This window comes from Anopheles maculipalpis, chromosome 3RL, assembly GCF_943734695.1.
Source record: "Anopheles maculipalpis chromosome 3RL, idAnoMacuDA_375_x, whole genome shotgun sequence".
In the NCBI taxonomy this organism is placed as follows: Eukaryota; Metazoa; Arthropoda; class Insecta; order Diptera; family Culicidae; genus Anopheles; species Anopheles maculipalpis.
This window is the reverse complement of record NC_064872.1, coordinates 65557663-66561918: the sequence shown is the minus strand read 5'-3', so window position 1 is coordinate 66561918 and position 1004256 is coordinate 65557663. Positions and strand designations below refer to the sequence as shown.

Below are 1004256 nucleotides of genomic sequence, written 5' to 3'. Positions count from 1 at the left end.
CGGCGAGGCGAATGATTGCAAGTGCAAGCGAACACACCACTTACAACCAACTGAAATCAGGATGCTAAACAGAAATAATCGGAACATTTTACACCAGATTTTGCTTCTTTTTTTCCCCCCCCTGTTACAAAACCACTTGTCACCGTGCGGTAGTTGGAACGGAATGACAGTTTTGTTTGAGCCATGGTTTTATTGCCTCTTGTTGCAAATATTAAATTTGCAAAAGCAAAACAAAAAATTAGCAAACAATGCCGGTGTTTGGTGGCCAAACAAGTAAGCAGAAACGAAATGGCCGTAGAGGAAACATTCGCAAAAGAAAAATATAAAATTTTATCACTTTTAATCATCGCTCGTTACTTTTTAACTGTTTCTTTTTCGTTTCACTGTTTCCTGTTTCCTTTTGCAACACGGAAAGAGGGTGAACAAAGTAAAGGTAAAATAATATATACAAGGAGGGAAGGGGGAAAAAGAGAGGAACACAATTTTTCGGCATCGTATCGCTGAACAACACTGAGAGAAACAGAAGAACATACACAGATAAGAAGCAACACTCTCTCAGTACACTTAACAACAGCAAAAAAAGCAAACAAAAATATTATAGTAATTGATAAAACTTTTTCCATCCCTCCCCCAAAAAAAAAAAAAATAAAAATAAAACAAGTCGAAAAAGATTGATGTTTGTATGAAATAGATATGGAGAAAAATATTAAGCAAAAGCCCTTGGAAAATATGGCGAAGGTGAAAACGCAATAATTGTTATATTAGTACGAGGAAGGAAGGAAGCATCATTACAAAGGGGCAAACAAAAGAAGCAAAGTAAACAAAGCGGGAGCAGCATTATTGCAGTCCATTGTGGGTTGCCTTGCCCCTTAAAAGCTAATTCAAAACTAAACGTATATAAAAGTGACAGTCCTTACGCAGCTACATTACATTCGATGGTAGCAACTCCCTCGGCACTGGTACCGAACCATTTCCCCTTAACACATCCCACACACCCGCTCATGCTCACTGTGCACGTGCTGGGTGTAATGAAGCAAATAAATAAATCAATTCACACACAGCACTGCATACGGTGCAGGCCAGGAGTTCAAGATTCATATACAATAACAACTTTAAAATAACATCCACATCAGTCACGATCGTTTTTTTTTTTTCAATTTTGAGCAGACGGGTGAGTGTCAGTAAAGAATCTCGCTCGCTCACAAAAGCACAACAGCAAGAACAGGTAACGAATGAATGCATTAGATCCAGACAGAAAACAAACAAAAAAGCACGCAAGCGTTTGGAAACAACTTTACACACTTCTCACCGGGTAATCGGGGTTGAAGCCTACACCCAGAGTATGCACACAAAATCATCCACTGTCACACATTGTCACACACTCAACTATAATAAAGGAAAAATGCAAACCTTCACATTATTTTAAGCGAATCTAAGCGATACCACAAACGATTCAACCCATGCAAACGCAACCAAATTAAGGAAACATACGAAGGAAGCAAAACGGGAAAAGAAAAGTAAAAACAAACCCATTTAGCATACATTCGAGCAGGAAGCAAGCAAACAAACAAACAAACCAAAAATAAAACAAACAAAAACAACAAATCACACTTGTAAAATATTATAAATATATAAACTATGAAAAAGTGAGCAAACGGTAGGAGCAAACAGTGGAAGAATAACCATGCAAACAAGCAAAGAGCAAAAAAAAAAAGGGAAAACGTAGAACAAAGCAGAACCAGTTGCGACGAAACAGTTTAGGTGAATAAGTGTGGAAGGATCGTGTGTGGAAGTGGATAAATAATAGGATAAACGTGGCAGGAGCAATTGCCGGTTTGCTGCAATGCAAAACAAATAAAGTCGAACAAGCGCGACGATTAACAAAACAGTAAACCAAAAGCAAACGATGTGGAAGTGGGAATGGTAACGGAAAACGGTAAGAATATCGGATGCGAAAGTAAGGATAAAAAGAGAGAATATTCCCAAGAAGAAGAGGAAGAAACCCACATACACAAACACACACAAAAGCAAACGCGATGGATGGAGCGAACCGGTGGGAGAAAGAAACAAATCTTAGTTAAATATAAATTATATTAAAATTTAAATTAAATAATTGAAGGAAACAAAAAAAAAGTAAAACAAATATTTAAAAATACTATGATAATAAATTACAATTATTATAAATTAATTTTTATCATAACTGAACAAACTGGCACGTGCAGTTAGAATGGGCCACCAAAAAAGAAGCAAAGAGAGAGAAACAAACACAAAGAAAGGAAAATCCATGCAGGTCATAGACGCGCGCTTGTGAGAGAAAAAAAAAATTGGTCCGCGGGCGTGTTGAAAACTTGCGGTCTAGGAAAAAAAAAAAAAACACAGCTCTAGGGTAACGTTTGCCAAGTCGGTCGGCCTCCCCTTTGTGTGTGCCGGACACACTCACCCCCGCACGTGAGCCTTGTTTGATTCGGATGCAGCGCCACCGTAGCGAAATCATCATTTGCCTGGTCAAACCTACCTTTTTAGAGCTACCACGGTATCCCGGGAAAGGTATCATAGAAGGTACGTGGGGACACACACATACACACATACAGACATACACACATACACGGACACAATACATCAAACACAAGACACCACGTTAAGCATAATTAAGTAAGCACCAAGAAAACCTGTGACCGTGTCGTGCGATCGGACAATGCGAACGCATTTGTGGGCGTATTAAGTAATCTGTTTCTTTCTCTCCCATCTGATAAACGATTGTAAGAAACACATACACACAGACAACACAGTCACTGCAAACTGCAAAAAAAAACAGACAGCAAGAAGAAGTATAAGGATATAAAGAAAACAACATGCAACAACGTAAGAAACAAACCATTTTCTCTAACTCTATGCTAACGTAACGTAAAGTTTAAAAAAAACCACATCCCAGCAAAAGCAAAAAACCAAACAAAAAAAAAAAAAGAACCCCAAAACAAAACACAAAAAAGGTAACCAAATGGTAAACCATACCGCGTATAAAACAGCGAAAAAAAAAACAACACTTCTATACTGCAAAACAAATGCCTGATATATTGTGAGCCGAAAGTGCGAAACAAGTGAAAATAATTGCAAAACACACAAACACACTCTGAAAACGAATGAATAAAACAAATGCTAAAACAAACCCACATTTTTCTTCAAAACAATAACTTACAAGAGGAAATCTAACTGAAATAAAAACAAAGCAAAACACACATACATACACTTATACAGCAATCCTCACCAACAGATATACTGAATGAAGAAAAAACAAACAAACAAACAAAAATAACAAAATGAACAAATACAATTAACAATTGTGAATTATGATGATTATTACAATTATTGCTAGCTAGTAAAAGCAGAAAGAAACCAAAATACCGCTCTTAGTGGTAAACCCAAGGAAACGGTACCATGGAAATCATGGAAATAAGTAAAAACATAAGGACGAATGAACAAAATGATAAGGAGAAAAGGATGAAAAAATACACATACACACAAAAAAAAAACACAATTCGATACATGGAGGGAAAACATTTACGGAAGCGCATCGCACACACTTTAAGAAGAAGAAAGAAAGAAAAGAAAAAAAGCAAACAACATATTCTACTTTTATTAAGCAAACAAAAACAAACAAAAAAGAAGGTAAGCAAGTCCCCACCAACCAATACAACTTAAAAACGCAAGCAAAACGATATGGAAAAAAAATGAAAGAAAATGCAACTGTAAAGCAAAACAAAGAAAAGACAACAAAACAGCATAGCAAAGCTCGCACTCACTCGGTCACTCCGGGCAAATTAGGGGTGTAAGAAGGTAATGAGGGCGAGTAAAGAGTATAGTGCAGTTAAAAAAAGGGTGCGACCGTGGTCTAGCCTCCGGCACCAGAACAGACGACCAGTGAAAATCTACACACACAGCACACCACTCACAGACGTTTGCGAGCGAGTGCGAGCCCCCCACGGGGCACTAGCAACAACAAAAAAATAACCGTGGGGTCCCTGCCAAAGCAAAGCAAAAACACAACCACACACACACGAACACAAACGATGATGGAGGCGCACAGGCACGAACTGCGGAAACCAGAAATCGAAGTTACAAAGTCGTAAGAGTCGTACACTTTTTGCGGGATTAGTGGTGGGCGAATGTGGTGGCATCACAAGGTGAAAAACAAAAAAGAGCGAATAATAATCAATTTCACACACATCAAAGACAAAAAAAAACCAAAAAAACAAATCCCCCCTCGGTGGAGGTGTTTTGTTTTTTTTTTTTTATTATCTTGAGTTTAGAGTTGAGTAACGAAAGAAAACTCTGTTTGGGCTGTTGTCGATCTGTTCGACTTTTCACAATCTACAAATACTTCACAGGATGCTCGTCAACGTTGAAGTTCAAATGATGCAAAAGAGTCATAAATTCGTAGCAGATCTTCTCCTTCAATTCAGGCCTCATCTTGTCGGTTCCTCTCCGGAAAGCATCTTCAGCAATCAAGGCAAAGTGCTTCATCATATCCGTCCTCATCATGGTGGCATCACATTTCTGTCGAATTTTGTCGCCTCAGTTTAAACTATCCGCAAGAGACAGGGTTGGGTTGAACAGGTCGTGATGACATTTACCTTCTAGGAAACTTGATCCAGATCTGCAGTCCTCCATTTCCAGCTGCATCCGATATTCGCCTTTCGTGCCAAAAGGATCGCTGATCAGTACCTTCCCGTTGCGGGTTCCTGGATGCGGTTCAGCGTTCAAAAACCTCTGTCAGAATACTGCAGGACTCGCACTCGTAAATTACTACCGGACGTATCAGTGTGTTTTTAAGTCGAAGTACTGCTACTGTAGTACAATAATGACTTCAAACAACGTAAGTAGTGAAATCCAAAGCGATCCATAAGACTCCATCTTCACGTTTAATACTCGAATGCGAATACTCGTTATAGAGTGCGAATACTCATTATTTCGCACACAGATACGCCCGGTAGACCCTCCAAAGGTTCGAGTTCTACTAGTGAAAGACACCGTTGTGCCCGCCATTTTCAAACGGCGTAACACCTAGCACCTTAACACCTAAGGACGATCTTTGTCTTTTTGCTGAGTCGTTTGGCCATGCAGGTATTCTTAAGCCGTAGTCAAAGCCTGCAGGGCACGATGGACACGTCCCACCAGAAAGGTGATCGTTAGCCACAAGTTGGTCACTAGGCGTAGAGAAGCTCAGTGAGCTCGTTGGCAAGATCAGACGAATACAAACCTGTCGAAGATCGGATGCTCAAAGAAAACAGGTGTTTTGAGAAGCAATACATTATCGTATATAATACCAGCTACAAAGCCGTCAACTAGCCATGGAATAAAAGTAAAAATAATTGAAAAACATTCAAAAAAAACCTCAAGACCAAGCTTGATATTTCTGGGACACATTCAAACAACCATGGGAAAATGTCGCACAGCTAAAGAATCTCCAGTATCTTCCCTAATCATGGCAATTTAAACATTTTCCACCTTCACAATCACTTGATGACAATTGTATTCACTAAAGGTAAGCTTACATTCCATTTAATATATTAATTATTGTGTTAAAGCTGGTTAGTTAATTCTGTATTTATATTTAAGTATGACGGCTCTACGCCGTATTGTCAAAACGAGATCTTTCTGCCACTTTTTTGTTGATAAAATTTTGATTTAAATTTCACCGAACATTTCGGTAATTGATTCCGCTGTGTTTACCGTTTTATTTTAAGCATGATTTAAGCTACTCAAAACAGATCGTGCTTAATTCGCGTGAAAAAAAAACTGTTTATACTAGGCTAATGTACAAAATCACTTCATTACGCTCATTCCATCATTATCTAGGCTGTGTTGGAGCAACTAAGCGTGGTGCAATGAACGTTGCTGTTTTTTTTGTTGTTGAGCAAATGCTAATGCTGTGTACTAGAAATGATAAAATTCACCAATGTTCAATTACCATAACGGTGGTACACGTACTACTGCTCCATCGGACCGACTGCTGCCTGAAGGCCGGTAAGGCTACAAAAAAAAACCCCCAAACTTCACTGTCAATAGAAATAGAAAAGTACATATAGATGCACCTAAGGGGATGAAGGGACGGCTGGGGTTCGGTGGAAGCGAAAAAAAAAACAGGGAAGTGGGACAGAGGATGAAAACAATCTATCCCACCATGAAATTAAATTATCCAATCCAATTAGTTCGATAGGTAATTGAAATTAAAATTCTTCCCTAACCCGGGGAACGTGAAAGGCACGTGAAACGAGATCGGCTCACACAAACACACACACACACACACACAGAAAAATGGCAAAATAAACAAAAAACCTCAACTACACGTACAGTGGTCATACATACACAGCACCATACAGGCGGGTCCAATCATTTCAAAACGGTGGAATGATAAAGACCATATGGCTTTCACCGTTGAAGCCGACAGGGCATTTCGGTGCCATTTCGGGAAGGACACATCATCATGATCGAAAAATTCTGCCCATTGAATTCGCACACACACACCCACACCCACAGAAGCACACACATTGGTATGGATTCACCATCAAAATGGCCATTCGGATTGGGGGTGGGATAAGCCTATCGGGAGGATTGGGCAGACAAAACAACAGCAACGAAAAGTGAAACAGATTCATCGCTCCGACACGAGCCTCACCGGCGTGTCATTGATTGACAGAAATGGTAGTGATGCTTCTCCTTTTTTTTTTTTTTTTAGAAACGAATGCAACCAGAATCCAGAAACCAGGTCATGTGCGGGAGAGGAAATTGAGATGTATTGGGAAATAAAAACGAGCAATACGTTCTACATCTAACAGTACGAAAAAAAATCCCTCCATTTTGTACGCTTCGAAAGCCGAATCCCTCCCAGGATGGACTCTCTCGGGGGGAATGTGTTTGAATTGGAAATTAGAAGCTATCCCACATGGCGTGCGTTGGGAAGCTGGTAAATGAGAATGGGGAAATTTAACAGCAACAAAAAAAAAAAACCAATCACTCCCTTCCCACCTGCATTTGTAAAAATTAACATAATCGCAATATGCGCTCACCGAATCGGGCTCACTATCAGGATTGGATTTCATCGATAATGGGTGGTGAGTTTTGAACTAATGCAAACGCGCCACTGCAATAAACCTGCCATAATTATTTTTGAATCTATAACACAGTCTAGCCAAGAGTTAAATGGGGCTGCCCGGTCTCAATCCTACCCGGACTGGAGCTCAAATCTCATCCGAATCGTTCCCACCTTCGCTGACGTGCGTGGCCTTATGAAGGTCGTTAAGCCAAAGAGAAGCCAGCTCAAAGTCTCGCCCAACAAGCCAAGTACTATAATAATAAGATTACCCTTTCTTTAACCAGAAATATTTGAAATATTTGTTTCTAAAACACATACATAAATTGCCTATTTTAACTTTTCAATTACTTTCTATTATCTTCACCTAGAAAAAGGAAGGGTAAATCATACAACACCGTGAACCAATTAACAAAACAATACCACAGCAAATTCCGTGTGTGCAAATTCATTCGATTTCTACACCTCACGCAAACCGCGCCCCCGAGCCATCATCTGCGCACGCCGAGATCTTTAGCAATTTCCATTGCAAATGCACCAAATGAATGCTTCGCAAAGGCACGAAAATCGGATCGAAGATCGACAGGAAAAATGTGTCGATTTGGTAGCTCGTTTGCAGCCCCCCCCCCTTCTTTTTTTTTACTTGAAAATGAATAAAACACACAGAAAGCACACACACACATACAAATTGGGGTTGAACAAAAGCGCTCTGACCGGAACGGAACAATTGGAGCAATTTTATTTTTTAATTAAATTTGCTTACTTCTTCGTTTGGTGTGTCTTTTTCGGTCCTTTTTTTTTTGTTTCCCTAGCGTTTTTCCTAGGTTGGAGATGCAATTTGAGAAAGAAAAAACTTGAACATTATCAGTTAATTTTTGCTCGTTTTTCTCATTTATAAAAAATCACACAAACGAAGCGTAAGCTAAGGAACAAAAACTCAATGTGAGAGGAAGGTGATTTTTTCCTAAGTTTGATTTTTTTAAATTCTACATAAAGGAATACGTTTGAAGCGTTTGCAATGCCCTTTGCTTGCACTCACAGCGAGCGAAAAGTCGTTGACATTAGACGAACTAACTTACCACGTTTTTTTTTTCTTTCTTGGAGCACGTTTCGTAAAGGTGTTACTAATAATGGCAACATTTCCCTTTGATTTTTATCAAATATTGGATCTATAACTTTGAATATTGAGCTTTGAATGTTTAATTCGATTGTGAAAATGTACTCTATCAAGCAATGGAGCTACCGAGCAGGGCTTATGAAACATTTTTTTTTTACACTGCTGGCTCGTTTTTAGTACAGATGTGTCCACTTTTTTTTATATAAGTCCGATAATCGAGTCTTCACACAGTAAAACGTGCTATCAAATCCTTCCCGGAATGCCACCCGAAGCGTCAGACTGACTTTTTTTCCTTTTTTATCCTGTTTTTAAAACATCATAATGACGGTCGTATTCCTTAAAGTCTAACCTTATCTAACCGTAGTTTAAGCGCACGTTATCTTGAGTGAGATCGATTATGGATGTTTTTGGTGCCATGTATCCTCCTGTTATTGTTGTCCTCCAGGGGGTTCCAAGGGATTAGCATCTCTTAGAGGCATCACACTTTGACAGCTTGGCACTGGCATTCCAGTTTATGGCCAGAATTTTGATGTTGTAGCTGGCGGCTGGGGCGACCAACGGCAGAACGCAGGAGTCAGAAAGTCACTACTACTTTGTGAAGCTCCAGTAGCATCTAACTCACGCATTCCGCCAACAGTAAAGCCTCCAGTCACAACTTCACATCGTCCAAACCTTATTGAATCGGTTCAGTGATCTAATGTTGTTGTTGGCGACCCTGACGCCAGCAAAACACAAGAAGCCGACAGCCACAATAGCCTTGTAAGGTTACTGCAGAATCAAACCCAGACTTCCCGCCAACGACAAGGTCCTAGATCGTCCGCTACAATCCTAGATCTCTTAAACCAATTTTTATCGCTAAACAAGAAGAAGAATAAGAAGTAGTTCGACAAAGAAGACTTTGAGAAAACATTTAAAAATCCCTCTGGACAAAAACATAATGAGAAACCATAAAAAAGCTCCAAAACATACAATTTATCCTGTATTTAAAGTCCACATAACAGCGAATTCTAGATCAAGCAGTATTAGCACATTAACTTAATCCAAAGCGATCATTTTAATCATTCTGTTTATTAGATTTTTTTGTAGCTTTCGTCATATTATTTTCTACAAACAACCTCATCAATGAGTCGTGCAAAAACGAAGCTACAATACTCCATCAACACTGTGCCTTTCGCTAATGCTTTATAGCGAAATTGGATTGGAACCACTTGAACCGGGACAACATTACACAAATTCTCTTCTTCATTCACCCTTCTTTTAAAAAAAAAATAGCTGCCTGGCAAAGATTTCTTCCTAAATTTTCTAATCAAATCACTGTCCCTACTTTGCAGCTTCTCAAACATTTGATTCACTGCCCTGGAAGAACAATTCTCTGCCAGATCCGGCCAACCAAATCACTTAGAACGCGTGTGCGTCACCGAACAGATAGAAGAAAAAAAAGAGTTAAGCTGTCCAATACTCGCCGAGTTAAATCGGAACGGTACGAAAGCCTTCAATTCGATTTAGAGCACCCACCCCGTGGACCCGGAAACCTGGGAACTTCAGACCAGAACTCACAAATCAAATCAAACGCACACTTACGAGGACCTCAAATGGAGAACTTTTGTTCCCAACTCCAACCATGTGTGTGTGTGTGTGTGTGTGCCTGTGGTAAGATGAGAGAACCCCTGCAGTGTGGTGAAGGGGGAAAAGTTTGAAACGGCCTACCCAGGAAACTCTTTCCCCGATGGAAGGTGTCTGTGTGACTGTCTGCATAATATGATTGCCACTGACCATTCGATGTCGGGAGGGCCGTGCGAAGCAGGGGATGGGGAGTTGAGGGGCAGGTTAAGAGGTGTTTCAAAAAGGGAGTTTTGTGGAAATTAATTGGAGATCCGGTATCAGAAATTGGATTGATGTCTGATTTTTCCGACCACCTTTCGGCCGATCTCACCCCAAAACGAATCTTCATCAAAGTGAACCATCAGTCACATTCACACACACACGGTCTTGCGGCCCATCCAAAAGGCCCCCCTTTTTCCCATTAGTCTAAAAGAGGGAGTTCTTTGCTGTTCACACGTTCTCTTTGATATTTTGACCACCTCCGTTCGGTGTGGGGCGGTCTGGCAAAGAAAGTCGATACCTACCGTTTCTCACTGCAGCCTGTCTCTGCTGCTGCTGCTGCTGCGTGTTATTAAATTTATCGATCCTTTTGTGTCCCTGCTGGCTGGAGCATCCTTCGATAGAGATGGCGTCATGCTTCTTACAGGTTCGATTAAGTTCACACACACACACACACACACGCACATACGGTAAAAGTTTTATTGAATTTCTTGACGCTCTAATCTCTCGGCAAAAACGCCTCCACAACAACACAACGTCAGCGTTTCTGCTGGTGTTTCGCATCAGACTAGGATTGGAAAATGACTAAAAATCAACCCCTCCGACCCACAAATTTCTCCGTCTCCAAAGTGCTGTAAACGAAGTGCTGCTAACAACAACAACAAAAAAACGGCAGTTGATTTGGAGCCTGTGAACTTTGTTTTCCTTACATTTGCTTGTGCGTTTGCGGCAAAATTGCCCGCATAAACGTATCGATTTGGCCCGGGCGGCTCTTTCGCTTGTTTTCTTTTCCACGATCGGGAGGTTGTTGAGGTACAATAGCAGGAGAAAAACGAAAAGAATGCACACACAAACAATGATGACTTTGCGATTGATATCGAAATAGATAAGGAAGGAAAAATCAGACCACCGTGAGTCTACGAACAAAACAGAAAACACGTCTTTTCCCACGCTCATAAACATGCGTTCCGCCGGGGAGTAAAATGTGCGATGGGCACATCATTGCCGAATGATTGATGGTAAAACGATATCCACCGAGGCGCACTATTCGCGAGGAAGGAGGCCGGACAGCAAGGCAAAAGTGGAGCAAACCTTCGTGAAGAAAACAAGCTGCAATAGAACGGAAAATCGCGACTACAACCACAGTGACGTGTTTGGAAAAAAAACTTTTTCCCAAAGCGATGTAAGCCAAAGCTCGAAAAAGACGAGGAAAAGTAATTTGTGAGCTTGTTTGCCTACCAATAAGGTAAGTTTTTGAGAGTGAAGTTTACATTTAGAGAAGAAAATTGAACAGAGCAAACAGGCACATCTCTAATGCGATCGTTGATGTAAGAGAGGAATGAAATCTAATGACTGAAAGTCGTTAAAAATAAAGCCAATCAACTAATCAAGCAGATAATCGATGTGAAATTTATTTATTTCGCTGCACAATTTGTCTGCCCAAGGCTACACAAATTTTCTTCAAAAACTAACATTTTCTTAACTTAAAACTAAAGTTAAGGGAAAACAGGCCAAGGGGAGTCAGGTAGACTAAAGGAGAAGGGAGTCAGGACGAGCACGGAAAGTGGCTGGGGAGAGGGGAAAAGTCAAAAAGGTCTGAGGAAGAATTAAAACACGAAAAGCGCGCAGCAAAGGATCATTCGCACCTGTCGCTGTGCGCCTTGTAGCGACGGCCAGCAAAGGACGAGGACGCAGACGATAGACAGGAATATAAAAATTGACAGAGGATAACAATGAAGGATCGTCGACGGAGTAGAGGAGAAAAGAGGGAATGCAGCTGGTCTGGGCATGAGACCACGTGAAGGTCCTCTGGACCCGCTCAACTCTAGAAGCAGCTGTGACAGGAGTAGGCGACCAAATTACAGAGACGCAGCATTCTGAGAGTTTTAGCTAGCGAACGTTAGCCTCAAGTCGACAAAAACACTCAGATCCTTGACACAGTCAGAACGGGTTAATGGAGAGCCACAGAGAGAAAGAGAGAGATAGTAATTGAACATAAAAGGATTTAGAGGACAGGAAAAAGAGATAATTTGACATTTATTTGGACATAGAAAAAGAGAGTTGGACAATCACCAAGAAGAGAAGACGAGGAGACGGTTTTGGAGGGAGACACAATCATTAAGAATTTTGATGGAAAGGAAAATTTCCATTGCTAGTACTTCCGCATTCGATTACTGAATTGATGGGAATGTCACACGTCAAAATTATTTCAAAATAAACTAATAAAAAACTTCAAAATCCTGTGAGACCGCAAAACGCGTTCGCAAAAAAATCGCTTTAACGTCACCGAAAACTTGCGATTCGATTAACTGTTGGATAATTTTCCCGTTTGATTGCGTTGATCAGCTCACACAATCGAGCACCCACAGTATCAGCACTTCAATATCACCCACAGCCCGCTTCAACAGCGCTAATCCGCTTCGTAGGTAACAAGCAGCAGCACACACAACAACAAAAAAAGAAACCCCTCTTCCCACGAATCCCGCAATAACGCAACAATAAGCAAATGAAGATGAAAATCACTAATCGCCGCTAGCCGCCACAACAAGAGCCAGATTAACGCACCCCATTCATTCGCCGAACCATGCCACGCTTCTTGCTGGCAGCTTAATTCCCACAGAAGTAGCAGCAGCAGCTACAGCCACAGTCTCATGGCTGGCATGCAAGAGATCCTAACAAAAACACACGCACACACATACACATACACACTACAAGCTGCGGAAATGCAATGGCCGTTCATTGGGAGCAGGATTAATCGAAACAAAAACTATTGCTCAAGCTAAAGCCCTTCACAATCACGCTTGCCCCAGGGTGCAGTCTCGGTGGGAGGGAAGGCAGTGAAGGCATCCAAATGCAATCCAATTTCCATCAATTTGTCACTCAAATGCACTTCATTTCGATTGAGCAAGTAATGATTCGGTGGGATTGGGATCGGAAGTAGAAAAAAAAATCGATTTTGATTCATAACTTTTTTGTGTGTCCGTGGTTTTTTTATGTTGCTTAATTACTATGTTGATTGTTTGTGTGATAGTTAAAGAAGCAGTAAAGAAAATATTTATGTAAAAAAAATTTTTACATACATTTAACTACCGGATCGGACGAGGAAGGGTCCACAGCTACGAGATCTTGTGGTGGAAGTAGCTCTTTTCTTGATCGATGTGCCCTGGACGAAGAGATCCTTTCGACTTCAAGTACTTTTACTACACGAAACCCTTTAGACACTGAGTTGTCTAGTCAGGCTTCTTAGAAGAAAAGGTCTTTTGGAAAACAAGGATCCTGATGCGGGAAGACATCCGAGGTTTCGTTGGGTAATTTATTCTTAGAATTGAGATTGAGCTCCTTCCATAGTATTCTTATCTTCTAGCCTCTAAGTGGAATGGGAATTGCCCTCTATTACATTGAATCTAAATTCGGTGAGTGTTCGATTCTTGCTACCAATGTGATATAATGTAATTGTACTTAATACTAATTTCCTGAATAAAACAAAAACTGCAAAGAAATTCGGTCGCCATATGTCCAGCCGCACACCCCGATCGGACGCAATGCGCGACCTAAAGATGCATTCAACGGTATGCAGAACACCCTGAACGGTAAAAAAACTGGGCGAGTTTCGTCGATTTTTTCACAGGGCGAGGGAGTCCTAGAAACTCTCGGTCCCGCCAAGTTATTGAGGAAAAACGTTTTTCTCCCTTAGTCTCCAAAACGACTCCAATGGCAAGCAGCATGTCCCGATCGGACCGAAAATAAGCCAGTTCCGCAGAAAAAAACCCATTATCATAGAATACTGGAAGGAGAGGTGGAGAGATCAGGGTGTGGTGTTCGACAAAAAGTTGCGCGACTTAAAGACACATCCAGTGATATGCGGTTCGTCTCGATAGGACAAGGAATGGATGAGTTATCGGTGATTTTCCACGGGAATGCTCCTTTTTCAGGGCAGGGGGTGAAGGAATCGGAGTGAAGTGTTCGGCAAAAAGTTGCGCGGCTCAAAGACGCATCCAGTGATATGCGGTTTGTCTCGATCGAACCAATACTGAACGAGCTATCACCAATTTTCCACTAAAAAGCTCATTTTACAGGGCAGGGGGTGGAGGAATCGGAGTAAGGTGTTGGGCAAAAAGTTGCGCGGCTCAAAGACGCATCCAACGATATGTAGACCGCTTGGATCGGACCAAAACTGAACGAGTTATCGGCGATTCTCCACGGGAATCCTTTTTTTTCAGGGCAGGGGGTGGAGGGATCGGGATGTGGTGTTCGGCAAAAAGTTGCGCGGCTCAAAGACGCATCCAACGGTATTCGGAAAGTCCCGATCGGACAAGGAATGGATGAGCTATCGGCGATTTTCCACGGGAATGCTGCTGGTGGAATTTCCCGGCAGTTTTTGGGAAATCTCCCTTAGTTTCCTTTAAAATTAAAAAATACGTTGTAAAGGTCTTTTTGAAACTTTTTTGAAAAAAGTAATAAAAACGAAAGGACAAAACATAAAACTGAAAAGCAAACTTAAAATGGATCGGAAAAATATTTGTCTCGACGGAAAGAAAATAATTTTCGGGCCACTTTTAAAATTTCCATTTGCTACCTCTTCGCCTAGTATGCTCTCCTGTTACTCCTGGTCGAATTTTGCCGCATGAAAATCCGACCTTTTTTGGCATAAAAATCCGGCCAGAACCGACTGATAGTAACAGGAGAACATGAATTCGAAGAGGTAGCTCGAGCTGGCCAAAAAATTCCAAAATCATTTTTAAAATCCAAAGTCAGTTTTAAAATCCCGAGGCAAAATTTAAAGTTGAATTCCAAACATAAAATTTCCAACCCAACTTTAATTTGGATTTCGAAAATTAAAACTGATTTTGGAATTTTTTGGCCAGCTCGAGCTACCTCTTTGAATTCATGTTCTCCTGTTACTATCAGTCGGTTCTGGCCGGATTTTTATGCCAAAAAAGGTCGGATTTTCATGCGGCAAAATTCGACCAGGAGTAACAGGAGAGCATACTAGGCGAAGAGGTAGCAAATGGAAATTTTAAAAGTGGCCCGAAAATCATTTTCTTTCCGAAAAGACAAATATTTTTCCGTGACATTTTATGTTTGCTTTTCAGTTTTATGTTTTGTCCTTTCGTTTTTGTTACATTCTTCAAATAAGTTTCAAAAAGACCTTTACAACGTATTTTTTAATTTTAAAGGAAACTAAGGGGGATTTCCTAAAAACTGCCGGGAAAATCCACCAGCAGCATTCCCGTGGAAAATCGCCGATAACTCGGCCATTCCTTGTCCGATCGAGACAAACCGTATATCACTGGATGCGTCTTTGAGTCGCGCAACTTTTTGCCCAACACCTCACTCCGATCCCTCCACCCCCTGCCATGTAAAATGAGTTTTTTAGTGGAAAATCGGTGATAGCTCGTTCAGTATTGGTTCGATCGAAACAAACTGCATATCACTGGATGCGTCTTTGAGCCGCGCAACTTTTTGCCGAACACCACACCCCGATCCCTCCACCCCCTGCTCTGAAAAAGGAGCATTCCCATGGAAAATCGCCGATAACTCGTTCAGTTTTGGTCCGATCCAAGCGGTCTACATATCGTTGGATGCGTCTTTGAGCCGCGCAACTTTTTGCCCAACACCTTACTCCAATTCCTCCACCCCCTGCCCTGTAAAATGAGCTTTTTAGTGGAAAATTGGTGATATCTCGTTCAGTATTGATTCGATCGAGACAAAACGCATACCATTGGATGCGTCTTTAAGCCGCGCAACTTTTTGCCGAACATCACATCCCGATCCCTCCACCCCCTGCCCTGAAAAAAAAGCATTCCCGTGGAAAATCGCCGATATCTCAGCCATGCTTGGTCCGATTGGCATGTTCCGAATAACGTTGGATGCGTCTTTGAGCCGCGTAACTTCTTGCCGAACACCTCACTCCGATTTCTCTACTACCCGTCGTGTTATTTCGAGGAGTCTACTGCTATCGTGCTGACATTTTTTAAATCAATTTTAAATTCAAATTTGTGAGTTGAATTTTAAATTTTAAAATTCAAATTCAAATTTAATTTTCGAACTTCGAATTCGATCTTCAGCGAGCCATAATTTCTAAGCATTTTTGCGCCGCTTAGTATGCAATGCGCAAAGCACTTTGCGGTGTTTTTTCTTGCACCAGTTTACTATAATGCGATGTTTTTATTCGGAAAAATGCTGCTTTCTGCAACAGTATGTTCTGCTGTTACTGGAAATCAATTTTTGGTGCAAAATTACGTAGCGCTTTCCGATACAAAGAAGATGAGAAATTATTCGTTTTTTTAAGGTAAAGGAAATGTTTTTCTGCCAAACTAAATGAAAATTGTAACGAAATTTTGTTCCCTCATTTTTTAAAGTATTAAATCCAACTTGTATTGTTTTTCTTCGCTCTTTGTAAATAGTCATAAAAGTAAAGACGATAATGCTAGAATGTGGTTGACCGCCAGCTTCGATTAAGGTGCTACGATTACTCCTGTTTACGCACGTATTTTTCAAGGCATTTCCTCCATGTTTCTTCCATGAACCAAGCCTCCTGTAGAGGATGGATGTTTGGTGAGATTTACCTATCTAAGACGAAAGGGGTTCTCTAGTCCCAAGTTTTGAACCGATTTAACAGTTTGGAATCGATGAACAGCTTGACTGGCTCGCAACTTAACAAAACAGATTCCAATGAATCTAACACTAGTAGAACTAAATGGCTCAAATATTACTAAAATACATAAATGAAATCAAATATTAATTAGTCAGAATCTCGTCATAAAGACCTAAAATACAGCCAGAAGTAGAATTTACCTTTGAAAAAGTGACTTAACTAAAAAACCACCTATGACCTGAAAGATATGTAAAACATATGAAAGCTCTACAGCTACCTAAAGCTACGCGAAGCTTGAAACAATCAATAAAAGTGATTGGCACTTCAGTCCGAAAGTATTACAAGAAGTCAAACGTAGTCTAACCAGCAAAGCATCGGTTAAACAGGATGCTGTCAAATTGAATTGCACCGGGCGAGTGGATTGTAAAACAACAGCCTCGGAGCGCGTACCTGGACCTAGCAAGCTGAAAATAAAAAGAAGCTCCAAATGAAACGAAAATAATACACAAAACACAAAAATGTAACAACAACAGTAACATGCGCGAGCCCCCAAATCACTCGCCACACAGAAAACAACCAAATGAAACGAGCCGAAAATGTTGTGCGAAATAGTTGACCCCTTGGCTCAAGTCAACACGCATCCCTGCGCTTTCCCATCCCATCGGTGTCGACTCACCCAACCATCTCCACACAAACACACATTGCACATTCCATTATCAATGCCATTACGCTTCATTTTCCATTCCAGTATTGCACTTTTTTTTGCTCCCAAAACACACGCACACCACGCTGACTGCTGCTGTTGGCGTTTGTTGGTAATATTTGCACAAACCCATCCACTACCCACCTCTTCTACCTTTATCGCCAAAACTCAAAACGCATCCCATGTTGACCGAAAAAGTGACGCCGTAATTAATTCCCTTTGACGCTACATAACTTCAATTAATCGCAAAGCGCGCCATGAAGCACACACACACACACATACTCATCCCCCGGACGGCCGTATCAGTGGACAACGACGTGAAAAGCTCTCGCGAAAAACACAATGGCCGCACAATGTTTTGTCCACCCATTTATGTCTTGTTTTTTGTGTTTTGTGTTCGCATCGACAGCATAATCATGCTCGCGATGGCCGAAAGCTATTGCAATTGTTACCAGCATAGTTGGCGGAACGGTTTTTGTACGCGTTCGTGTCTTTATTTGTGCTCCCACGTGATATAGTTTAAAAACAATGCAATCTAGTTTAAGTTTTGCATATGCAGTGTTTTTTAAGCTATTACCCAATGTGTGGATCACCAGAGGTAAAGGTATTGATTCACGAAATTCAGCTGATTTGAACGCTAACTGAAGTCACACAGGCGTAAGTTATAGTACTGCTACTGCTAAAAGCGAAAGGAAGTAGATGTAAGGGGAGGAACGTTTTAAGTGGAAATAGGAATTACAAAAGAACGAAGAAGGTTAAGAGAAAGTATTTTGATAATTTATAGATGAAGATAGAAGGGGACGAAGAGATGTCAAAGTAAAAATGGTCAGAAAAAGCTTTGAAATGCCGGAAACTAGCCTTTTGTAGAATCGTTAGGGGTGGAGTCACTGCCACCACGGCCACCGAACCAGCTCAACGAAGATTCTTCATCTGGTTACAGATTTGATGAGGTCCTGATGAGATTTGACGTGACATATGAAGACCGAAAACGCCTTCACATCGGCCACCGGGCAAGCCCACATGGATGTAAGCCGTCTTATTAATAACGCCTTAGAAGGGGGCTTCTTATATCGGGTTTAGACCATCTCAGACATTTTGTTTTAACTCTTAAAGGTTTTAATCTAATGAATACAAAAATCAATTTGAAAGAATCCTCCAGTCGACAACTCAACGCCCTAATGTTATTGTCTCTTTCAAGAAGGCCTCCTGATTCTTCCCATGGGCGTATTAGTTCGCGCTCCCTCCTCTGCCATCTTCGCTAGATCTACTCTACCTCAAACAGAGGTGTCTAGTTGCCTGCGACAGATTCTGGAAATTGGTAAAGCGTTCCAAAGCGAATAGATCCGGTCCTCGAGGCTGTCCTCTTCATCCAGCGTCTTCCATAGGTCTAATGAAGCAGGATTTACCCTTCAAGTTCATAATAGCCTCATCTCCCTCTCACATATTGCACAATCACCGACCGCGGACCTTCCTATGACCGTAATAAGCGAGCGCGTCATCTCGAAACGGGCCCCAAGCTAAAGCCTAAAATGGAGTGTTGTAAATGCTGGCGGATGTGATAGATAGGGCTCCAAATGTTGACTCGAAAGAAGCTGTTGTCTTTCATGTGTTGTATTAATTCATGTTCACGATTTACTGACCACAATGATACCGTACATCAAACTTGTGATCTCCATGGTAAAACCACATAGAGTAAACTGTTTAGCAGATATGCCACCATCAGAAAAAAACTTTTAAAAAATATTATTTAAGCAATTTAACTAAATTTGAAAGCAAAATGCTTCTATTGGTTAATAGAACTGTAGACCAACGACAGCATCTGATTTCAACCAAATCAACCGTCAGATCAGCTCCGTTTGAAAACATTAAATGAAGACACGCCCTCTCGTGGCAAGTAGCACAAGCTGGCGAATAACGCTATTCGCAAATGATCGCGTCGTCGCGTTTTAGTTTGCTATAAAGCCATAAGCCATAAAGAAATTAATAAATAACGTTGAAGGCTCTTCAGCAACGGTTTTATTTTTTATCTGAAAGACGTGCAACTTTGTATTTACTGGAAGTAAAATTCTGAAAATCGCACGTTTGAATAATTTGATTATATTGGATGATTTTTTATGTTAGGAATCACAGATAATATTATATTAATCATTTGAAAACGAATAAGAGTATGTGTTACGTATGTATGTACATCAAAAGAAAGAAAAAGGTTAGTAAGAACACAACACCATCCAGACGACATCAGTAAAGAATGCAACACCATTCAAAGGACATCAGCAGCTTGCAAATGCGCATTGGCCACGAGCAGACGAAAGACGACACCGGCCACGCGCAGACAAGCCAGAACCTGCAGCACCGTGGGAACTGCATCACGCACCGGACGATGCAGCAACCAGACACCAACGTGAGGTTCCCAAAACAGTCTATAGAAAAAAATAGGGACTGATCAGGGAAGAAAGTAGAGACAGCTTCAATTTAAACATCAAGTGAAGAGTTACAGTGAATAGGACACGTTAGAAATAAAGCGTTCTGGACTTAGATCCAGTTTAGATTTATATAAATAATTTTATTGCCCTAATGGAATTGAAAAATACTCGCAGGTTATTTTAATTTTCATTCCCCTAGAGCATCGCAATTGGATTAAGTATTTCAGAAGATATAAGCATCCAAAGTCACTGGGCAGCCAGATTCAACCAAATTAGAAAAATTGAAGAAAAATGGCTGTAATTTGCTCACATAAAACCATTTAAAGTTAATCGAATCCTTAGTACAGGAGAAAAAAAGGGAAATAAAAACCGGTCTTGCTACACAGGAGGCCGATTGCCTTGCGTAGGCTTAACAATTCTTCCATTTTACACCAGCAATGGATACGTTTCTATCCCAGTGCACACAATTTGATGTATACCCGTTGCACTACTCACCAAATTCAGTTTTTGTTGCACTTCCGTGTACAATTCCTTCCAACACGCACCCAACACGATCAAGGTTTCACGATCAACTAAACCCCTAACATCAACGGCCAAGCGCACACACAAGCCCTGAGTGCACTTAAATGGGTTCAAAATGATGGAAAACTGTTAGTTGCGATTATTCATCACAGAATAAAAAGTGACACTTTTCAGCATTTTCCTAGCCATTCCAACGGTTTGTACTGTGCACCACATGAGCGTAAAAAAATCCGGCCTACAGCGTTTTTTTTGTTAAGCGTTCACTTCCGTCCGGTCCAATGAAAGGCATTAACCGGTAGCGATAGATGCAACAAAAAATCCGCCTGGTCCGCGCGAGTGTGCGGGTCGAGCATTTCCCTCCCGATGGAGCCTGGTGTAGGAAATTGAAATAATAATTGAAATGAATTTAAGCACACAGATGGATTAATTGCTGCCGCACTGGTCCACTGGAATGTGGATGTGAAAGAAGCAAAAAGCTTATTCCACCATTACACACACACACACACACACCCGGGTGAACCAGGATTTGCTAATACATGAACAAAAAGCAAACCAGCAAATGACACGCCCGGAGAGAAAATGTGGCTGAAAAAAAAACGAAGCAAATTCTACTGCCACCTTCGGACGAGATTTGATTTTGCGCCCGTTTGCACACAAAAGCTCAACATTTCTCTCACATCAAGCGATGGAACGAAGGTTGAGAAAGAACACATAAAAAACGCACCATTTTACGCTAAGCCTGTCCGACTTCGATCGCGACAAATGATGGTCATTACACGGAACTGCTTTTATGCAGTTCCGGTGTGCGAGAAATTCATTTAGCAGCAGCAAAAAGGGACCGAAACCATCATCGCCTTCCACCGCCCGGTTGGTTCCACACGGTTGTGAATGTTAATCGAACTCGGCATGGACATGGTGGCCAACTGGCAACAACGCACCCCCGACGACGACGAGGAAGCGAACGGAAATGGAACAAATTTTTGAACTGTTTCCGGTTTTGTATCCGGTCACTCTCCGCCAACGCACGCGTTGATGGGCGCTATAGCCGTGCGCCATGACATTTCTGACCGATTGGTAGAAAGGAAATGAAAAATCCCTTCCACACCGATCCATCACACTTGGAGGCCTTTCTCGTTTTCGGCAATTGTACATTTCTCCCATCCCGGTGGAAGGAGAGAAAATTTGAAACCATCAGCAGCAGCAGCAGCAGCAGTAGCAGCACCCAGAAATAGTCGCCCGTATATAGGCGGACAGAAATCACCGAATCAATCAAATGGGTAACGCGTTTCGGAACGTTTTTCGGGAGACGTGATTCGATTTCGAGCGCGCGCGCGTACGCTTTTTCACTTCGGCACCTTCGAAATTGGTTTAGGCGTTCAACGGTAAATCGTTCAGTAAATGCCAACTTGCCCGAGGTACACGGGGAAAAACAAACACGTGTATAGTGGAACTATTTTGGTAAAAGTGCGAACCATTTTCCTGAATTAGGCCGTAATGGTGAGGATAAAACTACTATTTTTACAGTTTGTACAAGTCAACTAAAATAAATAAATGGCAAAGTGATAAATTTAACGTTTTACGTCGGTTGCACCTCTTTAAAATACAGGAACACTATATTTAGTGATATTGATTAACATAAATTAAATCATTTGATACACAAACGTCATTCTTCAGCCTCAAATTAAATCTCTTTTTCTGCTTCTTCTTACTGGCTTTGCGTGCTGGGGTTCAGGTGGTCAACTTAGGGGCGAGCACCCATCGTTCGAAAATGGCGAATACAATGTCTTCCTCCGTCAGTATAGTCCAGATCCCGTACCTGTAGAGGACTACTGGACGAATCAGTGAGCTAAATATCGAGCAATTCACTTGTTTCCATGTCCAATGTGCCCTCAAATTGCACTGCTTAAGTTGTTGTCCGAAGCTACTTACCAAGGATGCAGAACGCCTGTACCACCTCATAGCTGTCTATAACTCTGTCACGCTCAGAGCACCAGAGAAGTACATACTTTGCCTTCGTTGCATTGATCTTCATTCCAATCGTATCCGCCTCGATTAGCAGTCAGATGTCGCATCCTCGCAGCCTACCGATGTCAGATGTCCTTTCATTAATGTCAGTGTAATCTACGATGTGAGAAATTTGATCTAAGAATCTACGATATCAAGGCATCTGGCAAAAATTCTGTCACTTTTAGCTAGGACTGTGCCCCATCCATATTGCCCTTCAACAACCGGCCCAGCTTAACAGGGAAGTCGTGATCATAGTGAGATTAACTGGCACAATAGCTACTCCACAGGTAATCTTTCATACTGCTGGAGCACGTTGGCCCTAAGGGCAACCGACTGATGCACTTGCTAAAACAACTAGCTGTAACTAGCTAAAGTAACACTGATTTGGCTTAATAGATTTGCTGATACCACGTATCCAACTACGTCAGTCCTCACTGCGAAGGGACGGTCCGGATGAGAAGTGCACCCCGGTCCTGCCGTTTTTGAAGGCCGCTGTGCCGCTGCCGCCTACACCACCGGATCGCACATATTTTTCGCCTCTTTCTTATGTATGTCCAATGAATTCAACGCTGCTTGCGATCGTCACCAAACGAACCGGACACGTGAGTTCTACTCTATGATAACTTACTACGTCCGGTTCGGTTCATTCCGTTTGAAATACATGTATTGTGCACCTCTTTTTCGTTATCCCGCTTCAAGAGGGCCTCACGTGGTCCGATGAATTTAATCAAATAAATAAAACTAATAAATACGGAGACCAAAAATTCTACTGATAATCTTCTTCTGGGACTCGGCAAGGAGGTGCTCGTCTTTTTGCTAATAGAATCCATATTTTAAATGCGCTTGACAGTACTGAGATTATATAGGTTCTAAACAGGCTGTACTTCGTTCGTTGCAGTCAGTTCTTTGAAGTTGAGAAGTTAATCTCAGATTGTAATGTCGCATCCTTGCTCGTATCTCAACATCTTATGCTGTTGAAGGTTTTGACTTTTCATTCAAAATGCAGTTGTTGAAGGAATCAAATATCTTCAAACAATCAGCTATTCGTATCGTTGAATCATACTCTCTTTCTCAATCTCTTGGCTTTGCAACCTATAATGATATTGGGTTTGCCCATTGCTGGTTTAGTTCCTTGGACTAAGGCTTAGCTAAAGGCTATCCTAGTATAATCCCAATTCTATTAGTATTCTCTCTTCTTTCCCTCAGCGTGTTTTCTTTCTTGAAACTTATTCAATTTCATCAGATCAAATACTAGGATGCTCGATCGGTTTTGTTACTGATCTGTATTTCAGTGACTCAGGAAAGGTGATCGAATATCCCATCTCTTATTATGGAGTAAGATTATTTGTCACCTAAACTACCTTATTCATCAACATAACGGAATCTATTCATCATCTCTTCCTAATCAAATTACGCACAAAACAAGCACCAAAAACCATGCAACAAGACATGAAAAATAAGCTTTCCCATCACAAAAACAAACCACTCCCCATGCAACACTGCATCACTATTTTTGCTTAATGCCAAGGCACATTCACCATGAGCTAAAATGTAATTTACTTCGTTATATTATTTCACACACGTGATGTATCTTACCTTTCCCATTCTTCAGCACGTGTGTTTCCACATTTGTTTCATCACCGTTCAACCCCACTTTGCTGATAAAAGAAGCTTCGAGTGGTGGACAAAGCAGCTGCCACCGACTGGCACCGAAAGACACAAAGAACAGGATGTGCGCCCGTTGTGGTGACAATGTAATCAGCACACTTCTGCCTGATTAAACCTTTTCAATAGCGGTGACGAATGTAAAAGTGGTACGGTCCGGTAGCCTGATAGAACGCTGATGCGAGAGTGAAATTTTATGATGAATTTAAATATGACCGAACGTTGGCAACTGGAGAAAAGCAGTGCTTTAGAGTACCATTGAAGAGAGATAAATCAAATAACGTTGGTGGTAGTAGTGTTAATGAATATAGATTCTTGTTTTTTCTAGGAATAAGGGATTGTTTTAGAGCAGTTAAAAAACACAACAAGGACAAGTATGAATATCTTCCAAAACTCGAACTAAAATGTGAAAAACTAACAGTGTTCCACAAATGTTGCACCTGTCGCGACAAATGAAGGTCCTTTCCGATGCAAGCGATTCCCATCATTCCCAACCAATGGTGACGTTGTTGTGTCTGATTCTAAATCAAACACACACACACACACACGAAGCATAGCAAGCTTAACCGAGGTGGAAAATGGAAAAAGTTTTATTCGCCCACCAACACACGCGCGGTGCCCATCTGTCCAGCTATCCGGAGTCCAGCGGAGCATACGAGTTTCGCAAATCAACCTTATAAAAATCGAGTAAAACGTGTCTGTGTAGTGAAATACGGGGTTTTTTTTTGTTGTTGGTCCACTCAGCTTCAACTATAAATTGGAAAGCCAAAAACTACAGGTGCTGGCCCTGTACTATGGCTGACTGAATGTGTGATTGTGTACCGAAAGATGATGGTGGATACTGATGAGTTGGGCGGACGTCAAAATTTCGACACATATTAGACAGTTAAGTGGTGCTATTTTGGAACTCACCTCTACTAAATGCACTACGACAACAAACAAACCGAAAACACAACCAAACATTCACAAACAGCACCCTTGTGCAGGTCTGTTTAGTGAGTTAATTTAGTGGCAGAGATGAACAAAACTATAGCCAACGGCCGAGACAAGACAAGAAATGAGTTTTTTTTTATCCTCATCCCCCACGCGAATTAAATCCGTTAATGATCCGCAAGCTTCGGGCACGTTGCGAAATGAGAAAAAGGCAGATGTTTGGTTCAGAAATTGGGAATCAAGATGAGTTAGGGAAACAGACAATCAAAACAAAAGGAAAAAAAAGCCCCACGAAAGCAATGCTCCCTTCTCCAAGTTCTACCTGAAGGAGGGAAACAATTCTGATCGTCTGCCAAATTCTGCCACGGGACACAGCGGGACAGGTGGCGGAGCTGTCCGGCAAGCAGTCCAGGCAGAATGGCCATCCAACGACCCACCACGGGCTCACACTGGACTGGTAAAACTAGCGTCAAAAGTTTTAATTAAAAACATATTTCCATACGAATAGTGATTCCTGTCGTTTCGGGAACTTTATTATATTTTTCTCCCCTTTTTTATTTTCTCCGCCACTGCTGAAGGTGACGGAAGCAAACAAAAAAAAAAAAAACAAACTCCCGGGACAGATGTTTGGTCATGCGGGGATAAAAAACAATTGAGTGTGGGTTTTTTTTTTGCTCCCTCTTTCACCCTTCATCTGCTACTGTCTGTGGATGTTTGTTTGTGTGTGAAAGGAAATTGAAGAAAAAAGCAAGTGGTCCAAGTTGACTGGCTGCAGAAGAAGTATCGAGCAACTATCGCTAGTGGAGCGAGCACGACTGTATCAGGTGTGTGATTGTGCTTTAGACTTCGTGGACACAATTGTTGGTGCATCGTTTGTGGAAACAAATGTCTGTGTAAAACAAAGGAAAACTAGTCTCCGTTTCTAGAATCTAGTGGAAAATTACAATATGTTACTGTGACACTTTCCTTTGGTGGGATAGTTTGGGGTGTTCTATTCTTTTTTTTGTGAGTTTTCAAGTGCTGTTTGCAGATAAAGACAGTTTCTAGTGAAAGAGAGCAATAAAAAGGCTGTAGTTTCAGAAAAGAATATTTGATTAAGACAGGTTTTACTCTAACGTTCGCGTTACAGTTGCCAAACGGAAACTCGATTTTGAGAAACATTTTTTTATCTAAGCTCAGTCATCTAAGTCACGGAAAAAAAAGTCGAATACGTTCTTTCAATGATTTTTTTTTTTCATTTTATATGGATTTTAGGGTTTTTTCTTTGAATATGAAATATTTATTAGTAACATTTGTGCTTTAAAAAAACTATATGATTTTACAAAATTGAGGAAAACATTATGATAAGAATTGTATTTTTTCCGTAAACGGGAGGCAGGCGTTTCCTACAGTACAGTGTTCTACTAACCAGCCCAGCTTTGACACAACGTTGACGTTGGGTTCGGAAGTGTTTGGCGGGTTCAATCTCGAGAGTAGTGACGTCGTTCGTGCTGCTGCCGGATAGAACTTGCCGTTTTTTTTATTTGATGCTGACCGAATCTTGGAATGTCACTACTGGACTGCACTGGAGAACACCGTACGAAGACAAATAAACATTTGTGCTCCTTCAACAATATTTTTGTTTTGTTGCAGTCCAGATTGTAGCATAATGGCCGACGATAGAGGTATAAATCGTATAACAGGGAGGAAATACCTTGTTAATATATTGTATGCTACATGTAGTCACTACAAGCGGTGGAGACAATACGGCGGAAAGCCATAATAATATAATATAAATAAAAATAAAAACAAACTGTATTTTTCATTATTATTCCCAGAAATTAACAAAAAAACAGGTGTTTAGGAAGCAACGAATTTTTCCATTAATGAACTTTCCCTTTACCATAGTTAAATTCAGGAATCTGTACGGTGATTAGGAGTGAGATTTTTTGTCATAATCATCCACATTGTTATTAAAACTATGATTAGTTTACAGTAGTTAACTGGAGACAACAGTGCCGGTCTTCACATGACAGGACCAGGATTCAAATCTCATCTGGATTTACTCTGCCGCAGTAAGGAGTGACACTGCCGCTGCATGGTAACTCGAAAGCCATTTAACGGCTGGTGTCAGTTAGTAGGTCGTTAAGCCAAAAAGCAGAAGAAGAAGAAGATTAGAATTCTAACGACCATGAAAAAGAATAAGAGTTAAGGGAAGTCGGTCCAACGAATCCATCCGACATGAGGTGGAACAATATTCTTTTTGCTGTTGGCAGTTTTGATGTAGCTATTTTTAAATATTTATTCGAAATATTTCATAATTATACATCAAATTGGCTGTGGCTGCAATGACTTTTGTTTGAAACTCTGTTGAAGTGTTTAGCTCAAACAGTAAATGAAAACCGATCACATATTAAGAAAAACACTACAAAGCTGTTAAATATATATTGTAAACAGCACAAAAACATGCTTCTTCTTCTTGGCTTAACTACGTCTGAGTCTGAGAGCCAGCCATCGAATAGCTTGCGAATGCTCAGGTTAAGCTTTACCTTTATTACAATAATTCCGATCCTACCCTTCTCACACTATGATCTGGTCATAAGGATATTACTTCAACAAAGCTCCCATACTTAATTGTTAATAATTTACAAGCAAATGTTTACTCTAAATTTAGTTGACAAACATCTACCTTCGTTATTATTTAACTCTACTCTTTTAGGAATGTAAAATTTACATAATTTTCTAAAATATTTCATTTTGCTTTAAAGGTTTCCTTTAAAACTATATTTTAAAAAAAATTTCACCGATTTCGTTTTTCTACTCAATTCATTTGACATCTCACGGCAAGCCCAATTGAAGCTTGTGATTTTTTTAATGTAAGTCCAACAGTGAAGGTATTCTACAAACATCATTCTAACGCAACTCTTTGAATTCACCAAACCCATACACACTCACACACCGAAAAAAGAAAAAAAGGAAAACTCCACATGGGTGGTTAATGGGCTCGATTTAGGATGGAATACCACAGAATACGTACGTCCAGGAAGGAGCACCCACGGTACATAGCGCAAAGAACAAAGCGAAACTGTCCGGAAAAGTGCATCGAAGTTGGCCCGATGGTCAAAAACTTGAACCGGATGAAAAATGAGCGAAAACCACCAACTGATTTCTTTCTCGTCCGTGTCCAGGAGCTTTTTTTCTCTCCTCATACGACAGCCGTCCAGATTTTGATGACGTTTTTCATTCTGCAGAAATTTCTTCCATTCATTTTTGTACTCCCCCCCCCCCCCCCCTCCCAACGTTTTCATCCTCTTGTTGGGACCAACTCGCATCATCGTCACACAATTTTCACGTGTTTGCTTTTGTCATCCGGGTGCTTTTGTTTGACCGCTCGCCGACCAGCAGTGCCGGCCGGCCAGCGTTCCGAAAAAAGGATTGCAAGGTTTCGCCGGAAAGGGAGAAAAAAATAGCAAGTCAACGAATGAAAAGCTGTAGCTTAAAAGGGGTTGGTAAATGGCACTCACCAAAAAAAAGAAAGAGTAAAAAGCAAAACTACCCACAACCTCTAAGTAGCGACGTACCGAGTGAAAGAAAAGACGATAAAGAATGGACCCGCCAACGTTTCGACCGGCCGGGTTGGTCTTTGTCGATTTTTGCTCCTTTGCCGAATCATTGCAGTTCAACGGGGTGGCAAGAACAGCAAGAAAAAAAAAACAACCAAGCGCGGTGGCTATGGTGCACTGAAAAATGTCAACCGATAGCAAACTTCAACCTTCCTCCCAAATGATAAATAGTGTCTATTTGTTAAGATCAAGATTTTTATCCTGGCCATTTTTAGCGTTTTTGCTTGCTTACTTGTGGCGTTTGGCGCGCAGAAAGGAAGAAAGAAAAGTTTAAATTAGTGTGAGTGTATGTACTTTTCCCCTACATCAAAGTACCTATTTGTGGTAATGAGTAACGCTCGTGCGCGAGTGCACACTTCCCAGCCAAGTGGCCTGCATATGACACGACCAGCTCTTGATGCCACCATCACCACAAACCGGAGTAATCTCGATGAGAAGCTCCTTAAAAGATAAACCTCAAGCTTAATGTTTCGTCTATAAAGTTCACTTTATGTGCTACCAATGAACCTGTGCAGTTTAGCCCGAAAAACCGAATTATTATACTTCAGCTCTGCAATTCCCGCCGGAACCACATCGAGCTTCAATTGTTCTATTCGTTGCTGCCTCGTTGGATAGAGATACCGAGGCAACACTGCATCGATAAGGTATCACAAAACAACAACCCACACAAAGCAACAACAAAAAAAAGGAAGGAAAACTTATCTCTCGCTCCTCCTTCCCGTTGCACCTTCCCTCCCACACTCCTTCCACCAGCACTTCACCACCCATTAATAGAGCATCCCCAATCAATCAGACGAGGCATCGATCGTTTGATGCGCTCCCTTCTGCTAACGAATCAAATTTCTGCTCAGACTTTAGCCCACTCGTATTAGTGTTGCTTGCGGCATTCCTTACGCCCCAGCATCACCTGCATAAAACATGCCGGCACAAACCCCCGGCCAGCAGAGAACGGTTGGTTGGTGGAAAAAGTTTCGCTAATTAACTTCATTAGAACTTTGCCCTAGCACATCGGTCGGTATTGCCACGTTGGAGGCACGCTAAAGATGAGCGCATATGCCATCTATATACATATAAGGAGAATGGGCAAATGGTAGTAACGTTATTTTACCGTGGGCTTTAATGCACAGAGCGATGCCGCCTCATAAACATGTAATTATGCTTCTTTCCACCGAAAGACACACATCGAGCTGTTGGTTTTGTTGCTAGGAGTTGCAGTGTGGTTCTTGTGCAGCGTAGTTGAAAGGAAACATCTATTCTTAGGGCTTTTATGGTTGGGTGCATTGCTGTTTGTAGAATAGTACCAATACCAGCGGAACGAAACTATAAATGTCAACTATAACAATATTTGCTCTTATTTCAATCCCATCGTTGCGATGTATTAAAATAAAATAAAATGGGGCAGGGAGCTAAGAATAAATATGGAAGAAAAAAAAAAAATACTTCGATTGTATTACCTCAGGACCAGTATAGCCAGGGTACAACTTTGCGGCACAATGAATCCCTGGTTCTGGCATACGCTATTGATATAGACATCATTGCTTTGGGTCTCTCCTGTCTAGTACCAAGTTATTGAGCAGTCGAAAGTATACCTCGGGCTGGAGATTAAAGATACAGGTAAGTGAACGCACATTTGAAGTCTTCCAAAACTTCACCTATCACCAGTAGCGGATGTAGCGGTGGATGGACTAGGCGGCCGCCTGGGGCCCCGGCAACTACTTGATAAAAGGGACCAAGTAAAATTTAGCCCCGGGCTAGCAGCTTTGCAATAGTTTCACAGTAAGGGCCTCGTATTGGAGCCTTGCGTACGGAGCTAAGGACGGAGTCCTACTTGTTACGGGCCTCCTCAAAAGAAAAAAGCATTCGCGAAAAGGCGCCGCTGCCGCCTACTCCATCCGGTTCGCCGCCAAATGCTGTCCATCAACCGGTCATACTAAAGACAAAGGCCAACTGCTTCACTCAAAAGACCTATGAAGGTGGACAAACATGGGACTAAATAAAGCCTTGATAGACCCCACCATATTATACTCAACGCAAGCGGTGTTGACAATACGGCACTGGACCGTCATAATTAATTATAAATAAATAAATAACACCCCACCATATGTGTGGAGTGATAATCGTCTCTTCGTTCTTCGCTCAAAAATAAATTTTATAGCAAAAAAAATCCTGAAGTCTGATGGCCATAGGTGCTCCAAATCAATTGATGCTGACGACGAAAATGTAGCGAGACTTTGACTGTCAAATCAAAATAAGCTTCTTCCTCTTCCTCTTTCATATTCGACTCTAAAACCTCTCCAGATCCTTTGACAAGAAGCTTTCCTGGTTTAGCTTACTAAAAGGCTAGTAAGACTTGCGTGTGTGGAATCAATCCTGAAGGGATTTTGTAGGTCCTGCATGAAGGAGACAGGTATGCAAATATGTACTTTGTGTTCAGCAAACGGACTACGTGCCTGCAGTCCAGTCATGCTTATTAAGCATAAAATAAAAATTAAACTCAGCGCTATTTTGAACCACTCCGTTAATGGGAGCCATATGACCTCTCATTGTAATTATATGCAGTTAATTTAAATTTGGCTATAAAATTCTCACGTTTCTCTGGTCCATTTTTTTTTTGTTTTCATCAATAAAATCATTCACTAAATAAACCTGAAATACAAATAAAAAAAAGAACAGCACGATCACGATACAAAAACGCGTTGACGATCGGGCATACGTGCCTACAATAATAAAACTATCACAACTGGTGCGAAAAGTGCGCAATAATATTCACGGCTCCGTGCCGTAAAGTGCCCATAAACAGCAGCAAGCTATTAAAATGAGAGTCTGGGGAGGGGGAGGGGGGGAGAAAGCAACTGCAAAAACCAGCAGGCAGTACAAAATCATGATCATTTTGGTGAACGTTTTAATCAGTAAAAAGGTAGCAAAAGCAGCACAAAAAATCACTACGAACGGTATATCGTTTTGTAAAGAGTAGTATATGTATCTGTGTCTGTGTGAGTCGGTGTGGTTGGATGGCCGAAATTAAATCACCTTCTCCCGGCACCCGAGGACCATTTTCCTCATTAACCAAAGTCGGTGTGCCTGGTGTTGTTGCGTTAATCCGCGTGGCAGCCAGAAAACCATCGATTAACCTGCACCAAAGCTCCTATTTAATGTTCTTTTTTTTTGCTTTTGTTTTGCCTGCTTCGGTTTCTGGCTCGTTCAGTTCGCTCATTCGCCTGCCACTGTCCTCTGTTTGGCTATTTGGCTCTCTTTGATGGCAATTTCCATCAATCGCTACCGATGCTGCTATTATTTAAACTGTTTTGTTGCATGCGATGCATCTGCATGTGTGTGCGTGCACGCAAATTAATCCATTGTGCAGCAAAAAGGATGCATTTCCAGTACCGTGATTGGCCGCCCATGGGTCAGTGGCCAACAAATGAGTAACATCGCTTCCGAGCTTTATGTCTCCCATCACGTCACATCACGTTGACGATTTAAACGCGGCATGGGGTGAACGTACGGGGTGCATGGGCGAGAAAAACAAATTAACTTCCTCTCTCGTCGACCATCGCACCACCACCACCCAACCCAAAACAGGGTGCTTTTACGGAAATTTTTGATCCACCACAGGCATCCGTGCACGTGGTTACGCGAATGTACAGGATATCATTAACAAAATGATGAAACAATGATCAGATTCGGGATGGGCTCAGGTATGTGGCCAGGTGGCCACACAGCCAGGAAGTGAACATGGTGGTTTTAACTAAGCATACATACACATTCACACAAACAGCCGGTCGAGTGTCACTGCATCACATCAGGCTCTGGGTACGTCGCGGGCGGGTCGAATTGGGGAATCGAAACCAACTAACGCTTCTATCAATTGGACTTACCGCCATTTTTAATTGCGATGGTAAATTTTTCATTATTTTCATCGCACACAAATCCTTCATCCACTCGCTCATTGATGAATCTGACCACATTATCATTTGCGGTACGGATTTTGTGTTTCGTTTTATTTATTTATTTTTTACAGACCGTGTCGTGTGAGTTACTCCGAGTTCGGTTCACGGTGTATGATGTTTTCTTGATGTTGTTTACTGGTATACTGAGTGCATGTGTCCGTGAGCGGAAACCGTTGGTGAATTATCATTTCTATGTCCCCCACTCCAACCCGGGAAGCTCTCATGCAAAAGGGACTTACGAGTTATCTCGTCTAATATGAAGTAAGATGCGCAAATTCTATCTTTTTCGCTCTCGTCACTGCGAACTGCGAAAGAAGAACTAGCGAAACCAGAAAACCTACCCCGATAAGCAGTAATGAGCTTCCCCTTTTTTTCTCTCCCCTCTTGCAGGTTTAGCTGGATCCTCGTGGGGGATTGTTGTTGTGTAGTAGGATAATCGGGATAATAGATATTATTATAAGGGAACAACGATGTGCTACAGCCGCTATCCACACTCATCTCACTCGGCGAAGCGTAAGCTTTCCGCTCGAGTGCTACCATCGAAAGCGGTCTCGAGGTCCTCTCCGGGACGAGTTCAAGGACTCCCTGGAGAACAAGGATGAAAACAGAAAATTGGACAAAGGAGCAGGCAGTGGGCAGAGCGAGAGCACCGAACCACCGAAATTGGGCTAGATCACCAATATTTACCTTGTTCCATACTTCATCTGACCAGTCCCTACATATGCTCGTGCTCGTGCTAGTATCGGGAAAGGAGAACAAAAGTAATCACTATCCTTTTATCAGGGCATCTTATTTCCTTTCCGATTGCGTACGGCGTGCCATTCCAAACACTCCCAACCCTGCCAAAACACGTGCCCACGTCTTTGTGCAGGTTTTGTTGCTGGACGTTTCGTTTCGATGGCTACGTTCGGGATGCGCAAAATGATTCGGTGAATGGTGTTCCATTTCTTGATAATGGGAAGATTTATCGGATGAAGAGGGTGAAGAAAAAAATATCGAAGATGAGTCTCCGCTTTGGTATGGCCAAAAAAAGCCATACTGCTTGGGAGAGATTTTGTGGCAATGTCAAATAGATAGAAAATGTGTATGAAATACTACAAGAAAAATGGGTTTCTTTCAATTTTGTCTACCACCATTGGTATGTAAGCTAAATTTGGTAATTAGTAATCGAAATAGACATGCAATTTTAGATCAAAAGGACGAGACTGCATGAAGCATAATTACTTCATAAATACTTCATGCTCGCCGTTTGAAGAGACTGACTAAATAGTTGTTTCTTTAAAAAAGCTTTGCCTGCGTCCAACTTCATAGGATTGCTTTCGTAAGCACGACAATCACAATAACGAGCAATAATTTGCATTTGCTCTCTACATAGCTCAACATACAGCTTCATCTAAAAACTGCTCATTCTGATTTAAACATTAAAAATGTCTTCTACATCGCTGTTCCTTAATGTCAGCAAAGTTAAGCGAAGCAAGTGTAAGTGTGTCGAATCCAGAAGAAAGGTTTGTTGGAGATTGTCTGCTACTACAAACAGTTATTCTTATTAGAATGTCTTCAAGTGAAGATGATTCCATGGTAGAGATGACTGTGGTAGCAGTCTTCATACGGCAAGGCCGACGTTCAATTCCCATTTGAATAGTTCTTCAGTAGTGAGGGCTTGCCTATCCAACTACGTGATATTAGCATGTATAGAAAGCCAAGTATAGTAGGGGCGGCCTGGTGGTAAAGGCGACAGCGGTGCCGGTAGTGAGGATTGACTTGACTATCCATCTACGTGGTATCGACAAGTGTAGTAAGCCATTCGACGTTAAGGTTGTTAAGCAATGAAGAAGTAAACCATTTGATGGATGTCGTGATCTAATAGGTCGTTGAGGAAATAAAAAATACGAAGGAATATCCACAATTTTGCATTAATTTCTAAGCATTCCTCAATGAACTACAAAGTTCATAAAAGCTTAAAGAGCTAAGAACGCCAAAAAAAATCCATGATTTGTATTTGAATGCTTTAAAGATTCACCGGACGATTTTTACATAGAACTGTTTCAAACTATGATATATTTATTCCCTTTGAGATTTTATTTCGAGTTTATTTTATAGAGACCTTGCGTCTTTAAGACCTCATTTCTCTCTTTTTTTGCGTTCGAGGAGAAAAAGATTTCGTTTAATGTATTTGTAGCCAATTTTTGTTTATCAAAGTATTCAAATATTTCCAATATAGTTGCTGCCTGTTTGATAGCAATGAAACTTGAAATCATAAAGTGGATGATGTCATTGGTGACCAATCAAACAAACTACTTTGCGCTCTTTATTTATTTTGCTAAGCTTTATTTCATCCTGCTGCTCCACATGACGCTCTACAAGGGTAACGATTGTGAAGCACCCACAAACCTGGTAAAACATACACTCCCCTTAACGCACACAGAAATGGCAGCAGAGCTGGTGAGTTTATTTAAATTATCTAACTAGATTCATTCACTTATTTATTGTTTACCACATGTGTCACCATATTGCACTAGAACGTACAGATGGGAAGCATACTTCACTCTCGATAAACTGGCTGATCAGAATGATCGCATTTCCCAAGCATTCAACGGGGGGAGCTCTGCATGATGTGGACGAAGGTTTGCAAACGAATGGAATGATTTATTTGTTTACTTCATACCCTACATACTAGACACACTTATGCAACTGCACACAACCATCAACTGTGGGTGAGGTTTTCGCATTGGCCACCCGCAAGGAGACGAGATAAATCCGTTCGGATAAATATAATTCTAAACATTGGAAATTTGTCGCCCACATTTGCACAAACTGTTGCATCTTCATACTCGGATGGATCGGGATGGATGAAAACAACCGGTTGAATGGTTGCTTCTTTCGAGGAGAGCTGCTAGAGGAAATCCCAACATCTGAACGGGAGGGACAACACGAAAAAAAAATACGAGAATGTTCCTGAGAAAATATCGGACACTTCATCGTCCATCGTCGTTCCGTACGCTAGATGTTCGGAATAGCTAAGCTTGACAGAATGACATTATGCAATGCAGGTTTATTAATAATGCATTATCAAACAACACTTGCGATGCACAGTTGGATCGGCTGGTGGGAAAGGTGAACAGAGGGGCTAGGGGGGAGACGAAAGCTTTCGAACTTGAATTAACCTTTCCCCGAGCGCCCAACAAATCCTTCCCGGTAACAGGCTCCCATTCCACATCGGACACATGGATATTCTCCCGCATACGATCATCGGATCGGATTCAACTTCACTCGCCAGATTTTCGCAATGAAAATTCATCACTTTCAATTCTTCTCCGCTTCCTCCGGCCTCAAAAACACGATACCCTGCACCGGTGCAAGACTGATGACGCTCGAAGCATTTCGTACCAGCTTTCACACCGGCGGGCCTGGCGGTGTGCAAGCAAAATCCGATATTATTTCACATAAAGCGGCAAATAAATCATTTATGATTGCATAATCTCTGGCTCGGCTTCTGGGTTCGACCAAAAACCCTTAAAACTGCACCACCTGACCGGGGTTGTGCCTAGTGTACGGTAGCAATACCATTTCCTGTGCCCTGTTACCTGGTTAAGTCTCGCCGTTTCTCCGCCATCATCCTCACAGAATCGTCTAAGCTTCTGTTGTTGTTGCTCCTACAAACAAGAAGCTTCATGCGTTTATGTGTGTGAATGTGTGTGTGGGCGGAGAGTCTGGTCACTTCCTGCCAGGGATAACAAACACTAACGCTTTCCCCCCTCTTAAATACTGGCCCACATACACACTCCGAAATCCACATGATAACTCCATAACGCCATCATCTTTACACCCGTATTGGTAGCTGAGCGTCCCCATTTTGCAACAAGGATGGTCGATCCCTTGAGGGCCGGACTCTGATAGTGGTGTAAATAAATTCATTGGCCCCATCCCATACTCCCAGCGGCGAGCGTTTCCTACGAGCCGGACGGGAATCTCTGGTGGTCGTAAATACGCGCGCGCGACCGGGAGGTACCTAGCGTGGTTCATTCCAAACGTGGTGATGGAGTTTATTTTTCCAGCTTCCCTAACTTTTCTTCTTTTTTTCCATTTTGGCCCTATTTTTGTAACGATATCTATGGATGTTTTCCATAGCACCGATTTTCTGCTCTTAAAAATAGTTCCAAGTTGCTAGTGGGAGCCCGATGATGCACCATGTATGGGAAATGGGACATAATACCTCTTACGTCTTGCGTTGTTTGTGCTAATGAAAAACAAATGAATTATAACGTTTCCTGGTTAAACATGAAAGGAAAATTTTAAAAATATATTCATTACTTTTGCAAAACTGAAGTATGAAAATAATTCAAAAATATCAATTAAAACTGATGTCACAAACTATCCTCAAAAATAAAAAAAGGCTAAGGCATGTCAAGTAAAGATTCAACAACAAAAAAATCTATTATCAGCAAAGCAAAAGGCATCAAAAACAATTTAAAAAAGGGCTAATTGAACGATAAAATTAACTCTCATAATAACAGAAAAAAAATAATTCTGCAAAAAAAATGAAAATAACTTGTCATCAAACTACAAAGTAGTTATCAGTATCGGACTTTCATCTTGATTATTGATAATTGAACGTTTGATTTCATTATTCTATACCTACAACTCTCCACCGTCCAGCAACGTGGCACAAAATGGCCGCAAGGAAAAGGCACATTTATATTTCCTTTTCTATTTTCCGTTAGTCATTCCATCATTACACCGCGCCTTTGTGTGTGTGTAGGTGTGTGGGGTGGCGAATCGACGAAGATCGAGATTGTTTTGTCGGAGGGTTGAGTTGTGGCCAAAGATTTTCGTTGCCCATTTTCGCTCTAGTTTTTGAGCCTTTTTTTCCTCTCACATACATCCATACAAGCACCATATCGGTGGAGAAAACATAAACATACTATCGTTATTATTTCCACACTCATTGATAACAACCGGCCAGGTAAACGAAGCTGAAGCACGTGGAAATCTATCCTCGCCCCTGTTTGGGCCGGGGTGTAGTGTAGTACGTGCCCACAGCCCAAAACAAAACCAACGAAAAAATACAGCAATCCTTCGTTAGGACAACGTTGTCCTATGGTTCGCACAAGTGCTCGACACCCACACCCTCGCAGGTGGAGGAAGGAAAAATGCGGAACCGACGGTGAGAGCGGCGAGAAAATATCTTTATTTGTTCATTTGCCGTATTTACGGGTTTTCACGCTCTACATCAACTCGGTCGAAAAATGGTTTCGGGTACCACGATATTCGCTGGAAATGGTTCCCTCCCTGTGAGTTCATCGGTTTACCGGAGGAAGTAAGATAAACAACCGGAATGCACAGAGCACATCCCCACAGTGGCGGGTTCGAGGTGCTTTTTTCGATTTGATTCATTCTTTATTTGTGGCTTCATAGCCTCCAGGATCTTCGCGAACGTTTTCTGGTACGTTTTGATTTGGAGCTTTTTGCAAAGATAGCAACAAAAAATGCTGGGAAAAAAGTGCCCAGATAACCAGCACGTGTAGAACCAGATAAGGGGATTGCCGAACCGATGTGAGATGAACCCCAACGAGCGTACACATCACATAACCACCGATGAATGGTTAATAATGGCTACGGTACGTCGAGTGCCATCTTTGAAGCCACAAAACGCATGTTTGAAGTCAATTGAGGTTTGCTTGGTTGATTGAGAACAGCTTCATTGGGAGATTCGTTTATTTTGCTAACATGCGTAAATTAGTAAAGTAAGCATAAGGAAAGGAATTGGCCGGAAGCAACCGTACCGTGTGAGTTGATTGATTTAGCAAAGGGTTTATTATGAGCACCAAAGCATATAAATGACGAATGATTGGTATTTAGGACCACAATTTACGAATAAGATTCTGTATATAAAATGAGGTGAACTTTTACTCCCATAAGTCTTTTATTAAAACTTGTTGACCTCATGACATTTTTTTACCTCTTGAACCGTATAAGCTCAACTAATTTAATTTCGTATCTCTTAAGCAAAATTGGAATAAAACTTAGACATGAACCTTATGAAGTACAATTTACTAATTTTTAAGATCATCAGTTAACATTCACCAACAGAACTCTTATCTAGAAGCCAAAAGGATACATCAAAACATCTTGCTCTACTTGTTCTGCGCTTGTTTTCTTACGCATAACCATTCATGATTACAACAGTGACCAAAATAATGACCCACAGCTCTTGAAATTTAATCAACCTCCAACAAAACGAATGCTCAGCAGCTCCATAATGGCTGGTTGTACATCACCTTAAGCTAGTCATTTTTCCTCCAACCTTGGTGATGAAAATTGCACTTGCTTTGCCTTTTCTATTTCTGCGCCAAAAACAGGCCCAACTCAAGCTTCTGCTCCATTGTCTTGAATGTATTATTTTCTTCATTTATTTCCTTCCTTTCTTAGACTGTTCTATGTTTACGAAATTTCCTTAGTTTTTTTTTTTTCGGTGTCCAATGCAAATGTCAGTTTACACCATGCCATCCCACGGTCTGCTCACCATCAATCTTCCAACGATGGATGAAACTAATCGGTGAGTGATTTTAATTAAAATATAATTAATTACAGTCATTCAACACACTGCGGCAAACGTTCTGTCAAGGAAATGATTCTGCCCTTGTGCCTCCCGCCCCACTCACGGGCGTAAAGAACTCTTTACCAGAGTAGTAAAGAAAAATCCCTTTCTGTGTGAAGGTCCCACACCTTGCTCCACTCGACCTCGGGGATCAGGTGAAATTTGCAAATAATTCTCACCACACAAAAACTCCAAGGCAAGCCAAGCGTTAACACGTGAGTTACAATTCGCACCTTCAAAACGCTTCCATGGGTTTCGGTTCAGCTGAGTGAAGAATTTTGATGAGCTTTCGTACGTAACGCGGAAGCTCACATTCGCTGTACAACGCATTCATGCCTGCCAAAGCCAGCAAGCAGTTTCCTAGACCGTGAGCTTTTCTCGTGCTTTTATTTGTGTGCTACCAGTTTTTTTTTTGTCTTGCAACCATACAAGCTAACACCAAATAAGTGAGTGACAGGGAAAAAATGAGTTGCGAAAATTGAAAACATCCTCAGCGGGATTTTGCTTTCCCTTTGCTGAGCCAATGTAAAAAGCCTAAAGGCCGGGCTACATTGATCGTACTCGCAAGCGTAATTTTTATATTCACTAGCGCATCTGGCGGCGACCAGCGCAAGCTAGATGTGGGTATAATTTAAGTGCCAAAATTATTCATGCTTGGTGTCTCATCAATTTTCGACCAGGCTGTCTGTATGCCGTAACACGTGCTATTTTTATATTAAATGTATACAAATAGGCCGGTAAATTTTGCTTACAATTTTATAAAAAAAAAAGTTCTACCAAGCAATATGACAAAGCCGTTCCTCATGAATAAAAAAACTCGCTCTATACTAAAAACCGCTACAATACCAAAACGAACAACCAGTTTCACACACTCTGCAATGTAGTTTAAATGATGAAATAGATGGACAAACCCTACAACAAATTATTTAAGCACTTGTGAAACCTACAAACACTACATTTTTCAATAAAATGTTCAGCTCAATTGCGGCCCCGAGCCGAGCCGGCGATTCACAGACAACAGTTCACACACACACACACACAATTTTCGTTAAAAACAGTTGTACTTACTATTTTTTCATTGCGTCCACTGCTTCCTGCTTGTTCCATGGCTAGAAATACAATATGTATGTTAAATTACCACATATTTTCAAAAAAACATACACGACAAAATATCGAACATACTCACCGAGCTGTTTGTTTACTGGTTTGTGATCAAAATTATAGGCTCCTCGACCCAAAACGCTTTTTGACAGATAAATTATACCAGCCTCTAGCTTCGACCCGCCGCCGCTAGATGGCGTATGCGTTCACAAAAATTACACTCAGGAGTACGATCAATGTAGCCCGGCCTTAACACCCTACAAGGGCAGGATGGATCAGGATCCATGTTGTCTGATCTCCGTTGAGCCGTTACGCCGGCTTACGTGCGTGGTTCTAGGGGTTTGTGCTTCACTCGTTCTTTCTCGAGCGCTCGATCTCTATTTACTGTCCGTTTTTTAAATATTACACTTCAGCGAGACTCAATGGCGTACAGTGTTGTACGGTAAAACGGGTAACGATAGTATGGTAGTAGGATAAAGAAGAATTCTCTACCAGGTACAAGGCACAAGCACACCCCACACACACCAACCACTGGATTTATTTTAATCTAAAGACTCTCCTCGGGTTAGTGAGAATTGCTAGCCGTCCAGTAGCGCTCGCTCTTTTACTATTTTAACTGACCTTAGTAGAAAAATGGATAAACCTCACGTACAAACACACAAAATTAAGAGATGAAAAGAGATAGCCGCTCGGAAAGGGAGAACAAGCTTTACCAAAGAAGATGACCAGCGTTCCAACTAACAGGTACCAGAGCAACAAAACAACGAAAAAATGTACCGTTCACCCTTCGCCCTATGGTTGACTCCGGGTTTTAAACTATACCTTGACCACATCAGTTCACTTCCAGCCGAAGGTACCGGGGAGGTTTTTCAGTCAGTACATTTCCCTTGCCAATGCCAGCAACTGCTACCATGCAGCCCATGAAGCCCAGTCGTACGGTATGTAATTTCATTTTTGTAAAAATAATTGGATTTTACCCAGGATTTTGATACTGATACTTTGTGGGCTGCTGCCCCTCACCCGCGTTATGGATGGACACGAACGGTGAGCGGGGATATGGATTTTTTTCTCCCCCACGTTGTACTTGTTATTACACTTTAGATGCATGTAATTTCCACCTTCTCAAGAGCCACATTCAATGAAGCCAATGAAATCGGGCACAGATCCCTGCTGTCCATCTTTGGTACGTGAGATTGTGCCCGATAGTGGGGAAGAAAAAGCAACCAACGACCGACAGACAGAGAGAGATAATGACAGAGAGTCAAAGAGGCGAATCAAGCGTTCGTTTTCCCACTTTTCAAACAGCACCACTAGTCTAATTTTATCCACTCGGTTTGCTGCCTGTCGCTTAAATCTAACAAACTGATTCTAATTTTTCTCATTTCCTTTGTCTTCTCTGCCGAATCAGTCGATCCATCCCGATGGATCTTGCCTGTTTGGTGCCCAGGTGGGAAGGATCAGCGTGAGTTGGGTGTGGAAAACGGATTAATTAAAAAATACCTTTCGAAGAATAAACCGTACCAAAACACGGCAAATGGAACGTTTGAAGCATGAGCGAACGAATGGTCAAGGATCAAATAACCTGCGAGCTCGAACCGGTGAACAGAAGAGTTGTGGCTTTCGTTGCGCATATGTGTTTGTTTGGCGATAGGTGATTTTTGTAGTTCAAAAAGGTCAATAGAAAGATGTTACTTCAAGTTTTTATAATTAGTTGTTAAACCTCTCAATCTATGACAAAAGCCACTTGATAGCTCTGATTGAAGAAAGTTAGTGTAATTCGAGAAAAGGTTCCACGAAATGGTCAGGATTCACAAAATTGAGAAACTATTTAAGTCCTATTTAAAACAGATCATGAATCTGAAAGTACCCGATGAACTGAATGTAACAATCATGTTCATATCTGCTATAATGGACGCCGAACATCTGAAGTATTTTTTAAATATTTAAATACTAAAGTCTTAGCATTGGTAGGATTAAAATATATACAAGCATATGTGACACATGACCCCTGCCGTGCCATGTACCATGCCAAGCTGATACAATGATATGGTTTGTACACGGTCCCTATCATCCATATCTTATCAGCAAACTATACACATCTCCACACATCTTCACACATCTCATCTTCAAAATCATACTAAGCTTAACATCACTAAAACGGTCTAGTGAGTTACAAATTTAAAACCGACGCTCAAATTTGATGATTGCGTCTGCGGTATACAATACAATTGCAAACGGTACACCGATTACCGTGTATCTCTGCAACATATTTGTGGTTTTCCAAGGATTTCTATCGGCCCACCACTTCCACTGAAAAGGATCACAATCGGAATACGTAATGTACTGAAACCATTTCAGTGATGCTTCCGGTAAATAAACTTAACCCACATCATACGATCATTTTATTAATGTCACAAAGCTCGAAAACTTTACAGTAATAACCTTATTTTGGCACCATTATACCGAAAAAGATACCCCATATTGATGAAAACCGCGAACGATCGTCATCTTCATTACATCGCCTATCAACGAGATCTTAATTTTGTTGACCCATCCCGTGCTCTTTCTCTAGCAGCCCAACATATTACTTTCTATTGAAATAAAAATGTCGTTCCCTTTTTCCCTCGGCATCCGCAACCACCAAAATCGATCCAGCACCGGGCAACACTTATTTCGATCCTCTCGTTCAACTGGCATAATTTTCCAATTAACCAAAAAGCTTCCCCCTTTACGACTACAGCGCATTTGGATAAAAGAAACGACTCGATGGAACTAAGGCAGCCCTTAGTTCCTTCCAAGTTTTTTTTTTGTTTCTTTTTTTTGTAAATCTCTATCTGGTTTCCCCACACGCACACGTACGTTCTCCTACTTTCCGTCCGAAAAGATATCAATTTCATTGGTGCAGAAGGAAAAAGTGTAGCAGGCAAAGAAAAACACACGTAGAAGATTTTAAGAGGTTTATTTAATTATTTCGATTTCGGACACTTTATCTCGAGGACAAAACCGAAACCGAAGCCCATCCGACTCGACCTCTGCAGACGACCTGCAGTCACCAAGTTTAAATTTGGGTTTGATTTTGCTAGGGTGAGGAGCAGCGAGGAGATACGGTAAGGAGCGGCTGGATGTTTGGAAGCCCTTTTTTGGTACCTTTTTTTCCCCTATCAGTTCTGCCTTTTCTAAGGCTTTTGTGCTTTGTTTTAAATGAAATTATCCTTTGGTTTTTTTTTGTTGCTTGTTTCTTTTTTGTTTTTAATTCTTCCTTAACAAAAGCAAAATTAGCAAAAATGGAAGAGATTTATAAAAAAGGATGCAACGAATTCAATGTAAAAAAAGGAAACAGAAAAAAACACCAATTCACACAGTTTACGCGTAAGTTGTCCCAAATTGTAACCAAGGAAAGCCCATGAATTTCCAACTTTTCTAACCGGGCAACACATTCCGATGACCCTTCGGGAACTTTTTCTTCCAATTTTCGATCGAATAAGCGCAAAAAAAAGGACACTGCCAAACAAAAAACGGCGAGTTAGACTGAGTGTATTGATTTTCTACCGCACATACACTCACACACACGTTTTTCCAAATTTCTCGAACATTATAAACCTGAATCTCAACTGGCAAACAAAACTCAGTAAAAACAAAATAAACAAAACAGAAAAAAAACACAATGTAAAAAGATCAACAAAACAACCAGCAACATCATCTCTAATCTCTAATGAAACGCAATTTTCCTCCGCACCGTTTTGCTCACGGTCCGGACCGGAATTTCCGAAGGAGGCGAGCACGCGCACGCCCTCCTAAAATGCGTCACACGCCATAATGTCCAAGCGACCCAAAGCCCGAAACCTGTAGCGTCTGTTTCAACGCAGCAAAACAAATACAAAAAAAAAAACAGATTTCCCTCGATTTTCACCGCCCGCGAACCTTTCGATAAATTTACAATATTTATTCCACTCAGCTTCGGCACCGGACCGGTGCCGGAAGCCCCCGCCTCGGTCCGATTTATTCGCTGTGGACCGTGTTGAAAAGTTGAAGCTCACTTGCAACCATTTCAGTGTCAGTCTCGGCCATTTCTCTGGCACGAGGTTAGTCCGCGTTTGGAGCTGATAAAAAAAAACCAACAACCTTACGGGATTGGGTGACGATGGATTTGGACGACGGGGATCAAGGCCGTTGGCCGTTGCTTGTGCCAGTTTTTGGTGAATCTTCCTTGCGTTTGGGAGGGACCACCAGTGCCACCACCAAGAAAATGGAAAAGAAACATTCGATTTCCACTCCATGCACGTACTTACATCCTTTTTTTTTGCCCGCTTCTTCGAGGAGTTGCTTTCTTTATGTTGAGGTTACCTTCTTCCGTAACTTTCTGTTCGTTGGCAAGCAAACAGATACACGAGTTCTGCTGGACTTTGCCCAGTAGGTAAACCAACCAACCTTCCCATTCTCGCGCAAGAACCTTTGCGCGGTAGTGCGAGAAGGATCGTGACAGCTCGGAACATTATCGAAAGCCTACCAACCTGCCAAGACTCTAGTTCCGGGAAAGAAAACCGGTCGTGAACTGTAAAATTATTATTATGTGAAAAAGGTCAACCAACCTCACACGCACCCGTCACAAGAAAAAGAAAACAACAACAAATGGGATGCCGAAAGCGGACGATAATATCAATTCGTTTCGAATTTTGTTACCGGTTTCGTTTCAATTCGTTTCGCGAAAAAAAAAGGAGAGCCCTTACCATTAGAAGATGATATTGGACAGGATCTCCTTTTGCTTTTGAGGGGCGAACATGTGCAGCGTACTTTATGTGCGCTTCTGTCGACAGATTTTCTTCGCAGTTCCTAGAAAACTACATCATCTAGAAAAGGTAGAAAACTACCTTTTCCTCAAGCGATCCGGATTTGGTTGGTGGTTTGCGTAAATTTACGACATCATAATTGAAAACTCCTGGATTCCGTCCCATTCCATCCCAACGGATGGTGGGCTTGGAATTGAGACCAAAACGTATAAAACTGTCAAAGCCAGAAATATCGTAGCAATCTTCACGCAAACACCGCCCGCAACATAAGGGGTGGCGAAAGTAGGTAATTAAATAATTATTTATGCATCTTGCCTTTTAGGAAGCCACCTGCGTAAGCGACATTCAACCATTCGGAATCCTTCCATCGTCGGCAGGACACGTCATGTACGGAAAAAGATTTCTACCAACGACCACAACCACCGTTTGGTTCGCATTTGGCAAAAGGAAATAATTATGCAAACAACTGTTTTTAATTAAACTTTGCAATAAAACCGAAAGCAGGCGACACAGACATGCTAAGCCTGTTTCTGCCGTGTGCCGTTTTGCGCGACTTCGAATTTTCTTCGACCACCAACCAATCCTTCTCTATCTCTCTTTCTCTGGCTTAATTTGGGGATCATACCATGAGAGGTTTGTGCGTGTGGTGCGTATGGTAATAACTTCTACCCCGCAAAATGAAGGTACAGCTTTTGGAAAGTTTTCCAATCGTAACCATCATCGTCATCAGCATCAGAATCATCCGTGTGAGGGCATCGCAGCGGTAACGTTAAAAAAGAAACGAAATGTAAGGAACGATTTGACTTCTAAATTGATATTAAAACACTGTACACGATTACCGTTGCGTGCGTACGTACGAAGTTCGGTTCACACGTACAGTGATTTTCCCTTTTTCATCGCAAAACGCACACACACATACACGCAAACATCCACTTTTGTAAAAGAAAGGGTTCAAAATCAGGGTCCGGGATAGTCTCTTTGGTCAATCATCTTATTTTGTCGTATGCTCTAACCACGCGACATACGCATTACTGGCAAGTACACAACTGGCAGCGAGCAGTCCCTTTGCTCCGGATGTAATCATACAAATGGATTTCGGTTGAAAGTTTTTGGTGAGCAGTCCCACGGCAGCCGTATCGTGTGGTCCCGGGTGAGTTTGTTCGGGTCATCGATTTTGATCTTTTATGACACATGTTTGGTAAGTGAAATTATGGCTCATGATTGTAACGGTACGACAAAAGGATCGATACATTTATTCCATTTTACATGCACGGCTAACGTTAGTACTAGATTCATTTTATTTCACTTTATTTGTTTAATGGGATGAACGTTTGACCATTGGGATGAAATCATTTCAATTCTGTTTAAAATTTCATAACGCTCTATTGAACCTTTGGTACCTCTAACGTACCTCTAACGTCGCTTCAATTTGTTGGCTTCGCGGATGACATTGACATCGTTGGCAAGACAACAGCGAAGGTGTGTGAGGCGTACACCCTACTGAAACGAGAAGCAGCATGAATTGGATTGATGATCAATGCGACGAAGATGTAATACCTGCTTGCCGGAGGCACTGATCGCGATAGAGCCCGAGTGGGAAGCAGCGTGTTAGTTGACGTCGACCACCTCGAGGTGGTAGAGGAGTTCTGACATCTTAGGACTGTCGTAAGTTCGGATAACGATCTCAGCAGCGAAATCCGGAGACGCATTGTTCAGGGGAATCGTGCCTACTACGGCCTTCACCGTCTGCTGAGATCCAGAAGACTTCGAGACCGCAATAAAAGTGAGATATATCGCACACTGATTTTCCCGGTGATCCTATATGGCCACGAGTCTTGTACCATCCGAGCGGAGGATGCAAACGCTCTTGGCGTGTTTGAGCGTCGCATCCTCCAGACCATCTTTGGCGGTGTGTTCGAGCATGGAGTGTGGAGGAGAAGGATGGACCAGGAGCTTGCTGAGCTTCACAGAGAACTGGACATCCTGATGGTGGCGCAGACCGGCAGGATACGATAGCTGGGGCATGTTATGAGGATGCCGGACTCAAGCCCCAACCAAGAAGGTGCTTGTCAGCAAGCCGTTCGGCACGAGCCTTCGGGGAGCACAGCGAGTTCGTGGCTGGATCAGGTGAAGGGTGACCTGTCGGTGATCGGGTGCCTACATGGAAAGGAAGCTGCAGTCAGGGATCGAGTTTCTTGGAGATCTATTGTTGACCGGGCCATGTCACGTCGACGTGCTCTTTAAAAGAACAGGTCAACATGAGAGAGCGAGGGAGAGACCTCTAACGTATGCTACGGCTCAGTGGTGGAGGTGATAGCAGCACTAGTTTCCACACGGCATGACCGAGCTAAACATCCTTTCCGGACGGTTTCCCCGTAGTAAGGACTGACTATCGTGATATCTGCCTCGAACACGTGATATAAGCTATTTCATTAAGCCAAGTTTAGATGGCATGCAGGACTAAGTAGGTCGTTAAACCAAGAAAAATCCGATATCGTTCAGGAAGAAGCCTTTCAAGACTGACAGGAAGTAGCAATAATCATTTACTTCAAAGTAACGAAGGATTCAGCGCAGAATTCGTATCTTAGACAACTCGAAATTCAGGAGAAATTTTAGTTGATGATGGGACATTGTTTCCTTGCAAGGATACCTGGTGCCGACGAACCGATTTTAGCAGAGGAACTGAGAATGTAATTTTTGAAGAGGTTGGAGAAGAGAAGACCGTTGCAACCAACATAGGCTTGATGTACGCCAGTAGCTATTGTTTTCCTGCCGATGATAAGAACAATCTTTACTACCTGGGTCGAGTTGAAAACTGAAAAAAACCTGATCATCCGTTTGGTGACCAGCAGTGACTGTTAATGGACTATGGACATTAGCTGATCTAACGGTAAGTACGCAGTTGGAGATCGCCTAGGACCACGGAAGCTGCTTGGTACAAGGAGTCTAATATAAAGGGCCCGCGTTAGCGATAGCAACTTTGTAGTAAGGGCCTCGTACGTATAGAGTGGTCCACAGCGTCTCTCCTCCGTCCATCCCTTGACGGTTAGCATTTTTGCTTTGATATAGGATATGATATGGGCCCCAACGTCATTGCCGTTCAACTAATAATGTGTGACGGAAGACCAGAGCAGGTTTTAGCCAGTAAGAATACAACAGCACCCAACAGGTTGATCCATAGGTTTCTATAAAGATGTAATTAAAGATATGTAAGATCACCTAAAAGCATCGGAAACCAAAACTATTGATTACACTTGTCAAGCAATCTGAATATGTTGCCTAAAAATACATAATTCTAAATCAAATTTTGACACATAAAAAACTGGCACGTTATTTATTCTAAATCAAGCTTAAAACGCTCTATTGCTCTTCAAATAAACCACGGTCCCCATCGAAGAGTATTAATTCCAACGACAACTGTCCACATATCAACTTTCATTTCAATTGCAGTTTGTCATGACTCTAATCCCATCGAACTGATCTCGTCCCGAAGTGCTTTCCACTCCCAGTGGAGAGATTGTGGTTTTGCCAGTGAACATGAATTCAATTAGAATGATCGAGAATTACCGAACGGAACATTTCGAACGAAGTAATCGATTGCCACTGTCACGTCCCACACTCGCAACAAACCAACCATCAACATTCTTTTAAGTGAGCTGTGTTTGTGCGTGTATGTATGGCTGTACTGTTATGGACATTTTTTATCCAATTCATCTCATAATCGCTAAGCCTAAACCACTCACAGGAGCATTAGCAAACACCACACACATACACACGCTCGCAAGATCGGAGTAAGTGATGCACCCGATGAACTTGTTTTGTGGTCAGCCTACCCTTCAGCCTACAGGTTCGGTTCCCCTCACATTTGCAGCATCCCAGCCGATGTGTCAACTCGTCGCTAACATGCGCCCCTAGTCTCACATCTCACAAATGGCGGGCGGAAACAACAACGAAAAATGCACCGTGCGGTTAACTCTGAAAGCGAACGCCAAGGTGCGGAAGCGAAATACACCAGGTGCTGGCGCACATTCAACACATCCGCCGTTGTGCGCTTCCAAAACAAGGCCACACAAACTTCCGGAACCACGGGTACGGTGCAAAGGACACACGAACTAATTTTCGGACCCTCGACTCCGTCGTTCATCTCCTTCAGCTCACCGGGAAGAGAAATGGTTCCAGTTGCTATGAATTAATGAATAAAATAATTCATTAAACAGTTTGCACCAACCCAAACCATCCCAACCTGCCTGCCAGCCCACCAACGAACGGCCGTGAGCTCGCACTCCTGTGCTGCTACCGGGGCGAACACTGTTGGGCTGTTTGGAAAGTACCTGGGTCTCCGGTACCTGAGCATCTCCCGAGAGGCACCACCGACGATGCGGTGGAGCTGTGGCCAGTTACCGCAATTTGCTCTAGAACGGTTGTCCGCCACCATCACTAGCGAGGGGACACCGTGATGGGAAACAGGGTACGACACGACAACGCTTCCGCTGTTATATTTCGATGACCGGCCACGTTCCCGCTCGCCCGGCTCAGAGCAGCGATAATGAATCAATGACGCCCAAGCTCAAATAGCACTAATTCAAAACCCGAAAACCATTCCCCAACGCAACCCCGATGTCACGCTCGTCGGACCCCGTGTTCCGTTTGGCACTTTCGCGAATGTTGTTGCGGCCGGCATGACATCCATCTAGTACCGCCTTGTTCACCACCCATGCCGCTGCTGTAACCGGGGAAAAGCTCACCCAGTGCTGGGGTTCCAAAACTTGAGCCGTTATTTAAATGGTCCATCATTAGCTGCAACTGCTTTAATTAGAAATTAAACTATTCATTCACCAGCATCCGTGCGCCATTTCGCGTTGGAAGCTGTATGGAACCTGCCTGCGGAGGGCTCATTTATTTACCGTAGTTTTTTTCATTCTCACTTCTCCCGAAAACATGCGACGGTATGTATGTGACCAGTGAGAATTCTGCAGGGAGTGGATCGTTTCCGTTCTGCTACACTATGGGATGAAGATGGTCGAAAATAGAAAAAAGAAAACCGTGCAGAATTTTATATCAAATTTATTAATTTAAAGTCAACCAAATTTCTTATTAACTTGCAATGAATTGTTTTGAGTATATTATTATTCTATCCATTCCATTTCTCTCCAAAACTCAAACGATCAAACGAAGACTCATGCCAGAAAGCTCCATATAGAGAGAACCAACCAGAAAATTTGATTTTTGCACTACAAGTGTCTATTCTAGATTTCTTGGTAAAGTGCATTTGTTTTGCACTTGAATAAATGCAATCTTTAAATGACAATTATGATTCAAAGCCTCTGTAAATAAAGAATTAAAACATTATTTTTCTTACATGAGTTACACAAATGGAGACGCCCAGTATTTCACGAAAATGAGCTTTATTGATAATTTTTATTTATTTATTTATAATTAATAATGACGGTCCAGTGCCGTATTGTCAACACCGCTTGTGTTGAAAAAAAAAACAAAATTACAATCATATTGATAAGGCATTTCCTCCCTATTATTTGCCTTATCCCGGGCATACTCGGTTGTGGATGGTTGTGGTGATGGTGTTGATGATGCTGATGATGATGATGATGATGATGATGATGATGATGATGATGATGATGATGTATTCGTGGATGATGGTCCGGTTCTATTGCGGTGGCTATTGTAATGATGGTGGTTGGTTGCATCCGAATTCCGGCTATAGTGGTGATGTGGCTGTTCTATTGTTGACATTTGATGTTTGGTCTCGACTGTAACAAACAAATAAACATTGTTAAGACAGCACGAACATTTATTTGTCTGCATACAGTGTTCTCCAGTGCAGTCCAGCCATGACATTCCAAGCTCAATCTAGTCAACGTCCAATCAAAGGATGATCGACAAGCTCTATCCCGCAGCAGCGAAAGCGACTTCACTACTCCCGAGACTGAGCCCGCCAAACACCCCGAACCCGACGCCAACGCTGTCAAACTCAATGTGCCAAAACTGGACTGGAGTGGAGAACACTGCACTTTCAACAACGCCTGCCTCCCTTTTACGGCAGTGTTGGAATCGCCCTCGAGTGCTGCTGCCCAGTCATCGGATTACCCGTGGCACTACAAAAAATACACTTAAAACATAGACAACACAACATTTAACAAAAAAGGAATGGGGAAATACGAATATGGATTGGAAGGATACTTGGGATGTGGAATCATAGGACAAGACCGTTGTCTCTGGCGAATCGGTGAATGATCCTCATGTAGGAAAGGTCCTTGGTAGCCAACACTTCTCTAATTTCTGTACCCGTTCGTCTGCCGATATTCTCGACTGCGCTCAACAAGGAGGGTCTTGCGGTTTCAAACTCCACGCAAGACCACAGAAGGTGATCCACATCGTGGAATCCGTCACCGCAGCCACATACTTTTGTCTGAGCCAGAGTTATACGCTGTAGATGAGCATTCAACGCAAAATGATTCGACATCAGTCGAGACATCATCCGTATGAACGCCCGGTCCACAGAGAGCCCATCGAACCAAGGCCGCAGGGACACTTGCGGAGAGATCGAGAAGAGAAAACGCCCAAGTTCATCCGCCTCCCACATGCTCTGCCAGCGAGACAGGAAAAGTTGCTGTGGGAAACGAAGGAACTCCTGGGCCGAGATAGGTCGGTCGTAAAAAGCGCCTTCTTGGACGCCTGTTTTGGCCAGTGAGTCTGCCTTCTCATTGCCGGGAATTCCACAATGAGAAGGGACCCAAATTAGCGAGATCCTATACGCCTTATCGAACATTGAGCCAAGCAGTTCAATGATTTTGATGGTGAGGAAATCCTGACTCTTAACAGCCTTCGGAGATCTCAGAGCTTCAATGGCACTAAGGCTATCAGTGAAGATGAAGTACTGGTCCGAAGGTCTCGCTGCTATCATCGATAGTGCGTAAAATATTGCGGCTAGCTCTGCGGTGTAAACACTACATGGCTGCCTCAATTTGAAAGAAGCTTCGGTGAACTCGCTAAAAACACCGAAGCCAGTGCCCTCCTCAGAGGATGATCCATCAGTGTAGTACTGGCTTATTTGGTCTAAATGACCATACTTATTCATGAAAATACCCGGAACTACCCTCGGGCGAAGATCATTAGGTATGGTCTTAATTTCCTCGTGCAATGAGGAATCTGTTATTAAAATGGAACTGTAGTTCTCAGGGAGGGCAGCACGATTTAATGCCTGTGGAGCGCTAGGATGCACTTGTAGGACAACAAAATCTTCATAAATCTTGAGGATTTTGCTCTTAGAACCTGTCTCTAGAAGCGCTTCAAAATTTTCTATTATCAAGGGATTTGATACTGAACAACGGACTAGAAGGCGAAGCGACAGCATTTCAAAACGTAGTTTGAGCGGCATCACTCCGGTCATCACTTCTAGGGACATGTTGTGTGTAGATTTCATGCTCCCTAGTGCGAGTCTAAGACAGCGGTACTGTAGCCTTTCGAGCTTGAGTATCAACGTATTGGATGCCCAATGGAAGCATATGCTTCCATATTCCAATACGGATAGTACCGTTGTCTTATACAGTCTCAGGACGTCTGATGGATGTGCGCCCCACCAGAATCCTGTGACTGTCCTTAGAAAGTTGATTCTTTTACTGCATTTTTGCACCAGACGGGTGAAGTGAGTACTCCAGTTTAGCCTAGAATTGAACCATACACCAAGGTATCGAAAATTGTCGGTAATTGATATCTTTTCACCATACAGAAAGACATCAATTTTCGGGTCATATAGCCTTTTCTCCCTGTTTTTTCCCGTATCGCTAAAAGGAGAAAAGACTACCATCTCAGTTTTCGTTGCAGAGAACTTGATACCAAGGTTTTCAGACCACTCGGAAAGATTGTCCAGAGTGGTTTGTAAAGCCAGTTGTATTTCATCGGCGTCTCTGCTTGCAACAGATATAACGCCGTCGTCTGCCAATTGTCTAAGACTGCAGTTTGGCGCTAGACATGAGTCTATCTCACTAACATAAAAGTTATATAACAGTGGGCTCAAGCAGGACCCTTGTGCTAGTCCATGGAAACTGGTCCGTTTTAACTGCACGTGACCATTGTTGAAATTCATAGCTTTTTCCGACAAAAGGTTGAATAACAAGTTATTCAACTTTGGTCCCAGGCCCGCATTTTCTAACTTTTGGCTCAGTTTGTATGGAGAAACTGAGTCAAATGCCCCCTGTATGTCAAGGAAGATAGACCCCATGTTCTGCTTGCGTGCACGGGCAAGCTCTATTTCTGTCACCAAAAGCGCTAAACAGTCATTAGTACCCCTGGCTTTACGAAAACCAAACTGAGTACTTGAGAGAAGGTTGTTGGTTTCCAACCATTCTTCTAACCGTAAAAGAATCATCCTTTCAAGGAGTTTCCTCAGACACGAAAGTAATGATATCGGCCGATATGAATCGTGTCTTGATGGCGGTTTGCCAGGCTTCAAAATAGTGACAACTTTCACTTCCCTCCATTCTTGCGGGACGCTGTTGAACTCCAACATATCGTTGAAGATTCTTAACAGACGTTTCTTGCCCATGTCGGGAAGATTTTGCAGCAGTTTGCTGTTGATCTGATCCAGGCCTGGGGAAGAATTTTTGCTTGAAAGGAGAGCAAGCGATAGCTCAACCATAGTGAACGGTGAGTCCATGATAGGGTCACTGCCAGGCGCATTTTGATGAAAGTTCTGCGCAGGAACGAAATCAGGGCAAAGCTTGTGGGCAAATTCATTTAGCCACTCGCCAGAAAAGCTTTCGCTCTCGTTGATGTTGTTGCTGTTTCGCATCCTTCTAGCCATCCTCCAAAGCGAATTAAGTGATGCGGAAGGGTCTAGGTTATTGACGTATCTACGCCAATAACCCTTTTTCTTCGCCTTCAACAGGTTTTTACACGATCTCTCCAGTCCTTTATATTTTTCATATAAAGACCTTGAGCCCGTGTCCCGGAATGCTTTAAACGCCTCCCGCTTCTTGTTAAAAGCCGCTTGACAATCCTTGTCCCACCAAGGAGTGGGAGGTTTTTTGAATGTCCTTGCTTGGTGGGAGCGCCTTGTTTGGGCTTCAAGAGCGCACTTGTTTATAATTGAAACAAGTTTTTCGTACTCCTGTACTGGAGACAAATCTTCCAAGTCAAGAGAAAGCGAAGCGGCTACTAATTCACCGTATCTCGTCCAGTCGATGTTCCTCGTTAAGTCACATTTAACGGGGATTCCACCTCCTGGACATCCTCCCTTGATGTAGGAAATTTCTATCGGCAAGTGATCACTGCCGATAGGGTCCTGGATCACCTTCCAACTAAAATCCAGGGCCATCGCTGATGGACATAGAGACAGGTCCAGTGCACTCGCCCTACTCTTCGGTGTGTGCATCCTAGTTGCCTCTCCTGAGTTGAGGATTGAAAGCCCAAATCTGTCGCAGATGTCTCGGATAATTGGAGCGCGAATGTCATCCTTATCGCAACCCCAGTCGATTCCATGGGAGTTGAAATCTCCCAGGATCAAAAGTGGTCCAGGCAAGACCGCTGCTAAATTTCCAAGATCCTCTTTGATCTTTTCAATTTTTTCTTTTTCATTGTTGGCTATCGGGGGGATATAAATAGATGCAATTGTCACGTGAAGATCGCTAATTTTTGCCTTGACTGCGACAGTTTCGATCATTTCTTGCCTAGGGGTAGGTATTCTGTTGAAAGCGTGACTCTTTCGAACACCAATTAGTACTCCCCCACCCCTTGTAATGCGATCTTCACGGATTATATTATATCCAGGGAAGGTAAGATTGATTTCTTCCGATAGCCAAGTTTCACAGAGGGCGAACACATCGCAGTTGTGCTCGCCCACTAATGCTTTAAAGGAGTCTAGCTTGCCAAGCAAACTCCTACAGTTCCACTGTAAGATGGTAGCCTTTGGAGGAATTAATCGTCCAATCGGACCATCATGCTCAAGCATGGCCATTGGGCCAGCCACTGTTTGATCATCCCCTTCAGGAAAGGAAGGGCCCAAGTAGCGATCATGTGCAGGTGCTGCGGGAGGTTGAGGGTCATGAGGAGGGACTCTAGGATCTCGGAAAGGGACGGGGTAGGGGTTTTCGGAGAACCCCCGATTGGAAAAGCCAAGCTTTCCAGAGGGGCTACGGTCCGGGGGGATCGCTTTTTCTTGGGCTCCTTCCTGGCAGTTTGGGGAGCGGGAATGGGTTGTTCAGCATCTCGTTTTTGGACTGGGGTGGAAGCGTTAGCTTTGGCGAGACGCTGTTGTGCCAAGGATTTAGTTTTTGTCCTTAGGACTTTCCTTTGTACCTTTTTATAAGGTACTCTCTTCACCGGTCTCAATGGCACCTGTTCGAGTGCAGTCGGGCTGGACTTGCCATTTGCATCTGTACCCAAAACAGCAAAAGGGTTTGATGCGTTTGCTCCCTTTAGAGCATCGCTGTACGATCCGCGTGCCCTTTCGGATATTGTTTTCGTCTGCTCCTTTTGGAGTTTTCGGTACACGGGGCACAAAGCTACCTCGTGCCACTCGTCCCGGCAATGCGAACATTTTTGGGAGGGAGCTTTGCACTCCTCGGTGGCATGTGCCCCTCTACATTTACCACAGCATGTTTTACGGGTGCAAAACGGTTCAGCGTGTCCAATCTGACTGCACTTGGAACAGGTTGCCACCCTTGGTACGTACGGCCGGTTAATGGGTATCCGGAGGCCTTCTAGAATGAGGGCCTGCGGGAGTACCGTACCCTCAAACGTAACCCGGATTGAGGAGGTCGGGACATATTTTTTTTCTGGCTTGCTTGAAGCATCAAGCTTGAAGAGCTTTTTTGCTTCAAGCACTTTTATCTTGGGCGAGTTTGGGGTTTGAAAAACCCCAAAGCCCAATTGCACCACTTCCTCCTCAGGGTAATCGAAATCCTCGATTACGCCGGAAACCTCAACCAGGCTACCGGGAATATAAACTCGGTAGTGCTCCGTATATTCTGGGTCAGCCGCAATGACGTTGGCTTGAGCCCGGTCCTTTGCGGTAACCCTGATCTTGTTTGGGCGCATCCGAAAAACATCGGCAACGCCCGGGTACTTTTTGAATAACGATGCCGCGATCGTCCTTACATCGAGTTGTTTAACTCGCGGCATAAAATATACTATTGGCTTACCCTCCCACGACGGCGGGTAAGCACGCGCTCGGTGTTCTGATAGCGGCTCGTTAGTTGCTACCAGCGGGGCACTCTTTGTAAGCGGGGCACTTTTTGTCACCTGGGCACTCTTTGCCAAAGTGACACTACTACAAGTGGCCTTCGATGTCGAAGGCCTTTCGTCCAAGGCAATTTTTTTTGCCGCTGGTGCAGCCTTGGGACGCCCTGGCTTTCTTTTCACTTCTTTCGAGTGATCATTCTCCCGATCAGAATCGGAAGCATCCTGCTCTACCGCCATGGTAGGGCCGGAGACAACGGAACGGGTAAAGAAAAAGGGTAACACTTACCGTATCACACGATGCACAAATAAACACACACCGACACACACACACACTAACTTGTAGCAGCGCCGATCAAAGCGATAGCGTTGCGTTGATACGCTTGCTTATCGCTACGATCAGCAGACACACACACTAACACCACAGGAGCACACGTCGATCGCCAGTCGATCTATAGGGATAACGGGACACTCTCCGCACGAATATCGGAGTAAGACGGAGACACCGATAGGTGCGTTACGGGTAATCGCGTTGACTACGCATTCGCACTCGAGAACAATAGCCACTCTCTGCCGTATGCAAAATCGACAATGACGCTTCCGAGCGGAATACGTCCTCTCACTACGGAAGCTGGAGGCAGACTGATTTTATTGATAATTGTGTAAACATTTTATTGGCTGAGAAAATATTTTGTTAACGTAAAACAAAGACTGTATAAACATTGTCTAGGTTTTTTGTATAAAAACAAATTATAATAATTAAACAAAAAACATACATCAATATTTTTTCTAAGAATTTCAGAGGGTTTACTTATTGCCCGCTACAAAATCAACACACGAGCCTTTATTGTCCGAAACACACCATAATCCACACAGTTGTGGCACTCGCTGATGGCAGTAAATTCTTGATACCGTACATTCACCGCACAAAATGTGGCCCGTTCAATTAGGCAAGGTTAGATTCTGCTCGCGGATGATGAAGCGGATGAATTTGAACGCCCAAAATGCGCAGTAAAGACATTTTTTCTTGCTCCCATGCGTGCTTCTTCTTCTTCTTGGGCCGCTAAGTATCGTGCTGGCACCATAGAAACGACGACAACGACCACGACGACGAATGACGGTCTGGTAATGGATGGCCATTTCATCGCTACGATTGCGCTGCACAAATGCAGTCACCGAAATCCTCTGCCTCGTGGAAATGGTGGTCGTAATGGACGGTGGCGTCTACCACGCTGGGTAAGTAGTAGTTTCCATCAGTAGCAACGCAGCAGTAAAAGCTGTAGGCGGACGAGACAGAAATCATATCCATTTATCAAGCACAATTTGCAAGTTTAATGAGTTGAAATTATTCTCCACCCTGGCCACAGGGAACCTGTGCATGTACGGGTGTGCCCGTACACCGTTGAAGTTTCACATTCGTTTCTATCCGGTGAACGGACGGGCAGGACAGGCGCTGATCTGTGAAGGTCGGGATTACGGACACATGAGCGAAATAGAGTTAGGATCAGTTTTCTCGGTCTCCTAATCCTTTGGCCATTGCCCACGAAAGCCAGCCACTGCAAGACACCTTGCGCCCTGGGTAAAGGCGAAGCTTCAAAAGTGTTCGCCAACCGAACTTAGTTCCTTCTTGCCGGCCCATGCATGGTTTGCCGAGGACGTAGAAGATTTAATTTATAGTTTTCTCCAGTTTCCAGTTCTTTGGGAGTGAGAGAGAGAAAGAGAGATTGAGAGAGATAGGGAAAGAGCAGAGCGATGTATTGAAGCATGATAGAAAGGGATAAGAAGGCACCTAGTGAGCCACTCTGAGGATCAAAAGATGGTCCGAAGAATAGGACGCATCCTGTGTGTCTGTGTATTTCCCAGGTGTCTGACTAGAGCCGACTTTGATGAAAGTGTGTTCACCGGCTCTAAACCCGAATACGTACGAATAGATCCCTTGCAAATGCAAACGTTTTCCTGCTGCTGGTTGTTAATGGGCAACCAGTGAAGTGGTGCGGTACCCACTAACTGATCCAACCAAGGAGGATACTCTCCGGCGGCAAGTTTTGGAGCGAGAAACAAACGAGAACAAAGAAGTTTACGGGTCAAACACGAAATTATCTCACTCTGATTCGCTTTTCTGCCTGCCAGAATCGGAGGTTGAGGATAGACTGATTTACCGACTCCTCCTGGCGGTGCCGGATGTCGCCGGGAAAAGACTTCATCTTCGTCGTCGTCGTCGTCGTCGTCTCCTGTGACTGTGTGTTCCGATAATCCGTCAAGACGGTGAGGCCGATCCAGCAAGCACCACCCGGATGACAAAGAAGAGGATGGAGTTGGAAACCGAGAACTCAACCTGTGACCTACCCTTTCGCCGCACCGTTCTTCCGCATCGAACCGTGTTGATTGTGCAGCGGAGTGGAAAATGATAACGATGAAAAGGAAACGACGATTCCCCTCGTACAACTGGCAGCTGGATGGTATAGGGTCTTGATGGATCATCAACATCGTAACGCGTTTGTTGGCCAGCCACCGGGTCGGAACGGTTATGGCACGTTTCTGTTGGCATCCGGTTTCTTCAGCAACCCCAAAACAGCAACATACAATCGCTAGGTGGTGGGATAGGAGGAACGCCGGGTTGGCCGGGGTCAGACAAACCAGACCCAGATCGTTCGAGTGCAGCATTATTCGACCGACCAGCAACGACTGCTATCATCATGCATCGGTGATAATTTAAGGACGAAAGCGTTTGCTTGATGCGCTCTGTACGGTGGTGCTTAGGGAAGAAAGGACGGAACTGGGAAAGAACGATGCGACGCAGAGGGTTGCATATTGCGAAATGAGGTCTTTGGAGGATTCGGATTTACGATGGGGCTTGAAGTGTACAGCAGACATCTTGTTTGGTGTGCATTTCTTTTTTTTTCTTTTTTTTTCTTTTGGCTCTTAGCTTAACAGCACCTGCCATGCGGAGATGGTTCTGAAGGACATTGACAGCGACCGTCCAATTCCCTACCTTGAAGCGTATGCCCGTCCCGTTGAGGATGTTCTTACTTTTGAGCTTTCAATTTTTAGATCTTCCACTGCAATTAAATTAACAGTTTTCCACCAGGGTGAAAGCAGTGCTGCCATCTTGTCTAGCGTTCGCTGCCGAAAAAGAGATACAAACAAATCTGCCTTGTGTTTGATTTTTGGTTTGTTTTGTTGTTGAACGAAAAACACAGAAGAGAAATGCCGAAAAATATGTAACATCTGTAGACAAATATACTTTTTTCAAGAAACCATATTTAAGGGCCGTAAAGTGGAATGTAACAAGAGAAATCGGCCACATTGATTTCCCATAAACAAATAAATGATCATGATAAGATACTGAAGCAATATCCAACAATCATTTCTCAGTTTAGCAATTGTACTCTCGGTTACGAAGATTAATCCATAAATCGTCAATCAGCTTATAAGAGCTGAGGAAGATGAGATACGCTAAAAATGGCCTCTATAATGCATGGATCTCCAATCGGAACGCTTGTGAATGTTCCCAATACTCTACTGGTTTGTGACATTGCACTAGAAAACCTCCTGCCTTTTTCAACCAATTTCCTTCACAAGATGATGGAAAGGCAATGTAGCAATGGAAAATGTGGATCCATTTTTTTCCAATCCGTAAAATTGTGGCTTCGGACTGTGGTGTACGATAGTCAGCACAACTAGAACGTATTAAGTTTCACACGGAGCTTCCAACCCAACAGGACAACCATCCCACCAAGAACAAACGTTGCAAGGTTGAATACACAGAGCGAATGAAAGATCCTCGATGCTCTTAACATGAAAATAGGATCAGTTTTAAAATTTATCATTTATTTCGTCACCATCCATCCATCCATACCATTTGTCCGGCTCGTTCTCATGCAGGTGAATGAAATCCCTGTACTCCACTGCAACACCTGAACCTTCTACGTAACCCATCTTCACGGTTTGATTCTGCAGTGTGTTCTCAAACAGTAGTGTTCTTCGGCATCTTCTAGCTTCAATACTATACCCCAAAAACATCTCAAAAGCAGACTGAAACTATGGCAAAACGATTGATTAGGCTTTGTATTGGCCTCTGTACATCAGCTACAGTAAGATGGATAGCGTATCGTCTACAATTTCCAATCAATTCAATAGCAAAACGATATTGCCTGTGGATTGTCCTCTGCTTCAATGTATTGCCTTTTGAAATGGAATTTATCTGCAAAGCTTTGTTTCACGTTCGACAGGAAATTATGTTTGCGTTGTTTTAATATGAAATAAACGGTTCGAGGTAGAAAATATCTTACAACCAAAACTGAAGGTGTATTGTTTGTAAAATACGTTATAACCAGCAACGCGATCAAATAATAAACGCTTAGTCGCTCATTATCCATAAAAGGCTTCTTAAACTATGTTAGTAAATTAAAGTTGATCTGCTATAATTACGTTTGCAATTCGACACCTCCCAAGAACCCTTATTAGGTACAATTCAGCTGTTGATTTCAATGGACTCACATTACATGGCATTAATAACCACACAGTGAACTATGACTCCCAATAATGCTCGGGATTTGTCAATACAGAAGGAAAAATGTTGTGACGATGCACCCTAACCGTCAGTTCAAAGAAAGATCAAACACTAAAATTGTATTCATTAACCTTTGTCGTTGGTTTCATCAGCTCAGCTTATTTCAAGGTTTTTTTTTTCTCCATTTACACTGTTTTCTTAGCATTTTTCTGATAATCTGAGTGAATCTAAATGAACCAAACGAGTGAAAACTCAGCACCATTTTATCATTTCTTACCCTTTATCAAACGTTTTTATTCATTAAAAGAAACTTTGATTCCCGTGCAAAACTTCCGAAATAATGCTCGGCGGAGCATCAAGTGCATTCACATTTGGCTTTGATTTTGGCAAACAACAACTAAACCCAGTTTTTCATGCAATATTCAGCACCGGGAAAGGAAAACACTAAACAAAACACAACCATCCAAATCCCTCAACAGCTTGACTTGCGGCTCACGTTGCCACAGTCACTCTATCGCTTAGCCATAGAAGAGGGGATTTAAGTGCGAGCAAGTTTAAATACGCTTACGAAGAAAGCTGTAAGTAAGCACTACCACCGCACAGTGTGAGCTGAAAACGTGCAGCGAAACTTTTCTGCCCAGCTTCCATTTTATGCATTCACTTCCGCTAGCTGCGGGCGCAGTAAGTAGCTAAAATCAAACGTACGGGAAAAGCACACAAGAAATAGGCGAACAATTCTCCACCGAATCCATGTCCAGTGTGTGTGTGTGAATGGTCTGCGGTTTGCTTGCAAACTGACACATACTACACGGGCAGTGCAGTTTTTCCCGTCCAAAGCTCCAAGTTAAGGAAAATCCTTTAAAAGCAACCACTGAACCTGATCAAAGCAACTGAAGCTAGCGCGCGCGTGTGTAGGTGTGCCTGCAGTAAGTCTAGCTACACATGATCGAGGTCAACAAGCGGGCAATTGTGGGATAAAAAGGCGATTGAGCTGTTACATGATACGACACGAAGGCGAAGAAAACAAACACATAAAACCGTCATATCACAGCGGAACAGCGGAATTGTTCCAACCGAAAACCGATCAACCACTTGGTTTGGTCCTAAAAATCCTACCGGCCGTTTTCCAACGAGCAGCTTTATGTCAGCGGCCACCCACCACCGGGCAGCATTTATTACTCGAATATGATTTATTGGATTAAAAAGAAATAAATTATAAAATAGAATTCGATTTGATGCTGGGATTGTGGGTGCGCCGTGCTGGCCGTGCTCGTGTGCTATTGGTCTGCCGAATCGACCACGAGCACAGTTATTGCCGTTAGAGTGTGTTGATCGATAATCCTCAACCGCAGCCCGCAATAACAAAAAGCGTTATTAAATCCGTATCATTTCAAAATTATCTTCGACGTTTGCATAAATTCAAACAAATTCATTAAATCGGGTAAGCTTTTCTTTTTTGCTGTTCCTAGATGGTTTTGATTTATGATACGTTAATCTCTAGCCAGACTAGTATTCCTGCCGTGTATTTGTTCCCTCTGTGTAGTGACACTTGAAAGCAACAAGTGTAGCATCGTATCAAAAGGGACAAAAAAGTGTCCCTTTTGCGTGTAGGTGAGCCATATAGTATTTTTATCATTTTCTATTTTAGCTTTTTTTTTCTATCCTAGGCTCCCCAAGTGATTGAGCTTAAGCTAGAAGCTAGCTAGAAGGCAGGTTGCACACAATGATCGTAAAACAAAACAAACAAAAAACGCGGTACGATTTGAACAGGAACCGAAAGGATTATTTTTTTCACCACCAACACCGAAACGGTCGAACCGCAACAGGGTCAACAGCAAATCGATACCGAGCACGAGCTACCGCACCAGCCCAAACTAAGCGTGTCTACAAGCGGGAATTGGGAAATATTATTACGTACATGTGCGCGCGCCCATTGCATTTCGCACCATAACATGACTTTTATGATGTTTTGAAAAATTGCACGCTTCTCTAGTGCTCTTCTTGTGGCCGGTTCTCACTGTGCAGAATGTGCTGCATTGCCCGGGATTTGATAGTAATTCGTTTCTCTGGGTTCGGACAGTTTTTGTACATTTATTTTCCATTTTATTTTCCACCATATTTCGGATATTAGAATATTTTTAATTCGATTCCGTTGCACTGGTGCATGCAACAAATCGTGAGGGAACCGATTTTTTCGGTTCGATTTCTATCAATTCTGGAGGTGTTGCATTTTACAGCTACTGGAACTGAACTGAAAACGGACGACTAAAAAACGAGAAAAGCTAAAATAAAACTTGGATGATGTACCGCAAAAAGAGGGGAAAAATATTGGATTTATATTTGCTTAAAATTCTACACATTTATCCATTGCGTCCAATATCCGTTGCAACATCTTAGTTTATTTGTAAACTAAAATTAAATTACGTCCCATAGCGGGACACTGGCTGAATGCTGAATGCTACCGAATGAGGTGGTTCGACCCTTTCGACACGCTACTTTACTTGTGTAGGAATCATCAAAACCCCAAACTTCGCCTTCGAACTCCCATCCATGGAATCGATCTTAGCAATAGGTTTGTTTTACAGTATAATAATAATAGTAAAGTGTACATGTATACATGTATAAATATACGTTTATAAAATCCTTTTCCTCTTGAGACGGAAAGGAGCGAATGAAAACAAAAAAATACTACCTCCTACATTGCATTATTTTCGCTTATTGCTCATTACGGAAACGTTTCAGCTCTTGCATGATATTTTGCAGCAACGGAGCCGTTGACAGTTCCGTCGATTGAAGAACACTTTGTGGTGCGGTAATACGCGTCACCTCCATACCGCCGACTGGTCCCGATGGGGTGTGAAACGGCCCCGCACTCATCGGTCGTACCATTGGTGAGTGAGTGCCACTACTCCAAGCACCGCCACGCGTTCCACCAGGTGCCGGAGAGGATGGATTTCCCAACCCATGTGTACCGTCGGCTTGCTTACGGATCGGTGCGGCCGTTACGGGGCGTATGGTGGCTGACGAAGAGCGGGACGTTTCTCTAAAGTGTGACGAACGGTGTACAAAGAAAAAAATGCAAGTGTTGAGTAAAAAAATGCACCATGAAAAAAAATTACGAACGAATTTCGGTCCTGGTACCGAATCTACCTTACAACGACAGCTGATTTTCCACGATTTTCCACCGGTCGTATAACACCGGGCAGTGGGATCGAGTTTTTTTGCTCTTCCTCCCGCTCGGGACCATCGGTGTACAGCTGGATGGCTCCCTCGAGCAGTCCCTCAAACCGATTCCTCGTTACCACTGGATCACGCATTGGACTTGCTATCTCTAGAAGATTCGGTATTCGGTAAAATGTTTGGATTATACTAGACGTTTACAGCAAACCATCCCTACCATCCATTTCCTTCTTGTGCATCTGCCATACGATCGGCCCAACGACGCCCGGATCAGCGCCATCGCTCTGCGTTCTTGCCAGGTGCACCTCCGTGTCCGTATTGTACTGACTAGTGGCGGCCGTGTCGGGTCCTGTAGACTTCATACCCTCCATGTACGCATCCGACTGATCAAGATGCGTCATGGTGACCGGTTCCAGCACCCGGCTCAGCGGTTCCGGCACAAAGCATCTACAAGGGAAAGAAATCCTCTTTTAACCACCGAATATCTTCAACTCCACAATGGTTCTTTGTAGCTCACCTTGGGAAACTCTTCACCGACGCCATGCTCAGGTACGATCCAATGCTACCGGAATCCACCGACACGCCACCACCGCCCCCGCCGCACTGCTCCAGTACGCGGATCTTGTCCCGATTCAGTGCTTCCACCGGTAGCCCATGGCCATGGTCACCATAACCTACCAACGGTTTACGCTTCAGATAGTGCTTCAGGATCACATCCGTGTTGAAGGTTTCGCTGTGCCCGTACGGGCCCGGCACCAACTTTGGCTCGCGATCATCGTACGAACGATCGCTTGGACTAGCGCTGCTGGCGGTGGTCGTCGTCAGTGGACTTCTGGGCGGTCCACCCGGCCCCATCGCTCCGCCACCCTCGAACGATCCGACCCGATTCTCGCCCAAATACTTCCGGCGCCGTTTGTTTTCCTTCTTCGGCTTCTGGACCGAGGCGTACACGTTCTCCTGCCCCCCGTGCACGGTGAGTAGCGACTGTAGGTGGAACTGTTTCTGTAGCTTGTTGCTCAGATTGACCGACTTCTCATCCAGAAGCTCGTGTTGCTGCTGCTGATGCGTATGATGTTGATGATGATGGTGATGGTGATGTTTCTGCTTTCGCTTCGGATAGTACACGGACGAGTCGGACGAATAGCTCGAGGACGAGGAGGTTGGCCGCGTCATCGGTGGCAGTGGGAAATGGATCGTTGGGGACGGTTTTTGTGCGATCAGGCTCACACTGGCCGAAGGATCTCGGGTGTAAGGTGACGGGTGTCTGCTGCTACCGCTCTCACCCGTTTTCAGCGCATTAAGCTCTTCGCTTATCGTACCCGGCATTACAAGGGCTTGCGTTGACTCCAGCCTACAACAACAGAAGAAAAAACGGGACAAACGAATGTGTACATCCAAGCTCCCAAAATTCTAAAACCCACAAAACAGTCCCACACTCACTTCTTCATCTCGCCGATGTGCTTCCGTTTGCCGCGTGCCAGCAGGAACAGGCCAATGCACAGTACCGCTAGCAGCAGTGCCGCAACGCACGACACCACAAACAGGCTTGGGTTCTGGCCGATCAACGCTATCACGTTACCGCTACCGTTCTGTGTCGACGGAATCAACGGTGTCGCCTGCGGTTCCTTCAGATACGCTGGAAAAAAAAGGTGAAAAACGATACACAAAGTTCAGTGTACCGCTGCGACTCGACTCGGGAAAAACGCCCCGTGGAAAAACCACGACAAACGAGTTCAAGTTCTGCGGTTTTCAGATGGCGAGCTTCTCTTTTGGGCGTTTTAGGGGGTTTTTTCGACCATTAGCGAGCCCAGTTCCGAAACCAGTGGTTTTGGGCCAGGCGCAACTACGCATACGTACGGTCAGCTTTGAGGTAAACCATCGTTTCCAGCACGTGCTCCATCTCGTCCTGCGACATCAGCTTCATATCCTCAGCGGCTGTTGTTGCCAGCACCGGTAAGCCTCCAACAAACACGGAGTAGATTATTTCGGTTTGATTCAGCGTGTGACTGGGGGAGAGAGTGCGAAGAGCGAAATAGTCCAATAAAAGTTACATCTACTGGGAAACCAGTGTTTGGTGAAGTTAGTAATGTAGAGACCACAATTCAAAACTCGGTTGTTTTTAATACCCTGGACTTCTAACCAAACGGCTTGCTCGGTAGCGAAAATGAGCTTAATCTTGCTGCTAACTAAGTCCATCGGTGACTTTGAAGTGAAGAACAATTAAATAAAATTCTTTTAAATAAAAATTGCTCCACGACGCAACACTGCGCCTATGCAAATCAATGTAAAGAAATATAATTTACCAAACCTATTCCATGGCCATGCACTGGAACGGAACTGAGTACAAAACACTTCAGCCGCACAACGACGCTGAGACGACAAAAACAAAACCCTCCAACTAGGATCAAAAGCATATTTTTCGGTTTTGCCTACCCTTGCCGAGTGTCTACCGAGTGGATACTCTAGCTGATTCCTATTAGCGTTGTTACTCTGCCGCTGAAGCTACGTCGGCCACTCCGAAGCACCACAAGTACGCACTTACCTCGCCGTGTCCGCCGCCGATGCGCTACCGCCGCCCCGATTGCTCTTCGACCGATTGTTTTCCATCCGACCATCGCCATCATCCATTGACAATCGATCCTCCTCCCGCAAGTGGGTGGTATTGTGTATCAGGATCCGCACCTTCCGCCGGCCAGTCGAGTATGCATCCTTGTCGTGATTGCGCCTAACCACCGTCCGGTCTGGGCCCGGGACTTCATCGAGCACGGTACCGTGCAGCGTTCTGAAACGATTACCCAAACACATAGGCATATACCCACACATACACACACACACACTACAATGCTGCACATGTACACATGAAAGAGCAACGGAAACCATTTGTTCAAATATCGAGCAAATCGTTCGAGAGGATGCGCTCCAAGTAGGTTAGGTTAGGTTTGAGTGCGTTTTTTGTCTTTCTTTTCCCTGTTTTGCCCTCGGTACTGCCATTCATTCGAAATGGAGGCTTGTTTGGAATTTGCCAACCATCCCGATCAGCGGAATGGCACTGGGACGTCGCGTAGGAAGCGGCATAACAAAAAAACAACAACAAAAGAAAACAGGACATATGGCAAACAATAGGCATGGGAAGCCGAAGCCTCGACACAAGTACTTGGACTTTCTGGATCTGGGGAAACTGTTTGGATGGTTTGGGGCTTTGCGCTATGCTCAACAGCAGCAACATACCGTAAATGTTCGTCGGATTCTTCACCATTTCCACTACCACCGCTACCGCTACCAACCCGTTCTTGTGTATCGTGTCCTCCGATGACTTCCACTACCGGCGGTACCGGTAGCACATCACTACTGCTCCCGCTCGTCTGTTCCAACTCGTGCACCAGTTGGACCACATCGGCCGTATCTCTTTTGTGAAGCGCTTTCCGTCCCCGACGTTTGCGCCGCTGTTCGTACGCAATGACGGCTCCATTCAGCAGCACCCGGGGCATAGCTGGGTGGGGGTATGGCCGGCCGGAAGATGGTTCAGGTTTCTGTACAGCCTTTTGTTGTTGCGCTGCTAAGCCTTCTTCGCCGTGGCGAGGATTTCCGTTCGTCGTCGGCGGCACACGACGCTTCGACCGGTGCACCGGTGGTTCGCGCTCGCCGCCCATCGACTGTTGCTCGAGTGTATTGTTGTTGTGATGCTGTTGGTTGTTGGTGCTTCCGTTGATGCCGAGATGTAATGCCTGTTGCCTGTTGTTACGGGGAGGAAATCTGCGTCAGTTGATCTTATTCTTCCCGATTGGGGCAAACAGAACACACTCTGCCTTTTGCCAGTGGGTCTTACCTAGCGAATGCAACCCGATACAGCTTTGCCAATTTGCCCTCCAGTGCCGGATAGTCCTGCCGTCCGTACAGTCCACCGATGACGGTCATCAGCCAGAAGCGTCGGTCCGTGGGCGTAACGTTATCGACGGTGTGCCCGTAGTCGTCCTCGTCCACCGGTAACCGGTCCGTATCGTCATCGCCTCGAACGCCCGGCCCGGACGGACAGTCGAAGATGCACAGATCATCGTACCCGTCCGGACCACCGTTGCGATCGATATACACGGTGGCAACAACTGTGGCCGTCTTGATGATGGCATCCTCGCTGATTGGGAACCGTTCGAAGGGATTCAGTGCCGAGCTGGGCCCATCGCCGGAACCGGTCCAGAAGAAGTCCCGGATGTCCTGATCCGTAGCCTGCAGATAATTGCCAATGATGTAGCCATCTAGCGGACGGGCGTGAAAGAAAAAAACTCGTTCAATTAACCAATGTTTAATGTGATTAGTGAATTTGGGGTTGCTGGTGTAAGCGGCTTTACCGTACGAACACTTTGAAGGCACGTTGTTTTGGATGCCGAAACAACGAGCAAACAAACAAACTCATAAAATCCCCATTTACATCCCACATTTCCTTGCTGTCCCTGGGACATCCCCACTGGGACAGCGAAAGCACATCACGTCAAAGCGCTCTCGTGAGCACACTCACAGTAAAACGTGCCCATGATTTATTGCTTCCGAACAATTGGAAATCGAATCAAAACAATATTAATGCATGAAGACATGAACAACAGTTTTGTAGCGGGAATTCGGGTAAGATTTATGCGATTGTGCATAGTCTTAGACGGTTTCGTTGTGGAGTTCCGGGTTTTCTGCTCAGAGAGCATCCCCCGTGTCCCGTGTCGAATAAATGGCAGGTTTCACCCGGGCAGGAAACATATTGCTTACAACAGCAGTACCAAAGTACACCAGCAACAATCATCACGGCACGGTCGGTAGCGATGGAGTTTATGGGAAAGTTTTCCGCTTATTTGCAGTCAAAAAAAAAAGGAGCAAAACACCCTCGCCTCATACCTCTCAGGAATCGCTGAACCAGCGGGAAAAAAACTCCCGACCCGATTTGGGTCGTGGTTGAGAGAGCGTAGATATTTTCTGATCCACATCCGGACAACCGGCAGCTGCTTCGTCGGTTCCTTTGCCGTCGACAGTCGGAGACTTTTGCCGGAAATTGAACGTACGGGAAATCGGGCCGGGTTACACCGCGGGAAACCGAAAAGTTTACCGTACGCGCAAGCAACTTATGAGAAATTGTTTCGGTTTTTGGAGGGGGGGGGGGGGGGCTCTTTGAAGGGTAGAAACTGTTGTTGTGAAACTTCCTCCCACCCTGGCGCTAGATGGTAGACCGACACGCACGCACGCTAGTAGTGGTAGTATCAATTTACTTCCGCATTTACACGGTTATCGATTCAACAAACAGCATAACCCGATCGACGGCCGGACGCACAATACTGCGTTCGACAGCCGAACGTAACAAACTGTCGGTTACGTTAGCAACGTTGACTAATCGCGTACGTCCCCTCTGCATGAGGATGAGTCCTACTGAGGAACGAGGCTTCATAATGTATCGTCTGTTTATGTTAATCGAGTTAGGAACCAATAAACATAAGCAACAACTAGTTTGAACAATCGATCGAACGATTAAGATACAAGCAATCGGTCAATGAGTTATCAGAAATCTTGATTACCTTAAAATGGGCTCTCATTATCAATCTTTTCATCAAATACGGCAAAGAACGATCAACCTTCTGGAGCTTTATAGCTATTAGGCGAAATATTATGTCCAGGAATACAAACTTTAGTAGATTTTTTTGTTTTTTTGATAATTTATTCATATATGAATTCTCGTTACAATTTCTACCTTTTGGTCAGCAAGCATCGAAACTAAATTTTATCCGAAACAACTTTAATATAATAAAACATATTTCTAGGAAAGAGCGAATGTCAAAGTTGTCCTAGATCCGTCGTAGATTCGAAGAACGAACCACTTTGAGTCGCCAAAAAATATGCCACTCATTCGCTTTCGCCTACTTCAAGGATGCCGTAAACGTGTTCCTTACAAACCTGTTCCCGGAAAACTCGAACCTCTCCCAATCTCCGACAAAAAAAAAAAACCCCAAAAGGCGGATGTTTTAGTGACTACCGAATGTGATGAAGTTTATCGCGAGGAAACATTTTTGACAGTAACAAGCCGTCGATACAAATCGTAGATGCTCACAGCATAAATGCGGTCATCCCTTCCGGGGGCAATCAATCATCATGGCTGCGTACACATACAAACACCCATGTCGAACCTCTCGCCCTGGAGGAATAGCAATTTTCAACCAGAAAGCATGATGATCGCGGTATTTGTGCCCACGGAGAGCATGCACCACCAGTTCCACTACATTTGGGTACTTTATTTCTGCGAAACAGGAATCTATCCACCTCCGTCGGGCACCATCCCAAGAGAAGTTTCCGCATAATGTCTTTGGCCGTTTGGATTCAATATCCGATTATATTTTATTCTTACCCTTAGTTCGTTTGGTTCGCTCCCTTCGAATCCACATCATCAATCGGACGATGAAAATTCTATTGGCGATATATTTATTTCACCTAAAGACGCACACGCATACGCTGCAACTGTTTTGCTAGGGACTGCCTTCGTTTTCCGTCCGTTCCGACTGATTGCGTTCAATCCAGGGTAAATATTTCACTAAACGTAATACACACACACACACAAGATGATGAGTTGGTAGCCATCATGCAGAAAAAAGGCTTATTCCATTACAAAAAAGCAAACCGGAACCTGTCAGATATTTGGCTTGCAAAATGTTTACTTTATTTCCGGTAAATTAATAATTCTCATTTCCAGAAAATCAATCGTTCGCCGCGCAAAAAGGCGGAGTAGCTCAGCACCCAGTGGCCAGGTAGTAGGCAAAACTCGTTCCCGGACAAAGTATACTTAAAATTTATCATCACCAGCTCTCGGAAGATCCCGGACCAACGTATGATAAATTGTCCGCAACAACCGATTGAGCGTCACCGCCCATGCGTAAATGATGATGGACTTCCCAAGCGTAGCCACTCTAAGCACGCAATCTATTTCCCCTGGGTCGTTTCATCCTAGATCTCAACATGCGTCCTATCGATAGCCACCACCCGAAAACAGTCCGTCAGCTCAGTAATAAAACACTTATCTTGGATTAAAATCTGACGACCGATTGAATTTGCACTGTTTCCACTGTTGACTACGGGAACGGAAGCCGGAATCTATTTGAAAGGATGCATCGCACGCACGAGCACCAAATTAACTTCCATCACAATTTCCATCAATCGTTTGCTCGCTGTTCAGAGTATCACATCACACCCAGTCCACCGGATCATCATCCGTTCCACCCAAAAAAAAACTGCGAATTTCCTAGCCAGTGTCTCATAATTCTTTGCTCGCGAAAATTCAATCGCTTTCAAATAATCTCATCCCATGCCACACCGATGCCACAGATCAACCGTTTCATCAGCAACGGTTCATGGGAACCAAACCCCTCCCCCCCTGCCTCCCCCCCTCCACCCAAAAAAACATCCGATCGAGTGATCAACGGCACACGGAAAGAGTCGATAAATTTAACGATGATTGTGTGGGGTACGGCTTCCACGGTTTTATCCACGCTGGCCATGCCAGAGTCAAAAAATGATTTTCGCTACTTTTTTTTCGCGTGACAACCACTCACCCGCACACGCACACACATACACACATGTGCCAGGAGGCAAAAATATTTGGCACGATGCCAGAAAAGGAAATCCACTGCTCTGCCAAGGGAAAATTCGTCCCGAGAGATCCAATTCATCCTAGCAGGTAAGTGTGATTTAAGTGTCGCCCAATAAAATCCATCATCCGGGAGCATTCGGAATATCCACCTCTCACACTCCCCCCCCCCCCCCCACCTCCCTGTCTCTCCTACCAACTTGATGTCGCTAAATGTCAGTCCGTCAGGAAGTCCGCGGACGCGAAATCGATCCCGCCTAGGTGGTGTATCGCTCGGTATCGATATCAAATCGGTATCACTCATCACCTGGTGACGCGGTTACTCGCTCTGACCAGTACCGTTGACAGTATCGGAGTCTGCTTAATGGTAAGGTGCTCTCACGGCCAGCTGCTACCAAATCGTGGCTAGCTAGGCCTTTGTGATGAAAGGTACGCTTTACAGGGTAAGGATAGATCCTACGACGACGACGGTGTGGTTTGGTTTTTGGTCATATCGTTCCAAATGGTGCCATTGATGCTACGCGCACCGCGCCATACATGCAATCCTTCGATGTGGCTTCGGTGTGTGTCTCACACCAAGCGGATTAATATCCGTTGCCAGGGCATCAAAATTAGATCAGCGCTCGTTGAATCGAAATTTGTCAATAGACTCGACGGCAACAGTTGCCCCATTTTCGTCTCCTCGGTAGTATATCCCAACCCCGTTAGCCCCGCAGCTCATATCCCTGGTTTTGTTTGGAGAGCAGTCTCGTAGCGGTCGCACCCAAAGCTGCAAACACGCAGCCTGCAGCAAGTGACTGCAGGAAGTGACTAAAATGCCACCTTCCCTAACGCTAGCGGGAGGTTGTGCTTGAGGGTGACTTCACAAACAGCTGTTCGTACGCTGCCATGACACAGCGCACAGCCTGTGGTACACATTTCGCGTCCACGTGTTCCATAAAAGCAGATCGCTTTTTAATGGTTCATAATAATCGCTCGAGTGTATTTTGATCCGTGCATGGTGCAGCAGCTGAACCAATAGCAAGTGGCCAGATGATTCGGGCCCCCTATCGGCAACTAGCCAAGCTGCAGTAGAGAACGAGAACCATTTACGGTACCAGTGACTTCAGCCGTCAAGGGCAGCTATTCAATCATAATCGGACAACGTAGTGAATATGTTTTGGTTCATTGTCAGAAAAGTTATAAAAAGGCTTTTATTTCAACTAATGCCGCATTGGAACTAATAATAAAATCCATTCTTTTCAAAGAAATTTAATTTTCAAATGTACGTACTTTAACCCATCAAATACATAGAATCCAAGTGTGAAGCAAGTAATACAAACCATTTGAATAGTATATAAACTAAATTATTGCTAAACATTGTAGTTTTTGGCTAAGGCCATTAGCTTTTCAGCTGGCTTAACGACCTTCTAAATTACTCCTGCCATCTAAACTTACTGATACCGCGTAGTTGAATGGAATTTAAACCCCTGTTCAGCTTTCTATAACAGGCGCCATTGTCGCTATACCACCGGGTCGCATCTTGAGCATAATTTAACGATGCAATCTGCACAAGTAAAGCGTGATTTGTTCCGAAAAATCAAAGCTGGATAAAACCGCCAACTTCGTGGCCAGATGAAACCTACCGACCGATGGACAATCGTTCTTCCTACGTATTACCAGCGATCAAGCAGATCAGTATATCGATTTTTTTGCTCTAAAATGCACAATATGACCGTTGTCAGTCTACAATCGAAAAGGAAAACTTCAACATTGTTCCAACGGAGAATTTCCGTCGTAGCAACAAAACAAACGTGTCGTTTCGACTTACCCCTCATGTTCATGCATCACTTTAAATAATACGAGGCATTAATGTTTATGACAGCAAAAAGAAAAAAAAAAACACCGAAGTATAAAGTAAATCACCGAAAGCAGGGATAGGATCATACTTAGCTCAATGGCTGTGGATAAGCAAGATCCGAAGTTAGATTTTTTTCTCATTACTCATGAAGCGATCATAACAACTTTCATTACTTGTGTCGCAGTTACAGTGTAGACCCTAACTACTGGAGAACTGGTTCAGATAGAAATACGCACTGGATTAGTACAAGCGATAGCTCACTCGAAATACAGACAATACACTATTTCTACAAAATTTTGCTTGACAAACGACTTCATATTCCCCTAACAATAAATTGATTCTAAGAACAGCACAAACTCAAGGTACCAAGCAGCAAATAAGTAAATCCATATTTTAAAGCTCAAGAACTCAATGGTGGAACTTAATCCATTTATTTCGATTTCTTTTAACAATGCATTACCCTATCACATTTCTAGGGTCCAATAACGATAAACAATCGATTGACAATCTTAATATTCGCCCGGAGTCAACCTCCGGCCGAATGTATAGTACACCTTAACTCCTGGATCGCCTAATTCGACCTTAAATCTCTCAAGCGTCCCGTTTGGTATGCAAACCAGTGGATTTTTATACATTTTCAATAGGCGTAACTTACGCGGATACAGGCTCTCATTTAACGGAATCGATACAATTTTGTTGTACGACAGATCAATCTCTTCCAAGTTTGGTAAATTTTCAAAATCTTCCACATCAAAACGATCGATTCGATTAAATAGTATCGACAATAGCCGAACTCTTTGAGCAATAATTTTGTACAGACAACGAGGGACGCGAGTAAAATTGTTGAAGGATATATCCACATTTCCAAGTTTGCCACCCTCCCATGTACAAAAATCTAGCGCTTTTAAACGGTTTTCTGCTAGTATTAAAAGTCCTAACCTAGTATTAAACAGCGTACCTGTAAGCCGCTCAATCTTATTACCACGCAAATCGATTACGTACAGATTCACATAAGATTTAAACATACTCAAATTGATCTCCTGCAGTGCGTTGTGATCTAAATGTATCACACCTAGGACAGGGTTGCACACAACATTCGATTGCGGGACAAGGCGCGTAATTTGGTTCCGACCGAATTCTAAAATATCCAACAACCGTAACGGACAGAACAAATTCATGTTTAGCATTTTAATTTTCGTTAATCGGATGATGATCTTTCGCACATCGAGTAAGTTACTCAACGTGGGAGGAACAATACGCAGCGGACTGTTTTCGATTATTATGGATACAATTAAGCTGGTTTTTTCGAAGTTAATCCGTGAAATCGATGTCTTGTGAATGTCAACCTCAGTTACATTACAACTTGCTAAAACCGAAACCACCCTTAGCATTGGAGATTCATAAATGTTTAGTGAATCGTATTCTTTTCCCAACTCGTTGCAAAATCGCCCTTCAAGTGTTTGTGCTTGCAGGTTGTTCAAGTGAATGACAGCACGGTTTGTCGGTACATATTTTAGCATAAAATATCCTTCCCGGGATGGATTCCAGTCACTGAGATTACACATTCTATAATCAGTGCAATTCATCGTGAAGCTCGAAGCATCGTCTAGCAGAACAGCAATGAAAACGATACTGAAATGTTACACACCATAAATTAATACAAAAATTCACTACCAATCACACCGCTACACTTTTAATACCAGGTCACACGCAAATACACGCAACATTGCATCTTTCGGCCCGAATGCTTAGCGACAACTTATTTATACCTGCAAAAAATAAATGGCAGATGTCATTATCGACACGTGGTTGCAAAACGAAATAAAATAACGAACATTTCGACATTTTAAAGTGGCGTAAAGTATCTGGCGAATGTGCAAAGAAGATTTAAAAAAAAGTGGTCCTCATTAAGTGTCGTTAGATGACGTTCAATTCTACCAGGATGGACAACATTTTGGTTTGCTTTACAATTTATTTCAGCAAACTTTGCTTTCGGTGCTTCAGAATCAATCTTTTAATTCAAATGGTAAATGCAATGAGTCTTCAAAAGATATCTCAATTCTCTTAAATGTTCCGTTTGGTACACTCAGTGAATTATTGTACAAGATCAATGTTTGTAAGCTTTGCGGATATAAGCTTTCGTTCATAGGAATCGATGTAATTTTGTTGTGCGACATACTTATTTCTTCTAAGTTCGGTAAGTTTATTACATCCTCTATTTCAAAGCGACTAATTTGATTTGAAGAAAGCGATATCCTACGAACATTCGGGGATAAAATCTTATACAAACAACGAGGAACCTGAGACAGATTATTGTGGGATAGGTGTAAACCCGAAACTTTGCTACCGGTCCATTTACAGAAATCTAACACCTTTAAACGATTACGATTGAGGATGATAACTAAATGCTCCTCATTGATTAGTTGCCCTGAAAGCGCTTCAAGCTTATTTGCCCGTAAATCGATTTGTGTAAGATTTGTAAAACTATTAAAAATATCTAAATTTATCTCCTTTAGCTCGTTGTAATCCAAACGAAATATATGCAAGCTAGAACTACAGCTGGCGTTAGCTGCCGGTACAATGTGCGTTATCTTGTTCCTACCCAAATCTAAATGCTCCAAACTACTCATTGAGCAAAATAAATTTAAATTCACACTGGTTATCATCAATAAGCGTAAAACAATGCCTCCCACATTCAGTAAGTTTTTCACGGTCGGTGGAATGGTTCGCATTGGACTGTTTTTGAGCTTCAAATAACCGACGTGAATGTTTCGTTCAAATCTTAGCAAATGTATCGGTGTGTTTACAATTTTTACAAAAGTGAGACGGCATGCTGCCGTTAATGAAGCCATCCTTAGCATTGGAGATTCTTCAATGTGCAAAATACTGAACACACTTCCAATCTCTCTAAAAAATCGCCCTCCAACTGTTGACGCTTGCAAGTTTCTCACGTAAAGGTCAGAACGATTCATCGGTGCATACGGTAAAGCGAAGTATCCTTCCTCTGATGGGTTCCAGTTGCTTAGCACACAGTCGTAATTATGTCTACAATCGAATCTGAAGCCCCAACCGTGTGCAAGTAGAAACGCGACGATCAAAACACTGCAATGTTCCACATTTTAAATTATCACAAATGTTACACTCAACATCTTTTTGCTCGAAAGATACCATGATCGAAACGTTTGGAGAAACATGTTTCCGTCGAGAATGCACAACGTTCACTAAAATGGTAGCGTAATAGGTTTTGAGCAGAGTCGATTATTTTTATACATGAATTTTGAATCATTGGCACTATTATCTTTAATAGATTTCTTCAATTATTTTGTTCTTGTTAAAAAGTCATTTGGAAGATTATTTTTAACGCTTAATAACAATAAACCATTTTTTAAATGCTATTGCATTTTCGATTCAATTTCCTCCTAACCATTTTGTCAAAGTCTACCAGTCTTCCAGTATGGTGTATAGTCTTCTGTCAAATGAATGAAAGATTACTAAAACAACTTGTGTCTATAGTTTCTGATTCGCTTATTTGGTAGTAAATGATAACAGATATTGAGCACCAGCGCTCACGATGGACTCGCACATTCAAATCCCAACTCCGGGCGACATTGGTGGAATCTGTCATTCGCTACGCAGCTCCCATTTAGCTAGACGGACTTGAGCGCCAGGAGTGCCGAAGGTTGCTGCCAAATGTGCAACGGAGACGGTCTTTTGGCTCTCGAGAAGCTTCCACACCACCCGATACGAGATGGCAACGCTGCTGACCGTTCTGGTGCCGATCTTTCCTCTTGCCGACGTGGATAGTCGAGTGAACCAGAGGGATCTTCAAGGGGGCCGATCGGGCGGACTCACTCATGCAGGATGTCACTCTCGAGCTTTGGCAGCAACAGTGGGATGCGAATGCCACCAGCGAAAGGGCTAACTCCTTCAAACGGTGAGCCCAAGCGCATTCTCTTCTTCCCGAGGTGAAGACGTGGCCGTTGCGGATGCATCGAAACGTGGCGTTCCAACTGTCACAAGTGATCTCCAGTCACGATTAATTTTTATTTTTTGCTATTACCTGTTCAATGAAGGGACATCTGCGAGGCCGCATCACCGACGAGCTTCAACAGGCATGGAATGCGGGACGGGAGACACTGGCCGTGCAAGACAATTTTTAAATTCCTGCTTTAGCAGGATTATCCGGCCGGTCGCATTCCAGCGAGTTCGTGCCGAACGGAGTAACGTGGCCCGGCGCTCACAACAGCCTGCAGCGAGAGTAGTCCTTAACATCAAAAACAGCCATCTCCGGCGACGGCTGAACGACGGACAACTGATCGAGAGCGTGTTGCTCCGCTGGCACGATCGTCAAAGGTGTGCGGCCGGCATTCGTCATCTCTCTGATGGAGAGTCAAAAAAAGTCAGTTTCCGGTTCCAAAACAAAAAGGACACTTAACCAATATCAAGGGGGCGTTGGTCTCATGCAGACAACCAGATCAGAAAGCTCTGTGTAATTTAAAAAGAAAAAATAAATAGGAATGTGTCTAAGGCACGCTCACGGTCGCTGCAAGGCAGCATCCCCTAATCAAAGAACTTTCGTGGATCAAACGCCAGGGGAAGAGAGAGTGTCGAAATAAAACATGTCAACAATATGGTGAACAAAGACCCGGAGCAATGTACGAATGAATCCAATGAACGATCCGCTATTTTCAAGCATTTTTCCGTTTTTTATTTGACATCGCAACCCTAAGAGATTTAAGGATGCAAATTATTAATCGGGCAACATAAATTAAAATTATTTTGATTTAGAAATAGGTCTGAAAACTTCTGAACCACCACGAATGCCAAGTGATGACTACCTAAAATAACAAAACACTTCAAATCAGCGAGAAAATTGAGCATCACCACAAAAAAGATCATTATTGATTAAAACAATTACACACATGCCTGCGTGCACATGCACGCATGCACTTGTACATCAAACTGCTACAGAAGGACACAAAAAACCAAAATTATTTCCAACCCACAAAATGACTACTTACTGTCCATCACGATATTTTGCCGAACCGCATGCTAGCTTGTTACATTCAATTGCAAACTATAAAGTGTGCAAACGACCCATCAAAAGCTGGATGAGTCCGGCTTCCTTTCCCGGTAGAAACAAAAATTAGATCCACCGTAACGTAACCACATTTTGTGCTCTTTGACACTCTGCACATTCGGTAAGTGCAGTCAAACAAAAATTGTTAAACTAGCAACAAACCAACAGCTAACAGCTTGATGGAAATGGGAACATTTCGGTGCAAACCAAAACACATTGTTCGATTATTGTTCCAAACCCGTCCCCCAGTGCCGACCCGTACAATCCGACGGGATGGGTGGCAAACGAAGAATGGCACGCGAAACGCGAAATCTGCTGCTAAAAATCAGACCACTAAAAAGTCACATGAGCATCATTAGCCGTTAGCAGTAATGGGGACAACAATCATCCATCGGAACGCCACCGAGGGAAGCCCACCATCCTCCCTGGAGACCGATCATCATCCGCTGCATCCGTGGTGGTGGTAGTAGAAGCAGCAGCAGCAGCAGCAGCAGCAACAGTAACAAAACAGCATCAATGACATCGACCAACAACGTCCAAGCCACAATTCAATTCCCGTATCATAATAATGCTCTCCATCCTACTTCACATTCAAACGAAACACACCGGGAGAGCGATCTACGAAAGATACGGGGAAACTCCCTTCCTCTAGCTCTTTCTCTGTCTCTCGAACGCATTGTAGCGACACCCTGTACCGACACTAATGCTAACCCTGGCGTGACATCAACCGTGAACTACATCCACCAGCGTCAGCGAATTCGTGGCCCACTCTGGCCCATCATTTTTCGGCGGAAAATAGATTTGCTGTTAATTTATTTCTCATGACCATCGGTGGCTGTGAGTGTGTTCTGCATTGCCTCTTCTTTCATTTGTTTTTTGTTTTTCCTCCCCCGAGCGCTGCGAGTGCCCAGCGCAACATTTAATGCGGTTGTGTATCGGTAACGGCTGTCGCAGCTCGTCGCACGCCGGAGACGCTTTTTATGTGCGGAAAATTATTACTTTATTCCCCGTTGGGCGTCGTGCATTAAGTGAAGAGGTTGTAGCTGGAGTGGGAGGGCGGTATGTTGGAGAAGGAAAGCAAATTCAACAAATCTGTGAGTTTTGTGAAGGAGTGCCTTTCCTGGACCGAAATGATAAGCGATTTGATGAGTTCCTGGGGAGACAACTGTTGAGCAGGGTTTGTTTTGCCGGCTGACCATTTGAGCATTGGTTTTTCAACTAATTTATATTAAGTTTTTTTTTCAGTTAAAGAACAAAGTACCAATTCTATTAGTTATGTTTTACGTGCAACAAGGGCACATCCTTTTTTGCGAGAAATTTCGTATTATACGAGTATTAGAAACCAAAATAATAGCCTTTTTTATTCCTATAGAATGCCCTAGCCGTATTGGCAAAAATTAACATTTATGAAGTAATATTTCAATTCGCTCTTACAGCACTTTGCTTTTTGTTAGAGACAATGTTTATTTTTCCATGTGTCATGAATACAAGACCTGTTGGATATAGAAGCATCTAGTATTCAACGAAGCCAAAAGAGTTTATATGATTAACATAGTAAGCTCATAAAATCAGAATAAATCAGAACTTTGTATTGACTACACGTATCTTTTCACGCCTCAAACTACTCTGTTCTAACAGGTTATGGGCCCAGGGCATTTTTCGGAAGAAAAGTGAATATTTATCTCGTTACGTTCGTAAAATCGTTGTTCCAGAATGGATGGCCGATTTAGTATGGTGAAACTGAACAACAGTAACTACAACAGCTGGCGCTTCAAAGTGGAATTGCTGTTGGTCCGTGAGGATCTTTGGTGCTACGTGGAACCAGGAGTGAAGCCGGAAGCAGTGTCGCAAGATGTTTGGGATGCCGGTGTAGCCAGGGCCAGAGCGACAATAGGCCTACTCATTGAAGACAACCAACACGGATTGATTCGTTCGTCGAAGACAGCACGCGAGGCGTGGTTATCGTTGCAGAACCATCATAGGAAAACGACACTTACATCGAAGGTGTCATTGCTGAAAAGGGTTTGCGATAAACGTTTTTCGGAAGGCGATGACATGGTCGAGCACTTATTCGAGATGGAAGAACTGTACGAGCAGCTCCAAAATGCCGGACAAGAACTTGCTGAAAATCTCAAAGTCGCGATGATTTTGAGAAGCCTACCAAGTTCGTTTGACACTTTTACCACCGCATTAGAGACTCGATCTGATGAGGATCTTACAATGGAGTTGGTGAAAAGGAAGCTGATCGATGAGATCGAAAAGCATCCTGGAGCGTCAATGGATTCGGTGTTGAAAGTTGGTGCTGGAAAACGTCGGGAGAGGCAGCAGAAACCTCTGATGTGTTACCAGTGCAACAAGACGGGTCACAAGAAGCTGGATTGTCCGGAATTGACTCGTGCTCCGGAAAGCAGCAGCAGACGTGGCAAGATACATCGAAAGAAGGACGATACAGTTACTTTTGCGTTTGCCGGGGTAAGTGAAAGATACAGCGATTCAAAGTTATGGGTTGTAGATTCTGGGGCATCTAGCCATATCGTCGCAGACCGGAAATATTTTAGTGAATTACGAAGCAGCGATGTGAAATGGGTGAAATTGGCCGATGGAAAACGAGCTCCAGTTGACGGAATAGGTACCGTGAATATTACGTTGTGTGACGAAAACGGAGTATCGAGGGAGGCCAAGTTGAGCGATGTGTTGTTTACGCCAAGTTTAACCATGAATTTGCTGTCGGTGTCGCAGATAACTAATAAAGGTGCAAGAGTGGAGTTCGACGATCATGTTGGATGTCGAATTATGTACGGTAAAGCGACAGTGGCGTGTGCACATTCTGTCAATGGATTGTACGTTTTGGAGCAGCCGGACAAGATCGTGTTGGCAGCTAGAAGTAACCACAATCAGGAATGCGAGCACATATGGCATAAAAGGTTCGGGCATCGTGACATGAGAGCTATAAATCGAATGAACAAAGAGAAGCTAGTGACTGGATGTAATATGAATAAGTGCGGCATTGAGGAACCTTGTGATTGTTGTTTGAAGAACAAGAGTGTAAGAATTCCATTCCCGAAACAATCGATATCATCCACGAAGGCGACGATGGATCTCGTTCATACCGACGTTTGTGGACCATTGGAGACAGCTTCCGTTACCGGTTATCGTTATTTCATGACGGTAATCGACGATCACTCAAGGTACTGCGTTCTGTATTTGCTTAGGCAGAAGTCGGAAGTAGCTCTTAAGATCGAGGAGTACGTGACAATGGCGAGGAATATGTTCGGGCGCAATCCGAAGATAATTCGTTCGGATCAAGGAGGAGAATATCGCGGGAAAAAGTTAAGGGAATTCTACAAACGACAAGGCATTCAAGCGCAGTTTACGGCAGGATACAGTCCTCAGCAGAATGGAGTGGCAGAGCGAAAGAATCGATATCTTTTGGAGATGGTTCGATGCATGCTTGCCGACTCAAACATGCAGCAATGTTATTGGGCTGAAGCGTTGAACACAGCAGTTTACTTGCAGAACATCTTGCCTACAACATCAGTTGCAGTTTCACCATTCGAGTTGTGGTACGGAGTAAAGCCTGACGTCAAACATTTGAAGGTTTTTGGTTGCAGTGCGTGGGTACATATCCCAAAGGAAAAGCGAGGGAAGCTTTCAGCTACTGCAAAACGGCTCACTTTCGTAGGTTATTCGTCGGAGCACAAGGCATATAGATTGCTTGACGAAGATACACGAAAGATAATTGTTAGTAGAGACGTTCGGTTTGATGAGAACACTAAGCGTTTAACAAACGAACGTACTAGTAAAGCCGATCATAATGTGGAAATAGAGTTTCAGACAGCTACTAAGAAATCTGAATTGTTTCATCAAGAAAGTGATAGCGAAGATGAAACGTTTGATACGGCCACTAGTGATATCATTGAAGAAAATGAAGATCATGTCCCTGCAAATGATTCTAACGAATGTGAAGACATCGAATGTGTACCAAGAAGGTCAAATCGAACAACGAAAGGAGTACCAGCGAAGCGGTATCCAGAAGTAACCGGTGTTACGAAACAAGACACTTGCGAACCAAGAAGCTACTTGGAGGCGATGCAGAGTGTCGATAAAACGGCTTGGATATCTGCTATGGAGGAGGAGATAGCCTCTTTGATCGAAAATCAGACCTGGGAGCTAGTACCGTTGCCAGCAGGAAAGAAAGTTGTCGGATGTAAGTGGACATACAAGATGAAAGAAAATGAGAACGGCGAGGTAGTACGCTATAAGGCGAGATTGGTCGCGCAAGGATTTTCTCAACAGTTTGGCACGGATTATGATGAAGTCTTTGCCCCAGTAGCGAAACAAACCACTCTTCGTACCTTGCTGTCGATAGCTGCTAAGAAGAATTTGGTGGTAAAGCACTTGGACATCAAATGCGCTTATCTGTATGGCTACTTATCTGATGAAGTTTATATGAAGCAGCCTCCAGGATTTCAGTCGGGAGAAAATCTGGTGTGTCGGCTCAAGCGGAGCATATATGGTCTGAAACAGTCAGCACGTGTATGGAACAAACGGATTGATCATACATTTAGAAACATGGGTTTTCAATCCGGGAAAGCAGACTCGTGCCTGTATATAAGAAACAAGAATGGTAAGCGTTGCTTTATTCTTATCTACGTGGATGATATGCTCATATTTTGTGATTCGGAGGATGAATACAACAGCATACAATCTACACTTGAAAAGGAATTCAAGGTGTCAAAGCTTGGTGATATACGGCAGTTCCTGGGCATACATGTTGAAAAAGTCATTATACATTATACGCTTGACCAGAAGAATTACATCGAGAAAGTCATTGCTCGGTTTGGTCATGAAAATTCAAAACCATCGAAGATACCCATCGATCCCGCGTATATAAAGCAAAAGGAGGAGAAATTACTGGAAACGAATGAATCGTATCGATCGTTAGTGGGGAGTTTGCTGTATGTTGCGGTGAATACACGACCCGATATTTGTATCAGTACGTCATTACTGTGCAGGAAGGTATCGAATCCGACTAATCGAGATTGGACTGAAGCAAAACGTGTCCTACGTTATCTGTCGGGAACTAAGGATCTGCGTTTACACTTAGGCGATGGTAATGGAAAACTCGAAGGTTTCGCTGATGCTGATTGGGCCGGTAATGAAGATGATAGGAAGTCGAATTCCGGGTTCCTGATCAAATATTGCGGAGGACTCATAAGTTGGGGAACCAGAAAACAAACGTTTGTTTCGCTTTCGTCAACAGAAGCTGAGTTCGTGTCATTGTCCGTCTGTTGTCAAGAACTAATGTGGATCAAACGACTGTTAGGTGATGATCTTGGTGAAGAAGAAACGAATCCAATCGTCGTGTGGGAAGACAATCAGTCTTGTATCAAAATGGTAGAATCAGATCGTATTGATAGTCGTACCAAACATATTGATACCAAACATGCCTTCACTAAAGATTTGCGCCAGAAAGGAATCATCGAGCTACGTTACTTATCAACGGATCAAATGGAAGCGGACATTATGACGAAGCCACTTGAACGAATCAAGTTGGAACGACATCGAACGGCAATCGGTGTTAAAGGATGAAGATGTCTTCGTTGAGGAGGAGTGTTGGATATAGAAGCATCTAGTATTCAACGAAGCCAAAAGAGTTTATATGATTAACATAGTAAGCTCATAAAATCAGAATAAATCAGAACTTTGTATTGACTACACGTATCTTTTCACGCCTCAAACTACTCTGTTCTAACAAGACCACCAACGAAAAAGAATAATTTTGTAGAGACATGTATTAATTTAACTAGAAACTTGAAATAACATTTAATAATAAGAGCTTTCCAGTAGTCTAGGCGACAACGGCCCCGGTCTTTAAACGGCAGGACCGGGGTTCAACAATGCCCATTCGGACCGTTGGCCCGTAGTGAGGACTGACAAACTCACTGTACAAGAAAAATTTGTGAAAATCAACATTATTCTAATTCTTTTTATCTGTTGCTTTGTAGCTTTGGAGCGGATTGTAGTGGCTCAGTAGATTGGGGAGCAATCTGAACTGACAATCTTGCGATTTTTATTTCACACAAATCAATAAAACATATAAAAATATTAATGTTTCAATGAAAACTAATCACACCCATTTTTAGCTGACTCTTTCCCCTTATGAAATAAATCAATTATTTCTTTCTCTTTAGACTTCAAAACCCACTAAATCACAAATCTCAAACCAAAACCCCGGACAATTCACACACACGAAAAGCTTGCTAATTATCTGTTCTAAATCATCCAGCCACAGGAAACGGAATAGCTACGATGGCTAAATTATGAAACATTAAATGTTGATATTTTACATCCCATTTCTACACGCTACTACGCTACTACGGGTAGAGCCGGGATGTTCTGTTTTGAAATCACAATTTCGTCCTTCAACAACAATGTCCAGCCCCAAGCTGCCACATAAAATACACGCACACATACACAATCTATGTTTGTCCTAGAGCCTAGTTGTCTGGTTCAGTAAAATAATTGAATTCCTCCCTTGAACAGTTCCACCAAAAATACACACACACGCTCAGCCTCAGGGCGCCAACTGGACCTCTGTCTTCATTCCCTCCCCCCCCCCCCTCACCCCTCACCCCTACTGTGCCACCACACAGTAGTATCACAATAATTCCGCTACATCAACGAGCAAACGATTAATTTCCAATCATTGGCAGTTAAGCATGCCAGCATCTATAACGCTCATTTTCAAACTCCGAAATCATGACAACGCACGGTGGGACGCTTACTGCCTCGTTCGTCGTACACAGTTGCCACGAAATGGTGCAAATAGATCACCGCAAATGTCGCAGCATCGCCACACGCTCGCACCATCCGCTCGTCCCGTGTGTGATTATGGGTTTTCGGTCGGCCGAACCGACCAGCACAAACAATTCCATTCGTTCCAGTCGGCTGCCCTTGGGTAGCACATCACGGCCGGCCGTAACTTGCCTGGCTGGCCAGTTACGGCCTAGTGTGGGGGCCACCATTTGGCCATTCCCGGGTACGCGTGTGGATTAATCGTAACTGTCGTTCGCGAACGACCCGAATCGGGTGGCCAAGTAATCAAGGCTACACTGGCTGAATGCATCGAGCATGCGGACCAAAACGGACGGCCATATTTGCATATATTCAATATATCACCCAACGCGACTTGTTGGCTTGGAAATGAAATTAGAGGATGAGCCACAGAGACGACCGACGTACCAACACAGAAGGTGCGCACCGACGACGCTAATACGCTACGCAGACACACATTATTTCGGTTTGGGACACAACACGGTCACAGGCGTAACGGAACACGATCCACGGGGAAACTTTTGATTTAAGAAGAGCCATCCCCAAAACTCTCCAGGGACACGCACCTCCTGATACTTGACAAAAACTTGATCCGATTCCGATCCAAACTGGTTGCCGGTGCCGCATCCCGTTCGCGACCTTTTCACCTTTTTGTTCCCATCTTTAGTGTGTGTGTGTGTGGGGGGGTTTTGGGTGAGTCGTCCGGGTGGAAATGTGTCGCCATTTGCGCACGAACGCAATCCATTACCGGTGTTTTTGTTTTTCTATTTCTTCGAAACAGACAAATGGAGAGAAAAAGAGAGAGAGAGGGGGGGGGCATCGAAAACCCTTCCCAGATATCATGGCAGAAGACAAGAAGTCCCGAAAATCTATTTTCCCTACCATTGATTCATTTGCAAACCGATTCCGATTCCACCACAATGGAAAACCCCAACTGGCACAGGGTAGTGGAAATTTGAGGAAAAAAAACATATTTCTTACCCATCGGATTGAAACTGTTCGGTGCAAACGATGGCTAAGCACATTCGAACAAACCGACCCGAGTTTTATTCGACAACCTTGCGCACATTTATGTCGGCTTATTTATGGCTGCGCTGTAACAAAAAGTCATTTTTATACGGGCTCATCCGCCTTGGCTTTCCGCGCCTTGCCTTCACCGTGCGCGCGTAAACGGATCCAAATGGTTCCCGGGGGAATCGAAACGGAGTTCGATGCTTTGATATTTGAAATCGAAGTTTTCCCCCAGTGTTACGAACTGGTTCTATCTATTTTTTCGTCGCGCCGTGTGCTTTGTTTGGTAGGGTAATTTGGTTTCTCGGCAGGAAAACAAAATAATGTCCTGGTTGCGAGCGCTTCGGTACCTGTCGCACCGATCCACCCCCTAAGCTTTGTCCAAGTGCTGTCATCCATTTATTCTAGTTCATGGCTGAGGAGGCTTTTAAAGGTGGGTAGAGGACATCAGGCATCCCAAACCTTAGGATTACTTCTTGGGCAACAAATCGAATGACTAATGCTTCTTGGCCGGGTGGTCTATGAAAAGTTGCGGCAATCTGTTATGGTTGAAAAGGTATACGTTGGAAAGTTCTCATAATGCAGCGAGAACTTAATGTGGGCATACTGTAGCTGATAAACAGTTTGATTGAAACAAGCTTTCGGTAAAAGAAACGGTTCTTTCTTTTTTTGAAATATAAAAGAAATATCTGTTATCTACACTGATTAGATTTTATTTTCGATGAAAGAAGTTTGAAGATAAGTTTATCGTACTGTAAATAAAAGGATAATCAAATAAAGATTGAGTATTGTGGTTAAAGTACGTAGGCTGATATTTATATTTCTGGCCGGAAAATGGAATGGAAATGCATTTATTTACTATCAAAAATTGTTTTATTCTTGAGATTCTTCTCTGATTGAGATACCTCCAAAACGTGGTTTTTGAACGCTTCAACCGTATCTTCTGGGGACAAAAATCGTTGACCACGCATTTTTTTTCTTGATGTCCTTGGGTGCCAAGTCAGGGCTGTAGGACGGATGATCCATCAATTCGACGTTTTGATCGGTCAAATAAGCGATGGTTTTCGCCGATATGTGAGAGCCCGCATTGTCATGGTGAAGAATGATCCGTCTTCTGTTTTTCGTTTTTCAAATTTCTCCGAAAACTTCTGGCAAACAAATTGTGGTGTACCATTCAGAAATGATCGTTCTACGTTCTTCAAGTGGAAGAGTCGCCACATCATCTGTTTTGCTGAAGAAACAGGCGACCATTTGCTTCGAAGTGCTTTTTCCACGGATAACTTTCGTTGGGTTTGGCTCTAGGTTGAAGACTCATACGGTCGATTGTTGTTTTGTTTCGGGCTCATACGCATAGATCCATGATTCCTCACCTATGACGATCTTATTAAAACCTTTTGAAGCACATTTGATCGTATTTTTTCAACATTTCCTTGCACCAATCGATGCGAGCCTTTTTATTTTTGAGCGATTGTCAACATGTAGGGGATCCAACGTCAGCAAAAAAATTTAAGGCCAGGTGTTTGTGCAATATAGTGTTTATGCTGGTGGAAGAAATGCCCAAAGATGCCTTTATCTCCCAGACTGTCACATAACAATCTTGTACAATTAGATCTCGAACGGCATCAATGTTCTCAAGCACAATGGCCGTTTTTGGACGTCCTTTTCGAAATTCGTGATTGATTGAGCGTCGGACAGGATAGTGCTTCATCGCCATACAAAAATTTGAATTCTTCAAAGCAGTCTTGTCTTGATAGTCCACGTCAAAAGTTGTGGAAAACGGTCGCACGAAAATTTTCACGCGTCAATTTCATTGTTTTGGCAAAAAAAAAAATTAGCGAAAAAAAACCAGACAATTTTATTTGTATATTTTAAGCGAAACCTCTGTAAGCATTTTAGCAAGTCAATGCAAGCGTCTTTAGAATAAGTTTTTCCTACCAATACAATACTCCATCTTACGATCAGTATTATTGGCAGTAGAGATTTAAATCTAATGTTTAGTTGTTTGAAAACCACTCTAAAAAACTGATTTCTTCCACCATATGAGCAGCAGGACCTTCTTGTTGGTTGGATCCGAAGGTGGGATAACACTCTTTGATCTTGGCTACAGTCAATATCCGTCCATGGGTTAGTGGAGGGCTTTAAACGTTGTAGAGAACGGATCTGGCGTTGGAGCCACATACTATTTGTGATCCAAGGTTCTTAGCTTCATTCCCCTCGGTTCCAACGTGATTTGGAAGGGAATGGCAGGGAAATAAACAAGATCAGGGAATGGGACAATGTCTTCGAGGTGTGTTTTGAATTTTTGGAGGATCCTTGTCTGGAGATCCTTCTAGTGAGAAGTCATGGATAGATCACCCGTTGAATGTTTGTTTTTTCTCCGTAACACTAGATCGCCGTTGATGACTGCTGTTACATACACCAAATAAAGTTGTAATTTAAAGACAAAACTTTTCGTAAAGATAAACTAATCTACTGTATGTCAAAGTAGAAGAAACTGAACATTAAGATTCACAGTACAACGGATGGTTTTGAAATAGTGAAGTCATTTTAATTTGAAATATTATTGAATCTAATGTAGCATTTATTTTGTGGTCTTCTAAAAAGGATTGGAAAATGGAGAAGGTCATATATCTGCATGTAAATATTCTGTATCAAGGATCGAAAGCATTAATAAATTTTGTAACATTCATATTTCTGCATGAAAAGCAGTCGTTCAACGTCTAGTAATATCAAACGCTTTATTTCTGTTTTTTGCTCAATCTCAAATGAAACAAATTAAGACAAAAACACACCACGGTCACCCAGAGCGAAAGAAATAGATTCATTTCTCCCATAACGACATGCTCCAAGATTTAATTCCAAAACATTTGTCACAATCGTACAGCATCACAAACCCCAATTAGTCCTTAGCGCAGCTGCATTCCCAAAAATATTACGCTCCATTTTGTTTCCACAGCGTGTTCACATCATGCCCAATTGCTTTCGCCCAGTTACTTTAGAAGAAGGTATCCAAATCCAAATAGAAATTTACCAAGGGAAGCAAACTTTTCGCCTCGGTACGATAGGATCGTCCGGTGGCAAAACGCACCGTCACAATTCGTTAATAGAAGCGCCCAAAACCCCGGCTAGAAAAACAAAGCATCAAAACTCATTTTTCCCAACCCACCTCGCACTAACTAATGCGCTGACTGTCACTATTGCAGCTGCTGCTGCTGGTACTACTACTACAGTTGGACTGATTTGCTGCATGCTGCATCAGTACAGGACAAAAACCCCATGACACGGCAACTCGGTTCGCGCGCGCCGGACAACGCTTAATTCAATTAAGTTGTTGTTTTGCAAGCGTAATTAAGTTGTTTTGCTTCGCGCGAGCGCCCGTAGTCCACCGCTGTACTACACCCGGCACATTCTTCTACATCCCATCTTGGGGTTCCCGACCTTCGCTCATTCTTCCCGCGAGAGACACTAACAGGGGGCAGTCTCTTTCCTTACCAGGAAAACCCAACGCTGCTAGTGTCATCCACACTGTCATCCGTTTTGTTTGCCTGCGAAGGATGCTGCAACAAAAGGTACCGGGCGTGGAAGCGACAAAAAATAAAAGGAAAATGTCGTTAGTCACTGACTGTGTTAGGTAGCAGCTTTCGAGGTACGTATTTCCCGAACTGGACGCCAATAATGTACCTTGAGGTCCTGGGTTCGCTCAAGCATTTCAATTATCTTTGTCAATCAATCAGGCGTCCGTATTTCCGGGGACGGAAGGGGTTGGGAAACAACACCCCTGTACACAAAAAACACCTCGAATTGGACGATCCAGACGATGCTCAGCTCCGAATGTAACGCAAGAAGTTTTTGGAGGATGCAATCGATAGGCTACATTCACGTGGATGCTCGCACGGATGCAGCTCAGTGCATCTGATCAAACATCACAAACAAGCAGTGTCACAAAAACAGCAACAACATTACCATCTCGAAAGGAAGTGACCGTAAAATTGCATTCCTTGCATCCTTGCTGCAGTGTGAGCTAAGTAGAGTTTGGAAAGGATGGAAAATCCCATCCTCGTATCATCCTTTTTTCCACTATTTTCACTACTGTCCCTAGAATCAAAAGAAGACTTCACTTTTTCCGACACCCAGGCTGGCGCTACCTTGTTGCTAAAACGAAAGAAATCCGACCAGGTCGAGCAAAAAAAAAAAACCAGTTGCGGGAAAAATTACCTCTATTCTCGAACAGATGCGGATCACTGCTATATCCTTGCGCTACCGGAACCACCGGCACCAGACAGCTTAGCACTACCAGCCTTAGCGTCAGGTAACGAAAATTGCACTTCATTATTTCTGTTTGCTTTCCTCATCAATTCCAGCCAGGCAGCGAGAGCCAGCACATTGACTCGCGGCAATATCTTTGCCTGTTTGATCGGTTGCAACGATTTGCCGGTGGCGTTTGCATGCGCATATCCTAACGCTAACCGTCCGCGCTGTTAATCGTTACCCGCGGGATCGGTTGGCTTGAGTAACGACAAGCGTCATTGGCAATCTTTTCTTCCACTCAATCACTGCAAGCACTGGGAGACTGCACTTTTCTCTAGCCGGATTTCTTGCTTGCTTCACAAGTTTTGCTGCACTCTTGGGCGACCAATATCCACTGCGAGGATGCTTGGAAAAGCGTCAAAAGCAACGCGTGTCCGATAATCACACCTCCACACACACACACAAACACTCCAAAACAAGCAGACACCAACAAGCGCGAGTTGGCAGTATTCGTTTCTGCTCACATTTGTTTACACTTTTCCATTTCCTTTGGCTCACTTCAAGGGAAAAACAGAGCCCAGTTTACCGTATCACTTTTACTTCAAACGAATGCCTCTTCTCTTGTGATTTCGGGAAGCACAAAAATGGTGAATCTAATCAGCAGGACACACTTTTGCTCACTTGACGTTTCGCACAGAACACAACGCACACAAGCACACACACACGGAAACCCAAAACAACGCACTAACAAACTGTCAACCTTAGTAGTATCTTCGATGTCATCAAAGTAGACGTTTGCTTCGTTCGTAGTTCGTCAGCATTTAATCATCCACTAACGAACAGCAAACTATTGCCGATGGTTTGATCTCGCTTTACACGGGTTTTATAGCACTCGCAAGCACATTACAACACACGCTTTATGCTTTAAATGACGAATAATTTTACATCGTTAGAGGCATCTACTGCTCTGTTTACAGAAGAATAGCCTAAACCCGAATTTCAAAAATCCTCTTCCGTTCCACCGCCGTCAGTGGATTGTCGAACACATTTGATGACGGAAACTATTTCACGGCGTGATACACATTGGCCACAATTAAGCTACCGAATCCGATTCACCTCGTCGTAATTGAACCGTACCGGAGAGCGCTCCCAACGAGACTGCGTTTTTTTGTTTGTTTGGTTCTTTACCAATGTGCCCAACTTCACCTGTTTTTTTTCCCCCTGTTTGAAGGCACCCACACAAACACTTTTAGTTTTCGGTAGCTTTTCTTTAGATTTCCCAGCCCTCTCACACACATAGTTCCAATAAACTTGCGTGTATGTGAGTGTGTACGATTTTTTAGTCAACTCTTCATTGACTTGTGTTGTTTAATTCCATTGTTGTCATGGAAACCGCGCCCGCCCTTTTAAGCACACCTTCTGGACTTTTAGCGGGGATATGGGGCGAGTAATATTTTCCCTCTTTGTGTGGACCGTAGAGTTTAATGGACCTCACAACGGCGCCGACAAACAACCACCCATTCCCCGCCCCGTTTGTACCGACAAAAAAGCGTTCAATTGACCCTCCCGGAGGGGCAATTGGTTGGGTGGTTACTATTGTTATGTTAAGCCGTGTGTGTGTGTGTGCGTATGTACGTTACTTAGGTGTGTTGCCAATGTTGTCAAGGGAACAAACAAAACGATAGTGTACGCCTGTAGCATACATGGGCAGTAGGCAGGCGACACATGTAAACATGCCTACCGATACAATTCGGTACCGCACTGTACACGCACACACACACACGGTTGTGTTGGATTCATCGGAATGAAAATGTACCGGAAGGTTGATGGAAGCGTCGGAACTGCAATGACGCCATTCTAACATTTCCCGGGCAGGTTGTACGTGGGCACGTGTGAGCAACGGAAAACATCGCCTCCCCCCCACGGTTCGATGTTCCGTTTTAGTACAGCATTGGTAGAAACAATTTAGCACAGCAGCTTTCCACCACCACAAAATTATAATTTAAATTGCATCATTCTTGTTTTTGCTTTCCACTATCTATCCACTGCCTATCCGATTAAATAAGCACACATTTTCCCTATTTATTACGCGGTGCAGTGAATTAGTCCGCAATATTAAATTCAACGAATTAAATCATCTGATTATGCTGGTTCGATTGGTTGTAAAAATTACACCGCATGATAGTAGTACTACCGATTGAAGGGAAATAAAAAAAAGCAGGAAAAGTATACAGAAAAATAGACACAATTCTATGGGAAAACAATTTGCAACACATTATGCCTTTTGCCCTTCCTACACACAGCTACACACACACACACACCTTCCCACGGGCAGATATACAGTAGACACGGGACTAATTCCATTTCACTAATTACGTTGCTACCGGTTCATTCGGTGAGCTTTCTAACCTCACCGTGCTGTAATTTTTAAACCGATACAGGCTACACTATCACTTCCGCTGACCGATGATTTCATTTCAATGATTAAATTATTATTTATCAGCAAAGGGATGCCCGCCTGTAGGGATAATTTTCCACTGCTCACCGTGGTACGTTATTCGTTCGTCAGCATGAATTTTCGGAGAACCAGAACCAGTGCATGGGCACTGTAAGGCGAGCCGTACGTGTAAGCTATACGCACACAATTGAGTTGATTAATAATTTAATTTAAATATGGCGAGAAAAATTCCAAAAAAAAGCTCTCATTTTATGGTTATTTTGTGTTTTTTTTTTTTTATTTATTTTTACATTAAACCTATTTCCATTTTCCATTTATATGATCTACTCTGATCGTATCGTGCTTCCGCTGTATGCGTCAGGTCACCATTCCAAGCCTGACCCGATTCAATCCCAATCTAAACTTCTCAATTCGGCGAACGAAACGTGGCCCGCTGCTCGGCGTGTCTGTCAGCGTGGTGTGGAAAATCGGTGTCACCTACATACGCGAAACTGAAAAATGGCGAGCCTCCCCCCCCCCCCCCTCCCTCCATTTTTCCCTCTTCCCACCGAACAGCAAACAAATGCAGTTGCAGTATGCACCGAGCACACAATCAGTTGTCTTTCGTCTATACCGACGCTTTACGGTTTGTAATGCGAATGCGATCGATTTGTGAATGGACGGACTTGGGTTGAAAATTTGAATAGTGCATCGGAATGTTTGCCTTTTTTTTTTCTTCTGTGTGTCATCGTCCTTTTCTTTCCACCTGCTTCGGTTCGTTTCAACGAAACTACGGAACCGCGACGCGATAAAGCAACCTTTGCATAGTTTTGCATATTTTCCAGCAAACGAGAATGATTTCTGTGCGGCTTCATTCACGAAGCGAGTGCGTAGAGTGGCACGAGAAGTTGGTGTGCTGGTCTACTACGGTAACGATGATGGTAGAATTTCATTCATCGCTAGAACAATTGCTTTGTGGGCGATGCTAGCAACATTGTGGTACTATCAATCGGATACATCCTCACCGAAATGCAAATAATCCGGATGGCCAACTTTTCGGAGCTCATTAATCGATGCTTAACGGTGGACCGGGTGGATACGCCCGACAATTGCCATCGTTTATTAACCTCTAATTAAAGTGAATAAACGCTACAATCAACCCATCGCTTCTAGCCGTCATTTAATAGCGATTGCTTTGGCCAAAATTTAAAGTTACCACCATGCGCCGCCAATCAATCATCGCCGTCGACCGCGTGGTTGGCAATCGCACACACACTCGCCAGCCTCGCGCCCATGGGTAGCCCAAGAATTAGAATGCAAATTAATATTATAAACCACCGTCACTGAAATGAAGTGACTCAATTATAATGCTCATTTACCATTGAGCCCGTGGTTCATAATTGTTTTTCCCGGTCCCCCAAACTCCTGGTCCAGGGCAGATCGAATCGGGGATAGATAATTATCATCCGCCGTTGCCATTGGCCAGTCCAAAATTTCGTTCCTCACCTGGACAATACTCCGAAGAGGGTTTAATGTTAAACCACAAAGTCCAACCCAAGTTCGTGTCATGTTGAGCGCCACGTCTACTTATAAGCTTCAACTGTATCAACACACTAAGCGATGGTTGCTAAGCGGCCTTGCGGTGCGTGAAGTTTTTCAATATGAAACCACATTACATCCAATTCTCGACTTGCCACGAAGATAAAGCGAAGATGAGGTACTAATTCATCTCCGGAGGTAGCTTCGTGACATCATTATCGTGACAAGCAATACACTACCAGGGAAGAAAACACTGGACTAATCATTTTTCTGTGCCGGTGGAAACTGTCACACCCGTCGCACCCGCACGTGTTGATAATAAATTCAAATCACAAAAACCACCGCAAACGACGCCTTGGAAGAAAGTGGAAACCCACGAAGCACTCACGCCCTCTCTCACTCTCTCTCTCTCTCTCTCTCTCTCTCTATCTCTCTCTCTCTCTCTCTCTCTCTATGGTCAAAATTTCATTATCATCAACAACCGCCAATCCATCGCTTGTTCGTACGCTCGGATCATCATTCGTATGCAAAAAAAGGCCTATTTTGGTTTTTGGTCACCGATTCGCACCACCCTCCCAGCACGGCGAACCCTTCCCGACCTGACCGGCCAGAAGTTTATCATAATCGGGAAACTTAATTCCAAATTAATTTGATAAATTATTTATCAACCGGCGCTCATCTTTCGTTACATCTTAATGCTTCGGCAATTATAGTCAGTCATCCAAGCAACCGGGTTCCAAGCTTTTTGGCGAATCCTTCGTCACCTTGCCGAAACGTTGGGTGATTCACCGCTAGAGGGCCAACGGGCTGGGGGGGAAAATCCACTCAAAACCCCTACCCATTGCCGGTGATCCGCTTTCTTTGCGCTGTTGTATGCTTTCTTTCGATTGCGGGCGAACACTTTACTGTTTTTTTGTCTCTGTTGCCATCTTATCTAGCCGTCTCACTCGCCAAACCAGCACCACAGCCGATTGTTGTTTTGGTCCATTGCAATCCATTTGATTTGTTGATGATTCAGCGAAGCAGATGAGAGTTTTCCCCCCACGCTCACACTGCCTCACTCTATATTGGTTTCAGTTCCATTATTGAGTCGCATCGTGGAAACCTGTTGTAGCCGGAGAGGTGCAAGGAGGGGGCTAATATTAAAGCTAAGCGAGAAGTATTTTGCTTGCGACCGTGTTTATCATCAACCACCATCAGTACAACAAAATCAGTCCTCCGTCCAGTGGTACACGCTGAAGAATGCTGGATACCTTTCCGACATTGCGAGCAGGACGCAATCGTATGACGGTAGCAGTGGCGCCATCTATGGGCTGCTTCAGGAAACATTAGCCGTTAGTGATGAAGGGAGCCCCTGAAGGCTTGAAAACTTCATCGAACGATGGAACGGCAAAAGCCGTTCGTTGTTTATTTGTTTTTTAGCCCCACAACACTCAGCCACACTCTGGCCAAAGCGCACCGAAGTTGGTCACGATACTCGCTCGGCGCTCGCGGTTACTAGCTTTGCGTCTGCCCGCCACTAGGTGCGGGGGAGGGGGCACTTTGTTTTCCCATCACCAACACCCAAAACCCTGGCGGTATGCGGTATTACTACTCTGGATACTAGAGATTGTGCCCGGTTGGAAAGACGAATGCAGTGACACTCGCCCTTTTCTCCCTCATTCCTGCCCAATTCATCCCCGGGCTATGTCCCGTGTGGTGTAACAGCGAGTGCTTGCCACCCTTCTTGATCAGGGTACAATTTTACAGCTTTCCAAGTACTGACAAAACACTGGCACACGGAATCGAATGGCAAAGCAAATCGGTGCTTGTTTTTCCAATCCCGCAGGCGGTTTGGTTTTGTCACTGTGAAGTGAAGAAAACTGTGGCAAAAACTCAACACCTTCCTTCCTTCTGAGTGTGTGTGTGTATGTATGTGTGTGTGCACTTCCCCCCGCGATTGCTCCCCTCCCATTTTCTAACCCGTTGCAACCAGAATCACACTTGCTAGGCGTCTGAAAATCTTAATTTGTCGATAGCTCCCCAACACCAACACAGCTCGAGTCGAGCCAATCTATTCTTAAATATTTACGAGCGTATATTTATTTCCAATTCCGCACTCGAGCAAGGATCTCGCCAGAGAAAATCTGCTCCGTCGCAGACAGTTTTTCTACGCCTCTTCAAATCTCCCTCGGTTCCCTTTCCTTTACGCCGCCCAGCCCCATTCCAGGGGACCTGTTTCGCTTCCCTGTTTTCTATTCTCTATTCCCAGCCCATGCACACTACTTGCTGTCACGTCAACGATCCAAGACGATAGGATTACTTCGTTCGATTGGCTTCCGATGCCGCGATGCTTCAAGGACCAGCCCAGGCACTCTGAAGGAAGGTTCCTCCGTTCTTGGAGCAGAGGAAAGATTTATTGCTTTTCAGCTACGTTGATTATTTTCCCACCCATCCCCGCCACCAAGCCACCCACTCTCACGCCCACCCAACGGTGAAAGCCCCATTCTAGAAAGCTTCTTTACTCCACTCGACTCGGTGGATGAGGAATTGGCAGAAGGATGGAAGGATTTGCGTGGTGGTGATGGTGGACGGATCTATTATTGCTTCATCTATTTAGGAGCAAGATTTGGTGCTGGAAATTTTAATTCCCGCTCGTAATCTTTGCTGTCTCAGCTCCTCGAGGCTTGTTTTCGTTCGTGTGGAATGGGCGATGAAGATCTACTGCCACTCTCGATGGTTGCGGAACTCATCATTTCCTAAATAAATCGGTATGCAATAACAAAAACAGCTCTTTTTCTCCCATCTTCTCAGGATCGTTGGCCACCGACCGGTAGCTTATTGCTGAGTGGTTACTTTGTATAATGATGCTAGAAATTAAATTTAGTAATGATATAATTAAACAAAATATTCCATTCCATTACCGGGCGCTTCCATTTTTATTTTGATCGGAAGCGTTTGTGTGCTAAATATCGAACGAATTTCTTTCCTTTTTCGATAGGCAGCTCACCTCAGGACCAAAGTAAATACCACAGACCGATATATTTTATTAGAAGATACTGTTACCGCTCACTGCGCCGTTGTGAGGCTGATGGGTAAGTTGCTTCAGATTTTCAATTTTACTCATTTACGGACCAGCGTCTTAAGCTATTGTTGCCACACCTGAATATTTCGTCCTAATTAATACTATCTAATCCCTTAACCTAGCTTCTAATTAGGTGCGGAATGTTTTAAATGTTCACCGTTCAAGAAGTAAAGCACATCACCGCAGTACCAAAGCTTTCCCGAATTTCACATTCAATCAAAAAAGGGGAATTCTTTTTTTTGAAACGACAAAGGACTAAAAGGAAATATTTTCATTTCATCCCGGCAATCGGCACCACGACCGGGAATGGGGAGCGAAATAAATAAAATGTACATTAGCATAAACAAACCGGCACAGCTCGTCCGTGTGCGATTGTCAAAGATTATCGTGATTATTGAAGAAGGTAATTAGATTTTGAACGATATCGTGTCAGCAGGGAGGCCCTCGAGGGCCCATCTTCCTTAACACATACACACGCGCGCACATACCGGCCTGTGCAGGAGCGTTCCAAAACAAGTTTAATTAATTTCTGTACGATCGATTTCTCGTCGTCTAGGTCGGAAGAGCGCTCTCCCACACCCATGTCCGCTGGATGAGATTTGGCTGATGGAGTGATGGAGCACCGTACCGGGGAACCTAATAATCGTGAAGTTAATTTTAATTAAATGGTTTTGCAAAGGGCACGCGAAAGCCTCGGCTTCATTAGGCCGCTTCCGAGAAACGATTTGGAGTATGTTTTTGGTCCTTCTTGGTTTTGGTGTGTATGTGTGTTTTTTGGAAGTAGACAGATGGAAAACAGATGAGACGGTCACAATCACCGTCACGCATACACAGAGCCCAGCCGAAGTAAAGTAGCGTAATGTCCGATTTTTTGCTGGGACTGCTACGAATTTTGGGCAAAGAAATCCCTACCATCCATGGTATGGTAATGGCGCACGCTTTATGCAATGGAGATAATCTAGGGGAGAGCATTTGAACAGAGAGAAGAAAAAAAACAACACCATTCCCACCTTACCCTCCCCATAAACGTTGCTCGAAATCTATTTACGCCCATTTGCCATACGCACACACCAGAAGGCAAAAACAACCGAAGGACCAGTACAGAGCATTGGATGCTGCACCGGGAAGCCTTACACTTTCATTTGACTTTCAGCTTCTTCAGACCGTGCGACTGGCAGTAATCCAGATACCAACGCTCGTACCACAGCGCACTGTTCGTGATGGCTTTCTCCTCGCTGTAGATCGGCTCGTAGTCCAGGTAGATCGATGCGCGGATCCGATTGAACAGCATAATCGACGACATGTACGACAGCATCCCGCACGGCGGTACCGGGAGCTTGATTTTCGTAAACGGATGCAACGCCTTCACCAGCAGCTCGAGCAGAAACGCCAGAAAGTAGGACACGAACAGCGGCAGCTGGTAGCTGGACGGGCGCAGCTTGAGCGTATCGTTGGCGCGCGAGATACGCTGACAGAAGCGCGTCGTATCCTCGATGCCGGACTCGTCCGTCACGAACACCGGGTAGCCGGCAATGTTTTTGGCATTCTCGACCAGTGCGTCCTTCGCGCGCACCAAGCACCAGGCCGCATTGCCGGCGTAGATGATCTGCTGCTTGCCACCGGGGCCGGCCAGCTTCGGGATGCTGCCGTTAAACTTTAGCGCTACCTTCGTGATGGACGGTACGAACCGTTCGTCACACTCGCCGAACATTGCCGGTGGACGGATTGCGATGGTTTTCAGCTTCTCTGTTGGGATGGATGGAAAATGCAAACGCGCAAACACGAGAGATACGAGCATTAGTAAAGATCTTGTAGCGGTTGAGATGGTTGAAGAGTTGTTTATAGCACGCGAGAAGCGGAAGTTTATGTGCGAGATGCTAGGGGGAAAGATTATGTTTAGCCGATTGGAAGTGTTTGTGAACTGTTTTTGTACAAATTGGAGTGCATTTTTCATAGCGTTTTTCGTAATTCATTTGAAGAAAAAATACATATTTAAAACAAATCATAAACCGGTTAAATAATCATATTTTTAATTAAACCTTTTAAAGTTATATTTACATGCATACTTTCAATAAAAACCACCTTTTAGTTGTTACCAATCCGACTACAAACTAGGCTATTTTAGTAGTCATATAATTTATTTGATTCATGTACCATGGTTTGAGTGCAAACTGCAACTTTTATCTTGCTATAATTATATCTGATTCAAGTATTACTTAACAGCATCGTGCACTAAAAACATAAAAAGTCATGTTAAATACCTTTAACCTTAAATGCATGCACAAAAAATTCCTTCACCGACATTGCAAGCATTAATTATCATTTTTCGCCATTGACTCCTGCTCCTGTTTCATAAATAACACACTTTATAGCACAGCAAATGACACGGTAATGAAGCAGCATGAAAGCGCATGATGCAAGTGAAAGGTAATCATAAGCATCTGCCCACAGCGAACCTTACTTAACCTTCCCACGCCCAGAACGATCTGCTACTTACCACCGTTCGCGAGCGCTGTGTCGTTGGCCTCAATTACAAGACACTCTGCCCGCCACTTGGACGCCGGATAGCCCGGTATCTGGAAGTCGCTCTCCTTCGCCGGGACCTTCGTCTTCGGTTCCGTCTGATTGCAGATGATGGTAAAGTTGGCCTTGCCGAGGTACGGTGTCATGTGGATGAGACAGTCGCTGCTAAAGACGAGCCGGGGCACACTGTACCGGCGGCACAGTTCGATCACCTGCGCCGTACCGTCCACGTTGATCCGCTGCAGCTCGCCGTAGTTGGGCGGAAAGTCGAAGTTCATGTACGCGGCCAAATGAAACACGCAGTCAACGTGCTCGAATGCGTGCTCGATCGCTTTCGCGTCACAAATGTCGCCGACGTACGAGACCACTTTCTTGCTCTCGGTGTGACCTTTGTTTGCGGAAAGGGGAGATAAGATAAGAGCAGCAAGGGGGAGGTTGAGTGGCGGAAAATGGGTAAGGTTACGAGCGGTGAATTACATACCGAGCCGGTTCTCGTAGGGGTTAAGGTCGACCACTCGTATTTCGCCCACCTTGCTGTCCCGCTCCTGCAGGACTCTGATCAAGTGTTGTCCGTAGAATCCGGAACCGCCTGTAAGGAAACGATGAATGAGTTGCAGAAAAAAGTGACAATTAAGATATGCATCAACCTTCGGAAGACGGAAAAGACAGTAACGATCATTTATAGTCGAGCAAAAATGCTGTAAGTTGTCAACTTATCAAAAGGGCTGTTCATCTGTACATTAACTGCCATAATTGACATACATCGGGTAATTAAAATTGTTCCTACCTTAAAAAGCATTCCGAACAAATATCTTATTTTACCCTCAGCGCAAGCCCTCCTTAACCTTGCTCCCAAGTCCTTTTTCTGCACTGCTGATTGGCGATTCCATGATCCCTTGCATTAGCTTGCGACCCATGCCTGATGGCCTAAATTTAGGCTCCCCAAAAATCATTGACCGGCAATCAACTGTCAACGCGCTCGGCGTCTTTTGAAGCACCACGTTCGGAGCGAAACCATGACGAATAATAATCCACGCCATCCCCCCCCCCCCCCCCAAGCCCAACGACTGTGCCCCAAACAAACAAACAGACAAACAAACACCAACCGATATGAAATACGTCTCCAACGGGGTCAGCAAACTCTTTCTTAGGCATCCGAAGGGGAGCGTAAGGGCGAATGCATCACCCCGGGAATCGGGTCGAGGAGAGAACCGAAAATTGCTTCTGCCACCCTCGATTCCTGGGCCACGGTTTTCCAACCGAAAAATTGCTGACTGCAGGGAAATTTATCTAGCAACAAGCAAGCATCACTGACGATGTCCGGACAGAGAGCACAAAAGAAAGGGGAGGGTAACTCGGGATGTGGGTTGTTTGTCGTCTGTAAACAATTTTAACGTAACGCAGTGCTTCCTCTGCTCTCTGTCCCGTGCTTAAGGCTTCCCGATGGGCGCAAGGAAAATTTATTCGAGAGGCAAAAAAAAGAAACACTCACAGACATACACACACACACGTCCCAAAAATGTTTGTTACTCGCACGCAGGCGACAGCCAATGAATGGATGGAAACAGAGTCGTATAATTTTTGCTTTGCCAATAAACTTGCTTACCACTCCACGAAAGTGGAAAAGGATCGGTTGGTTGTGTACGAAACGGCAAAAAAGTATCTAACCAACGACTTTGTCCTCAAAGTAGCATTTGGACGAGTTTTATAGTAGGTTGAGGGCACAGGTTTGTAAGGTGACATTAATGCGTTGCGAAGGAAGGTAAGGCATTCGAATTTGGGACATGTTTTTAAAATAAAAATCGAGGATTAATGTTATTTATTTTAACTAACTTAATTAAGGAAAGCTATATTACTTATCTGAATATCTTAAATGATAATTTCTCGGTTCTGTAGTGCACAGGAGCCGTCACTAGAGCACACTAAATCATTTATTTGCATGTTAGTGTCATGTTTTACACCGTTTTGGAATATAAAACAGAACATGCAAAACCTAAAACAAAAAAAAACAAATCCCAAAAAATCTTGCTGTCTGAGACTTTCAAGTACTTTGAAGGAGTTTTTCGTGCCTCTACTAACAAATATTGCTGCAAGAACACTTGGGATCTCTTGGATCCGCAACAAGGATCTCATGAATGCTCAGAAATACTATTTTGAAGACCATTCGACGTTGTATGATTGTGAAACTGAGGTACTGAAGATCAGGTTGACTGTGACGCCTGTCTTCAATCGTCAGACTAAGTCGTCTGACTAAAGTCTGACTATTCAACTACGTGGTATCAGCAATTCCAGTAAGCCATTCGATGCCCAACGCGATCTAGTAAAGAAGGTCGTTAATCCATGAAGAGAGACTGACAAAACTGGATAACTGCAGCAACTACCTTCAAACATCCAGGTATTAACGGCACCAACCCGTTCGGACTCATATCCTATTGACGTCGGTAAGTCAAAATACTCCAAATTTGTAAAAGACTGCCAGAAGTTGGACTTTCACTTCAGCGCCTACAGGCAAAGTTTAATGCAATTTAGCTAAATTTTTCCATGAAAATATTATTCCTATACCCGTCAACGATGTGGAATAACGTTTGCTTTCCTAAAATATGATTAGAAACCATTTCGAAAGCATAATTGTGAAGTTAGGAAAAAAAACATATTCCACATATTTATTATCAAATTTCCCAATACATACTCTAGATAACTCCAGGCGCATGATCGAGTCGCGACTTGGAACGATCACTCATCACAACCGTCATCATTTCATGCAGCTGAACACCGAAAATTTTACTTGTACGGAATCTCTCGATTCCGCCGTGAAACCGACAAGCATGCTTACATCAATCACTTTTACCGACTATGATACGACTATTCTTGGCACACAGTATGTATATCTTTTAGACGAAAAACGACGAAAAACGACGAAAAAAAGATATTCTTATCTACCTCGCATTCTGAGCGAAGAAAAAAAAACTCAAATCCCTGCTTAATGCATCGACGAGAAGTACGAACATGGCGCGTACGCGATGACGCGCTGTTGGTGATGAATTTGTGCGAATTAAAATGAAACCCTTTTTATTCGACGGTGAGTTTCCCCGTTTGTAAAGTAGAAATAGTGAAGTGCAGTAGGGGTACAGAGAGAACAAAATCCCAAATCATCATAATCCAACCCGGCATGGATGGTATCAGTAATTCAATTTGAAGCTTATACTCGAGAATCCGTATATCAGGTGGCACACCTGCGGTAACAAAAAAAGCTTGGACTCGACTATATACATGGATGTGACAATGCTCGAGAAGTGGATCAAATGTAACTGTATGAATGTTGCACACTAAGCTACAATTGGCATTTTGATGATTTTTTAACGATGCTTAAAACGGGTAAGAAACTGGAGGGTTGTAGCAAGGAGTCTGTCATTCAATTAACTCTTAATATTGAATATATAACTTTGCATGATATTTATTTATGTAATTAAATGAATCGAAAAGTATCATAAAAAATTGGAACATAAATTCTGACAAAAACGAACACAGCCTTCGCCAGTAAACAAGCTCACTAATTTTGTAAATCATTGCCCAATTTACCGCTCACACTGAAATGGTTTAATTAACCAACGCCACAACCAACCATTCCGTTCCGTTCCACCGTGTGCACATCGGCGTACAAATGCACTGCCCGAAGTTTACCCTTTGAAGGACATTACACAACTAATAAATGTGTTTCACCCAATATTGGTAAATAAAATGAGTTCAGAGAACTGAGGTTCGGCCGAAAGCGCATCCAGTTCCGCAGCGGCAGTGGCCAAACCCAGCCGCACACGCTTAAACCGAAACTCGACCACCCGCACCCGGAAGGATGGAGTGTGACGAATCCGATTTTATTCACCTAACTTTTTATTCGGAATGCTTCCAGCCCTACGTCCAGCCACGTGCTCCTGTGCCTAGTTCCCTGCTGCTTGAGTGTTGCAAGTACAAACAGCAGCCATCAGTTTATCTGTGAAAGTAAACAGCAGTAAAGCACCAGCAGTTCGCAGAATCTGCACCCGACCTCTCTCGTAAGCGAGCGTAAGAGAATTTACAGAGGCGCATCAAACCGGCAAAGTATACAAACACAAGCGCCAAAGCGTAGTGAAAATGCGTTCACTTTTCCCTCCCATCGTGCGGCAAAAACGGGAAACGATGTTTCAACGTGCTGTGAGCGTGCCAGGGACACGAGGGTGAGTGATACGAGAGAAAGGGGAGGGGGAGAAGCAGTCCTCGAAGAGCGTACTTCCACTTCCAGTCGCCCAACTGGCGCGTCACCAATATTACAGATTCATTATGTTGATAGAATCATCATCATCGTTTTGATTTTGTATTTACACATAATTTGAATTTTAAATAAACCCGCTCAGCCCAGAAGCGGCGCGAACGCTTTCCAAGCGCACACGGGATACCCTCTCCGGTCCGATACACTCAGTTTCCAGTGCGTCGTCTGTGTCTGGCTCGGCTCGGATGAAGCCCATAAGCCTGTTTCTCTGTTCTGGGTAGTGCTCCGGCCGCTGCCAAATGTTTCTTGCCAGCAAACGGTTTCACCCTAAAACCGTTTCGTTTGTCACACCGGAAATCTATCAACTCAAATCAACCCCACAGGTTACAGGTTGGCAGGCCACTTCTGCTAGCCAGCTAGCGTCCAGACCGACATCAGGTTCCGCTCTTTCGAACGATCCCGACCGAATCACATCGTACCGAAACTTTAATCCTTCCACCTTACCCACCGAAAACCGAGCGTGGGCTGATGCTTTGACAGCGGTTAAATGAGAAACTACGAAACTGAATCGATGTGTTTCTAAGAACGGTAGCGGGTTTTCGGTGGAATCGGTATGCTAATTCACATCGTTCGTTCGCACTTCATAGTGCAAAAGGAATGCTATTGTTTTGTCGACTGATCATGGCGGTACGGGTGGTTTGTGATTTATCTACTCACTAAACACAGTGGATGAGTTTCGGGATGGAAACGCCATCTATCTTCTATTAGAATTCAAACCGTATGACAGTGAGCTAGGGACAGTGAGAGGCAAATAATATCATCCTATTACTACCACGCGCTTGCCACGAGTAGCTTTCGATAGCTTACCGGTCTGAGCTCGTACTGCAGGTTTCATCACTTTAAACATATTTTAGTATTACAGTAAATTCCAAAGATAACTCAAGGCTTCATCATTAATTTTGTTCAAATTATGTGTAGTTCAGCCAACAGAAGTCTAAAAAAAACTGTGGATAGATAGAGCTTAGATTTCTTTCTACTTCTTCTGTGCGGCTCTTCAATCTACTGCTGATAATGCCAGACAACAAATGGCTTACTAGACTTTGCAAGCAAAAAAGCGAAACCCCTTTTTTGTGCCCTCTAAACTACTGCTCAAAAGTAGGGTTTTGACAGATTTTATGTAGGAGCTGTGGTTCATTTGAGCTGTAATTTAGGGGGCTCAATAGTGCATTTTTGCTAGTACGAAAATTATTGATACTATGTAGTTGGATAGTCAGTCCTCACTACTGGAAAATAGTCTGGATGGGATTTGAACTCACTCACGTGTGAAGTTTAGCATCTCTGCTCCTGCTTCTTCTTTTTGGCTGAAGCACCTGTTGCTGATCATGCCAGACAACTAATGGCCCTTTTTGACCTTGCAAGCAAACAAGCGAAACCCATTTTTTGAACCTTATTAAACACCACGCAAAAGAAGATTTTTGGCAGATATCATGTAGGAACTTTGTTTCCTATGAACAGTAGTTTAGAGGGCTCAAAAGAAATTTGTTTTTTTTTTTTGACATAATCAGTCCTTACTACGGGGGAACAGTCTCTTTGGGATATAAACCTCGTTCCTAACGTGTGAAGACTGTGTGTGACTGTAATAGTTTTGCCTACATAATTCATAACTAAAAATTGTGGATAGACAGAGCTTCCTATATTCATCTTGGATTCACGATCTTTGGACGCAAACAGTAAAGTTAGGATCTTGTGAAAGCCCAAATTACTGATGCGTAGTGATATCGTATGGATGGCTTCCAAAACTTGTGAAAAACTAGACTGCAATAGGCATCTAAGAATCCGATCTGCATTCTGCTGGATTTTCCACAATACGGACTGACAATTTTCATAGTAATTCATTAGCTTACCTACACGGTTTAGCATGTCTTTAGACTCCAAAAAGTCTCTCACAATCCATCGTAAGATGACGATGCCCACGGTGAGGTATCATTTCACTAACATTTAATGATCATCGAAACATGAGGTACATACTGACCAGAAATTATCATAGTAGGATATGAGTAAAAATTGTTCTGTGGATAAGAGTGGCGCGGACAAGTAGTAGATGCGACAACGGCGCCAGTCTTTACATGGCATTGGGGCACACCGGGGTTCAAATCCCATCCGGACCGTCCCCCTAAAGATAGGATTGACTATCCAACTACATGATATCGATTAGTCTAGTAAGCCATTTGACGACCGGCATGACTTGGAAGGTCGTTAAGCCAAGAAGAAGAAGTAAAACAAGAGAAACACTTTAAGCTCAATAACAGTGATCCGTAGGATGTCTTCGAAATTGTGCAGCGAACTAAGCTAAATTTTATCCAAATAGCTAATCCTGCCAATAGTATGATTCTGGATAAAGCTCGTAAGGTGTTTTGGTTTTAAAGTTTTAGATCAGAAAAGCGATGAAAAAGTTCCGATTTATAACGCTTATAAAGAAATCTGACTTCTTCTTAAAAAAACGTTTTCTTCCCAACTAAAACCATTATTTCATCACAAACCAAATGAAAAACTAATGATTTAACAATTATCTCAAATATAACTTTACTTTGTTGACACCTCGTTGAGAGAGCAAACCAAGTCTATCCCCGGTAGTCTTCGCAGGACAGCAATTCCCAGCATTTTTATGGAAAAGTATGGCCATTGTAACAGCAACCATTTTTATACTGACGGATCCTCATCAGAGCAGGGCATCGTTTTTGGCGTATATAACGTTGTATTCGAAGCATATTTCCAACTACGCCAGCCATGCTCGATATATGTAACGGAGCTCGCCGCAATCTTTTACGCCTTGTTGATTATACATAAGTGCTTGTCCTCCAGACGAATATTTTATATTCTCCGACAGTTTATGCGCTGTCGAAGCATTAAAATCTGTGAAGGCTATTAAGAGCCCGGACTACTTCGTAAAAGAAATATTACAGGTCTTAAGCTCATTGTTTGAGAAATCATTCCGGATATCTCTTGTTTGGCTGCCTGCACATTGCGGCATCTTCAGCAATGAAAAGGCAGACCAATTGGCCAAAAAGGGTGCTTCGGAAGGGTCTTTTTTCGACAGGCTTATCTTACCTCACGAGTACATGCATGCCCCACAGTCTCTCTGCATGGCTCGATGGCAGAGTTTGTGGGACACCGATGAGCTCGGGAAGTTTATATATTCGATCACTCCCCAAGTGTCCTTGAAGCCTTGGTTCCACGGCATCTCAGGTGATCGTGCGTTCATTCGAACGATGTCTAGGCTTAGGTCTAATAATTTTGCTTTGGGCGCGCATCTCCAGCGTATAGGACAGGTCGACTCCAAAATATGTGATTGTGGCCTCGGATACCACGACATAGATCATCTACTATGGTCTTGTGTGGAATACGAGGCTGCTCGACCCGCCTTGTTAGACGCAGTCCAGGGCATTGGTAAGTTGTCAAACACTCCAATTCAGGACCTGCTGGGAGACTGCGACGAGGTCTACCTGAGAGTAATCTTTCTCTTTTGCCTTGCTAACGGAATATTAGTGTGATCCCCTTCCCCCCACTACTCCCACTGTTTGTCTGTCTTATAGGTGCACCGGCCGATGCTATGGATGGACATACCAGCGAAAGGGAGAGGAAGACTTCAAGATTCGACACAGTCAGGAACCTTCGAAATGGAAAACGATCAAGACCCCCGCTACCATCTGGACCACGAGCATGGAAACGCCTAACATACCCCGGGATAAGGAGCTCGCTAGGAACACGACTTTGGCCTTGGATGACGGAACATACGCAACGGAACAACCGAGCACACCCGGGATATGGTGCCCTTTCACAGCTCGGAGAAGGAAATGTCTCCCAATATACTCCCCAAAGATGAAAGGAGTATATTACTTTTAAGCTTATTGTAAGCAATACAGCCTGGCCGTACTTTATGAATAAAAAAACTTTACTTTGTTGCTCGTCCATCTTTTGGATCACACTTTAAGCGTCGTACTGTAAGTCAAACTCAATAGAAAAGCACTTCTTTCCGATTTCTGTCACCTATAACTATTTATCAACTACAAAGAGTGTCGGATAGTGATTGTTTGCGAAATGATCGAATTGAAATATGCATAGCACTACGGTAAGGCAAAAAGAAAAATTATACATTTTTTTAAACCAGACCATGATGTCCCTTCCGAAAACTCATTCCAATTGCACATTTATCAACTCAAAGACGATTAACAGCGGTGACAACACGCTTAATCCCATGCTGATCGATTTTTTTTTGTAGCTCTTCTTTCGCACCAGTTTTTCGCCACCCCCCAAAAACTCAATATCGCGAACGAAAAGCCGTGTGGAAAAATGCAAATTTTCTCCCGATCACCGAAGCTCAAACCACGGCACGGTACAGCAATCCGTTCGCGGTACCGTTCCTGCTGGATTCGTTTCATCCTTTCATCAACATCCACCATTCGACAGAAACAACAACAGCACACAAACGCACAAATCCTTAGAGAGCTCAGGGTGGAAAAGAAGGGAAAAAAACCGGGCGCCTGCTAAAGTCGGTCGGCCAGTGTTTATCTTGCAGGAATAGGATTTTCGCTGAATATTGAATTCAAGCTAAACGGTGCTTCGCTTGCTTCTGTTTTTCTGGCTGAAGATAGTACGATGTTTTCGGCTACACAGCGGACACACACAAACTCAGACCCAGGAAAAGTCAATCAAAAAAGCACACCACCAAAAATAGCTTCCACACGCGCAAAAGGGTTTGTGGCGAAAAAGGAATTAAAAGGACGGACCGAAGGGAAGGTATTAGAGTGATCGGCAGGCGTTACTTTCCACGCTGTACACCCAGGTGTAGAGCACTGTTTGATGGAAAGTGGCGTCACTTAACGGTTCAGCAGCAGCTTACGGGTGGCGAAAGTGAATAACTTTTCTTTGCAGAGTGTACGTTTTTTTTATTATTTCCTCCCATCTCAAGCGACAATACCGAAGCTTTTCCGTTGAATCACTCTATTTATCTACCTCAAACAATCTATCTCATTGCTCACGTGTAGGAACACATTATTCCAGCGCGTACGTACGAGATGAGTAATGAATGTTACCATCAGCAGGAATTGGGGGATACCAAAACAAGAAGAAAAAAAAACGCTCCTCCACGTGCTTCATGCCACCGCCATACTGTTATCCTGAGAAAAGCTGTTAAAAATTGTAACACAATGCCGGCCCCCAGCCTTCCTTCAAACGGTAGTTGGAGTGAAAAATTAGGAATTTCGTTATTAAATTTCCACCCAGTCACGTTTTCGACTTATCAGATTTGTTCGACGACAGCGCGTTGCCCACCAGCCCTGGGAAGGTGTTAAATGTTCCAACCGTCTGATGGCATTCTCTGGGGCAGGTGAACCGTACACAACAAACACAACACATGTTTCGCACACAGACACACACAGGCGCCCAATTTTTCTACGCATGTTGACAAAATTATACCACAACTTGGCGAATTTTTAGCAATTTAATTCAAACTCCTGTCAGGCGGCCTCCTATCGGCGGACCATTTTTTTTTTTTTTTTGAGACGCTTTTACGTGACTCTCGAAATTTGATCCGGCACATAATCAATCAATAATCTGTGGAGGGTGTGCTTGAAATTTTTGCGTGAGCGTGAGTTTGTATCAATAACAATGAAAAATGATTAGAATTCCTTTTTGGTTGAAGACTGGTTTGGGTACCCGTTTGGTAAAAAACGTTTGGCACTGTTGGCATGTTTTTTCCCAATTTATCTTGAATTATAAGCAATATTAAAGGTACAGTGCACCAAAGGTTGATGAATTATGTTTTCTGATACCTTTGATAAAACAAGTGTTTCAGCAAAGGTTGGCTTAGTTTACAGATTAAGTCAGTTTACACTGGAATGATTATTTTGGGTAAAAAAAAGGACATCTTAGGAGTAATCTTCGTTGGTCCTTAAGTTAATAAAAGATAAGCAAAATAAAGATAACGACCAAGTACATTTGACCATGTGCACATCTTTGGCAGATTGGATGTAGCAAAAGAATTAATAAATCTGGATTGATTGATCTTCACACTGCCAGACAGATTGAACTGCCAGTCCAGGGATTTGGGGACTGACTATTAAACTACGTGGTATTAATAATTCTAGCCGTGAGCCATTATGAGGGCCGGGATGAGCTTAGCAGAACATTCAATCAACACCAACCTTCACCGACCATTTCGAGTCCTTCATATCGAAAGCCTTCAAGATGATCGGTCTCATTCAGAGACTTGGAGAGGTGTATGTAGTCTTAGAGTCCCAAAGCCTACATGAATATACAAACGAAACAATCGGAGACTTGCATCTGATTTTGCATATTCCTCCTGTTTGTGAGCCCTGTATTGCGGCATGTTACAGCATTGTGTGTGCCTGATGCGCCTGGATCCAGACGCTTCTATCGTTAATGCTTCAACAGTGTTTTCACATCCCTTTTCCTCACCTTAATCCCTATTCAATTCCTCATCTTTTTGCGCCTTCTTAGTGCCGTAAACGTTAGTAGTTGAGTTAGTTAAGTTGATTGATTTAAAATTGCCATACTTCAGAAATACTTTCCAATGGTTTTAAACATTCAGCGGTGAGATGAGGATTGATTTGAAACCGTTTTGATTTACAACAATATTATGAATATTATTAATAACTCCATGGAATGCACGCCAGTTGCATCATACGCGTTATTGCGGTATCAACACACTGGAGCAATACTGGAGAAGGAATTAGTTATTCCGATCAAGTGAGCATCAACTGACAACGTGGATGAATCATAACCAGAGATGAACAGACAAAGACACTAAACAATGCTAAGAAAAGATTAATACAGCAGTCAAAAACCAGTTCCGTAAGAAACATGCAAGAGCTGACCTTCACCTTTTAATATTTTTGCAGAATTCTCGGAATATTGTAGTCGTCAGCAGAAAAGGCGCATCTTTGTTTTTAAGCGTCCATAAATCCGCTTGTATTGCATGCAAATATCGTGAAATATGATCACAAACGATACAGTGTCCAGGAGGAAACGAAAATTAATCCAGTTTTGATTATTCGGTGCATGAGATCATCAACGTTGAGATTTATTAAATCCTGTTAGAACCAACATTTCTCCACAAACACAATTCGAAAGCTGCTCAACGGCGTACTGCCTCTTATTACATCTGTCAAGCTTAGTTGCGATTATTACACAAGACCTCACCCGAGCACGCCTTTTTAATATGCAACTGTACACGTCACAATATGCGAATTTTTTAAACAACCAATTCTGTTTCTTCTAATCTTTCGTCTCTCACCCAAATTTTACGTAACTTTGACGGTGACTTTTAACGAATACGGTCATCAAATCATTCACACGAATATCGCGTCCACGGAGCAGCCAAACTTTTTGAAAAAAAAAATAAAACGAAAACGCTCGCTATCTCGCATTAGCGCTCAGTGTTTCGTAAACAGATTCATCTCGCTCGCAACGCATTGTTGTGGATTTAGTAACAGCGTTTTACAAAACCAGCGACCGAAGGAAGGAAAAAAAGGAACAAGAAACAAGAAACCAACAGCAACAACCAGTCTGTCCTAAGGTGGGTTTTAGGCTTAGCATCACTGTCTCGAAGCTGCTCGAAGCGGCTACCAATGCGTTGCGGCAGAAGAAGTGAAAGAAGCACGATACGATGAAGAAATATACCCGAAACTTCGATTCGAATGACCAGATCCGATGCTGTTATAAAACACACGTACACAAACTCAACCGAAAGACGAAATAGGTTTCTTTGTGCAACCCGCACGCCTTAACAAGCTTCAGCATACTGCTGGCGGAAGTAGGTATCGCCACGTGTTGGTGATGGTGACGCCGAACATAAGCGAACCGGGCACAAGATAGTGAAGCATAAGATTTAAACAAAACCTCCGCGACGTCGAAACAGTGAGACAATTGGCTTGTGAAAAATTTGGATCATCCCTTCCATGCTGAAAGCTCCCAAACAACAGGTGATAGTGGCCGTGGGTCACCAATTCTCTCTTTAGGTTTTAAAAATAACCTTCGCGCTTGACGGCTGAAACGTTCGTCACACAAGAAGGGGCCCTTTCGCCCTGCGATCTACCGCTCGCAGGGAAGCTCGAACGCGCGGTGAACGATGGCGTGGGGAAATTGGGGAAAAACAAAACAATCAAAATTTTATTTCAACTCGCTCAGGCGTAATAACTTCCCAAGGTCACAACCGTGACTTGGAGCCTATTTTTAAGATTGGCAATTCACGCGGTTTGGAGGTTTTCCGAACTAATTTTACGAAAGGCCCTAGAAGGTAAAGAGTGTTGGGGAAGCAAGAAGATTCAAGCTTAATCTCGAACACGATCCACGAAATGGATGGTACGGATACGTATGTGAGGTCGGCTACAAGAAGCCATTAATCATTCGCTTTAAGCTGCCGTTTAAATAACAAAAGTGAAAGATTTTGGCATAGGTCGGTGCTGTTGCATAAGCGTGGCGGCTCACCACGTGGATCACTGATACTGTTCGAACACATTTAGCAGCAATCTTCAATTTAAAGATTAAGTTTTGGTAAAGTTTAGGCTATTTATGCTATTTAAAAGAGATCACACTGATCACTACATACCCGTAACAAGCACTATTTCTTTCTTATCCATTTTTCACAAGCTTCAGGTGACGTTATTTCTTGACTCGATTCTATTATCACTTGCACAAACACGCTCACTGTTATCGCACTTCACTTAGACGAGTCTCCGAGCGATCCTCTCGCAACGAAAATCGCCCAAATCTGATGAAGCCTCAACGGGGTTGTTTATTATTGCGGGTGGGTTACTCCGTGACCCAAACCATCGACGATCGACAACCTGATCAGATCACATAACTCGTTGACACGTCTTCCACAGCGAAGGCTTTTCGCAGGGTGGGCACAATAAGGTTACACAATCCCAACCGCCCCAAACTCCGTGTGAGGTTTGTGTGAAGCGAAACGAAACCACTATCAACGCGCTATCAGTGACCAGCACTGATCTAGCAAAGCGGGCGAGTGTGGGAAATTTCGCTTGCACAACACTTCCAAAACACACAAACATCCACCGTAATTGTGATGAATTTGCAAACTGGATCAAAATTGTTTGGACACACTAAAAACTTGCACGAGCTTTAATTTGAAGAAAAACAATCGGACACAGGCGCGCGCTCGCACTTCACTCGCATTCACCGATCCAATGTTGTTTTTATGCTGATGGGGTTGGAATATCCACTGCTCGCTGGCCACCGCTATCTGTTACCGTACGAAACGCGTCCAAGCTACGGGCCGTCAACCGGTCAACTGATCGAGCGCGAACCACCCCACACCTGCGATCCTATGCAGAGGGTGATCGCGAAGAAGTTATACATATTATTTCGTATCCGTCTCCTTTGTCTGGTTCGTGCGATATTATCGAAGTTTCATTTTTTTTATTTGGCCAGGGAGAGAGGGTGGTGACCGAACACTAGCCCGCTCAGAGCCATACGCACACACATGGACGGTTTCTGTCACACCGAATGGGTCAGATCGCTTCCTACCGAATGTGACGACTTCTTGTGATGCTTCTCGTGCACGCACGTTATCATCGCCCAATACCAGCGCGGCGAAGGGTGAGAAGAAATGAAGAGCTTTCAAGGTGAGAAATGGTGCTTTTTGGTTTTCTGTTTTCACCGCATCTTCTCTTTAAAGCTCTGCAACCCCTTAGTGCTAGCCGTTGGTGGCATTGGACGCCTATGCACGTGGTCGTCCGGTCGAACCACAATAATTATGCAACGGTTGAGTCGTCGAATTTTTGTTGACGAGCCTCGATCGATGGTCGCCTATCGGAAGCGTTGGGGTTGCAGTTTTTGGGGGGCACCTTTTTTGTCTGCTTTTCTTTAGCACGTTGTTTGCATGATATACTTTTCTTAATGGATTTCCCACATTGTAGCGCTTCTCGCTCTCTTCTCTTCATTTTCTGTTCAAGGCGGATGTTCTGTTGCAATGATTTGTTTTTGTTTGTCGCTTTTTCATTGTTAAGTGAGATGAATTTGTTTTGTTCGTGTGATGTTTTTGCTTGTGACTGCAGTGAGAAGATTGGTTTACTTTTATCTTCTTTTGCATGGCCTTTACCTTCATTCTCCTTTGCCTCTGTTAATATTTACCTTCGGTATTTCATTTGGCTATCTGACATTTCATCAAAAAGTAATTTGTTTCTTGAGAGTGAATGAAACATGTAAGATAATCAAAGCTGTTTATAGTTAAATTGCTAAGGAATGCATTAAAATTGCAATTGCCAGGCCGACCTTCTCGAAATAAAAATTGATTATTTCGTATGACAAAATCCTTAGTTATATACCTTCATTGTATATCTTGCTTACTACACTTATCATTTACTGTTAATACATTACTACTTTCCATAGCAAATTTTAGGTTTTTTATACAATTCTTAGTGTAGAAATATTTTTTTTACATTTACTTTTTATCTTTAATTGCATAGTTATTTTTATCTTCTTTTATTTCTAACATAATTTTCTCAAATTAATGCAGCTCCAACCTACATATTTTGTAATAACTTTTCAACTTGCATGCAAAAATAATTAAATCTGATAAAATTTTTGAGAATTATATATTTAAAAAATTATTACCAAAAATTATACTAAAATATGTAAGTATTATTTTTGGTATTAATTATCAATATGATTGTAATTTTGTTTTTTTTTTCAACACAAGCGGTGTTGACAATACGGCACTGGACCGTCATTATCAATTATAAATAAAAATAAATAAAAATAAATATGTAAGTATTATAGTTTTGAAGTAAACTGTAGTAAAAATACTAAAAAAAATAATATAATTAAAACAATTTAGCGAATTTGCCCGGAATAAGGCAAAATCCAAGGTGGAAATGCCATGTGTTGCTGACGGGAACATACCGGATGTGCAGCAACTGCGGTTAGTTAGACCGATCACGCGAAGGATTGACCGGATCTGAAACTCTCGAAAAGTCTCTTGTGCATTGCCAGATATACTTGGATCATAGTTCTTCTTTTTCTTCTTCTTCTTCTTCTTCTTCTTCTTCTTCGTGGCCTGCTCAGGATTGAGCACGTCGCGTCAACATGGCCAGGTCTTAATCAGTTTCCAGGATTAAGACCTGGAAACCAGGTCATGTTGGAAACAGGATTAAGACCTGGAAACCATGGCCAGGTCTTAATCAGTTTCCAACATGGCCTTCCGTTGGGTGTACGCCTCGTACCGTCCGATGATGTCGATGTCATCCGCGATGCCAAGTACTTGGATCAGACGGATAGGCTTATTTCCTGGATCGACCAGGACCAGTTCCTAGCAGTGGATCCACATATCTGCTGACTACGCTGACAGCTTTCCTAAGGCGAAGCAGATTAACCTTTTTTTTTCCTGGACTTACCAGGAGAAGTATACAACCGAGTCACCAAAGTTCGGCTAGCGACGATTTTCCGGATTTCAGGCCATTTGGGCGACACCAACATTGCCAAGTCCGGCGAGTTAACCTTTTTTCCTGCCCTTGCCGGGAGAAGTTTTTTAATCGCGGACAAAAGCACAGCCTCATTCTTCCGACGGAGTGGGGGGGGGGGGCTCTGCTGGAGTGCGGGACCAACATCCGGAAGGAAGGCGGAGGGGAAACTTACCCAAACCGGAAAGTATACGATGAAGAGCCCTCATCAAGGAATTAAATAAAAAAAGAATAAATAATGCAAGAAAACAGAGACAAATAATGCAAATCTAAAAACGTCAAAAACCTGATAAAATTGTATAAACCAAACAACAAATTTTGGATTTTGGCTTATGCATTATTGACAAAACAGCAACATTTTTGGGTAAAACAATAGATAAGAAAAATGTAACAACAAACAAAATTCGAATAAAACTAAAAATGAACGATCATTCAGCAAAAATAGCTTCAACAAGACCAAAACAATTTTCTCTTTATTATCTTCTTTCTTTCTCGTTTACGTTGCTCTTGCACTGTAAAACACATATATTATCACAATAACATGTCCACCAACAACCAATCATTATGTTGCTAGTTTGCGTGACTGCACCAGTTCCTCCCTAAACTACGGCAAACAGGATAAAATATTACCCACCAGCATTTGAACTGCAAGGTTAACCGGTCGTGCAACCGGTAGCAAACCGCTGTTAATTACTCAAATAATACAGATCGATACCAAAAACGCTTCAGTGACCTGTATTGCACACCGCGAGAAACTTTCTATCCCTCCAAAAACATTCATCTATGGCAAATGCAACCCCCGGCACGATTAGCAGCAGCACTTCTGTGTACCGCACCTAATCCCAATCAATTTCACACACTAAATGATCAGAGTTAATCATCCTACTGCTAGCAGCAGCAACACAAATCGACACAACCGAGCCACGCACACGAGCAGGCACCACAATTTGTTAAGCGCATATGCATACAAACACTCGCATTAGCATTTTCCAGTTTCGGATGCTTTAATTTTATCACGAAATAAATCACCACCCCACCAGGCCGGCTGCGGCCTGGATGGTCTTGCTTGCTGCCGAAAATTCGCCCACTAATTCCAAATTTTGCATCATATTTTCCGAAAATTTGCATTCACGCACCCACGCAAACCACCCAAACCCGGAAATGCAGTAAAATTGATTCATTTTCCAAATTTTTGCTAACCTATTTTTGGGACGGAGGCGGGGATCGATGCGAGATGATGGTCCAACTTCCGGTCATAAAACCGATGCAAAATAGTGATGAATTGATGAATCTACTGCGGGTACAATTCTGCTGGGCAGCCCGCCCGGCAGCACCAAAAATGGACAACAAACAGTTTATTGCTGGCTGTTGGCTTACCACGCCCCATCGAATAAGAACTACTCGGGCGCGGGGCACGCTTCTATTGAACTCAATCAGCGAACTCAATCGCGAACATGTTAATGCTGACAATAATTTTCCAAATGAAATCAATTAACACTAATTTTAATTAATTTTATCATATTTCATCGTAATTATTTATGCTCAACCGACTGCGCCGTATCACTCTCTATCTCTCTCTCTCTCTCTTCCAGCATCCCCAAGAGCCGGCTCACTGTTTCGTTTAAATTTTAGTCGCACATCCAACGTGCTCCTATCAGCCGTTGGCGAAGCAGTGCAGCACACACACACACCGCATATGTTTATTGTCCATTTTGTGCCGCTGAAATCGCTTCAGCAGCATCTCGCTTGCTTTATTTATGCTTTATATTACTATTTTGCAGAGTCGGTTTTTTCCATCGTTCTTTTTCAATAAACATTCTACCCCTTTTCTACAATGCATCATCGTCGATCCAAAAAATGCACTGAACTGGATGAGTCCTGCATTTTTTGCTCTCTCCCTCTTCTCTCTCTCTCTCTTTCTCTCTCTGCTCATTGTTCGACGCTTTGTTTGCTATCTATCAGCATTTTATTCGACTGAACGCATCCCACTGCTGGCTGCATCCGAACTGATATCCGTGCGGTATTGATTCCCGGGACCAATATTGATAAAGCAATCTGTCAGGTGCAAATGCTGACGCTCATGGTCGATGGACATTTAATGCGTACCCGGCTAGGTGAATGTTACACAACCTCAATGGCAACCGAAAGGCAACGTTGACCTCAACGTTTAATAACTTTATTAGGATAGGATACCGTTAATCGTTGGCGTAATTGAGGCTGAAGCGTCAAAAAGAGTAATATGAGAGGTGTAATCAACGGCTAGTGGGAAAGGCAAGGTTAAATATTGTTTAACGAAGGACTTGGATACAAAATTTAATGGCTTCAAAGAGTTTGGGGTGAAAATAGACACAAATATCCTCTATTGTTGTGAGTGGTTTAAATTGACGTGTCCTGATCAGTACTCGATATCCTAAATTTAATACGAATTGTTAATTTAAAGGCGTACTTCAATTTTGAAGAACACGATGACCAATTTTGGTGCATCTAGGAACAATTTTGGTCTTCATGACCCAAGACAGCCTATGTTAGAATATGTCATTAATTTCTCCTAGCATAAATAAGCTTATTATCCTTTGATTACCTACTATCCCTAGCAATCGGATTCTGGTAGCGCATGGTGATCAAGCATGTTAAGAAACAAATATGTTGGAAACACATTTAATGATCTATTTGGCTTAACGACCTTTTACTTACTACTAGACTTACAGATACCACGTAGTTGGAAAGTCGCCAGTCCTCACAGTCCAGATGGGCATGCAACCGCTGTCGCCTACATCACCTAGCCGCCCCAAACACTTTATGATATTAGGAGAAATTAACATCGTTCAACATCACTCTGGAAGGACGTGATTACGTGAAGTGGAGGCCTTGAAAACAGGGACATAACTTTCATCCGATCTCTCCTTTTTTTTGACTTTCCGGATGACATCGACATCATTGAATGACAACTGAAACGTGAAGTCTATAGGATTGGATTGACGATCAAGTTGACGGGTACGAACTCGATATGGTATAGAAGACCTGCTTCGGGCAACAACGTAAGGAGCGAAATTCGAAGGAAATTCAGGTAAAACGCACCTGATACGTGTTCTGCAAAGTCCTGCAATCCTGAATAATTCAGCAACACACGAAATGCACGATCTATCGCACACTGATACGCTCGGTAGTCCACTACGGATCCTCAACTATATTGACTGGGCAAGTCAATGCACTCTTCATTTTCGAACAACGGGTACTAAGGACTATTTTTGGCGTTTGAAGAAAGAAAATGGACCACGAACTAGCTGAGTTGTTTGAGTGGTAGTCAAAGCCGGAAGGGAACGATGATTGCGGCACGTGCTGAGGATGCTGGGGTCATGGAAACTGCTCGTCATTGGCCCGTTGGGCACGAGATGCAGATCAATCCTGGCAGAGATCAGATGCAGTTTCCTAAGTTTCCTAGAAACGAATTAGCGAACTTGGCCATGTCATCCCGACAAGACTAACATCTTCAAACTCAGGGTTACATTCTCTAATTAATTACTGAATCTGTTGATGTACTAAGCTCACACAAGTGATCCAATGAGCTAGAGTATCCGTGATTAATCTTTTGATGTACGAAATGTTGAAAACGACCATTTCCAAAAACATTAAATCGACCGACGAAAATGTTAAGGAACGAATAGAGAAATGTGAAATATGTTGACTCAATCAATACGTTCGAATGCTCTCCTATGGTTGACCCTGATAATTGATAATTATAAAGGAGACGGTCTTCAACGTTTCACTGCACTTCTTTTTCTTTAGTCTGATTTCGCCTGGAAGTCTGTTTACACAAACTGTAACTCTACAAGCGAAACAAACAAATACTTGTCTCCATTTCTTCCAGGCGAAGTATTAACCATTCGTTGTGAATTCTGCCTATTGGACTTCAAGGATTTGATACAGTCAAAAGCCCATAATCATGGTCTATTCGTCACGATTTGTTCCTTCAGCTTCAGCTACCGATTGAACCAAGTAATCATCGCTTACTTTTTGGTTGAAACATTGAATAACTTACTTCCAATGAACAATTCCACCAATTAAACGTCCATTGTTGTCATTCATATTTTGATATCACAAATAAAATAAAAACTTTTATGCGAAATGAATTCAAACCACCCAGAGAATGGGTCGACTCGGTTTTTACTATTTCCATACATTGCAGCTGCAGTGCATTATCGTCATATCCGACAATGTGAGAGAAGAAATTAAAAACAAAACCCAATTGCGAACAGAAATATCTTCTTCACATTCTACCATTTCACTATTTGCCAAAATGCTTATCCCGTTACCTCTTCCATCTTTAATCGTTCGAAAACAATCGCACAAACTCACAACCTGTTAAGCACACAACATTCCACGTTCGCCGAATTAACGCAGCCAATTCCGGGATGTACTTGGGGTTTTTTTGTTGTTGCGTGTGGCTTCCACTGGTTCCCATTTTGTTCTGTGTCTATATTATAAATTGCATTTTAATTATCGACACGCATTAAACCCTTGGCGCCATTATGCGTTGCCGCTTGCTGAGCAATTTAAGCTTTAGTTGTACCAGCTTTCCCATGTTGTACCGGCGTTGGTAAAGAGCAAATGCGTCGGGACGATTTCCTGCGTGCTTTTCTTCGCACAACGGTTCGGTCAGTCTTTGCCGTTTTGAGACCCGAAAGTGGATTTCTTTGCTGATTTTTGTGGCATTTGATCACTCCTTTGTACGGTTGGGTAGACGGCATGGAAAGGGGGTAGTTTCGCAGTCCAGTCCAATTCTACCGGTAGTGTAACGGAACAGCCCTACAAGAAAAAAAAAACATCCTCCAACCTTCACGGTACTTGAGCACATATACACAGGCACATTTGGGGATGATGGGTGGTTGGCCGGTGTTGGTTTTCATTAACACCTGTGCCGGCATACACGCGGCCAACGCATCATTATTATTATAATTACAGTGCGATTTTCGGTGTATCTTTAAAATCCCATTCAATCTGTGTGTTTGTAAAACAGGCCCCCCTGGCCTCTCGGTTCGGAACCGGTGCACCACACCCCGGTGCCCCATTACACGCATTATGCTGTGTCGATATTTTACATAATAACAAAAAAAACGGACCAAACAAAGAGAAAAAATCTGCACCGCACATCATTACAAGCCCTTTTTTTGTGTCTCAAAAGGGAAAATTGGATGGCTTATGGGAAAAACTTGTAAAGAAAAAAACAGCAAATCGAAAGCCACATAATATTTAAAACACACAACGGTTTTGTTGAATGCTCACTTGCTGATATCATCATCATCATCATTACTATTGATTGTATTGTGCCGATTGTACACTCAGTTATAATTCCATTGTTTCGCAATTTTCAAATAATAACTGACTTTCTGTTTAATATTTAACAACAATAGTAAAGTTTAATTTGCATATTTAAAGCAAAACCATTAAGCTATTAAACTATTAAGTATTATTACAAAAAGGAAATTTTAGTACAACATTTTGCGAAACATAATTAAATATATAATAAAAATCATACAACCAAAAAGTAAAGCAAGTCTAATGATGCATAAATGAAGACTGAGATAATTTATATTTTTTACAACCTGTAATTAAAATACCAATACAATTATCAAATTATAAAAATGAATTGAAAAATTAAGAAAGATTAATAAGACTTGAGAAAAATAAACGAGTCAGAAATAAACTCTTCTTTCGCTCCAAAGAGATGTATTTTTAGAAGGATGCAATCAGACTGATCTGTAAAAAAAACGAAAATAGGTCATTATTCCGTAAAAGCTTTGATTCTAGCAGTCGTTTTCGAAGGTGGTGGGCGCCGGCAATCTTCACACGGCAGGACCGGGTTCAAATTCCATCCGGATGGTCCGTAGTGAGGACTGACTGACCATTCGTTGGCTGGCGTGACCTTAGAAGCGTTCTTAAGCCAAGAAGAAATCAACCATTTTTTCTGTAATCGTCTTTAAGATTTTCAACAAAGTCTTCTAGAACATTTTTACAGTTAAATAAAAAATTACATCTTTACATTACAACTTACCTTAATTAATCTAAAAATGAACAGCAATAATATGAAACCACTTTTTTGTCGGCTTTTCAAAATGCTCTACTCGATTCAACTTTACCAAATTTTGGAAAAAGATCATCAGTACCTGAGCTTTCTACCGCCTTTTTAGTTTAGGTCCAAAAGTTCATCAATATTTATTTTATTTTTATTTACAATTGATTATTGCGGTCCAGTGCCGTATTGTCAACATCGCTTTTGTTGAATAGATTTTCAAAGATTTATAAGGTATTTACTCCTTATTCTTTGCCTTATAAAGTTCATCAATAATTGTGCAATAATTTTAAAAACCCTGAAGAAGGTTTTATATTTTTTCAACCAAAAAAAAAACTTTTAACATTTTTATGAGAAAAATGTTAAAATCTTAAAAAAAATTTGTGTTAGAATTTTAAAATTGATGAATGGTTATACCATAAAGGTTTCAAGTTTTTGAGCCATATTTTCATCAGGATTGAAAAAATCAACTAATAGTCGATTTTAATGATTCATCCAACAACAGCAAAGCGTTTCCCAAATGATCAACTAAATTTTACAATAAAAAATATATACATTTATTAGCAGATTTGTTGGAAGAAATGTTCTCTAAAATCTCATTTTTGCGTCATATACAATAGCTGCTAGTCTTATGTTATTAGCGGCTACAGTATAATACAAACCAAGTCAAGCAACCGGCCCAGTTCATTAAAAGAATGGACAGGTTTCTATTAACAATAGAGGATGATAAGAGTCTAGAGCGCCAGCCCAAACCTTCCAGAATCAGCAATATTACTAGCTGCTACAAAAAATCCTCTAAACTACTACTTCTCTTTGAAAACGAAAGAAAACATACTTCAAAGAAGGTAGGTAGGCGTACAGTAGCACCTTTATCTTCATACTTGAGTCCGAAGTGGCATTATCTCAATCGAACGCGATAGCTTATCAAGAGATGCACAACCAGCTTGACTATTGAAGCTAAACACAACAAAACAAAATCACTATCATGCACATAATTATCTTCCATACTCGATGCTAACAATCCGCTCGATGCTCACGCGTAATCCGATCATAATGATAGCTCACCAACAGCAGCCATATTCACTTTCGCCTATCAAAAAGAAGTAAGCACCTCCCCAAATCATCATCACACCAATTCCAAAGATCATAATGACAGCCAGCAAAAGTGAACGGCGGCGGCGATTGATGGATAATTGCACGGCCTCTGTTCCTCCGAAAAGCCAAACTACCGTCCACTGCGTTTCGGATGAATATTCTACGCACAACACATGATATCGCTTACTTTCGTAGCGGTCATTCATTGCTAATCACGTACGAAACAAACAGCAACACATTTTCGTATCGGTTTTTATCAATTTTATTATCTTTTTTACTGTTTCCATTTCTGCACCCTGTTGTTATTTCAATTAATAATTATTTTTGTTATCATGATCGTGATGCTATTGCCATTGCTAGATCGGCAGCCATTATAACACTGCCGCCACGTATTCCTGACTTGAACGTATTTCATATTACATTGTAGGAGTATGTTTCGAATTTGGGAAATATGTCTCGTTTTATCGACTGGTCGAGTGGATAAGGACGATCGATAAGGTGGCTTTTTTGTTAACAATTTCGATCTTACGCCATCTTTACGCATCTACCAGCCTAAACACTAGTTTCCTTACATGTTTAAGGTTGTTTCTTGCACGTGATACGTTTGTTCTACCACCACATTACCGTCAGCAGTTTGTTATTATTGTCCTTACATGTGTTCGCACATTCTGCACGCTGGCTCTGTGAAAAGCTCTGTTGCCCGTGAACGTTTTTTTCCGGTTCCGCTAATCAGAACAGTCACACACTATTGCTCTATATTGCGAGAGAAACCTATAGACGGGTATGTTTTGCCTTCTATCCGGAACAAATAAGGGAATTTTATTGTTCCTTGCTAAAAAACTAAAAACTTCTATATTGAAATTTATGCGTATACAGAAGGAGCTTTGGGGCTTCATTTATGATTGGACACACAGTTACATTCCGACCTTTCTCGCTCTATCTAGCTACATCGTCCTTTACTATAGATTTTACCATCAACCAGCAATATTTTTCCTCAATGTTTTGTCTCTTGTTTACTACTACACGTTTATCATTACTTTGCATTAATTTGTATGTTGTATTTTTCCTTTATTCCTTTTTCGGGATTTATTTTACTTTTAAATTTTGCGAAAAAAAGTTCAGAACCAGAAACATTGTTGAATTAATTTTAGAAGTTGATGTACTCGATAGTGTTGCGAATAATATATACGTAACGCAGTTTCTTTGCAGTGTGATTTTTTCCAACTTTAACAAACTAGTGAGGCAAACTTTCAGTTTAAGATTAACAGGATTTAGGGATTAAAATTCTCTAACGCAATTGACTTCGACATCTTGCATCGTACTGTTTTTTTTTTTCTTTTAAAACTAATCTTTCACCACCATTTTACCATGTTTTCCACTTAATTTTTGCCTTAATACCGTGGCTTAACGTTGACTAGATTTAATCGTTTTGTATTTATTTCGAACAGGATAGTTTAATTTTGTTTCTTTGTGTATATTTTATAGATGTAATGAGATCTTTACTCTTACTTGCTTTATTTATCAACAGGCACAAAAAACCCTTTTCCTACAAAGCACAATGAAAAAGAAGCCACAAAATTAGAAGCAAAAACTCACCAGCAAAGCCGTGGGCGGTTAAGAAGGATAATGTTTATTACAACAGAAAACAAATACCAACATAAATGTTTCCCTCTTTCCTTCCTCAAGAGTTGTCTGCTCTCTTTTTGATACATTTTTAAATGCTACACCATCTACATTTCTATCTAAATAATAGATATTTAAAAAAAAAACAGAACATCAAAGCTTTTAATTCTTTATGTATCTGGTAAAACATTAGTTAAACAAACAAACCCTGAAAACACTACCACAATCATTATACAAACCCATTTTGCACTCAGTATTACTTACCAAGCGAATGACTGAGAATTTTAACTACAAAACGAAAACCAAATCCACACAAAAAACCAAAACAAAAAATCTCTCCAATGTTTATCTTCTAGCTAGCTAAATGTTTAGCCACACGCTTCCATTTCCTGATTTATCCCGTAAAAGCCTTAATACGATAAGCAATAATAATACACCACTCGTGTTTTAATTTCTTTTCTCCCATTCCTTGTTCTGTTTTTGTTTGTAAACCATTTTTTTGAGATTCAGCTAGTCCAATGAAGGAAACACATCAGTCATATTAGAAACCGGTGCATCTATATACCAGCTGCACCTTATTGTAGGCTTTCATGTATAACTACCATTTTGTTTCCTTTCCTTTTACGTTGCTTTTGCTTTACACTTTTAGCAGCATTTGTTCGGGCTCGTTTGGCATTATCACATGTTCAGTGTTGTATAATTACATCATTTACCGAACGACGCCTTCCGCTAGCGGACGCTGATCGTTCGAGAGATAGCCTTCTGTTCTCACAATCCCTATTTTTTTTTTTAAATAATTTCTCCTGATTGAAGTGCTTGGTTTATGCTGCATTTTGTAAAGTTGGTTTCTTATTTGGCAAACTACTATTTTCAGCTAGAATTTTGTATTTCGATCCACACATATCCTATCCTGCCGATACACGTAAATTATTGATTACATCTTCTAAAAGAGCGAGTAATGCTGGGAATGCTTTTTTTCGTGTGGGTTTTGCTGTGTTTGCTAACAAGTCGCGATAGCCAATCACATAATTTCCGTTAAAGAATCTTTCAAAACTTCCTCAAAACCGTTCTTCCGTATCCTTCGCACAAACTCATGGCACAAGGAATCGCATTCCGAAGGAGACAGGAGTGAGACAGTTCAATCCGACCGGGGTATTTCATGACAGTGATTACACACCAATATACACAGCCCCACGATTGCGCCGCTCAGGGGTGGGGAGGTCTTAATCTGCTTAGCCTAATGCAATAACAACGGGGATAGCACTTTAAATATAACAAACATCAATGTATGTAGTACGACGCATTAACAACTGCAATGTAACTGCAGCAAGTAACCGGTTCGACCTAGGGTGTCGTGGTTGCGGGGCGAATAGTTTCCGCGAGTCTTTAAGAAGAAGAACCATTCATTTACTGCCTCCGAACCTGCTTGTTTTCCTTTTAACACACATCATGAACACGACCAAACGGGACGGTAATGCTAGCGTCTACGATGGACACGGTATGCAACCGGTAGTTGAATGGACGCGGCATCAGTAGGACAGGGCAGACGGTGAACGGGAACCAACGGTAAAGTCCTTGTACTGCGAGAATACTGATATCTAAAAAGAGAGTAAAAATAGCCATTACAACGCAAGAAGGAAGGGTATCGCAAAAAAAAGGCTTCCCACAATAAATCAATCATTAGATAAGAAAACAACCACTATCAGATGTACAGCCACAGATCGCACCGGTAGCTTATCAGTCTATCTAACATTGAATTAAGCTTCCATTATGAATCACTGCCACACACTGAAATATCAAATGAATCATCCCAAGGTCTGCGAAGCGCCAACGAAACAACCTTCAAATTGACTGCTTTTTCTGACCCCGTAGCAAATCATATTTGCATCCCGTGCAAATTGGTCTAATTGACCGTAACGCGCTTATTAGCGTGCCGATGACGGTGCGCAACCAGAGCGTGAAATGAATTACGTTTTCTCCTTCATCCGTGCTTACCTTATCCTTCAACTGCTGGCACAACTGCAACGCCACGGTAAACAGTACCAGCACCTCGTTCAGCCACGGTACGGAACATTCTGCCTGGCACGAATCGAACTTCATCGTGCCCTGAAAGTTTGTCAGCTGGTACGCCACGAAGATAAGCTTGTGGCTCTGGATGTAGAAGCTGATCGCCAAATCTTCCGGCAGGTTCGGCGATAGTGCCTTCATGTTGCGGCTTTTCATCAGCTCATCGATTGGCTTCTTGCGTGGCACTACGAGCGATGTTCGGCCCCGTTGCAGCGCACCCAAAATGTTTCCCAGTATGTGCAGTACCTCGTCGGACGTTTTGAAATGGTACGCACTGTCCACGTTGTCGATGTGGTTGATCGCTTGCTGCAGATGGTTAGCAGCATCCTGCACCTGCTGTATCTTCCACGGATAGTCCTGGGTGATGGAGGTGCGCTGGATCTGTTGCTGTTGGCGCTGCACCTTGAAGTTGATGTCCTTTTGGTTTTATTTTTGGAGAAGACAATCGAGAGAAGATGGTAATTAAATTTCTCAATCGTATTTATATGAAACATTTTTATTGTAGCTTACCGCATGCGTTATACTGTCCCCGGTAAGCGTTACGATACACTTCAACTGTTCCGGTGCGGCTGTAAGCACAAACTTGTCCTGCTTCTTGCCCTCGTTACCGTACAGCGGAACCGGAAATCGGTGGGCACACTCCACCAGGATGACGTGCAGCTGTTTCAGCACCGAATGTACCTCCTCGTGCAGTACCCACTCGAATTCCACCTGCTGTGCCGTTCACGATTACCAGTCGGGTAAGGGTGGGCAAGGGCAAAACCAAGTAAGTGAAGCGCGGAAAAGAGAAAAAGGAGCAAAATGTTTCTGTCAATATTACATCGCTTTTCAATTACATTAATGTGCCGCTTCCATTAGTGTGTACACGCGATCTTTGCGGGGAAAAAAAAGGTTGTCTACCGATACCGTGAACCCATCAACTAACCCTTGTATGTTAATCCTCCAAGCACAACCACCCATCCGACTTGTAGGAAAACATCTCTAAAAGTGTTTTCGCCAACCGGATAAGCCACATTGTCGCGAGACGAGAGTGTAATAACATTGCGAGGTATAATTTTAGAACACTCGAGTCTCGACAGCGTTGCCCGAGGGTTTGCGTCTTGGAGGAAACAGGGTTGGTGTCACCCCTCTACCATTAATCGATAGTCGGTACACGGTTGAGCACCTTTTCCGCCAATGTTAGCGATTATGCATAATCACCGACACAGCACGGTAAACGGAACATTATTGGCATATCATTGACCAACTCTCGCCAAGGCGACGCCGCCCCCCCTCTTATAAACATCCCACACTACTCGGACGCGCTCTTACGCGCATACTGATAGTGTCTGTCCACAACACTACTACCACTCCACCTCCTTCACTACCATTTCGCCAACCTCCCAAACCACTTTGTTTGCTTGCTTACCAGATTTAGGGCTTCCTCCTTCTCGCAGTCGGCCATCTTCTGTCCTACTTTACGCTGGGGCGGCGCTCGTCTATTGTACGGCCCACTGCCAACCGATCCGTAGCTTGTGTTGCTCTGCCGGAAACTACTGCCTCGATCAAACTCGGACGTTGCAGATCGATTCCCTGTTGCGGTGTTTGAACTAGCAGGTACAAAGATTTGCTCCAGATAGCGCCACCGATGCTGGGCGGACACGGAGGGGCTCGGTGTGGTCGGAACGCTGCTACCACTACCGGAACTGGCCGTATCGAGCTGGTCCGAGAAGGTTACCTTCACTTTTTTCCCACTCTTTCGCCGGGAGTGTGGTTTGGTGAACCAATTCGATCCGCTGCTGTTGTACGTGCGGATAAAGCAAAGAGAAACGTTTGGAACCGAAATCCAAAATCAGTGAAATTTGACTTTTACACTCGATATCATCTTTCAGCCCACACTGCCCACACTACTGTTGCAGCAGCAGCGCATCAAACTTTGATTACTTTTGTTTAACATACAAGTATTATTGTACATCCACTACGAGCCTGATAAGCGACGATGGTGCCCGCGCTACGAGCCACCACTAGGGGAAACTAATGGCCGGATACAGATAATGATGGCAAAAGGGTTCCACACTGACCAAACACACCGTTGTATCGAAACGTAACCCTTATTAGCCTTGGCTTATGATTCCTGTGTGGCACACGAAGAAACCCCCAATTCACAGAGAGAAAGGTCGTTCTTGTGGGGCGATTTTGAATGATGAATTTCACAAAAACAACCCCCTAACCTACCGTTTTGCCTTTCACTTTCACACGTAATGATAGTTTAATTCGCTTTTACCCTATCTTAACTTTTTTTTTCCTGTAGCTTCTGAACGTCGTTGTGCAAGCACTTTTTCGTAAACAACTTTATTTTGACAGTGCCGTCGTAAACAGTCAACCACGGAAGGTGACGTTTACAGTGGCGAGCTGAACGCTTCACGTGTGACACGTTTGCCCGCGCATTAGCGCACGTGGTGAACTGGTTGCTTAGGTCACGTTCTCTCTTTCGGTGATTGTAACGATCAAATTTTTAAATAATCATTTTTTATTTTACATCGTTGGTTATGCATTTAGGAGCAAATAATAAAAGTTTTGACAGGAAAAAAGGCTTTATCTTCATGCCTCTTTTTTGTGGGTTTACTACTAAGCGGAGGTTAGGTTTGAATTCTTGTAGCGCTGTAACTCTCGTTCTCGCTACTTTTCAAATATTTTTGAGATTCAATTTCAAATTTCTTAAGACTTAAATTTCAAAAATCCATTTCAAATAAGCTTTGATCTTTCAATACTGCTCCCACCAACTACAGAACGTTATCAACCAAAAGGTTTAAACTGTACGATATACTCGTATAAGCATCCCTCTATCGTGTTGCGTTAAATCACATATCGCTCCATTTTATCGTTTCATCTTCTAACTTTAATAGCACGAGATAAAATCCCATCCCACTTCGAAACCGTATCATTTGATTACCACCATTCTACGTCTCGTTCCTCGTTGGATCTGGTGCACAGAGGAAATATGTTGCAACACTTTGAACCCATATCGCTCCCGCCGAGGTTTAACGGAAATCACACACACACGCACCAACTTTATATTAGAGAACAATGGGTTTCCACTTGAGCAACCCCACTTGAAACGGACGAGAGTGAAAGTTCCACAATGTGTCCCACCGCTGAACGATGTCCAACAAGTACTACTTCTGAACGCTCGGCCACGGGTAGCCCACGGTCGCTAATATGCAGGGTAGAAATAGTTTAGCAAAGCTTGATTGGAAATACTTACAATCGCAACATTTGTGTGTTTTTGTTTTCCGTACGCTGGTGGTAGTAGTTGCCTAGCCGCAAAGGGGTGGCTTTCCTCTCGTCCAATCACGTGGAATGCTTTCCCGTGACTATCTGACCACACCACCGATCGGTAATCTTTGTCAATTTGCAACACACAAATCTTGTCGTGAAATTCCAATATACCGGTTGAAGAACTAGCACAACAAACTGCCCATCCAACACCACTCGACGGAGATCGTCCACTGAGGTTGAGGCCGTTGCCCGCGTGATCAATTTGTTTTTCGCCGTTTTTTTTTTCTTTCTTGCTCACTGACTACGCGCGTCAAATTTGGTTCGATAATTATCAAAATCAACAGCACGATAAACAACAGAGCACATTGGAACGTGGGGCAGTGAATGTTCGAAACCGTCCCTAGACGCAATGATAACCGGACTCGGCCGACCGGCGACGTTTGGGATGGTCTCGCTACACGACACACTTTATTTGGTACAAAACACAAACGCTTTGACCACCTCGAAATGTGACAATTGATTTGAACCGCAGAACTACACACGATCCTCCGTTCGATCTCTGGAGCATACGCACAGCGTTGTCCCGTTTCACTGGTGTGTTTCTCAGTCCGGTTTCACTGATTGACTAGTAAAGCATGGTTTCGGTTTTATTCATTTCCATTCCCTTCCCTGTCTCCCATCCCCCGCGGGAATACCGTCTGTCCGCCATCCATCTAAGATAACGTGGCTGGAGGGGAAAGCGCCGACGGGGTCGGTTGTACAGCGCAAAAGCCTTCATCGGAACGTCTTCTCCACTGTAGCTTATACCGGCATCTTTATCATCAGCTGTTGAGCTCCCCGCGACATGACTATCTTCCAGGGTGCTTGTTTTTTATTCTTTCTTTCTTTTTTTTTTTTGTTGATAAGCCAAATGCTCTTTATTCGGTTTCAATGTATGGCTGTGGTTGTTATGCTTCACGTTGTCCGGAACCCTGCTGAACCATGTGATGAACATGAACGCCAGTCGACCTTCACCGACAGTGACTAGCGGAAAGTGCACGCAGGTGAGGTGGGAAGTAGCTGGTGCTGAGAAGTTTGATCGCATCGAGAGACATGTGTGACGCATCGGTATTGTTCCGGTTGTCAGTTTAATTTAAAATTGTTTATATAATCGTTAGACCGTGTTATGAGGCGTTCTTAAGCCACTGGGAAGCATTGTTAGTTACCAGCGAATCATTTTCGAGAGCACGATAATGATCCCGATCTTACAGCTAATACGTTATTAAATATCGTGAAACGTACCATTTTACCAAGCGAAACAGATCAAAGTTCAGACTCTCAGTTCAAGGTGTTTTAAACATATAAGTTTTAACAGTTGTCGTCACGCATCATATTATACATATATAAGATATTAAAATGCTTTTCATAAAGTCGTTTGAGTTGAACCACTTGACAAGCTTGATAAAAGGTCAACCAAATCAATTAACGGAAAAATTAACCAAAGAGAAAACCATCATCTACAAAAGGTTGGTTGGCTTCTTCAAGTTACTGAAGGTTATGTAGATTTAAGAAACAAAAGCGATTTCCTGTTTCAACATGTAATATCAGATAAAAAAGTGAAAAATAAAATAAAGAAATAATAAATAAACTAAAAATAATTCAAACACAAACAATATTTCTCCAGAACAATGCCCCTCACACGTGGTATTCTGGAAAAAATTACCAAGTACTGGGCGCCTCCAGCGATCTTGCGCTTTTTGATAGTACATTTGACTGTCATTCATTTTACTAGCAATTACGCTACTTGGATGTGATATTTCTTTACGATCATTTGTCAAACAAAAATCAGCAAAACTGATGAAAACAAAACACCGTTTCCTTTTTATAACATACTATTTTTTGTATTAATAGTTCTTTTTGTCTCTCTCGCACGCACTCTCTCTCGCTCTCTTCTTCTGATCATTTTTCCCCAATTTCCAGCATATGGTGTTCGTTTGCTTGCACATAATTTATATCCTCTCACGCCTATCCACACACACATACACACACACACTCTCACTCACACACGACGCAAACACACGCATGCACACCATTCACATTCTATTTTTGCTCTATACTGGGGGTGCGTTTTACTACTTCTTCACCATTCTCTACTATGACTCTTGCTAATCCTTTTTTTTTTATCTTCTCGCAACCACAAATGAACTTTTGCCTGCCGCTTCTTGCACAAACGCCACCACCACCACCACCGTTTTGAATGCATTTTCCATTTTCACAACAGAAATGAAGGTTTCCTCGAACAAACACTAAATGGACGCTGCTGCTTAAGAAGAGTTTAGTTCTTTTTTTAACCAATGTTTGGTTCTTTCCTTTTTTTTTTTTTTTTGTTTGTATGTTGATTTTTTCCTTGAAATAATTGTTTGCTATGTCATATTTACTGGGGAAAAGAAACGAAACTTTTATCCAGCGGGCATGTGTGTGTTATTGTGAGGTTCTTTTGCTTAATTATTTTCGTTAGTTATACACTAGTGTTGTGTGTTTCTGTGTACTGTTTGTTTTCAATAATATTTTCCAGTGTTTCTTTTTTTTTGTTGTTGCAGTTCTGTTACATTTCTTGTCTATCTTTCGTTCATTTTCATCTAACCTAATAGTGCTAATGACGTTTGTTCGTTTCACCTTCATTTTCTTGACTTGTTTTTTTAAACATCCTTTTTTCTCTCTCTCTCTCTCTCTCTCTCTCTCTCTCTCTCTCTCTCTCTTCCTCGCTCTTTCGATTTGTTACCAAAGCCATAACTATTTTTGTTGTTCTGTTTTTTTCTCCTTTTTTTCTGTTTTTACTTTGTATAATGGTGTATATATATATAATATACCGATTTGCTCCTTCATTTCCCATTATGCTTCTTTTGCTCACATCATCCTCATTCGGTTGTCATTCGTTTCTATAACTGGGGTAGCATTTTAACCAGACATTATTTGCAAATATACTTTTTGCAATTAGTTTTGTTTTTATTTAGCTCTTGTCTAGCGGGATGTTTTTTTTTTATAAATTATACACAGTTTTCGTTATTGATCTTTTTTTTTTCTTGTTTATTCTGCTATGTGCATTTAATTATTTTTTGTTTTGCTTTTTGCTTACTTATTCCTCTTTGCTCACGCAACTTACTCCGCCTTTACGTCTTTCTTATCTCACACTTTATAGTGTTTCTTTTTTTTATTCGTTCTCTCCTAAAGTTTGTTCCTGACTTTGATTTTGACCTAAGCATTTTGTTGTTCTGAATTCCCTTTTTTCTCTATTATTACGCTATTACGGCTGCGGAGATGCGGAGATTCATAACGTATTTCTCCTAACACTTTTTTGTTTTCTTTATTTTCTTTGTGTGTGCTTCAGTTCGTGTTATACAAAAGATTGATCCGATCTTATCCGATTTGGAACGCTTGACGATCATTCGGTTGTTGAAGGAGGAAAAGATATATCAAAAAAATTGCAATGCGAACTGCAGTTTCTACGATCAACCGTTCGCGCGTCTGCTTTTAAGAACACTAAAACAAAAACAGGTTATGTTAAAAATAATTGAAAAACGAAAATCATATTTCCTTATTTCCTTCCCTTTGGAATAATCCTTCTCCCATCTCCCGCCAATCCTTATCACACGGTGTGGATTTAACGGATTTTCTTATGAAGCTTTATGCTTTTATTTGTGTCTCCTTTACCTCGTAGTTTAACATTCCCGCCAGCTCGTTACATTTACCATCTGGTGCCGTTAAAAGGTTTGGTAGAAAGGGCGGGAGTTTAACTCTCAGTCCTTCTCTCGGTCCTGAGCTTATGCTACAGTTTTGTCAGCTGTCGGACAGTTTTAACAGTGCCGCGGGGCGTCTTAGTTCGCTATTAATTCACACACAAAATGGTAAAATTTTTCGCCCGGCTTTGTGAGCAGCAGTACCTTCACAAAAAAAGCACCATCCCCCACACTGTAACCGCAGATTTGCATCTGTCACACAAAACACAAACGTATCCCTTACTAGCTAGAGTTAGATGATACATGGAACAAAACAAAATGATTCACAAATCAAAAAACAAAAAGAGGAAACAATTAAACATAATACATAAATAATAGTTAAAGATATGATGGATAGTGAAAACCCTACATTCAATGCATCACTGCAGAAAGAATGCCACGCAAATCAACACTATCTGCAATTGTGTCTCTCGGTTGGATGTGTGTTTATCGAACAGCGCGTATCGTTTACGGAACATGAACCCAAACGATGTAGCAACGAAGAGGAGCTAATTGATCGATTGGGACACTTGAGCGATTTGAATTCAAACTATTGCGCCGTCACTCGTAATGCCTGAGTTTTGAAGAAACACGAAGAAACACTAACAAACATGCACATAATTCACACAATCTACAGCGTCTATGTTTGTTGTCGTTTCGTGTTTATTTTTCCCTTTGTTATGCCTAAAACTATATACAAACAATCCCATTAAAAACAACAAGATTAGATAAAAGAAAGGGATCAAACGGATAATGAAAAAAAAAACAACATTAGATTGAAAAAACAAGCTAATGATTGGTAAATAGTTTAGCCTTAGCTTAGTTTAGCCTTTAGCCAGTACTTGTCACTAGTACCGAATTATAGGAAATTGTTGCCTAAAGAGCCAGCAAACTATTTTTTTTTTTCTTGAACGTCCCATCAACAGTTTTCCTAATTTTATCAACCAAATTTTAAAGAAAAACCCCAAGAAGCTCCCCTATTGAACCCCAAGAAGACACGTTCATTCCTAATTTTGCCCCATTCATACAGCAGTGCACACTACTAATGCTATCCCTCTGTCAACAAAATAAGAGGGATACTTTCTGCAGAGTCTGCTACTTGTTAGCATACCTGCACATCTACCACACACGATAATCGTTATCATCAATAATCGATAATCGTTGCTTTATCACGGAAAATAAAGAAAACTAAACAAAAACAAAAACAACTGATCGTCAGTCCTTTCTTTGCCTTGGTTTTGTTACGATCCTACAACAACGATGGTTCACAGACAGATGGTGTCTTCTTCTCATTTACCTTCCGTAATTCTTTTTTACGTTTTTTTTTTTACGATTAATAAGTGCACTTATCTAAAATTTATATATATTATATATGTAGATTTTTGTTTTATATATATTATCGCGAACGCACACCCACATACACAATTTTGTGGTTGTAAGTGATGTGCTTATATCGTTTGGTTCGTGCTTTCGACATACACACGCACATATATAAGACAAGATCTTCTCTCAACACGCATGTTATGTGTGTCTGTATGTATGCTAGTTGTGTACACGAGTAGAAGCGGTATAGTAGAGGCCTAATTTCTGCACAAGGGGCGCGCGTTCCCGTTTTTTTCTGGTAGGACAGGTGTGTTTTATTATCAGTGCCGATTCCCTGTGTTTCTTTTGTTCTGGACACGCAACGCAATTTCACATTGCTCGAATTCTCTCTTTTGCTGTACACGAAACGACACTACACTACTAGTAATCTTGCGTTTACGTTTGCTTCAATCGTGCTGCTAACATTACATGCCCGTATGGAAGCGGCTCAATATACTACTACTATAGGACCAGAGTCGATTTTTCACTTTAGTGCTGTGTGATTGTTTACGTTCTGCTATGTTCACGACACACGCACGCACACATCCCATCAACTGTACTGTGTGAGGTAGCAGCAGTCTCTGGCACATGTCAACTATTCCCGATTCCTGAACGATGATATTCTATTCCTCCTCCTCATATTTGGCTAGTATACTGTGGAGTTTAGTTATACCCTGCATCACATTCAATTTTTTCGCTTGCACACCACTTTTACTTCCCTCTACAAGAAGCCTTTTTTAATGCGCCAAGAACGCACTGTGTTTCAGTACGGATGGATCGATGAAATTATGTCGATCGTGCGCAATATAATAGTTTACTAGACTTTGATTTGATTTTTTTTTTCCATTACTCGAGTTTAGGGGGTTGATTTAAAAAAAATCGTTAACAAGCTGCTTTTCAAAACCCCCATACAGCACACAAGTTAGTGAGTATTGGGGAAAGGTGTTTGTGTGTACGCGGTGTAATGCTGACTTGGTTTTTTTTGGAGTGTGTTTTCAACACACAAAACTGTAATGGGGATGTTTTTTTTTTATTTTGCTTTAAAGCACTCATCAAAAACGTTACTACTGTTTTCCATGCATTGCTAAAGTGTGGGACATTGTTGTGGTTCGTGGTACTAGATATTCCTTCTCTTCGCAGCTTGTCTACACACTACTGTTTTCTCTTTGAGGATTTTAATGCACGCTCTTAGCTGGAAGTTGATCTGTCACTACGGTACATGTGTATAAAATCCTTCTCTCGGGCGCATTTATAGAATCGAAGAATGAAGGCTCGCCAAATACTCAACTTAATATGTTTGTGTGATTCATTTATGAAAATGACTATCATTACACACACTGTGACGACAGCGCAGCAAAATATATGACTAGCCCTTAAAAGTAAACCTGACCTGCATGCATCACTGCACCGACGGAACAATGCCTACGAGCCTAAACATTATTTGCATTATTTCCTTCCTCACTTAAAAGTTTGATGTATTTAGTGTGTGGTGTGGATCTGTTTTTCTTTTTTTTTATCTGGCTCTTCTATCTGCTTTACAAAATACGATCCGTGTTACCGTAATGATTAACTTTATACACAGCCCTCTTTCTATTTATAAGCGTTTGCTTACGACGTTCGCTCCGCTGCAACATATCTCTGATTCCTAGCTACATATGCTGTACGTGCATATGTATTTGGTTAGATAACATGTGACTCGTGTGACTTTACTTCAACTACACACACGCATATTGCTATTAACCCTAAACCATAGTTTCTTCCTTCGTTTGCATGAAATTTTGCCACCACTTTCAATTTAAAAAAAAAATTATATCATATGAAGTGTGTACGTGTGTGTGGGGTTTTTCGTATTATTATGCATCAATACCAGTTACATCGCCATTGACACACAGTCGCAAACATCGCTGTAGTAGTGTGCGGGTCTGAGAATCGATGCATTCTTAAGTTCGTTAAAATATAAAGTTGTTACTTTTACTGAAATTAATCCTGACCCTGGATCGCAAAATGACCACCAAAAATGAAAATCAAGCGGGTAAATTATCATGCGAGAAAAAAAAAACAATTGGATTTAATATTGTTTTTTTACAGCACTTAATCGAAAACAGCACTTAATCGAATTTTTTACAGCACTTAATCGCATTGTCAAGTGAATAACAGAGCTTGCAGTTATCTTATTATCCTTTCGTTTTGTGTATTTTTTTTTTTTTTTGTATGTTATCATACTTGCCAAAATAACATAAATTTAATTTCAGTTTACATCCTATACACTATACAGATGCATGCGTAATCTATGTACACTGGATTTGATAGGACTATTAAAGGTGAGAAATACGGATGTGTTACACATTGTATGTTCATTCATTGCCTTGGATAATTTTGTTGGTTTATACAGAGCTGCAGTAGCAGTTATTTACATATTATACCTTTTGTTACGCTCACATCAATGTCAGTCAGCTTCTAAATACCGACTATTTAGAAGCCCTCAGGCAGATGATTTTTTTATGAAAATATATTTATGATAACATTGTTAACATTACTACTACATAAGCGTTGCTTTCTATAACACACCTAAGCAACACAAACACGATACAAAAATAGGATTGAAAAGAGGAGGCCGCGCAATCTTCCTTTTTTTCAGAATTAAAACATATATGTAATGTCGTTCGTTTTTTCTTTTCGTTCTGTTTTGCTAGCTTTTTTATGCGGGTGTTTGGGGGAATTTTTTAACTGAATATCAACGAGTATGTAACAATGTTTGGCGCGATCAGAAGTTTTCCACTGTGTGGGGGGTGGTGTACGCGTTTGTTTTCTCCTTTACTCGTAAACGTGTATATTTACCTCATTTTACTTGTCTGTTTTGTGTGTTTGTATAAATATTTTGCATTTCTGATAGTTTTGGGAGGAAGCAGCTCGAGATGAATTTTGGCAGCATACAGTTCAAATCATGCTACCTCCTCCCAAACGAACAGTTGCTACTAGTTGAGTGTGTGTTAGTAACATCATTACGCTGCCTGTAACAACTACATCCTAACATATATACAGCATCGGTAGTGACTTGGCACGACTCGTTCGCAATAACATCATGTACTACCGGCACTTTGCTACACCTCATACATCCGATAGCTAGGGCAAATGGTTCTTCTATCACCTCAAACATTTTATAGTTTTGGGTTGTATTTGCATCTTCTATGTGGTTTTAAATTGTTAGCAATTTTTGTTGTGTTTTGTATTTGTTTTTCCAAGGTGAATTCATTTGCCAATTCCGCCACTATTGAAGTCCATCCGTGTATTACCTAACATGTGTTTTATGCACCTTCAAGCACGTGCTCCCCGTTCTTTCTAACCAGGTTTTAATTGGGAGACAACATTACTTATTGACTATTACCCTAAGCTACACCATTACAGGTAAACAAATATGGATGAAAACAAAATAGAAACAAACCCTATCCTTTCTAAATTCCTGCACTACAATGTTTTACAACGGTACAGTTTTGTTTGTTTGTTTTTTTTTTCTTTAGATAATTCGATTTTACGCCTTACCTAGGCGACTTGGCTTTTTTGCATTTGTTTCAATTCATTTCTTCGACACTTACCATTTTCCTCTACGAAGCCACTCCACACAATTTTCGCATCTAGCTGGATAGAGAGCGTGGCAGTAATATTCGATCGTAATACGATGTATTTTGGAACTCTTGGTAAACAGCATCCCATCCCTTGTGTCATCGTATCCTAGGCAGATGATAAAAGATGAAGTTCGTTTCGAAGGACCGGACGCAACAGGATGCAACAGCAGCTTCTTGGGGTACTTTCTTCCATACGACTTTCACTGGCCACTGAACTAGAGATCCGTTACACCAACCATATGCACACACATACACGGCACTATGGGCGAATTGGGCAGCAAACACACTGTGTCAAATGTTTAAAACGTTCTATTATATCGTTTGCCAGTACACACGGTTTGCAACATCGGCTTACAGCCAAACTTACGCACAGAACTTATTTGGCGCGTGATGATTAGTATCGCATCATTTGCAAGCGTTGTTCTTCGTACTAGTTTCTTCGCGCTTCGTTGTTAATTGTTTCTTTAAGTTCTCTCTCTATCTCTCTCGTTTTACTTCGAGTTGTTGTAATGGCCACTGTTACCCTGTCCCCCTCCACTACCGTAATGACTACCACCACTGTTACCGTGACCACCACTTCCGTAACCACCATTACCACCGTAACTACCACCACTCGTTCCGCGACCATGATGATGATCGTTGCCGTGATGATGGTGATGATGATGATGATGTTGCACATTTTGACGATCATTTCTTTCGGAAGCGTTCGAATGGGATGAACCTCCACGACCGCCGCCACCACCAGCACCGCCGCCACCTGCTCCACCACCCCCAATACCATCACCTCCACCACCACCACGGTGGTGATGCTCACTGTTTGAGCCATGGCTCTGGGTATCCATTCGACGGTAGTACAACAGATACGGCACCCGGGGAGCACGCGGACGCAACACGTTATACTCCGGGACCGGCTTAACGATACTGTCATCATACCGAATCCAGCTACCGTACCCGGAATGATACACGTCGGTGATGTAGTGGCCCTTGGACGCTTCCTTGCCATCGTGATAAACCACCGCAAACAGTTTGTACTGCTTCTGCTTGGCCGAATAGCTTTTACCCTTTGAGGACATTAGTTCTGCAAAAGGAAACGCCAAACGAATTAGATAAATTATAGGAAATAAAACTTGTCGTAATCATCGCACAACAATCGGTTTGCTTACTTGAATCGATCTTCAATTCAATCGGGAAGTCCAGCGTTTTCAGAATTTTGGTACAGCCGTCCATTTTGTAATCGAAACACTTCAGATGAAGAATAAGTACTACGGGAAGTTCCTCCAGCGTTACTTGCTGCCACGCAGCTACCTCCTGCTTCGTTTTTGAGCACGTTACACCTTCCAGCTCATCACGGCCAACCAGTTGTTCTAGGGCTTCTTTCACGGATGCAGCTTTCTGCGGAAGAAGAGTCAATTATATTATAATTACACGTTTGGACAAATATACATATATTTTTTTGACATATGATTGCCAGCAAGTAGTCTACTTGGCAGACCAAAAATACTATTAAACTGAGATATTTACTGAATTGTGCAGGATGGCGTAGTGGATGTAATACACTTTATTTGTGTTATAAAATTGATTTCCAAAGGCGTCTCCGGATCGTTACCAAGAGCATAGGGTAAGAAATTGAAACAAAACTTAGTGAAACGCAAGTGTACTACCAATAGATGTTATTTAAATCGATTCCAAAAACAATTCTATCCTGGTTTTAATTTTTTTATTGCGTTAGAATGATCGGACCGTATTGCTCAGGTTTCAATTTTATTACAAAAACAAAGTGTATCACTTATACGATGTCACCCTTTAGAAATTATGCTCATTTTAGACTAAACTACAAAAAAATAATTATGATAAAACTTATTTCAATATAACAAAATGCAATCACAATTATGGCCTGACAAAATATGTACATTTCCCACATTGTGTTCATCTTCTGTTCTCTAAAATGAATACGATAGATTCTATTTTTAAAACACACGTGTTCGGATGAACCTCCTTCCCATGATTCATGAACACACCCCACTAACTGATGAATTCACTCGTTACGTACCTCAATATCGAGGGGAAGCGTGAAAAATGGCTGAATGTTGTAGGTCGGCGGTACGCCATCGCGTTGCACCCGGGAGCGTAATTTACCACGGAAAATATCGCTAATCGGTGACCGTCCGAAATCGGTGGTCCGTGTTACCGTACCCTTGTTACGATTGCCACAAATAACCTATAGGAATGAAGAGAATAGTGTATAAAAATTAAAAATTAAGTATTGCAGCTGGGGTTGCAAAAATAAATGTGTAACAAACAACAGAAATTAAGTAAAATAAATATATGTCCAACAGTACAATTCCTTGAAATATTTCTCAAGTGTGGAGATAGATATTTCTACACAATTGTTGGTGACATTTAATTTCCCCACTATTTTACCATTAGAGATCAGAGAGAGAATCTGACACTCTAAATAAGTGGCTATAGCGGAGTGAAAGGAAAATCCTGTAAATATTTTTTCTCTTCGAGCAAGCAAGCAGAAAGAAAGAGAAAATTAATTTCATTTCCCTACACACTTATTATTACACGAGAATCGAACTCGAGCTTCCTCGTTCGCAATAATGCCATAAACCGAAATGACGCACATTGCCACACGGCTATCGGATCGCAGTCACCCTCTCTCAACGTTACAGACCAACTTATACTAACTTACCATCCAATCATCAGCGTCCTCCTCGCCGTGCACCTCTCCGTTGGATGATTCTTCACCGTTCACATTACCTTGTTCAGTTTTGTTGAATTTCATAAACTGTTAATATAAATTCAAAAAAAGCTTATAAATTTTCAATCATGGCCATATGGAAATTAACTATAATATTGAAATTAAATTAAATTTAAAAAATACACATAAGATAATAAGGTCAACCGTCATACCTCTGAACAGGTAAATAAAATTTTAAAAAATTAATACAGCAAAACATCTCCACAGACAATACGGCATTGGACCGTCATAATCAATTGTAAATAAATAAAAACATCTCCACAGGAAATTAGGATTTTTTTTCATAATGTTTAAAAAAAAAAGAAATAAGTGGTTAAACAGATAACTTGCCTCTATCATCTCATCGTTAAGTCGATTCAACACACAACCTAGGAATTCTTCCGCGTCTTCCTGCCGGCCCTCGATCTGGAATATGTCCGAGCGTATGCCATTCAGCATCTTGTAGATGACGGTCGGTTCGAACGGTGTATCAACTTGTATTTCCGGTATATCATCTTTCTTGCCCTTCTCACCGCGCTGGGTTTTCGATCGTATCGGAAGCTGCGAGAATTCGCTCACCAACGAGCACCTGGTGGGGAGGGAGGGGGGGGGACGAGAGGGACGACGAGTGATTAAGTAGAACGTTAAAAGTTTGTTATCCGTTATTCGTGATCGTCATACAAAATAACTACCACTTACATGGCATCAATGAATGGTTTTGGATGCTTAGAATTTTTCGCCGCCGGAAGGTTGCGAATCGTGCGCATCAGGTGATAAAACGGTGGACAAGCCACCAGCGCCTGCAGGATCGTGTTAATGTAGCAGTAGTTGGACCGATTGATTAAACCGCGTGGAGTTATGCTGATGCTGCTGTTATCAATGCTGTATCCGCTGAGGAAATCTGCAAAGAAACGAATGGAAAACCGTTTAACTAGGGGTTCTTCATTCCATTGGTTCCAGTTTTCCAATAAGAACGAGCAGAAAAAAGAATGTTTGTTTCAACAACTAATGCCACCTTCCATCGAGAAAATCAATTCTCTGTCGAAAGGACAAACTCTCCGAGAAACGGGGTAGGTCGACCGTTAGCAAGTAAAGTCACAAACCAATCAGAACGATTGGTCGGCGTAACCCACTCAGGAAACGTAACCTGTAAATATTCTCTACCATTTGTGTAACGCGTATAAATACTCCACAAATTGACAGAGTATTTCGCTGACTTCCAAATGGAAAAACACATCCTTCTTCTCTTTATCTTTATAGTAACTGATATACAAATTAGATTTTTTCAATAACCGAGATTCGAACCCATAACCTTTCTGGAGGTAGAGGATCTCTCTCTTGAGAAGCAATCTAGGATCCACGCATTAGCACATCATGCTATCGTGCATGTTACACCACTCACCTCCAAACTTTAACGAAAAATCATCCTTCACATCTCCGATGACCGGTCCGAAACCTGCCGCTGTCGCGTTCGCATCAGCTGTCGATGTCTTCTTCGATGCAGCCGTTTGCGTACCCTTTCCTTTGCCGGCGGTGATGTTCATCTGATTAGCGGAACTTCCTGTTCCACTGGACGGTGTGGAAGCCGCTGCAGATGAATACGACATGGGAGCACTCGGTGCAGGCACCGGCTGCGAATGATTTCTTTCGTACGGTTGCACCTTAGCTACCGGTTTTTTGGCGCCCGCTGAGGAACCAGCATCGGCACTGGACGATGTACTTGCCGACGATGGCGACGCAGAGGACGCAGTGGTAGTAACTGGCGGTCCCCGGTTAGCGGAGGCCGCGTAAGTCACTCCCGACGATGCCGGTGTGTGGTGGTGCTGCTGGGAAGAAGAAGAAGACAACGCGCCAGCTCCAGTAGTGGTGGTGCTCGGTGCTGCTGCTGTAGGTCCATTCGCTCCCGTCGAAGACGCTGCAGAAACGGTCACTGCCGATGTCGGTCCACCTAATGATGTTGCTGCTGCTACCGGAGCCGCTGGAACCATGGACGCAGTAGACGACAACATCGATGCCGCAGACGACGACGGCGACGACGATGAAGACGTTTGGAACAGGCTCGCCCAGGTTTTGTTGGGTTGCGGCGGCGCTCCACCGGGTGGTATCTGTGGCGGGGGCACAATGATGGGTGGTGGAATGTTTAATGGGTGATCGGGTGGCGGTATGTTTAGTGGGTGGTTAATTACAACCGGTGCTTTGGTCGCAGACTTTACCGTGTTAGTGTTAGTAGCTATGGAGTTTGAAGTGGTAGTAGCGGTTGTAGTGGGCCTAGGTACAATTACCACATCTTGGTGGTGCTGCTGCTGCTTCGTAGCGTCTGTAGCTCCGACCGAGCTCGTTGTCACAGGCGCTAATGCTGCTGCTGAAATCGTACGCTGAGGAATTGCTTCCACCTTCTTCGATTCCATCTGTGGAGGAACGACTGTAGTCGGACCGCTGCTGGGAACTCCTCCTACCCCACTGTTGATTGTCCCGCTAGCTGCCGAGGAACTGCTGGTGTTAACCCCGCTCGACGGACGCTGGTTGTGATCCGGAAAGGGTTTCTGCTGCTGCTGCTTGCTGGAAGATACTGATGTCGAACTGACCGACGACGATGGTACCGTCGCTACAGTTCCAACTAACGTTGTGAACGGTACCGGCGATGTGTTGCTCTTGTTCTGTTGACCACCGGACGCACCGGGCGGAAATTCTTTGTTCGGTATCGCTGAAACTGAAACCGACGCGGTTCCCTTTTTCGGTCCGACGCCGCTATTATTAACCCACCCACTTTCGGCGTTCGAATGTCGACCGGTCGACGACGGCGCGGCACTGCTCCGTTGAGGATTCACTCCACCACCAACCACAGAGGAAGCTGATGCAGTCACCGTAGTCCGCCTTTGATCCTGATCTTTTAACGAAAGTTTCTCCATCCTTTCATGCGTACCCTTGACCGCTGATTCAAGCTGTTCTGGCCGGGTAGTGCGTGGCGGGACTTGTGATGCGACAGCTGCAGCGTAACCAAGTATTGGTGGTTGCTGCTGCTGCTGTTGCTGTTGGAATCCCTGCTGGTTTGGCACATTGGACACGTTCGACTGTTTGCTGGCAACACTGCCGTCTGACCCTCGCTGATGCGTCGTCATCGCTGGCGACGTTCGCTCATTTTGCTGGGGAGATGATGTAGTGGTGCTACTAACATTGGACGGCAGTGGCGATGTGTGGTGGTTTGTCATCACAACGGCATCAACGTGCTTCGGTGAGGTAATTATGTCGGCTTTACGATTATCGGCGCTGCTGTTGTTGTTGGTATCGTTACCATTCGCATCAAGCGCACTGCTGGCAACAATTCCGGTTGTTGTCACCGTGTGTTGCGTCGCTTGGAAGGATTGATTGGTGGTTGATGGTGGAGAGTCCGTCACTGTGCGAATAAGATAAGGAGAATAGATATCATTTGTTTAGCTATCACTGCCGGGAATATACTAAGTGATTTTTGTTTCAGTATATTAGTATACTTCAAGTATATTACACTATATACTGATATATGTACTTACAGGTAATAGCGCCTCCTTGTGGCTGCGTTGGAACAGGTTGATATTGTTGTTGCGGCTGTTGCTGCAATTGTTGCTGCTGTAGCGTCGATGGCGGTGGAGGATGCGATTGATAGAATTGTGGATCAACAAGGAAATTGTTGTTTATCGGCTGTGCGCCGTCCATAACACCGGTTCCTCCTGTTGGTGCCTGACCCGGATGCGGTTGATGTTCCGCAGGCACCATCAAGACTTCCGTCGATCCTTCCATCGTCGTCATCGATTGTGGTGGATGAGGTCCCGGACCAACCAGATACCCACCGCTCACCATTATATCCTCCGGTTGCGGAACTCCCGCCACAATGTTGTGCTGTGCAACGGAGGTAACTACGATTGGAGAGTGCATCGCTGACGCTGATGCATTCGAGCTCACTGGAATTTGTCCGTTACCATTATAATCTTCAACTTGTGGCTGCGATCCAGCCCCAACAAGCTGCTGCTGTTGTGGTTGCTGTTGATGATACTCTTCCGGAGGTTGTTGCTGCATCGGAACGATCGGAGCCGGTGCTAACTGCATCGTAAAACCAGGCACATTTGGATCCAGCACGTGGTGACCCATCGTTTGTGGTGGTGGACCCTGTGGTAACATCCCTGCCGCTGCACCACTTCCATCATCTTCGTGCACCGGCAAATATTCACCCGTTTCGGGATGATAATCAAGCGTCAGGTGCTGAGGCGGCTGGGGCCACATCGCTGCACCTGGGTGAACACCCGGATCATCATGTCCCTGGCCACCGTGCGGCGGTCCACCGTCATCACCTTTCGGATCGTCGTACAGTTGATAGTCCGACGGGATGTACGGATACACCAGGTTCGGATAACCGTGCAGAGGAGCATTGTAGTACATCTGCATCTGGGGCGCAGCCATGAACAGTGGCGTACCGGAGGCGTGTTGAGGCATATGCGGTAGCAGATAGAACCCACCATGCAGATTCCCGTACTGAGCACCGGCGGCACTCATCATCGGTGGACCTTCGATGTGCATCAACTCGGGTGTATGTTGCTGGGGTGGATGTTGAAGTTGCTGCTGGGACTGTTGGCCACCTCCACTGACAGATGTGGGAGGAGTCTGTTGCTGCTGACCTCCGCCAACACCTCCTTGACCACCCTGTTGCGACTGTTGCTGCTGCACCTGATGTTGCTGCATCTGCGGTTGCCCTCCCTGATGGTGCATTACGCCCTGCTGTTGCTGCTGCGCGAGACTCTGATGATAGCTCTGGGCATGCTGCTGTTGATGGTGATAGGATTGCTGTTGTTGTTGCTGCTGCTGCTGTTGAATGTAGTGCGGCACATATCCTCCCCGGGAGCGGGAATTATTTCCACCCCGATTGTTCCGTCCACCACGGCGCATCGTACCCCGTCCCGACATCGTTACCGGTGCCTGCGGTATCAGCTGCATCTCGGGACCGGCTCCAACGTCCGCCTGCATGTATGCGCCCGGTGGGGTGGCAGTCGTCGCCAGGTACGGTGATATCGCTGGATATCCGTGAACACTGACGTTCGCCGTTAAATTGCTCACGAACACGTTGTTCGGTACCTGGGCTGCGGTCGGTGGCAACATCTGCACCGGATACATCCCGTGCGGTGCCGGTGGGATGTAAGCGGAGGCCGGTATTGGGGTGTACATGTGGGGCAGCATCTGCTGCTGGTGCGGGTTCGAAACGGAAACGGCTTGCTGCTGCTGCATTTGCTGATTGCCATTTTCCCGATCGGCATTTCGTCCACCGGTGTCCCCGCCAGAAGTGACACCACCACCAGCTCCATTACCACCTCCTCCGCCGCTTCTTCCACCAACATTGTGGGGCTGTGTTTGGGGTGGGCCTTGGCCGGGTTGCTGCTGTCCACCTGTTTGCTGTTGCTGATTGTTAGCTCCCGAACCTAGCTGCTGCTGCTGATGTTGTTGCTGCTGCTGCTGCTGAAGGTGATGCGGATTGTTGGTGTGTGGAGGCATAGTCGCAGCCGTTACTATGGAAGTCCGTGCTATGACTTCTCCACCTCCTCCTCCTCCTCCTCCTGCTGCGACGCTCGTGGCCGTCGTCTGGACCGAAAAACCGATCCACTGTTCTCCACTGCCGAGCACCTTCTCCGTATCGATGACGTACGAACTACTGTTGCCTTCGTTCACTGCAAGAGAAGTATAAAATAGAGAAGAATATTTTAATTTAAAAAACAAACACATTAAAAACTATTTATTGGGGTGCGTGAGGGGCGGGCCAAAGGAGCCAAAAGGAAGACACACACACCGAAGGAGGAAAGAGAGATACACGTACAAAAGTAAATTAAACGAAAATGGTAAAAGAAAACAACTCGCGTACAAAGCTAATCGAAGGTAGTACAACAAATGAGCGCACAACAACCTTAAACAAATTGTATATGTGCCAATAATAATACGGACGGAAAGTATCCAACAGATAGAAGTACAATAGAATAGAAATGAAAAGATACAAATTAATTTTAGAAAATTCTTAAACCGCTCATAAACGAATGCAACTTTCACTCAATGTTAACTGTCAAATCGCATTTCAGCTGTGTGAAACTGCACTAAAGCCCATGGCACAAGTTCCATCGTTCCGATTTTTTCGCATATTGAAAGGTTTTGCCATCTGTCGGGATGGGGCCACAGGTGGGAAAATATTCCGATATTGGAAGGAAATATTAACAACGCTCGCTCGTAAATATTTCTGTGCAGCTTTGCTGTCAATTTGGAAGCCACTTGAAGGAATTATTTCAATTTTAATCAGTTTCAGTTTGTGTGACCAGAAATTTCGCTTTTATTATTTTTCGATTATTAAACATTTCTTACTAAATTATTGTAGTATTGATTTTTCCACACGTCTACAAATAAACATTTGACAGTTCTTAACAACTAGTGAAAAACCACGGGATCAGAAGCTTTCAGTCGACTGATATAAAAGATACAAGTGAGTGAAACTTGTGAAAAATCATTTACAAGCGCTTTAAAGTAGTCCTAAACCAGTTTTTCCTTGTTTTATTTCGGTTCTTTTTTCCCCTCATCCTAGAAATTGTTTTACCGGTAAGCAATGTCCAAATAGTTTAGTATTTTTATAACATTTTTTTTTCATTCAACAGAAAAAAAATCAGCTTGATTAATTTGTAAAATTAACATATATTTTTCATATTTTCTTTTTTCTACCTAAGTCTCATAACAACATATGGCCAATCGTATGTTTAGTTATATAAAATTAAATTAAAAAGAAAAAGGATCATAACAGACACATTTCAATCGTATTCCAACGAAACAGACAGCCATAATTTAGTTATATGTTTATTAATCGTATAAGCACAAGCATTTCCAAACAAAACAACAAATCGTGCAAAAAGGAAGTCAAGAAGGGTCGTTTTGTAAAAATAAATATAATACGAGCAATAAATGCAACAAGCTGGTGCAGTTGAACTAAAACAAACTATAATATTTGTGTATGTGTGTGCGCGTTTTTCTTAATTAATTTGTGCATATAAAAGAACAGTTTATATGATATTGGTATATTGTGGGAATGTGTAGAAAGAACAAAATAAACTTAAACTAAATCAAAGAAGCCAGGCGTAAACAGTCGCAAAAGAAACGAACAATCAATCTTAAAATAAATTCAACAAAAAAAGCAATCGCCAAATTAATCATATGAAGAACAACAACAACAAAACGGTAAGTTATATTATTCGATTCGAATATTTTGGTCTGTTTGGTTTTTAAGCAACAACGCTTACCGAAATTCGGCAGCGGTGGTGCTGATGCTGACGCTGAAACGATCGATGCAGTACGAAGCAAACCTCCGCCTACTCCTGCTGACGACAGCAGGGCAGAAGATCTGGCAGCAATCCCCACATTACCAGCGATCGAAGCAGTGGACACCGGTGGCGTTGATTGTGCAAGAAGCGGAGTTGAAACTAGCGAATGTTTGCGCACAGGAACGATCACCATACCACCACCACCAGGTCCTGGTGTTACGTGCTCTGATTCCGGTGGATAGTCTTTACCGAACGGTGTACGGGAGACTTTAGTGCCTACACCAGCAATTGCCATCGGTCTGGGCAAAAAAACGATCGGAACTGGATCGAACGCACGCGCATGAGGATTTAAGCCGTTCAACTGTGACAACTCTTGCGGAAGCACAACCTGGAAGTGATCTTTTGCATGTGCCGGCTGTTGCTGCTGTTCAACCTCCTTCGGTCGAGACATCGAAGGACCGGATGCTAAGCGTGGTGTGTGACCGTGGGCAGAATTTTGCTGACAGACAGAAGATGGTGGCTCTTGTGCAACGGAAGAAGCGTCAGACGAAGGGTATAAAATTCCCATCAGTGCGGACGCCTCATTCTGGCCGGCATCGGTAAGGTCTAGAAACTGATAGCTGCTACCGTCACGTGTGTCGTCCTCGGTACGCTTCATCATCCGTCCCGGGGATGATGGTTCGGTGGCTGCTGCTGGGTGCTGGCTGCTACCGCTCCGATTTCACACCCTTCCCGACGACCACCACGGTAAGAACGGCGATCGACACGACGCGCTCGACGGTGACGATGGTGGCTACTGTTGGCGGTGTTACGTTCCGGCGGTGACAGATTCCAGCGAATGTTCATCTTCCCGATACCCTTCCGTTGGATGGCACCGGGGTCCCGAAAGCCGGTCCCGATCGCTTGGCGTGATAGCGTGATAATCCTTTGGCTCTTTACGACCTTCCCCCGCTACATCGAGAGACCGCGCGACCGGTGGTTTGTGGTGGTCTAGATACGGTGGACATCATCCACCTTATGCACTCGCTGTATTATGCAGTAATGTTCCTCTTTAAACATTCGTTTCATGCCAGAGCTTGTTCGCTATCCACTGTCACACATCGGTTCACACATATACATTGAAACACATCCAAAAAAGCAACCAAAAAAAAACTACACAATCTCTATCTTTCAAAACACTCGTCCTGCCGACAATCACCGCTTACAAGTGTGCTTTGTGTGAAGCGACACAGCCTACAAAACGATCAGCAACCGCATCGGCTGTGTCGAATAAAAAATAAGTAAATAAAAACATCGAAATATTCCATCATCAGTACAAGATTCGCGCGCGGATGCACATAACTTTGCTAAGCATGCAGAGGGTAGCAGTAGTAGTAGTTGTTGTAGTAGTAGCAGTAGTAGTAGTATTGTTGAAGAAGTTGTGCCACACTATGTATCTCTAAAGGACACTAGCTGATGCAGCTATGTAGCTAGGAAATAATATAAAACAGGGGGAACTCTAATTTGCTTGCATCAACTATTCTGGCAAATGACACGACGAGAGAGAGAGAGAAAGAGAGAAAAAGAGAGAGAAACGGTAGTTGGAAGGAAAGAAAAGAAAAGAATACAAAATTACATTACACACAACAAGAATTACATGAAGAACAACTGGTAAGAAGGAAAAATAAAATATGTGAAGCTTCTCAACTACGACATACAATTTTGACAATTTGCTTCCAATTATGATCATATCTCGCAAACAAATAATTTTTCATTCTGTAAATCAATGCACACGTTTCTTAGTCGGAAGCCCACACATACAGCTAATTATTGAAAACCAAGCCCGCAGCGAAAACGAAACTTAAATTAAAACTAAGCTTGCTCATGTGACTTTTGCCATATTACTATTTAAATGATTGAAATAATGAAATTTGACAAAAGAAAAAGTTAAAAACAACTGCGATGATAAGTCTTCGTCGTTCTACATAGAGGATTTATCAGTAATATTTAATCAAAGCTAAGGACACGTGAATAAATTTGACAGCTTTCAGACGATTAGTGCATGAGCAACTATACTTCGTGCTGATCACCTGTTATTACGAGGGCCCATGAAGCTGGGACTCGCCAGAGCAGAAGCCAATCTTTAAATCTGATGTCAAAAATCTTATCACAAAAAGGGTATCGCTTAAACGCTCTCGAAGGCAACAAATTAAGGGCAAAACGATTGAATTTGGCAGAGCGATTTAAAAGTGTTTGGGTAAGTTAGTTTCAGCGAAGAAATTTGTCCAAGTTTTGTTTAAATTTTAACTCAGAGCGAAAAGGATGAGAGAATGCAGTCGTTACCTCCAGAAGCGCTTTAATATTCAAGTGTCAAGATTAGCGGGAACTGAGCCAAGCATTATTCTGTTTTACGTTTTCCTTGTAGGGTATTTAGCTAGTTTTTCTGCCCATAACTGGCCTAACAACAAACTTAGTAACGACTCCCAAGTGCATAGAACAAAAATTCAGACTCCAAAAATTGCGTCTATTCTATTTCTCGGCTTAACCGATCGACTTTGCTATGCCCGGTCATCTAACTCGGGCTTACTAGATCCCTACTATTGATACCAACTATGAGGGAAAGATTCGGATGAGCTTTGATACACAGTCCTGACTACCATTTGATGATCGGAATACTTCGCTGTTTCATCCGCCACCAGAACCGCTCAAAATGGGCTGTCGAAATATCGCTCTCGAAGTCAACTAATTAAGAGCAATACGTTTGAAGTTTAGCAAAAACAAGTTTTTAATCTTTGGGAGGGTTAGAGATCATTTTGGTCCGAGTTAGAGAAATATGTGCTCAATGAAAAAAGGAACATCCAGAAGACATTGTGGAACAACCAATTGATTTGTAATAAGTAATTATAATAAGCGTTTACATTTTACTGTAAGCGTAATTGACTTACAATAAAATGTGTTCAAGCGAACGTTCAGCAATAGCAAGAAATGGAGATGATTTGCAATAAGGAAATCGTGATGCCATGCCAACACCGAACAGATTTCTTATTGCTGTCCGTTTGTGCAGTTTTACTGCCCGCAACAATCACACCAACTAGTAAGATACAGCTAAACTAACCATACGGATGTTCCTGGGGCTGTGACGGTTAAAAGGTAAGCGATATATAGTCATTAAGCTGCACACTTCACACAATTCACCAAAGTGTTGGAGGGGAATTGAAAGAACAGCTAAAGGGCAACCCCCCTAGATGCACTTATCTATATTTGGCATACGGGTGTATTGAGGTCATCCCGTTCGTAGGAGGGTGCATATGTCGATAAAAATGCAAAGTAAATCTAGAAGGAGCAGCAAAAAGAAAGGAAAGGTATAATGCACTGCAGTACACAGCGATGATGTGTCGTCGTTATTAGCATATTTTGGTTGCTTGAAAACCGTGCAAGTAACCATCTCGGGAACAAAGATGTCCAAAGTATCTGCAAATTGCACACCATCGGATGGACACGTCGTCCTGCAGGCAATATCGGTTTTATACAGCGCTACAAGGAAATTATCTGAATTTTAGTGAGTACAATTTGCTGCATGAAAATGATGTAATTGAACATGGATATAAAACTCTTAATTGAAACGGTGCTTGTAGATTGTTTTTCCACTATCCTATTTATGTCCTCAAACGAAGGACGGAGAGATTGTAAAACAAGGAATTCTTGTCCAAGTATGGGCATTTTAATGTTTAAACAACATACGAACAATATAGCTCATTATCCATGGCTGTAAAAACAAAAACATTCTCCGAACAATTGCCTTAATTGATTATCGTTAATACATTTTACACTGCTTCTCGAAAAACATACGACAGCGCGCGAACAAGAGACACCTAAGATAATTAGAATTGTATCTGAAGAAATCAAGAAGCGGAATGTTTAGGTTTCAACTAATGATACAAGAAAAGTTCTACACTAATGAAAACATTGAAATCAATTACCTTATAGCTAAATCGTTCAAGGAACTTAGAGACTCGGAGGTGGAAGCCATCGAGGACCATCGTCTATAAGTCTATAAGTGCCTGGCAAACACTGATGACATAGAAATAATTGATTTCAAGCTCTCCTATATAGTAAAAGCTTACCAAAGAATTGGGTAAGCAGCATTAAACCTCAGGTGGGGAATTATCGAATTATGTGGATGATGTACAGATATCTAGGAAGGTATTTGGAACGTTTATAGAATATTTATAGTTCGAGGACTTTCACATAACCTTCTGAGACATGGACTCTGTTCAAAACTGCCGAATACCTCTTAGCGTTGACGCGTCTATAACAGAATGGCCGATGGATAAAGTGGCAGACGACAGCGCCAGCCCAAGAATTGTTTTTGCAGTAACAGGCTTTATAAGTAGTTATCTAAGTTAATTTCAGATAAGTGACTTTTGTCCATATTTTGTCGAGAATTTAACGCAGGACATAAGCTGGAACTGTACGAAAGATAAAATTATTATAATTTTTCTTGAAGGGCAGTTTTCTAGGTAGCTGCAACTTAATTTCTTCCCATAACTGGCCTAACAACAAACTTAGTAACGACCCTCAGTGCATAGGATAAAATCCAGGCTCCAAAAATGCAGTACCATCTTTTTATTGGCTCAACGATCGGCTTAGTCAATACTTTACTATTGATACCACGTAGCTAGATAGTCAGGTCTCACTATGAGGGAAAGATTCGAATGAAGTCTAATCCATGGTCCTAGCTGTCATTTCCTTGGTCACCGGAACCGCCCTAAATTTGCCTTTGTCTCTTCTGTATATTTCCAGATTTGATTTCGCTCAAAAAATATAACTCCCCGTTTTCAGACATGTTATGGGTACAACTTTACATTCAAAAATCATGCCCTTCTCCCAAACGAGGACCACCAACGGACGAAGAGGAAGCACTTTTAGGAGGCATTCTCTTCAAAAAATCGTTAAAACCCTTTTTTTTGCTTCTTTCGCGACATTCTTTCCTTCGCGCTGTAATACGCTGGCGAGAAAGAGTGAGTCAAACAACGCCTAATGCAAACCATGAACGTGTGTATATGCGAGACGTCATAAAATCCATCTTTCCGTCCGTTTCCGAAGCGAATCTTTTTCTGTAGCAGGCCACACTTTTCTGTTGTATAGCTGATAAAACGCATCGACGTATGTGTACCGCAAACGCACATGCAATGCTCAAGACGACACAAACCCGGAAAAAAGACCGAAGACGGTTGACGTCGTTCGAATGCTGTGGGATTTTCATTTCATGCTGCGGCATCTGGTTTCGCCATCACGGAAAGAAAACAAAACGCGCGGTTCCACGTTTCGTCATTGCCGTGTCGGTGAACGCGGCCTGACACAACACGATGAACCGGGCCCGGGCGGCTTGTGGTGCCGAAAATGGTGGTAGCTGATGCCAAAAAAGGGAATCGCCCAAGGGGCCTTAGACACATAAGAACAACGGTGACATACTGGGACCCTGGTTTTGGTGGTAGTAGTAGCAGCAGTAGTATGTATCGCAATATGAACCGCGGGCCGTACAGTGTGCTGCTGTCATTTTCCGTCAATCTGTGATTGTCACCAGGCCTGTCGCCATGATGACGTTCCGAATTCCTTTGACGAAGGTATACTTTTTTTCGTTATTTTGTGTTACTGTTATTCATGGCTATCCTTTCCGGTCCGATGAGCAGAGTCTCGTGTATGCATGTATTAGTAGCAGGTTTAGCGGATTGCACAAAAGAAAGAAAAAAGAATGATCCAAAAACCAGTCAAAGGGCCGGCACAGCATCCCCATCCATTTCCAGTCTCCCCCACGTCGATTTATGACCGAAAGCAGCTAATATTTGCGAGGAGGAAAAGAAAAACAAAGTAGCCATCTACTGACAGCAACACCGGCAAAAGACGAACGTTTATAGCTCTGAGAAGCCGGTTTTCGCATTTTGCTTACACGCACACACACACACACTAGTACAGTCAAATGGATGTGGTTTTGCAGTAGCGGAAACGAAAAAAGAGTTAAATAGAGAAATGAAGAACAATTTTAGAAATTGGAAAACGGACATGTAAAAAAGCCAGTATAATTACAACTAAGCAAAATATAAAATATTACTACTTTAAAACCTCATACATCGCGTATCATATAATTGTTGCTTATTGCAAAAAACACACTAAACAATGGACATTTTCTCTAGAGAACCCAAAAAATTGCCCTCCAACAACGAACACATCCTCGCGCCATTATGAGCTACCTTCGATCGTTTGACACCCGTCTACTATCCTCTCCACAGTCGGCGCTACTTTAGGACCTACAACAACAACAAAAAAAACATAACCAAACACACTTCTGCCTGGATGCGGACTTACCGTTTCAAGCTGCTGCTCCATCGCACGGAGACGGAAGGAAACAGTACATCCGCCGTCCGTACGGCCGATGCAGGGCGCTGCTGCTGTTGTTGTTGACGATGGGGCGAGGGTTAGAACGATTTGCTGTAAACGATGACGAAGACATTCGTCATCACCGCGAATGTTGCCCGGGATGCTAGTTTTCTCACTTTCGACTGAGGTTTGCAAATCGAAATAGCCACCATATATGTATTACTTGGCACTCTTCAACGTCATATTTACACTGGCCTTATTTATACCGGGGCCGTCGTACTGCTTAAGAGATGTGCTTCCTCAAGGATCCTCCAGATACTGACTGTGAAGGCCCCCGATCTGTTTGCCACTATCTCTGCCTATTGCGTGCGAAATGTATCAATCAGCTCCGGGGTCTAACTACGACCATCTAACTGATCTAAGGTGCCATCTAACTCTGTTGATGGCAGTACGAGACGATTCCCACCGTCCACTTCACCTTGTAGGGGGACTGTATGTGTGTGTGTGAGGTTTTGAATAGGGAAACCGAAAATGTTTCCTCGCCAATTGTTTCCTTCGTTTTTTTCCCCCCGCTTAACAGATTCGATCCGAAGGTTCGATCTGGTTACACGTCGAACACAAAAGCGCACTGGGTGGAAAAACTTGCCTTCTTTCTGTTTTCAATTTCTTCTTCACTACGCACACATACTCTTCACACTATCGGCAACACGTACGCAACACGGATACACAGATGCACACCTAAACAAAACGGCGATTTTTCCTTACACCATATGCGAAAGTTTTCGTTTGGGACACGCACACACACACCACCTCTCCTTCCGGAATTTTCCCGAAATGAAGAGGAAGAAAAACACAACAGATAATAATATAGCAACAGAAAAGAAACGTCACTCGTCTCCACACACACCAAGCACTAGCAGCGACGAATTTGGTCGAATGTTTCACACCGTTTACAGGATGGCGCTCCTCTTCCACTGCCGGCTTGTCAATACACCTTTTACTGCAAGTCGAACGATCTCGTTTCTTCTTGTGCCACCGAATGTTTCAAACGGATTACTGCGATTGGCAAATATTTCCGCCAGCTATGGAAGGCTATTTAATACCCACACACCATACACCACCGGGACCTGTGAAAAGAGACAGATTTCGAACATTAGTGAGTGAGGGGACACAGCCAGAACGGTGGTGGTGGTGAGTACACCGACTACCGGTTGTACTTCCGGCGGGAACGATCATATTCGTGCTGAAACAGAAATTTCGGCGCACATGGGCACTAGGATGGGAGTAAGTGCTCCATTTTGCCCCCTATTATGATATCTTTTCCTGTTGTAGTCCAAGAAGTACGTGTAAAGTATATTTGAAAAAGAATCTCTAGCCAGCTTCTTGAAAAATCGGAATTAAGAGAAGAATTCGCAGAGAGATCTGAATGAACGTATTCCTTCTGCTCACTCTACCCATCGACTTGCTATTTGAAAACTCACACACATCCACGCACGCACTCACACATATTGCATGATTTCACGGGTTGCTTAGGATAGAAAATAGGAAACCAATTCTGCCTATTTCAGCGTACTGGAAAAGGCTGCTGGCAACCACAGCTGGATGAATTGAAGCAATCCTGGCTGTTTCCTACACACTTTCAACAAGGCACGTAATCTCTGGCACTCGGAAAAAGAGGGCCACTATCGCTATTTGACAGCTATGTCTTTGCCATGGCTATCTAATTAGAAGCAAATAAATGTTCCCGTTCCGTCACTTTCGCAATGCGTGTGTGGCTCTGTATGTGTGTGTCGACTTCTCGCTGTGGGGTCCTCCTATGCAGAAGCCGAAATATGAAACCCCCCCCCCCCCCCTCGAAATTCGCAGTAATGCTGCGGCTTACACGGCGGGGGCATTACAGGAAACACACCGGGAGTGTCACCGGAACGCAGACATACTGCAAAGAAGAAGAAAATCGGTTCAACTCTCTTCGCTTGTTCCCTTTTTTCATCCACCCCGAAAAAAAAGACCTGTCCCTCCTCTCCGACAAACCTTTCTCTCCGCACTCCTTTTCAAGGAAAGATCTTTTCCGATTAGGCAACGTTGGCGTAAAGGTCGAACGCAGCAAAGTAGGCTCCCATGTTCTTTTTCTACCCCCTTTTTGGCTTTTCACACACACACGCGCACATACACATTTGCAGAGACACACGCACCCGGCACATCGGCAACGGTCCACGGTGCTGGCCACAATCACCGTCGAACACCGTCGAGAAGCCGAGAACAAAAAAAAAAATTGGGTGGCGCACTTCTTTTCTTCTTACTTCGATCTACCTTCGGACACACTCACACTCGCTTGCTACTTCTTGACTGTGGCACGAAAAGCTGTAGTCGGCTTCCTCTTTTATTCTGCCCGTACATACACGGCTGCCACCGGATCTCTGGCGTTAGCGGAACCGCCCGGGTAGAGATTGCGACACACAGTTTTTCTTTCGGAACAGTTTCCAACCCCGGTGGGGCTGTCACGGATGTTGGGCTGGTTGCGAACGGGTTGCAATCTACGGCTAGTGGCAAAAAAATCTGCTTTTCCTCGCACTTCGACGAGCCGACGTCGTACCGGATGTGAAAGAGTTTGTAAAATCGATTAACGAGCTGCTGTCAAACGGCGAGCTAGCGTCAATTTAGGCTGACGTTCGTCGAGAACACAGTCGAGCAAAGGCGATGCATCGATTCGTTTCGTCGAGTGTGATCAAGTAAATTCAACGTGGTCGTGCTTGGAGGACAAAATGTGCCAAAAAATGTTTTCTATTTAAAGTTTTACTACGAAATTCTCTTATTAAAAATATTTATAAAACTATTAAATTATAGTAAGGTTTTTTATAAAAACAAAAGCTTCAGAATTTCTACATAAAAAACATTTCAACCTTAGTCTCCAAAAAAACATAATGTTCTTCGACCGCCTACCCGGCTAGGCCATACATTTTTTAAAAGAGTTATGTTTCTGAATTGTAAAGCTAATATCTTTTGATCTGCTCGTCGGATTTGCATGAAACTTTCAAAAAAGGTGAGCCTTTTTGTTTTCTAACCTATAGCGTGTAGTTGAGAATGTTAAAATTCGACTTCTATGTATTTTTTGCTTCCAAAGCAACCAATAAAAATGTAGAGGAATCAGATCCAAATAATACAAACGGAAGGCTTATAACTCAGTTATGAACAATAGAAGCAATTGCACAAGCACACGCAAGTGAAAACCGACGAAATATGTGTTTGTTCGTATCAGTACGCCCATCGTGCATCAAATCTATTCTAAATTAGTGATGCTAGATTGGTGATGTTTTCTATTTCTCATTTGAAGGTGATTCGTGAGAAAACAAATAGCCTTTCTCGACATTTTCAAGCAAATACTACGAGTAGATCAAACGATACAAGCTTTGCGAGTTCCTATACAAAACGTACGGTTTCTACCCGGGGAGGCGGTCGTAGATGTCCCTTTACATTTATTCAACCGATCGGTATCAATCGAAAAAAAATTAAAAATCAATTTAAAAATTTTCTTTTTGCACGAAAAGGTGAAGAACAAATTGATCTAGACATTCTATAAAGTATCAGTCTGTACGACTTTCCTCTCAAAATATATTAAAGAATTAAAGTGCTAAACTTACCGGTGAGCGAAGCGGTAATGACAATAGGGTTAAATAACAAAAATCTTTGCCTGGAATCAAAGGATTAATTTACACAATTTCTCCGTTCCTTTTATCTTTAAATTACATTACACTAAACAACATAAATATCATCACTTCTTCAGCATCCCGGTTCATCTATCTTGTCAATAGTAGTTCAACATAAGCTTCCAGGTCCTTTCTGCAACAACAAACGCTATTGACCCTTGTCCATCGCTGTCCAACAACCCCCAGCTCCATCATAAAGTCAACAGGTCGTTATCGTTTCTTCACCGTTATCAGCGTGAGTTGTGCTTTTACCATACCTTCCTACGATACAATACCACAGATCGTTTAGCATTGCGCAAAAGAGCACCTTACGCACCGCAGAAGTGAATGGCCATGGCCAGCGCAACACAACCGGCACATCTGAAGCTGGAACGATTCGGAACCGTCCTGCGAGTAACTATCAACAATCCGCGCAAAAAGAATGCACTCAACAAGCAGACGTACCAGGACCTGGGAGATACGCTAAACGCCGCAAACAAGGACGATGGTATTAATGTGGTAGTAATAACCGGGACCGGTGATTTCTACAGCTCCGGCAACGATATGGTATCGGCGGTGGCGGACGAAGGATCGGTCGAAGAAAAGCTTGCCCGTGGAAATGCTATTTTGCGCGAAATGGTTCAGGCATTTATTTCGTTCGACAAGCTACTGATTGCCATCATCAACGGACCGGCAATTGGAATTGCAGCCACCACCGCACTTTTGTGCGATGTAGTGTATATGGTTGATACGGCCTATTTCTACACCCCGTTCACAAAGTTGGGCCTATGTGCGGAAGGATGCTCGTCGTACACGTTCCCACTGCTGATGGGTCGCAGCAAGGCGTCGGAAATGTTGCTGCTCAACCATCGGATGTCTGCACAGGAAGCGCTACAGTTCAACGTTGTCGGAAACGTATTGAAGCGGGATGAAATCGAGAGCAAACTGTGGCCTCAGATACTGGAGTACGGACGGCTGCCGATCGGTTCGATCAAGGCGGGCAAGATGCTGATCAATCGCTTCCAGCGCGAGAAGCTGTACGAAGCAAACGATCGTGAAACGGAAGCGCTAATGGATCGCTACCAGACGGAGGAATCGATGAATGCGGTTATGGAGTTTATGATGCGGAAAAGCAAAATGTAACGAACGCGTCATCTTGAAATGCAAATACAGTCGTGTCGGCTTAGGTTGGTTGTGGTTCGTAATATTTTCTACCGCTTATATACTTTACTGATGTCACTATTGCGATAAGCCTACTAGAGCGGAATTTCGGAAGTGCCTCGTGATTGCTGTGCTCGGACTGCGGGAGAAGAAATCAGACCAAGAAGCTGACAATCGGCTTCCAGCAGTGTAAGATCTTTGTTGGATCCTAAAAAGCGTGTCGATAGTTCGAGATCCTTCACCCGTAGCCGTACCCGAGCACCTCGCACGTAATCTCTGCGAAAAGGAAAAGAAACGCGAATTAGAACAGAGCAAGACAAGATTCCGAGTTGCCTTTTTCCTTACTCGCCATTCTTTGTGGGCCGTGTGCAAACGCAGTGAAACTTCCATCCAAAATCAATGTAAAGGTCGTTTTCTACTATGTGGAATATTTTCCCGGTTACTACCTTTCCTTCCGGATCACCAAGCTGTAAAGGAAAGGGGGAAATACAGATGTGATGAGCATTTTTATCGAGCAATAAAGATTATTTTTACTCACATCAACAAATTTAGAATTCCTCAACAAAGCAGCGAACGTCTTTGGTGGTTCGATGGGCCGATCCGTACTGAGTGTTTCGCTGTGTTTTTGGTAAGCTTTTGCAAATCCACCAACTTTTGGGTTGCTTTCAACCGGCGTCTGACCATCGGAAGGGGCTGATGTTGCTGTTGGGATGCCTTCCGTACTGAATCTACTTCCGGGACCGATTCGAACCGGTTGCAGGAAAGCTCCACACACTGACCGCTGGCTAGCAAATCGAAGTAACTGAGCCATTGTGAAACTTATGCACTATTTTTCCTAAAATACCGGCACTGTTAGAAAATCTTCGCAAGAAAGGTGCAAAAATAATTACACGAGCACGCAATGTTTTGCTCGCGCAACGACCCGTTCCCCCCGACTTGACAGCTGTGACAGCACCAGCAGCAGAATCTGACATGTTGCGCGCTGTCAGACAACAATAACAAAAAGCATCGCCTTTTCCGCAGCCTCCAGAGCCTCGATGCGAATACGTGTGCGGGAAAAGTTGAAAAGAACAAACCGATTTCTTGGCTGGTACGGTGCACGGATATCGTAACAGCCCTGGCGGTCATCGGCCGCGAGTGTAGTGTCGCGGCCGGCCAGATGGATAAGCCCAAGTCCACCGCGCAACGCGCCACCGTATCCGGCGGTGGAGGTCGCGACAAACCGGACAAACAGCCACGCAAGGACAGGAAGGATAAGGGCAAGTCGAGCGGTTCGGGAAAGCGCAACAAAAAGAACAAGAAGGATGCCCCGCCACCGATGACCCGGGTGGTTGTTCGCCGGCTGCCACCGACCATGACGGAGGCGGCATTTTGCGAGCAAATATCGACGGACGGTCAGATGCCGAACAATGACGAGTTTTACTATGTGGGACCGGACTGGACGCTGGGACAGAATGCATCCTGCCGGGCGTACATAAACTTTACCAATCCGGAAGATGTCTTCCGGTTTACGGATAGCTACGATGGTTACACGTTTGTCGACAGCAAGGGTATGGAATATCAGGCCGTGGTGGAGTATGCACCGTTCCAGAAGCTGCCGAAAACACGGTCCCGCAAGAAGGATCCGAAATGTAATACGATCGAAACCGATACCCACTTCCTGGCGTTTAAGGAAGCGTTAGAAGCGGAAGAGCAGGAAGCGTTGCATGGTCGGGGAACGCAAGAGTTCAGCTTTAAGATAGAGAAAGGTAAGAGCGTTGCGAAGAAAATCGGGTACGAAGTATCGTCAATTAATTCCTCCCATTTGGGTTTGCTTTACAGGGGAGAAAACCACGACAACACCTTTGCTAGAATTCCTCGCACAACGGAGGCAAGAGAAGCGCGACGAAAAGCGTCGCAAGCAGGAGGAAAAACGTCGTATGCGTGACGAGGAACGGCACATGCGAAAGACGCAGATAGCTAGGTCCATACCGGACGCTATCCGCGAAGAGGTGATTACGGAAATTATGGAACGAGCCGTGTTGCCACGTTTAAATTCGGCTCAAAATGTGTCCAAACCGATGGGAACTTTCGCCGGTAAAACTGATGGTGGAGCGGATGGAGGAAAGTTGAAGGACGAGAAGGATAAAAAGTCAAAGAATAAGAAGGATAAGGAGCGTAATCGCGATAGGAAGGGTGAGGAGGCGAAAGTGCCGCCGGAAAGTGGAAAAGTGGATGGAGGCGATAAAAATGGCGGCAATCGAAAACAAGATCGTGATAAGGCGGCTAAAAAGGGGAAAGACAAACAGGGTAAAGATGATCCCCGTTTCCGAGAACAGAACCAACAGCAACAACAGAAAGGCGAACGGAATGAAAAGTCGAAAAAGGACAAACCACCGGCATCAGGTCACCCGTCCGGTGGCACCAGTGATGCCACCCAACCATCAACGTCCTCCACCAAGAAGGAGGTAAAGAAGTACAGTGAGCGACGCAAGGAAACGCGTGCCCGGGCGGAAACTCGGTTCGCCGAGCAGGACACCCGGAACGAGCCCGATTCGAAGGACACCTGTCCACCAGCTACCGATAAGGTGGTGGAAGTGAAGAAAAGCATACTGACCGCCAACGTACCTCCTTTCGTATCGAAGGAGAAAACGACCATCCTGCTGGCTGGGCACGCGTCAACGGTAACCAACATTCCCGTCGATCACAGTCTGATTGAAAAGATGGCAAAAATTACCATTGAAAAGCGACCAACCGAAACGCCAGCAGACAATGGTAAAGCGTCACCCTCACCGGAGGACGGTGCAGCACCGGGGCCAAAGCAAAAACTGTCCGAAAAGCAACGTGAAATGCGTGAGGCACGGAAAATTCGCAACAAAGATCGTCCATCGATCGAGATCTATCAACCGCGCAAGCGGATAGTGTCCGGTACGGGCAAAAGTGAGGACGATCGTGGCCGGAGCGATTCCGACCGTCCGTCGGACAATGTGTCCGCTTCGGCTTCGGCTGGCCCGGTGGTTGAGGATGAAGCGAAGGAGCGGCGCCATAAGCTTACGAAGAAAGCATCCGACCGGCAGCAGCGTGAACGCAAGAATGGAAGAAAGAACTCGATCGAGGCGGAGCCGACGGTTGGCGGAGTTCTGTAGTGAGTTTGGTAACGGTTGAAGGCTACCGTTTTCCTTACGCTTACGATGCGATCGAATCCACGACACGGCAGCTGTAAATGTTGGGGGTTTCGATAGCGAAAGATATGGCGAAATCCCTTACGCGCTGAACTGCGTCCACTGTCGATGGAAGGCGATAGAAAGGAAATAAAACGGAACGCAAAATCCGTGTTCTGAGTTGTGTTCTCGCGTTTAAATACTGTATGTATGTGTTCCTGTTTGGGAAGTAGTTGTTTTCCGGGTCGAACAAGCTTTGGTCAATAGCCCAGAATACTAACCCAAGGTGCCAGGTAACTGTTCCGTAACGGAAGACTGCAACCGTATGAAACGTTTTTCAAAAGCAAATAAAGCCTGCGGAAATATTTCGAGTTTTTTCCATTAAACAAAAAGCTTTGATGATTTCAAGGTATATCAGAGATGTTTGACACTTTCCTATGGTTTGTTATCGCATGCCCAAATATGTTTGTTCCTCTCCCACAATTAGTAAAATTATATGAAAATTCATTTATTTATGCACCATGGTAAATTGATATAATCAAACAAGTTATATTTACAGCTATAAAGAGTTCCTCATAGTGCTCGCACTTTTATACGAGAAATTTACTCAAGTTCAAGTTCTAGCATACCAAAACGAAGTAAAAATTTAGTAGTAGAATCAAAAATATATGGGAATCTGTCAACAACTGTGAGGAATGTTTCAACAATGCGTCAAAAAATCCCAGGATACCCTGTAAATAATTTATTTTCTTTATTAATATAGGAGTATGTAGGCTTTGTTCATATAATTAGTTCATTAGTATCGCAGTTAACAATAATCATCCTTCTCGTTTAAACTTCTATCCTCCTGTCAAACAAATCCTCATACTTTTGCTCGAACAAAAATGAAACGCCTCACCCTGTGAAACCCACCGATTTAACTCTGTCTTTCGGCCAACTGCTTCAATTGCCTCAACACCGTCTCCAGCAGCTTCTTCTTGTCCCGCTCCGACTTAGATTTCATCAGCGACAGCATCGATTTCTTATCCGCTTCACGCAACTTTTCCAACACCACAATGATCGTGGACGGATGTACCAACGAGTACCGGTTCTCGTCCTTCCCAAAGTCATGCAGGTAAGCACTCCAATCTTCCGAAATAAGCAAATCAAGCAGCTGGCGAATTTCGGCAAAATACTTCGATAGATCACCTTCGCGCAATCCCGGCACCGGATCGGATGAAGCAAACAGCTCGAACTGCATCAGATCGAGATTAATCTGATCAAGCGCACCGCCCGAAATTTGTCGTATGTCTTCCGAGAGAATTAACTTCGATATGGTAGTGGCGATGTGTTCGCACGCTTTCTTACAGGCGGCCTGTGCCACACCGGGCAGGATATACGAGAAGCTTTGGAATGTGCTCTGCAGGAAGGCAACCATGTCCGTTACGAAGGGTGATGCGTGACCGTACGATTCCGGCAAAATCCAATCGTAGTTTTCAAGCTCTTCGAAAAACTCATCCAACTTACAGCACAGTTTGGTCGATACCTGCTGTTCCGCTTCCGAGCGTGCCACGTGAAACATGGCGGATGGTGTCTGTGTGACACTCTGTACCGTACCGGTCATTTTGCACACGAACGAATCCAGGAATGGGCCCGCCTTCTCCAGATACTGCGTGTCTATGATGATCTGGATAACTTGCATCAGTGCCAAACTGGGACTACGGAAGACGGCCGACAGACATCCGCTGAAGCTGCGCGTCAACAGCAAATTGGCCGCCTTCCGAACCATCGCAGCGATTTCGTTTGGTGACAGTGTTAGCTCTTCGGAAAACTTCATACACGCGTACATAAACTCCATCGCCTGGTGGTACACCTCCGGAACCATGCGCGAGAAGGGAAATTTCTTCGGGAAGGGTTGGGCCTCTAGCTGTTCCGAATGGAACGGGAAACGTTCCAGGACCGCATCGTACTCTTCCTGATTGTGAGCCTCCAGCGGAAGGAAATCACTCTTGTCCAGAATATCGCGGAATTCATTCACCCAACGCTGCAGTAAGACCTCGTTGTAGTGATCACGCATCTCGAGCAGAAGATCCCACAGTTGCGTCACCGTGTATCCGTAGTTTTTCAGCGTCGTTATGCTGAGCATGATCAAATTCTTGATGCGCAACAGTACGTTCGGATCGGTACAGGAAGAGGAGGACATGCTGAGCACATTGACTGCACGCGATAGCGATGAAGACCAAAGATCATCCAGGTACGTTTGTGTTACGATATCTCCGCCGGTGTTCATGACATGATCTTCCACCACAAAGAATCCTACGATCGAGTAAATGTACGTTTTGTAAGCCTCCAAATTATCGTGCATGGTTTGTGGTGCTTGAAGGACCAGCTTCGCCTGATCTCGACGCTGTTTACGGTAGTCTTTCTCAAAGTACTCCTTATCATTGAGCACCGTGTAGATGTGCAAACATCGATAAATGGGTGAAAAATCAATCAAATCTTGTGCGTTAACATCCTCATCATCATCACCAAAGTCCGAACTCGCCGGTCCACCCTGCTCTGCCAGCGCTTTATATTCTGCAATGATCGTCTCCAGATCGCGCTTCTGCAGCTCCTTCGTGTGCTTCATAGCGATCTCCCCAATCTTGGGTGAAAATTTGCGTATATTCTCCAGAAACTCGCGAAAATCTTCCTCCGACGATTTCTTAATGTTTTCCTTCAGCTTCGGAATGGTGTCTCGCATCTGCTGCGAAAATCGATACCCTGCCACCTTCGGCAGATACTCACTTTCCAGCACTTCGAGCGTTTTCAGTGCCGGATAGTAGCGCTTTTCGCGCACCTGCTTCAACAGCTTGCTGTAACATTCCAGTACCGGCAAACAGCTGGACAGTCCCTCGATCGCACCCGCAATGTTTCCCTCCACCTTGCGTGCCTTGACCAGCTCGTTCCCCTTTGCGATTACACCGGCTGATGCTTTACCCAGCCCATCGTTTAGCGTAAGCACTTCCTGGTTTAGTCCTTGGGCTTGTGATTTTACCAGCAACAGTTCGCGAATCGAATCGATGAATCCTTGATAGTACAGATTGCAGATACGCTCGATGTCCTTATCGTGGGAACGGATGCGTGATTCCAGCTGGTCGGAGATTTGTTCCTGTGCATTTCCTTCCAGGATGGTGCGAAACGTTGGCCCCCAGTAGTCGTCCACTGCCTCAATGTCCTGCATGGATATGTTGGCCATTTTCACTGTTTAAATTCCACGCCACACAACGTCGTTCGATTTTCTTGGGCGTAAAACAGAAAAATTGCGTGTGTGTACGATGAGTTGTTTGTTGACAATCATTGATGAACACACGAACTCCACTCGGTCATGCAGCAAAACGTAAAATTGTAATTCGGTTTGTAAATAACTTATTTTTATTTATTTTTCACACTAAAAACATCTCAAATCTCTTTTATATTGAGCATAATTTATTATTTGAAATTTGATTCATATTTAACGTCGAAAAAGGTTTCCATTTTAATTTTTATGCACAAAAACTGATTATTTTAAAAACACCCACTGTGCAATGATGATGCTGGTTGATGATGATTTCTACTCACAGTAGGTTATGTCCATTCCATAAGCGATCATAGCGTCAGGGTTGTAGATTTGGGTGTCCGAAGAGCTAAATCCGTTACTTCCTCTATTTGGATTATATTTCGTTTTATAATATTCTGTTGCTACACCAGAGTTATAAATTTCCAGATTTCCATTATTCCAGAAATTTTAATTGTTGTCTTTGAAAAAAATATCGATTCTTATTTGTCTTTCGAATGTAACGGAAATCTCCTAAAACATGTTTTAGTAAGTTTAGGATTTTTATTTTCATATCGCACGCTTTTCCACCATGCAGTTTGCAGCTACATTTTCGTCTATCTATGTGCACTATCAATGTAGTCAATTAACGATATCAAATAACTAACGATATCTAAGTTCTTAAGTTAATTCATGGCAACGTGTATCGTTCAATCGGTGTACAATTTGTTTCTAAACAATGCTTAACGGCGCGGCTATGTACAGTTCGTCTTACCGTCTAGTTCTTATACGCTATTCCATGCTGTTAGTCTTACGAAATGGCTTCAGCAACAAAAAACAAAAAAAAAAACAGGTGCGTTTCACTCTAATCACAATCGCTCAACAGTTTATCACACTTCACGGCAGTTTCCGTAGGCGCTTCTTCGTGAGCACCGGGCGTCTGTGGCACCATAACACGGTTAATGTTCTTCAGTGGTGCTTTCTGTTGGTTTCGTTTCAGCTTCGCCTTCAGCTTCCGCTCGTTCCTTCGATGCAGGTAGAAGAGTACGATGGCAAGCAGTAATATACAGCCGGCAACCGCTCCAACGATTTTGGTCCACGTCGATTTGGCTTCCGTGTCGAGCTGGCGGGATTTTTGGATCTCCATACACTGGTGAAAATCGGCCACCTGTTCCGGCTGGATCTCCTGTCCCGCTTCTGCTTGGCAGAGGTTTTGCTCTGGTACGATAAAAGGAAAAACGAAGAGCGTCAGGTAAATAATTGAATTCCATTTTTCGGAAATTCTAACTCACCTGACGATGTAAGCGGTATACAGTATAGTGGTGGATACATGATTTTGGTTCGCCGTAGAACGAGTTCCGCCGTAAGCACCTGACAAGCGCAGATGGGAACCTGTGTGTTGTTGAGATCGACCGTTTTCAGATTGCACATGGGCGAAAACTGACCCAGGGTGAGTTCTTTCATCGGGTTGGACGAAATGTTTAGCTGCCAAAGGTCGGGCAGGACGCCAAAGTCTGGCAAACGCTGCAAGCGACAGTCGGCTAGGCCGAGCACTTGCAGCGGAGCTTTGATGGGTTTTTCGAGCAGGGCCAGTGAGCTGTCCAGCTCGTACAGTGCATTGTGGCTGACGTACAGATTGCGCAGGACGGGTAGCTGGAACAGCTCGAGCGGTATACTCTTTAGTGCGTTGTACGAAAGATCGATGGCCTGCGATATTGGTACGAGAAAGCGCAAACGTAAACAGGTCAGTTCTGATCACGCTGAGAAGTAATCTTCTGCTGGACCTACCTCTAGGTTCGTCAGCAAGCTGAACGTATCATCGTCAATGTTGTGGAGCATATTCTCGAACAGATACAGATACTTGACCGAGGTGTAGCGGGCAAAGGATTGAGCATTTAAATCACGGATCCGATTGAAGCTCAGATCGAATATCTGGAATGAAATTGGGAGAGAGAGAGAGAGAGAGAGAGAGAGAGAGAGAAAGAGAGAGAGAGGATTTAGAGAATCGTACGATGAGTAACATTTCGAATAGAATATCCAACCGCATGAGTAACCAGAATCTTTTTTCCTGCTACCAGGAACTAACAAACCAAGCGAGTAAGCTAAGCAAGCACCACGAAGAAATACGAGATCTCACTCTCCCTTTTCTTGATCGCGAGCTCACGAACCATCGCTATTGGGTTAATTGATTTAAATTGGTTTGTTAGTCTGTTCCCGTTTTTGCTGCAGTAAGACTAGTATGGTCGAGGATTTTGAAGAACTAAACTGAAAAAGCAACGGAATGCAGAACGTAACTGGACAGTCTTCTACATCAGACAATTTCAACAACGAAACAGAGTCAGAGAGTGTGTGAGTTGAAGATCAACATCAATATTGGGCAAAATTTACGACCATTACGATCATCATTTAGAAAGGAAAATCGGAAAATCGATTTATTTTACACTTGATGTGTGCGTGTGTTTGTGTGTGTGCTGATGATGCCGGATCACGTTTTCTGATGCAGAGGTGGTAGAATGTTTACGATGAATTCGAAACGAAATACACCAAAAACCGTGGCCTTGAGATTTTAGGCAAACCAGACGCAGGAATGTTAATTCTTGTGTGTGGATTGTTGAAGGTTTCACTGTCTTTTCTTAAACAATTACGACACCAGGCCAGTGGTAAGTCAATTGACCTTGCGAAGGATTACCAATTGACCAGAATTATAGACACGCCAAGCACTAGGCGGCACCAGCCAATATCTTACCTCTAGACTTGACTTGAGCGTTTGCGGTATCTCCTTCAGATTTAAATTCGCACAATTGTAGCCAACCATTTTGTACGTACGCTCGAGCTGGCAGCGCTGCGGTCGATCCAATTCCGTCGGTAACGTTGCAAACCCGTTAGCATAGCTAAGCGTTAGCATAAAGATGGCCGTCAGGGTCAGGGTTTGCGTGGTGACAGATGATGATACGCCGGTTTTTTTGCTTATGATCGGATGCATTTTGTGTTGCATTTGTGTTGCCGTGGTTTAAAGCTGTATGGAAGACAATAGAAGGGTTGAAAAACAAAACGGGAGGGCTTAATTAAAGGGTGGCCATATTGTATGGGACTAATACACATTGATCGAGCAATACTCAGATGATGATTTGTCATTTATTGTAGTAAAAAATAACTGTTTGTCAGAAACCTAGGGGACGATCTGAAAAGGTTGCAAGATCATGCCTTTGTAATCATAATTAGATAACTTTTGATTAGATCATGGTGTCAGTTGACAGAGTTGTGAGCGGTTGTACTACATACTATTTAGTGCTCACAGTGGAATTGAACGATGAGATTGATAGCAATTGGCTATGTTTGCAAACATTTTATTGGAAAAAGGGGGCCTGATACGATTGCTATGCTTACCCAGCACAAGTCAATATATTATCACAGAAAAAAAAACAACACTTCCACCGGCAATCTGAATCATTCAAACACTTCCAGCACACTAGTGCTTCTCTAAAACTTTAGACGAACATTTTTCCCGTTCTAGTTACAGTTCTAGATCAGTCTCACCGGGCTCTCGCTTACCGCTTGGTGATCGGTCTATTTGGGTGTGGTTATCACCGTCCCCAATAAGCCGGCGTTCTGGATAGTTGATTTCAAACGATGAATTGTACCGTCAATCATCCCGCACAAACACAATCGGCTCACGATCAATCGATCCGATCGTTCGAGCGAAGCAAAAAAAAAATCATTACCTAGAAAATGGAAGTTTTTGGTCACAAAACCTTTAAAAATGGTAATAGCTCTGGAACGAATTCGCATCAAATTTAATTAAATTTATTAGGTCACACACAATTAGGCGACACTAGGTGAACAATGAGCAGAGGAGCCGTTTATTGTGTGTTTATTGACTGTTGATGCTGTTCGGAAGTTTTGCGTGAGGCACCAGGGGACTCCATTGCGGTTGTCCGTTAATGGCATTGGAATGATTTTTTTTACGTAACTTTACGTTTTCTTCTCTATTTATGCTACCTCACTGCACTTCAACTGAATCAACTTTATCACATTTGTTTCACTATCAAGAATTACTGTTAAATGGAAGTATCACACGCGCTCTCCATTCTATTTGTTCTACTGATGCGATTTGATTAGTTACCGGAGGGCGGGCGTTACTATCAGATGAATTACCTCGCATGCGAATGCAGTCAAGTATTACCCACCGGATGCATTGTATGGATTACATTTTACAGCTCTGATTACACTGAACTAATTAAGTCACTCCAAACTAATTTGTACCGCTGACAATCAAACATATACTTTTATTTTCACAGATTTGTTTTGTCAATGTTACCGCCATTCATCAAAACTTCCCTTCTCAGTTCTATTCTACCGCTATAGAAATGCATGCGTTTTGTGCAATGAAGCGCGTAAAATAACGTAACACTTTGGAAACTAAAACACACAAGAACAACACGTACGAATGGTGATTTGACATTCGCGATCCTGTTAAATGCGCCGGAAACGCCAATTGGCTGTCGGTCGTAACGTTTCTCAGCTCTGCGCCACGGTCAAAAACACAATAAACATAGCAAAACTCCCGAAACCCGTCAGCGGCTGGTCAATTAGTGCGCGTGGTTGATCGGGCCCGGTTGGAGGAAAGTTTTGGACATTTTGGATGAGCAGCAAGCTCCCCATGCTTAGAATGATCCAACTTTGGAGCACTGTTGGTTCGAAGGTCAGGAAAAACTAGACACGCTCCTGTTCCTCCGATACATTTCTCACCACACAACCCAGACGCCCTCGGTGTCAGACACGTCAGAAGATCAATATTTGCTTCTCACCACCGCTCACGGTTTGCGTAAACTGCAACCGTTTTTTTTTTCGAACATGAAAAGGGGAGCATCTTCGCAAGTGTGAGACTTTCCAATGGAGCAACCAGTTAATTGACTTAATTCCGTTTAATTGAGTCAAATACGAGAGTCGATTGTTTGCGTTGGTGTTTGGCGTGTGTTGCAGGCACGCACGCAGGAACACGAGAGTGCGTCTCACGAGATTAGTGACGACGACGATGATGACTGCGACCCTACTATCACATCACAGTGGAGCATTGCTATTGTTTTTTTTCGTAGCGGACGCGACTAGACACCCTCCGGTTCGTGAGTTAACCTTCGTCGGTAAAGTGTAGCAAAATTATGATCGACAGATGGTCGTACATCAATCAGAGTACGGCGAACGATCGGATGTAGCACATTTGTAGGAAATATGATGCAGTTTTGAGTTGTCGTCTAACGATTTACAGATTGTTCTGTGAAGGATTTCCCGGCAAGACCTGGAAGCTGGGGAACGTGACAAACGTTCCGCAGTGACATTCGTCAACGGGGACGGGTACGTGCTGTTTTTTGTTGTTACGAGTACGACATAGCTGATGATGGAATAATGCATCAAAAAAAAAAATCGTTTACTATCAGAAAGATTATTTGAGGCGTAAATCGATCCATCACTGACCGGTTGATAACGTGACTTAAGCGGCTTAAGAACGGGGCTTCTTCAATCGTAGTTGTCGTCGTTTAAATCGTCGTAGACGATCATAAACTAATCTCAAACGTTCGAAACATTCAGATGGTATTGAAAAAGAATGTAGTAAAGTTTTAGATCACTTGTAACGAAGGATTCGGATGAAGATCCCTGTTGAAATTCCACCAAGACTCTTCTTATCACTCAACAAACATACATCCGTACCTCTTGAAGTGAAGATGACGCACACGGAAACACTTGACACAATGTTTGTGGGGATGAAATCGTTTATACACAACCACTTTTACAACGAATATCAACCATAACAGTTCATGTTTGGTTAACTACTATTTCTTAAGCAATTGCGCAACACAGTTGCAAGTCCTGCCGTCATGGCTGCTCATCAAGGCTCGTCTTCAGTTGATTTAACGGTAAAGAATTTGACTTAAGAACGTTCCTTCCAGAACTATCCAACACACGCCACTCTAGTCACTACTCTACTGAAAGATCTGCACCTGCTACTACACCCCACAAAAACAGACGCATCTTATCGTAGCATTCCGAGCACGATACTGGGTATCTATCATTTGTCACTCATAATTACTCACACTGTTTCGGTTCTTCCGTTACGATAGCTTTTTTCTCCCCCAAAACTTTAGGTGTTCGGGAAGACACGATAAAGCACCTTGCACCTTGCCGAAAATAAGACCCAGCTGGACGGTCGTTTTTTTTGTCTCTGGAGCATATCTTTCACGATTAAATCCGACTCGGTTCCGATACGGTCCAACACACACACACACACCCGTATCACCTTAAGACATCGGACGTATGGTCTGCGGGTCTTATCATTATCGGGTGTTAGAAAAATGGTCCGTAAAACCCCGAAGAAGGGCTTTAGATAGGACACACAGATACACACTCCAGAAGCGCACTTCACTCAAAGGTCTCCTTACTGGCTGATGGGGCTTCTGTTTGCTGCCCTCACTTACATTACATGTGGACTTTTAAATCTCGGCCATCACTGACGAATTGATGTTAATTAAACAGCCATTTAGCGGCTTGACACCAGGCAGGGTAGTGAACACACGCACACGCAAGACAAACCGTTTCTACCCCGAACCTACGGCGGTGTTGTGACCGTTCCGGACGCACTTCCAACAGACACTAAATCAGTAACGGACCAATTCAAAATCACTCCCCGCTTGGGACGGGCATTTACTCCGAAGCACGCAGTGCAGTGTGTGCGCATACATCTGTTACCTCGTGTGCTCTCGTGCTGCTACGGTGTATGTTTAGTGGAGGTCTAGTGATGAGTTTCGTTTACGGGTGCACACACATCTTGCATCTTCTGGTGAGGGTTATCAGTCATAAAAGGAGGCTGATGATCAGGATTATCTAAGGTTCAATGTGATAGTGGCACAGGAACAGAATGCGCACACAAACGAACATGATAAGATTTGTTTCGCTACTGATGATGTTGGTTTGTTTCGGAGCGTTTCAAGTTTGTCAGAGGTGTCAAATCTACCTGAGCCAGAAAGTTGGATACCTGTTACCGAACAGGTAGAAGTTGCAGAGCTGTAACATTCTTTGTGGCATCTTACCTGTTCCGTTTAAATTGCTTAAATACAATTTATTTCGTTTTGAAATTATTTCTCAAAAGGCTATAGGATTGTAGGCAATAAATAGGTCACTGCAGGTGATGTAACTTTAGCAGAAGAAGTTTTACCTCAGTTTTTTATTCTATTTGGAGAGAAAATGTTTCATATTTATCCCAGAAATGGCAGAAAACTCGCATGTAATGCTTTGTCATAAAATCCAATACGTTTGCCTATAATTTGCTGCAGAAATTACTGAACGCCTTATTGATGTTTAGTTTTGTTTCATTTGTCCTATCTGTCTGCTTTCTCCATACGCGTTGAGTCCCGCAGAAACTTGTTGTTATGACGAGGTACCTGTGCGTTCTCAGACTATCGCTAGTGTGTGAAAGAGAGTAAGAAAACCGCACAAAATTCTTGCCACGCTATCCCCCGACCGAGGCAGAAACCAGGCAATTGTAAATCTTTCAAATCGCTAAGAGCATCCTTAAGTAAACAACAGCAGCGCAGCATCATACCCGCCAGGAAAGCAGGGTGAAGAAAAGTGTGATCATTAGCCTGATGTATGTATCATCATTACCCGCGAACTGATGCCTCGATGCCGATCGCGGTATGACGCGAGCGCATTTTCACGTAAACATTACGCACTGAGCACGCAGAAATCATTCATGGTGTCTCTAGGGCGTGTAACTGTACCCAGCTTCAAACGGCGATTGACTGCCGTGAACCAGCACCAGTTTTGCACCCTGGGATAAGAAATATGAACTCGTGACACCGTTTCCACCCGTTAAGACGACCTTCAATTTCCTGCACGCTAGTACACGGTAAGCGACTGCTCAAACAGACCGGCCAGATCCTCCTCCGATTGACCGCGGGGAGCTAGTTTTGTTATACGCTCCTGGGGTAGCGTTCCTTTGACGAGGGCCGGGATATCGGAGTAATCGAATCCGAGCGCTGATAGACCGTTTTCGATGTTTAGATCTTGCATGTACTGACGTACGATGTCGGAAAGGATTGCTCCCGCATCCTTGCGGTGGCTCTATGAGAACCGGGGGAGAAAAAGGATTTTAATTATGTCTCTTCACGGGTACCGCACGTAATGACCCAGTAAGCACAAACCTTGGATATATCTGCTCCCAAAATACTGGCCGCTTCCAAATGCCGATCTGGACAGCTTGCTCCCGTAAATTGAAACACAGCCGGTGCTGTCATCACTACCGACAGCCCGTGTGGAATGATTGGATGGTGGCCGGTGTAACCTTGCGGGATGAATTTCTTTACCAGCCCCGCTATCGGATACGACAGCCCATGACACAGGTGTACACCGGCATTTCCAAACCCAACGCCCGCCATAGTCGATGCCAGGTGCATCTGGGACCGTGCCTCAAGATCGTCCGCGTGAAACACGGCACGCCGAAAGTGTTTGCTAATAGTTTGCAACGCAAAGCGAGCCCAAACGTCCGATATGGGATTGCTTCCCTGGTACGGTGGTCTTAACTTTGGATTAGCCGGTGCCGGACCACGCTCGGTGTACGGAATGGCGGTAAAACTTTCCAGCGCGTGACAAAACACATCGAACCCACAGTACGCGGCTACCTTTTCCGGCTGGGACAGTGTGTGTAGTGGATCGACGAGCCCTAGGATGGGTCGTAGAGCTTTGCTGGAAATTCCTGTCTTTGCGTGCAGTGGTTTATGGTCGAAGATGGCCACGCCGGTTGTTTCTGAACCAGTTCCAGCGGTCGTCGGTACAGCAATCAAAGGTTTCAGTGGGACGCTTACCTCTTTTGCCTTGCCGATCGGTGCATTTACGTAGTCGAGAAATTCCGCATCGCGGTCGGCACTGTACAGGTTCGCTACCTTGCAGGTATCGATCACGGAGCCACCACCGATCGCAACGTACGCATCGAATTGATGCGATCGTGCGAAATCGATCACTGTCTGGAGGCTTTCGTTGGTCGGTTCCACCCGTACCTGGTCGAACAGCACCGTCTCAATGCCGGCACGGGTCAACGAATCTAGTCCCACCTTTACGGAAGCCAACTGTAGCACATTCGGGTCGCTTACTACGCAAACATGTTTCGCGTTAAGATTTTGCAAATCATGCCCTAGCTCGCGGGTTACCCCTGGTCCATAGCGTATTGTGGACGAGGACATCTAGCAGTGGAGAAGAGCAAACAAAACATTGTTATCGAAAGAAAATTCACCTGATTTCATTACTCACTTCAAACGCGGTATCATTCTTGGCAGATGCTGCCTGCTGGTTGATGGCGACAGGTCGCGAATGTGCGGGACAGCTACAACTACAGCAGAAGACTTTGATTTAGTTGGGTTTAATAAATTAATACACTTTTAGCTTACCTGCCATTTGACACAGTTCGCATTAGGTTGACAATTCGGCCACGGTTCCACATTTTCGTTGCGCTATCAAACGAAGATTAAATGTCTCTCGCAACCCTATCGCGTACAATAACAAAAACACCGTTCATCAACACAGCTGTTGAACGATCGGTTGAATGTAGATGTGAGATCACTGAGGGTGGGCAATAAACATTCGAGCTAAGGGGGTGGTCACTAGGGCGATTCATGCTAATATGTTGGTAGTATTTCTGAGTAAATAAGGAATGATTATAGAAATATTTTTAAAATAAACTTAGTTGGACGTAATGTGTTTATATTTTCAAATTATTTATTTACAATTAATTATGACGGTACCTTATTGCCTTATTGTCCCACATATTTTCAGATTATTATTCAAATATTTAATTTTCAACTAATTTTTTAACTTAAATTTTAAACCAACCATAAACCATTGGGCAACCTTTGTTAACATTTACTCAATTTTACGGTTTAATAGGTATGCTAAGAAAAAAAAAGTATTTCAGGTTTTTTGATAATACTCAATCATAAACGAATTTTTGGACAAAAACAAAGCTGCTATAGGTAGTTAAGTTGCTGATGATCATTCTATCAAAATTTGGTTAAGTTATACGGGGTATAAGTATTGAAATCAGCTTTTTGAAAAGCGGAAATGAATGGGGTGTTATATTATTGGCCCACAGTTTCGTTTTGGTTGTTTCATGGCTATAACACTTGTAATGGATTTTTTTCTCAATTCTTTCGTCATTTTAGAGATGGATTATTAATTATGACGGTACAATGCCGTATTGTCAGTTTAGCCCTCCTAAATGATACTTGTTTTCATTATCTTACCTTTAAGTCTTGAATTCGGATAAAAAGCGAATAAAAAACCAAACCCGTCGTTTCCGGTTTGATAAAACGGATATTTTATCAAATCCTTTTATTAGTTTTATTTTGGTATACACCTCAATAATTTAAAAAAAGAGCAGAATTTTTAAAAAATACTCATTTACGGCGGATTTTGGACAATCGTGTGTTTTTCTCTGAAATGCAGCCGGATATAATATTTACTGCGATACTGATCGTTTTTCTCTGCGTATGTACTTAAGTATTGCGCGATTCTCTGGGGATTGTTTTGAAAGGGTTTGTGTTTCTTTTCTTGTTTTTCATGAAGGATTGTTATTGATGTTTGCGCACCGGCATTTAAGTAGAATACTTCCGGTGATCGAAGATGGTTATTCTCGACTGTAATCGGTGCATGTTTTTTTTACATTATTCCCGATGTGTTTCGAAAACCAAAATGGCACTAAACCGAAGCCTGTTTTATGGTGCACGTTCGTATATTGCCGATTCACATGATTTTTCTGTTGTACGTGCAGTCCATAAATTTGTGTTTTCTTGCGAACGGAGCTAGGAATGTTGTTCAGACGGTGAACCAAAAGCTTCTAAAACACATGATCACTAAACAAAACTAACGACCGCCGGCGGAGTATACACGCACGACGTAGTGTACCAAATTAAAGGCTCCTCTTGAGCGGATTGATATAGGGTTACGGAGAACCATCCGGGACGATGCACTTAATACTAGAGCTGGAAGCCCATCGTGTCCCCTGGAGGTACGGTTGGATTGGAATCGCAATCAAAGTTACACCCTCGGCGAGTCTGCAAAAGCAAGATGGATCTTCACATCTTGAGGATCACCGCAAAAGGGGAAAGGAAGTATTTGAAATCAATGCTGCTGCTTCGATGGTTAGAATGTAAGACCTTAATAAATAGAAAAATTAAAAAAAAATATCTGCATCGTTAGAGCTGCCCGATCTGGTGTTATTTGCTTACTGTTCGATAAGTACATCATAACTGTTTCCCGACATAAAAACAGACACACACACACACTCATTCTGTTGCCCATGTAATTGCTGACCATTCAGATCGGGGGAAGCTCGATGATCTTGCGTTCTGTTTTAAGTATGCATTTTGTTTTGTTTGCTACTGCTATATAACAGACTGCTGTAATTACTGCTGTATTTATACGAAATCTAAGAACACACCACCTACTCCTGTTGACTTTGTGCGTGGTGTGTGCGTGTGCTTGGACGTGTGCGTTTGCAAGGAAACGCCACGTTCTACTTTCACCCCTTTCCCTTGCTCACGTTTACACCTGATTGATCGGTTCGTACCGATGGACCTTCGGCGTCTTCGATGGAACAATATCTTCCGTCAGCTTTTGATAGACGAACGAGTTCTTCGATGCAAGCAGTGCCTGGCGGTAACGTTCGCCGCGTCGCTTGAAGATCAGTGCAACGATCTTCGCAACCAGCAGCACCATGATCAAGCTGCCAATCACGATACAGCCAACCATCAGCGCAACGGTAGACAGAGCAAACATAGACGCGTTCTCCAGTATGACGACATCGTCCACGTTCGTGCCCTCGCTATCATCCTCGTATTCGTCTTCATCCTCATCATTGTCACCGTTGTTACCGTGCTTGCCGGTAAGGATATCCTGTTCAATCTGCTGGATACCATTGGCAGCATCAAGGATGTTCTCACGTTCCTGCACTTCATCGTCCTCTTCCTCATCCTCCTCCTCCTCCTCATCATCATCATCGCTGTCCTCGTCATCATCATCGTCGTCACTATCCGCATCACCGTTATCATTGTCATCGCTATCACTATCGGCCGATTCATCCGAGTATTCATCCAGCTCGTTCTTGCTGTCCACAATCTTGTTAGACTTGGCATTCGCCTCTGCCAGCACATCAGCATCAGCGTCCTCAGAATCATCGTCATCCTCATTATCTTCTTCCGTTTCGCTGTATGACAGTGTGCTATCGCCCTGGCAAATTTCCCATGCAAACTGTCCCCACTGCTTCAGCGATGCCGAGTTGTCCGTGCGCAGTACATTAATTTCAGCATGTGTCACGTGATCGTGCGAGCTATCGGCCATCGAGATCTAAAACGTATCAATAGTGTTATCAGTCTTAGATGATCGATATTTCTTCAAATCGTAATGATCTATCTTACCTGCTTCTGCTGCAGGAAATCGATCAGCGTTGGCAAACGTTCGTTGCAGCTAAGCGAGTTGTTGCGGATGTCCAGTACGCGCAGTTTGCCCATCGATACCAAATCCGACACAAATACCTCCGAAATCACGTTGTACGACGCATTCAGACGCTTCAGGTTCGGAAGTACTTCCTCCCGTTTCGCCTTGACCGCCGAATCCTCCCAGATGGTGCGCAGATCGCAATCGCTAATATCCAATTCGCTTAGATACTGCAGCGGGTGGAAGATCTTGCTAGCCAGGCTAGAGATTTGATTACCGGACAAATTCAACTGTAAATAAAAAAAGAACCAAAATTAGTTCTCTTTGAAGATCTTTCCATCCCTATAAGCACGCCAAATACTTACGGAGTTTAGATTGCGATTGTTCTGGAACGTCTTCTCATCCAGCTCCGTGATCATGTTGTTCCTCAGGTCCAAATCCATCAGCTTGCTCAAATGTGCCATAAGTGCTGGACGAACTGTTTGCAGATTGTTCCACGCCAAGTTAAGTCGAGTCAGCTGTGGCATCGTCTTGAACGTGTTGTCCGCCAGCTCCGAAATGTCGCAGTTCGAGATGTCCATGAAGTACACATTGAACGTACCGTTGTACGAACTTTCGAAACCTTCGTTCGGCAGATGCTTTAGCCGTGGGTTATTGTTCATACGGATGATATCCAGCATCTTGTTGCCGATGAACGTTTGGGCAGATATTTGTTCCAGATTGTTGTACGACAGATCGATCTGACGCAAGCTGCTCAGCGAGATGAACGCCATCGGTTTGATCTTCTCGATGTGGTTACCCTTCAGGATGAGGTTGGTGAGTCCTTCCATGCCCTTGAACATTTGGTTGTTGATGGTGCGTATCTGGCAGAAGCTTACATCAAGCTTCTGCAGATCCGCCGTCACAAAGTCGACGTTGTTGCTGATCTTGTTGTGCTTCAGATGCAGGATCGCAAGCGACGTTTTGGTGAAGATGTTCTTCGGCAGCTCCGCAATGTTGTTCATCGAAAGGTCAAGCTCTTCGATGGTTTCCACATTGTCGAAAATACCCTCCGGCAGATTGCTCAGGTTGTTCTCGGACAGATTGATGTAGATAATGTTTTTCAGTTCGTTGAACGCGTTCGGTTGCAGTTCCTGCAGCTTGCAGCGTGAAATGTCCAGCTCCTCCACGGTCGGTGCCTTCAGCATGTAGTCCATGTACGGGGTGTTGTGGTTTACGCTTTGCATTGCGCTCAAATCGTTACCCGAAAGGGTCAGCAAGCGTAGCTTGGTGTTGTTAGCGAATGTATCCGGATGAATCATGTCGATGCCCGAGTTGGTCAGGTTGACCGAGTACAGCTCGTCCAGACCGGCAAACGCTTGCGGGCTAATGTACACGATCGTGCAGTTGGTGATCTTGATCGAGACGACGTGGCTGAGACCAATCTTTTTGAAGAATTCCGGTCCCAGCTCGATCGGGTACTTGGGTCCAACGTCCAGCACCTGCAGATCGGTGATGTGGGAGGTGAACTTTTGCGTTTCCAAATCCAGACGACTGCAGGTGGCAACCATGTAAGCGTGCATGTTACGCTCGCAGATGCATCCTCGTGGACAGTAGGTATTGTTAGACGACTCAACATTATAGTCTTCATCGTCATCATCATCGTCGTAGTAGTAATATTCATCGGTCTGAAAGGGGGAGAACGGGTTGTAGTGCGTGATGAAGGAGAATCTACTGCATTAACTTAACCGCAGTACACTTACACCCTTGGCAGCAGTTTTGTTCTGATCCTTGGTCTTCTTGACAGGCTTGGTTTGCTTCTTGGCTTCGGTGTTTACGTTCTTACCAGCCTTCTGAGGAGGCAACTCTTCCGCATCCTCATCCTCATCATCGTCATCGTCATCATCGTCGTCATCGTTGTCCTCATCATCATCATAGTTGTACTGATAGTCCATATCGGCATCATCATCATACTGGTCAAGAATTTCCACATTCTGTTTGCCAGTGGTGGTACTCTTCGGTTTCTGGGTAGTGCTTGATGGCGACGGTTTGACCGACTTCTCAGCTGGTACCGGTTTCTTGAGTAGATAAAAGAAGGAAATATTTTGTTAATCTACGTATACCTTTGCTGGGACACACAATTGAGGAGCTGTTTGACAACAGGATAGCAAGTCCTTGCTCTAGTTCATTCTCTTTCACTTACAAGTGGTTGAGCCAGAACTTTGTCTACACCGGAGAAATCGATCTTTTCGTCCGATTCATCATCGTACTCATCGTCTTCGTCTTCCGTTTTGGCGGTGGGCTTGGAGGTGGTAAGTTTGGAAGGTTTCTACAGAAGTGGTAACCAACGGGGGGAGTATTGGTAGCGATAGTAGCAGCAGTAGTAGCAGGAGAAGAAAACAGTACAGAAGGATATTTAGAAATAAAAATCTAATTTAAGGGTCGGAGTCATGATGAAGATAAGGATGGGGATGTAGATCAGACAATCAGACAATCAGAACAGAAAGACATTGACGGCACACACATACATGCACTTTACGTCACAGTACAAATTGAACACGACATCAACGGAAGAGTGTGACTTACATCCTCATCAAAGGTAAGAACCTCACTGCTCAGATCCTCCACTTGATACGAATCATCAATGTCCTTCGTCCATGATGAAATAGTTTACGTTTGTTTTCCATTAACTCACTGTTTACTACCTTATCGCAACAATTCATTTACTTACCACGCTCTTGCCGTTACCCTTCAGCAGTACCTCCTCGTAACTATCGATATCGTCGTTGATTTTTACCTTGTTGATAGCTACCGAACCTGCCGATAAAAGCATCATTGATAAGCAGCGTGATAATCATTAACATTCCGATTTTCGTGCCTACTTACCAACGGTGGACACTTCCGGCTTAACCGGTTGCTGCTTGCCTCGTTGCGCGTACATGGGATTCAAATCGGCTGCCTTTTTCGGCAGAATGTCATCGGTCTCCTCCGTGTCATCGTCCTCATCATCTTCGCTGATGTCGGAGTCGATCAGATTTTCCTCGGGCTGGGGCAACATCTTATTGTAGCGTGGATCGTGCGCATCCATGACCGGGCGCGTAGTTTCGGCGAGCATTTTATTGAACAGTAGATCCTGTGCCTTCGGTAGGTCCGGCTTGACGGCCGGACTGGAGCTCACGGCGAGCGCACAGAGCGCTACCGCGAGCACCAGTAGATACTGGCATCTCATTGTGTGAATCGCTAACCCTGTTGGATAAATAGAAATGCGGAAAGTGCGGTGCAAGTTTAGTGGGATGGCTTTGTTAGAACAAATATTGCATCTAGTGGCGTTTGTAGTTGGTGGGCGAAAAGCTGGGGAACGTTTCGTGATTGCACTTTACATTCTTAGACAGCATCGTAATCGATTCTGTAGAATTCTGAGAGAATAATTTACGTCAATCCACACACTGGATGCACCTTTGTTTATTTTCCGACGGTTAACGACTAAGTATTTAGTGCTCAGTACAAAAGCGGATAGTTTGAAGACATAATAAATCTTAAAAATATATCCATAACGTCAGGGCACCGTACACCACATTAAACGGCAATTTATGTTCTTACCACTGCCAACTCGACCAGAACGTCTGGTCAAGGGTGGATCCAACAATTTTTGATTATATTACCCCCGCACGCTACCCACACACGAGTCGGCGATCCGAAATGTTGATTATTTTTCACACATCAAAACTGAACGCACTCCAGCCTGCGAGCGGACTGGCCCCGGCCATGAAGTGTTTACATGACCGCGGTAGCAAACCGTCCGTAGACAGAGACACGAGCACATCGTTGTACTGCTGTTGTTTCAGCTTCCGATTCAAAAACACCGAAAAAAGCATCGTTTATTTTGGGGCACTTTTATACGGTTCTCTGGCGCCTTCCGAGCTATTCCACACGTCCGTACCGTGCGCCGGAATGGAGTAGTGTCGATGTAAATTAACGCTCTTAAACAGCTTATTGGTATGCTACAGCTCAATCTGGCACCCAGGAGTAGTGGTTTCTTTGTGCAACCCAAATTTGATTATTTTAACGTTCTTACCCACCGTCTGCCAAATAAATTGATGGAAAACTTCGCTGTACTTTCAGCTCGTATCGACTAAAGAGGCAAACGATAAACACGTCTTCGGTTGGCTATTACCCAGGTGTCAGCGCATCGTTGTTGCCGTGTTGCCTGCACAGATCAAACAGCTCTTGGACCGAACGAATCGTCCAAACGAGAACGATCACGGCGACAAACGACGACGAAATAGATAAGGGTGCCGTCGCGCTGAAAATGGTGGCGATAACATGGCAGGCAAACAACTGGCGCGATAGTCATGGGTCGCTATCTCAGTCGGAATGCTACAACACACACACTCACACAAACACGACTCATCCTCTCAGTCCTACTGGGGTTGGTGTAGAATTACGCCACGCACTGAAAGTGTCCGAAGTGTGACATTTCGCAAAAAAAAAAAGAAAGAAAAATGCCCGTGGACAGATGGTTTAAGTGAAAACGAAGGGGCGTTCTAGTACATCTCACCATTTTTCTTTTTCGTTTAGAGATCTATCCTATAAGATACCTTCCAAAGAGACCGCGAAGATCGCCGAGCGCAAGAGAGATGTGAAAACCTTTCACGTGTCCATTGTTAGTTTTTGGACAGCTAATGACACCACCATAAGTGCATCGTCCCAAACAAAGAGGTAACAATTTCATTGTGTTTCACCATACTTAGATTATGACGCACGTGTTCCGGCACACCAACTATTGGCGTTCCACTTCTACTGGAAATTTGCCAACCAAGTACCACGCTATTAACTTGGCTAATTTGCACTCTTGGACTATAGAGGCCTTTTTTGTTGCTTTACACAATGTGATTCACTTTCAATCGTAGAAAGAACTATTGATTAGCTTATTAGCCTCCAAAAATCCACCAACAAAACCGGTTTGCTTCAGCGTTTTGCATCTGCAGCTGTCATTTGAATATGATCCTCCCATGTCATGGGCGGGAACGGTGAGATGATGCATCAGTGAGTAGTTACGCAATCGTGGCTCTGAGCTCACAGACGAGCAGGGAATGCAAGATCGCTTCGTTTCGGGATTGTTTTTCACACTTAAACAGTCAACTGAGCGTTACGATCAATTAACATGACATCTAGAGTATGGATGTAATGGATCACAATCCATCAACGCACATTTTACATTGGGAAAGGAAATGGATAGTTTGATCCATTTGTGTGTGCAGTATGTCATTGGATGGGAAAATTTTATGGAAAATCGATTTCCTGCTCCATTGCTGCGTCTTACAAGGGCGAACTAAATTTGAGTGTCTACTCTTGTTTTCCTACTCTCCAATCACACACGATCAAGAGCTCTTACATAAAATCAGGATTTGATCTACAGCGACGAAACGACGAGAAAATCCCAATTTCTTGTCCATCAGTCCTACAGTCTCATTTTCTAAGGAACGGCATTTCTTCCTAATGGAGATCATTTTTACGACTTCGAGTAGAAACTGCTTAAAGATGTGAAGGTTTCGGTACGGTTAGCCGTTCGCCAGTAAAGCGAAAGTTGCTAAACGATCCGGCACTGTACACTTCAGCCCTGGGGGACCGGAGTGTTTTTTCGATAAATATTTTCCACTTTCTGTTGGTGCATCGAAAGGGTGTGACCTGAACTCCTGTACCCTTCTAGCACCCTGAAACGATTGAAGGTTATTTTGTACACCAGCAGGAAAACCAGTGTGGACCTACTAGGGCACTCCATAAACCACACCATAAACAGTGTGAATGAATCATTACAGAGATACCACTAATTGATCAATACACCGAACGTTTGCACCAGCATTTGCATAGAATCTAAATCCTGCATATACTTGGTGAAGCTGCACCAGTAAACTGCATCGAACCGAACACAATCGGACGTTAACTTCCTACTTTGCCCAGGCTGAGAAGTTCGTGTGTGAGTTAGCTCGAGTTTCCTAATATGGCGCCAAACACGATTCTAGGATGATGGCGTACGATCATGCATGGGGTGTTGCATGGTGCAGTAAAAAAGTAGACGAAGGGTGTGTGTGTGTGTGAGTGTATTTTTCCTGAATATTAAATTACCACACCACTACTGCTCACCTTTCCGTGTAAGACCTCATTTCGATCAGCAAACCAATGGCACTAAATGCAGAGCAAGGGTTGGAAGAAGCGACCGTCAGAGGCTGGTACCGGCCAATGTATTGCCGCGTACTTGCTTTTAACTTCAAAGACAACGTCCGAGCGATGGTTGTGCGGCAAAGTTAATCTTCCGCCGCTGCATTCGAACGGTTAAACTAATTGAGCTGAGTAATTGCATTTTAATATTCGTCTGCCGGGATGGGATGGGGTAGAAATGCAAATACGCAGAATCAATTACGGTCAAGCGCGTGAGCTTTCAGATTGCTGCGGGGGATGCATGCAAGGGGGTGGTCTTAAAGTGGTGGGTTAATGTGTAGCTAGATCAGTGGCAGCGATGGTAATTAGTAGAATTTATTTCCGAATGATTAAGATAAACTAATAAACTTAATAACATAATTTTATTTTGTGAGATACAAACGCAACATATTATCTGGCGTATTACAATGTAAGAGAACCACGTTTCAGGAGCACATAGATCTCTAAATAATGTATGATTAATAAAGCCTATAGAAAAACGGTTCCATAAGGATTTTGCTAGTTGGATTTGAACTCACGATCTTTGACTTACCATTAGCAAACATTGGCACTGTACTATGTCATCAACAGAAATGTAAGTGGATAAACAAGCATCACGTGCTAATTGCTACCTCCTGTGTGAAACAACTACCAAAGCAAACGTTCTTTAATTTCACTTAATGTTTAATTGGACTTGATCTGCCAACATATGTACCACAAGTAGCAGACACAAAACTGGAATGCAATTAATAATTCGTTATGTCTTTTTAATATCCCATCCAACAGTTGGCGCTGCTTCCGTTCTATCTGATGTTCCCTGCTCTTTTTATTAAACGATCGATAATGATCGCCAATTGTGCGCGAGCGTTTTTGAAAGGCACGGCACTGTTCACCGAACCGGTGGCGTCAGAAGTGTTAGACCCATTAATTAGTGTTGTCGCAAATGGGACGTGATAGTACAATTTCATACAAGGGAGTTCGCCATCACGATCGCGACCGTGGAAACTAGTTGGTGCGTTCGCTTGTTTTCTTTTTCCCTGTTTTCTCTTCTCTGACCAATAGTTATGACACATTAGTGTTAAACACAAGTGATTGAATTATTAACTCAGATTTGATGGACTTCTTTAATGGGCTGAATGGTTCTCCCCTCCACATGTCTTTGGGGTTTAAGATTCTTTCCCTCGGTTTTCTCCCTGATATTTTGCTGGAAGGGAAACGTTCTTCAGAGTATAGAGTTGGTGCCAGCTTCTGAGTTTGAGCTCGAACTCCCCGCAAGGTACCACGGTACCTCTTTCATAAATAAACTGTCCGATGAAAGATGCTGCTGATACGGGATCTAGGAATGCTTAATGGAGAGGAACCCCGTCAGCACCTGTGGTGGTTCGCTTTTAGATAATTATTCTTATCGCACGGTCAGGGTTTATGTTGTGCTTCGGAGCTCTCTTTGTGCGCAGATGGTTTACACGAAAGCAAGAAGAACACAAACACACTCACAGACAGTCTGGTCGCGAGCTAAGACGTTACAAGTACGAGCAATTACGGCGGCTCGCTTCTTCAGCTACGGGTGCGTTTCTCACTATCTTTCGTTTATCCGATCGCCGGAACGGTTGGTTAACCTCTAGCCGTATTGCCATATAACCGCTATCCGCTGCGGTGTTCGGTTCCGAGGCCATTTCCGACTCGCACACTGGGTCTGCACACACGCCACGGTACGAGCGCACGGAGCGTTCTGGAAGTAGAAAAACGCCTTCAATGGCGGTGTGTAGTTGTTTGCGTAAGCTTCGAACGCATGCGGGTACAGACACTGATGCACTTTTGTGGTGGTGCATAACCATACATGCACACGCACACACTGCTGCATATTAGCGAGATGGGGTGGCGTTCAAAAGCGTACGCACCTTCCCGCTGGGGAGGCGTAGTTCTACAACACCCCCACCCTCCCAACAAATCTTTTCCACCTTGGAAGCCAGATCATGCTGTTTAATTGCATTGGCGTGTTTTCTTCTGACCGCGAAACCTTCCCTCGGAAGACCGACTTTCGACCGCTTCTCTTTCAAACGTCATCTCATATCATCTTCATCACATCGATCTCTCCACATCGTTCGTTACATGACTCCGTTCGACTTCTGTATTCATGCGAGTTTAAAAGGTTACTTCGGAACGGTGAAGTTTATGCTGCTCGCTTGCCGTAGCGATATCTGTGATCACATGACAACGCGCTTGGTAGCCGGATAATTTTTGTGCGCGAAGAAACATATATATTTCGTTCCATCTTCTGTTTTTCGTGGAGTTTTTGGAGATCTCCATGGTATGGTCCATCCATTAATAAATTTATCCAGGTCCCTTGTGTGCGATGCAGCCGCAAGTTAAGATCTTAAAGGAAACACATCTCGTGCGCTGTGGAAACCGGAAACGAGACGCTCAAAAAGAACATAAGGGACAGAAATGGACAAAACCACAAAACTTAACTTTCTGAAGTTCGCAGTCAGTTGGAAGCTGTGCCCAAAGATGATAATGATGATGATGATGGAAAGCTGGCAACCGGAATGAGGTTAGTGACCCTTACAGAACTAAGTACGGGCAGAAGTTGCAACCTGCCAAACAGGCTGGTAACCGCAGCAGCTGGTGATTGATTTTGCTGATGGCACACTGGACCACAATCGGTCCGGGTGAAGCGATTTGACGCAAGAAAATAAGGAAGTTTTGCTGTCGTAATAAGAGATAATTTGATTGTTGCTTAATTATTTGTTTTAGTGTTTCGTTGTGGAAGGACATCTTTGTTAGGTCCAGGATTTGTGCGTCCTGTATTTACGAGATATCAATTACGAATAGAGAGCTACGAGAGCTATTAAACAAGCCAAATTTGTATGGTGAAATGTCTGGTCTATCCTTCCATTTTGACTCTATGGAGGAATGTTTTATACCAGTATTGTACCAGGCACTGGCTTGCTGATGGTTTCTTTTGATCATATTTGTTTCACAACCAAAAGTGCTCAGGGTTTCTCTTGCATATCTGTTTACGTTTTTAATGTCGAAACCAGTAATTAACAATTCTCCTAATTCTCCAAAGAGTAACAATAAATTAGTGTATTGAATTAGTAGTAAAACATTCCTCAAATTGACAGAACCTCATTAAACACATCACACGAGTGAAAGATATTTCAACACCTTTACACGTCCGCTTTACCGGTTCCCTAGAACTTGGTATTCATCAAATCATCTTTTGTTAATGGCCTCCAGACCACACCACACATGAAACATAGCAAAACCCATCCTCTAAATTATGATGATTCCTTCAGCAGGAAAAAAAAAACAAATCTGAAAAATAATTGTAAACGCACCAGCAAACGGCAGCTCTAACATTAAATTCTACCGGTTCCCATCCGTCATGCGCTCATCAGCCATCGATCAATCCTCGACCCCAGACACATCAACGGTTTGGAGAGGCCCAGTTCACTGTACGCGGCGATGAACGTGATCCTCGTCGATAGTTTCTGACTGGGTAATAAATTTTTCAGTCCCTGGGTAAACATTCGTACGTAGTTAAAATCCGCGTTTGGAGAACTGTTTCGGTTTTGCCACCGCACGGTCTGGCACGTTTCTTGGTGGAATGCATCCAAAAAATCTAAACATAACGTATAACAACTTCGCCGAATGGATGTTCTGGTGTTTCTCACCCCTACGGAACGGTTCCGTTCCGTGTCGTATTGTGCTAAATGTGTCGTAAGCGTTCGAATGTCCAGCTTTGTTGGACATTCAATAGGCAATAAGTGAAGTCCCAGTTAGCTACCGATAAGCCACCAGCACCCATTCTAGGCGACGGTCAAAAGCCAACGATCTATCGTATCCACATGTGCCGTTTTTGTCACGAGTGAACAATATATCTTAGTAGCCAAGTGCAAACCAGACGCTTCTCGACAGAGACGTTGAGAAGAGGCGCCTCGGGAGCTTTAAACGCCCGCCGATTGGATCAGAATGACAGGCTACAAAATGATCTTTGATAAAAAATAGACATTCGATACACCACGCGCTCGTAGCACATTCTCGATCGGCTCATCGTCATGGCAACGGTGGTTGACACTTGCGAGCTGAGGCAAAATATATCAATCAACCGACAGTCTCGCGCCCACTGGAGTTGACTGGCGTGAAAGGTATAGGAGATGACAAAATTCCAACTATCATAAGGCTCGCGCACAGGCACGTCGCGACGTGAGATCTGTAACGACACCAAGTCACCGATAGAAAACGTGGATTCCATTACATTAGGAGGCACGAAAGGGAAGCCTGATTAGGGCTAGTCTCGCCGTTATTGCATGAGAGCAGTACACCCGGCCGTGGGACACCGAATGAAGTCTAATTTGTGGAGCCGATAGTTGTTCGATTCTTCTGAGCTGTATCGAGACTTGCGTGAGCGGAGGGATCGTGTCGGGGATTCGTTGTAACTATGCGATTACAGTGTGTAGTAGTAGTACTGGCGTGGTGAAGCAGTTGGGCAGTATAGTGGGTAATACCGGCACGCAAACTTCTGCTGTGTGGCATTGCGTCGCAATGCTGAAGGTTTAATTAGAATGCGATGCATGCGGGCACGGTGACGCAGAGATTGCTTTGTACCGACCGTTGGCGACACCGTTGGCAATAAATTGTACGAGCAGCACGGTAACAGCACTCTTTCTCCCCCCTCCTGACGTGTGGCATCGAGCGGAAACCGTGATGTCGCTGGAAAGAATCGGTGATCGACGGTCGTCTAATCGATCGTCGCCACCATTCGCTAGCCGGAGTAGGAATACGGATAATATTTTACGATCGTAAATTAGTTTGTGAAACTATTTCCAAACAGTAGAATCGACTGGTGGATCGGAAAGGCTTCTGCAGCCCACTGGGGAAGATGTTGCTTAGAAGTCGTCCGAAGGAAACGATGATTTACCGTTTATCTCCTTTGCGGAATGATGATGATCGAACCGTACCGAAATTGGGGATCGAAAGTCTTGCCGGGCGGTTCCCCAGGCACTGTGCCGTCTTCCAAAGCGCTGCACACTATCAGAAAAAGTTCGTATTGATTTTAGACACACCAACATACATACGGACACAGACGATTTGGAATCCATAATTTATGAGCGTGAAGTGGGAAATAAATTTGATCATCGTGTGTCGCGTTCTTTGGACTCACCACACTATCCAACTTAGAGGCAAGCGCTCTGTTGTTGATTTTGAACTGAGTTGTGAACTAAAGAAACCAATAAAATGATAGTACGATAAGCACATAAAGTTTTGTTCCAATTCCTAAGCCGGCGTGTGCTTTTTTTGGGATTGTTTTCTGATTTGAATCCACCTTTAAGTATTCCCACAGTTGTTTACGATCAACCTCTGTTATGTTTTGCTTCGCTAGAGGATTCACAAGGAAAATGATTGCTACAAATTGGTTGAATGCATGTTAAACAACGGTGAAAAAACACCCCCATCGAAGCCGAGATTCTTTATTTGTAAAGTGTTCCAAACAAAATCAGGCGCTTTGTCGGACGATGTATGAGTGTTGGAAAATCCGTTACACTCCTGCCAAGATCGTAGCAGAAGTGTTGTGGTTCGTATTTGATAGGTGTTGATCGTAGCACGTGCGTGCGCGATTTTCCCTTGTTGGCAAATGAGCAATTAGCTGACATTTAATATATATCAGGGAGAGTTCATAGAATGAATTTGCTCCGGTTTCTCAACCCATCATCAGCAACTCGCCTGTGTTCGCGTCGTGAGAGAACATGATTCCACAATAACGGGGTGGAAAATCCGGCTCGTTCGATTCTCTCCCATGTTGCTACTGTACCGCGTAACAAGTGTACAAGTAATTAACACTGACAGCTTTACAACATGGAGTAGCGTGTGATTTGCTACTAGTGTTAGGGTTTGCGATATATTTCTACTAGTATCAAACAGAGAGAAAAGTCCATCTTCTCTAGCATTCATCTACATCGAATCCCAGGCTGCTGTCTTTCTGTCTGTCTGTCTGTCTGTAGTTCGACCAGATTACCGGAAAAAGGGCAAATAGTTTCCACAGTCTCCGCGCTCTGTGCTGTCTTAGTTCGGAAGAAATGTGATGAGGAACTAGTGGTGGTATTGGTGGTGTTCGCAAGGCCACACGGATCTTAATTCCAACGAAGCAAACTTCTAAAATCTTTAAGTCCTACGCATACACAAAACATCAACCACTAATCTCAAGTGAGCATGGTAGGGTGAGGTCCACCGGAGGCTAGAAAGAAGAATGCTTGCCTGTACAGACGTCTACCGTAACGGTGTGCACGTACGATGATCTTGAAGAACTCATCCCTCGCCATTAAACTTCACGAGCAGCGCAGTGCTACCACGAGCGTGGTTGTTGTCGATCGTGACGGCTTGCAATCAAGTGTCGCATTTTTATGTAAATTCTATTTACAAGGCACAATGCCGTTTGGGGTGCAAAGCTTATTTGCATGATCAACAATAAGCTGTTGGAGTGGTACCAATCTGCACCGGTTGATAGGCGAATGGAATTATGGTTGAGTCTTGTTTAATTGGCTTGAAGGAATCACATGCAGCATTAAAAGGGTCCTTAACTTTCATGAGAATTACATATAGTACTGGAAATAAGTGTAAACAATAGACTTGATCAATTTGTGCTTTTATTCTTACCCGTATTAAACCATTAGTATGGTTGCATATATTAGGGTGATGAAGGTCTCATATTAAATGGCAACCTAAAAATGAGGTGTACATATGCAGAAAAGGCGCGTTGTCGTCAATATTGTAGCTATAAGAGCTAGTAAAGGAATGAAATTGATCGGTTGATAAGCAAAGGGAAATATTAGAAGATTGGTCTTCTTGTTAGCTCTACCACGATATATTTTCTAGGTTACGCCGGTCATCATATGGCTTACTAGACTTGCTGATACCACGTAGTTGGATAGTCAGTCCTCACTGCGGGGGAATGGTCCGGAACATTGGCCTGTTTTTCCATTAATTCTAACCTTAAGAATCTTCAAGCAGTGATATCCAAGAAGGCGATTCTCTGAAGCCTGCAAAAATAGCTAAGAAACATAAAAACCTAACGAGGTTTTCTTTTTTCCTTATTTAATTAGTAAATAATCTTGTGTAGCACGTTATAAACAATACAATCAGCATTATTGCACTGTTTTTGTGTCGCGAAGTAACTGCAGCAACAACATCCCAGAGTTCCAGTGCCATTCTGTCCCAAAATGGATGCAACAACAACATTTTCCTGGAACATATCAAAACTGTTGAAAAAAAACCCCATCAGCTGTACAGCTGGTGGCAGGTGAACACGAACACCGGCACGCATACTCGGTAGAGCTTTCAAGTCGTCTGGAAAATCGACTCAAGTTTTTGCGTCAATTTCAGCTGCATGTTAATTGTAGCTACAAATAATGGGCTCATAATATTTGCCAAAGTGTGTAACTGTGAAATACTGAGAAGGGATCAACAGATCCTCAACAATGCCAAGTTGATCTTCTCAGAAAGATATGAAGTTTCGATGGGATAGCTTTGAAGAGCTGTCTCTCGTTGTAATGAATCACAGGAAACGTCACAACGGTGGTGTCATTTGCTGTAGAGGGTTGGACATTTATTAGCCGCCAAAGTGGTTTCAACCTCATAAACTGTGAGCGTATGTAAACCGATTGAGTGGCTTCGATAAAGTGTGCATTTACTGTTGTTTAAATACCGAAGCTAGGAGGCTTAACTGTAACAACTTAGGGTAATGAAGTTTGTCAGCGTGATAGTAAATCGCCGATCTACACAATTCTAAACAAAACCCATAGCGTCCTCGACCAAACGCTTCCGGTAATGATCAAAGTAAGACGGCGGCGGTTGAGAAGAATAAGAATTTGCTTTGCTTAGGCTTCTTACATTCAAATTGAATGATGCATTATTATTTCTCAAGCGGACCCACCCAGCATTAGACCGACAGAAATGGAGCGGAAGGCAAATGGACCACAAATAATTCATTGCATCTCCCATGGTAGGTCCCCATGGGATACACGTGTGGTCTTTCGATCACTGTCGTCGCCGCAGTTCCGCACTGCTGTTCCCAGACACCTCCTTAATCCATCCTCCCATCCATGGGATAGGTCTAGGTGTTTCGTATTCATACCGCTAAGTACACGGCGCATGAAAAGTCGACGTCTGTAGTGACGGGTCGACATTCCTCCTACTGGAAGGTGTACGTGGTGTGTGAGATGCAGTTTCACCTTTTCTGAAAAGCCGCCGTGCTGTGGTTTTGGAGCCACATTTCAGCGTTTCGCCGGGGGTTTGATTATTTGCATTTTTATTTACTTCGGCCCCTCCACGTGGCGGTAGCATCGGTGGGGTGGGGCCTGAGGATTGCTGAAGGCCCACCTCCTCAGCCTCTCCGCACGGGAAAGCGTTTTTGTGCTCTAGACAAATTAAGGAGCGGACGACCATTATTAACGCGGGGAAACGGACCGCTCCATTGGAACGGACGGTTCGTTGGAGGGTTTATGTGATCTTTGACATATTTATGCCGGTGCAAGCTGTTTTACGAGGCGAAACTGCACCGTGGCGAAAGTGGGACCGAGCCCTGAACGAACGGGGCGAGAAGTTGATGGAAATTTGAGATGATGTATTGTGCTTTTTTTTTTGTTTCGCTTTTTCTACGTTTGGTACGGGTGGTTCGAGCGTGTGTTGGAATCTCCATTTGTGCAATGTGCATTTTGTGCATTCTGAAACCATACCGGAGAGCTATGACGTTTTCCGACCGATCCGCTAAAGGGTTAAGAAAAGGGTAGCTGCGAAGCGTAAGGAAAGGATTTTTGTTTCATTTGCAAATGGCAACGATTTATGACTGTGGTGGATATAAATTAATTCTCCTGCTGCTCTGTGCTGTCTGTTTGTGTGAGTGTTCTTTGACAGCTCAATAATAGTAAACACAGTACAGAGTGTACTAGCAGCAATAACATTTGGAATGGAGCAAAAGTGAATAATTCCCTTTTCTGTAACCTCAGCTACGGACCCTTATACGCAAACACTTATATCCAAATCACGTGTCAGTGCCTAGAATTATCGTCGAGATCTTTCAACTTCCGAGCTGCGATCGTGCTGATCCTAAACCGAAATAACCAAACTCCAAAACTTATCGCCCTTTTGGGGAGTGGTTGTCATGATCGGAATTTCATTAGCATTTAGAAGCGTAGTAACGATGAGCAATGCATATCAAATCACATTCAAATATTCCCTTTTCTAAACCACTTGCATGATAAGCGGTGGGGCATGCATTATGGAACCGCCGAAGCATGCTGGACCAACACCGACAACCATTCATCCCTACTGACACGCGTCGGGGCGAAGAGGCAGACCAAGGAGCGACGAAAAAAAGACAGCAAAATAACAAAATTTACTGAAACAAAGAACAAAATGAATCCCCGCCGTCATGAATATTGATGAGAAATGGTTTGGAAATGAATCTCGCTGACGGTGGAGAAGGAGACTGTTTAGAAGGTGGTAAGAAGTTTGGTAGTGTGTATGCATGATCAGTTTCTTTGCGATGGAGAATGTTCTCGCGACGGTTTCTATGACTCTGTTTTTTTTTTTAAAGTTTTGTTTCTAATCAAGGCTTTTTTGCGATTTGCAAACATAGATCATAACCTCCATATTTAAGTCTGTTTGCTAGCAGCTAGTACCGTACGTGATTTGATGCATTTTAATGAAAGCGTGGCGCAACCCAAACAAAGAAGTTCTTTGCAGCGTAGCGCAAAATAAGGTCATTTCCAGTCTTTGTCTGGATTCTTTCTCCAGCTTGAGTGATGTTGTGCCGTTCATTCGATGAGCCATGGATGTGCTTTGGCTTTCGCGAGACTGTACCGCAAATAAATCCATAAACTGCATCGCTTCGTAGCAAACAGGAACGAATTCCATTGCAGTGCTGTAAATTATTACCACCACCGGCACACGACCGGTGGAAGGTCTTGCTGGCGAAAAACTTCATTAGCCAACCTACTCCCAGAAGCCAGAGGAAAATGTCTGGAATATCACTATATACATATGCATACCTACCTACCCTGTGTTCGTAAGCGTCTCAACTCCTCATACACCCATGCAACAGCAGACCCGGCTGAGCCTCTTAATCCACCCTCCCGGTTCCGAGCGATCTCACTGGAATCATGGCGTTGGATCACACTCGGAGGTCAACCCACGCATCCGAAACTGAATCTGCCACTCTCGGCAGCAGTCAGTAGGTACCGGCGCGGCTGTCTCTTTTCTATCGCTTTTGTGTCATTTCTTGTTTCGCGCCGCTTTGTCCACCTCCAAGATCTTGCTGACTGTAGTGGTGGTAGTAGTAGAAGTAGTAGAAATATCGCGCTGCTGTAGTAATACTGCAGAGGGGTATGTTGATTTGTGCCACGGTGTATTCTTCGATCACCTCCATCCGCGGGGTAGTTTCACAGTTTTTAGCATAGGAAACGAGCGGTCGCACCAGATCTCGCAAAGCTCCACAGCAATGCTACATGACCTAAGCCCTTTTCAGTCTCGCTTATGGCGCATGCCCCAGCGTTGCCCCGTTTGGGGTTAGGGTTGGAAGTTATGCCGTTGCAGAAAACCGGTTTCTACAAGCGCTTTGCTCCCACATTGTCATAGTGGTACGTCAGCCGTTTGGTGATGTTTGTAGAGGAAAAAAGCCTCCCCAAACCAAAAAGCATAAGAAAAGATGGATCCGGATCTGTTTGGTGGAGCTTTTTGAGTTCGCACTTTTGTCTCGCATGGTACCATATGGCACCCAAGAGAGCGCACAGGGATCGTGGATTATTTATTTCAACATCGTCTGAAGGTGTTTTGGCGTTGGGGAATTGTTTGACGGAAGAATTCGTACGCAGCGATCGTTGATGTGCTTCTCAGAGCACATTACTCGAAGTTACCTTCACGCCATCGTACAACTTAATCAGAAACTTCCCGACAAGCATTAATTATGAAAACAGAAACAATTGGAGGGAAATTCTTGATCATGTGGGAGGCACAACATGACACAATAATGTTTCTTGATTCTCGTTTCTGTCGCACATGGTTGCGCTAAAGCAATCACGCTCTTGTGCTGTCGAGGTGTCGGGCGCCAATAGCTAATGTTCCTTGGCTGCAAAGCTTCTAGTTACTATCCGTGCACGTAACAGTCTTACCGGGGTTCGCTTACCAGGAAGTCGTCAGACTTATCTAGGCGAATGTCGCGCTTTCTAAACCAACAAGCACGCGCTAGTCCATTTGTCTGCTCTGGGTGACACCTACTGCTTACAATTGTTTACTCTGGTACAAATTCTGTACTGTGGAACCTGGATGTCTCGCTACCATTACTGGTTGTGTATATATGAACAAATACGCTAATTAACATAACTTTCTACCGTGTGCACCATGTTTTGTTGTAGTCAACCGTAGGTACAGTTTTTATCAGCTAGCCCTAGCGCTGGACAGCATTCATTCTATTCTATTGCTGATAGTGTATAATGTGAGGATTTAATCATCTGTACACTGGAGCGTTGGATGATGAATAGAGCAATGGAGCACTCTTCACCGTTTTTGCTTGAATTGGAATAATAAGTCAACAAGAGACAGAAGCGTACTCAATTGTACGATATCAGTAAGATCCAGAATTCGTGATCATATCGGTTGAATTTAATTTCAAACCATACAATCATCACCTCACCTGATTGTGTTTGGCCAGTCTGCGTCAGGACATTACGGATAGGGGTGAATTTCTGAAGACGCTCTACACCAGACCAGTTTGATGCATCAGACACGATGCACGTTCCCTGATAAATGACGCCAGCAATGTGACCCTTTTTGTCATTGGAATGGTGGTGATGGCGGTTGCATGCGGTAGGTAAACAATTATCAACAATCACAATCAAAATTCCTCTCACGTCTACCAACGCTTCCCACTCTTGAGGTGTGCTAAGTGGTGCTAGGAAGAGGGGTACATCAGGGATCAGCAAGGGAAATGACCGAAGATCCCGACCAAAGCTGTAGTTGCACTCGTTTTCCCCTTTCCAGTAGACTATTTTCTTTGTTCGTAGGAAGAACGGTGGCATGGTTTGTCGAGCAATCTTTTATCAGGTTACGTGTTATTAAGCTTGTTGCTTTACAGTTGGTCCTCCTAACACCATTTATTCTTATCGTTGATAATACGGCGTTGCACAGGGTTTCTATCCCACGTCTTGAACGACTATAAAGAAATGGTTTTAAAAACCATTTCACGCGATAGGGAAGCATGTTGGGAGGTTCGAGTACGGGAAGCGTACAAATTCATGTGATCGTAAACCATATATCTAATGATGGTTGGAGATTTGAAACTGCATGAGGCAATTATTTTCGCTTCGACGATTCCAACATCGATAATTTGCTACGTGTGATAAGCAGCCACACAGCGTCGTCATGAAAACTTGTGGAAATGCACCTAGAATATGGCCAAGATCATCTCGAAGATAGATAGACCTGCATGGGGTGACTGAAATGACACTGTCTTGTAGAAAAAATATCCCTCTAAACGTAATGAAAGTTGTATTATCTAAAAACGCACTGTAAAATACTCATTAAAACGTTCAAGTACAGCTCCGGAACGTTCGCTTTGGACCGATGACAATCGGTTCCATTAAACCACACGTTCACCAGCTGTTTCGGGACCCAGCGTGTACCAAACCACAAAAAGACCGTATGTTGTGAAATAGCGCCGCCACGATTAAAACAAAACACAAAACATGCTGCCATTGCGAAATGTCTTCCCTGGCAGACCGTGTCATTGCGTGGTTTCGGAACTGACGATCAACGTTAACTCGTTTCTTCATTCTTGCGTACCGAGGTAAGAGTTTTTCCTTTTGGTTTGCCCTAAAGCCGGTACACTGTGTCAGATGTTGCCTACCGGATGCCCGCTCTCTGACGTGCCGAGCCATCCAGTTTTGGGGTAAACGTACGATTAAGATCGTGAAAGGGAGGCGGCGCACAGGGATTGTTCAATCGTCGACAAACGACCATCTCGATCGAGATCACGGGTCGTCTTTTCCCGCCCCGGTTGCTCATTCGCAAGGAAACCGAACGGTGGTGCGATGGGAATGGGTGAAAGTTTCACTAACATCAAAGAATCGGCACCAGCAGAGTGTGCCGGTTTTCAATCCCCATTTCGCATTTTTTCATTTCTTCATCCAGTTTTTCGCAAACATACGCCAGTGAAGCATTCCGAGCTTTTCCTGCGTGTGCCGTGCAGAAGAAAAGCACGCGTGACTTTTTCTTTGGACAAGATCAGCGGCGCCATCTTTACGTGCTCACGTGAGTGTGTTTGTGTCTGTGTTATTTGTCGTAGTCTTCCTTATCCGTCGATGGCCCGATGGATGACTCTGAAAATGGCGCACGGTGATGTCGGCCGGGCGATAATACCTAGTTCACCTTGAATCATCATCATCCAATGGTGGCAGCAACAGCATCGTTTCACGCACGCCATGGCTAGTGGTGAAGTCACCGGGTACCGTCGCGTACAGAAATCGTCAGCAGGTGACAAATATTGGTTCTGCATTCGGAATGCCGTGGAAGGCCATCACGCTTCCTCGCGTATCGTATTTCTAGACATTCGTTCCAATGAGTGTGTCTGTGTGTCTGCAGTTCTTGTCAACCACAGCCACACAACTTGAAGAAATGGTGAGCATCTTTAATCGATCTTTACAGGTGGGGATTCGCTGAGGACACTACGGACATCTTCAGCCCACATTAAGTTGACAGTTAATGAAGTCAACTCACCGATTGGACTAAGGTGGGGTTTCTCACCCATACGAAAGGGTGTTCAAGTTCCGATCATAAAATGGGTAGGTACCGTTAACTACCGTCTGGTATACTAGTAGAATTGATGAGAACTAGTACTAAACTCAATCTTCCTTTATTCAAAGAAATGATTCCCGAGTCGCGTTCACACGTTCCAGCACGCCCTCTTGAGGCCTCATGATCTCGAGTACTTTTCAATTGAAAAAAAATGCATCATTCACGGATATGCAATTTGAAGCTGAGATCGCAAGTCGGAGTCTTGCCCGAGTCTTGCCGCACACGATCTACAATCGTGGAGCGTAATAACGCCGATCATAACGATTATGGTGATGACGATCATGCGTTGTGTCTGCACACTTATGGGAGCCATATTTTATTTTAATATGGCTCAACAAGTGCAGTTCATGCATTCATGTATAAACAGTAAACACATTGAAGTCGAAAGTACGGTGTGATTGTGTTTTAACGGGCATCTTGCAATGGGCAGAAGATCACCAATGCCAGACGATTTTAATCGTCGTTCACTTGAGTGGAAAATTTATGAAACTTTTGAACTGCGGGGATTGCTTTCCGCTTCGTGAAGATGCGAGTTGCTTGTGTTGATATTTCCCATTTAAGGGGTTTTGTTCTAAAAAAAGGTTGAAAAACAGAAGACTATTTCTTTGATGTCCTGGTGTTAATAAAGAACTTCAGCTTATATAGCAGCTCCATTCACACGAAACAGAATAGATTGCGTTCTCTGTTTCTGGTGTAAGACGAACCTGATACCTGCATGAGAGGAAAAATCAATAAAACAACTCCAAAAAAACTACATCCTGATCCTTTTCTAAACATCCTATTCAATGCTGATATACTGCGTGAAATTGGCAGGTTCACGCTGAAGAAATGTGTAATTTTAGGACCTACTCTTGGTAAGCCATAATAACCGCCTGAGCAATCCATTTTTACGGATCTTCACCTTGTCGCTTTTGTTTGCAATATCGAATGTAATGTGAGTCAGATTCGTTTCAGCATAAGTTGAACAAAGACGACCCCAAGAAAAGGTACAAATGTGCATCACAAAAATGAGGTCAGCGTCCGAACAGCTAGCCAAATGTGATTCCCTTTTGACTGTTTTCACACTCACTGCAGCATACTGTCACCCTATCAGACCGGTCCTTAAGGATGTGCAGGTTGTCGCAAAGAGAAGGGACATTTGTTTGTCTACCTGTCCCGAATGGCAAGGGCAGAGGAAGGCTCGGGCAAAATAAGACTCTTCTACAAGATGTCCCAAAAGAATCGTCTCAAGCTGTCGTTCGTATAAGACAGCATAAAATTTGCTACCTAGAAGCCATTCTTCATTTCCTCTTCGTCCTCGGTCTGTACACATATCCACACAAACACACACACATAGCGAGAAAGGGAAGGAGAAGCCTCGAAGACAAAATTAACAGAAATAAAAACCGATCCCTTCGTTTAGTGTTTTTGCTTCTCAAGAAACGGAAAGCGGTATTTTGGGCAGCGGAGGATCATGGCCGGAAAGAGAGAAAGAGAGAGAGAGCACACGAAGCAGGGTGTGCAACAGCATTTACTTCTGCGAAGCGGAAAGAAAACTATGCTGTGCGTCAAGCGTCCAAGCAACGGGATGGTCGGCTTATGCTTTATGCTTATGCTACGGACGGTGGCTTTACACCACTACCATCACACGCGGCGTAAGCGCATCGCAGCAGCAGCCTGGTCCGTTGTTAAGCTGAGCCTGAGATCGCTTGGTGTTGGTGCAATCACCGCATCTAAGAAGATCTTTCTTTTTTTCCTCCGGGGTTGGTCGGCCTACACCTTTTTATTCTGTTTCGCTGCGCCGTGCAGTGTTCGGCGCTGTGCGGCTTGAAGAAAACAACAATAAAAAGGGCCGCCTTTGGCGAAAACGGAAACCTTTTTCATTCCTCCGGTTGTTTGTGTGTGTGTCTGGCCGGGTGGGTGGGATGGGTGCTGTGGTGGGGTGTGTCGGACAGACGAACGACCACAAAACAACACGCAACATGGCCGCAGTGACGGCGGCGACAATGGCACACCAAGCACGTTGCACTGAAGAGTGCATCGGTGGCAGATGCATCGCGGTGTAGGACACCCGTGGCATAGAATTACTGTTTGTCTTATTTAGCTTACAATTCGCGGAAGTAGAAACAATTGTTTATAAAAAAAACCTGAAACGTCTTATTTCAGGCCAGTTACAATAAATCGTTGCGTGTATCCGTAGACTTATTGCCGAATCAGTTTGATATTTTGAGCAGTTTGACTTTTGGATAAGATGTTGTTTATGAACGAGAGAAGTATCTTTTAGCACAATCTAAAGATCGTTATTTTAATGGGCAACTTGGAATACTGTAAGTAGCATCTCTGCCTCAAAAATCTTCAAAATCCTCTGAACTTTTTTCATACTCCGAATGTCGACTGTCATGTGACACCATTTCAGATATTTTAAGTTCAAATTCTTGACTTTGGATTGTTTGAGAGCTAATACATATCGGTATGGACTGAACTGTCACAAGAAAATCTCGAACTGTCTCGATGGCTGTCTGAGGTGGTATAAACTAAATTTCATCATGTAGTGTTCAAATTTGATTATTTTTTTAAATTTCAACAGGCACTGAGGCATCAAAGCCATTACTTCATACCAACTTGAGCCTGTGGACTGCCTATACAGTTTTCTGGGTTGGGCTGGTTCGTCCGGTGTCATGCTCCTGACGTGCCCACCCCTTCTTCTTATTGAGTTGACGGCCGACTAGGTCACACCGACCATCCAAGGGTCTTAGTTATCGAAGGGACTAGACTTAGTAGATAATCAGTCCTAACTACGGCGGAACGGTCCGGACGGGATGTGATGCCCGGTCCTGCTGTATGAAGACCGGCGCCGCAATGACATTATACGAAGACACCGTTCATCTGTACTGAGGATTGATTTAACTACTTGATATTAATACGTTTAGTAAGCCATTCCCCAAGATGGCCGGCAGCCAAGCCTTCGATCTATTGAATTTGTAGATGAATACAACTCAAATTTTGCTTGCTCAAATGTGCTTCCAGAAGTGAGTTAGCATGAATGTCTTTAAATTAATTTTCATTCTGTGTCCCCGCAGTTGTATTTGCAATGGTTTTTTTCCTTCCCCATGGTCACCCACCTCACCCCAACAATGACGGGATCGTACCGATAAGCGATTTACCGTGTTGCTTCTAACTGCTCTACGCTATAAGTGGTATTGTGCTGATTACGCCCTCTGCTGAAGATGGGATTGTACTTCACTAGATCTTTTCCTCTATCAGCAGAAGCTTACAGGGGGTTTATTTTGTCACTAGTTATGATACGTTTTATGGCATCTTGCTTGAAAATGGGAGACTAGATATTAGCTACTTTTTACTCTTGAAGTTTGTGGATTTTATGGTCAGCGTGTAAGGCTGTATGGGTGTTTTGTTTTTCTTCCATTTGCTTTGAAGCCCTAATAGCACCCGTCATAAAATCAGCGTGTTCCGCATGGTGTAGGAATGGTAGAAAGTGAGTTTGTTACTTATCATCAGCATTAGGCAGACCGCGGTGTAGATTAGTTTAGTCTCTGTGCTGTGGCGAAACATCCAGACGAGAGTTTTGGTTTTATTTGTCAAATTCAAACAGTCAGACCATCCAGTCTCGTGACTCCTCCGGTCCCATTGTTGTTGAACCGTACATGATCGGATGGTAATGTTCGATCGCCGCCCCGAAACCCTTTCAATGCTCCGCGGAACATACCGCCCGGATAATTATGACCGTGCACGAAGGTTGGTGTGTGCGTTCGATTGTAGGCTCCAGCGCAATAGCACCACCACCAACAGTACACGTGCGCGCGCACGCACACCTGCACGGTTTACCTGGCCAAATAAGTTGCTTGCGCAGCGCAATCATGGTCCGCGGACCGACTTGTTGAATGCGTGCCACGGGTTCCGCGTGTGTGTCAGTGTACGGGGGCGCAGATATATGAGTGATGACATATTGGGTCACTGTTTACTCACCTTTCTGGGGAGCTCAACTCCTCCAGCTGCAGTGCAGTCGAATGGGAGGGGGTTTTCTTTTTCGATACGGCGCAACTTTCCACACTACACACACGCCACAGGACACCGCCGCAGACACTTACACGTGTTGCTTTGTCACACTAACTGCTTGCCACAAACACACAGCCGCTGACTGACGGACTTGCACTCCGGAAATTACTGGTCGTCGATCACTCGTTGCTTATCTTTATCGGTGGATGGGGAACTTTTGGTCGACCTCTATCTCTGTTGATGATTTTTTTTCCTGCTTGACACTGTAGGGTTTTTTAAAACTCTTTTAACAAAACCGAACCGAATCGGAAGCTAGACCGCATGGGGAAGGTGTTCGAAAAAGGGGTGGATTAGAGATTGCGGGGCAAAACGAAACGAAAAATAAAACCTGCTTTGAAATTGAAAATCAAACAATCGGAAACAGTTTCACACACTCGCACACGCACGCACACACACACACACACGTCCAATCTACGCACACTCTGAGCCGCAACACACAAGCATTCACTTTCCAGATCAATCTTGCACTTGAAAATTCACGATCACTATGCCGTAAGCGCTACTATTGAGAATGTTACCACAATGCGCAGTAGTAGCTTTTCGGACAATACTTTTGTACTAGATAAATACTAACTTTTCCAATCGGTGCGAAGAAACTATGCTGTCGATGAAGGAACGCGCGGTGCGCGCGTGCGTTCGCTTTGAAAGGTATGAGAGAACTGACTTTTTCTCTACGCATCTAGCTCAGTATACCATCTTGAGCCTTTTCCCGCATCGATGCTGCTGCTTGAGTGTGCTTCAAGAGAGCAGGAGAGCGAGAGAGAAATCTGCTGGCTTCAAATTTAAGTGAACAGTGTCTGTCAAAAGGGTGCACGAGGAGCTTAATGTTTTCTCAAATGCATAATAGGGTGAGGTAGTGTTTTCCTCAAGTTTTCCTCAACATAAAAAATATGTCGCTGTCAATATTTGCAAAACGTTGTTGAAGAAATCATTGTTGATACTTATTATATTTTATTATTATTTTGGTGCCTTGTATCGTTAAGGTAACAAATGCTTAGAGTATGATTTCTGTTCAAAAGGCTTCTGATGTTAATATTGTGAACCAAAAAATATGTTTTGCCCCATTGAGTTTCGCTCATTCCTTTAAGTATGGAAAAGGCGTACTTTTCAGACTTTTTTTTAGATTTATGTTGCTGTTTGACAAACACTGGCTATGTTTGAAAGATTTAACTTCAAAAGCGAAGGGCTTTTATGTTGCGTGCTGAAGCTTGGTTGAAACGTTTCACATATACATGAAACATTTCACAGTATGTTTGAAAAAATGGCAATGCTGCGAGTACGAACGTTTTTAACGGTTTAAGAACGCTACCAATTGATAAAACAAAATAATAAAAAAAATGAAAGAAAAAAGAAATTAATTTATTTTTCACCTCATCTCATTGCTCTCACTTTTTCTTTCTCGCAGTGAAGCAATAAGTGTCAAAATCGCATAAAGACGATCCTCTGAGGAACCTAAAAATGGTAACAACTTGTCATCATTATTCAGTTAACAAAGAAAAAAAAGCCCATCAACACACTCAGACTATTTCTGTTTGCAAGAATTGTTTTCTTTTACATCGATAGCGTTGAAATCTACTCGGTTTTTGTTGCATTTCCATTTCTGGACTGTGCACACCTCCGGCAAAACCTTGCTTGATCGTACCGCGAACCTCGGTGGCAATCGTGGTGCATCAAGACGGGCATGGACAGCTGCTGTTTGCAGAATCGCTACGAGGTGGCCACGACAATGCGACAAGCCGCAATGTCCATTTATGGTTGAACAATGTGCAACCAGAATTTACGTTGACAGATCGTTCGATACCTTTAGGGCGTGTTCTGAGTGTCGAAAATCGAAAGTTTCGTACCGAGGCAGAAGTTGACTTGTAAGAAGGAAAATCATTGCAGCTAAGTTCATGCTGCAAATGTGCAAATTAACTCTGTAGAACGCGTTGTGGTTTGGTGAGTTGTGTGCATGTGTATTTGTTTTTTTTCTTCATATCCTAAATGATCAAACGGGTGACGCAAAATACGCTTAAGTTCTATTACAACATACCGAAACGGACATACTGTTGCAGTGGAGCCGCGTCGGTATGCAAATCGGATTTGATTTGCTGATGATTCCCGAACGCATTTGTCAACGCTTCACGTGGATTGCACTCTACTGGGAGTTTTTGTTTTGCTTTGCATATGCGATCGAATTTGGTGGGGCTGGGCTCTAGGCTGATTAGTTGGTCGAATTATACAATCATTGGCGTATTAGAAATGAGCAAGGCATCAGCTATTCGCCAGCGAAAGCCGGTGACCGTTGATGCACAGTTCAACATTTCTCTTTCCAATGGAAACAATCTCTATCTACTCTATATATTCTATTTAAATGAATTGTGAACGCTGAATCTGGGTACGTACTAGTAAAATAACATCGTAATTGATTTACACTTAAAAGACAACCTTTAACCTTCAAGTAGGCAACCGGATACCTGGGCATTTTTCAACTTTAAACTTCAATAACTTTTGATTCATTGCTTATATTTTCAGCAGCCTCCCAACATTTTATTGCCGATATTTTGGTGCACATATTGTAATTTTCATCAAGCAATAAGTATTTTGTTTTGATTTATTTTAAACTTTACCACATAAGTTGGCAACCAACATACCCAGAAATTCCAAACGTTTTGTATGGAGAATGAAGTTTTTCTCATTTTTCCTTTTCGTATTGTACTTATTTTCGAATCAAATTCAATCGATTGAAAATTTAAAATAGATTGTTAGTTTTATATGGCATGATAAAAACAATAAAAAACATAATAAATGGATGAAACAGATTTTAGATGTACAAAAGCAATGAAAAGTCAATAAAAAGTAAATAAAGACAAATAAATAAATTATAAATAAGATTATTAGATAAAAATGAAAATATATAGAGAATGATTTTGTAGAATATAGCGAAATTCTAGACAAAAAATTGTAATGCAATGCTTTTTTTATTACCTGTTTTTGATATTATAATATGTGTGAGATGTGTTAAAAAAATAATTTTGCATCATAGATAATTTAACATTCTGATTTACAAAGATTTGCCACAATACAAACAGAAAGCATTGTTCACCTACGAAAACCGTTAATTGTATACGTCAAAACGTATGGAATACCCCGGGTATGCCGGTTGCCAACTTACGTGTGTAAATTTAGTTGCCAACTGTACGGTTAATCCAACCCCCAATAAATCCATAACATAATTCAAAAGCATTTCTTAACCTAATCAGTTAGCTCCATGATTCCTAATAAAGCATTTGTGAGTGCTTTCTGCAATTTCAAGCAAATCTATCTGATTATTCGCATAATTTCTTCAGAACGCAACCAGAAGTCGCGCCCCTAACTAGTCCAATCGTAGTACAGCGCATTCCTACCTTCATTATGTGTCAGAGAATCGCTAACCTAACCATCAGCTGGTTAGTATTACACATCACTATCTTTACAAAGTTGTGTGGAACGGCTCAGTGGCAAAAAGGGGCAACGTGAGCCACCCGTTTCGATGGTATTTTATGATGTACCCTTTAACCCGCTGCTTGGCTCAATTTTCCAATTTTCCACCCCATCCACGTGTTACCGGGTTGCATCAAAATTGGAAAACAACTACAAAATCAATAAAACTATTTCCCATTGGTTTGGTCGTTTTCCTCTGTTTATTTTTTGTTTTGCTTGTGTTTTGCGGATGCACTTTATACATGGACAAACGGCTTATGCAATTCCTGCGCAGTCCTTTTGGTGTTTTGTTTAGGTGGGTGTGTGTGTGAGCTGAAGTGTATTTTTTGTCCACGCGTGTTGATGGTTTTGGTTTTGCTGTTGTTGTTCGCATTCGGTGCCTAGTTTCGGAAATCCGATACGCAGAATTCGATTATGAAAGACTGGTCGAGTCCGATTTTTCCGGTCGAGATTTTCACACTACCCCACGGCGGACACTACAACGCTACGTGTGCTCGTTTACGTGGAAACAAATCGTTCAAGGTTCGAAACGCTACCGAACCCACACGCACTGCCACTGCCAAAACGGACAAGCTGGTGGAATGTTCATGCGCTAATTGCATTTAAGAATCCCAACACTGCACCCTACGGTAGCCTGACCAGTCTCAAGGTCTCGGGGGAGTGTGCTTGTGTGCGAGTGTGTTTGTGGGCGCAGGTGAGTTTTGGTGCATTACAGGTAGCTCCAGCCTGATAGCATAAATGAGCCCCTTTAAGCCCTTCTGGTGGTGTAGATAATCCTGCTCCTGATGCGGGTTTTTGATGATTCTGATTAAAAATAAATCACACAGCTCATCGAGGGTGAGCTAAACAGTATTGATGGAGGTATAAAAATATAACAGACAAATACACAAACAACTCGAGGAAGAAGAACAAAGCTCACAGACCATCTACGAAACCTCCTGGATTAAGCAATTGCAAACAAAACAAATTGTGCAATACTTGCACGTTTTTCTTCGGTCCGTTCTTTTGGAGTTTAACACATTTTTTTTTCGTTGTTGGTGACGTTTTAGTTTTGTGTCTGTCGATGGGTTGGTGTGGATATTCTTCGACAAGTTTTTTTTGTGCACAGGAAGTTAAAGACGATTATTATTCACGCGCTTGTGTCCTCCTTACGTCACCCTGGCTATGGTCTTCTAGCCGTGGACGCCAGCGCCACCAGCAAACCAGAGCACCCAAAAATGGGCTGACTGGCGTTTGAATTTCCGTTTCTTCCGATTCCGTTTTCGAGGCCACCACCCGCACAGCGAACGGTGAGGTATGAGGATATTAATATTTCAACACCCGAATGCATTCGATTTCTTCGGGCGCTGGGGTTTGGTTGCAATCCCCGGCAAATGGCATACAGACGACGAGCGTTGCACTGGTTTATTTTTGGGGACGCGCATCGAATGATTTAAACTGGTGATTGAAACACTCCAGTCGGTAGGTTAAAATTTCAATTGCATTGCACAAATGGAAACGAAACCGGGGGCTGAAGTAATCGATGAGAATGATCGTAAAAATTATAACAATCGTGAGGCGGCCGGCTGGCCTGATCTAATTGCTGAACGGTAAGGAACGAGAAATGACTTCCCCAAGGTATTAGACGGACAGGTTCATTCTATAGATTTCTTGCTATGGCAGCAGAATTATGAATGCTCCACTATTCCACCCAAGAAGCACCACAACAAGAAGATTTTCAGTGCGATAGGTTTTGGAAGTCCCGAAACTGGTGGTAAGCTCTTCATACAGCAGAGAACAACAAAATCCGAAAACGAAATGGAATGGTAATTATAAATGATGCGTGCAAAGTGATCTATTTCTATCATTCCATATTTCTCCCTGGCTTTTTTGCTTTTGACCAAGCGCAACACAGGACCTACCGCAGGTTTTGGATGGAACGTTTGTGTATGGAGTAAAAGAAAATGGAAGTTGAAAGCTTTTGAATGCGGAGCTTAAAGACGAGTAATTAAGGGCACGTGCTGTCTGGAAATATGTTGTAAATATTACAATAAACAAAACTTACACAGCGAAGAAGGAATGCGGCACATGAAGCCATAACAAGCGTTGTATTTTTGAAAGCTTTTCTTCTTTAATTTTATTTGTAAATTGATTGATTTTTGAACATTTACTATCATATTTGAGTTGCGTCCAGTGTTTTGCTACATTATTTGATGGTTCTGTTTTTTTCTGGTGCGGGTTTCTTTTATTTATTGACTTATCTTTCTTATGCTTTTTCCACTCAGGTTGATAAACTAAATTTAATGTAATATATTGTTAATTTTTAAATCTAAAACTTTCCATGCATTTCAATTCTTTTAATTAATTGTTTTGTAATAGGCATTACTATAATAGGTTTTTATTGTTTAAAACTCATTTGTTTTTTTTTTTAATTTTTCTAATTGTTTTAATTGTGTTTTAATTGTTTTAATCTAAAATTTTAACTTTTCCATTCTCTTTTTTATCATTTTTTTACATATTTTTTTTATTGATTTCATCAAATAAATTTTATTTACGTTGCTTAAATCAGAGTTATTTGTTAAAAAAAAAAAAATTGTTTTTTTTAAAACAATGAAACCAACATAAATACAAAGCAACGAACTTTTCTTACCCATAAAAAATCCTGGTTTTTTAGTTTTTTATCGAGTTATTTTTTCTTTCGAAATAATTGTTTAATTAAAGTTTTCTTCAAACTGTGAATCTTACGAGCCAATCAGCAAAAAAAAGCTCTTACAGTATACCACAAGTTCATTCAACTCTTATAACTTGATATATCGACATCGACCCGGCCATCATCCCATCGCTCCTCTCTCCCTTCCCTCTTGGCCATCGCTTCCCATTCAAAGCATATCTGATTAGTCATTCTAGTAGCGTTTAATGTTTGGCGCGACCAGCCACCGGTCGGGAAGCTTTGCGCGGAAATGATGTGTTCCTTGTATGTGTGGACGCTTTCCCGAGCATAGATTTATGGCCTTTGATAGCTGGGTCGGAATGGACGATACGGTCGGTGGCCAGGTGAACCTATCAGCTGATACTTTTCTATTTCGGCTTTCCTATTCTGTGAGCCCTCAAAAAAGTGAATCCATCCAACTAAGGAGGCAAACGAGTACATGAAAAGGGAGTTCCGGGGCTACACACTTGAAGATTCGTTATCGAGCAACGCGTGCATTACGTGTGTAAGAAGTTCGTTTTAGCATAAGAATGAAGTATGGATTCCGTTTTAAAATTTAACGACGGGTTCTGTTCCCAGAAACGGCAGGAAGGACGCGGTGGAATGGTACCGCGCGCTTATGTTCTCGTCTAATCTAAAACGAAACATTTCTCATCGAGATTGTCACACCGGCCGGAGTCCGAATTGAAAGCCGAACCGTTTAACAAATAATCATACTAAACTCCTTCACTTCTTCTCACCGTCGAGGCGAATGGGTTAATATATTTTTCTCTTCATGCATTTTGGGGGTCCTTTTTGGCTTGTGTTCTCCAGTAACTCACTGCACGGTGACGTGTGAGAAAAGTTCACGACAGCAAATAAAAGGGTTGTTATTTCATTTTCTTGCGCACACCTCAGCAAAACGATCAATCAATCGGTTGGTAAAATTGTTCCTTCTGCCTTTAGCCTGCAAACCCGTTAAATAGGGGAACAACAGCAAAAAAAAGCCTCGAGAAGCATTATTGCGGCAAAACGAGAACAATGCTGCTACCCTTCCGAACTTTACTTTAAGGCATCTGAGTTGATGTACGCGTGTAGTTCTCGTGAGTTTGTTGCTTCGTTCTGTACGCGCCATGAAATCCTGTAACAGGTCAGCAGGGTATGCCCTTTTTTCCCTGTCAGACTCAAGATACTGGCAAATGAAAATGGAATGACACTCTCGATGTTGAAGCAAACGAAACGGCAAGGCAAGGTGAACTCTTCAACATTCAAACAATAAACATTCCACCCCGTTTTGGATGCGAATGCAAGAATCTCTACGCAGCAGAGAGAAACAGAGCGCAGCAAGAAAGGGGTACGGATACCATAGATACTACTGGCTTCGAAAAACAGGTTGATTGGAACTCGTCCAATGTTTGCATCACATTTACACCTGTGCATAATATGCGGGACATTTGTTTTATTTACTGTAATGAAGCTCAGCGCAAGAGTCCACGACCGAACACTGGAGCATACAAAATTTTGGCACTAAATGTCTGTTTTCTGGATGCTCTTAAATGGCCAAAAACATGACTGCAGCATGTCCTGATGCGTGATGCGTTTGCTGGCCAGGTTTGCTTAGACTTAGAGGCACAGAGCAAAGAGTACAATTGTTTTTTCCTGGAAAATACTGTTGAGCTTAGGATGTACCGAATGATCCGACGACGAACAGCAGGGTAGCGCCAGGGGGAGATGAGTGTGTGTGCGTGTTATTATGTCGCGGGCACTTCGTAATGAGTTTGTGTGGAAGGCCTTAAACATGCAAAGGTTTTTTGCTGTTGTGTTTGTTGTCGTTGTGTTTTGTTTGGAAATGACAAATTAATGTTTTATTAGATACCTTTCTCGGGAGGTTTTGCTGTGTTTCTTCTATTACCCCCTTTTTTTCTTGTCAGCTCACATACATGTTGCAAAGGGCTCACAAGGTTAGACGATAATTGTACTTTAGTCTTTTTTTTTGCTATTCCTGTGTGAGACAGAAAAGAGGAGCTTTTTTGCAGTACATGTCAATTTAAATAACAGCAATAATTTTAGTGTTAAAGATGGCACAAATAGTATTTAAAACTTTCACTGCAAAAACAAAACATTATCTCAACGTCTTTGCAAAACCGCCTAAAGTTAGGCAATCAACATTTGACTATTTTGTAGCCAAACTTATTCCGCGTACTCTAATGTGCCTGTCTTGTTGGCTTTCTCTGATGGCCCGTAAAAATCGTCCGGTAAACTTACCCCAGGCTGTGGTAGACAGTCGTTTAGCTTTAACATGCCCCACTAGCAAAACTAGTAACTTCGCATAGTAAAGCAGAGGGTGCACGATAGACGAAAAAGTTCATTCGAGCGCAATGGCACCTACTGCAGGTGTTTCGGTAGGTCGTGGCTTCTTGCTAGCGTGTATTTTTTTTGCCACCGAATAGATCACTGCTGTGTGGTGGTAGGATATACAGCGCTGTATCCTTTTTTGGTCCTTTTTATTATTGTTTCGATGCACTTTTTTGTAGTCTACTCTTGTGCACTTCTTTATGCGCTTCACCACACACTACTGCCCTATTGTAGGCTCGTTTCAGTTTTGTTGTTGTTATGTTTAACCGTTCCTTTTTTTTCTTTCTCGAACAGTTCTGTCATCCTGTGACCCACTAATGCACGTTTCGTGGGTTACTGGTTTTTGTTTTGCGAGCGTAACATTCTGCACCGTTTTGTTGATTTTTCTTCCAACCCTCGCGGCACACAAACACACCCGTTTTTTCCACCCCCGTTGGCGAAGATTGCATGCGAGAAGGATTGCATATGTGTGGTTGCTCTCATTTTGGGTGGAGAAGGCCTCACGGTAGACTAAACTAGGTGGGATGAAAGGGAAAAAAAGGGCTGCCCCTACCGTGGGCACTGCGACAGCGGGGGCTGCAGGGCGCCAATCAAATAGACGCTCCCCCGGTACAGACTGCAGAGGAGGACACGTACACGCGAAGGCCTTCCGAAAAAGATAGCGTGATGATGGCGAGGATGATGATGATGTGAAAAACCCACTAGGGTTCCCCGGTGCATGGTGAGTTCTTTTGCAGCCTTCAGTCCTGTGTTTGGTGTCCGTGGGGAGGCAGAAATGGGACCACTGAATTAACGAAAAAGAAAAAAAATGGAGGCGAATGTCCCAATAAAAAAGTGCCCCCGTGTGTGAGTCAATCGAGATTTCCTCACAGCAACCGATGAACTCATACCCGACTCTACGATCTTTGCCAAAACCGCGAAACCTGCTTGTCTGGTAGAGTTAGCGCTGACCACTCTCCGTACACAGTTTGTTCCCGGTCAAGGGAGCATCAACTTGCGAAAGAAAAGGGTCATAAAGAGAAGAATTACAACAACGAACGTCCAACGAACAGGAGCAATTCTACCCTTTATGTTCTTTGAGGGAGAAGCATTAGCGGGGGGAATTGGGGCTAAGAGAAAACGAAAGCAAAGCAAGGAAAGGTGAACAAACGAAAACAAAAAAAAAAAGCGACAAGGGCCCTAAATGAAGAACGTTCACCACGTATTGGGCCAGCGTGGTAGGTAAGAAAGAAAGCAGCCGCAGTGAAACATAACTATCTCCAATTGGGCTAGAATGACAGCGATGATGCCCTTACAAAAGGGATGCAAACCACCGCCATACCCTCCCCAGCAGCCTTCTCCCACTATTTGGGGTGGGGAGGAGGGGGTGGGAGTTCCTGCTGTTTTGAGTCTGGCCGTCTGGCACGTTGGCTGGCTGCGGCTGGCAGGCTAGAGCTGGTTGCATCGGTTGCGAACGTGTTCGGAGTCAGCCGAACATACGAAACGAACCGGTCGCTCTCCTGTAAGCTCTAGAAAATGAGAGAGTTGAGAGAGAAAGAGAGAATTGATGTGGGGTGTATCAATAAGTTTGTAGGAAAATGCCAGAAAAATGTGTTGATCAGAATTTTGTGTGCTTTTTCAGGTTACAAAGCTTCTTACTCTAGTAAAGTTTTAGGGATTGAATGTTTTATTTTGGCCTTTGCAAATGATGATAAAATTATTTTTATTTAAACAGTTATCTGTTTATTCTTCTATGCTTATTGAGCTAGTAACGCCGATCATCGATTGGTTTACTAGACTTACTGATACCATGTAGTTGGATAACGGTCAGTCCTACCGTGTGAAGATCTGTCGATGTTACACCAATGCTAACAATATCAGGCCTATTCGTCTTACAACTTTATTGAAGCTCTAAGACTGCCGGGGACATTAACTCATAGCGAACCATCATTTTCTTCTTTTTGGCTTAACGACCTCTAAGGTCACGCCGGTCATCGAATGGCTTACTAGACTTGCCGATACCACGTAGTTGTCAGATAGTCAGTCCTCAATACGAGGGGACGGTCCGGCTGGGACTTGAACCCTGGTCCTGTCGTTCGAAGACCGGCGCCACTGTCGCCCCAAAAACTCCTAGAGAACTAGTTCAATTTGGTGTTTAGGTACACTTCTCATGTACAATTTAGTGTCTAGGAACCGTTTTAAACAATAATTGACCATATTTTGTTCCGATCTTTGTTTGAGTGGATTTGACTGTTGGGAGCGCCTTGCAAACAAATTGTTCCCCTCGAACAATTGGTTTATTCATTAAATCAAATTCAATTGCAATACGGTCTGGCCGTCCTGTATGAAAAAAATCAATGGAAAGAAAAGAAAAAAAATCTGTGGAAAAAATAGAATTTCTTCTCTTACAAGAATTAATTGCTCTTAATTTATCTAAATTTATCTAAATCAATTTATTTAAAAATAAGCTTAAACAATGTATGAGTATTTACGATTCAAGACAAAATAAGGAAATAATAGAAAAAAAACGTGTTCAATACGCATCTTACTAGATTAAGTGAGAAGCAACAAAACTTTTAGTTTCACCTTCAATCTGGCCTAGCGCGATCACGAAAGCTTCCGCGCGCGTAGCAGAAACACAGTCAGCAGCAGCGGCACCCGTAGCAAAAAAGCAGTGTGCATGTAGACGGCGAACGAAGCGGTTGTTGCTTTTGCTGTTGCTGTTGGCGCCATTCGTTACGCGTTGCTGGAAGGGCAACAACTTGTTGTTGGTTTCGAGTGTTTTGTGCCACCCCCCCCACTAGGGAGGGAAACTCCAACGAAAGCAAACTCATCCCTCTTAACACACACGACACCCTGTGCGGGATGGTTTCGTAGGGTAATACGGTAGTTTTTTGCGTAAATAATTAAACGAGAAAATACGGTGCAGTAGTGTGGTTGTTTTCTGTTGTTTTCTTTTCTTTTGCGTCTATTTGTGTGTTGTGTGTTACTCAATTGGACATGTTTGTTTGAGTATTCGGGTGATGTGTACAAAACCTAAAATATTATCCTACCATATGAGCCAAAAGGGGCGACCATAGTGGACGAAAAATGGGTGGAAAATAAACCCCGGTGTACGTGTTGATGGTCTATTGTTTTGGTGTCTGTGGATGGTTTTTGTTTTATTATAAATTAAATTTTCCCATCCTTAAGATACGGTTTGGCATTGAACTGCTAGGATCGTGCGTGTGACAAAACAAGAGCGGCAACCCCAACCGGAAGCAGTGAACCTTCAAAAAACCTTACCAACGACGTGCCTTTGATCGTGAATTTTTCATTGTGCGTACCAAATGTTTGAGGACCGTTTGTGAACTACTCAGGGAGAACGTCCCCCGTTGGTCGATGTAATGCGCCGCATGGCATCGACATGAATAAATCTTTTCCGCGTCGCGATTTCGCGTGCGATGCTCTTTTTGTTCTCATTTCCATTTCGTTAATGATCGTGACCTTCGTCGGTGACGATCGTCGAGTGTCCGAAATAGAGGACGGGGTGACATTTTTGTGCTCTTGCCTCGCGCTGGCTACGGCGCGAGATTTGAGGCGGTGTGTAAATATCACTTTTCTTTTCAACGGTTTGGCGTTTGCCAACAACCTACGATCTTTGATGGGAAGAACGTGTCCACTAGACGATCAGGTTCTTTTCGAACGATTCAAGCTTTGTTTTGGCAAAATGAATGTTGATTGGAAATACATTTGATGGAAGTTTTTCTTTTTCAAAAATAATAATTTAAAATTCATTTCACATCATACATTGAATCGTTGAAAAAAATATTTTTGTAACTAAATTCCCGTTGGTGTAGACAAAAAACGATACAAAAATTGTGCACGAAATCCCACCGATTGCGAAAAATTGAATGCGCCGGGTTTCATTACCTCCTGTGAAAAGCAGTTTCCATCCAAACGTTCACCTTGCGCGAAACGGAGGTTTTGGAAAATGAATTTCCCAGCATTAAATTTAACTCCGTCAGCGTTCTCGGGTCAGTACGGTGTGGATTAATATGATAAACAAAAGAGTAAAGTGTGGCGAATTCGTAGGCTATTGGAAGTGAATGTTTTTTTGCGGTTCTTCGATGCAGCTTCTCGGCAAACCGGGATGTGGTTCGAGCCAAGCATTTTTTTTTTGGGTGGCTATCGTGTGTTTATTCTAGTTTTGAAGAGTAGGTGTATGATGGGTTTTTTTGTTATGTTGGTGGGGTTCGTGTGTGTCTGACGTCAAAAAAAAAAAAACAAAAAAAACAGACAAACCGCCAGACAGTGATGCGAAAATTCAAATGAAAAAGTAAACAAAAAACGTGCAAAATTCACCCCTACCGGAGACTGTGGAGAAGGGTAAGATCGAAATAGAGGGAGAGGTAAAGAGTGTGTGAGTGGAAAACAAACATTTTCGGGAAGTTAGCGAATGAGTTTCTCAAATCTCTCGTTGCAATTTTTGGCATAACAAAAAAAAAAATGAAGACGTAAATAATCGAAAAAATCACAAAACACACGCATCATCCAAACGGCCACCGCAGGAAACATCCAAGGAATGTGTGTGTGTGTGTGAGATTCGCGAAAATTGGGCAGTTGAAAACCCGCCACCAAGTGGTGGTAAAAATAGTGGCCACAACAAACAGCACGGGTGAATTATGGTTAGGTGAAGCGCTTTTTTCCCCTTCTCGTTTGGAGTTGGTGTTGCAGTGGGAAAAAGCCGCGGGTGGAAAGCGTGTGAAAAATTGACCGGAAAAATTGGGAAAACATAAATTGACTTCTGCTCAGTGGTGAACTACGGCCAAACACCACCGTCGGGAAATTTCTCAATTTAACTAAAGCCCACCGAAAAGCCAGCGGTGGCCAACCTTCGCGGTGGAGAACGGTTCCCTCGTACACGAGTTCCAAGCGCCAGAACGCTTCGTTGACAAATTGAGAGCGAGGAAGATGAAATTGTGCGTGTGCTTGTGTCTGTAACAGGGAAATATGGTGACCGAACCGGATGCCGGTGTGTTGTTTCTGTTCGGTTTGGCCCTTTTTTTTGCTCTGAACCTCTCTCTCTCTCTCTGCCCGCCTAACGGAAGCAAGTACCGTAGAAGTGTGACGGATAAGCTAGTGCCCAGCGTACTAGGTGTTGGGCCAGACAACAAGCGCCTAGCCGCGGAACGGAACCCCCAATCGGTACCGCGCAACGATGGAACCACGATCGGCCAACTGAAGGCATAGGTGAATATTTAATTATAGTTGTTTATTTTTACCAGGTCTCGCGTTTTCCGTGCAACCGAGCGTGACGCTCTAGGCGGGTGCGAATGGCGGGTCGGGAAAGGAATGGACACGCACGATGAAAGTTGGTGGGGTCGGTTTGTAGTTTGGGTATAGAACCTCGTACACAGCTTCTCATAAGGTTGGTGTTCCTTGTGCCCAGACGGGAAGGAATGTTCGAATGTCGCGCAACTGGGAAACCCTTCTTTGAAGGCCGCCTTTTACAGAACCAATAGAGGAGTATGTAAAAATTCCGCGGATTTCATTGTTGCTATAAAAGTGGAGCACCGTGTAGGTTTTTTTTTCTTTCTGTTTTAATATGTGAGGATGGACGTGGTTTGGTTGTGATTATTATCATGAAATCGATGTCCTATTTGCAGTGAATAAATAATTACTGTTTGGGTATCATTTGACTACAACATAATTACGAAAATGATTAAAATGTTTCATATTAAGTTACTGCCGCAGGATGAAGCACCATTTTAATTAACTGTGTCATACTTAGCAGCCATTTTTACGTTATTAGTTTGAAATCCATATTCTATTTTGTATTTAAACAAGCGTCAAACACTCCAATAACTGTGCTTATGCGGTCACTTATGGGACATCTCTAGGATATTTGTAGGTTCTTTTTGTTTGGAGAAGTGTGAAATATCTTCTTTCTTACAAAACTGCAGATTCTATAGAGCTGTTTATGACATGGGGCTTGGATTTGTATCAATAATTTAGTTATCTGTGATTTGCATTGCTCACAATTGTTTTTCAAATTTCCGGTACATCGCACATTTGGAAATAGATTAATAGCTGATTGGTTAGTTGAGCATTTCCAACTACAATATCTCGTCTGTCGTCCTGGTATCAGGATTAATAATTTGGAATGCTTCTTGTTGTAGAATTTATAAATTCTCGTTGAGACTTCTGGACCTCCAAATATCTGATTGATGTATGATTTAATATCAATCAAAGTTATGTCTAAATGGAGATGAATGCGAAAGCATCATTTTTTTCTTGCAAATATCTATAGCTGAAAAGCATTATTCCTTCCCATGCTTATTGAGTTTTTCGAGTATCACATAAAACAATAGCTGCATGCTATTGTGCGGATGTTTAACTTTGATAAATCGCTCTCCAATGCGGCTTCATAGGCATTCCATTCCCGAATGTGCATAGAGTTCATGTACTCCTATTTGAACAAGGTCAATAAGAAGGAGAAAAAAAGGTTTTGCGTCATCGTCCGTAGTTAATAATATTTGAACATCCGTGCCGCAGGTTTGCCTTGACCGTAAACCTTGAGAAAACAATACAGCAGGGTTTACTAATCTACCGTGCGAATTCGAGGAGGAATATTCGTTTCGGAACGTAGGTTTGCAAGAAGGGTATATTCGCGCCGCATGTCGCAACGCCTAAAATTGCCCCCCCCACCCCCCCCCCCCCCCCCCCCACCTTACTAAAAGGATCGAGCAACCTGTTTCACATCCGTGTGGCGTTCCGGGAAAAAGGAGAACCCTCGGCTTAGTTCCGCAGGCCAGTTTACCAAAATGGCAAAGTGGCGGAGCTAGTTGGGTGCGGCAAAAGTGCTCAAAATTAGAGACCTCGCGATCTTTTCGGATCCTTCGTATGGCTGGAAGATGGTGTGTGTGTGTGTGTGTGGCTCCGGCTTCAATTAGTTTTGTGACCCATCCGTGCAGCAGGTCGTCGTGCAGCGCGACAACGACGAAGGCGGCCCACCGCGAAGGCGAACGTGGGGAGGTTTTTGGGCGATGCGTGATAATTTGTGTTTCGGATTTGGTTTTTTGTTGCTCACGTCGCCGCTTCATCTTGTTCTTGTGGGTGATTTTGTTTTGGTTGCTGCTTCTTTTGCTAGCCGATCACGGTTAGTGGTCGGATAGCAACGGCCGTTCCAATTATAGCGTGTCTATCGAGCAGCGTGTGCGCGACTTGCCAAAAACGAACCGAATCTGACCGGCGGCCAGTCGGTGGCTCAGGGTGCGTCGATCAAAGGGTGAACCAATTTATCGTTGATCAGTTTTTGGTAGGCTCTTTTGGGGTGGGGAGGTCCGTGGTTGGGGTTGTTGGGTTGTGTAATTAGCAAACGCCAGAAGGCGCCTAGTTTGCCGCCATTCTAATCGCACATACCCACACACGCCTGGTGGTCTCGTTTTCAGTAGAGGCTCCCGACAGGTAGGATTGGTAGTGTCTGAGAAGTCCTCTTCGTTTTGAAAATTATCGGGCGATTTGTCTAGGATCGCGTGACGATGATATACAGTTCGTGAGGAGCTAAATAGTTCAACCAGATTTATTGAAGACAGACACCATGCGGAGTAGTACAAAGTGGTGATGAAGATTCTTCTTCTACCAAAATTGAATTCGTAGCTTTAAAGGCTCTTGAAACATAACTTGATGTTAAAAAGAACGAAAATCAATAGCAGTTGAGTGGTTCTACAACTTAAGGTGATGTTTTGATGTGTTTCAGTCTCTGTGACAGGAATGAAAGAACTTTTAGTGAGAAATCCTGCTCTTGTTTTATTGATTCACGAAAAGCAGCCATAAAGGCACTACTTCATATTTCCTAAGTAACTTTTTCGTGGAACAAGAACGCATTTAGCTCATGCTTCGTGAATGGTAGAATTGAAGATTCATTCCATGCTTAAAAATTGTTTACGACGACTGGTTGGTCCCGTTGCATCCTCTATCAGGGGAAATAGCATCAGTGCATCAGCGATGGATGATAACACGAACTGTTTGCTAACATTGCATCACCACACAAATAATACTGATAAGACAAACCCCAAGAACCCATTTAGCGTTATGCTATCATCGTTTGCACCCGATGGGTATTTCTAGTTGAGTAAGAATTATTGATTGGACTTTATTTGCCCTACGGTTTAAGTAACAACAAATATTCTGGACGCTGTTGTGTGTCGCCGTCATGACGCTTACCTTCAGCTGATTTCACACCGTACACTTAATTACTGACCACCGTGTTGACCCGTCGGGTGAGCTAACTGTGGCAGTAGAGTTTCCGCGCTTTTTAATTCACTACTGGTTATTCGTCTAACGCTTGAAATGACTCCTAAAGTCAAAAGCCGTAGAATCTTTCCTCATCTCGCTGCGTCATTGTGCGTCACTGTTGTCCGTAGCCGTTCGTCACTCACTCGGAAGGTAATATTTCAACTCTTGCAACACCTGTGACGCGAGGGACGCGAGGAAATCGTGTGCTGGTGGGTGTTTACGTCATCGTCATAGCTTCGAGGTGCCTGACATTTGGACCTCGAGATTTACGAGAAGTAGTAGCAAAACCGCAAAAAAATTGTAGAGGGATTTTACGTCGATCTTACCGGGACGACTGATTGTGGACCATTACCCCAAGACCGCCACCAATTAACCGTCAGTGGTATGCAATTTTCATTCCCTGCGGATATTCCCGCGGGAGCTTCCCCGAAAGGTTCGTTTGGAAGTTTTCAGCACGTTGTGTGGAGGGAGAAGAATGCTAAATTTTGCAGATTTATCTTCCAACGTAGGTCTGGCGTCGTAGAATTGGTGCCTGGTAGTCAAAGTGATGAAGGCTTTGGTGCAAACCTGTGGATGGATCCCATGAACGTACGAAGGAAGAGGTAAACTGTGAAGGCTAAGATTGTGAGCGATGGAATGGCAAGATCGCACTAACTTCCATGCCTTAATCCACGAAGCTCGGCCACTGTACCAGCTGGCAGTAATGCGAATTGGCCCAAACGCAAATTGCGAATAAATGAAAATAAATCAAAACAATTCCGTTTACTTCAAATTCATTCTTCTCCGTTTTGCTGTCCAAATGGCATTGGATGTTCTGGATCTATTCGAAGCATTACTTATTGATCAGAAATTGCGGAACGGAACGTATGTTACGATTCGACCTTACACATTTTGCTGGAAAGATCTCCGTTCGATAGTTTGCAAGAATTCAATTTAAATTAGGTAATGTTTTCAATCACGGTTCTAGTCGTCCGAAGAAGCTTCGGAGCATAGTACACTGGCGAAAGAACACAGCACCTACTCTGCTTCATTTATCACCGTAATAGCATCGTCACACCGGGCATGTGAACTGATTAGCGTGAACAGTTCGCGCGCGATCATTCACGGTACAAGGGCGGTTGCTCGAGTGGACACGGGTGGGATATAGTAGAGAACCTCGGTACCTTCGGTACGACTCCACCGTCACCATGCCTTGTTTAGACTTAAAATGCGCGATCGTACGGTCGTCCGATCATCGTCGGGTTTCGTCAGCGTACCCCTTACGCAGCGCATTTAACTTTTTTATTGCTGTTTTGTATTTGTGGCCTAAGCCAAGGGTTATGGCTGAGCTACGTTCGGTGAGGTCCGTTGGCGGAAATCGACAATTAATTTGTTGCACAGGTTTGCGCAAATGTGTCCGCAGCACTAGTCTCGTGTGTTCCGAAGAGGTACTGGATATCGGGTCCACATGGTAAGGCTTCGAAGGCAATTGCCATTAGAACAGAAGTGTGTAACCGTACAGAGTGAGTAAAGCAGAGCCCGGAGACACCCCATCGTGAGTATGGTTGTGATCTTTGAAAGCACCATGTTCGAGTTACGTCCCATTTCGGGTGTCAAAAGATAACATCAAAGACATGGAAATTGAGGATCGTGTGAGCTACCAAACTTTCGGACGGCATGGTAGAACCCGGGTGTCTGATTTCGGCTCCTCCAACGTATTTGCCGAGAGAGAGAGAGAGAGAGAAAGAGAGAGAGAGAGAGAGAGAGAGAGAGAGAGAGAGAAAGTGACAGCTTGTCTACCAGCGTTCGGTACAATTAAAAACTAGCCCTAGATGAATGAAACTCCAACATTACCAGTTACCCTCGGGCGCGCGTTGTTTAGTGATTCACGTTCCAGAGCTTCCAAGCTCGTTAACTTTATGGCGTTGACATAAAAATCTATTTTCTCCCTTAACTGTTTCTGCGTTCTGGAAGAGAAGGGGGGTTGTAGGCTTATTTCGAAACAACCTGATGCCAACGATACCAGGTCAAAATCAGCTTCCGATGCGAGTTTTCTAGGGTACGCACGGCTTTGCTTTAATTTATGATCAGCGTCTAAAGCGGATCGGACTCACTTTTCTTGTCACCTTTACCAAAAACCGGCGCGAGATTATGCTTTGTGTTGCACTAAGCCGCACCAAACCATTGTCATCAAAACATATGCATGCGCTTACGTATATAGAGTGATCAATTTTCTCCCTTTACCGTGTCGATGCACCGAACCGTGGATTATTGTGTTGACATATTTCAATTCTTTCGTTCAAAAGAAAGCCAGTAAAATCGGGTAGTCGTCCCCATTCGCCCAGAGGAATCAGTAGGAAGGATCTGAGAGCGAAACTACTGTTTTGTTACTTTACGGCACGGCAGTTAGTGTGGTGGAAACATAATACGTGGTGCGAATGAATGTTGGGCTTGGTAACGAGTCGAGCGAGGGGGAGCATAAGTGATCTCTTATTTAGAGAAAACAAAGGGGGGATGAAAACATATCGCATTCAAATGACGTGGGTGATGTAGAACCCAGGATGGGGAGCTGTAGTGGGGAATGTGTTGCTGCAACCAGAAAAAAATGATTAATGTTACCGGAGAAACCCTTCATCGGTTTAAAAATACCTTCGGAGAAATTTTGGAAAAAATAAAAGTTCTTACCGGGAAAGCACTACGGGAATGGGATTGAATTTTAAATGTCCACACATTTGGCCGCCTTATGCACATATTATGCTGGCGGAAAATGGGTAGCGAATGTTTGCTGATGTAGTGCCAAGTGAGATGGATTGGGTGGAATTTAGAAGCTACGAAATTCACGACCTTCAGACTAGTGGTGATTGATTGGAGGGTGAATTAAGTGAGGTTTACTAGCACGAAATAAAGTAATCAATTTCGGGACGCTAGTTGATCCTAAAAAGTTTCAGCTAGAGTTAAGTTCAGCCAGACTGCGATTTAAGGTCACCTTTTGCCTATGATACAGTCATTCACAAGCTAGAGTAGCAAATTCTATCTATATTCCTTATAATACCTGTTGCATGCTCCAACAAAAGATAGCTGTCTCCCGTACTTCCTATATTTGACTTCCCGTCTGGTTTCGGGAAGACAAAACGAGGCAATGAAATTGTTTTATTATCACCAAACACATGTTCCTCCGGTGCTGATACTTTATGCTTCCAAAGGTGTGCACGTGCGGTCCTGTGTTTATGTCTAACGCTCTGCGACAACTGACAACTACCGGAGAAGCAGAGGTCTCATCGCATTTTCGTCGCCTGTTTAGTTACGCTACCGTAGATAGACAATTTCCAATTGACTTCCAACAATGGAGTGTTGTCTTGTCGTTTCTAGTGTTTTTTTTTCTCAAGCCGCTTCCAAGTATCTCCCTCCCTTCCGTTCAAGCGGTTGTTGTTATGCGCGAGGTGTAGCATGTAATAAAACATTGAACCAACAAAAAAATCCCCAACATCGTCGACCCCAGGAACCACACCTTAGCTTCCGATGGCTATAAACGAAACGACATCCATTTCTATATCAGCACTTCGGCACAGCGTTCGAAGAAGTGCACTTTCGATACGGTACGCGTTTACTGTGAGGGTAAGAAAAACTTCAAGAAACTCGTCATTGATTGAGGAGAGTGGTGATGGTGAATAAAAAGAAGGAAAAAAACATACGATGCCAACGGAAATGGAGCATAAAACTATTCCGGATTGGTTGAAGGTAAACGAGAGCAGTGTGCTCCGAAACCCCTTTGATAGATTGACGACCGACGCCGAAGAATGGAATGGTAACGATCGAACCCATTTTCAACCATTTGTTTGTGTGTATGTACTTTCATCATTTTTTCTCATCATCATTGGGACATCCCAGAGGGTGATTCTAGTGGAGGTGAAAAATAAATACTAGAGGCGATAATCGGTTTTAGGGTTGTTTTTGTACGCCATTCTTCCCACCACTTCCCATTATTGGACATGCGGCGACCTCGAAAGAAGATCAATGCTGTACATTTGCCCGGGTACATTAGTATGGAACTGGGGCCGCCAACGCGGAGAGCATGATCTTTGATCGGATAGTGGACATTTCGGTTCCTTTTGAGCTAGGTTGCATCGGGTGCCCATCATCATCATCGTCGTCGTCGTCGTCGTTATGATAAATCATCACAAAGGTTGATGTTGTTGGTGGGCCTTGACGTCTCAATTATGCCCTTGTATTGGTTTGACTTGTTCCGACACTATGTCCATTGGACGCTAAGGTACATGAGGATCTCCCGGATCTCTCCGAACGAGAAGACCACCTGACTTGAGATTTCTCCTTTCCTTTATCAAGATGCAATGGAAAGACTCGAAAAGATCCCAGGAGACTTGTGCGGAATATTTAACCGGCGGTGTAAGGTACTCGTGTACACTGCCGGTCACTGTATGCAACACTTCAAACATCAAAACACACGATCAGACCATTGGAGTAAACTTAAATAAAGTTGTCGTCCCATAAGTCATCGTGTTTTGGGCTGTTTTCTGGGATCCCGAACATAGGAAGAGCGTTTTGTGATCAAGGTGTTGACATCGATATGTTTGCGGTTTCCCTACACACAGAGCTAACTGTCATTTAGCGACAGTCGGGTGTAGTGATGTATCTCTCACTCGCTGTGGTACATCAGTGGAGGGAGCCTTTCTTGTACAATTGTTTATCTTGTCCACTGTGGCATAGACATCTCAAGGGAGATTGTGGAGTAGAGCTCTTTTGGTAATTTTTTTTTTCGCTTGTGGGTTGAGTGAATACCATGATCGATTGAGTGTAGCGTAAAGTGTGTGCGTGTGCTTGAAAGAAAAAAAAAAGATTAGATAAATTGTTCGGAACGGGAATGAACTGGAACTGGTCGCATGCCTTGAATAAATGCTTTACTCTGTGGGAACTTTCTACACAAGGTGTAGTGCAAACTTTGACAATTTGTACTACCTTCACACAATACGAAACGATGCGTTAGCGACACTTCGGTGACCTTTTACGTTGCATTCCATGCGTTGACAATGTTTCTAACTTGTGTGAGAAAGTTTGGTAACTACACGCGTACAGCACATTCCACACTAAACCGATACATGGTTGAGCACGTGGTACACACCTTGACATTTGCGAAATTTGCGCTTGCCATTAACGTTGCGCTAGGTTATTGAATGTACCGTAGCACTTCCACGTGAGTTACCGCGCTTCATAATGATGCAGAAGCATAAAAAAAACATGGACAAGAATTTGAAGTCGAAACATGCAAATGAATGCAGGAACAATGCAGTATCGGTGGCATACTACACACACCTGGCACCGGCAATGGGTGATGTATGTGAAAAGTGAGACGAGAGCATCATGAAGATGTAAATGAGATGAAATTTCTATCGACTTAATATGATGGGGCTGCAGATGAGCTATGCTTTGTGCGGAGCGAGGGCTTATGGTTTAGAAAATTGTACAATGACTGAGAAAATCCTTCTATTTTAAAAAAATATTGATGGTTTAAAATTTTTTCAATTTTTTTATTTGAAAACCCTGTCAAAACACTATAGCCTATTATCAAGCTTTTATTTGGAGCATCTGCTTTCATATGGCAGGACCGGGGATGAAATCCCATTCGGACCGTTCCTCGGTAGTGACGATAGACTATACAACTACGTGTTAACGATTCGTCTAGTAAATAAATCGATGCTCAGACGAACCCTGAAGTCAGTCAGTCAGTAGTCAGTCCTCACTACGGGACTCACTAGGGTCCGGATGGGATTTGAACCCCAGTTCGGCCGTTCGAAGACCTCCGCTGCTGTCGCATATACCACCGTGCCTCCGTGATATTCCAAATAAGGTCATAACACCAGAGAGTTATTATTTACTTGCTCAGAATGACAATTTACTCCTTTTTTTCGTACTCAAGGCCTCTACAGTCAGCGCTTTAAAGCGCTAGAGAGAGAGATCTAAAACTACCGTCTGACTGACAGCTCAATGTAAAATTGGTACAGAATCCGGAAATGACACTTTTCGCAGTAACAAACTAAGCGCCGATTGTTTAGTTAGTTGGTTAAAACCTCGTTAAAAATCCCTCGGTCGAAATCTTAATCTGAACGAACTCACTTAAAATACATTCTCCTACGACAATCACTATACTGCCACCGTTGTTAGTAGTGTTAAGTTTCGCTACGAAACGCTTTAATTAAACATCTCTTGTTGCACGCTAGAGTGGGCACTATTGCAACATGCAACACTTGCACACGCGGTATTGCAACTCCAAAGGGTCCGTTGGAGTGGACGCGCGTACCCTCTCGAATGCTCTTGCTCTCCGGTGCACACGGGAAGCTGCCATCTTGCCTGGGCCGTGGATTATCTGTAATGGCGCCTTGCGAGGTGTAGCAAATCGTTACTGTCAGGCACGTTCGCACACCTGATTAGCTTATGCAACGCGTCGAGAGGGAAAACTTTGGCTGCCTTATGCAGTTGTGCAGCAACGGTAATCGAGCGATCGGTAAGCGGTGACCTCGGGAGCGGAAAAAGCTAAGGGTAATCCCTCTCGTTAACACTTAACTGCACGCGACGTTGCGCCTGTTTATCTTGCCGGTGTCCAAGATGTGAGTTTCCCGAGCGATGGGTATGTTTAGTGCATTACGCGCCGGGTGCTTTTGTAGTTGATCAAACCATTATAGCTTTGTGTATTAGCTACCTCAAACCCAACTGGCTGAATGGGTGGAGTTTTTTTTTATTTTTGTTCTTGCTGTGTGGGTGAATCCGGAACAACGACTTCACACTTTCGCCATGGTCATGGTCAAGGTCAGACACGAAGCAACTAACGAACTACGTGTTATCCCGCCTTTTGAAACCTTTGATATTTCTTCCTATCTTCTATCAACCTTCATCTTCTATCAACAGAAACTTCGAAGGTAGCTCGTAATTTTGCTGTGTAGTGGTGTGATCTTTTAGCTTACGATCATCATCAATGGTTTGAAGATCTTAGCACAGGGGTTGGGACTTAAACGAGTCCCAACCCCTGTGCCCCCCTGTTTGGGAGATTAAACGAAAAGCAAGACAAAAAAAGACCTATACCAGGTGCGTCTTCAGCAACTCAAAAGCAAATATCCCTGTTTCAAGCCAAGCAAAACTGATGAATCATGGCTTGCCGATCGCGCATAACCGGTTGATGATCCAGTGGGACGGTTCGGTGCTTCGCAATCGTCTGATGTTCGCGCCACGGTTCATCTTACCAGTTGGGAGCCGAAGAAGGCTATCGACAGCTGATGAAAACCGGCACCAGTCTGATTCTGCGTGGAGTTATACCAAATTCGGATACATTGAGGGTGATTCATTTGTGGAATATCCATACACAAAATATGAGGTGATCGGTTATTAGGTGAATCATAGCAAATGTTAAAATTATTTTCGAATGCGATTGCTTTCCGCGAACTTTTCAAACCCACCTTGTCGATCCCGATCAAGCACACAACAGAGTTCACCAAGGCATCATCGGTCACGCAATGCGTACCTTGGCAGTGGAACGAAACACGCCTTTCACGATTACATCCACATGCCGGACGGAAAGATCGTACGATCGCTCACCTGATGTCATTCGGCTAACCAAGACGGTTCTCCCTCCACCAAGTAACCACCAAAGTTCAGCTTCGGGAAAACCCCTTCAACCGACGGTGTGTCTAGGGTTCATTAAAGAAGGGAAAAAAAAGTTTGTAAATCCCACTGCCTGCAGTCAGTGTGATTGTGGCAGAGCAAAACCTCGCCAGATACGTTGCATCGAGCGTAATGTGCTGGGCTGCATCGGTTGCATAAAAACCGAACCGAATGCCGCAACAATGTTCAAGGTAGTGCTCTTTTTAGCTCTCCGCCACGAACACTTTCCCTCGATCGATGGTGGAAAGCGAGGAATAAGGAGACAGAGAGAAAGAAATAGATAAAAACCGGACCAAATTAAAAAATTAAACTAAACTGTACACCGAGGCCTCCATTAACGGGGCGGGAGTCGTAATGTGCAGTTGTCGAGTGCAGGCCAATTTTGGAGTAGATTGCAATGAACCGAGCAAGGGTTACCTTCGTAAGTGCTGGGGCGTGTCTTAAGGTCAGTGTGGCTGCTACTCTTTGGCAGGGTGACCATTATGAAGGATTAGTGTGTCCTGTCCTGTTTAATTTATGTCCCGTGCTATAAGTATCTTAAGCTGAACCATTTTGAAGCGTTCCACCCGGAGTTTCTGCTTTTTTTTGTGGAGAGAGAAAATCCCTGACAGGTTATTAGTCTATTTTTTGACTGGAAATGGAGACGATTCCGGAAGTAAAGATTAGGCAATTTCTAATCCAATGGCATGGCACATATAGAGGGAGAAGATTAAGCCATCATTCTACGATTTGACTGGTGTGTGAGAGATCTTTGAATAGAGATCGGAGATCGGTTTCGTCAAGATGACACTGGATGGCATCGTCAGACCGACCAGAAGTACCGTTAGGAGGGTACGCACGCTAAGCCGGAAGATGCAAATTTTACCGTGACGAGTTTCGGAGTCTCATGTCTAATTTATAGTCTCTCGCCGGAGAGCAAAAGTTATGGCCACAATCGCAATCACACCATCACATCGCCCGCTTTGCCCCGAGTTCGTCATCCACTGTTGGGCTGAACTTTTCGGTGCGGATGGTTTCTGGTGGTGGGTATTCTGGATGGAATCAATTTATGCTTGCCTTGTCCCCGTTGTGTTCCGCCGTCAGGCTACATGCTCGAGCGACCGTGACCCGGCAATCTGTCGCTGAACGCTAGAACGATTTGTTTTAAGAAAACGATTGCGCTTGCCTCCTTATCGTTCCAGTGGGTTGAATAAATCCTGTGGGTTTCGAATGCAATCTGCAGCGTTTTGTGTGTGTGTGTGTGTGTGTGTGTGTGTGTGTGTGTGTGTGTGTGTGTGTGTGTGTGTGTGTGTGTGTGTGTGTGTGTGTGTGTGTGTGTGTGTGTGTGTGTGTGTGTGTGTGTGTGTGTGTGTGTGTGTGTGTGTGTGTGTGTGTGTGTGTGTGTGTGTGTGTGGATGCGTCCGTGCGCATATGTGTGCAATGGGGAAAGAATGGTAATGATGATGATAAGTTTATGCTAACACTCTCTGCACAGGCCGCACTTGGGTAACATGTTGCGCTACTGGGAACACTTTTTTGTTTTTGGGAAAGGCTGTGCAACATGTGGCCACTTATGGCACTGGCAGCAGTACAGGCAACGGCTTTGGGAACCAGCAAGTCGGAAGGGCTTTGAGGTTTTGTTTTCTCTACCCATTTTTGCTTCCCGAAACCCCGATACATAAACTCCCAATGACCGGCTAGAAGAGCTAAAAGTAGAACTGTGGATAAGGATAAGATCCGGGAAAGGACGATGACGGTGTCGGTGGGACGCACAGCAAAAAAAAAAGGGATGCTTTATCTGTGGGAGGTTTCTTTTTTTTCCTTCCTTCCTTCTGGGAAGAATGCCCCATGGGATGAACTTGTTGACGTTCCGGATGGGTCGAATGCAGTGCTATCGGATATTTATTTTAAAACTGAATACGCAACACGAGACGCGTCCAGCTCGGGCGAGAATAGGAATTTCTTGACTGTTTTCACATATCGCTCGAGCATGCGGCCCGGATCGCTTGAATACACACATTGTGTAGAGTCATTCGAAACTCGTATCGCTTCCGATAGGTGGAACGGGTATGATTAAACGATTCCTAGAACTTTGAGCTACCTCCCGGTGCCTGTGTGTAACGGAGGGGCAAGGGTTAAACACGTGAACCTGCACCCAAAGCTCCACAAAATGCAAGGCAACTAGTGATTGAATTAATTATCGACCGGATTAAAACATGAAACAGTGAGTGCCGCCCGATCCAGCTCTGAACTGATCCGTTAGAATCGAACACAACGGTTGCGCGCTTTCGAGTGTGAGCGGCTTGAAAAAAGGCTCGCGCTGATATGTTGACGATGGTTCGTAAAATTGTGTGATAACCTCACTTCCAATGTCGGTGCAGGTCCTCCCCCCTGAACGGGTTTCATATGTCAGCAGGAGCCGGGAATTTTGTGTGATTTAGGGCGATTAAAATTAGTCACTCGATTGGGATTGGATTATATTATAAGTTTTTGGATGCATTTTGTTGGACACTTGAGCGCTAGGGTTTCGTCGCCACAGCAGACTTCCCATTTCGGTAAAATATTCAGAGAAATTCAAAACATGCAATCGTTGACTTTAGTTTAGCTTCCAATGTAGAAGCATTGGTGAGAGATTCTGTTATTTTCGGCCTTTTATGAGATGGTAGATAAGAGCATGTGAGGAAAATGGCTTACGACTATCAAAACAAATCATTCTCAATCGTTGCGTTCAGTGCTAAAGTGTTATGGGAAAATTATGCAGCTAGTTGTGAAGCTGAGAATTTCTAGTGGCGGACGTTTGGTGCCATTTTGAGGTATGTTGCCTAATAATTACTTAAGTAATGTTTCCTAAATCCTACCCAATCTAAAGCATGACAGTGAGAATTAATCTGCTTTGGGTGGTGTTTTTCGCTGTTTAATGCGAATTTCGGTCACAAGGGTTATGAAGAAACTTCACTTACTGCTAATGCTTTTAAAATGGTTTCAATCGGTGTTGGTTAGATGCAGAATAAAACACCGCTTTACTGGTTAATGGAGAGAGTTGCCAACAACGTCTGCCCAACGCGCAGGATGGGTTTGGGGATGTATTTTCACATTCAAAATATCTCAAGCAACGGTTGGCCACTTCACGCTTGGCACGGATAGTACCCTGGCTGTTAGTATCCCAAAACCGTGAACAACACAGCCTTACAGCGAACAGGGAAACCACCAGGAGAAGGGGTGGGAGGGGGATAATGTTTGCTGCCCGCGACACGATGCAAACCAAGACAGCGGACATGGAATCCCCATTTGGAGCAAACTACCCAGCTGCCTCCCTCCCGGGCTAAATGGTGGGAAAGTGATTGACCAGACTCCATTACACTGCTGCCAAGTAACAGTTGGATGCGGTTTTTGAGGATGGCGCACACCCGAATGCTTGCTCTATAAAAGTGATGCCGTGAGAGTGGGTTTTTGGAGTGGAGTGAGCAGCAGCCCAAGTGCCTCAAGATATTGTCCAAAGCGTGCGTGCGTGAGAGAAATTTACCCCCGCAAGTGAGTAAGATCGATGAGGCGGAAAATCACATCTCCAAATTGCTAACGAGACCAAGATCGATGTCCGATTCGGGTGTTCGGTGTGAACACAAGACGTTCTAATTGCCGTATTTCTCGTTGGGTGTGGGGTATTAAGATGATTGTGTTTCGCTAATTGGATGACAATGCTAGGCGCAACACGTGCAAACGCGCCATTGAGTGATTGGGGTGGCCCTTTGCGTTTGCCAGGCAGCCGGAAGCTAGGTGTCGGAAGATGTTACTCATGGACGACATGTCACAATGCAGCGTTAGATCGAGAGCCCTGGTACAGTGAGTGGGCTGTGTTTGTTTAATGGTAGACGGCTATTGCGGCAAAAGTCACTCAACTAAAATGACTCTCAAGATTCTTCGCGAGCAATAGAAAAAGACTTTGAAGATTTAGCCGTTACCCAATAAATTCTCGGAAGTCCACATCCATCAGAAGTTGTTCGAATGCGTGCCTCCATTACTCAAGTGTAGTCGAACAACCAAGATCACTTAAAGAATAAAGCCCAAACTGCGCAATTGCCTTACAAAGCATCGCAAACTGGTGCCGAAAATAAAAGCGAAATGGAAAATGGAGAGCAAACCAAAAGCATAAAAAAGCGCACTGTTTTCCAAAACATTGCCAGCTCATAAAACAGAACCGGTACGTTCGAACGCTTCCGAATCGTACCATTTTTGGCCTCAATCTGGCTACCGCTCGCTGTAACACGCCCTCCGTTGTGCTTTTCCCCCCCCACTGGTCTTCGGTAACGTCGGTCAAAGCCCCGAATAATTTTCCTCGTTGCCTGCTGTCGACACACGTTTGCTTCGAAAATGATGGCAGTACGGCTAAAGTAGAAGAAATGGAAAAGACAACGGCATACAAAAAACGCACCTATATCAAAAACCTACGGGCAGCCAGTGAGGCACCAAAACTTTTTTTTTGGCGTATTGTGGCGTTCGCTACAATCACGATCACGCGATGACGCTTCTTACCGTTTGTGTGCTGATTGTTTCGGTATTGTTTTTATAAGCAATGTTGATGGAAGGCAGTCAATTTTTGTTTTACTATCGATTTACTGAACGTTGCAAAAGTTGACTACCTCAAAGTGTAGTAAGCCGTTGACGTTTCCTGTCGTTGCCTTTGGGGTAATGAGCATAATCAGTACTGCACATTGTGCACTGCTGTCATCACCTTTCGGTGTGCCATACCGTGCTGTTATCGTCCCCGAGTGCTGACTGACTGACTAACCTACAGTTACGTGCGGGTCCGTTTGCACGACAGCTCAGACGAATGGGGCGATTTTGATTTTAATTCCTCCATCGTTCACTCGTCCACTGCTGGATCGTCTGTACGCTCGGTTTTGCTCGGAAGAGGGAGCGTTGGTAAGCGCATCATAATGATGCGTGCCCGATCGGCACGCAACCAAATCAGCACACAGCGCAGGACAGAGCTCATTGATTGGATCGATCGGATGGTGACGATCGCTGCAACCCAGTTAGTGGCAGTTTTGTGCCGTAAATAATTGCTCCAATTACGGTGTGCAGCGAACAGCGCCATCTAGTGCGTGGGACAAAACAACGCGACAATGGAATCGATTGATTGAGTTAGGGTTGGAAATTGTTTCGTCTCGAATTCCTCGACCTCATCCGGACTATTTCCGGGCATCGATCACGCATGATCGATTACCGATGTGAGCGGTTGGACTCGTTTAATCAAATCGTCACGCGCACTTGTACGCGGTGGGAGGGCTGCGAGGGCGACGTGAAACGTGCTGCATTGATCTGTCAAAATATCTATCAAAGGATCCGACTCGGATCTGCTATATTTTTTGGTTTTGCGTGGCTGCCACGATCATGCCGTTTTCGGAAGTGATTATCATGTGTGACTGGAGCTGTATTGTAAAGGAGGGTTTGCTATGGTTCCGTTTGTTATCAACCTGCTTACATCATGTTTGTTCTAGACAAACAGAGCTGCACGGCAGGAATGACGTCATTTGCGTTCTTTCTGTGTGGAATTTTGTATTATTATGAGTTTGTATACTTTGTGGAGAAAAAGTTTTTTTAAAGCAGTGGCGGTAAGCTTGACGATCATCTTTAATCTTGCTCAAGTTTACCTTTAGAAGGTGTTAAAAATGGCGGGAGTGGACTAATTAATTTTGCCACGAGTGTTTGCGAAAGTTCGAGCTGCTTTCGAGCGGTGAACCAACAAGTTCTCGATGGCGATAATTAGCACAGTGTAATCAGTGCTAAAGAACATACAGTGGTGATCATTGAAATAGGATCATCTGTATCAACGCATTTTCGTATTAAATATGATTAAAAAGGTCTGAATTAGAATATGATCAAAAATAAAGCGATACAATTCAGGTCCCATGCTTTAAAAAGAACACCGCCATAGACACTCTGTCAGCACCAGCAGTAATTTTTTCTTATTTTAAAATAGCCACAATGATGTTGATGTCATCTTGCCATTGCTTACGATCGGCAATCCTATCGCGCTTATCTTCTTCCGTTCGATCGAGTGCATTTTTGCGCATTCCTCACCCTGCAAGACATCTCCCAACGGGGCTTAAATCAAATTTGCGACGGTCAATAATCGAGCATTTGTAAATGTCAGGCTCTCGGCAGCAAATGGAGCTTGAAGATCGTCACTTCAGCACGGTAGCGGCAGTACGAAAAAGCGGATCATCGCATGCTCGCCGGCGACACACTGTTAGTATGAATTTATTTAGCTCTTGAGATGCTCTCCCGGTGGCAAAATGTTCGTCCCGTCCCGCAATCCGTATGTATATTGACTGTCAATTGGTGAATTGAACTGTCTGTCCTCGCGGTTTCGCAATATTCACTTATTTACATAGTACGTAGTACGCGTGTGTGTGTATGTGAATTGTACCACTTTAGCGCTTGTTTGTCCTGATCTTGAATAAGTGTGACCATGAGTCAGGCAAATCCCTACCATCACTGTGATTGTCATCAGGGAGAATGGTTTCTTCTTTAGCATGCTTGGTGTGTAGTTCAAGGGCAGTGTTTGCACGTGAACCCAGCCGTAGTTCGGATTGGATATGCAGTTTTCGGACATTGCAAGGATAACGCCCTCTCCCGTGGCATATTCTATCTCCTTTTGGTGCGCCGCCTTGATTGTACGACCTCCAATAGTGTCTAGCTTTCTGGTGCGGAGGCGTTTCAGAATGTACGGCGTGGGTTTATGGTGACGAGAAATCCTAGGGATAGCTGAACAGGCAGAGCGTTGCAGCAGCAAGTTGAGTCAATTTATTTGTCTCGCACACCGCGAACGAGAAATCGGACAAGTATTATTAAACAATTTAGCTGTCAGCAGCCATCGCAGCCAGGCAATTCCCGCAGGCCCAGGGGGTTGACAGTGAGAGACAAACGTGTGTCTTGCCGTTTCGGGTACGGGCTGTCGTTTTGCATATTTATGGGATATTCACTCTTTTCCCCTGTGCGGAGTTTTCATTTACATTTGAAGTTCGCGAAATGCATCCCCAATCGACTGTGGAGCTCTGACGAGCAGAATGAGAAGAAAGAATGATAGCAAATTATTCAATTATTGGACGCTTTGCCACGCTTCCAAATAATAATTGTTGCGAATAAATGTTGATCCGTTTTAATGAATCAGTGCCGTCAGTCCGTTGGTAGATATTCTTGGAACATTATTCCGTCATTGGTTTTGGTGCTTTTTTTTTTGGGGGGAAGTTTGGGGGGCAGTGCAGTCAAAATCATTATCAGCAGCATGTCATATGTACATTCACGCGCCTGTACACATCGATAGTCGCGGTCTGCACCTCGTCCACAGTTATCAGCGATACTGGTGTGTGCCATTATGTAAACATTGGCGCGTTTATTCTCGCACCAGTCGGCTGGGCAGTGGTGTAGTTTTCGCTGATCGAAATGGAGGGGTGAAAACACGATGTCCCACTGTGTTTGTTTTTGGGTATCTTGATAGCACGTAACACCGGTTGTTTACTGCTGGGCCGGGCTGGACTAAGTAACGTTTCGTTACGGGTTACGAGTTCCAAGAAATGTGCCACCCTCGATGACACTCGGCAAACTTCCGGCGACCGAAATGGCCAAGCTATGTAGGAGATTGTTTGCGATTTTGTGGGACAACGCCTGTGGTGAAAATTGTTACGAAATGTTGCGTCTGATTCAATCAAACAATCAGTTATCATCGTTAGGCTGCAAAGCTGCAAGCCCCTATCTGAACGGAACTCGAGGCGATATTTGATGAATGTTAACTATCAGTTCGGTTGGAGGCTAGGCTATCGTGAGAAGATCTTTGCGGGTGGGTTGGAATTTTCTCAATCTGTGCGAATCTATAAGTCTCCATCCCCTCCCCTCCGAGATCAGTTACTCTTCGCAGATGTTTGGAGGAGATTCAGAAAATCCTATCCATCCAATTAGGAGTTCCTATCTACGGAGGTTTACATAGCAGACGCAGCCCTCTTAGATTAGATAGCCCCGCTGATCTACTAATCGGTACCACATTCGCGAGCAATTTACTAATTGAATTCCTTTTTCTTGTTGCTTTCTTTCTTTCCCTTCTCACAGATGAGATGCAATTCCATCGTCGGCCGTATCTCGGTGCTGGGATCTACAGACGCACGGATCGTACACTCGACGTGGCCCGAACGCCACACTCGTGCTAATCATGCTGGTCGTGCCAGGGTAGTTGCTGCGAACGGTGAAATCCGCAAACGACGAACGATCGTAATTAAAAGGTTAAAAGATGGACGTCGTCTGTAACGGAGGTGGCTACTGCTGGCAGCAGCTTCTGTGTGTCGAGCCCGATCATCTGTCTGCTGATGGATTGGATTTAGACAAGACAAGGGATGAAATGTAGGGGATGATTAGAGGAGGGGAGGATGCTGGTGCTGAAGTTTGTGAAAATTTACACTCACACTCGATGTCACACGCGTTCGCGTATCTTATCGTACTATCGCCATAGGCGATGTGTTTTAGTGAGCTCCGATTTCTGACAACTACGCGCAGGAGACACACCCTGTGGATGTGGTAGACGTGTGTATTAGTACCAGACCGCAGTACCTAGCGCGCTATCGCTATCGCAAAAGTAGCGTTGACGTGATAACGAAACCCTCCGAAATAACACACATGCCGTCGTCCATCTTTGTTTTCCGTTTCGGTAAGGGCGGACGATCCTCGGAAGGGTGCGGTTTTAGTTGGAACTAAAATTATTCTGTGGCTTGGCCAAGAGGGGTTCGATAGTATATCTGGACCCGGAAGTAGAACTAGCCGTTTGCTATCAGCTGCCGCCACCAATTTCTTTGGTGAGCGCATTTTTAACACTTTCTTATCTCGCGCTCGTAGTTTATGGACTGTTGCAAAGGGTGACGAAAGAACACCTTCTAGACCGGGCAGTAAATATCAGTTTAGGAGGAAATTATTTGTAAATTACTATTCCTCACATTTTTCAAATGTTTATTGTCAGGAAAGGCCAAAGAGCCGTTGCTTATCAGTGAGCCACACAGTAGCACAGGAGGGTTGTTCGTGTTGGCGCTTGGCATGGCCTTGATGATGAACTTTCGGCCACTCTAGCGCAAGCACGAAAGGTCCAGAATAAAAAAAAAGCGCGGTCTTCTCCTGCTAAAACTTGGTTGTGCCAACTTTCGGCATGAATGAAGCGGCCGGGTATGATGAAGGATTGGTTCAGCGTTACTGTGGGTCACCGGTTTCGTAATGAGCGCACCGAGAGCGCACCGTACAAGTAGTGTAATCGCACACACCAATACCTGCACCCCGTCGAACCCCTGGTAATGTAAGGGGTGCAATAAAGAAGGAAAACAATCGGCGAACCTCTTAACGCCTCAGCAGCGAATCGCGCAAAACGACGACGGTGTGCGTTGCGGTTTGTGCGCAAGACCTTACGAAAATGTAAAGAAACACACTCATATGAGCTTACCGGGCGTGTGTGTGTGTGTGTATAGGCTCTCCTCAATTCGGGGGGTTGGAAGCGTGATAGATGCGTATGCGAGGGTTGGGTATATTTAATCACACCGCATCATCATACTGTCGCACCGATGGGGTGGGGAGTGAGAGAGAGAGAGAGGGTGATGGTAGGTCGAATCACATTTACTTGTGCGGTGAACGAATGTGGCAGGGTTAAACGCCATGCCGGTGCACGATCGCGCAGTGTAGTTCCGACGATTGGCGCAACGCGACGCGCGTAACGTTAACGGCCGTGTTTTCCCTTATCGCCGCTACGCATTGCGCTTTTCGAATACGAAGCCGAAATTTTTACGAATCCTTTTGGCTCTATCCAAGGGGGAGGATGGGTGTGCGTGTTATCCTTACGAGCAGCACCGTGGGGATGTGGATGTAAGCCGCAATAAAGGCACTCAGCAGTGAAATCGTGTGAGGATGATCTTATGTTTAGGCTAGTGCAGAGTGATCAGAACAGAAAAAAAACGAACGCATGATCACAAACTTTATACGACCCCTTTAATCCAACCGGGGGGGAGGGGTGGGGGGTAGTTTTTTGAGCGTGTGTGTATCTGTTTTAGTGTACCCGTCTGCTGATAGCAATGAAGGGGGGTGTTGCTGTCGTGTGTATCTATTAGTAATCTCCCCATCCCCATCCAGCGCGGGCTGGAATTTGTGATGAGTTAGTTTTGTGCGTGGTTTCGTTATCATCAACACCCTTAGCTATCTTGATGAGCGGTGGTGTATATCAACCCGAAAACCCGGAGGTCACCACCTTTCACAACTCTTCGTGTTTACTAGCAGCATTTTTCAGCTCCACTTTGATAAATGTGCTTCACCTTGTTGATAGATATATTGGCCGCTGCGCCGTGTGGGCTGATAAAAAAAAGCTGTACCGAGTGTACCCAAAGCAATTTGTATCATCCAATTAACTGTAGTTTTCGCTTTGTTTATGTGTCTCTTCGTTAATGCCAAACGCTCGAGCTACTCACCGTTGGCACGGCAGCTCGGAAAACTGCTCTCCACAACGGTTCGGTTCTTATTTTCTTCTTTAACGCAATCGAACAAATGTTCACCATTTAAGGTTTTTGCTTCTTTTTGTTTGCATTTGCGGATGATGTGTTTTCTTGTTTCAATTTTCTTTTCATTGCACCGTATTTTTGTTGTTTATAACCACCTGCTTTAGCTACTTTTACGCTTTACTTACATATGTTTTGTTTTTATTTTTCTTCCACCCCGTTTGGGGATTACTTCTGTACAGAGAGTTATAGCAGTGCTAGATGAAGTATTTTTCTTTCCTTCATACACACCGAGAAGTTGTATGAAACCACAGAAAAAAAAGAAAGAATATAACGTACACATACACAACCAAAAACCAACCCAGTCGCTGCTAAATGAAGGCATAACAACACTCACCGGAGAAACAAAAAAATAAAACTCAACGAATAAAGTAAGAAAAATTTTACCGTCCCACAAAATTCGAAATACAGTGTGTCCAAAACGGGACAAAGAAAAGAAGACACAGTGTGTACAAAAAAAAAAGTGTGGAAAGTGAACACGAAACCGTGGTGTGTGGAAAACGCAAGCCAAAACAGATAGGAAGAAAAATCGTGGCACCCACCACCATCACACCAAACTAGGCCACGGTGGAAGTGACGTTGCAGTTGAAACATCACCCCGTCGTTCAATTAGACCGCGGGGCGGGGTGTGCAGAGTGGCTGGCAGTGGCGCGCACGGAACCCAGTGGAACGAAAGTGATCAAGAAATCAATCTTTCCGATTGCACAATCGGCCCGTGACACGTCGAACACATCTTTTGGCTTCGGTTTTTCGGTGCAGAACGGAAGCGTGGATCTGCTGCCGGTGTGTGCTTTTTGGGGTGAAAAATCTGTTTCGAGGTGTTTGTGTGTGTGTCTGTGATTAAGTGCAGTACGAATAGTGACACAAGGGATCGTGAGTGCTTAAAAAGCAAGAGGATCACTTATTAGGGGTGCTTCTAAAGGTGCATTAATCCCAGACAACCGAACGTCAGGTGAACCATTTCCAGCATTGCACTTGTCAAGATGTACAGCGGCCGGATCGTTTACAGCTGGAACGGGATCGTACCATAGCCGGTGTGGCTGCTGACATGACTCATTGGAAGTGTGATCGGCAAGTGGGCTAACTCGCAACTGTGTTGGATGTCATTTGTGAAGCGTCAGTAGTGAAGTTGTTCTCGATCAATTGCAAACGGTTGTTGCGAACGTGCTGTTTTAGTCTGTGTGTGTTTGTGCGGTGATTTTATTTTTCCCCAACCTACTTGATTAAGTTTCCGTACGGTGTTATTCTGTGTTTTTCCTGGCGTTTGTGTGTGTTTTTCGCCCCCAAAATAAAATAAACACACCGTCAGTGGCCTTCATACATTGAAGGGCTGTTCAACTCTGGTGCGCGGAGGACGACGAGGAAGACATTTCTTGTGTTTTTTTTGGGGATTCTTCCCGGGGCTGTCGAGAGAAGGACATCAAAACCAAAGACACCATTGGATTGTGTGACACGTGACTACAGCAACAGTTTTCCTTTTTTTAAACCTCGAAGAAGATCATCAATCGTCGGGTGTTGGTGCCGGGCCGAAGGAATCTGCCTGATCTTCGATTTCCGCTAGAGTGCACCGTGAGGTGCACTATCATCGCTGCAGCATCTACTGACAGGCAGAGAGAGCGAGACTGATTGAGAGGATCTTCTAAGTTTGTGGTATTCGAAGGTAAGTTGAAAACGGCTGTCATGTTTGAGTTGGGAAATGCTTGAAATTAGCATCGAAAGCATACTTTTCGTTTAATTTATGATGTGCGATAAATCTTAGTACTCCAACGCGACCGAAGGAAAGAGATTTGTATGTTAGTAAAACACGACAAATAATGTTTGTAACTAGCTGCTTTCATTGATGTATGGCTGTTTCTATTTCTGGAGCGACAAACCAAAGACCCAGAGTGTCCACTGTTTCCCGACGTGTGGCATCGATCGTTTTCGCTTGGCAACACATCCACCTCTCGAGTGCATCACCAATCTCCGCTTGGGAAGTTGTTTGAAAATTTCAATGCTGTCCCGGTCGTCGTCGTCGACTTACCGAACCGCAATATACCGATAACAGCTTATCAGCTATCAATTAGGTACCGGAGGGAGTGCGCGGGAAGTTGTTTTTCAATTTGAAAATTGTGTCTCCCTTTGGCGGTGTTCCGGGCAAACTGTCCAGCGCCAGTAGGATGCGGCGATTGCCCCGTGCACCGATGGCCACCGTTCCACTAATGGGGTGGGCTGATTGCTAGGGTCACGGTGTACAGTAAAACCATCATCAAAAGCGGCTTCTATTTCAATGTCCGGTTGCATCTTCTACAAGAAAAAAAAAACTCCATCCATCAATCCACAATCAATCCATCGACGTGACGACGCCACATTTGCTGGGCCGCTGTCGTTTGCTCACCCCATTAACACGTCATACATTTAGTGTTTAGCGGGGGTTGGGTATGGGTGACGGGACTTTGTAACGCCCAATAGTTTGCAGACTACACCAGCGCACTCGTCTAATCGTTTGATCGGAGCTATGGTGCTAAGGAATGTAAAGATCTTCGGAAACTAGCAGTGAGCAAAGTCCTTTACTCGCGTCATCTTATCGACAGGAAAGTCCGCATCAAGTTCCTGGTAGAGTTCTGTCGGGAAGTGATGACTTAACTAATCGATTTCCATTACGTCTATTCGATTGACACAATAACAGAACGATGACGGGTCCGTTTCCCGTGAGTCACAGTTGCAACCTGGTGACCCAAGTCTAAGATGTTGCTGTCAACTCTGGCACAAAAAGGGGACTTTTAGTCATTATCAGATCACTTTTAAAGATGGGTGCAGAAAGTGACAGTACGCATTGTAAAAGAAGTTGATAATAGAGTTCCTTGATCACGTTAATCAAGTACAACAAAAAAAAGCTTTCAGCAAAGTAATACTTTCTTTGTTGCAGGTTCTTTTGCTGGAGAGTACTTAACAAAGGCTAATAGCGATTTATCGGTGCGGACAACATGCATCGTAAAGTCGCATGAATCAAGTGCTCTTGAGTAGTGGTTAAAAGTTCAGTGTTAAGCTGCTTACCTAGCACATTGAGTAGCGCTGTCTGCGAAGCTTAACACTTTAATGGAATTGCTATGGTAGCTTTGGAACGGAACAAAGCCTCTCAATGACGGTACCAGCGTAGAGTTGTCCCAAAATGTAAACAATAATAAGGAAGATTTCCTGGACTTCCCCACCGATATTTGCCACGAAGGTCGCCAAGTTCAGATTGTCGTTGATCTTCACAATTCATAAAGCGATCGAGACAACAAAATCCTCCTACCGTAACTACTGCGGCAGTTTTGTAAGGTTGGATGATTTTTTACTTCAACCTTGAGCGTTTATCTCACGATCACCTTAGTAGTAGCTGGTGTCGAAAGTACGGTAACATATGCACAATGAGCACAACATCTGATTCATCGTGGGTCAGTTAGGCAGCACTGAAACAGGGTGGGTCCATAAACATTCGTAGGTTATAACCCTTTTACCCAACGCCGATATGGAGTTTTACCAGGCGGTTGCATGTGAACATCGGTTGCAAACAAACGAATTATAGCACCCATAATTTCACATCGACCTTAGAGCGTCTTTAGGGAGAATTGTGGTGGTAAGTTAAGGTCAACCAACACCAGGTTTCACGGTGTACTCTTCTTTTGACCATGGGCTGGGCAATAATCGATACACTGTGACGTAATAAAGACATAAAGACCGATGATCATATGGTGTCTAGGCTGCCTGGAGAACAGGTCTTTAACTCCACAACAGCTAGGAAACTAAGTTGAAGCGAAAAAGTACAGCAAATCGTTAGAAATGGTTTTGGAAACATAGCTCTTACATATCGCAAACACTTAATCAGTATTTTATCTCGGTTTAACACATGTTTCATCCCCAAATGTGGTTAGTCGTTATCAGCTGACAGTTTTTCCACTAAAAAGAAACGCTTCAAAATACGAAAGCCACAGTTGATGTTGATAACACACAGACACACGCAACACAGCGCACAATATCATTAACGTTGTTTCAAACTTCGCACAAGATGCAGGAAGGGCCCTCTGAGGGTTTGAGGGTCAGACGAGTAATTAGCAATACGATATGGCAATGGTCAGTTTTCTCATCTCGTGTAACAGAAACGAGAAAAAAGGACATGATGTGGATGGGACGTTACAGCAAAAAAAAAAAAAAAAAACGCTCATGGGAATGACGTTCAGCCCTAGCGAACGTGAGTGATGATGGATGGACAAAATATTCGCAGCCCCATATAGGTGATGCACGGCCGACCTACGGCGATGATGACGATCAATGACCTTGATAAGCTCTATGCGTTACCGCGCACTGAGGTGTAACGCTGGCCGGGTTGGATGGATTCATTTTTGGTCATTGCATTGATCGATGCTGGGAAGCTTATCGGCATCGGGCTCGTGGTCAATGGCACCAGCCGAACCGATGTACGTACGTAAGCCTGATCGCCCTTCTGCGGGACGAGAATGGGAATGGTGCGGCGAAGCACAAACTTGTCATTCGCATTTCCTGGGAAAGCGTCTTGGACGCTGATGAAAGTTGTCGATTAATCAGCAAACAGGAATGTACATCGGACAGTTGAATTGTTTGTCGGTGTGTGGGGTAGAGATTTGTAGAAAGTACGCTACGTTGGCGAAGCTGTCGACTATTTCCTGCCCATTTATGAAGAAAGAGCGAAGAAAAATCACCCACTGGGGGATGGTGGCGGCTTACAGCTTACAGCGAGGAAAAATGGCTGACCTATTGCGCTTAAGCTGGCAGGAATTAGGAATAAAGCACCGATAGATGTCTTTAAAATGTCTTGGACATAGGTTTAATAGTAATAGTTTGTTCAATCCCTGCGCTTATCAAACGAGATTCTAATGCAAAACAGAGAGAGAGAGCAAGGAATAAAAAGCAAGAATGATTCTGTCTTATGTTCTGCTTGGTTCTTGATTGGTTTCCTCGTTCTCGGTCATCAAGCCGACACTTTGACATGTAAATTATCAGACACATACTTAGCATACACTCATGAGAGACTTCCGCTGCCATCGACGAAACCACAAACCACTGTGCACACATTAACCACAGGCAACGGTCAACTTGACTGTAGGAGTGCTGGTTTGTGATTGATAAACAGCAAGATTCGTGGTTACAGTAATCTGATACACAGTTGCAATATTGCATGAAACCGTATCTGATCTCTACTTTGTTGGTTGGATAGCTAAAATCTACGTCCAAAGTGGGTAGAAGATCTTTCATTGATGCAATTATACTGCCGAAGGATTGCATTACGGATAAGAAATGAAAGATATCCTGAGACATGCAAAGGCGCTATTAGAGATGAAGTGACAGAAATAGAGCGAAAATTTGATAATTTTGGTAAGAAAACGTCAGGCTACGTTAACTTAAAAATCACAGCGAGGTGCTAAGAAGTGTCATCTACGAGGATTTCTGTAGCTCTACCTTCAGAAAATAATTTGTAAATATTCTGTAAAGATCATGTAATTTCAAACAGATTTTCTTGAAGAAAGATCTAAGGCAACGGGTAACGAAGGCTCATTAGTGCCTCACTGTGTTAGTTTCCAAGTTATTCCTTTTTTCACCTGTGTGTGTTCAACTCAGAAATTCAACTTGGTAGCTTATTTGTCCCCGAACGACTACCCCCTGTTGATTGGCGATCAGACGGGAGCAGTTAAACGTGAGTAAATGGATTTTGTAATTTTCAATTACAAGACATTTTGTATCCACGTCTACCGGCAGATCAAAGAGCAACGTGCTGACTGCAACAAAAAAAAAAAAAAAGGAATACATTTCCTGCCAAGATCGATTCTGGCTGATTAATGTTGCGAGAACCACGTGCCAAAAAGGTTTTCAACTAGCAGTTTTTATGTCTGTATTTTTCTTCTTCTCTCCAATCCACCCAGGGTGCTGCAATCATAATTTGTAATGCACCTGGTGATTATTATTATGCATGCCTGGCACATGCATACAACCCTGCGACACGGTACGATCCCGCAACACCGCGACGAATGGTTCGGTGTAAGAGATCACTATCGTCAGTGGTGGTCAGAAGCAATGGGTCTCTACCGCGTGGCATGAATGAAACCGATGTTATGCCGCATGAGGAGAGATTTGCGGCAGCATAATCATTCCATTATGCTTTGTTTTCATTCGTGTACATTATGTGGTCAGCAATCGGGCCCACCGTTCGCTGCCAGGAACCATTTCTGCCGCAGATGCATCTGAGTGGAACCGTACGGTAGAACGGTTTGTTGGAGTTTTGCAGGCGTGTTTGTTTGTTTAAGCGTTTGAAGGTCAACAGAGTAGGAGAAGGTGTGCGTGCTATGATTACAAGCTGATTTGTGTTTAGGCTCAGGTGGTGCAGCATAAAACAAAACACTTCAACGCGCATAGTGTGACGAATGGATTGAGTGAAGGAATGAGAGAGACCAGTTTGTGGTTTCTGCTATGCCTTGTATGTAGGCAGCAATAAGAATCTTGATCAAAAACGGACAGAATGGGATATTGCCGAAGGAATGTTGATTGCTAAATAAATGAGAACGATACAAAAATTCTAGCATAACTACACCGGTGTATGGTGAAGAGCTTTTTTTGATTATTTGTGGTTATGTTGCCCAATGTGGTAAAACAAGTTCAAATGCTGAAAATGAAATCGGAATTTATTAACTGTCTTACTTCTGAAATATAATAAATAAATATTACCATGTTAAGCAGCCCGAATTGCGGTTTATATGCTGCCAATCATTTCAAACGGAAGAAGTTTGAACATCAAAGATTCAAACCTAGCAACAACCGCAAAAAGTTTTTTGTGGGTTTCCAAGCTGTCATTGAAATTTGAAACTGATCCGTTAGAAGTTTGGCCGTTGACGGACCTGTTGACGTGAGTGTGGCGCGATTGGATGTCTTCGGCCCCCATCGGGCTGTAGGATGCACGCCCAAAACCGACTTACACCTTTCACTCACCAAGTTTCGTGTGTAGGAAGTGGTGCTAAATGATCTATCCTAACTGGTAACCGCGTGTGCGAAGGTGCATATATCACGCCATCGTTGGAAATTGGAGAACGCGGCAGTTGAGCGGCGATACCTTCCCGATACCCTCTAACAATCGCGTGGCGTTGACGCTCTTCTTTGCACTTAAAGAACGATTGCAACGGTGTGCCAGTTAATTAGGGTCATTAGCAATTCCGTAGGGTAGCCGGAAATTGAATGCTCGGGCAAAATGCTCAAGTTCCAACCGGACACCGGGCTATACAGACACACTTAAACGTTCACTGGAACGTTGGTTGGTTTGTCGTCAGCAGTAGTGAATCGGTTGGAGATCACATGGGTGCTCAATGAGAGAAGCACGTGGCAGTGTGTGGTGGGCAAAAAAAAAGCTTTGCGAGATGTTTTGACGAGGTTCTAATTATGGGACAAGGTGAATCCCTTTCTGGTATGCCCATCCGAAGGGAGATTTTGAATCCGTTTTTGAATGCAGAATGTTTTGCATGTTTGATATGACTTGACAGTTCGTGATGTTCCAAACGATTGGACAAGATAATAATTACGCTGTACTCTGAGCAACGCTAGTACGGCAGTGACGAAGGAGAAGTGTCTTGCGGGTATCTTGCAGCCCCGAAATATCAGTCTTATAGGTTTAATGTACACGCACGTGAACGTAATGCCCTTCAGGTAAAGGTGATTGCGGGGGATTAAAAGATACCGCCGTACGGACTTTCAAGTTAATGTTTGGCATAACATTTCGGGTTTTAATTAGAATCTTTCAAATTTATCCAGTAATTGTGAAAGGTAAGCGATCGTAGGTGATATTAAAAGTTAGTTTTAATGATAGGGATGATTGTTCTAGAATAATCGGCAAAACTGCCAGACTATTCTTTCAGAATAAAATAAAATAAAATGAGATCGACGTAAGGGCACGCCACGTGCTTTAGTGTTAGAATTGGGTTTATCTCACATGGCGGTTATTGGTTCCTAATAAGCTACCTACCAGTGTTCACACACATGTTGCACCATAAGTTCAAGATATTGTCGAATTAAAATTAAATTAAAACACGCCTCTCACCATTATCGGTCCTACTAATCTGACCTTGCATTAGCGTACAGCATGTATTGCTCAAGAACGCCGCTTTTTTCCACAAGCTAAACTTACACGACCAGTAATTCGTTACTGCAGATAGGCAGTACAGTTTTATTTGTTAAAGGTTGCCACAAAATTATGCCTAACAATATTGCTCTATTAAACAGTTACCTTTCGGTCACGAGCGACAATCTTGTGAACAACATTCCCCGTATCACTGCGCTTGTCTTCAGATCGTTGCCGGATGACAAATTGCTCGTTACCGAGAGTGACTTTAAGACCTCCCGCGAGACACGTTAAAGGCATGATCAAGCAAAATCGAGCCTCCCGATCGACACACTTGCCAACTTGATCGTACGATCGTAAATGCGTTTAAGCATTACAATTAACAACAACAAACTCTTGGGATGGTGCAGTGCGTGCCCCACCGACACGTTGGGCCAGAACCGATGGTGTAAGCATTTAATTATGCAAATTGTTTAATTATAATCTGGCCCGAATGAACCAGGCGTTAAAAAAGATCGTGCTCGAAGGGGAGAAGGCCAGTGAAGGTGGAAGACGTATCTTCATCTGTGGCTAGTTTGGTGGACAAGAGGGGATTTCTTTTCTTGCATGAAATGAAGCATGCCGAATTGAACGGAAAAAACCGAATCGTACAAGCACTAGAAGCGCTAGGCAGGTGAAAATAATTATGGGTTAGCTCGGTGACCGGCAACATATTTATTGCACTTCGACTGCTCCGGAGTCTCTCTGGTACATGTGCGCGCATCTAGCCCGGGAACTGGCATAAATCTTCCGACAAATTCCGCCCGATTTCGGATGAAAGGCAGCGAAAAGGGAAAGCGTGCGAGTGTTGCTGTGTGTGTGTGTTTATTTAAATTGGTGTAACTTGATTTGATATGTAGCGGGTAGAGCACGTGGGTTAAGCAAGGAGAAGCGGGAGAGAAAGTGAATGCTGTTGGGAAATTGTTTACAAGTAAGTTTTACTGGACGCAAATGATTGAGGTTAAATCGATTTTAGGAACTATGGCTATCGCGTATCATATCCAATATATAGAGGACACTCCGCTGGATGCCTTGCTCTAACGAACGAGTCCCGAGGCATTCAAGGCTTGTGTTTTCTTTCCGTAGTAATGAGTGCAGCGTAGGTGCATAAAATAATGGAACCCATTTGAAACTACATATGAAGTATGAGGCACACACACACACAAAAAAGCACACACAGTGAAAGTGGTGTGATGTCTTGTATCCATCCCTCTCGATGGCACACACAGGCCCCTGATTGCGCGGTAAAAGGAAATTAATCTCGCGAAATTGTGGACCGGTTAAAAATGGGGTTCCCATCTATCCTCCCCCTCCCGGGTACGCAAAAGGAAATCTGCCGGAGGAAGCAGCTCGTAAAAAAAGCAGCCGCCCCTACCAGACTTACATGACTTACTAACATCGGTTTATGGTTCGCGCTCGAAACACTATTACGTGCCGCGTGTGTGATGATTTGTGTGCAGAAAATCCGGTCGTAAAGTATGTCTCCTCAGCTGCTCAGCACCCTGAAGGGTTATGAGCCTGACGGGTGCGTGCAAACGCGTCTTCCAATGCCGGTTCGGGGCCGTCTTGCAAGAACGCTCTTGCAAGAAAATGGATGATAAAGGCATCCTATTTTGGGGTGGTAACGAACCGGTAACATTTTAATTACAACACCATTCGCTTTCGTCAGGTGGTGCTTCAGGAGTGGCCAAATTTGCACGTCCACCTTGACGGTTTCTCGTACTTGATTTCGTGCAAAAGGGGGTTTTGTATTTGCGTGTTTCCGGATCGGCACATCCCGCCATTTTGTCGGGATGAACTTTTCCGTTCCGTTCCGTGTGAAGTCCTTCTCTGGAGGCATTTTGTTTTATCACCCTTTTGCCGGTGCACACTTTCTAAAGCAATAAATTTCTAAAACTTGGTAAATTGAGCCACCAATACCGCGGGATGCTGGTACTTCTGTTGAAAATGCTTTCTCCCGGGTGTTGAAGCTTTTCTTCCGGCTGGACATTTGCCAGCCTTGCGATAAACGATGAAACAGAAGATCGGTTTGCTAATTGAAACTGGTGATGATTTGCCCGACCGTTTGCCAATTTATTTGGCTCGCTTCTTTCACCCGCAGGGTCCAGAGAGCGTATGCAGGAAAGTTGGTTCACCGAATGAGGGCGGCTGTTGGCGTTGTTTTATGGGTTGCGGATTAGTGCAATAAAGTCACCGCAAATTGCATCGTTGGAGAACGCAAATCGGAATCGCATATGCGGTAGCGCAAACTTCTCTCGAGCAAGTGTGACCAGATGGGTAGAGTTGCTCTCCCATGACGGCCAGGGAAATGCGTGGTGTTGTAATTATTTACAACTGTCGGAGTTTCACGTTGCTTTGGGCGGACACGGATATGTGTTGGGATTACTAGAACGGTACAGTGAAATTATATCAGTAAATCACCCTTTAATTGGTTAAAATTCTATTTTATTTTCATCTTCTACTAGCTTGATTCAGACAGACGACAAGAAATCTTCATGCCAATGACATCACCGTACAAAATTATCACAGACGCTGATGACATTATTTTTATAGCGTCCGGTAAAGATAGCTATTTCTGATAAGAGGTGTCAAATTCGCAGAAGAAAAAAGTACATTGCATTGCTTAAAAGTAACTATATCGTTGATTCACGACATCCACCGCCCTATGCTCTGTTTGGAGAATAATTGTAGGTGCTCTATTTACGCAAGCTGTTTGCGACCACTTGACGACGCGTGAAGTAGCTAGGATCACGTTTCAGGGTGGCTGTTTGTTTGCCTTTCCGTAGAATCACGTGCAGCTGAAGTTGGTGTGAATTGGCCAGAGTCGATCTGAGCTAAGACTGATTGGCAAACTATTTTTCGTTGGTGCCTTGATTGAGACCAGAAGTAGGCGCATAGTTTTTTTTACTGACAATTGCTTTAAAAACAACAATTATAATGTCATCCTGATCACTTCCTGTATGTGTGTGTGTGTGATCGCCCTCTGATGTGGCGCATGTGTGGAACGTCTGACCTACAGGTTTGAAGGTATAATGTCCGTAGATAGTAATTAACGAGCTGATTCCACAGCAGAGAATTCGCTTAAGTCGACGAGAGCGGTCACGAACGGTGTGTGTTGGAATCTCGGAAGTTAATCAGTTGACCGATTCTGTCACCTGTTCGAGCGAGGAACGCATGCTACTCCGACAGATAGATACCATCAGGCGAGTTCTCACCCTCGTTCATCTTCCCCCCAGATGACGATCGAGATGTCTGAGATGAACCTCTCGTGTGCTAGAGGTTAGGAAAAAAAACTGTCTACACGTGGCCTAGAGATCAACTACTTGTGCTTGCGTGCCTATGCTGATTAATAGACCTTGGGGCACTAGTGAAGGTGAACAGCAAGGTAATTTTTGAACGACTCTAATTGCATCTAGCAAGAGAAGAAGCAGTTTTGATATCGAGATGAGAAATTTTGCTATAAATTATCTTTCAACCGAGATCCAATCCTTTGCATCTGTTTTCAGGGATTTGCATGAACCATCCCACAGATGGGTCGCGCCATTGATGCCATCAATGGAAACATGCTTAACATAGATCTCCATGTTCCTGTTATGGACATTATGGTCTCACTCCAACGGTTACCATGCACCTGCATGCATGCACTTTATTGACAGACCGTACGAGATATAGTTGGTTCGTTTAAGGGGTCATAGGGCTAACATGCAATGTTCAATGGCACAATGTCAACACTTCTGGGTCTTGGTGCTTCCGTACAGTCTTCTAGGGAGGGTTCATTCTCCTTCCCAGCGATCTAAGGTTAGGCTGCGAGGAATGCACTTTCGTGCCGGTTATGGATGTAGGAGGTTTCTTCCTTTTTGAACGTTTTATAATGTCACGGATGTACGAATGTTTCCGTCGCCCATCGCTTTGATCTTGATGGGCTATAAATGTAAGCGTTTTACGTCCCTGTTTCCCATACGGCGATGAAGTAATGAGCGTGTTAATTAAAATAGTTTTTTATGGGTTTTACTTTAACATCGGGATTAACTCATTTCCTTGTTCCTGATGTCGCCCATATTTAGGCTCAATTTATTGCTTAATTGTTCGATTTGTTTCGTAATGATCATTCCGTGATGTTTGTTATTCGAGAACAACATAAATCCTTCCCAAGAATAATCTGCCAAATAAGACAAAGACAGACGAGGTTAAACGAACTTCAAACTATGGATGTAATAATGTCTCTCAGCTTGATTATTAAAATGCTGCTTTCTAAATCGATTCAATGATACTTTTAAAGTGCACTCCATTAAAACCCATTTATCATCAACCTCATCATCATCATGATCAGCATCGTCCTCCTAGAGAGGTTTATCATTCGGATGCGGTGCAGTTCATTACGTCCAGTTATGGTACGAATGGTCCTTGTCGAGTGACAACAGCAACCGGATTCCTGCAATTATTATGTTTTGCGACATGTTGCCTGAACGCTTCGACTGTGGCGGCATATGGAAGGCCATTTTGATGGCGGAGTGATGTGAGACGATCACATTCATCTTCGTGAGCAGTCTGACAAGGTGGCTCGGAGTTTGAAGCTGAAGTATGTAGAATGGACGTGGGTTGCTTTCTCGTTGAACAGCCAAATCATACTCGATCGTCACTTGTACGTGAGCATCGTGTTATTTCTTTCCAACGCAAATTAAATCGATATAAAATGCAGTCCAACCTCAGCGGCGTCATTGGCAGTGCGCTGCAAGCCGTTCAATGTCACGGTCATGGCCGTGCGGTGATAATATTTACTTCTTGAAGCAATCGAATAACGCTTTCCATCCTAACCCAACCGGTCCACAACACGTTACCATTGGGGTAACGCGCGTGCTAAAATTGTGTCCCATTTATTATGGTGAGTATTTTGTTTTCTGAATCCCTCTTTCTCCCTCTCTCTCTCGTCTGCACTGCTCGTGGATGTCTGTGCCCTTTTGCACGTTTTGAACGGGCTTCACATCTCTCGTGCTTCTCGTTGCCTCCCTGTGTGCAAATGGTGGGGGTGGAGGTGGGTAGATGCGCTCGTGTCGTCTGAATGTGTCCAGCGTGGCTGGAGCCAATGGTCAATGGTCAATGGTTGTTGAACGTTGATTGTTGTTTTGATTAGGGCAAATAGTAGATGATCGTTATGTATGGTAATAATCGGTAATGCTTACGACTGGACCAGAGGAAAAGAGAGTAAGAGTGGTCGTTTGAGATAGCAGAGATGAAGGGACAAGATTCGTCGCCCCTTCTTCACAAACAGCGCGTGACGACTGGTGGTCATATTGGTGCTGGCTGGGGATGGTAAAATTCTTGATTTGTCGCACTACACGCCTAGGCTCGAGCACAATCAATGGTTCGTATTAGAGTAAATGAAGAGAGTCCGGTTGAATCTAGCTGGTTAGTAGGATCGAAGCGTATAGTTTTGAAATGGTTTTAATGGCATTTTATGCGCCACTAATCAATGCTAATGCTAGTAGACTAGCGTTGAGTTAGCAGGCAAATGGGTTGGAAAATGGAAAGAGTAAAGTATAAAATTCAGACGAATACGGTGGTCCAGTGCATCAAACATTGTAAGATGGCAAAGGAAAATAGGTTTCTTTGAATTGTTGCTTCCAACTGTAAGACAGTTTCTCATTCGGGTTTAAAATCTGTATCATCCTTGACCTATTCTTGGTGGTTAACTGGAATTTTATATCTGGCTGAATTTAGTTCAACCAATTCCACCATGTGGAGGGCACGATTGAATGGAGTTTAGAGATAAACGATTACGGGAGTTGTAAAATCGTTCTTTATCTACTAACTTACTTTGCTTCGGGTTGGCTATTTAAGATACATTTCATATTTTTTCATTGCAGTACATTTTTTGAAATAAAACAGGCTAAACATAGACAATGCTCATCTTTTGTGTTACAGGAGATCAAATAACGTATGCATTAGAAAAATAAAGCAGAAAAAAATGTCAGTGGTCAATGTATACTAATTGACCTAATAATGTCAAAATTTCAGAGCTTCCTCAGTTTTTTTTATAGCAATATGACCATAATCATTGCGGCCATGTAATAAATAATAAAATCAGTTTATTTACGATGTCTAGGGCGAAAACTTTTAAAGAACGTTGTGTTTTTCTTAGCACCTGCTCATTTCCTGGGCTAAATGAAGCCAGCCATTGTGTCAAACTTCGTGTCGATCAGATATGATCAGATCAGAATATCTATCATTGTCTAGTACTTCTGGAAAAAGGGTTAATAAGTCTATAGAGTGGAAGCCTGGATCATTTTAAACGGGTGCATCATTCAACAGAAACTGTGATCCACAATCAGTACAAAAGTATGCCAAGATCTTCTCTTCTTTCTGGTCTGGAGTCATCTTTTCTGCAGTATTGGAAGTCGTCATGGAAATCTATAGTACAAGGAATCTTCCATAGGTTGTTCACAAGACCCTCCCAAATATGCCAACCTTAACGTGCTCTAGTTCTGGACCCTCTCGTACGCCAACTTGAGAAACAATTTAAAGAAGAGACCATATATAAATACTTTCTTGGCCAAAATCACGGATGCATTGATAAAATAGGCGTCCTTTAAGCTAAAAACTCCAACATCCATGACTCATGTCCCGGCCAACTACCCTGAGACGACGTGGCAGGTAGTGATGGTATTTTTGTTAAATTACAAATTGCGTAAAGAAACAATTTCGATTTGACTTGTTACAGTATCTTTTTCCGTTTCATTGTACCATGCATTTTGAAAACAGTCTCCTCCAATCCTAAAGCTCATCCTACAAATTTAGATTTCCGTTTTGACATGACTCATTTAGACATTCTTCCTTGCTCTGTTACTGCTGCTGACCTCATACGGTGTTGCACTATACAAATAAACCACCCACTCAACACCGGTGAAACCCGGCTCGCCACTGCATTTAAGGTATTTTCCATCGTGTCAACCGAACTCTGTCCGTCAATACCAATCCGTCATGTGATGTCCGACCTTGAATTTTACAATTTCTTTAAGAACTAGACTTGCAGGAGAAGGGGTGGGATGGAAGGACCTCGGTCGCGTCACGTTTGTACTAGGCGCCCACTAACCCACCCACCCCAAAATGACACGACACAAGCAGTTGTTGCAGTCACGGTCTCATTCCCCCCTTCTGCATCCACAACACAAAAAAGGGTGTCAAAAAACGAGTCCACACAGACGACACCATCGAAAGCGGAGGCGCACGCGAGAGAAATTTTCCTTTCGATGGTCGTTTTTCTTTCACTTTCAACCAGTTAGTGCAGCACTTGTGTACCATCGTATTTGTGTGGGTAAGGAGAGGGAGGGGGGGGTGAAAAGTAGTACTCCGCCATTGCTGCTGCCGTCCAACTGTCGACAAATGCCAGCGACAGTGACCTTTGTTTTTTCGCGTGATTTTGTTTGTCGCTTGCGGTTTGTGGCTGCGTTTGAAGAAATCCGTTCATCTGCAGCTATTCTTAGTGAGGAATCCATACCGATGCTGTCCGTTGTGTGGTGGGTGAGTTGTGAGCGAGAAAGAGATAAGGGGGTGCGGGTGGGTTGCACTTGCCGAGCAAATTGCATCGCGGTTTTAGCCACACGGAGGAGATGGCCTCGTTAGGGTGTTGGATTTTTTTGTTTCGACAATGGATACCGTTTAGTTGTAGGTGAAATGAAAAACGAAAAAAATGGCGTCGCTTGCCTTATCTAACACGGCTGGCGCCGCACGGCCATCGGGTTGCGGAAAATGTGGACCTCGTACGCGGGACAACGTTCGCTCACACCAGCATTGCAATACATGGACGCAATCCATTTGGGACAGAACACTGTAGACAAGCGCGATACCAACGGGCGCACGATTGTCAGTTGGTGATGGTGGATAGCGTAGCGATAAAAATACATTGCCGTTCAATGAATTGCGCAAACTGGTTGATTTTTTTTCGGGGGAGGGACGGTAGAAGATGCGAGAGATCTTTGATTGAAACATTAGCGAGGTTTGATGAGGAGGATGACGTATCGTGCTAAACTAAAGTTGAACCTCGTGTGGCATTGGAAAATGAAAGTGACGGTGCATCTGCATACGGGGTATTAAATGTTGTCCAAGTTCCATTTTTTGATCGTGGAACAAGTATGAGAGCATGTTTACAGATACTGAGTCTTCTTAATAGAGTACAGTCGTAGAATTTTTCGTAGAAGTGAATGTTTACTTTTTGGGGAACTTCTCAAGCAACTGTGGTGAGTTACGATTGAATGTAAATATACTTTCCATGCTACAAAGTTGGCTTGTCGAATGGTCTAATTTGAATGCCTACAGTAAGTTATGAATAGCATGCTTAAAGTGTTCTGCTTGAACATTCCCACTAGACCCTGCGACCTTGGCGGAATGAGTATACTATCGAAGTGTAGAATTATATATGCTTCCGTTCGCGTTTGATTTATTGGCACTTTGAGAAAGAACACTCGAACACCTTTCGAACATCGTGAATTTATGCAACATTCGAACCAGGCCAGAGTGAGTAACATGCTTCCTATTTCGAACACAGCTATTGGTAACACTTTCGTGCTAGAGTTTGGACACAGGCGATCTACCCAACCGACGGCCGACTGCTTCGCAGTGACCCTGGACATCATGTAACGGCGATAAGCGTCTTATCAGTTCCTCTTTCACATAATCGATAACACTTTGCCAGTGTGGCTGCACAGTTTTAGGGGAGAGGTTCGTACAACGAGGACCGCTTACATTTTGCGCCAGTCGATCTTTCCTCCGATGCGCACCGGAAGGAACGTCCCGTGAGCTTTATCTTTTTTTTTTTGTCCTCCGTCTATCCCAAAAAAGGTTTAAACGAAATGTTATAGGTTCTATTTTTTTGCCGTTTTCTATTTGCAGACATTCGGAATACGTGCGTGCGAGGAAACGAAATGATGGCCATAAGCTGTCCGAAAGCGTTGGTGCTATTGGCAACCCTGCTAGCTGCGGTTTGTTTGGACCCGAGCGTAGCGGAAACGACAGCAACGAAATGTCCGCAGGAGTGCAGATGTGAAACAAACTCGACCATACGATGTACGAGTGTGGCTGGTTTGAGGAACCTTGACAAAACGCAACCCATTGTTCGGCTGGATCTGTCCGGCTTGGAGCTAACGAAGGTTCCGGGAGTGTTGGAAAATGTGCGAAACATCACCGAGCTGGATCTATCGAGGAACAGGCTGGCGGAAGTGAACCATTTGGGCAAGCGCATCCGTAAGCTCGATCTCAGCCACAATCGTATCACGTCGGCAAAGTTGGCCCGCATACCACCGTTTGTGGAGTCGCTTAACCTAACGTACAACGATCTTACCTACCTGCCAGTGCATCTGATGAAGCTGAAGCGGTTACGGTCGATTGAGTTGGCGAACAATCCAATCAACTGTACCTGCGAGACGCTGCATGTCCGAAATTGGTTAACTTCGCGGCACGTGTGGTCGGACGAGCACGTCAAGTGTATGGCACCGGCAGAGTTTAAGGGTCAGCCATGGTTGCAGGTCCGTCAGCTGGATGTGTGCAATCCGTCGGTAGCGGAGGAACGCAAAGAAGGCTACCGGTGGGATGATTACGAGGACGATAACGAACTGATGCTGGGTGATGCTGCTCACCAGGAAGCGAAAGAAGAGGACGAGGATGACTTTAAGCGCGAGTACTTCCCGGTGGGTGAGAAAGTGAAGCGTAACGAGCCACCGATTGTTGTGAACGAGGACGAGGAAGCTTCTGGCGATGGACCCGCCATTGGAGCGGACTCTTCGATCGGCGAGGACGAGCGAAGGAAAGTGTTCGATGGTGCAGCTGATGAAGGTAGCGGAGAGACGGATGTTAGTGCACGTGTAATCGCTGATGTGGTAGATGATGGTGAGGTGGAGGAAGACCAAACGGATGATGGTAGCGGTAGTGGTGGTGGTTTATTATTGATGAATATCGGATCGCTCGATCTTGATCCAGTGAGTAGCACGACCGTCTCAACGATCGAGCCCGATCACAGCGTTGAGGAGGAACCGGAGGAAACTCCGATGGAGTTCCCCAGCCTTCACGAGGATCTCGGTATCTTCCGTGATGAGGACGACGAGCAAACATCACATGGAACCGTGCCCGATGAGACTACGTCGGAAGCAACGAATGCTCGGGTGATTGGAGCAGCGGGTGTACTGAAGACCGCAAGTGAAACGGGTAGCAGTGGTGGATCTTCGGAAACTCCTTTGGTGGAGAACGAAGGAGCTGTTGCAACACAGCCCGAGGAAGACAACCAGAAAACGTACTTACTGCTTGCCATTCTGGGCATTATTTTAGTGTCGTTGATCATTATGGTTGTGTGCAAGCGGAAACCAGATTCGCGCAACCGTCGTGGCAAGTACGATGTCGAGACGGCCAACGGTCCAGGGCGCGAGATGAAGGAGATGAACAAAAATCTGCTGGAGAAGGGACCGGGCGACCGGAATGGACATGGCGCAGGTAGCCCAGGAACTGCCGAACAAACACCACTCATGTCACCGGACAAAACAGACTACGAGCGGGTTTTTGGAGATCCTCAGAAAACCGCATTCAGTCCAGTGAAACCGGTGCGGACGTCACTCGAGAAGCCGATGGAATCGTTCAAACCGATTGCGGCCGAACGGCGAACAAATGACCCGGTACAGGCTGCACCAGCTGCGGACAACAACAACACGACGGGTCTACCGAATGGCAATGGTGCGTTACACAACGGCGATGCATCACCGGCCGGTGTCCACAAGCCCCCCAACCACGTGCCATCATCGAACGGGGACGTCACCGACCCGGACGGTCATCTAGCGGTGCCGATGGAGTCGCCGCGTTCGAAACGCTACAGCCCAATTTACGTGCCTACCTCGCCCAAGTCGGATCGTTACAGTCCGGTGTACTCGCCCGAAACGGGCCGCGTGAAAATAAAGCTTACCGAGACGCCCAAGCCGAAAACGCCCATCCTGGTGACGAGGAGTCGTTCGCGGGCGGGCGATATCATTACCACGATGGATGACCAAAAGTTCTAGGGAACGGTTGCGCAGCGGTGGTGGCTCGGGCAGAGAAGCAGTAACAGGCCGCGGCCGTACAAACCACCGCGTGATATATGTGCCGTAGCTCGTGACCATGTGTGACGTTCGGTTTCGGATATCGTGTTATCGGGGTGTGTTTCGATGAAAATCGCTGCTAATCTACTAATCCTTGCCTCGGCTAAGGCGAATGCTCCCAGCTTATTACACAAAAGAAAACAACAGTCGAGATCAAGCAGATCCCAGGAGCAGGGTTCGGATCGAATGGATCTTCGCGTTTGCTTCCTCATGGCGGGGGGTGTGTTACCTTTATTGATTTTCTGTGGATGATCTTCGTTCGTGAGTTCTCGTGCGAGCTCTAGCCTAATGCACAAACATATCCTTTGCCTTGGTGCCTACAATGCTTCCCACAACTGCACATCAGCCATCTGGAGGTTTGGGCAATGCCTTCCCAAGATGGAAGGAATTACAGAAATCGAAAAATCGAACGAACACCATATTGTGTAGCTGTTTTTCTAGCCAAATTCAACCATATTGCTCTTTCGTGTCTGTGCCGCTTGTGAACCATATGAAGGAGGTGACGACAGGAACTACATGCGGGGTTGCACACTATCAAGCGACATGATCAATAAAAGTGTATATAGTGTTTCGGAACCGAAGGTAACAGTGAGATCGTGTTTGGAGGGCGTAGAGTAGGCGTAGTAGCAGTAGTAGGGATAACAACACCGAACCAACAACAGAAACACACTTGTATTCTAATTTGCCAAAATGCCAATTGCGTACGAAGGGAGTGTGGGAGCGATGTGCCTGGACGCAACAAAATTTATCCTAATAGTATGAGAGAGAGGGAGCTTTAGAGAGAAAAAAAACTAACCATCGAGAAAAGTAGAAGACGAAACCATTAGTATGTAGGCTGCAAAACATGAAGAGGTGAAATGAAAACGTATCGGCGCTTATCATATAAAGTAAGGCTTTCAGCAGGATCGTTTAGGATAGGTTTCCGAATATAGAGAGATGAAATGCAACCGTGCATCATATGGGGTGGGTGTTTTGGGACGAGGTTTATAAGAGGCATACAATCTTATAAGAAGAGTTTACTAGTTCATGTCACACCAGTCGTTCATCGTAGCGGTAAATGAGACAGATTGCAAATAATCGAAGGAAGTGAGGAATTGTACATTAAATGTGGGAATCACCAGGATCAACACATCAACAAAAAAACACACACACACATACACTGATGGGAAGGATGCGAATAGTTAGAATAATTATATGGCGAGTTTAAGCAATTCTTCGGATGGTCTTTTGAGGAATGACTAAGGGTACGCACGCACGGTCTTTTTAATCGAGTCTAGGTTTGTTGCTGTTAATTGTTGTAAAGTCGGCACATGGAGTGGTGTGTATGTTAGGCGAAGTTCGTCCTGTTCGTAAGCACACGGTGTCCAAATGTCTAAAAGCGAACTGAGACACATACACATATCCTTCGTGCCCCCATTGCGTTTCACGCTGATTGTGACGAGAGACGAAGCGTACACGCACGCATACGTCTGGTGCGCCCGTTTTTATTTCGGATAGCAAGAAGAAGTTCCGAAATCGAGTCAACCGTTTTGTTTTCTGCGTCTTTCGTGCGATTGTGTAGGAAGAAATGTATTTAAATTTTATAGATAATTTATAACGTGAGAAGCTAGAGACCGATGAAAAAATAAACAGCGAAAACATGTTGTAGAGTACGAATGGATGGTTGTGTTAATCGAGTTTTGGTTTTAGAAGAGGTTGGGTGATGAAAGAAATTGGAAAAGTGTTGTTATCTTTTCTAGGCAAGGAGATACGTTGTACAAAATTATGATCATTGTGAAACATGATAAAATATCGAGTGAAATGAATAATTGCGGTCATAGCTGCTTTACTGATAACGGATCGTTGTTTGTTTTTGAAAAAGTACAAAGCGCCATCTATTTTGAAGCATGGAACCTTTGAATAGCGCCACCTAGCGCTATTTTTAGCAAACTAATGACGCTCGATTTTGAAAGTTTTCATGTTTCGTGAATGGCTTTCAAAGGCTCTTTCCGTAGCACAGTGGGTTTGTTTAAAGGAAATTTATGCTTTAATTTATTCTGTGTACACTAACCTGTGAATTTAATTAGAAGTACAATAACATTCTGCAATTTCAACTTTATAAGAGATGATAATGATAATTAAGAGTTGCACATAGTAAGCCATTGGGAGAATCACTTTCAGATTTGGGAGAAGTTTCCCCTTTGCCTTCCCAACGGATGTAGGTCCAGCACTCCAGTAGTGCTTTTCCGCTCCGTCGGAAGAATTAGAGGCAATTGTTGTTGGTTGAACTTAAGCACGCGGTTAAATAATTCTCCTTTTGAAAACATTTTCAGCAGCTATGCGGATCCACTGATACGAACTAGTCCTGGAGCTAGACTAGCCTATCTGTCTGATTCAAGAAGATCTGACAACGTAGCAAAGAATTGCGCGAGAGATCGACCCACTAACGGCGGACGCTTTTATCCGGTTTTTTCCTGAGAGCATAATAAGTTGGCAGAACATTGATGCTGCATCAATCCAACAATAAAACAAGCAACAGACGATATTTTTCAGGACAATCACAGGAACTCAGGAAGAAAAAATCTTCATTCTATGGGCCTGAATTCTCAAAACATTTACAGTCCTAACACTTATACATCACTGAAAAAAAAAACGCCTCTGGAGATGTTTAGTTAGTCGAAGGATATGTAGAAAACTTCCAACAGAAAATCCTGAATTAAATATAGATTTCGAATAGGACCGTTATCATTCATTATCATTCATTCATACAAAGGAACTTTATTAAACATTCACTTAAATATTATCGTTATCAACTACAAAAACTACCTTTTTCATTCAAATTGTGTACTGATTCTCGTATACTGTTTACTCTTCTCATTAGGCTCCGTTCTATTTTTTCAGCACCAAAGGTGCAATAATTTCTATACTGCTGGTTTCACTAGAATCACTCGCATTTAACGGTCCATCTCGATCGTCCATCGCCAACACGACCGCTTTAGTGCTACCGGAGGTAGATGGTTGTGGTTCACTCTCAAGAGAACCAGCATTAATTTGTATCGGAATGACGGCATAATCATCCAGCTCATCGATGATACGATTTTGATCCGTTGGTTGGAAATAGTTTTCGACTAGTGTGATTTCGGACGAACGACCATATCCCGCCTGCGGTACGGGAGGCGGTGGGCCGTCCGGTAGGGGTGGAAGTTTTCGCGATGGGTCCCGAAAGCTGGACATTAGCGGGCCACGTCGTTTCGCGTACGGACTCGAGTGTCGATCGGCAAAATCGGTGATCTCTTCAATGCTTCCGTTCGGGTTAAGATGTTGGAGAGGTTTTACTTTGCGCTTGGCGTACGGACTGTGGCTAATGCCGGTGAAGGTTTCGATTGGTTCGCTTGGCATGGTTATGGTGGAACTGAGCCGTGGAGGAGGCGGTGGTGCAGAACGTTCACTGGCGGATGACGGTTGATGGTGCAGGCTTAGAATATCGATCGAATGGTAGTGCAGTTCTTCGTCCTCCTCGCGATCACGCTGTTCCTGTGTGACGGCTGGTGTAGAGATGTGGACCAGAGCTTCCGTTTGTGACACGACACGGTTTGATGTGGGCCGTTCGTAGATGGATCGCACGGGTGGCCGATCAGGCGCTGGCTCGAGTGAGGATGTATCTTCCAGTCTCCGTGAAAGGACATCTTCACTGCGAGTTCTAGTTCGCTGACGTGTTTGGATGCGCTCTTCCTCATCGATATCGTCGTCATCCTTAGCCTCGGAACCGGATGCACGACGATTACGGCGCCGTTTGCGACGCTTGCCACGCAACATCAGTTCATCGAGTGAGGCGAACGAAGCTGCATCTAGCTTGGGAAGCAGTAAGGCATCCTCGTAACAAGGAGGTCTTGATTCTCGTGCGTCCGGAGCATTTTGAGGTGCGTCCTGCTGAAGTCGCACACGATTGTCGCGAGCACTGAAAGTGGGAGGAAAAAGTTTAAACAATTCAAAACCTCGGCACTCATCCCAATCTCGAAACTTACATCTCACGCAATTCTTGCAGATTTTGTTCCCGCTCCCGTTCCGCGGCTATTTTCTTGCGAGAGGAGATGAATTTCTTGATCGATGAAATCAGACAAAAGAAGCCGAAAAAGGACAGCACACCCACCATCAACCAGGTCCAGATACGTTCCGCGTTGCCGATTGTTTCGTACGGATACCAAACGGACCGACAGGCACCTTCCCACGATGCACCGAAAAAGTCCTCCGGTGTGTTGCACTGCAGGTTCTTTCGATCTCCAATCTGTGTTCGAAAGATGGAAAAGTTTTAGAAAATCCACCAGCTGGTGGCACAGAAAAACCGCTCGAGCATGCTTACCCTTCCCGGTGGATCAGTAAGAAATTGAAAAAACTGAAAGAACTCATCACTGCGACAGTCGCAACGCCATGGATTGTCACCGAGCCAGATTTCGCTTAGGTACGGATTCTTGTCGAAAAAGTCCACCCGAAACGGGGTGGTAAATCGATTGCCGGAAAGATTGATTCTCACCAGCTCCGGCAGACCGACCAACGTTGTGTTCCGCATCGATGACAGCCGGCACATGCTGAGATCGAGCGTTTGCAGCGTTCCCGAAGACAGTGTGTCCGGTATGTCGGATATAAGATTGTTGGAAAGATCCAGCTCAATAAGCTCACCCATCGACGCGAGTGCGTCCCAGTCGATCGTAAGAATTTCGCACCAGCTCATGTTGAGGTACACGAGCGAATCGGCCGACACGCGGCTAAAGCGGCTAATGTAGTTCCGGCTAAGGTTGATGTGCGTCAGAAGATCGTTCGTTTTGAACAGTTTTCCATCGATGCGCGATATCATGTTGAAGGAAAGATCAAGCGTTTTGAGGTGCTTTAGCACACGGAACGCTTCCGGATGGATGCTGCTGATGGCGTTGGATGAAAGATCCAAATGTTCCAACAGTGCCGTATCGGAAAACAAGTCACGATCGAGCTGTCGGACCATATTACCACGTACGATCGCCGTCATGAGGTTCGGGAAGCCATGCAGATCGAGTGAGTCCATGTTGCAGTGCGAGAGGTTAATTTTGCGTAACGTCACCGACTGGACGGACGTTTCCTCGTGGGGCAGCACGAGCGATAGCCGATGGTTCCGTGCCAGATTAACCTCTTTAAGCGCGGTCAGTCCGGTAAAGATTGTAGGTTGCAGTGCCGAAAGTTTGCAGCTGTTAAGCTCGAGCCGTTTCAGTGTGGTGGATTGCATGTCCGAGACGGACATGATAGGGTTGCCGGATAGTTTCAGATGCTCCAGGCTGCGCAACCCTTGTATAACTTCGTTGCCGGAAACTTTTGAAATTTTGCACTCGCTCAGATCGAGATAACGCAACGAAAGGCTCGTCAGGACCAGGTTATCATCGTTGCTGGAGAAGCTTGTGAAGTGATTCTTCGCCAGGCGTAACTCTTTCAGATTTCCCGCTGGGAGCAGCAAGCGATTCGGATGAATGTCGGCCCAGTTGGAAATGTTATTTTCGGAGAGGATCAATATGGACAGCGAACTCATGCCGGTGAGCGCATCCTCCGGGAGGCGTGTGATTGCATTCGCCGACAGGTCCAGATAGTGTAGCCTTGGAAATTGACCCAGCTCGGGTGGGATCGTTGTGAACAGGTTGTCGGAAAGGTCAAGAATTTCGATCTGCAAAATGGTGGCGATTGAATAAAATCGTACACACTCACAAGTAAGGACTTGAGCCCACTTACATTAATGTCCGCAAAAACGGGAAGCTCGGTAAGGCCACGCCCGGAACAATCGACACACGCCATGCTTTCCTCACAGTCGCAGCTACACGGTTCCGGACATACTTCCTGTCCCGCTGCGTGGAGTGCTAGCGACCCTAGCATCAGCAGCAACACTATCACAGATACCTTTTGTCGCTCCATGCTGTGCGGGAATGGAGAAATGTAGGTATGTGGATTACTTCCAAAACGTCCATATATCGGGGGTTTGCCGTTTTGCAATCACACCAGCAGCACAGTGATAAAAAACGAGTCCATATGAATCATAGCACCGTGGCGGTGGGCAAAGAACAGAACAGACACAGACACACCAGATCACCTAACCCTATTCCTATGTCGCGTATGCTTGCGTGTTGGTGAGACTAGTGTTATGGAGCTTGCAAACACTCGTTGGTCCCGTTCACCGTTCGGAACCTATCACACTACACTAGATAAGATAGCGATTATCTGGTTCATGCACTTGGGTAATTTTTTTTTTGGGGAGCGTTTAACGTAAAGCTGCTGTATGTCGCACTGTTTTGTGAGCGGAAATTTTCGGATAGTCCTCCATATCCAACACCAGCTTCAACTAGGGATTTATCGATTACCGCCACTGTCCTGCCTGTTGTATAATCGGGGTGTGTTGTGCGTGAATTTCTTTCCCACTAGGTCACTTTCAATAATCGATCTAATTCAACACTTACATTTGCTCATGATAATCTCAACACACGCACTTTAATGGAAGAATCTATTCACGGTAGAACGTTTTTCGTTATTCGTCAATCACTGTATCACACAAATGCACACCGCAATCAATTAGGCGCGCTTAGCTTACATTAACTAATTAAGGGATGATAATAATAAATAGTTCAATTGTATCGACACTTTCCGCCTTCTACCCATGGCCAGAGAGCCCGCACTTAACTAGTGACATGGTTGAACAGTGCGCATGGAATGGGAGTTAAGTTGCGTCTGATGGGTGGTGGTGTCGCAGTGGCTATGGTTCACCCATTAGTGCGTCTCCTAATGCCACCTCTTAAGGAGTCCGATAAGATAAGGCGCATTGAGGCAACACGATTCTTTCTTTGGCGATAAAAAATAAAAGCTCACCACACAAAGAACCCTTCCATTTTTGTGGTGATTAAGCTTATGTGGTGAATATGATTTACTAAAGGTGTTTTGCTACTGTCAGTTATTGCTATGCTTAGTTGTTAAACAAGAAAATGGAGACGAACGTTGACTCTCAGTGCCGTTCAAACCAAGCGGAAATAGAACTGCAAGCCGTTGCTTAATCGTAACCCATAAATTGTACAAAATCTGACAAATTCTGCTCATAAATTTATTAATCACCAAACTACGTGCTAAGGAATGTTAGCAATGATAGCAAAGAAGGAAAATGCTCCCCCCTCGTTATTGTGATAGTTTTTCCTCATTCGCTGTGTGTAGTGCGGTGTTAACTTCTTGCCGGGGAATGGTTTTTACGCCACCCCGATTGCGAAGGATGATAATTAAGTGAGCTTATGATTTGCTCATTGATTTTAATGAGCAGAAAATCGGCCCATTTTCCCCCACGGGACTAATTCAACGAAAACGGGGGCACAGAAATGGGGGATGAATGGGGAGCCCGATTAGTCGGGCTGGTTTGATCTGATTTTTATGGAGCTACTATTTGGTGTGTGTGTGTGTGCGCGCGCGCTATCGTGTGCGAAAGGAACATAATTGTATGGCCCTAACCATTGGCTTGTGTTAATGTTGTTTTTCCCCCATTTCGCCTCCTGCAAATGTGGTTGTGTCAATGACCACGAAGGATAAAAGAAGGTTGATGCTAAGGACCGTTTTTGGGAAGGGTGAGTTCGAACGTTCCGTTCCGGTTCGTACGCTCGGCTATTGGAGTTCGTGCGCCGAAGTACGCCGGATTGCGGAGTAAAGTGAGATAAATATAATCCTTCGTGTGGCGTACGCCTTAAGATGATGTCGATGGCGAAGGGTGGCGAAAAATTTGAACAGGGATAGCGTGCACATTTTCTCCGTCCACGGTGGAACGAGCGACGGAGTGATTTCATCGGGATAGATGAACGGAACCTGTTGTCAATTTGATTTCTTTGGTATTTTTTTTTTGTGGGATTAGGCGTGGTTGGGGTACGATGAGCAAGCGATTGGAGATTAAAAAAGTGTTTTACGTTATTTTTTTTGTTCAGCTGAATTTTTATAACCTTAACTAAAAGAAACGTCGAAAATGTGTCAAACGATTGCATACTTTTAGGCACTTGAAATGCATAATGTTTTCAAATCCTCAAAAATATACAGTAAAATAGTTAAACAAGAGTAAATTACTCAAATCCTAATCCTTCTTCTTCCTTTTCCGTATTTTCAGTCAAGTATACCCGGAACAAGGTGCTCTTTGACGGTTCAGAGTAGTAAAAGCCCCTCAACTAAAGCGAAAGCGTTGCTATCGCATTGAACCGGCCATTCTAATAGAGTAAAAACAAAATGCTTGCGAATGAAGAACATAACATAATACAAATTTCGAATAATCATTCTAGAAACAAGTAATTATCGTCTTGTAGTCAGAATCAAAATAACTAAAAAGTATACATCAAAAGTTTTGTAGGTAAGGTAGTATAAAACATATTTATTTGTACTTTAGCAGTTGAATAAAATAATACAACCGAGTATGCCCGGGATAAGGCAAAGAATAAGCAGGAAATACCTTATCAATATGTGAAAATCTACTCAACACTAGCGGTTTTGACAGCACTGGACCGTCATAATTAATTATAAATAAACTAGCGGTTTTGACAATGCGGCACTGGACCGTAATAATCAATTGTAAATAAATAAATAAAATAAGTTGAATAAAATAAAAAGTAAATAAAATCAAAATCTAATCTGGTTTTCATGCATCGCTTATTCATCAATAATGACTATAGACACGATTAGAAAAAAACCTTTCCGAAAAAAGAAATTAGAAAAAAAGAAAAAGTACCGAATGCAGTATTATTTAAACTTATCTACACATTAATACGCACTGCTACTCCCTGAGCTACTCACATTAAATAACAAGTTTTCCATTGACACAAAAAAAATAAAAATTTACCATTGTTGGTCATTGAGAGAAGAAAATGTCATTTCCGGAGCTGCACAAACCAACCACTGAGGGCCGCAGCTTTCTTCACCCGATTTGTATTTATCTAGTCAAGGCATCTAGCATCTGGCGATCAAAATCCTGAGACGCTCTGATTGAACAATATCAATTTTATGGTTTGTGCGCGACAAAACGGCCAAAATATGCAAATTAGAAATCATTTTCCTCCTTACCACACACGCACATGATTACTGGTGGTGAAAGTGTACATCCCATTCCAGGCGAATTGTTCCTCTCGCTTTATAAAACGTGCTGGTAGTTCGGGTGCGTTTGGTCGCGTTGTGCAATCGCTCCATATGTCTTCCGGTTGTGAACGGTTGTTCGCCTTTCGCAGTGTGTACACTAACGTACTTCCTCGTACGGTGGTGTATAAGTGTGTTGCTGTACACCGTCTAAATCAAGCACAAAAGTCGATTTGAAATAATCACAATCAATGAACGTGCATCACCCTCGGGGGCCATTTTTTATTGCAGGTTTTTTTTATTATTCGCGGTAGCAGGAATATCGTGTACCGGAAAAGATTGCGGTTAAATGACAATCATAAAAAAAGAGAAATCGTATCCACAGTCATTTTTGCCACTCTGGGAAAAGGAAGGTGCGATAGAATCAATAGAGACCGGGAGGAAAAATTCTATTTAGTTTTCCCAACCCGGTTAACGTGTTCGAAGTGGAATAGTGGGGGAAAATAGACATTTCGGTACATTCGATTGATAAGCCAGCCAGCACATGGAAGCGAAGCAGTACATTAGAGTGGGACTCATTTGAATAAACATAATATAAGTCAGCTCTATAAAACGCTACATGCTCGCGTTGAATGTGTTTCGCTCTGTTTCATAGAACAATAGCATCTTTTGAGCCAGAAAACGTATAAAATTCGTCACTTATGGAATTATTAAGGGATATATTAAGACTTACGTTCATTTTGTTAAACTTTAGCAATAAATTGTTTGGATGGTACGTGTAGTACGCACTATTAAAATTTGAAATAATCTAATGTCAGTTTTGAGTATTTTTCTTCAAAAATTTTATCAATTTTCGACTTTTTTTTATATCCAGATTTTTGTTCTAGTGTTGAATTTTTCGTATTTCTCTCCTCCTATTTTTAATGACTTTTTCTTTATTCTTTTAATTATGGTATTATTTTTCCTTCTCTCTAGTTATCAGTCTTTTTCGTTTTTCTTAAATTGGTTTAATATCTTTTTACGTTTTTTACTTTAATTTTTGCAATATTCTTTTAAAATTTTTATTTGTTTGCGTCTTCTTTAACCTTCTCATCATATTTTGCCTCTCTTTCTAATCACAATTAAATGTAAATTTTGATTTCGACGACATTTTCCTAAAAATTTATGTCCCACAGGAAAAGGTCTTATAAGCAACATAGGTAAAGTAGAACGAAACACATTAATTTGAGGCAGTTCAAATTCCACCATTCCACAAAGCAACGATAGCCGATTCTTTCGTGTCTATTCTACGGGAAATATGCTCTTCGTTCTGCATAAGAAACCCATTAATAGTGCTCACCGTCGTGTTTTTCTTTCCTTTGCTCTGATTTCAATTCTTTCTCTTCGGCCCATAGCCCGTCGAACCAGCATTTCAGCATTAGGAAGTTCACTAACGTTCACATAAATAAGTAAACTGCAGCTGAAATAAACGTCAAACAAAGTCCGATAAAGTGTGTTGCAGAGTTAGTTGTAGGACGCGGTAGCTCGCGTAAAAAACAACGAACCATGCGAAGAGAAATGCATTTTCATTAGTGCAACTGCACATACCGGGAGGAAAATGGGCGCACACGAATAAAAGGAATAAAAGGATGTAAGAAGAAATCTTTCTTTACCATTTCATTTGCAGTGGAATAGTGTATTTTTCTCTCTTTCTCTCTCTATATTTTTTTCGTCTCTTTCTCTCTTAATTTCTTCCTAGTTATAATGATAAGACACCTTTTTTTCTTCTGCTTGCAAATTTTGTATCGCTCATTTCGGGAGCAGTGCCGTGCAGGTTAATTAATTAGAAAAAGTTCCCTTCTCTCACTGGCGGAAAGCGTTATGGGATGATTTATGTGTAGAAAGTGCTGGAACATTATAGCGCCAGAAGGTAGTTTTCTATCAGATGCAATATTAGTAAAAGTTTAGTCCGGAAAAAAATGATAAAAGGTACAGTGAAATATGAAGAACCGCCCTGGACGGTAGTAAATAGAGTCACATTTTCTTTTTTCGTGTTTTATCAATTTTCAGCATTGAATACTCTTGTTTTGTCATTCGAATTTCGAAGATTGTTAGCTAATTTAGCTAATAAAAAAAGCAAATAAAACCAAACCCACCATTGGATTCTAACTAAAATCTTGGAAGCTTTTTCCAGCTCGCACCTGGCTTGTTGGTGGATTGCTCCTATGCAAAAAACAAATCTCGCTCCTAAGTAAACACTCCGACAGCTTCGGTAAACATTCGCTTCAGCCAACTGCTTGCATAAAAACGTTAAGAAAATATTATTTACACCCAGCATGTCCAGCCGAAAATGGATATGGACGAGAGTGTTCTCGTAAGACCGGTCGAACCGATGCGGCTAATGGAATCAGTTTTAATAGAGACTTTGAGACTTTGATCATCGTAATTAATCGGTCATCTAGGTTCGGCACGTGCTTCCTATACCAGACAGCGCGGCCGAATCCGGCAAAACGTTTTGTCGGATTCGGCACCAGGTTTACCGGTACCGTATCGCCGTACAAGAGAAGACATGTCATGCATGGGGGCGGAAAGGACACACATTCTTTGATTTGGTTGATGCATTTGTCTAATTGAAAACCGAATTGACCGGGGATGATAGTTTTGGTGACGAATTATGAGGTAAAAATAATGACCGTATGTAACGGCAGAGGAAACATCTTTAAGATGGGATATTTATCTTCGGAAATGCCCAGCGTTGTGATGTCTATTTGTTTAGGATGCTTTCTTACTGTTAGAGACGCTCCTGCGCGCGGTATGAATGGAAATCGGAATGAGAGACCATGAGTAAGAGACCAAAGGATCAGTGTCCAGTTTACCTACACATCCTCGTTAAGTAAATCGTATCAAACTGCCAAATAGAGTTTGCAGCGAAACTGCTTGACATTTCGTTGAATATCCTCCAAAGCAATAGCATTATTAGCATGTAAGAAGCAGCGATGAACATGTTGTGCCTCACGAGACCCTCCACTCCAATTTCGATTGGATTGGCGAAGCCTATGCCTATGTTCCCCGTATAACAGGATAAGCATGAGCTTACACATTTTGCTGGCCTTTCGAAAAAAATAGCTGAAAACCTCGATGCTGCCTAACCGTTTTTTCTACTGACAGGCAAATCGCATAACGAGTGTAAAACTCGTACCAAACAAAAGCAAATCTTGCCCGCGGACGGCCTTTCGCTTTTTTTTTATTCTCTCTCCCTTAAATCGGATTTTCCATTCCGCAGACTTTTAGAAGGTCGGCCCGCTTAGCGGGCCTTCTTTGGAATGTGTTTGTGGATGTGTATGGTTCGACTTATGCTGCTAGGTGAGCTAGAAGTGCCATCACGACATGAGCGCGGTTAGACGAGGGTTTTGGGAAGGACTGGCCGTGCGAATTCTCCTTTTTTTCCCGGCACTCACTCTTTCGAAATGTATCTGTAACACAACTAAACATATACACAGGCTCGGTGAGTGGTAAAAAAGGGGGTAATAATATCATCCAATAAAATATTCGAACATTCAAAGATTCGATTGGCCTGATACAGTGATTGAGAGAAAAAAAAACAACGGTGGACTACTGTGGACAGATGTTAAAGTATAAATCCACGGTGAAAAGATGCTGATGTTTTAGTTTGCGTCAAGATAATAGATTTGTTTTTCTTTTTTTTTGCGTGTGTGTGTGTGTGTGTATATCACTGGTTCCATATGTGGAGGGTTTGATAAGTGGAGAAAGGAAATGAAATTGCTATGACTAATCCCCGTTATAGGTAATCACGATAGAGGTCACACAAACGCTAATGCATGCAAATGTTTGGCAGTGTTTTAGAATCCAATCGAAGATGGAGTAGATTAGAGATTAAAATGAATATTTGAAAGGTTTTTAAGGCTGTTCGACGTGCGTGTAAACCTTGATAGATTGAAGTATGTTATGGAGGGAACAAAAACTTGATCGATTTTAATAACCGTATTGATTGATTTGAAATATTGTTGTTTATATTTTGTGACCCTGTGTAAATTTAGCATTTATTTTTTCTAGAAGGTACCTAAATTTAGACAAATCTAGTCTTAGATTTCGAGCCAGACAAAATAGGACAGCGTTTATCAGTTGATTTGGATCAGCCAAGTCGTACAAAAAGTTTCCTGAACATAAAACAATAACGATTAGAACATAGAAATCTCTTCAAAACATACTTCGAGTTCGCCACATCTTATTCTTTGGAAATGATGAGAACATCTAAGGGCGTTAAATGCTTTTAATGCACCTTCAACTTAAACAGGAGACTAAAGCATTAATGTATGGTGGTTTTGAATAATAAACTTCACGAAATGAGTCAATGTATGGTTGGCCACGACTTACACGAAATCATTCATGATAAAATCATGCCAAATGTACTGTTAACGTTGCTTGTAAATATTATCCTTGTATCGAATGGACGAATCAATTTGAGCCACTTCGTTCAAGCTAATTTTAAACTAAAACGTCTGAAGGTATGCAATCGGCTGTTTCCTTTATGTTTCCTTTAACAAAAAAAAAATTTATGCTGGTCGATCTGTAACAATCATAAACTATAACAGGAGATTTTATCGATAGCATTACATTCCTCGCGCTTAGAATGATTTTCCTGCTTATCTTATAGCAATAAAACGTCATTCGAAAATATTTAATGTGTTCCCAGCAAAGAAAACCGTTCCATAAAAAGCCGTCTCCAATTTAAATCCGCCTCGGTGAAATTTATGTCGGCGTCCAATAAATCAAAGCTTCACCTCTGGCAGACCACATACATACACACATTTAAGTTCTTCGACGGCAATGGAGGTAGGTGAAAAATCTATTTTCCTCATGTTGCGGATAGCATGCAAAACACGACACGTTAACGCCCACTAAACCACGTGTGGTAAGAACATTTTCGTTCGGCCGGACGTCAAATAAATCGCCCAGGGAGGGTGGCTGCGTTTCGGCGGTACCGAGCTAGCATAAATAAGAACAATAAATAGATAAATACTTATCTAAACTTTTAGATCATGAATGATTTGCGTCCTTGCAAGCGGCTGGCAGTTGCCGGAGGTAAACGTTTATTTGCTCAGTTTCGGAGTAAGATTTAATTTAAGATTTTGTTTCACCGCTTTGCAAAAACTTCACGAGCCAGCAAGCATGCCACGGGGATATAATTTGAATATGTACCAACGGTAGGCTACCGCTGTTGGAAGAAGCGCTAGGAAAAGTGATGAGAAAATAAGGATGTGGTGGTTTTCTTTTCGTACGACCATCCCGACCAGCACTAGCATTCCATCGCAGCACTTCTTCACCGACGTTACCTTATGGGTTGTAAGTCTTGGCATACAGGCACACAGCCTTTGCTCACCCTTCATTGGCCCAGTGGGACCAATGCTGGCCGAGCAAATCGGAACAATATTTCACATTAAACTAAATGAACGACGGGAAGGCACGAAAAAACACACGAGGAGTGAATAAGAAACCAAAAAACCGCAACTCCACAGTGAATTATACGTCCCTGTGTGAATTATTAGGCACAGTAATAGAAGCGCAATGTCTGTTTCGTTTGGTAAAGAGAAAAAGCGCGCGCGAGCGTGCCCTCATGTGTGTGTGGGAAATGTAATAAAAATCTGATTTAGAAAAATTATGTAGAGCATATATTTCTATTTTATTCAAATTTCCACCTTCTTGTCATGGGAGCACGGGTATGTGACGGGAGCTGTGTTTTTACTATCTCCTGGGAATGCTTATGTTAAGGTGAAGATAGAAAGAATGAAACAAAAAATACAGAGCCATGAGTTGTACTGAGATATAAAGACAGACAGGCAGGATCGTTTTATGAAAACAATTTTTCATGCTTTTACTATCCGTATGAACCACCAAGAAGCAGGGCGACTGTATGTGGATTTATTGGAAAACTCATTCAAAGTGATTTAAACGATTTCCCGAGTCCTCAAAATGAAACACTATTTCATAATTTAATTTCCCGCGCGTTGCGGCCACACTAGCTCATCGTTTCGCGCGTTTACTATTACGATAAAGATTTATGAAATTATACTGCAAGACACGATGTCTCATCTCTCTCTCTCTCTCTCTTTCTCTGCCTCTCAGTGGTTGAGGAAAGACAAGATTACATTTCCGCTACCGTCACAAACATCGGAAACGAAATCCATCGCAGTGCCGGCTTTCAGCATCAACCGTTGCAAATATCATCGCAAAACTTCAAATCATCCCAAAGGAGAGCAGCGGTGCCGGGGCGGTGGTCGATGTGATGAGACCAACTACTTTCACACCATTAGGGCAAACAATAATTTTGCCTCCCGAAGACAGTTAGCTGCTTCAAATCCCTGCTGCCGGGTGGTAGCGCAGAAGGCAGAACCGGAAGATGTCACACGGAATGTCGGAGGTTTGGTCTGACAGGTTTGAACGACGCTATCTGGGCCGATTCGGAAATGTAGTTTTTCGGATAGTTTTTGCTAGCCCGGTGTGGCTAGGCTTAAAATGTGATTACTGTGGGTGCTTGGCGTGGTCCAGCATTGTCAACAATATTTGGCTGGGCTGGAATCGTTTGGGTAGCTTTTTAGCACTTGAACAATACGCTGTCAGCAATTTCGAAGAGATATCTTCACTCACATTTTGCACTGATAAAAAGTAAATAAAAATTTAAAGCAATTCAATTAAAGACTGTTAGTTTTTAGTAAAATGAACACGATGCTGTTTAAAATAAGCCTTTGAAAAAGAGAGACTCATTTAAATTGTAAATGAACATTTTTGTTGCTGACGCTGTGATGAAAAAAAAAATTAAAAACTCTAGCACTCGGAAATAAAATAGAAAGTAGTGCAGATGGAAGCGAATTAAGAAGTAGTTTTAAAGAGACACAACGTTTTACAAACACGCAAGTGTGTACCTTAAAATCTAGGTTACTAAATAAACGATGACAACGCTGTTGACGAAATGGTCATTTAGTATATAAGTATGTAGCTTAATTGTAATAAAGACATCAGTGTTGCCCTCCAGCGTTCTTATTACGAGTTGGAGGTACTTCTCCGATGTTAGTGAAGAATAACTAATCCCAGGTGGGAACCGATCAAGACTCAGCTAGCTCCGAAGGCATTCCGTTGACGCAGGTTGTTAATTTTCTCACCTATTATTGTGGTCCATTTTCCTGCCAATAATTGATGTCATGTAATTATTGTAGCTAGTTTTAGCAGCAAACGCGATTCATCACAATTGTATGTTCATCTTGTAAACAATAAGAAAGGATACACGAACTTTGAATAAAAAAAGGTTTAATTTTAATTTAAATTGCATACATCTAGGCGTATTACAACGCGTTTCTCAAAAATAACGATAACCGGACACGAATGGTATGAAGTTTAATGTAAGTAAGTTATCTCAACTAAAATTTTTAAAGCTATTCTTGAAACTGTTATCTACTTCTTCTTTAGAATAAAAAATAATAATTAACTGTTATATGGCACTCTACGATAAGGTAGGAATAAAACATCGAAAAATATCTCTCAATAGCAATATGCAAACATTGTTACAATCTTCAAACAGAATTCTTGCGCAGATAATCATTAAAAAAATTAAAATTGAATGCTAGTTTACTATAATTTTGTAATTAAAATTAGCATTAAATTTCTACAGGCAATTATCTTTAATTGCAAGCGAACAGTTTCGCTTTCCTCACAAAACTATCGCGAGCAAATAAAAATCCTCCCCACTGTTTGTAAAGCAATAAACCGCCCGTAACCGAGTGTTTCCGTAACGAGCGTAAGGAATATTTCTTAATAACCGCTAAAAACAGTTGGAGTATCCCTATCATCACCTTCCGACTTAATGACGAACACATTAATAACCCTCGGCCCAACCTTTCCCTTATCATCCGACTAACCGGCGAACGCTGGCGGAATCGCGCTGGCTCCTAAAATGGTTCCACGTAAGGTCCTGCAAGACATGTAAGGCTCAGGTGAAACTTCTTGAAGCTCACACCCACCCCGGTATTTGAAACTAAAATATCAGCCCTAAGCACACGGGTGCCCATTCATAATCACGTGGCAGCTTCCGGGGTGAGCTGCTGGGTGGCGCAAGATTTACTGCCCGTGCCCAGGGGCTGGCTGGAAACGATCGATGAGGTTAGCATTAAAAGGTGGGAGGACACTTTCCGGATGTGAATGGAAAAGAAAAACGGTTAAGAAACTACTCGACGATGGTGAAAGAATGGTGTACAACGTGAGGACTTTCCCCGCAAGCGCCAGGAAGGTGGAGTCAAACCAACTCATCTAGGATGAAGTATCCTGCGTCCTCTAGCTCACTGGTACTAGCGGCACACATTTCGCCCAATTGGTCTGATCCCGTTTTGCTTCCGCTCCTCACCCAGAAAGCGGGCGAAAGATAATAAATAAATTATCTTTTATGCCCGCATGCAATAAATTAATAAATATTAAACCTTCATTAAATTTTCCTTGCGCTGTTGTTTTTCTTTTCCACGGACATGGCGGCATCTTCTTACATGGTGTTTGTTCTGGCAGGAGATATTTGGTAATTAGTGGTAAGGGAGTGAAAAAGAGAGAGCGAAACCTCGTATACGTGCAAGTGTTGCTATACGGCCACATCATGGTGTGCAAGAGAAAATAATCTTTTCTTAACATTAATATGCGAAGATGTAGCCAACGGAAGCTTTAGCCTTTTTACGTACGTGGAACGGGGCGGATCTTTCGCACAGTGCCACAGCATTGCGCTATCGGTGCCGGCTGGTTCGGACCAGTAAGGCTCTATAATAGCGTCCAACGCCGTTTTAGTGTAGTTGCTGTGCTTGTGAGGAAACACGCCAACCGAGGCTATGGAAACGGTCATAAATAGTTCGTTTGAAGGGGTGCACCCAAGTAAACGCCACGTATGAGCGGGGATTGTATGATTTGCAGGCACTTGCCGGTGAGCCCGTTTAAGCCTTCGACTTGGGCTCGAACAGTGTGGGGATGAGTGTGTTTATGTAAGGCGCTTTCCGGCCTGGCTAAATTGGTCGGGTGGTACTTGGTTTTTGGGCGCGCCGAAAACAGGACCGATTCACTTGATGGTTTTGATTAGTTACAGTTGATAAGATTGGGTCGGTTTACTTTTGCTTCGGCTGTGAAAGTTGCATGTATGGTTTTGATTTCGTTTCTTGCGTTGCGTTGAGTCGGTTAGAGATGGCGTTAGAGAAGCTTTTGCTTCACTGTAGCACTTGAATGATTAAACAGAATGTTTGCAGTGATTGTACTACGGTTGTTCTACAATTTATTTGTTGTTTTAATTTAATTTTATGTTCTTGCTTGAGTTAAATTTTGTTAATTACCTGGCTCTTGAAATACTAAATTATAATTTGTTGATTTTAGATTTATTAAACTAAATATTAATCATATTATAAAATAATAACCAAAATTAATCAAAAGACAATAAGAAACACTTACACTTTTTTTTCTCTGTATGCTCCTTCTTGGCCTAACGACCACTTATGTTACGTCAACCATCGAATGGCTTACAAGACACATTGATAGTACGTAGTTGGATTGCCAGTCCGCTGAGACCTCTGATTTTAACAAGAAATTCTTCATCTTATTGGCATAACGACCTGCAAGGTCACGACGGCTATTGAATGGCTTACTAGACTGGCCGATATCACGCAGTTTGATAGTCAGTTGTCACTACTGGGGGACGGTCCTTATGAGATTTGAAACTTGGTCTTTTCGTATGAAAACCGGCGTTGTTGCCACATCACCACTGAGCCATCACCAAGCAAGGAAATTATACAGATTTTTTAGTTACAAATTGATCATAATTAAATAGAATAAATTATAACCCGGGGGCGGGTAGGAGGGGGGGGGGGGGGTTGGGAGGGCGACCCGCCGGTCTTCAAACGGCAGGACCGGGGTTCAAATCCCATGCGGACCGTCTGTCCGTAGTGAGGACTGACTATCCAACTTCGTGGTATCAGAAGTCTAGTAAGCCATTTCTATAGCCGGCACGACCTTAGAGGTCGTTAAGCCAAGAAGAATAAGATGAAGGAATTATAACCATTGTAATAATATTTATCGTAATTTTTCTGGTAGGATACCAGAAAAATGCAGCAAATTATGCACGAGGTGATAAGTTTCTGTTGGTATTTAAACAATCTAAGTTCAAGTTAACGCCTGAATTTTTGTTCTATATTGGAACTATAGCCTCGAGAAGTTGTATCCTGCGTCTGGTGGCAGCTGGATAATCAGACCTAGGTACCTAGAAATGACTTAGAACGAATTTGAAATCTGATCCTGCCATGTGAAGAATGGCGCCGCTAAAATTTCAATTTAATTTTTCATCTCTAGAAAATTGTATTTCATATTTACGATTGTCAAAGAGATGGATTGCTACTCAGATACAAAACGAAGTAAGAAGGAATATTCGTGTGTTATGTAAAGATCGTAAACAAAATTCATTAGATATGTGACTCCATACGACTTTAACACTCTCCTCTTCACTGTTCACACGAGAAGTAGCAGATTAATCATCTGTAAATCAGTCGAGATTGCTTAATGGGATGCATGAATGACTTAAACGTGCATTTGAAATAAAACCACAGCAAGAACTTGCACCTACATACCTCCTTTCCGTTCTCCCCAACGCTCCTTGTTGACAAGCACTACGTTCAAAGCTCCTGACGATGAGTAGCAGGAGAGGTACACAAAATAAAATAAAAAAAAAACCATCCGAGGGACCCTGTAAGACTCATAAATTACTCCGCAAAAGCTACCGGTGAGATTAAACGACTTGCAAACGACGAGACGAGCGCACGATCACCGCACGAACCTTGTGAAGAGCTCGGAAAGTACGCCATTCATTTTTCCCATACCACGGTGGGGCATTGAGTAAGCCCACCGGAGCAAACACATCCACCAACACCATCAGCTCCCAGGTTCGTAGATAAGCTGGCGAACGGGAAAACCTGGTAGCACGTTGCCCAGCATCAATCTGAGGAGAGTTTAGAGCCCGCGCCCGCACTGAGCGAAGGACAAATTCTTGAATAAAGCAGGTAATAGGTGAATTTTTCTTGCAAACTCCCACTGGGGTGGGTAGAGGTGCGTGTCGGGATGAAATGAGATTCGTTTTCGTTCCCTTATCCTAGCATCCCAGTTTGTGCGACACAGAGTAGTGTGCCTGTTTTGCGGCACCTTCCCAGGCTTCCCGTTAAGACGGTCAGAAGAGATCTTATGAGACAATAAATCATGCACATAATCGTTTGGAGATAATAATAATTTAATTCTATTTTCTTTCACACTTGCGGGCGTGTGCGGTGAAAAATCCTGCCCTTTCTCCACCGGTGGTTCCGCGATTATCATACCGGTGAGTCGACGAGCCAGTGCCGCCGGCACCACGGGGAAAGAAAATTTCTCCCGTGAATGTGTATGGAAAGTTTTAAGATTTATTGTTCCGTTCTTTTTACACCTAAAGGATCCCCTCTTCTTTCAGGATGTGTCGGGATGGCTTAGAATGCTCTGAATTGGGAGGTTTTGGTTAGGACGACGGATTCCAAACTCAACGGTTCAACGGCACCGTATGAATCCTTTTCACATAAAAATCGGCCCATCCCCGGAACGCACCGTTAAAAACGTGTCAAATCGCAAAGAATTACGTGTAATTGTAATTAACTGCGGCGTGAATGTTTTTATTATCAATTTTAAAAACCTCAACCCATCGTCCCATCCCACCGGGGAAGTTTGACACAAACCCGTTCATTTAGGCAGAGCGGAAAGATGCAAAAAATTCCTCTTCTTTTCCAACACTCATACAAGACAACAAAAAATAGGAAGGATAGAAAATCATCCTTAAATTGTTTTGGGCTTGTGCGGAAAGCGCGAATAAGATTCTTATGCTTTATCCATACTTTACTACGCATCCTCTCACACTGTCACCATAGTAACGCATACGTATGAAATCGAGCGTCAAGGGAACGCTCGTAAGTATCGAATCGAGAGTGTGGATCGGCCACGCATCCAGCGCGCTAAGAAGTGAAGTGAAGGGACAGAGCAGTAGCGAAGAGATTAGAGATCCTATTCTTACCAGCTCACCCTTAAACAGGGAGATATGTTGAGGGTTATACTTTGACGACCTTTTTTTCTATTTTGTTGCTGTTGTTGTTTGGGTATTCACCCTCCACAACCACGACTTAGACGGTTGTTGAACAATGAAAATTATCCTCACATTGAGTCGCATTGCAATCAGTGCAGAAATTTATAATCTTACAGCAAGCGTTCGCTGGTTTGGTTGTGTGGCGTGATTTTTGCACAATAAAAGAAAGGACTGCCGACTGGGATGGCCACAAATCCGTAATTATATGATGTTGTTTACACTTTTTTTTAACTTGTCATCATTTGTATGCAAACAGTGAAAAAAGAATTTTAATTTGTTTGATAATTCATGTACGATTTTTCTATTTTATATTTCTTGCATTTTGCTTGCATTTTTACTCATTACAGGTTTGAAGTATTGTATTTACGTATTTGATTTTTAGTGTCTCTTTACAATGCGTGTGTATGTGTGTGTGTTTATTTTAAACGGGGGATGAAATTTAAAGTAGTGGCAAGATACGATGAATTCTATCTTCTAGCTATGGCTCACATATTCCACCTGCATCGCAAAACCTTTTGGAACCGTTTAGTGGAACTGTTGTCATTATGTTAAGTTTGCTTAAAACGTCCTCTAAATATAGCTGCTGGTTGCGGGAATATTTTCTTCTTCCACTCATCAGCACTACATAGCTACGATATCTGGGGTTTTTAACTTGCTTTGCCACTCTCGTACGGAAGAATGCTTAATATTTTATTGTATTTTTGTTCTGTTTTTTTGAGATACTGCTTGTAAGTAGAATTTTACAATTTATTCTTCATCCATACTTGATTTTTTTCAGCTTTTTCGTTTTGTTCGCGTTTCCTATACGTTATATCCTATTTGCGTTATTTTTTGTGATTCTTCTTATATAGTTTTGTTCGTGAAGATGTCAAAATGTCATTCTGTTTGTAGTGTTCATGTGCATTAGGAATTGTTTACGTGTGTGTGTGTGCTAATGTGTGACTACTTTAAACTTGAGCTAAATCTTACAACTACGTTGCTTCGTATTCAATTGAGCCTATCGTTCTTGTATGTAAAGAATTTTCTGTTATTTCTATTTACTACTACGCTATATTACGATTACATTTTCTATTTACAAAGTAAAGTGTTTGATCATCACTATCATCACTAGCATGTGTTTATTTGTTTTCCTTGTATTTCTTACACTACGTACTCTTCTAGCTTTTTATACTCTCTTTCCCCCGGTTTGAGAAAAGAGGAAAGGGAAAAAGAGTCATTTATGATTTGATTTTCGATTTTAAATTTTTGTTTTTTACTTACTACGAATAAAGAAAGGAAGCGGAGAATAAAATTAAATAATCAGTTAAAGAAAGTGAAACGAAGAATGCTTTAAAAAGCAAGCAACACGAGAAAACAAGTTAGAAATTAATCAACGGGAATGGGTATTTCATACCGTGCGTTCATTAATGTCTGTGTTACGTTCGATGTCATTTGTTTCGTTTTGTACGGGAAGAAATTATGAAACAATTGCTCGTCTTCACTCTCTTTGCCCTACACACTCTAAATCAACTGCACTTACTCAAAATGAGCCAAAACAAAATAAATAGTTCAACTACAAAGGTGTTCAACAAGAGAAGGAAGCAGCAGAGGAAAGAAAGAAACAGGAGAATCATAACAAAACCATCACATCCGTTCACCATTTCGGCATTCGTACGGTTGGCATCCATGGCAAACTTATCTATGGCTACGGTTTAGTGGTCTGTTTGTACACTCGCACGCCCATACGCATCGAGGGAAAGTTTGGCAAAATTTTGTGAAATGCAACTGGTTCACGCTTGGAACGCTTTGTACACCAATAATATCGATGCTACCTACACATATCAACGCACACCGGATCCATCCAAAACGCGCGATTTAGGCTCGATTGGGGCGAGGGAAAAACGATTGCTCTCTGTGGCACGAGCTTTTCCCATTAGATATTTTCCAATTAGTGGAACCGCACTTGCCAGCGGTAACACCGTAAGCCTATTTGATGTGCTGGAGGATTTATCAAAAACCGATGATGTTTCACCGCAAGCCACCAGCATATATGCGTGCGACCCCGAGCTCTCCTTTATGTTCCTCGTATTTTTTTTTATGTGTGCGTGTGTTAAATGCTCTCTTTATGCAATTTTGTCACATTACAGGTCCCTGTCTTACGGAGGGAAAGGAATTATTTGCAGTGATTTAACACACACGCACGCACACACTCACACTTTTACGCAGTAATGTCCGCTGACGCGTTGGGATGGGTGAGGAAAAATGGCCCAAAGTGCATGGAAAAGTGATCACTAAAATTATTATAACGTGATAATGTAATAAGCACCGCGTATTTCGTGCCGCCCAGCGAGCGGCCCGTTTGATCGATTTCCCATCGAACAAATATATGGCCCAGGATGAGTAGAGAAGGGTGGGTTAAAAACCACGATTTTGGTACGGGCGGAACCGCATCAGGAAAATGAAATGCACCGCAAAATTATCCGCTCGCTGCTGATTGATGAGGAACCGCTAACACAATATCCCCCAACCCCGGGTCGAGAAGGTGGCAAGGGGGTTGAAAATGAAGGAGAATGAGGAAGGGAAGTGAGAGTTTATTTTCCGCCTATTAATTAATAAATAATCATAAATATTATGCCAGTTGCGTGCGGCCCTACGGTGCTGCCTGTTGAGCTTTTTGTGAGCTCGTTTTGCCGGCTGAGCGGGAGCCGGGAGAGCGCAAAACGGGGCTTTGGGCAGGGGTATAAAACAAAGAAAAATCACACTCACACAGATACTCCCCTGAATGCACAAGAACAACGGGTTGAATGTGTAAGCCTTACTTACTCGCTCGCGAGAAGCAACATCGCTTTGTTGTTGAACTGGAAAATCTCTTCCGCAGCTACCAGGCGCCTCCATCGGATCGGAGCGTGCACGTGTGCCGGATGGTGTTGCTCTTCATCATTAAATCAATCGAAAAGCATCCCTCCTCCCCAATTCGGGAAGGAGGGGGGCAGGGCATACCGTTTTGGTTCGGGTGCGCTCTTTTATGAAATTGTCAATCAGGTTTTCCGGCCGATGGCGTTTTGGGGGAACGTAAAACCATTTTGTTCGCCTGCGTTGTTGGGGACGAGTTTGAGTGCACGTGTGGATTTTTTTTTATTAAACTGAATGAAAAATGTGCATGTGTGTGTGTGTGTGTGTGTATGCAGGGACTGCTTTTCACCAATTTGGGTTTTAATTATATAATTAGGAGCGTAATTCGCACATCACTGTTCGGCGGTGGGCATAAGCGATAATAGCGCACAAATTGTTCCGTGCGTACAACATGGCGATCATAAACGCACCCACCGTGGGTGGGTGCAAAAATTACAGCAAAGCAATAGTGGGAATGCGTGCGCACGTAAACACGTGTGTGTGTACGTGCGTATACACACACACACGCACTAATGCAAATCGACCGAGGACCTTACATTGGACTGTAGTTTGTGGAAAGGAACGCAAGCTTTAACCGTTGATCGTTGATACGCTGATGAAAGCGTACTTTTGAGCATCCGGACATTGGGAGCATCCTGGGGGTGGACTTTAAATGTGATGAGGGAGGTGGTAGGATGATAATCTTGGTCCACGACCTGCCAACTGAATTACAAACCGAAGCATTCATTGCCGAATGATATGAAAAGTAAAAATGGTTAAGTAAAAAGAGGCCTTGCTACGGCGAGCGGTCCTAGGTTTGCTCGAAAAGGCGGAATGTGATGTTGCGGGTGTGTGCTGTGGCACAAAAAGAGCTTAACGATTGTGGGGCACGCGTGGGCGATTGATGCGAGTCGCACTGCTCGATGCATTATTGTTTTAATTATTCCACGATTACTTGGTGTATTTTGCGGGAAAAAGGGGGCAGAGTAAAAAATCTTTTGCGAGCTTTGCCAAAAATAATCTGCCATTTATAGGCTTAGTTAATGTGACAGAATAATTTGAGAATATTTAACCATCGTGGTGTGCGTCTGGGCCAGTCTGGTGGAGTTGTTGTGCAATTATACTGCCAAAAGAAAGAGATAGTGAGACAGTAAAGGAAGTGGTCTAGTGTAAGAAGTGGAATGTGATCCCTTAATAGCTTTGTTTTATCGCTATTCGTTGGTTAGATACAATTACATCACCTTCTGATGTATGTGCTCGGTAAATGACTACTAGTTGTTTCGATTTTTGTTCTTACAATTCCGTACATCTCGGAGGAACTGACGGAGTACACTTACATCTAACGCTAGGAAACGAACTTGCTTTTGCTTGCTTTATTATTTTTTTACAACCATTACTACACACCTCTGGAATGGTTATGCTACTCATCCGACGTAGACGTGCTCCGTTTTTGTAGTCTTTGGTTCTTAATCGAAGCTCCGAAGCAACTCGAAAAGCGATCCTCTGCGACCGCTCACCTAATCCCGATCGCCGTGATGAAACGGGTGCAACTGTGATGCCTCGTGCAGCCCGGACAGATGCGGTGCATCGTGTAGCGCCGCCAGATGTGCCTGTTCGCCCAGGTTTGCCAGCTGGGCCGGATCGTACAGTGACATCTTGAGCCGTTTACACTTGGCCCGCCGATTCTTGAACCAGAACTGCACATTTTTGCTCTCCAGACGGGGGAACTTTTGGCTGTGAGGATAGAGAAGGTAAGAGAGAAACCGCGAAATGTTGAGTGTCAGTTGGGTTATTTCTTTCCCTATGAGCATCCCGTTTCCCCAAAACTACCTACCGGTAAGGCATACGGTTGAGATCCTCGGTGTACTTCAGGATGAGATTATGCGATGGGTGCGTGTTCATCGAGAACCACTGCTCCAGCTTCGGCACCTCGGTGACAGGGTCGATGAAGGTGCGATTACGCTTCCGCCGTTCGTCACTGTTGAACGAAAGGTTTAGGCCACCCTGCCCGAGCGGACCGTGAGCGGCTGGGTTGAAGTCACTCTTTAGATGCATACCAGCCGCACCTTGCATCGCTGGGATGTAGTGTGACATGTACATGATCGAGTGCGACAACATGGGATTGTTCATCGGAAAGGGCAGCTGACGCTTGGAGTCGGGTGAAGGTGACCGATAGTCATCCATGTTACTAACGTCCGGTTCGTCCATATCGAGATCCTCGGAGGCGGGCGAGCGGGATGACCTTTGCGGTGAGCTGCTCCGCTCGTTGGAATAGTTCGATTTCGGCTCATCGTTCAGTGTGGAATCGTTGGCGGACTCGTTGTTGCCATTATTGTTGTTGTTGTTTGTGTTGCTACTATTGTTATTGTTGTTCATACTGAGCCCCGTGGCACCGAGCCCAGCACCATTGTTATTACCGCTAGCGCTAACTCCATGGTTATTGCCCGAGTTGGAATTACCCGAACTGTGCTCATGGTTGGGCGAAGGTGACGGCGGAGGACTCGCAGACCCAGAATTGTTTTCCTGCTTGATCGGTGTCTGATCCGAGGGCGTTAGTGGATGGTTGCGCTCGTGGATCGTGAGCGACAGTGGAAGCTGCGGCGACATTGGCCTATCGAGCTCGTCGTCCATTTCATCCTGCGACAGATTGTCGATATCTTCCGACGGAGCACTCGGCGAACTCTTCATATAGTCCGCCTGGGACAGCATCATGCTAGGTGTTCCGAACCCGTTCGTCATCCCCTGCCGCATCTCGGCGCGCTTTTGGGCGGCCCGTGCATTCTTAAACCAGTACACCACATTGTTCACATCGAGCGGTTTACGGCCGCGGCGCGACTCGAGCGAGTTAAGCTGCACCACGTACGATTGAATCTGCTGGCGGGAGGGATGTGGATTCTCCTGGAACCAGCGCTGCAATTTCGGCAGTTCCATCTCCGGATCGAAGCTCGTTCGCATGCGTGTCTTCTGGTTGGGGTACTGCGAGTGGACGGTCTGCAGTGCCGGATGCACAACGAGATTGTGATGCTGGCTGGCATGGTGTGCTGCCGCTGCGGCAGCCGCTACCGCACCTCCATCACCCACCAGCAAAGCCGCATCCCGTTTGGCGGCGTGTAAACTCGGAAAACCATGACTAGAAAAGTCGAGATGATCGTTCTGCTGTGGGTTGGCAAACGGCAGTATTTTGTGAGCGATCGGGTTCGGTTGCGGTGCCAGCTGGTTGTTCCACCACTGGTCAAAGTTACGTCGCGTCTCCTCGGGTATTTCGGGCGTGAAGGGGAACGTGGTCTGCAGTGGGCTGCGACATATTTGCGATAGCGTTATCTGAAAGTAAACCGTTGCGTGCGAGAGAGAAGAAGAGAGTGAGTTGGTGCAGATTAGTTTCCGGGGCACGGTTTTAGCGCGTTTACATCGCACGAAGGGTGAGATTAGGCGGCGTGTGGTAATCCGCAACCACTTGGTAGGATTACCACACGACCTAGTGGCCACGTTTAGGTGTCACAGTGAGCTATGTACGGCGTAAAGGTAAATAATGACTTTTTATTAGACTTTCCGCTTGATATCGCTAGGTTACTAACACGACCGCTTCGGCCTGCATGGATTGCGGTCCGCGCCCGAACGACATTGGATAATATTTACGGTGATCTTGAGCTGTAAAAGGCGGCAAATTACACACAGAAACCCCGTTACCCACCCGTTCTATATCCGTATTATTGTATCAGCAAGTGTCTCAAGTACCTATTCGGCACAAACGGTGCCTGCTTGTGGTGTGTTATATAGGCTCACGTTGTTGGTTTTCGTTGTTTTGTTTTTTGTTAAATCATAATAAGGGATGTGGTTGATTTTGATTTATCTTATCACACACGGATGGTCTTTCGCTTCATTGCCTGTCCGTGTTCACTTCAAACGGATACGGTGGGTCAATACGACCCTAAGTAAAGGCTATGGCTAGATGAAAGGAGGTCTAGATAGGTGCGTTTAACTCAAATCAACCTTCGGCAAACGTGCGTTTTTTATCGCGTGCGTGCGTTTTGTATACATTGAATCGAATTGGCAGTTACAAAGAGATATTGTGGACCGGGAGAATTCTTTTAATATCTTAACCTCAAAGCGACTCATCAATTTGAGTTGTATTTTGTACCTTCACAAAGGTCACTTAGAGAAAATATTTGTAAATAATCAAATTAGTTGCTAAAGGTCCTTCGCCGACGGGAATATGATAAACATCCTTCAATCCGCGGGTTTTATTGATAGCAAATTGCTTCCATCCTATTTTTTCTAAGGATCCTTTCCCACTCAACATCCTAAGCTTATTAGGATAATCAAACCTGATTCCGTTCTCTTTACAAGTACAAGTACAAGTAAGTTTTGCTAAACGAAGACGGCCAGTTATTGTTGGTGAAGTTTTGCTTGCAACCATCTCGATTGAACCGTTCCCGATCTGCGCACGATCTTCGAAACGCTCATAAGTACCTGTTGGAAGAGTTGGAAATCCTAAATCTTCACCTTCACTCAGTATCGCTTGCTATAAGCATTTCGCGAAGCTCGGGCTGAGGTTCTCATAATAAATAGATTTGTTTTTCCCGAAAAGCTTCCCCTCTCCAGTTCCCCCACCCACCGGTACCCCCCCATCGTGCAAGTTCATCGCCATCGTTCAGCAATATCTTTAAGACGATTCGCTCGCCGTACCGTATACTGGCAGCCGGGTTGGTGATCCTTTCGGATTCGGGATTCCAAATGCTCCCACTTTCCACTCTTGTTGGGGATGAGTGTGATGGAATGGTAGGGGTGGGAAAAAGGCTTAACCAGTGGCAGGAAGATTTCAAGTGTCTGATGTATTATAAGCCATTCAGAAGTTGCTGGGCAGGAAGGGGCAAGGATGGGAAGTGAATTCGAGTAGGAGCGGTATTAAGGATCGCTTGCCAATTCCGGTTTGCGCTTAAGAAATTCCGAACAACACGCAAGGATTCACATACATGGATTCGCAATGCCAACATACACAGACACACACATACACAGACACAGTGCGGACGTCAGTGAGCGATATCAAGCACGGCTGCTTTTGTCCATACTCCTGAAGATGTGTTTATCTCTTGGGATATCGTCGGCCGGGTTGTTGGTAGAAACGGAACGGAAGGGTGAAGGAATGTGGAACAGATCCGCTGTTAAAAGCCTCCACACTGGGAATGTTTCAAAACAGTAAGGTGGACATAAACGTTGGTGAGTAGTTGAGAAGGTTAAGATTTATGAGAATTTATACCATTTAAGATGTCAGGTTTGGGTGAACGTGAAGAAATGTGTTACACCAGTTGAAGCTTTCAACATTTAATGGTATTTTATATTTTTAAGTGTACTCCCGTCTTGTAATATCAATATTATCGTGTAACTTTGCACATCACTGTACGTCTTAGCTTGACGGCACTCTGGACGATACCCCATCCAAAGCATGTATGTGTGTGTGTGTGTGTGTGCAGGGATTGGGATAAATTCTTATACTTAATACTTCTTATTTGTTTGTCTGATAGAAAACCGTCGAGACGAGATCCTTCTTTGCCCTTCTTGCTCATCCTTTCGCACACACCCTCCCATTACCTCCCTGTCATAATGCGTATTTGCGCCATTTTCTGCAAATCCGCTATTTTCAAGCTCACACGATGACGACGACGACGTCGACGATAGCTGGGGAAGTGTTCTCATGCTTGTAAGTGTGCTTCACGAACACGGGCCCGATGTCGGTGCCGACCTTTCTTTAAGAAGCACACTGCCTTATGCCGTCTTAAGCCGGTCTCGGTATCGGTATGCTAATGTAAGCTCGGAGTTTTGTTTGCGTGTATGTGCGTGTATGTGCCTGTACATGTGTGAGTGTGTGTAATCATTATCATTAAGAAACGATATTAATTTTAATTTCCCTCCGTAAGAGATTACCGGGCAAACTTATAATCTTTCGAAATTCGAAATCTTAATTCTATGAAATATAGCTTGAACCCGGTTGATGGTTAAGTTCTTGCCTTTGCGTGTGCGTGTGTGTGTGTGTTTGCGAAATCGGTCGTCAGTATCAAATCGGATCAAGATTTCAGTCATTTGTTTTAGCACAGCCATGCGTTAGACTGGTTAAGACGGAAGTGGATAAATCGTTGCTCATCAGACGTTCGGTGCGAAATTGAACTCTTCTCCTGTGGCTGCCGGCCAACGCATCCGGTTGCTGTAGCAGCAGTGAAAAGTCCGGACAACTTATGATTAAAATAGCGTAGACAATGCTTATAGCGTGATATATCTTCACCAATCAGCAACGGCTTCTTCAACGGGGAGATGTTTTCGTAGTCGCGTTGAACAGTGTGTTGCAGCACCATAAAATCAATCACCCTTTGGAGAAGGTTAGCCTGGAAGCCGGTACCGTGGTGGCTTATGATTGATTTCAATTACCCCAATAAAACATAAAAGCCACTGTGTATCAATCAGAGCATCAAATCACGGCTCACGAGAGGGCGCACGTTGCCCGGTAGCTGGTGCTCGCAAACGACGAATCTGAAGCACAGCACACAGCTTTTATGGCAGGTACTTCAATCTGATTCGATGTGAAGAGATTGTTGTTGCGCTAGAGCTGGAGGATAGCAAAATCGTATGTGATAGGTAAGCTTTTTTTTTCTCTGTCTCTGCACGAAGGCACAATACCACAAATCGTGTGTTTTATCTGAGGGTTGATAACACATTGGTAGCTCATTACATGGTTTGATAAGCGGGGCAGTAAGTGAAGAATTTTGGTACGAGATAGGGTTATAACTAAGCGCTCAAGATAAGACTATCGATTGGGAAATACGCAATATTTTATCCTCCAAATCCTGATGAACTTGGGCCACTAATGTGTACTTCAAAACTTTAGAAGCTAGAACGAAAGGCCTCAAATTAGTGAGTGAGAGTATTTGACACACCTAATCTTATTGTGTTACTTCACTGTGTTGATTGTTAATGCAGTACAACTTTAAAATTTTCCCTAGTCCCATTTACCAAATGAACAGATTTGACTCAAAAATATCAGATTAACGATGTTCTCTGCACGCTACATTTAATTTTCCCAAAAAGCAAAGAAAATGCAAAACCTATTCGCAGCATTAGCGCGACTTTTAATCAAAATTCATTAAATCTCTATGCAGATGGAATGAAAATATAGCCACCGCAATGAGCAGCAGTTAAAAGCATTCCTGAGACTTAAAGACAGTGTTTAACAGCGTGTCGATACGATGCCAATGGATGGCATCTCTACGCACTCCACATTGGGGAAAGCGTTGGAAAAGAATAATTTAATTAGAATTAGCTAAGTAAAACCACTATCCGCGCGATAGAAACGATGTGGAATGTGGACAATCGACATCGAAAACCGGCCTTCACTGGGCAATGTATTTTTGGTTTGTTTTGCCATGAAGCAGCCCTTCCAGCTATTGAGCACTGAAAGTGAACCATTCCTGAGATGGCATCCAGCTGCTGTAGAATAAATATTTGTGCAAGGAATTTACCATTACTAGCCACGGCCACGGTGGAAGCATCTTGACTAGCGATATGCAAAGCGGAGTATTTTGTACCACCATTTCGGAAAAGCTTACCTCATCCAAGGGGCAACCAGTCGATCGGAGCAGCGTGTGCGACTGGAGTATGAGCAGCTTCAACAGTTTATCCTTAATTTCGGCCAGCTGGGACGGTTTGTTGCGCAGGATCGTAATCTTCAGCGTTACGACCGAGGTCAGCTCGCCGAGGATGTCGCTCACCGAGACGAGCGGATTGTCCGAGATGGCATCGAGTGACAGGGACTTCCAGTTCTTGATCGATATGGAACCTGTGGTGAAGAAGAGAAATGGTGGAGAAATAAATAAAAGTTGCGGCATTTAAGATGAAACGACGGTTTTTTTGTTTGAAAAAAATAGATCCTTAACACGTACCTCTAGCTGCATTGGAGATCTCTGTAGAATAGCCGAGCCGCTGTAGCGCGGTCGTAACAATATCACAAAATGGTGTCGCAGCCGGTATGATGACGTAGCTGTCCGTTTCGATGTTTGGCCGTCGTTTCCAGGGGCTGCGGGTGTCAAAGTTGAGGGTCGCTTGCAACGAACTGACGGACTCAACGACGCAATGAAGCGGTAAGGATTTAGCTAAAGAGAAACGAAAAAAAGGGAAAGAATAAGAAACACAATCAATAGCTTCACTTCCATTTCCGGAAGTCTGCCTGCGCCGCCGTGATGTCACTCAAGTCGAAAGCATTGCCCAAGCCTCACTCCCACACGTTTTTCGATAAAATCTTTCAATAATCTTTTCTCCCCGAGACAAACTCATCCTCAGCGGCTTCCGGTTAGTTCTCCGCGTGTCGGTTCAATCGCTCGCTCGAAACGTCAATTCGTAGGGAGTGGATTTTTGCACAGCGGGAGAAATTTAAATCCCTCATTGAAGGAAATGTTCGGGGTCGGTAGCTTCGCTACTGCTCGGCTAATTCTATTTTGCAAAATCATAAAGTCAACATTTTAAAACCGTTTCATCAGGGACGCTTCGGTCGCTTTGGAGCGCAAGCAAGCTTATAGTTTTTGGAACGGAACGGAAAGCAAAATCACTTAGAGAAAGTTGCCAATGCGGAAGTCTCCTGAAGCCCTCTTCGGTGGGTCCTAAGATTTTGCAGGAGAAGACGTAGCAGGGACGTAAAATTATCTCTTCATTAAATTTGATTCCCTTCAGACACTCCTTGGCTTTGATTGAGACTTTCAAGTCATCGTTATAGGTGACGCTGGGTGGAGATGGACGTGACGATGTTGGTACAAATCGCTCTAATCCTTCTGGAGTGATAAGACTCAAGGGTAGGAAAAACGTTACTGATGGCTGAAAAATTGGCAGGCTGGAAAATCTCTTACGATACGCCTTTTAACCTTCAAGGCACACTGTCACAAACGACAGCCAATCCGCTTTCCGCCGTTTGACGATCAAGCGCGACAGGTACCGATGGGTTTTTTTTGGCTTTTTACGCTTGGCGGTAGGATTGTCAGAAGGAAATATCTTTCACTTTGCTGCTTTTCCGATGATAATCGCACTATCTGTTAGAGCTCTTTGCCCGCAAGGATGACATGCTTGCTGGCACCGGAGGACTTTGATTGCTCAGTGCAGTGAAGTTTTGAACAATTTGTAACCATAGTCAATCGAAATCAAAGCTGATGGTGCAGAAAATCGCTGTAAATTTCAAAATTAAATGTTTGCTTTTCCTGGGAGTACTGCTTCATATTTTTTGATGGGCTCAAAATTGAGATTTCAGAAAAAAGCAATTGATGAAGCTTAGATTGTATTAATTAAAATACACTTTTACTTGTACAAATATCATTCTGAATTTATGTTGTAAGTTGAGCTCTATAAAACTCCTCAGAGTATCTTCCAAAAAACGTTGAATACAGGTGTAGCTCATAAACAGGACATAATTCTTGGAGATTACTTCATTCTTAAACTCTTTTTCCCTAAAATCGAATAGCCTTACCTTTGCTAAGTACGGATAAGATAGAATCCTTTACTAAGCTCGGGTAAGAGATAGAAACTCTTAATGCGGGAAAACCCACACAGCACGCCTCCCGTTTCGCAGAATTTTTTTTTTTAAAATGTTACATTCATCCACACACCATACGAGCAGGATTGGCTAGGAGGAGATTGTATTCTAATAATCTTCTGTAGGTGTGGCTGTGTGCGTTTGTATGGGGTCGGATTTGTGTGAGTTAGTATATTTACTAGACATCACCCTGTATACCCCGTTGGTGATAGTTAAGGCATTGGTGCTCTCAAGATTCATCTCCAAACCAACGTCAATGTCCTGTTCTTTGTAAACCACATAACATAATCGTACCGTGTGACGAACTACGAAGAATGGATAAAGTGAGTAACAGAAAAGGATAAAGGAAAGGTGACCGAAGACAACACAACACAGGTTGTTTGTGTGAAAGCAGATTCAACCCCTTTTTTTTTGCCTATCCCACTCGGAAAATCCTCGATCCAGGAGACACACACACACACCTCTTCTTTCTCTTACCGGCTATGAGATGTATTATAAATAAAGGATGAAAGATTTCCACTCATCCAACTTAAGAGGGTTCGAGTCTTCGGGTATTCGGATTAGCGCCGTCTGCTTTGGTGTGTTCCCGTTGGTTGGGGAAAACTCGTACCGTGGAATTCACGAAGCGGTGAAGCAGTGGGGTAGAATTTTTCTTCTGCTCTGCTCTATTTTATCCACTTTACCATTGACGTGAATCTCGTATCGTCGTGCTAAGGGATGAAAACTAAACCACCTACTTTGGCTTTTGTTAAAAGGATATCCATCTATCCCATCGTTGAACCGCCGCTGAATGTCGTGTGTAAAGAGGTTTACTACACATCCAGCAGGAGAAATAGGGTGTAAAATCTTTTTTGTGAAGGATGCATATTTTTCTCTTAGTAGAAGTTTTCAGTTTTTGAGCTCAAATTTGGTAGATATCAAACAGTGAATATGTGATTAACGCTTGCACGCGCTAAGGATTTCCTTAAAAAACTATTTAATTTATGGTAAACTTTTATTCATACTTAAAGGATTGGTAGTGCAGGAGGGGAGGAGCGTGTAATTTGTAACGTAACTGTTGAGTATCATTAGTCGAAAAAATGAACATAAATAAGCACTCTCCCGAAACGTTGATAGTGTTTCCTCTTGAGTCTATGGCTTTTGACGATGTTTCAAATGGTACGAAAAGCTTATTTACACAATTTTCTTCTTTAAAATCGATTGTGTAAATTCATTACTTCCTCCAGGAAGAACAAAGCTTCAAAAAATCCCAAACCTACCTCCTGCGTGCTAAACGACTCCATCAGACACGGTACACGCCTGCCGCCTGCACTCGATCGAGGCATGCAAGCATTCTTTTAATCGTCCTTAAAAACAACAGCAGCCTTGATGCTCGTTCAAGAATGCACGCTGAGATGTTGCTAAGACGGGCGAAAGGTGTTAACTCATCCACCGTGGGCAAATAGAAAATGGTAAAGTGCAAGCAACTTTCTTAGCATAGGGATTCGATAGTGTTGAGCACACCACGAGCATCGTAAGCACGAAGAACTACAGAGGATGCACTGCTGCTCTGCTGATGACGACGGTGAACAGATCTGACACGGTACTATAATAAGACGGACCTGAACCTGCAAGCGCTCATGACGGCGACGACGCCGACGATGACGATGGTAATCGTCGGGTGTGCCAAAACGAAACAGGGCAAGTGTTATTATGATTAAAAGGGAAGTTTTTCGCTACTTTGGCCAAAAATCTCCTTTCTCTTCTGGCGGGATGGGAAATTTATTTGCCAATCGAGAAGCAAAACCCAGCTCCTCCCGGTTCGTGTGAGTGTGAGCAAGCTGAGAAGGAAGCGCTGCCTGCTAAGTCCCTAGTTAAGAAGCATCATCAGGATTGCGACCGACCTCAGGAAAACCCTAACCTTCCCTCGCCAGTTTGTATGCAGTTTTGAACGTTCATCTATGGTAAAAAATGGGAAGCAAAGCGCATAGAAGCGTTTTAATTTGCATAACACGCTTTTGGGGGAAAATAATTGTAACAGCATTACTGTACTGCTGCATCGCACACCAGGAACTTTGTGTTATCGTAAAGAAGCTACTGGTACAAAAAAAAAAAAAAAAGGAAAAACTGATGGAGCAAAGCCGTCGCTTGTCAGTGCGAACGGTATGTCAGGATTTGGAGTAAAATTTTGCTTTAAGAAAATTTTGAACACCAAACCAAACCGAACCAAGCGGACCGAATCCCATCAAAGGCAAACAGGGGATTGAAAGTTCGTGAACTTTCAGCGGCGACGAAAGACGCACCATGTACGGTGGCGTAGCTATTGTTCTGCACACATTTTCGGTTGATGTTTCTTAAAGTGTAGTGTTGCAGATAGGAATGGCATGGCACGCCACTGAACCAACCTCATACAGCCGACAAGATACGACTTCTGATTCCCCATACAGCCGAACAAGTAACGTACTGGCAAACGTAAGCGGTGCATTATTAAATGTGTCCCATTTTTCCCACCCCAATAAAGCATTCCCCAACCCTGCTCGACGGGTGGAAGGTAAAAATTCATCATCGTAATACGGTTCCACGATCCTTGTAGCCACAGTGTGGCAAGGGCATGTGTGAAGGTTGCCCCGGTTGGGAAGAATATTTTAATTAACCCCTTTTTGAGAGAGATTAAAGTATTTACGAATGTGTAAGCACTGATACTGACCACCGGGTGACTTCTTTTCCCGTGTGATGTTTCTCTTACCCTCGGTAGCTCGCTGGATGCTTTATATGCCGGGTTCAGACGCAACCCAATGCGCCACTCACCCAACCGAGAAAGGGGTTGAGAATTTTGCTGGAGCTTCCGTACCTATACACACACACATACACCACGGTTCATGGTCAGTCCTTTCTTCAGGGTGGTCAGTTTTACCCTTCAACGGTCTGCTCCCTTTCGGTGCTGCTCCTGCTAAATGATATGAAATATGAAGTGTAATCCCCTATGTTAACTCGATAATACCTCTTTAGCCATGGGGGACGCTCGAGGTACACATCTCGATGTGTCTTTTGAATCCGTTTCCCTGTGCTTCGAGTACTTCTCGAAAGCAGGAGCAGGAAAAATTTAAAACTATTAGCCCTAGTGCTCGCTCCCGATAACTGAGCAATTGGGACATCCAGGGGCAGGAAACGGGGTGCCCCGTGGGTGGGCGAAGGCGACAGTGACCTTTTGTGGTGTAGGATGCGTTTTACCTCGGTGCCTGTTCGGTGAACGGTAGTTCCGATAGTCCTTGGGAACAAAATCCCGTTGGTCCTGACGACGGACGGAAGTCAGGATACGAGAGTAGCGAAAGCTTAAATCCCAGGACCCCCAACAACAAACTGATTCTGATTCTTGCTGATTGTCGACATGTGTTAGCTTAACCCCTGGGTTCATGTGGGCCATTACGGTTTTGCACGAGCAGCCGCTGCAACGGTTTTCCTACTACAGGTAGTCGTTCCGTGCTCTTCACTGCTCAGCTGACCAACCGGGCAGGATGAAGTCACCAAACGTATGTCTTTGGAACCGAGATATCGTCAAGCATTCGGTGGAAAGAGTTAAAAGTTTTAGCTTCCTGTGAGCTGTCCAGTGAATCTCGTTCGGGATTTGAGGACTGGTTAGGGATTTAGGTGTGTCTTCCGTGAGTTTTTGCACGAGTCGGTTTTGTGTGTGTGTTCCAATTTTTGATAAAAATGCTTCTTTTTTGCATATTTCAGTGAGCTTTTCCACTTTCCTCAGATCGAATCGAACCCTAACAAAATGGCTTCCCAGAGATTTGCCCAAACCAGATTTCATATCCACCGCCGCCACTTTACTTACGGCCAAACGTCTTATGGCCAAACGTCTTATGCAAAAAAAAAGGGTTGACTCATCTGTTACGAGTGCCGGTTTATGCTTGGGTTTATATTCCTCACGGATTTATCGGAATGTATGCTTAAGCGGCACACAGGTGTCTTCCAGCGGCCAGGGAGCACTGGGAGCATCTTAAAACAATTCTTACCATCCACAGCCAACACCCAACTCTACCCGATTTACAAGCATTTCGCACAGAAAGCGAAGATGCTAAAGATGTCGTTTGGCTCCTTCTTAATCCTTACCGAAACCCCAGAACCGACCGGTCGCAAACGGAGTGAAGGATTTGTCACTTTCTCCAGCTGTGGTGGATGCTCTGTGTGATGCCAGTAACGCTGTAACGCTTCGCCCGTGTGTTTGTGTGTTTCCGGTCATCCTGTTTGGTGTGAACCGGTTTTGGGGATGGAACCAACTAATGCTACATAATCGTCTCCGGTTCGCCGGACAAAACAAACACCGTCCTCACCGACCAGCTCTGCACATTCTCACGCCACCCGCACCCTAGTGGCTTACCTTCTCGAATTCGAATTCGTCTTGAGAACACTTTTCTTGAGCAGTATACCTTAGACTTCTCGTGTGTCTGTGAATGTATGCGATAGAGGGGCACTGGAGGGCTTTGTTTTCCTTTCCCAAAAAAGAGGGAAGAGAGACCCTAAGGTGGGGGGAAAACCTCGAAGCCTTAGAGGGATGCGGATTTGTGCGGAACGAAAATCCTTTTTCCATCAGCGAGCGAGCTTGTATCGATTGGAGTTCGGTGGACACAAATCGGACGGACGGAAAGGAGTGGTGTGTGTGTGTGTGTGTGTGGATGTGTGCGAGTGTGACTAGGTCAAAGGCAAACAATGGTGATTTTGGTACGCCCCGGTAAGAGCGCGGTACCCGATTAGATTTCGCCAAATAAACCAACTGAAACGGACTAATCCATTTCGGTGTATATATTCACGGTGGCGGAAATCTGTCAACTCGAAGCGATAGACTTGCCACAGAGTTTCACCTCCTACCGGACACACATATACAAAGCGCCGGTTTCGGTTTCGAGATTTGTCACCTCCGATACCGAATCCCGTTTCTCGAGCTCAGCGGACAGTTTTGGTGGTTGTGATGGTGCCGGTAGAAAGGATAGATTGATACAAATCCTATCGCCTGCGGCAGAAGCACCCAAACCTCCGATCGATGCGACCAGGGCGTATCGTGCAGCGGGATACGGAAAACATCGCCAGACCGGGATAACGAAAGCCACTTTCGCAAGCATCCTTTCTAACCGGGTCGAAAGCTGAAGGAGATTTGGAGAAAAGTTTCACATCGATATTCTCCCCCGTGGTCTCGTTAGTTCATTGTTGACCTCCGGACAAACGGTCGGGATCGAATGGTTGGATTGTGATCGGTTCGCTTGCTCCAGCCACTGCCGGAGGTCACCGCAGGTGGGCTTGGGAGAGGACATACGAAAACGGGAGGAAGTTAATCTCATCACTCAATTGCCTGACCGACAACCGAACAGCCAGCGGAACAATTGGGACGAAAATGTCGCATCCGTCGCCGAGTTCACTTTCGTTGAGGGGACACTAAGAGTGACAAAAAAGTGTAGCGGCTTAGCTCACTGGCCAAACACTAGCAGGGAGCAGTAGTATGATGCAGGTGCCAGATTAGAGCTCCGGCTCGGTATCCGCGTGCGAACGGATGCGGATTAACGGGTATTGAGAGGCAAACCAATTGGCAGCTACGAATAGGGAAGGATCATGCTTGGCGGTTTCGATTTCGAATCACTCCAGATTGAAACTATAAGGAAGCGTTAGATGTGTATTGGGCATTTATTTAATCACCAATTTTAGTTGTAGAATTCGTCAAAGGTGTAAATCCCAATTTACTACACATATTGAAATATTTCGTGTGTTCGTATTGAAATATTTCATCAAAATTTAATTTATTCTTCTTCGATTAGTTTAAACTAAATTTCCAGTTTTTGAGTAAACAAAAAATGTTTAAATCAAGCATTTATCAATTATTTATTTAAAAAAATCCCCCCAATAAGTTGATTTCTTCACCAAATACAGATATTCAAACTGACCGTTTTGTGATTTCAACTGTTGCGTTCAGTTTCAATTCCCAAATAAGGATAGAATTCACTGGTTTTTCGCTTCGAATTTTCTGTCGAACCGTTTCCTGCATCAACCGAATATCCGGTATCAGTTCATGAAAGTCAATTAAAATAATTCCCAAAACAGCTGAGACAAGCGTTGGTGTGGAGATAAAACTTTCTTCTCCAAACCCTCGGATCTTGATCCTGCTCCCATGCTTCTCGTCTAAAGCTTGAGGAAAAGTGTGTGTGTGTACTTGTGTTTGTATATGTGAGTAAAGCAGAAATAGCTAGACAGAGCGGTAAAACCATACCAACATATCCTCTTCCACGAGCATTATGGTCGCCCGGTTCGGGCACCATCGATAGTTTAATCCTTCGGGTAAATCCCTTTATAGAAAAGTAACCCAAACCAACACACCGCACGATTTACTTCCCCGAGTGCCTAACCCGTAAGTCACAGAGAAGCGAACAAACACAAGCACACGAACCGGGGGAGAAAATCTAAGCCGGATATCCGTCCGTGCCGGCGTTGGTGCCGAGTTGAAAGACGAATGAATGAGTGGCTGGCTGGATGGACCCGGCGGTGGATTAAACTTTGTCAAATATAACCCAGGCCAGCGAGAGACAGTGAACAGCGACTGAGCTTGTCCCGCGATACCGTGCATCCATCGTGCTGCTCGCTGCCAACCAGCTATTTACATTTGGATATTGCCAACTAATAAGGTGCTCACAAATCACTCTCATCATCCCGTTCAGATCGGCGTTTGGTTGCTTGTAGAACGGCTATGTGTGTGCGTGTACATCATCGACATCGGTTCCGGCCAGTAAACGCAACATGTGAGAGCCCTTCCGTACCACGTGGCAAGACACGAGTTTTGCCCATCTCGTGCCCCCGTTCAGAAAAAGCCACATTGATGCCAAACACTGTACGTTAAGTCTGGGAGGCTTGAAGTATTGGAAATACGGAACGTCTTAAGATGCTGGCAGCCCTGTAGCACTGTAGCAACGGGTAGAACAGAAGTGCGTCCCGGAGAAAATCTCAACTAATTAGAATGGGATAAGCCGGTGCTCACTATGTGGCAAAAGGGGGAGGGAGGAAGGTTAGGAGGTTAGTTCTTTGCCTTTGGTTAAAAGGGGGGGGGGGGGAGGGGGGGGAATTATTTCTTCCATTTAATTCCTTTCCCTCTCATATGCTTTCCCGTACCTCGTTTGGATATTTCGGAAAGTCGAGATTTCCTAGCCCTCTATGGAGCTTTAAGAACACAGGGAGGAGGTATTAGGAGCCACACACACACACACACACACACACACTCACAACCATGTTTCTTGTGCGATGAATAATGATAACAATAGTAAAACTAGTAAAGACGACGCCCGATAACGATAGGATGCCGGGACGACGACGACGGCGACTGCTACCGATTGGATGGATCAAGAACCTGGCAGCCTTCCATGTACCATCTGCCCCCCACTCCACCACTCGCACTTCGATACAAGGATCTTATTAAGGCGGTTCGGTTAAATCGTGTCGGGTACGGTGCTGTTCCTGGCAACGGCCCACCGATTCAGCCGATGGCCCAGCTGCGGCGAGCCCTTCGGCAAATCTGCAAACGGAAAGGATTAAGCAATTTGTCGGTACCGGTGTGCGTTTCCGAACGCTTGTTTCGATTTGTGTGCGCGCGTGGGCTAGCCTCCACGGGTTCGATAAGAACTGCGCGAGGGTTCGCCAGGGGAGGAAGAGAGTGTGAGCGTGGGGTTTACGATATGTTTATCGTGCCTGCGACGATGAAACAGTTCCTTCGATTTCGTTCTCCGAAAACCTTTCACACTGGTCGTGCACCTGTGCTCACTAGACCTGTACGGGAAAGGCGGGAAAGCCTTCGCCGAGATGGGCTCTGGGCTGGGAGATGAGAGCTTCATTGTAGAGTGTTCTAGATTGGGCCGTTGGAAGCTTTGGCTTGGCTGGCTGGCGGTGAATCGGTTGGTGTATCGGATGTTTAAGAAGATGTTTAAGAATATATTTATTTGATTAATAATACCTTTTAACTCTTTCTCCATTTCCATACGCCATGCGACGCAAGAGGGGACCCGGTTTGCGAAAGCCTCCCTTCTCAAAAGGCTCGAAGCAGGTTTCTAGCCGTGCTAGAATCCTTTCGAGGCAGCACGACACAGTGCTATGCGTGGCGGTGCGTGCGTGTGTTTTCGGAGCCTACAGAAGACGGTTGATTTAGAACGGGTAGACTATCGGGCGTCTCGAGCCCACGGACATGCGAGATGAGTTAATGTCGACTACGAAGACGACAAGCAATCCGGTTCCTAGAGCGTTCCGAAATCCTTTCGAGCGTTTGAGAGATACCGACAGCAGACCGACGCTGCTACATGCAAGTAGCCAAGGTTCTCTTTGGAAGCGCTGAAGATTTAATCAGCATCGGGGACGACAGCGAAGGAAAGGAAAGGTAAGGAGAGAGATATTTAGAATTCTTCCCTCCTACCACTAAGACACACACACAGACAGTACACATCTTCACCCGATGAGCTCTAAGTGCCGTACCGTACCCAAGTGGAGGGATTAGAGACTTCAGGAGCGATTTATGGAAAATTATAAGAGCAAGGATAATGATGGTGGGCTCGCGTTCCTTCCCGAATGGACTTGTTGGTTTTCGAAGATGGAATTATGCCTAGCTGTCTGAGTGCGTGAATCGAAAGATTGGTTCGACTGTGATTGGTCGGATGCTCGGCGATTACAGTTCATACATCCCCGGTTCCAATAGTCCTTACGTAAAGTCCGTCCCCTCTAGCTGAGATGATGACGTTTGGCGGTATTCGCCCTAAGCCTTGCGCAACTATAAAATGAATGATTCATTATAATTGCTTTCAAAATCCTAAACACACAACAACAACATGAAAAAAGTTCTCCACCTTATCATGAAAAGCGAATCCAAAATGTGTGATTAGCAACCGTTGGTACAGTGACTTTTTTCTCTCTCGCTCTCCCGACTTCGGGCGCACAAGGATAACAGGAAGGACACCCTTATCCTATCGTCCGGTAGCCCGGTAGTATTAAATGTATATCTTCGCTTTATCGTGCTTCTTCAGGAATCGTTAATAAGCCTGCTTGTCTCCGCCGCCACGCGGCTTCTTCCGCGAGGAAGACTTTGAGTGGAACAAAACATAATCCGACTCGATTGATTTTGTCTCGGCTAATTCTTCCTTTTCCACCACGAGCATTCCAGCGGTATTTAAGCGCACTGGCCAAGGTTGGTATACTTCCTGCCCGGCGCTTAAGTATGTACCGTCATTCATCCCGAAACGCTGGGAGTCGCTCGCCCGTTTTTTTTTTTTTCGGGCCAACTTATTTTGGAGGTTGTCACTTTGAGCACTTGGGACAGGAGGGGTTATTTTCGGCAAGGGATAAGGATTAAATCCTTCATTAAAATTAATTCAAGATAAGAATTAAGAAAAACAAAATCGTTCCTTTCGTTGTGTTTTCGGCGCAAGGGCAGGGATTGGATGATAAAGTCTTTGGATGGTTAACAGGATGGAGAATTCTGGGTATAGTCATGATAGACTTTTTAGACGAAAGGGAGCAAAGAGTTGCAAACCCATATTTTATCTGCTGATTATCATATTAGAGAATGAAAGGCAAAGAAAATGAATTGCAGTCCATCAAAGAATAGAAAAGGTTTAAGGTTTATAAAATGGATGGATTGATTATTGTAGGAATTAGTTAAAGGAGCAAAATTGACAAGTTATACGCTTGCGATTTCTTGCAAACATTTTTTGGAACATTAAGAGTTCTTGCACTGCCATTACAGGCCTTACTAGACTTCGTTTTATTTCAGCTGATATTACAGCTTTCAGCGTACGGCGAGGTAGTCCGGATGGGACTCGATACCCGATTCTTCCTAGTGAAGATCAGCACCGCTATCGCCTCGACCACTTGCTATGCAAAGAGGTAGGAGCTTCAAGCTTAACTCCCTATGTAAATAAAACGGAGCAACTAGTTAAGGATAAGGCATAGGGTAAGAAATTTTCCAAAAATGTCACCACAAACTGAGAGGGATCACAGCAAACGATAAAGAAAGAAACCTTCCCTAGCAGAAATGAGTGTAAGAGAGATAAAGGCTGAATACCGTGGGAAGGAAAATATCATTCAATGAGGAAATGAGCGATCACACAGCCTTCTAGGCGGTTTATTCCAGTTTGTTTCGTCTTCTCTCCATTTAGCTTCCTTCCTAATAATGCCAATCGAGCGGATTATTGGCGATATCATTTATTTCATCATAACGATTATTGTTTCCTATTACTGTGTGGAAGCCAAAAAAAAAGAGCCAACCCTGGGGGTGCAAAAAAAGTCTTTGGTTGGTGCCTGCTTTAAGCAGAGATTTTTGTAAACGTGGAAAACTCCAGTATCTTCATGACTTGGATTGAAGGTTTTTCACTTCGCTTCCTGATTATTGTAGCCAACCGTACTGGCTCTCTCTCTCTACCTCCTTCTGCTTCTCTTCTGTAGGCTGATGAAGGCTGATCGATCGATGCTGATGCAGTGGAAAATCCTATCCCCAATGCGCTTTTTTCGTTTCGTTTCGCTTTAAGAGCAAGATGGGCAAGGAAGGAAAAAGGGGCAGCTCGGTTTGTGCGAGTTCATCATCGGCTCAGTCGCGTAATGCGTTCACAACCCCCGGTTGCACAGCGATACTCGCGTAAGTGGGTGGTGATTATACTGAGTTTTCATTCCTTTACTCTCTCTTTCTCCCTCTCTCCCTCTATTTCTCTCCTTCCTTCTCAGCCTCGTACTTGCCTGTTCCGCTTTTCATTTTTTCCCTCGTAAGATAGAATGTGATTTTATAATCGAAACAGTCAATCAGCATTCTGGAATAGAGACAGCATTTCTCCTGGTCGTCATCGCTTTCCACTTCTGTCACCTGTACCACCCCTCGGCATGGAATGCATATTAGTGGCATTACCATTTGCTGCTTATTGCCGCATTCAATAATATAAATTTAATTCCATAATAAGCGGATAACTTGCTGCGTAACCGTGTATTGGTTGGCTTTTGTGCCATTTGGCGGGAATGGAATTTTCCACCACGATTTTTTTTTTGAGTAGATTTCTCGTTCTTGCTCATGAATGAATCATGTTGGTAGCTTTATGTTTTGGTTTGGTTTTCTGTACTGACGTTTTACAAAATTGCATCGCTCGGTGAATCACCTTTGGGGCGGATTACGGATTACCGATGAAACGGATTGATTGAATTGTGTCATTGAAATGGTTAAAATGTATAAAATTGATGCCTTTGAGTATGTAGCTCAAAATCAATACGTGAAATTCATAATTTCACGTAAAATTGTGATTAAAGTTAGAGTTATAATATTATTACCACAGTATCAGGATAACATTTCTGTTTTGATAATAAAAAAACATTAACCAAGCATGCCTGGGAGAAGGAAAAGAATAAGGAGGAAACGGCTTATTTATCATTGTTTCACTCATCACACATAGTGTTAAAAATACGCCAACATGCCGTCTTAGTTGATAATAAATAAAAATTAAATTAATAATAATAAAAAAATGCTCACTTTATTTAAAGTTAGCGAAAAAATTAAACACGAACTAAACAATACAATCAAACCATGCGTCATCCCAACCAAACAACGGTCGTATTTGTAAAACAGGATACTTTCACCGTAACAAAAAAAATCCTTTCCATAATCCTTCTTTACCCGTAGACCACGCCAACCGTACGCCCATGCGTGGTTCAGCTATAATTACCATAACCAGATCAATTAGTTGCCACCGATGAATCAAACCCACGCAAACAGATGAGTGAAAAGTGCACGAAAGCATGCAGACTGCATTGTTCAGTACTGCAACGTTTTTTCTCTCTTTTTTCGTTTTTCACCCTCCTCCGTTAGCAGCAGGTGATAATGAGTGGCTGGGTGTCAATAATTGAATCGAAAGAGGCAGTACAAAATACTCATGCGATGCACTGGACAGGTAGGGAGGGAAGGGGAGGAGGGGGAGGGGGGGAATGGTGCTCCCGTGTCGCTCCCTTGCTTCGCCAGTTTTTCCCACAGGCAAAAACAAAATCAAAATAGTATAGGCATTAAGCGAGCAAAAAAAAAAAGCTTAATTCGCGAAACCAATCATTGCCCATCGGTCGAGGGATTAATCTTATAAGCTTTTTCACTCGATACTTCCCGCCGATTACGCAAGGGATTTGTGGCCAATTGATGGTACACAGCGGAATGATGATGATGATGATGACGATTCGATAATTACGCAGGTGGTGTTTGATGGGGATGAAGGGAGATTAAAAGGAAAAAGAGCCAAACCGATGGCACGGTGGAAGTTGCGATGAGATGTGCGTTTGGATGGATTTATAATTAAATATTCACATTCTTTTTGACTGCACGTTCTGGTAGAATGAGGAAAAGTTTAAAGCACGAAAATGGGGCTGGAACTCGCTGCGTGGCGATGGAGGCGCCTAGTTCTTTGTAAAATTTGGTTTGAAACATTTTTAGCTGTAGAAAACTGTTTAACTTAAACTGTTAAAAACTTGTTTATTTTTTTTTTGCAGTTCTTTCACTACTGTTTAAGGCATGCATACTCTTGGCAATTTGAATTTTTTTTTTACTAAATGCCATTTAAAACAGACGTTTCGAAAAGACAAATGAACGACAACATAGTTGCAGGTATTTCTACCAAACGTAAGTGAGCGAGTAAGTCCCCATTCCTCACTCTGGTTAGCTAAAAGCGCAGCGCATTAGTACATGCGGCTTGCACCCAAAGCAATGCCGTTTGTCGTCTGCTTAAAAAATCAATACACTAAAAGAACATGACACGTAAAAACGCAAGAATAAAGGCCACGCGAAGAAGGAGATTATAAATTTTAATACCCAAGTGCTGGGTTGGGTTTGAAGCAGCTTCTACCGGCCGCCACTTCTTCCCTCTAGGCGTAACATACGATTGACCAGCTCCAGGTATATTGATTCGGTAAGGTGTCTTGGAAGTCTAGAAAGGGGTTTATGGTTACACAGCCGAAGTTTGCCACGTTGAGCTCCCGTTGGCCAATGGCTTAAGTTGTGGTAGCTGTAGGTCATGGGGTGTAAATCAGATTCAGGGTGGCTTGTGTTTTTTTTTTTTGCATAGGGGAAGCATGAAAGTGTTGGAACCGGTGGAATGATCCAGTCAGTCGCTTCATGGATCGGAGTAGTTGAAGAAGTGAAGCAAAAAACCTCGATGTAATGTGATTATGAGTTTTGCAACTGAGCCTAAGACACTGCAAAGAAAGGGGGTAAGACTTACATTCCACAAGGTAGCAGGAGTTGAAAATCTGTTTAAACAAATAAGATTTCTAGCGTGTTAGGGTTGAAGAAGTTCCGTCGGTTGAAGCATGTTATCAGAGCGCGTCAGCACGGTTGAACTGAGGATTTTGAACAACAGTTGTAAACTCAAGAGAGAGAGAGAAAAGTTTACTGTTTGTACATTCCTCCAAGAAGTGCCTTTCGCATTTTTCGTATTATTTTTTCATAGCGTGTCACTAAACAATATGACTTGAATAATTCAGTAAGACGAAGACTGATAAGCGTATCCGGACACCGGACGGAAAGACTTTTTGCAATAAAATCATCACAATCGCCCCCGTATTGGAAAGCTCCAAGAAATGCAGCAGTGAATGATCGTGATACGGCGAGGGAAACAATTGCATCAAAGCAGCACTGTCAGGTAGTGTCTTCCCAGAAATGTCCTAAGTCTCGCTGCCGTCTTCGAAGCGGGACAAAACTTAAGAACCGTCCCGTGCCTGATGATTGGATGAGTCTCGTTGGCTGCTGAGCTGCTTCGCATCGTGAGGAAAAGGGAATAAAAATGATCTTCTTATTGTCGAACCGTCGATTTCCCGGACGCTGTAGCGAACGATGTTCGATACCCGGCCGATAGTATAAGTCGGCTTCACCTCCCCATCAGGTTTGGACATTGGGTCGGGCGCACACGACGTGCGAGACTACGTATCAACGAGACGAGACGAGATAAGATTTATTCAAGATTCAATCAAGAGAGTCGTCGATCCACCTAGCGAAACGTAGGGAAATTATCTGTCAGAGGTTTTGTGTCACATGGCCGTGGACAGAACAACAGACTTGGGTCAGCTTGGGTTGAGTTTTGTCGAAGGTGCAAAGACGTCACAACGCTGGGCGTGAGCGACGTGGAACGGGAATGGAGGGTGGCTTTCGATTTGACAGGTGCGCCACAAGGGTAATACTGCGGAGAGTAGCCACCGCACAGCACCGGTAGATGCTAAGTATGATATATATTCGTTTAATACTTTATAGGGAAGGAAAAGATCTTTATAATTTCTACCCCTCCCTGTATCGTTTCTCTCCAGTGTTGTTCTTCTTTCCGATGCAAGCTTAAGCCTTGCGAAACAGAAGACCTTGCGTTGCAAATACTCATCATACACAAAAGTACACACACACACACAGAGACACACATACAGACATATGATTCCGTTCATCGACGCTCACAGCGTCAGATCTTAAGACAGCGGGCAGCAATGCAGTCGTCTTCAGTGTATCGTCGTCGTATAAACACGTTCGTCTACGAACTAAAGCGATCCCGATGAAGCAGAACAGAGGTTCTACCCTAAGCAGATGATACGCTAGTCAAGACACATAGCCCTCCGCTCTCTGTTTCAACCCCCCCCCCCCCCCCTTGCCACCTGCGCCTTTGTCTAGTGATGTCCTGCGAACGAGTAGACACCGAATCGGTACGTGTATTGAAGGATTTTCAGACAAATCCGTCCTCGATGCTTTAATCCTTTTAGGCACAGGCGTACGGGTAGACCGGACAAGACCGGGTGCATCGCCGAAAGATGTCCCGGACCCCGGGATCGTCTTTGCGTTTTCTCAAATGCCAAACCGGGCCGATGACATCAACTCCAATCGGGTAGAAACTGTCGAAGACACTCTTACGGGTTCGGTAGCGAATGCACCATCGTCTACCTTCGAATAGACGAGAGTTGGCCACGCCACTTCCCAAGTTTTCGTTCCAATATACACCAAGACGGCCGGAAAGGATGCAACCTGACCAGTGAGTTTCTTTCCGTTCACAGCGCCCACACTCCGATCGGTCCCACTGGATCGACGAGATAAACTGGTGGTGTTTTGCGTGTTGTTTGCAAAGTTTGTGAAATTAATTAACTCGTCCATTTTGGTTCCAGTTTTGCCTGGCGGCAGATGCGGCAGAACGACTGATTAGCCGGGCCGAGTTGTGACCGATCAGCTGCACTGTCAGCGTGGCTTTGCCATGAACAGGTTTTTGGTTATTTTTATCGGCAACAGTTGAAGTTTTCGATGGGTAAATATTTATCGCTATTGGCCGTGGCTTCTGTACGCTTCCGTTTGGAAGAATATTGGGTGGAAAATGTTCACATTAATGGGGAGCTGGATCCGACTAGCTGATTGTTTGTTTGTTTGTTTGGCAGAAGTTTGTACGTACAGATTGATTGAAGTCAGTGAAAACTGATGTCCATGATATTAATTTCTTCGCATCAGAAAGTAATATTATCATGTTCTGATTAACTATTTTTATAAATAAATATTTTTATAAAAAATACGATTCAATATTGTTTATTTTAGCCTAGAATTTCATAAATAAATTACAATCATTAAATGCTTGCTCATGTCAATCATGTTCCAATGAAACAGCTTGGGCAATTATGACCCTGACATCGGTTTGAGGCTAGAAAAATCGCACCAATCGCACAAGCAACTGGTTGGATTAGCTTCAGCAATTCTCGAGAGCAGCCTGAAGCAGCCGAGACGCGGTAGCATCGAAAGCTTCCCGCTCGCCATGCATCAATGACCCATCGATGAAGAAGACCGACGAAACCAAGCGTACGGAATCCGTGCTTCACGCCAACTACTGGAAGTCGAAACGCGTTGGCCCACCACCAAGACGCGTTGGTTGGCGATGTAAAAACTTGCTCCAAGCAAGCAACCAAGGGCACATCGCAGTGCGTTACACCAACTGCTCCGGTGCCTTCTGCTACTGTCCCGCCCCGGTTGGCACAAATATCATATTTTCCTTAATCTCTAATCCTACTTTATCTTGTTATGGCAGAAACGTATTCCCTTTTTCGGTCCGTTCGTCCGCTCGGTCGGCTGGTTTGCGCCTACCGTTGTCAGCGTTGTCGTGGCGGAAAACCATATTCATATTTCCCCTTTTCCGCTCCCTTTCTTCTAGGTGCCCTCGATCCCGATCTCAGACACGCACACACACATACACACACATACACAACACATACTACCGGACATACCTTGAAGGTGAGCCCGGTTAGTGCAATTTGCAGTGGTGGACTGAAGCATTCAAGTCAACTTTGTCACGTACAAAGCCGGAGGAACGTTGTGGTGAGACGAGAGACGCACGTGCGACACGGCACATTCCGGTGTGTAGAGTCAAGCCCTGGCAAGTGGGCATGTGTTTGCACAAAATGATCGGTCAATGACGGCGCCTAGAGAGTAGCTGGATTTATTCGAGCTTCAAAAACCATCTCCCGGATGGGAAAAAGCGGGACAGAAAATCACTCTAATCCCCAGTCTTCGCTCTCTATTAGTGGTCTGTGCCGCCTTCACGCGGCCTTCGAGAGGTGTGTAGCGTGATTGTTGGATTTGCAGTTGCAGTATTACCAGCGTCTCGACGCTTCGAGATTGCATCGGATGCTAATCCCTTACCGTGAAGTTTGTTTATGGACGACGGATTAATCCTCCCGCACCGCAACTGGTACGCCTCTGTGGACGACGGGTTTCTTCGGTGAGTGTGTGCGTGTGTAATTAGCCATTTACGGGACCAGGGCAGCAAAACATGCTCGTTAGAACAGCAAACCGCTTGGACGCTGGAAGAATGTCACCCTCTAATACTTCATACGATTAACCCTCATCATCGTGCATGGGCGAGAAACCCCACTCGATTAATCCCAGCTCACACGAGAGAACGAATCTCATGTCTGTCTTCTAACGTAGGGGTGGTTTGCTCTCTTATTTAAAGCAAACGAGAGAGATCTAGCACTAACAAGAGAAAGAGTTAGAGTCTCGCCTATGTACAGCGTTATGTACGTACGTGTACCACGCGCTTTCGGTCACGAGTATACAAAACAAACGGGTGAATATACGTTCCGTATGGAGTTTCCTTCTTTTTTTTCTTAGTGTGTGCATGCGTATGTGTAAGTGTGAAGCGTGACAACCATTCTCTCATCCGCTAAATCTCATCCACCACAACAGACCGGCGCTTCCCTTTCGCTTATTCGCTGTGTGTGTGTGTGTGTGTGTGTGGGGAAGGTACAACATAAAAAGCGCAACATCCGGCTCACATCCACCTCGCACATGGGAAGTTCTTTTGTTTACACTCCGCCGAAAGAGTACGGTACCATTGTGTCGGCTCCAATCTCACTTTCACTCATGAAACCCGGCTGCCGAAGGGATTAACACATACTGAGAATTAGAGCATTAGCTCGTGAGTTTGCCGGATTACTTTCTCGCTGGTGGATGGTTCAGGTTTTCGCGCTACGGGTGCACCGGAAATACGGAAGGTGCTACTAAAATAGGCACACACACACACACACTCACTTACGCAGACGGTCATAGTGGATTGGTGGTTGGTGCTAGGTTCTTCCTTTCCGATCACAAAACAGGAAGTTGTTATGCGGATGAGAGTGTTACGGATTTTCCAAGTCGGCCGAGTGTCTCGCAAAGTGACAGCGCAAGGTAATGTGATGCTTTTCCAAGCGAAACCGTTACAATTCATTAAGGTGATAGTGTTTGAAATTCGTGCCGAGTTTTTCAAAAATAGGAAAATATTGGTAACCCAACACCATTGCAAGCTTTGTTTTGAGTTAGATAATGATTGGACGATGTAAAATTTCAGAATAATTTTGCTGGAAAGTATCCATAATTTAAGGTTATATTGTTACTTGACCACAAAGGCTCTTTCCACATAAAATAACCCAAACCCATAATCCTCATACTCTAATCGATGTCAAAGACAATGTGAACTTACTTATTCCTGATCCCTCAGACTCGGCCAAATAAGAAGCAGCTTTAATCCTTCCTTTTAAAACCTTCCGTAAGTCCCACAAGCACACAACGTACCACTGATAACAAAAATAACTCCACACACACACACTTGATGTGCTATCCTTCGGATCAGTTTCCTTGCATAATCCTTCCTCAAAGCGACCCAAATGTGAAGTCTTCCCAGTATCTCAGGGTGACGTTTTATAGTTTTCTCAACCGTCAACCCTGAGCCGACTGTTCCGTCTAGCCCCCCCGCCACCCCTCTCCCATACTCAACAACCACCAGCTAAGGAAAAGCTGCTTTAGAGCTCACTCCTTCCGATGCCGGGCACGGAGTGCCGGTGGTGGAAGAAATCCATTTCTTCGACTTTTCTTAAATCCAAAATCTATAAATTCTATAGAATTTTCGACTTAATCCTATCGTCCCATGCTTGCCAACTCTGCCTTTATCCTGCTTCAGGACCACTCTTGCTCACTTAACTCGCTCCCCGGAAACGACGGTTGTCTTCAAGATCGTTTTCGGAAAAATCTTTACCACACAACGACCGCATGGTTTCGGTGCTGGTGCCACCACTGTCTTCAAGGTTTACCGAAGCATCCGGAAGAGCGTCAGTTTCACACACAACAATCAGTACCTGCTTGGAGCATTTTTCCTCCCATTTTCACTCTCGTGCCCTTCACATTCTCAATCATGTTCACGTCTTCTCGACGCTAAAATTCCCATTCAAACACGTACACGTACAGTGAGAATGAGTAAAGGAGTAGACGAATAAAGGGACATTGTGTATGTGTGGTGCGGGGTGGGGAAAAATCTTTACTCCACTTACGGGCCCATCGTATGAATGGCGAAGGATCAGGATTTTCTCTTTCCTCACTTCCGGATTGTTCCCTCCCTTACCCAGGACGTTTCGAGTCGGCCGTATGTACCACTGGGAGAATTCGCCCAAAAACCACACCAACCTACTCAAAGAAACCGGTCCTCTTAGTATGTATGTGTGTCTGTCTGAGTACATACAATATATGAAAGGATACACGTTGATTTTGTGAGACGTTCACCACCACCAGTGGGCAGGATAAAGCGAGCAGGAATTCTCCCAAAACAGCTGGCTGGCAAACACCGAACCCTGCCGATGTGGAGCATCGCGGAATGGAAGGGGTGCGCAGTATCAGTGTTAGGATAGAGATAAAGCTTCTTAAGGATTCTTTTCTTTTCCTACTACCCATCGAATCCTATCCAAGCGCCAGGGGTTTCTTTCGACCGGATGTCTTAAGAAGAGGTGAGGACGTTTTTGTGCTGCTTGGTGCGGATGACGCTTTTGGGTGTGGAGCAAAAAAAAAAAAAAGGGATCAAGAGAAGCAGGGGGAACGAATGGGGGTGTAAAAAGGGATTTAACTTCCACCCAAAATCTCTCCCCTCTGCCCATTTATTCCTGTGCGAGGTAGCGGATTTGGTGTGCGGTGATATCTCTTCCTACTGCAAGATTTCGACCACATTTCTCGACCTTGAGCACTTGAAATCCGGACGTGGCAGGATCTTAGCTCCTGGTGGAACAAAAAAAGAATCAAACCAACTTCAACTCGTCTCTGGCGAGCGTTGACGGTTTAAAGAAAGAGGGCCAATGGAGGTTTGGTTTGGGCTAGGTGGCCGGGTCGGTTGGTGTGTCGTAGCAGATAAACATAAACCGGAATAAATCACGTCGCACAATCCATTCGTTGCAACCAAACGTTTGCTTCCCGGGTGCGGGTGAACTGCTCACTTACAGCGAACCCCAAGCCTTGATCGAATGGGTGTACTTCTGTTGCCAGCTACTCGCATACTCAAGACGTTACACCCCTTTTGCGAAGACGAGCGGCACGAACGCTTCCTAATTGGGTGACGATAAATCATAAATTATAAGTACACCACTATATTCCTCTATCATGCTACCAAGGCTGCTACCTCCGGCAAGTTTTATGAATCTTTGGAGGTACCGGCTGGAACCCCTTTTTTCTTCTTTACGGTTGTGATTGTTATAGTTAAGAAATGGCATTCATTTTCTTCCCATCACCCATGCCGAATGGAATAAGACAACAAACTTGATCCAAAATCTTGCACCCCCCCCGGTTAGTGTGTGTACTCTTTACCAATTCTTTTCCACCCACCGAAGTATGACAATACTAACAGTAATCTCTGGGTTAAGAGGGGTGAGTGGTGGAGAGGAAATCAGCAGGAACAACCCAGCGGAACACGAACGCCGAACAAACGCAATACGCACAACTTAATTTGTTTGTAATGAAAAGCCTTCGGTCCCGAGAAGGAAAAGGAAAGGTTTCTACTTTTCTTCTCCCTTTCTCTCTATAGACAAGATTATCCGTAGTTAGGGAGAGCACTCCGATCTGGATAATCAGAGGGCTGGAAAAATAAATTGTTATCGTTTACTATTAATTAAGTGGTGCTGTGAGGAATGGCACAAGCCTCGGTATGGTAGGGCGACAAGAAAACCCTTGTTAGGAATACACACACACACACACACGCGCGCGCACCATTTAAGGATTTCCTATCGAAGGGCCAGTTAACATAATTCCCCCTTCGTAACATTCGAGAGGAGAATTCGAGATTCGAAATCCATCAGTGCAATCGCTATCCGGCGCGCAGCAACAGCAGGGACGCATTTCGGATGATCCCTATTCGCTTCTTCATCTCGACGCGGCCACTCTAATCCTCCGCCCTAGCTTCAATTCAACCGGGAGGTTTGACATGGGGTGGCACGATCGGACAGGGTGGCTTGTGTTTATCTATCACTTCGTTCAACGTCAACCATCCGTCAGAAACGCACACCCCATAAATCTCGCTCAAGCAGCAGGAATCGGAAATTCAGCGTTTTCCGCAGGGCACGGCACACACCACGACGGCGAGTCACACATACACATCTCCACGAGGCACGTGAAACGCGGGCTTATCCTTTCGCTGAAGTGAGCGAACCAAACTACCCTGCTAGTACAATGGACGAAAAATGGAATAAAATGTATGTGTAGTATGCCGTGCTTGTGGATCATCGCGACTACAGTGCGGTGCGAATGTTGTGCTACATCTGCATTTTTGACTTTGAGCATAATTTTCATGTGTTTATTTATCAAAAATTATAACCATTGCAACTTTCAAAATCATTCTCAAAGATGCATAATATGTGAATAGTGTAATAAATTTTCCAATTTTGGATAAAAAAAACAGTAAAAAGCATAATCCATCCAACCATCACTGTGGTAACTTGATTCACCGCGGAATGAGGCCGAAAGGATCATGCGAACTCCATTCCTAGAAAGGGAGTGTGGGGCGCTAAAATCACGCATCAACAGTTCAGATTTCGATTCCGCCTTTTAGTCTGGGATTTCCTTCTCCTTTTGCTTCTTTCCCATGGTCCAACGGTATGGATGTGTTTGTATGTGTTTGTGTGTGTGTGAATGTTTTGTAGATTTTTCGGGGTTTCACCCACAAACGGGACGACTAAACCTATCGCGATTGTTTGCGTGATTCACATTATTCAGAGGGAATGAAGAGAGAGAGAGAGGATGTGAGCGAGAAAATGTGGCAGGAAACAAGAGGTAGAGTATGCCGGCAAGGAAAGGGGCATTTGCGTCAAGATGCGTTAGTGTTTGGGAACTGGGGTAAAGGAAACGATACGTGCGGACCGGTGCCATTGCGCTTATGTGAGGGATATGGATTAGGGATTAAATGTGGCCCGAACGTTATGATGTACGGGTTGATGTTTGTTGGTTTTGAGATATGTTTGTGATTATTCCTAAAACATTATTCTCCGTATGAGTTATGAAACCATTTTCACATTTTTTGATCGGTTTAAATCCCATCTTCTAATTTTAAATAGAAGAAAAATAAGGATAAATATAATTTTCATTATTATTTCTATAAATGATTTAAATAAAAATGTTATAAGGTACAGCTCAACCTCGATTGAATCACTTAAACTTGTTGTATGCAAAGAAATATTTAAAACACTGTTGCTGTGGCAATTTGTTCACTATTGTAAATTAATTTAAATACTCAACAATGTTTAGTAGTAATTAAATGTCTCTTCAAGCTTGTGCGTAGAACTTTTTTGTTTTCAAAAACACCATAATCAACATTAATCTCTACATTGTCCGCTCTGCCTTAATTAATCAATCTCAGCTCACACTTGTGAGTATCGTTTTGTGATCGGGGTTCACCAAGGTTTACCCGGTTCGATACCGATTCCATTATTCCGTAAGCCCGTACGCGAACCGAACGCGTCGTTGCCTGCCGCACTAATCCCTTGAAGAAGGTAGCACAGGCAGAAGAAAACACAAGGCCCTGGGACAAAAGGCCATACCACCCTTGCTGCTTCGGGAAGCGGTTTCTCCGGCACTGTTTGCTATCGGCTTAAGACGCAACTCCTTGCACAACTCGGCTCAGGATCGGCTCAGGCCTCGCGATGCCTCGTGCAGCAGCAGGATATAAAAGGATTGTCGCGGGAGCATGGTTTGAAGTGTGGTGTATTCGAGAGCCATTCTCGTGCCGCATGAATGGCGAGACGCACCAATGGGTTGTGAAAAGATGGAAAAAAGGGGGGAAAAGGAAGGCAACGGGCGGTCGGTTGGCCGAATATCCGGCCCTATCATTATCTCTATCCGGACGCGGACGACCACGATGTTGTACACAGAGCACACACACACACACATACAGCCACATTTGCGTCTAAAGACGCAAACACAAACAACGGTGGTGCTCGGTGGAAAAAAAGGATAATAAAGCCGCGGATCAACCATCCCTAGCGCAAGGACAGGACATCATGGGGGTTGAAACTGTGTGCCGGTAGCATTCGATTCGATCCGCTTTCCAAATCCGCACACACACACACACACAAAGCAGCTCTGAATGAGAACTGCTCGAGAGATGGAAATAATATAAATCCTTTATCCCTAATTCTTTATCCTTTCAGCGTTAGGGGATGTATTATGGGTGTGTTTTATTTCGTCGATTTTGCTATATCGCGTGGATTGGTAGTCAGGATGGAAGGCGTAAAGGATAAAAGGGGGAGAAAGACGCATGATGTGTGTGTATGTATGGGTGTGTGTGTGTGTGTAACGAAAGGTACACATACAGCTGGAGTAAAATTCCACGCCACGTCGTTCGGTTCGGTATGGTTCCATGCCGACTTGATGGGATTAGGAGTAAATCCAGATAAAAGGATAAAGCATTATTCTTCTGCTCGCAAGAGGGTATGTGTCCTCTTGCGCCTTCCTTCTGTCCCTACTGTCACCCTCATCCTTGCCTTTTGGTCACACATACAGGCAACGTGTGCACTTCATATCTAGCCGGAATATCCTTTTCTCGCTTTATCTCTTGCGCGCCACGAGTCCTTCCAATCCGGTGCGGACAAAACTCCTCAACAGTCTTCTCCTTTAGCTATGATGTGTGAGATCTTTGTTGGAACATTCCATATCCGATTCGTATCCGGCTACGGGTGTGTGTGTGTGTGTGTGTACGTCCTGGTGCAGGAAAAGTTTTCCTTGATCCACAACGTCTCCACACACACACGCTGCCTCAATCCTTAGGTTCTCCACATCTATCCAAAAGCTTGTCTTCATCCAAAGGATATAAACCGTGAGCCATGGTAGTAGCAGAAACGCGGGATTTACACACACACACAGACACACACATAAAAAGAAAACCCGGGAAATACATCCTAACGGACGTGGAGCTGGTGAGATGAAAATGCGAACGCGGAGGGATTTATTCCCGGGTCTCCCGGCTAAGGATTTACTCACAATAAATCTTATCTTGCGCCCGACAGCTAACAGAGAAAAAAGCGTGATTTCGGATACCGGTCCCACTAACACTCGCATACACACACACGTTCGCAGCACCCCTAAAGCCTTCCGGCATACGATCATCCGCTGGAGCCGGTGCTAGACGAACAGCTCGTATTTCGGCAAAAATGCAAGTTTTTGTGTGCTGCTTTTGTTCGTTTTTTTTTGCTGGAGCTGGGATTGGGATTTAGCTGAGACGATGGAAAAGCGAATGGATTTGTGGATTTCTTTTCAGCGCTCTTGCCGCCACCGGTTGCCGGCACCTGTACCACTGAGTTTTGTTTTTAATCGATACGAAATGCTAGCGTAGTGTTTTGCGATTGTTGAGTTGAATAATCTTTAAGGTGGTGATTAAAAATTATACTGGCGGTGCATTAGCTAAACGGGAAATAATTACAGGCCTGAGCGAAGGGAAAGAAGAGACTAGATTCCAGTAATAAAATGGTAAATAAAAATTTCACGATGCATATTATGCAAACGTTTTATTATTCATAAAAAACGGTAGGACCTCAAGCAGAATTTGTAAGTATAAATTTTAGATTTGAACAGATATGAGCCTAATAACAATACGGCTCTGAACCGTCATAATTAATTATAAATAAATAAGATATGAGCCTAATTATATTAGCAATAACAAATAATGATAACAAATAAAATTGGAAGTAGGACATTGCACACAGTATTCATTGGAAAGGGATTTAAAAACAATTTGAGGTTAATAAAAATGAAATATTTAACAGAGTTTTATGCTTACAAGCAACACAATGCAACACAATGAAAAAAGTTAACAACAACAAGAAAGAATGGTAAAACGTAACACAATCATTCTCTTGTTAAAATTAATTGATAAAAATATAAAATAAAATAAACAAAACGATGTGCATAATTTGCATAGCTTCGCTATTATACGATTATTTAGTTTAACAACACTTAAACATTGACCCCAGCTTCACCCAGTGTGCCTAACTACATCAACAAAAAACGCGATTTGGCTTGGCGGAATCGAATCAAAAGGAGAAACGAATGTCGTCGACATTGCTGCTGTTACTGCCGGTTTTGCTCGAAATCTCAACACAGAGTGTGATACAGACATGGGGCATGGGAGCGAAACGCAAGCGGCAGAAAACTCGGCAAAAGGATGAAGGATGGATTAAGTCGATCATGTGTGTGTGTATGCTTTTCCATTTCAAGACGAGACGAGGTATAAGCGAGACCTTATCGAGATGTTTGCGCTCTGAACGGGAAGGCAAAAACCCTGCTAGAGGAAGGGGAGCTGGGGACGCACGAGTTCTGTTCCTTTGTATGGGTGGGAAGCTGGTAGCTTCGGCGAGATGAGCTAAGACGGAAAGATTTTCCTCCTGTGCCGAATCCGTGCCACGCTTCCTCTTGGCCCAAACCACTGCCGGTATCGGTGCTATGGATCTGTTTCAGGGTAGGCGTCTGTGTGTGTGTGTGTGTGTGTGTGTGTGTGTGTGTGTGTGTGTATGAGTGTTTGCATGCATGCCTGACGGTTGTGTTTGAGGAAGGATTTAGTCTCATCCCGGTAGCAAACCCGATGCGGACCGGGCCAAAGCCATTGAACTAACAGAGACGGCAGAACAATATCCTTGCGAGACGTTGCAGGGAAGATCCGTGATGGTTCACACTCCGACGGATTTGACGGTGGTAGGTGGGCGAAGCGACGAGATGAAGAGAACGTTCTTCCTTATCCTATTCCTTCGACCGGAAGTGGGGAGAACCTTTGCCAGTAAATCTAAGACCGTCGTTGGCGTCGTTGTCGTTGTTGCCGGCGTCTTGTCGAGTTTATGTATGTTCGGATTAAGGAAATCCTTAAGCGAGAGGATCCTTCGCTCCAAAGACTATCCAAAGCGAAAGCCGTACGTTGAAACAGGGACCGCTGGTGCGGTTTGAAGATGTGGGTGGCAGTGGAGAGAGCATTTGGATTTAGTTCCCCTGCGTACACCTGCTTCACCCTGCCATGGAACGCTCAGTCTATTCCGGAGGCTCACTGTACTGCTACGATGATGAAGGTCGAGATTTTGAAGAGGTAAAATCGATATCATTTGATACCGGTTAGGAGTTCTGCAACAGTACCAGCAGTGTCACTGCTTCTCCAACATACGTATTAGCTATGTCCACAGCACGTGTTGGTAATAAATAAAAAAGCAACAAAAATACCGCGCAAAAAGAAATTATTCATCACACTGATGTGCCCACACTTGCTACGTTTCAGTTGTGTTTGGTCGCGATAGAAACACTTGCCCGATTTGGGACACAATCTAGAGGATTAGAGGTTCACCGTTTTGCCTGAAGTACCACGAAATATCTCCATTATTGAGTAAGGCCGCCTGGACAGAATCCCGGTTTGCAAATCCATGGACAAAACGATACAAGACAAAAAAAACCCCCCCAAACCGGCACTCAGTTCGTATGGATGGATCTCCGGTGAAGATCAGTTGGACACTTTGTTTTTATTTGGCCACCACCGGGACGCTTCTCAGACAGTGCGGCCCATCAACAGATGCACCTGCCTGTTGGGGCTATCGAGGATTAAGTGTTTGTCCGGTTGTCCCCAATACGGGCGAACGAAAAGGCGCGCATCACCCTACCTACCCCTACCAGCGCACAAATTGTATCCTAAACATCGAGTTCTACACACGATGAACGGTGTGAAGGATTGGAGTGAAGGCTTTTTTTCTCTCCCTCGCTTATTGCTGTCGTTGGTTGGTGTGTGAGAGTGGTCCAATCGGGGCTTTTGCTTCTCCGGGATCCAAGAATTTCCCAGCCACGAAGTGGGCGAGAAAAAATCTCACCAGATCACCAGAACGAAACCTGTGCTTTGCGCGGCCAGTGAACCAAATAGCTAGACGACACCGGTTGGACGCTCATGCTTTGCGCCGGTTTTATAGAGGTTAGAGCGACGAGTTATACATAAATAAAGTCTAAATCCCCTTTTCATCCATTCTCGGCGAAACCTGGGTGGGAAAAAATGTTACCTGTGCCATGAGGTCACCATGAAGCCGCCATTTCGGTGCGCGGTTCGCGATTTCCGCGTCCATATAGACCTGCAGTTGGTGTCTTGTCGTTGTTTGTTGCGAATTCTCTGTTCTTTTTGCACACCCTGTTCTATGTTGGTCGGTATTGAAATGTCGAAATGGATGTTAAACATCCCGTTCGCCGATCGCGGGTTGATCGCGTACCGGCTGAAACACATTGATCACGTCCGGCAGGGATGCGTACGACTCATTCTTCATCGATTCCCATAAATCCTTACGGGTCGCGAAATTGGGTCGACGCGTTGGTGATGCGTTCAAGTTTCTATACCCAACGCCCAAACAGCAAAAGGAGCAACCGTGTGTGGCACGGTCGTCCAGAACTTTCACAACCAGTTTAACGGTCGCGACTCTAATCGCGTTGCTAGTGGAATGATCAAAACAGAACAAAAAAGCTCGCACTACTCCATCGGCTGTGCTGGCCATCGGCGTTACGTTTTCTGTGTTGCCGTGTACGCCAACCGAGGACGTCATCCGCGAGGTGTAGGCATAATCCCAATTCGACGACCTGTTTTTTGAAATCCAAGAGGATTAAGCACCAGCAGTTTGGCTTGTTTTTTTGTTGTTGTTTTGTTTAAAACGTCCTACCCGGTGGTTATTTTTGGGTGGCCCATCCTGCCATCTACGGGCGACAGTGACAACGACGGCCCATCGACGTTAGACCTGCCGGGTACCGGGCTGTTGCAGTTGCAGTATTGGATTTGAGCAGAGGATTTTCCCCGTGCAGCGTGGCAGGATGCGAGCCATTCTTCTCGTATCGAAGGTCTTTCGTTTTGGTGCTTCTCGCATGATGGCAGCAGGATGTAAAATCATATAAGATTGATTCAAATATTCAAGGGTTAGCATAGCAAAACAAAAAACTCTAGTCCCAATAACAGTGGGATTTGTTTTATTTGTATACACTAACTGATTTGAAACCATTTGTATATTTCACATCGTCAATAGGATGTTAACAACGTAGAGATTCTACCTGGCCATCGTACAAGAATGTTGAGGTAAATACATACACTACACAAGGCTCAGAACAAATCCTTTTCAGTTGGAGAAAGCGTCCACGTTTGGAATTACTCTTGCCCTACTATCAGATCCAATATCCCAATCTCCGAACCAGCGAACCATCGTTGTGTTATCATTTTTCCGCGAATTTTCCCACCCGAGGCGCTAAAATGCAAATAATCGGCAACCGGGAGGCATCCGAATAATGATACCGGATCTAAATCTCGTTCATCCATACCATCCATTTATCGCTCGAACACTGTTGGGTCCACTGGAATGGATGTTGCCACGGCTAGATCCAATGCGTACGATCAAAAGACCAACGGACGATCCGAAAATCGGTGTCCGTATTTGCCGGCTGGTCAATCGATTAAAACTACCAGCAGAAACGGTGCGAGCGCGAATCCTTCCAGTCGCGTGATTCTTTCGCGCAATGGACTATCAGCCGTTTGCCGGTGCGTCCAATCCATTTGCTCTAGGTCTGTGGAACCGTAGATGAGCGCGTGCAGCTTTAAGTGGAACCATTTTTCTAAATCCTTCTTAAATCCTGGTTCTGTGTCTCATACGCTTTAGAGATACTAGTCACCTAACGGTTAGAAATGGTTGCAAAGTATCGTTTTATGACCTGGTATTGATGCAAGGATTAAATCACTTCCTGGAAATGGTGTGGTACGATGGGATTGAAGGATGGCTATGTCTGGTGAAGCGAAGCTTACATCAAAAGTATCTAGTTCGGTCACATTTAGTGTGAATATAAATAAACTTTTAGGACAAATAAACTGTGAATATGCGGAGAGCTTGAATACTATTCAAATTTTGAAGCGTTTTTTTCAATCATTTTCCTAAGGTTAATTGAACATGATAAAAGTATAATAATAATACGACAATTTCTCGAAGCTCCAACAATAAAAATGTTAGTGTAACCTAAGAGATGTGTGATGTCGAGCGCATTGGAACATCTGCATGTCCCAAACATCATCAATCAACGCACCATGACGACCGTGTCATATTTTGTTCCCCATCCCATTGGTGGCGGATCCCATTGGAGCATTGATCCCCATCCCATTGGTGGCGAGCCTCATTGAGTGCGATTTAAAGTAACGTCGATTATTGTTGATGGATTAGAGACATCGGGGCAAACAATAACTACAAAACCCCTAAGGCAAAGGAGGCCCATATCGGCCATTCAATTGTATTTATTTTCCAGCGGATTATGCTCAATTAGCGTAGCATAAGACCTATCACAATAATCGAGAGTTTTACAGACTTAAAAATGTGCACTCGTTTTCAGCATCACAATCAACATCGCAAGTTAATTGAGCGGCTGAGTCGAAGATAGAGATGTGATATAAATTAGAGGATGATGTAAGCAGTGCACCAATCGTCCAGCCAGAAGCACAGAACGATTCTTCCGGCACCGGCGTACGTGACTGGCTCGAACATCATCAGCACGTGTTTATTCGTCCATTGCGTGCTCTTTGATCTGTGCACGGAGTACAATGCTTTCCCGGCAACCGACCAGTGTGCCGGAAGAGTAAATTGATATCTGGGAGGAAGACGGGATTTATACTGGCACGCATTCTTCATCCGAAAAAAACACAGGGTGAAGAATATGCAGATTTACCACACTAATGGAAAGTGAGCATTAGAACCATCGGCAGTTCGTTGATCTTGGTGAAGCTTTTCTTTTCGGTTGTTTTCGGTATTGTTTTCATCGATATCATACACGGCAGGGTTGATGAGCCAAGCGAATATATGATGGTACTTGCAGGTACCGCCACTGTGCCGGTTGGATTTAGAGGATCTTCATCCGCACGCATCGATGGATAACGCATCTTCAAGCACCGAAGGGCACGTAGCAAACCGTACCGTTTTGGTACGTTTTGTAACCCGTTGGCCGTTCACCCTATTCGTAAAATTCTCCAAAATCGAAGCATGTGTGTTTGGGTGAATGGTATGCCTGTGTTTATCGAAGGATAATTCCCTCTTTCAACAGCAGTAACCAGGCACGCACGCATGCTGGAGCGCTCGGTCCCAGGGTGGCATATAACGTCACAGCGTTTGGTAAGGAGGAGGCTTACCAACGATACCGGAAGGGACGTCGGTTTTGGTGGTTGGAAGGATAATAATGATGATGATCACCATGGTCGCTGCTAACGCCGGAAGCTTGGTTGGGAAGGTGATCAGTTTAAAATCTTGTTTTTACTGTGGGAAATATTTATTGCTTTTAATGTTACATTGACAGAACTCACAGCCATCTAATGAACTTATGTGACATTTGGATGTCTAAAGTAAGACGAAATATTGAGTCGAGTCGAGTCTTATTTAAGTATCAAATTGAATAAAACGTCTTCATTTATAACTTCACGAAAAATAGAGCCGTCTTTTGGTCCCAGTTGGATTACTGTGCAGGATATGGTCTGCCTGCTATTGCAATTGTTTACTAAAATGTGTTTATATACGCAAGTAGAGCAGTACATATAGCTAAGTCTTTCCAATATCAATAACATCTATACGGATAACAATGAAAAAATCCTTCCAAAATAAATAAATTGTGGATTCAATTTCAAAAACCATTGCCATTAATCAAATCAACTCTGGTGACTGTACGATTAAGGGCTGGGCGATTAAACCTGCATCGATTCGAAAGTGGGAAGCAAGAGAGCCGGAATATGATACAATAAAATAGTTTTTTTTAAATAAGACTATAACTGACAAAAGTTAAACACTTTTTGTGTAATGAATTCTACTAATTCTATTTTTAGACAAATTTCCCCTACAGAACAAAACTGTTACAATGCAGCCAACACCATTTTGGGATAAAAACAGGTGGCAGCAGTACCGTGTAGCTTCCCTCCACCTAACGCAATCCATTAAACTATCCTGTACAGGAATTAGTTAGTTCAACAGTTTTGCGAGACTGACCTCTCCACTTTGCACGACCTTCGGGGACACTGAGCAGCTGAGATACTGAAGGGGGCAGCCGGGTCAGTGAAGCGAAAGGCGACGGTACGGGATAATAGGCCCGATGCATGATTTTTCCTACTCCACCTCAACAACTCCTCCCCCCTCAACAAGCCTCCGCACAGCGAGACTTTAATCTGCCCCCATCGCGAAGGTCTCGCGCTTAGCGCATCGGTGTTTTATATGTATTTAACGGATTATGCGCTACATGGAAGCCAGCAGAGGCGGCCACGTTTACAGTGTTGTTGCGTACGAGCGTACACCGGGCGTGTTGCTGGGAGAGCAAAAATTTGTTTCCCTCCCCCCCCCCCCCCTCCTTCGGGGTAGAACGCACCGGGCCCAAACCCAAACACACACACACACCCTCCCCACAAAGGCCGAGGCTGACTAGGGGGTGCGTGAATTCGGGGGTGTCGCTTTTGTCGAAACTTTGCCGAGCGCTCGTTGTACGGTGTTTTGGGATTTGGGAGGATGGGTCATAATTTAAAAGATCACGCATCGATGTAATCCCGGAAAGGTTTTGGGGGATTGTTCCCCCACTGTGGAAGGGAGGGGGGGGGGGAGCGTAAGGAGAAGAAGCAGGGACAAGGATGAATAAAATCATAAGAAGATTAATTTAAAGCAGTAGCATTCGCGTGTGTGATGGGTGACTAGCCGTGGCCGATGCAAAACTGGCTCAAAAATGAGAGAAATTATGCGACACGAACTAGAACACTCATCATCGATCAATAGAATATTCAATTTGCAAACCAGTGCTTAATATGTTTTCGAATTATGAAATCCACAACGATTGAAGCTCTTGATGGGTTTAAAATTAATTCAATGTGAGAGTTTCCAGAAGAGATTAAAAATATTGCTACGACCAGCAAATGCAAACTGGAATTATTAAATGATTCAAGTTGAGAAAGGAAATTAATTTTCAAATCATATCGAGCTCGCTTTGTGAATAAAAAGAGTAGTTATACACTCTCCACCCAATAAAATAAAAATAAAGCACCCTGAAGCATTGCCAAGGACTCTCGCTTAACCACTGATTTGCGGACATTACTTTGCCCGATTGCCACTCGAGCTAGGCAGGGGAAAATTAAAATTGCTCCAAGCGGCAGTGAATGCCGCTCGTGGGCACGGTTGACAAAATTGTTAATATTTTAAATGGAGTTTGCCTGCGAGCGTGTACCCTCTTCAAACATCAAACGCAATGTGTGAAGCCGGGTGGTGTGTTTGGGTGACTGTTTGTACTCACCGTTAACTTTGCTGAAGTCAAAATCCTGCTTCCGATCCTGCATGGCTGCAGCGGCCGCTGCAACGGCCGCTACCGGTGACTGTAGTATGGTCCGATCGATGTGTGGCCCATTGACGGGATTGCTGCCTGCCTGCCCGTTCGGTCCCGGTCCGTTGTTTTCCGGTGCCGTTAGCGAGTTGGATACGCTGATGCGTGGCGTTACGGAGCGATTAACGGTGGCGGCGGCTGCCAGCAGGGATTGTGACACACTGATGGTAGGGTGAAGGTTCGTTGCGAGGTCCGAACGTGACTGTCCCGAGCCTGTATTGGCTTGGCTGGAAGATGATCCCGAAGGGCCATTGCTGGGAGCGGGCAGATGGTGATGGTTCGATGAACCGTTCACATCGTTCGGTTGGGAACGATCGGTTGATGGTGGTTCGGCTGTGCTGCTATTGCTGCTGCTCGAGGACGAGGCTGCTGTGCCGGATATGGCCTTCGGGCTGGACATTTCGGTGTCACGTTCGGTAGTGTGCGACGGAGATACTGGCATTGAGGAGTCTTTTTTGGGAGACTTTGAACGAGTCAGGGCAAGAGCTTGCGTCTGGAAGAGAGAAATGAACGTGTAACAATTTTGATTAATTGAATGTGTTGTACAATGGATAGAATCAAATACAAATGTTAATATTTAACTAATGATGTTAAATAATGTGTTTTTGTTACACTTAACGCTCTCCTTTGAAATATTCACTCAACTATTAATATCCGAGGATGAAATCTAGAGGTCGCAGTCAATATTCCCATTTGGATCGTGCTAATCAAGTGTTTTGTGACATTTAATATGTCTACAGCCTTGAATTTCTCGAACAGAGTCATTCTGAGCATCAAGTTCCCTTCGGAAGATGTAGAAGTAATAGGTGAAAAAACAGATCTGTTGACCAGTTCTTCTACGTCCGTAAATTCTTTCACAACATTTCAATAGCTATTGATAGAAGTTTTGAATTAAACTTCAATAAACAGCTTTATTTTGCTTCCAAATCAGAAAAGCAGCAGATCGCCAAGGTCACAATAAAGATAAAAACAAGTTATATTGGTCGTTGATATGGTTCTGTACTTCTGCTGTAAGATAATCTGATCTGGTCTCATGAATTTGTTTGCAACAGCCCCAATAAATGAAGGAATTAGTTTGAAAAAAACATCTATCTCACACACTATGTGCAATAAACCCAGTCCAGTCGGTCAACACCGCAACCAGTCGATCCGCAATGCTCCCTTAATACACACTCACCCTAAACCCCTTTGGTTTTTATGTGGCGTCTGACAAAATCAGTTTCAATTAAGTTAACAAACACCTCCCCTTCCTGCAGTGACTCACCTCGCCCATTCGGCACCCCTCTGTCGCTTGACCTTATGAGCATGAAATCGATCGAAATTCCAAAGCACTGGACACTGAGCGAGTACGAACGGTGAAGTGTGTGTTCGGTGTGTGCCGATGAGCAGGGTTTCTGGGTCGGATTGATTGTTGGACTAGTTTTAGAATGGCGCAAAAACGTCATCCTGCCATGATCGTTTGGTCAGTCGAATTAAGTTTAATCGTAACCGTCTTCGGGGAGGGAAAAGATATGGTCCCGGTTTTCAATAAATTGACCGTTCGATTCGAATCACTTTGCCATGGTGATGCGCTGTTTTCGGGTGCGCGTAAAGAATAATCTTACCAATTTGGTATGACGTGTGAGTGATATGGAGTTTTAAATTAATTTATTTTGCTATTTTGTGTTGCATTTGATCGCTGTTGGCGATATATCTGTATGGGTTTGGGCATTGAACTTGCAGATCTTCTCTAATCTACTAATGTGTGTTGTGCATAAATTTACGTGTGCATGAATAATCCTCAACGGTGGTTTCTTTATGCCGTTCCCATTGTCGTTATAGTAAGCAAGTGTACGCCCAACTGCACAGTTTAGCTCGTAGTATCAGGCCTACAGCTCATCGGGTCAATCGATGTTAAGTAGTGCTCGCGGAGCAAAACGGCTTTGACCATAATTGACCGGTTGGAGTAGCGTTGGACGGTTGGACGGCTCGAGCACGACTGTTGGAAGCGTAGCTTTTGAGTAAAAGATCAGTAGATCGGGCAGAAGATAGTCGCCGTACAGGCAATGCCGTCTCAAGGAGGTGATGGCTTGAATAATGTCACCGTTTCATGAAAATATTAATATGCTCATCTTTTATTATTATACGTAGATCTGTTCATTCAAACAGATGTACTATGTCACATATCGGCACATCGAATGAGCTCTTTAGTTTGTTTTAAATAACATTTATCTTTCCCTCAAATCATGTACATTTCTAAGCCATTACATCATCATCGCCATCATCGCGGTTGGCCAACTTTATTTGCCTTCAATTGGGATCAACTTCACCAAACGACACGATCGCGTCAATGTCAACCAACCATTCCGCAGCTATCCGCACACAGCTGTCTGACGATTTTCGAGCCGAGCCGAACAGAAGACCGTCCGGTTGGTGCTGTGGGTTAAGATTAAGATTAAGAGCTATCAGCTGAACCGAAACGTTACGCGCGGGTAAATGAACCGAACCGGCAGCCATCTGTGCACGCTGGACCATTTCGGTTCACCAGCGCCCTAGCCCTATTGTCTAGCTAATTGTAGCTATTATCACCATGCTTGTCGGTTAACCCCATGAACGGCGCACGCCCCGTATATTCCGTTCGCCAAAAATACGGCTTGCTGTTTGGTATCTCGCTTTCCCACATGGCGACAACAAATGTATCGTTTATGCTACTGTTTTCGATGCTTTTCTGTTACATCTTATCCTTTCGTTAGGCAACCCATCCCTAGAGGGCGCTAACAGCAAAGTAGCAATTAATTGAAGGACAATTATTTGAATAATTCTACCCCATCATCGCAGGGGATATGCTGCCCATCCGATGCAGGTTAAACATATGTTTATTCTCCGTCATCTTTCGTCCGCTTGTTGGAATGCATGTCACCCGAAAACGCAGCGAAAAAGAGACCGCACGAACACAACCGGAAGGTTGCCGGAAAAAGGGCTAAACCCTCATCGGTTGTGTGCATGTGACCGCAACATAAAAAGCTGGACGGTGGTGATGGTGACACAATGCATCGTTGTATCCCCCCCTAACCAAACGCACCTATGCACCGCAAACCATCCTTAAGGGTGCATCCTCACTCCGGTTCCGTTTGACCCGTCATCTTCGACACATCCATTCTAAGCAGAGAGTTCGGAGGGCGATTGCAACATAATAAAAGGCAAAACACGGCTGCCTCATAAAACATCATCATGAAACGGATCGGGTGAGCAAGAAAGCAACGGACGTACATGAGGGATGTGGCAATTATGTAGCACTTCCTTGTCTGTCCGGTACCACTCACGGGGAAGGGGGAATGCTAGGGGAATTCCCTAGCATTAATAACGGCCAAATTGTGCAGCAAATAAAAAAACGCATCTCAGGACACGTATTCGAATGTGTGAGGGATTCGGTAAAAATGGATAAGGGTGGTATGCAAAAAGGAGAGAAAAAACCCAACATCATCCTAAAAAACACCCCACCTAAAAGGACACCTAATGAAAAGGGGTTGACACAAGTCTCACTCGCACTTGCGCTGGATCCATACATCAGGCGATAGTGGAAGGACTTCAAATTGGTGAGTTTTATTACAAAAGCAAAAGGGTGTGTTTTTTTGTTGTTGATGCCTGCTATTCCTGTAGTCAGGCAGAACAATGCAGCGGTAGAGTGGCGAGAGCAAGAATACAACACCACCATCAGCTATGGGTGCGCTCTCGGTTACGGCCGCAACAGCTCAACAGCCACACATTCCGCAGCAACCTGTTGCATCCTTTATGTAGTTTCGCTTTTTCGCTTTGCAAGATGTTCTAGCGAAACCACCTTTTTTGTCACCGCTGATAGTGCGTTGTGCGTTTGAGGCATTTTTATGGCCCCATTGCGGCAGAGGGGCGCAACCGGAGTGCCAAAAGTGGCGCAGTGTCCAAACGTTAGTTGCTGCTTACCTTTGGTTTTATGTTTGTCGGTTAATGTAGGATTAATTAGACATACACTTTTTTTTTCTTAATGGCGAACGGGAAGAATCGGACCCCAACCACTTTGCAGAAAGTGTGAAGATGAAGTGGATTTTTCGGCTACAGCCATGTAGCATCCAAGATCGTAAACATCCAAGTGCAAGTGCAACCGCATAAAGGTTTCTGCTTAAGCCGCGCTCCGTGCTGTTGGGGCGACTTACCTGGAAGACATTAAACTTTCAACACCCAAAACTGGAAATTATGATTGGTAAAGGGACGGAAGATTTAAGGTATTTTGGCACACTCGCACGAAGCTGAGCCATGGACCAAGAGTGAAGCAATGAGGAACATCAAGGTGCGTTGATAACTACCGGGCAGGAATAATTTTAATGAGCCGGGTGTGTGAGTGTGTTTTTCATTTTTTTTTGTGTTTTCTTTTTTAAAGGAATATTTAATAACATTAATGAACCATTGCTGCACATCAAACAAAGAACTAAACACATAGTAAAGATGTAAATGTTGTTGCAGAAGTTTTACAGCAGTTTAATTGCTATATCGAGTGTCTACTGTCAATAGCAGTATGAGATGCGTGAGATGAGATGAGATGAGATGAGTTGACTTGCAATGCGTATATTAAAACATTTTCCAGTTCATTGCAAATAGCGTAACATTTTGTGCATTTTAGTAGTTAATAAAATTGGATTTATATTCAATGTATTTCAACGTTTTTTGGAACCAGAAAAAGAGCAATTTATGATTTCTCCTAAATTTATGAACAAAAGTTTTATAGGAATTTGATAAATTAGATATTTTCTCCTCGAGAAAAATGGGCAACCTGCAATTTCGAGCAAATGTGACTTGTTTGTACTATAAAATCTGATAAGTTATTCTCGCGTACGAGGAGCGAGTTGTGAAAAAATTCGATAGCCGGCCGTTTAATTATTTTTGTTATTAATTATGACAGCACGTCGCCATATATCCGGCCGTTTGTCTGAACAATAATTATTTTTATCAATGAAAATTGCTTGACAATACTGCCGATGTTGATACAGCGCAAGCCATCATTCATAAAATAAATAAAATACTGCAGATATTTTGTAAGCCATTCATACAAATAATTGCAGCGTAAGCCTGAAGTCATTGAAGTACAATTCAACGATGACGGCTGCTTTGGGAAGATATTTTCCCGTTGAGTACATTTTTTTCTTCTTTTTATCATAGTTCTTTAGGGAACTTATAGCTTACAGGAACTTCCGATTGTCAAAACCAATTCTTTTGATATTTGAAGAAAATTTTACAGCTCATTTTATACACAAATCTTGGAATTTCGAACGAAATTCGACGCAAAATAAATATTAACCGACAAATGTGAAACGTTTCCGCTCTGACGTCCCTTTCGACGTGCTTTTCCCAAACGCTCCGAGGTGAAAATCCGCTTAATACGTTCAAGATGCTCGCTGCTACTGTTGATCGCTTCCGCTGCATACTGCGAAACCAAAACAACCAAAACCAAGTACTCACCTCACCCACATCATTCCGGAAACCTTCCGGTATGTCCGCCGTCACAACTCGCCGCAGAATGATTGGGTGTGAAAATGATAAACATCATCACCCCGGGTAAGCCGGAGCTTGCTCCACCCGCTCGCAGGTTCGGTAGCATAATTGCATCTCTTCATCTCCGCAGCCGAACGAATGCAGCCCAGCCAAGACACGCTGGTAGAGAAGCATGCAAGCAAGCAAAAAAAAACCTTTTCGTGGTATCGAGCATGGAGCAAAAAACCTCGGATTTCTCGGCAGTGCAGAACAAAAAACCAATTCAATTCGGCCCAAAAAAGAACAAACACGGGGCAAAAAAAAAAAAACGGCGACCCAGGCGCTGCCACACGATGACATCGGGTGCGTGCCGCGGTAGCAACAGTCGGTTAACATTTTATTTAATTTAAATATAAGCGACTGGCAATTCGTAACACTCCCGGGAAGCGCTCACACCACGCTTCACAACCCGCCTGCCCAGCGTTTGTGGGTTGCATTTGGGTGATGACGGTTGTTGGCGCTGAAGCATAAAAGTGGCATCATAAATTCGTCGTCAACTGTGTGGGCTCGGTGTGTCGCGCTCGGCGTGGGGATGGAGTGATCATGCTTGCTGCTTTTTTTTCTTCTGTTTGTGTTGTGCCTCGCTTGCTTTGCTGCTTTTGTTCGTGTCCGGATGAGTTTTGTTCTTTCGTCGGGCGAACTGTGGCGCCTCCATTACCGGTCCGGCCAACGGATGGGGCAGCATTAAAGCGCGCTCATCTGGAGAAAGATTGCAGTGGATGGTTGCCTTGCGCCGGTGAGTGGTGGTGTTATTTTTTTTTTCTGTTAGTTCTTCTATATCTGTAATATCGTTCGATTGGGACTTTTTTTCGCTTCCACAGTGCAGCAGTGCAGCGTATGAAGGTGTCGTTTTTTGTGCCTTCGTTTGCTTCCTTCCAATTCCATTACCTTTCGAAACAGGCTGTGTGCAACATGATTTGGGATGATATATGCTTATTTGTATCCAATGATCATATGCTACCGGTGTTGCTGCTGCATGGCCATTTTGCGAGTGTGCGAAAAAAAGGGTGCAAACTATGAAGGAAAAACCGCGCTCACTTTTTTTGCACACACTACACACACCGCAAACTGAAACACAGTCAAGTGGCACGGGTTTCGTGGGTCATTGTGTACTCTTCTCTCTTCACTCTCTCATTAAATTATTCTATTTGTTTGTCTTCTTTCCGTTGCCATAATCGAGTACCTTTTTTGTGGCTTCTGTAGTCGAACGGTTCGGAACGGTTCATAAGCAGTGGAAAACCTTTGCGTTGCGCTATTTATTGAGTGCCAACATCGATCAATTGAGTGTTATGGGGTGAGATAGGTTCTGCATTTTTTTTTTTGTTTGGTTTGTTGTTCATTTAAGCTTTTTTCTTCTTTCCTCTTGTGGATCATTATCCGTAGCGTGAATCCAAGTTTTATATTATGTTTGTGTGTGCGATTTCTTGATTGCTCCAGCAAAAAGGTGCAGAAAAGGTGTGTTAATTTTTGAGACGATTGAGGGTGCTCTGCTAAGTAATTTGTCTTTTAACTGGATTACCTCGCATATGAATGTTATAATCTAATGCTAAAGTTATAGCGGTACAAAATGTCAAGAGTTCTTTCCACAAACTTTGAGATAACCAACAAAAACCCCGAATAAAGCCCGTGCTAATATTTAATGCCAATTTGACACCAAGAGTTTGGTCTACATACTGCAGGACCAGGTTTCAAATCCTTTCTAGAGCAACCCTCCTACTGAGGACTGAATATCCAACTATGTGGTGTTTGCAAGTCAAGTAAGTCATTTGATGGCCGGCGTGACCTAGAAGATCGTTAAGCCAAGAAGAAAAAGTTGGAATAATTTATAAAATATTCTGAAAGGCAGAAGGACTAAGAAACGAATGTTTGCATTAAATAGTAAAATAGAAGATGCTTTAAAAACACAGACATAAATTATAAAAATATGTGAAAACAATTATCAAAAAAAAAAATTCTTTCCTTAGTTTAACATAAAATCTTAATTATTTTGCGCAAAACTGTAAGCTACCATCGTTGTACTTTAACACTATTATTTCAACACTATTATTTTAAATTTAAAAAAATCAAATTTATCGCTTTACGACATCCTCAAAGCATTGTTAAACCATTCGCTACCAGGCTTTGAAAGACGGTATTGCGATTTTTTTTATTGCTAATCTACCACAACCAATTGATCATTAATTGTATGCATCGAAACCCCCCCCCCACCCCCCATATGCAGCAATAGTCTGTATGGAAGCGGGCACCATCAAAAACCCCAAATCTTCTTCCAACTAATTTACACAATATAATCCTCCAAACGATCGGTGCAGAACGTCATTTTCTGCTGATGCACCTCTGTCTTTTTATAATTTTTTATTGGCATCCCTAACAATTCTTACCCAAACATTTAACGTTGCAAAAAACCACCAGCGAGCGAGAAGAAGAAAAAGACAAGGAATCAAACACAAAATTGACACTCAAAAGCAATAACAAAAACCTGCCCGACCGACTGGCTACCGAACAGAAGCAACACCCCGGACAGAACAGTCGCCATTATTATTATGCGCTTAATTAATGAACCATGCTGAGATGTCGGCCAAATCGGGGCGGCGGGGTGGCTTTTGGGGTGTTGTTTGCTTGATAGCCCGCGCTTGCCAACCCGGGGAACCGAAAGGACGCACACGCGGAACACCTTGGAGGCTAATCTTTGTTAAAATATTATGAAAATTTCTGTGTTAACAACAACAAGTGGAACGAGTCAGGCCGGGACGAGAACGAGCATGGGCAGATGAAATTATGAATAATCATACTTTTTTATCCGCATCTTCGTTCGTCCCAGCTCGCACTCTTTCACTCGCTCCACTAGTACCTGGGATGGGTGGAGAGCAAAGGGGAAGCTGTTACTCCCCGCTTTTTTGTTTCTCTCTCCCTTCCCACTGTATCCCTAATGAAGCGTTGCGTACTTCTCAGTGGATGACTTTTGACGTGTAGCGCTATCGCATCCTTTTGTGTCCTGTAAGATAGACATTTGTGTGGTGGTAGTCGTTCCAATGATTCTTCCGTCCTGCCATCCGAAAAAATTGCTTCTCTCTCTCTCCCCCCTTTTTTTGTCCCACTACAAGACCGCAAGAACCTTGACGATGGAGTTAAGTCTGAAGTTACCAAGACACGTCACAGAAACGCACCGATACCCCCGAATCTGGAAAACTCCTCGGAGACCGCGGAGTCCATAGCGAGCAAAATGGATGATAAGGGAGAAAAAATTAAAACCAGGAGCAACATCTTAATGACAAATGATTTATTGTAATGAATAATAATAAAAGTTTCACCCTTCGCTCGGTACACGCTCGGCAATGGGATGAGCGAAGTTGAACTCTCTCGACGATTCGCTGTTGGAAGCATTTGTGACCGTTTTTTGTTTTGTGCACCGAAGTTTTTCAAACGCTTCCATCACCATGCTCCAAGTACCTGTGTGATAAGTGAAGTAAGCTTTCCTGTGTACTTGGTACACGACACCGAAGCGTTGGAATCTCGATCAGCGGTTTTTGATAAGAGAAAAACACAGCTTCCCATCCTACTGTCTTACCACACGGGTGGGAAGTAGTGGTTGCAGGAATACGCTTTTCTGCAACGTCACCGTGACAAGCTCGGGCGGGTTCGATCTGCCGTGATTTATTGAGCCTACCAACTACTCTGTACTTGAATAGTCGTAGAGTTCTCTTCCCACAGTTCTCAAGTTCTCCTCTCGCCCCATACAAGACAGGCGCGTGCATCATCATCATCGCGAAAAAAAGAAACCCAACACGGAAGCGCCACATATAGCGTTTAGTTATTGCTTAAAACTTGTTCAATGTTCAATCTGTTTACGTACTATGCATCCATCTTGCAGCGTCTAAGTGCACACTGCAACCATCTCCTCCGCAATCCGCATGCTTCCTCCGTGCTTCGTTAACATTCGCGTGTGAGCGTGCCCGCTCTGGCGACATCCCGAGCGTGCCTCAAGATCCGATCCGACGCGATCGCCATTTGCCTTCAATTGAAATTTATCAATCGATTGATATCAATTTTAATCAAAACCAATCTCGAATCCAACCCCGCCAATGATACCCGGTGTTTATGGGAAGCGCCACTCGCCCGCCCCGTTGTGGGCTAGGAAATCGGTCGTGGCTGACGCAAGAATTAGCGGCTGACGGTTTGCTTGGATGCGGCTTGGCCGTCATCTAAACCGTTTCGAACCTTGGAACAATAGCAGTGGGCAACGGCAGCATCATCTTACGCCGATTGCGAACGGTATTGCGCAAATAGAACGGTTGGCTGGTGCTTAAGTGGACGAGTGATTTATTTTGAACTTGTGCTAACCCTGGCCGGGGCCTGGATGTAAGACGCCTTGTAAGCGAGCTGGTAATCTGAAGCGTTACAAGGGTGTTTTTTTTCTGTCACTAATTAACCGATTTGTGGTCGGGCGGGTGCGAACGGGAAGTATGTTGATCGTATGGTGTGTGCAATAATTTAACGCATGCTAGAGAAGGAAGATTCCTTTAATTATTTGTCGAGGATTGCTGGAGATTTAGCAGCATTGTTCATAACAAACGTCACACGATTCCCGATGCTCTTACAAGACGCTGATATACCTGATACACTGATCACTGAATGGCAAAAGGACGATAAAATAAGAGATATAACAAAAAAGTATTAAACTTGATATTCCGGACATTAACATTACATTAACTTCAACGAACAAAACAGAAACTGTTGCAGATACAACTAACGATCTTATGAAAGCTTGAAGCAAAGCTGTGCGTAGAGCTCATTGGAACGTTTAGACATAAATAAAATTGGGTCGTTAGCTATGTATTGGGATCTTCAACGATCGATCGTAATCAGTTGCTGATTTTCTAGTCTAAAAACGAGAATCACGGCTAACAAGAATTCTGGACAGCGACCTTGGTGAATCTAGTTCGCAATGTTGTCAATTTAATAAAAATTGAATATGTGAAGTTTGCCAAAGCGGGATGACTTTTACTACTTTACAGCCATTTGAATTGATTTGATTGATTGAACTTCACTGCAACCTATTTCAGTTCCGAATCTTGATGCATATAAAGCCGCTTATAAATGTTTTTCTACTTGACTTAACATCCTCGTAGGTCACGCCGGCCATCGAAAGGCTTACTTGCGAATTGTCAGTCCTCACTACGGGGGAACGATCCGGATGGCGGTTGAACCCCAGTCCCGCAGTGGAAAGACCGGCGTTCTTGTCGCTAAACCACTGGGCCGCTTAAATGTTAGACCATTCGATGGCTGAGCTCAAGTGTCTCCGAGGGTTTCACCATAATTTTTTCCCAGCGTTAAGATATTTAAAAATTATAATATTCCAGAGCTCCAGACTGTCTTATTCTTCGCAGATCAGAAATTAATGTTAGAAGAGTCCGGATTTATATAGTTTTATTTGAAGTTTAGTAGTAGTGGTATAATTTTAAGTGTTTAATTTAGAACACTCTTTACTGGTTGATTGCTCCACATGAAATGCTCTAAACGATCGTTTTCTTCATATTCTTTGTCTGCAACAAGAAACTGTCCCTTCGTGTGCAGTTCGATCCCTTTTTGTTGTTGTTTGCTTTCCCACTTCAATGTCTCCCTCGTTTGCAATATAACAAAACGATAGTGTTGAAAAAGAGAAAAAGAGACGTTAACCCCCCATCAACAGAAAACACACACACACACACAAACAAAAACATAATCATTTAATTGTCTTCCAAGGTTTGAACGTTTTTCTTTTCGTTGCCATGTATTCTTCAGGTTACTAATACCTTGAGTTGTGTTTCTTCACCGTAGTTAACTTCTTCCGAGTGCGTATTTTAATGTTATGTTTACGTGCTTTGTGTGTGCGTGGCTGGCTGTTTGTACATTTTATTATCTTTCTCTCGCACCCTTAAGAGTTCATTTGTTACCCGTTGATTGCTTTCATTCTTGAGGCTTTTGTGCAACAATGCTGTCACATTGGTTGTTACACGTTTTTATTGCCTTTGTTTTACTCTCCCTTTTTCGGGACTGGCGTAGTGCAAAAGCTACAAACACCCTACACAGTGCGATCGTTGCTGATCGCCTTTCTTCCGCTCGCTGTTCTTGATGATCTAGTAAGCCGGCGTGATAGTGGTGTCGTGAGGGTGTATGCGTTTCTGTATTGTTTTAATGCTTTCCCTCGTTTTATTTATCGTGCACACTTTGCATGCCCACTTCCTTTTTCCAACATTCCATATCTCTACACTACTGCCCTTCGCAAGAACTGATCCGTGCCGTTTTTTTCTTATTCCTCTCCTACCCAGTGTTCTGATGGTTTCCGACTGCTGCTGCTGGTTATGCTGGTTATGTTGCGCTAATGTGCATACATAGTCAACCATCGTCGATCGAACTTTGGAACTGGGGGAAAGAAAACAAAAAAACAACGTCGAACAATACCCGGAACACCGGAACTACTTGTCACTGGTGCGCGATAAACGCAACGCGTCACCCTTGCTCAAGAGGTTTTAGCACTATCTCTGAAGGATTTTCGCAGCTGAAGCGTGGGATCGTTAGTAAAAAGAAACGGAAAAAACCAGCCCCAGCCAGTTGTATGCATTTGCTGCACCTTGGTGGTACACCAGCAGCAACAAGCAGAAGCACAAAATTCTTATCAAGTTCGGCCTACTTTTGACAAACATAAAGTCGCTGCAGCACCAAAAAACTGCAACCAACATTTCCTCCCAATTTTTGCACCGAAGGAAGAAGGGAATCATTTCACACATTTCCTGGTAGTCGGAAGCGCCTACTCAGCGTCTGCCGCTGCCCTTGCACGCTGCTTATCTTCTGCGTAAACGGAAGCGTGCATCTCATCTGTGGGCTCGAATTTCTTCAGTTGAAAGGGGAAGAGGGTTCAAGGGAATGTTTTATTTTGCGTTTAGCATCGCGACCGGGATTTTATAACGCTGGCAGACGTGAAACCTGACGTTTAACGTCACACTGTTCAATGCTTATCGGGATATCGTTGGTGGAATATGAATAATGCAATATCCCGTCTCAGACGACAATCGACGGCTGATAGAGTGCGAAATCGGAGAATCTACGTACGATCAACGAGTTGGTTTACAAGATAAGAGACTTTGGATAAAACACTTCCCGATCCCAATACGATACGCTCTTGTCACCCAATATTAAACACTGAGCGTACTGTATGTAACGGCAGGCAACGGTCAAACCCCGAAAACCTCAAACATGTTGCAAGCATCGCTGCTTCCACCGCCAAATGTTTCTCCGCCGCCAAAAATCCGCCCCAAAACAGCATTCCACCCAAAATCCAACGAGACGGCAAAGGCGCAAAACCGAAAGATCACCATAAAATAAAATACTTCCAAACCGAACATAATCACTCCGAGGCCCCGTTTCGTAAAAGGTGATTGCTACTGAAATTTATTTCTCCACATTTTATGTGCGCTGGGCCTTTGTTGGGCGAGGTGCGACGGACATTGCATGCAGTGGTGGGGGTGGGTGCGATCTGTGCGCTAGAAGGGTGGTAATACATGTACCCCTTTTGTTCTCGCTCTCGCCTGTTTGTGTGCACTTGCACCTAAGAAATGAAGAAATATTTTTATTTGTTTGATATTTTTCCACGCGTTCGATTGCGGGCGTGAGTGGGGGGAGGGGGGACGGATGGAGAGGGAGGGAAAGGAGAAAATGTGTCTTACGAACAGGTACACATCGTGCTCGTCATCAGCTTCGTCATCTTCATCACTGTCAAAAGAACACGCGGTGGTAAGCAAGCGTTGTTCGCGGTTCGTGTCTTCGCGAGTGTGGTTGTGCGTTCGAATGTTGTGCTTTCGAGCAAACATGACGACGACGACGAAATGTACATGATCCTGGGCGCGCTCTCGGCTTTACGAGACAAATCGAGAGCGTATGCAATTTTCAATGCATTCTAAATACACATAACAAGTTTTTCTGCTCTCCAGAACTACTTGCCCTCCCGCAAAACGTTGCCTTCGGTCCTGATATTCGAACGAAAACATTTTGTCCTTTTCATCCATCAAAACTTCGTCAACTACAGCAGCAGCAGCAGAACACGGCGATCGATCGAGTGACGATCGTTGGATGATTTCTTTCTCTCTCTCTCTCTCTTATCCTTCCTCTGTCGCATGCGTACAACCTTTATCCCTGTTTCCTTATCCATCGCTTGTCCCTTTGGTGCATTTGCAACGGCGACAACGCAGCGGGAGAAACGGGCTCGCTTTAGCACTATCAATCTTGCTCCCCGTGTTTCCTTCATACCATCATCAAATACCATCGTCAAGCCCTTTCTTATCTGGTGCGTTCGTTCTTTAGCCTGTTTTATACGTGGTTGCTGTTGATGTTTTTTTTCTCCCTTTTCGCTGCTTTATACATTTTGTAGCATTTTTCTCTGCATTCCCGTCGGTTTCTGCTACGGGAGCTGTGCTGCGGGTAAGTGTTCCCAATTTACACATGTTCGCTCATTCCATTCTACCCCCCTTCATCCCTTTTTTCCACCCCAACGCCCTCTTCTCTTTCCCTTTTTCAAAAACGCATCACAACAGTCCATCATTCTTGGTGGTTTGCTGCGTCCGAATGGATGGAGGCAGTTTTTCGTGAGGGTTCGTCACTTGAATTTCATACAAAAGACTTCGATCAACGACTTGCCAACAGAATGTTTCCCGTTTCTTCCTCCCATGTGGCGATTTTGTTTATCGCTCGACGAGGCGCGCTGCTTGATACGGAAGGGGTGAAATGACGGTCACCCCCGTTGATACCCTTGCCCTTGCAATCGGTGCACAGTGATAGTGCGTATCGCGCGAAAAACGGAACAGTCACTGGGCGGGACGGGATAAGCAAGCGGGCGAAGCAGCAGTCAAGATTAAGAAGAACTCAAACTCAAAACAGAAAAGAAAAAAAACACGCAAACACGATCCAGGCGAGCAGAAAATAATTACAAATACGAACGACTATTAACTGGATTTCGTTAAATTAAATGCGAAACCACTGCAACCGCTGGGGTTTTGCACATCGCGTCGACGGTGGGCCGCTTATTGCTGAGCCGAATGGCTAGAAGATTGCAGCTACATAGATTTCATCGCGTGTCCCATGAAAATGGGTGGAAATGGGTGGTGAGAGAGAGAGAGAGAGAGCGAGAGAGAAACAGAGTGAAAGAAAGAGTGATATCAAGCTGGCGGAAGGCTAGCGGTATGTGCTGGGGCGGATCGGTTTAAGTATTCGCGGCACCGGCACCCGGTTTGAGTGACAGCTTTGCTACTGACTGACAGCCCGCGGACATCCACCATCTTCTTCGCAGGCATCGGACGACCGAAAGGGTCTGTTTGTTCTGCTGCTACCGGTATTAATTAACAGCCCGGTGGTTCGATCCCCTGCGTACGATCGATAAAAGCTGACGCAGACGTTGTTCACTGTTCGTGTAATAATTGAGAGTATGATTTTTCGAACGTGATGCTATTTACATCTGACCTGTGCGTTCCGACCGAGAAGGCTACGAGGTAGAAGAATGACTTTTACATTTTATTTTCAAAAACGCGTACCGGTTCTGTTATCTGCACAAAAGCATTTATTTAAATTTGTCCGCGCCTGTCGGTTAGGCAATGCGCATTGCACAGGATCATTGGATTAAATCCTTCTACAGGATAGAGAAGCATTAATCTCTTTACAGGACTTGTCTAACATTTTCGAATAAAAATGAAGTAGCCAGGTATAAGTTGCAAACTTGATTGATTTCTGCAAACAAAAAACCACAATGTTGCATTTAAAATGTACGTAAAAGAGAACAAAACAGCCGTATTTCCGTTTGCGATGCGTAAAAGATTGATGACGATCGATAAACCAAACCGATCAACCAATATCGTAAGAGCAGTTGGACCACAACACCTTAAAATTGGATAAGATTACTGCATTCAAAAAGAAAAAAAAAAGTGTAAGGAAGTTCATTTGAACACCTCAGCAGCCATAAAACAAGTTCTTCGGTCGAGACTGAAATATGATGTGCGAGCCAAACGGTTAATCGAATTTATTTCAACTTGGCAGGTGGGTAACACACGTGTGTGTATGCGTGTGTGATCTTTTCAGTAACGCTTGCGTTCAATCTTCCAGCAGGCATAAGCTTGTTACACAAATCAACGGTTACGTCTGGTTGCGATAATGCAAGAATCTTAATCCGCGCAAGTGTATGCCGCTGTACCGGCGATAATCGTGACGGGATCATCAGCCTGCATTTGTTTGACGATACATTAAACGAAACAGTGTATTAATGAAGTAGGCAACAAACGAAAAAAGGAAAGAAACACAATTCAGGAAACAAAACGTTTCGGTCAAACAGATGAGAAGCTATTGAAACGGAAAGGGGGGAAGAAAGAAATTAATCATATTATTAAATTTTGTTCGTCAGCGTTCATCGTTACACCGGAGGTTTTTTTTTTATACGCTGTTACGGGTTTCTGTCGATTTTTGGGGCGACTTTGCATTAAAGGGCTATGATTACCATCCGATTCGCAGTCCCTGCTGCACCGCACAACCGTTCCGATCGATCGTTTGGGATGCACCGCGCGGATCGCGCATTCTTGTGCTGCGCGCGATTTTAAGCCCTCGGGACGATTATCGGGATGGGCAGCACGGAAGGCAACAGCAACAACAAAAAAAGGCCACCAACTCCCCTTTTCAGGCAGCTCAGCACCAAAACTCGTCATATCAGACGAGTTTCATATCATCGTTATCGTCAATTCGTCTTTGAATTTATTTTTTTACCGGCGAAAGGCTACAGCTTCATTCAAATGGTCCCCAGCACAAATGCACGTGTACCGTCGTTGCACCCGAAAAATCCATTAAAAATGTGTACCGCTTCCACACTCTCAGACACCCAAACACACACACACTCTCTCTCTGTGTGTCCTTCCCCCTCTCTTGATTCCATCGATTGCGTGATGGATTCGTCGCGACCAGGATCGCCTAAGGGGCGGGCGATCGCGCTAAAGAAAAGCACGGAAAACGCAGCAGGAACAACTCCCCATTCCTGGTGCCTAACCTTGATTTGGCGAGGGCCATTGGCCGAGAGTTTTCGAACGAGTGGCTTATAAGGAACATTAAGAAAAAAAAACCTGAACCAAAAAAGGAGAATTTTAATTCATTCTCAATTCAAATTTCTATTATCCCTTCGAGTGCGGCAAGGTTGCAATTGCAAAACATCTCCTCGGCAGGCCAGGCGCGATCGGAAAGCGGGAGGCTTAATTTTGTCCTGCTGTCCTTTCGACCCCCGAAGCACGATGATTATAGGGGTGCTCCTCTCGAGATCGATCGAGCTGCTGACGAACTGCTGACGCGGAATCGGGCTCACTGATCGAGCTTCCTGAAGCGCTTCCGGGCATCATTACGTGAGCTGCTGCAAACCCGGCTTTTGGAACCGGGCTCGGTGCAATGATCGGTCGTATTGGTACCCGGGTTGAGGCCCTCGAGGCATCGGAATTAGATTCGATCGTCACCCGAAACCTGTGTACGCGGCGATCAACGCCATCGAGTCGTGCATGTGTTCTAACCATTTTCCGAGTGGCGGACAGTTTCTTCCCGCTGGAAGGCACCGGAGATGCTTAATGAACGTTTAATTTTGTGCTCTCCTCGCGAACCCATCCTTCCGCAAGAGTTTCAAAAATTTTGCTGCGCGTCTTGTGACTTGCTCCAACATTTTTTTCACTTTGTCCGTCAGAAGGAAAGGCGCATGGTCCGGATGTGTGTGTGTGTGTCTTTTTAATTGAAATACGGTCATCTACGATCATCCTGGGGTCAAACCCACCTGATTGCCCGTTTCAGGTTTCGTGGACAGCTTCCATCCATTCTGGGAATGCTAGTTGCCGTACAGCGGTTTTCTGGGGGGGGAGACAAACAAAAAACCAAAAAGGAACCAAACCTGAACTTTGGTGCATTGATTTTGTGTCCACAAAACCGCCAAAGAAGAAACCACGTGAGCAAGGACTCGAAGAAGATCGGGTAAAATTATTATTAGTACCTGACTCCTGTTCATGTTGGTGGCTCATTTCAATACAACTGTGCAGCGAACGAGTATTTTCGCCCGGTAAAATGCCACGAGCAGCAAAAATAAGGCGCGATTTCGGTCAGGTTGGCAGGCTGGTGGAAGTGGTTCATTTATCAAGCCGTGGTTTTCTTAGCAGCAGAAGAAATTGTTGCCGGTTCCTCACCAAATGGCGAGCACACCGAGACGGGACGGGACAAAACGAGACGGCTAGGCTCTTTATAAATCAATCTCGTCAACTGTCAATTTCGGTAGCTACTGTGCGAGTGCGTAAGTTGGTGCGCGGCAAGTGCTATCAGCATACAAGCAACAGTCTCATTTTCTTTCTCTCTTGGCCATCAATTTTTCCACCGTCTTGGATTCTGCACCGTGTGTGTGTGGTGATTCTGGTTCTAGAATCTGGTTTTTCGGTGGCAGCTTTTGTGTTGATTATTTCAAGTTTTTTTTTAAAGGGCCTCTTTTTTGTTGTTGCAAGGGACGAGCTGATGAACTTTGCGTTGATAAATGATTGCAGTGAATATATTGTGAGTGGTTTTTCGGTGGGATTTTAAGAGCGTTCACCAAATGCATTTACAATAACGGCATCTGCTTGCACTTCATTTGCAGGAAAGGATGTTTATCTTTTTCGTTGAAACTAATTTCTTGATTTTTTATTAGGATTTTTTATAATAATCCTCCATTTAGCTGTATCTTCTTCTTCTTGGCGTAACGACCTCTAAGGTCATGCTGGCCATCGAAATGGCTTTCTACACTGCCAATACCACGTAGTTGGTTAGTCAGACCTCACTACGGTGGGACGGTCCGGATGGAGGATTTGAACCCCGGTCCTGCCGTTTGAAGAACGGCGCCGCTGTCGCCTACACCACCAGGCCGCCCCCATTAGCTGTATCAACTTATTTAAATTTGGAGCATTGCAAACATCATGGGAGCTTTTTTGATGCGAATATTTTTTTGAAACGAATATGCATTTATCTTTTAAAAATTTTCTCTTAAGTCATAATGTTAGATTACAAAGACTTTGAGTCATTCAAATTTGGGTCAGTCATCGTGAGACTTAACAGGTCCCTTCCGAAAAGACTGCAATACACTTTATGCTGTTTAAAAACTATTTAGATCAAAGCACAGCTTTAACTTTTACAGCACAACGATCTATGACTTAATTCATTATAATTTACCTCTAATTAAAGCAAGCATTGTTCCGAGTCTAGTTCATACCTGGAAAAAAGAGAGAGTTTAAATTAAAAAATAATTCTATCTTAACGCAGAAAAGATATTAATTCATCCATGAGAAATAAAATGTATATAAAATATAAACAAATATTTAAACAATACGTGAAGATGAATGAAAACTTCGGTTTCACAAACAAAGTTGAAAAGCTCCTCGGATGCTTATTGGATTCATCTTCCCGTAATAAACGATTAGCCTCGATAATCACAGCAATGGAATGCCATTTTCTATCCAACGCATAATAATCCACACTCTCCCAAAGCCTCGCTCGCTCGCGTAAGGGATGATTGGCCGCCGAGCCTTGGCTCAACTCGCACAATATTTGGTCACAGCTATGCGCATTTCACGCGCGTGTACTGCGTATGTGAACGATGTGCTGCATTCAAAAAAAAAAAAAAAACCCCCATCGCTCCAATCGATCCATCCAATCGTCTCGGATCGTCCTGTGCGTCAGCAATTGGTTCGCATTGCTCGATCGCGCTACGTGGATACTACACCGACGCGCCGAAAAATGTGCTGTGATTAAATTTCACAGATTGGTGGAATTCAACGGGTTCCCCACTGTTCAGCAATGCACGTTCCGGTGGTGGCCAATTAAACTGGCCACTTGATCAGCCGTCGGTTGTGCAATTATCTGCCGGCGAGGGCGACGGTTGAGCTTTGTCGCTTCGAAGTTCGACCGCGGTTCAACCACGCCACCGGCGCATAGTTGCGAAGGTGCGAAGTAATTTTGCCTTGTTCGGTGTGCGGCACCGATCGTGCTGATCGTGCTTTTACACGGACGTGTTTACACAAGTGCCAGAAAGTCTTGATCGGTGATGGGAGAGAGCAGTGGATGGGACCCGGGAGGAGGGTATCCGTTTTTTTATCAGTGCGGTATGGTTGAAGTATTTGAAGTTTCGATAAAAATGTCCATCATAGTAGTTTGGGAACAATGGGCGAAATCAATTGAGGTCAATGGAGGTACTGGGGTGAGAGAGAGAGAGAGAGAGAGAGAGAGAGAGAGAGGGAGAGAAATATTCTGTAGTTTTCCTGATCGATTCTAAAGAAAAGGAAATCTGTTGATGGCAGAATCTTTGCTGATCTATCACAGGATCAATTTTTGGATCACTTTGATTAAGTTAGTGAAAAATGTGTCGTTTTTTGTCTTATTTCTTCTTATTCTTATAGTATAGCAGGCTGCATCGTGTCTCTTTAAACATTGCACATACTTCATCTTGCAATTAGACATTATTTTGAATCGTTGTACATTAAAATAGTACAAATTAAACACCTCACCAGGCTCACCTCAAAATCGCGATTTCGCAAATACTCTCCCTAGTATCCCTTCAAATATTCACCTATTACAATAGTCAGTCAGTAAACAATTTTCTCTGATATAGTATCTACATATTTGCGCTCATTCCAGCAAACAAAAACAGTAGCCAAGATCGCTTAACGCAACGCGAGGTTCCGAACGCGTATCGACAACCATCGACAACCTGCCGCGGACCCGTGGCCAGCCGTCATTCTTGCGACATTCCATCAGCTTTCCAAAACTACCGATACCGACGATACTCTCAGACATTGCGCCTTTCCCTCGTAGGATGCCTCCCTTTATCCTGACGCTTCGGGTATGTAAAGCCAAAAGCTGCACGGCTCGCAACCGCAACCGCGAACCGAAGCGAAAGAACGGAACGGACAACAACGGAGACGGCGACGGCGAGGATGACCACGATCACTGCATCCAACCTGTGCCTGCAATCACAGCCAAGACAGGCATCGTATCGCATCTTTTATCATCATTATCATTCACCTCTGTCGCTTTGGCTAATGCCCCGCGGTTTTGCGGAATCGCAAATGTTCGATCAACGCACACACACACAGCCCCCCATACAGCGCGCAGATGCACGTGTGTGTGTGTGTGAGGGGGAGGCAAAACATAAGAAGAAATAAGGGTGGAAGATAAAAACGACAGCACAAAAAAAAAAATACAACGAACTTACATGAAGCATTGGACAAATACCGAGGGCCAACGTTGGTCGGGGCAGAGGTTTTGCGATGATCGCTTCTGTATTTTTGCCATTTTCGTCGTACGCGTTCATCAAAAGGGAGCTCAAGTTTTTACGATCACCAGCCATCGTCACCAGCCTCGGGGGAGATAAGAGAGCGTGCTCGATGCTAATGGAACGCACGGCCAGTGCAGCAGCCAGTAAGAAAACGAAACGGAACGACGGTTTAACATTTCCCGCAGCGCCGTTAAAGAGGAATGCTCCAACCGAACGGTGAGGGACGGATGCCGGAAAAACCTGGCACAGCGAAACCCGAGATTATCGTGATCGACGGCAAATATCGAATGGACGGAAAAACGGACGAACTCGCCGTTTGATGAAAAACGTGGAATTGTACCGTCGCGAGCATAATTCCGGCTAAATGAAAATAAATGTCGTTCGAATAATTTTTTTTGCCAAATTTTATGTATCGCTTCGGTGGTGCATTCGGTAGTTTAGCACTGGCTGTCGTTCAACCACATTCTCAGACCTTGTTCCAGGGCGTTTACGTCCGCTTGCGATGGCAAGCTGCGGTGTGATGAGCGTCTCGATGACGACGATGTCGTTACATTTGTACAACATGACAGTAGGACGCCCGTCACAGACAGACGGACAGACTGTACCAGGTGGTGTTCTAATACGGTTGCGCTTTGGTGTGTAGCGTCGGTTTGAAATTATATGTTTAAATACACTTTGTAAACTTAAATCGCTTAGCTAGCAATCACAAATAATTAAACGTTATAGTTTATGTAAAAAAATGTGTTTATTTAGTTAAATTAAAATTTTGTTGATTGAGAATAATGTTAAACAAAGAAAGCACGTTAAAAGGAGAAACAAACTAAGAGAAATCTGAAAAGTAAATTTCAATAAAACATTACAAGAGTTAAAAATTTAGAAAAAAATATTTTAAAAAAACAAAGAGTTTCGCAAAGATGAAACTAAAACAAAGAAACGTGAATTTATGAGTGAAGTTTGAATATCGTTCAAGTAAAATGTTAAAAGTAATAAAAAAGCAAGAAAAACTAATAATCAATGATTAATAATTCTCAAAAAAAAAAATACAAACATGCAACCATTTTTAGGAGCCTAACAAATTCGGTTTTTCGGAAAAACTAAAAAAACACTAAAGAGAATTCTTTAAAGTCTATAAATAAAAAAATTTAAAAAAACTTTTTAAAATTATTTGCAAAAAGCTTCCTTTTGTGTTTCATCATAAATAAAAACCATCAGCAAAGGTAAATAAAACCACACATATTTTTTTTACAATATTTCTTTAATTAATTTTAGCAAAATGGATGGTTTAAGTTAATGTGCAGCAATGTATTTAAATGCACAACTGCTACCACCCATCAATTTTTTCATGCTAATAACCAAACTGCAGCTTTGACCTCCGCGAAAACTATTAAGCAGTTAATAAGCATTGAAAATGGGAGGCTCATATTAATGCGACATACTTATGCATTTGTGAATACATGAGGAAAAAACAACAACCGGCCATAGAAAGAGAGAGTGAACATGAACCGCACATGGAATGTCTTTATCCTGTCCCAAACAACGAAACATTGCACGCCTGTTGCGCCCGGTGCGTGTGTCGCTTGAAAACACTGTACGCTGTACCACTCCCCAATATCATCAAGTTCAAACGATTGTTTAATTCGATTTTACTTTACAATGATACGTATTATTATAAGTACTGCATCAAGATGCGAAGTTGGCGCATCAACATAATAATTCGTTAGCCGAAAAAAAAAACACTCCCAAGCGTAATGGCAGAAGGCACAAAAACAAAACACCCTAAATCACATACACACGCACACACGTAACAGGGTGAGAGAGGCCACGTAAAGTAGAATATCCCCTAGCTGGTTGTTGGGGATGAAAGGGAGAAAAAAAAAATTACAGGACTCAACCTAAAAAAAAATATGTACGCCGGACAAAACATACATCGATCTTCGTCCTATCCCATCAACACGCGGCCAACCCACTACGATCATTCGCGCACTCGCGCGCCCGCACACACACACACGCAAGTACGCACGTAGACCGATGTGTAAAGAGAGTGCGTTGGCTTCCTTTCTTTGACTGCCCTCTTTTCTTCTCCCGCCAGCAAGGAATCTGTCGCACTGCAACCGAAATGCGTTCGGTAGCAGAAAGAAGGGAAGGAAGAGCCCCGTGGAGGGACCGAAAATAATTTGATATAATTTGACGTTTGATACATGATCTTATCCTCTTTTCGCGCTTTTCGTCGAGCCGTTGACGATGAGGCTGTGACCACCAGCAAAAGGGGAGAAAAAGCATTAAAGAAAAAAAATAACTACAAAAGAATACAAGGATACACACGCACACTACAACCCCTCCCAAAAAGGGGAGATTGTGCTGGAGCGAGGATAACAAACGGTGGCAAAGTGTATATTTAATCGATCATTGATCTTGGGCGAAAATATTTTTCAGCTACTGCATTCTCCAGAGAACACTACCTCTCCCATCCCTCCCACAAATGTCCTCGCCGGTGGACTTGCTGAGCGAACACTCTGCTGCGTTCGGCCGGTTTGAGGAAAGAATCTTCCACCCTTGCGTGGTTTGAGCTTGATTGGAAATCGGTTTTTCGTCATTCTGCCACATTTTTTCTGTGGGCTCGCTTCTCGCACGGAACATTCCAGGCCCGCCGTCTACGCTCTGCTCCTTCCGCAGGTTGGAAATGCACTTGCTGCGACGAATGTCGTACGATAAATGATTGCGGAGACTGTTGCTGCTGGTTGGTTGCTTAAATGATCAAACCGAATGAGTGGCCGATCGGGAGAAGATCATTATGTTATCCGCAATCCTCGCTGTTTCGTACAACGCTTTTGCGGGATGCTGCTGCTGCTGCTGCTGTTTGCTGATGACGAAAACGGTGTATAGCCGAAAAAAAAAACAAGCACACATCATCTTTTACTTCCATCGTTGTGTCGTCCCGGACGGCCTCGAAATCACATCAGAGATTCGTCTTTTCACCAAACGCTGGTGTTGTTTTTCTTGCCCTGCGAGGCGGTGCTGTGGGCCGGAGGATCTTGACGGCGGTGGTGTGGTTTTGGAGTTTGAAGAAGATTTAAAACACGATGACACTGTTGTGTCATTCGTTGGTCGTGCTTGTTGTGTAAATCTTGTTAAAATGTCACATTAGGGATATGAGCCAGGTGGAGGAAGGCTCATTTCGGGGGAGCGGTTTTGCTGAATTTTGAAGAGACATTCGACAATCGAAATGGTATTGAGGGAATTCTGTTCCAATTTCGTGTTTTGAGTCGCTCGGTGTATTCGCAAGGACTGGTAAGGGATGAGGATCGTTGTTCGCGTGGTTTTTTTTTGTCTTCTCCTCTCATTTAAAGCAGTACACATATGCTCGGGAAGCCTCGCGACGCTACTCTGCTGATACAATCTTCATGACTTCTTTTGGACACACGATCCATCCAATCCCCAGATCGATCGATCGACGCTGCCAAACGACGCGATTTATGAATTCAATTTGCACAAATTTCGATCGTCAATCCCGAAAACCCCGAAGGAATCGGTGGGACCTGCTGCACGGACGTAAACGAGCGTGTACGTCAACGAAACATCACAAAGATACTGTTGACAGTTTGGACGAATGGATGACTTGTGCACGTTTGATAACGGTGCATGCATGCTTCATCCCGGGCAGTGTGCAGTACCGGTGAGAGCTAAACTTTTCGGTGAGATTCCTCTTTTTGCCGTTGCGAAAATACTTCCAAGGGTAGATAAAGCTGACTGCTTGATGAGCTGTGGAGCTGAGTGTTACAAGACAAAAATAAAAGAGCAGGAGATTTTAGCAGCCTTCTACATCTATCCAGCAGGAACCTTGCGAAAAAGAAGTAAATTGTTAACGCTCGAATTCGAATGCTCGCGCCAAGACATAATGATGCATCATAAATGCCGTCGTATAACATGCTGAGTCGTGAGGGCGACCCCAATTTTTTTTTTGTACTTCAACCTTTGATGTGCTTGTGAAGCTTCACCCTATCAGCCGCGGCACAGATTTTGCGAATTGAACTTGGAGCTGGAGCGATGCATGTGCTGCTAGTTGATTAGTTTATAATCGTTATAATCAAATCGGGTTGGTTATTCTGATTCGATTTTCGCACACCCTCTCCATCCTTCGCTTATTAATAAATATGGCAAAAGAAAGCAAAAAAAAAATCGAACCGCCTAAACGGTCGCTTAGGTGCGGCTTTTCGCCACTTTTCGCTATCATCAGACACCCCATTTCACACCCCATTAGGAATGTCGTTTCGCAGAGGAACGAGAGATAGAGAGGAGAAAAAAAAACAGAGAACATCTCATCCACCGAAAAAATCTTCATAAGCAATTTAAACTAATGCCTACCGGCGCTTGCACCTCTCGAAGTGTTGGATTATTTATTGTTCCATAATAAATTTTTCCACCAACCATCTTCACCAGCAGCGCTCAATGTACCCCTTAGAAGGATCTCTGAGGAGTCATGCACGTGTGTGTGTGTGTGTGTGGAGCATTAGGAACCAAAAGGTAATTTCGCACCTCGTACGATATTGTCGCAACCACGATGATGAGCTACGGAATGAGCTGTCTTGCTATCAAACGCATTATGGCAAATCTTTATATCATCCGAATGATCAGAATACGGATGAAATGTTAACGGTGCTGCTTGTTGTGGTTTGATTAGCTTTTGCGTAAAGAGTTTGATTTATGAGGGTGGATTTTAGTAATATTTGTGTATATTTTTTCTTCTAGTCGTAAGGTCATGACGAGGAAGCAAAGCGCTTAGTTAACTTACGGAATTATTAATTTAGAACACCATTTTCTTGATAATGCTTGCGGATGTTGTGGTTTGTTATGCGCCATGAAATTTTTAATAATTCGCTGTGTACCGCTTTGTAACGTTTTGACATCCAGTTAGCATCGTTGAATGTACTAAAGCTCGTGTTTGTTTACTGAACTTATTTGGTTGGAATAGGGTAAATTTAAATATAAATTATTTCCTGTATTCCGTGTCTTCTACAACAGATTTATAGTCGAGGCGTTATATTGTTCAGCTTTGGTTAGTTTTATTACCAAAGAATACGAATGAGACTATATAAGTCTATTGGAACGCATATCTTAACGAACCTTGTCTCAAATACGAGTTTTTTATCATAAAAAATCATAACCTCATCTCACCAGATCGGCAGTTTTCTGCAGATTCCTTAAAACATTCAACTATTCTTCCCATATCCAATCCCCGCTGTCAGCATTTCCTTCTCTACGCACACAAAACAAGCTGCTGACAGCCTTTCTGCGGTCCAACGAAACCACACCCAAGGATTACAACGCAGCTGTAACAGACAGATACAAAACAGCCAAGCCGCAACACACACGCAACCAAAGAAGAAACGCTTGCCAGCTCATCCCTTCGCGGGCATGACTGTAAGAACATTCTGTCCATACCGTCCGGCGCCTGTAAACGAGCTGCGCCACGATTCGCCAACAAGCGCAGCCCTTCTTCGGCTCCGCGGGTGACAGGAAGCAGCTTTCACTCATCCGTGGCGCGATTCAGACGTGCGCGAGTTGCGCCGTTTTTCGGCGGCCATTTTGCAAAACGCGACGGGATATCTGTACCAGTGCGGCTCTACGTGCGCATTACACCAAACGGGGAGGTTCCCACCACCGGATAAACGAGCCAAAATGGGTCGTCTAGAGGGGTTTTTTTTGCCGGGGTAAGCGATTAACACTCACAGCGCACACAGACACCTGGCCGATCGTTGCGTTAAATTTGCGAAATTGAACGCGCAATACAGCAATTCTTTAAAAACTGTGTGTATTATGATTCAGAGCACTGACACCATTCGAGCGGCAACGAGCAGCAAGCAAAAAGGGGTTTCACGTCACCTTGTGTACAGTACGCCTCGCCGTACAGATAAACCCCGAAGTCCGAATGCGGAGCGAATTAACATCAAACGAGTGAAGCGATATTGAGGGTTTTGAGCGTGTTTATTTGCCTTAATACACACTAACGCGTGATAAAGATAACACGGTTCCCCGCTGAATGTAGATCACTGGACTCAGTGCCCCTTATTGCAACAGCCTCGTGTTGCCGGTGCGGTACAATAAAGCCACAATAATTATTGTCAGCCAGATTAGCGAAACCTCCGCATCGTCAAGGCAGCAGAGGCAGAGGCGTGTGTTGATCCGGCGCGCAAGTGTGTGATCATCAAGTCTTTGCGACAAGTCTGCCATTACGTGGAAGGGTGAAAAACTACACTATTTACCGTACACTGGCTGCTTGCTTGAGCCCTTGTCCCGTTTAGCTCACTTCAAAGAATGGATGGCCTCGTTAGGTGAGGAGCACTTTTACCAGAAATAAACGAAAAGTCATAATTTTTTATCTAACACACGAAATTTGTCACCCCCATTTTTTCTATCCATCAAAACCTGATGCCACTTGGCAGACGGTTGTTGCTCACCACCGCATATACACAGCAAAAACTTCAATCCAATCCACCGAACTGGACTGGTTCGAAAAATCCAACTCCCGCTTCAAGCTTCGAGATAATCACTCATAAAACGCGCCGTTCGTTCGATCCACGACGACGCCCATCCATCGACGACGCCGATGATGATTAACCGAAGAAAACCGGGACCATCCAGCGGCATTCCCTCAGCTCCCACCGGCTGGCTTGGATTGATTTATAGGTTAATAAATTTATTAGATGTGATTTGAGTATAAATTAGTCAGTCGGCTAAAGTTTTGTGCCGATTAGAAGATAGCCGATCACACCGATACCGGCGGATCGACCGGGAGGGGGAGATACGTCGAATCAAGCCGTGGCGCATGCGGTGGGACGGAAGAGAGTTAAAGTCTTCATCTTCGATGCGTGCGCGCGATGTCTTGCCAGTGATAGCGTCAGTCAAAATGGCAAACCTCTCGAACGCTGGTAGTGGTGCCTCGCGAATGTGGATGGGGCTCCAAATGATGATACCAGGGGGGGGGGGGGGGGGGGGGGGTTAGCGATTATTTATGCAATTAAAGAGTTTTTAAAGAGTTTCCGACGTGACAGATATGGGTGTTCGGGGTTTTATTAATAGCTTGTCAGGGACGGAGAATGCATGGAGTGTGAGTCAAGCTAGAGTTAAAAGAAAAGCGGGGGACGCTTTTGTGATTTGAAAAGCATAAAATTTCCATTTTTTTTTTTTGGCTATGAGTGTGCTAACACGTGCTACGCTAAAAAGCCTCCGCTGGAGAACTTAGTTTGACAAGCGAATGCATTTTGAGCATGTGGCATAGTACGGTACTAACACTAATGCAACTGCAAGTAACGAGCGGTGGTTTGGTGTGTTGAGCTGTTAATTGTTTGTTAATTATTTTAACAACAGTTTCGGTGGGGCGCAATAAAGTAAAAACCTCCCGAAAACCTGTCAGTGTAACGGGCCTGATCACAGCAGCTTTTCCAGGTTGACAAGTCTTTTCCGTTCCGTCGAAAGGGTGCTCTTTTGTTTTGTGAAATTTTGTCTTGCAATTTTTTTCCCCAACTACACGACAAACAAACAAAAAAAAAATGATAGTATTTGTCAAACTGCATGGAAAAAAGGCGGAAATTGAGGAGGATCGATTAATCGTGCATATGTGTGAAACCGATGCCAGGTGATGACGCTACCGCCAGTGATACGATGGGGTGAGGCACTCGAGGCCCCATACCCACGCTGTCAGGGTTGATTGGGTAATGGATTTTCGTTATCGGTCTCTGTTCAAGCGTAAAAACTAACGGACAGACGATCGATTCGATTGACGGCTCTCTTTTTCTTTTCGCTTCTTTTTTGTTGTTGCCTGCTTTTGCTGGTAACCCCGTTACTGTTTGGTACCCTTGTGTTCCTCTATTGCTTTCCTTTTCGTATGCCTTACTTAGGAAGGTGTTGCCCTCCAACCAAAAAAAAAAAACGAATTGAAGGTAGTTCGCTTCAGTTTCACTTTCCTTCCGTTGCCAGAAATTGTGTTTGTATTTCCCTTATTTTCCTGTTATTGGTTAGGAGCCCTATTTGCGTATCCACAGTCACAGTGCACTTCCGCAAGGTAAGGAGGAGAAGAAAAAAAAAACTGGAACGATGAATGCTTATCGATAAGGGCAAGGGGACACACGATGGGCTGGGTGTTTGTAGAAACCGACTGCGACAGAATCGAATAAGCTTGCTGGCACTGATAAGCGCTAATCGGGACATAATCAGCGGTACGCTTAAAACGAAAACTCAGTTCTGTACGAGCCAATCGATTACCTGTTCGGTGGACGAGTGTTGCAGAAGTTTGTCAGCGCGGCAGCGAATGTGAAGGTTCTAAAATTAGCCTTTCTGCGAACCGAACACACCGATTCCCCCCAATTTTGTGGGTGGGTTTTTTTGAACGAGTTTCGAACCCATCCATCCAATCCATCTTAGGCAGGAGCTTGGAATTCTGTAAAGTCATGTTGAGCGTTGCGCCATAAAATCAGTTTAAAGCACCATGCGGTAGGATTATCCCTCGTTTTGACGTTAATCTTAAGCCATCAATAAAGTTTGATCAATTTGATAAGAGTATGGAACTGGGTTTAACAAATATTATCAAAGTTAACTTAATTTGCCCCACTCGGTAAGCGAGCCCATAAAGAATGAACTACAAAAATGCGTCTTGTCATCTACCAACACATTACCGGTCCCTTATCATTGTCGCCCAGTGCTGCCCCGGTATTTATGCGGCTGGATGCGAGTGTGTATGCTAGTGGGATGGGTGGGAAAGCACTTAAAAAATGTAAACAAACCACCATCCGTACGCATACCGCACGAGTTCTTCCACACCCTGTATCGTTTACCGCGCTCGGGCAAGCAAAAATGGCCATCAGTCACCCAATAATTACTCACCACTCGTCCTACACAGTTGGTGCTTTTGTCGGTTAGGACAAAGATTATCCAACAATAAAATAAAATATAGCAAAACGACTATGAAAAGGGCTTCGGTATAACGGACGGATGTGTCTTGGATGACAATAAGCAAGTACCTGTCCCGTTTTCTTCATTCTTTTGCTACGATCAAGAGATCAGCTCTACGTTGCACTGTAATGCTCATGTAAAAATTGTATTTAATTGCACTTTCCCTTAATTGAAAGTGGACCCCTGTGTGCACCAACATATGCCGCACGGTGATTATTACTTGCTCCATACACACCGCCATGTCGTGGAGAAAAGCCAACAGAATGTTCTTTCATGCGTTCCATCTCACTGAGCACACTGGTTCCCCTTGCGATCAACAAACAACGTTCCTACAGTCCTGAGTGCAACCTGGATGAGGGCAAGAGAAACAGGAAGACGCTTTTCACGCATGGCTTACCGCGACCACTACGCACCACCAATATCCTGACAGACGCAACCCTCCACATCACCGAACAGTTCCACACGTTGAACCGTTTCCGTAACGCAGGGACACAGCGCCACCGACAAGAGCTGAACTGGAAGGTTACAAATTGCAGCAGCCCACTACGGTTCCAAGTGCATCGCGACTGCAATGGCAAATGCACACCGAAATCATCAAAAGCAAGGTCCTCACCTCAAAGAATCCTGCACCATCGGGTCACGAGCGAAGAAAAGGGGTTTGTGATGCAGTTAAATAGATATCGAAATAGATTATGTTAATTACAGGTCCACCTAAAGGGTAGCAGAAACGGCCGATGGGCTGATGATGGTGATTATCATTATGATTATATATTGCGCTATATAAATAGTTTTCTGTCTCATTGCGCGAAACGGTGGGCCTCAGCTGGGCCAGTTGGTTGTGCCCACTGTTTTGTTTGCATACGAAACGAATCTCTTTCTGACCTCGTTTCGCACAATCAGTCAGCAGTGTGGAATCGAATTAACTATTCTGCTTCTGCATCTAACTATCCTCCAGTATAGGGATGGGTCAGTTTGGACGGTGACTAATTTAAGTCGGAAGTTGTAAAAAAAAAAAACGGAGCGAACTGATCCTTTCCAAACCTATCCGTTCAGTGACCCTCGATGGCTACCTTATATTGCTGATCGTAGGGGATGATGATGTTGATTTCTTGCTTGCTTGCTAATTCGAAAGACGGAAGCCAGCACTGGGTCGGTCAAACAAAGAGCGGGGATGGGAACTCTTGTGCATGTGAGAAAATTTTTGTGATGATTGTAATCGGATAGGCGGGGATTGATGACTGACGGTTTGCTAGCTTAGAGTGCTCAGAATATTGATGAAAGGGTATTTTCATAAAGAGTAATGTAAAAATTATTCATTTATCTGGTGAGTTGTATCAAAGATATTGTTGAGAGACAATATTTGACAGCGTTGTCAGTTGATTTGGAGTAATTCTGGGGGAGACCTAGACTATCGTTAGGAGACGTCTTGACTACAAGTTTATCTGCTTTAATCGTGTTTAATCTGTCAGTGGAGAGTGACTTGTTGAGAACCGAGTATCCACTTCAAGCTGTTACTCTCATCAAGAGTTTTCCTCCTTGTCTCCAGTCCGGTGAAAATTACAGTAGGTGTTTCAATGATAATCTAGGAATAACCTATGGCAAATGATAAACTACTTAATTTTCGTGGACACACATATCATACAATATTAAATTTTTCATTTCCCTAGCTTGTAAGGGAGAGTCCTGCAAGTCCTGCAATAACTATGAAATAAATTTCAAAGTTATTTTATAATCGTTCTATAAGGTCTCCAGTATCGATTATTTAAATTTATATGTTTTACCCCATCATCGAACTGTATGCAAACTCATGAACCGTAAATGAAAGGAAGAAAGTTTCTAACTCATTTTCCCACACAACAAACACCGTGCACTGCTGTGTACCGTTCGCTTACCAACTCACCAGAGTCATTTTGTGTCCGAAAAATTAACTTTTTTCCATACTTCCTGACCTTAATTACCAATTGATCATCCCGCTGCTAACGCATCTCCCTGTTGCGGTTCGCTGCCCACCAAACCGACAGGGATGGGTTGATTTCCGTAAGACCGGATCTAAAATCCAACAGTTGCATAATACGCACGCTTCCAAGCGCGTCTTCTCACCGAACGTTTGACATAAATGCGCTATAAATCGTTACCGAATCGTCCAAACCGAGCAGGACACCGACGCACCTTTATTTTGTGTGTGATCAGCTCTTGTACCATGAAGGGAGACAAAACAGAAAAAGAGGTGTTCGATAATTCATTGTCGGTGTTTGAGGAAAAAAAAAACTTTACGAACATCCTCTCCTACACGTGTGTGGGCACAGATCTAGCCAGAGAACGGTGGGGATGCGCATCGCCCATCCCGGTGCTTAATCGAATGTGACGGAACGAAGCACGAAGGTTCGAATCCTGGCGATTGTTTCAGCCAGTAGAAACTTCTCCACCCCAGCAGGAAGTTAATTTCCAACCGCTGCCTTTTTCCCAACTTACGACAGGGAGCAGCAAACTGTTGCGCACGTAAATGGGCTCCCCCGAGAGATAATGACCTGCCTCTTCTAGGCTTGGCTTGGCAAGTTTCACATTAGGTGCGCTTGAGAATGAGACGGTATCCTTTCGTTGTGCAGGCTCTTGCCCCTATCGCTCTCTATTTGCATGGAAGGAGTTCTGTTGAAGAGTTAGAGGGTTTGCACTCAGAAATCGCACGTACCACTTACCGGGGCGGTTCTTTCGGGAGTCTTACTTAGGCGTCCGGTGGTGTGTAGGGAAGATCCTACCCTGCGTATACGCACACGAAATGCACACGCCTTTATGGAAGAAACAGGATGAACTAATGGGCCCTTATTTTTTGCCTGTTGAAAGTCCCGCTCTTACATTCAAACGGATCAGTTCGTCAATCGATGCAACGCGGTCCCCATCGTAGCAGACCATGCATGCTTGGGCTCATCAACGAAGTGACATCTGTCAATTTAGCTTCCTGTCATTGTTTGCTGCGTTCGTACGTTTCGTTTTTCATTCACGGCAAAGGGGGAACAGTGAAGGACTTCCGGTCAAGATCGCAGGGTGGGGAAGAGACTTCGGGTTGTCCTCCGGTGCTCATCCACGGATCGACATTGAAGCGAAACAGATCGAGTTGTGCATTGGAAAATACGCGCGGGCAAGCTGCAATGGAGCTGCCGGTTACTGTGTTAATCACAATCCCAAACATTACACCGAGCGGGCTCAAAATTCTTCCCACTGTACGAATCCGACCGAATCGGCCGAACAACGCATCTGCACGAACACTACCCGGGTAGGTCATAAATTAAAATCCCAAAACTGATAAAATCCGCGTTTCTATGTATTAAAGGATTATGCATCGCGTAGACCAAACCAAATGGGGGTCCAATGAATGTTTGTATGGGTTTGCCGTGCGCGTGTGTGTGTGTGTGTGGAAATGGGTTTACATGCAGTAGTAGTCACTTTATTGGAGTTTGTAAGGGTGAGCACTAAGCACCACATGCTTACTCTGCCTCGGGATGACCCTGTCGAAACGAATACACTGTAATCTGGTGTCCCAGCTGCATTGGATGTCTAAATTTTTCAATTCTTTTATATTTTAATTTGAAATACTTTAGTAACAATCTGTTCACTCTGATTGAAAAGTTAAAGTTTTTAACTTACATTTAATAACTAGCATCTTATTTGCAAAATAAATCCTATACGAAAGCTTCATTTCCCCAGATATGGCTCTTGAAAAGTCTAACGCCACGTACCCGAACCCACCCACTTGCCTATAATTCTTCCGCGCTCTAATACTCTCACACTATTTGTCTGAAAAACACCTTTTTCTCGTGCCGTTTTTAGAGGCTTAGCACAGTTAGTTCAATGGATAAATGGGCTCGCTACATCGCGACTCGACGCCGCCATATTGGGATGTGCTGGACAGCCTACACCGTGGGTAAAAAAGCGTCACCCAAACCGCCAAGAGTCGAACCTGGTCGACCGGCCCGAGTGAAAGAACGGAAGCTAATCCGCGGAAAATACGGACATGCCATTCGACTGGTTTGGCGGTAGCCGTGAGGTTCCCGGTTAGGTTTGTGTTCCCCGTGTTTTTTTTTTGTTTTCGCCCCATCTGCGAGTGTGTGTGTTTGTTAGGATGAAGGATTTTTGTTCACCTCACTACTACCGACCGCTGGTGGAATCCTATCGATGCTAGAGTGACCCATCCATTGTTGCAACGTTGTAATGCCCCTTGGCGAGAAAGCTCTTAACACAGCCGCTTCGGTAACACACCCAAATGGTTCTGCATTCAGATTCGCGGGTGGACACACATGCACGCCAAAAAAAAACCCCTTCCGGAAACAAGATCGAGTGCATATTTTTGCTTTGGCCGAGCAAATTAAACCCTTTTTTCCCTCTTGGTGGCCGCGACACGCTAAGTGCTGACAAATGGGAACCACCGCCAGCATTACCCAGAAGTCAATCGGCCACCGTGCAGCACACTTTCGCCACAAATCATAACGCACGGTGCCGGCTCTGGCTGCCTGCGAATATACCTGGAATCAATCTCGAGCGCAAATAGTGGGCCGTCAACGTTGCTGGGTGAAGTCCTTTTTATGCTGACCTTCGCGATGGATTAGTGTGACGCGGAGGAAACTGGACGCTTCGGACTTGCGCTTTTAAGCTTTGCACAGCGGTGATACGATTTACGAGCTTCGAGTTTTGTTGTTTCACTCTTTCTTTGCTGCTTCATCTTGCTCGCTAAGCCCGTTGTTTAGCTGTGTAGCGTGCCGCATTCAAGTATTGTTTCTGCTTCACCCCGGTCATCGTCATCGTCATGCCTCAGACTCATCTTCCGCGCCCCGGGAAGGAATTAACATAAATTCAATCGCAAATCTTAATCATTAACTGAGCGAAGTCGTTGTTTGCTGGGAGTTTGCTGGGTTTTTTTTCTGCATTTCGTGGATATACCACGTTATCAGCCATAAAACACACACTCATGTATGCGTGTGTTCAAAGGGGCTTTATTATTAAAATGTATTTTATTTTATATGCGGATTGGTCGTTTTGTTTTCACCGCCAGAAGGACAGTGGACGACAAACATATTGGAGTTAAGAGCAAATATTATAAAATTAGAGATTGCTGTGGCTGAGATTGATTGACTGTGGTAGAGATTGATGGCTGAGAGAATTTTTGCTGAAAAGAATTTTAAGGTAATTTTCTTGCCTAGCAAACATAATTCTTTTGATCTTCAGGAATGAAAGTATTTTTGCTTTTAAGAATAAGTCTACGACAAAATAAATCTGGAAAACAATTTAAATGAAGAGACCATGTGTTGCTAAAGTTTTAGCCAAAGCATAAAATTTTCTTTTTCCATTAATTCCACACATTTTGTTAAGGTTAAACTGGTTTGTATGTTAGGTTTTTGCTAGCATATTTTATTTTGTAACTATTTTATCATCATAATTACAAAGCGGTTTGCCGACCACTGCATTAGCAGATAGGCTGCCAGCGATGGTTAAAGCAAGCCAACGCACGAGCGACAGATGCGGCTTAAAAGATGGAAGCTTTATGGATTAAATCATTCACGGACGTGATCAGAGGCGGCCTACCACAGGACTGCACACCAGGTTCGATCGAGATGGGGAAGGTTTTCGCTAATCCTTCATCTCGCCGCTCCTGCAAACATTCTCCGCTGAACCGATACATCTTTGGAGGTTCCACAGTTCTTCAGTAATTGGCCCACAAAAGGTGGGATTAACATTTTAACTTTAGCCGTCCGTGGACAGGGGGTAAAGCAGTCGGTTAATCGGGAAGAAAGTATTTGTCTTATCAGGCGAAAGGCACTTTCCTGGCGGCGAAAAAAAAAAAGAACCAAAATCCCTCAAACCGGTAGGACATTGATCGTGCGACTGGTCGGATTCCATTAAGCTCACCGGAATCACCCAATCAAGCTGCAACGGTCCGAAGAGAAGCACAACCGTTTTCGGTAGCCGGTTCGTTCGATCGATGATGAGGATGATGATTGAGTCGAGCCCATTTGTGTGTGTGTGTGTGTGTGTGCAAATAAAACAGCACCAGCCGGAGAGCATTAAGCAAAGCACGATCGTAAAGTTAATACCACACCACCAAGTGATGGGGTAGGATTTGGACAATTCGGATCCGATTGGTACGTTGCTGGTCAAAGAACGGCAACAATCAGCAGGACATGCGGCTTTTCGGCTGGATTTAAATTCTCACCTAATTTCGTACGGTTGTGCGTCTGGAAGGTGGCGTTTGGCGTAGGATTTGTTGGTCAAGTTCTTCGCAGTGGCGCAGATACGTCCAGCGTACGATTGTGCGGTGTTGGTGAGGCTTGATCCGATCGCATATATTACCGATTTCCTTACCGAACTAACGCCCCGTTGGCAAGATCGTCCACTGCAGTAGCTCACCGTGAACATAAAGAGCAACGAACAGGGACACGAATTATAATCTCACCAAGCTGTATTTATTTTCCTCTCGCGTATCCACCTTCCCCTGCCATCCCGTTGATCGAGGTCTTTAATATCGCAATAAATATTAGCCAACCTCTTTGATCCTCCCTGAAGGAAAGCTTTGGGCAGCGGGAGGGAGGGATGTGCTTTTTTTTTGCTTGTTGGTGTTGCGAAGAAAACCAGTGCCGCATTTAATCTGTAGCATCTTCACGCACATTCGCTTACGATCATGGGCCTTGCCGAAGATGATTCAACGAGGAGGTCTTGAGGTTTTCCGATGTTGTGTGTTTAAGTTTTAATATTTTCGTTTGCAAAAAAAAAAAAACGAAACCGAACGGAAGGATGTTTATCGGACGTGTGTGTGTGCGTGTTGTAATGGTTTCTCATTCCGGCTTAGCTTTGTGGCGCGAGTGTCAGTGAGAGAAAACGAGATGAATTTTTGAAACATAAAAGCTGAGTGAGCTGTGGGTAGGAGCGACGAAACTACGCATCGCGCGGAGTGGTAGTTAATGTATGAAAATCCGTCAAAAGATTTAGCGTTTTCACTAATCACCCCAAATCCGCCGACTTGCGACGAATGGGAGCTTGTTTTTGGGGAGGTTTCTGAGATTGTGTTTATTAAAAAAAGCAAAACAGAGTGCAAAATAAAGCAGAAGAAGAGAGAGAGAGAGAGCGAGGCGGAAAGAGGGCGGGAGATGGAGGTTTTGGATGGTAAAGCAGAAATAAACTTAATCCCACAGCACGATGAGGAACGGTTTCGGAATGTTTTGAATAATCTTGGATTAAAAAAGAGCATCATAATTCTTCCAGTCCGTTCATCGGTATTAACGTCAATGAGCAAACCAGTAAACAAAAAAAAAAATAGTGTGACGCTGGTCAGAATTATGCATAAAAATTTCGATAGTGGTACAATCACATCCTCGTTCGAAATTATTCGGAGCAACCGAATTCGTCGTCTACAATGGATCAGTACACAAATAATGTATCCACCAGCAAGTACAACGCTGACACGGACTTCACTTCAACCTCTGCGGCGCGATTAGCATGATTGAGCGAGTTTTAAGCCTGTGTGCATTCGCCAAGGGTTCTAAAGTTTCCGGCGGCTGTAGGCTACATACGTTCCTATAAATAATTCTCTCACTTCTCACAGCTTTTTTTTTTTTTTGGTGGTGAAATAATCTTATCCGCCTGCTTACACTTCCCATTTCTTCCGCACATTCACTGCTGCCAGTGTACCACATGCTTCCTGCGTTTCCAAAACCGAAGACGAATGTTGACGGACGGATAATCTGTTCCCTCTGAGGTCTCCACCTTTCGATGCTCAGCGGCAACTTCCACCAGCGGTGGTCGGAATCGTGCTCGGAAATCTCGCGTGCAATCGCAGGAAAGTGTCGCAACTCGGGCAGACACGCAAAATATCGGCACGACCGCCTTCTTTGGGCGTTCGCTGGAAGCTCAACTTTTAAGACCCACCGACGTGTACGTGTGTCAAGGGGAAAAAGAGACAGGCACAGCGGACCGTGCAGACCGTGAAAATTTTAATCCCACATATATTAATCATACAATAAATTAAAATAATCCAATCGGATTTAAATAATTAATTTATTTTGTGTATTATTTATTTCCATCCAGCGGCGTGGTAGAGGTGGATTGCATCTGGACGCGAGACAGCGAGCGCCTTTCGATGGATCGCAACAAGAACCAAACAAAACAAGAAAAGGTCATGTAACCTCCTTGGCGGGAAGATTTCTTCGACAAATGCTCGTGGTGACTGGTAACACTGAGTGGATCAAGACAAAATCGGTACGTACCGCTAATTGCTACACTACGCAGGCATTGTGACCTCCAGTACAGTACACGTGCGCCATAAAAAGACACCTTTAGAGTTGGAATTATTTCTTGCTTCCAACAAGTAAGCGAGTAGTTGAAGGATTTTAAGTTACGCATAAGAACGAAAGGACCTTCTGGAGGTGAAAGTCAGTCTTACTATTGGGAGGTTAAAATTCTACACTCTACACAAGAAGAGCACGCACCTTGAGCGAAGCACACACACACACACACCACACTTCCGAAGGGAGCAAAGAAACATTCCTCAACCGCAAAGCCGGCAATAGTGGAGTGCACGCGGCAACCGAAACGGAACGCTCGGAGAGCTCGGGAGCTCGCCAAACCGTACCGAACGCGCTGCCGTAATCCGGGATTATATTTATTTTCAGTGAGTGAACGATTGAAATAAACAGTGAGAGTTAGTCGGGGTTTGCTTTGCCGCACGCGAACGCTGCAGTGAAGCGAATAGCTACCGGAATGTTTTCCATTTGTCCTTGATTTTTGTTTAAAGTTGACGTAAAAGTGTTGGAAATAGAGTGTAGTATTCTTTTACAGAATAGTTATTATTTGTAGCTTCTTTGTAAAAGTATGGCGAGTGACTTATTTCCAACACTCCAAGGTGTACATCAGGTGCCATTTTTGCTGTTTTATTTGATGTTATTGTTCTTCTCACATCGGATAGGATTTGTTGGTAGTTTATATCCTCTTCCTAACAAACTGCACCACACTAATCGTTGTATGCATTTCATTCATCATTAAAATGCTTCTACTTCGCCCTACGTGCCCTACCACACGACTCACCATCATCATCATCAGCGGCATGGGCGTTGTAATTACACAGCGAGGTACATACACTAGCCCTGCTGGTCGACAGAGCCGGCTTTAATTTTTATTCTACAATCACTACCGCTCACCGCCCAATCCCACCCCCTTTGGCTAGTAATTTACACCTTTTTTTTGCATTCTCCTCCCCCCCAGAGCAGAGAAGATGGTCCAAATCAAGGTGTTCGAGGTGCCCGAGCGCACTCATTACAAACTGAGCGCGTTGGTTCGCTCTCTGTGGTAGAAAATCAAGAACCATTTGCTTTTGCTTTGCATAATTTATCATACGTGCTCGGGTGCCTGTGTATGTGTGTGTATGTGTGTGTGTGTGTAGGAGGAAGGCAAGCAGTCACAAACCGTATCCATATGTTCCGGTTCCTTCAGCGGCAATGAATAAGATATTCAATAATCTCTGCCTCTGGAGGGCCTGTCTTCTACCTTCGCGAACCGCTTCCATCCCTCAAAATCCGGTCCACCCAAGCATCCGTTGGCCCTCGCCGAACAGACCGGTCAGCGATGAAGGATTATACAACAGCAAAAAAAAAAATCCCCCTCCCCATATCCCAGAACCGATTTTCTCCCGATCTCAACGTTGGCTACCGCTGTTTGCTGAGAGGATTGCAGCGGTTGTGAATGATGAGGAATTAGATGCTTTTTGGTTGGAAAAATACATTTCAATTTACCTAAAACAAACAAAGAGAAGAAAAAAATCTGCCCGCAAAGATGCTTGCCCGTGATGTGTTCTTTACCAGAAGCAGTGAACTTCACCGTCACCGTCACTTTTAGGTTAATCTTTTTGATGCAATAATTTCCCGTTTCGTACGTACCCTTCCCGAATGTCATGGCGAAACGAAAAGAAAGGCAACTAGACAAACATATTCATATGCTTGCTCTCTTCACTAGAGATGTCTGTGTATCCTGCTAGTCCACCTTTTGTTTTTTTTTTTTTTTTGCAAACCATTAATGCCGCGGATTTAAATCCACGTACACCGGCCAACGCAGACAGCCAGCGCGCCACTTAATGCGCGCCAAGAATCGTAACGTGCAGATCAAATCTCTTGACAGTGAGGCCCCGTGTGTGCAGCCCGGACAAAGTAAGCGTTTCGTGCTGGCGTTCTGGCGCGAGGTGAACGGCAAAATGCTGTACGGTCAGTACCGTTTGCCAACCCTCCGCTGGCTAGTTTGATCCGTCGGCGCGAGCAAAAGGATTAGGCGGATTAAAGCGCGCACGTTACGAGCGAACTACCAACCCTCCCGGTCCCTCGGAGCGTTTCACGGTTTGTGCTCGCCGGATAACGTCACTGAGCTCACTGGTTTTGCTCTTTGCGCTGGTAGAGCGAGATTTACGGTGTGAAAAATTCATCATCTTACACACGTCTCAATCCGGCTGGCGATCCACAAACTGTTTGCCGAAGAATTCACTCGATCGGCTACTAAAACCCTCAGCTTATCGGAATTGCTACTTCCCTTTTGTGAGAGAACAAAGAAGAGAAGAGGACAATTGATTGCATTCCGATTCCGTTCTCGGTGGGGCGAGAATGCTGCAACAGGGTGCAACGAAATGGTTAAAAAGGCCACATAAAAATATCAAAAGTGATTAACCATCAACCGGCACCACCGCATTGGGGGTGCAGTTTTACGATCTTAATCCCGGGGTCACCCGGCCAAATGCCGGCACCGATGGGCGGATTAGTGTTTAACGTCAGAGAGTGCGTTGAGAAATGAGTCAGCCAGCCGGACCATACGACCAGTTTGCAGGCAGGTAACTTTAGCTGCAACCTACAGCACTGGCACGGGGCAGCATTGAGGCAGCAGGTGGGGGGCAGAAATCGTTTCATTCTGCCAACCACATGACTTTATTTTTCTTCACCCTAGTGGGTGATGTTTTCCTTCCGCTGGCGAGTTGAAAATTGATACGCGTGTTTGGTGCGCGGGTGTAAATCAATTCGTGTGTCGCGCGGATCGGTAAGGATCAAGCGCAATGTTTTAGTGCACCGTGAGCGATCCTCTTAAGATTTGTGACCGGCAGTGGGAAACCTGGGAAATGGGTGTGTGTGTCTGTGAGTGAAGTGGGACAAATAAAAGGATCAACTTGCATTGTTGCAAGACGAACGGATTACATCATCGCACCGTAACCATTCCGGGGGCGACCCATCCCCCGGTTTTCCTTTTTTTTCCCATCAAAAATCATTTACACTCTGCCTGTTTCGGTTGCTCTTGGGAGGGGAGGGGTGCTGAACTCCCCCTTTCTTTGTGAGGGAAATGTTAATACGGGTCAACGATGTTAGTAAGTGTGCGCTTTTATTTACTACACATATCTTCACCGTCCACACCACAGGCACTGATTCCCGCTAACCTTCCCGGACACACGTGGTAATTGATGTCACGTTCGGCGGGGGTTTCCCTCGGCCCGCATGTCAGAGGTAAAGAATTTATCGTTAATTCGGTGCGTGTACTGTCATGAAATGTTACCGATACAGCCTAATCGGAATAGTACGATAAGCAGCGTAGGGATTATGGCATGTAATGCTATTATGCTATTGAGAGGTTAGAAGAGAAGTAAAAATAACATTTTTTAGCAGAAGAATTATTCTTGAATGTAAATAATTTTTTTAATTATAGTGAAAAGTGAAGGGAATAAAATTATTGTATTTGTTTTTCTTGTTGGCAGGAGATCATTTATGATTCTCAATCTAATGTACACATTTTAGGGATTAAAAGTATTACTTTTTTAATTTATTTTGAGTATTACGAGTGCCCCATTCTTATAGAAAGCATTAGTTTAAATCTTAATTAAGATCTTGGAAATTTGAAAATAAAGAAAACATTAAACATTTGAACAAAAGTATCAAAAATAAAATTTATTAGAATGCTTAGCATATGAGTATGATTAATTCTAACAAAAAATGTTAGTTTGTTTCAGAACAAAAATTTATCAGCTTTCTTAGTCATCTATTGTAGCAATATTTCATATCATACGGTCGTACAAAATTAAAAAAGAGCTATTTAAATCTTCAAAAAATACTTATCAATACTTCAAACGGAAGAACTGGCTCATATCCCATCCGGACCACCTCCCCGTAGTGAGGACTGACTATCTGTCTAGTAAGCCAAGCCATTCAATGGCCGGAATGACCTTAGAGGGCGTTAAGCCAAGAAGAAGAATCTATGATTTATACAATATTTTACTTTACATTTTGAAACTTATTTTAGGAACATCCAATATTAAAGTATTAAACAGTAAACGAGATACACCATAAAATCTTAAAAAAATAATCAATAAATAGCATGCCTAAATCCGTTGCACTTGCACCTATTGCTACACATTTTATTCCTAACGCAACAACACCCTTTCGGGCTGTAAACACCTCCATTGGCGGTAGTACAATCGAGGCAATAAAATGTAAAGTAAAACTAAATTCCTAGAAAAACTCAGCACACCCCGTCCAATTCCAGGATCATCTTTCAACTTCCTTCATCCATCTTCGGATTCGATCAATGGAAAGTGCACTGAACCCTGCGGGGTGTGGTTTTTTTTTATTCCGCCGCACCGGTGAAAAATGAATAGCATCCGCAGAACAAACTCAAGAACAAAAAAGAAAATAAACCCTTTTTGCTTGGGTTAAGAACCAAAAGAAAAGGATGCCATTTTTACAACGGGACTTGTGACAAAAATACACAAAACGAGAGATACATTTCCATCGCTCTGTGGCTCGGTGGATGCATCAGCAAAAGAAGAGTGAAAGATCATCGGATGTTGCGAGATTGCACCTCGGTGCCGGACACTCCATGTGCAGGATGCCATGTATCGGATCACCGCACCCAGAGCAAGAGCAAACACAGCAACAGTACCACACAGCTTCCAGACAAAGCCGACCGATGGATTAGGATGGTAAGGATTCCTCATCACCGACACTGTTTAAAAGTTTGTGTCTAAAGTAAGCGAAACAAAACGCAGCCAAAAAAACAAAAAACCCAAATTGAGCTCCGGAATCAACACCAAAGAAAAAGAAAGGTGCGAAAAGGTGAGATACGAGTGTCCTTGCAAAACGAGACGAGCCCATCGCAGTCAAATAATTCCATCGCTTGCTTCCAAAGCGAGCGAGTGTGTTGCTTTCGGTGCAATAAAACCGTAATTCGTTACGTGCCTACCAAGGTGTCCTCTTTGCCACCTTTGTCCTTTCCCGGGACATCCTTCGCGCACGCAGGATAAAAGAGAAAAGCAGCCCAAGCCGAACCGATGCAAAGATAAAACTATCAGTGTAAACACACACACCGAGAGAGAGAGAGAGGTTTCTTCAGGATCAACCCATGGTAACGAACGGAACTGTCCGGATGGTGTCTGACGGTTAGTACCCGAAGGATAAGAACCGGCGAATAGAATTGGGACGAATTAGAGACGGAATAACAAACATCCCGAAAAAAGTGTAAGGGAAACTTTCAGGACCTTCGGCCGCTCTGCTATGGTCTAAGCGGCGCACCTTCGATGGCAAAAATTGTTTGCGTTTCACATCACCGATCAAGGATCAGGGTGTGTGTGTGTGAGTCCTGCCATAAATCAACGTCTTAAATTTGTCCCTTTTTTTTTTTGGCTTTGGTGGCCGGAGCCCGATGAGGCGGTAGAGGTTCATTAATCTCGATTAACGCGACACGCACGATCGAACACGATCGGTAGCTTCTTCCGAATGTGTACGAAACGCTCCGTTGATCCCAAATGTCCCATCCCGGACATCCGTCTTGTTTGTGGCTCTTCTGCTTTCGGGGTTGAATGCCGGATTATAATCCGTGATCTGTTCCATGCGTGTTTGTGTGCTCTGGGGTTAGGACACATTCTCACTTTGAGCCACCCTGCTGGTTATCCCTTCTTTCTCAAAGATCAACCGTGATGTAAGCAGCGTTCAGAAATAAAAACGGATTAAATATTTCCATCCTATTCTTTAGCTTTTGGGACAACAGCCCTGTTTATGTGTGTGTCTCTCTTCTAACCTAGACGAGATTGTTGGATTTTCTCTACAACTCGACACGGGGAGCCACCGATCGGTACACCGGGATTATAGAAAGACGGAAGCATTAATTCGATTTATGGCAATTAATCGATTGTTAGCTAATGAGGCAGATTTCTCCACTGGCAGGATTATAGTTCTTTTTTTTTTCTCGGCCCCATTCTTACTGATGCTCAACGTTCTCGGAAATCAGTATCACACAACAAACGTTGAATCATCGTCCAAACGAATGCAGCACGATCCGTTCTTCTTCCCGGTAGCGCAGCGTTTATCACATGCTTCCACCACTAAAACACGAAGGTCAGCACATTCAGACGCTTCCGATGAATAATATCGGCACCCTTGCGGCACCGAGATAGCGGCCAAGTCTGCCGTCTGTCGGCATAATCAGCACTGTGGCGTTTCTGCATACAGCATATGCAACGTATGCGTGCTCACCCACCCACAGGCACAACACACCGAGGACGTGTATCCTTAGCATAACGTACCGACCCGATCCGATAGTGGAGAAAGTGACCGTTTTGATAGCAGGCACCCGACAACATCCATTAGTCCACGACCTTCACTAAGTGCATGTGTGTGAGTGAAGAGGGTCTTGGTCTCGTTTTTTGTTACGTTGTTTTTTGTACATTGTGGTCTGCTTAAGAACCGGAAGTGCTAATCTGATCTGCGAAATGGAATTGACCCGGCAGCTTATCAGGAGCCATACTTAAGACCACAGTGTTGAGGCAAGCGTTTTGCGGAACTTCGTTGCAGCAATGCAATGCAATGATAAGTAAAATGAATGATCGAATGTCTTTTCTCTTGTTTCGAACCACAAGAATACACAGGAACTCAGGAACTTCAGGGAGTAGACATGTTTGTCTCCTGATCTTCAATAATCCTACTTGTACTACCAAATATCCCATTGTCTTTAAGATGAAATTATGCATAAAAATGGCAGATTATCCTACCAGCCACTTGAAGCTTTCAAGGAAAATGATGATCCTTTTCTGCACGGGAAGATCACACAAGCTAATCCCAAGTTTTAACAGGATTATGCGATAAGCTGTTGTGCTTTTTGAGCATTTCAGCCAAATTTGCAAATGACCCAGAAGCTGCCAAAAGTCAAGCACCATCGATGCTGACCTATCTACCCAGGGGAAAAATCCTTGGCCGGGGTTTTTGGTACGAGAAATGGTAATGGTTTTTGAGAAAAAGCAAACCTTGTACATATCTCAAGAAGGGTTTTTTTCTTTTTCTCTCTTACTTTACTCCTAGTACAGGTACGTACACCAGCAGGACCTCATTCGTCCTTCGACCGTTTCGAGACCTCCCAGCCGGTTCCGGTTCGGTCCGTCTTCATTAATTAACCACGCACTACACTCACCTGTTCTCCAGTGCTGGCGGCGACCCAAGCTTCAGCGAAGGTTTCCATTGCACTCTGAAAATCCATGCTAAACAACATGCACCACGCCGTTTTGCAGGGTCACTGTTATCGTGTACAAGGTGTATGTTGTGGCCTGTTTTTCCACCTCTTGCTGCTTCTTCACTTGTGTACACTCACCTCGTGTTTTGCTTCTTTTTGCTTACACTAATCACAAGCACGCACTCACACACACACACGCACAGATGCTGTACGTGATCGTGTTGATGCCGGGTAAGTCAGTGTTTTCCACGCGAAAACCGGCCACACTTGAAGCGAATGCACTCAAATGTCATCACATGGAACACACGTGAAGCTACGATCACAGCACTCATACACTTTACTATTTTCACCGAATCATTATTCTAGGCTGTTCACCACTCGCGCGCACACACACAAACACACGTACAAAATCGCTTGAACCAAAAAAAGGGATTGGTTTAACAGGCAGCCAAAAATTTCCCAAAATTCATCACCCTCGCAGCATTTCGAGTGCAAGGAAGGATTCGACCGAATGGTGTTCCACTAACAAGCTGCTCCCAATCAACCGATCAACCATCCGACGTCAGTTGCGCGTTGCGTTCGACTCGACGGCTAAGGATTAAATGCTAACCGATTCGCCCGTACCGAACCCATGAAGAGTGTGCCAAACGATTGCTCTTGCAGGGGGTGGTAAGGTGTAGGGGGAAGGGGCGGGTTGTGGGTTGGTAGTGGTAGAGGGTAAGATTGAGGGAATGGATGTGAGGGGGTGATGGGGGTTGGAGGTCGTCACATAATCGTCGCCCCGGAAGCTGCCGATTTGCGCGCCTTCGGTCTCACGATCGGATCAGCTCCTTCGCCTGTTTCGATTCGTTTCGTCCTTTTTGATGTGTCCTGTGATTTTTGCGTCACGCTCACACTAACACGAGGGGGTGGAATGTAATCGTCACCCCCCCCCGAAAGGCGTTTTCTTCGTTGGCGGACGGATAAGACGGAGGGTAACTTGAGAACGAACTGCACTAAAAGCGCCCGCCTTTTGTAGATCAAATTGTGATCTGAGACACGAATGAGGGTGATAGTGTTAGAGCTCAAAAATTCTCATCCATTTCGTCGATCGTGAAACTCATTTTTCCCGCTAAACCGTGATAAGCATTCAAATATTACACAGCACTAGTCACAAACTTACACTCACGCACGCACGCAGTATTTGGGGCTTTTTTTCGGGTGGTTTATCTGGAATGATCTCACGGGCTTTCGATTTTCGTTTCACGCAAAATGTTCGCACCGTGCGTGGCTGGCTGCCTGGCGTACTACCCTGTCGTACGACGAAAGAACACACGGAGCAATGTCGCGCAGCGGTCCACTCTGGTCCGGGAAAAACAAGGAACTAAAAAAATTACGCTTCACTCGCACGCTGATGCCGGATCCGGAAGATTTCATGCGTTGCAGGGTTCGTCTAGAGCGGGCGCCCGAGCGAGATGAGCGGATATGGTGTGTTGGTGCGTGCTCGCTCTGGCCAGTGGCGGTCGACATGAAACACGATGAAGGTACGAACTCGTTTCGTTAGATGAAACAGTGGCAGACGGATGTTGATATAGCGTCGATTTCGAGATATTTTATTTGAAACAAATATGCACAAATAGAATTTTTAAAGTTGCAATCCTGAAAATATCGTTTGTTGTCTTGCGTTTTACCAAATATTTTAATTTTTATCAGTAAGAAGTAAGGGAAAAGAAGGTGAAACATTTGTTTTATCCAGCTACACCAATCGAGAACATTTGTATTAGTTTGTCGAAGTGTTTCCAACGATTCAAGTCAATTTATTCTGTAAATGAATGGTTTGATTACACATGTTTTTTAAACCATGCTCTGCAGTTAGCCAGGATTTTTATATTAAAAAAAAAGTTTCCCTTCCCGAAAAGGTAGAATTCTACGTTATGTTTTCAACCATATAGAATGGTCTGAAAATTTCATATTATAATTTAACCGCAATATTAGCATACCTATCGGACCACTTTCGTCCAGCACTGTAATTACGGAATGTTATCGCACGAAGCCAGTTTCATTCGCCAGGCTTCGTGACCGTCTGCATTTGACATGTCAAGAACGAGACGGCATCGAATCGGCAGAGAAAGACGACCGTTGCAGCGTTACTGTTCCGAGGATTCACGACGACAACAATTTGAATGCCGATTCGGATGTAGATCTCCAATCGAAGGGATAATCGATGCCATTTGTTATTGTAAATTGTTAACAATATAGGCGCCATTACTGTAGTGTGGGATATTGTGGAAAAGTATGAATGTTTACTGAAATGAAAAGCAAAATGAATATTTAAAACACAGTTTTTGTGTTCAGATCTCGATGAAATCAGTTTAAGATGTTTAGCTTACTGATAGCTTAAAATGAAGTTGACTAAATAGATAAAACATTAGTATTTTAGCAACTATGGAAGCTAAAATTCGTGCCTACAATGTTTTTTCACCAGAACCATCACATCTCAGGATAATCTTTAAAAAAAGAACTCGCATTACAGGTTGGTCGCATTCCTTGCTTTTGCATTTTAATTCGTTCGCAACAATCGTGCAAGTTCGCACATTTTTGCTGCACTTTTTTTTTGGGCAACTGCAATTGCAGGGGAACTCACACATACAGCCACAAACTTTTGACGCATGTGCTCAGCGAGAAAAGTGGGCGTGTTTTACGCCGCTCGCAAGTGTGCGTGAGTGAACTGGGTGCATTCATGCATTCGTGTTATTGCAGGGTTCGTGGACGAAGTGTAATTATGTGTCACTAATTGTATTACGTTGATCGGAAAAATATGCTTTTAGGAATATTTACATTGGATTCTGTTCGAAATAATACTGGAAAATTTTCGTTTCAAATTGTATTGTAAATCCTTCATTTATTTTTGCTCTCAACTGATGTTCTATTACGTTGTATGTTGCTCAATAGTGTAGCCAATACCTTCTTCACAAGATCCAATTTGGAAAGGTCTTGTGCCCTTAAAATCTGGCTCCACCTTCCCGCGCTTTTCTTCCTGTGGACCAGAAATCTCAGCACCCCCTAGCATCCCCAGACTTGTACTCCATGTAATGCAACGTGGATAATACGTGACGTTCTTCCGGTGGAACCGCTCAGACGCAGTACAATCCCGATTGTCTCACTCTGCCAGCTCCCCAATTGGTCGACGGGACGTTTTCTCGGCTAAGCTTTTTCGCATCTTCGGAGGATCTTGTGCTGTGGGTGTCCTTGGGCTGATAAACCGCCTGTTTTTTTGTTTGTTATCTGCTTCTGTAGAAATAAACACTTCCTAGGAACACATAATATTTTGCTGCATCTATTTCTTTCTTTGTTGGGGTTTAATTTTTTCTTCCACGTTGTTGGATGATGATCGAGAAGTATACGTATTTTTTTACCTTTCTAGCATCTCTTTTACTCTTGAACATTGCATTGCTTATCCTTCGATGGAATTGTAGGTCTTGATGTATGACAAGCAAAGGATATTTTTATGAAACATATTTTTTACTTTGATTTGTTGTTATGCATGAGGCGATCAGAGTTTAGCAAACATTTCTTTTTATATTTACAAATTTATTAATTTACCTTTTGATTACACTAGTTTTGTAAAATGTTGTCAGTTTTATATATGTTAAAGGTTTTAACTTAGTTTGAGAATATCTGAGAAATTATGTTGATGCATACAGCCCAAAGTAGACCTTGAAACTGCTTCGTTTTCTTAGAGTCACATAATCACACCACTCAAATTCCCGTTTTCATTGTTCAGTAGCAAACATGTAATAAAATCCTTATGCCAAACAGTTGTGTCATCGTTTCCCACCGTACAATTACCACATTTTCTTAAAAGCAATTCAAACCCTCCACGGACAGGCAAAACTTCTAATAAGCACCTGTCCCACACCGTACCCCAGCTTTGCGTAGGCTCCAAAACCGAACGAGACACTGGCAAAAGGATAAATGTCCTTTCAACCACACTACCTTTCATGCCGTACAGCAGAAGCACCAGCGTTCCCAGCGTACCGGTTCGGTTGGTTGCGATCTAATTCAGAACGGGATAAAATTTAATTATTTACAATCAAAGTTTTATATCAGCGCATATAATGACATTGTAAATTTTCATATCTTCTTTAATGTGCAGACTTTCCCGGCCCCGGTTGAGGTTGAGACTCTCTCCGTTTGCAATTGAGCCGTGCGACCTGCTCCAATAGATCGGCGTGAAAGGGGATGGGGAGGATCGGTGGCACAGATGAAATTGGATGGGTTGGTGGGCGCTTCAGTCAAAAGCAAGCTCGATCGGTAGTAAAAACTTTGCGTTTCGCTTAGTACGAAACTATGCGGTGGAAATTAGTGTTTCATGTCGTTCGTTTATGGAAGGTACGATAAAATGTGAGTCTCGGGGTTAAAAAGCTAGCAGCAGAGCAGAAACTCTATCACGCATAAGCTATTAAAAGTAAGCAATATGGTGAAATATATTTTAACTTACAATATCCGAATAGATACACCATTATTGGTTAATATTAACCTGCTTGAAAGCAATTTACCTTAAATTATTTATAAAAAAAAGGTTTTTTCCTTTAATTTGTCTTTTTTATTTCATACCTGTAAGAAATTTTAAAACACAACTAAACATAGGTGGAACAAGCTATCATTTAAAAATGAAAACATCATCTAAATCAGGGTGAATAATTTTTACACCACCACAGGATGATGACTCTCACGTTTTTTTCTGGGATTCCCTTTCCATGGATCACAACCGAATATGCCTGGGTTAAGGAAAAATCCAAGGAGGAAATGTCTTATAAAATTTTGTAATTAGTCAACACATGCGGTGTTGAACATCCGACAAAGAGTCTTCATCTTGAAGTTAAATAAATAAATGATTAAATAAATTAATAAACATATATATTGGATTACATGGGTTTGAGTATTTAGTATTTTGAGTTTATTTCATTCTTTAATTTCAATTTGTACCATTTTTGTTTGTATTTGTATTACTTTTACTTGCGACTTTGTTGTAATTTTCCATTGATAGCTATTAAGTTTGATATTTACTGAAAATGCTAAGTGTTTTTTTATACTTTTCTGTTTCTTTTCTTTTTGTTTTTCAGTTATTTGGTTTATCATATGCGATAGAGTTGAAAGAGCTAGGGAGGTTTCTATATTCGATCACTCCCCAAGTGTCCTTGAAGCCTTGGTTCCACAGCATCTTAAGTGATCGTGCGTTCATTCGAATGATGTCTAGGCTTAGGTCTAATCATTTCGCTTTGGACGCGCACATCTCCAGCGTATAGGACAGGTCGACTCCAAAATATGTGGCTGCGGCCTCGGATACCACGACATAGATCATCTTCTATGGTCTTGTGTGGAATACGAGGCTGCTCGACCCGCCTTGTTAGACGCAGTTCGGGGCATTGGAAAGTTGCCGGATATTCCAATTCGGGACCTGCTGGGAGACTGCGACGAGGTCTACCTGAGAGTAATCTTTCTCTTTTGCCGTGCTAACGGAATATTAGTGTGATCCCCTTCCCCCCACTACTCCCACTGTTTGTCTGTCTTATAGGTGCACCGGCCGATGCTATGGATGGACATACCAGCGAAAGGGAGAGGAAGACTTCAAGATTGGACACAATCAGGAACCTTCGAAATGGAAAACGATCAAAATCCTCGCTACCATCTGGACCACGAGCATGGAAACGCCTGACATATCCCGGGATAAGGTGCCCTCACACGATAAGACCCTCGCTATAAACACGACTTTGGCTTTGGATGACGGAAGATACGCAACGGAACAACCGAGCATACCCGGGATATGGTGCCCTTTCACAGCTCGGAGAAGGAAATGTCTCCCACCAAAGATGAAAGGAGTATACTAATTTTAAGTTTATTGTAAGCAATACGGCCTGGCCGTCCTTTATGAATAAAAAAACAAATGCGTTAGAGTTGTATAATTTGCTTTTTTGACAGTTTTAAATTGTATGTTGTACATTTTACTTTAACTTCTTATTTATTGTTGAGCGTTTGTTCCGTTTATTAAGTATTAGGCATTTAATCAAAATAATTTTTATAATATCAGAAAGAAATGCTTCAAAATAATGAGCTTTTGAAGTATACAACAGGAAAAGAAACAAAAATAATTTTGATGTTGATTAAGTTGCTAACAACTTGCAATACGGCCAGGACGTCCCTAAAGAAATTAAAATAATCATTAACACAAATTGACATATAGTATGATAAAAGGAAAAATACGCAAATCAGAACTAGTATTCTACATTAGACACCCGTGTTAAGAAATAAAACACAAAAAGAAAATTCATCAGAAACCTCCAACAGAGCATCTCCCAAGAAATACTATTTCCTACCACAAACGAAAATAAAGTTCACCTGAAGTACAAATATGTTTTATGGGTGAGAACAGAACTCCCACCCTCGAAAAGCCGTCCACCGGCCAACACGACACGTGAACCGAGCCCAGAACGATACTGCGCGCAGTCGCTCGCATCGCAAACCAGTCCTCTGGTACGTTATGCCGACCGCGCTGTGAAACAGGCTCCTTCTGCTACATGGTGGAAATATGCGGAAAATATTACCTACAAAATAAGCTTCCCACCGGCAGTGGCTAGGTGCAAGTTTTAGGGGATCTTTTTCGGGTGGGAAAATTGATGCAAGAATCTGTTCTCCCTCCCCAACTTATCTCTCAACTTGTTCTGCGATTTTCTCTCCACTGTATGTACGCAGTACGGTTTTTGAGATGAACTTTTCCTTGGCAGTGGGCAAGCGGCAAGCTGCACAGGGAATCCAAAGTTCTGGGAGTTATTACGTCGATTCGTGAACGTTTGGCCGACGTAGAAACGGAGAACGTAATTCGCACCAACGCGTGATATATGGCCAGTATTTGTCTCAATTAAAATTACAACGAAAATGGTCACTGTGGTGATGATACTGATGCTGCTGCTGCTGCTGCTGCTGCTGCTACAACCGTCTTGACGATAACTTCACAGGCAGGATCGAGCGGAACGATAACACCATTTGCTTCTGCCGGTGCATTAGTTCCGTGCTTGATGGAAACGATGATATGCTAGGGAGATGGTATTAAGTAGCAAGTAGTGTGGTAGTTAAGAAAATTGTTACAAAGACTTTTTGGTAGAGTGTGTGGTAGAAGAGATTTCTTTCATGTTGCAGGAAGGTTTTCTTCATACACTGCGTTCCACGTCTCGATACAAAAACCAATCCGGACTAATTGGCATTGAAAGATCCATTAAAAATAGTTGCCACTTGCTAAAAGCGACAAGATGCGCCCGAAACTTCAAACGCCCCGTGAATTCTTAATGGGGAAAGTTTGGCCACCCCGAACTTGGGGACGGAATGGTACGTGCTATTAAAAATTTTCAAGATCTATAAGTTTGAGGATTTGCTTGGCCTGGATGTTAAGAAAAGCTGTCAATTAAAATTTGTTCTGCTGATTTTTCTAGTCAATATAATAGAAAATAGGTAAGGGCGGCTTATGTGATGTTTTGATTTATTTTGCTGGTAGTTATGGGGTTTGGATATTTTTCATAAGTTTATTTAATTTGAATCTTCTATAAGTCTATTCAGAATCATTTTATTTTTTTTATAAATTGGTTTGATAAATAATCTTGAAATCGCAAAAGGTTTCTTCCAAATGGATTTAATTCCCCTTAAATTAAAAGTGCTAGCATATTAACTTAATGTCATATAAAATTAACTTTTTAAACTTTATGAAGTTTCCAAGAACAGTTTATCATTATGATCAAAATTGGAATGAACCTACTTGAAGCTGCCTATTGGATGGAACCTATTCCATCGATTGGATTTTTTCCGAGCTTCAAAACCCTTACAAAATCATTCAAAATCAAAGTAAAAAAAAAAAAACCAAGACACCCCTGCCGGAAGCTACGAAAGTCCACCATACCTTTTTTTTCCAAATGAGCAATCACATCATAAACCATAAGGCATGTCACGTCATCGAAATCCCCAAACCGTTTCCCTCTGCTGAAGCGCAGGAAACAGCGCAAGCACAAGGTGATTTTGTGCTCCCAATTTCTTTGCTTTGAAGAAGAAAAATCCTACCCTCCTTTAGATGGGTTGCAAACCATTTCCAATTAACCCCTGGAGACGGCAAGAACGTAGCACAACGGGAATGGCGTTAAACGACCCATCTCCCTACAGTTTGCCGAAAGCAAAAAGGCGTGCGGACATTGATTTAGCGTGCAAAAGGAAGGGACCAAAAGGTTGGTGAGATTGAGTGCGGTAGTCTTTCCGCTGCTCCAAAAACTAGGTAGGAAAATGTCTAATGGCGATGGTGGCTGACAACCCGAGACGATGAGATGTGGTCGGCGTGGTGACACTTAACAGCTATTATAAGAAGTTGTCAATCGATAAGAAGGTGCTTGGGGAGCCACGTTTTTATCATAGTGGACAGTAAAGAATCAAAAGAGTGGGATTGTAATGGGCAGCTTTGTACAGAGGGTGACAGGTGAGAGGAACTGCAGCAGCAGCGCTATCAAGGAGTTTTCATCCAAAATCATAACAACAATGTTTTTTGTGTATGTAATCCCCAATAAACTCTCAATCCTGGCTTCGGACGTCACCGCGTCTGATTGATCGAGTTGTCCAATCGGGGCGACTGTTTGTACATTCGATGGATCAACTTCGACTCGTCAGCTTGAGGTGAGCTGTGTGCGTGTGTGTAGACTATCAGTTTAACAAATATTTGTCTTCTCATCGCGTGTGTAATAATTCTTGCAGTATTGCTTCATCGATTCGGTCGATCGATCGTCAAAGTTGATCGGAGACAACATATGCGCGTTACCTAATCTAATCTGCATTAGCGAAGGGACTGACTTGCCCTGGTGGAGGAACAGGGGTGCACAAATCGGCGACGGGTATGTAAATCGATGGTTCAATTAGCATCGGGTTGAGTTGTAATGAGGCCACAAGTAAAGTGGTAGGATACTGGTACTACGGGCTTACTGTCAAAAGATTGGGGACCACACGTCAAACGCTGCTGCTATCTGCTTATCTTGTCCCACTGTCTGACTCAATCAGTTATATAGCAGTAGTATGTTAATTCAATCACAGTACCCAGTTGCAGTACCAATCGGTTCAAGCTCCCTCACAAATTAGAGTGACGATGAGCTTCTCATCCAATAATCGTTATCAGTCCGGAGGGTGTCTTATCGGGTACCTCATCCTCTGCTTCATTTCGTTTGTGGATGCCAGCAGAGAGTGCGGATTTTTCGATACGAGATATCATCGGGTCGTCTAGAGAGTTTCGATTGCCATGTGCTGTCCACATGAGCTTCAGGTGTGCGTACTGAAGCGACCTGTGGGTGATTGATGCACGCTTAATCAAGGCTGAGTCCATTGAAAACTTAATCACATTAACGAGTGTGGAGTCTATTGATTACGAGAGGTTTGCAGGAGGAAGCGTTGGATTGTGACAAGAATTTGAATGATTTGCTGTCGGTCATCAAAGGTGTGTTGTTTTGATGAAGATGCAAAGAATGCTGCCTATCAAGAGCTTACGAAACATGATCAACGAGTGTTAAATGATTTCAAATCAGAAAGAATGCTTCATAATAGGTGTAAATAGCAGGACAGAGAAAATATTCATTGCAATTCGGTTGAAAACTTCTGAGATGTTATCCAATTAATTTCCACATAGACTTCCGGGGTATTTATTATCAGCATGAAACATCCTCTGTCTTCATTGGATTTATCATTTATCGAGCGACTTCCATCTGTTGCTTAGCTACTTGATCTTCTTCAAACTAGCTTTAAAAGCTATGTCAAGCTCAGGTGTCACCCACTTGCAATTTGCATCTTATTTTGACTTTATGCTAGATGTTAGTAGATGAGATTTGTTGGCTAATAGTCTTCTTCTTGGCTTAACGACCTCTAAGGTCATGCCGGTCATCAAAATGGCTTACTAGACTGCCGATACCACGTAGTTGGTTAGTCAGTCCTCACCCCGGATTTGAACCCCGGTCCTGCCGTTTGAAGACCGGCGCCACCGTCGCCTACACCAATGGCTAATAGTATCTATGCCACCGGCCACCGGTGGCCGAGGTAGTAGCGGTAATCACACGACAGGGCCGGATATCAAAACACATCCAAACTGCCTTCCTATACTAAGGTCTGGCTGTTCAGCCATGGGTAAACCGAAGTCAAGGAATTGTCAGAAATGACAGACCGTGTCGTCAGAATATGGTAGAGCTATAGAAGAAGCATATTCATCATTCCTCAAAATGTTTTTCAACTAATTTAAAAAATAATTTAATTATGCCATTTTGTTTGCATTTTTAACAGTTCACAGCTTGCAACAATTGTAGGATCTTTGAAGGAAAACTTCTTTGATGAATGAGCTTCTCCTCGATTTTACGATTCTTCTTCTTCTTCTCGATTTTACGATTTATTAAGGCCACTTCGGCCATCTTTTGGTTTACTATACTTATGGATCCACGTAATTCGATACCACGTGGGGGAACGGTTCGATTGGGATTTGAAGCGCGGTCCTTCCTGGTTGTCTGAATACTGATGCCGCTGCAACTTTACCACTGGATCGCCCTTGCCTGCGATGCGATATACAGGTGTAGGTGCTAGTTTTCAGCAAGACAAACCCAAGCATAAAATCGCACCCAGAACAGTCTTTAAAGAACTACGCGCTGTATGAACTGACTGGCAGCGTTCGTGTTTTAAATAAATTCAGAAAACTATAGCATAACCAGAATGAACAAACATGTCGCCTGACCAAGAAGCAAAAAACGGCTCAAAAGAAAGTTATTACGTATTCCATCGGTTTCATGACAATCACGAGTTATCAAGTACAAAATGTTCTCTTCATTCGTTACATGTTAAAGCATTGTTCATCCAACCAATTGATGCACAACTTGAGGATTTGACAAATTTCGTACCATGAATCATTTGTATTTGTGACGCATGAAGAACATGCTAAATATCCACTACAGTGAACAGTGATAAAATAGTTAGATATCAAAGAAGCGAAAGTTGATTTAGCAACAAAATTATCATCCAGAATTATACTCAAACTGTGGAATGGGTATGGTGTACTACTCTGTTGAGTTCATGTCCGGTTTCGTCATAGGAAATAACGTCTGTAAAGACGTAAACGGGGGTTTGCAAATGTATTGAATTTCACTGCACTGCTCAGCAAAATATGTATATCGCGGGGTTTCCCGTTAAACGTGTAATTCCTGCAATGGGCGCTACAGATTGCCTGATCCAAATGTAACGTGCTTCATCAACTGTGGGCTGGTACCGTCAACTATCCAATATCCAGTTGGCCAAACATACACCCTTCCCAAGCACGTCATATCGCGAAATGCAAACAAGTGGTGCAATCGGAATAAGCAATCAACCGACCGATAAAGCGTCTTTAGCAACAACCGTACCACAACTACGCCGGATCACGGACGGTTGATAATGCAGCTCTGGATAAGCGTGCTGGATATAGCACTACCAGCAACGAGATGTTCCGAGCTAAGCTTTGTAGTGCTGTTTATCGTCAACTTCCCGCACCGCAGTCCAGTGCACAAACAGCAACGCGCGTCTAAAGGTGTTGCCGATTAATGTCAATGTGCTGAACAGACAAACGAAGGAAGAAAAAACACGCCAACATTGCTGCGGCTATAGCAATTTTCAAAAGTGGCCCCCCCGCGCATCGCCCGTTTCGATGGTGACCTGGCCCGCCCGATGAGTCCTGATAAGCTGCACGGTGTCTTGTGTCTATCTCGAATCTCGGCTCTTGCGGTTTTGACACCTTTCTGCTGTTTTTGGGGTCGCCCATCGAAGAACATCCTCGAGCCCAAGTACTATCGAGTGAGTTGTTGTTAGCTGTTATCACATCCATCGCGACCAAAACCTTTGAAACGTGGTGTGCTCTGTAGCTGGTGGTGAGGAGAGGGGGGGGGGGGGGGGTGAGAAAAGGGAATGTGCGCCTGGATGGAAGGGCTGTTTCGTGTCGAAATTCTTCGCTGCCGCGTTCTATCCGGGCGTAGGATCTTACACCTTCCGGAGCTTCAATCCAGTAACGGGGTGCGGTTGACTTTTCAATAAGTTTAATTGTCAATCCATGTTCGGTAACTGTTGGACCCAGGTAAGGGTGGGTTGGTGCCGTGTCAGAGACACACACACACACACACACACACACACACATACCGTCTTTATCATTGCCGTGCGCTAAACGACACATTAACAACGTTGCGTACCGTACAGGGGCCAAGCGCCTCCACGTCGACATTAGACGAAAATTAATTTGTGTGCGGGTTTCCTCCGACCCGGCTTTTCCTTGCAGCAACAGCAGGTTTGGAATTTCTTCACAAAACAACATTAGGGCTAGAGGACAAGCGTAAGAAAGTACCGAAAATCAAACAAATCGATTGTCAAACTTGACTCCAATAGTGTAATGGAGGGCCGATTTCGTAACACCATTTGGTTTGGGTTTGCGATTGACCACCGCTCGAATGAACCGGTGAGTGTATGCTTATCGAAGCAATCTGGACGGCAATCGATTATTGGTTAGGTAAATCACGGTGGATCTTCTTATCTATTCAGACATAGACTTTTTTCCCGGTATAAGCATGAATCTACAAACGGATATTGCTATTAAAACCACGGTGATGTTTGATTTTTCTGACCACAAAATTGAAACGGAAGTTTGCTTTGCATCACATTGAATAATAATTGATTGATTTATGGTGCAAGACGGAGAGTGGTGCGAAATTTTATGTAGAAATATGAATAAAATTAATCTTGTTAGAAAAACTTAATCGTTCAATCTTTTTTCGGATTAATGACTTTAATACTTAGACTTACTCATTACTTTTTTAAAAGTTTGATATTTTCCTGTCCTGATAATTTCCTTGGGCGGCCCAAGGGTGATAAAGGCGTCTGCGGTGCTGCTCTTCAAAATATTAAACGACCGGGGTTCAAATCCTATTCGGACCGTCCCCCCGTAATGAGGACTGACTAACCAACTACGTGGTATCGGCAGTCTAGGATGCCACTTCGAAGGCCGGCATGACATTAGAGATCGTTAAGCCAAGAAGAAGAAGAAGATATTTTCCTGCCCTAGAATTTTTTTACGATTAACATTCAATGTAAATTGCTTTGTACAGCAGCTGAGCATGCGAATAATTCTTTGCAATGGTTTAGCTTTGTTAACCATAGTTGTTTCCAGACAAAATATGCATCAAAATTTCGCAATTCAATGCTATTTTATTGAATTGTTATTAGTTTTCAGTATAATGAGCAAAGTTTAGGGTAAAATAGAATACAAAATTATCGTAGATATGGATACAAAAAATACCAAAAATCAAAAAAGAACTCAGTCCATGTTGATTTAACAACCTACGTATAATATTTTATGAAGAAGAAATCCTTTCGGTTTGAGTTATTCAACATTCTTCCATAGGATATATCAAGCTACATATATGGAGCAACATTGTAACGTATTATCTAATGTGTTACTGAAGTACTAACAACTTGAGTATATCTCTTTCGTTTTGAAGTGTTTTTAAGGTGTTCTAATCGGTTGGTTGGTTCTAACTGGTCATCGAATCTTGTTTGAACCAACCTCCTCTTTACTGAATATCCTGACTCCTGTAGAATCGTGTCAAGGAAGCCAAGGTAGAAAAGCTCAGGACCTATTAAACTTGTAGCTCCAAAAACATCCTCTTCCTATTTTTTAAGATCTTGGATCTTGTAGTCATAAAAATGAAGGAGAGAAGCAAAAACTGCATCTTAAACCGACTTAAAAATGATATTCATTTTTTATTTATGTGAGATCTACCATGTACTGAATCTTGAAAATCCAAAAATGATATCTCTTATGCTTAAAAGTTGCTTATCTTCTACAAAATTCAATTGTTTCATGCTATACCGTGAAGCATTTCTGCGAAACAAAACGGTTCATCATCGTTTCATCGCTGGTCAGTCACATAAACCTTTCATTAACAAGCAGCGAAAAACTCATACATCTCGCCCGTCGAGTCTCTATGACGCAATGAAAAACATCTTAAAAATGTTAGCCCATCCTAACCATGAAGCTGGCATTAAAAATAGATGGCATCGTTGCTAACAACATTGGACCCTTTTGTAAAAACAGGAGCTTCTTCATGTCTCGCAAAAAAATAGGTTGTAGATCGAAATAAGTAAAACCGTGCAGCAAACGATGTGCTTAGTTTAGACATCAAGTAGAAAAAGGATAGACGATTCGAACGAAAGAAAACACAAGTAAAATCCGTTCATAAAAATGACAGAAAACTGTGTGCGTTTTAGGAAATGCTCCATCAAAGAGCTTTACCGTGAAAGATTACAAAGAATAAAAGTGTGCTTAGTAGTGTGTGCTGCCGATGCCTCACGAATGGGGGTGGAGTCTGCCTGTAAGCAAAAAAAAAAAAATCAGCATCAGCAGTGCATGTGGAAATGTGAAAAACTCGGAGAAAAATTGCTTCCATTTTCTTATTATGTAGGGATGATGCTACGCTTTGCTTCTATTTTATTTTTCGCTGCTGCCCTGCGTCTTACTCTATGTGCTGGTGGTGCTCAACGGGAAGGAGAGAAAAAAAAAACAAGCGAGCTGCCAATGAAGGATAGAGCACAAAACCTCCAGCAAGGACCTTGCCCAAAGTCGCCAACAATCTCGGTAAAGGCGGCCATTCTGTTTTATTTCCCTGTCACCCAGCCCGCGCAGTGACAGTCTTTGTTATCTACTGTGAGTAAGCTCCCACTAAATGAGGGTGGGAAAAGCATTTACGAGCACGGAAAAAGGGAAAATTGCACGAGCTTTGTGATAAAGTACTTTGTCGGAAGGTTTCACATGCAGCGGTAAGAACAAAGGCAGGAAAAAAAATTGCCTGCATTTGAAGCCTGCCGTTTTACCGAGTTTGAGCTGGAAGGATATTTTCCGGGCTTTTTTTTGCTCTGTGTGTGTGTGTGCGCCTTCTCTCTCTCCTCATAAAGCTATCCTTATGTTTAACGTTGTTCTTTCGCTTTGTAAAGGGGGGTTTTATGAGTGTACATAATGAGCGAACAGCTCGATCGGGACGGTTGTAAGTATGCGAGGGAGAAAGAATGATCTACGCTCGGATCGTGTAGATGAGCGAGTCGCAAAGGAGAAAAAAAACCGACGAACCAACAGATAATGCAGGCACGATGCTCAGGAAATGGAGAGCATAAGTACCCCGCATCTCGGAAGGACGGCACTCGTAGAAATGGAGGAAAAAGAAATTTCGTTTTTTTTTGGTCGCGCGTTTTCTGCCTCCTGCGCTAGCCAGATTCCGCGCGTAGTACATAAGTGGGAAAAACGTAACGCTGAGCCACTGTACGCTATCATCTCTTGCTAGCCCGTTTATCTGCTTGCATATCTCCTTGTCTTCGTGCCTGCTAAGGTATGCCGTTCCTTCGTCTGGTTCCTGGAGAGCATGCGCGGATTTGCTTTTGGTTGGGAAAAACCGAAAAATACCAACACACCGAACGGACGTGCACGGCAAAGGCATATAGCATTCGCAGTACTCCAAGCCCTCCCCATTGCGTCTCCCTTCCCATTCCCCATTAATAGCTCCTCGCCCGGACCTGGGGTTGATTGCGAAAGAAAAGGCGCTTACGGGAACGATTTTAGGCACCGCCCTGAATTCTAGCCGAAAACCCGATTGGAATTTGCTTTTGGGTTAGCTTTTCCCGATCCCGATACGATCCCGCGTGAAGATAAATCGACACATACGCGCGGTGTTGGCGATGATGGTCTTCGCAACTTGGTTGCGGGTTGGATGGTTGCCACAGCCAATGAACTGCACGGAAGAGCCACTAAACCTTACAGCCCACACACAGAGCGGAAAAGTGAACCGCCCGGGTTGCTGTGGGCATTAAAGTAAGACCTCCGGGAAGCGTACGATTTCGTGTGTTGGAATGGTATTGATTTATTTCCTACACGCGGTACGTTTCACGGGTTGGGTTGCGGTTGCATTGCATCGTCCGGTTATCGATTGTGTGAACTGGTGTCGTCGTGCCGTGCTGTCCTTTCGAAACGATTCACAAGTTGAAGGACAGCATCGCCCGTATATGGTACACCGTGGCGTCCGAATTGCGGTGAATTGGCGACCCAAAATAGACCCAACGCGTGGAAACTGAACGCCCTGTGTCCTGTTTGGGAAAATGGTACGCGACGCCTAATGTCAACAGAAACGTAAAGGGGACAGAAATGATTGTTTGCATTGAAGTCGTGCGGCCTAGTATGGAGTCGTTGGTGGAATGCCTGGAGCACGGGTAGGAGGTGACGGTTGTCGGATCGTTTTGAAGAGCAGTTCAGTAAAGACGTCAGCAGGTTGGGTCTTTGAATGAGCAATGGTTGGCAGACTGGATTGCTGCTAAGGGTGAATGATCCTGAGAAATTCCTAACATATATCTGTTTTGCGCAAAATTCACTGTAGCTTGTGTCAGTAATATGGTCTGGACTAGATATTTATAGAATGAGATTTCTGCAGGAAAAAAATATTAGAATCACGAATAAATTTAATGTATTCTACATCATTCTACATTCAATTTATGTACAAGCATTCACTCTGTTTAGCCAATAATATTATCAGTCATTATAAAGAGCTTTTCATTTGTAATATTTTCTTATGAATCATTTTTCTTTGATTGGTAGACATTGGTACATCGTTTGGGGTTTCCCAAAATTTGTGAAATTTGATATTTTTATGTATACGGTTGAGCTCTTATTCTTCTTAATAAACTTCTAGGTCACGCCAGCCATCTGATTGCTTACTAGACTTTCTAATACACCAGTATCAGTTGGATAGTCAGTCCTCAAGACGGGAAAACGGCTCTCCCGTGTAAAGAACGGCTCCGTTGACGCATTACTACCATGTCGGCCTCGGCCCAGTACGGTTAAGCGAAGGACTTTGTACAATGTCACTTCCGATTGAAATCATACTATACAAAGACTAAGTATTCGAGATCTAATTAGAGAAACCTTCCATACTTGATTTCATACTTGGTAGTAACAAAGAACCAAGAGAGTTTTCCATTTACCTTCACGTGGTATGTGAAGTTGGTCAAAGTCATTCTTATAAGCCTGATAATCTAGGCCGAGTTTCCATATGAGCTTATTGTGCCCTATCTGATTGTGGAGCTTTAAAATCAAAGAAAAGATTGCTGCTGATGGCGGAGTAGTAGCCAAGATTATCCTCGTTGTTCAATTATCTTTTCGAAGAATGGGGCATGCTGATCTTAAAGAATCATTGAGAAGAAGCGATGTTCGATACCCTAAAGCCCCTATATTCCCTATACTTTAGCTTATTTAGCGTCTCAATTGCAGCTTTACTATAATAATCGGTCTACAGTAAACTGTCATCAGAGCTGTTTGTCTTACTCCTGGCCTGGGTGGAAAATCATATCCAGACTTGCTATTGACGATCAGAAAAGTGATCAAGCGATTGATCTCTTATACAAAAATTACCCAGACAAGTTTCACGCATCAAAGAAGCGCATCCGTTTGATCCACAATCATGTTGGAAGTGGCGCTGTTGGACCACCCGCTGACTGAGTGACTTATGCTCTAACGTGTAGCAATCATACTCAAATACTGAAGATATCTTATGCCGGCATAGTGTACCTCCCAACGATAAAAGTGACGATATGATACTAGCTTCACAGAAAAATGACACATTGCCGCATCCGAATGTGAAGAATGCATCGTCGATAGCAATCTACTCCTCCTATCAAGCCCGGGTGTTTCACTGCCGTATTTTCCACCGTTAAGTGCTTCAATGATATAAGATTTTAACGCAGCTAGTAAGTGTTGCTTGCTGGTGTGTAGGGTGAAGGGCAAAAGAAATTAGAAAATGTTTGCCCAGAGACGTGGATGAGCAACAGGAAAAATAACAAAAAAGCTCAACAAGCACAACAATTGCCGCTAAAAGAAAGATAAAGAGAAAAGAAGTGTGAGAAAGAGAATAAGAGACAAGTGTGAAAGATAGCAAAGAGTCATGGGCAGCGTGTTAACATTATCACCTGCCGAGAAATCACAAACGGCGGCGTTTTGGGCGGCAAAGTGTTCTGACGGTGGGCGATCTACCGGTACGGCCAACCTGCGTCATGATGGCGCGCTGCTTATCGTGTTAAGTGATCCATTTACTAGTTCCAACTCGATTCCATTTGCCAAAGGGTTTTTTACCGATGCTATCGCAAGGTTTATTTGTCTTCTTGAGCGTAGAGTGCAGCAATTATTGATGAGTCGTCCGAAGCTTTTAAAGCGTAGTGAGAATTGAAAAACAACATGATTAGAGGCAAAGCAATGATCGTCTTGAAGCCAGAAGAATATGCTGGATTTTATTCTAGTAGACAAGTTAAGAGGATACTGAAACATACACTGAAACAATCATCTTTGATCCCAGACTATCGATAAGGCTGTAACGAGGCCATTCGTTTGCTGGAAAACCAAAACTCGCACTGTTCACGCGATAAGGTGTTTGGTGGCTAAATTAAAACGAAAATCAAATCACAAACACTTATCATCTCGTGTAAATCTTATCTTGTCCACTTTTCACCGCCCAAGGAGCGCTAAGTAGTATCAGTAGAGAACCCCTGTGAGGTGAACATGTTTTAGAAATTAATCAAAATTTTCCACTACAACCTCTTTGCAGTCAAGGCAGGTTGAATCGTAGCAGCAATGTTGGTGTTGGGCTCTACCCACCTCTTAACACCTCTCTACTTATTTCTCACAATTGTTAGTAAACGTCTGACTACAGCACTTTGGTTCCGGTTTGTCTTGGCGGATAGGTGGCGGGCAGGCACAGAGGAAGATAATGAAAAGCGCAAAGCGGCACGCTTTTATCCTTTTTGATGGACATCTACCCTCTGACTCGCAAACCACACACACCTACTGTCACCCCTTCTGTGTGTTGGAGTGTGTTGCGGCGAGGTGTGGTTTTGCTCAAGTGGCGACCCGAGCGCCTTTTGGCGGTCTGGGTCCGGGTTCCTGTTCCAATGCCGTGATAGAGTGATTAAATACAATCGAACACTTACTTGATAGCGGGCGTTTGGAGGCGAAGACAACTGTGGAAGAAGACTTCTCGACGTTATTGACGCAACTTCTGAAGAAGCACGCGGTCGTAAATGCGTATCGTATTATCGGATGGGTAATAGACCGAGCTATATAAATCATAGTTTGTAGTGGGGTAATAAAGATTTCACTAGGGCTATTATTAGATGTAGCGAGTATGCTACTAGCAGAGCCAAATGAATCACAATCCACTTTTTATCGACGTTACATTTGATTATCTGGAGCATTGAGGAAGTTATAACATTTTCGAAAGGTTTCAATCGACGTGCTTAGCTTTTACCCAATTTAAATAAAATTTCACAATAATCTAACTTGAGAATTCGTTTCTTAAAAGCATAAAGTTATCAATTTATAATTATTATACATTATACTTTTACATTATCAAGATAAAAAAATATGTAAACTAGGTAAAGCCTAAGATTATCGAGACTCATTTGTAGTGAGTCGCTCGCAGACTCTGCTACTTTTTCTCCATATCTTATGAATATCTTCATGAAAAGAATCCTTTTTGATTTATTTATAATATTTAATACTGATTTTAATGACTCGTCTACGGTAGGTCACTGAAGATAATTTTTGTTAGTAATTTCCTTCATCATTTTGTACAACGGCTTTACTCAGTTATATTCTATTGATTTGTGCTTGAGGCTTTCTGTTTTAATGCATGATTCACATTTCCCATTTGTATTTTTTTTTTCTCTATAAGAGATTATATCATTCACTAGAGCCGAATATCTTCTATCGATAAAACATAAAAAAAATGATTATAACAGTACAGTACAGTATTATTTTATGTTTTTGATTACGGAATTGAAGAAAATTTATATTGGCTTCTTCTCTTGGCTTATCAAGCCAAGGACCCATTAGGATCGTTGGCGGGGGAACGATCCTAATGGGATTTGAACCCCTGTCCCGCTGCGTGAAGACCGGCACTGCTGTTACCTCAACATCAGACCGCCTCGTTTGGCTTATAGAGGGAAATAAGATTTTTGTTATTTATGCAAGTAAACAAACTGTTGTTGGGATCTGGTGCAGGAAATACAAGGATATATTTGTAGTGAAGAAGCCTTAAGAAAAATGGCTCCTGTTTTTTATGTATTTATTCATTTATTTATTTTATTTTATTTTTTATTGTAGTATGACGATTCTACGCTTTATTGCCTGGCACTCGTTTGTATGAAATAAAAATAATACTAAAAACTCCAAAGAAATAATCTCAATAGATATTAAAACCAGACAAACCATGAACCTCAAAAAATAAATTACAGTAATACAAACACAAGTTCAACCTATGTTGATCATACGCAAATAAAAAAGAAAGAATGCTAAATGCGAATGCAATGTAGAAAAAAGTAACGAAAATTACAAAAGAAACAAACGATTAGAAGCTATCACAAGCATTAAAACAAAAAGCAAAAAAAATATGTAAAAATTAATTACAATAACACAACTAGAAACAATCAAAAACTAGACTTGTAAATATAAGCCCAGTGGCTTACATTTATTTTTCCTTTTTTGTTGTTTTTTTTATGAATTATTTACTTGTTTAGGCCGAGAATTTAATTCATAACCATAATTAATTATAAATAAAATAAATATTTTCTTGTTTCCACCTTTTTGTTAGAATAAAAAAAAATGTTTATTGTGTAATTTTGTGTTTTGGGCCCATGTTTCCTGATTTACAGTCATTTCTCTATTGATAAGTTTAAAAATTGTTGTGGTTGTTTATTTTTCTAGGGATGGCCTGACCATTTCATTATTTCGTTATAGCCCAAATGCAATAATGTTACTTCGAAAAATGTTTCTTATATCGGTTGTTTGATTCTTATGTGATTAATGTCCCATGCAAACAGGTGTATCAGATATAATTGTTCTATATTGTTACCGGTTATATTTAAAGCTTGTTATTATGCACAACACACAACACAGGATAGAGCACGATAGGCACGCAAATGATGCATCGTTGTTTGTTCCGTTTCAAATTATCTTCCAAAAAAAAAAAAATGGTTCTTTTTCGACTTATTTTCATTGCATACACACGTCAGGAAAGAATGCACTTCATGCCCGGGTGTTGAGACCCCGCGGACAGGCTACCGAATGGGTCATTAGCTTTCACAAACAAAGCCAACGGAAAACATACACCCGCCCGGAATCTGTTTGTACAGATTGACTTGCTCCGGAAGGGTTTCTGGGATCAGCAGCAGCAGCAGCAGCAGTAGCAGTCCAGTTGGAGTGTCAAGAAAAATGCATTTGGTCCTAAATCCGACGGTTTCGTGTTTACGCTCACCAACGGAGACCGGTGGATGTGATGTTTGTTTTGATTTCCTGCCGAAGCTTCGGAGGCTGTCGAGTGGACAGCCGTCGGTAGGATTTACCTTGCTCTCGGTGTATGGAGTAGAGTATGGGAGGGTTTTTTTTCTCTATTCCCTAGGTGGCCTAGCTTCTTCCAATGGTGATATGATTAAGGTCGTTAAGGTGGACGGTTCCGTACACCAATTTGTACGGCTCAAGACGATCCGTGCACGAAGGGTAAACTTGATCTCCGTTAGTCGAATTTGAAGCATCAGTTAGCTTTCTAAACACGGTAGCCCTTTTTAGGCAGTTGAGCAAATATTTAGAACCACTTATAGTTGTACAATTGGTCGGATTGACTGGGGCCGGGAAGTTGAATTTCTTTCTACATTCAAGGTCCGATGAAATACAAAACATGTTAAAAAGACACGTTAAGGACAATCTTAGACGACTTTTTGAAGTAAGTATCCTAAGACAGTAAAGTGCAGATCTTTCTTTGACTCAGATATCATTGTTTCATTTTATGTTTGCAGTGATTTAAATATGCTTGAGTTGCACTTGAACACCAAGCCGACAGGCAACTTCATCTTGCTTCGCATGTTTTATTATCCATGTGGTCATCGTTCTGCAGCATCTTAAAAAACGGTTTCCTCTCGAATTGTCTTTCTTTTTCTATGCCTGGGCAACCGATGGGTCAGTTTAAGAAAATCGGCTTACAAGTATGAACCCCGACAAATACCAAACCATTGCCTTTATCCGACTATCGGTGGCCAATTACCTTGCTTGCCGGTGGCTAGCCCAGGACACAAATTACATACACAAAATTGCAACCGTTACAGAAACGATGAAAACCGGAACGAATGCTCCGTAAAAAAAGCCTCACTCCTCCGGTACAATAAAGAGACTTTTCGCTCCTTCCTACGCTGGAAAAACGTTTCCCGGGGAAAACTGACCCGTCGGCCGATACAAGTGGATGCTGAGCTGCTGAATTGTCAGGTCACTGTCCTGACTTTGGCCATGGTATTATTTGTTCGCCTTTTGCAGCAATCTTATTTGCTCACCGTCTTGTGTTCATCGGTGGGGCAGCTTAGGAAGCGGACGTCATCGGCATCGGACGATACCCCGATACAACGGATCGTCTCAGCTCGACCGAGTGACTTGCGTATTTATTTTTTATCTTTCGATTTATTTTCTATTAGCAAACGATAAATAACCGGGTCGTCGAGTTGATCTGAGCTGAGCTGTTGTCAGGTTTGGCGGTCAGAGGCATAATAAAGTTGGGTAAAAAAAGAAGCACAAGCACACCTCGAGCTTGGTGGAAAATGTAGCCAAAGACTAGCCATAAAATAATGCGTAGCGTTCTCAATCGTGCCCAGCCCTGGACGGTATTCCCCAAAAACAAGCTGAAGCATAAAGCCACGCTGCCACCGCAATCCACACAACGGAAAACGCAATGAATACGATATAAGAGGCTAAGGAGCATCCTGGCAGCAAATAACTCACAGGATATATGACAGATGACTTTATGATGTATAATTTATAGCTATATTATGCTTGTTATCGGGCTTAGCATTGGATGGTGAGAGTTTGTCCTGCTTTTGCCAGTTCCCATGTTGCCAAATGCTTGCTTTACTCCGGAGAAAGAAGGAGGAAGGCGATAGGAAGAAAAAAGAACACGAAAAGCTGGTGGAAAATGGGCATGCTACACAAACGTTTAGCTGGTGCGTTGGTTGACAAATTGGAAACAAGGGGACATTTCGTTGTTTTGATCGGATTTGGGAAAGATGTTTTGTCCAAGCTTATCATTAGTCGTGGTAGAGATAGTTGGGGAACAGAAAAAAAATATAATTATGATTAGGAGTTGTTTTCAATGGGTTTCACACGAAATTTTGATGCTTGAGGGGTGAAAGCAAAGAAATATCATGTTTTTTTTTCAATTGTTAAAGATGAAAAACTGATATGAAATAATGTTATTCCAAATGGTAATATACTTTTTTAAATGGACATAAATTAATTCGTTTTTGAGGAACTTTCAGGCTGTATTGTTATAATTTAATTATTATTTTATACATAATTTTGAAAACTGAAGCAGCAAAAAATAGGAAAAATTTAATTAATACAGTTCTAAGCAAAACAATAAGCAAACCTACGTAATGGAAATGAATCAATAATCTTATGTATGAGGAAGAAAAATTACCACATAATAGTTGTCACATAAAACAAGTAAATTACCATAAGCTAAAAGAAAAACCACGAAGAAAGGGTTTATATAAACTTATTGAAATGTAATTTACAATTTTAAACGCTGTCTTTTCATACTTTTAATTATACATTTATCCTACACAGTTATTATCACCTTTAAATAAATGAAAAACGAATCATATGTGCATTGTTTCTTATACACTGTGAGGAAGAACTGAACAATAGGAAAAAATGGCATTAAAACGAGCTCAGCAACAAACAAAAAATCCGACCCAAACGTCAAACATTATAGCGAGCGTATGAAGTGCGGCTATTTGCAAAAACAAAAGCTAATTTAAGGAGCATTAAAAACAAATTCCAACCGCTCGCTCCCCCAAAAGCCGGACCAAGCGGTGGAAAAATTGTAGCGCATAAGAAAGCTTACTGGTAAAACACGGTCGAGATGATGGGATAAAGTGGGCAAGTTAGCTTCGGTTTTTTTTTTTAAATAACAATGCACATCGCACCGCACCGCGTGCAGTTCCGTGGCCGTTCGGATGCCATTTGCTGGCATCCATTACCGTTGAGAAGCGTTCATGAAAAGTGTTCGTTTGGGGAAAAAGTGGCGTAGAAATAAATTATTTCCTTAAAACCGCATCACAACGAGCTCACCCATCACAAACACTGGGCTGCTGTTGCCAGGGGTCAAGCTAGGTGCTGGTAGAATAGAATAAGGAAAACAAAAAACAAAGGGTTCGCACTTTATTGCAGCAGAATACTTAACCACTTCTGCTTCAAGGCTTTCTCTGCAGAAGGTGGAAAAAGGGTTTTTTTTGGAGTTTAGAAGTGGAATAAAGCGGGTCATACTTTTAATTTGCTTCAGTGCAAAACTCATCCACGTAGAGGTCGTCGCTTCGTACGATCTCGGCACGCTGACAAAACAAAAGCCTTGAAAAATCGCTCGCCGCTGAATGAAGATGGATTAGAAATCATATTTATTTAAATGGGTTTAGCATTTGGTGGAAAATGTTTTTTCTTCTTCTGCGATGCGGTCTGCGGTGCTTTGCTTTTTGGGTTAGGAATTCTGCACAGGAGTTGTACGAGACACAGTTGAAAAAGGGAAAATTCTTCGCTTAGTATAAATTGTAGATAATATGAATAATTCTTCAAGGATCCTTAAATAAAACTTCATACTTAAGAGAAACATGATTTTATTTTATTCTTTTGTAAAGCCTAAATTTTTGAAACACAAAAAAAACATTTAAAAGAATGAAAGGGATGCAAACAACCATTGATATGGTCCGCTATAAAAATTACGAAAATGTGATATTTATTCATTAACTTCCCACGTCGTTTTGGGTGTCATCGTTAAGGTTTCCGTTGAAGTTTCCTTTCTCTCGAGTGTCCCATGGTAAGGGGGTTTTGTGTTTTGTTTTTTTACTCCTACCTGATGATCCTTTTCTTTCCATTCCTTTTTGCTCACCAAACAGAAACCGTCCCTCTACCACAACGCGTTAATTCCGGTCCATCTGCTTGCACTCGAAATGGTAAATTCGTCGCTTCCCCCCCTGATCGTACAACTTTTCCAGGGAGGAAATTAATGTCTTCTTAAAACCGTTCAAACTAGATGAGAAAAACCGAACGTTATCGAAGTGGACGAGGTTGGTTTTATTCTTTGAAACGGACGCTTTTCTTTGCCATTTTTTCGTCAATAAAAAGGACATCTCCTGCTCGTATCAAAAAACAACACCGTTCGATACGCACATTATGAGGGTTTGGTGGCAATGGGGGAAAAAATAACGTTATCCCAGTTCGTTTTTCTTTTCCTTTCTAATAAATACATACACCGTTGACACGCACGGACGATAAGAGCATCGGCCGAACGGCGACAAGCAAAAAAAAGGGATATTTTTTAATGAATGAGATCAGAAATTTTTAATTGAACACGCGAGCGCGAGGTCTTTCTTCGCTGGCGCTTTCTTTTGTGTGCAAGTGAAAAACGAACAGGACACGCGGGACGCGCTTTACGTGATACGTTTGCTAAGAGAACGGGTGGCCCGAAAGGTGGGTGAATCTTAATTTTTCTTTTCATGCTCACTTAAGCTAGGATTAATCTGTTTCGTTGGTGCGTGGTGTGGGTATGGGTTTAACGATTGGGAAGCTTATTTTGTTTCCGAAAAAAAAATTTGGGTTTGAGTTTGGGTGTTTCTTTTTTGTAAACCAAGCGTAGTAAATTTTAAGGATGAAGTTTTCCTGTTCAAAGAGATGACATTTGTGGTGATTTTTGGTCACGTTCTCAATTAAAAAAGATGGCAAAACATTAATCGGGCTTCAGTCGGTAGGGATTAGTCGTGATTGGCAAAGAAACAAATGCTCAAAATTATGATACTCCGTTTCCTTGCCATTTCAAAGTGATAGCAAAGAAAATCTTAATCATCTTTCAACTGATATCATGTTCCATTCCACGAATCATACAAGAGCATTAAATAAGTGCCGTTGGATTACCGGTCTGTCACTGATTGATTGGTCAGCAATGGTGGGAGCGAACAGTTCGGCCTTTAATCGATGGCTCTAACTACTCATACAACCCCGTTTAAACTCACGTCCTAAAAGCGAACTTCAAATCGCAATTCGCAGACTACATGTAATCTATCCGCTCTGCAAGGCGATAACCGTTTTATCTACACAGCCTTAGTCTCATTCCGTGTCGGTCACTACTGGGCGTTGTGGTGTCTAAAATGGCGGTACATCAGCCACGGCGATAAGCGACGGAGCTTCAACATCTTGGTCAGTGGTTCAAGACATACGCGGGCAGACACGCGCTCGTCCACTTGAATGCGATTTTCTAGCAGAGCTTGGCAGAGTTGGCGGTCTTTAGTTGTGTCTGGAGAACGAAACTACGGTTCAAGTACACCGTCACAAATGTACGCCGTGCGGAAAGGTGTGTAGAAAAGGGCACTGGTAAGAATCAATCACACGTTCACGATTTTCTTTGATTTATTAAAACAACAACACTTGATCCGATCTGTTTGTCGATCAATCGAGGTGCTGTGTTCGGTACGTGGCTTTATCAGTGATATGTTTACTACGAGCGACCCACGCTTATTCAAGCATGGGTAAGAAAACAATTGAGAGAGTAGTAAAAATAAGTCACTTGAGATTTCGGGAAGCGGGAAGGAAAATGAGATAAATAATACTGCTTTTCTTGTGAAAAGTTTAAGTTAAATCCTTTCTGTTATTTTATTATATTAATTTTATTCTTTGATTTATATATTTGCAATTTGCTTCAATCTTAAATTTCACTTTAGAATATAATTTTTGAATCGTTCTCTGTCTAGCTTTAATAGATATTAATTTCACATTTCTTTTGTAATGGTGTTGATTTCGTGCACTCGTTTATTCGATAAAATTCCTAGCAGCAGCCTTATTATCCTCATCTTATCACTGTTGACTGTAGAACGTCTCATTTTCCTCCGGCCGTCGCATTCGGAGTGCGAGTTTGTCACCCATTTTGCAAAGTAGCTTATTGTGTAAAATGGTTTCGGTTCACTTCCTGCCCGCTGCCCGATGATTCCTACAGCGAGCGGTGGGACTTTCTTTTGCGAGTCCCAGTTCTTTCGGAGCGTTGAGAAGCATAAAATCATTTGAATTATTGATTCATACAATTCATAAAGCCGAGTATCATCGTTAAGGTTGGCCCGGGAAGACGATTTGCAGGCGGTACAATGGCCAAGCAGCCCATAATAAGGATGGGAGCCAAGGATCAACATGGTAATGAGGTTGCATGAGCAACATCCGCACAACGGCAGGGTGCGGATGCATTGGGTACGCGCTGTGGAAAAATGGCACAAAGAAATGATTTTGCTTTAGATGCGAGCCACCCGGCAACTGGACGATGATGAATTGTGAAGGACGATGATGCTTGACGGTCGGTATGATGGTTGTTAAAATTATGTAAACAGTTTTAATCCTACGGCACTGGTGGTACGGCGGTACGCACTAGGGCGTCGAGGATGCAGAACAAAGCGACCCCGTACAGGATCAGCGTGGCAAACGAGCGCGAGATGATAAACTGCAAGCTCTGGGGGAGAAAAACGTAAGCCCAGTCCCAGAAAGCACGGGCGACTTTGGAGTCCATTATTAATCGTCGCAATAGCAGACAATCAAAGCGTAAGGAACCGTTTTGACAGTTGTTTGACAGGATTAAAAGGCATGTCAACAAACCGTCTACTAACCGCTTTCTCCATGGCTACTGGATTAAGTGAAGAATGAACGATTTGAAATGAACGGTAAACTATTCAAATCTATCTGAAATTTAAATGTAGCAAAAGACGATCCTTTATGGTGCAAGTCATTTTCTTAAGAATCATATTTTTCGTGTGCTTCAGGGTTCTGGACTTTTTTTTCCGTACAGACTTACGAAAACACTCCCCTAACTCTTTATTTTGCTCACACCAAACTCCCAACAGTATGGAAACTTAATTATGCGTTTCAATCAAATTTCCACTCCACGGTAGTCGGCTCACTTCAAAGGAATCGTGTGGTGATATGGCCAAAAAAAGGGGTTAACTCAATTTAAAGGCAGCTAATGCTGTCTCCCAACCCGCGTGAAGTAGCTTCTTGCGTTCACTTTTCCGGTGTGGCTTGGTAATTCGATCAGTAAGGATCAATATCCGCGGAGTGTTTTGAAGTGCGGCTGAGGTACCTGTCACAATTTTTTCTTACGATAAGAACGTATCCCGTGAAGATGACAGATTTTACCCCATTGTTCATAAGCAGTAGTAGCAGCAAAATGTTGCGAATTTATCTTCCTGGTTAAACGCTTTTTCAGATGCTTCTTAATCGTTTCATGCGATAGAAAACCCACCCCAGAAACTGAACCCGAAGGATTCCTGACGGTGAGTACATACTTATTACAAACTTTGCTTAAAATAAGACAATGAAAGACGATGCATTTTCGCGGTTTTTCTTTCTTTTTTTTTCCTATTGTCAATCCTTCAAAGGCAGCATCCTTGAAAGCATCTTAGCGTCATTAAAATGAAACTTCCTGCAGAGTAGAATGAGTAGCAAAGGCAATAAAGGCAGGAGCACAAAAAAGGGATGAAACATCCCTTAACAGCAAGTGCAAATATCGCATCCCGTCTTTGAGCTCGTTTTTTTCCAATGCGTCATTATTTTAGGATGCACTTCTTGAATGCATCTTTCGTATGGCTTGGCTTTTAGGTCAAGTTACTACTGTTCAGTTCTTGCAGTTGATTTATGAACGTTGTTCTAATGAGGACTTTTTTTCTTCTTTCATTGTCGGTGTTTTTTGTTCGTGGATATACTTTTCAATTCTTGCATTTATCGTCACGACGTAGGAACAAAAGTGCTGATGTGACCTATGTTGGGTAAGCTTTTGAAAAAAGTAATGCATTTCATGTAGCAAGGAAAGAAATGTTTGTAAAAATAAGTTCTAATTCTTAAAGGAATCCTTTCTTTTCATTTTTTTAATGGAAAGTTTTGGCTCAATCCGATGGAAATAAGGATTGCTATTTTAACATAAATTCAAACGTAGGAGAAGATGGCAAATTGCCTAAAATTAGGCGCAAACGTATTCTTTGAATAATTCAATATTTGTTGAACTGTTTCATGAGCTATACTTAAAATTTGTGTTATGAAACAAATAATAAAATAAACGATTTTTACCTTTTTTTAAGGAAATTAATATAGAAGAGTCACCAATAATTGTTCACTTGTTACATTATTCCTTAACACTTTTAAAAAAGTACCAAATGATCCCAGCTTCAAATGCCTGATTTACAATTAACCTGGCACGATAGAATCGTCCGGCTTAAGTGAATTAAATTTCACGATAATTGTACATTTCAAGAAAACCAACCATGAAAAGGGTTTGTGAAGCGTTTTTATAAACCATTTTCTCAAAAAATACAGATCAGTAAAGTGAAATCCTTCCAACCCGAATGACCACCAATTCATTCCGCTAGAATCGTTTTCCGGATCACTTCCCATTCGATTATAGTACGCTTAAAGATGACTCCTCTTGCTTAAACATCCCACCAAGAACTGAGATTCTACAGAGAAAGGAGTTGTTTTGTTTTGGTTCCTTGTTTTTCTTTTTCTCTCACACTTCCAGTGGCTATTCGCGCGTCCAAACACGTCCGGCAGGGTTCTTTAGCCGTCGCGCTTACCCAAAGACCACCTAACCGGAAGACAATGGCGCTGCCACCGTGCCATGACGAGGCGAAGGAAGTAATAATATCCTTTCGCGCTCAATTACAATCGCAAAAAGCGTGTAAGTCACGGGTCCAGGTTTCTTTTCACCCGCTTGTGGCAAGGAAATCGTAACGGGTGGAAAGATGTTCATAAATTGACTCCAGCCAACCTGGCTGTGTCTTCGCCAGTGCCAGCACAAGCATCGAAACAGTACCATCTCGGACTAATGCAGGACGTTCGATGAATGAAGGAGATAAATAAAATGGGATTAATTTATAATTAAATGATGATAATTTCCGCGTGCTGTTCGGGACGCTCGGGATTTCTGGTTCGGTGGTGTATCGTTGGGTGGAGGGAAAGCGCGTAAGAAAACTCTCCTACAAAGGGTGACCGTCAATGAAATGAGGGGTCACCGAAAAAAGGGGTTTTTACCGAAATCCCACTCAACCAGCAACCAGTAACAAGGTCGCAATCGGAACGACGTTTTAGTGAACGACTTTGGAGTGGTTGGGAACGATGGGCGAAATGCTGAGGAACGCAGTGGAATGAACGCCTATTGTATTAGTAACGCAGATGATTTCGACAGCAGCACTTCCCATGGTAAGCTTAGAGGGTTATTAAGACGTAAGACGTTGGTTTTACGCGTTTCGGTAAGTTGAGACCAGCCGGTTGCTTGGAAAAGGGGCGTACAGGAAGGATTCGTTGTTGAGCCCCATGCAATAGGATAGGAAAGTTTTCTTAAACTAGTTTTAGCCGACTTTGTGGAGCATTTGTTTGTGGTTTTGCAAATCATATGCACGATCAAGAGATTTTGTAAAACTTGCAACACATTAAATAGTTTGCTCGTGAGGTTCTCCTCGAGCGAGTGCCAAGCAGAGTATGGTAACGATTTTGATAACCATCTGGTATTGTTCTGTTTGAGCGTGGTATTTAATGCTGGAATTTCAATTTCCAAGCGCATACCGATACACTTCTGCAGGTAAAGAGTTCCTTCCGAGAAATTCCATCTTTTCTCTAGCGAAGTAACGAGCGCGGTTAATATAAGGTTTGAAAGAAAGTGTTGATGAACGGCCAGGCCTTATTGCTATACTTATAATTTATAATGGAATAGAAAGTCTTCCATCCAAATATTTTAAAGACTAAAAAACAAATGTTCAAGGAAACAAAAACTCATTAATAGCGTATCGAACAAAAAGCAAAAGGAGAGAAAACATCACCGAATTTTAAAAAAATGGCAACGATTATTTGTATGTAAAGCTTAAAGTAAATATTTAACTACATATTTTCTACTCTCGAAAGAAACTCTCGTGTTCATCTCACTTTACCACTCTTCACAATTGAAAGCTCCTGAAGAAGTTCGTGGCTGTATTTCTCCTCCCGCGGGAAATTGGTTCTTCTTTCCGTTCAATTAAATTTCGCTTAAAAACGCATTCCATCGGCCTTATGCTAACCGAATCGAAAATGAGTAAATTTCTGTTCGAATCGCAAACCGGCAAACGTTAGGTTTCGTGCTCGAATGGTTAATTCAACTCCAGATACGATCCAAGCTTCGTTTGCACCAATGACTTCACAGTGTTTGGTAGCGGTCTCTCCCAGAGTCTCTCGTTATATGTTGTCAATCATCAACCCAGCCAAGATAGAAACCAGCGCTTCCAAACCGAGCTTCATCTCGGTACGGTTCTATCGATGTACTACGCTGCTGGTAAGGATCTCTCGGAACGCATTAGTGTGGTTATTTATGACACCGGCCTCGATGGTGAACCATCGAACGAATCGAACGAATCGAAAACGATTTTTCGCCAGCTTTTGCGTGTACTCGAGTGGAAACGGTGACTGAACGCTGGGGGCACATTACAGCAGCAGGAACATCTGTGGTGAAGGGAATAAAAATAAGCTATCGGTAGTATCGGTGGTGAAGATGTCGATTGAAGAAATTCTTTCCACCAGTTAAACCAACCACTGGATCCAGCATAAATATGCTAATAATAGACATAAACATAGCCACACCCGAAAAACACGACAGAACACAGGGTGGCAGAATGGGTTTTGGCCCGGCTTTTGCCTTCCCAAATTGATAACAGTTCAAGATCGAGCGAGTTGTGTCGGTGGAAAAATGGAAACTGGAATGGAATGGACTGGATGACACCGCCACCGTGAGCTCGCTTTCTCTGTAACGAAACCCATAAAATAGGAAATTTTACTTGAGGGAATGGTAAGGGCCACGGTTGAAACAGGAACAAGTGGAGCGGTAAGCGAGACATGATTTTCCCCCATTAACCGCAAACAAACACATGGGAGCACTTCAAATCAACAGCTCGTGCTGGTTTCTCGCTTTCGCTCGCTCGCACATCGAGGAAAATCGGATCGTAGGTGTGGAAAAGCGTATAAAAGCATCCCTTTGTAGCCGGCTTGGTGCGCCATTCGTGTGCCGCTGCTGTGCTAACAATCCCTAGGCAGGGAACCGGAAGTCGAATCTCCAGGCGCCAGACAGGGATGGAGGAGGACTTCATTCGGTTCGGATGCGGTTCGCCTAAGAAGCTCAGGCCGAGAACGAAAACGACGACTACGAGAAGGACGGGATACAAATTTGGACGATATGTTTACAATTTATTCACCATGCATCGAGGGGGGATTTCTAACACTCCCCGGGAGGAGTCACAGTACCCCGCGAATGTTCCCACTATTCCCCCATAAGGTTCGTTTGAGTACGCAATTCTTCCGTTACGGTTCGTTGTCGTATGCGTTGATGTTGAATGTGATTTGATTGCGGTTTGATGAGCAGCCGGTCGTGTGAATGTAGGGAATAAAAGAAAGCAGAAGAAGAAGTGGGAAAAACAACAATGTCGATTGTAAGCGACTTTTCTTAATGGGAAAGGTTCACGGTACGATCTCCCATGTGGGTGAAGATTTTGTCCGGAATGTAATGTTTGGAAAGGAAAACTCGGTTACTGGTTTGTACAACGATGGTACGACAATGCTACAAGGGTGGGATGTCAGAGTATGATGGGAATGTATGATATGGTGTGACGAAAGAATGTTCTTAAGCTTTTAACGTAAGCATGTTTAGTCGCCGATCACATACGACGTTGTTGCCGAAATCAGACAAGAACACAACATTTTGTTTTTTACAAAGATTTTGTGTTTTGTTTTGATTATTACTAAACTTTTTTACGTGGAAAGAACCTAACTTTTTGTATAAGAAAACGATGCTAATTTTCATACTTAAACATCATGGACGCAAAGCTAAACTGTTTGACCTATTGTTGAAAACTGTTAAAGTGTGTTAAATTTAAAATTTTTATTATTTTAATCAGCAATGTTGTTGTAAGTCTTTAGAGTAAGATTGAAAGTGAATAACATTCAACATTCAGCTTAAATCACTCGTGATAGTACTGCGATTCAGGAGGCAGCAGCGTCTGCCTTCACAAGACAGAACCAAATATCATATCCCGGCCGAACCGTCTCCCAGTATTTAGAACAGTTTACGGTCGTATGAAGTCAAAAAAAAAAGCTGCCAGCGAGATCATCCACAGCCGAGCTCGCTTGGGATAAAAGGTGCATTTTAACTGAGAGAGAGAGAGGAAAATGTCTACCCTTCATATAGTATATAAGTTGGAAGGATTGTGCAGCTTCTAGCTTCACAAGATTCGATTCTAAGGAATACGGCTTAGCTGTAATTACGAATTGAAAAAGCTAGAAATAACCAATAAATATCGAGGCTGTAGAGCGAAAGGCTAATACTACATGCTTAAAGAAGAGCCTAAAAGTATGCAATATTGTGAAATACATGTTTAATATTTTCTTAGATCTGTAAAGAATACAGTTGAACCAATGCTTTTAAAGCAGTTTTATTCTGCACATTCATAAATATTACTATTTTATCGTAAAATTTATATTTGATAATTCACCAAAAATTATATCATTTCGAAGGCAACAATTATTTGTTCGGAATTTTCTAACATTTTCGGGTGTGTTGTCAATAAGGAAGCAATAAATAATAAATAAACATTAACTGAAAGCTAAATAATTTGTGTAAGTTAAAAACCTGGATGCTGTTTCAGTACAAGAAATCTCTTTTTTATGTAGCAAGACTGTTCTACAGTGTGTTTAATTTAAGAAGTTGCTGCCCCGACCGTCTGATAATAATGAATTAATAAATTTCTTATATTTTGTATTGATGCAAGGGCCATACTCTCGTTAAACTAATCAATATCACACAACAAATAAAAATATGTAATTTCTGAGTTTTAGGAAAATTTGCTTTACACAATCTTTTTGGTATTCAATACACTACGATCACATAAAAAAAAAACTATCTTTTATTAAACTACTACACAAACGTAAATGACGCATTTATGATTTTTCAATAATTATAAACCGCTGTGACGGATTGTCCCGTGAAAACTCCACTTAGAAGCCAAACAATAAGCCCAAAAAAAAAATACGAAACCACATCCGTCATACCGGAAACGATGAATGTCAGAAAAGCGTGACTTGTGTCGTTCTGTTTACGCGTTTCTTATCTTACCGAAATGATTTCGCTTAAGCTATGCTTTTCAATTTTTTCCTTCTATTGCCAAATCTTCGAAGAAAGTCCTTCCCCACCGGTCCACGCCCTTCTGGTATCCTGATACATGATGCAGACCAGATTTCAATGGTAACCGCACCGGCTAATGCGGAGGAAACAGGAAAAGGAAAACAGAAATGCTACCGATAGGAAACCATAACGAAAGAAATATAAGCACGCCAGCGACATCGGAAAATCTTCCAATTATCTCACCGGGTTGTCAGTCAGCAGTGGAAGCCGGTAGTCGGTAGAAAAACCTTTTTCTATCGGTTGGTGAGAAAAAAAGCATCCCACCAGAGCGGAGGGTAAGAAAGGAAGAGAAAGTTAGTCCAATGTAAAAGAAAAACACGCGACAAAATCGTGCATTGGCTTGTGAAGGTAAAGGAACTAATGGTTGTGGCGGTGTCTAGGAGGAAAAGGTGAAGATGTTTCCTTTATCACAAAAGGCAAAAAAAAAAGTTTACTTATCTTTTCCCTGCATTAAAATGGTTGCGGGGCGGGTCGTGGAAGTAAGGATGGGGGCAAGCATTAAAACATAAAAAGCAAAACAGGAATTATTTCTTAACGCTCGATCGGTTTTCTTTAATTCAATATTTGCGTGTTTCGCGTGTGCAGTGAAGCGACATTCGCGAATGAGAATGAGAGAGGGAGGAAGCGAACGCGAGCAGCGAGGAAAAAACACAAGATGAAAAGCCTTCTAAGCTGGCGCGAGATGCGTTGAAGGTATGTATGAAAAGCGTTAAAAAATTGGAACCAAAACCATCAAACTGACACAAAGCACTCGCGATCGTGAAGGATGATTAATCAGAAGTGGAAAAAAAGAAAGAAAGAAAACACAGGAAAACCCGTACACCCTGTCCTCGCCACATCCGTCTTTTCCATTTCCTGTTGGGTGAATTTTTCGGGTTGACATGTTTAGAAAAGCGATCGAAGCGATGGTTCGGTTCGGAAAATCCCTTTTGTGAGTGGGATGCACAACAGTCAAAATCAAACGGCTTGCCGTGTTTCATTGAGTTTTCGTGCCCGTGTGTGTAGGAATGGTTTCTACGCAGAAAATTTGACAGGATGTTGCTGGTTAAGGTTATGGGTTGATGAGGGAGGGAATAAAAAAAAATCCCACAAAAATAAACCCACTTAAATGTTAGCTCGACCAGTGTGTGCGTGTGAGTGAGGGAAAGTTAACGAAAAAGGAGAATTTTGACTTCATTTTTGCATCACTCAAAGCCTTCTGGATGGTCATTCAGAAGGATGGATGGCAGGGGCAGTGGTTGGCAAGCTAGCGATGACACAGCTTTACTTCTATCAGGCTATTTAAATCAGGAGAAGTGTAAAAGATAGTTGATACTCAATGCAATCTGAATGCAATTTTTATTTTCATTTCCATGCAAAATTCAATCTGTGAATAATTATTGTGCAGTGTATAAACATAGGATAAATTTCCAAACGTTTATGAATAAATAAATTCAAGATTTGGGATACAATCAAAGCACCTTGCCAACCACTGGACCTTCAAACTGGCACCGCTCTTTGTGAAAAACTCAATTTACTAAGCAAACAATTAATAAACTCCAAACATACCCAAAACTCGAATGTGCGTTAGTATTTTGTTGCTCCTTTTTTTGGGGGCAATAGGGTGCGATCCATTTTCGTTTGTGTGTTTCATCCGCTAGCACATCCGCCACGAAAATGCATGACCCGATCAAGTGTGCAAAAATGTACTTCCTGTGCGCGTGTATCCAGTACGGGTGGTCACATGGAAAATCCATTTATCCTTATTAATTAGTTTAGAAAAATCTACCAACATCTCGTGTGAACCTCACGTTTAGTTTCCCTTTTCGCAAGCTATGTAGGAGCCTCTTTTCATCTCTGGTGTTTTGTTTTCTTTTTTTGAGGTGTTAAAACATTCTAAAATGCCTCAATCAATTTTTCGGTGCTATTTCTGACAGGAAGGAAGCACACGTACGGTACCTTTGCTCACTGCTCGACAATACAAAAACGACAACAACGGGAGGAGGGAAACAACTTTTTCCCATAACAAGTGGTTACAGGCGCGTTCGGTTCATTTTTGCACCCTACGCAATATATTCATCCTAAAATAGTCCTTAAACCGAGGGTGACTTTACTGGAAGAGTTTGCAGCGGGATGAGATGACATTCGCTTGATCCTTTAACATGTGGGGTGTATGTTTGCCTAGATTCCCAGGCAACTCAGTAGGAAGCGGTTTCTTCCACGGCAATGATTGCCATTCCATCCGGGAGAGAATAAAAAAGGGATAACTTTTTCTGTAAAAAAAAAAAAAAAAACCTGCGGCCGCCGAGATACACCAGTGTTCGATATTTTATTGATTCCAATTAGAGGCCATAAGGCTAATGATGTTTTTATCCCGGGAGTAGTAAAAGAAACGGGTCCCGTGGTGATAATAGCGCTGAGCTGCTTTCCTTCGCTGGTGATTGTGCTGTATCGATTGATGCAGTTCCTGGCCCCTTATGCTAATCGATTGGAATTGATGGTTTTCTGGAAGGGTGACGGTTTGTTGCGTAGGAAGTGATTCGAGGTGTATGTTATTGTGTGAGATCTTGAGGGTTTTCCGTTGCCTGTTTTTCTATTTTTCAATAGGGTAAGTACATGTGTAGCGATTAGAGAGAGAGACTCATAATTTAATGATATACCATTGAATGAAGATGAGTTCAGGTAGTAAGTTAGAGTGAGCGTGCAGAATAATTGTTTGCCGGATTAGTTGAATTGAGGTTATGGTTTTGCTTGCCAAAACAGTTACTTTTTGCAAAAAAACTTTGTTTATTCTAATACCAAGGATTTAGTCGACCAACTCATGCACGAAGTCCAGATTATTATTAACTTGATAAACGTATAATTTTGAAGCAACTGTTAAATGTCCAGAGAATTACAAAATTGGAGAAATTGTATTAATTTTACCATTTCGAGTTTTCTGGAAATCCCAAAAACCATGTTGAAATAAGCTTTGTAATGTGGATTGCATAACTTTTGGGGTTGAACACCGATTAAATATTAACTTGGAAGTCTTGAGCCAAAAACTAAAGTACCACAAATCGAATCAGGAAATAGAGATCCACTTACCATAATATAATTAATCCTGTTGTATTCTATTTGCTATTTTGCTGTTCCACGTACCTAAATCTTCAAAATGAAATAAAAGAATATCTAATAATCGTTTCAGCGACGATTGGCCTTTTCATTGACCTACCTAGCTTGTTTATATATCTGAACGGTACAGATCTAATGGTAAGAAACTACGTTGCATACATTATCTTGCAATCACTAGAAACGCTTAACGCTTAACCAGGCTACTGTGCTAAGATAGGACCGTTCTAGCGTAGCAGCACTAAATGTTAATGGGCAAACGTCAAAACTTAACCCGCAACGCATTCGACTTCCCTTTGCATCGGATTATCGCCCCCTCCCACCCACGGTAGCTTACCTTTACACGCACAAAATCGCGCGTACGATAAGCAACGGCTTACCAGGAACACAGAGAAACAGTAGTAGTGGTGGTTACGCTACTTCCACCGGTACCGGCTTAAATTGATTTTGATTGAATTAGGGTATCTCTGAATCTTCGCCTCGCCGAAGTGCCGGATGATCTTTGCGATCTGCTGCTAGACGTAGATCAGTCTTCGGTTACATTCGCGACCCGATGGCTGACCGGTGCCAAAGGTGCAACGAAAGGTGTGCGTTCGAATCCTTGTGCCCTGGTGTGTTAGCTACAGCTTGCTACGGCGGATAGTTTGAAGGTGAAGGTTGAAGGCGATTTTTCTAACATTGTTGCCGATTGGGGAAGAGACTCGAAAAACACTCTTTTTTCCTGTGAGTGTGCTGAAGTATGTGTTGCAGGTGAATTAGCAATCGGGCTGCTGCGATTCTCGGCTGATAAGATTCTCCTAACGAAATATTATCGTCGTCGAGATCGTTGCCCTTGCTGAAAGTGGGCTGATGTTTTGGAAAATTTTACATCTCCACCTCCCGCCTTATACACTATACTTTTCGTCTACAAATCGGAATGTGCCGCAAGAATGCAGCCCGTCCAAAGTGTACAAGGGATCCTGGGATGGGATGATTTATAGCGTGTTTGTGTCCAAGGTGTGGTACGAGTTGACCCAGCATCACACAATAGAGATACACCGACGACACGATAACGAACTCTTCAGTTTATCAGATCATCCCCACTGAACACAACACACATACAGCACACACACACACACATTCACTCAGTCCGATAAGAAGACGTCACGAAGATATTACCCATGATTGGGAACGCGCGAGATTAACTCGATCGTAAAAGCAAGTTCTAGAAGTACGTACGTTGTGCCAATTTTAGGATGCTGTGTGCGTATGATGTCTACCTTGGTTCTGGAAGAGGTTCTATTTTAAGGCAGTGGAAAGTTCTCCTAAAATTTGAAGAAATACCCTTCCCGAAAAAACACATCCTCACGCCTTTTGCGATCGTCTGCGTAGTGATCACCATAGTCCAGTTAAGTTTTTGTGCCGCCGTCATTCTTTCGGCCGCCGCCGGGTGGCTTCTTATCGCACGTTGCGGCCAGAGCTCTGTTGCAAGCATATATCATCATTAATCCATCACGCTAGCGGCCGCCCTCGTACGACACTGGTATGGTAGGGCATTTGCAGCCCTACCGTAGGGGTTAATCTCTGTTCAAACTACTCCCCACCGGCGGGTTCACGTCCACTCCGCTTGCACCTAGTCTTATCAGCGTCTCAGTCCTCCCTGCATGAGACTGCACTCGGACATCGTCTTCTTATCATCCATATATCAAGCACCAGTGTTTACTTCTTGAAGATGAAGATCCCGCGCGCGTCTGCGATGATCGCCTAATGCCTTGAGCCATCAGCAAGCGTCTGGATGGACGGTCGGACTTCACCGTGCCTTTTTTCCCTTCTCACCAGGAAGCAAACGAAACAAATCGTATCTGGTAGGACAAAACCGTTCGCCGGAGCATCACGTACGGGCAGAAGTCTGCTGGAACCGCAACCTGACGCAGCTTCTCCTGCTGCCTAGTGAGAGGACACATTTTCAGTCGTTTAATGTGATCAGTTTTTGTGTGTGTTTGTGTGTGTGTGTGTGCATGTGCCTGTGTATGCTCTAATTTCTAGGCAGTTGCCTTTTTTTGTGATTCGACCCATCCAACCCCAGATGCAAGAAACTTGATGATTGTGATGTGAATTGCAGGAAGCAATCATACTTGAAGTTTTGAGTTAAAGTTCGTGAAGTTCACGTTGTGCATAGAGAAATGACGTCCGAAAAAGATGTGGATGGCTGTGATGGGCCTCGTACCGGTGAGACAACGGAAAATGGGCATCGCGATGAGAGTGATCGTGAAAACGTTAATACCGATCGTGATCATGTGACTCCCGGGCAAGTAGTGGTGATGCCAAGTGAGCGCAAGGAAAGCTATTCCGTGTACAATAATGGTAAAAAGGCAGAAAAGCTACCGGAGATGGAGAAAATGTTACCAGAAGACGTGGAAGACATGTATCGGGATATGCCACTCACCAAGGACACGACCTGTGGTTTGTGGATGTTCCAGGGTCCTATGTTGCAAAGGTAATTTGTTGTGCATAATTCCTAATGTCAGAATTTTAATTAATCCAACAATTCAATTAAATGGGGACACTTCCGGTACACAGATTCGCTAACAAAAAGGTGTACGTGTTTATGTACGGTGTGGTCGGGTGCATCTTTTCGGCCACCTATGCCTACTTCAACGGTACAATCACGACACTGGAAAAGCGCTACAAAATTCCGAGCAAAAACACCGGAATCATCTCGGTCGGAAATGACATCAGTGCGCTGTTGCTGTCCGCCATCTTAAGCTATTATGCCGGCAAGGGCCACCGGCCACGCTGGATCGCGTTTGGGTTGCTGATGATAACGGTTTTCTGCTGGATGACGGCTCTGCCACATCTGCTTTATGGGCCGGGAGAGGCTGCACTGTCTCTTACCACCGAGTACGGTGCCACGTACGATGCGAACCAAACGTTCGAGGTTATGGAAGCGCAGAAGGCGAAAACACTGTGCCGAACCAATGGTGAGAGGTGATGAAAATAGTTGGGTGATGAATTCTTCCGAACTTAAGTTGTGTTTTTTTAACATTACAGCCACCCGCGGAGCTGAGTGTGAACGGGAGGAGGGAACTTTGGCACCTCAGATCGTTCTGTTTGTGGCACAGTTCATCTCCGGTATTGGTAGCTCCCTGTACTACACGCTCGGCGTTTCCTACATGGACGATAATATAAAGAAATCGAAAACACCTGCTCTGGTCAGTGTGTCTTACTTCCTGCGTATGCTTGGTCCAGCTATTGGTTATGCACTCGCATCCTACTTCCTGAAGCTGTACATCTCACCGTCGATGACACCGACCATCAGCAATACAGATCCTCGCTGGTTAGGAGCCTGGTGGATGGGCTGGATCATTCTCGGTGCTGTCCTGGCCTTCTTTGCGATCTTTATGGCCATGTTCCCGAAGCAACTACCGCGAGCCGCCGCCCGGAAGCGAATTGCACAGGAAAAACGACGTCTCGGTATGCAGCTTAGCGATGCCTCACGGCGAGAAGATGAACTACCAGCCTCGTTTAAGGATATGCTGAAAACATTTAAACGGTTGCTACGCAACAAGATCCTGATGCTGAACAACATTGCATCGGTGTTTTACTTCTTCGGGTACATGCCGTACTGGATCTTCACACCGAAGTACATCGAAACGCAGTACAAGCAGTCCGCTTCCACGTCGAGCCTGGTGACGGGGACTGTCGCTCTCTGCTTCTCGGCGATCGGTGTTTTGCTGTCTGGGTTGGTGATCTCGAAGTTTAAGCCAAGGGCACGGTATATGGCTGCCTGGAACGTGATAGTAGGGATACTTTCCGTGATGGGAATGATTGCGTACGCATTCCTCGGATGTACGGCCAGCGAGAACTCGGTCATCGTGAACATTCCTTCACAGTATGTACATTAGCGTTGACGCGAATTTTCATCCAGTGTGCTCTTCATGCGGAAAATCTTTTTTTGTTTGCCTTTCCAGAACGGACCTCACCCCAACGTGCAACTCAGCCTGCCAGTGTGATTACGTCAAGTACTCGCCGATCTGTGGTGAGGATGGTAACACCTACATCTCCGCCTGTCACGCTGGCTGCAAGCGGCAGAACCAGTACGGTGATCTTAAAGTAAGCTGACATTGACTCTTGCAAGCGCGCCGCGCACCGCTTGGCTCGGTTCATCATCATCCTTATCTTATCATGTGGCTCGGTTCTTGCGTTTCCACAGATCTATGGCGAGTGTTCGTGCATAACATCGGTGGCCAATTATACCAGCCCGCTCTACAACCAGCTGCTTACGGATGGCAATCGCACCAGGGGCACGCGTGACGAGAATGCAGTTAGTGTTTCACCACAATCGTTCAACGTTCTTTGTATTAATTGCATTTTGTTTGTTTTATTTATCGCAGTTCAATCTCGGTGGATCAGCCATTGCCGGACCATGTCCACTGGACTGTCACAAAGAGTTTATCACCTTCCTGGTGGTGATGTGCTTCCTAAAGTTTTCGGGCGCCACCGGCCGGGCAAGCAATTTCCTCGTCTCGGTACGGTGCGTGGATGAGAAGGATAAGGCTGTGTCGATGGGTTTCGGCATGATGGTGCTAAGCCTGATGTCCTTCATACCGAGCCCGATCTTTTTTGGACTGGTGCTGGACAAGACGTGTCTCGTGTGGGGTAAGACGTGCACCGGCAAGGGTAACTGTTGGCTGTACGATGGAGAAACGTTGAGGTAAGGAAGATTTTAAATAATTTTTATTAAAAAAAGTTTCTGTAAAAAAACGATTTCTTGTTGCTTCATTTTAGATATTTGCTAAACTTTATAGCGGCCGCGTTCGTCCTTGTGGGCACACTGTTCGATTGTGGTGTGTGGTATTATGTAAAGGATCTGAAAATCTTTGACGACGAGGTGAAAGACAAGGAGATTGCACTAGCGGATAAGGAGGAAGAAGCCATCACGGATCGGCCAACGTAGGTGAATTGGTTTCGCTTGGTTCCTCGGTATCGTTTCGTTTTGTTAAGCAGTAAAGTGGTTTGTTGTATAGTGAAACTATGACGATTATTTAAATAATTAAAGTAATTTGTTAAGAATTCTACGAGCCTTTTTATGTATTTCCTGTGGGGTTTCTAGGAGCATTGAAAGAAAATGGGTATCGAATTAATGTAGTTTTCTTAATTTTTTATCGATTTTTATAAATATATTTTGAAAAAGTTGATATATCTGGTGTACAAAAACAGTGTAATTGTACATACTTTATTTTTTTAAAACATATGAATGCGGTAATTGTTCGTTCAACCTCAAGCTCTATCTCTTTTGAGATGCTAGCGCCATCTACCTAACTTCGTAGCACAATGTTAGTCATTGCAGCTACCATACAACCATCGCGAGCGCTCTCTGTTGAGCTTTACAAGAACTACTGCTTTGTAATGTTTCATTATTGCAGATTTGGTGTAATTTTAAATTTCACATACGATTTCGTCCGAATAGTTAAAATTACGACAACAATATGCCTTGATAATAATAAAAAATCCTAATAAAAATTTTACATTTAATGATTCTAATGATTCATTAGGATAAGGATTCTTCCTAATTCGGATCCTTCCTAATTCCTAACCAGGCGGTCGCTAGACAAAGCAATAGCGGGATCGATCTTCACACAGCTGGTTATCTCTGCGTATATTCACCGGATATCGATTCTCGTTCGGACTGTCCAGCAACGGGTACACTTGAGCAAATGAGAACCAGCAATTGCAGGTCAGAACTTCTAAAGATTGTAGCGCTAAAAACAAAAAAAGAATAAATGGTTAAAGTTTTGTATTTTATTAGCAACTACCCTTGTCTATTCCTTTTCTATATTAAAATTAAGAAGTTATATTAAAATATAGTAATATTTTCTCTTGTATACAGTTTCTTATTGTGTTATGTTACTCCATCTTTCCTTTAAGAATGTTATTTGAACTGCATTGACCGAAAACTCTTCAGAAATTGGCATTTTTTAAACTGTTTCTTGACAGTTTGATTGGCCTGTCATTTTAAGAGAAACACATTTCTCTCCAAAATTCCTTTAGTTTTTCTATCTTTCATTTTCTTGTAAATTCATCACCTAGCATATCATCTGGAATCTTCGAGCCTCAACAGTTCCAGGATACATTAAAATCCACTGTATGCGATTATAGGATGGGTGTACCTCAAAGATCAACAGTGACTGTAAAATGTACCAAACAAATATCAGCGCCACCGATCATCGATTAGAAAGCACACCAATTTTTTCATATCACAGTCCCTGCTCATTGCTATTAATAAAGCAGGTGGCAATTATTGGCACCAATTTCAAACCTCAATTAGCTCTTAATGCAATTGCACACTCCCACCAAAGCAATCATCAGTTCATCATAAAAAAATGTAACCAAACAGAAATATGATTGACCTTTAATGATTGCAATCGAACCGAAAATTATGATTCCGCCAAAAACAATTAGCCTGCTGGTTAATGGATACTGGCAATAATTGGCGCCTGTACAACTAATCGGAAATCGTGACTAATGACCTGCCAGCTCCAACCTCTGCTATGTTACCAATTTTCATTCAAAAACAAAAACTGGCAATCATTTCCCAAATCCTAACCACAAACAGTATCATTTGCTGACCGTATCAGTCTAACCTGTTGCCTCTGGTGATATCTGGTGTATGGTATTTGGCCATAAAACTGACACCAAGGTGGTAAAAATTAGTGTCCTTCGGCACAGTGGCAGGTCAACGAATTTAGCAACATGTGAAATGTATTTTCATAAATAACCACACTTACCTCGTCCTAGAAGATTGGCCAAAATCGTGTACCGTGTACTGCTCCCTATCTTAACTTTGCGTATCTGCGTCAATAAAAGGTACTTAAGTCGCTGATAAGCCACCGACAGCCTTTTTGTGCATCTCATCATGATCGTTCGCTACATGTTGCACGATCGCTGCCAGAGCCTTCAGTCAGCAGACGGACAGCGCCGCGTGCATCATGAACGGGAGCTTAGCGAACGGATTGAACGAGGGCCTTAATGCGCCACCGCCGAAGATCGCCTTCGATCGGAGCATTTCCGCGTACAGTGAGCGAGATGTGCAGTGCGGGTTTTGGGTTTGCCGTGGACCGTTCTGGCAACGACTTGCCAGCAAGAAGCTGTATGTGCTGCTGTTCGGTTTGATTGGATGTATTCTCAACTCCACTACGTCCTACTTTTACGGCACACTGACAACGGTGGAGAAAAGCATCCAGATATCGTCTCGCACCGTTGGTATTATAACGGCCGGATCCGATCTTTCCTTTGTGCTGGCATCGCTCTTCCTCTCGTACTATGCATCGAACCGCCGGAAACCGCTGTGGATTGCTATGGGGATCGTCAGCATGGCACTGTCCTGCTTCGTGAACGCATTGCCCCATTTTCTGTTCGCCAAGGGACGGGAAGAACTGGAGCAGAATGCTGGAAATTGGACGAAAGGTGCGGATAACCTTTGCCGAGAGGATCGACTAGCGCCCGATTGCTCACTGGACGTGGGTGATATAAGGCCACAGCTCGTACTATTTTTCGGCAGTTTCCTCTCCGGTATAGGGACATCCCTGTACTTTACGCTCGGACTCACCTACCTCGACGATAACGTGCGCAAGGAGAAGGTACCGTTCCTTTCGAGTCTAGCCGCCTTTGGACGGCGCATGGGCCCGCTAGTTGGCTTCTCGTTAGCATCGCTCTGTTTGAAGTACTTCGTGCACGTGGGTGTTGAACCGGGCTACAATCAAAGCGACCCACGCTGGATCGGTGCCTGGTGGATGGGATGGTTAGTGCTCGGCTCAACGCTAATCTTCATTGCACCCTTCTTCGGTAAGTGGATGGTTGAGGGGAATACATTTAGCAAAACATACGCACACGATTTCGCAATATAAACTCACACCAGCGAGATGCGACAGCGTGGCGTCTGGTAGCTTTTGGATATGTTTGCAAATACGTACGAGATAGTGGGAGCCAGGAATGCAATAAATGACTCCCTCCTTCCAAGTGCGACAAGCGTTGCACACCAACAAGCGTTAAATGGCTGTCCAAACGATATTCAACTGTCATTTACAGCTAGCTTCCCGAAGGTTCTACCCAGAACAGCGGAACGCATATCACTTTCACGACAGGCAAGTCGAACCAGTGGTACGAATTCTACCACTGCCGAGGACGATGTCGACCGGGACAGGAAGGTGTCGTTTAGTGACATGTTGGTGACGGTACGACGCCTTGTCACCAACAAGGCCTACGTGTTCAATAACGCAGCGAGCATCTTCTACTTCTTCGGGTACATGCCGTTCTTCCTGTTTCAGTCAAAGTACATCGAGATTCAGTACCGTCTTACACCGTCCCAGGCAAAGTGAGTATTGTGATGGGTTTAGTTGAATATCTGCTCTACTTATCAAATTTCTTTCGTTGCTCTATTTCAGCATGGTGACAGGATCTGTCTCGCTCGTATTTTCCGCCCTAGGGATACTGATCGCGGGTATGGTGATTCAAAAATTAAGAGTCACCTCCAGACAGTTAGCCGGCTGGAACGTTATCACCAGCATTCTTTCGGCGGCTGGCATCTGTGGATACGCATGGTTCGGTTGTTCCGCACTCAATAATGCAGATATTGTGTCGAAGTAAGTGATTCGTAAAATTGAAGTTAAAGTTTGGCTCACAAGATTACACTACTTCTGATCCGTTACAGTTCTCAGGATGCGTCTTGTAGTTTGGGTTGTAATTGCGACTTTGTGAAGTATGCACCAATATGTGGAAGTGATGGACAAACGTATCTCTCACCGTGTCACGCCGGTTGTAGAGATATGTTCAAGGATCCTAGTGGAACGATGGTAAGCAGGAACGCTAAGACTAGACTAATGACTCCAGTTGATACTCCCCTGTTTATTTGATTATAGCTTTACTCAAACTGTTCCTGCATTCCAAGCCTGCTATCCAACGGCGACAACATGACGACCAGCTTTGGCTCCGCCGTATCCGGTAGCTGTCCCGTGGATTGCTGGACTCCGTTCTACTTCTTCCTTATTGTGATGTGTCTGAACAAGTTTATCGGTGGAACAGAATCAGCGGCCAATTTCCTGATTGGATTAAGGTGAGGAAAACTTCTCTAACGATCTACTTTGCTGTAGCTCCCTAAAACATTCTTAACCTTCCCGCAGGTGTGTTGAGCCCCGTGATAAGGCAATTTCCATGGGTTTCTCGATGGCAATCAACACACTGTTTTCCTTTCTTCCTGCACCGATCGTGTTCGGTGCGATCATCGATCGTACCTGTGTGCTGTGGGGCAGGACCTGCGCTAAAAAGGGCAACTGTTGGCTTTACGATGGTGAAGCATTGCGTGTCTCGATGAACTATACTGCGGCCGTATTCGTCATCATAGGGACCTGCTTCGATATGGGTACCTGGTACTATTCCAAAAACTTCAAAATATTTGACGACGCACCCGGCGAGGAGGATGCAAAGAGCCCGATAGAAAAGGAACTCGTTACGCTCGTTAGCAAAGAGAAGGAAGATCCGGTTCAGGCCACACGAGTTAACTAACCCGGTTAACCTTGTCACGCTGTGGAGTCACGTCTGTTCGATGTGCCGTGTCGTGTGCCGTCTGTCAGTATCATACCTGTACCTGTGTTATCTCTCGCTGGTGGGACGCAACTGCTGCTGCGGCCACGTATGCAAACAAGCGGTCTGTGTGCATGATAAACTGACCCATGACTCTCGTTGGGTCTGAAAGAAGCCGCTTGTTGTTGAAGCTTCTCGGAATATATACATGCGAGGGTGGCGATAATGGAAAAGATAAGCGAAGATTTAGATCTTGTTAATGACCTTGGGGTGATATCACATCACGCTTAGATCTTCTTCCCCACAAAACAAACACACTCTCACACACGCGATACGTCTCGAGTTGTCGATCAGTGTCTATCATTTTTATTTTTCTTTAATAATTACATTAGTTACACACGAGTTGGTTTTGTTATGGCTTTGTTTAGTTCCTTGTTTTTTTTGTTGTTGTTTTTTTTGCCTAGAAATTCATTCTTCACTTAAGTATTATAAAAACAGAATAAACAGAAAATGTTGTCAAAAAAAAGAGCGAAAACTTTTACGAGACAGTCTAATCCGTCCAATCTATTAGTTGACCACGTGTTTTACCACTTTCTACTTTACTTCTTCCGACTTTCAATTCTCCATTCAACCATTCGCAACTGCTATCAACTACAATATTCGTCACGTGTGTTGCTTGTTTTGCTATTTATTATGCTTATGTTTGTTTCCTTTTTATCTCTTTTGTTTCTTCTTCGTTTGTTTGTCTGTTTGTCGCATCTCACATCTTACGAAAACCGAAATCTATTCCATTTGAGCCACTTAAACGCTAAAGTTATCACAGATTTTGCGAAAATTTTTGTTTCGATCGATCGTCGTTCGTGTTTCGTTATGTGTTTTTTGCTCTTTTTTGTATTCACTTGGTCTGTGAATGTTTGTATGTATGTGTGAAAGAGTTTTCTTTTGTTGTGTTTGTTTTTGCTTTCTTTAGTGAAGAAAGCTTAGTGTATGCTACAGTGAAGATTTCTTCTGCTTTTAAAAATACTGACCGACCGGTCGTCAGTCTCTACGTCTGGCGACAGAACTTGTTTGTGGGTGTGTTTAAGGATGATGATTGCTTTAGTTGTGGTTGGTACGAGGACATAAACACACACACACACGCACGCTCATAAGTAGTCTTTTGGAGAGGGCTCCATCAGATTAGTCCCCATTCAAGAGCCTCTGGTGGTAGCGTCTGCTAAAGCCGAGCATGAGTGTAAGAGGCGATATGCAATGCTGCGTTTAATGAAGCCATTGCTTACTTTACTGTACAAATCTGTGGATAAGGAAGGTGAAAAACAAATATATTAAAACAGGGAATTGTATGAGCGATTTGTGAGTGAGTCCTACTTACGATTAAAAATGAAAGTGAAAATCCTTTCGCTCATGCTCGATAGAACGGTTCGGTCCGCACAAGTTTCTCACCTAATCTGATAACAACAAAACATATCAGAAGCTCGATAAATAAGGTGAATTTTTTTTAATAGGGTCACATGTCTCTTACCTGTTTGGATTGCGATCGCAATGCCTCTGAAACTGGGTCTTTTTGTCCCAGATTTTTCTTCTGCATTAAAAAGGCCACTAGGCCTCCTCCTCTAGGACATGGCAATCCCAGGTATGTTCGAAATTCGATGTAGAGTATTGATCTGTACGCTGAAGCAACAAGACCCGATCACTAGAACCTCCCATCAGAATCAGCTATTACTTAAGCTTCGGCAGGTTGCAGACGTCTCTACTTTGTTAAGTTATCTTTCTAACTCCTATTTGCTTCACTACTACGCTTCGAGTGCTTCAAGAGTGTTTCGTTTTGTTGGTTGCAGCTTTTAAATTCCTGACTCATTTACTCAATCCTGCGCAATCTGCTTCTTCAACGACGGGTTTGTAACTAACGACAAAATTGCTACTCACAACGGACGATGCGGGGGGGAACTGGGTGAACTGGGTTGATGCTACTTTCGCTTTACCTAAATACACTACACTTTCCTTTAATCTTTTGTAGTTCGTTTTATTTTACTTGTTACTTTCAGTGTTTTACTTCTCCTGCTGCATTTTCTTATCTTTGCTTCAATATTTTACTTCGTTTGTGCATTGTCATAGGATTTCCTTCGCTTATCACAGACATTGTTGTTGTTGTTGTTGTTGTTTTGCTTGTTAAAATGTAACGATTTCGTTTGGATGAGGTTGTTTTGGGACCTGCAAAGGAAAGAAGGAAAATTATTAAATTAATGTATAAGTTCTACAAAATCAATATTTACTAACGTACCTTATCATCAAACGTTTCCATTTCCTTGGTAGAGGTCCAGCTCATTGTCCTTTGGGTTTGTTGAGCATTGCTTTTTTTTTAGGATAAAAAGGATTAAAAATGAACGAAGGAAGAAGATTACCTTCAATGAACTTCAGCATCCTACAAAACCATATCAAAACCTACCGATTGTTTCGCTTCCCATCGCTTCAAGGCGGATTTGTACCGTTCAAACTCGTGGCACCAATCGGAGTAGATTTTTTGATAATCGTTACCCTTGCTCGGTGCCGTACACCTGTAAAGACATTTGTAACACATCTAGAGAATCTATCGGACCGCGGTAGACCGCACCCTCCAAAATTCTTACCGATGAGCGTCCACAACCAAGCTAAAGCTGCACAGTAGCGAACCGCCGAGATAGCAATCGTACCGTCCACTGTCCGCCTCGTTGATGGCAATCACCACCAGCCCACCTTCGGACGTTTCGATGTGTTTCGTCACACTGTACCGCACCTCGTAACGGCCACGTTCCTTCGAATGGTGGTACCAGGTGACTGGTTGATGCTTTAGAATTTCCGGAACCCGCGCGAAACACCCGAGATGTACGCTCTGGCCAAAGGTGACGATAATTTTCTTCCGCATCACGTTCGTGTCACAAATGTCGGACGTCCGGTTGCCAACATCCTGAGTGAGGCAAAACGAAATGGTGTAGGTGCAGTTCAATTTTCATCAAATCGTCAAATTTGGCAATAATCGCGATTAAATTCAGTATCGTCCCATTTTAATGCGATTAAAACTGTTCGATAATCATCACCCGTCCGCGTGCTGGCGTACTGACGGTTCAAACGTTCTGTCCGTGGGCAGAACAGGGTTAAAAGTTCATTTTAGCTCGAACTTTTCAATTAACGATACATTATAATGATGGCGCCACGAGGACGGCTATCCAACCCAATGTGTGTGTGTGTTATAATTTTTTCTATTCCACTCAGGGGCACTCTCTAGTGGTCTCGGGGTGACGATCACCGGTTATGGCCCAATTCTAAAAATCAATTTCGACCGTTATATCGAGTGATTGTGCACACGTTTGCACCGGATTTGCCTCACCATCCCGACCAGAGCATTGGACGGGGGTTGAAGCATTCCAAAAGGGATTTCGAATCGAGCTAATGTATCGGGAACCCGAGAGGGAGTAATTATTCTAATCATTACACCAACACCAGTCTCTCCAGCTGTCCCACGGCGGCCTTCATTTGGGAAATTGTGCCGCTTGGGAAATGGTGTGGTCGCACATACACACACACACACACCGGATTGTGCGCTTTTTTGCCTCTCGGTTGGTTCGGTTCCCTAAGCGAGCAATAAAATTGAAATCGATACTAATAAATACGTGCGAGCCGAGTTTTAGGTGCCGACAGTAGGGCAATTGTGAGGTGTTTCTGGTTTTTATTTTTTGTTTGCTGTGTACGCAATATAAGCGTACTAATGGAATCGAATGAAAAAGGGCTGTGAGTGGGAAGGTGTGTTAGTGGGGCAGGCACGTGTTTGAAGCAACGCTTTGCGTTACAATAATTTTGATCGATTTCGAAGCCACAGTTGGGTACGTGCGGTGAGTAATTATTGATTTGTGAACGATTTTTAGCAAGCTTTAGATGCTTTTTACCGGATTGAAAAGGATACACAATTTGAAATAATTAAAACAATGAATTAAAATAGCTTTAGTTGCATTATGCAATGTTGTTTTCTTCCTTCTGCTAATACTTAGAAATACTCCTAGAAGTATGCAATTTGAGCCACACTTCAACCGCATACTTACTTGCTAATCTTTTTGCATAACGATTGACGATCATTCGATTGGATATTCGTTACATACCTGAAGGAATCCAAGCTGGTACGGTCTACAGCTACCACTGTCCCGATCCCAACCACAGTACGGATCCTGCACGCATCGGTAGCAACTATCGTACCGCCGATTGCACATAATCAGATCGATCTGCTTGATGCGCGAATCGGTACCGATGTACAGCGACTTGTATCGTTGACTAAGCCGCATCACCTGAATCGGCTCGTTCGGTGCCACATCGAAGATGTCCAGCAGTTTTGCACGTGACTGACCATCGTGGAAGTACTGCACCACCTTGTAGATGCGTCCCTCGTTCGTCGCCAGATAGTACACCAAATACTCCTGGTTGAGGATATCAATGCTGATCCTATCGTGTGTATTTGGGAGTTTAGAATACCACAAACTAAACTAACGTTAGCGCTGGTACTTACTTGTCAACGACCAATTTAGTAAGGATCAAATCACGCTTGTAGAAGACAGGATTGCCATAGTCATGCGTAACCGCTCGGTCCATCAGTGGGTGTGATCGGATAAAGTTAAGGACGGCGTCCGGCAGCGTCGTCGTATCCTCAACGCACGTTCCCGGTCGAGGTTCCGGAATCTTAGAGCTCATTACAGGTAGCCAGGCTGAATTGGACGTTGCTTGCTCCTTGAATTTACCTATCATAAAACGTCAAATGTCACTCGCTACAAATGGAACACTTGCGTCCACAGCTTACCAGCGAAAGAGGCATGGATTTCTCCGAGACTAAAGCTGCACACTGCTGACCCAACCAGCCCGTTCGTGCTGGTCGTGAATGTTGCGTAGAAACGCGTCTTATCCGTTGGCATCTGGTACACGTCCTGGATTTCGTTAAAGTAGAACGGAAACTCGCCCGAGATGCTGCAGTTCAGGCGCGCCTTCAGATAGGTTGCCCAGTTCTGGTTGAGGATGTTTTTGCCACCGGTATCCTTCTTGCAGACGCGTGCCACCCGCGAATAAACTGCCTTTCCACAGTTGATGTACTCGACCGCTATTTCGCGGAAGAAGAAGTACACGTGCTCACCGATATCGAACGAACCGACAAAGTTGGGCTCTGGAAGATGGAAGAGAAGATTAAAAGGGGGTAAAGAGTGTCCGAAGAAAATTATCATTAACAGGTGCAATGTTGCATGGCGGTAGAGTCAGAGCAATAGAGAGAGAGAGAGAGAGAGAGAGAGGGAGTGAAAAAGAAAACAACTGTATAATAAATAAATCCACCCGATACTGTACGAAGCATTGTACTTCGTAGCGGAAAAATGTACTGATAGCGCCTCTTCAGCGGAATAGTTTGTTTGCCTTTTTTTCTATGTATCGCATCCTACTTGGCAAGCAAATAAGCTTAATTTCTCCGGAGAGCAAAGTGCATTCAGTATCCGAATGCTGCGCTTCGGGTTCACGTCCATTTCGCAACGCTTCTTATTGCACTTAATCTTGGAAGCTAGGATGGATTTATAATGAAGTTGTTGGGTTTTGAATCGTGTGAGAGGCATAATATATTTTTTGCCTCGGAAGGTTCAAAAGAGAACGGTGGTAATTCACCAACAAAACCTCAGCAGTAGATAGATTTTGTTGTGGACGATGCAAAGTAGAGTATAAAGATACGAAATGGAAAGGAAAAAAGGGCAATTTTATGAAAAATATTGACAAGAGGCATCAGAAAGTTGGAAAAGGTTAGTTTCATCTTTATCAGATAACGAAAGTAAATCATTGCAACTAATACTAATTTGCTTTACTGCTTCTAGAACTCTGCAAATTGAACAACATTCAAGAGTCATTTGTAAATTTTGTCTTTAGTAAAAATGCCCACAAAACGTTCTAGTTCTTGGCTTATCGTCTTGGCGTCCATCGAATAGCTTACTAGACTTTCACTTCAGATGAACAGTCTGTATGGGATTTAAGCCCCGGTCCTGCTGTATGAAGACTGGCCTGGCCGCTGTCACCTCATAAACGAACCGCCCCTTATATACCAAATGGTGGCCTGACAAAACTTCAAAAATTTGACCCAATAAAAATTATGCTTATTTGAAACTATTATGGGATTTGAATTGAGTAACGATAATTGAGCTATTAAACTAAACACTATTTTCTTACGTTACATCGCTTTCCTTCGAGTTTTTCCGACGTATTGACCCTCAGAGCTTAACAGACATTGAGAATCCATCGTCCAATAGCACTGACAAGCCTGACAGTGCTAAGCGTAAGCCATAATCGCTAATCATAAGCTTCGAACATAGACATTGGATCAACCATGTAATTTAGCAAAATCCAAAATGGAACAGAAACTCCCATAAGTCATCGTCCTAGGATAGGTCCACCATCGTCGGAATGCATTCAAAGATTGTTTGGTCAAGCGCTCATAAATCCATAAACCTCCCAAAACCCCTCCCCAAAACGGACGGTGGACGGAAGGATTAAGATCATCGTTCCGAAACAATACGCTGCAAGCCGTCCTTCGACTGTGAAGGATATTGGCCAATTAGGAGATTGTTTGCCTGTTTACTCACTGCTCAGTTGCCGTGCGCCGGCGAGACATGCAGGAGCTTTGTTTGTTTAGCCGAAGCGTAGCGTATTGGCTGCGGTTTTTCGATTGCTTTCCGCGAGCTCATGATTTCGGCTAGCAGCAATATATTTCATCACGATTGCAACCACCGGAGCGCTGTGTTGCACTGCTTGTAAATAGAAATTTCGGTGTAATGTTCGATGCATTACACCCATCCGCAACCCATCCCGGCAACGCGGTTAAACGCATCCGTGCTTCAAGAGGATCTTGAACGAAAACTTAGCGAAAAGCGCTCCACTTCACTCATCGCAGTTAATTACCTTCAATGAGATAAACACTTGCTTCCAGTACGGAAACAACCGGCGCCCGGATACCTATCAACGCTGCCGCTGCGAACGAGCGGTACGCGAGGCAATAGTACGAAGCTTGGCGGGATTTGCGGTTGCAAGTTTAGCTGAAATGCTGTGTGCTTTGCGGTTTTTGACTCCCGCACACCGAGAGGAACAACATATTTGCATCACTCGAGAAGGCTGCTGCATGAAACATGGGTTAGGTTTGTAGTGAGATCGGTAGCTCCGCACTGGGACCGTACAGAAATGTTGCACGGGAACACGGATGGTAGGGTAAGATGGTGGCAGCAAATAAGCAGCGCTGTCACAATCCAGTGTGCAAATTGATAAATGGCCAGCGGTCAACTGGCCAAATGCAAGTGCAGCTGGAAACTGGAGCGTAACGGTGCGGTAGTGAGGTTCTCTAAAACATTCCATTACATTCGAAAAGAATGATGATTATCAGGAAGAAAGGCGGAGATACGTTTGTAAGGGGGCGAGGGGATGAAAGCAAAATTAAGCATAATAAATTATACTCACTATCAAGCCATTTGGAGTCGTACTTGAGCGTACGCTTGAAGTTGTACATCTTCTTCCCGGAGGACATCTCGTACAGATCCGCCCGGAATATGACCGTATCCGCCTTGGTGAACTCGGCATTCGTGCCAGAGTACTGTGCGTGCGTGGACAGCGGATGGGAACAGTAAATGTCGGGTTGGGGGTAGGTTTGTGTGTGTGTGTGTGTGGAGGGAAGCAAAAACATGGAAAAAATTAACAAATGAAATCCTGTTTTGTTCGTTGCGCTGTGCCACTACGTTTGCCCCCGTAGTGGTAGAGCAGCAGTAGCAGCATTTGAAACGATTAGCACTTACCAGTGCCGGCAGGCCTCCGGGATTGCCTTCGTGCACGTAGATGGCGGTCGAGTTGTCGATGGGATCGTAGGGACACTTGGCTACACCGAGCCCAACCCCCGGCACATACTCGGACCGTGGTAAGTGGGTTAAGTTTCGCTGGAGATGAATAGATGAAAGGTAGTTTATTAATTGTGTGTAATATAATGTAAGCAGACTGAAGCTATTCATTTATTATGTATTAATGGAAAAGTTAATGGGACTTTGAGTGAATTGTTTTATTTTTCTGTTGCATATGGTTCAAATGAAGCCAGTACTATACTGATGGACCATCCTCTGAGGACGGCACTGGCTTCGGTGTTTTTAGCGAGTTCATCGAAGCTTTTTTCAAATTGAGGCAGCCATGTAGTGTTCACACCGCAGAGCTAGCCGCAATATTTTACGCATTTCATCTTCACTGATAGCCTTAGTGCTATTAAAGCTCTGAGATCTCCGAAGGCTGTTAAGAGTCAGGATTTCCTCACCATAAAAATCATTGAACTGCTTGGCACAATGTTCGATAAGGCGTTTAGGATCTCGCTAATTTGGGTCCCTTCTCATTGTGAAATTCCCGGCAATCAGAAGGCTGACTCATTGGCCAAAACAAGCGTCCAAGAAGGCACTTTTTACGACCGACCTATCTTGGCCCAGGAGTTCCTTTGTTTTCCACAGCAACTTTTCCTGTCTCGGTGGCAGAGCATGTGGGAGGCGGATGAACTCGGGCGTTTTCTCTTCTCGATCTCTCCGCAAGTGTCCCTGCGGCCTTGGTTCGATGGACTCTCTGTAGACCGGGCATTCATACGAATGATGTCTCGACTGATGTCGAATCATTTTGCATTGAATGCTCATCTACAGCGTATAACTCTGGCTCAGACAAAAGTGTGTGGCTGCGGTTCCACGACGTGGATCACCTTCTGTGGTCCTGCGTGGAATTTGAAACCGCAAGACCCTCCTTGTTGAGCGCAGTCGAGAATATCGGCAGACGATCGGATACATAAATCAGAGAAGTGTTGGCTACCAAGGACCTCTCCTACATGAGGATCATTCACCGATTCGGTAGAGACAACGGTCTTGTCCTATGATTCCACATCCCAAGTATCCTTTCAATCCTTATTCGTATTCCACCATTCCTTTTTTGTTAAATTTTGTGTTGTCTATGTCTTAAGTGTATTTTTTGTAGTGCCACGGGTGATCCGATGACTGGGCAACAGAACTCGAAGGCGATTCCAACACTGCCGTAAAAGGGAGGCAGGCGTTGTTCAAAGTACAGTGTTCTCCACTCCAGTCCAGTTTTGGCACATTGAGTTTGACAGCGTTGGCGTCGGGTTCGGGGTGTTTGGCGGGTTCAGTCTCGAGAGTAGTGAAGTCGCTTTCGCTGCTGCGGGATAGAGCTTGTCGATCATCCTTTGATTGGACGTTGACTAGATTGAGCTTGGAATTTCATTGCTGGACTACACTGGACAGCACGGTACGCTGACAAATAAATGTTCGTGCTGTCTTAACAATGTTTATTCGTTTGTTTCAGTCGATACCAGACCAAGCCCGATCTCTCCAAATCCTTGGCTTCGCGTATGACATCGACATCATCGGACGGGCAACTGGGGCGGTGTGCGAGGCGTACACCCGACTGAAACGCGATGCCAATAGAATTGGATTGAGCATCAATGCGACGAAGACAAAATACCTGCTTGCCGGATCAGTTGACGCCGACGATCTCGAGGTGGTAATGGAATTCTGCTACCTTGGTACGATCGTAACTTCGGACAACAACGTAAGCAGCGAAATCCGAAGGCGCATTGTTCAGGGGAATCGTGCCTACTACGGACTCCACAAACTCCTGCGATCCAGAAGACTCCAACACACATACACGAAATGCACGATTTACCGCACCTTGATACGTCCGGTAGTCCTCTACGGGTACGAGTCTTGGACTATGCTGACGGAGGACGCCAATGCACACGCCATTTTTAAAGCGCGGGTGCTAAGGACTATCCTCGGCGGTGTCATCGAGCAGGGCGTGTGGCGAAGGAGGATGAACCACGAGCTAGCTGAGCTGTTCAGCGGTGCTGATATCCTGACCGTAGTCAAAGTCGGAGTCGGAAGGATACGTTGGCTGGGGCACGTGATGAGGATGCCGGACTCGTGCCTCACCAAGAAGGTGCTCGTCAGCGACCCGTTGGGTACGAGGCGTAGAGGAGCACAGCAAGCTCGTTGGATGTATCAATTGGAATCTAATTTGTCGGAGATCGGATACAGCCGTTGACGGAGGACTGCAGCCCTAGATCGAGTTTCCTGGAAACTGATTGGAGAACTGGCCATGTCGAAGCGACGTGCTCAATCTTGAGCAGGCCAAAGAAGAAGAAGAAGTCTAGACCAAACCACAAAGGTCAACAATAGAACGGCCACAACACCACAATAGCCGGAATTCAGATGTAACCAACCATCATCAAAACAATAGCCAATTCTGACTTCTCTCTTATCTTAGTTAGGTACTTCAATTTGTTTGAAGGAAAGTTTCTCCATCTTCAACTTGATCTTGACCCAACTACCTTCTAGGACAAGCCGGCCATCGAATGGCTTATTACTACGTTTATTATTACCATATATTTCAATAGTCAGTCGACACTACGGGGAAACAGTCCGAATGTGATTTGAACCACGGTCCTGCCGTGCGAAGACTGGAGGTGCTGTCGCCTTGATTGCCCTTGGAGAGTTTCAGGTTCTCCATTTTTACTTGAAGTTAAAAATAACCAAGTGTTTTCCTCGTTATGCATTGGTCGCCAATATAATTTGCTTTTTTCATCAATTTAAGAAACATTATCTTAAAATCAAGAAAAAAATCAATATTCTCATGAAAAACAATGTAAAATAATATGGAAGTAAAATCATGAGAAATAGGGTCACCCCAAAAAATATATATTTATTAAAAGTAAACGTAAAACGACATCTTTTGTCTACGGTTGACGACGTGAAATACACTTCGCACACCCATTTCCGATTCTTGTCAGCTATGAAAGCACAGAAATAAAAGGCTCCTTTCCCAAAACAATATAAAACCCCAGCTGAATGACGATAGGCGAAGAAAGTAAATGTTCTTTGCCGCACCGTGCTCGATGCTTGCCACCGAGTGGATGGCGACAGTCTCTTATCTTTCGCTTTCGGCTTGAATTATCACGTAATTGATTTTTGAGCACACCCCGGCCGAACGAAAAACTATGTACTGCTATTTCGCCCCATCACCGAACACCGGTTCCTTGCGGATGGATTTCGCTTGCAAATAGTTTCAAACACTTCGATCAGGCCAAACACGGCGCAAGCTTTCCTGCAGGTAGCAAGCAGCGTGGGAACCCATTGCGAAAAGAGGAAGCCAGTTGTGCCAGTATACTGGTTCCGGCAGCCGAATAAGATGCACGATGAAATCATGTGGAAAAGTTCGTTTCCGGTGGCAAAAATTGTCCGCTATTTTGGTGGTGCGTTTTGGTGGAGGGCGTTTATTCGAACGCGTCGCTAAGGTTGGGCTAGGTTGGGCGTTGTGGAAAATTTAAATATTTATTGCCTAGCGTCAAAAACAACTTCTGTAGTGCTTTTGGGGTGATTTCTTTTGCGCGATAGAATACTGGAGAGCAGCTACTTTCGGGCTGGGGAAGGATAGTTTCCGGATCGAAGCTACTTAAGCATGCTGCAGTGTTCTACTTTCTGGAGGTATTCTTTCCACCAGGAATTTAAAACCCATTAAGTGAAGGAATAATCTCACCTACTAAATTCATGTGAAGCAAAGTTAAAATTACGAAGGAAGATTTTAAAGAGCATTAAAAGAAGTAAAATGTACCAAAAATGCATTTGTAGAGAATAATACAAGTTATTTTTATACTTACGAATATTACGACATCCTTCGGGCTGTGAGCGTTCGTGCCACAGACATAGAGTCTCGTTCCATTGTCCATGGGTTGAATTACACGAATGTGATTTTTGCAGTCAAACATCTGAAACGCAAAGGAAACAAACAAAGCAATGATTTGAGATTGTTTGAAATGGGATAAATTACATACGCCTCAAAATTCATCGAACCTGCAATTGTGCAAAGAAATAGCGTTTTTACCATCGCTGCTGCACAATTATACCCGCCATCGATAATTATTAGGAAACTACCACAACAGCAGCAAACTCGTCACACGTCAATAATAATGTTCGTTTTCCCTTTTTTGAATACTTGAACCAAATCGTAAGAAGAAGGCATCGGGTGTTTTCTTTTCTTCTAACCCACACTATATAATTTATTATGAAGTAGACTTTCCAACGAGAGGAAAGAAACGAAAAAAAAAAACCCCGGTTTGCCAACGAGCGACAATTGCTGCAGTGTGCTGCACGAAATGGGAACCGGAAAAGTTGCCGCCATTTTGTCTGAATGTCAAATCAATTATACTCGAACTCGGCAAGCGGATGGGTATAGAATTAGCGAGCCTGGATGTGCACGTAAGCTTTTTATTTTTTTCTGTGGTGCTGCTTATCGTTTGCGTTTTTCTTATGCCGCCAAGGTGGACGTGGCCTGTGGTTCGCTAAATTACAGCGCAAGTGTTACCGGTGCATGAGTGGTAGCTATTTACAAATAAGCCTTTCTGTTCTCGATTTGCAAGGGTGTGTGTGTGTGTTTTGTTTTTTGTATGTTGTATGTATGTAAAAATGCAAAAGCTAGCCGGTTGTGTCATATTATTCTGCAATTTGCGTTCAAATTGCAACATGCAGCCAGGGAAGATGTTTGCCATAGTTGAACGCAAAGGTTAGGGAAATTGTAACAAAATACCTGACTAAAAGGAATAATGTTTTGTGATTTTTTACAATGCTTGTTTTTTTTTTTTTTTTGTTCAAATAATCTACAAACGGAATGGTTCATGATTCAATGGTTAATGGTAGAAGATTTTTAAAATAACTGATCATGCAGTAAGTAATGAAGGTTGATAATTTAAAGTACAGCAGTTCTTCTTCTTTTTTTGGGGGGACCAGAGTGGGAAGCAGCGCACGATAACCTCGAGGTGGTAGAGGAGTTCTGCTACCTTGGGACTGACGTAACTTCGGATAACGATGTCAGCAGCAATGAGGAACACTCCGATCGGACTAAAATTGAACGAGCTATCGCCGATTTTCCACGGGAATGCTCCTTTTTCAGGGCAGGGGGTGGAGGGATCGGGATGTAGTGCTCGGCAAAAAGTTGCGCGGCTCAAAGACGCATCCAGTGATATGCGGTTTGTCTCGATCGGACCAAAACTGAATGAGTTATCGGCGATTTTCCACGGGAATGCTCCTTTTTCAGAGCAGGGGGTGGAGAAATCGGGATGTGGTGTTCGGCAAAAAGTTGCGCGGCTCAAAGACGCATCCAGTGGTATGCGGTTTATCTCGATCGGACCAAAACTGAATGAGTTATCGGCGATTTTCCACGGGAATGCTCCTTTTTCAGAGCAGGGGGTGGAGGAATCGGGATGTGGTGTTCGGCAAAAAGTTGCACGGCTCAAAGACGCATCCAGTGATATGCGGTTTGTCTCGATCGAACCAATACTGAACGAGCTATCGCCGATTTTCCACTAAAAAGCTCATTTTACTGGGCAGGGGGTTGAGGGATCGGAGTGAGGTGTTCGGCAAAAAGTTGCGCGACTCAAAGACGCATCCAACGGTATTCGGAAAGTCCCGATCGGACAAGGAATGGATGAGATATCGGCGATTTTCCACGGGAATGCTGCTGGTGGATTTTCCCGGCAGTTTTTGGGAAATCCCCCTTAGTTTTCTTTAAAATTAAAAAATACGTTGTAAAGGTCTTTTTGAAAGTTATTTGAAGAATTTAACAAAAACGAAGGGACTAAACATAAAACTGAAAAGCAAACTTAAAATGTCACGGAAAAATATTTGTCTCGACGGAAAGAAAATAATTTTCGGGCCACTTTTAAAATTTCCATTTGCTACCTCTTCGCCTAGTATGCTCTCCTGTTACTCCTGGTCGAATTTTGCCGCATGAAAATCCGACCTTTTTTGGCAGAAAAATCCGGCCAGAACCGAGTGATAGTAACAGGAGAGCATGACTTCGAAGAGGCTGCTCGGGCCGGTCAAAAATTTCAAAATTCAATTTTAAAAGTGGTCCGAAAATTATTTCTTTCCGTCACGACAAATATTTTTCCGTGACATTTTTCGTTCAGAGACAAACCGCATATCACTGGATGCGTCTTTGAGCCGCGCATCTTTGGCCCAGCACCTCATCCCGATCCCTCTACCCCCTGCCATGAAAAAGGAGCTTTTTAATGGAAAATCTACAATTGCTCGTTCAGTATAGGTTCGATTGGGGCAAACTGCACATCGTTGGATGCGTCTTTGAGTCGCGAAACTTTTTGCCCAACACCACATCCCAATCTCTCCACCCCCTGCCTAGATATTCCACGAAAAAGGGATGATCTGCGAAAAATAGGCGATAATACGCTCATTTTTGGCCCGAACAAGGAGTGCAGCATACCATTGGATGCGTCTTTGGAGGATAAGAGGGAAACAGAAACTACCGGAAATCTCTACCAGAAGCATTCATGCGGAAATTTGACGCTATCTTGATAAAAAAGGAGAAAAGATAAATAGCGTTTGTGAGGTTTCCGATCGCAATCTAGTTTGTGATCGGCAAGCGGAAGCAATTTTGGCATCAAAATTTGTTTTGTAGTAACAGGGGCCCATACCAAACAGGAGGTAGCATTTTACGGAAAAACCTTCGACTTTCGCCAATCTGGTAGAAATAAACGCCGTTCAGTTGCATTGCGCATTGTATAGTTTGTGGCGTAAAAATGCTTAGAAATTATAGATCGTTTAAGCTTTTTATATCGTTAATCGAAGTTGCATACTGTTGGGCGTAAAATAGACCTTTACAAAAGCTCTTTTGTAAAAACTTTCGAAATATTTTAAGGAAGATTTAAATTTAAATTTGAATTTGAAAATTTTGAAGCTAACATTAAAAAAAAATTATTAAAAATATTTTCTTTTCGTCATGACAAATATTTTTCCGATCTATTTTAGGTTTGCTTTTCGATTTCATGGTTTTACTCTCAATTTTGTTACTTTCTTCAAATATCTTTCAAAATGACTGGTTTTTTTTAACGTGATTTTCATTATCGGACAGGACTAAGCGGGATTTACTAAAAACTGCCAGGAAATTCTGTCAGCAGCATTGCTGTGGAAAATCGACGATATCTCGATCATTTCTGGTCCGATCGGAACGTTTTGTATGCCTTTGGATGCGTCTTTGTGCCGCGCATCATTTTGCCGAAAGCCTCACTCCGATCCATCCTCTTTCTGCTAAGATATTCCACAAAAAAATGGATTTTTAACGAAAAATTGGCGATAGCTTGTTCAGTTTTGATCCGATCCGAGCGTTCAGCATTACCGTTGGATGCGTCTTAGGGCTGTCCATCTTTTTGTAGAATACTCCAACTCGATCCCTCTACCCCCTCATTTGGTTATTACGGAAAACAATCGGCCACTACTCGCTCATTTCTGGTCCGATCAAGGTGAAAAGCATACCGTTGGATGCGTCTTAGGGCTGCAAACCTTTCTTGAGAATACTCCAAGCCAATCCCTTTACCTTCCACGCTGTTATTGAGGAAAAATAAAAGCATTCCCGTTGTAAATCTACGATAAGTCGCTCATCTTTAATCCGATCACGACGTGTGGTATACTGTTGGATGCGTCTTGGAGCCGCGAACCTCTTTCTACAACAATTGCATCCGATGTCTACTTCATCAGGACATGAGAGCATACCAGGCGATAAGGTAGCGAATGGTAGTTTGAATAAATAAATAAATAAATAAACATTTTTAAAAGAAGAACGTAAAGATAATGCCCGAGCTCGTGGCGCGTCCGAACCAACCCCGAACCGAACTTCATCTTCGTCGTAACTTAGCAACACCGTGCGAGCGCTGCGAGTGAAGAATGGAAGAAGAGAAACCCGGGAGTACATCTTTTCAACGAGCACTAGATTGCTCAATTGAAGATTGTCAAAATTATATTCAGAAGCTCGTACAGGAAGAATGCGCTACTCTATCGCTACAAGATTTATGATTTGTTTTTCGTTAATTATTAATTTGTATTGAAACAAGTTAATTTGTAGTGTAGTGTAGTGGATCATCACTGACAACACGGTGCAAATATGAGTCTCTTCCCGGCTACGATCTGCTAAATTCCTACAACACGTTTGGAACAGCCCAATAGCATAAGTGCTAGCGACGATAATTTTTCACGTAGCCAGCGGCCTCGTAACGTAACGTCCTTTTCCATGCTCTGGATATTACCGGCGAAATATTATTAACTAACGTAGTAGCTTTTTTAAAATAATCCGAGCCAAATATTTTTTTATTGCCTCCATTTCTAGCCAAAAAATGTGCAGCAGTTTAGTTGCCCCAGTTCAGGTGTAACGTACAGTTTCCGTCTGCGAAACGATTGGGCACACTGTGGGGACCATCAGGACCATTTAGTGCTGCCTAACGAATTTGTATCGCAATTAAACTCTCCAGTACCATCAGCCTATCCTATGCGGCCCAGCAGTAACCCGCTCGCAAGGCGATGCAACGTGGATGCAAATGCATGCACTCTGCTGGCGCCGGCTGCGAGCCCACTTAAAGGCGCCGTGAACCAACACTCCACAAGAGGCCACTGAATGTATGCCACTTGGTAGCGTAGCTCCTTTTTCCATTTCTTTTTCTAGCTTGCTTCTTTCAATCGCGACTACTGCCATGGTCTATTCTGGCGACGTCGTCAGTGGGATGTGGAGAAGACCACCATCAAGGTTTTCGGTGCTCGCTATCGGTTAACGGGGGATTGCACTAAAGGAGCTTTTTTCTTTCCGCGTTTTTCTTCGTCTATATGTAGTATGTGTAAGGTTTACCCAGCTGATCTAGGCAGAGGGATAATGAAGGAGACAAGGCTAGCTTTAGCAATCTCCGGTTCAAGCCAAGACGATGGTTGAGGCTCTTTTCATACAAGATCTTTACCCGTACGGTTGGACGGCTAGCCCAATGGTGGCCAAGAAAGATTAAGCATACCGGCGGGCAACGAAACATCAGTGGTTTTTGACTCCAATTTCTTTTCATTTTTGCCTCTTCGTACCGTCTTATTCACGCGCACTCGAAGGTAAACCGCGCCATCTTGGAGTGACGCGTGGCCATGCCAGCTTCATACTCAGTCGCGCGTGTATCCCCTCATCGTTGTGCTTCAGTTTAATTTCCATGTAATTTAATTTTAATATAATTACAGCAGCAAACACATCCGCCGGGAGCTTGCCGTACGTGGACCGGCACAAAACTCGCCTGCCTTCATCATGGCACGAAGGATTGAGTGATTCAAAAAGGAAAGGAAAATAAAAACCCGCTTCACAAAACATTATCCCTAGGATGAGTCACGGCAGGTTGTTTACAGCGCCGAGCTGCCAGGCACACGGTTCAAGGGACTTCCCATCTTTGTGCACCCATAATGGGTGAGAATGAAGGAACACCGACAGTCACAAAAATCAAGATGGCATGTCGTGCACGTCGTCCCTACATGCTAGCAACCCGTCCCAAGAAGCAACCAACATGGAAAGCCATCAACAGCATCTTTCGCTTTCGCGTTTTGGGGGAAAAATACTTTTTCGCGGCATAAAGTAACCGATTCGCGGGCCACTCACACACCATGTCAGCGACCAGCGAAAAGGAGAAGGATCCCTTTCGTTCTGGTTTTACGATAATTGAAGGATTGTCGGTGAAGAAAAAAGATCACTAGAAAAGGATAACGCCGGCACTGTTTTGGTGCCGGTAGAGAAATGTTGAGAAAATAAAGGTGCATAGAGTGGGGAAACAAAACCCTCACAAACAGGTCGTTACGTTAAAAAGCAAGTTTTTGAGCAGAAAGCAAGAGAAAAAAACATAAACTTTCTTTGATGAAAAGTTCGCTCTGCCACTAATCGCAAGAAACATTGTAAGCGCTGGTGCGGGTTTGCTTTAATTAAAGTTGTAAAACGTTTTGCAATCACGATCCCGCGACCGCACCAACCTGATCCCGTTGTGGTTTTTAAGTGGCTTCAATCATAATGAAAAGCTCACTTGAAGTTGTGCTTGCGAGTGATTGTTTTTCTTTTACGCTGTACCGTGTGCCTGGATGTGTAGTTCTAGAAGAGAGAGAGAGCATTTGAAGTACTGGGTTTGTTTCAATTATTGCTGATTTATTGGTCACCGATAGGGTCACCGAGCCAAACACTCTCGATACACCGAGCAAGTGAAATAAAAGAAAATCCCTAATCTTGAACGCGAGTGAACGATAAAACAGATTTATTACATTCGCACCAGGGCGCCGTGGAGATGAACCAAAAAAAAAAAAAAAAAAGGAGAATAAAAAATGGTAAGAAAATAAAATTTTGATTTCATCGCCTCTTTAAAGCATTATTCGATTCGAAGGCAATTTCGAAGACGTTCGTCGTCTTTCTTGTTTTGCAATCGATATGTACCTAGCCACCGAGGGCTACAGATATTTATCCATTTCCAATGCATGGCATCACGATTGTTCTGATAGGGATGGGCCGGTTTTTTGTGTCTTTGCTTCTCACTTATGTATCGTTTTATTTCGGCCAATCATAAATTTTTATGGCCATTCCGTTCGTATATGCATCATGGGTTTCGGAATGGTAGACGATGAATTATGAAACGTGTTTCAAGTGCCGTTTTGTTTTTCTTCTACGGAATCGGTGGACAAACCCAAATTGGTAATGGATTATTTCGAAGGAAATGTAATAACAGGCTAGATTCGTGTACCGTGGAGTTTGGGATTGTTGAATGGTTAAGCAATTGAAGAATAAAATACGAGCTTGGATTCGGCGATTTGGTACAGGACGGACGGTTTCGTTCAAACAAATTCTACAGACTGTGTTGAGAGTTTCGCATGAATTTTTGGCAACAAGACTTTTTTGATTGTTAGGATTGAGACACATGAACGAATATGTGTGCTCATTTTTTAATTTTTTGGTTCGATTTTCCTTTGAGTTCTTTAAAAGGGTTACTTTTTCGAGTTGGTTTTTTATCGGACACTTCGTTAAATTTTTATACCACTGTGTCCGAAAAGTAAGTGACAATTTGTTTTCGCAGTTGCGCCAAGTGTTTTTGTCCATATTGACCATATCCAAGTTAGTGGAGCAGCGCGCATGTATCAAATTTTGTTTGCGAAATGAAATAGACGCGTGCGGAGACGTTGCGGATGTTACAAAAAGCAAAAAGAAGAATCTATAAGAAGGTCGAAGACGAGGACCGTCCGGGGGAGACCATCCACCTCGACTGACGACGCTCACGTCGTCCAAAGCAAGGATTTGGTGGTCAACAATCGTCGGTTGACGATACGAGTCCTTTTGGAAAGTGTTGGGATTTCCGAAGCCTCGGTCAACACCATCCTGAAAGATGTTTTGGGGTTGAAGAGGGTGAAGACTCGCCTAGTGCTGTCATTTTGAGGGAGTTTTCGCAACAACTGGCACCCATATTGTTCCGCCGTATTCGCCGTATTCGGCAGTTTTAGCACTAGCCGTCTTCTGGCTGTTCAACGGCCGCTTCGGGAACATCGTTCTGACACTCTCACTCACTCGTGTTGGCCTGCTCTTTTGGGGTCGCTGACGAATACCTTATTGGCGGGGTATGAGTCCGGCATCCTCATAACATGCCCCAGCCATCGTATCCTGCCGGTCTTTGCTACCGTCAGGATGTCCGGTTCTCCGTATAGCTGAGCAAGCTCGTGGTTCATCCTTCTCTTCCACACTCCATACTCGAACATACCACCAAAGATGGTCCGGAGGATGTGACGCTCAAACATGCCAAGAGCGTTTGCATCCTCCGCTCGGATGGTCCAAGACTCGTGGTCATATAGGACCACTGGGCGAATCAGTGTGCGATATATCTCACATTTCGTAAGGTTTCGAAGTCTTCTGGATCTCAGTAGACGGAGAAGGCCATAGTAGCCACGATACCCCTGCACAATGCGTCTCGGGATTTCGCTGCTGACATCGTTATCCGAAGTTACGACATTCCCAGGATAGCAGAACTCCTCTACTACCTCGAGTCGACTAACAGGCTGCTTCCCAGCTCTGTCGCGATCAGAGCTTCCGGCAAGCAGGTATTACGTCTTCCTCGCATTGATCATCAATCCAATTCTTGCTGCTTCACATTTTAGTCTTGTGTACGCCTCACACACCTTCGCTGTCGACCAAAGTGTGAGAAAATCTCACTAATAACTGGGTGTGAAATAGGAGTTTTGCCGTAGATTGAAACAGTGTATTCGACGTCGTGTTGACACTATGGAGGAGATAGAAGCCGCAGCGATGGCGGAACTAAATGACATCCTAGCATCCGCGCTTTCCACCAGCTTCGAGTCAAAGAAAAAGCCTTTTATACGAAAGAAATGGAACATTTTTGTCTTGTCCGTTATTGTTATTTTGATCACAACTAAAACGCCATTTTGATTTCACTAGCAAACAATCGTGATGAAAACCGAATTGATCCTAAATTCACCAGCAAAGCATGCACTCTCGCACCCATAAAGCCCGGCTTTAGATGGGACCAACATTTTACCACAATACATATGAACGGTCAGAAACGTAATGAACCATTGGTCGAACGAGAATCTCGCATATCAATCATGCAGCCTCACAAGCCGTACCGTACCGAAAAAGCCTCATAAAATGCTGACCATAAGCCTGTCGAACACGTCACCGAGCCGTTTGGATGAAGTCTTGAACGGTTACCATCGTAAAGCGTGGCTGTAGCTATATGTGCTCGCAAGCGTACAACGACGAGACGTGTCCCGGTGGGAAAAAAGCAACTCAACTACACCTTCTCCACCCTGCACGGATGAAAGCTATTCGTTGTTAGATACTGGTGTTTTGTGGGTGTGTGTGTGCGTATGGGAATTTCGTGTTCACTGCTAAAACTGAACCCATGCCATAATCGAACCCAAAACCTTAAGACCCATTCCAGAAACATAAAGCAGGAGAGGGGGCCAGCATCAACGTAGAGAAAGCTATCAAGCATGAAACAGTTGCAACATTGTACGTGATGCATTTAAAATAAAACGTGAATAATTCCGACATTCATGGTGGCGAGCATTCTGGTAAGCGGAGACAGTACGGAATTTGGTGTACACGCGAGGAGCGAAGTGTGGTAGCACAATGGTTGTGGCCCGTGTGGCCAACGGTAGCCACATCCCTCGAGCGAGTTCGGTTCGGCACGGTGCAAAGTGGTGCAAATTTTCTCCCCAAACCAATCGGAATCTTCCGGGCACAAAACGTTGTGCTCGGCTGGTGAGGACCATTTTGCTCGTGGGGAAAAACGTTTTGCAGGAAAAGGTTACACGATGTAACGATCTGCATATGTCATCGGGACGGGAACCGGGACAAGGTGTTTTAGGAGCAATTGGGTTTTAAGGATGTTGCCGGACATCTGCCAGCACGGTCGAGTGTACGGTGACGAACGGGGGAAAAAACGGCCAGTCCCACTTGCGCACGTGTGCACACGCAGATGGTATTAACATTTTTTTGGAGGGGGTGCCTTTACGTTTAATGCACCAATGGCCATTAAACGAACAATGGTGCACAATAAGGTCCTGCTAAGGATGCGTTTACACCTTCAAAGCGTGTAAGCAGGAAAAGGTGTGAAAATGTACTACGCTTCGAAATAATATAATGTATATAATATAAGCAGGACTATCCGATCTTCGTTGAATATTGTCTTCAATTTGTAGTGTAGTCAGGAACAAACGAAAATTTATTTGTAAAAATTATAATTTTTTCATTGTGTCCACTAGAGTCCACAAAACCCACGCATTCCATAAACATTTACGTGAGAAAGAAAATTGTCATCAAGGGCTACGTTTTGGGCCGTAAAAAAAAAGGTGTAACTGCTGCTAGCCATTCGAGCCACGGAACGTTCCACTCGTCCCACCCGTGCGGTACGGGAGCCAAAAAGAACTTCACCCCACCCGGTGTGGTGTGTGTCCTTCCAGCGGTTTGGTGATGCCGATACAATATGCAAAACACATTAAACCCCCATCGGTCATACACCGGTAGCTGGTTGGCGCCATCGCCCATCGCCCGATCGACGTCAATCTAGGACAATTGGACGCAGGCTTACCAGCCGCTATACATCATCTGCTGCCAATGCCATCAGCTGCACCTTGGACGGTTTGTGGCCAGTGCCAGTACTACCCCTTGTATTGTCATAAACAGAAACCTCAAAATCGGACAGGGAAGCTCGGGGAGCGTATTTTCGGGTATCACGAGCGACTGGGCGCCTCCATCTGCGTACTGTTTGTGAGACCCAATCCAACCGTACCGTCAAACACGCACACAGTATGTCATTGCAACTGCATTTGCATCTGAAATCGGTGGTACTGTTCGGGACGTGGTGCATTGATCTCGTTGACACAACTGACAAACTGGTCGGATCTTGTGCTATGAATCGTTTCACCTAGACACTCGAGGAAGACAATCCCCGGTTTGGTGCCGTTTTTTACCTGAATGGGTTAGCAAATGAGCAGGACGCACCAAACGTGATGCAATTAGGGGTTGACTTAGGGAAAATGCATTTTTCTTCTACCGTATTTTCGTAATGTCATGTTTAGCCATTCATACAAAGACGAGTGTGCAATTTGGTAAGAGCACAATTTAGTAAAGCTCGAAATTAAACGGTTATAAAGACATGCAAGGCTATTTTGTTTACTTACTTCACTTTTGCCACGAGATACACAGTTCCGGATGTCGGCTCCGGTAGGATCGAGAAGCATAGAGTCTTTCTGCAAAGAGAAACAGATGTCAAGTTAACATTAATATTAAGTAAATATTGGTTTTTTCAAGCCCGCATCGGTACCAGTTAGGTTTAACATTTAATAGTGGGCTTCAGGCGTCGAAGATTAAACGTCAAACATTTATGATCGAATCACCCCAAGGCTTCACGAGCTCAAAAAATGAAAAAGAATGTCAAAACTCATCTTCATAGAATCTCGGACGTTCGAAGCTATTTTAGTGAGATATTCTTTTGTTCCATTTTAAAAGCAGATTGACTTCCACTCAGAAAAAGGCTTTTAATAAAGGCATTTGAAAGGTGAATTATTATTGAAATTAATTGAAATTTTAACAACACACACCTACACAACAAAGCTTTGCTTGAATGCCAAAAAAGAGCTTCAAAATATAGTAACACTCGCTTTACCTAGCTCCATGAAACACACGCAACAAAAAAGCATTTAATTTGCCAGTAAAGCTAATTTCCTTCACCACCGTGTGGATTCACAAGAGTCCATCACGCTCATTACCAATACTACCCTCCTCTAGCAAATAGTACACAAATCCGATTATGAATTCCGGCACAAAAGCATCACAAAATCTGATTTCAAACTTCGAAGAACAAAGCACAGAGCAGGCAGGAATCCCAGCAACTAAATAGCTAAAATCGCATTCGTGGTAATGGGTTCGGGTTTTTGGCTGATGGGGTGATTCTAACTCAACCCCCACCCATAAAAGGTTAGGCCAGTAAGCTCCATTTGTTCAGCTTCAATTGATCCTGGTTTCGGGGTGGGGGGGGGGGGGGGGGGGAAGGGGTATAAACAAAAGGTACGGTCCAAAATGTTTTGCCGCTAATTTCATTCCCCAACTGCAGGAAAAAGAACCAACATGCGGCAAAGGTTCAGTAAGCCAGTTATGTAATTGTAGTCAGGAAGTTCAAGATGCAACATTTCAATTTTCTAATGCCACAATTAGCTGCCTTTGGTGGTTCATGATTTGGCTTGACCTTCACAAAAATGGTACAAACAAGGGTACAATTGTTGCTTTGATTATTGCGTGAAATTGTGTAGTGTGTATCGGGTGGCCTCAAAAAATTTGCAAGATCAGGACAATTTTCTGAAATTTCGTCTTTCGTTTTTGTATTCTATCGTTTCCCCGATAAACGTTGGTGGACGGTGGAAGACAACGAGCAAAGAAAGGAGGAGGATCATCGTAACAAAATGGAAAATTAAGTCTTTGTTTTAGGAGGCGAGTCTCCCAGTACGGTGTCGGTAAGCTGTGTTTGCAGTGTGTCTGGGGCTGATGCAGCTTAGAGGAAGTGTTGCCCGAAATATCACCCGGCTAGTACGGTAGAGGGCTTACTGTTGGGAAATTGAAATAATTAAATTGAGATCTCTATTGCATCGTACACTGGCAACTACTTTGCCTTTTTTGCTGTGCCAAATCAGACTGCTTTTGCTAGCAGTAGCGCTTCGAGATGTTTCAATCGAAAGCAGCAAAGCAGAGATGATTCAGTTTCTACTTGTTTTTGCATTCCACTTCCACTCAAAGTATTATCAGATGAAGTTAACTTTAGGACAAATTTAAGTATGTCTCGAATCAATACTTACATGCATATTTGATAAGTTTGTAAGAAAGTTTTTACTTCTGCACACAGTTTTATTTACTTTTCTAAAAGTTCTCTAATCGATAGATATTACGTGCAGACAAGTTTTCTTTACATGGTGGGCTTTAGAGTTTAGTCGAAACAAAATGAATTGTTTTGTTTGGTGGGGAAAGTAGACTGAAGTGAAGCACACGTGTGCGTCAGTAGGTAGCAAGTTGATTGATTTTCCATTAAGCAATATAAAGACGGATCGAATTCAATATCAATGTGGCAACTTTTAAGGCGATCAAAGGCGAACAAGCTCTTCATCTGTGCTGGGAGGAAAAAATACCAAGGAAAAATATTGTTCATACGTCGATCTAGTCATATCGTTTGCGTTTTAACAGCTTCGTTTGCAGATTGAACATGCACATTATACTAATAAATAAAACTAAAGCATCCAATGGAAACATTGATGGAAAATCCTGTTCAAAAAGCTATCAAGGATCATGGCGAGCGCAAGCTGTTCGGGCAACTATGTACAAGATTCAATGTCCACAGACCTCAACCGAAGGTGGCCATCATCACCCTCACCTGCATATACCTAAGAAACGTCAGAGCACCAAGAAACCGTAACGCTTTTAAGCGAAACAAAAACTGACTCCCCGCACATAAAGCAAAGAAACCCGATTCATTCGAAACCACCACCGAACGTAGCAGCCCGCACCGATGTCCAGCCTCCGATGGAAAAGTTGATAAGATTTCATAACGATTTTATTGGATTATAGAGAATTATAGTTCCAGCAACGAGGAAGCGAAGCTAAAATCGGACAAAAACCTTCGGCCCATCCTAGTGGGAAAATCGTAAAGCCGGAACATTCGCTTGAGTCATCTTGGTGTAGTTTTTTTTTTTAGCTTTTCTCGCCTCAGCTCGGGTCAGCTGACGTACACAGACGCAACCGGCAAATCGTCCGGTTGGCTTCGAACGAAAGGAATTAAAAATTGATCAGTTTTGTCGATATTTTTCAGCGCATAAAAGGACGCAGAAAAGTAAAACTGCACACATACAAAAGAAAACTCGGTCCACTGGTAGGAAGGTAGAAAGAAAAGCAAATGCCCTACCACCGAACGGGGATACCGTTTTGTCCAACATCTTCGATGGATTATATAACTAATGAAACCTATTTCTGCTTGGTTTCGTATTCTCCTTTTTTTATTGTGCTCTTCTGCTCCGGGGAAAAAAAAGTCATCCTGGATCGATCGAGAAAGTGCAAAACGATGGCAAATGGATGTCATTCCTCATTGCTTTCCCTGTGGCGTGTTCGATTCCCTTATACCTTTGTCCCCGCTCGGTTTCGCTCACAAATCGCAACGGATCGTCAAAGATTAAATTACTAGAAAATGTGCCACAAACCGTGAACCTCGGTGAGTTGATTTGAAGGAAAATCGTCCATGCACTCCCCGGTCCGGTGTGCTGTTTTGTCTTTCCCTTCTCTGCTCTCTGCCACTAATGCGTGCGAAGCTTTATTGGAGACAATTTTTCCACCCGATCGAGCAATCGATCGAGGGAAGCTGGTGTGATGCTTGGGAGGGGATTTATTGGATAAGTGATTAATGATTTTCACTTCAAAACGACCTAAAGCTAGATTTAATTTCATTACACAATTTTGTACTTTCCATCACTGTTGGTAGCATCGTTTTGAAGGATTCTTTTTAGATGTTGCTGGCTTCACTTTTTGAGTTTTAAGCACGGAAACGAAAAAGGGAAAAGGAAAACCCAAATAGAAAGCATAATTTGATGATAATGAAATCGGGTACTGATTGAAATGAAACAAGAGAAAGAGGAAAATCAGTCGAGTTGATAACGGAGTATACTGTGTCACATCTTGGCTAAGGTGCGTGAGCAAACCGACTGAAGATGATTAATGTGTATTTGTTTTATAATTTTACCAACGTACTTTGAAACTTTGGGGGCAGTTTTATGTCTGATTAAACGCTCCAGAGCGTTGTATTCCTTGTCTCACGTTATGAATTTTTGTTAGTTCAATATGTTCTTTCTTTTCAAAATGTTGCAATAATATGTGTATTTTCAAGTGATTTTCCTTTTAAAAAATTAACCAAAAGTCTGATTGAAAAATCAAAGAACTTAATTGATTGAACCACGGTAAATGGAACTTAAAAATCGATTGCTCACTGATGCTGAGAACCAAGCTGGTTAGAAATCCAATGAACTATTTTAAAACGCTAAACAATCTCACGCAGCTCTTTCAGACTTTCATCAATCGTTAGGAAGATTCTATTACAAGAATGGTTATAAATTTTTAAAGCAAACACATGAATTATGTTCCAAATGAAATGTAACAACGTGCTAAATACACGTGTGCTACAACACCCCCTTTTCTCGCGATTTCTTCCTGATGAAATGACAAAATCTGCCGACTCGTACGTTTTAATCTAGAAAAGGCTGCCGTGCTTCAAAAGCCATTATTAGATTATTTTGATTGTTTCTTCACTCCCGGACACATATCATACCCAAGCAGGCAGTGAAGTGTCACACACTCACCGTGTCCAAGGTAACACGCCTTAGCACCAAAAGCACACGATTTTCATCAACTCAAGTGTTGCTTGCTCCTTGCCGGGTAAGCCCATGGCAACAACTGTCGTATTTTGGGTGAGTTAGCAACCGTATCACAATCGTGTCGGCTCAAGTTGGCTTTATTTAATTTGATTTAATTAGTTCCACTTATGGCGACGAACTTTATTTCGAATTATCGAACAAAACGGGCGACTAGTGGTTATGATTATTAGGAAAAGCCCACTTATGGAGTGGTAGCCGTGATGGGGTGTTAATGTTTACCACAAGCTTGCAAGTATAGCAGACGTATTGATGTATTCGTATGTGATTGAATTCTTGTTTAGTTTGTTCAACAACACAGCGGGTAGTATCAAAGAAAGTGCTAGAAAGGAGGATGTAGAGGTATCAACTTCAAGCAAGATTAAATGAGCAAAACCCATCTAACAGGGAGTAAATCCGCATATCCTTCAGCAAAGGGTGTACAGGTAAATCGCGTTGCCCTTCAAATACCGATCCGGGAGAGGAAGGAAATTAATCTAATTTCACCTTTAATTGCATTGCACACTATTTTGGGTGTGGAAGTGTATAAAAACGTACTCAAAGGGCACTCTTTTTCCTGAAAAACAAACATTCACAATGAATAGGAAAGTTATTTGTCTAAGGTGGTTTATTTAATTTCCCCTCTTTGCCAAATTCCTCTGCCAAAGCAGAGTATTTGGTTCAGTTTATTTGGAAATAGGTGCTGCATTTTCACCCATTCTACAGTTTCCAATACAACTCTACATAGACTGCATGTATGTGTGTAAATAGGAAGTTTCGCTAACGGAATTTTAATTCTTTCGTATTCCGTTCCCAATCCCAAATCGTTTCATCTGGAAGTGAATTCCATCTTTTGCAGAGTTGTGTATTTTATGCATTACTTGCCCACCGGGATCAGTTTTCTTTCCATCGCCAGAGACAAAGGTAGAATTTTTGCCAACAAAACCGCAACAAAACAGAAATCCTCAAACCGCTATTGCTACTGAAGATGATGCTGTTTGTAAAACGCCAATTTACAAACTCCACTACAACATACAACACCAATGCAGATGGAGATGGTTGCACAATCAAAAACCCTCGCCACCGCATACTTCACAAAACTCGTGTCGTCTATTGCCTTGGTAACGTTTGGAAAATCTATCAGCATGTCTGAGAGTGTAAACTCGGTACATAAGTAAAGCTGGTGGTTTTCCTTTAGGAGGAATTCAACCGAACCTCAGCCCGAGATGCACCCCAGCATTTTGGGACACTGGAAGTCTTCGTCTGCACACCGGACATTCCTGCCAACCAGACCAACCTGAGCACCACTTTTGTTTTGGACGCATAAAAACACCGCCCAAAACCACCGATTCCTATTAGTCTAACCGTCAATCATAGAGGCCCAAGCGAATCATCAATTCCGGGAGGCAAATGGTTAAGCTGTCGTTGCGTTTTCAAAACACGCGAAACCGCAAAATTTGATCATCGGACAAGCGCAATTTTAAGGTTCATTGTTATGGGAGGGGATACGCTGCGTGATAATGGGACGAAGGGATGTGATTGTCAGTTCGTGGTTTGTCAATTGTTATGCGAGTGTTTTCAGTGCTTTGGTGACGGGTTTGGTTGGAGTATTGGGGTGTGAATGCCACCATTCGGTAGCAATTGTTGCTATTGTTTTGCGATACAATAATGCAAAGATGATTAGAACAGATAGTAGCATTAGAACTGTTATCGGGTGAATTGTTGAAATGTTGAAGTTAAATCAAATTTAAGTAATCAATTTTTTTTTGCTACCAGGACGGTTATCTATAACGATAACCTTTCTGGTTTTGTCGTATTCTTCTTTTGTCGTATATTATGTTAGTAAAGGTGAGAACCACATTTATTCTGTTGAAAGTGTTGCTTAAATAAAGCACAAAAATTGTTTTAAAAAAATGCAGAAAGCATTTGTTGAATTAATTTTACAGATAAATCTATGCCACATGTCTCTTATCTCACCTTGCAGTGCAATCGATTTCATCGAAATGAAATTAAAAACATTCCAACGGATGAAACGATTTAAACCATAAAAGAGCTCAGACTCTCCGCGAGCTCAGTCCCGCTCACCGACCCTACCCGTTAGCGGGTAAATGAAATACTTCGATGCAATTGTTCTAATCGAGCGATATATTTCATTTACGAGCTGGCATTCGTGAAATAAATTTAATTTATTTCATCGACATAATGTGCCGTTAGGTGGTTTTCGTTGATTTTCTTTTTTGCTAAATCCTTCTCTCTCTCTCTCTCTCTCTCTCTCTCTCTCTCTTTCTCTCGCTCTTTTGTGAAATCGAACCCACACCATCGGGGAGAAAAAATTCGCAACCAACCACTCGCACAACACATTAACCGGATCTCCACGGTTAACCAGTTAGGATGTGTAAAAATGTGGCTTCGCGGACAACCACGCATCACACCAACGCAGGGGGCAACGTATGGGAAGGCACATTAGTGGCCGCGCCCTGCCAACCGTTTGCTAGCGCTTGTCGCACAGATTCCATTCGCACCATGCACCGGCAAGCGGGTGCGACGAACGGCCAAAAACGGGAAGGGGGATTTTTCCGCGTGAAAATTATCACGCAAACGCGCGTACACATGTGAGAATGTGCGTATGGGGAGCAAAAGAACCGACCGGTGATAATGCGGCTCATGAGCGGGTCCTGGAATGAGACGCACGGTGGAAATGTTTATGCTATGGCTTCAAACGCGTGCCATAACCAGCAGTGCAGGGCGGTGCGTCCGATTGGCGCAAGGAGTAATGGCATGCAGCGTTGCAAAATAGCACTCGCATAGAAATAGTTTCCACCAGCGAACCGGAAAATGGGGAAAATATTTAATTTCTCAAAATTAAATTAAATCCCCACACTCATCGACTGTTTCCGTGGCGGTAATGGGTGGTTGCAGCATTTCAAGCGCCGTTTGACGCCTTTTTTCCGTGCGAACGTGTGTGTGCGTGTGTGAGTGTAAGGCTTCTTTTCCCATTCCTTCCTTTTCCCACACCAGTCGTGCTTAGTCAGCAGAAGGGTGGCAATTTATATTTTCATAAAATTTTATTTCATTACTTGCGTTATTTATGACGTGTCCGGTGGCGCCACCTAGCGCTGGGTAGCGGGACGAACGAAGCAAACGTTGGTGCCGGAACACCGGAAACAGTGCATTTTGTAAATTGGTCAGTTTTTAATTGATATTGGAAAGAAGAAGGGTGAAGAGGAGGGAGGGAGGTTAAATCATTGGGTGGGAACAGCGGGAGCTTTGATTAGAATTTTACTTTCGCCCTCGCTTCCATATTTTTTTCCTCACTCCACCACTCTTTTGGCCACCACAAGCTGGATCTCATTTGGTTCTAATCAGAGCGATTCTTTGTGGTTGGGTGAATAAATGTATTCATGTTCCAGGTGAGCGTGGGTGTGCGTGTGTTTATGTGTGCGGGAGTGCGTAATCATTAAAGCAGAAAATTTCCGTCCGGTTCGATCGGTTTACCGTTTTGGTTACGATGATTCGCTTTATTCAATTGCGTTTCAGCAAATAAAAAATATTAAAACCTGCTCTACGCTGCTTGTTCAGTAGGTGTAAAGAATGTACGTTTAACTAGAAATCAACAGAGCTGGTCTTATCTTTTTTCTTCTATTTTTTCCGATTAAAAGTTATTGAACCTTCTGCTGTGTGGATAGTTCGCTTGGCAATTTCGTTGAGGTTTGGATTTATTTCAACTAAAATATGCTTCCTTTTAAATGATGAAAAATAGTATTTCAGAGCAATAAATTCATGCTAATCGCTTGCCGGCGGTAGTGAAAAAGATCATTCAGCAGCTCTGTAAATCCGGGTCGTTGATACGCTGCTAATCCGTCATTTTCTGACCGGCAGCACGAACACCATAAATCGACCATTATTGTTGATCATTTCTTCCCGGCGCAGCTCACAACCAACACATTAAGCTTTGACAAATCCGTCACGAAAAAAGCATAAAACGCACCAAAACGCAACGATATGTAGTGTAAATACATTTATTTTTCGTGGCAAAAGTGAATGAAGAATGATACACATTCGTGTGAGTGCTTTATCTAGGTTAAAGGAAAGGCTTCATAGTATTTGATAGCGTGTAGGATAGTGTAGGATGCAGATGGTATGAATTTTCTTGCGTATTTTTTTTTTTGTCATGCTAGCATTTAACGTAGGCTACAAATCATTTGACCGGAAATCGAATGTCAGTCCTATCTGAATGATCAGAAAAAAGACGGGAGGATGACAGTTTGTTTACCGAAAACAGCCGAACCTTTCTCCACGGGTCAATTTCTATTACTCACACATCCAAACACACAGAAAAACACACACTTTTTGGGGTCGAAACAGGCAGGAAAACATATCCCTCATGCGAAGGATATCAGTGCAGCTTCGAAGCTCATAAATGTTAATCGTTCACATATCATTTATGGCTTATCTACTGTCGTCGTTGTCGTCCTCGTCCTCATCCTCGTAGTTATTGTTGCCTCGTTTAACTAATCCACTCCCCCCTCCCCCTCTCCCCACCGAACACAATCCTAACCAATGTTTATGGGATGCTGACGCCTAGGGCTGGCTTAGACATTTTTTGTTCCTTTCCGCTCGCATCCACCAATTGGCTGATTTGCGTTGCGTTAAAAAGGTCAGCGAAGTCAAACGAAACATCGTGCCGAGTCATCATCGTCGTTTCGCCGGGACTCGGCCGGGAAACTGTGACCGTGCTTTCGGTGGATGAAGGCAGCACTGTGACGGGTGACACTAAATGCTCAATACCCTGTTCGGACCTGACCTGTTCGGCAAGATCGGAGCAAAGGATCTTTTTCCAAAGGATCACAGCATTTCATGGGCGGGCTTTCGCAACGTGTGGCTTCTTTTCTTATCAGATGCTCACAACCATCGGTGACAGTTCGATTTCCGGTCAGTGTAGGTGTTGTGTTTGTGGGGTTTTTTTTCACCAACACATTCCATGGGATGGGGGATACTGCATGGGAGCATAAAAATTGTGTACTTTTTTCTCATCAGCTAGGACAACGGAGTCTCACTAAATTGATTGGTGGTGGTGCAACGACTATTATTTTTAAACTATTTTGAAAAATGAATCAAATTTAACTCTCATCAGATGTCAACTAATCTACTAATAAAATGCTAGTTGAATTTAATCTTTAGTTTCGCGAAGAAACAGTGCTGGCTGTAGCATTTCGGAGGCCCTAAACGGAGTGGAAATTGGCCCTCTATCACATTGAATCACAGTTCGGTAAGTGTCCGATTTTTGCTACCCATTTGAAAGACTTTTAGTTTATCTTCTCTGCATTTTTAAGTTTATTGATAATTGATCTATAAAAATGGAGGGAAATTTGCATACACCAAAAACAATGTTGACGTGTGTGCTTGTCTAAAACTCATACCAAATTTACCATAACCTAGTGCTATCTCTTCTAGTGTTTGTTATACTGTCCAAATTTCTTTTTATTTTTGATAATAAATCCAATTTTGAAAGAACATTTTCATTGTGACCTAGAAGGTCGTTAAGCCAAGAAGAAAAAGAAGTATCTTCGGCCCAGAATTCAGAAAATCGATGAAAATGCACAGAGTTTCACTAGTAATACGGAATGAATGAAACTATTTCCATACACAGTTCGACTTTCTCTCTTAATCTTCATGGATATCATAGACACAGCTTTTATCATCCGATGTTTGGCTTACTTTCCAAATCATCAAGCACTCTGTTGAAATTAAATGTACGATTTGTATCGATGCAAGTCAGCAGCATTTAATCTCACGTAGCAACGACAATTTTATGCACCAAAATCCAATCTACCCGACCCACAATTTAAGAACACGGTTTAATGCCACCAAAAACCTCAATCCAGGGAATGCACTTAAGCTATCCAAGATAACATCAAAATCGGTCGGTTGATGTAGGGATGGATCGATTAGCAGTAAAATTAAATTCCCTATCAAATGACGTTTCCACAGACTTGCCGACAAGCTGACTAGCTGTAGCGTAAACTCACACACCCACGTAAAGCCATCCCGTGAAGCTATCGAAGTATCGATAACGATTCCACCCGATAATCTCTCATCCTAAGAATAGCCACATTTGATGGTGTGCTTCTAATGGCTGCGATACTTCCGCACTTTGGAAAATAGATAGGCCAAAAAAAAAAAACGTACCATGAATATCCGAACGTAGAGCGAGAGAGATTCGGATCGGATGAAACGTCAAAAGGTGACACGATGATCCTTAACGGTAGCGTTTATCCGTACCATTATCCTGCTCCACGGTACACGATACATGACCGAAGGTACTCGTCCAAGCCGGGCTGCTATACGGCCCGAAACCATTAAGGTAACGTGTCCACGTTCTGTTTTCCACCATGCGATGCCATTCCATTCCGAGCCTGCCTTCACATCCGAAGGAAACGTGAGGTGGAATTTGTGAGCGGCATTCTTAAAATGTTCCGAATATCGTGGAGACATATCCATACTCGAGGCTGATATTGTGACTTCTGTCGTTCTTTCGCTCGCTGTGCGAGTGTGCCGCATCGGTCACTGCTTCATTACATCGTCTTTTTACTTCCTAATTTCTGCTATTTTTTTCTCTTTTTATTCTCGGTACCACCAGAACTGCCTCAGGTGGCTTACGAATATTTTTGATGCCCACTCACTTTGGTCATACCTTTCGGTTTTCTGGCATTTCGTTTCCGACTTTGGTTCTGGCTGGCAAACGGAAGCAAACGCCTCGGGAGACAAGCGTCCCAGTGTGGCATTTGTTTGGACGTACGGATGCCGGATTGGATCGGCTTGGTGCGATAGCGGTCTGGCAGGAAACGGTCTTCTCAAGCGTACGAGATACTGGCGTAATTTAATAAGAAAGGTCATTGTCGTTGCTTGATTGCAGGAGAATAGTGATGATGATGATGATGGAATTGTTGATGGCAGACAGAAGATTGACAAGTGGCACTGGATAAAAAGCTTCGTCAATTTCTACAATTTCTCAGTTTTGCTATGAAGAAAGAAGAAGTATCTTGAGCTTTTCAATGTTTTTATTGTTTTCCTTTCGTATGTTTAGCGATTAAAGATAAAACACTACAAAATGTCTCTTACTTCATCTTATTGGTTTTGCTTCTATGTAGCTAATGCACTCAGAACCACTGAACCAATTGATCCTACAAGTCAAACCGTTTTTCACAACACATCAGAAAACGCATCGTTAGTATTTCTTCGACACTTAAGTGAGTAGAGCTTTTGCTTTATAGGTTGCACATTCCAATGGATAGTACAAACGTAATAAACGAAACTTGTGCCCCTTCTCCCTAAACAAACGATAGATTTTCCATACACAGCCCCAAATCTGGCGGGTGGCCCATTTACCAAGCCGTAGAGCCAGCTAACTCTTGCAGGATTTTATTTTTCACTGCATGTCGTTAATAGTGCAGCACTCCAGCAAACTGCAACCTCAACAAAAATCACCATGGCCATGAAGCCGAGCTGCTGCACGCCATGAAACGGAAAGCTTTACAAGAAGCATACAAGGTAAGAGAAAATGGTGTCCGAAGAAAGCAACGGGTTGAGCTCAGCAATAAAAGAAAAAGAATGCGGCCAGAAAAAAACGGCATCAGCTGCATTTTAACTCCGGTAGTAATTAATTTAGTTTGCTGAAGAGGAGTTGGACAAGAGTGGTCACAAGTACACCTTCTGCGCATGTGTGTGTGTGGCTGTGTGGTTCTTGCCAACCACATGTGAGGACGGTGCAAATCCGTGAATTTTCCACAAGAGGATGTATGCACTTTCTAAATAAAGAAAACAAAAAATAACAGACACACAACATACAACATAAAAGTGCTGTGGTTGACGAAAAGAGCGGCTTACGTCGCTTTTCTCGCTCGTGTTGTAGGAAGGAATTGGAGCATTTCAATGTTGTGTTTTCTTTTTTTTTTGGTTGGTTGGAATTTCTTCCATTTTTCGTGTTTCCTTTCGTCTGTTGAATTTTCCTGCTACACAGTAACACAGTGCAAAATAACACCTTTTAGTTTAGTGACTGTAAAGGCGAGAAGGTGCACCTGTTAGATAGAGTCCGTTGAAGTAAAATTGAAATTTTAACTTTGCTGATGGAACAAACCTAACGTTCTGGGCGAGCTTGTTGATTTGAAGCATATTTTCAAACGGCTTTTATGATATGGAAGTGCTTGAATTTTTCGTCAAACTTAATAGCAAATAAAATAGATTACGATTAATGATAGAAAAATCAGGAAAAATCTCTCATGAAAGGTCCTCCAAGAATTAAAAACAAAAACAGTTGAGGTAACTGCTCTCCAGTGCAGTAATCTTTTTTATCTAATCCAACCTCAAACCCAAAGTTTTTAAACAGAACAATTTATCTGAGTATATTTTTTCAAGAATTGTTGTTTGAGTGGTAACTAGAATTGGTATTGGAATAAAATAAAATAAATAAAATGTTCGAACGTTTCAATTTTTGTTTGCAATAATTGTTAATTTTACTTAGAAGAAAACACCCCCTTAAAAGCGCCATTCGATGTCGTTGAGAACGGTTTTGACTTTGGATTAAAAAAAAAACAACCAAACGATCATCTTAAGGATCGAAAACCTTCATAGAGACGCATCCGGTTCCCTGAAGCGTGTATATGCCACGACTGGTTTTTTGTTGTCCTTCACAAGCAAGAACACGCGGAATCGCTTTGATGGAGAAACAATATATTTTATCGTCAAATAGCTATCCCCTGTGCATATGCATGCATGTGGCTGGCCCGTGTGTGTATGTCAAGCGGTGGGAAATAAACATACCGTTCACAAGATACCCGACGACGTGTGGCCAATGCCAGCAGGTACCCAGCAAACAATGTGCAGACAGGTCTGGCACAAAAGGAAAAAAAAGAAAAACGATGGAAAAACACATCAATTCCGCATCCGGATACCGGACGTCCTGTCTTTTGGGAGGAACCCGGTGGTGATACTCGTGCACCGCAGGTTGATGTGTTTTGCTTTTCCTCCACATGCTGCAAAACCTCACGGCACCGCACAACAAGCGTGGTGCATCTTGCCCCTCCTGGGAGCTATTTTCCTCCCGGACTCGTTCAGATCAAGCGATAATCGAAAGCATCCCCACTACGAAACAGAAGCGCAGGGAAATTCAGGAGTTCCCAAATACCGGGTGGGGGTCAAAACAATTTCCCTCGTTCCCCATAACTGCTTCGGAAATGACTCCATCTAAACGGGTTGCTTTAGTGCTTTTTTATTTTTATCCCACTCACACACACACATACGCTCACACACTGCCCTCTGCATCAACCGATTTGTCGATGTGCATTCTGGGGGATGCTTTTTTCCCGGTTTTCCCGGACACGAAAACGGTTGCACCCGGTACGAAAGGAAAGATCAATTGATTTGAATTCGTACGTTAGCTTCATCACCGTAAGGGCCGGCAGTTCACCTGGCAGCACCTCCAGGCTTGGTCGCGTTTGTCTCCCCCAACCCCTTCCCTTTTCTGGGTTAGGTTTGTTTTTGTTTCATTTCAAAGCAGACACACACACACTAGTGCAAACAAACAAACACCCAAAATGACCGCAGAAATAGCTTCCCACTGGTTTTGAAAGCCAGAGAGTTCTAGATACCACGCCAGATACCAGGCTACGGGGTACCAATACGTGGGGGGGGGGGGGGGGTGGTAACTATTCCGTTTGATGTGGTTTGCAGATGGAAAACTTCACAAAACTCCGCTAGACCGGTGTTGCCAGTTTAGCTTATCGAGCATGTTTGAGCAGTGTTGCGCTTGAAAACGAGCACAGAAAAAATGGGTTGGAAAATGAAATCGAATCGAAAAAAAACACACATTTAGTGCATTGCTTCTCGTCTATAGAGTGCGGTTTTAAGCATAGTAAAGGCGAAACTATTAATAGAAAACTCTCGTTCAGGGTCAATTGATAATGGTATAGTTTCGGTGAAGCAGAGAAAACATTCGATGTTTATGTTTCAATTGATAATAAATGAAGTATTGAAATCATGTATGGAAAAGCTTGTTCCCTTTTAGAATCACTTACCTCGCACGATGTCATGCTTATGTTTTTCAAGTTAAGTTTATACACTCGGTTCCTGAAATGAGTAAAGAAAACAGTTATTAAGCAGGATATTTTGGTGTACTAAAAGGAAAATTTAAAAACAGAAACAATGCTCAGTTAAAAAGGCTTATTACCGCCTTACGTTAGGCAAAGTGGGTAACAGGATAATGACACTCAGAACACAGGTCTGGAACTCCATACAGCAGGACTCAATAATCCAAATCGGCTATGGTTTAAATTTAATCCACATAGTTTTTGCTCTAAATTGAGACTTCATAATTTCAGTATTTGGTATATTGGCAGACCATAAGGCCCACTTATTAGCGCAAAAGTATACAGAGAATAAAAAAAAAAAAAAGATGGGCCCTGACAGTGACGCGCAGGAAATTTATTTGTTCACAAACATTAAGTAAGATATGCCAGTTTCGAACGCATCGCAAAAATCCTTAAAATTATGGCACAACAGATCGGAAAATTCAAAAGCTGTGGACCGATCAATCACAGCGAACAAGGGCCGCGCTAGTAAAATTCGGGATGGCACTTAGAATTTGATGGCCGAGAATAGAATGGAACATTCAACGTGGGACAGCCCACCAGGAACGTTTGGCGTTCAACATTATAAGTGATCAGGATTAAAAGAAATACAAAGATCTCAAACATAACTTCGTTGTTGATCTTATTGAGGTTGTGCAGTCATGTGTCCCTACAAACCAGCTGAACCCTAAATATCCTATGATAATAATGGCGTTTCGACGGTCGAAGCTGGAACTGTACCATACCTTTATAGTCCCAGTACTCACATATGCCTCTGAGACATAGACCCTGTCCAAAACAGACGCAGCCCTCTTAGTCGCATTCGAGAGGAAGATGCTCAGAAGGATCTTTGGCCCCGTATGTGTGGAATGACAATGGAGGAGCCGCTATAACGACGAGCTTTAAGAACTGTATGACGACCTCACCGTCGTGCAGCGAATTAGGCTCGCCAGGCTCCGATGGGCTGGCCATGTTACACGCATAGTACTGGACGACCCAGTTCAGGAATTCCTTTTAGGCCATCCACAGAGAAGGCGTTTTAGGCCCAGATTGAGGTGGGAAGATGGCGTAGAATCATCCGTCATCAAGACTTGGATAACGGATTGGCGGACGACAGCGTGAGACCTTGAGCAGTTCCAGACTCTGCTGCGGCAGGCTAAGACCGCAAAGCGGTTGTAACGCCTGATAAGTAAGAAAGTAAGCAAATATGGCGTTTTAAGTAACGACAAAAATAACAGTTGATCAGTAATATAGTACAGGCAGTAAGGATCGAATATCCTTCGTATTGTTCTCTAAACTTTAAGGACTTTTAATAAAATAGCTCAAAAGTTATGTAAAATTTCTAGAAAAGCCAAAAAGTATAGCTTAAATGGGTGTTTACATCAACCCGCAGCTCGATGAAATTCATATTTCATATTAATTGGATACCTCACCGCACACTAATACCTCAAACAAGGCCAATTAAACAAATGGCTATAGCACATCATTGTACTCTAACTTTAATAATGTAGTAAAAAATTAAACCCATAAATATCCAAGCAGAACCACACCTCATCGCTTAGCGTGAAGTAGCAGCACAAGCAAAGCAACAACCAGCAGCAAAAAAATCGCAAAATCATCGTAAAAACGTTTTGGTGTCGATAAAAAGCACCTCAAGTTCATGGTGTTAGCATAAACAGCCGAAATAGACACCAGCGTGAGATTAAAACTCCTCACCCTCGGTTTGCTTTTGCCTTCCACTTCCACAATCGTTACTAAGCAGCTTCATCAACATTCCGGACCACCGTTCTCAGCACTTCGCAGCCGCCCAATTTCTATGAATCGATCCACTCGTGACGCACTTAGCAGAGTCCTCGCTGGGCGTTTTTTTTTTTGTTTTGCTTTTGGCTTCTGCCCGTTGCCTTCGTCAAGCCAACTTTAGCTTGCACGTAAATTATTTTCCGCCTCATGAAACCTGGGCACGGGGCGCCAGGTTCACCGGAGTGGCCTTTCCGGTCTTGTCCATGTTCATCCGGACCGGGCCCCAACCACCCAACCACACCACCACCCATTGCCGGAGGTAATTTTCCCAGGCCTCAAACAAGTGCGTAAGAATACACTTGAAGTTGATGTGGCGAAGAGATGCGCCCGGCAATCAGCAAAGAAACACGGATAAAGCGACCGAACCGACAAAAAAAAAAAAGGTGGAAGCGGCCCCGGTGGAAGTCAGCCGGTAGCACAAAAACCGCACCGTTAGAGACCGATTCGCACACTTTATGAATTATTTATCTCTCGCTCGCTCTCTCTCTTTCTTGCATTCTTTTTGCTTGGCAGTGGAGCTAGAAGCCGCTAAAGTTCGAGTTGTGTTTCCCACAGTTTCCGCGGTTTTTCGGCAGAAAGCGAAGAAGCGCCCGGGTCCTACTTCATTAGCAATTTCTGTACGCACTTCCCACCTCTCCAAACTTCTCCGAGGGGTCGAACCATCCGAAAAACCGACGACACAACACCAACACTGTGTCGATCCATCAATTGAGAATCCGAAATAAAACACCTTTCGGTCGGAAACATATTAAATATTTATCCAGCGTAATAGACTCCTCCGTATCCTCGTTTCCGTTCCGGGCGATCCTGGGCGGCCCCTTATTGTTTCGCAGCAGGTCAGCAAAAGCGAGAAAGTGGAGAAGCAGCGCCATCTAGCAAGGAAACCGAAGGATGGCAAAACAGAAACCCTCCTAAACCACGCAAAGAAGCCGGAAAAGGACCAGGCCGCTGGGGGGAGGTGGTGCCTATATCTTGCATCCGTTTTCCGGTTTGATAAAATCTGACAGCTGTTACTGCGTGTGCCAGCCCCTGTGACGAAGACCCACTATTGGGGTTTCACTGGAAGGTTGAATCGGACGCGTCCCAGGCACAAAGTAACGGACCGCAACGGAAGGAGTTATTTGTGTTGAGTCAGTTGTTTCCCGATTTCTTCGACAAAGTCTAAGTCAATCTTTATTTCTTTTCCCTGTCCCGAAAGCGGGCCTGCCGGATTCGGCCTCGGTATCGGAAATCGGTTGGGTGTTTTATTGGGGTGGAGCTTCCTTGAATGGGCCTTGTAATAGATACCTTTACCGAGGATAAACTCCAACCTCCTAAAGTGGGTGTCCTAATGTGCTGCAATTAAATTGTGCTACCTTCAGCATAAAACACAACACGACCCAACACGGTCGGCAATTAGGCGGTCCATTTTCCCTCCCACATTTGTGGTCCCGAAAAAGGATAAGAAAAAAATGGAACAATTCCAGGACATTTAAGCAACAAATAACGTGTGATTGGTTCTATCTCCTTCGAGAAATTTACTTGCAGCTCCGGCAACGAACGGTACATAAAGCCTTCTTGATGCTATCTTTTCATTCAATGACGCTTTTCGATGCTTCGTCCTTTCGGCAGGTAACTCGTTTTGGGACGCACGCAATTTATCTCGTCACTGTTTTTCGCCCTGTGACCTTGGTAGAGCATTTTTTTGCCTTGCTTAACGTCCGCACTACAAACTCTTAAGGGAAATTAGTGTGTTCGTGAATCTGCCCCGTTCGTTCGATCGTTAAGCCCCAATCCTCGTTGAAAACCGAGCCTCGAAAGGCATTCTTATCCATCAGTTTTCGGATGAAAAATTTTCGCTCTCACGAACAATGTGCGTGTCTTCGCGGTGCGTATCAGAGCGGGCATCAGTATAACTGGAGCAGGTAAATAAGCTTACTCTGCTGATGCTGCTACCTGGCCACGGGTAAGAAGGCAACCCGAAAACGTCCATCTTTGGAAGGTGTACTTGTGTATGTGTGTTTGTGAACAGCCTGGAAAATAAATTACGTTGCGACTTCAAACACCAAACAGACGATGGCGATGTGCCGGTACGCGCAAACCGAAAAAGCTTTCGAGTGAAGCGGCCAAGAGCGATAAGAAATTTTCGTTGCCGCTCGCTGGAAACCAACGGGATAATTTAATTTGGTGCCCTTCGAAAGCGTTTAAGCGAGTGCGCAGCGAGTGTCTCCCGGTTGGAGATTGTTTGCTGGTGTATCCCCTGGTTTCGTCGAGCTTCTCGGAACTTTCGAAAGTGTTCCGCTTTGTGTATTGTTCGTCTCTTGCAATTTATCTCTTGTTTTCATATTTCCAGCACGACGTTTCTTGGTTAGTCACGTTGGTGTTGGTTGATTTATTTCATTCGGAACTTTTTTTCATTGTAGGATTAAACTTTCTTCCATGTTTTGGATTTTAGTTTTCCATTTTGTGTTGTTTTATGTGATTTGATATTTTACTGAAGTGATTATTCGGTGGAATGATATAGTTGCTTTTATAGTCATTAAGTCAAAAATAGAAGTCTAATTTGACATAAAATAGGGTTTGTTTAGAATGTTCGAAGTGATTTTGATAAAAAAATATTGGTTTAGTAAGGATGATACTCTTACAGAATGCAGAAAATTTCAGTTAAAAGTCATAAATAACAAGATTTGTTAACAACAAGAGTTGAAAATCTGCAATCCTCTTAACTTTCATTAACATTGTTTGAAAGATAACATTAGGTGAGTCCACGTATATCCTAAGGAAAATTGTGCAAGTCTTAAGAGTTAAGACAATAACAAACGGTATTAATTGGAACCTTAAAGATGGAGCAGAGAACCAAACGGAAGATAATCATCTCAAGGATTCCTTCATAAGAAATTTGATGCACTCTTTTCCCAGCGAGTGATACTCCAACATTATATCTGTTCCGAACAAGAATAAAAAAAAAACATACAAAACAAAACCCGCAACGAAACACTAATTGGAATTTATGACAAATTTCCCAACTACAAAACATCCGCAAAAAAAGGATTTTTGTCCTTCCCGCTTTCTTTCTCTGAAGCATTGCACTTTTCTACGAAGAATGTGAAGCAAACGTAGGCAGGATTTTTTTTCTTACTTTCTAAAAAGCAAGCAAGTAAAAACTAGGCCACCAACAAAGCAGAAACTGTGCCAGTGTCATGAAGCTCACTGCTCTCTGTCGTCATCATCTTCTCCGACAACGTCAGCGTTAAGACGTTTGATGCTGAATGTTCTTCTGGTTGTGCAGGTGTGTGTATGTGTGTATGGGGCCACATAAAAATGATTCCATTCAACGGATGAACTTTTGGTTGGGTCGTTTTTTTTTCTTCTTCTCTTCTCTCGTCTCATACTCGTCTCATTCCGTGCTGCTCTAGATGAGCCACCGGTAAAGCAAGAAACTGCTGGCGAAGGAAACTTTCACCGCACAGTGCGCTGCTGTTTCCGATTTCACATCTGGATTATGGTGCTCTTTCGCACTCCGGGCTGACAGAAGCGATGAGCAGCTGGAGCACGAAATAGAATGTGCTGAAGCCTACCGCATTGTGATAAAATAAAGCAGCCAAACGTCCCCGTCACTAGCCGCCGGCGGTACGGACGGTAAACGCGTGGCGTGGGTGTGGTGAAAAATTTATTTCAATTTGCTTCCGAAACGCACAGCTTCTTTCACTCTCTTATCTTATCACTGTCAGATGCTTCAAACTTTGTTCTTCTAGAGTCTTTGTTTTTGCGCTATTTCCCTCGTGTTTGGTTCTTCGGGTGTTCATTTTTCTTTCTCGATCCATTTTTTTGTAGCACAACTAAAGATTTGAAGGTGGAAATTTCTTCCTATGTTCATCCAGTGTCCGTGGTGCTGTAGTACATTTAATCCAATCCAGATAAACTTTCCAAATAGTCAACAGCAAACCTACCCCACGTAAGACATGCTATAGACGAGGGGCGCATGGTAATAGCAAAAAAATTAAGAAAAATACTCAATTCATTAGAAAGTGACATTAACATATTTTAACTTCTGTCACTACCCAAGCAAATCTACCCCCACCTTTTACTGAGTAATCTGCTGACGGAAGAGCAGCTCAATGTATTGACTCTGTGTGCGTGTTGTTGATAATCGCACCAGGGATAAAAGCAACAGCAGGAGCTAACTGTTGCTATTGCAGGAGAAAAAATGTGTACGGCTGTATCCTCTGACAGACACGAAACTATCTCTAATTGAGCAGCGAGACATACGGACAAGGACTGTCAGTTTTTGTGACAAATTAGCCAACAGATTTTCTCGCAACCCTCGGCATAGGGCAATGTGAATTAAAGACAAATTGGCGGATTATGTCTGAGGTTTATGCCTTTCGGTGTTTGCTTTTGCAATGGAAGAAAGAGGAAGAAATGCTAAAAAGCAAGTTCTATGTGACGTTAACAAATGGTTTTAAAATCTGTAAATAAATTTAAATTTGAAGGTATTCAAGAAATGCATAATATATAATTTGTGATACTTCTACACTTTACAATTAAAAAAAAACTTTACTTCCCAGCCCATCCCATACAGACCCTCCCTCTGTAGTGAGGACTGACTATCCAACTACGTATCTCAAATTATAATTAATTCTAATAAAAAATCATTAAACGAACGAGATCGACGAGGAGGTTGTTGAATCAAGAAGAAGGAGCTTCCTTGTCAAAACAATCTTTACGAACAATCATGAAAAATCTATATCAATGTTCAATTGTTTAAAATCATTGCAACGAGATGCTTTTAATTTCTGCTTCTCGCTTGCAGCTACATTAACAACAAATGCTGTTAAATTTCACAGCTTAAAGACATTCTATTCTGATGTGCTGCTTATATTAATCCTATTTAACGTTTCCAACGAACCCAATCATACCCACACCCGGCTAACCCATCGACTAGAAAATAATGTACCGCTTTCTCATTAATCCAAACACCACTCATTAGGAAGCAATTTTAGTATCAATTAAATGAACCACGCAACAGCAAACTGCTTACACTGTATCGGCCATGGGAACGATTTAGCTGCCGCTCTTGCATGGGTGCGGGGTGCAAAAACCAACCACACACCTGACGCGAGGCATTCCAGCTTCGGCAGCGGGAAATAATCCCGTATTGATGAATGATGATGACGGTTCGTGATGGGTTTTCTAGCGAACGGATTTGCGGTGTAAATTTTCGGCTGTGTAGATAGAGCTTCACCAACATTCGTGTGTGTGTGTGTGAGTGCGCCTTGTTACACACCACTCTTCACAGCGTGCCACACCCACACACTCGTTACTCCTGCGCATCCACTTGTACAGCAAGCGCTTCCAGGTAACTGATAATATGGCAATGTGACACCGGTTCTCATTATTCACCGGCAGGTCCTTGAAGAAAGTCTCGGGCACACTGGACGGGATCTCGGGTACAAGTAATTAAAATTGGCTTCGTTAGTGTGAAACCTCAGCCGTAGGTTTTTCGGCGGTGCCAGAAGGAATGCGGGAGCGTATATTCGGGCAACGGCGTGTTGGCAGAGTATCGTCACCATCGTTACCCGCAGCTCATAAGTGTTACCGCAGTATCAACTCACCGTAATAAGTACGATGTGATGATTATTTTCGAACAAACTTTGCTTTCCCAACACCCGCCACATGGCAATGACCCCAGGGTGGGGGGAGGGACAGGGGAATGGGAAAGGGCGAGTGGAATAGGTGGCGGGGTACAGATGGGTGCCAAGTTTCAGGTGGTAAAATATTTACCGAAATCCCGAAACTGAAACCCTCAACCTTACCGGAATCGTGCTCATCATCGTGGATTCGTCCTGCTCGTCGGCAACATCATTCTTATCCTCATCAATCCGAGCACTTCCTGTGTGTTCTGCTCTTTGCGGGAGGGCGAAGTAGATACGCAGGTGGGGCAGCCAACGGGTAACTTGCCGGAAAAGCAATACCTGCTTAAGCCTTTGGCCCGTCTAATCTCGATGCCACTGGCACCTCGTCGGCCCGGTACCGGGACCAACCATGATTGGCCTGGAGTTTGTCTTCACACGTGCCCTGCACGTGACGCATCCCATTAAATCTTCATCACTGTTTGTTTTACGCCAACAGCAGCCGAGTACCTGAGCGTTCGTTGTACGCTCCCCCCCCCCCCCCCTAGGAGGTCGAAGGTGAGCTCTTTTTCCAAACACCCACCCCGACCCCGACAAGGCGAAGGGAAATGGGATGGATTCGGTTTACATCGTTATCGCATCGCCAAACGGGAGTGAGTAGCTGCGAAAGCAAAATGAAACGCCGGTTCCTCCTTCCCCGGTTCTTTGTGCGAAGATTGTCGAGGAATCGGTTTGGAAGTGCGATGCTTTCTAACTGCAGATCAGTGGAACGACTTAATAGGAAATGAGTTGTCTTTCACTTTCAATTTGCTTGCAGCGACAAAGTTTCCTTTTATCCTGAGCAGGGCTGTGCACGGGTTGGGTTTTTTGCAAAATGTGCCCGTAATGCACAAAAGGCAAATGTAGCTGGATGCTACGGACGCAAGTGCACAGGAAAAAGACATCTAACGGGATTTAACACAACCAAACAACACTTTGATCCTGATTCATTATGAACACCGTACCGTATGCGTAGTTTAGAAAGCCCAAAAGTCGCGCTATCCTGCCGAGAAACATTCCCCGGGAGGACAATCGAATTAGGGAGTGCTGCTAAAAATGGGTCTCCGCGCTTTCGCTCTCGTGTGCTGTCTGTGAACCGTACAGGCTGGCGCACAGTACCGTCAGCGGGCTGCATCGTTTCGCGCACGAAACACTTAAAACCTTGCAGCAGAAAGCGGTTTGGCTCACCACCGGCGCTCCATTGTTTCAATGAACCGAGCCTATCGTACAGCATGCAGAGTTTGGGGAATTATTATGTTTAAGTGCCGTGGCCTTTAACCGCACACAGCACAGACACACATCACCGTCGACGTCATCAACGTCAACCACGGTAAAACAATGATGCCGATGGGAAGATATAATGCGGCCAAATAGCGATAGGCTGTGATGGCTCTGATGGAGAAAATTATTATCGGATTATCGCATAATCGCTTGCTTTTGTCATTTAAGGCCGGCAGCAGCATACTATCAAAAGCAGCGCTGGGTAGCGAACGAGAGGGAGTGTGAAAGAGAAGAGCTCAGTGCATAAAATGGGTTAATTTTGATGGATAAATTTTGTGTACCGGGTGTACTGAGAAACAGTGCTCAACCCAACCTCTGTGTTCCGTGTCTGCTATAGATGGGTTTTTGAAGGCTGTTATCGTAGCGTTGCTGTAGCTGTAGCGAACCGCTTTGGGGGTTGAAAATTATGTCAAGGCGATGAGATAATGTGCTGATTCGTTTCATGTTAATCAAGTTTCAATGTCGATAATTAAGGACTCTGGTATGGATTGAATAGTGCAGAAGTAGGAGGAGGAGGATATAAGGATGGGGCATCAAGATTTACATATTTGGTTGATTGGCCGAGATGTAAGCTGATTCTAAGATGGTTGTTATGTAATTATCAAAATAAGTAGGTATTGATAATCACTATAAAGGCTATAGCTATTGTTGCTATACATTAAATAAACAACCAGGAAAGGCTGAGAGAAGTACTTCGCTAGACCGAACATGGAGAATATTGGAATGTGCGCCACAAACCATTAAAAATTTGTAACAAAGATTCCGCTACAATTAATGTTATTATTGATTAGTTTGTCTGAGATTCAAGACTCCTAGATATGCTCCAACTACCTTGAGAGACCCTTTTATTTGGTCATTCCACGAGCGTGCTTGATGCATTGGTTCCACCGCTTGTCAGGAGATCATGCGTTCATTCGAACGATGTCTAAGCTTAGGTCCAATCATTTTGCATCAGAGCGCAAATCTCGAGCGTACAAGGCAGGTCGCACTCAAAGCTTGTGTCTGTGACCACAGCTATCACGACATAGAATATCTTCTACGGTCCTATGTGGAGTAAGAGGCTGCTCGACTAGCTTTTTTGGACGCAATACGGGAATTTGAAAGATCGCCTAGTACGTCCTGTATGGAATCTGTAAATGGTTTAGTAGTTTGACACTTTGTCTCCCTTCATCAAAAGGTGTCCTCTCACGGTTGGATGAAAGAAATGTTTCCAAATGTTCGCTTCAATCTTGAGAACGAAAATTAACCTCGGCTTTCGATGAATCATTCGATAAGATAAGATTCAATCTAGTTCAAACAAAATATTGAAATACCTACAACTCATTACACTTCGGCACGGGCAACCAATCCTTGTTCTTCAAACGTGTTAAAGACAATGGAACATTTCAAATTCCAACCACACTCGACAAACACCCATGTCATCCTAAGTCATTTGCAACAAATTAACAACCGAAACCATTTATCACAGATCACGTCCACATCCATCTTCCGCTCGTCGTCGTCGTCCATTCTCGCCCGTTCCTTCCCACACACCCATCCCGTATCGCTAGCTAGTAGGTTCCAGTGTCTGATTGCCCGGGATTCGATTTATTCCCAGCTAATCCTGCGATAAAAATCAAACAATAATCAACCCGCCCTTCGCCCGCACGTAATCCCCAGTAACGGCTACCACTAGCTTCTTCAACTGTTGCACACGGTCGTACTTACATGGCACCGACGTACAGCGTGTCCCGGTCCTCGTCCATGTAGAAAGTTCGGTAGTAGAATTTGCCGCACTGGAACTCCCGTACGTGATCTGCAAGCAGGAGAGGAAATAGAGAATAGAGTGAGCAAAAAGTCAACCCGAAAAAATACAAAACCATACATATACACTGTTTTGAGACAAAGCATTCGGGCGACGTACAAGAATGGATTTGGATTGTGGATTTTTGGACCTGTCCGGGCTGGGAAATTACCGTGAAGTAATCTAAGGGCAGGCAAAAAAGGTTGATGGGTGGTGCAATCGGGAAGCAAAATAAAGCACGAACGCAAGCAGTGTTGGACGACAAGGGTGCCTCCTTCCTTGGGAGAAAGTACGACGGGACTGGCTTTGTTTTGGGGATTTGGGCGCTGCTTTGTTTTGGGTAAGGATTTAAAGGGCTGGGCGCAACGACTTTCTTTTCCGTTTTCTCGTTTCGTTTGTTTAACTTTTTTTTTTTTCTATTAAGCTTTTAGCGAATGTATTGTCGTCGCTGTATGTGTGTGTGTTTGTGTTTGTTAAATCCATTTGCATCCGTCCAGCATACGGTTTCGTATGTATGTGTTTGCCTGTATTCCTTGTGTATTGTACGTGTGCATAAGCTACTGTTTTGCTACAGCCTCCATCATCATCATCATCTGCTTCCAAAAGAAAAGAAAAATGGTGGATGCGCTTGAGCCCAAGCTCCGCTGAAAAAGGGTGTGTGTGAAGGAAAGCAAATCGTTGCCAGAAGAGCACCCAAATCTGATCCAAAAACACCCAAGGAACTTGAGGCGAAACAAAAACACACACAGCACCACACAAAGAACGAGAAAAAGGCTCCGGACCGAATGACAGAAAAGTGAAGAAATATTTGATTTTCCATGCAAATGTATTCATGCTGCCATCGTTTTATGTTGCCTTTTTTTCGACGCTTAAGCGATGAGTTTAGCGGAACAGAAACAGGAGCAGGCAATTGGACTTATGCCTCTGTCGCTCCGTTCCCTTTTCCACCCTGCCTTGACCATTACCTCTCTGTCTCTCTCTCTCTCTCTCTCTCGCCACCGTAAACGCGTCTGGTAATGGTCTGAGTGTTTACATTCTGTCTGCACAGGTCCATGCGTTTTTTCGTGGTACAAACATTCCGAGACTGCATCGGGTGGCCCAAACGAAAAAGCCTCCGTATTTTTCCGACACCAAGAGGAGAAAAAACGGAAAATCAGTCGATTTGATGTAAAAAAAACAAAAAAAGATGCAAACCAAAGTGAACGTGAGCGAAAGTGAACCTATTTTTGATTCGATTGCTTGAACGCATTTTTATGCTCGGTCGGTCAGGAGGCCCTCTGTGTGGGGGGTGGCGAGCATTTGGATTTTCTTTTTCAGTTTTTCCAATATTTTTTTCCTTCTATTTGCACCACTCGTTGTCGCTTCCAATCTCTTTGTGCTAAAAAGCACGTATTTGGCCGCTTGCACTCGTTCGTTGGCAAGGCGCACTTTGTGACCCAATGAATATATTGGGTTTATCTAAATGATCGATATGCGCCCTAGCATTGGGTACGTTGTATGTGTGTGCCGTGCTGTATCGTATAAGGATTGCAAATGAAAGTAAACCAAAGAATAAAAAGGTGGGATGGTGAAAAAGCGTTAGCCGGATTTTCGGAATCGAAGCGCAACGTGAACCAAATATATGCAAAACTGCGTAGCATAAATGCGGCGACCCTGATGGATGAATGTTTGAGAGCGTTTATTTAATGCTTGAGCGTGTTTTTGTTTCCCTTTTTTTTGGGAGGCTCTTCCTTCTACAGTTTGTTCGTATGGCTCTTCTACAAACGATGAGCTCAATTGAATACAGTTTGAATTTTGCGCTTCGTTGACGGATGATTTTCATTTGCTTTTTGTTGGTTTGCAGGAGGTTATCGGGTGAGTAAAATTAGGTAAAGATGATTGAAAGCATCACCATCGGCCGTAACGATCAGAATTGATGTGATTTGTACCGGTAGCCAAGGATAGGGTCGCACTTGGAATTTTATTTTCATGATTAGCGTTCAATATGTTGCAGTGTTGGTTTTTGCATAAAAAGGTGATGATGAAAGCAGCCTTTCAAATAGCAACATGCTTCATTTTATGGCTATCAATGTTGCATGTTTAGAATATCCTGTTGATGATAGCCAAAAGCCTTATGAATTTATTATGTTTACCGTTTACTGCATTAAATTTTATTTTAATGGCTTCCTATCGTATACTAAAAAGCGGCTCAATTACCAAATTTTGGGTTCTCCACAAACCCAGTGCAATAAAAATGCTTTTAACAGAAATTCAACTTTCAAAGAGTTTCCCGAAAGGTCGACCACCGTTCGCACGTGCTAGCAAAGCAGGTGGAAAACCAAAATGCTACATTTCAATCGTTGCACCCACACCGAACCGTTCGCATCGCATATCTTTCCAATCTAGAGGTGCGTAAAACTTTCAGCAACTTCCACAACTCAATTTTACGGCACGGTTGCGCGATCACGTGTCAGATTATTATTATTTTTTTTTTTGTTCCAACATTTTGGTTCGATTTTCATATTTTTCGCCTACAGAGGTGCCAAGCCAATCTCCAAGCTGATGCGATAAGCAACAGGACAGTCACCGATTGATGCCGATGCTACGGGCATCGACGGGGGAGAAATAAATTATTTAAAACATCACTACGAACCAACTTTCAGCCTTATTGGCCGTTTTTAGCAAATAAATAGAGCGGGAGGTGAGGTTAGAGGGTTAGAATAATAAAAACCAACCAACGATACGCAATACGGGAACACATTTTTGCCATGCAATGCGGGAGCTTCTCGTCAACAATTTATTGCACTACAGCAAGCTGCACAGATGGCAGCTAGCAGTGCGTCTGTTTGATGTTTGCTTCTTTTCGTTTTCTTTTTGAATCGAATTAAACCGTCAAATCCCAAAAGGATACGATGTCAACAGACGAAATCTTTCTGCACGGAGTTCAAAAAGTTCACCAGTTGAAGGCCAGGTTGTATTGCTTAGTATGAATGATGTTGGTGGTGTAGAAATTTGCGAAAAAATATCAGATATTTGAAGTCTGGAGCAGTGAATCGTCAGTAACGCATTTGGAAAATCATTAATATAAAATTGGAACTTCCGTTCCAGGGAAATGTGAATTTCCCATATCGATATTTTGAACGATAAGCTCACATTAGTGATTTATTTTTAGTAAGATCAGTATTGGAATCGATCAATCGATGATACTTTGTTTGTTTTAATTCTGTTTTTTCTCTCTGTCTATTTTAGAATCGCTAGAAATTTGGTATCTTTTTTTTTGCATTTCTGCTTATATTTCTCGGTAATGGAAATTCAGAATCTTAAAGCATTGAGTATTTCAGTCTAATTCATAGAAAACGTGGTGTGAAATATTAAACTAAATTAAACCTACTTTAAACTAAATTAAAAACATTGGAAAAACCAAATCCCATTTTATATAGTATTCTAACAGTCAAGTGGCAGATGCCAGCTTGAAAACCACCAATCGAACGTGGATGTCAACTGTGGACCAACAACACGCGCTCACGGTGCTAAAGTTCATGATCATTTGTCTCAATTCAGTTGATGGCATACTTTGAACCGGGTGAAGACAAAACCAAAAAAAGGTAAACGACACGCTAAAGCTAGGCGAACCCGTCGATGTTTCGGTGTGCTTCGGACGAAGATGATGTTTATCGATGTTCAACATGCAGTTCTTTTTCCCGTTTTCCATTTTACCCCACACCGCCCAAGACACGGATCGAAACGGATGGATCATTTTGACTGGAACCTGTCACACCTGAGCACCTGATATAGACTTCGAGCTTTTCCCAGCATGACCTTGTTTCTAGAGGCTTCCCCGAGCAGTGATGGAATTGCGGGCAAACAACCGCCAACAGCGCTCCTTCGTGTACTAGGAAACTGTTTCCTTTTTCAGCCAATTGATCATCGCACAGAAGGAGTTGTCTGCCATTCATTCAGCTCGCTCTCGCTCCCTTTCTGTCTCTATCCATCCCGAGTGGCGCACCACGGGTACCATCGGGCTCCCGGCGCATAAATCAACTCCATTTCAATAGATTCCCCATTAATCATTTTCCAATTGCGGTTTTTGGTCGTACCGGTGCGCATTGCACGTTTTCCCCGTTGTATGGCTTTTGTTCGAGCGTGTATCGAGCGCGCTCGCGCGTAAAGGAGTGATGTGGGGCTGGCATCGTGTACACGGATCGTGACTGAAATCTGTTAACAAAACACCTCCACCGTGCACGGGGGAAGCGGAAGCCTTTGCCACATCACATCATCATCGTTCGTATGGGGCGAACCGATGTGCGAATCGATTCCGTGTCACATTTTTATGCTTGATGAAGATAAAATAAATGGTGCTGAATAAATCACGCATCCGGCGTCTAATTATAGGCAGCGGCATCAGTGGCAGATAGCACCCGGATGTCCCTTTTTTGTTGTTGTATTGTTCTGTCGCTCACCATTTATGACACCGGGTACTTGTATCGACGGAACGACGCGGCAAATGATGCTATCGTGGCATTCAGGTTGGTGTGATAGTAAGAGAACAAGAAAAATAAACATAACTGAATCGAAACCCCTTTGCTACGTTATGGCCTATGGCACAGACACAATTGCCAGCATTCAATCGCCGGGAAGGCACCAATTCCAGCGAGCAGCTACTAAATGGAGGCGCCTGGTAGCTCTGGTGCCGAACACCTACCTATTTTTTCCTTATCAATTCTTTTTTCATTACTGCAATGAAGGGAGCAAAGAAAAGAATCAAAGGATCTCTTCAAGCCATTCTTTTGCTTTCCATCCTCACCACTCACCCTCCTTCGGTATGGAACAAGTCTGCAGGAAAAGGGAACGCAAACCAAGACGCATAAATCTTATTGGCAGTTCACAAATGGTTCCAGCCATGGAGCGTGTCGGTGCTTCTGCTTTTCCGTCCGCAAACGAACGCTCACTGTCTCCAGCGCTCTACTTTCCTCCCGTTTTCAGTACGATTTAGTTTAACATTAGGTTACACATGTACCATAAGGATCTCGTCTCTTTCGCCGTTCAACCCATGGCAAACGGGTTTCTGGAAGGTGCAAAGGAAAATATTGAGAAGGCTTATCCGGAAAAGATGTTTCCACTTTCCGGTGTGCGGGTTTTTTTTGAGTGTGTTAGTTAAATTGAACGGCAGCGAAATGTCTGACAGTCTGGGTAGACTGTGGCGTTCGCATAAGGAGCATGGAACGAAGAGCTAAGGATAGGGAAGAATTGTTTCACTGGTGAAATAGATTTTGGTGCTGGTGTTTTAATGATGTTTGCATTATGTTAGAGGTAAGTTAGACTCTAGATTAAAAAACAAAAAAAAAAAACAAATGAGTTATCGTTTTAAAAAGTATGAAATTTTATTTGTTTAAACTAGTTTACGCACATTCAAAATTTAGCCAATAAGCAAATGCATAGCGTATTAGCATGTAACGCAATTTGAAAAACATATCCAATTCCCCCCATTGATCTTTTAGTTCACGATCCGTAAAGAGGAAAACTATTTCAATAAATTTCGGTCGAATCGGTTGAATGCACATACCGACTCGAAGGGGTGTCTCGATATTGCCGGTCTGTGTTTTGTTCTTCCTTTTTTCATCCACCACATTCGTTCCAGTGGCTGGTTAGAGATATTTTTGCAGTTTCGAAGAATATTTCTGGTCGTCTGTAACGCACTTTGAACTTTGCCAAAACAAAAAATAAACACAAAAAATCACCCCTAAGATGGAAAACAGGAATCGTTCTTTTTTAACAGGATGATTGCCCACTCTTAACCTTATAGAACTGTACAACCTCATTCGCAAATGGGTAGTAGCAATAAAAATTGTCTTCCGCTAGACGAGATAGATAAAACAAGCATGTAAAGGAGAACGTTTCTAGTGAGATGAAAAAAAGTTTATGCACATAAAACACTAGCTGAAATGATCCGCAACGTGTTCTCAATGTAGCTGTTTGGTTACTCTGGTGGGATGACTTATGCAAGATTTTTCCTTCCTGTTCTGTCCTCTCTGGACAGCGCTTTTTGCTAAAAGAGCGTATCTTATCATTTGCTTTTCGGGCTTTGGTTTGTTACACAATTTCTGAAGCACTCATTCCCAACAAGAGTTATGTCATGAATAAGCCATCATTGATACCTTATCGGGTATGCTACTGCAAGATCGAAGCTCACCGGTTGTGGTGTGATAAATCTTCACACACTTCGTAGGTGTAAGAGTGAACCCAAACCAAGGGCTGCAATGGTGCTTGGTGCACGAAAACCAATATCCATTACTCACCTTTATTACACGCGAGAAAGTTTTGGTGCCCAAAAGCGTTCCACCTTCTTGCGCCGGACCATTAAAACGTCACCGCGGTCCGCTAGCATCGAAGAGAGATTTGTGATCGACGATGCTAATCATACGAAATTAGTTCTTCACCGGCTTTATCTACTTGTACCGAATAACCATTTCGATGTATCCGTTGTCAGCAAAGGAAACACTACTCTCCGTACAAAAAGTACACCCCATTGCGCCGAGGGCAGGTGATTAAGACCTTTGGCTATGGCTATTCTAGATCGCCGGGGAAAGAAAAACCCTAAAACCATCCCGCATAGCTACACTTGCTTCCCGCTTGTTACCGCACACACACTGTATAGAAATCACGCAACTCCATTACGGTCATCTTCGACAGGCAACGCAGCGTAAACGCATAAATCACCTTCCGATGCAATAACTCTATTAACTGGCCTTTCCCACACCGGAACAGCGGGTTCTGTCCGCAGGGCGAGGGCATTATTATTGCACAAGAGTACATACGTTGAGGTTGCTGTTGTTATGGAGGGTTTTTTTCTGGCTCTTCCAGCACTTTGTGGCCAGTGAGCTTTCTCACAGTGTGTTGAAGCCGCCCTCCATGGGAAAGGGATTAGGCGATGGTAACGCAGAAAACTGGCAACTGTTCTTTATGTGCTGTTTCTGAAAGCTACAGGGGAAAAAAAACGTAACGCAGCGGGAAGTAATGGCCTTGGACTTTCGGAAATTGTTTAACCATTTCTTGCGCCCGAAGATGAAAGCACATGTACGGGGAGTAGGTCATAAATCATTGAAGGATGACGGTGGGAAGGATGCAAGATGGCTAAGGGCAAGGTTTTTCGTTGAATGGAAAGCATTTCCGGTGTTTGTTTTCTGAGTTTAATTTAAGATGAGAAATCAACATGCATCCGTAGTTAATTAACGCTTTTGAAGCAAGATAAATAAGGAAAATTGTTAAAATTATTGTAGTCTAACTAAATTCAACTACATTAACTTATCACAGTCACAGTTTTATCAAATTTTTCTCCAATCTCGTTCAATTAGCTTCATTCGTTAGCTGATCGCCTAAAGGCATGCAATACGCTTAACAACTGTAAACAATTTACAGAGGCCTCGGGTTTTTCTTTCAATACAAATGTACTGTGTATTACTATTTGTACATTTATTAGATTTAAACCATTAAGACACAAGTCAAACATAAAATTTCTTCAAAGGAGAAACAGATTAAACTGGTCAATGTTACTCCTCATTTTGTTATAATTATTCATTTGATTGATATTAACCCTAAGCCATCCCATTGTCCGAACATGATTGTGTGCAGGTGCAACTACCAGCTGCTCCATTCCATCTGTCACCGATTAAATGCAATCCGCAAATGCCTTCCATAAAATAAATTGCACCAAGACGGTTATGTACTGCGAGGCGTTTGTGTATGTGTGTGTGCGTACCTTTCCTAGCTGCAGCGGAAACGATCGCAACCTGTCAGTTTAACCATTTTCCTTTCTGTTGAATCCATTTTCACTTCACTTTATTTTTGCTTCTCACGGGAAGTGCACATTCGGGAAAATTAAAAACATCATGCCGAAGGAAAAGGCTACACCGACAGGGAAGGAAACAATGGATGGTTGAAACCGGAGGTAAAATAAATAAAATAATGCCAGCAAAAGCCATACGCTACTCAACCCAGACGGTGTAGCACAACTAACAACCTTCGCTACATTTACAGCTAGCCCGAGCCCGATGAATGCCCTGGTTCACAATCGGCCCTCGGGGATGATGCCTCCCGGTTGGAAAGTGATTGTAATGTATATCCTAAAAACGATCGTACAATGATCGTTCTTCTTTTTTATGTTTTTTTTTTCTACTTAAGTGGAACATTTCTGTTTGCCAAACGGGAGAGAACGACGCTACGGTTACCCAATTCGTACACAGCATGCCAGCACGAAAGAGACGTGTACCCAATCAGCTTTCGGTCCGAAGTATCCTGCAACAAACTAACCAAGCAGCCTTCACCGTGGAAAGCTTTTCGTTTTGTGCGCTTCACTTCGGCAAAGGTGCAGCTGCACTAGCGACGAAACTTTGCTGAGAGAGTTTCGGCGCGAGGAAAAGTGGGGAAAAAGGGGCAAGCTGTGCAGGATATGTTCTGACAACGGTTCCGACTTCCAACCGCCAACTGTCACGCTGGCTTACCATAGGAAGGAGAGCTGAAAATGAAGCCAAAAAACAAAACAACAACAACTGACAGAAGAACAGGAAACATTAGAAACGGAGAAGGAAAATCGTGTGCTCGCGCACATCCCGCAGGAAAAATAACAGCTACACTTTACAGCTGCTAGGAAGTAGCTGGCACAGTGCAAGCGACTGAAAAGAATGAGTTCCTGACACGCAAACTACTGGCAAAACGATCCAGCCTGGTGGTCACTGCCTCCGTTATCCTGTTAAACAACACACCACTTGTAGATAAGACCGTTGCCGTCCGCACGGTGGTGCATACCGGGTGCGTTACTGACCAGAAATCCTTGGATGAAGTTTCACATCCACCATCACTAGCTGCTACTGTTTGCGGGTCACTGCGTCATTAAGAAAATTAAAATTCATCCCATCGAGTGTGAGTGGATTTTTTTTTTATGTGTGTGTTTGTGTGTGTGTCTTTTCTTTTTCCGTGAGAATCCTAAGAAACATAGCCCAAGAACAACTTGCAACACAACCCCACAATTCCGTGTCCTTAAGCAACTTCCAATAGCTGGGTGGGAAAAAGGAAAGGTGACAGCAACCCGTTAATTAAATTGTTGATCGTTCCTGTCCGTTAATTGTCTGCTGAATAAATAATCGCTCTAAAACGACCCAAACACCGGCAGCACGTAGACGATCACGGAAGCGAAACAGGCAAGGTTCGGTTCGACGACGAGCTGGGCGACGCGAAATAAAATGAACAAACCACACTGCTCCACCAGTGTCTTTCACGGGTTTGGGAGACATTTACAAGAAATAATACTACGCTACACGATCGTTCCACGCGATGTCGCGCGCCTAGACTATTTAGTAGCGGGTTTAATAATTCAACCTTTCATCCGTACTCTGGCCACCATTTTCCACCATTTTCCCTCGAAAGACACACAGGGTTTCGCTTGAGCAGCACTCACGACAATTGACTCACCTGTACCGAACAAACCACCAACCACGCAGTGGTTGGATTAGTTGTGCTGCCATTTTGTAACTTGAGTCCTCGTTCGCGTCGTCTCCCGATTTTCAAACCCCTCCCGAGAGAATAAAGGGGGAGGATGGTGTGCGAAGGTGAATCGGGAAAAGTGAGACAAATGATGGACTGTGAATTTTTGAACAAGTTTTGCTTGTTTTCTTCTTCCCTTTTGCGGCCTCGGTGTTTGTGCCACCGCTTTGCGTGTGTAATTTGTTGCAGAGTGCTCACAAAAGGGCCAGCTTGGGTAGTGTAATTTCGCTGTCCAGCTGTGCTTTCGAATCGCATACGAATGGTGAATGAAGTGGGTGAAAATTGCATACCCAGCAATCAATGGATAGCTATCGTCTGTGTGGTCCGTAAAAGTGTTGTTGTACCATTTTAGGTTTCACGTGACATTGTAGAAGGTTTCGCACAACTCCATTAGATTTAAACGGAATATGAATCAACTACAAGATTAATTTGATTAATTTATCTTTAGAGCAGGCTGGACATAATTAAATTTCTTTAAATAAGACATTAAATACTGGGAACTTATTGGGCTTCAATAAGAAACTTTGCTTTTACTGGAACATCAATTTCTTTCCCATTGTTGCACAAACCATTAGGATTTACACCGAAAATTTAAACATTTAAAGCATTTGTTTCTGTTATTGAGTTTGTACCAGGCAATTATGACAATTATCGTATCTTCTTCGAACCAACTTGACCTAATTTTTATTCTTTCCGGTAACTCACTATCCATCCATCCCCACTGCCTTCAACTGCACATTTACACCATTCACGAAATGCATTTTCAATTGCTGTAAATGTCACGCTAACTGCTCATTCACAGTGATTCAAGAATTTGTGACCATACAGTTTACGAGCTATCCGTTTACGATGGTGATTGGACGATGGAAGAATTCTCAGTTGCAACCACGCACTCACAAACACAACCTCGTACTACAAACAAATCCGTCCAACGTTAAAAAGACGGATCAGAAAATAGCTACGAAAGCTTTTGCATTCCTCGTTCCGTGTTTTTATTGCAACTAATTGCTGCGTTGTATTACCGTGTACCGTACCGCTCCAATGCAAAGGATAGGATTAGAATTGCTGGTTGGCGGAGCCCGTTTGAAACTGGCAAACACAGCGTACAGAGGGTTAAGCTTTGCTGGCACGTAAGCTGCTAGGATTAATCAACGGTATCTTGAAGGCTTTAGATTTCGCTTTTATTGGATGACTTTTAGTGCTTCGGCTTGCAGGAACAATGGCGAACGAGCAACGTGCCATTTGCGTTAGTACGTAGTAGTGCAATTGTAAGTTTATGGGATACACCAGCTCCAAGGTACACCTCTGGGATCTGGTACACCAGATTGGTGGATCGGTTTCGAAACTTATCTACTAATTGCATTCGACATCTCGACTAAACGCACCCGCGCCGGCTTGTGCATGTACAGTGGTTGAAAGGCAAAGAAAAAAATACAACCGAAGCAAACCCCCAAAGGTTTCTCTTGGGCGGGAAATGGGAAACGTTCGAGGTGCTTAATGAGATGCTAAAATAGGTGCATCATACGGTTTTCGGTGGAACAGCTTACGTGGGAAGCGTTAAGCAAGCGTAGCATTCGGATGGTTCGAAGTAAATTACAGTACCGTGTGATTTTCATGCTACGAAGTAGTTGCGATAAAGCGAAGAGTTTTTTTTTTATGGTAAGCTGCTTAGACGACCGCAACCACCCATTTTATCGAGTGACTTATTAATTTGAGTATGGTAGATTGGTTGGGTGTTGGGGAAGGGCAAAAGTAGCAACGTTTTAAATGAGTTTTGATAAGAAATTGGAGTTATGAAACAATTTGCAGGTCGTCAAATGTTCGACGAATAAATTTTACTTCTTTGAGTGATTTTAACTGAATCGGTTTTTATTATTGATATTGTGAGGCCGAGAATACCGTAGAAACTTTGTATTCCATGCCTAACTCGTATTTGAAAATACATATGAATTTTCACAAATTACGTAGTGCAGATTGCCTGCGTTTAGGCGCATGAAAATAAAATAAATTGTATTTGATTCCACTCTTCTACAGGTACACACTTCTCATCAAGTGATCGTTTGAGGGAAATTCAATCAAACTTTTGTTTTAAAATTGACCTACTACACACATTCCATTCTTTACAGTCCATTCATATATTTTTAAAGCCCTCATGTAAGTTACGAAAATCTTATGGTACATATACATTTCTATCAAATACATCTCAAGAAATCTAAATTATTACTTCATCCCTTTGCTCTTCAACTCATCAACTCAAAGCACAAACTTTTCCTACCTGTGTCTAGCTGCTTTCCTTGGTTGGTTGATGATTGATTAGTAAAGACGAAACGAAACATCAAGAAATTTAGGAGCTCTTTTATGCAATAGGAAAACCAAAAAGCTATCCACCACGCTAAAAGCCTCCCAATGGGGGCCAGTAATTAACCTTAACTTTCCAAATGAATGGCCACCCTCCATACTATCCCACCAAACCAAATACACTATACTAGCCTCGTTACGCTGGCCAACGAAAGCAACAAAAACAGCGAGCGGGAGGAAAACATTTGTAAGGTAAGAAACGGTTCCGAACCGATGGGCTCAACGAAAGACTAAACTTTTCAAATTAGCTTCCAATCATTGCATGAATAACGCCGGTGACGGTAGGCTTACACGTGGCGGTACGGTGTGTGGTTCGCCGGTCGATCGATCGGTTCGTTTTGCGTGAAACTTTTCGTGTGCATTTTGCGCTCATGCGAAAAACAACCCGCCGGTTTGGGGAGAAATGAGAAACGAAAAGCAAGTCAAAAAGATTGAGAATTTTTTCTTTTGCGTTACTGTTGCGCTGAGTGAATGTTTTTCCTGCATCACGCTGAAGAGATGCTACGTTTATGGGTGTGTTGGGAGTAAGCATAAAAACGACCGAAGAGGGAGCGAAGAACCCAAAAAAAAATCAGACTGACAGGCAGACGAAAACTCAAGAAAAGCTCATACACTGGGTAAAGCTAATTTCATTAATCGGCAAGCGTTTATCGTAAAACTTGGCCTGAATTGTCTGCGGTGAAGTCTGGCCCGAACGTGACGATAACCTCCATTCGGAACCGTTTCATCATCGGTAAGAAAAGAAAAGCGTGCTTATTGATCGACCAAGGCAAGCCTTCAAACCGCGAGGCCTTCCCTGCCCGGTCGGTAATGATTCATTTTCGCTAAACACAAGCACTGGTGAGTGGGTAATGAGCTGGCACAATTTTCCACGCCCACCCGGGCCAGATTCGGTAGCCATCGTGCTTGTTGTCCTTCGAGCGGGCGAAACGGGCAAGCAATTATTAGTAAATGAGGTGAAATTTGAGCCGATGAAAGAGAGTGCCCAGGACGATGCTTCGGAAAATGATTCTGCTTTTTTGTTTGCTTCTTTTGCTTCGTATTTTAGAACCATTCCAAATGCTGTTTTTGTGTTCTTTTTTGCTTTTACAATAAAGCCTTTTTAAATAAACGAAGGAAAGAGGCATAACAACAAAAAAAGGCGATAAAGCAGTTTTCATATTTTTTTTTTATTTGTAATTGAACCACACATATCAACAGTGGAAAAGAATCTTCTTTTATGTGCTTCATTAGCATGAAAGGGAATGACCTTTTTGTGAAGAAAAAGAAACGAAAAAACCAACCCTCAGCAATCGGTAGCTCCAAACAAGTAAGTTCTCGCTGCTACAATCATGCCTAGAAAGATTTTCCTTCCAATTTTGTCTTCTTTCCAATAAATGAGGAAAAACGATACCTTGCGGAATGGCAAGCGGCCCAGCCGGGAAATGGGTTTGGAGCGAAGGAATCAATATAGATTTCGCTTTGTTTTGTTTATTCAATTTCAATTCTCTACGAGCCGACTGTTCCTTCTTGCACCAAGAAACAAAAAATAAACCAACTTCACATCCTTGGACAGTTACCAAGGCCAACAGCAGCAGCTTACCTTCTGCAGAAGGCTTGTCCAATAAAATTTGGAACGGATTCGGATAGTCCAACAAGAGAAAGAGCAAAGGGCCCGCTTTGTTTTCCTCGGCCTTCCCATTTCCTCGCGAAAAACATCCGCCACCCGTGTTTGGTATTGTCCAGGCGCGGTTGATTCAGTTTCCGGAGCATTCTTTGTTATTTTATTTTGGCCTCACTTTCTCCTCTCCCCATGCCGTTCTGCAGGGGCGAACGGTATTCGTGGTACTTTTGCTTCGATTGTTGCTAACCCCAGAAAAAACGGTACACTCTCGAAGCTACAGGAAAAACGAAACGAGTGAGAAAAATGTCATAATACTGCAAACGAGTTCGAAAACGAGTTGGCCTCCGGTGAAAGAAAGTGGACAACTTCCGGCTGGCTGATAACGTCAAACGGGCCAAGAAAAGCTAGCCGAAATAAAGCCAATACAAACACGGTAAAAGCGAACCGGAAAGACGCCCAGCATCAACACACATGAGCATACATACACCAACACTTTCACGTTCATCGATTCTGCCCGGCAAACGAGACGAACGAGACGAGCATGGATGAAAAAGCCTCCGAAAATGACCCTTGAAATCCAATTTCGCCTAATTTTATTATGATTTTTGTTGTATTGTTGTCCATTTGGCTATGGTGTCGTACGTAAGTTTTGAAAGTTCGGAGCTGGTATCTGGGGCTGCAGCTGGCGAGGTGGGCAACGGACGGGCCACATTTTGTAAAGAAAGCTTCGCTTTCCTTGCAACAATGCCAATGGAAGCGACGAACGACAAGAACGAACTGTAAAATTCGATCCGGAAAGCGGGCAAGATTACTGTGGCCCGTGTAGCGGGTTCCGGGAACTGTGACAGTAAATTCAATCAAAGCCGAAAAGTATGTAAGGGCTCGCGTGTGTCAAAAAATGGAGCCCTGAGCCTGCTGGAGATTTTGCTAGCATCGGTTGATTGGATTTTTATTCAATGGCTAGTGCTCGTTTTTGGAGATCATGTTGAGATTTAAACACCATTTGCTTGCAGCGTTACTATTGCGAGGATGGTGCGATCGCTAGCGCAAAGCCAAAGACAAGTCGGATTTGATGAGAGTAAGCAGAGAACCATTTCAATAAATTGCCTCATTGTTTGGGACGGTACAATGGAAGGGATTTGTTTTACAGCTACAACAAGGTCATCGGGGTATCATGGTTGACGTTCGTATAGAGTAATAACCAGTGGTAACACATTATTAGTGGTAAGCCTTTGCTTGTGAAGGCTGATGACAACGCCGTGCGGTAAAATGCTTCCTTAGAGAAAGTGAAAGAAAAAATCTGATGTGTAGAAAATTATATAACAGAAATCATTTTATGTCCAATTTGTTTTTTTTTTTTTAATAAAAATGTCAGCACGTTTCAAGAAATCAAGATCGATAGACAAGGTTTGAAGTGCTTAATGCTCAACAAGACAATATAATTGTACGAATCCTGGCAGAAGTGGCATTATTTGGCACTTTTGTGTAGATCAGAAACAACGCGTCAAGTAGGCAAACAACCTAGAAAGTCCTCAACGACCGGTCCGATATCAAAGTCTCCTGTATACACCGTATTTGTGGAATCGACTAGCTTTTATCATTCTTCATACAGCTCCAAAAGCACATCCAACAAACAATTTCTTCCAACGCCTCTCTTAGAATATCTTCATCTTCATAGTTTATCTAATTCCGAGTCAATTCCCAAAATCTAACGACCCAAAAAATAGACTTATGAGTGGTACATTGTTGAATAGCCAGTTCTCATTACGGGGAAACGATCCGAAAAGGATCCTTTACCGACTCTTGCGTGTGAAGCCCTCATTGTTTTAAATGATAAACTCCTGTGAATTTTTAGTGGCATATAACTTTTTTTTGCATCCTAGTATCCATCATCGAATAAAAAACCTAGAACCTGAATTTTACTACCTGATAACATTTATATGGAAGCATTAAAATCTGTGAAGGCTATTAAGAGCCCGGACTACTTCGTAAAAGAAATATTAAAGGTCTTAAGCTCATTGTTTGAGAAATCATTCCGGATATCTCTTGTTTGGCTGCCTGCACATTGCGGAATCTTCGGCAATGAAAAGGCAGACCAATTGGCCAAAAAGGGTGCTTCGGAAGGGTCCTTTTTCGACAGGCTTATCTTACCTCACGAGTACATGCGTGCCCCACAGTCTCTCTGCATGGCTCGGTGGCAGAGTTTGTGGGACACCGATGAGCTCGGGAGGTTTCTTTATTCGATCACTCCCCAAGTGTCCTTGAAGCCTTGGTTCCACGGCATCTCAGGTGATCGTGCGTTCATTCGAATGATGTCTAGGCTTAGATCTAACCATTTCGCTTTGGGCGCGCATCTCCAGCGTATAGGACAGGTCGACTCCAAAGTATGTGGCTGCGGCCTCGGATACCATGACATAGATCATCTTCTATGGTCTTGTGTGGAATACGAGGCTGCTCGACCCGCCCTGTTAGACGCAGTCCGGGGCATTGGAAAGTTGCCGGATACTCCAATTCGGGACCTGCTGGGAGACTGCGACGAGGTCTACCTGAGAGTAATCTTTCTCTTCTGCCGTGCTAACGGATTATTAGTGTGATCCCCTTCCCCCCCACTACTCCCACTGTTTGTCTGTCTTATATATGTTGTACCTCGCTTGTATGAATGATGATGGATGAATGGATGAATGAATGAATGAATGTATGAATGAGTACGATGCGTGAAGGGTTGGGTACCATATGGAAGCAGTTGCAGCGGCCAATGCTATGGATGGACATCCCAGCGAAAGGGAGAGAAAGACTTCAAGGTTGGACACAATCAGGAATCTTCGAAATGGAAAACGATCAAGACCCCCGCTACCACCTGGACCACGAGCATGGAAACGCCTGACATACCCCGGGATAAGTTACCCTCACACGATAAGACCCTCGCTAGGAACACGACTTTGGCTTTGGATGACGGAACTTACGCAACGGAACAACCGAGAAGGAAATGTCTCCCAGCAAAGAGGAAAGGAGTATACTAATTTTAAGTTTATTGTAAGCAATACGGCCTGGCCGTCCCTTATGAATAAAAAAAAAAAAAAAAAAAACATTTATATGGAACAAAAAACATGACAGGGAAATAAATAATTGGCTCAACGTAAAATACAGATTACGATTTGTATATCATTTCTACCAATACCGCGTAGAACATTATCTTTACTCGTTGGATGCTTCACCCACCGTCAGCTGATCTTGGCGGTTTGATAATTTCGAAACAGTTTTCCCACTCATTAACCAATACCACTGTACGATATCATTTGCTACAGTGCTTCAACGCTGTCCGATCGATAACGTAACGGCCGAGAGCTGAGGCTATCTCACTACGCAACAGCCAGCGAAAACTTTATCATCTTGTGGAAAGTTCCGTATCTGCTGAGTCAGCGGTGAGATAAACGCAAGAAAAAGTACTCATCTAACTGATCCGGACACCAGTTTGCTGCGGCTTGCGATTGAAAGTTTTGTGCTGCTGGTGTTGTGGTTTGTGTCTCCTTTTTTATGTGTGCAAAGCTTCAATTCTTCTGCTCAATGACCAAAGCAAAGCCCTTCAATGGGTCAAGAGCGTCAGCTGAGCCTTCGCTGAGTGAGTTCGAGTATATAAGAAAATGTTTCAGCAGCCCGACCCAGCAGCAGCAATGAAAGAAGCGAACGAAAGGCGCAGAGGAGGATATATTCCTAATCCAATAAAATCCGGCTTAATTAGATAATGGAGAAAAGTAGTTTGACCGATACCCGGGACACCAATTCCCAACACAGGAACCTCACTTAGGGAGTTGAGGATGATGAGGCGGTCTAGGCAGCATAATGGGAGTTATAATTTCTTACGCCTTTCGGAGCTGACTCGTTTTTTTCTCTCCCTAGAGGGTAGCTATTCGGAAGAGTTTCCCAGTATTTCGAACGCTCTTTTGGTCCCGGGGCAGCTACAAGCTCATCAATGGGAGGTAACGATGCTACGGTTGGTACATCAAACGAGCAAAAAGTCATACAATGACAGAAAAGATGCAAAAAAGAGCTCGCAAGAAAAACTATTCTTACTGCTGGCTGCTCCTTCAAAATTTCCATCAAGAAAAACTACACCAAAAAGGACAACAAAAAAGCAAGCCAGTATGATCAATGATGTACCCGAACGGTTCGTCCTATTCCGTCCGCAAACCGGATGTCGCTGGTGGAACTGCTCGGTCGGTTTCGCTTTAATGCTCAGCGCCATGCCATCAGCAGACCTTCAACGCTCTGGCGCTAGGCATTTTGCCTTCCGAAAGTGGCAAAAACTAACCCAAAGACTCCGTTCTCTGTGGCTTCAATAAAAGGCAAGGAGAAACTTTTTCTCCATAAGGGATTAGATTCAGTGGAAGAAACTGAAAGCGATTTTCATTCAACCGAAACGGAACGATGCGCACTCGAGCCCGGCAAAAGCAACGCACTTGTGCTGCCCTCATATTGCCTTCCCAGGGTGGTGGACCCGGGAGTGCGATGCATTTTCTTGAAGACAAGCGAAGATCTATCTGTGCCGCGCAAAAAGAAGGCGGCCTTCGGATTCTTCATCTCAAATCTTGCCCTCATCCCCAGATAAGCTCAGACGTAAGAAGAAAACGGTAACGTTGAAGTACTTTCCAATATTTCTGCCATCGATTTGTGCTGGCTGCTTTTTTCGCCGTACTTCTCGAACGGAAACGGAAAAAAGGAGAACTTCTTTTAGAGGCCATTTTTCCCCTACCGGTGCAGAGCATTATTTGACTGCCCGTTGCTTGCCACACAGATAGCATATAGCTAAGAGTATCTGAATGGTTTTTCGATTTGGCATAGTACCAGCGCTCGGAGCTTCGTTTTGGGGCACGGGTCTGCGATGGTGGTGGCGCATGCATAGACACATTATGGGCTAACTTCCGGTCTGTCCCAGGGCGGGCCGTGGCCAAGTTCGAAAGGTTTGCCCTTTTTTTTAAGGGTCGCTGCCCGTGCCAATCTCGTTGGCCACCATTGGGAACTTTGAATGGCGTATGTCTGTGATGGCGTAGGGAGTTTCTCGCTGCATTCAATTGTTTGGCAAACAGCTTCGGCATTTGTTCAAGTGCATATTTTCGATTTCGGGAATTTGGGATTGTGTCCCTAACGGGTGCATACACACAAAAACAGTTATTATTTGAAAGTGGCTTGGTTTGTTAAATGGCTGCATAAAAATGGAGATAAAATACGCGCTAGATTATTGGACGTAGAATATTGTTTCATGTTAAGGAAAATGAACTTTTCTTCCGTGATCTAAAGCGAATTCAATTTTCAGAATTTAAAAAAAGGCATCTTTAGGTTCGTCTATAAATTATTTTAAAAACAATAATAACAACCGAAAATCGGTCATTTTTTCATGCAAATTGACCATTTCATGATTTTCAATAGTAAATTTATTTGATATTGAGTTTATTAAGATGAATAAAATAATTTCCGAAAATTTCATTCTCTTTGTTGCCTCCAAAACAGTTTATTTTTCTGGATCATCACAAGTACAATAGATTAAATTTTTAAAGAAAATTTGACAAGCAAAGCCAAATCACACTCCAAAAGGTCCTAATTGCATTGGATCTTTGACATTTACTCATGTATACCAACGGTTGTTATAAAATCTGACGCAAGGCTTCATACCGATTTCCTGAAAATAAACGATATTACAAATTGAATAACTTCGTTTATGATATCAACGATAATCATTTCACCTATGCATGCATGCACATGCCTGATAATTTCACTCAATGATATTTAAAACTTTCGTCACCATTGCAATCAAATTCTCGACGAGTGAGACATAAATCCAGGGCATTTTTCGCGACCTGTGCAAAAAAAAAAAAAAAAGCGTACCAATCTCAACCCCATACCATGTGAAACTTAATCACTAAACCACTCGGAAGTGCAAACAGTTTTTCATTTGCATAATTCATCTCCTTCAAATCGATGATTTTTCCATTAAGCGAAACCCCTTTTCGTGTGTCTCACGCGAGCCGCCGCCAGGACCGCCGATCTGCACATTCGAATCGGTTGCAAAACAAATGTATAATGCAGTATCGTTTTCATCGGTACGTCATCCTTCGTCTTTTAGCCAGCGCCAACACCATCGTGCCTGACAGCGCTCAATCATCAAGGACATCCAGAAGCAGCAGTTGTGGCAGTTCTCTCAAGTCCTTATCAAAACATCACACACTCGTCGCCAGCGCATTTCCAGAATCTCGAATCAATTTGTAAATCCTCCTCCGTTTTTTTTTCCTTCTTGCTCGAGCTAGGCACTCGAGTGGAAAATCTCATCGAAATCGAAGCACTTTTCTCGCCGTTTAGCTCGTTTCGCCCGACCAGGGTAGCTCGAAATGGAGGCGCCTGGTGGCGAACAGTGCACAAGAGCGATTGATATGGAATGGAGAGAAATGCTTCATACCGAAGGGAAGTGAATGTGTGTTTGAGTTTCCGTTTTTTTTTCCTGGCCTCCGAGAAAATACGGTGAAAATCACGACCACGAGCTAGGAAGCACGAAGCGGGTGTCGAGAATAAAAGGCAGGTAAAGCCAGCAGGCACAGGGGACGAGGAAGTAAAAAACCGTCAACACAATAAAATGGAAAGAAAAACATCCGGAACACATCTTGAGGCACGATCGAACGAGCGTGCGATGTAAGCGGCAGCAACAGTAACGAAACACAGGAAGGAATACCGTGCCAAACATCGAACGTTCGATCGGATCGTTCCGAGCCGAACGGTGGCGAAGGGTGTGACGGTTGGAAAACATGTGTGTACATAAACATTTACAAAGTGAGATTCGTGCTACGAGGTTTTTTTTTTTTTCGCTATATTCCCATTTCTTCGGGTTATTTTTTCGATTCACTTACCCACCCGAAAAGCACACTTGCTCCATTTTCCGTCGCTGTATGCAGATCTGTTCGGAGGCGTTGGTGTGTAAGTGTTTTTCTATTTTTCTTTGGCCGATTCTGTTTGCCTTCCAACTGATTTGGTAAAGCAGGTTGGTTTTGCACCACACTCGTTCTTTCGGGCGGTGCTATTTTCAGAAACTACCGGAAGACACCAACAGACAAGAAAGCAGAGGAAGCACAAAACGTTCGACGTCGCTCGGTTTTTGGCAAACAATCGAAACAATGTGCTTTCGGGGAAAAAAAAGGTTCCCCTACCTGGCGGGGATGGTTCGATTTGATTTTGATAGATTTTCTTGTCACATTTGAATCTTTTGTGAATGGTTTCGTTTAAGATAGGTCGTCTCTCGGAAGGACGGAAACAGCATCGCCAGCATCGTAGGTAGGTGGTTTATTTGGCTGGGTACCGTTTTGTTCTTTTTGCTAGAAAAAGGGTCTAATGCAAGGTACCACCAACGCTTCAAAATTGTAAAATGAAACTAGCAAAGCAAGATTGAAAAACCGCCTAAATGGAGCTGTAAATGGTTTTTATTTTCGAGCAAGCAAAACGGAGGAAATTCAAAGGAAATGCAAGAATAAATGATGAGAGAATTTGGGTTCAGAAATCTGATTTTACTGACAATTACAATGTGATTTTCTAAATCTATCTGTGGTTCTAGATGCTAAAAATGAACCATATTTGAAAAGGAGGATTTCTTATGTTTTGCTTTCTTAATTTTTGTATTTTTCTGAGCGTTGTATTGCACATCGAACCAGTTCGAGCATCCTCAGATACTTAACTAAGGATGCACAACAATCGATTTGCAGCACGCACATATATCGATGTGAAAGAAGCAAAACGACCCCATGACTCTCTATGCCAACGATACGCCGCTTTTTTTTTTTTAGATGCCTACCCCAATCCGACTCGTTACACCTCAGTGTGGTGCAACATGCCATTACAGTTGCAGGCGTAATGATGTGTAAGGAAAGCTCACTTGCAAAACGAGGCCACTAACAAAACCAGGATCCAACGTTCCTCCGGCTTTGCCGTGCAAGCGCCCGGTGCGGTGTTTTCGGTTGCGAGGGAAAAATGTACCTGTGAGCAAAACACGTCCGGATCGGTTTTCCTCGGCGAACGACACAAACCACCACACGTGCCCCTTTGGATAAAGTGCACGGTGAAGGATAGAAGAATGCCAGCGCACGATGAAATTGAGTCAGACTGTGTGCCACACATGGGCAGCACGTGCGAAAAGGGTTTTTGCTCAAAAAGCGTACGGCCCCAAACTGTGTCTGTCCGTAAGTTGTCCAACCGTGTGTTTGCCATGGGCATCGGTACACGGGCTCGAAATAGGAATATCAGGTGTTTACATCAATTTCCCATTCAATGAAAATTGAATCGTCCGTACATGGTCCGAGCAATGGTTGGCAAAAAGAAATTTCAAACCCTCCATACAACAACCTCGATTGGATGAAGGAAGAGCATTTGCAAGTGAAAGCGATCAGTTGTTTGGTTGGTTGAGGACAGCAACAAAAAAGAAAACGAAAAATAATAAAACGCAAATCGAGTACCATAACGATCACCTTCAAAAGAGCACACCGTGTAAAGGTGAGGATTACAAAATTGAAGATTTGTTACACAGACATTCGCCTGGCCCGTTCCTCACATGAAAGTGAGAAGAATCAGCATCTAACGCGGCACACCGTTCCGTTTACGCTTGTTTGCTTTATTTATTATGTTTCACTATAGTAACTGAGAACGCTTGGTTAAAATTGCATTTTCCAACCCTCTTTAAGCTTTACGCATAGTGAGTTTGAATTGCGCCTCAACCCTACTGACCTTCTTTAGACCGTACGACTCCACCGGATGAAACACCCAAATGCACACAAATACTCGCACACACTCCTTCATGTAGAGTGTAAAGCTAGAAGGCTTAGTGGTGAGAAATTTATAACCCGGATTGCTTTCTCATCGTGGCTCTCGGTTGAAAATTTTGGGCTCCCCAAAAACTCCGTAATGCAGATGGTTAGTCGACTGACCCGAACGAACGAACGTCCCATACGAAAGCCAGTTGTGGTAGGCCAACTTCAATTTATGGAAATTAAATCGATTCGTTCACTCTCACACTGACCTCCTATACAGACGCACCTACACACGTACACAAGCGAGCGTATCAGGTTAGTTTTGTGTGTCAGCTCGTAGCACACGGGACGAAGGCCAGTCCTGAAAACTGAAAATACCACCATCACCACCACTAGGTAGGCCATTTGCCCGTCGGAACCTATTTTAAGGGATACAAAACGATGAGGATAAAGGGCCGAAAGGCACCTGCTATAATGTTCCATCGAAAGCACTTTCTTTTCGGGTGCTTTTCATGCCTCCCGACGGTGACTCCATTGGTGGGTGGGAAAGATTGTAGCTATCGCGTAATGAAATTACGCCTGTACGCAAGGCCACAAGAAACAAGGAAAGGGTTTCGGGGTGGTGTTTGAAGACCTCTGGCAGCTTTTTTCGGCCAGTAGTTATCCGTATGGTTGTGTACCGCCTGCCGAGGGTCTGAAGCTGAAACATACTGGGTGTATATATGATAAGCATTGCATGTGGGCGACTGGCAAAACGAGGTCCTAACGGAATAGAAATTGAGGACCCTCCATCAAATTGAACCTCAGTTCGGTTTGTGTCCGATTTTTGCATCCCATGTTAAATCATGTAATCGGATTTGGTACAAAATTTCCAAACACTTACTTGTTTAATGAACGTTGAACATTGATCTACATAAGACAAAAACTGCAAAAAAATTGAGACGGAGCAATCCGTTTAAGTAGTTTCACCAAAAAGATGCACGACCCAAAGACGCAACCAACGGTGTGCTGAACGTTCCGATCAGACCGAAACTGATCGAGTTATCGCCGATTTGCTATGGGCTAATGTGGTCCCAGAAACAACCGGAAAACTACACCAGCAGCATTCCCATGGAAAATCGGCGATAACTCGCTATGCTTCGATCCGATCGTGGCGTGCCACATCGGAGCATGCCGTAATATCAACAACGCTTGTAAGGACTTGTTTTTCTAAACGTAATGGAAAGACATTTCCTCCTAATTCTTTGCCTTATTCCGGGCATACTCAGTTTAAAATGTAAACCAAAATGATAATAAATGAAATTAAGAATTTTTTTTTTCTTTTTTGTAGATTATTCATAGATTATACAGGTTCTTTATAGATTTATAACAGACAGTTATAAAAGAAAATACTAGAATCTGGTTAATCTCCAAATTAGCCAAATGGACATATTTTTCAAAGCATTTCCTCCATGCTTTTTGTTCGCTTGTTGTCGAGAACGGTAAATCTTCATAGACGAGGTTCGTGCTGCTCTGACAGGGATGAAAGTTTCAAGAGATTGACCCATCTAAGACGAAAGAGGTTCTCTAGCCAAGGAAGTCCCTGGCACCCGCCAGCTACGCCCATTGGTTAATCCGCCACTGCTTGTACCTATTCTTCAAGTCAAAAAAGTCCTTCCAGGGACAAGACCTTCACGTCCAGCCACAGTTTAATAATTCCAAAGTTCAACAGTGCTTATCATGATTTGACGCCAAATTTCACAATAAGTTCACGCTACAATTCCACTGCAAAAGGGCTGCCATTAAACTTGCTAAATTGCTACTCAACCTCTAAACCTCCGCACACTGCTAGAAAGCGTCCGTGCTTTACGATGCGTTTTTCATCCTTCCAACAAAATTGATATGTCACACGCTGAGGAAGGGAAACAGCGTGTGTATGTGTGTGTATAAAATTGCCAAAGAATTTCACTAACCAAACTGTACTCTCCATACTTGGCTTTGATGCAATTGCACCAAGCAACTTTGTCCGACAAAAGTTACACAAAGCTGTACGCTATACGGTAGTAATATCCTCACCACATACACGGGGTCAGGCGGTCGTACACTTACATAAAGCCATATCCAATAACTGTACGCGTTTGTGGTGAGGAAGGGCGTTAAAGTTTTGATTGCAAACATTCTTCCGGATTCTACCTGACGGCTAAGGATGTTTAGTTCACACGAATCGTATGCACCCCTTTCCCGGTACTCGTTACACAGCAGTGGTGATTTGAGTGAGATATGCTGTCAAAAGTTGCCTTCATTTATATTCCGAAACGCTTTAGAAGTCGTCCTCTTCAGAATAGCATCCACAAAATGTGTGGATGAATGTCCTGCCATGATCGTACCAAAAAAGCTCCATTAATTGCGGAGTTGGTTCGGTGCAGAGCATGCTTTTTTTTCTAAAGAATTTACTACATCAACATTCAATAATTGCTTCCCAACGTGGTTGTTTACACTTATAAAGAATTCCCAGCAATAACATCGTGCTCTCGTAAAATTTATCAAACCGTTACTTTTTGAAAGTTCACTCACAAAACCTCCAACTTTCTGCTCCACACATCGTCTATCTTTCGCATCAACAATAAAGGAGAACCGGTTAAGTGTTACAGCCGATCAGGATGACGACCAGTTACGCTCAACGTTTCCACCACACCGCTGCGGAAAACACTTGTCCGATAATCCCTTAACTTGCCCATCGCAAACGGCATACGTGTGCTGAACGGAAGCGCTTTCCATTTTACCGGAAGTTATTTACGGACAGCAAAAATGCATTCCAGCACGGGAATTACTTCAACAGTCGCGGTGCAGAGACCATCGTATTCAAGCCCTCGTTCGAGAGCGCTTCGGGGAACTGAACGGTGGCTGCGATGTGCATTTTCCCATTCCAAACAATATGTACAGCCCTCGGCAGTTCAGTCCAGTCCGGTACGTTATTCTAGAGCACGATCCTGCATTCCATTTATGGGTGTGCTTTGTTTTTATTTTCCTTAACTTCCATCCCAAGCATTACTGCGTCTACCCATCTGGAAGACGGTTTTTTTACTTTCTATCCATCAGTGTGCTTGTTAATAAAAAACTCACACAAACAAACACACGCTAAAACGGCCCAAGGACACCCAAGCTCACAGCCTACATTGGCTACCGAGTTCGAAGTGAACGTATAAATTCACTTGACATAATCTTCCATAAATAATAACGACCCACCGGGTGGGTAATAAATGGATTTATTTGCATTCGATTACGGATGCATGAAGAGTTCTTCCCTGTAAGTAACCGGTTTCGCTGGAGGTTCAATGTTAGGCTCGCCCCGTTGGTCATAAGTTTACCAGACATGGTAAATGTTAAATGGTCTGGACATCAAGGAAATTCAACTGCAAGCCAGTATCCAATCGGCCGAGTACCGGGACTTTTGATTCATTTCCTTTTCCACGAAACGTTATAGGTTTCCAAGTACGACACATTCTTGATGTCACCGATTACGAGCGAGACCATGTTTGCTGAAAGGGCACGGTAACGTAAAACTTACCCATAAAACAGGGAAAATGGAAAGTGGCCAACGAGAATGCAACCGAATTCCTGCTGCTCTACCCCGTATTGCCCCTTTTTGGTGCTTGTTTAACGTAGACGAGTGCGCTCCTATCGGACAGTGGAATATGCATGCCCGTAAGGGTAAGTCCCGAGGGCTAAAGTAAAAAGGGCGGTGGCATAAGTGTGGTCAGTCCGGTGTAGGGTGATTTTTTCCGCCGTATACATTGTACAGGAATGCTTCATTCCCCAACTGTCCGACACTGACCACCCATTGACAGCTGACAGCCAATTTATCCTTCAAACTGTTATGCTTCCACTCGGCACCCAGTTTGGCACCCAGAAAGTGTTTTCCGAAGTATTCAAATGGTCTGGGTTCTCTCCCTTCCCGAAAAAAGAAGGAAAGATCCCCATACTTTGTGCCACTGACCATGCAACGAGTGTGCTGGACTGGAGGGTGTAATTGTTTTTCAAGTGTTTTGCTCTGTTTACTTACTGTAATCGTACGACAGTGTGTCCATCGGAGAGTACATCAAGAGCAAAACCGGGGTGCCAGTATGGAGTGGGGACGTGTGGCAGAACGTGGTCAGTAGTAGTCAGTAGTGAAGCACACACTCACCAGACAAGACAAGCGTGCAACCGGCGGCCGAGGTTTTGGGGAAGATGTAACCGAACAGGGGGAAAAGAAAAAACACGACAACAACATCCGACGGAAGGATAAACATTCTCCACTCAAGCTCAGGCCCAGTGGAGAGCGAAAGGACAGTAGGAAAGAAATGTCATTCCTGGCGGTGGCATTTCCAGCAGTAATGTACCACTCACTCAAACACACACAGACTCTTTCTCTCGCTTCGCCTCTTCCTGCACATGTGTGCAGTCTGCAGCGAGTCACAGGAAGTCTACCATTCATTTCAGATTGGCCGGAAGGTCGGTAAGGTTGGTCGAGTGTATGTAGCTTCTTGGGTGGAAGCGAAGAATGCATACCGGACTGGAAACAGACGCGTAAAAACCGGCACAATAACGTGAGCTCCCGTTTGTGGCACAACGGTGCGATTGATGAATGTAAAGGGAGAAGTAAACCGGAAGTAGTCGTACCAAACACTGGACGGCACTTCCCCGCTGTCTCTCTGAATTTGGATGGGTGGTTGGAAAGTTTTTCGACCCAAGCCACTCGCCGAGTTGTCAAAACAGGATGCTTTCCTTCTCGTTTCGTACAGTTTGGTTGAAGGTGAATAGTTTGGTGCTGCGTGAGACACATACGGCTGGCAACGACAGCAGCATTGCGGTGGGATAAGAAGTATGTGAGTGCATGGCAATGACATTATGCATAAGTTTGTTGCACTGTACATTAGCTTAATACCACCGAAATGTGGCCTGAGAAAAAATATTTTTTAGTAAAAGATCATTCAAATAAAAAGCTATGCTTGTCCCAGCAGAGGTTGTTTCGTACAAGAGTTCGTACAAGAACAGGTCATAACATATTGATTTTAAAGGATAAATCTGTACATAACACGACTACGATACGGTTTTATTCGAGCAACAGATATTTTTGAATTAAAACGCCCAAAGTTATGCAATGATTGTATTTGTAGCTCTAAATTTTCAAAGAAAAACTTTATCGATCGTGTCGTGGTCGTAATACACGCCTGTTTTGCTTTTCCGCATTTTCATTTACTTGTCTGCCCCATTTCCTCACTGAACTTGTTGATAGTGCGTAATAGAATATCTTCGTTCTGAACCGTTCCAGACGAGGGAACGGTTCAGATAGGATTCGAACCTACCGAATCCTATTATGTGACGACCAATTGCCTTTACCGCTGTTCCTTGTGATACGACGTGTAAAAGACCATCGAGAGAGGATTTTTATGCACAATGCTTACAAGCCATAATTGAATCCTGACATCCAAATCCACAAACTATCACCCCATAAAAAGTTTTGCCAAAGGATAAAACGAAATAAAACAAATGATCCACATTTGCAAAACATCTGCATCTTCGTTCATCGACAGTCCGCAAATCTGACAAATGCAGACTTCAACTCTACCACGCAGAGAAAAAAAACCCTCAACATCTTCTCCGGTGACCGAACTGCCACTGGTGAGATGATAAATTTCTTCAAGTGTCTAACAAGAACGAGCTTAGCAACTACCAAACATAAAAAAAAAACTTTCCCAACCTTCCACAACCTTCCAAACATCTCCGTCCGCTCAAAAAGAACGCACCCTTACCCGTAGTCTCAATCATTTGTCATAATACATGTCCAATTGGTGGACTTTTTCGATAAACAATCGGTCCGGGGATCGATGTTCCCGGTGTCAACACCTTGCATAAATAACCAATCATTTCAGTCCCGTCCTCCCGGTGGTTCCCCACTCCGGCTTTTGTGCACACGCTCGTGGTTTTTCCCGGGTGGTATCAATATGTCAAAACGGCATCCTCTGCTTCACCGCTTCTTCCAACCCCGCTTCCGAAAATGATGTTCGGACCAATTTCAAGCCAATCATCTACTGGAGTTGAGAAGGGCCAGTCTCCATCCTCGATTGGAGATCATTTGTCGTCGTTCGGAGGGGTTTTTTTTTGTGACTATACGTGCAAGAGAATGCATAGAGCGGAACTCGAGGTGTGTGTGTTTGGACAGGAAATTGTTAGAAATTGACAGATCAAAACTTTTTCCATCGTTTGTGAGTGTGTGATTTTTGTTTTTGCCTCACCAATCCGAACTATCTCAACTGTGGAGGGTGTAAGCGACCATATGAGTCCATCAGCAGGTTTAATGTGCCTTTTCTTTGGCTGCTCACACCCACACAGAGCCTTCATTGCGGCAGTGAAGTGTGGCCAAAAAAACACAAAAAAGGTGACAAAAATGGCTCACACACCTGTGCCTGTGTGTCCCTTTTTTGACGACAGTTATTTATATTGATTTTTTATTCGGCTTTTCGGTCGTTTTTGTTTTGGTATTTTCGTCACGATGTTTTAGTCTTGGTTCATTTTTTTTATTTATACAAGGGTCGTTCATTTCTTGGAAAACCTGGACCATGATGTCGTTCGAAAAGTTTCATCGGTCTAAGTTTATTCGCCCTTTCTTGCTTTCTCTCTCTCTCTCTCTCTCTCTCTCTCTTTCTCTCTCTCTCTCTCTCTCTCTCTCTCTCTCTTTCTGCTTTTATATTTTCTTTTCCTTGATTTTTCCCAAGCTTGTGTCCAGAAGATCTGAAGGCGAACAGAATTTTTGATGGTTTTTCTTTTCCCGTTGGTGTTTTTCATGCTATCCCTCTGACTCTCTCTCGCTATTTTTGCAAAACATTCCAGGATACTTCGCTTCGTGTACCTTCGCTTTCACCTATACAAATACACCACATTTCCTTAAGCTATCGCACACTTTTCCACAAAAGCGACATCGTCTCGTCAATGAAGCAGAAAATGAAGAAAGTTTTTTCTTCCGCTGCTGGGAGTTTTGAATTTGCCCGTTTTCTTGCGTCCTTTAAAATAGATTCGTTTGAGTGACTGTGCGCCGTACGCTTCGTAAAAGATGGCTCAGATGTCGCACGACCACTTCCCCACAGATGGTACTATCCGTTCGGGGATTGATGTGCTGCCCGACTCAATCAGCTCAACTCGTTCGCTTTCAGCGTAAATCACGTAACATCATTAGCATCTCGCCTAAAGGATGGACACCATTTGGCCATTTTCTAGCACGGATAAAGTATCCGTTTTTCGCACATTTGTCCAGCTTTACGAACGACTGAAGCTAGACTCCGCCCCGGTTCAAAACGGGCTGGGGAAGAAAATCCATTCAGCAGGAAGGATCCTTTCACCGTTGTCTCGGCTCATTGTCACGCTTCTGTTCGCATGTTCCAGGCGTTGACCATAATTTTCGCCGAAGGTCACTGCAATAACCGTACAGTTCGCCGATAGTGCGCCACCGGACAATTAAGTGTTCGCTGTGCGAATGTGCGTGTAAGTGCAAAGGAAGAAGGAGAGAAAAAAAAAATCGCAGCGAGTCAAAGTGAATTAGTGACAGCTGAAGGCGCGAAACGATGCCCCAAGACAGCTGAACCGAGGTGCCGACCAACTGTCCTAAGCAGGCGGTTTGAGTAAAGTTTTCATTCGCCCTTTCAGCTATCGTCATCTGCTGCTGCTGCTGCTGCGGAGCAAGCCTCTCACACAACTCAACCTTACCGTGCCTTTTTACATCCTCGCTTTGTCAACCACACTTGATGGAGTTCGCGTTTTACGCTTCAGTGATCCTTTTTTTTTTTGTCCAACATCGATAGAATTGAAAGGGATGGTCTTTGGGAGTGAGGTGCGGAAAAGTGCCCGCTAAGGGTGGCAAAATATCGATCAGTGTTGGTTTAATTTTATCGCTCCCTATTCTCTGGTCTAGTATTCCTGGTCACGTCACCAGATGCAGCAACCGTGAATTTGTTCACGCTGTTCCGTTCGGTTCGTTTGGTTTTGATTTTCTAGCGGGCTGTACAGTGTTCAGTGTTTTCGTTTTGTGTCCTTTTTTTCTGTCCGCAGCTTTTCCCAAGAAAAGCGTCCATGGTGGGTGGAGTTTGTCCAGAGCTTTTATCCACCTTCCACTCACTCCCGTGTCATCATTCTCAATTGTCGATGCTAAGCACATTTTCCTGCCGGGCGTGATTTTCCAACAATGAGCACCAAAACCGAATGATGAGAGAATTTTCGTTTGGTTGTTTATCAAAGTCCAACCATCGCCGTGCTGTGTAGCACTTGAATTTTGATTAGTTGTTGTTCAACTTTCCAGCCATTTAAAGTCGTACGTACGGCGCACTGCGCCACAATAGAAAAGCGACAGAACGGATAATCACACTCGCACCGTGTACTTCGGACGCACCGACCAACCAATCCGACATTTTCGATTGTCATTCTGTCTGTAATGAGAAACGAGTGCAGTGAGTGGTTTTTGGCTGTGTATTTTTCCCACCGTCCAGTGTTACCGCGTATCCGTAACTGCTGGTGACAGATTTTCCTTCACTCTACTGTGTGTTCAAATTTGTGTATGTACAACACAATGGGAGCGCGAGTGTTGCCCGAGTCCTGCCATGTAAGTGGCAAACCGTGGACAGTCACCAAAAGTGTCCTCTCTGTCATTGTCATTGATTTGTGCCGTGGTTTGTTGTTGGTGTGAGAAAAAGGACCAGAATCGGAAGGGTCGATTTGTTTAATTTCGTTTCAACCAACCGTACGAGGTTTCGGCGAATTTTCTCCCGCTATAACCATTCGAAAGGACTACAAACTTGACGCACGTTCAAAACTAAATACGGTGCTACATGCATTAACCTTTGCCCAGTAGCGTCACAAGAACGCCAAACGGAGGGATGATTTACACCCGAAAAAGGGTGCCACTAGCAACAGCAGCCGGACGTTTTACATCCACTCGCGTACGGTCTACACCGGAATAATCAGCGCAATAGTCGTGTTCATAGTTCATAACATTTGCGTGAAATCGTGGTTTTCACTTGGTTGATCTTTTGAAGGGTGTTTTGTGTATGGATGGCGATCGTGCTGCGAAGAGAAAGGTAGGAACTAGTTTTCATCTCACCCTTGAATTTGTAGGCATTTGTGATTCAAATCGTTTTGCGCTTATTTTACTTGCCATAAGCGGTGGAACATAATAACATAATCCTTGTGGAAGGTTATATTCAAAGATGTATGTTTGAGAATATTTATCTAGTAAAATTGATCTGCGTGGAAGTCAAGCTGGATTTATTCAAAGCATAAAACCGAGCTAAAACACTCGTTTAATAAAAATATTTACAAACAAAATATGCAATCAAGCCGCCTGTCTCAATAATTAAGAAAACAATTGTTTTCTCTTCTTTAAACATCAACACTAGATTAAAGCTCATAAAGTAACATATTTTATCATATCACACTTCTACTTAAAACCCTTAAATCCACTCGCCTAATGGCACGACGCTATGCGTTCTCCTTTCCACGGCACACAACGCACAACGTGTGCGAAAGCCGTCAAACCTTCTGTTACATGTACATGAGTGTTGGGAGTTTTGCGTTCAGGTTGGTAACTTTCACATCCTGCTGTGGGTACCACGTAACCCGAAATTGAATTAGATGCTAAACCGGCATGAATATTTATTGTTTCAGAAGAGGATTTATGCTCGTATGCTGTGCTGTGTCTATTGGTTTGCTCGAACAGTTTACCAGGGGTACAGAAACAGTGGAGTAAACCACCAACGCACACAGCGAGTGAGAGAAAGACGTCAGACACGACGACATTGTCATGTTGTGGTTTCTTGTCGGTGCGTGTCTCCAAAGTATACGTGCATCGCTTGAATTTCTACAAAACACCATGCGTCTCCATTGCTGTGGTGGGTGACGTAGAATACGAAAACAAAAAAAAAAAATACACTCGCACTGCCTGCTTTAAACAAGCAAATGTGCGCAAGGTGTTGAATATAGAACGCTCAAGGGACGTTATCACTTGCTTCAATTATCTTAAAACAACGTCCACCGTCGGCAAGATGACAGCAGCGTAAACCAACCCCTTACCCGAACGGAGCTTTCGTTTCGAAGGGACCAAAAACCGCATCCATTTTCTTGTAATCCAACTAACCGACCGCTCTGTGGTGCTTCCGCTGTACAAATGGTACATTAAAAACGATGTAACTTGTTAAGCTACGGCCCGGAAACATATGCGCGAAACCTGGTTACGGTGAGCGGCCACAACCTCAGCTGTAAACTGTACGATTCGTTTTGCCCAGGGACACACCGAGACCGACGGGTGGAAAAACGCACAATGAGTATGAAAATTATTCTAATTAATTTAATCTTTACTGCGCCACCACCTCCACAACCGAGACTGCGCTGGGAACGATGACCCGGCAGCTGGCTGGCTTCTGGGGGAACACGGGGCTGTTTTCCTCAAGCGGCAGTGAGAAGATCGTGTCACTTGCGGGGAAGTTGTTAATTATCCTGACTTTTCTAAAGGTGGTAACTGCTGTTTGTTTGGAACGGGCAATGACTTTGTTATGAAGAAGACTCCCAGTCAAAGCATAAGCTCTTCAAGATGATAATCCACATCGAAGTGTAGGTTGCACGGTGTGGAGTAGTCACGTCAGTAAATAATACCTAAAGAAGCTTACAGTGTAGGAGCAAAATATGTTCTGTTCTGATAGATTACTGAGCAACATTTTTACTTTTCCTTCTGATTGTTGCATAAAATGTTTGTGAAGCAAAGAAATGAGACGTTTGAAACAGAGCTTAGAACATTTTCTTAACTGCCCAACGTTAATATATGAAATGTTTTCAAGGTGTTGGAAAAATCTAGGTTGAAAAGCCCTTTTAAACGGTTTATACAGAATATCTACTGCTTAGAAACGTACAGAGTTCATAGCTTTATAATGTACTTTATCAGCAAATTAACAAGCAGATAGAATATCACGGTTCTAAAATGTTCACATAAATGTTCCAAATGTTCACCTATTCCCCACGTTTGGGAAAACTTTCCCAATGAAAACTCTCACAAATTCTGCCAAAGCATTGCTGCCAAATTGAAAACATAGTGTTCAATCATAGACCGTGTTCCGAGAAGCGTGAAGCGCACTCGATCGTCCGCCGGGGAACCATTTATTTGCTACACGCCAAAAGCTACATTATCGTACCGTAGATGTTTAACATACTGTCCCGCAAGTCCACTTTTGACTTTGGTTGAATTTTCTAGATTCGCATTCATCGTTCCCTAAAGACACGTTAGACCCGGTTCGGCATCGTGTGCAAATATGGGTGCGTGAAGAGAAAGCGTACGGTAACGCCAATGCAAAGCCAGACGAATGCTTTCAGATTTCATTTCATAACCAAACACACACACACACGCACACTTGATAACGTTCTTGAAGAAAAATGCTGCAAGTAAAAGTAACAGATGCGCTTCCTTTGGCCCCACCGAACCCGTAAACCACTCGGCTGGAAATGGGAGAAGATATCAGAAGTTAATTACTGCTCTGCTCTGCAGTCATGCGTGCAGCAAAACCTCGAGCATTTTTCGCATAAGACGAAATATATGGCTCGCTCGTCAGCTCCTACACCTTCAGCGCGCTGCTAAAAGAAGATCAAATGAGAGCAGATTTTCCGAGCCATTTGCCGCACAAATTTACAGCCCTTCTGCGGGGCATTTGTTGCGAGAACGAGCTTACTGGTGGTGCTGTTGCTGCTGCTGCTTTACCCACAAAATGGAGTGAAATTTAATTAAACACATACACACACACATGCTCGTTTGTTTTTGCTTTAGAAAAGGTTATGGCTTTCAGCCTAAAGTATCGTTCTGAAGTGTGCATATCAGACTTGTTTTTTTCGTTGCGTTTTCATAACACCAAGAGATAGCTTTGAAGATGATCTTTAAGTAAACTTCAACCCCATGGTACGCTCACGTTCATTAATATCTACCGTCGGCTTGCAATTATTTCAATCGCCATTAGTGGGTGTTCGGATGCGGGAGAAAGCACATAGCACACCACAACGAACACGTCCATTTGTGTGGAGCTCACATTTGCCATTCTCATTCTATCTCACTCGGCTACCCAACCATAAATAAAGCCTTAACAGGATGATCTTCACCCTGGTGACCTGGGAAGCCTTAACTCCCGGAGGGCTATTGCGACGGGTAACACTTTAACGCTACCGAAAAACTTAACCAACCTAACACCTCACAGCACAAGTGTCGCACAAAGTTTTCGTTCCTATCTAAACAAATCTTTGCTCCATAAAGGCGGGAGCCTTGTGAAGCTCAAATGGTCTCGGTGTGTGTGTGTGAGTGTTTCTGAGCGTCCTTAAAACCTACCATCATATCTTCAAACGAGAAAAGCTACACCCAAACACACATACACATATACAATGGCATACAGTACGAGGAACCAACATTAATACGATGACTAGGCGGGCTGAGCCGGTACGAGTTGCCACTGCCGTCGGACAATCCCACCTGGACCCGCACCCGATGATAGGGTGTCTAATGGGTGAGGTGACAAAACTATTCCACTCAACCGGAGAATCTTGTCGTTACGGGATCATCTTTAATAAAGTTTTGAAAATTTAATTGAATACCAACGGGCTCAACCCTGGCCCACCGAGCAGCCTCGTCCAAGGTTTTGCCGTCCGATGGTAGCTTGCCATGACACCGGCATTGGTTTGATGGCTTCACAGGGATGCATTTTGCTGATAAGAAGGCAAGATGCATGTACGTATAAATTTACGAAGGAAATTAAGTAACTTTTAAGGACAATACTTTGTGCTACGAGGCGTGCGGATCGATAATTTAGGCGATGCTAATTTTTGAAACTTTTGTGAAAGAGCGTTGGGAATTATTTTGTGGGTTTTCTGTTTGTTTTGAAGTTTTTTCATTACTAGGAAAAATACTCAAAGGAATAAATAATTCGATCTAAATAATTTTAATTGCATTTGAAGAATAAGATATAACAAAATTTACAACAGATAACTTGAAATATTGAATAAGCTTTCTCACTCCAAAACAGGCTACTACAACACCTCAACAAACACACACTCTCCTATACCACCACATCCTGTGTAAGTTCGAAGAATTCATTAATATCACGCTGTTTTTGCGGTTAAGGAACCAGATGAAGGCAATGATGAGTTTGAGTGGCTTCCAGTTCAATTAATTAGCATTTCTCAATTTACTCATAACAAGCTCTCACGGTAAATCGGTTCCATTTATGGGGTCTATGATGGCCTAAGCCAGTTTTTTTTTTTAAATATGTTTTGACGTTTCCAGTCTTAAATGCGGCTTGTTCTCCATACAAACTGACGGTCAGCACTGGTCGGCGTCAAAAGCATCGGTTGCCGTAAAACAAAAAACCAAAATATATATTGGAACAAATGTCAGAAAAATGTTTTTTTGTTTTGATTATTTTTGAGCTATTTTTTCGAGGTTACATGTGAACATTTTTTTTTGAAAATAATAATATTTAAAGTTTATATTTGCTTGATTTGCATTTTTAACCATTATGTGTTGGTGTTATTTAGACATGCATTAAATTTTCAGCAAACAAACTCTTCCAAAAAAGTTCCAATTTTTTTTAAGCAGCCAATCGATCACAACGACACGTCAAATGTTTAACGCTTTGGAATGTGTTGGCCGGTTTCGGCTTAACTGCTTATGACAGCTCGACTGTTTGACAAAAACCGGCTAAAATAAGACTAATTTTCAGACTGAAGTCATCCTGAACAGTCCAGTCCCTATGATGGAAAATAACCCTTAAAAGTTTGATGCAAAATCCACTTTATTACGATGAAAAAACAAGAAGTTTAATCAAACAACAAATACAAACGAACAGTTTCATCAATGAAAGCAATTTTTTTAAATTGCGTAATTTTTTTAAAAGAAATTGGAACCTAGCATGAGTAACAACCTTAGCTTGATTTGCTTTAAAAAAGCTCTTTAGCATTTTATCCTTTTGCTTGAGAATCTTTTATCATCATCATTCCGAGCGCTCTCTCAGCTTTTACCGAACGAACACAGCAAAAACATGCTGAAACATACACTTTTCACAACATTCAATCAGCAATGATCACATCCACCGATCGTTTAAAGCATCAAACGCAACAAAAACAAAACTACAAAAATCGATCCCTGAACGAACCCAAACCCTGACACAAACCAAGAAATAAAACCGCTCATTCAATCTCGTCCCGAACTCAAATCCAATCCAGATGTCAAAGAAACCGATTTGTGAACGCGGACAGCTCATCGCTGACAAGCATGCAATCGAATGAACCCATTTATCTGTGCTCACGATTGTGGTAAAGCTTACCGTGCGAAACCAAAGCTACAACCCGAAGCTCTCGGAATGGGAAGACAAAGCGGTTCACGATAGAAAGAAAAGCTGCCAAAGCATTCCATTGGCGTTTGGTGAACCATGTGGTGTGGGACGGGATTTTTACAGCTTTTCTGCTGAGTAGCGATGAAGGAGCTGCAACGAAGGGGCTAAAATTAAAGCAGTCCGTTGCAATGTCACCGGATGGAATGCCGTCGGCGAATGTGAAGTATTTTAATTTTATGTTGCACGTACCAGCGCATTGTTAGGGCGCTGTGCAGAAAATCTTTCAACCCACAGCGTAAAACTATTCAAAAAATCGCATCACACATTCCGGTTGCAATCTCTCGCCTTTGCCACGTCTCTCGTCCCCGGCCAACTGCAGCTAATCAAAGTAATGTCTCATGCATGAATCGCGCGTGAGGTTATCACCGTAGATACTGATAATGAAAGGGGGCAACATCAAACGGAATACTAAAGAAGTTGTTGTCCTTGTTCGTTCTTCAACTGCGAGAGTCCAATGAATGGCCATATGCTAGCCTTTATTCCCTTCATCAAACATACGATCCCAAAAACAAGGCCCCGAGCAAAGAAATTCACTTCACAACTCAAAAGCATCTAGCAAGAGCCTTCCTGCTTTAGTCACGTTTCAATCCGTTCCAGTGTATCGGCAATCACAGCTATCTTTTCATTCTGACTTTACCTCTCGGGTTCTATCTCGCGGATGTGCAGTTTCTTTCCGTTGCATCCGATTAATTGATTGAGGTTCATAGCCAAGGCTATCATCAACATTTCACCGTCACACACGACACCAGGCGTCTCCATTGGCGGGCGTCCGAGCAAGCGATAGAACGTGTACCAATTATTCTGCTGCTACTGCTGCTGCTGCTGCTGCCGTGGAACAATCGTTCGGAATGCATCATTGCAGAAGCTCAGAATCCCGAACAGCCGAACTGCGAATGAAGCATTTCAAACACAAACCGCGAATTATCGCTTGCGCTTTACGCTACGGGCTGCACTCGAATCATTTATGAGTTTATGAACCGTCGGTCCAACCGTCGGATTGTATTGAGTTCGTACGCTTCAGCTCAGTAATTTCACGCAGCTGATGTTGATGTGCAAGCTCAAAATATGATTTTTCCACTCAGGATTTGATGGAGAAGCACGCACAAACCAAAAAACATAAAATCGGATTTCCGACATGAAGCTCTGAAAGCCGGACAGAGGAAGTATGATCGATCTGATTGGCTATGAATGCTAAATACACGCACCGGCTAGATGTTTGTTTGTGCATGATTGTGGATCGTTCGAGTGCTGGATTTGACGGAGTGGAATTTTCTAATACAGGATTAATAAGGGAAGCTAATATTAATAGCAGGAATAGTTTGATACCCTTCTCTAGAAGGAAAACAAATGAAAATTGTGCATTTTAAGCCTCATGCTTTAATAATTCATTTAATTTATTGATTGATTGTTGGAATAAATTCAGAAAAATCGTGTTTAAATTGAACAAGGTCACAAAGTTAACGGATGTGGTATAAATTGAAACAGTAAATTATAAAATAAGAATGTAAAATTTGCACTCCATATGGAGAAATAATGTTTGCATTCCTCCCAAGATAATCAGCAATATCGTTCAGCACTGCCTTAAAAACGAAAATTGTTTGGTCGTTCATAGTTGTTGTTGCAGTCAGTTGCAAACTATAGTTATTTTAACCCCAATAAAAGGCTAAAAACAGGTTAAGACCAAATTATCGAGCGTTTTCCAGTGATCCACTCTGGCCAAATTATTAATACGGCTTCACCGACTCACGTAATACCGTACCTTAATCCACCAGAACACAGTTTAACAGCTCTGCCGGAAGCTAATCAGATTCGTTGTCAGATTTTATTCGAAACATACATAGTGTTAAGCTACTTCGTTCCGTTTTGGCAAAATGGCTGCAAACTTAATACTACAGCCCGTTGTGATCCGTTTAAATAAAAGGCCGTTTACATGAGCTGCACCTCCCGAGCTCGGGCGCAAACCACACCCCACACGGGAAGAAAGAACATTCCCGGCTAGATTTACTGCGTGAAAAATGCTAAACGTTACAAAACTGATTTCTCACTTGCCGTTTGTCTTCTTCCAGTGCGGAGAAATGGCCCCACCATACATACATGGGGAAAAGAAAAACCTTTGAGCTGGAGCTGTACGGTAACTTGTCTTATTTCACCTCGCTTTCCTTCTAGCTCCGGGAGCGCTGTTTCACCTGCACCAGAACTCGTCGAATTCTGTGCAGCCGAGTTTTAAATGACCTGTTTTTTGCCCGGCCGACCTCATTGGCTACCATTAGCCGATGGGCAAGGGGGAGTCTTGGGGTCGCCCTGAGACAACCTTGCCGAAGTCCCGACGAAGTCGACGTGCGGTCCTCCGACCTAGGCAAGGTTTCAGGTCGTAACACTGCGGCTTACATGCTGGGCAGAGGACAGCTGGACTTCACACGTTGCACTTGATGCGGCATGTAACCTCCCTGTCCATTTTCCCTTGATTTCCAATTTCACCACCAATCCCTCCGCACCTTGGTGCACGTTCCCCTACGGTTTGTGCCGTAACTTACCCGGAAAAGTCCGAGTCAGGTGATTCTATTTTTCGCTTCGTATTTTTGTGTGAAACAGAACGAAGAGAGACACGACGTTACTGACTGCAGTCCAACGTAATCCTTTTTAAGTGACTTATCTTCGTCCCTAATGGTACGGTGTTCGGCGACAAGCGGCAAAATGTTGCGCAGGGTAAAGCTGAATCGAAGAAAAACGGTCGTTTTTCCATTATTCTGGGAAAAGACGCTTAGTTTGAATGGGCGTCAAGCGGACGAAGCGGGGACTCCCCGACCGTTGGGACGATTGGGTATTTTCACCTTCACTTTACAACATAGAGCTAGATGAACACCTGGAGGGGTGCAGACAACTTCACTGGAGGTACCACGGTACCCCCCTCTGGGGTAGAAACGAATATGTGGAGGCATAAAACGTTTTGCACATTGTAGCTGGTGCAATTAGTTTTATAGCTGCTTCAAGTTGCAACCAGCCGAGGTTGCAAACGGGACTGGGTGGAGGCTTGAAAGGCTGGCAGGCTCTGAACAAATGGGAGGCCATTCGTACCATTTAGCACCGATGCAGTGTGTGTGTGTGTCAATAGCACCGGTAATCGGATATTGCATTTTGCCAGGTGATCGGTACTACTCTGTGTAAATAGTGGCGAAGGAACGTACACGCTCGACTCGGTCAGTACTCGATGGGCTTTTTTGTTTCACCCGCTGTATTGAATGCTTTAGATTCGGTGTGGAGTAACGATTTTCTGCTTTTTTGCATCCAAATCAGTTGAGTTGAGAGGCAAATGCTTCTAGGGAACGTTCATCCATGCCTGGTGGAATGATGGTCCAGTCAGATTCCGGGATGCACGAATTCCTTCAGGAATCAATTATGAATCGCACCGAACGGGCATTCGCAAGAATGTACAGTAGTCCTTAAAAATCATCCATCAAGGTGATTAGAACGGGAGGTTGATTTCATCATTGCAACCTCACTACGTCAAGCTGGACGTCATGAATTCCTTTATTAATCCTATTGGACATCGAGAATATGCCCCTTCCTTGGCCAGAGCTATGTGATGCGAGGAAACAGAAAAGGAAGATGCTCAACAGGGAAGAGAAGGCTCAATTAATTATCCGGTGTGGAATGTTTCATATCACATGGTTTACATTGCTGAGCGTTCTTGAGGTATGAATGGCTAAAATATTTGAAATTTTCAAACACAAGTAGGTTAGAATTTTTCTAAGCTGAATAGGATAGTTTAAATAGATGGGTTTCAAAGAAATTTAAATGTTTCGAACGCATGCTTATGGTGAATATTGAAAGTCAGACAAAATTTTACTCGATTTTCAAATTTTTTAGGGATTTTTACATCTATTTCTTCACTTTACTTCCGCAATATTTGTATGCATTATTAAGGTAGGCCATATAGAATTCTTGTAATCTTATTTTCACTTTTGTCTATCAAAAACGTAACCCTTAATTGAAGGTTAAAGTTCAAATAGTCATCAAAATTAACAAGAAAGAAAGCTTCATTAAACGCACAAATGCCGTTATTATCGCACAAAATGGATTCCATTCCTCAGGTTGTTGATTGTTAAAAAGAATTAATTATGGTAAAATTCATTAAAAGATTTAAAGAAGTTTTATGGTGGCCCCTTTGGGAAAAAAATCTAGATAACATCCTTGGTGCATCTATTTCTTCTTTTAGAAGTTATGCCATTACTAATTTTTCGATCCGTAAAATTTGAATCCGCTACTAAATTTCGATCAGCAATAAGTTGTACATGTGATAATTGAGTTGATAAAATTTTTTTCAGTGAAATCGAGACACAGTGTAACCTTGGATCGATTCTAATCTTGTGGTCGGAAAGACGAAACATGGATAAAAATTTACAGCTAGCTAGGAATCAACCAATATGAATTGAACATTGAATCAACAAACTATTGTTTGAAGCAAAACTGACCGATATAAACTTCTTGGTTTCACTTGTAACACATAGTCAAATATCAAGATTTTAGACCTGCAGTATGGAGTGCATAGACTCTAACCAAAAGTGGAAAAATCCTCTTAGTTTTGATCGACAGAAAGATGCCCGGAAAGAAGTTCTCCTCACAGAATAATGCAGCATCCGCTACAGCTACGAGTTTGATTACTGTTGTGCATTGAATCAGGCACTAAAGGCTCTTTTGGGCAGATTGTTCAATGATCCCTCAACTTGTAAAGTTCTTTTAAGCCATCCACATGGGCAGAGTAAGTGGTAAATAGAGATATTGTGATGGCATAGATTGGTTGGCCAGCAAGACTTCGTTGTCAATGAAGCGGTTTAGCACCTGAAGCTGTTAACAAACCGATCTTTAAATAGAAGCAAATTTTCCCCTTCACGATACATAAGATTATGGATAAAATTCATCGCAAAAATATTACTTTCCATTTTGGAATTTCATCCTCAATGAAATTCAGTAGGAGGGCCTAACAAGTGGAAGCCATTGTTTCTACTCAGGCACACGCTCGCACACCATGATTCAAAATGGCTTTTCTATCAAAGCAAAGATGCTTTCTTGCTATTTGACAAAATCCGACTACACAGAATGGACTACCCCGTAACAAAGGACGAGCAAAAACCGATCCAACCAATTGCTGCATCTGCATGCTTAACATTCACACGTGCTCTTGGTAGTGTTATTTTTTTTCCTGCTCTACTTATGCCCTCCAAAACTCAAACCCTTACAGCGGCCGCCCGCAGTGTTAGAACAAGAGCAAAGACCTGCGGGTAACTGAATACTTTACCCATACTGCAACCCTGGCCCAACGCACGTGCTCGCTTACGTTGATTGACGGACAGCGTGAATGAGAGGTTTTGCATTTTTTGTTTGTTTCTGACTCCTTTTTTTTCGTTGCCGATATTATTCGCTTAAAACAATGCCCACCTTCCCATGCTATCGAGCGCGCTAGACACCCCACCCCATCCCAACTCTAGCTCATGGCGCAGTTTCTCCAACGCTAGGGAAGGTCTCAAGTGTCGAACGATTTTATAACACCCCTCCGTCTTCAATCGCAATCGACTGAAACGCTTCTTCGGAAATTGCACGTGAAATAATCGAAGGAGAGGAAAAAAACAAGCGCACACACAAACACAGAAACACATGGTTCCTTTATCGCATTCCACCCGTTGTAAATAGAAATGAACCCATTTTGCCTTCGACACGTCCTTCGACGGCCATTGCCTTCCGGCGAACGGGTTGCTACTCGCATGGCTTCGCTGCCAAGCATTCAAGTGCATTCTGCAGCTCTGTTGCTCTGCGTTCAGCATCAGAAGAAGGGAAGCATCAGCGATGTGGGTGAGCGAGATTTGATTTTTGCATAAATTCCCCAAAAGCAAGCCCTGCTTTAAATGGTCCGAAAAACTCCTCAACACGGCATTTAGCCACACCCCGTTTACGGAGATGTATTTCGTTTTTTGTTCCTTCTTTTTTTGTGATTATTTTTTCGTTCCAGGCTCTGGGTGCTATTGTATCTTAAAGTCCCTCTTTTAATAGTGTACTCGTTCATTATTTTATCCTAGCCTGTAACACACGTATACAGGCTGATACGAGTACACGGTTAACAAGGCACCCGGAGAGAAGGAAGCATCGTGAAGTAAGCGAAAAGGACCAAAAAACATATGTAAAAAACACTGTAAGCTAAAAAATAAAGGAAACAACAAAACAAGAAGCCCATCATTTCACATGGAGTATAAATTATTATAAAACAGCACAGCACACCAAATCCCGGTGCAGTGGTTGAGATGGCGAGCGGAAATCAGCAAATTGAAACCACCTACCTCCGTGATGGCGCAGATGGAAGGGCCCATTGGTGGTGCCACCGCAGCACGGTTGCTCGTAGTACGAGTTCCATGTATTTTCATAATCTCCCAGCACTACGCCCGGAAGGAACAGTAGCCAGAGCAGCAGCACGGTCGGCACCGTGACCAGCAGCATTCTCCTCGGTCGGTGAGCCAGTGGTCCCAGTGATGCTGCTGCTGCTGCTCCTACTGCCAAGGATGAGTTTGATGATGTTGGTAACATTGTGGTAATGTTTCTCGGATTTCCAACCCGTACACACGAGGCGCACACTTCAGCAGCACAAACACTCAGCTGCTGTTGCCAGCTTTTTTTGTTGCCCCTGATTCGCTTCACGTCGACCTCTAAAATGTCGACTCTTCACTACTATCTGATCTGCACTGCACCGCACACACACACACTGGGCGGCAATATACACGGCAAACACCCGCTCACTTGTGCCGTTTTGGATTGGCCGCTTTGCCACCGCGTGCAAAACACGATCAATATGGTTTTGAGAAATTAAATACCGAACCAACGCGCCACCACAGACGTACGGTCGCGTACGGTCATGTTGAATGTTACACGCTACAAACTAATGCACACGTACTATGGAGATGTATCTCCGGTTGACTATCTTGAACTTCACCGATACGCATTGAACGTTGTATTGCTCCTAAAACATTCTGCTTAACTGCATGCAACTATAAAATGAGAGCAAACTAATCATCACCGAATGAGAACGACACGGTTTTAATCCTTCCAAAATGACAGCTGCTACTGTAGTGGGACTCTGTTTACAATATTAGGCTTTCCATATGCTTTGCAACAACGTGTGTCAAATGCGTCGTACATCAAAGCTGCTTTCTATGGTCCTGGAAGCATTAAACACTACTTGATGTAGCGTTTTAAAGTGATTTGTTATATATATTTCCGAGAGCTCCTTATTCGTGCATTTGTGAACCTCGCCCATTCATATTCTACCATTAATCAGATCTTATAGCTTCCATCCGAAGAAAATTGAAGACAAGGCGCGTAGTACGCAAGCCTTTTTCGCTTTTTCAAATGAAATAAAGACACTGCTCCAGCGAAATATTCATTCACTAACGCTTCGCACTTCTCTTTCAGCACGGCCTGTTCAATCGCTCAAGTTGCGAGACTTGATGCTGACTGCATTAAACCGTTTGCTTCTTCACCACAGCTACACTGCCTTCCAACCGACACCGATACCACCGAAAACCATAACACACCCTCGCAGCAGTACCCATCGACTCCAACACACGCACACACACACACACTTCACTCAAATTACGGCTGTCGAAAAACGGCCTCGTCTAATGAAATTCACTTCGATGCTACGCGACCTTCACTCTGAACGCAACACCCATTAAACGTAAGGTACGGTTTTAAGGGAATGTTACCGACCAACAGCCCTTCAACGCGGGCACCGTCTTGCTTCAATCCGCTCAATCCGGGCAGCGATACGACACCTTCATGATGTGGGGGTTTTGTGATCAGCACGAAAAATCACGAACAAAGCGCTTTTCCTTTCCTACAAGTGAAGGCTCTTGCTGTCGGGCAACGCAACGCGAACTTTACACATGCACAGAGTGTTTGCACGGATTTTTTCTCTTCTTTGGTGTGTGATAATGCGTTTTCTGTACTATGTACTTTGCAGCGGATGTTCCAACGGTATAGGCTATCCTCGCAAACTGGTCCAAACCGACCCAAAAGACGTCCGATCCCGACCGAGCATCCAAACAGACTGACTCCGTACGGCGAACGTTTGCGTCCGCTTCGTGGTCGTTCAAGCCGGTGGGATGCTTCCAGTCGCTGCAATACAGCCCATACACATGCACATTCGCGCATACACACACACACGCGGAGAGAAACATCGGTCTTCGTTTCGGAAAGATGAACCACCCTACGCTGTGCCAGGGATTCGGGAAACCGGGCAAATCAATGCGAGATGGATGGAAAATGGTGAGAAAAACTTTTCACGCTCACAAACTTTCTCATGCTCGCGAAGTGAGGCTCTCACTGCCCGTTTTTCCCGTGTGCAGGCGCTTTGTTGTGGGAAATTTTTCCGACGTACTGCCATCAGCTAACGGAGGTTATTTTTGGCTTTGATTTGGAGTGAATGCGTTGAACAAGAAACAGTAAAATGAACGTAGGGGTAAATGTAGGGAAATCTTATGGAACATTTTCCCATAAAATAGGAAAGGACAAATGAACGGATTGGGCGCGCGCGCATAGGAATTGGGAGTGGTACGAAATTCGTGCAGTGTAACGCTTCCTAACGCTTCTTAAAGGAATACAGTTTTATTATTAAAACCACACGTCGTTGGTTTGTTTTGATACTTTTAGTTATTTCCTAACGTTATCAGTGTTTTCACTCAGAAGTGAAATTTTAATATTTTTAGTCAAAAATCAGAATATTTTTAGTGTATTTTAAACATTTTTCATATTTTAATTATAGATAATAATAACGAATATAGAAGGTTCAAATCTATGTTTACATGAAGCCGTTGTGCGTATTGTGTTAAAAAATTTCAAATGAAAAATATTATTCCACATGAATTTTGTGGTTAGTTTTTGTACATTAAATTCATAATTTAATAATTTATGAAATAATCGTTAAAGAACTAAGAAACGATCTTCTTTAACTTTCTTCAATTGCTGTACAAACTCAACCTCTTTCGGCCAGCCTTTACTGTCCAAAGCGCTACTGCTTCGATACCGGACCGTTCAGTATTATGAGAAAATAAATTTAAATTTATTTATATTTCTAATTGAAGCAATGATTTCATAAAATGAAACAACTTTGTTGAATACAATGAACACCTTTTTAAACAGTTTAAAATTTAAGGAATCAAGAAAAGTAATAAAAATTACAGCCATTAACTAAAAGGTACAATATACAATCTGAAACACAATGGACAAATCATCCGTTTTTAAAAGCGCAAATAACCGATATCAGTTATTTACCCTAAATTTCCTATTTTTCCATTTAATTTAATTATATTATTAAAGTTATTTAGAAATTCGGCCTAGCCCTCCGTTATGAATAAAAAAAATTATTAAAGTATTTTATTTTGTTATAAATCACATGGAAAATAAAACAAAATTAAATTAAAATATTCAAGTACAAGTTCATCTTCACATTTCACCCAAGCAAGAACCATCAAATATACCTAAAAATCCCTGAATTTCATGGGACCTCCTAAAAACAATCCAATCTGTCAAAACCTTTTCTTTCCCATTCGTGACTTTCCATTTTCAATCTCTAAAAATCATAAAAATTCCAACAAACCACCCCTAAGCTTGCCTAAACCACCCATCAATGCATCGTGCCGGCAAATAGGCGATAACACTTTGCAGGACATTCGGTGGACATTCTCGTACCCGTCGGACATTCCGCCATATCACACACCACAAACCGCCCATCGTATTCTGCGCCACCCAGAGGACACGTACAAGTGGTAAATAAAAATTTATGCTACCGCTTACGGCGCACCGGCACAGCGAAACAGCGATCATTTGCGCGAGAGGGTGCGTTTTATGTTGTGACTATGTTCCGGTGGCTGTGTGTTTGTGTGCTGGTCTCAATGCTAGCTGCAATTGCTGGTCACGTCACCAATGTGTCCGTTGGTCCGACTCTGTCTGGTTTTCCACGAAAGATTGTGAATGTTCCAGTATAACCGGATCCCGCTTCTTCACGAGTTGCGAATTACTTCCCACTTTGCTGGATGTTTGGCTAACGATGGTAACCCCACCGGGATATCTAATGTCCGGCTAGACGGTATTCTACCAGAAGCAACGGACATCCATACACAAACCCACACATAAACCCCTGGGATGAACACCTAGCCGGAGGTCCGTTCTTTCATTAGCATATTTCCCGCAGGTTGGCGGCTAATTGGAACGCTAATTCGATTACGATTGGGACTTATTGAATTTTATTCCTTCCAGCTTGTTGGTGGACGCGCGAACGAGTTCCTGGTACGGCTGGAAAGTCTCGTCGCATATGGCAAGTGATGCTGGCCATTGGCAGTATTTTTGAGTCCAACGAAACCTATGTCGTTTGCTGGAATGTTGGTATAAACTACGCTTCGCTTTGCTTTTGCACGGATGAACGTTTGCTGGGAGAAACATGGATCGTTCCTGAAAACTACGTTGGTGACTTGCAGACAAGAAATAAAACAACAAATCCCTTTTTTCTTACTATCCCAGCGTTAGATCAATCGATAACCCTCTTAGTCTAGCTTTATCCTACCAAGTTACCAAGACATCTGGACATCAGGTTCTAGCTTTAACTGCCGCTTCTTTCTGACGAAAACAAAAATCTTCTCAAACACCAATATCTGCAGCAAAGTTTGCTGAACGCTTCATATCTAGCCGGTCAGAAAAATCCCTCAACTTTCAGATCTGCCTGCAGGTTTGTATAAGTTAACAAAAATTAAAGCCTAGGTGAGCATCAGCTTCAAAACCCGTCGGATGGGAAAAGTGGACATCACCAGCGAAACAGATTCACACTTTTTCTGTGAAGGTGTGAAACGGTATAGTTTGAGACGGCGCGTTTTATGTGTGCTTTTACTTTTACGATTATTGTTATGGTTATGAAGTTGAAATGACCTCCCAAAAATACATTTCAGAGTGACATAGAGAACGTTTTGAAGAAAAAAAGAGCACAACAAAAAATGGTTTACTTCCATCAAAAGACTTCACTTCCAGCTAGAACCGAGCTGACTGGAACTGGGCAGGAGCCAAAAAAAAAAAAAAGATCAACTCGTCCTTTATTCTAGACCTTTCCTGAATAGAGCCAACCGTGGAGTTGACCTCATCCTAATAGAAAAGATGGTTAATAGAGTGAGTTTATAGGCCGCACTGGTTCGCACTTAATCTCGTGGAACCGTTATTCATGCATCAGAGAACAGGACCTTCAGCGTGTCTTCCGCTTGTCGGGGATATGTGGGATCACCACTAAAAGCCGTTCCCTAAGCTATCATTCCCAAAATAGCGAGCAATAGGATTAATCGATCTGTGGATAAATGAGTCGTAAAGCTGTTGGTGTTGATGCGTTACGAGATGAATAGTGAGACGGAGTGGAGCAAAATGGAAGCTACACAACCGGTAATTTGTATGGTTGGATAATTTTCATCAATTCCTAATGACCCAACAACTAAACTGGGATTTAGACAACGATCTGTACAAAAGTAACTATTAAAAAAAACTTTTTGGTAACATAAATGAAACAAACAAACAAAACAATAAAGGATTAATTCAGAATATCTTTTAAACTATCCTTCAGTAAAACTAAAAGAGTGAAAAGAAGAAGAATGAATCTATAAACCTCGGTAAAATCTCGCTCAGACAAAGCTTTTACGTTGAAAGCACATACATTCAGTTGTTTAAATTGTAGTGCAGTTCTCTTTTCCCATGACTAACTGGCATCTAGGCTGCAAGCCGAACCGAATTTCCAATCAAGGCTCTTTTCAAAATCATGCCCATTTCTATTCCGCTGCGATAATTACACCAATCGGGTTATTTGACCCCACCGATACACAGCATCCCAATTTTCAATCAGCCTTTAGCAGTAGCAAAAGCCTTCGAATGGTACAAACAAAATTTCACCAGCCAAGGCAACTCCTGGAGAGATTTCCCAGACACCAGCTCATCAAGTCCGTTTTTCTAAGTGCTACCACCAAAAGGCGTCTCAAGTACTGTAAAGGGGTTTGGGTCTTGTAAAAGAGTGTAAAAGCAAGAGGCTTCATTGCTGCTGGCGCAGTTATGATTGAATAGCCAAACAGCGAAAAGAACGGCAGTTTGGTTACAAATGTGTCCAATCCGACTCCCAGCAGTATTCAAGAGAACGAAACACATCGAACTATATTTTTTCGCAATTAAATGAATTCCTTTCTTAAAAGTCTCGATGACTTACAGCCGAAAAGCAATCAGTAGGGGCTTAATGAACATCAACTATACACTAAGTGATTTGAAATGTTTCAAAAAATTACCATTAAAAGGAATGTCGTTTAAATGAGATTGATTAATCATCCAATTTCGCTGAAAAAGGTACGTAATTCATGGGCTATAACCCAAACCAAGCTCCCTAATCATAAAGTGTCGAGCATCATAGCGTTCAGTCTATTTGTTTGGTGGATTTTCACACTTCCATTTATTTACTAAGAAGTTACGGTTCCTTCAGCTAATACCACCGGTATAATGTACAATTTTACGCCAGCCAGCGCTTTTAATATTCCTTACCGTCAATGATGACGATTTCGATTACACGCTTCAAACCACTGATAACCATCATGTACCGGTTCGCTTGTTATTTCGCAATCTTCCGGAGTTGCATTTTGCTCATTTACAAATCAACATTTTCATCAACAGCAGCGTCGCGCGCGCGACACATCCCATGCATGAGTGGTCTTGAAACGACGACCCAGAGAATGCGAAACAACGCATCTTTCTTACCATTACTGTGTACATTTTTTTTTGACGCATCTAACGTTTACCACGACGAGAAGGCACCTACGAGAAGGGCATGATGGTTGTGACAGCTCGAATTGCTACCCAAAATGAGCCAGCCTCCGGCTATCGGCTGTGGGTGCAAGACAGATGTATGATCTTTGCCAAGCCTTCTAGCAAAGTGTGCTGGTGAGTGTAACGGGCAACAAATGAATGAATGATCGAGATAAAGGGTGCATTCGTGCGTTGCAAAACGTCGCAATTGAAATCTGCTCTTTTGTGGCACCGTACCACAGTAGTGTGCGAAGGTGTTAAAAATTACTTCTTGCGATTTTTGTTTCATCCAGCATGCCATCGTAACGAGACAGGCTGAAGGTATCGAGCCCTAACATTAGTTCAAGAGTAGGTGTAATTAAAATGGAACTTTGAAGGTGTTGAGATTCTCCAATTTTTTGTTGGTTGAAAAAAGGGGTGTCAATTCTGAATCTCTGTTGATAGAAAGATAAGTTGAAGCAGGTAATTTAAATACATCAAACAACTTGTTTGAAATATAGTTTCTCTTCAAAGCAAAACATGCATTGAAGCCATCATCGCAATATATTATCTTGTTTATCATTTTTCATACAAAGGTCTCGCACAGTTTTCTATTTCATTTGACGGATCAAAAGTCTGCAGCGTCTCAAACCACAAGGATATTAAAGTTACTTCCCAGAATCAACAAACCATTCCGACAGCAGCATGTAGATGGGAAAGGAATAAATTCTGTACCCGTAAACGTACCCTGTGATTCTTGGAAATAAACAACATTGGACTTCAATCGCCAAAAACTATTATTCGACCGTAAGGCAAGAGTCGGATTTCATTCAAACACCTCGAAAGACAGACTCTAATGAAAACTCCCCTGCTCCGGCCAGGCTCTAGCTAAACCCTCACCATTACCACCCCACTTTCCCCTTACCTATCCCGCCCAAGGATCATCGTATCCTTGTTGACATTTATTATAACACCACACTCTAGCGATGCTATCCATTACACTGCAAATAGCCTATCCGCTTACCGGGCTTTTTTTTCCCTTCAATCGGTGTTGATTTTTTTTCTCTCTCCCCATTGTAAACGCACTTCACGTCCGCTGAACGGGTCCGCTTCCGCTGCTGCATCGTTGGCAGTCGAAGCCCGTCTATTATGACGTGACAATACGTTGTCACCAGCGGACAGCCCTGTCAAAACATGGCAGCTCCTTCCGGATCCAAAAGGAGAACGAAGAAAGAATAAAAAAACATGCCCGAACCACTTCACCTACAGTAATATGTGTGCCCCATGGTTCTCGCATTATTACCACTACCGCTCATTACCATACGACCAGGAACGTTTGCTTCTCCTATTTTGCTTACGTTCCATTTCCCAAGGCCCAAAACACAAAACAACGAACGAAAAGGACAAGGTGAGGTACGGTACTCCATCGAAACCGTCTGTGTTCAGCGGCAGTGCCCGTCCGTGTGTCATTTCTTTGAACGGAATCCGAGCACTTCCTTTTTTGGAGATGCAAGAAACGATTTGAGGGATTGGGGCAGCGTGTGCGAACGAAAGCAGCTCCTTCACCTGGCAGTTCGCCGAACGGTCGGAACGATTCTCGGGAATGAAGCCATCAAAGTGTGAACAAAATGCTGTTGTTGAGCCAAAAATGGTCAGAACCGACGGGAGAACGTAACTCGAACTCGTCCGAAAACCATATCCATACAGTATACTACGTACATGCAAGCGGGTTGTTGCCTTGTCAGCCCTTTTATTTGTGCGGGAAGAAGGGGAATTGTCACACACACACACGCACATAAAAAAGAAAGGTTCAGAGGAGCATGCAAAACCACACTGGCTGGCAGGCTGTCCCCCTTTGCTCGGTGCGGAGCGTCAGGTTTAAAAGGTGTGATTAATCTTTCTCGCCAAAAACGCCTCACTTATCGGGGTCGTAATCCATTTTAACCGGAATCTGAACCACCCCACCCACTTCGTTTCCACGTGTCACCGGGAGCCGAGAGGGAACTTGTCAAACATGAAAAACAAGTTGATGGGTATTGTACAAAACATAGAAGAAGAACAACACACAAAAAAATCCCACTCGAAGCTGACCTCTTTCAGGAGGAGTTTATGATCGAAACAAACAAAAAAGCCCTGGTAAACACCTACCACATGCAGCAAGCGAAAACCACTCCGGAGATTGTTAGTTTTGAGGCATCATTAGTGTTGGCTTGTTTTATTTTTGCTTTACTGTGAAGGCAACTCACCAATGCCGGCACCCCAAAACGCTCGTAAACTATAAACCTTACACAAGGCAAAGGCTTTCAAGGCGTGAGCAAGGCCCTCGTTCTCCCAGTCTTTGGTTGCACTAATGCCGATATCAATAGTACTATCACTTTGGTTCTTGGCAACTTCAGTAGCACCACTATGAAGAACCAACACTGCAAGCTGTTGCTCTTTGAAGTACTTCCATACATGACCTTTCCTGCAATGACTGCCATGCCCATGCCACATCGTAGAACATGTGTTAGTGGCCAACGATAGCATCACACCAACTTTCTTTCTCTCTCTCTCCGGAAATCTTCATCCCTTAAGGCTCCACTGTCCCACTAGCAGCTTCTTTACAGCAGCCCAACCCAAACCGCAAGGGAACAGCAGAGAAAAGTGTCAACATCATACAAAAGGCCGATATGTCGGATATGTCACCGTGGGTCATGGGTCGTGGTAATGAGATGTTACTGCACGAAACTTAAAAAATCCCCACCGACCGACCGATGCAACAAACAAAAAGAAAGAGATGTGACCGAAAAAGTGAAGCAAAAAAAAGATAGAAAACAAAGCAGAGAACTCTGTGTATAAAGCGAGCACAAGCATAAAGTATTATGTTACGACCACAACATCATTTCGTTAATGTTGTCCGTACACTGGTTTTTGGGGCTCGGGTGTGTCGTACTTGTTAGAAGCATTCATCTAATCCTTTCCCTTTTCGTCTGCTAGCACGCTCAGTAATACCGGGAAGGGAACAAAAAAAAAACAAACATGGCCCAATACACCGATGGACCGTGCAGCATCTCGGACAGCAAAAGTGATGGACCGTAAACAAAAGGCTTGAACTTTAGCTTGCCTGCTATTGAGGTTCTTCTTTTTTCGTTGCCATTTTTATTTTACATTTTATAGAACGTTTTATATTTTCTGCTTCATCTGGTTTGAGGAGGCTTAAATGTGGCGGCGTTACAGATGGGATGTTGATGGACAAACATCGGTAGCCGTTTGGGGAATCCCGTTGTTACGTTGCTCCTTTTCCGGCTTGCAACGGGGATCATCCGTAACGCTTTCCGATGTGGAAGATCTTGCAAGACGGTTGTCAGTGCTTAGTGAACCTTCAGCTAAGCCGAATTCCTAGCGAAGAATTGGTCCTACTTAAGCTCGGGATACAGTTGGTACTCAACATTTGGGATGAAAAATACGAGATTTCTTATGAAAGAAAAATAAAACTGAATCCTCCAAACAATTTCAAATGAAGCAACTAACAACGAAATACTTCAAAGATATCTTTGGGTTGAATTGTTTTAGATTTTTCGTAACCTTTTTAAAATCAGTTTAACATAATCCTGTTACGGTTTCTGACTAGGCTGTACATAAACCCAAAGCTCTTTTCTCGATTCCTTAAGTAGGTAAAGTTAGAGATTTAGAATTTGTTAGTCCATGAAATGCGGATACGTTTAGCTTTACATTGCTGAAAATTTACAACGAACTGAAAACTTTTGAAAGCTGTGAACGATTCCGAGGGAGAAATCATCCCTTTGCATTGATATCAAACTGATCAAACTAAACGCACTTTCTTTATAGTTTATGCTTTATTTTTAATTTACTTATTTATTTACTTTAATTTATTTCATTTATTAAATTTATTTTGTTTATTTGTTTAGAGAGTCATTGAATCACTAGGTGCAAGTTTTCATCCTGTATAAATGTGAAGGATGTCAAATTTTTAAAATTAATTGCTTAAACTTTAAACTATTATCAATCCAGAAAATGGTGGCCCCAAAGTAAAGCAATTATTTGACCTGATTTGTTAATTCTTCTTCCTCTTGGCTTAACGACCTCTTAAAGATCACGATAGCCATCGAATAACTTATAATACTTGCCGATGCCACGTAGTTGGATAGTAGGTCCTCATTGCGGGGGGACAGTCTAGATTAGTTTCGGGGTCTTGCCATTTGAAGACCAGCGCCGTTGTCACATACACATCGGGCTGACCCCATTTAATTTTGTTGATTGGAAATAATAATTTTAATCATTGTCATATTGAATAAGAATCCTGAAATTCGGTCCTTATTGGTTTAATGTATTCAATATAAAAAAAAACTCATAAAATTTACAATCTTCTTAAATATTAAATACGAGCATCACGGCCTAGCTACATCTTTGGATACATCTGGATAGCATACATCATACATCATACCAATTGGATACATCTAAAAGAGTTTGTGGATTGAAAGAACACTGTTAAATTCCTTCTAAAAGAAACAGTTTTTACCTATTCAACTCCTCTGGGGACATTTTAATCAAGTTATACAGTCACTAAGTAAAGGCTTAAATTAAAGATTCCAAACAGATCGGCTTATAATGATTCTATCTTCTACGAAACAAGAAACCTGTTCGTTTTGACCAACGGCCAACAAGATCGACTTTCTTTACTTAGCAAGCAAAAAAACGCAAACCTTTTTCAAATAAGTTCCTAATGTTACATCATCCTCAAAGAAAGATAAACTCCAGCAGGAGCTCATTTTTGACTTTGGTCGCCAACTAACTCCTTGCACTTTGTATCCTTCCCTGCACACACACACACACACACACACACACACACACACACACACAAACCGGCCCCTGCAATCCTCACCCATTACTCCCTCCCTTCAAGCTTCAAGGTAATTTGCTGATAGACAGTGAACCCATCATCATCTTCAAAGAACCAGCTTCCGCCTTTTGTGGCAGACCGAACATCTTCGCCAGCCGGCACCGGTCGCATATAAATTCTTAAGATTTTCGTCATCGTTTTCGAGTGGCCGTCGTAGCTGTCGAGATCTTTTAATAAACCCACTCGCGTGCGCTCTTTCATCTTCATTTAGAAGCAGAACTTCGCCGTCATCGGTTCTTCGGTAAGCGAGAGCGGGGGGGGGGGGGGGGTACACAGTGAATGAGGTACAATTTTCATTACGGGGTTTTGCTATTTTACAAACCTCGTACTGGTGGTTGCCAGCTTCTTCCAGCTTCAAAATTCTCCCGGGACGCATTACGAAGTTGCCATCCAACCTGCTTGCTGTCTGATGTCTGTTTCACGTTGCGTTTGAAATGAGTTGAGACGAGCTACTGCAAGCTCATCCATTGGCACCGGCAACGATGTACTAGCATGGGGTGGTGAGCGCGTGTACCGTTTGCGAAATCGTCTCCTCGTTTACGGGATATATTGTTTCTGGACGGGAAAATCAATCCTAAACTGTACCGAAGCATTGCTGCGTTAAATGCGGAGAAATGGAAGGTGATTAATAAACAGTACGGCGCTTCTTACTGTCGCGCTTACCTTGGTCGCGTTGCTGGGGAGGCGGCTTCATTCCCCATGGGAGTTGATTAAATATTAAAAATTGGCTACGAATTATTAGCCACATCGTTCGGTGTGGGAAGAATTATCTGTCCTCGTGCAGTACGAGTTGGTTGGCAGATTGATGGAGGGGTTGAAGCGAAGCCCGGTCGGGGTAAGAGTCAAGGGTAAGAAGATACGCGCGTACGGTTGCATGGACGTCCAATCGTTTCGGTCGGTTCGAAAACGGTTCGGCAAATCTGTTGCGCAAATAGACCAAGAACAGTTTGTTGCCACCGTCCGTTCCCTGCAAAAGCATCTTCAGCGACATCATCTTCACCGTCATTATTGTGACCACGAACGAGCACAAAAGTGGCATATCTTTAGGGTTGCTGAGCGAGGGCACCGTCCGGGAGTCTAGTCTTTGAAATAATATTTACTTTTAATTAAAAATGCAACCATGAATAAAAATCCCCTTCTTTTCTAGCTATCGGACGGTGACGTGAGGCCAAAAATGGATTCCAACCCGTTGCCAACTCCGGTTGCTGTATGTGTGGATGATGATACGTTTGTAATTGAGTGAACGGCTCCCTTCGTTCAGGCAGCTATGGTGCTTCGGGGTGGCCTGGCATACCGTAGATTGCCATAGGTTTGATGACGTAAATTATTGATATTCTGGAATGCGCAAAACGTTTCACTAACGCTGGTTGCATGCTATGTCTGACTCATTCAAAGATTTTATCCCTCGATGCTAACGTTCTCGTCGAGACTTCTTCTGAAGCGGGCTAATGTTTGTTTAAAAAATCAAGGAATAAATGTAGGCAGCAGGGATTTTGTAGCTGGTGATGTTTGACGTGCCTTTGATATATTTTGGTAACGAATTGTGAAAACAGAGGCCTAATTTTATGAACATTTTTTAAATTTACTAAAGTTTCACTTATTTCGTGTTTAAGTTTTACAATTCGAATTCTGTAAGGGTTCCATAAACCAAAAAGAAAAGAAATTCGATTCGCAAAACACGTTTTTGAAGCAACTCAAGCTTTTTAAGCCTACAGAACAAGCCTTCTTCGAAAGTGCCTTGATACAAAACACAGCTCAAAAATTCTACAACCATTCCCGTTCTTTTTGCATTGGTCAACACACTTCAGCAGGCTTTCTACTGGCTGATAGCAATCTGTTTAACGCACAACCTCGGTCTGCTTTTCGCTTGCGTGATGTATCTCACTATTTGCTGTACCTTCCCGTGCACGTAAATGCGCACGACACATGCACGTGGTCAGTTGTTTTAGTCTTTGACCCTTAAAAAATCTTCCCCAAAGAAAAAGGGGTTGAATCAAGGGGTGCACTTGAACGCAGCGAGCTCGTAAATTAAATATTTCCATCGTCCAGCAAAAATTCAAACGATTGTGCCAAACCCATTTAGGGGGGAGATTCGAAAAACAACTGATTTCCAATGTCCGGACCATCAACCGGTCAGCAAAAGTCTGCTGTACGTCAGATGCTCTGGCAGCGCTAGTGACGGGAGGGTGGATGAGATGAAACATTATTTATTATTTTGTGATTAGCATGATATATTAAAACCGTTCCCATTTTCCACATCCGTCGATTGCCGTGCAGGATTACGATTCCACTTAGTCCTTGGGGAACAAGGGATCGCAAACACACAAGCAGCTGCTTCAATCTTTAAAACCTTCTGTCGACAACGGCTGACTTGCATTCTAATGACGGGAAACATGGGCATCAAAACACACGGGAAGGCTCATGTTAGCTACTGCCGTGAGCTAATCTTCGAATGTTTGTTGTTGATTTGATCACCTGAAGGTTTGGATGGTATTGGTAGACGCTTTGCAGATTTTATCTTCTGCAAGATGGAGCGATCCAAACAGAGGGAAGTTCAGTTTACTGCTGCTGAAAATTAAATGCAACAGCTCGTGCACACTCCGGCAAAGGTATAGTCAGATGGGACGGCAATTAAAATGGTTTAATCTCCGTGTTCATATTAACAGGCACGGCTGGGATGTTTCATAAAGCCCAGGTCGGCTTACCAATGCCGTAGCGAATCGGTATGAAGTTTGTGTGTGTCGTATATTTGGAGTCTTTTTTTACACATGGAAAGAGTGTGATGATTTTTCCTTTAAATAAATACAACACTCAATTAAAGTGTTTTTTTGATCTTTCCAATTAATCCACTAAAAATTGAAGAATTTTTGAGAGCCGCTGCTTGACGTTTTAAATTTTTTTTTAAATATTTTTGTTATGAATGTACCACATTTATTCTAATTTAACTCAAATAATGAGTCAACAGGGCGGCCCGGTGGTGTGAGCGACATCGGCACCGGTCTTCAAACGGCAGGTTTGGGGTTCAAATTCCATCCAGGCCGGAAATTTCCCCGTAGTGAGTACTGACTATCCAAATACGTGGTATCGGCAAGTCTAGTAAATCATTCGATGGCTGGCGTGATCTTAGAGGTCGTTGAACCAAGAAGATGAAGGATGAGTCGACAAGTATAACTGAAATGAATTTAATTTTTACATTTCCTTTCTTTAAACTTAATTTAAAAAAACTTTCTTTAATAACAATCCGTACGAGCCGTTTTTCGTAAATATCTGTTTCCTTTTTTGTTTTAATTTTTTAGCCATTTAAAAGTTTTTAGCCAAAATCTCCTGCTAAAATGGCTCACAAAAGATTAAGTCATGCTTGTAATACATTTTCTATCAAAAACTTATTTTAATCACAAAGAATTTGAGAGCAATATATAAAACTGACGTAAATTTTATGCTTTTTGCTACTAGTTTTATCAACTTCTAGAATAAAAACGAATAAACTTGGTAGTGTTCTTTCAAATGCTATTAAACTTATGATCAAATTTGAAAATCTTAAATGAATTCTGTATTTAAAATTTAACTTTTTAAATGAAAGACGCATGTAAACGCAAGACGCATGCTTAAACAATTCGAATTTGCTTTATAGTATATTAACCCCGAAGATTTTAGAATGACTCCAATTTCTTTAACTACAAAATTTTCACCCCATGTAAGTTTTTCATTCCAACACCTTTAATATCAAACATGCGACAGGCCCGATTCGATGCAATTTCCTTCTGTTATCTGAACGCTCACCCATAATCAGATTTTAATCGCATCCCCTAATGGACAATTGAACATTGTCATGTGAAAACGGCACACAAGCACTGAGTGACACTTGCAAACAAACAAAAAAAGAACAATTTCCGCGGCACAAAAAAAAATCCCTCACCAGCTCAGCACGGATCAAACATTTTAATTTATCGACACTCATGCATCGCTGCACAACCCACCCACAAGTGCCTCCACGTACCAACTGGAGATAGTGAAGAGATTTAATAAAATGATAAAAACCCTCGTCGTTCTTGTTAACCGGTGACAGTAGCAGCAGTACCTTTCCACCTCGCTTTGATCTCCCCGACAAGAGCTTTGGTCTGCACAAATGCATTACCCGTTGCAATGAGGCCCTTCTGTGCGTTGGTGGGTGCGTTTTTTGTCCACCCGGCCCGATGTGAACAAAAAGAAATCCGTGCGCACAAAATTATGCACAATCGCGAACAAGCGCAACGATCAAACTTTTTTAATATAAATTTATGTCTTCTTCAATAATACGATGGCACGATTCTTTCCGCGCTTGTTTTTTCTTCTGTTAGTGCCCTGACAGTGTGGCAAACGCAAAGCATCCGGAACACAACCTTACTCGACCAATTTTACTTATTCCTGTACGCCGGTCGGGAGAATCTCCTGCGAGAATTGAAATCAACCAAAAAAATTCCCCTCCCCCACAAAACTCTTTATCTCTTCTTTCGGCCTCAACGAAGCTGTTGAATATTGTTTGTCTCTGTTCGATGTTTTGGTGGGAAGGTGGAAAGGATACGGCCGTTCCCTGATGGACACGGATCTTTGTGGCTTACGGCAAAAGTGTGCTTTTAATCTTCGAAAGCAAGCGTTTAGTTTTTTTTTCTTCGTGCCCTTGCTACCCGTGGATGGCCAGTTGAAAAGCTCCAGTTTTCCGCACAATCTAGTCTTGCTGCTGTGCATGCCATAATCGTGCTCTGTTTTTGGACCGTTCGTCTAGCAAAACTTTAGGCAGCGCTTCGAAGCCTCCGTTCCTATAAGGGAAGTTTTATTAAAAGATGCAATCGAAATTCGTGCGGAAAAAGTGTCACTTTCGGGGGAGTTTTTTTTTTTTTTGGGTTGGATTTGGTTTGAAGTTGGATGATTTTTTTTTGTCGTCCATAATTGAATGTAGTTGATCGACAAAAAATAGTAAAAGAAAACTATTCTTTTTTATAGCACCAATATCAGGAAAATTTGTTTCAATAATTAATTTTTTTTTTCATTTCTATTAAACGCATAATAATGGGCAAAAATCTTCATTTTTGAGAAATCTTTGATAATATTGAAAAACCTTTAAAATGTTTTTGATAATTATTTTTCTTAAATCAGAAACTTGAAAAAACAATATCTCTGTTTATATTTCCAGGAAAGAAATCGTGAGATATTTATGGCAAAGAAAAACATCTTCTTTTGTAATTTAAAAATCCAGAATTTCATTTTTTCAAACAAATCATGAACAAAGTTATGTCGCTTTAGAATTCTTAAACTAGGCAATCTTGAAAAATATTCAATGCAATTCACTTCAATTAAATAAAATATTGTAAGTTGGAGTGATCTGTACATTACATATGTTTTCCTTACAGTTGTACTTTTTTAAAGTTATTTATTTTTTCGCATTTTTTATAACAAAGCCAGCATGTTTTAATGTGCTATAATTTACTATCGTTAAAGTTTAATTAATCTATGCGAAACTTATTAAACTATATTTTAATTAACAAGGAAGCCTCGAAATAACTTCAAACATTAGCAATAATTATTTCGAAACAAGTTCATTACGTCCAACTGCCCTAGCTTGCCGCAGGCTGTACTCACGAACCAGTTCGGCAGTTCCGATGGCACTAATCTAATCAAGGCATGACCCAATTCCACAGAAGAATCTGCACAAAGTGTGAATTACGACTTTTCTCACCCGTACCATCACGAAAGCTCGCAACACGGAATTGCGAATATTGCGTGATTGCCATATTCCCTGCAGCGTTATGCGTAGTCCTTGGCAGCTTTTTGGTTCTTTTGGTTAGCTGCTTTCTTTCCCACTACTGTTGGCCTTTAGTTTACTTTACTTCCCGGCGCTCATTTCGTGATTGATTGAGTTTAGTTAACGAGTTTCCTTTTTTCCGTCAGTCTCACTTTCTCGATATGCTTTCATTCTCGCTGGCCATTTTTTTCCTGCGCTGTTTTCCTTATCTTGGCACTTCGATTTCTTTGCCTTCTAATTACCCGTTTGATCGGGCATTTGATGAAAGACTGCATCGCTATAGTTGCCATAGCGAGGCAGAAACAGAAGCTAATATTTCACCTTCATTTTTGTTGCCCAAAATAATCCAAGTTGTTGAAGAAGAAGAAACACACAAAAAAGCAAGCAAGTAAGGAACTGTACTACTTTCCTAGACACTTATTGACTTAGTTAATGAAGCAGGTGAACGGTCGAAATTAATCGAACGTATCCGGAAGCGGCTCCAAATCCAAATCACTAGTAAAACCAATTCCCTGCAGCATAATCCCCAATCAGATGTGTTTTTTTTTTTCATGGGGTGGGAAATTACTAACCACCAGACGGGCTAGACGGTAGGAGAAATATTGTTCCGAGATTGATTACACCTTCAAGATCCAATCATGATCTTGCCAAAGAGAGCTACAAACAAGGGTTTTGCCAGGCCTGACCAATGTATTCGACACCGAGACCGCAAGCATGTTCTTTATATCCGCTCTTCACAAAAGAGCTATACACAAAAGACACCCCGAAATGTGCTATTGACTTTGTGGTGAAATTTCGTTAAAAGCCAATTGAAAAGGATGATTCTAATAAATCATTTATCTCATCCCGTTCGCGTGCGATCCATCTCCTATTTCCAGATGTGTTGGACCGATCGCAAGTGGTTCATCCTTCATCCGCCGATACGGTCTGTGCTATCATTACGCTGCATTTCTGGCCGCACTGGCGCGGATGCGCGTGAAGCACTTGGAAAAATTGAAACATTTTTCCTCGTTAGTGGGTACGCGAGATGCGAACGTGTCCGGAAGCGAGAAATGCTCAATGTGTGTGGCAGTACTCGGTACGCTATGACTTCCTTTTTTTAATATCTTCCCCAACATCACACAGGGACCTTCGACAACAACCACACATTCGGTTGAAATGTAGCGATGATTCACGATTGCCAATATCGCAATTTGATTTGCCCCGCCACACTTTTTGCGCGTGCTCCGCTTGACCGGCTGTATCGCATCGCGGGATTGGATAACCGCGCTACGCGTATGTTTGACTTATTACCGTGCACGATTGGAAAACCAAAAACTACACGATCCGAGCCAGTTTGCCAGTTACGGGTGTGAAGCAATTTCTCATCGAGCCAACTGGGGTTTTTCTTCCATTTTCTCTCACACCTTTTGTGTGTTTGACTGGCCACTTCTACCGGGTGTCGAAGCATGAAGGCATGGTACTATGGCCCGTGTTCGCTACTTCTTCAATTATCGATAAAGCGGACAAAGGAGCGGATAAGCAAAGATAGGAAATTGGTCCTTGCCTATCCGGCACGTTAGCCTATGAAGATGGGTAATGTTTGCGAAAGTATTGGCCATGACTTGATCGTTTCATTCGGCAGAAACAAAGCGAGTTTTTTCTGTCGTTTGCCAAACGAATCGTACGACTTCTGGCTGGCGCAGTTAGAGAAGATGGTTCAAATCATTTGCCACCTTTGGCAGGATGCATGAAAGCGTAGCTGGGTGCGAAAAAATAGAGCAAAAACATAATCGTGTTTGTAACTAACACACTTGATACGTTACTTTACACATTACAAATTTTGTAGTTAAATTGATTGCTTAAGAAGAACGCTTACTTCTAGTGCAAAATGAAATGATATTTTTGATCATGAATTTAAGAATTGCAAATGAAGTTACAATAACATAAAATTAACAAACGAATAAATGTGTCAAAATGTTTAAGAGACTCAGAAAAAGAATAAAATACTTTTTTAAATCGATAAATGGCCACAAATAGGACATTCGTGTAACGAGCAAATTAAACGAACCAAAACACTAAATGCCCCCAAGCATAGATACGCACAAACTCATCGTGTGTTCGAATGCCAACAATTCAACACAATTTAATTCGAACGATTACAACTAATTGGTTCAGTCGAGTTTGTTAAAAGCAGTAATTAACACAAAAAAGGCTCGTATCCAACCGTTCAAAATTCGTTGCATGAAATACGTACAAACACACACACACCGAAACAAAAGTGCTTCTAATTAGTGTTGAAGGTAGAGAGGCTCCGGTTTACACTGTCATCCCGTGCTGGGAGTGTGCACAATGCAGTTTTGAAAAACTCAACTGCAGATATCTGTTTGTTGTTATCATACGTCAATGTGCGCATTAAAATTATTCCTACATTTTATTCAACCGTTGTGTGTCCCGTCCCGGTACGCTCTAGCATCTGAGCAAATAAATTGACAGACAGTCTATTGAATGGTGGGCTTTTATTTTATTTTTCGAAAAGGGGCCTACTAATGTAATTATACATGTCGTTCAAACGCTTGGTGGGAATGGAATGATTTTTTTTTTTTGTGTTAGTTGCATTCCAGTTTCGTAGCGACCCAAACGATCTCCATTCGTGGTCATAAATAAGCGAACGGTGGGACGTTAAAACTACAATACGGTGGAAGTAATGGAAAGTGAAAACAGCAATGCATGTTGATAGTAATGGGGAAATGATTTATTTTCACCATTTAGCTTAGCTCGTGTAGGGTGATGATTGCTCGGTCATTATTTGCATCAGCATGGTCATTTGACTGGACTGCGTTTATTGTGGCTGCATTTGACAGCTTTGAAGAGCAGACAAATCGTATGTCAGTGGATGAAAGTATTAACAGATAAAAATTCCACATTTGATGCGAATTGAAAAGGCTCGAGACAAAAAAAAAAAAACAGCATAAATGTTCAACTTGTAGTTCTTTGGATATGATTTAGTAAAAAGAATTATGTGTATTGCCACAACCGATGAAGTTTTTTCTTCTCTAGACAAGATATGAAAAGCTGGATATAAAATACAAAGACTCATCAAAGCTTTACAGGATACTGCAAGTGAAAAGTCGTAAAGCTTCTGGCTGTAGTTTGAAAATATATTATATTTTACAAATGGTTATTTTTCTAGCATCATATTCGTGTTTAGCATTTCTGGCAACACACAACAAGCCGACGCTTTATAGGAATGTTTCCCCTTTTTAACACATTCTTACAACCGTTGGATAGGACATCAAATTTTTTCTCTTAAACTAGAGGTTTACTATAATACTAACATTGAAGGGCCCGCTGGGAGAGGCGACAGTGGCGCCGGTCTTCACAAGACTGGCTTTGGGTTTAAATCGCCTCCGGACTAATCCCCCGTAGCAAGGATCGCCTATCCAACTACATGGTATCAATAACTCTAGTAACCCAATCGATGCCCAGGGTCGTCGAGCAGAGCATCCTGGCTTAATAGCTCGTAAAGCCAAGAAGAAAAAGTCATTAAAATTTTCTAATACAGAATGCTCGGCAAAACGCTTACTTATGCCAGAATGAGATGTAAACTAAGCTGTTAAACTAAGTACACGCACTGTCAAAATCTTTAAGACAGCACAAAATAAGATGCTTCCAGTGTAGATCGTATACTCATACATTTGTTTCTCAACAGTTACAATAACATTGCTGACTGCTGGCTTCGAAAATCTCCTCAGTTTCTATATATTCTCAGCTATTGTTGCATAAAAAGCTAAGAAAACAGATTTTTGGATTGTAAAACACAACCTTGCTGCATACAAAATACTTTATTTGTAATTTCAGATACAATAGCACAGTTTTTTATTTGAAATTTAGACTAATTTATACACTCATTACTACAAAGCATCCCAAGAACCTCGTTTTTCCGCAACAATCCTTTTCAATAGCAATATTCTAATCAGAAACCAGACATCCTTACATTAAGTGCTAGCCTAAAGCATCATCAAAAACCATCCTCAATAGTGACTGACAGGTGGGAAAAGCTGTTCCACTCTTAAAATCCCGCCAGAAAAACTTACTCCAGCACGATTTGCCAAGAAAGGGTTTTGAAAAGGGTCACCTTTTGTGATTCCGACAGGTTTCATTAAAATTTCCTTCGCCGAACGCTTCACCATAAGAGTCCCAGCCTGTCGTGGCAAATTGAATTGACCAAATCTTAAGCTCTGCGCGAATCTTCTCTTCTCACCCGGATGGGAAGATGGGTTAACGAAACGAACTTCTATACAGAGGCGTGTACTTTCCCGGATCGTTTTGCGTTTTAATTTACAACGGTTATTTCCAATCCAATCGGGCCAAAAACGGTATCCATTAGGCGTACTTGGCCCGCTTGTGAAATAGCAAACACGGTGCACGAATTAGGGAAATTAATCCGAACAGCAAAACCGATTCCCCCGATGCACTTTTGCAAATGAAATCGGTGTGAAATAATTATGCGAAAAAGTTTTACCTTTGCTGGCAACCCGTTTGTTGTTCCTTGGCACGGGCAGGATGCATGCCGGTATCTCGGGTAATCAATTTAAATGCATTCAGGATTTTGTGTTGTGTAGAGTTTTTATTTGTTCGCTTTCTCCTGCCCGGGTCGAAGGGTTTTGCTGCAGTAGGAGTAATTTTTCCTTTCCAGTAAGGTCCTTCCTGATGGTGCAACGCTTTGGACAGCGGAAGCGGAAACAATCGATGCATAATTGATTACGAATTTATTGTAGACAGAACTTACAGATGTGGCGTGGGAGAGGAAGCGGTTTGAGTGGGACAAAGGAAAAGGATGCAGTTGCAATGGTGGAAAACTTTTATCTTATTTTGCATATCACTAAGCCGCCAAAACTGTAGCCTGCACCAGTATGACCTTTCGCATGATTATTCCATAGGTAAATAAAAGTTTTTTGAATTTGCTAGATTTTGATTGGAGATGATAATTAAATTTTATTTGTACAACTTAAAAAATTCGAATCCTCTACAAAATATTTTTTTAACAAAGTTGTTTGATTCAGCTTGAACAAGCGTATGATTCATACACATTATTTCTTTAATAAATTACCGTTCAACTGCTCATACGTACATACTAAAATAATAAGAACGTGGTAAGCCTTTGTGGCAGATCATTGCAAACGGACGTATGCTACAATCAAATAGGTGAAATTTCTCCACATTCCGAAAGCGCACTTGAAATGGCATGGCCTACACACAAACCATACACACGCAAATGGACAGCGAAGCGGAAGAAGCCGGATCATCGCCATCTGGCGCTCTAAAACGTTGAGCATGAGTGGTTTCCATTTCAAGCATCCACTAAGGCTCTCCACCTTGGTCAGGCCAAGAATTGTTGATGATGAAAGCCGCCGCTGCTGCTGCTGATGGTGGTGGTTCGCTGCTTGCAATACCAACCGAACATTGGCGCTTCGGATCAAACGAAATGAATATTAATTATAACTTTGTTGGCTTTCGAACGGTGGGTTGCCACGTGGCAGAGGGAATCGTGGTCGTTTTCGCCAAAGCCGTATGGGTAGTGTTGCATCCTAATGCCAACAGTCAAAGTCATCGGGATTTGGACACCTAACGGCAAGCGGTAAGGTAAATTAAATCGATGTTTGGCTTTGCAAGAGTTGCATTTCAAAAGATTCGTCTCCACTGTCTCCGTCATTCTCCTCGGCCATCCGGGACTAACGACAAACGGGACGGTTGTGGTGGGGTTTTGGGAAGCGAGAATGGCACTGCTTTATGTGTTTCGATGCTGAAAAGGGTATAGAATTCGCTCGCTTTGATCAACTCAATCAGCAATCGAAATCAACAACTACAATTCCACAAGTCCACCAGGACCAACAGCTACCTAGGACGGGGCATATAAATTCATGACTTATGCTGACTTTGGTGGGGAAATGGTCGATGTGGCTCGACAAACAGGAAGCATGTTGCGCGTTTATTAATAAACGATCTCGAGGAGTGCTGGCGGGATCCTTTAGAAAGGTAAATTTTCCAGTTGAGCACACAAGTGCGTTTCGAATATCAATATATAGAGCGTTTCGTTTTTGATACCGTTATCTTCGAATAATGGGAAGCATTCTGCTGAAATCTTAAATGTTAAATCTTTACACTTCTAGAAGTTTGCATTGGTTAAGCTATATAAATTGCTTCGATTATCAACAACTCTCAAAGATTGTGCAATAAAGTATTGAATATCCAATTGCCTCCGTCTTAAGATACACCTTCCCGACCGCTGTCTTCGATGAGAGATTATTGGAATGCAGAAATTTAAATCTCTTTGAATTTGAAACCCGCGTAAATGTAGCTGAGAGAAATGCACACCTGATTGTATCATTCTTATCAAAGGAATATGATCTACATTTTCATATAAACTACTCAAGAAATGTGTCCTCGGAGTACCAGGATTTTCAAAAATTTGACTGACTGACTGTTGAAAAGGTACTCAACATGATCAAACCAATGCCTTTAAACAGACTTTTTGATGATCCGGTTCTGAGTGGTTAGGAAATATTTTCTTTTTCCGATGTATAGCTTTTTACTTTCCGTCTATGTGTCACTGATTAAAAATGACTATTCTGAAACTGTGCGTCTGACCTATTCCACATCCAATTTTTTGGCTGTGGAACATGTGTTGATAACTCTTCACGCAAACACAAACACCAGGACATTGACTAACGAACATGCGAGTAGCGGAAATGAATTCTCAATTGGATGACCTTCTTTTGCTGTTTAGCCAGCGAAACTGCAGCATTCAAATCTGTACGATGAAAGGCTCACAAAAACCAAGCGCACATAAAACACTTTGGATGACCCAAACAACCCTTTTCTTCTCTTTTACGTTATATTTATTTTCCCATACGTGTACGTCGTTTTTTTATCAGCCGCTGAAAGGGAAATCGAAAAAATGCATTATGGTAATCGCTTTTTCTTTAGAGTGCTCCTCTTTTTGGGTTGGGATCTCTTCATGCTGTGAAAATGCCAAGTTAATCCTTTTTTTTGCGTCCTTTTTATAGCTTCTTTTTTGCGAATCGGCAAGTTAAGAGAAAATTCTGTTTAATTTTTGTTAGCCTCATTCGCTACAAATCCTGAGTGGCTTGTGCTTGGAATCAGTTCCGGTTAGTACGTTCGTTTATTTATATATATACACACATTTGCTCACTGTCCGCGGGACTTATTTTGCCTCGAAGAGATGGAGAAAAATCAGCACCGGTTTACCGGCAGCTTCCAAGTGCCCAGCAGTGGCTATAAATCCTCCTAAGCAAATAAATTACTTTGTTTCGACAGTGTTGAAATAAAAATTTCCCAGATTTTAGCGTGCTGTTTTTTCGGTTACGTTTTCTCAAGCAAAAGCGTCTGTATGTTTGTGTGTCCAGTTTCAACCGGACCGGGGCAAAGGACACTCAATTTCCAGAGTTGGGGAAGCAAAACGAACCGAGCCAAAAATAAATTCACCACCGCCAAACATTCATCTCAAATCCTTCGAGTCTTTCGGCATTACCGCGGGGTCAATTTAGGGTCGGTCCGAGATGGTGTGCTAAGATTGACCGAATGTGAATCGTTTGGTTACCGCTCGTCCCGGAATCGGACAAACTGCAGAGAATGTGAGTGTGTGTCCCTTTTTTCCCACGTGCCACGTGTGTGGTACGGAATGGAAAAGCTTTGGGGCAACCGTTGGATGGACAGCTAGATTATTTCCGTACCCGTGTGTACCCATGGCAGGGTAAAATTGGCAAAAAAACAGGGAGCAAGAGACGTCGAACCAAAGAAAAAAAAACCGCTGTCAACGGGAATGTTTTCTCGCTTCCGTTCGCGCGTGTCACATGGGTGGATCGAATTGCGCGATTGGACGTTTTTAATTTCCGCTTCACACGTACAGTTCGTCGAGATTGGTCCAGCGCAAACTGGAGTGGCAGGGAGCAGGGATTGCCTTTTGCATTTTCCGTGGTTTGGTAAATGTCATCGAACCTTTGTGAAGAACATTCTTGGGATCTTATTGATAGATTTTATCATCTGACGATATTGTCTGGGGTTTGATTTCAAGGTTATAACTAGTTACAGCGATGATAATCAGTGGAACTGTTTGAGTAAAAATTTCCAGTAACAGAATAAAATAGAATAATCAACTAAGGATAAACAAATCAGGATAAACATTCCAATAGAAAACTAACATCGCAGGTATACATTTATAACCTAACTTAACTGCTTATTATAACGTACGGAATAGCAAATCGATGCCTTGTGTCTGGAGTGTATTCCCTATACAACTATAGGAACTTGTGAGATTGCAGTTATTACAGGGGTATTACGATATTGAATACTGCCAACAAGGTCGACTTGTCTCTTTCTTAGAAAAAATATTTGAAAACTATCATAAACGATTTTTCTATCAGCACCAAATCTTCCTTATGCAGAAAATCCTGGAGAAGATGGCAATGGAGGAGTTACACTTCTTTTACATTTTTATCGATTTAAATCACATATGACAGTATAGCCGGAGGCCGCCCGCGGTTGTGTAGGCGACAGCGGTTCCGGTCTTCAAACGGCAAGAACGGAGTTCATATCCGATCAGGACCGTCCCCCTGTAGTGAGAACTGACCGATACAACTACGGGGCCAGGGTGAAACTATGAGATGCACCGCGAACATTTGGAATATCGGTCAAGCTTATCAGGTTTGCACGCAACACATGTCAGCTGAAGGTCTTTGCGCCCTTCCTGATCAAAGTTCTGAGACAAGAAGATGGACATGCTTGTATATTTTTAATTTTTACGCTAAAGAGTGTGCAAGTTCAGTTCGAGCAGGAGCTTTGAAGCCTTCCAAAACTTCACGTATATGTTGTTGCCTTATACCCAGGGGCTGGATTTACTTTTATAGACCTAGTAGAGTACTCATATAGGCTTCTGAATCATAGATTTTTCCGAAAAAAATAATATTCTCTTAGCTGGATACAGTGTGAAGAAGGTGTTAAGAAGAATTTTTAATCCCGTATGTATGGAAGGACTTTGGACTAGCCCCTACAGTGACGATTCCTTATAATTGTACGGTGATTACACTCTCCAGGTTCTGGTTTTGTAATCTTGTCAAGAAAATTCCACCGGTCGACCCAGTTTGTAAAAGTATTAAAGGCCTTATCAGCACGAACATAACAGTGAAAGAATCAAATAGAGATGGCATCATCAAGTAAGGGAGTATTTTAAACTGGTTTAAAAAGTATGTGCTTTAAGTTGCTGCTGCGCCCCCGCATACAACATGGGGAACTTTTTCGCTTTCAGGGCAGTAACATTTTTTATCTGTGTTTCAATTTCATTTGACATTCCTTCCTTTCCATTGTCTTGTCAAATCATGTAACAATCACAACCGCTATAGAATTTAGACTCAAATTACCAAGATTTACACCAACCATTTTCAAACTTCTCTTTTGATACGAATGTTTGTGCAACGTTAAGGACATGGTTTGATACACAACAGATGGGTGGATGTGTGTTTCGATTCAGCCTCCACGACAACTCGCACCGTGAGGGAATGAAGCTAATAACACTCTGCTCGAAAACAAGTGATACGTGGAAAGGGGTTGCTAAAAGGGAGGATCTGAGTAACGGGCTGTTTTTACCCCTGATTTTTTGGGTTCTCGCCCTTGTTTGTGCTGCTGTTGCTCGGTATCGTCGCCATTTCACACACAAAACCTAACATCCCAATTTCACTTTCACGTGGTAAATAGTACACAACAAGAGGAACCTTTTTCCGAAAAGTGACGGAGAGCAAGAGGAAACAACAGTAACAAAAAATACACGCGCATACACTCACACACACACACGACAATAAACCCCAAAACTGAGGCAGACATGATTAAACTTTAACGAAAATTGTCAAACAAGCTTGACGTGGCGTAAACTGATAAGGGTTCACCCTACGAACCTAAGCAGATTGACTCGGAAGGTGGTCTTGTTTGTGCGATGGGCCAGGATTTCTGTTCCTGGCAGCCCCGAAGCCTGATCGGGTTTATCAACCAGCATTCTCTTTAGGAAATGGAAACAACGAGCGAGAAAAAGAAAACAATTGAAAACAGTACGCAACGAAAACGAAACGGCAACAAAAAACGCAACACTGTTACGCCGGAAGCAGGCAGCAGGATTCTTCTCACATGCGAACCCAACGTTTTCTGATCGATTGTTTGTAATTGTTTTAAGGTGAAAGGACTTTCATCTTCAAGCCTCTTGTTCGTTCCTTCGACACCGACGTTAGCAGCAGGGCGCTGGTGGCGGCAGGTTGGCGGGGTGACTGTATTTAGCTCCATCACTGTTTCGGGCAAATCGGATATCCATTAGACAGGCGACTTGCAATCGGCTAAAACGTTGATTGGGCGGATTAAAAGCGTACCGGTGCGTGGAAAACAAATATTTACCTTCATCACGGCAGATTTCCGGAGAGGGTTTGTGATGTATTTTTCGTCCGTCCTTTATGCTTCTTTTTTTTTGGCTGTGTCTTGTGTGAAAAATGAAGGTTAGGAGAATTTGTTGTTGTACCAACGCCCTACCATAAGCTCCCCAGGAGTTCGATTGGTTCGCCCGGCGAACCGGATGCACACCGAATCTGTGTCGATCGTGGCCCCGGTAGACTTACTACCGCTTTGAAGTATTGACTTTTAGTCTTTGATTTGATAATACTTGCGTACCCAACAAAGAGGCAGAGAAAATATAGGGGGTGGTGGAAAGAGCGGCAATATCCTTCTTTGAACAATTGGCAACAAAACAGTGACGAGTTTCGGTGGTGGTGTTTTTTTTTTTTTTTATTCGTTTGACTTTCTCTTTCATTTAGAGCAAGCTTCATTTGAAAGATCAAGCCAATATCGTTTATTTTAAGGAAACGGGCAATACGTATCTCTTGGCTCAGTACTGCCACATACGCTTTTTGATTGGTTTTCTTTTAATCTTCATCTAATTTTGCAACACACGATTAGCGACCTGGCCGAAGCAAAACCAATTTTTGTTTTCTAACGAGCAAGCAAATCAGCAAGGATATTTAAATACTCTATGACATAATTCTCTATGAGGGCGGTCCGGTGGCCAGGGGCGCCGGTCTTCAAACGGCAGGACCGGAGTTCAAATCTGAAAGATTTCTGTGAGGACTGACTAATCAACTACGTGGTATCGGCAGTCTAGAAAGCCATTTCGATGGCCGGCATGACCTAAGAGGTCGTTACGCCAAGAAGTAGAAGAAGATGACATAATTCACAAAGGACATAAACAAATCAAGTTAATGTACTTCAAAAAAGACGTACCCTAATGCGTGATTGCTCATTGTTTATTGAAATTCTGAACGGAAGATTTACTGATTTCAGCAAATAAAATCACAAAATTTACATTTCAATCGAAATGTATCTTTGATGACTCAATTCAACCTTCATATTGCTTATTAGTACTACAATCTGTCCACTGGTCTGCCATTTAAGATTTTCTTGATTTATTTTTACCTGCTGTTGGAAGTCAATGCAGGATGACGATCTGTACGGAATTTGATAACCAATCCTGTCGTCACCTCCTTTGGCGGAAATTCGAAAGTCGAAAGGAACGCATCAGAAACATCTTCCTTAGGACCGAGTTAACCGACTAAATTCACAATTTAGTGATGTGAGTTTTACCAGGTAACTTGGAGTGATTTCACTGGTCGGATATGAGCCGTGCTCTAGCACGTAGAAAGAATGTAGAATGTCTCTAGAATGAAGAAAGAGTATGCCTGGCGGTTTAAGGCGCCTTCATCCGTAATAATCCTTTCTCGCTTATATCTGGAATAATGGAAAGAAAAATTGGACAAAAAACAGCTACAGGTAAACATATCCGTTGCCTGCGAACTCGTAGAAGATGACAACATGAGTGATTGGAGGTGACTCGGATCACTCCAAAAATGGCCGATCTTCAAATCGTCGAGAGAAGCAGTAACAATAGTAGAAGTGGCCACTCACGACTCCACAAAGAGAACTTGCATTCTACCAAAGCATCCGTAGTTTGTCTCTGCGTTCTTTACGAATATAGAAGGAATGGATAATGGAGGGATGTGGTCAGCGCAATCCGGGAGATTTTTATCTATTCACTAAAGAACCGGGCGCCTCCATTGCCTACATGCTTCAGATTAATTAATAGTGTAATCAAAATTCCTTGTGATTTTCAAACGTACAAACAACTGTCATATTAATACAACCAGTTTGAACAATTAAAAATATTTATAAAGAAAAATAACACAGCATGAAGCAAAATTAAATTCGATTACAAGCTTCAAATCAAAACAAAACATGAAAATGAAATTCAATATATCAAATATAAAGCAAACATTCTTCATTTACATTATCTTGTATTGTACAATTTTTAGCATAAGGCCATCGTAATTGAGCTCGGAAATTCAAAGTTTACAATAATGCTGTTGAAATCATAATGAAACTGTTTATTCCAATGAAGAAAGTTTTCTACACGCATTTCTCTCATGCTGAACCATTTAAGCGAAACCATACCAAAACCAACCTTCCTGCCAGGATGCTACAAAACTTCGGAAATGAGCAGCTGTTGAAACACGAGCTTCATTAGTCCATCATTAGCGGCTTCATCGAACGTACATTGACCTTCCCGGCGAATCTCAGCCCTCCCAACCTTCGAACACGAATCCACTTGAAGCGCTCATTCCAGCATTAGTAGCAGCGGCAGTGATGCTCCGATGTTTATGTTTATTCCGATCCCGGGTCCCATACGAGCACGGTTCGATAGGTCGAATCGTAGGAACCACGAACCACGCGGGCATACGGTACGGTTATCGCACCGCTTCCAAAAAACACTTAGCCCATCCATCTCACAACAACCCATGCCACAGAATGTCCACCAACCCACGAGAAAGACCAAGCACGCAAATATCGGAAGGTTATCGTCGGGAAATTCAAAACATTTCGCAGGACTCTGGACGTCAGGGTTTGGAGCCTAAAGTTGATGAGGTTTTTGTGCCCTCGTTGCTTCATGTGCGTAGTTTATTGTAGCCCGTGTGTGTACCCAGAAGAGGACGAACCAATGACAGTGATGAACAAACACGCACACACACGCTCACATATTCGCACGTTTGTATTGAACAAATAGAGACAAAAGCGAACCCTTAATTTGCATACTTACAAGGGTGGAAATTTGGTCCGCTAAGCTAGTCCCGCCCGAACCCGAACGTGAAGCTAGCGTGACGAAGCCCACAAAAGGTGGTTGGACATCGTTGGTTTCGTAGGAACCTCTCCCTCCCGACTGGAGAGCATGGAAAATGAGTACGAGCTAGAAGTTTAATCCAAAACGGTGGCGCTGCTTTTGAACCGGCACGGCAGTCCGGTACACGGGAAAAGGACAAACAGCAAATCGATCACCGATCGAGAGCAGAGCATCGTGAGCTGAATTTTATAGCAGTCAGAGTTATTCCGGGAAAGCGTTTCACCTTTTCGAAGGCACGGTGGGAAAACAGGCAAAGTTTTACACAAATAAATCCCAAATAAACTTTAGAGGACGGGGCGCGGAAACAGGATGCATGATAGGTAGGGTGAATGTAATCAGGATGCAGGACATGGATCCTTTTCATTGTGTGACGCACACCGACACGTACCCTCACTGCTCACGCATACACACACACGTTAGGTGAAATCGTTTGATAAGTTTAACAACATCAATTACTATAATTAACATATTATTAGCATTAGTATGGAAATTTTTCCTTCCCATTTATCGTCGGAAGGTGATTGAGAGCGCGCGTGTGTGTGTGTGTGTTCTTTCTTGTGCACCGAGCGAACCCAATGAATCAAGGCGCTTTTGCGAATCCGCCAGCAAATAGGTCCTGGTTCCGGCGATTGGGACGAAATTTAATTAACCCATTACTGCAATATGGTACCCGTGGATAAAGTGGTCGCACTTTTCACTAGTGCTTTCGGTCTCGTTCTCGCTTTAGCGGCACTGGATATCTTTGTTTGCCACTCGTGAAAGGTAATTTCACTAAAATTACGCCACAAATGCACCCATACCGTGGGTACGTTTGTGCGTGTGAGTGTGTGTGTGTGTGTGTGTGTGTGGAACACATTCTTTTTTTTTTGTTGCTCCTTCATTCGATGCACAAGAGTCGTTACTGCGTTTCCCACTCCAACCCGGAGGAGGAAACATTTGTTTGCAGAACTTGTACTATCACTTCCTCTTTACGGGTGGTCGGTCGCTCATTTCGGATGGTGGTATGTCGCATAGGCGCTGGGAACCGGGGTTGAGGGTTGGCTTTATGGGGCACTTTTACGACATAACCTCAAACATTGACCACATGACATGAGTTTGAGGTTTAGGGTCAGCCTATGACCGTCATTGTACATTGCCACGGTCATTGTCTGTCGTATATCACTAGCTCTTAGCAGTGTATGTGTGGGTGTGCGAGGTTTTGCAAGATTAATACATTGTTTTGTCCGCAAGGGTGCTTTCTGCGTACAGCAGAAGCGTCAACCGATCGTTTCACAATAGTTTCAGTTAAACATCAGAAGAGCAAGGTGGTAGACTTTATTAATGTTCTTGGAGCGTTCATATGAAACGAGACAATCAGTAGCGAATGGAGGGTTGGAAAGGGGGCAGCCTTCGTTTTAAAATAGATATCTTTGAAAACTTTTGTTTTTTTTTTTCAAAAGCTTCAATGAAACGACCTGTTGGGAATAGAAGGAACTGCAACACTACGACAGTAGTAAGATCAAGGGCGTTAACAGAATAATGGAGTACAAAAACATAAAGGCATAACATAAAACATGTGTCCACTGGAATAGTCTGGATACTGATTGGCGTATTAAGGCACTGGATCCCTAGCGGTATCTAGTATTGTCATGGCATCATTAATTTTAGGGCAACTTTCAAGAAACTACAATAATCGACGTAGTATGAATTATTAAGGGCAAGTTTTTGGTGGCTTAACGGTGTCATTCCTCCCTTCAAATACACCACAATTAGAAAAGGCGAACGTAGGACGGCCATCGAATACCTTCAACAGTTATTGATACCAAGTAGTTGAATCGTAAGTTTTGAATTGCGGGGTAACGGTGCGGAAATAATTTGAACCCCGGTCATGCTGTGTAAAGATTGGCGAAGCTGTTTTTCGGCTCTCCACCGGGCCGCACCAGACAAAACGGATATTGTTATCTAAAACTCATCGTCGATATCAACGACAACTTCCAAAGAACTTCAACAAATTCACTTCAACTCATCGTCGAGGATCACAAAAACATAAACTATCTTTATCTGGTTCGCTTAACATTTAAAAATCATCTCATTATTTCTTCTTCTTCTTGGCTTAACGACCAGCTAGGACACACAGGCCATCTAAAGACTTACTAGACTTGTTCATACATCTTAGTTGAATAGTCAGTTGTCGGTACGGGCTAACGGTTCGGATGGGATTTGAACCATGGTAAGACCCCTGGTCCTATCGTATGAAGACTGGCGTCATTAGACCTGATTGTGAAACTCAACCGTCTTCTCAAACGTCACATAATTGCCACTTTGGTATTATGACTTTTTGTTTGGTTATCCGCTGTGCTAAATCGAAACGTCTGAAAGTCGATGACATATCCTTGTCAAACTGAAAGTAAAAAAACTGCATTGCATGAGCAAAACGGAAACACTTGTTGTACCCAAATGTTTTCCGTCAGATGAATGCAATGTGTTCCATTTCGATGGAACGAGCGAGATGCGCGGTCTAAGGAACGGGCGAGAATGGCGGGCTGAGGAAGGAGAGAGAGGTGCGGGGTGAGGAGCGAACGGAAGGCTGTCCGAGTGGCATCTGTTTTGGCGACAATTGTCTGGAACGGCGGCACCCGCAATTGTTGTTCGATCTCATCGACACCGGCCAGGATTCCGCGAAACCCACCGTAGAATGCAAGCGGGCGGCTTGTGTGGTCGGACGGACCAGAGAAGCGAGGCAAGCGAGTTGCGGCTGTTCGCCGGACCACGTTAAGGGGGAACAGAGAGGGAATGAAGAGATAAGGAGAGAGTGAGAGAAGAGAGGGAATTATGAAATTTATTTGTGACCGAGTGGAGTGGGTCAGTCTGATGAAAACCGCGAATGAGTTAAGTCGCAACCAATAAAGTTGTGCGTACAGGATTACCGTGTTCAGTACATTGCGTTAGGTTATCCGCTGAGATATCACATTGGTCCTTCGAACTTCGGATATTGACCCTTTGTGCTTTGGATATCGGTAAAAATCGCGTCATCATGACTCGAACGCCTCGGACGTCTCGCACTCCAACCGTAAAGCCGGCGCCACAACCCGGTTGGGTGGATGTAATTGTTGCTGTAAGGCCGCATGTGCACATGCGTGACCTTGCGTATGGCGAATTGATTCGCATAAGGGACAACATTGTGCAGGCGAAGGAAGAGGGAAAGGCGCTGACCGCGGTACAGTGCAAAGTGTTAGGGAAGAAGGCAGATAGTGCTTTAGAAGAACACAACAAACATTATGGTGAGATCATAAAACATGACGAAAGTGAAGTGCATGACGACAAGTTTAAGGAGACAGTGAAATTGCATGAGGAGGTGATGATGGAAATAGAAAGTGCATCTGAAGCCCTTGCGGCACAGTCCATTTCACCAAAAGCATTGATACCTGCTCCTAGCGTTTCGTCAGTGATTGTGAATGCTCCGCTTCCTCGGCCAATACCTTCGTTCAGTGGCAAGTATGAGGAGTGGGCGCGGTTTAAAACAATATTCAAAGATATTGTTGACAAAAGTAGTGAAGATTCGCGTATCAAGTTGTATCATCTTGAAAAGGCCTTGAGTGGTGAGGCTGCCAAGGTAATAGATGAGAAAACAATAAACGACGGTAATTATGAACGTGCGTGGCAACTGTTATCCGAACGTTATGATAACAAACGGCGTATGGTAGACTTACATATTAGTGGACTTTTGAATTTGAAAAAAGTGAATGAGGAAAGTTATGTAGGTTTGCGCGGTTTGGTTGAATCGGTTGAAAGTCACGTGGAAAATCTAAAGTATTTAGGTGAAAACTTTACCGGTCTGTCGTGTGCGATGGTGATACATTTGATAGCGAATGCGTTAGATATTGAAACAAAGAAACTATGGGAAGCGAGTGTCCCTAGAAACGAACTTCCTTGTTATGAAAAAACCTTGTGCTTCCTAAAAGAAAGAGTGTCGGTTCTAGAAAGGTGCCAAGGAAATGTTGCAGCAGGGCAAAGGGGACGTTTTGTTTCGAAAGGGCCCAGCTCAAGTGGTGTTACGCCTATGAGATCGAATGCAGCTACAACCGTGTGCAGTGTAGTTGTGTGTGAATTGTGTAAGGGTGCCCATGAAACGTTCAAGTGCTCTGAGCTGATGCGACTGCATGGAAAGGATCGGGAAAGTTTTATTAGATCGAAGCGTCTTTGCTTAATTTGCCTAAAACCGGGACATTGGCGAAATCGTTGCAAATCGCATTTGAAATGTAACAGGTGCCACAGACCACACAACACGGTATTGCATTGGGACAACGGTCCAGAACCGGTTTCAAGGGAACCCGAACAAGTGAGCGCGAGCCAGCATGTGAACAATACCGATGCGGCGGGAAGTATTGTTCTCTTGCAAACCGTCTTGCTTTACGCGGAATTACCAAACAAAGAGGTGTTGTTGTGTCGTGCGATGTTGGACAGTGGATCGCAAATCAGTTGTGTGACTGAAGCGCTTGCAACGAAATTAGGCGTAAATTTGGTAAACGTGAACGTACCGGTTAAGGGGATTGGCAACGTTGAATCTTCGGTGAAGAAAAAGTGTACTTTTACAGTGAAATCTCGGTGTAGTGATTTTGCTATGGACGTGACATGTTTTGTGTATCGTGAAATAACAGGTAGAATACCCTCTGTGTATTTCGATACGTCGAAGTGGAATTTGCCTGATAAATCGATGTTGGCCGATCCATATTTCAACAATCCAAGTTGTGTAGACATTTTATTGGGAATGGATTGTCTTTCGGAAATAATGGCATCTGGTTCAGTGAAATTGGCAAAAACACTTCCCATGATGACGGACACTCATTTCGGATGGGTGATAGGTGGACGTGTTGCGGAAGTACACAAAGAGCGTGAGGTGTACACAAATGTTGTGACAAAAGAAAATTTGGAAACAATAGTGCAAAGGTTTTGGGAAGTTGAAGATGTGACAAGTGAGCGTTCCGTGAAGGTGGAAGACGAGATATGTGAAGAACATTTTGTGAAGACACATTATCGTGAATCCAGTGGCAGGTATGTTGTGCAGTTGCCTTTAAGGGAATCGATAAGCCAATTGTGTTGTTCGCGAAGTGTAGCGCTGCGTAGGTTTTATTTGTTGGAAACAAAACTGTTGAAAAATCCATCGTTACGTGAACAATATCAAGCGTTTATGAGTGAATACGAGGAGTTAGGGCATTGTAGAGTGGTTGATGAAAGTGAGGACGATGGCTCCGTGAAAAGGTGGTATCTGCCGCATCATGCTGTATTGAACCCGGCCAAGAACACTACCAAGTGCCGTGTGGTGTTCGATGCTTCGGCGAAGGTAAACGGCTTGTCTTTGAACGACGTTATGATGACCGGCCCTAAGATAAAGGTGGATCCCTGCGACAGCCCGCTACAACGAGTATTCTGGAGAGCTTCGCCGAATGAACAACTGCGTGTGCTTGAGCTTACCACGGTGACCTACGGAACGGCAGCAGCACCTTTTCTAGCAACGCGAACGTTGTTGCAGCTAGCGAGAGATGAACGAGAAGGTTTTCCCTTAGCCAGTCGCATTATTGAAGAGAATTTTTATGTCGACGATGGATTGTTTGGGGCAAATGATATCGAGACTGTCCATGCTGCACAAGTGCAACTCATTGAGGTGTTTAGAAAGGCGGGTATGACACTTCATAAATGGTCAGCGAATGATGAAAGGCTTTTGGAATCGATACCATTTGAAGATCGGGATGCTCTAACAAAAATCGGCGATTGTGAAGCTAACGAAATCATCAAAACGTTAGGTTTGATGTGGAATCCGATGAATGATGAATTTATATTTTTGACAAAGGTACCGTCTAAGGGCAGAACACCTACCAAACGAGAGGTTCTGTCTGCCATTGCAAAAATATTTGACCCATTGGGGCTTATTTCTCCAGTGGTTGTGTTGGCAAAGATTTTGATGCAAAAGCTATGGTTAGCAAAGTTGGACTGGGATGATCAAATTTCTGAGCCGTTGATAGAAGAATGGGATAATTTTTTGGAAGCATTGCCAACAGAAAATCAAGTTCGAATTCCTCGACATGTAGTAAGTACAAATGCAGTTTCATTAGAGATCCATGGATTTGCGGATGCTTCTTTGAAGGCATATGGAGCCTGCGTCTATATAAGATCAATAGAGAGGAATGGTGAAGCGCAATTGAGATTAGTGATCAGCAAATCTCGGGTTGCCCCTTTATCGAACGTGACAATTCCTAGAATGGAACTGCTTGCAGCTTCATTGCTTTGTCGTCTAGTGAAAAAAGTACTGGAAGCATTAAAGGATTTTAATTTCGAAACGATTAACTTGTGGTCGGATAGCCAAATAGTTCTGGCATGGTTGAAAAAGCCGATAGAGTGCCTGAATGTTTTTGTACGAAATCGTGTAGCCGAGATCAACGAGAACCGAGCGTTCATTTGGCGTTATGTTCGGACACATCAAAACCCTGCGGATGTTATATCAAGGGGTCAATCGGCGTCGCTACTGGTTTCAAATGAGATGTGGTGGAATGGTCCGGAGTTTTTACGTACTTGTGAGATACCAAATGTTTGCATCGATGAACTAAATGATGATGAAATTCCGGAATTGCGCAACGAGGTTATCTGCAATGTTATCGTACCGCTGAAAGTTCTCCCAATTTTGGAGAAATATGAATCCTTTAGAAAGACACAAAGAATACTTGCCTACATCGTGCGGTTCAAACAAAACACAAAGCGTCGCAAGGGCGAACGCATTAATGATCCAAACCCTACTATTCCCGAATTGCGAGAATCGATGCGTTGGATCATTAGAGCAATTCAGCATCAGGATCTACCGGAAGTAGTTTCGGCTGTAAAAAATAGCAAACCGTTGCAACGTTATCAAGACCTTAACCTTTTTTTGGATGGTGAGTTACTGCGGGTAGGAGGTCGTATAAGACATGCAAATCTGGCTTTTGGAAACAAGCATCAACTTCTTCTTCCAAATCGAAATGTGATTACACATCGTTTAATTGCAACAATTCATCGTGAAAATTTGCACGTCGGGCCATCTGGAGTGATTGCGATTCTTCGTCAGCAATTTTGGGTTGTCAATGCGCGATCAACGGTTCGAATGGTTCTGCATAAATGCATTACCTGTTTCCGAAGCAAGCCAACTACTTTGGAACAACAGATGGGTGATTTTCCTAGCTACCGTGTAACAGCTGCTCCTACCTTTCAACGAGTTGGGCTTGACTTTGCTGGGCCAATTATGCTGAAATCCGGTATACGTCGTGTTGCGGCAATAAAGGGATACATATGTGTATTCGTGTGTATGGTGACTAAGGCGATCCATTTGGAAGCAGTGGAGGACTTATCAACTGGTGCCTTTCTCTCAGCTTTGAGACGATTTGTATCAAGAAGAGGAATACCTGAAGAAATCTTCAGTGATAATGCGACAAATTTTGTCGGAGCAAAAAATGAACTACGAGAGCTGTATGAGATGTTTAGGAAGGAGGCGACAGGCCAAGGCATTTTCCAGTATTGCCAAGAAAAGGAGATCGTATGGAAAATGATACCCCCTGGTGCCCCTCACTTTGGAGGAATCTGGGAGGCAGGGGTCAAGAGTGTTAAGAGTGTACTGAAGAAGATTTATAAATCTGCATCTCTAACAATAACTGATTTTAGCACGCTTCTATGCCAAATTGAAGCCATCTTAAACTCAAGGCCATTGTATGCTCACTCAAATGATCCTAACGATTTGGAATGCCTTACTCCAGCTCATTTTACAATTGATCGTCCCTTGATTGGAGTTGCAGAACCATCCTATTTAGATATGCCTGTAGGTCGCTTGAATAAATGGCAGAGAATCCAACAACTGCGGCAGCAATTCTGGAATAGATGGCAAAGGGAGTATTTGTGCGAACTGCAAACTAGATACAAGTGGACCAAAATAAAGGACAACGTAAAGGAGGGAGCATTGGTTCTAATAAAGGAGGATAATACGCCCCCGCAATTGTGGAAGCTGGGACGCATTGCAAGGGTGTTCCCGGGCGAGGACGGATTGATCCGGGTAGTGGATGTGAAGACAAGGAGTGGTGAGTTTAAACGTCCTGTTCATAAATTAGCTCTTCTTCCAGTTATAGATCCGTAGCATCAACCTGGCCGGGAGGATGTTCCATTTCGATGGAACGAGCGAGATGCGCGGTCTAAGGAACGGGCGAGAATGGCGGGCTGAGGAAGGAGAGAGAGGTGCGGGGTGAGGAGCGAACGGAAGGCTGTCCGAGTGGCATCTGTTTTGGCGACAATTGTCTGGAACGGCGGCACCCGCAATTGTTGTTCGATCTCATCGACACCGGCCAGGATTCCGCGAAACCCACCGTAGAATGCAAGCGGGCGGCTTGTGTGGTCGGACGGACCAGAGAAGCGAGGCAAGCGAGTTGCGGCTGTTCGCCGGACCACGTTAAGGGGGAACAGAGAGGGAATGAAGAGATAAGGAGAGAGTGAGAGAAGAGAGGGAATTATGAAATTTATTTGTGACCGAGTGGAGTGGGTCAGTCTGATGAAAACCGCGAATGAGTTAAGTCGCAACCAATAAAGTTGTGCGTACAGGATTACCGTGTTCAGTACATTGCGTTAGGTTATCCGCTGAGATATCACACAATGGAATGTTTAGTTTGTATTCATAAAAATCAGCTTTAAGTGTAAATCGATGGAAAAATGTAAATATTTTACTTGAATATATTATGACAAGCATTTCGAAGACGTTTTAATGATTCAATTTGGTGTAATTCAATTTAAGTACACCTCGAAAAAATAATTCCACCTTAAAAAGTATATTACCAAACCAAACTGATAAATTATTGACTGATTCTAGTCAAAATAAGCATTAAAGGATACGTTTAATTCAAATTAAACCATGTAAAGTTGTTTGCAAAAAGTCGACGAAACATTTTTTGAATCTAACGGATGATCATGACACAAATTTGCTTCCTGTTTGGTTGGAGTCTTTCCAACGGAAACTTTTAAGTTTGTCTTTGACAATCAGGCCTATTGTCGGCTTATCAGCTCACCGCTCGTTTTAATCTATCGGAAACATCATTTTAATTCTTAGCTATTTCTTATCAAAACGCTTGTTCTTTGAAAAACCATACACGTTTTATTCGCCTTTAGGCTTCACGAAAAATGGATACAAGTTATACATTTCTCTTCCATTGCTCACTTGTAAAAGAACTAAATACGCAAAGGATAGTCCTGTTGAATATTTTACTTCCATCAAAACCAACGCGGGTAATTTAAACGGACGCTCAAGTGTCGGGCAATTATTGAGCTTTCCCAAAGACAAAAAGAAATATCAAATTCAAACTCGCACTGGAACTGGTCCTATAACCACTTCCCACTCCAAACGATTATGGTCGCGCGTGTGTTTGTGAGTGCGCGAGAGGACGTTCAAACAAGGACGACACTCTTACATCACGCCAGACGACGGGACGTGAGGCCTCGAAAGCGAGAGTGCGAAATGAAACGGAAGCAACCAACACCACGACCGGTACGGCCATCATCACAAAAGGAATCATTTTCTCCCGCTGATGTCACACTTGAGCCCGATCATTGAGGCTAATGGAATATGAAGCCACACTTTTACGACACCACCGCCCTTTTCATCCGGGTTCTCCCGGTTCCGTACCACTTTTTTCAGCAGTCCGGATGCGTAAGGCTTAAAAGGGAAGGTATTTGTCTACCGTGTTTTTATTTTGGGCAGCAGGCGCGCTTCATTGTCATTCATCGTACGCAGCACGCAGAAGGGATGATAATTTTGCACCACTCATGAACGACGACGATGACGGTTGCATTATCCTTTGACGGGCCGTTGTTGGAATATGGTGGTGGTGTTGATGTCCCTTAGGAGGTGCTGGTGCCGGTAAAATCTTGTTACATCTTTAGGCCGAAGTTTTCCCCGATGTCAGACAGTTCTGATGGTTCACGCGGGTAGCGGACCATAATCGGAACCGGCCCGATGCTGGCCTGAGGTACATGTTGGATACAATTAGCCGATCTTATCGTCACTTTGTCGCTGCCAACGCAATTGAATTAAGCCACTGTTTCTTATGGACTTCCACCGGCACTATCGTTTCGTTACCAGTTTGGTGGTGGTTTTATGCAGAAAAAGGGGTGTTTTCATATTTTGCGACTAATTGCAGGCGAACGTGAGCCGGCTCGGTTCGTTTAACTCTTTTGTTGAGAGCCAATTGAATTAAAGCTGACGTGAAAGTGAATAAACAATTCGCATGAAAGGGAAATCTTTTTATAGTGTCGTATTTTATGTATTTTCTTGCACAACTTGTTTAGTAACAATGATAAATATTGCATGCAAAAAGCACAAAAATATGATATTATTTTAAAATTTATGTGACCTTAGCACTGAGCTGCTTTTATTCTTATCAAATTTGCATGCTATGAACATTGACAAGCATTGTACCTTCTCATGATTAAGATATAAAAATGCATTATGCTATTTTAAAAAAATCCACTCAGCATAACCCAGAAATTATCCTTCCGGAACGTCATTACTTCCAGTTAAAGGCAAGACACACTCGTAACAAACGCAGCCAAACACCCGTAAAACCCAAACAAATCCGTTAAAAGCTAAACACACACACACACACGCACAGCCACACGGAGCTACATTATGCTACGCAACATATGCACGTAACTATTTACGATTGCCGGAAAAGTAAAAACACCCTTGGGAAATTGTACATTAAATGAGACACCGCTAGCTCCGGCCTGTCCCCATTCTCCGTCCATTCTCTTTGTCACCAAACGTAGCTTTCGCTGGCGAGACACACCGAAAAACAACACGCCTTACAGCAGGCAGAGATATCATACACTTTGTAGCATGTAGCTGGGAAGCATGTACGTGCGTCGGTGTGGAATTGGAGGGTACAACAATGTGGCATAAATTTTTATCATTATGACTTCTAATCACAGCCAGTACGGAAAACAACGTACGCATTAAGTATAAGGCTCTGGAGTACTGGAAGCACGCGATTTCGGGTAACCCAATGGACGAATTCAGATTGTTTTTACTGGTGTAAAATCGTGTTTTACTAACTGGAAGTTGGATTTGTAAATTAATTCACAGTGCATAAATTAATCAAAGAAAGATGGCTATCATACTCACGGTTTTGAGTCATGTTACGGGCTTTCATTATATTATTCACAGTTTCAAATAAAACATGTTGGTGTCGCATGTATCAGCACGATCACGTTGTACGGGCAATTTTAACGATGACAATGAAGATGACGATTTTAGAAATAAAATTTATATACTTTCTCATATTTTGCTACAAAAACGTCCCTTTTTGTCATTATTCAAAACTCCATACACAACGGGGTTTTGTTGAAACACACAATACAATTTTATTATTTACTAGTCAAGGCCCGATAGAACCTACCTTTGTGCCCGCTAACACCGGGATGCCGGCAAACTCCGGGATGCATGCGCACTTTCACACCTTTACTGACTTATTCGATTCCTAACCTTTTTCGTCTGTTTATGTATGTCCTGTCCTGGAATATTTGTAAAGTTTTATTTTGCTTCGAGCTAAGGATTAGGTGGATCCAATCCCTTCTCTTTGTGGCGTTTTGAGAATACTCGCAGAAATTCATATCACATTCCCTCCTACATGTTCCTAGGAGCGATTATTGCTTCGCTCCTAAATATGTGGGGAAGTCCTTTGTAGGGGAGGTCACTGGTAGCCAACACTTCTCTAATTTCTGTATCCGTTCGTCTGCCGATATTCTCGACTGCTCTCAACAAGGAGGGTCTTGCGGTTTCAAATTCCACGCAGGACCACAGAAGGTGATCCACGTCGTGGAATCCGTCACACACTTTTGTCTGAGCCAGTGTCATACGCTGTAGATGAGCATTCAACGCAAAATGATTCAACATCAGTCGAGACATCATTCGTATGAATGCCCGGTCTACAGAGAGCCCATCGAACCAAGGCCACAAGGACACTTGCGGAGAGATCGAGAAAAGAAAACGCCCGAGTTCATCCGCCTCCCACATCCTCTGCCAGCGAGACAGGAAAAGTTGCTGAGGAAAACGAAGGAACTCCTGGGCCGAGATAGGTCGGTCGTAAAAAGCGCCTTCTTGGACGCCTGTTTTGGCCAATGAGTCTGCCTTCTCATTGCCGGGAATTCCACAATGAGAAGGGACCCAGATTAGCGAGATCCTAAACGCCTTATCGAACATTGAGCCAAGCAGTTCAATGATTTTTATGGTGAGGACATCCTAACTCTTAACAGCCTTCGGAGTTCTCAGAGCTTCAATAGCACTAAGCCTATCAGTGAAGATGAAGTACTGGTTCGAAGGTCTCGCTGCTATCATCGATAGTGCGTAAAATATTGCGGCTAGCTCTGCGGTGTAGACACTACATGGCTGCCTCAATTTGAAAAAAGCTTCGGTGGACTCGCTAAAAACACCGAAGCCAATGCCCTCCTCAGAGGATGATCCATCAGTGTAGTACTGGCTTATTTGGTCTAAATGACCATACTTATTCATGAAAATACCCGGAACTACCCCCGGGCGAAGATCATGGGGTATGGGTCTTAATTGCTTTTTTTATTATTTATTTTTATATTTTATTTATTTTTATTTTATTTTACGCAATAACTTTTCACCATTCCTTTTCGCCACTGTGACAAATATCTATTCTTCTTTTTTTTTACTTTGTTTTTCATTTTCGTTTAAAATTTTTCACAATAAATTAAAATTCTTCTTTCTTTTATTATTTTTCTTCTTATTGTTATTCTTTCACATTCTTGTCTTTCATATTATTTCGTTAAAATTTTCATACTCCTTCTATACAGCTTGTCAAAAGGGTCGAGAAAAAAAGTCAAATTAAATTAAAAAATTAATGAAACATTGAAATGTTTAAGGTTAACATATGGTTATTTTAATATGCTGAATAATTTTTGAGGAGCAAGTTTTATTTGCAATGCAATCTTTCTTTTTTTGATTGATGATAAAGCAAAGCATATCACGATAGACGACCAAGAAGTGTTTCTCCAAGAAACACGCCATCAGTTCCATTTGATAAAGCAAATATGAAAACATTCTCCCTACAAACTTCCAAAGCCAGATTGTCTTTCCTACTGCCCACCGGGAGTAATGTAACATGGACATGAGTTTGAAATTGGTTCCCCCATTTCGAAGAAAACGTTACTATCCCAAAGGCAAATAAAAGTATCCACGTAAGGCATCCTCACCTCTCTCGATCGTTGTTAGTGGACGGTTTAGTCTGCCCGTTCGGTGGTTTCGCTGTGAATCGAAACAACCCTCGAACAAGACGAACCGGAAGCCGGATCGTACCAACACTGCACCGGGGTGTACACCTGGGAGATAAACAACTACACAAACATGCACTCCTGATTACGCTCGAACCTTCTCCATACTGGCGAAGAGTTTTCGTCGTGACCATCCAGCAACGCGCCATCCCTGTTCTGTAGCACGGATATTCACCAGTGCCACAATGTACCGAGAATCTTTCACCGGACCGGGCACGTAAATGTTGTGCACACTTGTGTACCATCCCACGAGTTCATCCTTGTACCGTGTGCCTTGGACACAGCAAGTCAGCAACAGGGGTGTAAACAATGAGGCACATCGTACATCGGTTCATCATTGCCGCGCGCTGTACGGATGCGTGATCCCAGTTTTGCATCCGCTGCGGGACATTTATCCGAGTTTATTCATAATTCCGCTGATAATAATGCGACAAGTACGTTGCTGCGTTGAGATCTCGCACCCGTCACCAAAAACGAAGGACGACGGGCTGGACAATGGTCTTCGGATTTTCTAGGTTTGAACATTGCAAACGATGCGCGGTAGTGTTGATTACGGTGGCTTTCCAATGGTGTAGTGCATAAGTGATGCTGGTGTCCGACTACGATGCCACGATACACCAAAGGAGGAATGAATGCACTTGTTTCTCGAGCAGAATTGAGTGTCAGTGAATGAGAACTTTGATATTTTGAAAGCTCTGGGTTTGGTGCTACACAAAATGAGCAGAATCTATGAAGTAAAAATACGCCGAAAGAAGAATAAGAAATAAAATGTTTGTTGAAAAAGCAGCAGATAATAAAATGATAAATCGGATTGTCCTCAGATCAATCAAACTTCCCTCCTTATCAAATGCTACAAACACAGATCCAAAACTAAAGAATAACTAACGCCCAACAATAGGTAGTAACGGATAAATCCTTCTTGAAGATCCTAACAACACCCAGAGGTTGCATAAAACAACATCCAAACCACCATGATTGCATTCAATATTTGCCGATAGTCTCTTGCAGGTAAAGATAATTAACAGATCCGTTCAAAGGTCAACCATGCACAATAGATAACGAAGTATAGCCGGGCCTACCTCATAAGGGATGCATCGATGCGTAACGATGTCGTCGTTCAATCATATCTTCCAAGTTGCATCCCCTGCTAAATTCGGTGATGATTCTCGCTTCAATATCTTGCGTGGACACGTCTGCATTCCACTCGTTTACCTAAGTGCGCACGATACAGTCACCCGTTCTTTGATGAAAGACTTGTCCAGAGAATTTCTGGCTGCATCATGCGTGCATCAGTCTCCGTCCGGCCGGTTGCTAAATGCGGCCGAATGCAAATATTCGATGCGTTCACGCTGTCCATGGATGTGCCGTGTGTGTGTGTGGGTGCGTGCAGCTCCCGAAATTTGGTTCCATCGAATGAGTCCGTCTACGATGAAGGATTGTATGCGTTCGTTCCCTTCCAACTGCCCAGCTAAGGTTCGCCCAAATACCCAAACAATACCACGCAACAGCACCGAAACAAGAAGGCACACCAACCGTCGTGTTCTCGATGACCATCCAGATGACGTTCTGCTTGGCCGCCTGCTGCGGCTGTTCGAAGGAAGATAATAATGATGTCAAGCGGCGATGGAGCAGAACTTTAGCATAGCATCTTCTGCCCCGGCTAGAATGGGGCCAATTTCTGAAAAGGGCTACCCCCAAACAAGCAGGAGAACTCAACCGAACCGAAACATACCGACAGGCTGCATCGGTATGACCACGTCTAGTCTAGCAACAAAATATGACCCATTCGCTGTGCACGAAAGTTGTGCATAAAGATCGTCTGGATGTACACAGAAGAAGTCAAGCTGCAGATGCGTCCCCGTTCGGAAGCATCGCAATGGGGATGGTTCGCTTTGTGGGGAATGCGGTTGTACAATCTTCCCGATTGCATCCCTCTGTCCCGGGGGAACGATAATAATTATTGACAGATATTGCCCAGGTCAACCAGGGGTATCAATTTATAATTCAATAACGTGTTTTGGGCCTGAACACATGCTTGTTGACTTTTTCACGAGGGTGAGCCCGGTATTTTTGTGCAACAAGCAATGCAACTTTTTTCAAAATGGGTTTCTGGATGTCTTTAAAGCTAAATAATAAAATTATATTTAAACACCACATTTTTTAACTTCAAAAGCGCATATATTAAAAAGTACAACTGGAAATATTGATAATGCAGCCATTATAAACCTCAAAAGGGGCGAGCGGGTTCACTTTGTGATGCGTAACAGCAATAAATAACTTACAAAATTAGGGAAACGTACGCTTTATTTAAGACGATTGCTCCAAACTTATATTATTATTTCATAATAATCCCTTTAGTCCCTTTCTCCATTGTTTGATCGTTTTCGAAAGAGAGAAGGAGTTTCATTGGCTTTGCGGAATATTGAAGGGAAGGCGGATCTCTTCCAGCGTTACGTTTTGTTACGATAGAGGAAGGGAGAAAATAAATCCCGATCTCCGAACTTTGTAAGTAAATTTTTTTTCATAAATCCTTATGCTTAGCCTGAATGCGCAGCTTAGTCCTGAAGTCTGAAGCAGCTTAAGAATAGTAGAAAGCCCACCAATACAGTCAACAAATCAGAGAGAAAATTTAATTAAAAATATTGTCGCCACACCAAATCAAAACAATTTTCCATTCGCCCCACAAGTACCCTTACAGCGAGTTCTCTCGTCCAAGTTTACTTACCAAGAACCTCATTGGATAAAACATATTTCCCTGATGCTGATCATAATTGTTTAGCCCCCATTAAACATAGGTGCAAAACAAAATCGAATGCACTTTGCCATTGTTTACTCTGCTCGTGCAAAGCCCGGACACCGGTCACCGTGCAGCTAGAGAACAAATATCATTCTGCTTTGCATGATTGTAGTTCAAATGACTGTGGGGAGGGGGGGTTAGCTGTGGGGGATGAATGATTTTTGTACCAAGTGTACGTCCACCAACCGGACCACAACCACTGCAAATCGAATTCGAATGAACTGTGCAAACAAAAGTGCTGCTGATTAGAAAAGCACAACATAACGACCAGAAAAAGGTAAACCTAACCAGAAGCTCCCACAAGTTCTATGGCCCGGTACATGTGAGTGTGTTTCTAACGCGCTTCGAGCATCAGGATTCAGCATTGAAGTCCGCTTTGGGACACCAGAGAGCCCCGAAAACGTCGTCTGAGACGATACGGTGCGGTGGACTATCTTAGGCAGTCGCACCAGCGGCAGGGACGGTACACTTGTCAAATATTCATCGACAAGCATCCCGTGTTCAGGCTCTCATCAAGTGTCCAAACAAAAACAAGATTTCTGAGGGATTCCACAAACCCCTGGGCCGGTCGTTTTTGTGCGCCCGGGTACGAAAAGGTGACAAAAGGTTTAGCACCATTTCGTCGCGTGTCAGGTTGAAGGTTGAAGTGTGCCGTACCTTGATTCGTCTTCGAGTGTCCAAGGGTTGCCAATTGCACCATTGTACTTCGCATGCACGCTTCACCAGTCGATGGTTGTTTGAGTGGGCTAGATGCTGCTGGTGAATGTATCGTTCCTGTGAGGACTTGTCCATTTTCCCTCGGTGTTCGGGAACGGATCCGACAGAGAGCTTCGTTGTTTGTGTTAAATCAAATAAGTGTGGTCCTCGGAGGGGTGGTCGAGGTTTGGAAAGCTTGCTGGAGGTGTACGTTTGTGTGTGTGCATGCGCGTCTGTGTATGTAAATATTTCATCAACCTGAAGATGATTGAACATTCCAAGGCTTTCTTTCACTGGAGAGAAACACCGTAGCACGCTGATGCTAAACAATAGTACACCAACGCTACTAGACATGTGCTTTAGCCTGAAGCATGAAATGCAAACATCCAATGGGCTACATCGATTGTTTAACCGTTTGCCACCACCAGCACATTTTGGTTATAGTTCACCGTCACTGGCACACTGGCCAGCGTGTTGGCGCACAGGTATTTCCAGTTTGCTTACAGCCCTTCAGCAGCACAATGAGTGCTTTCTCCAAGGGCCCACAAGCCACAAATTCTTCCAAAAGTGTTTGTTTACCCGACCCTTATTGACTGTTCGGGACATCCTGTCAATAGATTGACGATTGCGTACTCTGGTGGAATTCAAATGCGAGCACCAGGTTAACATTTCTTACTAATTAAAAGCCTCTTCTAGCGGGTCTGTGTCCACTTGGTAGGCATTCTCGCACGATTGTAAAATGCAAGTGGAAAAGCGCTAAAGAAGCTAACTTAATAGAATGATTTTCACAATCCCAGGAATTCATCTGAAACCATGATTGAACGATTGAATGCTTTTTCTTCCTTTTTCTTGGGAACATAATCGTTTCAACCGTCTACCAGGATAACCACTTTCAGCACTTTCAATTGCAAACAAATACCATTCGATTGGCGTCGAAATGGTCGAAGCAATAAGCTCATAATCGAATGCATCTGCAGCTGCATCAAACCAACCATATGGCACCCAGGACCAATCCTTTTTCTCCACTTAGACATACGCAACTGCCGAAGGATAATAAAAACAATCGTTAGCTAATCAAAGACGCTTTCCCGCGGATGGAGATACGATTGGCCGACGATCGTACGCTATATTTACCATCGGGTGCCCGGTGCTGGTACCATTTTGTCGATAACGTACGTTTCATGTCACAACATCGCTGCACCTAACGATGAGCGCGCCTATCCGCCTGTGACGTGCCCATTCGGTGTCAAAAGGCTCACATTTTGCCTACCGTGGGCACTTGTCAGTGCCAGATCGCAAGGCACGATGGTTGTTATCAGACGTATTGATCCCATCGCACGTCCAGGGACAACAATGTGCTCTCAGCTCAGGCGTACGGTGCGATAGTGGTTTCGCGTTCCGTGCGATAACGTGCGTGGCTGAAAAGGGTTGCAAATGCAAATGGGTGGCCGATCATGGGTGAAAATGGCAAATGCTGGCCAACGCTTATCGGCAGCGGTGGATTCGACTCGACGAGTCGGAAAGACAGCCGATAAACAGTCACAGTTTTCAAATCAAAGTCATTTGACCAAACGGTGGGTTGGTGAAAAGGAGGAAAAAAGGGTGGACAGGCGGCATTGAAATCCTGTGATCCCACTGATTGTGCCTGCATGTGTGGAAGCAGACGTCAGATAACTGTACGTTGTGTTTTTACCACTTCACGAATAGCTGGTGTGACATTAAAGACGAAAGGGTATTCTGTATTAAAGTAAATATGGAACGTTTGCTCCATTGCTAATGCACTTTACACATGAATGGATCAGTTGGAGCAACTAGCAGCTAACTGCATCCTTCAAAGCTCTTGACCGGTCATTTTAGGCTTTTCCTTGACTTTACCAGAGAGTCAGCAAATAGTCAGACACCCGGTCCGCGAGTAAGGACATCCCAATAAAAGACAGTGGCTTGACTCGTACCAACTCTTCTTTATACGTCTTATGCACACATATCGTACGCACGCCCCACGTGTATTACAACAGCGACATCTAGCATCCAAGAATATTCCGACGCCGAAAATAGTTAAAAACGACGCTTCCCATAATTGGTTACCTCTACTGAACAAGTACCCGATGGAACACTGTTACCTACATTCAAAAGTATAAATCGTAAGTTTGTGATTTTACAGAGCTCGTGCACCCAAAAGGTATTTTTCACAATTGGCCCTTTCAAGCAGCCGAGGTGGACTCAATTTTCACATTACCGACATTACCACAACAGTGTTGCTGGTTAATCGGTACGTTGCTGAGCAGGGATGCCTAAAAATCGAGGCTCAGCAGTTTGCTTGTGCTAGGATTCCTCTGAATATAGGCTCCATTACCACAACACATTAGGACGGCAATCCAGCAGCTTGTATATCATCTATATTACAACCAAAATTTTGCCTCAAATGATGGTCGACAGACTTCCAGACTCCAAAGAGGCTTTTGAGTCGTCTTCAACGGATTGCTGATGGATCTGCAAAAACGTCACCAACTTTGGTCAGGCTTTCATCCGACCAACGATCGATGCTGTATTTGCTGGTGCACAACAAGGTGCCACACGGACTGCTGTTCTACAAGATGAATTGGGCTCCTTCAGCCTGCTCAGTCTGCTCCCAGATAAAGACTCGGGAGCACAAGTTTGCCCTATACGCTAGGGTGTCTAGTGCTTGCAGCATACTGATGCAGGCTATGGAAGCCATTGTCTCAATCCATAACTTCAACTTCCCTTCCCTCCTCTGACCTATTTTATTTTTAATTTTAAGCTTAAGTAAGAGAAATCCTATCCTACGTTTGTTTGCAAACTATAACAGGTTGGCTGATGTGCCACAAGTCATTGAGAACGATGGCAAAAATTCATGAATTGGGCTTCGAATTGCTTCCCCACCCACCGTATTCTCCAGATCTGGCCCCCAGCGACTTTTTCTTGCTCTCAGACCTCAAAAGGATGCTAGCAGGGAAAAAAATTGGCTGAAATGAAGAGGTGGTCGCCGAAACTGAGGCCTATTTTGAGGCAAAACCGAAGGAGTACTACCAAAATGGTATCAAAAAATTGGAAGGTCGTTATAATCGTTGTATCGCTCTTGAAGGGAACTATGTTAAATATTAAAAACGAATTTTGACAAAAAAATGTGTTTTTCTTTGTTAGACCGGGGACTTATCAGCCAACCTGTTATCATTTACATTGCTGGAAACAACACTGCTCTGATTGATGAAAAAATCCTTAAATGTTCTTTTTAAAACTTGTACGTCGTCCCTATGTGTACCCAATTTTCCTATTGTAAACTAGTTTTTAAGTTGTTTTAAATAACAAACTTTTATTGAAAAATCGAAGCACGAAAATCCGAACGAGTGCAAAGCAAAATAATCACTTATAATTAACTGTGACTAATTAATTTAGCGGTCTAGTGGTGTAGGCGACAGCGTTGACGGTCATCAAACGGTAGGAATGGAGATCAAATCCCATCCGGACCGTCCCCGTAGTGAGGTCTGACTACAACTACGTGGTATCGGCAGTCTAGTTAGCCAGAAGAAGAAGAATTAGCTGTGACTGCTCATGAAATTCAATTTTCTCAATCAAAAATCGAAAGTAAGAAATTCTTGAAATACTAAACCAGCAAAAACTCATCCTTAAAATTCTTTAATCAATATGTTATAAAGACAATAAGTCTTGACCAAAAACACGAATGCATTATTTCTCATTATTCATTATTTTGTCATTATTCAAAATCAAAAATACCTAATAAAAGTATAAACATATATGAGTAAGAGCCAAATATTACCGCCTATGATTCCAAAAAACATATCCTCTTTTATGGCGCTCTTGATAGGTACTATTCAGCATTCCAATGCATCGATCAACATTTCTCACTAGCTCACCAAAAAGACTTCCATAAATTGATCTCACAATTGTGCGCACAGGGAAACACAAAATCAATCACCTTATATGTCTATTCAATCACTTTTTAACTTCCGACGCAAGAAAGCGCACCTTCCGCGATCTAATGCAATGGGAGATTTTCCCCGCCTAATCCTTTGGTAACCCAACAAGAAGCTCTCACTTTACGCTTAGCTTTCCGCGCACGCACACTCTTCGGTTTTTATGTTTCCGCATAATAATGGACCTCATCCGTTAAAATATTGAAATTGATATCATTCGTTTTGCTGGTAAAAAAAAAAAACCAGAAGAAAAAATCGCTCACGGAAAAGTGTTTCCACGCGCCCAGAAAGGAAACAAATTTGCTCCATAATCCAGACAAAATGTAAAACGAACCGTATAATTTCATGCTACATTTTCTTTCTGTTCCAATCAGAGGCAGGCCATCCGATTCTGCCTGCCCGCACTCAACCTTCTCTAAGTGGTTCGATTCGTTCCCATCATATCCGACTATGATTATCCATTCCATCATCCCTGGCTGGTGCTTGGTGTGCTTGCTGCCCGGCTCCACGCGGATTGAGTTTCGCACAAACACCTGTGAGAATGTTTTTTATCATTCGTGTGGGCCTTTTTCTCTTGCTTCCTTCCAGGAACTAGCATAAAAACGCTGCTCTATACTGAATGGTACATCATATGATTGCCCATTATTTAGCGCACTTTATGGTTTTCGTACACATGCACGCACACCAATCAGATGATCCTCGCTTTTCCCCACTCCCCAAAATCCGCTGTACACTCTTGGCTTACTTATGTACGCTTGGAAAATGGAAAAGAAAAATTACAAGCAAAAACCGTGTACAAGAAAACGCACGGCAAACGGTTCAGGAGGAAGAGCAAGCAAAGCTAAGGAAAACCACATTGAAATACAACTGCTTCATTTTATTGCAAAATTATTCAAACCACTTCGCTCTCCGGTGTGCTGTGTTCGTGTCTGTTTGCTTCCAAGGGGGCGTACAGTGAGGGAAGAATTTGTATCTACGCTTCGCTCTTATCCTTTTATCCATCCGAATGCTGTAAGTGTAACGGTTGTGCATCGTTTTCTTGTCGGTTTATTTTTCTCTAACGCACACTCTTTTCCACGGATGGTCACCGTTGGTAAATTGTTGGTGCCATGTGCAGCCAGCGGGAAAATTATGTTATTTTACGTCAGATATTATACCTTTCCATCCGGACAAGCGCTGTACCAGATGAGCCGGACGTGATTGGGAGTGAAATGGTCATCTGCAAAGCAAAACGTTAAAAGAATATATTAATTGATGTTATATACGTTTTGACAGTGAAAGCAGAAAATTTGATTGGTTTGATTAAGTAAAGCACTATGTCTTACCATTAAAAAGAGAAGTCTTAACGACCTTTTAAGTATCGCCGGTCATGTGATGGCTTACTAGACTTGCTGATAACAACGTAGTTGGATAGTCAATGGCCAATTGCGGGGGAACGGTCCAGATGGAACTTGAACTCCGATTCTGTCGTGTGAAAACTGACATCGTTCTCTAATTTCGCCGGACCTTCCCGGTGAGGCTCAAGAGAGGAGTAATATAATTAATATTTGATTTTGTGCATAATCTTTATTATTTCGTAATGACGGCCAGGCCGTATTCCTTTAAATCTAATCTTATATCTAGCTTCACAACTTGTAGCCTATTTGGAGGGTAGACATTCGTTTTAGAGGGTAGAGGGCGGACATGGAGGGAGAACTTCTCCATTAATTCAAGTTTACCTTATCCCGGGTGAGCTCGGTTGTGGATATTGCTGCTGCCAGGTATGGTTCTGATGTTGTCCTCTCTATTTCTGATAATGGGTTAGCGCCTCTTTGGAGCATCGTGCCGTGGAGACTAACAACTGGCAAACCCCCCAATAAAATCCCCTTTGTTGAGGATACTTGTTGGTGTTCGCCACTCCATACCGCCATATCACTCGTACCACCATCGGCACAATGCACAAATCCGAAGCCACTACAATTTTGTGAAGCTACAATAGCATCTTACTCACGCATTCCGTCAACAGTAACGCCGCCAGTCACAACTTCACATCGTCCAAGCTTAATTCAATTGGTTTAGTGATCTAATGTTGTCGCTGGCGGCCCTCATGCCTGCAAAACGCATGGAGTCGATAGCCACAATAACCTTGTAAGGTTACTGCAGAATCGAATCCAGACATTCCACAAACGACAAGGTTGCCAATCACCTTGGATCCTAAACCAACTTTTAGACCTTAGATCCTCTTTTACTTTACCAACTTTTAGACCTAAATCAACTTTTATTATCAACAAATAAACGAGAGAAGGGAGAGAGAATGGGATTAAAGGACGATTCCCACTGCTTTGGGGAAGTCTAACAGAATCCGCGCATATTCGTAGTCTTTCCGTCCCAGGATATCGCGCATCAGCACCGCCGGGGATCTTCCTGATGCCCGAACTAACAGCGCTAACAAATAAAATTAGCTGCTATCAAAAAAAATTTCTTCGATTCTTTAACATTTGTAAATACTTTTGATAATGCGTGTTGATATTTTACTGCATATTTTGATTATTCTGCTTCTAAACCAACACCTACTTTTTAATTAAAAATAACGCTACTTACTATTAGACAGCTGTTCAACACACCAAACAAACTACCATAATTGAAAGTTGTAATTACCTACGTGCATTTGGCTGTGGCTTAGCCCACCCCACCGAGCTTAGCTATTCTAGCGCAACTTGTCATTTCCTGCTCGCCTAGATGGATGTCACGAGAAATGCATAACCAACCAAAAATACAGCCACACGGGGTGCAACTTCACCGTATTGCTCCAACGCTTGCTGCTGCCGCTTTCTGCCACAGCAAACCGAATTCGATTAGCACGTGTCAACTTATCACAATAAGCAGCACATGCACCATGCGAATGCTTTTCCACCGCAAGGCCAGACGGCATGGCAAACTCTCCAACTCCTTGTCAAATTCATAATTAATCCCAACACCGAAAAGTACGCTCGCTCCCCCCCGAAGCATAAGCTTTTATTTCGAACTGCATAAACTTTTGCTTCGTCTCGATTTTTGACTTCACCGCTGTGACTTCACCGTAGAAACAATACAATTCACACACGCAACCACGCAAAGTGTATGCGTGTGGAAAAACACTGCCAATTGCAAGTGGTGAGTGGAAAGGTGTGTTTGGGGGGTGGGTAAAGGGGTTGCGGCATTCACTGCTTCAAATTTAATCCCGTAGCAAAATAGAGGTAGATTTGAATAATTAAAACTGACAGCCAGAACAACGGCTCTCCTGGAGGGTGGTACGTGGGTGTGTGTGTGCGTGTGGGGTCGTGTGAAGGTGGAAGGGTGTTTGTGGTGGTTTATGCTTATGTTTGTACACCACGTACACGTCTTGCGATATGTTCTTCCGGTAGAAGCGGAAGCACAAAAGATGGCTTCCCAGAAACGACTGCTACTAACCACATCCGGCTGTGGGTAGTTTTCCCCTTTCGAGAGGTTCCCAGGGCCCGAGGAAGGTGAGCCGCTAGGAAGAAAGCATGTGCAATGGAAGCAAGGGTAAACCGAAAACCGGACAGACAGGCTAGAGAAAACTTTTAGTCTGTTTAGTCGTCTCCCGCCAAGTTCCGTGTTCTCGAACGGCGCTAAAGTTCAGGGTTCGGCAAAAAGATGGTATGGAATGATTTTGAATGGTGATATGCGTATGGTTTTAGGCTTCCATGTACCATCTTTATTTTACAAATGGTCTCTCTCGCTCACACACACACATACTTTTAGTCTCAAGGGAACTTTAGTGTCGGATCCCAAAAAGCACATAACACAATTAGCGAATGTAATTTGCCCTCATTACTTTGCTCTTTTCGTAAGGCCCACACAAACGCACACATGCACACTGTCATGAATCTGCAAGCGTTTTCTGTGCTTCGTTGCGCTTAGTTTACTGCTTTACCATTTTGCTAGCGGTGGCACCTTTACCCTCCTGTCGTATAAAATGGCGCCGACCGGGGCAAGAAGCATTTCGTTGTAGCGTTCAGCCATAAAAAAACGGGTGAATGCGTAACGAAATGTAGCAGCAAGCTTTCTTCATTTTGGGCAACCGACTGCCACTTATGGCACTCATTGCTGTTCTTTCCTCTGCAGGAGCCCTACTCAAAAGCGACACGTTATGGTTTACGAAGAACAGTTCTTTCGGCTTTGTGCATACTAAAAACCGAGCCAGTTGTCTCTGTGAGCATGCGAGATGAGGAATGTAATGCAGTTTACAAGGTTGATGGGTAACGGAATGACTGTCAGTGATTGAACGAATGGGAGAAATTTTACAGACCCTCAAATCAGCCAGGGAGAACGTGTATTCTTTATTTATTTTTATTATTTTGAAACAACATGGTACGGGAAGAAACATTCTTGGAAACGTTTCATGTGTTGTAGGTTTGTAAATTCAGTACAATATTTAAATTATTTAGTTTGTACTGAACCAACAGAATTTTAACACGTAAGATTAAATTATCTGCAACGTATGAAACTCCTGTCTACAATTTCAATCATGCCAAGATGCGATGTCAATTGAAGGTGATGTTAACTTCTACCTTGCACCCGATAAAGGCTCCAGTTCTGGTGCATCTGTGCAGGTGGCATCACTTTTTTCTGAAGTGAAATTATAAAAGCACATCATTAAAACTTGTGTACATAATGCTTAGCATAAATCAACCACATCCTTCCATCACGCCAAATAGCCATGTCCCAAGATTGCTGTTTCGTTACAAGTTTTACTACGAGAATTTATTTATTTTTTCGTTTATTTATTGAGGCTTTGAGTTTCTGAGACTACCTTTGTCTCGCTACGGTATACAAAAAGTGATTAATACTAACTCAAAAATATTGCGGTTGTGGCTAGTCTATTATTTTTATCTACTGCAATGGAGGCCAGTAAAAAGTTCAAACTGCTGCTTAAATTTCTCTATCTAAATTGCTGATGTGTAAAAATCTAATAAGGCGGTTCTGATGCAGTTTGTCGCGTAATCTGTGTCTAATTGGCAGGTGACTCAGTGTGTCGTGTATCCAATCGGCAATAGTTGAGGCAGTGGCGAACTGTGATGTCAACGCCACAGCAGCTGCCGAGTGAAACATTGGTCGAGGATATAGGAATGGATCAAGCGTAAACAACCTATTCGAAGGCGAGATAGGACTCGTTGATGCTGGCTGGATTCGATATCTTCGCATGAAGCGGTGTTGTGCTTGATTGCTCAGAGTCTGTTGCTGCAGTCTAGGTTGACGTCTTTGAGATTTATAATGAGTTTGTTTTTTGGAGGTCGAGGAATTAATTTGCTCTTTGCAAGTCGCAGACGAAGAAAACTAATAATGGATCAGTCGTAGAAAACTAGGACCATGATTAAAATCACTCTTCGATAACTCTTTGTCCTCAATGTAATGTTTATCATTTTTTCTTAATTTTTTGTATAATCTGTGCACCATAAAGTTCAGGTAACCTCCAGGTTGCAGCATCTATTCCGAGATATTTGAGTCCTTGTAGCATTTGCAACTTAACCTCGCAAGCTGTTATGAGATGGATGTTCAAGTAGTCGTTTCAGATTCGACGAAGAAAACACTGAATTTCTTTCAATGCCATTCAATGCAATGGACATTCATTGGACGATCAGGTTGCTCTTGCAGAATACAACATACAAACAATTTTTCCAACAATACAACGACGAGCTGTACGTACTGTATGACGACCTCACCGTCGTGCAGCGAATTAGGTTCGTCAGGTTCCGATGGGCTGGCCATGTTACACAAATGGCACCGCACGACCCAGCTCAGAAAGTCCTTTAAGGCCGTCCACAAGAACAGAAAGAGGCTCGGTAGGCCAAGATTGAGGTGGGAGGATGGCGTAGAATCATCCGCCATCAAGGCCGGGGTAACAGATTGGCGAACGACGGGGCGGGACCGTGAGCGGTTCCGGACTCTGCTGCGGCACACCAAGACCGTAAAGCGGTTGTAGCGCCTGATAAGTAAAGTAAGTAACTTTCGTTATTTTTTTAATTTACTGTCACAATTCAGCCCTATTTTTCTATCAGACGACTTTGCTCTCTAAAGTAAAGCAGATAAGAATTACAAATAAAAACACACAATCGATTTTACCACGAGAATAATGTTTGTCTTACAATACAAAAACATAAATCCTTCTATAATTTTGTTTTACTCACTGAAACAGTCAAAGAAAATATTGTTGATTTATCTGCAACCATTCACTTTGCGAAAGAAGGTTAATTCTCTCAATCAACTTCCGTTTCCGTGACGCATTCCCCCCATTCAGCTGCAGCAGATTAAATCTATCAAACAATTTCAATGATGCACCACGCATTCATTCACCAACCAGCAGCAGCCGCAGCATCATTACGTTGATAAAACTGCAATAATCACAAACTACTTCTTTCCTCTTCTTACACTCGTTCTCCATCGAACATTATGTGAAGTGTTACAAAACGGTTGAAATACCAAAAATTCATTATCATTGTAACCATCATCACCATCATCGTCATCGCCATTCCAAAATCAAACTCTCGCGCAGTGTGCCGGCGTTCTGCAAATCAAAAGTGAACATTTGGTGCGTAAATGTTTTTGGTTTAAAGTTTGTTTTTTCCACGAATGATCTTTTTTTTTCGACTGTTGCAGTTATTGTTGTGTGGTTGTGTGTATGTTTCAATATTACGTGAAATAATTACCATCCACCGATGAGCTACCACATCCTGCTTCGGCTGTCCGTAGCAAAAACACCAACCTCGAGCGCATTAAAATATTCTCATACCTCACACACAAAGCACCGTTCTCTCTTGCACAAAACAAACCGAACAGTGGAAAACGATCGTCTGCCGGGGAAGTGGTTGGGATGATGAAAAAAAAAATACCAGGTACGCTGCCGGTGCGTGCGGGATCCGGTGGGCGGTGTGGTCAGCAATTTCGAGGACAGTTGATGACATTTTAATGACATTCACATATTTTAAGCGGAAACTTACTCTCGGCAACGATAATCAATGGGTAAATGGGGAGGAAAAAAACGGTACACTGGTTCATTTTCCCACCATGCTTTTCCGATTTTCACCTACCGTCTACTTAATGGCTAGTAAGGACACCAGGACACAAAAAAAAACTGTCCGCTTTTCATCATACGCTTGAAGCTAACATTTATGGTGCGCACATTGCCTCATTTTCATCACTGGTTGACCCTTTTTCGCCTTCCCACATATTTGGAATGTATCCATCCAATCGACACCGAGGTATCGGGGAGGTTCGTATGGTTCGATGGGTGACACTTTCTGCACTGCAGATGTCTCTACTCTCTGCGGCAGCAACCTCTCCTCGATGGCCAGGGCACTCGCTTCATTCGCACTAAATTTTAATTATTTATTTAAATCAAATACAGTGTCCCGATGCATGAACCACGTACAACAGTCCGGTCAGCCAGCAAAATGGCAGTTGAATCATTATAAATCTTGCCCTTCCCAAACAAACACTCGTACAAACATGGTACACATCCCTGTTAACCTTTCCACCACACACACGTACGTACGCAATCTTCTCCATCATCATCACAGCGATGGATGGTTGGTAATGGTTGGCGGTAGGTGGTAGCAGCAGGCAGCATTATCATCATCATCAGGCGAAATAATTATTATTGATAATAAACATGAAATAAATACCATTCCAATGCGTAACAGACGAATGCACTATGAGGCGGAAAACTGCATCCATTTCCCACTTCCCAATTTGTGTGGGACACACACACACACCTGTATGGTGGATGAAGTGTGTTTGATTCCCATTTTCCCGGTTGAATATTAACTCGCTTGGCAAACATCAAATATGATCATAGGCTTCAAATTGATCCCGTGCAAATGTTTCTAGGAGAATTTTAATTTTATTTCTTGCGTCATAATTTTAAAACCATTCTTGCAGCAGCAATGATGAAAGCTTTGTCCCTAAAAAGTAAAACAATCATTAAGCCCTAAAAATAAAAACAATTCCATCCCGGCGAAGGTAGGGAAAAGCCTTCGACCGAATTTTCCCATCAGTTTTCCAAGTTCAAAGGCTCAGAAACAGTATTCTTAGGCGGAAAACAAATAAATCCCGAAGCGGAAAAAACATTTTATCTCACTTATTTCAGGCGACCGTGCCTGATAAATACCACGTTTCCTCAACGGCAACCGCACAGCTGTTATTGTGCGGGCTGAAATTATATGTTCTAGTCCTGGTCGCATCAGAAAAGCCCAGGATTCAGTTTGCTGATGGTTCCCGTTATCCACCCGTACAAGCAAGACGCGAAAACGGTTTTCTCACACAAAAAAGACGAACCCACTGTGGTCCAAAGAAGCGGGCAATCCAAACAACAACAACAACCGCTACTAAGCTTGGTAGAGGAAAAATGCTGATCTTTTTTTTCCGAATCCGTTCGGATGTTTTGGTTGGTTTCCGTTTGTTCCTGTTTGCGGTTCGGTCTGTCCGCTTGTCGATAAAGTTATCAAAGAATGCTTCGAAAGGCGCGTTCGATGATGGCTGCGTTTAGGTGATGCTGATGAAGCAGGCCCCCGTTCGGAAGGGTTTGCGGGGATGGTGGAGCGAGCAGGAAAACAATTTTCTCGACAATATTCAAATTATGTGTACCACCCTTCCCGCTGTACAGTGGGAAAGCTTCGCTCTGATGCTGGAACGGCAGAACAAGCATTGCGAGCAAGGTCCGAATGGCATTAGGCTAAACAATAAACTTCCAAGAATAAACTAAGACCCTACTTTGCATCACAAAGCGTGGTGGGATGATGATGAGGTTGAGGTGATTGCAGATGGTGGAACATTCTTCCGGCTTGGAATGCCGCCATTGGGGTACATTTTTGCCCATCAAATCTGACCGACGGTTTATTTTGTTATAAAATGTGTTATTTTTAGTTTTAACAGGCCTTGAGGCCTTATAAATCTGACGCGATTGTAGAGAGCCTGTTAATTTGTGCCAGTATTTTCAAATCACACAAAATTATGCATTGCTTACTTTTAAATTATGTTTTTTTCAAGTCAAAGTCAATAATAATATTGATCTTAAATTTGCATGGTGTATTTTATTTACATTTGTTTCTTACGTTCCAGTGCCGTATTGTATTCGCATGGTGTAGTGAAAATATAAAAACTACAGTCGTATACGGTCTGCGATAACTAATGTCTTGAAAACACCAGTGTCAGCAGTGACGGGTTCAACGGCAAGCGGATTCTTATATCCGCGGTTCTGAGGATTTTTATGATCAAAGTAATAAAGGCCCCAAATATCCGGTACGCTGTGGTCCCGTGGTATGGTACACGGACTGAACGGCCGCACTGGCAAGAGAAGAACTCACACAGAACCTCCCACTGGTCAGCAGAATCAATTTGACTGCATCCTAACTTCAACTCTGCTTAGATCTTCCGTGGAGCTTACTCCACCACTCAGGGTCGTTTGAAAAATAGTGATGATCAGTAATAGTGTGTGATATTCTATAGAAAACATTGGAGCTAGAGTAACTTCTCTTTTTATTAACCATACTCTGTCCCGCGCCGATCTCTGCTGCTCTTATATGCCACACGGTGTTCTAGTCATTTCATGCGCATGGCTCCAGATAACTAAGACCATTAGGTTTGTTCAGGCCATCAAGGTAGGAGTGATGGCTTTGATGTATTCACTTCCATAACCGAGAAATTTGATCGGCACACAATGAGGACTGTAGGATCGTTGTGAGGACTGACTATCCAACTACGTGATATCAGCAAGCCATTCGATGGTCGGCGTGATCTAACGGTCGCTAAGCCAAGAAGAAGAAGACAATGAAGACTTCAAGAATAAAATTAGAAAAAAGCAAAGTAATTAGAAATAAAATTTTATTTATAGATCTACAAACGGGATAAAATAAAGAAAATCGTCAAAAGATGCTCTTTAAAACAGTTCAATATTTCCGAAAATGCTCCAAGATATCCTGGCGAATAAATTGAACTGACTACTATTTTTTAACAAAAAGATGAACCTGGAATAATCAAAACATCCTAAATCTAATTCGGGGCTGTCCGGTTTTTTAGGTGCTGTTCTTCAAAGGGCAGAGCCAGGGCTCAAATCCCATCAAGAAGGCCCCACCGTAGTGAGAACTGACTATCCGCCATCGGTAGTCTAATGAGCCATTCGATGGCTGGAGTGACCTTACAAGGTCGTTCACCAATAAAATTTTGTAAAATTTCCTGCTGAAATCGATCTCGCTCTATATGGTATGCATAAGCAAAATATATTGTTCAAACGAGATTCAAACCACATCTTCAGCTATTCCTTGGCTCTTGCAACACAGAGCAAGCGAAAAGTCTTACCTCAAAATTGCCCATCCTTACTGTCAATCCAATTCGTTCACCATGAGGTGCAACCCATTCCCCCAAACCCAGCTCTCAATTTGCCCCAAAATACACCCATAAAAATCCGCACAATGTTCATCAGTTAGCTTTCATGCCAGTTTCCACATCAAAGCGGCAGTGGAAAATGTCACCACCAAACCACCATTTCCATATGCTTCGGAACACCGACATACGATCGTTTTGCACGAAGGCATAGCTTTTCCTTTGGATGTGTATTCGGTAAGTCAACATCCGTTCTGATAGGGGTGTGTCTCTCCAGGTTTTGTGGTGCTTTTATTTGACAAAAACAACACTTCAAAAAGCAAAGAGAAAGAAAATACGCCCAAGAAAACCACACTGTGGAAATACAATCGAAAAAATGCGTAAAATAAAATCATATTTCCTCATTGCTATCACTTTCCACACGCTGTTTGGCGCCTTTCAAAGTACTTCATTTGCAACATCGGGCACCAAAAACGCAAGCTGCTTCTTGAAGGAAAATATTCCACCAGAATGATGGAAGGCGGTACGGCGGATGTACACTTGCGAGCACTTTACGGCTTGTTGCGCCACGGCTAAGTTCGGTGGATGGAAGGTTGCTGGAACCTTTTCTTTCCTAACAAAAAACAACAATCCGCACACACACACTCACGAATGTTGCCGTTGGTATAAAGAAATCGTCGATAAAAGCCCACACCCCAATACCCTAGGGGTAAGTAAAACGAGTGAATGCATAAGTCGTTGGGGGAAACAAAAAATCACAAAAAACTAAACCCAAAACCCTGCCAATTCTTTCCAAAGTAACGCCGCATCTTCATTAACCTTTTCGAGTTGGATCGGCACCGAAAGTCAGCACCGTACAGGTAACCAACTTTTTTGGTTGTGCGTGCAATGTACGGGGGACCAATTGGAAAATGGGGGGGAAAATAGAAAAGTTTTCTTTCGTCCCCTTGCAAAGGGCAACGCGAAACGGTGCGGGACCGTTGCGATACGGAAACGGGTATCGAATTTATGATATGATGATGGAAGAAATATGATTCCATTGCTTTATGCGCGTACCTTTCCAAACTGATGCAAATTGGAAAAGTTCAACCAGAAATTTGGTTCGCTCAAGACAATTTTTTTGTTGCTACACGCTTCGTTTTCAATTTTCACTTGCTGATTGAAATGCACTTGAACATTTGTAAACGAAGGGAAAAGTTTTCCTTACCGTTTTATCAGCGGACTATGCTAAAATAATCAGACCAATACGTGAGCCTGACGACTATAACGCTTGTTTACAGGCCTGATTGAACGAGTTCAACAGCGGGATCATGCGCTATCCACGGAATCTTTGAGTCGATTACGAGTGCCAGTAGTCTTCGATTACGCGCTAGAAGGACATCACTTCGAAAGACAACAGTGCGTTAAGAATCTTGGTGTTTTTCGATACGATGAGGCTGTCCTTCGTTGAAAAGTGGTCTCAAGCTTCATAAATCCATAAATAGTCCATACATCGCAGGATCTCTTGTTTTGCTTTCCATTCCTGGGGTCACCAACTCCACTATAAGACTAGGTGGTTGATGCTATCCAAGGCTTCTTCTGGGTGAGCGCTTTGAGCAGACACGATTATGTGTCATCACAGAACTCATACAGCATCGACTGTCCATCACTACTCTGAAGCATTAACTAGTAAGTGCCTACCAGATCGGTTTGGACTCGAACCATGCAAATCATCGAACTTTGGACCTGTTTTTACTCCACTACTACTACGAGTGTGGCGAAAATTTAGCGTTGTTAGCGATGTCTTCGAACCAGGAATTCTCTGTGTTGAGGTCGTGAATTGGGTCATTTTCGAGCGTTTTTTTAAATTCCGACCGCTAGTGATATTTCCCGTTGTGGTTTTGTGTGAAGTTTATATTTTTTTATTATTGAGTATGACGGCACGTCACCATATTTTCAAAGGTGTAAAGTTTGTATAATATTGTAAGAAACTTGTGGTAATGATTGCAAGCTGTCGAAAACGCTTAACAGTTCATCGAGCAAATAATTATTCAATGAAGTGGATAATAATTTTACACCAAATGCCCTGCAAGACATTTTATCTTAATTTTCAAAAATCAATTATTTAACTATTGCTATGTTATTTACGTTAAAAATTTAAAAAAAAATCTTGAAAAATTATGTTTGATTCCCTTCATTGGAACTTCATCAAAACTTTTAACTATGTTCAATTAATGTCAACACCAAACACAAGACTATCACTTTCTCGAAACCTTCCACTAATCTATGTCCTTCCTACCACACAAAATTAAACTTAAAACAACACACTTCCACAACGTGTGGCAAGATATCACATGGAAAACATGTCGCCCTACGGTATTCTTCTCCTAATCATAACATGCTACGCCACAAAATATGTCTATCCCATATGATGCGTCAATTTCATGCCGGCCGGTCCCCTACAATAGGCTTTCAAATTCGGTTAATACCATTTTCCAAAATTTTATCTTCAAAAATTCGATCTTACCAAAGTGGAGAAAAGTACCTCAGACGCGCACACCACACAACTAAGATGGAAAGAAAACAATCCCTGCACAACCGGTACGCTTTCCTGCTTGTTGTCTTCACAGTTGTTAAGCTCGTTTTGTTAAGGAACCATTTTTGCCTCAACACACACACACACTCACATACAGATAATAATGAAGAAGCTACGACGTGCGGTACCTTTTTTGGTTACCATTTCGACCATTTTCCGATACACCCCAACAGCCAGGCATCTCGGGTGGAAAATTTCATTTGCTAAACTTTTTGCCTCCAACTGCACACCTAAGAGTTGGTTGCCTAAGCGATATGCTAACGAGAACTAGAGACACAAACACTGGCCAAATGCAAGGAACCACACTCGCTTTGGTCGATGCTTCCTCCCTCAAAGAGGACCAAGAGTTTGAAAAAGTCTGCATGTGATCGTTCTTTCTTTCTTTCGGTTTCCAAGGCGGAGATTCTGCCTTGTTCGGAAGGTAACCTCCCCGGAATTTCAAGAGTTCCAAAGTTTCCCGGCACCGAAAGCATCGCCTCCTTCTTCAGCCCATTAGCACGAGCTGCACATAAGCGGACCATACGGTGGAAAAGGCAAAATAATCCTCTAAAAAAGGGATTTTTAATGAACTTTTCCCTAACGGGCTATCTTATAACCGGCCCGGAAATGTTCCCGTAGTATAGAATGAGAAGAAGTATACTCCGAGTGCAAAAACACGACTTTCCCATACGCAACCTCATCGCTTGTATAGGCAGAAATTATTAATAGCGATAATCATAAGGCGAAAACGAATCGGGTCATATTACCACTCTCGGAACAAGAAACAAGCGCTGAATAAAGCGTCCTATGCCACACTGCATATGGTTTTTATGCTCGACAAATAACAGCACAACACATACCGGTTTGACCACAGTTTCAGGCAAAAGCCTTCTAACATTCAAAAGGAAACACCATCTGAGCCTGACGTTTTGCAGCAAAGAATCGTAGAATTAACCAATCCCGTCCGCACCAAACACGGTAAGGAAATAAACCGATCCTTTTTTTTCCACATTCAAATTTCTCCCTACCACCCGTGTACGCATTTAAGGATTAAAATAACTTCACCATTTTGGGGTAGCGCATTCACAATCCCACTGAAAACTTTCGCCCTCCACCTTCGACCGAAACTTATGACAACGGTTTGCATGTTGCTCGGCGAACGAAATGGACATAGGCGCTGGCTCCGTATCGAGTTGTTTTGTGTGCCCCAGGTTCTTCGCCCGGATGAGCATCCTTAAATCCGTATGCCCCCGAGCTACTGATGATACTCAATTATGACGTTATGATTATTGCGGTTGCATTGGGAGAAAATTCAATTTCCTTTCAATATCCATATCATTGGCTGGCGTCGGAGGACATGGCTGGCATGAAAGTTGACTGTCATGTCGTGGTGGGACGGTCACATAGCATCTGGCTCGTAACGGAGTTTGTGTGGGGGGATAGAATTAATTAGTGGAAATGGAAAGAAATCCCTAGAATGGGTGACATTTAAGCAACAGGCCGCACCAGAGTGAACGTATTTTATGTGATTTGCCTTATTTGCAATGAACCTTAGCGTGTGCTCACTAGTTTAATTATGAAGGGAAAATTGTTGGAATTGGAACTTCTGACACAATTGAACAAATGAAAAGTTTAGTTTGTATATTCCAATAAGGAACTCCTGTTGGCGAACTTTGATTGCTTACATTATCTGTACACTACATACGTTTCATGATGAGGCTGTGAACAGAATTTCCCTACTCATTTGAGCCTACATCAAATATTCTTTTTAAATTTCTTTATTTTTCGTGGACCTCTGCTTTTTGACCTGCTTGAGTATAGTCTGGTCTCCGATCGGTTTCCAGGAAACTTGGTCTAGGGCTGCGGTCCTCAATTCACGGCTGACGAGCACCATCAACGACCCTCCAGAAAGGCATGACTCTGGCCTCCTCATCACGTGCCAATTCAACGTATCCTATCGACAGCATATCTGCACGGCCAAACACATCAACCTCTCAACAAACGTGATCCATTCTCGTTGTCCACATGCCAAAGATAGTCCTTAGCATCTCCGTCCTCCGTCAACAAAGTTCGTATGTTGACCAGGTTTCGTTCACGTAGAGGACTTCCGGACGTATCGGTATCCGATATATCGTGTGTTGTTCCGAGCCGGGCTCTATCAGGGTCAGAGCCTCCGGAAAGCAGGTATATTGTCTTCATCGGATTGATCTTATTACCCTTGAGTTTCTTTCGAGCATACGCCTCGCACACCATCGCAGATGACCCGTCCGATGATGTTTATGGCATCCGTGAAGCCAAAGAGTTGGAGAGATCTTGTGAAAAAATTAAATACTCACATTTTTCCTTACAATCCCAGGCCAAAATAATCTGATAACTTAATGCAGTTTTGTCAGGATGTCATTTGTAGAATCTGAAATTTGGTACATCGAAATGCCACTTCACTTTTCTTTTACATAGTAGTTAAGGTATAACTACTATGTAATTAATAATTAATGGCATAGTCATTTAATTACACAAAGTTGTTGAAGTGGATCATTTTGGAAGCCTGTTTCGAAAGAAGTATAAGCAGTTAAGATATATCAGACCATTATGACATTAATTAATTGTTGAAGTGGAGCTACTTCAATTAACATTTCGAATCTGTTTCCTTCAATATTATCCCTTTTACTTGTACGACATTGCAATCAAAATCTCGACGCACTCTCATCTAATTAAATGATTCAAAATATGGCGGATTAAATGTAAGTTCGATTATCGTTAATGACCAACGTTTGAGTGCACTGCCAGTAATGGAAAGCCTCGAAAGAAAAAAAAGAAAGAAATATAGCTACAATATAATTAAAAGAAACCCTCCCTTTAAAGCTTTCCACTTTATGAGCCATAACAGCATTTTCCGCCTGCTTCAAACGAAGCATAATGAGGTCCTAAACGAAGCACCAACAACCAAAACAACAAAACACCTGAAACGCGTTATCACCGTTCGTCGGCGTTCAGCAAACAGCTCATAAAAAAGGCATACTCATCCCGAAGACACCAGGCGAAAGATAACCTTCGCGTAAAGCAAAAGAAGAAAAAAGAAACAACGACGGCCCGATTCTTATCGTAAATTGGATAATCGAATCAAACAAACGACGGCACAAAACGCTCAAACGCTTGTGCTGGCCTGGCCAGCAAGGTTCGCAGCAGGTCGTACTTTCAAACGGCTTATTTACCCAAATCACCCAAAACGGTCAGTTGATTCAATTTAGAGAGCCAATCAACGAAACGCACTTGACGTAGACACACAGACACACCACGATCCTCACGCGTAGGATGGCCGATGGAGACTCCCCGGACGCTTATCAGTAGTTGCATTCGTTCGCTTCATCTCGCGAGTCTTGCGCCCAAGCGAGTGTCCGCGTGTCCGTGGCAGAAGAAAGCGTTGTGTCGATGATCGTCCGAGGATTAGAAGTGATCAAACAGAAGCCAAATAAAACTGCCAAAGATCTCAGCCCCCCAGTGGGAAGGAGCGAACGCCGGAAGTACCATTTTCACTTCGGCCAGTGCAAACAAAGTTATCTCGATTAGTGATTATGGAGGCCGTTTTCTAAGCGAAGCCGGACTGTGGGTCGTATGAAAATGAATCTATTTCATGTGCTGATTTCAACACACGGTTGGCACACCACGACCAGCACGACCGGTGCGTCGTTCGATGGTAGAATGTTGGGTGCTTGGTGCTAGAAGTGCTTTTAATTGGTGTTTATGCTGGCCTGGCAAACATACGGCCCAACAAAGCAACCAAAAAAAAAGTTATAACTCTCGGGCGAGAAGTTTTTCCTACGTTCCTAAAGGGGAAGAACGCTATTATCTTCGCCCAGCATCGAAAGCTTATTTTTCGAAACTCGCTAACCAGTGCGTTCCCTTGTGCCTTGTTCGGTGCTCTGGCAGCACAATACATCCCGCGGAAGTGGTTTATTAAATGCGCAAATCTCCTCTCCAGTGCAGTTGTTGTTTTAGAGTCCAGAGTGCTCGTTGATTTTTTTTGTGTGAATCCGTTCCTCAAACTACAATTCCTAGTTCCTTTCCACACGATAATAACGATGGTTTGTGTCGCGAGTGAACGTGCAATCGGAAGGACAGTTCCCACCACGGTCTCCGTGTGGCCGCTGATAGCGTTGATGGCGATGGCCGAACTAGGCCAAATATTTGGCTACCACATCCGGCACATCGAGGAGGAACCGAGCCACCAGCTGCAGCAAGATCTGATGGACTTTATCGATCTGGTACCGTTTGAGGATGTGCAGCGATTAATGCAGTACTACTATCACTACGACGTCGAGGTGGAGAGTGCGTTCGACTATGTGTCCACCGAGGACTACACACAGATCCGGCTGGACATTGTGAATCTTGGCGAGGTGCGCAGCTTTCGGCGCTACCTGGACAGCATCGGGTTCAGTGTGGAGAAGGTGTGGATCGAGCTGAACAAGCGGTTCGATGCGGACGACATCTTTGCCGAGCCAGACGAAAGCGTCCGCATGTGTGAGTAGCAATCCCCTGTGCAACTGTAGAACGGCAATAAGTGTCACTTGAAATCATACACCACAGGTACCAACAATTGGAGCAATTTTCTTCCCAATTTTCACAGAAGGATTAAAAGACGTTTTCGTTTGAACGATTGCTGGAAAGCTTTCCAATTATACATTCGATTAAGCATTATCCAACAGCAGGAAGACTTGGGCAGGATAAACATGTCCTAGCAAATGTTTGAGATTCATTGCCAGTTCCAATTATCTTATTGCAAAACCGATAACAATCATGTAACTATTATCCGAATGCGAATCGATTGTGATTGCATGATAAAAAGCCTTTTAATTTGGAACCCTTTGTCCAAGTTGCTTGTCGCTTACAGACGACAAAACTAAGAAAGGATTGGGAACATAAACCATCCCACATTCTGGACGTATGCTGCTAAACTTCATGAAGAAGCTACATTGAAGTTAACCACCAATATGTCCAGCCGTATGAAGCCCAGGTCCAGTTCTATGGATCCACTTGCATCGGGAGCAGAGAAACGGCCCACACTGCTACCCGTTTGCCGGTGCCAGTCAGCAGAAGTAACTTCATTATTCAATCACCCATGAAAGTGCCATTTTACCGCTGCCAGCCCCGGTGGGCAAACAACCGCAGATGCAAGGCGGCCGTGGTGCACGGCCGATGCGGAGCAGATTTCAATTTAAATTGATTTCACGCCGTCTTCAAAGTCTCGCTCCCACCGGAAGTGCATACATACAATTGTAACAAAACGCCGTTCCCGTTGCCGTTGACGATAATCTTGTATCGCCAGGCAGCAGAGTTGAAATGGCTACACTCCGGCTACTCGCGAATGCGCCCCGGTTTGCACACAACTCCACCATTCAATCAAGAACAAACGTAACTGCGTCTTCATTTGACACTTCCGTCGTTAGCATTTCGCCTGTGCAGGTTTCCTGCGGCAGCCGTCGGAAATCGAATCAAACGTCCGGGAAGCCCGGTTCCGCACACGGAATGAACGGATGGACGATCCGCTTTAGGAAGAGGCCTCCGTCGGAACCGCCGGACCCTTCGGAATCGAAATGGAATAATATTCAATTAAATTATTTACGATTTAATCCTGTACTTGGGTGGCCGATGATTGTGTCCCCGTGATCACCTTGGGCACAATCTGCATGTAATGGGTAACTGTTGCATATGGGATTGGAAATGAGAAAATCTCGCCCGAGTTCCTAGCTACTATTCTTCGTTGGTGCTTCCCAACCGCAATAGGCTGTAGCTCCAATTTGGCGTCAGCAGTTCTGGTGAGGCTTTCTTTGGTACAGAGGAGAAGGATACGCTTGGGAGCGTTCTTGAGTTTGGCCTTACAATTACGATTATATGAAACACGGAAACCCAATATTGAAGGACAGGGGAACAGTGTGTGTCAATTTAGTTCTCATTTGTGTTGATGGTTAATTCTCCTGTTGTAAAGATAGTTTCCATACATCTGTTTTATCTTATTCTTTCATCGGCTCCCATATTTCAAGAAGAAGTTTTGGTGGTCGATTACTGATTGATGTTAACATGAAAGCATTCAAGTGGCTGGATAATCAAACTCTTAATCATACTAAACTTTACTTATATTTTGACCAAACATAACAAGCAACTGGAACAACCATTCATACTGAAACAAAATTTTGACATAAAATATGAAATAAACGGTGCCATTGTCGCGGTGTACACTGTACAAGTACATTTTCCCCCGTAAACCTGAAACACCTTACCAGAGCTGAGCTTGATTGTCATAAACATAAAGCCACAGCGCTTCCCAGCTCGTTGTTGAATGGGAAACCCAACCCAGGCCGCCGGTTGATGACAATTTGGTTGATTGTATTTGGTGACGCTGATGAAAGTTGTGACGATTGCATTTCGGAGGTCGGTTGCCCACATCCGACAGCGTCAATTCGCTGCACGGGCGCACCGAAGCCTGCCAGGCAAAAGCTAATGAAGCTTTCGCTTTTCGGTTACTTCGTATGCTGGCAGTGGCAAGGCAGCAGGGCGTAATACAATGCCTCCCAGCTCGTACTAAAGCGGGCCGCCCAACTTCATGAAACGTATGACAAAATGGGTGCAGCCAAACGTATGCACCGTCCACTGACGACAGGCAAGCGATTGCATGTGTAGCAAATTAAATTATTAATCAATTACTGTTTACCATCGAGCAGTTCCGCTAACAAGCCGCAGAACAGCAACAGCAACGAAGCTCGAATATCGTAGCAACCAAGCCAACGTACTAAACGTACCCGTTCGTAGTAAAAGTTGATTCCACCTTAAGCCGATAGGGATAGTTGGGGAAAGTTGCCACAAAACCTGCAGCCTGTACGAGGTCAAACCAAAAAGAAAGTAAAAAACATCCCTTCGTTTACCATTTTCACCCATATTTCTCCCCGGGGTTTCTTTCTTCAATTGTGTCGATTGCAGTAAATCTCACCACCAGAGGATTGAATGGATTAGTCGATGACATATTGGCGCTGCTGCCGCAGGACGAAATAATCCTGCTTTTCTTCGACAAGCTGGAAACGAGCAATGACTTTTCCTTCTTCTTCGAGCAGATCGGTAGCGGCGAGTTTGAGAACGTACTGAACACACTGCAGGTAGGTTTTGCAAAAAAACCCGTGCTTGTCCGTCACCTGCTACCATTTTCCCTTTCCTTTATTTCGATCATTCAATCAACGAAATTGTTACTCCACTCGATGCTTTCCCTTTCCTGTTGCTCGCTTTAGCGACCAAACGTGTAATGCATCAAAGCCCTGGAGGCACACGCAAAAGGGATAAAAGTTCCGATGCTGGAAATAGATTTCTATTGTTACCTTTTCTAGCGAAGCCCCGTACAAAAATACCTTCATATTTGTGATAGATTTTGATAACTATTTCTCTTACGCTTCTTTTCTTTTGCTTCCTGCATACTTCCTTCCTTAGTCTTCTCAGCAGCTGCGGATACTTCTCTGGAGACTACAGCGGCACGGATTCGATATTCCCGGATGGATACAGCTCGTGCAGAAGTATTTCAGTTTCAGTAGTTTCTAATTCTTCGCCATGCGGTTTTTTTGTCCTTTGGGGAGATCTTCACTGCCGTTTTAGTTTCGGTATAAATAGGGGGAGCAAATACAGCGCATAGAACGCAACTGGACACGAAAGCATTGCTATTTTTGTTGCATTTTGTTCAGCAAAATAAAAATAATAAATGTGTTCCCGTTGAGTAATGTGTAAGAATCGATTGACTTTGCCGTAAATAAAGTGGTGTGTAAACAACTACTACCATTATCATGATACTGTAAATACCGAAAATTGAAATAGAAAACAAAACGCGGATGAGAGAAATTTAATGCAGCTAAAAATCCGTATCGGATGGAAGGCATCCTTTTGTAAAAATATGTCGCAGCATTTCTAGTGAATATCGTTGACATCGTCACTGCATTTAAATGTTGAATTCCGTATTATTCTGTATCATTGAAGAAATGTTACACATATTGTACAGTCCTAGAAGTCGAGTGACATTTTAATAACATTGCTCATAGAGTTTGGAATATAATTCACAACAAAGTATTGAGATATAAGAGATGCTGAAAAGAACTGATACTTCCTCTAATCAAATGAAAATGCTGATCGTAGAAAGAAGTCGTGGCTACAGGTTTTTTTAGTTTGCATCAGCTGAATAGGTTTACTTTTCTCTAAGGTAGATCCTCCAGCTCCCGTGCTTCACTTGTAAAAGGCTCCAGGCTCTCAACAGTAAGATATTTCGGACCAAATTATTAACCTCCTTTCAACAGTACGGATTCCCTGGGAAGGCTGTATGGATGTTTAGGGCCATTAAGGACGGTTTGCACTGCAAGCAGAGTGTTTCGAACATGCTGTTGGGATCTTTCGAATTTCATCGGATTCTGAGCCAAGGGTACCTTCTTGCTTGTTGTTTAACATCGAACTGCAAGCTGTCACGAGAAGTGTGAACATTCGGGGCGCAATTTTCAACCGATCTCTCCAATTGCTTGACTTCGCGGAATTCAGAGCACAATTCAGAAGTAGACCATCAGTTACCAGCGATAATCTCGAAGTGGTAGAGACATTCTGCTGCCTGAGTACGATCGAACTCCTGCGATCCAGAATACGCTAGCAACACACGAAATGCACCATACATTGCATACTGATACGTTTGTTAATCTCTTATGGATACGAGGTCTGGACTATGCAGACGGAGGACACCAATGCTAAGGACTATCGTTAACGGTGTGTACGGGCAAAGCGTTTGGAGAAAGAGAATGGACTACGAGCTAGCTGAGGCATTTTGCGATCCAGATATTCTGATGTGTTAGTCAAAACCGGAAAATTACGATGATTGGGGCCCGTAAGTAGGTTGGATCTCATGGAGTTGAACCTGATGAAGATTCGATGCAGCTGTGAATGTAACCCTAGATCGAGTTGCCTTGAAATGGATCGGACCGGCCTCTCCATGCCAACAAAACGTGCTAAATACTGAGCTCGACAAGAAAAAGGAGATATGTTTCTCTGCCAAACAAATTTTGCAATGTCTTAAACTTTTTATGTGAATCGCATCAGAATTTACCAGTTTCTAGATATACTTAAAAGATATTGTATTCACCGATATAGAACCCAACTCGAATTTATCCAATTCAAGATTTGTTATGGCAAAAGTTTAGCTTATTCTTTGAGCATACTTTATAAAAAAACTTATATTTATGTTTTGATCATTTCTGATCAAACTATGCCTTTCAAACTATGGGTTTCATTGGATTGTACAATTATAAATCCAACTAATGCAAACTTAAAGCAGCTAACAATCTATGACTAGTCCATTAAGCACATTAACCATTCTTCCATGCACTTTTATCAATAATTCAATAATTCAATTTCAACTATAAGAATTGACCCTTCTGCACATTTTTCTATCAGATATATTTGAATTATTTGAAGGACCTTCCTTCGCATTAGGAAACCCATAGAAGTTTATATTTATTAAAGATCTTGCACCGCAATTCCTGTCCACAAACATAACCTCTAAAGAAGAAAACGAGAACGATGATAAGAAAAGGGTTGCCAGAGTTTTCAAAGCAGCGAAAAAATACATACCTTCGTCTTCCTTGCAGTACGCGTGGATAAACAAACTTGGCCCGGTTCATTGTTCAACCCGCTCTAAGCTGGTTAAAACTTGATCAAAAGCGCGTGCTTAGGCAAACGCCGGCAGATGTCCTGTTTCCGTGTCCTTCGGGCGCTCGGTAAAGTTTCAGCGCCCCGGTTAAATTGTTTACGTTCGGTAAACACATACCCGCGTGTTTCCGCGTGGTAGGTGGCAAAAATATAAACTGCTTTTTTGTACAACCCACGCCAGATTTCCCGCCCCTACGGAAGGGCAAATGAACGGTAAACAAATCTGCTCCAGAAAGGGTGAAAAAAAAATCTAACTGACTCCAGAAACTAGCAAGTTCACGCTATTAACCCCAGCTTTCTTGTGATATACGCTACGCTAAACTTGTTTCACACGAACGCATCTTCAGCGTGGAATTAGTTGAAGAAGTGTTAGCAAGGTGGAAGAAAAAATGTTCGCACAGGGAAAGCTTTCCCAATCCACTGAGGAGGTGTAGGACGGGGACTGAAGTCTCCATTATTCTCAAGTACCTTTACTGCAAACCGAGAATAATCGCCCCTTTTTGCTCTCTATCAACCCTTTCATTACAGTCGTTGTTTTATTTTGCTCCTGCTGGGGAACCCTACCCGGAACACAACTGTGAGCTTAGTTTACCCTCGCCGGAGTTAATCCGGCGAGCAAGCTTGTTAAGTCTGTTTAATGGTATCAGAGTCAACGACTGGGTGTCGATCTACTTACTTTCACTCGCCTACTCGTTCCCTAACGGACGAGCTTTCACAGCCTTACCACGTAAGAAAACTGGGAAGTCCCACCGTTCCACATGTGCCTATGGTGCTTTATTTGATTTATTATTCCGGTAGCCAACGGTACAAACGATATGTCAGAGAAATGTTCTAAATTAGTGATCTTTTCTTGTCAGACGATTAAATAACCATTCAAGATTCAAATGTTTAACAAGCACAGTTTTCACATTTTCTACACGGTCATTTGCTTTCTCAGTTTGAAGTCTCTTTTGGCAATGGGTGCGGGTTCAATTTTGACCCAACAACAGCAACCATACAGTGGACACATCTGCCGGCACCGTAAATTAAACATTGACTGCAGGCAAACAGGCTTACCTAATGAAAATTATGCTACAACGAGAAAAAAGCAGCAATTCTTGGCTATGATCCGTTGGCGCTGAATGTTGCTGTCAACGTTTGGCAACACCAAAAGCATCGTTCAGTCGCTTGGATCAGACGGTATTTAATGTGAATTCTCGTATGTTTGCCAAACAACAATATTAACTTCATGGCGCTCGTGGTATAATTAAACGGCTCGAGCGCAAAGGACACCGAACGAAGTTTTGGACATGGAAGAAAATTCGTTAGATTTTATGAGAATTTTTGCTTCTTTCCCTTGTTGCAAGAAGCATATTTGATTGTACAGAGCAAAACTTGCCGAGCTTCAACGCAGCGAGAAATATATTAAACTTCAAATTCAAATTTCTTGTGTTTTTCGTAAAGAAATTTGATAAAAATTAATATTGAATCTCGTTTTATACTTCACTCTATTCTTATTACAGAATATTAAAAATCATTCAACATTGTACGTCACAAAACAATCTATTCAACACCAACATTTTGCCAATAAATAATGCATTCTAATGATTTTAATGTATCATACAGCATCATTTCAAAAATATCACCCAGCAATCACTTACAGATCAACGAACCAAAAATGCTCGTTTTCAATTTTCGGAAAAAGCACTGTTTCTCTACTGGGTCCATCACATTGAGCCTAGCAAAAAAAAAGTGTTCACATTTTTCGTTTTCTCACCAAAGAAGAAAAGGAAAACAAAAGCATTGGTTAAGCAATTTTAAGTTCTACTTACGGAAACAGCGTTTAGTCAATTTAGCTTTCTTCAAGCAGACCTTACAGTTGGAGCAGTGAAAAACGAATTTTCATCGTTTCGAACAAAAACTAGTTCCTAGTTTTCTCTTCTTATTTTAGGCACGTTGCAGCAAAAAAAACCCCAGAAGAACACCCGAGCAGGGTGTTCTTCTGCATACGATTTTCCTGTAGGAGACCAGTAGGAGAAGGGAACGATAACTGCTGTACGATGATGAAAATCAATCACTACTTTGCTTCCCTTTGCAAAAGCGTGTCGTAGTAAAAGGGTCTGTAAAATTTGACACATTTATGCTGTAACAGCCTCACTATAAGAAAAATGTTTCAGATGAATGAATACTCTTTCGCTAATATCCTTTTTTTTTTGCTCACAAGTAAATCTGCAACGGCAACGAGTAGATGAAAACACTTTTCCTTACACTTCTTTAGAGCAGTCATCGTGCGTAAATTAATCATCCCAAGCGTGTGTTAATTCAACGTCATCCCAGCCAATTCTTCGGTTCGATGAAAGAATATACATCAAACGATCAGCAATCAGGCACCTCCATCGGCAGTATTAGGGTGTCCCGCTCAACGTCGTATTTTAACGCCCGCCTCGAAAACCCCTGTTATCGGTTGAACCCTTATAAATTTCAATTATAATAGCTACACTACAACCACCCGCTCTATGTCCAGAAAGTGAAGCAACCTACTGCAGAAAGAAATTAAAATAACATACATCCAGAAAATACGACAAAAACCAACCAAATCTTCTATCTTTACCCTTAACGACCAAAAGGATGCTGTAAAGGAAGGTTGCGTTCCTTTTGAAACTGGAGAAGATTAAGTATGTGAGGAAAAGGGGACGCACACACACACGCACACACATTCCTCACGGTGTACGACAACACCTTCCCGTACAAGGCCTAGCGTCAGCTAATGATTTCGACCAGTTCATCTGCGGGGATGGAACAAGATCCTACTTTGGATGGACCTTTCCTTTCGGACCATCTTAAGCAGCGTCTACTTTGCGTCGTAAATTGGGTCACCTTACTTTTTTTCTATTTATTTATTTCTTTTCCGTTTCGCTAGCTAGCTACACTTTTCCCGAAAGGTTCACCAAACAAGGTTGCTCAAACTTCACCTGTCCTCGTGCTGCTTGGTTTACCGATCCCACATTCCTTCCACCATGGGGATGGAAAGCGCGGCGCTAGATAAAAATTGGCTTAGACGCACAACGGACCAAACTTGTACCGAAATGCATATCAAATTTATGCTTTCTCCTTCGCTAACTTTTGGCCCAAAACTTGGAATAAACTTGTGATGTGGAGACTGGGGAATGGTGCAGCATGAGGCAGCAGTTTCGGAAGTACGATCAAAGTGAAACCTGGCCTTTTCGGAATTCGTTATCGAAGTATTACTGAGGAATTGAGTTTTGTTCAGGGATGATATTCGATGAAATCGGGAACGGTTCGTAATTTGAGCTTCCCCCTCCGGGGGTTTGGGGGAGGATGTGGAATGATGTAGAGCGCGGGAAAACATATTTTTGCTAGTCCTAGCCGACCATTTTAACGAACGGGATTGGTTAAAAGTTTCGTAAGCCTTCTTTTAGGGGATGGGTCATACATTGACTTTAAAATATGTTTGGTTGAAGCGACATTATCATTGCTGATTCTGTATGGATTTGTGTTTATTGTTGTTTTTCTTTTGTTTTAGGCCTTTTTTTTCAATAAGAGGTTTGAAGTTAAACTTTGCTCGCCTCATTTAATCGAAATTTTGTTCTGAGACGCCTCCTTTGTCGATGAGAAAAGCATAAAAATGTTTGAAGGACAAGTATTTATTAGTGTTTGGTGGAACAGTATTTTATTATTACTAATAGCCTTAGCGCTGTCGGAGCGCTGACATCCGTCGAGGTATTGAAGCGCTCTGTGTACTTTATACAAAAAATAGTTATAATTATAAGTTCTATGATAAAGCATTTCGCATGTCACTTCTATGACTGCCTGCTCATTGCGGGATCCCCAGAAATGAAAAAGCAAACTCCTTGGCCAAACCAGGTGCCACTGATGGCAGCATTTTTGAGAGGTCGATTCCTCCTCAAGGTTTTCTTCGCATCCCACAATAGATGTGCATGGCCCGCTAGCAGAGTAAGTGGGATGAGGACGAACTCGGACGATGAGGACGGATGAGGACGAACGTTTCCGGCATTCGATCTTGCTAAAGATTTTCCTGCCTCCCTGGTTTCACGATCTCCCGGTAGATCGTGCGTTCGCATGATGTCAAGACTTACCTTGTATGTCGAACCATCCCATGCAATGAATGCACATCTTCAACAGTATATACAGTATATACAGCGCCGTTTCCATGGTTTGTAGCTGTAGCAACGGATACCACGACATTTACCTCGTCCTCTGGTCGTGTGTGGGATTTGATGCGGCTAAACCCGGACTCTTAGCAGCCGTTCGGGGATCAGAAAGATCCCCGGCGGTACCGTTGCGCGATATCCTGGGACAGAAGGACTACGAATATGCACGGATTCTGTTAGACTTCGCCAAAGAGATGGTAATCGATCTTTGCTTCTGTCCCCTCTCCCATCCTCTAGCCACAACATTAAAAGGCCGGAAACGAAATACACTATCCGCAACAAAAAGAGTCATCTTGGAAGAAAGAGCCAAGTCTCCACGAAGCTCCAAAGAGACGTTAACCCCTTGGAACCAGATAGGATAACAACAACAGAAGGCTACCTGGAACCAGAGAGAAAAACATCATCAGAAACATACCTGGCAGCCAAATCATCCAAAGCCGAGCTCACGCTGGATAAGGTGCACTTAAACTGAGGGAGAAGGAAATGTCTACACTCCATATAGCATATAAGTTGGAAGGATTTTGTAGCTAGATAATTAGATTTTAAGAAATAAACCCTGGCCGTCAGCCATTATGTATCTCTTCGTGTCGATCATATATCTGTCAAATTATGAATCTTCTTGGGAATAAAATGTCTATAGAGTGGAAACCTGAACAAAAGGATGTCCTTCTAAAAGTTGCCACCTGCATTAAAAAGTACTGCAAAGGGTGAGAGTGATGTCCCAATCTACTCGCAGCGATCACTGAAAAATACAAAGTGCGTGCGGATTTTATCGGACACCAAGCATGCCAACCATAACGCGCCCCAGTTCTGATCAGGACTTTCTAAACCAATTTGAGGAGGAAAACATGTTCAAATAATTTGTTAGGTAATATCACGGATACATTAAAAAATGCCAACTTTTTAACTGAAAAAAGCTATTTCTATCAACTATTTCTGCCGTATTGCTTACAACTTTTTTACTCATAAAACTTCTTTAACGTTAGTTGGGAGACATCTCCTTTGTCAGCCCTAAGCCCTAAAAATGTACACCCATCTTCCAATTAAACGCTTTCCTATTTAAACCCTTTTCATGAGATCTGAACGCACCATTTTCTACCGAAGTAACTAATCCTTTCAATCCTTAGCGTCAACTTTTTGTCCCACAAAACCCCCAAAGCCCAACCCCATTTCCGACTTCAACTTCTACCCTACCACGCTGGAAGAATGCAACCAAATGCGGTCGACGCGATACCGGCACGGTCTCATCATTTATGGGTGCAACGTTCCGTATCGGAGCGAATGTCACTACATCCGTCATCGAAAATCCATCCCCGATGGATGCTCGTTATTCTTCACCGGCTCGGGCCTTCTTCTATCGCTACCGAACACATATACGAGCAGCGGTGGATTGCATTTCCATGCTAAATGTTGTGAATTCAATTTCACGCTCCCAACCATGCTGGACGAGCTGTGCAGTGCAGTACACTCGTGCGATGGACAGTCGAAAGGAAGAGCTTGGCTGCGCTGGGCGCACGGGATGGACGCGGTGCAGCGATTTTAATTTATGCGACAACGTCACTACGGAGACACATAAATACATTTCCCACAGGTGTCATCATTCAGCCTGGGGATGATGTGGCTGCGGTGGCTCTTTTGTATCAGCGGTTCACTTCTTTCTTGAGTTCCGGCTTCCGGGTTGGGTTTGGGTTGGATGTGGATTATTTGAGGAAAATGGGGGATCCATTGGGATTGATGCTGCTATAGCAGGCTCATCGAACTATGGATGAAGGTAGGATTAAATCAAACTATAAACTGTCTTTTAATTTAAACAGCACATTTGCTAATATTCTGGGCCAAAGATGATATACTTCTTCCTGAGTACGTACAACCATTTTCGATAATAATCCCTAAATAATGATTACAATCTACTCCACAATTTGCTTTATAATTTGATTGTAATATTCTTTAAGTTAACACACATTCAAGCGAATAAGAAATATGTTTTTAATGCCAAATCGTTAATTAATGATAATTGGTATAAAACAGCTTATTAGCCTCGTACCTAATTTACAAAACATGAGTTCTAGCATTTCGTTCCACATTTTGCCATAAAAAGTGCAACGTCACACTTCAAAATAAAATATTGATAAGTTTAACAGATATTCAATCTCGGACACAAATATCATTTACATTTATGAACAAACCAAAACAATTCTCTGCATGCAAAAACCATTAAACGCAGCTCTACACGATCAGTAACATCATGGTAATCATACCCATGATCGTCATCACCGTGTCTATATTGAGCATCACAGGCTGGAGCACTTCAAAAAATAAAAGAATCACAGAACACAATCAACAAAACAAAAACATGGAACGCTCGTTTTAAAGGATGATAATATTCGGTCTGTTGAAGGACGCACAAAAATGCATTTCCCCTGTGTGCATGTACTAGCAGTGCGACCTCGAACATTCATCCACCTGCACCACTGTGCCCGCCAAAAGCCCGTTGGGAAAATTTATTAAACTCTCGAGTGTTTTTAATTACAAATTGCCCTGCCCGATCGCGGCCAAACTCAGGCTGCCCGGAACAGAACCCCGGAAGCGCTGCTATCACTTCCCTCTCACCTCTTCCAACGAGCCCGTTGCAGCGCAGGCTCCCAATTTTCTCCTGTTGTTTCGAATTTTAATACTGTTTATGTTTTTCCTTCCCGGTCACCCAGTTCCATCGACTATTTACATATTATTCTTTTTTTTTTGCTTTGCTTTATTCCTTGTTTATCTCTCTTTTCTGTCAAAATGGATTTGTTTTGCTTGTTGTTTTTTTTTTTTTTTTCGGTTGCTGTTTCCAATATGCACCGTAATGCTTTTGTTTTCATTTGCTGCTACTGCTTTTCACAAAGTGGTTATCTGCATGCGTGTGTATGTGTTTGCCTTGAATATTCATGTTTCGAGTGTGGAGTGCCGAGTGCGGGTGTAGTTTCGATGACATTTTCATGATATTGTCCTGGCCTGCGGGATCGTTGTCTGCTCTTCACCCGCGGGATGATGAGGCGGGGAAAAGCAGGAGATTTAACAATCAGCCCCGATCAACGGAAAGGTTAACAGTTATTGGATATTTCAAAGATGAAGATTCAATAATTGAATACCGTTTATGTATTGTGAAGCGTATCGACGGGAAAACAGCTCAGCATGCAAAAACAAACAATCGAGAAAACGCGTGTTACGCTTATTTTAATTGCACGATTTATGTTTCATTCATTTAACGGCCACTGAATGAAATACGATTTGTTCTTGCTTCTTGGAATGGATTCGGTGGAAAGCTTACCGTGGTGTGAATTGGACTTTTGTTTTGTTGAGAAAATTAAATTTTTGTTGTTGCTACAGTAATTCCTTTGCTTACACGACGCTTCTCCGAATATTTATGTGAAATTTGTTCACTTTTATACTTTACTTTACTTTAAACGTTTAGCATTATTGAGCAATACAGCGTGGGCAATGCAGCAGAGGAAAATATTGCATATTTTTAGGCGTCATGACAACAGTTGCATTTTCTTTGTCCTTCATTGACCATCCTTCGTTGCAATCGCGCTTGCTAATGCTCAATTTAATTATTTGCAAATGAAATTAATCCCCAAGTTTTATGAGAAGTAGAATAGAACTGATATTACATATTATCTTATCTTTTTTATGAACAGAAATCGAAAAGAACTGTGTTATTAGAGCATTCAATGAACTATTTGAAACAAATACTAACTGCAAGCATTGCAAAATTCTAACAAATAATTCTTATTATAATCCCAGTTTTTACATGTAAAAATATACCTTTCCTATGTAGATCATTATTTTACATCTTGTGATGCTTTTAACAAACGCCTTACCCAATTTACCATTTCGAGAATTAATGATTACCTGTACAGTAGAAATTATCCTTAACACTCTATCCAACCAGTAATGAGCAAACGCACACATTTATCCTACCCCCGGCCCGACAGCTAAATGACAAATTTTTATCACCTCCGTTTCAAGCGAGTGACGAATCTCCGAATTCTTCTCCATGTGCACATCCAAACACTGAAACACGCGCTAGCAAATATGCTCCAGTCGGATGTTGAACAGTCTGGTGGATTCGTGCAAGCCGTCCAGGAAATTATACCAATACATCAACCGTACACTACACTGCCCGCCGTTGCACTGATTAATTGCGAATGTCGAGCAGCTTGACGCGATGAGTCAGTTCGTGGCCGAAGTCCAAACGACTTCCTCGAATTAATCTAAGCTGTTCCTTTCGATCGGCGCTGCTATGGAGGGAAGCGGCAAGCAACACAAGGACATAGAGATCGTGCGGGACCTGATCAACGGTAACGCCATTTTCAGTCGATTCAAGTAATTTCTCAAGAAATTGTCCCATTCCTTGAATCTGGTGGTCGTTGGTGCAATTCGTATGCAAATGCAAATCACCGCCTTTCTCGAAGTGTTTCATCCTTCTAACTATCTTCCCCTATTCACATCGACTATTCGCACACACACACACACAAACTCAAGCACAAGCGACACAAGCGGGAAAACAATTAATTACAACGGTCCGGATGTTAATCCCTGCTGAGTGTCCAAAGGATTCTTGTCACGTGCCCTTTTACCATCGGGCACGACATCAGCTCACCTTCCTGTCTGTTGTCTGTGTTTCTCTCTCGCTCTGATTCATCCCACCCAACAGTGTGCTGTGTGCTTTGAGAGCTGAAACGTTAGACCACACCAAACGCTGTTGTCGGTCGTAATTTCCTCAATTTAATTTTTAATAACCTTCCTGTCCAAACGAAGACACACCCTCGTACACTCGCCCGTCTGATGCGAGGGGTGAAACGATGAATAGCCTGCACCGGTAACATCAGGCAAGAACCATTCTCCATCTCCATTCCAACGACCATTCAAGGTACCGGTGACTGCATGCAAATAAACGATCAAAGTTTTTAAATTAGCTTCTAAATTGTTCACCCACACCAAGGCAGCACCAGCTCTCCCTCGCTATCCAACTTTACAGTCACCCTTTACGAATGGTGGCTGGCGGTGACCACTTTAAAATGCCAGTTTCCGTTGTGAAAAATTGGAAATTAATGTAAAAGTCAACATTCACTGCACCATTACCGGGAACGCAAAATGTGCAGCACACCTTCCATTTTCTGTCGAAATTGCACTCTTGCTATTTGGGCCAAGACCACATGGAATTCGCGTTGCATCGGACATGATCATCGCTATTGTAAGCAAATGTAACCTCGCACGCTTCACATCGATTAGAACATAGCGTAGAATGTGTAGCGGTTCTGTATTTGGCCTGTCTGCCAGTACAAGCACATCCCGGCGCAGTTGGGAAAATGGGACGGATCGGTTAAATTACATGCAACATCGAGTGCGGATAATACAATGAATCAACATAAATCTGGTAATCCTTTACCCTTGCGTTCCGCGGTGCGTATGTAAACAGCGCCCAACTCGAAGGGTGGCAAACGACCTCCGCGGAACGAGATTTTAAAAACCGATTATCATCTACACTGACGCACGGTGGGATGAGGTGTGGAAAATATAGACAAAATTTGTAATTAAGAATTTAATCGCAGAGATGGTTAAACAGTTGAATAAGAAGTTTAAAAAGTTTCTTTGAGTTTGCTGTATGCTACTGAAATTTAAATAAATTGAAGCTAAAATACCACATTATTGTAACTTCATGTCTAGTATATACAAGTCGGCGTCATTTACACTGATATAAAAGCTGCATTCGACTCCATCTTTGGCCCAATCCTGCTGGCCAAGCTTAAGGCGTTAAGGATTCTCTACTCGTTATTGGCATAGATAAGATCGTACCCCTCCGATTGTGCTTACCCGGTACGGATAGCCGACTTTCTTTCGTGAACCATACAGGCGTCTTCCGATGTGCAGTAAGAAAACAAAAACGGGCCACTGTTGTTCAACATCTACATCAATAACATCTCAACAATTTTATCACCTAACAACCAGCTATTTTATGCTGAAGATGCTAAACTGCAGGATTCACTCGGGCTGTTTAATTCCTGGTATAAACGTAACGCGTTAGTACTCTGTGAGGCGAAGTGCTCGAATCAGCTGATCGCGCGATCCGTCGATTAACAGCTATGAAGTAGACGACCATGTTTTTAAACGCACAGGAAGCGTTAAGGATCTCGGTGTCAGGCTCGACTCCAGGCTATCCTTCAAAGACCAGATCAAACACGTTGTCGCCAGGAGTAATCGTATTTTTGGTTTGGTCATTAATCTAAACCCCGAGCCATTCTGCGCAAGGACGTTGTATTGTTCCCTTGGTTGATCGATCCTTGAGTACGCTAACGTCGTTTGGTGGCATACTGCCTCTCAGCCTCTCGCAGTATGCCGCAGTATGCGGTGCTTGGGCTTCAGCCCCTCGAGGAAAGGATGCTGAACGCCAGGCGATTTTTCGTGGCGGCGAAGCGTGGCGGCGAAGAAGCGAAAAAAATAAATACAAAATAAAACACTTTTGAACTCCTTCATCCATGTTTTGGACTATCTTTTGTATATAATCTGTAAATATAACAAAATTATGAAACCCCTGGATGGATTTTTTTTTCTATTTAAGTCATCCGTTCGAATCTAAAACATCTTTGACCGTAGCGAATCTCTGTAGAATACTAATACTAATACAAACACTTACAAAACCTCACAAATTGTCAGATGAATAATTTGTCCACTACTTAGCACTGCGCTGGTCAACTGTGCAATCTGTAACATGCGTGAGTGCTGCTAGTTGGCGAATAGTAGTAGTTGCCGGTACATTTTCCACCACCGCATATCAACCCCTTTCGGAGGAAAAAAGCACACATACATACACACACACACTTTCAGCACCCAAATTCACGTTTTAATTATGAAACGTTATCAGGAGAAACAGCAGGAATAAATATTTGAATCCGAAACCGGCTCCCTCCGCCCGCAACGCTACGAATCCTGAAAACCGGTCGTGAGCAGTGCAGAGGAAAAGTCCACAACAGTCGCCTACAAATGTTCCCACACCAGCACGCCACGGCACAGGATTTAACTCGTGCAGAAGGATTTACATTTCGACATGTTTCTGTATCATCATGCACTAAAGAGTCTGAGGTCTGGCATTGGTGTTTACTCAGCATAATGTGCAACACTAGTGGGCGGTTGGGAGGGGTTGTGGTGGTGGAAAATGGGAAATAAATCTTACGGGCACACGTTTTCCGTTACAGACGCATCGCACAACCGCAAATGTGCGACAAACGTGGAACAAAAAGTTTGGCAAAACCACAGACAGCGAAGAGTTTGTTTAATTTCGTGCAGCATTACATATTTTATCCTTCACTGTTTTTCCTTCTTTTTTTTTTTCATCCCCAAAATGACATGTGCATTTGTTTAATCTTTTCGGTGGGTAAACAATGCACTACTTTAAATTATATTTCGTGGTCCTATGTTCGAAAAGATAAACACGCTACAGCAGCTCCGAAATTTAATGCACTTCATGCTTCTCGTTTAAATTTAAGTTACCGGGTATCACATTAATCCGTTGTATCCTAAACAGAACCGATTCCAACCAGTTGCTGTCGACTTTTCCATTGCAGCGGAAATTTAATTTCCTTGCCAGGTTCAAATCATTCACAATCGAAATCGTTCAATACTGCCGACGACGTGAACGCACTGGTACAAGCTTGTTACTTGATCAGCAAGCAATCACGAAAAGCAAAAGGTAAGAAGTCAAATTCCGACGACATATCGCTATTTCCTTTTTCCTGTAAAGTATCGCACAAACGCTAAACTCATCCCGCCCTATATAGAAACAGTCTAAGAAATCTGCAATACAAAAAAAAAAAGGTTCCTGATCTGCTCACCCAACACTACACCGCTTATCAAGATTTAAAAGAGGCTCAAAATCTGCTCCACGAACGTCAAACGACAAATACGCCTTAACGTTGAGTGATTGTCACTTTTGGCATTCAATTTCGTGCAGCATATCGAATAGGTGATATCGGAAAAAAGCGGGTAGCACAGTCCCAATATAACGTCTAGTCAAGAAGATTTACGCTTCGAATTGAATTATACGTCTGCGACTCATGATACACTGCGCTATCACAAAGAAAGTCGGGACGTTCCCCATTTCCGAGTCAATTGATGTTGTTGTCCTTGTGTGTCTTGTATGTTTTAGTAGTTGGAAATTGTTATTATTTGATTTGCACTTGAGCTTGTAGAAAATGAAAGTGAAAAAAGAAAGGTTTTTCTACTTATGGCTCCGAAGAGCAATCGTCTTGGAAAAGCTATCGTTCGATGGAAGGGTCAAGAATTGGCACAAAAAAAAAAAAAAATACATCTCAACTATAACCGTATGTGAGTTTGCAACTGATAGCAAACCATTTTGCTTAATATTCTATCTAAATAGACGCTAGAACACATATGCGTGACCTCCTGCGCCTCGAACGGGGGCACTAGCGGGTGACTTTGCACTACCCCACAAAACCCTACACCAAAGTGAATCTCGCGAACGCGAATGTTCTTTAAATTTCTACTTCACTTTCCAGGCACGTAACGACTGCCGTAACCGAAAATATCTCTCAGGTTGCAGAGTGAAACAACGCACAGCTTGTGCTGGCGCAGGCGGGAAGAGCGTGTGTGCGGACCGTTCATTTCGTAACCGAAACCAACGATCTTCGGAACGATCAGTGCTCTATGTTTGACAATTTGTATCCTTCCACAAAAGCACTTCGAGCGCGGCGAGCATGATGGCAATTGGTAAAACAATATCCCACAGCATGTAATTTGAAGTCGATAGCAGGGGACAAAGTTTGCTGTAGATGGTGGCCCTTTTTTTTTTTTTCGAGTGGATAGTGGATAGATTCAATTATGTTCCCCTCTAGACTGCGTCAACCGCCGTGCATGATGTGCATTTCTTGATGAATCCTTTCCATTCGGCCTGAGCAAATGGGTCCCGTACGTTGATGGGGCGTCACATTTGATGGTAGTTTTTATTCAATTACTTTAAGCTGATGCTTATTTTCGGGCAGCTACTTACAACTGGTGAAGACAAAGAATCTTAATAGATATTCGGACCTTTTTGCTGAAAATAAAAAAAAAAATCAAGTTAGTAAAATAACAAAATATCAAAAAGTTAAATTGTTGTCATGATATTTCAGAGGGAACTTAAATTTTTGACATAATGATAATTAAATAATATAATTAATTAATAAAATCAATTATTATTTCACCGAAAATGTCCAGGAGGGAGCGGAATCCTTGGAGGAAACGGCTTGTAAAGTTTATGATAAATCGCTGTGTACACCATACGGCAATTGGTTGGAGTGAATGAAAATTAAAACATCAAATATATAAAATAAAACAGTAAATTTCTTAATCCACTAAAAATAAAATCATCAACATTTAGGTGAGTATTTCCTTGTTGAGCGCTGTCGAGCCTTTAGGCGTTTCGAGGGTACAAAAATAAGAGAGGTGTTGGCACCCGGGGACCTCACGTACATGAGGATCATCTACCGATTCGCCAGTGCCAACGGTCTTGTCCTATGATTTCACGTCCTCATTACAGTGTTTCTCAGGTCATAGAAAGGGTTTCTCTATGCTTCCAACAGTGAGGGATTTTTGTCTGAACAATAATAAGACGCATTGGTGAGATTGGTTGTTCTGTCAAAACTGCTGATTGTTTTAAACATGGAGACACTTGTTCTGGGACCTGATAAACACTGTGTCCTTCCAATCCTTGTTCGTTTTCCACCATTTCTTTCTCATTATTTGTTGTGTTGTCCCTGTCTTCATTGTTTTTTTACGCGACAACGACATAAAGAGGCAGTTTCAACACTGCCGTAAAATGGAGGAAGACGTATTCCACAGTACAGTGTTCTCCAAATCAGTTCAGCTTTTCAGCGTTCAGTTCAACGAAGTAATTCTTGCTGCTGCGGGATGGATCCAGCCGATCCTTCTTGGATCCGATTCTGGCCAGGTAGAACTGAAACTGTCACTGTTGAACTGTTTGGGGATCACTGTACACAGGAAAATAATTGTTTGTGCTGTAAAAACAATGTTTTTGCTTGTTACAATAAAATACCTGAAGAAATACAAAACAGATATTAAACCACAATAGCCAACCCAGCACGACTTTGCATTTTCCCCCCGCACGACTTTGCATGCCAAAAACACAGAAGGCGCAAACCGAACGACCGAACGACCCGAGGATCAATCGTTCGCCGGTTCGTCCGAGGCCTGGTGCCGGTTTGTTGTGCGGATGCTTTGTGTTTGTTGGCTGGTTATGAGATTTTTATCGTTCCCTGTATCGTTCCCAGCCCGTGCACTATTGTGTGTATGTGTGTCTTTGGATGTTGTTTTCTGTTCGAACTTTTCAGTTGAAAAAAAGTGCCTCCGGGAAATAGGGAGTGGATGAATACACGCACGCACACATACACGTGCGCAAACATCCGTCGGCAGCAATTTGAAAACATGCCAAACAACAGAAACAAGCTTAAAGCCATGTAGTGGAATGTGTAGTGTGTTGTGCCTTAATACCAGGCCGGAGCTCAGTGCGGCGCGTGTGTGTGTGTGCGGCTAAAGCTCAGACCGGAAGTTTATGCTCGAAGGTTTGCGTTTTGCTTTAATCACTACCCATTTTGTGTCCCTTTTTGCGTCTTTATTGCATCTCTCAACACCCATCAACCTCAACTGTTCGGTGGAGCTTTTGTTTGTTTGTTTCCCGTTTATATCGAACTTTGCGCCATTCCAGCTCGCACCCCCCGGACGGCGTGGGAGAGGGGACAAAGAAAGCCCGACAGAACGTTCGCCTTCGATACGCCAAAACAAAAGTGCAGACAGGCGATAAAAACATGTCGACATGCTTCGACTTAATTAGTACTAATGGTCGTTCGGTCGTTGGTTTTCCACGACTCCATTTGTTTGCTTCTTGTCACCATTTTATATTTATTCTTTTGTTCCGACGCAACGAACCAGAGTGTTTTTTGGTGGGTGGGAGGAATATCAGTTCTAAGACATATCGCTCAATAGTCGCATAGTGGAACGAAGTTGGTGATACCGGTTTGAATTCTACTCCCACCACCACAAGCATACGTTATTGTTCTGCCAGCTGTGCCAGCCAGTTTTCGGAACCTTGGATGACTTTAGGCACTCTTGCCATCTTTTCTTTCTCGCGCTAGTAAATGTGCACCGAGAAGTGCAAGCTTCAAACAGAGAGGATGTCTCAAAAATCCTAGCATCTTGCCCTTCCATGGCAGTGTTGCTCACCATCTGTCAACGGGTGGCAATGAATTTGGAGTCGAAATTTATGTCCCCAACTTCTGACACTGGCTGGCTGTCTGACTAATGGCTGGCTGTGCAGCGATGGTGAGATGAAGCCATTCCTTGTGACAACACAGAACGGATTCCCAGACTACCAACCGCATCCCAAAACACAACCCACCAACGAAACCGACGAGCATGGTGGCCACCAAGCCTGCTCCGGTACCGTCCAAGAATGACGCGGGAAAGTTATTGTTCCGCTCAAGCACCAAACGCCCTGTCCTGTACAACTTGCCTCCAGATCGTGGCACATTATGCGCCATAACACGGCCCACTCACATCGCAGTGCCACCACAGGCAAGAAAATGGACCCCCGGAGATGAATTAGTGACTTAGTTTGAGCACCGCAAGGAACAGTCCCAGCAGAGCAGACCACAACTCCTTGCCGGCTTATTGTTCGCGTACACGCACATACCGCGGCCATGTGTGAGGCTCACAGTAAGGAAAACTTTCCGTCACGAACCCTTCTTCCACAAAACTTTTTGTACACCCGAAACCGAAGGCCCGGCTGCTGGAAGGATGGCCGGACAAATCATTCCGGATTGGTAGTTTGGCGGATGGAAATTACTTCCAGAGTATGGGAATCATTTTCGCAGCGCAACGGTAACGGCCTCTTGTAAGTTGATCATTAATATTTCACTCCATATGAGTGCTGCTCAAGTTTTGTCTTCCCAAAAGTGAAGTAATTCTATTCCCTCGCTTCGGGTATCGTTCTTCCCGTGCGCCCGTCACGAAACCACCAGACTTTGACCAGCCTGACAGCTTCAATCACGTCTTGTGGTTTTGTGGAAAAGTTGCAGCCCGACAGGAAACGTGAAGCATTACGCGTCCTACTGCGAATGTTCACTAAACGGGAGAATTTTACTACATTCCACCTACGAGCCCCTTCCTACCCTCAGCTTACCAAAACCCATTAACTAATTGAAATGTGACCCCTTGGCTCTCTACCAGGGACACCTTAGCCGAGTTGGACGGTTACATCGCGTCACGATTAAATATTCAATTAATTTCGCTTCCCAGTGGAAATCAAAAGCCTGCTTACTATGCACGAGAAGCCCGAGTACTTTGCCTTGTCTTCGATTAGCAATAGTGCTCCATCGTTTAGTCCCTCAGAAGACGACATCGAAAGTAAGTGTTGCTTCTCAATCACCGCACACCAAATGGAGGGTACGGGTGCTAAATGTGACCACCGTCCCCACAGATTTTATGAGGTCACAGCATTAGCTTCCGATGCGTTTTTATGAGCACCATGAAGGGAGGGCACAGTAGGCCCAAGACCCTCCTCGACTGTCTCCTCACGTCTTGCAACAGGGAGCCCTGCCCGATGGTCCGATTTATATGCAGGAGGTACGTTCATAAATAAATTCTAATTTCACTGATATTGGCCAAGACACGCGCGCTTCCGGCACACTTCCACAGGCCAATTACCAAGCGCAAGGAAGCACTGAAGGGTCGGTTTTGTTGTTCGCTCCCGGATTGGAAAGAAACGGTGCAACAGTGCGCCAACTAAATGCTAAAATAAACAGCACAAGGCACCGGCATAATGGTTTTACGGCTATTTTTGTGGTAGTCATCAGTGGATCTCCTCAGCGCAGTGCAAAAAAGACCGGTGGAACACAAAAACAAAAACAATTAAACGAATGTATTTCACTGAATGTCCGAAGCTTTGTATCCCTTTTGCCAGGCCAAGCCCGCTTTCGCCCCCGGGAAGTGAAAGATAAATTTATTCCCATTTAATTCTTAATTAAGATCAAATGGCCGATAATAGATGGAATAAAAGATTTTTCTGAAAAAGCCTCCAGCACTAGCACCCAGAACCGGGGTGCCGGGCGCATTTGATGGCCGGTTTACCAGTTCTCTGTGTTTGTTTCTCTATCGTTCTGTCAGCTTTGCTCGCCTGTCATTTTGCTGGTGCTTTGCGGGGAGCAGCAATGAGAAAAGGAAATTAAATTAAAGTGAAAATCCGTCGGCTTTCGATTCTTCTCGGCTGCCCGTTGGTGAGAGATGGTATTAAAATTTTATCACACAACAAGCACCCATTGGGCTATTTATCCTATTTAAAGATATCGTAAGTTATTGCTCCCGCTGTGCTCCTGGGTAAGCAGAAGCAAGGAACAATGCGTGTGATTGGTGTGGTGCCATTTTCTCGCACGAATCGTTTTGCTGAACGTGCCAAAGTATATTAATTTAAAAATGATACATCATTTGTTTAACAGGAATATATAATTCTACGTGATCTTTTTCCATTGCCAATCGCGAGCTTCTCTTTACTTTTATGTTTATATTCATCTGGAACGGCTCGACCGTATCGCTTTTTAAAGTATTTCAACATTAACACACTTTCCTGTTGACAATACGGCGACGTGCCGTCATGCTGAATAATAACTAAATAAATAAATAAATATTTTCCTGGTTTAATACTTCTGTTTAATGTTTAATGTTTAATCAACTCTCCGAAAATCAGAAAAATATTAAGTGTAATGCCATAGAAATTCATAGTCATAGAAAATAATTCAAAACAATAATATTGCTGCGATTTACCCATGATATGACACATTTTGAAGCATCTCAAAATCAATAATCAATCAATAATAATAAAACAATAATCAACAATTCAATAATAAAACAATGCATTCAAAAAAAATCTTTCAGCGATTTGTAACATTACGAAATTCAATAACTTGTCCAACTAACAGTTTTTTGTACTCTAAGTTTTCTAACCCTAAATATCTGGGGGTAACCCGGTGGTATAAGCGACATCAGTGCCTGTCTTTAAACGACAGGTTCAAATTCCATCCGGACCATAAAGTCCCCCTTAGCGAGGACTGATTATCCAACTACGTGGTATCGACAAAGTCTAGTAAGCCGTTCGATGGCCGAAGTGACCTTAGAGATAGTTAAGACGAGAATGAAAAGACCAAAAGATTTAAAATAGCTGGCTTTCTTGACTCATTTAATCATATTTATTTGTATTAAATTGGTTATTTCATTTAGGATTTTAACGAGCCCGCCAACTATTTTATAATTTTCACTGCTTTCTTTTTGCTAAAACATTCAATAACTGTAGGGCATTATGAAAAAAACTTTCCTATCTTCTCAACGAGTTAAAACACATGCAAGAACCACTCACAGAACGCTGCATCATTTCAGCTGCAAGATCACCGATAAATACCCATCCTCATCGGAGCTCTCAGAACACTCGACCACCAATCGAGTCGCAAAAGTTGTGCAGTCCCCTCACGAACGTGCCATTTTATCGTATACAAATTCCATTTCTTTACTACCGCTCTTGGGCCAAAGTGCTAAAGGGGCGCACTGATGTGCAAACTACGCGAACGTCTGCACCCCGCTCCGGTTGAGCAAAGCTGGGCTGCGAAAGAAATTGGAAGCAGGAAACAGGAAAACCCCATCGAAAACCGATCTCCAACCCATCGGACAGTAAGACAGATAGTCTGAGTCTGAGGAGGATGTGCATGGGAAGAAAAAAGTGAAAGAATTACATCAGTTGGAAGGCATGAATTATTCAAAACATATGGCCGATGCCAGGACCCCGAAGCAAAGTGGCTCCTTTGCCCTTCTCCACCGGAACGACGTGTACGCTTTTATGTATGCTCTCCCATTTACATTTTCCTTTTTTTCCCCTCTTCTTTTTGTGGTGCTCCTCACGCGTGGCGAGGCTGCAACCCGCTATGCGATACTGTCCAATAGTGAGGACGGCGTTTTTATCCGACAGCTCAAACCTAACTAACCCACTACCACACTATTGATTCTAGGAAAGCATCTAGGAAATCGAACCGTTTCGGGATGGTTCCTGTCGAAGCGATATCGCATCATCGTATCAACCCATCAGCACCGACAAACCCGAGAACGCTGAAACCGTGCAATATCCATTTATCTCTAATCAAATAGGCCTTTGCAGTGCTGGCAATACGTACATCCCGGGCACAAGGCGCAACAACATCAACGCACCTTGAATCGAGCGCTAGCGGGAAGTTGTGCGCCTAGATATAGCCAGTATGTACAAACTTTCATAAAGGTCTATTATGGTCTACTGCTGCTAGCCCCGAAATGGCTACTCACATTTGCATAGCAGCATAACGATCGGGAAAGTAGATTCCAATGCTTACCATTGAGCCGATGCAAAAATTGAAGGGGAGGGATACGTTCATATGTTAATGTGTTTTTCTTTTTCGAACAGGGGTAAGTGAATTTGGCAGTTAAAGCTCGCAAATGGGTGATGTCTGCAGAAGTACATACAGCTTAGAAAATTTGTTGTTTAAGTTACACTTTAATGTTTTGTTGAAGTGAATCGTTAAAATAAAAAAATGCAATAAATTGGTTGCTATTTATAAAACTATAAGAAATAACCACAACACTAACCCAAAGTATAAAGAAAGTTAAAAGAAAAGAAGACAAAATCAAACCCATGCAAATGAAAAACATACAAATTATGAACAGGAATGGAACGGCACTTCAATGCGCAATTTACAAATTGCAAAGAAACAAAAATATGAGAATGAAACATAAAAATGACAAGAAAAAGAAAAAAAAGAGAAAACCAAAAATTAAGAAAGAAAAACAAGGAATCTCAAAAAATAAAAAAGATACAGGAAATGAAAAGGAAAAAGATAGAGCAAATCTGTAATGATGAATCGACCAGTTCGATGAGGTGTTTATAAGATAAAATTTCATACAAAAAGGGGCCTGAGGCGCTTAACGATCACTTTCGACGGTGCTTCCTTCACACGCCCAAACATTTGTGCACCCATGTCTTTAAGTATTCGTTTATAAAATCATCTTCTTGGTTCCACCATGGATATGTGTCACGTACGCTAGGGTCCACATCATCGGACAGCGAATCGGATTTAGTCATAGGCGACGGTGGCGAAAACAAGGGGAAGTCGACCCCAAGGATGTGCTGTGAGACGAGCTGTTTTTTTGGGTAGTGCGAAGAGGAACTGACCACGGTAATTAAGGAAAAATGCTTCGTGCACGTGAATCTTCCTTAAGCAAAATTTGGATATACCTCTTATGAGGTGGTTTGATAAGCGTTTAATAAGGTTTTGAATTCGAAAAGCGATGAAATGATGAGGTTTTCTAGCTAGACGTTATAATACACTGGTTACTTCTTGCCATACAGCACTATATCAACCTATACTCTTTATTTTCCACTTTAATTTTGTTGTGTAAAAAGTCTTCAAATTAAAGTCTATGCCTCCATTAACAACGTCCCATATTTATTGTAGCGCTCATAATCTTAGGTTATAAAAGTAAACGCCGCAAATCAAACCTATGAAATACATTCACGCATACAAAAACACATTCACATACTTTGCAAACGAAAAATTCATACTGTGCTGCCATGGACCATGAAAAATATTCCGAAACATATTCACCATACTTTGCACCCACTAAGCGCAACCACAAAATGCATCCATACGTTTCAAACCGCTGCTGCCATCACGCTCATCACCACCGCGGAGCCGCCAGTCAGTTTAAACTGAGCGCACGGAAGATATATTTTACCTTTACCGAATGGGCTTTACGTTTGCAGCATAATTCCGAAACCAAAGCATATTCAATGCTGGGCTGGTAGGTGGGTTGTGGTCGTGGAAGTACAGTTGCCTACTTTCCCTATTGCTAAAACCCAAACCTGATTCCCATTCCTACCGATCGGGAATGGTTGATTCTGAAATGGAGCAATCGGAATAAGAAGCTCGTCCTAACGCTCTGACTCACTCTACCCCAGGTGGCTTCATGTTCCAGCTTGCCTCGGATAAACAATGCGCCCTTAAGAAATCCAGAGCCTCTTCCCCAACAGCGGAACCACCGGGGCGCAATGAGCATAAACATAAATAAACACATGAGCATAAAATTCGACATTTAGCAACACGAAGAAGGTAAGCAACAACGGAAAAATGCTTTTCCGCTTGCGCTACTACAAACGTTAGGGGGATGGAAGTGCACAAACACACACACACACACATGGAAAAATAAATAAATAAAAACACGAAATGGAAATGAACAGCACGGGGCAACATTTACAGCACACGCGATGGGTGCACGATGCACGGTGGGATGTAGATAAGAAACAGGAAGCATGTTTCTGTTCCGTTTCCGGGCGCGAATACTGCTTCTCTGTTTTTGGGATGTGGAAGATTTCGCGCGGAAAGCAAAGAGTAACACACAACACGCGGAACCGGAAAGAAATTGAATCTTTTACATTTTCCGAGACCAGCCTAAGTGCGCGTGTAAGGGAGGATGCGTTAACAAGATGCGCGGCACACGGGACGGAATGGATGTGTTGCTTCACCGAAATCCGTTGCGTGCAGTGCATACGGATAGCATGGCAGTTATGGCGTCAGTTTCGACAGCGGACAAGAAGGCTGGAGATGGTATTTTATGAACGCTTTTTTGACATTATCATTCCGATGGAAAGGGTGGAAATAAAAACCGGGATTTTCTTTTTCTTCTCCCGTATTTACATATTCAAATTAATTTTGAGCACAGTTTTGATGCACTGCAAACCCCTGAAAAAATAAAGAGTAAAGGCACGGTGGACGTGAAAATTCATCGTAAGAAGAGTCTTAAAAAAAGGATGGAAAATATGCCAACATTTAATTTTATTAAGTTTCCATTGAAACATGTTAAAGTATGATTTGAAAGGAAGTGACGGCTTCCATCGCTTCGTTGGTAACAGTATGCACGGTGCAAGACGAACATAGGCTAACGGTAATAAATGCAAATTATGATCCGTCGCTAAAAAAATACGGAAGTAATTTATGTTTCGCGTAGTCATGGCGAGAGCATTTGTACCAAAGAAAATCAACTTGTCAGCAAAGGACGCCAAGATAAAATGGATCCAAAGAACCAAAAAATATAAAATTTTACAGCTCTTGCGGTTGCTGCAACGGCAGAAAAGAGCCCGGCTACTGGGTAGAACGCGTAAAGAAGTAAATATCCTTCTGTGACGGTAGAAAGTGAAAAACCCTCCCGTAGAATGGCAGGTAGAGAAAAAAAGAACGAATCAAAATAACAAAAAAAAGCCGCCTTCCACCGTGTTGTGGCCACCTTTTTTTTGGAGAGAAATTTCCCAATTCCGAGCGACAGCACGGTACTGCTGCACTCAGCTGGTTGACAACAAAAATGCGGCTCGCTCAAAGTAGCAATTTGCAGCGACTTTTTACAAGGTTTTCCACTTTTGTGGAAACCACCTATGTAACCGGTGTTGTTTGGTTGGTGCGCTGTGTCAATACGAGGAGCAAAAAAAAAAGAAATCACAACCGGGAACGGAGAGTGATGGTAGAGCGCCGTGCTTAAATTGGTTGGAAGGAGTGTAAGAGATAGAGATTTGTCGCTAAAGTAGCTTATTTACACCTTCCGCAACACATTACAGGGGTGTATTGGGTTGGTAGGAGAGAGAGAGAAAGAGAGAGATTATTGGCATTTCATTTTGCTGCTTAAATGTGTTTAGTTCCCGTAGGTGTAAAGTATGCCTAAAGGCAAATTTGTTGCATATCGCGGTACTTGAGTGCGCGACTAGGCGCCTCCATTGAGTAGGTGTTGTTATTCATTCTAAAATTTAAATTTGATATTCATTATTAAACATTTTTTTTAAACAATTCCATAACTTTCAGCGTTTTTTTCTGCCTCATGTTACAATAAAATTACTTTAGTTGTATCAATTTGCTATTAAATAAAATACTAACGTTATTTATTATGTAAAATGAATTAAAATAAAACTTTTTTTATTTTTGCTCAAAAATTTTCTAACTCAACAAAAGCTTTAAGATAAAAGACAACATATTGCAATCTGATGCTGAGAATGACAAATTTACTGAAAGCAATTCCTATTCTTCTTCCACAACTACACCCATATCCCTAATAGACGGGATACGTTCGCCTTTTATTTCAACGCGTTCGAGAGGAAAATTTGCTTCGAAAATCATTCTCACCAATTAAGACGATCCATTCATAGCGTCACACCATTTCTACTGCGCACCACTTCTACTGCGTTGCAATGTGTCCATTATGTGGTAAATTATTTCCAGTCAACATAATGCAACCCCAGCTTCCGAAACCAACCACAAGCCAGCGAATGGCATACTTTTCCTCCACTTCTCCCAGAAACCTTGGGATAAATGCCAAAGCGGAAAACTCATTAAGGATTTCGGCACACTGCACGCCTGCAGCATCAACATCATCGGATTGTTCTTAACGGCCTATTACAACATGCACTTTCACACACTCCAGTCTCCGTTCTCGGTCATCTAAGGCAAGGACGCCTTTTGCCCTTTCTGAACTCAAACAGAAACACATAGTACACACACAAGTAGAAAAAAAAAAAACATTTCCAAAAAGCCATCCCAAGAAAAGGCACTTCCGTTTTCGCCACGGATCATGAACACTGGCTGGCAGTTATTGAATCGGATTCATCCGGATCCGGGGTTATAGGTGCCGCACGCCGTCGAAGGAAAATTGGTGACGGCGAATGAACGAGCGGTGCATAAATCATGACCAAAAGTAGCAATTAATTAAATGAACTATGACTTCCGTATACAGCAGCAGCCAGTTACAGTTGCCGGCGCAGTCTAGCGTGAACTACCTCCCCCTCCTTAAATGCCCAAACCGTAAGACGATTCGGGGAGGATGCTCCATTTTGCGTCTGTGTATTTGTGGCACTTTGTGTGTGAGTTTTTTTCTTTTAGCTTTACTTTTTTTTAAGTCCTGTACTGGACGGAAACAGCATGAAATCCGACCAGTTTCTTACTCTTCGAGCTGTTTCTGAGATCGTTTCTCTCGTTCATCTTATGCTTCGTTTCTTCTTCTTGTGATGCCGAAAAAAAAACTTTTAGTCGCACCAGAGTACTTTCTTTGCCACACTTTGCCGTGGTTTTCTTTTTCACAAAAATTTTCAACTTTCCCATCATCCTATGAACCTGGTTTGGCTGGTTGATTCTAGGGAAGAAATAATTAGAAGTTATACAACCACGAGACAGCCGAAACCGTGGCGGAGGCAGTAACAGTAACAGACTAATAAAGATGATTTAGGCGAAAACGGCTAATGGTGCTAGTTTTAACCAGCGTTGGCCAATTTGTGGCTGGCGTTTGATGAGTCAGTTTCTTTGAGGATATCAAGATGGGACCGGCTGAAGTAGTGCTAGATTTATGTGCATAATTTCACAGGGAATCTTGTTTGTTATTTTTGATTAAACTTTAAATTTAAATGAAACTAAGAATTTGAAATTAAATTAAATAAATAAGTTTATTGTTTCTTGTTTAATATCATACTGTTCACGCACAACGGTGAGACAGAAACTTGAAGAAAAGCAATTCGTCAAGTGAGTAGTGAGTTCACTACAGTGAGTAATGCATAGTGAGTAGTGTCAATCCTGTGAGTGACACTCAAAAAATTATAAATGGAGTAATTTGGTAAATTAAATTCCTCTTCATTTTTGTATTCCTGGTAACAATTTTCTCCGTTAGCAATACGGCCTGGCCGTCACTTATGAATAAAAAAAAAAAAAATAAAAATAAACAATTTTCTCCGAGCAAAACACGTTCGAAAGAATCGCGATTGAACACACACTTGTAGCAAAACAGTCAGGCTGTTCTATGCATTTTTTTATTTATATTATATTATTACGGCTTACCGCCGTATTGTCACCACCGCTTCTGGTCACTATGTGCAGTATACAAAAAGCATTTCCTCCCTGTTATTTGCCTTATCCCGGGCATACTCGGTTGTAGCTGAGATTTAAGGCGGTAGGTGCTGCTGATGACGATGTAGAGGTGATTGTTTTTGGTCCGGTGCTATTGCTGTAACTACTGCTTCTTCGGTGGTTGGTTGCATCCGAATTCCAGCCATTGTGGTGTTGTCGCCGTATTATTGTTGACAAAACAAATTATAGTTGAAATAGCAAAAAAAATTATTTGCCTTCGTACAGTGTTCTTCAGTGCAGTCCAGCAGTGACATTCCAAGCTCGCTCTGGTCAGCATCCAATCTAAAAGTGATCGACAAGTTCCATTCTGCAGCAGTAGCTCTAGAATGAGTACTCTAGAATGAACCCGCCAAAACCAACGCGAACGTAAATAACGCCTGCCTCCCTTTTACGCCAGTGTGCCAGGCTGTTCCAACCGAATAAAAAAATTATACTAATATATAAGATACAATAAAAGGCGAGCAAAATCATCTTCATCTGAGGGTTTATTTTTTCAAACTAACTAATTGGAATACATTGAGTCCACTTTCATCCTCATTTGCAGCAGGGCAAATGTTTCTTCGAAACGACTGACTTACAAATATATCGGATTATCATCCTTCTTTTTGCTGCCCTCCTAATCCTGCCCTACATAGGCAATTCTCTCAGTGACCGTACACAGTGTGTCATCGTTTTCGCATCACCAGCAGATTTCCCATTTTTACACACATCTTTCACAACGATGGCCCAGCTATCGTCTGCTACGTCTTGATAGAAATACATCGATACCTCAAACGACAATGGAATTATAATATGCTTCCAACATAACGTGCCAATTGATCCTTGACTACGGTTCCCGAACCCGATATTCGGACAGTAATCCACTTCATTTCATCGAGCTTAAACCCGTCGGTAGGGGTAGTCGAGTTGGAGCATTTGGCAGCTGAGGATCGGAGAGATAGCTTACCAGCAAGCATTTCATTTACTATCCGGTAATATTCTGGACCGTAAGACTGTACGTTGTATCTCTTTCGTTCCTATGGAGCCTACTCCTATGTACAGCGTGCTCCGTCCACTGTGTTCCCCACATCGTACTGCTTTTGTTTCCTGATCGAAAACTAGCAAACAAGCTCTTTCGGTCTTTTCCAAAGACAATAAAGGCCCGGTGCTGCATACTCCGCATACCCTGAACGTGAATGTCTTTTTCCTATAATCCCCAAACTCGTCCCCCATTGCCGGCCGACCATTATGAACGGGGAAACCTCCCAACGAAACGGCAGTCCGGCAGTGTACAACGCATCCCACAACGCAACAACACAATTGCAAATCGGCTCACAGCATGTTAACAGATTACGTCGGTAATTCTCTTCATAAAATCCACCCTCCCTCCTCGTGGTGCCTCACCGGAGTCCGTCAAACCAAAGCGACCAGAAGGAACATTCCTATTCATTAGCATTTATGAGCACGAAAAACCTCACCCGTCGGGGTAAAAGAAGCAACATCGGATCATCATTTCCATTGCTCAAAGCTCGTACGGCGGTTGGCAAAGATTGACGGTGTGGTTTTGCCAGAAGTGGTACCCTAAAACCTGTAGTACCTAAACAATGTATTCCATCAACATAGGTACACGGTACGGTTCGGTTGCTTGGTTGCGAACGCTTCAGAACTCAAGACACACACCGCGCACCGCTACCAACTGACCGATCGTCGGCAAAAGGATGTTGGACAACAATTTTGCTGCCAACACTGGAAGACTGTGCACATCCGCTTCGATAAGCTCATCCCTATCGGGTATCGGGACTCCCTTGCGAAAGGACTCTATTTATCCTGCCAGAATCTACTGTTATGACAATCAAACTGGCCCCTGCCGGGAGAAGCTAGCCACCATACTCGTGCGGGCTAGATTCTAGCCAACGCTTTCTCGTATTTGATGCGTTAGCTCAAGAGCATCTTTCTCGTGGTGCAAACTGGCTGGCAGCAGCAAATTACAATTTATTTTATATCATCGTTCGTACAGTACAATCGACTACTATTTGGAGATTCCTCGCTACGTCGTGGCTAGGAATGTTGGACGGTGTCTTCACATAAGAACTCGGTCATACGGCCGAGTCGCTGCTAATGCTCTAATCCTTGTCAATGAACTAGAGCATGCACTATTTATTTACAGTTCAGTATGAAAATTTTATGCACGCCCGTTATTTCAAACGAACCAGCGCGGTGACAGCAACGCGCACACAGCCGTGGCGGTTGCTTCTGCACTTTTGTTTGTGGTCCTTCTTAGGCATGGGTTGTTCTGCATGAGCGTGGTGCTTTCGTAGCATCAGCAGCACTTGCTGTACTGTAGCGCATCCATTATGCTCTAACCTCAAACACACGGATCACAGCAACGATGGACACTATTCAACCGCAGTCCTTTTCGGTGTAATAAAACCCGCCAAAGCTCGTGGTCAATTTTCGCTGCAAATGAAAGTGCATCCTGGTGCATTGATGCTTTTGTTGCGTGGTTCGGAGTACAATTCGGAGGCTGAGGTCCTTAAAAAAAGGATCCATTTTTTTCTTTCTCTGGGGTCAACCAGATTGGGATTGGATGGGAAAGTCTGCTTGCATAATGTTCGTAGTGCTTGTATGAAGTCACCAAAGCTAATGGATTCTGGTTAATTTTCTTCAGCCTTGGAAACGTTGTTTCGTTAGCGGGTTTTTGTGGTGATGCTTTTAGCTTTTATCGTGCTTTCTATGCAACAGCCTTATTTTGACGATTTTATCGAGGGCAGCTTACAATTTGTCTAATCATTCCTGATTTCAGCTGACCCGTATTGAAATGAAGTGTCTTTTATGTGCTTCATTAAGACGTTTCTTTCCTAATTTCCGAATTTCCGCACCTATTGACCACTCCCCTCCATTCTCGTTCTCTTTCTTCAATTAGACGACCTCTTTGTTTTCTCCGAACGCAATATCAGCTCCTTGTCAATATACTTTTAATTAAAAAATATAATTTCCAACAGGTGCTTTTGATGTTACCGTTTCACGTTTTACGCATGTGTCCGTACCTAGAAAAAAATGTGTAAGATTTTCAACTAACACTGCAGAAGTAGACTTTTTTGGCTTGCTGTTTTTTTGTGTCCAAGCTCCTTTTCTTTAAAATTTTTGTTCCACGAGAATGTTTTTTCTTTTCTCATTATCGCTCGCCGGAAGTGACTTCCTGCATTACGGGCGCTGGCGGGCACGTTCGCAAATGCCATCATTAGTGTACGACAAGTTGTTAACGGCAATCATCGACCATTCGCATTCGTTAGCGAATGAAACACACTTCAAACGAACCGTGTCGAACTATGGTTCATTTATTATCGAGCAAATTATTTCGATTGATCCGTCTCCCGGTGGGTGAATGTTGCGTTTTCTTCGATGCAATAATTACTTCGGGCGTGCGATTTATTATTTTCTTGTTATTATTATTTTACAATTTGCTATGTACATAAGCTCGAACGATCTTTTTTTTTTTGGGCGAATCAATACAAAACAACAGCCGCAAAAGATTAAAACAACTTGTGAAAAGTCTCACTTTTGACATTCAATATGCCAATCCCCTCAGACACCTGATGTGCGAAAGCACGCAACTGAACACCGCCAACGCTGGCGAGGTGTGCACAGTCAGTGCGAAAGGCTTTTGTGCTGTTCAGCAGCGTTTGAAAGCGACCCCGTGAAATGGCAATCCGGGATTCGGGTGATACTACACTCTCCCGGGTGCCGCATCATGAAACATTAAACCATCATTCAAGACCGCCGGGTCGGTTTCGTTCCTCTTTTTGTTGCTTTCTATATTTTTTTGGAAGGTACTCGTTTTACTCTTTCTTTCTCTCTCTCTCTCTCTCCCTTTCACGTTTTATAATGCATCAGAGTCTTACTGCATCGGTGCAGCTGCAATGCACACAGGATGATGTTTCAATGAGTTGTCTCCTTTGCTGTTCGTCACTGTATCAGGCACTTTAAAACCTTGGGTGCGATGCGGTTGTGTTATGGCAGCATCTCACTTGCCAGTATGTGATCGACAAACCTAAAAGGTAAAGGACCTTTCCACAACTGAACGTGTAACTTGACAAATTGAGATAACTTAAGTTTTCTCCGATTGCCATGTTTTTTGAGTTCCCAATTTTTATTTTTCGTTTCTTTATAGAGGCTTTGAGTCTTAGAGACTACATTCGTCTCTCTGGAGTTCCCACTGACGTAAGCTTTAGTCTTTCATGGGAAAAAGACATTACGAAGTGTTTATGACTTTGTTTGTTACAATTTTTAGATATTTTATTTTTCAAGTGCAAGCGCTGAAAGTGAAAAATAAATATAAAGATTGCCTGTACAATATTTATTCAGTTCTTACGTCAATTGCTGTATACTTGTACTAGCTTTCGAGCTAAAAAAATCATCCTCATGCTGTCCAGCCATTTTTTTTTGTATAAATGATTTCTATTCTTCTCTATTTCTTAGGAAAATTAGTGAATACGATCGCAGATGAATATGAACGTGAGGAGTAATACCCTTGATCGTCTGCCAATCCAATAACCCAAACCATTGTGGTGAACGTATCAACTCCTCTCCTTGACCTGATTCCACTCTTCGCACACTCAAAACAGATCGAAATCGAACTTTACGCAACTATCGGCGTAATCGCACTCATCATTATGCGCGAGTATTTAAGTATGCTTCTAATGCATGCCTTATTTACAACAAGGCGCGTTACCACTTATACATCAATCGTCTTCAAAATCTTCTCCTTCTACTTCTTCTCTTTTTAAGGATGATCCCGGTTCAGTAACTGAGTCCAGTTTTCTGGGCCCTTCAAAGTCAATTTAAACGTAATCCTAAACCATTTTGGGGATTCATAAAAAAACGACAAAAATTTAGGTCAACCCTCCCATTTAACACTCGGTGATCGCTCAGCATCTCAGGTCCTGAAGGTTGTTGCAACTTATTAGCTTCACACTTCTCTAGAATTTATATGGGATCAACCCAAAACCAATCATCAATCACTGCAGGGACCAGCTACACGCCCCTCAATGTAGTCAACGACAGCAAATTGAACTTAAGCCACAATACAGTTTAAAAAAAACGATCAAAAATCTTAAACAATCTTCTAATCCTGGCCCTGATGGCATTCCAGCATCAGTGTTTAAGAATTGTTGTCTCATCCTGGGTCCTATTCTGCTGAAATTATTTCAGTTATTTTTTAACTCGAAGTCATTTCCTGATCTATGAAAGCAAGTTTTCAATATTCCAATACCGAAAAAGGGAAACCTTGCCAATGCTCTCAATTACCGTGGTATTAATATAATCTGTAGATGTTCTAAAATATTCGTATCTGTTATAAACACCCATATCCTCTACACTACTCGCATTGTATCATCCCCCAACAACACGAATTTGTTCCTAAACGTTCTACTTTAAAAAACCTTATTTCCTTAACTTCCTTTATTGCCTCCAGTCTTGATCGTGGTTGTCAGGTTGATGTCATATATATTGACTTCTAAGCTGCCTTCGATCGCATTTCCTCATCCTTGCAATGGTATCCAAAATGGGTTTCCTAGAAACCAACATAGCAATGCTTGAATCATTCCTCTCAAATCGATCCATCCGTGTTAAACTCAACTCCCATTTGTCTGAACCTTTTTCTTCCACTACCGGTGTTCCTCAAGGTAGTGTGTCCTTCCTTATGACTGTTTCCTTTGTTATGCAGATGATTTGAAGATCTTCAATTCGTTATCATCCACTAATGGCTGTGTATCTCTTCAAAATCACCTGATACTCTTCACTGGCTGGTGTTCTTCTAATCATCTAACTTTTTGTCCTGAAAAGTGCAACTTCATGTCTTTTAGTCGATCTCGTGCTCCTATTGTCAATATACGCAATTTAAATAGTGTTGCACCCGTGTGCATACCGTAAACGATCTTGATATTACATTTGACAGCAGATTAATACTTGTAAATATGTTTTTTGAACATATTGATACCACAGTAAAAAAAAAAACGCGCAAGATTATCGATCTAATTAAACGTACGACTACTGGAATAACTGACCCTTTATGTCTATAAGTGCTTTACTGTTCAATGGTAAGACCCATTGTAGAATACCGCTTTGTTGTCTAGAGTCCGAGTTGTAGTTCATAGATCGACCGCATTGCCAGGGTTTAGCGATCGTTTACGCGGTATACCATCGGTAAATCGCTGGGTTCTTTTGAAAATTTACCAGATTATGAGCAAAGATGCCAGCTGTTAGGACTCGAAAGCTTAGCTAAGCGCCGTAGTGTCTCGCAAATTATGTTTGTTACCCCCTTAATGTCGATCGTTGTTGGCGCTCCGAACTTAGTCCCAACCTTGTGTTTTTATTTACCTATTCATGCTTTGCGTCCTCGCCCACTTCGGTTTGTCCCTACTAGGCGTACGACAGTTGGTTTCAATGATCCATTATTGTGCGCTTTACGTTTGTTTAATTCATTTCATCACCTGTTTGACCATCACCTCTCCATTTCCTCGTTTCGATCCGTTGTTCGAGATAATATATAAAATTACGTTAGGTTTTTTTTCGTTTTTTCTTAAGTTTATTTATATTTTTTTCTCTACGTCCATAGGTTTACAATTATGCTAAGGTTAAGTTTGAGGCATACTGTGTTGTTTAGAGTAAATCAGACAACATAGAACTGAATAAATAAAAAAAACTCTATAATTTCGTGTGGACGGAATAACTCGATTTTACGGACCTGCTCGTCCGGTATAATTCTCATGACATTATCGGCCTAACCTGAGTCTTATTCGGTACACGAATATGATATCACTGTACATCTCGTAGCGCTTGTCGTTGTCACGAATTTTCCATGGTCTTTCCACACATAAGGGGTCAAAAATCCTTTTAAGCGTCTTCCGTACGAATGCAGTTAAGAGCTTCCCCATATCCTGTTTATGCTTGCTTCACCATTCGCCCAAGGATTGCTGAGTAGCACGTGTATTCAAGATCGGAAATGCGGTGGGGAAAGTTTTCACCCAGCAAGAGGTTATGACGAAACAAAACCAAAATGATAAGTGTTTTTATCTGTAAATTAGTTTAACAGATACAGCAATACGGCCAGACAGTCCTACATGAGTAAAAAAAGTGTTCACATAACAGTAGGTTGTATTCCTTCCGTGCAACGAGGTTTCTTGCTCCGACTCGTAAGTTGAATGAGGTGGTAAGGATCTTCTGAAGAAAGAAACTAAGGTGCGGTACTATCAATAAAAATTAAAAAATAATAGAATTTAAGGCACAGATAACCTAAAATTCTTGCTCTAGAAGCATTGCTTTAATCAACAAAATTTTAAAATAAATAAAATTAGTAAATTATCAACATAAAATCATGTTAAAATTTAACAAAAACGCTACATGTAACACCCTGCATCGTATGTTTGATTGATGCTTTATAGATTATCATGTGATTTCACGTGCAAGTATTCAGCTCTCAGAGGCATGCCGATCGTCACGAGAACGTCCTGTGTGACAAATGTCGTCAAATAGTCAACTCACGTTCCCTCCATACCTGCCTTCCCATCACTTTCACTCGCTACCTTCAGGAGATCGCAAAACACCAACTCATCCTCTGCGTTAACAAAAAAACGATTCCAAAACGCAACGTAAACGCCACGGGCAAAAGATCGGAAGTGCGATAAGTCCTTCAAGTGGTGGTTTTACCTCGCGGTCGCTTCCGGCCATGAAGAGCGCTACCGCGAAGCACAGTTGCATAATTAATGCATCCGGCTCTCTGCAACTTCGGCCCGTAACGGTTAGCGCAATTGCACCCGCAATGGGTCCAACATTGTAAAACTCGGCCTTCTGCTCACCCACACAAACCCCGCAACAACAGCGTGATGACTCGGCGGATAACGACTGTACCATGTTGGCGGAAAATGTTGACGTTGTGCTCTTTTGTGTTTCAGTTGTGAAAAACTCGTAACATCGACCACGTGGAGAAGCGCACACGAGGAGAAAACCACTGGGACCGGAGGGACTGGTAGCAGTGAACAACTCTCGTTCGCGTACCTCCGCACGACTGCAAGCTCGATAACAAGTCCCCTTCTCAAGTTTGCTCCACCGTTTCCGGTGGGTGAATGGAGGAGCTGGAAAAATGCGGCCCAACCGCACGGGACGGGACATGGAGGTTGGATTGCCTGCGGCCAACCAATCGTTATTCCCGTGATCGAGGGTTTATTTATTCCGCGCCGTGCAGTTCCATCCATCGGATGGCGGAGGACCGATTTTCTCCTTCGGGCAGTTATCGGGTAAAATTGTTGAAGGATATCAGCACTCCATTATTCAAAACTTTATAGCGACTCGCAACGGTACGGTTCTGCGTACCCTGTCGCTTTGTTTTGCCGAGTTCAAACAAATTTACGCACAACATGAAACGGCCCTGGTGACAATTTACGATGGGAAATTGTTATCACGGTGAAAAGCGATGATGATCGGAGAAAATGAAACGAACGCGTTTGGTTTACGTTTCAAGCTAGATCATTTGTTGGGGAAATTATTTCAAGATAAGAATGATGTATCCGTCGGGAAAGTTGGGTTGGGTTAGCGATTGGTTCATTAGATTGAATTTATTGCTAGAGGAAATGTTTTAATTTAAATTATGTTGAGGTATTAGTGAAAATTCGAGAAAGTGAATTTTAATCTAGCTCCTCTCTCCAGCGATCTGCGAGGTCCCGGTACTAGTGATGAGAATTTCGTTCCGAGCCTTATAGGTTAATTTCGTCCCTTCAAACGGAACGATCGAACCTCTAGGATCAAATAAAATACACACTAAGTTTTTTAGCACCTATGAGAACGTTTGAATGTGCTCTCTTACTACTTTTTTCCTGCATAAAGCTACATTATATCAAAACGAAAGCAGTGCTGGAAGAAGCAAAATAAGTTATAATGCTTGTTCTATTTGGGTTTTGTAAAATCAGGCGTATCACATCCGAACCGTTTACCCGTAGGGTGGGACTGACTTTCCAACTACGTGTTATAAACAAGTCTGGTAAGCCATTCAATGACTGGCGTGACATACTAGGATGTTAAGCAAGAAGAGAAAATCAGATTAAAACCTAATTGTGGTGGTCTTCTCTAAGGATATTGTATACACGAGAAGACTAGGCTGACAGCTCTTAAACAACAAACACTATGACGCTTTCCTTTTTTTTTTAAGTAAGTTCAAAGAACCTTCCAAGTTCATTCCATCCTGCAAAAAATGAAACGATCCCTTCACTAATTAGAGGTTCCCCTTACTGAATAATCAATCCTGCGTGCTGGCCGGTTCCCCATAGGGCACCGCGACGCCTCAAAAAGTCAAAAAATCCAATATTACAAATGAAATATTTACAGCTAGGATATTCCGGCTAAAGAGTAAAAAAGGCCCTCAAGTTGTACGGGATTCATCTCATGCAAGCTTGTGGTTTATAAAATCCAAAAAATCTTATTTTAACTAGTTTTTATAAATTTTTAGTAATTCAATCAACTTTCTACTCAAATCAAGTTTACATTTTTTCCCGTATATTGAGCCATTTAAATTAAAAAATATTACTAACTATAGAATTATTTCAATTATAGTATGAACTGTCTCGTTTAAATGATGAAATAAGTTACTAAAAAGTATTTATAAATTAATCTTATGCATAAGCTAGCTTTTTCGACACTTAACAATAATTTCAAATAACTTTCCTCATTTTAATAATGATTTATTTAAATAATATTTTTATGTCCTACCCTGAATGATCACAATCTACCGTGATTTTTCACCCAAGCTAGCATGAGATGAATCCCGTACAACTTGAGGGCCTTTATTACTCTTTAGCCGATTGAATTACTAAAAATTTATAAAAACTAGTTAAAATAAGATTTTTTTTGATTGTATAAACCAAAAGTTTTAATATTTTCAATATGTCCTACTCAGTCATGTTCACAAAGGACTGTGACGCTTGCATTTAAGTTTGCTACGTGCAACTTTAGGTCCTATGTTACTCTTTAGCCGATGTTTTTATTTGGAGAGTCACTTTCCACTTTTTTTTAAATTATTTTGCGACATGCTTTGAGTGAACTTTGAAGCAATGAAGTTTTTCGATCTGTTCTAATGTATGATAATCTTCGCTTGTTCTTATGTTTTTCTTCTTTTTCTGTAACATAATTTTCTTTTTTTCGTTCTTTTACTTCTTTTTTTACTTATAATCTTCCTTTTACTTCTTTATTCATCTTGAAACTACCAATGATTCCCTGGCTTGAAATGCTCCATTGCCAATATTTGTAAAATCATTTCTGGTTTCTTATCTCTCATTTCTTCTTTTAAATTAACAAAAAACAATTTAACCAACGAAAATAAAATGATTGAAGCCAACCTTTGAACCAATATATCGTCATGAAAAAGGCATCACGAACTACAATTTCGCCTAAATTTTGCCAATAAACCATACTATTCAATCGGTGGTTAAAAGGGCGGCCAAAGCACCAAGCTGATATTAGTTCCTCTAGCAATAATAATCGTCAATCTACGCACTTATCAGCCCATCAGTCAGTTAAGGCATGCATCCACAATCACTGCAGAAAAACTCCAGCACCGAAAGGGTAAAACAACGAAGAAGGGGTTTCATTCATGCAGCAAAATCTAGCTTCTCAGCAACACTTGCACACAGAGGCGCGGTCGCGATGTTTCGTTTCCTTGTATCAATCTTCTTTCTTTCACAGCCACCTCCACGGCCACACACTACCTCCCTCAAGCTCTTTACAAAAAGGTAAGCCCTTCCGCGCCGTGCTCCGGGCACGAGGTTAGGGTGGCCGCAGTCAGGGAACCATGTCATAAACCATCCTCCAAACGTGACGATAATTATTATTATGTCGATAAATGCATAAATTTTCACACTTGAGGCGTTAAAAAACGTTGCACATGGGGCGGTGCACACTTGGGGAGGGAAAAAATTGCGCTCACAATAGCTTCTGGACAAATAAGGCGGGTGGAGGGAGGTTTGCGACGGGATGAAAGGAAGGATGTTGCGGGCCCGCGAAGGTTGGTAAGAATAACCCAAAGCTAACACAGCACGATTTATACTTCGCGAATGCACACTAACCGTAGGCTTCGAGACACACACACACAACACACACATACAGAAACGTGTGCGCGCGTTCAGTGAATCGCAGGATGCGAAAAAATGCATAATAATGCACCCTGACAAGTACACGGGGTGTGATTTTTGTATTCGACAAAATGCAGGGAATAAACTAGGGTTTGCAACTGCATTCTCGTCCACCTTCACCTGCTTCCGCTCGGATCTTTCTCTCTCTATCTCTCTGTCTCTTTCCCCTTCTCCTCCTCCTAGACGACACACAATCAATTGCGAACACAAGAGGCTGCAATTCCGCGAATGACACTTGGTTTACCCCTAACCAGTGCTAGTGCAAAATGTACATTTCCAACAGTGAAAGGGATATCATCTGGGTTTCTTTTCATTTTGTTGTTTAGTGTTCGCCCCTCCCGGGATCAAAACCCCAAAAGGCATCAGGCAGGGAAAAATTGGATGCAGATACGGGTGTAGATAGAATAAAAGGCTCGTCCCGAGCACTAGCAGTTACCGGAGAAAACGCACTTCTCACATACGCTGCTACGGTGCAACGCGAACTGCTCCTTGGCCCATTCACCCACCCATGATGTGCGTTTTGAATGGCGAAGGGCAGGAAGAAGCAGCAGGCACCATCAACAAAACCGCCCTGCTCCATCGAGCAGATGCGTTGCTTTCTCGGAAGGTGTGACTCAGTAACACTTCAGGGTTGGGAATTCGCTTATCGGCGACGCCGCAGCATTTCGCGACAAGATTGTTCAACTTTTCTCACCGTTGCACACCCTCTTCATCAACCGTCACGAGGGGGGGCGATGGTGCAGTATTTGCCCGTACTATTTGTTTTCATGCTCTCGCACGGATTTTTCATACACTATTTGCCCACCCACCGGGCAGCTGCTTTGGGGTTGGCAAATCTTATCCCGAAAGAAAACCCTTACATTGAAGGTGATTCCCCTTATTTTGCGCGTGTGGTGCCAATATGAACTTTTACGTTGGGTGAGCTCATGTGCCCGGTTTTATGGAAGATGAGAGAAGCTGACTTTGATTAGCGTTGCCTGGTTCACGGGCTGATTCCCAGGAAGGGAGATAAAATTGGAAATGATATCAAACACACACAGAAAAAATGCTCCGAGTGGATAAGGGATCGATTAAGGCGTGCGCGGGATGTTTGTTGGGAAGACTCGGCAAGAGATTAACAGCAGGAAATGTGTAAGAGTGTATCTTGGTGTGTTTAATTAGATATCTTTACCGATTGCGATTGTGCAAATAAAGATGGAAATGATATTTAAGCTTATAATCAGCTGACGGTGTGTACACACGTATTCGCATTCGATCAATAAAGAGGCTCGGGTTTTGGTGGAGCAGGATTTTTGCTAACCGAAAAGGAAGAGTTGTGTTTTGTGTTTGTAGAGTTTTTTTTTCCTTGCCAGTTCCTATGCTGCGTTGCGTGCGTGTGTGTGATGTGTGGCACATGGCAAACAACCAGACGTGCTGTCTACGTCAACCACATGGATGATGCAAAGGATGAGACAGCAAAACAAAACAGCGAAAGGAAGTACCTAAAACAACGCGATGCTCAAATTATGCTAACGGATAGCATAAATGGCGAATTGCATAACACAAGGCGCAAATACATTGGTAAGCTATATTTTAGGCTAGTGAGATAAGTAACAATTTGTTTATTGACAGCTGCCATGAGAACAGTGAAATAATAACTAATTTTAACAAAAACTTCATAACTTAGCCGGCTATTTAATAGTTGATTTAATACATTGCATACAAACACACAGATTTGTGTAATTAATTTAAAATTCTCAAATTCCTTCCCTATTCCCGGAACGCTTTACAGTTCAGTTCCGTGGTAAGCTGAAACCGGCAAACCCCACGTTTCTCATCCCATTGTTTACGTGAACGAGGTGTGAGTAAGGACATATGAAAAGGCTCGCTGTCGAGACTCACTCCGGCCAGACCGACACCCCAATCCCGGTCCACACTTTTCTGCACGAACCCGGGTCGTTCACATAATCTAAGGGAAAAAAGGTCTGCACCATAAAAAGGGCTCAGTGGGCGAGGGGAAGAATAGGATGGGGTGAAAGAGGCACACCCCATTAGACACTCTTTTCAGTTTTCTTTTCACACCACCGTGTTGTTGAAATCCATCCTGCGAGTTTTTGCACAGCGGTTCGCACATGCACACTCACCGTGCTGCTCGAAGCAGCCCGCGCGCGCGATTTCCTCCATAGCAACCGTCTGCTGGTATCTCGCTCACTCTCGCCGGGTGTATGGGCGCTGCATCTTTCTCGCTTTAACACACGCACGCACACACACAGCCATGGTGTCCTGTGATGTGACGGGTCTCGTCAGGTAATTCGGTAGCTAAAAGCACACCAGTCGATGTGCTCCTGGCACAGGGTAGGATGAAGAAGCGCCCTGCGCCCTGTTTCACCCTGCACCAGGTGTCTGGTCCTGTACGAAGTTCGGCTTGTTTGCAGATTTTTTGTTGTTGCTTTGCGCAACAATCTACCACCAACACAGCCCCAAGCACGAAATACGCACACCTTGACACGGCAACGCAATCGTGTACAGCGAACCTCGTGTCCTAGCGCGCTCTCGCAAATCTTTCTCCCTACGCAGTACAAAATTTCTGCGGAGGTAATTGCTCTCTCTCTTTCTTTCTGTCTGTCTCTCTCCATCTAGTAGGCCAAATAGTGGGCACACATCTGTCTCGCGCGGGGAAACCTTTCTTCAGTTGACGTAACGTTTCGGTGAGCAGTTTCCCGTAAGCGTGCTACCAAATTTCGGACGTCTGTGAGCCGCTCATCGTGCAGAGTGTGAAATTTACGTGCGTGCAAATCATTAAACGGTGCTAGTTGGTGTGTGCGTTCGCGTTGGCGTGAAACCCACTATTTCACAGTATAAACTGTAAACAACAACAGACATTAGAGCGTGTCCATGCTTGTGTGACCATTACCGTTTGACAGCTCTACTACTAACTATAGTTTGACGCGATAGTTGTGAATAAACTTTTTTTCAATAGCTCCCCAATAGTCCTTTGGAGCCTTCCTCGCTCTTGTCCATGTGTGTGTGTGTTGGTGGTGTTGCTGATAGCTACTCCACTGTCGCCGCGCAAATACACACACGCAAACCGGGAGAGAATCCTTGTCCGGTGTCGGTTCGGTCGGGTTGTGTCTCTTGCTCGCTCTCGCCTACGCCTACTGTTCGGGCCGGAAGCAGAGCTGTCAGTTCGCTTTCGTTTGTGTGTGAAGTTTGTTGCAGTGAACGTCGCTACGGTGTTTCGTGTCGGATTTTGGCCATTTTTACGGTGAAAAGTGATTGCCCGCAGTGTAAATCGTGGTCCAGCGTGTGTCGGAGTGTGCCCCGTAGGCAATGGCGTTAGTTTCGGCCGTAAAATCCCTACCAAAGCAGTGTTTGCGATAGGAAGGAAAAGCTATCACCGCACCGTGTGGTACGATCGAACGGACGGTGAGTTTGGGCTTATCAACGCGGTTGCTGCGGATGTTGTCCCCCCTCCCGGAAGGGCTATTTGTGCGCATGATAATAATAATACACAAACAGTGTGTGCGTGTGTGCCTGTTGGTAACGAACGAGTTTACCCTTTGAAGTGATTTGTATGGTGAGGCGCCAGGTGAGCTTTGATTTGAAGAATCATGTAATCTTGTTGTGATAAAATTGCGTCGATAAAAAGGACAACATTAAGCGTAAAATGTCCGCTTACCGTGAAGACGGCTGGTACGAAATATGGTTCCCTCTCTTGGTGCGGTTCCACTCTCTCGTTCGTGTTATCAGTGCGTTCTCTTCTCGCTTACACACGCACACAGCTATCGCGTACTCCGTTTAGGCGTGAGAGCACGTGAGCATGAGCAAAATACACCGTGCAAGTGAGACGGCATGAGGGCGATGTGTGTGCAAGAAGGAGATGGCACTGGGGTTTGCTATTTACACCACGACGCGCCTCGCGTATTGCGGATATCAACAAAACAAAAGGAATTTCCACAGCAAGACTTTCCCGATGCCAGCCCACCCGCGAGTCGAGGCACGTTTGTACGGGGCTAGGTGTTTGCGTGCGTGTGTGTGTGTACCATGTCTCCATTGTAGTAGTGTAAACATTTTCTGTAACGGCATTTCCGCCCGGCTGGTCAATGTTTCCATCCCAACCTCGCTGCAACGGCAAGGCTGCCGCTGGAACAATGTTTTCCACAATCCGTCTCGCTTATCGCAGGTGGAAAATCTCGACTGCATTTCCGAGTCGAGAGCGGTAAAACAGAACGTTGTGTTTGAGGTTCACCTGCAGCTTAGGGATTTACGGTACCTTTTCCTACTGCCATCGGTTGAGTTTGGTGGAAAATCACAAAAGGAAACTTCGAGTTTTTTTTTGTTCCACCACATCTCACTTCCACCTGCCTCCCCCTGCACACCCAATCATGTGGTGGAAAAGTGATGGAAATTAATTGAACATAAATCAATTGCACCCTTTGGCCGGCTCGATTGATGAGGCGCACACTCCGCCATTCGAAAGGAAAATCATTGATTTGTGCCCCCTTTGTTTGTGTGTTGGGAAGGGGTTATGCAAGGGGAGCCTAAGGGCGAAGAGTGGGAGGAGTGGAAAATTGGTTGATTGATGGATTGTTCAGGAGCGTATGTGTGTGTGTTGTGTGTCGGATTGTCCGCAGCTCGTTGCGAACATTATGGCGACCTGGCTGCTCAAAGAGCTGTCTCAAGAAGCCTACAACAGGCTCCCGGTGGCATTTGGTCGGGGGCCGAGTAATCGTAGGCCGTAAATAAATCTAATTAAAGTGTCACGGGTTCAGGGCGTTGCACAAAACGATCCGCACAGAGCTGCCGAAGTTGGTCGGGGTTCGCCGCTCGCGCAGAGGCAGTAAATGGGTTAATGCTGCCGTTACGTATCGCCCTAGTGGATGTTGTCAATGATTTTCTTTCGGCGAAGGCAACAGGAAAATTGAAGCAACTATAAGCTCTGTGTGATTAACAGGAAGAAACTAGCACGGCGTTTTTTGGTGGCAGAAAGCAAAAATGTTCCTACACATCCACACAAACCAGCCAAGGATTGACCTACGTTACCAAACGGGGCAACACCCCAGCAATGCGCTGGGAGCAGTTGTAAGACTTTACCCCCTCGAGCTCCTGTACCTTCAGCCGGGTCCCCATGGGCCAGGTTTTGCTCCTCCAAAACGGTGTTCCATTTTGTTGTCTTCTTTACTAGCTATAACGGGTAAGGTATGTGCGTGTGTGTCTTTCTGTAAGTTACACGTAAAGAAAAAAAGGGGCAAGACTAAGAACAACAAACTGCTCCACAAGAAGAATCCGGAACGTGCACCGCCTGGCACACCAATTCCAGAAACGTCCCAAACATTTAGGTGAACGATGTTTTATATACGTAGCGCAGCAGGCCCCCGTTGTTAGAGCTGCTAATGGGTTCGAGGCTTAACGAAGTCGATTTTCACAACTTGTGGTTGGTGACCACCGATAGCCGCCGACGCTTTCAGCAGCAGCTCGCAATGGGAAATTTGTATCGATGGCTTGTGTGTGTGTATGTGTGGGTTGAATGTGGCCTTTTTCTTCCTCCTGACATCGTTTATCGAATGTGCGAGGATACTGGGCCACCACGTACGCGCCGTCAATGGCGTGAATGCGTTTAATGTACTGCAGTAACCATTTTCACCGGTGCGAGGTGCGATGGTTTGTGAGAAAAACCTGATTTAGCAGCTATTTTCTGTTCGATATTTGCTAATCCACCATCTTTCCGTCTGTGGTTAAATGGCAGGCGAAAAATGGGGGTCGACGTGTGTTTGGTGGCAAGGAAGTAGTCTCGTTTGATGTCCATATTTAGGACTTGGGCACGATTCGGGTGCTTGGTTGAAAGCATTTGAAGTAATGGTAAATCGGGCAAAAGGGATAATGGGACGAGAGCTGTTTAGTACCTCTACTTACTGTGTGTCTTCGCCTCTTATGATCCGTTTTTTTTCCGTTGGGGTTTTATTTTAGTGGATCTCATCGCCAATTTATCGATCCCCAGGATACGTTGCTGGTGTGACCTGAAATAATTATTACTTTGACACATTGCCAAACTCTGCCATAATTCCCCCTTTTTTAACTTCTCTTGCTAGTTCGTTTTTCATGTATTTCCTCCCCACTAACAGGGGGTGAAACTTACCGAAAGAGGAAGCCAATCCTGTGCATGCAGCGTGTGTATTTTCATCATTTTTCACCTACCCGGTTCGTTGTGCGGGGTAGCAAATTATTGACTTTCTTTTTTCTTCTCTTCTGAGAAACAGAAATACACCCCCACATTTGGCACGGTCAATTGTAATGGCCCAATTTTCTGCACACGGTTCCAGGAATTCTTTTATCGTGGCAAATTTGTTCTGCTGTTGTCTCGAAATTAAACTTTAGCGTAACCCCCAGCCTTGGAAACACCCCCCAAGAGTAGCGCGTGAAGAAATCAAATATTATTTAGCCGAGCCTGATCTGAAGAATGCAACACTTTTCACGCATGTTATAAGAAACGTATTTGAGAATGTGTTTTTGCAAGATAAAAAGGAATTCCTTTCGAAATGTTGCTCCATTGCTCAGTATCCAGAGCACGGGAATTTCCCCCCTACGAAAAGTATCCCACGTAAAGCGGATTGCATAGAACCAGGCGCAAACGTTTTCCGAATAAAATACGCTCAGGATAAGGCTTCTTCGTCGTTGCCTCGCGTTCGATGGACAATGAATTTTGCCAGCATCAGCTATGCACTCATGCTCGTCCCGAAAAGAATTATTCATGTGAGTAAATATCAAATCACTCTATTTGCGCGAGTGAGAATAAAAAATGGAACTCGTAAACGCAAATCAAATATATCTAGGCGCAGCATTTGGCCGCAAATCGGAGGTTCCAGTGCATGGCCAAAGCTTGCGGAGAGCGATTAATCATGGATGAAGGTATTTTAGAATTATTCCCTGTGTGCTGGTCACGTATGGTTTGGTCAGTATTCTATTATAAATCTACCGTGTTGAAACCATTGAATAAAGTGTCCCGTTCGACGAATGCTGGTTTTCATGAATTTTGAAATAACTGGCCAGAAAGGAATGTTTTTCTTTGGCGTCCTAATATTATTATTTGATTTTGTTCGATTTCGAGTGTTCAATTGTGATAACAATAGATTGTGCCCAATGTTGTTCTGGTTTTGTTTGTGAGCCATTTCTATCGAAGGTCTGAAATTGTGTAATAAAAATGAGTGAGTACAATTTGCATGATGAAAACTTCATGCTTCAGTCCAATCTATACACGTTTTCTCATCAATTTACATCTTTTTTGCCTTTTAAAAAGTCAGCACAATGCGAAGATCGCTTTATCTCCGTTTTTTCCGGAAAAGCTAATACGTTGTAATACAAATTTGTACAGCTCCTCGCATTCTTAACAAGCTCCTTACAATGCTTAGTAACCCTGGGGGAAAAGAACAACCCCCTCGCAATCATCATCAACATGCGCACACACACACACACTCCCCCAAACCTCCGAAGACAACTCTCTAACCCCCTTTCCATACCGGGGATCTGGATGGGGATCTACGCTGCGCAATGCTCTCTTGCACCCATCGCCGTGCAGCACGACGAACATTAATAATACTAAACACAATAGAGCGTTGGAGCATAGAGAGAAGGTTGTAATAGGATTTGCTCGGTAATCACTGCTTTATATGCCGCTTAGAAGATTGCAGCGGACCGAGCCGGTTGGCACTGGAGCACGGGCAGCATACCCTCATTCAGCTTCCTCATTTTGCCCTCATTAACGATGGCTACGAAATGGTTGCTGCTGGTGCCGCCGACATAGTAATCCTGGCCAAAAGGGTGCACAAACACACAGCGCTCTGGCCACATTGTAATAATAGGGTTAGCATTTCTTTTCCTTCGATTGTTTTGCCAATGAGTGGGAAGAGTGCTGGTAAATTCATCATACATCACCCGGTAATGATGTTGCATTAGTGGAGTTATTACAACTAATGATGACGATGATGAGTATGATGATGATGAGGAGTGACTCTTGACATCAAATTATAGCCAGCATCCAGCGCGTATCGCACACCGTGCTCTGGACGCACGTAGATGACCAGCGTTGATTAAGTGCTACATGACGCTCTGTTGTTATCATGCAAGTCACAGTTGATCCGGCGCACGACATTCGTAGGTTAGAAGTGTGTTTACCACTGGTGTACTATTACTCATTTATCTGCATTTTTTTCCCCATTGGTATCAACCTCAGGAATGCGTTGGTCCTTAAATGCATAAGACTGTTTTCTGGGAGGATTTTCCCTGAACGAGCCTTCTCTTCTTCGGTGGCTTTGTTTTATCCGTAGCTAGATAGTGAGTCTTCTGTACGGGATTCGATATTAGATATCCGGCCATCGTACTGCCCCTGACTTGACCACGCTAAGGATCAGGATTGAGCACGTCGCATAGACATGATCAGATCACCAATCCGTTTCCAGGAAACTTGGTCTAGGGCTTCAGTCCTCCATCCACGGCTGCATCCGATTTGCTCCTCTACGCCTGGTGCCGAACGGGTTGCTGACGAGCACCTTCTTGGTGGGGCACGAGTCCGGCATCCTCATCACGTGCCCCCGCCAACCGGCTTTGACTACCGTCAGGATATCAGCACCGCCAAACAGCTCCGCTAGCTTGTGGTTTATCCTCCTTCGCCACACGCCCTGCTCGCACACACCGCCAAAGATAGTCCTTAGCACCTGCCGTTTGAAAATGGCGAGTGCATTGGCGTCCTCCGTCATTTTAGTCCAAGACACGTACCCTATCCTAGAGGACTACCGGATGTATTGAGGTGTTAATTGCTTGAGTCTTCTGAATCTCAGAAGTTTGTGGAGTCCTCCGTTCGTTACGATGGTATTGTTGGTGACTTGCAAGGCATCTCCTCCAACCCCCTGTCTTGTCGAAGGGCCAACGCAACCTAGCTGATTAGAATAGTTTCCCCGTATACTCAAGCATAGATATTTGGAAAGATATGTTACTATTCTTTACGCCGTGGACGTATTGAGTAGGATTATAGTATGGAGAGCCTATGATGTCCTTCAAGAGGAGTACAATCATATAGACAACAGAACCCTCCGTTGTCTACATTTGTTAATATGTTAGCAGCATGTTAGCATGTGCGCATGGTAATATGTTAGCAAATGTAGAGAACAAATGCTCTACATTTGCTAATATCGATCAACAATTAACGCACAACAGAAGCGCTGATTGAAAGGCATCACTACATTAAAGCATAAAAATATCGATCCGCACTCAGCAGCCAAACATTGCGGCAAACCGCTCGACATTGACGCTCGATGATGGCAGCAGTCCACACCAAATGGGCCGTAATGGGTCAAACCGATCGATCATTCATTTATGGGAGCTGGCCTTTGGGAGCCTAATTTATCAACCCCAAAACCGATAGAGAGGCTCGTTCGATCTCCCATACCACGTTGCGGGTGCACACTCGATGAGGCGAAGACACTTCATTACGACCAGCAACCCAACCGGCAACCGGCGTGTGGTTTGGCTGGTTGCGATTGAATACCGTCCAGTGGCAAAGTTCGGAAGGTCTGGCTGGCAGAAAATCTTGTTGCTCCGATTTGTGTCAACGAGCTACAATCTATCTTTTCGACGCCTCACTGTGCCGTGCCTACGTTTTCCTCCTGGTGCGAGATATCCTACAGCCTACGAAATCTGAAGCTCTCGACCACGCCACTCGACTACCGTGGGGCTGCTACGTTTGCTTTCGAGCGACCCGGTGTACTACCTTCCGCTTCAGAAAACAGGCCACGAAGCGGTGGAACTAACGGGGGGAAATAATGCCTAATATTCGGCCATTTGTTTTGATTAATGCAAGGCGGCGGTACGGTTTCGTTGCTGGTGAACCGTTTGCCGATGGTCCATGTCGCGCTCGTTTGTTTGATTAATCAAATTTAAAAACGACGTCGCCTTGGCGTTATCGTCCGTCTTTTGAGGCGGAAATATGTTTCGAATCATTGCAAGCCGAAAAACGGGCCGGGGAAAACTTGTGAAGAACGGTGGGTTGGTAAGGTAAATGGCATCCAATTACCGAAATCTGAAACGCAGTCATTTTATGGCCAACTTGGCCTGGTTAGCGGTGCGCGAAATTCGTTGCAATTTAGCTTCCGTTTATTGGTCGCACGAGTGGATGAAGCTCGGTGTGGAGAATGTTAATAAATGATAGGAAAATGTATGGGTACAGTTGAAGTAGTATTCTTTGGAATGACAACCGTCGTTGGGTTTTTTTGTTTTTCTTCTGAGGAATTCGCATTTGAGAGTTGGACGATAAATATTGTTTAGCATGTGCTTACAAGCTGAGCCGATTCTAAAGACCATCTACAGACTCTCGTAAAAAGAAGCATATTAATCGAATCGCATTATTAAGCAAAGTAGTATAATTTTGACTCTAATGGCAAATGTCATTAGAAGTGTAGACAAACGAAAACGATTCGCTCGACACTACTGTTGTGGGCTTGCCGGAACACGTGGTGTAACTTATTCAATGCCCAACTAAACACCCGTTTCTTGTCGACACGACATACGCTGAGGATTATTGAGGAACTCACACCCAAGGACTTCGTCATAGTACCGCTTTGGATGCGTTTTAAGGATTGTGACTAGGAAACTCGGGCCCTTCATGCGTCATAATGCAGAGCAGAGTCACCTCTTCGACGATCCTACAGTCCGATTTTGCATGCTACTAATGGGAAAACGAATGACTCATCATCGTGTGTGTGTGTGTGTATGTCCCGGGAGTTACTCGAAATGGAACGGAAATGGAACCCAGTTCTACTATAGGATTTGATCCTTCCCCGAGGGGGGTCTTTTGGATGGGCAAAGTGCAAATAATTGCACTGACCTCGGAAATGGGAGGCCCCATAGGTTGTTGACTTGGTCACTGCATTACACTCTGCAGTGTTTCTGTGTGTGTGTGTCTGTCAGGACTCTGGGCGACTGTGTGTCTCCGATCCCTGTTTCCTGCTTGCAGAGAAAACGGAACCTCGGTGCCCAAACGGGGCAAACTTTGGTGAAGGCCAAATTCATCCTTTTATGAATATTAAATCAAATTTTCACAACCGCGTGGCCCGCCGCCGTCCCAGGGTGGTTTCATTCGTGTCGGGACGGAAATGGGGAACCGCACTTGCCAGAAGACGAATCATTACGATCGTATGTGTGTATGAGTATACATATGTGTTGGGCAGTGCAGTTGTAATTACGTCTTTCGTCGCTTGTAGACGATTTTCCATAGAGAGAGAAAAAAAAAACCGAGATTCGATTGGTGATGGTCGCTCAATTTGTTCTGCCTTCCAAACCTTTCCCATATTGTCCGGGGGAACCTAGTGTGTTTGCTTTGCATCTATTAACATACATTTTTCAAAAACTTCTCGACACGGATTACATGCGGCACCCTGCACTAACTTTTACGGTTTGGTAGCTTATTTTGAATGGATTAGGATTAGGGCAAATAACAGTGGCAAACGACGTTCTACTGCAGTCCACCTCGAGAAGTAGAACGTAATGATTAGTCGGGTTCGGTATGGTTTGAGGTAAAATTATGAACCATGAGAGTGATTATTGGCAAACGATATGCTAGACGGACCGTTCATGACCTACGGCAATAAATGGAGAATACCTATTTGGGGCGCTATTAAGACGGAGTTGACCTGCAATGTAGCTTACAGCACATTGCCATCGTCCTGACGTAGTTGGGGAGGGTTTATCTGCAATTTGATAACCGATCATGATAAGTATAGCTTTCCAACTTGTCTAGCCTCATTGTAGGGATCATTAAATATCATACATTCATGTTCTGTTCTCTTTTACTAAAAACAAGCGGACTTTGTATCGAAAGGATAACACAAGTTTTTGTATGCACGCCTGCGGCATCAAACTAATGATGTTCTACAGTAAACTTTATGGCAGAATTTGGCTTAAGTTTTCGTTCCGCATAACAGCATCAGCATCTGAGGAGGCCATTGACCACTGTCCACATACTATTTGTGTGTGCTGCAGAGGCAAACGAATGGCCAAAAAAAAAAAAAACAACCGTCACTTCATTTCAATCAATCTTATCATATGCAAATCGGGCCTTCTGCATCGTGCGCCTTCTGAATGAACTGTCGCACGATGTTGGGGGGTGGTTTGAAAAACATTTTCACAATTTCTTTCATCCCCACTCGCATCTGCTTTCCGCCTGTGTGAATACATCCTCCACTCGAACGGTATAAAGCACGCTGGAAAAGCTAAAGCCACCGCTCAGAACAGCAGCGTAGCCAAGAAGCGAAGCGGCAGAACGGAACGGGGTGGTCAGGGTTTACACGCAAATGGGGAAAACTTTTTATGTTTTCCCCGCGTTGCCGCGTCTTCACACCACTGACGGAACCGGATGCTCGGCAGCAAACCTCTGGTGGCAAAACATTTCCATGTCGCAGCCGATCTGTTTATAGTTTTTGAGGAGTGTTTAAAATGAGTTTGCCGCCGCGGCTGGTTACGCTTTCGGAAACGGATGACGATCGGTGTGTACAAGGGGTAACAAGAAACAACAACTTTCACCACCATATGCCAACCGGCCCTGAATGTGTGTGTGTGTGTGTATGTAGTGGGCTGGACAAGTTTGCCCGTGACTTCGGATGTGGCTAAAGGTCTGCCTTCGGGTGCCTTTACCGGTGAGGCCTCGAGACATTTCACCCAACCTCAACGGAGCTACGAAAACTTCTTCTAAGCATCACACATATCCTGCTCCAGACGCTGCTTTCGGTGGGCATGGGAGGGAAAGCTTTTGCGCAAACACACACATATGCCGTCAGTAGCGAGTTTGATCCTTTAGGGGTAACTCTGGATAAAGTGGAAAGTTCGACTAAAGTTTACGAGGGCAGTTTTGTGTCGGCTTTTTAGAAGTGTGTGTGTGTGTGTGTTGCCGGAGTCTCTGTTGCAGATCCGATTCGACAAGGATGTGCCCAATGGTGATCGTTATCAAAATAAGTAGTTTGCGCATTTCTTTTCCGATCTTCGTTTGGATACTTCTCAACAGTGCAATGGGGCTGCTGTTTGGTTAATTGCAGGTGAAACTCACACTCGTCACGGAACGGGCTTTCGTTGCAGAAATAAAACCAGAACACGAAAGCTCAGTGTGCTTTATATGCCTGAATAGGTGATTATTCTGTCGTGGGGCAAAAGTAAAAAATACTGAGATGATAATTTAGATACATCGCAATCGGTATGTTGATTATGATCTCGTGTTTGATGACCCCGAGAGCTCAAAAGAAATCATCACATCAGAGAATTTTTATTGAGGTCAGTCGTGCAGCACTTATCGGATAAAACAAAGTATGAGAAATTCATGACTCCCAACTTTTATGGCTACACCATTTTGTTCAAGCTCAAGTGTTCAGTTTTCCGTTCATTTCAAGTGTGGATATTAATCAAATATACCTAATTAATTCACCGAAAAAGTCAGCACCGAGCCAACACGAACACACGAATAGTTGATAAGAGTTTAATCTGAATCCTTTTATCCTTCGCCGCCCCCGAAAAATACAAACGAGCAACAACGTCGAGCTCTTATCTCGAAAGTCCTCGACGTCCTGTGCTGCTCCACGTCGGTGTTTTCACTTCTCGGTTTCGTGGCCGGTTGCTGCTGCCATACACGGGCGGCTAATTGTAATTGATTGCCGTCGCGGTCGTGTCAGCCATTTAATAGCTACCTATTCGCGCATTGATGCTAATATTTTATTCTTACAATCAATACTAGGACTCGTTGGAGGTGAAGTGAGCCGGAGAGATGGAAGGCGGTTTTCCAACGACCGTGGTCCGATTCGGAAACATCGTTGACGGGTGATTTAGCATTTTGTGCTTTGAGAGTTAGCTACATATTTCGGAAAATGATTGAAGGTGGAGGGGGTGTGTGTGTGCCTTGAATGTTGTGTGGTAGAATGGTTGTGCTCTTGTTTGTTCTCGTTGCGTTGAAAGCGACTGAAGCGATAAATGAAGCGCTTAGTGAATTATACATGAAATTATCGCCCTGGATGGTTTCGCAAACTAATGTAATATGGTAGTTTGATTTACGACAATAATCAATTGAACCGACGCATTGACAAAATGGGGGAAAACCAGCATACCAGTCAGTTGTTTGTGTGCTACATTTATTGTGGACATTTATTGTGGAGCGATTGAGTATCGCTTGCTTGGGACGAGCCATACAAAGTTGGTGGTTTAATCGGTGTGGTTATTGTAATTCAAACTGGCTCGATTATTTGAGGGAATTTTTGGACATTAGCGTAGCTCTCTTCGATCTAAAGCAATAAGATAACGTAGATTTTTAATAATTTAATGACGTTGAAAAAAACCTGTTGATTATTTGTTTTTGTTAGTTAATGAATTCTCATATTATCATTCTTCTTTTTCTAAGTAACGTTTTCCAATCAAATGGCTTACTAGACTTGCTAATACCACGTAGTTGGATAGTCAGTCCTCACTGCGGGGGTACGGTCCGGATGGGATTTGAACCGAGGTTCTGACGTGCAAAGAGCGACGCCGCTGTCGTTTACACCCATTAAACCACCGGATCGCCCGAGTCCGGTCATCGTCAATATACTACTATGCCCGAAAAATAAAGTGACTTTGCGTTTTTTCTTAAATAGTTTTTTTTTATTAGGCCAAATGAAGGTCATTCACCTGTTCTCCCACTCCTCGAAGCAGGTGGAAAACGCGGATTCTTGGATGTCCTTTAGTTCCGCCATTGCTGCGGCTTCTATCTCCTCCGTAGTTGCAAAACGATGTCCCCGAAGCGACTGTTTTAGCTTTTTGAACAGCCAGAAGTCGACTGGTGCCAAATCTGCCGAATACGACGGTTGCGGAACAATATGGGTCTCGGAAAAACTCCCTCAAAATGACGGCACCAGGTGAGACTCCGCCCGCTTCAACCCCAAAACATCTTTCAGGATCGTGTTGACCGAGGCTTTGAAAATCCCAACACTTTCCGAAATGACTCGTATCGTCAACCAACCATTGTTGACCACCAAATCCTTGATTTGCACGACGTGGGCGTCGTCGGTGGAGGTGGATGGTCTCCCCAGAGGGCCCAGAGGTCCTTGTCTCCGACATTCTCACAGCCATTCTTGAAAGCACTGTACCATTTGTACACATTTTTCTTCGACATACATTCTTCCCCGAAGGCTTTTTGTAACATCCGCAATATTTCCGCAGCGTTTATTTCATTGCGCAAACAAAATTTGATACATGCGCTCTGCTCCACAAACTTAGACATGGTCAATATGGATAAAAGCACTTGGCGCAGCTCCGAAAACAAATTGTCACTCCTAGCCGGGGCGATGTTGTGACTTGAAGCGTGGCAAAGCTGTCAAAAACATACATTTTGCGCGCGAAATGTAACGTCCAACGTCACTTTTCGGACACAGTAGTATGTAAACATTATTTTTAACATCTTAATTGATATTTCATTAGTGTAGCTTCTTTTATTTACGCTTGTTAGTTTAAATTTGTTTTTTTGTTTTTTAATTACTTTCTGTTTCAACAGCAATTCTCAGAGCTTTTCCATGTTATCTCATATTTATTTATCTTATTTTTTTCAAATTTTGGTGTTATTGATGGTTTATGTTTGTTATTAGTTGCGTTGGTTATTCGTTCTTTCGATTCAATTTATTTTTAGTTTTATTTTACTTTATTTTAATCGTTTTTTCTCACGTTTTATCCTTCTTCTCCAAAAAATAGCTTGTTTGTAGTTTAACTTATTTTAATTAAAGAAAAAATTAGTTACATAGTAATTCAATAATCTCGTCCGTAATCAAACAAAAAATAGAATCATTCAAATTTGAACATGAGCCTTTCTTTTTAAACTAGGCAGTAAATTTTATCTATCCTAGACTAATATATGTAAATATTTATCAAGATTCTTTATTTTCTATAAATAATTCATCTATAAATTCACTAAAGTTATTGCTTTTCATATTTACTTCTTTCTGTTCATGTTGCTGTGTTCTCGGCAGTCGTGCCTGTTACCCCTGGTTTGGTAAACTTCATTTAATGAAACTGCAGAACCACAAAATGTTGCTGCTAGTGAAATGCTTTTTCCTTTATTAATTTGCAACAAAATAGCTTCAAATAGTCGGCGTTGCATCGAATCCACCTGCTTCCGTCACAAACTGTTCATCCCGTGTTTCTTGTTTGCTCGTCTTTCCGCGCCCGAACCGAGTCGCATTCTCCACGTTGGCATCTCTTCCGCGTACGCAGCGCTGTGAGATGAAATATTTATCCGTTTATATTAACATCATGCCTCACCGGGGACGCTTATTAACTTTCCCGTGCGAAGCACCACAACGCAAGGATATCCCCGGTATCATCCAGGTGCAGTATTAAAATACGGTTTTTGCGAGACAGACAGAGGAAAAAAGAAGAACCCAAGCCGCTCGCTTACCGGTGTGTGCATTGTAAACGGCGTACCAGTAGTACTTTGCAGCCACGGATACGCCCGTCTTATCCTACTTCAACCTGTCCACCCAATCAACGCATCAAGCAGGCGCGTAAGAGTAATGGAGTCAAAAAAGGAACATTTTTTGTTTATCTCATCACGTTTCGGTGAAGGAACTGAACCACTTCAAAAGCGACAGCGCCCAAAACTTTTTGAAAGCTTTTAGGGTTTTTTTTTTCAACGCATATTCGTGCTCAGAGTTTGGTTGTCACTTGCGTGAGAGTTTGTACAGACGCTTCAATCGGTTGTTGCTTGCTATCTTCGAAATTGGTCCGTTTTTTGCTGTGTGTTTTTTAAATGCTGGTGAATCAGAATGTTGTGCCTTTTTGTGGTGTGACATCCTAAGGTGACTGTACTTCAGATAGAGAATTTCTTCTTAAGTTATAGAAGCTGAAGGAAGGCAAAGCCTCCAAAGCAACTTATGGCAAAGTCGTCGCGGGCATACCTTTATCGGTGGGCTTTTCGACTACACCACACTTTTTCGCTACGCTTGATATCCTTGTTCAATGTTCAACCTGCCAGGACGCAATGTTGTGTTTTTCTTCTCTCGATCCTTCGATATTTCTTAGTTCCTGCTTCATAGCATCGTTGCGAAACGCTTCTCCAGCTACTTCCGCAGATTCTAATTTTTCTTTACTTTGTGTGCGAAAATCACGTACCACCTTTTCCATTACTGGCAGTTGCTACTGCCGCTGCTGCTACTGCTGTCACGTTAGAGATGCCGTAGACGTCAGGAAACCACAACAAACATCACCAAACAGCAACCACCATCCCTCACTTCTGTGTTCGTCTCGTGTTCCATCTAGGCGGTGCTCTCTCGACGGATCGCTCGAGTTGTTGACGGTTGATGCTCTCCTTATGCGAACGCTAAACGTACCCCCCCCCCCCCCCCCCCCCCCCTGTTGTACCCAAGACCAGTTCTTTGTAAAGGCCAATGTGGGCGGGGGTGGTCTGTTTCTACCGTGTGCGAGCGGGAGCTTCGTAGGGATCAAATAAAAAATCGATTAATCTCCCTCCGACTGCGACTGACATGTGCCGAAATAGTCCACCATATTACGTATGCCGCTCGGGTTCCACGTTTGATGGGTTACCACGGCGGACGTAAAGCACACAAGATGAATGAAACGAGTGGTTGTCTGGAGGGCGGTGTAGACCAGTTCGTGCAAGGATTCTGAATTTTCTCAACGTACATTTCCCAACCGTACCGTGTATAACAAACTCTACTACTTCCATCAAACGAACGCATCGAAAGGGTGGCAGTAGGGGTAGCTCCGGTCGGCGGGTGTTTACCTTATATCGTGCGTTCGATGGAATTATAAGGCTAGGCGAGAAAAAAAAAAACAGGACGTATGCATGAACGGTCTCTCGGAACCAGAGTCTCTCGGAGTTGTGCTATGTTGATTCAACGTGCATGAAAGTGACAGGATTTGCGTATTTTGGAAAATCAAATCCTTCAAACGTTTGCATTTGGTCCGTTTGGCGTGGTGTGCTGCCCACCACGTCTTGAGGACTATCCTCAAGTCCAGTATGTTACACCGCTATGTGTCACCGGGTCGATACTGGAACTGTCAGCTGTGTGATGACGACGATTCAAAGTAATCGAAACAAATCAATCAAACTGGCACCCGGAACCCGAGCATTTTGGGACAGGGCACCACTCTGACCTCTGCTTTCGGTTCGGTTGGTGAGCTGTCATGGCCATGCGTGCGATTAAATTTCGCTCACCGAAAGTTTAATAAACCGTTTGCGTCGTCGGCGATTGATCATCGTTTTCGTGACCTTTCGTCAGGAGACTTGACTACAGTTGGTAGTAAATGATTTGGTATATATGTAAATGTTTTGAAATCTGTGTAAATAAATAAAGCTTAATCAAACAAAGGATTATTTTCCGTAATAATTTATTTCGAAAACACTTCCAAAATACCTGCACAGTCCTCATGTTTTATTTCTTAAAGTTTTGACCATGACTGTAACTAAACACGCTGGCAAAGTCTCGTGGCAAATTGCGGTACTTCAACGTATTGCGCCCTGCAGAACACGCTGTAAAGAATGCTTAGGAGACCCTTCATAATACCCTCCCTGATCCTTACGATCCTTACGTTAAAGGACAGTTTGAAGCCGTCTGAGTAACTAACGGTCACATCCTGCCCAGGGCACTGGGAGCAATCAATCATTTTAGCAACCGTTTTTCGGATTTAATTTTAATCACCGACTTCCGTCCGTCTGTCCGGTGCTTCCTACCGATATACTGACGTCGTGCGTTACGTTAACTGATGTGTTGTTTTGTTCTTCTCTTTTGCAGAGCCTAGCCCAATCTGAAACCCGCTGCTGAAAGGAACAGAAAATAGAACAAGGATATTTAAAAAAAAAACATCGAACACAACCTAACTTCTCTGTTCTGCGTGTTGGATTCAGTCGGTAGATCGTAGTACTTGCTGGGTTACAGTTTTTTTTGCTATCGTTTACGTGGTGGGTGCATGGATGTGCGTGGTGTGTGTGTGTGGGCTCACATGCACACTAATTAGTGTGCTACCCGTGTACGTGTGCAACTAAGGCACCAGCGGCTTCTCGTGTGAGCCGAGGGCTTTTTGTGTGTGAAAATTGTGTGTATCGATTCGTGTGTGATTTTCGCGTTTTTACGAGCCTATTGTGTTGTGCTGTGTCCTTTGTGCGTGTGTATATGTGTGTATGTGTGTGTATTGATAGTGGCCCTACGGTGGAAAAGCCCAGCATTTAAAAAAAAAGTCAGTGCAACAACGGCGCGTGTAAGAGGAGCAGAGACGGCAGCTTTTTCCATACTCTCTCTCTCTCTCGCTAGTGGATTGTTCCTCGTCATAATGGCCCTGCCACAACATCGACGGAAGGAACCGGTAGCCCAGTTTTGGTCAGGTGAACTGCAGCTCCGTTGGCTTGCTGCGTTGCTGGTTGGCATCGTTATCGGGTTCGGGTTGGCTGCGGCCGTAACCGAGGAGCTTTCACCAGGTAAGTCCCCCCCAGCTCACGAAGGATATTTTGGCTGTTATTACAAGTACTATTGGGTCATAAAAATTCGCATTCGCAAATTGTGCGAAGCGCGAAATGTTGTACACGCCGCACCGTCAAAATCGATAGTGACCTGCCCATCCCGTTTGTGACGCCCAAAGCCGCCATTTAGTCTGGAACTGGTGCAGCACGCCATCACGCAATTCGGGATGACAGACGGAGGGAGAAGGTATGGGTGGCATTATGGGAAGCAAAAAATCCATCGACACCGAATGGTGATTGATGACTACAGCGCTCCCCGTATTCAGTGCCCTGCAATTGACAGGCCAAAGGAGCCTACCGAGGGTGTGTGCGAGGTCAAAGCAGATAAGAAGGAGGAACAACTAGGCCAGAAGTATGGCGTCAGGCGTTGCCTCTTCCACTGTCGAGACTGCCACTTAATCGGTGGATCTTTTTTTCTCTCCCACACCCATTGGTTTGCGAGTCCTTGGGGCGCGCCGATGAGCACCGAAAATGGCAGCATCTTCGCAGTGTGTGCGTGTGTTGGGGTTTTTTTTTTGTTGCTTTGTTTTGCTACTCCGAACAGATCGATGTAAACCAAAATCTCCGGACCAGCTGCGGAAGTAGATCACTCGAGTGGTGTACGACCCACAAAACTGCCTCCGTTAGTTCCTCCCCCATCAGTTCCTTCGCAATGCCGCAGTAGTCAAGCAAGAGATTGATTTACCGACTTCCGCTATCCGGCAAAGGACCACAATCGACGCTGGAAATAAATAATTCATTGCCCATGATTGGGCGCGCAGGGATGATGGGTGGCCTGGGCAATATTGTTGGCAACTTTGGTGTGCGTGTAACGTCATCATCGAGTTCGCTGTCTAGGTTTCGGGCTTTTCACTCCCATCCACGCATGCCAGGCCGGGGAAGGTTTTTGGAAGCTTTTCCGATCGATTGATGAATCGACAAGGTTACTGGTTTAGGCGCTGATTGGGATCAATTTGGGAGTGATTTGGAAGTCTCGGGGTGCGCCGGGTTCGAGCGATTATTACATCCTGGGTCGACGAATGGTTTCGGAAGTTTAAGCGTGCATATGGAATCGATTGACACCCCTGGGTTGTGCCGTGTGGCATCGGTTGGTAGATTTATGATCTGTCCGGCATGATATGACAGTGTGGAATCGATGGTGTGACTATTTTCAAAGCGTACCAACTTTATGAAGACACGTTTCCGGTAGATAATCATGATGATGTGTTAAGGATAAAATAATTTAAATTCGATTGCGGTCTATGAATATCTTTATTAAGATAAATAATTGAAGTACCATAAAGTTTGTACAAAGTTTATAATTGATCGTCAGCAGGGCAGACAACAATTCGAAAATGCAACTGTTGATACTTATACATATGGGTGTACTAATCTTATGGTAGCGATATCTGTTGTCAAATTTGTTTAGACTCAGAGTACTGCTGATAGTGATAATCATAAGACCCATTCGAAATGAGGTTAAGTTGTTATATTGTTTTCATATTAAAATTTAAACAGTTTCTGATGTATATCTTACTCGTGTATCAATGGTATATCTATCGGTATATTTTCAATGTCCTAGTGATATGACTAGTGATAGAGCGAGTTCCGCCTGGAATCGCTCGGAGCCGTTCGAAACCGTTTGGAGCCGTTTGGAGCCGTCTGGAGCCGTTTGGAGCCGTCCGGAGCCGTTTGGAGCCGTCTGGAGCCGTTTGATGCTGTTTGGAGCTGTCCGGAGCCGTTTGGAGCCGACCGAAGCCATCCGGAGCCGTTGAGAAGAATGCCAATTTAGGTTATATTACCGTACGGACGCTTTGAAGCGCTGCAAGATTTCAATTTATTTCAGCTTCAAGTAAATTCATGGTTTCGGACGGCTCCAGATCGCTCCGACGATTTCAGATGGTTTCGAATTTGGAGTATTGCATCTACCTTCAGAAGCCGTTTCCAAAAATTTGGTAGAGTCATTCGGAAACGATTCCGTTTTTTTTTAATTTACCCATCACTAATCCTGAACATCCTGGTTAGTCCAAAGAAGGAGACTAGTAAGCCATTCATAGATCGGCGTGACCTAGGAGGCTGTTACACCAAGAAGGAGACGAATACCATATTCGTCAGGTCTTGTCCTTCAGGGCAAGACCGGGTTTGTAGTCTCTCCCTTAGCATTCCCCTGTAGCGAAGACTTACTTACCAAGTAAGTGGTATCAATAAGTCTAGTAAATCATTCGATGACTGACGTGACCTCAAACCTCTATCGGAATTAAGGTCACGAAATCTGGCTACAATTGAGATTCGTTATTGGTTTATGTGCATCTCTATAGGAGTATGAGCTCTAGCATACATTATTTGAAGTCCGTTTCGATAGAAAATACATGTATGACAAATATGATTAACAGTTCCCAAATTAATATGTATAATTTCTGTCGTGTGCTCAATGCTCAACATTCCATTTGGAAAAAAACACAATTCACACACGGAAATTCAACTTCTTCGTTCATCTTTCAAGATGCTAGGCACCGGAGCCAAGCATCCCTTTAAGAACTGCTTCTTATAGCCATGCTGTCAAATTCAATTTGCTGTGCATGGATGACTATTTGATGTGTACCTGTGTACAGTCACTGACGCCTTCCAAAAACTTGTTTGAATCGATGGACACCCTTATGCAGCAAGTCGTATCGTATATCACTTGAAGGCTTTCGTTTCCTTGGTTCGTGACTTACGTAGATATTATAACGAAAAAAAGCCTAGGAAGCTGTGCTGGACAGAATTATTCCCCTAAACTCGCTGTTTGGGTGTGCCAAACCACATGTTTGCATTTAACAACATCAAGTGTGTATGTGTGTGTGGTTTTGATTGTGCAATAAGTTGCCCGACTGCCACGGATTACTGGGTGGGATCGAAAGCGAGGACATACGCCCTGGGACGGTTACTACCTACTTTGGTTACTATTTTTCGGTCCGAAGGTACGTACCGATATAGGCGTGAAGAAAGATTATGGAGGCAGCTTTTAAAACATGACCACACGCCTTTCAGTACGCTCGCTACGGCCCGTACCCTTTCGTCGCACAAAAGCCTGCAAAAGCTGACAGAAAAATGTACAAAAATACCACACGTGGTTGCAGAAAATCCATCGGGGACAGTTTTAGCTTTTCACACTTGGTTTCGCCGTACGTTCGTCTGGTCGGGTTCTCAGCCCGGCTCCCCCCCCCCACCCTCCCCTCTCCCCCAGGTTTCAAGCTGCAGCCGCCGCCGCCGTAGTTTGTGGAGGCAGCGCGGACCGGTGCAAAGCCATACACGGCGAACGGTCGCCGTGCTAACTTCTTATCCCTTTTAAGCGAAGGACCGTAAAATGGTCCGGCTGTGTATTTACGTACAACACACATCACCGTTCTCGGGGCCAGCTGGTTCCCGGGCTTGCATAACCAGCCGAGATCTCCATTCTCCGATATCCACTTTAGGCGATCCTTCGGTATGTTGTGGTTGGCAACTGTGTGTGTGTGTGTGTGTGTGCGGCACTCTCTTCACGGTGATGGTCTTCGCCCGGTGACCGTTTCCCTTGCCCAACTGCCGTGTGCTGTACTGACGCTCATGACGGTTCTACCGGGTGGTGCAGCTTTTATGGTTTTGGTTTAAGTTGCAAAACATCGGAAGTGAAGCTATATATGCATCGATCTAACGCCCGGTAACGGCATTTTTTTAACGCTTCGTACGTACTCGTTCCCATTCATTCCTTCTGGTTTTGGTTGGAGAACGCGCTTGCTAGCGGTACGATTGTGAACCGTTTGCGACGAAAAGTATCGTAAAAACATGCATAACTTTACGTCCTTATTTTTGTTTAAATATTAAATTGATTTTTTAAATATTTTGATTTATTAACTCCATTTATCTTTTGTTTTAAAGTTCATTTTTTCTATTATGTTTTTGAACTTTTTGGTTTGAGTTTCTGCTAAAATAACCTTTCTAGTTCAATTCCGATTAAATACTTTATAACGAATGAATTCTCCTGAATCAATTCAGACCTTGCGGAGGTCATTTTATGAAATCATTCAAATTATTTTAAATTATTTGTGATTTAAGAAGAATTATTTTCTTAGGCTAAAATCATATTCATTATTTTTTGAGCTTAAAATGCTGTAAAATGTCCATTCAATATGGCATTATCTAAACAGACTTATTGCCCGTGTATCATTCTCACCGGCCGCTCATTCTTGCACAAGATTTTGGGGTGATTTAATGGTCGCTTTTCCTGATGGTTCGCTATGCTTTCCATTGCCCACATTTCTACATGTGTGTATGTTTTTTACGCGTCTGTTTTGCTCTGTCTCTACTGCAGACAAAACGATCCTGCAGACGGACCAGCCACACCAGCCTCCCACCTCTCCCGGCCTTTCTTGTCGTGCTTTTTTTTTCTCGCTTTTTCTACCCTTTTCATTGAAAAATATCCCTTTTTCGCACGTTGCCCGTAACGCAATGTCGTGGGGGACGGGGGGGGGGGGGGGGCATTTCCCACTTCGGCCCAGCCCCGGTGTAGCGTCTACCGGAGAGCGTGTGTGAGTGTGGTGCTAGTTTTCCACCCAAGCAATAGCATTGTGCAGCAGTGTTTCCGTTTTCTTCATCGATCTGCATACCGCATGCCCGAGTGGTTGGGCGAATGGGTGGCGCTGTCGACGAGCGAGACATCCGGGGAGGGGTTGATTGCGAAGGGCGTACGTGTGCGTCGTGTTTTGAGGGAAAGGAGGGCAACAAAAAAAGGGAAAAACTGCAGACACATACTAGAAACCTGCAACCGTATCCCGTTTATGGCGGTGGCTCTTAATTTAAGCGTAAGAAAGAGAGCGCACATGCAACCTGCTCCACGCATACAATCTTGTCGCTCGTGTGCCTTGTTTAGGCTACATTATGAGGCTGGAACGTCCCACATACGGCACACATACACATCATTTAGCCGGGAAAAGAATGTGGCGGATCGGTTCTAGATCAAGGCAGTGAGGTGTGCAGGACTCACTCTGTCAGGGACCTTAGTTCTGCTCGTTCTTCTCCTTTTTTTTTGTATGTGTGCGTTGGCAAAACCCAGCGTCTTTATCCGGTCGAGCATCGCATACCGTGGAATGGTGCATAAGTATCCCGAAAACTGTTCAAGGCTGGCAGGACGAATGTTTAGTGAAGCAGGATGGTTGAATTTGAGGATTAATATCACATACCACACATCTCTCATGCGCACGGATAGCACACACCACAACGTTGGGCGGGTGAGCGCTTTTGTTGGGGTTTAAGACGAACCTTTCTGTTTGAATGCAGGCCCTAGGCATATGTACACACACACACACATACACATACTCGACAGGTTATGGTCAGAGTAAAATAACAGCCCCATGCGCTGGTGTGTTCAGGCGAAGAGTCACCGACAAAAACAGCAGGATGATGTGAGCTCAGCGACACGGAGGAAAATTAATAGCAAGAAACGGAACCAGAAGTTGAAAGTTTAAAAAGGCTAACGTATCATCTAGTTGTCTAGACCAGCCACTGCTCCCCCGCACCCCTTTGCCAAAGCCTTGCTTCCATGGCCCTAAATTGCGAATAATTATACGACGCAATCACCCATTTACGTCTTCATAACCTAAAATACATGCACGGCGATGGCTTTGTTCTTCTATTTTCCTTTCGATTGCGTGCTGGAAAAGCTCCAAACCAAACCGCATCCGTTTGCCGCCATCGACTTCTGCAGGGCGACGTGTGAAAGTTTTGCAAACAAAACACCAAACATGCATCACAACCCCAACAACAGTTTACCGGAAGCGCAGTGCCCCTAGTGGTAAAAGGGGCGCGATAGAGAGCGAAGCGCAAATAAACCTTAAACCGTGTACGTGTACAGTAGGCAGCAAAACACAAAGGTCACACAATAATGTGAGACAAAAACGGAGCTACCCAAAACAAAAGCGAACCCGCGCGCGCGGGCATACCAACCAAAAAGTATAAAAAAACCATGCTGCGGTTCGCTTTTTTCCTAATGACCGCGAAGGCTTCAGACGTCGATTGAAAACTGAGATGGATCTGTGGCTCCTGCGTTGGCAATGATATGTCGCTTGTGCGAAAGCGCACACAATGAGGCTGATGATGATGGAGCCGTTGCTTGAGTGTTTTCTCGACAGAGATCGTTCCTGTGCCGTTCGAAAGCGCTCCGGGCCCTACAGGGGGCCCAGCGTTTCGCATGCGAGACGGAGGGCACATACGAGATTGAAAAGAAAGGGATTTTGGTGTCCTTTTGTGCTGGTGTGAAAAAGTGTAAATATACACTTGTGTAATGTGATACCGGTGGTGTGTGTGTTATTTGGAGCGATTCCGCATTCCTTCTCTGTGCCTACTGTTTATGCCTTGGTTTCCTTATTCCGGGGCGCTGTTGTGTGCCACGATTTAGTGGTGGAATAAGTTAGTGAAGTACTTATTATAATATTGCGCCTCTTATATGGTATTGAAATTAATATTGTCAAATATTGATTATGGTAAAGCTCACTGTGACGCTTGTTTAGCTTTCATTTGGTTTACTTCATCCTCTTGAAAACTCCTTAGCTATTTAGATTTATATACACAGCTGAAGAATAATGGACATTTGCTCCACTTTGCACATGGAGAACTTATTGGAGAACGTTCTCCGATTGATGTACTACCTGGCTATCTTCGTTACCATGAACGCCTGCTCTGCCTTCATTTTATTCTTCAACTTGGCCTTCTCAGGGTTGAGTAAGTCATGATGAACCTTTTTTCCAAGGGCTGCATTCCGCCATCCTCGGCTTCGTCTGATGTCCTCTTCGCCTCTTGTCGAACGGGATACTGACGAGCACCCTTCCTGATGGGACATGAGTCCCCGGACCCTTGAATCCTTCTGGCCTTTGGCTACCGCATCTGGATACCTGAATCGCCAAACAGCTAAGCTAGCAAGTGGTTCATACGCCTTCTCAACACGCCCTACAAGTACACACCGCCAAAGATTCTTGAGGCGATTACATTGGCATCCTCCGTCAGCATCGCCTGTCGCCTGTGGCCATCAGCTCTGTCTTCGTCTTTGCTCAACATCCGGCTTGGTCTCTCTTTCTCACTCTCAACTCATGTTGGCCTGCTCTTTAAAAGAGCACATCGTTGTGACATGGCCCGGTCAACAATAGATCTCCAGGAAACTCGATCCCTTCCAGCTTCCTTTCCATGTAGGCACCCGATCTCCGACATCCTTCACCTGATCCAGCCGACGAACTCGCTGGGCTCCCGACGCCTAGTGCCGAACGGGTTGCTGACGAGCACCTTCTTGGTGGGGCATGAGTCCGGCAATTTCATAACATGCCCCAGCCATCGTATGGTCCTAAATTTGTGGCCATGTAGGACCACCGGGCGAATCAATGTGGGATATTTCTCACATTTAGTGCGATCTCGAAGTCTTCTGGATCTCAGCAGACGGTGAAGGCCTTAGTAGGCACGATTCCCCTGGACAATACGTCTCCGGATTTCGCTGCTGACATCGTTATCCGAAGTTACGGCATTCCCAAGACAGCAGAACTCCTCTACTAGCTCGAGGTTGTCGCCGTCGACTAACAGGCTGCTTCCCACTCGAGATCTGTCGCGATCAGAGCTTCCGGCAAGCAGGTATTTCGTCTTCGTCGCATTGATCATCAATCCAATTCTTGCTGCTTCACGTATTAGTCTGGTGTACACCTCACACACCTTCGCTGTCGTCTTACCAATGATGTCAATGTCATCCACGAAGCCAAGAAATTGGAGAGACTGGTATAGAATCGTGCCACGGATATTGTTGTCTAGCCCCGCGCTTGACACCTTGCAAGGCTATATTGAACAGTAGACAGGAGAGTCCGTTCCCTTACCTCAGACTCCTGTGAGTTTCGAACGATTCCGACAGCATGTTCGATACTCGCACTCTGCACTGCACCTGCTAGGTCAAGCCAGCGATTGAATGACTTACTAGATTTATTGTTGCAATGTAGCTGGAAAGCCTTTACTACGGGAGAACGCTCCGGATGGGATTTGGCCTATGATACTGTGATATCTGCCACCAGACTGCCAACTGTTCTGCCTTACAACTCTTGGATTCGCGCTAAATATAAACTGTCCGGGATTTTGTATGTACAAGTCTATCATGGCATAAGTGGTCCGCAGGTATGCCAACTTACAGTCTAATTTTAAGTCCGTAGAAGTAGAACGGTCTCAGATCGGTTCAGTTAGTGAAGTACTTGAACATGTGGAAGCCGCTTATTATTTCTTACAATCGGTGAAGATTCCTACTTGTTCTCAAAGTCATTACACGTAGTAATTAACGTAATCCTTTTGTCAGATTCAAATTCATTGAGCATCAAAAAACGGATTGAATTTGAGTGTCATTACATGCTTTTTAATAGCTGAATGAATTACTCCGAAATCCATGCTTACTTTTTTGCTTTGTTTTTGATGAACCGAATCCCAACCAGAGAAATTACTTGACCAACTTACACACCAATAGTGGATTGAGCTGCGTGTTCATGCAGCAATGTGTTCCAGATTGATCCCCGGCCTGCAATCAAATAAAACCATCCAATTATCGTTCAATAAAAGAGGCTCGAGATGGAAATAAATTTGCGTCCCTACGTCCAAATCAATCATCATCACACTCGCTCATTGCGTCGCAAACAGCATCTCCATTTGGGGCTGATGTAAAGTGCAGTTAACCAGAAAAACACACGCCAAACATAATAAAGTGCAGGTGTTTCAAATTAACAAGTTTAATCGATTCTTCTTGTGACGCATTTATTGGAGGGGGGGGGGGGGAGGGAGCTTGTCCGTTAGGATAGTGCAGCATTACTCCACATCAAAGTAAAACCGGCATTTACTTAACTGAGTTCTTGTGGGGGGAGGATGCATTGCCTGGGAATTGGTGGTAGCCACACGTTAACTAGCCAGGCACGCAAAACCACGAACAAATAAACTCCAAACGGTTCCGATTTTGGGGAAAGCCAAAATTTCCCCCCCTGTTGATTATCGCTCAACCCACCTTCCTTCTTTTGCATCCCCAATATCGTCCAAAAACACAAACAAGGACTCGCCCGAATCAGGCGATTACGTTAATTTGGATTTCCTTTCGTAAAATCGTATGTGTGTGTGTGAGTTGTAAATCCATTGGATGTTTTCGGCTGGGGCTCAGTGCCAATTAGATATCAAACACACACACGCACATACACTTACGCACAAAGGGCCGATGAAGCGAACTCGACCATTGAGCGGATCAGCATGACTAATCCCAAAAGTAATCAACCACCCTTCGCTCGGATCTGCACGTGCATTTGCCGGTACTGCAAGCCGTAGACTGCTGCTGACAAATCATCCTATCTGGCCAATAATTTGGGTACGTCACGGGGACACTCGACACAACATGGAAGTTGGAACGCACACATACTTCCATTCGGATGTATGGCGTGCAATTCGGTGGAAAGAAACCTAGCCCAGTGTGGTCCGCGCCCGCCGACTGGTCAAACGAACTAACAAAACTAACAGCAAATCAAATCAGCGACCAAAACCAATTAGCTTACCCAAACGGAATGCGCCGGAAATATGCTAATGAAACAAATAAAACTTCTGAACCCGGTCACCACCGCGTTCACCACGAAACGGGCCGTTCCCTCGTTGCATTGCAGAGGGTTTGGTTTGAATTTTCAAGGCCAAAAAGGGGAAAACACATCCTTCCTACAAGGATTCGCCTACACGAATCAGCGTATTTAGTGACCGATTGTCTTCCTGCTGGATACGGCGAAACGCAATGTTTGATATCCTAACAGGCGTGTTTTCGTCTACGCTTTATTGTAGTTACGATAGTCGAATTCTCGATACATCCCACGCACGGCGCTGTGCCAATGTTTTAGACGACTGTACAAACGCCTCCAGCCAACACCCCTAAACGAGTCCGTCCGCTCACTGCACGGGACTCGGGGACAGATTTTTGAAGCTTGAAAATCGAACAAACCACCTCGGTTGATAAAGGCGTGTATCCATAAGTGTTTGCAAATGTTCGTCGCCTTCACCCGGTTGGTCTGGCCTCCGAGATATCATCAAACACAAATGGGACATGGGTTTGTATGTTTTTTTTTTTTCTGCAGTGTGTCAGAAATGGTTTCAAGCCCTCACCGTGTGTGCGATTTTTTTGTTGTTGCATTCTTGTTAGGAAGCTATTCACGACCTCGGCGACGTGTTTGAAATATGGCCGACCGGTCAGAGGAGTTTTCACGGTCCGTCAGTGGATGTGTTGTGTTTGTATGCCGTAAGAGAAGTACCCTTGGCTTCCTTCGTCCTGATGATACGTTCATTTGCAAACCTTCCTGATGACTTCGGGGTTGTGTGTGTGTGTGTGTGTGTGCGAGCAGGCCATATACACTGCATTCTTCTGTGTCGTGTGGTTCGTATGGCACATATTACCATTTGCCTCGGGTCCACTATGGAAAGGGGTGGACATTGGCCAAAAGCACGATAAAATACACCGACCCCGCTACGCCCTCACAGCTGCAGTGTTCCATCGAGTGCAGTTTTTCTCGTTCGCCTGCTGCACAAACCCCCCTCCCCTTAAATGTCATCAAATTTCGTTGTGAAAGGGGGAAATATGTGGCCAACGAAACACATACCGGAAAGTACATGCTTTTACCCTTGGAAACCTGGTCCATCGTCATCCGGACCATCACAACGTGGAGAGGGAGAGTGTGTGTGTATGTGTGGTCATTCGGTGTTCATAGAACTAACTCTCCCTCCCCATCTCTTTCCGGATTCCCTTTGTACGCACGTACGCTCGTAGGAAGCGTCAGGTATTTTGTAATAGAAATTCCAGGATCAACTAGACGATATGGCCAAGGCCAGGAATCTATCCATGGAGAGTGAGATACACAAAGTCTTTGTTTACCTAGCCGTTTGCGTCCACCGGATCCCGCCAGGCCTTGCAGCGTCTATCCCGGAGTCTGTGAAATTGGTGAAAACGCGACAACGATGCGTCACGAAACGTACCGTTTGTTTGGCTGTATCGTCATCTCCGTATACTGCAAAGGAATGAAGAGTATAACCTGTGTTGAAGAGGGTGAAAGTGATGTGAGACACTGTGGTCGACCAAGGGAGGGATAGGCATGGAAAACGGTCGCGGGTGTAAGCCTATTGGAGTGAATGTTTACCGAAGCTCATAGACTCGGAGGAAGCACACATCGCTGCCGTATCGAGTTGATAGACAGAGCGTTGCTTTGGGGGGTTCCCATACCCTCTGCTAGACAATGTTGTATTACGTTGGAATCTTGCACCACTACACCAAGCAAGCACGTTGACATAGGAGACCTCAGTACGGCGTACCCCTGTATTTGGTAAGGATATATGAAAATTGATTTCAGATCTTGCACGATCTGACCCCGCGCAACAGCCGCTTTCGTTTTGATGGTCTGAAGAGGTTTTGCATCCCATCATACGCGTCGCCATCTCCAATAGCCCAGTGTGTCATCGGATATTGGCAATCGGATATATATATGTGACCCGCTCCGCTGATGCTGCCCTTTTGTGGTGGAAGCAAGTAAGGATAATGCGGGTGTGAGGGTTTTTGTTGCGTTAAGGATTTTATCCGGCTCTGTGTATCCTTTTTCTTTTAATGTTTTGTCGACCTTTTTTTTTTCAAGTCCAGGTGTAGACGACCACTTTGCCAGAGAGCTAGAGTAGTCACTAAGAGGATGGATTTTCAAGGTAGTAAGGCTTTCCATGGAAGATCATCTGGATAAAAGGGGTGAAAATATGTACTCTTCGGGTGAATAGAGGGATCAACGTTTTGAAATCCTATTTTCTTGGTACGGGAACAGGTACAACAATCAGGTAGATGTTTTTTTCATATAGGACGGCCATAGGAGATAGGATTCATAAAGGAGATAGGAAAATTGCGTGATTTGCCTCTGAAGTCTCGACATAAACAGTGTCTTTTACCCATTCTTCTGTTTGTACTTGAGTTCGTCTGATAAGAATTGAGGGCCTTGTCTTGCTTTGAGGTGATTTAAATTAAATGAGAACTATCCAGCTTCAATCATCCAAAGCAGGTTTGCTTGTTAGTTTTTTTCTCAACTCATTTTTAAGAGCGATAGAGATCTCATAAGTTTATGAGAAGATGGCATTACTACGACTATGTAGTCTTGCCAAGGTTTCTTGCAGGAGGGAAAACCGAAGCCAACGAAGAATTATTATTATTAAATTCCTGACTGCATGCTCAGTGGACGATTCCTGTTTCGGACAGTTGAGATGGAATGAATTTGTAAATTTCATTCCCGCCTCCGCCACCTCCCGACATTTATATCAGACCATCCGGTTCTCGAAGTAAGTGACTTTTGGCAACTCGACATACATTCACCACACGCCAACCCTTCCCTCGTTCAACAGCTTTCGAGCAATGGCTATACACACATGTGCGACAAGCAGTCTAGAACAGAGTGTTCTCGTCCTGCCCACGTAAATAGGAAAGGAATGAATCGATTACATTTCATTTGCGGTTGACCACGTCAGAATATGCAGAAGCGTAAAAGGCAGTGGAGGGGAGAAAGGCCGGAATTCAACTCTTAGCATTTGCTTCCGGTCGGTGAATCTGACTCGAAAGATGAAAGAATTTCAACTATGCCTTACTTTTTGAAGCCGGTCCTGCTTTGAGCAAAACCTCCCCCGGTTTTCGGTGAGGGCAGGGTTTGTGGCGAATTTCCACCAAATGAATGGAGTAGTGAGCATTGACTATTTTTGGTCTTTCTCGGTGGGAGAAGAGGGCTCATATTGACGAGCATCAGATGCGGATGGTTGACGGGGGGGCTGGTAGAAAAAGAAACACACACACAGTCGCACTCCTTCATCTGTGCTGTTCTCTTAAGATGTGGGTTATAGAGAACCTTCTCATTGGATTAGGATGACTAGTGGGAAAAAAAACTATCGAAAGTCTGCAAATTTTGGCTTCTTTCGGTTGATGTTGTGCATCTTTTCGGGTTTGCGTTGGGTTGAAAGGTCAGAAATCTCTGCCCCCTTGGGCATGGTTGGCTGTGTTTTGTTGGGTACATTTTGAGGTTTTCCGAAATCTTGGACGCATGGGCGGTTTTTTTATGTTTTAGGCCAATCTGTGTGTGTGTGCATGTGTTTGCGGTGGGAGTTCACAAGCGAACAAACGCATCTCTTTCATCTGTTTTCATTCTTCCATGCCTTAGCATATTATTGAATGTACCGAAATTGGTTTCGTTATTTGCAAGATCTAAAATGTGCTCTAAATATAATGCAAAATTAAAAAAACATACAATACAGTATGTCTTGGTTTAGACGACTATTGCTACTATGTTTGACAAAAGCCTCGTCGATTTAGTTTATCGCATTTCCCACTACTTGGACTGTTACTAACATCGAGTAATTTCAGAATTGCAGAAGAATTCCTATGTTTTATCGATGATGCATTGGGTATTGAGCAAGCTGGCAACTTCGGATGTTTATTTTGCCAAGGAATTTGAATATTATCCGCATTTCCTGTTAATTTTCTTAACAGGATTTCGATACAAAAATGTAGCAGTATACAAGGAGGATACGAAAAATTTGATAACTCTAGATTGAGTTATCGTATCAAAACAAATGTTACGTCATTCAAAAGCCCCAAGTGTTTGGAAACAGTGAAAAATATCCGATCTGAAAATATATGATCCGCGCCGGACACACAAACCGGGACATCAAGACGGTGGCGCAGTATGCATTGAACACGGTGAAGGATATATATTTGTTTCGTTTATTTATAGAGACTTTGAGTTTTTGATACTAAATTCGCCTCTCTACTGTATAAATAAGTGGTATAATCTAACAAATCTACAAAACTGTTGCAGGTGTAGCTTTAATATTATGCAAAACTATTGCGATTATGGCATATGGTATCGGATAAGTTTAAACTATTGCTTAAATTTCTTTGTATAAATAACTGATGCGTAAAAATCTAATGAGGCGGTTCTGCTGGAGTTTGTCAGGTGATAGAATTGTCGTGTAATCGGTGTTTAGTCGAAAGGTGGCTCGGTGTGTCGTGTATCCATGGCAATCGGTGAAGATGTGGCGGACGGTAATGTCAACGCCACAGAAGTTACTGAGTGGAGGACTAGATTTTTCTAGGAGGTAGGAGCGTGTAAGACGGGTATGACCTATGCGAAGGCGGGAAAGGACTCGTTGGATGTGGCTGGTTTCGATATCTTCCCATGAAATGGTGTTGAAGAGGCTTGATGGGATGGAGTTTGTTGCTGAGGTCTACATTTTTCCAGGTGGTGTTCCAGCGTTGGGAGATAATGGTGCTGGTAAAGCGGATGGCATCACGGCGTGGAAGGGTGTTGTGTGGTTCATCAGGGTTGAGTCGACCATTCTTGAGTTGATCGACTTTTTCGTTACAGTGAATTCCGGAATGATCCGGAATCTAACATTAAACGATTTCGGGTGAGGAAGGGATATCGTCAAGAAGTTGAATGTGGGGGTCTTAGGAGGTGCCGTGTTCCAATACCGCCAGAACTGTGGCACTGTCGGTGAAGATGACGTTCATCGGTCGGCATGTAGTCCTTCGTCGACGGCTAATTGAATTGCTATTGCTTCGGCGGAGAAGATGGAGGTTTGTTTAGGGAGTTTGATGGCGCAGTTATCTTTCGTGGAGTGGATGCAACAGCCGGCTGGAAGGAACGAATTCCCCGGCGGGTGGATTGGATGCCGTGTGCATTGAACACGGTGAAGGATATTCGCTAGCTGGTTGAAACCTGCAACGGAGATTTTGAGGCTGTTGTACAACGGAAGGATCATACCAGGCGGTCGGATTGCTCACGGAACAGTTCTTCAACATTTCATCGAGCAGGGCCTGAGGCAGAACGCGGACGGCTATGTGAAGCTGCTGGCCCAAAGTGGCCAATGGTAGATCGTATGTGTGGCAACAAGTTTCGGTACCTTGTCATAGGCCGCCAAATCACAAAAATAGCTTAAAATTAATGTTTACGACCTTGCCATCACCAATATTTGGCCTCCCAACTTCCCGTACCTCAACCCGATTTGCTATTTCGTGTGAGGTATGGTTGAAAGGGACTCCAACCGAACGTCTTGTGACATAAAATCAGAATTAGTGCAAACAATTTAGAACATTTTTGGGGCCCTACCCAGAGCTATGGCAGTTCGGGCTTGCTGCAGGATCCGGTTACTTTGAATAAATTGTGCAGCCTACATGGTAAACTAAACTTGGTAAAGAAATATTTTTTTCTTATTTGCCTCATTGAAAAAAAATAAATTGTTCAACTCCCACAGGGACTGTCACATTTATTATGCACACCGTGTACAAAAAGCTTTTTTACATGAACCTTTTGGAAGAATGTGCCTCTACACTGCTAGTACTTATTATATTCTTAATGAGCTTCATATTCTGTTTAATTATTTTTATCACTTGTTTTAAATTTGGATGTTTCCATATTTATTCTTTGAAATTTGTTTACATATTTTGTATCCTTATTGAATGTAGGATTGTACCATTTAATTAACAATTTAACCCGTTCTTTTTATTCTAATAGTGACTCTTTTTGCTGACCTTTGCCTCGAAAATGCCTCTAGAATTAAAAGAACTATTGCGCAATATCTATTTACAAAGTCAAGTTACGCGATTGGACATTAAACCCTTTCGTCAAATGAAACCATTACCACGTGTTGTCTTACAAAATATTCGTGTTTTTACTGCTCTGCTTTCACCACTGCTACGGCTGAGTTCCACAAACGCATCGAGCCAAACTATAATACCCGAATCCACGAAACATGACTGACCAAACTGTGGTTAATGAAGCAAACACTAAAATCATTTGCAATTGTGGTGCCACCAGCCCACCCTTCCTGTGTGGGGGCTGCTTTGGGAGCATAATTTGTCTAATTTGCTCATTTCTAGTACTGCGGCTCCTCTCCCACACACCTTCTCTACCACCAACGAATTTTCCCATCCAAAAATTGACCACAGTTCATCAACGAGCGGTGTGGAAAAACGAAAACAAACCGTGCGTGTGTGCGTAGCGTGTTTTCTTTCGGTGGCTCATTTGATGTTATACACACACACACACCGAGGTGTTTACATTGTCTAGCTTTTTGCCCACCCCCATTAGCCCATGGGGGGAGTAAATCTGTTCGAGCAAGACAAATTCTTGCGCCAATAGCTTGCGTGGTGGTGATGGTAGCAGTTGTCAATTTTCATAATGCAAATCGGGTGAATAAAATTTGAATTTTTATGTCGCACAACCGTGCTGTGCTAACTGTGTAGTGTAACATCATTGAGCGCTTTTTTTTTGGCGGCTTTGAGAGCAGAGAGTTGTAAAAGTGGGTACTTAGTCTTGACAAGCTGGAGCAACGGATCTCCAAAGGTTTACTACAGTTTCGGGTATTTTGTCTTCGTTTTTTTGGTTGTTGTTTGGGGAACGAAATAATCACAGTTAGGACCGACACTTGCGTTGGACGACATACACGCCGGGTAGAGCCGTGGATTTTGTGGTACCGACCTCAATTAAGGACACCTGTTACAGGATCATTGGGCTCACGTTGAGGGATACTAATAACATAATTCTGTTTTGTTTTTGTCAAAAGAAAAGAAGCGTCCTTTACACCTCCTGCGAAAGATCAATCTTTTGTGACAAGTTCACATGATAAGAAGCAGCAACACAAAATGGCTAAGAACAGATTTTTTTGCTTTGTTTTTTAATACATCTTAATTGAAAAAATTGTGGATGGTGGAGATGTACTTCCTTTGTAGGTATTTTTACCTCAATAAAGTGCAACCGGCTGAAAGAAATAGCTCAATGACTGCGTTCCCCCCTCGCATCTGACGAGTTTATTAGACACTCCAAGTTCGTTGCAGGAATTATGGTAAGGTGTGGCGAATTTTTTGCACCGTTTTGCTATAAAATTCCGAATCCGAGTCAAGAAAATCATAATCTCAATCCCCCTCCACAGCAAGCATACCAGCCGCAACAACGATCCCTATTGCTTATCCTGTTGCGCGTGAGGTGGCACTGTCTCACGTGCGCTTTATGGCGTAATCTTCTTCCCGGCTTCCCAAAATTTAGGGACGCAATTCTACCGCTCGGGGTTTGGCTCGCTCTCTCGATGCTTCTGAGTAATGAACCTCCTTGCTCGGAACACGTTCGAGACACTTCATCGGGTCGTAAATTACGGGCTGTGCCATACGCGCGATTTCACTGACTGGCAAGGTGAATGGCAAGAAATGGATGGGCTGTCGTTCTTTCGATTCTGTGTTTTCTTTTGCACAAAAGAGGAAAAAGAGCAAACTCTTTCTGTGCTTCTTTCCGACGGTGAGGGTTAGTTTATACGAAGACATTTGTTGGTATTTGCATAATTTGTGCCCTTCCTATCGTTGGTTGAGTACCTGATGGCTTCAGGATACGAATGCCACTGTGTGTTGTAGGCAGAAAAGGCAGCAAAGAAGCACCAACTCCATCTTTTATTTTTCGGGTTTCTGCGTGCGGGGTGCGATACAGTGTGTGTGAAGACCATTTTCAGGATTTCCAACCACGTCTGCTAGATGAATGGAAAGCATTTTTCCTCCTGCAAAAGTTTATCAATTTACAGAGCGAACCGGGGGACTGCAAATCATGCCCGGGGTCCGGTTTCTCGGTGGGCCGTTTTCAACCATCACCTTCAAAGCGGTTGGTTCAGCGCGGGAACGAAATGGTCATTTAAAAGGCCCGAAGCTAACCATAAATTGAAATGCGGCGATGATACTTTGGCTGCGGTATATGCGTCTGTTCCATCAACACGCCAAATGGAAGGTAACTTTCCGGAAGCATTCAGGAAGCCGAGAGAGCCTCCAACGATGATATGGGAGATTCTCATGCAATTCTGGCACGGCAGAGAATGATATAGGTAGAAGCAAGAAAGAAAAAAAAAAAAACGTCCGAAGTTTGCTTTTGCTTTCAACGGCTCCAAAATTGTAGCAATTCTAAGCTTATGCGGTTTTTGAGGTCTCTGAATAATGAGACAGTTGGGGGATGAGTAACTGTTTCCTCGACATGTCGCTGCAACGCGCTGGCCTGCCCTGCTGATGATGATGGAATGGAACTTTTCGCTGCGGGATTTGCGGGTGAGTCCCAGACAAGGTTTTACCATTTGCCGTTAGGCTGAGGTCTACTCACACTTCCCAAGCACACACACAACATCACCTAGGCAGACAAACTGCCGCAGTGTAAAGTTGCAACAAATCAACGAACCGAAACCCAGTTCACTGACAGCGTGTGTCTGGAGGAGTTTCCTAAGGGTCTTAATCTTACTGCCACTGCAAAAGTGCAGTAGGACGGAGTTGGTAGAATCTACAACATCAAACCGATCTGTTGGTAAATGCCGCAGTCGTAAGCAAGTTACGTGTGAGACTTGTGTGTGATGTGTCGTGTGCCGGAAAACGTAATACAAAATCGGTTAAAGGAATGGGATGTATTGAATATAGTCGCTCATGGATTTTTAAGTAGGTCCAGCTCTGCGGTATTTGTTGGTTTTCCTTGTGTCGTCCTAGTACGTCGCGAATCATAGCTTAGGTGTATGGGAGCGTCGGCACGTGTAAGCGTTGTACCGAAACTGATACCATTAGCTGGTGTGTTACAGCTATAGATTTTAGTTGTGAAATGTACGGCTTTGCAACGAAAAGTTATTTAATTATTAAATTTATTGAATGAAATATTTATTCAAGCTATAATTTTTGCTTGATGTACGTTTTACAGTTCAAACGGCAGGGCCCTGGGGTTCAAATCCCATCCGAAACGTCCCACCGTACTGAGGACTGACTAACCAACTACGTGGTATTGGCGAGTCTAGTAAGCCATTCGATGGCTGGCGTGACCTCAGAGGTCGTTAAGGCTAGAACAGATGTTGTAGTCGTTATTTTTATTTTTTAACGAAGCTTTTTTCATTCGCCTCTTCTTTTAGACAGTCCAAATTTAACTCTGTCTGTCTGTCTGTCTGTCTGTCTGTCTGTCTGTCTGTCTGTCTATCCCAAAGCAAAAAATCAAAAATCCGGTGCCATGCGTATAACATGGCCAGTCCATCGGAACCTGGCGAGCCTAATTCACTGCACATACAGTTCGTACAGCTCATTGTTGTAGCGGCGCCTCTATTGTACTTCTAAATATACGGGGCCAACGATCCTTCTGAGCATCTTCCTCTCGAACGCGGCTAAGAGGGTTTCGTCTGTTTTGGACACGGTCCATGTCTCAGAGTCGTATGTGAGTACTGGGACTATAAAAGTACGATACAATTCAAGCTCTGACCGTTGTGATAGGTTTTTTTAGGTGAGATGTTTCCTCAGGCTGTAGAAAGACCGGCTGGTTGCCAGCATCCTAGCGTGCAACTCCGTCCCTATGCTGTTTTCGTTGCTGACTTTTGACTCGAGATAGGCGAAGTTTTGGACGCCTTCAAATTTGAAATCTATGATTTCAAAGTGGCAGTTGAATACGTACCATGTGTTCAACTGCTGTTCAGCCATCTTCTCCAAGATTTGGTGCATGGTGAAGATCTGGTCAGTAGTAGATTTTCCGTTTCGGAATCCTCTTTGAAAGCTTCTAACTATCTGTTCAACGAATGGGACAGGCTTATCCTGAAAGATTAGGGAGAAGATTTAAATAAATAAACAAATAAATCGTTTCATTTCTTTCATGGCTTTACAAACCATTAGGACATACCGACTATCGAATGGTTTAAAAGACACGAGTCTACCCCACTATGTAGTTGGATAAACATTCCTCACTACGAGGGAACGATCGGTAAAGGATTTGATCCTCGGTCCTGGTCGTGTGAGGATTGATGCCCCGGACCGTCCCAGAGTTGATAAAGAAAATGAAGGAAATTAATCATAAGCCTGTTGCAATTGAACTTTAATATAATTTGAACATTGAAAATTGAACAACTGTAGTTTGAATTTTTGCTGGTCTAACGACAATTTGAAGTGAATCAATTCTTTAGTCTAGTCTAGTTCACGTTTCTTCTAGCAACACTTTTGCTTCCATGCACCAAAAACGATATAAATCCTAAGGTCATTAAACCGTCGCTCGAGCCACACATACTTCGATTCTTTCTTGCAGTTGTTGCTAGCTTTCTTGTTGCACACGTACAAAAAAGCACACTTCAAAATGCATATCAGCACAATCAGCAACACATTCAACTGCCACTGCACACGCTTAAGTGTGCACGAGGTAAAGGTTTGTGTCGTCGTTCTTACCCAGCTGGTGAAAACCTTAAAAGGCCGACCGGCAACTCCCGACTATTTCGCAGTAATGTTGGACCCTGACACTCCTCAGCACCTAACCTGCTTTGCAGCAATCAGTGGAGGTTGGTTGGTGCAAAAAATAACATCATTTCACTCATTTGTTTCCCGGACATCATTCGTAATTTACACTGGGCAATCAGCACACGAACCGCCGGGAATGAACGGATGAACTTTTTTCTTCTTCTTCCTTATGGTATTTTTCGTCCTGGCGTACGAACAAAACTTCCGCGAACGAGACGCAAACACGCAGCATAAATAAATTAACGAGATACTTTGTTCCTCCGCGGAATGGTGTTGGTTTAATGCTGGCAACAGTATGATGCACGTGCTGCCGAGCTTGTGGGTGTGTGGAGAGAAAGAGAGGGAGAGAGGTTTGATGGGTGGTGCATCCTCCCGCATCCTCGAGGCGTAACTTCCTTTTATGACATTGTGTTGTCACTTTTTTGCATTTGCCGGTATAATTGTTACCATTTTTTGTTGTTGCGTTGCTTTCCTTCGTCCGTTTTTCCTTCGGCGAACGATTCGAGTGATGAGGTCCTTTCTCTATTTAGCGCTTCATGAGCAATTCAAAGCACGTGCCTTAAGGTCCCTTTTTTCTGTTGATTATGCGCTCCTGCCTGCTTAGGTGTATCAGGGTGTGTAAGGTCGTCTGCGAACGAACTTGGTGTTTTCCACCGCTGAAGCCTTCAGTAGGGAAGTTTAATTTAGGTTCTCTTTTCAGTTCAAATCAAGGGCATCCTCACCTTGAAACCGATGCCATGTACAAATGGGCCATAGCACAATGCAACCGTCGATGAATTTGAAAGTGAAAGTGAAACGATGGCACTCGCTGCGTATTTGTTTGTTCCAACCCGTTCCACTCGTGAGCGATCGAGCCTGCACTAGGACATACGGTGAAAGGGCAGGACACAACGTTTGAAAAGTGGGTAGTGAATATTAAATTAAGAATAATTTGTCTCATTAAAATTATTCCTCTATTTGGTGCTCTCCCTGTGCCAGTGATGGGTGGAGATAAGGAGAAGTGTTGCGCATCTCTTAGAAGCACGATGATGGCGATGATGATGTCCGAAACGTGAACCGGTGCGCGCGGTGGTGATGTGTTGTCCTTTGCAATTAGTTGGTGTGTGGGATCGGTGGAGAGGAGTAATTAAATTCAATTATACACATAACACAAAGGGACAGCATCTTCTGTTCGTTCCTTTTTTCACTGCGTTATATCGCGTCCAACCACGTCAGGAGTGTGAAAAAGCCCACGTTCTGTGAAAGCCCTGTACCTACTCTGGTAGGAGCTCTGCAGTTTTTAGAAAAGTATCTCGAATTGGGCCCTATACTGTTGAAGCAACAACCACTCCCCGAGCAAGGATTATAGCCTGAAATCTCCGTTCGTCCACTTGTGGAATGTGTCATCTTTCTCGTTTATTTTGCAGTAGTAATGAGCATGCTAGCCCGAGAGTAAGTAAGTGAGTGAGGCTTTTTGGGTAATGTTAGAACCTCACTGCCGATGATGTATGTTGTGTGGGCTGGGCTCATTAAATTTAGTTTGAAATGGGCAACATATAGAAGCACCGATGAACAATCGTTTCCAAATTAACACCTTTTGACGTCTGAGCTTTACCACCGGGATGAACTGGAATGATGCAAAATGTGTGATTGTTTTTGGGATCATTAGCAACAGCTTTAGGCGGCTGTGTCAGTGATGCTCTTCATTCAATGTTAGTTGCTTCACAATTCGTTTTATGCCGCATCTTATCCAGAGCCGTTTTATACAAACTTTAAGAGTTTAAAATATTGAAACGCTTCGAGGGCTATACAGACACACAAAACATTGCTCATCAAAATTAAAGACAGACGGCAATCAAAGGAAAAGTTAGAGTGCCGTGGGTAATTCTAACAGGAAATTTGCTGGTCAAGCCTGATTTTGCTACTGCCTGGATGATAGTGGGGAGGGGAGGATGGGTTTGCTGTGTGTTTTGTATGTCTTCTGCACTGTGAAGCCTTTCATCCGTTTTTTGATTAGCTGAAGTTATATTGTTGCTGCAGGCAGTTTTTGGTCCGATCAGCAGCCACCCGTGGTGCAGAACGAAATGGAGGAAGTTTTCATATTAGCGTAAATTGCTAATGTTGCTAATGCGCTTGGCCACCTCCAACCTTCCCCCCCACTTCCCTACCTCCTACCCCTTCCACCGGCCGCACGGTAGAAAGAGCCCGCGGGAGCTGTTTTGAAGAATATTTTATTGTGCAACCCTAACTGGTTCGCATTGACGGATTAGGTTGAGGGTTATCGAAGGGATCTTCTGTTGGGGGTATTTTTTCAAGCAAACCAACCTTAGAAAAATCGGTTCACTTTATTCGAAACGTGAAAATGCTTGCCAATAAAAAGGATTCACTGGTGAAACTGAACTGAACTTCAAAAACTGATGAAACACGTAACAAAAATAATAGAAAATCTCTTGAAGAACTTGTAATTCGTTAATAAATTGCTCTGTGAAGTGATACTTAAAAAAACAATAAAAAACACTTAAATCTATGAGAATTATTTACTAATATTCTATTCTATATTCCTTTTCAATATTCTATTCTTTTATATCCTATTTCAATTTTTCGTTTTTTTCGAGAAATACACTATTTCTCGTTAAGTTTTCGAATCGATTTGGTTTAAATTTGAAGCAAAATTGATTACTGTGCTGGAGCGTCTAAAAGTATGCAATCTCTAATAAGTTGTGTTTTTATCCCGTGTGACGCATCGAAAAATGTATTTTTTTATACGAGCTGAATTAACCACACAAGTTCGTGTCACGCTTCTGCTTCTCACGCAAGACGATCGCTAATGCTATCTACTAAAATTAGTATTAACGACCTCTAAGGTCATGCCGGCCATCGAAATGGCTTTCTAGGATGCTGATACCACGTAGTTGGTTAGTCAGTCCTCACTACGGAGGGATTGTCAGGGTGGGATTTGAACCCCGGGGTCCTGCCGTTTGAAGACCGGCGCCGCTGTCGCCAAACCGCCGAGCCGCCCTACACATCCTATGGGGTATATAATTCTCATAGGAGGTTTCCTAACCCGTGAGGCTCCCAGATCGGTGAAGCTCCTCTGTCCCTGGCGGGGTCCCTCTTGGCCGAAGGACCAACCACCCCTAGGTCTTCGAGGCGCCCTTGGTTGGTGAGGCTCCCCTGCTCAGCGAAGCCCCTGGCGGTCATCACCTCTTCCCATAAGTGAATCACACTATGCTAATGCGTTAACTAATTTTTTGAGCTAATCGCCAACGATGTAGCCCCTTGCAGATTAACGTATCAAGAAGTTCCGGCCCATTATCGTTTTGCAAAGCCAACCCGACGGCTGCTATGGTACAATAGTACCTGGGAAACAGTGGATTACTCGTGTTCATCTAACCGATGTCGTGGTCGTCTGCATGGTTTTCTATCCTATGTCGCAGATGGAACTGTATCGCCTTCGGTTAATGTTGTGCTATCGAAAACGTTCAACGTCATTTATGGAACTACGGACAGTAGAACATACCATTTGTGCTTCCTTTCAACAGGCAGCCACTGCAACCAGACTTTTACCAGACGATGTCGAAAGAGATCGTGCACCTCAGGAAGGTGTTTCATTTTGGGAGCCCTCGCAGCTGCGTTAACTGTTCGCTCTCATTCTTTCTGATGAAATGCCTTAGTATCTTCGCCGCTTTTGGGACGCGTACGTGGACAATCTTTGCAAAAATTGTCATTGGAACCATCGAGATCGATACATTGCAGAGTTAGAGTGAGAGTTCAGATTGGTGTTAAGATATTCCCTGGAGTTTTTTTTTTGCTCAGCCTTGTATCCTGGCCAATTGACTAGCTACGACTACGACGCTACGACGTAAATTATTTCATCTACAACGTCTTACTTTTGCGCCTTTTCTAATAGTCGTTGTGGTTCATATTTGTTACAGTTTATTAAAAGTCACTTACGTATACCACATTTTCCTTTTTTTCGGCTATTAGAACTTCTCCAACCAAGAAGAAAAATCTTAACGCAAGGTGTAATGATAACACAAAATAAAGAAAGTTAGTCCACGTTAAGCGTGTTTTTGTTTGGAAATAAACTTCAAACAAATCTCCACCCCTCCTCATGACCCACAACAACTCCCCCTCGTTCCTCGAGTGAAACAGTAAAAAGGTGAAGTGCATTAAAAGCGTATTTATTCCAGCCAAAACTTTTTCGCCCTTCCCTTTAACTCACCTTAAAGTAAAAAAAAAAAAACGATGCTCACAGGTGCCTAAGTGCCTTTTTGGTGGAAGGAGACTGACACCAGTTTGCCGCTTCCGAATAGCAGCACGTGTTTTTTGCTCTGCTAATATTTTTGAATGCGCGAAGAGTATTCGATTTTTAGTTCAATTTCCGCGAATGAGATAAACAACTTCTTCAGGATTATTGCCAGCGGGCTACTCGCAATGGTACTGAAATTGTTTTCCAACCAAATTTCGATCCACAATAATGCCAAGAAAAGTGTCTTACGCTTTCGCAGCAGCCAGAACCGGAACTGCTTGCAGTGTAGTTTGTAAGCTAAAATGGCCGGACCCACAGTCCAGCAGCAGTAGCGGGATGTTATATCTTCTGCCGAATTGCTTTTTTTTTTGTTCACTCTGTTGGCTTCCCTCGATCTCAGTTTGTTAGGTGTTGTGTTTTTGGCTGGACCAAACGGTGCTGGCCATTACTTAAACTCACGTTCCTATTAAATTTATGTAAATTAGATTGTAAATTTAGTAGAATCTTTTCTCCTCTTCACACCTACTGTTCTTTACCACCGGCCCACTAGAGGTGGTGGGTCCACCGAAGGATACGCCGGTCAGGTGTGCCAGCCAAGAGTACGCGCACCGTTGCATGTAATAGTGGTAGCAGCAGCATCATCGTGCGCCCTTAAGATGGTCCATTTCGTGGTTCCGCTAGAGGGATAATACGAAAAAAGAGACAGAAAGCACTCTTAAAATGCAAAATAAAATCGCCAATGTGATAGGTTTTTGTGTGCTCATTTCCTTCAAGGGGAGGGATTTTGTGTGTGTTTGTGTGTCTGCCTTTGATCCTTGTATTGTCTGCCGAAATGTAGCGAACCTTGGAGGAAAAAATATCAAAACCTAGGGCGGAACTTTCTTTTAATTTCTCGCGATATTGTTACATTCCGCTGCTGCTGTTGCTGCTCATTTCCTTACGGTTGTTTCGAGGGATTTTTTTATGTGAGAGAGTTCAATCCCGCAATGCAATTGATTTCTTTTTTGCAGTTCTATTGTAGTAGTGACCAGGTGTGCTGCCTTCGGTGATGAAAATCATTCTTCTTTTTTTCTCGCAGTTAAGCGCATTTCTTCACGAAGCTGTAAGCGAGTTACCTGCTTAATCCTGTTCTTTTACTCCAGAGTTTAGTGCTAAGGGAAAAAAATAAGGAAGGAAAGAAAATACAACCACACCCTGTAAAACGATTCGACCCCGTGAAGGTTTGATAAGAGATTTAATTTGCTTTCGCTCAGTGTCCGGATTTCTTTTCGGGGATATCCTTTGCCGGCCTTCTTGTGTGTGGGTGTGTTGCTGTGCTTTTCCTTGGATTTTCTTAGCAGCATGCGTTTACTTGGTGACTTTTAGGTCGTCCCTTGCTACGTTGGAAAAAGCGCACGGAAACGAGAGAGAAATACAAAATCTCTGCCAACCATGGTCTGCCGGATAGCAACGGATGGTCGCATTTCACGCGTCCTAGAACGCATTTGATTGGATTTTATCGGGATGCCTTTCCGAAAAAATGGATCTTGAACGGTTTTGCGTGAGTATGGGTATGTATGTGTGCGTTGTAACACCGGGACTGACCGTTCGTGTGTTTCGTAATTGGAGAATGATTGGATAAGCGTTAGTTGCTGGTAGTAAGTGTAAGCAGAGTCCATGAAAAATGGTATCGCAACGCAAGGAAACCAGAAACAACAGCACAATAAGGCACAAAAAAAGGCACAAGAAATCTGATGGTAAAGGTATTCAAAGCTATTTAGGATCAAGATAAGCCCCACAGGAAAAAAAAAAATATGTTGGGGATGAATCATTCTTCCAAACTTTCAGGGTCAAGTTGATGATGGAAATTTGATGTTAGGTTTTTGGTTTGCTTCACACTGGTACAATCATCTTTGATGAACAAATAACGTTTGCTTAGGCCAGTGTTTTGCATTTTAATGTGGTTTCCTTAGTGAGTGGGACCTCCCTATGCATAATTTTGTTGTTAATGCGTTCGTTAATATTATTATTAATGTGATTTTTTCTAAATTCCAACATAATTCGCTGGACGAAGATTAGTTGACGAAATTGATGATAATTTTTCAAAATGTAGTCTTTTTTATACTATTAATGATTCAGCATATGTTTCAAATAGTCTTTGTCTTTATGCGAATTTCGAAAGTTTATTGATGTAGTTTAAAATCGGTTTTCGGTATAAATAACTCTTGATCTTCTTTTAGGCCTAGGCTCAAGGTTTTTTTCGGCTTGTAGAGAAATTTTTCCAGGGTCAGGTTACCAATCCTTTTCCAGGAAACTTGGTACAGGGTTGTGATCTTATTGTACAGGGGGTCTAATAGTCCAAAGTTTAGCTAGGCTTGAACTAGCCAACAAGCTCGCCGTACGTACCTGCGCGTCGTTTCGAATGGATTTCTGACGAGGGCCCCCCTGCGAATCCGACATCATCTTACCTTTATGATATTGTACACCGCCAGTCCAGCTAGCTCGTGATTCCTTAGACTTCTTCACCTCCTGCTTCACAAACTGCCGGAGATAGTTCTCAGCACTCAAAAATAATGAGTGCATTGGCGTTCAGCGTCAACACAGTCCAGGACAGGACGCCCCAAAGCTAAATCTAGGGTCTAAGAAAAGTCTAGAGCCGCCCGGGGTCTTCTAGTAGTCATAGTAGAATGATCTTCCATCAAGAATGCGCCTCCGGTTGTCGCTTCTAACGCAGTCATTTGATCTTTCGATCGTATCAAGGTAGCAGTCGTCTGCGAATTCGTTTATTGCTTTCTTGTTTAACATTTCGCAGTAAAAAGTCATTTTCGTTATTTATTACTAAGTATGACGACACGTCGCCGTATTTTTCTTGTAGAATTCTATTATTCTTTATTCCAAACACAGTTGTTTACCCGTCTCCCTCCCCCAGGTATTCCCGCATGGGCTTTCCCCATGGGGGGGTATTTTCACGCTGCGTGGATTTTCACCAAAGAACTCATGTATAACTACTAAAAACTAAGTATAACTACGACCCCGCTAGTTTTCTTTCGATGCATACACCGCTTCTCATATCTTCGCAAGTTACTGACGCCTACACGCTTAGCATCCCGAAGTGATGTCCTCTAAAAGCGAGGCTTGTTCCGCTGGGGTAAGCAACCGTCTCCTCTCGGTGTTAGCTCCTCTCTCGCGCATTGGCCCTACGATTCCTCCTTGAACGAATCAAACCCGAGGATCAGGTGTTAATGTTTCCTCCCTGACCCTCGCTTTCCACACCCTCTGCATGTAGATTAGGCGCTCATGTCGAAGACACAACGTTTCGGGGCAAGGTGTTCGCCCCCGGCTACGTCTGGGAATGGGAGGTGGAGCACGCTCTGCCTCCGCTGCTGCCCGCAGAATATCATCTTCCCTGGCCGTCGATGCTGCTGCGACATCAGCTGCTAGCCTTTGCTGTGCACGTTCCTCCGCCCTGGCCCGTCCACGTCTGCAGCGAGCTGACCGTTGTCGTGCTGCTCGTCCTTCTCCTCTTCGATCTCCTCTGCGAAGAAGGCAGCTACACTGTCCAGGCCAACCTCGTCGTTCTCTGTTAAGGCAGCAATCGTCCTTTTGCTTACTATCGCTTCCTTGTCTCGCCACAGCTGTTGAAGCACCGTAGTGATTGACTTTGCCGTGCGTTGTATGCGACCCCACCACTCAGGACTCTCAAGCAATTTCATTGATAAATTATCTGAGTAAAAAGTCAATGTTTTTAAATTAAAGTAGTTTCGTGATGCTCCTTTTCAAGTCTGACTTATGTTTTTCTGTTCTGTTAACATTGGTCAATCAGCACTCATATGCTTTGGAATGCATCACAGTCCAGTTTAAATCGACTCTTTTTTGTTTTTTTTTTAATAGATTCCAGATAAGTACAAATCTAAAACAATTTCACGATGTTAACCAAATACACTCCTTTAGACGCCGAGACTTCCCAAATACTTTTTATCCAGCACGGGCTGGCTTAACAGTGCGATGTTGAATAGTCCGCCTATCCGCATGAGTTTAAGTTTAATGTTTTGAATTTCTTCATAATGATGCCGTTAGTAACAGTTGCATTTTCGAACAAGTTTTGCTGCAAGACTCAAGCACCGAAAAATTACTTCTGTTTACCTAAATTTCCGTGGCGCACCATCGTTCGTCCGAGAAGTTGGTTGAAAACGATGCTGGCAATAAGTGGAAAAACTGTGGCAAACATCCATGGAAGTATTTTGCTATTCTGGTGGAAGCAAGCACACTATGTACACACACAGAAACTATTTTAATTAGTTTCGCTAGAGGTAGCTGTGTGCCTGTATGTATCTTTTTTTTTTTGAATAGTAGAAGACAACTCCTTTGCTAGATTTCTGAAGATCCGAACGAAGATTCTGTATACGCTTGGATGTTATTCCCGAAGATCTAAGCGAATAAAGGTAGCGAGTTTCTTCGATAGACGAGAATGCTTGAAATTGAAACCATTAGCCAGCTTGGAGTGGTTCCGTTTCGAAGCAAATTGAACCTAAAACGGGCTCGATCGGACGGCATCCGGCCTTTTTTATTAGATCTCTTGAGGTTGATATTATTTTTTTTTGTCGGAACCTTGTCTACTGAAGCCTGGACCATGCCAAGCCTGTAGCCGTCATTAGGAAAGTGTCGGTAGAATACTTCACTCCCAAGCGCAACCGGATCGGGTTGAGAGTTTGTACAGAGGGAAGATGTATTTTCCCCCCCTCTTACTCTCTTACTGTTGTTGAATGAGTTTACTATCCCATGCAAATGAACCTTTAATTTGTCCTGAGTGGTTTGAAATTTTAATTTGTCCCTTCTTTCGCGGCGAGCAGTAGTAGTCTTGTTGATGCAAAGAGCAAAGCGAGAAGATCACCTTCCGAAGTTGTCGCTTTGCTTGGGTTTCACGTTGCAATTTGTTTATTTTTATTTGCAATCATTGGATTGTAGTTTGCTTGTTCGTGGAGAAAAGTTTCTTCATTTCGTTGAAGATCCTGTTTTGTGGCTTAAGTAAACTATTTTAAATTAGTTCTAAGGAGTTTTCTTATTCATTTGACCAGCAATCAGAATAAAACTGGAGTTCAGTAAGTATGTTGAGGTTTTTACACCTAAAAAAATGGTAGAAGAAGAAGATCTATGTTTGCAGAAGGCAATCAATTATTTCAATTAATTGCCTTGAATACAAGAAACCCTTATTTGCTAGGTGCATTACGGCATGATTTGTTAGCAATCCTCTTGAAGCAGCATCATCATCTGTTTTAAATCGAAACTGGTGACAATTTGACGTTGGCTAGTCAAGTCTTCCAAAATATTCAAATATATCTACAATAATTGTAGTTCATTCTCAGCTTACCGTAATCGATCTTATCTGCACGGAAGCTAGAAAGAATGGTTTTTGTGGTTGACATGGTTGAAATGATTGGTAGTTGCCATATATTGTATTCGCCAATAGCCTCTACCTCCACCAGAAGGACAGCTATGCTATGAAGAAAGGATGCTATCATTCCTGTGGTTTTGAGCAATCTACCACCGTTGCTTCCGATGCGACACCTCGGGCCGGGGTTCGTCGGTTTTGTCGCTGCTTGCAGCATGTATAAAAATGGCAAGCAACCGCACATCGTACGTCCTGTGTGTGTGCGACAGCTGGAATTGGCTATATTGATATTGATGCCATTTTACGATCACACAACTTCATCGAATGTTGAATCAAATCACTGAGGGTGTGTGCTCTGGGGTAAGCATTATGGAAAGAACGGGGAAAAAAACTATGGTTTTGGGATGGAAATTTCATTCGTCAATTTTCTTTCTCAAATTTTGCTTTTACCTCCTCCCTATCTCAAGAGAGGTTGCTAGAAAGCACAGTGTGAAAGGTTTTGTCTTGGCGTGAATTGATTCATATTCAATTGTGGGTAGCTTTTTCCTCCTCATTTCATCACTCCAAAGAGTAGCACGTGTGCACGTCGTCCTTTGTGTGACGCTCCATCGTCTGACCGTCTTGTTGGGTATGCATGCGAGGATTGCTCTTAGCTATAAGAAGGAAAAATGCACTGCGAACAGCAAGTGTACGAACGGTTTGGCGTCGATTGGAAAAAAAGACCTTCGAACCATCGTGGGTAAACTAGCAAAGATTGTGCTGGGAAGGTAAACTATGGCTATGATGGCACGTCCATCGGAATGCGAGTGATGATAGCTGCAATCGGAAGGTGGACAGATCCTCTCTATACGACATGAAATCTTTTATTTTCTTACATTCTTTTGAGATTTTTACTCTTTAAAATTAGTGAGGAAGTTAAAGTATTTTGCTTAAGGTTTGCTTAAGTTTTGACTCTATCTAATTTTTTCTACGTTTGTATATTTGCAGGTAAGCTTCTTTTGTATGATTCTTCGTGAAGATTGATTTACAGAAATATTCGTGAGTATGTTTTATGATGCACCTAAGCAATTTAACATTTTTATTGACTGATAATCTACATAACTAAATGTCTCTAATGCGTGTTTAATCCGAAACTATCGTTTATCGAAAATGCGATGATGATTTGTTTAATTTGTCAAGCGTCTTATTATGTTTCCTTTCGATATTTTATCATTCAAAATAATAATTAAAACGTTTACCACCAAGTCTTCCACCATTTTTTTTTAATGATTTATATTTTTATTGAATTGTTTTAAAATTTTTAGAGGAAAAAGGATTGTTTTATCTATCTTAAAGGCAAAATAACCAAGTGATTTTTCCACGTCGTCGTTTTCAAGGAAAAAATAATAGCTTAAGGTAACAGATTAATTTTATTTTGAAAGAAAGGAAAATAACTCTTTATCATCTAAACAACCTACACCACCGGGGGCAGCCTCGATGGTGCAGGTGACAGCGGCGCCGGTTTTCAAACGGCAGGACCGGAATCAAATCCCACTCGGACACATCCCCCAGTAGTGAGGACTTTACTATCCAACTACATAGCATCGGCAAGTCTAGTTAAGATATTCGATGCACACCGTGACCTTAGAAAAGTCGTTAAGCCAAGCAGAAGATTTGGATAGAGTCAATCCTTTCAGTAAGATATGAACTGTAAGAATTCATTACAAAAAAAAAAAAATATTCCATGATGACTATTTCTTCTAAGGACAATACGGCACTGGACCGTAATAATCAAATGTAAATTAAAACTATTTCTTCTAATCTGATAGAAACATATGGTTGTATGAAGATTAATTGAGAAAGTCCCTTCATCTGGTGCTGTTACAATAAACAATCAAGGCAGAGAAAATTTTGTTGCATCTTTCTGCGCTGGTACCTTTCCCTTCTACTTCTCTGTTCGTCCTATCCTTCGAGGTTGTTAAGCCAAGAAGATATTTTTTCATAATTTTTTAAAGTATTGTTATATCATTCATTCCTAATATAACGCTTGCCTTATGGTCATCATCGCGTGTGTTGACCAACAAAAAACTTTACAAGGCATATCCTACTTGAGCTCTGACTTTTACTCGATTAATTAAGTTTTGTTTTGCATAATTCATTTTAAAAAATAAATAAAAACAAAATTGCTTTTATGAAGAAGCACAAAACAAGATAGATGTTTCCGTTGAATTTAAAATGCTAACCTAACAACGTAATTTCCCCGTCGTAGTTGTGGTGGAAAATTCGAGCAGTTTCATTTTCTCCTTCAACGCTGCAAGATGTGTTCATTCCACTCATATTGAGTTTTGTGTGTGTGTGGGGAAAGCAGTGAATTTCCTTTCAATTTTGGAAAGGCTTGAGTTGTGTGTGTTATTTGATTGTTTACTTTTAAACAAAAATAACAATTGCTAATTTGTATTGCCTTTTATTTATCTTTTCATATCCCAATCTTGTCTATGATAAAAATTTAAATGAATATGATGATTGGAGCATTGTTTTGAATAATTTTGTTTAGAAGATTTTCTTGACGGTTGTTAAAGTCAAGGAGGAAGATAAATTTAACTTATACCGACCACATATTGGTAATTTATATTTATTTTTAATTTTTCAAAACTGGCAAATATCGAACAGATGTTTCAAACAAATGAGAGTCTTGAACGGGGTGAGCAGCGTGCAAAGTGAGCAGTGAGAAGCGCGTGAGTCGAATCCATTCACTGGAAGTGTTCACTTTCCGTTCGCTGCCCCCCATTCATCCGCCCGTTCATTTTCATTCATTCGTTGAGCCGACTCGACAGTGTACGGTTGTGTTTTACCCATACTCGGGTTTCGGGTCTACCGTTGTCGACGACGACGACGACAAACGTTTGGCGGATGTTTTCGTTTGCATTTGCCGAAGCGCGAGTGTGGTGTGTATTTTTCCTCGCCGTGCTGTTTCCGAAGATTTTCCACCGGGTGCAGTAGTTGTGGCCCAAAACCCCGGGGTAGGTTCTACGTTTCGTTGCGGACCGTGGGCCAGTGGTTTGCCGAAAACGCATCCCGGACGGACGGGTTTTTTTTCGCTGTCGCGCGGTGGCCGACCGGTTTTCCCAACGGTGTGTTGTTTGTGTGACGTGCGCAAGTGTATTTTTGCGTTTGCCACTCGTTCCGGCCGGGCGAAGGAAAATTGTGTATTATGTTTAAGAAAAAAAAGGTGAAAATTCGTGGCTAAAAAGATAGGCGAAGCTAAGAGATATGTTTGCAAAGCGAGCGTTCTGTTGTTATTATTGTGCTTCATTGATGTGCGCTTGTGTTGTGTATGTTTGTGTGTGTATATATCGAAAAAGAGCAATTCAAAGTGTACATGTATCTGTGTCTGGTTTGTAACAGCAGCAACAAAAAAAAAAAAAAAACCCAGACAAACCTTTCTAACAAAGATGCTGTTGTATCAAATCCATCGCCGTCAACTGCTTCATGCATCATCCCAGCAGAGAAAAGCATTCTTATTCCAGCAAAATCTAACCCAAAATCCATCGCTGTAAGCTGCATTGCTGCATTGCTCGGTTCGTTTGCAACGCTCACACCCGGTCAGTATCTCCTTCCCGTGCAGAGTACCCGTTCTTGGTGGGTGAGCTGGGGGTTGGTTTGAGTGTAAAAATCCGTACCTATTCCGCTGCAACTGACTTCTCACAATCTTATTGTTCTGCTGGCGTCCGGTGTAAACGGAACCCCCTGTGTATGTGTGTATGGGGGTAGGCTCCAGCCCATCTTCTTGTGTCACCACCCCTTCAGGCTCGCTCCAAACATCCGGAAGGGTAAATGGCCTTTTTCGTGGAACGAAACCAACCAGAGGCCTTTGCGGAAAAGCGTGATAAGGCACAACCCTCACACCCAGAATATGAGAGCGTTCCGTGTGTGTTTTTGCTGCAAGTGAAACAAAACGACGGGCGTTGCATTCGTTGATAAAAATGCATTTTTGGACAGTGCAGTGCGCTCCGAGATAAATGATGCTCTCTTCTTGGTGGAGTTTCTTCATTTCGTTTATGGAAACATTCAAAGACATACGTTTTTTTCTGTTTCTTTAGCGCATACATTTCGATGTGATCGCCCCGCAGTTAAGATCGCTGCCTCAAACTGAACTCGCGTTCAGCGCGCACACACGCACACATGCTAGTGGAAACAAATTTTAACGTGTACATGTGTATGCTCGAACTCCGCGTGAGATGTGGAAGAAAGATAAACAAAAACTAGTTTCCTCTGTAGCATAAACTGTGTTTTTTTTTTCCTCTTCTGCTTCTGTAGCATTAATGATGCTGGTTGTCTGGTGTGAGCTGGCTGCTGTGCGAGCGAGACAGCAAACCCGGCAATTTGCGCTCGTGTGCGTTGGGTTTGGCAGGGCTATTGGTAGCGGAACCAATATTGAGGGAAGTGGGTTTTAATGGTCGTTTTTCTTTTTAATTTTAATAAGCTCTGAGTATGGAACTTTGTGCATAAAATGTGCATCAATTTTTGGATTTTTTTTGTATGTCAGAAGGTTCAGTTTATTATTTTACGACAATTCATGTCGGAGCGTGGTACCGTACAGCCCCCTGTATGTTTATACTTCCCTCTCGTTTGTGCTGTGTACAGCAAAGGTGAAAACCACACAGGCGGTTAGACTGGTGTGCGTGCACGTGCTGCATGTGTGTAGAAAGAATTAATGAATGCACCTTACGCACACACATGCATGCGGTTGAGGGGTGGTGAATCAGAAGGGAGTTATTTCTCGCACTCACACACACACAGGCATGTCTTCAGTCTTCGCGTAGGCAAGGGTTTATGTTGAGGTTTGGTTGAGGGTTTGTTTTACGAACGTTTGCCTTCCATTTGATGATCGATAGAAACATTTTCTATTCATGTTACCAACATTTTTTTTTAGATCTGCAAAGTTTCTATGTTTCTTATAAAAAAAGCATTTGCGCTTTGAATTACAGCGAAAGATAAACTAAAAACTCATAAAGTCATAAAGGAACCAAAAAAATGGCATTTAAAGAAAAGTCATTACTTCATCAGTATCCAAAAATAAACCCTGAATAACATATTTCATCTCATTTGAAGTGTTTGACGCCGAAAACACCACCAAGCGCCATTTTATGGTCCTATGGTGTGTTTCACAGATGGTTAATTTTTGGTTGTATCGATCGTCTCTTCATCTCTTCACTGCAGAGAATCTTGGACTGTGAATGTTGCTAACAGAGAAACAATGCTCTAGAGCGGAAGTTTTTGTTTTTGGTAGAGTGGGAAAACTTGTCTGAATATTCCTCCATACACTCGGCGGCGATGGGATGTTAGAGTGTTGGTCGTTAGTGACTCAACCGAGCACATCCACATTTGGCCACGTGGAAAGAGCGGGACAATAACCTTTTTTCAAGCCTTTTTTTTTTGTACATAGTTTTTGGTCGAAAGTTATCCGCAATACTGCGCTTGAAGATACATTTGTAAAGCCAAAATTCGGCTGTTAAAACATCCCCAACGGCGAAAAAATTTTGCTCTTTGCAAATTGTATTTTTGAAAGTAAGAATTTCGATCAGACTCGCTCGCGTGAAGTAAACTGATCGCGCAAAGATCGCGGGAAGCCATCGCATCTTTTCGAACTCACTCGAAAAAAAAAGGCAACCTCTGAACCGGTTTCTTCCTTTCTGTGTGGGGTGGATGCTTGTTGGAAGGGAAACAGTGTATAAAACAAAAGAGAACGCGACCGTGTGTCCGTGTTCTGCGGTGGTGGCTGGCCGCTGCATGATTAAGATGCGAACACGGGAACCACGGGACCAAACGAGAAATAACTTAATTCCCTCCGCCGGTGAACCAGAGCTCTGTAGGTGTCTTCGGTCCGGTCAAGGAAACTGTTGGCAATGGCAACCAAGCGAACCAGGCGGTATGAAAAAGACCCGAAAACGGTTGGTGCATGCTGTGGAAAGGTGTCGAATTTTGTGGGGTTCATCAGGGAGAAGGCCCGTCCAGGTAGACTTTGGAATTGGATGATGATGTGTCGTTAATGTAGCAGATAACAAGGACATCTGGACGGATTTTTGGTCGTAAAGAAAAAGTGGCCGATTAGATAGGCGGAGATTTTAAGGTCTCCGTTGGCAAAGACTAAAGCTGATGCACACATGTTGTTTTGTGGCGTGTGCGAGAAACTTTTGGACAGGTTTATTAGGGTCGTTTTGTGGAATGACTTAATTTAGGCGGCTGGAACATTTGCCAATTCTAGTGGCGTGAGACAAAGAATTGAGAAAAGAAAGAGTTTTTTTGTGTATGTCGTCATATTTTGTTAATTAGAAGCTTAGCATATGGTTGGCTAGAACTTCATGAACCAGCGTAGGAAATGTCATCAAGAATTGACTTATGGTCTGGTCGCGCAAAGCAAACGATAACCACGACAAGATGATAAACTGGGTTGTCTGGTGTTATTCTCTCGACGGTCTGCAATGCAGCTGTTTGAGCGTATTCATGTTGTTAAAGCTATTAGCCTCGAAAATTATCATGAAGTATCAGTAAATCATTTATGTCTTAATAAGGAACTTAAACTCCAATTCGAATGAGTCTAACGTTTAACCATTTTGTATATACATATTCGTCGACGTTTCCTGCTGCTGTCTTGTCATCTTTAGCGACAAAGCGATACCGCCAAAAGACTTCTGATGCTTAACTCACAGCGCGGAACTGAACCGGCCTTTCAAAGACAACAAATGCAAACGGTCAGGCGCAATAAATCTTAATTATGTTTGTGGTGTGCCTTTAACCTTCGTCGCAAACTGCTCCATGCACGTTCCGATTCCTTGTCCGCTGCAAATGGTTCGTTTTTTCTTCACATGAAGGAAAGAATTTCCCTGGACAATCGATGCCTCTTAGCTCGTCTCAGCCCAAGCGCTGGTGATCCATTTCATGTGCGGCCGCTCACTTTAATCCGTGTACCGTGTTTTGTCGCCTTTGTAAGAATCTGCCGTCCAGATCACCGGCTCGAGATAATACGTTGGCCGAAGCACATTATCCTTTACAAATGGAATAAGCATTTACCGCCAAAGAAGATTAAGGTCCTGGAATTTCAACTCCAGAAGCTAGAAGAAGGACTCCGTGCTGCTGATGGTGTAGCCGGGAGGGTGTGGCGTGTAATGTTTATTCATTAAAACTCTTTTTCGCATCTTGCCCAGCGGTTTGTCATATTTGGGATCGATTCCACGGCTCTGGCAGATGGTGAATCAGAACGGAATGCGCACTAGTGAAGTGAGTGAGCGAAAAATAAAAAACGACGATAAAACCAGGACAGAGTAACAAACGAGCGATAATTAAAGAACACACACACACCCACAAACCGGCACAAGGACACAGGACGACAAAAAATGCAAGAAGATAGAATAAAGAGAAATGTCCTTTGGCCATCATCTTCGTGTACGCTAAGGGAGATCCACTTTTTGCCTTCCGCCGTCGATAGGTTGCCGTATCCCGGTGATTCGCAGAACTCTTCAAGCTCTCTGGACATCGGTGAGGACATTGCCTGTGCGAAGGGACTGAGAACAGGGTCGTTGTTAGGCGATTTTTTTTTTGTTGCGTTGTTGCGTTGTTTGTTGTTTCCTGTGGTCCGAGTCCTGTTTTCTGTTCTTCATTTGAACGATCGTCGGAGAAGGCGACGGCGGTTCGCGCTTGTGTTGTCGAAGGTTCGAAATAAATGAACCGACCGGGGTAGTGGGATGTGTTTGGCCGTTTTCAACCGTACCGACATCATCCCTTTCCTTCCGCAGCGTGTATCAATGGCAGCAGCAGTATCAGCAGCTTGTCTAGGACTGTTTTACCGGAAGGTTTTTCGATGAAATTTTCTCTCCGTGAAGCTGAGCTGATGAGGACCGTTTTTCGCCAGTGTAGAAGCGAAACTAACAGGGATGCGGACAAATGCGCGGGGAGTTGGACAAACTGAGTGCTAATTGAGTCCTTTTGAGGTACTTTTTGCTCCGTTTCATCGCTTCACTTACCCGTGGCCTCGTGTGTTTCAGGCTTCTTGCTAGTGTACTCCTCTGTACGGCAACTGTGCGTGGTAGAGCATTTTGAATGGTTTGTTTGAATAGAATCCACGGTATCTTTTCGGTGGCTATTTAGAGGGAAGGAGGGTAGTATTTACAAGGGTAGAAAGATTAAAATAAGGACAAAAAACGGAACCTCAGGAAAACATGTTGAGTTGGAGCCTTGGCTGGTTGATAAATCGGATGGCTCCAGCGGGCCTTAAATTGGTATCCTTTTTCGTTCCCTTTAAGGTGGAGTTGAGCGAAAATTTCTAGCATTATAAATAGAAGAATTTCAACTGGTTCCCGTAGAGCAAGGACATGCTTACTGGCGGTAGCATAAACCTCTTTTATACAGGATTTTTTTTTTTGGGGGGTTAATTTGAAGGACACAACAACAGTGGTGGCACTCAATGCCAGTGAAGACCCTCGAATATCTTGGCAAAGGATGGGTCCTCCTTGACGACTTGACAAAGATGACGATTATGGAACCCTGTCTTCGAGCTCGTTTTCTGCGCCACTAGGCACGGGGAGGGGAGACGACGTTGTACACTTTCCAGATGGTGCAGTGCTACTGTTCTAAGAACCCAGTGGCAGCTGGAGAAGAAATATGAACGTCGACCAAGCCGTGGAAAACAAAGCCGTGGTTGGGCTGCTGTGTGCGTTGACATCAAAGTTTTTCGCCTGGTGATTGTTTTTTGGGGCAAAACTTTAATTAAAACTCCAACGTTGAAGTTGTTGATTTAAAGTGGGATCCCTGGGTGCGTTGGTTCACTCGAGTCGTCGCAAAAAAAAAAAAAAAAAAAAAAAACTGTCGGAAAGGAATTATTGCTGTGTCCCGGTACTCTCATCTCACACTGCTTGCTCCAAATGTTTTTCGGGGACCGTTTAGGAAGACTTGTTGACAATAGAGCGATCTGTTTGGCACATCATTTAAGAGCAGATGTTTTTGTTTGGATTTTTTAGCCAAACAGTTTTTATGTTTGGGCATCGTTTAGAGTAAGTGATGAGATGTTTTATTATGAATGTAATACTCTGCTTCGAAGCTTATGTATCTAACCTCGAAGGTTAAATACCAGTGAAAATAATTGTGGATGTTAATTATAAAACATTTATCTTGCGAAATAGACTTCAAGCGTGTCCTAACATCACTCCAATTAATCTGATTGGCTGAGTATGTAAGCGGATCGTTTTAAATCCACTCAGCAACATCGCTTACATGTATACAATTGTTCAACCACCTTAACCACGCATGTAACAATGGTGCAACACGCCGTGCTCTTCTAGCGTTTAATGTTTCAGTTCTTCGAATTTTGCATTACACCCTGCTTCCCACCGTGAGGCAATCAGGCAAAAGTTCGACGGCCAAAACCGCACAACGAATGCCGTGGTACCACCGCAAACCTCACGGACGAAGGTGATGCTTGTTGCGGTAGACATTCCTTTCCAGTCTACCAATTTGGAGCACTAAGACAGCGTAGTTTGAACTTTTGCTGCCGTTCAGCTTCGATCGATATTTGGTTGTAAATTCTCTTTCGCATACCGCGAACCAAGCTTTTAGAAGAACTTGTGCGTTGAGTTTTGAATTTCGTCTTTGCTTTGGAACAAGAACATACGCTCTTTTTTCTGTTTCTGAATCGTTGATCTAACGACCTCCATTTGGTAAGTGTGCACGGGTCGGTCGATACTGCTGAGCTGTGGAAAAACTCGTTTTCCTCCGGTATGGGGAGATACTTGAACTTTTTTTGCGTTTGAAACAATGCTTTCTCGAAGCTCTCGATTTGCGAATGTATCTCAGAAAAGAAGTAGAAGCAAACACCAAAAGAAGCACAAACTGTAAGAAAGTTTAAGTTCCAATGCAAAGGACCTAGCGATGTGTTCCTCTTCGCAAAGGTACAACTATCAGTCCCAATTTGGTAGACCGAATTGCTCTTGGAGCACACAAACACACGCTGGTTTGGAGCGGCCATCAATTCCCCGGGGAGTCTGCTACAGGAACAGGCCACAACATTGTAGCAAGCGACGAAGGACGCCTCCAAGTTTCCAGGTTGACTATTTCGTAATTAAATCGATACAAAGTCTTCCCGTGTTAGCTTCACGGGGTCCGGTCAGCCAGGCTTACAGCGTACCTTCAAAGCACTCGACCTCGCTACGGCGCTGGATGGTGAAACTGCTCTCTTAGCCGTCCAGCTCACAGCTTGTGTCACATTCGGTTTGGTACGGGATACTTCGCTTCGTTATGCCTTTCTCGATTTCATTTCCATGGCGGGAACCGGTTTCTTGGCTTCCTTGGCTGTCTTGGCCGTTTGCAAGTCGCGCGCGACTTGTGCATATAGCCGTCGTCTAGTGGGTTGTGTGTAGCAGCAGACTTTTTGAACTCAAACACCCCCGGAGATGGGTTTGAATCAGTATCGATTCAGCATGAGTTGACTCGCTTGTTTCTTCGTGCCGTGCGGGGAACGAACTTCATGGTAGTGATTGTTGAAGTTACGCGCTACACCGATCCCCACGGACTGCTGGAATGCACAGCCGATGTGAAAGAGATGCTTTGGTGCTGTGGATTTCAGCATCCGCAAGAGTTCAGACCAATAGACGAATGTAAAAGTGACATACCCTGTATCGGTCTGTGACTGTAGGCAAAAATACAATCGATGTGTGAGTATTGCCACGGCACAACAGCTTGTCTCTGAAAGCTGCTCCGTACAGTTGCAACCGATTTGACTTTAATTTGATCTTTTCTAAACATGCCCATGGTGTACATGTTGGAGTTGACTTGTGTTGGGACAACTCGATTTAAAGCAAGACGTGTTACAAAATTGCCAACCTCGTAGCAAACGACACGTAATGTCCTCTAACGAAGGTTTGGTTCTATGGTTATTACCGTCAATTTAATGTGGAGAGTAGCTGGCGTAGGCAAACCTGAACAAAATGAAGCAATCGACCAATGTCGTTTAGGTATCAATTTGATAGTGAAAATTTTATTTTTAAAAGTAAAGTTTTACCGTTTTATCTATATGCTTTACCCACAAGCGTTTTGCATCCGCACATTAAGTAAAGTTTAATTAAAATAAGATCAAAAAGGGTAACTTTACTTACTTACTGGTAATCAAAATGCAAACCGCAAAGAAAGAAATTTAATTTAATTCAAAATTACTTTTTGCACTCATCGCGGGGATGCGATTTGCGAAGTGACGGCGAGCGGTAGAATTTGTGTCTATCTTAATTAAACTCGCCACTCAAGTTGAACTCCTCATCATCATCCGTTGGTTTTGTTGCGATCCCAGACGCTTGATTAATTATCGTGATAATAAGCAGGAAGCGAATTGGTTTGCAGTGTAGAAATGAAATACTACTTTAGATTCACTTAAAAAATTGTTAGGATTTTATTTATTTATTCTGAGTTACAGACGTGCTGCAACATGATATGGGGAAATTTAAACCAAAAATTTAATTTAATCATGCTTGCGTTTGCGAACCAAACTTCATATTGTGTGCATCGCAACACATTTCCGCTTGTTTTGGTATGCCTGATAGATATAGAGTTTACCGAACGAGAATAAATAAAATCGTAATATTTATTTATTAGCATTCGTTCAACGAGATGAATACCTTTCCACCCTGGTGTTAGGTAAATTTTATTGAAACGCATTCAAAGGTATTATTGCATCCCAGCCAATGCAAATACGGTTCCTTTTAATTTGCTTTCGAATACCGTTGGATGCATCACGCTGCCGTAACGATACGAACTCTGATGAAAGATATCGGTTCGTGCAGCTCACTGAAGGGGCGGTATCGATCGCCTTTGCCCAGAATTCACTCTCTGGAAGTTAAGAAGCTGGAACATTTCATTAGTATCAAGGCGGAAGGCAAAAGGTGACACAGTACAAGTAAAATTCTAATAAGCATCTGCCGCTTTGCGTGTACATTTGATATGAAAATTCTGCGAAGCTGTCAAACCACTGTCTGGGTAGTATTTTCCAGCGAGATGCAGCTGGGGCTGGTGATGAAAATGATGATTTTCCTCAGCACATTACTGCTGCTGCTGCAAAAAAAAAAACGCGTGTTCGTTTCGAATGAAATGAAAGCTCTCCTGACAGCGTAGTGCCGTTTTCCTTCGTATCAATCGAAGTTGGAAAATGGTGGGGCTGGTAAATAATAGCTGCTGCAGTGCCAATCCGGTTTGAGCTTTTTTTTTTTAAAGAAACGAAGGGGTGGAATATTTTATGAAATGATTGCATTTGATTGCACCTGGAAAATTGAGGAAAAGGTAAAGCGCACCCACCCCCGAGAGAAAGCATCGAGAACTGGATGGCAAACAAAAACATCGACCAAGAATGAAATAATTCAGCTCGGAGGGTGTAGAAGGATGTGCCATTGCTCTCTCGGTGCAACGATACGGCACCGATCGATCGACTTTTGCTGCGAAGTCGATTGTTTGGGCTCTCGGTGTGCAATAAATCTCTCATCACCTGTCATATGCTCGTTATCATCATCGATCCCGCTGCTCCCGTCAGTAGTGTCAGTAGATCGACGTCGATTTGGTGTGGCCTGGAAAAAAAATAGGATGAAACGATAATAGTTGGATGCGGTGGAAAAAATGAGCTTTCCGTGTCAGTTGTGGAGGAAGTGTACGGATTTTCAAAACACTCTTGGGAGGTTATTTTAGAACCCGTTTTTTAACACTCAACAATAACGAATGGTTTTTCCTTCTTTCCCTACAGGATTCTTGCCAATTCTAATGTCTGAGTTTGAGTTGATGATGATGAACGTATGATGAGTGTGAGCAGTTGATTGTATTTTGAATTGCTTAGAAATTAAAGATAATAATAATTTAATTTTGTAACACACCAATTATTTTGATTTTTTTCTACTAACTTACCGCAAAGCAAATAAGACGTCGTTGTACATCACTCAGAGCAATCAGCAAAGCAAAATTATAGCTGGTGGAATAAACAATTTATGTATCAAATTATTGTGCTGGGTGTGTGCTGTATGGACAATGGGAACACACACACATGTCTGATTTCTCATCCCGAAGGATTATTTTCTTTAAACCAATTTTCTTCCATTTAATTCTAGTTACCTTTTGTATGTGATGCTAGTGTGAGTGTGCATTTGCCTTAGCACTTCTAAGGCCGTGTAGGGGTTTTCCGGTGGTTCGATCGGCGCATAAGTAAATGAAAATATAATAATAATCACTTCTTTGATTGCCACGACGATCATTTATTTAGCTTGTGTGTTAAAGTGTGTGCTCGTTCGCCCGTTTTGTTTGCCCGCTTGGTTTAGTGATCCTTGTTGCGTATGTGAGTGTTTGTGTGTATCTACCAGAAGCAATATTGGCAGGAGTCGTTCTGTCACAAGTAATGATCATCATTTGTGCGATGGCCGTATGCTGTCGGTGATGTTGATTGGTGCCGGTTGTGCAAATGAGCGATAATAAATTGAAAAGGCAAAAAAGAGTCAAGTAGAAAGAGTGCCAAAGTTGTGTTGTTTTGGTTTTTGGGAATATCCTGACGAGTGTCAATACTGTATTAGGTGGTGGCCGTGCAGCGCAGCCGTAAGTGGGAAAATTTGTTGTAGATTCTTTCCAAAAAGAAGATGGCTCGGCCGACTAGCAGCAGAACTAGCTGGAATGCGTGGCGGTGTACGGCTCTGGCCGTAACGTTCGTTCTGCTGCAGCTGCTCCGACCCGCTGCAGGTGATTACGAAAATACGTGGAATTTCTACTACGAGCAACCGTGCTGTGGCAGCGGACAGTCGAACGTTGGCGGAGTCGGATTTAATGGACAGCATCATCTTCGACATCACAGAGGTAAGCATCTCAAGGAAGGGTTCTCTTTAACCGATAAAAACATTCGCGGTTGGGACGATAATCAATGTTCTGGAGCGATTGTTAAGCTCCATTGTGCAACGGAATATTAATGCACATACCAGTGAAGTAATTTTAATTGATGGATTTGTAATGAGCACTAGAAACTTCAAAATGCTTGGTCGGATCATAAAATTTGCACAGGAATGTCCTACCAAAATACTGCTCCAAATCGAATTTATGGTCGTTTCATCTGCATCACGCACGTAAAGAAGATCGTTAAAATATGCTTTCTGTTCGTTTGGGAAGATTGAAACCGAAATAAAACCAAAAAAGCAATCTTGATCAAAATCATTGCTCATCAACAGTGCGGTCTAGAGCCTTTTTTACAGGTTTGTTTGCCTTTTTGCGGATGGCGAATGATATTTAATGTTCGAAGCGATTTTATAACTAACGATCGTTGGATGATGAGAAGTGATTTTATTGCCTGGGGTTTTTTTGTTTTCTACAAATCAACTCTGTGTGGCTGTGTTTATTCGCTTCGCATCAACCAAACAGTAATGATAAATCTTCCCCCAATGACGATCGGCAATGGCTACGCTCGTCTACGTGGTGTGTAGGATGCTAATGATTTTTTCTTCACGATTTTGCTTTTTTAATTGGCCTCGGCCAGCCAGCGTGTGGTTTTTTTTTGCCCCCTAGAGGGGGGTACCGATGTTGGGCCGTAAAATGAAACCCACTCGCATCACGAATTGGTGTTGGCCGTAAAAGCTTGAGGCGCTTTGCGGGAACTGTTGGTGGGAGCGTTTTATTTTGGATGTTGAAACGTGCAGTGTGGATTTGATTTTTGATGTAGTGGCGTTTGCCGGGAAAAGAATTCTTTAACTGCGAGAGAATTGAACAAAATCTGGAGAAAAAAATCTTAAGAATATAACAAAAATTACAAAAAAATAAAAACATAAATTTAATGATTGGTGCCATGACTAGGATACAGCACTTCGTATTTCTTATGTGCAATAAGAAATAATATGCAAACTTTTGTAGTTTCTTAATTCATTTTAAACTTTAAATTATAAAAAATAAGATATAAAACTGTGCTTGACTTAAACTGTGTTTCTGGTCGTGTTTGAGCCCTCGTATCCAACCTTTAGCGTTCTACTAAAACCAAAGACCACATGTTCACCGAACGGTCCATTTACTCCTGCGAGCTTTCGGGCAACACTTTTGGGCTCTTCGATAGCTGAGTGATATCATAAATCGACCAAAACGTTCGTACCCTCAAAAACCAAACCATCCAGCTTGGTGCTTGTTGCGCTTTTCCACCCCCAGGCACATGTACACGCCCTCTAAGTCCTGCGCCTTGTTGGGCGGTTGTTGTTGCGAACAAAATTGGAAACAGTCATGCAGAGTATATAGGATGCGAGCCCGTACTCTGCTCCAACACACGCTATATCCGTAAGGCGGTTTTTTTGTGTGTGTGGCAAACGTAACTTTTTTAGATTGGTTGTAAAATTAAAATTTACAACCGATCGTAAAACAAGCTGTATACTAGTGCTGTGTGCATGGGGAACCTTTTCACTGTTGTATGAGGTTCGCTCGCATATTATCAACCCTGAAGCAAAGCTCGATAGCTCGGATAGCGTTATTGTGCTGGTGAGTTTGAGCTTTTTGCTTTTTTGAGGATATATACCGGATCGATCGGGAAGATAATCGTCGCGTTTTTGTGGGAATTATGAAGTATATAAATAATTCATCATGAAGCCCGACGCGTATGCAACTGCTCCTCTTTCTAAAAGCTTTATATTCCTGATGAAGCAGGAAACAAAAGAATACAGGGACATATTTTAGGAGAGGTCTTATGATGATTTTTTGGACTTGTGAAGTTTCTAATAAACGTAAGAGCTAAAGCTGTGTACGTCAACCAATTTATCGTCATAAAATAGGGAATGCAAAAAAACCCTGTCTAGATAGGGTGGGCGTGCAATAGCTTCCGTTGATCAATAAGTGATGAGTAAATTGCATACTCTATACCCCTAGAGCGAGAATGATCATTTCTATGTGTGTGTGTGAGGGTTGATCTCACTAGCTTAACGACCAAATCATATCTCCCGGATGATGTGTAGCAGCATTCAGCAGCAAGTGCTAGTCGAAACATTATGTTGCGGTTGAAATACGTTAGTGTGTGTATGTGTGTGTGTATTTTTACTCGCAAGAGAGCAAGTGTGTGGATTTTATGACAACGCCAGCAAAAGCTTTTCTGTCGATGGTTGCAAATTTGTCGCGTTGGTTGTGTTTTTTATTCCTAGCGTAGTATAAATTCCCAATTGCTGGTAGAGGGTGTGATTCGGATGGGGAAAAGTGTATCAAATTTCAATTTAGAATCGATTTCTGGCGTCTGAACCATGAACCAGTAGTAAAAGGGCGCTGTATTTCAGCCGCAACGAGTATCGAAGTGGTTTTGAAGCTTTGCAAACGAATTTTTGAAGGATTTATTTCTTTAAATAATTCCATCTGTTACTGATTCAACTGTGTGTGTGCGTAACGGCTGATTTTCTGTACTGTCAGGGGAAAACGTTGCAGCATTGTAATAAGCCGCTGCGCTAGTAAACTTATGCTGTAGAAAAAAAAAAGACCTATTAGGTCACGATGGCTATCGAATGGCTAACCAGTCTTATTGAAACCACGTATTTGGATAGTTGAGGTGGCCCGGTGGTGTAGGCGTCAGCGGCGCCGGTCTTCAAACGGCAGGACCGAGTTTCAAATCCCATCCGGGATATCTCACCCCTTACTGAGGACTGACTATCCAACTAAGTGGTATCGTCAATTTTATTAAGCCATTCGATGCCCATCGTGAATTAAGAAGTCGTTAAGAATTGATTTGGATTTGGCAGAAGATTTTGGATAGTCAAATCCTTACAGTCAGGTATAAACTCCATTTAAAAAAAGCGATATTCCTTGTTGACTATTTATTCTAATCTGATAGAAACATATGGTTGTATGAAGATTAATAGAGAAAGTCCCTTCATCTGGTCCTGTTACAATAAACAATCAAAGGAGAGAAAAATATTGTCACATCTTTCTGCACTGGTACCTTTCCCTTCTACTTCCCAGTTCGTCCTATCCGACCGGTAATCAGTTTGCTAGCAGAAGGAGCGTAAAAAATCGATTCGCTTCGACCTTCGACACCACTGCTCGGTGCGCTCGATTCCCCACAACCTTAAGCAACACATAATTGTTTGTCTGGGTAGAATGTGTGCCGCATTCGATTAGTCCTCAGGACAGGCAAAGACAAGCACAAAGCAACACGCACGGCCTGGTATATTTGCTCTGGACGGTTGGTCCCTTTGGGCAAACAAAGGAAAGCCCCGATAAACGGGTGTACAAAAAGAAAAGCAAACCAATCGGGTTGGATTCGAACGAGGCCTTGACATCATGTTAAGGATTAGCAATATTGCTTTAGATTTCGACAGCTTCTAGCGAGAACTATCTGGGACGGGAGAACGTTTGGTTATGGTTTAATGGTGATAATTTTCTAGGAAGCGTCCTGCAGAAAGCAAAAAAAAAAACTTCGCCTTTCCTTATTTTCGAATCCATGCATTCCCTCGGCGATCGTAAAATTCTGTCATTAGAACTTTATTTTTCCTCCTGCGCCTACAGCGGTGCACCTTGCACACGCTGGGAATGGGCAAAAGTTTATTTGACAAAAATTATTTCCCTTCTGAGATAGGGACAACAGGATATTAGGGCGGGCTGTCGCCATCGTCGTTTTTCGGCTGTATGCAATAAACTTGCAGTGTGTCCCTCTTTGGGTGAGCGTGAGTCTCTTTGTATGCGGCACGTTTCTAACGCCTGGTCCTGTTCGCCTAAGGACACGTGTCGTAGAAATGTATTGGATTGGTAGTTTACGGCTGTTGGGAAGTAGTTCGAACATGCTGTTGCTGGTGGCTGCTCTGATGCATGTTCCTGTTGCACAGAATTCGATAAGCATTGTTTCCCACACTTTTTATAACTTTCATTTTCGATTGCAATTCTATTGAATAGTCACGTTTTTTTTTTGGGACATTTAATTTAGGAGATGGATAGAGAAGTAAGTCTCAGGCACAATCAACGACTTTCACAGTGCAGGACACCCATATTCCTTCTTTTGGTGTCTCCCATTTTTGTTTGTGCAAAGGCGCGCGACTGTAAGCTGTGATTGTGATAATGAAGTTGTACCAGGCTTAGCACGACTTAATGTCGGACTAGCGCGCTCGGGACATCGCCCAAAACACACACACATTCCCTATCGTTTCGAGGCGTTCTTTTTGCACCCTGTGCGGACACAAAAAAAAGAAAATCACCAAACGATGGGCGGAGGTCTATTAAACATCGATTGTATCGTAAAGAAGGAAAAGACTGTTCGCTATTTGTGAGACACACTTCAACGTTATCGCTGAGGGTACAACACTTCATGCCAGGAATAAACCTCACGCACAGCGTATAAAGCCTTAACAGTGGATTTTTTTGTTGCTATGTTGTCTTCGGATGGGCAATTGAGCCACCTAGAGGATTATTGGTATTTGCCATCGTCGCGTATTGGGCATGTTAGTGGCAAAGCTAAAAGAGCTCAGCCTGATTGTTCGCGACGGATGTATATACGATCGTTGCGTGTGGCTTTGCTATAAATAATATTGTATACTTTTCTTCTTTCGGTACTCCTTGGGAGTGTACAAAAGACCCAAGAAAGTAGCAGTACAAATTGGTGCCTTTTCTCTCTGTGTGTCGATGCCTTCGACCCGTCGATGTTGTTCCGATAATATAATGAATTGAAACTTTATCGAATGACAGATGGCATGTTTTTGGGATAGAAAATAATTCACCTCTACGTTTGTCAATTATTGTGTGCCTTGAACAACAAATTTTCTATTTCTTTTTGCTTTTTTTCATTCAAAAAAAGCAACCAGTATCATAAAAAGGCATCAAACTATAAATATCCGATTGAGAGCAATCGTAAGAATCGTGACTTTATTTTTCCATTGATAGGTGCTGGCCACTGTTGTCACGGCTGCCTTTTTTTTTTTAATTAGAGCGATATCATAATTCATCCTAGGGATGTCATTGGTGTTGTGTTAAGTTCCACGATGGGACGACTCCGCGAAGGTGACGCAAATAACTCGCTTCACGTTGGTATTAATTGTGTTGATGATTTATTTCGATTCGATGCTTGTGCGAACGTTTTGTACGTAACGAGCCGTATGACAAAAGCGATGGAAACGATAATTGTGTGCGTATGTTTGTATTTGTTGAAGTTGCGTGTTCTCCAGTACATAAACGCGAAAAGGATCTTATCGTTTGACGTTTCAACTCTTGTTTGTTAATTTACGATACCTATCGTGCATAAAGTGTAATGCTATGAAGCAAAGGTATTGGTTCAATTTGTTATTGCTTTGGCGATAGATTAGTTTTATATTTATTTAGTTTCGAGATGATTAGCATCCAAAGAGCCTATTTAGAACGGACCAAGACGAGAGGATTCCTAATTGCAAATAAACATCAAACATTGATGTTATCTCATTGTATTCACATTGCCTTTCAAGATAATTCGCTTGTTTCGTATGTTCAGGTTCTTCTTCTTGGCATGACGACCTATAAGGTCACGCCTGCCATCAAAAAGGCTTACTAGACTACCGATACCACTGAGTTGGATAGTCAAGTCCTCACTACGGAGGTACGGTACAACACATTCTTCCTAATCCTTCAGATAGTTTTAAACTATCAAAGAGGATTCCGTAACGGAAAATCTACCACTGGCCAGATCTTCACCATGCGGAAAATCTTGTAGAAGATGGCTGGACAGCAGCTGAACATGTACCATCTCTTCATAGATTTCAAGGCCGCATATGATAGCATAGCCAGGGTAAAACTTTACGAGGCCATGAGCTCTTTTGGAATCCCGGCCAAACTGATCAGGATTGTTGGAATGACATTCTATAGCATGAGGAAATGTCTTACCTCATAAAACCTGTCGCGACGGTCGAAGCTGGGACTGTATCGTACCTTTATAGTCCCAGTACTCACATACGCCTCTGAGACATGGCCCCTGTCCAAAACAGACGAAGCCATCTTAGCCGCGTTCGAGAGGAAGATGCCCAAAAGCATCGTTGGCCCTGTATGTATGGAAGGACAATGGAGAAGCCGCTGCAACGACGAGCTGTACGAACTGTATGACGACCTCACCGTCGTGAAGCGAATCAGGCTTGCCAGGTTCCGATGGGCTGGCCATGCTATACGAATGGCACCGCACGATCCAGCTCAGAAAGTCCTTTTAGGCCGTCCACACGGACAGAGGAGGCGTGATAGGCCCAGATTGAGGTGGGAGGATGGCGTGGAATCATCCACCATCAAGGCCGGAATAACGGATTGGCGGACGACGGCGTGAGACCGTGAGCGGTTCCGGACTCTGCTGCGGCAGGCCAAGACCGCAAAGTAGTTGTAGCGCCTGATAAGTAAGTAAGAAAGTTGTACCATCTGTTTAAACTAGACCGATGCATCAGCTCTGGAGATGGCACCATCCACCTGCTCTGTGTCGCGTCTACCCTGGTTTGAAAGATGGTCTGCTTCTTCATTACCAGTTATACTAATGTGTGCTGGTATCCAGCAAACAAAACATTTTACCGTCTTTCATGATGAAGACACTCGCTTGTATGTGAGGGTTTCGGATAGAGTCCTTTTCCAGCGCCTTCAGCACACTCAGTGGCTTCTTCTGTTGTTATTGGCTGCAGTAGCGGTGTCGTTCTTCAAATGGCAGGCTGACTACCTAGTGAATAAAAACAAAGTTAAGTAAATCCAGAAATGTCAAAATAAAATCAAGAAAAATCAGATCTCTAGAAGATACAGCACCAAAGAAGAAGAAGAAGAAGACTTATTGATGAGCCTTTCTCAAGACTTAACTTTCAATAGCTATGTGTGCTTGTTGAGCATGTAAATCGAGACACAATTCGACTCGTATCAATCACTTCAAAGGGTCAGAGTGTCGCATAATTCAGTGTAATGATTGAACCCAACGAACTTGCTGTGGTTTCCAAAATCTTGTCAGTTCTTAGGGCTATTAACTATATATGTACATTAGACAGTGTTTTACTGCACATTTATTAGTATAATTTTCTTGTGAAGTATGGTGATGATTTTAGAGAATCAATGGTACAACTATGGAGCTATAAATTTAATAAAGAATTGCTATATCACGTCAAAAGGATACATAATCCGAGTCCATGACCTTAACATCATTTTACCATTGCTTTTGTTTTGAATGCCTTATGAACAATGTATCGAGCCAAGCAATTCCAACTTATCCCACCCATTGGTCAACTGCCAATGCATATCCATGGCTCGAAATGTTTGACATCTCTGAGAGCAGATCCTCAGCTAGCCGTCGTACGTAGACGGGTTCTAAATTAATTAACTTGACACTAAAGTGCCAAAAGCGCCAACGTGCGCGTGTGGTGAGTTTCCTTCGTTCTTTTACTGAAGCATTCCAATCGTGCCACCATTAATACCCTTTTATTTAATCAGTACAGAAACAAAAAGTAGCACAGCAGAAAAGTAACTACATCCAAAGCGGTTAAATGCGTAAAGAACGCAAAAAAGAGGTAAATAAAAACTTATAAAAATTCCTCAATTGCTGACGCATACCGAAGGTAAAAACGAACATGAAACGCAAAAGAAGAAGGACAATCGGATTAACTGGACCCGCGGCGCGGCTTTGCTCATCAGATTTATTTCACGCGCACACTCTAAGGTTAACCCTTGCCCTGGTACGAAGCCGATCTCGTAACCGTGCCAGGATATTATTCCCCGTTTCTGGTCACACGTCTTTTATTGTCGTGGGGTGGTAATCGAGTATAATGTTGGCAAGATGTGTTTTTTTTTAAACTACGATCGTTTCTCATACACCGCCGGGGTTTTGTTGTTATCGGGTGATGAAATCGCCTCCTTGTTTTTGGTTGGCTCACTATGCTTTAATGCGGGTTTTTGTGTGTGTGTGTGTGTGTGTGTGTGTGTGTGTGTGTGTGTGCTTTGTTTCCACTGCTCGTGGTACAGCATTTTCGTTCCTCCCGGACACGCGAACGCTCGCAGTATATTTCCGTACACTCCGGCCGGTGAACGTAAACAGTTTCCGTCACAGTTTGGTCGATTTGTGGAGCAAAATGTAATCCCACTAAAAGGGCTCGAAGTAGGAAGACGGAGAGACTCGGGAATGGAATTTACGCCCTTCCTGAGCTGTTTTTTTTCCTCAGTTGGTCTGCAACGGTGCTCAGGAACGGCTTAACGCACATACACACACACACACACCCTGACACACAATCACTCATAAATTTACACCAACTTTCGTCAACTCTAATGAAGGAGACTTCCGTCTGGGTTGCCGTGGTGTAGGGCTAGCTGGGCTAGGTTCGCGATGCCAGGACGCCTTCTCACAGGCAATGCTGCTACGTCTGTTGATCCTGATTTGGTGTGAAGGGCTGGTGGAGTAGAGAAGCATATCCCTTTATGATATGCGTGTGACATGAAATAAAAGTGTGAAAACGAGAACATCCCCTCACAACGGCAGGAAGGCCCTCGTGTTCCTCAACTTTGCACAGCGAAAACGGGACAGACGTCTTGGAAATCTGCTCACGTGGCAAGGAGTATAACGCGAGTGAGAGAAAGACGTGCGACGAAGAAAAAAAAAAGGAGTAAAATCATATTAAGACGGATTTATGTTTTATGTGATTTCATCTTTCGGGTCGTAGGCGTATTTTTTTGCGTCTCTTTTCCGTACGATGCGATGTACGTGTCCCTTGGGAGTATGGCGACGGTTGACGCCGAGAGGAGAGACCACAGGCCGATAGAAACACAACGGTGTGACTTTGTGTCTTCGCTTGTATTGCCAATGCTTTTGACACCTTCTTCTCAAGTATTAGGACACTCTGGCGAGTGTGTGTGTGTGTGCGTTTGCGAGTGTAAGGAAAAGGTGGCTCCGGTTAAGGAACGTTGCGTTGGCATTGGATTGAGAAATTGGCAGAGAAGAACCCATTACGAGAGGTGAAGCGTGCGCGCGAAATTACCATTTTGATTTGATTACTTTATTTCTCTGCTGGGGCGGTGTGTGTGGCTCCGTTAGTACGAGGCACGAGGCGCAAAGATTTCGGAAGGGTCGCGCTTGTTGGAGATTTTTATTTCTTCTCTTAGTTCTGTTGTTTTCTTTTCCTTTTATTTCCAGGTTTCAACATTTTTATTGTGTGGATGTAAACCTTTGCATCTTACAAGCGTTATTTTGGGCTAGTTGTTTACGTGTTGTTACTGTTATGATACGTTTTATGCGCTTTTAAAAAGGATTTTCAGAAAAAAAGATGGAAGTTTCTATATTTTGTAACAAATGTTTATATAAAATCGTTTGAGTGATGTGTAAATTGGTACAAATTATAACATTCTTTGTAAGAAATCTTCACGAAGGTCAATTATTTCTTTTTTCATCTCCAGAACTGGTGTAGCAAAAATTATTTATTCACAAGCGCATAAATATTGTAACAAATAAAAATTGAAAGCATGCTAAAATGTTTAATCATCGCCATGAATTGTAAAGACATAAATCAGCATCCCAAATCAGTTGCTTTCGCTATTTATAATAATTATTATTTCATGTCTTCAAAAACCCATGGAAGGATCCGACCAATAAAGTATTCCTCTCACAGTCATGCTGACATGTTTAAGATTTTAGGCTGCCAGTATACGTTTTTCTGGCTCGGCAATCATATACAACAATCATCAGGCAAGGCAACTTCATACATAATATCCCCAAAAGAGCATACTACACGTCGCACTAAAAGCATACTATCGAGATTTTCCTTTCAAGAGTGCGAAAAAGCATCCACCAAAAAATAAAACCTAGCTGGACGAGAGTGTGTACCGTAGCAGGTAAATGGAAATTTATTAACCCCGTGGTGAAAGTTCGCTCCGGCCGGTGTTGCCCGTAGTACCGTCGGCATGCTGCCAAACGGGCACAAGGCAGCAGAAGAAGAAAGAAAAGACACACCACGAAAGTAGTAAGATTTTTCCTCATACTACATAGAAAAAAAAAGGTTTTTCTCTTCCAAAAGAAGACGCATGTTCTTGTACGTGTCGCTTCACGCTTTCCCCACGGCAAGCCGTCGGCTTTTTTGGGTGTTGGCTGGTTTTTTCGTTTTTCTTTCGATTCGCTCCCAACCGTTACCGTTCGTGCGATGCCAATAAATTTTAATAACAAGAAATGATTTTATTAAAATAAATGTAAATTTAGACATAAATATTGCTTGTACTTTCGGGTGCGGTTTTTGCTACAGTTTTTTTGCTGCTCCGTCGCTATACAGCCCGGTGAAAAGCAAGCGTGGCACCGCAACAACCATCGGCCATAACGCCAAGGCACGGAAAGGCGTTGAAGTAAAAATAGCGCCACTAGAGATTTAGAGGTTCGGAACGAAAAAACCCGACGGGAAAATTATTCCAGCCCACAAATACTGCTTGACGACACGCGAAAGGTATGTTTGCGCTTTGGCACGAGGGTTTGTTGCCGCCTTTTTCTGTATTTTTTTTTGTGGACGCTTTTTTGGATTCTACGCACTTGAGCAACTACACGAACAGACGTATAGAAAAATGGTTTTATCAGCCGTTTGTTGGCGGAGATTACTTTGCTGTACGTATTACTGGAGTTTGCTTGTAAGTATCGGTACCTGAAGGCAGATGAAATAAGCTTTTTACGCGGAAAAGTGACGATCTTTTTGGTAGAAAAATTGCAATTTTTCGTGTGACTCCTCCAAGGGAGAGAAGTGCATGTTGCGACTGGTTTGTGTGTTTGACGGATGGAATATGAATCAATGCATGTGCATCACTCTCTTTTGCCTGTTTATTGCCTCTCTTGCCTGTGCTACTACCGATTCCCCAACGTTAAGAATGGTTGCTGCTTTCAGGAACAAAGATCGACGGAAGTAGAGAAGAGATCAGCAATAAAGAATCTACCGATTCTCGTGCAACTCGCTTGCCTCTTTTATTTCCTTCAGAACGTTTTAATGCACATACCGTGTGCACACTATATCTTAATTTGGAGGAATGGAGGGTCCGGAAAATGAAAGGAAAAGAAGTAATTTTGCTCGATCTCAGTACTACCGCTGCTGATGCACGAGAAATGCGACTAAGCGATTTTATGTACCAGTGTTGACTGTCGGTGAACGGCACAACAAATCTGGATAAATATTTGCGAACCTCAACAATTTGCTGCTTTATGCAAGCGAGCTCTGTTGTGTGTTTAGTAATAAAAATCCTTTGTTGATATTCCTCCCAGCGTGGTTGGTGTTTTGAGAGAGAATTGGATGAAAAATCGAGTCGCTCGGCTGGCTCGGCTATTTTAAGAATAAGGTAAAAAATATGTTAAAATAATCTACATCAAATGTGCCTAAATATTGACAAGCCACGAAGCCTTGAAACGGGTGAAATAATGAACATCAAAACAAGAAATTAGATACCAAACACCGTGGCCTCTTACACCTGTCAACGGATGTGAGTCCTCAATCATATTTCAGGGTTCCTTCTTTACGTGTATTTCTTGAGATACCCTGCTGTGCCCTGCGGTTTCCGTTTGATCGGATGTGAATGGCTTTGTCCATAATTTGTTTCGACTTGAGACAAGCGTTCCGACGCCATTCGACCTTCTCTTGGGCGATTTTCGGGTCTCCTCAAAAAAAAATAAAAAATAAAAAAAAAGAAGAAAAACAGCTTCAAACAACACAAACGTTCTGCGGTTCGCTGTTGATCGGGTTCTTAGATTTGTTGCTTCCTTGCCTTTTGCCGGCGTGGTTTCGCGACGAGCCCCAATGACAAGAAAGAGCACTGGAATGCGCAACACGACTCGTGTCTCGTGACCTGGCTGACATTTTCCCGCCGTGTGGAGCACTGAGAAAATCAACTCATCCTCGTACAGTCGTAATGAAGTCATCAGGGATGGATATGGTTGGCTAACTTTTTGACGGCAGCCTTTGGCAGTGCTTCACGTCGTGTACGCTTCCACATCTTAATTTAGTGTTTTCGTAATTTTGTTCCTAGAATTTTTGGGCTGTACCGCGTCACGCTAGAATGGGTGGCGGTTGTGTTGCCAAAGGGCTACCAAAACACGGCGACCAGCAAACGGGAATAGCCGTACACAGCAAAAACCCATTGCTTCCAGCGGCATGTCGGGTTGGAAAACCACAGCCACGGCGGAGAAGATTAAGCAATGCCGAAGCACCCGTGCCTATGCTATGTGTTCGCGGAACAAGACGGCCAAGCTACCAATTGGCTACAGAATTCACTGCACTAGCCCCGGTGAGAGCTGTCAGTGTCGGCTCACGTCAGCGGTGTGCCACATCTTCAGTGTTCGTCCGCAGCGGGAAAGATTGTTCGGTTCAAAGATGGTACCGGAATGGTACGAGAACTGCTTTGGTTGGCGTTCTGTGTAATCTTTGCCTTAGCCCCTCCTTTACCTGCACGTGTGTCTGCACAAGTTCATCACGATCTGCCGTGTACGGGGTGCTTGCTGCTTACCAGGAAGGACGTAAAGGTGCTTTCCGAGGAATAGGTTCCGCGCTATGCACCGTCAAATGGCAAACGTATTAATTAGTGTCTTGTTTCTGCTCGAAAAGGGCCTCTACCGATGCTTCTGACGATGCAATCGTTTGGCTTTCAAACATGGTGGAAATAGTCATACAAAAGGGACGAGGTTTTGGAGGTGTTGAACTTTTCTTTTTCCTTTTTTTCGGAAAGCGGTTAGAGGTTCGAATGATTGCTGCGAACCGCGCAGTAAATTTAAATCTTAAGCTTCTTGTATGCTCTAGATACTTGTGGTGTTGTTTTGATTTATTTGTGTGCGTTCTTTGAAGCTTTTTATTGCTTGTTTGATAGTAACGGATCGTTTTGAGGTTGAGCAGCTTTTCTTCGGCTCGGTTTACTTTTGAAGTTTGTCTTCTTCCAAGTAGGTTGCATATTTTGAGGTTAGGTAAATGTCTAAATATTTGAATTTGAAAATCCTAACCTAACTTAACCGCAACTAAAACTTGTTGGTTTCCGTGACAGGTTAGCGTTGTAAGACAGTTTGTAACGCTTTCTTTTTCCTCCATGTTTTCATTCGGTTCCCTGCACACCTACACCGACCCAGCTGATGAGCTTTATTTTGCGCTTTCCTTCCTGCTCATGAACTTGAAACCATTTGCGTCGGCCATAATGCTACCGACCGAAGGTATTCTACTACGTGTGTGTGTTTGATGCTCGTGTTTGTTTGGTAGCAGAGCAAAAAAAGTTTTTTTTTTTTGAGCAAAAAATCCCACCCATTTAGGAAAACCGACGTACCCCCACTATCCAGAGTGTGCTGAAAGTGTAAGTCTTCAGCAGTGAAAGACGAAGAGAAGGAAGAAAAAAACTTACACACAAGAAACCGTTTACTTTGGGCAAACACGCCCCATCAGCAATGGTTTTTTTTACGTTCGCTGTCGATTGGAAACGGCTGAAGGAAACACGCATGGTTATAGGTACCAACCGACAACAACACCACCAGAAAAAAAGGGTCCTTATGCATCTTCATGCACACGCGTCTGCACCAATAGAGTGCATCATTGGCGGTAATGAAGAGAAGGCATGGCCCCCATCCTTGGGTGTATTGGTGGGTTTGTGTATGTGTGTGCTGAGAGGTTAAAACACGCACATATCCCTCCATCATTGAGCGGCGCAAAGGATATTGATGGCGTCGAGAAACACTTGAATGGCAGGGCAGCACTCTCTCCGTGTGTGTATCAGCAGCAGCAGCCCCGGCGTTGGCTGCCGTCACCATTACTTTGGTGTGTGGTTTCATACCCGGGTTTTCTTTTTTTAATTGTGCACTATCCTTCCTGCTTCTTCCTACCCTGAAAGCACAGAACGAATGCGAAAAAAGGAACAACGAAAAGCGGCTGAAAAGATTTCTGTATTCGCTTGCACACGAAAATCCCTTGCGAAAGATGGTTTCTAATGAAAGGGAAACTGCTGCACTTGCATATGCCAATGCAGCACTCCGGATGGATGTGTGTGCGTGTGTGCATATCCTCACATGCATAACATGCACACGGCGCCGCCTTCCGTTCGCTTGTAATTTTGGTCAGACGGTGCAATTTTTAATTTTCATTGGCAGATGGAGTGAACTGGCGGGTTGAACCTGCCGCTGAAGTGTCGACGATGCACTCTCGCGCCGGAGTGATTTTTCGACGGAGCGGGGAAGAGTATCACGCAGCGGGAAGGGCTCTCGAGTATAAGGTGCATTGTTTTCAGGCAGTTTTCGCCTGTATGTGTGCCGGGATCGGTACGCGTCCTTGTGACGTTGTGACGGATGGTAAAAAAGGTGTATGTGCAAAGACGAGTGTTTGAAGGTGTGTGCGTGTGATTTTTTCCTCTATTCAGATTCTGGCAGTAATGGAAGCGCTTTTAAGGATTCTTGTCCGATGTGTAGTATATTTTTCTACAACATTTTTTTTGGTTTTGTTGCTAGCGACAGGCGCAATAAGAAAGAAAAGGAAACCCCGGGATATGACGTTGACACTGCGGTACAGTTTAATGGCCGCCTATGCTTGTAGCAGGCGAAAGAATTAGGGTTCAAACCTAAGTAAAGTGCTCTCGAAAGAACGAAAAAATGAAGAAAAAAAAACGGAGTAAAATCTTCATAGTGTTTCTCTTGGAAACAATGAAACTCCTCCATTCGCTTCCCTTCCCCATACACTGATACCAGACAATTTTGTGCGCGATTTTCCATCATTTAACATTTTCTTCTTTTCCGTGCGACAAAAAAAAACGGGGATTTTTCACGCCTTCAACGCGTGCTATTATTTTGTCTCTCTGCTCACGTGTGTGTGTGTGTGCGCTTTAGAAGATGGCGATGGGATACATTTTGCGCACGTCTAATATTAAGTAGAAGCACATACCGGTTGCCCTCGGTAGCGGTAACACACACACTTGACACATGCAGCTCAACTCCTGCAGCCCGGTCAACGCATCACAATGGCCTGATTTGCATACGAAAAAGCTGTTGCCAGCCATCGCTCACTCCGTTTTTTTTTTGCCACTCATTGCACAGGCACAGGATGACACGTGTCCGTCGTGAACGTTGGGATTGTTGTGCATACCATTTACCAATCGTGCTGTGTCAATTTCTGCACTAGCAAATGTGTTTGTGTGTGCACGGTTTTATGCTCTATGCTCCGCCTTGCTTGAGCCATTATGTTTGTCGTTTGGGCGTGCGACGGAAACATTTCAAGAGTGTCTCGGTCGACCCTCTTGAAGCTGCTCTAGCTGATAGTAAATTATATGTAAAAACCTAGTGGCTATGATTATCCCCTGGTCATGGTGTGAAATACTTTGCGGAGAGGAAAGATTGCGCCTTTAATATGCAGAATTTTTGTAGAACTCTGCAAAAAAATGGCTCAAACTGATGTAATTTGTGGTACATAATTGGTACAAATGACTGTTGCAACTTCACTTATGAAGGATAATATTTTGCTCCTTACACCCTTCAAATGCTTCCTATTTAAGTAAAATGGCGATGGTTTCATTGCGTAAAACTTCACTTCACATTCTTTATCCTACGACATCCATAAACTTGTACAGAAGTTCTTGCAATAAGTCAGACAAGCCGGAGTGTATGTAAATGCAATTTCCTCTGTTATTGATCGTTGAAGGGATGTGCTGTGCAATATAAGATTGATAGGAAGTCGCTTTATGCATGAAAAAAAATTGATATGCGAAGTTTGCAGATTGCTTTCCGTTTAATTTGATTTTCCGTTTAAGGATTGATGTGTTCAATATTGAAAATGAATATTTCTGTGAAATTTATCATTGAAATTTCCCACCGATAGACACAATTCAATTACACAAACGAGACGATCAAGACCCCCGCTACCAACCGAACAGAAAACGATCAAGAACCTCTACCGTCTACCATGGAAACGCCCGCACACAACCGGAATAAAGCGATAAGACCCTTGCTTTGAACATGACTTTGGCTTTGGATGTCGGAATATTACTCAACGAAACCACCGAACACACCCGGAATATTTATTTAATTAATATACCCTTACAAAGAGTAAGGGGGCGGCCCGGTGGTATAGGTGACAGCGGCGCCGGTCTTCAAACGGCAAGACCGGGGTTCAAATCCCATGAAAATTGGGTCAATTGGGCAGTAGTAATAAATAATAAAGATTATTATTTATTACTTTCTTCCACCTTTCGGGAAAATCGCGGATTCCTTTTCGGAAAAACGTACATTTTTCGACACAATTAAAGTATCCAATCAATTCTGGATCTGTTCATAGGAGTGCTGGTCAGCAACTGCTGGTCAGCCTATCCTTGTGCCATGGATCGAAACAGATGAAAATCCGATGGTGCCAGATCCGGTGAATACGGCGGTTGCGGTAAAACATCCAATTTGAGGGTACTAAGGTAGTTTTTCACAGGTTGCGCAACATGTGACCGAGCATTGTCATGCAGCAGAATAACCTTTGTCGTGGTGTGATGAGTTTTCTGGCCGTTTTTCACGCAGTGCTCGGCTTAAACTCATCAATTGTTTCCAAGAGCGTAAAATGTTAGCAATTAAAATTACAAATTTAAAATCAAAACATTAAGATGAAGTAAATCAAAATCAAATCAAAAGACAAAGAAATAAAGAAGCTCAATAATTCAATAAAGCTTGTGTAATGAAAAAAAATTGCAAACCAACAGAGTTGCGCCTGATTGTGCCTAACAGAATAGATGAATAGTTGCTCTATGAATATAATGTAAACAAACATTATCGATTTCCATTAGTTGCTCACTTTATGGAATGAATGTTTCTTAAGAGAAAAACAAAATGGCACATTTTCTGCCGTTTTATTTCCACACACCAAAACAAAAACAGGAGGCAAAAAAAACCTCCAAAGCATCCAACGTTCTTGTACACGATGACCTCCGGTTGCACTCGTTTAGAATCGTTGCATTTGTTTTTTGTTGAAACTCGCGAGCCTAGAGTCGTTGTAATCCTTAAACGGAGTAAAAGCGGCGCAGCTATTGTTGTTAGTTTTTTCCTCTTTCCTTGTGCACATAAAAGGACATGCCTGTTGTGTTGCTGACTTACCAACCAACGTCCCTGCGCTACGGTTCATTGGTGTGTAACTTGTGGCGTAGGCACAGTTTATGGACATGACCCATTCGCGGGCGCTGATGGCCGTGGCACAGTGCATCTCGAGAAAAAGAGTTTATCGATGTTTTTTTTTTTTTTGCTCTTCACCCGTTGACAACGATGGTCAACTAGCTAGTCTGTGTGGTGTGCTTGCAAGGACAGTGACGCTCGGGGTCAGTTGGCTATTTTGTTTTTGTTTTGGTTTTGTAATAGGAAGTTGTCTTCTCTTTGGCGAACGTCATTCGGTCCCTTTTGTTCTACCATCCAGGGACAGAAATTATTGCCAGCGAGGAAACCGTTTCACGGTAGGGCTACAAAATCGATGACCCACTGTGTATGTGTGTGCGAGTGTATTTGGATGTGTATTGTCCCACGTTAACCCTTTTTTTTCGCCTAGACTCGACTTTTTCCCCCGCCCAACGTACCGATGGAAAATGTCGTTCCATCGGGGAAGTATTTATTGTTTAAATGAACATACACAGAACGAAAGCCATCTTTTTATTGTTGGATATCCAACGGTGAGGTAAGCTTCGTGTCCTTTCGAAACGATTGGTAAAGTGAAGCATCTAGGGCCGTGTCCTGCGGGGGTCCTTTCTATACCTTCAAATCTATTTCCGATTGCGACTTCTCTCTGACCCACTCAGAGGCTTCCCCATTCTACTTCGGCTAATGGTTTCGGGTCGACATTAAAGTTTGTGGTTGGTTGATGGAACGGTTGACCCAATAGGAAACCCAACTTCGAACAGTGCCAGTCAGCAGTCAATCAGTGAAGAGAGAACCAGCGAGTTCAGTGTCAGTAAAGTCGTCAGTCGTCGCGTAGCGGTAACAAATGCACCCACAGACTCTGATCATGCAACGAACGAATCGAATAATGGTGTAGCCCATTGCAGCACTACTGATGTGACATCGAGTGCATCGTTTGGCGAGAATTGGCGAGGGAAATAGAGAAACAGAACGCATCAATTGCACTGATGTGCCAATTAATTTTGATTGATTTATGCATTCCGGCTGCAGCGGCAATTGCTCTTGGGGAAGGATCATGTTGATAATGATGATGATAGTCGCATGGACTCGCATTGTGTGTTGATGATCAAGCGTAACTGGCGACCGTGCCTCGGTACAGCACCCGTTGACAGGAAGACATTTTTCAATGGCAGCTAAGAGAGTTCACTAATAGTGGGCCTGGGTAGCAGCCATTGACGGGCTGCAATATTTTCACAGTATCCGCGTTCCACCAGCGTGGATGAGCGTTGCGAGTAGCTCTCATATCACGTCAACGCGCGGTGTCTGCGTATGACGGCTTTGCATGAGCAGATTAATTGAAAGTTAATTGGGCGACATGTTATACTCTGTTCTGTTTGATGGAATGCAGACAGCGGTAGCGGCTTGATGTGTGGTGCACGTTGGGCCGGCTATTCGTTCGTCAGTTTAAAGCTGAACGCGAGCAGAGCAAAGGTCCAACAGATGTGGACTTAAACGCACAAAGAACACTGTTTACTGAAAGCGAAAAGTAAAGAAGTTGTCGTATTGCGTGAGTCACGCTACTTCCCCGTTGTGAGGTGATCTTCCATCGAAAAAAAATCTTGTCATACACACACATACACACCAGACAATCTTTAGTACGAGAACACTTTCCAAAATTAGTAATCGTTAAACTAGTTTTCTCTCCTACCTTCGCCGCCTGTCACAGGTCAAATGTCTTCACTGACACTAGCTTAAGCTACGACGAACGAGGGCAAACCGATGCCTAATTTATGTCCACTTTTTACAGTCACCTTTTTACGCTGAGTGACGTTGTATCCTTCGAAAATAAATATCGAATAGTATCGATTTTCGATGTGTCCTCCGGTGCACTATACGGCGAGCGATAGCCTCGTGTACGGGGAACTATCAAATAAATAGATCCCTTTGCTTGCGAATGGAGGCAAATGGTACTAAAATTGATTATATTTTATTCAACATCACGTGACTGGCTTCACTTTTCATGTTTCATCAGGCCAAGACTGGGTCTAACACTGCTAGAGAGAAAAAATTCGAACCAAAATCGAATCGAAGGGAGTTGCGGCGGGTTTTTTTCTTCTTCTTTGTTCTCTATTGCTCACTTTTTGTCGCCGTTGAACAAACTAATTATGAATAGCTAAAAAAGTAACGACACAGTGCAACAACAGATAAAAAACGTTGGAAACGAAAACCCCTCGCTTGTGTATGGGGAGGAGATCTCCTTCCTTTCGCTTGAAAAATAATGCCCCGACAGTCGGACTTTATGCTTGTTTTTTTTTTTTTTGTTATACTAAAGGCTTGTTTTTTTCTGGAATTCAAATAATATGGGCAAAGTTTTTTTGTTTGTTTGCTAACCGTTTCTGAACGCAACAACACACCTACGATGGAAAGCCTACCGTAGAAAGAAAGAACAAAAAAAGGTAGATAAGTGGGCCACCCGCTATTGTGAGGCATTTAGACATAATTAGCATATAATGACGGTTTCGTGGATGGGATATTTATTTTTCATTTTGTTGCACGTGGGCGCAAAAGGAGCGCGTGTCAGCCTTTTTTTTGTTTTTAGTGTGATAAGGAACATTCAAGAAGGATTATATTTAAGATAGCTTAAATAAAGTTTTGGTAAGAGTTTTGATTTGGGAGATCTTGAAAAAAGTTTGATGAATAATAACTTTATAATAGTCTGACATACTAACATACCTGGACCCACAAGCGATTTTTGCTTGGTACAGAAATCCCCAATAGACTGTGAACGTATAATGAAAATAATGGCTCCAAACCGCTTCCGAGAATCATAACTCCAGCTCTGATTCCGGCTAAATCAAAACCACGGTTCCGTCTGGAGCCGTCCGGAGTTGTCCGAAGCCGTCCGAAGCCGTCCGAAGCCGTCCGAAGCCGTCCGAAGCCGTCTGGAGCCGTCCGGAGCCGTCCGGAGCCGTCGGGGACCGTCCGGAGCCGTCCGGAGCCGTCGGGGACCGTCCGGAGCCGTCCGGAGCCGTCAGGTGCCGTCCGGTGAAGTCCGAGCCGTCCGGAGCTTTCCGGAGTCGTCCAAAGCCGTCCCGAGCCGTCCGGAGTCGTCCGGAGCCGTCCAGAGTTAGATGATAGACGAGCATCAATGTAGATTATATCACCGTATCATGGACGATTTGAAGTGCTATGGAATTTCAATTCATTTCAGCCCCAACTAATTCGACGGTTTTGGAACTCCCGACTAGCGGCTCCGGATGGCTTCGGGCGTTTCCAAAGACTCCGGACGACTCCGGACAGCTCCAACGGTTCCGGACGGCTCTAACTACCTTCCAAAGCCGTTGTCGGCATCCGTTTTTTTTTTTTTTTTTTTTTTTTTTTTGTTGAATTTACCCATCACTAGTCCTGTGTCATTCTCATGACATAATAATCTATCGGAGTCATAATGATACGAAAGCCCTGCTAACCATCTTGCTCTCGAACGCGAATAGAAGATTTTCGACGGTTTAAAGTCCATATTTCGGGGGCTTATGTGGCGACTACTACTGTAAAGGTTCTGTGCACCATCGTCCATTACGACCGATATTTCTAGTGGAGGAATTTCCGATTACATCTTCTCGGTTCAACGACCTGATTACTAGATCATGCCTTACTAGACTTGATGATACCTCGTAGCTGGATAGTCAGTCATCACTATGGGGTAATGATCCGGATGAGGTTTGAACCTCAGTGCTGCGATGTGAAGACCAGCGCCGTTGCCGCCTCCATTATCAATTCAAAAATGTAATCTAGTTTAAACAAACTTTTGTTTCTCAAGTTCAAATTCAACTTTTCGTTTTTACTTTTAGCGTCCTATTTCTCTCCTTTTATCCTTTTTATTCTCTTTTTTACATTCTTGTTGGTTCATTCTGATGAATTTTAAAATTTGATGTACACTTATGGAACTGTTTCGCTATTTCAGAATGATCTGATTGACTTTGCTCTGCTTTTTCGATCATTTTCTACGATTGGTTTATCGTTTTGTGCAGATTTGTCGCTTATATTTTTATTGTGGTTGTACCTTCTTCGTCCTAATATTGCGCTTGTTAATTTTTTTTCGTACTGAAAATTAATTTCTAAACGTACTTTTGCAACAGTGTGCACCCGTCATCTTTGAATCACGCTTGGTTTAAAATCAATTCGATCAAAAACCTCGCACTCAAACGAACAAACGAACGTTAGCGAAAGCCCCTTTTGGAAGCTACTTCTTAGGCAAAACATTATCCTATCAAAAACCACCAACATACACTGTGCCAACGCGCCCGATGCGCGAATTTTCTCGTCGCAACCCTTTTTTGCCGAACCCACCCGCACACCAACCCGCTCGCGTGGTGTTGATTGTTTCGATCGATTTCCGGTTTCGGTACTAATTGAAACTTATGTTTCCACGCCCGGACTGGTGCTGGTGCTCGCCGCATGGTACATCCGCGTGCACCGTGCGGGATGGCTTTGGTTGGGTCGAAGCAGCAACTTCTGGTGCCAGACGTGTACAGCGCACGATTGCGAATTGAAAATTAATTTCCAACCAAACAAGCTATAACTGCTGCTGCTGTTGCTGGCTGCATGTGTCCAGCCTCTTTCTGCTTCTGCTCACGGGTCGGCCAAACCATTCAGCGGACTGGAGATTCGCAGAAGCGGTTCCAACGATTCGCCAATATTGGACGCAGCAAATCAACAGTTTGCATTTAAGACAGAGGGACACCCCGAATCTGTGGGGTTGAGAACCGGAGCAGGGGTCTCATTTCGCATTTTGGTATAATTTTCGATTGGTTTGGAGCGTGCACGTGTGTGTGTGTGATACTGATTATCGTCCGTTGTGTTCCACCTCCCCAGGGACGCAACTGTGCAACCGTTTGTGCGCGTTTGATTTGACTCCTTTTTTGCTCGCATAAGAAAGAACGTTTCTCGCTCGGGAAACTAGGGACCACCGGTACCGGTACAGGTTGTGCTCTAATTTGCATCCAATTTAGGGAACGGCATGGATTCGAATTCATCGGTATCGTTCTTGCTACAACCGTTGGCATTGAGTTCTTGCTGGCTTAGGCCCGTAATTTAATGTGCGTTTTGTTGTGCTCCGAGGAATTTCCCGTCTGTTGAATTAAAACTGCAATTAAAATAATTTTTCACGAATATTTTACTGCGCAAAAGTCGGATTTTTGTGTGCATCGCTTCATTCGTCGGTTGTGCAGTTTTAAATGTTGCATCATTGATGTGTTTGTGAATATCTTCAAAACCTCAAGATCAATTTCTTTCAGTATATAGTTTTTAAATATTTGAATTTGTTTGTATTACGCATTATAATAAAAATTGTTTTTTCTTCTTTCGTTTCAGGTTCGTTCATTCAAACATTGGTCTGTTCATTAGGTTCATAGAAACAATCGTGTCAGTGAGTATACAGCAGCAGGGAAACATAGCTTCAACGTCACCATCACAGCCAATTTATCAACAATATGCAATTAGCAGCTCTTTTCTATTTTATCGATTGTGCTGTTTCCGCCTCCAACTCTATTTTCTATCAACGCCACGCAACCAAAATGCGATCGTAGAACATACAATAAATGCTTACAAAATGGAATAAATTTCAAAAAAGCACACGAACAAGAAATGAAAATTATTCCACCTTGCTTGATGACAAGCGAAACTTTTCCTATTACATTTCGCTCTGGCTGAGTTTGATCAAACCTTTCTGCAACGATGAGTTGAATGAGACCTCACATAAACCGTCTCACCCGTCCAGGTTTTGGAGCGTGTTATGTTTTTATGTACCAAATACCTTTTTATGAGTAATAAAAAAATGGATAATGGAGTGAAAAGTTTGTCCAATGGTAGAACTGCAGAAGCATCCGGAAGTGGACGATAGTATCGAGATTTATGGTCAAGGTTGACTTTCAGCTTTAGAAAAGCGTATCTCTTGTCGAGGTTAAATCGTTTATTGTGCTCCACATTACGAATGCTTGGTGGTACATGGCTAAAGTACGATTAGCAAATAAGTTATTAATTATATTTTTAGCATTTAAAATGGAACCCTTGCTTTAAACAAAATGAACAAAACCATAGTTGTATGATTGTCTGATATTTTGATTCCTTGTTTTGTCAGTCTGATATAAATTTAAAAAACACTCGAATTCATAATTATTTTCCGACAATAAAGAAAGGAGAAACAATGTGTATCATTAACGAAAGCCCTAAACCAATTCCTTCGTTTGTCCAGTCGGTGAATATTCCCATGAGCAAAACCACCCAATGCAGCAGCAAATTAGATTATAAAAATGACAATCCGCACCGTACGCGTCCCTCGCGCTAATGATTTTCCCCGCGCACGCCCCAGCGTACCAGCGTGTTGGTAGTTTCGCATTGAAAACGCAGCGCATCCTGGTGCCAAATGTCCTTCGGTGCATGAAAAGAGCATTTCTTTTGTTGGGTTTCGCTTCCGTTCACACCTGCTGCGAGCCGCGACCATCGTCGGTGTGCGATTTTCCCTCCACAAAAAACCCCCGCCTGCACGCAACGTGGTATGGTAGGGGGGGAAAAAATGGCAGGATTTAACCTTTTCTCACCTCACTGCCCATGCGTCACCTCTGGGGTCCCCATTGCCTTCGCCAAGCAACTGGCCGCGGCAATAACAAAACCCCTAGTGACGAAGGCTAGCAAACATGGCGGTATTTGTCTGTGACTGCTTGCATCGCCTTATCGCCGGGCCAAAGAAAAAGGAAGCATTTAATTTAATTAAAATAATTAGCGATAATTGGTGTAAATTGTGCAATTTTCCCCAGCCGACACAACATGGGGAACGAGCGTGCTCGAAAAGGGAGACACGATTTTGCACATCGTCGCACAGGCGACGATCCTGTGCGGCGGGGGGAACATTATTTTTCACGCTCACTGTCTGCAATGTCTTGCGGTGGTTTTATTTTTCCTCCTCCTACAAACAGTTGCTGATCTGTTGCAGCATTTTGGTTGTGGCAATGCGTTTTCGAGCATCATACACCCCACAAAACATAATCCTTTCGTCGTCGGTTTTTCATGCTCAAAAAAGGGATTTTTTGTTTTCGTTTGGAATAAGTTGCTTGGAACTGGTAATTCGCATCCGGTCATTCGCAAAGTAAACATGGCGCAAAATTTTTCCAAAAGAAAAGTATGCTTTTCTCGAATTTTCGTGTACATGTGTTTGTTGTTTGCTTTTCGTTAGCTTATATTTTATAGCCTTGCGATGTGAGTGTTGGACCAACGCTAAACCACCAACTTATAATTATCGTCCAAGACAGAATGGCCTCCCCAAAAATAGCTTGGACTCCAGGAAATGGACTTCCTCAGGCAAATCCACTGGTTTACAGGTGTTGGTATAAGTTAGCTTTTTCCCGCCCCACCCAGTTCCGGGGCCAGTGTGGTGTGGCAGAATCTATATTCTTTTCCGGAACAGGGAAAGGTTAAATTGCCAAAAAGGATTAGCATAGAGGCAGTCAGAGGGCTAATAATGAATAGTTGGTGTGTATAACACCTGCTACTAGCACATACGTTTGTGTATGTGTGTGTGTGTGTGTGGGTTACGGTAAGGATTAGCATCGCCTGAGAGTTAAGTCTTCCTGTGTGCCCATGAAAGCGGCATTCATCTATAATTGACCCAGTATGCCTGATGCGCATTTCCCTTCGCAGCGATCACTCCACTATAAACGGAAAACCACATTTCGGTGTTTCCCTATAGTTCTCCGGTGGATTTGATTTTGAAGGTGAACATTTTGGTAACACATTTTGAAGAATGATTAAGGGTGTATAAGAATCCGCTTCCTTTAACTAACGGGTTCCGCCATTTTATTCGGGAATAAATGTTAGTTAAGAAGCAACGATATTCCTGAATCCTCACCCCCAGTTGAATGGAGATTGTTACATTATGTAAATATGGTTTATTTATTAGAATATGTTAGCGTCTTTAAGTATTGTTAAAAACTGGTCTTTCAATATAACGCTAGAATCCTGTACTCAAAGTAGTGATAAGAAGTGAAATCTTAAGTTCACAAAATACTCAATATAACAGCGATTTTGTTTATAACGTTGCAAAATAGGTGAAATTAAAATTTTATCCTATTTGCTTGTACTTCTTCAAGTGCGAAGAAAATAGTAGGTCCTCCAATAATATCTAGTTCTTTTAGTAACACGAAGCTTGTTGATTTCTCTATGCCTCCCATGGGTGCAGGACTAAGGGGAGTGCTGCCAGACGTTATAACTTATGTATGGGTCGAGTATGGGTCTCCGTCAGCGTGATGTTTTATGTATACGCATTGTTCCATTCCCATTTTCCCATTTTCTGTACCTGTGACTGAAAATGGAATACAGCTGGAGCCAACAACACTCGCGCCTAAACTGCACCAGGCACAGACACTCACGCACCAAGTCACATGCGTATCGGTGCCTTGGGTGCGTACATGTCCCACCATCCCTCGGTCAGGTAAAGTCAGCTTTGTTGCCGAGTCCTGGTTAGTAATTCTTCGAACGGTCTCCAAATCGACCGTAACGGAGTGTGTCGTGTTTGGGATATTAGACCAGGGAAAATGGGATATCCCACATCCCCACGCATGACGAGTGGGTCCCACGGGTGAGGATGAGGATCCCGTGGTTCGCATCCCGCTCTTGTGTACCCATAGTAACGAAATGCTTCATCTCCATCGTCTTGCGATGACCAAGGGGTGTGTTTGCTACTTGGTCCACCCTTGTCGGAAGCCTATGCTTCCCGTCAAGCTTGGCACATAAAAGAAATCTCCAGCACTTTCGAATTCCTGAATGTCTCAAGCGAAACAGAGAGCGAATGTAATGATTTCTAGTCCTTGGTTTAGTGTATTCACCTGCCTAAAGCTTCGGGTTTGTGCTAGTGTGGGTAACTATCCCGATTCTGGTAGGTTCTGATTTATTAGAGGACCTCGTACACCACACCCTGCCGGTATCGTAACGAGGAAGGCCATCTCAGGTGGGATGTTTTTGTGATGATGCTGTTACCCCCCTTAGGCACTGATGCTGCCGCTTTACCATTTCTGTGGTGAACAATTGTGGGGACGTTGAAGGTGACGTGTTCGACCCAATTTTACGCCCACTCACACCGGACCGTAGTTGGCAACATGTGGCTTTGTGTCTCCATTTTTCGCAACCAGGCAACGAGAACGTATTGCCACTTAAACCGTACCATGTGTAAAGGCACACACATACACAAACACTCAGCGAAAAGGTTTCAAAATGGCCGATGGAAAAACTCGTTCACTGTTCTGCGTTACAGAACGAAGCAAATCGAAACCCGATAACCGTTCGAGTCGACTCCTCCGTTTACATACTTGCCGCCTTTCCCCCCGCAAAAATTCCCTTTCACAGATCATTAAATCGAACATCACCAAACATTCGTGGATGTGGAAGTGGCTGACATCGACTGGCTTATGCGCGAGGGCTCTCTCGGGCAACCCGTTCTTCGACTTGTTGCCTTTTTGGGGTTTTCCACATAATTTTGCACAAAAGACTACTACCCGCCACGGGTGGTAGACCCGGCACTGGAAATCATCCCTCACCTCCCTTTTTCATCACCCTCCGTACCTACTGGAGGAATGGGTTTCGAAAGCACTTGCGAAAGAGTCCTCGCGATGGGTGCGTCATTGCGAAGGATTCTGATTCTGGGAAAAGCGAGTTGACGGTTAGTATGGGAAATTATTCGTGCGGAAAAGCTGCCACACTTTCGCACCACCCACTGTGCGAAAGCAGGGAAGCAGGCGAACGAGTTAAACGCTTGATTCTGGCATTATTTGGAGCCTGTTGGTTCCTGCTGCCGCCGTAGTCGTCTGACAAGCAGGCGGGTTTCGCATATGGACGCGAACAAATAATGTGTAATCGGTTTTTGCTAAAGCCTCTAAATGTGTGATGCTTCACCCCGTACATCATCATCATCATCGCCATCCACGCCATGGTATGGGATGTTTCGTTCTTTGCGTATTTTCCGGCGCTTAGACAACGTGTCCAAGGGGTTTTAAACATCGAGTATGGTTAGGTTTGGAGTGCGTTATGCTATTCCCTCCGGTGTTAATGATTGACAGGTTTCGCTAAACGGTACGGGCTGGGGGCAAAGGCCGTTTGCATGCGATTTGGTCTCGAAAGAGGAAGTTCATCGTGAGGGGTTGGGGATGGTACGTTGAATGTGTCAGGAAATCCTTTTGTGTGTGTCGATCGCATTGTTGGTGCTGTTTGTTTGAACCCGCTTGACACTGATTTTCCATCCCGACGAGAGTTAGGATGGGGCGATAGGGGAACTGCTAAAATATCGCATAACGAGCGCACGAATGGGTTGGTGGGCATAAGCATAACAGGGGGAGCAAAGGGTTTGCTGAGACCATATTTAACACAATTTGTGGCATTCAAATGGTGCGTTGGTTGGAAGCACATCCTGACGATCGAAGGATCGATCGATGGTGTACTGTGTGATAGATTACAATCCGTGCCATATTCTCTGTTGTTCGTCGCTCTGTCCTCGCGCTCTTTCTCACCCTCTGACAGGATTAGTCTTCAGCCAGCATCATCAGCTCGGTGCATGAAGGTTCTTCTACGCCTGCATGCCACGAGTGAAGGATGAAGGACACAGAAACCTTCTCGTAGATGGATTAAAATTGATTGTCTCTTTCTACTGCCAACGGTCTTCCTGCATTGGCACATAAAGGGACATGCAGGCGATGAATAAGATTCGATGGAGTGATCAATTAGATTGAAAGATAAATTGTTCTTCCGTCGAACGGGGTCAGCTGATGAGATGAATCTTGGGGCAGTCGAGTAAGACATAAGGCACAAGTGGGTTGTGCGGTTAGAACTGAGCTGCTGAAGGACATATTGTACCGGGGAGGTAACGTTCGTGTGCGTGGATGTGTGTGTGCTCTTGGTCAATTTGCGTCCAGTGAAGCTCGTCCTCACACATGCTGCATTCTTCGTGTTAATTAATTACCAAGGTAAAGAATGTGTGTGTGTGTGGGGATGTTTTTCTTTTCTTTTTGGGACATGTTCTCATTGTATGAAGCCTCGTTGAAGAACCGGAAGAGTAGGTTCTATCAATAGGGTTGGCTTGTGATTGGAATGTTCACTCGTTCATTGATTGATGGATTAAGCTCATCGAGAAGATAACGCAAGGCTGAAGCAGATCAGAGTGCTGGTGTTTTGCAGTACTTTGAGTTGTTTTTCATGCACAAGCCTTTAAATAAGATCTTCCATTTTTTAAATATATTTTAGGCTCGACCGATTAAGTTTTTTGAATTTTGAACTGTAAAAAAGGTATTTAAATCAGGAGAAAACTTTGACGCATTTCAAGCGACAGTACTGCAGTTCGAATCCCAGTTGGATCGTTTTCCGTAGTGAAGACTGGCTATCCCACTACATTACATCAATATGTCTACTTTCAACCATTTTATAGTCTGAAACAATACAACGAAACCTGATCCAGTGCTCCTCCTTAATATACTATGTTTAAAATTTTAGGCTTGGAAACGAGAGAAGGAAAGTCCCCCAGTAGTGGATTAAGCTCTTCTGTGTAATAGATTTGCCAGACAAAAACTCGAATGAAACACATCTCCTTTTGGAGCATGGTACCGGCATTCCAGGATAGAATATTTTCAAGGATACCACAGCCGTTGAATGGTGGCATGGCAGTGTGGGGTTGTCGTTGGGGAGCGGTCTCAAAGCAGGAAAGGGGTGTGTATTTAAATTAAAGGCTTACACAATCTTTGCTTTTTCCCGTCGTCGTCGGCTGAATTGAAACATTTCGGGTGAAGCGCGTGAGGAAAACTTGAGGTGGGGAATAGAAAATTTAACCCCGTCATCTTCTCGCTACCCGATTTGTAGCGATAAAGAACGATTCATCGTTGTGTGTGTATACCGTCATCGAGATCGTTATGTTGGTTTATGCTCTTCGTGGGCCTTAGTGTGTGTGTGTATGCGCGCGCCAGTTCGGCATTTAAAAGGGTATGGTGGCGCGGAAGGGAGCGTACGAAAATCGGTAGCAATGTTTGGATATTTTGCCGAAATAATTACCAATAAAGCAAACCTTCTCCGTTCTATTTTCATCCCTCCCGCGATCCCTTTACCCCCGCCACAGTAATGTTTGTGTGAACGCGGCTCGAGCGCGAGTTGAAGGATGCGAAGAATTATGAGTTTAATTTTCAGATTTTGCTTGTAACAGTAGTACAACACTCTGACCATGAGAAACGGGGAGGGCTTCGGTTGTGGGATTGGAGCAGCCCCTTTACTAGCGCGAAGAATTGCTTCAATCGTCTGTTAAATTTCTTCCCGTGGTAGGGAGCAAACCCGCCACGCTCGTCGACGAAAAACGTTTCAAGGGCCGCCGCACCACGGTTCCGCACTCACATTGCCATGCGGAAGAGAGAATACGCCACCGAAAGAGTTATTGTTGCTTAAAGTTTATTGAAATTGTTGCCATGATTTATGATCGGTTCGGTTTTCTCCGAGTGCTAACGGGAATGAACGTCGCGTGTGAATGAAGGCGTGCGCGCAACTGCGCGCGTAATTTTCCTCGCATTTTCTTCTTTGTTTTGTTTATCGTGCTGGGTGTTTTGCTTCGGATTTTTTGGGCGCAGCAACATTTTTCTTTTATTTTTGCTTGCTAGCTACCGGTACCGCCGAATTGTTCTCGGAAATTCGTCGGAATGAAGGAATCTTTTCGCACACGATGACTTTTAAGTTTTACGCAGACATTCGAACCTACCACTACTACCGTAGCGAACGGATTGTGCCGGGGAAAGCCAGCATCGCACCGAAGGCTTCAGTTTTATTGATTGGGTATGTCAAAATATTGGCCTTTTGGGAGCAGAATGTATGGCAGAAAATATTTTACTATCGGCCGGTGCGACAAAGTGTGTTTCACTCGTTTCGGAACTTTTTGGCGCTGGGATAAACGAGGGTTCGAACCACACATAAAAGGGCAAGCATATTTCGATGGAAAGTTACGGAATTATTCTTCTTTTCAGGTCGAAAATTCAGAGCTATTCTGTGGGATGAAAATGTCGTCATGAATGGCTACCGGGCGGTAGTTAGGCAAGGGCTTTATTTAGCTTATATTTTACGAGTGAATAATAAGGGTACGTTTTCCGTGCATCATTAATTTCGGCTGTTTATTGGTTGATAATGCAACAAACAGTTCTACTTAAAAGCTGAAATGTTTATGGGCATTTTAGGTTATGATTCGATTGTTTTTATAGATTATAAATATTTATATTTTATGACCTGCAAACTGTTTCGGTCCGAGTTTGTCTGTATTTGATATCAATTATAGCAAGATTTTTCAATACACATTGGGAAAAGGACGCTAAGACTAGCTAAGCAGCTTCTTTCAAACGTATTTTAACTTGAGAAGCTTTAGCAGAGTTCATTAAGTCTGATAACCAGCAACAAAAAAGCCTTGCTATTCTTCCGATTGTGTAAGATAAGAATAATTTTGTTTTGATCACTGAAACGAGTTTTACGCCGATCGAAGTAAATTACCAGGACCACAGAAGATTGAAATCTTCTTTGTCTTAGTCAGCCATCTAATCGCGAAACCTATAGATAACATGTAGTCAGATAGTAGGTCCTCAATACGAGGGAATGCTCCAGATTGGACTTGATGGACTGACTACCTTTGTAGAATTGGGGCTCTTGTAGATAATATAGAATACAGTGGTACATCTTTAGTTGAGATTATCTCTTTTTTTAAGTATTACGTTCTTGTTGAGCTGATTTTGTACAAATTTCTCAAGGCTTAACCTCCTTGCTGCTTTGCCTTTTCCCGGGCTTGCTCGGTTAGTTGAGGTTCTCTAGTTTATCTCTCTTCTTCTTCTCCTTTTCTGCTCAGGATTGAGCACGTCGCGTCGACATTGCCAGGTCTACAATCAGTTTCCAGGAAGTCGGTGTAGGGCTGCTGTACCGCTGAATCCGATCTCCGACAGGTTAGACTCCACTTGATCCAGCCAACGAGCACGCTGTGCTCCTCTACGCCTCGTGCCGAACGGGTCGCTGACGAGTACCTTCTTGGTGGGGCATGAGTCCGGCATCCTCATCATGTGCCCCAGCCAACGTATCCTTCCGGCTTTGACTACCGTCAAAGATAGTCCTTAGCACTCGCCACTCAAAAATAGCGAGTGGATTGGCGTTCTCCGTCCAAGACTCGTACACGTAGAGGACTGCCGGACGTATCAAGGTGCGATAAATCGTTCATTTCGTGTGTTGTTGGAGTCTTCTGGATCGCAGGTGTTTGTGGAGTCCGGAGTAGGCACGATTCCCCTGAACAATGCGCCTTCGGATTTCGCTGCTTACGTTGTTGTCCAAAGTTACGATCGTACCAAGGTAGCAGAACTCCTCTACCACCTCGAGATCGTCGCCGTCAACTGATACTCTGGTTCCGAGTCGGGCTCTACCACGGTCAGAGCCTCCAGCAAGCAGATATTTTGTCTTCGTCGCATTGATGCTCAATCCAATTCTCTCTCAAATCAAATCACAAATCTCTCTTCTTAAAGATGACATTTTTATTGCAAAAACTCTTTACACAAAGTTTCATTTACTTGAGTTTAACAACTGTAGGGCTCATGAGTAGTAGTGATGGACTCTCAACTTACTCTCCTGGTTCAAACAACTCTGGTTGATCTTTATTTGCTCAAAAATCTGTCCTCTACGTACAGTTTTTTTTACCACTCCTCTTAGTTTTACATCCAAGAGCACAAATCTTTACTTTACGTAGAATAATCCATATGCTACAGCAATAAAACGAGATTCTATGGAAAAGGATAAATGATAATCAATCATTATGTATGCATATCACGCCATTGGGTATTGAAATATTATCTTCCATCCGGAAATGGATCCAACCTTCTCAAAAGTCTCAATGTGCCGTGTGTTATTATTGAAAGATTTCAATTGCGTCCCCTGAGCGTACAAATCGATCCCATAACACAACAGGGCACGAAAGTGTACGGCAGGTAGTAAGAGAAATCGTTTGCAGAATATCAAGTTTAATGCTTTTAATTAGTTGCGATCTAATTTTGTGGACGAAGGGAAAGATATGTTCCAGGTACTTCTACTACTACTAATACTACCACCATCACCACCACTATTACTCTGGCTCGCTTTACTGGCATATGGTGCAAAAGCATTTCGTACGCTTATTTATGCTCACAGCACGTGTGTTATGAGATGCGCATGAACACTCGCGTACACCATCCGTTATGACACTAATGCGCACTAATACTAATGTGCACGTGTCGTGCTGTAGGGTGAGCGAGTGAGTGGGTTATGTTTTGGTGCCAGTGGAGGTGGAGGTAAGTTTTATTACTTCCGCCATCCCGAAACGACGCGCTACCTTCTGGTCTGTTGGGAGCAATGATGGGTGGCACGCGTTTAAAGAACTTACACGGTACATAAGGCAGACAGTGAGTGTGGGCGAGAGAGCCTTAGGGGGAAAGCTAATGTTGGCTATTTGTATGTTGATGCTGTTGTCACCGTTGCCGTCGTCGTCGTCGTCGTCGTCATCAGCGTTGTCATTTCATAACTATCAAGAGACAATTAATTAAAATTTTGCTTCCTTTACGATTCTGCACACTCTGCTCCGGAGGGAGACGAAGACCTGTGTCCTCAGGATCCAAGGTTTAGAAAGTTCTTGGTGGATGGATTTGTCGCTTGTTTAGGTTTTCGGTGTAGTGCGGAACTCGTTTCCGGAACGCGCACAGCATTCGTTGTTCGCTCTGTGACTTCACATGCTGGGCGGGCGTAACATCTTCTGCTGGCGTGGGAAACGAGACACTCCCCCCCCCCCCCCCCCCCCCCCGTTCCAGATAGGAGCTTTATGTTTTCTCGTTCCAAAGGTTTCGGTTGCAATATCTTGTTCGAGTTTCGCGTCTCTTGCGCGCTCCCAAAAATGACTTTGATTGCAAAATGGATGGATGCAAAAGTCACAAGATATCCAGCAAACAGACGCACAAAAACAGGCAAACTAAACAATGGAAACAGACAGGAAAAAGCATCACCATCGGAGCGCTACCGCACAACGTTGATGGGTACTGTACGATATGCTTCCTCAGGATTTTCCACCGAAGCAGCTTCTCCTCTCATCCTCTCGGTGCGGTTGCTTCTGCAAATGTGAGCATTTTCCAGCAGCAGACACGGCATGTCGTCGGCTTCGATGACACAGGTTTTGCGAAAGAGTGCGCATCATCTTTGTGCATCACCTTCATCATGCTCACCGCACTTACAACAGTTTCTTTTGCAAAACGAAGAAAAAAAGAAGAAGAAAAACCATCCTTTTAGCTTCTTACTTCCCGGCATTTACCTGCGGGAGGTTAGCTTACTTTACCTTAGTTACTACCGTACTCTTGCAGTCAGTGTGTGTGCAGACGGTTCTCGGGACAAAGGGGATTTGGAACGCCGAACAAGATGAAGCGGCATCATTAAGGAAAAACACAACCCGGCAAACACGGGCTCGTCGCTGCTGCCTTAAAACCTTCCCGCCGTCTGCCATTGGTTTGCAGCAATGGTTCAATCATTGTCATCATTATTCACTCAGTGAGCGGCTCAATCGGCAAATGATTGAACATTTGTAGCGCTGCGTCGTTATGATGTGTACTTCTCGATGCTGAAGTTCAAGAAGCGGTATCGTTCGTTCTAGAAGAATGGCAAGCCTGCGCTTATTGTGTTTTGAGTAGAGACGAATAATATTTCTCATTCAAGAACCCTTCCATTGTGGAGCGTCTGATTATTATTGAAGGAAGAGAAGAAAAAAAAAGCACGAAGGATTATTTCGTTTCAGTATCGAGTTACTTTAGGATGCAAATTGAAATGATTGTTGGAAAAATGGGGCGGAAAAAAACCCCAAAACAAAGACTGGAAAACATTGAAATAGAATAAAATGTTCATTAGTGTGCGCTCGTAAAACAAGTCCCTTTTTTATGGTCCAAATCGGGAGACATATTTTATTAGAGTGGGGTTTGCCTTTGCTAGGTGGGGCTAGTCGTTTGTTGATTGTGTCAAAATATCTTCTACGTCTTTAGTAACTGACCACGCGGCCATATAGGGTGGGTGCGAATGCGTGTCTAACCCTCTGAACAGTTCATGCATACATTATGCTACTAGTGATTTCTCGTTCTTTATCCCTTCAAGTGGGGGTGACCTAATCGTGACAGAAACTAAGCTTCTTTCCCCCTTTTTAACCAATTTTATTTTTGGGGACATAAGGCAAGCAGAAAAAAACACGCCAACAACCATAAACTACCGTCGAGATGGATAAAAATGTCAACTTCAATAAAAAAAGGGGGAAAACTGGAAGAAGAAGAAAAATATCCAAACGCCGGAAGTAGCCATCGAAAATCACAATTGCTTTTCCTGTTGACATTTGCAACTACGCCCCTTTGGCTTTTGCCATGAATTAAAGTCGGTGAGTGATGGAGTGTCTAGCCGAATCCGGGTTTTTGGGATGTTTGTGAAGTCAGAAAGGGAGTGAGTAGATTTTCCCCCTTTTTTGGCGGGGAGGTTTTCCATCTTGTGATTGCAGTACAATTTGTCATTCACCACTTACCCACCGATCGCTGGACAGTAGTGGCACACGTTAAACGCGTTTAAAGGTTGAATCTGACCGGTTTTCCCGGATTTCCCTATGCACAACCTTCGCACATAATAAGAACCAAATAAAGGTCGTAAAAGGTGGCAAGGAATAGGAGTTGTAGAAAGGAAAATAAAAAAAAAACTCAATTTGCGAACGAGTAGGAGTCTTGACTATTCTGAAATGTTTAGTGAATGTTGGGAAGAACATGAAACTTCCTCAAAAGGTATGCTTTTTTTCAACACCAGTACTGTTCATTGCCTTAGACTCAATGTGCCTTGGATACTCGTTAAATCGTTTCGGTAAACATCTAAAGAATAGGGTTTTTATAGTTTTTTACCGTTTACTTTTGGATGTTAACGAACCTAACTTCAACATGCGAATAATTTACAGCAAATGTATCAAAATTGGCAATAAATGTTCTTACCCCACTTGCCAAACGAAAATAGTCAATGAATGGGTTGATCATCGGTCGTCAATTCGCTTTCCCGACCAAATGTTCAGGCAGCAAGCTGCAAATTCGTCTAAGGTTCTGGCCGTATAATGTTTTAAGTCCTCTATTTGTCTAACCTTGTATCGATAGCAGGATGTACAGTAGGGTGACCAAACTAGCTTTCATTGCAAATAGGGGCGAGCCGAAATTCATTCCGAAAACTTCGATCGTCACACGCGACTGAAACTATTTCCTAGGCGACGATGAGTTGCCCAAAATAAGTGGGGTGCATATAGAACGCGGCTACCCAGCGATGATGATGACATTCTTAAAGAAATCAAGGGACGTACTACTCTTACACACTGCGTCAGCCAGTAGTGTTGTTGTTTGGGCTATTCGTAACAGGTTCCTTCCCATTTCCCAGCAGCCAGATAGTAACTGCATAAATTAAGCGACAAGCGCAGCCGAACTTAATAAAGCAAAAATAGCGCATAAATTTCGATTATAGCATAAAAATGGTTGTATGTGTTAGCCATGCGTACGATGAACCTTTTCCCCCACGGCCTGTCTACGGGCCGTCACGAATTGGGTTCGGTCAGTAGTAAAATCGGGCAAAGTGGCCGATGGGTTTGATGGTGCGCCGCTCGTACTCATTGCTTTCTGTTTATGGTTGTGTTTGGATTAGAAACATATTTTCTTTTTCCGTAAACAGTAGTGCGTTAAGGGGGGGGGGGGGGGGGGGGGTTACGTTGGGAGAGAATCGGTATAAAAACTAAATAAAGAGGAAGCATTAGAGGGAGCAAAACTACTGTACTGTAGCAAAATGTATGCAGGAGGGGACGCATAATATTGCCAGCCGGTAGCCGGCAATAGAATTCTGATGTTGAAATTGGGAGGAAAAAAAAAACACCAGCGAAACATATTTTCGATATTTCGGGGAAATTTTAGTACCATTTATCCCATTAATAACCGTTCGAGGACAGGGCTAGATTACAATATGTGTGTATCATAAGCACGAGGGAGTTTGTTTAAGCAACAAGAAACTTACCCTGGCTGAAATGACGATATCCAGCCATCGTGGTGCTAGTAACAGTAAGTAAGAAGGAAATAAAAACATTATAGGTGCGTGATTTTTATGCTAGTGGAGTGTTTTCTACGCTACCAGCCATTACGGTATAATATCGTTTCCTTTCAGTAACGTTTAACACAGGCGCCTACTTTACGCCGTCCCAAGCCAGCTCAATCTGTTCACTGTAGTAAAGTCAATAAATGAGGTGCGTTTTATCGAATGAAAGATGACTAATGAGTTTTGGATTTTCCTTAAAAAAAAAAAACATCATCGTTCCTTGACGTAGAATCAATCTCGCTAGCATGTATGCCTTACTCCTGTGGGACTTCTCGCATATCGGGCAACACAGTGGTTGTTGCGTGTATATTTGTACACTTGTTTTGGGATTATGACTTTTTTTTACGATGACTCATCAAGCGTGAGGTCGGTTTTGTTGGGTAATCAATCGGAAGTTGTCGCTTAAGAGAATGAGTATCGGTAAAAGTAAGCGAGACTAAATGTGGCGTTGATGCATAAGCTGTTTTGTGGGAGGATTTTTCGTTTTTATGGAAGTTATCGGATTTTGATTTATTAGCAGTTGCCACAACATGACTGGCTTTATTATGTGGACAAATTTGATTGGAAAATTTTTTGTATGAATTAACGTAGAGAAAGAAGCTGAGCGACCTGTTTGTGTATAAGTTTTTGGAATATTTTGCCTCCTGCCATATGGAGACGTCTGTAATTTATGTAAGATGTACATATTTTTTACATTATTTAGTAAACATAATTTTCTCACTTGAAAAAACTTCATGGAGCGTTAACGTAAGAAACGGTCACTCACCACCAACGAATCGTCGTAAATCGTTCAAACCTTTTCCGGAATTATTCCTTACATCCAGAGGCCAAGGGCTAGAAATTCTTTTAAAGGTCAGGATCAACAAGAATTAAACCCCTCCATCATCCCCACACATTCTTTTTGCATTCGCTATCGGTGAAATTGTGCACAACCCACGGGATGGTCAAAAGCTGATGTAATAAATAAAACAATTTTTAAGTAGATTAGCATGCTGCTATGTACAGCCGAGCAGGAACTTCAAGCTAGGTTAGCAAAAATTTGCGTGAAGATCCCACGCCGGCTTTCTTCATCCTGCCGAAATCGTTGTAATATCTTACTAGTCCTGGCCTACAAAAACGTTTAGTCCCTTACGTTCCACCGGAACGGTTAGAATGTTTCACGGAGAAAAGCAAATGCTTACATCTACGCCTTCCTAATATTGTCGAACCCACAGCTTGTGTGGCGAGAAAACCGACTAATGAATGTGCCCGAATATGGTCGCGAAACTTTTGCCTCCACCATTCCCATTTGATGGGGTGTTGTGTTTGCTTTGGTAAATCAGTCACGTCGCTGCACGGTGGATGGGGCATCGGTAACATTTGAGTGTTCTTTCATCATTTGTTCTTCGCCGCCTTCAATCAATGCCACTGTAGTGTGCGAAATATTGGGGCAACGATGACTTTGTAGCTGTGTGGTTTGTGGGTCAATTTTTGTTGTTTTTTTTTTTGCGCCGGGATTTCCCAGTGGCAATATTTGCGCTCCACGCTTGTGCGGGAAAGAAAAATAAACTCTCCTAGCATGACTTTCTTTTGTTCACTCGTGGCCGAAAAATAGGCTTCCAGAAAAGCTGAGTTGCCACCAAGAAACCCGAACGAACTCCAGCAATGTTGTTCCAGATGCGTTGTACCGTTTCGCACGCGGTTCTTCCAGCTTCAATGTTCGTGCTCTCTCACACTGTCGACTCAACGGGTCGGAGAGACCAGGAGCGAGTGGCCCTGGAAGTGACGCCATTTTCTTCAACATAAAGTCTTGCACTCTTCTTGGTTGATGTTGTATTTATGTTCGTACAGATTGCGTTTCGTACGGAGTAAATATTGACACTGACTTTGTGGGTGACTACAGGAAAGCACACGAAATCTGAGCCAGAAAGTGGTTTGCTGCTTATGTTTGTGGGTCAATGGTTTGTCCACCGCAGAATATCGTCTAGTTTGTTTGAGCGCTATAAAGGTTTCTACCACCTCGTGCTCCGTTGATGCGTTGAGTAATTGTTGTCAAACTTTGCTTTAGAAGAATGACGCATAAGGATCAAGGATTAGTTTTGTATCATGTCACGCCTTCGACAGCTAGCAAATGATTAATATTCTGAGAGCGTTAGGCTAGAAAGAAGGCTTTAAACTTAGGAAAACTGTGTCTGAGGTTGCTGTGCAATTGTTGACGTTATTTATCAAGTGTCCTTTGTAAATATTTTTGTGAAGCCCTGATTTAATTTCATGAATTAAAACGATTTAAAATAAAATAAAATTAACTCTTCTACGCCATCCCATGCTTAAAGAATCTTGCATATTCCATATTAACAGCTCCCAAACAGACGGATCCTCCTATTGCGACTTACTTGAAATTGACAATACTAGCCAACCGACGAATCCTCATCGCGCAAACCAATTTGGTTGGATTACGGGGTTCAGTGCTGGGATAAATTTAAATCTGAATTATACCAAACCGAAAGCTGTCACACCCCGCAAATGCTACAGCGTAGCAGCTGTTTCTCGAGAACGTTTATCCACTGTGAAGTTGTCCACCTTCTCCACACAGTAGTAATCATCGCGAACCAGAATACGGATTTTGACACCGGAGGATTTCTTGCGATGTCTGTCCACGCGTGGCTCGCCAGTCTGCGCACCGTACGATAACAAACACTGGTTAAGGGCCTGTATATGCATGTATCTGTTACAGTTCCCTTTTTCTACCACCATCGTGCCGTGCAGATTGTCATGTGCGCGTACAGTCGTCCACGTCCCCGAGGTCAGTGTTTGAAGTTCGCGCGTTCCATAAGCGTGTGTAAATATCTTCAACAGCGTAGCGATGCGAAAGAAGGAGGAAAGGCTAGTCTTCTCATCTCTTCTCATACGCCCTGCTACACACACCACCGTCACAGCCGTCGCAGACGACAATTTTGCATAAGTCCAGCGGAGCTTTTGCCATACGGAAACCTGTCCTGCAATAGATTCGCAGCGAAATATGGTGGAATATTATTTTTACGGATTATGGGATTTCATTTTATTTTTTTTATCCATCCATTCATCCGTTTTACCACGTGGGTTTCGTCGTCCGTAGTGCTACGTCCGCCGCCGTAATGGTCGGCATCGTCCAGCGACTAGACTCATTTCCATTTTTCCGTCGTCGACGGCGGCCCGGTGCGTTGTCGAGTGAACCGATTTTACGTGTTATCAGTGAAACCAGCTGGCGCTGGATAAAGCACATGGTGTGTACTACTGCTGCATTCAGTGTGCGGAGGTCATGCGATGCGGTAAAGTGAATATGATGCCTGCCCGGACTGGATTACAGCTGTAAATCATCAGCTAAACTTTTGGGGTAGTGCTTCCGGAGTTTTCTGCCCCGAAATTGTGCCTTTCTGTGCTCACCCTGTGCTCCGCCTGTGTCCTAACACATGCTAGGTTGGTGTATGGGTGTGTGTGCAGGGGCGTGTAGACGTATGTGGGTTTCCTTTACTACACCGCGAAACTTTGTGGGGAGCTCAAGGTTGTCGTTTCATTTTTCGGACGTCTAGTTCCGTTGGTGCGGTAACTAAGCGGGACGTTAGAGGTTTTCCATTTCTTTGCCTTTTTTTCTCTATCTCCCTTTCTCTGCTCTTCCTATGGACGTCCGATAAGCACATTTCAAATATGCAAATGCACTCACCCATATGTAAATGTGCGTCTGTGTGTGTGTGAATGGAAAATCCGAAAAGTAGCGGTAATGGTCGTCTTTTCGCTCATCTTCTCTAGCAACCAACCCTTATCCGACTGTTAATCGGATATATTTACGTTTCAATATTTTACCATCTACCATACAGCGCAGACAAAGCGCTTCCACATAGCCTGGCCAAGTGTACGGGAGGCAAATTTTGCACAACGTTTTTAATGGCTGCGACTGTTTGTGCTGCATTCGAGTGGCGAAATGCATTCGGTGTGTGTTTTTACTGGCGAACTGTTCAATCCACACATTCGCCCGGCGTACTCATTAATGGACAGCAGTGAAATATGCTGAGTGCAAATAAGTAATGATGAGCGTTTCAGCTGCTTGCATTGCGCGCTTTAGTGCAAGCGTTGTATTTGTGTGAACCGTGTACTGGTTGCCTGGTTGATGTTTTGTGAAAATGAAATTGATTTTTTTTAATCGTTGCCAAACTATGTATTTTATTTTATTTATTTTGGCATGTGTTGACTGTTTTGGTGAACTAGATTAAAGGAACATTTCCCCCTTGTTTTCTTTCTTAAAATATTTTATTTACAATTGATTATGACGGTCCAATGCCGTATTGTCAGTTTCTTAAAATATTTTCAACATAATATTTTAAATAAAATATTTTTTCGGTCTAGAAAAAGAAAAATAGTTGAAATTATTAAAAAATGCTTATAATTCAAAATGATGCAAAAACTTATAAAATAAATACCAGAAGCATGACATATTTCTCTGGATTCTCCGCGACTCTCGATCATTTACAAAATTTGGCCCTTCGTTTCAAAGGTTTGCCGTGATTGAAGTAATTTCAAAGACCAAAAAACAAATATTTTCATTTTAAGTAGCTTCCTTGGGGCTAAATGAACTTCATTTTACTAGTAACTACTAGGCTGGCACGTCCTGTCTTCACACAGCTGGGCCTGAGTTCAAATTCCTTCCGAACCATTCCCCGTAGCTGGAAGACAAACTATCCAATTTCGTGGTATCCACAAGTCGAATAAGCTATTCAATTGCCAGTGTTACCTAGTAGGTTGTTAAGTCAACAAGAAGAGGAAAAAGAAATTGAGTTTTGAACTTAAATCGTAACACAAAAAAGATTTTTTTTTATAAATGTAGATTTATTATATTTCTGTTTGATTTTTTTTTATTTTCTGAGGAGGATTTTATTCATATTTATGGAATTTTCTCTGTTGACAGCATTCTGAAACGTCTGGTGCACGCCTTGAAGTTGATTTTAAGTATTATGTTCATCCTCGATTGTATTTTGTTCGATGGTTCAAGTGCTATTCAAATAATAATGACTGATGTCTCAATTCGTTTCAAGAAAAAAATTTAATGAATCAATCAATGCGTCGAGAGGTTTTCTCTCTTGCCATTGGAAAATTATGGTGTTGTGTTATTTGTCTGTGGTTTGTGTCTTGCTTTAAAAATGATGACGAACAAGACAGTACAGTAGTTTGATTAAAATGAAATAGATAATCTATGACCGATGGATTAAAATATGCTTTTAAAAATCTTATAAATCCAAAAACATGTTTGCAACAGATTTCGCTAATTAATTTCCACTTTACTTACACACACACACTTCATAGGCAACTAAAAAAAGCTTAAAATTATTTTCTCACTTTTGCGGGCATGATTATCCACGAAAAAAGGGGAAACCTTTTTTTTGCAATTTTAACTATTTCATTAAAAATGTCATACTTTTTTGTTATACCATCACAACTCAAAAACTCAAAAAAAAAAGTATTAAAATTACACGCCGATTAGATTGTGCGTTTGATGAACGTAAACCGAGCCGGAAAGAAATATTGTCCACGAAACGTAACCAAAAATGGTAAAAACTTGTTCATAAAATGTAAATTTTGCAACCGTAATCGTAAATCATTGGTAACTCTGTAAACAGCGGGTAAGATTTTGTGTGTGTGTGTGTGTGTGTGTGTGTGTGTGTGTGTGTGTGTGTGTGTTTTTTCTCTTTTTTTCGTTTCCCCGTAAGAGCAAGGGGTATGCAATAATAATTGATTCAGGATGGGTAAAATTCAAACCAAGAGAGTATGGATCAGTGTGTGCATGCGGATGTGATTTTGCCCTATAACGTTGACAAAACGGGGCGCCTGTTTGTGTTCGCGCTGTGTTTGATAAATCAGTGGTAAAAATACGCAAACGCACTTTCAAAATATTGATTTATTTTGCATAATTTAACAGAAACATGCAGCTGCACTCATAACACTGCCAGACGGTGCGTTGCAAAACGAGTACGTGAGTACGGGAGCAGGTTCATGTGTTCATGCGGTAAAAATACACTCCTCTTCCCCCACAAAATAAGCGGCACTGGACACTAGAGTGCTGGTGGTACCAGGTTTGGAGTTGTTTTATTCATAAATAATAAGCCACTCGACGAGAAACCGAACCCGACGAGACCAGTACGGATTTGGTTTGTGGGTAGGCGAGAGAACTAGGCACATAAGTAGTGACAAGCGGGCACGGGTAATCATAATGGGGAGGTTCTCGTCTCATGCCAAGTACCATGAAGTACCATGCGTCTCCATGACACTAACGGACGTTCGGACACGGACAAATATGGGCAGCGCGTACGATGATATCAGGCAATGCACGCTGTTAAGAGAGCAATCGAAAGTGAAAGTGAAAATGAAATGAAAATTGAAATGAACATAAACTAGGGAATGGAAGAAGACAAACGAAATCGATTATTAGCACACAGACCGACACACGCGGAGTGCGCGTTTGTGTGTGGATTGTGTGTGGGAGGGGAAAAGTTGCATATCATTCGCAACGTCACACTCTGTCCATTGCGTCCATTTTGTGTGTGCCGCCGTACCATAAATCACTAAATCCTCAGTTTTACTCTACTGCAATTTTTATTCGGAATTTGTTTTATGCACACACTACGCCAGGGTACAGAAAATGCATCGATGCATTGATTGCATTTTCTGTGCAATGCGTCAAGTGCAGCGAGCGCGTGTGTGTGTGTGTGTGTGTGTGTGTGTGTGTGTGTGTGTGTGTGTGTGTGTGTGTGTGTGTGTGTGTGTGTGTGTGTGTGTGTGTGTGTGTGTGTGTGTGTGTGTGTGTGTGTGTGTGTGTGTGTGTGTGTGTGTGTGTGTGTGTGTGTGTGTGTGTGTGTGTGTGTGTGTGTGTGTGTGTGTGTGTGTGTGTGTGTGTGTGTGTGTGTGTGTGTGTGTGTGTGTGTGTGTGTGTGTGTGTGTGTGTGTGTGTGTGTGTGTGGAGTGCATTCAGACGGCATTGATAAATACAGTCGTACAGTTCGTACTGGTGACTCTGGCAAGAGGGGATCTCCCTTCGCTAACCGTGAACACCGGGGCATTCCGTTCATTACGCGAGAGTTCTATAATCCCAGGTAAAAATCCACGATTTTTATCAATTTTCAAATCCCGTATCGCGCAAAAAAAGGGTTGGAACGCAATGATCAGTGCGGCGAGTAGACGAATTTCCCACTCTCGCTCTCTTGTAGCCCACTTGATGTGCGAGTGCGTCCAGTACGTCCGTTTGCCGCTGAATATATGCACTTGAAGAACTGTGGCTGTGGCTTCCCTGTTGCAGCAAGAGGGAAGGGTGAAACGTTTCCATGGAGCAAAGAGAATTTGTAACGGTTGAACACCAACGTGGAGCGGGAACGTGTGCACACACGCACTGGCCTATGATGCTGACCATCATCGAAAAGGTATGAGTGGTCAGTCGAGCGATAAGTGGTGCAAAAATGATGAAGGGTTGAAAATCGCTGAAAATCCGTCAATCACAATCCATCCGTACGTGGTTGAAGGATGGAGACTCCAGATACGCATTTGCGGGCGTCGTAACACGCTCTGAATGGTTCAGTACGAACTGCTGGACTTGAGTCTGGCGGTAGTCTCGGTAGAATTATTGGATTTAAATATTTAATGCATTCGTCGGGCTTGTGGTGAGAGAAATGGCAGCAGTTGTAGATATTTTCGACGGAATTGAAACGTTCTTGCTTTACGTGCAAAATACACTTCAATAAGGAGAAAAACTGCAAAGACTCAAACAAGTGGAACCATACGGTCAAGTATGATCCTCTTCAGCACTTGGGCTCGCCGGTGCATTCAGCAGTATAGCTGCTTGCAATATGCAACCTTAAATGACAGTTCGAGACTGACAGCGTGATCCTCTCCTTCAATCACAGAATATCTGCAACTTCTGGTCCGTATTTCATCAACAGCTGCAGCTAGTGTGCGTAAAATGCCAAAAAGAGATAAATCGTGTCTGCTCGTAGCGTTGACTGATCTGGATGAGGAGGGCTGCTGCGAATTTTTGTGAACTTTAAAATGAACTAATGGACAGAGGAGAGGAATTTTTTTTTCCATGGTATAGTAGTTAATTCCATTCATCAATAACAATGCGCGTTGGTGTTACTCACTCTGTGCCGGGATAATGTCACTCCATAATTGCCGGGAGCTTCGTCAGGCTTCTCCCTTTACTATATCTATTACTACTACTGCTTTCTACTACATTCAAGGGTTGGATATTTATATTTTTCGTTCGTAGAAAAAACCCCCAAAAAATAGTGCAAGTTTTAGAGGACTTCAGGTTGGTGGACCCTGCTGCACGGTTGTAAAATCGAGCGCCATGTGCATCCAATTTTGGGCGTCTGTTTCTGATGCGCGCCAGACAAATTGTTCGTCGATCGGTCGTGGGTCTCTCTCGGTCGTCGCGACGTGAAAATTGCATCACAGTTTACCATTGATGGACTGGCCCGGCACTGCAATGGGCGGGATGTGTTGTTGGCACGTTGTTGCTACATAACAATAAATTACTTCCCGTCAGCGGTTACTCGGCTCGCTGGGTGGTGATTCACTGCACCTTGCTGGGTGACGCGCCCTGACGTATGAGAGTAGTTTTGTCCAGTGTTCAGGGTTTTGGGTTTTTGTTTGTTAGTCTCGAATGTATTTTCCCTTGTTTTCCATGGTCTTTTCACCCAGTCCGCTGAACTGTGCATTAGAGCTTGATTCACCCGTGTCCCGAGTATTCGGTATATCTTCATCAGAGTATCGGGTTGTTTCAAACAGTACTTTTCGGTTCGGATTTCACATATTCGTGATGTAAAAAAAAGAGAAATACAGGCTTCACTCTGGGCTGGTGCTGCTGTAAGCCGCTTTTCGATTTGGAAGTGAAAGTGTGCAACGAGTCTCATCAACTACTCTGCATGCGCTATCGTAGCGCCAGTCTTTAATGTATAGTTGTCATTAATCTCAATACACACACTCTTGTGAGGAGAGGAATGGAAATAAACGGTTGCGACATAACTTTTCTACAGCAACCCTATAGTAGGACATATGAGGTCGATTTTAGCAATGGAAAATGCAGCTGCTTTCAAATGAATGAATTTATGTGCAACAAAACTTTTTTTCTATTTCCTTGTCGACGCGACAATTTGGTTTCAATACGACTTTATGAATGACCGAAAAATGTTCCTTCTGTGTGTAGTGTAGTGGGTAGGGTAGCTGTAGGGTAGTGATGGGAGGGTAGGTATCCACGGATCTGAAGCCAGAGCAGACACTACGTTTCCGGAGCTGACTCCGATTACAACCCGAAGTCACGGCTTCTGACAGACGTCTACGTATCCACGGATCTTAAGCCAGAGCAGACACTACGTTTCCGGAGCTGACTCCGATTACAACCCGAAGTCACGGGTTCTGACGGACGTCTACGTATCCACGGCTCATCCAGATGTTAGAACTACTCGTACGTTTGATCAAAGATGAGTGCAGGATAGGCGCTACAGATCACACCCTCTGTTGTTTCGGAGCCAGTTACGATTTCTATCCGAAGTCGACTTCGCACTTAAAACTCCAAATTAACATCTCCGCACCCACGGCTTCGCGTTGATAGTTCCGAACCATCTTCTTCTTCTTGGCTTAACGACCTCTAAGGTCATGCCGGCCATCGAAATGGCTTTCTGGACCGCCGATACCGCGTAGTTGGATAGTCAGTCCTCACTACAAGGGGACGGTCCGGATGGGATTTGAATCCCGGTCCTGCCGTGTAAAGACCGGCGCCGCTGTAGCCTACACCACCTTTCAAACCCATGGCTCTTATTCAATCAACCTCCGGATCCAGTTTCACTCATTTCTGAAACCGGTCAGAGCTATATTTTCCGACACTCGTGTAAGGGATTGCATGCATTAAGGCGCCCTTTAATGTTTCCCTTTCGTCAACTTTCAACCAGCAACTTTCATCCATGAAAAGCTAAAAACCTTCTTGGAAATGCATAGGTTTGTCACTGTAACCAGTCTATTGATTGTGCGATCGAGAATGGTTTGCTTAAAATGATTTTCCGAATTTTCTGCTTCTCCTCACAATGTGCTATTAATGAAAGTTGCTACGTACATTTATCTGTTCGTTATTCGTACTTTGCACTACTGCGTACAACTGTTTGTGTGTTGATGCCCAAAAATTCGTAACAAAAATGGGTAAAAATTAATCTTTACTACAACTTACACACACCGACACACAACGCAACGAGGGAGGAACGTAAAGAGACCACAGAATGCATCTTCAGCTCGAACCAGCACAAACAAGAAAAGCATTGAATGGTTCAATTTTCCCGAATGTCAACGAAACTGTGCTGCAAATTGTGAACGGAACCTTGCTACAATCCGAACACTGTTGTACATTTTCCTTCTCTTACAATTTGTTTCCTTTTTTTTTGCGGCATCAAGGTAATGACAGCAGCACGAATAAAGGAAAACTTTGTCTTCTACCGGACACTCGTGTGAGATGTGTTCTTTGTTTATGGTTTCTTTAAAAAAAATGGATTAGAATTATTGTTTCCTTCTCGCATGAATGGAAAACTACTTTTGTGTGTGTGTGTGTAGTGGTTTTGTTGAAACCATTTGAGAGTGAAAAGGAAAATCCCATCGCCGCCAAAGGTCAATGAACAGCGCAAACCGATGCAAACGATGATTTTTATCGCTTTTGCTTTAAGCCGGATCGAAAACTACGTCGTCAGTGGGAAGAATTCTTTGCCAGCTTCGATTTCTACTTTGCAACGATGTACCGCAGCTGTGTGCGCTTTCGAATGCGACATCGGCGTTGCATTTGGAATTTTGTTTTCGGAAACGGAATTTTTATTTGGCGTGGTTTGAGGTTTCTTTGGTGGAATGCGAAAAATTTCATCCATTGGCGGCAGTATTGCAACTTGCAAACGATAAGGTTTTCCTGTCCTTTTTATTTCGCCTCCAGGCTGCGGTTACTGGAAGCATTTGCGAAAATCAGCAAGTGAGATTTTTTCTGTCTGATTTTCCGCCGTTAACGGTTCTTGAGCTGCTTTGAGCTTACTGTTGAGTGGAGTAGAAAGGGATGTTCGGTTTGCGTTTATTCAAATCGTGTACCGTCACTACCTTAACAGGATCGCAAATATTCTATTGATAGTAGGAATGTGAAATTATTGGGAATTTGTTTTGTGGCAATTGCGAACAAAGTGTCTTTATTTGTTTTCATTCGAACTTTAAATTGATTTGTCGAGAGCTTTATTTGTAAGATATCTTGGCCAATTTTACTGCTAAAATGTTTGATTTGATAAAACTGTTTTAGAGTCAATAATCAGCTGCAAAGCGCAATAAAACATCCTCCAGCTCTACAAACTGTTTGCAAACAAATCTACCGCCGCACAAACTTTGCACCTGTGTACACACAATAATCCAAGCTTTAGCGATTGATTTCACTTTTTTCACCGGCACAGGGAACCGTGAAAGAGCGCTCGAACCCGAAAGAAAAACCTCCACTGTCCGGAAAAGAAAATTCATTGCCCTGCAGCGTTGATGTGGTGTGATTGTGGGTTCTTCATCGTCTTCTTTTTCTTGCCCCCAAAATTAGCTCCACCTTTTCCCGGATCCCTTTGCCTCCTACCCGCCTGCTTGCTCCGTTCGATTCCGTTTGTTGTTTGGTGTTTGGTTGTTTTTCTTTCGCCCACTTTGTATGGTCAAAGTTTGCTGCTTTCCACTCCACAAAAGTGGTTCCTTTTCGTTTCTTTTTTTTTTGCTCTTTCCAACCGTTTGGCTTTTGGTCAGAGTTTTACAAGCATTCTCGACATTTCACCCCACCTTCTTGTGCTGCTCCGGTCCAGCGCTTCTAAAGATCGGTGAGAGCGGTTAAAACAAACGCCTTAGTAGCAGGCTTGGAGCGGGAGCAGAAGGTTCCAAAGGGGTCCGTCCTGTGGTGCGTAGTGGTGGGCGCAGGTGAGATGCTGTTCTTCATTAAGAGCGACGTGTTCGATTTTCTTTCCTGTTTTTTTTTTTGGTTCCTCCCGGCTGGACATAAGAAAACCGTTCGTTCGGTCAGCGTGCACGGGTGCGTCCGGGGAAGGAAAAATCGAATAACAATTTGTTGGGCCAAAGTTTACTTGGGCAAAAATCAATACTTGAAAGTTTCGTTCGCTGGCCGTTTAATTTGACGTCCCCCCGTGTCGGGGAAGTTTTCTTCCACGGTAGTAGCGGTCGTTCTCGGAAGCAGGAAATGAACAACGGTGCGCTGTGGAGGAGCACAGAACAGGTGGAAAAGTGTATGTGTGTGTATGTGTTTGTTGGCTTGGTTGGCTGGCAAACAATTGCCGACGAAATGAGCTTATTGTGTTTCATGCTTTTTTTGTTTCTTGGCAGAAGAACAAGTTCTGCTCTACAAGCAACGTAGAATTAAGCTGTACATGCCAAATGCTAACATTTCTGTTCAGTATTTAATTATCAGTCAGTAAATAAGACAGGCGTATTGCTATTTGCAAGTTACGTGATGTTAGTGCAGTTCCTTTTTAAGTTTTATGTAAAAATATTTAACTACTTAGCTTGTGTGCTAATTATTTTAAAGTAAATTGCAATATCAAAGTAATGACAAATGTTTTTCTCTTCTTTCTCATTACAGGTAAGAATTTTACCAGGCGATTTACCAGGCGACCCAAATTCTTGTCTTCCTGTATTGTTAAGTCTCAGGAAATTTGGTTGATAGTTTTAAGGTAATATAAAATGGAATTTTGGTTTGTTTTTTTTCTGTACATCCTAAGAACGTCAAATTGGTTCTACACCTTTACGCGAGTATGGCGAAAAATCCAGGAAGAGGGCGTCCATAAATTACGTAAAGGGGCGAGGGGGGGGGAGGGGGTATCTTCTAGTGTAACGTTTTATTACACAAGGGGGAGAGGGGGGAGGGGGTCCACTATGTGTTACGTAACAGCAAGTAATGTGCAACTTAAATGCGGGAAGCGTTTGTTTTATTGAAGTCGATTGCTAAAAAATTATAATATTACATCATAATGATCAATTTTTTGACGCTTGGTCCCATGCCTCATATGTCATTGTTACAGTCAAAAATTACAAACTTTGTGCCGTGTAAAGACTGGCGCTTGCATCACTGAACCAACCATGTTGTTGAGCCGGAGGAATCCGACTTGAAGAAATAATTCCGGCTAAATTGAAGACCGGAGGATGTCTCCGACTTCAATGAACAGTCTAACATGTTTTTTGAATGCTGCTTTATACAAATTCTTTATTTATAATAATAATTTATAATATAAAAATGCTGACCGATCCGCAGCCAGCTATATCTAACCTACTGTTTTCGTTCGCTTGTTTGATTATTTTTGATTTGATGATCGTATACTTATCTTTAACATTTCTTTAATTTGCGAGAGTCAGTATTTGGGCACATCGGTAACATACGCCATATCGGTGCGTCACTAACAAACCACTTTCGTAATATTTGCGACAAAAAGTTGAATAATCTTGATATTTCATCAAACAATCTGTATTTAAGTGTAATTTTTAAAGGGAGGGGAGGCGATGGGTTGCTTTATAATTGCGTAATATTGAAGAGGAATCCCATCCTGCATTACGTTTTGTTCCGTTAGGGGGGAGGAGGAAAAAACCTAATTTTAACGATACGTAATTTATGGACCGCCCCCTAAGTAATAAATCGTACCGCATATTTTCTTACTTCCTTTTTTATCACCAGCAGGAATTCCATACAAAACTGTAGTTCCTACGACATTGGAATTCTACAATTCTCTGTAACTTTCCAAGATCAAACTAGAATCCCTTTTCGCTTGTTATACTATTACTTCTCCCTCTTATTAGACTACTCGATTTGCGTCGTTTTACTCAAGCAAACAGCGCTCAATCTATGATTGTAAATCATAAATTTCAATATTTGTTCTAACCCTTTTGCCGAACCGTATTGTTTGGAACCGTGGCACACGGCTTAAGGCTGCACTTGATTTTGCTCCCCAAAAATGCAATTGAATTTGAACGGCTGCTGCATTTCTTCCGGATGTGTAAATGAATGGAACACACACGCCGAAATTGAAAAAAAAAAATCCTCGTTTGCAATCGAATGCAATCGGTTGCTGCTGGTGCAATGTTTGGATATCGTAAGTAGGAAAGAAGCTCGTGGAGCTATGGAGAAGAAAGGTGGATCCTATTTGGTACCGTGCTATTGATTGCTGCCGTGCCTGATGAAGCCTTAAATTTCGTTTCACTTGAGCAGGAAAGATTCTTCCTTCCGCGGAAGCTTACCGAAAAAGTAGCAATACAGACGAGACACCGGTCGTAAGAAATATAGTTTACTTTCCATCATCGCAATACGCTCTGATAGGTAGTTCCTGGATTAGTCCGCTCTTTGCGTAGTGCGGGTGAATAGAATGAATCGAAGGTAGTAGCAAGCTTTTGGAAGCCGGGTTTTGTATACGTCGGATGTATATATAGCGATCCTGTACCGGGCCAAAAGTTTATGGCAGCGCACATACTGTACAACGCTTTTTTTTGGTTGCTGCAGTGAGCAGCACAGGTTTCCTGAGCGGAACAAAACCAAGGTGTGTATGAATAGGTGGCGCGCCAAAGAAGTTATGCCCCACTCCCTCTCGTGAGTCAAGGAAAGAAATCGTGACTTATGCTATTGCGAATGATGCTGTAAAAACATCGCATCATCCATTCCTGGTAAAGTGGCGGAAGGTGCAGGTGTGTGTGTGGATAAAATAAATCGGTATGGTGCAGCAGTAGCGCACTGGCGTTCTGCACACCGTTCGAACTGAAGGAACTGATCTTGAATGCACGCCCTTTCGTGTACGGCACACCGGCGCAGAGTGTGCATGTATGCATTCGGGCAAATAATACGATTTTCGCTCCAGTGATGATGTGACTTTTCAACTGTGTGTGCACTGCTGCACCAGAGAACTTAACACCTTCTGTTTTTCCCGTGGCTACGGATGCTACCGGGAGAGAGCATTCTCCACCCCCACTGTCATCGTGGTGCTTTCTGGTGGAGTGAGCCGATTGCCTCATGGAAAAGTCACTGCAACTTGTGCAATTCTGTGTGACTTTCAATCGTGGGTCGCTGATTCTTTGGTACTCGTAGGGTAGAACTGCATTTACGGGTTGGTGGGCAAAGAAACGCACACACTCACACACACACAAACATTGATGCGATATTGTTGGGAAGCTTGAGTCGAGTTGGAAAATAGTTTCGGAAAAAGTTGTAACTACGAACGGGACGAGATTTTGAGTGTACCGTTGCAACCGGCATTTGCCCACCGCACTCGGCTCCTTGCTCGTTTTAGGGTGCATTAAATTGGAAATTCGAGACACAGACATAGTGTGTTCATGCATTCGCTTCCGGAGTCTACAGCCCGAACGAAAGCTCGTGTCGGATCTGTAATAGAAAGTGGGACTTCTTTCTCTATATTGGCTTCTCGCTGTTGGCTTCTTCCCAGTCAGGCTAGCCATGGTTGGAGAAGGGTGGCAAAATTCTACAAATTTGTACAGAATATTGTTGCGCGAGGATGTGAGGAACAACGTTATGAAGTGCCGGAAGTTCGCCTTCGCTCAACCGTGTCGTGCGCCATACTGAACCCGGGAAGTGAGGTGCGAATTCTCTGCTCATCACGCTCCATTGATGGGAACGCGTGTTATGGGTTAGTGTTTGTGATTGTGTCCGTGTATGTGTGTGAGGTGGGAAATTATTTTTCCAGTTTGAAAGGATGGCGACCTGACGATGTTCAGGGCCAACCAATCATGGAAACGTTCGAGTGCAGTGTAGGACTGTTGTGCTGGTTTTCCTTCAGCTTTCTTGTTATATTGCTGACGCAGCACAATAGATACACACAGTCAGATATTTAGAGAACGATTTCACAACGAGCTTTCGTTCCGTGTAAGATTACAATCTGCAAGGTGATGAGGAACTGGAAGGAATCCAGCATGCTTTTAATTATTGCAAATGGGATTCGTTATCTGATGATGGAAAGTTCAGAAAATTAGCGTATTACAGTTGTGGCTTGCATCGGCATCTTGCCGGGATCTGGTTCGAAGTACTGCAACAAATGGATTTTACTCTTGCGAGTTGAACAACAACAACAAATTCTGTGGAACTCCGAGGATTTTATGAATAAGCCAAGTATATCAAAGAACGGTTCATGTCGTTATCAGCGTCGTTTGATGTCAGTAAATCAATCTTGTGTATAAGGCTGTGCATCAAATTTCAAGGATTGATTCCAGGTTAAATTTCCTTATAACAGCACATATTGAGAGCATTTTCACTTTATACAACTTGACACTAAATCCTTCTTCAAAGGATGTCTTGAAAGTTAAAAAAGCGAATAGTGAAAATCCATCACAATCGCCTCAACCTCGACGTTTGATTAAATTTTCACTGCATCGCTTTTGCTGACAGCAGAACTGCTGGACACTGGACGCTTCGAGTGTACACCACCTCGAGTCACCGGATCGATGAGCAAGAAGTGGTCGATGGGTACGGCGTCACAAGCACCAGACTGGACCGTGATTTGTGAACTAACGGTACGGGTACCGCATCGAAGCAGCAAGGAATGGTGCTAATAATAATTACTACTTCAGGATGATGATACGTTAAAAGCACCAGGGCAGCGCAGTGGTTCCGTTCTCACCGACCCGAGTGCAAAGGGCTCGTGCGAAAGGTAAATTGCTTGATTGTGGCTTTGACCGATTGGCACTGGCAGGACACTAACTATTCCGTCTGGCGTGTCAAACGACGTCTGTCAAAGGTGTGGAGTTTGCCGGTTCGAAAGTCCTGCAGGTTTAGCAAAGCGTATCAATTATTAAATTTTCCACTCTTCCAGACGCCCTGGCCCTTGTGCCTCTGCTTGTCCGATGCAAAAGACGATGTACCAATATAGTTGCCTGGATAAAAGTTGTGCCATGGCCGTTTGTGTGCATGCTTTATGAGACGTGTGACGATAGAAGTGTCACCGGGAAAAGGCTCAGAATCGTTTGCCTGCAACCAGCCGTCTAGTGAGCATCACCACTAGCAAATCCGATTAGAGTCAATGAAAAATTAATTACTGTACGTTCGGGTTCCGCTTTTTAGCTTCACATTCTGTGTTCCCCTTTGTCCAGATCCCGGTTTGTCGTTAGCGTTTTCAAACGTTTCTTCCGTTTGTAAGTTTTTGATTGGTGGAAAATTCTTCACTTTAAACCCTTGCCTGTCGTGTTTCAAACTTTGTACCACTTACGGTGCTTCTGTCGAAGGCGTTTTACTGTCATTAAGTGCGGTCCTTTGCGCCACGTTTGTATCCAGTTCCGTTCGGATACTAAAGCTAAGTTTCGAGTTTGTCCCAAGAACTTCAAGTCATGGTGGTGCAAGTGGGTGTTGAAAATGAAGTCATTTTTGCTTCCTGAATAGTTCATGTTTTACTGCCAGAGGGGGCTTGTGTGTGATGGATGCCAGTGGTGGTAATGTCTTGATGTCTGCCGTGGTTCTGCGGTTTTCTTTTTACATTCACCGGCGTTTTACCCACGGTGTGCATTTCTCCATCACAGACGCAAGACCCAACCCAACCGCAAAATAGAATATTCTAGCCGAGCAGACACGGGACCCACCTTCCGGGACAGTTTTCCGTAGTGTGTGACAAGTACCGAGTCTGTATGTGACAGTCCATGTCTAGGCGGCGGTGAAACTATCCTAACCGACGCTGCTTGAAAAGGGATGTTCCATGTCTGTGATATCGGATGCGGTTTTGTGACCCTTCTCCATAACGCATAGCGTTGGATGCTGAAGAATGGAAATGTATGGAAAATGTAAAAGTGTAGTTGAATTTTAAATGGCTAAAATGTCACTTGCAATGCACGGTGAAGGTCAAGTTCGTGGAAAGATGATTTAAATTTTGCAACAAAATATGAAACAAACCATCACAGCAAAGGCATGAACACTGGAAAACAATGAAGTTCAAAGAAATATAATCATATATGCAAGTTTCCTTCCTAAAATAACACTAAAATGTCAACTGAATTCCAAGACATCTTGAGCTATAAAAAGCTCTAGACCGCTACAAAAACTAGTGCTTCAGATCAGCGTCACAAATGCATCTCCCCGAGCTGCGTGAGACCACACCACCAATGTCATAAATATTTTACGAGCAAACTAGCACCAACTATTTGTCATTGTCGTATCGCCGAATCTGAGCCATAGTTTTTCCACGGTGTCACGGACCATATCCATTGGAAGGTGTTGCTTTTCTGGAACATCTCGTCGTTTTGCTCTTCTCATAACTTTAACGCCAAACCTGGCATGAGATGTTGTCTTCGTATGAAGCATAAGTTATGAGGGTGTATAAAGCAATGATTTTCCAAGTAACATTAACCCTCTTATGATGTGTTATTGTGAACAAATAGCGCTGATCTCTATAAAGATCTGTTTTGCTCGGGCTAGTACTCGGTTTTGTTGGAAGAGGATACATGACAGTTTACTCATAAAACGTGTCATTCGATGTGTGTCGCACCATTGTGCCTCATTATGATGTTATTATTTGGAGGTAGCAATAAGTATTTCATGTTATCGTCATAAAACCGAATCAGCTTTTCAAAGAAAAACTTGCATAACTTGGTTGTGCTGTTGTATAGAGCAACACATATTTGACGTTGGTACTTTTGGTATCGTAATTCACATTTCGTAATTAAAAACATTAGGAAACGCTGTAACCAGAAAGTACCTCATCCAATACAGGATGTATCAGACCTTTAATTGTAGCCTAAATTTTTGTGCGCTGTCAGTTTAATTCTGATACTTCTTCCACTGCTTTCTCTGCATTACTTTGCGCTGTATATTTGTGTTTGGATACCCTTTTCCCTTTGAAGATAAATCCAGCAAGGACAAAATGAAAATAAACAACGTGTTCTCGGTTTTTGCAAACAGTTCCCGGTGAATGGCGTGAATTGATGAGATCAGGAGAGCAGATTGAGCAATGTAAAAAAAGGGTTTACAATACTCAAGTTAAAGAAATATACTAGCGGATGATTTCAACTCGTTTCGTGTTTGAAATTATTTCTTGAATTTCGTCTGTCTTAGGTTTTATTTTTCAAATTTTAACACAACGATGAACGAAAGTTTGCCACGCTCCATCGCGCCAACTAGAGCATTGAATGTTGGTGAAAACTTTGCCAAGCTGTTTGGGGTGCGGTTGTGTTTGCTTCAATGGTTTACTTGCTACTTGGCCTTACTTTTTAAAGGCAGCACAAATCTGGAAAAAGAAACGGCAAGAATTGGGGTGTTTTTTTAATGTACAAAAAACAACTTGCTCCAATAATAAAAAAGCCGATCCCCCGGAACGGGTGGTCACATTTGGTGGAAAGAATTATCCTAAATCAACAAAGTAACTCCTGCTCAAAAAAAAAATCAATTTTCGAACAGTCCCTATGTTGGGGTGCGTAGTCATGGATTTGGGATATTCGAAAATAAATGGAAACGCGCCTTTTTTCTCTCTTTCCGGGCCCACCGAAGAATGTCTGGATAAAAGCAAGACGACGCGCGTGTTGCATGCTTTATGTACTTCGATTTTGAGTGTTAGCATTCCATCACGAAACTTTGGTCATCAGTCACCCTTTGCAGATGGGATGGGTGGCCGCGATTTGACGAGTTTTAGCTTTTTAGGCACTGTGGGCACTTGCATTTGTATCGCTGCTTTGTGGCCAGCTTTATCCAACACCTGAATGGTAACGGACAGGATGGTTTAGCGTTACGTGCCCTGCCTCGGTGAAGCACTTTACCATTAGACGAATTCCTTGCCTTGAATATTTTCATATCCTTAAGAACATAAAGTCAAAAGCAATAACCGAATCTATTACTTCGTGCTTCCTTTTTTCCGCACTCGCGAAGCATGCATGAGGTAGTGGGAGCGGGATTTTTGCCACGGAAAGCGCACTAACTTCTTTGCTCCATCTGAAAGTCAACCACTTTTGCGTGTGCTTGTGTGGGCTCTGCTTTGGCAGCTCTCATAAACCTGCGGCGGTCTGCTGGTTAGCGCTGCAAGAATGCGAAAGGAGTGGGCAACCATTCCTTTTATCATTTACGCCACCGGTACCCACTGTTGTGTCCTTCCATTTACACACACACACACACATACTAAAGAGTCCCACACTTACTACCATTGGGTGAAATCTAACAACGGGGTGGGCTTAAAGCTTTTAAGCAGATTTGAATTTGAATAATAGATTTTTCCTAACAGAGCGAACGCTCGCCGGGTCGTTTTGATGCGTTTTTGTTTGGGTTGTGGTTTATGCGCTCTGCTCTAACTCCTCTCTACCGCGGGTCCGTGCGGCTAAGGCAAACATACAACCTTCTTCCTTCCTCTTTTTATGAGGCCCAAGACATGAAAACTCCAATGGGAAATTTTTGGCTGTGGCAAGTCAACTCGCGCTGGTCGCGTGCGCGTACGATAAAAGCGAAGGGCTGTTGTGTATGTGTTAGTAGTGGGGGTAAAGAGGGCCCAAAAAAATAATGTTTTGGTTTCTTCAACACACTGGGAGTGGAAAAGTTTTTTTTCTAACTTACTATGTCTCCCTACCCATCCCTATGCAGGGACCACGGTGGTGATCAAGGGCGAAGAAGGGTGACGTGTTCATATTTTCTTATTTCAATCAGATGTGTTTGCCTTACTGCTTGTGCCCGGCAAGTGGATGGTTACATCGGAATGTGAAAATGGAACATTTGAAGTAAAGTACGGAGGCTGTACACTAACTTCACGTTGTTTGGTTGTTATTTAAAGTTGCCCAAACCAATTCCATTTCTGCGGCCTAGCAAATCCTGCTACTAGCAACCGATGCCCGGACACGAACAGAAGTTTTGGCAAGCGAAAAGTGGCATAAATTTCCTTATTATTTATTCGACAGTGGAATGCGCCTCGAGCGACGGTGTGACGTTCGCCGATAGTGTGTACCCCGCGCACCAGTCAACGAAACAGCCATATTTACCGGTTCCCAGTGTCCCATAGGCTTCCACCGGATGCCGCCCGGTGTGTTATCGTCGAGACCACGAATTATGACAATAAGACTCGTTTCATATGCATGTGCTTTGGACACGGGTACCGACAGTAAGGCACATTGTTCTGGCCCTTTTTCCTTGCGTTTTACACAGAACCAAGAAAATGTCCAACAAGCGCAGCCTAAACTGTACCGACAACAAGCACGAGACTGCTGTTGAACTCTCTGGGCAAATGATAAAAATGGATGGGGCCAAGATAAGGATAAGGCAAGCGTTCAGCTTCTTGCCCACCGTGTCATCGTCTCGGTTTAGTGTAAAGTGGAATTGAATGATTTATTTCGTGTGATGGAAATAAATAATAAAATAGAAAAAGTCGCCTTACGCTTTACCGCTTTTCAACAACAACGGCAGCAGCTGTGTCTGGGTCGGGTAAGGCTGAGATGTCGCTAATGGTAAATGTGCTGTACGCTGTACTATGCTTTTTTTCATTCAAAAGCATTTGTGAAAGCAACGTTGAACAAAGCCGAATCGTGTTGGGATTGAAATGCAGTTGCAAAAAAGGGGCTTTATTGACTTGCGATGTTAAGTATATTTTTAGTTTTTGTACAATAAAGTCTTTGTGCGGTCTATTCGTTTCATTTTTTAGTCGATGGATTTTTTTTTTTCGCTTGCAATCACAATCGATTTTCACTTAACTTTTGTCAAGGCTTTAAGTTTAACCAAACTTTTAAAGAATCCCAGTATAATGAGCAAATATAACAAATGATATTAAATAATTAAATTCTTCATCTTCTTCTTATTCATATTTTTCCTAACGTGACGAGTTGTTCTAGGCCATGAGACCATGAGGTGGAACACAGAACAATTTGATGTTTTCCGATTTGACAAGTCCTCTAGAGAAGCCAGAGCTTCGCTTTCAAATTTCACCATTGGACACGGTATTTATTGGCGCAAAAGTAATACACGCGGTGTTTATTTAATAATTTATAATTGATTATTACGGTCCAGTGCCGTATTGTCAACACCGCTTGTGTTGAATAGATGTTCACATGTTGATAAGGCATTTCCTCCTTATTCTTTGCCTTATCCCGGGCATACTCGGTTATGGTTGTGGTGATGGTGATGATGATGATGATGTAATGGTGGATGATGTGCGTTCTGATGGTCCGGTACTATTGCTGTGGCTATTGTTTTGAAGGTGGTTGATTACATCTGAATTCCGGCTATTGTGGTGTTGTGGCTGTTCTATTGTTGACCTTTTTGGCTTGGTCTCGACTGCAACAAACAAATAAACATTGTTAAGACAGCACGAACATTTATTTGTCTGCGTACAGTGTTCTCCAGTGCATTCCAGCAATGACATTCCAAGCTCACTCTAGCCAACGTCCAGTCGAAGGATGATCGACAAGCTCTATCCCGCAGCAGCGAAAGCGACTTCACTACTCTCGAGACTGAGCCCGCCAAACGCCTGCGGAAAAGTAATAAACGTGGTGTTAAATTTTTTTTTCAATCACTTTGTAGTGGTAAGGAAATGTAGAAGTTTTCCGTTTCTTTGTTTAAACAATATTTATTTAAAAGCTACGACTAAATGTGGTCTAAAATTCAATAGTTTCGAAGAGAACATTGAAGCAATGAATAACTGTTATGGTAATTGCATTAAAATCAATTAAAACAAAAAAGTTAAGAAGGCATTAGGTACTCTAGTTCGTCGAAAATATTAAAATAATAATTCTAATCTGTATCTTACGGTACAAAACTGGTGTAAGTCCTCTGAGGATGGCGATTGCGAAAAAAGGTGATATTCCAGATTTCCTATAATAGCCTTGGATTACTCCGACTATCGAATGGCTTACTAGACGTGTTGATACTACGTAGTTGGATAGTCAGTCTTCAATAGGACAGAATGGTCTAGGTGAGATTTAAACGCCGGACCATTAAGTAACATTTAAATAATAAATAAATAAAAGTGAAAGTTAAAAATAAATTAGAATGTGTTTTATAATCGGGAATTCAGCATTTCTTTAAAGCATGTCATTCGTTTTTTGTTTTGCCCTAAAACAAAACAAATATACAAAAAATGCAATCGCAACACACCCAACAGAAAACTAATAAAAATGCACAAACAGCTTGAAAGTTCGCAAACAACAAACTAGCTGTCGGGGTGGGTACATGTTTGCAAAGCTTCTACACGCAAAACTGGTTCAATCGAACAAAAATCAAATCAGACCACTCTCTACAGCACCGATTCTTTCTGTGTGTTCCATGTTTAAAACTAAAATCCTCCAACAAGTGCTCCGCAGAGCAACCCGGGCACATTGTACGATCAAGTGTTGATCTGTCCAAACACAGCTCGTGAAACGGAACACAAAACGTCATGCGAAAATTGTAGTTTTGCCCAGTTGCCGTGTTGTAGGTTATGTTGTTTGTACAGTTCCTTGCTTCTTAGCTCTTGTACGGTGTGGGTATGGGACTCCAGCACATCCATACGGCTCGAGCACGTGAGGTTGTGCATTAGAGTTACGAATCGTGGAGCGTGTTTTAAGGCAAGAGATAAAAAGGACACGGAAAGTGTAGTTGCTGAAAGTTTTTTTCCTTTTTTGCGAAACAATCACGGCGCTGTCGCTGTGTTAGCGCTAGCTATCAGGTGAAACAAGAAAATGGAATGGGACCAAAGCAGGAACATGCTGAGAATGGCTTGTTTTCGAGCAGCTATCGGTTGCTTGGAGTGGTCATTTGGTTTGGGCTATGCTAGCGTTGGAGAGGTGCAGTATGATGGCCCAAAACCAGCATTCAAAATCGGAAAGGAATGGGGAATTCGAACAAGTTTCTGTTTTGTTTTGATTGTTGGTTTAGTATTTTTCCCCCCGTTTTAGTTGTTGCTGCTAAACTCGTTTCGCCATCTGAAGCCATCCTTTTGAGAACGTCCATAATCGTGTGTGGCAGAATCATTTTGATTGAAGCAACATGGAAAAGTACTTCACCCAGGGACGGGAGTGATAAACCGAAAGGAGTTGTTTTTACTACCGATGCCGCTTGGAAAACGGTCTGATACATAAGTGGCAGTCCGAGAAAAAAAAAACGAGCACAAAACACACAAAAAAAGGCATTCAGATCTTTTCATGGGAATTTTAAGGCTCAGCTCTCAGGCAGGATAAACCTACGAAGGGCTAACAAAAGCTTAGCACGAGCGCCCGTACTTGCTAGAGCCGCTTAGGCCGGCCTAAACGAAGCCGGCTTTCCGAATCCTTCAGAGAAGGCTTCATCATCTCTCACCGACGAATCGACAAAATATGGTGTGTACTAGTTGAAACTTCACGCTCTCGTTATCGGCGTGAAGCGATGATAACGGAACCGCTTATCTTGCTTTTTACAGGTATTTCCTTGGAGATTTGTCAGTTCAGCACCAACGCCCTTTAGGAAATAGCCGTAGGATTTTGATGGAGCTTACGGACAAACGAGTTTTTTTTTTAAGAAGCTGCTGTCCTTGCTGGTGTGTATACATACGACGCACAATCTTACTGGGCTGCCGGATTGTGTGTGGTGGAATGTTGTGAGTCAAAACAGTCTTCCCTTGCCTAGGTGTGTTGGTCGCTACACTACCGTTTTCCCGTCCACATACACTCAATTACAATACCGAGAAATTGGGGATCCGTTCGCGCCGCGTACGCAGCGTGAAGTTCTGCAAGCGTAATTTGATAGCGGGTCTTGCAAAGCGAAGGACACGAAGCAAACCACAGAACGATGGATCAGAGTAGTTAAGCAGTCCTGGAGCTCCGATGGAAAGGGAAGGTTTTTTTTCCAGCGAAAATTGTCACTAAAACGGGACACCAGTCTCTTGCAGTCTCGAATATAGATTTTGGGCGGAAGGACTGTAAAAGAGAGCCAAGAATTCGCATACTCCCGTATGCAGCGATGTACGAAGGGTCTTCGTAATGGCAGAGTAGGTAGAATGATGGTGGAGTTTTCGCTGGTTAAATTTGGTGGTGACGAACATTTTGCTGCGCTACCTTCTTAACCTTTTCCTATGTGTGGTGTGTGTGTGTGTACTCTGCCTGTGCAGGACCCTCGTTACCGGCACCGATCGAAGTATCAAATTTTATGTTCCGAAATTCCACGAATTGTGAAAGTTTACACCTAGCAGCATCGAACCCGAATCCTGTGTGTAAAATGCGGAAAGCACTCGCTAAGGGCACCTGTGTCGCCGCCGTGTGTCATACCGCATGTTCTCGGTTCACAATGTCTCCTATAACCACCCTGCATATTTTTCTTTTTTTTCACATCGTGTTTTGGTGTTGTCGAGCGTGCCTGTGGCACAAAGTTTCTGCCACCGGCCGGTTGTCCGATTTTTCGTCTGCTCTGTCCACCAGAAAATGGTCCGAAATTTGAGCCGGCGAGAAATTTAAGTAATTTAAACCAACGGCTAACACGGTTCGTTCACACACATCGTGAGTGTGTGTGTGTGTGTGTGTGTGTGTGTGTGTGTGTGGGGGGGGGGGGGGGGCGGTGGAGCGTTCAGGGTTCCTCTGTTCCTTTTTGTATGTGCATTCATCCTTTCCTAAAAACCACAGGGCCAAAAGCTTTAGAGTATGAGAAAAGAAGGTGGAATTGTTGCACGTGTGTACCGAGCTGCGAGATGCCGTCGCGTTCAGTGTGTACTTGTGTTTGCATGGGATGGAGCGATCGTGCTGTCAACTTTCGCCCACTAAAACGGAAAACGTAGATCGTAGATAAAAGGCTTTCACGCCATGCAAAAAAGGTGCATTGCAGGTCCCTCTTGTTGTCTTTGCGTTTGTCGTGCGCATTCTTTGCCCATGCAACGTAGGCAAGTGTCCATGCAGGAATACACACAGACACACACACCCAGCGTGTACCACAAGCAGCAGGACATGGTTAAACGGAACAACAGCATTACTAACTCCCGGTTTCCGGTGTCGTTTCTCACCCTCCATTTTTAACCCTGCTGCTGCTGACAACTCCCGGACGTCTACTACTACCTCTACTATCATCCCTTCAACGTGTGTTTAAAGCATGGTGCGTTAATCGCTTTTCACACCGTACAGAAAACATAAAAGTTGCATTCGGTTTTCATCATCATCGCACACGCGTGTCCTGCACTTCAGTTCCGGTTCTACAAAACCGCACCTCTCTGGCACTGGCTGGAAAGGCAACCCTGCATTAGGTGCATCCATCCGCAGCATTATTTTCACGCTTCTAACTCCGATCGTGTGCAGTGAGTGTGTTAGAAAACATCAGGATAGCTTCAACCCGACGTGTCGCATGCACAAACACTGCTGGTGTGTGTGAGTGTGTGACTTCTACAACCGATGACGATGTAGCTGAGGCATGTTTGTGTCACTTATCTTTCACACGTAACGATGCACCAATCTTGCTGCGGTATGTGTGATACACACTTATCGGGTGTGCCATAAAAAATTCCTCCCGCCCATATGGGGGTGGATGCTCGTGCGGGAATGGTGATAAAAATATGCAAACACACGCAGGAAACTATTAAAATTGTGTGACATTATCCGAGCCCCGATTCCAGGCCGTTCGATGTGATGGTGCTGGGATTTCGCTTTCTATCCTGATGCAAATCTATCTAGGTCTTCGCAGGGGATAATCACCGGTACTCGAGAGGGCTTTTATCGTAGAAATGCGCAGAAACGCCAATGATGTCAAGTCCTTGACGCGGAGGATTAAAAGTCGATTTGAAGCCTTCCCATTAGTGCAAGAGGATCGGTAGTGAGTTAGTCACCTTGCATCGCGCTCACTTGGAGCAATTGCAGAATTGTTGTAGTTTGCAGTTGACAGAGGCTTTAAATTTATTTTTGCTTTCGTTTAAAAGCAGTTTTATTCTCAACTCGAATTGAAATAAAAAAAAAACTTAAAATAGACAGTAAACGTTGGTATAAAATAAGTCAGCAGTAGAATGCAGAATCCTTGTCTATTATTCGAAATTCCATCACCTCTTCATCACTCTCAGACGTCACAATTCCCAATTTTTTGTGACGTTTAACCAATGAAGACCTCTTCATGTCATGGTTACTTATGAAAATAAAATACGAGATTAAGCCCCAGAGTCTGTCGTTGTGTTTCTCGGACCCAAATTTCGTATTGTTAAAAACTTCGAATTGCATAACCTCTTGTTGGTTTCTTCATTTACGGATTATGCAGATTCTGAAGACGAGCGGTGTTTGTTCGGATTTGCTTTTTTTTCTTAAAGCTATAATGAATACGGATTGAGGCGAAATAGGTAAAGCAAACGGCATACACTTCGCGACATACGAGCCCGTTTCCTCCTCAACGTTCAAGTGTGATTGACGTGGGCAAGCATGACCGATCTGTCGGTTTTTTGTGCCAAGTATTCACATGAAAGGATTGTTCTGTGCAAACGAAACGCAGCTCAAAGTCACCTGCCTTTAGCATAAAATTCTCGAAGGGTAAAGGAGCGCATACTTATCGTGCTTTAAAATCTGGTTCTTTACGATAAAGCGAACAACCAACACAGGCTGCCCTCTACATTTGATGTTTTGAATATGCAGACCACCATAACTATTTTGACATCGTCCAACACGATGACGATGTTCCCTTTTGTCTCTTTCTCTCTTTCTCTCTTTTTCGTGGCTTTTGAAGGTGGACAGGATCATCTAAAAGGTTGCTCATTTTCTCGTACGATCAATGTTCTAAAGCCAACCAAAAAGATCGTAAAGATAGAACGTGAACGTGCGATATGTGTGTTGTGCGACGACGATACCAAGGGATCAATAGTTTTTGACCTCAAACGCCATGCAACTAAGGTACGCGACTGCAGCACTCTGGTGATGAAGTTTTTGGCAAGAAAATTAAATTGATGTGCATTCAAGGTCCTTGGAAATCAAAACCGTAACCTCTGGAACTAGTACACTGTCACTGTCGTGTGCTATAGACGTACGTCATCCGTGACTTGCCCCCGGGACACGGCCCTTTTCTCTGGTTCACACCAATTTTCAGTTGGTTCGGTTAGTGTAGAGTCATAAAGAGGGACTTCACTTATCTTTCATTCCCGGACCAGCTGAAACGTTTCAAGGGACCAGCTATGAGACGCCTTAATTTCGGCAGCAGCAGAGTAAAAATACACATTCTTCATCCGTTTCGCGGCAGTTTGTTCGGCTCCCATCTCGGCCGTTACTGATGATAATGATAATAAACATTGGACGATGTATGCTCGTACCCACCACTAGCTCGTGTCAGAAAAACGGGATGTACACGTTGGCACTGGCATCGATAGGGCTGGAAGATGGATTGAAATTCCCTCGTGTGGGAGTTTCGCTTCGGGGGCTGACTACCAGGCCCCGAGTCGAATGTTGTTTAATGCGTCCTGTGCATTTGAATGGTTCGGTGAGTGTCACTCACCAACTTCGCGGGGCTTGCAACTGGGCTCCAATCCCAATGCAGCCTTAAAAAGCGCTCTATCGGTGCGCCCAACCAACCATCCAACAGTGCACACCCATATCCATCATTTTGGCCGAAAGGAGCCATGGTGATACCGTGTATCCTCCCCTGCTCGTTGTGCGAAGGGAGTCACGCATGGATGCATCCAGGATGCGTTCGGAGTGTCACCGTGTGCCCGTCGGGACACACCGGAGTACGTAACCGTGGCCGAACATAATTTATGTAGATGAATTACCGTGGTCGTGTCTACTCTTTTACACGTGCGCACACATTTCCGGAAGCAATGCTCCGTTGGCCGTTGCACCGATATCGTGCGACGGAAGGTCTTCGGGGACTGTTTGGTGCTTTTGGGATCGATACATATCGGAAGTGTGCAATCGATCCATTTGGATGGAAATGTTTTCGCACAGAATGCTGGCTGGGGTTTGTCTCGGTACTGGATGCAATCGTTGTTATCGGTTCCAATTAGGTAGTCTTCCGGTTAGATCCATCTATGGCAGAAAAGTTTCCACTTTTCTGTTGCATTTTGTTGGAGTTGGAGTTCGAGAAATATTAAGAAAAAGCCAGTTTTCATTGCAAAAAACATATGTACTTGTTGGTAAAAGAAAGAATCACTTCGTATGAAAGTTGTACAAAGTTAAGGATGTTATAGGATTACGCCACCTTAAATCACCTTCATATTAGATTAAGAATTTCACATGCGCTTCCCCGTTTGTCTCAACACCTACGGACAATCCCACTTAGTTCCTTATTTTGTATTTGTTTTAAGCAAGAATCACAACAAATTCTGCCAAATTCTGCCTTCTCCGTCCAAACTCATGGCGCACGAAGAGGTACAGCGGTGGAGTTTCATTTGCAGCCAGACAGACATTGACAAACATCGAGACGGATCACATTATAAAAATCGACGTGACGGAATCATGCGAAATTTGTCTGATTGTGGCAAGCCTGCCGGTGTATAATATGCCGACTGAGTCCGACCACACTAAAACGCTCCACCAAACGGGAACCGTTTCAATGCCACACTGACAGATGCTGATGACGGATCGTTCCGGAACTCAAACAAAATGGAGTGACTGGTGGGCTTTTGGGCTTTTCTTGTTCAGGGTTTTTTTTTTTTGTGAAACCCATATGACTATAGTGGTTGGTTATTGGAGCTTTCGGGCATATTTGACGCGCGTCACATCATCTCAGTGTCATCAACATCATGCGAGTGTTGCACTTTGCGGTACGGTGAAAAAGAGAGCATAAATATCGATGTCTATCATAACGTGGCAAAATGTTTGATGGAAATGAATGGTAGAAGCTGTTGATGGGTATGATGTTGTGATGTGAACGAGTCTGAAGTATCATTTGTGGATGCGGAATTGGGAGAAAAAAAATGCGTGGTACTTGTGGGATGGAGCGAATTCTTGATACAAATAGATCATTCATACTTTAACGCACCTTTCAATGTCAACTTTGCTGATGTTCTTATTGGCATATGGAGTTTAAGGTGTTTTTCTTATTCATGGCTCACCTTCAGCATTCTTAACTGCCAAGAACAACAAAAGACAAAAGGTGTTTGAAAAGTGAAAACAACTGACACATCCATATAGAGGCACTTGCGCAACAACGGAGCGTGTTAGGTTCATCGCTAGTAGCATCATCATCATCATTATGACGTGATCCTACACATCCTACCTAGCGTCCATAATTTCTACCAGCGCTCTCGGCATCCTAGCAAAAGTTTGAATGTTTGTGGTACGTGACGAATCGAAATTATTGAAGCTTGCTTGTCGCTCCGGAAGTGTGCATCGGATTGACACAACCGTTACCAATTGTGCACGGAAAGGAATCGTGACAAGCACCGTGGGTCAGAATTAAGTACTTGAGATTGGTTTGTCGAGAACGTGTCAGTTTGTGTGGTCTGGGTTATGATCAGAAGACAACGTGTACATCTTCTTCTTTTTCTAGACTTAACGACATCTAAGGTCTAATGGCATACTAGACTTGCTGATGCCAAAAACTTGGACAGTCAGTCCTCACTACGGTGGGACGGTCTAGATGAGATTTGAACCCTGGTCCTGCCGTGTAAAGATCGGCGCAGGTGTCGCCTATACTAACGGGCCGCCCATAGTTGTACATGTTTCTACTGAATAAAAAATTCATACACTTATTTCCTTTTTTCTGGAATAATGGTGATAAAATTGTTTAATTTTGTAACATACTTCCATGTGTGGAGTAACAGTTTTACTGTTTTTTCTCCTTTTCAAAGCACAATTTTCTTCAGAACAAATGAGTATGAGAAACTCTAAACAAAAACCATTTTAAACTCTCATTTGTTTTGATCCTCAAACAAAAGCAAAAGCAAACTTCACCTACAAGAACCAATTCTTCCGACATCATTTAGGAGGCTCACTCTCTCTCTCTCATGCATGTTTGCACCGTAACAAGTTAAAGCATTCGTTCGTCGTTTTGCAGATTTAACGTTGGCCGCTGTGTCGTATTCAATTTTCATTATCCAAATGCAACCTCTACCGCCTTTCTGCTGCTGTCAGGAAAACCCGGCCAGAGCAACGTGTCTGCTCACGTACCACCAACGCGACGTGTAAAAGTGAAAGTATGTGTTCTGCCGCTGGCAACGAGAGTCGCGACATAATCCGGGAACAGTTGGGCTACAACATTGTACGAAGCGAAACATAAAACATCCTTTGCCAACAATGAGCACAATCAGACACACACACAGATAGCCACGTATAACCATACAACCAACCACCAGGACAGACGGTCAGGTCTGGAAGCACTTGCGGGATTGTTTTCACTTTCACATAGCGACGCTTTCCAGCGGCCAGCCCTTGCCCCAGTCACATTTCACACCGTCGGAGAAAAACCGTGTCACAGCACATTCCGGCTGAATGAAGCGAAATCAGCCCGGCAGTCGGTTGTTGTGCATCGGCGGCCATAATGGCCTAGCAAAATGCAAACAACCACCTTTGCTGCCGCCATTTAGTGAAGCTTCGTGAAGTCGTTGTTGTGTCGTGCGATTTTCCGAAGGCTTTGCCTTTGCATTCTACCTGCGAAGCGCCTTTCGCAGGAAGAATATCTTGCCTGTGGACGTGTGTTTGGGGGAAGCTGCTTTTTTCGCTTTTCCTTACACATTTCTACTCAAGCTCCAGAAATTGGTGGTTCGTGTGTTCGTGGTTCTACGCAGACGTCGTCTACCACGCGTGTAAGTGCTGGAATGTGCGCATGGATGAAGGGAGTCGACATTCTTTATATGCACCACGAAGTTTGCAGGCATCTCTATTGCTGGTGAAACACACACACACACACATGCTGGTTGAGTTTTTGGACGGTTTAACTGCCAAACATTATTTTCTGCTTCGTTTTTTTTTTACGCTCCGTTGCTACATAATCGTTTTCTTTCGTTTTCAAGAAATTCTTGCACACTAAGGAACTTGAAGAGTCGTTAGCGATTTTTTGCACGGGAGTACAGGAGATGTTGAAGTTTGTTAAGTAGAATATTTAAATTTAATATTAAAATGTGTACTCTAGGTTGAATACAGAATGGTACTAAGAGTGAATAGAAATAAGTAGACAAGCGGGAATTCTAAGTAAAACAGACAATTTGAGCAATTTCATGACATTTGGACTGTTGTTGATTACATTCAACATCTTATCTTTATCATACCGTCTATACCTCCTACTACATTACATGTACTAACATTTGGGGATGTCCCGAAAGCTTTAAAATCACTTAGCAACTTCTTCTTCTTCTTCTGAATCTTCGCTTAACGACTCTCTAAAGGTCATGCTGGCCATCTAATGACTTCCTAAGACATTCCGATAACCACGTAGTTGGATAAGTCTTTGCTACGTGATGGGCTACGCTTCGGATGGGATTTGAACTCCGGTCCTGCCGTATAAAGACCGGAGCCGTTGTCGCCTACGCCATCGAGCCGCCCATTTAACTGCTTGTTTAAGATTTTACTCCCTTCAAGCAACTACAGCACAAAGGCGTTCATACTAACGTCGTATCGTCGATCGTTTCCGCCTTTGTGTGCAAGGTTTTAGTCACTGTAGAATTTATGAACGCGTTAGTACAACAGCCATCGATAGAGGAAGGGTTATTTTTGCTAACCATGTAAAGCATATGTTTCTTCTGTACGTTCCACTTCTTTTTACTACCTTTTTGAAACGCTCCCAAATCCAAAAACCGTTAACATACAGTGCATTTTCCAATAAATTGTCTGCTTGCTGTTGGTTGGCGCAAGAAGTGCAGGTACGTATTCTGCTGTAAAGCAACGACAAGGTATAAATTCCGGGTGGTCTAGTGTGGTCCAGCCAACCGTCTCCGTAGATCTGTTTCGTGTAGAATCCGTTGTGTATCTTGGCACGGGACACGGGTTTACGGATTGTGTGCGGGTTGAAAATCATTGCTTTTAGACTTTGTGGTCGGTTGGCATTTGCAGCTTGCAAATCAAGAACTGGAAAGGAGATGTGTATCAGGAACACGATCAGAAATACGTGGTGCTACTTGTATGTTTAATCTGCTCCATGTGCATTGACTCTCGGCTCAGTGGAAGGAGATCACGCAAAATAAAACAAAAAAATAACACAACTACCACCCGTGAGATGGAATGATCCGTCCTAATCCATACCATTTGGAGCTTTTCCAAGGATTTTCTACGCCACATTCCTTTTTTTTTTGTTACTTTGCGTAGGTCTTTCGGTCCACTTTTCGGTCGTTTTCAATGGGAAAATTTATTCGATCATGTAAATGGCACTTTTGGTTAGGGTGGGATACACTTGCACACGGAACAATCCCTCCTGCCACACACACCACCTCAACAACTCCCTTACGGTCACCTTTTCTAAATGACGCTTTTCTAGTTGAAACAACAAATTCTCTTGCATATTCCTCACCATTCGTCCCACGCTAAGCTCCCATGATTTGACGATGTTCGATCGCTTCTCGGATCGCACCAGGCCTCTCAGTTCGCAGTCCTTAGGGCCACTTAGGGCGGCAGCAACATTAAAATCGGCAGAATCGATGTTCCGAAGTATGTTAATTAGCATGTTAATCCTCTTTCGGGTCGAAATGTTGACGCGAACCCGGCGGGAATACCTAAGTGGAAGTGGAATTAGCGTGCGCTCGACTCGGGACACGGCGAATGGTGGTATGTTTGCCCGGCTGCCGTTAGCATAATAATGAACTGTCATTACATTTGGCCGGCCACGACCGGGCGAGCAGCGGTTCCAATGAGACAGTGACGATGCCTCGCGGTGAGAGCATCCTCAGCCCCCAGCGTTAGTCGACCGTATTTCGCGTGAGCTGCAACATCAACGAGCAGCGAAGTGATTGAGATACTAGTTCGACGGTCCTTCACAACTACACGCTGCCGTGCACTCCCGCCCACCTCAAAAAGGCTCCAATTCCTGTGTGTCTTAGTCCTTAAAGGAACGGGAAAGGCGGATGGGAGATAAAGTGGGTGGGTGTTGTAAGCGAAAGCTGTCGTAAATTTAGCAGCCACCACCACACACAACACCCTGCCCTGTCCACCAATGGAAAAGGTAGTTGAAGTGCTAGAGTGCTTCTACTTCTGGAAAGTAGTCTAATTCGCTGAGGTTTCTGGTAAGACGATCGAGCAGAAAATATACCCAACCCATTGCGGGGTGCGAGGATTACAAGCGTGTTGTGTTCGCTGTTTAAACCCTCATTTCGATACAAACTTAAGCATATTAAATTCCGGTCTTGCACAAACAAATACACACAGACACACGAACGATGTGAATTCTTGTCCCAGGAGTTGCTTGAGCCGGGGAAGGAATAAATAGTTGTGATATTTTATGTAAATTTGTCGAATTATGGTAGATGGTATGCTAAGCTACTTAAAGTACACGCGAGTTTTGGAGCGTGAGTGGTTTATATTCTACGTATAAAAATGTACACATTTTGTCATTTGCATTCACGTCAATCACTGCTTAATAAACGGACCAGAAGAAAAAGAACAAATACTTTTCAAACAGTCTTTAGTCTTAGTGCACTCGACCCATGTTCGTTAGACGCATATAGTTTTCCCAAACTAACGAACGCTAATGGATGTTTTCAAAATAGCGCCCACTTTTCCCGGCACGTTCTTGTATGTGACCAGCTGCATCTTTCGTGTCTGCGCCGTAAAACTACTCAACGCAACAAACCGATCTCCTTGCTTTCGCCCTAGACTGGAGTTGTTTATACTTGCCCTAATCCACGCTCCATCCATCCACACGGAATCAGTGCACTTTTCTTTCACTGGCTCTGGTGGTTGCACACAGGACTCGGTAAGATAACGAGAAGATGAAGCAACATACCGTTTAGCTGGCCCACTGGCGCTGACATGTTTCGACTTAATTAGCATACCCACTAATGGTGCTAGTTTTCGACACTATTTCTTTCCCGATTTAGTGGTGCTAATCCAGTCTTTGTTGTTTTTCGCATGAAAGTTGAAGCGAGCAGCAGTGCCGATGATGTGTTTATGCAAGACGAGACATAAACTCTCAGAACACGTGTATCAGTATTCTGTTGTTCAACTAGAAATGGGTGTTTTTAAGATGACGGCTGTCTCACAGTCGAGCAATCATAAGCAATTAAACCGAAATAGGTAACTCCATCCTGAAGCGATTGACATTTGATATTCCAATTTGACTGATTACGACACGCGCCATGAACATGAAGCAGTTTAGAGAGAATTCGTCAATTTGTATCTAATTTAAGCTTTACATATCAAAGTGATATGAGCATTGTATAGTTCTTCTTCTTCTTCTTGTTGGTTTAACGTCCTTCTATAATTCACGCCGACCATAGCATGGCTTAAATGGCTTATTGGACCTCATAGTTGGATGGTCAGTCCTCACTACAGGGAAATGTTTCGGATGGGATTTTACCTTAGGTTCTGTCGTATGAAGACTGGCCTCTACTACCGGTTCGCCCTAAGTTTTTAATGTTCTGTTTATTCTCAAATGAAATATATTAAATATTTTAAATTAACGAGAGTCTTCTATCACTCAAGTCAGTTAAATTCTTATGGCATTTTTATTTTATTTTATAATACTTATGATTTTTTTACAGAAAAAAAATCAAAATTAAATTTAAAATAATGTTCCTAGAAGCAAACTTTACCCATTTCCATGCATGTCGCGTGTGGCAAAGTAATTTTCTCGCTTATTATAACCCATCTATCCAGCGTAAATTTAACACCAATACATTCGCTATCAGATATTTTGTCTATAAGGGTGGTTCTTCTGGTATGGCCAGGTTATTTTTTGTCTTCACCTCTGCCAAACTTGTCACCAACTCGTCTTGCGCGTAATTATGCCACTGGCACTACAACTTTCCGTAGATGGTTTACTAAAATGGCAAAGCAAACACATGGGCCGTAGCACGTCTCTCTGTCACTCCAGCGCAAGGGAAACGCAAATCCAGTAAAGCAGCTGCAGTAAAAACACCGAACAACGCCTCCTTAAACTAGTGAGGACACACGTCCGGGAAAATGGGGGAAAATGAGAAAAAGTTGATTATTCTTTGTCTTCTTTTAGTGAGAACCCCACGTTGTACAAACGCAGACAGAATTTGACTACCGAGGAGAGGGGGGAGGGGGGGGGGGGGTGTTCACGATTTGCTTCTGTTGTAGCAGTCGCGACGTAGTTAAGCCCAACCAAGGGTAGAACAGTATAACTGCAAAATTACTGTTTGTTTTTGTGTGTCTTCGGTTAAAGTTCTGCAAAAGCGTGCCGAGTTCCCGTTTCCGGGTCCGTAGCTTCCGGAGTATTATCATTGAAGAGCGCAACAACAACAAAAAAACGTAAACTGTTCGTGTCTGCATGTCGTCCGAAGCACGCACATGGATCATCTCTGCTTCACCCGCCAGCAAGGGGGGAGGAACCTTGGGAACGAGACGATTCGCGAATTCCACCACTCACAATACAAAAAACTCCCTCTCGAAAGAGAAGGAAGTTCCGGTTCACTAATGAGTGTACCCAATAAAAGGCAAGGAAACCCCGAAACTCCGAAACTGCACAAGAAACGCTACCGGAAAGCGTGATAGCACATTTTTGGCAACACGTACGCGCCATGATTCTCCCGTTGGCAGAAGGTAACTTACCACACTCGCTCGGTACACTTTCGTGGTTGTAACTAATTGGCTGAGTGCAAAGGAAGATTAGTGTTGAAGCGCTTTCTTCGCTCATGCTCAGTTTTATGATTTAATGCGATCTGCTCCTTCTTTGTGTCAATATGAGGGAGAAAATATTGGTTTGAAAATATCTCAGAATTTAAACTTCCTCAAGATTTGTTGGTAGTGTTTCAGTTTTATTTAATGCCATCCTACGTACGGTTAATTAAGTTGTACTTGTACTTCCATAATTTTTAGCGAATCTGCAACATCGTCTTGCATACAACGAACTCCAATGTGTCTACTCGAAGTCAACATCTTTGCCTAGCGACTGGAACACATTGATACACCCCATTTATGACCTAGTCATCACAGATGATTCCACGAATTGCTACATTTCCCTAGAAACTACGCCCTCTTAGTAACACATTGTTGGGCGTCAGCACTTTCCGCGCGGAAAACACGCCAGCATCTTAACGATGTTATTGCCATCAGCCGAGCTAATGTAAACTATTCCCGTGGTTTTATTTTGGCGCCCAGCCGAGACCGGTCGCTCGGTGTCCGTGAGTCTGTGAGTGGTGCATCGCAAATTAATTTGTAAACATTTCCGCGCCAGGACTTGTGTACATTCTTTCCGCCTAATGCTTCTCCACCTGGCACTAGTGCAATCACATTAAGAAATCGCACGAGAGCGAGCGAAAGCGAGAGAGATTAAGCTGGAACCGCAACGGTTGTTGTTGCATGGTAAAACCTCGTAGTGAAATGCAGCGATTCTAATTTGGACCGTGGAGCGAAAGTGAATAAATATTTAATTTCCGTTTTGTCTGTATGCCGTCTTCTGGCGTTTGCGTCAGGTTCTGCTAAACTCTGACCCCATGGTGATGGGTGCGTGTGTTTGTGTGCATAGTGAGTATTGTGGGGGGGAGGGGGGGTAGGTTTGCATCTTGCAAAGTTTATTTAATTTGTTAGGAACGACTCGGCGTCGGTAGTGCACGCTTTGTCGGTGCTGTTGGAAAAAGGTAACACAGAGAAGAAAAAAAAAACCCCCGGACCAGACCAGCTAAGAAAAGCCAAATGATGTCTGCCACGTTAGAAATAAACGACACAAGAATGGTTGTGAAGCTCTTAAAAGTGGAAAAAAAGGAAAGAAAAGAGGATCGTTTTGTGGTCCCATTTTATGGTGGCTTCAAACGCGAACGCGGGAAAGAATGGTTCTCAAGCGTTGTCTACGTGCAGGGAAAACACCCCAAGACAACGCGACAGGTTCCTCATGTTTTTTGCCTTCCCGTCTGTTTGTTTGCTCCCGGGGAAAAAGTGCTGCTTTTCCTTGCCATTTCTTACACACACACACATTTACCATTCCTGTACCAAGCGAATTGGGTGGGTTTTGCGATGGGTTTTACTAGAAAATTTTTCTTAGAGAAACTTTACTGCATGCTTTTTTTTTATTCAGCGAATAATCCTTTCCCACAGGGGAGACACGATGGACGGGCACGTGTATGTGTGTGTCCTCCTGCTTTAGCACATTCACTCTATACATCATTTGGCTTGGTTTAGTGTCCCAACCCGTGGACATAGAGCGAAAGATCCTTGTGGAAAACTTTATGTGCTTACTTTGTGGTTCGGATGGCAACGATTTCCTGCACGAAATAATTAATTTTATAGCCCGTTGTTTGCGAGCGCCGGCTCTGGTATCAGAAGTTTGCTCCAACGTCTTCATTATTGTAAAAAAATGAAAAAAAGAAAATAAATTATATAAAAAAGTCCTCTGCACTTCGACCAATTCTAACGTATTTTCTTCCTTTTCTCTTGTCTGAATTTCCAGGTATGGTTCGCGATAACGGCTACGATAGTTGCATGGTGCTAGTGCTGGCGGGACAGACAAAAGCTGTCAAACTGTCAGCCAGGGTGACATGTGACATTGACTACTCCATGAAAAAACGTGCGAAAAGGGCATCAGGTTCTATGTTTCTACAAATCGAGTCCATTAGAACCCGCGCGCTTGATTTAAGCGTTGCTTTCTAATTATTTTCTAAAATAAAGTTATTGGTTTGAAGTTTTGGTTAGGTGTCTGTATGCCGATGCCACTTGTTACCTCAATTATGGACACTATTTAGACGATGAAAAACTACTGAACCCATCCAGTCCATCTGAGCGAAAACGTGCGCAAGAAAACAAACGAGCCACCGCCTCGGAAAGGCCGAATGGTTGGTGGTAATCTCCATTGCGAGACAACGTTGTGCGAACAAGTGATGGCAAATTTTGTCTCCTTCCAAAAACCCATTTCCAGCGTCCCTTCAGTCGGTCTCGCTTGATCGGGCGTGCAAATGAGAAAAAAGGGCCCAAAAGGTTTTTTTTCCTGTCCTTCCTGTGGCTTACACTCGGAATGCGCTTCATTCAACCGTGCTCATCGACAAATGGCGACGAGACGCCTGCAAAAGATGGTTTGCAGCGAGACGTAGCCCGAGAGGTTTTGATCTTACCCACCTGTTTCCGTTGACAAACCTAAGGATCCCCAAAAAGCGAAGGGAAAGTGCGAAACAAGGAGGATTCTATCTCCAAATTCTACGTACACTGAATCTCCGGCATGCGCCGGTAAATCATCCGGACCCATCTCTCTGGCACCCTTACGACCTATTGGGTACAATTTTCCATTTTCTCGGGCAACGTGTTTCAGCCATCGTCGTCGTCCGAAAAAATAGGACTGGAAGTGGGACCGAAAAAAAAATACACAAGTCCTCGCACCTTAGCTTGAAAACGCGATGGAAATGGGTGAAAAATTTTACACAACCCACACATCTTTCAAAGAAAATGCCCGTAAAAAAATAAACGAGGATGACACCGCGTTCAACGGCCGAACACACATGGGTGTGTTAGTTTGTGTGTGTGTGTGTGTGTGTGTGTGTGTGTGTGTGTGTGTGTGTGTGTGTGTGTGTGTGTGTGTGTGTGTGTGTGTGTGTGTGTGTGTGTGTGTGTGTGTGTGTGTGTGTGTGTGTGTGTGTGTGTGTGTGTGTGTGTGTGTGTGTGTGTGTGTGTGTGTGTGTGTGTGTGTGTGTGTGTGTGTGTGTGTGTGTGTGTGTGTGTGTGTGTGTGTGTGTGTGTGTGTGTGTGTGCGTGAGCTACAGGGAAAGCGGAAGCGAAGAAGCAGCTTTGTGACGGGTTTCACGTGCCGGCAGAAGGAAATTGCTTTGATAGTGTCACTTCTCTTTCAAGGATGAGTAATTTTTCAATTTTATTCAATTTACTGTTCCATCTTCCCGGGTCCATGCCCATAGCGGTGCCGGGATGAATAAAACCCATCACTCCGGTTACCGGTACGGAGAAAAGCTACGTCCTATGATAGGCGACATGTACACCTGAGGAAATAGGATCGCAGTCATCGATGGTGCTTGCTGCTGCTCATTCGCAAAAGGCTGGCAGAGAGATGATTCTTTTACGGAGTATTTTTTTCCAGCCGGCTGCCTACAATCAGCCCACTACTCACTCGTATCCTCCACTCACTCGTACTTTGTTATTGGAAGCGTTGCACGGATGAGTAGCGAAACATGTTGTGTCGTGTCGTGGCCTCTACATTGTACAAGGTGTAAAAGAAAATCGGGTGGAAAGAGAAAGTATTCCTTACGACCTTGCTAGGGTGTAGCTGAACATTAGGGAATGTACAAGTTTCGACTTATTTTCTTTAAGAATTCGCTTCGGGAATTTGTTAGTTTAAATGTTGCTTAAATCTAATATGGAACGAAACATTGAAATTTCTTGGTTATGTTTAATTGTCTGCAGTGCAGTGTGTAGGGAGAGGCAAAAGTCATTACATGGCAGGATCTAGGCGCAATGCCATCGGGAACGCTTCCCTTCAGCGAGGACTGACCTTACAGGTTGTTAAACCAAGAGGATGCGTTGAATCCCATTCGCACCTTAGAGTCTTCTAGTGACAATATTCCATACTGACAGCCAGGAGCGGCTTTTACGGTGCCCCGAATCCAAAACAACATTCCCCCGGAGGTAATGCAACAGCTGCGCCAATCTTCAAACGGCAGGACCCGGGTTCAAGCAGCACCCGGTCTGTTCCCCCGTAGAGAGAGGTCTGACGAACTACGTGGTATCGGCAAGTCTAGTAAGCCATTCGATGGCCGGTGTGACCTAAGCGAAGAAGAAGAGGGTTCTCTTTATGGGACTTATTTAGACATCAATTACAAAACATAACTTAGAAAGCATGTAAAATTTTTTTTGACAAATTCGACCAAGGATTGAGGAGAAAGGAATACTCATCCTTACTTTGGTTTTAAATTTGTTCCCTATTCTTCATTTGTGTAAGAAACAACCATTTTCAATATCTTAAAACTCTGGTACCAAAGACTTCAAATCTTCACAAAGTATCAGCACAAACCCTAATCGTTCCCATTGCGTCATCTAGTCACTTCATAGCCAAGGCAAAGCGTTTGTAGTTTGTAGTTTTGCACTCAGGCGAAGATGGATCACAATCAAGATGCCAAACCGGAACCTAACGGAGCGCTCAATTGCGCAACTAATTCCCATTCCTATTAACCGTTCACCGGCTACACCATCCATCTTTTTACGGACTGGAGCCTGGTGCTGCTAATTCTTGTCCAGGAATCAAAGCTTAATCCATCTTAACACTACCCGACGTTTGTCTGTTATTCTATCGGTACAAGAAAACCCGGAAGATTCCCCACCAGAAGAAGGTTGGGTCTACATTAGGACGACAAGGAGCGTAGCAACCGAACCGGTGACGACGGGTGACGGCATCCTTGCGACATAAATCACATCTTCTGTTCGGAACTGAACCACACCAGTCCCGTTCGTGGTGGGTCTTTGTCATCGTCTACAGCAACGCCCCTCATCTAGCGTCGGATGCGACCGATGCGACGAACGTCTCGCTTTTCTTTTGCCGCGGTGGTGGTGATGAGTGATACGATAACGATGGTACGATGACAGTTGTGATTATCGGTGCAGATCACGTGAAGAAACGTGGTTGCGTGAGGTTGATGATGACGATGATGATGAGGATGGTGATGATAATGATGGAAGGTGGTAGAAAGAACAACACTAACTATAATGAATTATGATTTAAATATTATGTAAATCACCTTTTAATTTATATTCATAACAATCGTAAGCCAGGGTAGATAAAGTTTTGCTAATCTACTCTCCCAGTCCGGCTGGGACGCCTGCCCTCGTACTCAGCATCCTTGTTAATACGTGCGCCCGAGCGCGTCTGTGCAAATTTCCCATCGGTTTCGCCGGGGTGTCCCTTTCTGACGGGGCCGTCCGTTCGTTTCATCCATTTATGCCGCACAAGAAAACGTTGACGGATATCTCGGAGCTTTTCAGGATGAGCTCTTTGGGGCGCGGTTCGACAGAAGGGGCAGACGGTGAGTGGCAGCGTGTGTACTCTAAAATTTTCCTATCCAAACACTTCCGATCGTCTTTTGCTTACATTTCTCACTTCGGTTCCGTTGAAGGTAGTGCTGGGCAGAGGAGAAAGGATAGTGTTGGAGCTTTTCGTACTAGTTTTCTTGTGGAGCGCTAGTTTAACGCTGAAGAATAGGTCGTTTTTTAAACTCGCTTGTCGAGCTTTTAAGATGTGATGAGCTGTGTGCGGTGGTTGTGTTGAGCAAGCTTTTCACACGCATACACAATTAATGGTCGAGTAATCACCGTCACCATCAATCATTGAATAGGATATGAACGTTCCGAGGGTTTTGGCATCCTCTGGTCGACCTTTTTTAGCGAGTAGAATTAAGAATAGTTTAACGAGCTTCTTCATATCAGCACATGCTTTTTAACTAATGGCGTGAAAAGTGTCGAAAAATTGTTTAATATTTTGAAAGACCGTCTTACCACATACGTGATTTGCAGACATTAAAAGATGACGATTACAGTTTTTTTTTTTCGTTTGGCTTTATGTTTACTTCCACCATTAGCAAACAACATATGAAATGCAGCAAAACATAATTGTGTATTGTTTGTAATGGACTCGCCTGCCCATATATTTATGCAATGTTTTATAGTCTTTGCGTCCCTGATGAATGATGCACTATTTGTAATTGTTTCTTGAGCCATGATTGCTGGATGGATTTCTTCCGCATTATGGTCCGGTTACCGGAAGTGATCCATCGTGGGCCATAATTTTTCCTGTCGTCGTCCAACAAATCATTTCGGTGGAAAAGGAAATGCAAACATGTGTGATAAACGAGCAGAGAAAAACGAAGGAAAAACGTTGGTTGGTGAGTTGCTTGAGTGGTGAATTTTTTTGAAAATATTATTAGACGTTTTGCAGAATTTTTGTTACAGTCGTCAACCAAAACTGTAATATCTTATTTGCTTTAAAATTGTACATGTTGGCATCTCTTTCTAATGGAATTTATGTGCACACGCACACAATAAGCACCAAATTATGTTCTATTTTTCCAACATGGCACATATGATTGCATTTCCTTTTCAGCGAGCAAAACTACACGTCGCCATTGTCCTCCAGCGGCCCTCGTAGGAACTTCTGCCTTTTTTTTTTGTTATTCGACAGGTGGCCTGCGCAGTACTAAATTTTGCCTACATTGTGTAATTTTTTATAAAATTAAACATTTATGCAAATTTTTGCCTCGACCAAACAAACCCAATGGGAGGGGAACCCCGTCGCTTTCGGGCAAAAGGAACGAACCGAACCAACGTAGAAGGAAATGCCCTTCTTATACACTGCACTTCCATACCGTGTAATGAATGATAATGAGAATCGGAAATATATCATTCATATAAATACCGGGACAACCGAGCGAAATAGAGCCTCGGTTCTGTGGTGGGCATTTCTTGTCTGCTTTTCTTTTTTCAACCTCCTGCGTCATGCCGAGGACGGAAGCAAAATTGTTTCGAGCTTCGCAAGAAAAAAAAACACCTCGAAACCCCGCTCACTCCCGGAAGTCCACATTCAAGTCTAAGTGAAGGACTTGCTATAAGTTTGTGATGAGAAATTTCCTTCTCGGCATGATGTTTTTTTTTCTCTTGTCTTTCCAATTTTAAAATGAATATTTGCCTGCGCAAAAGGTGTGTGTGTATATTATGTGGTTTTAAATTTTTGGCCCAACGCCCAACTTTGTTCCTTTTTTTTATTTGCTGCTACATCTGTTACCGTTCCTAACGGTGGGACAATTTTGTTTTCGATCCTTTCAATATTGTGCTGGATACATAAAATCAATACCTCTTCTGGGTGCGCCAACTTCTTCACCATCGCACGGTGGGATGATTGAGGTTACGGGTGCCGAGTGGAGGTGGTTTCTGGGGGTCGTTAGAAATCGATAGTCGAATAAATTAAAATACCCTTTTTGGTTGTTTATGTACCTACTAATACCGCTGCTGTGCGATGACAAGAATCTTTTACCGTGTCCTCATACTGGCGCTTTTCAAAACGGCGAGCAAGAGCACACTGAAAAAAAAATCACGAGCAACAAAAAAAAAAGTTGAAAGTCAATTTGGTGAAGTTTAACTTCACTTCCGGGTTCCGCATCGTTCGGCCCCGCAAGCGGGGTGGTGGTGCCGCATAAGAAGGGTATAAGTTTTTGTTCCTTATTTTGCTTTCTCGATTCGCTCGACTGAAGTGGAGAATCGCAACGTTCGCCGAGGGTGTCGTTTATTGTGACCTTTTGCACACCGCCACGATAGTCGAAGTCACGCGGCACGGCAATAAGGCGCAATCATGCTCCACAATCCATCAATTCCAATACCCGATCCCTCCGTTTTTGGTCGAATCGGTGTGGTGCTGTGGTGTAGAACCACAATTATTCGAAAGAGTCGCACAGTTTTTGAGGTTAAAGGGCATGGCAGTGTAAGGAAAAATGCTTGGTGTGGTGTTTGTGTGTGTATGTATTGCTGGGTGCGGTCGATGGAAAATCGGCTCAGTAACCGCGACATCGAGACATCCCAACCAGCAACCCCACGGACGCCCAGGGTAAGGTAACTGATTGGGAGGGAGTCTTTTCGGCCTATGCCAGGGAGTCTACCGGGTGAAGGAAATATATTTACCTTTATTGGCGCTTTCCAATCGCTCGTAAGGTGCAGTAAGGAAGTGATTGGAAGTCAAGGATTTTGTCGCTTTGCTCCTGAGCAGGCGTTCTTTGGTTTTGGGTTGGTTTGCGTTACACATCAGCGGCCGACGGTTACTACCTGATAGGGGTTGCGCCAATATGGGATGGAAAAATAAATTCCTTCTCCAGTCGGGCGAGGGTAGGCATATAGTGAACGAAGTTCAAGGCGGTAATTTATTGACGTCTTTTGTCTTGATGAACGAATTCTATTGAAAATCGGAATATACTGGGGGAACATTTCTTTTTGCCAAAAGAAGTATTAATGTTCCTAAAGGCATGGAACGGTTGATTCAAATCATATTTGAATAATGTATGGTGAAAATGCGAGTGCATCTGCATGTGTGTGTTGAAGGAAGGCACCCTTTATCTACCCATCAACCAGCCCTAACCTTATTAAAGATTTCTCTAGATCCCTAACACAAGACGATAAAAAGCAATGTCTATGAATGTTTAATTGAACGTAAACACACAACCCAAAGGAAGGTAAAGATATAATCCGCACATTCGGTCCACGGTATCAACGGTACGTGAAGGGTGTTAATTCTGGTGGGAATTTTAAAGGGCGAAAATTCCCGCAAGAGAAATGACAACAAGTGCAGGTTTATTTGGTAAAGATTTTCTTCTGGTCTGGTCCACAATTTGTTTGTGTGGTTTTGTGTTTTTTCTTCCTATATTTCGGGCTTCGAGGCAAGTTTATTTGCGTTTATTTGGAAAAATTGAAGACACACTGAAATCAACAAATTTGCTGTCTTTCAGCAAATCCTGTTCGAGTCCCATCGGCTTGCATCTACGATATCGGGACCATTCTTTGTGCTATCTGTCTTCCACTCACCGGTTCGATTACAGTAAGCAAGCTAGCACTCCACGGTAAAATAACGTCCACCAAGTAGAGGCTGGTTCTTGTTGATTCTTTTTTTTTTCATTCTCTTATCCCAAAACATTGCGAAAATGTTACTCCTGGGAAATCAAAACTTAACAGTAGATGTCGAAGAGATATAGAGAGGGGATTCATTTTGCCGAATCTGTTCTCTACTGGTTTGTTTTTGTTCAAGCTTTATTTCAACTGAAACATTAACGCGTCTGGTGTCCTTGAATTGAGGCATATTGTTTGTCTTTTGGATGAAAGAATGGAGAAGATGTCTTTATGCTTAAATGTGACAGGCATAACTCTTATGAAGTTCGAATTTCATCTTCAAAGAACTTCAGCAAGTGCAAAATTAAGATATTCGTCTTAATAGTTATTACAAAACACAAGAATTTTTTATCAATTTCATGAGGTAAATACCTCACCCAAAATTTAATGTAAACCCTTACATCGCGCCATTAGTCCTTACGTTTTTAATACTGGAAAATGTATTCACTATGTCATCCTTTCAAAAAATCATAACCGCAGACGACACACAATTATGCTGACGGCTTCAACACATGTTCGCATGATTGTAACCACGAACTGATTGAATACGGAATAGGGCAAAAAAAATCATCCTGACGCGCCCGAGTATACATAGGCGCTCTTATAATCCCTAATTCAATCAGGCAACGATGGAAAATTATTGCTTTAAACGTGTTTACCTTCCTCCAGATGTAATTGTTTAGGACGGCCTGGAACGTTCACAGGTGCGTTTCTCGGCTTTTATGTGCTGGAAACATTCCGTCTCATAATGCATATACTTAAACGTACAGTCTACAATGTGGAGATTTTTTTTTTTTGGGGGAAAGATTGTGGTGCCCTTCCTTTCGCTTCTGGGACAAAAAGTCTCTTACGCGCTTGATGTAAATCATAATATATGCGTGTCGATATTAGCGCTCAAATGTTGTCGTAATCAAAAATTTATGAGAATTGCCTCTCCCCGACCCGGCTCATTTGTCCTTTCCGGTTCCTCCCTACACTACAATTCCACCATTTTGAGGCAATTGTTTGTTGCGGTGTCATAGGGATAGGCGCTCCCCACACACACAAAAAAGGACTTCTAATGGCCTCCGCCGTTTGGGTACGCTTGACGGGTGATATATTATGCACCGTTGCCGAAGGCACGTGTACTAGGCTGGGGCATTTCCTCTTGTTTTTCTTCTCTATATCTATTATCAAAATACGTTTCCAAGTTCTCCGGCGGAAAACAATGTCCTTTCTAAGTTCGTAGTAGAAAAAGTCCAACGTGCATTGATCCTACTCCCCTTATGCTGTGTGTCCGTGGTAGAATGACGTTAAATTTATCCATCGTGTCGTCCACAGTGTATATTGAGAAATTAATGCTCTCCGGAAAAAGGGAGCACTATGTTTATGCACACGGTGCATTTGATTTTGCTGGGGAACGACACCCAACTCCCAAATCCATTACCCAAACGGTTACTACGGGGTTAGAAGGATATTTCAGGTGATGGGTTTCTTTTTTCCGGAATAATGCGGCTTTTATGTGTTGGGTCGGCCAGTAGCAAAAGTATCCATCGGTGTGGTTCTATGAATTTTGTGAGGGTTAAAATAAAATCCAACCCTTAGCTTTTGTTAATTAGACCAGAGGCATTATATCCGGATAATCCCAATAAATGTTCGAAGATTTTCTTGTAACAGTAGCTAGTTTATTTAATTTTACAAGCTTCTTCCTTTAATCGTGAAAAGGAACCAATTACAATAATTAAACACACCAAATATTTTATTTTTGTTGTGTGTATTGCATAAATTATGGCGCTAGATACAGGTAAACCTAACTCAATTTGATAAATTGTTAAACTTTAGAAATTAAACCAGATTGTTTAAGCATCTAGGTAGTAAACCTAGTTTCCTGCCTAGATTTCCAAACTATACGCAACATAGTTTCACTACTGCGACAATTGGTCCGAGACGGTTACATCAAACTCCATTGTACAAACAAACCTAAAACCGTTCCGGCATAGAAACCTTTAACTTCAGACATTGTTAAGCCTCACAACAAGCTCCCTTTTAACCTCTTGCCACAGTCAATTCGATAGCGTGACTTTGATGAATTAGTCTACAAACCAGTCGATCCGGTGGCTTGTACTGTCAGTACAATGTTACCACAGCCGAAAGAGCAACCCAGAAGGCACGCCACAGGATCAAGGTGCATGGTTTGATCGCTTCCCAGCCCGGCATCCTTCTCCCCCATCCCGATCTGTCTGTCTCCATTGTGTGATCTTTTGTGTATGGGTGAGTGTGTGTGTATGTGTATTTGTTTGTTTGAGAGGTAATGGTTCTGAAGCGGTGTAGACATGGCAGACCGGCGGCAACCGCTATCAAGGTGTCAGGAAAATCCTGCTAAATAAATTCACTCCCATTATTTATTTGATGAAAAATGAAAAGCCTGCTTCATCCTGACAAAGTTTTCAACCTCCGCACGGGCAACCGTACGGGATGATGGACCAAACGAGAACGGGCGGATAAATTGGGTAGCAGTAGGGGTAGGGGGTTTGGAGACGAACAGCGCATTAACTTATGAGGATCATGCTTGACTTCATCATCAAGTGTGGTAACTTTGAGGTGGCACGGCTCTCCATAATAGCACATCCATCTCTTCGTCTTTGCACGCCCTGGGATGAGGATGGTCAGCTAGCTAGCTGGGTGGTGGTTTTAGCCCACTTAGAGGACGGTGCTCAGTAGACCTCCCCCCAATAGCACGGTGTGAGCGATTTGCCGGGATGCCGTCAAACGCTGGAAGCAGTAAAAATGTCACTCAATTTATTTGAGAATTAAGAAAGTTTTATTTTCGCCCCGCTTGTTCTTCGGTGCCTTCCGGGTTGGTCGTTGCCTGTTATAGGACACATTGTGGTGTGTGTGTGTGTCGATGAGAGTGAAAACTCCTACTCCTCTAGCAGTGTTGATGTTGACCAGTTCGAGGTTTCTAAGAGTTTAGTGACACACGTCGTTGGCGCTAATGTAGCTTGTGACCGAGTCGACACTAAACTCGACATTCAGGAGTGTATGTGAAGAGTGGATGGAAAAGTTTATTCAAAGACCCCCCAACCGGGATAATGGATATCGGTGTCCTGGAGACTGTGAAGAAAACAGAACCCAAGCGCACACACACACACTATGTGTGTGTTTGTGTGTGTGCACAATGCTTCACGGAAACGTTTCACACCGAAAACCCGAGAAACTTGACGCACACAAACCAGACACAGACAAAAACCGAAATGTTTGAACTTCCAGGCGTCCAAACACCATTGCGAGAAAGCATATTTGACGTCACCAAGTCAAAACTATGCCACATATGAACCGTCGTGGTGATGGTGCTAGCGCTTCGGCTAAAAGTTGAATACCATTGTCACTACGTTTGACATGGCAAATAAAAATGGGAAAACTCCCGACTAAAGCCACTTGAGTTTTTGTGGCTCTTTCTTTTTTGTGTGTGTGCGTTTGGGAGAAAAAATTCGGAAAAGTTTTCCCTTTCATTTTCTCATTTTTAGCTTGTTAGTTAGTGACATGATGTTTTAAGGTGTCGGGTCGAAGGGTGTGCTTGCTGTTATGAAGCAAAACAAATAAATGAGGAGTGTGACAAAGACCTTCAATGAAATTTCTGTAGAGAAGTTGGAATGAGCACCCACCGGGCGAAGATAATTTCACCAGTTTGTCAACACGTCCAATAATTGATGAAAACGTCCAGAAAGTTATGGTCTTCTTTGTCAATTTATCTATTTTTATTTTGATTCCTTCAACAGTACTCGAAAAAGTTTTCCACAATGGCACTGGCTAGCAAAGCAAAGTCCTTTCCGAAATCGAAAGTTTCCCTCTCGAAGACTCTGGTAACACGGTATAAAAAGAAATCATACATACACCCTCGGAAGTTGTCGTTATGCTGTGCGACAAATAAAATAAGCTCTCAATCGGTGGATTGGAGGTTTTATCTTCACTTTCCTTGCTTGGTTATTTAAGACTCGTAGAATTTATTTCATGTCGAATGGAGCATTAAGAAGCAGTATCTTCCGAAACGAGTGCGTGTTTACACTATGTTTTGTTGTTTCAAAGTCTTTGCGAAAATGGGTCGTTGAATTGGTGGAAAGCATACAGCGAAAGGAAATTGCTATTGTAACTTGCTGCCTCATCGTTGTGTCGCTCGTTACGGGGAAATGGGGTTAACCTCTAAGTGAAGTGTCTTCAACTCAATAAAAATCTCTTCCTTCTTTTACTACGGCCCGCACACATACGCGACAGATGGCCTACCAGTAACCAGCTCTCAACCGTTTCGTAAAACGAAAGAAAACGTACAGAGACACCATCAACAGAAAAGCCTATTCGCCATTGATTCTTCACATTGTCACCAAAACGACCAAGAGCCCAGCAAACACCAGGCACCGATCATGACACCCATATCCCAGTATGATTGTCGATCACATAAACGCAACAACTTCTGCTCCGAACCGTTGTGCCTCTTGTGTAGTGCTTTTATTTGCGGTTTTCGCTATGTGTTTTATCGCATATTGTTCCTTCCTTGTTCCTTGGGCGCGACAATCATGTTGTCCTCATCCGCACGCTGCTATTGATCGAAGGATAACGTTCAAGCTTTTATCTTCTCGGTGAGCTGGAAAACATTTTTCGTGTTGCGGCTTTGCTGGTTGGGTTCGCCTGTGAAATGCTAAGGGCTTTGGCTATTTTTTTTTTTTTGTGAATCTCCGTTATCGAGCATCGTTTTGCTCTATTGAATACAAATTATTTCCTTACCAGCGCGTTCTTTCGTTCGCCTGCTTGAGCTGCTGCTGAAGCGGACTTTTATACAAATTGAAAAAATAACCCAGCACACACACACACTCATAACAACCGACCTCTTCGGAATGGAAAAAAAAAAATGTTAAACTGAAGAAACAAGTTAAAGATTCAAGTTGAAAAAAAGACAAACACAACAACGTTACAGATTTTTCTCTTAAGCTAGTTTTGCTGGGCAATGGAAAATGGTACAGCAAAAAAAAAGGATCTTTTCCCCTTCCGGATTGCAGAGGATAGAATAAACCACTATCGTTCCCTTTGTGTCATCCTTTTATGCTGAACTTTCTCTTGCACAGGATGGAAGCTACGGAGCTGCTCGTTTCAACCAATTCTTTCACCATCTCATCATCGGTTTCGGTAGGATTTTCCTCTGCAAAACAGTGCTAGACAAATCCGTTCACCTTTCCCATCCTTTCCACTAGCTGTTTAGAGAAACGGTACACTCTTTCCGGGTGTTCGACCATGTTCACAATGGGTAGAATGGTTGATTGATCCTTTTTGAGGAAGGGAGAGTGCTTGGAAGCTTTAGATTTTTTTTTTTTGCTTAAAAGCTACCAAGAAAGGAAAACTTTGGTTTTTCTTTACCCAAAGTATTTTTAAAAGCCACGGTTTTATGCTCTGCAAATTTTTAGTGGTTGATAGCGTTCCTTCCTAGTTTGTTTTTCGTTTTGTTTGCAATCTATTATATTTTTGTTTTGTTTTGTTTTTCAATTATAGTATTTACGATTTATTTTGTTGCTTAAAAACGATGTAGCGACTTAATAATAAAATTCTTTGAAATTATTGCGCCTGGATGTATGCAATTTACTATAAAAAGCGAATGTTCAGGCAACCCGTATGGCAGCCACACTTTGTTAATTTTATTCTGCCTAGAATCTGAGCTGAAAGAAAGGTTTGCAATCTATCAAAAAGTCTGAGTGAAAAGGATTCTGAAAATGCAATAACAAACATTAATAAAACCATGTTACAGCGACACGTTCATTTTTCACACCAAATCGAACAATCGAACCTCAAATCGAATCACTTTTGCGCATTTTATCACTTTTGCGCATAAAATCAATGGGTTTTTCATGTTCATTAGCCCAAAAAATCGCTTTGTTGCGTTCTATTTTCATGTCAATTCGTCACACCACAATGCAGCCAACGCGCATTTTGAAGGTATTGATCTGAGCATGTGAAAATTAATCGAATCAGAAAATTAAATTCCTTCTACAATTCAGGAAACAGGTAGATTTGTGTATATGTGTGCATTTCGATCGGTACCAACATGCTGTGAATTTTTAACCGGCTAAATGGTTTTACCAAATACAAAAAGACAACCGCTTCACTAATTGCGTGGTAATTTGCGTTGTCAGATGGATTGTGCCAGGCCCATTCCATCGCAGCGCGCATAAGGACTAAACAGATTGTCCTTGTACGTATGCATGTGAAACTGTTTTACTCTCTCACACATACAAGCTGATGAGATTGTCGCGGTTTTACAGCTTGATTCGTTGAGCGTTTCTTTGTACAGCATCCCGTGGACTGTCATCTCGTTTTCCCATTTGAATTTTCTGCGATGATTTTATTTTATCTGTGATCCATTTTTCTTATTGCCGTACGAACAGCCTCGAGGATCGTTGTGATAATTGAGGAGAAAGAAAAAAAAAGCTCGTAACGATTGTAGTTGTCTCACTTTCACTGGTTGCGAGCAGCAGCTGGCCAGCAGGAATAAATTCCAATCGAAGTGTCGATTGTACAACATTTCATTTTCATTAGTGTAAAATATGATTAACGAGGTAACAATTGATATTGAGTGTTTAAAACGCGTGAACCATTTGCTCCTGGAAAAGGTCGATTGCTTTCCCGGGTGGCTTTTCCCACCCACTATTCCTACCCTGTTTTTGTGTTCCATTTTTAACATGCTTTCGCCATTGTTAGTGAAATTCGATTCGTAACTTCGTGCGTTTTTTTATTGTTGCTTTTACACTTGGCATCGGACAGTTACTGTTTTTCCTTCCAATTTTCCTCCATTGCGCCCCGTCCGTTGACCGTACTGTGCATTGCTGTGTGGTTTCGAATTACGAACGAATGTAGTTCGTTTTATCGGTCGTTCGTTTTGTGACGCTTTTTACCAATTCAGCGGAGCCGCAAGAGAGTGTAGTAATTAATCAAATGAAAATTATTGACATAATTGATTAACATTACCGTAGCCTGCCGCAGACGGATGCAAGTAATTTGCATACAAATGCAAACGTGGGCACAGCTGTGTACCACCCAACCCCATTATGTGACCAGCTTTTCCGGCCTACATTCAGCCGCACAAAGTGTTTCCTTCACTGAATGCCTTTTTCCTGGGTTGGCCATTAATCATTATTTCACCATGTTTGGGAGGTTTGGCTACGGAGGCGTGTAAAAAGTTTTGAAAAACAGTTTTTTTTTATTGTTGCCATACCATTATCTTGCAAAAAGGAGTGAGGAGAGCACATTTTTATGAACTGCCATTTTGGCCTTCCATCGCAATGTCACGGATAATGGACAGGTTCGATTCCATTTACCACCTTCACCACCAGCCACTTGGATTGTACCGTGCGTGCATTATGGTCGTTGTGCGCTTGTTGATTTTGTGGTAGAAATTTCGACACCGGTGGCGCTTGTTAAAACTGGATTGGTTAATTAAACTTTATCCACGACTTTTCGCAAGTGGTGGGGCGCAAGTCTCTGTTTGGAGGAGGAAAAAGAATTTTGGATATCAGGACCATTGGTAGCAGATGAAAATTTTGTAGAATTATTTTGTTTTTTGAAATGTAAATCAAGTCCATAACCAATTAATGTCCTAAATGTCTCAACGATAGTCGTCAGTTGACAGTGTATCCAGTGATTTTTTGAGTAATCCTGAGGTTCCTCTGAATGTCTGGTTTGTTAATTTGTAATGCAATGTATGGCTCTGGTGCCAGTTCGACGATCAATATATCGTGAAAACCCTTGCCAAGGAGGTTTCCAAAAAAAAAAACCCTCACAATTGCATCTTTCTCAGACTACATTCCGATTAAAAATTGAAAACTTGTTTTATTGCTTCAAGTGTTCTAATGCTTACATACTATATAAGTTGTAAAGCTACATTTACTATTCTTTCAGAACTTCTAGCGTTCCTATCATCTGGCGCCTGAGAAGCATACAGATAATGATGTATTAAATAAACTTGCAAGCCAACCACAGCATCCGACACCCCGGAAGCGAACTTAGGTTTCTAGTGAGAAGGACTGCCTACCTATTCGTCAACATTCACCAAACATTCTCCTCCTACCGGCAGTCAGTCAGCTCTAGTCGAAGCCGCCAACCGGATATAGACACCTGGATGGAATACTGAGTGGGTGACTACCCCCTGCCCTTGGCAGCGCGTCTCCTTGATTGATGGAAAGCCTGGGCTACCGGTGGCTCAAAATAAAAACGTGCCACCGGCCGATTTGATGAAAGTGATGGAACCATCCCAAAAAATGGATGCCCATGGAAAGTGAAATTCGAAGCTTTACACCGTACTACGTAGAAGCAGCCAAAAGATGCAGAAGATGTTCAAATGCTACGGGAAAAAACTAAGGGTTTTCAACTTCGCTTAGCTTGTTTGAAATATTTCCGTAAAGGCCGGTGGTAACTAGACGATCCGGCGTAAATTTCCACTCCAGTATTCTGCTCAGGATTTCATCACCTGCTCAGCTGTGCGTGAGGGAAAAGTGCCGCCAGTAGCGATGAAGGTTGGAACTTTTTTCGAATGGCAAAACGGCACGCACGACTCCAATACCATCAGCACTCACAGTGAGTGGAGATGTTAAAAGCAGCAAAATCCTTTGATAATTTTCGTCTCAGATACATATACACACATGTTTGCGGAGGGCCACCATGGCGGACATTTCACGTACGCACGCTAAAAGAAAGGCTTTTTCCTTCTTTCAGTGCCTTCTACCCCTTAGCATCGTTCGGAATGGCAAGATATTTGTTCTCATTTCATCCGGCAGTGAAGATAGAGGGTTCCTTCTGTGTGTCTTGGCTGTGTGATGAAAGGTTCCACAGATCTCTTGGTGGGTGTGTGTGTGTTTTACAACGAAAACAGGATCTTCGCGGTTAGCTTTCGGTCGGACTGTTTCGAGTCTTCGTCACAATTTTTGTGGCAACCCGTGTAGTTTTGTACACCGTTTGCTTATGCTTTCGAAGCACGTCGGCCGTATATTGACTGTTCCACCATCTGGCCCACTCGCCAAAATGGCACGGGAAAGCTCTCACGAAAGGTAGGAATGTGCTTACCGTTTTACCTTGCCACAAGCGGTGCAGCAATGATGATGAGGATGCCGCTTCGATACTTTATCGCTTCCGTTCCGTTTCGCTAGGTTCGAAAATTGAAGGCAACTTTTAGACAGGTTCACTCTCTTCCGTCTCTCTTTCTCTATGTCTCGTTGGATACCTGTGCACGTTTAGAGCATGCCGATCACATCCCCCAACTGTTCGAAACGGAGCGACGTTGCGTATGTTTTATGCAGCGCGGAAAACACGAAACAAATGGAGGAAAACTAGCATCTTTTAAATTTCCCTCGCAATGATGCATGATGTTTGCCCGGGTTTGCTTGTTGCCGGCCGGCCTGTTTCGCTAGATTTCTCTCCCCAGTACCATCCAGTGCACCCTTCTCCAGCCTTTAAGATGATGAATTTCCCAGCACGGACCGAAGATCATACAGGGCTAAGTACATGAAGTACATCGCATCGCAAAATGGATTGGCTGCGGATGTTTTGTTTGTTTTGGAGATAGCGAGTATCAGGTGAACCGTTTGGACGATATTTCGGATGTGTACTCTTTGCAAAGGAAATTGTTTTTCGATTATAGTTGAGAGGATGCTATATGCATATATGCAGGAAAGAGGGTTCTAGTTTATGCAAGATCTCTTTTTTCATAGATACATTCTGTGCTATCCTTGTGCAATCCACCAATGTTTGATCTAAAAATCAATTTCTTCAAATTTTAATCACGTACATCGATCGGAAAATTATATTTGCGCCCTACAAGGGTTTAATCGATCAAGCTGTATAGATTTTTAAAAATTGTTTGCCTTACTTGTAGTAAAATAAATTGTGCTCGTAGCGATAATAGTGATCTATTCCCCCTCGTAATGAGGACTGACTACCCAACTACGTGATTTTAACAAGTCTAGTGTAGCGTGTTGACGGAGCTACTACTCGCTTGAGTGTCTTTTGTATAAGAGAATCTTTATTTCCGTTTCACTTTATACTTGTAAACTATTCAAATCCTAACCCTATTCTGGATGCTATTATGTCTGTTTATGGCCGGCATAGCCTTGAAAGTCGTTAGGGAAAAGAAGTTATCTTACCAGCTTGCGTTACCTTACCTATCCAAGCTTTCCTGATCACAAATCTTGTCGACCCCAACTCTACACATCCCTTCAAGAACTTCACACTATTATGAACTCACATTCTTGAAACAATAAGTTGGAGATTTTTAGGCATTGCTTGTACTCTTGATGAAGGAAAACTCGTCAAATTGAGCACCAGTTCTTAATTGAATTACAATTGAATCATCAGAATTAGAATGGAATTGAATTCTCAGAGGTCCCATTTTTATACAAATTAAACCAAAACAGCACAAACTTATCCACTACAGAACTACAACAAATGTAATGACAACATATTTGATGATTATTTCGTTAAAACAAACCCAACATTCAATCTAAAATGCTCTTATTAGTACAGAACCGCATCAGCAACAGCCGAATGCAACATTATTAATGTACTCTTGTTATGTTTGGTCGTTTTCTTCTCCGTTCGGCAAGGCAGCGCAAAGTTTACTGCAAACTTTCGCAATTGACAATTTTGTATCTCCTCTACCCTGTGCCTTCTGCGTCCATTGGTGCAACTATGTGTTTTCCCATTTTCACTGCTTATTGCACTTGTCATTGCTGCGTCCAACGGGGAGTTGGGTTGTCGCAGAGATAAGAAGGTAAGTCCGGTCGTTAAACAGCCCGGAAGTATTTGCTAAACGACTGTTTATTCTTCGAACGCCACAATCGTTTCTGTTCTTGTTTGTCTCGGTTTGTGTGTGTGTTTATGAATGCAATCATTTTCCAGTCATCTTGCTTCTTTGGTGCTTCTTTGCAGGCGGAAACTGAACGCTTTTTGGACAACTTTTCCCTTCCATTTCAGGTCGTTTTTGTTGTTCGCTGAAGGAATATGGCACGAAACTTTCACGCTTTTTATCTGGACGGTATATAAGAGCGGATGGGTAAGAGGAGTGGGGACGAACCCCCGAAGCGTTGGGATGTGCGTCGGTGTCGACCCCGTTAATAAATTGTCTTCATTTATCAACCAACCGCCTCCTGATGGTGAAGGAATGAACACTCGCCTGTTGGTTGTGTTTGGTGTCGTCGAGCTCTCGCTCAACTGCGCTCTGGTGGTGATGGTGGATCGTGGGTGGTTGTTGATTAAGGCAAAATACGAAAAAAAGGACCAAAAATAACATTCTTGAAATTTTGCGCTGGTTCGCGGGTGCGTGTGCGTTCACCCATCGTCAGAAGATAAAAGACCTTCGCCTCGAATTACAATTTTTGCTTCGTGGAAAATTCAAAGAAAGTGGTTCATCACAGCAGCTCACAGGACACTCCTTGTGTGCAATCAATTAAATGAGCCACGGTTTGGGATGGCAGTGCCCCAGACGTTTGCTACTTCACGAACTGATGTTCTCAGTCACCACGATAGCATTAAGGGACACTAAAACGGTACGCCCATCAACGGCATTAAATGCTTTAAATAGTGTGACAAACCGCTAAATCGATTTATTCCGAACCGATGAGCAACAAGAACGCGTTGTGTGCGCGTGTACAGTGTGGGAGGGGTGAAAAGCTCCATGATGATGATGCGCTCAAAGAGCTATACGACCCGTTACCCCAAACCCGACCAGAGATAGCTGCTTAATGAGCCTCTGAAGCGTTATTTTGCTACCCTACACACAGCGTATCGTTTGCCAGTTGAAGTGGGTTCAATTAATTAGCAAGACTCTTTACTCGAGTAATTGATCGAATCGATTTGGATAAAAATAAATTGTCCGAGATGCTGCTTTAAAGTAAAAATGAAACAACAGCATCAGCTTACAATGTCTTTAATGAATACTTCAAAACGACTTTAATGCACGTTCCAAAAAGAAACATCATCATTTGAAGCTGTTTCTTCCATCTGGTCGTACCGTACGTTACAGGCTGTCCACTGTTACAGCGCTCCAATTGCAGCAGTACGAGAAATCCACCTTTCAATGGACTTTTCTCGATGATACTATCGCTTCCAAGTCAGTTTACAGTTGATTACGGTTTCGATAACTTCAGCTGCAACTGTCCCGGGTAGAGTGGAGCGAGAACTACTTCGTCTGTCAAGCGCAAGACGCGCACATAAAACGATCGTCTCACAATCTCCAGACTCTGCCGTGCGGTCCGGTTTGTGTCGTCCATTTCGATTGGAAGGATTTTCTTTTGCCGAACCGATCTGCCCGGCCCTTCAAGCGACATCTTGCTACTTGCTTACTTTTGTGGCACGTGTGGTTCGCGTACTTGAATGTCGATGTCAGCGCGCTTCCACGTGAACGAGCACACATGGAAATGTGTGAAGATTGGGCGCAGCGTTGCTCGGTCTGTCGGTGCCCTTTTTGCAAACCACACATGCTTGACGATTCGCACAGCCACACTTTAATCACAGTCTAGACGAGGATTCTGTAAAGTCTGCACCGAAGAGGACAAGCTCGATGATGCTGCTTAGGTTTCCCTTGGACACTCGCATCCTCAAGATGGTCCGCACACACGCACACGCCCAGACACACGGTTGTCAATATAGTATTTTCTGGTTTTGGTTTTCCGGCTTTCGGAAGGAAGTTGTCCAACCGGAACACTTGAACAGGAAACACTGTTATCTTCCAAGGCACAGCCTTTGCCAGAATAACCATGGCGATTGGAATCGAAATCCAATATAAGACAATTCCCAGATGACGGGTTCCCAATCATTCTGGGATGTGTGTGAGAGGGAGGGAGTGAAAGACACCCCCGACTACGTTTCTCCAATTTTCCCGAACCACTGCATCGATACTTTTCGGTTTTCGCAAAACCGCCCACCGCGTGTTGTGCAGTTTCGTGACACAAACAAGTCCGCACATGAGACCACGATGGCTTAGACAAAAGTCCTTCTTGTTCTCTCCCCCCCACCGGGAAGCATCGGGGACGAGTGGGGCAATGTTGTTATGTGCACGGGTTAGTACGGTCCATCCGTGCGTTATTAGATCCAATGGGGATTCGGTCGTACACCAGTGTTCTCTAATGGAGCTCCTAAAAGCAAACCCCCGCACTCAATTGCTACCGAGCTTTTGGGCATTCGATAGAGGTAATATTCGGTTCGTATAACGGGGTTTCCAATAGTGCTGTTGTACTCCTGTGCGATTACCATTCGACCGTTGTGATACCGAAACTACCCCACCAAAAGTGACCTGTTTGGGGTCATTAGATGGCAACCACTAAAACGATCCTCTAGGTTTCGTCCCTAAAGATTTTACCCAGTATTTCGTGGGGGTTTCTCTTCCTTGTTGCCGTCAATAATGTAATGTGATTTCTTCATCTTTTCCCGTGCATTGCGCCACACATACCACGTGCCAGCGGATAACACAATGCCAACACGCGCAGAAGAACAACCGCTCACTGGCGGATACCGTAGCCGAGCAGAAATTGTCTCGCAGTGCTGTGGACGATTTTTCTGCTTCGTTTTGGAGGTGTAAAAGAAGCGTTTTCTGTAATGGATTTCTTTATTGAATTTAATGCATATTAAATGAGCTACGGCCATCCGTCCGCGTTCGTCCGCTTTTGGGTGAGTGTTTTGTGAGGCAGATGGACAGCGTAGTATATCTCGATGCGACTGATATGCGGCAAATCTATAAGTAGGTGCTGCCCATGCTACAATCCACTCGAAACGGTCTGCCATACCCTGTTGCTGATTGGCGTCTTCAGCTTTCCTTTACCGATGAGAACAGTAATGGATAAATGGTGTCGTTTTCCACGCGATAGATTTTTGCCGTCAAGTCACCCCAGTCAGTTTGTATTGTTATCGTACTTCCAGGGGGGTTTTTTTACGTGCTCTACGTTCTATATTTAGGCAAGAGTCAAAGGGGAAAAAGATGTTTGCATGATGAGGATATATCCCTTCGGAAATCGATTGCATTAATTATTAATGGTCAGCGTCGGACGCATAAAGACGCACCGGTGTATCGCTCGCAGAAGCAGCACCAAGCGTTGGTAAAAATAAACACATTAAATCGAACCACAAGGCATAGAAGCTTGTGGTGGATTTAATTAACTTGGTATGGTTTTATGTCTGGCCGTTGTTGATTCTGTCTTGCTTTAATCTTACGATAGCTTTATTGACTACTTTTACATAAACATTAAATGTTCTTTAACGTCTTTTTGTCTTCTTTTCTTGCAGATCACGTCCGAGAGTTTCAGTGTGGGAAGTTCTATTACAGAACTTTTTACCTGGACGAAGAACGGGACGCTCTTTACGTTGGTGCAATGTAAGTAAATTCAGCAAATACGCGTTCGAATAAGAAATACATTTTAAGGCTTGCTTCAGAAGAGTTTTTGCAGAATTTAAGTTTGAAAAAAAGGACGCAAAATTTCAGTGACCAAAACAAAAATCCTCACAACTCGAGGCCCCCCGATGGCACTTTCGGTTAAACGATCTCGAATGTAACCGATACGCTTCGGTTGCGTTTCGATTTGAGATTAGTTCTTACGTGTTGTAATTTACTTTGCACCTTTTTGAAACCACTCCCGATCTGTCTCTCTTTCTCTCCCGGCGAAGAAACGGTCCCCAAAGGTTAATGGAAAAGTAAACAGCATAGCAAAACGAAATCATTTCCTGTCGCAATTTTGCGTCGGTATCCTCTGCCCATGCCCCATGCCTACAGGTGCCATTATCACCATTTTCAAACAAACCCACCTTGAAAAGATCAAGCATAAAGGAAGAAATTACGAGCGAGTGCCGCGTGAGACACAGCGAGAGCGCAACTGAAGAAGAAAAAAGAAATCCGCCCGAATGCACAAAAGCTTTAAGTACATCTTAATGTAAATTAGATTTTCACCGCGTAGCGTCACTCAGTTTATTCTATTTTTTTTTCTTCTGGTGCTTCTATCGATGTCATAAAAGCTGTGAAGCGGAGTTTTTTCCCCCCTTCTCTTGTGCTCGTGCTCACTTACTATAAGAACATGCCGGCACTTTGCCGGAGATCAAACACGGCGAATCGCGGCCGGTGCTATCATAGTTGCGGTGTCGCGATTTGCTGCAGTATGTATCTTTTGCGTTGATTTTTTTGTTGTTGCTGTTGCTCCCTCTGCTTTTCCAAAGTGGGGATGTTTTTTTTACTTCTCTTTCTTCATTATGCGGCTAAAGGAAGAGTTTTTCCGAGAGAAAACGGAGAGAAAAATAATGCGAACGAAAAAAAAACGCAATGATTTCAAAGAACCTTTTTCCCACTGAACCTGCTGCTGGTAGCAGTGTACTGCATCGCTTCATCCTTATCAATTTTCTCAGCAGTGGGAGCGCAGACGATAGTGGAATATCAAAACGCTTCGGCAAACGAAATTAAACATTCATAAATTGAAAAAGATTTTCCCTATCGCGCGCGTGACAGTCGGCTGTGGCCTGGTCGGTATGCTGGCGCAGGAAATGGGCGACTTTTCTTGTCACTGCTGTGTTCCGGTGCCCGCTTGCCGTTTCGTTTAGAACGTTATTTTCGGCGGTGTAAGCAATGAAGTTTTGGCAACGGATTCGTTCAAGAAACTGTTTCGATATTTTGTTGGGTGAGAAATGAATAAAAACGTGACCGTTGAGTCGTAGATGCTGCCTTCCATTCGTTCTGCGACATGTTTTGTTTGCGAAAATCTTTCTCGTGAGTCCAAAAATTCTAGAAATGGGGTTTAGATTGTTGGAAAATTGTGTGCAAATTTATTTAATCAAATAAATAAGCTTTGCAAACAGCAGACATTAAAAAGGGTTACATGACAGCTTCGCCACAAAATCTGCGCGAGAACAAGAAAGCGTATGCGCGTACATGCCTTTCTGTCTGACTCGGATAATCAAATCCGTTAATTTTCAACTATTCTCCCTGAAACAACTCATTATTCATTAGATTGGTATTCTTTCAGTGTCTTTCCTGTGAGGCACACGTCACAGGCTGCCGTCTAGCCGCCTACTTCTTCGTGGGTGGTTTTTATCACTTTAAATCCGTCTGCTTTACTTCTTCGACACGTTTCACTTATCTGGAGGTGGTATCTGTCAGCCATACCAGCAGCAAACCATTCCCTGAAAATGTCTGTGATAAAAGCGACACAAGTTTGTGCATCGAAAGTAGCGCGCGCAGTCTTTGAGACATGGCACATCGTGCGATGCGGAAATCTTCGGTCTGTCAGAGTTTTTCCTCGTTCTCCTTCCACCGTGGGTGACAACTTTTACCAAACGCTTCGGCTCACTATTAACCATCCCGGTGAAGGAGGAAAAGTCTAAGCACGAGGAAAAACTTTGCACCCAACTTTACAACCCGCGGAAGAGAGTTTATGGTGTTGGTACGATAAAAACCAAAGCGAAGTCTCATTAATAATTTTATTCAACCATAATTATATTATGAAATGAATTCGCCGTACTCGAAAGTGCGCAATTTCCATCGGATCAAGGCAAAGAAATTGAAGACACAAACCATACAAAAAAAAAAAAAAATCGGGAAAATACAAACCCATTCCCAAACCAACACTAGTACACACTGTTCCTTCACAAGTTGACACTCTGGTTCGGTGTACGCACTAGCTCCCGGGAAAAGCAAGCAGTCAGACATGCTGATTCGGTACCCAAAGTACCCAAAAATATGCTCAAAACTGTCACTCCCCAGACGTTTTCTATGGTTTTTTGTGCTTTCTTTCTTTGCGGCAAAGCGCTTCATCGGATGCCTTCTAGCAGAAGGCAGCAGGAGAAAGTTTTGTTAGTTAAGTTAATGTAGTATATGAGCCGTAACGCAGCATATGGAGGAGCTGGAAGGTGGAGTGATGCAATAGAATTGCATCTGCGTTGCGAAAGACGGCGAGAACGTTTCTCCGGTTTTTTTTTTCGCCCTCCGTGGGAGTATAATTTCTCGGCACTAGTTTTTTGGTACGCAAAAGTTGCCCATGTTGGGGCAAGTGTTAGTTCGATGGGAAACAACGCAGCCACTTTGCAACAAACAATTTTTCACTCATTTCTTGGTGAATTTTTCAATAGATGACACTGATTTTCCGCTCCGAAGAGATGAGCCGTGGTAAGGTGTTTTTGCTCTCGCAGCCTGTCGGAACCTTGCGACGTGGTTTGAATAATTGAAGCTTTAATCTCTTAATGCCCTCCTACTATCCGGGCCAAAAGATGGTTCAGATTTTAATTGAAATTTCCTGAAAGTTTAAAGTTGTTTTATACATTATTCCTTATCTGTGCTAGCTATAACATGAGCTAAATTATAATGGATTTGTGTTAAAACATTCTTACATTGTTTATTCTTATTTGCTTCGAGTTGTTAAGATCTCTTTTCACCTCTTTTATTGTTACAATATAAAGCATCACTTGCTCATCGTACTTTATTTGAAATCTCCTTAAACGACGTTAACTACAATTCTTTTCATCTTCATTCATCACCTTATTGAGTGTTGATGACACTTTGTTACTTCAAAGGGGGACCACATTTTGCCACGTGCCTTCTCCATCCCCATCAACCGGGTTACGTGTAAAACTCCTTTCTGTGTGCGCGTGTGCTTCCTACTCCAGTGGTCAAACAGGAAAATGATCGTCATTTCCGTTACGGTCGTTGGTGGTCATTCCATTCCGACAACCATTTGTGGAGGATTAAGGCCCCCAACCCTTCTCCCCCCCACTCCTCCAACACATCGCACCGTTCGTTGTGTAGGGATTGCTTGGATTTAAGTGAAAATTAGAAGAAAAACTCCTCCGTGCCAGGGTTTCCTGGCCCGGATTTTCATATGTGTGTTTAAATGTGAGCTAAACAAATGCGTGCATGGAACGAGCGAACGAGGCGAAACGAGACGAGTGCCTGCCCTGTGTATGTGTGTCCGTCAGGGATTGTTGAAATTCCGGTCGCGTGCGTTCGTCCCCTCGGTCGGCTTTGAAGTTCCCTGCCAGGGTTTGGTTCCGTCACGCCACGGTGGCTGCGTGCAGAGACAAGTCGTTTCGTTCCACCAGCCCTGCCCGTCTCGATCGCCCATTTTGGTTGCCGAGTCTAATTGAATTTATTTTTAATTACACTACCGCACACGTTCCTATGTTCAGCGTTGGGCACGTGTTGTTTTAGAAACCTGGAAGTCTGGAATAAAAACTGCATCGCACCTGAAATCCTTAGCGTTCCTATGTGTGTTGTTACAGCGAACTCCACCAACTCCTGGAAAGAGCAGCTACGTTGAACGATTTTTGTGTAAATATCTTCACGTTGCGCTTTATCCAGATTGGTCCTACACCATGTCGGGAAATACCAAAAAATCTCTCTCTCTCTCTCTCTCTCTCTCTCTCTCTCTTTTTCGTGGGCTCCTAACGTTACTACTAGTAATGTCCAAGCAGTACCCACTCTCCCGATTGCTCTCCCGACAGGATATGCAATGCGAACCGTTCCGGAAATAATTGCGAAACTCCCTTCCACTGTGCCTGCAATTGGAAGAAGTCCTCCTATTAAGTTGTTTTTTTTAGTGTGTGTGTGTGTGTGTGTGTGTGTGTGTGTGTGTGTGTGTGTGTGTGTGTGTGTGTGTGTGTGTGTGTGTGTGTGTGTGTGTGTCGTCATCGTTTAGTAATGGCAGTTTGTGTTGCAATTCCTATCCCATTTTCCAAACAGGGTGACCATCACTAAATGGAGGTCGCTTGGCAAGAACAATTTCTCCGGTTGTAATGGAAGAAAAAAACGAACCGACAATGGGGCATGGTATCGGGTGGCGTGTGGGTTTGAGTGTGCGACAAAATTTTACACCATCCTCACCTGTATTACATGGCATCCTGTGCCAGCGAGCCGTAGGAACGCAGCAGTAGTAAACATACACAACAATTAGTGGTTTCTATTGCGCTGCGCTGTGTTTGCTGATTGTGCGGTATCAAGATTGTTGTTACGGGTGGATTAATTGGAGTCCAACGTTGCGCTAATGAGCGACAATCACCAGCAGCTCGGCACATTGGGTTGTGTACGCACAGTGGATGTACGACCCAGGCCGTCGCATGCATGCGCCTTGTATGCGCGCGTGTTGCAGTGTTTGGGCCTTGTTGATAAATGGCTTTGCTTTATCGAAGTTACAGTTTACTATAAATCGGAGCCCGGGTGAGAGGCTAAGAGTTTGAAACTGAGGGTGCTATGAAAGCAATTTTTCTTGCGGTTTTTTGCCTTCTGTCTAGGTTGATTCGTGACGTTATGCGGTTGGTGGACGTGTCATGACAACAATTTCCCGTACTGCAGGGAGTCATTTTCGCCATACACTAAACCGAGTCTGACAGGAACATGTGATAGTGTTAGGGATAAGTTAGATATTTAAAGTTTTATCTGGCTTTAATCAACACTGAAAAGACAGCGCGTAATTGACACATTTAAAGAATAGCTATTTTGGCGGAGAGCTTCTTGAAACTAAGCAAAAGGAAATCGTAAACCTGATGTTGCTCATAATTTCTCCTGCCAAGTACTATTGAAAATATCCTGGACTTGTCTGATGCTATCACAATTACATTATACAAGAATGTATCCATCAAAAAACAATTAAAGCCAACTGAAACGATCTCCGTTTGAATCAGATTGTTGGACGAAAATGAACCTTTTGTTCTATGAAACAATTTCACATCCTTTCCCGTACAAATCTCGGTGCATCTCGGTTGGATACCAGCAGCGAATCAGTTTGGATGGATTTTTAATGCTGTTTGCTTTACTTTCTCCATCAATCTAGCTACACTTATACACACTCAGCAATCTTCCAGTTTTTCTCCTTATGGCTCTTTTATTTTTCACATTTATTTTCACCCACACATTTCAAATGGTTACGTGATTTTGCATCTTACCGGGGCGCTGATTCGATGGGACGCATTTTTATTTCCTTCACTTGTTTTACGATAGCGACCACCCGCTAACACATTCCGCTTGTGAACACAGCTTGCGAGCTGAGCGTCTCGAGGTCGGGAAAGCTTTTAGTTCAGCGATTTATGCCGCAACGAGGTTTTCAAACATAAACAAACATTTAGCCACGCGTGGAACAAGCTCAGGGTTTTGCGCGACTATATACGGTCTGTGCGTTTATATTACTACTGTCGCCCTTTTACACGCTGATGATGATGGAACCGAAGAGACCGGCCCCTGTCCGTCGCACTGTAAAATATGGTGATTTAATTTTACTACACTTGCCCCCTCACGTTTTTGTGCGTGTCACACACACACATTCCACTGCTTTCTCCAATGTCCTCTTGTTCCGTCTTTGAGCAATCATTTGCCCTCTGCCAAGAGTTGTTTAAAAACCGAGGAACGCATCATCACAGTGCCATGTTCCCTGGTTTCAAGATTTGTTTTACTGCTTGATGGCGTCACACTCACTTTTATGTGCACGGGCGTGGAGCGGTTCTTTGTGTCTGTGATGTAGAGTCGTAGAATGATTGTTTTCGCCTCATAAAAGTATTCTTGATCATGAGTTAGCATAAAATAAAGCCCAACCCTCCACCAACCTCTAACGTTCGCGCAATGATGCACCGTGATGTGACGGATTCGATGCAAAACACTAGAACACTCATGTACTTAGCTTGAATGCGCAAGGTTTATTACTGACAGGAGGAATCTGCAAACAAGGAGATTTTTCGTAGCATCTTCTTATCGGTTGAAGTATAAAAATAGCATTTAGATTTTTGAAAAACCCTCGTACCTTTCCCTCAGTCCCTTTCTTCGCCATCTAATCATTACGACAAAGCGGATCCATCGTGATAAAATCTCATTCCCGGACCGATTTTATAAAATAATTAAAATTACCTTCGTTAAACGGCTGCAGGGCTGCAGGGAAAACGCTCTTCACACACCGATCACATAGACGTGCGCGTGTAACGCAGCAACCCTTCCGGATAGCGGACCGAGGATTACGGAAAGTATCAAATTCCTTTCTAGTGATTCATCCTTTAAACGAACGCTTTCGTTGTGTCTGTTTCGTGTATAGTAATTGAGCGTAAGCCAGCGGGAAAAGTGATTTGAAAAATGCCTTCGCTTTGTTCTGGCGGCAACACACATTTTCACAGTCAGCCAGACCTAGCCCTGCGAAAACACGTGATAGAAGATGAAAATGATGATGAAAGATTCCAACCCTCCTCGATTGTGGCTTAACGTGGAAGGTTTTACAAAGTATTGTGTTACCAATTAAGATCTACTGAGATGCTACAAAGAAATTTAAAGAATAATCAAGTATCACGCATGTTTGATATGAATTTTCGAATGGCAAACAAAATACATGTTTTTTTTTAGTGAAATGGAAATTATCTTCCATTTCTTAAGCTTTTCTCCTTATATTTTTATATTCATTTGAGTTTTACACACACTATTTTTGTTTCTCTCGTTTGAAGAAATGATTTTTTTTTTTTTTTTTTTTTTATTTATAGAGGCTTTGAGTCTTAGAGACTTCATTCGCCTCTCTACTGTAAAAAAAAAAAACTGATTTAATACAAACAAAACTACAAAACTATTGCATATGTGGCTTAAATATTATGGAAAACTATTGCGATTGTGGCGTATGGTATTGGATAAGTTACAACTATTGCTTAAATTTCTTTGTATAAATTACTGATGTGTAAAAATCTAATAAGGCGGTTCTGCTGAAGTTTGTCGGGTGAAAGGATTGTCGTGAGATCAGTTTCTAGTTGGCAGGTGGCTCGGTGTGTCGTGTATCCATGGCAATCGGTGAGGATGTGGCGGACGGTGATGTCAACGCCACAGAAGTTACAAAGTGGAGGACTGGATTTTTCTAGGAGGTAAGAGTGTGTAAGGCGGGTGTGACCTATACGGAGGCGGGAAAGGACTCGTTGGATATGACTGGATTTGGTGTCTTCCCATGAAGCGGTGTTGTGCTTGATGGGACGGAGTTTGTTGCTGAGGTCTACGTTGTACCAGGTGATGTTCCAGTGTTGGGAGATGATGGTGTTGGTGAGGCGGATGGCATCACGGCGTGAAAGTATGTTGTATGGTTCGTCAGGACGGAGCCGACCATCGTTGGCAAGTTGGTCGGCTTTCTCGTTTCCAATGATTCCGGAATGACCCGGAATCCAACAGAAAACGATTGTCGGGGATACAGGTATGGAGTCTAGGAGCTGTATGTGGGGGTCCTTCGATGTGCCGTGTTCGAGGGCAGCCAGAACGCTGGCACTGTCGCTGAAGATGACGTTTGGTCGGTCGGTCTGTAGTCCTTCGTCGGCGGCTAGTTGCATTGCTATTGCTTCGGCGGAAAAGATGGAGGTGTGGTTAGGAAGTTTGATGGCGCAGTTGTCCGTGGAGGAGTGGATCCCACAACCGGCTGAGTCCAGATGAACGGAGCCGTCTGTAAAAATATGATGAAACTGTTTGTATTTAGTCTGTATTAAGTGTGTAAAGGTACTATTGGCGATGTGGCTGCTTTTTCCGGTTCCCCGGAGAGAACTTTTAAGTTCCCAGTCTATGACAGGTGTACGATAGTACCAGGGACGAATTCCCTGGCGAGTGGATTGGATGATCGGTGGTAGCTGTTGGTTGGTGAGTGTTTGTAGTTCTGCATTTGCTCTGGTGATGAGAGCAGTTACGTCGAGTCCTTTCTCAAGGATCCGAGCTGCAGCTGCGACTAATCGGTTGGTGATGGTGTGTTGCATAGGAAGGAGGCCGCTTTCGCAGAGGAGGGAGTTGATCGGACTGGTGACAAATGCACCAGTGGCATAGCGGATGGCGGTGTGGTAAGCAGGTGCTACTCTCTTCTCGAAGGTTGCTCGTTCGCGTGAAACAATCTCGATGCCGTAGAGCAGTTTGGGTAGGAGCCAAGCGTTGATGATGCGGTTTTGGGTTATGCGAGAGGCCCGAGCTTTGCCGGCTCCGAGCATCCGGAACAGGTTCAGCCGGTTGTTTGCTTCCTTTTTAGCTCTGTTGGAATGAGGAATAAAGGAAAGGCGACTGTCGAAGGTTACGTCGAGTATGTCGGCAGTCCGTGCGTTGGGTATTTGTGTGTTGTTGTATTTGATTGGTCGACGGTTTTTACAGGGAGTGTGTTTACAAATGTGGAGGATTTTGGATTTAGTGTGTGATATTTCATAACCTGTCTTTCTCGACCACTGTCGAATCCTGTCAACTCCTGTTTGCAGGTGTTTACGGGATTCGCAAGCAGAACGAGAAGACGAGGCCAGGATAATATCGTCTGCGTAAAGGAATGCTTGGATTTCTGAAGGAATAGAGCAAAAAAGGGATTCCATGCTAATGAGGAAAAGAGTGGGAGAGAGAATGGCACCTTGTGGGACGCCATTCTCCAATGTGTAGTGGTTGGATAATTCGGTTCCTATTAATACTCTAAATGTCCGGTCCGTGAGGAAGCTTTCAATAAACTTGGTTAAAAGTCCACCAAAACCCCAGCGGGACAGCTGTAGAAGGATGGCATGACGCCATGTCCGGTCAAAAGCTTTGCTAAGGTCTATTATTGCTAGGTCTATGTGGTGTTCGTTACTTGTGGCTTTATCTAGTAAATCGTCCAGTCTGGCAAAGTACGTTTCCGTACCCCTACCACACCGGAACGCATGCTGGTTATTGTTGAGGAGGTTGCGATCTTCTAATTCCTGTGTTAGTCTACGGTTTACCATCCTTTCCAGCACCTTAGCCATACAGTTAAGGAGCGAAATTGGACGGTAATTATCTATTTCATTAGTGGGTTTTTTGGGTTTGGGGATTGGGACTGTTAGGCTAGATTTCCAATCCGCCGGAATATTCCCGGCAGACCAGATACTATTGTAAATATTAAGGAGTGTTAATTTAGCTTGAGGAGGAAGGTGTTTAAGTAAAGGATAACCTATGTTGTCAGGGCCTGAAGATTTGCCCTGACATTTGCTAAGTGCCCAGTTTAGTTCTGCTATCGAAAATGATCTATTGTATCTATGGTCAGTGGCATCTACTTGGGGAATTGACATTTTTTCGGTTTTGAGTTTGAGTCTGCGGAATTGTGGTGAAAAATTGTCGGTAGCTGAAACGTTTGCAAAGTGTTTTGCAAAAGCTTCAGGTACCTCAACTGGAGGAATAATAGTAGAGGGATTGGAAGGTTGATTAAGTATTATAGGAGCGTGGGATTGTTTGTTACGGCCCGAGAGCACACTCACCCGTCGCCAAAGCTCCTTGCAGGTCAAGAGAGGGTTGACATCAGTTACAAACTGATTCCAACTACTCTCTTTCGCTGCGCGGATGGCTTCTTTGGCAGAGCGATTTGCTTCTCGGTAACGTTCCGCTAGGATGGGAGTAAAGAAGTTATCTGGGATAAGATTAGCCCGGCGGAATCGGCGTAAGGCAGTGCGACGGGCTTTAATGGCCCGCGCGACTGTCTCGTTCCACCAGGGGACGTTTCTACGGGAGGATGTGTTACCTTTGGTACGGGGGATACTATGTGAAGCTGCTATTTCTATAGTTTCTACAAAGCGGGAGATAGGAAGGATTTCGTCAAGAGGAAGATTGAAACGTATTTCGGTTTGATACTTTTCCCAATCAGCCTCCTCATATTTCCAACGAGGTCGTACAAGGGACGGCTGAGAGCGAAAATGACTGTGGATGAAAAGTGGGAGATGGTCGCTGTTGTGAGTGTCTATGTCCACGTCGACACGCAAATGTGGTGTCATGGAAGATGACGCTATACAGTAATCAAGGATGGTTCCTTTGCCTGTGGAAGGGCAAACGCGGGTTGGGGTTTGGTTGTAGAGAACTTGCAAATCTACGGTAGTGAATAAACTATCTAAGAGGTTGCCGCGGGAATTGGTAAGCGGACAACCCCAGGAATTATGTTGGGCGTTAAGATCTCCAATGAGAATCAGTGGAGGGGAGAGCTGGGAGAGTAGAGCAGGAATATCGTTTTGTAGAGGAGGTAGGTTGAGAGAAGGAGATAGATATAACGAAGCTACGGTTGCTTGAATCGGGGATGCTATTTCTACTGCTACCGATGGAATGGTGGTGGCTAGTCTAACTTTTTTAGTGGGAATATGTTTAAGAACACCTAAACATACATTGTGGTGTGGGATGGTAGGATGAATGTTAAAGAACCAGTTATAGTTATTGAATGGAGTGTTAGATAGAGATGGAATTTGTTTGGTTTCCTGTAGAGTAATTATGCTAGGATTGTGCTTGTTAATAAGGAGTTTTAATTCATCTATGTTGGATTTAAGGCTTCTGATATTCCAGGATAGTGCGAAAATAGGCGTATGATTAGTGGTATCTATGGAGGTTGGGGGAGCGCCCGTAATAAATTGGGATTGGGGTAACGGTGTGTTTAGATAGAAAGAAGCGATGAAATCGGATCATACTATCTAACTAGGTTTTTTCTTCTTTTTACTACTTCGGGAGGGAGCTGGTGGGGCGGAAGGGATAGCAGTAGGGTTAGGGATATGAGGAATGAGAGGGATAAGGTTCTTGGGAGTGTTAGGGGTTTCCTCTTCCGAGGAGGGGGAGCCCTTATTCCCGCGGGCTCGCTTGCGGGTGGTAGAGGAGGTGGTGGAGGCTGTGTCTTCAAAGTCGGTCAGAGTAGAGTCAGTTTCTGTTTCTGTTGAGTTTTGTTGTTTCTTGTTCATTTTGCTGATTTGTTTAACAAGGTTGTCGATTGTCTTTTGTTGTGCGGCTAATTGTTTGGTCAGTGTTTCCATGGTTGTTAGTTGTTGTTCGATTTTGGCTTGGAGGGAGGTAATGATAGCGTCTTTTTCGTCAGTTGTTGTGGTTTGTTGTGCGTATGTTAGTCGTTGTTGGACAGGGGAAGGAACTACGGGGGAGGATACAAATCTACGAGCTTCACCGTACGAGCAGTTGTTGTCTACTTTATATTTAATTACCGCTTCTTCCTGCTTGTATCGGGGACAGGAACGGGAGAAGGCGTTATGGGGTCCTTTGCAGTTCACGCATACGGGATCGACGATACAGTCTCCGTGGGCAGGGTTACCGCAGTTGGAGCAGGATTGTGCTACTTTGCAACTCATCTTTGTATGTCCATAATGAGCGCAGTTGTAGCACATCATCGGTTTTGGATAGTACGGACGGGTCGACACTTGCAAGGCACCGAGGCGGATAAATGCTGGAATCTTGGTGGCGGCAATACGGAGCAGGAAAATATTGGTGTTAACTATTTCATTGTTAATTTTCCTGGTGAAACGGCGCACAAACTCTACTCGTTGGTCTTTCAGTTCACTGAGAATCGTCTCATCACTCTCGTCTTTTAGGTCCGGGGAATATATAACGCATTGAACACTATTTAGGGTTGCATGGGGTGTCACTGTCACAGGGGTTCCGTCGACAAGTTTGTTCAGGGATTGAAGGGTGGAAAATTGGCGCTCACTACGGGTCTTCAAAAGTAGTTTCTTGCCACTGTCGATAAGTTTGCCGGGCTCTGTTAGATCACCAGCAAAAGAGGAGATGGATTTACCGACGATGAAGGGATTTTTGGGTAGGGGTGATCCGTCACATGTTTGAAGCACTAAGAACTTCATGTCTCCATGCTTATTTTCCTTGTCTATAAAATGCGGCATGGTCCTCTCATTACGAGAGGGGCCGCCGAGAGGGGGAAAATCCCTCTCGAGGGAAGGTGGGCCTGGCATATCTATGCCGGGCCCAGGAAAAAAGGAGTATTGTCCGTTCACTTCACAAATAAAATTATGTTGCACTGCCCACAGAAAATAATTATTTCACAAAACACCCACAAAAAAAATATTATTCTTGAACGCACAGGCACACACTTTAAGAACAATAGTCCGGGTATAACTTAAAATAAATGTGCTATGTAGCACCCCACAGCACACCACTGCACACCACGTTACCCCGTGCGCTTTACCCCGGGGTACAAAATCAACGGGTGAAAATGTAACCAGAGTATACAGGTAACAAACACTGCACAGCACAAGGGACACAGTACACGGCACACAGCACAGCGAAGCAGGGTACACAACACAACAAAAATATCACGACAACAGGATATGAGCAGGAGCACGAGAAAAACACGTCCGATCAGGTCGACTGTCGCAGTAAGAGTGGTGTTTGAAGAAATGATGCCATTTGAATTGGAAATGAAAAATACCCTGAAAACACCATTTATTCTTCATTTCCATTTTTAAGAGCTAATAAAACTCCCATAACCATGCAAAGGGTGTGCAAATAAATTAATATTGAACAAATTTATATTCAATGATCCCGATGTTTTCTAAAAGTGCTATATTCCCGTTTCGAAAAGCGGGCGCAAACGTTATCTGCATGCCTATAAGCCACAAAACCGGAAACGATAACCGTTTGCTTTATTCCCACCCATTTGCAGCCTTTTGACAAACTTTCATTTGCAAGGCCATAAAAAGAAGAAGCATTGGCTTCGGTGGCAGCCCCATAGAACTTATCCTATTTTTGCAACACTAGCGCGCTATCGGACCAGGTAATCGGCCGCAGCATAGGGAAGCATAATGCATTCAACCGGTGCCGGGATATGGGCAGCAAAAGGATGACGCCGACAGTAACCGGCAGTATGTAAAACTCATTTAATCAACATATTGTTCATTCGGGTGAAGCAATAACAATAAAGAGCTTCCGAAGGTCAACCGTTCGGTTCTCTGGAAGCATATTGTGACCCCCAGCGGGATCATCCCTAGCACCAAAAACGCCTGTAAAAAGGGAGCAAAAAACACCCATTTCGATGGTGCTTCGATGGTTCGATTCGCTTACATCGGCTGGTCAATGTGTGTTTTTCCTATTTTTTCCCCATATTTCTTCCTTGTTTGAAACGGTTCTAGAATTTTGGTGGAAGATTTCCCCAACGTCAGCCCGGTAGCTCCTGCATTGGAAAATTCGCCCGTTTAGTCGGTTCCCCATTCATAATCCCTTGCTGTATGCCCTCCAGGGGGATGAAAGAGGCCCAAAGTTTGCTCCACCGGAAAATTTAGTTTGTCCGATCGAAAAAAGGGAAGAAAAAAGTAAACCAATCCTTCTCCTCCCACGCTGTTCCGCTCGCCGTATCGATTCCCGATAACACACCATTACTAAACCCCATAAACCATCGGGTTAGGGTTAGAAAGAACACCATCAGGATGAAATAAGAAGCCTGGTAGGGGGCCCACTTGAAAAGAAAACGAGACTAAAAGGATCTCTGGATGGATGACACCTATTTGCTGTGAATAAAAACTGTGCCCCCGCATTTACAAATGGCGATGGAAATGGGTGGATTGGACCGAAAAAAAGGCGACATTAAAAAGGCTTTTTCCTATCGCCAACTCCACATCCCTCATCAACAAAAAAAAAAAAAAATGGTGGGGCCCACCGAGCGCTTTCGGGTGCGTGGGTGCGGGCCTGTTATGGTAAGAACTGCGTTAAAGCGTGAATAACGTCGGAAGGGTTATTTTTGATTGTGTCCGAAGATAACAAAACAAAAAAGGAAGCAACTGGGAAAGGCGTATGGCGAGGATCAATCCTACCCATGTACGGGAAGAGTGTGTTAGTCGGATGAATTAAAATCGTCTCCCTTTCCGTACAAACATGGTGGACACAAGGTGTGCGCATGAGTGCGTACCAGGGATAAGCGAGAAAGGGGAGACAGCTTTAGTGATTCATTGCCCACCACAACATGGGCAGCATTATTGGGGAGATCATCATGCCCAGAGAGACACCCCTCCCCACCGATCTACATGATAAGGGATAAAATTTCCTTTTGTGCGAGATGAAGGTATCCTCCTGTCGGGCGAATTGTTCGATCCTCACCGCAGGCGATGACTCCGAAGAGGGTGTGAATGCGCTCCGACAGGATATACAGTAAAATATTCGGCCACCTTTAACGCGCAGTGGAAACCGTGCACTTGGAAAATGTGGAAAAATGCTTCACCTTCAGTGTGTGAAAGATAGGGACGTATTGGGATGATGAAAAACTACAACACAAAAGGCAAATCAATTTTCCGCTGCTCTGCATTGCTCTGCTTCCGGTTATTCGCACCCCACCTTTATTTCTGCTCGATGTGGTTGTCAATCTGCCGCTGTTGGGAAAAGGTTTTATGAACGAACTGCCAAACCCTTTTTGCTTGCACGCGCGTGTATTCTCTGAGTACCTCCTTAAAACGACCGAAACAAGCGTGCGAAATTGTACACATGTGTATACACAGGTCTTCGATCACCATTCCTCTCGGAGTGCCCGGTGTGAGTCCAGTACCCCTAAATCCCACTTTACCACCTTTTCGTGCAAATTTTCCTAATCTCTTTGGATTTTTTTTTTTTTGGCGCGTCCTGGGTTTTCCCCTTTTCGCTTGCTAACCAAACAGTCCCATTCCTACTAGTCCCGTAGATCGTTCGGAGAAGAAAAGCGCTTTCCTACCTAATGAATACAAATCGTTTTTCTCTCCCGCCTCCCCCTTTTTTTTGGCCACTTTCCAGGCGCAAAGCAAATGCGGATAGTGAGAAATGGGAATTTGGAACAAAATTCTTCCTCTTCTTTGTCATTTCGTTTCATTTCGCTGCAACGGGAGAACCGGCGCGATGTCTTTAATGTGAATCCACCAGGTATAAAATGGGTTTAAATGGTTTTTTGGGAACGCGTCGAAGGATCTCGCGTTCACCTGGGCACACTCATTCAAGGAAATGAACGTTTGCTTTACTGCAGACAATGTTGATTTTCTTCGTTGCTGGCTGGGAAATGGACATCGACTGAAAGCACTGCTGTGAATTGTGTTCCGTCGTGGAGGGCAGAGTGTGTGTAGCATTGCTCCATCAAAGCTGGATTGCTGTGATGATGAGGCAGGAACTCGGTATTAAGAGTGTCATTTGTTTCGAAAGGATAAAGAAACATAAAGCGAGGGGGAAGGGAGGGAGGCCTGTTAATGAAAATCTCTTCCAACAATGATGGTATCTGTCGGCTGTGTAAGATACTGCTGCAAAGATAGTGGCAGCAAGATGCAACTAAATGTTTTTATTCTTCTGAGACGAAAATTCATTTCCGGACAAGCGCTTTACAGCTTTACAAGAGATTAAGTTTTATCTCGTCGAATGGGGAGCGGGAATCATTATACAACCATCTATTTGTTGGTGCAAAAAAAGGGGTTAAAGTTAATTATTTGCAGCATTCAGCAGTTGACACTTAACTATCACCTGGCACATGGTGCAAAATACAATTAGAACTTTTCAGCTGATCATAATAAGTAGCAAGATTAAGTAATTTATTTTCCTTTTCAAACTTCATGTCCAGATCATTCTACATGTTGTCTAGTTCTGTTTTTACCAGCCATAATTTCTTCTGAGATGATTACAACGGGATACCACTCGAACCATTCCAATCAAACAGCACCCATTGATTGTTTGTTGATCGGTTTGGACATTTATGTTACCTTCCCTTAATCTCCCATTTGTCTTCATTGCTTGCTCGTTTGCTGTGGGTTTCAACGTATCCCTCGTGTACTTGTTTTTTTTTTTTTTTGTGTGTGTGTTACTCACTCTGTCACTATCACTTTCCGTTTGCATTGATTCTTTGACAAGCAGATTCAATCTGACAGCAGGAGGTTGTTTGGTTGCTTCGAAGGGACAACAACGAAAAAATCCATCTCTTCCTGCTGGGGGAACGGATCGAGCAGCAGCTTGTTGGACATACAGGGGCTTTTTTTTTTGTCTAACTCTAAAAGATAACGATCTTTCCGACGAGACTCCTGCTAACTCCTGAGGGGAATTTAAGCTAAACTCGATATCCTCTCGTGTAGTTTTGTAAGTGCGCGCTGATATCCTTATATGGATTTTTTTTTAGGCTTTAATGCAACACAAACAGATGCATCAACACCCCAAGCAAAGACAACGCAGCAAGCAGTCAACCCTGGGTGGCGGTGTGGAACATGACGAGAAGAAATAAAAGAGTCCTTAAACGGATTAAATGATCACGAACCACCTATTGCCCTTGCGCTTCTTCAAACTACCGACAGTTTGGGATTTCCGGCAACAAGATAGAATCAGGGACAGGATTTACAAAAAGACACAGAAAACACACACACATTCGTTCACTTTCTCGCTTATCAATTGCACTCAATCTTTTTCCTTCTGTGGCTGGCACCGAGCAGAGTTGGCTGGTTTTTCCATTTTGCGGCGCCTCCAGTTCCATGATGGTTTTATTTGGCTCTTAACGATGCTGGCCATCACCTATAACACCGTGCCCTGGTGGGCAAGCGGTTTTTTTGTGGTTGTGCCTGTACTATAATTGTGTTGTCGCTTTTGTATGCCACAAGTAAGAACCACGAGGGTGTTTTTGGCGGGGTTTAGCCTGTGAAAATTGGTTTAATCATTTTACGCGAGTCACACAAAATCTCTATCTCAAGACGGCTTTGGGTGCGTTACTTGGCTTGGCCGTTTTGTTTGGGGATTTTTGATTTGGGTGAGGTTCTTTTGTTGATGAACTGTGAATGGGACGAAGGAAGACCGTTTTGTGATGGAGAGAGATTTTAAAGAAGGGGGAGCTACGAATGCTTTTATCTTAAGTATTTTATTGATAGCATGCTTTATTTAAGGGAGGTGCTTCAACAGAAAGATTCCAATCGGGTGTTTTTAAGTGTTAAGAATGGTGAAAAATGATTTTAAATAACATGTTGATTGAAATGAAGCTTCAATATTATGAAGAAGTGCGAAGTATTGTACGAACTTCAAGTTATTCAACTTGTTTTCTTTACTACATTTAATCAACCGGAAACGGGAAGGTTTGTTCACAATATGATCTCTTTAAGATGAAGTCCTCTTAACGTTCAACGCTCCAAACATCCATTGAATCCAAGCAAAAGGAATAAAGCCTTCTTTTTCATTGATCAAATGCTACCGCCCGGTTGGTGGCCTAATTCGATTTATGCTAATTTTACGATTTTCAATAATCATTCCTTCCGCCATACTGAGCACACAGTCGAAGGAATAAAAAGATCTTTGCTCCGCGCTACTCGTCCATCTTGGTGCCAGATGCTGCTCTTCATAATTGAGAGTCGATTTTATCAATTTCAACTTCTTCACACATATATCCCGACCGTGTCCAACGCACATTTGCCTCAACAGTGGTGCATTTTTTTTCTGTTATGCCAAGCGTAAAAGAAACGAAACGGAGCTCAACGGTAAGATGTAAAGTGTGTCTTGAAAGTTTGGCCATTGTTTTGGCGTGCACAGCTTCCCATCTCGTCCATGATCCTTAATCACCATCAGCATCTGAGTCCTCAGAAACTTAGGATAAGAGTTTCGCGTTTCATGTCTTTCAGCTTGCACGGAAAAGAATTTTAAGCTCTGGTTTTTTTGTTTAATGCAAGAACAAACACTTAGTGCGTTAGTAGTAGTGGAAGTGATTCAGCATTTCCGGTTCAATGACTTGATGGTTTGGAATTCGAGGAGAGACAAACTTCTCGTGTGTGAAATGGAATTTGTTTTAAGTGCTATAAATGAGACAACTTAGGTCATAAGCGATACGTATCCCTTGTGTGGAAGTATGTGTCGTGATTGAATTGTATCTGTATTTCGATAAGGAATACAAAGCATTCTTGTACCAATGTGTCATGAAGGAACTTATCTTCACACCATCGTTATCAGTCCAGGATAGAAATGTAGAAGGGTCTCTGCTATTCTACATCAAAGATTTATTTTCCTTGACGAGCTTATTAATAGGCATTATGGTTCGGTTCAGCATATCGTCCCTTTTGCTGAACTATCCATCAGAGATTATAAATCCGGACAAAAACAAAAGCAAGCAAAAGGGTTTTCGTAGTATCTCGGTGTGTCCATGAGTGTTAGTGCGGATGCGTTCACAAATCAAAGCTTTGAGTTCCCGAGGTTTCGTCCAATTTCTGCGTTCCCAGGCTCTCCCTTTCTTGCCCTGCCCTTTTTCCGCCCAAGTGCTCTGCTGGAGTGTCCGGAAACGAAGTAATTAAAACTTTCTGATGACTGGCCGCTGTACGATTTTGTATCGTATAAAAAAAAACATAAAGCAAAACCTTCTTTAGAACCTTTTGCCCCAGCTTGGCCATTCCTTCGACCATTCAGTGAGCAAAAAGGGGTACAAATATGGAGTTCCGATAGCGTTTGGAATTTGCTAAATAGCTAAAGTTGTACCATAAATCCTGTTCACGAACCATAAAGTCATCGTCTTCCGACGCCAAGCTCTCCGAGTGGAATACGGGCCGGCATCTCTTTGCTGCTTTGTAAGTGGTCGTCTTTGGTGCATGGAGCTGGAAAATACAACCAATCCTCCTGCCAGGCTGACCTTTTCTCCAGAGCTTCTGGGTTTCATTTCCGCCATGGTGCGCCCTTAAGGTCGCCCGCACCTGAAGGTGACGGACGGAGGACCAACGGTTTAATTTCCCTTCCAACTTCTTGTGCTGAAGCTTCTGCAGCTCCGGCCGGCCCGTCCAATGCTGTGGGATTCAATTAAAATTTGCCTCAAATTGGATTATACACGTCAAAACAATAAATAAATTTTGCACTTCAGGATGGTGCTGTGCTTTGGGCCAGGGATTGGTCCGATTATTGGGCAGGGCGTCGGGTGTGAGACGGACTTAAGGACAGCATTCGCATTTGCTGTGCCCTACCATATATGGCCGATGTATCCACAACTCGACCTGCCTGTTTCGGTTCCAACGTTGTATAGGGCATGTGAACCTCAAGTAGGCTCCACTTCCCCAATTCTAAAAATGCTCCCCAGGGGGGGGAATGGAGGGGGAACCAAGTGCTCTTCGTTTAATTTCAAACAACTTCAGAACGACAACTTGCTGCAGTGTCCTTTAAAAACATACCGTCCTGCTACCCAGCTGCTGGGTTTTCGTGAAGTTAAAATTAAGATTTCATTCCAGTGCGCCTGTTTTCGTGTTATATGTGTCTGTACATACGACTATAGTGGGTTGTGCTACCAGGAAGAAGTGTCTCACTGGCCGATACTTCGTGTCCGGGACACTGCAGTTGTTGCTGTATTTTTGGGCGACGCAACTCAACATTATTGCCACACAAACCTCCATAAACCACTTATTGAAACGTGCGGTGCTCGGTGCCGTTCGACGGTGTTGGTGCAAGCGTCTGGGGCTCAACGGTAAAATCGTCCGGTGCTCAATTATCCCGGCTAGGGTAAAGTGTCCGAATGTTGGCAACGGCTGTTGCGCGTCCGTGGATGGTTTACGATTTTTGAAAACTCAATTACGGAGAAAAACGATTACGACGTTTTACGATAACGATGATCGTGCACTGGTGGGTAACTTAAGATAGGGAAGCTATAGACTATTGGGAGGGGGGTTGCTTTTATATGAAAAATACAGTCCCTGAAGTGTTATATGAAAAACTTCTCGATGCGTCTGGGTATTAGATAAAGCAAATGTGTTCAAGATCAATGAGTTTAAAATCAAACAAGTATATGACAGCAACTCAAGCAAATAATATTATAACTGGGCTTAGAAAACAAATAAATATTTATCCACAGCGAAATTGAAGTCCTCAGAGTCACATTAATCTATTGCGTCCCCAGATATTCTAGACGTCTCATGCTCTGTTCGTGTACGATATTCCCTAGTGAGTGAAACGAAATTCAGGAGCAACACTCAAGGGTCATTTTTTATTTTGTAGCCTTCAAGTTGCGCAAATCCCTTTCTGAAGGATGCACCCTTTTCCCTCTATGTTTGTTTTTTTTTTTTCACCGTTATAAAACATTCATGCGCGATAAATTGTGTTTTGTAAGTAATTTTTGCCTGCTGAAGAAGGAAATAATAGATGAAAATCACAAATTGAAAAAAAAAACGTAGCTCTCCTCAAAGGCAAAGTATCATTCCGAGTACTGGACGATCAATTCCCTCGGGACTGCATCATCACTGGGTGGATAAAAGGCGCTCATTCAATCATACTGTCGCAAATAGATATTTATTGAATATTATTTCCCATTATGAATGCTTTTGTAAAAATCAAAATGCAATCCTCTTCCTCATAAATCTAAATTACGCCTGTCAACCTACTGTTGTTCCTGCTTTTTTCGTGGTATCCGGCTCTCGGAAAAAACACACACACAAAAATAATCAACACACTTCAAGTTAATATCTACGCGACGCGGCGCACTTCCTCGTCGTTCCCCTTCAGCCTCACAGCAAACACTTTTTCGCCCGCACAATTACGTTCTGCTTTAACTAATTTGTCTCATGGCGAATCAGGTACTCTTGGAGCATTTAGCTTCTATTCATTTCAAAAGTTGCGCACATTTTTCACGCTTAATTTTGCTCTTATCTTAGTTTGTGTTGAACTTTTCCATCGCCACCCAGCCCAGTCCAGAGATGATGGTGAAGCAGAATGAAAAAGAAAAGCAAACACTAAATCCACAAACCCGGTGTGTCTTAAAACACCCAACGTGACACACACACACAAAAAGGCAATGTTGGTACAGTTCTTGGCAGGAGCGAAAATTTTTTAATTGAAATTTATGACAAATTTTGCTTCTTCGCACACAAAGGGAGGTGGAAGTCGGGCGGTTCGGTTGGAAAGTGTGCGCAGGTGGTGCAACGCTTCGTGAAAGAAACTAATAGAGGGAGGGAAAAAAAGTCTTCTGCGATGATCCGCGTCGCCACGGCAAGCGTTGTAAGGTGGTGCTTTTCCCCGTGTTGGCGTCTTACAAGGAAACTGGAGCAAATTGGATAATAGCAGTCAACGTGAAGAGGATATTCATGTTCTGTCATTTTCTTCGCTGGCTCAGCTTGGTGGCGGTGAACGAAAACGAAGGCAAAAAAGTCCCTCCCTCCGGAAGATGGACGGCACTTTTCGATCCCTCAAGTGACCAGAGTTCACGATAAAAAGTAATCCCATTTTTTTGATAGGAAGGAAAAGGCATTTTTTCTTCTACGTCTTTTTTTGTCATCCATTTGAAAGGGAAAGCATCTTTTTCTGCAGTGATGAAGCGAGAAAAGAAATTTATTTTAATTTGTTAACTCTGTCGTTTGCTGGTTCGTTTTATTTGTACTAGCGGTATAGCAGCTGGTTAGTGTGAGGATTATTTTATGTTTTTATTGTTCTCCTTCGATTGGAGTTTGAACTTTCGGTTTAATGACTTGCAGTAGCAGTTGATTTTGAAGGATATTAATATGAGAAAATGCGTTGTAACAAAAAGCTCATGTTTTAATGATGTAGTACACCTAAGACATACCAGAACTCGCCAGGTTTCTTAACAGATTCATCTCGAAAAACGATGTGAAGGATTAAATTAAGGAAGATGTACATATTGGTCCTAAATAAAGGATAGTTAACGTAATAGTACCTACCGATGGATACCTCTCCCGGAAGAAAAATAGAAGGAATTAGGTGTAATCCTATGCTCGAAATGGATCGGCCTTAACAACAACGAGGAACTTCCAACAACAACAGGCATGTTACTGCTGTACACTAGGGAATCGTTTCAATTTTCTACCCAACCGCCTCCCTCGCTCTCTAGTGTGGGTGCAAAAGGTGTCGGCCAGTTAAGCTGTGCCGACCGTAAAGTTTGAATAAAATATGGGAAACAAATAGTCGGGTTGAATAAAATATAAACTAACGAGCTAAGGCTCGTCCTCTTCTTCCATTTTTTTTGCGAAATGTACGCCATGTTGTACATTTTTTCTACGAGAAAAAAAACCTCACATGATACTTGATATTCTACTTCATCCGACCGGGGTGAGTGGCGTATTTTTCACGCGCACTTGGGGCTGCTTGTCCGAGATGTGGAAGGATCACTTCCAATGGTTTTTCTCTTCTACATTCCTTGGACATGCAATGGTAGCATGGTCGGTTAGTTGGTTGAAGTTTGTACGGTATTATGTCAGGTTAAACATCGATTTACCTGAGCATGATGATGGCCGAACATCATGGCGTAAGTGAGTTCTCAGATCCTTGCCAGCGTGCAACGGGTCTGCTAAAAGGAAGTTTTACTGTGACCTATGGTCGGTACCCGGGTACAACCAGATCTCAACTAGTACGAGCTTTAACCGTACAGCCGGGTATGGGCTGCATGCATGCTGTAGGTGGTTATTTGCCCGTCGAAGCGAGCACCATGAAAAATTAACCTTCATCTACATGCTCACACACACTCACACTTCTTGGTACAGGAAAACCTAGCACCCGGACCTGGTAGCTATATCTCCGTAACACCTTAGTCAGGCAAAAAGATGGTTTCCATGTTTCCAACATCCGAAGTGTTCGTTGGAAGGAAAGAAGAAAACACTGGACCATGCAGAAAAATAACAAGCAACCCTTTCTCGCACTTCCGGGTGTTCAACGTACGGATATGTTGTGAGCGGTATCCCGCACCCTGCCTTCCCCAGCTCTATTTCCACCGGTGGTGATGTCAGAGGCCTGAAAAAGGATACCGAAATATATGACCCCGTAGAGATTCATAAACGCAATTATTTGCGCTTCTTCACTCTCTCTCGGCTCCTTCCATCACCTCAACTCTGAAGTACTGCTTCAAGAAGAGCGAGTCTCTGCTACACCAGCGCCACTGTACCGTGTGCACGCGCATCCTTGACGAATCGAAAGGATCTTTGGGTGAGTATTTGCGCTCAGCATCTGTGTGTGTGTGTGTGTGTGTGTGTGTGTGTGTGTGTGTGTGTGTGTGTGTGTGTGTGTGTGTGTGGGCATTTTGCTCTCAGATTAAACGCTCCTACCTTCGCATGCTTGCTGCAGCTGTTGCGGTTCAGTTAGGCGAAGATAAACGCTTAATAAGACACGCTTCAGGTCTCCGTGAAACAACGCATCGCCCCTCTTTCAACTAGTGGCGATCCATGTGCACCACCCCTTTGCAGGGCGCAATGTTTTGAAAGACAAATCCTTTTCAACTGTTTACACACACGAACTCACGATTAGTGCCCAACCTTGTGCCCAACCGCTCTACGTGAAAGTCTTCGTTCAGTGGGTTCATTTAATTGTGGTCCGTGCGGCCCCGCGGCCACCCGCCTTGGTTGTGTACTTTTTCCCATGCACAACCTCAAATAATCGTTAATCAATTAGTTTTCCATCGTGTTCCATCTTCTTCATCCGGGTGCGGGCTATGGTGCGTCCTGTACAGGGAAGATCGTGTATCTCTCTACGTTCCACTTGTTGTGTGGATGCTGTGTTGTGCCCCGAGTAATCAAGTTTACTCGTTCATTAGTGCACTCGAGATTTCCTCGTTTTTCCGGAAGTCAATGTCGGGTGCGTGCACATTACCGGAGATGCGCATTACGGTGTAATAAATAATCCCTTGGCAGCATTGAAATGGGGGAACGCCTGATAGCTGGGCTAGCTTTCGCTTTATCTTGAGCTGTCTCGGTTTCTGCGGGTAGAGTGGGCATAAGTTTGTTTGCTGGTGTCGTAATGTCAAGAACCGGCAAGAAGTTTTACCATACTACAGGATGTAAAAACGAAAAGAAAAACCTTGTGGCCTACCCCGGGAAGCCCGGAAATGGTTGGGGAAAGTTTTTCCTCTTTCCTTTGATGTTTATTCTTTTGTATTTTCATCTCCCTTTTTTGAGGTTATATGCAGTGTGAAACAACGAAGAAAAGCAAACGTCACTGTATTATTCGTACTGCGCAAGATAGGTTGTAGAGAGAAAAGCCAGTTTTTCTACCAGATCGGAAAGGTAAACAAATAATTTATTATCGTTTCGCCTGAAAAGCGGACCAGTGTTTGCATTTCGTCGGTTCCGGATTTGGCTTTCCGTATTCACATGCTTTCACTCTGATGCTGCCAAGGCAAACAGAAGATACACATAATGTTGTCTATTAGTGTGGCAAGTGGAAGAAAAAGTTTCCTGGAAAATATTTGATAAAGGACAATAATGACGTTTCCTTAGCTTGGAGATTAATACTTATACGAATACCTTTCAAGCGTTTAGATTCCATCGAAATAGAATTGCATACCCTCCTGAATTCTTCGATGAAGTTTGCAAACAATGGGCCTGCCGCAAACAACTGTAAAATAGAGCATTATGTTCCAAGGAGGAAGCCAATCTATTTCCCGCTTCACCGCCTTCATACATTCATCACATATTCCTCACATAAATGCACCTCTCCCACACACCCATATTCACTTAGTAAGCTCGATTGTGGCTTTTGTGTGGGACTTGACTACCGTGCGCCACCCTTACACCCTGTATGCGCAATCACATGTCGATGGTGGCATTCAATAATTATCCTAGGCCACCTCAATCAAACCATGAAATTATAATTGCTCTATTGAATTCCTCTACCCAGTATTTTCGCTCACTAGTGCTGCCCCCGTAAGGGTATAATGGTCCTGAGGTGTACCAGTTTTAATTGGCACACTACTGTGGAGAAGCCCATATTGTGCTCGAGCTCCGGCGGGCCTGGCTCGAATTATGGTAGCGTAAATATTGTCCCACCATTTTCTTTAGCAGTTTTTTGTTTTGCTCCCTGTCGTGGTCTGATTCTTCGTTTACCTGTCTATTTACTTCTCACTAGGAAAAGGGAAGGAAATTGAGAATCGTCTGCTGGTGGTGTTGGTGGTAATGAAGCATTTGCATCGGTTTAAGCATCGTTGCGGAACTGTTTGCCAATCGGTGGCGACTCGAAACGGAAAGGCGTTTAATTATTTAGGGAGATTATTTATTCATCGACTTCCGATTGATTGTTTGTGTGAGCGGTAGCGCCTGAAGAAAGTGTTGATTGAGATGGAAAGTTATTGGTTCGCACTTTGCCTTTCTTTTCCATTAGCCTGTCCCAATGCCTGTGCTCGCTGTGTGTAATGCAACGTGGGATGCTTTTAAGCTTGCTTGCTAACACCACTTAAGAACAGGATTGAAAAGATTATCGCTTGCCAAGGAAACGGTTTAAAATTCATTTAGGAAACCATTATTCTTTAAAAATGATTTTATCATTATCATGATATCTTAACAGCGACAACGAGAGGATGGAAAAAGAATTTTCACCTTTGCACATTTCTTCTCTTTTTTGTCCATCCTTTACTTGCCGCTGTAAGATTTGTAATTCTTTTTCTCAATCATTGTATCCTTTTCAAGAGGATTTTCCCTTCATTTGATCCTTCAAATCCTTTCAATGCTTTGCATCAAAAAGGAAAATATATATCTCTCTCTTTCTTTCTCTCTCTCTCTCTCTCTCTCTCTCTCTCTCTCTCTCTCTCTCATGCACTTGGTGCATCGCGTGCATATTGTTGTCCATACGGTGGTTCGAATTCATTTCCCCAATGCAGCTTGTTTTGTAATTAGATTTAATTTTTAATTAAGTAATTTGTGCCCCCCCTGGTACACTTGTTTGTTGCGTTGTCCTTACGGATGTGCGTTGCTGGCTGCGAATGTAATTGAAAGGTCTGGATGAAACGGTTAAGCTTTTGCTCTTGTTCGCTTGGTCCGGTACGATAATTGCATTACACTGGAACAAGTGGACATTTTATTGCACTTTTCATGGCTTAATTTATGCTTTTTTATGGTCTTAAGTAGGATGTTTTTTTCTGTTTTACGTCAACGAATATTCATGTTTATTTCAATCGTAATACTATAAATGTTCCAATGGGTTGTTTCTACGTCAGAATATCATATTTCCTCATTTATTACGCAGTGGATTTGCATTTTTGTTGCTCTAAAAGTATTGGAAATGTTTTCAATTATATTTCTTTATTTTATTATTTTATTATATATTTAGAGAATGTTTCGCACAGAAACTGATCAGTTCGAAGGCTTTTCAATGATAGATTTTTGTTAATTTAAAATTGGTGGTAATATTAACTTGCCTTTTTCTTTATCACTAAAAACCCTCTAAAAACCCATTAATCTATACTAGATTTGCTAATCCTGCATATAGATAAAAATTCATAATTGATGACTGACTTCACTCCCTCAGTGTCATCGAGTTACCACATCGTTGGAAAAAGTCCTCTAATTAGACGTCTTTGTTCTGCTTATTGATATCAAAGTAATGCGACTTCATATGAACTTCCTAGAAATAATCAGTCTAAGTCTTAATTCAAATAGTAAGGCTATACGAAAGGATTAATCCTACTCCCCCACCCGCCACCCTCTCGATAACATCCCAATTGCTGATTTCTAGTTCCGCCAGACCAGACCTGCCAAGAAAACCAAACAAAGAGCACAAAACAGGAATGACTTATTACAGCTAATAAATATTTTATAAATACCCTCGAAGATCCATCCCTTACGGCAGGGCGGGGGCGACAGGCATCCGTGAGGGGTAAGGCACGAATGATTGCTCCTATGAACAAAGCGTAAGAAGGGCTCGCAGATAGTAGCCAGCCAACCTTTTGCAGACTGTTAATATCGTGATAGGTCTTCTTCTTCGGCATCTACCGCTTGTTGATCGAAACTATTCCAGCGAAATGGATGAAACCGATTCTGTGTGTGTGTGTGTGTATTTATGTGTTGCAAAAAGTAAACCGAACATGTGTATCCGTGTGTGAGTGTGGGTTTGAAATTGCGGGCAGTTTGTACACACGCCTCCCATACATAATTCATAAACCGATGCCGATGGTTCTGTTTGTTGAACCTCGGTAAATTATGCTTAATAAAGGAAGAGCAAAATATGGTATTCCCCGGGTATTCGCCCCAGAGTTTCGTGTTCGTGCCACAAGAAACATGAGCTGTAATCAAAAATCTCCTCTGGTGGGTGGACGCGCGCCAGTTTTAGACTTCGCCATGGCACGAAACGCTGAAGCTGACCAGCAGCACAGGACTCGGGGAATCCAGTCAACGGAATCGATGGACCAAATGGAGCAGTTGGCGGTAATTATCGTCTCGCCGTACCATTTCTTGGGTAATTTTTCCTTCTGCTTATACTGTACTTGGCAAAGGTAAATAACCTTTCTCCGGATTCATTAGCAGGTGTTGTTGAACTACTGTGGATAGAGGAGATGATCCGTGTTTATTATGGCCCATGGTTCGATTTGCCAATTGAACCATATGGTTGTTTGAAAGGAAAATAGCGGAAGGAAAAAGCTCCAGTAGAACAAAGGCAATGAACTTTGGGTTGGTATTGTTTCATTGAAGCTAACGTAAAGGCTGGTTGGTTCATAGAAAATATACCGCTTTGTCTGTAATACTGATTTCATTCCTTTTTTTTTCTAATGCTAAGCAACGACATATTTTGTCGACATTTTATGATCTTCCTCATAATGCTTGTCCAATGCTGTAAATAATCACCCTTCACTAACAAAATGTCGTTTAGTAGTTCCAACAGTTTCAATGTGCTACCTCGACGATGGATTGTCGTTAGTGAATGTTTACAGAAAATCTGGCACAACAAGTCGATCGAATCCATTTCGTCACGCCAATAGAAGGTTAGCTTATGCTTTCCCCTTTTCAACCCACACAACAACGCTGCTCGGGTTTCACGTCTCAACTCGTGGTCCGTTTTCCACAAACACTCGGACCAACAACAACAACTCAAGGGAAGGTTACAATAAAACGATCAATTTTAGCAGAGATTTTTCGCAATCCTTAACGTTCGTGCATCGTCGTTCGTTTGCCTTTGCCAGATGAGTAAGAGGTTTCGCGTGAATTGTGCTGTAGGAAAATGAAAATGTCAAAGCAAAAACTCTACTGCCGCTCCCCCAGCAGGTTCTATCTTCGCGTTTTTTTCCGTTTATCGACAGCGAAATCGTTCGTCTCGTTGGTGAACAATATGATGTTGAAGTTGATGCTAGTTTTTGCCAAGACCTTCCCCCATCCCATGGGTGGTTCGCTCACACACACACACAGCCACACAAGCGCTACTTTCGATTTCATTCCATTTTCCCTTTCAACAGAAAGGGAGCGAGTGAATTAAAATATGTTTTCCACTCGATTAGCATCAGAAATCATTTCGCCAATTCGGCCCAACCGGTTCGGAAGGACCGATTTGGGCATGTTGTTTTGCTTTCGTTTCTTTTTCGCTTGCTCGTTGTGCCAGCGAGTTGAGAAGCTTGTCTGGATCTTTTTCGGACGAGGGCGCCACGATCGAAGGGCGACCGTGTGCTTGGCTGTGCGGCGAAATTCAATAAATTTTATGCCTTGACTTTTACTTGCATCCATTTCGGCGTGTCTGCACGCGCTCGACCATTCCATCATCGTGATTTTCCATTGGTCTCCGTGCAATATAATACAACAAAAACCGATACACCCCCCCCTTCTTGGCGCATACCCCTCTCCCCGTTTGACTCATCCCCGCGTGCGTTCGCTTAGCCGGTGCGTGTGTACCGTCACCTCCTTCTACCGTCTCCCTTTTTTTCCCCTGCAAAAAGCGTAATTGAATTTTCCGCCACTTTTGTAAGGAAAATAAATTTCAGCCAATGCTTTGGCGCAGACGGGTGCGTTGACGTTTAGTGAAAGTAAAGATTTGTTTTCCTTCCGCCTGTGTCCGTGCGTGAGTGCGTGGGTAGGGCAGGATCCGGACGTACCGCGAACAATGCCTGCTGGGCCAGCTTTAGTGGCTCTGGATTCTGGACAACGTCGTGTAGGAATTAGCTTACGTCATCGGTGAATATTGAACGTCTATTGTGTGTCCAGTGGACGAAACGGGTCTTGTCGGATGGCCGGAACCGGATGTGACAGAATTGGGACTCTTCCTCTTACACGTCCTGCTCCTCCTGCTCTGTTTGCTTCAAAGGGGAGCCATTAATTGAAAGAACAATTCATTGATGATTTGAATTTTCTTCCACTCTACACGAGCGCAATTAATGGTCATCGCCTGTAGGTATGTACGGGACACCAAGAAGTCAGCACTTTTCGATGAAAAATCGATTCCATCAATTTTCAAGTGAGTTAGATGAAGTTCGGTTGTGAGACGGCAACATACACGGACAATTTGTTCCTTGTTTGATTGTTTTCTGAGAAACCGGAACATGGTTGACAACCAGAATTAATTTGCTACCACTTGAACCCTGCTAAATTTTGTCTCAGACTATGAACTAGCAAAAATACTTCTCCGAATTGGTTAAACGATAGGAACAAAGCAAATCCTGCTGTTCCATTAAATCTTAATTAGTTGGCATTGTACGCTTCATAAAGCAGCCATAATTGATTAAAAATCAATGAAACTAGCTGCCATAACTTATGTGGGTATAATTTCGTTTGAATAAATTTTGGTTTTCCTCACTTTACTGATATCATTTTCCGTTGGTTTTATGTAGAGAAATTATTCAACATTGATGTAAAGATGCAAAAAATGTTTCTGAAGCCTTTTCATTATTTTTTTTGTGTGCAATAAATATTTTAATTTATATTAGAGAGATTTATAGTACTGTAATGCAAACAATATATCAAAAAACAAATTCGCAAAGATTTTCCTTTAAAATGTTCGTAATCATTTGCGGAATCGTTGACTTCAAATTAACCCATATGCGAAGATTAAAATCCTTATTAAAATCCTTTGATTAAAAACTATTATGCAAGCAAGAATGTTTAATTATTTTGACCTTTTTTCAGTTTTTGATTATTTGCAGAATAATGAACGTAATAAGAATTTCCCTTAAGGTTAAAAATGCTTCTTTTTGCCTCTGTTAGCATTTTTTCAAGAAACATTCGATTTAAATGATTCAAATACGAAAACCACTCAGTATCGATCAAACGGCTCACAGTGGAAAGTGAAAAGCCATACTCTTCATATTCTAGGACCACGGCCACTTTCGATTGCTATCTATGCTTATGGTAACGAGCAAAATGGACAGCACGTCCTTTTGCATACAACTCACCGTTACAGTGATAGAGTATGTGTGAATTAAATGTACAACATTTACACCATCCTTTACCATCATGTCTGATCGCCGTTGAGTACAGCCCGGTGCTATGAAAACGCATCATCCCGATGAACATGAATACGACTCAACTATTCTAAACTATTCGATAGCTATGCAAAGAATGGCAAGATTTGAAATATTTGCTACCAAATCAGTGCGAAAAGTCCAGCAGTAGTCCAGCTAGTTATTTGGTGAGCTGAATCCGTCTGCCGTATGTGTCTGATGGTTTGAGTAGTTTTATGTGCTACGATGAGCCGATGCCGAATGGAATCACAAAAACGATGGTACTCCAAGGGGTTGGAAGAAGTGCCATCCACTGTGGCATGGGTAAATTCTGCAATTTCCTGCTAAATGTAAATGAAAACAAAAGCCATTTATGGCAATGCCAACAAAGCAAAGCGTCCGTTACGGGAGGGGAATGGAATGATTGTAATGGGGTAAGACCTTCTGCCGGTCCCTTTTCTACCTGGCGCACCTGCGTTCCCTCTACCGGACAAAAGGCGAATGCGAATTTTGTGTCGGAATCCGGCCAGCAGCAAGCAAATCCCTCTCCAGTGTCAGAAAGGTCCGTTTCGCAAACGTGCAGTTTGACTTCACCCTGCGTTGCGTTCGAGAATGCGAGCGAGCGCATAATTCAATTTATATTTATGCATTTGCATCTGTAAATATATGTGCGCACGATGCCCATTTCGCTGTCGAGCCCACAGATTTATATGAAGTGATTATTTAATGTACGCGCCACCATGCGCCTCCATCATTGGGTCGACCAACCCTGCTTCTGATTGGCGGTATGTTTGTTCTTCTCCACAATTGGTATGTGTGTGTGTGTGTGTGTGTGTGTGTGTGTGTGTGTATGCGCGCCACCGTTTTAATGCAATCCATCCGTCCATTTTGAGTGGACCAAGCGCTCTGGTCCAGCGCGTCACCAGAGGACACGAACCGAGAGGGCACTTATATTGCGGTAGGATTACGGAAGGTATTAACGCCACCGGAGAGAGAAATCGGTTTGTCGGCTTTCGACAGTCATCTTTTGGTTACAAAAAACGGTAGGGGAGGGAGGGGGAATGATGCCACACAGCTCTCAGTGCACATTTGTGCATTTATTCCCCTGACGCACAACAACACACTCAAACAATAAGCCATGCAATTGTCATCGTTACACAATTCTGGATGTAAGCGTGCCCATTCGGATGCTATTTTTCGTTGTTGTGTGAACGGTTGTGCGGCAATTGTCATTTTAATGAGGAATAAAACGTTGCATTTTAGGCACCTTTGTGATTGTTACAACGGGCTACAAAATCTCTCGTCGATTCGAGTGTTTTGGGTGGGTTTAATTTTCGAGCTCAAAGTTAATACGATAACGAGCGCTCTCGGTTATGCGTGCACGGCTCGCGAAACCGGATGGATTACGGTTTATCCAATGCAATGAGCAGTTTTGGTTTGCTTTAAGGCTTTAATTACAAACCAGCATTGATTAAAATGTTAAAAATTAATAGCTGAACGTGATAGCTGGCTGTGATCTGTTTATTGTTCTACCCAAACCCTAATTTCTTTTAATGATCATTAGTGCAAATCATTACGTGAAGTCGGTTTGTCTCACTTTAACCATAAAAGATTAGATTCCCCTACCTCCGAAACGAAGAATGCGTTTTTGTTTGCAAGAATTTTACGATCGCAAAATTGGTCGTAACGATCGTTAGAAAATGCAGGGCAAATGCGAAACATAAATTTTCAAACACTTGGGGGCCACTTTGACCGTGCTGGAAAGAAAGTGCGGAAGGGGGAAAAAAAGACAAACCAACCACGACACGACGCCATTCGCCTACATTATCCAAGTTCAGGGTTCCCGGGGTGGGAAGAAGTTGTCGGGAGAAAATCCAGATGGGTTTTAATTGAATTCCAGCTAGCCAACCCAAACGGAGATCGATCGATCGATCGAACGAAAGCTGTGCCGCGGTTGCTTAGGAACGCGCCACAAATCTTCCGCCCGTGTGTGCGTGTCTTCCGTCAGCCCGTTTTATTGAAGCTGTTGGCGAATAGTTTTGCTCATTAATTGCTTCCTGCTTTTACTTTATGTGTCTGGTCGGTGGATGTAACGGTGGTCATCTAGCTATTCTTCGCAGACTGCCGTAGCACAAAAAAAAGAAGTTGCAACGATGTCTGGTTCGGTGCTGGAATTTAGAGTGCTTAGTTTGCGATAAGTGTAGCATGTTTGAATAGCGTAATTACGCTCGCCTTCTAGGCAGGCTGATGTAAGACGGCCCAAGGCAACAAGGAAACTTTATTGTAGTAGTTTAAACTGCAAACGTCATTGACGTCAATGGATTTATATTTATTGATTTTGAAACGGGATGCTTTATGCAGTTTTAATGTTGATTGCAGTTTTATGGTGTGTAGATAAATTTTGTACGAACGGAGTTTTAATGCTTAGGAAAAATGTTCTGCAAATGATTGGAAGACGTTCTGGTTATTTTTCGGATGACTTCATCTTTGAATTAAAATTTATTTTTATTAGAATCATAGTTCATACAATCCAATAAATATCAATCGAGATGTTGCATTGTATATTTGATTGCAATTATTGTTGTGTATTTGATGTGATTCCATGCATTGTTGAATTTAAGAATCCTCGGCCTCGATCAAAATATTGCCTTGAGAGATCAGAGCCTTCCATATCAGAATACTTTGACTCGTATGTCAATCGTATGGAAGGAAACCTCGAGTTGGATTTGATACCAGTTTTACCGTGTGAAGGACTGAGAATTGTTATATAAATCATTCGCACACTTTTCCTATTTTTAGCTACTCTTAATATATGATATTATTTACATTCTTTAAACCTTAAAACCATTGCCCTAAATCTTGTTCATATGTTTAATGACTTTGCAGCTGCGCTAAACATTAAAATCATTGCCCATTTGTGTTCTTCGTATCAAATAAAGTTTTCTGATAAAAAATTAACATTGCATACCTTAACTAGGGCAAACTACTAATAAAGGTCGTCAGTGCAAACTTTTCATCATCTGATTTGATTAAAAATTTCTTCGTTCGTTCCATTTCCCATGCCTACGAACTCTTGCAATCCGAATAGTAGAAGCTGGAGCGATACCGTAAAGAGCAAATGGCACTGGTTTCTCATGTAGTTTACTTTCCACTTAACCTTTCACTCTGCTCGGCCAGCTGAGTTTTTCTCGTACAGGAGTGTGTGTGTGTTTTTTTTAAAGGAGTTTTAGTCCCATTCAGTCTCAGTGGTTTTTACTCACATCCTTGTTTGAGCTTGTTGGAAAAGCAGCTTTTTTTCACACAAAATAACGATGAAAAAATGACACCGATATTAGACAAAATTTGAACGTCCTTCAGCATCATACGAACGGTACACCTAGCAGAATCGTGGCTTGTCGAACGAGCAAACTTGGCCTAGCAGCTTCCATTCTATGTACGTCAGCCATTTGAGTCTTGGCATGATGGATGTGCTGTCGGTTTTTGTAGTACATTTTTCCTTGGCTTTATCAGATCCCGTTTTTATCCGGTAAAGACTGTCACATAAATTAATTAACAGTCGTGCTTTTGCTCCGGCTTTCGGGGTTTTGTGAAGGTTTTTGTCACGCTCCCTTCAATGTTCTGCTATTAAAAAGTATCTTTTAGTGCGTTCAAGTGCAGCAAAAAAGAATAATGCAATAAAAATATTGTTTCTTTTTTTATTAATCCATTATTGTTCTCTTTTTTCTTGCTATTTTCAGGGATCGTGTGTTTAAGCTGAACCTGAAGAACGTTAGCATGACATCATGTGAGGTAAGTGATTTAATATGTGGATTTTAAAGCTGTGTTGTGCTAAGGCAACTGCATGCTGTCTATGGTTTTTACATCGATTAAAGTAAATGTATATTAAAATTTTAATTTGGATAATTTGTTACCATAGGACAGGAATCTGTCAAAGTCATCAAGTTTATCAACAGCTCCCGGGAGTCAAAAGTCATCCTGGCTTTACAAAATCTTTCCAAACTTTGACAAATATTTTTCATGACACACAAACGCCTGCTTTCGGCCTACCCATCGCCAGTTTGCTTTTATAAAGGTTAAAAGATGAAATTGATTAATTGCTCTTAGTCGTCGGCTTTGGCAAATTAGTATAAAAATTCTCAGACGGCCGTTTTATCGCTTCCAAGTGGAAACATTCATCATCAAGGGTCAGTTTTTGTTTTTGTTTTTGCTAATCCTTCGAGTCCTATAGAAAATGAGTGGAAACCCCAAAAGTCAAGCAAACCACGATTTTCTTTATCAGTGTTCTATCCTTCTTCAAGTACAGCCTATCCTTTTTGTGTTTCTGGTTTTCCGTTTCTTGAAATTCGTTAAGTCACAAACAAGAGTGAAAAAAACTTTCTTTAAATGCTTTTATATTTTATATGCACTTTGTTTGCGATTTTTAATTAAACATTAAAACTTCCCCGAACTCATGCTTCCAATTTGACGGAACTGAAACATTCTGTTTGATCTTTTTTTAAAATTTACTGAGAAAAGTGCTGAAAATACATTTTTATTTTACAAAACAAATTTCTCTTTAGCAGTGTTTTAGCTTCAAAATAGAAAAAATGTGCTTCCTTCCACGCTTCAACTGTGCTGAAGAGTTTTGCAAGAACCTTACTGTGGGCAAAAATGTTCCTCGTCGAAAAAAAAAGGGAGATTGTTGTAGCAAAGCGTGAAAATAGCGACGATAAATTAGATTTATGATTATTGTTATTGTTTCTGTACCGGCCACCACGCACCGTCTATCGATGGCACACTTTTCAGCCGTTTCCTTCCCGTTTGGTGTATTTTCTTACTAAGGAAAAAAAAGGGGTTTTTTTCCGTCTGAAGATGCTTCCGAGTGCTTGCCACAGTGAAAAGAAAGGTGGTGAACGCCCAGGGTTTGGTTGTGTTGTGACAAGGAAAAGATGGAAAAATTTAAATTACCGGACGTGCTGGCATGCTGGCTGGTGGTGTCGCGCTAGCTGGACCAAGTCTTTGTTTCACGTTGTCCACGCCGTTGTTGTTTGCGCTCGGTCACCCTCGACGACGTGATGGTGTTGAAATATATTGCCAGCATCCAAAAAGCAAGGGCATATGCGGGTGCTGACCGGGGTGAAAGGATGAAGCTTAAAAGTAAATAAAAAGACACGAGAAATGAATCTTATCCCGGAACGCCGCTCTGCCTTGGTTCGGGTTCTATGTCATTTTAATTGCACTTGGAGGCGACAAAGTTTGAAGTTTCTATTGCTTACAATTAGCTTAAACTATCCGTTTTATCTTCCATTTTCCATTTGACGCATGACTTGATTTTAGGGTCGTTAATTTTATATTTTTGAGCCGAACATTTCAAGACGCCCAGGCACGTTCATTGCTGAATGCAATCGTTTGAATCGTTGACAGTGGTGTGTGAGAAGCGCGAATTTGTTTTCTCAACCATTTATGTCTTCGAATTAGTAATGTGAGATTTATTTTCCGAATAAGTAGCAGCTTTGATGGAGCATCTTTCTTATTCACCCTTTTTCATGATATAAGCTATCGTTGTTTAAATAATTTATTCAATCTGAAGAATAAATATTGAATCAATATTGAGTTTTTGCTCTAAAGCGACCCAAGATTGACATTAAACTTCTACGAAATAAAATCTTAGCGACACGTGCGCCCATTGATTTTTGACATCCCCGTCTCGTCTTTCAAAGATTCGTGTAGTTTGCTTGTAATACCTTGTTTAGCAGGGGCAACTGATCCACACCCTTTCGCAATCCTTTCCTTCCTTACTCAGTTTACATGGCAGGACAATAATGTGTAATCTTCTCCCCTTTGCTTTATTTCTTTCGAGCTTCTGATGATGTGCCGCTGCCTGTTTACGTTTTACCCTGTTGACTGCTAATCGATTCCAAATGAAAATCCACACCCACGTGGGGGAGAAGGAGTTCATTCCCATTTTCTGCGGGGAGAAGGAAATCTTTCAACCCGTGCCTGCGGCACTTCGTTATCATTTAAAGCCTTTTTCCTTTAAAATGCTGTTGGTATCACTGGAGCAACTTTTCGGAAAGATTCCACTTTTGGAGAGTGGATTTTTCCAAATTTAAGAACGTGAAAATGATTGTTGAAAGATTAAGGAAAAGGAAGCGTTGGCAGTATCTTTAATACATCCTCAGGGTGAATTTGCATTATCAGTAGTCCATATTTTGTGAATTTGCAAGTGTCTTCTACACCGAACTGTGCGAGCATTAAAGTGTCACAACTGTCTCGAAAGTTTTAGCTCAGCTCTCTCACGCACACAAATGGGGAATGAAAACTGAGTGTAACATAAAGGAATGGCGTGCCAAAAGTATTCAATTCCCCTACCAAACGTCGGATGTTTGTTCATTTTTCACCAATAAAAGCCTTTAGAGATTAGATCAGCCAGCGGAGAGCCCTGCAGATAAGACAGCAGATGGGAAAGAGGGCCTGATTTACGCGAAAGCTATTCACAAAAAAGTGAGTGTCTGGAATTTTTTTTCTGCGCATTGCTGGGTACATGCATTGCAAATTTTCCACACAGGAACTTCCATTGGGAGAAGCGCACGATGAACAGGCGTTTTAGGAAGTCAAAGTTTGAATTCCGATTCGATGTTCAGCATCATCAACGGGATGACGGGATAGAGACGGGAAATTTAACGTAAAAAATCATGCTCGGGTATAGTGGTGGGAATGGTGAAAGCATTAATCTGCACAGTAAAGCGACAGTCTATATTTTTTTTTTTTTTTTTTTTTTTTTGAGAGTGTTCCATCCTTACGGGCCGCCGTTTACACACTGACAATTGAGGCAATGGCGCGATTCCCTTAAAATGATGAATTAAAAAAAGATCACTATTTTTCAGCGGCAACCATCGTCTCACTCATGACACATTCCCGAAATCTAGGAAAGGGGTTGGTTTTGTAAATGCTGCACCATGTCATGTGTTGCTTTTTCTGGCCCTGTTTTTTAGCTTCCTTCACAAGGCTGAATCTTTTATGTACTGCCAACTTAATACAGCGAGCAAAAAGACGGCTATAAGCCGCTCCGTTGGCGAGATCAACGCAGAAATTGGAGAAAAACGATCAACAGTGCGATATGTTTGCTGGGATGGTGCGAGATTTGGCTTGCTGCTTTTTGCGACATATTTCGAGGATCAAAATCCCCCCAGCCGCATATATTTAGTGTGGCGGCAAAGTTGCGTGCTGCAGTACCGCTATTTGGAATGTTTCTGGTTCTCCCTAAAGGTTCTCTTTCATCGTTTAGATCCGATTCTTCCGAGAGGGAATAGCGAGGGAGAAAGAGAGAGAGAGCAACAAACACTCAAACCCGAATTCTTTTTTTTAGGCACCAGCCCAGTACTAGCAGCCGCTGCTCTTTACTCCTTGATGGTGATGATTATGTGCGGGTAAAGGGACGTGGGTTTGCGTGTGGACGTACTGGCAAAGCAGGCAGCATTTCATCCATCAACTGTACATGTTGAAAAAGATTGATGAAAGTAAAGTATCGCGAACAATGGGGCACGTGTAGCATGAGAGGATGAGGAGTTTATCAGACTTAACAAAAAAAAAAGGGGAAAAGATTGACTCTCACCATCATCATCATCATCATACTCTTCATCCTCATTTCCATCGCATTAGGCAGTTTGACTGCAGGAAGTACGACTCTCCACCGTGCGGTACGTGTTGTGACGACTTGTTGGTTCCGGCTGGTTTACACGCCGAGCAGCCACTTACTTTACCATCGGTTGGGGATGTGGCATTTTTGTAAACGATTAACTGCTGAATGCATAGCCCGCATAGCTACTGCAATGCCGATTGTTGTGCTGCCTGCGGGAGAATGACTGAAGTCAGTCTAGTGTTGTTGATGCAGTTTGCCATTTTTAGAGCAGGAGTATGACTCGTTTATCAACTCGTAAGCTATACTGACAACAGGGAGCGTACCGGATAATGGGGAAACTATTATCTATTGTCGTGTGTATAGAGTAAGTTGATTGACAACTTGTTGCCAAGCGAGTAAGCTTCATTGCATACATTTAAGTTAATAGTAATTTTTTATCAGGTTGCGACAATAACGCGTTTTGAATGATCTATATTGACAAACGTAGATCGCCTCTTTGTTAAAAAAGAAACTTATTGGTTAACGTTTTAAACTAGTACCTCAGTAAAATTGACACAGGGATGGTATTGTGAAAATAATTTATAAAATGACGGTTGTTATTTTCTGAAATTTAATTATTTAACTGTCAACCTGGAACACTGTACAAAAAGTGTATCAGTAAACCACATCTCACCCAAAGCCCCATCCAATTCTACTCACTAAGCTACCTTCCAACGAACGTTTCGCCAAATGAATCTCTGTTGATTACTCGGGGCTTATAAATGACACAACATCAATAACTTCATCAAATCGACCATTTCGGTTGAACTGAGACGTCACCATTATCTATCGTTTGAAGCGTGTATGGGTGTGCGTGTGTGTGTTAACAGCATAAAAGCCTATAAACGAATAAAATCATCACACTCCCGTTCGCTGTTCGCACAATCGCCAAAATGGAGACGCCTAGTGGTTTTGCTGCAATGCTATGTGGTACGATTCTGTATGGTGAAAGAAAATTTCGCTTATCAACAAAAAACCCTACCTAGTGTGACCGGGAAACGGACACAAACACTCACACAAACTAACAAATTTTGTCCGTATCATCATCACGCTGGTTTTATTATCGGAACGGTTTTTTCGTTGCGGTGTCCTTTTTTCCTATTCGGTCGGAGAAAAATTTCTTCCATTCCCTTGCTTTCTTTCTATTGATGTTCATCAATGGTCAGCAGAAAGCATTCACAATTTTTTTTTTTTTTGCTTTTCCCGTTTGTGTGTGATGTGTGAAGTTTTCTTGGGTCAGTTGTTGGGCAGAGGAACATGGGAAGAAAAACTCACACGATTCAGAACATTCATTCTTTCCCAATTCACTCACCCTCCCACGCTCTCTTTTACACCGGTACTGCATTCATTTTCCAATTTCTTCTCATCTTCCTTTCTCCCTTCGGACGGTGAGAAAAAAAAGAAGGAAAATCGTTACCTCAACGATGACGATGTTGATTGGTCACTTGCCTACCCTACACTGCTCATGGGATCTTCTATCGTCCGGCGATGTATTTAGACGTATCGCTCGGCCCAACAAAGACCATTGTCGACACAAGAACCTTTACCGAGGATGGGAAATGGGCTGCGTTGCGAAATTGATTGACTTGTGCGCCCAGTGGATACAAAACGTTTTCTGTACGATTGCGCATCAACAAATCGCCTAAATTCACTGCGATCAATGAAGTCTGGACCGATCTGTCTCGAAGGACTTTCAGCATTGAACCCTCACTCTCCAGTGTCCATCGCATGCTGCTCCAACATGTTTGTGTTTTTTGTCTGCGTGTGTGTGTGTGTGTGAAACGTTAGCTTGACTGAAAGTCTCTGTTTGCACAACTCGGATAATCGTATCCGTAAAATCGATGCTCGATTTTCTTTCTTTTTTATACTGTTGATCGTATGATCCTTAGCTCATGGTACTGTAAGAGAAACCTTGTCATAGGCAGGGACTGTTCGACCGTGTCTCATGCATGCTGATGAGTTTCAAGCACTATCATAATGGTAGCAAAGCAGTGAACACTTTTCGGCTAAAGTATTTACCCATGGTCGTGAAGTGGAGAAGCTATTCGGTTACTGGATGTCTCGTTTGGGCTTCAAACCGTACTATGAAAGCGAGATACAATTATTTGTGATTCCGATGAGATGATCATGAGGGAACGGTAGGAGTACACTAGTAGTGGTAGCAGTAAACTACATCAACATTCAATTGGATGAGAATAAAACGAAGTACTTCAGCACAATGTGCCTGTGATACGGAGATATGCCTTACAAAAAGTCGTCAAGCTTGTGTTTGTTTATTTGTTTCATTAATACACCAGCGTGTGTTGTATCGTTTTACAAATTGCTTATTGAAATCCGTTGGTCGTGAGCAGACTTATTGATGGATGAAAAGATACGTGGAGAAACTGAATTGAAATTTATTTATTGCTTCCAATAATAAGTGGTTAATCAAGTAAAAATTGTCATACTTTCTCTACAGTTTCACCCAACAGTCGTAATAAGTTTTGAAAATAATTAATAGATATTTAGCAGACGTTACAACATCATTGGAGAACTCCAATCCTGCATGTTCCAACTCTCCAAATTCTCCAAATCCTTCATCAATTCTCATCCTACTGCTCAACCGTTATTGATGATTGGCAAAATTTAATTACCATTTATGATTTACGACCCAAACGAGAGCGTATATAGAGGATTGGCTTTTTGCAATGTGCCACTTCTCCCCGAAGGGCCATTTTAAACGGCCATTCAGTGTCAGTCGATAGCCAAGCGGGCTGGCAGATATTTACTGTTCTATCCCGTAACATCGCAAGAGCGATAAATTGTGCTGCTCTCAAAACTATCACAGCCGAATAAGCAAAGGAAAACCATCCCCGAAGATGATACTGTCAAGTGAACCTTTTTTGCTTGCCTTTTTTATTATTATTTTGTCTATTGCTACCATTTAAATAATGGTATCTAAGAGACTTTTCATAAGCCCGTTCGTAGCCGGAAAGACAAGATATGATCTCCGAACGGGCTTGGTTCGTTTCTCTGTCGAGCAGGAACCGGTCGTTTCGTTTTTCAACACTAGCAAACTTTTCGATCATCTGGCAAAAGTGAATAAGCACGGATTGTCCGGGGCTGAGGATACGGACATCCTGTGTTTAGTAGCGGAAAACTTCCAGCTACCAGCTGCAAAAAAGCAACACGATATTTGTGAGAGGTCAAAGGGCATGAGGAACGGCGGGCTAATGAGTGCAAACAATTGTGGGAATGGGCTCTCCAGGTAGAGCGTGGAATGCTCTGGGTAAAGGGTTTTTCCGAAGCATTAGACAGCTTCCGGGCTTTTGCCCGATGATGTTGCCGACGAAGCGTAAATGTAGCAATTGTTCCGGACCTGTGATTTTGCTGTACGGAGAGAAGGAGGCACACGCACACAGAGAGACACTGGAGCGGTGGCCAAAAGTTTGGCAGGAAATTTATTTGTGCTCTCCAGTGGGATGGAATGTTGCCCCTTTTTTGGGCAGGGAATGGAATAAAAAAAAAACTCGTAACGAGAGGACCCACTCAAATCAACCCCCAAAAATTGGTACTCGCTTCCAGGATTTGGTGTGTTTTATTGTTCATTCGATTTTCGGCAACCCGTTGAGAGGTGAGGTTACATTTACCCCACACCGGTTTGGTTCCCACATTTACGAATAAAAGACTCAAATTTATGGTGCTTCCGATAAAAGGATCACCAGAGTTTGACCAGCTCGCTAGCTCTGAAGAAGGAGAGAGATATAGAGAGAGAGAGAGAGAGAGAGAGAGAGTGAGAGAGAGAGAGAGCGAGAGAGAGAAATGTTGTAGTTTAGTTCAAAAATTGCTGAACACATGAGCATTCATCGTTCGTCTCTTAAGCACAAACACAGTGACTGCTTAATGAAATCGATTTTTTTTTTGTTTTTAAACGTTTGCTTAAACGAATCCCACTTACTGCTGTTTCATGCTGATCGTAGCTAGAAATTCATGCTTGCTTTTATTTGGTTTCAATCCGATAGAGCTTTCCCTTTCAGCCACAATGAATCGATTTTTCGCTAGCCTTCGACTCCAAAAAAAGATACAAAGATCAAACCATCTCCTGGTCGTTGAGTCCAGCATTTTGAATGGTGGCACAGGCTGTTGCCAACTTGTTTCCCAATCGACCGGAAGCGTATCGGGTTACTAGTTTCAGTTAACATGGAAAACATTTCAAAGTGTTTTAGTGTGTTCAAAGTTGTTTTTTTTTTCAATAACAAACCAGGAATCAAACTTTTGCTGCAGAAACAGTGTTTGTCTATAGTTCTGTAAGGACTTCATGAGGTACAGGTTGGAACATAAATGTTTTATGGAATTAAATTCTTACTTAAGTTGTCACTCCAGTAAGATGCTTTGAGAGAAATCTTATTTGTTCCTAATAATTATGTTTCTTTAATTACTTTAATAAATTAGTTGAAGTTGTTCTTCAACTTCATTTTCCCCATTTTTTGAGTAAAACTATAATTTTAGATTGTTTACACATCCTTCGAAAATGCATTTAACAGCAATACGAGACATATTAATACCGCCATCACTGTATGTTCTCAGCACTCGTGTGGTCTAGTTGTCAGTCCATTTTTAAGGGATTGCTCAATCGTATTGTAAAAACACTCCCTGCCTATGATGTGTTTTCCGTTTACCAGAAAGCTCTTTAAAACAAAATGAAAAAAAAAACAGAATTCCCGTTCAAATCTGTCGGAATTGATCAATTTTCTCTTTCGCGAATCGTTTTCCCGTCCTGTGGAAAAGGTTCACCGCACTCCGTTGGAAATGCTACCCGGTACATGCATTTATTTTCCATTGCCTTAAAAATTGGCGTATGTAAGAGAAAGATGAAATTTGTCACTGTGTTGGTTGGTTGTATGATGCTGCAAAAAAAAAGCCGGACATACTGTGGACAGCGCCGGATGAATGCCCTAACGTCAACCAATTCCATATCCCGCCCGTGTACAGGAAGCCACTCGCCAGTCTAGGTGCACACTTTTATTCGAAGTGTGTTTTTCAGTTACCTTTTTTTTGGTGTTCCGCTTTCGCTTCCATCCATTAAATCACTCTCTCGTTCGCTTTCGGTGTGCCCGTTGGCGCATGGCGTTGAAATGATCAAACCGTTCCAAAAATCATCGACTGTCGGTACGATGTGAATCCCCCATCCCCGGTACCCTTATTCTTCCCGATGGCAGTTGATACATCATCAATTTTAAGCTCTCACAGGAATACGCTCGGAAGTAGAATGCCAACAGCAGTACGCTGACGGGCACCACGATGGGGGTGTGTGATGCTTTATCTCTCATTTTCAATTGAAACTGGCCGGCCACAAAATCTCTGCAGTCTCCTTCCGGTTATGAATATTTGCGTCCTTGCGCCCAGCATATCATCATCAGCGGGAAACTCGGAACCGGAAAGGAAAGACCCTTCGCTTTAAACTGTCCCAAAGATTGGATGATGATGCAGCAGAATATTTAAAAATAACGTTACCCTTCACACACACACACACACACACCCAAAATTCAAATATGAAAAAAAGGCGAACAACTTCGGTACCATTCGATCGGGGCTGGTCAACGGATGCGCCCTGTGTCATCAACAGGACGGAGCAATCCACCAACACAGAATCCGGAACTCCGGTTCGCTTCGGGGCAACATTCCCTGCCACACCTACTGCAGCCCTTTGTCCGGAGCGTTCGTAAACTTGAACGCTCCTATCCTTTTGCTGCGGTAGATCACAGATTGGCCACAAGAGTGCGAAAGAGAAAAAGAGTGGTTTCCCCGCTTTTTCACGATTCGGTTCGGCTATCCTGTTACGGGGGACACACCCGTTGACAACCGATTGATGTCAAAATAAACTAGCATTTTGTCGTCTGTATTGGTGGGGTGGTGGTTTTTTGATGATCCTTTTTCGTTCCTTTTTTCATCCTTTCTCGCGTTTTTTTTTTTGTTTTTTTTGCGTCCCATCTTTGCCGCTCGCGGGGCTGGAGTTCGTTGTAGACTTGTGTGTGTTTTTTTAATATATACCCCTTTTATTTATTTCCTTAAATATGTACAAATACTGAAATCGAGCCCCACATTTGATGTCTATTCCGGCCGAATAACGCAACATGGCCTTAAGGGCATGATCACGCCACCGGGGGTGTGCATCTGTTGTTGCTGTTGTGGGGAAAGACGAAGTAGAACGAGTGCCTGACCTGAGGCAAATTTGTACCAAATGCTATACTCTTTTTCCCAATTGGATTCCTTTTTTTTTTTGGACTGTCGTTCGAGACGTCAGTTAGGACACAACACCACTCATCGTGGCTAGCTAATGCTTCCGCAAGGCAACCGCAACCGATTGTGAATTTTCTCTGCAGGCAAGTGGCAGCAAATGTGGTGAAATGTTCCATCCATTGCTTGCTCTCTCTGCACGCATCCTTTCCGGTGCCGGGAAAACACCTAACGCCCTGGAGGTGATTCACCAACGTGATTGGGTAATGGTCCAAGGAGTTATTTTCCTTGTAATCGTCGTTTTATATTTTCGATTGTAAATAGAAATAAAATGGAAATTTTTTTAAACAAACAGAGAGTACAAACGAAGATTGCAAAATGAGTCATGTTTGATGAGCATAACTTGACAGAAAGTTGAAGTACATGCAATCAAAACGAGCAAAATAAAATAAAACAAGACTTGAAAAAGAAATGGAAAAAATCCGCATATATTAAAAAAAAGCAACATCTTTGCGTTAGAAACAAAAGGGGGAGTTTTAATTATTCATCCCATTGTATTATACAAGAAGAATGGTAACAGCTGCAGTGATTTTAGGAACCACAAGAATTAATCAATTGTCCTCATGGTTCATTACACAGTTTGACAATGGGTATGTAATATTTTAAACCAGTTTTTAAACATGTTCGAAGTGAATTCTTTCTTCTTTAAACGAAATTGCGCGAATTTCTTTTCCATCAAAAGCGAAATCCGGAGACACACCATTAATGTCACGTGTAATTTATTCTCGAAACGATAATGGCGATGACGGTGAGGCACCTCATGACAGTGACAACGAATAAACGATTGCTAATCGATGTTATTACCCACCAAAGTGACAGCTGAGGAAAACCTGGTTTTCCGGTGCAACAAACAGTAGCTGATTGGAAATTTGATTCATGTCTTTTCTATCTCGGAGTGTAAAAGACTCGAGAAAAAATGGACATTGAAAATAGGTTCATAAATGCTGCAGAAGCATGTAGAGTAGTGAGGCACCACTTTTTGGCTAACGAAAATAAAACCCTTGGAAAATCCCTAATGTAACGAATGGTGATTTGTTTTCTCTTTTTTTTTTTTTTTTTGTTAACAATCACCCTCAACAAACGAACTTTAAAGGAACAAAAAAAAATTGGTTCCTCCATTCGAAACCAGATCGAAATCGTGAAATGGAAAATATAGATATCCGAGTAATGAAGAATGGCAGTCGGAAATGAGGTTTCGGTTCGACGTCTCGCTCTCTCGCTCCTTTTGCGTTACATCCTATGCGATGAAGTGTGCCTTTTGTTGATTGTATGTGTGTGTGTGTGTGTGTGTGTGTGTGTGTGTGTGTGTGTGTGTGTGTGTGTGTGTGTGTGTTCACCTCAACACGCACATGCAACCAACCTAAACCACCCACACACAGCACAGGAACTAGCCTACCCGAGGGTTGATAGAGCGACCGTTGGAAGGTGAGTGATGTTTTATGTTATCCTGTCTCCGGCCATCAGACAAAAGTGCCCCGTGACTTCTCGTCGTATCCGTCGGGTGTATTGTTATAGTTACGAAAATGTTGTTGGAAAATATGACAGCCGTTTTCTTCAATTCGGTTCTGCATATCTTTTTTGTATTCGTTTCTCTCCTGCGTGGCTTCCTGTTGTACCGATTGCAGTGATTCTGATCGAATTATAACTGTCAAATTGTGTAACGTCTGTCCACTTGTACGAGTGTGTGTTTATTTTTAAATGCAAACACACATCGTCAACAGCAATCGAATGAGATTTTGTTGTACCCTCCTTTAATGTTTAAATAATTTAGTAACTAGCACAGAATCACTATTGAAGGGAGTGCATTAAGCGGTATGTCAAGCGTACTACTTTGACCATAAATAACACTCTTTACACCTTGAGTCTGAAAACTGTCCTTCCGGTTAGTAATATAATTTTCCACCGTTATCTATCTTCACTTCCATTCGCTTACCCTACACAGCGGAAAACACGGGAAATTAACGCCATTAAATGAGCATCCAAAGGTGCCTTATCTTCACGCCCATTAAGAGTTCTGCAGCACACACACACATACCGTTACGTACTCTGGTAGTCGGCGGCAGGACAACAGTCAAATAATATTGCATCCCAAAGCATCTAAAACACAACACAACAAACGAAGAGCGAGCAGGAATCGTTGCAGCCAAAAACTGTCTTTTCAAAACTTCACTTCAGCTCTTGCAGCGCCGAGTGCGATATCGCTCTACCTTCCGGTAGGTGTTTCGGCTTCTGGCAGTTGCGAAGCATCAGGTCGGAAAACAAGCTCATATCGCGTATCGTCATCTCTTTTTGAAGTGTGAATTTATTAACAATTTAGCAGCCAGATATCGCCCCCGCAGTCTCTTTTCGATGTGCGTACTGTTGCAATTTTCCAGACCCGGCTAGAAATGGCAAACCATCCGTTGCTACTTGTTTTGTCCGGGGGAGCTTAAACGCTGTCTGTTAACGCAGAGAGATGTTGGTATTGTAAGAGCAAAAGGTAAACCGGAGACACACCGGATACGAGATATGCCAATCCTCTTGGCGCGTTGCAGCTCCGAAACAGCTCCGAAGCGTAATGGATATTCCAAATGCTGTACGCTACCCTGATCTTTAGCTTTTCGCCATTGTATGGCAAAAATAAAAAGCGCCAAGGAGGCAATGTGTGCGGCAGTCTATTTATCATCTGTCACAAAACGCTGATGCAGGAAGAATTTTTGGGGAGAGGAAAAACATTGGTAGGGTGTTTGTGCTACATGTCAAACAAATGGGACATTCATACCATCCTCTTTCCATGTTTACGGTGGTTTTAAAGTGCGAGAGAGAAAGAGAAAGCGTGTCTCGAACACATAAATGGTAAGCACAGATCAAGTTTTTTTTCTTCTCCTCCGACATTGCTGCCGTTGGTTCTGCCTTCATGAAATCTCTCGAAGGTGGAGGAAGTGGCCGGAATAATAGAATAATATTTAGATAGAATTTAAATTAGACCGATAGAAGCAGACAAGGCAATGTTGAGATAAGAGCTGAGCTGACGTGCCCGAGCAGACTCGGAAGGAAGGCGCCAACGAAGGGATCAAGACAGCATCCCACAGTCGGCATAGGGCAGACCGTCTAAATGCGGGAGGAATCACAAGGCCAAACTAGCAATTGTGGTGTCTTGCGAGACCTTCGGGGAGGAATTGGAGTCCGATTTTTCGCCCTGTGTTTTGTTTCCGCCGCTCGAGGAAATCTGACGCTGCCGGCAAGCTAAAGTGAACATGACCGCAGAAAGCATTTAACGAACAACTGCCGCTCTGCCAGATTGGATTTCGGCGCTAGAAGAAGTGGGCTGGCCCGCCGGCAAGCCCCCGGCAGGCAAGTGAGATGTAATAACGGGGGTTTTACCCTACCCACCCACATGATTTGACCGAGCCCAAACATTTTCCCGTTCGCGTACGTTACCCTCATCTTGGCGGAGAAAAATGATGTGTTCATTGTGCGTGAAACGATGCTAACTAGCTATTTCGAAGCAGAATAGGGTATTAAAATTCACCATGAAAATGTTGCTGACGGGCATTGTGTGTTGTGATGTATTAGTGGTAAAGTGTGGTACAGTCCGGTATCAAACCTATCGGATAATGCTCTAAGGATAAACGCGTCCTGAGTTCTGTCAGTTTGTTTCCTTAAGTACGTGGATCAAAATTGGTTCCTCGAGTATTGGATTTTTAAATCGTTTTAAAAAAAAGCATGTTTCGTCTTCTTTACAAAAAAAATATTTCAAATTTGCTTGCCAGACACTGTATTATATATGATGCGGTCCTTCGGGCGTGAAAAGATGGCTTATCAAGATGCTTTCGTCTTCCACTCTAGTTTCGTATTGAGCAATGAAATTTGATACGATAAAAATGTTAAAAAGCCCACCAAAACCAAAAAAAAATCTACTCAACGGAATCGAGGATTAGCAAATGAAACAGATCTGAGCCGCCACTCAAATCGAAGCATCGTGCAGTTGTTTAAATATAAATAGCAGTCTCCCCACACCAACGACACGGATTAAATCTTACCGTATCTGTGGTACATACGGAGGCTTCGAGCGTTAAAGGACTCGAAAATGACACACTGATTTCAAATGCTATTTGTATGCTTTGCTCGTAAAGAAATGTCCGGATGGAAAAATAATACTCGAGAAGAGAGATCGCATTGGGACACACACAGCGATTAATGCTGACACGACGCGAAAATCTGCTTCCCATCGCTTCTTCTTCAGTACCATTCTGCTGCGTTAAACACATTTTCCACCATTGAGGTCGCCGATAAGCGAATCGACGCGCGTGCCCAACCTTTAAGGGACGACCGTTTTGTGTCTCTGGTGCCCGCGCTGGATGGCGGTTACCTTTTGCCAATTGAAATTTTCAAACGATTCTGAATGATTATTCACCGTACTCAATGTTGTAATGGTAAGGTAAACGGCAAGGGCAAAGATAAATCAGGGTAACGGGAAAAAAGACTCAAAAAAAAACCTCCGCCGGCAACGGTAAGGATGCGTCCGTTAAGCGAAAGCAGCAGAACCGGAGCCACAGACTCTGTTTGAAGTGGAGTCGACTTAAGTGGCATTATGCCGTTTGCGTGTTTGCTTACGCATTCCATAAATAAAAGATGATTCAAAATATTTACACTCGCTCGAGAGTGGAAACAGACGACCACCGACCGACGACGGCACTGACGATGAGAATGATAAGAAGTATCCTTGGCGGTTACAAAAGCGAAAGGAAAAGATCTTCGCTCTTCTTTCCGATACATGCGGGCGGCGTGTAACGGTTGTGACGCTGGTGGATGCAATGTTTAACGATCCTCTGATTTTTCGCCATCGCTTTCGCAACGAGGGAGAGGATAATAAAAACGTAAAAGGAAACTAAATCACTGCTTGTGACCTGCAATCAAGGAAAATCAATTTTCGTTGCTTACCGTGTAGAAGATATCAGCTTAAATCGCATCCCGATCGGTCATAAACGGCGGCCGTCTCCGATATAACGGCGCGGAAGCTCGCGAACGCAGCTGGTGTGCATATTTCGTGGTTTAGGTTTGTTTTTATTTAACTTCTCAATTCAATCAGAAGGATCAGATTGCGTTAAATTTATAATTTTCTTCCTCAATTGAATTTTGTGTTTGCTTTTGCTGAATGATTTCGTGTCTTTTATCGACCGAATTAGGAATTCCAATCTTTAAGGTTTCCCCTTCCGAGCTGGTGGTATGAAATGTATTTCGAACCGTTTCATGTCTATCTCGCGATTGCAATCGGGTGTTAGAAGCTGGTTAGAAGGTTTTGATATCAGACCATATAAAGCGCTTGAAAACCCTTTCCAATGTTACAAACATCCCACCCATTTGCAAACATCACACAGAAACATTATCAGAAACCGTTCGTTTGAAGTTCTCGCTAATGAATCGCAAATGGGTTGGGTTGGGTGAGTGTACGGTTCGTCGCACGATGGTACTGTAACGGACCTTGGATAGGAATTGCTTGACATTCGAAGAAGAGATTGAAAAATTCAGCGTTTGGCTAGATTATATACATAGACTTTTTAGATATTTTTGTTTCAATTGCTAAATAAATGTGTAATGTTCCTTAAAAATTCTCCCAAAGTAATCAAACAGTATAATAGTTTCTAATATCTTTATAAGTTTATAAAGGTGTTTTGTTTGGTGAACTCTCAATTATCTTTTCACTGAGTTCTCTTTGCGGCACTCTGGCTTTTTTTTATTCATTAGAAACGGTCTGGGCGCATTAGCAGTTTTGCAATTTCAATATCAAATCTTCTTATGTTACCGCTACAAAAAATAAATTTGTCTTAAAGCATCATCTAGATATTTTTTTTTTTTATTCGTAAAGGACGGCCGTATTGCTGCATCATCTAGATATTATGCAATGTTATTAATATGTCAAAACAATTTCCAACTGTACCAAGACGTCGAAATACTAAAACCAAATTTTTTAAATATACCGTAAATAGTACATCTTTGGCCTGAACCATTGTGCGCTGCTGAATCGTGTTCTTTTATTTATTCAAATTACAGCATCTGTAGTATGCCCGCGGTCATTACAACGTAGCTTGCCAGTTGCAGTCGAATGAAATGAAACAACCAACCCTAAACCTTGTCTAAATAAGGCCTGATAGCACAGTTGGGATTCCCCTAGTTTGAGAAAAGGCCTAGATCATAATCATCGTACTTCAACAGAGGTTTAATAAGATTAGCATTTAGTGGACGCGCTCCCTTTTATACCAATTCCAAGGCGAGAAAGTATTTTTCCATCAAGGATGTTCGATTTTGAAATAGATTTCCCAAGGCGCAACACACGGAGGTGGTGCTTTCTCAAGAGCGTTAATATTGACGAGAAGGGGTTTTTGTGATGTTCGAGTAGGATTCACTTAGTATCTGTGTGTGTGTATCTCCGTCTCTAGAGAAACAAAAATTCCACATGTAGTTTTTAATAAATAAAAATCTCTCACAACCCTCCATTTCAACGAAAGCCGCGTTTGTATTTGCGTCCAACCGATTGCACGCAAACGCCACCCACATATTGGATTTGGTGAACGGAACCTTGAAAAATGTGCTCGGTAAAAAATACGACAAGTATTAAAATTAATGCTATCAAAACGAAAGGCATGCTGCCATCGCCGTTCGTACGTGAATTGAATGTAGAAAGCATTGTGCCCATACCCCGGTGAATGTGTTTCTAGCGTTTAAGGGTTGATTAGGTTGAGGCCTTACCGATGTGCTCCCGTCTTTACAAACCGGAATGACAACAGTGGAACGCGGGGGGGGGGGGGGGGGGTTGACTACGCATTCACTCGCTGCAAAGAGATAAATGTGTGCGGCTTTTCCCCTGCTACTTGCTCGGGTGAGGAATTACAAACGATACTTTGCGACGACGATTCTTGCCCTGCTGCCTTACCCTGGACGCACCCCTTGACGCGAACATGAAAGGCCAAAGGACGAAGAAACAAATGGCGTGTGTTTTTCCAGGGGGAAACATTAAAAACCGGTTGCACAACACACACACACACACGACGGCTGAAATGAAATCGAAATCAAACAGGGAAACATCAAATTGAGACAAGGAATGTCTATGGGCGCTTAATAGACCGAGGAAGGAACGCGTTCGTTGCACAGGGAAACACAGGGCAATGGGTGATATTGTGTGGCGGGATGAATTTAATGAAATTTGACGTGAACGTTCTCGTCGTGGTCGCGCGGTCCCGCCATGGTTGGCTTTAATTTTAGCGAAATACACCGGGCCGAGCATGGTGCACCCTCGAGTTGGAGTTTAATAAGGTTTGGCAGGAATGTTTTGTCTTTATGATGGGTTAGGAAAAGTTTGTCGTGTTATTACTTTGGAAATGTAAACTGTATTTACTTACATGATCAATAGAGCACAGCTACAATATATTTGAAAAATAATTTTAACAAAATTTGAAATTATTTTTTAATTAAATATTATTCTTTTTCTTCTCTTTTTAGGTAAGTCGACAAAACTGTCTGTTTGGAGGATACATATCACGTGTCAAACTCTACAATAAAACAATTCTTCTCAACAACATCACTCACGCGCAGCAACTCTTCTCGCTCTCGGAATTTCTCCCATACGAACAGTAAACTTTTAATGCAAAATTTCAACATTGTGTTTTATTTTAAGTTGCAAAGCATGTGGCGAATGCTTTTGTATCTGTGTGGTTGTGTGCATTAACCCGATATTAATGGAACCTTCAACACTGCATTGTGCTCTTTCGCGTTGTGGTGCAAAAGAAGATCCCAAAAATTCTCAATCCAAATTTTCATGTAGCAAAAATTTAATTTTCTCTACGACCGATGATGACGAAAATGGCGTTAATAACCGTGATGCCAGAGGTATGTCCGATGAAATTATTTTAAGTGCATTTAAAACCAACGCCAACGAACATGTGCGCCCAGTAGTCTGTCTGGAGATGTGAAGAGCTGCAAAAACCCGAGAACATATTATTTCGCCGACTGGGTCTTTAATGTCCTAATTAAATCTTGTGTACACTCAGACGCTGTTATTTAGCTGTCGGACCTTGTTATATTTTCGGGGTAAAATGTACTTGCACCGGAAGCCATTTTTCGCGATGAGAGTAATTAAAATCTAAACTGAATGGACTGGAATACAACTTATTTAGGTAGAAAAGGTTTCGAATCCGTTATTTGTGGCTTTAAAAATACGAAGAACGCTTTTGCTGCTTTGGGGATTAATAGTTTGATGAAAATTTTTAGCTTGAGAAACATTCAAATGCTAAGTTTTGCCAAATTATGCTTCTTTACTGAAACGTCTTTCGTTTTGACTTCTGTGAAAAGAATCTTTCCTATCCAATTTTTCGCAGACACATCTCATGAAGCACGGAATCTTAGCTCTCCATCACACGTAAACCAACTGTAATAAACTTCAATGTCATCTTTTAGGACACATTCCTACACCTATGAAATTCTCCACGGTAAATGACTTCATTCGTGCCTAACACGGGTGTCCATCCTTTGCAGCTATCGCACGAACCTACAAGAAACGTTCCGCTTGTTGCAAAACAAAATTCTCATATCTTCGTTCACGGATTGTTGGTAATCTTCCTTTTTTTTTTTTTTATTCATCACTTTCCCTACCATCTTTAGATGGTGGGTCGAGCGCGTTGTTTCTATGCTTTATTTATCCACTTCACCCATTATCCGACGCTCGTCATCGCTGCACACAAACATGGTGGCAGCCGGGCCTGCTGGGAGAGATTATATTCTGATTGCACGTGTCCTCGAGTGCCCGAAACAGTCGGCTGTGTGTATGGTGCGTTTGACATTTTCGCTTTCCATGCTAACGACGTAATAAGCAGTTTGTAATCCACTCGTCAAGCTTCTGCACCTCACACAGTGCACACCGTTTCCCTGGAGGAGGGCCTTATTTTTAGTACGGTTTTGGGTGTGTATACCTTTGACGGAAAACGCTGTAGACAAAGCAGCAAAGCTTTGCTTGAAAGGGTAGGTTAGGGAATTTCGCCTAATTTGCCAAACATGTTCCGTGCATCATGGACAGATTAAAACCAAGGGTAACGCAGCTGTGCTGGGAAACTCTTTCACCCAGGTTAAAGAAGCGAGGAAAGGAATGTTGTTTAGAATTTCTTCGCCCAACAGGTACGTAAAAACATTTGCCACATTCTAGACGCCAAAAGCCTCGGTACTGGTCTTGATGGACAGGGTTAATGATCTGTTACTTTCTGTGTTGGGAGCTAGGAATTTCAGATTCTTGCAGGTTGATTCTAGGCTAACTACAGTCTATTCATGAGCCGGTACAAGATGTGAAACACGTTGTTGTAAGAATGCAATACTCTGTTCTGATGTTCGGATAACAATATATATCTAGCAAGTACAAGTTATTTAAAGTAAATTAATGTCGAAACCTATATTTGCCGAATAGTGTTTCAACTAAAATTCAACTTTCAAATCCATCCAAGCGATTAGCGTTAGAAGAATTTCTACCGTTACCGTTCAACTACAGCATCTCTCTAAAATCCTAGCCTCAGTGTCCTCAGTACACCAAACACTGGCACGCCTGCCCTGTGAATATAAATAACAAAGTCATCGATATGATGTTGCAAGCGCAACGAAACAACACACAACACGCGAAACGGATCATGACACTTACCCTACGGCTAAGACTATCTTCAAGATCTTAAGCTGACGCGGCTGTGTGCTTCCTCGGTTCAAAGGCGTATCTAACCCTTTTCTGACATTGATCCTCCAAAGGGAAGACGAAAACCTTGAGTGCACAACATAGACGTGAAGCGCTGGATGCACTTTCATGCTTTGTATGCGTTTTTGTGCCGGACTTCGGCTTCGCTGGGGCGCACAATTTATGTTCGCAACAAAGAAAGAAATAGCACTCCCGGCGTGGTCGCGTTATCCTTGGCATCAGCTTCCTGTTGGACTTGTTTGCGGTTGAATCATCTCTCATCCACCGAGAGGTGTACGGGTTTGGAATACGGAATGCGGCGTATCGCAACAAGTTCACGTTCACAATGGGATTCAACGCCAGAGGCTACTCCGAAGGTCCCGTGGACTAAGAGATCTGCGCGAGATCCTGAAGCTGACCAGCGAACAAGCAAACGGACGCAAAAACGATAATCACCCTCCCTTTCTGCATCACTTTCAATCCCCCTAAGGGGATGGGATATGCAATCCCTTTTTTTTATCGAGATGTAGCCCTGCTAGCCAAGACGAAGAACCTTTTCTACCTTTTCCTTACCATTCTCAATGATTGTACCCGGAAGGAAATGGACCTCCATAGGGAAACAGCTTTTTTGCTTTTTTGTGTGTATGTGTGTGTTTGGTTGCAATTGGAACGGCTCTATCTGCGGGTACACGACGCACTCACAAACCGATAGACAGCCAAGACTTTTCATTTTCTTCTCTCCACCGATAAGATGAATTGGGCAAAAGGTGTACCGGAAAGTATCCGACCGGGAGAGCAAGTGTCCGTCCGTTGGCGAACATCCGAGGCGAACCCCTCCTCCACACTCGAGACGTAGCACTGTAGCATCATCGACCATTGCAAGCTCTAAGATCCTAGCCTTGAGCGCAAGGTCTGCAATCGTTTTCTTCTGACTGAGGAAAGGTAGTTACCGTGTGTCGGTTTACGCTTTTCACGTTGCTATCCTCAATAACAAGAAGCTGTTGAAGCTTTTCTTTTGCACCTTTCCGGTTCGGTTGCTGAACGGACACGGCTGAACTTGAAGTAAGTGGGTGGGGCGGGAGAATATAGCCAGGGACTCTTGGAGGAAATGTTTCTGCATGTTTTCCTTTTTGCAAACTGGGTAGCGGTTTTGTTACTCCGTGTTCGTTGCGGGTAGGTTTGCTGGGGATCCTCTTCCCCGTGATGCATCATCTTGACCGGTCTCGCGTCTTCATAAGGTTGGGAAGAATATTTTTGCAAAGCTCACCGGAAATCCCTACTGCTGTAGGATTTTGTTCGTTTTTATTTTGTTGCTGCTCGCCCCATCACAACCGTCAGCTAGCAGCACCCCAAAGACGATAAGATTATAAGCCATTGTGTTGTTGCGTCTGCAAGGAGCGGCAGGAGTGCTGGATAATGGTCAGCTTGGCAGAAGAAGGAAAGCTACCCAGAAAATGGGAAGCTATCCTCGCCGCGGGGAGATGATCTTCAAAATCGTGCACAATACAAAAAAAGAAGTGGACATGACGGAAGTCTTACGGTGAAGTTTGCGGGTGGAATGATTCTGTGTGGGTATGATGTGGGATGGTTTTTATGTTTCTCAACAGTTCCTCACCACCCCCAATTCTTCCGGAAGTCAAGCGTTGGAAAAGGCGTGTGATACAACCATCGTTATCCTTTTCGCCTTTGATGAAGGTGATTTGTTTATTCGCAAAGCAACTAGTGCTGGGTGTTTGTTGGCCTGCTTTCCACGCTCTCTCTCTTGCTCTGTCTCTTTCGCTTCCTTTTATGCCAGTGGATATGGCCTCAGGATAAAGGAGAGCTTTTCTTATCGTAAATAGTGCTCCACCCGCTTGTGGGATGGATAGCAGCGTTAGCAGCAGGATGTGGCCGTTTAGCTATTAATTTTGACTGAGCGGAACGCTGCTTACGAATTCAATGGACTGAGGATGAAGATGGTTCAGCTTCTTGACGGGGCTACCCACTTCGGGCGATCCGGTGCCTTGTTGTTAGCTGACACGGGTGAGTTTTCCGTTTGTGCTTTCACGTTCAAAGTCAGACGAACGTTAATCAAATGCAAATGGGGATGTTCGTGCTGCTGCTGCTTCGAGGCAAATGTTTCACTTCTTGGCATAAACACTTGAGACCATATTTTTAAGATGCGAACAGTAGACCACACATATTTGGCACGTTAGGAAGCTCATTGGATGAATCGTTCAATTAATATTTAATGTTAACTAGCTTATCACATTCATGATCCTGTCGTGTACTGTGTGCTGTGGATGCTCCACAGCAAAGAAACGTAGAAAAACATTAAAAGAGTCTGAAATTCCGTAAGGTTCTTTCTTGTTAAACTTCTTCTGTTTCTTAGCCCTAAACCCCTGTTAGGCTAGGCATACGGCCAGATCGTTATTTCTATACGCAGATTTGTACAATAAAATCATAGTATAATAGTATTTTATTTCATTATCAGTCTGAAAAATGAACTGACAATCCAATCGAAAAAAAAAGTTTTTCTCCTATTCATTTCCAGCTCATAAAAATGCAAAATATTTTACAATCAATAATAAATTTGCCAAGTGAAACAATTTTACCAACCATGCATCATAAATCAAATTTCTTTGAAAAAGGAAGAGCGAATAATTCACAATTATCCTATCCCACTACTCAGCGAATTACACCGCTCTTCGCTCTAAAAGCTTTTCAACCACAGTCTCACTCACCGGTGCGATACTGCGATGATGAAAAAAAAGCAGAACAATTTTCCCCATTTCTGCTAATTTGAAATCTCTACAGACTCAGCTTCATCTATCGGGACGAGTATCATCTACCCTCACCTGGTACACGAACCTTCCGCACCGAGTGTGTGGTGTAAACCAAGCCCAAGCCCAAAAATATCCTCCATCCCCATTTGGTCTATCCAGCCCGGATTCACTGTCCGTGTCCATATATCGACACAAATGTTGGTTAGCCGGATAAAGAACCCACGTAACAAACCATTCGCAACGCGACTGAACCGAGCAACTTCGAACCGCGAACAATTGAGTATAAAATCGTTCCCTTTTTTTTCCTAAATCACACAACCTAACGGAAGTCAGTACAAACATGGAAGAGAATAGGATGAGGCAAAAAAAAAAATAACCTGGACCTGGTGGATAGATCTGAGGAAAATCTCGCGAGTGAAGGATAATAAATTTAGTAGAAAATTTTTCAGCTTTCAAACCCCTTTTTTATTCGCCGGTAATCGGGTGTGGTGAAGCCAATGCAAAAAGTGAGGAGTGTTGGAGTTTTTTTTTTTTCACACAACACTGGGAATTTTGGTCAGTTTCGCAGTTTTCCTCTCCCCTCCCCCTCCTCCTAGTTTTTTTTATTAATCCCATGCAGAAGAATCCTTTGTACCGCAACGGTTTGCATCTCATGTGCGTGTGTTTATTTGGTCAAAAATGTTCAGCTTATCCTGTTCCTGTAGCGGTGTGCCGGAGTTCACGGAACAAGGTAGTGGCCAGGATTTTCGACCAACGCTGCCAATTAGTTTTTGTTTCCCTTTGAGATTTTTGTTTGGTAGGGTTGAGGGTTCCAGTTTTTTCTTTCTTTTTTGGCTTCTTTGGGTTGGTTTGGGGTTACCAGGAAAAAACTCTCCATTTATTAAGTTTCCTGTTTCTCGCATCTTTAATTATGCAAGCACGCGGAAATGTATGATCATGGGTTTGATGTGCACGTTTTCCTGTGCTCAGCTCAGAGACCAACTGGCGGCAGCTGGAGTGAATCGCTTTTTTTTGGCTAGATAAAATTTTAATTTGAGCTCTATAAAAATTAATTTGCACTTAGAGAAATTTCGGGCGTGTTTTTGCGTTTTAATCATGTTTGATCAATATTTTCTAAAGTTGTCATAGACTTTGTCCAATATTTTTTCATAATTTCTTTCAATCATCTTATATTTCGATCTGATTTAAAAATGACACAATTAGGCTAGATTTTTTTTCATTCTAACTGAGTTAACGGAACACATTTTTTCATTATTTGTACCGTTAAAAAATTTTGTTCAAATGAGGCATCAACCTCGCAGTTTGTTTTTAGAAGAAATCAATTTATTGACATGTTTTTCCCCTTTCTGTGCACGTGATTCGCCAAGAGCCTTTTCTTGAAAAGCTGCCAGTGATGAATCATTGACGACATCGGATGTTGTCAGCATCGGCAGGTAAAAGTCTGTTTTTCTTCTTCTATGTACATCAGCAGAAAATGCTGATACACGGTGTGTAAACCCGTAAGAGCATCGTCCATTTTTTGCATATCCTACACACACACACACACACACACACACACACACACACACCATGTGAAAGTGTTCCTGCTCCTACCTCACACTATGGCGGTGGTGGCCTTGCATTGCAGAGACGGCTGAATGGCACCAAGCGAAACACCGTTGAAGGACGTCTGAGTAGGTCGAGTGAGTCTTGACTAAAATAGGACGGCTTTCATCGTGTTTTGCACGTTTTCACCACAAGCTCGCTTATTGTCTCCCATGTTTTCCCCTCTGGAAGGGTGCGGTGGCTTATTTCCCAAATTTCAAGTGTTTCCACCGCTCAAAATGGTCTGTTTTGTGCTGTGTCCTTATCGCGGCGTGTGTTTTTAGTTCCATTTTTGTAGTGAAAAATCGATTCCGTTGGGAAAAGTGTCTGTATAAACAGAATTTCGGTTCCTTGTGCATTGTTTGCTTGTATCGTTAAATTCGGATAAGCAAACACTATGAATTTTGCAACGCTCGTTTATAATATTTTTTACTAAAGAAATAAAACTTACCTCATTAGCAGTCGGAAATCGACGCATTACGACTCTAAGCCGTTAGCTATCAATGCTTAACAATGCGCTAAAAAATTGCATCACACATTAAAACATTTCCATAAGCAAACAAAAGCACTTTGTGTGCTTGAATTTGCATATCAAAGATACGAACAACCTTCCCTCGGTTCATTTGACAAATGCATCCATGCATCCCTCCCAGTAACGACGATCTTCCTGCTACTGTCCAACGGGTCATACAGATTGAGAGCCATCCAGGGAGCTCCAGGAAGTTCAATCAATACTTGTGAAAAGGCATTCGTTATGCCTTTCCTTTTTTTTATTGCTGTACATTTTAGTCGGATTTGCTAGTCCTGTGCGAGCACCAACTGACACAGTAGAGCATTAAATACAAATGTCAATCCGTACCACTCCCATGGCACGAATGCAAATGAAATGCTTGATTGCTGATGCATAATATACGATGGCAGTCAGTCAGTCCCTTTCCAAACCTACCCTGAAATGGAACCACCCTGAAGCCACCCCGATTCTCAGATGTGTTAATTATCTATGCGTAATTGCGGCCTCACCCTTCCCATAACATGCTCTCCTGTCTTATGTGTGTGTGTGAGGGAGAGGGAATCCTCCAGGAATTTTGAATCCTTTTGCCTTTGCGACAGTTGCCCACTCATCAAGTACACAGTTTAGCAAATATTTGCACACATAAATCCTCCACCCGCGCGCGCACACACACACACGCGCGTGCGTCCATAAAACACAACCCCAAACCCCCAACCATAGCACGTAGTGAAGTGATGCGAATGAGAATTCGTTTTAGGAGCGAATTTAATTCAATAATTTTCCTTTCCAACGTGTCCTTCTCACAACACCCGTTCCATGAAGAATGTTTCCCACCATTCGCAACGGCGGGTGAAAGCATGTAAATCATAATTTATGCTGATTTCTTCCTGACAGTTCATAATAACTGATTGCGTTGCTCCATCACAAGCGTACGTTGTCCACACACACACACATACGTATACTGTGAAATCATGTGAATGTGGCTTTGATAAAGCATTTACCAGGGAGGCAGCAACAAATTAAAGTCACAATCATTTTTACAACCTTACATAATGAATCCTGACAGTCGGGTTTTCGGGCGGTAAGAATAAATTGAGTGGCGGCAAGGTTATGCCACGGAAAATATTGTTTCTATCCATAAAATCGTACTGGAGACAAATAACATAAATCCTAGAAACAACAACAGCCGGCCGGATGGTAACAACCTATTTTGAAACAATCGTGTCGTGATAATGATAATAAATTTTGGCAGGGATTTTATAGCTCAGTAAATCGCAGCTCGTAGTAAGGCGCGTGATTTTAAGACAATTGCTGCTTGGAGAACCGAGGGAGGAAAAAGCTGGGTCATAAACACCGCACACGCAGGTTACATGAGATGAAAATTGCTTTTTTCTTTGCGTTATTGTGATGTGTGAAGTTACCGCTCGTACTGCGCATGCAAAACCACATTCAATCGGTAGAAAGCCAATGCAATGACAAGCTTGATGGAATAAGCGAGAAATGTGTCAATTTCATTTCTTGTCGCCATTTGGCAGGCGAGTGTTACACGACCGGGTGCGGATCAAATGGCACAAAGGCATTTCGCGCGTGGTGCTGAAGAAAGCTGTTGTATAATAATAAACGAGCATGCGAGATTATGTGGCGGGATAATGCATAGATTATGATACAGTCCCTTTCAATCATGGGCATTATCAGCGAGCGCAAGGACTTTGACAATGGAATCGAATTTCATGTGTCTATTTTGTTACTTTCTTGCGTACGCAAAAGAGGGTTGTAACGTCGTCTATTTGCATGCAAAAAAAAAGTGTCAAATTTTGCATGCCTTGCTCAATCTCAGCTCTTTTTTTTTTTTTTGGCGCATACAAATTTTTATCTACCATTAGAATGGAAATCTAAAATCCACAAACAATTTGCTTCCTTTCCTGTGTGGTTTTGTAAGTCGCCTTTAAAGAACGATACTTTCCCTTAGGCAAGTGAAAAAGATACGGCTCATGTTACAAATATGCGCAGAGAGTCACATAAAGCCAGCTGTTACAGACATTTTTAGGTATTTTAAAAGTTTCTAGATTGAAAGAAGAACTTCAGATGCATCTATTCTTAATGTTAAGCAGCACTTTGAACGGTTTAAATATGTTTATGTGTAAACATTTAGTCCAAATATGTTTTTTATATGTTGTTGCTGTTTAAATTCTACTTATTACATGGATCGCCTTCATACTAATCTCTCTTTTGTGTACGAACGCACTCACTCTGCACGTTCCGGTACGTTTTAAAAACTCAAAAGACAGATTTAAGTCTTAGGATCCCCGTCCACAAACCGTCGACAACGTACCGACCGAGCCATAGCCGGTGTGACAACCACAATCCTAAACGCGACGCCCCGTGGAGTTTTCATTTCTAATCCGATCAGCAACATTTAAAAGCATGTCCGACAGAATTTAAACGCTTTGTTTTAAATACGCACAGCGTGAAGAACGATTATTTCTTTGTCCAACATAGAAACGAAAACATGAAGAAACGATGTTAGAACAAGCCACTGAGCGGTCCAACGCATCCAACGATGAATCACTTCAATGTTCACCGACGCTGGATTAGGGCCGAAATTTTGCCATCCCCGTGTCTGTAATTGCTTCAGCACTGGTCCTTTTTAGTAACTCACTCAACCATCATCCCAACCATGTTTTGGTTGGGACTTGGTTTTTTGAATTTTGATAAATGGATTACATTTTCACACTTGCGCTCAAGTTCGGCACTTTCGTTTCACTCTTTGATCGGATAAACTCATCTCTCCCCCGTACTCAGCATCTTCCGGGCCTTTCCTCTGCTCGTGATGGGTGTAATTAATTATTCCACTCCTGGGAGGCATTTATTGAGAACGATGATTTAGACAAATTTCCCAAATACTCCACACCACCGCGTTCGGGAGAGAAAAACCGAGAACGAACTGCCACAAACCGGCAGCCACAAATTATCCTTTCTGTTTTCCCCCAAAAAACCACGTAACGCTTTTTCTTGTGGAACTGTTTTCGATATCTGGGAGAAATTTTCGCGCGCCTAGACACACCGGAAGCTTCCCGTTTCTCTCGGGCGTTCTTTATCTTTGTGTGTTCTAATGAAAAACACCGTGCCATCGGTGGAATGAGCAACTTTGCAAAGTGCCGAAGGGCACTTGTTTCACAAACCAAACCAGCCAACCGGTCGGCCAAAGTGTTCGCACCTTTTGCCCTCCACCGATTGCTATCTAATTATTTCATTGTGTTTCGGGGCTTATCCCGGGGTTCCGAAAGAGGAAAACGTACGTCCAAAATGGTGCTGGTGGTGTAGTGCCCGATGAAAGGTGGAAATTTTATTTTGCTCATTAAACTGTCAACACACGAATTTGGCAGCGGAAGGCAAACCGATTGTGTGCGAGTTTTTCTTCTCCATGTGGCAACCATTGTTTACCAGCAGCGGCAGCAGCAGAATTCAGAATCAAAAGAAGCACTTCCACCAGCATCAGTTTCGGTAAAGTTTGCCTTAAGGAACGCTTTCGAATTCGTTTGGTGCGAACGTAAGGAAGCTTTCTCGGCAGTGAGCGCCAGAAGCGTAAGGATCCGCGTGTGAACGCGAACCTATCAACCTTTTCCGTTCCGGGTTTCGGGATGTGGTGTTTGAATTTACAGCGCCCACAGGAAGGTTCTTTTCTTTTCTCTCCGTTTAGCACAAAGCAAACGGCCAAACCTTTCCGTGTTTGTGGTTGATTTAATGATGGCCCCTTTTTTAAGCGTAAAACAACCCACGCCTTGGGAGGAAAACTGGTCCGATCCTAAAAACAAACACCATTTTCAAACGTATGTAAGCGCCTAGGCCTGTCGAAAACACGTTTCACGACAAATTTCTTGGAGGTTGCGTGACTGTGAGGTTGATCTTGAACCATACGAGCCTGCAGGTCAAATTTCGAGATGCCTGGAAATAAGCGGTTGTTTTTTTGTGTTGGGTTTAAAATAAAGTTCTCACTGCCTGGTGTGCTAGAATAGATGGGATTTGTTTGATATAAAGCAGTGATCAGTGCTTGGATTTTGAATTATACGACTTACAATTAATCGAAACGTTACGTTTGAATTTGTATTGCATAACTGAAGGCGTATATTTTATTGAATATTTCCTTAGTAAGGCAGTCCTGTCTAGTAAGCTATTAGATGGCCGGCATGACATAATATAGGACATAATATATTCTTCGTAAAGATGAAGAAGACTCAAAAACTTTTACATCAACCCATCAAGAAAATAACTTCTACCGACACCATATGCCAACATCATCAGCCAGGTAGCTACCGAACATAAGATGTATTTTTTAGCAATGTCCTTATATTTCGTTCTCTGCCATGAGCCTCACCAACCAAAAGCTTCAAACTATCCTGACGCACCAAGCTGAGACTGTTGGGTATAGTGTATGTATGGGTAGAAATTAATGCGTATGTAATTAGAAACCATATTTCTTTCGACGTGTTTGGAGGTGTAAACGGCAGAAAGGAGGAACGGCAGCCACAAGTTCCCCACCCAAGCAAACGGTAAACAAGTTTGCAATTTGCAACGATTCTTAATCACAATCACATCTAATTAATGATTTCAATTTATAATCCCATAAAGCCTATGCGGTGCGGAAAGGGAAGGAAAAAGCTAGCAGAGGCTTGGTACGTAACATGTAACATGCTGCTGGCTACAGCTGTCGATGAGTGGTAACGAGGAAAGGCAAAAGGATCATTAGAAAATCAACAGCACGGCACAGAACCAGTGGAGGGATTTGGCACGAAAATTCCTTCCCAAGGTGTCAACAGCCCACGATAAACACAAACGAATCCCGAATGGGGAGGAGTCGCCATGAAACACGTTGGCGTGAAATTTGTTTCTAATTTAATTTCACTCACCGATCACCCGGAGGGCATCAACAATCGCATCACCGGGCGTTTCCAATTTGTCAATGGGAAGTTTTTCTTATTTTCGTGCACTCTCTCGTTCTACATTCTGCCAAACGTTCCTATCTGCTGATTGTGTTGGCAAATCGTTTGCTTTCCCGGTGGAATGTTACATGAACTTCCACGCCAAAGGTAAGCGCTGTTCTGTGCTTTCCTAATCAAGAAGACTTTTGAATCACACTTTCTCGTCCTCGGCTCACTCTGCATACGTTCGTTTCGCACGTTACAGGATATAAGGTGCGTAAAAACATCTGCCTTCCGGTAAACGATCTCAAGAGTAATGTTGTTCACCCGGGTCGGTAGAAAGATGTGTACACAACACAAAAATTCCTAATTTCTAATCGCGAATAAATATTCAACACAAATGTACCCAGACGAAGGGACAACTGAGGGGCAGCGCGTAGCAATGGAATGGGTGAAGAAATCTGCCTGCAAATGAAAATGCCAAACGCCCTCGGGGAAAACACTTCGCCACACTTCGAACCATAACTGACAGTGCTTGCTTGCCGGCATATGCAGAGAAGCCGCACAAGAGGGTAAAGCAGCCGGAGGGGGAGAGGGGGGACCGGGGAAGTTGGAAAAGAACACGATTTTAATTAGTGTCAGCATTTGTAAAAACTTTTAATAAAGTATTCGGTTCGGTTTGCGCTGGAAAAGCAAAGAGGGAGCTAAACAGTGCGGTTTTCCGCGCGATGCTGTAGCATACGGGTGCCATGTGCCAGTCTTCTTCGCTAACTTTCGCGCTATTACACTAACCCTCGGTTCTGTGAGAAAATCTCAAGGCGGTACCTGTAGTACAACGCCACATCCCAACAAATGGCGCAAATCCCAGTGAAAGTATTTTTATTTTGGAATTATCGAATTGTTGTTTTCAGTTGGTGCTTTTGTGCCTTTCCTTTGGGCGCGTTGTAAGGACTGGGGAGAAAAATACTCGAGCAACAATGGTTGCGGGTGAGGGTGTAAGGTTTTAATTAAATCTCTACTTTTCGATCGCTGCCAATAGCATTACCCGGCCTGGCACTGGGCAACTGGAATGGTCCCGAAAAGTTGGAATAAATTTAGTAGATAAATCAGAGGCTGCCTATTGAAAACGCACGCAGCAGCAGGGTCAATGTGATGTGTTTTTGTGTGGTATTCTAAGCACATTCTTTGAACGGTTTTCCTGAACGGAATGAGAAGGTCCTTAAGGGTGTGATGATTACCGTTTTTCTCATGTTGGTTGTCCTTATTTGACCAAAAGTCCCGCTTTCGGAGGTGGGGGATTGTCGATGAAAAATGTGCTCGAGGTGTTACATGGTGTATCACACTTTACAGCGTTTCTTGAAGTGACAGTTGATTTACAAATCGAAATAGAATTGTATTTTTCATTAATGAACAATGCTTGAGTTATGGGAACGAAATTGGATTTGAAAATAATTAAGCCAATTTATTTTGCCCTAAACATCAAATGTTCTCTAAGGCGAATGACATTATTGAAACAAAACAAAACGCCTAAAGCTATGCAATGGGAAGATCATTATCTGCTTCGTATGTGTTTGGAAAGAGGCATTACTATTATTTAAGTAACGAATTAAAACAATGTCCAAATTAACTTAATTAAATTAATTTAGTTTAACTCACTTATTTGAACATTGAATATTTCACTGAATTAAGAAATGTATTGCACAAAATACGTAAAAGTAGCAGACATAAACTTCTCTATAGTACCGATAAACAAAACATTCCTTATAATCCCAATAAACGTTGTCAATGGAAAAATAATTCCTTTTAACTACCCCTTCTGGTACTGTGAAATTCAAAGTTCTCCTAGCTTAATTTTAGCATAACCCTAAACCAACAACAAAACTCGTACTCATTACCCCTATCACACTCTAACGAGAACGGAAAGATCGATTTATCACGTTCAGCCATTTTGGGACAAAATATTCACCTCGGTCCGTTTTTCCACCCATCACACAAACACCAACTCATTATCATCATCGGTTACGTCCGTATGCACAAGGCATCGAAGTGGAACAAATTAGCAAACGCAATATCCTTCCCGAAACTGGTTGCTTGACGCTGCTGTGCAGTATCAACGTCGGGACTGTAATCATAACGCGTCGCGAGCAAGGAAAAACGTGCCATAGAAATGTCGCGAAAGACCTTTTTGCAAGCATACACACAGCGTCAAGAACGTTTTTCGTTGCGAGTTTTCTTCCCCTGTTTTTTTTGTAGCGTTGTCTAGAAGGTTCGCGCGACCCCTGTGGGTGTTGCGGGTTTTTGATTTTTCGATTGGCATTTTACTAAAATACCATTTTCATTCCACAAAAGCAACCCTTTGTGGATGGGGTAGAGATGGGAAGAATTCTACCTTTACCCCCCCCCCTCCCCCTCGCTTACTAACATCCCATCCTGTCCGTGGGTCGGTTCATTCAGGCGTGTGCACTTTCGAACATTAACGAGTAGAGAAAATGTGTTTCTCGTTCCTGCCAAGATGGCGAAAAACCTTAAAGTTTTTGGGGGATCGGCAATGATGAAGGGATAAAGGTCCTTGAATGGTAGTACTACGTAAGAGTGAGTTTTAAAATTTAATTAGGTTCTTTGATTTATTGTAAATTACCTGTCAATTATGCACGAAGCATGTAGATTGGTGTGTGGTACACGGAAGTTTACTGGTCGGTGGCGTTGTCGAATCGAGACTTCCAAGGCAAGTACTTGCGTTGAGCTAGGAAGGTTTGAAAATTCCAACGCTACTCCAACAGGCGATAAAAATGCATTGAAAGTGATTAGAAGCCACACTTGAATGTGTCCGTTTCTAAAGGCCAATACGCCAATATGTTGGATAAATGCTAAAGGGAGTCCTACACAATTCCTAATCCTTCAATCACATTTGACATTTGGTGTACGGATGGCAGACCGAAGTACCAGTAAAAGCTACGACTTTTTTCCTCGGTGCCACGTAGTTTTGTGGATCAAATTTCATTCCCTGCGATTTCAATTAAACCGGTATCCTTTTCTACGTTCAAAGTGTACCAGAAAAGATACGGGACACGGTCCCGGTTGTGTGTGGAATGGAGTTGTGATTAAATAATGAAGCATATCCTTTGAGACTCCCGGATGTTGTCATTATCTGCCCAACGCTGTAGCACAGCCGTTCAACCGTGAGGAAACAATTTCCTATCGACGGTAATTACCCTTCACTTGAAGTTAAGCGGGCGGACCGGATGGATGGATGAATGAAGCGTGGAAACAGGTGACCGTTTGCTATTAGTCTGTTTGTTTGTTTGCCGTCGGTAAACAGTTCATCTTCGTTAGCCGTTAATTAGCGATGACATCGTTCTTTAATCTGTCTGCGTCTTGGCTTCCCTGCCCTCCGTTGGGGCCCCGTGTCTCTCTAGAGAGATTATCCCGTAATGATGAATTCTAGGATGTACGGATTATGAGGGTTTACGTAAGCCAACATCGGGAGGATCTGAGACGTATCGAGATTATTCTGCTACAACAATTTACAATTACGCAATTAGTGTATGTGTGTGTGATAAAAAAACATTAATGAACAACATCTTTTTCTTCTCGCTCTTTCCCATTTCAGCGCGACACCATCGTGTTAGATCCGACCAGCTCTGACATACGCAACTGTGTTTCCAAAGGCAAAAGCGAGGTAAGTGCCGAACAAAGATTTGAAAACTCAGGTCAAACAACCCAAACTTATCGAGCTTACTATATCGGTACCTCAATGTAAAAAAGTCCAAAAATTGCTTCAAATTGAAGAATTTCACTCCTTCATGTTCATACTTTTAACCCAAACATCGGCACGTCTGATAATAATCACTGATAAATAATTGCAATGCTTTAAATACCAAAAAAAAAACCTAAGCATTACCCTAACACATCTCTTCTATATGATGAATGTTCCTTCGCATTGTGAAACATGTTAATAGCAGTGAACAAAGGAGAAAGTTAAAGCTGCAAGCAAAAAGAAAACAACACTAACCGGACAGACACCACAAGCGCAGACAAGAAAAAAAGAAACCTTTTCCCTATTATTCAGCCTTCGTTTTTTGAACGTCTGAACCATCTGTATCTCTTGTTGCATTTCCCTGTTCGGCAAATGGTTGGGCCAGCTTCTGTGCAGTGAAGATAAACTTTCCTACCATTGTATCATCCGGTTGTCTTCAGTGTCGTCTGTCTATCTCGGAAGTAGACCCAATACTTGAAGGAGCATGGAGTACTATTTTTTAGAAAATCGACCCCTTTCCATTTCCCTCTTTTTCCGCAATCTTCCTACTAGGCTTAAGAAGAAGAAGCGTGCTGTTGCTCTGATATGCTGACTTTTGTTCTTTGGTGCGGTGCGCTCACTCTTCGCACTTTAAATCAGTGCACCAGAGCAAATAAATTGCAATCTGTCGACCATTTATCTTACTACCAAGTGGATGCGTGGGACGTTGGAGCGGGTGCAAAAGGGAGGGGGGGGGGGGAGAAAGATTCAAAGTGGTGCTGTTCGTTTCTTGAAGCAGCATTACCAAGAAGAAGCAGATGTTGAACTTTATCTGTAAATTCAATGCCGGTCCAATGCTGCCGGGGAAGGCGTGTGTGCGTTAGTGCCCACCGTGAATTTCCGCCGACCACAAAACGTCTTGAATCGGAATGTTTTGTGCCGAGAAAGGAAAAGTTCCCTTCTACGGCAAGCAGAGAGATTCTGGTTAAAAAAAAACGAATGAACTTTTTCCCCTTGAATACAGAGACATAAGGTCACCGGTAGGTGAAGGAAAAGCGAAACAGTTAACGAGGAAGCAAGTCCAGAAAGTTCTTAATAGGTGTATAGGTGCGAAAGGAATAATTCTTCGAAACACCAGCAGTCTCCGGAAGGATTGCTACGGGAAGAGTACATAAAAAATGTACATAACCTCCTAGAAGGAAGCGCTTGAGCCTTCCGAACATGTACCTCATCAATTGTACTTTTTAACTGGATGGCCCAAGGGGGTTTGGTGCGTCCAATTGTTTCACAAAACAAACTAGTTACGAAGCAGCGAAGCGTTGAAACGATGGGATAAGTATAAATTTCTAGCAAAACTTTCTCCTCGTTCACTTGAAGGTTGATGCCGTTGCTTGAAGCGTCCACAAGGTAGTGTGAATGACGGCTAGTCTTTTACTCTTGAACTAAAGAACTTAAAAGAAGCTCGGCACACGGGATGATTTCAGGCTTGAATTCTAAGGAAATGGACAAGGCACAGCTCTTAAAGCATTATGCGAAGGATAATATGTAAATCGTACAGTGTCTTTTGCTATCTCGAAAGAACCAAAGGCAAATGTTATGCCATCGTTACCTTCCTTCAATCAATTTTCCGCTTCTATGATGCAAAGGTACATACGTTCCTACCAATCTATCCTTCCCAAACCTTCCGGTAGTAAGAGGGTACCTTCATACGTATCCACACACACATCCAGTGTGTGGTGTGGTTCTCAATCCTATCTTCCACAATACGGGATGCGGTGAATCCATTCCTCTTGCATCTTGGGGCGATAATTTCCCACTCTGTGCAGCAACAACTCCACCCCGCATTACCAAACCAGGTGGAGTGAGATAAGAGTTGGATGAAATCTGAAAATCATGCTGGTAATAACCAAAACGCACCCGGACGGAAGTGGGAGTTACGGAGTTGTGCGACAAGGAAAGTTAAAATATTTACTCAATTGTCTCGTGGAATTTATGGTACGATGTGTGCTAATTTATGTGCCTGTCCTTAAATACCACATTTCTCACAAGACACATGCGTAAGGTATACAGCCCCTGCATGATACGGTCGACTGGCTCAATCTAGGAAGTTTGCACACGGAAGTAGCATCCCTTGAAGTGATGATCCCGAATCTGGACATACAGCGGTAGAAGACATTGGTGACCAATTCGAACGAACCCAGCCAATGCATTGTCTTGGCTGGTGCGGTTAAATTCGCGCATTGGGACATGTTCAGTGTGGTTTATGACCACCCTTCACCGTGGACCATAATGCATTAAAGTTCGCCAGTTGAGTAATGTCCGGTGGAAAAACAAGGTTGTGAATTGATTTTTAAGCTGTATTACAACTTCAAGCGGATAACGCTTCAGTATCCGTTTTAATCCTTTAACAACACATAAAGTGTCAAATGTATCCTCCTATCTCGAGCATGCTGTTTGTAAATGATGGAAATCTCCAACACGACATCCAATTTCAGCCAGAGTTGTACACATTCGAAGGCAACTTCTGCGACTGTACATGACCATGTTATCGTATTATTGTTCTAAATGGCAAACAGACACATAAAGCATTCTTTATTTCGGCTTTTACTATCACCGATCGATGCTCTTCCGGTTCCGCTCACTTCCGGCATGAGTCATCTTCTCGATTCCCCCAAAACGCTCGGACTGCTGCTTATGCATGCGTGACATATGTATTTCTTCTGTTATCCGATCTTGATTCATAGAGCTGCTTCGGGATTGGATTTGGGAGGAAAGATATCTAGCTTTAGTCATCTTTATGGGCAGGCAAATGGGCAAATGCTTTTTGACGATATTTGTCCATTGGAAAAGCATTCGGTATTCGGAGGGCGGTATCCGATGGCCCATTGTCGACTGTAGTAGACCATACATCTCTAAACTCTGTGAGCCAAATCACAGCTCTTGGTCAGCAGAATTTTGTGTACAATCTTACTTCTTCTCTCTCTCTCTCTCTTATCATTCTGCTCGACGATTCTGTCGACGGTTCTGATTTTCATACAAATTTGAATCGGAAATGGTTTGGCTGCGGAGCAGTGGGGGCAGTATTGGGAACATTTTCCGAACTTCTGTAGTGTTCGAACTGTCTGTAAAACCGGCATCAGCACCAATTCCGTTCGGTCTCACAAAAGTCAGTCATTGTGACGCTATCGAGTTTTCGTTGTCCATTTCCGGTCTTGTAGCCGGGTTACCGAAAGCCCGGGACAGAGGAGATGGACGGTTTTGCACGATGACGGGTGATGTATGATGTTCTGTACGATATTGTTGCGAACTTTAGCCACGTTATTCCCCCGAAAAGAACTTTGTTTAATCTGGTCGTTAAGTTTTATGTAGATGAATGCAAAATTTACCGCTAAGGGATAGGGTTCGGTCAGTTGTTAGTTGGAAGAGAATACTCTTTATCGATAGGAACAGAAACATAGTCAAAGTTTTGGATAATTTTTTTGTTTGGTCCTATACCGGAAACCGTCAATTCTCTATAGCCAGTCTTTTTTATGTGGAGCGGTGGCGGTTCGATCAGCAATGAGCTACCCTCCAACATAAAACCGGACCAAAGTGAAATAAAGCAGCAGCGTATCGGGACGAAACTTTGTCCATGAACATCATTTACCACAGTGTGTAAATGTGCGCATTGCATTCGATTTTTAACTCATCCATGTGTCACGAAACTGTGTCTGAGGGCAACGTGTAGCTACTACTTTCGCAACTGTATCGAACAATTTGTTTCCTTCTTTTGCTGCCTTTTGCATCGTTCAAGAAAGGAAGCTTTTTTGCTAGCTTTAAAGAAGACTACTCAAACTTATCGCATAAATCGTGCTCCACCAAATGAACAGTGATGTGTACAGTGACGTAGACTGGGAAAGTGCCCTCGCGGATAATACCGTCACACGAAGTGCCCTTGTGGTGGCGATCAATGCATCGTGAGGGTTGTGACTAATGGAACGCGACTCCGTCTCGCTGTGAATGCGTGGCGCGTAGGATGGGTTTTAGCAAATTTATGAACTACTAAATTGAAAATTATTTCCCGATAAGCAAGCAGAGCAACGAGCGCAGGGGATGTCTATCGGGCAAAAGTTAATCACGGGCAACATAAATTACCCGACACTGTCTGCCTTTAGTCCCTTAGTGGGGTGAAGATTTGTGCGCGGTTTGTCGTTGAAAAAGGGGGGAGGCGAAAATAGGGCCACGTAAGTTATAAGAAACAAAATAATACTTTTTATTCCCGAATGAAGCCGATGTTCTGTTATGCTTTTTGCGGTTGATCGATTTACTTTACTTGGGCTTGGGAAGTGCGAAGAACGCACAGGGAGAAATCGAATAAACAGCACGATGTAGTAGTATATTGGACAAGTCGATTACAAATGATGAGTTATTTAGAGGAATCATCATTATGTGGCAGGGGTTTTAATGCACAATAACGACCAGCTAATCATGGACGCCCCACGACTGACTTTAAATGGAGGGTGTAAACATTGAAGTTTATTTAATGCCAGATGGGTTTCTGATATCAGCTGCACGTGATTCATGCTATGGATTTTGGGAAATGGAAAATATAATTTTGTTGATGTTTACCAGCATAGTAACGTCGTTGGTGGATGATAGTGATGGTGGATTAGTTTGCCCGCCAGATTTTTGATGATAGTCTCGGCTAATTATTCGTAATATTTCTTCATTCTCGAACTAAGTACTTAATATTGTTATTTGATGCCATAATTTTGAGGGCTTACTGTCAACAACCTAAAATTCAAGTTTATGTCTTTCGTTGGTCACCGTTTGTCTATCCTAAAAATTGAAGGATAGCATCTACTATTAGCGTCGTAAGAAATTCATCTATGTCTTGCAAAGAGGTATCAGCTCGCTTTACTCTTGGGACACTGGAATGACGTCCCAAAATGTCTTCACTTCCAATGATCGTCCAATTGCATCATCATCACCTCCTAGCTGGTTCAGGCAAACACGCTGACATCCTACACGATGTCGTAAATAATTCACGCAACTCCTAGATAAGAATACGCTCCGTCATACAACCCCGTTACACGTTGCTAAAATTATCCATCATCGAGAAAACCTCAAGTCTCCATGGACATGCTCCGAACCGGGTACAGTACAATAACATACGACAGAAGCATCTTTACAGAATGGACTCTCGTTCAGGCTGATGGTCATCAAAGCATTATCCTGCAGTGCAGTTGATGTCCATCCTTCCCCTTTCCTAAAGACACACCACTCAAGTGTATCATGCTGGGTTTGAGTGTATTAACCATGATTGTGGTCAAGGATCTTACTGGCCACTAAATGTGCTCCTCAAGTCTGCTTGAGCCATCTTCTCCATGAAACCGGTGGTGGTATGATGATATTTGCTTGCTGTCGAGAGGATGACTCCTTGTACCTCTGGTGCCCCTTTTTGGTTACAGTACGAAAGGACTCATTAAAATTCATTGGCGTTAATAACTGTTGCCTCGGACATTCATGAGTATCTGTGTGCGTTCTCGGTGTGTTTGTTGCACATATAAGATCTTTGTGTGTAAGAAAAGGATTCATGTACTACACCGTATCTTTTGCATGAGGTACTCAATCTGAGCGCTGTGTTGTGTACAGGAAGAAATCACTCATGATGATTTCTATTTGCCTTCGCTCTGTGCAAGGTTTGTTGTCCATTACTGCTGCTTCACTGCCACATTGCCCTTCTCGATGGTACATTTATGTCAACCCATTCATCGGTAAACTTTACACTTCTTCATGGTGATGTCTGGCGGTCAGATCCATGAATTGATTAAAACTTTGTCACGTTCACTCTCTTTCTCTATTCACTAACATTCACAGCTTTGTAGGTGTGTTTGTGTGCGTATGGTTAGGTTTGTCGAACTCGTGCACTCATCCACGTGGTAAAGTGCAATAATTCGTACTTGATTTAAATTTTTAATCACCAAATTGTGTGTGTGTTTTTTTTTTTTGTACTTCGGAGCTCATGAGAAGGTAACCATTCGTTCCATGGAAGCAAACTAACCAAACATTCATCCGCCCATACCTGCCTGGAGTGATCCATTTGGGGTGGAATATCTGCTGCGCACGGTTTATACGCGATTGGGCTGAAACAACTTTCTTTGGACAATGTGATTTGCAACTCTATAAATATTTTATGCTTCCAAACATCACCGCGGTCATCGAAGTATTTCGACAGTTTTACCGTACCATCAATCGAACACAAAAGCGAAAAGTATCTCGTCCTTTTTGGTCCTGCAAAGCACATTGTTGAAACTTTTTTTTTTTTTTGCTACCCAAGCACCTGAAAAGTGTTGAGTAAAACTTTCAAACTGTGCACCCTTTTCCACTCGGTGGCAAGGATGGTCAAATTTTAAGAGGATTTTTAAAGCAAATCAATGTTGTGTTACATAAAAGGCAGCGCGTAGCGTGTTGTTTCATTAAACAATTTACCCGGTACTGATGTGCCCTGACCGGAGCCTGAGGTGATGAATCATTTCAGAAAAAAAACTATTTTATCAAGTATGTGATGCCATCCCTAGCATGGAATGGTTTGTTTGTAGAAAATGTTACAAATTTAAGGTAAGTGTAGAGTTTCCCATGTGATTGTTTAACCTTTTTTTCTGCACCAAGTTGATGAGTCTTTGATTCGTGATTCGAAAACTTTTCTTCGTGTGGCTAACCAGGATGTCATCCCTTGTTGATTAGGATGTTACATTGTATCAGATAGCTGCTGCTTAGTACCTTCCTGGGAAAGGATGCAAAACAAATACTTCCAATGAAAATTATATGCTTCTAAACTTTTGCCACTAATTGCATAATCCTGTTTATCGTTTTTCCAGTGAGGATCCGATGGCACACCTGACTATAAGAAGCGATGGAAATAATTACGTAGAATGCGATTAACTAGACGAGAGTTGGTTTGTTGCTTTTTAAATAAACTCTTGAGAGGATCTTGATGCAGGACTGCTTACTCAATGTGTTTTTAAAGCTTTTGCAAATTGATAAATTGTTTTTTTTTTTTTTTTTGTGTAGAAAACAAACAACACCACTAAATTACGGATTGTTTTTATTACATTTCGTTTGTTTTCGGTTACGCATTCAATTATTCAGTTTCCTAGAACTCTTTGTACTGATTTCTGTACAATACTTCTCATTTACATTCGCGCGCACAAACAAGCACATTTTCAAATAGTTCCATGAAAGATACATAAAAATCTCATAACTTACTCTTTTCTGGCCTCCATTTTTTTCCCCAACCAGTTGCACTAGCTGCCGCTGGAAAACTGTAAACTGTTTGTATTTACTCACACTGCAGCCTTTTTGCACCTTTATTGCAAAATAAAAACCATGTGCGTGTGTGTCCACCCTCGCACACACACACACATGAGCATGTGGGTGTGTATGTAAATTTGCAAAATATTTTAATTATTCCACTCCGATAGTAAAATGACTGTCTGCTTCAGCCAGTGTATGCGTTCGCATCGTATATGCATGGATGCAACGTTGCACATTTGTGCATGGAAGCATAAATAAATTCGAATGTAGGTCAATGGAGCTCCGAAAGCAAGCGCGCGTGTTGGTTTTTCGGGGCTTTTTTTTTTTTTTTTTTTTTGAGAGACTGGGAGCCGGACATGTAGTGTCGGTTTGGGCAAATGTTTTAAAATTTGCACCATTACAAATAGCTTCCAAATGCCACTGGTAGGCCAACGGGACACTGGTAGAATACTCCCAAGGAAGTGGGGAGAGAAAAATTCAGTCACGCACACGGCACACACAACCGGCAAAGAAAGAGAGCGAGTGTGTTTGATAAAAATGTAAATCGGACTCGTCCTGTGCCAAATCAGAACCAGCAAATTGGGATGAATGATGATGAAAGGAAAGCAATGTCACTACTGTGCACTCTCCGATACAAACTGCAGCAAAAAAAGCGGATAGTTACAGTACTGCACCGCACATCCGAAACGGTGGTTGCACATTTTCCGGTCCCCCTAAAAAGAAAAATACGGTAAGAATGGTGGACGGGTGCTGCAGAAGTGGGCCGAGGGAGCAGGTGTGTATTACTTTTCGTTCTCGTGATATGGATGAAATGTTGTTACTTTATTCATGTGGTACATCATTTGTGTTCCTATGTGTGTGTTTTTTGTATATTTGAGCCATGTTTTGAACATAATTTGTGTTGTTTCAATGCTGAGCATGAAACTGAAAACTGATTTTCATGTTGCGGAAATGTATTTTCTATGTTCCGCTTTGGATTTCATGTTTGGTTTCGTTTTATTTTAAGTGATGTCAGCTGTGGGCATCATTTCTAACAATGATGCAGACGCACATGTATTGTATCAATTGTTGTTTTCAGAGCGTGCATGTGGTTTTAATTTCTGTAAATGTTTTGAAAGGATTTTGTGGTAAGATGCTTAAAGTGCTTCGGTGGCATAGTAATAGAGACGCAAGTAACAAGCATCAAATCGTGTGGAGTCTAGCTCCGGTCGAGGAAATTGAAGACAAAATGATTAAGAGCTTAAAGTTAAAGTCAAAGCAATAAAGAAGATTTTTTATCCTGTAATGGGTTCTATGTTGACTTCACTTAACCTAGAAGGGGTTTTGTGATGACAGTTAAACCGAAACAGGTAAACCCATCCTCTGAAACGAACGAAGGTCGTTGGAGGCTCGAATCTAATTTGTTGGTGCGTGCGGTATTGACTGTCAGTTTTTGTAGGAATCAAGCAGCATTTCTGTCGCAATACATCAAAACACACATAAAAAACTGACTCAGATTATGTTAGACGCCAAAACCATTTTCAAAATTGGATCTTACAAAATTTTTTTTGAAGAAATCTTGTTGTAGCTTTAAAGGTTCGCCATTTTAAGGTTTCCTTCTTGTCTGTTATGGTCTTAAACAATAAAATTCTTTTTCAGTGTCCAATTATAAACTATTAACTTGCTATTCCCAACTCAAGGACTTTCTTTGGACTTTGGACAGGTCAATTCTGGAAACGCATTAATTACGGCTCCAAATGAATATCCCACTCTAATGTTGATGCTTCTAATGCAACCGAAGAACAATTGTTGCATAACGTATGCATTAAAATATCAATGCAATTAAGCTCAATTGTCGATGGCTGGTTCTTGGCGATAATACTCCGGGGAAGAACAGTGCTTCTCTCCCTCCCCCGGCAGCACACTACAATAAGATGGTTAGTGCAAATTTATTGCAATCGGCAATTGATTCCAAATGGAAATTAATTTGAAAATCTGTTTAAAACATTCTTGGATTGGGCCGATTGGGCCGAATGTTGCTGTGAATTGGCTGTTCGGTGGACCCACCACACTATGGAGACAGCAGCCGATTGTGTCCTTGGGAAATCGATCGAGTTATATGGTGGTGGTATGCAAATTAACCCTTTCATAATTGAAATACACATTTCAACACGGTGGCGCACACATTCAAACATTCGTACATAGACACGCACACTCACATTATCCGTCCCTCTTGGGGGATCATAGCAAAGCTCTCAAGCAGTGTTCCTGCTGGCTAGAAGCATAAGGTCAAACAAGCATACATTGGGTGATTGAAATTTATGCCTCAATGAGTGTTAAGGTGGTGAACTCTGTTTGCTTTTGCAGAACGTGATCATAATCGCACGATGCGAACATGTGCATGTGTGTGTTTGGAATTTATAAGGATGCCCCACCATTAAGGACGTTTATGATGAGTGGTGAAACACGTATGCATATTCACCTCTAACGCTAGTGAGGCTGATTTGCTGACAACGTAAAGCTTCACTTTGCCGTTGATTCTACGCGAAAATTGAGCACAATTTTTCGCCGATGCTCTGATGAACAATAAAACTCGTGCAAATCCTTAACTGCTAAGCACGTGTTGTTCTTCAAGTCAGGTGCCACCTTTTTTTTTTTCTCGTACAATACTCGTACAGGGAACAGCTAGCGCAAACACGTAGGCTCGTTCTGCTGGAAAGCGTTATTGCCTAACATTCTTTCCGCAATACCAATGATGCCAATCTTTTTCACCCTGGTTCGCTCACAGTGGACCGTTGGAACGATTGGTAAAAATTCAAATTTAGCTCACCGTGTTACAGAAGTAAAAATCAATTTACTAGCATGACTGGCGAGAACAGGCTGGCTAAAGGACAAGCTATGCGCGTTGCGTTCTAAACGAATCATCGGGTAACGGAGGATGACGGTAGCATTAGAAATGTCCGCTGGAGGAAAAATACGCACGCACACGAAACAGTCACGATCATCACAAACCTTTCCACACACATACACGTGCGCATACCACACCGGCAATTGGAAACACGCATCGTGTGCATGTTTTGTTTGGCACGACGATGGGGTTCGCTTTTCCGAAATTGTTACGCACTCCGGCGGAAATTGGTTTAGTTTTCAAGACACGCACGCCACGCATACGCCAGTTGGAGCTTTTTTTTTTGCTTTCCCCTGTTGCGAGCATTCCAGCTTACACAGGAACCAAACAAAACGAAAAACCGCACAGCTTAAGAACGGGTTTTCCATCCACCATCCAGAGAGTGATGGAATGTAGCCCCACTTGCCCCACTCGCGCGGTTTTGAGTGGGCATCGGGTTGGGGGAAAAAACATTGAGAACTCATTTTGAGTGCTGCGTCCGTTATTTTTGTTTTATCTCGCTCGCCCTCGCCTTTCGTGTGGAGGTGGGTGAAAGGAAACGAAGCGAAGAAGACAAATTCCACACTTTTATAGACACATACACGACAACATATTCAAGAACAACAGGGCCAATACGTTCCATCTTGCGCGGTTCGCTCACACGCTCCATGGGAGGGAAAAGAATTCCCTTTGAAGAAAAGTTGCTGCCTGACAACACGAAGGAGCGTGTGTGTGTGCACGTGGGAAAATTTGCTGACTCATCTACAAATTGCCCACAAAAAGTTGATCTTTGTGCTTCCTGTTCTTTCTTTTCTGGTGCTTCTTTTTTCTTCTCATTGTTTTCCAAATGTTTGAAAACTGTTCGCCGACCCCCCACGCTTCCTTGGAGTGCGCGGCGACGACTATTCGGAAAAAGAGTATTTGGTGAAAATATATGAAATTCCTACGCTAGGCCCAATATGTACATGCATGAGCCGCGCATGAATCGGTAAGATGAAATGAAACTCTACTTCCTTGTAGCGCATCCATCTGCCCGAAATATGATCAAACGATGATGATGGTGTTCGTCGGGGGTTTTTTTGTTTATTGTTTTGTCATGTCCTATCACTTTGAATGACACGGCAGAAATTGCGGCGGCTCAAGTGGTGGTGAAAACTTCTGGCAAGTGTAATGGTGATTCTGTTACACCCACAGCAGAAAAGGAAAACAAAGCTTGATGAACAAAAGCTCTGACGATGATCACTTTTGGAACACTTTTGTTCTATTATGATCTTGGTCGAAAGAGCGATAAAAGATTATCGAAATAGACTGTCATATTTTGATAAATAAAATACGATAGAAAGGTTGGCAAAACAGGGTATCGGAGAAGCATTAATCATTGTGCGAGCGAATCGAAGCGATAAGTAACGGCGCAGCGTGACGTTTAGTGATGCTGTTATGGTGGCGCTGTTTTTTTCCAATTAAATCCTTTTCTTTGTTCAATTTTATGACAATAATAAAAATACATTATTACAATTTTAACGTTTCACTACACGTTGAAAACATTGAAACAGTCTTTCGTGACTAAGGCAAGAAAACAAGGTTTCATTTACCACTCCGAGCACCCAGGTCGCAAGAAACAAGCAAGGTTTCGTAATGTTTACGCTGCGTTGAAAATTCGCTCGCTGTTTGTTGAACGCACGCTCACGCCCAGACAGGGGGTCCAAGGCCGTTAGTCCTATCTGGTTCACTGTTTAACCCTTGGGCGGGTTTGTGTAACGGTCGCTGGGAAAAGCATGAGTTGAAATGCTTATAGCGGCTTTGAAATTAGTTTCACCTAGTCACAAACAACGTGTTGTTTTTAAAAGCTTGAGCCCTTGTTATCCTTTAACTCAAAGAACGCTTAACTAGCAGTAGTAGCAACTTGTGGCAACTACACGCAGTACATATACAAACGACACATGACAGGATTGTTGTAGATGAATTGATTTTATGATTTAAAAACGGCACAAACACTCACAAGTGCAGTATGAGCTGCTGAAAGTGATGTTGCCCAGTGATGTGCAATAGTAGCACGTTGCCATATTGTCAATACCATGTGTGACTATTGCTATAAATGAAGACCAACAGTAATTGCCTTTGTCCCGTCATCGGATCATCCGTGGCACTACGGAAAAAACACTTAAGACATGGACAACACAACAAATAACGAAAAAGAAATTGTGGAAAACGAATCAGGATTGGAACGATGCAGTGTTTATCAGGTCCCAGAACCAGTGTCTTCGTGTTTAAAACAATCAGCGATATTGAATACGTCTTATTATTGTTCAGACAAAAATCCCGCACTGTTGGAAACATAGAGCAACCCGTTCTATGAGCTGACCAACACTGTAATGAGGACGTGGAATCATAGGACAAGACCGTTGGCTGTGGCGATTCGGTAGATGAGCCTCATGCACGTGAGGACCCTGATAGCCAATACCTCTCTTATTTCTGTACACTCGAAACGCCGATAGGCTCGACTGCGCTCAACAAGGAGGGTCTTGCGGTTTCAAATTCCACGCAGGACTACAGAAGGTGATCCACATACGCTGTATGTGTTGTTCCGTTATACGCTGTAGATGAGCATTCAATGCAAAATGATTCGACATAAGTTGTGATATCATTCGTGTGAATGCCCTGTCTACAGAGATCCCATCAAACCAACGCCACAAGGACTCTTGCGGTGAGATTGAGAAAAGGAAACGCCCGAGATGAACCACCTCCCACATGCTCTGCCAACGAGACAGGAAAAGTTGCTGTGTAAAACGAAGGAACACCCGGGCCGAGATTGGTCGATCGTAAAAAGCACCTTCTTGGGCGCCTGTTTTGGCCAGTGAGTCAGCCTTCTCATTGCCGGGAATTCCACAATGAGATTAGGGCGATCCTAAACGCCTTATCAATCATTGAGACAAGCAGTTCAATGCTTTTGATGGTGAGGAAATCCTGACTCTTAGCAGCCTTTCTTAATTCAAATATATTTAACAAAAAATGTAGTTGAATTTGAATTGATATTGTATTTGTATGAGGCGTATTTTTCATTCGTATTCAGATTTAAAAATTTCAAAATTCTTTGGCACACCTTCATCAAATACAATGCCGACTGCTACAAGCACACTCGGGATGTAGTGTTCTCTTGTGGAATAATACAGACCCTTGCTAAAAACTGGATACATACTTGGATGACGGAATTACTTAGTTTACTTGCTAAATTTTAGCGAAAACATGGTCTTATTTCGATTACCATAACTTTAGACGATAACACTAGTTTACTAAACAAAACAAAGACATTTGTTCCATTTATCACAATTTTCAAACAAAAATAAAAAAAATCTCTTCCTGTCGATAAGAGAGCATATTTGTTTTCGCTACAGTTCGCCCCTTATCGTGTATCAGCAATCGAAACGGTTATTTAAAAACCCATTACTCAACGTGTACTAGCCCCGGAAAATGTCGCACACAAACACCCCATGATAACAGGCACGGTCTGGTAGTGCTTATCATATCAGCAATTCAATCCAATTAAAATCACTTACATTGCCCCAATGGTTACCTCACTTACGTCTCAACCGGATGCCTAATGTGCCCAATTTAGTACCCTTCCGTGTGTGAGTAGGTTTCGGAGAAAGTGGGGTCCCACCAAGGGTCGATTGCGTGAACCACACATTTTGCTGAAAATGGATGGAAATTATGCACACGATCAACGGGGGACCTTACCGGTCCCGAAGCGTGCAACAACGTTCGCGTTACGTCGGTTTAATGATCGCCGGGCATTAAAGGTACACAAATGTCACAAATAATAGGGTGAAGTGTTTGAAGAGGTAGTGGTGGTGGTGGTGGTGGTGTTGACGAGATGGTTCGCTCTATGCAGCGCCAAGGCTGGTTTGAGCGTCCACTTCATCAAAACTGTTCGCTTTCCCCGTGCTGGTGTAGTTTTGTGCGGAGCTGAACGGATTTATTTTAGTGGCAAAACCCCTTAAAAGGAAAATGTTTACGTTTAATATCATTGGAAGCTTTTGAAGCGCTCGAAGGAGTCGACAAATAGCTGACATTAGTTATCGTCACAGTTTTGCGGAAGCGTTTTGTTGATGCGTTGATTCGATGGGGCTAGTTTTCAACGCAGCAATAAGTGCGGTATTGAGCTGGGGTGTTGTGTTGCACATTTTATTTAATTAGCTAATGAAAGTGCTTAGCTTAAAAAAAAGAACAAAATAAGTTGGGATGGCTCGATGGCAAAGCAACAACGATGCAAGTCTTCACACGATAGGACCGGGGCTCAAATCTCATCCGGACCGTTCCCTCGTCCGGATAGGACTGACTATATCCAACTCCGTGGTGTTAGCATTAAGGTATAAAGTCATTAGATGGCCGGCGTGACCTTCTTCTTCTTGGCGTAACGACCTCTAAGGTCATGCTGGCCATTGAAAATGGCTTACTAGGTTGCCGATACCACGTAGTTGGTTAGTCAATCCTCACTACGGGGGGACGGTCCGGATGGGTTTTGAACCCCGGTCCTGCCGTTTGAAGACCGGCGCCGATGTCGCCTACACCACCGGGCCGCCCCCGGTGACCTAGAAACTCGTTAAACCTAGAATGTGTGACCTATTTTCCGACCGCAAATGTTTCTAAAAGTATGTGATGTGTGTTACCTTTTACTAATATCATTCTTACGCTCAGCTACTGTTTTATCGAATTCGAGTTCCTCGTGAAGTAAAAACAGAATCTTTATCACGTAGAAAAGCTCAAAATGATTGTAGAGAATTGAAGGGATTTTGTCGCACTTAAATGAAAGATAAAATCTAGAAGGAATCCTTGTTTCTTTTGGTTCGCGAACGTTAGAAATTGCTTCAAATTCCATAAACTGGTATTACGAGTACATATCTAGCTATTCTTTTTCTTTTCCCGCCTTTCTTACATATAAACACGCATGTCAACAAACACACACACACACACTCCGCACGATGTGTAAGTGCAAAGCAGTAGAGCTTATAAAGTAATTTCATGATTACGTAAAGATCCACGAGGCCTCCGCAGGCGAAGCATTTTGCTATCGCTACCTCCCGCGCTATCGCATCGCCTAGGCTTGTTCTACCCTTAAGCCATCAATTTGCGCTGTGATAAATTACATTTTCCCATCGAACAGAACTTCTTCTCCTTCAACCCACACGTTACGAGGTAAAAAGTGTAAGAGTGCCCGGCAATGGGGAGTTAGGTGTATTATAGCAGCTCCCCAAAACAAGCACCCATATGACAGCTAAATACACACTCCGGCATAGATTCACTGCGCCACATTCCGCGAGTACATCCACGCCGGAAAATGTGCCGGGAAAATCTGTAAAGCAAGTGGGAAAAGCTGCTCCCGCTAGCAAAAGAGGGTGGTAATTTTGTTTGTACTTTACTGTGTGATCTTTTGCTTTGCCGAAGCAAAGACGAGACGAGCCCCGGGGGTGACTACAAGATTGGATGAGAGCCTAGTAACGCACTGATACTACACCCACTAAAGGAACGTATTTGAGTTACACTTCTTCAAACAAAGCGTTTTTATTCGTGATGCCATCATTTTAAGAGGGCGAAAGACGACTGCTAACCATTAAAAGATTCTATTTTGGCCCCGCAACTCGTTTTTCTAGTCTTTTACTTTAACTGAGCAAAAATTCTTTAATTGAACATACTTCCTGATGAAACTGTATTGGGATTTACAATTATCAACCAACCGTACCTGATTAGGAGAGTTTAGCAGGAGGTTCTAACCATATTCGTCGCACAAAAGAGCAAATGCATAAGTCAAGTTAAGGAAACAAGTTCCTTCTGTTCTCACGTATACCCACGTGGCTTCCAGGTATAGCTAATTTTGCTTGAAAATTTTGAAGCTAATTCTGGCGACGGCAAATCATCATCCAATTCCTTTGCGCTTCAAGCGATCCACAAGCGTTTGCCGTACGGTACGAAAAAATTCTTTCGACCAAACTTTTTCTCTTAAGTTGAGCTGAATTGTGCAGAAATCTTTTACCAAACTCTCCTACAAGCCGATTAGCTCAGGCAGGCAGCAGCATCAGCAACCATGACAGCAAGAAGTTAATTATGAAATTTTTCAATTTATTCTCGTCTAAGAGGTTTTCCACGTAAGCGTGCCGCACATGCATGGTGATGGCGCTCGATAGGAAGAACACCTTTTCGTTGGCATATCTACCGCGTAACAAAGATAAAAGCATATCGCTAAGGAACATATTCTTAACCGCAAGTTATCTCGGCGTGCGAGAGCTTGTGTGGGTCAAATATGGGTCCTCTGGCAAAGCAAACTGGAACAAAAAATCATTTAACGAAGCCGAAATTGTTTTCTAATAGGTCCACATTGCCTTTCAAGCAGCGCCGAGCAGCTAAAAATTATGAGCCTCGACTACGCAGCGAGAATCCGTACAGTGCTTTCCGAAAACTTTTCATCTTCATCTCATTCCAATGCTGATAACTAATTTGCGCATCTACGCAAAACAACAGCCAGCAAAGGGAAGTTAGATTGTGAAAGAAAAATGGTGAAGAATTTGCTTAACAGCCGATGAACTCTTAGGTACAATGGACCCTCAGAATACCTCCCGACCACAACTTGGTCCGCTTTGCCCTGGGTGTGGAATTAGGCTGCCTCACATGAAAATGATTGCTTGCTCTATCACTTAAGATGTATGGTTTCTTTGATTGTTTTGATCAGTTTTTGAAGTGCCGGTTGGTGAGCATCTTTTGTAAAGTTTCTGCTTCATTAGGGAAGGCATTTTCTAATCGAGATTTTATGAAGATTTTCTGTTCCCGGTGAAATAAAACGTAATCAAGAGCAAAAGCTTAGTGAAGAATGTAGGCACGTCTTAGAAATGCTAATTACAAGAACCTTGATTAATACATTTTGAGTTCGATCCACTCGTTATTCATCAACCGTCTTAAAAATCTTTGACATTATAACAAATGCGAAGAGTGTTCAATTGTTTACAAACTCTAGATTTTCTCAAGATTGTAAATCATCTTGCTTTGTCACAAGGCACAATTCATGCGTTCCTTGTTGAAACTTTTCAGACAAAATTAGACAAATTCGTCTTGTGTTCTCATCAATTTGATTGTACAGTACAGTCGAGTCAAAGATTAAATTGAACTCCTTGGAGAATTGCAGACCAAAACCCTTCAAAATAAAAAAATGATTGCAGCAGCAATAAGACAGTTAGTCCGAATTTAAAGCAGCAAGCAAACTGGTACTAATGTTTCCCACTTATCGTTTTTTTTCTGCCGGTCAGTTTTGAATTCAAGGGCAAAAACGAACACTTCAGACAGCTCATTCTCGCACTTCACTCAGACATCGTGTCTAGCACCTTACATCAACTACAAAGTGATAAAAATCTTTCCTCCCAAGAAGACACACAGCCCACTCCGGTCATCGGTGTTTCCTCTGATGTCACTCAGTTAGCGAGCGCAATGAATTGAAATAATTACAGTCTGTTAAGGATCCCTGAGCTGGTTTCACTCTCAGTTTTTTCTTATTCATTTCAATAAATGTACTTTAGCGATTCAGTCTTGGCGATCCCTTGGTGGGTTCGTTTCAGGAACGTGCTCTTTCGCAAAAGTAAACCCCCGTCCCGTTGAGGACACACGAAATCGCCCAGACGACGGTGAGAATATTGTAGAAGAATTTGAAAGATATGAAGCCGGCTATGTCTCCTTGCAAGAAAACGTTTCAGTCTTTGTCCGTTCGGGCGAGTTCGTCCTTGGGCACCAGCGCACGACAGATGCAAAGCCTTAATCGATTGTCTGCCTGCCTCGGACGTCGTCTACTTATCCCAAATGTCACTCCCGCGATTTGCATAATCTTTTGCAACCCTCCCCAATCGTGCAGATAGCAGCCGCAAGGTTGGGCAGACGTCTGGCGGGAGAAGGTTTATAAAAGTGTGGAAAGGTCACACCGGTTCGTGACTTGTTTCAGGCAAGAGTTGGTTGCAAGAGATGCTTTACTGGTGGCTGATATACCATCGGATGTCACCTTGACGATTCCTTTTTTATACACCCAACTGATCCATTTGTTCGCTCGGTGTGTTTGCTTTGGTTCTATTCTTCCAGGGTTCCGACAATTCCAGCTTCTTATCATATTTGGGAGCGGTGGGACCAGTATGTGATATTACAATTACACCAGCTTTCAGGATCACTATAGAATACAAGTTGAAAACGTGCATCATCTATGTCGAGCAACTAGCCAAGCATCTATGAACCTTCTAAGCACAGATACCCCTAGAACAGGCATCGATCGGTTTATTGAAGACTGTTTGTTTTAAGTTCCGAACCGAACGAATTTCCATGGATGCATCCCAAAACGAATCATTTCGCATTTTATTCCATCAAAACGGCAGATCGTCTCCCCTTTCACTCACACACACACACACACACACTCTGCCAGCTTGGCACTGTTTGCTTCATTCTCAGTAAAAAAAGGGATAAATCCCATCGGTAAATCTCAGCGCCAAAATTGACGTTTGACGACGATGTTGTCCTTGGAAGACACATCATTTCTTTACGTACTGATGTGATGGTCCGCCTCTGATAGACGCGATTCCATTTCTTCGTCGGTAGGAACCTTTTCCCTTTTCGGATTTTCCACCCATCGGTTGCGTTCCGATCGGAAGATAAAACCCGTAGAAAAGGACCGAGACCCTTTAATCGGGTTCGTCGTCGTTTTTTTTTTTTTTTGTTTGCGTCATTTTTGTCAGCTTTTATATTTTATCGATATGCGGCCCCAAGATTCGAGACGAAACACATGCACTTTTCGTGGCTTATGATTGACTTTTGCCATTCAGCTGGTGGGCGAGTAAGCGTTCGCGCGGCAGCAACGGAACCTTCACCGAGCGCTAGTGAACGGATTGTGTAACTCGAGGGATTTGCTGTGATAACAATCCTTTTCTGCTGCTGAATCAGATACACCCTTCCCTGACAAGCAAATGTGGGATTGTCTTTCAATCGATTTGCCCCGAGCGTTTGGGGGAAGAGAAGTTAAACAAACAAAAAATATCGCCCGATCGATCTTATTTCTACTCTGCATGCATAGTGGTAGGGTATGGCAAGAAAGCACGTGCATCGTGTGTGTGTTTCGTAGGGAGTGTGGAAAATTGATGCACGTATCGCTCAAGTGCATTACACATATCGGGGGGACTACTGTGGGACAAAGGAAAATCATACATTGTCGGTAGCTTCTAGATATTTATGGCTTAATGATTTACTGTTATTGGAGGTTATGAAGCTTGGAATAGGAAAAATATTCCTTTTAAAAAATCATTCATCAAACTATGGAGCAGTTATTGAGTTAGTGTTGCGTTTTATAATGGATTTAGGATTGTCATTAAAGATTCAAAATATTAATACAAGCTCTAAAAATGAAATTCAAAGTTTAAATACTGTGAATGAATGAAAAATAGAATTTAAAAATACCATAAATAAAGCACGTGTAATAAAATATAATAAAATCCTGCTTTCACGTACATCGGTCGACGAACCTTTACGCCGACCTTATCGTACCGCGTAGGAAATGAAATAATGATATTATTCCGTTCCTGTGGTTGAGCATTTTCCTACAAATTTCCCTAAGCAAATCACCCCTTGCTCGTGAAAGAAATTAGTGTGAGAAGGGTAATTTTTCTTAATATCATACTTTTAAAAATACATTAAACCCTCCGCCGTCGATGGTTTCTTACCAAACGAGCGTATCGGTAAACACTTGATGAACTGAACCCTCACCCTTTTTCTTGGAGTTCGTTAGTTCACTGCGCCAGCGTTGCATTTCCCAGACTGTTCGTACTGCGTTTCGTAAAAGAGGTGGAAAATATCTTGCAATTATTGGATTTTGTTCAATTTGGCTGGCTGCCCCCCTGGGGTTTTTTTTTAAACATTAGCATTATGATGTGCTAATGATGCTTTTGCGTGTTTAATTAAGTGTACAATGGGTGGTAAAATTTCCAAGGAAAAGCAGCAGAAATAGGGAAACAGGGGCTTTCTTTTCCTTTCTTTTAAAATTTTCAATAGAAAGAATGAAATCTGCACCGGATCGATCCATTTGAAGCGAAAAAGATTGAAAAGGAAAAATATTCTTTCCCATTTTTCATCGTAAAAAAAAATCCACTGCAACTATGTAGAAAATGTGTGAAAGACGAAAATAACAGTATGTTGCACAGTACAAACACAGCAGCAAGCGAAAAGCTACAGACTACCATAATTTTCTTTTGCGCCCCTCTGCTACCATGCATGCTTCGGAATAGTTTTGGGGGGGCTCTAGGAAATTATGATGTTGATACTTCTGGCATCCATCAGGAGAGCACTTTTTTCCGGTCCACGGTTCGGCACCACCCACTGCACAACTTCCTGGAATGCAGCGTTCGCTAACTTACGGCTAAGCTAAACTTGTTCGACACAACTTCATTGCTCTTTGTGATGTTCTTGCGCTTGTTGTCCCTACCGGGAGAGGCAGGGATGGAAAGTTGAATAGATGATGCGTATTATATTGTTGTTGCGTGTTGTGCAGAAGTTTGTGTCGGTGCAAAACCAATGGAGCCCAAGCCGCGCACTAGTTCCTGGTGGATGAAACATGTCAAAAAGTTGTGGCAAAATTGGCGTACGCTTTTTCCTTGGGTGGCATTTACCACGCCACACACACACACACACACATACGTTTTCCGTGACACAAACAAGCACCGGAACTGTCAAAATTTTGTTTCAAAGTAACCGAGCGTGTGCACGGTGGTGATGTGGTTTACGTTCGGAAGACAATGGTGAACCATTTTCCGCTGTCGATTGCAATCAATGCTGTACTCGATAGTATCGATAAAATTGTTGGCAAAGAAAGTCCTGAAAGGGGAAAGGCTTGTGATGTGTTGAGGCTCGATCTAATGTTGTGCGATAGTGGTACGAAAAACTGGAAAACTTGTGGTGTGATTTTTCCACTTCGGTTGCTTTTTCTTCAAAGCATGTTAGCGCTGGCATGCGTCTTATCGTACTCGTCTAAATGCAGGCAGCTTGATGTGTGAAAATGTTCACCTGACAAATTCGAAATTTTCTAAACGAAACGAACGAGAAGTTTATTAAAAAAAGAGAAAAAGAAAGGCAGGCACGAGCAGCTGCAGGAGTTTAAATGTGAACTGCTCGAAAATTTCCATGTCCACGCAGCTGTGAAAAGGTTTCAATTTGTGTTCGCATATTTTTACACCCAAACACACACACACATTCCTTAACAATGATAAATAATCACACTACAGTAACAGAAATATGTGTTAGAAAATCATACCTGTATCAAAGCACCTTACCTTATCCGATAGGATTTTTATTTCTGGATAAGAAAAGCACAACAGCAAACCTGACAACAAACAGTGTGCAGTGAAGGGACAGCAGCATATCAGCGGGAAAAGTTTAATAACCATCATAAACAGTTGATGCATGCAGTCGCGTCCCTCTCGGGAGTCGGTAGTGTGTTCTGTGTTCGCATCGAGTTTCCAATTTCCGGAAGCAATAACTCAACCAATTCACAGTCACTGCTGTGTGCTCTTTGTGTGTGTGTGATTTTTTCCTCCTCTTAACTCTTCACCACTTTCATACTTGGTAACGTCGTCCAACATGTCCGCAGCTCCCGCGAAACCGTGCTTATAAATCGCACCAAAAACGGTATGTTGTGCAAATGTTGAATGGTGTGAAAGATTTTTCCCATTATAACATGCAAGCAAAGGTGGACGATGTGTTGCGTAGAGTGGACGGTTTTTCTTTTGCATTTCATGTACACGTGTTGCTAAACAGAATTGATTTTATGTTACAATGTTTCTTTGCTCGAAGCGTTGATGCAATCAGGCAGAGCAAGTGTAATCGTTTTAAGCGGAAAATTTTAAATTTAAAAATGTTTGTTTTATTGGTTGTATTACAACCTATTTTTTAAATGTTTCAAATTGTTTTTCAATAAAGCATCAATTATGTCAGCCGGTTAAATAATCCATCTTTTTTGTTGGGAAACATGCAAAAGTTAACCACTCTTAATCTTCTTTTCCATAAAAATATAATATTTAACCTTTGAAAAGAAAATAAAAGCCGTGCAAACACGTGTCCAATCAAGATTGATACTTTTGAAGCAAACAATTAAAATGTACATTTTTCCCAAACAATTTTTTTTAGAGTGGATTTGTGTTTTATATTTTCGTTACAAAAAGAGGTTTAAGAGAAAGTTGAAAGGAATAGAAAGCTGTTAAGAGCGATAGAAAAATGAAAGTTGTAAATTTGTTTTTATTATTTTCGCATTTGACCGCTTCAAACCAATATTTTTAAATATATTTTAATTTATACGTCTTATTTATGTGTTGTTATAAAAAGTAAAACACCTTAAAAATAAATATTATATAATAATTGATTCGAGCATCTACATTTTGGGAAATGTTGTTCTTTTCATTACTAATTCATCCTAATTTTACGTGGTGATTTTACAACAGATCTCGTCTGCTCGAAAATTTATGCAAAAATTTAATATAAAAAGGATATAAAAGTAGAAAAAAAATCTTTTATACACAAACTTAATTTTTTTTCGATTATATCACGTCATTTTGTTTTCAGTATCTGCCACAAAACAAACGAAAAAATCTTACATAAACTCACCCCCAATTGTATTTGAAGGATTTGTTAATAAACTTGCCCATTCTAACCTACCATTTTGTCGTCCAACAGTTGAACGGTTTGAAAACATTTATTGTTGAAAACTTTTACACGTTTTGCGTTGGAACTGCAAGCATGTATGATGCGGTTTGCGCAGTAAAATTGATTCCTGTAAGCGAAAACTTTCCGTTTCACCCTTAGACAGATTATGTTCACGAGGACGTAAAAGGGTAAGCTTATTTTAGCGAACAAAATAATTGCCGAACGAGTTAATCCATTAGTGCTATTTCATGTTTTCTCAGGATTTCTCTCGTTTGTGTTGTGCTTTAGTATTGTGAGTCAACCAATCGTGGTGCAATGTGGTTCCTTTTACGAAAAAAAAAAATTATACCACTGTGTGACAACCACAGCCCGACGCTGGCGATTGTATCGATGAAGTAGTTAGTTTTGGTAGCCTTGCTGAATAATGCATGAAGTTGGTGAAGGATTTGGTCGGCAGTTGACCGTTCCGGGTCCGTCAATCGACATTCTAGCAGTCAAACATAAAAAAGGTATTAATTCATTTCAATTCAACAAGCGACCGGTTGGAGTTTAACCCCTTTGTTCCCTATTTCCAAAACAGCTTTAAGTGAAAATATGCCTTTAGTTATATTCACATGAAAACCAACGTATAAAACGAACCATACCTTTTGGCACATTCGACTCAACATGCGATGATCACCACAGGTCAACACCAATATCGAATCTTGGACGCTGTGATTTATCGTACGTAATAATCGTAGCAAAGTATTGGAAAAACGATACCTTCGCATAGACACGGACCCCCATACACCTTTGTACGGCGATTTTCTGCCAACGACCTAACCAACGGGGTGCAACAATTCACCTCTCATCTTCTATCACTCCTTTTTTTTTATTACCCTAGCTCTCTCACCTGAAATGGTTCGAATGTGCCGCAAATGTGTTGCACCGCAGGAAAGATTGTAGCACGGAAAATGATCGCTCGAAGCTGCTACTCGTTTCGGAACTTTCTTCCGCAATAACCGAACCACGTTTGGAAAGTATAAACAATCTGATAAATGATGGAAATAAATTTGAGCAGCAGGGTTTCCTTTTTTTTGTTATTAGTTTCGGTAGCTTCTTCGATACACGTTGTTTGACATTGCCACAACAGTGTGCTGTTTCACGGCGCTATATTGACGGTTGACCAAGCAGCTGATTGCATTTCGAAGAGCAAACTATCAGAAAGTTTTATTGGTTCTGAATAGGAAGAATTGAAGCTCCCTCGCGGAGGAATGTGAACTCATTGATGATCGGTGAAATGGAAGAGTTGGAAAAATTATTGCCATCTTTATTGGGACACGCCCTTGTTTGGTTATGGTCCCGGACAATGTTTTAGCTCTTATTTATAAATTTATTGTTGTTAACAGAACAATATCCTATATTTCCCAATCGCGCAATCGTTTTGTTCTATTCAACTTTTTACATGTTTTGTTATTTGATCAGCTTTGTTTCCTTTATTTTTATTCATGATGTTGATCCATTATCCTTTTTTTTAGTTTATCTTTTATTTTCATAAACGTCGTTAACTTTATTACGCATTCCATATGTTTTTTCTTCATTCCTATTTTTCTCTAAAAATTTTTATAAAAATAAATTACACGAGAGACAATGAATCTTAACATAAAGGGGCTCATCTGAATGTTCCCATGTGCTCTCATTCTGCTCCTGGATTGTATGCTTTGCTATTAAGCTCACCCCAATCACCTCAAAAACTGTGGCAAGATTGACTTTAAGCGCCATTGCACATCGCACATCAATCACTTCTTTCTCCGGGGCAAGTAACCTCCTTCTTACAGCTCCCTTCTCGGTGCTTTTATGTCATTCGTTCGGGCACTGCTCGCTTTCGCTTTATCCATTTAACATTCCTTTGATGATTATGACTATGATCAAACGGAGGACATGAAAATCGCACACGACAATGCACATACAAAAGACTTGGTTGTATGTGGATGCTAACCGTTTAAACGAGTGTGTGCGTGTGTTTGTCCTATGAAAGAGCAACCACAGCAACTTGTAAGAAAAACGGAAACAAGTATCACTCGTCACTATAACACTCGCGGGCATTTTCTATTTTCCCTTCCTTTTGGTGCCGTTTCTTAGCCGGAAATATGAGCGCAAAACCCCTACTATCACCCCAATAGTGTCCGTGACAGTTATTAGCTTCATTCTGATTTTTATGATTATTGGTTTAATGGATCTTTCGCCCACGGTCTATCTGTGGCTATGGTGTGTCTTCGAACTGCAAACGGGAAAATCAAAGGAAAACACACATTCGTAGGCGTGCTGGACTGCTGGACGTAAAAGAATTATGGCCATGCGACAAAAGCCAACAACAACAACGCGCAGTCACTTTCCCTCGGGAGAAATTCGTCTTTACGGTGGTTCTCCGTCGCCCAGGATGGCAAGATGGACGGTTTGTAAATTGATCCTAGTTCCACTGTTTTCTCGCTGGTGCGTTTTGTTTGACTAATAGATTTACTGTGATTTTTATTGAATCTACTCACCCCGCTCAAGGGTATGATTAAAAGGGCACACATTTATAGTTGTGAGGTTGCGAGGGCCAGAAGACAAAGAGTAGTGCGCTCCTTTTACAATGTCCATTGGAAAAAGAACAGCGCAGGGTGAGTCAACGAGAAGAGATCTAAGAGGATAGTTAATGGTATTTATCTTAACCAACTAATCATCTCCTTGGAAGTGATGGGGAGTTGACCCTTTCCAGCTAAAAAGTGCTTCCCAAACATGACTAAATGTGATTAAGTGTGTCATTTTCGTGTGTATTATTAGCTTAGCTTGAATAAAGCTCTTATGTTCTTATCTCATTACGATGCATTATCACAAAATCATATTACTTACCAGTTCTTTCACGTTCCAGCAAGTCTACGCTATTCATAGATTCCATGTAACAAACTGATGTTGGTCTTACTTCTCAAAACCAAATTGTCCAATGCGATCGTGAAAGCGTACTTATATGCTTGAACGCACAGCCACACAATTAAAGTTATCCTCTTAAGAACGTCTCCCTTGGGAGGAATTATTTGTTGCAAAGTTTGCACCACAGTCTCCACTTGCAATGCACTCAGTACGGTGTAAGTGCACATCGTTGTGTGTCTTCCACCACCGTTGTGTGCTTTTGGATGCGCGGCCATTTTCTATTAGGTAAATTGCACATATCAAGTTATTAATTGTTAAAGTTATTACAATAAATTATCGCACAATCTTCTGCGAGCGCTCCGCCGAAACTTGCTGCCGGTGCAGCTGTGCGAATTTATGGCACAGTAGTAGTAGTAGTAGTAGTAGAAGCAGTTGTAGTAATAGAAGTAGTGAGCAGCTTCACTCGTGAGTAGGTGTGTGTGTAAGAACGAATTGCATATGTGACATCTCGCGTGCAGCAAAACCTGTGTCCCATTCTCTTACCTTGCTGCTGCTGCAGCTGATGGATCTTTGCGACACCAACGCTCTCGAAGGAACGCTCCACTATGATCCTAGCCGACCGATTCTAGCTGGCAGGAAACTTCTTCTTCATGCGGTGCCGCTTGCCATAAATTCCAACGTCAATATTCATAATTCTCTTCCGCATTCTCTGGCACGGGCTAGGTAAGGTTCGAAACTGCTCCACCAAGATGGAGGCGCCTGGTGTTTGGTGCGTCAGGGTCGACGTGAAGTGTCACCGGCAGAAGTGATTTCACAGTACTGGTACTCGCATTTCGCAATGCATACCCGCCGGCCAGGTGGGTTCAAATAAAGGCGAACCGCATGAAGCCATGATATCGATGGATGAAAATGGTGGTAAAACAACAATTGCTAGGCGGAACAGGGAACAGGGTGATATGGTTTATGGTGAGCCCGCTCGTTCCGCTCTTTTTTTACCGTCACTTGCCATCGCTAGAAACAATGGGGAGGAATTTATTGAAGTTATTAGAGACAGTATAATTTATATTTATCGTACTTTTCCCATGGGAGAACCATATGGCATGACGCACACACACACACACGACACACACTTGCGCACACGCACCCACACATACGCGTGCACAGATGGTAGAGAGGCCATTGACAAAGTTAAAGCTCGCCTGCTTTTCATACTCTCGGTCCGGCCAGACACAGAAAAACGCTGGCGTTGTAAAGCATTGCGCTTACCGTGTTGTTTATTGTTCGAAAGTTTGCCGTTGATGTGGGAAACTGTTCCATTTGGCAGTAGGAGCAACAAAAGTAACCGCGGTTTGGTGGATGCTGAACTAGGGTGATTCTGGGCACATTTTCATCAATGAAATGTGATGGGCGGGTGAAAGCGTGACAGTGTCCTGTGCTGCAGTGCAAATGCACACCAAATGCAGACGACAAAGTTGCATCCAGAAGCGTTCTCAGTTAACGGGAGTGTGGAGTTTTAGAATTTTTGATAAAAAAAAATCAATTTAAAAGGTATTAAATGTAATACTGTCCTGTGCTTCCAAAACTCTGCCTGGTAACGAAACAGCTATAGTTGAGATTGGTTCCGTTGATGGTTGCTACGATGTCTTTTTTTTTTGTTTTGATTCTGTTTTCCGATGAAAGTTTCCTCTTCAATCACTACGGTAAACGTGGCTATCATTTTCAATTTCGCTCAAAATATGTGTTTTTTGTCACGACTTGCACTTACTGCTAATGTATTTTAATGGTTGTTTACTATTTACTTTATTTTTCCAGATGTTTGATTGCAAGAACCATATCCGAGTAATTCAACCCATGGACAGTGGTAACCGGTTATACATCTGCGGTACCAATGCACACAACCCAAAGGATCTGGTGATTTACGTAAGTATTTTGTGGATATTTTAATGAATTTCATCAACAGCATGGTTTGTTTGATTTTGCGATTCTTTATCAATTCTGCAAACGTTGCTTTTCTTGGCTGTAACGACTTTCTAGGCACGTCCGTCATCTAATGGCTTTCTAAACTTGCTGATACCACGTACTTGGATAGTCAGTCCTACAGGATTTTTTGATAATTCGTTAACGTCTTTCTTTACCACGTCTTGAAGAACGATATTAAAATACAAGAATTCTATATTATGAGAGATAAAGGCAATCCTAATATTTTTCCTGTAATATTTGTTGTATTTCACCGTATACTTCACGAGCCTTTAAAGTATTAGATTATAATGAAGCAATCCTTAGAGAAACTCATTTCTCTCGCCATAAAACCCCACCTGCCACATGCCATGAGTATCACTAACCATAATTTTCTAAAGCGAATGTCACTATTACCATTTAGAAAGGCCGGCACGGAATGGGTTGGTCGCGATCCGTTCATTAGCGAACAAAAGATAATCGCTCCGTGTGCACAGTGTTGCTCCCGAATCTAAACCTTAACCTCATCCATTTGTGCACCAACGGTGAAAACCAACGTGCCTATGTGTCATACTTTCTGCCCTTAGTAGTCGAGTGGGTAAGTCAAAAATCAAGCCATTTTCACTTTGCTGCATTCCCGCTGCTCTCGTGTGCGCGGAAAAATTCATAATAGGTGGAAAGTTTTTCTTTTTGTTTTGCATCATGCACAGCAAATGAGGCCTTCACGATAGCATAAGTAGATAGCGTAGCTGTGGTGGTGGTGTGTCACCTTAAACCGTACCACACCAAGAAGTACAATGCATTGTGGTACGCGCTGGTGGGAAGGTTTTTTTTGTTAATGAAGTTAAAATGGTGGCGCGAAGGTGGTCATGCTTGAAAGAGACCTTCCGAAAGAAGAATATACAGAGAGTTGGGATGCACAATGTGACAGAAAAGCAGCAGATGAGATAGCTGGTGGTCATTGCGTGGTTGTGGCCTGTAGCCGCGCTCGTGTTGGTTTTGTTGGCTGCCACTTTTAAAGCATCATAATATCCTCTTAAGGCATAATCCGTTGCAATAAAAATTAACGCCGTTTGCTGGCGCACTGGTCATTATGTGTCCCGTGCCTCCCAACATCGACACCTCGACCGAACGAGCGGACCTCATTTGTTCCGTATCATAATGTTATTGTTTTTTCCTCCCCGAGTAGCCTATGGCACCGGTTCCGGAGTGGACACCTTTGCTCGCCTGTCGGATTTATTTAGCTGGTGTTGTTTGGGGATTAAGAAAAAAAGCAGATCCTCCTCCTCTTTCGACCAGGCCAGGACGGGAGAATTGCTATTAAAAACATTATCCCCTTACGATGTTGTTTGCAAATTGGCAGATACAGCGAAAGATGTGCCACCTGCGTGTAGCTGTGAATTCCAGGAAATTGCGTTTGCTTTCAAACCGGTGCGATGGTGTGGCCGTATCCTTCCATTATACTAACGGGCATTAAAACTTTAAATCCCGTTCCGCCAATTTTTAACCCTTCTTCCCCTACTTGGGCGTTGGGGGTTGTGCTGTGCTAGAACTTCAAAATCGATAAAATAGCGAACCGAAGAATGGAATGTTGCCGAGATTATTATTTAATAATGGATCAGACTAGTACGACAACACGGAGACACATCTTTAGAAGGGAAGAACTCTCGGGAAGTCCTCGTATTCTTCCAAAAGAGGCAGCTCTTCAAAGCTGTGAAGAAGTGTATGTGTATGTGTGGCCTTTAAGGTAAACCTTACCCTTCGCAGATATCACAACCAATTATCGACCGGGATAAGCAGGGCCCCGGGAACGATCCGTTCCCATTTCCTAACAAATCATTATGGCACGTGGCATTTCCTTAATGAAATCGACCTTAACGCGTTATAGAGGCAAGCAAGTTGATCGAAAACGGTTTTTCTTTACGAAGGTTTTACGTTCCAGCCCGAGCGCGAGGGTGCCCGGGCGCACACGCAGCTTCCTAAATGTCGTTTACATTAAATTAAATTACAAAATTTAACTCATCAAAGGATCGTTGTTTCGCTGGATGAGCGAGAGGCAAAGCTGTTAGGCAAAAGTGTATGTTTTACTTCAGGGAAGAATATTTGGTCTTGAAGTAGTCGTTCACCGTTGGCAAAGACACCACTATAAACCGTTAACGCTTCTCGATGTGTCAACATCCATCAAAGATTATAGGCTCATTAAACCTCTCTCTCTTCGTGCCGGTCTGGGGTGAAGGATTTTGGACGTCTTTGTCACCCGGCTCGTAATATCTTCTTCCCTTTCCATCTCGCCTAGCTGAAAGGCAAATGTTTAACGGTGTCAATCGTGAGTATTCCGCGTAAAAACCGGGTCCACGCAGTGGGAGTAGCGCGGGATTATTTAAAAGTCGTAAACTCGGCTAGACCAAAAACTTTTGCCACGAATGTAATTTCCGTGTAGTACAGTGTGCGATTGCGTTATTCTACAGTGGCGAAAATGGACCGAAAACGAGAGATATGTTTGTACAGTTCATCCTTCTAGCGCGCTCTCGCAGCTAATCGTCTTAGCAGAGTGGAAAAAAAACCTCAACGTAACCACAATTTTTCTTACGGGCCTTTGAGAAGGTTAAGCAATATTAGGAAGTTTGTTGATGTGCATGCGAAAGCTTGGTTTCCGGTTCGTCAAGACCAAGTTAATGACGTCGTAGAGTTTGTCTATGGCTGCTGATAGTAGCCGACGATGATGTTCGCAGGTCGTAAAAAGACAAAATCTAATTAAAGAATGAATAAACAAATGTTCCCAGAACGGATGGTTTAAGACACAATGCATAGTGGAATGCATTAGCTGTGGGTAAAACATAAAATCCCTGTGAAGAATTAAAACTACTATTAAATAAAAATAAAACACTTAAAGCATCTCTTAAAGCGTGTTGCAGCAAATGGACCAATTTTCGCATCACATCCTCCACCACGGTCACGAGTCGCCGAGGAAATTACAATTGCCTTCTCATCCCAGCCTAATTTCCACTGCTCGATTTTTGACACCTTCCGCTTACAGCAACATTATCGCATTCTTCCAGTCGATTGCATTTGTAATATAGATTTTCAAAATCGGCAACGCATTTCCTTCTTTTCCTGCTCGAACCAATGCGGGTTGGAACCACAAACAGTCGCGATAAATATTAGGAATAAAGCCCTACCCTCACGGTAGAAGCCTTATCGGTGGAAGGACGTAATTCTCCAAACTCTCGTACGGTTACCTAATAATAAGGCTTATACTCTCTCCCTATCGACGGGGCGCGGTGGTAGTGCATCGTTCGCAGTTACGAAAACTCAATCAAGTGGAAAACTTTGTGCGCACTTGATGACGATCCCATTTGCCGAGGGTTGGATGTATACATACAATTGTTTCCAGCGAAACTTTAAGCTAGAGTCAAAAAGATGTTTTTTTTTGCTTCTCTTGTCGCTTGAATTGAAGCTGAAGTGGAACAGTTTTGCAAAAGTGTCCTCGAGTTTCGTCGACGATTCGAGCGAAACTTTGAAGCATGGAGAAATTTAGAAAGGATTGAAATCACAGAACAGAACGCAGTTGGTGGTAAATGTAATGAAGCGAAAGTAATTAATCGATCGCCACGTTTGCAGCCAACGGTGGGACGGTGGCTTTAATTACCATTTCTGTAAACGAGGTGCCCATTTTGCTAACACGATAAAAGTGATCATAAAATGCACACGTTTACACGTTACTTTTTTACGCCTATAATTGTCAGATTATAGCTTGTTTTACTCTCACAAAGATGGAGAACATATTTGAAGATAAAGAATTAGAGATAATTTAATAGTTGTTTGATACTTTGAAGAATGATTTGTTATAGTTTAAGTGATAAATTGATCATCCAAATAGCAAAAAAGGAGATCGAAACGATGAAGTGAAAATGTTAGAAAAACATTCGTTTCACTACATTATTTATCGTGTAATCAGCATTGATTGATTGATTTGTCCAACAATAGAAAACCCCTTAGAAAGCTCTCATCATTCCATCATCATCTCCACACAAAAAACAGCAATCCCACAAACGATAAAAAATCTAATAATAAAGATCACATTGTTCTCTGTGATTTATGGTTTTGGGGAGAAAAATTGGAAAAAGGATGTTTTTATTGCAAATTTTTTCCGACTCCCATCTTTAAAACCACCAATAATCCATAAGTTAGCTGCTGTTACGCGTTATCTGTTGACAACAAGATTGCATATAAATCTTCGATGCAATCTGTTCCCGTTCCGGAGGAAAACTTGCCAGCTGCACCAGACGAGACTGGTCTTGCTGTGACAGGCGGGCGAAGGAACCAAAGGATACAAAAAATCAGAAAAAGGATCAATCTCAGACAAACACAGTGAGGAAAAACCTGTGACAGTTCCACAGTCTGCGTACGACGTGATTCATTCGCGATGCAATTTTTAATTTATCACTAGTTTGTTCCATCCAGCAGCCGCGCTGTTAGGCCGTCTAAAGTTCCTGCACCAGTACGGAATAATAGTAGCATAACAGGATACATGGATTTCCTGCAGGAATTGGTAGATTTATGGCAATGTCTTTCGAGTGTGTGTCATTTTCTGGTTTGAATCTGGAACGCTTTTGGACATTTGAGGAACACCTAACTAGCTAGAAAAAGATATTTTCTATAGTCAACTTACTTAGACATACGAAATTTCTTCCTTTTAGGGACGTTTTCGTAAGAAATAACTTTAAAAGAAGGATTCTTAGACAACTCGCCAATCAATCTTCATATAAAATTATTTTAAACCGGCCGTTTTTTGCCAACTACTAAGAGACATATTTGGTACGTAGCATACTATTTGTTCATCTTTTCAAAAATGCAGTGGCCAAAAGACGAACCATACGTTTCAGAAAAAATTACCGAAACGTATGCCATTTTTATTCGCTCACTATTATCCATAGCTCGAATAAATAAACTAACGCACGTGCGCTTCTTCCTGAAAGGACTCTTTTAGCGAATGTTGTGTGTTCACTGTTCACCGATTTGTGATGATAGTTGGGCTTTGTCACCGACACATAATGCACGAAAATAGCCCAATCAGCTCAGCAAGTGATGGCGTGCAAATCAAAGCATTTGGCAAACAAAGCTATAATCATTCAAGTTGGCTGTGATTGGCAACAAAACGCCCGTTTCACGTTTCACATGGAGCACATCGCTGCTGAATGATATTTTAACAGCATTTATGCGTTATTGTTTCACGTTTTAGGGGTTTTCCTCATTCATCATTCACTAGAAAGAAAATAATAAAAAAAACTACCCAGAAACCCAGAGTGAAAAGGCGACCACCACGTCCCCTGCTTTAGAGTGTGTGTGTGTGTGTGTGTGTGTGTATACAGTGGGACAGACTTGAAAAATGTTTCCCGTAAAATGTCACCATTTTGGTTTTGACTTTTCCTCTCGCAAACGCAAATGAACAAACGCACACAAATTCCTCGGCACAGTACAGGCGCATTTATTGTACGGTGTTTATTTGCGCGATCTAAAGTTTCCCCGTGTGAGCTTTATTTGAAATTCCATCTAATATTTATGTGTCACCAGGAGGAGAAAAACGGGAACATTTTCCCATTCCGAAAATTTCGAATGGCAATCCGTTTTCCTTTCTTTCTAGTCACTTTTTTCGTTGAATGAATGTATGCTTTTCCTATTTTTTCCCTTCCCGATACGTCGATGATTATACAGCCGAGAACAAAACTGCATGGGAAAGCTTTCCTCAAACTCTTTTGGCGCTTTTTACCGCTTTTTTGCAATTGGAGTTTTTAAAATTTTCTTTTGCAAAAATTGACAACACCACTGCGTACGTACAGCGGTTACTCCGCAGGGCAGATTGTATATGGTGCACCCGTGTGCCCAGCACGCGCTGGACACAATGGGGCAACAGGCTCACTTTCAAGCCTCTCACAACCTGGTGTATGGTTTGTTTTCATTCGTTTCGATCCGGTTGTCATTTTTAGCCATTCATCGCCCAAATGTACCACTGCCTAGTGATCAACTTTTCTGCCCCTGTATTGTCTATTCTCGTGTTACGCGCTAGCTTTTCCTTTCCCATTTCATAAATATGGCGACGGGTTTTCGCCGTTTCTTTTTTGTTATACTCTGGCATAGCTCGTGCTTGATCACAAGTCTATTTTACCTTTGTCTTTTCATCAGGTTTGTTCCAGCGTCCAGTGTCCATTTTTTTTTTTTCAATTCATCCTGCACGCTGGCTGTGTGTAATCAATACATATTCGATTGAAAAATGGAATTCCATGTTTCTCCACCATGCAGATCGCCGATGTGCCTGCCGAGTAATGAGAGCGGATGGAGCAATTTTGGCATTTGATTTTTTTTTCTCTGTGTATGTGTGTTGCGCTTGCCACTTTCATCGGGCACAATGAAGGCATCCAACTAGGAGTAGGAAAACCCAAAAACACAACAAAAAAAAAACAGTTAAAAAATGGCAATCCACTATTGACAACAATGATGACAAACGTGGTACTCTTTTTTTTTAGTTTCGCTTCATTTTCTATCCGCTCTAATCCTTCCATTCGTCACGATTTTTTTGTACCGCCGTAAAATTGATCACTCGTTGAGTTTGGTTGAAAAATTTATAAACCGAACAAAACTGGTCGCTCCGCGTCGCATAGCCAGCAGCAAACCGGGTTTGTCTTTTGATTTCGTTTTTCCGGCCGCTTTCCAAAATTTCTACTGCTTTTCTTTGTTCTTTTTCTAATTTTTTTTGCGTTTCGTTTGTTCTCGCTTTTCACCCTTAATCATCCAGTCACTACCATATTTTTAGTCACTGTTTAGTCCATCCAAAGGGGGAGAAAAAAAAATTCAAAACCAAAAAATAAAGTGCAAATCGATTGGTTTGTTGAAGCTTTCTTCATTTAGGGCGTAAAATGATGTTGAAAGTGGATTTATTTTAGCATATTTTTTCGCCACTATTTTCACGTAAAGAGTTGATTGTATAACATTTTTTCTTCTTTTTATCCTCTTTTTTTTCAGTCAAATCTAACGCACCTGCCACGTTCCGAGTACGTGCCCGGGATTGGGTTGGGCATTGCTAAATGTCCGTACGATCCATACGACAACTCTACTGCCATCTACGTGGAGCAAGGCAATCCGGGCGATTTGCCAGCACTGGTAAGTTTGACGTACATGGAGTTTAATTGTTGATTGAGTAAAATAACAAAACCTATTAAAATAAGACCTATTTGCAAGCAATGAAGTGCTGAAGCGAGCTTTCTTCAATAGACTTACTTAGACCGCTAAATATCGGTTGCTTGTCGTCTATCAACGCAACCCATCTTGATACTTCTTAGCTTCTCTCACGTCTGTTAATATATGTGGAAAACTTATTTATTCCGATTCGATCCCCGTACCGAATGGTACCAAATCGGAAAACAACACACTATAATGCACACACATATATTTATCGTGCCTGCCGTCGTCTTCCATTCGCTGCTACCAGTCTCAATGAAACGGATGCGAGAAAGCTTTTATCATCTCAACAGTCGAAAGCACTAACTTCACACCCATGACTGACACACACACACTACTCGCTATCATCGCTTTTGTCTACCACACCGTGAGGGGTTGGGAAATTTATGCATTTTCTTACTCGGAAAATCTTTCACACTTGGCTGGCGCACACTTTTATTGGTTGTGAAATCGTGGACCCGCTTACCCGTGCGAGCGCACTATTGGAACAAACAGTCGAACATCACAGTGACACAGTTTCTCTACGGTTTTGTGTGTGTAGAAGCAACCCTGCCACGAATTCTTGACTCGCTGTTATTTTCTTCGATTTTATTTTGCTATTCTGGCAAGTTTAAGATAAGCTGAAATATTTGAACACATACATATCCACACAGCTCGTGAGCGCTACCTTTAGCCCCGGTGACAATAGCCCTACATGATAGCGTTCCTATACTAGAGAGACACGGCAGCAAGGATGTGTGCTCGATGCTTACGTCATTCTTCTTTTTAGTGACAGTTTTTCCTTATCGTGTAAGCGTGTTGGCCGGGCCGGGGATAGCTTCACAGCTTCCGATGAACAGCCCGCGCGATCTTTCTTTTCCCGCACATCAATTTTGGTAAATCTCGCGCGTTTTACCTCGCGCCCCACATCCGTGAAACTGAGCGTGCGTTTATACCTTTGCTAGCCCGAATTGATTTATTCCTATTTTGGGGAACTAATTTTATTACTGACTTCGCCGAACACTGTTGCGTCGCCCTTGTCGCTTTCAGCACGAGAAACCGGTTCTATTCTACCCCTTACACGCTTACATGCTTCATCAGTTTCTCACGCGCATCCTTGTTTTCTCGTTTCAGTACTCGGGCACAAACGCCGAATTTACCAAGGCCGACACGGTGATATTCCGCACCGATCTGTACAACATGACAACTGGCAAGAAGGTGTTTAACTTCAAGCGTACCCTGAAATACGACTCCAAGTGGCTTGATAGTGAGTATAATTTATGGTCTTAATCTCTTTACGTCGTCCCCGCAACGGGGGCAACACCGATCCGTTACACCACCACGAACGCTTCTGTAACCCATACATAGCACAGTCACACCGTACCGTGCCTGAAGACGTACGGACAATACCTCTCGGTGCTATGCAGTGTTGCCAGCTGCTGCTGCGTTGGAAAGCTTGCGATGTTTTATGTGTAGCAGATTTGCCTCGTTGTTCGCTCGTGTTGGCACCTTTGCACGGCATTCAATTCTGGTTTGTTTTAGCCGGGCCGAGCTAAAGGGTGTGGGTTACGGTTTCATTCTGGGTGCGCAATTGTTGTCAAACTTGGTACCGAAAATGGGAAAGATCTTGGCCGTTCGTCCTTTTGCAGTATCTGTAAGCGTGGATGAAAACTACCAAGAACGCTGCCACTGCAAGACGACGTCCTACATTTTACTTGTCTGGTGCTCCAGGACACGTTGCTCCAGTTTTTTTTTTGTTTCCTTTCTTCCTTACGAATGTTCGTGCGCCTATTGCCGCTCTCGATCGTTTGCGGTGAGGTAATTTATCAATTTGTACACCGGATTGTGACAGGCGTCGGGAAATGCAGAGCAGTGTATGTGTGTATGTTCATGCTCGCACCTTCCAGGCGCCTACAATCTTCAATATCTCACCGTCGTTTTGAAGGTCCAGCACGCCATTTTCTGTAATGCGGAACCGTGCGTTGGACTGCTTCAATCCCGGAAAACTGATCCCGAAGCACGTTTCCCGAACGGGTCGGCCGGTTTGCAGAACGCATAGAAATGAGCATCAGTAATGACCAGGATTGAGCACGTCGGCCGGAAACGTCTTGAGGTTGCATTGGTTTGGGCATAACAAACCGCAAAACTTGTCTTACTGGCACTGCTGGTACAAGCGCGCCTGGTTGGCCATCAAAACATACATACAGCACCAGGAACCATCTTTTACCCGCCCCCCCGGGCGTTGCTCGTCTTGCGGTTTCGTGAATGTGTCCGAACTATTGTAATTAACTGCTAATGACATGTTTCGCCGCTGCTGCTGCTGGTGTTGGTGGTTTCAGTTACTCGGTGTGTGTATGTGTTTCTATGTATCGTACGCTGTACGGTGAATGTTCGTACCTGTGCGGTCACCAACGAAAGGCCACACATTGGCCAAAGAACATGAAAACGATTAGTCGCTAAGTTGGACCATTTCTTCTGGCAAAGGATGCCATAAATCAATTCTGGTGTTGTGTTTGCGGGACAACACTGTAGTATGCGGATTTTGAAAAAAAAATTTAATCATTGCTTTTTTTCTGGGAAAATTTCAAATACATGCTGTAATAAATATAGGTTTTATGTAGGTTATTCACATTAAAGGCATGAAATTATGATTGATGATTTAAATAGATCATATTTAATTTATTGATTCAAAACAAATCATTTGCTACAGATTTTTTTTACTTACTGACATACTTATCAGGCGCTACAACCGCTTTGCGGTCTTGGCCTGCCGCAGCAGAATCCGGAACCGCTCACGGTCCCGCGCCGACGTCGGCCAATCCGTTAGCCCGTCCTTGATGGCGGATGATTCCACGCCATCCGCCCACCTCAATCTGGGCCTACCACGCCTCCTCTGTCCGTGTGGACGACCTAAAAGGACTTTCTTAGCTGGGTCGTTCGGTGCCATTCGTATAGGATGGCCAGTCCATCGGGCGAGTCTAATTCGCTTCACGACGGTGAGGTCGTCATAAAGTTCGTACAGCTCGTCGTTGTAGCGGCTTCTCCATTGTCTTTAAACGATAAACTTACGATACAGTCCCAGCTTCGACCATCGCGACAGGTTTTTTTAAGGTGAGATGTTTCCTCGGGCCTCTCTAGCGCCAAGTTGAATAGGAGACAGGTGAGCCCATCTCCCTGACGCAGGCTTTTGGTGGTAGCAAAGGACCCTGAGAGTTTTCCATTCCGAACTTCACCTGGCATGTGACGTTGGTCATGGACATTCTAACAAGCCTGATCAGTTTGGCCGGGATTCCAAAAGAGCTCATGGCCTCGTACAGTTTTACCCTGGCTATGCTATCATATGCGGCCTTGAAATCTATGAAGAGATGGTACGTGTTCAACTACTGCCAAGCCTCTATAACAAGTTGATGAACCTTCTTTTCTAGTTATGCACCCCCGATTTTCACCAGTTCCGCTACGATTCCGTCGTTTCCGGGTGTCTTATTGTTCTTCAACCGACGGTACATCGGGACCACCTGCTAGTGGAGCCTCTAGCTGTTCGTTGAACTGGTCGTTAAGTAGTTCATCAAAGTACTGAATCCATCGCGAGAGGACCTCTGGCTGGTTACTGACCAGATCACCATCTTTGTTGCGACAGCAGGTCGCCTTAGGTATGAAGTTATTTCGGTGGCCTGCTATCGTTTGGTTAAACTTTCGAGTTGGACTGTAAACCTCTCTGATTTGTTCGAGCTCCAACATTCCCTGCTCTTCCCAGGCGTGTCTTTTGGTACGGTGAACTCGTTTTTCTACCCGCCTGAGCCGTTATATATTTTCTTATATTTTGCATTTTTTTAAAGTTTCACTCTGGTTTATTTTAACTTTTAGCTGTATATTTTGTTATTCATCCTTTCTGTACTAGTGAAAATGAATTCTTCCCAATTATCCATTTTCGAAGGCAACGAAATAAAAAAAAAACCGACACCAATGCAAACGACCAAGATTGCCAGCAATCATTTGAAGTGGTCCACTAAGATTTAATGGGCACAGTGGGAGGAAGAGAGAGAAAAAAAACACCGTAGCAAGAAAAAGGATTCTAAATTACTTTCCCTGACTTCATCAAACCCTGCCAGAGCCGTTATGCTTGATCTTTCCGGGTGTTTCATTTATATTTACCTTTTCTTTCCCTGCTGCACTATACAGACAACTGTAACTGGGGAAAAAAAGATCGAATAAGGGGGAGAAAAAAAACCCAACCACATAATGAAAAGTGCCGACAACCACATTAAAGAAAGATCTGTTGTCCGAAGGATTCCTTTCATTTTTTTTCTGTCTTTCTGAAGCGCGTCTGTCTCATCGTCCCTTTTCTTACAGCGAACCCTTTCACGCGCACTTCGAAGAACAATTTACTCCTTTCTGTGTTTGAGTTTCCCTTTCCTTGTCGTTTCTTGTTTTATGGCAAATGATTGCAAGCGGTTGAAAATTTGCTTTAATCATATTCAAATTCCTGCCTCGTACTGCTTGCTCTCTCTCTCCCTCTCTCTTCCCTTCGTTCCCTTCCTTGGGCTCATAATATTTCCCGCCGGTTGAAAGTGACCATTGGCATCCATCTTTTGCAATTCAAATTTGTTTCTCGTTGGTTAGGCATCCCTTCGTTTGCTGTCTTAAAGCACCCAGCGTCGGGATGCGTTGTGGTGGTAGTATTTCAATGAAAGGGTTTTTTGCTTTCTACGGGAGATCCTGTAGCGTCTCAATGACATTTACTTCTTTGCTGTGTAACCTGCTCAGATACAGAGTGCGAGAGCGCAGCGCACTTTCGGTTAGTTGCCTTTTCGCACAATTTATATGCAATTAGGGACGGTCGAACGGGTTTACCTTGTCACTTGACAGGGAAGTGATGCCTTGATGAAGGAAGCGAAACCCTTGGATTTTCCTGTGGTAAAAAAGTTTGATGAGCCTGGAGTGAAAAAATAAGGACGAAAATTACTCTGTTGTGGCAGTACAATAAACACCGTGGTGACACTGTTTTCAGCCAGAGGTTTTCTTCGTGAGAAAGATTTTCATTCACTTCTTATGCAAAGCTTGGTGCTTGCATTCAGTTCCAATTGCTGATTTTAACTTTATTTGTACTTTCGGAAGATACAAAAAAACGAGCAAAACAATCTATTTCTTTTCCCTAATTTTTGCATGTTGCTGCTCAGCATTATTTGGGACATGCTTTGTTTTTCTCCATACCGTCATCATTCTTCAAATTGTCCTTTCTTACTTAGAGAGGGAAAAAACAACAAACCAAATAACTCTCCAACAAAAGGTATCTCCGTCCCGCCATCAACGTGCTTTTCCATCCTGTTGCTTGTGAACCCTCCAGTACAGAACACACTGACAAGTGTGGAATTATTTGTTTTCGGGTGTGCCTATCTATGTGCTAACAAGTATCCCCGGGGAGTAATATCTATGCAAATGGCGGTCCATTTTGTTTGGGGGTTGGTTCCCTTGCCTAGAAACAAGAAATAGAAAATGCGGGTCCTCCGGTACTAAATTAACTCGAGATGTATTATTTTCTATTAGATTTTATTTTATCACCTTCCCTGTTTACTGAAAGGCACGTTTTTCTTCTCTCTCTCTGCACAGGGCTGAGTGGTTATTATATCTATTCTTTTTGCAATCTTTCTACGTTTTCTCTCTAAGCAACAACAACAGCGTGCATGGGTACTAGCACTGTTTAGCATTTTCCTTATTTTCGGTTATTAGATTTACGTATTGTTGTTGATCATCTCTATCCCTCGAGGTAAGGTGTTCCTGTCTCCGTCTTCTCTAGCCCACAGTTGGCACATTTTTTTCACAAACTCTTATGACTTGAATTTCATTCTTTGGGCCAAAAAAAAAAAAGAAGACCCGTGACACAAATTGATGCTTGTCCCTTACAGAAAACAATATCACTCTCCGTGCCCTGCAGATATTTCGAATAATATTCATTTCTGTCTTTTAAACTTTTTCCATTTTCCATCGGGGCCAGCTGTTGCAATCTCGACCAGCTTGCAGTTGGGAAGCGGGCACCTAGAAATTGCGTACGAGGGAAAACGAGCGAATCCATCGTTCAGGGGCAGTTATAACTCAATTATATTTTTCTTTTCTCCATTCCATTCCACATCCTCCAATCGTTCCTACCGAAGCGGTCCCAACGAAACGTAGAATGCTCGGGATACCGTGTCGGATTTGGGTAAGATGGATGCCTTTTTATGAACTTCATCGCGTTACGAATCACAACGGGAGTGTGTGTGTGTGTGTGTTAGAGCACTCTTTTTTTTAAGAACAGAAACGAATGCGACGGCTTTTCTTCAATCCCAAGAAATGTCAAAGTCCCTAAGGTTACTACTGGTCATATTTTCTCATTGCTTTTCCCTTTTCTCCCTCCCAGTGGTCTTTCTTTCCCTTTCCATGGCGAAGAACGATCCGGGTTGACTCTAAAATAATTTCCAAAAAGGACATTCTGTTCGGGTAAAATTGGGTGTACAAAAGAAATATCCCCCCGTCACGTAACGCGGGAACGAAATGTGGTAAATTATGATTCCGAGTGAAGTCAACGGTGCACCAAAGCATGGCACACCGTAAAATCTATTTTCCTTGTTTTTCTTCCGTGTATGTGGCTGTGTGGGCCCTAAGGTGTGACGATTTTTCATTTCCTTTCATTCTTACCAATATGGTTCCCTGTTGCTGTTTTTCGTTTTTTTTCCCCCGTAATTTTGTGGCCGTAAAATGGATCTATCCAGCCCGATCCTTGTGGAATGAGTCAAGATATTTTTTGAAAGGTATTTTCTATTACTGCACACCAAAAAAAAAATGAACATCTCCTTTGGTTTCTTCGATCGTGCTCGGTTCTTCGGACCCCTACACCCATCTGTATCCCTTTACGCTCAGAAATTTTTTAGCGAAACTTTTTCACCTTCCACCGGAATGTGTGCCATCCGGTAAAAAGCCGGTAAAAATTATTTCCAACCATATATACGTGCTGTCGGCGTGAGAGTGCTGCCACGGCACGCTGTACAACGAGAAATCGTAAAAGTCGTCATATCGGTTGTTAAAAACCGGCCATCACGCCCAAACACCGTCCGTCCGGCTTTGCGGTGTGCCAAAGGTGTGTAATATTCGATGGGAACAGCAGCTGTTACGACCACTATACTGCGCTGGAACAACTCTAGCCACCGGCGGCTTAAAAACCGCAGCATGTTGTAAAATAATTTTCTCAAACTCAATCTGCCATCCCTCGCGCCGCACGTGAAGTTTTTGGAGGGTTTTTTTTTGTGGCACTATAAAAGATAAATCTGCACAAAGCAAGGGGAATCGAAGGGATGAGTGAAGATGCCGCAAAAGAGCTATTAAATTTCTAACCATGTGGTACCGCTGCTTGGTATCATCGGCTTTTGTTCAGCGAAATTTTCTTGTTTTGTGTATGTGTGTGTTGTTCATAAAATGCGAAATCACCATTGCAAAATATATATGCTTTTTAATCTAGAAACTTTCAGAATCATTCCATACTTCGCCCTGAACAACAAAATTAACTGTCGATCAAAATCTTAAGCAAATTTTTGTTTTCTGCCAGTGCATTTCTCGCAAGAAAGGCAATTACTAAACCGCTTTTTTCGCTTATCGATTTGATGTTGATGCGGCTCTTCAATTTGTGCCACATTTGTAATAAATAAACGGCAAAAATTCATATTCGGTACCTTGTGTTATCGCAACGAGACTTATCTTTAAAAAAACAGCAAATGCCATACCGTTCGTTTGTACGTATGTCGGCCCATTAAATGGGCATACCATGGTTTGGTCGACTGAATCTTGTCTGATTTATGCTCGAGACCGACCGTAAGCAGCAGCAGCAAATGAAGTGACCCGTGCTCGGTCGCGTTCATCCATTATTCAGTATGCAGAAATTTGCGCCCGTATGCGGTTGGACGGCTAGGCCTTTGGTACCACACATTGACTTTCCCGTCAGCTTTTCCTTTCATGGGTCAGCAAAATGGTGCCTGATTTGTTACTAAAACTATTCAAACGTTTTCTACTATATTTGCTTTTACTGGGTGAACAGAGCACGTACTGCAGGGACGTAAAGCTCTTTTTCCCGCTGCTTCTGTACAGTTTGCATGGTTTTTCAAATAAATGATTCGCGAGTGAAAGAAATGTAGATTTTTTTATTCGTATGAGTAACCAGGCCAGGCTGTGTTGCTGGAAGAAACTGTACAATGTGAGTTAAATTCCTAGTCCTAAGCAGCAAATCACTACACCTCTGCATCCAAGTATGCCCACTATAAGGCAAAGCATTAAATGATAAAGGCCCTATGAATACACCACTTGTGACAAGTGGTCTTGACAATATGGCGTTTAGCCGTCGTTTTCATAAATGACATAATATTTTTTATTAATTACTGATTTTGTTGACAGAATATTGATCTTTTTGAGGGATTAAAATATAAAATTTTCAGATCTTGGCACGGACATCACTGTCGTGACGTCGGTCCTGGAATAAACCTCTCTGACAGTCTAAGTAGGCCATTGCTATGGTCCAAATTTATTTTTCTGTTTCACTTATATCCTTCTACTGTTAAGTTTGACGACGTTTGAAGTTCAAGTAGCAGGATCTCTCTAGAGAGGCACGATCCGGATGAATCTCAATTCCTGGCTCTATCACGTGAAGACCGGCGCTGCTATCGTCGCGATCACGAGTTCGATTCTTATTAAGTTCTTTAGATTTGTAGAGAACCAGAGACGCTCTTATGGAAGATCTATTTGTCGATGAGGTCTCTAGCGAGGGACTTCAAAAGTAATTTTAGGACGTTTGAAACTTTCTCAAGTTGTGCAGGTTTTTCGTCCACTTAATCCGAGTTTACTTGCTTATTCCAGGCATTACTCCATTTGATTTGAAGTGTAAACGCACTATCTTACTCCTATGTTGTACCTGTATGGCCATTATAACCTTCGCCACCTAATTTTGCGCTTCTCTGGACTTAGATGGAGATTAAATTTATGTTTCAAAAATTAATCCAAAAAATCAAGACAACAAGACAGTAGATCTTCTCTTAATCCAAATATTTCATCTTTCCTGCATTTCTGTTCTCTATCTCTGTTTGGCTTCTACAGTGCATATGCTACATTATGATTCTAATGCATCAGAATGGATGCATTAGCTTCTTTTATGCTATACTGCTTCGTACATTATGAATAGTGGCATCTCGTACCCTTGTCTGCGTCCAGCCGTGATACTGTCTAACAGTGGCCACAGCATCACTAAAAGATTTGAAATCTCCTTTTTCCATGCTCCAGGACCAGCGAAAAGCAAATATTAAGCACTATTCAAATGTCGGCCAGCAAACGGTCGGCATATAGCGCCCGAGAGAAAATATTCCCTCCGTACACATTCATCCGCGGTGGATGGTGCAGGAGCGGCTGGAGATGCATATGAAACTGGGTGTGGTGAAACTATTTGCTTCTCGTGCTCGTCTTCAACCGTTTGACTTGGTCCATTATAACGTGACCGGTCACTAATGTAGAGAAGGCAATGTGGGTAGGCAGACGATAGAGAGCGAAACAACTTTATGCCTTTGCATTTTTTTTTCTGTTTCCTGTCTTATTTGTACAACCAACAAACACCCTTTTTTTAAAAGGTGTCATCTCACGCGGCCACTCATGAAAAGCTACCCTACTCTAGTACCTCGAGAGTGTCTAAATGACTTTCGTCCATATTGCCACTATTCATCGGTGTTGCATCGGGGTCGGTATGCACTATAAGAATTAGAAATTATCCTGTCATCCACATGGATGGGGCATGACTGTCAGTGAACTTGGAAAGTCCCCTTTCTTTTTAGCCAATGGATAATGTACGCCGACGGTGTGGGCCAAGGAAAAATGTAAACTGTTTCTCACCTATTTAACGTAAGAGTACCGGCATTAGTGTTTGTGCACTATAGGGATGTGTTGTGTAGCTACATTCAACTACAGCACCCTCTACATGAGGGCGAAGTTGTCAAGCAGATTTGCGCTTTTAGTACCTCTCTGCCACCGAACAAAAAAATTCTGCGCTTACAGTAGTAGAAGAAAGTTTTTTTTTATTTCATCAATCTCAACGTACGTTCTAAGCATATGCGCTTGATCTTTTCCTTGTAAGACTTAAACACATGCATCTACATCATCATCGTCATCATCAGCAGCAGCAGCAACGGCACGATGAAAGCATTACCTCACCTTTCCATTCTTTCGCGCAAAACAAAACCTTCCCCCTTTGGGTCACCGAACCGGAGGAAGTGTTTATTTTTCGCACCCCTAGCCGTAGCAGTGTACGTAAGCTTTTCCTCCCAGAGAGCTTTTTTCTAGATCGCAGTGCTCGTGCTTTGCATTTTCCACACCTACTTGTTAAAAAATAAAACACAAAAAAGCACTAAATGCACCATCATCAACATCAGCGCACAGTGCTGCCTGCTGCTGACCTTATTTGCATGGCAATATGTAGCTACACACCTACAGCCCAGTCCCATCCAACGTACACAGAAAGCTTCTTGCTGTGCAGATTTTTACTATTTGCACCCTCCATCTGCAGACTCCTGTATCGATGTGTGTTGCACTCCACCACCCTTCCATCTTTCTTCAATTGATCCAAGCGGCTGGAGTTGAGTCTAAACAGGCGTCGCCAGAGGGCGTGGTGGTCTTGCCTGCCTGAACTTTTGCGCCGAACACATCACGTTTCGGTTCTTTTCCTGTATTAGCTCTTGTTTCACAGCATTCCTCCGACCGTGGGTGCATTGCAAACACTGTGCGGTAGGTGATGCTCCCTCATCACCACCATCCCACCCGAGTGCAGCCGGGGTGTGACCGTTGGATCTATTATGCACCAATCTCAGGTGTAAAGTGAAAGCATTTTTCGTTCGCTGCCAAGCTTAAGTTTGCTTCGTTTATTTTCTCTTTTCACTCTTGTCAATTTTTGAATTTTCTCATGTGAAACTGGTGTACCCGGATTTGTTTTCACCTTCTTTTGCTTCCTCTCGGGCGTGTGTATGCAAATATGTTGTCGGAGAGTGTTTTTTTTTTTTTTGTGTGGTTCTACCTAAAAATCAGGAAATGCCAATACATTCCGGAAGCGATAGTTTTGCATCCATACTATCCGGTATACGATCCTTTTCTTTTCCATTTTCCCAGTGTTCCACCATCTGGGATCTTTCGTGTTTTTTTTTTTGAGCTCTCTCAAAGCAAAGTTGTTTTAAAATCGTTTTCAGTTTGATGGAAAATGGTGGCAACGATTTGCTTTCCAGTACCTTCGGGATCCTTTATGTACTTTATGCTGCAAATGTGTTGTCGCCTTTCGCCGTGTTTGCCTCGTGTTAAATTGGTTGTGTCATATTTTCTTGACGTAAAAGGTACAACATGAAAGCTTACTGGTTCGAGGAATATTCGGAAGAAAAAAGCTAACCTTTTTTACAAAGCGCTTATGGTGAGGACACACTTGAAAGGTTAAGTAAGCAATGGAGTTTTTTGTTTGTGTAGGTTGTTCTATAACGGAAAGATTACGTTACTAGTAGAAACATGCAATCCAATGCATCAAACTGTTTCGTAGAACGTGATGAAAGCTTGAATGTTCGATTAGTTGCATATTCGTTGTGGTCTGGAAAAAATGTGATGAATGACGAGCTCAAAAAGCAATAATCTGTTGTTTGTTAATGTAAAATATTTTGATCGAATTTTCGGCTTCGGTGATAGTGGCTTTAAAACGAAAAATTATGAATTTTCCTACACAACTTAGTTACATCTATGCATAGTGAATATTGCAAGGAAATAGCCTGGCGAAGTTAATGAGCCAACAATCTCCTCCGCTCAACAAACAGTCACCCTTTCACTCACACTGCCGAGGTGTGAAGCATTTTCTATTTCAGGCTCACACTTCGTATAATATCTCCACTTTGTAATGGGAGTGTGGTAGTAAAAGCTGGTAGAAACAAAACAAAAAATCCTCTAACATCCCGTCATTACGCTCGAGTGTCTTACCCCGCGTCATCAGCGTGTCGAGTTTTGTCGTTGAAATGTAATAATAGTAATCATAAAAAAAAGTCATCCATTTGTTTGTTCGCTGTTTTTGCACTGAGCTGTTTTGCTCGTTTTGGCTTGCAAAACGTTCACAAATCGAGCACCAAAAAAGGTGTGCCTGGTGTGTGTGTATGTGCCTGGAAGGAAGCGGAATGGTGGTTAAGTGATTTTTTTGTTTCACACCATACACTTCCTGATACAGTTATTTTCATCATCGTGCTTTTATTATTTTTTTTTTTTTGTGCGTATTACATTCATTCCGTACGATGCCGTTGCATACGGGCTGACGAGAGTTCCAGTAATGACAGTAATTGGGTGGTGTAGAAGTGTTTTCGTGCAATTTTGTTCGGCACTTATGGGGTGGTTTTGTTCTCCCGGTCGGGCCAGCGAACCCCAAATGTCTTCCAAGAAAGGGAAACAGTTGCGTTTAAAAATGCACCGAGCGTAAGAAATGTCATTATATCAAGTAAAACACCAGGCGTCTCCATTGGCATTTGGTGGTGATGCTTTGCACTGTTGGGACAATTTCTCATGCCGGTGAGGATCCTTCGAATGAAATGATGATAAAATGAAATACATATTCACTGATAAACTGTTTAAATTAAAAGATTTGTAACTCATCAATAATTTTTACCACCGTTTGTCAACAGATCAATAATATTTTAATAATTTTTATTTACATACTTTAAACTTCAGAATCAGCCAACACGCCTGTACCCCTTGATTTTTAAACTTATTTACTGTCCCAAGTTGTGATTTTGGATTGTTTCACCTGCTTCTTTTCATTCTTTTTTTTGCTATATAAATTAAAATTAAAATAGTCCTCCCCGACTACCAAGTGTCAGCCCCATTAGCCTAACCATAGCTCTCCTACTTCTAGCTCAACTTCTGCTATCACTTTGAATAGCCACCACACGTTCGTTAGTCTAACAGTGTATGCACTTTCACTTTGACCGGTGTTGACCAAACCGGACCCGCACCATGCCCTTTCCTTTTTATTGTGGCACGCTTGTGGCTGTTTTTTATGAGGAAAAAACTCCCATTTAGCCACAGGTCACACCAAAACGGGGTGAAAGTTTTAATTTTCATTTTAGCGAATGAAGATAAACGGCCACGGTCTGCTCTACCACATAGTGAGAGTTAAATTACGGACATTGAAAAGAGAGGAGGACAGTAACCAAACTGAGCGCAGGAAAAAACCACCCAAAAATGGCTGCTGAATATAACAGCACACTCGGGGCAGGTAGAGCAGAGCCATTAAGGAAGTATTTTGGTATGTTCTGATTCATGCTGCTAAAGTGAGGGGAAATGTTCTGCAGAAAATTGGTAGCAAATTTAAAAGAAACTGAAAACCTTGTGGTTGATGAAATTTTTAAAAAGATTAAAAACAAGAAAACGTACCTGATTGTATTACATTTTCTCCAAACTAAAAAGTGCATTCCTTCCATCTTCAAAGGTTTGGATTGGATTCCGAAACGGGATACCTGCTACTCGACTGGAACTGTTTGTTCCATTTTATTTGTGGACCATATTTCCAACACCTTTCCTTGCCACCCCTCAATGCTGGTGAGTCTGTTCTCACGTGTGCGAGAAAAGTTTTCGGCTCAAGCTATACCTGAGAATGGAATAAAATACGATCACACTTCCACGAATGTGCTTGCCTTTGGCTGCCGTGCAGTACGCCAAACTTTCACATCCAATAAAGTACGATTATTTTAATCAGACTCCAATCAGTTTTTCTGCCCTACTACCGTTTCGCTAACGGAAGCTTATGCTACAACGAGTGTGATAGAGCGAAAGAACAAAAAAAAAACGAGCATCGAATGCATACCCTAACACTCCGCTTCCCTGAATCCGGAATGATAGGAGTTTATAATCTGCTTTATCGATAAATTTCGGACGGAAGTTTCAGTATCTAACCCGGCAGCGCTTTGTCTTCTCACGTTTTCGCGTTGATTGTTTCTCAAGAAAAAAGTGTTGGTTTGTCTTGAGTTTTTTCTAGCTTTTGCACAGAAGAATTCTATCTGCTGGAATTTCCGTTTTAGTTTTCTTCATGGTGTTGAGTGTCCTGGGATTTGAGTGTTTTTTTTTCTTCTCTGTTTGTTCGTTTAAAAGCACTAAATTCATCCCGCAGGAAGTCAATCTCTTTGTGAAATTGAAAAAGTTTCGTAAAAGATAGTGAGAAGTGTATAAATATGATTGTATCACCATTAACGTACACTATCATACGTTTAATGTTGCTTCAAATGTTTATCCAAAAACTAACCAAAAATATTTTAAATAACATTTCATAAAAATATTTGTTTTTAATGTGATCTTTTTTACTGTGAACCCATCGTTCTTTTAACGAATATAAAAATAAATCTCAACATAACATCCCCATCTGACACTTTTCTCTGTATCCCATCATCATCCAATAGATTTAATAATCAATTTGCAACCCTGACGTACGACGAAATCAGAAACAAACTGGTATCGCTGCACTTATGCTCCCTACCCAGCTGCAAGAGTTTAGTAGAATACTTTTTTTTTTTCTTGCACGACACGATCACTCGGTCGTACCCCGGGTCACGTCATTACTATGATAATTTCCGTCCGTTTCATGCATAAAAATGTGTTTCCACTGTTCCCCGTTTGCCTTCGCCTGTCTGCTCCGCAGTCGTTCCCGTGTGCAGTGCAGGGTAAGAAGTATTTAGCGCACATTCGCGTAGGATCCAACGCATGCATATTGCAATATTGCGATATCCCATCACTGGCAACCCGTCGTTGTTGTCGTTGCATCTGTAAACGGTTTTCCACTTTCCACGGCCATCGTTTGCGCTAACGTGCTCGGGGGAGGATGGAAGGATGTTTGAGAAAATTTCAATATTCCCTCATCATCTGTGTGTAGTGCGGCGTCATTCCGTCGTATGATCGAGACTCACCCTTCCGGCACACAACACTTTGATGCCATCGTGGACTGGCCTGATGTGACAGACGAACAAGTGGCGCTGTAACGACTTTTACAATTTATCCATCAGGCAGGCAGCCCTGGTGGAAGTGGTTTTTGGAAAGAGTGAAATTATTGCATCCATGCCAGATAGAAGTGCATCGGTTTATTTCTTCCGGCAGCGCGGAACATGTTAGACTTACACTTTGTGCTAAAAGTAGCAACACTTGCTGGGATGATGATGATTTTGAGGTGATCTTTTTTTGGGCCACATTTCTCCAAAATACATTTACATGTTGAGGCGGACTGTAGGAGGATAGCACATGTTTAATCGGTGTTTCGTAAAGCAATATTTATGATGCAAGAGTCGTCATCACATTGAGCAATTTTGAGAAGAGTCTTGCAGATATTTTTGCCTGGATGCTACTAGTTTCCGGTTCAATTTGTTATGATTTTTTAAACTAGTATTATGGCAACATAGTACAAACGCAATATCAGTCAAAGTTCATGACTTTATTCTATTGGTGTTGGAAGACGAGACGCGGCTTCTTTTGCTTTTTCTGTTTAGCTTATTTCATTGGTTAGCTCTTAGGAATAATCAAAAACGTAGCCCACTGTTCGCGCACGCTTCTATTCATTTTTGCGATCTTTTTCCGCTCGTGATTGATTTTTCACTGATCGATCGTTATCTAACTGATCCCAGGGCAGGCCCTTTTCTCTCTTTTTCTTCTTGGTTCTTCCTAACTAACAGGGTGTTGGGAACCTTATAAAATTTCCAACAAATGGATTCTTTTATCGATCCATAAAGAGCCAGCTAATTAGATTTAATCACGTGGATTACTAGATTTTCTAATGGCACGCCAAGACCGGGATTCGAACCACATTCGGGACCGTTCGCCCGTACCGAGGACTGACTATCCAACTACATGATATTAATAAGTCTAGTAAGCCATTCGATGGCCGACGTGATCAAGAAGGTTGTTAAGCCAAGAAAAAATTATTGTATCTCACTCTATTAGTTAACTGGGAACATGAGAAATCTTGATGTATTTATTATTAAGTTCGACGACACGTCGCCGTATTGTCATGAGATCTATAAAACTATAAGAAGACTGTTTCAATTAATAGAATTCATCCTATGACATTCTCCGCCAACAGTTCATGCCAACACGTCAACAGTTGTTTATTTAGTTATTTGATTGTTTCAGCTTGAAAAATGTCCTACGTCACTGCGGATGTGCTAGACCACCGTTTCGATGTTCAGATAAGATAAAAAACCCCGACTCTCTTGCAGATGCTTACCAGGACCCATCTTGTATATTACAAGTTAGCACTAATTGTTGTCTTTTAACCATATTAGAAAATAGCAACTCTCCTGTGCAAGAATATTCAATTCGATATCATCACTTTCCATTAGTGCCACCAAAACTCTCCAAATGTGAGTTACAAATCCATCCCTCGAATGATGCAAGTTAAAGTTCCGAATCTAATCTAAAAACCCTCGCGAGAAAGTAAAAGTCATCATCGGAAAGAGCGTCGCTATAATGGCCATTTTTTTTCTCAAAATAACACCCTCCAAAGCGACGTTAGTCGTTATTTGTGTTCCATGCCAATGGCGGAAAAGTGGAAATCTGGGAAATGAAAAAGCGACACATTAAAAAAGCATAATCAAAGCACTGTTTCTTTTTTTGTGCCGTGTCCGGCTCCGTGCAAGCGCAAACTTCATATATGGCGTCTCTGTGTGCACTGCATGGGATGGGCAGTTAACATAAGAGGGCTGACACTGGTCAAAAGTATTCGTTCGTGTTTGCATACCACCAGGCACACATGGTCAAGCGTGAAACACATTCAGGCGCCGGACCCCAACTTGTGTGTGTGTGTGTGTGTGTGACGTTGGGTTGGGTTAAAATTTTCATTTCGCGAATTTTGTGTGTTTCCATTTTTCCTTTTTGAAAAATTCCTGGGCTTAGCCTTTTCGTCGCCAATTCGAGTCGCAGTAAATTTGAGACGAGTTCTTTTAGATGACAGTAAAGGCCGCGCGCGCGTGTGTGTGTGTGTGTGTGTGTACTGTGTGTGGATCTGAGACCATAAGGATGCTGTTTTCATTTCGCTTCGGGAAGCATCATGCTCCTCGTTAGCGTTTTCCGCTGAGAATGAAGTGAAAGTGCTGTTGTTCGTTTCCTTTTCCAATTCCTGTTCGTTAACAAAATGCTAAATTATGTCGTATGTGGTGTACGCCATTTGGCTACAGCTACTGTGTGTTGTTTGCTGTGTTGTTGGCGAGCATCGGATTCTTTTCACTCGCGTATAGTGTCATACCAGAGGTGGACAACCTTCATTCATCTTCATTTCATTCCAAATTCCACACCACTCAGCTGAAGTGAGAATGAATTTGGTCACCAACAAAAACAGAGGGTAAAATAGTCCCATTTGCCCATTTGAGTTTCTTCACTGAAGATCACATTGTAGAATTTAATGGCGAAAAAAGAAAACCACATTTGCACTCACACACACACACACACATATACTCAGCAAATTGGAAAACTTGTCCCGTGTCTCGTCTGGGTGCTGAGCAGCTTCCCTGAACGGCGGAACAGAAAAGTGAAAGTCGGTAGGCATATTTTTTGCCATCCAAAACCTGCAACCCGCACAAGAGAAGCAAAATACGTTGAAAAATTGAAAATGCATTCACTTCCCGTCGGGCAACGATAACACACAAAAAAGGAAGGAGTTTTTGGCGGTCATCTTCTCCATCACCAGCATAGGGAAATGCGCGCCGGCCAATGGAGAAAATGAAAGTTAAAATAATTTATAGCACGTTCATAAAACGTAAAGTTTTGGTGCATGTACATAAATTTTATGGAAAAACGCCTTCTCTCTTCTAAGAGATGTGTTTTTCTCTCTCTCTCTCTCTCTTTCTCTCTCGCTCTCTTTGCTATCTATATTTTTACGCTACAATTAGAAGGTACATTGGTGGTCACCTGGGTGTTGATGGTGTGGCAAAAAAAAATATATATTCCAAACTCCCATCCCCTGTTCGCAGTTCTTACACGAAAAAAAAACCCTACACCAAACTCTAGATGACCATCCTTCTCGCTTTATATTGGTCATTTTCGGATCGCCAGCTCTCCGCGCAGCATGCGGAAAATTTGCGTTTTTCACAAATCGTCGTTCAACGTGCACTCATCGTCTAGCGGCAGCCGCATCGCTAGCCTGGGAATGAAGAAATAAAATATTCCATACTCCCTTCGGTGGTGACGAACCGAAGCGGCTGTATGAAGGTTCACCCTGCTTTCACGACACGCCAGTACTCAACGCGGCACGGACTCCATATTTCATTCCAGTTACACCAGCACCAGCGTCGCTGGGAGTTGCTACGGTCCGGTCGGACACGAAGTCAACTAGTCCATCGTATCCCTACCGAGTGTGCTGCTTTGCGTTGTCCTGAAGGATACAATTTTTAATTAACAAACTCCCACACTTCGCCGTACACTTTGTGTGTTTCACCGTGGCGTCCGTCTGTTACGGCTGTCGCAAAACGGTAGCTTTGGTTTTTCCGGTTTCGGAAGTCATCATAATAATTAATGGCTGCAGAAAGAAGAGTCCACTCTCGCTCTCTCTCGCCCTGGTCTGTTGTGTGTGTGTGAAACGGATGGGCGGAGGGACCATACGGCGTGAAAATTTTGCATCCTGACTACCGGCTGACTACATGTGGATTGCTCCGGATAGTTCTGGACGGATATTGTGCGGAAGTTGTGGAGTGGTAGTGACAGTGGTTAATATTTATAGAATATATTACCTTCTAAACTGATCGTTTTTCGAGTCGGTTGCGCGACATGAATCGAACCAGCTTCGGGTGCAAATTGAACACTGCATTCGCACCGGATTGTACTGTAATAATTTATATTTTTATGGCATATTGAAGAGGGTTATGTCGAAGCAAATATGAAACAGAAAAACAACTATTCATCAGAATTGCTTCTCAGCATTTTTTTTGATAAAAGGGAAAATAAAGCTCTATTGATCATCATTCAGTAATTGCTCATCAAAGGGTTATACTTCTCTAGAAACGTAAAGATTTCATACTTTTTATCGCATTGTCTATTTTATGTCCTAATTGCATTATTGTCCATTTGCTTTTCCAATTTCTCTCTGCCAGTCAACAGAAATCTGTAAAGGATTTTTTTTTGCCTCGAATGATACGAATATTGACTTGCACTGCTTTGATGTTAATAAATGTTTTATAAAAAAAAAATGTTTATGTAAAAGCTTCTTTGTGATTAAATAGAAATTTCTCCTACAAAAAGTAAGAAAAGTATACTGATTGAAAGGTTCTGCTCGTAGTAAGGCAACTTAAAAATATATAAAAATAAGGAAAAAAAGCTTCCACCATCACTAAGTAATGTGGAATAATGTGTACGTGTTCTTTTTATTGCTATTTTTCACTCTTCCAACTAAGGTCTGCTTCTTCTAGGTAGAGCTAAAAGGATAATGAAAACAACAAAAAAAATCCTCACTATGAGTGTGCAACGGCTGATGGAGTACTTTGGTACATAAAAAGAGAGAAAGCGAACAAGGTGCGAACGCTTTCTTCTCGGTAATACGATCAAGGGTCATTGTGGAAGGAAAACTGAGACACTGTGAGTAGCGAAATTTTAGAAAGGCGAGCAGTAAATGAGCTAAAATAATGCACCATCATGAAATGGTGCTAAAGTAAAGGGAGTTGACGCACACCACCGATAAAAAGCGATAAAAACGAGGAAAGAGAAATTAATACTTTAAAGGTGGTTCACAACTTCTGCTACACATTAAAGATATCCTTCTGTTAATAATTTCAACAAAACTCAGCTCCACATTATTTGAACAATGTTTGATTGGTACATCTCTTTTGTTGACATTTTCTATCCTTTTATGTCAAAATGTAGTAACTATTAGAAGAAAAAAATGTACCAAAACATCCAACAATTGATGCCACGCTGAATAAAAGCATAGATTGGCAGCTAAAAGCACAATTATTTGCTGCCCAAGCTGTCAAATAAAATGCTAGCAGACGACCGTTCCTGTGAAGCTTCCCAAACTTCACACAAGGAGAAGCCTGTTGTTATTAAAGATGGACCGGAAATTCTGTTTTTTGATGCATTTTGTTCTTTCTTGTCGAAGAAAAAAATCATTTAGTAGAGAACACATCCCCTAGACTAGCTGTATTTCCGAATGAAACATTGTGTAGCTCTATACCTCTGCGTGTATGTATGGAGGAAGTGTTTTCGAAAAAAAAACTCAATCAAAGTGTAATAAAACCAAACGATGGTGTCACCGGCAACGACGAAAGCACAACACAAAGCAGCCGAGCAGATCGCGCGCATCATGTTCCGGCATGTCCCCGGATGCAAAAGCATCTCACGGCTGCCAGCTAAAGAATGAAACGTGTGCCAAAAGTTTTTCATCCTCAGCGCACTGTTTCCATGGTACGCGAGTTCCTATTTGCCAAGGATATCAGGCGTGTTTTTTCTTCTACTCCCCTTGTCTATCTCTAGTCCCTCTGACAGCCTTCAACCGGTGTGCTGTATGCCGCCCGTACATTCTGTACAGCGATCTCAACTCAAATGAGACACGCCGGTAGAAAAGTGCCAAACACGGCGGTCCTTCTTTCGCTACTCATGGCAAAGGCTCGACAAAAACGTGCCCAGCGGAGTGTAGTAGTACGCCCAACACACTAGAGAATGTGTCGCGTGGCACAACGTGGCGCACCGGTTAAGTTCTTGTTTTTCTTTCGCAAAAGCGAAACAGGACCTTCATGGTGGCTGGTGTTTTCTTCGATAACGGCAGCAACTGAAACGTTTTACAAAATGGTACAACAAGTACTGTTACTTCTACTGAGTTACGCTCTGCTGCTTGCGTGAGCTTTGCATCTTTTTTTTTTTTTATGCCGAAGTATTCTGCCAACTCGGCAAAAGGAGGTATGAAAGAAGCTTTTTTTTTTGCTTTCTTTGATAGGATGGATGGACAACTTGAAGAGGAGCTACGGGTGGTGGTGATGGCAATGCTTGATCCAGAAGAGTGTGATACGTCCGAAATGAAAAACCGAACATTCCTGCGATCGTAAGCAGACAGGCAGCATAGTACCGTATGATAGGAAAAAAGAACCTGAACAGAAACAACGCTTCCGATGGAAGAATTTGTGCTGAAAACAAAGGCTACGCGCTAAGTGAATCAGCGTGCATCAAATGCATCGAACGCTAGCGGAAAGTCTTCTAGTAGATGAAGTTTGCAATGTTTTAGAACTATGTTGCCACATGCTCACAAGGATGACGTTGATGTTTTACAATTCATACTATACAAACTGTTGCTCTGAGATTTTATTCTAAAGTTCTTGTCATTTAGACTTGCATTTAATTTCTAAAAGCTCAACAACTTCGTGGTATAAAACTCGTATGACATTAACCTTAACAGGTCTTTGAGCCAAGCAGAGTATTTCGCGAGTTACTCTCTTGATTGCATACATTTCATGCTGTAAGTTTATGTCATCAGCCAAGCATTACACCAGCTGTTTGATATTAAATTCTTCACCGCCATCTTCACCTCCAACAAAGCCAGTTTAAGGTTAGGAATTGTTAGGCTTGCCATCCAACTAAACACTGCAACTTTTTGGAGAAAATAAATTTCATTACATTCCACAATGCCTGAAAGCATCAGGAATGTGTGTTTTGTAAGGTTCATTTTTATTTCTCAATTTTACAATCGATGCCGAAAAGGAAAAATAATTTTCCTACAACGTCTCAACCATCAAACAGTTCCTCCACATGTACGGTGTCTGCTAGGTATGTTTGCCATCCCATTTCTTTTTCTTTTTTTTTTCATTCAACCAACATGTCCGCACGATCACGAAACATAATGTCTCGACAAACGAGCACACATACACGCACACACAAACGCGATACGATGTCGCGATCTTCTACCGCCGTTGTGCGCCAAAGTGTGTCTAATTGTAGCTCTTTATTGCTCTCAGACCACGGTACACAGTCACGCTCTCCCGGTCGGTCGGTCGGTCGTTGAGCACACAGCTTTTAACATCCAGCAATGGTTAGTGACACTTCACGAGCAGGCCAGTGCTGCCTGTTCCCCCGCACAGCGAAAGTAATATTCGTGGCCGTGTGGAGGGGTGGAGTAGTAATTTTCCTCTTTACCGACACTTATGCTTCTCGTTCGCACGCAACGCTTACACACGAACCATCCAGCGAAGGGAAGACAAGGCCCTGTGATGTGCCACAGATCGGCACAGGGTACACAGACAGGCACACAACAACAGCAACAAAAAAGCGCCTCACACACACACACACACAAGCGCGAAAAGTGCCATCATCTCCACCAAACGGTGCAAGGATCTGCCTGCCTGCCAAGATAAAAGTGGGGCTGGTGGAGATGGTGAACGATGGTAGCGGTTGTGCGGTTTCCGTCAAAATGCGCACGTACTTCTGCTGTCACATTCGTGGTCGCGACGCTTCCGTTTCGTGAACGGAATTTTGTGCTCCGGGTCTGCGGCAAACGTGGTTTTGCTTCCCTTTTTTGTTTTGCACTTGCCCGCCATATCTAGGCTTGGGAGGTTGATGTTTGGTGCTAAGGTACATACGCTTTGGTTCCATCGAGACACGGCCACTGGTAAAGGAAGGTGTTCAATTATCCGTTGCGTAAGGATGTTTTGTAATAGAGAAAATTAAAATGAAACTTTTTTTTTTGTTTTGTTGAAGACTTCAGCTCTAAATATAGATGGAAAAAAATAATAAAATAGCTTTAGAAACACTTGGAATTCTGTGTGCCATACTACAGCAAAAAGAAACTTTAAGATTTCTGTTGGGAATACTTTTTATAACACCTTAAGACAGCTTCAAGCGCAAGGAAATTTTAATTAATTAGACACCGTTCAAGAAAAGTTCATCGAGAGATATCTCTAACAAGCTCTTAGCAATACCACCTCCTCAAACTGCCATTGTTACGCCGTGTTTGACATTCGTTCTCTCAATGCGTCAGTACGCCTATTGCGACAACATGTTTGACTCCTGTGACTCCTTTGAGATTATTTGACTATTTTTCCTTCGTTGGATTTTTTTGTTCCACCACGACCAATACACGAACCGCTTTATGGATGTTTCTCACGTAGTGCTTCGTCTTCGCCAACCTAAAAGCAGCAAATCTTTGGTTGGTACGGAGTTTACGGGAAACTCATTGAACGCCGTACCTGCCAGCATAAAACGGGCAAATATAAAACTCATTCCAAACCACTCAAATATTCATCCCAAAACGCTCTTCTTCTCCAGCGTAGACAGCAAGCTCCTCATCCTGTTGGAAATGAAGAAGGAACCACCTTGCACGATACCTTGGGACACGATAAAATAACTGTATTTTTGTGCAAAACTTTCCCCCATTACTGGGTGCTGCATAGAGAGTGTGGAGCGTTTTATAACTTTATGATGTTGGGTCCGATTTTTTTCTCCTTAGTACAAGGCAACCTATCGGAATCGTACCATATTCTTCTTCCAGAAGTAGTACGAGGTGAATTGCAGGAAAGTCTTAGGGTTAGAAGAAATATATGTATATAAAAAAACTTCTAGTAAAATAGCACTATTGCTAAAAGTGCACAGCAACGAAGAAGCGACGGAATTGCTCAATTCAGTTTTCTTCATGAATTTTAATTTCTTCCCCTCCCTTTTTTTCTGTTTGGCGTCGTTTTGCTCCACCAACCAATCGTCATCGCCATCACAACACCGCAAGATGCCAGCAAAATGTGTGGAGTAATTAGTTGGAAGTAGCATGAAAACGATGTGGCCCACCTCCGACCGGTCCCGGTGTACCGTCTTTTCAATTAGTTTTGCTTTCGGTTTGAAGCGAGAAAGTTACAAACAAAACAAAGCGAAAAAAAAAAAAATGGCGCAAGAAAATTGCTTGCCAAAAGTTGCTTTTTTACAGTTTTGTGAACCAAAATTGTGTGCCTGTGTTTGTGTGTGTGTGGAAAACTTTCACAACGATGGTCAGGACAGTGAAAGCTTGCGGAGGTAAATTAAATGAACTCTCTGCGCTGTTCTTGTGGATGGTATGGTGGCCCCCCAAGTTAGGGTAATAGTTGGTGCACCTTTTTCGGGGATTGGCTGAGCTGGGTTGATAAAGTAGCGGTGGCTTAATGTGGTCAGCAAGGTGCAATGGGGTAGCCATTGCCAACTGGAAGCTTTTATTATGCCAGGAAGAAAATCCGATCTTTAATTATTTTTTAACTCGAGAGCCATTTTTGTAAGTCACAATTTTGGGAGTTTGTGGTCGCTCTGGAGTCACAACAAGAGTCTCTCCAAAAAGTATTGTACTTTTACCTCTGAAGGACGGACGACGAACTGCATCAATAATGGAACGAAGGCTTTATGGACCGCTGGAACAACTAATTTTTGAGGATCACATCAGTGGTCACCCGTTAATAACATCTTAAGCTGGGAACGATTGCATTCCTTTTTTCCCTTAAAAGTGCAACGCAATAAGTGTAATAATCCACTCAAACAAATCCGTTCCCAACAACAAAAAAAGACCGATAGGTTACGACAGGCAACAACTTCCCATTTATCCTTATCCACTCCGTGACGGAGGCAACCATGAGATTGTTCTTTACATCACCAAGTTCCGGTTCACGAAAAATGTGGCAAACTTGAAGCGATGCTGAAATATTGGGCAAGTTAGACTAGAAGGAGTAAGTTTTGTTTGGATTTTGTTCGTCTTTTCCCGCACATGTAAAAAAAACCCCTCAAACGCGCTGGACGTCGTTAGATTTACAACTCACAGTACACGAGCAACGCACACGAGACGTAACGATGGAAAAACTTAACTAACTCCATCCGTCCCGCTGGACGCCGTTGGCTGGAACAGGTTCTTTTTCTATCTATATTATCAACTTTCAAATTTACAGTTCGTCCACAGCGTTCACAGTCCAATTTTTGTTTTGCGTTTGTCCTGCGTCCTGCCAGCTGCTCTGTCCGTCTTTCGCAAGTTGGGCAGAAAGTTTTACTGCACTATTTTCCTTCAGCAACAAGAATTTGCTCGTTCGCAAAACCCTTCCGTACTACGGTACCAAACTTTAACTGCTGGACATTCTCTGCCAGCCCGTAACACGGCACGAAATTTGTTTCCTTTTTCCGTTCGCTTTTGCCGTAATGTCTTGCATTCCCGGGGCATAGGGAAAGCCAAAACTTTTTGTTTCTTAAAGAATGAAGCAAGATTAAGTTTGCTCTGGGTGGCCCATAACTACAACTAGTCGAAACAAATAGAGTTCCCCGAATTCCCTTTGGTCATGCAAAGTCTTTTAGCTGACGTTCTTCTGCCTAAAAAAGGATTAAAAACTACAAGTTTAAATGTTACACATCTCGGAGTATCGTGGACATCGTAATATTTATTTTCTTAACCAATTTATCACACACACATCGTCCTCATCATCATCTTCTGCCCTCTCGTTCCAGAGCCCAACTTTGTCGGTTCGTTCGACATCGGTGAGCACGTGTACTTCTTCTTTCGGGAGACGGCGGTCGAATACATCAACTGTGGTAAGGCGGTCTACTCACGGGTGGCACGCGTCTGCAAGAAGGACACCGGCGGCAAGAACATCCTCAACCAGAACTGGGCAACGTACCTTAAGGCGCGCATCAACTGTAGCATCTCGGGCGAGTTTCCGTTCTACTTCAACGAGATCCAGGACGTGTACCAGCTGCCCTCGGACAAGACCAAGTTCTACGCCACCTTCACGACCAGCACGAACGGTTTGGTCGGGTCGGCCGTCTGCAGCTTTGACATCAACGAAATACATGGTGCATTCGCTGGTAAGTGGGACGAATGCTTTTGTAAAGTTAGCCAAACAATTCGCCCATTCAGTCTCTTTAATCGTCAACTTCAGCTACCTTAACTTCAATGTCCAGGGACGCCCTCTCCCCCTAGTAGCAAAATAGTAACCATTTCATTCATGTGTCAAGTGTCTTTCCAAGTCCCTTCCTCCCATTCCCTCATTGGCATTGAGATTGACTGGAAATGAGTTTCCCTTCGCCATCCAAACCGAACAAACCTCCACCCGTCTTCTGGATCGTTTGAAGCGACGAGACGCCGTGTGACAGCTGTCACATGTCGTGATAAGACGAGTGTCACGATTGTGATTTACAGAATACGAAAATAGAACCTACCGATCCGTTTTGTTCGCGTTTGTTCTAGGCACTCTCGGTTGCCTGGTCGTCCTCCCATTGGAGTGTGTGTAGAATGGCGGTGTGTAAAACACAATCCACATCACTGACCAACCATATCGTCCACAAACAAGCCTCTCCCCCATCAACAAGCGAAATGAATTCCACTTCTGTGCCTACCTGCCACCGCTAGGACACGTCTAATGTTTCGCTCCGCTTTTTCTTTCCCTGCTTTTGATTTCCCACAGGAAAATTCAAGGAACAAGCGTCATCCAACTCGGCCTGGCTGCCCGTACTGAACTCGAAGATCCCCGAACCACGGCCGGGCACATGCGTCAACGATACGTCCACGCTGCCGGACTCGGTGCTCAACTTTATCCGGTCCCACCCGCTCATGGACAAGGCGGTCAACCACGAGCACAACAATCCGGTTTACTACAAGCGCGATCTCGTCTTCACCAAGCTGGTCGTTGACAAGTGAGTTATCATTCGGTGCAAACTTTTACTGTTGATCGCTTCATTTCGTACACGACACTATTCGTCACCTCACCAAGTGATGGGATGAAACCGTTGATATAGTGTGTGTGTGTGTGTGTGTGGCCTCATGGTCAGGGCAGGCCTTGGAAGGCCTACGGAACCATTTCAATTTCACGCCAAATTATTCCTCAACAACCAACTGCGGCACTCTCTCGATTTGTGGGTGTGGGCGTTTGTGTGTGGTGGTCATCTCACCTGTGCTCGTTGTAACGGATTAGTCGATTGAAAAATCCAACCGTGAACGTGGCGCATGATATCGGTTCCCGAAATGGGAATTGAAACGCCTTTCGACTTACGATGGCTATTCCCCATCGCACAGTACGATGGCTGTTCCCCATCGCCCAACCGTGGAAGAACCGTTCAGAATTGCAGGATTGTTTGTGAGATCCGGTACAGCTCGAGGTGTATTTGCAACGTGCATCGTGTGCTTGATGCGGATATCGTCGCACAGTTGGAACGAGCATGGCATGTTCCAATTCCAAAAAAGTATATCCCCGAAGGCGCCTTTTGCAGAGGCCCGCTGTACCATAGAACGGTTGAGCTCGTCCAGCAGAGTGTTGTGCGTCGGCTGCATTGGAAAGCGGAACACAATCCAATGGAAAACAATGGCTCACAGAAACGCAGAAGAGAGCGATTGGGCCACACAAATAATGAAATGGTGAAACGTTGTTGCTACGGTCGTTCGTAGCGACAAGAACGGAATTGGAACCGCGTAGTTCTAGAGTGCCCACGTGTCTGTGGTTAATGTTGCTGCTGCTGCTGCTGCTTGTGTGCTTGTACCTTAATCCCTGGGTTCGCCAGCCAGGAGGAATTGGACCGGATGAACTGTGAAACAACCGGGTCAGGCCGACATTTGATTGGGGTCACCCATTTGCGATGCCACGTTAGTTTCTTGGGATACGGACCTACTAATGTAGAATTGGTGTTCGGGGTTTTTGAGGGGAGGATGGTCAGATGACCAACATTTAATGTCGTTTCCGAAACTGGATTTATTTTGTGTTCGCGTGTTACAATACAAACCACATGAATAATACGCACACACACACATACCTACCTGATGAGATAAGAACAAAAAAAAGGCCGAGTTGCGAAAGATGGATTGCCACCATGTTTGTGGGTCCTTGCAATTGCCACTTTAAATTCCACTTCATAATTAAACAAAAACGAACATGGATGGAAAATGGTGAACATGGTTTTCATTTCAATCTTTACTTTCACCATGACCACCCCTCTTTTGTCACCCTGGCTGCATCCACGGAATTCTCGCCCTCGGAGGTTGATCCGCAGCGAATCATTTGTGTTTCCGTGATTGGGAAGAGCTCGTTCTGCCGTGGCCCACTAATTAACGGAGCAACGATGATAGAGCATTGCCAATTGATATTCAAACACACATACGCACACACACACACATTTGCACAAACGCCAAGTGGATAATGTCAAGTGTGAGCCCACCCGATCCGTGGCTAGTTATTCTGGTCGATGTTCCTGAAAGTGGCGCAACATTGAAACACGGATAATTAGTCGCGCACTAAATCATTATTCGCGTACGATCCGCGCTTGTGCGTACGTACGTAACGGGCGGGAAGGCGTGTGAGGGGTGCGGAAAGCACGAATCAAATGGGAATGGATGTACCATCAATAAAGATGTGTCCGTATCCGCGCATCCGCATGAATTGCCCATTTCCGGGCAATCAATCGAGCAAGGTGATTAAAATTAAAAATCACTCCAACGGGCATGTATTTATGCTGCATGAAGGGGGTTTTTTTTTCTTTACCGTGTTTTCTGCACGTATTGTGAATTGGTTTCGGAACTTCCACACCGAATGTTGTGGGAAAATGTGCATTTTCTAAAGAAAAATACATATTTTTTTTAAATACATTCAATCATATCGGTTGAATGACAACAAAGCACATGTTTAATGAGAATAATTTTTAACACTCATTCGTACAAGGCATAAGCCCTGGCATGTTGTGCATTATGCATTTGTGATGTTGCCTACCACAAAGGCGGGGCAACTTTGCGCTCAAACGCGAATCAATTGATCGGGTTTGGTTTTTATGTTATTTTTACACATTTTCCCTTTGTGATGAATATTAATATTAAGCGCTGGAACACACTGTACGGGGCGTTTCTTTTTTGCCATTGTCTCTAGTTTGCTTTATTTGTTTTCTGTATCTTTAAAAACCACACCACGGTTTTTCAGCAGGTGCAGGTGAAATTATTAATTCGCAGCATTGAAACTTTTCGGTTGAACAATTTTTATTTGTTGTTCCCGCAGGAGGGCGTCGTGTTGGGGTATTCAACGAAATTTAAAAATAAAAACATCACTCCCAGAACGATTCGCTGTGTATCCTGATTGCGCTTGTTACTATTATTTTAACGCAATGGAACTACCCTACTTGGTAGTCCGTGGCGGCCAATAACTAGGGCAGCAGTAGCAGCAGTAGTACACCACATAAATAATATAACGGGCCGGGTTGAAGTAAACTTTTCTCCGACAGCAATTCCACACTGGAAGGTCTAGATCAGGGGCGTGTGGATGTGGTACAGGATGAGCCAGGATGAGAAGGAAGGCGGATCGATGCATTTTGCTGCAACCGACCCGATGCTTTTAATCCACTGGTGTCCCGCAGGTTATGGGTGTGTGTGTGTCAGGGCGCGAGCTTACCCCGTTCAAGGGAAGCTGCGGGGAGTGTGAGAGAGATCATGCACATGACCGCGCTCATTATGAATAATTAATTGCAAGCGAAAAAGTTTCCGATCGCTATGCAAAACGGGACAAAACGGGTGGAAAGCTATGCGTGTGTGTGTGTTTGGCGGGCGGGCGGTGTGATATGTTAAGCAGAGAGATTTACCCTTCGACCGAACGAGCGGTAAACCAACCAAGTTTGGTCGGTCACCTGCGTACCATCAAAACAGCTAGCGAGTGTTTGTGCATTTTCCGCACAAACCACAGAGGACCTGGGGAAAAAAAACGGGACGCGTTTTTTGTTTTAATAAATAATAATACTGCTTGCTAGCGGAACGCATAGATGACGGACTGAGCCAACCGCCAAAGCTGTCGATCAATGGTAAACCGACCCGAAAGCTTCGGTAAATCTGGCTAAAAGGATGACAATTTGTGCGGCTCATTTGCTCTCGCCGTTCGAGGTTTGGGGTTATATCTTTAAAATGAGCAATATTCTTAGGTGACATATAGAAAACGATTTAATTTTTTGGGGAGAATATTGCAGGAGCTTTAATTTTAGTTCTGACGAATCGTTCTTCTTCTTGGCTTAACTACCTCCGAAGTCACGCCTGCCATCGAATGATTTACTAGACTTGCTGATAGATACAACGTAGTTGGATGGTCAGTTCTCAACTGCGGGGGAACCGGATGGGTTTTGTGCCTCAGTCCTATCGTGTGAAGACTAGTGCTGCTGTCACCTTCAGCACCGAAACGCCCCTAATGAATCCTTGGATAATTAAAATGCTCTTTTAGGATTTGCGGGTTAACATGCATCAGAAGAGCATGCCGACTTTCTAACATATTGTAATACTTGCTGCTACTCTATAGCTTCTCCCAAGCCATTGCGATCAATTGTTGCACCATCTTGGTGTGAAATTGATTGGAAAAGACCTTCCGAATGAGAAAAACACAACGTTGGCCAATTCTTTTTCTTGGACCCTGTCAGCTGCTCACACATATCCATTGCGAGAGATTATCTATTGCTTACAAATCGATGAGGTCGTTTTGGAGTTTAGCTCCCACAATGATATTGTTTTTACATATGCTCTTCTGACGTTTGGAGCCAAAGATGTAGAACACGATCACCCTCGCTCGCACTTCACTTCTTCGCTAGCTAGCTCATCTATTTGTCTCTTTAGTCCGACAAAAGTATTGAGACCAGTACTCAATACTGCATATCAGGCTTCCGCAATTTTTCTCTCAAGGATAATACTGGTAGTAGAAATAAAGCTTCGGATACTGTCTCTGCGCTGTTTTGGTTGTACCCACTCCGAATCAACTGATAACGTTGTCAAATAGTGAATGTCAATGACAAAAATGTCGACGATTTTAAAATAGCAACATTGACCTTTTTATACAAATGCAAATCACGTGGCAAACGAGAGTTGCCACAAGCAGCCATGCACATGGAACCCACAAATAAAGACTCGACCGCGCGTAGGTGCACCTCATTCACGAGCCGTGTCCTAATTCCAAAACCACGACCACCCAAACCAATACCCCGGTGAATGGCAGTTGATGGTTGGCTGGGATTTTTCTTCCAATGTATATACACAGCCAAGCCGGGTTTGGAATCGTGAATCCTGGGATGTCCCTGTGGGGGAATTAATCAGCAAAAATTCCGTTAGTAGGACGAGCTCTATTCCTCTATTATGTTGCTACCAGTATTCCGATGAATCAACCGATTGCAATTTTGTGGTTATCAGAATGGTTTTGGAGAAGGTTTGCAAAATATACAACCTCAGTCATGCCATATATAATGGCCCCCACTGACCAAATACCCGCGTGAGGTTAATGGAGGTTCCACAAACAAACCAAAGCAAATATGAAAATCCTAGAGAACACAGAGATTAATCGAGGCGGGTAATTGAGTGTCGCTTTTAATCGGTTGTTGTTGATCCTCCGCCACTGCCCACGCGAACGTGACCTTTCATGTCAACAGAGGCTGATTAGCTATCATTTAGGTGCATCGTTCAGTCTACTTAACCTTAACCACTTGTTCGTGTTGTTTGCTCTTTTTTTTCTATCTCCTCCCTTCTCCTCACAGGATTAAAATCGAAATTCTCAGCCAAGAGTACACGGTGTTCTACATCGGCACAAATGCAGGCCGCATCTACAAAATCGTCCAGTACCTCCGGAACGGTGAATCGAAATCGAAATTGCTGGACATTTTCGAAATTGCACAGAACGAAGCGATCCAGGTGATGGAACTTAGCCAGAAGCGCAAATCGCTGTACGTTGCTACGGACTATCGGATCAAGCAGATCGATCTGGCCATGTGTAACCGACGGTATGACAATTGTTTCCGCTGCGTGAAGGATCCGTACTGCGGCTGGGACAAGGACACGAGCACGTGCAAACCGTACGAACCGGGACTACTGCAGGTGGATATATTTTTGTTTTGTTTTTGGGTCGACAAAAAGTAGACTCTAGGAGAATACTTTTCTAACGTATATTTTATACGCTTCTTTAAAGGATGTTGGCAACGAGACGTACGATATCTGCGATACGAGTGTGCTGAAGAAGAAAATTATCGTTACCTACGGTCAGAGCGTGCATCTTGGATGCTTTGTAAAGATTCCGGAAATCTTGAAAGATCAAACCGTCACGTGGTATCACCACTCGAAGGAGAAGGGCCGCTACGAGATTAAGTACAATCCGACCAAGTACATCGAAACGACCGAACGAGGTTTGGTGGTGATTTCCGTAAACGAAGCTGACGGTGGACGGTACGACTGTCATCTGGGGGGATCGCTGCTGTGCAGCTACAACATCACTGTCGATGCGCATCGGTAAGCTATTTAGGAAAAACAATTGACTGTTGAATATTAAAATTATCCTAAATTTTCTTTCCTTCTAACCTTAATTGTTTCAGATGCACACCACCGAACAAAACGAACGATTATCAGAAAATCTACTCGGACTGGTGTCACGAGTTCGAGAAGTACAAATCGGCCATGAAAACTTGGGAGAAAAAGCAAGCAGTAAGTACAGACCAGTTCAACGTCTTGTAGCACACAAACAGCCATCCTAAAGATTTACGAGACAACGCTGTAAATATCCCTTTGCCGATCCAGTCCTTCTTTATGGGATATGGATTGAATCCGTATCGTTTTGTAATACATGGCAGTTTGCTGATTTTATGCGGGCGTGAAATAATGCCATGTGACCTTTTTGTTTTTTCGCTCGCTCGGATGAACCATTTATTCTCTAGCGATCTATTTTATGAGTTGCCACTTCCATACCATTATCACCCGGGACGGGACGACCAATGGTGAAGTGATGTCTATAGAAGCTGTTCTGGCTTTTGTTTTTTTTACGATCACTTTACTTGTGAACCGCTCTCAAACGAAGTATAATTTAATTTTACTCTTGTGTATCGCGTTAAGAGGTCGTTTTGTTGAGATCGCTGGTTATTGGAGACTTTAGACCGGGTCGGGTTCTGAGCATTTATTGGAAGATGCTAAGTTGTCCAGTTTGCTAATATTTGTTTTAAAATGAACTCTTATTAATTGTAACTTTCCTCTTTTTATTTCTTCCTCCTTTCAGCAATGTTCCCGACAGAACTACAGCAATCAGCATCCCAACGATGTGTTTGCCCGAACGCCCAACGTCTGATCCTAAGGTATGTCTCGGATCGAATCGGTCAGAAGTTCTGCAAAACCTTCAAATCTAACATTTAATTTTATTCTTCTCTTTTTTTTTCTCTTATCTGCAGGCGTCTTTCGTGTAAAATAACAAACAAAACGATATCAGCGAATTTCGCAAGGAAACGTCGTTTAAAAGCTAACCGAGATAATATTCTCTCCCTCTCATTCTCTTTGTACGCGCGCCATCAAGCAGTGGCGCACCCGTAAAACCACAACCAGAAGAACTGATCTAGTAGTGTAAAGTATTAAAGTCGAGAAAGAAAGTTTTTTTCTAAGCATGCACTATACCGACGAGGCACACTCATGCAGAGAGAAGAAGGAAAAACAAAGCGATTATGAAAAAAAAAACGATTTAAAAAAAAAACAATAACTCATCAGACTCTAAAACACAAAACACACAAACATTAGGACGACAAATCCCGTTTCCCCGGGGGAAGTGGAGCGACCGATTCGATGGCAAAAGCCCAGCCCAGGATAATGCGCTCGGAGGCGGAAATATCATACCGACGCTTTGATTTTAATTTTCTTATACTTGATTTTATATTTTTCGGACGAGACAAAACTAATAACTAATCGAATAGCGGAAGCTTATTTTTATATAATTGTTGGAATAAGTTTAGCATCTAAGTTAGTGAACACAATGAACTGTAGCGCTTAGGAATCGGTTAAGGGAGCGGTAAAAGAGAGCGTGTCTGTGCGTGTGTGTGTTGCGTTGTGTTGGGGGAATGCAGAAACAGAATGAAAACCGTGATTTTTGAAAATAGATGGAAAGCTTAAGGAAAGGAAAAGGAAAATAATTAGAGACTTTTGTGGTCAAGATTAGCAGGCAAACAAACACACACTTCAGAACTCTTTCAAATGGAAAAGTGGGAAGAAGCTATCAGATGAACGTTTTTACTTAACTACGGAAACGATAGCGTCCAGCAAATGATGGGGCACCGGTGTGGCCGTGGTTTTCCGCGCAAACAACACACACACAACAAAAAACAAGCCTCCGTTCAATCCTCAAGCAATGTGAAGCAATCCAATGATATTCAGCAAAAAAAAAACGAAAAGAGAAGTGGAAGGAATATGCTGCCTGATGTTAGTTGTGTAAAGGTGAGACGGTTGAGTTGGTTTTCCCTTGTGTTTTCGGTTCCGTAAATAACCGTTTATTTCAAAAATCTACCCAGTAATAACACTCACGCACGAGGTTGAATCGTAGATATCGTATACAAGCAATAAGTATGACTAACACACTCACACCGCTCGCACCTGAGGGTGTATGTGTGCTGCATAGAGAGATAGGCATAAATCCTGACAAAATGTTGCGTTCGTATCTTCACCCTGCCATTTTGCAGTATTATCGATGTGTTTAGATAAAAGCCGCTGTTTGCTCGTGCTCCCCATGGTCCCATTCGCCCTGCGCCCATGCCGAGTAGGGGCGAAATGGGTTTTGATGTATTGCAAACTCCATTTCTCTTCCTTTGGTCGCTGGTTTTGCAAACGAACTTTTGTTTTATATACCCCACTAGACTTAAGAAGCACTGTGACGATTGCTGCTGGTTGATCAATACAGTGCTGTGTGTCCGGCGTTATCGCAATCCCGTTGCGTAATAAATTATGGTCGAGCTTTTCTAATTAACTAACAAACAGAACACAAAAAAACACACACACACACTGAAACAAAAACAAGTATCAGGACAATGTAAAAAAGGGGAAGCGCATCTTAACTTACATAGAAAAAAAACCCCCCCATACACACATTCAAAATCCAATCATATCGGCATATCGGTATAGATAACTTATCGAAGACACAGAGATATTGAGCGGCAAGAAAGGGGAAAAAGCATTTGTACATACACACATCCGAGCATAGCATAGCGTGTCCTTTTATCTCTTGCTCTCTTGCGATCTTGCCTCCTCCTCAACCTAAAGCATTACAAAAGTTCCATCCTATTTGGGCTGACATTCATACACATTTTTTATGTTTTTTGTTCACCCTAAAAGGAATATTTATCAAACAAGCAAAGATGGTAGGGAAAGTGGAGGAAAGTGCTGTTTCTCAGTTTGTGGAGAACTGTGATAGTAAGCGGTAGGAGGTTCGTCTTTCTTCGCATCGGAAGATTTACAGTTTTATGTTCGCACGTTCCCTTCTACGAACCATTAGCTGCCCCGTCTCCCCCTACATTTTCACGTACAACGAGTAGTAAAATTGCAACAAGAAAAGTAATTATCATAACAAGAAAACCATGTATGCCATGTGGTTAGAAATATTTTAATAGTTTTTATTCATACCTTGCCCAAGTTGCATTATTGTCATAATGAACTTTTTTTTTTCTTCCCTAGCGTAATCATCTCCTGTCCGTTTGGTTTGTTTTCCAACCATCCCTACAAGCCTAGAGTATTAAACTTAACATTACAAAAAAAAATACACAAAACACAACACAGTAATATATTCTCTCGCTTGCAACGTAACAAACTTTAGAGCGACCCAAACAAAACCAACAGTTAAATTAAACCGGAGGAAAAAAAAGCAGTCCATTTGCCGGCAACAGGTGTAAAAATAGCAATCACACAGCATCTCTCTAGCTTACGGAAGCGATTCTGTCCAATTTATAAATGCATATAAATACGTGCCAGTGGTGGTTAGCGACACAGGTGGTTCAACAGACAGCTAACTATCAAATGAAAGCTATAATGAATGGGGAGGAGTAAAAACTACACACAGAAACTACTAATCATAAGGGATATACGAAAGAAGATAACAAACAACACACACATACAAATCGAAAACGTTAACAAAACAGGCAAACTTAAAACGACAAGAAAACACAAAACATGTCGAAATTAATAGAAAATTATGTTTATGTACCAATTGCAAACCTTTTCGGACGATAATTTCTGTAAAAAAGAAAAACAAATAGTTACAGCCTTTTCAAACTTCTGGAAAACTCTCAAACACTGACACACACACATACACACAAATCATAATTCTTGGCACCGACTTTATAGTTGTATAAACGTCCTTCAATAGTGAAAAGAAAAAAATGAAAGGAGCATTGCACATCAGCTTAGAAGTGAAGTGTAAACATGGATGCATAGCAACTAACATTAACGTACAGATTTGACAAAAACAGAAATGAGAAAACGAGAAGTGAAAGCACACAAACATACAGATACACATATAAAAAATGCAACTGGAAGTACGAAAACAAATAACAATCATGCGAAAGAGAGTAGAACAGAAAGCAACGGAATACATATATTGCAACAAAACAAAACAAAAACAGGAAAAAGCGAGATTGTACAATGTGTGTGTGTGTGTGTGCGTGTGCATGAAAGCAGAGAGATTGTGTCATCGTGTCACGCTAATGGTAGAAAATTGTATAAAATAGAAAGTCTCTAGTAAAAGACTGGCAAAGTGTAGCAACGAGCAACAGTGAGAGATTGTAGCAAACCCCCCCAACCAAGTACAGTTGAAACTATATCACAGCCGATCAGACTGGGGATTTCCTTGCTTGATTTATCCGTTTCTTGATCGGTAACTTTATTTTTGGTTTGTGTGTGTGTGTGAGGCAACAGAGCAGCGGAATGGTTGCTTAAAATGTGCACCATCCATATAATTCCTCTCGGAAAAAAGCATTTAAAAAGATTTGTAAACAATAAACTGCGAAAAAGGAATCAAGATGTAGTGTTTGCATATCGTAGCTCAACAAACGCACACACACACACACAAGCAACAGCAGCAACAAAAAATAGTATCAGACTTCCGATCCAATTTAAAGTTTAGCAATAGAAAGAGAAATCGTGCGTGTGCGTGCGTAGGGAGAAGAAAAAACGAAAAACAAAAACCGTTGGATAAAAAACACACGCAAAAGCCCATGAGTGAAACAGATCGGATCCGGATGGCATGATCGATTCATGCTATCTTTCATTTACAGCCACAAAATACAACAGAAGAAAGTGAACGTTAGAAAGACAAAAGTAGAGCGGAATGTAAAGTGTACAGTTCCACCAGGTTCTCCAAACACGTACGATGTAATCCAAACTAGCCAGCAGAAGATAAATTCTACCATCTTCCCCGTCACGAAACACATTCAAATCGTGGTTCGATTGGAAGGTTTTATCAGCTAAATGGGGTGGTCCAAAGGAGTAAATATCCGGCAGATCTTCGCGCATCTAACGATAATGATACAGAGATACACGAAAGAGCAACACAAACACTTAAACACATGTACACACATACACATAAAAAACTCCCCCTTTGTTTCCTGGCCCCTTAAAAATGCTATTCATCATTTAAGAGCTGCTCCCGTGTATCAGGATACATTTAACGAGCAAACCCACAATAATGCCCCAATCCAAACCGTCACAGAAGCAAACTAAAACACAAACACACACAAGCGCGCGCGTTGTGGCAAAAAAAGAAAGAATTTTCTTTTTTTGCGGAAACATTAGTGAATAAACAATTGATAAATTGATTAAGAAAATAATACTTCATTCAAACACGTTTCGTTTCCGATGTTTGTGTCCGAAGATTTTAATTTTTTGGTTTGCATTTGAATATGGAAATGTTTCATTTAATTTGAAAAATATCTTTCGAGCACTTGTCGGAAGCAGTGATTCTAGCAGTGAAATATTTCAAACGATTGCACCGTGAGCTTTTGTGTTTTGACAAAGCTTCCCCTATTCGCATTTCATCCCTTTTCGGGGAGGGGAGGAGTGCTTTTATGCTGTGATGCAACAGCACCGAACAACCACCCGGTTTCGCGCACCGACAACCAGCGCATGCGCCCGCTGCAACACCACCAACATACTAGATTATTGGCCCGTTTGTTTTGATTCCTTTCTTTCGCATCGTGCGAATCACGCGCTGTTGTTCGAGTCTATATTTCCCCTCTTTTAATGCACTCTCTCGCTCTGCTTTACTCTCATGCATGCTGCAACGAGCTGCTGTTTCTATGCTGCCACATGAATCTCACCTCATTTTCTCTTTAGCTCTCCACGTGTGCGTGTGGTGCGTGTTGCGCACCATTCAACCTTGCCTCATGCGGGAGAAATTTAGAGGCGAGATCAAAACATGCTTTTGGGGGAGAAAAATAAAACACAACAACGCAGCATTCCCGCTGGAACGAAGATGTGAATGACGCACAGCAAAGTTTCTCGCTCTCTGGCGCGTGTTGAGGTGTGCTCACGGGGGCTCAGCACGCGTGTGACCTAGACCAGGGTGCGGCAAGTTAAAGGTCGATTTTTAATAGCAAATTCATGCTGTCTATGAAGGACCATCTGAGGCGTAGAACTTATTCAAAGATGTTCAAAATATTTGTTTTATTATTGTCCACCACTAACTACCACATCGCTTTTAGATATAGTTTTTTTATGGTCCAAAAACAAGTATTCGTATAATTATGTTGAATTATGTTTATAATCAGCATCGTATTCATGCCGTACGACACAGAAAACGCATCGAATAAATATAAAAGTTGGTGCAAGAAATCCGACTTTATTTTTGAAAAAAAATATCGATAACTTTGTATAAGATATTTAAGGAAAGAAACAAAATGAGAAGAAATAAAATAAAATTTGAAAACACACATAATTCAAACGTAAAGATATATTTTTATCACGGAAAGAAAATGATTTTTTGATCCATTTTTATCCTTACATTTGCTACCTCCACGAGTGGTATGTTTTCCTGTTACTCAGGACCAAATTTTGCTGCATCGAAATCTGCTCCGTTTTGCCGTTGATTTTCTACCGTGAGCGACTGGTTGTAACAGGAGAGCATGAATTCAAGGAGGTAACTGGTATCGTGCTTGAAATTTTCAAATTGAAATTTGAATTAAAATATTTCGTGAAATATTTCGCAAGTTTTTATGAACGAGCTTTTGTAAGGGGCTTTATTACGCCTAACTGTATGCAATTTGCTTTAGTGATATAAGCTTAAGCAAGCTTTAATTTTGAAACATTTTTGCGCCACAAAGTATGCAATGCGCAATACAACTGGACGGTGTTTTTTCTACCAACTTGGCGAAAGTCTATGTTTTTTCGGCAAAATGCTACCTTTTGGCTAGTATGCGCCCCTGATACTAAATATCAAATTTTGTTACAAAAATTGCTTGCACTTGCCGATCACAAACAATATCAGAATTCAACTCTTTTTCTTTTTTTATCGAGTTAGCGTCAATTTTTCTAGAAAATGCTGCTGTGAGTAAGGTGTTCGAAAAAAAGTGGCGCTACTCAAAAACGCATCCAACGGTATGTGGGCTGCTCCGATCGGACCAATACTGAACGAGTTATCGCCGATTTTCCATGGGAATGCTCCTTTTTCTGGGCGGGGGGTGGAGGGATCGGGGTGAGGTGTTTGGCTAAAAGATGCGCGACTCAAAGACGCATCCAACGGTATTCGGAACGTCCCGATCGGACAAGGAATGGCCGAGTTATCGGCGATTTTCCACGGGAATGCTGCTGGTGGAATTTCCCGGCAGTTTTTGGAAAATCCCCATTAGTTTCCTTTAAAATTAAAAAATATATTGTGGAGGTCTTTTTGAAAGTTTTTTGAAGAATTTAACAAAAACGAAGGGACAAAACATAAAACTGAAAAGCAAGCTTAAAATGTCACGGAAAAATATTTGTCTCGACGGAAAGAAAATAATTTTCGGGCCACTTTTAAAATTTTCATTTGCTACCTCTTCGCCTAGTATGCTCTCCTGTTACTCCTGGTCGAATTTTGCCGCATGAAAATCCACAAAAATCTGGCACAAAAATCCGCCCAGGAGCGACTGGAAATAACAGGAGAGCATGAATTCGAAGAGGTAGCTCGGCCCGGTCCAAAAATTCCAAAATCAGTTTTAAAATCCAAAGTCAGTTTTAAAATCCCGAGGCAAAAATTAAAGTTGAATTCCAAACATAAAATTTCCAACCCAACTTTAACTTGGATTTCGAAAATTAAAACTGATTTTGGAATTTTTTGGCCAGCTCGAGCTACCTCTTCGAATTCATGCTCTCCTGTTACTATCAGTCGCTCCGGGTCGGATTTTTCTGCCAAAAAAGGTCGGATTTTCATGCGGCAAAATTCGACCAGGAGTAACAGGAGAGCATAACAGGTGTAGAGGTAGCAAATGGAAATTTTAAAAGTGGCCCGAAAATTATTTTCTTTCCGTCGAGACAAATATTTTCCGTGACATTTTAAGTTTGCTTTTCAGTTTTATGTTTTTTCCTCTCGTTTTAATTACTTTCTTCAAAAAAGTTTCAAAAAGACCTTTACAACGTATTTTTTAATTTTAAAGGAAACTAAGGGAGATTTTCCAAAAACTGCCGGGAAATTCCACCAGCAGCATTCCCATGGAAAATCGCCGATAACTCGGCCATTCCTTGTCCGATCGGAACGTTCCGAATACCGTTGGATGCGTCTTTGAGTCGCGCAACTTTTTGCCGAACACCTCATCTCGATCCCTCCACCCCCTGCCCTGAAAAAGGAGCTTTTTAGTGGAAAATCGGTGATAACTCGTTCAGTATTGGTCCGATTGAGACAAAACGCATATCACTGGATGCGTCTTTGAGTCGCGCAACTTTTTGCCGAACACCATACCCCAATCCTTCCACCCCCCGCCCAGAAAAAGGAGCATTCCCGTGGAAAATCGGTGATAACTCGTTCAGTTTTGGTCCGATCGGAGCGGTCTGCTTGTGGTTGGATGCGTCTTTGGACTGCACATCTTTTTGCCAAACACCACACCCCGATCCCTCCAACCCCCCGCCCAGAAAAAGGAGCATTCCCGTGGAAAACCGGCGATAACTCGGCCATTCCTGGCCCGATCGGGACGTTCCGTGTACCGTTGGATGCGTCTTTAAGTCACGCATCTTTCTGTGCAACACCCTATCTCGATCACTCCACCCCTGTCCCTTCCCCCCACCCAGTTTTTCGGCAATAAAGGGGTTTTCCACGGTAACGATAACTGATTTCGAGTTACCACTGATTTCCCACAGGTGAAGGGGGGGGCCAGAAACTCCCGGAAACTTCCACCAGCAGCATTGCCATGGAAAACCGGCAATAACTCGTTCAGTTATTTTTTTCGATCGAGTCGTGTTACATTCCTATGGATGCACCTTTGAGCCTCGCATCTATTTGTGGAAAACAAACCATCTCTTTCCCTACACACCTTTCCCCTTTGCCCATTCAGCGTTTCCGCGAAAAAGGGATTTTTCGCAATAACGATAATTGAGCGAGTTACCACTGTTTTTCTACAAGCCCAGAGGTCCCAAGGCTCCCTGAAAATTCTGCCAGCAGCATTCCAATGGAAAATCGGCGATAACTCGGTCATTTTTGGTCCGATGGAGGTGTGTGCTGCATACCGTTGGATGCGTCTTTGGGCCGCGTTCCTTTTTGGGGAACACACACCATCCCGATGCCTCTTTCCCCTCGCCCCCAGTAGATTATCATCGTATGACCGGGTACCACATACGAAGCAACTAACGAAACTCTAAGTGAATCATAGACGAGGCTCGTACTCGTTTCATAGCAGCTTTGGTTACAAATTAGTAGATCTATACAAATTGTACAGCTGATACAAATTAGTAGAACCAGGGGCAGAACCTCGGTCCTACCGTGTCAGCTGATATAGTTCTGTCTAGAGTTGACATGTACTTGTCTACTAATTCCCTTACCCTACGAACAAATCATCCACATCAAATTCTCATACTGAGCTCATTGACAAACCCTGACTCTTACCCTTGCGAACACGCGAAGGTGTTGTCGCGAGAGAATGTTTGCATCACCGTGCCCGGGAGAAAACTTCTCCAACCTCCAGCGCAGCACCAACAGAGAGCAGCAAACACAACAATGCGAGAGACTCCCCGGTTGTCATAGAGCGAAACCTTGCACGGCCTGCTGTGCAGCGCAGCAGCTGGTCTGGTTCTTGTTCACGCTGGTGGACGGTGCGAGCTCACAGGCTTTTATTCGACATTGGTACGTTCTCGCGCGCGAACCGTTTTCGCTATGCCCTGCTCGACTATCCCCAGACGCATTCGTCTGGCACTGGGCTAGTTCCGACCTTCTGTGTGATGTGAGTCCTAGTAACACAGTAACTTGTGTGTGTGTGTGAGTGACTACAAAGATTTAACAATAGTGTTTCTGCTCGGTGAGAAAAAAGGTGGTAATATGTTGTCCTCGCAGGACCTACGCATCCAAAAGCCCTGCCCAACCTAAGCTCGTGGGGGAGCTCGTGGGTGTCAAAGTGTGCTGAAGAAAAGCTGTTTTTCCCGTTTCACAAAAAAGTGCGTGTGCGTGTGTGTGTTGATGACCAGAGGAAAAGTTACCAAGAAGAAAGGAAGGAAAAACAACTAAAGTGTGTGTGTGTGTTTATGCGTGTGTGTGGCCATTAAGTTGGTGAGCGAATTTAATCGATTTGATTCGTGCAAAAGTTCACTGGGGATCTAGTGTGCGATTTTTCCATCCCACCAAAAAAGCATCGTTGCCATAGTTTTGTCTCTGTGTGTACCCTATTACTACGATGTTGTGTGTGTTTGTGTTTAAAGTAATTTGAAGGAAGTAAATCCAATCAGAAATCCAAGTCCAATAGTCGTGAGCTTTTTTATTTTGTGTGTGTGTATATCCAGTGAGCTTTAGTTGAGTGAGAAAAGCAGCGTGTGTGGTGATAAGGGAGTGAAACAATCGTTGCTCCCTACGCTGGCCAAATAAAACGGAAAATTCTACACGTCGTCCCGTCCTGTGAGCAAAAGGTGAGATTGAACGACTCTGAGAGCGAATGTCCTTTCGGTGTGTGAGAAAACGTGCTGGGCAAATAAAGGCACTGCTGCACCTACCGCATCGGTCTCCCTTCGCCAAAAAGGGACATTATCAAAAACCCTTCCAAAAAAAAAAAAGGGCAACTTCTCTCTGATGTTGCGCTGATACTCCTATTGTGGAGCTGCTGCTTGTTGTTTAGGGAAAATTGGTCAAATTTCCGTGGCAAACATCGCGCAATGTGTGTCCTGCAGCCCACCATCCCCCGTCATCATCGATTTTCCATCAAGCGGTGACTTTTTGCAAAGAGGTACTTCGGTACTCTTGTCCACATCCTGACGGAATGGCGCCAAAAAGAGCAGCTCTTTCTGCTTCTTTGATGTTGCGAAACCCGTGCGCCACATGACTTGGTGGGGTGGGAATTTAGGTGGCCTAGAAACAAAAATAATAAAGACAGAATAAACCTCACTCCGCACCGAGCGGTGTCCTCGTTTGTCTTACCGGGACCGGCCCAAAGTGGATAACCTTGGTGCGGTTCCATACTTGGCATCTCTCATCTCCATCGATTCCGTCCACCACCCTGTTGCTAGTGAAGTCGAGCAGCAGCAGCAGCGATTTTGCTTTATTATTATTACTTATGCTGCTTGAAACGCACAGTAGGCGACGAACCTCGGTGCACGGGACCTCATATGCGGACCGTCCGTTCAGCTCACATGACACTTCCAAAAAAGGGCATCACTACACCGTCTGGCGTCTGCATTCAAAGACGGCATCGAACGCGTCAAAATGTAGCACCCCGCACAGTTCGGGGATGATGGGGCAAGCAATAATCATCGTCGAAAAAATGGAAACTGGAAGTGCTGGAACCATTTTTATTTATATCCCTTTTTTGTGCTTCTTTATAGCTTCTTGGCAACATCAGACACGCACGGTGAGACATCTACGCGCACAAACGAAGCATAAGAAGCAACAACTTTCAAGCATCCCGAGCATTAGAAGGTAGGTGGTACCATACATATTGCATATGGTAAAGCACAAGTGCGAGCAAGTTTCTGGCACACGACCGTACGGGCCGTACGATGTCCTTCAGGATGGTCCACTTTTCTTTTCTGTACGCTGATAATGTCCATTACATATCAGCCAAATCTGGGTCAGTGTGGTCTTCTCTCGGTATGTGCATAGTAGATCCCTTTTGCGTGAATATCCCCGGAATATGCCCCTCGCCGAAATGTCCATTCCATTCCGGTACACGCTCTTAACGCTATATCACCCAGCTGGGAGCCGTAGAACCATTTAAGGACACACAGACCGATGTCCGTCGCTTCTTTTATGCTGCTGCGTCTCGTATTACACGATGCTAAAGGCAACGATGATGATGACGATGATGCTTGGCACCATATCCTTCGGGTAGGACTCATGTAAGGCGCCAACGGTGATGAGCAATACGCTGTTTGCTGTATGCTCCATTCAACGGTTTTTGCTCAATGCTCGCAATGCGGTCAACTGAAAGTAAAAACTTCATCTTCTCCCTCTGGATTGAATTGATAAGAACCAGCACTTTCCGTTTATGTGTGTGTGTGTTTCTTCGTAGGGATGTGCATGTGATGACACAAGCAACCTTCCCGCCCGTTCTGCCGTCAACGTAGGGGGGGGGGGGGGGGGGACAGCTGATTTTTCACTTTCTTTCTGTACGCTCGTCGTGATGGCGCAATGTGCATTTTATGGTTACAAACGCTCATACTACTACGCATCGACCCGTCCCAGCATTGGCATCAATCATATGTGGGTTCTTTTTTCTGTTTTCAATTTCAAACTCCGCTCGGCAATCGGCATCGTACCATAAAAGCTAATCAATCGAATGCGTACGCTTCAGATATTAATATGCGCACAGTGATGGCGGGGCCTGTGCGTTGATGAGGTTGTTTTTTGAGTGTGTTACGAGCGATGCCCTAGTAGGAAAATGGACGTGGAGAATTGATTCAAATTGACCGTGGTTTTATATATCATCAAATAAAACTCAACTCGCATCGTATTGTGATGTTGAATAACTCTGTTTTATAGTTCTTACAGATAGCATCCACTTTCAAACAGCAAATCAAACAAGTTTACAACAAAGGCGGGTTTTATAAGTGTTTTTCGGAACCCTGAGTCGTGTTCGTACTCTTAGTTAGAGCGTTTGAATTCATTAAGCAGTGGAATTCGGCCAAACTGTAGAGGAAGAAAAGCAGGAACAAAATTAAAAAAAAACCCTGCAATATCATTACCTGGTCCGGCCGTTTTTTATCAATAAAAAATATTGTCAAAAAATTATCAAAAAAACGACGATCAATTCCCATCTCGACTGTCTCCTCGCACATAGGACTTATTCCTGCAGCAGGTAAACTAAGACAAGGAAATCCATAAATGACACGCAAGTTGAAGCTTCACCATACAAGCTGAGGATTCACCAAATCAAAAGGTCCTTCCTGTGACAGGCGATAGCTTGACTATTTTCTCTTCAACATGGCGAGAACTGTCCAAGCGCCTCAGAACTTCTGAAAACTTCTGGGACCAGCTTCTTAACCAGCCATTTTGACTAGTCCCATACCTTTCAAGTCTATTTATGTTTTATTGTTAAACAATTCTGTCGATAATGATGCATGACTTTTGCTCATTAAATAGGATGTTCATTTGTATGTATTTAAAAATTAAAAATTAATTCTAATTTTAATATTAAGTAAGGACATATTAAGTTGAGGTAGTTCAACCTTGACCAGCCATTTTGACTGGATGTTTGTGAAACAATGAATAGCGTATATCAATGCAAAATACTCACAAAAAGATGATTACATATAACCAACAGACGTAATCCTTGTAGTATAAAGACAAAATAAAATATTTTATACAAGAAATAAAATATCATTTAATAATTTTATAACCTACAAGGTTGATGCTTTGAATCATCTGGCTTTAAACGATGTGAATCTTCGGAGATCGGCTGCATCCGATCTCCGACAGATTAGACTCCACTTGATCCAGCCAACGAGCTCGCTGTGCTCCTACGCCTCGTGCCGAACGGGTCGCTGACGAACACCTTCTTGGTGGGGCATGAGTCCGGCATCCTCATCACGTGCCCCAGCCAACGTATCCTTTCGCCTTTGACTACCATCAGGATATCAGCACCGCTAAACAGCTCAGCTAGCTCGTGGTTCATTCTTCTTCGCCACACGCCCTGCTCGCACACACCGCCAAAGATAATCCTTAACACCCGTCGCTCGAAAATGGCGAGTGCATTGGCGTCCTCCGTCAGCATAGTCCAAGACTCGTACCCGTAGAGGACTATCGGACGTATCATGGTGCGGTAAATCATGCATTTCGTGTCTTGTTGTGAGTCTTCTGAATCACAGGAATTCCGGAATTTCGCTGCTTACGTTGTTGTCCAAAGTTACGATCGTACCAAGGTAGCAGAACTCCTCTACCACCTCGAGATCGTCGCCGTCAACTGATACTCTGCTTCCGAGTCGGGCTCTACCACGGTCAGAGCCTCCGGCAAGCAGGTATTTTGTCTTTGTCGCATTGATGCTCAATCCAATTCTATTGGCCTCGCGTTTCAGTCGGGTGTACGCCTCGCACACCGTCGCAGTTGTCCATCCGATGATGTCGATGTCATCCGCGAAGCCAATGAATTGGAGAGATCGGGTGAATATCGTGCCCCGGATTTCGAAGCCCGTGCTTCGCATGACACCCTCCAGAGCGTTGTTTGAAACTCTCACCTTGCACTGCACCCCGACCATTGTGGCCTTTAGCAGCCGTTCCAGCTTCCCTGGGAATATGTACTGCTTCATGGTGTTTCATAGTTCGGTCCGATCTATGGTATCGTAGGTCGCCTTGAAGTCAACGAACAGGTGGTGCGTAGGGATCTGGTGCTGCCGGCATTCTTGGAGGATCTGCCGTAGAGTGAAGATTTGGTCTGTTGTCGATTTGCCCCCAACAAATCCAGCTTGGTAGCTTCCGACGAAATCTGTAGCAAGGGGGCTCCAGTCTGCAAAAGAGTATTCGGGACATGAGTCGATGCATGATGGCGGAAAACCTCTCCGGACTCATCTTGAACAGTTCGGCCACCAGCCCAGCCCACCTGCCAGCTGATTTGTTGCATTTCAGCTGCTTGATGGCACTGATGACTTCGTCCAGGGATGGCGGGGGTACTTCGTCATCGTCATGCTGGCTGTCGTAGTTCTGCACTCCTCTGCTTCCCGCGACTAATTCGTTGCCAACAGAATAAACTATTGACTTGTTCTATTACATGGTTTTTCATTGCTAGTATACGAAACAACCAATCAAATGTGCATTAAACAATTATTTCTAGTATTAAAGTCAATCCAAATCCTGACATATTCTAATAAAATTACTATCATAAGACTTCTCTTGTAGTTGCTGAAGAAGGGAGCAGGTGTCATAAAACCTCTGGTGATAATTATTTTCATCTTCTTTGGTACTAAAACCTCCTAACCTCCTAAAATCTACTAACAATGTAGTTTAGCAGTAGTGATTTACGCAGCAATGATGTACAGAAAGTTGATCGAAAGCTCTGAAATCGTCCAAAATTTTCTCATATCTCAGCATCAGCAATAATATATAAAATGAGATATACGAAAGGCTGCAAACCGGTCTTGCTACAGCTTGAGGAAATTTCACTACTCGAAACACGAACCAAACTAGGACTGTAAGGACTATGGAGGCTCCTTATAGTCCCAGCATTTATAAACGCCTTTGAGCCATGCAGTCTGTCCAAAACCAATGAACTCTTCTTGGCCGCGTTTAGACGAAAGATGCTCAGAACGGTTTTTATCCCCTGTGTGTATCGATGCCACATTGGCGAGCTATCTGAGGAGTTGGATGATCTCACAATTGTGTTGATGATCGTGGGTCCAAACTAAGGTGGAGCAATGTCGTAGAAGCTTCCTCCAGAAAGACCGGGATATTGGATTGCCAGATTGCCAGTAGGTAAATTCGCTTAAACAAACAGATATAGAAACACCATCGTTGAAGAAACCTTATTCAGGCACAAAAACGGACATAATAGTTCCACAAATGGAATAAAGCCCTCTTCAAGGAGCGTCGTGTTCGCTCCTTGAAGAGGGCTTAAAAACAACCCATGAACAATACAATTTGCACAAAAAAGAAAACAGATCCAGGGGCCAATTAAAAATGATTTCCTTCAATAGATTTATGTTCTCCTATGGTCTTCTGCCTGTCTGGATTGCACCTACATACACACACAATAATAGCAACCATTCAACTATCCAAAGAGGAGGATCAGCTTGCAGCCTGGAACATTGCCTCTCCACTGGCAATATAATTCCTAGACGATGAAGGAATTCTCGTGTGCTATCTCAAATATCACACAACGTTTCGGGTGCCGCGGTGTGCGGTAATCATGATGTGGCCGATGAACGAGGAAACGGTGTACTGTTTCCCTTTTGTTCACACCCGCTTGCCGAACGCAATCGGCGTACCGGCGAGAACCATATTCGGCACTGCTTCGTGCAAGATCCTGACGGTTTGATATCCTTTCCGTGTGAAGCGTGTTATTACGTACGATATTGAACCGAGGCTTCCCTGTCGTCGTTCAGCAGTGCTATGGCAGGATAGCGGAAAAAAGGGCAAAAGGAGAAATTTCTACAGGATTCAATTACATAATTTCCAGCCCGTGTATCCATATCCAACCAACAAGAAAGGAAGCAAGGAGATGATGACGCAGCTGTAAACTATTCAAAATTCCCACCGTGGCGCGAACTCTGCTCACTTTCTCAATCGCATTACATTGTTTGTTGGCAAACGACAGATCTTAATGCAGGATGATTTTCCCTTTTTTCGGGTGGCGATAATTTTTAACGACCCCAACCTCAAGTTCATTCATACATCATGAGTTATGAGCGGTTAAGCTCGCGATGAACGATTATGTGTGGATTATTCAACACTTTGTGGATAATTTTTTAGAAATTTATTGGACTATTTGTAACCAACTTACTCGCGTGACTGTTCCTTTGACACTTTATCATCCGAAAAGAGTGTTCTGTAGAAAGTGTGTCGCCATGATACGGAATATCCAGATGGCATTCCTACGTGGATTCGGAAAACAGTCCCTTGATTGAAATTCCACACACAAAACACACATGCGGACCAGTTTGTCCGGATGGGATTTTTTTTCGGATTCCGATAGCGCGTACCAGAGCTGATATCGTGCTGTGACGTGCTGGACGCGAGATCGAAATCTGTAGATTAAGGAAAGTTCCTTAAGGATTTCCCCACTATAGACACCTGTCGTTTGGTTTAAGTTTATCGAGCAGAGATTTTATCGGAAATTATGTTTTCTCATATTGGTTTCACAATAAATAACGTTAAGGCCGTAAGGTAGCCGTTTAAACATTTCAAGCGAAACAAAAATAAATCTTTATCCTAAGGAAAACACATCAACAACACATAAACTATCCACTTTGCTCTGCTACCCTGGAGTTCGTTTTTTATTTTTCTTCCCTGTTGATGCAATTTTGTTTCATCGAGTGGATAGAAACACGAGAAAGCACTTGACTTTGCTCGAAATGCATCAATCGACCAGACCTAACCAGACCTAACGAGGGGCTGCTGTCGACATTTTTTTCTTCTGACCAACGATCTGGAGAACGATGAAAGCAAATTTCTGTTTGTGCATTGAGAAGAATGCTAATAAGGTTAGTGAGGAGGCAAATTCTGCTTGAAATAAATTTATAAGTTCATCTCGTCGAATAAAATTGCATTTACTTGTTATTACTCTTTACACTCGGTGAACTATTTTTATATTTTTTCGTATTTTTGAACCCAAAATTATTTTTTTATTCTTTCGTCATCTTCCCAGAGAGCAGCATTTGATGTGAGTCCATTATTAAGATTAGCCTTCAGCATGAGAGCGTCACTAGTTTGCATAAGAAAGACCGTGCTGTTAGGTCCCGTTAATGATAAAGAAGCATAAAGGGAAGCTAATGAGAGGTCGTTTAGATTATACAAACTACTTTTTATGACACACCGGAATGATGCCGCCCGACCAGCCTAGCCTGCAGCAGACATACATAGGTGGCATTGTCGTTCCGAATGAAACGGTTCTATTATCTTGCGTGAACCATAAACATATCTCCGAAAGTCGTTGCCTATTCCGTTTTCCGTTCCGACGGGGTTTTGTTGGGTGCCACGAGAGCGAGAGATATGATACGGGTCCACACAGTTGTCGACAGATGTCTTTCCGTTGCATGGATGTCCAATATTTGGCGTGCAGGGGTTGACAGGTTTAAGCTGTAGACTGAATTAGAAACGAACCCTGCAATTAGTAGAAGCTGAATATTTGAAACGCACCCTCTATTGACGTGTTACACATGCAGGGAAAAGAAAACTTTCCACCAACCGAAACGGTTCTCCAATTTTTTCGATGTATCTCATAAATACGCATGATTTTGATGTTTTCATGTGTGTTGATGTTCGACACGAGACGACCAACTAGGGGAGGATGTGTGATGCACATATGATTAGATGAGTTCCATCTTTCGACGATGTTCCCTTGCATCATCATCACCGCAAGCCCCTAATATCAAGCAGACAACAAGCACCCTTACGGATGAGACGAGATTTCGAAACGCTTGTCTGACTGCACAAAACACACGCCACCGGAGAACCCATCAAACGTAGGAATGCCAAAATAAAATAACTCAAACTCCGGCAAACAAATTTCGTTCGGACCCATGCATTGTGGGTTTGTTTGGAGCGTGAAAAATTGGCCGCCCGTTCGGTATTTTAATCATGCTGTTCTTGTTCTCGGCCTTTATGGGGCGCAGCTCGGCAGTAGCCAAAGGTTGCTCCCAAAGTCTGTTTGCTTTCGGCGACGCAGTCGGTAGAGAACGTTGCGAGAAACGACCGGACAAGCAGAGGGTCAATATCGGTCTTTGTGGCATCATCTACGGCAATCTGTAAAAACCATCAAATGAAGAAACATTTTTCTTCCAACTCAGCCGGCTTGTCCTCGTTCCCCATTGGTATTCATTATTTTTTCGGCCTTCAGGTCAGTTCTCGGTGGATAAGTTTCGTTACTTAGTCAAACGTCACTAGATCTTTTTGCTCTTCTGGTACAGATCAACTCATCTAGCGTACTTGAAGTAGTCTCTCAAGCTCGTGTGATTTGGTCCGGTTTTTTTTCTCGTTCTCGTTAAGCCTTATATAGCATCCGAGGGTGCAGATTGATGACGGTCAAAGATGGTCGAAAAGAATTAGGAACAAAAAGGCACGTTCACAGTGATGACGGGTTTTTAATCTCAACCTAATGCAAGCCCCCGTAAAAAGTCTATATTGCAAACATGTCGGAACACTGCTCCGTGAGTGAGACACACAACCAGCGGATGACAGACATTGATGCATTTTCGAGAGAGAATGAAACAAGAAAAATGATCTGCAACTGAACATCAACAAGATTGACGCACTTGGGCCCACACAACCAATGTATCCTTCCCACGGTGTTGAGATGGGTGTTGTTTTAGTTTCCAGAGTACGTTGCTACAAGGATACTATCCGGCATACAGAACCGTCCCATGCAAAATTATATACTACTACTACTACTACTACTTCTACTGATATGACTGTCAGCAGCCGTTAGAAATACGTAGGAAAATTGGAACAAACCCTGCTCCATAAGTGAGGATGCATTTGAATCGATCATTCTACAGTTTACGGTCGTGGGTATGCTACAAGCAACGCGGGTACGCGCTACATGTCACCCGACAATTCTCATCTGTGTTTAATGACGAGTGCAAATTTAATGGGAAATGCGAGTAGGACGACGAGGAACCCACATATCCTCTAGTGAGGCGTACGACAAACTAATAAAACAATTCCATCAGCAAACCCAACCTGTGTCCCTGGTGGGTTTTTGTGGGTTAAGCGACTTTTTTATTCCCGCACATTGCACAGTTATATCGTTCCTTTACACTTCATACAACTACGTAGGGTGCCCCAAAAGTAGGACACGGTAGGGTTTAAAATAGTTTTTTTTAATACGTAATACCTCATGCATTTTCGCTCCTTTTGCATTAAGTGCATACCCTACTCGCGACATAATTTTTTGCTTTAAAGCACATTTAATCGTTAAATTATAATAATCTTTACGAGAACTGGCACACCTTTCCGACAGGAGCGTGAAATATTATGCACAAAAAGCTTCACTTTTTCGTCATCGTGATCGCCTCTCCGGTACAAGCGAGAAGTAATTAGTTGGGATTAGTTTCTCCCCATCTCGAGCAGCATTCAACGCTCCTCCACCACAACACACGAGTTCCGAGGTGAGCCTTGAAAATGATTGAGCAGCCAGAGCAAAAGAAAAACACCCATATTCAACAGCATGGTAGAAAGGTAGAAAAAAAAACTACATTAGTTCCATTATTAACCTTTCCGGCATTCCCTGTTAAATCGAATACGAGTTTGGATAGCACTGAGCTGACGATGAGAGGAGTGAAGAAGTTTGGGGTGAGCTTTTTCGCGCTAATGAAGATTTATTTGCATGCTCAGCTTTTCTTGAGTTTCGGTGGTTTTTTTTTGTGTGGTGATGGGATTTTCCGTGGCACAATGGTGCGAAAATTACTTTCTGCCGATCTTTTGTGTTCCATTCTCACCTGGAAATTGTGGATTTATCCTGGATCAGAATTTCCTAAGATTTGGAAGAACACATAACACATTATTTTTGAAAATTCTCCAGGCACGACGCTTAGTGGTAAATATCAATAATCTTTACTGCCCGGAGAAGCTAAATAATTTAATAATTTAATAATAATCCAACCACTAACATAAAAAGGATACGCTCAAGAACCAGGAAATAATTGAAAGTCCGTCATCTTTTTCAGTAGTACAAGTAACAATATTATTTGTATTGGATCGGTTCTAGCTAGCTTTTTTCGGTGAAGAGGCGCTGCCAGGAGAGCAACTTAAAAAGAGTTCTAAAGTCCACGAATAATGCTAAACGATGTGTGGAAGTCAACAAGTTTCTAGGGTAGGACGACAACAACGGCGAAAAGCAGTACTAGCAGCGATATAAGATTCAACCGACCAATTCTTACTGATATCTTGGCACGTATCAACAAGAGTTCTCTCTAGCATAGCAATTATAGAATGCTTTACAATTTTCTTCACCAATGTTCTCGCATCACAACGACTCTACCATGTAAAACGACAATGTTCCGGCACACGGTGCAATAGCGATCGTTTCCAAGCTTGCCAATCGTTTCTCATCATTTACCGACAGCAACGACAGTGCGATTTCGACTTAAAAATAAACTTGTTCGCTTTTGTCATTCACCCGAGAGCCCGTTTTTTTTTCTTCATTATGATGACGATTGTGGAAAATTATGCAAACCCCTTCTTCACCTTACCTTACCCGTTTGCTGCACCGTATCCCCCCATTACCCAGCACAGTGCAGTGGTGGTCTAGCTTCATTCTCCAAGGTTTTTATATTTTTTGCATCGACAACTCTGTCGCATTGATTGCAAATGTTTTCTAGTGAGCTCTGTGAGGTGGTAGGGGAATGTGTATGGGACAAACCCACCCCAGCCCTTGCACACAAACACACTAAAACAAAGCCTAGAACTGAGCGACAGACCTCGACCTTTTCAGTGCGGCTAAATATAGCAGGCAAGTGCACCCGCGAAGCTGGAATAATGATGGGAGGTCAGGGTCTGATCTCAGAATGTTGAGTCTATACAGACTTCAGGGAGGTTCAGAAAAAAAATGGAATCATACAGCCGTAAAATACCCCCGTGCGCCCATTTTTGCTTTGTTACTATCTCCGCCAACCCGCCAAGGATTCGCACCAAACCCCGTTTTTCTCGCCAGGCTGGTCTAGCAGAAGAGCATTTTCCATCCATTGATTGTCGTGGAAAATGGTTATTAAAAAATGGTATGGAACAGAAAAAAAAAACAATTAAAGTCTAACCCTTGTTTTACCTTTGGCCGCTATATAGTGCGCAATTGCACCCAGACGTGACATTATGCCCGGAAAGCGTAAAGGGTGCAACCCGAATCCAATTTAATGCAAATTATGACCTTCTTGGGCACCCTCGATCGATCGTGCCTTTTGGGGGTGGTTGCGTTTTAATGAGGCTTCAAGTTCAATAAACCTCACACAATTATTGTCCCACCGTACGATGAAACCCCGTCTAATGGGGCATCCAGCATAAAATGTTTAGGTTCGTTTGATTCCGTTTGGTCATACGATGTAAACGTGAATATGGCACTACTTCCCTTCACAAGAAGCCCTTTATTACGCTGTAATGTCGGGTCGGAAGTGAGGTTCTCCTGCCTTGCAATGGGACACGACTGCTTTATGACCATTATGCAAAGTGCAGAGCACCGTCTGGTATGTTCCGGCACACAGCACAGACGGCTGAATAAATGATTGAAGCAAGAGTAAATAGAATACCTCCAAAAAGCAACAATTTTCGCCCTAGTCAAAAAACCAACGGCAAAAGCCTCACCATTGAGTGCTCGTGCCGCGGATCATGTGCGGTGTGTGCGGAGTTGTTGAAACCGACAGCATTATGTCATGTTCTAATATCGACAAGCCTGTCCGGAGCCCTCCCGCTGTCGGCACGAAACAAACATAAAAAAGCACTCCAATGTTTTTGCACCGTTGTTTGACGTGATGTTTTGCTGATGTTTTGTTTCTGGTCTGTATAGCCCGCGCGGTAAAACAGTCCTCCGGACCTCCGGCACGAGCACGTTGCCGTTGACGGCTAGTGGAACAATTTAATCATCACCGTTTGGTAAGGTGGTAGGGTGTTGTTTTGTTTTGTGTTCCCCGTCTATTTACATCCGATGGTACTGGTACCTGGTACCAGGGATTAGCAACAAAAAGGCCTAAAGGGTAGGATAAGTGATCTATTGTAGTAGCAGTTCAAGTGACACAATGGGTAACAATAGACGATTTAAAAAACAAGGCTATTAACAGTATACACTTATAAATATTCGTCTTGCTGGTTTAACGACCTTCCAGATCACTCCGAACATCTAATGGCTTACTAGACTTACTGATACTTATAAATATAGTTGTGTACTTTTGAAGATTCAGTTAAATCATCAGAGTTTCCAATTACCTCCCGTGAATAGGATCTAAATCAGATAGGTAAAACACTTCCGTTACAATGCAACCTTCGAAGTCTTTCATCAAAAAGACTATAACGTAACGTAAAACTAAAAGAATATTCAAATTATTTTTAGTACTGGACGATTTTCGAAGAATCCTCGTATCCTCGGAGAATGAAAACAGTTTTAACGATTCAGTTGAGTTCATCAGAATTGGTATCTGTTTATCTACAAGCTGATTCTATATTTCTATATGTTACAAGATTTACTGGTAGGAATTGGAAGACTTGGGAGGCTTTACAACGCAGAATATGATACTATCAAGAACACTTGACGGAAGTGTCAAGTCCTATGTACCACAAGTCGTCCAAGTTGTGGTCCAAGAATTTGTATTGAAAATCTTTTCATGTCCAACGACAATACTCGGTACAATGCTTAAAGTCTTGTACAATGTTTTAGGTCATCAATAAGAAACTAATCACCAGTTGGTTACAAATTCTAGAAAATCAGAACCATTTTATGGCCGAACGGCATCAACAAATTTTAAGGTAAGATGCAGTAAAGCGTTCTTCCACTTATCAAAAATTTTATTTTCAAACCAGGTTAAGCTTAATGTTGCTCGGCCCTGTCTATTCTACAACAGGACAAAGAGGCCTCACAAAAACACTAGCTTAATGTTTTGTTTTCACCACTCAAAACTAGACACGAAAATTTTCATCAAATCATACTTTAAAGCCTCGTTCATTCTACGCTTTGACGTGCACGCATTATCATCATATCACCGGTCGTTTGATTATCATTATCCATACCACGAGCGCACACGGTGTTCGTTGGGCGAACTGACACACGGATTAGCTGCGAATGACACGTTTGCCTCTCAGTGTTATGCTCCGTTTGCCTATGCACGCGTCATGCTGCGTTTTATCACGCCACCGATAGGTTCACGCTTCGGTGAACGTGTCGACAGCGTCACCGCATGTGATACACCCCACCCGCATTAGAAGGGAGGCAAAATTATGAGCATCATGCAAATGAGCCACGCTACTTCCCACGCACTTCGTAAAACAAAAGCGCTCCCCATTTGGTTTGGATGATGGCGAATCTTCAGGCGCCGCAAGTAAGCCTACCGACGCGGGCTGAAAGTAACGGCTCGCTAAAACTTCAACCAGACTCCTGTGTACCTCTTCCGCTTTCCTATCCATCGCTAAGACTGACCGATGAGGTTTCGCGTGCCCTTAAATTATGCACATTAAGGTGCTGTTATCGCCGATGTAAGGGCGAAAGTTTACGGTGCAAAAGTGTGTGGAGCTTCGCGAACGAGAGAAAGAATAAACAAAATAAAAGAGAACGTAGGCCACGCCAACGGGTGGAACCCACTGTATCTGAGGATAGGATACATGCACGGGTTCCAGCACACGTTGGCGGCAGCAGTGCTTGGAAGTAGCTCATAAATCGTGCATAAATTATTCGCGAACCCGGCCAATACGCGTGTGGCGGTGGATTCGCGCAGGTTTCCCTGTCGAGCTCGGCTAACCGGAGTCAAATTTATGGATTTCATAAAAAAAACGCACCCTACCACCGGACGGACGGTTCGTATCTCGGCAGTGCGTCTGGTCGAACGTTGGCCTTGTTCTACATGCTTTTTTGTGTGTGGTTTTCTTCGTTCCTCGTCTTATTTCGTTTTTTGGTGGCCTACTGCAAGCTTTATTCGCGAACGGCCTTGGCATCAATCATTTCCAATTCTAACGACATTACTTTTCATTTGAAGTGTACGCACGGCGTTGCGTTGGCCGAGTTTCTGCTCAGTATGCCTCGGTATACACTCGTTGCAAAAGTTATCAATAAAAATTCCCATTTAATTCTGTTAGGAGAGTTTCTGAAGCTTCTAAGTTTTGTTTTATTTATGAGAAGGATACTGGAATAAGCAAGATAAGACAACATTTTGTCCGGCTAAAGAAAGCTCCTGAAAAATCAGGGGGAAATGGTGCAAGTTAGTTAGGTTTGAAGCACGATTGTCTATTGACATTTTCCATTACTGTGTTGTGTACGATGGCTATCAAATAAAAATAATTTTAAAGTTTCCAAACTAAACTCTCTCAACCGCTGGCTTCGCAGTTCTTGCTTCTGACTTAACAACCTCCAAAATCATGCCATCCATGTACTAGACTTATCCACAACCGATCAGACTATACCAGGTCCCCGAATAATGAGTTCTTGCTAGAGTTCAATGGTTCGGCTAGGTTGTAATCCTCCTAATTGTAATGTAAGTTCGTGCCGTGTTTAAGACCTGGACCATTACCAATGTAGTCCCGGACCACAGCTAATGTCGCCTAAAACACCTATTGTATACTAGTCGCATGGTCTTAAGTTTTGTAATAATTGACACTTAAATTCCGAAATAAACAGTTGGGTTACGGTTTACTAACACATTTGTCTTGCTAATTCACCTGTCTTAGTAATTAATTGCTTCACAGGGATGACCCGGTGATATAGGCGACATAGGCGCCGGTCTTCAAATGGCAGGTCCGGGGTTCAAATCTCATCCGGATCGTCCCACCGTAATGAGGACTGACTATTCAACTACGTGGTACTGGCTAGCTTAGTAAGCCATTCGTTAGCCAGCGTGAACTAGCTGGTCGTTAAGCCAAGAAGAGAGAGAGAGAGAGACAATAATTCATTGCTATACTTTATTTGCTATATTTCTTCTTTATTCTGACAGCACTTTTGAGCATCTCATCATCTCACCTTATTTAACTAAATGTAAATAAAAATTAGTAAATAATAACAAATTATTTGGAACTATAATCCTAATAATATGCGTACAGTTATGGAACTTTTGTATTAAAGTTCCTTTAAAACCTGATCTAGCAATTACATAATTTTGACAAATGCGCAAACAGGTTAGAGTGCCATCCTGCTATCTTTAAAACCGAGATATTTCTTAAGCAGCTTTAAAAAGCCTTTCCTTTGAGCGTCACAGAACAAGTCCAATTATCTTACTATGTTTCCCATTTGGCCATCCAAAGCAAATCTCTCGGGCCAACATTACCCGTTCGTTCATCTCAGGCACTTGTGTGTGTGTGTGTGTGTGTGTGTGTGTGGGTCGGGGAGTAATACACATACGACTTAAAATTCCACCCCAACCAAAAGGGAATGCTGCCGCTCCGTTGAAAAACCTGCCACACCTGAATCCTGAGGCAGACAGACCTTCAAGGAATCAAGAACCTACGCGAAGAACTTTAACAGCTGCACAAGTTCAACAAAAGAAAGGCCTCAGATGTATGGGCTCAGCAGAAACGAGGGAAACGAGGCAATAACAACAACAAAAAGCCCTGCAAATTACTTTCGAAACAGACCGGTGTCGTGGCGTGGCGACTTATCCGTGGGTGGCATCCAACTGCATCCCAAATGCATTTCAATTACACACCCCCTCCCGCTTCCCTCTCTCCCTCCACGCCGTTATGCAGAATCCGGCCCGTGGTTTCTTTCCACACCAATCTTCCAACTCCGCGTATCATGCACATATGTAGTGATAATTCAATTCATTACAGTACGTCGAAAAATGGACGGCACGAGGCCAGACAACAATGACAAATGCCAGACAAGAATGGAATATAAATAAGTTTCACCTACCCGGCCAGTGTCACTCCTCCTCAATGGCTTGAGCTCGTTTCATAAAGTGGATTCGATGTGGGAGGTTGTGTGTAGTTTGAAAAGGATGAGTTATGTCTATTGGCATGTACAGGTGGGTAAGGTCCACTCACGTGTACTACTTTTTTTCTTCTTCTTTTCGTACTTCCAATACATCCTCCGAACACGTCCTGAATTGTGTTGTTCATCGTATCACTCCCAGGCCACAGGCCACAAGCCGATCGATTGGTAATGGAGTGGAGGGAAGCTGTGCACACTCTGCTTAATTCTGATAACAAATATTGAAATACAATCACATACCTCTGTTTATACGGGGGTTTCGTTCGATGTTCAGAAACTCCCGAAGGGGCATCACTTTCAAAAGAATCCCTGAAGTTTTGAGAGGTTAGGTTTTGTTCGCGGGCAGAAGATGAGTGGTCAACGGGCACAAGCATCCTGTCTGACGTTGGTGGTCAGATTCATTTTCGAGAGGTGAGGGAGCTTGTTTGCTTGCTCGATCCAAGCAATGTGCGCGTGCAACAGATCAACATGATGCTGATGATGCGAATGATAGTTTGAACAATTTGTCCGTAGCCTTCGCATCTGCCCTATTAACTAACACACATATGAGGTGGGATGGTAGGTTACAACACTCGGCTTCTCGACGAAGTTTACACAAACTCTTCTTCACCCGGTTCGAAAATGGACAACGGTCTCACTTTACTTGCCGATTGTCTGCAACCGAAACCCTTTGAAATCGTTCGAGTGCGTGTTTAGGGTTTCAACGTTTCAAACCGTTCGGTCGTATTACGATGGGTTTTATGTTGCACCGGGCCGGGCATCTTCCAAACCCCAATACAAGCTGGTGAAGCTGTTGTTCATGAGTTTGTGCTGGCACGAAGAGGCGTTGAATTTGGTGTTTATCGGTAGGCATTTTAATTAAGTGACAGCGCCGAGATAAGACTCACCTATCGATAAAGTACGGATGCTTATGTTTGCTAGTCTTTTCTTGCTAGGGTGAGAAAATATGTGACTTTACGTGATTTGTCTGAGTTAGTTCCATTTGCACAAGCGTTTTGCATCATTTGATTAAGCAAATTGAAATCAGGGTTTTGCTGTTTGCACTTGCGGCCCAGAGCGTTTCTCAACATTGTGCTGACACTGCATGTTGGGAACACTGTGTTATGATATTTTTTTATTTCTTATTTATTTAAAAAAGTGTTTATATTTTGTGTTTTGGAATATTTGTAACTTGATTAGACTGGTTTCATCTACATAAAGTATGTTACATATTATACATATTTTCTTTTGCATAATTTGAAGAAATTAAGCATTTAAATATAACAGAAAATTACTAATAAAATTCCAAACGTTGGTTTTTTGAGTCAAGGTATTATAATTGACTTTGAGTTCATTCGTATTTTCAAGCTTAACTATAAGCTTACATTGTCAGCATACGGATATGTTATCACTAAAGAAACTTTTTAACACTTAAAACCACTGTTAATATCACTTAAATTTCACTGTCCATAACGAAAAAATTAAGTAAAATCTTAACTTAATACAAAAAAAAACATAATGAATCCAAAATTATCGTCTTTCCGACAACTGAGTTCTGAACACCTTTATCTATATTATATACATCTTCCTTTTAGTTTAACGGCCTTCTATGTTAGGTCACGCTGGCCATCGAATGGCTTACATAGACTTGCTGACACCACGTAGTTGAATAGGCAATCCTCATTGCAAGGGAACGGTTCGGATGAGATTTGAGACCCCCATTGTAATCAAAATTGAACTGTTAAAAGCAGAATAATTAAAAGAGAAATGAAACGAATGATGCATAAAGTGACCATATTGAAGATAATGACTTCCATTTCTGTCCATGCTTTGCCCACAGTGCCAACGAAGCCACGGTAAGATGCATTGTTAATCTTCTGTGACTCATGCTGTTGACACACTCGGCTCAAACAACAATCCATGCATCAATGCCAGTAGTCACTAAAGCACGCAAGGAAAAAAAAAAGGTGACAACAAAACATATGCACCAATCACAGTTCCACCCTGACGCCATTATTTGTCCACCCTGTTAGCAGAGGAGAGGAGGATATCGAATCGAATGATGCAACACGAGCGTGCAGAAGGAAAAAAAAACGATGTTATGTGAAATACTAATCGCGGGAATTTCCTGCATCAGTGCACGAATGACGAAGCTTTCCGTTCCACACGATTCTGACGCAAAATAAACACTGAACCAGATTTATTCATTAAAACACGAAACCTTTCCAACCTACCGCGCACTCAGTACGAATTCTGCGAATACCAACGATGCATTCCCCCACCGTGTTGATGCGTGCCTGGTAAAAGCTTTGCGCGATGATAAAATTATCTGTGTTGCTTGCCACGCCACGACCAATTTACCGATTACCGATACTGGTCACGCGCCAGAGTTTTAGTCAAGTGTGGGGTGAAGTGTTCGGTTGTGCGGTTGCTGTTTCTGTTTTGTTCCTTTCATTCTATTTATGTTCGGTAAGTGATGTGTTTTGTGCTGATGCTGGACGATGTTACGCGCCGTAAATAGAAGCTAAAGTGGCCTTCAGTTAAAGCTTGCTGGGTGGAACCAAATCTGATAAAAATCGATCAATTTACTTGCACGAACTTGATCATGTTTACGAGAAGAATGTTTGGAATAATGGGGGAAATGTGTGCTTGACTGTGTAAAAGTTATTTGAGAAAATGGAGATGTAACTTTGTCCTGCTTGGTCATGCAAAATCAAGAGGTTTTTTTTACTTTTGGTAATAAAACTAATATTTGAAATTAAGTGTGTCAAGAGAGTTCGCTTGAGCGTGTAGAAAGATAGGAGCATGACTTCATCCTTCAATATTTTTCAATGTTTTTATCCGTGACTTGGACTTAACATTAAGTTGTTTGTAAAGCAACGCATTCGTTTCGCATTATCATTGTTTTTCAAGTTCCCTTTGCTCAACTTAAAAGCATCCGTCTTTCATAACTTCCAAATAAAATAAAACCTATATCCATTCCACAAGCAATAAAAACGTACTTCACGTTCGAAGAAACGATTTACGAACCTTCATCAATTTAGCTCGCTTCAAAGTTAGGGCCAAAAAAAAAGGACCTCGTCTACTAAATCCCACCAGACATACTAAACCCTCGATCAACACCTGCAATAAACCCATTTTCGAGAGTCATTTTGTGGCAAGGGCGACAACAACAGAGCCATCCCATATGATTGTTTTCTAATCCGAAAACAAGAGTAACAAAAATGAGAATCAAACCTTCTACACAGGGCTGTCACAGCTCGAAAAACAAAATCATACCGCAGTCCAATCGATGCAGTCTGGTTCCTTCTTCGCACTCCGTCGGCGCCTCGGTCTTTTCAGGGTTGCGAAATTTGTTCTCAAAATTGTCAGGACCCCTTGGGGTCGATCGTTTCACAAAAAGCGCGTATTTGCCTTTTTACTACCATCCTTACTATCAACTCTTTCCTGAGGCGTGTTGGAAAGCCATTTGTGTACGTGACCAATCGATTTTAGTCTGAGCCGAATCCTTCTGAGAATGCACGTTTTAAGGCGGGACCTAGGAAGAAAGAAGCTAGGTAGCTTTTTCCCACCTACACGTAACCAGAAAACCTCTCTCGAGGGAAAATGTGTTTAGGGTTTCCGTCGTAGACAAATGTGGTCTCAAGTCTCTGACACTGCGGGGACAAATAGGGGCAATTTTTTCGTTCTACACTTGGCAAGCTATTTGTTTGTCACCTTTTCCAAAAATATCTCTTTGCTCGTGCTCGTGTTGCAGGTTCCTTTCGGTGCAAGAAAATTAGACTCTCAAACCTGGACGCATGAATCTAAACCAACGCACAACCAACTTCATGCACCAAGGGTACAGGTTTTAGTCGTACGATTTAGACGTGTCGTAGAACACAACCATGCACCTGTTTACTACATACCGTACGGCGGGAGGTTAAAATAATGTACCACCAGCACCGCGACCAGCACCCTATCTACGTTCGAGCACGTAGATCTTCGTCTCACCGAGCGTCCGAGCACTGGAGCTGTAGAAACACAAGATAAGCCAACAGCAAGATAAACGCAACTACGAAAATTCGTGGCACTCGTAGTACGAAAATGGGTGAGCTTACATAATTTAGCGCGAAAAGACGGAGTGTTGTGATCCTGGGATCCGACTGACACCGACACCAAAACGCCTCAGTACATCAGATAAAAGCCGACGAGTTGGTGCGACGTTCGCAAATTGATGGTGGAAGTTGGTGCAACCACCAAGCCACTAATTTATGGCCATGTCCATAACGAGTTGCGAGAGTTGTTTGCTGAGTGATTTATACGAGATCTTTTGTATGTCTACGAGAGTAGGGACCCTCCAGAAGCGCACCTGTTTTTGTGAGCCAAGTGGTTATGAATTTATTCAACGTGTTCGAAATTGATTCCTTGCTTGCACGATATTGGACATCATACTTTATCTTAAACAACGTACCGGATGTGTGTTCGTTTTTGAAATTACACCTACCATGACCTGCACGAGAACCCGAATTTGACCCCAAGAGCAGCAACTTTGCAGTACTCACACAACAATGGCAAAGCGCCTCATACATCCCAATTTCTAAGGTGCTTACTACGGTTGGGAAGTCCCAATTAGGTCACGGTCCATAAACTTCATTCCCGGTACGGAATTCTCGGCAAAAGCATACCGTAATTAAGTACTAATTTCCATCTTCCCGCGCAGCATAAACCTCCGTTCGAAGCGCCACAAATCCTTGTATCCTGACATCTTCACCCGTAGCATGTCGATGAGTTTCGCAAGCTTTAATAAAGACACATTAAAATCAGGCCGAGGTCCACGTGTCCTTGTTAGCAAAATTGATCAACTTGCTTACCGCGCTCACACATTTCCCCGGGAAAACACTTTGCCAGCTCGTCTCGTCCTGCACCTCTGCATTGCGAGTGAATATTTTATAACACCTCAAATTGTGTTATCCTTTCGTTGTTTCTTTTGCAAGCCAGGAACTAACGGAGCTGCTTCTCCAAAGTCGGCAAAGGGTGGCACTGGAACGACCTTAGCCCAAAACACATGCGAAACTTCCGCCACGCGGTGGACCAATGAAAAGCTGGAAAGATTTTCGCTATCAACAACACACACACACACTCAACAAACATAAGCAGCGTGAGACTTGCTGGTTGGAAGGGTAGAGTTTTTCCAATTATGCACAAACTTGTACGACATTGTTTCGTCCGTACCAGTAGGAGCGATCTTTGAGGAGTTGAAACTTTAAGCCCTTGCTTAGTATGTATTGGTTCGGCGGGCACTTGGCGCATCGAAAATGATTAAAAAGGTTATTAAAAATTTAAACAAAGTGGCTACTGTGCCAGCTGAACGCAACGGTGTTTGTGCGTGAGTTGGTTGCATTTTCGATTAAGTTTGTGGTCGTTCGTTTTCTTGAAGTAATTTTAAAATCCCCTCTTTGTGCAGAAACGAGGATTCCTTAAACAACGTGCTTTAAAGAACAAAAGACCTCCGAGGATGTCTTGGTGCTTGTTAAAGCAATTTCCGCTACAAGAAACCAAGCGTTGTACGTGAACAGAAAAGAAAATCATTTCAGTACTTTGACTAAACCATGCGATAGTGTACGGGAATCGAATGGAGTACACTACATCCAAGATCAGTAGAGAAATCAGGTTTTGTGAGAGAATTTTATTTTTTGTTAAACAAAAGAAATAGCAATGCTAAAAATAGCACAGTTGAAAAACTGTAGAAAATTTGGAATTTAATGAAGAAAATGTTTTAATTTGAGAAATAGCTAGGGATGGACATCAGCAAGTGAAATTCTCTAATTTTCTGAAAAAATAAGGAAACTTGACAATTTAAAAATGCTCAAAAGCATTCGGAACCGTAAAAACTTTATCACGCGCACAGTTAACACTCGAAAAAGGCATCAATCATTTGAAAAATTCAGGGTTTTGGAGGATTTTTCCCACAATTTTCTTCAATAGAAGTTATGGAAACTAAACTTGATATCAAGTTTTATTTCTCTCCTTTCATCTCCGTTTCTCTATGTTCCACTCTCTTTCTCACTCTCCATTTCTTTTTGACTTAACGATCTAGTTGATCATCAAGGCCATTTCATGGCTTACCAGACTTATTGATACCATGCAATTCAATAGTCTGTGGAAGCAGTCCGAATGAGAATTGACGCCCAATCCTGCCGAATGGTGATCAATGCCGCTATCACTTCTTCCAGTTTCTGCACAGTCAGTTATTTAAAAAATCAAATGCGTCTATAGAATCTGTACGTAGTGTAAAATGTTCCACAAGTTTGAGTAAAACTCTGATTCCTTTTCAAAATATCGGCGTGATTTTCCTATAGTTTGACACAAAAATGACTGCAAAAATGTTTCAATAAGAAAATCATTACAAGTTAGACTTCACCGAGTGAACGATCACTCAATACAGTATTTATGCTTCAATGGTACACCACAATTTAATTTTCGTTTGTTTTGGCAACAGATGTCAAACAGATTGCTTGTTAGGGTTTCTTTTGCCGAAAACATCGATTGGTTTTCGTTCACCGTATATTCCATAAAACAATCTACTAGCACATTACCTTACCATATCACCAATGGTAGCAAAAAGTAAAAAGCTTCCTTTCTTGCTGTTTTCATCCCATTCCCAATGCTCTCTCACCTTCGACAATCCCGGTGCCCCGTTATAGGTCATCTGTTTTGTTCCGTACTGAAGAGCTTTTTTTCCTCATTCCGCATCATCCCGCTGCCCTTCTTCGCCGATGGAAAACACCGGAAATCGATGGGCAACGGGCCAAAATAAGCCTACCCTGTAGCGAGTACACCTGGGAAGCAAATACATCGATTCCGGCAAACAACAAGCGATCCGTTAAATTATGATGTTCGTCCTTCGGGAGCAAAAAGGCAATTGATTTTTTATCTCTATTGATCCTTTGTTTTTTTTTTCCTCCCTTCTTTTATGGGCACCCAGCCTGCCAACATCCAACTGTTGCAACCATTTCAGGACGAAACTACTGTACTCAATGCTACGCAACATGGCCGCGAAGCTCGTGGAAAATGTTCCGCAATTGGCAATATCCTTTCACCCTTGATTAATCACATTCGGGCGTCCTTTTGCGTGGGTCTTTCGTTCCCAACGTTCTACGCCCCCATCCTATTGGAAGGCTCAGGCCCGGATGTGAACTCATTATGGCGCGAAACGAAGTTTTAGCGTTTCGCCTAGCGCGCGACTGTGTAGATACATCCAGATGAAATATGGCAACCGACCATGAAGAGCTGAACAAAAAATGAATGCTCCTTTTTCTCAAGGTAAGGAAAATGTTCGTTTGTATTAGCAAAACCAGGGCACAATCTCATCTCCAGCTGTCATTTCCAGCGAAGGCACACTTTGTACACAAGGGAATCTAATTCATTTCCATGAATTACGCGTCTCTGTCTTTCTAGTATTTCCAAGATAATTTGGTTTTCTTTGCTTTTTGCCAGCGCAGGGCTTGGAAATAGGAATATTAGTTTTTATCTCCCTGCTCGACAAAGCTATCATGGGTTGAAGGAAGTAAGCGATCTAGAAATTCCCATTTCACACCAAGTGAAGCTTATTGTTAAGTCCATCTTGAAATCTTACTTCACTAGAATAGAATTGTCTGGAGCAAAAAAAAAAGGCAAACTCCTCCATGCAAATGTACCTGTGGAGTGTCGCACCTTGAACATGACGTGTTGCTTCGACGACTTCATCATACAACCAGCTGTCCATTTCTTCCACGTCCACAAGGATCAAATCAATTCGCCACCACTACTCACCAAACCAAACCGAAATGACAACGGTGGTTTTGTCGGTACGGCGATATGGCCACTTCGGGGACGGTTTTTCTCAGCCTTCTTTCCTCGGAAGCCGTCCACACCCGTGTCGTTTCTCTTACCATTTTGTCGGTTAGCCGAGCGGATGATTTAATCATTTGCTTCGTGTCACGACACCCCATCAGCCGTACTGTTCACCGTCTCTGATTCTCACCTGCTAATGGAGGAGGAGTACCTTGGTGTGCTACCCAGTGTCTCGTGTGGGCTCCTTGTGACTATACCACCGGTGGGGAAGGTTGTCAAATGGAATCAAGTTAATTGGTTAGAAAAATATCATCTGTGTGATGTGGTTTGGCAAGCAATTTTGTTTAATGGGAAGGGATTACAGCCGGTGGTCGGGTTAATATGATTAGAATGTCAGTTTTAGATAACCACAAACCGGGCGGTCTCACAAAGTGATGGTTTGTTAATTATATTGCTTACAATACTGAGAACGAACTTTATTATTGAGCGTTGTTTACATGAAAAACAGCTCATTATTAATGGTGTAACTACTGTGAGTACCAGAGGGAAAAGTAACTATGAATATTACATTTGATAGAGAATAAAGTGTATGCTTATTACTTCTTCTAATGTACCTTTATGCTGTTTTCCTAAGCTTGTGTTTTTATAACATTTCTAGATATTTTCAACTATGAGTATTTCAGAAACTATGAAAAGCTTCCAAAATCATTTCAATTTAATTTCGCGAAAAACTACTGAACAACTAAAAATTTATGCAATCATTGTCCAAGATAAGTGTGTTGAAAGCTTTTTCTTTTCAATACCTTTATTTGTTTAGCATTTATTCTACATTATTGTGAGGTTAAATTGGCATCAAATTAATCAACTAAAAAATTAATCTATTGGCAAAACGAAAGAATGCGTCCTGAGAAGCAAGAGAGGTCTCTCACGGTAAGAAAGCCACAGTGAGATGATCGTTAGTAGTATAAATTGGCAAATTAATTATTATTCACTTATTGAATATTTTTTATCACAAAGACTAGGCATCTATGAAATATTTTAAATTAAATCATATGCGTTAGCAAACCAAAACTGTGTTTTAAAAAGCATGTGTTAATAATTAAAACTAATTATTAGATTTTGTGAAATAACAAGTTTAAATGTTTGTTCCTTCAAAATAATTATATTTATTTTCATGATAAGATTATTATTATTCAACTGGTTCAATTTTGATCAGTTTATGTTTGCTTAAGAGCTATTGTTCTAATATTTTGATAAATTTATATTATCAGCAAGAAAGATTCATAATTCATTTTCAATTGAATGAACAACTTATTTATTTAATTTAGTATGACGGCTCCACGCCTTATTGTTATGATTGAACTGCTTATTATTTAATAAATATACGGAATATACGGGGCGTCCCGTTGGTGTAGGCAACAGCGGTGCCGGTCTTCAAACGGCAGGACCGGGGTTCAAATCCCATCCGGACCGTCCCCCCGTAGTGAGGATTGACTAACCAACTACGTGGTATCGGCAGTCTAGTAAGCCATTTTCAATGGCCGGCATGATCTAGGAGGTCTTTAAAAAAATTTCAATTGTTTATTTAAATAAAACAATAGTCAATTTTTTGGGGCAGGTGGCGTATTCACTCTCATCTTAGAGGCGCATTCTTCCATTTTGCCAATCTATTGCTCATTTGAATTCTATGGATTTTTTTCTATTATTTTAAGAAGGCCTAGAAATAATGTTCTTATTGTGATCTAATATTTTTAATTATAAAAAATAGGTATAGCAGCAATACGGCCTGGCCGTCCTTTATGAATAAAAAAAAAGGTATAATAAATGTCTTTCGTTTCTAGAGCTCACCTACATCGTAGCCTAAATGCCTTGGCTCGCCTTAATTTGTATTTTTTGTTTCGTTTAATTAAAGAGGCTTTGAGTCTCTGACACTGCATTCGCCACTCTAAACCTGAATTTGCATGCCCTCGGCATAGGTGTGTAGACACGATTCTGCTGTGATTTACAACCCTTTAGACACGAGTCTTTTCAATATCAACATTGACATTAAATTGTAACATACACATGTACTGACGAACATTAAAACGTCTGTTCTTTTCGTTGGGATTTTCTCCAGAATTTATGTTGATGTTTTATACACATTCTCTTTGTTTTTTTTTTTTTGTAAAAATTTGACAGTTGTTTTCTGCATATAATTTATGAATGTCCCAAAGCAACTGTTTGCTAATTACTCAGCAAGCACATTAAGTAGGGCAACTTCAAAGTGAAGAACACCGGCCTTAGGTCTTCTACTCATTTTTCCATTCCTATCTGTGTGCCTTTAGCTATTTTGCATTTTTTTCAAGAAGCCTGCAGGCTTTTAAGACATCCAGCCAGTGGTTTGTTGCTTGATGTTTGTTCGACAAAACAACAGCAAAAATCACATCCATTTCGCTCTGAAAAACTCTCGCCAAAATGCTGCAAACTATGAAAACGAACAAGAACTTTCTGCTTAAAACAGCTTAGCTTAAAACAGAAGCCCAAAACATTATTCGGTATGCAACATACAAAGCAAGGTGCCACTCAACCAATTTACCTACAAATGTATGTTTTAGGACGCATAAAGCCTTTCTTACTTGCTTTCCTGGAACTTCCATCGCTTCGTGAGGATATGAATACGTTCTTCAAGCTAGCCGTACATGCAAAACTTTTCTCCCGTAAGCCAACTACCGACAGCAGACGAGCGAACTTTCATCTAATGCTTAGCTAACATGCACCAACCCCCAACCCACGCTCTGTGGTGGGTTATTATGTTTCAAAGGTCTATATCTATGGTGTGATGAGTAAGTTAGATCGTATCTCCCCCAAAAAAAAGCCACCCATCCTTCACGATGGGAATGACGTAGCGCTAGCTTTTGCTGGAGCGTCGAGACTATTTTATGATTATTACCACTTACCACTGGGGACTTGCAAAAACCGCCCCAAGCTTCCGCGAACCGTTTGCGTTCCGCTAAGTGATAATCCTAAACTTGAACTTTATCATCCTTTCCCGCCAACTGTTGGAAAGTTTGGTTCTTTCTTTCGATTTTTGCTTGCCGCAAAGAAAACGCACCGGTTCGGGATTGGTTTTGCTGGAAGCCGCCCGAATCTTCTGTGAACTTTTCCTTTCCATTTTCACACAAATATGACATCGTTTGGGAAACAACTTGCAAGAACAATTTACAGATAACACACAATCTTTTTTGACAGTTGAAGCTTACCGGCAAAACCCGAAATAGAGCTTGAAGGTGTTGTTGTTTTCTTTTGAATTGCAGATTTTTTTGTTGGAAAAAGAAAGTTAAAAGAAATATGATGACCCTTTGCGACCGAGGATTGCCAACAAGTTATACGCTTGCAAGAAAGTTGATTTAAAAGTTCTGATTTTAATTTTCTCCCAACATCCCTCCCCAATACCTGCCTCTTCCATTCATTATCCATGTTTGAAAACTGCTTAATGCAGGCCCCTTCTCAACGCGTGACACACTCACTTATCTTGATCTTACACAGTTTGATCTCTTCATTACGTTCGTTCGGTTGTTGGCGCTTTGTAGTCTGCCCTAAATTATGGGCCGCCTTTCCCTGCTCCGCTGGTGCCCGATCAACTGTGCAACAACTTGAATCAACTTCCCACCCAATTTACTTAATGTCAGAACACTCCTCGCGGGGCTTGACCTTTCCTAACAACTTGTCGTTGTATTTCTACTCTCTCTATCTCTCTCTATCTCTCTGCAGTTTGGAAAGTGTATTGTGCCTCGTCTATGTGTCGTGGCTTCACCGTAGCTTTTCCCAGTCCTTCTCCCCATGCTTAACTTTCTCGATCCATTCTGTTTGCGAATGATACGCCAGCTACAGTAAAAAGGATCCTCTACAGGTTTGCGGCCTTTGATCAAAACTGTTCGACGCCTACTCACGCAAATTCGATAACGAACTTTTCGCTTCCAAAAAATTAAAGGAAGTCTTTGATCGAATCTTAACACGAAAAATCAATCCAAGCCACTGAAAACCATGGTGAGAGGTTTTTTTTCTCATTATAAGAGATAAGTTGGGAAGAAAGTATCCGACAGGAGATGAAGCAAATCGCGGGAAGCCATATGGTTGAAGAAAATTGTTTAATTTGACTTTTGCCAGACTGTCAAGTTGGTTGGCCAGTTGCGAGACAACAGCCTCAGTAATAGAGAAAAGAACGAAGTCTCTGCAACCACCGCAAATTCGTCGATGTTTGCTTTTTTTTTTTTTTTGTTGTGGCATTGGCACACTACAAACGCCTACAGGATTTTGGCGCGATATTCAGAACGATGACAGCGACAAAGGACGAGATATTTCAGCGAGACGATGTAAAATATTAAAACATTTGTTTGAACGTTGTTAGGAGGAAAGTGGTCGGCAATGCGAGGGCAAAAGAAACACGTTTAAATATTTCCGTTCGTTTTCGTGTGGTGAAAGATTTTTTTGTGATACTCTTATCAAGAGAAATTAGGTGTTGCTGTAGGTTCTGATGTCGTTTATACATTCCAATAATTTAGCAAGACCAAAATGGTTACTTTATCGTTGTTTTAATTATCATCGATTCTTTTTAAAACTCTAATTCTTTGAAGATAATCATGATCTCTTTAAGAGTTTAAGGCTTCATATTAACATATTCTGCAATTTTCGTTTCCTAGATTAAACTATTTAATATCATTCAATTGTACAAAATTCGCCACTGATTGCTCCCACTAAACTCATACACTAAACACGAAATTCTTCTTGGCTTCACGGAGCTTCTATGATCATGCCGGCTATCGAATGGCTTACTGGACTTGCTGATACCTCGTAGTTGGATAGTTAGTCCTCACACTTCGAGGGGACGGTCCGGATGGGATTTAAGTTCTGGTCCTGCCCTTTGAAAACTGGCGCCGCTGTCGCCAATGCCAATCCCCATCTTCAGGAATGTTTTGTCTATTTATCAGTTTTAGCTTTCCCCTATATTATGTTTCATAAGATTTCAGAAAGAAACACGTCAGTTTAATTAACTTATTCAAATTTTCTAAGCTTTCAGCATTTTTAATAAGTCAAATATGACTTCTAATATAAGAGTCTAAGTCAAAATCATCGATTAAAAGCTTCTGAAATAACAAAAATCATCCTAAATACACACTCAACTTTGCCCCACACCCAATACCATCTGCCAGTAAAAGATAAAGTTAAAAATGCAAACGAATCCAAATTTGTTACTGATGAGCAGACGGTAGTCCTATCCATGGCCCGGTCGCATTGTTAGCTGCAACGGTACGCGAAATCGTCAAATGCCTGCCGGCGTTCCATTCACGGTGCTGTCATCTCGGAAACTTTTTCGTGCGGTTGTGTCAAAAACGAAATATGTATGTCAGTTCGAGCTTTTTCGTTGTTGTTGATCTTTCTAATTATGTTACAAAAGCGAGAGGGAAAAGAAAAAGATCCGAAACCATACCGCGCCATGCAGCATAATTCAAGTTTGATAATGATGGTGAACCTACTCTGGTTCGGGAAAAGCATCGTCAGGCGTCAGGCGCCGTTTCTCTAATACGATTAGATAATGCAAAGACGATACCACGCGGCTCAGCTTGTACACCTTTGCGAAGAGGGTTTGTCTCATAGAATGTAGCCACCACCATAAAACACCACCATTACGTGTTTCCTTTAACGCTTAATGTTTCTCCGAAATGGCTTGTTTATTGGGTGTCCAATTGGAATCTTATTTTTCAATTTTTTGTTTTCTGCTATCTTAAGTCGCCACAACTAACGAGCCTTTCTGCTGTATGCATATTTTACACCGGGCTTCCCCTGGTCTTGATAGTCGAGTCTCGAAACTTAGGGCTAAGCATTAACAGCTCGGATCTAAGGGGATCCGCTCTGACGGTGGCCAGCAGCCAACCGATATGAAGTGACGAGATCCGATAAACGAGATAAGCCTCTCCATTTTGGGTATTCCGTTGGTGTCGGTATTCATGGGCGCGCGCACCCAAGCCGATAATCGGACAGTCCTAAGGGCCACCGTGCCGCAGGCTCGTAACTCATACCACCCGAGATAAACCATCGATCGGATCATTGAAATACTCTCGGATTTTGGATCTCAGTCCGTTGTGTTGCTACTACCAAAAAAGGGTATTGACGGTACATTGAAAGTAATCTCCGCGAGTTACGGTGTCCCGCTCGTTGAAATATGATCACACATCCCGGTCCGTCCGAGTGCATCTTAATCCCTCCGTCTCCTGAGCTCATTATTCATCCATCAGCCCCACGATCAGTGCACTCGAGATGGAGAATCGATGCGTGTGTGTGTGTGAGACAGAAAGGAAGGGGTAAGATGTCTTGAATTGATCGTTGAGCACCATCTTTATCCTCATCGCTCAATCGCAACGTCTTAAGGCGATAGTCATATTTTGATGTTAATTTAATCCCATTTGCGTACAACAAAGAAAGCGAGGGCGAAAGGAAAACCCACACGCCGGCTGTCGATGTGAAATGCAATGAAGGCGCACTGCATGTCGGCAATCAATCATAGCCCGGGCCTATGCCTGCGTTATCGCTCAACCATGTCGCTCAGCTTACCAGTGGTGGAATGTTCTTCCGGCTTGAGTACGCATAAAACCGCAGCGAATCGATAAATCCCACCCATTCTCCCTGTTCGAGATGAGATTGATTGCATTGGTGCTCCAGTTCCAAAGCACTCCACAGCGTAGGCGTTCGCGTTTTTTCTTCCGTACGTCCGTACAAGCGCCAGAAATTGGCTCAAGAAGAGTTGTGTCCACAGTAATACATTGTAGTGACGACGGTTGCCGTGTGTCCACTTAAAACCGTGTGTGAGGCTTTAAAACCGGTAGCGATCTTGTGGTAGCGAAACCCTCCGTCGGGTGTCGTTTATACTACACGGAAAGCAAACCGATCACATCATCTTCTTCGCACGTCTCGGATATCTTCAAGTCAAGTTTCAAGTGCACGTTTCGATGATGTTTTATTTTTATATTCTTGTGCATTAAATTCAGTAATTCACACCAATTAACCAAGACCGCGCAGTGACTGCTGTTTTATGCATGAGATACATTCATGAATATTAATTTTGACTTAAAGTTGCCCATTGCTCTATGTTCTGGGTAATTAAATACGTCAAAAGCTAACTAAACTAAAGACCAAAAACCTGGCTCTCGCAAATACATTCCCCATTAAGAAACATTTCACAATTGGGTAAACACTAATGGAATAAGTCTTTTCGAAAAACTCGCACTAAAATCAATATTCGCACAGCACTGGAATTACTAAACGACGTCAATAACTCAGAGTCGAGTGGCAACAACAACCGAAAAACTCATCCGCTAATTAACTTTAGATCAGATGCCTAATTTCGCTAGCTCTATCGATTCGAAGCCCTCCTTGAATTGGGCCCCGTACCTCTTTACTTTGTTGGACAGGCATTTTGGCTTTCAAGCTTTTCAATGCGTTTGTGCCTGATTTTAATTCATCGACAAGCGTATCTCGATTAGATAAACAATTTTAAAGCAGGAACTCGATAGAGGAATAGGTTCACTTTAATATAACGTACGGGAGGTTAAGTTATTCTCTTGAGCTCAAATAGACACACACACACAAACCGAATATCGACTCCCGACGTCCCTATACCTCAACATTGCGGTGGGTACCAGAGCTCATCAAATGCTTTTGATTGATCGGTTGTTTCTGGTAGGCGAAAAATTGGGGGCTTCCCCGAACGACAACGCTCCAGATATGTATGCTTTTAATCATATTAATCATCTACACTTTCGGCATCAATCAAATCCTCGTTGCCGGAGTTGCTGGAGAGGAATCACAGGATCTCGGGATCAAGTTAGCGAAGCGAACGAACACAAAAATGACACGCACACACCACATAAAGCCGTCCCTTCTGCTTGCATTTCTGCTTACGGTAGGTTATGTAAATAGTTCCTCCGTGAATGGGTCGGAATTATGTTGCCGCTCGGTGCGTTGTACTTTCGTTCGCTCTCGCTTAACTTCAATACAATCAAGCAGCAGCTTTCCGTCTGTCTGCATTGCATTCCTCTTTCAGGTTTGATTCATTCATTCATTCGTCCGCGTCTCTTTTTTCCCCCGTGTGTATTCCTGCCTTGACTCCGGTGAAGTGCCACTTTATCTGCGTTTTTTTGATGAATTAAAGCAAGCACGCACCGGACCAAACTGTGGCAGGTGGAAACTGGAAGGCGAGGATGAAAAAGATGAACGGAAAAGATAACAAGGCGTGCATCCCAGACCAACTAAAACGGACGAAAAAAATAAGAACGACTCGAAACACCCCAATCGTTGCATGCTACCCTGTACCGTGTGATACATGGTACTTCTGCTCGAATTTTCTCACCACCTTTTTTTATCACCCGTCACCACTCAGCACTTTCTTCGGGCGGACGAGTTGAAAGCAGTGTGAGGAAAAGGTGGGTGGATGCAGAGGAAAACAGGGGAACAAAGCTTGACTTTTATGATATGGAGCATGAAGCTGCATGACCTGTGGCGTGGCACCCGCTACCGTTGGTCGTTCATCGCATCCCGCATCATATGCTGCAGCATGTGTTAACCGACGATGCAAAACTGCACCGCGGGTAGGTTTGTTTTTTTTTCTCCTTGCTTTCTTTCCTTTCCCCGTTCTCCATGCCCTTCGCGCGATCTGTCGATGATTATTGGCCCACGATTGAAGTGGTGTAGCAGTAGCAAACTGCAAATAAGACTCCCTTGATGTTTGACCAGCTTGCATCGGCTGGCACGATCGATCGATGACGAGGCGTGTTCGTGTCGATTCTCTCCAGTTTGCCTTCGATCCTCACTTGATCGCTTTGTTCGCAGCATATGTTAAGTACCGAACCGTTGGCCCTGCCTTTTTGAAACCCTTCCGTATCGTCTCACGTTGTCTTAAATGTAAATTGAAATCGTTTTCACGTAAACGATCAATTGAACAGATCAACCGAAGGGGCGAAAGCCCTCAGTTTGGATGGATGTGCGCGATAAACATTCCCGAGCGCTGAATGAAAAGTGAAAGATATTTAACATATTAACTCAACGATTGTATCGTTTCGTCGACCGAAGGGAATCGTCTGTTCGACTGTTATTAGCATACAAATTGTGATGATAATCATGGTTGCTCATTGTATACGCTAGGTACAGGTAGGCAGTAGGTACGTTTGGGCATAGGCGGAACGCATTTGGATTGTTGTTTGAAGATGTTGAACTTTGTAGAATTGAAAATGAAGGGTTTCTCTCACTGTTCATTATTTGTTTTGGTTTATGTTACTGTTTTATTCCAATTATTTACTCTACTCTCTCTCTCTCTCTTTGTTTCCATTTGATTTTATTTACGTTTTATTTGAAATAAAAAAGAAGCCGAGATCATTAAGACTGCAACCACATGCTACAAAAAATTGTAATATGAAAATGATTAATCCTGGAATGTTACGTTTTATTCGTGTTTGGAATGTAATTATTTTTTTTACGTTACATGGAATTGTCATTTATATTTAACGAAATATGATAAAAATTCGATGAAATAATTTACAACATAAAACATTCAATTCTAGAGTTCCAAGAATTATTTAGATTTTTTGAATTTGTATTCAAATCAAGACTGTGCAGAAATGTTTAATCTATGAATAAAATAAGAGAATTAAGACTGCTCTAAATTGACCACATCAATCTTCTTCCTTGCCTTTTCTTTTGAACTTCACATTTTCTTCGTCTTCTTGGCTAAACGAGCTCCAAGGTTACACCAGCCACTAATCAGAGGCTGATTAACCTTTGAGAGGAGGTGACGGCCGCCAGGAGCATCGCTGACCATGGAGGGCTCGCCGATCAAGGGGGAATGCAATCTCTTGTGATGTAGAATCAATCTCGCACTACAAAAATATTCACTCAACACTTCATTTAGATAGAGGATCGCTACTGCGTGGTGCTTCCAAATACCTTGATCCGGCACTAGGCACGGGCGCCAGGGACATCAACGACCAGGGAGGCTTCGCTGATCAACGGGGTCCTCGTTGGAGAGAGGAGCTTCGCCGGCCAGAGTGGCCTCGCAGGCTAGAGAATTCCTTTTGAAGTAGAATTATTGTACCAAACTTCCCACCCTGCGCATAAAGTTTTAATTTTGAGAACTAAGGGGCTTCGACTCATATACCTCGTTGTTGGATAGTCCTCACTGCGAGGTAACAACCCGAATAGGATTTGTACTCCGGTCCTGCCGTGTAGAGACCGGCGCCACTGTCGCCTTATCATCGGGCCACCAAGATCACACAAACTAAGATGTAATTCAGCAGATCAATGAATCATAATCATAACAAATGTAAACAAATACCAATCGCCTCATAAATCTTGTGACTAATGTTTTAAAAATCTCCAAACCTAATGTTAACTCTAACGCTAAAGACAGATACCAAGAAAAGCGCTACGCATGAATCAATCGCCTACCGCTGATTGCATTGTGAAATTAAATTTTGTTAACATACTCCACTAAAAGCAATTCCCCTTCATAAATACGAAATGAAGGCAACGCCAGCATCGAAGCCGAAAGAATACCAACAGCTGTGTCCATCTGTTTGCCCACTTTGTACACCCAATCCAAACGATCGCTTGCTGAGCCGATTGACACAGCCAATGTGCTATCCCGAACTCCCGTTTTTAAATTTATGAAATCAACAACATTGTACGCAGTTCGTTTACAATACTCCAGTAGCCCTGCAGAATATTTGAAGGGAGAGACAGATGAGGTGAGTGAGGTCAAACTGATCCGCTTTGCCTTTGGACTGCTTTTTTTTCCAGTGCTTCAGGGGCTTTTCCGATGTGTTAAATGTACTGCTGTCATGTTGCTTCGATTGCTGCTTGATATGCTTTCGGTGTTAGGCGTCCAACATGCAACCAAACAAACAAACACTCATGCACACACGCTTCTCTGTACAATTGTTTCCCACGAGTCGTCGCGTACATCGAATTAGTTATCTTTTTTTTTTGCATCAGGAACCTTCCAACTGAATACTATTTTGGCTTTTTGTTTTGCTTTCTGCTGCAAATGTTTCCGTGGGACACAGAAAAGCAGAAGACAGGAAGTAGTGGTCGCGGATATGCCAACACCCGCGCTTCTATTGCAGCATCGTTTGATCTCACTTGCAGTCTGTACGGCCAGAGGAAAAGTAAAAGCGATGACTTTGTGGCGAAAGAATGGAAAAAGTAAACACCACACCTACTGCACATTGCCGTCGTTCTTTCGCTAGAAGAGCTGGGGCGGAACAGATCCTATGGGTGAGGTTCAACGACGGACGCGATACCCTTTTCTCCCAGAGTTTGTTTTTGTTTCCATTTCCCTTTTTGTGTCTGTCTGGGACGCGGGTGTTGAAACATTTGTTGTGAGTGTGTGTGTGTGCTTTTGTTTTTGTGTTCCGGCACTTACGTACGGTCGCATGCTGTTGCAGCCACATCCGCCTCTCATCTAAATGCATCGAGCATAAAATACATTGAGTGCAGGAGGCTCGGAAACATATACGGCATTCATTCTGCTGCCGGTACTGTACGGACACCGCATCGGAGCAGATCGTGCGCTGGCGGTATTGAACCGTGTGTGTTTGTGTGTAATATCTGAGGGCAGTCGAGCGATCTCTCGTGAGGATTCGCAACCGTACCGATTTTTGTTATTTTCCCTTTGAATCCCTTTAGCTCACGCTTGTGCTGGTGTGTGCTTGGGAGAGGATGTGGGAAAATATTACTAGGTCAATCCAGATTGTCCCCAGGGGTCAAATGCTATTTGACTGGGATTTTCAAATTGTTTGCACCACTGGAATGCACGATATTGATGGATACAAATGTATCAAGGTAAAAATAAAGGCTTCAATAACAAATACTAAATTTCAATTTGACTGAAAATTGTAAATCGAAGGAAATGTGGTTTAGACTGCAATGGCCTTAATTTCCGAATTCGATACTCTTTTTAATATTCTTTTGCTCCGTGTTTGGCTTTAAGTGTACCTTTTTTACCTTTTATCTTTCTACTTAATATATATTTTACACCTCTTTAGTTCATATAAATTTGTTTTGTTTTATGTATTAGTTATGCCTTTTTTACCTTTTAGCTTTTAAAATATATTTTTTATTCTTCTTTAGTTCATTCCGATTCCGTTTCTTTTAAACATTTCATGCTCTATTTGTAATTTAGTTCCTTTTTAATACTTGTTTTTTTTGTTTTCTTGTTTTATCTTTGTTATTGCTCATCTTTCCTAAATGATTTATTTTTTACCTGTTTTGTATCTTTTTTGCGGACTTTGTTTCATTTTGAAATTTGTGCCGAGTGTTTAAAACACTCGAGACTCAATTTTTGTAATTCTCGTTAGCTTCATTGGTGCACATTCGTCCTCTCACAATAGCTGTGCTATTCCCGGCCTAACAAAACTACTGTGTGACCCTACCATCATTTCCTAGTGTTGCATGAAATCAGCGATAAAAATAGCAATACATCATAAGCTAAAAAAGCATCCGACATCGGGTGGTAATGCAAGAGTTCTTTTTTCCCCGCCGAAACAAACAATGCCGACCGACAACGACCGACAATTCCTTCCCGCACCAGCCCAACAGGCATATGGTGCACTAATGATGCCCCGGCCGCGATCACGATGCTGCTGATGCTACTGCCGCTGATGGTGTGGAGCGATAGTGACCTGCATGACGATGTTGATGGTTTGCAAAAGACACACGAAGTAGCATAAAATGTTCCGCACCTTTGAACGCTGGACAGGCAGCAAAAACCTGACTGACCTAGAAAAAAGCTCATAGCTTGTCTAGCTTTTTTTCGCATATCGCTTCATTATCGGCCAGATCGTCGTACCATCGGTATCTGCCCGCACTGGGAGAAACGGATGGATGGTTAACGTCAAATGTTGCGCTACACGCTGCAAAACGTGGTTCGTTGATGAAGCGATGATGTCGTCGATGGTGTCGCCGCATTTTATTGCAAAGCCAATGGTGGACACTGTGCTCGTGTGCGGCACATTTGACGACGTTCTGCTTCTAACGATCTATGACCCTGCAGCACTCTAAGGGGGGGTAGTTTTTCCCCAGCCAACGACAGCGAACAGATGATGAACTGTTGCCGAATGCGGCCCCGAGAGCTACTCATCGAATGGAAGTAATTTTTCACACTGCAAATGTAATTTATTTCCGTTTTTCCGTTTTTGCTCTGCTGTCAATTTTCTTGCCATTCCTTCGGAGATGGTGGGATAGTCTGTTGGGAAGGTTAATGTACTTACAGCTTCCAAAGCGCTGCATCTGTGCCACGCCTTACAATGAACCTAGTAAGTAGGAAGAAGAAACAAAAAAACGCAACTCCCCAACGTAATTGAAATGACACTCGAAAACCGCCAGCACAGCTAAATTCGAAGGTGTAAAATTACCATCCAGATCCAACCGATAGAGGATTCTGCACCTCTGTGCCTGGAGGTTATGTGCATACAGCGTGGGATGTAACCTCCAGTGTTTCCGGAGACTTCCAAACACAAACGATTGCCCCCAAAAGGGCTCACCGATGTGTCAAAGTTTGCCTGGCACCTACGCGCGATGCACAAATGGCGCATAAGCCATAAAATTGCATCGCAATCGATGCCTGCATTGACAGGGTAGCTGACAGGCGAGGTTTTGAGTTTTCCTCCCGTGTGTTTTCTTCCTCTCTATCTCTCTCTTTTTGCTCCCACACAAATTGAAGCCATGATGATGAAGCATTCCCACGAGCACTCGGCAAGCGTCAACGCCGGATGTAGTATGGCTATGGGAAAACCAGTACCAGCATACATTGCCCTGCAGGCCGCGAACTGTGGAGATCATTTTGCGCTGGCGAATGGTTCGTAATAAGCCTGCAACACTTTGTGACTGCACACTGTGGTTGGATAGAAGTTCCAGGCTTGCAAACGTTGGACAAGGGTCCTCGGGGAGTTGTGGAAGCTTGTTCCTCGACAAATCCGGCCCAGTTTGGTAGGAAAATCCTAGTTATCCTGAAGATAGGGAGAAAAAAATGGTGTACGGAGCTAGTTGTTGGGACAGGATTACATCAGTGTGGTTGTTCTCTTTTACTTACAGGAAAATTTCAATAACGCAAACAGCATAGCAAATGGAAAACATAATCAAACAAAGAAATCTTGTATTTATGCCAATCATCTTCTTCTTTTTTAGAATAAAATGAACTTAGTTTTCACTTGCAATTTTATTGGTTTTTAAATTCAATATGTCAGGAGTATCACCAGTAGCGGATCTAACGGTGGGCGGATTAGGCGGTCGCCTAGGACCCCGTCATCTGCTTGGTAAAAAGGATCTTGTAAAGAGCCCCGCGTTGGTAGCTTCGTAGTAAGGCCCCTCGTACGTGTTAGGGGCCTCCTCAAAAGGATAAGAGATCCCTCCCCTCCTCCTGATCTTTTCATATGAATATGATATGGGCCTAACAACATATTAAATACCTACCAGAGCCTGCCAAACAAATTTATGTCGCGAATTCTGAGCCTGTTGCCAATGTAAGCGTACGATATCCAGCATTTTCTCATGACTTGGTGGGTCTTGAATTACTTCTCTTAAGTGCGAATAGTCAAGTCTAGAATTTGTGCACCAAAATATACCACATTTTAACTTCAAAACTGCCATTTTCAATCGCGATTCTAGATTCATATTCGCAAGACTGTGCAAGAATCATTCATTGGTGTGTTCAATGTTAATATTAGTAAAATATCTCGAAAAACGATGGTATAACCTGAATGAAACAGGCCGGATACGATAAAATTTCTCTGATTTATGGTTCTTTTGTTGTAGAAACTTCCCTTACTTGAAAAAATACTTCATACACAGCCCATACTACTCAAACCCCATTTGTCCGTGACGAGTTGGCTGTTTTATTATTCATTGTGCTGAAAATATTGCTCACTCGCGAATTTTCGATTGCCGCAACACACAACAACGGTACAAATATCGGCACGATGCTGTCTCACAGCGAGCAGAAGCAACAATAGCCATCAACTGGTTACCTTTGCACGGATCAATCGCACACGAACATCTAAAAAGGATGAAGCTTCTTGGAAGTATCCCTCGATACATATGAACTCCTTCGCTGTTAGAGATTTCTTTACTGTTCTTTTTATGAGTCCCTTGCAATAGGCCTTCCGAGCACCAAGCTTGTAAATGGAGCATTTTTTGTAAGAACCTCCCTAAGGGAAGGGAAAGAATTTATATGCATACACCTCACACGGGCACAGCCAGCTTCAAGCGCGCACCAGCAGGGAGGCCATTTCGTTTCATTCGTATTAGAATTCCCCAATTTCAATTCAACGAGACTCAACGGGTGGTTTTTAGAGGATTTGTTAAGATGTTTGGGGTCGACCGGGGTAAAAAGTCGTACAAAAAACACAAATACCATATTTCATAAGCCACACCGAGAGACCCACCCAGGGTAAAGGATGGATGCGCTGTCCTTGAGCCATTCTTCGAAAGCCCTCCTGCGACTGAGATACAACAACAGCTAAGATGCGGTTCATATTTTCTGCACCACCAGTTCTTAACTACATTTATACACCCGTTGGAGAATAGAACCCGTTGAAAAAAATGGCGATATTTATGCTCATCTTCTAAGCAAATACGGATATCCATTCAAATATTTATCAAATCGCTGATCCACTTTAACTGATTGAGAACATTTTATTATGCCCCTTGCCGTGTGCTGACTCTTGTGAACTTCAGTGTGTATCGTCTCAATAGCGGCAAGCTTTTGCCTGTCCTAATTCCTAGACACAACACCACCGAACCTCCATAGCGCACACTGTTTTGGGTCATGGTTGTAAGACCTGAAACCTGAAAGAATATTTGTCTTCGTTTTTCTTCAACAAAACTTCAACCTCATCCTCGTCCATGCGCTTTATTGTGATGATGTTCTCGATTGGATTGCTGAGATAGCATCATCGGGTGAAAGGAAGGAACCGAGCCCGGACGATGATTCTGTTATGATAAACCTCAAACAATCAACAGAAGCAAAGTTAAGAAAAAGAGGGAGGAAAAAGGTTGCATGATGATCAAACCGTGAATCCCTATCAGTTTTGTTGGGCTGGCAAAACCCACGGACAGTGTGTAAATTGAGCAAGGTGGTATAAAAAGTATGGTTCGCGAACGGTGAATCCATCCCTACTGCCAACCTGATTTCGAAGAAACAAAATGGGCATATGGGGAACCTCTATTAGTATATTGCCCCAATAGATATTGGTGCAGGTTTTCCTTGATCAAATTGATTAATGGGTAAATTTTCACAAGTGCAATTCATTAAACTGCTGCCGAACAAGATTTGTGCCGAAAAGTAATCGCCCGAAAAATAAGATCGGGAGAGGATCCCGGGCTGTTTAAATATACGAAAAAAAGGAGGCGTTATCAGAAATTGGAAGGCATTTTGGATTGGTTCTCAAGAGTTCGATAAATTATAGACTTTACAATTTAATGGATAATGAAGCGGTTCAACAAGCTTTTAATAAACACACACTTGTGAGGAATCGCTAAGAACGGATGCACACATAATTGCACCGTTTAACGTTCTCAGAGTCATACTGTTATGCTGTGTAGTTTAACTGTTGATCCTCAGCTGATGTCGATGCGATGACGATTTCCCACCTCAGGTTTTGGAAGAATTTGGCGAAGCATAATGCAACAAACTGATCAATTTGTGTTATCGTTTTCTCTCACGCATTACTGTTCGCAAACAACGCTCAATTTAAAGGCGGAAAAATGCCGTCAACATGGCTTGTTGCGTGTGGTGTGCCTTCGCTTTTTTTATCTTCCCTGCGAACTGGCTTAAATTATCTGTAGAACATGATTTCTTTATTAATTGCTGTCGTTTGTTTTAAGCATGCTTGCTGTGCGGTGCTTTTGCAGGGTTCCTCGGCTTGTTGGGTAAATGTATGTCTTATTATCTATAGTAATTCCTTTCTCAACTGTACCAAAAATAAATAAAAGCTGTTAGGTGGAATAAATTGCACTGAAACAGTTTGGCATTACATTGCTTACTTTTATAAACATTACCTACGGAAATTTAAATTTTACTACGACGGAAAGTTCAACTCAAGCAATTTGAGTATGATGCCACCGTCTGTCTTATTAGGATCTGTCAAAAAATAGTTCTCATCGTACACACCTTCCAACTGATACCTACGCCTTTTTCCTGAAAATTCAATTGTAGAATCTGGTAAGGCTTTATCTAGATGAAGCGCCTCACGATATGCATTTGTTTTTGTTCCTTAGTGTCAAAAAATCTTAGCAAGTTAGCGGTGATTCCTACTTCTATCATGGCTTAACGACCTATTAGGTAACCCTGGCCATCGAATGGCTTACTAGACTTGTTGATACCACATCAGTCCTCACCACAGAGGCACGGTCTGGATGCGATTTAAATCCCGGTCCTGCCATTTGAAGACCTGTGCTGCTATCCCTTCACCACCCAAACGGCTAGCGATGACTATAAAGCCGAAAACCCCTTCCTGCTGGTAATGTTTAGATTGACGGTATGCTAATCACCATTACGACGATGACCGCGTGCGCGGTAGAACTAGAAAGTGATAATTGTTAACTGTGCTTGGTACAATATTTATGCACGAACAAGTCAATCGTACAACCAATAATACCTTCCCGATTACACGATCATTCGATCATGCGTTTATGTAATTTTTAATTAATTTTCAATTATATCCCTCCAATCCCTTTCTCTTCCTGCCTGGTACCCTCGACTCCCTTGAACAAATGAGTGAACGAGTTTCTGTTTTCCATTTGTCCAAACGCCATTGCCACTATCAGCTCGCCAGGTACTCGCCCATCCAGCGATCCCAGGTCTAGTGAGCTCCATCTTCTAAATGACTAGTTTCATTTCTCATGCAAAATGCTACCATCCAGTCAGTGGCCACGCCAGCACATTCCCGACACACACGGGCTCGCGGCCTATAGCAATTACATCTTAAGCTGTTGAAGCTCCTAATGTGGGCTGGTCGGCCAACCGCTCATCAGCGACTCACTGCTTAAGCACATCGGCAGCTCATTTTCGAACTGGCTAAAGGGTGGCAAGCAGAAGAAGAAAAAGAAGCAGAAAACGAAGTTAATAATGATTATCAAGATGAATTTCTTCCCATTAAAACGGGCGAGCCAGTTTGTCTGGGCCGGCCGGTGCGGTGTCAGTGTTAGGTTACTCGTTCTCGCTTTCGATGCTGGTTTCGAACGATTCCGGTGGCCGTCGGTACGGGAATGGGTACGGAAGAGAAATTTGTGCTCCTGCCCATCAACACACTTTAGTGTAATTATTTCATTCATTTTCCGTGCCGCAACTCCGAACCAAAATCCGGCTTTCCTGCTAAAGGCGTGGTGCTTACACCTATTTGCTTACCTCGACCGGGCCGAAGCTAATAAACATGGGAAGGTATGAGCGTGCTGAATGGATACGAATGAAAGACGTGTTTTTCTCTTCCACCTTTTTTTGGTATGGGGGGGGGGGAGTGAGAAGTTGGAATGGAAAATTAGCCAAGTAAAAAGCTATCGTAATCTATATTTAATCATACTTATTTTACCGCCAAGGTGGTCGCTTGTAAAATGAGGGTTAGAAAAATGTGTTAATTTTGCATCCTTTTTCATGCTATTGAACACTTCGTGCGTTTGTTTGAGGCCGCTCGATGTGGACCGTTTCCAACCAATCGTGTGCCAGAAATCGGCAATTCGATAGAGTCAGTGCAAGTGCCTCCAAGACTTCGGACTCCATTTCAGTAACTAACCTTCCTCAACCGAGGGAAACTGAAACTTCCAACCCATATTGGGCTGTTTACGAGGCCCCTCTACACTCTATCGCTAATAACGATCCAAAACAAGGCAGAAAGAACCGAAAAATCCGTACGGAAGGAAACCACCACGCGTGCAAAGGGCTGGATGAAAAATTGACTAACTTTAATCAGTTTCTCTACTCTACCGCTCGTCACGCTTACCCGCAGGCCTTTTCTTATTGACTCCCCTATCTTCTCCCCCTCACTTCTTTCCAAACGATACGAGGAAAAATCGTGCCTAAGAATATTAGTTTCAGCAGTTTAAAGCTTACCACTGTGGCAGCAGCTGGTAGTGCGCAAAAGTTTGCTCATAAAATTTTAATTACAATCTGATCGATCGCCAGCGCGTAGTCGTTGCATTATCCACCCGGTCGGGGCGGAAAAATGGACCGGAATTTTCCTCCCTTCGAACGGCAGTAGCTCTCCATTGCTCATTCTTTTGCTCGCTTCCTTCTCTTCCGCAGCAAAATATGAAGATCAACGCGTCCAAGATGGCGACCCCGATCGAAGAGAAAGTTGATCAGAATCTGAAGGTAAGTTGGGACGTGTGTTCCCCGTTTGATTGGTTTGGCAGATAGTTCCGTACTATATCGTGTGTTTTTGTGCTGTGCAGACCCGCACCGGGATGGTGATGATAAGCGATGGCAAAAGCAAACCGGAGCTGGCCCGGCTACATCTGTCGATGGAGATGATCACGATCCAGAAGCAGGACACGACCACACCCGCACCAACGCCAACGAATGCTACACATCCGCCAATTGAGTCGAAGGTAAGTTAGAATACTTGATTTTTGGAAGCTATGAGTAGGCATAACAAAAAAATATGTATACTCTGAACAATCGACATCCCAATGCAATATCATTAAACCCTTCGGAGACAATGCTAGTCAGAGTAATAAATCATACGAGGGCTGACAATAAAGTAAGGTCTCCAATTTTTTTTTTATAGAAAAAGGCATTTATTTACAAAAAGCGATACACCGTTGGAAAGGCCAAGGTCTTGGCTACTTTTCTACATAATCGCCATTTTTTTCCAACACCTTGCGCATCCGCACGATGATCTTGTCTATGCCGGCAGAATACCACTCTCCGTCCACCTCGCGCAGTCAGGTGTTGACCTCTTTCTGAACCTCCGCGTCACTTTCAAACTTCTTTCCTCCGAGATGTTTTTTCAGGGTGGGGAACATGTGGTAGTCACAAGGATATGACGGATTGTTTCGCTCCTCCAAGCTTCTCTTCTAAGTCCCTAATTGTCGCACGGCGGTTTTTGAGCATTTCTGCCTCCACTGCTTGAACAATCGCATCCGAGACCGACAGTCGGCCACTTCTCTCCTCGTCGTGAACATTAGTGCGCCCGGAATTGGACTCGCGGCTCCACTTACGCACGTTTTTTATGTCCATACACTTTTCCCCGTAAACTTCAACTAGTTGACGATGGATTTCAATAGGTGTCACCTTTTTCGCACTCAAAAAACGTATTACAGAACGCAATTCGCACTTGGACGCTGACGCGAGGGGTACCTCCATCGTTGACGGCTGCTCAGCCAAGATTGAGCGGTCGGGGAAGCCTCACCCAGCAGCAAAGTGGTAGTGGAGGAACCAAGGAACACGGCAGTGTTGCTAGATTTCGCCTAGCGCGTGATCCGGCGAAGTTGCAGCGTTGGAGACCTTACTTTATTGTCAACCCTCGTAGCTCACTCGTCATAGCTCACAAGTACTCTTTGACGTTCAGCAAAATTTCATAGATTACCAAATTTGAGTATTTTTTTTTTTTAGCAAAGCGAATCAACTGAGAAAACTTGGTGATCTCACATATTCAGAGCTATTCTTACATTCAATCGTTACGGATACAGTTGTTGTAAATTTCAAAATCACATCATAATGAAGGCTTTATTTACAGCTAGGCTAGGAACGGCTTTAGATTGTTCCTAACAATCACTAAGCTCGGTTTAACTAAGCATCTAGTGCAAACTTTTAAATTAAGCATTATATGTGTCATTCTGTTAAGAGTCCTTGGTCTTTACCTCAAATCCTACCAATACCTTATACAATAATGAGGACCGATTTTCCAAACACATCGTACGAATAAATCCAGTAAGCCAATCATTGATCACTGTGACCAAACGGAGTGTTAAGCCAAAAGGAGAAGAATACCAACATTGATCTCAGGGCACAATGTTAAAATACGTACTGTTCTCAATGGATAAAAATGTATTGATTATTTTCATAGCTTTATAATGCTTCCTGTAACCAAGCAACTGATGTTTGCACTAAAAAACTTTCTTTAATTGTTTGCTTTATTCGAAAAACATCACACTCATGTGCTGAAAGAGCATAATTTTAAAAGAAATTAAAAAACAAAACAACCATACATTGATTTCATCATCTACGTTTAACTTCCTCTTGGCCCAACGACCTGCTAAGGCCACACCGGCTAACGAATGGCTTACTAGATCTTGCCGATACCACGTAGTTGGATCAGTCATCAGTCCTCACTGCGGGGAGACGATCAGGATGGAATTTATACTCCGGTCCTGCCTTGTAGAGACTTGCATCGTTGTCGCCTATACCATCGGGCCGCCACTCCAACCTACGTTCTACGTTTAACTGACTTTCAAAATGGAATAACTCCATCTATTCAAAATAAACATATATAATAAGCTGAATAAAAATTAGCAACGCTTGCAACAGTAACGAACAGTTCCGCAACGATTGATTCCAAGAATAGCTCTTGTTGTAGAACTTTCAATACTTTACGAGTCATTATTCTCCAATGATGGTCTATAAACAATAAACAAATGATAACTACCAATCGGAGCCTTATCAGGGCTTTACAAAATGGTCGGGAACTGTGCCATTCAGTAGCGTTGTATGCTAACCGGCAAATAATCTATTAACCTCATGAATCAATAAAAAGGTCAAAGGTTTTTCGTAAATTTCGAGATTAAATACGTTACGTTTATGTGCATGAATTTCGAGTATTTGTCTTTATGCTCCTACAGACTGATGTCCGATAAGCTTATGCCCGTCGAAACTAGGCAGCAAATTTTGTTTTACTCTCCGAAAAGAAAACAAAACATGAACAGACATACGCTGCGACATAAGACAAGCGAACCCCGCCTTAGGCTATCTCGGCGACATGCGAATTCCTGGTGGTCTACAAACCGGGGGGAAAACGAACTCACTCTGCTCCATCCTCTGCAAGTCCTCTCTAGAGCAACCAGAGTTTGCCGAAAAGAGTGCACACAACCACCAAGCACCACCACAAGAGCTAATCGTTCGAGCAACATTAAACCGATACCACATTAGTCGATTGGCGGCCGTAAAAACTAATTATCGCTTCGGCACGGGCGATGTGTGTTTTCTATCCAAGACTCTCTTATTCCCCCACAAAATCCACCGTGTGTTTGCTGAAGATTTTTGCCCCAAGTAGGTATGTCTCCCGCCGCACTGAACCTCGAATGAGCACAGTAATCTAATGCGAAACCAATTACCCAAACGGTCGCCCGTTTGGCGTGAGCATATGTGCAGAAATAAAATAAAATTAAACACAAGTAGCAAATAGCAGCACACTAGTCGCCAATACGGACGGACTCAATTTGCAAACGGCTCACTGCCGCAACCGTACGATTACATTATCGTCAACCGATGATAATGGCTGATGGTGTTGTGGGTCAGTTTTTGCTTAGGAAACCAGAAACCGTGTACTGCCGGTTGAATCGGTTGATAATTGTGTGTTTACTTTTCATGCTCCTTTTACGGTAAGCAACACTAATTGTAAACTGTGTTTTGCGCTGGTATTTGCTGATAAATGGTGCATAATAAACTATCGTACACGTGGTTGGCGATTGAATTGCAAGTACGTAAAATTGTAGAAGATTAGCATATTAATAGGACTTGAACCAGCATTCAATTTAAAAAAAAATCGAGCCAAATTAGGCAACCAATAATTGTACATGATTCTTCAATCAGACGCTTGGATAACCAGACATTAAGAAAGCAGACAATAATAAAATGGTTTGTGGTCATTGAAGTACTTTTATGGTCGCCAATAATTTTTATACTTCAAGTCTACTTTAATAGTTCTTGATTTCTTCAGTATTATTTTACATGGTGCTAAAAACTTATGTAAAAAAATTAGAAAGGCATTGCAAGCACAAAGAAGACAAATGGACAGTTTAAATCATCTAGTCTTATTGCATTTACTATCCACAATACAATGGCGTTTCGGTGGTAAGGCGACAGCGGCGCCGATCTTCGCACTGCTAAACCGGGATTCAAATCTCATCTAGACTCGTAGTTGAGGACTGGCCTACCCAACTACGTGTCGTTACCAGCAAGTCTAGCAAGCTTTTAAATTGCCTCTAGCGTGAGCTCGGCGGTCGTTAAGCTCCAAGAAGAGAAACACAATGCTTCCATCGGGATTTTAGTAAAGTGGAATATGGCTTATCAATCTTTCACTGATTCCTTTGAATTGTCCATGAATTATGTTTATTTATGAATAAACAAATGAGAAAATATTTTTGTAGTAGATTTCTATTTAAGAAAATTTTTGAATGTTTTATGTTTGACTATGTTTTCATTTGCAAATAACTTTCCTTTCCACCACCAATGTTCATGACCTGTGTTTCGAATCTGTTTAACACCATCAATCAATCAATCAATCAATATATTTAATTATTTTTAAAAGTATCTGCATATTACATTTATAATAAACTCTTCATAAATTAATAAAAATCATTAATAGAGAAATTACTTCACACTCTATCCTACCCGCAGCATCAGCTCAGCAATGCGTTTACATTCATGTCTTATTAAATTTTCTCCCACGTCCTTGCTATTTTCTACCCAACAGGAACGTATGGTACAGATCACACGCCAGAAGGTGGGAGGCCTTGGACTGAGCATAAAGGGTGGCGCCGAACATAAGCTGCCGATACTGATATCGCGAATCTACAAGGACCAGGCGGCCGACGCAACAGGTCAGCTGTTTGTCGGGGACGCCATCATCAAGGTGAGTGCGCTCAATAGTCCCCGGTCGGTCGGTGCGGAAGACGCGCCGAAGTTTTTTATCGCACCTGTGGGATCTTTTTCCCTTTTTTAAAGTCACGTGTTGTTGCGGTAAGGTGAACCTAAAGACAGAATACCAAACAAGGGTCTTGCTAGTACAAAACATAAGCTAAAGGTAACGCAAGGATGAATATCGATAAGAAATATACCCATGGAATGGTGAGTTCTGCTACCATATTGGACGACATATTCCTGTCGCCGTTGAGTTGCGTGTGTTGCTTGTTAGTATTTCTGGGTCCTTTTTCTTTCCGTACACGAAATCGCACTGCCCTTCCCGACGAATACGGATGAATGGCGAACGAACCCAGCAGGAAAATATGGATAAAAATGATAAGAAATCCATCCGCTTGTTGAAGTTATCTTGCCAACCAGCCCATCACGACCAGTGAAGACCAAATCGGAAATTTAAATGTATCCGCCCCGGCAACATCATCACAATTATGTTAGAGCGAAATAAACGTGTTTCGGTAAAAGTTTCCCTTATTCCTGTGCCCTCGCCATGAAAAGTGTCAAAAATTGGAGGGAAAACAATTCCGAGCACCAGAAACCGGAGGCAAAAATTTGTTTTAATCCTGATTTGTTTCCACGCTGTTGTTGTTGTGGAGAGTCTTGTTATTTCATCCCGGTGGGCGCTTCAAACGTTGCTAAAAATAATCAGGGATCACTTTGCAGCTTTCCACCAACGTACTAACCCAACAAGCTAAATTGATTCCTTGTAGTCAGCCTCCCGAAAACGAGAGGATTTCCGGAAAGTAATAAGAGTATCTTCCCCCCCTTTTCTTCCGGTACCGAGTGAACCGTCCCCTAACCTCGGGTGTATTTTTCTTTCCTACATTGAAACCGCGGTCCACACTTTTCTCTAGTAAAACCGTCCAAAAAAGGGATCCGTCCTTGCCCGACGTATGTACGCTTTTACCCGGCTAAAAAGGGAAAATGTGGTTAATCCCAGCACTGCAGACCGGAAGCGTTATTTTTTCCCGCGGTGAAAATTTTTCACTAACTGCTACCAACCGCCCGGAACGCGGATTTACAGGCTTACAATTAAATTTCAAAATTTCGACATAGAAAGCATCCGGAAAAGATTCTAGCTTTTTTTTTATTTATTCCTTTCGTTCTATGCATTTGCCATTTTTGGCAAATGCAAATTTTTTCTACATACAAAACAAACCGAACCGAAATCCCAGGCATTCGATTCGATTCACAATTGTTTACCTTTTCTGCTGAACGCATTAATTAAAAGCGGGACATTTTGCTACCCTATTTCTTTATCGTTTATACTCTTTTCCTGTCGGCGGGACAGGCCAACAGGAAAAAAAAGGTTCCTTTTCCGACCATTACCAGGAACGCGAAAGCTTGTGCTGGGAAAGTTTCAAGTAGCGGTGGCAAATTAAACCCATCCTCTGTACAATTATGAAGTGTACAGTGTTTTGGCAGTTGAAAACGTTTCGGTTCGCAAAACGGTAATCGTTTGGCGGTACGTGTCGCGTGCGGATGACACTTTTTACCGAGCTGTAGCCGACTTCAAAGTGAACTCGCCAAATGGGTCATTTAAAATAGTCTACAGTGCGTACCGTGAGGATGTAAACATTTATACGTTTAGGATTAATAAAAGAAAAATTTAATACATTTTTGGATGTGAAATCTCGCTTCAAAATCGACAATCGTTCTCCCTTAAAGTAATTAATGAATATGAAGTCATACAAGAGAGCTTTTTATTCGCAATGGAATCGTGTAATAAAGTCTTCTGCTGTGGAACATAAACACGCACAGATGAATAGTAAATTTCCGGCCTTAGCTAGCGGAATGTATGGAATAAAGCGGCGAATATTTGAACGCTTTGCTAACTTTTTTGGGATGGTAGTATCGAATTAGCAGTCAATTTTATTATATATTTTGATTTATATTTATTCACACACTATTTGAACAAAAACCTTCGAGCACAAACAGATGTCTTCTGCATAAAAAGATGATATAAATTGACGTGGCTTAACAAACTTCTAATGCCACGCCGGCCACCTAATGGGTTACTAGCCTTGCTGATACCTCGTAGTTTTGTAACCGGTACTCACTGCGGAAGCCGTTAAACCAAGAAAATTAAGAAAAATCTTATATAGTGACCACCAGTTCAAAAAGCTGATTCCAAAAATTCCTCAATGATTGTGTGATAGTAAAAAACCTGTTGTTGATAAATTTTAAATATTTTCGACCAGAACAAATCAAACTTTTTTACCAGTCCACCCAACCAACGTTAAAGTTAAAAAAATTAAAGAGAGGATGGTCTTGTTTTAAGGTCTTTCGTATGTTTTTTGTCGTGTTTTAGTCAATTTTTCATCAGAATTAATTATGCAAAGCACTGTACATGCTTTGTCAGTAAACTTGATACTCTTCGTCTGGGATCAAAGCATTAAAATACTATCAAAAAGGATAAATTAAAAATACTTCTAAAGCGTGTTGCACTGATAGATGACGGTTGTTTTGATTTTGTGTGTTTTGAATCCGAATATCAATATCATTGATAGGGCCTACATTTTGTTCTATGCTATAAGAGATTTCTGCAAACTTAGTTTGCTGGGTAGAGATGTCCTTCATTGGATGAAGCATCTATCTACCTGGTAATGTAAAAGAGCCTGAAGAACCTGCCCAAATCTCACGTTAATCCTTCATACTTCGTACACAGGACAGTGTCGTTTGGAAAGCGTTTAAAACGTAATAAAACCTGCTCCCCATTTACTACCGTAGATAATGATGAGCTATACCCTCGTGCCAGAATAAGACCACCGGAGGTAAAATTTTACGACCATCACCCCTAATGGGTTAGTCTTGTCTCTGTGAGCAAATGGGATGACTTCATCCTGTCGCTTTCACCAGCCACAAGTCAAGACCGTGCGTTTTTCGACACAGTAGGTTGTACTTTTAATTGAACATCAACAGAGAACCTGGAAACTCATTTGGACACTTACTGCAGAGGTAAAAAAACCAACAGAGTTGCCGACAGAATGTCCCGCCGTCATCTGGTCTGCGGAAACTAATCTCTTCCTTTCGGTCTTTCGGTCGAATTCAACCCAAAACCAAAAAAAAAAAACTTCATCCGTCAGTTAGTCATTCATTTCATCAATCGACCGGGTGAGCTTAGAGCATGTCCTGTGTCCTTTTACCTGGCGCTTTACTTTATGTTAGGTTATCCCGTATCGACAGAAACACTAAAAAAGTGTCCCAAAGAAAGATAAATGTCACAAAACCAGCTACCGGTTTCTGTTGCACGTGTGTCGCTTTTTGTGTCCTGGCCGGTGTGTGTGTGTGTGTGTGTGTGTGTGTGTGTGTGTGTGTGTGTGTGTGTGTGTGTGTCCTTCCATTATCCCATTTGTTTGATGTGACTGTGCTTATGTGCGGCGTATGAAAAGCTCTTGACCACAGGAACCATAGCGAGAAAATCCAGCAAGGGCGTTTAATTAAGTTAACGTACCAATGTGTCAATATATCCTTTGCTGGGGATGGTAAACCATCGGAAAGGGGTCAACCAAAGCAGGTGGGGGCGTGAAAATGGGCCACCCTTTTTTTCCACTTGTCCAATTGCCAAGCAGGCAACGCTAAATGAACATCAGTCACTCGTGTATGCGCTTTTTGTGGCCTTTTTGATGTTCCGTTTTTTCCATGCAGAGAGGATTTTTGTAATAAAAAATGTTGATTTTGTATGGGTGATTGCATTTTAAGTTCTCTTTGTTTCCGTTGCCTGAAAGCGCTTTCACTGGTTTTGATAAGGGTTGTTTCGAATTTGTAACGAGAAATTGGAAAACTTTGCCCACCCATAAAAGCTTCTCTAATTCCCTCCTGCTAGTAGCTGTGTTGGTGGTGTAATACCTGTCTAGATCATAAATCAGTATCAAAAATTCATCAAAGAGCTTGAACACCGCAAGGGCAACGTTACGGTTCGTACCATTCTACCAACCATTCGAAAAAGCTGCTCTGCTCCCATGCTAATCCAACGGGTTAAAAGGCATTCCGAGAACTAAGCGTAAGCTAATGTTACAGACCGAATGTTGTGGCTAGTAACTTGCTTTTTAAAAATTCAACACATCTAGCCACGTAGCACTTGCCCATGGGCAAGAACATATTTCATCTGACCGGTGGTAAAGGAGGTGCACCGGAAAGGTGTAAATTTGAACCAGAATGTTAATTGGATTGTGTGGGAAATGATTTTTTTTATATCTCATATTTTATTCACATTAATGTACCTATCCATTCCGGGTCTTAGAACTTTGCAGAGAAATAGGTTGTACGAAATTCACCAATCTGATTTTTTCCCAACGTCAATTGGTCAGGCAAAATATGGATTCCTGTAAATTATGAATGCCATAAAAGTTATTTTGTCTTGACTTGCATTAAAAACGAATAAAATCTGTCTATGTGAGATTGCTTCTTGGACTAGCTATTTTATATCTTCTGATGTTAATATTCAATACAGTCATTAGAAGATTCATGTTTAGACACTATTTTGTAAAGTTTCGAAGACGATCTTGTGGCGGTCTGATGCTGTAGTCAACATCGGCGCCGGTCTTCACACGGTCCGGAACCGTACAGCACACCACAACAGATATGGCAACCCTACAAAGAAGGATAAAGCAAGGTACTCTGGCACAATGTTTCATTAGGATCACTTTCCCCCGTACATGTGGGTTGAGTGGTTATTTTTTAATTGTGCGTCAGAGGTAACATTCATTTAATTATCTCCTACTTAATATGTGAGATAGCTGCACAGTGCGATGTTCAAAGACAGGAGGCAAAACGCAATGAAAACAGCAATAAAAGAAAGCAAATTTAATTAACTAAAATTCGCCCACCACCCATTTGACAGTAACTACTACCCTGCCCCAGTTACAAATAGAACTGAAAAATCTGGGCAGTGTTAAACATCGCCCCAAAAGCCAACGACACCAACGACCATGGCTGCCTCTCGCAATACATCATCATCATACCTCTCTCCCTCTCTCTCTCTCTCTCTCTCTCTCTCTCTCTCTCTCTCTCCACATCGCCTCTTTTGTCACAAAGTACCCTCAGCACCCTCAACTACAACTCTCCATTTGCTGTACTTTCAGGTGAACGGTGAATACATCACAGCCTGTCCACATGACGACGCGGTCAACATTCTCCGGAATGCTGGCGATATCGTGGTCCTTACCGTGAAGCACTACCGGGCCGCTACACCGTTCCTGCAAAAACAATGTAAGTTCCTTTCGGGCTTTTACTTTGCCTCCCATTTCTCATTCCCTTCACCCCCTAGGCGGGTGAAGCCTTCGAGCGGGCAAAATGTCGTCCTTTTTGGCTTAGAGCTTTACTCAAAGGCGCGTTGTTCTCGGTACAAGTGCTGACATAAAAGCAAGCAAGTTTCATTGGAATCGGTCAGCTTTTCGCCGGGGAAATGCTGGTGAACGAATTACGAAACGGTTGAGAGACACAAAAACAAAACCAACAAAGTGGAAAACGACACACTTTACGTGAAGTGGTTTGTAGCTCAATTTCTGGTGTTCAGGACACCGGTCGTCTACGGCCGTATTTTTGCTTCTATGCCACACTACAAAGGACAGCACACGTGTTCTAACTTCTGTTGCGCGGTCCTTCGCGTTGGAAAAGCACACGCGAACTGTTGCGCAACCGCTTCCGGACGTTTTGAAGGATCGGCCTCAAACACCTGTGAACCATCGGCATTAGATTCCTGTTTAGTAAAGATTACTAGTTTCAGCTGTAGGCAGATTGTTTAAAAAGTTTTTCATACCAACTACCAAACACATTTTGCAGCGATGTCAAACACATACAGTAAAGGGCGTAAGAATAAGATCACGTGGTATTCTAAAAAATGTAAAAGCAAGGCTGCGATGATGGCGATTTTCAACGAATCGATTTAGATTTTTGTCGCAAATATTAGTTAAAGATTCTATGAAAACGATCCTGAAAACGCTTTCGATCGTTCATCAATATTGGGGCCCGAACTCACAAGGTGCCTACCACGCTCCGGTCTACAGATTCAATGTGAGAAGGGCTACAAATGTCCACTGCGCTTACGGCTTTCGAAGGACAAAATCCACCACTAGCGGTGAATTCATTCATTAATCTCTCAAAACTTTACTGAACGAAGCTGAACCGTTTTTAATATTCTTTGATGGGCACGTTCAACCTTTTCCCACTCGTTACAACGACGGAATGAGTGTATGACATCCCATAATTAGTCATGAATTGGCTTCCACTAATCATCCAGTACAATTAAGTCAAATATTCCAGAAATAACTGTCGAAGACTTTTCGAAGTTGACGAGACAAAGATTGATAATAAGAACAATTTACAAAACATGGTTCCAGTCATAAAATTGATTATATTTTCGAAAAAAAATTAATTACCAATCTCGATGTGTGACACTCCAGGATCTAGTGGAAGCTTTTGCGCACACTTTGCACACTTTTGTTGCAAAATTTGCTAAAAACTCCACTATCCCCGGAACCGGAATCTCTTTCCATCAAAGTTCTTCTGCAATTAGCTTCTGAAATGCAAACCCTTCCCAGGTTCGCTTGCCAGTATGTTCAGCCGGGCGCCATTTATCATACAGCAAGCACTCAACCGTACGGTGCTCCGTCAGTCAATGTCAAAGTTGGGTGCATCCGAACAGCACTGATTCCATAATTTATTTCGTTACAACCTCACCAGTAAGCCGGGAAACGCCCGAATCGGACAATGATGCAACGTGCGCCGAGCTGAAGGCGGATGAAAATTGGAAATCGGTCAACAGCAGCCGTCCGGTGTCCATCAGTTCCGAGCCGGAAAATCGATGGATCGACTTGGTTTCGGGTAAGTTTTTTTTTTTGTTTCGCGTGTCCATAATCGTGGAGGATGATTGATTTTCTCTTCCGGTTTGCGTGCTTGTCTGTCTTTCGACTAGTTCCGCTAATGATGGCGTACGTCACGAGGTACATCTACGGTACCGACAAACTACGGCCGAATGCGTTCGAAGTGCGAGGACTAAACGGGACCACCACGGGCATTATACACTGTGACGATCTAGCCATCCTCAGCCAGTGGCTAAAGTACATCACGGACAATGTAGTCGGACTGACAAGCTTGCAGGTAGGTGGTACCTTGTGTGGTGTGTGTCGCTGGTGTGCATCGAAACTGACTCATTTCCCGATGATTTCCAGATGAAGCTGTTCAACCGTAACTTCCCGGTCGGTGAACGGATCGAATATATGGGCTGGGTGAATGAGGGCGTCATCAACAATCACATCTCCTGGCAGAGCTACAAACCACGCTTTCTGGTGCTGAAAGGTACGGAGGTCATGCTGTTCGATTCGCCACCACTGAACGTGACCGGGCTGACGAAGGCGAACGTTGCGTACAAGGTGTACCAGACGATGTTCCGCGTGGTGAAGGAATCGGAAACGGTTGACTCGCGGCAGCACTGCTTTCTGCTCCAAAGTTCCGGCCACGAACCGCGCTACCTTAGTGTGGAGACGCGCCAGGAGTTGCTGAGGATTGAAAATAGCTGGAACGCGGCGATCGTTACCAGCGTTATCAAGCTAGGTGTAAGGCCATCAATTCCAACTTGCCTACAATATATGTAGAGCAGAGCGTTATTTCTTCATCATCTCTCCTTTTCTTTTCCAGCGCAAAACGTTCGCTGTGTCCCATCACGGTAAGACGGGCGGACTAACGCTTGACTGGCAGGCCGGATTTTCCCTGACCGAAGGTGCAGATGCGGCCATTATCTGGCAGTACAAGTTTTCGCAGCTCCGTGGCTCGAGTGATGATGGGAAATCGAAGCTAAAACTTCACTTCCAGGACCACGAAACGCGCACCATCGAAACGAAGGTACATATTTAAGAGCTTTACTCCCTAGTTTGATTTTTTTTTCGCAATTTCCCGGCTATCTATCGATTGGGAGTCATGCATCTGCGCTTGACACACGCCGGGAAAATATGGCGCAGTTTTGTTTTTTTTTACACAATTCCACAATTTTAATTATGGCCTTTACGGGATCTGTTCAAATTTGTTTTCGTGTTCGGGATTTGCCACAGTAGATTCCTTGTTCGTTTTGTTCGTTTCTTTAGATTTTAAAATTGAAATTTTTGCTGCCGTACACGTATTTTTTGGATCATTTTTGAAAGTTTCATATGCCTGCCGTTAGTGGTTTTTTTGTGAACAGTTAATTTCTTGGTGCTAATTTTGGTTTTCCGGATTTTTTATATTTCTTTCTTCTCTTTTGGTATCGCGCTTCCACCTCATCTCTTCCAACCATTCAACCAAACAAATCACCATCATCATCATCATCATCCGCTGCGCGCACGATGCTCGCGGGTCAAAAAGGAGCTCGAGTGTCATGTGCTGCAAAGTTTGCTGTTCTGCATGCATGCCTTTCTGACGGCGAAAGTTGCTTCCGTCGATCCCACCTTCCTGAGCTCGATCCAGCAAGCCTAGAGAGCGTTTGGCGCAGGTCCGGCGGATTAGTACTTCCGCGCTTTTGCTGCTGGAAGTGCCGTGATGTGTGATGTCTCCACGTGGGGGGATAGAGCAATGTCAACAACCGAGAGCTTACAGACTTCAACGAACTACTACTACTTCTACTACTACTACTGCTACTGGCCATGATGGCATCGTGCGCCATCCGGCGGCACGCTACGTTTATTAACACCGTGGAGCATCGTCGAGAAGAGGTTACACGATTTTTAGGGTTGGATAAAGAAGCTTCCCAAAAGTCCGTCATTTCGGAGGGGGAAGAGTCATCCGAATGTTAGTGTTAGTTTAGATTGTTCATTAAATGGAGCCGACCGGGGAGAGAAAAAAATGGAGTCTAGACGTTCTAGGCGCTAGTAAACCAGTTAAAGGATAGGTTTCATTCGTTGTGATTGTTGGCGCAACCAAATGTTCGTGAGAATGTTTTGCAAAACATATTAGTTACAAGATTTGCGATTTTATGTTGCTAGTTTAAGGACATACGAAAATGTGAATGTTTGCACCCAGCCACACAGTTATCGTTAATATCCCTTTCCGCTGCACCAATTCTTCATCGAAATATACACCATGGCTCTTGTGGACAGGTGAACACTTGGCGTGACAGATCCAAAGAGAACGATCCCTGGAACTTTACTGCATCTGTTCGTGCTATTGATCCGTAACCGAACCCTTACAGACTGACTGACTAACTCCCCCGTCAAGCGCCAGTAATGGGGCGGTCCCTGAGCTCTGATTGATGGCAGTAATTTACGCGGAGGACGTGTGTTTATTTCGCACTAGCATGTACGACAGGATAGACTGCCCAGTTCTAGCCGTAAACTAGAATTACCAGGTCACATCACAAGTGGCACAAGGATTTAATTACAAATCTAACACAGAAAGTAGGTCACTGGAGAAGGTTGGTTTAGCGTGTGGCAAGAGATTTGTTAATTATTAGGTCACAAAAACAATTAAATTGATGCTGTGGATGGATAGGTGGCGTTGTAGAAATATTCCATTAATTCCACGCTACGCGGATATAAAGTGAATAGAAAATTGAATTTCATGTTAGTGTGTTGGAAGTGAGGGAATGATTTGGTTTTTTGGCCTTTTTAATCCTAATTCGTCTTTGCTCGCTTGTACAGAACACAAAGTTATTGTCACAAACAAGACATCCCGGTAGGAAATCAACCAAACAATTCATACAGCACACCACCAGCAGCATCGACTCCGACGTTGCGAAAGATAGTTCAATATTAGACGCACATAAGCACACAAATAATGTTATTTAAAGTAAATACTTAAAACAAACGAAAGCTCCCGTAAGTAACGCAACTCTTTCAGTGCCGCAAACCGAGCACACTGAAACATTTACCCACCAAAACAGAAGGAAACGTAAACGATAGAGGATGGATATTATTATCGGCGATATAAGGAAAAACAAACAAGAGAAATGGAGTATCAAATCAAACCAAAACACAGCCTCTCTCTCTCTCTTTCTATCTAACTGTCTCCCAAGCGTATAAACTGAAGTCGAAATAGAACAATTTACTAAACCCGTAAAACTTGTTAGATAGATAGTTGTGAGCAAAACAAACAAAAAAGCTTCACAATTTTAAACCAACTAAAGCAGATGAAATGTGAAATAGAAAAGAGAAACCACAACAGCAAACAATTACCTATAACCGGAAAGTGGATAAGGGAAGCATCTAACACACACAACTAATATTAATACTACTACTGCTACTACTACTACTATTTGCTAACCAGACCTGTACTCCGAATCCATTTACTACAATATAGTCAATAGAGGAAAGAAAGAAAGCTCAAAGTGTGTAACAAAAACAAAACAAAAATCAAATTAAAATTACAATGTTAGAAACAAAAAGGAAAAACGAGGGAGAGAGAGAGTGAAAAAAAAACAATAGATAACCAATTACGTTGTACAAACTGTCTGTACATGAATGTAACAACACTTACACTATACACCACACCAAAATATCTGTTACAAACAACTGGGCACAAAAGGAAGCAGGATGAGAAAAGTGAAGAAGAATAGTTAAATTTGATCTTTAAAAAAAACGATAGAAAATGAAGAAAAGAACTTCCCGCCATTTTCTTTGCTATTGCGTGCTTGGCTTTTCTACTTTGTTTACTGTTCTGTTTTCTTTACCGTTTTTTTTTTTGTTGTTTTGTTGCATCTTCCAGTGTCTGTGCTTTGAAGCATGGTTAAACTTCTATTTCCAGTTGTTTGTTGCTATTTTTTCTTCTATACCTCCTCTACGCGTGTTTCTCTTCTAACATACATGTTGTTTTATTTGTGTCTCTTTGTGTTTCCTTTCTTTTCTATTTTCTAGATATAAACTTAAAACTGCCAAACTGTTGTCTTAAGAAAAGTGATTTGTAAAAAAAACGGTATTGGCTGGCACAATCTCTGTCTCTTTCTCTCTCTCCCAATTGTAAGCAATGCGAAAGTCTACCGAACGGGAACGTTATTGAAGTTTTGAAAATTTTCTTTTCTTTTAGCATTTAAATCAAACTCCTGAACTAGCAAAACAAAAATTTAGAACGAAACAAAAATGTTACTGTTTTCGCGAATTTCACAAGGCAATGAGTCGAAGGTGAGGCAATTACATTTACGTGTCTTATTAACAAAAAAAAAGGAAAAAAAACCAACACGCATTGAAAAATACAACAGCAAAGTATATATTAGCAAAATTACACGTGCTCACGGCAAGGAAGAAAAAAGGGATACGTGGATGGCCATTCTTGAGAGCACATTACTGAACAGAATGAGCTAATACAAAATTAGTTTGCTCTATCGCGATCTTCTGAATCTCTCTCTCACTCTCTTTCGACTTAGTTGGTAATTGGCGATTTGAGGAGGATAATTGAGACGCAAACAAACAAATAAACACCCACACGCGCACCCCGATAAGCTTTCGTGTGCCGGAAAGTTTCGTGGAAACCGATCTGTTGATACTGATTGCTTTAAACATACATTGTTAGCCTGTTATATCATCATGCTTCAAGGGAGTTTGGTGCTTTGTTAAATACTGCTACTACTTGTTCGCGTACGAATTACAGTCTTTACCAATCGTTAATTGCGCAAACGCTAGGAAAGGTGGTGAAGAAAGTATCAGTAAAATCGAAAAGCAGAAGCCAATTTAATATTTCTCACAAATGGAGAGATGGACAGAGTTATACTTTCTTTACTTTTTTCTATTTTTAAGACAAGAATGTTCAACGACTATTTTAAGCAAGGAGAGAAGATTTTAATTATTAGTTTCGCTACGAAAGTTTAATGAAAACCGGAAAGGTGATAAAATTCTTAATTCGTGACAATTTAACGTGTTAGTAAAGGAGCAGACTCCCTCTGGCTTTGTTTGACATAATCGCAACAGCTCACAATATGTAATTTTTCTTTGATTCCCACCATCCAGTAGACCAGGTATGACAAACTCATTTTTCATTGACGAGCGCCACCTAAAGCGATCGAGGTCCTCAGGTCTCCTGTTTGGCATACCTGAAGAAGTAAACCATCAGCAGCTTTCATCCACAAGGACATTTGATTTCTATATTATCAAATTATGTGTTGTAACGGCTTGTAACGGCTTTGTTGTTAATTATAATCAAAGATTTGATCTACCAGTAAATAGTTACGAATGAAGTAATTAAGAGCTGTGGTAGTAGAGATTTGCAACTTTATGGAAGTTGGTTTGCGCTGCTAAACTATTCATGTTTAAATGTTCCAAAGGACTGTAAGAATGTGCAAAAAGAATCTGATACAATACAAAAAATGATAATCAAACGGAGAAGAATTAGTAAAAATGATCGCGTGTGAAAGAATACGGAAAAAGAACAGATTCACACAACAAAGTTCTATATACATAATTAGAAGGTGGTATATACGCACGCACACACGAATATATAAAAAAGTATTAATATTTGACGGAACGCTCTATCCTACACATATATTTACATACAATCCTCTTACATTGAAAAGACGCATTTGTCCGATGTTTTTTTTCCTCTCGAAAATCTTTCTCTTCGTACAAAGAGCAGCAAAGGGAAAGGGAGAGAGAGAGAGAGAGAGAGAGAGAGAGAGAGAGAGAGAGAGAGTACTTCCCCACACGAGAAGTCCAAGTGTACAGCAGCAGAGTTGTGACAGAAATAATGGACCTTATATCCCGGATTAGCAACAATCTCTCAACCCTCACACTAAATAGAACCGATCACTACTGTATGCGTAAATTATGCACATTCTTCGAATGCACCGCCGCCCATTTTAAACAGACAAGTTATACCAAAAAAATTAAAACGAAAAACATCACACATGACACTACTTCACCAAAAGCTTAGGTAAGTGCAGCAAATGCATGGTTAAGGATAGGAAAATGGCCGACCGCATTTGGTAAGAGTATATTAGAAAACAAAACCACCCAATTCTAAACAAGATTGAAGTAACGAATGAAGAAAGGAAAGTAGGAACGAAAGAACGATCGTACTCTAAGTCAAGAAATTGCGTTTTTGTAGGTTTAATTTTTTTTAAGTTAGCTGAGGTTTTGTTTTGTCTGTATTGATTTCACTTAGAATATTAACACCATCACCCAATACTACAACTATTTAAACTAATTTTGCTTTCGATTCCGATTTTCGTACATCATTGGATATTTTTGGTAGGAATAACAGCAAAGATATATTCCAAAAAGGCATAAAACATTTAAAAAAAAAACAATGCTCAAACAGGGGATGAAAAATTTGGAAAGCAAACATTTTCTTTCTCTTTTTTTCGCTCCCAATTCTTCTCGGAAACAGTACAATTTTTCCTTTCCGAAATCAGTTTAACCAATGCTCGAAATCAAAGTCCCTGAGCCTCCTCAGAAAATAAACGCTGTAAAACTGTAATTCTCTGAACAAACGGATTTTCCTTTCTTTCGGGAGCATTAAAAACAAGTTTCCTCGCGTTTGAAACAATACTGTGGGATTGTTTTAAACAACCGGACAATTGTTTGAACGCTTCTGTTAAGTATTATAAAATCCGAAAACGTACCTTTCGTAGCTCTTCTTCTGCCTCGGGCGTTTGTTTTATTTTTCGTTAATGTATGATTTGCGTGTTAAGTATGCGAATCACAATATTCACATCCGGAACCACAAACACACTTCCGATACCTTTCATGTAACATTTACACAACCAACAGCTTCAGCTACGCTTCACTCCGATCCATCACCGTACTCAACCATCATTGCCGAGGCAGTGTTGGTGGTTCGATTGAACAGTTCCAGCGTTAGCGAGCTCAAAAACACCGGTACCGAGTTGTGCGTTTTGAACTGCGTTTCGACCAGCTCCCGCAACGATGCGGCATAGTCCGATTCGAGCAGCGTCAGCATGCTACCGTCCTGGGACAGCGCAAAGTTAAGATACTCGTCCGGGCTTTCGGCGTATTGGCTGCGTAGCTGGAAGTAGCTACCGCTGATCCGATCAATCTTGAACCCGAACAGCAGATTCACCACCGTGCGAAAGTCTTCCGACGATTGCTGGAACAGCTCCTTGCGCTGGTCGTACTTGGCCTGCAGCTCGGACAGCTGCATCCGCAAATCGACCGATTCCTTAATCTTGGCGGTGATGTTGCCGGTTTCGTCCGTGTTGTGCAGACACTCTGTCAGGTCGTGGTTCGTTTCCTGGAGCCGCTGAATGTGAAGCTTGAGTCGTTCGATTTCGGCCATCAGCTTTAGCTTGCAGGCATGCTCGGCCTGTATGTCTTCCGCTGCGGGACTGAAGATGTACCGTAAGCACTTACTTTGATTTGTGCTCGTCGTCGGCGCCGTGGTCGTCATTGTTGGCGCACGCTTAATATCCGCACGGAGAGTCATGTTGTGGACCTCGACCTCGAGCTCCGCCTTGCGCCGCTTGAGCTGTTCATTTTCCGTGCGAAGATCGTCGATCTCTTTGCGCAGCTTCTCGTACTGTTCGGAGGTAAGCACAAAACCTGGGGAGCAGGCAAAGAAAGAGGATGAATTGGAAAAAGTCGTTCAAGTGCTCGAGAACAAGATATACTTACTTATATCGGGCATCACTTTGTTGGCCTGCAGTTCAGCCTCCTGCCTTTGGCACAGTTCCTTATACCCGGTCAGCGTTTTTTCCAGCATGTCGGTACGTGCCCTGAGCTGCTTCTTGTCACCATCGCTGCCCACGACGGAATGACTGACTATGGGAAGGAAGGAAAACAATCAGTAAACCGGTATGCTCGTCACCAACGGGCTTTACTCTCACTCACTCGTCAGATCATTCTCGTACGATTCGAGCAGCTGCTTCAGATAGTCCCGCTCACCGGTAACCAGATTCAGCTTCTTCTGTGCCCGATGGATGATGTTCTGCAAACCTTCCTGCGCCCGCTTGTAATCCGCCAACCGACCGTTCAGCTTTGCGTTCTCCGACTGTAGCTCCTCGATGCGTGTCTGGACGTGATTTTTCTCCGTCTGGGCGGACGATTGTTCGCTGGTCAGCACCAGATCCTTCTGCAAGATTTGTTCGATGTGGGTCCGCATCGACATCGGACTAACCATACCTCCCTTGGGCGAATAGTCCTTCCCAAGTTGACGCCACTCGGCCAACTCTCGCTCAATCTCCTTCACACGCACCTCAAGCGAAGCTGTTTCCGCTTCCTTCTGTTCGAACTGATCAAGCCGTGTCTGAAGACTGCTAACCTGCTCCTCCAGCAGCAGCTTGTTTTTGATCAAATCCTGCAAGTTTCTCAACTGTTCCGTCAGCCGGATGTTTTCCTTCTGCAACTCGTTCACGTTCGCGATCCGTTCAGAAGATACCTGCTTCAGACTGCGCCAGTCCTCGTAGCTACCGACCTCGTACTCGAGCGTTTTTACCCGCGATTCCGCTTCCGACAGACGGAGTTGTGTGTTCTCCAGTTCGCGCTTCGTCTGATCGTACGCATCCGCTTTGCTTTGAAGCGTATCGTTCAGTTCACGCGTCGTGTCGAGCTCGTCCTGTGCCAACGACAACTGCTGCTCGAGATCCGTTACCTGGCTGGAAAGGTCGCGAATTTCCATATTAAGCTCGTGTGTGTCCGTGTGGTACTTTTCCTCCATCTTTTGCAGCGTCTGGCGAAGCTCAAACTGGCGACTGTCGGTCACTTGCTTCAGCTGTTGGTACTGGTTGCGCGTTTTCGTTAGATCCGTCTTTGCGACGTGCTCCCGTTTGCGTATAATCTGCAGATGTTTCTCCAGATCGGCTACCTTCTGGCCGCTGAATGCTAGCTCTTCCTCCAGCGACGATATCTTGTGCTGGTTGCGTAGTTGCGTCGTTGCCATTTCCGTGTTTAGATGTTCGATTTCTTTCTTCAGAAACGTTACCTACAATGGGAAGAGCAAATGGGATGTGTAAACAATGTGGTCGATGGCTTCTCCGAGGTACACTGGCAGTGTTACGCTTACCCTTGATCGAGCCTCTATCAAATCTGCCTTCATACGGCGCGTTTCCCACGGACTTTGAGCAATCAGTGTCGAGTTGTAGCCGGCCGCGTTAGACGTGAACGAATCTGCGCTTGCATTGCCTTCGTGCATTGTATCATTTGTACCGTCACATGCCGAACCGGAAATACGGCGTTTCTTTCGATCTGTAATGAAAACAATGAACCACATCAAATAGAAAACGCGTTGTTTACACTAACACGACAATACTTACTCAGCTCGAATGAAACATTATTCTCAAAGCTAAGCCGGCTAGCACCCGTTGAACTCATCCCGTGTATACCCAGCGTTTCATCACATCCCTCACCATCCATCAATGTTTCCATTGCTATCTTTCTTCTTTCTTGTCGGGAAATTCTACAATGCCCTTTGCACGGTACTGGTTAGCGATTTGAGCCCGCTTGTTTCCTCACTAAGTTTTACACCTACACTCTGTCCCCGGTGGGATAGATTTATTCTTTCGACAATTTACGGAATTGAAGCGCGTAAACTTTGGAATCGGCGAACGCACTCGCCTTCGTTAAAAAATGCATATTTTGGCCAAAAAGCTTCGTTCAAATGTGACCGATCGTTTGACAGCCGCGTTGAAAGGTGTGCGGTATTTTGACATTATCTTGAACTTTCCTACATTGCCACTAGATGTCGCTTCGTTCGTCGAAATTTGAATATCAGGGGTGAGGAACGGAAACAAACGGTTGAAATGGGTTTTTTTTTTTTTCAAAATAACTATAATAAATTGAAACAATTTCAATTATTCGAATCGAAAATACAACCGATTATGCCCGGAATAAGGTTTCCATACGGTGTTGAATGGCATTGAACACCAAATTTTCAGATTTTTGTAGAGTTTGCATAGCATATGGTTACTGTTTTAGACAGAACAAATAGGTATGTAATTGGACACTTTTAATTACACTTCAAAGAATGAGTTATAAGATACAATATTTGAAATAATACATCCAAAAGTCACATGCATAAGCAAACCAAAAAATTGCAACAATCCATCCCTTAAAAATCCATCAGATGTACTGTACTCAATAGGGACTGTTGCAACTTAATGATCAGAATGATCCCACAGCTGCCACCTGTTAATGGATGGGTGAAAGCATTTAACACCTAATCCGAATGGTTAACAGAAATTTCCACAACTCTCAACCTTCGTCCCCCACTGATACATTTCCCAACAACCGGACAAAGTGAGCAATGTCCCTAACGAAATCCCGAATGCGCAGTCAATTGTCGAAAAGTACAGAGCAAGAACTCCGCTCAGTACTTCTCATCACCATCGTACCACTCGTGAATTCCACTAGCCAGGTACCCAGCGAATGTAAATGTATATTAAAATGCTGATAGTAATCCGATTTGAAATTTAATTTTCGATAAGCCAAAGCAAAGGGTCCTCACTTCCTCGTGCCATCAGGCGGGATGGATATACCCTTCGTACTGACTACCCTCTAGCACGTTTGGACGGGAGTCAACCAGATTTTCTGCTCCCTTCGATGGACCACATTATACATTTAGCGAGCTTGCTGCATGCGAAGAAGTACAATGCGTTACATAGAAGACTCTCATCTCATCATCATCATCGGAGGGCAAACAATCGAACGGGCCCAGCAGTTGGAATTACTCGATTGCTTCTGCTGCTGCTACTACCCAAAGCATGAGCGCTCGCAGAGCTGGAAAATATTCTTGACATCCTCCTTCTCCTCCTAGACGGCCACGCACTGCGATAACAAAAAAGTAATCCGTTCCGTAGAGCGGCAAACATCCGAACAGCAATTTCGACGTTTCGAGTATCCGATAAGGAGCCTCGGTTAAGGACGGAGCGGACCAAAATGAGAGAAAAACAAAATGGACAAGAAGGATCCAAATCCAAAGCCGGGGAACCAATAGTACTACGCGAGTGAAGAGCAAAAATGTAAGATAATCCACGAGTTCACAGGGTAAGGCAAACGCGAAAGAATGGCGGTAGACGGGCGCGGAGAGACTAAAAAGTGGCCAATTAGTAAAAATGCAAAACTCGTTTAAGCAAAACTGTGACCAACCGAGGGATGGGTGGGTGAGGACCAAGGTTAAAGCCAGATTGGAAAGTGGGGATAAGGTTTTTCTTGTCTTTTTCAAAGTTTTACCCTGAACGATTCTGGCCTTACTTCCACCGTGGAAGCTAAATTAATCGCCTTTAATTGAATCGTTCGATTGTTGACCTCTGGTGTGAAAATATGATTCCTTTTTTATAAAAGGCAGTGAGACTGGATTATTTTGTAGATAATGATAGGTAGCTTGGTGGTCTATGTCCTGTATTCGGAAATAAATTTGATGCCATAATTATCGTATTATCACTACTCAACTACAGGAGGTCCTAATCAATCTTGAGGGTGGTATAATGTTATGGAATTCTCTAATCGGCTCACTGGCTTATTGATAAGGTTCAGCTACTGGTTCCCATCCGATCCGTCCAAGGAGTATCGTCTGAGGGACCTTACCCCAAAGAAATCTTGTGATGTGTATATTTTAATTGCATAAAAGCATGAAAATATGTTTATAAAACTATCCCCCTTATACTTCACCAAAGGGCCGAGGAAAAATATGAAATTATGTTTCAATTAGTTGTGATGCTTCCACAATCAGGCCACGGCCAGCACAAACCCCATCCCCATTAACCATAGTTTAAAGATCACTCACTCAATCACTCTACCATTATGCGCCTACTCTGGCCTTGACACTTCTGATCCTCTAATGGTCGGTTCCTGGAAAATTCTCCTTACCATTAGCAGAGCATCGCTTCAAGCAGAACAACCCACCAAAAGCCATCACCCACCCAGCAGAGAGACCTACCGAGTTGCAATTCTCGGATGGCATTCGTACATTAAAAGCCACATTTGCCAGCTAGCATAGGCTAACGGAGAAAAAAGTACATTTTCATGATTTACGCGCCTTGCTTTTACTACTTCTAATACTACTACTGGCGTACTTCGCGCCCAGCAGCGACCGAGGAGTTGAAGTTGCCGATGGCTCCAGAACAAAAACCCCTTTGGGATGACCGTCGGTGTACTAAAGCGAACCGTTTGTATTGCATATTCTTACGCTAAAATTGTCGTAATTTGCCAGGTTGGTTGAAGTCTCTTTGCCCGTTAAAATCATTGGTGGACATTAATCACACGCTGCGAGCGGTACACGGGCCCCCGGGTGTTCCCTTTCTTTTCCGGCATGTATTCCGACCATTTGGACCAAGCGTTAAGACAAAACAGACCGCGCACTGTTTATCATTTACGCCGTAAAAGTAAATGTCTTGTTTGGAAGCGTCACTTGATTTTCTGTTTTGCCATCCCACAGCATCAAACAGCGGGAAAAAGATACATTGCGTTTAACAACCCGTAAAAGAGAACTCACTTGGAGTTTTTTTTTGTTTTCACCTTCTACCGAGGGAAGGGAGGTTTTGTGCTATAAAATATTGCAAAGAAAAACAGTTCAAGAAGCGTTCGTTTTCTGTTTTGATTGCGGGAAAGGGTTTTTTATGCAATCTCCCCCCGTTGAACAGACTTAACTCGTCCCAGCTCTTAGAATGGTACCGAATTTTACATCATGTTACTCTTTAGCTTGCCGATTCAGTGTCGTCGGTGTGCCGCTGTGTGCCCAAATAATCCTCTTTTTTCCACAAACGATCTATCATCGCTGTCTCTAGAAGCATCCGGGCTGCTCACAGGAAGCTCCGAATGCTCCACCTGCTGTATAGGCACAACGTACGGTTGAAAACTGTTCTCGAAAGGCACAAGCAAGACGCACCAGTGCAGAACCAATACCTACCGCAATATCGGGTCTGATGCAGCCCCGGCTGGCAAGGACGGTACCGGTTTCTAATCGGTGAAGAACAGCGTCACCCTTATCTGCTGCCTCGCACGGACCCGACGGTGGGTCTTGATGATAGAGCGAGAAAAAAGGGGCGAGAAAAGAGCTGCAACAGTAGTGTTCTGACAGATATTCCACCATTTTTTTTTGTTTTGCACAGAACGAAGCTATGCGTTGGTGTGTGCACTTTTTCCCGGGGCCGGTAGTTCTACCAACACACCACCAGAAAGCTTCGTTCGTCGTGTAAAAGCTTTCAAGCGTGCGCGCGAGTCTGCGTTTGTGTGACAGAGAACGCATCAAGCTGACTTTCCGTTGAACTTGAAGCTTCAAAGGATACCGTTGCACACACACACACACACACGATGATAAGGGATGGTATTTGTGTTTGTAAAAGCTTCCCACCAGCCGGATGGCCACGATGCCAGCTGTGGACGCTACTACACAATACTACGCACACTCACACGCACGTCGTGCTTCCGGTACACCGATGGCGTCTGGCGTACCGAAAGTGAAAGCCAAAGCGAGAAAGGTTTGCGGCGGGTCCATGCTTTCAGGCGCCAGGACCGAGACAGCATGCGGACCGTCCCGAACCGAGCAACGGATACGAGCCCCCGAGAAATCGATCGGTTGCTGCTAGTCAGGGCACAGGCACGAACAGCCGCGAACGCGAACCACCCGAAAGGATAGCGCGCGCGGTAACACGAGCGTGTTAGACTTTTGTACGACGCACAGCCGCTGACCGAGTGCAGTGCGTAGGCGGTTGTCGTAGACGTAACCACCACGTGGCTACGGGTCTGTCTGCACGCACGGTAAACTACTATCCCACTGCTTTTCCTGTGTGTGAGGGCCTGGTTTGGCTGCAGCTGGCTGCTTACTACTACTATACACGCCCCTTCCTCACGGTCGCTTGCCAGCGTATCGTCCCACCGACGGTGGTCCGTCGTACCGGGAGCAGTTTTTTTGAGGTCGCGCATTAAGTTTGGAGTTTTGTCCAATGATGCTGATGACCAGTGAACACTTGCGAACGGAATATGGTGTTATAGATGTTTGCTTGTGTGTGTGTGTGTGTGTGTGGTGTGTGCTAAGTGTTGAGTTCTGTGCCTCTTTTTTCCACTAGTATTTCTTCGTACTTGCGGTGTGACAGAGGGACCTGATGGAATATGGAATAATTGAGTGTTGTGTTGTGCTTTTCGATATAAGCGAAAACAGTGCGTGTTTAATGCAGAATTTCTTACTAATAAAATTCAAACTCAACTATATATGCAAACGCTCCTCATGTGCATGTGTGTTTTTGTGCCCCGGACCTGTATAAGTTTGTGCTGCGAGCACTCAACTCAACCGCACACCTGACCGCCGGATTTATCGAACAACTTAACCTCCAGCCGCGATGATAGTGACCTTCTAAGTATGACGATGCGCTGTGTGCGTGTGTAAGATGGCTTCTGTCCCGGGAACTTTAATGGGGAGAGCATCGGTAAAACTCCCCTTAGCTCCACCGGCTAGGCTAGCTTCTAACTTGCTGTTTGCGCGTTTTGCCCGGGGCAACACGTGCAGGCGCGTGTTTGTCCTTCGGTGGCTTGCAAATTGCAAATGCATGTGCAGCATCGATAGTTGCTGCGGTGCCGCTGTGCGCCAGATGTTGCCCGATTGCTTTGCAGAGCCTTAGTATTGCTTGGGATTATTTAAATTTTAGGATCTCACAGTTCAATGTCAGGACAGTATGTTAGGATTTTCCCAAAATTATCTAAAATTATTTTTGTTTCGAATTTTCTTCATATCTCTAATAAAACTGATAACTCTGCATGCTCCGATGCTGTCCCCCTAGTACCGTTTACATCTATTTTTACGCTAAAAACCACCGACCGACCGACATCGTTCGTCGTCTTCAATGGAGAGCAAATATTGATTTTTTCTTGTTGTTGATGTTTTGCTTTTGCTGCTCTTTGCTGCCCATCATGCCTGGCACAGCTTCCATGGCAATAGCCTCTAGGCAGCTGCTGGAGCGTGTTTGTCCACCTGACGAGAACGCGAGGGTTGACAACTCGTCAAGGTGTGTGTATGTGTGTATGAGAGAAGCTTACTAGAAGGGATAAATAAACAAATCGATAACAATCCATTCACAGCGAACCTTTCGCTAGCCAAGGAAAAGGTGCTCCGCTTCGGACATTTCCGTTCATCATCATCATTGTGATTGTCGTGCCCGTTCGTTAGTGCCTTACGGTGAAGGGACTCAATGAAATAACGGCCTCGACAATCGTCGTCCCGATATTGCTATGAAGGCAGAAGGTACAGGGGAAAGTAAAAGGACACATTTATTACGTGAAACACACAGGGACGCATGTTTCGAGCCAACAGTGAGACAAAAAGTGTATAAGATGAAGGACAAAATACTGAATTCTTCCGATGATTTGGTTGTACACATTTAGTTGTACTAATAATTGTTTCCTAACTCATCTTTTTCGATTCAAATTTCACAGTTTTAGTGCACCGATTTTTTTAATCACTCGCACATGCACACACACTACCGTTACAGCCCCCGTATTTTCATCCGTATTTTGTGTTGTGTGCACTTGGTCGTGTGTTTCAAAGCGTTTGTGGTGAAATTAAGCAGCTAGCCGACTGAACAAGGCTACCCTCGCCTACTTTGCTTGATTTCAAGCTCCAAAACCGAAGTAGAAATTTTACACCCAGCAGTTAGTGATCACGCAGCCTAGTAATTTCCTTCCGCATACAGAGTAACAGTGCAAGAGAGAGTAAGAGAAAGAGAGAGAGAGAGAGAGAGAGAGAGAGAGAGAGAAGGGGTGAGGGAGAGAGGAAGAGAGTCCGGAGTCTGGAGTGACCCAGCACCATACTTTGGTTGTGAAATCGCGCGTGTGTGTGTGTTTTTTGTGTGCTTTAATGATTGTGTGCGAATTAGTACGTGTGCCTCCAAAACCACCTGTCTATATCTAAATATATCTATCACGTGAAAGCTTATCCATCAGCAAGGGTTAAGGAAAGTGTGTGTATGTGTGTTTGAAAAAATTGAATTTTTTTTTGTGATTTTGCTTGAGTGTGCTTTTTTCTTCAAAAAGTGTGTGCGTGTGTATCCCCCACAACAGAACATCAATTAAAATACGCTACAACAGAACATCAACAACAAGGCCTCAACAACAACAACATCCACCACCAGCACCCACCAGCATTCCTGTTCGCTTAAAGGTCATCTCGTCACCAGTGAACGCTGCGCCGCGCGATAAGGCTGAAACACAATGAGCTTTCGCGGGAAACTGAGCCAAGCTGTTCGCAACGCACCAAACTACCGATCGATGGTCGATAGTGACGGAAATGCTTGAAAAGCGGAACAGTTTTGTGCGAGCTTTTGTAACCTCCGCAGCAGCGCACACCCATTCCAACTTAATCCGAACGAAGGTGAAAAAGGTAAGTGTCACCCGTCACCACCGGTGCACCGTCATGGAGCAGAAATGATTCACTGGAAAACGAATCGCGTCAGCAAGCGAACCCTTGAGCGAGCGAGCGAACCGAAACCAATTGACCTTTTTGGGTGAAATGAATGGCATCGGTAGAAAAACTCGGCGCAAAACAAATGCTTGTCTGCAAGATGCCACCACACGAAGACAACAACAACTTGTGGTGGGGAAAAAAATGGACAAGCAGGATTCGCTTTTTTTGGCCAAGTGTATTATGTAATGACTGTACGAATGGGAGGCTTTTGCTTTCTCGACGTTTTTGAGGCTCATCCATTGTTTTGTTGTTGAAGCATGGAACGAGGCGAAGAGCTTTTTCGTGAAGGTAGTGAGAACTGATAAAAATAGATCCATAAAAACTTCTTTTTGAGCGATGAGTCTGCAGCGGCTTCGGTCCTCACTCAGCAGAACTGGGGCTAAAATCCCATCCGGACCGTTGACGTTTAATATTAATATCATCATTAATATTAATTATTATTATCATGTACTAAAATTATTAATTTATTCATAAACACGCATGTCCTGGATGCTCAATCTCTATACTTAAAAGCTGAAGGAAGGCTGTTGACACATTGCTCCTAGCTCCAAGAAGTATATTGACACACATTTCATTATATACGATAGTAAATAATTTAACTATACACTTGACCGATAAAACCGAAAATAACATTCAACAGCATATATCATGCAATTGTCTTGCTGTATCTTAGTGTCTATCTGATCTTGGATCAAGTGCAAATCTTATCCTGATCTCACGTAATACATAAACAAAATAAGCTTCGAAAAGACACCAAATACTCAAACTATAAAACTGGCAAAATTACCGACATTTATCTGATTCCCTTTCCATAGATGTTGTAAAATTAGATTAAAACATACAGATGGATTGGGTAAGGTCATTCGATTAGGATTATCCAAGACAAAAATCTTTTAGTGGTCTTCTTCTTGTTCTTGTCTTAACGACCTACTAAGGCCAGGCTGGCCATCGCATGGCTTGCCGATACCACGTAGTTGGATAGTCAGTTCTCAGTACGGAGGGACGGTCCAAATATAGTGGATTAATTATCATGCTAAAGACGTCTCTCATGAGTCCTGCGAACTGCGAACTCACACGAAGTGTTCAAATCCATTGTTTCGTCTATTTTTATTTAACAACATGGATTCAGTATTTGTTTGGTAATATGGATGGCTTCTTGCAGTCATGGCCGTCGCGCTTAAAAAGCTATTAAGAATTGGTTAGAATAAAGTGAGCTGCTTTGCCGTTGGGGTACTCTTAAGCATTCTTTCGACTGAACATTCATAATTCGATTTGTTATTCATTAAACTAACTAATCGTTAAAGTATCTTTAAGGTAGCTTTGACCACTTCGATCCTGTGCAAGGGACTGAGGTGGGATCATCCTCTAAATTATTCAGTATTCTATTAATTTCGATGGATCCTCTAAATTCTAGGACCGTTTTCACATTAAGCCACCATGCGATGATGTCCCAGTTTTTCTCGTGAGTTTTTGCTCCACAACACTATTGAGTAGCCGAAATATCCTACCTCAAGAACATCTTTACAAAGGATGTTGAGTAGCTGCCTCTTTAACTGGGATAGAGTTTCATCAAATGAGTTATGTTAAAATATTTTATATGAAGTTTCTTTTATTAGAATATTCCAAACCGACAGTACAGTACCATAAAGCACAATCGACACTAGTGATTTAAAATTTGTATACAGTATATTCGCAGCAGCAATTTAAACAATTGAATAAAATTCCACACCCTTCGAATGCTTTCTTATGTACCATTGCATAATTTGTATGATTGTGCAACAATCTTACTGTACTGGTAAATGGCCTACATGGGGGGTTGGTTGCGGGAAGCATTCTATTCCCGAGCATTCTGTACCGTACCCGTACGGTTAGTGAAACATTCCACGAGAAAACAATCTCCTCAACCTCGAGTCCTTACCATCATGGGCGATACATTCATTCCATCGCGTGTAGCGAATTCTGCCAAATCGGATATCGGAAAAATCACACCCACATACACACTCACACACCTGCAGAGGGCTGCTGTGTACTCAAACAATATGTGCATTTTCAAGAAAACGTACCACAAACGAGTTGATGATACCTGAGCGCTGGATGAGGAAGACCACACTGTGTACATGTGCCCCGGTATGCTTCGGTGTACCGGTTCATTCTATTCCGTACGAGTACAGAATGTACTACATCCACCACTGTCACCCTGCCTGAACCATCCCTCTAAAGGGCATCACTATAAGGACTCGTTTTTGGGAAAATAAATTTCCCAGCACAATATTAAGGCAGACAACGACCACCAGTAGCAGCAGCACCAACAAGAGCCAAAAAACGACAGAACTAAAGCTACCAAGAATATTGCAAATATCCTTTTTTTCTGTTGTTGTTGCTCCTCCTTTACCAATGCCAATTTTTTCAGCACTGTTTCGAGCAGCACTGCTGCTCGTGTGTGGAGCTTTTGGCCATTTCCCGGACTCGTACAGAACCAAATATATTTCGATGCTACAAATGGAATTACGGAATTCGAACAATTCCAGGCGTTTGGGGTTTTACAGTTTGCAGTACATTTTATCGTGGAATTTGTACCCCGCCCAATTGCTCTCGAGCCCCCGTCTTTTTACCCACCAACGGTATGCTAGCTCCTGTCGCTAACCGTTGTCTGATCGTACACATACGTGTGCAGCCCATAGCATGCAAACGGTTTCACCGGGCGGGAACGAACAAGATTCCCGGACGTATGCAACCATTGTTATTATTATTAACCAGAACATGTTATTAGCATGCACGGAAGGTTGGTGTTGGTTCCGACGATTACGAATCAATTCAGGGTTCGTTTAGTAGAGCTGTGTGTACTTTGGGAATACACCGTTACCAAATAGAACATAAATTTCATTATTATTAGTTAGTTTTCGGATCGATAAAACATAAATCTTTACACATATCTCAACCTTTATCAAACGCACTCTCTCGCATACGCTGGTTAATTTTGAGTGTAGACAATTTTTAAATACTTCCACTATCCCACTTCGTTAACTAGTTGGACCAAATTCTAGTCATTTGATAAACGACACATTACGACCCCGTTGGGTGAACCGAGGGTTGTTATCATCCCAACCGCAAAATGGTGGTTTTTGCTTCGTTTGTGCGTCGTCGTCTACATCGTTTTGGGTCTAATATTTTAAGACGCTCGTTCGGGGTGCGTTTTCGCAACAGCAACAACAGCCTCTCCGGAACCATCGGATAACAAAACGCTATGAATAGAATGCCTTTTGATCATACTACTGCGTCGATTTTTGGGTTCTTTCTTTCACTATTCGTGTGTGTGAGTGCTGTGTGCATGTGTGTGTGTGTGTGTGCTAGAAATACCCAAAGAGCGTATCCCCTTTGTCGGTGAAAAGATTTTTCATTTCGGCAACAGGCCTGTCTTATCGTGGCAAAACCAAACCATAACCGAGGAAGTGTAGCAACCGTACGAGATACCTTTCCTTGTCTCTCTCTCTCTCTCGCTCTCTCTTGTCTTTTTTCTCATTATCTTTCTATTTCATTCGTTCTTCCATACAAAAGCAGCGAAAGCTTCAAAGGCCTGCATGACGAATGCGAGGGAAATATGGTCGGCATGCCTGCCTGCCTACCTCGCTAAGAGGTTGGCAAGACTGCACAACATGACCTTCGCTAGCCCAATAACCCTAACCTTCAGCAACGTCCAAAAGCACACCCGTCCATCGTAAAGCCATCATGTGCGAAAGCGAAACCAAAGCTCCAGCAGCCGATTATGTCGAGAGAAGTGTGTGAGAGAGAGAAAATACAAAATCGGACTAAACCACCCGAAAATTAGGGTGCTTTTGAATCTAGCGCTAAAAATAGACACATTTTTAGATGTTTCCGAGCTTTCGAGGAGGTTTCAGGCTGTGTCGTACGTGTACCACCAACCAGGCGTCTCCATCACGGGATTACTAACCACCAGGCGTCTCCATGCCGATTCTATGGACGGGATATTTCCCCGGCCATGCAAGGGGAAATGGACTTATAACTTCGAGCCAGCAAAATAAGGGAAAAAACTGCGACGGAATGGCTGACTCTTTGGAAATCCGTGTGAGAGGGGAGCAAAAGGTTTTTTACTTAACCATGGCGATACATTTCTGGAACGATGTTTTTGATGGGAAGGTAAATGGGAAGTGAAAAGAGCTCGTTAACAGAAGGTGCAGCTTAATGTCCACTCTATCCATTTCGCCTAGTTGTATTCGGGTTTTTTTTTTACGGTCATGCTGCCCGTTTCTGCTGGTTGGTTTCGTTTAATGTTAAAATCCTGACAAGCACGAAATGAAGTACTGTTTCCGTTTATAAACTGTAAACTCTACTGTTTAATTACCGCGTGATTTTTTGTATAGTAGAGCTGCTGTAAAAACATAAAGGTTTGTAATGTAGTTTAACTTGATAGCTCATTTAAAAAAAAAACCTAGTTATAATCGCCTTTTCGAAGAGAAAATTTTTGCCTCAATCGTATCGAATATATTCTAGCGAAACATTTTCATACCAAACACCTAATGGCAAAAAAGAAGGCAAAAAAGTAAAACAGATTACTTCACCACGGTTGCATTCCGATGTCAGTTTAAGTGACAACGAATTTTCTTCATCCGCACTGTGTGTTTATATGTGTCTGTGTGAAGCACCAATTTCAACTGAAAACAATACATTCTACCGTACCACGTACCTCAGCGACGTGTGAGCCGGTTGCTGTTAATATATGAAATGACGCTGGCAATATATGAATTCGACCGAAAAATCCCAAAAAACCAACCATACACTCGGACGTTTTTAGGGAACGCTGGGCTGCGCTTGTACCGGCACTCAACAGCTCAACAATTTCCCGCCGGTCAGCTGAGCCACCTGCACTCCAACTCTATGACCCCCCCAAAAACCGTCCCTTGCGTGACCTCCGCGCACATCGTCGATCCCAGCCAGTTGCCCGACCGAAAAGTAGCTTTGTTTGTGAATCTACGCATCTTTGCCTTTGATGTAGTGAACGGCTGGTCGGTGTCGCAGAACGATCTTCAGCACTTCAGGCAGCACGAAAGCCGTGAAAGGAACCACTACCGAGCGGCGAAAGTTTGTTTTTCTTTTATGATTATTGCGTACGCCATCATCGTACGCCGTTTGCTCTAACGCTTGCCCCATTTTCCACCTCCCGTTTGGAACCGTTTCCCACCGCTCGGCTTTGCAATTTTAAACATTCACAACCAGCACAAACCATCCATCCTCACATCGGCATCTGCCGGGCCGGGTCTCTGGCATCTGGTGAACCGTGAAGGTGAAAAATTTCCTTTTCCCCAAAAATCGACCAAAGCAAGACGACGCCGAATTGGAAAAGCAGATCGTGGTTAAACTTTTCCCGCCACCCGCCTCAAAACAAGCGTAACGAAACCACCGGTGCGTTCCTTTTTTCCACCAGCATAAAACACATTAACCCAAAATGTGAAGCAAAACAAACCGTGAAGCGGCACTGGAAAGAAACACTCAACGTAACGAAGGAAGAAGAAAAAAACGACGGCCCCGGTCGGTTGCTGGAGGTAGTAGGATCGTCTTTAGTCTTCCTTCCCGAAAGCAAATAACGAGCTGGAAACATATTTCACAAGCCAATCGTATGCGTTTGATGGGAAGAACATAGCGGAAACCGGCAGCAGTAGCAACAGCAGCAGTAACAACCATATAAGCGTACATGTACTCACACAGCGAAGCACGGCACATACACAGGCACAGAGAGAGAGAGAGAGAGAGAGAGAGAGAAGAATTCATCTTGCATTCGTCGCCATTGCGTGTCCTGTGTGTCCGTGCGGGTTCGGCGTTGTAATTTGATGGAAATAAATTGATTTCGTGTCAATCGAATCAGACACCGGCACCGGGGATCGTGCGTGCGTGGACGCATACGCTGGTGGATTGGGCGCGATTGTACCTAGTAGCATAGATAAATTGGTTGATTATTTACTGTGGGTGCCTTACGAGTTGCTGGTGGAAGCGATAAACCACACTGCCTTATCGCTACCGCTTCCCAGGGTCCACAAAAGCGCTCCTAAACAAACTAATACTGTTTGGCCGATGTGATGACATTACTACCGATGCTTATTGTTGAGTGTTGTTGATACACACACTAAGTGCATTCATTTCGAGGTTTTTCGGGTAAAAGATCTGCTCATCCTATAGGCACATGCTTTCTTTTTTTTCCATTTCCTAGATGCATTTCCTAAAAATAGTACAATATTTCGCTATCGCTATGTGCATATCAGCTTGAAAACACCCAAATCTTTTCACACAACATTTGCTTGCCAATTCGATACAATCACACATCAATCACATTTACCTTTACCGCTGAAATGAAGCAGGAAGCTCAACCCGCAACCGTCCTTATTGATAAAGCTTTACAATTTGACTTTCCAAGAAAGCTGTTTTTCTTGGAAATGAGAATGATAACACTTGTGTCACAACACCAGCCACACACAAACGCACGTGCACGGGTGCTGATGGATGCTCTCGAGCGTGTCTTTAACTTCCCTCGTTGACCTTGACGCTGGTCAACGAACTGCTACTATTTGTGCTTTTCTTATGCTTTTGTTTTGTCTTTAGCGCTGAACGCTTTTGTGTAATTATTTCGTCTCGCTCGATAGTTCGCGTGACACTGCCGCAGGGTTGAGAGCTGATAAACTTACGATGGAGACGCATGGTCGTATGTAGTGTTTTACTCATCACCACGTGCTACCATTTACCCCTTTACGAGATTACTGTTTTTTGTGCCAAAAAAAAAGCAACACAATTGCCTAACGCACATTAGTCCGCCTAATGTGAATGTGAAGCGACATTCATTATGCCTAATCTGTCACGAATGATTTTTATTCTCGCCACACACACAACTGTTTGATTTATGATTTCTCGCATTGAGGAATGAAAAAAATAAGCCTAAAGGAATGTTTAATCTGCAAAATAGTACTCTCCCCACCTAGCAAAATCGTAGGCTCTTTGTGCCACTCGTTAAGCTGCTTTCGATGGAGCTAACAGCAAGCATCATAAACCTCTTAAACCAGCTTTACGTGGCAACCGTTAATAAGAAACTTTTTGCACATATTGAAATGCACATATTATTTACATCCCAAACGAACGTGTGCACACACACACACACCCACACACTGTACAAATAGATAATGCATCGCACATGCTCCGCGAAACCTCGTGCTGCGCTGCTGAAACTATGAAAAATTGATAAAGTTTTCAAAACACTACAAAGTCATCGGGCCCATATTGCTTCACGGACACGCTGGAGTGGAAGCTTGCATGGATGGTGGTTCTTCCACTGCTTTCATTGCAAATGGTGGAGTTTTGCAATTATGAACACCGGCCGGTATTGGCCCTTCTTTTGCACTGTAGGAGCTTTGCCGATCGTAGGCAACGATGTCTTATGCGTGGGGACCAGTGCTGGATACGAACTTCTCGCACCTTTAACAACACCTAGTACATGTGACTCTGGGTTCGATAACGATGGTAAAAGATTTATAGCATTGCAACATCGTTGCACTTTGTGAGCAAGTTTTGTGCAGGAAAATGTTTGAAGGCACCAAACTTGCCCTCTAATTCATACAGAACTTGGATCGATGTGAGGGTTCAATTGTACAACCAAGCGTTTCTTTAGCCCATCATGGATGGGAAGTGTTATAAGAACAATCGAAAAATACTTAAATTATTAATAATCTGTAGAGAATTATATAATCTTCCCAAATCGAACTCTTTAACTGGTGAAGAGCAACGCTCTAGCAATCCTCTATGTGTTATAGAAATCTTTCTAGCATCTTTCTGCCGGTATTTTGTATGGCGTTGTGTTGACAGGGAGGCACCTCAGACGGGCAGAGAACCACATCCTGTCGTTCCGTTTTGCTTCTGTAATGTAAGGATATCGTACGCCATGCATATTGAATTTCGATACGTGCAGGATTACATTTTTACCATCATTAGCATACGGCAGTGGTCCCAACGGAGCGACACCAAAAACGAACGCTCTCTTGCCATAGTGCCAGTCGCGCCAGTACCTAGCCGGGACAGCACAAGACAAAAAACATAAAAGGCTTAAACAAGGTTAAAGAGGTCGCATCGCGAAAGGACGCGTTGTCTTTCTCTTGTGCCACAATTGTCTCCCGGTACTATGGTGGTTTGCAAAAGTCTTCGCCCTTTACGGTCTCCGCATTTTTTCTTTTTCATCCAAGAGTAAGATGCTGTTTGTGATTGTGCTTTGCATTTGCGATCATCCTCCTCGATTCCTGATCGATCTATTCAAGACAGGCGCTGTGCACGCGCTTCACCAAGGGCTATCGTGTTTCCTTGTTCGAGTTTTCTCTGCCTGTATTCCTACCCTGTTTTATATACCACCAAATGGTGACCACTGTTAAGTACGATGTGTAGCCCTTTGACGTCGGATGTTGAACCACCCTGGGAATCACTGATCCACCAGATTATTTGGCCCCAAGCATCGAACAGATTGGTAATCTTTTCCGCAGCCAAACAAGCGGGTCGGATATAAAGATGAGTTATGCCAGACAGCTCGTTGAGATCCGCTTTTCCCTTCCACATCATACCACCAAACGTGTTCTGTTTGTTACTTCCACGAGCTAAACGCCACCTTTAGCGCAATCGGCTAACAAACACACCGACACCATCCACTGCGAATTATGGCATCTTTCGTTGTAGGAACAAACGCAATAGTGAAAAGAGCATCTTTATCAAGAAGAATGCAAATTCAAGACGCTTTTGCCACCCGATGACTTTCAGCGACATGCTATCGCATCCAAAGCATTGGAATTGATTATTGTGTCCTCTCGTTCGATGGTGCTGATGCTTGATGCACATGCTTGATTTGATACTTCAAAAGTGCAGTTCTTTTGTTCCTTCTTTCAATTCTTTCAGTCATCTTAAGTAAGCTTAAGCTGAATGGCAGACGGCTTTTGTACCTTGTTCGGCTCACTTAAAGCATTTCATTTTAATGCACTTAGCACGTTAAAGCTGAGGTAGATACGATACGTTCGAACTGTAGTTAATAAGAAGGGGGTATAAGTTAAATCCAATGTGGGACATGGACGATAAAAAACCGTAGCACACAGGCACATTATTCGATTAAAAATACGTACCAATCTACTTTCTATCTTTCTAACTAACTTTCTACAAAGTCAGATGCTTTTAAGTCTTTTGAAAAATGAAAGGGAAATAGATTAGAATATACACACTACGAGCATAAACTGACATGCCGTTGCTTCTGCATTTCATACTAAAAATTTGGTAATTCATTATTTTACCATCTACCAGGCGCCTCCATTGATATTGTGCGATAGAGAAAAAATGCACTTCATTGATATTTTATTCCAATGAATGTAATCAATTCAGCGGCTTCTTTCATCTTCCCATCTTCCTATGAGCTGCAGCCACCGCCCGACAGCCAATATTTTCATTAAGTTAATGGAATGCTGTCACTTAGTTGGAAAATTGTTCGTGTTTTCAATTAAGCCTTTCAACTGCATTCATTAACACATTCGGAGCAATACGACCATGGCGCCCTTCATGAAAATAAAACAAAAATAACACTTTCACATGATATTTATTCTTTTGAATAAAAAATCAAAAAACTTGAAGGATTCTCAAATATTTGCATCAAATTTCGAGCTATTTATTTTGAGTGGAATAAAAAATTAATGAAATGAAAAACATGCTTAATAGCTCATCGCATATAATTTCCAAATGTTCATACTTAATACTACAGTTATATTACTTGTAAATCCAATACTTGGTTGGAAAGCAATCGCATCGACAGCAGTAACCACTACACAGGACGAATCATGTAACATGATCGACTAAAAAAAGAACATTTTCGTTGAACTAGTAAACACTGTGTTTCTCGTTCCTGTTCCGTCCAAACGATACCTGCCCCATCCTTTCGAAGTCCTTGGGCGCAATATTAATTTCCCTGCAGAGGAGACTACGTCTAATTGACATACGAAGAAATACAATCGTTCGTAATGGCCATTGTGCAAATGTACAGCATGGATACAGCTGATTCAATTTGTCTCTACCGACGTGTGGTGTTTGTGTGTCTTTATCTGTGTTTGAGCGTATATGTAGTGTATCGCCACCACGTCCTAATTGCGATCGATAGGACTCGTTGTTGCTATGTCTGTGGGAATAAGGCTGATTCAGTAGCCGGTTGTATTTTACATCATGAGTGTATAGGAGACAGTATGTGTGGCAATGACACGTATCGATTACACATATCCTTTTACGATCAAGTTTCTGCTACTCACAAAACCACAGTGGACCTAATTTGCAAGTTTGTTTTAACGACTTGTGTTTTTTTTGCCATGCAAAGATTCCCTTTTTAACGTGACGAGCGATAAACGGTTTCACTGCAAACGAATAACTTTCGTTCGCAATCTTGCTTCACTTGTTCAAACAAAATTACACTCTTGCTCGCTGCTTTCGTGCAAGCGCTCATATTTACCTACTGCTAAAATGTTGGGTGGTTTTTTAATTGGATTTTGATCGCACATAATTATCGTCACCACAAGCAAGGAAGTGTGGAACGCTTTTCAGTTTACATGGAAAGGAACTTTTTTTCTGGAAATTTATCATTTTGTCGAATCGTTGAAGAAAAAATCTCTGGATTTTGTAGAATACATTGAAACCCTTCAGCTAACAGCAAGACTTCATAATTAAACTCTTTCTTGTAAATGTTAATTCTTCCGTAAGTAATGGCTAAACTGCCTACTTCAAAAAATTAATAACCTAACTTCCCACAAGTGATTATAACAATTCGGACAACCAGCGCTTGTGGGTTAATGCATCCATTATTTTCCTTAAAAATTAAAGGCCACATTCTAACGTATTTATTCGTTCTACCATTTTGCCCACACATTCACACACACTACCCGAAGTTCCCCGCTGCCACTTGTTGTGGGTTTTCAGTACTAAACCACGGGAGGCTTTCTTCCGAACTCGCCACAAATTACGGCGTCATTTTGTACATTTTCTTTCCACAATCGAAAACCATACACAATACGTGGGCGTTAAATGGGAATACAAGAGCAGACCGAGTATGCCGAAATCGAAAAAAAAAAATTGCCCTTTCCTTCTCACATCACAACCACCGGCAGTAGGCACCTTAACGCCATCCGCCGCCGTTCTAATTGAATTCTGTCTTGGATACGCTGTACATCGACGCATTCATACACGTCCTACTCGGTGCGAGCTCAGTTGGTTTGGTTTTTAACCATTCTTTACGCTTTATTTTCCTTCCGAAAAATTTTCTATCAAACCACCTACACACCCGCACACATAATGTGCGCATTTTTTCAGCGAACCACCTAGCAGCTGCCCGTGCCTAGCGGCTCGCATTCATTCGATAGCAAAATAACAATGAAATGATTATGATTTACTTTTCTCGGGTTTCCACCAGCGAGTGCCTAAAGCACGCGGTTAGCCCCAACAGCCCACGAATGTCGATCAACGGTTTTTTTTTCTAAAGCAAATAACGAATCATTTTATTGTTCTGATGTTGGCCGTTAAATTATCGGACAATTTCGTACCGAACACTAGTGCTCTGCGTATACGTGTTTTGACAATCGTTGCTCCAAAGCATGACAGCACTGGAACTGATTTATTAGACACATAGACATTCGACAGCTGTACAAGGCTAGATTATGTGCACTGAACTGTGCGATTGTGCACGTTTCCTTCGACCATTTTCACTCACGTTTCATTGCCGGAGTTTGTAAAACAGTTTAACAGTTTCTGTCTATTGGCACATGTGTTGCGTAGGTAACGATCGGCCTAAAAGAAAAGGTAAAAGCGACATCCAAGCAACGGCCAGTAAGGTAGCGTGACCCGCCAAACGTAATCAAAATAGTAAAGAACTAGGGCAATGTCAGCAGCGAACGCTCAGTCCAAGCGTTGTTTTTATAAACACCGGTCAGCAACTCCACGATGCGTCCCCTCTAGGGTACGTCCGGAAGTAAGATAGTTAAGCTAAATGTATGTACCATGTTTAAGGGCCACCAAGCCTGACTTGTCAGTGGCAGAATAACCTATGGGCGAAGGTGGCGGCTGCCAGGGTCCTCGCCGACCAGCAGGGCATCGCCAACCAGGGGGCCTCGTCGCCGGACAGAGGATTTTCACCGGTCAGAGGGACTCGCGGACTAAAGAACCTCCTGTGAACGAGAAAAAAACCCCTCCGAACGGTCTCAATTATGGGTTAAGGCGGATCAAATCCGCCACTGAGACTTGTAGATACGAAAAATCCGATATTCATGTCTGTTTTGCGTTAGACAGCACTGACAGACCAAATCATTCGACTGTGAACAGTTCTGTCGTTGAGGCTCCGAACAACTTCTGTAAGCCCTTTTCTAGAAACTACAATAATTGCACATTGTTTTAAAATATTTTACCTCACTGCTATTTTCAGAATTAATTGTATTGCCTTGGCGAGAGAGTTGGCTAAAAGTAATCATTTCTCCGAGACTATTTTGATTCCAACACATGCTCGAGCTGGGTACAATTCTCTACCTGTTGATTCGTTAATTTTGAGTCAATTTCGATTCAGGACCCACCTTCCCTTCATTGAACATATCCGGTTGAAATAGCTGCGCAAACATGGTTTCCTTGCCCACCAAACACTGTTGCTTGTACAGCCGACCGCGTTCAA

The 1004256-nt window shown here is 43.1% G+C and overlaps 21 protein-coding genes across 24 annotated transcripts; 8 read left to right on the top strand and 13 right to left on the bottom strand.

The window, feature by feature from the left end:
* Window positions 1-63337: 63337 nt before the first annotated feature.
* LOC126563553 (uncharacterized) lies at window positions 63338-90507 on the bottom strand. Its single transcript, XM_050220199.1, has 10 exons — window positions 90393-90507; window positions 67633-68056; window positions 67035-67538; window positions 66349-66588; window positions 65664-65812; window positions 65247-65442; window positions 64324-65157; window positions 64024-64253; window positions 63777-63957; window positions 63338-63669 (listed from the first exon to the last, which is right to left on the bottom strand). The coding sequence occupies exons 1-10, from the start codon at window positions 90505-90507 to the stop codon at window positions 63342-63344; spliced, it is 3201 nt and encodes a 1066-aa protein (XP_050076156.1). The 3' UTR covers window positions 63338-63341.
* An 8089-nt stretch (window positions 90508-98596) lies between these two features.
* Window positions 98597-112891, bottom strand: LOC126563092 (NADPH-dependent 3-keto-steroid reductase Hsd3b5). The gene is made up of 4 exons (XM_050219707.1): window positions 112861-112891; window positions 100470-100577; window positions 99963-100376; window positions 98597-99211 (listed from the first exon to the last, which is right to left on the bottom strand). Exons 1-4 carry the CDS (start codon window positions 112889-112891, stop codon window positions 98604-98606), a joined length of 1161 nt encoding a protein of 386 aa, XP_050075664.1. The 3' UTR covers window positions 98597-98603.
* Window positions 112892-125991: 13100 nt separating this feature from the next.
* Window positions 125992-129590, bottom strand: LOC126562396 (protein rogdi). Of its 2 annotated transcripts, none has more exons than XM_050218899.1 (5): window positions 129520-129590; window positions 127996-128365; window positions 127098-127301; window positions 126516-127004; window positions 125992-126118 (listed from the first exon to the last, which is right to left on the bottom strand). In XM_050218899.1, exons 1-5 carry the CDS (start codon window positions 129588-129590, stop codon window positions 126050-126052), a joined length of 1203 nt encoding a protein of 400 aa, XP_050074856.1. In that variant the 3' UTR covers window positions 125992-126049. The 2 variants fall into 2 exon arrangements, with proteins under 2 accessions (XP_050074856.1, XP_050074857.1); XM_050218900.1 differs by having other exon boundaries at window positions 129523-129590.
* A 9484-nt stretch (window positions 129591-139074) lies between these two features.
* Window positions 139075-149325, bottom strand: LOC126561287 (protein bunched, class 2/F/G isoform). The gene is made up of 10 exons (XM_050217316.1): window positions 148618-149325; window positions 144856-147015; window positions 143542-144722; window positions 142731-143433; window positions 142028-142229; window positions 141680-141917; window positions 141281-141376; window positions 140636-140803; window positions 139749-139977; window positions 139075-139663 (listed from the first exon to the last, which is right to left on the bottom strand). Exons 1-10 carry the CDS (start codon window positions 149297-149299, stop codon window positions 139077-139079), a joined length of 6246 nt encoding a protein of 2081 aa, XP_050073273.1. The 5' UTR covers window positions 149300-149325; the 3' UTR covers window positions 139075-139076.
* A 9707-nt stretch (window positions 149326-159032) lies between these two features.
* On the top strand, window positions 159033-159874 carry LOC126562822 (enoyl-CoA delta isomerase 2). Its single transcript, XM_050219409.1, has one exon. The coding sequence runs from the start codon at window positions 159033-159035 to the stop codon at window positions 159819-159821; it is 789 nt and encodes a 262-aa protein (XP_050075366.1). The 3' UTR covers window positions 159822-159874.
* Window positions 159875-159934: 60 nt separating this feature from the next.
* On the bottom strand, window positions 159935-160650 carry LOC126560901 (28S ribosomal protein S28, mitochondrial). Its single transcript, XM_050216851.1, has 3 exons — window positions 160378-160650; window positions 160185-160306; window positions 159935-160115 (listed from the first exon to the last, which is right to left on the bottom strand). The coding sequence occupies exons 1-3, from the start codon at window positions 160648-160650 to the stop codon at window positions 159935-159937; spliced, it is 576 nt and encodes a 191-aa protein (XP_050072808.1).
* A 195-nt stretch (window positions 160651-160845) lies between these two features.
* LOC126560900 (regulator of nonsense transcripts 3B) lies at window positions 160846-162964 on the top strand. The gene is made up of 2 exons (XM_050216849.1): window positions 160846-161587; window positions 161661-162964. Exons 1-2 carry the CDS (start codon window positions 160999-161001, stop codon window positions 162962-162964), a joined length of 1893 nt encoding a protein of 630 aa, XP_050072806.1. The 5' UTR covers window positions 160846-160998.
* A 923-nt stretch (window positions 162965-163887) lies between these two features.
* On the bottom strand, window positions 163888-166198 carry LOC126561690 (exocyst complex component 6). The gene has a single exon (XM_050217984.1). The coding sequence runs from the start codon at window positions 166194-166196 to the stop codon at window positions 163896-163898; it is 2301 nt and encodes a 766-aa protein (XP_050073941.1). The 5' UTR covers window positions 166197-166198; the 3' UTR covers window positions 163888-163895.
* A 909-nt stretch (window positions 166199-167107) lies between these two features.
* LOC126562440 (tsukushi) lies at window positions 167108-169248 on the bottom strand. Its single transcript, XM_050218952.1, has 4 exons — window positions 169000-169248; window positions 168042-168185; window positions 167546-167960; window positions 167108-167471 (listed from the first exon to the last, which is right to left on the bottom strand). The coding sequence occupies exons 1-4, from the start codon at window positions 169246-169248 to the stop codon at window positions 167119-167121; spliced, it is 1161 nt and encodes a 386-aa protein (XP_050074909.1). The 3' UTR covers window positions 167108-167118.
* A 4895-nt stretch (window positions 169249-174143) lies between these two features.
* On the bottom strand, window positions 174144-175822 carry LOC126562212 (probable hydroxyacid-oxoacid transhydrogenase, mitochondrial). Its single transcript, XM_050218657.1, has 4 exons — window positions 175688-175822; window positions 175551-175629; window positions 174449-175483; window positions 174144-174368 (listed from the first exon to the last, which is right to left on the bottom strand). Exons 1-4 carry the CDS (start codon window positions 175738-175740, stop codon window positions 174144-174146), a joined length of 1392 nt encoding a protein of 463 aa, XP_050074614.1. The 5' UTR covers window positions 175741-175822.
* Window positions 175823-177838: 2016 nt separating this feature from the next.
* Window positions 177839-278211, bottom strand: LOC126561484 (uncharacterized). 2 transcript variants are annotated; one of them, XM_050217658.1, is made up of 9 exons: window positions 278207-278211; window positions 181596-181949; window positions 181441-181526; window positions 181296-181358; window positions 180913-181038; window positions 180473-180787; window positions 179096-180397; window positions 178712-179020; window positions 177839-178640 (listed from the first exon to the last, which is right to left on the bottom strand). In XM_050217658.1, the coding sequence occupies exons 2-9, from the start codon at window positions 181936-181938 to the stop codon at window positions 177840-177842; spliced, it is 3345 nt and encodes a 1114-aa protein (XP_050073615.1). In that variant the 5' UTR covers window positions 181939-181949; window positions 278207-278211; the 3' UTR covers window position 177839. The 2 variants fall into 2 exon arrangements, with proteins under 2 accessions (XP_050073615.1, XP_050073614.1); XM_050217657.1 differs by lacking the exon at window positions 278207-278211 and adding an exon at window positions 202715-202733.
* On the top strand, window positions 254808-257101 carry LOC126561749 (protein windpipe). Its single transcript, XM_050218059.1, has one exon. The coding sequence runs from the start codon at window positions 254808-254810 to the stop codon at window positions 256920-256922; it is 2115 nt and encodes a 704-aa protein (XP_050074016.1). The 3' UTR covers window positions 256923-257101.
* Window positions 259866-262907, bottom strand: LOC126561558 (uncharacterized). The gene is made up of 4 exons (XM_050217780.1): window positions 262728-262907; window positions 261340-262662; window positions 261005-261264; window positions 259866-260937 (listed from the first exon to the last, which is right to left on the bottom strand). Exons 1-4 carry the CDS (start codon window positions 262905-262907, stop codon window positions 259869-259871), a joined length of 2832 nt encoding a protein of 943 aa, XP_050073737.1. The 3' UTR covers window positions 259866-259868.
* A 4402-nt stretch (window positions 278212-282613) lies between the features above and the next one.
* On the bottom strand, window positions 282614-368214 carry LOC126561564 (uncharacterized). Its single transcript, XM_050217786.1, has 6 exons — window positions 368104-368214; window positions 322743-323322; window positions 289029-289238; window positions 288696-288925; window positions 282935-284421; window positions 282614-282834 (listed from the first exon to the last, which is right to left on the bottom strand). The coding sequence occupies exons 1-6, from the start codon at window positions 368179-368181 to the stop codon at window positions 282618-282620; spliced, it is 2802 nt and encodes a 933-aa protein (XP_050073743.1). The 5' UTR covers window positions 368182-368214; the 3' UTR covers window positions 282614-282617.
* On the top strand, window positions 286760-911079 carry LOC126561735 (semaphorin-2A-like). Of its 2 annotated transcripts, XM_050218043.1 has the most exons (15): window positions 286760-286765; window positions 678945-679141; window positions 775329-775416; window positions 809551-809602; window positions 842824-842892; window positions 870515-870622; window positions 877679-877816; window positions 879008-879140; window positions 903332-903688; window positions 904288-904516; window positions 909353-909689; window positions 909781-910097; window positions 910181-910289; window positions 910855-910930; window positions 911024-911079. In XM_050218043.1, coding segments are annotated over exons 3-14 (1920 nt in total). In that variant the 5' UTR covers window positions 286760-286765; window positions 678945-679141; window positions 775329-775414; the 3' UTR covers window positions 910924-910930; window positions 911024-911079. The 2 variants fall into 2 exon arrangements, with proteins under 2 accessions (XP_050074000.1, XP_050073999.1); XM_050218042.1 differs by lacking the exons at window positions 286760-286765; window positions 678945-679141 and adding an exon at window positions 635195-635356.
* On the top strand, window positions 325320-415160 carry LOC126561777 (solute carrier organic anion transporter family member 74D-like). Its single transcript, XM_050218095.1, has 7 exons — window positions 325320-325327; window positions 412561-413444; window positions 413688-413973; window positions 414044-414241; window positions 414310-414451; window positions 414518-414711; window positions 414779-415160. The coding sequence occupies exons 2-7, from the start codon at window positions 412589-412591 to the stop codon at window positions 415158-415160; spliced, it is 2058 nt and encodes a 685-aa protein (XP_050074052.1). The 5' UTR covers window positions 325320-325327; window positions 412561-412588.
* LOC126561692 (solute carrier organic anion transporter family member 74D-like) lies at window positions 407783-410556 on the top strand. The gene is made up of 7 exons (XM_050217987.1): window positions 407783-408096; window positions 408180-408580; window positions 408651-409491; window positions 409571-409712; window positions 409813-409923; window positions 409994-410313; window positions 410388-410556. The coding sequence occupies exons 1-7, from the start codon at window positions 407783-407785 to the stop codon at window positions 410554-410556; spliced, it is 2298 nt and encodes a 765-aa protein (XP_050073944.1).
* LOC126563574 (semaphorin-2A-like) lies at window positions 417455-505939 on the bottom strand. Its single transcript, XM_050220220.1, has 13 exons — window positions 505667-505939; window positions 462585-462672; window positions 452095-452146; window positions 437765-437833; window positions 426895-427002; window positions 423002-423139; window positions 422670-422802; window positions 419998-420354; window positions 419710-419938; window positions 419309-419645; window positions 417806-418122; window positions 417625-417733; window positions 417455-417529 (listed from the first exon to the last, which is right to left on the bottom strand). Exons 1-13 carry the CDS (start codon window positions 505908-505910, stop codon window positions 417467-417469), a joined length of 2244 nt encoding a protein of 747 aa, XP_050076177.1. The 5' UTR covers window positions 505911-505939; the 3' UTR covers window positions 417455-417466.
* On the top strand, window positions 573865-577392 carry LOC126562911 (protein G12-like). The gene is made up of 3 exons (XM_050219511.1): window positions 573865-574317; window positions 576772-576944; window positions 577270-577392. Exons 1-3 carry the CDS (start codon window positions 573879-573881, stop codon window positions 577375-577377), a joined length of 720 nt encoding a protein of 239 aa, XP_050075468.1. The 5' UTR covers window positions 573865-573878; the 3' UTR covers window positions 577378-577392.
* Window positions 911080-963619: 52540 nt separating the features above from the next.
* Window positions 963620-976694, top strand: LOC126562078 (gamma-1-syntrophin). Its single transcript, XM_050218488.1, has 9 exons — window positions 963620-963701; window positions 963782-963937; window positions 968023-968181; window positions 973331-973457; window positions 974931-975071; window positions 975163-975347; window positions 975419-975802; window positions 975885-976088; window positions 976584-976694. The coding sequence occupies exons 1-9, from the start codon at window positions 963639-963641 to the stop codon at window positions 976692-976694; spliced, it is 1530 nt and encodes a 509-aa protein (XP_050074445.1). The 5' UTR covers window positions 963620-963638.
* A 5229-nt stretch (window positions 976695-981923) lies between these two features.
* Window positions 981924-984520, bottom strand: LOC126560899 (mitotic spindle assembly checkpoint protein MAD1). Its single transcript, XM_050216848.1, has 5 exons — window positions 984409-984520; window positions 984159-984340; window positions 982988-984077; window positions 982772-982918; window positions 981924-982699 (listed from the first exon to the last, which is right to left on the bottom strand). Exons 1-5 carry the CDS (start codon window positions 984518-984520, stop codon window positions 981924-981926), a joined length of 2307 nt encoding a protein of 768 aa, XP_050072805.1.
* Between the last annotated feature and the right edge of the window lie 19736 nt (window positions 984521-1004256).

Coding starts and splice junctions, on each gene's coding strand:
- LOC126561564 (XM_050217786.1), bottom strand. CDS start 368,181: ATGTTGTTTAGCATGGATTTTCAGAGTGCAATGGAAACCTTCGCTGAA. Junction 288,926..289,028: donor GATCTCCAATGCAGCTAGAG/GTACGTGTTAAG, acceptor TCTTCACCACAG/GTTCCATATCGATCAAGAAC. Junction 284,422..288,695: donor CTGGTTGCCCCTTGGATGAG/GTAAGCTTTTCC, acceptor GTTTACTTTCAG/ATAACGCTATCGCAAATATG.
- LOC126562396 (XM_050218899.1), bottom strand. CDS start 129,590: ATGGGTTCAAAGTGTTGCAACATATTTCCTCTGTGCACCAGATCCAAC. Junction 128,366..129,519: donor GAACGAGACGTAGAATGGTG/GTAATCAAATGA, acceptor CACGTACAACAG/CAGCGGATCGAATTGGTTCA. Junction 127,005..127,097: donor GGGACAGTATAACGCATGCG/GTAAGCTACAAT, acceptor TAAAACCAAAAG/GACATCAACTTCAAGGTGCA.
- LOC126561692 (XM_050217987.1), top strand. CDS start 407,783: ATGACGTCCGAAAAAGATGTGGATGGCTGTGATGGGCCTCGTACCGGT. Junction 409,492..409,570: donor ATCGTGAACATTCCTTCACA/GTATGTACATTA, acceptor TTGCCTTTCCAG/AACGGACCTCACCCCAACGT. Junction 410,314..410,387: donor TACGATGGAGAAACGTTGAG/GTAAGGAAGATT, acceptor GCTTCATTTTAG/ATATTTGCTAAACTTTATAG.
- LOC126563574 (XM_050220220.1), bottom strand. CDS start 505,910: ATGTTACCAACATCATCAAACTCATCCTTGGCAGTAGGAGCAGCAGCA. Junction 452,147..462,584: donor ACGCTGTACGTCGGTGCCAT/GTAAGTACGACC, acceptor TACTCATTTCAG/GAACCGAGTGTATAAACTTA. Junction 422,803..423,001: donor CCGGAGGCCTGCCGGCACTG/GTAAGTGCTAAT, acceptor ACGCACGCACAG/TACTCTGGCACGAATGCCGA.
- LOC126562911 (XM_050219511.1), top strand. CDS start 573,879: ATGGTTTGTGTCGCGAGTGAACGTGCAATCGGAAGGACAGTTCCCACC. Junction 574,318..576,771: donor AGACGAAAGCGTCCGCATGT/GTGAGTAGCAAT, acceptor TGTCGATTGCAG/TAAATCTCACCACCAGAGGA. Junction 576,945..577,269: donor ACGTACTGAACACACTGCAG/GTAGGTTTTGCA, acceptor TTCCTTCCTTAG/TCTTCTCAGCAGCTGCGGAT.
- LOC126562440 (XM_050218952.1), bottom strand. CDS start 169,248: ATGCAACACAAAATGCATCCGATCATAAGCAAAAAAACCGGCGTATCA. Junction 168,186..168,999: donor CGCTCAAGTCAAGTCTAGAG/GTAAGATATTGG, acceptor ATTTCATTCCAG/ATATTCGATCTGAGCTTCAA. Junction 167,472..167,545: donor TATACCGCTTACATCGTCAG/GTGAGTTAGAAT, acceptor TTATCGTACCAG/AGCAAAACCTCTGCCAAGCA.
- LOC126562078 (XM_050218488.1), top strand. CDS start 963,639: ATGAAGATCAACGCGTCCAAGATGGCGACCCCGATCGAAGAGAAAGTT. Junction 963,938..968,022: donor ATCCGCCAATTGAGTCGAAG/GTAAGTTAGAAT, acceptor TCTACCCAACAG/GAACGTATGGTACAGATCAC. Junction 975,348..975,418: donor TCGGACTGACAAGCTTGCAG/GTAGGTGGTACC, acceptor GATGATTTCCAG/ATGAAGCTGTTCAACCGTAA.
- LOC126561484 (XM_050217658.1), bottom strand. CDS start 181,938: ATGAGATGCCAGTATCTACTGGTGCTCGCGGTAGCGCTCTGTGCGCTC. Junction 180,788..180,912: donor AAGTTCTGGCTCAACCACTT/GTAAGTGAAAGA, acceptor TATCTACTCAAG/AAACCGGTACCAGCTGAGAA. Junction 180,398..180,472: donor ACAAAACTGCTGCCAAGGGT/GTAAGTGTACTG, acceptor TCCCCCTTTCAG/ACCGATGAATATTACTACTA.
- LOC126561735 (XM_050218042.1), top strand. CDS start 635,212: ATGGCCCTGCCACAACATCGACGGAAGGAACCGGTAGCCCAGTTTTGG. Junction 635,357..775,328: donor AACCGAGGAGCTTTCACCAG/GTAAGTCCCCCC, acceptor CTTTTCTTGCAG/ATCACGTCCGAGAGTTTCAG. Junction 904,517..909,352: donor ACCAAGCTGGTCGTTGACAA/GTGAGTTATCAT, acceptor TTCTCCTCACAG/GATTAAAATCGAAATTCTCA.
- LOC126560899 (XM_050216848.1), bottom strand. CDS start 984,520: ATGGAAACATTGATGGATGGTGAGGGATGTGATGAAACGCTGGGTATA. Junction 984,341..984,408: donor TAATGTTTCATTCGAGCTGA/GTAAGTATTGTC, acceptor TTTTCATTACAG/ATCGAAAGAAACGCCGTATT. Junction 982,700..982,771: donor CAAAGTGATGCCCGATATAA/GTAAGTATATCT, acceptor CCTGCTCCCCAG/GTTTTGTGCTTACCTCCGAA.
- LOC126561690 (XM_050217984.1), bottom strand. CDS start 166,196: ATGGCCAACATATCCATGCAGGACATTGAGGCAGTGGACGACTACTGG.
- LOC126561749 (XM_050218059.1), top strand. CDS start 254,808: ATGATGGCCATAAGCTGTCCGAAAGCGTTGGTGCTATTGGCAACCCTG.
- LOC126561558 (XM_050217780.1), bottom strand. CDS start 262,907: ATGGAGCGACAAAAGGTATCTGTGATAGTGTTGCTGCTGATGCTAGGG. Junction 262,663..262,727: donor CCGTTTTTGCGGACATTAAT/GTAAGTGGGCTC, acceptor ACCATTTTGCAG/ATCGAAATTCTTGACCTTTC. Junction 261,265..261,339: donor TTACTGATCCACCGGGAAGG/GTAAGCATGCTC, acceptor TTTCGAACACAG/ATTGGAGATCGAAAGAACCT.
- LOC126563553 (XM_050220199.1), bottom strand. CDS start 90,507: ATGAAGTGCAATTTTCGTTACCTGACGCTAAGGCTGGTAGTGCTAAGC. Junction 68,057..90,392: donor GCATCTGTTCGAGAATAGAG/GTAATTTTTCCC, acceptor CCCGTCCGCTAG/ATGGCTACATCATTGGCAAT. Junction 67,539..67,632: donor TATCGGGTTGCATTCGCTAG/GTAAGACCCACT, acceptor CCGTAACAACAG/GCAACAGGCATTACATCTCG.
- LOC126563092 (XM_050219707.1), bottom strand. CDS start 112,891: ATGGATAAGAAAGAAATAGTGCTTGTTACGG. Junction 100,377..100,469: donor CCCCTACGAGAACCGGCTCG/GTATGTAATTCA, acceptor CCGCAAACAAAG/GTCACACCGAGAGCAAGAAA. Junction 99,212..99,962: donor CACAGCGCTCGCGAACGGTG/GTAAGTAGCAGA, acceptor CCATCCCAACAG/AGAAGCTGAAAACCATCGCA.
- LOC126561287 (XM_050217316.1), bottom strand. CDS start 149,299: ATGATGAAGCGTACCGAGGACGACACACGTGACGGTAGCAGCTATCAG. Junction 147,016..148,617: donor ACCACCGCTGCCGAATTTCG/GTAAGCGTTGTT, acceptor CTTCTCTTGCAG/TGAACGAAGGCAACAGTAGT. Junction 142,230..142,730: donor TTTTTCGTTAAAGTTTGGAG/GTGAGTGGTGTA, acceptor GTTTCTTTGCAG/ATTTCCTCAGCGGATACAGC.
- LOC126561777 (XM_050218095.1), top strand. CDS start 412,589: ATGAACGGGAGCTTAGCGAACGGATTGAACGAGGGCCTTAATGCGCCA. Junction 413,445..413,687: donor CTTCATTGCACCCTTCTTCG/GTAAGTGGATGG, acceptor TGTCATTTACAG/CTAGCTTCCCGAAGGTTCTA. Junction 414,242..414,309: donor AATGCAGATATTGTGTCGAA/GTAAGTGATTCG, acceptor GATCCGTTACAG/TTCTCAGGATGCGTCTTGTA.
- LOC126560901 (XM_050216851.1), bottom strand. CDS start 160,650: ATGGCTCAGTTACTTCGATTTGCTAGCCAGCGGTCAGTGTGTGGAGCT. Junction 160,307..160,377: donor GGAATTCTAAATTTGTTGAT/GTGAGTAAAAAT, acceptor TTTCCTTTACAG/CTTGGTGATCCGGAAGGAAA. Junction 160,116..160,184: donor CGGCCCACAAAGAATGGCGA/GTAAGGAAAAAG, acceptor TCCTTTTCGCAG/AGATTACGTGCGAGGTGCTC.
- LOC126560900 (XM_050216849.1), top strand. CDS start 160,999: ATGGATAAGCCCAAGTCCACCGCGCAACGCGCCACCGTATCCGGCGGT. Junction 161,588..161,660: donor CAGCTTTAAGATAGAGAAAG/GTAAGAGCGTTG, acceptor TTTGCTTTACAG/GGGAGAAAACCACGACAACA.
- LOC126562212 (XM_050218657.1), bottom strand. CDS start 175,740: ATGTGGAACCGTGGCCGAATTGTCAACCTAATGCGAACTGTGTCAAAT. Junction 175,484..175,550: donor AGAATGATACCGCGTTTGAA/GTGAGTAATGAA, acceptor CTCCACTGCTAG/ATGTCCTCGTCCACAATACG. Junction 174,369..174,448: donor TGGGAGCAGATATATCCAAG/GTTTGTGCTTAC, acceptor CGGTTCTCATAG/AGCCACCGCAAGGATGCGGG.
- LOC126562822 (XM_050219409.1), top strand. CDS start 159,033: ATGGCCAGCGCAACACAACCGGCACATCTGAAGCTGGAACGATTCGGA.